Raw genomic sequence first — 1153433 nt, 5'->3', positions numbered from 1 at the left:
TGAGGCATCTCTCAAAGGACTGGTTTCCACAAGGCTACTATCAACTGTAACCAGCTGACAGAGCTGCTGCCTGCCAGCTCCAGCCACCCAGATTCTATCCTGAAGGACTTAGTTTGATGTTTTACAATTGAGAACATTGAGCATTCGAGCACAGGGCAGTACAGGCCCTTCTGTCCCAACCTATATAAACCCACTTAACAATCTAAACCCCCACCTCACACCCATAACCCTCTGTCCACGTGCCAGTCCAAGAGTCTATTAAATGTCCCTACTATACCAGCCTCCACCACCACCCCCTGGCAATGCATTGCAGACACCCACATGACTGCTGACATCTCCCCTAAAATTTTCTCCCCTTACCTTGTGCCAATGTCCTCTGGTGTTTGCTTCTCTCAGCTGAGAAAAAGGAGCTGTCTTTCCACTCTATCCATGCCTCTCATAACCTTGTAGACCTATTAAGTATTGTTCACTCCAGAGAGAAAACCCCCCTAGCTCTGTTAAGGTTGGCTTAGAAGACAAGTTCTCTAATCCAGGCATCATCCTGGCAAATATCCTCTGAACCCTCTCCAAAGCTTCCAAATCCTCCCTGCAAAAAAAAAACTTGCCTCTCATGTATCCCCTCAACTTTCCACCACTCCTCTTAAAACAGATTTCCCCTGGTATTTACTATTGTCACCCCGGGGAAAAGGTAAAGGCTGTCCGCACACAAGCCCCTCACAACCTTGTGTATCTCCAATAAGTCACTTATCATCCTTCGTCACTCCAAGGAGAAAAGCCTTAGCTCAGCAAACCTTGATTCCTATACGTTGAGGGGAATATGGAGTAAATAAAAATGGGCTTTATGTAGATTGGTGCTCATTGGACAGCACGCACATGGTGGGCCCCACCACAGCCCTGGCAAAGCATTCAAGGCACCCACTACTCTCTGTGCAAAATCCAGTGATTATTGGAGGATCAGAGGGTGAGCAAGCTTAAATTCCTGGTCCCAACATACTAACATCATCGTGAAGAAAGCACGTCAGCGCCTCTACTTCCTCAGGTATTGGAGGAGGTTAAGTATGACATCAGAAACCGTGGAAAACTTCTACAGAGCTGTGCTGATCGACTGCATCAAAGCCTGATAATTGTGGGGTGGTGGGGGTGGGGGGGGGAGAAACCAATACCTCTGCCGAAGGTAGTGGACGCAGCCCAGGACATCACAGCAAAACTCTCCCCACCGAGAAAATCTACATGGGATGTTGCTGTCAAAGAGCAGATGCAATCATCGAGGATCCACACTATCCAGCACACACTCTGTTCTCACTGCTGCCATCAGGAAAGAGGTCTAGGTGCCACAAAGACTTGCCCCACCAGGTTCAGGAACAGCTGCTACCCCTCCACCCTCAGATTGAGAGACTCATCTGAGGACTTTTTGTTGCTCATTATTTATTACTCAATATTTATTTTTCTGTATCTGCCCAGTTTATTCACATTTCTTCCTTTGTTTACATCTCTCTCTTTTGTGTACATCTCTTCTTCTCAAGTGCAGTTTATACTACCAACAAGTGGAAATTATACCTGAGCCACAGGAAGAAAGAATCTCAGGGCTGTATGCAATGTCTTGTACGTACTCTGACAATAAATGTGAATTTTGAACTTGAAAAACCTTGCTGCTGACACCTCCCCTCACCTTGTGCCAATGTTTGCTGCTCTCAGAGTGAGATAAAGGAGCTGGCTTTCCACTCTATCCATGCCTCTCATAATCTTGTAGACTTCTATTAAGTATTGTTCGCTCCAGAGAGAAAACCCCCTAGCTCTGTTAAGGTTGGCTTAGAAGACAAGTTCTCTAATCCAGGCCACATTCTGGCAAATGTCCTCTGAACCCTCTCCAAAGCTTCCACATCCTTCCTGTAATGAGGCACCCAGAACTAAATGCAATATGCCAAGTGTGGTCTAAGCGGAGTTTTATAGAGCTGCAACATTACTTCATGACTATTTGGGTGTGAATTGTGGAGGGTCACGTGACCTCTCTGGCAAGCCTAAGATCAGAAGTGTCCTCACCTGACAATCAAGGGTTAGTTCTGCCCACAGGTGAGGCCGGTGGGCGATTTGGACAGAGCAGGTCAGGTGAGCAGGCCCTGCATTGAAAAGCCATATGTGGAGCCTGCTCATCCTCTTTTGCTGCTGCCTTGATACATTTGCTGAAGTCCAGGCTGTTGGACATGGGCATGCACCAGAGGGCCAACTGCAATGGGCCCATCCCAGATCCCAAGTTGTAGCCATTTCTGGAAACCAGGTTATACTTGTTAGATGTAATTGATTTATTGTTTATTAGTGTGCTGTGCCTTTGGGTGGATGGGCATGGTGTGTATAACCCTTTCATTCCCAATGGGAGTTGAGAATGCTTAGCAACAATTTATTTGTACCTGATGTGTAGTTATTTGTGTATTATCCTGGGTTAGTCTGTGAGTGTGTGCCCTTTTGAGAGTTCCCTGTGTGTAAATAAAAATCACTGTTTGTGGATAACACATGTCCAGCCTTGATTCTCTTTGAACCCGTCGAGCATATTCTTGAACATAAGACTCTAAATCAGTGGTTCTCAAACTTTTTCTTTCCACTCACATCCCACTTTAAGTAATCCCAATGCCATCAGTGCTCTGTGATTAGTAAGGGATTGCTTAAGGTGGGATGTGGGTGGAAAGAAAGAGTTTGAAAACCACTGTTTTCATCGTCCCTCATTGACTTGTTATGTGCACGGTTTCATAACTCCAAAAGGAAATGGGCCAATCACAATTTTTCTCAAGTAAAATATTTCAGTAACAATTGGGTCTAGAGCAGTGATTCTCAACCTTCCCTTCCACTGACATCTCATCTTAAGCAATCCCTTACCAATCAGAGCACCGATGGCCTAGGGATTACTTAAAGTGAAATGTGAGTGGAAAGAAAAAGGTTGAGAACCACTGGTCTAAAACTCAGTCCCCTGACTAATGAAGGCCAGCTGACCATAAGCCTTCTTAGCTACCCCATCAACCTGCACATTAACCCTGTAAGATCTATGGATTTGTACCCCAAGGTCCCACTGTTCTTCCACACGGTTAAGAACTGTTCTTCCACACGGTTAAGAATCTTGCCATTAATAATTTACTCTGCCTTCAAGTTCAACCTTCCAAAGCTTTCAACTTATCCGGATTGAATGACATCAGCCACTTTCCTCCAAAATCTGCATCCTGTCTATATCCTGCTGTAACTTACGACAACATTCTACTCTATCCACAGCACCTCCAACCTTCACATCATCCAGAAACCTACTGACTATCCCTCTACTTCTTCGTCCAGGTTATTTAAAAATCACAAAGAGCAGTGGTCCCAGAACAGATCCCTGCAGAATTCCACTAGTCGCTGACCTCCAGGCAGGATACATTCCATCTACTACTAACCTCTGCCTTCTGCGGGCAAGCCAATGCTGAATGAATACACTCAGTGTTCCATGGATCACAGTCCTCATGACTTTCTGACCGAGTCTACCAAGGGGAACTTGTCAAATGCTTTACCTATGCGCCATATCCACGTCCTATCTTCATCAGTTTCTTTTGTCACTTCCTTAAAAAAACCTCAATTAGCCTCATGAGGCACAACCTACCCATTATAAAGCCACGCTGGCTATCCCTGAGTAGACTATACTTCTCTATATGCTCGTAAATCATGTCCCCTCCAATACGTTGCCCACCTTTGATGCTAGGCTCACAAGTCTGTAGAGGCCGAGAATCGATGAAGGGCTTCAAGGCAAAAGGCCAATAATTCCTCCCCCCCCCACCCCCCCCAATGAGCCGATTGTTTTTTTTTGCTGCAGATTCCACCATCTGCTGTCTCCTGAGTCTTCAGGAAATGAGGAAACTGCCTCCCGCTGAGTCCAGCTGATGGATTCTTGTTGATCTCTTCTGTTACCTGCCCTGCATCTACTACAATAAAGGCAATCAGCCTGCTTTCATCAGCCCCCACCTTCCTGAACTGATTCCCCCCCCCCCCCCCCACCACCTTCTCATTTTTCACGCGCCACAGGAGACACAGCTGGTGGAGATGAGAAGCGTGCCAGGAAGCAGATAATGCACCAAGGGGATCACTTCTGAACCAATGTCACAACCAGCATCTGTTCTACAACTTCAGTGAGGAAATGGGGGATATGCAAGGCCCTGCAGGGGGTTCATTCCCAAACTAAAAAAGGATGTTCAACTTACATTAGTGATCACTACAGATGACCAAACAGCAATGGAAGCTTCAGAAGGATTGAACTCATTTATTGGGCAAGGAGCCAATTAAAAAGTTGCAACAACATCTTGCATATCAGAAGTTTGAAAACCACTGTTTTAATCGTCCCTGATTGACTCGTTATGTGCGCGGTTTCAGAACTCCAAAGGAAATGGGTCAATGACAATTTTTCTCAAGCAAAATATTTCAGTAACAATTGGGTCTAGAACAGTGATTTTCAACCTTCCCTTCCCACCCACATTCCACCTTAAGCAATCCTTTACTGATCACAGAGCACCGACGGCATAGGGATTGCTTAAAGTGGGACGTGAGTGAAAAGAAAAAGGTTGAGAACCACTGGGTTAGGATGTCATGTTTCATTTGTACTGGATTTGGTAAGGCCACATTTGAAATAATGGAACATAGAACAGTACAGCCCCTTCAGTACTGACCTATGTCAACCACAATATTTTAATCCTTCCTAATCTCACATCCATGACCCTCTTACTTTTCTAACCTCTATGTCTATCTAAGAGTCTTTTGCTGCTATTATACCAGTCTCCACCACCAAGACCATCAATGCCTTCCAGACATCTACTACTTTATGTGTCTCTGACAACACACACAAAACTTTCCTTCACTCACCTTAAACAGATATCATCTAGTATTTGGGATTGTTGCCTTAGTAGAAAGGTGTTAGTTGTCCACCCTATCTATTCCTCTGACATTCTTATATGCAGTAAAACCTCTGGTATCCAGCACCTATGGGGATTGGCAGATGCTGGATAAGTGTATTTTCCAGTTGCTTGAGACCTTACTCTTGTAATGCCTAATACACCTGCATCACAAGAATAAACTGTTTAAAGGACAAAATACTCTATTGTACTCACACTGAACAAACGTCACTTGCATGAATATATAAACCTTAAAGCATTTCACTTTATTTTCAGTCACATTAGTTGAAAACATTTAACTGTTGCTGCATCTGCAGGTTCCTCCCCCTCCACAGAACCGCCCAAAAAACAAACAATATTGTAAATAATTAAACCCACCAGCTCCCCAAAGTTTACAAATAAAGCCTATGACCAGAGGGAGTCTTGCTAAGCAGGGATAAGGATACACTTTAAGAGAGTCACCCCAACAGCGAGCAGCATCCACCCGGGCAGCGCCATTGCTGTTTCACGCAACTTTTTTCAAACAGCTGATACGAGCAAAGCCCAAGACCCTCCATTGGCTGAATATTCACTCCCATCAACACCAAAGGTTTATGTGCTACTTCAAAAAACATTTACTTTGACAATTTTAAATTTATGTATTTTCCCTGTTATTTTATTCTTAATTATTTTAATTTTTAAAAATGTATTTTCATTCAATTTTTTTGTGCCAGTTCCTTGAGGCTGTTTGAATTCCAGATATTAAATCACCTTTCATCCAAAGAGAAAAGCCCACTGATCTATAAATCTTGCTTCATGACACATGTTCACTAATCCAGGCAACATCCTGGTAAATCCCCTCTGCACCCAATCCAAAGCCTCTACCTTCTTCCTGTAATGAGGAAGCCAGAGCCGAACACAATGTGCCAAGTGTGGTCTAACCAGAGTTTTATCGAGCTGCAATGTTACCTCATGGTTCTTGAGCTCAATTCCCGACTAATGAAGGGCAGCAAACTGTATGCCCTCTTAACCATTCTTTCAACTTGTCTGGCAACCTTGAGGTATCCATGGATTTGGACCCCAAGGTCCCTCTGTTCCTCCACACGATTAAGGATCCTGCCCATTGACCACATACTCCACCTTCGAGTTCAACCTTCCAAACTGCATCACTTCTCACATCCAAATTGAACGATATCGGCCACTTCTCCACCCAACTCTGCATCCTGTTATATCCTTTTGTAACCTGCACAACTATCCACAGCTCCTCCAACCTTGGTATTATCCACAAACTTATTGACCCAACCTTTTGCTTCTTCCTCTAGATCAGGGGTGTCAAACTCAAATTCACAGAGGGCCAAAATTAAAAACTTGGACTAAGTCGTGGGCCAAACTAAATATTTATTGAAAATTTTCAACAACATCTGCATGTTTTCTCTTCTTTCAACATATGTAATGTTAAACTTTTTATTAAAATAAATGTTTAATAATAATTTTGGTTAAACTCTCCAGAAGAAGCATTAACAAATGAGAAATAAAATATTCAATAAATAATATTTCTCTATTGCTTTTGAGCTCCTTTTAAATGTATTTTTTTTACCAAGCCAACAAGTCAAAAAAATAACAACTTGCTTCAATGACAAACAGGTTTGTCTTTTAAAATGATGAACATATAGTCTGCCTCCCACCTGTCTTGAAAGGTCCTGTTTTCTGTCTTTCATTTGGCCATTTCTCGTAAGGGGTTTATTACATGTGAGTTGGGCGAAAGGTCGCAGATGCCAATGAAAGTAAACAGAGGAGGTGAGGGCGATTAGTGGGCTGACGGGCCGGCGCCAACGCATTTGCAAAGCATTCTGGGATTTGTAGTATTATCTGTGCATGCGCTATACTGGCATGGCGGCCAGCTCTAATACGTATTTGATATGATCTTGCGGGCCAAATATAATTATATCACAGGCCAAATTTGGCCCGCGGGCCTGAGTTTGACATGTGTGATCTAGACCATTTATAAAAATCACAAAGAGCAGGGGACCCAGAACTTATCCCTGTGGAACTCCACTACTCACCAACCTCTAGGCAGAATACATTCCATCTACATCCACCCTCCACCTTTTACAATCAAGTCAATTCAATAATGATGCAGCCAAGGTTCCATGGATCCCATGCCTGATGACTTTCAGCACAGAAGTGGTTTAATCAAGGATGTAGATTTCAAGGGGGAGGGAAAGGTGGCAGGTTCAGAGGGGGAGAGGCTGAGCAAATTTAAGTTCTTGGGGGTCACTATCTCAGAGGATCTTCCCTGGACCCAACACACTAATAATATAGTGAAGAAAGCACGCCAGCGCCTCTATTTCCTCAGGAGTTTGTGGAGGTTTGGCATGACACCAGAAACCCTGGCAAATTTCTAGAGGTGTGCTGGAAAGAGTGCTGAACGGCTACATAACAGTCTGGTATGGGGACACCAATACCCCTGAGCATAAAGCCTTCAAAAAGGTAGTGGAGACATCACAGGCAAAACCCTCCCCACTGTTGAGAACATCTGCTGAGAACACAACCGTCGGAGGGCAGCAGCAATCATCAAAGACCCACACTACCCAGCACATGCTCTGTTCTTGCTGCTGCCATCAGGAAAGAGGTCTAGGTGCCACAAGACACGCACCCCCAGGTTCAGGAACAGCTGCTGTCCCTCCACCATCAGACTCCTCAATGACAATCTCAAGCAGGGGCTCATTTAAGGACTCTTGTGCATTTTATTGATTTTCTTTTTTCTGTATTACACAGTTTGTTGACATTATTTGTTTACAGTTCTTTATTTGTTTATCTGTATAAGTGGTGTACAGTTTTTTTTGCACTATAAATTAGTGGTAATGCAAAACAGGAATCTCAGGGTTGCGTGTGATGTCATGTATCTACTCTGACAATAAATCTGGAAGCTGAAGGCTTGGCCACCAGCATTAATAGGAGAGCAGAGGTACTGTGCTGCTGGAGCACACCAGAGCACCGCTCTGGCACCTCACGGGGCCACTCCGGAGGCAGCGCCCTCCTATGCACCCCCCCCGCCACTAAGCGCTATTTTGGACATACAATCAACGTGTTTCTTCCACGACCGGATGTCCTCCTTCTTCATCCTACCATTCGCTCTCAATTATACAACCCAAAATACAACATGGCGGCCACCAAGGCCAGGGCCCCTCAAGACCTCCTTGTCACTGTTTTTGATGAGCTCCGGCGCATGAAAAATTAGCGCTGCACCCCAGGGAGGAGGGTGAAAATTTTAAAAGGTTCTAGAAAAGTTCAAGGAGAGAACCAATGGTCTCCTGCAGGAGACAATAACTCTCTCTACCTCCAACTCCTATTAGCTTTGCCCCTGCGCATCCTTTCAGTTCGGTCACATGCCATCTCGAGTTCTCATCAACAGCTCATGAACAATAACATGCAGGTATGAAGGTAACCTGGACAGAAACAATACACTGCAGATGCTGGAAGTGCTCAATGTAAATGGGATGCTGTTAAATGTGCGTGGCAGATGACGGAAACATGTAACATTAAACAGAGGGAGAGAATGAAGACATTTTCCCATGGGGACGGCACAGTCAGCACACCGCTATTGCAGTCCGAGTGACCCAGGCATTTGTACGCTCTACCCGTGTATTCATGGGTTTCCTCCGGGTGCTCCGGTTTCCACCCGCCCTTCAAAGCATACAGGAGTTGTAGGTTAATTTGAGCAGCACAGGAAGGGCCGTGCTGTATCTCTAAATTTACAGGGCCGTGAAATGTTGATTTAATTTTCCCTTCCCACTCATCTGTTAGGCACCCACGAAGCAGAATTAATTGAGGTGATTTCATCACCCCCTCACCCCCGCACTCTGCCCAGTGAGAGAAAAATAAGCACCTTCGAAAATTTCAAGAATTCCTCCCCGATGCAGGTCTCCGTTCAGAGCTACCCCCAAGCGGTACAGATCTACACTTGGAGATACAGAACTGCACTAGCACTTCCTTAGAATATGGCTTTATTTTGTGTGTTCTCATGTTTCTTCCTTTCATTGAACAATTCAGAGTAGAGAGATTTCTAGATTACTTCCGTTACCCTGTGCACTTCCTGAATCTAATTAGTGTGGAAAAGCCTCGATTATACAACCCAAAATACAACATGGCGGCCACCAAGGCCAGGGCCCCTCAGCAGAATATTGTCATTTCTTTCGGAGATCAGCTGAAACACCAGCCTCTTTTAAACTGCAGCCCTGGGTGTTGTCCCTCCAGGGACCCGGGTGCAATTACTGGGGCAAAGGTGCTGGAAGCACCTTTTAAATTGCAGGGGGATTTAAGGGGGATGCCGCACCCCCCCCCCCCACAATGATGTGGCACGTACTCACCGGAAGTACCGCCAGATGGTGGCTTCCCGGTGACGCACGCACGCAAGTGCCGACGTCACCGGAATAAGCGGGTCGGCCACTTTCGTTTTCAAATCGGCCGTGGATGTGACCTAGGTAAGTTTAACCGGTTTCCCTGACTACCTCGGAGGTCGGTCAGGCAACGGGGCTGACCGGGTCAGAGCCTTTCTAACAGTGGCGCGAACTGGATAAATTGCCCCGTTCACCCCATTTTACACAGCAGTTTGAAAGGGCCCATTGTTACTCTCTCCTGATCCAGGAGTACCACGAGCACTCTCTGCTTTCACTTTGCAGTGGAGGTAATCCTGGTAGATTTCCAAATTTCTTCCCAATTTACAATGAGACGTTAGGTAATGAATTTACAGCAAATGCTCATGATCCCAGGAACTTGAGAAATCTAGATAAGATTAGAACACAAGAATACAAGGAGAATGCCTGCTCTGCATTCAATGTGATCATGGCTGATCTGATGATCGGCTCATTTCCACCTACCTGGCTTTTCCCCACATCCCTCAATTCCCCAACTATGCAAATTCTATCCAACCTTGACTGAAATATATTTACTGAGGTCGCATCCACTGCTTCAATGGGCATCAAATTCCACGCATTGACCACCCTCTGGGAAAAGCAGTTCCTCCTCATCTCCATCCTAAATCTACTACCCTGTATCTTGTGGCTACGTCCCCTAGTTCGTGTCTTCCCCACCAGTGGAAACAATATCTTATTTCCACCTTTCATAATTTTATCCGCATCTATAAAATCCCCTCTCATTCTTCTAGTGAGTACAGTCCCGCATTAAGGCAACATGGCTCTTTAAAACTGGCTGTTAAGAATGTTAACCGCAACTTTCCTGTTCCAACCAATCCTTATAACCCTCAGTCCTCTACAATCTAAAGAATGCTTCTATTGTCCAAATCATATAATACATGTTTCTGGCAAGATAAAGCTCCTTCATCAGACTGTGGTTGGATTCACTCCTGTTCAGTTCAATTTTAGTGAGGCCTTACTGATGCTATGCCTGTTAATGCAGGTTCTGAACCTTTAAGTGTATAAAGGCATAAATCCAGGGCCTGGACAAGAGGTTAAAACAGTAGAAAATATCACTGGGGACTCCCTTTCCTCTATTGAGAATGTTCACTGGAACCATTGCTTAAATAGGGCTAAAAGAATCATTGAGGACCTTTTCCAACCAGCCCCCAGGAAGAAGCATCAAAATGAGCACTGCCAGGCTGGGGAATGTTTCTACCTGCATCCGTCAGGTATCCTGCAACCAAGTAAATCATCCCAAAAAATTTAGATACATTTATTTTCTTCTTTCTTTGGCTTGGCTTCGCGGACGAAGATTTATGGAGGGGGTAAAAGTCCACATCAGCTGCAGGCTCGTTTGTGGCTGACCAGTCCGATGCGGGACAGGCAGACACGGTTGCAGCGGAAAATTGGTTGGTTGGGGTTGGGTGTTGGGTTTTTCCTCCTTTGCCTTTTGTCAGTGAGGTGGGCTCTGCGGTCTTCTTCAAAGGAGGTTGCTGCCTGCCGAACTGAGAGGTGCCAAGATGCACGGTTTGAGGCGATATCAGCCCACTGGCGGTGGTCAATGCGGCAGGCACCAAGAGATTTCTTTAGGCAGTCCTTGTACCTTTTCTTTGGTGCACCTCTGTCACGGTGGCCAGTGGAGAGCTCGCCATATAACACGATCTTGGGAAGGCGATGGTCCTCCATTCTGGAGACGTGACCCATCCAGCGCAGCTGGATCTTCAGCAGCGTGGACTCGATGCTGTCGACCTCTGCCATCTCGAGTACTTCGACATTAGGGGTGTAAGCGCTCCAATGGATGTTGAGGATGGAGCGGAGACAACGCTGGTGGAAGCGTTCTAGGGGCCGTAGGTGATGCTGGTAGAGGACCCATGATTCAGAGCCGAACAGGAGTGTGGGTATGACAACGGCTCTGTATATGCTTATCTTTGTGAGGTTTTTCAGTTGGTTGTTTTTCCAGACTCTTTTGTGTAGTCTTCCAAAGGCGCTATTTGCCTTGGCGAGTCTGTTGTCTATCTCATTGTCGATCTTTGCATCTGATGAAATGGTGCAGACGAGATAGGTAAACTGGTTGACCGTTTTGAGTTTTGTGTGCCCGATGGAGATGTGGGGGGACTGGTAGTCATGGTGGGGAGCTGGCTGATGGAGGACCTCAGTTTTCTTCAGGCTGACTTCCAGGCCAAACATTTTGGCAGTTTCCGCAAAGCAGGATGTCAAACGCTGAAGAGCTGGCTCTGAATGGGCAACTAAAGCGGCATCGTCTGCAAAGAGTAGTTCACGGACAAGTTTCTCTTGTGTCTTGGTGTGAGCTTGCAGGCGCCTCAGATTGAAGATACTGCCATCCGTGCGGTACCGGATGTAAACAGCGTCTTTATATCTTTAGGTAAATACGTAATTATTTTGTGCTGTGATTTTGTGCGCACTTTAAATCTGTTTTGTCTGGTTATGCATGTATATCAGAGGATAATAAACCTGAACTTGAAAATCAAAAATGTTCGCCATTGCACAGGGAGAGATGAGGCCTTTCAAGCCTCAAATCCAGTGATAAAGAAGGGCATTCAGCCCATTTGCATCTGTTCTAGCTCAGTGGAAGAGGTTATTGTGGTCTCCTCCCCTTTCCCCAGTGCCCTACCATTTTTCCCTTCATTTGTATACAGCTCCTTGGTGCACAATGCCTCTGACAATCATAATGCCTAACCTAAACTAAATCTCTCCTGCTTGCACATGATCCCTGCACATACATCCATCTATCTAGAAGTCTGTTAAACGGTATTATCATATCCACTGCTACATCTGGTAGCCCATTCCAGACACCCACCACTGTCTCTGAAAACTTGCCTCGTCCATCTCCTTTGAAACCTCCTCCCGCACCCCCCCCCCCCACCAACACCCCAGGACCGGATTAAGCTAGTGTGGGGCCTGTGGCTAAATTTTAAAAATACACCTAAATATTAAAACACATAAACCCAGGAGGGCCTTAGTTTTTTGTTTAATTTGCTTTTGTGCAAATATAGACTCCACCTGTTGTAATAATTTTATAACAACAGATTGTCTATACTTGCGCAAAGCAATTTTTAAACATGTATTTTATCATGGTTAAGTATCACACTTACAGGCCTGGGTCATCTTGTGAGTGAACAGGTTGTTAAAATGAATTCCTAATTAAAGTGTAAAAGAGAAAAATTTGCTGTATTTTAGAATTTAAAGAATTCTGTTTGCAATTCTTAATTTTTGAATGGAAATATTCCCATTCCCTGGGCATGGGTAAACTGAGCGGAGAGATTCACTGCTTAACATTTACAGGATCCCGTTGCGATTTCCGTCACAATCCCCAAATAAAACAGGTTCTGTAGCAAATTCGATGAAGGGCTCTAAAGATGAAGTCACTGATGCGGGGTGGGGGGGGGTGGGGGGTGGGGGGTGGGGGGGAGGGCAGTGCTTCCTTGACTCACAGGTGGAATTTTCTTTGGGAATTCCATCCTATGACTTTAGTGGATTTATGAAAGGCACCTCAACTAATTAAGACAGGACCCACTTTTAACGCTCATTCCAATCTTCTCTACCTTTATCATACAACAGATCCCAAGCTGTACCTTGGCAGTGCTAATGTTCACCTCCATACAGCTGCCAGGGGTTTATTCTTGTCCTCGCTTCATTTCCACTACAACGTTGGTGTAGCGACGGAATTCATTGATTTGCAGTTTGACAAGATCCCTCATCTAATTTATCCAGACTCACGGATTGACCACCCCCTCTCTACATCTCACCAGGTACAGCCTCCAGGAAAGAAAGGCTTCATTAAGAATTGCCCAAAAATCTCTGTAATCTTAAGCAGGGAGAGAGGTGCAAAGAGAGACTCAGTGGGGCAGACATTTACTCTGGGAGCATGGTGCTACTTGCTCTTGTCGTGGTAAATAAATAAATTGCAAACGACGCGTGCAGTCTATGCACACAATAAGCGTACAGTCGTACTCAATTTAAACCGTGCCGACAAAGTGCGGAATTACATCAAAATAATAGTAAAACACCTTCAGTTTCAAATACCTTTGTATTGATGCATTGTATACGTGTCACCTAGATACACACTCCTATTAATTAGTGTTAATAACCCCAAATAAATTGGCTAAATTCGCAAACCTTAAACACCTTAAAGTTGAAGGCAGTACAGTGCTTCAGTAATGGAGCAAGCATTTACCGCGGGTGCCCTTGAAAAAGCAGGGCCCGTATCATCTGCTACTTTTGCTACTACGTTAATCCGGTACTGCAACACCCCCACCTTAAATGTCCTTCAGTTTTTGACTTGGGGGAAAAAAATTCAAACTCTCTACATAATCTTTGCCTCTTGTAAGCTTCATAAACTTCCCTCAGCCTCTGAAGCTCCAGAGAACACAAACCAATTTCCTCTCTTCACTTCGCTGCTTGGATTAGATCAGCGGTTTTCAAACATTTTCTTCCCACTCACATCCCACTTTAAGTATTCCCTATGCCATCGGTGCTCTGTGATTAGTAAGGGATTGCTTAAGGTGGGATGTGGGTGGAAAGAAAATGTTTGAAAACCACTGTTTTAATCATCCCTAATTGACTCATTATGTGCACTATTTCATATCTCCAAAGGAAATGGGCCAATGACAATTTTTCTCAAGCAAAATATTTCAGGAACAATTGGGTATAGAGCAGTGATTCTCAACCTTCCCTTCCCACTCACATCCCACCTTAAGCAATCCCTTACTAATCACAGAGCACTGATGGCATAGGGAATACTTAAGTGGGATGTGAGTGGAAAGACAAAGATTGAGAACCACTGGATTAGAGGGTCTGAGCTATAAACAGAGGTAGAACAAATCTCTTTCAAATGAACTGCTGTCGCTGCTTCAGTCTGCCACACCGACTGCCCCTATCTCTTGTCCCAGTGATCTGATTACCAACCCTGGAGGTTCATTTGCAATTCTCGTTTAACCCAACCATCGTTTCACATACCACTCCTGACATGCATTCCCTGCTCATGCAGGGTTTCAGAGTTAGCTTGCTTGTTGAGACTCCTTGCAACTGGGCCACATTGTTCAATTCCACCCTCCCCCTCCCCAACTCCCGCCTGAACAGAATCTAAAAGGCGGGTAGAAAACTGGAGCAGAGACTCACTCCATATCAAGGCAATACTTGCTAAGGAATTAAAAATCTACTGGCACATAACCATGCAATAGGAATGTGACAGCTGCTGCCAACAACTGACTTCTGCTCCCCTCATCAATCATCTCTGTCCGCTCTACATCAGGCTGCATCATTGCTGAATTTTGGGCAGTGCGGAAGGACCTCGTGGCCTTTTCTGTGGAGCCTAGGCAACCAAGAGGCGGTGGAGACCTCTGCAGCATTGCCAGTTCCTGCCTTGGCTCTCTAGGTGGCACACTAGTCTGCCAGTATGAAGGTCATCGGTTCAATCCTACCCTTCCCCTCACCACCTCTCCCCCAGGTACTTGTTCACCGAAACCTAGATTGGCACCGATGTTCAGCATTCAGGTTCACCGTCAAAAGTACTGCTTTATCGTCGCTGGAGACTGGCTCATGGGAACCACGATTTGAAAGGGATTCTGAGGGCTGCCAAAGGAGCCTCAGGCACTGAAGGCTTCCTAAGCGTGTTTGGATCTGGAGCTCGAGTTTCCAATGGTTCGAAGTGGAGAGGCAGCGGGAGCACTGGAGGTGAATCCTCGGATATTCAGAGGACCTGAAGGAATTCTCTTTCTCTGATCGTTAGGAGTGCTGGTCAATGCTCATGGCAACTCCTGGTTTGCCTTACAGCAGACAAAACTTGAGATACATCATGTACATTATATTTTTAATGCATCATCATGAGACAATAAAAGGAACCGTTGAACCTTTTTTTGGGGGGTGGGCAAGGACAATCTCCTTTGATGGCTTGAACAATCCTCCGCCAAAATAAAGGTTCAGGTTACAAGTTCTGGAGGAACTCAGCAGAAGGACGAGAGGTGACTTTATCGAGGTCTACAAGATTAGAAGAGGCATCTACAGGGTAGACAGCCAGACCTTTATCCTGGGACGACTGTAGCAAATACCAGGGGATATCTGTGTCAGGTGAGGGGGGAGGAAAGTTCAGGAGAAACATCAGGGCTAAGTGTTTTTTTGCGGAGTGTCTGAAATGGGTGTTGGTGAAGGGTGGTACTAGAGGGGCATTTAAAAGACTTTTAGACAGCTACATAAATGCAAGAAAAGCAAAGGGTTATGGATGTAAGGTAGGGAAGGATTAGACTGTTGAGTAGGTTTCAAAATATAGATCAACATAGGCTGTTGCTGTGCTGTTCAGCATTCAATGGGCAGACAGCATCCATGAGAAGAAATGGGCAGTCAACATTTTGAGTCAGAACCTTTTATTGAAAGTGGAGGAGGGGGGTGAAATTTCGTACATAAAGGAGGTAAGAGTATGTGGTACTGGCCTCAATTTGGCAGTGCACGAGGCCTTGGACAGGCATGGGAGTGTGGTAATGGTGTGTGGAATTAACATGGTTGGTCACTGGGAGATGCACACTTCTGCAGCAGACAGAGTGAAGGTGCTCAATGAAACGAGTCCCAGTCTGCATCCAGTGTCCCCGATGTAGAGGAGGCTGCATCGGCAACACCGGATGCTGTAAATGACCCCTGCAAATTCACAAGTGTTGTCCTTGGCCTGTTCCTATGCAACACATCAGTCCTACACTGGTTTCTCTGGTGGTCCAATTGAACCCTGTGGTGTGGGAAGGGAAAGATTCAGTGAATTCAAAGAAGAGGGTCAGGACACAGGGTGAATGAAGAAATAATCTTTATTAAAATAAAAGGAATACATGGAATACATGGAAGTATTCTCAACCATACAACACAGTGCAACTTGACTTAACACTACAGATACCAGTAACTGCTTACACTCTCGCACATACAGTGCAACCCAGTTACAATGGATTTAACGCTACAGATATTAGCAACTGCTTATACACACTTATCACAACCAAGGACTACAATACATTACCTGCCGTTTCTTTCTGAACATGGGCTCAGCTCAGATGTTATCTACAACAGTAGACAACAGCCCCAATCCCTATGTACTGTATTATTCACCTTGCACACCTCAGGGTCAAAGAGCAAAAGAGAAAGAGCTTCTGCACCTGGTGGACTTTATAGTGCAGTGAGCTGGTGGGTCCAGCCCAAGTAATCACCAGGCGATTAAAGGTCAGGTGTGAAGCAATGGGTGGGCAGAGTCCAAACTTGATCGGCAGGTGATGCGAATTCCAACTAGGTTCTGGGCAAAGACGTCACGTGACCCTCCACAATCCACACCCCCATCGGGTTCCAGATGGAGAGGTCATGTGACCCTCCACAATCCCACCAGGTTCCAGGCAGAGAAGTCATGTGACCCTTCATAATCCACACAACAGACCCACAACTTTCTATATCAGGGATGAAGGCAGAAGCCCCTGAAAGGCAAACCCTTCTATCTGCCTTCTGAATCACTGTCAATTCACTTCCTCAAGGTTTCCACTTCAGCTGGGGTCCAGCTCCTCTCTATTTGTGTCTTCAGCAATAGTTCTCTTTAAATGTTAACCACTGAAATGACACTAGAAAAAATGAACACGTTTCTCAAAACACATGATATCAATCCAAATTAGCAGAACCTTATTACACGTTAGGAACTAAATGGATTCAGATAACACACTGCAATTCAATTTGGTGAAACCCACAATTTATGGTGCAGACACACGGGAGAATTTCTGACTGGGAGATGTCCAAATAGAAGAAAGTAGTATTGCCTGTAATTTTAAAAGACTTATTTTGCAGAGTTACCACTGAATATATTGAGGCTTTAGTTACCATTTCTCCCCATTGATTTTACCCAGCAAGGGATCGAAATATCTCTGCATTTGGCCACTGGTCTAGTTTCAGTGCTACTCAGCGGATGTTAATATTTTGCTCTGGGACAGAGGATCATTTCAAAGCCCTTCTCATAATTGATCAAGCTATTTCATTGTTGGAAAGGTGAGTCACTGTTAACCAGATCTGCACCAATGTCAGTATCAAGCAAACCAGTTCCTTTGAGCGAGAGCCATGGATGGTTTCCAAATGGGGCAAAAATCAACTGATATCAAGGAATTCCAGCCAGGTTGAGGGAGAGTTCCTCATTGTCCTTTGATTGCTCATGTAAAAATAAAACATTATTGATTCTGAAAATCAGAACTTGAAGCAGGAGATCCTGGAAGCGCTCGACAGAATCAGTGGGGATAGAGCATTGCTAACTTCACAGGGCAAAGACTTTAGCAGGCCCTTTGATTATGAATTGTTTACACTAGGCCCTTTTAAGCTGCCATGTAAAATGGGGTTAACTGGGCAATTTGCCTGGTTAGTGCCCCCATTCACTTGGCAGCTTGAAAAGGTCCGACCCGGTCAGCGTGGTCAAAATCCAGCCAGGTCCCTGACCTACCAGTCACATCCACTGGTGGCTTGGAAATGAAAACGGCCGACACAAGCGCTGATGTCGCCGGGCTTCACCTACTGAAATGCGCAGTGCTTACATCCCGCTGCTCCTCCAATGACTGCGGCATTCGCCTGACAGCGATGGTCACAACAGTTGCCTGCTGTACTGCAGCACAGCAGAGTAGCTTAGCCGACATCTGAAGATCGTTCCCGTTCGCCATTTGGACTTCGATTCGTCACTTTCGGTAGTACCTCTGGTAAATCTGTTGTGTGTGATTCAACGTGTCATCACGGGGGTGGGATACCCCTTAAATTGCCAGGTTGGCGATTTAATGAATCGATCCCCCTGCAGCTTAAAAGGTGCTGGAAGCACCTTTGCCCCCAGTAATCGTACTTGGGACCCAGGAGGGTGATCCAGGTGCTGGAGCTTACAAGTGCCTATTGTTTCTCTTTGCATGGAAACTCAGGTGTATCTTACAAAATAACTGAGTATTTAGCTTCCTTCCCACAACTCAGAAATAAATATCAGCTACCTTTTCATTCAACAATCTTTTTTTTCCCGCAGCAACGATTAGCACTAATCTACTACAGTGCTCGCTACCCAGGTTCAATTCTGGCACTGTTGTAAGTTCTCCTCGTGTCTGCATGGATTTTCCTCCGGGGGCTCTGGTTTCCTCCCACCCTTCAAAATGTACGGGGCTTGTAGTTTAATTGGCATATTTTGGCAGCACGGGCTCATGGGCCGAAATGGCCTGTTACCCTTCTGCGCTGTTCTATGTCTGATGACAATCTCTTCTAGTTTACTTCAAAACCAATTCAATAACAGAATTATTTTGGGAGGTCTTGACACAAATTATTGTTTCTTTTATCGCTGGATGCGATTTTAATTGTGTTAAAGTCAAAATAAATGCCTTTTGTTCATGTACAAAATGGGGGTGCCATTGGGAAGATCAGCCCTTAAGCCTCATCACCGTTAAGAAAATGGTGAGTGGTGAAAATTCTTGCTGCTGGTGTTCAGTGTAATGCACTATGTAATCCAATTATGAATGAGACTTAATTGGGACGTTCAAGTTGTTCCAACCGCATTGCACGGTGTAACACTGCCAATTCAACAAGCCAACCCCTGTGGTCTCTCTTTGGCATGCAACTGAGTATAATTGAATGTGATGAGCTAAATTTCTCACAGGAGGTAGAATTCAAGTGAACCAACCCTGAAATCATTTAAACTGTTGAGTATGATCATCCCAAAGATTGAATCACAATATGATATTCGAGCACAGGACAGAGGGAGTCTCGGACCAGAGCCCATAAACGTGGGGGGAGAAATCAATTTCAGGAGGCTCTTCAGAAGAGGACCGGTCTCCTGCTGCAAGTGGAGATAAAACATCTCACAATAACACCCTGTATTCCTACGTCTGCTATCGTCCCTGATAAACTCCAATTATCTCACGTTTGGTTATTATCACATCACTTCTGTAAATAAATTGGCTGCGACATTTCGACAGCGAGTGCACTTAAAAAAATTATTGGCTGTGCTGTTATAGCTACTCGGTAATTTTTATCGCAATAAGCAACAAATATCATTTATAAAAATAGCACTGACGGTAGCAAGAAAATGTATCGCAATCATTTGGAAGTGATCTACTTATAGCATGATGGACTGTGGAAATGAACAGCTGTTCATTTGACAATTTTGTAAGGGATTGGCAGACATACCTGGGCAACTTAGGGGCAGATACAGTAATAAAAAGGAACAAAAAAAAGGGTATAAAGGTAACTATTATACATACAAAAACGTAGTTTCCCCAATTGTACACTCTATACTAAAAATATATGTAAGCTCTGACATTGAATGGATCTGTATTACGGAAGTTTGGGGGGAGGGGGGGAACTGTTTTGTTTGTTGAGATTGTGAGAAAAAGTTTAATATATATTGTATATTTCAAATGTTACTATGTATATTTTTGAAATAAAAATCAAAAATAAAATATTTTTTAAAATGTATTTGGCTGTGGAACTATTTCAGGATCAACCAAAAATATTGATTGGTGCTATAAGTCCTTTCTCCTTTCTTAATTTTAATTCTGGCCCAAGTGCACCAATAAATACTTAAAAAAAAGATAAATATTGACAGGTGCCATAAGGCAAGAGCAATAAGTGGCAATACTAAAGTGTAGTCAGGCCTTTTGTGGTGTCAGAGTAGTTTGGCGTTTCGATCATAAAGGGAGGTGCAAGATCCTAATCGAAACACGCAAGTCTGAGGATTGTACTAAAAACACCCCGAAAGGCTGGAGGAGCTCAGCCGTTCTTTTTAGTGTCCATAAGAGACAAATAGATATATTGCCGACATTTTGAGCCTGAGCCCTTCTTCAAGGCATCAGCAGAATGAGCCAGAAGCAGGAAAAAGTCTCAAAATTCAAACAGTCCCGGCTGGGGGGGGAGGAATCCAGACCAACTAACGGTGTTAATTGGATTATGATAAAGATATCATGATGGTGCCAAAGAAAACAGGGAAGGGAGATGGGGAAGAAGTGAGGGGGGGGGGGTTTAATGAAGAGAAGTCAATATTAATGCCATCTGTTATGACTCTGTATTACTTAGGAGGCTTCTTAAATAACTTAGAGATGCAAGATTCAAATAACAAAAGAGACTTTACTTACTGATGTCTTCCACTATCACAGGACACTATTCACATACACTCATTTACATATACATACACCCCACAGTGGTGCACTACAGTTATTACAGTGAGAAGGTTACAAAATAGTTCACGTTATCCTGACTATACAATACGCCTCTTCAAGATGAAGAAAAATATACTGTTCTTTATCACCTTCTTTCCCTTTGTATTTCAGTGACTTACAATCAATTGTATGGCTTTATTCTTGTTCTCTTGTACCGCTGCCACCATGTAATGTCTTTGGGTTCCATGGGAGGCTTCTTTTAAGTAACTTTGAGATGCAAATAACAGAAGTCTTTACTTTACTGATGCCTTCCACCATCTCAAGAAACTGTTAACACGCACTTATTTACATATATATGCACCCCACAGTGGTGCACTACAATTACTACAATGAGAAAGGTGTATTCTTACATGGTTACAAAATAGTTCACATTACCCTGACTATATAACACCATCCAGTTGGAGGGTGCCCAATCAGCAGATGAGGTGTTGTTCCTCCAATTTGTGGGTGGTTTCAGTCTGGTTCTTACCTCGTCCTCTATCATATCCTACAAACCCCATATGTTTTTGGAAGGTGGGAGCAATGAATAGCAAATAGGGACAGAATTCCAGAGGTCAAGAAGAAAGTTTAATCAGTCAACTACTCTCAGCTTCACAAAGCTAAACCTTCACTTTCCACCCATCTGGCAGTAATGCCTCTGTGGTTTTGTGACCCATTCCCTCTCTGCCACAGCTCCCTCATAGAGGCAACGGCTAAGAAAGCTCACCAGCATCTCTGCTTCCTCAGAATCCCAAGGAAATCTGGCACGTCACCTGCATCCCTTAACAACTTCTACAGGTGCACCAATGTAAATATCCTGTCAGGACGCGTCACCATGTGGTCCGGGTACTGTTCCACCATAGACTGCAATAAACTGCAGAGGGTTGTGCAAGATACCAACGTGCTGGAGAAACTCGGCATGTTATGCCACATCCATCGAAAATAAAAAGGTAGTTGACAGGGGTGGGGGGGATGTGAGTGGTGCTCAGGTCATCACCCACGTCCCTCTCCCCTCCATCCACCACATCTATAACTCAGAAAGAAAGTCAATATATTGAAAGTATCATAGTCTTCTCAGCGCCAGCAATTGGGACTAGGGTTCGAATCCTGCGCTGTATGGGAGGAGTTTGTACGTTCTCCCCATGTCTGCATAGGTTTTGCCAAGGGCTCCGGTTTCCTCCCACCTTTCAAAATATACCAGGGGTGTAGGTTAATGGGGTGTAAATTGGGTGGCACAGACTCATGGGCTGCAATGGCTTGTTACTGCACTGTATGTCTAAATTTAATAATAATTTAATCCATCCTCTGCACCTCCTCTTCACACCCCACGTGCTCAGGGAGAAGATTCACGTGTATGGGATCATGCAGCATTAGACTGATGGAGAGTTTCTTTCCTGCAGTAATCAGGCTCTTGAAGGAACTTCAAAATAGCAAAGTTATGTTGTACCACCTGATCTCCCCCGTAACTCTTCACTTTTGTTCTGTCTTACTCGTTATGCTCTGTACAAATTTTCTAACTGGTCAGCCTCTCCCACTGCACCTGGGTACATGTGACAATAAACTTGAACTTGCTCCCCATGCATCTTGGCACGCACTCCCAGGAGTCAACCAACTACTGACTGCCTTGAAGGGATTGCCCTTTCTAGGACTCGTTCTAAACTTCCAGTGAACGTCTAGACCGTTACTCAAATGGCCATTCTAAATTAATCTCACACACATGAACTAGGGATGGTGGCCTTAAAATGAAGGTTAGACAAAATGGGGAGAAATTTCTTTACTGAGAAGAGTCACTAGCATTCTCCTTTCCAGAGGATTGTAGGAGCTCAGTCCTTGGTAGCCTTCAATAGGCTGAGAGCCACAGAGAGAGATAGCCAGAGGTAGGTAGGAAAATATTATTGAGATAGATGATCACCAGATCTTAATCTTCTCAGATTAAGATTTATTGTTAGAGTACATACATGACATCACATACAACCCGGAGATTCCTTTTCCCTGCGGGCACGGTAGAATTACCACTAATTGGTAGTGCAAGAAGTAAACTGTACTGGGGGGAACCACTGAATTACTGTTTGTACATATATGGCTGGCCCACCCATTGCTGATTGTACTCCTGGCTCCTCCGGCTTGATTCCCCTAATAAAGGCGGAAACCCCATAACCCCTTCCCCAGAAATTGAACCATTTAAAAAAAACAAATTTGGGTTGTTCCTGGGAGCCCAAAAAAATGGGGGTCTACTTATACGCAGATAAACAATGAAACCATTAAAATGAGGCTAAAAGAAAAGGGAGTCAACCTATCTGCCAGTCTACTTATATGCCGAAATATATGGTAAAATTTAAAAAAAATTAAACTGAGCTGCCTATCCCAAGGATCTGTCGAATAGTTTACAATGTAGCTGCAGTCCACTCCTACAGAGAACAAAAACGGCAGGAACTGTATTACATCCGGAAAGGAAGAGTTAATTCATAGAATAACACCAGTTATATCCCATCAAAGTCATCAATAAATGGTTTCCATATTTCTTCAAATTTAGTAGCTGCATCTAAAATACAACTTGCAATTTTATTTGATGGAACTGCCAATAACCAAGGTAGACACCAGTCGGGACTCTACAATTGAGCAATCCAGAGTTCAAAAGTGGGGCACAAACTTGGAGGTCAACATGTGATGCAAAGAGGTTCACCAGGTTGAAGCAATAGTCCTGGGAGATATTAATAGCCTCAGTCATTGATTGCCTTCAATATGGAGGCGTAAAATTATGAAAGGAAAGGATTGGAGCGAAGATGCTTTGACTGACAGGTGAGACTAGAATTAGGAGACATGGCCTCAAGATTCAGGAAGGTAGATTTAAGACAGAAATGAGGAGAAAATACTTCTCCCAGAGGCTTGTGAACCTGTGGAATTCTCTGTCCAAGAAAAGCCATTAAGTATATTTAAGAGTTGGTTAGATTTTGGGGAATTTTTGGGATATTAAGAGTGATCAGGGAAAGGCAGGCATGTGGATCTGAGTCCAGGGCCAGATTAGCCATGATTTAATTGAACAGTGGAGCAGACTCGACGGGTTAGATGTCTGGTTCATGTTCTGACACCAAATTGGGCAATTCAGTTAAATTAAATAAACCTGGAATAAAGCCAGCTCTGATAGTCATGGGAAATGGCAAATTTACTGTGGGCTGCCCACCACATAGGCTAAATCAGTGGTTGTCAACCTTTTGCCTTCCCACTCATGTCCCATCTTAAGTAATCCCTATGCCATTGGTGCTGTGATCAGTAAGGGATTGCTTAAGGTGGGATGTGAGTGGGAAAGCAAAAGGTTGAGAACCACTGCTCTAGACCCAATTGTGACTGAAATATTTTGCTTGAGAAAAATTGTCATTGGCCCATTTCCTTTGGAGTTATGAAACCGTGCACATAACGAATCGATGAGGGACGATTAAAACAGTGGTTTTCAAACTTTTTCTTTCCACCCACATCCCACCTTAAGCAATCCCTTACTAATCATAGAACACCTAAGCCATAGGGTTTACTTAAAGTGGGATGTAGGTGGAAAGAAAAAGGTTGAGAACCACTGATTTAGCCTATGTGGTGGGCAGCCCACAGTAAAGTCTCCCACTTAATGACCTGAGGGAGTGCTTGATATCCAGCTCAGCTGTGGATGGACCAAAGCCAAATTTTCAATAGAAGCTTCACCATTTAATTTGTTCTGCTGTCTCTGAAACCACTTTCCGATTATCAGATATCCGAAAACATCTTAACTCATCCATGGGAATCGTATCCACAGCCAAGGTCTTAAACTCGCAAATTGACTTTGTGGCCCTGCTCCGTTACCAGCCAAACGCTGTGGTAAATTATGTCAATGCAGACTTGACATTCCCAATAAAGATCTCCTCCCAGTTTATCAGCTTTAACCTCCAACTGAGACAGAGGTCACCAGATCATCAAAATAGCCACCCATCTCCCATCAAGAGAAAACTTTGCCATTCTATATACCTCAGTGGAAGATTTATATTATGGCAATAGCCACACTTAATTTCCCACAAGGTCATTGGCTTGCCCATTCCCACATCTATAAGAAACTTCGCACTGTGCTTACCATTGCTGCACATCTCTGATTTTAGACAATCCTTCAATGGCAACCAGGACCCCAATCCCTCGAAATCCTTGCTAATGGTCAGTGCATTGTACACATCCACTGAAAATTCTTGCTGGCTGCAGCCGAACACGCACTTGTAAAGAAACACTCTAACAGCAAGCTAATTGAATCACCAGTGCTTCCTCCCTACGTTGGTCCAAATTTCTGATGGTTCAAATCCATACTTTCAATTTCTAATTCCAATCTGTTTTCTCGCTTGTGATATGAGGATATGAGAGTAAAATTGGTAACCCTGTGGCTTTCGTGTCCCCACCTTCCAGCAATTAATCTTACTTCAATGCTTCAAACATGCTTCATGCCCAGTGCGGCTACTTTCAACTGTGCATGTTAATGGTTTTATTCAGTGTGAAATAAAGTCATTCAGAATTTAATTTTTTTTTTAAATGGTGAGTACGGTATTCTTCTTTGAGTTACGATGGGTTGGACGGAACGCAACCTCCATCACAAGCTGAGGAGCACTTGTAAATTAAATGAGGCAATATACACAAGACAGAGCATAAATAATCACAGAAACCACAGAGCAGAAAAGAAATGACAGGCAATAGTATAGACAGTCCTTTGGTGGTGTCAGAACTGTCCATTATTAATGTAACAAGAGGTAGTTCAAGAGTCTGATAACTGTTGAAGAGGAATTGTTCTCGAACAGAGAGGTGCTGGTTTTCAGGTGCCCGGAGGTAGCAGTGAGAAGAGGTTGTGACCAGGGTGATGGGGGTCCTTTAAGAACTTGGCAGTGGTGCCATTAGGGTTGGTGACGGTCACTCATTGTGCCACCACACCCCACCCCCAGGTGGCGGCATGACCTTGTAGCGCATGCAGATGAAACCACGTGATTCTTTTTGGTGTCACCACACCACCCCCCGCCCCCCCGCCCCGGAGGTGTCACCTAGTGCAAGCCGCAACACCCCCTTTAGCGATGCCAGTGGATGTTTCTCAAGGCAGTGCCGGGGGTAAAAATGCCTGTGATGGATGGAAGGTCCATAGCGGTGGTGGATCTGAGCTCCTCTAAACCTTTCTGCCCCTCAACCTTTCATTCTCCCTTGAAGATGTTCCATTAAAACCTGATTCAATGACCAAACTTCCTGTCATCTGGAGGCACATGGGAGAACTGCAGACGCTGGAATCTGGAGCATGGAACAATCTGCTGGAAGAACTTAGCAAGTCAAGCAGCATTAGTGGAGAAAGAGAATGATCGACACTCCAAGTCAGAATCATGCACTTGATGGGTTCCAACACGAAACGTAGACCATTCTTTATCTCTCTCTGATCCTGAGACCTGCTGAATTCCTCCCACAGATTGCTTTCTCCTGTTCGTCATCTCTTTGAACCCTCAGTTGCTCTGCAGGGAATATATTTGTTACACCTACAGTGTCCTTCAGTATTTTATTTTTTCTTTTAAACGGTGACAGGCCATTTTGGCCCACGAGTCCATGCCGTCCAATTTACACCCCATCAACCTACAACCCATGATATGTTTTTGAACGGAGGGGAGGAAACCAGAACCCCCAGGGAAACCAACAGGGAGAACGTGCAAGCTTCTTACAGAAAGTGCGAGATTGGAACGCCAGTCCCGGTTGCTGGAGCTGCAAAGGGTTTATGCTAACTGCTACGCTGCAAAATAATGTTTGGGACAAAGACACTTTCCTTTATTTGCCCCTGTGCTCCACGGTTTTAAATTTGTAATCAAACACATCACATGAGATTAAAGTGCACATTCCAGATTTATTCAAGGGTATTTTGGTTTAACCATGTAGAAATTACAGCACTTTTTACACATAGTCCCCTCATTTCAGGGCCCCATAATAACCTTTTAGAAAATCTGTCCCTAACCCAGTGGTTCTCAACCTTTTTCCTTCCACTTTAATCGGTGCTCTGTGATTAGTAAGGGATTGCTTAAGGTGGGATGTGGGTGGAAAGTAAAAGTTTGAAAACCACTTTTAATCATACCTAATTAACTTGTTATGTGCAGGGTTTCATAACTCCAAAGGAAATGGGCCAATGACAATTTTTCTCAAGCAAAATATTTCAGTAACAATTGGGTCTAGAGCGGTGGTTCTCAACCTTCCCTTCCCACCCACATCCCACCTTAAGCAATCCCTTACTAATCACAGACCACGGATGGCATGGGGATTACTTAAAATGGTATGTGAATGGGAAAAAAAACCTTGAGACCCGCCCCATCAACACCTACTCACACTAATCCCATTCTTTTCCCTCACCACATTCTCATCAACTCCCCAAGATTCTCTCACTCACCAACAAACTAGGAGTAATCTGTAGCAGTCCATTAACATGCATCACCTGGGGAAGCTCTCGCGTGAAGGAGTGTTGTCCCCTAATGTCACTAATGACCCTCCCCACTCAACTTCCACTTAAGTGGATTATAAAAGGAACTAGGTAAAGAGAGGCTTTTCATTGCTCAGAACCCATTGCTTTTTAATCACAAAAGGAAATTATTACAAGAGAGAGTTATACAGGAAAGTCTGCAGACTTTCTTACAAATAGCTTGCAACCCAGCAAGGGTGCAGTGTTGCCAGAGCTCACCTTGGGAGGGGGGGGGGGGGGGGGGGGGTGGGAAACACCGCTCTGATCGTGCTTCGGGGGGAACCGCTCTGATCGTGCTTCGGGGGGAACCGCTCTGATCGTGCTTCGGGGGGAACCGCTCTGATCGTGCTTCGGGGGGAACCGCTCTGATCGTGCTTCGGGGGGAACCGCTCTGATCGTGCTTCGGGGGGAACCGCTCTGATCGTGCTTCGGGGGAGGGACCGCTCTGATCGTGCTTCGGGGGAGGGACCGCTCTGATCGTGCTTCGGGGGAGGGACCGCTCTGATCGTGCTTCGGGGGTGGGACCGCTCTGATCGTGCTTCGGGGGAGGGACCGCTCTGATCGTGCTTCGGGGGAGGGACCGCTCTGATCGTGCTTCGGGGGAGGGACCGCTCTGATCGTGCTTCGGGGGAGGGACCGCTCTGATCGTGTTTCGGGGGAGGGACCGCTCTGATCGTGCTTCGGGGGAGGGACCGCTCTGATCGTGCTTCGGGGGAGGGACCGCTCTGATCGTGCTTCGGGGGAGGGACCGCTCTGATCGTGCTTCAGGGGAGGGACCGCTCTGATCGTGCTTCGGGGGAGGGACCGCTCTGATCGTGCTTCGGGGGAGGGACCGCTCTGATCGTGCTTCGGGGGAGGGACCGCTCTGATCGTGCTTCGGGGGAGGGACCGCTCTGATCGTGCTTCGGGGGAGGGACCGCTCTGATCGTGCTTCGGGGGAGGGACCGCTCTGATCGTGCTTCGGGGGAGGGACCGCTCTGATCGTGCTTCGGGGGAGGGACCGCTCTGATCGTGCTTCGGGGGGGACAGCTCTGATCGTGCTTCGGGGGGGAGGAGGACCGCTGAGGGTGCCTGCTTGTCGCCATATTTGGTGAGCTCTGGCACCTTAAAAATTAGCCCTGCACTTCTGCAAGCCAGATATTCCTTTTGACACAATCAACATCCACTCACACAATGGAAGGACAAAAAAAAAGCTCCTACTTAACTACAGCTATCCTAGAATATCATAAATACAATACAGCAAATAAATAAAGTTTTGCCACTTTGGCTCCTGAGGAACATCAAAACCCCTTTAAGTGGTGCAAGAGTTTAGGATTCAAATAGCATGTATAGAGCCACACACCTCCTGCTTTGTTGCTTTAGTTTATGACAACACCTGTCTGTAACTGGAGACAAAATATCGCTTACAAATTTCCCAGGACATCAAATTTGCTCAAACGCCAACTGCAAGTTTGGGTGAGGAAGTGGGATTTTCGGAAATGCAAGCTTCTAATGGAGCCACCATTTGGGAGGGACTTCCAGGTTTACCACTGTTGACCTTCTCCTGCCAGTTCTGGAATCTGCCCCTGCCCGCAGCAGAAACAAGTGGTTATCAGGATAACTCATCACGTTCCTCAGATGCCTGGCTTACCCGAGGGGGTCAGAGGTGATTAGGGAGGGGTAAAAGGGACCAAGAGCCCCCGACTTCACTTCATCGAGGACATTTACAAGGGTGTCTTTAGAAAGCAGCCTCTGTCCTCAAAGACCCCCACCACCCAGGCCATGCCCTCTTCACTCTGCCACCATCGGGGAAAATGTACAGGAGCCTAAAAATGAGCACTCAGTGGCACAAGGACAGCTTCTTCCCCGCTGCCATCAGATTCCTGAATGATCAATGAACCAGACACTACCTTACTTTTCATGCACGATTATTTTAACTTTTATAGTAATGGCATAAGATGGTTATAATATGAACGTTTGAACTGTGAAGCTGCCGCAAAACATTGAATTTTATGATATGTTCTGTGATTAGTAAGGGATTGCTTAAGGTGGTATGTGAGTAGAAAGGAACAGTTTGAAAACCACTGTTTTAATTGTACACAGGTTGTTCTGTGTGAAGGCCAATGCGGAGGGGAAGTATGAAAACTGACAACAGAAAAATAATATTATTCATATGTAAAAAATAAAAGAATAGTTACAGTTCAGGAGGCTATTCAGCCCATTGAGTATGCACTGGCTCTCTCACAGAGCAACTCCCTGGCCCTTTCTCTGATGTCCGGCCTTTTATTTATCCAATTCTCAACCATGGAACCTGCCTTTCCCACATTCCACAGTTTACATACTCCAGGCTCAAAACAAGTGCTAAGTGAGAAAGTAAAAGATTAGAAGCGGTCTCTTCCAATCATGGCAAGTCCTCTGAAGCAGGGTTGGTGGGGGGGGGAGGGCATTGAGAGGGCTGCTGGATAGCTTATGGTTTTGCTACATCCTGCGCACAAACCTTTTCCTCTTGGTGCCAGAGCAAAGCGGTTGAAACCCAGCAACCAGGTGAGAGGACGGGCAGTTCAAGAGAGCGATTTGGAGCTCCTATTGAGGGAGCAAGGGGAACAACCTCACTGGAACAGCAGTAGTGCTTTGAAAAATTGCATGTCAAGAGCCAATAACTCTCAGAAGTCACTCCCTGCATACTTTAACACCACACCCACTGCAGCCAGATCGTGGAATCACCTCCAGGAAATTCTAACTTGCTGAATTCCAAAGGAATTTGTTCCGACTCCCTCCCATTTTCTCCTGGTGCAAAAGGCACTCGGAGGAAATAGACCATATAATCCCTCTGATGTCTCACTGTACCCACTCTTTTCTTACACTGAGGTACTGACCTCTGCAGACTACCTTTGGACCTTCCACCTATTCCAGGAGCTAAATTTCGGAGATTCCTTTGATGGAAAGAAATGATGATAGGCTTGATTGACAGTCAGGCTAGAATTTAATTTCAACTTTTGGCAGTGCTAAGTCCCTCCCCTAATCTAATTTAAATCCTTGTCAAACTGCCATAAGAAGCAAACACTCAGAACTTTTCAAACACTCTTCAGCTTCTGCTCAAGACAAATCAATATGGTTGGATTTTTTAAAAATTTAACAGAGAGTTGCTGGAGGGATTCAGCAGGTCAGGCAATATCCAAGTGCACAGAAATGGTCAGTTAACGTTGTGATGTACTGCTGTAGCAGTAAGCAGACACAAAACTTGAGAAAGACCGTACAACAGGCTTTATTCAGTTAAAAGTCTCTGCTACAGTGGTAGCTGCACTGGTGGCTCCCGAGTGACCAGCTCGGGAGGGGCCGGCTCAGGATTATATCCCAGGCGGCTGATTGACAGTCGGCCTGGTGAAGTTAGGTCTATTCAGGTCAGCTGATTGACAGCCAGCCAAGTGTTGTCTGCCCTCTGGTGATCCTGCAGGTACAGAGATCGCCCCCTGCAGTAGGCTAGTGGTGTATCACCACAAACGTTTCAGGTCCACACCTTTTAGCAAGGCAAGGGGTCTGAATAACTAGTCTAAAGGGTCTCTACCTGAAACGTAGACAGATCATTTCTAACCCCGGATGTTGCGAAACATGAAAGCCTGCAGACAGCGATTGCAGTAAAACACACAGAAATGCTGGAGGAACTCAGCAGGTCTCGCAGCATCTATAGGAGGTAAAGATATATTGCCAACATTTTGGGCCTGAACCTTTCTTCAAGGTGTGGTAAAAGCAGGTAGTGTCTGAATGAAAGACCAATAGGCAGAAGGTGATAATTGGATATTGAGAAGAGGGCAGGACGAAGGGAAGGCAGAGCTGAGGTAAAGGAGACCCTAGAAAAGGGAAGAGTGGGGGACAGAGCTGCAGGAAAGGAGACATGGGGAAGGGTGGCCTAATGGAAACCGGAGGACTACATTAATGCCATTCGGTTGGAGGGTGCCTAGGCAGAAATGAGGTGTTGTTCCCCCAATGTGCAGGTGGTCTCAGTCTGGCGGTGGAAGTGGCCATAGACAGACACGTTAGCAAGGGGATTGAGAACTGAAATGGGTGGCCACTGGGAGACACCCGCTACAGCCGTGGACAGAACCAAGGTGCTCAAGGAAGTGACTCCCAGTCTGTGTTCCAGTCTCTCCAATGGAGAGGAGACCACAACGAGAGCACCAGATGATCCCCCGCAGATTCACGTGAAGTGTTGCTTCACTTGGAAGGACTGTTGGGGGGGGGGGGGGGGGTGGGGAAGGAGGAGGTGCGGACACAAGTAGAGCATCTCCTGCAGTCACTGGGGGAGGTGCCGAGGAGGCAGTTGGTGGAGAGGGAGGAATGGATGAGGGATCAGTCCCTGCGGAAAGAGGGGAGGGGAGGAGTGGGGAAGGTGTGTCTAGTGGTGGGATCAATGGTAGAGAAGAATGCACTGGATGTGGACACTGGTGGAGTGGGAGGAGAGGATAAAGGGAATCCTGTCCTGGTTGCGTGTGGGGGCCAGGGCAGACATGTGGGCAATGAAAGACATGCAGGTAAGGGTTGAGTCAATGTTGGTGGAGAGGAAGCCATGTTATTTGAAGGACATCTTTGATGATCTGGCCTTGAAGACCTTGTCCTGGGATCAGATATGATGGAGACAGAGGAATTGAAAGAAAGGAATGGAATCCTTTCAGGGGATACGGTGTGACCAGGTGGAGACAGACGGGTCAAGATGGACCAAGTGAATTTGAGGTCAGGATGGAAGTTGACAGCAAAGTAGATGAAGCCAACAAGCTCATCGTGGGTACATGAGGCAGCTCCACGTAGCGGAGGAAGAATTGAGGGGCCTTGCCTGTGTCAGCTTGTAGCATTGATTGCACCATGTAACCATCAAAATGGCGGGCATAGCTGGGGCCCATGCGGGTACCCGTAGCTGCTCCTTTAATCTGGAGAAAGTGGAATGAGTCAACGGAGAAGTTATTGAGGGCGAGAACAAGTTCTGCCAGACAGATCCACTGAGTCCCTCCAACAGTCTCTCCAAGATAGTGCCATTTCCCTCCAAACCTTCCCTAACCAAGAGTCTTTCTAAGTGTTTTTTAAATATTTCCATCATACTTGTGCCATTGGCAGCTCATTCCTCATAACCCACCATTCTCTGGGCTAAAAAGTTATCCCTCAGGACACTTTTCAATTGTTCTCCTTTCACCTTAAATCTATGCCCTTAGACTCTCCCCATCTGGCAAAAGGACCATTATTTCCTTATCAATGCCTCTCAAGATGTTACACACTTCCATAGGGAACCCTGAAGCCTTCTACCATCCAGGGGGGAAAGCCCTTCCATCCATCCAGGGAAATTTTTTTTTTAATAAGTAATTTAGACATTCAAGCCGGTTACAGGCCATTTCGTCCTACGAGTCTGTGCTGCAAAATTAACCTATACCCCAGATAGGTTTGAAATGGTGGGAGGAAACCGGAGCCCCCCCCCAGGGGAAAACTCACGTAGACACTGGGAGAACATACGAACTCCTTACAGACAACGCAGGAATCAAACCCCGGTCCCGATCTCTGGCAATGTAGTGGCATTGCGCTGACCGCTACACCAACCTCTCCGTATAATTCAAGCTGACCACTAGCTGATTGGGGAGGAGCATATGCACCCTGGGAAGATCTTCCCCAGCCATCCTAACCAACACTCACCACTCAAACAGTGACACAAAATAAATATAAATAGGCTCAGCAGGTCCGCCAGCATCCAAGGAGAGGGGAGCAATTTCAGATTTATGGCCTTTCATCAGAACTGGGAAGACAAAAACTGAAGAGTGTTTTGAGAAGGAGCAGAGGGAAAAGAAGTAATACTGTATCTGCAATTGTGGGGTACAGGCGCTGTTCCCTTTAAGCTGTGCGCACACTCCCATATTTTATAACTGAAAATTCATGAGCCCACAAAAGGATAGTGACCTTAATTAAGGTAGTAATTAATCTCAACTTCGTAGAATGCAATCCTACTTGTATTATATTAAAATACGCCAGTACAGTTTTATTCACCATCAGAGATAGGTGATCTTGAAACATTTTCAAGTTGACATTTGCACAAGCATTCAGTGCCCATATACCTTTGTCAACCTAAGATTTTTTTGCACATACTGACGACTAAATATTATGAACCATGCGTAACAAGCAGCGATAGGCAATGAACCAGTGTTTAACTTTAAAACACTAATTTTATTTCTAACTCTTGAACTATAATCCTAACTGTTAAACTATCCTAAACACTAAATCTATCCCCAGCTATGCGCAGGTGTTGTGTGCGATATACCCAAACTATTACAGTCCAGGCCAAAACTCTAGAAAGTTACTTCAAAGTTCAGTCTTTTAAATTCAGTGTGGAATCGTAGGCCTTTGAAATTTGATCCCCAGAATTAATGTTGAACTGATGGGAAGACTGGGGTTGTGGCTGGTACAGACTCACAAATTCTCCTTGCATTGCCTTTGAAGAAATATCCATCTACACGAACTGTGGTCATAACACTCCTGGTCCTTTTGTAGGCAAGACTCAAACTGGGCGGCCTCCACAAAGCTTCCAAGACCCTGGCACTGGTCTCTCCAAGTAACTTCACTGCTAGTCACATTTAAAATGAAGCCGTCTCTCCAAGTGACCTCCACTGTTAGCCACAATCAAAATGAAGCACTCTGCTTCCCAAAAAGTTCCTCCTGGTAATCCACAGAAAACGCCCAGTCATTCACAGAGTACGCTCTGCATTCCACAGAAATGGCTGCTTTCTCTCCAGCAGTCAGAATGGTTCTCCCTTTGCAAAATCACAATGTCTTTGTAAAGTATCGAATTCTGGAATAGACGGAGACAAACCTTCCCTCAGTTCTTCCAATGTATCGAACTATCGCTGGGCTGTGCATTGTGCTTGTGTGAAATGTTAACTGTGACCTTTCAGTCCCTCGTCTATACTATCCCTTGCAGTAATAATCTCATTTTACTAAAATGGGAGCTCGTAAATTAAAGGGGGAACATTGGTGACAGGTTCCCACTGACTGAAACCACATCAAAAACTGCAAAAAAACACTCAGCAAGCCAGGCAACATCCATGGAGAGAGAAAAAAAAAGAATGTTGTTTTTAAAAACCTTCATTTCCATAAATGGACTGAAACAGATAATCAAGGTGTCACTGTGGTATTGCTGTAGAAGCAGTAGAAGAGGAAGCACACTAAACCTGGTTCCGCACTGGACCTGGTCCCATACACATGCAACACACCAACATCCTGTTGAAAGTCAGCAGGTCACGTAGCATCCTGGCAAAGTAACAGGTCACCAATGTTACAGGCTTGTGTCAGACCTGACCAAGGGCCCTGAGGCCCAAAATGCTGGGTTCTGCGTGACCGGCTGAGTTTCTCCAGCACGCTTGTGTGTTGCCCTCCACCCCGGCATCTGCAGTCTTCCTCAGTTAACTCAGTAGAAATGCATGTTTTCGTTTGTCACCTGTCGAGGAGAGACTAATCCTGATCTCAATATTGAATAAACTCGCTGACGAATTCCTTTAATGCTGAGCAGCTCCCCTCTCAGAATGGATGGGGACCAGCGAGTCAATGAGTTTTGGATTGAAGCGCGCTCGCCCACAATAAATAACCCAGGTTTCCAGCTTAATAGACTCGCCGCGTGCTGCAAATGAATTTGCCAGACCCACCGTTGTAAGATATCTTCAGCCTTGGGTTGCCGCTGACTGTCCTGGCCCGGATTCCAAACGCTTGCACTGTGAGCAGCTGGAGCAAGATGTGGTTCCACAGGAGTTTCATGGTTCGCTTCACCGTGGTGACTCACTGCGGCCCGGCTCAGATCTGGAGAGGGAAAGTGAGGCAAGAATTACAGACAGCAGACCCCAGAGATCAAGTGGGCTACAGGGACACCTCGCTGCAGAGCCGCCTGCAGCGTCCATTGGAAGGGGTTTGGGGGGGCAATAAATATGTCCTCTTGTGAAATAAAATGCAATCTGTTCTTTTTCCACATATAGAGGCACTCTAAACAAACAAATGCACACACACACCACACATTCCACAGAGATTCATAAGCATAAGCCCCTATGCACAGATACTATACATAGGCAGAGAGACACACACCCACAAACATCACACAGGGCAGACACACAAACACCTACAAACACACATTGACCCATACTCCACCCACCCCATGTATAAATACACAAACACCCCCCATACACCCACCCAATCCATGCATAAATACACAGCCCATACTCCACCCACTCCATGTATAAATATGCACCCCCAAACACCTATCCAGTCCATGCATAAATAAACACACCCATATTCCACCCACCCCATGTATAAATACACACATGCCCATACATCCACTAAGTCCATACATAAATACACATACCCCCACACTCCACCCACCCCATGTATAAATACACACCCCCATACACCCACCCACCCCATGCATAAATACACACACCCCCCATACACCACCCACCACATGGATAAATACACACACCCATACACCACCCACCACATGGATAAATACACACACCCATACACCACCCAGTCCATGCAAATACACACACCCATAGTCCACCCACCCCATGTATAAATACACACAACCCATACACCATCCATACATAAATACACATAACACCACACACCCACCCACCCCATTATAAATACACACACCCCCATACACCACCCAGTCCATGCATAAATACACACACCCCCATACACCAACCATTCCATCCATACACACATTAGCATGTTTACTAGTAAACATAACTACCCCAAGCAAAAGCACACACAAGTTAACACATACACTACTGACCCCCTGCATAAACAAAGTTTAACACCTATACTGCCGACCCCCTGCATAAACACACATTAACACACACTACCGACCCCTGCATAAACACACACATTAACACATACACTGTCGACCCCCTGCATAAACACACACACATTAACACCTACACTGCCGACCCCCCCTGCATAAACACACACACATTAACACCTACACTGCCGACCCCCCTGCATAAACACACACACATTAACACATACACTGCCGACCCCCTGCATAAACACACACATTAACACATACACTGTCGACCCCCTGCATAAACACACACACATTAACACCTACACTGCCGACCCCCCTGCATAAACACACACACATTAACACATACACTGCCGACCCCCTGCATCAACACACACATTAACACATACACTATCGACCCCCTGCATAAACACACACACATTAACACCTACACTACCGACTCCCCTACATAAAAAGACACACATTAACACATACACTACCGACCCCCTGCATAAACACACACACATTAACACATACTGTCGACCCCCTACATAAACACACACACATTAACACATACTGTCGACCCCCTGCATAAACACACACATTAACACATACACTACCGACCCCCTGCATAAACACACACATTAACACATACACTACCGACCCCCTGCATAAACACACACATTAACACATACACTACCGACCCCCTGCATAAACACACACATGAACACATACACTGTCGACCCCCTACATAAACACACACACATTAACACCTACACTGCCGACCCCCCTGCATAAACACACACACATTAACACTTACACTGCCGACCCCCTGCATCAACACAGACATTAACACATACACTACCGACCCCCTGCATAAACACACACACATTAACACATACTGTCGACCCCCTGCATAAACACACACATTAACACATACACTACCGACCCCCTGCATAAACACACACATTAACACATACACTACCGACCCCCTGCATAAACACACACATTAACACATACACTACCGACCCCCTGCATAAACACACACATGAACACATACACTGTCGACCCCCTACATAAACACACACACATTAACACCTACACTGCCGACCCCCCTGCATAAACACACACACATTAACACTTACACTGCCGACCCCCTGCATCAACACAGACATTAACACATACACTACCGACCCCCTGCATAAACACACACACATTAACACATACTGTCGACCCCCTACATAAACACACACACATTAACACATACTGTCGACCCCCTGCATAAACACACACATTAACACATACACTACCGACCCCCTGCATAAACACACACATTAACACATACACTACCGACCCCCTGCATAAACACACACATTAACACATACACTACCGACCCCCTGCATAAACACACACATGAACACATACACTGTCGACCCCCTGCATAAACACACACACATTAACACATACACTGTCGACCCCCTGCATAAACACACACATTAACACATACACTGTCGACCCCCTGCATAAACACACACATTAACACATACACTACCGACCCCCTGCATCAACACACACATTAACACATACACTGTGGACCCCCTGCATAAACACACACATTAACACATACAATGTCGACCCCCTGCATAAACACACACATTAACACATACACTACCGACCCCCTACATCAACACACACATTAACACATACACTGTCGACCCCCTGCATAAACACACACATTAACACATACACTACCGACCCCCTGCATCAACACACACATTAACACATACACCGTCGACCCCCTGCATAAACACACACACATTAACACATACTGTCGACCACCTGCATAAACACACACATTAACACATACTGTCGACCCCCTGCATAAACACACACATTAACACATACACTGTCGACCCCCTGCATAAACACACACATTAACACATACACTACCGACCCCCTGCATCAACACACACATTAACACATACACTGTCGACCCCCTGCATAAACACACACATTAACACATACACTGTCGACCCCCTGCACAAACACACACATTAACACATACACTACCGACCCCCTGCATCAACACACACATTAACACATACACTGTCGATCCCCTGCATAAACACACACATTAACACATACACTACCGACCCCCTGCATAAACACACACATTAACACATACACTACCGACCCCCTGCATCAACACACACATTAGCACATACTGTCGACCCCCCTGCATAAACACACACACATTAACACCTACACTGCGGACCCCCCTGCAAAAACACACACACATGAACACCTACACTGCCGACCCCCCTGCATAAACACACACACATTAACACATACTGTCGACCCCCTGCATAAACACACACATTAACACATACACTACTGACCACCTGCATAAACACACACATTAACACATACACTGTCGACCCCCTGCATAAACACATACACATTAACACCTACACTGCCGACCCCCCTGCATAAACACACACACATTAACACCTACACTGCCGACCCCCCTGCATAAACACACACATTAACACATACACTGTCGACCCCCTGCATAAACACACACACATTAACACCTACACTGCCGACCCCCCTGCATAAACACACACATTAACACATACACTGTCGACCCCCTGCATCAACACACACATTAACACATACACTGTCGACCCCCTGCATAAACACACACACATTAACACCTACACTGCCGACCCCCCTGCATAAACACACACATTAACACATACACTGTCGACCACCTGCATCAACACACACATTAACACATACACTGTCGACCCCCTGCATCAACACACACACATTAACACCTACACTACCGACCCCCTGCATAAACACACACATTAACACCTACACTGCCGACCCCCCTGCATAAACACACACATTAACACATACTGTCGACCCCCTGCATAAACACACACATTAACACATACTGTCGACCCGCTGCATAAACACACACATTAACACATACACTACCGACCCCCTGCATAAACACACACATTAACACCTACACTGCCGACCCCCCCTGCATAAACACACACATTAACAAATACACTGTCGACCCCCTGCATAAACACACACATTAACACATACACTGTCGACCCCCTGCATAAACACACACGTTAACACATACACTACCGACACCCTGCATAAACACACACATTAACACATACACTGTCGACCCCCTGCATAAACACACACACATTAACACCTACACTGTCGACCCCCAGCATAAACACACACATTAACACATACACTGTCGACCCCCTGCATAAACACACACATTAACACATACACTGTCGACCCCCTACATAAACACACACATTAACACATACACTGTCGACCCCCTGCATAAACACACACACCTTAACACATACACTGTCAACCCCCTGCATAAACACAAACATTAACACATACACTGTCGACCCCCTGCATAAACGCACACATTAACACATACACTGTCGACCCCCTGCATAAACACACACATTAACACATACACTGTCGACCCACTGCATCAACACACACATTAACACATACACTGTCGACGCCCTGCATAAACACACACATTAACACAAACACTACCGACCCCCTGCATCAACACAAACATTAACACATACACTGTCGACCCCCTGCATAAACTCACACATTAACACATACACTACCGACCCCCTGCATAAACACACACATTAACACATACACTACCGACCCCCTGCATCAACACACACATTAACACATACTGTCGACCCCCCTGCATAAACACACACACATTAACACCTACACTGCCGACCCCCCTGCATAAACACACACACATTAACACCTACACTGCCGACCCCCCTGCATAAACACACACACATTAACACATACTGTCGACCCCCTGCATAAACACACACATTAACACATACACTACTGACCACCTGCATAAACACACACATTAACACATACACTGTCGACCCCCTGCATAAACACACACACATTAACACCTACACTGCCGACCCCCCTGCATAAACACACACACATTAACACCTACACTGCCGACCCCCCTGCATAAACACACACATTAACACATACACTGTCGACCCCCTGCATAAACACACACACATTAACACCTACACTGCCGACCCCCCTGCATAAACACACACATTAACACATACACTGTCGACCCCCTGCATCAACATACACATTAACACATACACTGTCGACCCCCTGTATAAACACACACACATTAACACCTACACTGCCGACCCCCCGGAATAAACACACACATTAACACATACACTGTCGACCCCCTGCATCAACACACACATTAACACATACACTGTCGACCGCCTGCATCAACACACACACATTAACACCTACACTACCGACCCCCTGCATAAACACACACATTAACACCTACACTGCCGACCCCCCTGCATAAACACACACATTAACACACACTGTCGACCCCCTGCATAAACACACACATTAACACATACTGTCGACCCCCTGCATAAACACACACATTAACACATACACTACCGACCCCCTGCATAAACACACACATTAACACCTACACTGCCGACACCCCTGCATAAACACACACATTAACACATACACTGTCGACCCCCTGCATAAACACACACATTAACACATACACTGTCGACCCCCTGCATAAACACACACATTAACACATACACTACCGACCCCCTGCATAAACACACACATTAACACATACACTGTCGACCCCCTGCATAAACACACACACATTAACACCTACACTGTCGACCCCCTGCATAAACACACACACATTAACACATACACTGTCGACCCCCTGCATAAACACACACATTAACACATACACTGTCGACCCCCTGCATAAACACACACACATTAACACCTACACTACCGACTCCCCTACATAAAAAGACACACATTAACACATACACTACCGACCCCCTGCATAAACACAAACACATTAACACATACTGTCGACCCCCTGCATAAACACACACACATTAACACATACTGTCGACCCCCTGCATAAACACACACATTAACACATACACTACCGACCCCCTGCATAAACACACACATTAACACATACACTACCGACCCCCTGCATAAACACACACATTAACACATACACTACTGACCACCTGCATAAACACACACATTAACACATACACTGTCGACCCCCTGCATAAACACACACACATTAACACCTACACTGCCGACCCCCCTGCATAAACACACACACATTAACACCTACACTGCCGACCCCCCTGCATAAACACACACATTAACACATACACTGTCGACCCCCTGCATAAACACACACACATTAACACCTACACTGCCGACCCCCCTGCATAAACACACACATTAACACATACACTGTCGACCCCCTGCATCAACATACACATTAACACATACACTGTCGACCCCCTGCATAAACACACACACATTAACACCTACACTGCCGACCCCCCTGCATAAACACACACATTAACACATACACTGTCGACCCCCTGCATCAACACACACATTAACACATACACTGTCGACCGCCTGCATCAACACACACACATTAACACCTACACTACCGACCCGCTGCATAAACACACACATTAACACCTACACTGCCGACCCCCCTGAATAAACACACACATTAACACACACTGTCGACCCCCTGCATAAACACACACATTAACACATACTGTCGACCCCCTGCATAAACACACACATTAACACATACACTACCGACCCCCTGCATAAACACACACATTAACACCTACAATGCCGACCCCCCTGCATAAACACACACATTAACACATACACTGTCGACCCCCTGCATAAACACACACATTAACACATACACTGTCGACCCCCTGCATAAACACACACATTAACACATACACTACCGACCCCCTGCATAAACACACACATTAACACATACACTGTCGACCCCCTGCATAAACACACACACATTAACACCTACACTGTCGACCCCCTGCATAAACACACACACATTAACACATACACTGTCGACCCCCTGCATAAACACACACATTAACACATACACTGTCGACCCCCTGCATAAACACACACACATTAACACATACACTGTCGACCCCCTGCATAAACACACACATTAACACATACACTGTCGACCCCCTGCATAAACACACACACATTAACACATACACTGTCGACCCCCTGCATAAACACACACACATTAACACATACACTGTCGACCCCCTGCATAAACACACACATTAACACCTACACTGTCGTCCCCTGCATAAACACACACACATTAACACATACACTGTCGACCCCCTGCATAAACACACACATTGACACATACACTGTCGACCGCCTGCATCAACACACACACATTAACACCTACACTACCGACCCCCTGCATAAACACACACATTAACACCTACACTGCCGACCCCCCTGCATAAACACACACATTAACACACACTGTCGACCCCCTGCATAAACACACACATTAACACATACTGTCGACCCCCTGCATAAACACACACATTAACACATACACTACCGACCCCCTGCATAAACACACACATTAACACCTACAATGCCGACCCCCCTGCATAAACACACACATTAACACATACACTGTCGACCCCCTGCATAAACACACACATTAACACATACACTGTCGACCCCCTGCATAAACACACACATTAACACATACACTACCGACCCCCTGCATAAACACACACATTAACACATACACTGTCGACCCCCTGCATAAACACACACACATTAACACCTACACTGTCGACCCCCTGCATAAACACACACACATTAACACATACACTGTCGACCCCCTGCATAAACACACACATTAACACATACACTGTCGACCCCCTGCATAAACACACACACATTAACACATACACTGTCGACCCCCTGCATAAACACACACATTAACACATACACTGTCGACCCCCTGCATAAACACACACACATTAACACATACACTGTCGACCCCCTGCATAAACACACACACATTAACACATACACTGTCGACCCCCTGCATAAACACACACATTAACACCTACACTGTCGTCCCCTGCATAAACACACACACATTAACACATACACTGTCGACCCCCTGCATAAACACACACATTGACACATACACTGTCGACCCCCTGCATAAACACACACACATTAACACATACACTGTCGACCCCCTGCATAAACACACACATTAACACCTACACTGTCGACCCCCTGCATAAACACACACACATTAACACATACACTGTCGACCCCCTGCATAAACACACACATTAACACATACACTGTCGACCCCCTGCATAAACACACACACATTAACACCTACACTGTCGACCCCCTGCATAAACACACACATTAACACATACACTGTCGACCCCCTGCATAAACACACACACATTAACACATACACTGTCGACCCCCTGCATAAACACACACATTAACACATACACTGTCGAACCCCTGCATAAACACACACACATTAACACATACACTGTCGACCCCCTGCATAAACACACACATTAACACCTACACTGTCGACCCCCCGCATAAACACACACATTAACACATACACTGTCGACCCCCTGCATAAACACACACATTAACACATACACTGTCGACCCCCTGCATAAACACACACACATTAACACATACACTGTCGACCCCCTGCATAAACACACACATTAACACATACACTGTCGACCCCCTGCATAAACACACACACATTAACACATACACTGTCGACCCCCTGCATAAACACACACATTAACACATACACTGTCGACCCCCTGCATAAACACACACACATTAACTCATACACTGTCGACCCCCTGCATAAACACACACATTAACACATACACTGTCGACCCCCTGCATAAACACACACATTAACACATACAATGTCGACCCCCTGCATAAACACACACATTAACACATACACTGCCGACCCCCCTGCATAAACACACACATTAACACATACACTGTCGACCACCTGCAGCAACACACACATTAACACATACACTGTCGAACCCCTGCATCAACACACACACATTAACACCTACACTACCGACCCCCTGCATAAACACACACATTAACACCTACACTGCCGACCCCCCTGCATAAACACACACATTAACACATACTGTCGACCCCCTGCATAAACACACACATTAACACATACTGTCGACCCGCTGCATAAACACACACATTAACACATACACTACCGACCCCCTGCATAAACACACACATTAACACCTACAATGCCGACCCCCCTGCATAAACACACACATTAACACATACACTGTCGACCCCCTGCATAAACACACACATTAACACATACACTGTCGACCCCCTGCATAAACACACACATTAACACATACACTACCGACACCCTGCATAAACACACACATTAACACATACACTGTCGACCCCCTGCATAAACACACACACATTAACACCTACACTGTCGACCCCCAGCATAAACACACACATTAACACATACACTGTCGACCCCCTGCATAAACACACACATTAACACATACACTGTCGACCCCCTACATAAACACACACATTAACACATACACTGTCGACCCCCTGCATAAACACACACACATTAACACATACACTGTCAACCCCCTGCATAAACACACACATTAACACATACACTGTCGACCCCCTGCATAAACACACACATTAACACATACACTGACGACCCCCTGCATAAACACACACATTAACACATACACTGTCGACCCACTGCATCAACACACACATTAACACATACACTGTCGACCCCCTGCATCAACACACACATTAACACATACACTGTCGACCCCCTGCATAAACACACACATTAACACATACACTGTCGACCCCCTGCATAAACACACACACATTAACACCTACACTGTCGACCCCCTGCATAAACACACACATTAACACATACACTGTCGACCCCCTGCATAAACACACACACATCAACACCTACACTGTCGACCCCCTGCATAAACACACACATTAACACATACACTGTCGACCCCCTGCATAAACACACACATTAACACATACACTGTCGACCCCCTGCATAATCACACACATTAACACAAACACTACCGACCCCCTGCATCAACACACACATTAACACATACACTGTCGATCCCCTGCATAAACACACACATTAACACATACACTACCGACCCCCTGCATAAACACACACATTAACACATACACTACCGACCCCCTGCATCAAAACACACATTAACACATACTGTCGACCCCCCTGCATAAACACACACACATTAACACCTACACTGCCGACCCCCCTGCATAAACACACACACATTAACACCTACACTGCCGACCCCCCTGCATAAACACACACACATTAACACATACTGTCGACCCCCTGCATAAACACACACATTAACACATACACTAATGACCACCTGCATAAACACACACATTAACACATACACTGTCGACCCCCTGCATAAACACATACACATTAACACCTACACTGCCGACCCCCCTGCATAAACACACACACATTAACACCTACACTGCCGACCCCCCTGCATAAACACACACATTAACACATACACTGTCGACCCCCTGCATAAACACACACACATTAACACCTACACTGCCGACCCCCCTGCATAAACACACACATTAACACATACACTGTCGACCCCCTGCATCAACACACACATTAACACTTACACTGTCGACCCCCTGCATAAACACACACACATTAACACCTACACTGCCGACTCCCCTGCATAAACACACACATTAACACATACACTGTCGACCACCTGCATCAACACACACATTAACACATACACTGTCGACCCCCTGCATCAACACACACACATTAACACCTACACTACCGACCCCCTGCATAAACACACACATTAACACCTACACTGCCGACCCCCCTGCATAAACACACACATTAACACATACTGTCGACCCCCTGCATAAACACACACATTAACACATACTGTTGACCCGCTGCATAAACACACACATTAACACATACACTACCGACCCACTGCATAAACACACACATTAACACCTACACTGCCGACCCCCCTGCATAAACACACACATTAACACATACACTGTCGACCCCCTGCATAAACACACACATTGACACATACACTGTCGACCCCCTGCATAAACACACACACATTAACACATACACTGTCGACCCCCTGCATAAACACACACATTAACACCTACACTGTCGACCCGCTGCATAAACACACACACATTAACACATACACTGTCGACCCCCTGCATAAACACACACATTAACACATACACTGTCGACCCCCTGCATAAACACACACACATTAACACCTACACTGTCGACCCCCTGCATAAACACACACATTAACACATACTGTCGACCCCCTGCATAAACACACACATTAACACATACACTACCGACCCCCTGCATAAACACACACATTAACACCTACAATGCCGACCCCCCTGCATAAACACACACATTAACACATACACTGTCGACCCCCTGCATAAACACACACATTAACACATACACTGTCGACCCCCTGCATAAACACACACATTAACACATACACTACCGACCCCCTGCATAAACACACACATTAACACATACACTGTCGACCCCCTGCATAAACACACACACATTAACACCTACACTGTCGACCCCCTGCATAAACACACACACATTAACACATACACTGTCGACCCCCTGCATAAACACACACATTAACACATACACTGTCGACCCCCTGCATAAACACACACACATTAACACATACACTGTCGACCCCCTGCATAAACACACACATTAACACATACACTGTCGACCCCCTGCATAAACACACACACATTAACACATACACTGTCGACCCCCTGCATAAACACACACACATTAACACATACACTGTCGACCCCCTGCATAAACACACACATTAACACCTACACTGTCGTCCCCTGCATAAACACACACACATTAACACATACACTGTCGACCCCCTGCATAAACACACACATTGACACATACACTGTCGACCGCCTGCATCAACACACACACATTAACACCTACACTACCGACCCCCTGCATAAACACACACATTAACACCTACACTGCCGACCCCCCTGCATAAACACACACATTAACACACACTGTCGACCCCCTGCATAAACACACACATTAACACATACTGTCGACCCCCTGCATAAACACACACATTAACACATACACTACCGACCCCCTGCATAAACACACACATTAACACCTACAATGCCGACCCCCCTGCATAAACACACACATTAACACATACACTGTCGACCCCCTGCATAAACACACACATTAACACATACACTGTCGACCCCCTGCATAAACACACACATTAACACATACACTACCGACCCCCTGCATAAACACACACATTAACACATACACTGTCGACCCCCTGCATAAACACACACACATTAACACCTACACTGTCGACCCCCTGCATAAACACACACACATTAACACATACACTGTCGACCCCCTGCATAAACACACACATTAACACATACACTGTCGACCCCCTGCATAAACACACACACATTAACACATACACTGTCGACCCCCTGCATAAACACACACATTAACACATACACTGTCGACCCCCTGCATAAACACACACACATTAACACATACACTGTCGACCCCCTGCATAAACACACACACATTAACACATACACTGTCGACCCCCTGCATAAACACACACATTAACACCTACACTGTCGTCCCCTGCATAAACACACACACATTAACACATACACTGTCGACCCCCTGCATAAACACACACATTGACACATACACTGTCGACCCCCTGCATAAACACACACACATTAACACATACACTGTCGACCCCCTGCATAAACACACACATTAACACCTACACTGTCGACCCCCTGCATAAACACACACACATTAACACATACACTGTCGACCCCCTGCATAAACACACACATTAACACATACACTGTCGACCCCCTGCATAAACACACACACATTAACACCTACACTGTCGACCCCCTGCATAAACACACACATTAACACATACACTGTCGACCCCCTGCATAAACACACACACATTAACACATACACTGTCGACCCCCTGCATAAACACACACATTAACACATACACTGTCGAACCCCTGCATAAACACACACACATTAACACATACACTGTCGACCCCCTGCATAAACACACACATTAACACCTACACTGTCGACCCCCCGCATAAACACACACATTAACACATACACTGTCGACCCCCTGCATAAACACACACATTAACACATACACTGTCGACCCCCTGCATAAACACACACACATTAACACATACACTGTCGACCCCCTGCATAAACACACACATTAACACATACACTGTCGACCCCCTGCATAAACACACACACATTAACACATACACTGTCGACCCCCTGCATAAACACACACATTAACACATACACTGTCGACCCCCTGCATAAACACACACACATTAACTCATACACTGTCGACCCCCTGCATAAACACACACATTAACACATACACTGTCGACCCCCTGCATAAACACACACATTAACACATACAATGTCGACCCCCTGCATAAACACACACATTAACACATACACTGCCGACCCCCCTGCATAAACACACACATTAACACATACACTGTCGACCACCTGCAGCAACACACACATTAACACATACACTGTCGAACCCCTGCATCAACACACACACATTAACACCTACACTACCGACCCCCTGCATAAACACACACATTAACACCTACACTGCCGACCCCCCTGCATAAACACACACATTAACACATACTGTCGACCCCCTGCATAAACACACACATTAACACATACTGTCGACCCGCTGCATAAACACACACATTAACACATACACTACCGACCCCCTGCATAAACACACACATTAACACCTACAATGCCGACCCCCCTGCATAAACACACACATTAACACATACACTGTCGACCCCCTGCATAAACACACACATTAACACATACACTGTCGACCCCCTGCATAAACACACACATTAACACATACACTACCGACACCCTGCATAAACACACACATTAACACATACACTGTCGACCCCCTGCATAAACACACACACATTAACACCTACACTGTCGACCCCCAGCATAAACACACACATTAACACATACACTGTCGACCCCCTGCATAAACACACACATTAACACATACACTGTCGACCCCCTACATAAACACACACATTAACACATACACTGTCGACCCCCTGCATAAACACACACACATTAACACATACACTGTCAACCCCCTGCATAAACACACACATTAACACATACACTGTCGACCCCCTGCATAAACACACACATTAACACATACACTGACGACCCCCTGCATAAACACACACATTAACACATACACTGTCGACCCACTGCATCAACACACACATTAACACATACACTGTCGACCCCCTGCATCAACACACACATTAACACATACACTGTCGACCCCCTGCATAAACACACACATTAACACATACACTGTCGACCCCCTGCATAAACACACACACATTAACACCTACACTGTCGACCCCCTGCATAAACACACACATTAACACATACACTGTCGACCCCCTGCATAAACACACACACATTAACACCTACACTGTCGACCCCCTGCATAAACACACACATTAACACATACACTACCGACCCCCTGCATAAACACACACATTAACACATACACTACCGACCCCCTGCATCAAAACACACATTAACACATACTGTCGACCCCCCTGCATAAACACACACACATTAACACCTACACTGCCGACCCCCCTGCATAAACACACACACATTAACACCTACACTGCCGACCCCCCTGCATAAACACACACACATTAACACATACTGTCGACCCCCTGCATAAACACACACATTAACACATACACTAATGACCACCTGCATAAACACACACATTAACACATACACTGTCGACCCCCTGCATAAACACATACACATTAACACCTACACTGCCGACCCCCCTGCATAAACACACACACATTAACACCTACACTGCCGACCCCCCTGCATAAACACACACATTAACACATACACTGTCGACCCCCTGCATAAACACACACACATTAACACCTACACTGCCGACCCCCCTGCATAAACACACACATTAACACATACACTGTCGACCCCCTGCATCAACACACACATTAACACTTACACTGTCGACCCCCTGCATAAACACACACACATTAACACCTACACTGCCGACTCCCCTGCATAAACACACACATTAACACATACACTGTCGACCACCTGCATCAACACACACATTAACACATACACTGTCGACCCCCTGCATCAACACACACACATTAACACCTACACTACCGACCCCCTGCATAAACAAACACATTAACACCTACACTGCCGACCCCCCTGCATAAACACACACATTAACACATACTGTCGACCCCCTGCATAAACACACACATTAACACATACTGTTGACCCGCTGCATAAACACACACATTAACACATACACTACCGACCCACTGCATAAACACACACATTAACACCTACACTGCCGACCCCCCTGCATAAACACACACATTAACACATACACTGTCGACCCCCTGCATAAACACACACATTGACACATACACTGTCGACCCCCTGCATAAACACACACACATTAACACATACACTGTCGACCCCCTGCATAAACACACACATTAACACCTACACTGTCGACCCGCTGCATAAACACACACACATTAACACATACACTGTCGACCCCCTGCATAAACACACACATTAACACATACACTGTCGACCCCCTGCATAAACACACACACATTAACACCTACACTGTCGACCCCCTGCATAAACACACACATTAACACATACACTGTCGAACCCCTGCATAAACACACACACATTAACACATACACTGTCGACCCCCTGCATAAACACACACATTAACACATACACTGTCGAACCCCTGCATAAACACACACACATTAACACATACACTGTCGACCCCCTGCATAAACACACACATTAACACATACACTGTCGACCCCCTGCATAAACACACACATTAACACATACACTGTCGACCCCCTGCATAAACACACACACATTAACACATACACTGTCGACCCCCTGCATAAACACACACATTAACACATACACTGTCGACCCCCTGCATAAACACACACACATTAACACATACACTGTCGACCCCCTGCATAAACACACACATTAACACATACACTGTCGACCCCCTGCATAAACACACACATTAACACATACACTGTCGACCCCCTGCATAAACACACACACATTAACTCATACACTGTCGACCCCCTGCATAAACACACACATTAACACATACACTGTCGACCCCCTGCATAAACACACACATTAACACATACAATGTCGACCCCCTGCATAAACACACACATTAACACATACACTACCGACCCCCTGCATCAACACACACATTAACACATACACTGTGGACCCCCTGCATAAACACACACATTAACACATACAATGTCGACCCCCTGCATAAACACACACATTAACACATACACTACCGACCCCCTGCATCAACACACACATTAACACATACACTGTCGACCCCCTGCATAAACACACACATTAACACATACACTACCGACCCCCTGCATCAACACACACATTAACACATACACCGTCGACCCCCTGCATAAACACACACACATTAACACATACTGTCGACCCCCTGCATAAACACACACATTAACACATACTGTCGACCCCCTGCATAAACACACACATTAACACATACACTGTCGACCCCCTGCATAAACACACACATTAACACATACACTACCGACCCCCTGCATCAATACACACATTAACACATACACTGTCGAACCCCTGCATAAACACACACATTAACACCTACACTGTCGACCCCCTGCATAAACACACACATTAACACATACACTACCGACCACCTGCATCAACACACACATTAAAACATACACTGTCGATCCCCTGCATAAACACACACATTAACACCTACACTACCGTCCCCCTGCATAAACACACACATTAACACATACACTACCGACCCCCTGCATCAACACACACATTAACACATACTGTCGACCCCCCTGCATAAACACACACACATTAACACCTACACTGCCGACCCCCCTGCATAAACACACACACATTAACACCTACACTGCCGACCCCCCTGCATAAACACACACACATTAACACATACTGTCGACCCCCTGCATAAACACACACATTAACACATACAGTACTGAGCACCTGCATAAACACACACATTAACACATACACTGTCGACCCCCTGCATAAACACATACACATTAACACCTACACTGCCAACCCCCCTGCATAAACACACACACATTAACACCTACACTGCCGACCCCCCTGCATAAACACACACATTAACACATACACTGTCGACCCCCTGCATAAACACACACACATTAACACCTACACTGCCGACCCCCCTGCATAAACACACACATTAACACATACACTGTCGACCCCCTGCATCAACACACACATTAACACATACACTGTCGACCCCCTGCATAAACACACACACATTAACACCTACACTGCCGACCCCCCTGCATAAACACACACATTAACACATACACTGTCGACCACCTGCATCAACACACACATTAACACATACACTGTCGACCCCCTGCATCAACACACACACATTAACACCTACACTACCGACCCCCTGCATAAACACACACATTAACACCTACACTGTCGACCACCTGCATCAACACACACATTAACACATACACTGTCGACCCCCGGCATCAACACACACACATTAACACCTACACTACCGACCCCCTGCATAAACACACACATTAACACCTACACTGCCGACCCGCTGCATAAACACACACATTAACACATAAACTACCGACCCCCTGCATAAACACAAACATTAACACCTACAATGCCGACCCCCCTGCATAAACACACACATTAACACATACACTGTCGACCCCCTGCATAAACACACACATTAACACATACACTGTCGACCCCCTGCATAAACACACACATTAACACATACACTACCGACACCCTGCATAAACACACACATTAACACATACACTGTCGACCCCCTGCATAAACACACACACATTAACACCTACACTGTCGACCCCCAGCATAAACACACACATTAACACATACACTGTCAACCCCCTGCATAAACACACACATTAACACATACACTGTCGACCCCCTACATAAACACACACATTAACACATACACTGTCGACCCCCTGCATAAACACACACACATTAACACATACACTGTCAACCCCCTGCATAAACACACACATTAACACATACACTGTCGACCCCCTGCATAAACACACACATTAACACATACACTGTCGACCCACTGCATCAACACACACATTAACACATACACTGTCGACCCCCTGCATCAACACACACATTAACACATACACTGTCGACCCCCTGCATAAACACACACATTAACACATACACTGTCGATCCCCTGCATAAACACACACACATTAACACCTACACTGTCGACCCCCTGCATAAACACACACATTAACACATACACTGTCGACCCCCTGCATAAACACACACACATTAACACCTACACTGTCGACCCCCTGCATAAACACACACATTAACACATACACTGTCGACCCCCTGCATAAACACACACATTAACACATACACTGTCGACCCCCTGCATAAACACACACATTAACACAAACACTACCGACCCCCTGCATCAACACACACATTAACACATACACTGTCGATCCCCTGCATAAACACACACATTAACACATACACTACCGACCCCCTGCATAAACACACACATTAACACATACACTACCGACCCCCTGCATCAAAACACACATTAACACATACTGTCGACCCCCCTGCATAAACACATACACATTAACACCTACACTGCCGACCCCCCTGAATAAACACACACACATGAACACCTACACTGCCGACCCCCCTGCATAAACACACACACATTAACACCTACACTGTCGACCCCCTGCATAAACACACACACATTAACACCTACACTGCCGACCCCCCTGCATAAACACACACATTAACACATACACTGTCGACCCCCTGCATCAACATACACATTAACACATACACTGTCGACCCCCTGCATAAACACACACACATTAACACCTACACTGCCGACCCCCCTGCATAAACACACACATTAACACATACACTGTCGACCCCCTGCATCAACACACACATTAACACATACACTGTCGACCGCCTGCATCAACACACACACATTAACACCTACACTACCGACCCCCTGCATAAACAAACACATTAACACCTACACTGCCGACCCCCCTGCATAAACACACACATTAACACACACTGTCAACCCCCTGCATAAACACACACATTAACACATACTGTCGACCCCCTGCATAAACACACACATTAACACATACACTACCGACCCCCTGCATAAACACACACATTAACACCTACACTGCCGACCCCCCTGCATAAACACACACATTAACACATACACTGTCGACCCCCTGCATAAACACACACATTAACACATACACTGTCGACCCCCTGCATAAACACACACATTAACACATACACTACCGACCCCCTGCATAAACACACACATTAACACATACACTGTCGACCCCCTGCATAAACACACACACATTAACACCTACACTGTCGACCCCCTGCATAAACACACACACATTAACACATACACTGTCGACCCCCTGCATAAACACACACATTAACACATACACTGTCGACCCCCTGCATTAACACACACACATTAACACATACACTGTCGACCCCCTGCATAAACACACACATTAACACATACACTGTCGACCCCCTGCATAAACACACACACATTAACACATACACTGTCGACCCCCTGCATAAACACACACACATTAGCACATACACTGTCGACCCCCTGCATAAACACACACATTAACACCTACACTGTCGACCCCCTGCATAAACACACACACATTAACACATACACTGTCGACCCCCTGCATAAACACACACATTAACACATACACTGTCGACCCCCTGCATAAACACACACACATTAACACATACACTGTCGACCCCCTGCATAAACACACACATTAACACCTACACTGTCGACCCCCTGCATAAACACACACACATTAACACATACACTGTCGACCCCCTGCATAAACACACACATTAACACATACACTGTCGACCCCCTGCATAAACACACACACATTAAGACCTACACTGTCGACCCCCTGCATAAACACACACATTAACACATACACTGTCGACCCCCTGCATAAACACACACACATTAACACATACACTGTCGACCCCCTGCATAAACACACACATTAACACATACACTGTCGACCCCCTGCATAAACACACACACATTAACACATACACTGTCGACCCCCTGCATAAACACACACATTAACACCTACACTGTCGACCCCCTGCATAAACACACACATTAACACATACACTGTCGACCCCCTGCATAAACACACACATTAACACATACACTGTCGACCCCCTGCATAAACACACACACATTAACACATACACTGTGGACCCCCTGCATAAACACACACATTAACACATACACTGTCGACCCCCTGCATAAACACACACACATTAACACATACACTGTCGACCCCCTGCATAAACACACACATTAACACATACACTGTCGACCCCCTGCATAAACACACACACATTAACTCATACACTGTCGACCCCCTGCATAAACACACACACATTAACTCATACACTGTCGACCCCCTGCATAGACACACACATTAACACATATACTGTCGACCCCCTGCATAAACACACACATTAACACATACAATGTCGACCCCCTGCATAAACACACACATTAACACATACACTACCGACCCCCTGCATCAACACACACATTAACACATACACTGTGGACCCCCTGCATAAACACACACATTAACACATACAATGTCGACCCCCTGCATAAACACACACATTAACACATACACTACCGACCCCCTGCATCAACACACACATTAACACATACACTGTCGACCCCCTGCATAAACACACACATTAACACATACACTACCGACCCCCTGCATCAACACACACATTAACACATACACCGTCGACCCCCTGCATAAACACACACACATTAACACATACTGTCGACCCCCTGCATAAACACACACATTAACACATACTGTCGACCCCCTGCATAAACACACACATTAACACATACACTGTCGACCCCCTGCATAAACACACACATTAACACATACACTACCGACCCCCTGCATCAATACACACATTAACACATACACTGTCGAACCCCTGCATAAACACACACATTAACACATACACTGTCGACCCCCTGCATAAACACACACATTAACACATACACTACCGACCCCCTGCATCAACACACACATTAACACATACACTGTCGATCCCCTGCATAAACACACACATTAACACCTACACTACCGTCCCCCTGCATAAACACACACATTAACACATACACTACCGACCCCCTGCATCAACACACACATTAACACATACTGTCGACCCCCCTGCATAAACACACACACATTAACACCTACACTGCCGACCCCCCTGCATAAACACACACACATTAACACCTACACTGCCGACCCCCCTGCATAAACACACACACATTAACACATACTGTCGACCCCCTGCATAAACACACACATTAACACATACACTACTGACCACCTGCATAAACACACACATTAACACATACACTGTCGACCCCCAGCATAAACACACACATTAACACATACACTGTCGACCCCCTGCATAAACACACACATTAACACATACACTGTCGACCCCCTGCATAAACACACACACATTTACACATACACTGTCGACCCCCTGCATAAACACACACATTAACACATACACTGTCGACCCCCTGCATAAACACACACACATTAACACATACACTGTCGACCCCCTGCATAAACACACACATTAACACATACACTGTCGACCCCCTGCATAAACACACACACATTAACACATACACTGTCGACCCCCTGCATAAACACACACATTAACACATACACTGTCGACCCCCTGCATAAACACACACACATTAACACATACACTGTCGACCCCCTGCATAAACACACACACATTAACACCTACACTGTCGACCCCCTGCATAAACACACACATTAACACATACACTGTCGACCCCCTGCATAAACACACACATTAACACATACACTGTCGACCCCCTGCATAAACACAGACACATTAACACCTACACTGTCGACCCCCCTGCATAAACACACACACATTAACACCTACACTGTCGACCCCCTGCATAAACACACACACATTAACACCTACACTGTCGACCCCCTGCATAAACACACACATTAACACCTACACTGTCGACCCCCTGCATAAACACACACATTAACACATACACTGTCGACCCCCTGCATAAACACACACACATTAACACCTACACTGTCGACCCCCTGCATAAACACACACACATTAACACCTACACTGTCAACCCCCTGCATAAACACACACACATTAACACCTACACTGTCGACCCCCTGCATAAACACACACACATTAACACCTACACTGTCGACCCCCTGCATAAACACACACATTAACACCTACACTGTCGACCCCCTGCATAAACACACACATTAACACATACACTGTCGACCCCCTGCATAAACACACACATTAACACATACACTGTCGACCCCCTGCATAAACACACACACATTAACACATACACTGTCGACCCCCTGCATAAACACACACATTAACACATACACTGTCGACCCCCTGCATAAACACACACACATTAACACCTACACTGTCGACCCCCTGCATAAACACACACATTAACACATACACTGTCGACCCCCTGCATAAACACACACACATTAACACCTACACTGTCGACCCCCTGCATAAACACACACATTAACACATACACTGTCGACCCCCTGCATAAACACACACATTAACACATACATTGTCGACCCCCTGCATAAACACAGACACATTAACACCTACACTGTCGACCCCCCTGCATAAACACACACACATTAACACCTACACTGTCGACCCCCTGCATAAACACACACACATTAACACCTACACTGTCGACCCCCTGCATAAAAACACACACATTAACACCTACACTGTCGACCCCCTGCATAAACACACACATTAACACATACACTGTCGACCCCCTGCATAAACACACACATTAACACATACACTGTCGACCCCCTGCATAAACACACACATTAACACATACACTGTCGACCCCCTGCATAAACAAACACATTAACACATACACTGTCGACCCCCTGCATAAACACACACATTAACACATACACTGTCGACCCCCTGCATAAACACACACATTAACACATACACTGTCGACCCCCTGCATAAACACAGACACATTAACACCTACACTGTCGACCCCCCTGCATAAACACACACACATTAACACCTACACTGTCGACCCCCTGCATAAACACACACACATTAACACCTACACTGTCGTCCCCCTGCATAAACACACACATTAACACCTACACTGTCGACCCCCTGCATAAACACACACATTAACACATACACTGTCGACCCCCTGCATAAACACACACATATTAACACCTACACTGTCGACCCCCTGCATAAACACACACATTAACACATACACTGTCGACCCCCTGCATAAACACACACACATTAACACCTACACTGTCGACCCCCTGCATAAACACACACATTAACACATACACTGTCGACCCCCTGCATAAACACACACATTAACACATACATTGTCGACCCCCTGCATAAACACCGACACATTAACACATACATTGTCGACCCCCTGCATAAACACCGACACATTAACACCTACACTGTCGACCCCCCTGCATAAACACACACACATTAACACCTACACTGTCGACCCCCTGCATAAACACACACACATTAACACCTACACTGTCGACCCCCTGCATAAACACACACACATTAACACCTACACTGTCGACCCCCTGCATAAACACACACATTAACACATACACTGTCGACCCCCTGCATAAACACACACATTAACACATACACTGTCGACCCCCTGCATAAACACACCCATTAACACATACACTGTCGACCCCCTGCATAAACACACACATTAACACATACACTGTCGACCCCCTGCATAAACACACACATTAACACATACACTGTCGACCCCCTGCATAAACACAGACACATTAACACCTACACTGTCGACCCCCTGCATAAACACACACATTAACACATACACTGTCGACCCCCTGCATAAACACACACATTAACACATACACTGTCGACCCCCTGCATAAACACACCCATTAACACATACACTGTCGACCCCCTGCATAAACACACCCATTAACACATACACTGTCGACCCCCTGCATAAACACACACATTAACACATACACTGTCGACCCCCTGCATAAACACACACACATTAACACATACACTGTCGACCCCCTGCATAAACACAGACACATTAACACCTACACTGTCGACCCCCTGCATAAACACACACATTAACACATACACTGTCGACCCCCTGCATAAACACACACACATTAACACCTACACTGTCGACCCCCTGCATAAACACACACATTAACACCTACACTGTCGACCCCCTGCATAAACACACACACATTAACACCTACACTGTCGACCCCCTGCATAAACACAGACACATTAACACCTACACTGTCGACCCCCTGCATAAACACAGACACATTAACACCTACACTGTCGACCCCCTGCATAAACACACACACATTAACACCTACACTGTCGACCCCCTGCATAAACACACACACATTAACACATACACTGTCGACCCCCTGCATAAACACACACACATTAACACATACACTACCGACCCCCTGCATAAACACACACATTAACACCTACACTGTCGACCCCCTGCATAAACACACACACATTAACACCTACACTGTCGACCCCCCTGCATAAACACACACACATTAACACCTACACTGTCGACCCCCTGCATAAACACACACACATTAACACCTACACTGTCGACCCCCTGCATAAACACACACATTAACACATACACTGTCGACCCCCTGCATAAACACACACACATTAACACCTACACTGTCGACCCCCTGCATAAACACACACATTAACACCTACACTGTCGACCCCCTGCATAAACACACACACATTAACACCTACACTGTCGACCCCCTGCATCAACACACACATTAACACATACACTGTCGACCCCCTGCATCAACACACACATTAACACATACACTGTCGACCCCCTGCATAAACATACACATTAACACATACACTGTCGACCCCCTGCATAAACACACACATTAACACATACACTGTCGAACCCCTGCATAAACATACACATTAACACATACACTGTCGACCCCCTGCATAAACACACACATTAACACCTACACTGTCGACCCCCTGCATAAACACACACATTAACACATACACTGTCGACCCCCTGCATAAACACACACATTAACACCTACACTGTCGAACCCCTGCATAAACGCACACATTAACACCTACACTGTCGACCCCCTGCATAAACACACACATTAACACATACACTGTCGACCCCCTGCATAAACACACACATTAACACATACACTGTCGACCCCCTGCATAAACACACACACATTAACACCTACACTGTCGACCCCCTGCATAAACACACACATTAACACCTACACTGTCGACCCCCTGCATAAACACACACATTAACACATACACTGTCGACCCCCTGCATAAACACACACATTAACACATACACTGTCGACCCCCTGCATAAACACACACACATTAACACATACACTGTCGACCCCCTGCATAAACACACACATTAACACATACACTACCGACCTCCTGCATCAACACACACATTAACACATACACTGTCGATCCCCTGCATAAACACACACATTAACACCTACACTACCGTCCCCCTGCATAAACACACACATTAACACATACACTACCGACCCCCTGCATCAACACACACATTAACACATACTGTCGACCCCCCTGCATAAACACACACACATTAACACCTACACTGCCGACCCCCCTGCATAAACACACACACATTAACACCTACACTGCCGACCCCCCTGCATAAACACACACACATTAACACATACTGTCGACCCCCTGCATAAACACACACATTAACACATACACTACTGACCACCTGCATAAACACACACATTAACACATACACTGTCGACCCCCAGCATAAACACACACATTAACACATACACTGTCGACCCCCTGCATAAACACACACATTAACACATACACTGTCGACCCCCTGCATAAACACACACACATTTACACATACACTGTCGACCCCCTGCATAAACACACACATTAACACATACACTGTCGACCCCCTGCATAAACACACACACATTAACACATACACTGTCGACCCCCTGCATAAACACACACATTAACACATACACTGTCGACCCCCTGCATAAACACACACACATTAACACATACACTGTCGACCCCCTGCATAAACACACACATTAACACATACACTGTCGACCCCCTGCATAAACACACACACATTAACACATACACTGTCGACCCCCTGCATAAACACACCCATTAACACATACACTGTCGACCCCCTGCATAAACACACACATTAACACATACACTGTCGACCCCCTGCATAAACACACACATTAACACATACACTGTCGACCCCCTGCATAAACACAGACACATTAACACCTACACTGTCGACCCCCTGCATAAACACACACATTAACACATACACTGTCGAACCCCTGCATAAACACACACATTAACACATACACTTTCGACCCCCTGCATAAACACACCCATTAACACATACACTGTCGACCCCCTGCATAAACACACCCATTAACACATACACTGTCGACCCCCTGCATAAACACACACATTAACACATACACTGTCGACCCCCTGCATAAACACACACACATTAACACATACACTGTCGACCCCCTGCATAAACACAGACACATTAACACCTACACTGTCGACCCCCTGCATAAACACACACATTAACACATACACTGTCGACCCCCTGCATAAACACACACACATTAACACCTACACTGTCGACCCCCTGCATAAACACACACATTAACACCTACACTGTCGACCCCCTGCATAAACACACACACATTAACACCTACACTGTCGACCCCCTGCATAAACACAGACACATTAACACCTACACTGTCGACCCCCTGCATAAACACAGACACATTAACACCTACACTGTCGACCCCCTGCATAAACACACACACATTAACACCTACACTGTCGACCCCCTGCATAAACACACACACATTAACACATACACTGTCGACCCCCTGCATAAACACACACACATTAACACATACACTACCGACCCCCTGCATAAACACACACATTAACACCTACACTGTCGACCCCCTGCATAAACACACACACATTAACACCTACACTGTCGACCCCCCTGCATAAACACACACACATTAACACCTACACTGTCGACCCCCTGCATAAACACACACACATTAACACCTACACTGTCGACCCCCTGCATAAACACACACATTAACACATACACTGTCGACCCCCTGCATAAACACACACACATTAACACCTACACTGTCGACCCCCTGCATAAACACACACATTAACACCTACACTGTCGACCCCCTGCATAAACACACACACATTAACACCTACACTGTCGACCCCCTGCATCAACACACACATTAACACATACACTGTCGACCCCCTGCATCAACACACACATTAACACATACACTGTCGACCCCCTGCATAAACATACACATTAACACATACACTGTCGACCCCCTGCATAAACACACACATTAACACATACACTGTCGAACCCCTGCATAAACATACACATTAACACATACACTGTCGACCCCCTGCATAAACACACACATTAACACCTACACTGTCGACCCCCTGCATAAACACACACATTAACACATACACTGTCGACCCCCTGCATAAACACACACATTAACACCTACACTGTCGAACCCCTGCATAAACGCACACATTAACACCTACACTGTCGACCCCCTGCATAAACACACACATTAACACATACACTGTCGACCCCCTGCATAAACACACACACATTAACACCTACACTGTCGACCCCCTGCATAAACACACACATTAACACATACACTGTCGACCCCCTGCATAAACACACACATTAACACCTACACTGTCGAACCCCTGCATAAACGCACACATTAACACCTACACTGTCGACCCCCTGCATAAACACACACATTAACACATACACTGTCGACCCCCTGCATAAACACACACATTAACACATACACTGTCGACCCCCTGCATAAACACACACACATTAACACCTACACTGTCGACCCCCTGCATAAACACACACATTAACACCTACACTGTCGACCCCCTGCATAAACACACACATTAACACATACACTGTCGACCCCCTGCATAAACACACACATTAACACATACACTGTCGACCCCCTGCATAAACACACACACATTAACACATACACTGTCGACCCCCTGCATAAACACACACATTAACACATACACTACCGACCTCCTGCATCAACACACACATTAACACATACACTGTCGATCCCCTGCATAAACACACACATTAACACCTACACTACCGTCCCCCTGCATAAACACACACATTAACACATACACTACCGACCCCCTGCATCAACACACACATTAACACATACTGTCGACCCCCCTGCATAAACACACACACATTAACACCTACACTGCCGACCCCCCTGCATAAACACACACACATTAACACCTACACTGCCGACCCCCCTGCATAAACACACACACATTAACACATACTGTCGACCCCCTGCATAAACACACACATTAACACATACACTACTGACCACCTGCATAAACACACACATTAACACATACACTGTCGACCCCCAGCATAAACACACACATTAACACATACACTGTCGACCCCCTGCATAAACACACACATTAACACATACACTGTCGACCCCCTGCATAAACACACACACATTTACACATACACTGTCGACCCCCTGCATAAACACACACATTAACACATACACTGTCGACCCCCTGCATAAACACACACACATTAACACATACACTGTCGACCCCCTGCATAAACACACACATTAACACATACACTGTCGACCCCCTGCATAAACACACACACATTAACACATACACTGTCGACCCCCTGCATAAACACACACATTAACACATACACTGTCGACCCCCTGCATAAACACACACACATTAACACATACACTGTCGACCCCCTGCATAAACACACCCATTAACACATACACTGTCGACCCCCTGCATAAACACACACATTAACACATACACTGTCGACCCCCTGCATAAACACACACATTAACACATACACTGTCGACCCCCTGCATAAACACAGACACATTAACACCTACACTGTCGACCCCCTGCATAAACACACACATTAACACATACACTGTCGACCCCCTGCATAAACACACACATTAACACATACACTTTCGACCCCCTGCATAAACACACCCATTAACACATACACTGTCGACCCCCTGCATAAACACACCCATTAACACATACACTGTCGACCCCCTGCATAAACACACACATTAACACATACACTGTCGACCCCCTGCATAAACACACACACATTAACACATACACTGTCGACCCCCTGCATAAACACAGACACATTAACACCTACACTGTCGACCCCCTGCATAAACACACACATTAACACATACACTGTCGACCCCCTGCATAAACACACACACATTAACACCTACACTGTCGACCCCCTGCATAAACACACACATTAACACCTACACTGTCGACCCCCTGCATAAACACACACACATTAACACCTACACTGTCGACCCCCTGCATAAACACAGACACATTAACACCTACACTGTCGACCCCCTGCATAAACACAGACACATTAACACCTACACTGTCGACCCCCTGCATAAACACACACACATTAACACCTACACTGTCGACCCCCTGCATAAACACACACACATTAACACATACACTGTCGACCCCCTGCATAAACACACACACATTAACACATACACTACCGACCCCCTGCATAAACACACACATTAACACCTACACTGTCGACCCCCTGCATAAACACACACACATTAACACCTACACTGTCGACCCCCCTGCATAAACACACACACATTAACACCTACACTGTCGACCCCCTGCATAAACACACACACATTAACACCTACACTGTCGACCCCCTGCATAAACACACACATTAACACATACACTGTCGACCCCCTGCATAAACACACACACATTAACACCTACACTGTCGACCCCCTGCATAAACACACACATTAACACCTACACTGTCGACCCCCTGCATAAACACACACACATTAACACCTACACTGTCGACCCCCTGCATCAACACACACATTAACACATACACTGTCGACCCCCTGCATCAACACACACATTAACACATACACTGTCGACCCCCTGCATAAACATACACATTAACACATACACTGTCGACCCCCTGCATAAACACACACATTAACACATACACTGTCGAACCCCTGCATAAACATACACATTAACACATACACTGTCGACCCCCTGCATAAACACACACATTAACACCTACACTGTCGACCCCCTGCATAAACACACACATTAACACATACACTGTCGACCCCCTGCATAAACACACACATTAACACCTACACTGTCGAACCCCTGCATAAACGCACACATTAACACCTACACTGTCGACCCCCTGCATAAACACACACATTAACACATACACTGTCGACCCCCTGCATAAACACACACATTAACACCTACACTGTCGACCCCCTGCATAAACACACACATTAACACATACACTGTCGACCCCCTGCATAAACACACACATTAACACATACACTGTCGACCCCCTGCATAAACACACACACATTAACACATACACTGTCGACCCCCTGCATAAACACACACATTAACACATACACTGTCGACCCCCTGCATAAACACACACACATTAACACATACACTGTCGACCCCCTGCATAAACACACACATTAACACATACACTGTCGACCCCCTGCATAAACACACACACATTAACTCATACACTGTCGACCCCCTGCATAAACACACACACATTAACTCATACACTGTCGACCCCCTGCATAGACACACACATTAACACATATACTGTCGACCCCCTGCATAAACACACACATTAACACATACAATGTCGACCCCCTGCATAAACACACACATTAACACATACACTACCGACCCCCTGCATCAACACACACATTAACACATACACTGTGGACCCCCTGCATAAACACACACATTAACACATACAATGTCGACCCCCTGCATAAACACACACATTAACACATACACTACCGACCCCCTGCATCAACACACACATTAACACATACACTGTCGACCCCCTGCATAAACACACACATTAACACATACACTACCGACCCCCTGCATCAACACACACATTAACACATACACCGTCGACCCCCTGCATAAACACACACACATTAACACATACTGTCGACCCCCTGCATAAACACACACATTAACACATACTGTCGACCCCCTGCATAAACACACACATTAACACATACACTGTCGACCCCCTGCATAAACACACACATTAACACATACACTACCGACCCCCTGCATCAATACACACATTAACACATACACTGTCGAACCCCTGCATAAACACACACATTAACACATACACTGTCGACCCCCTGCATAAACACACACATTAACACATACACTACCGACCCCCTGCATCAACACACACATTAACACATACACTGTCGATCCCCTGCATAAACACACACATTAACACCTACACTACCGTCCCCCTGCATAAACACACACATTAACACATACACTACCGACCCCCTGCATCAACACACACATTAACACATACTGTCGACCCCCCTGCATAAACACACACACATTAACACCTACACTGCCGACCCCCCTGCATAAACACACACACATTAACACCTACACTGCCGACCCCCCTGCATAAACACACACACATTAACACATACTGTCGACCCCCTGCATAAACACACACATTAACACATACACTACTGACCACCTGCATAAACACACACATTAACACATACACTGTCGACCCCCAGCATAAACACACACATTAACACATACACTGTCGACCCCCTGCATAAACACACACATTAACACATACACTGTCGACCCCCTGCATAAACACACACACATTTACACATACACTGTCGACCCCCTGCATAAACACACACATTAACACATACACTGTCGACCCCCTGCATAAACACACACACATTAACACATACACTGTCGACCCCCTGCATAAACACACACATTAACACATACACTGTCGACCCCCTGCATAAACACACACACATTAACACATACACTGTCGACCCCCTGCATAAACACACACATTAACACATACACTGTCGACCCCCTGCATAAACACACACACATTAACACATACACTGTCGACCCCCTGCATAAACACACACACATTAACACCTACACTGTCGACCCCCTGCATAAACACACACATTAACACATACACTGTCGACCCCCTGCATAAACACACACATTAACACATACACTGTCGACCCCCTGCATAAACACAGACACATTAACACCTACACTGTCGACCCCCCTGCATAAACACACACACATTAACACCTACACTGTCGACCCCCTGCATAAACACACACACATTAACACCTACACTGTCGACCCCCTGCATAAACACACACATTAACACCTACACTGTCGACCCCCTGCATAAACACACACATTAACACATACACTGTCGACCCCCTGCATAAACACACACACATTAACACCTACACTGTCGACCCCCTGCATAAACACACACACATTAACACCTACACTGTCAACCCCCTGCATAAACACACACACATTAACACCTACACTGTCGACCCCCTGCATAAACACACACACATTAACACCTACACTGTCGACCCCCTGCATAAACACACACATTAACACCTACACTGTCGACCCCCTGCATAAACACACACATTAACACATACACTGTCGACCCCCTGCATAAACACACACATTAACACATACACTGTCGACCCCCTGCATAAACACACACACATTAACACATACACTGTCGACCCCCTGCATAAACACACACATTAACACATACACTGTCGACCCCCTGCATAAACACACACACATTAACACCTACACTGTCGACCCCCTGCATAAACACACACATTAACACATACACTGTCGACCCCCTGCATAAACACACACACATTAACACCTACACTGTCGACCCCCTGCATAAACACACACATTAACACATACACTGTCGACCCCCTGCATAAACACACACATTAACACATACATTGTCGACCCCCTGCATAAACACAGACACATTAACACCTACACTGTCGACCCCCCTGCATAAACACACACACATTAACACCTACACTGTCGACCCCCTGCATAAACACACACACATTAACACCTACACTGTCGACCCCCTGCATAAACACACACACATTAACACCTACACTGTCGACCCCCTGCATAAACACACACATTAACACATACACTGTCGACCCCCTGCATAAACACACACATTAACACATACACTGTCGACCCCCTGCATAAACACACACATTAACACATACACTGTCGACCCCCTGCATAAACACACACATTAACACATACACTGTCGACCCCCTGCATAAACACACACATTAACACATACACTGTCGACCCCCTGCATAAACACAGACACATTAACACCTACACTGTCGACCCCCCTGCATAAACACACACACATTAACACCTACACTGTCGACCCCCTGCATAAACACACACACATTAACACCTACACTGTCGTCCCCCTGCATAAACACACACATTAACACCTACACTGTCGACCCCCTGCATAAACACACACATTAACACATACACTGTCGACCCCCTGCATAAACACACACACATTAACACCTACACTGTCGACCCCCTGCATAAACACACACATTAACACATACACTGTCGACCCCCTGCATAAACACACACACATTAACACCTACACTGTCGACCCCCTGCATAAACACACACATTAACACATACACTGTCGACCCCCTGCATAAACACACACATTAACACATACATTGTCGACCCCCTGCATAAACACCGACACATTAACACATACATTGTCGACCCCCTGCATAAACACCGACACATTAACACCTACACTGTCGACCCCCCTGCATAAACACACACACATTAACACCTACACTGTCGACCCCCTGCATAAACACACACACATTTACACCTACACTGTCGACCCCCTGCATAAACACACACACATTAACACCTACACTGTCGACCCCCTGCATAAACACACACATTAACACATACACTGTCGACCCCCTGCATAAACACACACATTAACACATACACTGTCGACCCCCTGCATAAACACACCCATTAACACATACACTGTCGACCCCCTGCATAAACACACACATTAACACATACACTGTCGACCCCCTGCATAAACACACACATTAACACATACACTGTCGACCCCCTGCATAAACACAGACACATTAACACCTACACTGTCGACCCCCTGCATAAACACACACATTAACACATACACTGTCGACCCCCTGCATAAACACACACATTAACACATACACTGTCGACCCCCTGCATAAACACACCCATTAACACATACACTGTCGACCCCCTGCATAAACACACCCATTAACACATACACTGTCGACCCCCTGCATAAACACACACATTAACACATACACTGTCGACCCCCTGCATAAACACACACACATTAACACATACACTGTCGACCCCCTGCATAAACACAGACACATTAACACCTACACTGTCGACCCCCTGCATAAACACACACATTAACACATACACTGTCGACCCCCTGCATAAACACACACACATTAACACCTACACTGTCGACCCCCTGCATAAACACACACATTAACACCTACACTGTCGACCCCCTGCATAAACACACACACATTAACACCTACACTGTCGACCCCCTGCATAAACACAGACACATTAACACCTACACTGTCGACCCCCTGCATAAACACAGACACATTAACACCTACACTGTCGACCCCCTGCATAAACACACACACATTAACACCTACACTGTCGACCCCCTGCATAAACACACACACATTAACACATACACTGTCGACCCCCTGCATAAACACACACACATTAACACATACACTACCGACCCCCTGCATAAACACACACATTAACACCTACACTGTCGACCCCCTGCATAAACACACACACATTAACACCTACACTGTCGACCCCCCTGCATAAACACACACACATTAACACCTACACTGTCGACCCCCTGCATAAACACACACACATTAACACCTACACTGTCGACCCCCTGCATAAACACACACATTAACACATACACTGTCGACCCCCTGCATAAACACACACACATTAACACCTACACTGTCGACCCCCTGCATAAACACACACATTAACACCTACACTGTCGACCCCCTGCATAAACACACACACATTAACACCTACACTGTCGACCCCCTGCATCAACACACACATTAACACATACACTGTCGACCCCCTGCATCAACACACACATTAACACATACACTGTCGACCCCCTGCATAAACATACACATTAACACATACACTGTCGACCCCCTGCATAAACACACACATTAACACATACACTGTCGAACCCCTGCATAAACATACACATTAACACATACACTGTCGACCCCCTGCATAAACACACACATTAACACCTACACTGTCGACCCCCTGCATAAACACACACATTAACACATACACTGTCGACCCCCTGCATAAACACACACATTAACACCTACACTGTCGAACCCCTGCATAAACGCACACATTAACACCTACACTGTCGACCCCCTGCATAAACACACACATTAACACATACACTGTCGACCCCCTGCATAAACACACACATTAACACATACACTGTCGACCCCCTGCATAAACACACACACATTAACACCTACACTGTCGACCCCCTGCATAAACACACACATTAACACCTACACTGTCGACCCCCTGCATAAACACACACATTAACACATACACTGTCGACCCCCTGCATAAACACACACATTAACACATACACTGTCGACCCCCTGCATAAACACACACACATTAACACATACACTGTCGACCCCCTGCATAAACACACACATTAACACATACACTACCGACCCCCTGCATCAACACACACATTAACACATACACTGTCGATCCCCTGCATAAACACACACATTAACACCTACACTACCGTCCCCCTGCATAAACACACACATTAACACATACACTACCGACCCCCTGCATCAACACACACATTAACACATACTGTCGACCCCCCTGCATAAACACACACACATTAACACCTACACTGCCGACCCCCCTGCATAAACACACACACATTAACACCTACACTGCCGACCCCCCTGCATAAACACACACACATTAACACATACTGTCGACCCCCTGCATAAACACACACATTAACACATACACTACTGACCACCTGCATAAACACACACATTAACACATACACTGTCGACCCCCAGCATAAACACACACATTAACACATACACTGTCGACCCCCTGCATAAACACACACATTAACACATACACTGTCGACCCCCTGCATAAACACACACACATTTACACATACACTGTCGACCCCCTGCATAAACACACACATTAACACATACACTGTCGACCCCCTGCATAAACACACACACATTAACACATACACTGTCGACCCCCTGCATAAACACACACATTAACACATACACTGTCGACCCCCTGCATAAACACACACACATTAACACATACACTGTCGACCCCCTGCATAAACACACACATTAACACATACACTGTCGACCCCCTGCATAAACACACACACATTAACACATACACTGTCGACCCCCTGCATAAACACACCCATTAACACATACACTGTCGACCCCCTGCATAAACACACACATTAACACATACACTGTCGACCCCCTGCATAAACACACACATTAACACATACACTGTCGACCCCCTGCATAAACACAGACACATTAACACCTACACTGTCGACCCCCTGCATAAACACACACATTAACACATACACTGTCGACCCCCTGCATAAACACACACATTAACACATACACTTTCGACCCCCTGCATAAACACACCCATTAACACATACACTGTCGACCCCCTGCATAAACACACCCATTAACACATACACTGTCGACCCCCTGCATAAACACACACATTAACACATACACTGTCGACCCCCTGCATAAACACACACACATTAACACATACACTGTCGACCCCCTGCATAAACACAGACACATTAACACCTACACTGTCGACCCCCTGCATAAACACACACATTAACACATACACTGTCGACCCCCTGCATAAACACACACACATTAACACCTACACTGTCGACCCCCTGCATAAACACACACATTAACACCTACACTGTCGACCCCCTGCATAAAAACACACACATTAACACCTACACTGTCGACCCCCTGCATAAACACAGACACATTAACACCTACACTGTCGACCCCCTGCATAAACACAGACACATTAACACCTACACTGTCGACCCCCTGCATAAACACACACACATTAACACCTACACTGTCGACCCCCTGCATAAACACACACACATTAACACATACACTGTCGACCCCCTGCATAAACACACACACATTAACACATACACTACCGACCCCCTGCATAAACACACACATTAACACCTACACTGTCGACCCCCTGCATAAACACACACACATTAACACCTACACTGTCGACCCCCCTGCATAAACACACACACATTAACACCTACACTGTCGACCCCCTGCATAAACACACACACATTAACACCTACACTGTCGACCCCCTGCATAAACACACACATTAACACATACACTGTCGACCCCCTGCATAAACACACACACATTAACACCTACACTGTCGACCCCCTGCATAAACACACACATTAACACCTACACTGTCGACCCCCTGCATAAACACACACACATTAACACCTACACTGTCGACCCCCTGCATCAACACACACATTAACACATACACTGTCGACCCCCTGCATCAACACACACATTAACACATACACTGTCGACCCCCTGCATAAACATACACATTAACACATACACTGTCGACCCCCTGCATAAACACACACATTAACACATACACTGTCGAACCCCTGCATAAACATACACATTAACACATACACTGTCGACCCCCTGCATAAACACACACATTAACACCTACACTGTCGACCCCCTGCATAAACACACACATTAACACATACACTGTCGACCCCCTGCATAAACACACACATTAACACCTACACTGTCGAACCCCTGCATAAACGCACACATTAACACCTACACTGTCGACCCCCTGCATAAACACACACATTAACACATACACTGTCGACCCCCTGCATAAACACACACATTAACACATACACTGTCGACCCCCTGCATAAACACACACACATTAACACCTACACTGTCGACCCCCTGCATAAACACACACATTAACACCTACACTGTCGACCCCCTGCATAAACACACACATTAACACATACACTGTCGACCCCCTGCATAAACACACACATTAACACATACACTGTCGACCCCCTGCATAAACACACACACATTAACACATACACTGTCGACCCCCTGCATAAACACACACATTAACACATACACTACCGACCCCCTGCATCAACACACACATTAACACATACACTGTCGATCCCCTGCATAAACACACACATTAACACCTACACTACCGTCCCCCTGCATAAACACACACATTAACACATACACTACCGACCCCCTGCATCAACACACACATTAACACATACTGTCGACCCCCCTGCATAAACACACACACATTAACACCTACACTGCCGACCCCCCTGCATAAACACACACACATTAACACCTACACTGCCGACCCCCCTGCATAAACACACACACATTAACACATACTGTCGACCCCCTGCATAAACACACACATTAACACATACACTACTGACCACCTGCATAAACACACACATTAACACATACACTGTCGACCCCCAGCATAAACACACACATTAACACATACACTGTCGACCCCCTGCATAAACACACACATTAACACATACACTGTCGACCCCCTGCATAAACACACACACATTTACACATACACTGTCGACCCCCTGTATAAACACACACATTAACACATACACTGTCGACCCCCTGCATAAACACACACACATTAACACATACACTGTCGACCCCCTGCATAAACACACACATTAACACATACACTGTCGACCCCCTGCATAAACACACACACATTAACACATACACTGTCGACCCCCTGCATAAACACACACATTAACACATACACTGTCGACCCCCTGCATAAACACACACACATTAACACATACACTGTCGACCCCCTGCATAAACACACACACATTAACACCTACACTGTCGACCCCCTGCATAAACACACACATTAACACATACACTGTCGACCCCCTGCATAAACACACACATTAACACATACACTGTCGACCCCCTGCATAAACACAGACACATTAACACCTACACTGTCGACCCCCCTGCATAAACACACACACATTAACACCTACACTGTCGACCCCCTGCATAAACACACACACATTAACACCTACACTGTCGACCCCCTGCATAAACACACACATTAACACCTACACTGTCGACCCCCTGCATAAACACACACATTAACACATACACTGTCGACCCCCTGCATAAACACACACACATTAACACCTACACTGTCGACCCCCTGCATAAACACACACACATTAACACCTACACTGTCGACCCCCTGCATAAACACACACACATTAACACCTACACTGTCGACCCCCTGCATAAACACACACACATTAACACCTACACTGTCGACCCCCTGCATAAACACACACATTAACACCTACACTGTCGACCCCCTGCATAAACACACACATTAACACATACACTGTCGACCCCCTGCATAAACACACACATTAACACATACATTGTCGACCCCCTGCATAAACACAGACACATTAACACCTACACTGTCGACCCCCCTGCATAAACACACACACATTAACACCTACACTGTCGACCCCCTGCATAAACACACACACATTAACACCTACACTGTCGACCCCCTGCATAAACACACACACATTAACACCTACACTGTCGACCCCCTGCATAAACACACACATTAACACATACACTGTCGACCCCCTGCATAAACACACACATTAACACATACACTGTCGACCCCCTGCATAAACACACCCATTAACACATACACTGTCGACCCCCTGCATAAACACACACATTAACACATACACTGTCGACCCCCTGCATAAACACACACATTAACACATACACTGTCGACCCCCTGCATAAACACAGACACATTAACACCTACACTGTCGACCCCCTGCATAAACACACACATTAACACATACACTGTCGACCCCCTGCATAAACACACACATTAACACATACACTGTCGACCCCCTGCATAAACACACCCATTAACACATACACTGTCGACCCCCTGCATAAACACACCCATTAACACATACACTGTCGACCCCCTGCATAAACACACACATTAACACCTACACTGTCGACCCCCTGCATAAACACACCCATTAACACCTACACTGTCGACCCCCTGCATAAACACACCCATTAACACCTACACTGTCGACCCCCCTGCATAAACACACACATTAACACATACACTGTCGACCCCCTGCATAAACACAGACACATTAACACCTAGACTGTCGACCCCCTGCATAAACACACACATTAACACATACACTGTCGACCCCCTGCATAAACACACACATTAACACATACACTGTCGACCCCCTGCATAAACACACACACATTAACACCTACACTGTCGACCCCCTGCATAAACACACACATTAACACCTACACTGTCGACCCCCTGCATAAACACACACATTAACACATACACTGTCGACCCCCTGCATAAACACACACACATTAACACATACACTACCGACCCCCTGCATAAACACACACATTAACACATACACTACCGACCCCCTGCATAAACACACACACATTAACACATACACTACCGACCCCCTGCATAAACACACACATTAACACATACACTACCGACCCCCTGCATAAACACACACACATTAACACATACACTACCGACCCCCTGCATAAACACACACATTAACACCTACACTGTCGACCCCCTGCATAAACACACACATTAACACATACACTACCGACCCCCTGCATAAACACACACATTAACACATACTGTCGACCCCCTGCATAAACACACACATTAACACATACTGTCGACCCCCTGCATAAACACACACACAGACACGAACCGAATTCACTCTCTGCAGAGAACCAAATTCTGGACAACATTCCTCCCAAGAAGCGCCTAATCCCCTTCCATTAACATCGCACTTGGGTGGCCTCTGACCATCCCTCTCTCACCCCCAGCTCCCCTCCCACTCCCTATTACCTGGTGCGGCGCAACCTACTGACAGCGGTTGGGTCACGGCTGCGCCTTCACCCGCTCCCTCTCAGAGCAGCGCCTGCTGGCATTCCCTCTGCTTCATGGCTGGGCTTCAACCGCCACGGGGACGGAGCTCAAGCAAGAACCTGGCTGCGCTCGGGACCTGCCAGCGGCAGAGGGAGGCGTGGAGCGTGCGAGAGGCAGCCAGAACTTGCGCCAAACTCTAGAGAGAGAGCGAGAACTCATGCACAGCGTGGCGAGCAAGATATTGAATGCAGCGAGTCCCTCACTCACTCACCCCGTCCGCCCCTCTCGCTTCTGCGCAGGAATTAGGGAGATGTCAACTCTGTGTGGCCATGAAGGGCGAGCCACTCCTTTCTAACGCAGCCCAGTGCAATTTGGGGAGCAGGTGGGACATGGTGCCCCCACCCACCCCAGGACAGACCCTTCCAGAGTTGAGATCCTACTCCCTCTCCCCGGGGATCAGCTCTGTCCAACCCCACAGTCGAGACAGTGAGTCAGGGGCTCCCGCTTGGCAGCAGGTTACAAGCGACGCCAGCGAACCGAGCTGCTCTTGTACCTTTCCCCCCCCGATGGTAGCAGAGTGAAGAGGGAGTGGCCTGGGTGGTGGGGGTCTTTGAGGATAGAGGCTGCGTTTCTTTAAAGACATCGCCTGGAGTGAAGCCTGGTGCCTGCGTTGTCTCAGCCCGAGTTAACCACCCTCTGGAGTTTATTCTTGTCCTGAGAGTTGGTGCCTCCCTACCAGAGAGTCTTCGGTGACCGGTCTTCGACTTTGTGGACTTTGTGGACGCCTTCCATTCCAGGAAACATCTTCTGCAAGCTTTTGAATCCCGCGCTGTCTGTAAGGAGTTTGCATGTTCTCCCTGTGTCTGCGTGGGCTTCCTCGGGGTGCTCCAGTTTCCGCCCACCCTCCAAAGATTGTGTGGGGTTTGTGGATTTATTGGTGTATTTGGGGCGGCAGGGGCTCATGGCCAGAAGGACTTGCTTCCATTCCTGTAACTGATATTTTAAAATCCTTCCTGTCGTGTGGTGACCAGACTTCAAAAATGTATCAGGGTGTAGGTTAACGGGGGTGTACATGGGCAGCACGAGCTCGTAAGGGTTAAAAAGCAAGTTGCAAGCCCTACAAGTGCTGTGCATCTCATTTTAAAAACTGTACACAACACTCCCAGTCCAGCCTGCTTGGCACAGCTGCAACGGGACCTCCCCCACTCTTGTACTCAACATCTCAAATCATGAAGGCAAATATACCTAATGGCTCCATCATTAACCTTTCCCTCTGCTTCACTTCTGGGAGCTGCCATCTCTGGAATATATGGACATGCCAAAATGCACCACCTCACACCTTTCACCATTCTGCCACACTTATCAGCTGATCTTGATCCCTCTGTATCAAACCTTCACTATCTACTGGTCCACCTCTTACCAATCAGTCCACTTCCATTCTCATACAAGTCCTATATATGACAAACAATGGTCCCAGCATTACCTCTACAAAGGGCCCAAGCCCGAAACGTCGGTCCTGTATTTTTACCTTGGCGAGATAAAGGACCTGCTGAGTTTCTCCAGCTTTGTATTTTTACATGGTCCCAGCCCGGATCCCTGGTACAGACTTCCAGTCAGAAAAATACCTCCTATCAACAGCTAGTTGCTGGTGTTAACCCTGCTGGAGTGGTTCTGCACTTGCTGGTGTTAACCCTGCTGGAGTGGTTCTGCACTTGCTGGTGTTAACCCTGCTGGAGTGGTTCTGCACTTGCTGGTGTTAACCCTGCTGGAGTGGTTCTGCACTTGCTGGTGTTAACCCTGCTGGAGTGGTTCTGCACTTGCTGGTGTTAACCCTGCTGGAGTGGTTCTGCACTTGCTGGTGTTAACCCTGCTGGAGTGGTTCTGCACTTGCTGGTGTTAACCCTGCTGGAGTGGTTCTGCACTTGCTGGTGTTAACCCTGCTGGAGTGGTTCTGCACTTGCTGGTGTTAACCCTGCTGGGGTGGTTCTGCACTTGCTGGTGTTAACCCTGCTGGAGTGGTTCTGCACTTGCTGGTGTTAACTCTGCTGGGGTGGTTCTACACTTGCTGGTGTTAACTCTGCTGGGGTGGTTCTACACTTGCTGGTGTTAACACTGCTGGAGTGGTTCTACACTTGCTGGTGTTAACTCTGCTGGGGTGGTTCTACACTTGCTTGTGTTAACTCTGCTGGGGTGGTTCTACACTTGCTGGTGTTAACTCTGCTGGAATGGTTCTACACTTGCTGGTGTTAACTCTGCTGGGGTGGTTCTACACTTGCTTGTGTTAACTCTGCTGGGGTGGTTCTACACTTGCTGGTGTTAACTCTGCTGGGGTGGTTCTACACTTGCTGGTGTTAACTCTGCTGGGGTGGTTCTACACTTGCTGGTGTTAACTCTGCTGGGGTGGTTCTACACTTGCTGGTGTTAACTCTGCTGGAGTGGTTCTACACTTGCTGGTGTTAACCCTGCTGGGGTGGTTCTACACTTGCTGGTGTTAACTCTGCTGGGGTGGTTCTACACTTGCTGGTGTTAACTCTGCTGGGGTGGTTCTACACTTGCTGGTGTTAACTCTGCTGGAGTGGTTCTACACTTGCTGGTGTTAACTCTGCTGGAGTGGTTCTGCACTTGCTGGTGTTAACTCTGCTGGAGTGGTTCTACACTTGCTTGTGTTAACTCTGCTGGAGTGGTTCTACACTTGCTGGTGTTAACTCTGCTGGGGTGGTTCTACACTTGCTGGTGTTAACTCTGCTGGGGTGGTTCTACACTTGCTGGTGTTAACTCTGCTGGGGTGGTTCTACACTTGCTGGTGTTAACTCTGCTGGGGTGGTTCTACACTTGCTGGTGTTAACTCTGCTGGGGTGGTTCTACACTTGCTGGTGTTAACTCTGCTGGAGTGGTTCTACACTTGCTGGTGTTAACCCTGCTGGGGTGGTTCTACACTTGCTTGTGTTAACTCTGCTGGGGTGGTTCTACACTTGCTGGTGTTAACTCTGCTGGGGTGGTTCTACACTTGCTGGTGTTAACTCTGCTGGGGTGGTTCTACACTTGCTGGTGTTAACTCTGCTGGGGTGGTTCTACACTTGCTGGTGTTAACTCTGCTGGGGTGGTTCTACACTTGCTGGTGTTAACTCTGCTGGAGTGGTTCTGCACTTGCTGGTGTTAACCCTGCTGGAGTGGTTCTGCACTTGCTGGTGTTAACTCTGCTGGGGTGGTTCTACACTTGCTGGTGTTAACTCTGCTGGGGTGGTTCTACACTTGCTGGTGTTAACTCTGCTGGAGTGGTTCTGCACTTGCTGGTGTTAACCCTGCTGGAGTGGTTCTGCACTTGCTGGTGTTAACTCTGCTGGGGTGGTTCTACACTTGCTGGTGTTAACTCTGCTGGGGTGGTTCTACACTTGCTGGTGTTAACTCTGCTGGGGTGGTTCTACACTTGCTGGTGTTAACTCTGCTGGGGTGGTTCTACACTTGCTGGTGTTAACTCTGCTGGGGTGGTTCTACACTTGCTGGTGTTAACTCTGCTGGAGTGGTTCTGCACTTGCTGGTGTTAACTCTGCTGGGGTGGTTCTACACTTGCTGGTGTTAACTCTGCTGGAGTGGTTCTGCACTTGCTGGTGTTAACTCTGCTGGAGTGGTTCTACACTTGCTGGTGTTAACCCTGCTGGGGTGGTTCTACACTTGCTGGTGTTAACTCTGCTGGGGTGGTTCTACACTTGCTGGTGTTAACTCTGCTGGGGTGGTTCTACACTTGCTGGTGTTAACTCTGCTGGAGTGGTTCTGCACTTGCTGGTGTTAACTCTGCTGGAGTGGTTCTACACTTGCTTGTGTTAACTCTGCTGGAGTGGTTCTACACTTGCTGGTGTTAACTCTGCTGGAGTGGTTCTACACTTGCTGGTGTTAACTCTGCTGGGGTGGTTCTACACTTGCTGGTGTTAACTCTGCTGGGGTGGTTCTACACTTGCTGGTGTTAACTCTGCTGGAGTGGTTCTACACTTGCTGGTGTTAACCCTGCTGGGGTGGTTCTACACTTGCTGGTGTTAACTCTGCTGGGGTGGTTCTACACTTGCTGGTGTTAACTCTGCTGGGGTGGTTCTACACTTGCTGGTGTTAACTCTGCTGGGGTGGTTCTACACTTGCTGGTGTTAACTCTGCTGGGGTGGTTCTACACTTGCTGGTGTTAACTCTGCTGGGGTGGTTCTACACTTGCTGGTGTTAACTCTGCTGGGGTGGTTCTACACTTGCTGGTGTTAACTCTGCTGGGGTGGTTCTACACTTGCTGGTGTTAACTCTGCTGGAGTGGTTCTACACTTGCTGGTGTTAACCCTGCTGGGGTGGTTCTACACTTGCTTGTGTTAACTCTGCTGGGGTGGTTCTACACTTGCTGGTGTTAACTCTGCTGGGGTGGTTCTACACTTGCTGGTGTTAACTCTGCTGGGGTGGTTCTACACTTGCTTGTGTTAACTCTGCTGGGGTGGTTCTACACTTGCTGGTGTTAACCCTGCTGGGGTGGTTCTACACTTGCTTGTGTTAACTCTGCTGGGGTGGTTCTACACTTGCTGGTGTTAACTCTGCTGGGGTGGTTCTACACTTGCTGGTGTTAACTCTGCTGGGGTGGTTCTACACTTGCTGGTGTTAACTCTGCTGGGGTGGTTCTACACTTGCTGGTGTTAACCCTGCTGGGGTGGTTCTACACTTGCTTGTGTTAACTCTGCTGGGGTGGTTCTACACTTGCTGGTGTTAACTCTGCTGGGGTGGTTCTACACTTGCTGGTGTTAACTCTGCTGGGGTGGTTCTACACTTGCTGGTGTTAACTCTGCTGGAGTGGTTCTACACTTGCTGGTGTTAACTCTGCTGGAGTGGGTCTGCACTTGCTGGTGTTAACTCTGCTGGGGTGGTTCTACACTTGCTGGTGTTAACTCTGCTGGGGTGGTTCTACACTTGCTGGTGTTAACTCTGCTGGAGTGGTTCTACACTTGCTGGTGTTAACCCTGCTGGAGTGGTTCTGCACTTGCTGGTGTTAACCCTGCTGGAGTGGTTCTGCACTTGCTGGTGTTAACTCTGCTGGGGTGGTTCTACACTTGCTGGTGTTAACTCTGCTGGGGTGGTTCTACACTTGCTGGTGTTAACTCTGCTGGAGTGGTTCTACACTTGCTGGTGTTAACTCTGCTGGGGTGGTTCTACACTTGCTGGTGTTAACTCTGCTGGGGTGGTTCTACACTTGCTTGTGTTAACTCTGCTGGAGTGGTTCTACACTTGCTGGTGTTAACTCTGCTGGGGTGGTTCTACACTTGCTTGTGTTAACTCTGCTGGGGTGGTTCTACACTTGCTGGTGTTAACTCTGCTGGGGTGGTTCTACACTTGCTGGTGTTAACTCTGCTGGGGTGGTTCTACACTTGCTGGTGTTAACTCTGCTGGAGTGGTTCTACACTTGCTGGTGTTAACCCTGCTAGAGTGGTTCTGCACTTGCTGGTGTTAACCCTGCTGGAGTGGTTCTGCACTTGCTGGTGTTAACCCTGCTGGGGTGGTTCTACAGTTGCTTGTGTTAACTCTGCTGGGGTGGTTCTACACTTGCTGGTGTTAACTCTGCTGGGGTGGTTCTACACTTGCTGGTGTTAACTCTGCTGGGGTGGTTCTACACTTGCTGGTGTTAACTCTGCTGGAGTGGTTCTACACTTGCTGGTGTTAACTCTGCTGGAGTGGTTCTGCACTTGCTGGTGTTAACTCTGCTGGGGTGGTTCTACACTTGCTGGTGTTAACTCTGCTGGAGTGGTTCTACACTTGCTGGTGTTAACTCTGCTGGAGTGGTTCTACACTTGCTGGTGTTAACTCTGCTGGGGTGGTTCTACACTTGCTGGTGTTAACTCTGCTGGGGTGGTTCTACACTTGCTTGTGTTAACTCTGCTGGAGTGGTTCTACACTTGCTGGTGTTAACTCTGCTGGAGTGGTTCTACACTTGCTGGTGTTAACCCTGCTGGAGTGGTTCTGCACTTGCTGGTGTTAACCCTGCTGGGGTGGTTCTACACTTGCTTGTGTTAACTCTGCTGGGGTGGTTCTACACTTGCTGGTGTTAACTCTGCTGGGGTGGTTCTACACTTGCTGGTGTTAACTCTGCTGGGGTGGTTCTACACTTGCTGGTGTTAACTCTGCTGGAGTGGTTCTACACTTGCTGGTGTTAACTCTGCTGGGGTGGTTCTACACTTGCTGGTGTTAACTCTGCTGGAGTGGTTCTACACTTGCTGGTGTTAACTCTGCTGGGGTGGTTCTACACTTGCTGGTGTTAACTCTGCTGGGGTGGTTCTACACTTGCTGGTGTTAACTCTGCTGGGGTGGTTCTACACTTGCTGGTGTTAACTCTGCTGGGGTGGTTCTACACTTGCTGGTGTTAACTCTGCTGGGGTGGTTCTACACTTGCTGGTGTTAACTCTGCTGGGGTGGTTCTACACTTGCTGGTGTTAACTCTGCTGGAGTGGTTCTACACTTGCTGGTGTTAACTCTGCTGGGGTGGTTCTACACTTGCTGGTGTTAACTCTGCTGGGGTGGTTCTACACTTGCTGGTGTTAACTCTGCTGGAGTGGTTCTACACTTGCTGGTGTTAACTCTGCTGGTATTGTTCCAGTGCCTGCTGCCATTGCCTCTACAAATTAACTGGTCCTGTTGAAAGCACAATGCTGGAGAAACTCACGCAGGCTGTTGTGCTTTACTCCTGTTATTTCTCATCATGGATTTGCTCGTGCAGCTTCTGCTGTGTTAGAACAAGTCAAATCATTCACAACTTGACGGTTTTGAAATAAAGCAACACCATGGTAATCCTCAAACTTGCAGATAAGACAGCTCCCTCAGATTGTCTGAGTGGCATTTTTGCATAAAACCTTTCACAAATACCGACGAGAAAATCCATCGCCTCGGTGGCGGAAAGAAGGCAGCTGGATAGAGGGCTCAAGCTCGAGCTCCAGGTCCCCGGCTATGGATACGGGGACAGGTTGGGGACACAGTTACATCGCAGGTGGGATGACTCTAAGCCATTCACTGACTTTAAAAATATTTTTATTGATATTTATTCAGTTAGAAAAAAAAACTCAATTATGATCTGTGCTACAGGACTCGTTAAAAAAGTTACATTAATGATCATATGTAGAAATTCAGAAGCGCAATAAAACCTAACAAAAAAAAATGTAAACCCTGTCCCCTAAACAAGGGTGAAGGTTGACATTTAAAAAATTCAAGTGGCATAATCTTGGAGAGAGAGAGAGCACCATGCCAAAATTCCAAATTAACACCAACACATGGTTCTGATAGTATAGGGGCCTAACCTTTTATCCGGGATTCCAAATACCAGCAACTTCACTTTTTTGGGTAATGAAAATGCCCAACTGCCTCAGTCCTATCCCCAGCCCTCTGTCCATCACCCCCCCCCCTCCCAACCGTCCGTCAGTTGCCTCAACCGCCCCCCCCCCCCAATCTGATTCCCGACGTGATACCAAGCCTGGAGTTCACTCACTGTGGCAGTGATGGCTCATGGTGGATTATGGGTAAGGAAGTCAGCCATTGCTCCCGCATTGACCAGCTGCCACCTGCTTCTCTCCCACCAGGTACTTGGAGCTGAGAGTCACCTTTCCACCGAAGGTAAGAGACACTTGCGGGGGGGTGGGGGGCGGAGGGGTCTGAGCCAGTTTTATTTTGAAGTTTTACTTTAAAATTAAAAAAAACATACAAGTGATATGTCCTTTATCTAAATTCAGTTAACACCCTGCGGCCCCTGATCTGTGCAATCTTGAAACATCACATTTGCTTAAAGGGAACTGCCATTTTAAAATAATTCCGAAATCTGGAAGATTCCGAACAACGGCAGGTGTCCAGTCCCGACAATCCCAGATAAAAGTTTAGGCACCTGTAGTCTGTAGATGACCCACATAACTTTTCGAATTTAGTATTTGAATCACATCTAATTTTTTCCAAGTTTAAACAGTATCCCGAGCCACTGTGCATGTGGAGGTGAATCATCGTCTTTCCATTTAATCAAAATAGCACGTCTGGCCATTAATGAAGAAAAGGATAAAACATGACCTTTATCTCATCATCACAAAGTATTCCAAAAGGAGTTATTAAAGAGTAAGGTTCCCTTTTTAATTTAAAAAATAACCGATAAGAGGTTGAAAAACTTCCTTCCAAATTTTTCTTCTAGGGCAGATCCAGAACATGATTTTCTTTTCTGCCTCTATTTTAAGAAGTTGCCAGAGCATGATAACTACTTGTTAGCTCTGGAATATCTTTGTAATTCAGTACATGCAATAAGTACATTTAAATCTGGTTGCCTCTCTGATCTCACCTCTCAGTCACTGGCCAGTGTCAGGAAACCTGCAAACTCCGCAGACCAACGGCGAAACTGCAAGGCACCAAGTTACCATCACTGTAACTAGAAGACAGAAATGAATGCCCACCTCGCCTCAATGAGAAAGATGGGTTGGGGCCGATCATTCTGCATCCTTTGAGACATCCCACTCTGAGACATGCGCATAAATCTCAACTAACACAGCAGTATCAGGGAGGTGGTGATTCACTGTCATCTCTCAGATGGAACATTGACCCCATCTGTTCCCTTCCATGGCACTACCTTAAAAGAGTTATTCCAAACGTTATGATTAATGGTTATGTCTCAATGAATTCCATTAAAGTAGATTAGCCAGTCATTATTTGATTGCTCTTTGTGGCAGCTTGATTTTTTTCTCTACACGGCAGTTGTAATACACATCAGGGCATTCTGAAAGGGACACTACAGGCCATATTTAAATGCAACTTTTTATATTTAACAGTAAACCTTTCACTTTTTTTCCCTCCCTTTTCCACCTGTTGTATTAAAATTCCGTTCAACATTAAACTCAATTGAGATTTTTTTTGGTGAAGTCTGGCTTGAGAGAAAATAATATTTAATTCATTACATATTCACACCCTGCAAATTTGCAGCTGGACCTCAAAACCATCCAAGTCACAATCAAACAGCTGGACTGTGGTTCTACTGGGAGTCCCAGATGTTTCCAATAATTTCTACAGATGTGGATAAGAGATCAAAAGATGAACTGAGGCGGCGTGCCTGGAGGCTGGTGACAGGGTTATATGTTGCACGACGAATCGGTGAGAGATTCGCAATTCAGCCAGCCCTGTGAGTAAATGATTGTCCAGTCACACTGTTAAACCAATGCTCTAGTGGTGACATCTGGGATGAGAGATGGGTAGATGCAGAGGACTAATGAAGCGTACACTTTATGCAATTGGATTGCTGGCCCTCACTGTTCTTCTTGCTTGTTTGGCTACAAGATCACCAGAGCCACAGGGGAACAAAGAGCTGAGGTCAGAGATCTGACAGGACAAATTACTCGGCAGATTGGCGACCACTTTATCCTTGTTGCAGGTGGCTCTTTGCTTTGTTCTCACTTTGTTTATGGGGTAATGGCACTTAGCTCTGCAGCCCAAACAGAACAAAATATTTAATCATTCTTCAATGCTTTTGTGCTGGATCTGGGGGGTGGGGCGAGTGGGGGGAGATATCCAGAATTTAGAGTGAACTTTTTTTTTTGCAGATGATGTCAAGAAGCAGTTGTAAACAAGTGGAGCACATCTGGAAATTCTATCCCACAGAAGAAGCAGAAACTGGAGTTACTTAAATACTCCAGCCACTGGCTGGAGTATCTGGAACTGGGCGGAGGGTGGGGGTGGGGGGGAGGGAGGGTCAGTGTCTCAAAATAAGGATTTATAGCAGGGTCACTGCTGCGAAAGCCAGGTTATGGTTCACGGTTGTAGCTTGAAAGTTGCAGAGGAAAGAAAACACACACATATACTCGTAGAGTGTATTCAACACAGAGTTTGTTCAGGGGCGGCTCTGCCTTTTATAGTGAGCTCGGCCACGTCACCAACAGGGCAGGGCTTGAGCGAGCTGGCCACAGATTGGTCAGTTCCAGCATCTTGGCCCTGATTGGGCCCCATGGGATCCGCCAGCGGTGGTTGGCCTGTTTCACTATTCTACTGGTGGCCTATGGAAATGGGCATCTCAGCCCGTGAGAGGTCTTTCCAGTCGCTGCGTTCGAAGACCATTTCCAGTGTTGGCCCGAGGCGCGGGTTGCTACAGACTTCTGCCATTCAGTACAGAGGTGAAGCGAAATAGGGAACACACAAAAGTGCTGGGGAATCTCAGCAGGCCATACAGTATCTGTAGGAAGTGAAGGGTATCCAATGATTCAGGCCCAAGCCTTTTGACTATGTAGTCTAGAATTATCTACCCAAAATGTCTGGATGGTCAGGCACCGAGTACATTCAAAATACTTACTGTGGGGATCAAGGGATGTAGTCTTAGTGCAGGAAAGGAGCACCAACGTAAAAGATCAACCACAGTTGTGGGCCAAATAATCTACTTCTACTTCTATTTAGGTCACAATGTTCTTTCTTTTCTTAAATATTTTTATTGCTTAAAATAGAATTCCTATATACAAAGTATTTAATAAAATGAATAACAGGTCACATCATATACATGTGGATAGACAATATATAAAACTACATTAGACTCTCCATTGATCTCAATCAGGAGTTTTCAAACTGCCCCTTAAACTCACCACTTTAAGTAATCCCTATGCCATCGGTGCTCTGTGTTCAGTAAGGGATTGCTTAAGGTGAGTTGTGAGTGGGAAGGGAAGGTTGAGAACCACTGCTCGAGACTCAATTGTTACTGAAATATTTTACTTGAGAAAAATTGTCATTGGCCCATTTCCTTTGGAGTTATGAAACCGTGCACATAACGAGTCAATGAGGTACGATTAAAACAGTGGGTCTCAAACTTTTTCTTTCCACCCACATCCCACCTTAAACAATCCTTTACTAATCACAGAGCATCGATGGCATAGGGGAATACTTAAGGTAGAATGTGAGTTTGGGGGGGGCAGTTTGAAAACACTGATCTGAACAAAGGGTAAATTCTGTCTAATTTATTGAAATGATCTATGACAACCATATTTAAACCCTTATTTATCGTTAATAATAAAATAATAAAAAGAAAACAAAAAAAACTAAAACTTATTTAATGAAGAAAAGGATGTAAAGATATGGATCAAATAGCAACCTCCAGACAATAGACGGAGAATCTCCAGAGCATCCAAACTTCTTAAATCTTCCAATCATGAGAGTATTCGATGAATAGGCCCCACATCTTTTCAAATTGAAACTTTCTATCTATAATGTATCTAATTTTCTCCAAGCTTAAATAGGATATCATGTAACCAATGGGTATGAGTAGGTGAAGAGTCATCTTTACATTTCTTTAAAATTTCTTGTCTGGCTATCAATGTGACACTTTCTCCATCCTCTAAATGAGAGTCTTAAGAATTATGGAAACAATGCAGGAAAGTGCACAATTAGTAATGAATGTTGGAAAAGCCAGAAGGGGCTTCAGCTTTTCCTGCATCCATGTTTTGTAGAAACTAAATTCCAGGCAGCAAAAACCTGACAAGGATTATAGGCCTTAAATCCTCACAAGCTCTCTCATCTACACAAAATCAATCAGGCCACACTTGAAAGAAGAAAATTCAGAAGCTACAAATCATTGGACCACTTCAGATTTTCTGCACTGATACAGTTCTGAATGTCTTTAGAGTCACATCGACCAAAATATAGCAAGAAGCTCAATTTTGCATGTTATCCAGGAATGCACCAAGTTGGGCAGTCTGGAGCAGAGTGGCTGTTCACTCACATTCGGCAAGGCACACAAGCAGAACGAAACGCAAGCAACATTAGAAAATGGTAACATGGACAAGAGTATAGACTTGGAGTGTTCAAACCCCCACCTTTTCTCCGGTCAAGTTCTCAAGTTCCAAAAAGATTTAGGAACGAGGTACAGGAGCATCAAATTCAGGACTGCTGGGGCTGAGAAATAGCTTCTTGACACAGATCATGAGATTGATTAACAATATCCAGTAACCTTGGGTTTATTATAAATGAAAAGGAGCATATTATTCGAGAATATTTATACACCTCTATTTTTATGTGCTGTGTGAGAAATGTATTGTTTTTATCCTTAACCTGTTGCATTTCTCTCATCCCTTCCCAGCCCCCCCCACCCCCACCGAACCCCAGTGACATCCACTACCTGTATCTCCAATCTTCATTTTAATTTTAGACATACAGCGCAGTGACAGGCCATTTTGGCCCACGAGTCCATGCCGTCCAATTTACACCCCATTGACACCGACAACCCCCATTACATTTTGAAGGGTGGCAGCAAACTGGAGCCCCCCTCTGGGAAAACCCACAGACAATGGAGAGAACATGCAAACTCCTTACAGACAGCATGGGATTTGAATCCTGGCCCAATCACTGGGGCTATAAAGGCATTGCACTAACCTCTACACCAACTGTAATGCCCAGTTTTTGTCCATCACTTCTAGGTTCATCCACAAACACCTCCCCATTTCACACTTACTATCTCCCCTTACTATAGCCTTGACAAAGGCCCCCATCCTGAAATGCTATCCATGATAAGGAAGGCAAATCAATTGTGTTCAACACCGCAGTGTTACCTTGGTGCTAAGAAGCTCACAGACATGCATCAAATCCCCTCACTGTTTAGGAACATGCATTAAGAATAAAAACACAAAGCTGGAGAAACACTGTCCTTTACATTGCAAAGGTAAAAATAAATAACTGGTGTTTCAGGCTTGAGTCCTTCATCAAGGTATGTAAAAATGTCGGCAGGTGTCTGAATAAAAGAATGGGGGGAGGCGTGGTTGCAAAGGCAGGAAGTGATAGGTGGAGAAGGAAGGGAGGGAGGGGACAGTAGCAAGCAAAGAGAGGAGGGATGGTTGGGTGGGTGAATGGAGAGGGAAGGGGGTGGAGAGATGACAGGGGGAAGGGAAGGGAGGAGAGCAGGTTAGCAGAAACTGGAGAAGTCAATGTTAATGCTGTCTGGCTGGAGAGTGCCCAGATGGAAAATCAGATGTTGTTCCTCCAATTTACGGGTGGTCTTAGTGAGACAGTACATGAGACCATGGACAGATACGTGAGCATGGGAGTGGGGCACAGAACTGAAATGGTTGGCCACTGGCAGGACTTTGTCACTGGTGCGGACAGAGGGAAGGTGGTCAGTGGCTTGTACTGGTGCAGGCAGAGGGAAGGTGGTCAGCGACTTATACTGGTACGGACAGAGCAAAGGTGGTCAGCGACTTGTACTGGTGCGGACAGAGCAAAGGTGGTCAGCGACTTGTACTGGTGCGGACAGAGCAAAGGTGGTCAGCGACTTGTACTGGTGCGGACAGAGCAAAGGTGGTCAGCGACTTGTACTGGTGCGGACAGAGCAAAGGTGGTCAGCGACTTGTACTGGTGCGGACAGAGCGAAGGTGGTCAGCGACTTGTACTGGTGCGGACAGAGCGAAGGTGGTCAGCGACTTGTACTGGTGCGGACAGAGCAAAAGTGGTCAGCGATACTGAAGCGGGCAGAGGGAAGGTGGTCAGTGTCTTGTACTGGTGCAGGCAGAGGGAAGGTGGTCAGCGACCTGTACTGGTGCATTAAGAGGGACCCCTGGAGGATGGAACTGGAAAGCAGTGAATGCCTTGTGCAAGTGAATGCCTTGTGCAAGTGAATGCCTTGTGCAAGTGAATGCCTTGTGCAAGTGAATGCCTTGTGCAAGTGAATGCCTTGTGCAAGTGAATGCCTTGTGCAAGTGAATGCCTTGTGCAAGTGAATGCCTTGTGCAAGTGAATGCCTTGTGCAAGTGAATGCCTTGTGCAAGTGAATGCCTTGTGCAAGTGAATGCCTTGTGCAAGTGAATGCCTTGTGCAAGTGAATGCCTTGTGCAAGTGAATGCCTTGTGCAAGTGAATGCCTTGTGCAAGTGAATGCCTTGTGCAAGTGAATGCCTTGTGCAAGTGAATGCCTTGTGCAAGTGAATGCCTTGTGCAAGTGAATGCCTTGTGCAAGTGAAGCCCAGGCTGCAAACCAGTCCAGAGGTGGAGAGCAGACAATAGGAAAAATAACAACAAATATTTGCGGCGTTAGGAAATGGGGATGATTGCCTAAAATACTTTCACCTTTTATATCTTATGGATTCTGCGCGACCCTTTGAATTTCTCCAGCACATCAGTATGTTGTGCCTGACCCTAACATCTACAGATTTTCTGGTTGAACTCCACATTGACTAACTAATTCCACTCTCAATGAAATCTTCAAATGATTGAAACAGTGCTGAAGCACACATTGCTCCGCTGCATATTGTTTTATTTTGGCAAAATCGCCTTGACATTTTTGTTTCCTGTGCTTTTCACTTCAGTCTTTTCCAAAGTCAACTTTGGTTTTCATACGATCTTGTAATGAGCTCAGACAGCCCCGAGTCATCTCCAAATTTGCAGATGACACTAAGCTAGGAGGGGTAGTGTGCACGGAAGAGGGGGTCAGGAAGCTCCAGTGTGATTTGGATAAATTGAGGGACTGGGCAGATCCATGACAAATGCACTACAATATGGATAAATGTGAGGTTATCCACTTTGGTAATACAAACCGGAGGGCAGATTACTATTTGAATGGCAATAGATTAAGAGATGGGGAAGTGCAGAGAGACCCAGGGATACTTGTACACCAGTCTCTGAAGGCGAGCATGCAGGTACATCAGGCAGTTAAAAAGGCAAATGGTATGTTGGCCTTCATATCAAGAGGGTTTGAGTATAGGAACAAGGATACCTTACTGCAGCTGTACAGGGCCTTGGTGAGACCCCACCTGGAGTATTGTGTGCAGTTTTAGTCACCTTATCTAAGGAAGGATGTTCTTGCAATGGAGGGAGTGCAGAGATGATTCACCAGGCTGATACCTGGAATGGCAAGAATGACTTATGAGGAAAGATTGCGCAAATTGGGATTGTACTCGCTGGAGTTTAGAAGATTGAGAGGGGATCTCATAGAGACATATAAAATTCTGGCAGGACTGGACAGAGTGGATGCAGATGGGATATTTCCAATGATGGGAAAATCCAGAACCCGGGGCCATGGTTTGAGGATAATAGGCAAACCATTTAGGACCGAGAGGAGGAGGAATTTCTTTACCCAGAGGGTGGTGAATCTGTGGAATTCATTACCACAGAGGGCAGTAGAGGCAGGTTCATTAAATCTATTTAAGAGGGAATTAGATCTATTTCTTCAGTATAAGGGTATTAAAGGTTACGGAGAGAAGGCGGGGACAGGGTACTGAACTTTAAGATCAGCCATGATCTCGTTGAATGGCGGAGCAGGCTCGGAGGGTCGAATGACCTACTCCTGCTCCTATCTTCTATGTTTCTATGTCATAGAGTCACAGGGTTCTACAGCACAGAAACAGGCCCTTTAGCCCCATTTATCCACGCTAGCCCTATTTGCCCGCATTCAGCCCATATCCTATGCATGCAGCCCATCTAGATGAGTTATCTGATCTGCCTAATGTCACAATTCCTTGGCTGCAATAGTGTTGCCACGATACCCACTGTAAAAGGATTTTTTCTACCCCTTGAAGTCAGCATGTAGGGTGTATTAAACAAACTCACACAACCAGTCCCATGTACGCTTCCCAGTTCTTTCTGACGCATTGTTCAGCGGGACCTGAAGCTAAACAGCAGTCCGAAGTATACCCATTGATCCCACTAATTGCCTAAATTGCAGGAACAAACAAGTGCTTTCGGGGAGCCGGAGAGATCAAGTGTTGTCTCTGCAGTTCGGCTTTTCAGCTGCATCTGATGAATACTGCCAACACTAGAGCAACTCAACCGAACATTCCTCTATTTTCCACACCATCAAGCCAAGCTACACACTCACAATATCCAGCGAACATTTCAACACTCACTGCGGTTTCATTGCACAGTTCTGCTAAATTTGTGGGAGAAATGTGAATCTGTGCATTTTTTCCCCTCCCCAAAATAAACTTTTTCCACAGTAAAACAATGAGCAAAGACTGTTTATACATTTTTAAACTAAAAATAGACTTTATTCACAATAAATTAATTACCAAGAAAATGTTCAAAGTCTCTTTGCATACCTCATGTTTTATCCATGCTTTTCCATCACTGTACACTGTTACATTGGCTCTTTTAAACTGCAACATCTGGGTCACCCTTCTGGGACCCGGGAGTGATTGCTGGGGCGAAGGTGCTTCCAGCACCTTGTAAACTGCAGGGGGATCGCGCCCCCGCGATGACGCAGTAAAGTGATGCGTCAACTACTCAGGGGAACTATCAGTAAGTCCCCCCCACCCCCCCACTCCCCACGATCAGGGCGCAGGCATTTCACCCAGGGGTTTCCCTGTGACACCAACACACAAGTGCTGACATCACAGGAGTAACCAGGTCGGCCACTTTCCTGTTCAAATCACCGGTTTAACTGGGTTCCCTGACCACCTCTGAGGTAAGTCAAGGACCCGGTTTGGATTTGGACCATGCTGACCGGGTCAGACCCTTTCAAGCTGCTGCATGAGTGGGGCGCTAACTAGACAAATTTGCCCAGTTAACCCCATTTTACACAGTAGCTTGAAAGGGCCTATTCATTCGCCATTTAGCAGCATTGCCTTCACTGTTGGACCTTGTCATAAGCGTCATTCACTCAACATTCAGAGTCTGTACGTCATCAGGTTAGCCTTTCTCTTTCGTACATGTTGACCCCTAGGGCAACAAGTCCTTCAGATGTTTCAGGGGCTCCCCACACCAGACTCAGCCCCTCAATGTCCAGAAGGACCTCGGCACGTGGTCTTTCCCAAGATGCTTTTGCATTGGCCGCACCACACCTCAACATGTATGCCTGCCAACAGGAATGTGCCAATCTGTCCTCTCCAACATCTCGCTGGGAATTCTGCATGGACTTTAGGATGTGGAGTGAGCAATGGAACCAGTCAAAGATCTTCAGAATTTACGCTCTAAACATCTCTACCTACCCCTTGAAGATGCCCCTTAAAGTTTACTACCTCTGTTGCCAAGCTTTCAATCTTTGCTCAACATATCTCTTGTGGCCAAGGCCTGACAATTTGTTTATTAATAGGGTATTTTATGACATTTAAAGACTAGAACTTGTCTGTGTTGTGTTACACTCCCCAGAGCAACTGAGAGACACAAAAACAAATGGGTTAAGTTTAACACAAAATTTATTAACAAACTAATAATAGAATTAACCCGATAAACTTAACACCCGAACACCAGCCTTAATGGCAACTCTCTACAAACACATTATTATATGGTGTACGTGGGGAAAAAACCCAGACCATTGCAGGTCAAGATCAATTGCACCCCCCAAAAAAAAAAAAAAATTCCCTAAACAAAACACCAATACCAGACACGTCAAGTCTGTCAGTCAAAGAAGAGCTCATGGATCTGGTCTCCAGGCTTGGGATTATTTGTTTCCTTGCCTACTGGTCTTTTAGTTTGCGGCTGTATCCAGATGACTGTGATCACTATAGACTTTCAACCCTGTCAGGGAAACACGAGACTGGCTTGAGTTTTGAATGTGGCAACAACTACCTTTACTTTCTTCACCTGGGAATTTTCACAATGACCTCCAAGTCACCATGAGGTTCACTGCTCTGAAGCCCTCTTTAAGGTTACCAAGTGACCTTCTGTCACACAAGTCCTCTCCTTTGAACACCCTGGCTTGACTGGTCCCGTGACTCCTGTCACATGAAGTCCTCCTCTTGAAAAGGGACGGGAGAGGCACCTGTCAGTTCCACACACACTCTGGGTATCCGAGTTCCCCAAACTGCTGTTAGGACAACAGTGCTGACACCCGTGGACAAAGTAGCTCAGTCTTCCTTTTCCCACTGAAACTACTGGGCAATCACACGGACTTACAGCTCCAGACGGCAGTGCTAGCACCTGTGATCAAAGCAACTCAGTGTGCGACTTGCTGAAGCAGCCGGGTGAGCACGTACAGTCAGACCGACTGTCTGGCTGCCTGCAGTCCAATCCACCGACTAACCTCTTCAAAGCCAGAGCACTTTTTAAACTGCTAAGTGCATGCGTACAACTCTCCCCATTAGCAGAGAGGTTAACAGCCGCAGGCTCGCTCTCCTGTGAGCCCACGACTTCCAGTGCATGGTTCCCGTACTTTGACAGCTGTCAAAGTCCCCTAGCGGTAGCTCAGCCCAGCCACAGCACCAAGCAGCTGTCAAATCCCCTGGAGTAGGTTCAGTCCTGTCCTCAGTCAAAAATAAAATTGTCCAAGGTCCATAACAGTTGTAATTACATAATTTGTATCAATTCATTCAGAAATTATTTGTAACTGATTGGCCTCTGTAATCACCAGCAAACCATGAGAATGATTTGGTTTGACACAATATCATTCATGCCCTTTCCAGAATATTCCAACATATTTTAGAGCATTTTTAATCAAGTGAAAGAGATTGGGAAAGGAGAGAATTGGCTGAGAAATTTATGGGAAGTTGAAGGTTGATGGACAGATGACATGGTGGGGTAACAGCATTACAGGTAAGTCAGAACAGGTACATCACCTGCACTTGCATCGGATTTACGCTTTGGAGGCAAGGGTAAATAAGAGAAAAATTTAATCCAAATACACTCAACAACCATGTCAACAACAATGTGATTCAACTTAAAGCAGCAGACAGCGTTCTCCTTCCTCAAGCCGATGAACCACTGAAGCCTTGCTTAGTCCATTCGTAAATAAGTACGAGTAGTCCGTTAAGTTGGACGTTCGTAACCCGGGGGCTTACTGTAATGGAACAGGTGAAAATTCACCCCAAAATACTGGGTGAAGGTGAGAAATACACGAGTGAGGTCTCTTATCAATGGGGTGTAAATTGGGCTGCACGGACTCGTGGGCCAAAATGGCCTTGTTACCATGCTGGATGTCTACATTAAAATTTAAACTAGAATGTAACATGGGCTGGATGGCAAGGCTAGTCTGAGAAGTGGACATGAACACAAGGATCAACTGTGTGTCTGGGAATGATCAGCATTAACTGACAGGTTTACAGATTTGAAGTTTGACTGCAATACAAGCGCAATGAGGTTTTTTTTTCCAAAGCGGTTGCAAATAGAAAACTCGCTTTCAGGAATGATGGAAGTGGGATCATTCCATGCTTTCAGGATAGAGTTTGGGTGGGGGGGGGGGGGGGAGAAGAGTGAGAGAGAGAATGTGAAAGAGGAAGCAGAAGAGAAAGAAAGAGAGAAAAAGAGAGAGAAAGAGAGAAGAGAGAGAGAAAAGGAGAAAGCGAGAGAGAGACTGAGAAAGCGAGAGCAAAAAGCGAGAGCGAAAAAGCGAGCAATTTGCAGGACTAGGGTGGTGGGGGATTCTCTGTTCAGTCACAGACACTCAGCTGAATGGGTTCTCTGTGCTGGAACACTTCAAAGATGCTAAGAAACTGATTTGAAGGGATGAATCGACTGTTAAGATGACTCAATCCATTTGAAAACATTTACCTTAATTTATATACAGGTGAGGCTGCTGCTCATGTAATGTGATATCGTTTCTTGCCACATAATTCACACCGTGTCTCACTTGCTTTATCCATTTTAGATGCAATGATTTATTTGCACCCATCTCAGTTTTCAAACATAAGAGGAGCACAGCCTCAAGGATAATCAGATGAATTCCAGTTCCAACAGCAAGTCTGACAAGGATGATTCATATTTCCAAAATTAACCTCATCATATTTAACTGAAACCATATTTGCCTGCACTACCACCTAATCATTAGGCATTATGAATTCTTTCTTGACAAATGTGCCAGTTTGATGCTTAGAAATTGATGGAATGCATGTGAAAAAAATTCCACACAATGCCATCATAAAGATACCGGTCCATAAATTCTAATGGATAGGGTGTGCCTGTTCCCTCCAAATTCCTGTCTAATATTATCAGTAGGCAACGGCATTGCACAGTCATACGAACTCAATGCACAAATTCTGTTAATATGCATCATCAATATTGAATCAAACACAATGGAAAAATGGCCAAATAGATCTCCCTTTCTTAAAAAGAGTCTGTGATCTGGCCCCTATTTAAACTTCAGTACAAGAGTTTAATTAATGCACCTGCCATGCTCAATCCAGTCACAGTGGGCTCTGCAGTGCAATTTATTCATTCCTTTGTGCTAACTGTGGTCTGATGCCACAATACACAGTCTGTGAGAGGGGGGCCTGCATTCCTGGAGGTCAGTGAAGTTGAACAGCTACTAGGGGAAAGGGAGTGTCCTGGGGAAATGGATCACATCAGTGTATTGGTCGCAGTGATCAGAGACCCAGGATTAAGGGGCTACACAAATCAAGAGTGAAACATTAAAAAGGCGGCATTAAATTGCAGGCAAGGCAGGGAAAAGTAATACTGACAGTAAATGGCAACATGATCAGGGACCAGGGCTCAAGTCCCGCTTTGCCTCTAAGGAATTTGTACTAACAGAGGCAGATTCAAAACTTGCCAGACTATGGGAATTGCTGGACCACAGAGTGCCAGAGAAGGGAGGTACAAGGATCTCTCTTGAATCTCTGACAAGGTCCATAATATTAATTCTTAATATTAATTTGACTTCCAGTCCCTTCATTGCTATTTTTGGAGTGAGTGGGCCAATGGATTTAATACCGACTTCCTCATAATCCCTTGCAGTGGCTGTGGCTTCCCTCATCACTAGAAGGGCCATCTTGCTGAGATGGAAAGATGTTGGTCCCTCCCACTCATACTCGATGGGTGTCGGATGTGATAGCACGTCGGTCGCCAGAGAAAAAAAAAATCAGGTTGTTCTACTGCAATGGATCTTAACTTTCGTTCTCTTTGGGGTCCTTTTCTCAACTACTTTCAAAATTTGTAGATTAATGATGTTATTTTTTTTAAATGACCCCCTAGTTATTATTATTAGTTGTGGACTCCTCAACTTGGCCAGAAACCCTCATAGGGCGAGGTTAGATTCTTAGTTAAGGGATATATCGGTTTGTTTTCTCTTTCCCTTTTTTTCCATGTAATAACACAGATTCATATGTTCCTTGTTCATTGTTATTTGATACTTGTAACTCGATATTAATTTGCTTTATTATTAATAGCATATGTACCTATGTATTTTGCATACATTAAAACTAATAAAAAGATCGAAAAAGAAGAGGTAAAGCCTGTAATTTGCACAAGCCAACGGCATATTCATTCATGGAGAGAGAAAAACATTGCCAATACAGAGAACAAAATTCCCTTTCAATGATCTGACAACACTCCTCCCAGGCCCAACACAGAAAATGACAATGAGTCATCTCAAAGAAAGGCATAAAATTAAACTCCAATAAAGACACCTCATATCACAATTTAATTCAATGACCCAACCTGCAATTACTGCGCCTTACAGACTGCGCCGATTTGAACCCAGGTCACTGGTGTTGTAATATCGTTGTACTAACTGTGCCACTCTGATTGATGGAAACATTTGGCAGGTCAGGCAGCATCTAAAACAGTGGTTCTCAACCTTTTTCTTTCCACTCACATCCACTTTAAGTAATCCCGATGCCATTGGTGCTCTGTGATTAGTTAAGGATTGCTTAAGGTGGGATGTGAATGGGAAGGGAAGGTTGAGAATCACTGCTCTAGACCCAATTATTACTGAAATATTTTGCTTGAGAAAAATGGTCTTTGGCCCATTTCCTTTGGAGTTATGAAACCGTGCACATAACGAGTCAATGAGGTATGATTAAAATAGTGGTTTTCAAACTTTTTTCTTTCCACCCACATTCCACCTTAATCAATCCTTTACTAATCACAGAACCCCGATGGCAAAGGGATTACTTAAAGTGGGATGTAAGTGGAAAGAAAAAGGTTGAGAACCACTGGTCTAAAAGAAACAGAGTTAACGTTTCAGATCCAAGATCTTCGGCAGAGACGAGATGAGCACCATGCTGAGACCCTAGTCCTGACACTGATTGATACAAGCACAATAGGTCCCAAGATCGTGTTATATGGTGAGCTCTCCACTGGCCACCGTGACAGAGGTGCACCAAAGAAAAGGTACAAGGACTGCCTAAAGAAATCTCTTGGTGCCTGCCACATTGACCACCGCCAGTGGGCTGATATCGCCTCAAACCGTGCATCTTGGCGCCTCACAGTTTGGCGGGCAGCAACCTCCTTTGAAGAAGACCGCAGAGCCCACCTCACTGACAAAAGGCAAAGGAGAAAAAACCCAACACCCAACCCCAACCAACCAATTTTCACCTGCAACCGCTGCAACCGTGTCTGCCTGTCCCGCATCGGACTTGTCAGCCACAAACGAGCCTGCAGCTGACGTGGACATTTACCCCCTCCATAAATCTTCGTCCGCGAAGCCAAGCCAAAGAATATGACTCCTATTCGGCTTCTTGCATGACAATTTCTTGACTTCCCCCATGCTTTTTGGCCATGCCACATTCCTGCCGATTACGACCACACCTCCAACCACAGATGAGCGAAATTACTTAATTTTGAGTCAAGCCGCCATGATCTCCACATCTCAAGACCGGCGTGGTTTCTAGAGAAGCTGATTAGGGAGAGTCTGATATCTCCACAAATACTGAGGAGGAATTATTGGTGGTCGACCAATCGGGGGTCCAATAAATAGGAGCAGGAGAATCCACAGATTGACTCTTCTCTGGGAAAAACAGTTCCTCATCCTTTTTATCTTTGGGGGAAAAAGAAGCTGCTGATTGGCCAACTGTGCACCTTAAAAGGAGAGTGATTACAAAAGTAAAAGTGGTGATGCTGGATTTCTCCCTAATCCTCACCATTTTGGCAATATGGAGCCATTGGAAATTGAACTCTTCTGTGCAATGGTCTGTGCATCTCAGGACTTGTTTGGGTGAGCATACTCCCAACAGCCCAGTTGCAATCCTTCCTCCTGAATACCAAGCCCCACACCAAGACCCATGCACTTTGTGAAAGAGCCCAGATCCTGGTTTTAACCATCCTTCCCCAAAATTCTCTCCAGGTGTCCAGTGTCTTCAGTGCCAAAGACTGCTGCACTGAGCTACAAAAGCAAAAAAAAACTTCAGCTGTGGAAAGTTTGAAACGGAAAGAAAGCACGGTAGAAAAACTCAGCGGGTCAGGCAGCGTACGTGGAGAGAGAAGCAATGCTCAAGGTTTTCTGGTGAGCGGACTCCGAAACTGATAAGGGAGCAGGCTCTTGCATTTGATGGTCACACACCTTCTGTAGCCTAAACAATGCAAGGTTGAGTATGCACAGGGAAACCGGATGCCCAGTGCCTACACAAGCCAAGAGTTGAATGTGTGCACACGCAGGCCTGAGCTTAGAGGCATATGCACAGGCTCAAGGCTGAGCGATCTGGAATTTCCCACGTACATGGTGACTTTCACAAGCTATCGCAGGCTTTTGGTGAGCCCAGCAATTTCTCCAGGCTTTCATCAAAACTGGAAACATGTTTGGAAGGCAGAGAAAGTTGGGTGGGGGGGTGGGGCTGAGAGAATAAAAAGGGAGGTTGGGTGAGAAGGAGAGGAAAGAGAGATTAAAAGGGAAATGGGTGATGGTGTGGTTGGGTTGAGCTTCACTGAGTGCAAGGGACATGGGCAGCCAGATCACAAAGGGATGAAGACAGACAATCAAAGTGACAGGCATGCATATTAAATTATATCCAGAGAAGGTGCGCCATGAAACCAAGCCTTTCAGCCTTCCATAAAAAGAAAAACCTCAAGTGTTGGAGAAACTCAGCAGGTCAAACAATATAGAGCAAAGGTAAAAATACAGAACCAACGTTTCAGATATGGAAAAATGTCAGCAGGTCTCTGAGAAAAAAGAGGCGGGGGGGTGGGGGGGGGGGGGAGAGAGGCACGGTCGCAAAGGCAGGAGGTAATAGGCGGAGAAGGGAGGGAGGGCACAGCAGAGATCAAGGGGAGGAGTGAGGGCTGGGTGAATAAAGAGGGAAGGGAGTGGAGAGTTGACAGGGGGAAGGGAAGGGAGTGGGAGAGGAGAGCAAGTTAGCAGAGACTGGAAAAGTCGATGTTAATGTCATCCTGGCTGGAGAATGCCCAGATAGAAAATCAGGTGTCGTTCCTCCAATTTTTGGGTGATCTTGGTGGGATGGTACATGAGGCCATGTACAGACACGTGAGTGTGGGAGTGTGACACAGAACTGTAATGGTTGGCAACTGGGAGGTCTCTGTCACTAGTGTGGATGGAGTGAAGGTGCTCAGCGAAGCGACCTCTCAAGTTTGCGCCCAGTCTCTCCGATGTAGAGAAGGCCCCAGAGGGAGCACTGGATGCAGTAAATCAGACCTGCGGATACACAAGTGTTGCTTCACTTGAAAGCTCTGTTTGGGACCCTGGACTGTGGTGAGGGAGGAGGTGTGGGTGCACGTGTAGCACCTCCTGCGGCTACAGGGGAAGGTGACTGGGTGGGGGGGGAGCGGCGTTTGGTGGGGAGGGATGAGCGCATGAGGGAGTCACAGAGGGAGCAGTCACTACAGACAGCAGAGACAGGAAGGTGTGTCTGGTAGTGGGATCCTGTCGTAAGTGCCGGAGATTCAGAGGATAATGTGTTGGATGCAGAGGCTGGTGGGGTGGTAGATAAGACAAGGGGAACACAATGCTGGAGAAACTCAGCAGGTCAAACAGTATCCTTTATACAGCAAAGGTACAAAAACCTTCAGCCCTCTGAGTCCACAATGACCAACCACAAATAGTCAAATCCTACAGTGACCCCTCTTTCTTCCCATCTCACCATCTCATTCTCTGATCCATCTCCCCAGAGGCCACAGGCTGAGCAGGGAAAACAGAGGGAGGTAGGGGTAAAGCTTTGCTTTTCTTGTATGCAGCACTGGGCTTCAAACAGATATGTTAACTCCGTTCCCCTCTCCAAGGACGCTGAATGCCCTGCTGTGTGTGTTTCCAGCATTCTCATTAGGCCCTTTTAAACTGCTGTGTAAAATGGGGTTAACTGGGCAATTTGCCCCGTTAGCATCCTAGTTAGAAAGGGTCTGACCCAGTCAACCCCATCGGAATCAAACCAGGTCCCTCACCTACCTCAGAGGTAGTCAGGGAACCCGGTTAACCTTGCCCAGGTCACGTCCACAGACAATTGGAACAGGAAAATGGGCGATCCGCTTATTCCGGTGTCGTCAGCGCTTGCGAGCGAGCGTCACTTTGGCAGCCAGCATCCGAACATTCGGCAGTACTTCCTGTGAGTACCTGACACGTCATTGCGACGGTGGGCTCCCCCTTAAATCACTGGGTTGGCGATTGAATGAGTCGATCCCCCTGCAATTCGAAAGGTGCTTCCAGCACCTTTTTCCCAGTAATGGCAACCAGGTCCCAGGCGGGCCACCCAGGGGCTGCAAGTTAAAAGGGGCTATTTTCAAAGATCAGGAAATCATTGGATCAACTGAAGTGAATAACACCGACCGGGTAAAAGTAAATGGAAGGCAAAGTAGATAGGATGAAGTGAGACATGCTTTTGTAGATCATAAACATTCACCTGGAATTGTGAGGTAGAACAGACGTTTTCCAAAGCTGCACTTTCTAAGCCACCTTACCAAAAAAAATACTGTTGCTCATACATTTACTGAAATTTTGATTTTGATTTGAGAATGCACACAGGTGTGCTGTCTAACGGGTAATCAAGTGACTCCATGAGGCAGTAGATCGGAGTCAAAAGGCTTTTATCTGTCAAGACATTAGCTGGGGCTCAGAGAGTCTGGATCCGAGCAGGAAGTGATCTGGGGTCAAGGACTTGGGTTGGGACCTTTATAAGGGAATCTCCTGGGAAGGGTCAGAGGGAAGAAAGGGGAAATCCAGGCCAATACCTACGGTTATTACAGTGGTGGTAATGCCTCATACCACCATGCTGTATTACAAGAGTCACGCCAGAAGAAATAGGAGCAGAAGTAGGCCCACCATCTCTGCTCTGTCATTCTAATAACGAGCCGATCCATCCTCCCACTCAGCTCCGCTCCCCATCACCCTGGATGCCCTGACTAATCAAATATCTGTCACCCTCTGACTTTTTTTTTCCGTTAGGTCATTGGGTGCATTTAAAGGCAGAGGGGAAGGGAAAGAATAAAAGGGAGGTTGTGTAGGAAGGTGAAGCAGGAAAGAATAAAAGGGAAAGGGGGATGATGTGGTTGGGTTGTTACCCACCATCTTGCGTAACTTTCTTGTCAAACCAACATCATGAAGAGAAACCAAAGTGTCCGGTCACTTATCTCAGAACTGGATGGGCAAAAGACTTTGCCCACAAAGGGGAAAAAAAAAAATCACATCATAAACTCATATGAATCTCTTCAGGATTCACTATTTGCAAAGTGTCAAAGGAAATAACAAAAAAAATGAAAGGAAGAATTACTCAATGTGATTATTAATCTGCCAATAAAGAGTTAGCAATTACTAAGGCCAACAAGGTTGGTGTAGCAGTTAGCGCAACACCTTAACAGCGCTAGCAATTGGGACTGGTCCTGGGTTCGAATCCCGTGCTGCCTGTACAATCTCCCCATGTCTGCGATGGGCTTTCCCCCGGGGGCTCCAGTTTCCTCCCACTGTTTGAAACGTACCTGGGGAGTGTAGGTTAACTGGGTTTAATTTAACGGCACGGGCTCGTGGGCCAAAATGGCCTGTTAGTGTGTTGCTTGTCTAAAATATTTTTTTTAATGTCCTCTCTCCAGAGAAAATGAGGGAGCCTAATCCTCTTGTAAAGCTCTCCCTTATTAATAAATGATGGGATGCTCTTACTTCAAATGAATCAAAGCTATTCTACAATAAAGTATCCCCTGTACCCTTCCAGCCCTACAAGCCTTACTAACAAACTTGCTCTCTGCCTTCACTGTGTATTAACAATCAGCTGCTATGCAATGTTCACAATTTGATTCACTACAGTCTAATGGTGGGGCTTCTTTTTCCATTCTCCTCTGAAAAAAACTTCAAGGATAGAACCTGTTCCCATCCCTTTATGCAGTGAAGTAAAATAAACAAACCCAGTGATCCCACAGAAGCCTAATAGCCTGAATACGCCTGGGATTGTCTGATCTCGGAAACTAAGCAGGCTCAGGCCTAGTCAGTACTTGGAGGGGAGACCGCCTAGGAACACCAGGTGCTGCTGGTTTCTGTGAGAGGGCGCTGGACAAAGTGGCGACTCTCTTTCTGCCTTATGGTGGACAAAAGTTATATTCCAAATGTCGTATTACGTGACAATAATGGAACTTTAACCATTATTTTACTTTTACACACATCTCCTGCTGACCAAGTGAAAGTTAATCAGCACCAAGGGAGATTTTCTTCAGAAGTACAGTGGGAGTCAGAAACACGATGCCTCAAAGGGAACAGGCAGGAACCCACCCCTCATTTAATGGTGCTGAATGCCTTGCGGAAAACTCAAGTGCCCAGGAATACAGAAGGCAGCAGAAAGTGGCAAACCATGATGGGCACCCACCTCTCGTCCATTGAAGACATCTTTGTGAGGGGTTGCTCAAGAAACCTCTAATAAAGGATCCCCATCATCCTGGCCACAATCTCTTCTTCCTGCTACCTTCAGGCAGAAGGCACAGTAGCCTTTTGGTTCAAGAGCATTTCCCCCCCGCCCCCCTGCCCCCCGTCAACAGAACCTCCCTGTACTATCCATACTATAAACTTCTCCGGGACCATCAAATGATGAATCCTGTCATTGAATCCCAGCGCACAATCATTCCACATCTGTCATTCAAAAATAGAGTATAAACAGCCCTATATAGAGGTGACAGGTTCGACACCCATGCAAGAGATTTCTATCCTCTATGCACGCACAGATCCTGCTTCAACTCCAGGGCATTTGTAGGCAGGATTTCAATGCAAGCAAATCCTGTGAAATGCAGAAAGTATTAATTTTTTTACAAGTATTTTCCAAGAAGGAGTCAGGCATCTTGAACGCTTGACAACCTCTGAATTCTCACCTCCGCCCAAACAGTGTCGTGCCTGGTTCTGAGTCAAATTGGAATCCTGTCCTTTGCAATTAAACTGCTCTTCAGATTTACGAGTATATACATCACAGAACAAACTGAGACCCTGCTAAGACCTGCTGGCGCTCAGGAATATGCCAAGAATTCAGGCATGCTTTAAAGTCGCTGAGAATTTTTTTTAATATACATATTGAATATTTCTGAAGCAAAACATTTCAATTGTTGTGTTCACCAATTGCAAACACAACTTTTAAGACACACGGTAGATGCCACTACTGACATCCTTGCCCTTGCAAGTGCAGTGGAGCTGAGGAATGGTCCAAGCCCGAATCATCGTTAATATACATCCTTACCTCCTACGGACATTTAGATGCTTTAACCTGCAAGTGCATCCACCAGAGCATCAATAAGGCAAGTCACCTTGCAGGAAGGAGGAGTGTGTAGTAGAGTGGCATGTAAACATCATTTAATACATCTGGTCCATCCCATGGGTTTATGGCCCATGGAAACATGCTCCCTATCTGCTTCATCCAAGCTTCTATTGCTCACCCCATCAAGAGCAGCTCTGTAAAAGTATAGGGGAATTAGGAGAGGAGTGGGGAAAGGAGAACTGCCATCTTTTAATTTAATTTGGACATACTGCACGATGACAGGCCCTTCCAGCCTTACGAGCCCATGCTGCCAAAACACCCCAATTAACCTATGACCCCAGTGCGTTTTTTTTAATGGTGGGAGGAAACCCACGCAGAGATGAGGTGAACTTACAAACTCCTCACAAACAGCGCTGGATTCGAACCCAAGTCGCTGGCGCTGTAATAGCATTGCGCTAACCACGAGCCAGCATAGAGCCATACCAATGCATCCATGCTTCCTCCCCCAGTTATTCCCAGTGGTAAAGCTCCATATTCTAGCTTGTCATTGAATAAAAGTTCTCCCAAATTCTACACTGGATGAATGAGATTCTGATACACCAGGATGGCACCTCGGTTATCCAGAGTCACAGAGTTGTACAGCACTGAAGCAGGCCCTTTGGCCCAACTTGTCCATGCTGGTCATGTTTCCCATTCAAGGTTGACCCACTTGCCTGTGCCTGGCCCACATCCCTCTCGTCCTTCTCTATCCATGTTGCTTCAATGTCATAACTGTACCTGCTTCCAACACTTCTATGTCATCAGTGTCTATACATCATCTTTGCTCCATCTTCCACAAATAGAAGAATGTTCACCATCTTTGCCCTATCGAGAATAACCAATTGGATAGGGGAAAAAATAGCCCATGAATTATCGCATATACTTGCGTAATCGTCAAATGTTTGGACCACATTTTGGGGCTAAAAGGGAAGGGGTCGACTTTTACATGGCTCAAACTTTTGACCTCATGAGTCTAAGGCATTGGGAGCTCGGATGGCCGGGACCGGGTGGGAGGTTCACAGTCGGGGGATCGGTAGCTCAGACAGGTGAGCGCCAGGTCAAGGATCCGTGGTCGGAAGTTCGGATGGGTGCGCAGCAGGGTCGAGGATCTGTGGACGGAGCATCGGAAGTATATATGGTAATCCCCAAAGTCAGGAAAGCAATTGTAAGATTGTCTTACTTACTGGCAACCAAATAGTTAAACTCCTGTTACTGAAGAGCCAATATCAGGATTTTCTACCTGAACCCAGAATTCTGGGCATAAAATTTTTTTTCCTTAACTACATTGATGCTGGAAATAAGCTGCAGAATGCAGAGAATGTTCAGATTCTGGTTTCCAGAAAGGTTCATGTTTGCAATAACTATTGGCCAGAATTTAAACTTAATTTTAATTTAGACAGCACGGTAACAGGCCCTTCCGGCCCACAAGTCCATGCTGCCCAGTTACACCTGATTGACCTACAACCCCTGAACATTTTGAAGGGTGGAAGTAAACCAGAGCTCCTCCTCCAGGGGTAAACCCACAGAGACACGGGAGAACGTACAAACTCCTTACAGACAGCGCCAGATTTAAACCCGGGTTGCTGGGACTGTAATAATATTGCGCTAACTGCTACCCTAACTGTGCTGCCCCGCAGGTTTACTGCAATCTGTCAAATGTTTCCAGACGCTGTCTCAACAGTTGGAAGGCAATACTCTAATTTTTCACACACACTCTCAATTGTTGAAGAAGAAAGAAACATCACATGGACTTTTGCCACCTCCAGGTATGCACATTGGGAATGTAACACTCTGACAGCAGACCACAATGCAATGTCAAAGGAAACAGGTCCTCAAAAAGCCTGCTCGAAGCCTACTTTACTGCCGAGTTGAGGCCAGACCCATATTAGAAGAATGGCACCTCATGTTATGTGTCCAACAAGGACACATCAACATAGACCCCTAATTCCCGGTAACCTATCCCTTTGCTTTCCACCACCCCGATCCCTCTGGCCTCATTCATCTCTTCACTTCTTCTCACCCACCCTTCCTCTAGCTCCCAACCCCCTTCACGTCAATGCCTTACCTGCCCTCTCCTATCGGCATGCATCTTCCATAACCCTCTCCGTCTCTTCCTCCTCTATTACCTAATAGTTCCTTCCCCCCTCCCCTAACTCCACCCACCCACCCACATTCTTCTCCTTCCCATCTGTATTTTCTTTTAAAGTATTTTTATTAATTGGATTGCTTTTTTTAAATTTAGCTATACAGCATGGTAACAGGTCAGAGTCAGGATATATTGTCGTGAACAAGTCACAAAATTTGGTGTTTTGCAGTAGAATCATTCATATTATAACCATCTTACAACATTACTATAAAAATGAAATAAAATAATAATATTAATAATACATCATGAAAAGTCAGGCAGTGTCTTTGGTTCATTGATCATTCAGGAACCTGATGACAGTGGGGAAGAAGCTGTCCTTGCGCTGCTGAATGGTTGTCTTCAGGCTCCTGTACCTTTTCCCCGATGGTAGCAGAGTGAAGAGGGCGTGGCCTGGGTGCTGGGGGTCTTTGAGGATAGAGGCTTTTTTAAGACATCACCTCGTGTCGATGTCCTTGATGGAGTGAAGTCTGGTATCTGTGATGTCACAAGCCAAGTTAACACACCACTAAAGTTTAATCTTGTCCTGAGAGTTGGAGCCTCCGTACCAAACAGTGATGCAACCAGGCAGAATGCTCTCCACAGTACACCTGTCGATGTTTCGGTGACGTACTGAATCTCCTCAGATGCTTTACAAAGTACAGCCGCTGGCAAGCCTTCTTTGTGATTGCATCAACATGGAGGCTCCAGGACAGATCCTCGGAGATGTTGACATCCATGAATTTGAAGTTCTTGACCCTCTTCACTACTGAGCCCTCATGGGCCAAAGAGCCTGTACTGTGCTGTAATGTACTATGCTCTATACTATGCTCTATGCTCAATGAGGACTGGGTCATGTTCCCCAGACTCCCTGCTGAAGCCCACAGTCATCTCCTTGGTTTTGCTGATGTTGAGCGCAAGGTTGTTGTCAACGAGCTGATCTATCTCCTTCCTGTACACTTCCTCATTGCTGTTTGTGATTCTGGTGACAACTGTGGCATCGTCGGCAAACTTGTACATGGCATGGGAATTGTGCCTGGCCACACAGACACGGGTGTAAAGTGAGTAGAGCAGTGGGCTAAGCACGTATCCTTGAGGGGAGCGTTCAGCCCATGAGTCCGTGCCACACAATTTATACCCAATTAACCTACACCCCCTGTATGTTTTGAATGGTGGGAGGAAACTGGAGCCCCCAGGGAAAACCCACGGAGACACGGGGAGAATGCACAAAATCCTTAAAGACAGCGCGGGATTTGAACCCCGGTCCCCTTCACTTGGGCCGTAAAGGTAGTGTGCTAACCACTTCGGTCACCTATCACCTGCCAGCTTGCACTCTTTCTCCCACCCTTTTGTTCCAGCTTCTGCCCCCTGGCCAGTCCTGAAGGATTTTTTTCAGCCTGAAACGTCGGCTCTCCATTATCCCCCATGGATGCTGCCAATTGTTCCAACGTTTCGCGAGTGGCTCGTTCTCCAGCACCTCCAGGCTTTACCCGTGTCTGCGGGGACTCTGGTTCCCTCCCACCATTAAAAAGTAGCAGGGGTGGGGAGGGGGGGGGGCATAGTTTAATGAGGTGTAAATTTGGCAGCAAATACTCATAGGCCAAAATGGCCTGTTACTGTGCTATATTTCTAAATTTTTAAAATTTATATTTGTTTGTCACTGATGGGATGTTGATGATTTGTAAATCCAGTTATAGCTATCCTTTCACGAACAAAGGTGACCAGCTAACGGGTCAGGCAGGTTTCATAATCAAGAGTTGTTCTGTCATGTTAACTTCTGATCAACAACTTGGATGAACATCCAGCTCCAGGGAGGATTCTTCTTCCATTTATCTCTCCCTGTATCATATTCCTAAATAGTCATATTTACCCATCATTGAGCACATGTGATGTTGAAGCTCTCAAAATGTCTTCATTTAATAGAGATCACTGTCCATTTCCCTTCTGAAACTTTCAAATTTCTGAAACTCTCCAGTGGATATTCAACAACCCAGAAACTCTCAGCCAGTCCAGGCCTGCTCACTGCATTGTGTCGTCACACACAAATTTGTAGCCATCCTCTGAAATTCATTGGATCGGAGAAGCAGAGTACCACAGCGAGTAAGGCTCCAGCAACCCCTTCTGGCCTTGTCGGTACAGAGTTTGCACATTCTCCCCGCACCCCCACACGTTTCCTCCTGCATCCCACACTCGTGCCGGCAGGTCAGTTAACTTCCCACTGTCAATCCCTCTGAGGGAAGCAGATGGCAAAGTGGGGAGTGTAGAATTAATGGAGGTGAGTATTAACGGTCAGAACCGACTTCACGGGCCAAAGGGTCTGTTTTAATTCTGCAGACAATGTCGCAATAACTTTAAGTGCTTGAGTTGAGTTTCCAGATGATTAACAGTCCAATGGTTGGCTGTTACTAAACATCCATCAAGTCTCAACGAGGGGAAGCACAGATAGCATTGGTGGTAGTGATGTCATTCAGCCACTAGCAGAGGAACACCATTAACCATTGTGCACACAAGTGTTCCCCTTCCTGATCCTTGCTAGAGCATCGTGCACCATTGCTGGTTGTCCCAAACACTTTGCCACTCTTGTCTTAAAGGCAACACGGCAGCTAATTTGCACACAAGTTCTCCTAAAGAGGAATGTTCATATGACCAGATGCATTTTCACTGAGTGATAACAAATGGGCACAATCCAATTCTTCCAAGTAATGCTGAGAAGGTTTTGTTTTTGCAGCAAAGACCGCCAGGTCAGTGAAATCGACTGATTTGGGTGGGCACGGTTAGTGCAATGCCCGGGACCGGGGTTCGAATGTGGCACTGTCTGTAAGGGGATTGCACATTCTCCCTGTGTCTGTGTGGGTTTCCTCCCGCTGTTCAAAACGAACCCCGGTTGTAGGTCAATTGGGCGGCAAAGGCCTGTTACCATGCTTTATGTCTAAATGTAAATACTGTAGCAAGGATGTGCAATGAAGTTCAGTACCCCACAAGCACACGACCAAGCTCACTCAGTCAAACCACCAAAGTGAATGTGGGCCTGCATTCTAATGGTTGAAATAGTTATGCATTGCCAACATAAACTCTGAAAGCTGAATGACTGCATGAAGATACATATTTATTGACACATGATTCCTATAGCATCCAGTAAACCACCACCCCAAAATCAAACTGCGCAGCTATGCTTTCCTACACTCTGGAAGGCACATAAACGCTTGTAGTTCAATAATAAAGTTAAGCAAGGGTCTTTCAGCGATGATTGCTTTTTCACAAACATTTCCTGAGGGCTGCAAGATCTTTTACCAATAACACTATCCTGTAGCGGCCCACACCTCGGGCCAACACCGGAAATGGCCATCGAGCGCGGCGATCAGCAAGACCTCACCCGGGCTGACACGCCCATTTCCATAGGCCATCGGTGGAATGGTGAAACTGGCCAACTACCGCCAGCAGATCGCAGGGGGCCCCAATCAGAGCCCGGATGCTGGAACTGACCAATTGGTGCCCGGCCCGCTCAAGCCACGCCCCAGTGGCAATGCAGTCGAGCTCACTATAAAAAGGCAGAGCTGCCCCTGAACAAACTTGGTGTCGAATACACTCTACCGGCGTGCGTGTCTTCTTTCCTCTGCAAGTTTCGAGCTACAGCCCAGGAGCTACAACCATAAACTATAACCTGGCTGTAGCAGTAGTGACCCCGCCAAAATCCTTTCAAAGCATTGCTGGTCATTCACAAGGGCATCAGCTGCTCAAGAATTCTGAAGCAGTGTAAAATGGGAGCAAGCCAACCCAATCAAAATTTTTCCATTTGTTCTAATGGGGGTATCAAGCCCCGTGAAATACATCCAAAGTTGTGCAAAGCTGGTTACGACCCTTTGCAAATGGGTTGCAAGAGACAGTTTCCCCTGAAACTACATGCCGGTTTGTGCATGTTGTTATTTTATTTGCTATTTTCCCCCCAGATGGAAAGTTTCTAAAAAAAATTAAATTGTGGAACAAGTGGTGAACATTTCATCCAGCACATGGTAGACCCACCCTTCCAGTCCCAATCTATGCCCACAGCCTTGCAGCTGATTTTCTCCATGTCAATATAATCCCCTTTTAAAGGGGTGGGTGGTGGGGCCTTAGTCACAATTTCCAGGTTCGCTCTGCAGCAGTTTTGTCTTCAGTAAAACCTTTGAACAAAGGCCCCTCTGCCAAAACCAAGATTCAAGGCCCCAGTGATTGATATGTGCACAAAATACAAAGATATATTTGCTTTCCATGTTAAACATTGGTTCTCAACCTTTTTCTTTCCACTCACATACCACTAAGTAATCCCTTTGCCATTGATGCTCTGTGATTAGTAAGAGATTGATTAAGGTGGGATGTGGGTGGAAAGAAAAAGTTTGAAAGCCACTGTTTTAATCGACCCTCATTGACTCGTTATGTGCACGGTTTCATAACTCCAAAGGAAATGGGCCAATGACAATTTTTCCAAACAAAATATTTCAGTCACATTTGGGTCAGGAGCAGTGATTCTTAATCTTCCCTTCCCACTCACATCCCACCTTACACAATTCCTTACTAATCACACCGCACCAATGGCATAGGGATTACTTAAAGTGGGATGTGAGTGGAAAGAAAAAGGTTGAGAACCACTGCAAGATGATTTAATACAATGTCGTGTTTAGGACAAGGAGAAGCAAGAGTCCTTTCAGATACATAAATTATCTGCAGATCCCACCACCCCCTACAACTGCGTAGAGACACCGATCCCTGTCCATTCCAGAGGTGAACTCGATCTCAAGATGCAACTGGTATTGGAGGGTCTAATGCATTATTAAAGAAGAAACAATTCAAAAGTCCTGGCCAACATTTTCCCAGCATGAAAAACAAACTAAATTTTTTAAAATTTAGAGACAAGGCACAGTCACAGGTGCATGCGGCCCATATACACCAGTTAGCTTGCAAACCCTGTACATTTTAGAGGGTGGGAAAAAACCCACGCCAACACGGGGAGAACATACAAATTCTTGACAGACAGCAGCGAATTGGAACCCGGGTCACTGGCGCTGTAATAGCATGCCGCTAACCGTGGGATCCTACTGAGCTCAGAATGGCAACCGTGTGCAATACATGGCAACAATCACTCCACCGTCTGTAGAAGCTCTCTGATCATGATAAACTGGTACTATTTAATTTTGGATGGGACAAATCTTCGAAAAGATAATCTCCAGATCTCCACAACGAAAAGCAGACATCAGTACAATGGCGCTTAACAAACAGAAGTAGATTCTAAACATTTAATTGGATACCTTGGGGCTGGGAGACATCACTGGGCATTAACAATCTCAAGACCCATCGTCAAGTAAATAAACACAGCAAAATTTATCAAAATTCTCTCCCACCCAGGCCAATTCAATCCCTCTCCTGTTAAGACCATGATCTTCCAATGCAAGACACTTTATTGTCAACTGATTGCACAAGAACAACCCAACAAACAGCGTCCTCCGGTCCTCGGAGCAAAACACATGCAGACACACCAGCAGACACAACACACATACAGACAAACAATACAGGGCAAATATTCAAATGCACAAATAAGTAAATAAAAATTTGTTTCGTGAATACGTGATTCTTGGATGGTTTGTGTGAGCAGTTCCTTTGGTCGTCCAGCATTCTCACTGCCCATGGGAAGAAGCCTTTCCTCAGGCTGATGCTGCTGGCTCTTTCCCCAATGGGAGCAGCTGAAAGTAATTTATAACAGTTTAACATGAGCAGTGCATACAAGGTAAAACACCTGATGTTGCACGAACATTCAAATAGTTTTGCTCACTCTTTCAGACAGATTCAATGAAAGGACCCATGTTAAACGATTAAAAGATTTAGCTTAATGTGTGTAATAATCAGAGGGCTTTTATCCAGAGTGTGTGTCATTTTCAGTCTGGAACAACTTTAATTTGCGAGCATTAATCTTTTTAATCCCCACCTCTCCGTCACCTCTCATGACCTCGTCACTGCCTCTGTGCTGTCAATTTTTTTTCCTCTCAACGTCTCTTCTGGATGAAGTGAAAGCAAGGGTGCATGTTGGTCTCACCTGTAACAGTCAACAACTTCACAGAACTGGGGGTGGGCAACAAGGCAAAGGTTTAATCACAACTTTCTGAACCTTCCACACCATCAGAGTCAGTTGTATCAGGAGACCATCTACACAGAACATTACAGTTCAAGACCTTCAGCCCATATGTAAACCTATTTCACTACAATCTAATCCTTAACTATTTCACATCCATAACCCTCTTATTTTCTTACATCCATGTGCCTTTCTAAAGACCCTTTTTACACTTGCATCCCAGTAAATCAGCCGTTCGGTGTCCCGGTTAGGAATGGTGTTTTTCCTGTTCGCGCTTGAACCAGGACACTGCACGCTTTCATAGTCTCCACTAGCCATCCCCGGGGTTAGGACTGTTCTACCTTCTACTCATGACGTCATGACCCATTGAGTGATGGTGGACCTGATCAATATATTATAATCTTATATTTGAACAAAATTAATCATGCTTAATTATAACATAATTAAGCTTTATGTACAGAACAGTATGAGCCATTCAGCCCCAGTTGTTGTTGTGCCGATCTATATAAACCTTTATGAGGGATCGTAGCAAAGTGCTAATAAGAGCAGACAATTTTTTAAACAGTGTGGAAAAGTTGGTAGCGTTATCACACACAACTTAGAAAGAGTGTGAGAAAAAGCGACGGTGGACCTGCCCTCCCAGAATTCCATGCAGCAGAGAAAGGGATGTATGCATGGAGCACTCATGTAGGAGTTTCTCTGCCGCACCCCGGCATGGAAACAGGGACCCCTCCCCCACCCCAGCACAGAAATGGAGCTCTCCCAAGATTTCAGCTTTTTTTGTCAGTGTACGTACATGTCATCACATACAATCCTGAGATTCCTTTTTCTTGCTGGTGCAGAAGAATTTCCTTTAAGTTGATAGTGCAAAAATAAACTGTTCACAGCATAAACATCTAAACACATAACAAAGGTAAACAAATTGACTGTGCAATAGAGAGAGAACAAAAAAAAAATAAAGTGTGCAAGTAAACATCCTTAAATGAGTCTCTAATTGAGTTTGTTGTTGAGGAGTCTGATGGTGGAGGGGTAGCAGCTGTTCCTGAACCTGGTGGTGTGAGTCTTGTGGCACCTACACCTCTTTCCTGATGGCAGCAGCGAGAACAGAGCATGAGCTGGATGGTGAGGATCTTTGATGACAGCTGCTGCTCTCTGAAGGCAGTGTTCCCTGTAGATGTTCTCAAACTTGAAGGAATATGCAACAGGTGTCACCGACTTCATCAAAACCTGCATGGATGAGTGTGTGCCCATGCGTATATACCGGGTGTTCCCCTACCAAAAGCTCTGGATGAATCAGACAATTCACAACCTGCTGAGGGTGAGAACAAAGGTGTTTATGGGTGGGGATCAAGATCTCTCCAAAACAACCAAGTACAACACGACCTATGGAAAGCCATCCCTGAGGCAAAGTGGCAATTCCGTAGGAAGCTAGTGACAGAGACAGATACGTTAGTGCCAGCTATGGCAGGAGTGTGGGACATTACAGCCTACAAAGTGAAGGCAAACACCATAGGTGGCTGTGATACTTCATTACCCAATGAGCTGAACACCTTCTACACCTGCTTTGAGAAGAAGATCCAAACAGTGCTACTGGAATCCCTGAAAAGGGTGAGGACCCTGTGATATCTGTCTCTGAGGGTGACATCAGAACTTAATTCAAGAGGGTGAACCCTCGCAAGGCATCAGGCCCTGACTGCATACCTGGCAGGGTACTAAAAATCTGTGCCAACTAACTAGTTGGACCATTCATGGACATTTTCAACCTCCCATTGCTGCAGTCAGAGGTTCCATTCTGTTTTAACAATGACTATCACTAAGTAGGACTAACTTCTACTGTGATGAAATGTTTTGAGAGGCTGGTCATGGCCAGAATTAACATGTACCTAAGCAAAAATCTGGACCCACAGCAATTTGCCTATCGTCACAATCGCTCCACAGCAGATGTAATATTACTGGCTCTCCACTCAACTGGGGATCACCTCGAAAACAGCATACAGCTGCTCTTCATCGACAACAGCTTGGACTTCAATACCATTATTCCCTCAGTACTGGTCAAGAAGCTACAAACTCTGGGTCTCTGTACCCCACTCTGCGACTGAATCCTTGACTTTCTCATTGGAAGATCACAGTCAGTACGAATTGGAAATAACGTCTCTTCAATTATCCTCAACACAGGGGCACCTCAAGGATGCTTAATCCACTGCTCTACTCATTATACACCGAATGACTGTGCAGCCGGGCACAATTCCAATGCTATCAATAAATTGGCTGATGACACCACAGTTGTCGGCAGAATAACAAATTGCAATGAGTAAGCGTGCAGGAAGGAGACAGATCAGCTTGTTGAGTCGTGTCAAACAAACCACCTTGCACTCAATGTTAACAAAACAAACCAGATGATTATGGACTTCAGGGGGACATGATCCAGTCTTCATCAAGGGCTCAGTAGTAGGAGGGTCAAGAACTTCAAATTCCTGCATGTCAGTGTCATGTCTCTGAGGATCTGTCCTGGAGTCTCCATGTTGATGCAATCAAGAAGGCGGCTCGCCAGCAGCTATACTTTGTGAGGTGTCTGAGGAGATTTGATATGCCACTGAAAACTCTCATATACTTCTGCAGGTGGACCGTGGAGAGCATTCTGGCTGGTGGCATCACTGCCCGGTATGGAGTTGCCAACTTTCAGGACAAGAATAAACTCCAGAGGGTTGTTAACTTGGCCTGCAACATCACAGGCACCAAACTTCACTCCATCAAGGACGACTACGAGGCAGTGTCTTACAAAAGCAGCCTCTATCCTCAAAGACCACCCACCCACCCAGGCCACGCCCCCTTCACTCTGGGCTGCTGCAAAACACCAAATTTCGTGACTTGTTCGTGGCAATAAATTCTGATTAATGAGGAAGGTTTTGCCCGTGATGTCCTGGGCTATGTCCACTACCTTTTGGAGGGGTTTATGCTCAAGGTTATTGGTGTCCCCATTCCACAATGTGATGCAGTCGGTCAACACACTTTCCACCACACATCTATAGAAATTTCCCAGGGTTTCTGTTGTCAAACCAAACTTCCGCAAATTCCTGAGGAAGTAGAGGCGCTTTCTTCATGATGCCATTGGTGCATTTGGTCCAGGAAAGATCCTTCAAGATACTGACTCCCAAGAACCTAAATGTCCTCACCCTCTCCACCTCTGATCCCTGAATGATCACTGGGTTGCAAACCTCTGGCTTTCCTTTCCTGAAATCAACAATCAGCTCCTTAGTTTTGTTGACATTGTGTGCAAGGTTGTTGTTGGTGCATCATTCAGCCAAGCTTTCAAACTCTTTCCTGTATGCTAACTCATCCCCTTCCTTTATACAACCCACTACCATGATATCGTCGGCAAATTTGTAGATGTGTTATTGTCGTACCAAGCCACACAGTCGTAGTAAAGTGAGTACAGCAGGGGGCCAGCACCTGAATAAAGAGGTGCAGGGGTGGGTGGAGGTGGGGAGAGGGGAGGAGGAAGGGAGAACAGCACAGGCTAACAGGTCATTGGTAACCACGTGAGATAACAGCATTGCCTGATCTGCTGAGCTTCTCTCCTACGTTGGTGTATTTTCACATGACCTCTTGCCTGTTAGCCTCCAACCCCCCTCCCCCCCTCCTCTACCTTTATTCAGCCACCTGCCTGTATTTGCTTATTCCTGGCAAAGTGTCCAGGCCCAAAACATTGGCCACCCCTTGCTTCCTACAGATGCTGCGTAACGTGCTGAGTTTATCCAACACATTTGTGCATTGCACTCGACCCCAGCTTCAGCAAACAGTCTTGTTTAACTCCATGCTCTGTAAACTGTGGTCTTCCCCTCCCTTGGGCCCTTCCACCCCATCCCCCTCGCCACCTCCCCATTGAACCTCCCCCCCAACCTCTGCCTGGTCTTCATCATTCCCTTTGACCTTCCCCTCTCAGAGACTGAATGCTCTGTCCTCAGTAGAGGCCTCCCCTTCGCCCCCTACAGATCGCTTCTCTTGCTTTATCTTCTTCCTCCTGGACACCCTGTTCTGGTCTTCTGCCTGCTCTGGACCTTTATATTTCCAACTGCGATCTTGACATCAACCATATCGACTGACATCACTACTCCCCTCACTCATTCCAATCTCACCCCCTTGGAACACCTCCCGCCCGCCCCACCCCCCCACCCCACTCTATCCACACCAATTCAAACTTCAACTTCAAACCCGGAGACATGGGTGGAGCTGTCGTGGTCTGGCTCACTGACCTCTATCTGGCCAAAACCAAGCAACAACTCTCAGGAACTTCCTCTTACTTACCCCTCCAACAGGACCCCACCAAAACTCATCAAACCACTGCATCTTGCACCATCCATGAACTTATCATTTCCAGTCACCTCCCTGGCACGGCCTCTAACATTGATTCCCAACCCCGCACTGCTCATTTCTACCTCCTATCCAAGATCCACAAACGCAATTGTCCCTGCACATGCTCCTGCCCCACCGAACTGGTCCCCGCTCACCTTGACTCTGTTTCCTCCCCATCTGCATCTGGGCTACTTCACACGACCTCCATCACTTCATCAACTTCCCTGAACTCGATCAGCTCATGTTTTCCATGAGCATCCAATCCCCATGCACCTCCATCCCCCATACTGAAGTCCTCAAAGCCCTTTGTTACTTCCTGGTCAATAGAGCCAACCAGTCCCCTTCCACCCCCACCCTTTTCCAGCTGACCACTTGATAGTCATGGGTACCTGCTTTGGGCCCAACTATGCCTGCCTTTTTATTGGCTACATGGAGCAATCCATGCTACAAGCCTACACAGGCAAGGTCCCTCGATTCTTCCTCTGCAACAGACTCGCCAAGGCAAATAGTGCCTTTGGAAGACTACACAAAAGAGTCTGGAAAAACAACCACCTGAAGAAACACAAAGATCATCATGTACAGAGCCGTTGTCATACCCACACTCCTGTTCGGCTCCGAATCATGGGTCCTCTACCGGCATCAACTACGGCTCCTAGAATGCTTCCATCAGCACTGTCTCCGCTCCATCCTCAACATTCATTGGAGTGACTTCATCACCAACATCGAAGTACTCGAGCTGGCAGAGTCCGCAAGCATAGAATCCACGCTGCTGAAGACCCAACTGTGCTGGGTGGGTCATGTCTCCAGAATGAAGGACCATCGCCTTCCCAAGATCATGTTATATGGCGAGCTCTCCACTGGCCACCGAGTCAGAAGTGCAGCAAAGAAGAGGTACAAGGACTGCTTAAAGAAATCTCTTGGTGCCTGCCACATTGACCACCGCCAGTGGGCTGATATCGCCTCCAACCGTGCATCTTGGCGCCTCACAGTTCGGCGGGCAGCAACCTCCTTTGAAGAAGACCGCAGAGCCCACCTCACTGACAAAAGACAAAGGAGGAAAAACCCAACACCCAACCCCAACCAACCAATTTTCCCTTGCAACCGTGCCTGCCTGTCCCACATCGGACTTGTCAGTCACCAACGAGCCTGCAGCAGACGTGGACATACCCCTCCATAAATCTTTGTCCGTGAAGCCAAGCCAAAGAAAGAAATGTACCCATGATGAGCTTGTTGACTTCATCCACTTTGCTGCCAACTTCCACCCCGACCGCAAATTCACTTGGTCCATCTCTAGCAACACTCTCCCTTTCTTTGATCTCTCTGTCTCCATCTTGGGAGACAAACTTATGGCAGACATCTTCTACAAACCCACCAACTCCCACAACTACCTCGACTACACCTTTTCCACCCTGTACCCTGTAAGGATTCCATTCCCTTCTTTCAATTCCTCCGCCTGCATAGCATCTGCACCCAGGACAAGGACTTCCATGCCAAATCATCAGAGTTGTCCTCCTCCTTCAAACAACATGGCTTTCCCTCTAACACCATCAACTCAGCGCTCACCCGCATATCCTCCATTTCCCGCATATCTGCCCTGGTGAATCTGCAAGGGGTCATCTATTGCATCCAGTGCTCCTGTTGTGGTCTCCTCTACATCGGAGAGACTGGGCATAGACTGGGAGATCGCTTTGTTGAGCACCTTAGCTCTGTCCGCCACAGTAGCGTAGATCTCCCAGTGGCCACCCATTCCAATTCCCCATCCCAGTCCCTTGTGGACATATCTGTCTATGGTCTCGTGGCAGATGCAAATTGGAGGAACAGCACCTCATCTTCTAACTGGGCACCTTCCAACTGAATTGTATTAATATCAACATCTCTGGCTTTTGTTAAACCACCCCTCTCACTTCTTCCCCTGTTGCCACCCCCAGTTCTGCCTCTCCCTTCCTGATCTCATGATAAATTCTCACCTTGTCCCTTATCATATCCAAAGAACACCTTTTGTTGGTCTGGATTCCTCCCCAGCCAGCACTGTCTGAATTCTGAGATTGCCTGTACTTGGCTTATTCCTTGAAAAAGGGCTCAGACCTGAAATGTCAGCAATATATCTTTGCTTTTTATGGACATTGTAAAGACCATCTGAGTTCCTCCAGCATTTTGGTGTGTTCTTCCTACAATCAGAGCATGGGCAGGCTTTCGTGTTTCAAGAACAATGGTTGGGAGATGAATTGAAAGCTACTGAAGGGACTCTCAGCCTTGACCACATTATTCATACAGCTTGGGGGAACCTCAAACAATAGTGAAACAACTGGGGGAGGATTTTTTTTACCTGATTCACCACAAGCACAAAAGTCCAAGGCACTGGTTCCACATTTTAACCAACGTTGGACTTTAAGGACATCACTGCAGAGCAGTAAAACCAGCACTGCATCAAATCCTGTCTGTTTCCCCATTGTTAATAATGCCCCCATAGTTAAGTGAGCAGGCATTCAATTTGCAGAACAGACTCCCTAGGGTGATGGTGGAAGTAGTTTGGAATCATTCAAATGCAAATTAGATGGAGGCCTTTCAGAAAATAAATCATTCAAATCCGGTGTGGTAAATAAAAGGAAGAGGTGACTTGGGCCATATGGTTCCTGAAGCTCTCCACCGTTAAGTGTTTGCATGCCTCGTCTGGGTCTGTTCTAAACTAACTTGGAGGTCGATTGCATGTGAACTGGAGTGATCGGAGGCTAATAGTCAAGTTTATTGTCATCTGATGCACAAGTAGAACCTGACAAAACAGTGTTCTCTGATCCTCGGTGCCACCAGACAACACAGATGCAGACAAACAACACATATGAAGGACAAGTTTTTCATCTATAGAAAATAAATAAATGTTGCTTTGTGCAGATGAGAGTCTCTGATGGTTTGTGTGAGCAGTTCCTTTGGTCATTCAGCATCTCACTGCCTGTGGGAAGAAGCTGTTCCTCATCCTGGTGGTACTAGCTCTGACACTCCTGTATCTCTTCCCCGACAGGAGCAGCTGAAAGATGCTGGGTGCAGGGTGGAAGGGGTCCTCAATGATTTTGCACACCCTCTTCAGACAACGATCTCAGTAGAACAAGTCAATTGGGGGGGGGGGGTGGAGAGAGGGCAACTCCAGGGATCTTTTCTGCCACTCTTATGGTCCTGTGGATTGACCTCCAATCTAGTTCTTTACAGCAACAGTGCACACTGATGCAGCCAGCCAGGATGCTCTTGATAGAGCTCCTATAGAAGGTTGACATAATGGTGGCCGGTAGCCTTGACTGCTTCAGTCTTCTCAGGAAGTGCAGTAACTGTTGCACTTTCCTGACAAATGAGGAGATGTCAAGTGCCCACAATAGCTCTACTATAGAGTTGTTGATGTATAGTGGAGGGTGGTCATTTCCAGTCCTCCTGAAATCCACGATCATCTCCTTAGTCTTCTTCATGATGAGACTCAGGTTGTTCCTCTCGCACCATTTCACGAGTTTTTCCACCTCTTCTCTGTAGTGTGACTCATTGTTGTTGCTGTCGTGTCGTCTGCAAACTGGATGATGCTGTTGGAGTTGGATCTGGTGATGCAGTCGTGGGTCAGTAGCATGAACAGGAGCGGCTCGAGCACCTGAACAGACAGACTGGTCTTTCCGTTAGGAAGTCCAAGATCCAGTTATAAAGAAGGGTGTTGAGTCCCAATGAGGACAGCTTCTCCACCAAGCCGAGCTGAATTCTATGAAAAGCAGCTGGGAGTATGAAGCGTCGTTCTCCAGGTGGGTCAGGACGGAATGGAAGGACAAAGCTATAGCATCATGTGTGAAACGGTAAACTGGTAAATTGAAATGGGTCCAGTGTCTCAGTGATGTGCTTTGATGCTTTCCATCCACATACACTCAAAGGATTTCATAATGGTGGAGGTCAGGACCACATGGTGGTAGTCTTTGAGGCCTCTCAAGTACCGAGATGATGGTGGCTGTCTTGAACCCTGTGAGAATGAAGGACTGCTGCAGTGATGTCCATGAAAACCTCCGACAATTGGTCGACGCCGTCCTTCATTACCTGACCAGATGTGTTGTCTGGTCTGGCTGCCTTGTTTGGCCTCACCCTGGATAGGGTTCTCCTCATCTCGGCTATGTGAGGGGCCCATTCATTAGGGAAATACTGAGCTTTCTTTGGCATCATCCTGATCTTCTTATCAAACTGTGCATAGAAGACATGTTCCTATAACAAAGGGACCTTTAGAGGAGGTAAACCTGCCATTGCTAACAACGGCCTTGATGACAGGTGGCTCCCTATTTACTTTGTCAAGCCAAATTTTATGTCAAAAGGTCTGGATGAAGTGCATTTCTGGATACAAGTGGAGAAACAAGTGGGGAACAGGGTGGCTGCAGCAAAATAAGTAGATTTGCAAGTCTAGGACACAGTCCCTAAAGAATCAGTTAAAATCATTAATGGAGCATTTGGCAGTCAAGGACTACCTTTATGCTCCCACAATCTGATCTTTTCCACTGTCCCAACTTGCAACACATCCAATTTGCCCGTCCTCACTCTTTTGACACCTTCGTGATCATCAACATCCTCTTTGGTTCCACCCCCTCCCCCACTACCAAGACTCTCCCCAATGGAATCTTCAACTCTCTCCTCTTTACTCATCCCGCCCCCTCCCCATCACCCTGCCTCCATCTGGTCTCAAACCTGATCAGACTCCATCATTAACTGCCTCTGTGCCCTGAAGGACTCATCTTCCTCCACCTGACCCCTTCTTTCTATTCCTGCCTCTGACTGCCATCTGTCAGCATTCTGCCTTTGTCCATCATATTTCACCTCTGCCTCACCACCATCCCACCCCATCCTCTTTACACTGCTTCTGTACTAATGTTCCTCTGTCCTCTTCGCAAAGCTTCACACAATTTAATTTCATTTTATTTTAAATTTAGATAGACAGCATGGTAACAGGCCATTTCAGCCCACAAGTCCATGCCGCCCAATTTACACCCCATTAACCTACAACCCATTCTGGTATGTTTCAAACAACCTTCATGATTCTAACCTTTGTCATCTTGTCTCAGGGTGCCATAAGTGCAGGATGAGCATGCCCAAGTCAAGAACGTGCATGTCCACCCACACCTTAAATGCAGTAGCAAGCCAATATTAACAGTGCCTTGTCCCAGGGCAAGATAAAATGTCACCTCCCATTCCCCTGGCACCTGCCAACTACACCTGCCTCCCCATTTGTTCATAACACTGGCTCACCAATCTCCCGCTGGCCCCTCTTTACCTCCTATGGACGCTGCGAGACCAGCATTCCTGTGTTTTGCCCTCTTCATCTTCTCCTGCCCTATCCTCATTGTACTGGCAAGCTTCCCTCTGCACTCAAGTTCTGACTCGATGCACCAGCTATTCTCCTTTTCCCATTGTTGCAGCACGACTCACTGAGTGCTCCTTTGCTCCAGATTCCAGCTCCTGCAATCTCCTGTGCTTCACCCTTGAATGTCGTCGGTGCAAGCTTCGTGCATCTAGGTATGGGATAAACAAAACGTTGGCTCCAACTGCCGTGCCCTTGCAGTGCAAGAGCCAGCAAATTCACCGCTGCGGGTAATGAGTTAACAATCGCCACGCAAACAATGCGTTCACAGTAGCAGTCAGGGCTAGAGGGAAAAGTGAGTTTAAAACTGATAGCTGGAAACCCATCACACAAATAATCAACACATGACGAACACATGAACAGCTTTTCAAGGTTCAAAGAGAAACTGCTTCTCACAGAATGGTCAATAACCAGGAGGCAGAGATTTCACAAGATCAGCAGAAGGAGGGATGTGTCAGCACAGTGGGCAGCTGGAATCCGGAGTGCTCTGCCTGAAAAGCTACGCAGTGGTTCTCAACCTTTTTCTTTCCACTCACAGACCACTTTAAGTAATCCTTATGCCATCGGTGCTCTGTGATTAGTAAGGTGGTGTGTGTATGGGAAGGGAAGGTCTAGACCCAAATGTTACTGAAATATTTTGCTTGAGAAAAATTGGCATTGACCCTTTTCCTTTGGAGTTCTGAAACCATGCACATAACGAGTCCATGAGGGACGATTAAAACAGTGGTTTTCAACCTTTTTCTTTCCACCCACATCCCACCTTCAGCAATCCCTTACTAATCACAGAGCACCTATGGCATAGGGAATACTTAAAGTGGGATGTGAGTGGAAAGAAAAAGGTGGAGAACCACTGAGCTAGTGGAAGCAGATTCAGTAACAATTCTCAAAAGGGAATTGGGATCAACACATTGAGCAGGAGGAAGGCAACAATTACAGCAAGCTGTCAAAGAGCCAGCACAAGCTACATGGGCTGAAAGGCCTCCTTTTATACAAGGCATGTATCAATATAGCACTTTCAGCATCCCTTTCAGAGGTGTGCAGAACACCTTATGGTCAAAGTATTTTTTGAAATGAAGTTACTATTGCAATATAATAAAGGCAGTTTTTGAGGACACAGAAAACTCACACAATGATCAGAAACTCTGTTTCAGATCTGGACACCATAGAGAACTCCCCTCCACTTCTTCAAATGCACCAATTGTATTTGACACAAGAGCGGACGATACTTGGATTTAACAACTCAGCCATAAACTCCCACCTCAACGGTTCATCATTACTACACCAGAGGGCTGACCTACAGTTAACCACAGAGTCCTCCCCGGTAGAGCTGGGAAGTTTCTAAATACTGATGGAAGAAATAACAACAAAGGCCATCACAAAACAGGACACCCATTTTCTCTTGTGACCTCTCGCAGACTGGACAGTGATGGGAATGCAGGGAAAGGCTACAAGAGAAAAAACAAATGCAGTAGGGGAACAGGATTGCTCAGCAAACCAGCATTGGCAAGACAGAGCCAACTCCTCCTCCTCTTCTTTCTTTCTTCTTCTTCTTCTTTGGCTTGGCTTCGCGGACGAAGATTTATGGAGGGGGTAAAAAGTCCACGTCAGCTGCAGGCTCGTTTGTGGCTGACCAGTCCGATGCGGGACAGGCAGACACGATTGCAGCGGTTGCAAGGGAAAATTGGTTGGTTGGGGTTGGGTGTTGGGTTTTTCCTCCTTTGCCTTTTGTCAGTGAGGTGGGCTCTGCGGTCTTCTTCAAAGGAGGCTGCTGCCCGCCAAACTGTGAGGCACCAAGATGCACGGTTTGAGGCGTTATCAGCCCACTGGCGGTGGTCAATGTGGCAGGCACCAAGAGATTTCTTTAGGCAGTCCTTGTACCTTTTCTTTGGTGCACCTCTGTCACGGTGGCCAGTGGAGAGCTCGCCATATAATACGATCTTGGGAAGGCGATGGTCCTCCATTCTGGAGACGTGACCCATCCAGCGCAGCTGGATCTTCAGCAGCGTGGACTCGATGCTGTCGACCTCTGCCATCTCGAGTACCTCGACGTTAGGGGTGTGAGCGCTCCAATGGATGTTCTCCTCCTCCTACATCACAAGTAAGTGGGGTGGGGGGGGGGGGGGGGGTGAGTTATGGCTTTGATTGCCTTCTTGAACACAACTAATGCAACCAGTTTAAGACATTAAACCAGTGGTTCTCAACCTTTTTCTTTCCACTCATGCACCACTTTAAGTAGTAAGGAATCGTTTAAGGTGATATGTGGGTGGGAAGGGAAGGTTGAGAATCACTGCTCTAGACCCAATTGTTACTGAAATATTTTGCTTGAGGAAAATTGTCATTGGCCCATTTCCTTTGGAGTTCTGAAACTGTGCACATATTGAGTCAATGAGGGATGATTAAAACAATGGTTTTCAAACTTTCCACTCACATCCCACCTTAAGCAATCCCTTACTAATCACAGAGCACCAATGGCAGAGGGACAGATGGCATAGGGTTTACTTAAGGTAGAATGCGAGTGGAAAGAAAGATTGAAAACCACTGCACTAGATCCAACTGGAAAGTGGGAAGCAGGAAGAATTGGGATCAATTCCTCTGGAGTCAAGTTATGTCTTCCCCAGCCTCCACCAACTCCCATTGCCCCACCATCTTCCACTATTCCAACAAAGAATCCATTTCCCTTCAGAGGGAGGAAGGTGTCTGAATAAAGATTGAAGAATTGCGGGGGAGGAGTCCAGGCGAACAAGGAAAGCCATTCTTCAGTCTTTATTCAGATGCCTTCCTGCTTTATGCTTATACCTTGAAGAAGGACTTTGGCCCGTATTGTCAGTAATACACTTCTTCATATCCTATGGGCGTGGCTCAGTTCTGCCAGCATTTCTGTGCTTTTTTTAAAAAAAACCCACAACTCCAGCATTTGCAGATTTTCGAGTTCCACTCCAAATAGGTAAAACACTATTTCCATTCACTGGCATAGCCAGCATTAGTTTCCTCAATGGCTTTGATCTGAAGAGCTTGCTCAATCATTTCAGAGAATGCATATCAAGAGGTACACTCAGAAAATAGGACCATTGAAAATTTAGGGACCTGAAATCACAGAGACCAGAGAATGGAAGGTTCCCTTGAGAAGGCGGCAGCAGTGAATTCGCTTAATTTTTTTTTAAAACAGCCCCAGCACTGAGCCCCAAAGCACACCATTCATTATGTTTTTCCTAACAGTGAAAGATTTACATATGCCATTTTCCTGTTTGCCAATCTCCATTATGGAAACTGCCAAAATGTTTGGCCTGGAAGTCAGCCTGAAGAAAACTGAGGTCCTCCATCAGCCAGCTCCCCACCATGATTACCAGCCCCCCCACATCTCCATCGGGCACACAAAACTCAAAACGGTCAACCAGTTTACCTATCTCGGCTGCACCATTTCATCAGATGCAAGGATCGACAATGAGATAGACAACAGACTCGCCAAGGCAAATAGCGCCTTTGGAAGTACACAAAAGAGTCTGGAAAAACAACCAACTGAAAAACCTCACAAAGATAAGCGTATACAGAGCCGTTGTCATACCCACACTCCTGTTCGGCTCCGAATCATGGGTCCTCTACCGGCACCACCTACGGCTCCTAGAACGCTTCCACCAGCGTTGTCTCCGCTCCATCCTCAACATCCATTGGAGCGCTTACATCCCTAACGTCGAAGTACTCGAGATGGCAGAGGTCGACAGCATCGAGTCCACGCTGCTGAAGATCCAGCTGCGCTGGATGGGTCACGTCTCCAGAATGGAGGACCATCGCCTTCCCAAGATCGTGTTATATGGCGAGCTCTCCACTGGCCACCGTGACAGAGGTGCACCAAAGAAAAGGTACAAGGACTGCCTAAAGAAATCTCTTGGTGCCTGCCACATTGACCACCGCCAGTGGGCTGATAACGCCTCAAACCGTGCATCTTGGCGCCTCACAGTTTGGCGGGCAGCAACCTCCTTTGAAGAAGACCGCAGAGCCCACCTCACTGACAAAAGGCAAAGGAGGAAAAACCCAACACCCAACCCCAACCAACCAATTTTCCCCTGCAACCGCTGCAATCGTGTCTGCCTGTCCCGCATCGGACTTGTCAGCCACAAACGAGCCTGCAGCTGACGTGGACTTTTTACCCCCTCCATAAATCTTCGTCCGCGAAGCCAAGCCAAAGAAGAATCTCCATTACTACCAAATCCCACTTTATTTTCTGAAAGAACCTTTGATACACCATCGGGACCGAATACCTTAATCTGGCTAACTTCAATTTACCTTCTATGCTTCTTGGGCGAGAGGACCAATAGATAGAGCATCTAATGGGCTTGAAGATGAGGCAACTAGAGGACCAGGAGCAATGGTATCATTTGGCACCCAGCACAATACCCTTCCCCAGCAGCATCCACTGATGCCCTTGCCTCTCATTCACAAGTTATGGCTCGAACTGTCTTCACATTCCTTTACCCACATTCCAGGAACTTGAACATGAGATCCCAGTGGAACTGATGGCATCCCGAGCAGTTGGAGGAGCTGCCTTTTGCATGAGAAGTTAAACCCACAAACCACACACCAGACAGACAGAAAGTGGGTGGCGGTGAAGACAATGGTTACCCCGCCACCCCTCTCCCCCCCCCCCCCCCACTACATCCTGGCCAACCAGCATCACCAGAGCACAAGACTACAGGAATAGCCCACTCACCCATTCAAGCACATGCCATCATGTCTGATCTGCCCCAGGCACCAGCTCCCTGAATTTTCACATATTAATCTTCTTTAAATACTCATCATTATCTGGATTCCATAACCCTCTGGAATAAGAATTCCAGAGATTCCCCACCCCATGCAAGAAGAAATTCCACCACACCTCAGTTTTTAATGACCATTCCTGATCTTGCAACTTTGTACATGACTTTCCCTACCAGTAGACACATCTCTACATCTTCCCTGACATGTTCTCCTCAGGTTATGCATGTTCCTACAAGATTACTGTGTATAATCCTGGTCACATGGTTTCAGGACGGGTGAGAGGTTTTTGGCAAGGGTACAGTGAGATTTACTCGGATTGTGCCTGGATTAGAGGATAGGAGCTGTGGGAAGAGTTTGGAGAAATTTGAGGCATTTTTTTTTTAATGCATATCCTCCAAGATGTGGCATTTCTATCCTGAGGACTAGATCCTGATTGACTGCCTCAGTGGTTTTCAACCATTTTCTTTCCACTCACGTACCACTTTAAGTAATTCTTATGCCATCAGTGTTCTGTGATTAGTAAGGGATTGCTTAAGGTGGGATGTAGGTGGAAAGAAAAAAGTTTGAAAACCACTGTTTTAATCGTCCCTCAATGACTCGTCATGTGCACGGTTTCAGAACTCCAAAGGAAATGGGCCAATGACAATTTTTCTCAAGCAAAATATTTCAATAACAATTGGGTCTAGAGCAGTGGTTCACAACCATTCCACCCCCCCCCCCCCCACCTCACACACACAGACCACCTTAAAGCAATCCCTTACTAATCACAGAGCACCAATGGCATAGGGATTACTTAAAGTGGGATGTGAGTGGAAGGAAAAAGGTTCCGAACCTCTGAGGTAGACAGTCAGGATCTATTCCGCCGGATAGAAATGTCACATCCTGGAGGATATGCATTTTTTTTAAATTTAAATTTAGACATACAGCTCTATAACAGGCATTTTGCCTCACGAAATGCCCAATTTTCTCCCCATTAACCTACACCCCCGATACGTTTTGAACAGTGGGAGGATACCAGAGCCCCCAGGGAAAACCCATATAGGGAGGACATACAAACTCCTTATAGACAGTGCAGGATTCCAAACCCAGTCCCAATCGCTGGAACTGTAAAGGGGAGGGGGTGGGGGAGGTTGAAAGGTGATGTGCAGGATGTTTGTTTTGACATCAGAAAGTCTGGTGGCTACTTGGAATATACTGCTGGAGTTATGGTGTAAGCAGATGCAATAGTGTTCAAGAGGCTTCAAGAGAGAATGCAAGGAATAGAGGGATAGTTTCAGTGCAGGGAGCAGAATTTTCATTTAATTTGGCATTATGTTTGGCACAGACAAGTGGGCCAAAAGCCCTGTTTCTGTGCTATACTGTCCTGTGTCCTACGCACTTCAAGTTCTTCTAAACACTATCAGAAAATAAAAAGGGAAGCTCAAGCAGAGCAGCCCAGCGTGGGAGCGGCCCAACGTGGAAAGCAGAGGCTGAGGACATGCTACAGATACAGGCAAGATCTTTTCACAGTAACCCAGAGAAGGTGTGGAGATGGCAGCTGGGGCAGTGGTATGCTCCAACTGCAGGATGTGGGAAATCGGGTACAGCAGAAATCTGGGTTAAGCGGCCCTGATGACTTCATGTGCAATACATGCTTGCATGTCCTTACAGATGGTGTTAGAGATATGGAGCTAGGGCTGGATGAACACCGGATCATTTGGGAGGGTGATAGAAGCTACAAGGAGACAGTCACACCTAAGAGGCAAGTAGCTGGGTGGCTGTTAGGAGAGGGAAGGGGAATAGGCAGTCAGAGCAGAACAGTTAGGAGGCTCTGTGAACGAGATAAAGACTCCTGGGTGGTATGTTGTCTCCCAGATACCAGAGGTTGATGAAATTATGTAGTGAGTTTGTGAGGAAGGACAGACAGTGGAGGGAGCTTAAATGCAGTCAGTTGGAGGGTTTGAAATGTGTTTATTTCAATACAAAACATAAGGAATAAAGGAGATGAATTTAGAACATGGATCAAAACGTGGAACTGCAATGTTGTGGGCATTACAGAGACTTGGCTGATGCAAGGGCAGGTTTGGCTGATGCAGATTCTAGGGTTTAGATGTTTTAAAAGGGAAAGGTTGGGAGATAAGAGTGAGGGGGAGCAGCATTACTGGTCGTGGCTGCAGAAAAGGGGGATATTGTGGAGGGATTTTCTACTGAGTCAGGAAGTCAGAAATAGGGAGGGAGCTTTCACTGTATTGGGAGTGGTCTATAATCCCCCAAAATAGTCCTCAGGAGTCTGAGGAGCAGATAAGGTGGTACAGGAAATTATGGGATATTGACTGTCACCTCCTGACTGCAAGAGGGATAGATGGGGCAGAATTTTGTCAGTTGTGTCCTAGAATGATTCCCGACACAGTGCATGGACCAGCTGACGAGAGGAGAGGCCACACTGGTTCTTCTTCTTCTTTGGCTTGGCTTCGCGGACGAAGATTTATGGAGGGGGTAAAAGTCCACGTCAGCTGCAGGCTCGATTGTGGCTGACAAGTCCGATGCGGGACAGGCAGACACGGTTGCAGCGGTTGCAGGGGAAAATTGGTTGGTTGGGGTTGGGTGTTGGGTTTTTCCTCCTTTGCCTTTTGTCAGTGAGGTGGGCTCTGCGGTCTTCTTCAAAGGAGGTTGCTGCCCGCCAAACTGTGAGGTGCCAAGATGCACGGTTTGAGGCGATATCAGCCCACTGGCAGTGGTCAATGTGGCAGGCACCAAGAGATTTCTTTAGGCAGTCCTTGTACCTCTTCTTTGGTGCACCTCTGTCACGGTGGGCAGTGGAGAGCTCGCCATATAACACGATCTTGGAAAGGCGATGGTCCTCCATTCTGGAGACGTGACCCACCCAGCGCAGCTGGATCTTCAGCAGCGTGGACTCGATGCTGTCGGCCTCTGCCATCTCGAGTACTTCGATGTTAGGGATGAAGTCGCTCCAATGAATTTTGAGGATGGAGCGGAGACAACGCTGGTGGAAGCGTTCTAGGAGCCGTAGGTGATGCCGGTAGAGGACCCATGATTCGGAGCCGAACACACTGGTTCTAGTACCAGGTAATCAGCCTAGTCAGGGGCGCAGACCTCTTGGAAGGGGGGGGGGAGCATTTCAGGGAAAATGGCCACAACTCCAAGCTATGGACAAGAGCAGACAAAATGGTACAGTGTTTAATTGGGGAAGGCCTAATAACGATGGGATGAGACAGGAACTAGGGAGAGTAAACTGGGAACAGACGTTCTCAGGGAAAAGCACAGGAGAAATGCAAAGGATGTTTAGGGATGACTTGGGCAGAGTTCGGGACAGGTTTGTCCCACTGAGACAGGGTAAAGATGGTAGGAAAAGGGAACAGGGTTGACAAAACAAGTGAGGTAGCTGGTTAAGAGGAAAAAGGAAGACTTAGGAAGCAAAAGACAAGAAGGTCTCATGAGAATAATACGGTCACCAGAAATGAATTTAAGGACTTAAAAGAGCTACAAGGGTACATAAGAAGTCTTTGGCAAGTAGGATTAAGTAAACTATAAGATGAGAGTGATGGTAAGGAAGGCAACATGTTCCTGGAGGCAGAGGAGGTAGGGAAGATACAAAATGAAAACTTTGTTTCAGTGTTCACCAGAGAGGGACATTGGTCAATAGTCAGTATAGAACAAGTTTATGTGTGGAGCGTGTTGAGGTTAAGAAAAAGGAAGTATTGATTCTTCTTAAAAACATTAGGATTAATAAATCACTGGGACTGGACAAGATGTACCCCAGGTTGCCATGGGAAAGGAGGGAAGAGATTACCAGGGCATTGGAAATAGTTAATGCATCCGCCCTGGCCACAGGGGAGGTGCCAGATGATTGGAGAATGGCAAATATGATCCCCTTGTTTATAAAAAGAAATAGGGAGAATGTTGGGAAATATAGACTAGAAAGTCTTACATCAATGGTGGGCAAACTATTGGAGAGGATTCTTAAGGACATGTTTAGAGCTGTACACTCGAATAATGGGATTAAAATTATAAATAGTTTCTTTGAATCCTCCAAACCGGTGAAGTTTTCCTGAAAATGAGTAAGGGCTTTATTACAAAAATGTTTTCTTCGAGATCCTTCGAAGCAACCGAATCAATATATCGCTATGTTATCATGTATTTTAGATTTAGGTTTTAGTTTAGCAGGGGTCTGGGCATGGGGGAGGGATTATTTGGGGATTTTGTAAACTCTAATATTGTGGTTTATGATTTGTTATAAATGTCATATGTGTTGATTTTAAATAAAATATTCAAAAATAAAAAGGACAGGGTTTATGAGGAGTTTGAGAAGCACAGTCTTCTCAGGGATGGATTTGCGAGGGGTATGTGTTGTGCCTCACAATTGAGCTTTTTCAGGAGGTAACAAAACTAAATGCTGAAGACAGGGCAGTGGATGTGGTGGAAATAGATTTTAGTTAGGCATTTGACAAGGGCCCGCATGGAAGACTCATTTATAAAGTGATGAAGCATCGTCCATTGGCTGTGCAGACTCGGCATTGGCTTGCCTGTAGAATGCAGAAGGTAGCAGTGGATGGAACACATTCTGCCTGGAGGTCAGTGATGAGTAGAGGCGATGGATCGGTAAGTTTGTGGATGATATGAAGTTTGGAGGTGCTGTGGATAATGTCGAAGGTTGTCGCAGATTACGGCATGGACTAGTAGGGCCGAACTGGCCTGTTCTCTGTTGTAAGTGGTTATATGGTTATATAACAGGATATAGACAGGATGCAGTGTCGGCAGAAAAGTGGCAGATGGAGTTCAATCCAAATAAGGGAAGCATTTTGTGAAGGGATGCATTTTGGAAGGTCAAATGTGAAGGCAGCATGCAGGGTCGCAACAGGATTCTTAACAGTGTGGAAGAAGAGGGATCTTGAGATCAAATTCCATAGCTCTCTCAAGGATATGGCACAGGTTGATAGGGTAATTAATAAAGCTTATAGTATGCTGGCATTCATTTGTCAAGAGAGGATACAAATAACCTCCCAAGGATGTTGGGAAACATAGAGACTAATGCAAGGGAGGAACTGAAAGAAATCAGTATTTCTAAGGACATGGTCTTGGGGAAATTGATGGGATTGAAGGCCGATAAATCCCAAGGGCATGATAATCTACATCCTAGGGTACTTAAGGAAGTGGCCATTCAGATAGCAAATGCTTTAAGAATTATTTTCCAGAACTCGATAGACTCAGGATCAGTACCCATGGATTGGAGGGTAGCTAATGTTACCCCACTATTTAAAAAGGGGGGTAGAGAAAAAGCGGGGAATTATAGGCCGGTGAGCCTTACATCAGTAGTGGGCAAAATGATGGAATCCATTATTAAGGATGTAATAGCAGAGCATATGACTAGCAGAGAAGGGATCGGACAGAGTCAACGTGGATTTATAAAAGGTAAATCATGCTTGACAAATCTATTGGAATTCTTTGAGATGGTGACAGGTAAAATAGATGGGGGAGAGCCACTGGATGTGGTGTACCTGGACTTCCAAAAGGCCTTCGATAAGGTCCCGCATAAACGACTGGCTTACAAAATCAAGGCTCATGGGATTGGGGGCAAAGTATTGATGTGGATTGAGAACTGCCTGGCAGGTAGAAGACAGAGAGTTGGGATAAATGGCTCGTTTTCTGAGTGGCAGGCGGTGACCAGTGGGGTGCCACAGGGATCTGTACTGGGACCCCAGCTGTTCACAATTTACATTAATGATCTGGATGAGGGGATTGGATGTAATATCTCCAAATTTGCAGATGACACTAAGCTAGGAGGGGTAGTGTGCACGGAAGAGGGGGTCAGGAAGCTCCAGTGTGATTTGGATAAATTGAGGGACTGGGCAGATACATGGCAAATGCACTACAATGTGGATAAATGTGAGGTTATCCACTTTGGTAATACAAACCGGAGGGCAGATTACTATTTGAATGGCAATAGATTGGGAGATGGGGAAGTGCAGAGAGACCTAGGGGTACTTGTACACCAGTCTCTGAAGGCGAGCATGCAGGTACAGCAGCTGGTTAAAAAGGCAAATGGTATGTTGGCCTTCATATCAAGAGGGTTTGAGTATAGGAACAAGGATACCTTACTGCAGCTGTACAGGGCCTTGGTGAGACCCCACCTGGAGTATTGTGTGCAGTTTTGGTCACCTTATCTAAGAAAGGATGTTCTTGCAATGGAGGGATGCAGAGGCGATTCACCAGGCTGATACCTGGAGTGGCAGGAATGACTTATGAGGAAAGATTGCGCAAATTGGGATTGTACTCGCTGGAGTTTAGAAGATTGAGAGGGGATCTCATAGAGACCTATAAAATTCTGGCAGGACTGGACAGAATGGATGCAGATGGGATATTTCCAATGATGGAAAAATCCAGAACCCGGGGCCATGGTTTGAGGATAATAGGCAAACCATTTAGGACCGAGATGAGGAGGAATTTCTTAACCCAGAGGGTGGTGAATCTGTGGAATTCATTGCCACAGAGGGCAGTAGAGGCAGGTTCATTAAATATATTTAAGAGGGAATTCGATATTATTCTTCAGTATAAGGGTATTAAAGGTTACGGAGAGAAGGCGGGGACAGGGTACTGAACTTTAAGATCAGCCATGATCTCGTTGAATGGCGGAGCAGGCTCGAAGGGTCGAATGACCTACTCCTGCTCCTATCTTCTATGTTTCTATGATTGAGTTCATGAGTCAAGAGGTGTTGCCGTTACAAAAAACTCTGGTTAGACCACACTTGGAATATTGTGTTCTGGTTGCCACATGGTTGCCATATTACAGGAAGGATGTGTAAGCTATGGAGATTTACCAGGATGTTGCCTGGATTAGAAAACATATCTTACAAAACAAGATTAGCTAAAGTAGGGCAGAGTTGGAGTGGACAGCCAGCAACATTTTCCCACAGTGAGAGTAGCAAACACCAGAAAGTACAAAGGTACAAAGTAAAGGGAGGAAAGTATGGAGTAAAAAAAAATTTCTTTATACACAAACCAATAATGGGTGCCTAAAATGCATTACCAGGGGTGGTGGTGGAGGCTGGTAAAATAGGGACTTTTTAAAAAAACTCAGACAGACACAAGAACAATAAAGGATTACAAGGTAGGGAAGGTTTCGGTTTTTTTTACAATGGAGATTTATAGAGGTCAGCACAACATTGTGGGCTGAAGGGCCTATGCTCTGCTGTAAAGTTCTTTGTTCTAACCAATACAGGAGCAACACCTTTTGCAACCCCCTGCTCATGATTGTGTAACAACAATGTGCGAGTCAACGATAACAACGCCTCCCCTTCTGGGCAGACTGAACATCTTCCATGCACAACTCGACAAGAAGAATAGGCTGATGCTGTCGAAAGCTCCGTCGCCTCCTGAAGAAAAGACCCCCTTGCAGAGCTGTGACTGAGGTAAGAAGAACCCTATCGAAGGTGAACCCCGACAAGGCAGTGGGACCAGACAACATAGCTGGTCGGGTATTAGAGGACTATGCAGACCAACTGATGGAGGTCCTTACAGATTTCTTCAACGCCTGACTTCAGCAGTCCAATATTTCCCATAGTGTTCAAGAAAGTAGAGTATCCAAGAGGGCAACTATCAAAATGACTACTGCCTGTGACGCTGGCCTCCACTCTTATGAAATGTTTTAAGCGTCTGGTGATGGAACACATCAAAGCACATCTCCCAGAGACACTGGACCCATTTCAATTTGCCTACAGCTGGAACCATTCCTCTGATGCTGTAGCCTTCACCCTCCACTCCATTCTGACCCACCTGGAGAACAATCCCTCATATGCCAGAATGCTCCATAGAATTCAGCTCAGCATTTGATATGATCATTTCCCAGGTGCTGGTGGAGAAGTTGTCCTCGCTGGGACTCAAAACCTGCTCTGTAACTGGATCCTGGACTTCTTCACTGAAAGACCAGAGTCCATCCAGGGCAGCAGCATAACATTAAGCATTGTTATGCTGAGTACTGGCTCACCTCCGGGCTGTGTGTTCAGCCCATTCCTATTCACACTACTGACCCATGACTACATCGCCAGATCCAGCATAAACAGTGTCATCCAGATGACACAACAGTCGCCGGCCTCATCAGCAAGAACGATGAGTCGGACTGCAGAGAAGAGGTGGAAAATCTCCCGATATGGTGGGAGAGGAACAACCTGAGACTCAACGTGGACAAGACTTAAGGAGATGATTGTGGACTTCAGAAGGACCAGAAATGGCCACCCTCCACTACACATTAATAGCTCAGTAGTGGAGAGAGCGGAGAGCATCAAGTTCCTCAAAGTCCACTTAAAAAGTGACATATCCTGGACACATAACATTTCTTCACTTGAAGGCGAAACAGTAACTGATCTTCTTGAAAATTCTAAAGCGGGGAAGGTGAGCAGCCACCAGTAACTTTCTACAGGTGCTCTATCGAGAGCATCCTGGCCGGCTGCATCAGTGTGGTACGGTTGCTGTGGAGCAGTAGTTTTCAAACTGCTCCCTCCTACCCCCCACTTACATCCCACTTTAAGTATTCCCTGTGCCATCAGTGCTCTGTGATTAGTCAGGGATTGCTTAAGGTGGGATGTGGGTAGAAAGAAAAAGTTTGAAAAAAACCACTGTTTTAATCATCCTTCATTGACTCGTTATGTGCACGGCCTCAGAACTCCAAAGGAAGTGGCCCAATGACAATTTTTCTCAAGCAAAATATTTCAGTCACAATTGGGTCTAGAGGTTCTCAACCTTCCCTTCCCACTCACATCCCACCTTAAGCAATCCCTCACTAATCACAGAGCACCGATGGCCTAGGGATCACTTAAGATGGGAAGGGAGTTTGGGAGCAGTTTATAAACCACTGGAGTAGAGCATCTGATCGGTGGTTAATCCACTGGACCATAAAAGCAGCAGAGAGGATCACTGGGGTCTTGCTTAAAAACGGCTCGCAAACTTACACACAGCAACTTCCAGCTATTCCAGTTGAGAAAGAGAATTTCAGAATTTATTGTCATGAACAAGAAATGATATTCGATGTTTTGCGGCAACATCACAGGGCAAACATTCATATTATAACCATCTTACGACATTTCTATATAAAAAATATCACAATAATAGGGCACAAAAAGTAAGGCAGGGTCTGCGGTTCATAGATCATTCAGGAATCTGATGGCAGTAGGGAAAAAGCGATCATTGAGCTTAGGCTCCTGTACCTCCTTCCCGATGAAAGCAGAGGGCATGGACTGGGTGATGGGGGTCTTTGAGGATAGACACCGCTTCATGTAGATGTCCTTGATGGAGTGAATTCTGATGCCTGTGATGTCGCAGGCCGAGTTCACAACCCTCTGGAGTTTATTCTTGTCCTGAGAGTTGGCGCCTCCATACCAGAGATACGGAAGTACTCGCGCCAGATCCACCAGGTTTTTCTAACTGGCAATAAGACTACTGAATGCTAAAAATAGCTCTCCCAGACTCCATTATTTATTAACAATATTAAATATTTTTATACGTTTATTGCATATCTGTCTGCCAGTTTGTACTGTGGAGCTAAGAATGCTGTTTGTTCGGGCTCTATACTGGCACAAACGGATGATAAAACACCCTTCCATACACCCACCCACCTCCTCCCCAGGTAGGAGCGGACATCATTTTCCTCCCATTGTGGGATCTTGTCGTGTATAAATTATTATATCCGTGACAATGCCTGGGGGGTGTGGGGTGGGGTGGGGGTGCGACAGGCGTCATGCAAACGTAACTTCTTTGTATTAAAAAAAGTCTTGGTCCATCAACCACACTGTGTACACGGAGGGAGGGAGGGAACCAGTTTACTTATATATATCCAGCTGAGATACAAAGATAGGCAATTCCAGATTGAAAAATAAAATGTACAGGCATGCGTTTAGAAGGACCATGTACACGATGCTTTTATTTACTTCACTCTGCAGGACACAAAAGTATTGGATAAATTCAGCAGTTGGCCTGCAGAGTTTCTCCAGCACTTTGGCGGGGGAACTGCCCTCCACCCCAGTGGCTGCAGTCCCTCTAGTTTAATTTTTTTTTGTGGGGGGTACTGCCCTCCAGCCCAGTGGCTGCAGTCCCTCTAGTTTAACTTTTTTTGGGGAAGATACTCCCCTCCACCCCAGTGACTGTACTCTCTAGTTTAACTGTTTTGGGGGGTGGGGGTACTCCCCTCCACCACAGTGTCTGCAGTCTCTCTAGATTAACTGTTTTGGGGGTGGGGGTACTCTCCACCACAGTGTCTGCAGATTCTCTAGTTTAACTGTTTTGGGGGTGGGGTACTCCCCTCCACTGCAGTGTCTGCAGACTCTGTAGTTTAACTGTTTTGGGGGGTGGGGGTACTCCCCTCCACCGCAGTGTCTGCGGACTCTCTAGTTCAACTGTTTTGGGGGGTGGGGGTACTCCCCTCCACTGCAGTGTCTGCGGACTCTCTAGTTCAACTGTTTTGGGGGGTGGGGGTACTCCCCTCCACCCCAGTGTCTGCGGACTCTCTAGTTCAACTGTTTTGGGGGGTGGGGGTACTCCCCTCCACCCCAGTGTCTGCGGACTCTCTAGTTTAACTGTTTTGGGGGGTGGGGGTACTCCCCTCCACCGCAGTGTCTGCGGACTCTCTAGTTTAACTGTTTTGGGAGGTGGGGGTACTCCCCTCCACCGCAGTGTCTGCGGACTCTCTAGTTTAACTGTTTTGAGGGGTGGGGGTACTCCCCTCCACTGCAGTGTCTGCAGACTCTCTAGTTCAACTGTTTTGGGGGGTGGGGGTACTCCCCTCCACCCCAGTGTCTGCAGACTCTTTAGTTTAACTGTTTTGGGGGGTGGGGTACTCCCCTCCACTGCAGTGTCTGCAGACTCTCTAGTTCAACTGTTTTGGGGGGTGGGGGTACTCCCCTCCACCCCAGTGTCTGCAGACTCTCTTGTTTAACTGTTTTGGGGGGTCGGGTACTCCCCTCCACCCCAGTGTCTGCAGACTCTCTTGTTTAACTGTTTTGGGGGGTGGGGGTACTCCTCTCCACCCCAGTGTCTGCAGTCTCTCTAGTTTAACTGTTTTGGGGGGTGGGGGTACTCCCCTCCACCCCAGTGTCTGCAGACTCTCTAGTTTAACTGTTTTGGGGGGTGGGGGTACTCCCCTCCACTGCAGTGTCTGCAGACTCTCTAGTTCAACTGTTTTGGGGGGTGGGGGTACTCCCCTCCACCCCAGTGTCTGCAGACTCTCTTGTTTAACTGTTTTGGGGGGTGGGGTACTCCCCTCCACCCCAGTGTCTGCAGACTCTCTAGTTTAACTGTTTTGGGGGGTGGGGGTACTCCCCTCCACCCCAGTGTCTGCAGACTCTGTAGTTTAACTGTTTTGGGGGGTGGGGGTACTCCCCTCCACCCCAGTGTCTGCAGTCTCTCTAGTTTAACTGTTTTGGGGGGTGGGGGTACTCCCCTCCACCCCAGTGTCTGCAGACTCTTTAGTTTAACTGTTTTGGGGGGTGGGGGTACTCCCCTCCACCGCAGTGTCTGCAGACTCTCTTGTTTAACTGTTTTGGGGGGTGGGGGTACTCCCCTCCACCCCAGTGTCTGCAGACTCTCTTGTTTAACTGTTTTGGGGGGTGGGGGTACTCCCCTCCACCCCAGTGTCTGCAGACTCTCTAGTTCAACTGTTTTGGGGGGTGGGGGTACTCCCCTCCACCCCAGTGTCTGCAGACTCTCTAGTTCAACTGTTTTGGGGGGTGGGGGTACTCCCCTCCACCCCAGTGTCTGCAGACTCTCTTGTTTAACTGTTTTGGGGGGTGGGGGTACTCCCCTCCACCCCAGTGTTAGCAGACTCTGTAGTTTAACTGTTTTGGGGGGTGGGGGTACTCCCCTCCACCCCAGTGTCTGCAGACTCTCTTGTTTAACTGTTTTGGGGGGTGGTGGTACTCCCCTCCACCCCAGTGTCTGCAGACTCTGTAGTTTAACTGTTTTGGGGGGTGGGGGTACTCCCCTCCACCCCAGTGTCTGCAGACTCTCTAGTTTAACTGTTTTGGGGGGTGGGGGTACTCCCCTCCACCCCAGTGTCTGCAGACTCTGTAGTTTAACTGTTTTGGGGGGTGGTGGTACTCCCCTCCACCCCAGTGTCTGCAGACTCTCTAGTTTAACTGTTTTGGGGGGTGGGGGTACTCCCCTCCACTGCAGTGTCTGCAGACTCTCTTGTTTAACTGTTTTGGGGGGTGGGGTACTCCCCTCCACCCCAGTGTCTGCAGACTCTCTAGTTTAACTGTTTTGGGGGGTGGGGGTACTCCCCTCCACCCCAGTGTCTGCAGACTCTGTAGTTTAACTGTTTTGGGGGGTGGGGGTACTCCCCTCCACCCCAGTGTCTGCAGTCTCTCTAGTTTAACTGTTTTGGGGGGTGGGGGTACTCCCCTCCACCCCAGTGTCTGCAGACTCTCTAGTTTAACTGTTTTGGGGGGTGGGGGTACTCCCCTCCACCGCAGTGTCTGCAGACTCTCTTGTTTAACTGTTTTGGGGGGTGGGGGTACTCCCCTCCACCCCAGTGTCTGCAGACTCTCTTGTTTAACTGTTTTGGGGGGTGGGGGTACTCCCCTCCACCCCAGTGTCTGCAGACTCTCTAGTTCAACTGTTTTGGGGGGTGGGGGTACTCCCCTCCACCCCAGTGTCTGCAGACTCTCTAGTTCAACTGTTTTGGGGGGTGGGGGTACTCCCCTCCACCCCAGTGTCTGCAGACTCTCTAGTTTAACTGTTTTGGGGGGTGGGGGTACTCCCCTCCACCCCAGTGTCTGCGGACTCACGAGTTTAACTGTTTTTTGTTGCATTCAGCAATTGATTCTTCGACTCCCAACTTTAATCCCGGCCGCTGTCTCACAAGGACGGGCAGCAAAGCCCGAGATTCACTTGCGCACCCCTCGGGAATTTTCCCATTTCTGCCCCCCACCCTCCCATTTCGTCAAACCATGCATGGCAAAACCCGCAGGCGAGGTCCAGCCCCAGCACAAGCAACCCCTTCATCCCTGATCGAGTGCCCCCCGACCAGTTTCGGGGGAGTTGGACCTTTCCCCCGCGAAAGCGGCTCTCCACAACCCCGTAGAGAAGCAGTCTGCCTCGGACCCGCCGAGTGGGGTCTTCCTCGGACCACCTCACCTGCCGAGTGGAACCTTCCACGGCAAAATCATGTTCATTTTGTGTGTGTCTGTTTCCCACTCAATTCCTCAACGAGCGGCAGCCTAATTAGAGCAGTGAACAACAGATACGAAAGGACCCCCCCTCCTCCCCTCTCTCCCCCCCGCCCCCCCACCTTAGCGCACTCCAAAGGAGCCCGAACAGCCCCTTTCGCCCGCACCTTCTGTCTGCAAGGCTCGCTGGCTTCCCACCTTCATCGGAAGGTCAATCTGCGCTCAAACCGCCCCCAGCAAGATCACCAAGTCAAAACCAAGCGCTAAGGTTCACTTAACTGTAAAGAGAGACCCATCAATGCCTCCGAACACGGTCGTTCATGCAGGAAGGGAATGAATGTGTCGGTCGGGAGCAAAGGGATTCAACCTGTCTTTAATTCGAGAGCCTCGCCTGGCGAGCGTCAAACCCCCCCTCCCTCGTCTGGTGGTTGGACACGGTTCAAAGCGACGAATCCTGAGACTTTGGTCAAAGGCAGAGCATTTAAGAGATTAGAACACACACAAGGAGAGAGGAGGGTGTGCCTCAGGGAGGGGATGGCCCACAATCTCTGCCCCATGACTGGCGAACTTTGAAATCACCTGCCCTCGCTGGATATTAGCGAGTGGGTAAGTGTGTGACACTGGGGAGAGAAACGGCTGCGTTCATTAAAACCCATGGAGGAGCCGCCGCGACTGGAGGGCTGCGGATTCTGCACCCGACCGATCACCGGCTTTTCATTCTGGGTCAGTTCTGGCTCCGATGAAGTGACGCGAGAAACATCAACAGTAGCAGCCCGGGACCCCACACCGACCCTTCCTCTGGTCACTCTGGCCATCTCCTCACACTGACCCTTCTTCTGGTCACTCCAGCCACCTCCCCACACTGTCCCTTCCTCTGGTCTGGCCATCTCCTCACACTGACCCTTCCTCTGGTCACTCTGGCCATCTCCCCACACTGATCCTTCTTCTGGTCACTCCAGCCACCTCCCCACACTGTCCCTTCCTCTGGTCTGGCCATCTCCTCACACTGACCCTTCCTCTGGTCACTCTGGCCATCTCCCCACACTGACCCTTCTTCTGGTCACTCCAGCCACCTCCCCACACTGTCCCTTCCTCTGGTCTGGCCATCTCCTCACACTGACCCCCTGGTCACTCCAGCCACCTCCCCACACTGACCCCCTGGTCACTCCAGCCACCTCCCCACACTGTCCCTTCCTCTGGTCTGGCCATCTCCTCACACTGACCCTTCCTCTGGTCACTCTGGCCATCTCCCCACACTGACCCTTCTTCTGGTCACTCCAGCCACCTCCCCACACTGTCCCTTCCTCTGGTCTGGCCATCTCCTCACACTGACCCCCTGGTCACTCCAGCCACCTCCCCACACTGACCCCCTGGTCACTCCAGCCACCTCCCCACACTGTCCCTTCCTCTGGTCTGGCCATCTCCTCACACTGACCCTTCCTCTGGTCACTCTGGCCATCTCCTCACACTGACCCTTCCTCTGATCACTCCAGCCACCTCCCCACACTGACCCCCTGGTCACTCCAGCCACCTCCCCACACTGACCCTTCCTCTGGTCACCCCGGGCACCTCCCCACCTTGACCCTTCCTCTGGTCACTCTGGCCACCTCCCCACACTGACCCTTCCTCTGGTCACCCAGGCACATCCCCACACTGACCCTTCCTGTGGTCACTCCAGCCACCTCCCCATACTGACCCTTCCTCTGGTTATTCCAGCCACCTCCTAACACTGACCCTTTTTCTGGTCATTCCAACCACCTCCCTACACTGACCCTTCCCCTGGTCACTCCAGCGCCCTCCTCACACTAACCCTTCATTTTGTGATTCCTTTATTGTCCTGTACTAATATACAAAATGTAATGATACACAGAATTCATCAATATTTGCCTGCCATAAAGGTAGACAAAGAGGCAACATTTGCCCAGTGCTCCCCATCAACAAAAGAAGTTCAATGTGCTGGCTCCAGGAAGTTCTGGCCAGAAGCATGACCATTCATTTTCTCCCAGTGATTCTGCTCAATCCATTGAGTTCGTCCATTGTGGTTTAATCCTGCTGCACCTGTTTATAAGTTAGAAAGATGCAAAAGAGATTCCCTTCAGAGACACCTAATATCTGTGGTTTCACCTCCAGCACTCCCACAATCTCTGCAGCTTCAAGGCTTCCTGGCCGATCCAGTGGTGAACCTGAACTGGATTCTTATCAATTTATGCCATAGTTCAGTGTTGGAGGGTCTTCAGATCAAGGCATCTCTCAAATGGTCCAGAATTCCCTCAAGTGCATAAAGCTGAGACCTAACCTTACAAAGGTTTATAAAATCAGTGATCCACAGATTGACAGTGTTTCCAGCATTTTCTGATTTTCCATCAGGCTTTCAGCATCTGCAACCTTTTAACTTTCTCTTATATTAACAAATGACTATTTTCTAAGAGAAAAACTGTAGGTAAGTGAGATGACTATACACACAGGAGGAACTCAATAGGTCTCGCAGCATCCATAGGAGGGAAGGATATACTGTGTTACTGACATTTCAGGATTGAGCCCTTCTTCGGTGAAAGCAACCTTGGTCTCAGAATCCCTGCCCACCATAGCTTGCAGGAAGTCAACCAATAAATTAATTCAGATGACTAGGAATGTACCCTGCTTTGACAGTGCATGAAGCAAGCTGCTTCTGGACGTTCCAAACAATCCCCTCACAATGCAAGCAGTAGCAGCTAAATGCTTCGCCCACGAATTTCAGGAAAAAAATAGGTTGTAATACTGTGAATTAGTGCTGCCTTTGTCCTGAGATTCAGGGGAAGAGGGGGTGGGGGAATTCTATCAATGCTCCATGGATATTCGTCAACCAGGCAACCACTGAGCAAAAATTAGGGAGGGATTTCAAACAGAATCAGCAAGGGTCTCAATGAATTCTTGTATATTGCAAATGGATTACAATTACTAAAGAGGTCTGATTGCTCCTGCTTGCAGTTGCTTTCTGAATGTTATCAAACCAAGTGTTTGGTGACTACAATCATCGCTCAGCTCTCCTCTATTCCCTCTATTCCAGTGGTTCTCAACCTTTTTCTTTCCACTCACATACCACCGTAAATAATCCCGATGCCATCGGTGCTCTGTGATTAATAAGGGATTGCTTAAGGTGGGATGTGGGTGGGAAGGGAAGGTTGAGAATCATTGCTCTAGACCCAATTGTTACTGAAATGCTTTGCTTGAGAAAAATTGTCAATGGCCCATTTCCTTTGGAGTTATAAAAACCATGCACATAACGAGTCAATGAGGTACGATTAAAACAAACTTTTTCTTTTCACCCACATCCCACCTTAAGCAATCCCTTACTAATCACAGTGCACCTATGGCATCAGGATTGCTTAAAGTGGTATGTTCATGCTTGAATAGATTTAAGAACCTAAGCAATAAGAATTATTCCCCGAGTTTGTCTTTCTATGCAATACAACCAGGCCTTATTCTCAACGGTGTTAACTTTCCTGCTCGACCTCTACACGTGTGGGCAAAAGTAAACTGCTGCAGATGTCAAAAATCTGTAATCGAAGAAGAGAAGGCTGGAAGTACCCAGCAAGTCATTCAGCATGTGTGGAAAGAGAAACAGTTTCAGATGGATAACCTTTGAGCAGAAACTTGAACAAACAATATCAACCTAAAACTTGAACTCTCCGTAGATTCTCCATAGCTACTTCTATCACTTTCTGTTTCAACAATAAATATTTTAATCTCCTGAGAGTCCAAATTCTGTGTGACCTCAGCCTATGACTGCAATTCCTGATTCCTTCATTATCTCCTAGGAAGAATTCCTTGAGTTTTTATGGAGGTGTTATGAACGAGATCTTGCATTACCCTAGCATGAGTTTCAACATAGTAAACATGCAAAATGTTTCTGTTCATCACTGATTTATTCTGGGCTAATGACGTTAATAGTGGACACATTCCATGATAGGATCCACCCTGTGAATATTTTCCAAGCGCATGCATCATAAAAACAGGCTCAAAAGCCCACTGAGACCATGCTAAGCATGACACACCCATTTACATTAACCCAACACAAATTCCATTTTGAGTGAGCACAGAGAAGCTGTGGGGACTCAGCATGTCAGGTAGCATCCATGGGGAGAAATGACCAGTCAACGTTTCAGATGGGACACTTTACCAAGACTAAAGTGAGAAGAGATATTGGATGGAGGGAATGGAAGGCGAGGTTGGGAAGAGCCAAGAGGTGATAGGGTATTGAACAGAAGAAGGTGGGAGAGTTGGTGGGACAGGTAGAGGTAGCAGCCACTATGGGTCGGGGAGGCGATGACAGGGACAAGAAAAGGAATGCTGGAAACCATGGAACAAGCAAGAGGCAGGGTTTGCCCAAAAATGGAAAATCCCATCTTAATGGCATTATGTTTAAGACTGTCCAGGAAGAACAATGATGTGTTGCTTTAATTCCTAATGAAGGGAAGCTGGAAGGACTCAGCAGATCTGGCAGCAACCGTGGAGAGAAATTGTGAGTCAATGTTTCAGATTTTACCCAGCTATAAAACAGTGGTTCACTGTAGAGAGGGTGTTAATGAATTTGGGATGCAGCATTCAGCCCACTATGATGCCATCCTATATTTCTGTGCCTGTCGAAGAGTCTTTTGAATGTCCCTCTTGTACCAGCCTCCACTAGCACCCCTGGCAATGCATTCCAGGCACCCACCCTACTTCTGACACCCTCCCGAAATTTCCAACCTTGAACAGAAGTAAATCACAAAATTCTGTCGTCACCATGGTTGAAGTAAAATCACAAAATGCTGGAGAAACTCAGCAGTGTTATAAAGGACACTTTGATCACCTTAAACAGATGTCCCCTGGGGAAAAAAGACGCTGGCCATCCACCCTATCAGTGCCGCTCATAACCTTATGCACCTCCATTAATTCACCTATCATACTTCGTCAATCTAAAGAGAAAAATCCTAGCTCAGCCAACTTTTCTTCATAAGACACCTTTTCCAATCCAGGCAACATCCTGGTTAAAAAAAAATTATTTAAATTTTAAATGTAGACTTCTGTGCTGTCCAATTTACACCCCATTAACCTACACCCCCGATACGTTTTGAAAAGAAGGAGGAAACCGGAGCCCCGAGGGAAAATCCACCCAGACACGGGGAGAATGTATAAACTCCTTACAGACAGTGCGGGATTGGAACCCTGGTCCGGTCCCGGTCACTGGCGCTCTAAAGGCATTGCGCTAACCGCTGCGCCATCCTTGGCGCCCTCTACACCTTCTCTAAAGCATCCATGTGCTTCCTATAATGAGGCGACCAGAACAGAACACAATACTGTAAGTGTGGTCTTACCAGAGTCTTACAGAACTGCCACATGGCTCATAGCTTTTGAACTCGATCTCCTGACTAAATGAAGGCCAACACACCACATGATGTAATAGGGAATCCAAAGCAGGGAAATATTCTGCTTCCTTATGTTATCGAAAGGGGTCCATATAACCATATAACCATATAACCACTTACAGCACAGAACAGGCTAGTTCGGCCCTACTAGTCCATGCCGTAGCAAATCCCCACCGTCCTAGTCCCACTGACCAGCACCCGGTCCATACCCCTCTAGTCCCCTCCTATCCATGTAACGATCCAGTCTTTCCTTAAATGTAACCAATGATCCCGCCTCGACCACGTCTGCCGGAAGCTCATTCCACATCCCCACCACCCTCTGCGTAAAGAAATTTCCTCTCATGTTCCCCTGATAATTCCCCCCATCAATCTTAAACCATGTCCTCTAGTTTGAATCTCCCCCTTTCTTAATTGAAAAAGCCTATCCACATTTACTCTGTCTGTCCCTTTTAAAATCTTAAACACCTCTATCAAGTCCCCTCTCAATCTTCTACACTCCAGAGAAAAAAGCCCCAGTCTGCACAACCTTTCTCTGTAACTCAGACCCTGAAATCCTGTCAACATTCTCGTGAACCTTCTCTGCACTCTCTCTATTTTGTTTATATCTTTCCTATAATTTGGTGACCAAAACTGTACACAGTACTCCAAATTTGGCCTCACCAATGCCTTGTGCAATTTCATCATAACCTCCCTACTCTTGAATTCAATACTCCGATTTATGAAGGCCAACATTCCAAATGCCTTCTTCACCACACCATCTACCTGAGTATCAGCCTTGAGGGTACTATTTACCACAACTCCTAAATCCCTTTGTTGCTCTGCACTCCTCAATTGTCTACCATTCAATGTATATGACCTATTTAAATTTGCCTTTCCAAAATGTAGCACCTCACATTTATCTGTAATAAATTCCATCAGACATTTCTCAGCCCACACCTCCAGCCTTCCTAAATCACCTTTTAATCTACGGTAATCTACCTCACTGTCCACAACACCACCAATCTTTGTGTCATCCGCAAACTTGCTTATCTAATTCTGCACCCCTATATCCAGATCGTTAATATATATAACAAATAATAGTGGACCCAGGACCGAACCCTCAGGAACTCCATTTAGAAATGTAGACTCCATTTAGTTTATTAAGCCAACACTGGCTCTGTGGCCAATCCCATCAATGCCATTTCCCAGTAACCTATTATCTCTAATATGCCATTATTATTCAACCGGCTACCCACACCAGGGGAAATTTACAAAGGCAATTAAACTATAGGAGGAAACCTGTGTGATTAGGGAGAGAACGTGTAAACTCCACACCGACAACACTTGAGGTCAGATTCGACCCTGGTTCGCTGGAGCTGTGGAACACCCAAACGAACTGCCGTGCCCATTGTTATGGCCAGGTGATGCTTTATAAAGGAAGGAGAGGGAAATGCGCTGTGAAATTATACAGAGCTTAGTCCGTCTCATGCAGCACTCAATGCCTCATCAAGGCAAATCTGTTAGATCCATTAAAGTAAGATGTCAGAAAGCACCTGCTGTGGCTTTGGTCTGCACGGTATGTTTACTGTGGTGTCAGAACACGGTGTTTTCATGGGACATGTGCAAAAGAAGAAAGTACCAAGAGCATTAAAACCACTTTCAATGTGTGTGAAGCCTCCCTTCAGAAGGGAGGGAGCCACTAGTATTTTATGGAACTGTTGCAAAGATTGACATGAAGTGTGTAGCATTCTCTTTATTGAGGAAGTCATAAAGAGTGGGTGACAAATCAAGATTACAGTAGACTGAAGGTTACTTGGCATCAGCACAGCTTTCTCAATGTTAGACAGCTTTAATAGAAGCTCCAACAAAGCAGAAACAAATATTTTGCATCTAGAGGATCAAACTGCTTCTCTAACCTGTGGTATTTCATGGCAATTATATACAGCAAAATCCCTGGATGGGATTGAGGATGCCAGATATGTGAATTTTCCGGTTGCCTGAGACACACTCTTACAATGCCTAACTAAGACACCTACATTAGGAATAAACAGTTTAAAAGACAAAAGACAGTGCAGAACATAAAAAGTAATTTGGAAAAAAAATCAGGATTAATTATGTAAAGTTCACTTTCATCAGGTAATTCCCGAAACATAAAATTTAAATTTGTACCCCGTCACTGGTGTTGTAACTGTGCCACTAACATAATTAACCCCATCCTCCCCCACATTACAGCTAAAGCCTTACTAATATACTTAATACTAATAAAGTTAAAGATTCTTACTAGGCAGGGATAGGGAGACACTTTGGGAGTGTCGCCCCCCCCCCCCACCCCTCAGTGGGCAGAGGCATGACCGGGGGTAGGGGGGCATGTTCCACTGAAGGAATGTTTGCTCCCACCTTCACCAAGGGTTTGCGTGTTGCTTCAGAGAACACTTACTTTTACAACTTTAAACTCTTATTTACATCTTTATTTATTCTTATTTATTTTAATTTTTAAAATTTATTTATTTCCTTGACCTTTTTTTTTCTGGTTGCTTGAATTCCAGACACCATGGATTTTACTATATATATAAGAGAAGAGTTGTTTAGATCTCATTGCTTTAGAAGATCGCTTGGCAACTGATAGCAAATATTTTCCAAATGTCGATATGCTTTAATATGGGAAACAAAGCAATCAATCCTGCAATCAATCCCACGAACAGCAAAGTGATAAATGGGCAGGTGGAAATCAAGAAAAGTGTCAAGGGATCAATTTTCTTCACACTCAAGAACAAATGGGCCTTAATTCAAGGTTTCATCCTGCATTATAAAAGCGCCTTCTAAAGAGTTGAGTTCTAGAGTTTCAGCGTGAAAGAAACGCTTTGGGCCAGTGATCTGGGACTGTTGCTTAAGTAGGGCCCAACAAATGACTGGGGACCCTTTCCATCCAGCACACAGTATCTTTGACCCACAACATCAAAATCAGGATTGCCAGGCTGGGAAATACTTTAGTTTATGTGAGATTGGTGAAGTATCCTGTAACCTTGGGTCTCTTATAAATGAAAGGAGTAAATTACTCCTATACATATATATAAATCTATATATATAGATATATATATATATATCTATATATATAATAGATATATATATGTACACACACACACACACACACACACACACACACACACACACACACACACACACACACACACACACACACATATATATATCTATATAAAATGTGTTGATGTATACATGTGATTATTATGTGTTGAATATTGTGTGTGTATGTGTGCTCCATGGTCTGGAGGAACACTCTTTTGTCAGGTTGTATGCCTATAGTCAGATGAAATAAACTTGAACATGAACCAGAGTCTCTTCTTTGGCTTGGCTTCGCGGACGAAGATTTATGGAGGGGGTAAAAAGTCCACGTCAGCTGCAGGCTCGTTTGTGGCTGACAAGTCCGATGCGGGACAGGCAGACACGGTTGCAGCGGTTGCAGGGGAAAATTGGTTGGTTGGGGTTGGGTGTTGGGTTTTTCCTCCTTTGCTTTTTGTCAGTGAGGTGGGCTCTGCGGTCTTCTTCAAAGGAGGTTGCTGCCCGCCAAACTGTGAGGCGCCAAGATGCACGGTTTGAGGCGTTATCAGCCCACTGGCGGTGGTCAATGTGGCAGGCACCAAGAGATTTCTTTAGGCAGTCCTTGTACCTTTTCTTTGGTGCACCTCTGTCACGGTGGCCAGTGGAGAGCTCGCCATATAACACGATCTTGGGAAGGCGATGGTCCTCCATACTGGAGATGTGACCCATCCAGCGCAGCTGGATCTTCAGCAGCGTGGACTCCTGTTTATTTATTCTATCCACATTCCCATCAGCTCCCCCATCCAGATTCTAACACTCACCGACATGCTAGGGGTAATTTTGCAGTGGTCACTTAAACTACCAACCCATATGCTTTTGGGATGTAGAAAATTACTGGACAACCCAGGGGATTCTCTCATCTTTTCAGGGAGAACATGCAAACTCAACACAGAGAGTACTGGGGGGGTTAGGTCTGAACCTGGATCTCTGGCGCTGTGAGCCCTCTTGCAGCAGCCTTGTCGAAATCACAAAATGGAAGTGACAGGTGCTACTTAAATGAAGTTCTCTGTTTCATTACATTGAAAGAGAGAAGGACAAGGGACTTAACCCCCTTGGGTCTCAGTAGAAGTGGATCTGACAGAAAGCTGGTCAATGATGGAAGGGAAAGCCTGTTGAACCCTTGGTCATTAAGGGCAGTGCCTGCCTGACTGATATGGATGAAGAGTTCCTGCCAGCCATATGTGTGACCCCCCTGGCATCAGGTCGCGGTACTTTGTCATCATTCACATGGACATATGGACATATCAGTGGTTCTCAACCTTTCTCTTTCCACTCACAACACTTTAAGTAATCTCTAGGCCACAGGTGCTCGGTGATTAGTAAGGGATTGTTTAAGGTGGGATGGGAGTGGGAAGGGAAGGTTGATAATCACTGCTCTAGACCCAATTATGACTGAAATATTTTGCTTGAGAAAAATTGTCATTGGCCCATTTCCTTTGGAGATATGAAACCGTGCACATAACGAGTCAATGAGGGATGATTAAAACAGAGGTTTTCAAACTCTTTCTTCCCACCCACATCCCACCTTAAGCAATCCCTTACTAATCACAGAACACCGATGGCCTAGGGATTATTAAAATGGGATGTGAGTGGAAAGACAAAGGTTGAGAACCACTGCTCTACATTTACAGACCAAGGTATTGTAGATGATCATGAATACAAATAGCTCTGATGTTGCAGAGGATTCAGAAAAATCTTATGAACTTCTCCCTTGTTGGAAAACCCAGTCGTGAAAAGCTGCTGAGTACACATTTCATTGGTTAACCACAAATCATGAAACCTTTTCTTTGCCATCATATACTGCCAATAACGCAGAAGAATGAAAAAAAATTTTTTATGACCTGCCTAGACTCAAAAGGACACACGATCCCATCAATGTTATTGTTACTGAGCAAACAATACTGGAATAGGATTGCCTCCATCAATGTTCCCTGCTCCAGATTCAAATACATTTTCTTTCAGCTCCAATCAAACTCTTGAATAGACCATTCGTTGATAAGAAACTGATGCCCCTGCTCTGATTATGGGTCTTTTTCTACGTTCCTTGCACTTTCTAACACTGTCCCCAGCCCTTCTTAATTTTCTGCAACTCTGCCTTCTGCGCCCCTGTTTCATTCTTTCCTACTGAACTTAAGTAGGAATTGACTTGCCTGGATAGCGTGCAAAACTAGCCTTTTCACTGTATCTTGGGGCATGTGACAATAAACAATTCAATTCAGTATATTTAGCTAATTTTCCAAGTCAATCTCAAGGTGCAACAAGAAGAAAGGAATAGCAGGAAAGCCACAAAGAAAAAAATGGTCTTGTCATGGACAAGTGTCTGGTCACTTCGGATTCACGTTCTACAGTAATGAACCTTGCTTCATCCTTATTACAGACCATCATTCCAATGCAATGCTTAGTAATATTGTTCAATACAGAGTGACCACACCTGTTGTCACTCCCCAACCTGATGCCTTTGGCCAGATATAAGACAATTCACCAATTTTCTGATTCCTTAATAGCTGAAAAAGGACAGATCTTATAACTGAAGAGGTTTGAATACAAAAGTAGGAAGGTTATGATTTCATGAAATAGACCACATTTGGAGTGTTAGTACAGAAGTATTTTCCTTATTTCAGCAAGGGTACCAATGAGTTTTCAGGACTCCAGAGTAGTATTCTAGACCAAGGTTACCCAAATTGTTTCTTTCCACTCACATGCCACCTTAAGTAATCCCTATACCATAGATGCTCTGTGATTACTTAAGGTGGTACATGAGTGGGAATAAAAGGTTGTGAACTGCTGCTCTAAACCCAGTTGTTACTGAATTATTTTGCTTGAGAAAAATTGTCAATGGCCCATTTCCTTTGGAGTTATGAAACTGTGCACATAACAAGTCAATGAGGTATGGTTAAAACAGTGGTTTTCAAACTTTTTCTTTCTACCCACATCACACCTTAAGCAAATCCCTTACTAATCACAGAGCACCGATGGAAAAGGGAATACTTAAAGTGGAACTTGAGTTGAAAGAAAAAGTTTGGGAAACGCTGTTCTCGATCTTTGTTTTATGAGGAATGTTTAGGAAGGTTAGGAGTGTAATGTTAGAGGTAGGGACTTTTACAGAAAAGAAATAAGCTCTTCAATCCATCTCATCCCTGCTAAGTAAGTTGTCTATCTGAGCTGGTCCCATGTGCTTTTGTACAGTCCATATCCTTCTAAACAAGTGGTTCTCAACCTTTTTCCTTCCTCTCACATACCACTTTACGTAATCTCTATGCCATCGGTGCTCTGTGATTAGTACGGGATTGCTTAAGTGGGATGTGGATGGGAAGAAAAAGTTTGAAAACCACTGTTTTAATAATCCCTCATTGACTCGTTATGTGCAGGGTTTCATATCTCCAAAGGAAATGGGCCAATGACAATTGTTCTCAAGCAAAATATTTCAGTCACAATTGGGTCTAGAGCAGTGATTCTCAATCTTCCCTTCCCATCCACATTCCACCTTAAGCAATCTCTTACTAATCACAGAACACTGATGGCAATAGGGATTACTTAAAGTAGGATGTGAGTGGGAAGAAAAATGTAGAGAACCACTGCTCTAAACCTTTCCTATCCATGTACCTGACCAAATGACATTCCAACCTTTATCACTTCCAGTGGCAGCTTCTTCCACAAACCTACCATGCTTTATGTGAAAAACATTGCCCCTCAGATCTCTTTAAAATCTTTTATTTTCTCTCACCTTAAATCAAAGCCCTCTCATTTTAGATTCCTCTGCCCTCAGAAAAGGGCTGTGACAATTTACCTGATCTAAGTCCCTCAAAATTTTGCGTAAGTCTTCAAATAATAAAGGAGATTTTTGACAGTGTCACAAACAATGTGATAATGACCAGAACATTTATTGCAGTAATATAGAGTGGAGTTTGGGATTAACTGAGAAAGTCTTTCCTCTCCTTGAATCGCATCAAAAGATCTGTCTGCAGTATTGAAAAATCATATTTTTTTCTGCAACTGTCTATTTTGGGTCCAGTGATCATAATGCCATTAGTTTCAAGTTAATTCTGGGCCTTGGGTTGAGATTTTAAATTGGAGAAAGATCAATTTTGAGGAAATAAGAAAGGATCTAGAATGTGAGGATGGGGATAAGTTGTTTTCGGGCAAGGACGTGCGAGGAAAGTGGAGGTGCTTCAAAGGTGAAATTTTGAGAGTACAGAGTCTGTATGTTCTTGTCAGGGTCAAAGGCAAGGTTTTCAAGGGATATTGGGGATCTGGTTCGGAAGAAAAGAGAGGTGTACAACAGGTATTGGCAACATGAAGCAAATGAGGTACTTGAGGAGTATAAAAAATGCAAGAAAAGCCTCAAGAAAGAAATCAGGAGGCTAAAAGAAGACATGAGGTTTCTTTGGCCGACAATGTGAAGGAAAATCCTAAGGATTTCGACAGGTATATTAAAAGCAAAAGGATAGTAAGGACAAAATTGGTCGCCTTGGAAATCAGATTGGTCGGCTTTTTCTGGAGCCAAAAGAGATGGGGGAGAGCTTAAATGTTTTTTTTTCATCAGTATTCACTCAAAAAACGTGCACAGAGTCGAGAGAAGTAAGGAAAACAAACCGTGAGGTCATGGAACCTACGTGGATTAAAGAGGAGGAAGTGCTTGCTGTCTTAAAGCAAATAAGGGTGGATAAATCCTTAGGCCCTGACAAGATATTCCCTTTGACCTTGAAGGAGCCTAGTAGAGTCTGGCAGAAATATTTCATATGTGGTACTGGAGGATTGGAAGGTAGTTTACGTTTTTCCATTGTTTAAAAAAGACTTCAAAAGTAACCCCGGAAATTATAGATGTGTGAGCCTATTGTCATTCTTGAAAGGTTTTCTAAGAGAATGGATATTCAATTATTTGGATAGCCATCAACTGATTAGGGATAAACAACATGGCTTTGTGCATGGTAGGTCATGTTTAACCACTCTTATAGAGTTTTTCAAGTAGGTTACCAGGAATGTTGATGAAGGAAAGGCTGTGGGTGTTGTCTACATGGACTTCACTAAGGCCTTTGACAAGGTCCCCCATGGTAGGTTAATCAGGAAGATTCAGACGCTAGGTATTCATGGTGAAGTAATGAACTGAATTCGACAATGGCTGGATGGGAGAAGCCACAGAGTAGTGGTGGATGATAGCTTCTCAACCTGGAGTCCAGTGACTGGTGGTGTGCTTCAGGGATCGGTGCTGGGACCATTGTTGTTTGTCATCTATATCAATGATCTGGATGATAATGTGGTAAATTGGATCAGCAAGTTTGCAGATGGCATTAAGATTGGAGGCATTGTGGAAAAGCTTGCAGAGGGAACTGGAGCAGATGGAAAAATGGGTTGAAAAATAGCAAATGGAGTTTAATGCAGACAAGTATGAGGTGTGGCATTTTGGAAGGGCAAAACAAGAAAGGACATACACAGTGAATGGTAGGGCACTGAGGAGTGCGGTAGAACAGAAGGATCTTGGAATACACACACACACACACACATACACACACACACACACACACACACACACACCCACCCACCCACCCACCCACCCACACACACACACACACACACACACACACACACACACACACACACACACACACACACACACACACACACACACACACACACACACACACACACACACAGGTAATTCCGTAAAAGTGGAGTGATAGATGGATAGAGTTGTAAAGAGAGCTTTTGGCATATTGGCCATCATAAATCAAAGTATTGAGTATAGGAGTTGGGATATTATGTTAAATATGTGTGAGTCATTGGTGAGGCCAAATCTGGAGTACTGTGTGCAGTTTTGGTCATCTAACTACAGGAAAGATATTAATAAGATAGAAAGAGTGCAGAAATTTACTGGGATGTTGCCCAGACTTCAGGAACTGAGTAGCAGGGAAAGTTTAAACAGGTTAGGACTTTCAGGGGAGATTTGATGGAAGTATTTAAAATTATGAAGGGTATACACAGAGTAAATGTAGATAGGCTTTTCCCACTGAGGGTAGGTGAGATACAAACCAGAGGACATGGGTTAAGAGTGAAAGGGGAAAGGTTTAGGGGGAACTTCATCGCACAGAGTGTGTGGAACAAGCTGCCAGCTGAAGTGCTGAATGTGGGCTCAATTTTAACATTTAAGAAGAATTTGGACAGGTACATGGATGGGAGAGGTATGGAGGGCTATGGACTGGGTGCAGGTCAGTGGGACTCAGCAGAAAAATGGCTTGGCACAGACCAATGGGCAAGGTGGCCTGTTTCTGTGTTGTGATGTTCTATTCTTTTTATATTTATTTTCTCTTTTACTATCTCAGCATATTGAGTTAACCTAATGTATGTGCATATAGTTGGTGTACCCTGCATACCTGTGTGAATGCAGCATGTGAAAATGTTGGCTCGTCTGTATGTTGTACTTGGGTATATTACAATGAACTCTCATCTCATCGTTTACATCCAGAAGAGAGAGCCTGGGTGAAACAGTTCCATCATAGAGCTGCATCTTTCAGGGGCAATGAAGGTCCACATTAAGGGCCAAACAATAATATTGATTACTGTGTAGTGCTTGTTCAGTAATGCTGTCACATGTTTCTCCTTGGGTCTCAATGAGTTGAAGGTGAAGGGCAAAAGGTTTAGAGGGGATCTGAGGAAGAATATTTTTCACCTAGAGGATGAGTACAATCATGGACACTCTAGCTCAGTGGTTCTCAACCTTTTTTCTTTCCACTCATACCACTCATAGTAATCCCTATGTCAAAGCTGCTCTGTAATTAGTTCGAGATTACTTAAGGTGGGACGTGAGTGGGAAGGGAAGGTTGAGAACCACTGCTCTAGACCCAATTGTGACTGAAATATTTCGCTTGAGAAAAATGGTCATTGGCCCATTTCCTGTGGAGTTCTGAAACCGTGCACATAACGAGTCAATGAGGGATGATTAAAACAGTGGTTTTCAAACTTTTTCTTTCCACCCACATCCCACCTTAAGCAATCCCTAACTAATCACAGAGCACCGACGGCATAGGGATTACTTAAAGCGAGATGTGAGTGGAAAGAAAAAGGTTGAAAACCACTGCTCTACCCCCTTTCACACTTCCAAGTGACCCCAGGAATTAGCAGCCAATTGGCCTTTAAAGTGTCTAGTGTGAAAGGAAAATCTTCTCAGTGCCGGCATCAGATGATGTCATCTCACGCTGGGGATTGACGGCCTTGACCCCCTAGTATGATCCCTGGTGTCTGCAGGCGCTGGCATTGCAATCAGGCAAGAATAGAATGGGCAATTGCATTGTGGGATTGAAAAAACCCAGATTTTTGCATGAGTGCAGGAACGAGAAGAAAGAAAAGATTAAAATGAAGATACAGAAAAACCTCGTTAGAATGCAGTAGTTGAGGTCCAAGATTTCATACCGTATTATAGCCGAGTCGCGGAACGGATGGATGTATGTCATGATTCAGGAAGCAGGAAAACACAATTCTGTGACTCAAACCCTATAATAAGACCTTTAAGACCTTTAAACTGCACAGATTAACATACATATCTTGTAAATGAGTCATGAGTCCATTTTTGAGTTTGTGCTGTTAACCTGGCATCCTAAAATTAATGTTTGGGGTCCACAGACACTCGCACCATAAGCGATTCCACAGATTAACGCATCGTGTTCTAACAAGGTTTCACTTTATAAACTTTGCCGTGGGAAAGTCGCAGTGGGAGAAAGAGAGAGAAAGGAAATAAATAGTGGATAATTTTGCGCACAATTTATAAAGGAAAAAGCGATAGTTACTAACTTGCCCACACTGTTTAAAAATTGTCCGCTATTGCTATTTATTGCTAGCACCCTCCCACAGTTCCTTATATAGGTTTATATCCAAAGCAGGGGCTGAAGGGTTCAAACTGTGCTGTACATAAAGCTTAATTATTTTATAATTAGACATGATTAATTTTGTTCAAATACATTGTTCAGGATTTAGGGTAGGTCCACTATTACTCGATGCATTATGATGTTACCGGTAGAAGGTAGAACAGTCCTAACTCCAGGGATGGCTCCTTGCAAGTGTGAAAGCGCTCAGTGTCCCAGTTAGGAGTGGTCAAGAGTGAAAAGCCAAACCCCCATTCCTATCCGGGACACTGAACAGCCAATTTAGTGAGACACATTACTAAGAATGTGGTGGATCCAGTGACTCACACAACTTCTATGAATCATCTGAAAGGGCACTTGAATCACCAAGGCTATGTCAGAAAATGGGATTACTACAAACCAGTGGTTTTCAACCTTTTTCTTTCCACTCATGTATCACCTTAAGTCGTCCCTATGCCATAGGTGCTCTGTGATTAAGCAGATACATGGGGGAAAGTACACACATAGTGAGCTGAAGGGCCTGTATCTGAGCTCCATGACTCATCGGGAACTGATTTGAGCACTGTGCACCTTGGCTCAGACCTGAGGGTGTTTTACACTGAGCCACTCCTGACACAGGTCCTAAGTTGCCAATGGAAGATGATTAACATTAATTGCAGATAAAAGAATGATAGACAGAAAGAACAAACAAGAGCTCTGTGCAGTTGTGCAAGGTCGAGAAAACAATCTGGCCCTGGGGCCTTTGTTGTGGGTGTGTGATACTTTGGAAACATCTTGAAAGGTCAGGCCTTTTAACGAGATAATTCCCTAGCATACCTTAGAGACAGGTACCTGGAAGTGAGGGGGGAGGTAAACGAACCAGCCTACCTCTGGCATGGAGCCAGTAAACCAGATCCAGCTGTGATGTGATGGCTGGTGATCGATGGTGTCTAAATGGTATTTTATTGTCAAACACTCAACGCACCTCAAACTGGAACGGTGAGCTGTGTGGCAGATCAAAGGTGGGAACGGGCAGATAGTGGAATGTCTTAAGTCAACAGTTTACACACAAGTCTAAAATGTACAATAATCACAATTCCTTTTACATATATTATATCCAAAAACACATAGAGAGTATATAGAATCTGTGCATAAATGTTAAAAAAAACTTTAAAATTTGTCCTTTTAAACATTTATAGCTACTTTTGTTAAAAGAAGATTTGCATTTCTGTAATTACTTTTTCCAATTGACCAAGGAAAACTTTTGGGAAATTCAAAAATAAAATACAGATGTCGGTTATCTAAAACATAAACAGAACAAAGGGACTCTGATCTGAAATGTTAACTCAGGTTACTATTGGAGTGTGGTCACTGTTGTATCAAAGAGCTTATGACAGCCGAGCAGAGCAGAGGAGGCTCCCACAGGCTGCAGGTCATTTTTAGATTAAGTGTTGGTTGAGGAATGGCTTTTGACCAGGATTCCAGAAAGAGTTTTCCTTCTCTCCTTCAAAGCATTGGTACACCACTACCGGAAGGATTCGCCCATGAGGAGAGTGTAGCGGTTACCGCAGCGGTTAGCGCAATGCTATTACAGCACCAGGAGAATCCTAGCGAAGATTTTGCCTGCAATGGAGAGCAGCGCGATTCCCCTGTAGTTTGAGCAGTCTGATTTCTCACCTTTGTTTTTGTACAGGGTGATGATGATGTCATCACGAAGGTCCTGAGGCAGCTTTCCTTGGTCCCAGCAGAGCTTGAAAAACTCATGCAGTTTGGCATGCAGAGTTTTGCCGCTAGCCTTCCAGACCTCTGGGGGGATTCCATCCGTACCTGCTGCTTTGCCACTTTTCAGTTGTTCAATTGCCTTATATGTCTCTTCCTGGGTGAGGACCTCATCCAGCTCTAGCCTTAGGGGCTGTTGAGAGAGATGGAGCAGGGCGGATTCTTGGACTGAGCGGTTGGAACTGAAAAGAGATTGGAAGTGTTCAGACCATCGGTTGAGGATGGAGATCTTGTCGCTGAGGACGACTTTGCCGTCTGAGCTGTGCAGCGGGCTTTGGACCTGGGGTGAGGGGCCGTACACAGCCTTTAGAGCCTCATAGAAACCCCTGAAGTCGCCAATGTCCGCGCTGAGCTGGGTTCGTTTGGCGAGGCTAATCCACCATTCATTTTGGATCTCCCGGAGTTTGCGCTGAAGATGGCTGCATGCACGATGGAAGGCTTGTTTCTTCTCTGGCCAGGATGGCTTTGCAAGGTGAGCCTGGTATTCTATTCTCCTAAATAGAATAATACCTAGTGTCACCGAGATTGTTCTCCCAGAATCACAGTGCGACTTTCGCGCAAACAGAGGAACTGCTGACATGGTCTTTGCCCTCAGACAGCTCCAAGAAAAGTGCAGAGAACAAAACAAAGGACTCTACATCACCTTTGTTGACCTCACCAAAGCCTTCGACACCGTGAGCAGGAAAGGGCTTTGGCAAATACTAGAGTGCATCGGATGCCCCCCAAAGTTCCTCAGCATGATTATCCAACTGCACGAAAACCAACAAGGTCGGGTCAGATACAGCAATGAGCTCTCTGAACCCTTCTCCATTAACAATGGCGTGAAGCAAGGCTGCGTTCTCGCATCAACCCTCTCTTCAATCTTCTTCAGCATGATGCTGAAACAAGTCATGAAAGACCTCAACAATGAAGACGCTGTTTACATCCAGTACCGCACGGATGGCATTCTCTTCAATCTGAGGTGCCTGAAAGCTCATACCAAGACACAAGAGCAACTTGTCCGTGAACTACTCTTTGCAGACGATGCCACTTTAGTTGCCCATTCAGAGCCAGCTCTTCAGCGCTTGACGTACTGTTTTGCGGAAACTGCCAAAATGTTTGGCCTGGAAGTCAGCCTGAAGAAAACTGAGGTCTTCCATCAGCCAGCTCCCCACCATGACTACCAGCTCCCCCACATCTCCATCGGGTACACAAAACTCAAAACGGTCGACCAGTTTACCTATCTCGGCTGCACCATTTCATCGGAAGCAACCAACTGAAAAACCTCACAAAGATTAGCGTATACAGAGCCGTTGTCATACCCACACTCCTGTTCAGCTCCGAATCATGGGTCCTCTACCGGCATCACCTACGGCTCCTAGAACGCTTCCACCAGCGTTTTCTCCGCTCCATCCTCAACAGTCATTGGAGCGACTTCATCCCTAACATCGAAGTACTCGAGATGGCAGAGACCGACAGCATCGAATCCACGCTGCTGAAGATCCAACTGTGCTGGGTGGGTCACGTCTCCAGAATAGAGGACCATCGCCTTCCCAAGATCGTGTTATATGACGAGCTCTCCACTAGCCTCCGAGACAGATGTACACCAAAGAAGAGGTACAAGGACTGCCTAAAGAAGTTTTTTGGTGCCTGCCACATTGACCACCACCAGTGGGCTGATATCGCCTCAAACCATGCATCTTGGCACCTCACAGTTCGGCGGGCAGCAATCTCCTTTGAAGAAGACCGCAGAGCCCACGTCACTGACAAAAGACAAAGGAGGAAAAACCCAACACCCAACCCCAACCAACCAATTTTCCCTTGCAACCGCTGCAACCGTGTCTGCCTGTCCCGCATCGGACTTGTCAGCCACAAACGAGCCTGCAGCTGACGTGGACATTACCCCTCCATAAATCTTCGTCCGCGAAGCCAAGCCAAAGAAGAAATGACAGCAACAGCAATGTGAATCACCAAGCCTATGTCAGAAAATGGGATTACCACAGATCAGTGGATTACAAACTTTTTCTTTCCACTCACATCCCACTTTAAGTATTCCCTATGCCATAGGTGCTCCGTGATTAGTAAGGGATTGCTTAAGGTTGTCTGTGAGTGGGAACAAATGATTGTGAACCACTGCTCTAGATCCATTTGTTATTGAAATATTTTGCTTGAGAAAAATTGTCATTGGCTCATTTCCTTTAGAGATATGAAACCGTGCACATAACAAGTCAATTAAGGACGATCAAAACAGCTGTTTCAAACTATTTCCTTCCCACCCACATCCCACCTTAAGCAATCCCTTACTAATTACAGAGCACCTATGGCATAGGAAACACTTAAGGCAGTAGGTGAGTGGAAAGAAAAAGTTTGAAAACCACTGCTCCAGACAGATATTTGGGGTAAAGCACAGACATAGTGAGCTGAAGTTCCTCTTTCTGAGCTCCATGACTCATCGGGAACTGAGTTTTGAGCACTGTGCACCTTCTGGGTTCGAATCCGACGCTGCCTTTAAGGTATTTGTATCTTCTCCAATGTCTGCGTGGGTTTTTCCCCAAGGGGATCTGGTTTCCTCCCACCCTTCAAAATGTACAGGGGTTGTTGGACAGCACAGGCCCGTGGGCCAGAAGGGCCAGTTACCACACTGTATGGATAAATCACAGCCTCTTTTCCCCACTTCCACTATGTAGATGGTGCATGTACTTGTAAACACAGACCTCTATGTCAGAGGGTTTCTTTCCTGCTGGTATCAGACTGAAATGCATCTCCTACAGGCAAAAAAAAATGATACCCTAGTGATGCTTTTAACTGGATTTCTTCAATACATCATGTGGCTTGACAACTCGATAGTGTTGGTTATTTATGTTTATTTGTTACTATTCCACTATCTGCTACACGAATCCACTGCATGTAACAATAAGCAGCTTCATTCAATTCAATCTATTCAATATTGCCATCCCTTTATTGTGGCTGGGTCTAAATCCTTGAACTATCTCCCCAAAAGTCCTGTGGGACCATCTTCAACAGAAGGACTTCAGTGGTTCAGAAGAGTGACTTGCCAATACCAAGTATAATCAGAAATAGGCAAAATATTGCAAGAGACTCCTAAGTCCTGCACCTGACTTTTAACAGTTGATTGGAATGTGGCGGCCCACCGCAGCGATCCAGCCAGTGTTCCGGACAGTGACCGCAACCAAAGGCCAGCAGCCCACACAGCAGCATCAGACCTGACAGGCAAACCAGCGGGTGAACGACAAACCCAAAATGGCGCTGGCCTTGATGCACAGCCAACAGAAAGGGACAGGGCGCAGGGAAGAAGGGCACTGTTATGCAGGAAAGAACCCAAGCGCAGGAAACCCGCTTTTGTTACGCATGTCGTGACGTCAGCCAAGGGGGGCCACGGCAAGAACAGTGCAAGTATGGCCTGAGCCCTAATACAACTCAGAGCTTAACCTGACTAAACTACTATGAGTGTGTGTCTTCTTTCCAGTAGCGCGCGCGGCTAGAGAAATATTAATTTGCCTGGGGAAAGAAAGGATTTCAGATTTATTGCCAAAGAACATACATGATATTACATACAACCCTGAGATTTCTTTTTCCTGCAGGCATGGCAGAATCACCACAAATTGGTAGTGCAAAAATAAACTGTACACAGCACAAAATATGTACACAAATAAAGAACTGTAAACAGATAATGAATGTAAACAAACTGACCGTGCAATACAGAGAGAATAAAAAAATCAATAAAGTGCACAAGTAAGAGTCCTTAAATGAGTCCCTGATTGAGTTTGTCATTGAGGAGTTTGATGGTGGAGGGATAGCAGCTGTTCCTGAACCTGGTGGTGCGAGCCTTGTGACACCGATACCTCTTTCCTGATGGCAGCAGCGAGAACAGAGTGTGTGCTGGTTGGTGTGGATCCTTGATAATTGCTGCTGCTCTCCGACAGCAGCATTCCCTGTAGACATTCTCAATAATATTGAGGGTTTTATGTGTAATGTCCTGGGCTGTGTCCACTACCTTTTGGAGGACTTTATGTTCAGGGGTGTCCCCATACCATAACAGATGTAGCTGATCAGCACACTTTCCAGAAATTTGTCAGGGCTTCTGGTGTCACACCAAACCTCCAGAAACTCCTGAGGAAGTAGAGGCATTGACATGATTTCTTCACGGGGCCATTAGTGTGTTGGGTCCAGGAAAGATCCTCCGAGATAGTGTCTCCCAAGAACTTAAATATGCTCACCCTCTCCACCTCTGATCCCCCTCTGATCACTGGATTGTACACCTCTGGTTTACCCTTCCTGAAGTCAAGAATCAGCTCCCAATGATATTAGGATTAAGTTCTGGTTCCTCTACTATAGAAAAGATGTCATTAAGGTGGAAAGTGCGCCAAAGAGAGTCACAAGAATGTTGGCAGGACAGGAGGGCTTGGTTTTGAGTTAGAAGTAGAAACTGGGTGCACTGGGAATTTTTTCCCATGGAGCATTCAGGTTTTTTTTAGCTGCTCCACCATACTGTCTGCAGAATCCTGCATAAAGCATATTATTAAAATAGTAAAAACACTATCTCAGCGAGTCAAGCAGCGTACTTTATACAGCGAAGATAAAGATACATTACCGACATTTCGGGCTTGAGCCCTTCATCAAGATATGAGCAAAATGTCTGCAAGTGCCTGAATAAATGGTGGGGAGAAGAGGCAGGGGGAGGAGCACAGGCCCAGAGGCAGGAGGTAATAGGTGGATAAGGGAGGGAGGGCACAAGAGAAAACAGGAGGAGGGGGCGATAGCTCTGTGAATGGAGAGGGAAGGGGGTGGAGAGCGGAAGGAAAGCAGGCAGAGGGATGGGAAAGACAGGGAGAATGGGGAGCAGGCTAGCAGAAACCAGAGATATAGATGTTGATGTCATCCATTTGAGAATGCCCAGACGGAATATTAGGTGTTGCTCCTCCAATTTACAGGTGGGCCTGGTTTGGCGGTGCATGAGGTCACGGACAAACATGTTGGCGTGGGTTCAGGGCACAGAATTGCAATAGATGGCCACTGGGAGATCCCCGTCATTGATGCAGACAGAGCGAAGGTGCTCAGCAAAGTGATCTCCCTGTCTGCACCCAGTCTCTCTGATGTAGCGAAGGCCATAATGGGTGTACGGGATGCAGTAGATGACTCCCATGGATACACAAATGAAATGTTGTTTCACTTGGAAGGAAAAACCTATCAACTAACATTAGGGGTGGCATGGGTGGTGTAGTGGTTAGCGCAAGGCCAGCGATCGGGACTGGGGTTCAAATCCCGCACTGCCTGTAAGGAGGTTGTATGTATCTGCATGTCTGCGAGGGATTTTCCTGGGGGCTCCAGTTTCCTCCCCCCATTCAAAACATATTTGGGGTCGTAGGTTAATTGGGTGTAAATTGGGTGGCATTGGCTCATGGGCCAAAATGACCTGTTACTGTGTTGCAAGACTAAATTTAAAATCTAAAAGAAAATCTCCCACAATTGCCTCAATTACACTTCTTCACACCCAGTGCCTTTCTCTCAATTCCTCCATCCCTGTTGCACCTGCTCCCAAGATGAGGTCTTCCATTCCATATCATCCAAATGTCCTCCTTCTTCAAATCACGGGGCTTCCCCTATACCACCATCAATGCAGCCCTTTCCCACATCTCCTCCATTTCCCACCCATCTGCGTGGCTCCCTGAGATACAACAGGAACAAGATTCCCCTTGTTTTCACCTACCTCCCACCAGCCTCCACATCCAAACATATCATCCTCCGCAATTTCCACTACCTACGACATGATCCCACGACCAGGCACATGTTCCCCTCTCCTCCCGTGTCTATCTTACATAGGGATCGTTCTTTTCGTGACTCCCACCTCCACTCATCCCTTCCCACTAATCGCCACCTTGACACCTACCCCTGCGGCTGCAGCAAGTGCCACACTTGCACACACACCTCCTCCCTCACCATTTGGTGCCTTAAACAGTTCTTCCAAGTGAAGCAAGATTTCACTTGTAAATCTGCAGGAGTCATCTGCTGCATCCAGAGCTCCGATTATGGCCTTCTCTACTTCAGAGAGACTGGACCCAGACAGGGAGATCGCTTTACTGAGCACCTTTGCATCTCCCAGTGACTGGCCATTTTAAATTCTGCGCCCCACTCCCTCACTGACATGTCTGTCCATGGCCAAGCCATGGACCCACCCGTAAATCAGAGGACCAACACCTAATATTCTGTCTGGGCACTCTGTAACATTGACTTCTCCAGTTTCTGCTAGACCAATTCCCATTCTCCCTCTTTTCTCTATCTCTTGTCTCCTTTTCTTCAGCTCCCAATTCCCTTCCCTTTCCATTCGCAGAGCTATTCCCCCCTCCCCCGACCATTTTCTCTTGTGCCCTCCCTCCCTTTTCCACCTATTGCCTCATGTCTAAGGGGTTGTGCTCCTCCCATTGCCTCTGCCCCACACCATTTTATTTGGGCACCTGCCTACATTTTACTCATACATTTTTGAAGGGCTCAAGTCCAAAACGTTGGTTATGTATCTTTATTGTTGTTCAGCCTGCTGAGTTTCTCCAGTTTTGTGTTTTTACTACAATCACTGTGTCTGCAGACTTTGGTATCTCACTCCACTCTTTTGTAGTTTGTTGCAGTGGATCTCAACCTTTTTCTTTCCACTCACATCCCACTTTAAGTAATCCCTATGCCATTGGTGCTCTGTGATTAGTAAGGGATTGCTTAAGGTGGGAAGGGATGGTTGAGAATCACTGCTCTAGACCCAATTGTTACTGAAATATTTTGCTTGAGAAAAATTGTCATGGGCCCATTTCCTTTGAGTTATGAAACCGTGCACATAACAAGTCAATGAGGGACGATTAAAACAGTGGTTTTCAAACTTTACACCCACATCCCACTTTAATCAATTCCTTACTAATCACAGAGCACCGATGACATAGGGATTATTTAAAGTGGTCTGTGAGTGGAAAGAAAAAGGTTGAGAACCATTGTTACAGCAGGTACGAATTCTGGAGCATGTGTACATTGCACAATGCAAATGACAAGAAACTCATAAGCATTTCAATATTTAACTCCCAGCCAACACTGTTATGCACTATTCGATTGCTTTGATTAGAATTTGGGTTGCCATCTATCTCATCTTACAACAGTATTTCATTGGCTGTAATGCATTGGGGGCACCCTGAGGTCACAAACACTCCCATTGAAATGCAAATGTTGCTTTCTAGTCTTGTCTTGTTCAGGCAGTCCAGGGAGCACTGATGTAGAAAGAGAAATCTCGTGAAACAATTTCCTCATGAATTCAACATCCTCTCCTTTTTGCTCTACTTATCCATCCTCTTCCCACACTGGGGGACAAGTAACCCTTTGACCTTCAGATCAGGGTAGCTGCAACAACAACAGCAATAATGATGGTTTATATTTATATACCACCTTCAACACACAAATGCAAGGTGGAGGCAGAGTGGTGTCATGAGGGAATTCAAGGCCTTGACGGCAGAATGATGGACAGATTGAATTCAGGAATGAACAAGGCAGATTGGGAAATATCTCAGAGGTGTCAGATAGAGGAGATGCAGCAAAGGGTTTCCAATGCACCAGTCTCAATACTTTGAAGCAGATGCAAATCCTCAAGTAGAATTAGCTAATCAGTGGTTCTCAACCTTTTTATTTTGACTCACTTACCACTTTAAGTATTCCCTGTGCTACCGGTGCTCTGTGATTAGTAAGGGATTGCTTAAGGTGGGATGTGAGTGGAAAGAAAAAATTTGAAAACCACTGTTTTAATCGTACCTCATGGACTCGTTATGTGAACAAGGCAGATTGGGAAATATCTCAGAGGTGTCAGATAGAGGAGATGCAGCAAAGGGTTTCCAATGCACCAGTCTCAATACTTTGAAGCAGATGCAAATCCTCAAGTAGAATTAGCTAATCAGTGGTTCTCAACCTTTTTATTTTGACTCACTTACCACTTTAAGTATTCCCTGTGCCACCGGTGCTCTGTGATTAGTAAGGGATTGCTTAAGGTGGGATGTGAGTGGAAAGAAAAAATTTGAAAACCACTGTTTTAATCGTCCCTCATGGACTCGTTATGTGCACGGTTTCAGAACTCCAAAGGAAATGGGCCAATGTCAATTTTTCTCAAGCAAAATATTTCAGTAACAATTGGGTCTAGAAAAGTGGTTCTCAACCTTCCCTTCCCACTCAACTACCACCTTAAGTAATCCCAAATTACAGAGCACCTATGGCATAGGAATTACTTAACGTGGTAGGTGAGTGGAAATAAAAAAAAATGAAAACTATTGGGCTAGTTGGGCATTTAAAAGTCCCAATGCTGTCAACAACAAGGGCAACTATTAGAGGCTCAATCCAACACCTTGTCTCACTTTCCCTTCATTGCTTTCCCATCTCGGGCATGGCAAGATTTTTAATATTCTCTCATCAAGATGGTTTCAATTGGGAACCAGTGCAGGTTGGAATTAGTGCAGGTTGGTATCTGTGACATCCTAAGGCAAAGCCTATCAGCAGTCCTGTGGCTCAAATCTAGGAACATTGTATGGCAGAATGTCCCTCTCCACATGAGTTGCCTACAACCTTGCTTCGTGTCACCCTGTACCTTCATCTTTTCTTTTCTTCTCCTTAAAAACAGGAGCTCAGCCATTCCCTGTGGTATGGTTTGCGTAGCGGTTAGCGCAACGCCCTTACAGCGTCAGCGATTGGGACCGGGGTTTGAATCCCGTGCTGTCTGTAAGGAGTTTGTACGTTCTCCCTGTGTCTGCATGGGTTTTCCTCGGGGGCTCCAGTTTCCTCCCACCGTTCAAAACGTACCCTGTGCGTAGGTTAATTGAGTGTAAATTGGATGGCATGGACTCGTGGGCTGAAATGGCTTGGTATCGTGCTGTATGTCTAAATTAAAAAACAACGTTCTGCACTCTAATCACTCTCTGAGGTAAGGTTGTCCTCCTGGATTTCATTCAGATTTATAGGAAGCCAGCTGATAGCTTGTGGAAGCATCAACCTTGTGCTTACCCAACCAAAGCACCTTTCTTAATCACAACCATCCACAGAGGAGCAGGTCAGAGAGAATACAGGACTGCTCTCAAACTTCAGCACGCTGTTAAACCAAACAACCAGGAATTTACTCCCTGGTGCTTGTCAGCACTTGTTATCAATAAACCTTCAGGGAGGGTGAGGGGGAGCGGGGGATGAGGACAGTGAGGAGAAAGATGAAACTACAGCAGTACTTGCTCTGATCTATGCTGAGGTGAAAAGTGCAAGAGGATGGTTTGGACTCTCAAGAAATCCTCCAAGCCCTTGAACTGGTGGAGGATCTCAGCCAGTCTTTCAGCGTCCATAGGTGACAAAGATCTATTGCCAACATTTTGGGCCTGTGCCCTTCTTCAAGGAATAAGCAGCAATGCGAAACATTAGCAATAGAGCTTTTGTCTCCTATGGACGTTGAAAGATTGGCTGAGTTTCTACGCCTTTCGGTGTGTTTTTATTACAATCACAGTGTCTGCAGGCTTTCCTGTTTCATGCACTTGAAATGGGCCCAGCAAGTCAAGAGCCGAGCTTCACCATTATTACTCGTGTGCACTGAAGCCCAAAGGTATAGGGTAGCTCATGCCATTCACTCTGCTGTCTTCTCTCCTGTATGACTGCGCCTGGCTCCTTTGCTTCTTTGGCCTCACTCCCTTGGTCTGGGGTCTGCCGTTCCTCCGCCTCTCTCCATTGGCCTGGTGGGCCAATCCCGCCTCACTCTTCCCACCCTGGCCTCCTTGCACTGCTTCTGCATCCTGATGACGAACTTTAGCCTGAAAGGTCAACCATTATTTTTCTTCCGCTGATGCTGCTCACCTCAATGAGATCCTTCAGCCATTCACTTTGCATACCATGCTGGGTGCATGCACAGGGCACTGGTATCATGGAGACAACCCAGACAGTCCTCTCAGAAAACTACCCAATAAAAGGAGGACACACTAATCCTTATTAAATCATCAATTCCAGTGATATCTTCCTGCAAAAACTGGGATTACAAAAGGCACTGGCTGCCTGGCTAGGATAGCTTCTGGATGTTCCTTGCAAATACTGACTGATATATCCCAGTTCCCTCGGCTTTCCTGAAGATAGTGACCAAACATTACAGTGGTTGGTCAGTGACTGTCTACCATTCACATGATAGGAGAAGTCGTCAGAGCCATGGCAAGAGTCAGCAGTAGTCATAGATCTTCTGGCTCCTGAGCAGAAGGCTTTGGCTTGGGCACCCCCACCACCCCCCCCCCCCCCCACCAGCAACTCCAGCCCAAAATAACTGAGCACAAACAAACTGCTGGAGGAACTCATCAACTCCTGCAGAGGGGTGGGTGGTGGGGGGGGGGGGGGGGGGTGGGGGTGTTGAAGGAATCATCAATATTTCAAATAGAACCCCTCAGTCAAAAAATGGTTATTATGGCCATATGGTGGGACCACGCACCAGGAGTAAATATCATGTTGAAAATGCGTATAGGTAGACCTCGACTTATGATAGGGTTCCATTCCAGGATGTGAATCGTAAGTTGAGCATATTGTAAGTTGAAACAATACCGCACTTTACTGTTTTTTAATTTAAATTTTATGTAGACGCTGAAAATCGTATTGTAATACAATTTGACGCAACACAAATTTGACATGGTGCAAATTTAATGAGACGTGGATACACGACAAAACTCTGACTTGATGCAACGTGTATTTTATGCGACTTGAATTTTGCGTAACGCAAAGCGAATTTAACACAACGCAATGCAAATTTTTACGAGATGCGACTCTGCACTCGTGACTGCTAGCGTATGCTGAACGCTACTCTCACACAATGCTGGCCAGAATCGCGAGAGAGTGGTGACATTGCGTCACTACGCCAAGTATTACAAGTGCAGTGAAACTTCGCAACTTGAAACCAAAGGTACTGGATTGTGACAATTGTAACTTCAAAATATTGAAAGTCAGGACGTCGTAAGCCGGGGTCTATGTGTATTTCTCTCATGCAGCTGTCAGTAAATGAAAGCCACTCCAACTTTTTAAAGACTGCTAATCCTATCAAAGTTTTCCTTCCCAAACTGGATGATTCAAGTCTCCATCCTGATTACACTCTGAACATTATATAACCCCACAAATAGAGAAATCATGTTTGGAGTTGGATAAGAAAGTCTACAGATGCTGGGGTCAATTGCAACACACAAATATGGTGGAGAAACTCAGCAGGTCACACAACATCCGTAGGAAGTAATGGGTAACCAACATTTCAGGCCTGGTCCCTTTGTCAGGTGTCCATTGAAGAATGATGTTCATTTCCAACACTAAAAGGAGAAGTTACTGCAGCGGCCCCATTTTGCATTTGAACAATTAGAACATTTGGGTTCACCAGGTCTCAAATATAAAATCCACCAGCTCCACTCCAGGCCCTTCTCACCAATACCAACAGCTGGAGAGGGAAGGGGAATTGACAGGGCTTCCCTCTGGAGGTTTCCCTCAACTACAAGTATACAATTCAAGATAATGTTGGAGGGGAAAATGACCTACCAGGCACAAGCCATGGCAATCAGGTCTTTGGGATGGTGTCTGTCCCTGTGGCTAAGCAGGGAAGGGAGGAGAAAAGGTGAAAGGAGATTCCAAAGATAAGAGGTTCTGTGGAAAAGATCGAGAATCCCGGATGATATGTTGCCTCCCTGGTGCCAGGGTCAGAGATGTCTCAGATCGAGTTCACGGCATTCTCAGGAGGAAGGGTGAGCAGCCAAATGTCGTGGTCCATGTTAGGGCTAATGATGTGGTTTGGAAGGGTAAGGGAGTCCTGCAAGGAGTGTTCAGGGAGTTAGGTTCTAAGTTGAAGGACGGGACCTCCAGGGCATAATCTCCGGATTGCTACCTGTGCCCTGTGCTATGAAGTTAGAAATAGGAGGATAATGTAGCTTAACATGTGGCTAAAGAAGATGGTGCAGGGGTAAGGGCTTCAGGTTTCTGGATCATTGGGCTCCCTTCCAGGGAAGGTGGGATTTGTTCCAAGGAATAGTTTGTACCTGAACTGGAGGGGGACTAACATTCTTGCAGGAAGATTTTCTAGTGCTGCTCCAGTGGGTTTAAACTAGGGGGATAGGACCCACAGCATCAGAGTAGATAGAGGAGTAGAGGAGGGAAAAGATTATGTGAAAAATGCATGCACCATTAGAATAGGTGCATCTATTTCAATGCAAGGACTATTGTAGGGAAGGCAGATAAGCTTAGAGTGTGGATTGGCATGTGCAATAATGGCCATCCATGAAATTTAGTTGCAGGAGGGGCAGGACAGGCAGCTCAATGATCCGGGCTTCCGTTGCTTTTGATGGGATAGAAAAAGGGAGTGAACGGGAGAGGAGTGTCATTGCTCGTCAGGAAAAATATCAGAGCTGTGCTCAGGCAGGACAGACCAGAGGGCTCGTCTACTGAGGCTGTATGGACGAAGCTGAGCAACGGGGAAGGTATGACCACACTCATGGGGTTGTATTATAGACCACCCAGTAGTCAACAAGAATTGGAGGAACAAATCTGTAGGGAGATAGCAGACAGCTGCAGGATACATAAGGTTGTGATAGTAGATTTTAATTCTCCACATATTGAGAGGGACTCCCAAAGAGTAAATGAGCCGGATGGTTTGGAGTTTGTCAAATATTTTTAGGAAAGTTTTCTAAGTTAATATATAGAGGTACCAACTGGAGAAAGTGCAATACTGGATTTCCTATTAGGGAACGAGACAGGACAGGTGACAGAAGTATCTGTAGGGGAACATTTAGAGTCCAGTGATCATAATGCCATTAGTTTCATTTCAAGTTAATTATGGAGAAGGATCAGTCTTGGCCTCAGGTTGAGATTCTAAATTGGAGAAAGGCCAATTCTGAGAAAATGAAAAAGGATCTAGAATGTGTGGATTGGGATGTTGTTTTCAGGCAAGGATGTGCGACGAAAGTGGAAGACTTTCAAAGGTGAAATTTCGAGAATGCATGCAGAGTTGTATGTTTCTGTTTGGATTAAAGGCTAAGAGGCAAAGGGACCCTTGGTTTTCAAGGGATATTGAGAATCTAGTTCAGAAGAAGAGAGGTGTACAGCAGGTATTGGGAACGAGGAAAAAATTAGGTACTTGAGGAGTATAAAAAATGCAAGAAAAACCTCAAGAAATCAGGAAGGCTAAAAGAAGACATGAGGGTGCTTTGGCAGACAAATGTGAAGGAACATCATAAGGGTATCTAAGAGCAAAAGGATAATAAGGGACAAAATGGTCCCCTTGAAGATCAAAGTGGTTGGCTTTGTATGGAGCCAAAAGAGATGGGGGAGATATCAAAAGTTTTTTTTTCCTTCAGTATTCAGTCAGGAAATGGGCATAGAGTTGTGGGAAATAAGGAAAACAAGCAATGAGGTTATGGAACCAATACAGATTAAAGAGGAGGAAGGGCTTGCTGTCTTAAAGCAAATAAGGGTGGATAAATCCCCAGGACCTGACAAAATATTCCCTTGGACCTTGAAGGAGGCTTGTGCAGAAATTGCACAGAGTGTGGTAGAGATATTTAAAATGACCTTATCCACGGATGTGGTGCTGGATGATTGGAGGGTAGCTCACGTTGTTCTGTTGTATAAAAAGGCTCTAAAAGTAACCCTGGAAGTTATAGGCCAGTGTAGCATTTAGTGCAATGTCTTTACAGCACCTGCGATCAGACCGGACCTGGGTCCAGATCCCTTTGCAAGCCTTGAAAGTCTTCCTCACTGTACACAGTACATCCTATCTCTGTAAGGAGCTTGTACGTTCTCTCCCTGTCTGCAGGGGTTTTCTCCACGGCTCAAATTTCCTCCCATTCTTGAAAAAAAAGTACTGGGGTGTAGGTTAATGAGGTGTCTGGGTGGTACAGACACATAGGGCCGAATTGACCTTTCTCAGTGCTGTATATCTAAATTTTTTAAATATATATATTTTTAAGAAAAATTTGGTCAGGTACGTGAATTGGAAGGGTATGGTGGGCTCTGGTTGGGGCACAGGTCAGTGGAATAGGGAGACTAATAGTTTGACAGCAAATAGAAGGGCCTAAGGGCCTGTTTCTCTGCTGTTTGGTTCTATGTAACACTGGGCCTGAATGGACATAGCCCTTGAAGTCACAGCCAAGCCAGCTGCATTAATCCACCTTTGCGACTACATTGGAGAGAGGAATTTGAGACGAATGTGTTGTGTGTTAACACACAAGAATCCCACAACATAATTTCAAGGCCTTAAAAAGTGTGGAATGTAGAAAATAACACTCTTGGCTCGTGAATTCTTTACAGCCATCCATCCATGTATGGACTCTTGCCCATATAAAAGGTAAAAGTTACAGGGAACTAAAACACTATCAAGTTTCTCGCTCTGGTTCTTGAGGTTATCAAAGAAAATCGACTGAACACTTATTTAGCTATCCATCTTCGAAAATGCAGCCATTCCCCATCTGATGGTCCCGGGAACTCACAGGCTATTGCATCCATTTCTGCCTATTGAAAAAAGTACATTTTGCACTAATGAAGTGACCTAACCTGACATAACCCTATCTCACCCACAAAGTTAATCAAGTAATGGGAACCATCATTATCATAATAGCACAGCACTTACTGTTAGAGAGAGTCATTGATAGTCAGGAAGTATCTTGTGAACATTTAGTAAATCACACAGTAGCCTCTTTTAAACTGCAGCACCTGGGTGGCCCTCCTGGTACCCAGGTACAATTATTGGGGCAAAGGTGCTGGAAGCACCTTTTAAATTGCAGGGGGATCGACCCATTGAATCGCCAACCCGGCAATTTAAGGTGGAACCCACCTCCGCAATGACACGTCACAAACTCACTGGAAGTATGCCAGACGTTCGGATGCTGGCTGCCCGGTGACGCATGCATGCAAGCGCTGACGTCACTGGAATAAGCGAGTCGGCCATTTTCCTGTTCAAATTGCCCATGGACGTGACCTAGTTAAGTTTAACTGGGTTCCCCAACTACCTCTGAGGTAGGTCAGGGACCCGGATGGATTCCGACGGGGTTGAGCAGGTCAGACCCTTTCTAATTGCTGTGTAACTGGTGCACTAACTGGGCAAATTCACCCCATTTTACACAGCAGTTTGAAAGGGCTTTGTGTCTGGCAATTTCAATGCTGAAAACATGGTGGCAAAGTCCTATTCTTTCACACTGTGGACCTGAGATGGAGAGTGTTGCTCAGTCCAGTTCTCTGCAACAGAGTTTTAACAAACTTGAGAAGATCAGACTGCCTGCAGTTTCTGTGCACTGGAACAGTCTGGGTCGCAAGTCTTCATGACTTGCAAGAGACTGACAGTACCCCCCTCTCCCTGACTGCGTTGTCAATAGGCCCTATCAAACTGCTGTGTTAAATGGAGTTAACCAGAAAATTTGCACGCTTAGTGCCCCAGTTACATGGCAGTTTGAAAGGGTCCAACCAGGTCAACCCCGTCGGAGTCCAACCGGGTCGCTGACCTACCTCAGAGGTAGTCTGGGAACCCAGTTAAGCTTACCCAGGTCGCTCCCACAGCCGATTTGAACAGGAAAATGGCCGACCCGCTTATTCTAGTGACGTCAGCACTTGTGTGTGTGCGTCACAGGGCAGTCAGCATCTGAACTTCTGCCAGTACTTGCTGTGTGTGCGTGATGCATCATTGTGGGTTCGGGATCTCCCTTTAATTGCTGGGTTGGCAATTTAATGGGTCGATCCCCCTGCGATTTGAAAGGTGCTTCCAGCATCTTTGCCCCAGTAATCACACCGGGTTCCAGGTGCTGCAGTTTAAAAGGGGCTAATGAAATAACTCCTCAGATGCTACACTCAGTCCCACTCTCCTTTGGGCACTGCAGGTTCCACCTGTCCAGGTGGAACCTAGTCGGAAGTCACCTCACCCCCCAATTAAGCATTAGATCTGCCCACCTGTGAGGCTGATGCATGATTGGCCCTGGAAGCTGATGTGTGATTGGTCCTCCAAGTGCCAATTAATGATCAGATCCACCCACAGGTGAGGTTGACACACGATTGATCCTCGCAGGTCACACGGACGGGTCCTGTATTGAAAAAGCCGAACATGTGCAGTCTCTGCCCTCTCTCTCTCGTTGTTTGCTGCTGCCTTTTGACTGCTGCTGGCAGGCAGGCAGCTCTGGAGGGCCAACTGCAACAGGCCTTCACCGGATCCAGTTCCATGTGTACAGTATGTATTCATTTACTTACGCGATATACCATGCCTGTGCGAGAGAAGGTACAAGGACTGCCTAAAGAAATCTCTTGGTGCCTGCCACATTGACCACCGCCAGTGGGCTGATAACGCCTCAAACCGTGCATCTTGGCGCCTCACAGTTTGGCGGGCAGCAGCCTCCTTTGAAGAAGACCGCAGAGCCCACCTCACTGACAAAAGGCAAAGGAGGAAAAACCCAACACCCAACCCCAACCAACCAATTTTCCCTTGCAACCGCTGCAATCGTGTCTGCCTGTCCCGCATCGGACTGGTCAGCCACAAACGAGCCTGCAGCTGACGTGGACTTTTTTACCCCCTCCATAAATCTTCGTCCGCGAAGCCAAGCCAAAGATACCATGCCTGTGGGTGGTTGGTGCTGAAGAATTTAAACCCTCATTTCTTGATATATTGTGCCTGTGGGTGGTGGGTGCTGGACAAGTTAAACCCTCGTTTTTCAGTATACCGTGCCTATGTGCTGTGTATGCTAGTCTGTGTGTGCCCTTTTCGTGAATTACGCTGTATGTAAATTAAGACTGCTATTTGCTCAAAACCCGTGCCCAGCTTTGATTCTATTTGAACCAGTCGAACCTATTCCGTACACAACAGGCACCCAGTGCAGTTGAAGGTCATTTGAGGGACATCTTCATCAACTATTCTTCTCATTTAGCTTGGTCAAGATGGCTGATCATAGGTCAGTGGGTTAGTGGGAGGTTGGTGTGGATATCCAGAGGAATCTGTCCATCCTGATTGCTCCAATTATGCTTGCCCCAGGTATCGCCAGAGCAAGCGGAAGCAGAATCTCCTAATCTCTTGAGATCCATTCATGATCAGAGGTGGAAAGAGCAACATTTTAATTTGTCCAAAAAAATATTATTTTAGGAAAAAGAAACTTCAAAATGTAAAAGAAATCATGAGATCTGCTTATGGCAGAGATGAGGCTTACATTCCGTGAATGGAATAGATCAGTGGTTTTCAACCTTTTTCTTTTCACTCACATCCCACCTTAAGTAATCCCTAGGCCATCGGTGCTCTGTGATTAGTAAGAGATTGCTTAAGGTGGGATGTGAATGGGAAGTTTGAAAACCACTGTTTTAATTGTCCCTCATTGACTCATTATGTGCATGGTTTCAGAACTCCAAAGGAAATGGGCCAATGACAATTTTTCCCAAGCAAAATATTTCAATAATAATTGGGTTGAGAGCAGTGATTCTCAACCTTCCCTTCCCACCCACATCCCACCTTAAGCAATCCTTTATTAATCACAGAGCACCGATGGCATAGGGATTACTTAAGGTGAGATGTGAGTGGAAAGAAAAGGGTTGAGAACCACTAGAATGGAAGGAAGCAATGAAATAAAGAAGGTGAAAACAAAAGAAAAGACTTGCATTTGTATAACGCCTTTCACAACATAAGGTTTGGAGCCAATAAAATGTGGTCACATATGCACTGTGGGGGCCACCTTGCCCGGACCAATCACCCTCAATTGGCAACAAGAGAACTGAGCAGATAATGTGGGGGGGGGGGGGAAGGGGGGGAGTTCCCTGTACAGCGCAGAAAACTAGTCCCTTAGCCCACTGTTTGTGCTCCGCATTGTACTGTACCTATCTACATGAATCCTATTTACCAACGTTAGGTCTCTATCCCTTTGCCTTTCAAGACAGGAATACTCTTCACACCAATCGAAGTGCTCTTCCAAACGGCACCATCCAGCATTTTAATGCCTCAGCCAACTCAGTGCCAAACAGAGCACCCAGCTTGGATCATGTGTGTCAACCATCCTGGAAGGAGAAGTGAACACATTCAGGTGCTACCCGACTTACGATAGTCAGACTTACAATTTTTCGAAATTACGTTGGTTCAAATCCATACTTTCAATTTTGAATTCCAATCAGTTTCCGTGCTTGCGATTATGTGGTCATGATGCTGGACAAATGTCGATGATGCAGTGCGTTCTCCGAGCTGTTCTCGAACATCACCAGAAGAGAGGGAAATTGATGACCCTGTCGCTTTAGCATTCCTACCATCCAGCAATTAATTTTACTTCAGTGCTTCAAACATTCTTCATGCCCAGTGTGGCTGCTTTCAGCTGTGTATGTTTTGAATGTGGAATAAATGTTTTCAAAATTTAATTATGAAAAAATGGTAGGTGGGTATTCTTTATTGACTTACGATGGGTTTTCTGGATCGTAACTCTCATCGTAAGTTGAGGAACACCTGTACTTTTCCGAATCAGAGGTAAACTTGGAGGTGACTTTGAATGCAAATCGCCAGTGCACTTCGATATTTACAAGGCAGTAAGAACGAGGTGAATGTACCTAACAGCTTCCATGGAAATGAAACTGGGGCAGTGTGAAGGTCACTAGATCTGCTAGTCAAAACATGCGATCAGTCAGCCACCAAAGTCCGCTGCAGAATTATACAGAGTTAATATCCTTCCCACTGCACAAGAACCATTTCATATCATTACAGAAAGCACATTTAGAATGACCGAATGCAATAATTCAAACAAAAAAAGATTTACGAGAGGCAAGTCCGACCTGATGGATTTCTTTGAACTCCTTGTGTATTTAACTTAACCTGCAAATAATGATGGATAAAGTGGAGTGAAACACAAATGGCTGCAGATGCTGTGATTGTAGTAAAAACACAAAAATGTTGGAGAAACTCACCTTTCCTCTCCTCTCCTTCTATGTCCAATTCTGGCCGGTTATCTGTCAGCCTGTGCCCCTCTCCCTTTCCTCCCTTCTCAATTTAAAAAAATTTAAAAAATTAGACATACAGCACAGTAACCAGCCATTTCGGCCCACGAGCCTGTTTAACCGACACCCCTCACCCCTGGTATGTTTTTGAATGGTGGGAGGAAACCGGAGCCCCCAGAGAAAGCCCATGCAGGCAAGGGGAGGACATAAAACCTTCTTACGGATTCAAACCCTGGTCCTGATCGCTGGCACTGGAAAGGTGTTGCACAAACTGCCAAGCCAACCGGGCCGCCCATACCTTTTTATGCCTGCTTTTCGCTCATACCTTGAAGAAGGGCTCAGGCCTGAAATGCTGGTTATATATTTTTACCCCCTTCCCCCCCACCCATGGACGCCGTGGGACCTGCTGAGTTCCTCCAGGATTCACTGAGTTTTGGCGATAATTATGAACAGCTGGTTAAGTGCAAATTGTTTGCTTTAATTTTTGATGCTTGACAAGGATTGTATGGTGCAATCTAGAAGTCATAAATCTTGCTAATAAATCGCCCAAATCATAACACAAGCTGAGAGGATCTTGTTCGCTCATATCAGTACAGCTTGTACCTCTCTAATTCAGCCTCCGTGGTCTGGCAACTCCCATGGCCCAGCACATTTTGAATCTGCCGCCATGAGTTTGTGGATCTGCCACCAGGGTGGCCCTCGCTAATGTGCCAAAATCCATTTACACTGCAGCTGGTGAATCAGCCCTGTTAATTTCATATATTCAGCCGTGTTTTATCCCTTCAGGAGGTCATCATGATACATAGTTTGGGGGGGTGGGGTGGGGTCCCTTAGGGGTCAATTTCTGTTTTCCGGCATTTTCTTTGGTCCGGCAATGGCTGGGACATGATGTTGCTGGATTAACGAATTACAACCTGTATCAGTTTGACATTTGAACAATATGAAGATACCCACCAGTGTTTCTTTGAATGAGAACTTAGTTTGAACTTTTTAATTCTAACTGCCATTACAATATGACTATCGTATTATAATGAAAAAGGTTTATGTGATAGGACTAAAGTCTAGAAAACTGGACTTTGAGCCAAGGACAGGAGTTCAAATCTCACGCTCGCAGATGAGGGATTTGTATTTACAACATGATAAATATTGAATTTAAAAAATGCAAGTTCCTCTCAACAGCAGTGACCACGAAACTACAAAATTCTTGCTGTAATCAATGCAGCTAATGACTATCCTCTAGGAAGGTCCTTATCTGCTCGAATGCATGCTCTCTATGTGGCTACAGGTCCACAAGAACATGGGTCATTTTTAATTACCTTCTGCAACATTATTCGTAGCTTAGAAAGCAGGTATTCTGGACAGAAAGACCATAGTCTGGCTGGGTCGGGAGGAAAACCTCAAGCCCCATCACACTGAGCACTGGCGCACCTCAGGGCTGTGTGCTCAGCCCGCTAATGTTCAGGCAGTTGACCCATAACTGCTCTGCTGGATTCATTTCTGACAGAATCATCAAATTTGTGGATGCTGCGACAGTTGTTGGCCTCATCAGCAACAAAGATGAGTCTCATTGCAGAGAGGAGGTTGAAAGGTTCATTAACAACAACGTGAGATCTCAGTGTGGACAAGGCAAAGGAGATGATTGAGGTCTTCAGGAGGATGAAAGTCGACCACTCTCCATTGCATATCAACAGTGCTGTCATAGAGAGCACCAAGTTCCTTGGTGTGCATTCGAAGGACGACCTATAATGGAGTCATGTGACCTCCTCATTAGTCAAGAAGATGCAGCAGTGCCTACGCTTCCTAAGGAGACTGAGGAGGGCAAAGCTACCGGCCCCCATCTTGATAACCTTTTACAGGAGCATCATTGAAAGGGTCCTGGCCAGCTGCTTCATTGTGTGGTTCGGTGGCTGTACAGCACCAGACAGGAAGGCAATACAGAGGATTATGAAGATAGCTGAGAGGATTACTGGTGTCTCCCTTTCTTCTATTGATGGCATTTACTGGGAGTGTTTCCCAAAGAGAGTTCAAGGAATTATAGCAGACCCTTTCCATCCAGTGCACAGTATCTTTAAACCACTACCATTAAGAAGGTACAGGAGTATCAAAATCAGGAAATAGCTTCTTCCCACAGGCTGGGAGATTGATTAACTGTGTAAATGATCTCAAATATTCATAATCACTTATTTTGATTATTTATGGGGTTGTGTTTGTGTGTTTCTGGGTGTACACCATAGTCTGGTGAGACAATGTCTCGTTGGGCTGTATAGTCAGATGATAATAAACTTTGTTTTTGAATATTTTATTTAATTTTCCATTCATGTAGTCTACAATGAATTAATAAAACTGTAATAAATTTCAAAAAATACACATGCTATATATAAACCCTCCTCTACCCTAACCCTCCTCCCCCACTACCCCCTGCTCCCCCCAAAAAAATTTTAAAATTCAGTAATATAGTAATGTAAAATTTTTAAAAAAAAGAAAAGAAAATCTTTAAGGATTGCTCTGAGATTCTCTCAAACACACAGGACATTAACCAAACTTCTATATCATCAATTTGGGGAGGATCACTACAGGGCTCATGGGGAAGGAAGAAGACTAGTCTATATTTATACATAAAGTTTGCATATACAGGTGCCAAATTTGCATAAATATACCTTATTTGTTTCTCAAATTGTACATAATTTTCTCTACAAGAATACAACTCTGAATTCCATCTTTCCATACACAAATGTGAATCTGATTTCCAAGTCATTGCAATGTAATTTCTTGCCACCGCTAGTGCAATTTTAACAAATTCCATTTGATATATTGATCATTTTAATTTAGATCTCATCCCTTGTGTATTCCCCAATAGGAATATATCTAGATTTTGTGGAAGTACAATATTTGCTCTAAAAAAAAGTTCCCTAAATCCACCCAGAACTGCCTTACTTTGGGACATGACCATGTTGTGTACAAGAAAGTTTCCATCTCTACACCATATCAAAAACATTGTGCCAATAAGTATGATTTCATTCTATTCAATTTTTGTGGTGTAAGGTATAATTGATGTAGAGAAATATATTGAACTCGTCTATACCTTATGTTAATAGTATTAATTATACAGTCTTGGCATATCTGACCATCTTTGTTCATTAATCATAATATTCAAATCTGTCTCCAATCTTTGTATAGATTTTTAAACTCCATGTTTAGGGATTCCTGTTTGTATTAAAAGATATATTGTAGAAATATATTTTTCTAATATTACTCCTTCTAATGAGATTTTCCACTTCACTACAAATAGATAATGACATAGCTGAACCTAATGCTTCTCTTCAATATTCTCTCAATTGGAAATAACAGGAAAGAGTGTTACCAGTTATCCCATAATTAATCCTTAATTGTTGAAATGGCATCAATTGACCATGTTCATAACAATCTTCAATATTCTTGATCCTTTTACGGGACCAAAAACTTTAAAACTGGTTATCCTTTCAAAAGGGTATAAGATAATTTTGAAATAAAGGTGTCTTCAGCGACACCCCTACCTTAATTCCAATTTCATCATTTATCTTATTCCAAGCATTAATTAAATGTTTCAACAATGGTGTTTCTTATACACCAACCATTAATTTTGAATGCTATTTATATATGAACTCTTCTGCTACTCTCTCTTCTATTTTTTTTTTAACCATTTCTATTTTAGCCCACACTGGTTTTCTCTCTCTCTACTTCAAAAAAAGAAGTAAGAAATCTCATTTGAGCTGCCTGATAATAATTCTTAAAATTAGGAAGATGTAATCCTCCCAATTCATACTTCCATGTCAATTTTTCTATAGAGACTCTTGACATCTTACCTTTCTAGAGGAATTTACTTACATACTTACTTAAACCCTTTAAAAAAATATTGGAAAAGTTTGAAAAATATATTTTATTCCTGGAAATATATTCATCTTAACACAATTAACCCTACCTACTAACATTATAGGTAAATTCATCCATTTATTTAAGTCCTCTTCAACCTTTTTAAGTAATGTTCAATAATTTAATTTGTATAAATTTTAAAAATAATTGTCTATATAAATTCCTAAATATTTAATTCAATTTTTTGGGCATTTTTATTGAGTATCTTTTTGACATTGACCTTAGTTTCCTTCTGTAAGGGGCATAATTTCCCTTTTATCTCAATTTAATTTATACCCTAAAATCTTTCCATATTTTTCCAATTTAATATATAATTTTCACAAAGAATTCTCAGGTTCTGTCAAGTAAATCTGCAAGTAAACTGATTTTATGCTCTTCTTGACCAACCCAAAATCCTTTTATTTCTGAATCATTTCTAATGGCTTCTGCCAGTGGTTCTATAGCTAATACAAATAAAGCTGGGGATAAAGGACATGCTTGTTTACTAGAAGATGATAATAAACTTGAACTTGAATCTGAGTCCATACCGACCATTAACCACCCACTTACACCATTTCTTACAATTACAAGATATTAATTGCATTTATTTATTCTATCCACATTCCCATCAACTCCCTGCAGATTCTACCACTCACCTACATGCTAGGGGTTGTTTTGCAGTTGTCACTTAAACTACCAATCTGCATGCTTTTAGGATGTAGAAATGAAAATGGAGAACTCAGAGGAATCTCCCATCTTAACAGGGAGAATAATTGCCTTCATAGCCAGTTGCGGTCATGATGAACAAGCAATAAAACTTTAATTATATTTTCCAGAGGTTACTCCTGTAACCTTTGTTAATGTTCATACAGAGGTATTGAAATTAAAGGAAATGAATTATGTGGTAGCCCCAAGAACACAAGAAAAAAGGAGCAAGGATATGCCCATTGGGCACTGAAGCCTGCTCTGCCATCAATGGGATCATGACTGATCTGTACTGGCTTCAGATCATCCTTTGTGGCTATTCGCATAGCCTTCAATTCCATGATCTTTTCACAGGCTGCGAAACAGCTTCTTCTTGCATGCAGTGAGATTGCTGAATGGAATCCTGTAAGTTTGGGTCTCTTATAAATGAAATGGAGCAAATTATCCCAAAATATTGATATCTTTATGTAAAAATGTGATTAGTATGTGGAAAGTATTAATGTGTGTGTGTGTGTGTGTGTGTGTGTGTGTGTGTGTGTGTGTGTGTGTGTGTATACGCGTGTGTATTTGTGTGTGTGTGTGTGTGTGTGTGTGTGTGTGTGTGTGTGTGTGTGTGTGTGTGTGTGCACATCCATATGCACTGTGGTTCAGAGAAATGCCATTTCGTCTGGTTGTATATGTACAGACAGGTGATGGTAATCAATTTGAACTTGAACTAAAGGTTTTGGGGACCTGCTGATGATTGGCTGGACTGGGCACAGGACCACAGGCCCAGGCTGCAGAATCAACAGGGATGAGATGTAACCCACCTGCCTCCCCTTCCACTTCCCTCGCCCACTGGGGTGCCCTGTAGTCTTCTCACAGAGGCTGGCGAACTTCAAGAATTCTCCACCTGGGAGGATTGCGGAGATCTCCTCAATTGGAGTTTTTTAAAGACAAGGTAGATTAATTTTTGAAAGATTTGGTGAATAATTGCTTGAACATTAACAAAAGTTACAGCACCAATCCACGATAATATATAATGAATGCTTTATTGCTTGAGAAATAACAGGACAGCTGGCAAAGAGGGCCATGGCGCACGACGCTGCTGACTCCAATCCAACTGAAATGTAAGCCTCATTTCCAGGCAACAACTGCAGTGCCTGCATGGCTCTCGGCGAGTCAGATCAAGTAACTGACTAAAACAATTTTGACACATGCATAAAGGACACAGATTGTTGGTTTCCTTCCTTTCTGGTTCCATTTAGTTCCCAGCTACATTTCCCACAGCTTAGCTCAATGATGCAAATATCCTAACCTTGCTCTTGACCTAGTAGGAAGTCACTTGAGTATTAACCATAAGTTGTTCCATATATTCACTTGACTGCAAGAAGACGAAGGTGTCTTTCTTTAGTTTCATCCAATTCTCTTCTGAGAGCTCCTTGCAAGATACATCATTCAAGATTCCAAAGGCTCATGAGGTTGTTAGGCTAATTGGTGTATTTGGCAGCATGCACTCGAAGGTTGGAAGGACCTGTTACTGTGTTGTATCTTTAAATTAAATTCAAAATTAAATTTAAAATTTCTCAAGGGCCTACCATCATACTGGACCCTGTGAGTAGTCGTAAAAATAATCTCAATCCACAATTCGAAGTGTGTACACAGTGAATGGTTCTTTAGGGCACCAGAGTGTTTATTCAAACACACAAGTCTTTAAAGGAAATTTGATATGCCAGAGCCCCCAGAGAAAATCTACACTGACTCAGGGAGAACATACAAACTCCTTAGAGACAGCGTGGGTTTCGAACCCCAGTCCTGATAGCTGATGCTGTAAAGGAGTTGTGCTAACCAACACGCTAATCGTGGTGCCAAATGAATTTATGGAAATTCACTGCATGCATACTGATACAAATTCAGACACACATGCACACTCTATTGTGCATGCACACACATTCGCACCCACATTCGCACATGCACACACACACGTGTACTCATACACACAAGGATACACACGCGCGCACATCCATATGCACACAAAATTTTACATAAATGAACATAGTACACTTGTGCACATGCATGCATTCACACAAGAACATACAAAGATACTGACACATATGTATACACAAACTAGTAATGTTATTCATTTAGGGAACACACATTTATATGATTGCTTCAACATTTTTAATAATTCCAGTATCACTTCAGAGAATTGATTTACTTTTAAAGTGCAGTGATTGTTTATGAACTGGGTAAATTATGCACACAGTAAGATCTCAAAAATAGCAGCAAAAATTACCAAGAATTCATCCATGTTTGGTCAACCAAGCGAGAGTTCCCTGACCTGCTCCCAATGCCGTGGAATCTTTAGATGAACCTGCAGAGGTTGCTACAGGACTTGATGTAATCAGAACATGTCACCTCTAGCAGTGAAGCATCAGTGTGGACTTTATGCTGAAGTTGCAAAGAGTTATACTGATAAGGGACCTACTGAGCAAATAGAGGGTGGAACCATTTACAGCATTATCTGGAGACCCACTTCAACAGTATCAGTACCAACTACCTTGACAATTCAAGTCAGGTCACCTTTATTTATCGTTCATACCATGCTCGCACAGTAAAGACGAGATAGCATTTCTCCACAACCAATATTAATACAAGTTAGAAGTTAAACACGTTGAAATATTAAAATATTAAGACGTATGCAGTAAAAATTCACGGTTCACTATCCATATATGTTCTGGGAATTCAGGAGCCTGATGGCTTGGTGGAACAAAACTGTTGCCCAATTGACAACACAAGTGACATTCCTAAACATCATGGTGGTAGAGTTGACCTTTCACAGTTCCATCAATTCTGACATCTTGAGCTATCAGTGTGGAGATTGCATGTTCTCCCTGTGACCAAGTGGGTTTCCTCCAAGCACCCTAATGGCCGGTGGATTTGTCACTGTGAATTTGCCCCCAGTGTGCAATTGAGTAGCAGAATGTATGGGAAATGAATGAGAATATGGGGAGAGTAGCTGACATGGAAAAATAGTGGGGAAGCGCATTGTTTTGATCTGAAGGATTAAATGACCTCCTTCTACATCATAAGGAAACGCAGAAAATATATTTTGCCCTTGACTTATAAGGCAGCATCAGAACATACAACTTTACAGACCCTTTGGTCCAAAATGTTGTACCTAAACCATGATCAACCCTTCCCTCCTTCATAGTTCATACCGCACTCCCCCCCCCCCCCCACATACATGTATTTGTCTGTGTCTTTTGAATGTCCTTATTGTACCAGCCTCTGCCACCACCCCCAACAATGCATTCCAGGCACCCACCACTTTCTGTGTTTAAAAAAAACTACCTCAGAGGTCTTCCTTAAACTTACCTTTGCTCACGTTGGCCATTTTCATCCTGAGAGAAAAAGTGCTGGCTGTCCATGTCTCTCATAATCTTGTATACCATTAATATGTCACCTCTCATGCCCCTGTCACTTCAGAGAGAGAAAAGGCCTAGGTAGCTCAACCTTTCCTCTCCATTCCAAGCAGCATTCTGATATATCTCCTCTACACCCTCTCTAAAGACCATAGAACTATAAGACAAAAGAGCAGAAATAGGCTATTCAGCCCATCAAGTCTTCTCTGCCATTCAATCAAGTCAAGTTTATTGTCATCTGATTGTACAAGTACAACCCAACGAAAGAGCGTTCTCTAGTCCTTGAAGCAAAACACGCAGGCACTCAACCAGACATAATACACATACAGACAAACAATACATATGCAGGACAAGTATTCATATATACAAATAAATAAATATTGTTTCATGAACATGAGAATCTCAAATGGTTAGTGTGAGCAGTTCCTTTGGTCGTTCAGCATTCCCATTGCCCATGGGAAGAAGTTTCTCCTCAGCCTGGTGGTGCTGGTTCTGATACTCCTGTATCTCTTCCCTGATGGGAGCAGCTGAAAGATGCTGTGTGCAGGGTGGAAGGGGTCCTCACTGATTTTGCGCACCCTCTTCAGACAATGATCCCAGTAGATCACGTAAATGAGGTGGTGAGTGATCCTCTCTGCCACTGTTATGGTCCTGTGGATTGACCTCTGAACTATTTCACTGCAGCAACCATACTACACTGTGTTACAGCCAGCCAGGACGCTCTTGATAGCACTCCTATAGAAGGTTGACAATAATGGTGGCCGGTAGCCTTGCCCGCTTTAGTCTTCTCAGCAAGTGCAATCGCTGTTGCGTGTTCCTGACAAGTGAGGAGATATTGAGTGTCCACAATAGGTCACTAGCTAAGTGAACTCCAGAGAACTTGGTGCTCTCCACTCTCTCCACTACAGAGTTGTTGATGTGTAGTGGAGGGTGGTCGTTCCTGGTCCTCCTGAAGTCCACGATCATCTCCTTCGTTTTATCCATGATGAGACTCAGGTTGTTCCTCTCCCACCATTTCAGATATTTCATCATGAGCTGATCCATATTTCCACACAGTCCCACTGCCTGGACTTCTCCCCATAACCTTTGCTGGCCTGGCTAATTATGAACTTATCAACCTCTGCCTTAAAATGGTCTTCACAACCTCCTGTAATAACAAATTCCAAAGAATTACCACCCTCTGGCTCAAGAAATTCCTATGCATCTCTGTTCAAAATTGACAACCTTCAATCCTGAAGATGTACCTTCTTAGACTCTCCCACCATGGGAACCAACCTTTCTACATCTACCTTATCCATGCCTTTCAACATTCAAAATGTTTCGATAAGATCCCCCCTCATTAGTACCATAGAACACTACTGAACAGAAGCCCTTCTAGTCTGTGCCGAAACATCATTCCGCTAGTCCCACTGACCTGCACCAATTCCATAACCATCCAGACCCCTCCCATCCATGTTTCTATCCAGTTTATTCTTAAAACTTAAGAGTGAGCCTGCACTTAACTAGAGCTTGTTCCACACTCCCACCACTCTCTGAGTGAAGAAGTTACCCCAATGTTCCCCCTAAATTTTCCCCTTCTACCCTAAAGCCATGTCTTCTCATATTTATCTCTCCTAATCTAAGTGGAAAGAGGCTACTCACATTTACTCTGTCTATACCCCTCATAATTTTGTAAACCTCTTTCAAATCTCTCCTCATTCTTCTGTGCTCCAAGGAATAGTCCTAACCTTTTTAATCTTTCCCTGTAACTCGACTCCTGAAGACCTAGCAACATCCTAGTAAATCTACTCTGCACTTTTTCAATCTTACTGTAGTTTTGCGACCAAAACTGCACACAATACTCCAAATTTGACCTTACCAATGTTTTGTACAACGTCATCACAACATCCCAACTCCTATACTCAGTACTTTAATTTATGAAGGCCAATATGCAAAAAGCTTTCTTCACAATCCTGTCTGCCTGTGATGCCACTTTCAGGGAATTATGTATCTGTATTCCCAGATCCCTTTGTTCCTCTGCACTCCTCAGTTCCCTACCATTTACTGTGTATGCCCACCTTGGTTCATTCTTCTCAAATGCAATGCCCCACATGTCTATTTAAATTCCATCTGTCATTTTCCGGCCCATTTTTCCAGCTGGTCCAGATTGCTCTAAAAGCTTTGAAAGCCTTCCTTGATGTCTGCAACGCCTCCAATCTTAGTGCCATCAGCAAATTTGCAGATCCAATTTACCACATTAGTTTCCTTGTATACCTGATCTCTCAGAATACCCTCCAAAAATTTACCTACTACTGATGTCTGGCTCACCGGCCTGTAATTTCCTGGTTTACTTTTGGAGCCTTCTCCTAAATTCCAATAAGTACAGGTGAAGAGCTGTCAAGCGCTCCACATATAACCCTTTCATTCCTGGAATCATCCTCGTCAACCTACTTTGAACCCTCTCCAATGACAATGCATTTGTTCATCAACAAGGAGCACAAAACTGCTGTCAATACTCCAAATGAGGTCTCACCAGAGCCTTATAAAGTTTCCACATCTTTCTTGACAAATGTTACCTTTGACAATTGTAGAATCATTTTATCCATAAAATAAATTCAGCTTGACAGGGAAGTTTTTTAGAAGTGGTAAAAGTGAATGATGTTGGAGCTTATCACTTGAGATCAACAGGTCAAGTACTCTGCCTCCTATTGTACATTTTCCTGAGTTCCAGTTCTATTGTGTTTGACTGAAGTGAAAGGTGGGATGGGAATGTAGCCGGAGATGTGGTAATTTACAAAAATCCTCCGGACTCTGATTGGAAAACACCAAATGTTGCGCTACATGATGTAGGCAGAAGGCAGATATCTGTACATCAGTGAGCTTAATGTCTGCCGTGCAGAGAATGCTGGGAGTTATCACTAAGGAAGAAGTAGTGAAACTTCTGGATTGAAATTGTTCCATTAGTCAGATGCAGCATGGATTCAGGAAGGGCAGGTCCTGTTTGACAAATTTACTGGAGTTGTTTGAGGATATAATGAGCGTACAGGGGGAACAGGTGGATGCAGTATACACATTAATTAAGGTGTCGCACAAAAGACTTATCCAAAGAAAAAGACACATGGAGTTTGAGTAATGTATTTCTATGGATGGAGTTTTGGTTTACCAATAGAAGACAGAGAATAGAGAGAAATGTGTGTTTCTCTGGTTGGCATCAGTGGAGAATGGAGTGCCGGAGGGGTCGGAGCTGAGCCCATAACTGTTCACTACCGACATTAATGAGATGGAAGAGGGGGACAGAGTGTAGAATATATTTGCTGATCCCACTAATTTAATTAAAAGGCAAATTATGCCGAGGATAGGCGGAGAGTCTATCGAAAGAAATAGGCAAGTTAAGTGAGCGGGCAAGGGTCTGGCAGATGGAGTACAATGCTGGTAAATGCAAGGTCAACCACTTTGGAAGGAAAAAATAGATCAGATTATTATTTTAATGGTGAAAGATTGGAGCATGTTGCTGTGCAGAGGGGCTTAGGAGTGCTTGTGCATGAATCGCAAAAGATTGGTTTATAGATGCAGGCAAATTGGATGTTGGCCTTTATGGCTAGAGTGTCTACATTTAAGATGAGAGAGGTTCTGTTGCAAATACACAATACAAGTCAGGCCACACCTGGAGTATTGCGTGCAGTTCTGGTCTCCTCACTTCAGAAAAAATATACCGGCTTTGGAATATACTCCTGTAGAGCACGTCGAAAGAACCAAAGACTTGTTGATCCAAACCAAGGCTTTTATTAACTAAAAGACTGGAACATATCACAAGTAGGGTCGACCAGTCCAGAATGACCTGGTCTGGCTAGGAGCAATCCTTTAAGACCTGCCAGTAGGTGTGGCTACACTCTCAGCCAATCACAGTCATCCTACACTACAATCTGTACATATACACATTGGTGATAGTATCTGTACTATCACAACTTCATACAAACTAATTCACACCCAAGTACTCTTAACAAATGGTACACAAATCCTGGGAGTCCTGAAAACAATGATACCCTCCAAGATACCATCTATAACCAATAATACACACTTGGAAATCTCTGGTGAAAATAATATGCTCCCAACAAATACTGACATCATATTTGATCCCCTGTAAACAATGATACCCTTCCAGATAACCCCAATAAACAAGGACTGCTTACTAAGCTCTCTAGAATTACTGCCACATATTGAGAGACTTCCCAACAACTTCAAGTACACTCTCAAGGTCCTGTTTAATAAATAGGAATATACAGGCAGTCCCCGGGTTATGAGCGAGATCCATTCCTATGTCTGTCTTTAAGTCGAATTTGTAGGTAAGTCAGAACAGGTACACATTTAGCATTAGTTAGTCAAATGTTTGTCTTAGTACTGTAAAAAAAATTAAAGGAACAGTTCTTAAAACAGTTTAGATAGAAAAAAGAGAAAAAAGATCATGATTAAAAGTTAACACTTACTCTCATTTCATCGATGTCCTGCATGCTGGAAGGGGTATTTGTGAGGTAACATTATGCTTATGCACAAACAAGTTGTCTGTAAGTCGGGCATTCATAACCGGGGGACTCCCTATGTAGGAAATCTCTCGCAAAGCATGACAAGCAAGAAGGGTGAGACCAAGGGTAATGATTATGCACAGTTTTATCTGACAGAAAAATTATGCCACTCCAGAATCATATTTAGACTGCTCTCATAAAACCTCAATACCTATTTATAGTTCCTCATCTGATTGACACCCAAAATGGTTAATGCAAGGCAAGAGTTGAGAATTAAGTCACTGTCAGCTGTTTTTTTTCGGTGTAAACAATGTAAACAGTTTGGGCCAGATTTTAATATCTTTCTACAGTCCAGGAAGCGATGGAAATGATCCTTAGTGACAATCAAGTGTATAAAAAATAGTTATGGTAAATTGAACTTGAAGGCACATTCGACAGCAGAGTGCACAGTTAATGGTAGGATATTTAACAGTGTGAAAGAATGGAAGGACCTTGGAGTCCAAATCCATACATCTCTCAGGTCGCCGCACAAGTTGACAGGATAATTAAGAAGGCCTGTGGGATTCTGGGCTTCATTAATTGGGGGATTGAGTTCAGGAGTCGTGAGGTGATTCTGCAGCTCTGTAAATCTCTGGTGAGATCACACTTGGAATATTGTGTTTCTTTCTGGTCACCTCATTACAGGAAAGATGTGGAAGCTATGGAGAGGGGGCAGAGGAGATTCACCAGATGTTACATGGATTGGAAAATAGGTCTTATGAGGCAAGGTTAGCGGAGCTGGGACTTTTCGCTTTGGAGCGTAGAAGGATGAGAGGTGACTTAATAAAGGGTTATAAGAGGCATAAAGAAGGTAAACAGCCAGCAGCTTTAACCCAGGACAGGAATGGCAAACACCAGAGGACATCTGTACAAAGTGAAGGGAAGGAAGTTGAGGGAGACATCAGGGTTTTAACACAGAGAGTTGTGGGTGCCTAGAATGCACTATTGGGCGTGGAGGTGTAGAGGCTGAAGCCATAGAGACATTTAAGAGACTCCTACACAGGCACATGGATGAAAGAACAATAGTGGTTTCTGAGGTAGAAAGCCAGGTCTGTACTGTGCTGTAATGTTCTATGTTCATGTTGTACATAGTATCAGCATATACAGGCTGGTCAGTTGAATCATAGGAAACATCTCCCATCATTTCCCTTCATAGCTCCAATAGCGATACAATTACTAATGAGTCACTTTGTTCCTGTTTGATTCAACAGAATTTTCACTCAGCAGAGAATATGACTCACTAGTGCACATGTTTGCTCTGTTCGAGGGCAAGTAGGGACGGGTATTAAATGCCAGCATTCCAGTGGGATGCAATTGAGTTACCTTATTGATTTCAAGACCTGTGGTTTAAACCTCTGCTGCATGAGGGTCTGGGCAATAAGAAGAAAATGCCAGTGTGTCAGAATGAGGAGAAGTAAGTTAGGGCAAATCAAACAGTTGTAAGGAATAGAAGGAAATGATAGAAACCAGAGAAACACAACTGCTGATGCTGGAATCTTGAGGTGCAAGTGGAACTCAGTGGGTCAAACAATGTCCATGGGTAGAAATGGTCAAACAACCTTTTGGATCAGGACCTACTTTGAAGACTGATAAAGGGTCCAAAACCAATACCATTGGCTGATGCTCTCCTGATCTGTGGTCCTCCTCCTGCATCTAATTGTTTGCTTGCAGAAGATTATTAATATTGCTTATGAATTGTCTCCTAATTTCCTCCTGAAATGAACAGCTTGCCAACCATCTCAGTGGATGTTTAAGATGGGCAGATCAGGAATCTCATTTAGGCTGACCCAGGTGCAGAAGGTGGTACAGCTGGCGTAGCAGTTAGCTCAATGCCTTTACAGCGCCACCGATCGGGACTGGGGTTCATATCCCGTGATGTCAATAAGGAATTTGTACGTCTCCCTGTGTTCGTGTGGGTTTTCCCCAGGAGCTCTGGTTTCCTCCCACCATTCACTGGGTTAATTGGGTGTAAATTGGCAGCACAGACTGGTGGGCTGAAATGGCCTGTTACTGTGCTATATGTCTAAATTTAACTTCTTTCCTTGAAGAAAACTGATAAACCAGATGTATTTTGACAACAACTTGGTAAAGTCCTGCTCACTAATATTTTTATTCAGTATTTAAATTAATTTAATTTGTCATTTTTCTCTGGAATAAATAGGGCCAACCTCTGGATAAAAGACCCATACACTGCTCGTTGTATGATTGAATGCCATGCATGAACCTGAGGCAGCATAAGTCGGTCAGGCTGGGAGAAGACACGTAAAGTTTGGCTTCACAAAAGAACAAGGTCAAAACCTTAGAAGTCGATCAGGTCATGGCACCTGGAATGAGGGACTTCTGTGATGTAAACAGGTTGGGGAAGTTGATGGAAAGGTTGGGAGAAAAGATCCCAGGGAACATTCACAGGGTAGCAGGATTGCTCTGTGTGCTGGCATCGATTTGATAGGCCAAATGTCCTCTTTCCATGTTGTAAGGAAACACAGCTTCTTTTCAGGGTGGGCGATGTCATTATTCTCTAGCTGCAATGTCTGGCAGGCTGGAACTCTCAAAAAGCTGCCAGGATTGCATCAATAAAGTTTTAATTTTTTAAAATTTAGATATTCGGCATGGTGACAGGCCATTTCAGCCCATGAATCTGTGTCATCCAATTAACCCCTGGTATGTTTCGAATGGTTGAAGGAAACTGGAGCCCTCAGGGAAAGCCATGCAAAATATACAAACTCTTTACAGACAGCACAGGATGCGAACCCTGGTCCCAATCACTGGCACTGTAAAGGCATTGCGTGAACCGTTACACCAACCATGCCACCCTACAAACTCCTGACGGACAGCACGGGATTTGAACCCTGGTCCGGTGCCAGTTGCTGGTGCTGTAAAGGGGTTGCGCCAACCGCGTCTCCCAAAGTTCCAAAGTAAGGCTGAAAGACTTCACTGACCTGAGGGTGCTTAGGGCATTGAAGTGAGCCACACATTTGAAGGTGAGGTACAGATCAGTCCACCAGTTGAAAGTTGAGCTAGTTCCAGCTGCTGTTCCATTGACAGCATCTCCGTCTCTACGTCAGAAGGTTGTCACTTCAATATGCTAGGATAAGCAATGCAACAAAAAGGTGTAGCCTATGGAGCAGCTTCCCCACTACTCCAGCAACTAGGGTTTAATCTTGACCGTGCACACTATCTCTGCAGAGTTTGCACCTTCTCCCTGTGAGTGTCTACAAATCTTCTGACAATGCCACGGTAGCGGGCTGTATAAAAAAGGGCGATGAGTCAGCGTACAGGAGGGAGATTGAAAACTTGGCTGAATGGTGCACCAACAACAACCTCCCACTCAGACACCAAGACCAAGGAGCTGATTATAAACGTTAGGAAGGGTAAACCAGAGGTGATTCAGTGATCATTGAGGGATCACAGATGGAGATGGTGATCAAATTTAAATTCCTGGGAGTCATGATCTGGTAGGTCTTTCCTGGATTCATAGCATTAATTTCATGGCAGAAGGAAGCATGTCAGGAGATTGCGGAGGTAGGGTATAACACTGGAAGCCTTGGCAAACTTCTATACATCTTGTAGTGAAAAGAGTGCTGACCAGCTGCACTACGGCCTGACATGGGAACACCAATACCTCTGAGCGGAAAACCCTGCTAAAGGGAGTGGGCACAGCCCAGTACATCACAGGCAAAAATTTCCCCACCATTGAGAACATCCACATTGAATGCTGGCATCAGAGAGCAGAAGCAATCATCACACCACCCAGGACATGCTCTGTTCTCGTGACTGCCATCAGGAATAACTTGCACCACCAGGTTCAGGAACAGCTGCTCCCCCTCCACCATCGGACTCCTCAACAACAAACTGAATTACAGTCTCATTAACTTTGCACATCATTTATTATTGAGTATTTATATTTTTCTGTATTACACAGTCAGTTTGCTTACATCTCTTTCCTCGTTTATGTTTCTCTCTTTTGTATACATATCTTTTTCTTGAATACAGGGTACAGTTACTAATAAGTAGAAATTCTGCCTGACCCACAGGAATAAAGAATCTTGGGGTTGTATGTGATGACCTGATTGTACTCTAATAATGAACTTTGAACATGTGGGTTTCCACCGAAATGCCCCATTCTCCACCCCACCCCTATGTCCCATTTGTGGGTTAAAGGATCACTGTAAATGCCCCTAGTGTGGCAATAGGTGAGTAGTGGTGTCGTGATGGGGAAGAAAGGGAGTTGAAAGGAATATGGAGAGAATGTTATGGAGAAAACTAATGGGGAATTGAAGTGTTCTGTGAACCAGCGTAGACTAGTTGGACTGAAAGGACTCCTGATGTGTCAACAGGAAATAGGGGAAACAATGCAGTGTTAACATAGAGGTGGACTGGGGTTCGAATCTCACACAGTCTGTAAGGAGTTTATACGTTCTCCCTGTGTCTTTGTGGGTTTTCCCCGGGGGCTCCGGTTTCCTCCCACCATTCAAAACGTACTGATGGTTGTAGGTTCATGGGCAGCACAGGCTCGTGGGCTGAAAGGGCCTGTTACCATGCTGTATGTCTAAATTTGGGCAGTACAGTTGGTGTAGTGGTTAGTGCATTGTCTTTACAACCTACCCTTGGAGAAATTGATCATATCTCCACCTGGCAGCAGCGTCCACAGGAGGGGATGTGGTGTCATTCTCAACCCCTCGCTGCTTCCAGAGGTACTTTCTTTCTTTCTTTTCTTTCTTTATCTCAAAGAAATGCAGAAAAATGGATTGGAGATAAATTCATAGGAGCATAAAAGTGGCTGAGTGAATCATTGGGATCACCCCCCTCCCCCATCGATGTGATCTACTGGGATCATTGTATGAAGGGGACGTGAAAAATCATTGAGGACCCCTTCCACCCTGCACACAGCATCTTTCAGCTGCTCCCATTGGGGAAGAAATACAGAAGTATCAGAGCCAGCACCACCAGGCTGAGGAACAGCTTCTTCCCACGGGCAGTGAGAATGCTGAATGACCAAAGGAACTGCTCCCACTAACCATCCGAGACTCTCATATTTACAAAAACAATATTTATCTTTTTAATAGCTATAAATCTTGTCCTGCATATGTATTAGTTGTCTGTATGCATGTTATATGTGGTTGTGTGTCTGCGTGTTTTTGCACCGAGGACTAGAGTTGTACTTACACAATCAGATAACAATAAACTTGACTTGGCGATCCCTTTTCTTTATTTTGCAAAATGGTGTCGGAAGTGTGGCATGCGGAAGAAAGCTTTTTACCATGTCCCAGTACATCAAACACCTAAATCTAACAAGGGTAGAAGGGTCGACTTCAATGTAAACAATAAGAACTCTGGATCCAATATGTTTCCGTAGACAAATCAGGTCAGCAATTGAAAAGATGGTAAGCTCATAATTCATTCCAAGTTTTTGTGCTTTAAAGATTTATTTGCCGAGCAGAGTCTCACTTCATTTGAACAACTTTCAGTTAGATATGGTCTACTTCATTTTTCCATTGTCTACAGATTAAAGATTTTTTTATGATCTCAATTACATGTATTTCCTAAGAGAACTGATAAGAATTTAATTGATGTAATTTTTAATCTACAACCTTTCCGTAATGGTTCAATATCTAACATTTATGATATGTTGTTGGGAACAAAAGAGGCTCTCTCAGATAAAATCTGGAAAGCCTGGGAACAGGACCTACAGCTTTTAATTCCTGAAGAAACTTGGAATGTAATTTTCAAATTGGTTAATATCTTGTCTTTATGTGCCCTCCTACAGTTTAACATAGTCCATAGGGCTCACATGTCCAAAGTCAAACTATCTCATTTTTATGCAGATGTATCTCCTAATTGTGATAAATGTAACAATAGAGATACTTCATTAATTCATATGTTCTGGACATGCCAGAGTCTTGAGAAATATTGGAACAAAGTATTTCAAACATTCTCTGCCATTTTTAAAGTTAATTTAAAACATAATCCCCTAACTGCTTTATTTGGTGTTGTTGGAGAGTATCTGAGCTACATGTATTAGCTTTTATTTCCCTTTTGGCTAGGCGGGCGGTGTTGCCCACACGGAGGAACGTTACCACACCTAACCATGCTCACTGGCTACGTGACGTCATGTAAACTTAGAAAAGATTAGATGCTCAATTTCTGATTTGAATGTAAATGTTCAAATACTGTAGGGTCCCTTTTTGAATGACTTTTATAATCTCTGATTTGCTATTAAGGTAGAAGTGTTGATTAATGAGGTAATTTATCACTGTTAAGAATTCTGTCTTCCTTTTTTTTTGGCCAAACAGCTCCTTTCTTGGTCATGGGTTTAGACTTTCCTTTTTTATAATAAAATATCAGTGCAATATAATCTGTTTGATTAAAATGCGATGAACTTTGGATGGAATGATTTAAGTATAATGTACCTTTTTGACTTTTAACATGTACTCTATATTTTTTGATGTGAAATTTCAATGTTAATAAAAATATTGAAAAAGAAATGCATCAACCTTTTGAGTTTCTCGGGAAAATAATGCTTTCTCAAACCCTGTAAATAGCAATGCAATCGTCGTATTTTGCAAAAAAAAGGTCAGATACACAGGCTTGAATCACCTCCCTCTGCATTTATTCCTGTCACTGGCAGTTAGGGACCTGAGGACCATTATCTCAAAAAATCCTAAAGTTTCATCCCCAACATTCTTGTAGAACTAAATCTTGAAGGGTTATCACCTTGAACATTTATCACTTTAAGAATGTGGCTCGTCTTCCCCTAGTACATGCAAGCAAATGTGCCTGCACAAGAATGTCCATGTCAAACAAATGGCCAATAAATCAATACATTGATAAGACAGCACCGTACAAGATTAAAGTCAGTGTTACCAGGAGATGATGGATCAGTCAAGTTCATTAAGTTGAGTGCACCTGAATTCTTTTTTGTCATTTAACTCCTTTCTGCAGCCTTCTTGCTAATGGAATTGTGCTCAGGTACAGCTCTTTGAGACTAGGTTTGCATTGTTGACTTCAGAACAAGTTTTTATAGATCTGCAAACTAATAACCTCATTGCAGCCAGCAGAAGACAAGGAGGAGTTCAGATTTATTGTCAGATAGATCCCATACAACCCTGAGATTCCTTTCTTCTGCAGGCAAGGCAGAATTATCACTCATTGGTCATGCAAAAATAAACTGTACACAGTGTAAACATGTAAACAAATAAAGAACTGTAAACAGATAATGAATGTAAACAAACCGACTGTGCAATACAGAGAGAATGTTTAATAAATCAATAAAGTGCACAAGAGTCCTTAAATGAGTCCTTGATTGAGTTTGTTGTTGAAGAGTCTGATAACAGTTTATTTACATACTGATTAGCAAAGTTGCTGATTTTGTCTGAACATTAAACACTGGTAATAATGGCTTTGTGGGTTAGTTCAAAGGCCCGACCTTAGAATGGATCAGTAATTTTTCTGGGCATCTTTCACCTCTTTTATTTGCTTCTTCAATGATCAAAGAAGCACTTCTTTGACTCTTGGGCTTCGAGTCAATCAACTCATTGCTATTATTTTTTTCTGTGGCAGTTCTCATGTGGAACAGGTGAATCCTGAGCCCCAGTTTCCACTCTGCCCAGAATAACAATGAGATACATTGCACTGAAATTCTGACTTGCTGCAACCAAACAGGTACTTTGTCCAAAAAAAAATAATTTTAATAAAAAGGAAACATTTCATACAAAAGATGGAGAAGATATTAAACGTTCACAGTTACCATAGTGCAAGAAAACACTGACTTAGCAATAGTGCAGACCTGAGCACTCCCTGATAAGTGTAATGAGAGGTTCAATAGCCTGATAGCTTTTGGAAATAAACTAATCTTGAACCAAGAGTTGCTGGTCTTCAGGCTTTTGTACCTTCTTCCTGAAGGTAGCGATGATAAGTAATTGTGACCAGGGTGTTGGAGGTCCGTTATGATGTTGGCTTCCATCTTGAGGCAGTACCTAACATGGATGACCCACCAAGACAATGATGCTTCATTGGCCAGGCTGTTGTTCATTGGCGTTCAACATAATTATATCTCAGTGTCTGGTGGATAAATTGTCCTCGCTTGAACTCACAAACCCTCTCTGCAATTGGATTTTGGACTTCCTGAGTGAAAGACTATACAGTCAGTCCGGGTTGGCAGCAAAACCCCTTATCCCATTACACTGAGGTCTGGCGTACCTCAGGGCTGTGTGCTCAGCCCACTACTGTTCATGCTGCTGAATCATGACTGCACTGCCAGATTCAGATCTAACAAAGTTACTAAGGCCTTTCAAACTGCCATGTAAAGTGGGCAATTTGCCCGGTTAGCACCCCAGTTTTGCAGCAGTTAGAAAGGGTTTGATCCAATCAACTCCATCGGAACCCAGTTAAACTTACCCAAGTCATGTCCACAGGCGATTTGAACAGGAAAATGGCCGACCCGCTTATTCTGGTGATGTCAGCACTTGCCTGCATGCTTCACCAGGCAGCCAGCATCCGAACATCCGGCGGTACTTTCAGTGAGTGTGTGACATGTCATTGCGGGGGTTGGATCCCCCTTAAATTGCCGGGTTGGCTATTCAATGGGTCAATCGCCCTGCGATTTGAAAGGTGCTTCCAGCACCTTTGCCCCAGTAATCGCACCGGGGTCCCAGGAGGGCTACCCAGGGGCTGTAGTTTGAAAGGGGCTAATGTTTGCAGATGATACAACAGTAGTTGGCCTTATTGGAGGAGGCTGGAAAACTCGTAAAATGGTGTGAGGAAAACAACTCGAGTCTCAACGTGTACAAGAAAAAGGAGACGGTTGTGGAATTTAGAAGGATGAATTGACCTCTCTACATTGCACATCAATGGTTCCATTGTGGAGAGAGTGGACAGCACAAAGTTCCTTCATGGTACATTATGTGATCCTCGAGGAGGGGGGGTGGTATTTGTGTGTGTGTGACTAGACCAATCATGTGTGTGAGAGATGCTCTGATTGTGGTCACAAGATGCCAGGCTCCCTTGCTCCCCGAGAGAGGTTGTTGAACTAAGCCAGAACCACTGTGACACAGTGCAAACCACAAGTACAGCCACAAGGCTCGTTTTCCAAACGGTCTGACCACAGTTTAATTTCTAGCTTGTATACATTCACTTTACAAGGTGTTTTCTCCAGCGTTCAACATTTGTATTCTAGGACTCAGCATCACAGAATAGCCTCAAAAGGCAAGCTCTTCAGCCAGCAATCCAGCTCGTTCTTCTCCATCACCATCTCTATGCTGCCCAACAAATTCTTTTGTTCCCTATTTATCCTGATCAACTCTCTAATCCTGTCACAACCCCCATGCCACTAACAGTCTAACAGCAGACAGATATTCTCCACCCCTTCCTTCAGAAGGGTCATTGCCTTCACAAGTCACTGTCCCGCCTTTCCATGGAACCATAGATGCCATTCCAGTCCACCGCTCCCCGACTCATGGCGCATTCCCATGCAAGCAGCCATCCTCTCCCCTCTCCCAATCTTACCAACTGGGGGCCCAAGCAGTCTTTCCAGGTGAAGCAATAATTCACTTACACTTCTTCCAATCAGGTGTTCACAGTATGGAGCCCAAACACTGATTAGGTGATGATTTTGTGAGCTTCTTAATTTCACATTTTTAAAAAGCCAAGCTTATGCTTACTGCATATACATGTAAAAGTTGACCCTCTAATTTTGGCCCCAGCCTCCAGCCCACCGGTGCTCCCGACATCACAATCGCAGACTCTCGCCTTGGCCCCACCTGACCATTCGAACTCCCAACTCCCCGGCTGTGGACTCTAACCTAGGCCCTGGCCACCCACCCATCCAAGCTTCTGACTCCTGGACCGCCATCTCTTGCCTAGGCACCAGCCACCCACCAACCGGACCTCCTGAAACCCCGACTGCAGACTCTCACCTAGGCCTCACCCTCCCACTGGAGCTCCCAATGCCTCAATCATGGACTTTCCTGTAGGCCCCAGCTGCCCGCCCATCTGATCTCCCATCTCCAAAGCCACAGAATCTTGCCTAGGCCCTGCCCACCCATTGTGACGCCCTGGCTGCTGATTCTTGCCTAGGCCTCGGCCGCCCGCCCAACTGAGCTCATGACTCCTTGACCACAGACACTTGACTACGCCCCGGCCTCCCGCCATCTGAGTTCCCGATGCCTCGATCGATGCAGGTAGTTACCACGGTCAAAAGTAGTAGTCAAACCCCCCCGCCCCCCTAAATTTTACCTTAAAAATTGGTCAACAAAAATGTGACCATTACACACTTATGTGACTCTTTGCTTTCTGACCTTAAACCGAGGCAAGGGACCTCATCAACTGCCTTGTGGTTACAATTTTGTTAACAGGTGCCAATATGAACAAGATCATTATGTTATGAAGATTTCAATGAGGAATTCCCAGATTGAGGAGATATTGAAAATCCCATCACATTCCCAGACACACACACTCGTCTCCCTCATTGGGGAAGAGGATTAAGAGTATGAAAATGCCCACCAACAGGCTCCGAGATGGTTAATTTCTCGCAGTCATCAGGCTCCTGAATGAACTCTACAACAGTGCGCTATCGCACTGCCCTTGATTGGTGGTAATTGATAGTTTGTTTCATTGAGATCCTATACTCTATTGCAAGGGTGGACAATCTGTGGCCCGCTGGCCGGATCCGGGCCGTGATTCAAATTTATCTGACCCGGTACATGGCTGCCCTTCTCGGTGTGAGGCTCCACCGCACCCCACCCCCCAACCACTATGCGCTGTTCCCAACTTCGGTGCATGGCTCTCTCCCCCCCGTGCGAAGTCCACCTTAGTGTACGGATTCCCCCACTCTCTGCTTTGGAGGCTCCCACTCTCTGTCCACTCTGTGCATCGGTGACCCTCCCGACATCCTCTGTTGTGGATACGCACTCCCCCCCCACCCTCAGCACTGGAGACCTCCCAGCTCTCTGTGCGAGACTCCCCACATGATGTTCTAACCTCCCCCCTTCACGGTATCATTCACCCCCCCTTCACGGTGACATTATTCCGCTGTCTGTGAGAGCCTTCTCTACGTGAGAGCCTTCTCTGCATGAGAGCCTTCTCTGTGTGAGACCCATCTCTTCTGTGAGACCCATCTCTTCTGTGAGAGACCCGTGTCTGTGAGAATCCACCTCTCTCTCTCTTTTTCGGAAATGCTCTTTCAACTTATGTGTGGGGTACACCTCTCTCTCTTACACACACACTTCCTGTTTCTGTGTGTGAGACTTTTCATGTGTGTGTATATGACACCATCTCTCTGATTGACTCCTCGTCTCTTTGCAATCATCTGCCTCTCTGTGTTGGACTCCCTCTCTCTGTGTGTGAATCCCTCTCTTTGTGTGACGTTCCCGCTCTCCACTGTGACATTCTTCCCCTCTCACTGCTGTCTGTTTTGGGAGTTAGTTATTTTGTTTTCATTATGACTAATTTTTCTCCTTTTTGACTTTAATGGGTTTTTTTTATTGTGTCAGTTTAATGAGTGACTCATGCTTTTTGATGCATTTCCAGATTTGAAGATGACTCCCCTGACCTGAAATGCATCATTGTATTCATTCCATCTATCTGGCTATTTATTTATCTATCTATTTACATTTATGGTAGCATCAGTGCAGTCTGCCATTCAACCAATGACACACCATCCGGCCCACGCATGGCAAAAGGTTGCTCGCCCCTGCCCTATTGTTTATACAGCTGTATGAATGTTCGAGAACTACATCTTACACATTGCGTGCTGTGCCGGCTGTTTGACAGCAGCGACCACATCACCCAGCACCACTCTGATGGGCGCACTTTTATCTCCATCAATGAGGCAAATATCTCGCACCAGAAACCAGATCAAAATAAATCCTGGGCTTTCAGCTAAGCCAGAATAGCTGGGCTGGTCTTTGCCTGGGAACTTAGGTCTTTGCAAGGTTCATGATTGAATTCCCCCCTCTCGTAACTTGCCTTCGGCCACAGTGAGCTGAAGCTCTTTATCAGGCAAGGACCCGGAATGGAAAATTCTTGCCTTCAGCAAATATTCATCAATAATGGGAAATTCAACCAAGGGCCATCTGTGTGGACATTTTCACCTGTCAGTACTCAGCTTGAGTAGCTTCACCACAAATGCTTTGAATTTTCAGCCACATCAAAAGCCCAGATGTAGTCTTCTTAAATGTATCAGCGATTGCTCTTCTGTCTCTGTACTCATGAGGTGTTTCAGAAACCCTTTCTCTACCTCCTCGACCCCACATTAAGCCTTCGGACTTCTTGCCAATTTTGGCGCATCTGTACCTTGGCAGGCACCCTCGGAGATTGAGGAGGTGTGATCAGGGCGCAGAACCTCAGGTTCCCTACAGAACAACAGTCAGTGTGGCAACTGAGGTCACAGAGGCACCAGAGGTGATGAGGTCCATGGCAATGATGTCCTTGAAGGGACTCTCTTTTGCTTCTCTTCCCAGCTTAAGGTGCTGGATTACTTGGTGACCCTTTGTTTGCCTTCGCAGGGCAAACCAAGGAAAGACCCATTGAACAGTAGGAGGATGCTGCAGCGTGAAATTATTCAGTCCTCGAGCCTCCACCATCATTCAATACAATCCCGGCTGATCATGTGTTCTCGGTACCCTATTCTCACTTTCTCTCCATACCCTTTGATCCCATTCACCATGATAGCCACATCTCACTCCTTTTTAAATATATTTAAGGAACTGGATTCAACAACATTCTGTGGCAGAGTGTTCCACAAGTCCACAACCCTGAGTGAAGAAGTTTCTCCTCATCTCAGTCCAAATTAACTTGCACCCTGTCCTTAGACACTGACCCCTTGTTCTGGACTTCCCCAGCATCAGGAATTTTCTTCCTGCATCTAACCTGTCTAACCCTGTCAGGATATTATGTTTCAATGAGATCCCCCTCTCATTCCTCTAAATCCTAATGAGAATAACCCTCGTCTATCTCAGCTTTCTTTACATGTCAGTCCTGCCATTGCAGGAATCAGTATGGAAAACCTTTGCAGCTCTTCTTCAATTGTAAGAGTGTCTTCCCTCAGACCAAACTGTTATGTCTCTTGAGTTACTTGGGAGTCTTCTTAAATAACTTAGAGTTGTAAGATTCAAATAACAGAAGAGATTTTACTTACTGATGCCTTCCGCCATCTCAAACTCACATATACATACACCCCACAGTGGTGCATTACAGTTACTGCAGTGAGAAGGGTATATTCTTACGCAGTTACAAAATAGTTTGCAATATCCTGACTATATAACACAAACTATACACAGTACTCGAGCTGTGGCCTGTACAACCGCAAAAAGATCTCTCTGCTTCTATATTCAAAATGTCTTCCAATGAAAACTAAAAATGCTGTTTGCTTTCTTCACCACTTGCTGTATCTGAATTCCAAATGACTGGTACCTTGGTCTTGTACCACCTCCCCTTTTCATAATTTGTCACAATTCAGACAAAAATATGCCTTTTTATTATTGTCTCCAAGGTGGATAAAACATGAAAGTCTGCAGACAACTGCTAACCCTTCTACACAGAGATCCCACTTAATTGGCATCCGAACGACCTGTGTTTAAAGCTAGGCCGGACCAAGAAAAGGATTGGCTCTGATACTACCTACCTTGGCGGGTAATTACTGAGATGAAAATGACCCCTCATTCCATGTTTGTTGCATTCACACAGGTAAGGGAAGTGGACAAAAGGCGGTTAATTCCTGTCTTTCAATGGCAGTGTAAGTGGGGTATGTGATTGTAGTGAAAACACAGAAATGCTGGAGGAACTCAGCAGGTCTCACAGAATCCATAGGAGATAAAGATATAAAGCCAACCTTCCTTCTTCAAGGTGTATGGGCTCAGGCCTGAAACATCAGTTATATACTTTACCGACTATGAGGTCTCTGAGTTCCTCCATCATTTCCAATGTGCATAACCTCACATTATACTGCATCTACCGCGCATCTGCCCACTCTCCTAATCTGTCCAAGGCACCCTGCAGCCTCTTGGAATCTTCCCCACAACTTACACTGCACCTCATCATCCCAGCTTAGTGTCATCTGCAAACTTAAAGGTATTACATATTTATCTAGATTATCAATATATATTGTAAATGAAACCTTGTGGCACCCGACCAGTAACTGTCACCTTCGAGGGATGTCTACCCTGAAGGGGTTTGTCTAGTTTCTCCAAAGGGAGTTTTCCCTCACTCTCCCCATCTGTAATCTCTGCTGCTCTCATACTCTATAGCCATGCACTCACCCAGACTCATTTCCACAGCCACGTTTACCTTCCTTGCCATTTGCCTCCGCCTCCATCTTGTACTGCCCATCCCGCCACCATCAACTCAGCCCTCACCCATATCTCCTCCACTTCCCACTCATTTGCCCAGGCCCCCTCTACCCCCAGATGCAACAAACACAGGATTCCCCTTGTCCTCAGCTACCATCCATTAGCCTCCACATTTAATTTATTCTCTGCAATTTCTGGCACTTACAACACGATCCCACTACAATGCACATATTTTCCTCTCCTCCCCTCTCTGCCTTCCCTAGGGACTGCTCCCTCTGCAGTCCCCTCATACACTCATCCCTCAACCAATTACTACCCACCTCCCCACCCCCGGCACCATCCCCTGTCGCCACAGGGTGTGCAATACTTGCGCCCATGCCTCCTCCCTCACCTCAGCCCAGGACTCCAAACAGGTCTTTCAAGTGAAGCAACACTTCACTTGTGCACCCACAGGACTGATTTACTGCATCAGACACTCACTTTGTGCCCTTCTCTACATCGGAGAGACTGGGAACAGACTGGGAGATCGCTTCGCTGAAAAACATTCACTCTGTCCGCACCAATGACAGAGACCTCCCAGTAGCCAAGCATTTCATTTCTGTGTCAGACTCCCACACTCACGTGTCTGTCCATGGCCCCATGTACTATCCCACCAAGACTACTCATAAATTGGAGGAACAACACTTGATTTTCCATCTGGACACTCTCCAACCGGACGGCACCGACATCAACTTTTTATGCTAACCTCCTCTCCTTTCCCCCTCCCTTCTCTTCCCCCTATCAGCTCCCCACCTCCTTCCCTCTCTATTCACTCACCCATCCCTCCTCCCTTTGCTCGCTGCTGTGCCCTCCTTCCATTCTCCACTTATCACCTCCTGCCTTTGCGACCACCCCTCCCCCTTACCCTTTTATTCAGACACCTGCCGACATTCTCTCAGAACTTTAATGAAAGGCTCAAGCTAGAAACGTCGGTTCTATATTCTTACCTTTGCTACATAAAGGACATTGTTTGACCTGCTGAGTTTCTCCAGCACTGTCTGTTCTCACTTACTACCACTCTCTGCCTGCCAACCAGTTTTCTACCTAGTACCTTTGGCCATTTTCCACAAGGGTCTGCCACATTCTCTCAACTTGCTCACTAATCTCTTGTGTGGAACCTATCAAATCCTTTTAGAAGTCCAAACTAGTTCAACATGATCCAGTCCACTGGCTACATCCTTGAAAAACTCTAAAAGATTTGTCAAGCATGATTGACCTCCCATATGTTTGTGTATCCTATTATCACCCCTTGCTAAGACATGTCATCTTTAACAATTAATTCCAGCATTTCCCCCCAAACTCAGGCCAACTGGTCTAAAATTCCCTTAAAAAGCGGGTCTCACATTAACAACCTTCCAACGTAAAGGAACTGATGCAGAGTGTAAAGAATGTTGGAATACTAACACTAATGCATCCATTATCTCTAGGGCCACCCTTTTAAGAACTCTGGGATGGAGACTTATCTGGCTTTGGGGATTTATTAACTTTCAAAGCCATCATACAATTTCACGACTGAGAACAATTCCTCTAGGCAAGTTCGCCGGAACCCTAGCATTCCCAAAATGTAATGTGAGAGAGAAAGATTTTTGTGTGCATGACAATAAATTGAATCTTGAACTTTCCAACCCTTTTATGAGAGAAAACATGCACAAACACCTTGACATAATATCATTTACTCTGCTTTTTCCACGTATTTGAAAAGGCTGTGACTTTTCAGGGAAAATTCAAAAGTCCTTTTTTTTCCAGATGTTCAGAAGGTTTCCTTTGCTGTATCTTAAAGGAATCTGTTCTCGAACAATAGAACAGCTGTCTACATCGGTTTCCCTTCCTGGACAAGTCTCAGATTTGCTCTCTGTAACATCAGATACCTTTCTATCCTCTATTCATTCCGCCCAGCAATTGGTTACATAGGATGACAAAGGCATTCAATAATGCTTATATCCCAGTCTTTCACACAAGTTTACACCTATAAGATGCCACGAATTTCATCAGCAAATGAACCAAATCTGTTCACCCTGTTGTTGCCAAGATTCTACCCGCCAGGAAAATTAATTCCAACACCAGTTTTTTATCCACAACCTTCTGACTCATCATTAAATCTCTGTCAAACTTCGGCCATTTTCCACTTGGTGGTGTGACCCTAACCCTCAAAAGAATAGAAGGCCCCATATGTGTTATTGTCAAACGCAGAACCTGTATATATTAATGAATTTCAGACCCAACTCCTATTATACAAAAAGTGCATACTGTGTATACCACAGTGCATACCAGACCACATTTATATCATAGCAAATGCTGTATGTTAATGAAGAGCTGACACTAGAGATATACTAATCTGTCCTTATGTTTAATACTGTGAACAGAACATAATATATACATCTTTAATATATTTTTATAAATAATGTTATCATAGATACCAGAAATTGTATGTCATTAGTAAAGATAAAATATACAAGAGTCCATAGCTGTACTTCTTTAGGTTACTCTAATAGCAACAGAGTGTGTGTGTATGTCATTGGGAATAGCAGGACTCTTCTTCTTCTTCTTTGGCTTGGCTTCGTGGACGAAGATTTATGGAGGGGTAAATGTCCACGTCAGCTGCAGGCTCGTTTGTGGCTGACAAGTCCGATGCGGGACAGGCAGACACGGTTGCAGCGGTTGCAAGGGAAAATAGGTTGGTTGGGGTTGGGGGTTGGGTTTTCCCTCCTTTGTCTTTTGTCAGTGAGGTGGGCTCTGCGGTCTTCTTCAAAGGAGGTTGCTGCCCGCCGAACTGTGAGGCGCCAAGATGCACGGTTTGAGGCGAGATCAGCCCACTGGCGGTGGTCAATGTGGCAGGCACCAAGAGATTTCTTTAGGCAGTCCTTGTACCTCTTCTGTGGTGCACCTCTGACACGATGGCCAGTGGAGAGCTCGCCATATAACACGATCTTGGGGAGGCGATGGTCCTCCATTCTGGAGACGTGACCTACCCAGCGCAGTTGGATCTTCAACAGCGTGGATTCGATGCTGTCGGCCTCAGCCATCTCGAGTACTTCGATGTTAGGGATGAAGTCGCTCCACTGAATGTTGAGGATGGAGCAGAGACAACGCTGGTGGAAGCGTTCTAGGAGCCGTAGGTGATGCCGGTAGAGGACCCATGATTCGGAGCCGAACAGGAGTGTGGGTATGACAATGGCTCTGTATACGCTTATCTTTGTGAGGTTTTTCAGTTGGTTGTTTTTCCAGACTCTTTTGTGTAGTCTTCCAAAGGCGCTATTTGCCTTGGCGAGTCTGTTGTCTATCTCGTTGTCGATCCTTGCATCCGATGAAATGGTGCAGCCGAGATAGGTAAACTGGTTGACCGTTTTGAGTTTTGTGTGCCCGATGGAGATGTGGGGGGGCTGGTAGTCATGGTGGGGAGCTGGCTGATGGTGGATCTCAGTTTCCTTCAGGCTGACTTCCAGGCCAAACATTTTGGCAGTTTCCGCAAAACAGGACATCAAGCGCTGAAGAGCTGGCTCTGAATGGGCAACTAAAGCGGTATCGTCTGCAAAGAGTAGTTCATGGACAAGTTGCTCTTGTGTCTTAGTGTGAGCTTTCAGGCGCCTCAGATTGAAGAGACTGCCATCCGTGCGGTACCGGATGTAAACAGCGTCTTCATTGTTGAGGTCTTTCATGGCTTGGTTCAGCATCATGCTGAAGAAAATTGAAAAGAGGGTTGGTGCGAGAACGCAGCCTTGCTTCACGCCATTGTTTATGGAGAAGGGTTCAGAGAGCTCATTGCTGTATCTGACCCGACCTTGTTGGTTTTCGTGCAGTTGGATAACCATGTTGAGGAACTTTGGGGGGCATCCGATGCGCTCTAGTATTTGCCAAAGCCCTTTCCTGCTCACGGTGTCGAAGGCTTTGGTGAGGTCAACAAAGGTGATGTAGAGTCCTTTGTTTTGTTCTCTGCACTTTTCTTGGAGCTGTCTGAGGGCAAAGACCATGTCAGTAGTTCCTCTGTTTGCGCAAAAGCCGCACTGTGATTCTGGGAGAATATTCTCGGCGACACTAGGTATTATTCTATTTAGGAGAATCCTAGCGAAGATTTTGCCTGCAATGGAATAGCAGGACTACATCTCAGCAAAAAGCAAACCTTCTATCTTATTATTATACCAACACAGTCAGGCCATTCTGTCCATTAGATCTAAGATGGTTCCCATGGCAGCAATCCCCTCAATCCTATTCCGCTTGTCCTTGCACCTTCCACAACTTATTCTCTCTGATACACATTCATCAACACGCCCCTTTGAATCTTAGTGACATGAAGAGGTAGCATATTAACCCACCATTTATCACAAACAGAAGAGATGGTTGTCAACTTAAGGCGGGCCCATCGGGGCGGTGGGGGTGGTAATCATGCTCCGTTGATCATTGACGACTCCACCGCTGGTCCCTTAACACCAGCTCCAGAGCCAAGGAAGCCCAGCAGCACCTCTACTATCTGCGAAGGCTGAGGAAAGTCCATCTCCCATCTTCCATCCTCACTACATTCTACAGAGGATGTATCGAGATTATCCTGTACAACTGCTTCACCGCCTGGTTTGGAGGCTGTACCTCCTTGGGTCGCAAGACCCCGCGGAGGATAGTGAAGTCAGTGGAAAAGATAATTGGGAGCTCTCTTCCTACCACGAAGGACAACACTCAATGAGGACGAAAGGCAATAAACATTGTAAAGGACTTCACACACTCCTCACGTAAACTGTTCTCCCTTCTGCCATCAGGTAGGAGGTACCATAGCACTCGGGCCCTTACGTCCAGATTAGGCAACAGTTTTTTCCCTCAGGCCATCAGACTCCTGAATTCCCAGAGCATTTGTGGATAGTGAACCATGGACTTTTACTGTATACATCTTAATATTTTAATGTGTTTAACTTCTATTCTAACCAATATTTATATAAATATGTTTTGTGACCTGGCAAAACGTTATCTCATCTTTACCTGGTGATTGATAAATAAAGATGAGTTGACTTGAAATATTAAACAGTGTCTCTATCATGAAAGAACAGTATGAAAACGGACATTGTACATTTTATTAAGTAGATAATAATGATGAATAATTGCCCCTGTATCTGGCCTCATAAATGTTATTTTTATTTTTTAAAGATATACAGCACGGTAACAGGTCATTTCAGCCTATGAGCCTGTGTCGTTCAATTTACACCCCATTAACCAGAGCCCACCCCCACCCACCCCACCCCTTCCCGGGAACCTCACACAGACATGGAGAGAACATACAAACTCCTTTCAGACAGCATGGGATTCGAACCCCAATCCTGATCGCTGGCACTGCAAAGGCATTACACAAACCGCTACGCCAACCGTACTGTCCCATAGCTGACGGTGTACATTGGTAAATATCAGACTGTGTGCACCCTGTGCCAAGTAGTAGATCCTGCTTATACCAATTTAAAAGCAGATTCCACTTATATTACTTCGTTAATTGGACTTGGAGAGATGGGAAGGAATTAAGATGGAAATTCATTGGATTGAGCACAAGCTTATTCCATTGAAGCAAAAAGAGTAGGACAGTGGCGTCACTAGGCTTGGTGTCACCCAGTGCGGTAACTCGTGGTGTCACCACCCACCCACCACCCATGGAACTTTTCCTGTACCAGTAACTGAACAGAAACCTTTTTGATTTTTCTCCTTCTTTTCCTTTAATTACTACTTCATTCTCAAAATGTTATTGATTCAGGTTCACAAATACTAATTCCCACAATATTGTAGTCAAAACACCAAAAAATCTGACAAAAGCAGTGACTATTAAAATACTGGCAGCAACGAAAACAACAGCGCATTGCTTGTGGTGCATGCAGATGAAACCTCGTGATTACAACAGCGCATTGCTTGTGGCGCATGCGGACGAAACCTCGTGATTCAAAGCAAACCTTGTTGTCATAATTGGGGAATAACAACAGCTCTGACTGGAGCAGCATTAGAAGGTTCAAAAAGTAAATAAACATCGAGTTTTAGCCTTGTAGGTGTATTGATACATGTAAGCTGGTCTTAAAATGTTTTTTGTTGTTATAAAAAAAATACATTCTGCTGAAACACTGCACAAAAATTTTATAGATGGTCATTTTGGTGTCACCCCCTCTGATGGTGTCACCCGGTGTGGTCCGCACCCCCCTAGTGATGCCAGTGAGTTGGGTAGAAGATAGTCGGGCATTTCACCCTGGCATTAATGCACCTGGACAAGTGTGGAAAGTCGGTGCAAAATTAAAAGGGAGATTGGGAAAGCAAAGAGAGAGGACACAAAGATGTTAAGAAGCAAAAAAGCTGAGGGTGCTGGAATACTGAAACAAAATCAGAAACTGCTGGAAATACCCAGAAGCACAGGCAGCATCTGTGAGAGAGAAACAGTTCATTCTCCAGGTTAATGACCCTCTATCAGAACTGGAAAAGGGAGGAAAAAAGTGTGTATTATATTGCAAAGATGGTTGGAGAAGAGAGAATAGAATTGGTGAAAGGCCAGAGACCAAGCTTGACTCAGTGACATAATTGCTTTCATGTGTCGGCTTTATTAGTCAAAGCCAATCGCTGAAGGAGGGCGGTTTGATAAGGAAACAGCATACTGGTACAGATGAGATGTGGAGCATAGCAATTCTCCAAAACTGGAAATAAAAGAGGATATTTGGAATTTGAGTTTTAGAATAACAAGAGAGAATCTCACCGAAACATATGAAATTCTGACAGGGCCAGAGGTATGAAGCAGGAAGAATGATCTCGATGATGGGGTAGTCTAGGACAGGGGGGGGTCACAGTCTAAGGATAAGCGGGAAGCCATTTTGGACTGAGTGGAGGAGAAACGTCTTCCATCTCAGAGTTATGCACAGGTGAAACTCCTCTACATTGATAGAGACCAAGAGACCGGTTCGTTGAGCACCTTCTACAATAGCAAGGATCTCCCAGTGGTCAACCATTTTGATTCCACACAACAATTCCACAACGACATGTCTATCCATGGCCTCATGCCTGCCAAAACAAGGCGACCCAGAAACTGGAGGAACAACACCTAATATTCTGACTGGGCACCCTCCAACTAGACAGTATTTATATCGACCTGAAATCTCCACTAAAACCCCCACCCCTCCAGTCTCTCTCTTTCCCAGTTCCTCAGGCTCCTTTCCCTCAGCTCCCCCACCATCTTCCCTTCTATCTCCATTCAGAGAGCTACCCACTCTCTTATCACTTTCAGCCTTTTTCTCTTCTCACTTCCCACTTCGCCTGTGCTCCTCCCCCTGCCCCTTCCGCTCTCCTCTCTTCTTCCTCCCTCACCCAACTTTTCTATTCAGGAGTCTTTTCTTCATATCCTGATGAAGGGCTCAGGCTCAATCATTGGTTACCTTTTACTTCCTATAGATGTGGCATGATCTGCTGAGTTTCTCCCACACTTTTGCGTATTGCATTTGACCCAACATCAGTAGACTTTCTTGTTTAACTTGTCGAACTTCCTGCCACAGAACGTTGTTGAGGCCAGTTCAGCAGTGAGATTCAAAAAGGAGTTCGAAGTGGTTCTTATGGCTAAAGGGATTGAGGGATATGAAGAGGAAGCAGGAATTGGGAACAGAGGATACATGATCAGCCATGATTTTATTGTAGGCCTCAACTGCCACAGAGATGAGTCGCACCACAGAGAAGAGGTGGAAAATCTTGTGATACCGTGCGAGAGGAACAACCTGAGTCTCAACAAGGACGAGCCAAAGGAGATGATCGTGGACTTCATGAGGACCAGGAATGACAACCTTCTACTACTCATCATCAACCTTGTATTAGACAGAGATGAGAGCACCAAGTTCCTTGGAGTCCACTTAATTAGTGACCTATCATGGACACTCAACATCTCCTCACTTGTCAGGAAGGCACCACAATGACTGAACTTCCCGAGAAAACTGAAGCGGGCATCATCTTGTCAACCTTCTACAGCAGCTCTATCAAGAGTGTCCTGGCCAGTTGCATCACAGTGCGTTATGGTTGCTGCAGATAAATCAATTCAAGGTCAATCCACAGGACCATTAGAGAGGCAGAGAGGATACTGGAGTTTCCCTCCGCCCGTCGTCCCCCCACCCGCCCCCCAGCCCTTGACACGATCTACCAGGATCGTTGTCAGAAGAGGGCGTGCAAAATCATTAAGGATCCCTTTTACTCCGCACACAGCATCTTTCAGCTGTTCCTGTCAGGGAAGAGATCCAGGAGAATCAGAACCAACACCACCAGGCTGAGGAACAGCTTCTTCAATATACGTATGCTTGTCCTGCATATGTATTTTTTGTCTGTATGTGTGTTATGTCTGGTTGTGTGTCTGCATGTTTTGCACCGAGGACCAGAGAATGCTGTTTCCTTGGGTTGTATTGAGGCAATCAGATGATAATTATCTTAACTTTAAAAAAAAAATCATATAATTTAAGCATACAGCACAAGCCCAAGCCTGAGACACTCCATTAGCCTACAACCCCCGGTATGTTTTGAAAGGTGGGAGGCAACTGGAGTCTCTGGGGAAAACCCACACAGACATGGGGAGAACGTACAAATTCCTTACAGACAGCATGGGATTCGAACCCTGGTCCCGATCGCTGGAGCTGTAAAGGTATGTGCCCACCACCTTGACTTGAATGGTAATGCAGGTTCAAAGAACTGAATGGTCTTCCCTTGCACCTAGTTTCTATGGTTCATGGTGGTCACGCCTCTAGCACAGACCCTGGCCCTTCGGCTCAGAAGGGAAGGGGAGAAGAGGAAAGTGATAGTGATTGGGGATTTGATAGTTGGGTGAACAGATAGGAGGTTCTGTGAATGAGATCAAAGCTCCCAGATGATGTGTTGCCTCCCAGGTGCCAGGCTCAAGGATGTCACTGACTGAGTCCACAGCATTCTCAGTCAGGAGCCTGGGCAGCCAGATGTCGTGGTCCACGTGGGGACCAATGGCATAGATAGGAGTAGGGATGATGTCTTGAGGAGGGAATACAGGGAGTTAGGAAAGAAGTTCAAAAGCAGAAACTCAAGGGTGATAATGTCAACTTCTACCATTGACCCCTGTCATCAGCTGCCAGGATCATGTGACCTCTTTTCAAGCTGCTGTCCAGTCAGACTAAAGAACTCAGCTGTGATGCGGAGTCTACAGCTGGTATCGACCAGGCCAAAGTCACTCTGGCCAACGCCACCCTTCTAGTGTATCCACGCGTTGATGTGGCCCTTCCCCCACACTCACTGACAGCACATCCAACACGGCTGTTGGCGGCATCCTGGAGCAGCTGATTGATGGACATTGGAGACCCCTTGTTTTCTTCAGTGGACACCTGGGGCCCCTGGAGCAGAAGTATAGTGTGTTTGTCAGGGAGTTGCTAGCCCTCTACCTGGATGGGATTTCTTGGTCTTCACTTATCACAAGCCCCTCACTTTTGCTTTTGCCAAGGAGTTAGACCCATGGTCGGCAAGGCAGCAGCATCATCTCTCTTATCTCAGAGTACACGATGGCTATGAAGCACATTTCCAGCAAGAACAACCTCGTGGCTGACAGTCTATCCCATACGTTTGTCCTGTCTGTGCACTCCCTATCCCCGAGAATTGACTATATAGCTCTTGCAGCCCAGCAGCAGGATGACGAGATGCCAGTCTACCACACTGCAGTCTAGGCTGCAGCTGGAAGACATGTGTTTCAGGCCATCCTAATCCACACTTCTCTGTGAAATGTCCATCGGCCAATCTTGGTCCATTGTTCCTGCTGCGAGGAGACGTCACGTCTTCAACGCGCTACATGGGTTGGCCCACCCATCCATCCAGGCTAAAACTCAACTGGTTGCAGACAGATTCATGTGGCATGGCCTATGTAAACAGGTTGGCCACTGGGCCAAAACCTACCTGCACTGTCAGATATCCAAGGTGCAGAGGCAAGTGAAAGCCTCTCTACAGTTTTTCCCACTAATACACAGATGATTTGACCATGTCCACGTGGACATTGTCAGGCCACTGCCGGTTTACAGAGGTGCCATGTACCTGTTCACGATGGTGGACAGATTCATTAGATGGCTAGAAGCTGTCCCATTCTCAGATACTTCCACAATATCCTGCACCAGAGCCCTCATCGCCAACTGGATAGCCCGCATATACCTTCCTTTCAATATCACATCACATAGGGGGGCACAGTTCACGTTTGGCTCTTAGGGACTCAGTTACATCATACTACGGCCTACCATCCACAGTCTAACGGCCTAGTGGAAAGGTTCCATCGGCATTTGAAGACGGCCCTCATGGTGCAGCTCTGAGGTCTGGATTAGGTGGACAAGCTGCCTTGGCTGCTCCTTGACATCTGCACAGCGCCAAAGGAGGGTTTGGCCACGTCTCTGCTGAGCTCATCTATGGGGTTCCGCTGACAATCTCAGGAGAGTTTGTGCCAGCGGCTCGCGGTCAGAAGGAACACCTACGGCACTGCTAACGTGACTTTGCAAGTAGGTGGGCACCCTGGCCTCTGTCCCAACCTCACACCATGGTCCAGCTCCATCCTACATCCCGGAGGATCTCGACGACTGCGTATACATCTTCACAAGGAGAGGCATGTACTGGACACTCCTTCAGCGCCCATAAGAGGATCCGTACAAGATGTTATGACACAATGAGTCTACGTGCCTTTTGGAAATTGAGGATGGGCAGGAAAAGTTCACAGTCGACTGCCTCAAACTGGCACGCCTTGACCTTGACCAACTGGTAACCGTTCCAACCCCCTGGCGGAGAGGTCGGCCTCCCAAACTGTAGACTCGGCACCTCCGAACACTGGTTCTGGGGGGGGGGGTTTGGGTCCATGTAGTGGGCTGCACTGATCCACAAGCGAACTGGGTCACAGAGCTGCAGGCTCGCACTGGGCTGACATCACAATGATGTCAATGGTGGGTGGAGGTGGATGGCCACAAATGATCATGGGGGTGGTGCTGATAATCTCCCGGAGACGTCCAGTAAAGTCGGTTGGTTAGTTCAACTCACTCACAGCTTCTGTGTGATTTTTTTTCTTTCGTTCGCTGCACAGCGCGCCGACCACACACTATTATTTTTATTTATTGTTGTAAGGTGGTTTTATATGAATGTTTGCTGCTACTGCAAAACAACGAATTTTGTGACTTGTTCCTGACAATAAGTCCTGATTCTTCTGCCTGAAGGGAGCAGCGAAAAGAAGTTGTGACCAGGGTTGGTGGTAGGGGAGGTTGCAGGTGCAACACAGCTGTCTTAATCTGAGATACTCTGCAGCCTGCAGCAGAGCTGCCAGCACCCGGCAGGTTTTGGGCAAATGGCCGAGGACAAACCTGCGACCTGGCGGTGGGGGTGGTGGTGTAAACAGCAGGGCCGTCTTTGTACTGTTGGGTCATGATGTGGCAGTCTCGTAGCTCCAGTGGGGGACTGCTTGGATGACTGGGGAAGAAAAAACAGTTGCAATCTGTGGCCTCTGGCCTGCCTGAAACAAAAACAGCCAAATGGAAGAGCAACTCTGAGCCATTGGGGAATAATCCTGCTGATGTACTGAGTGAACTTGACCATCTTTCAGTACATTGGAGTGCAATGGCACACTCTCCTGTTTTCTTTGGCTTGAACCATTGAGCACATGATGCCTGAAGAACTTTAATGATTAACAGTCACAGGGCGATGTTGTTTTCTGAGCTCTGGAGCCATGTGCATGCTGCCACATGCTCCTCCTCTCAAATTTGCAAAGAAAAAGCCATCATTTAAATAAATATCATATGCACTTCTTCGTTTCCTTTTGGAGTGAATCCAGTGTGACGGCTCTCAAAAAAGAAAGCGCAGTATGGGAAACCTGATGCCAACTATTGCCTTGACTTCCTGTGCACAATCCTCCAACTGAGGGATAAACACTGGGCAGAACCCCTGGGAGAACTCCCCTGCCCTTTGTCGGAGTTATGGGATCATTTACCCAAGCCTCGACTCACCTAAAAGGCAGCGCTTCCAACCACACACCATTTCACATTGTGCTGCGGCAGTGCGCCAGCTGTCTGTCGAATGCGACAGAGCAGGAACAGGCCCTTCTGCCCATCTAGTCCGTCTATTAGGCGGCTGAGTCCCATTGACCTGGACCGCAGCCCACCATGCCCCTCCCATCCAAATTTATGTAAAATGTCAAAATTGAGCCTGCACACACTCTCTGCGTCAAGTCCCCTCGAACTTTCCCCTTAAAAATTGCACCTCTAACCCTTAACCCATGTCCTCTAGTTCTTGTTTCACCTAGCCTCAGTGGAAAAGCATTTCGTTTATCCATTCCCCTCATAATTTTGTATACCTCTATACAATCTCCCCTCACTCTCTCTGAAGTCACTGTCTTCTCGCCCTGAGGCACGAGTGCTAGTCACCAACTTGCCACCTTACAAGGTGTACGCTCATGAAACTAATAAAGAAGAAAAGAAAAAAACGACAGCGAACAAGTCTTTTCTCGCTGAAAGGATTGGAGTACCCGACCAATGATCAGGCAACTGGTCCCAGTCTATCACTTTAAATTCTAACAGGCCGGCTGGAAGGTTTAAATTGCCGATAATCAAATGTGGGATAAAGAGCTGGTAAACATGGAAACAACCAGAACGTCATGACTGGTTTGGTCGGGGGTAAAGAACCTGCAGACACATCAACGTGGTTGACTTTTAAATGCCTCCTCAGTTTAGGAGCATTTCGGAACAGGCCGCACATTGCTGAGGTAGGTAGTGTGACCGTCCAGCTTGGCGCAGCAAGATCACCACAGGAGCCCGTGCAGCTGAAGTCAGGTTCATCATTGAGGCGCAACGAAAGCAGCCCAAGCATCATCCACTGCCACAACAGCACCCACCCACTTGTGTCCCAAATGTGGGCGAGCCTTCAGGGCCTAGATTGGCCTCACTAGTCACCTCCGGACCCACAGCCACCCATCTCCAATTGGACTTTGAAGCTATGGTCATCTTCGACTACGAAAGATGAACAACAAGTGCTGCTGTCAAGCAGTGTGGGTGCAGTGAACTGAGATTTACGGGTGCTGTGTAATACTGACAGATGACTCCGCCCCTATCTACTCATCTATAACCCTGGTTTCCCGCCAAAACCCTGAGCCCTTCTGAAGACCACTGTAAGCCCCTACCCTCAGTTATAAGCTAATAAAAGCGTATGTTTTCCCTCCAGTTGTGAGAACTTTTATTCACGCTACAGTGGGTGACTTGGACCTGGGTTTAGTGGTGTCTGTGTGGAGCTATTATCAAGGTGAGGAATTTTATCCTTTATTTACATGTGACAGATTTTGAGAGCATCTGTGTTAAAGTCACCTTCCTCAAAAAATTCCATCAATCTAGTCAGAATCTAATCTTCAGTAACTCATGTTGACTGATGCAAGTTTGTCTTTGTGAATTAACTGCTTTAGAGCAGACTTCACAGAAACAACAGCCTACAGCCAGCTCCCCACCATGACTACCAGCACCCCACATCTCCATCGGCCACACAAAACTCAAAACGGTCAACCAGTTTACCTATCTCGGCTGCACCATTTCATCGGATGCAAGGATCGACAACGAGATAAACAGACTCGCCAAGGCAAATAGCGCCTTTGGAAGACTACACAAAAGAGTCTGGAAAAACAACCAACTGAAAAACCTCACAAAGATTAGCGTATACAGAGCCGTTGTCATACCCACACTCCTGTTTGGCTCCGAATCATGGGTCCTCTACCAGCATCACCTATGGCTCCTAGAACGCTTCCACCAGCTTTGTCTCCGCTCCATCCTAAACATTCATTGGAGCGACTTCATCCCTTACATCGAAGTACTCGAGATGGAAGAGGCCGACAGCATCGAATCCACGCTGCTGAAGATCCAACTGCGCTGGGTAGGTCACGTCTCCAGAATGGAGGACCATCGCCTTCCCAAGATCGTGTTATATGACGAGCTCTCCACTGGCCACCGTGACAGAGGTGCACCAAAGAAGAGATACGAGGACTGCCTAAAGAAATCTCTTGGTGCCTGCCACATTGACCACCGCCAGTGGGCTGATCTCGCCTCAAACCGTGTATCTTGGCGCCTCACAGTTCGGCGGGCAGCAACCTCCTTTGAAGAAGACCGCAGAGCCCACCTCACTGACAAAAGGCAAAGGAGGAAAAACCCAACACCCAACCCCAACCCACCTTGCAACTGCTGCAACCGTGTCTGCCTGTCCCGCATCGGACTTGTCAGCCACAAACGAGCCTGCAGCTAACGTGGACATTACCCCTCCATAAATCTTCGTCTCCAAAGCCAAGCCAAAGAAGAAAGAAGAAGATCTGGAGTACATAGATGGTGATTGTAAAATATATTTATTTGCTTCAGGAAAATAAAACTTACCCGAAATAAACTCTGATATTGCAGGAAACATTCAGCAAGCCAGACAGCAGAAAAGGACCCTTCATTCTGATGAACAGTCTTTGCCCTGAAACATCATCTCTGTCCCTCCTTCTACACATGCTCCTTGACCTGCTGTTTCCAGCATTTTCTGTTTTTAAGGAGATAATTCGTGACTTCGTATCTACAGCCAAGGAAATTATGATGTAACATTTCAAGATGTGGGTCACCTTGAGTGAAAGTCCAGAAAGTTCAACCTACCCGGACCATACCAATGACTACACTTCAATTTCAAGTTTATTAAGATCTGCAGCCCGACAAAACAGCTCCTCTCCAGACCATGGTGGTCACACAGTACATACAGATCGCATAAATAATCAAAATAAATAATTTGGGATGGTTTACATGCTTACAGGACACTGTTCATCAGGCTCACAGCCTGCCGGAAGAAAGTATTCCCCAGCCTGGTAGTTCTGTTTTTAATGCCCCCACCCCGATCTGATCAGGAAGCTGCTAACACCTGAGGTCCTTCAGAAGCCAGACTCACGAATCCTAGGCTTTTGTTCCCTTTAACGTCAATAAGTTCAGATGACCTGGCTTGTCCAGTGGACTGCTAAGCTCACTACTTATCCTGCCAAGTCAGGATATTCAGCGAGTTTTATACCTCAGCGGATAAGCCAGATCATCTGAACCTACTGACCCTAAGCTGAGCGAAGATCAGGATGAAGGCACTGCCAGCAGACAACATCAATGGGCCTCTGAGAGCCGCTGAGAGAGGAGGTGAGAGCAACCAATGTTGGAGTGATTGAATGTGGATTGTCTGCAAGTTGGAGAAAACAGAACAGATCCTGGTAAAGCTATTTTCTTGTGCAACTGTCGAGAAATCCCTTCAGTCTCGAGGGGACAAGGATTTACAAACGTGGCAGGCAGCCAGAAAGGTTTTTACCTCACATTGCACGTTCCAGCTCTCCAAGCTCCCAGCCGTGCCTGGGAATACATGACCCCATTAATGTCGGGGCAGTGGGCAGCAAGGGAAATGGTGCTGGTATCTTGATGACTTCATGGAAACTTTCTTTTCTGCTCCTAACAAATCGCTTCTCTCGCTCTCTCTCTCTCTCTCTCTCTCTCTCTCTCTCGTGGTTGTAATAACCAAAGGCAGGTCTTTGATATGAAATCTGTTTATAATCTGCACCAGGTTTGGTGCTGGTTTAAATTTCCCCGATAGAATAAAATGCAGCAAAAGCCTGCTCCTTCTCCAGGGTGTTAGAGCGGTAATCAAGGGAGAGCTGAAGATTAAACGGAGTGATTTCATTGGAAATTTCGCCATCATGGGTGTTACTACACATTCCTTTCAAATCCTTCTGTCGGGTAAGTATCCCCAGTTTCCCCTGCCAATCCTTTGATGGATGGTATGGGCCACGAAATAATACTGTTGTATTACTTTTCATCCTGATATTGGTGAAGGGACATCCCTTTCTCAGTTTCTCCTGCAAACCTTTTATTTTCTTGCCCCATCATCCCATTTGTCACTTGAGGCTGCACTTCATTCATCCTTTGTCGACCCCAAAGCTCATGAACCGAGCCAGGTAAAACTGGGCTCTTTCTTTTATTTATTTCCCCTGCTCCTCATATCCTTCCTTCCCCCTTCTCCATCTGCACCTATCTCTGTCTTCATATATGGTTCAAGCTATTATAGCTGCAATGATTTCCAGTTCCAACAATAGGTCACAGACTAAAATATTATCTCTCCCTGGTTCCTGCCGGATCTGCTGAGTATTTCTGCTACCATTTTTGGTGTTATATTTTGGATGAGGCGTTGCATTTTGGAAGGGCAAAGCAAGGTAGGACATACACAATAAACGGTGGGGCCCTGAGGAGTGCAGAGGAGCAGAGAGATCTGGGAATACAGATACATTGTTCCCCGAAGGTGGTGTCACAGGTGGACTGGGTTGTAAAGAAAGTTTTTGGCATCTTAGCCTTTATAAATCTAATTATTGAATATAGGGAGTTGGGACATTATGTGAAGTTATATAAGACATTGGTGAGGCCAAATTTGGAATATTGTGTGCAGTTCTGGCCGCCAAACTACAGGAAGAATATTAGTAAGATTGAGTGAGTGCAGAGAAGATTTACTACGATGTTGCTGGGTCTTCAGGAACTGAGTTACAGGGAAAGATTAAACAGGTTGGGACTTTATTCCTTGGAGCGAAGAAGAATGAGAGGAGATTTGATAGAGGTGTACAAGATTATGAGAGGTGTAGACAGAGTTCAAATAGGCTTTCTCCACTTAAATTGGGTGGGGTGGGGGGGAGATAAATATGAGAGGACATAGTTTTAAGTTGAAAGGAGAAAGGTTTAGGGAGAAGATTAGGGGAATGTTCTTCATTCAGAGAGTGGTGGGCATGTGGAACGAACTGCTATCTGATGTGATGAATGCGGGCTCGATCTTGAGTTTTAAGAATAAATTGGATAGATACATGGATGGGAGAGGTCTCAAGGGTTATGAAGTGGGAGCAAGTCAGTGGGACTAGTAAGCAGGGTAAGAATTAAAAAGATTCTGAGAGGCACCATTATCACACAGAGGGGGTGAAACGAGCTGCCAGAGGATGTAGTAGACAGAGGTCAAATTACAGTAAAAAACCCCTGGTATCTGGCACTGAATGGGATTGGTAGATGCCGGGTAAGAGGAATTTCCCGTTGCTTGATATTGCGTGTTGTGTGATTGGTGAACTAATGGTGTGGCATGCCAATTTTAAACTTCCATATTTTTTTATCCATTAATTTTCCACAATTATTTTGCTGGTTGCTTGAATTCTGGATATTAGGGGTTTTACTGTCTAATGTTGGACAGGTACATGGATAGGAAAGGCTATAGGGGTGGCCAACCTTTTAATGTTTAATTTAGACATACAGCACAGCAACAGGCCATTTTGCCCCACGAGTACAAACCGGGGGGTGTAGGTTAATTGGGCGGCATGGTCTCGTGGGCCGAAATGGCCTGTTACCATGCTGTATGTCTAAATTAAAAATTAAAAGCTTGGTCACTACTGGCTTAGAGGGACATAGGCTGATTGCAAGCCAATTTGGCCAGCATGGACAAGTTGGGCCAAAGGAACCGTTTCTGTGCTATAAAACTCATATGACTCTATGGCTCACACAAGCAAATGAAATTTAGAGCCATTGACCCTCCAGGGCTGTATCTGGGGAGCTTTGCGTCATGTTCCCACTCAGTCCACAGATTTTAATTCACTATCCCATTCTGACCTCTCTCTTCAACCTCCCTGGATTGTTATAATGGAATTGATTGTAAATTCAATGAAGAGCACCTTAACTTCTCTCTGGAGACACTACAGCCTCTGCATTCAACAATGAACTGAATTTCAGACAATGACGGTGTCACGGTGACACTGTTTCTATCTCACAGCTCCAGTGATTGAAGTTCATTCATTACCTCTGCATGGTTTTCTGTGATAAGATATACAGTATGATATGATATGATATGATATAATTCAAGATTCTTTTATTGTCATGTAATAAAACAGAAAAGATCGTATTACACAAAATTTCCTTTAGTCTACCAAAAGGCAGACAGAGATTTGCCATCATCAGATATTGCCCAGAGCCCCTTACAGCCAGAGAAAGAGAAGCAAAAGAGAATCCCCTCCAGAGTCACTGATTGTCCATGGTTTCCCCTCCAGTTCTCTTGTATCCTCCACAGCCGCACAGACTCCAGTCCAAACCATCAGGAAAGCTCCGGATGTACGCCTCTGACATGAACAGGGATCCTCCAGCACCCTCGGCACCTTCTCGCAACTCAGTTCCAATTCCTGGTTCCCCTTCAGCCCTGCTCGAGCCAGTCTCCAGCAGTCCACAGCCTGGTGTGAGTCCCTTGACCACAATCGCTAGCAGCCTGCATCCTATGTGGGAATCTCACCTTGAATCATCAACAATTCAAATTGAATGTGTGTTATTCAGCCCCTCAGAGCCCCTCACTGCTCTGCCATCAAGGTCACCATCCTGCTGGTTGCCTCCTCTGCCTCTCCTTCTCGAACAGTGGGTGGTCTCTCCATTTTCTGGTCTCCTCAACATTGGAAAGGCTGGACATAGACTAGGAGATCATTTCGTTGAGCACCTCGGCTCTGTCTGCCTGAATCTCCCAGTGGCCACCCTTTTCAATTCCCCATCTCATTCCCTTGCTGACATGTCTATCCATGGTCTCGTGCACTGTCAGACTAAGATCACATTTTTCTCTATGGAAGAGGCTATGCAAATGCAGCTCCTGATTTCTGACTCGTGTCCAAATGGTGCCTAAAGACCATTTCAAAGGATTGTCATAAAGGAGGGAGAGATTTAGGGAGGGATGGTGATTGAAATATGGTAATTGGCAGGAAAGCTCTGACAAAAAAAGATCATAGTTGGTTTTATGTGGGCCAATGAATGGACAAAGTTTGAGAAATTCTCAATGATAGGATATTTCAGGCCGAGAGATGACCTTAGAGAGGTTTCTAAAAATCATGAGGGGCTGGATAAAATGGATCACAGTCTTTTTCCCAAGGTAGATGATTCTACTACTAGAGGGCATAGGTTTAAAGTGAGCGGGGAGAGATTTAAAAAGGACCTGAGGGGTGAATGCTTTTACCCAGAAGGTGGATCAGATCTTGAAGGAGCTGCCAGAGGAAAATACAGAAGTGGGTGCAATTTTGACATTCAAAGTGGAGACTCTCTGTCTGCCTTACGGTGGACAAGGTTAAAGAATTTCATGTATGGTACATTCTAAATGAAGTATTACATGACAATAATGGAACCTTTACCTTTAAAGGGCACTGTTTTACCAGCTGAGCTTCTCCAGCATTGTCTTTTTATTTCAACCAGGGTGTCTACAGATCTTTGCATTTTACTGCAGGTAAATGGGACTAGTCTGGAATGCCAACTTGGTCGGCATTGACAGGTTGTGCTGAATGGCCTGTTCCATGCTGTATAATTTTCAAGAGGCTTCTGGATGGATGTACAGGATTTGGGATGGATATTTACCATGTGCAAGCAGGAAAGATTTGTTTAATGTGGGACAGATATCTAGCAATACTAATTCCATTTCCAGCACTTGGTCCATAACCTTCTGTGCCTTGGTGATTTTATGCCTATCTAGATTGTTTCATTGTGAAACAGAAGGCTATGGACCTTAGTGTTTCAACACACTCTCGGTTAATGCATTGGAGAATCCCTGGAGAATCCAACCACTGTCTGGATGAAAAGGTTCTTAAACTTCTTATGACTTACCTTAAACTTGTATCCCCTAATTTTAGGTATCTCTGCTGACATTTTCTATCCTCTCTTCCCCTCTCCTTACCCTTCTACCCTCTCAGAGTCCCTCCATATCCCTCTGCCCTTTTCTACTCTTCATTCCTGCCCTCCAACCCCTTCTTGCTCTTCTCTACCCCTCCCCACTCCTCTCTGCTCCTACACCTCTACCCTCTTCCTGCCCCTCTACCTACCCTATCTGTGCCCCACATAATTACATATACCTAGTTTAGTTTAGTCTCCTTCTCAGCATCACTTGCTCCAAAGAAAACAGACCTGCCACTGAAACCAGGAGGGCAACAGCCAAGAGCAGAGGCCATCTGTTTAAGGAGAAAGGAGGGAGGTTTAAGGGTAAGTTTTTATTTTACAGAGTTCGGAGGGGTGCCTGGAATGTATTGCTGGTAGCGGTGGTGAAGGCTAGTACAATAGGGACTTTTAATAAATAGGAACATGAATGAAATAAAAAATGGAGGGTTATGGACTATGAGGTTGAGAAGGATTCGAATGATGGTGAATGATAGGTCAGCACTACATCGTGGGCCGAAGAGCCCATACTGTACTGTGACGTTCTATGTTCTTATGAGGCATTCCAACTCAGAAATGCACGAATCTCCCCACCCCCTCCAGTGTAATCTCTTCTTTTCTAATGCAGAGCTGGGGTCTAATCAATGCTTTATATGAACAACAGGTGAAGAGACTTTCCCCGATTCCCACTGAGTTTAGTTTTACCAGGGCTCCCAGTGTCAAGAGCTGCCTTGATGTTAGGAGCAGGTTGTTCTTACATCTGGATGTCAGCTGTTGTGTGCACATTGGGACCAAAGCTGTGATGAGGTCTGGAACCTATTAGTGCTGGCAGAACCCAACGTGATCACGTGGTGAGTGGATTAGTGCAATGCCGTGCTTCCATCATGATTGAGAGTTGACTTCTGGGCTAATAATTTATCTGGTTACAATGCAAACAGCATTCACAAAGACAAAACAAAAGACACTCTTTATTCCGTCAATAGAGACAGGAGTCAAGATTCAAGACACAGCCAGAAAGAAGATGGCTTAGTTCTTCTACCTCTTCGTTTCCTCCCATTCCTGATGACTGACACCTGCCACTTTCAAGTAAGGCATTCAAAGCTCAATGGAATATTTAAGATCCTCTAAGTGTTCACATGATGTAAGCACAGCCAGTGCATCTCCCTCACTCAGCCCCACCCCTCCCCCAACACAATGAACAAGAAAGCTTATAGACGTTGCGGTCAAGGGCAATACGCAAACGTGCTGGGGAAACTCAGCCGTGATCACAAGTATCTGAGGGAGCCACACGACCAGCATCTTGGAGGCAATGGCATGAAGAAGAAGAGGTGGGAAATCTCGTGAATGGTGCGAGAGTAACAACCTGGGTCTCAACGTGGGCAAGACAAAGGAGATGATCGTGGACTTCAGGTGGACCAGGGATGACCACCCTCCGCTACAAATCAACAACTCTGTTGGAGAGAGAGAGGAGGGCACCAAGTTCCTTGAAGTTCACTTAACTAGTGACCTATTGTGGACACTCAACATCGCCTCACTAGTCAGGAAGGCGCAGCAGCGACTGCACTTCCTGAGAAGACTGAAGCAGCAAAGGCCACCGGCCATCATTATGTCAACCTTCTATAGGAGTGCTATCAAAAGTGTCCTGGCCGGCTGTAACACAGTGTAGTATGGTTGCTGCAGAGAAATGGATCAGAGGTCAATCCACAGGAACACAAGAGTGGCAGAGAGGATCACTGGACCTCCTACCCTCCCCCATCGACATGATCTACTGCGATCGTTGTCGGAAGAGGGCACGCAAAATCATTGAGGACCCCTTCCATCCTGCACACATCTTTCAACTGATCCTGTTGGGGAAGAGATACAGGAGTATCAGAGCCAGCACCACCAGACTGAGGAACAGCTTCTTCCCACGGGCAGTGAGATGCTGAGCGACAAAAGGAACAGTTCACACTCTCCATCCGAGACTTTCATTTGTACAAAATAATATTCATTTATTTATTTTTATAGATAAAATACTTGTCCTGCACATGTATTATTTACCTGTAAGTGTGGTATGTCAAATCACTCGCCTGAGTGCTAAGGGCATCCCTTGCATTGAAGCTTGGTCTGGCCATTTCACTACACCTTGCCGCTGGATCCGGGAGGGGATGTCAAGAGGGTGAGACTGGACCTGCACAACCCCAGTTCACCTAAATCCATTCACGCACATGCTGTTCCTTTTTGAGGAGTAGGATATCCTCACATCAACCCCACAAACTGACTGAAAGGAACCATTGCCACCCAATGGGATGTCTGGTTGTGCATGTTTATGCACTAAGGACTGGAGAACTCAGTTTCATCAGGTTGTACTTGTACAATCAGATGACAATAAACTTGACATAATTTGAAGGACTTGCCACCTTCAAATCTGTTTATCCATTACAGCCTTGGGTGATTATAATCTGGTTGAACTCCCCACCATGGCAGTGAAAGTAAATTCAATGGTAACTTTCAAAAGTGAGTTGGAATTGTACTTGTCAAGGAAAAGGAAAATACCAGGATTGTGCAGCATTAATCTTAAGCTTTTTGAAACACTCTTTCAAAGTGGCGTGAAAGTTGGAGGTGACGTGGACAGTCTGGAGGGTTCCCAAAGGTTACAGAGGGATGCAGAGCTGGGTTGAGTAGTGGCAGATGGAGTTTATCCAGAAAAGTGAGAAGTGGTTAATTTTGGTAGGTCAAATTTGAAGGCAGAATACAATGTTAATGGGGAGACTCTGAACGGTGTAGATGAACTGAGAGATCTTGGGGTCTGTATCAACAGGACAGTCAAAAGCTGGTGCACAGGTCGATGGAGCTGGTAAAAAGGTGAATGGTGTATTGGCCTTCATTAACCATGGGATCGAGTTCAAACGTCATGAGGAGATGTTGCATGGAAACAAGACCCTAATTAGACCCAACTTGTGTTCAGTTCTGGTCACCTCACTACAGGCAGATGTGCTACAGAGAGGGAGCAGAGGAGATTGCCTGGATTAGAGAGGTTGTCTTATAAGGATAGGTTGAGTGAACTTGTTCTTTTCTCCTTGGAGTGATGGAGGAAAAGGGGGTATCCTGATAGAGGTGTATAGGATGATGAGAGGCATTGATCATGTGGATGGTCAGAGGCTTTTACCCAGGGGCTGAAATGGCTAACATGAGGTGCATAGTTTTAAGGTTCAGGGGACATGTAAAAGCTAAGTATTTCACAGAGAATGGTGCGTGCCTGAAACATGGTGCCGGCGAAGGTGACGGAGGCAGGTACAACATGACCTTTTAAGAGACTTGGTACATAGAGCTGAGAAAAATGCAGTAGGGAGATTTGAGGGAGTTGGACGAGTAGGTTAGGAGGTCAGCACAACACTGTGGGCTGAAAGGCCTGAACTGTGCTGTGATTTCTATGTTCTACCCGCAATGTTATAAAGAAGCCAGTTCAAGCAAAATTTGGTCGAAACACCTTTGGTTTCTTCATCAGAAAATTTAAACATTACTAATCCTCACCACGGAACTGAACAGATGCAAAACCTGACGTCAATTCAAAATCATCCCCTATATAAATCCTTCATTGCTCTCCTTTAAGAAGTGCCCATTCTTCTACTGACGGGACAAACCTCTAGCACTGACACCTGCCGGTGAAAGCGATTTGGAATCCATCCTTGAGCTCATGTGCTTCAAGGCAGATGTGACATTCTACTGAACTCGACAGTGTTTACACTGACCGTCAAATAACTTCATCCTTCATTAAGAAGAAATTGGAGTAAATTGGATGGAAATAGCCTGTGGGAGTCTAGATAGACCGACATTCAATTAAGAACAGGAGCATGGCCCAAAGTGAAACAGAAGGAAGACAAAATCATTTATACTGGTAAATTGTCTTCATGATGGATCAGCTACACTTTGACCCAGAAATATGAGTACACTTAAATAGATTGCTAATGTGTCATGTCTTTAACAACAAGTATAAAGTCTTTGAAGCTCTTCAAAATGTTTGAATGTAAAGGCACCACCTAGCACTATATTTAACTTCTCAAACAAGATTGTTTTCCCCCATCTGTGCCAAGGTAGCTGATCTGAGACGGAGCAGCACATGGGACGCTTGGAAGTGAGTCTGCTTTGATTCCCATTTCTGACTTCTTCCCAGCGACACCCACTTGTGAAATAAGTATGGAGTGGGCAAAACATCAAGCGGGAGGGAACATGCATGGCTCCAAAGTGGAGTGGTTGAACAAAATACAAAGGCTTACATTTCCACAGTGCTTGGATGACCCATTTGGAGGTCATATAAGACACTTTACTGTTTTGCCAGGTTTATTTTAATGTGCTATTACTGTGGTGATGTGGAAAGTAAAGAGCGCAGATTTCAACAACGCAATCTTACAGAGAATCTGTCGGTTGAGGGATATGTATTGGTTTGGACACCAAGGCAAACTCCTTAGATTTAGACGTACAGTACAGTAACAGGCCCTTCTGGCCCGCAAGCCCGCAAACACACAATTAACCTACAACCCCCATACGTTCTGAAGGGTGGGAGGAAACCTTCGCAGGCATTGGGAGAAGGTACAAATTTCTGACGGACAGCTCCGGATTCTCACCCGGGTCGCTGGCGTTGTAATAGTGTGGCGTTACTTGGCATACAGGTTGAGCCCCCCTCATCCGAAATGCACGGGACCAGAAGTGTTGCGAATTTTGGATTTTTTTCATATTTTGGAACATTGTTTTAAAAATGCACTCATTCACTCAGATTTAAACATACATGCATTCACATTACAATACAAATATTTACAATGTGCACAAACTAACTGAAGTAGACATATATTAAAAAATCTACACTCTTTAATGCACTACTTACTTCTACTAAGTCCTGTTCTCTGATAGGGATTTCTGAACTCCAGTATGTATTACCTTTTGGGGCCACGGATGAAAAAAGTTTTGGAATTTGGACTATTTCAGATTTTGGGTATTCGGATAAGGGGTACTCAACTTGCACTAACTGTGCCTCCTCTTCATGGGTCTCTATAACAACCAGGGTAGGTGGGATCCTGGTCTAATGTCCCATCCAAAAGGCACTACCTTGAACTGTGCTACTCTTCCTGCATACTTGCATTGGCATTTGGCCTAATTTATGTGCACTCGTCTCCAATTCAGCTGCTCAATTATTCAACCTGCTCTCAATTTGCAACAGCTGCCCACCAATAATTCCACCTTCCATGATATATTCTTGTGCGGTGTCCTCATCCTCCTGAAAATGCAGGTAGACAAGGCTAATAACCCAACGACATCCTTCATCAAAGGGATGGTTAGCATGGTGGTTAGTGCAACGCTGTCACAGCACCAGCATCCTGGGTTCAAATCCGGCACTCTCTGTAAGGAGTTTGTATGTTCTCCCTGTGTCTGGGCTTTTCCCGGGAGCTCCGGATTCCTCCCACCATTTAAAACGTACTGGGGGTTGTAGGTAAACTGTGCTGCCTGTCTAAATTAAAATAAAATTAGTAGGACAGGGATTGCCTGGTGTGTGTCCCTGATGTCTCTCCTCAGTAAATGAAGTACAGGCCCTTCGACCCTCAATGTGGTGCTGACCCATATATTCCTTCCTAAATAAAAGTACTAAACCCTCCCTACTCCGTAACCCTATATTCTTTTCTATCCATGTGCCTGTCTAAGAGTCTCTTCAATGCCCCCAATGTTTCAGCTTCTACCACCATCCCTGGCAAGTCATTCCAGGCACCCACAACTCTCTGTGTAAAAGAACCTACCCATGATATCTCCCCTCCCTTCACTTTGACCACATGTCCTCTGGTGTTTGCTGATTCTGCCCTGAGAAACAGGGGCTGGATGTCCACCTGTGCCCTCTCATAATCTTGTACACTTCTGGTCAAATAACCCATCTCTAACGTGTCCACTTGAGGATCTTTGCATTGCTGCTGGCCATCTAATGGGCTTTGATTATCAGTCCCACTTTATCCTCCTGTTATGCACTGGCATAACATTGGCCTTCATCCTAAAAGAACAAGTAAAGGAGCCATTGAAAATATAGGTCCTTCAAGACCTGGGAAGATATGAGAAACAGGAGAATCACCAAGCCATTCATGCCCAAGCCCACCCCCAAAACTGCTCTCCAATGTTTGATCCTCTGCTTCAAGCCCAATGTCCCTTTTGATGCCGACATCCCATTCGAATAATGTTGATCAATTTCAGCCTTGATCACGCTCAGGTAATGAGCATCCACGCCTCTTGAACCAGTATGTAGACTGCTCACCAAAGCCCCTTATGTAGCACTCATGCCAATCTTATGGATCTTTGGCAATCATTTCATTATTCTGGCAACATCCTTCACTAGGGGACACAGCCTCAAGATTCAGGGGAAGAATTAAGACGGAGATGAGGAAAAACTGTTTTTCCCAGAGGGTGGTAAATCTGTGGAATTCTCCGCCCAGGGAAATGGTTGAGGTGACTTCATTAAACATATTTAAGGTTAGATTTTTACATTAAAAAAAGGAATTAATGGCTATGGGGAAAAGGCAGGTCAATGGAGTTGAACCAATGATCTTATTGAATGGCGGCGCAGGCTCGACGGGCCGGATGGCTGACTCCTGCTCCTATTTCTTATATTCACTCTGAGAGTGATGGGAGTGTGGAAGTGGTGAGTGCAGGCTCCATTTTAACATTGAAGGAAAACTTGGATAGCTAGAAGGATGGGAGAGGTGTGAAGGGCTATGGTCTGGATGCATCTCATTGGGACTAGGCAGAATAGTGTTTGGGCAGAAACTAGATGGGCCAAAGAGCCTGTTGCAGTGTCACACGTTTTAATGTCGCTCTCCTGACCTCCAAGCCTGAGCCTGCTAACAGCAGGTGCTTTAGTGCATGCCTAGTTTGCCCACCACAATGCACATAATAACGCCGATTCCCTAATCGTCCTTGATGCACCCGACTTTTTCTTCAATTGTTACAGCCACACACATTCTCCTCAACCTTAGTCGCTCTGTCTCCATTCATAAACATATAATTAAAGTTATTTGCTTTTACATTTGCAACCCCCTGCCAATCAGTGGCTCTGGGGCAGTGACCATGACTGTACCTCAAATGCTTTCAGACCAATTCAATAGCAGCTGCACCTGAGATTCAGTATTTTAATATTGCTGAGTCATTAATACAAACAAGATTACTAGAGGAAAAGCACGTCAAGTCTGGCAGTAATAGCATAAGGCTGAGGGATTTATGCTCCAAATGACTGCACATCTGGGCATTTCTAACTTAATTACAGACCGCTGTGATTCAGCAAGCCATTCTGTCTGTTTCACTAAGGCGGCGAGCCTCTGAACACAATTTCACTTCAATGGTCCCATTCCTGAAATAAAGTGCATCGATTAAGGTGTTAGAATCCTAACACTGGTGTTACAGCAAATGAGTAGCCCTACCTTCTTGTTTTCCAGTTCGATCTAAGCCTAACTGTTATATTTAATTGATGGGGAGTGTGCTTTCATCAGTTAGAACAGAGAACATTGCAGCACAGTACAAGCCCTTCAGCCCATGATGCTGTGCTGAACTATGTAAAACTACTCAACAAATTTTCCCCTGCAACCACTGCAACCGTGTCTGCCTGTCCCGCATCGGACTTGTCAGCCACAAACGAGCCTGCAGCTGACGTGGACATTTACCCCCTCCATAAATCTTCGTCCGCGAAGCCAAGCCAAAGAATCCTTCACTACCTCACAGCCCTCTATTTTCCCGTGTGCCTATTTTTTTGAATGTGCCTATTGTACCAGTCTCCACCACCAACCCCAGCAACGTGTTCCAGATGCCCACCACTCTCTTTGCAAAAAAAAGCTTAACTCTGACGTCACCTCTCCTTCACTCACCTTAACCAGGTGTCCTCTGGTATTTGCTATTGGATGCTGGCTGTCCACCCTATCTCAGCCCCTCATGATCTCACAGACCTCTATTCAGTCACCTCTCACCCTTTGTTGCTCCAAAGGGAAAAAAAGACAAAAGATGACTGGACAATTGCACGAGCAGAGATTGTGCTGGCCAGGCCTTTGATTCACTAGAGTTTAAAAGAATGAGTGGGGATGTAAATGAAAGGCACAAAATGAAAGGCACGGTCAGAATGGCGGTTGGAGCAACACCGTTACAGCGCCAGCAGCCCGGGGTCAAATCCACTGCTCTCTGTAAGGAGTTTGTACATTCTCCCCGTGCCTGGGTGGGTTTCCTCTGGGTGCTCCCGTTTCCTCCCATGTGCCAAAGGCATCAGATAATAAGATGGAAAGAGAGTGCAGAGAAAATTTACTAGGGTGTTGCCCGGACTTCAGGTACTGAGTTGCAGGGAAAGGTTAGAGAAAGACAATAGGCTGCAGACATTGTGTTTGTTGTAAAAACACCAAAATACTGGAGAAATTTCAGCTGGTCTATTCCACATCTACAGGAGACAAAGATATATGGCTGATGTTTTGGGCCTGAGCCCCTCTTCAAGGAGAAATCAGAGAAGGCAGAAGCAGGAAGTCTCAGAAAGTCTTTGAATATAAACAATGGGGGAGGAATCCAGACCAACAAAAGGTGTTAATTGGATGTGTTAAGGGGCTAGGTAAAATTTACCATGTCTGTGCAAAAGGAGGTAGGGAAAGGGGAGGCGACAGGGTGGGGGGGATGGGGGGGGATAAAGAGGGGTTTAATAAAAGCCAGAGAAGTCAATATTAACGGTTGGAGGGGGCCCAGTTGGAAGATGAAGTGTTATTCCTCCATTTTGCAGGTAGTCTCAGTCTGGCAGTGCATGAGACCATGGGCATACATGTCAGCAAGGGAATGGGATGGGGGAATTGAAATGGGTGGCCACTGTTCACACTATTGTGTTGGACAGAGCCAAGGTGGTCAACAAAGCGATCTCCCAGCCAGCATCCAGGAGACCACAGCGGGAGCACCGGATGTAGTAGATGACCCCTATATATTCACAAGTTGGTTCACTTGGAAAGACTGTTTGGGGCCCAGAATGGTGCTGAGGGAGGAGGTGTGGGCGCAAGTGGAGCATCTCCTGCAGAAAGAGGGGCAGGTCTCAAGGGGAGGGAGGAGTGGACAGAGGTGTGATGGAAGGAGCGGTCTCTGTGGAAGGCAGAGAGGGGAATATGTGCCTAGTGGTGGGATCATGTAGTAGGTGGCAGAAATGGCAGAGGAGGGTGTGTTGGATGCGGAGGCTGGTGGGGTGGTAGGTGAGGACAAGAAGAATCCTGTCTTTGTTGCACATGGAGGTGGAGGGGGCCAGGGCAGACGTGTGGGTAATGGAGGATATGTGGCTGAGTTGATGGTGGTAGAGGGAAAGCCACGTTGTTTGGAGAAGGAGGACTTCTCTGATGATCTGGTATGGAAGTTACCATCTGCGTGCAGATGCGACGGAGTTGAAGAAGTTGAGAGAATGGAATGGAATCCTTACATGGGGACAGGGTGGGAAGAGGTGTAGTCAAGGTAGCTGTAGGAGTTGGAGGGTTTATAGAAGATGTCTATCAAGAGTTTTTTCCCCAAAATGGAGACAGAGAGATCGAGGAAAGGGAGAGTGTTGTTAGAGATGGACCAAGTGAATCTGAGGTCAGGGTGGAAGTTGTCAGAAAAATAGATGGTCAACGAACTCATCCTTGGTACATGAGGCAGCACCAAAGTAGTGATCGATGTAGTGGAGGAAGAGTTAAGGGGCCTTGCCTTGTAGACTTGCAGCATGGATTGCACTATGTAGCCAACAAAAAGGCAGGCATAGGTGGGTTCCATTCATGTATGTATGGCTACCCCTTTGACCTGGAGAAAGTGGGATGAGTCAAATGAGAAATTATTGGTGATGAGGACAAATTCTGCCAGCTGGAAGAGGGTGGGGTGGAGGGGGACTGGTTGATTCTATTGTCCAGGAAGAAACAAAGGGCTTTGAGGCCTTCAGTATGGGGGATGGAGGTGCATGGGGACTGGATGTCTATGGAAAACATGAGGAGATCAAGTTCAGGGAACTGGAGGTTGTTGAAGTGATGGAGGATGTGTGAAGTGGCCCAGATGCAATGGATATGTACTGCACCGGGAGGACAAAATCGAGTCAAGGTAAGCAGAGACCAATTCAGTGGAGCAGGAACACACAGACACGATGGGTCTGCCGGGGCAATTGGGAAGGAGGTAGAAACGGGTGGTGTGGAGTTGGGAAACAATAAGGTTGGAGGCCGTGCCAGGGAGGTGACTGGAAATTATGAGTTCAGGAATGGTGCATGAGACAGTGGTTTGATGAGTTTTGATGGGGTCCTGTTGGAGGGGTAAGTAAGAGGAGGTGTCTGAAGTTGTCGTCTGGCTTTGGCAAGTTAGAGGTCAGTGCGCCAGACCACGACAGTGCCACCCGTGTCTGTGGGTTTGATGGTGAGATTTGAATTGGTGTGGATAGAGTGGGGGGGGCAGGTTTTCCAAGGGGTTGAGATTGGAATGAGTGAGGGGAGTAGTGAAGTCAATACGGTTGATGTCAAGGCCACAGTTGGAAATATAAGTGTCCAGAGCAGGCAGAACACCAGAACGGGATGTCCAGGAGGAGGAAGAAGGATTAAAGCAGGAGAAGCGATCTGTAGTGGGGGGTGGAGAATTGTAGTTGTGGAAGTAAGCATGGAGACAGAGCCAATGGAAGAAGAGTTCAGTTTCATGGCATGTGTGGAATTCATTGAGGTGTGGGTGAAGGGGACAAAGGTGAGGCCTCTAGTGAGGACATATGGTTCATTCTCCGAGGGGAAGGTCGGAGAGGATGGTGAAGACCAGACAGGGGTTAGGGGTGGAGGATGGTTGGGAAAAGGGGGAGAATGGGGTGGATCAGGTGGAGGAAGGTAGGAAAAGTCCAAGGGAGGATGGTGAGGAAATCAGAGGGTGGAGAAAGAGAGGCCCATGTGCTCTTGGAGCCAAAGTGGGAGTTCGCGACGGAGGTTTGGTCCTGTAGGTCGCAGGGGTGAGGGTGGAAACCTGCGCCTGAAGCTCAGTTCTGTCGATCGCGGAGTTCAGGGTGAAAATTCATGTTGGAGGCTTGATCCTATAGGTCGTCAGGACCAAAACAGAGACCCACGTTTCAAACAGGTTAGGACTTTATTTCCTGGAGCGTAGAAGAATGAAGGGAGATTTTATAAAGGTATGTAAAATTATGAGGGGTATAGACAGAGCAAATGTAGATCAAGCTTTTTCCACTGAGGGTAGGTGAGATACAAACAAGAGGACATGGGTTAAGTGTGAAAGGGGGAAAAGTTTAGGGGGAACATGAGGGGAAATGTCTTCACACAGAGAGCATAGAACAAGCTGCCAGCAGAAGTGGTGAATGAGACTCAATTTTAACATTTAAGAAGAATTTGGACAGATACCTGGATGGGAGGAGTATGGAGGGCTATGGACTGGGTGCAGGATGGTGGGACTGGGCAAAAAAAAATGGTTCGGCACAGATTAGAAGGGCTGAAGAGGCCTTGTTTCTATGCTGTACTGTTCTATGGTCACAGGGATGGATTTGGGTGGTACAGGATTGTCGGTCAGAAGGGCTTTGTTACAGTGCTGTATCTCTAAATTAAGTTAAAACTTCTGACTTGACTACATATACATTTTTCTGCTTGGGTGAGGGTTTAGGACAAAGGATTACAGAGCTAAGATTTTTTCAGAGTGAATATGAAGAGAAGTTTCTTCATTGTGGACAGAGCACTTGAGGAATCTGCTTGCAAGGAAGAATTTGATTGTGAAATTGCTGAATTTATTTTAAAAGGAAGTGGATGGATTTCTAGACCCCCATGACGAAAGAGGAGAAATACAGCATTGAAATAAAGGGTATGACCATTTTGAATGGTGGATCAGGTTAGAAGGGCTTTATTGCCTTTCCTGCTCATATTTCAGTCCATTCCCAAGTATTGATGCCCTGCCTGTCTCCCCTAAACAGAGAAAGGAACAGGAGGATGAGCAGAAAGAAAGCACTATTGAAAGAGACAACCATTACCAACGGATATTGCAGAATGAGTTCATATAGAGTGTTAAGACAGGTCCAAACTCAAGATACATACATTTTCCCTCTTGAACATATACAGTGTCGTTTTCTCCCCCCCCCTCCCTCCCTCCCTACCTCCCCTCCCATTCATTTAAAGTTCAGAAAATAAGATACATTAAACCCATCAAACAATGTTGTCACTCAATAAAAACAAACAAGAAATTCCACTGAGTCAGTTCTTTTCATTCTCTTCTCCTTCTGTCATTTTAGGTGATAGATGTCCCCGGTAGGTTTTCTCTATTATGTTTCATGTATGGTTCCCATATTTGTTCAAATATTGTAATATTATTTCTTAAATTATATGTTATTTTTTCTAATGGAATATATTTATTCATTTCTATATACCATTGTTGTATTCTCAAATTATCTTCTAATTTCCAGGCTGACATAATACATTTTTTTGCTACAGCTAGGGCTATCATAACAAATCTTTTTTGTGCACCATCCAAATCAAGTCCAAATTCTTTGTTTTTTATGTTACTTAGGAGGAAGATCTCTGGGTTTTTTGGTATATTGCTTTTTGTGATTTTATTTAATATCTGATTTAGATCTTCCCAAAATTTTTTCACTTTCTCACATGTCCATATTGCATGAATTGTTGTTCCCATTTCCTTTTTACAGCGAAAACATCTGTCAGATACTGTTGGGTCCCATTTATTTAACTTTTGAGGTGTAATATATAGCTTGTGTATCCAGTTATATTGTATCATACGTAACCTCGTATTTATTGTGGTTTATAGTGTGAAAAATAAAATTTTTTTAAAAAAGACAGGTCCAAACTGAGTCAGCAATTGTAAGGACTTGCATTTTCATGAGTGGTATTCCCTGCTTTGTGTGGTGGTACACGGTAGTGCAGGTGTGACCTCACTCGACTGAACAGGCTGGCCCACCTCCAACTCTGTAACTCCTCCCCATAGATTCCCAATAAAGGCTGATAGCCCTAGTCTCCTCCCTCCATCCCAGCCTTGGATCTAGGCCAGCAGCATATAGGGACGTGTCTGATGTTTCTAGATATTAAAACCTTTAATCACTCGCTTTGTGTCTGCTTGTGGTTACTAATCGCGCCACACTTTACAAAAATATGAAACCATTTGTCAATTTTCATAAAGCAAATATTTGTAAAATGGGGTTTCCCTGTATACCGTACTTTATAACGGCCTTCAGAAACTTTTGAAAAGAGTAATTTCTGATCCAGGAATGAGCACCTCATTGATTTTATACATAAGATTACCCCATTCCCACCCACTTAAACCCTTCCTCTCCCCACCCCCCCACCAAAAATAAAAAAATAATCAGTCATTTCTGCAGTGTTTGGGGAGCGAGGCTGTCAGCCAGAACCATGGGAGAGATTGCTGCCCTTTTACAAATAGGTGAGAGGGATTGTAAATGTCTTCCTGAACAAAACCTCGTTTTAGTGCAGCAAGGAGTGGTTCTCTTAATGTTGTAACTGCTGCCTCAGTAATATAGTGGGGTAATGCTCAGAGATTGAAAGATTGAGTCAGGGTCATTGAGTTCTATTGCATGTAAACATGGTCGTGGCCTAACCTATACTCATTGACCAAGCTAGCACATTTTCTTGTGTTTCCTCTAAACTGTGCTCTTCTCGACCTCAGTTGTACCACTGCTGGATTCTGATCATGTCCTGGATGAATTCCAGAGTAATACAGCACAGGAACAGGCCTGTCATCCACCATATCCATGCTGCTCATCAACCACCTATTTACAGTAATCCTATATGTTTGGCCTGGAAGTCAGCCTGAAGAAAACTGAGGTCCTCCATCAGCCAGCTCCCCACCATGACTAACAGCCCCCCCACATCTCCATCAGGCACACAAAACTCGAAACGGTCAACCAGTTTACCTATCTCGGTTGCACCATTTCATCGGATGCAAGGATCGACAACGAGATAGACAACAGACTCACCAAGGCAAATAGCGCCTTTGGAAGACTACACAAAAGAGTCTGGAAAAACAACCAACTGAAAAACCTCACAAAGATTAGCGTATACAGAGCCGTTGTCATACCCACACTCCTGTTTGGCTCCGAATCATGGGTCCTCTACCGGCATCACCTACGGCTCCTAGAACGCTTCCACCAGCGTTGTCTCCACTCCATCCTCAACATTCATTGGAGCGACTTCATCCCTAACATCGAAGTACTCGAGATGGCAGAGGCCGACAGCATCGAATTCACGCTGCTGAAGATCCAACTGCGCTGGTAGGTCACGTCTCCAGAATGGAGGACCATCGCCTTCACAAGATCGTGTTATATGGCGAGCTCTCCACTGGCCACCGTGACAGAGGTGCACCAAAGAAGAGGTACAAGGACTGCCTAAAGAAATCTCTTGGTGCCTGCCACATTGACCACCGCCAGTGGGCTGATATCGCCTCAAACCGTGCATCTTGGCGCCTCACAGTTCGGCAGGCAGCAACCTCCTCTGAAGAAGACTGCAGAGCCCACCTCACTGACAAAAGACAAAGGAGGAAAAACCCAACAGCCAACCCCAACCAACCAATTTTCTCCTGCAACCACTGCAACCGTGCCTGCCTGTCCCGCATCGGACTTGTCAGCCACAAACGAGCCTGCAGCTGACGTGGACATTTACCCCTCCATAAATCTTTGTCTGCGAAGCCAAGCCAAAGAGAGAAAAGAGAAGAGATATTCATCCCAGACTTTTTCTCTCCAGATTCTCATTTAGCTTCCTCCAGATTCTCATCTACACATTAGATTTCAGATTTATTGTCAGAGTACATACATGACATCACATACAACCCTGAGATTCCTTTTCCCTGCGGGAGTGGCAGAATTTCCTTTAATTTAGTAGTGCAAAAAATAAACTGTACACAGAGCATATACATGTAAACAAATAAAGAACTGTAAACAGATAACAGATGTAAACAAATTGACTGCGCTATGCAGAGAGAACAAGAAAATCTATAAAGTGGACAAGTAAGAGTCTTTAAATGAGTTTCTGATTCATTGAGGAATCTGATGGTGGAGGGGTAGCAGCATTTCCTGAACCAGGTGGTGTGAACCTTGTGGCACCGACACCTCTTTCCTCGTGGCAGCAGCGAGAACAGAAAGTGTGCTGGGTGGTGTGGATCTTTGATGACAGCTGCTTTTGAATTTTGAATTGACAATTGAATTGGACAATATTCAAATATTGTGCACATCTTTGGGAAATGGGAGGAAACCAGAGACCCTGGAGGGAATGCCCAAGGTGAAAGAAAGAATGTGCAGACTCCACACAGACAGCACCAGAGATCAGGATTGAACCCAGGTCTCTGGTGTCATGACATAACAGCTGTGCAAGCTGCAGCTCTGTTGCTCTCTAAATGCTTACATCTCCCAATTGTTAAGATGAATAACAATTTATCCAATAAACACGCAATTGAAAATTATTCCAAATTAGAAAATGTTGGAAATCCTCATGGGGAGAGAATGAAAGCTTTTCAGCCCTGAAATGACCATATATAGAATCCATTCTCCGGATACTGAGCTCCTGCCGAATATTTCAAGAACATTCTGAACATTTGCACTAAATCACCAACAGGAAAGCCCTTTCTGTACCTAAAGTTATTCAACAGATCCAGCATGAGGATACACGAGCTGAGAGGAAATGACACCAAGAATGAGTTAATGGGAGTATTATTCGAATGGAAAAATGCAAGACTGTAAACAGCATTTAACATGTTGATAAGAGAGCAGCAGCCGCAGAACCGAATTTGATTTGGTTTTGTGACTGCATGTGCACGCCGCAGTCTTGCCAAACTGCCCCTGACTGGGAGAAGCAAGCACCAGCTCCACTGGTGAGTCTGGAATCCTATACAGGCCTGACAAGGTATTCTTCCTCCAGTACATTAAAAGCTAGCTGGATCTTTACAACACTCCAGTCATTTAATTATTGCTGCTCCTGGTTTGTCTAATTACTTAAATTTAAATTCCTCAACTCCCGTAGTGGCATTTGAACCCACATTAAGTTCACATTCACGTCTGACTACATATATACAACCAGGCGAAACTCTGAGGACAGACCCACACACATCATACAACACATAATAATCATATATATATGCAAAGAGATATAAATTTTTTTTTAATGTAAAATTTTTGGCATGATTTACTTGGTTACAGGATACTATGCATCAATCTCACAGCCTGGTGGCCCTGATTCTGATGCTCAAGTTCTTCTATCTCTTTTTTTCAGAAAATTTTATATATAATCTTACAGACTCGTATTAACCAAATGGTAAAGGGGGACAATTCTTCCCTTTTATAGATCATTATTTACCGAGTCCTTACTTTTTCCATCCCCCCCCCCTCATCAATGCCTACACTCTCTCCCCCCCATCTAACTCTACTCCCTCCTTCCACCCCGCCACTCACCCTCCCTCCCATTCAACCCAGGCAAAAACATAAATATCTCTTATTATAAATAATAATGCAAGTATATAAGGGAAGAGGAGGGGGGGGGGGGGAAAGGAGGGGGTGCCGGCAGAATTTCCAAGTTGTCTCCTCATTCTCAGTGTTTCCGGGCTTGTGAAGTCCAGTTATCCCTGTTGATAAAGGCTCTGGGGAGGCCAATCACCCCTGCGTTTTGACGTGCCGCAAGTATGGCTGCCATACCTCAATGAACGTGTCATTTCTCCCCCTTAAGCAGAGCTGTGTTCCCCTGTTCCTATTTCTTGATGGTCATGGGCCAAAAAATTGTACAGCACACAAAAGTTGAAGAATATCATTTTTAATGTATTATTATGTGGCAATAAAAGGAATCTTTGAACCTTTGAAAATCTGGTACAGACAGAAAATGCTAGAAACACTCAGCAGGTCGGGCAGCATCTGCGGAAAGCAAAACAATGTTTCAGGCCAAACACCTGCTTTGATGAAGGGTCTCAGACATTAACTCATTCCCTGGTCGGTTCCCACTTCCCAACCCCATTCAGTACCCCCCCCCCCACCACACCCAACCCACTGTTGAAACCTTCATCCAGGTCTGTCATTATTCCACCACTATCCTGGTTGGCTTTACTCCATCCATCCTGTAGTTATCTCCGATGCCGAGATCCCAGCACACACCCAATCACCAAAGACCCTGACCTTGGTGACCCATGTAGGCCCTTGGCTGACAAAATACTCTTGCTTGTTTTCAAGTCACTCCATTGGCTTGACCACTCCTCAAGTTAAGTCAAGTTTATTGTCATCTGATTGTACAAGTACAACCCGACGAAAGAGCGTTCTCCGGTCCTCGGTGCAAAACACACAGACACACAACCAGACATAACACACATAAAGACCAATAATACTTTCGAAGGACATAATAAATAAATAATTTTTTTTTAACAAATGGGAGTCTTGAGTGGTTAATGTGAGGGGTTCCTTTGGTCATTCAGTGTTCTCACTGCCCATGGAAAGAAGGTGTTCCTCAGCCTGGTGGTGCCGTCTCTGATACTCCTGGATCTCTTTCCCAATGGGAGCAGCTGAAAGATACTGTGTGCAGGGTGGAAGGAGTCCTCAATGATTTTGTGTGCCCTCTTCAGACAACAACCCCAGTAGATCACGTCAATGGGGGTAGGGGGGGGGGGTGGGGGGAGTACAGAGAGACTCCAGTAATTCTCTCTGCCACTCATAGTGGTGGGCCTTATTAGTAAGAATGAGGAGTCAGTTTACAGAGATGAGGTGCAGCTGCTAATGGACTGGTTCAGAGCCAACAACCTGTATCTAAACGTTAAAAAAACAAATGAGACTTCAGGAGGGCCCAGGGAGACCACACACCACTGATCATTGACGTCTCAACCATTGAGGTCATTCAGAATATCAAGTTCCTTGGTGTGCAATGGCGGAGAATCTCACCCAGTACCTTAACACCAGCTCCATAGCCAAGAAAGCCCAGCAGCTTGGAAGGCTGAGGGAAGTCCATCTCCCACTCTGCATCCTCACTACATTCTTCAGTGGATGTATTGAGATCATCCTGTGAAAATGCATCACTGCCTGGTTTGGAAGCTGTGCCACCTCGGACTGCAAGACCCTACAGAGGAGAGTGAAGTCAGCAGAAAGGATCATTGGGAGCTCTCTTCCTACCATGAGGACATCTACAACACTCGATGCAGGCAAAAGATAATAAACATTGTGAAGGACTCCACACACCCCTCACATAAACTGTTCTCCCTCCTGCCACCTGGAAGGAGTTATCATAGCACTCAGGCCCTGATGTCCAGAGTGGGCAACAGCTTTCTCCCCAAAGCCATCAGACTCTTGAATTCCCAGAACATATGTGGATAGCATACTGTGGACATTTACTATAAATGTCTTAATATTTTAATATTTCAAGTTGTTTAACTTCTATTCTAACCTATATTTATGCAAATATGTTCCCTGGTCCTGGAGGAACGCTATCTCATCTTTACCAATTCAGGTGAGTTGACGGTCCTGTGGTTTGTCTTCTGATCTATTTCTCTGCAGCAACCATACCACACTGTGATGCAGCCAGCCAGGACGCTCTCAATAGAGCTTGTTGACTTAACAGTGGCCGATAGCCTTGCCTACTTCAGTCTTCTCAGGAAGTCACCAGCAATATCCTCCAATAATTCAGAACCTTTTTCATTCTGCCCTCTTTTCTTCTCTAGAATGACTTATTCCTTCATTGGAGCTGTGCCTTTCCCATTAATATCCCCTCCCTGCCGCTCTACGTCCTTTCTGAAGGAAATCTTGGACCAAACATAGGCTCCTGCCATAAAATCTTCTTCTTTCAAAGTTCAAGATTCCTTTTACTGTCACATAACAAGTGAAAATAAAATCTAATTATACATGATAGTCTTCAACTTTTGTCTGCTGCAAAGGCAAGCAAAGAGTCGCCACTAGCATTGCCCAGTGCCCCCAATAATAAGAGAAAGAGAAGCAAATGAGAGTCCCTTTAGAGGCATTGAGTGTCCATGGATTCACCTCCAGCGTTCCTGTAGCCTCTGCATCTGCAGACACTCCTGTAAGATCTATCTTACAGTTCCAGATCCAAACCTCCGATACCATCACAAGAAGACAAGATAAAGAAACGTAAGTAGGCTATTCGGCCCATTGCGTCTGTTCCACAAATCCACCCTGAGCTAAACTATTCACACATCTAGTTCCAAATTCTGGCCTTTTCCCCCTATTCCTTGATACCCTGACTAATTATATCCACCCTTAAACTTCCCCAATGACCCGGCCTCAACAGCAATGAATTTTACAAATTCTACAAATCCATGATCCTCTGGCTAAAGAAATATCTGTTTTCAATGGGTACCTTCTAATTCTAGGACTGTGCCCTCTTGTCCTGGATTCACCCACCAAAGGAAACATCTAATTCGCATCTACTCTCTTCAATCCTTTCAGCATTCAAAATGTTTCTATGAGACTCTCTCTCATTCTTCTATACTCCAATGAATAGAGTCCAAGAGCCGCCAAACGTTCCTCATATGCACCCATCAATGCCCTTTGATGCACCATCAATGACTCCAAAATACTGAAGTTGAGCAAACTGATAGGCTTTTATTTGCTATAGAACAAAGGCATGTCCATGCTGATCGACTGGAACAGTCATTTACCACATCCTTACATTCCTAGAATCATCTTGGGAAATCTTCACAGTGCTCTCTTCAACATCTAAAATAAGGGGCCTAAAACCGCACACAGTTCTCCAAATGAGTTCTCACCAGTGCCCCCTAGAGCCTCATCAACGCCTATTTACTCTTATACACTATTCCCCTTGAAATGGATGCCAACATAGTATTCACTTTCTTTACTGCCCATCCAACCTGGTGATTAACCTTTAGGTTATCCTGCACGAGGACCCTCAAGTCCCTTTGCATTTCCGAATTTTGCATTGGCTCCCCATGCAAATAATAATCTGCCTGTTTATTCCCTCTTCAAAATGTACAACCATACATTTCTCAACATTGTATCTCATTTGCCATTTCTCTGCCCTCTCTCCTCAACTGTCCAAGTCTCTCTGCAACCTTTTAATTTCTTCAACACTTCCTTCTCCACCACCTATCTTGGTGTCTGTGGGGAAACTACGATTGTGTATGCAAACAATATGACCTTTTATGTTTGACCCTGCTCTCACTGTCCAGCTCGTGACTCCTCCTCTTTATCCCCGATAAAGGCTGTCATGTCACAACCCTGCCCCCAGTTCGAGTCCGGGTCAGTGTGAGCCAGCAACATAAGGGATGCCGTCCACGTCTAGCGAATAAAAGTCTTCAGTTCCAGTAACTTCAGTCTTTGCGTAATTGATTGTGCATCAGTCCCATCTGCAAACTTCGCCACAAAATCATTCATTCCATAATCTAAATCATCAATATACATTGTAAAAAGAAGCGGCCCCAACACTGACCCCATGCAGAACACCACTAGTAACCGGCAAACAACCAGAACAGGATCCCTTTATTCCACCCTTTGCTTTCTGCCAGTCAGAGCCAATGGTCCACCCAATCTAATATCTTTCCGGTAATTCCATGGGCTCTCATCTTCTTAAGCAGCCTCTTATGCGGCACCTTGTCGAAGGCCTTTTGAAAATCCAAATACACAACATCCACAGCCTCTCCCTTGTCCATCCTACTTGAGATTTCCTCAAAACATCCCATTAGGTTGGTCAGGCAGGATCTTCCCTTCATGAAACCATTCTGGCTTGGGCCTAAGGGAGCCCCTTCTTGCTTTCAGCACTCTCTCAAATCCCAGTTCTGACCATGAACCGGGGTCCAGCAGCCAGCACCCTGTGCAGGACCTTCAACATCACAAGTCGGCAACAGCCCGCAGCCTGTGTGGGTTCTTCAGCCACTGAGTCCCTTGCTGGTCCGCGTCATGGTCATCTTCCCTGTCGGGTCATCTTCCAGGCTTCTCCGCCTCAGTGGGGGGGGGGGGTTGGTGTTGGAGGTGTTCTCCCAGTTTCTGGTCCATTGCTCCCATGGCATCTGCAACCCCTTATGGCGTACTGCCTCAATATCCATTTGTATTTGACAATGCCTTTTGCTGTCAGACTCATCTAACAGTGCTGCTTAAATGGAAGTCATTGTTGTTTAAATGTAAAGTTGCTACAATTAGTGGAGAGGGGGAAGAGGGTGGAGGAGGGGAGAGAAGGGGAGAGGAGGAGAGAGAGGTGGAGAAAAAAGGGGAAGGGGTGAGAGAAGGGGAGAAGGGGAGAGAGAGGTGGAGAGAAAAGGGGAAGGGGTGAGAGAAGGGGGGAGAAGGGGAGAGGAGGAGAGAGAGGTGGAGAGAAAAGGGGAAGGGGTGAGAGAAGGGGGGAGAAGGGGAGAGGAGGAGAGAGAGGTGGAGAGAAAAGGGGAAGGGGTGAGAGAAGGGGGGGTCAGAGAGAGATCCTAAAATCAGGAAGAATATAGATAAGGTCAGATTTCAGATTTAGATTTATTGTCAGAGTACATGCATGACATCACATACAACCCTTTTTTTTAAACTTTATTTAAAGATTTTATCACAAGAATAAAGAGAAAAATTACATTTAAAGAAAATATAAAAAATAAAATAATAAAATTACAATACAACATTAGTAACCTAACTTAAATCCAACTAACTCCCCCCCCCACCAATACGGCCACTAAGAAAAAATAAAATCTATATTAAAAAAACCCACCCTTCCCCCCCAAAATAAAGAGTGAAGAGTTAGTAAAATTAATAAAATTATATATATATATAAAAAAAACACTCACCTACAAGAAAAATAATAATGAAAAAAATCATCAAATCTAAAATATCACACTTAAAAACATATTTAAGTCAAACTTAATTGCATGTACTTAACAAATGGAGTCCACTTCAGCTTATAAAAAGACATCTTATCTTGAATTGAGAAAGATATCTTTTCCATAATTAAACAGGATTTCATCTCTAAGCACCACCTATCCAAAGTTAATATATTTCTATCTTTCCAAGTAAGCGTTATACATTTCTTGGCCACCGCTAAGGCTAAATAGATAAAAGAAATCTGATAATCATTTAATCCTAAGTCAATTAATGATTGCATATTCCCTAATAAAAATATATCAGGATCTAATACAACATAGATATTATATAAACTATTAAATATAGATTGAATACCTTTCCAAAACTATTGCAATCGATCACAAAACCAAACAGTATGTAAAAAAGTATTAGCCGCCTGATCACAGCGAAAACAACAATCTAACTTACTAAGGCCAAATTTTTTTAATTTCTCTGGTGTTAAATATAATTGATGTATAAAATTATAATTAATCATCGCTAATCTAGCATTGATCATCACATACAACCCTGAGATCCTTTTCCCTGCAGGAGTGGCAGAATTACCACTAATTGGTAGTGCAAAAAAAAACTGTACACACCATAAACATGTAAAAAAAGAACTGTAAACAAACTGACTGCGCAATGCAGAGAGAATAAAATAAATCAATAAAGTGCACCAGTAAGAGTCCTGAAATGAATCCCTGATTAAGTTTGTTGTTGAGGAGTCTGATGGTGGAGGGGTAGCAACTGTTCCTGAACCTGGTGGGGCGAGTCCTGCTGAGTTTCTCTAGCATTTTTATTGTGCATCGCATGAGACCCAAGCATCTGCAAATTTTCTTGTTTGCCTTCAGTCTAAAACTAGAGAGCACATATATAAGATAAGAGATTTAAAAAGGACCTGCCCGAGGAAGTGATAGAGACAGGCAGGTTTAGATAGATATAGTAAATGGTCTTGGTTGGCACGGGCAAATTGGGCAGAAGGGCCTGTTTCCGTGCTGTACGGCTTTAATTGACAAACACCCCTCCCCAACCTGCATTACACTACATTTCAAAGGACTGAAAACTTTCACATCATGCTGTTGTCAGTTATCAACATCAATATTTTTTTAAAAATATGTTCAAGACTAACACAACTCACACCTTACAATTCAGTGGTTCTCAATTTTTCTCTTTCCATTCACATACCATTTTAAGTATTCCCTGTACCATTGGTGCTCTGTGATTAGTAAGGGATTGCTTAAGGTGGGATGAGAGTGGAAAGAAACAGTTTGAAAACCACTGTTTTAATCGTCCCTCATTGACTCATTATGTGCACAGTTTCAGAACTCCAAAGGAAATGGGCCAATGACCATTTTTCTCAAGCAAAATATTTCAGTCACAATTGAATCTAGAGCAGTGGTTCTCAACCTTCCCTTCCCATTCACGTCCCACCTCAAAAATCCCTTACTAATCACAGAGCACCGATGGCATAGGGAATATTTAAAGTGGGATGTGAGTGGAAAGAAACAGGTTGAGAGCCACTGCCTTGCGTTTTCCACCTCACTTTCATGGTGGATACCCTTAACACAGGAACATGGTAGGCGCACCTCTCCCAAGGCATTGACAGCCAATGCATTTAATGGCATCTCAACTATTAATAGCTTGACATTAATATGAACAGAATGAACAAATTGAAGGTCATGGCACAGTTTGCAGGCATGAGCAGTACTTCTACATTTTGCTCATTCAGATAAATTTAGAACTTCTGCAATATTGTTTAAGTAATTCATGTGCAGAGTTACATTAGTCCCCCACCACCCCACGGCGCGCCCCCCCCATCTCTCCCTTTCCCTCTGCTTCCTTTCTGCCAGCTCTGCATTAACAGATGGCATTTTTGCACAGAAATATCAGAATTATTCCAAAAAAAATGAGCATACTTACCTCCAGTATGTCCCGATCGTGGTGGAACACGGTAGTGCAGGTATGACCTCACTCAACTGCTCAGGCTGGCCCGCCTCCAACCCTGTAACTCCTCCCCGTAAGATTCCCAATAAGGGCTGATAGTCCTAGTCTCCTCCCTCCATCCTAGCCTTGGATCCAGGACAGCAGCTTATAGAGACGTGCCTGATGTTTCAGGATATTAAATTGTCGCGCGATCAATAACCACAAGCAGACTTGAAGCAAGTGATTAAAGGCTTTAATATCCTGAAACATCAGGCACGTCTCTACAGGCTGTTGGCCCAGATCCAAAGCTGGGATGGAGGGAGGAGACTATGCACGCCATTCAAGGCTAATGACCACTTCTACCATTTACTGCGGGTCCCATTCTGCCTTACAAACAGAGTGTCCATGTTCCAAAGGGAGATGGTCTGTATGGTGGATGACAATAAATTAAAAACCACATTTCCATATTTGGATAATGTCACCATCTGTGGCTGTAACCAGGAGGAACACGATGTTAACCTGCAGAAGATACTCGCCACCGCTAAAATCCTGAACTTAGCATTCATCCAGAAAAGTGTGTGTTCCACGCCTCACGTCTGGCAATACTGGTTGTACGTGTTGGAACTTGATGTCATTGTCCCCCACTCTGAGCACATCTGCCCTCTTCTGGAACTCAAGCTGCCACAAGACCTCAGGGCCTTAAATAGCCTGGGGTTCTTCTCATACTATGCCCAATGGGTCCCCAATTATGTGGACAAGGCTCAAACCCTGGTGAAAACCACCATGCTTCCCCCGCCAACGGAGGCCCGTAAGGCCTACAAGGGTCTTATGGATGAGATTGCCAAGGCAGCATTGCACACTATTGATGAACCCATCCCTTTCCAAGTAGAGAGTGATGCCTCCAATGTCGATCTGGCTGCCACGCTGAACCAAGCAGGCAAGCCTGTGGCATTCTTTTCCTGGACCCTCTGAGCTCAGGCACTCAGCCATCGAGAAGGAGGCATAAGGCTATAGTGGAGGCTGTGCACCACTGGAGTCACTATTTGGTTGGAAGACCATTAACACTGCTGATGGACCTGAGAGCCATCAGATTTATGTTTAACAATAAACAGCAGGGGAAGATTAAAAATGACAAGATCAGGAGGTGGAGAATTGAACTGTCCACCTACAATTATGAGATCTTGTATCTGCCTGGGAAGCTCAATGAGCCACCTGATGCCCTGTCCAGTGGAACCTGCACAGGTAGATCACCTCTAAGCCTTCCACAATAGCCTCTGCCACCGTGGGGTCACTAGGCTTTGCCACTTTGTGAGGGGGCCTGCAACCTTCCCTTATTCAATAGAGGAGATCTGAGAGTGACCTGTAACTGCTCATTCTGCACGGAATGCAAGCTGCACTTCTATCTACCGGAGAAGTCCTAACTGATCAAGGCCACTCACCCCTTTGAATGTCTCAGTATTGGACTTCAAGGGCTCCCTCCCATCCACGAATTGGAACGTGTACTTCCTCAACATTACAGACGAGTACTCACACTTCCCGTTCGCCATTCCCTATCTGGAAATGACCATGCCTATGGTCATTAAAGCCCGCCACAACCTGTTCACCTTGTTCAGATACCCCATTCATAATGATCGGGGGTCCTCACTCATGAGTGAGGAGTTGCACCAATATTTCCTGACCAAGGGTATAACCACAAGCAGGACCACGAGCTAAAACCCTCGTGGGAACAGGCAGGTGGAGAGGGAGAATGGCATGGTTTGGAGGGCAATCCTTGGCCCCCAAGTCAACAGAGATGTCTTTCTCCCAGTGGCAAGAGATCCTTGCGGAGGTGCTACACACCACCAGATCCCTACTCGGTCACGAACACCACCCACATGAGAAACTGTTCTTCCCTAGGAGATTGGTGTCAGGAGCCACACTGCCAATCTGGCTGATGACCCCAGGACCAGACACATAAAGACCCTCAAGGCAAACCCACTGGTCAAGGAAGTTCACCTCCTGCATGTGAACTCCAATACACCCAGGTACAGTACCAGGACGGTTAGGAAGACACGGTTTCCGTCCAGGACCTGGCTCAAGTAGGGGTTCTGGCAGAGAAGGTGCACCCAGAATCCCTCATCAGCAACCAACCGGTCCCATGTATCATCCAGAAAAATTACCACTTGAACCCACCGCCACTACCCCTCAGGCCTTCACCCACACCACCCCTACAACCACGAACTAAACCACCAACACCTTCACACTCCCCTGGAACCTATTCAGACCAACACAGTTCACCCCCCGGACATTCAGTCCTCTAAGCAGGTCAATCTCCTCCAGGAGCCGCCACTGATGCAACTGGTACAGTGGCGATTGCAGCAGCGGATAAAGCCACTGGACCGGCTAAGTCTATGAACTATTAAAGACTGCATGATCGATAATGATAGATGCTGCTTCACCCTGCCGGACTCTGTCTAAAAAGAAGGGATGAATGAATGTGGTGGAACATGGTGGTGCAGTTGTGACCTCACTTGACTGTAAAGGGTGGTCCGCCTCCGACCCTGTAACTCCTCCCTGTAAGATTCCCAAAAAGGCTGATATTCCTAGTCTCCTCCCTCCATCTCAGCCTTGGATCCAAGCCAACAGCATGTAGAGATGTGCCTGATGTTTCTGAATATTAAAGCCTTTAATCACTCACTTTGAGTCTGCTTGTGGTTAGTGATTGTGCCACACCAATGTGGTTGTTTACACAGAGGAACTTTTAAGCAGCCTCCCTGGGTGGCGGAGTTTGTCGGAGGGTGAACGTCGTATTCATTAGGCCTATTTCTTACGGAGTGGCTGTGATCAATTTACACTGCAGTCGCTCTGTAAAAATGCCTAGGGATATGAACGGAAAAATTATAGGTTGGAATTTGCAAAAAGAATTCCATCCCGACCTTCTTCCCCTGCCACCGGAGCAGAAATTTTCCTGAAATTTTCTGCTGTTCTGTGGCAGTGCAAAAGTGCTTAGAGCTCTCCCCTTTCCCAATTAATTCTCAGCTTTTCTCTGCTGCACTTCCACCCATGTCCACCTAAGGCCTCTTGGCTATTGGCCTGTGCTCCCCCCCTGCCCCTTCTTCCCTCCTCCCCCTACCTTTTTATCCAGGTGCCTGCCTGCTTTTTGCTCATTCCTAGCCACAGGTTACATATCTTTGCCGCCTATGGACGCTGCGTGACCTGCTGAGTTTCTCCAGCACTTTTGTGGATTAACTCCAATTGCAGGCATCTGCAGACTTTCTTGTTTCACTCCTCACTGGGCTCAGAGTCTTGGACTGCAGTCAGATGCTGGATAACAGATCAGCATCGGTCGCCCCAGACTTGGAAACGGGTCCCAGGCAGAATGTTTTGCCAGTTTTGTATCATAAACATCTTCAGGCTGAAAAATACAACTGCCTGAATATTTATTTTAAACAGCATATGATTCGGTGTCAGCGTTTCAATGAGCTTTTTATTATACAAATTGTACAGTGTACATATTCAGCCAAGCACGTTCAGCAAGAGACTTTGTTCAAAATGTTCACATTTACTGTTATAAGTTATTTTTTTCATTCCATTTGTATGAAAATACAAAAAGAAAGTAGCTTGACTATTTATGGTTCATTCGGGCAGGCTTAAGAGATCCCATGACTCTGAAGGGGATGAGACAGGAGCTATACAAACTTGCATAAGTTCTTGCTAGTTTGAAGCTGAGGGCTTCCAGTGTCATGGGTCAATATTTCTACCGCAACCCACAAGCTATCTAGTTGTTGTTTGTGGGACTGATGAAGGGTTCTTCGACAATTCCTCCACAAGTCGTACCTTTCCTACTGTTGATACTCCACCCTTGAGTTCTTCCAGCAGATTGTTTTTTTATTTTGTTGTTTGTGGCGATGAAAGTAAGTGGGTGGTTCAGAAAATCCTTCAATCTAGTCAAGTTACTGACCCCCAATGTGATTCCAGACCTCTGAAGTGACCCAGTGATCTGTTAAGTTTGAGTTAGGTCAGAATATTTACTGCCAACAAGGTAATTTCCCGGGAACAAACAAACACAAAGAATTGAAGCTGTTCTTTCTCCAAATCCAATGTCCTGGATTCAAATTCTCCTTCCATCAAGCAGGACGTATCAGATCAAAACAATGGTACAACACATCAGCAGGTTGAAAGTGTTGCTTTGCTAGGAGCCGACATCAATTCGATGGGCTAGATGGCCTCCTTTTGAACCGCAACAATTCGACAGTTGCTTTGGCCAAGAATTATGTTTTGAGAACAATCGTGATTTCTATTCCCCAAAGAGGTCTTCAGAGGGGTGTGCATTTCAGAAGCAAGGTCAATAGTCCATGGACATGTATCCTTCATGGCCTCACACTCTTCCTGGAGCTGCTGCACGGCAGCCTTGGTAATGTTGTCAACACTTCTCACGCACAGTGGAAATGGCTTGAAGGGAACATGTCCCCAAAGATAGAGAATCTATTAAAATCAGATTCCTCCAGTAACAAAGGGCGAATGTGTACAAAATGCACTTCAGGGTTTCACTTTTGACTGAGCAGCACAACTCAAACTATTACCTAATGTCTCATTAGATAGAGACACATTATTAACGTGGGAAAAAATTTTGACTTTATCCCATCAATGAAATCCTGGAGACATTAACTGGGCAGACAGTCAGAATCTTAACGCCAGGGTAAAATTTGCATTCAGGAAGACGTGTTGAAGGTGAGGAGGGAAATGTGCAGTGCAGATATTTTACTGAGAGTAGTGGGTGCCTGAAATGGGCTGCCAGGTGTAGTAGTGGAAGCAGATACAATAAGAACATTTAAGAGGCTTTAAGATGGACACATGAATATGAAGAGAATGGAGGGATGTCTAACAGGTGCAAGCAGCAGAGTTTCTGATTGGTATGTTCAGCACAGACATGTGGGCTGAAGGGCCTGCCCTGTACTGTACTGATCCATGTTCAATCAGCCACATGTTTATGAAAGCAAGAGCCAGCATATGCTCATTGAGTTAAATGGCCTCCTCCGATGTCATATGAGGAGGGTCTGAGAAGATTAATGGCTTCCTCCTGTTCCTATGGCTTGACACACTTTGAATGGAGTAGCTCATCTGGAGGCTCCGCCCCCTCACTGTCATTGGGTGCAAATGGAGTCTCATCTGGAGGCTCCGCCCCCTCACTGTCATTGGGTGCAAATGGAGTCTCATCTGGAGGCTCCGCCCCCTCACAGTCATTGGCTAGAAATGCAACAATAGCCTGCTTCTGTTATTTTAAGCACACTTTCTATATTTTTGTTGAATGTTGCTTCCCAAGCAGTGGTTAGCCCCATGCCTTTACACTGCAGCGACCAGGACTTGGGTTCGAAACCTACGCTGTCTGTAAGGAGTTTGTACATTATCTGTGTTTGCATGGGTTTTCCCCGTGGCTCTGATTTCCTCCCACCATTCAAGATATACGGGGGGGGGTGTAGGTTAATGGGTGTAAATTGGGTGGCACGGAATGGCCTGTTACCATGCTATATGTCTGAATCTAAATTTGAAAGTACCAAACCAAGGAAACCACGCCTCTATCTTGCTCCCAGCATCCTTCTGGATTCCTGCTGACCTCATCAACACTTTATGTTACATGAATATGTATTTGTCATTGAGCCCCTTAATCCTCTTCTATGATATTTTAATTCCATCTCCTAGTCTTGTTTCTGAAAGATATTTATTGTTGTGAGAGACACAGGAGACTGTGAATAATCACAGAAGCTGCAGGTGCTGGAGGAACACAGCAGGTAGAAATGTTCAGTTAACATTTCAGGTCAGGGCTCTTCATCAAGCCTAAGGTGAAATTGCATTAAAGGGGCTCAGAAGGGATAGGGTAAAAGACAGAAGGTGCAAGAGGTGGAGAAACAGGTAGAGGGAGAGATCTGTAGTCAATGCTGCGTGTTGAGACAAGAAACTGCAGATGCTGAAATCTGGACCAAGGAAAGAGTTGTTGGTGGAGCTGAAGAGGTTGAGCAGCATCCGTGAAGGCAAAAGGATTCTTGATCTGAAATGTCAACCATCCCTTTTACCTGCACAGGTGGTGCATGACCCACTGAGTTCCCCCAACAGTTCGCATTTTGCACGAATTAACATCACTCCCACTTTGAAACCTTCAATTAACTTCACACTTGGAAGTTTCTTCGCAACAGAGTTCCAGGTGCCTTCGATTTTGGCTGCAAACTGGAGGATGTGTGTTTAAAGTGAAGGTGAGAAAGTTTAAAGGAGATGTGGTGGGCAATTTATTTTTGTTCACAGAGAGTAGTAGGTGCCTGGAACAGGCTGCCAGGGGCAGTGCTGGAAGTAGATGCAATAGTAGGTTGTAAGAGGCTTGTATGTGACTGTGCAGAGAATGTATCATGCACAAGCAGAGGACTCTTGATTTAATTTCGGCATCATGTTCAGCGCAAATATTATGGGCCAAGGGCCTGTTCTTGTGCTCTGCTGTTCCACATTCCAGTGTCTACCCTTTCTGTGATTGGGGTCTTGTAGTGATCACCCACCATTGACTTTAAGGTTTTGACCCCTGATGTACCATCAATAATTCACAAACGGCCGAGCAAAAGGAAAGGGTAGTCTGCAAGAGGCTGTAGATAGAAATGGTCTCAGGAGGCATGTCCAGTCACTAGCAGCCAATCGTGGTGAAACAGTGGTTTACCACAACCCCTTGATCTGCAGTCACCCACAGGAGGAATGGTTTCTACCTGCCAAACCTTAAATGTTGACATTAAAGCTTAATCAGTCTCTCTCATGACAGGGAATTAGCTTTGTTTCTAACTTGCAGTTAAAAAATGTCCTCTGAAACACCAACGAATAAAGTGCAGTGGGATCAGTCACTTTCAACAGCATAGATGTTTAGTTCCCAAAGCATGGTTAAAAGAAAGTGTTGCTCCCAAGCCAAGGCAGACTAACAGGACTATCACACTAAGCTTGTGCACACAGTTCAATCGGTCTCATTACCTCATCCCTCAGTTATGATCCGCATTGGCTTTCAGTCAAGCTTGGCACTTTCCTTCTCAGAGTTTAACTGGATCTGATTCCCCAGCAAAAGTAGGGAAATTTCAAAGCCAACAGGCAGCTTGATTTTCTGGGGTTGCAGATGTTCCAGGTGCTATAGAAGTGGAGGTGAGAGAGGAGGGGGGGAGGTGCATTTTTGATTAATGGGCAGCGAGATCCAGACAATAGAACAAGCAGCTCATGCATGCAGCTCATTACTTCATGACTCAGTTATGATCTGCGTTGGCTTTCAGTCAAGTTTGGTAGAATTGCTCCAAGAGTTTAACCAGATCAGATTAATTAATAATGAGCAGGTGGGAGTTTATTGTCATACCCACAAGTACAACCTACACATGCTTACTGCCATCAAACAGATACGCAAGATACTCCTACTGCAATTGCATATCTTAAATTACCACAATGTGCCAAGACAGAAAAAGAGAGAATAAATGTAAAACGATGAATCAATAAATATTCACGGTTGAAGTTGGTGCAAGAAAATAAAAGTGATGTTTCAGAAGTACAGACAGATCTTTTGGTGTTCCCAGAATAATTTAAAATTAAGGTTAGGGTAATATAGGGAGGTTCAAGATCTACCGGGATCATTGTGGGAAGTAGGCGTGTGTGTAATATCATTGAGGACCCCTTCCACCCTGAACACAGCATCTTTCAGCTGCTCTCGTCGGGGAAGCGATACAGGAGTATCAGAGCCAGCACCACCAGACTGAGGAGTAGCTTCTTCCCACAGGCAGTGAGAATACTGAATGACCATCCGAGACTCTCATATTCATGAAGCAATACTTATTTTATATATAATCTTATATATATATATATATATATATCTTTCTTTGGCTTGGCTTCGCGGACGAAGATTTATGGAGGGGGTAAAAAGTCCACGTCAGCTGCAGGCTCGTTTGTGGCTGACCAGTCCGATGCGGGACAGGCAGACACGATTGCAGCGGTTGCAAGGGAAAATTGGTTGGTTGGGGTTGGGTGTTGGGTTTTTCCTCCTTTGCCTTTTGTCAGTGAGGTGGGCTAATATGTTAAAGGTAAAGGTTCCGTTATTGCCACATAATACTACATTTAAAATGTAACATACATGAAATCCTTTAACTTTGTCCACCGGAAGGAAGACAGAGTGTCACCACTTTGTCCAGCGTCCCTCACAGAAATGAGGCCCCAGCGAGGAACAAACTCCTGACTCCTAGTTTACTAGACCAGTGCTCTAACCACTGAGCTATGTAGCTCATGTGTGAATGCCGCATATGTATTGTTTGTCTGTACGTGTGTTTTGCCCCGAGTTCTGGAGAACGCTGTTTCGTCAGGTCGTATTGGTGCAATCGTACGATAAACTTGACTTGACAATTTTTGGATAAGTTCTTCAACCTTCTGTTCTTTCTACCTGAAGGCAGCAACAAGAAGAGATTGTGACGAAGGTGATCAGGATCTTTTATCATGTTGACCTACTCAGAAATTGACCCTTTGGCCAACCATCAAGCCTCTAGACTACTCATCCCACTGGCCTGCATTAATTCCACGTCTCTCTATAACCTGCTCATTCAAGTACCTGTGCAGACGTCTCCTAAATATTGTTAATGTTCCTGCCTCCACCACTTCCTCTGGCAGCTTGTTCCAGGCTCTATGGCCTCCACAATCCAGGTCAAAGGACTACAATCCAAAACCACATGGGTTGGCCTGGAGTCATGTACACTCCATCAAGTTAAGGACAGCAGATTCTCCTGAAACACCCTCGTAGGTCTGCAGAATTCTTAATTGAATTATCTTGGTTTTATTCAGACAATATTCTGTATGTGGAAATAATGGCATTGATGTTTAGGCTCTTTTCCCCAAGTTGGAATGTCCCTTCTCTCCATTACCTGAAGCCCATTTCTTTGACCAGTCTTCTGATAACTTATTTTAATTCTGATGCGATTGTGATGACCATATTTTTTAAAAATTGAGGATAGTTTCATACTGCATAAGATATGTTTTGGTCATGCAGCAACCATGTGTCACAGCCTTACTCAATTTACTCTCATCGACTATGAAGCACAAAGTGCTGCAGGACACATATCTTTTCCAACTCAGGGTTCCTTTTATTGTCATGTAATAATACATTAAAAATGTAATATGCATAATTTACTTAAACTTTTGGCTGCCGTAGGGAAAACAACGAGTTGCCATGAGCATTCACCGGTGCCCCTAGCATTAGGAGAAAGAGAAGCAAAAGGGACCTTCATCACAGTCCCAGAGTGTCTTTGAATTCACCTTCAGCACTCCTGGAGTCTCTGCAGCTGCATAGATTCCAGTTCAGACCAACGGCAACCCAAACTCCAGATCCAAACCTCCGATATGATCATGGAGCCTTCAGCACCCGAGGTTCTTTGGGAGCTCTTCTTCCCCTCAGCACCCTGTCGAATGCTTGGTTCTCCTGAGCATATTTCCAGTTGCGTGGGTTCTTCAACACCAAATCGCCAACAGCCCACAACTTGCGTGGGTCCTTCAGCCGCTGAGCCCCTCACTGGTCAGCTGCCAAGGATGCCATCATGCAGGGCCATCTCCTCTGCCTCACTTTCTCAACGAGGGGTGTCCTCCTGTCTGTTTCTGGTGCCCTGTGCCAGTCCGCTGCTCACCCCGGAGTCTGCAACGGCTCACGGTATGCTGCCCAGGAGAGGTGCTGCCATCTTGGGCACAGGCCCTGTGATTGTACAAAGTTAATATTGGCACCTTTAACAAGCTGTTTATAGCCTGTACAGAGCCGTCATCATCAAGACCAGGCAGTAGGACCCTTCGGAGCAGTCCTATGTCTCTGCTCCCCACTCTCCCAGGACCACACCAGTGGCAGCATTGCTCTTACAACAGCTCAGAGAGCACCGCAATTTTTTTCTACAGACGAGGGCTATGACTTTGGATTTATTGTTGCATCGACTACTGCAGCTAGTTAAGGTGTTGTTCTCCATAATAAGCGATGTCTGGTTAGAAACTCTGACCTAGTTACTTATCTTACTAAACAACACTATGGACACGGACCTTCCACATATTAAATTGGTGTTGCATTGGTTTGGATGCAGAGGAATTAACAGGCAGTGGCAGGGCAAGGGGGAAGTGAATAGCCTTTTTGAGATAGCCTTTTTGAGTGGTGATGAGAGCAAATGGTGAGTGTCAGGTATGTGAGAACTTAATTGGCATGGAAGGGAGAGCATTTAATTCCTGCCTTCTTGGCAATATCTTTAAATTTTTCTTCTTGTTTTTGTGATTACCATTTTCTTGACATGGGAGACCCAGATAAGGGAGTAAACAGTGGCAAATCATAGTATTAGAGAACTTACTCCATGGAAACAGACCTTCAGCGAAGGCATCAGTAAAATTATGAAGGGTTTAGATAGTGTGGGCAGCCAGCTCCTTTTACCTGGGGCGATGATTGCAAATGCCAGAGGAAATCGGTTTAAGGTAGGGGTCTCCAAAGTGGTTGATATGGATCCCCTAGGGGTTGATGGGATGATCCAAGTGGTTGAAAAATGCCGGGGGGGGGGGTTTAAAAGGGGGTCAATTGAACTTTTGGGGTCAAAAGTATTGTAGAGCCCAAGTTCCCTGCTCCAGCTGTCAGCTTGACACTGCCGGGAGCCCGTGACGTCCCTGCTCTTGCCAGCAGCCTAACATCCCCACTCCAGCAGCCTGGAGCCCGAGGTGACTTCTACGATGCAGAGGCGCCTCAGGCTCCTGGTTGAGAATGGAGTCGCCGGTGCTGAAGATTGAACCCAGCTCCATTTGGCATCTTACCGGCCAGAAGTAAAGGGTTTTTTTAAAACAATTATTGTAATCACTGGCTTGCTTAATTTACAGATATTTTACTTGGAGATTGGGGTGTTGTAAAAAAGTTTGGGTTGTTGCTGGGAGACCCGATGCCATGCATTTGGTGTGCAGCTTCCCTTACTAATGCACATGAAAACTGCTCGTCTACGTAACTATTTATTTATTTATTTATGTGCATGCCTGGGGATCTATGAGGGATTAAGGATTCCATGAAAGCATCGATGGTCTAAAAGGTTTGGGAACCCCTGGTTTAAGGCGAGTGGAGGAAAGATTCAGGGAAGTTACCAGAGGCAACTATTTTACTCAGAGAGTGATGTGTGCCGGGAATGCCTTGCCAGGGGTGGTGGTGGAGGCTGGTACAATTGGAACATTCAACAGACTCTTAGATAGGCTGGTGGATGTACGGAAATGGGGGGGCGGGGGGTTATTATGGGTGTGAGTTAGGGAAGAATTAGATCTCAGGCTGGCACAACATCGTGGGCTGAAGGGCCTGTGCTCAGCTATAATGTTCTATGCTCTACAAAAGCTTCCATCCTGACATCGTTAAGTGCAGGTCTCACACACAAGGAGTCAGATCCAGCCTGATTTTGCAAGATTTATAATTTTTCCTGGAGATTATCAAAAACATAATCTCCTCCGGGCAAAATAAATTCTTATGCACTTGATGCCAAAAAAGTCTCGATCAATTCAATGTCTCTGCATTAGTGACTGAACTTTCCTCAGATGTACTGTACAATTGAAAGTCTAATTGTACTTGGTAAGACTAGCTATCCATGTCAAATTAAAGCCTGTGTGATAATTTGCTGTTTTGCTGGTTAATGATATACAAACTCTCAGTATGGGCCCTTTGATCTTCATACAGAGCTTGGTAAAATATATGCACTTTTATATCATTAGTGTTAAACCTGGAACAGTTGTTACTTTTAATGACCAGGTTGCTGTAATTCCTTTCCACACAACATAAAACACTTTGTTACACAGCTGACACCAGGGGTCCAGATGCTTCCAGGAATTCCAACAAATTCATCAGGGGATTTAGGAGTTATCTACTTATCCAGAGTGTTACGGGCCCAGAGGACCCCAAAACCCAGCAGCAGTAGAAATTCACCAAGACAAATAGTTACTTAAATAAAAGTCATTTTAAATTTTCTTTAAACATAAAAACAGGATCAAACTTTAACTTGTTACTATCAACCAAACAACCCCCTTTTAATTCTAAGCGCATGTGAATGTAATGTGTATTTACATTCAGAAAAGTTATTTGATTCACAGTCCAATCTCACTTCTCACTCCTCCAAGTTCACCAGTATCAGGCAAGTCTTATACTGTGCACAGAAGTTAAGGTTTATGAATCTTCATTAAGCTCAGGTGCTTAAATGGTGTCCACTCAGGAAGGTTCTTGTTGGATTCAGAGAGAGATTTGTTGCTCGTTGGATACACACAAACTGATTCCCTCCAATCAGCCGCTTCAATGCCTTGCCGAAGAAACTTGCCTCATCGTGGGTTTTCCAAATGATAACCTCTTCTTCTGCAGGTCACCACAGAGTTCCTTTTGTTTCCCTTATTTCAGGTGAAACACTCTATCCAGCCATTCCTTCTTATATGGGCTACAAGGGTTTTCAACAGGCTGAACTCAGAACTCACAACCCATCTTCAAAACAGGGTTTCAACAAGCTGCCAGCTTGCCATGACTGCAGACACCAATTCTCTCTCTGTCTCTCTTAGAAAAACCACATGACCTTCTTAGAATAGCAACCAGACAGATTGTGGCAGCAGATCCAAACTTCTGAGTCCGTTCATCTGTTGCTTTCAAAGCAATAATCCATTACTCCACAGCATGTCCAATTAACACCTTCTTGTGAAGTCTCTATAGGCATTCTTCAAAGGTTTTGCAAAAGCACTCGAAGCCTGGACGGTCTGGTTGAACAAAGCTCTGGCATTTTAAATGAGATCTGTTTTGTGAAGTGTTTGTGTGTGAATTGATCTACACTACCTCCACAATCTATCCCCTTCAAATACACATCCATATACAATATAAAATATGATATAATCTGTCACAAGATCAATTCACGTCCGGTGAAGATAAGATTCCTTTCTTTCTGAGAAATGAGGGAGAAGAGCATGCTTTGGTGGGGGGAACGAGACGAGGCAGCTTGTATGGAGCGTGCATGTCCTCTTTGGTCCTTCTTTGGTCTCTGTGCTGCACCCTCTCTGTATACTTTATTGACTTTGGAATATATAGAGCCTGTACAGTTAGGGACAGTTGTAACTTTAATGTGAAGATGGGCAGTGACAAGAATCAGAGAGTGAGAGTTTTATATGGAAGAAGACCCTTCAGCCCCAAGTTGCAGCAGAAATAAAACACCGTCAATTGATTACATTATTTACTTGCAGGGTCAGAATAAATTTCAAATTCAAGTGTATTCCCACCTGTACCAAGGTGCAGTTTCAAACACTCCAGTTAGGAATCCCGTCGCAGTATCACCAGTAAAATATTGTACCGAAGCGCAGAATTACAGAGGGAGATTAATTGGTTAAGAGCAAAAGGCAACATAATTTTAATAGTGTGAGGGTCATTCAGGAGTCTGATAACAGCTGGAAAGAACCTGTCTTGAACATGGTGGAGCATGTGTGGTGTACACATGTGATCCTCTCAGTGGGAGGAGGGAGAAGAGAGCTTGTCTTTTCATACGTGGTCTGCTTTTCCAAGGCAGCGGAAGGTATTGATGGAGTTGATGGAGGGGAGGGAGGATTGTATGATGGTCTGAGATATGTTCACAACTCTGTCACTTTTTTTGTGGTTTAAACTGTAAACCCAAAGAGATAAATGTACCAATTTTAAAGCAATTTGCCTACGACGTATATTTCAATTTATCCAGTCGTATGCATGGCTTTGAACATCTGACCACTCAACCCATCCAAACCCTTTGATCAATCCTCCATGCCCCACAGAACCATACCCCTGTTTCCCCACCCCCATCTTCACCCACCCTTCAATTTAGCCAAATAATTCACTGTGACTAAGTTACGAGGGCAAAAATAATCATTCTGGGAATCAAATGGGTCAAGCCTTTGCCCCACTTGCCACCTGCTAGAAAGTTCAGTCAAATGCTGGTGATGGATACTTCACTCAAGTCGGTAGATGATACCCAACTGCCATTGAAAAATAGAGAGACACAGCGCCCAAAATCATTCAATTCTCAGTTAATTTAATTTTTAAAAAATGTAGACATACAGCATGGTAACAGGCCCACGAGCCCACACCACCTAATTTGCACCCCATTAACCTACACCCCTGGTATATTTTGAATGGTGGGAGGAAACCAGAGCCCCTCTGGAGAAAACCCACAGGGAGAATGTACAAACTCCTTACAGACAGCGTGGGATTTGAACCCTGACTCTGTGCTAACTTCCACGCCAATGGTGCCACCGGAATTTAGTTCCTAAATTGTTTTCAAGTACAAAGCCCATTTTGCTGCTGAATCCCTATTTGAAGGTAAATTATCAACCAGAAAGCAAAAGCAAAAGAAGAATTGGATCTCCGCAGGTCGAGCCACATCAGTGGAAAGGATAGGAATTATCAACATTTTTCTTGGCCAGAAACATCTTTTTTTCTCTGTAGATGCTGCTCGACCCATTGTGATCCCCCAACAGATAGTTTTTTTTTAATGTTCCAGATTCTAGCATTTGCAGCTTCTACTGTCTCCAGATGGAAGATATGGTGAGGTCAATGTTTCTCCGTACAAGCTGTTGAGTGTGGGGGAGGCTCCCTGCCTATTGCTGGTGGTCACGTGGCCTGCTTGCCTGAAACCCATTCAGAAGTCACACCACCTGCCAGTATGTGGTGTGCTTTTTGTTCCATATGTTCCCACGCTCCCTTATAAATTGTGCACGTATGTTCCCATGCTCCCTTATAAATTGGGCACATGTGTTCCCACACTCCCTTATAAATTGTGCACATAAGTTCCCACATTCCCTTATGAATTGTATATGTTCTCACGCTCTCTTATAAATTGTGCATGTATGTTCCCATGCTCCCTTATAAATTGGGCACGTATGTTCCCACGCACCCATAAATTGTACAGATGTTCCCATGCACCCTTATAAATTGGGCACGTATGTGCCCACACTCCCTTATAAATTGTGCGCGTATGTTTCCACGCTCCCTTATAAATTGGGCGCGTATGTTCCCATGCACCATTATAAATTGGGCACAGATGTTCCCACGCACCCTTATAAATTGTGCATGTTCCCACACTCCTTTATAAATTGTGCGTATATGTTCCCACGCACCCTTATAAATTGGACGTGTATGTTCCCACGCTCCCTTATAAATTGGGTGGGTATGTGCCCACGCTCCCTTATAAATTGGCTGCAGATGTGCCTACGCTCCCTTATAAATTGTGCGTGTATGTGCCCATGCTCCCTTATAAATTGTGCATGTATGTGCCCACTCTCCCTTATAAATTGTGCACATAAGTTTCCATGCTCCCTTATAAATTGGGCGCGCCTGTTCCCACGCACCCTTAAAAATTGGGTGTGGATGGGGCCATGCTCCCTTATAAATTGTGCGCTGATGTGCCCACGCTCTCTTATAGATTGTGCACGTATGTGCCCACGCTCCCTTGTAAATTGTGTATGTTCCCACACTCCCTTATAAATTGTGTATGTTCCCATGCTCCCTTATAAATTGTACGCGTATGTTCCCACATTCCCTTATAAATTGTTTCTCTTATTAATTGTTGTGCAAATAAAGTTATGTTTGATTGCAAACTCTTGTCTCCAGGCTCATCTCTCTCTTCGAACCCACTGAACCTGACACTTTCTCAACAAAACACCCGTTGACCAAATATTGATCATTGTGAACATTTTCCCCACAGGAGGATTGGAGAAACTGCTCAGAATGAGGCAAGACCCTAACCCTAACCTAACCCTAACCCTAGCATAAAATTGCACCACAGTAAAATCCCCAGAATCCAGGTAACCGGGGAAAAAATTGAGGAAATAAACAAATAAAAATTATATAAATAAATTTTAGGAGGTTGGCTGCAAGGAGAAAAAGAGTATGCAAATAAGATGAGGTGAAATGGGGAGGAGACTGTGAGGTAAAAACGTACAGGCCAGTGGAACCAACTATTCTATTCCTGTCTCACAGAGTGATTGACAGATTTTTAAAAAAACCTTTCAACAAATGAGGTTCCTTGAAGAAAAATGTTAAAGCCATAGCCCCATCCTACCCTGTGCCCAGGTATCGGGTGAGGCTTGCAGGCAGATGACTGTAGCTGATGAAGTGCTGAGGTAGTAAGATGGAGGACTGAGCATAGTCTATGACTGTTCCCATCTTACCAAAGCTGGAGTGGCTGGAGATGGTTTATTTTCCTCCTTTCCATCTTAAGAATATGGCACATAGAGCAATACAGTGCAGGAACAGATTGTGTATCTGTGCTGTACATGATGACCAAGACAAACTAAAAGTCTGTTGTTTGCACTTAATAGATGCCCATCCACCCCTTTCACATTCATGGGTCTATAATCGGCGATGACCAACCTTTTAATTTTTAATTTAGACATATATGAGTATGTACCAGGGGTGTAGGTTAATTGGGTGGAATGGACTCGTGGGCTGAAATGGCCTGTTACTGTGCTGAATGTCTAAATTAAAAAGTTGGCCACTCCTGACAGAAACCTCCACTACTACTCCCAGCAGCCTGTACCAGGCACCCACCATTCACTCTGCAAAATATTTACTCCATACATCACCTTTAAACATCTGTCCCTCCCCCCTCCCACCCCCCATCCCCCCAACCTTCACCTCAAAAGCATGCCCTCTAGTTTAGGTTGCTTTTGCCCGAGGGTAAAGGTTCTGTGTCTCCACCCAATTAACTGCCTTTTGTGATTTTATAAACCTTTTTCCATCTGGGATTTCATTATTTTCATCTTTCCCTCTCATCCTTCAATATTCCCCATGGATATCCCCCAAACCAACTACCCCTGTCTATTCCGACGGGCCACACATGTTACAGGCATTTAAATTGTTGCTGAGTGTTTAGTGGAGAGTCTAAATCCTCACGAGGTGCATCAATCATTCTGAAAGATAATTACTTGTTTCTTTAAACTCTGGTGGGGGGTGGGGGGGAAATGAGCCGCAACAAGTTGAAATTCAGCAATCAGAAGGGGACAGGTTTACCAATGTACAACATAAAGGTCAAGGAAACCCTTTCCCCAGACCAGCGCGCGTGCACACACACACATGCACACAAACACAAAACAACAAAGTTAAATAAATAGAAATTTCCATCTCACTAGATCTGCATCTTATCCTTCTTACAGCTGTCTCTATGAATGCCATTGTTTGGCCTCTGTTGTTACCAGGCTCTTTCAAACTGCCATGTAAAATGGGGTTAGCGCCCCAGTTAATCTGCAGTTAGAAAGGGTCTGGCCCCGGTCAACCCTTTCAGAATTCAACTGGGTCCCTGAACTATCTCAGAGGTAGTCAGAGAACCCAGTTAACATTACCTAGGTAATGGCCAACCCACTTATTCCGGTGATATCACATTTACGTGCATGATTAACCGGGCAGCCAGTATCCAAACATCGGGTGGTACTTCCGTGAGTACGTGATGCATCATTCCGGGGGCAGGATCCCCCTTAAATCATTGGGTTGGCAATTTAATGGGTTGTCCTCCTGCCTTTGCCCCAGTAATTGTACCCAGGACCAAGGAGGGCTGCATAGGTGCTGCAGTTTAAAAGAAGCTACTAATTGCCAATGCACTCCTCTCGATCCCATCACTCTGGACAAAGCTCCTTCTCCTCATTCACTAGAATTTTCCATTTGGCTGCTTGTTACTTAACAAGCCTCACCCGATCATTACGCTCATTGCCAATAATTCAGCGGGTTGTTTTAGAGCATATTTATTCAGAGTTTAGGATGTGTGGTACCAGTGTCCTCCCACCCAGATGCTCTCAAGGCATTAGGAAGTAATAAAGCACAGTCTAGGTATTTCACAGACACACAGAGCAGGATATGGTATTCATTAAGCTGCTTATTTGTAAGTCAGGCCTGCAAGGTGCTGCATCTCCAAATACAGTAAAATCCCTGTTATCTCAAATTCAAGCAACCAGCAACCGGCAACAAAAAGAAATTGCAGAAAATAAATGGGTAAAAAACACAAAAGTTTAAAATTGGCGCACCTCGCCGTTAGTTCTCCATTCACGCAGCACACAGTCTCATGCAACCGGAAAATCACTTATCCAGCATATACCAGTCACCAAAGGAACCAGATACCAAGGGTTCTTACTGTATGTCCATAATTTCCTGATGAAAGAAGTAAGTTCTTGCAAAGGAGTAGGGATGGAGATATAGGAAGGGTGGGATTAGAATCAAATCTGATGCAACAATAGACATTTTACACAACTCAGGAACAAAGAGAAACAAACTGAGCAACTGATTATGTCCTGAAGTCCAGCTGATTTCTGTGCTGTAGTGTTCTATGGTTCTATCCTGGTATGTACTGCCTGATGCTGACAGACACTCCCACAGCATTTAAGAAGCATCTCCTGGAGCATGTGAATCTCAGAGGAGTTTGCAGACTCAGTGTCAGTAAACAGGAAATTGATGGTCAGCATTGGCATTGAAGGGCTTTGTGTCTGCTGTCTTCTTCTTTCTTTGGCTTGGCTTCGCGGACGAAGATTTATGGAGGGGGTAAAAAGTCCACGTCAGCTGCAGGCTCGTTTGTGGCTGACCAGTCCGATGCGGGACAGGCAGACACGATTGCAGCGGTTGCAAGGGAAAATTGGTTGGTTGGGGTTGGGTGTTGGGTTTTTCCTCCTTTGCCTTTTGTCAGTGAGGTGGGCTCTGCGGTCTTCTTCAAAGGAGGCTGCTGCCCGCCAAACTGTGAGGCGCCAAGATGCACGGTTTGAGGCGTTATCAGCCCACTGGCGGTGGTCAATGTGGCAGGCACCAAGAGATTTCTTTAGGCAGTCCTTGTACCTTTTCTTTGGTGCACCTCTGTCACGGTGGCCAGTGGAGAGCTCGCCATATAATACGATCTTGGGAAGGCGATGGTCCTCCATTCTGGAGACGTGACCCATCCAGCGCAGCTGGATCTTCAGCAGCGTGGACTCGATGCTGTCGACCTCTGCCATCTCGAGTACCTCGACGTTAGGGGTGTGAGCGCTCCAATGGATGTTGAGGATGGAGCGGAGACAACGCTGGTGGAAGCGTTCTAGGAGCCGTAGGTGGTGCCGGTAGAGGACCCATGATTCGGAGCCGAACAGGAGTGTGGGTATGACAACGGCTCTGTATACGCTTATCTTTGTGAGGTTTTTCAGTTGGTTGTTTTTCCAGACTCTTTTGTGTAGTCTTCCAAAGGCGCTATTTGCCTTGGCGAGTCTGTTGTCTATCTCATTGTCGATCCTTGCATCTGATGAAATGGTGCAGCCGAGATAGGTAAACTGGTTGACCGTTTTGAGTTTTGTGTGCCCGATGGAGATGTGGGGGGGCTGGTAGTCATGGTGGGGAGCTGGCTGATGGAGGACCTCAGTTTTCTTCAGGCTGACTTCCAGGCCAAACATTTTGGCAGTTCTGCTGTAGTGCTCAGTGAAATAGCTAGATGAACACACTGGTGCCCTCTAGGTACACTGTCAGGAAGGTCCCCCTCTCTCAGATGATGCAAGACTGGTGCACTCCAGGTACACTGTCAGGAAGGTCCCCCTCTCTCAGGTGATGCAAGACTGGTGCATTCCAGGTACACTGTCAGGAAGGTCCCCCTCTCTCAGGTGATGCAAGACTGGTGCACTCCAGGTACACTGTCAGGAAGGTTCCCCTCTTTCAGGTGATGCAGGATTAGTGCACTCCAGGCACACTGTCAGGAAGGTCCCTCTCTCTCAGGTGATACAGGACTGGTGCACTCCAGGCACACTGTCAGGAAGGTCCCCCTCTCTCAGGCGATGCAAGACTGGTGCACTGCAGGCACACTGTCAGGAAGGTCCCCCTCTCTCAGGTGATGCAGGACTGGTGCACTCCAGGCACACTGTCAGGAAGGTCCCCCTCTCTCAGGTGATGCAAGACTGGTGCACTCCAGGTACACTGTCAGGAAGGTTCCCCTCTTTCAGGTGATGCAGGATTAGTGCACTCCAGGCACACTTTCAGGAAGGTGCCCCTCTCTCAAGTGATGCAGGACTGTTGCACTCCAGGTACACTGTCAGGAAGGTCCCCCTCTCTCAGGTGATGCAGGACCGGTGCACTCCAGATACACTGTCAGGAAGGTCCCCCTTTCTCAGGTGATGCAAGTCTGGTGCACTCCAGGCACACTGTCAGGAAGGTCCCCTTTCTCAGGTGATGCAGGACTGGTGCACTCCAGGTACACTGTCAAGAAGGTCCCCCTCTCTCAGGCGATGCAAGACTGGTGCACTGCAGGCACACTGTCAGGAAGGTCCCCCTCTCTCAGGTGATGCAGGACTGGTGCACTCCAGGCACACTGTCAGGAAGGTCCCCCTCTCTCAGGTGATGCAAGACTGGTGCACTCCAGGTACACTGTCAGGAAGGTTCCCCTCTTTCAGGTGATGCAGGATTAGTGCACTCCAGGCACACTTTCAGGAAGGTGCCCCTCTCTCAAGTGATGCAGGACTGTTGCACTCCAGGTACACTGTCAGGAAGGTCCCCCTCTCTCAGGTGATGCAGGACCGGTGCACTCCAGATACACTGTCAGGAAGGTCCCCCTTTCTCAGGTGATGCAAGTCTGGTGCACTCCAGGCACACTGTCAGGAAGGTCCCCTTTCTCAGGTGATGCAGGACTGGTGCACTCCAGGTACACTGTCAAGAAGGTCCCCCTCTCTCAGGTGATGCAAGACTGGTGCACTCCAGGCACACTGTCAGAAGGTCCCCCTCTCTCAGGTGATGCAAGTCTGGTGCAGGAAGGTCCCCCTCTCTCAGGTGATGTAGGACTGGTACACTGCAGGTACACTGTCAGGAAGGTCCCCTTCTCTCTGGTGATGCAGGACTGGTGCACTCCAGGCACACAGTCAGGAAGGTCCCCTTCTCTCTGGTGATGCAGGACTGGTGCACTCCAGGTACACTGTCAGGAAGGTCCCCCTCTCTCAGGTGATGCAAGTCTGGTGCTGGAAGTTCCCCCTCTCTCAGGTGTTGCAGGACTGATGCACTCCAGGTACACTTTCACGAAGGTCCCCCTCTCTCAGGTGATGCAAGACTGGTGCACTCCAGGTACACTGTCAGGAAGGTCCCCCTCTCTCAGGTGATGCAGGACTGGTTCACTCCAGGCACACTGTCAGGAATGTCCCCCTCTCTCAGGTGATGCAAGACTGGTGCACTCCAGGTGCATTGTCAGGAAGGTCCCCCTCTCTCAGGTGATACAAGTCTGGTGCTGGAAGGTCCCCCTCTCTCAGGTGTTGCAGGACTGATGCACTCCAGGTACACTTTCACGAAGGTCCCCCTCTCTCAGGTGATGCAAGACTGGTGCACTCCAGGTACACTTTCACGAAGGATACCTTTCTTAGGTCATGCAAGTCTGTTCCACTCCAGGTACACTGACAGGAAGGTCCTCCTCTCTCAGGAGATGCAGGACTGGTGCACTTCAGGTACGCTGTCACAAAGGTCACGCTGTCTCAGGTGAACCAGGAGATCCCAAGGCTCTTTATGGTCGAACCTCTCTAATGTCAAGGTTCAGCTGTCAATCAACATCACTGAAAATTGTTTTCCAATCACCATCTCATTGTTGTTTATGGGATCTTGTGATGTTCAGACTGCTGCCACACTTCCTGCATTGCAGCTGTGACATCTCTCTCCCCATATCTCTCTTTATCTCTCTCTCTCCATATCTCTGCGCATTTTGCTCCCTCCCCACCCCTCATCTTTCTCCATGTCTCTCCCTCTTTCTTTTCACACATGCTCGCATGTCTTTGACTATCTCTCTCTCTCTCTCTCTCTCTCTCTGTCCACAACCCTCCCCCATAGGCCCTTTCATGCAAGGAAAATGTCCGACTGTAAAGGCAGAGGTTCTCCACCCTTACACCTGGAGACTTACCTTGCTGAATGTGCCGTGGCCAGCTCCAAGGCACCGACTGCAGTCGCTCTCGGGGGAGGATCATCGGCGGAGCTCTACACTCCATCACCCCACATGAATGTACAGCTGCTGCAAGCGGCTGATTAATCTCAGGCTGATGACACCGTCAGGCCACGACACATCTCCCCACTCACCCCTCTCCCTCCATGACTCCCATCAGGCAGCATGGGCTGGCAGGAGCCGTCAGGGCAGGGGCGGCCAGCTGGGACCATCAGGGAGTGGCCAATGCGGGCTGTGACAGCCTCACCAGGCCATTTCAGCCTTCAGGACCGCTCTCTACAGCTCAAAATGTGGAAGAGCAATGGCCGTCTTCCCTACCCATAATCCCCCATGCAGCTGGAACTGTCCTGGGAAACAGAGCAATTCCAGCTGCATGAGGGATTATGGGTAGGGAAGAAAGCCATTGCTGTGCTATGCATTTATGACAGATGGTGCTAAGGCATCATTCGCCCTATCTCCATCGGCTCCGGAGGGCGTTATGAGGGGCCGCTCAACATGAATGTGATGCAGGAACAGCCTTTTAAGTCTTCTCCATGAAAGGCAAGCTTTACGTTTTTCCCTCCGCGCTTGTAGTCACCCTCCAGGCAGAGGACTGGCATGAAACGGCCTTACGCCCTCACTATCCCTCTCTCTCTCAGCAATCCAAGTTCCATCATTTCTACATTTTCCTGTGACTGTGCAGCTTTCCCTCGGGTGCTTCAGCTTTCCCAGTGTATTGGAGCGTCGGTAGACTTTGGGGAGATTTGTTGGGAATGAGTGAATGAAATGTGCATTTTGAAAATGTGACAACAAAAAAATTTTGAATCTTGAAAATGAGCTGAGTTAACTTAATGCTTTAAGGTCAGCTCAACCTTTCTGAACAGAAAAGTTGTTTCCATGCGGTTTCAATGAACGAGATGAGGTGTGAGTTGGAATTTTTTAAAATCATGCAGTAAGCTTAGTTGCATGCAAGATGAAGTGATGGTGGAGGCAGATTTAATGGCAATTCTCAAAAATAAATGAGTTGAAAAGGAAATGCTTGCAGGACTAGGGGAAAATGGCAAGGAGTTAAATGGAATGATGTCTCAAAGAGACATCACTGATTCAATTGCCAAAATCGCCAGAATACTAGTAATCTTATAAGACCAGCTGTTGGAAATTTGTGGCCTCTGAACTAAGTGATGGCACATTTATAGTACTGGGTAGAGAAAACTTCACACTGCCTCCAATTTGTACTGCACTCAGGGGCTCCAGGCGATTCCCAAATCCCATGGATAAGCAGATGTTTCCTGAGTCCGCAGTGCCTTTAAGTAGGGAGCAACTAGATGTGGACTGTAAATCCTTGGAATCCCGTACCTCAGGGAGCTGCAGATTGAGACTGGGATCAATTGATTCTTGGGAATTAGAGGATGTGGCCTAACTGAGTCATGGAGCAGATTCAAAGAAGCATCTGCCTTTGTTGCATCGACTGATCTCCTGATATCGCATGGAGGGGATCAAGTTGATGGCAAACTGATTTCCGGGCTGGTGGGAACTACAAGGGGTGTCAAGCTGGGACTACTGGCAGAAGATTCCTCAGCCTTGCCTGTGGCACTCCCACGCTAGGCTCTGACATCACTGAAATGGGAACACCCTTGAGATACCTCCCTCCCATTAACTATAAAAATGTCCACCCCCCCCCCACCCCCCCATTCCCAAGTGAATCTGACAGAGGAGCAGATTTTCTCTCTGCAACATGGCTTTCAGCAGCTTTTAGCCTGCTTTTGCTCTTTAATTTGGAGATCCAGCATATAAACAGGTCCTTCTGGCCCGGTATATCTTTGGTATGTGGGAGGACACCAGTGCAGGGAGAGCATGCCAACTCCTTACAGACAGCGCCAGATTCGAACCCTGGTCGCTAGTGCTATGCTAACTATGCCGCCCCCCACCCCCACCCATCTGTGTATGGGGTTGAGTTGGAGAAATCCTCAGAGTGTTGGCTACTGACGGGATGCTCTTTCATGGGCTCAGGATTCTGGCCTCAGACCTGCACTGATGAAAGGTCATCTTTGTTACAACAAACAGATTCTCAGAGTGAACACTTACAATGAGGAATACTGACCAATCAACTAGTTCGGGTACTACAGCAGGGAAAGGTACAATATAAAGGAGGTGACATGGGTCAGGCTGGAATTGCTGGATGGCAGAAACTAAGGAGTAACCCTTATTCACATACTCCAAGCTGGTGGGAACCAGGCAGAGAAAATGATTGACCCATATAAAGAGACCATTTTATCACATGCACGCCAAGTTGCTGTGATTCCTGTCACCAGTGGAAAGTAACCCTGAGCACGCCCAGTGTTTGTGCACTTAAAATGTCTAACAGCGTTCAACTTTAGAGCTACGCTTTACCTTGCATTGCATTAATCACGGACCAAATCCATGTTATAACGAAGCACTATACACTCAAATCAAGAAGTGCAAAGGCACGGTTGACGTAGTGATTGGCGCAACTTGGCGTGCATGTGATAAAATGGTCTCTTTATATGGGTCAATCATTTTCTCTGCCTGGTTCCCACCAGCTTGGAGTATGTGAATAAGGGTTACTCCTTTGGCAGCGCCAGCAGTCGGGACTGGGGTTCGAATCCTGCGCTGTCGGTAAAGAGTTTGTATGTTCTCCCCAAATCTCCATGGATTTCCCCCGGGGGGCTCCAGTTTCCTCCCACCCTTCAAAAACATACCAGGGGTTGTAGGTTAACAGGGTGAAAATTGGGCGGCACGGACTCGATGGCCAAGTATGCCTGTTATCATGCTGTATGTCTAAATTTAAAATGTAAATTTAAAGGTCACACTGCATATCCAATAACTGCTTGTGTTGGAACAATAAGGCTTCTTCATCAATTGATGCACACCAGTTTTTATATAAATGCTGACTGAGTTCATGCAACGCAAACCAGATGGAGATTTAACTCCAGATAAATGTTACGGAGTTTATGGGGCAGAGGAGGTGCAAACAGTTAATCCCGTGGTAGTTGATCCCGACACTGTCATCAGCATCTCAATGGATGTCACTGAAGGAGGAGATTGAGTTTTCAATTCTATTCACAGAGATATGAGTGAAACCCTTAAAGAGACTTCAGCGCGGTGCTGACCGTAATGCACTGGCAGATACAGATCATTTATTGGCTGAGGTGTTAATCACCAGGACCTATCTACTCCCCCAGTAATTGAAAAGCAAGCAAGCTATCTCCATTGTCCGAGCCAATATTTATCCCTCAATAACAATTACTGATTGTGAGAGCTTGATGTGTCCAAATTCTATTACAATTTTATCCCACCTGAAAACTCACCTGAGGTTACAAAATCGAAATATTTTTCTCCTTGCTCTGCTATATTACAAACTGTTTAAAAATATAGAATACATACAGGTTGCCCCCAACTTACGACCGAGTTCCATTCTGACTGACTGGTCATATCTCAAAATGGACACAAGTCGGATCAGTTTTATTGTTCGTCAAATACAACATGGCGGCCGCCAAGACCAGCTCTCGTGAGAGGTTGGCCATCCCTGCCATAGGCGCTATTTTCCATAGATAGGCCCTTACTTTCACCTCAAAAGTGTAATTTTTATATTTACATATTCTTTCTTCGGTCGTATGTACGGATGGTCGTAAGTCACATAGGTCGTAAATCGGGGCTACTTGTTTCATTGGTTTCATTGTGAGTTTGGTTCCTGAACCTTTACAGTGAACAGGTAACAGAAGCCCCTTTCACACTTACATCCCAGTAAATCGGCCGTTCAGTGTCCTGGGATAGGAATGGGGGTTTGGCCTTTCACACTAGACCATTCCTAACCGGGACACTGAACGCTTTCATACTTGCAAGAGTCTATCCCCGGTATTTGGTCTATTCTACCTTTAATAGGAAGTGCCTGCAATGCAATTGCTCATTTCACACTTGCCTGATCTCAACACCAGCATCTGGATTGTACTAGGGGTTGAGGCCGTCAATCCCCAGCGTGAGATAACGTCATTTGATGCCAGCGTTGAGCAGATTTTTCTTTCACAATTGACACTTTAAAGGCTGATTGGCGCTCAATTCCTGGGATCACTGGCAAGTGTGAAAGGGGGTGGGGGGTAGAGATTTCTTATAAAGTGCTTAAGATTTATAGTCTCCATCAGTAACAGGGATCTCCCAGTAGCCAACCATTTCAGTTCTGTGATCCACTCCCATATTGACATGTCTGTCCATGGCCTCATGTACGGTCAAACCAAGGCCATGTGTAAATTGGAGGAGCAAATCTTGGCACTCTCCAACTGGATGGCATTAACATTAACTTCTCCAGTTTCTGATAACCCACTAACCATTCTCCCTCTCATCGGCATCACAAAGTCTTTCCTCCAGCTCTCCACCCCCTTCCCTTTCCATTCTCAGAGCTATTTCCCCACCCCCCCCCCACTTCCTCTGTGGCTGGTGTGCCCTCCCTCCCTTATCCACCTATTACCTATGGCCTAAGCTCCTCCCCATGCCCTTTCCCTCCCCACCATTTTGTTTGGGTGGCTGCCTACATTTTGCTCATACCTCAATGAAGGGCTCAAGCCTGAAACGTTGGTTACCTTTGCTATATAAAGGACATTACTTGACCTGCTGAGTCTCTCCAGCATTGTGTTTTTACTTCAGTCACAGGTGTCTGTAAATTTAGTGTTTCACTCATAATTCCACGATCAGTGACTGCTCTTTTCGTGACCACACGTCAGAAGGAAGTGTCTGAGTTTTCAGCCAAAAGCCCTTTTATCATAGGGTCAGACCAATCCACTGATAATACCTACTGACTATCAGATAGCAGAAGCCGAATGCCTGCCAAACAGATTTATCTTCTTCCTGCAGATCGCGTATTGAATCGAGCAAGTACAGTGAGCATTAATGGCAACATTCCGTCTGCCAGACAACAGAGCAAGGCAGTGGAACTGAGAAAGATAAAGCATGGAAGGGTATAAACACATCAATGTACAGGGGAATCTGGGATCCAAGTCCACAGCTCCCTGAAAGTGGTATAGAATAACACTGGCAGCACAAAGATGCAACTAGTTGACCTACAGCCTCACAATGCTGGTATTCCAGATTCAATCCTGTACATGATTGTTGTCTGTGTGGAGTCAGCATGCACTTCTCGTGACTCTGAGGGGCCTGGTTTCCTCCTACCTCTCATAGACGTGTAGGTTAGTAGGTTAAGTAGCCAGAGGTATATGATCCAGTGATCACTGGGGGACCAGAGGTGGAGAGGGTGAGCAATTTAAGTCCTTTGGAGTCACTATCTCAGAGGATCTTTCCTAGACCCAACACACCAATGGTGTCATGAAGAAAGCACACCAGCAACTCTACTTCCTCAGGAGTTTGTGAAGGTTTGGTTTGACACCAGAAACCATGGCAAATTTCTACAGAGATGTGATGGAAAGAGCCCTGATCCGCTGCATCACGGTCTGGTATGGGGACACCAATACCTCTGAGCGTAAAGCCCTGCAAAAAGATAGTGGACACAGCCGAGGACATCACAGGCAAAACTCTCCCCACTATTTTTTTTAATTCTTTATTCTAATTTTGTGGTCAAACATGCATCAAGAATTAATCATTACCTAAATACATACAATGAAATGGAAAAAAAAGATACAGGTTGTCCATATGTGCACACAGCCCCTTCCCCCTCCCCCAAACAAAACCCCATGATAGAAAACAAGAAAGAAACAGAAAAGCAGGAAAAAGGAAGAAAGAAAGAGGAACTGTTGGGATCTGGCATCCAGTTCAGAAGATCGAATCCCTTTTCTTGCCTAGATCTCAATTAGGGGAAAAAACCAGGATGTAGAACTCAGGAACAGAATAAATATCCCTAAATATTCAAGCCTGAGCTCTGCAAGTATGGCTGCCATACCTGCAAAAACATACTTCTTCCTTAGATAATAAGCAATTTTCTCTAGGGGAATACAACTATGCATTTCTGCATTCCCTCGGGGTGTATCCAGAGGGGAATCAGACTTCCAAGTCACCGCAGTACATTTCCTGGCCACCTCCAATGCAATTTTCAGAAATTCTAATTGGTACTTGGACAGCCTCATTTTAGGTCTTATGTCCACAATATTTCCGAGGAGAAACAATTGTGGCAATTGTAAACCCTCCCCACTATTGAGAGCATCTAGAGGCAACACTGCCATCGGAGAGCAGCAGCAATCATCAAAGATCCACACCACCCAGCACACGCTCTGTTCTCGCAACCCCTCCACCATCAGACTCCTCAACAACAAACTCAATCAGGGACTCATTTAAGGACTCTTACTTGTGCACTTTATTGATTTTCTTTTTATTCTCTCTTTATTGCGCAATTTGTTTACTGTTTACAGTTCTTTATTTGTTTGCAATGTTTACGCTGTGTAGTTTTTTTGCACTACCAATTAGTGGTGATTCTGCCTCGCCCACAGGTAATAGAATCTCAGGGTTGTATGTGATGCTGTGTATGTACACTGACAAATCTGAATTGCCATAAGTGTGGAGTGTTGGAATATGGAAGGAAATTAATAGGAATGTGGGGAGAATAAAACTGGAGAGGGGTAAATTGGTGTTAGATGGTCATCACAACTCTGTTTCTGGACAGTGTGGTCTATGGTTAGCCACCTCCTCATAAAAAATATGTAGCGGGCAAACTATATGCCACCTACATTTTACAAGCTGAAGGAGATCTACAGGACCGCAGACGTGCTCATTTGAACCCATGGTCCTTGGTTGGATGGGGCTTCCGACCTCAGACCCTGAAACTCGGCAGGAACAGCAGATGAATGGTTACATTAAATTAAAGTCTGTGTGGAGTTGGATGGGTTGTGCGGAGGGAGAGGGGAAGCTGAACCACTTATTTCTACCATGTGCACGTGGACTTCAACTTCACCTGATTTCCAACATCAACAGTATCTTGAATGGCTACCAACTGAATGTAACTCTGCTGTGCCAGAACCTTTCTGGCAATTGTCCCGGGGTTTCAGCTTGAAAGGTTTTTGCTGTACACACTTGCAGAGGTTGCATCATGGTTCCCTAATGTTTACCGAGCTTCTGGCACCGGCCCTTCAGATCCTTCTCCTCCATCTTCTCAATTGCCCAATGACCCACCACTCCCACCCCACAATATCCTTACAAGCCTCGAATATGTGAGGGGGGTGGGGAAGGCAGTTCGCAATGAAAACATTGTTGGAAAAGAAAGACAACTTCAGGATGATGCCAGGTGTCTGAGCTGGGATAAAGCCAGCTCCACACCTCCAAGTCTACTGGTCCAAGGGATTTGCATCCAATTGCATTAACTCTTCGAGAAAGTGACAAGAATGTACTTTCATCCCTAATGTTTAATCTTTAAGTGGGTTTAATTACAAGTTTGCGATCAGCCTTTGAAATCTAAGCTACTGTTTAAATCATAACTTAATAGCATCTCAAGATTCAAGACTCAATTTATTGTCATGTAGTAAAAAAAGTGTCATATTACACAAAATTGCCTTTTGTCTCCTGCAAGGCAGACAGATTCTCCATTGGCAGAAATTGCCCAAAGCACCCCTTGCAGTCAGAGAGAGGGAAGCAAAAGAGAGATTCCCCTTTCCCCCACCCCCAGAGTCACCGAGTGTCCGTGGATTCGCCTCCAGCGCTCCTGCAGCTTCCACAGCCACACCATCGGTAACCCAAGCTCCAGATCCCCACCTCCAATACAATTATGAACCCTTCAGTGCCTTCACCACCCTCTCGCATCCCATTTCCAATAGTTGGTATACCGTCAGCTTATTCTGACAGTCCTCTGCCCAGTGTGAATCACTTGAGAGGAGTCACCAGCCTGCATGGGTTCTCACTGGAGACTGTACAGACTATTCTCCATTACACATTTAATTTTAATTACTAAATAGTTATCCAGTTCTCTACTCCCATTCTCCAAATTTCTTATTTCTTCTTCCCAGTTCAATCTGAAACATTAACTCTGTTTCTCTTTCCACAGATATGCCCTGACCTGAAACCTTTTTCACTCAGAAGGTAGTTCCAATCTGGAACGAGCTGCCTGAGAAAGCTATAGAAGACGACACAATTATTATGTTCAGAGGGCACTGAAGAGATAATAAAGCTTGAGGATATGGACCCTTTATAGCAGTGGTTCTCAACCTTTATCTTTCCACTCACATCCCACTTTAAGTATTCCCTATACCATCGGTGCTCTGTGATTAGTAAGGGATTGCTTAAAGTGGGATGTGAATGGGAAGGGAAGGATGAGAATCGCTGCTCTAGACCCAATTGTTACTGAAATATTTGGCTTGAGAAAAATTGTCATTGGCCCATTTTCTTTGGAGTCCTGAAACCATGCACATAACGAGTCAATAAGGCACGATTAAAACAGTGGGTCTCCAACTTTTTCTTTCCACTCACATCCCACCTTAAGCAATCCCTTACTAATCACAGAGCACCAGTGGCATAGGGATTACTTAGAGTGGGATGCGAGTGGAAAGAAAAAGGTTGAGAACCACTGCTATGCAGGAAGGTGGGTCTAGCCTAGAATGGCGTGAACAAGTTGGGCTGTGTTGTGTAACATCATCAGATGTCAATGCTTGTTTTCCACTCCTCTCCTCATTGTCCTCACAGATTCTATTTCACAGAGTTTTGGTCTCTGAAAACACTCCAAGATGTTACACCTGCTCCGTTTCTTGAAACTGTTATCCACTAACTCTTGCTGTGCTGCTTGTACAGCAGTGTACTGTGGTTAAAATAGATACAATTGGCCACTCTTTCTACAGCACAGCCAAAATATACCTTGGGCAATGACACACCCATTTTCCAAACTTCAGATCCATTGTAGTCTGGCGGCATGATTAGCGTAGTGGTCAGCATCATGCTATTACAGCGCCAGTACCCGGGTTTGAATCCGACACTGCCTGTTAGGAGTTTATAAATTCTCCTTGTAACCTGCGTGTCCTCCCTCCGGGTGCTCTGGTTTCCTCCCACCCTCCAAAACCTATGAGGATGCAGGTGAATTGGGTGCAAATTGGGAGGCACTGGCCTCAAGGGCTTCTGCTGTGTTGTAAATAACATTTTTTTAATTACAATCCAGACTCTATTTACAATTCAGCAAGTTGCGATCTAAAGCATGCTTGTGTCCAAAACAGCTGCAGGAGCTGATTGAAGAGTAACCTCCAAAGGAAATTGAATAAATTCTTGAAACCTTTTCGGAGAAAGCATTGAGATGAGCTAGGGTTGGAGAGTGGGGTGTAGTGTGATGCTGGCATTTGGATTCATGTTGTAATTGTTCCACAGAGCCAGCATATGTCAGATGGGCCTCAAGGTGTTACTTTATGTAGTTTTAATTCATTGATAAAAAAGGATAAACATTTTCCATAGCTTCACGTTAAGATTTTCATAACGACAAATAAAAATATTTACTGTATAATTGAGATATAAAAAGTATATTAAAAACTTTTAAAGAGATACACAAACTTTAAAGAGGTACACAATGGTATTTAAAGAGATGCAAAATCCTTAAAGAGATACACAAGTTCAAAAAAAAATTCTCGTGCTCACGCTTCCTTCATATCTTGTAGAACAAAAGAGTAAGCTGTTAGCCTGGGTGGCTATTACAACATATTACATCATAGTCACTATGGTTACACTACAAACAATAGTCCTCTTAAAGAGACAGGCACAAAATTAACTAGAAATCAAAAACAAATGCAAGGTTTTAACCTTTACACAAGCTCTCCATCAACACTGAAAGATTCTATAAATCAGGCTGCAAGTAACAGTTAGTCTCGAACAACATGAACACTCGCAAATATCCTTGAAGAACATAGAAATAGTTTCCACTTTAATTTACATATACCTCTGATACAGGCTTTTCATCCACTTTTCCCTCAGCTTAAAAGCCATGCGAAGCCCCAGACCCAATTGGGGGGGGTGGCGGCTAAAACTCATTATTTTGTTTGTTTTCACTTTGTTCCAGCTTTGTGGACAAGCCCTATGAATTTCCACAAACATTTTGTGCCTGAATATGGCAGTTCTCCAAACACTCCTGCATTTTCATTTTTGGATCAGTGATCCAATACCCTTGCCAGTAACTTAATCGCAACAATACAACATCCCTCTGGTCTCAGGATTTGGGTGGGTGAGTGTTTTTTTCCCTCTGAAACATTGGAGGCTGAGAGGTGACTTTGTAAAGGTTTGCAAATTCATGAGAGGTGAAGGGTCGTGGTCTTTTTATATCCCCAATGTAGGGTAGTCCAAAATTAGAAGGGATAGGCTTAAGGTGAGAGGGGAAAGATTTAAAAGTGACCTGAGGGGCAACTTTTTCTCACATTGAGTGCTGGGTGTATGCAAAAAGAAGTGATGGAGGTTGATACAGTTATGACAATTATTGGATACATGGATGAGATGATTTAGAGCAGTGATTTTCAAACTTTCTTTCCCACTCACGTACTACCTTAAATAATCCCTGTGACATAGGTGCTCTGTGATTAGTAAGGGATTACTTAATGTGGTATGTGGTATGTGAGTGGGAAGAAAAAAGTTGAAAAACATTGGTTTAGAGGGGCAAGTGCAGGCAAATAGTGGATCTGGACAAGTTGAGCTGAAGGGAATGTTTCCATGCTATAAAATTCTATGGCTTTCTCAGCATCTCTGCTCAATAGCACCAGAGAATCAACGAACACTACATGACAGAAACAGGCCGATATAGTCTTTAGGCTTCTATCTAGTCTTCCGGACTTCAGGAAGGGAAAGAGGTGTACAATCCAGTGATTATTGGGTGAATCAGAGGGGGAAGAGGGTGAGCAATTCTAAGCGCTTGGGAGTCACTATATCGGAGCACTTTTCCTGGACCCAACACACCAATAGCATTGTGAAGAAAGTACATTGGCACCTCCTCTTCCTCAGGAGTTTACGAAGGTTTGGTATGACATCAGAAACCCTGGCATATTTCTACAGAGGTGTGGTGGAAAGTGTGCTGGCCGGCTGCATCGTGGTCTGGTAATGGGGTCACCAATCCCCTGAGCATAAAGCCCTGCAAAAAGGTCGTGGACACACCCATCGAGAACATCTACAGGGAACACCAGCAATTATCAAAGACCCACACCACCCAGCACACGCTCTGTTCTCGCTGCTGCCATCGGGAAAGAGGAAAAGGTGCCACAAGACTCGTACCACCAGGTCCAGGAACAGTTCCACCATCAGACTCCTCAACAACAAATTCAATCAGTGCCTCATTTAAGGACTCTTACTTGTGCCCTATATTGATTTTTTTTTTTAATTCTCCCTGTATTGCACAGGTTGTTTACATTTGTTATCTGTTTACAGTTCTTTGTTTACCTGTATATGTTGTGTACAGTTTATTTTGCAATGCCAATTAGTAGTAATTCTGCCTTGCCGACAGGAAAAGAATCTCAAGGTTGTATATGATGTCATGTATGTACCCTGACAATAAATCTGAAATCTAGTCCATGCCAAAAAAAATTCCCCAATGTTCTCCTTAGCCCATGTCCTCTCATTCTTGTCTCACCCAACCTCAGTGGGAAAATGTCTGCTTGCATTTACTCTTTCTAGATCCCTCATAATTTTGTATATCTCTTTCAAATCTCCCCTCATTCACTGATGCTCGAGGGAATAAAGTCCTAACTTGTTCAACCTTTCCCTGAACCTTAGCTCCTCACGTCCCAGCAACATCCTTGTAAAGTTTCTCTGCACTTTTTCATTTTTGTTGAAATCTTTCCTGTAAGTAGATGACCAAAACTGCATACAATACTCCAAATTTGGCTTCACCAATACAACGTAACATCCCAACTCTGATTCATAAATGGCAATGTGGCAAAATCAGTTGTAAAGGAACGACAGTGGAGAATGGTCAAGGGGAAAAAAAAGACGGAGATACTGAAGAGACAAAAGAGGGCTACTCTGCACAGGGAAGCAAAGGAAAGGCTCCTGCTCTGTTGGTACTGTCTAACTTAAATTTAAAATTAGACTTACTGCATCATAACAGGCCAATTCGGCACTACGAGTCCATGCCGCCCAAATTACACCCCATTAACCTACACCCCAGTCTGTTTTTGAACAGTGGGAGGAAACTGGAACCCCCGGAGAAAACCAACGCAGACACAGGGAGAACGTACAAACTCCTTACGGACAGCAAGGGATTCAAACCCCCCGTCTAGTCCCTATCACTGGCGCCATAAGGGCACAGCACTAACTGCTATTCCAACCTTATGCCAAGCGTGCTGCCCTTCTGTCCACAGGAACCAGCACGGCACTTTGCACCAGGGAAAGAAGATTTTCCTTTCCACAGAGACCTCTTCAAGAAGTTCCAAAGCACATAATAGCCAGCAAGGTACTTTCTGAAGAGCAATCACTGCTAAAATAGAGGAACTCAGCATGCATGCAACGTGATCCCACACACAGCAATGTGACGGCGAGGTTTATTATCAAAAACTTGAGTACAATGTACAGATACACTGCAGCTGCACAGTTAGATAAAGCACTCTTTTTTCCATTCACATTCCACTTTAAGTAAACCCTATGCCATAGGTGCTCTGTGATCAGTAAGGGATTGCTTAAGGTGGTATGTGGGTGGAAAGAAAAAGTTTGAAAACCACTGTTTTAATTGTCCCTCATTGACTCGTTATGTGCACGGTTTTATAACTCCAAAGGAAATGGGCCAATGACCATTTTTCTCAAGTAAAATATTTCAGTAACAATTGGGTCTAGAGCAGTGATTCTCAACTTTCCCTTCCCACTTGCTTTCCAAAAGTTATCCTCGGGATTCCCATTTAACAAATGATTAAAAACAACAAACATGAAAAAAGATTTCCAGCTCATTTTAACTGTACAATGTTACCCAATGCTCCATTTTTCAGCCACTGCAGCAGAGAAGGCCACACACTGACCACCTGAATCAGCGTCATCTCATCAGTCAGGACAGTCTATTCAAGAGCAACCATTCCCTCAGTGCTGGACAAGAAGCTACAAACTCTAGGCCTCTGGATCCTTGACTTTCTCATCGAGAGACCACAAATGGTATGAATTAGAATCAACATCTCCTCCTCAGTGATCTTCAACACAGGTGCACCCCAAGAATGTGTGCTTAGCCCAGGGCTCTACGAATTATGCACCCATGGCTGTATAGCCAGGCACAATACCAATGCCATCTACAAGTTTGCCGATGCCACCACAGTTGTCGGCAGAATCACAAATAGCAATGAGGAAGCGTACAGGTGAACCGGCCCTGCTTGGAAGCCACGCGGCGGGGCAGCCGGCCAAAATGGCGCCGTCGGGGGTTTTCCCTTCCTCCCAGCACGGGGCTCAGAAGCCTGCGCTGGGGCACCACATGACGCCCGGGTGATGTCAGCGCCCTCCAGTGCAGTTCTCAGACAGGTCTGGGCTGGGAGTATAAGTGCAGCCCAGCAGCCTGCAATAAACTAGTCTGCTCACTGAGCTCAACCCGTCTGGTTGTGTGTGTTCTTACAGGAGCAGTGGAGCTGCCGCTACAATTGGTGACCCCGACTGGTTCAAACGTTTTTGAACCCATCATGACCAAGCCTGGGATCAGTGCTATAGCCGTGAAACAGCCTGATTTCTGGGTTCAGGAGCCAGAGACCTGGTTTGGCCACGTGGAGGCTTAGTTTCACCTCCACCAGATTTTGTTCAACATTAAGGAAGGGTGAAATAATGGGGCAGCTCAGATTAAATGAAAACTTGCATCACATTGGCTATGTCACGTGATGTTGTCTGTCAGAACAATAGGGGGATAGCAGGCAAAGTTAGCCAGTTGTCAGGTTCTTGGGAGTCACTATCTCAGAAGATCTTTCCTGGAACCAACACACCAATGGCATCATGAAGAAAGCCTCTACTTCCTCAGGAGTTTGCGGAGGAGCTAATGGAGTTGTTCAAGTGAATCGGTATGGACTTGAAGGGCCGACATGGCCTGTTTCCGTGCTGTAAACGGTTATATGACCAAATTCTACCATGTGGTCGCTGCCCGGGACCAGGGCACCTCGTTCAGCACTCACCCGCCGAAGACAAATACAAGACCATCAAGCGAGTGCTTACTGGATCCCTCGGACTATCCAGGCACCAACGTGCCGCTCGGATGCTGCACTTTGACGCCCTGGGGGGACAGGCCCCTGATGGAGCTGATAGATAAGATGCTCGCGCTCATGGGTGAGCACACCAACTGCCCACTCTTTGAGTGCATTTTCCTCAACCATATGCCCGGGGACATCCGGCCGCTGCAGGTCCAGGAGAGTTTCACCGACCCGAGGAAGGTCGTCCAGAAGGCCCAAGAGCTATGGCTTGCATGATTCCCGGAGAGCTCAGCGATCCAGCAGGTCATGAGGCACGGGCACGACCATGCCAAGCCCGCCCCTAACACTGCGGTAGAGCATCTGGCTCCTGCAGTGGCCACCAAAGCTTAACCAAGGCCACAGCATCAGCTCCAGGCCTCTGCTTCTATCACCAAGGCTCTGGAGTGTTGTCAGCCCTTCTCGTTCCAGGGAAACGACCAGGCCGGACGCTGTTAATGGTTGCGGCGGCTGGCCAAGGACACAGTCCCCTCTACCTGTGGGATTGAGTCAGCGGCCGGCGGTTCCTCAATGACACTGGAGCCCAGATCAGCGTCATCACAGCCACAGCCGTCAAGTCCAGGAACCGACATCGTGGACCTCTCCTCCGTGCAACAGAAATCTGGAAATATGGAGACAAGATCAGCCAACGAAATTCCGCGTGGAGGTTCACTGTCTCGTCCCACACGACCGCCATCCTGGGTGCAGACTTCCTCCTCACACATGGGCTTCTGGTGGACATTCAAGATCGGCTGCTCGCCTCGACGCCTCCCGGTTGGAGCAACCGCAGATGGCCATGATCAGCACACCCAGAGACGAGTTCCAGTGAATCCTGGATGAGTTCCTGACACTCATCAAGCCACAGTTCTCCGCTGCCTCTCCGCCCCACGGAGTGTTCCACCACATCCCCACCCAAGGCCTACCAGTTCACGCCAAGGCATGCCAGCTCCCGCCTGACAACCTCCGGGTGGCGAAGGAGGAGTTTTCGCACCTGGTAAACAGGGGATCATTCGGCGGTCTGACAGCCCATGGGCCTCACCACTCCACCTGGTCCCGAAAGCCTCTGGCGGCTGGCGTCCCTGTGGAGACTATTGACGGTTCAACGAGACAACAGTTCCTGACTGTTACCCCATCCCTTACATCCAAGACTTTACGGCCAACCTGCATAGTGCAAGGGTTTTCTCTAAGGTTGATCTGGTGCGTGGATATCACCAGATATCACCGGTGTATCCTGAGGACATTCCCAAGATGGCCATCATCACCCCCTTTGACTTGTTCGAATTCCTGCACATGCCATTCAAGCTCAAGAACACCGCTCAGACCTTCCAGCGCCTCATGGACTCTGTGGGCAGGAACTTGGATTTTGTCTTTATTTATTTGGATGACATCCTCATCGCCAGCAAGGACAAGGTGCAACACAAGGCCCAGCTACGCACCCTTTTCTCCCGGCTGGCCAATTTCGGCCTTACCATCAACCCAGCCAAGTGCCAGTTCAGGAAAGAGTCCATGCAGTTCCTGGGCTATATCATCACGGCCGAAGGAGCCACGCCCACTGCTGCAAAGGTCACCACTATCAGAGTGTTCCCACGCCCGGACAGCCTCAAGTGGAAGCAGGAGTTCGGGGGTATGGTCAACTTCTACAACTGCTTCATCCTGGGAGCTGCGCACATCATACAGCCGCTATTCGCCCTCTTTGCAGCCAAGCACAAAACGCTCGCTTGGAACCCAGAAGCCTGCATCGCATTCGAGGCCACCAAGCATTCCCTCTCGAAGGCCTCCATGCTTGCCCACCCGCACACTGACCTGCATATGGCACTCTCTGTAGATGCTTCTGCCACAGCTGTCAGTGCCGTCCTGGAGCAGCAGGTGAATGGACATTGGAAGCCGCTGGCATTCTTCATCTGCCTGCTCTGCCCGCCAGAACACAAATATAGTGCCTTCGACCGCGAATTACTGTGTATGTACCTGGCGGTGCGGCATTTCCACTATTTTTTGGAGGGAAGGATCTTTACCATCTTCACTAACCACAAACCCTCACCCAGGTGCTCGCGATGGCAAAAGATCCCTGCCCGCCAGCAGCGTCATCTCTCCTTTATATCAGAGTTTACCACCAACATTCTGCACAAGACAGGGAAGGACAATGTGGTTGACGATGCACTCTTGCAACCGGCCATCTGCGCTCTGATGCCCAGCCTCAACTTCAACCAGCTTGTCCGGGACCAGAAGTCTGATGAGGAGACAAGAGCCTTCAAGACCGCCATCACGGGCCTGCGGTTCCGAGACCTCCTGACTCCGAGCAGCAAAGGCACCATCCTGTGCGATATCTCCATGGGCACCCCGTGACCAGTGGTTCCCCAGCAGTGGCGCAGGCAGGTCTTCCGTCACATCCATGACCTTTCACATCAGTCCATCAGGTCCACAGTCCGGATGGTGGCAGAATGGTTCATATGGAATGGGCTATGGAAACAGATCGTGGGCTTGGCCAGAACATGTACCCATTGTCAGACGTCCAAGGTGCACAAGCACACCAGGGCGGCCGTACATGAGTTCGAGCATGTCCGGGAATGGTTCAGCCACATTCACGTGGAGATTGTTGGGCCCTTACCCATTTCCCGGGCAACCATTACCTGTTTACGATGGTGGACTGCACCACTTGCTGGCCTGAGGCGATCCCGATGCCAGACGCCTCCACCGACTCCTGCTCCCGAGCATTGTTGCATGGTTGGGTCGCCCGGTTTGGCGTCCCGGGTCACTTCACCAGCAATTGGGTCACCCAGTTCACATCTGTGCTCTGGGCACAGCTCGCCAACAGTTTGGGGATCCAGCTACACCACACCACAGCCTACCACCCGCAGGCCAATGGACTGGTCGAACGTCTGCACCGCCACCTTAAGTCAGCATTCATGGCCTGCCTCACTGGTCCCGACAGGGTGGACAAACTGCCTTGGGTGCTCCTGGGCATCCACTCCACTCCCAAGGAAGATCTGCAGGCGTCATCTCCTGAGCTGGTCTACGGTGAGCCACTGGCACTACCTGGTGAGTTCGTCAACGCATCTCACAATCCCCAGCGGTCACTGCATGAACTACTTCCTCACCTCAGGGCACACTTAGACTCGATCGAACCCCCACCGCCACCCAGGCATGGCACCCGCCCACCTCACGTTCCCAATGAAGTGCTTTCGGCAAAGTACGTTTTTGTTCAGCGGGGCCTGACCGTGGCACCTCTGCAGTGACCATACGAGGGGCCGTACAGGGTTGTACTGCGTTCCGGCTCTGTGTTTATGCTGGACATTGGCGACAGGCGGGAGCTGTTTATCGTGGACAGGCTGAAGCCAGCGCACCTCGATCCTACCAAGCCTGTGGTCGTAGCCCAGCCCAAGAAGCGAGGCCGCCCGGCGAAAAAGACATTGGCGTTGGTTCTGGGGGGGGCTGTGTGGCAGCTCACCACTAGGCATGCGAACCGGCCCTGCTTGGAAGCCACGCGGCGGGGCAGCCGGCCAAAATGGCGCCGTCGGGGTTTTCCCTTCCTTCCAGCACAGAGCTCAGAAGCCCGCGCTGGGGTACCACGTGACGCCCGGGTGACGTCAGCGCCCTCCAGCGCAGTTCTCATCCAGGTCCAGGCTGGGAGTATAAGTGCAGCCCTGCAGCCTGCAATAAACTAGTCTGCTCTCTGAGTTCAACCGGTCCGGTTGCGTGTGTTCTTTCAGGAGCAGGTGTAGCCACCGCCTCATTACCAATTTCATTTTAAAATTACTTCCTTATCAGAAAGTAGCTGAATTATTCATGCTACTGATAATTAACCAGCTATCATAAAATTCTGAGTTTTTAAGCTGAAATTGTTGATCATAATGCTTTATAAAATGTGAATTAGCATATCAGTTTGCGCAACGCTATTACAGCGCCAGCGATCCGGGTTCAAATTTGCCACTGTCTGTGAGGAGTTTGTACGTTCTCCTCATGTCTGTGTGGGTTCCCACCCCCGAGTGCTCCAGTTTCTTCACACCCTCCAAAAATGTACAGGGATTGTAGGTTAATTGGGGCATTTGGGTTTGTAGGCCGGACGGGCCTGTTACGCTGCTGCATCTTCAAATCTTCATCACGTCAAAAAACACAGGAAAACAAAGGATTCTCTCAAATCAGTTGCTTTCGACTCCGGGTAAGAAATTCACAGTTTGAGAACGACCGACTTACAAATTACTAACTTCGCTAGTATACTGATAGTAGTGAAACCCCAAGCCGTATCGCAGTCGCTCACCTGACCTTACGGAAGCAAAGCCCTTGACATGGTAACCAGCACCTTGTGCGTTACATAAGGTGACACTGCCAGCATTATCAGTGAGAACACCGTCTCACTCACTCTGAATGATGCCTCAAGATTTGGATTTATAAAAGAGATCACAAATGGTAAATCTACACGAAGACTTTCTACGCAACAGTGAGTCCTTGAAGGTGGTGAAAGAGACAGAAAGGCCCTATTCTATTTGCTCTTACGGTATGTGATTCTGCGTAGTGATGGAGTTATATTTCAAAAACCAAAAGAATTTTTGGCTCTGTGTCAATGTTATTTCAAGTTTGGAATTATAACCAAGCTTATGCCCCAATGTATTCTTTTTCTTTTGGAGACAGTTGGGAAATGTGGGCTATTGAACTAAGGAATGTCAGTAGGAGAGAGTAATAAATGTTTCCACATATTTCATTTAATGGTAGAATCAAGCATTCTTTCAGCAAGTTCAACATGTGTGAATTCAAGTAAGTCCCTCCTGACGTACATAGAGCAGAACGCAAAAGGGCTGTAGAAATTCAGCAGGTCACACAGCGTCCATAGGAAATAAAAAGCATCCGATGTTTCGGGCCTGAGCCCTTCTTCAGGAAAATTTGATTGATTGTGCAGGTGGACAGGGGAGTACAGATAACAGGTAGGAGGTGGGTACAGTGGGAGGGTAGAATAGAAAGAAACAGAGAAGTGAACATTTTAAACTGTAATCTCAAAGTAATTTTAATTCAATTCAAGGTAAAAATAAATCAGAAATAATCCATCAGACATGATTGTCCCTTTTTGCTACCATGGGGTCTGTGCCCGAGATGGCGGTGTCTGTGCTGGGCAGCATACCACGAGGGGCTTCAGACCCTGGGGGAGCAACGGACCGGTGCAGGGCACCAGAAATCAGGAAGGAAAAGCATAGGAGACAACCCTGCAAGACCGTGACCAGGGCGGCAGACCAGCAAGGGGCTCAGCAGTCAAAGGACCGATGCAAGCTGCTGGAGACTGGCTCATGCGAACCAGGTTTCGAGAGGTTGCTGAGGGCAAGAATGGGCTCCCGAAGGGACTCAGTGGCTGAAGGCTTCCTGATCGTGTCAGCAGTTCAGATCTGGAGCTCGGGTTGCCGATGATTTGAACTGGAGCCTGTGCAGCTGCAGAGGTTGTGGGAGCGAATCCATGGACACTCAGCGACCCTGAAAGTTCTCTCTTTTGCTTCTCTTTCTCTGACTGTTTGGGGCACCGGGCAATGTTCTTGGCAACTCTTTGCCTTAATGTATTATTTTGTGACAATAAAAGGAACCTTTTGAATAGAGGAGTGAAAATACCAGGTTTATGAAAACAATATACTGGCTGAGCTAAGAACTCGGATTCAGCCCTGATCTCCAATGCTGCCTTTGTTGAGTTTGCAAGTTTTCTTTCTGATTGTGTGGGTCTTTACTCCAGTTACTCTATTTCAGTCCCAATCCCAAAGATGTACAAGTGGCTTAACTGGACCTGTAATTGTTGTGCCACAGGAGCTGCTGGAACAGCATACTCCCCCCATGGGGTCCGACTGCCCGTTCCAACTGCCATTTAAACAGCCTGTTAAAGGAGCTGACGGTTGTTAATTTTAGAATCCAGCGACCACAGGGCTGGGCTCAAGATGGCAGCGCCTATGATCAGCAGTAGCCCCAAGGGTTGCAGACTCCGGGGAAGCAGAGGACACCAGAAAAAGGGGAGACTACAACCCCCACCCCCCACCCCCGTTTGAAAGGAGGTGGAGAAGATGACCCACAGGATGGACCATGGTGGCAGCCAGTGAGGAACTCTGAGGCTGAAGAACATACAAGCTGTGAGTGATCGGGGATAGGGATCCATGCAGGCTGTGGGCTAATGGGGATAGGAACCCATGCAGGCTGTGGGAGATCAGGGATAGGGACCCATGCAGGCTGTGGGCGATCGGGGATAGGAACCTATGCAGGCTGTGGGCTGCTGACGACTGCAGTCAAGGGGGCCAGGGCCTCTGAGAGGAATTTCATCACGGGGTACAAAGTTTCTTTCGGGGCCCCCTTCCCTTGTCCATTAGTCATCCTGTTTTTATCCAGTAAGGTTTAATGCCATGAGCGGTAGCCTGTAAAGCCAAAAATGGTATGGAAGATCTGGGAGTCATGCTGGTTGGGGCATGGGAGGCGCACCTGCGACTGGCCCATTAGACAGCGTCCACTGCCACTTGCCCCCCACCCCACCCCAACAGCGTTCACCACGTGGCACCTTCTGCATGAAATCTCACTCCCCCTGCCCCTGATCTCAGAACCTGGCTACAGTACACTACTGATTTTCCCCCACCACCTTCCCCCTTCCCCCTGTTCAGGCCTACCGTCAAAGTCTGCTCTGCTGCCACACAGTCACAGCACTACTCCAATCGACAATGAGTCGATGACTGAAATGCTGCGGCCGCTGTCGATTGCGCCAGAAGTAGGCCCACTGTGCATTAGCTGCGCTAACATTCCGGGCCCACCGCACACGTGCCAGGATCCAGGAACCCAGCTGCCTCTGTGAGAGAAAGAGGGAAGATGAGATCGGAGAGTCGGAGACTTGAATCATTCTGGTTTCCATCTCCCCAGGTTGCCCTAATTTTCCCCACTGATTTGCCTGGAAGACCCGGGCCCAGGTACAATGTACCCCCTGCACCCCCCTCCCTCCCCCATAGCCTTGCATCAGGCTGCGGACTGCTGGAGACTGGCTCGAGACTGGTTGAAAGGGTTACCATGGTGATGGAGGCTTCCTGATCGTATCAAAGGCGTGAATCTGGAGCTCGGGTTGCTGATGGTTAGGGTGGGACTCTGTGCAGGTGTGGAGGCTGCAGGATCATGGGACGCGAATCCACAGACACTTGGTGACCCTGGGGGGGGCCTCTCTTTTGCTTCTCAGTCTGACTGTAAGAGGCCCCTGGAAATTTTTGCAAATGGGGAATTTTTGTCTGCCTTACGGTAGAATAAAGGACATTTTGTGTAATGTTATATTTTCTGTTTTATTACATGACCATCTTGAAAAATAATTGCTCTCCGTCTAGGTTAATGGGCAAAAAGGATCAAATGGACTGTAAGGGAGATGGTCACAAGGACAGAGTGAAACGAGGAGTGGAGTAGAGAAGGGGGCAGATAAGTTTGCTCTGCTGGGAACCGGCAGCCGAATGGCTCTATGTTGTTATTAAATATAATGCATTCTTAATAACTTTGAGAAACTATTCAGTTCCAGGCCAGTTTGAGATGGGTATTAAAAGCTAAACCTTGCCAAGTGACGTCCACATTCTACAAATAAGAACATGGAGTCATTGATGATAGATGTGGGCAAGAAAGGGTTAAGGCAACTCATTGATAATAAAATTGAATTTACAGCCTATAATTGCTGCACACAAATGTTTTGTCTGGCTTAGTGCTTCTAAATAAATCTCCAATGACATGCCAAAAACCCCAATTTCAAAATGCCCCCAAATCTCTGATCATTATCAATATGCCCTTTGAAGTATTCTGCACTCGAATGAGCGAGGTCATGAAGTGAGATCTCAAAACCTCACAAAATAAGTTTTTTTTTGTCATTCTTGCTTTTGCTTTTTCAGCCGACACAGGACTGAAAAAAAAATCACATTTCTCATTCAAGTTTGCAGCAGGATCAAAGTCCAGAGAACATCTGTAGGATTTATTCGTGGAGAGCGGCTTTACCACGCACCAAGCGCAAACTCCCATAGCACTTTAAGAAGGTCTATTGTCATGCAGGTCACAAGCTTTGTCACATGGCAGTGCCACTCGTTAATCATGGAGAGTCTATTTTTGCTGGGATTGATTCAAAGACTTGCAGCGAATTTTCTTCAACAAAGAATCAACTGTAAGGGGCGTCCAGAGTCATGGCATTTTACAGCGTGGAAACAGGCCCTTCAGATTAACTCGTCCATGCCAACCAAGCTATCGACCGAAGCTTGCCCCATTTGCTTGCATTCCGCCCATATCCTCCTCTCCTATCCACGTACCTGCCTAAAGGTCTTAAATAAGTGCCCACATTGATCATATTGACCACATCCTCTGGCAGTTCCATATATCAACTTGTGTGGAAAAGATGTACATCAAGTTTCTTTTAAAAAATCTTTCCCCTCACTCAATTAATCAAAGCTCTCTAGTTTTAGATTCCCCCACTGGCGTCACTAGGGGGGGTGCGGACTGCACCATCATAGGGGATGTCACCAAACTGACCGTCAATAAAATTGTTGTGCGGTGTTTCAGCAGAAATATGTTTTTTAAATATATATAAAAATATCCCTGTAGTTAGTTATAACAACGAACATTTTCCGTAAGCCCAGCTCATTTACTGTCTGAACCTTCTAATGGGCTCTGGTCAGAGCTGTGATTATCATCCAAAGACAAAAGAAGCTTCGAATCACATGGTTTCTTCTGCACGCGCCACAAGCCAACGCGCTGCGGTTTTCATTGCTGTTGGTGTTATAGTCGCTGCTTTTGTCAAATGTTCTGGTGTTTTAGTTACAATATTGTGGTCATTAGTATTTGTGAACCTTTATAGTAATTAAAAAGGAGAATAACGAAAAGAGGCTTCCCCTCCGTTACGAATAATGTTGGAACTAATTTTGCAGCACTTAGTGGTATGTGAGTGGAAAGAATAAGGTTAACCACTGCTCTATAATTCCAATAGACAATAGGAGGTGGAGTAGGCCCTTTGGCCCGTCGAGCCAGCACCGCCATTTTACAGATCATGGCTGATCACTACTATCAGTACCCCTTTCCAGCCTTATCCACATAACCCTTAACTCCTTTGCCCACTAGAGTCTTATCTAACTCTCTTTTGAACATAATCAGCGAATCTGCCTCTACCACCCTCTGTGGCAGAGCATTCCACAGATTCACACTTCTCTGGGTAAAAAAATGTTTTCTCATCTCTGTCCTAAAGGGCCTACCCTATATTCTTAAACTATGCCCTCTAGTCCTCATCTCCCCCATCATTGAGAACAAGTAATCCGACTTCACCCTGTCTATCCCCCTGATGATTTTGTATACCTCAATCATGTCCCCCCTCATCCTTCTAAACTCCATCGGATACAAGTCCAGTTTTTCTAGCCTTTCAGCATATGTCAACCCCTGGAACTAACCTTGTAAATCTGCGCTGCACACCCTCTATAGCTAGTATGTCCTTCCTCAAAATTGGAGACCAGAATTGGACGCAATACTCCAAGTGGGGTCTCACCAGGGCCCTGTACAACTGCAGAAGGGCGTCTCTGTTCCTATACTCCAATCCCCTCTTTATGAAAGCCAACATGACATTTGCCTTTTTCACAGCTTTCTGAACCTGCATGTTAGCCTTCAGTGACCGATGAACAAGTACACCCAGATCCATTTGCACCTCCCCACTCCCTAGCTTGTCTCCATTTAAATAATACTCAGCTTTCGTATTATTGCCCCCAAAATGGATAATCTCACATTTGCTCACATTGAACGTCATCTTCCATTCAGCAGCCCACTCCCCCAACCTGTCCAAGTCCCTCTGCATTTTCCTGACATCCTCCTCACACCCCACACCACCACCCAGTTTAGTGTCATCTGCAAATTTGCTCAAGTTATTAATAAACCCCTCATCCAAATCATTTACATAAATTACAAACAACTGAGGACCCAATACCGATCCCTGCGGCACTCCACTCGTCACATCCTGCCATCCCGAAAAAGACCCGCTTACTCCAACCCTTTGTTTCCTATTTCTTAACCAATTTCCTATCCATGTCAGCACCTTACCTCCAATACCATGCTCCCTGATCTTGCCCACTAGTCTCCCGTGTGGTACCTTATCAAAGGCCTTCTGGAAGTCCAAATACACCACATCCACTGGCTCTCCCAAGACCACCCTCTTTGTCACATCCATCTTGAGATCTCGCAGTCTCCTACATTCCAAAGAGAAAAGTCCCTGTCTAATAATTCAAGCCCAGCACCAGTCACTTAATGTGAATCTTTTCTGCACCTCTTCCAAGTTAATGGTATCTTTGCTATTGGTGGGTGAACAGAACTGCACCATGTACTCCTTGTGGTCTCCAAGTTAGGGATGTGGCCCAGTCCTTGGCCAGAGCAGCCAGGATTGTATTCAATGGAGGGACAGGTTCAATGGGCCAAATGTCCTATTCCTGCTCCATTCGCTTCTGTTTTTATGTTGCTAAATGGCAGAAGTTTGTAAAATCTAAAATAATTGGTCTTTCAAGATCTCAGCAGGTTTCCTAACAGTTAACATGCTGTCAATAAAGGCTGTTTGTCCAGGTTGTTACAACATCAGTTCTAAGGGTTCTGACCTAAAATGTTGACGATACATAACCAATGTTTCGGGCTTGAGCTCATACAGTACCTTGATGAAGTCATTGGAGTATAGAAGAATGAGAGGGGATCTCATTGAAACATTTCGAATGCTGAAAGGATTGGACAGAGTAGATGTGAATAGGATGTTTCTCTTGGTGGGTGAGTCCAGGACTTGAGGGCACAGTCTTAGAATTAGAGGGTACCCATTTAAAATTGAGATGAGGAGAAATATCTTTAGTCAGAGGGTCATGCATTTGTGGAATTAGTTCCCACGTATAGCTGTGGAGGCCGGATCATTGGGGGGAGTTTAAGGGGGAGTGTTACGAGGAATATTATATTTTATATTTTATATAAATGTCTTTAAAAGAGATAGATTGTGGGTGTTTAGAGAGTAGGTTACTTCACAAACAGACAAACACTTCACAAAAGAGATCTCAAGGTGGACATTCAGGAACCAGTACCTTTGGAAAGACAATGAGACTGCTTTGCGAAAGAATTTCAAAAACAGGGACAAATGGAGGAGTCGGGCTCAAGAGGGTGATAAGATCTTTCAAAGATTGGGTCTGGAGCCTTGGGGGGGGGGGGATCATGTGGCTTTGCAAGGAGCGAAAGAAGAAAACGTGATTCTTTGGAGAGAGAGAATTCAGTTCTGCAGTAGCTTTTGGAAGCTGGCAGCTTGTCAAAGACCCTATTTTGGAGGACGGATTGTGAGTTCAGCCTGATGAAAACCCTTGTGGTCCTTACAAGAGGAAATGGATGGCTAGAATGTTTCTCCTGAAATGAGGGAAACAAGGGGAATTCTGTGATGACCTAGAAGAAGGTTATCATTTAGAAAACCCTGACAGGGCAAGTTTCTTTGGCAGGACACTGAAGTGGCTGATGGAAGTAAATCAGTTTGTGTGTCCAATGAGCAACAAATCTCTCCCTGAAACCAACAAGAACCTTCCTGAGTGGTAACCATTTACCTTTAAGCACCGGAGTCTGGTGGAAATTCATAAAGGCTGAATTCTGTGCACAGTATAAGAATTGCCTGATATCGGTGAACTTGGAGGAGTGAGAAGTGAGATTGGACTGTGAATCAAAGAACTGTTCTGTACTTATATACACATTAAATACACATGCACTTAGAATTGGAAGGGGGAAGAGTTTATTTATTTTTAAAGAAAATTAAAAACAACTTTTATTTAAGTAACCATTTGTCTTGGTGAATTTCTATTGCTGCTGGGTTTTGGGGTCCTCTGGACTCATAACAGGGAGATTGATAGGTATCTAATTAGTCAGGGTATCAAAGGATATTGGGAAAAGATGGGAAATTGGAACTAGATGTGAGAATAGTTTTAGCTCAGGGTGGAGTTGCAGAGCAGACTCGATGGGCCAAATAGCCTACTTCTGCTGCTTTACCTTGTGCTGAGGGGCTCCAGCCTGAAACATTGGTTATGTATCTTTTTCTTTGCTACACAAGGTACACGGTTTGACCGTGGAGTTTCTCCAACTTTACAATTTTACTTTAGACACAGTGTCTGAAGACTTTTGTGTTTCACTCCAAAACATTGACTGATCATTCTTCTCTATGGATACTACCTGACCCGCTGGGGCCTTCCCATTGTTCACACAAGAATGTATACAGCACCGTTCATGAGCTCCAAACATCCGAGAGCAGTTTACAAGCAATAATCTAGTTTTGGAGCTGTGGGGAACATGGCCACAATTTGCACACAGCAAAACACCATAAACTGCGAGGCGATAATGACTTGATATGATCCAAAACAAAGCTGAAAATGCTCAAAAGTTAAAATGTATAAAAACAGGATACCCTGGAACTACTCAGTCGGTCAGGCAGCATCGGTGGAAAGAGAAACTCTTAGCCCAGTGGTTCTCAACCTTCCCTTCCCACTCACATCCCGCCTTAAGCAATCCCTTACTAATCACAGAGCACCGATAGTATAGGGATTACTTAGAATGGTGTGTCAATGGAAATAAAAAGGTTGAGAACCATTGAGTTAAACATTTCATGTCAGAGACCTTCATTTGATAACCTTTATTCACATTGGTTGAGGGTGAAGCAACGACTGGGAGAGTCTATGATTAGACCCTCTCTCATGAAGGGCTCTGACCTGAAACTCTGACTGCCTATTAGTATCCATGGATACTCCAAATCCACCAACATTTTAGTGTTTTATTCCCATTTTCCAACATCTCCAGGCTTCTTGTTTAACGACTGGAAGAACCTCTCTACCTATTCTCGAGCCATACAGTGTGGAAACAGGCCTCTTGGCCTAACTCTTCTTTGAAATAGTGTCACGCCCACTTGAGAGGTCAGGCACAATTTTAGTTAATAGAAGAGGATACAGCCGGCCAGCACACTTTCCACCTCACCACTGCAGAAATTTGCCAAGGTTTCCGATGCCATACCAAACCTCTGCAAACTCCTGAGGAAGCAGCTGTTCCGAGAATGTGTTGCCCTGATACAATTGTTACATTTCAGTTCAGAAGGCGGTAAAGATGGTTTTCCTCAGGAGGTGCGCACACTTGTTTCCTGCATTTGGTCCGACATGTGGAGACAGCAGGGGAACGGTTCACTCTCCACTCGCTCTGCGGCTCAAATACAGACAGGCCGCTGTGTGTGCACAGTCAGCTTCACATTTCTGGCACAAGCCGAAAGGATTAGCCGACATTCCAGACAGGTTTTTACAACTGTTAATCCATTAGGAAGGGAACACTCTGATGTGGTCCAAAGAAATGAGGCTAGATGCTTGACAAGTTGAGTGTATGCATGAACCTAGTGCCCACAAAGATCTCTGGATTATAGAGACGAATGCAGGTGTCCAGCTATTCTTGAAAGAAAGGGCAATTTAAAAATCTCATCTTCAAGAGGGATAAACCAAAACCTGCTGTCAGGGGTGGCCAACCTTTTAATTTTTCATTTTTAACTTAGACATACCACACGGTAACAGGTCATTTTGGCCCATGAGTACGTACCTGGGGTGTAGGTTAATTGGGTGGCCTGTTGCCATGCTGTATGTCTAAATTAAAAATTAAAAGCTTGGCCACCCCTGGGGTAGTCTGTAAGAGAGATGCTTTCAGCAACTCATGAGGTAGCACCCAGCAGATCAATGGAATGGCTGAAAGGTTCTAGCCCTGTTAAGTATCAAAACAATCTACGGGAGGAGTTCAGCAGTTTAAGCAATGCCAGTGGGAGAAAATGAATGGTGGACACTTTGAGTCAAAGCCCTTTATCGAGGCTGGTTAAATTTCGAAGACAAGCTAGTATAAAGAGTGTAAACATTCTACCTTTAACCTGATTCATCGAAGGTATTTGGATCGAACTATCAGTCTTTCTCCCACTGACACTGCAGAGATCCCCCAGCAGATTGTGTTTAGCTTTAGATTCCAGTGTCTCCTGTGTGTCTGACAAGTAGCACAGTTCCCAGCTGACTCCAGATTACTCGGTTTGTGCCACTGGGGGAGGATTTGGATTTTGAAAAATGCACAATCAAGTTCAAGTTTATTGTCCCATGTATCAAGATGCAGCGAGAAAGTTTGTTTTGTGAGCAATCCAGTGAGACATCCCATGTACAATACAGCAAATAAACACAAGAGCAGAGTCACAGAGAGAGATCAGTTAGCATAGAGCAAAATCGAGCTTCAGATGGATCTCTGAAGATTTGGGGTCAAGCTGCCACTTTGCAATGTCTACTCTCCTCAAATGAACCTTTTATGAATGGAGGCACAACCTGCCTGTTGTCACTTCATTCACCATAACAGTAGATGAGTGGCCTTTGCATTCTTAACAAGAGAAATATGTTGGTTTAAGCATGTTAACCTTAAGTTAAAACAAGAAATGCTTGATCTCAGTCACACCTAGGGTGGCCATTTCCAAAAGGGTGCACATGGTCATAGGTTATCATACACACACACACACACACACACACACACACAGTGTGTTTCAAACTAAATAATTTTTAAATTAAATTTAAACTGTACTGCAAAATCAACAAATACAAACTCATGGTCCTCCTTTTGGAATGGCCTCCCTAGTCACACCACGAGGTGTAGGGGAAACTGTGATGCGTTAAATAAAATATTTCTAACCCAGTTTTATACTTGATTCTAATGATCTAATTTTTTGGGAAGAATATTTGGCACATTTTATACTGAATTAATGTCCTGTATCTGTGATCACTGTTATAAATATCTCTCTGACTCATTTCTCTATGCATTGATGAAACTTGAAGCAGGTGACTGGATTTTTAATTTTAATTTCAGAGACCAGTACGGTAACAGGCCTTTCCCACTCATGAGCCCGTGACATCCAAACACACCCATGTGCTGACCCTTTAACGTCTTTGGAACATGAGTGGAAAGTGGACTCTCCTGCCACCCACCTACGTAGGCAGAAGTAATCTCCCAACAGGAACATTTCTGGCGTGAGGAAGGAAAGTAGTGGACCTTGGTGCAATCTGCAGTATCGCAAGGGGAACAAGCGAACTCGGCACAGTCAGCCCCGGAGGTTAGGATCAAACCTGGCTCCCGAAATGTGCAACTGTGCTGTATCTACTGAACTTGCAAAAACTCCTGCATTTTTCACTCCACGATCCTGTCATTGGAATTTATTGTTTTACTATGTGAATTGAAATTGCTTCCTGATAATTGTTTGCTTCTGGTTTGGCTTGGAGCAATATTCAAGCTTGTCCTTAGCCACACCATTAACATTCTAATTACCTTACTGGATTGCCAGCCTGATCTATGAGGGAACATCAATCTCTGTAGCAACACCTTGCCCCCACCTTCCCCTGTCCCTCCTGCTTTCCCCACACCTGGCAGTCAAATTAATAAAACATTCTTGGCGAGAATGGGAAACTTTTAATTTTTTTTAAAATTGCACATATAGCACAGTAACAGGCCATTTCAGCCCATGGGTCCATGCCACCCAATTTACACCCACCAGAGACCTGGGAAAAATCCATGCAGACAGGGGGAGAACATACAAACTTCTAACAGTCAGCGCGGGATTCGAACCCTGGTCCCAATCGCTGATGCTGTAAAGGGTTCGTGTTAGCCACTATGCCAACCATGCTGCCCCAGGCCAACCATGAATTGCATGGCACACTTGATGAAATTAACTTCAGACAGACAAAAACCAACCAAACATAAGGAGAAGATATCACATTGAAATAGCAGGCAACTTCCTCAGGAGTTTGCGGAGATAACCAGAAACCCTGGCAAATTTCTAGAGAGGTGTGGTAGAAAGTGTGCTGACCGGCTGCATCATGGTCTGGTATGGACACTACCAAATGGTAGTGGACACAGCCCGGGTCATCACAGGCAAAACCCTCACCACTATTGAGAACATCTACAGGGAACGCCGCCGTCGGAGGGCAGCAGCAATCGTCAAAGACTCACACAACCCAGCACACGCTCTGTTCTCACTACTGCCATCAGGAAAGAGGTGTAGGTGCCACAAGACTCACACCACCAGGTTCAGGAACAGCTGCTACCCCTCCACCATCAGACTCCTCAACAGCAAACTCAATTGGGGACTTATTTAAGGACTCTTACCTGTGCACTTTATTTTCTATTTGTTCTATCTGTATTGCAGTTTGTTTACATTCATTGTCTATTTACTGTGCTTTGTTTACATGTTTTACCCTGCTTCCACCTCTCTATTTCAACCCCTCTCTTATTCCACCCTTCTGTTTCCAGATTTTTTTTTGCACTACCAATTAGTGGTAATTCTGCCACGCCCGCAGGAAAATGAATCACAAGGTTGTATGTGATGTCATGCAAATACTCTGACAATAAATCTGAAATCCAAACTTCAGCCTAGGTTGCTACAGGTCAGGTGAAAGGTGATAGAAAGCTGTTAACCAGTTAATGATCTTCTGGCAGGAGGAGAGTAGGTATCCATCATGATGGAACAAAGAGGGATCAAGAGCGATAGGGAACGAGATTTGAATTTAACATTCTCTAATGAAGATTGGTCTTGACTCTCAGCTTGATTAATGGCTCCTCATTCTGTGCAAGACCCTCCTTATTACAATTTAAGGTGGTGCACAGAACTCATATGTCGAAACTTAAATTGCCTTGTTTTTATGCAGCTATCGATCCATTATTGAGAAGTGTAAAAATTTTGAAGCTTCCCTGATCCTTATGTATTGGGAGTCCCCAAATTCTGGGAAGACATTTTCAAAACTTTATCAAGTTAATTGCTCTGTTTGTTTTTTTCTCGTGATCCAAATAAACTTTTATCAGCGTCTCAGGAAAAAAGTTTGAGCTTTTACCATGTTGATAGCCAGACGAGCAATCTTATTGAAATGGAAAGATGATTTATCCCCTACTCATACACAGTGGTTATATGATGTAATGTCCTATTTAAGTCTAGAGATAGAATATTAAGGTTTCAATTTATGAAATTGTGGGGCTTATTCTTAGAATTTATTTATAATTGTAAGAATTATTGTATTTTTCAGTCGTTCATTGTCTCTTCTCCGGGGGTCACCAGTGGTTCCACATTATTTAATTTTTCTTTTATTAATTTATAAGGTAACCTTAGATTAGAGTTACTTCTAGCTTTTAGGGTTTTTTCCCCCCTTTATTTTATACATTATTTCAATAAAAGGGTTTAACATGGTTGCTTGGATCAATTCAATTAAATGTTTTTGAGGTATTGCAAGCAATTACTGATGTAGTTTTATCTACTTTTCACTTTCATTTTTTTTTTCTCGTGCATGCTTACTTGTACACTAATGAAGTACTATGTAATTGTCAATTCTGTATTTATGCTTATATGTTAAAATTAATTAAAATATTTTAAAAGGAAAAACTCTCACGGAATGCTGAATTGAGTGAAGCAATAAGCATGCAAGACCCAATCTCCCGTTTGGGGTGGTGTCCGTGTCACAGGATACACAGAGGTAGCTCTGATGATCATCCATTGCAATCCAGCTCAGAAGCAGGCCCTTCAGCTCAGCTCACCCAGTTCAACTGAGATGCCTATATAAACTAATCGCACTCCCTGCATTTGGCCACCCTCGGTGTGGGAGGGATTTTTTTCTCGGGTGTCTTTTAAATCCTTTCCCGTTCACCTTAAACCTTTGTCCTCTCGTTTCGGACTCTTGAAGGAAGAAGACTGTGTCTATTTATAAAAACAAAACCAAGTCGAGTGGAGGGATTTGAGGGTTGTAATTGAGAACGAATGGCCAAAAGCAAATTAGCCTCAACTCCAGAAACTGAATGAGGCAATTCAAACTGAACAGTTCAAGCTCCTGAAAATTAGAGCTCCGTGCGCCTGCACTACATACTCTAGTGACTTAAACACGGTATCGGATGTCTGGTAACTCAGTCCCAGCAAATTCAGTTCCAAGTAACGCACGCTGAATGAAACCTCTGGGAGGTGCAGATTCTCCATTTGGTAACATGCCCAATCCAGAAGGCTTCAACAATCCACAGGAAATATGAACGATTTCAGTCAACATCAATGAAAGACACAATTGCCTGGGGTTCATCCAAAGATGAACATAACGTCAGATCCTGGAAAGTCCTTGGGTTTTACTGGAAGAATCAGGATGAGACTGAGAGAAAGAATATGCATCTGGGCTCACTAAACGGGCAGCTGTTGCTAGCAAAGATAATGAAGCCCATTGATATGAAGGGTACAGAGGATGAACCCTTCACAAAGTCAGGGTGCAAGAATGCATCTGAGAGACTCTTCAGTGTAATGATTGCAATGGGTTTTGAATACAAGAACCTGGAAAAAAAAATTTCTTAAAACTCATTTAGAAAAAAAAACACTGTGGAAAAAATAATAGAAAAATTTAATTGTGGGATGATAGCTCTGAACGAAGACATTCAGCCCATATAGTTCATAACAGCCCAAAATGAGCACAGATTAGCTGCTCATCCTTGCTCAGGGTCCAAGCCTGGTCAGTTTATCCAGAATCTCCAAGGTTTCTGACTTCATTGTTCTCTCTGTCAGAGGGATCCAAATCTACACTGCCCTTTTCAGTGAGATTATGTTTTTCTCACCTGCTCTCTGATCCTTCAACCAATCAACTTGGGTGGCACGGTTGGCGTTGCAGTTAGCGCAACACCTTTATAGCGCCAGCATTCGGGACCAGGGTTCAAATCCCGTGCTTACTGTGAGGAGCTTGTATGTTCTCCCCATGTCTGCATGGGTTTTCCTCGGGGGCTCCAGATTCCTTCCAACCTTCAAAATGCATTGGGGGTGTAGGTTAATAGGGTGTAAATTGGGCAGCACGGACTCGTGGGCTGAAATGGCCCGTTACTGCGCTGTATGTCTAAATTTAAGAAAAAAAATTTTAATTAAAAATTAACTTTATTCCTCTTAGATATTATCCTTGCTCCAAGGCAACTAGGTCATTACTGTTTAATGAGTCAGGGCCTCTCTTAATTTTGTACACCTTGCCTAAATCTCCATTCTAAAGAAACCCAGACGAAACAATCTCTTATTGAAACTATGGTTCTCAAACCATCTTGCAACGTAATTCTCCTCTACATCCTTTCCAGGGTGCCATCTCGTCCATCTGGGCAGATGGCATTGACATCGACTTCCAGAATCCATTAAACCCCTCTTCTAAGTCCTTTCTTTTCCTCTCATTTTCCCTTTCCCTCTCCTCCAGCAGCTCCCCACCCCTTCCCTCTTATCAGAGACCTATCTCCCTCCCCTATCACTTCTCAGCACCGAACCACCCATATCCACCTCTTACCATTAGCCTGCACTTCTTCCCCTGCCCCTTCCATCTTCCTTGCCCCTTCTCTCCCCACCCCCCCCCCCCCCCCCACCATTTTAAGCAGACCCGCCTGATTTTTGCTCATACTTTGACGAAAGGCTCAGGCTTGAAATGTTGCTTCCAATAGACACTGCATAACCTGCAGAGTTTCGCCAGCACTTTTGTTTATTGTACTACAATTACAGCATCTGCAGACTTGCCTGTTTAACTCGACCCACAACAATACGATGTTACCAACAATTTTAAAACAATAGTGAAGGATTATGTGACCCTCAATGCATTTTGCTGGTCTAGGCCTCACCTGCTCCATCAGGTTAAAACGTGGGGGTGTTGTCCATGGTGAACTGGTCAATGTTTATCCTTTTCTCAATAGGATTAACAAAGATTACATCGGACATCAAAGATTTTGCTTCCTGAGCACTTGTGGATGTATTTTATGGATTTTTGAGCTGCCGATCATGAAAATCACAATAAAAATTTTCCTATCACGTACCATTTTTTCAAAATAAACTATTAATTTTAAGTCAACAAGCATTTTGCCCACAAAGGAAGCTGTTTTGGACAGTCCAAACATGTCTGAGTAAGCACCCAGTGCAGATGCTATGCAAATGTTGTCTTAGACCTGGGCACGCTTGGAAAGCATTGAAAGATGTTGTTGAGAATTTTTTGGCAATTACAAAGCACCAAACTACATCCAGCTGAACAACAACACATTTCAGGAATACAAAACCATGAAGTGCAAAATGTCATTGAAAATTCATTTTCTGCCTTCAAACACTTAGACGTCTTCCCTGCTGATCTTGATGCAGTCAGTGATGAACATGGTGAAAGGTTTCATCAGGACATTGCAACCATGGAAAAGCGATATCAGGGCAATTGTAATCCATCAGTGCTGGCCGACTATTGTTAGACACTGACGTGAGGGGCATCAGATGCTGAGGACAATTGAATGTAATGTGTCAGCGTCATTATGCAACTGAATGCGCTAAATTCAATAAAAGTTCATTTAATGTTCCTCCAACTCCCTACACGATACAGCTAATCTGACATTATCTTTGAAGTTGTCTATCATTATCCTCCATTTATAATCAGGATGCAAACCTTTTGAAAATAAATGTTGTCCAGTGTTATCTGGCCATAATTCCATTGCTTTTTGGGATCTTTCTATGAACAAATTTCCTGCATTGTTTCCTCCATTAAAATACGGACTATTCCACAAAAGTAACTCTTTGATTCTAAAGCACTTAGGAATATCCTGAGAATGATTGTAACCACCGTCTGGAAACCCTTGGCTTTCTGTCACATCAGATTAGTGGATCCAAATAATGAACTGAACAAATGAAACTGTTTGCTCTGAATAAAAAAGAGCTCACTCTGTAACAATTATAAACCAGAGTTCTGCAATGGTATCAATAGTTATACCTTACATTCATCAATAACCCACTAGTTATTCCTGTCTCTTTCTTTGGCTTGGCTTCGCGGACGAAGATTTATGGAGAGGTAAATGTCCATGTCAGCTGCAGGCTCATTTGTGGCTGACAAGTCCGATGCGGGACAGGCAGACACGGTTGCAGCGGAAAATTGGTGGGTTGGGGTTGGGTGTTGGGTTTTTCCTCTTTTGTCAGTGAGGTGGGCTCTGCGGTCTTCTTCAAAGGAGGTTGCTGCCCGCCGAACTGTGAGGCGCCAAGATGCACGGTTTGAGGCGAGATCAGCCCACTGGCAGGGGTCAATGTGGCAGGCACCAAGAGATTTCTTTAGGCAGTTCTGGTACAAGTTATTCCTGTAAACCACACATGTCAAACTCTGGCCCGCGGGCCAAATTTGGCCTACGATATAATTATATTTGGCCCGCAAGATCATTTCAAAAATGTATGAGGTGGCCCGCCCTGCAGCGAGAGCCGATGCTGTTTTTTGATAATGTCACCCCCACCATCCTCCCCCTTCATTGCACATCCTTCCCTATTGTAACACGAGAAATTGTAACACGAAAAGTCTGTCGATGTCATCAGCCAGCAAGCCAGTTGGAAGGCTCCCCGCACAACCAGTCACTTCTCCCACCTGTCGAGCGGTGCGGCGGATGGGCGAGCGCCTGTGATTTCCTGTCGGCGCGACGGGCATGGCAGGCTGCGCACGGCCCCCGGGCAGCGCAAGCCCCGCGCGACTGGCACCAGACGGCCCTTCCACAGCGCGAGCGCACTTCTCCCGGTCGCCACGGCCTTCAGCGCTTGCACCCGCGCGGACCCCAGGGACGGCTTGTTCGGCCCTGCACGTGAAGAGAGAGATGGTGGCTGTCCGCAAAGGCTGATCGGCAGCGCGCTGGGCCTGAGTGGGTGGGTAAGCAGGGGTGGGCAGAGGGTGTAGGTGAGGAGTAATGGGCAGGGGAAGTTATGGTGGTGCGAGGGGCAGTTAGAGGGAGGGATGAGTAGAAGGAGGGGTGGATAGGGAAGAGGTAAAAGGGGAGGGGCAGGGCGAGTAGGGGAGGGGTGATTAGAGGGTGAGAGACGGGTAGAGGGAGGAACAGGTTGAGGGAAGAGGCAGTAGAGGGGCGTGTATAGGATGGGGTGGGTAGAGGCAGAGCGAGTGGAGTGAGGGGTGAGTAGAGGTTGGGTAAAGGACTGGTCAGGTAGAGGGATGGTGGGTCGAGGGTGAATAGAGGCCTAGAGCCTGAGGAGTGAGCAGGAAATGCTGAGTCCTGATGCAGGCCAAAATGGACACAGCCTGTGAATGCTGACTACATCTCCACAGGGACCAAATATGTTTCCCTCAGGTCAAGCAAAGGGTGAACTTGAGCTACCTACTCCTGACCTGTAACATTATCCTCCTAAAGTTATATCCTAAAGTTTAACATTACATATGTTGAAAGAAGAGAAAACATGCAGATGTTGTTGAAAATTTTCAATAAATATTTAGTTCAGCCCTCGACTTAGTCCAAGTTTTTAATTTTGGCCCTCCGTGAATTTGAGTTTGACACCCCTGCTGTAAACCTTTAATAATCTACTCTCTGACCATTCAGAAGTCCTATTGGTTCAGCATTCAGCCAATCAGGTGATGCTTTCCACCCTCCCATCTTAAAAAAAACCGGGGGTGTAAATTGGGTGTCATGGACTCGAGGACTGAAATGGCCTGTTACAGGGCTGTATGTCTGATTATTAATTAAAGGCTCCTGATCCAAGACATTGCTGGACCAATTCTCAGCCTAAGTGCTGCCTAATTCATCGAGACCCTTCAGCTACTTTCTGTTCCATCATAAAACATTACTTCTGTTTCTCTCCACAGACACCGCCTGGCCTGCTGAATATTCCCAAGATCTTCTGCTTTAGTTTTAGATTTCCAGATTCTGCAGGGTTTTCTTTTGCTTTTATTTTAAAAAAAAAATCTACCAACTGCTTTGTGGCTGATTATATATCAAGTTGTAGCAGCAGCTACACGGCTACTGAAAGAACATCCAACCAGACAGGTTGAGCTCAGTGAGCAGAACTGATTTTTTGCAGGGTGCTGGGCTGGACTGATCTGGCAGCCCAGATCTGGCTGAGAACTGCACTGGGGGGGGGCGCTGACATCACCGGACATCACGTGGTACCCCAGTGCGGGCTTCTGAGCCCTGTGCTGAGAAGGGGGAACCCCCGATGACGCCATTTTTGCGTGGATTACAAGTGGGGCCGGTTTGCCTGCCTAGTGGTGTGCCACCACACAGCCCCACCCCCCCCCCCCCGGAATTGGCGCCAATATCCTTTTTAGCGGGGCAGCCTCGCTTCCTGGGCTGGGCCACAATCACTGGTTCGGTGGGGTCGAGGTGCACAGGCTTCAGCCTGTCCACAGTAAACCACCGATGTCCAGCGTGAACGTAGACCCTGAACATTGGACAACCTTGTACAGCCCCTCGTAAGGTCTCTGCAGAGGAGCCGCGGGCATGCCCCACCGAATAAAAATGTACTCTGTGGAAAGCAGCTCACTGGGGACTTGAGATGGCCTTGTGCTGTGTCTGGGCGGCGGTGGGGGTGCAAAGGAATCCAAGCGGGCCCAGAGGTGGGGAAGCAGCTCGTGCAGCAACCACTGGGGGTTGTGAGGCGCATTGATGAACTCACCAATAAGTGACAGCGGTGCACCGTAGACCAGCTCAGCTGATGACGCCTGCAGATCCTCCTTGGGCATGGAGCGGATGCCCAGGAGCACCCAAGGCAGTTCGTCCACCCAGTTGGGACCTGTGAGGCTGTCCATAAGTGCTGACTTAAGGTGGCAATGCAGACACTCGACCAGCCCATAGGCCATGGTGTGATGTAGCTGGATTCCCAAACTGTTGGCGAATTGTGCCCAGTGCGCAGAGGTGAACTTGGCACCCCGATCGCTGGTGAGATGATTCGGAACACCAAACCGGGCGACCCAACTGTGCAACAACGCTTGGGAGCTGGAGTCCGTAGAGGCGTCTGGCATCGGGATCGCCTCGGGCCAATGAGTGGTGCGGTCCACCACCGTGAAGAGGTAATGGTTGCCCTAGGAAACGGGTAAGGGGCCGACTATGTCCACGTGAATGTACCTGGACCATTCCCGGACGTGCTCAAACTCTTGCACGGGCGTCCTGGTGTGCCTGTGTACCTTGGACATTTGGCAACAGGTGCATGTTCTGGCCCAGCCCGCGATCTGCTTCCACAGCCCGTGCCAGTCGAACTGTTCTGCCATCCGGACCGTGGACCTGATGGACGGGCGCGAAAGGTCGTGGATGTGATGGAAGATTTGCCTGCGCCACTGCTGGAGAACCACTGGCCGCGTGGTGCCCATAGAAAAATCACACTGGACGGTGCTTCCGCCGCTCGGAGTCGGGTGGTCTCGGAACCGCAGGCCCGTGATGGCAGTCCAGAAGGATTGCGTCCCTTTTTCAGACTTCTGGTTCCGGGCGAGCTGGTCGAAGTCGCAGATGGCCGGTCATGAGAGTGCATCGGCGACCACATTGTCCTTCCCTGCCTTGTGCCAAATGTCGGTGGTAAACTCCAACACGAAGGAGAGGTGACGTTGCTGGCGGGCCGACCAGGGGTCCTTCGCCATTGCGAGTGCCTGGGTGGGGGGTTTGTGGTCAGTGAAAATGGTAAAAGTCCTCCCCTCCAAGAAATAGCAGAAATGCTGCACTGCCAGGTACATGCCCAGTAACTCACGGTCAAAAGCGCTATACTTGTGCTCTGGTGGGAGGAGAAGCCGACTGAAGAATACCAGCAGCTTCCATTCTCCATTCATTTGCTGCTCCAGGATGCCGCCGACGGCTGTGGCAGAGGCATCAATGGAGAACGCCATATGCAGGTCGGTATGCAGGTGGGCAAGCATGGTAACCTTTGCGAGAGCGTCCTTGGTGGCCTGGAATGCACTGCAAGCCTCTGGGGTCCAGGTGAGCGATTTGTGCTTGGCTACGATGAGGGCGAATAGCGGCTGCATAATGCATGCAGCTCCCGGGATGAATCGGTTGTAGAAGTTGACCATATCCGCGAACTCCTGCAGCCCCTTGAAATTATCCAGATGCGGGAACTCCTTGATAGCAGCGACCTTCATAGCGGCAGGCGTGGCTCCCTCGGTCGTGATGATATGGCCCAGGAACTGCATGGACTCTTTCCCAAACTGGCATTTGGCTGGGTTGATGGTGAGGCCGAAGTCGGCCAGCCGGGAGAAGAAGGTGTGCAGGTGGGCCTTGTCTTGTGCCCGATTCTTGCTGCCAACGAGGATATCATCTAAGTAAATGAAGACGAAATCCAGGTCCCTGCCCACTGAGTCCATGAGGCGCTGGAATGTCTGAGTGGCGTTCTTGAGCCTGAACGGCATGCAAAGGAATTAGAACAAGCCGAAAGGGGTGATGATGGCCAACTTGGGTATGTCCTCAGGGTGCACCGGGATTTGGTGATACCCGCGCACCAAGTCAACCTTGGAGAAAACCCTCGTACCATGCAGGTTGGCCGTAAAGTCCTGGATGTGAGGGATGGGGTAATGGTCAGAAACTGTCACCTCATTGAGCCATTGATAGTCTCCACAGGGGTGCCAGCCGCAGGAGGATTTCAGGACAAGGTGGAGTGGTGAGGCCCACGGGCTGTCAGACCATCGAATGATTCCCAGCTCAAACAGATGCGAAAACTCCTCCTTCGCCACCTGGAACTTGTCAGACAGGAGCTGGCGTGCCTTAGCATGAACCGGTGGGCCCTGGGTGGGAATGTGGTGGAACACCCCGTGGCACAGCAAGGCAGCGGAGAACTGTGGCTTGAGGAGGGTTGGTAACTTGTCCAGGATTCGCTGGAACTTGTCTCTGGGCATGCTGATCATGGCCATCTGCGGCTGCTCTGTGCAGGAGGCGTCAAGGTGAATGGCCTGGAAAGTACGGGCATCCACCAGGCGCCTACCCCGAATGTCCACTAGAAGCCCGTGGATGAGGAGGAAGTCGGCACCCAGGATGGCGGTCGGAAGGGACAAGACGGTGAACCTCCACAAGAACTTTCGTTGGCCGATCTGGAAGTGGACTGTCTTATCTCCATATGTCCGGATCTCTGTTGCATTGGCCACATGGAGGGGAGGTCCTCGAGGTCGGTTCCTGGACTCTATTACCGTGGCCGAGATGATGCTGATCTGGGCCCCAGTGTCGACGAGGAACCGCCAGCCGCTGACTGAGTCCCGCAGGTAGAAGAGGCTGTGTCCTTGGCCAGCCACCGCAGCCATTTACAGCAGCCAGCCTGCTAGCTTCCCTGGAACGAGCAGGGCTGACGACATTTCCGAGCCTTGATTCCCCAGCGCTGGTAATAGAAGCAGAGGCCTGGAGCTGATCCCGTGCCCCTGGTTATGCTCTTGGTGGCCCCTGCAGGGGCCGGATGCTCTACTGCAATGCTAGGGGCGGGCTTGGCGTGGTCATGCCCATGCCTCGTGATCTGCTGGACCACCGAGCCCTCCGGGAATCGCTCAAGCCATAGCTCTTGGGCCTTCTGAGCGACCTTCCTTGTGTCGGTAAAGCTCTCTTGGGCCAGTAACGGCCGGATGTCCTCAGGCAGATGGTCGAGGAAAGTGTGCTCGAAGAGTGGGCAGTTGTGTGATCATCCATGAGCGCGAGCATCTCGTCCATCAGCTCCATTGGGGACCTGTCCCCCAGGGCATCGAGGTGCAGCATCCGAACGGCATGCTGCCATCTGGATGGTCCGAGGAATCCGGTGAGCACTTGCTTGATGGTCTTGTATTTGTCTTCGGTGGGTGGGTGCTGAACGAGGTGCAGAACGTGTTTGGCAGTGGCCTGGTCCAGGGCGGTGACCACAGGTTAGAATTTGGTCGTGTCGGATGAAATCTGGTGGAGGTGAAACTGAGCCTCCATGTGGCCGAACCAAGTCTCCGGCTCCTGAACCCAGAATTCAGGCGGCTTGACAGCTATAGCGCTGATCCCAGGTTCACTCATGATGGGTTAGAAGACGTTTGAACCAGTTGGGATCACCAATTGTAGCGGCAGCTACACTGCTACTGAAAGAAGACATAACCAGACGGGTTGAGCTCAGTGAGCAGAACTGATTTATTACAGGCTAATGGGCTGGACTTATACTCCCAGCCTGGACCTGGCTGAGAACCGTGCTGGGGGGGTGCTGACATCACCCGGGTGTCACTTGGTCCCCCAGCACGGGGCTTTTGAGCCCCGTGCTGGGAGGAAGGGGAAACCCCCCAACGGCGCCATTTTGGCCGCTGCCCCGCCGCGTGGATTACAAGCGGGGTCGGTTCGCCTGCCTAGTGGTGTGTCACCACAAAGTTGAAATTAGAGCAGGAAGATTGGTAAATGTCAAGGACTCCAAGACAAATCAAGAGCAATGAAACACTCCGATTTATCCACCAGGATTTTGACATGTACACACACTCCCATAGGCAGACTCAGGGGACAGATGTTTGATACAAGCAAATGATCATTAATAAGGCCGCTTTCTTGTGCCTGTAAATAACTTGCTCAATATAGAGTGCCGTGGGAGCCAGCACAGTCGATGGAAAGGGAGAAAGGGAGGAATGCCACAAGCTTTAGGGTGCCAAGATGAAAGAGGACGGGCTGTTTGTAAAGGGCAGGCAGGAAACTGTGAATTAACACAGGCAGCTGACACAGCCACTGGCATTCAACAAGTCAATGCAAAGAGCAGCTACATTTAAACAAATGTCACTGTTCTGTCAGAAGAACCTGGGAGCTCTAATCAAAATTGAAAATCTGCTGCACGGTATGAGTGTCAATCTGGAACCAGCACTCGTGGAACATATTTCAGAATACTGTTCTACGCGAGAATCTCCTGCCAACGTGGAGCATGAGCTGCCAGTCCTCAGCACTTTAAATCCCAGCCCCAGCAATGGGCCACGGAAGGAAAATCTCTAGTGTAGATGTTCTGTTGTAATTAACAAGCCTTGTATAAATTTAAAAGGCACAGGTTGGATAGGTTTGTGGACATCAAAGAAACAAACCAACTTGTCTGTTGGCTATGGGATCTCACTGTGCTCAATTTGGTTCACTTTTTTCTCCCTCTTAACAACAGTCAAGGCAATTCAGGATCTCCAACCTTTTGGGGTAGCCACTATGGAAATTCAAGATCTTTCCAGGGAGGAATGTTTTTGAAGTGATGCAGGCCGAATGAGGGCAAGTGGGATTAACTTCAAGGAGCATCCTGGCTGGAATAAAGATAAAATGAAATGGGAAAAAGATTTAAGTTTAACAATAACTGAAGAAGATTGGTCTGAAATCTGCCGTAATAGTGTTCGAAAATTGATTAATGCTAGATTGGCGATGATTAATTATAGTTTTATACATCAATTATACTTAACACCCGAAAAATTAAAAAAATTTGGTTTTAGTAAGTCAGATCTTTGTTTTCGTTGTGATCAGGTTTCTGGTACTTTTTTACATGCTGTTTGGTTGTGTGATCGGTTACAACAATTTTGGAAAAGGTATTCAATCTGTATTTAATAATCTATATAATCTTCATATTGTATTAGACCCTGATATATTTTTATTAGGGAATATACAACCGTTGATTGATTTAGAATTAGATAATTACCAGATCTCTTTTATTTCTTTCTTTGGCTTGGCTTCGCGGACGAAGATTTATGGAGGGGGTAAAAAGTCCACGTCAGCTGCAGGCTCGTTTGTGGCTGACAAGTCCGATGCGGGACAGGCAAACACGATTGCAGCGGTTGCAGGGGAAAATTGGTTGGTTGGGGTTGGGTGTTGGGTTTTTCCTCCTTTGCCTTTTGTCAGTGAGGTGGGCTCTGCAGTCTTCTTCAAAGGAGGTTGCTGCCCGCCAAACTGTGAGGCGCCAAGATGCACGGTTTGAGGCGTTATCAGCCCACTGGCGGTGGTCAATGTGGCAGGCACCAAGAGATTTCTTTAGGCAGTCCTTGTACCTTTTCTTTGGTGCACCTCTGTCACGGTGGCCAGTGGCCAAGAAATGTATAGCGATCACTTGTATAGAAAAAGATATTCTTTCCATAACCAAACAAAACTTCATCTCTGAATACCACCTATCTAAAGACAATACATTTCTATTCTTCCAAGATAAGATGTCTTTTTATGAGTTAAAAGTGGACCCCATTTATTGATTATATACAATTTAAATAAGTTTGAATTAATCATTTTTTTTCTTTAAAAAAATTTTTTTTAATTATATATTTTTTCTATATATATGTTTTCTTTTTTTTCTTTTTTTTAGTTTTTTTTATTAGTTGGGTTCTTTTTTCATTTATGTTTTTTTTGTTTTTGTTTTTTCATATATATTCTTATATAATAAAAAAAATTTGGATGAATAATTAATACTTAATTTTTTTTGTTTTTTTAATATATATCGATCTTTTTTTTTAAAGATATATATTTTTAATTTTTTTTATTATACTAATAGTATTAATTCTTCACTCTTTATCGTGGGGGTGGGGAGGGGGGTTTAGGGGTTAAAAATAGTTTTATTTTTAGTCTTAGTTTTTAGTTGTTAAGGGGAGATGCCAAGATTGGTATTGTATTAACTATGTTACTTTGTACTTGTATTACTTTATTTTGTATTTTTTCTGTACGTGAATTACTTATTTTCTTCATATGTTAAAATTAATAAATAAAGTTTCAAAGGAGCATCCTGGGTGGCCTGGATGATTTGTGCTGAAGGGGTCTCTTCTGTGCTGTACAACAGTACAACTCCCGAGGACAGTGTATCAACCACAAAGAATACAGTGCACTCGGGCAGGTCCGAGATTTTGCAAGGGGAGCAGACAAAACTTGAATAAGCTGGTTTCTTTTGCAAGAACTTAGAATGTCACAGCACAATACAGGCCCTTTGGCCGACCTACGTATACCCACTCTTCAACTATCTAACTCCCTACCTCACACAAATAACCCTCAATTTTTCTCACATTCATGGGCCTATCTCAGAGTATTTTAAATGTCCCCATTATACCAGCCTCCACAAACACCCTTGGCAATGTAATCCAGGCACCTATCACTCTTTCTGTAAAGAAAACTCCCCTCTGACCTCTCTGCTGAACTTTCCTCTGCTCACCTTAAACAGATGTCCTCCTGGAAAAAAAATTGCTGGCTGTTCGCCTTTCTTAATTTTATACACCTCTATTTAGTCACCTCTCACCCTTCATTGCACCAAAGAGAAAAGTTCCAGCTTGGTCAACCTTGCTTCATAAGACATGTTCTCCAATCCAGGCAACATCCTGATAAACCTCGTCTACACCCTCTCTAAAACTTCCACCTCCTTCCTGTACTGAGGCAACCAGAACTGAGCGCAATACTCCAGGTGTGGTCTAACCAGAGTTTCCTAGAGCTACAACATTACCACGTGACCCTTGTACTCAGTCCCCAGTCTAATGAAGGCCACACACCATATGACCCACATAAACATACTGCACAACAATCTAATCCTTCCCTTCTCCCAGTACTCTATTTTTCTTACATCCATGAGCCTACCTTTTAAAATGTCCCAATTGAACCAGCTTCCACCACCAAAGATTAGATACGGAATGGATTATTCCCAGCAGAAGGTTCCATCATTTCGATGAGATACCACTGTGATGTGCCCTGCTTCTCTTTCTTCAGAAGATGTGACCAAGCCAGTCAAAGCTTGCTGATGGTGAAAATGCAGAGGAACCCTGATGCCCTAGCAGTAAATCTCCCAGGGCTTTTGGTGCACTTCATTGGGGTTTGGAACATTGTGCACAACCTGGCTCAGCCTCGACTCTCCATTGGCTCTCTGTGGGGGATGCATTCCCAAGCAAACTCTGCTCATCGAAGAAACACACCAACATACTGGCTGTGGGATCTCACTGTGCACAGCCTGGCTCAGCTGTCAAAGCAACTCAAGAATAATGCATTGGATACCCTGGCCGTTGTGATATCCTCAATGGAAATTCAAAATCTTTTTAATGAGGAATCTTTTTTTAAAATAAGTGCATGATCCCACCACCACTGGGTTTAAACATCGCAGAGGACAAGCATCTGTGAAATTAACTCACTGTCACACAGCCTCGTTTACTAAAGCACTGTCATAATGCAACATAGTCAACAGTACCCCATTTACACTGGCACTTTAACCCTTTAACCAATCTGCCAGTGTGAACGCTCATGAACTGGCACGCAGGGGTCAAATCACCCTGGGAATGAACCGCCGAGGGAGGGTGTATCATCGCCGAATCTTTTTGAATCGGCATACCGGTTAGCCCAGTGTGAAAGGGACAGGGGGTATGCAGGACATGATAGGTGCCCCTTTGCTCTGGGATGCCAGGTGGTGAGCGTGAAAAGGTGCAGATCAACATTGGTCCCATGTAAATGACAAAAGTGCTATTTTGAACAGGTTCATAGAACTGCCAATTTCCTGTTAGCCAGTGTGAAAAGGGCTAGCGTTTCGTGGCTGAAGAGATTTATTAAGTCTGCAGCACCAACTACAGCTCTTAGTGGGTAAGACAGTCACAGTTTCTCTCTTTCTCTCTCCCGACGAAATGCTTTCATCTTGGATATAAACAAACTATTACTCCCCCAGCAAGGCTCCATAAATTAGCCACATCTCAAGGTACCCTAAGCCAAGCTGTTGGGAGTCCTCAAAATTACTTGGGTCTGTGCCCAGCTTGATGTGAAACAGCAGAGGTAGGCTGTGGCCACTGAGAAACCTTTGCTTTGGAAACAGGCTTCCGCGGAACAACACGCCCCGTCAAATGGGGAAACCTCCAGCATTTTTCTTTGCAGCCTAGGGACAAGCAGCAAACGAAGGGAACAAGAGTCTGTTAACCCTTTCAGCCCACAATGTGCATCCCTGGATGTAAACTAGGCTCAGTGCTTGTTGTTATTTGTGGTCATCATTGCTCATCCAAGTTGTTAACCAACAGACATTTGAAAATGGCAGCACCACTGGGAACTAGCACCAGACACAAAAATTATTGCAAGGCCATTAAGCAGTGGGGGGAAACAAGAGCAAATATTCAAATGTTTATCCTGTGTTGCCTTTGAGACTGCTTACATTTACATGAGAAATAGGAGTCAGCTTTACCTTCCTCTCTCATTTAATGTTAATGGCTTTTTTTTAAACCTCAGTGCCACTTTTCTGAACCAACCCACTTAATCATTGAAGCTGAATCAGAATTGTTTTGTCACTAACAAGTCACGTAATTCAGAGTTTTGCAGCTTAGTGCAAACATTCGTATAAACCACTTTTACAACAGTAAATGAAAAAAACAAGACAGAGCACAAAAAGTGAGGCAGTGTCTCTGGTTCATCGATCATTCGGGAATCTGACGGCAGCGGGAAAGAGGCTGTCCTGTGTCGCTGAGTGCTCATCTACAGGCTCCTGATTTCCCAATGGTAGCAGAGTGAAGAGGGCAGGGCCTGGGTGGTGGGGGTCTTTGAGCATAGAGGCTGCTTTTTTAAGACACCGCCTCATGTAGATGTCCTCAATGGAGTGGAGTCTAGTGCCTGTGATGTCACAGGCCAAGCTCACAACCCTCTGGAGTTTATTCTTGTTCTGAGAGTTGGCACCTCCATACCAGGCAGTGATGCAACCAGACAGAATGCTCTCCACAGTACACCTGGAGAAGTTTTCGATGACATACAGAATCTCCTCAGACACCCCACAAAGTTTAGCCTCTGGCAACGTGGAGGATCCAGGACAGATCCTCGGAGATGTTGACACCCAGGAATATGAAGTTCTTGACCCTCTCCACTACTGAGCCCTCGATGAGGACCGGGTCTCTCGACATCGAAGTATTTATCATTTTCCATTTTGATGAACATCTCCTTGAGGCATAAGAATTACTGCCCTTCTTATGAGCTGGATGTTTTATGTAACCAGAAAACTCCAGAAAGTGAGACATTAATTGCACCTGTACATTGCAATTTGATCATTCATCTTTTGGCTGAAGAAATTTTTTCTCATCTAAGTGTTCAATGGGTGACACTTTTATCTGCAACTGTGAACCGTTCGTTCTCGACACTGCAACCATGGAAACAACACTACCAAGTATCGTAATAAGCTCGAGGACTTCAATGAGATTATCTCTCATCGTTTCACGCTGCAGTACAGAAGCCCAGTGAGTGTAATCTTTCCTCTTTTAACAAACCCACCACCCCAAGAATTGATTTGGTGGACCTTTGTTGCTTTATTGCAAGTACGGCCTTTCATCACTTGAGAAATGAGACTCAATACTCCAGATTCAGTCGCACCAGAGTCTGAAAATAATTTGCCTGCAATTAAGTCAACACATACCCGAGTGTTCATCTTTGGGGCTTTGTGCACACTCAGTTTCCTCTGATCACAATCACTTTTTCACCTGTCAACATTTTAAAAATACCCTGCTTTTCTAATTTCACTACTGACATATTCTTCCATGTATTTACATGCTGCTCCATCCTCACCCATTCACTTTGCCTGTCCATATCCTCCTGAAACATCTCTGCATCTCCCTCGTAACCTACAGTGTCACCAGCGACACTTGGCTGCATTACACTTTGTCCCCTCACACAAATCGCACGGTGGGAATAACGTCTTTACAGCGCCAGCGATCAGGACCAGGGTTCAAATCCCACGCTGTCTGTAAAGGAGTTTGCACATTCTCCCCGGGTCTGTGTGGGTTTTCTCTGGGGGCTCCGGTTTCCTCCCACAGTTCAAAATGTACTGGGGGTGTAGGTTAACAGGGTGTAAATTAGGCGGCACGGACATATGGGCCAAAATGGCTTGTTACCATGCTGTATGTCTAAATTTAAACATTTATGAACAGCTGGTGTTCCAGCTCCAATCCCTGCCACACCCACAAGTCACAACCCACACCCAAAAAAAATGACCCAATTATTCCTACACTCTGATTTCTGTCCTTAACCAATCCTCAATGTACTGCCCAAATCAACCCCAAACCCAATGAGCATTAATATTGTTTAAAGAAGATTGTTGTGTCACCACATCAAAGATCTTTGAAAAGCTCAAAAGCATCACATTGTCTGGTTCCACTTATCGGTCTGCTAGTTAAAGCTTTAAAAAAAAACAGACCTGTCAAACATGATTTCCCTTTCATAACTCAATGTAGAATCAGCCTGATCCTATTATTACTTTCTCAGTGCCCGGTTACTACTTCCTTAACAATAGCTTACCACTAACATCCCTCCAATCTGTGGAAACCATTCTATAATCTACAGAATATGCATCCACAACCTCCATAGTCACCTCTTCCAAAATCTTGGGTGGCAAGTCAAGATCTTATGCTTCCAATCCCATTAATATCACTCATACTCTGGTACATTTTTTCTAAAGGTATTTTCTTTAACATTCTCATTCACCCTGGACTGATAGCTCTTCACTATTTCTGGGAGGATTTGAATGCCTTCTTCCTCATTGACAAGCACAAAGAAGTTGTCTAACCTTTTTCTTTCTACTCACTTGCCACTTTAAATAATCCCTATGCCATCGGTGTTTTGTGATTAGTAAGGGATTGCTTAAGGTGGGATGTGAGTAGAAGGGAAGGGTGAGAATCACTGCTGTAGACCCAATTGTTACTGAAATACTTTGCTTTAGAAAAATTGTCATTGGCCTATTTCCTTTGGAGTTATGAAACCGTGCACAAAACGAGTCAGTTAGGTACGATTAAAACAGTGGTTCTCAACCTTTTTCTTTCCACCCACATACCACCTTAAGCAATCCCTTACTAATCACAGCATCGATGGCATAGGGAATACTTAAAGTTGGATGGGAGTGGAAAGATAAAGGTTGAGAACCACTGGTCTAATGTATCTGCATTTCCTTATTCCCCATAATAATTGCCTCTCTTGTTTCTGTAAGTGGTTGAACTTGGCTGGATTTGAAAAAACTGTGGGAAGAATAAAAAGGAACAGAGTTAATGTTTGATCAGTGAAGGTGGATGGTTGTGAGCAGACAGGGATTCATCGAGAGCCAAATGGCCTGCTTCAGTGCTATGACTCTTCAAGATTGGCGATGATGAACTGACCACGGCTTTTGCTCCAAAGCAGTTTAATCTTCCTTTCACAGTTGGGTTTCATGGCGGCCTGGATTAGATCTGGTGGAATGTTTAGGTAAGAGGCATGCAGCCTCTTATGTGTTTGTTGGCATATTCATTGCATGATGTACATGGGCACCAACATTCTTTCTTGCTGCAGTCAAACAGGTACTTCATAAAAAAAGACTACAATAGTATACAGTTGACTCTCCCCCACCTTATCCACAGAGGATATGTTCCAAGACCCCCAGTGGATGCGTGAAACTGAGGGTAGTACCAAACGTTATACAGGGTATGGCACCGCTTAACTTCCACGATTGGTTCTGTGAAATTGGGCATTATGCGATGTGGACATTGTGTGAAGCAATGTAGGATACTGTAGTGTACCTGTAAACATTTTATTTGTAAGTAGGGATCAGTGTGGGGACCGACTTGTGGCTGTGGGGAGAGAGTGGGGCAGTGGGATCAGTGTGGGACCGGCGTGGGGTGGTAGGGAGAGTGTAGGGCAGATTTCAGATTCATTGTCAGAAAACACACATACCCGAGGAGAATAGTGTGAGCCACTTCAACGACTACTGCCCAGAAGCACCAATTTCGACTGTGATGAAATGCTTTGATAGGCTGGCCATGGCCAGAATTAACACGTACCTAAACAAATATCTGGACCCACTGCAATTCACCCATCATCATAATTGCTCCACTTTAAATCCATTATCGCTGGCTCTCCACTCAGCTCTGGATCACCTCGAAAATAGCAATTCATATATACAGCTGCTCTTCTTCAACTACAGCTCAGCCTTCAACACCATTATTCCTTCAGTGATGGTGAAAAAGCTACAAACTCTAGGCCTCTGTACCCCACTCTATAACTGGGTCCTTGACTTTCTCACCAGAAGATCACTGATTGTCAACACACTGCTCTACTCATTATACACCCATGATTGGGTGGCCAGGCACAACTCGGCAGAATCACAAACTGCATTGAGGAAGCATACAGAAGGGTGATAGATCAGCTCGTTGATTGGTGCAATGACAACAAATTTGCACTCAACATCAACAAAACCAAGGCGATGAATATGGACTTCAGGAGGAAGTTAGGGGAACATGACCCAGTCCTCATCGGGGGCTCAGTAGGGGAGAGGGTCAAGATCTTCAAATTCCTTGGGTCCAAGGATCTGTCCTGGAACCTCCATGTTGATACAATCACAAAGAACTTTGAGGTGTCTGAGGAGATTCTGCATGTCACCAAAGACTCGTAAACTTCTACATGTGTACCCTGGAGAGCATTCTGGCTGGTTGCATCACTGCCTGGTATGGAAGTGCCAAATCTAAGGACAAGAATAAACTCCAGAGGGTTGTTAACTTGGCCTGCAGCATCACAGGCACCAGACTTCACTGCATCGAGGACATCGACACGAAGCAGTGTCTTAAAAAAGCAGCCTCTATCCTCAAAGACTCCCCCCACCACTGGGCCATGCCCTCTTCACTCTGCTATCATCTGGAAAAAGGAACAGGAGCCTAAAGACAAGCACTCAGTGGCACAAGGACAGCTTATTCCTCACTGCCATAAGATTCCTGAATAATCAAAAAGTCAAGCTAAAAAGGTAAAGGTTCCATTATTGTCACATAATACTCCATTAAGAATGTAGCATACATGAAATTCTTTAATGTGGTCTCCTGTAAGGGAGACAGAGAGTCATCACTTTGTGATGAGACCCCAGCGAGAAACAAACTCCCGACCCCTGGTTTACAAGGCCAGTGCTCTAACCACTGAGCTCTGAACCAAAGGCACCATCTTACTTTTCATGCACTATTATCTTTATTTACAGTAGTGCTGTAAGATGGTTATTCACCGCAAAACATCGAATTTCAGGACTTGTTCATGTCAATAAATCCTGATTCTGATGACATCACATATAACCCTGAGATTCCTTTTTCCTGCAGACATGGCAAAATTACCACTTATTTGGTAGTGTAAAAAATAAACTGTACACAGCGTATACATACAAACATATAAAGAATTGTAAACAGATAACAAATGTAAACAATCTGACTGTGCAATACAAAGAGAATAAAAAGAAAATCAATAAATTGCACAAGTAGGAGTTCTTAAATGAGTCCCTGGTTGAGTTTGTTGTTGAGGAGTCTGATGGTGGAGGGGTAGCAGCTGTTCCTGAACCTGGTGGTGCGAGTCTTGTGGCACCTAGACCTTTTTCCTGATAGCAGAAGCGAGAACAGAGGGTGTGCTGGGTGGTGTGGATCCTTGATGATTGCTGCTGCCCTCCAACGGTAGTGTTCCCTGCAGATATCCTCGATGGTGGAAAGAGCTTTACCTGTGATGTCCTGGACTCTGCCCACTAACTTTTGGAAGGCTTTACCCTCAGGGTTATTGGAGTCCCCATTCCAGACCATGATGCAGCCCATCAGTACACTTGCTACCACACATCTGTAGAAATTTGCCAAGGCTTCTGGTGTCATACCAAACCTCTGCAAACTCCTGAGGAAGTAGAGGCACTGACGTGCTTTCTTCACAGTGCAATTGGTGTGTTGGGTCCAAGAAAGATCCTCCGAGATAGTGACTCCCTAGGACCTAAATGTACTCACCCTCTTCACCTCTGATCCCCCATTGATCACTGGATTGTAAACCTCTGGCTTTCCCTTCCTGAATTCAACATTCATCTCTTTGGTTTTGGTGACAATGAGTACAAGGTTGTTGTTGGTGCACCATTCAGCCAAGTTTTCAGTCTCCATCCTGTATACTGACTCATCCCCTTCCTTTATACAACCCACTACTGTGGTATCGTCGGCAAATTTGTAGATGGTGTTATTGTTGTACCAAACCACAGAAGCACAGATGTGAAGTGAGTGGAGCAGGGAGCATAGTTTGGACTGATACAGGATTGTGAGGAGAGAGCGGGGCAGTTGGATCAGTTTTGGACTGTGGGTAACTGAAACCACATAAATCAAAACCGTGGATAGAGGGGCCACTGTATATTAAATTAAATGCAAAAATAGATAGATTAGTGTAGAACGGGAGTTTAAGAGTCTGATAGCTATTGGAAAAATGTTTTTGATCCTTGAGGTGCTGGACTTTAGGCCTGAAGGCAGCAGCAAGGAGACTGTGACCAGGATGAGGGAGGTCCTTGTGAACAGGCACGCCACCTCCTGTCCACAGCTTGTTTGCTCATCCCTCACATTGTTCCTTCACTGAAAGCAGAGGTAGGCTCGAGATCTTTAAATTTTCATCATCTCAGCCATTCACAACATACTGGCATCTCGGGGTTAACATTGCTCCCCAAAAGTGTCTGCTTCTCAATTGGTGGGAAATGATGGTCCTGTGGGGGGGGGGGGGGGGGGCAGCTAATGATGGCACAGTGGGGCAGGCCGAGTGGATGTCAGATCCAGGAATATTTTCAACATGCATTGGGAACAGAGTCAGTGTTAGAACAAGTCTAATCGGGGGCATTAGGGTAACCGCCTGGGGGGGGGGGGGGCGGGGCACAAACTTGCGTTGGAAAACTTGCTTAGCTTGGTTGGGGGAGAGGCTATGAACCTCCTCCTTGCGCCGCCATCACACTTCCTCCTCCATCCGACGTAACAGACAAATGCGTATGCTTATACCATGTGGAGACGTAACCACGTGACGCTATTGGGTGGGAGGCACAATGACTCATTTTCGGGGACATGGGCTGCATATGCCCCCGCCCCCCCCCCCCACCCATGACGCCGAGCCTAATTGGCCACCATGCAACAGCCTTTTCAGGAGCTGAATATCAACTCCACTGTGTCTCAGAAGCAGCTTGGTTCAATGTTAGATAGTCAGAGATTGGAATGGATAGCAAAGTCACTTCAATTGTCTTACCTCAAATTAAATGCAGCAAATAAAGAGGCCCTGTCTACTCCCACGGCACAAGAATGTAATCTCACTGATCACCGTGATTTATTCACACTAATGAAACCAATGTCAGTGTACTGGATCTGGGCAGAATGGATGGCATGCAGTGATAGCTGATTAACTGCCAGGGGTAATGACTTCATGTTTTAAATCATGTGGTTGTTGAGAAAAGTCAAACCAGAGCTTTCAAATAGTAATTAATGTAAAAGTCAACACATCCAGTCAGAACCAGAGATGCAAAAGATGCCAATGTGTCTAAATCTTCAGTCTGAATTGGAATCCAAGTACATTCAAGATGCCAGATCCAGAACTGTGAGGATAAACACGAAACCACCCAGACGCACACAGATATACACACCCACACATACAGATACCCACATACACACACATGGAAACATGTACACATATTAACATACACCCACAAACATGCATACAGAGAAACATGTGTGTGCACATACAGACATGTACACACAGATAACAGACATACAGATGCATACAGATATTAACACCTACAGATGCTTACAAACACATACATTAGATACATATACATGCATGCACGCGCACGCACACACACACACACACACACATGCCTGCATTTTTTAATTGCTCGCAGAGAAGAGTTGGGAAGCAGTGTACTGGGAGTGGGAAAACAGTTGTGCAGCTCTCTGTAACACTTGGTTCAACTCGTGCCCATCAGGCTGGTCTTGACTGACTAGGTGTTTGACACCAGGAAATTGATGGCTGCCAAATCTGAGCTGTAGAAGAGACAATTAACGTCAATGATCCTGTTGAAGGTGCACAAATGATCCATTCGTCTGCTAAATATATTATGAATATTTGGTTAATTATACAGAAATTAATTTGTCTCTGAACATGATTCCCATTCTCTTCCCTCTGTCCCAACAACTCACAATCCTAATTGATGACCACAGCACACCATCTCTCTCACTCCCACCTATCCTCGAGAAATAAATTATATTTTAGTTATTGAACCGTACAGAATGAAAACAGGCACTTCAGCCAAACTCGTCCATGCCAACCTAGTTGAGCTAGTCCCATTTAGCTGCACTTGGCCCAAGTCCCATTAACCCCCTTCTACCCATGTACCTGTCCATATGTCTTTGCACTCAACGTTAACAAGGAGTTGATTGTGGATTTCAGGAAGGGAGAAAAAAAAAAATCAGGAGAACACAAACCAGTTTTCATCAAGGGGTCAGCAGTGGAAAGGGTTAAGAAATTCAGATTCCTGGGTATCAACATCTCTGAAGATCTGTCCTGGGACCTCCATGTCAATGCAATCATGAAGAAGGCTCGCCAGCGGCTATACTTTGTTAGGAGTTTGAGGAGATTTCATATGTCACCAAAGACTCTTGCTAATTTCTACAGGTGTACAATGGAAAGCATTCAGACTGGTTGCATCACTGTCTGGTATGGAGGTGCCAATGTACAGTACAGGAAAAGATTAGAGGTGGCCGGCACCACCATGGGCATTAGCCTTCCCTCCATTAAGGATGCCTATAAGAGGTGGTATCCTCAAGGACCGCAACCACCTAGATCATGCCCTCTTCACACTGGAAGGAGGTACAGGAGCCTGAAGTCAAACGCACAATGGGTAATAAAAAAAGGAACTATAGACACTACTTCACTTTCTCTTCTTTTGCACTAATTGACTTACTTTTAAAATGTAACTTATCGCAATATTTGCCCCTGTAAATCTGTCTCAGAGCAACGAATTTCATGACATATCTATGACAATAAATTCTGATTCTAAAAACTTAGAGCAAATATTTAAACTGTAGCAGGTCAGGCTTTTACTGAACATTATTTCAAATATACCACAGTCCAGCATAGTGTTGAATGATCCATAATTCAATTATTTTTAATGACCTTTTATTAGGTCAGGAATAACAAACTTTCCCATTGCAAAACATTATTGGGGTCGGCATGGTTGGTGCCACACCTTTACAGCGCCAGCAATCGGGACTGGGGTTTGAATCCCACGTTGTCTGTAAGGAGGTTGTACGTTCTCCCCTTGTCTGCATGGGTTTTCCCCAGGGGCTCCAGTTTCCTCCCATCCTACAAAAATGTACCAGGGTATAAGTTAATGGGGTGTAAGTGACTTATAGGGCCAAAATGGCCTGTTACGATATCTAAAAATAAATGATGTGGCATACAGATATTGTGCAAAGTTCCCAATATCCAGGACAATACTTGCCCCTGAGCCCACATCACTCAAATGGATTTCCCTGGTGACTGTGAGGATGCAGTTTGTGGGATCCTGCACACTGCTATGTATTCTAACACAAACAAGCACTTTGCTGACTGCAAAGCCCTTTAGCTCCTCCTGGGGTGGAGAGAGGCACCAAATAAACACTTCTCCGAGGGCGCCACAGAATGAATCCTCCCATTTCCTCTACAAGCTGCAGAAAAGATATCACTAAGATGGAAAGGATCCAGAAAAGAGTCACAGATGTTGCTGGGGACAGAGGGCTTGGGTTACAAGGAGAAGGTTGGGACTTTTCTCCCTGGACAACCAGATGCTGTGGAGGGAGCTAACTGAGGTTTATAAAATCATGAGAGGGCAGAGGTAAGGGGAGTCATGGGCTTCTTGTAGAAGCAGAGGATATAGATTTAAGACGAGAGAGAAGTCAATTCTTTACACCAAGGCTGGAGGGAAAATGGAGCTCATAGAAACAGTAGAGGCAAGGTCAATTACAAAAGCCATTTGAAGATGGACATGGAGAGGAAAGGTTTAGAGTGCCAAGCGCTGGAAGATGGAACTAGCTTGGCTGGCACGGATGAGTTGGGTTGAGGAGCCTCTTTTCATGCAGTAAAGTTCTCGGACTCTATAGGTCTGTATTGGAGGATTTAAACCATGTTTTTTGCTCCTGCAAGGCTGAGAATCAGTAACCTGTTTGAGACTCAGCAGACACAAACTAAATTCCACCATGGGGCCCAGAGATGCAGTTATCTGACAAAAAGACATCTGTGTACCAAGAACATTTAATCTTCCTACTTGTTTTGGTCACAGTCTTTCAGGCAGAGATCTAACCTTGACACAAAATAAGCCATTGCATTCAAAGTGATAAGTTGAAAGTTGTGTGATTCAATAGAAGCCTAGGTATGCTAGCTTGCTCGCTTATCTTTCTTACTGTGCTGGGAATAGGTGCTTGGGTAAGCAGTTTTTGGGTAATATAAGCCATGGTCCCACTGCTGAAGTTTGAGACTCTCCGAGAGGTGGCAACATCTCTCAGCAAGAAGAAGAACTCGAGTCCAGCCAACGTCCCGGTCGGGGGAGGTGGAGAAGCTGCTACCGGCGCCCCTACGCCTACTACAAGTGTGCGGTCGTTGCCCCGCTTCGGCAGTTGGGACCAGTCCAGGCATTGATAAGTATAATTGGGAAGGGCTTGCATATTGTAGTTTGATATCAGCTTTAGAATTTGTAATAAAGATTTGTATAAACTGAAGTGCTCTCGACATGTGTGCCTATTTTCTTTCGGTAGCTCAAACACTGTGACCAATCTAAAACGAACAAAGTGAGAGGTACAAGTTTACCCAGAAAAAGGTCCTCCTTGGGCAAAGGAACCATTAGTTTGTGCGGTGATGATTAGTCCAGGTCCTACTGGAACCTCCGTACCAGCTGTAAACCAGACTGTCATGAGTCTCCAACCAAATTGACAGCAGCTCCATTCCTTTGCAGTCTATCACAGTCCTCCCCCAAGCCGTGTGCCATCCTTGGCCGAGCGTACTCAAAATGAAACTAGTGTCACTCACACTGGCAACACTACATTCTCCCTGTCTCCTTTATAACTAGATCCCACTTAGCAGCCTTCATTAACATCTGTTTATGGAGAGATTCCAGAGCCAATCAAGGACCTCAGTGGCTGGATGACCCACACAGGCTCTAGACTGCTGGAGACTGGCTCAAGTAACCAGGTAGCGGAACTGAGATCCAAGACGGTGCTAAGGCCAGGAAGGGTCTCAGGTACTGAAAGCATCCTGATCTGGTTTGGATCTGAAACATGGGTGGCTGATGGTTTGAACTGGAGTCTGTGTGGCTACGGAAGCGCTGGAGGCAAATCCAGGGACTCTCCGTGACTCAGAGTGGACTCTCTTTGCTTCTCTCTCTTACTGTTAGGGGTGCGGGCAATACTCACGGCAACTCTTTGTTTGCCTTGCAGCAGACAAAAGTTGAAATATATCATGTATATTGCATGTTTAATTATTTGTTACATGACAATAAAATAAATGATCCTTGAACCTTAAGTGATGAGAGTCCTGGTCCAATCACACCCACCAGGGACACAGTTAACACACCAGGAACTACACCCAACTCCAGGGGCATCGTGCTCCCACCAGTGTCCCCATTCCTTATATGGAGTCATATTCCTGGGGTTGGGGGTTGTGGGGTAGGCGGGGGGGGGAACATTCTTTGTACATTTATTCCCATCAAGGCCATAACACAGTCACCAGGAACCTTAGTCCTGGAACAGTCTCTGTTGTGGGGCAAATTCCTGCCACTTCTACACCCAGCCTTGGTGAAGTTGTGTCCAGGGACTGAGCAGTCAACCTGAGCTCTTCAGAACCAATAACTTGGGCAGTCATTCCTGACTAAGTGGACCATCCTGTGCTCTATCCAAGGCAGCAGAGTGGTGCGGCAGTTGGGGCTACCATGACTTCCAGTGCTATCCATGTGGAGTCCTCTCTCATCCTAGACGTGCAGCTGGGTAGGCAGGGGTAAATTGTCCCTAATGTAGGCAGGGGGCTGGGGAGAGAATTGATGGGCACTTGAGAAAAAAATTATTTATTTGGGAGTTTAGGAATACAGCACGGTAACAGGCCCTTTCAGCCCACGAGTCCAGGCTGCCCATTTATACCCAATTAGCCTACACCCCCCAGTACGTTTCGAACTGTGGGAGGAAACCAGAGTGTACAGGGAAAACCCATACAGACACAGGGAGAATGTACAAACTCCTTACAGATTCGAACCCCGGTCCCGATCACTGGTGCTGTAAAGGCGTGGCGCAAACCATGCTGAAAAAAAATTAAGATGGGGTATAGGACTTTGGGATTTCTCTGTGAGTGGATATTGAATTGCTAGGGCCAAATGACCTCCTTCTGTAATAAATATGGGGAAAGTATGAGCAGAGAGTTAATATGGGCAACACAGTATAGCAACTGATAGACATGTCCCCAGGTCCATAGGCTACGTCTGCGTCAATATCCATCATCCATTCTAACAGTCACTGGTGAACTGATGTCAACACCACCCCTTTGGCAAGGAAATATCAAACACAGACAGAATTGCATCAAAGCAACAAAAAAAACAGCTAATTGAAAATCCATCCAAAAAGTTCAAATAAAACATTATTATACCACTGTGCAACTATTGCCTAACAACTCCTCTGGCCCCAGTTCAATCCTGAACTCCACTGCACAGTGACACGAGTGAGCATTCTCTGCCTAATTTTACCCTTAGTGGATTCTTTCAGTCTGGTTCTGGGAGAGGTGGGATGGAGTTGAGAGGAGGGATGGAGGTGGGAGGGATGGAGGTGGGAGGGATGGAGGTGGGAGGGATGGAGGTGGGAGGGATGGAGGTGGGAGGGATGGAGGAGGGAGGGATGGAGGTGGGAGGGATGGAGGAGGGAGGGATGGAGGAGGGAGGGATGGAGGTGGGAGGGATGGAGGAGGGAGGGATGGAGGTGGGAGGGATGGAGGAGGGAGGGATGGAGGAGGGAGGGATGGAGGTGGGAGGGATGGAGGTGGGAGGGATGGAGGTGGGAGGGATGGAGGTGGGAGGGATGGAGGTGGGAGGGATGGAGGTGGGAGGGATGGAGGTGGGAGGGATGGAGGTGGGAGGGGAGGAGGTGGGAGGGGAGGAGGTGGGATGGAATTGGGAGGAGCCAAGCTGACAGGAATATGGGAAAACTAAAATATGTAATAGCAGGATTGGTGTGTAAAAATCACACTGCTGGAGAAACTCACCAGGTCAAACAGCAAAGATAAAAATTCATAACTAACATCTCAGACTTGAGTCCTTCATCAAGGTATGAGCAAAATACAGGCAGACGCCTCAATAAAATGGTGTAAAATGGTTGGCCTGGTGACATTGGGTTGAAGTTGGTTTGCACACTGGTTTTTTTTTAAGACATACAGCACGGTAGTAGTCCATTATGGCTCACAAGTCTGTGCCGCCCAATTTACAACCAATTAACACACCCCTGGTATGTTTTGAAAGGTGGAAGGAAACTGGAGCAGGGAAACCCCACGCAGACCCGGGGAAAACGTACAAACTCCTTACAGAGCAGCAGGGGATTCGAACCCTGGATCTAATCACTAGCATTGCACTAACCACTATGTGCGTTGAGCCCACTATGGATAAAATTGAACACTCAGACCGTTACTGTTTGGAATGATCTACAACAGAAACCATTCTTAAGCATTCAAGAGTGAGGCACATGATGTTCTGTTGTTGAGAAATGTGGAGATCAAGTGGAAAGGGAGGTTTAAGACAGCAGAACTGCCATTATTTTGTTTAATGCAGACCGAGTTGCAGTACCCACTGAGCACGACTTCAGAGCACAAGAGAATGGATGACTCCATGTGACCTCTCCAGCCTGCTCTGCTGTTTAATGTTTGCAGTTGGTCTGATCTTGGCCATTTTTCACTTTCTTGCCTGTTCCCCACATGGTTTACTTCCCAGACGCTCCACAAACCTGTCCAACACAGTCTTGAGCAAAACGCAAATATGCTGGAGGAATTGGCTACATTTCGCACGATCCATAGGAAGTAAATGTTTCACTGTGCCTCTCCTCACTGTTTGCTTGCACAGCCTGTCTTCATTTATACCTGACAGAGGACCCAGGCCAAAAATGTTGGTTACCCTTTACTCCTAAGCATGCCGTGTGACCTGCTGAGTTTCTCCAGCATGTTTGTGTGCTGCATCCGACCCCGGCATCTGCAGATGTTCTGGTTGAGCTCCATTGCAGTCTTGAGTTATGTTGTCTGGCAAGCCACTGTGCAAACCATCTCAGCTCATATGATAGATTCATAACAGTGGCCCAGTGTAATTCACAGCACTCACAGCTCCTGGTCAGCTGGAACCCAATACAAAAGCTTCTTTAAAGCACTTGCATTTAGCAAAACTCAAGGTAGAGGAGCAGAGAACAGGAAGGAACTGAAATCCTTTCAGACAAATTGCAATGAATGATTTTCAATTGGTGTCAGAAATAGTGAGCAAAATGTACCCCTCATCAAAATTAACTCCTACCCATGTCATGCATGTATGATTTTAATAACTAAGCATTTCATTCATATTTTATGGTGAATTCTAGAACAGTGGCTCTCAACCTTTTTTTTCCACTTGCATACCACTTTAAGTAATCCCTATGCCATAGGTGCTATGTGATAAGTAAGGGATTGCTTAAGGTGGTATGAGAGTGAGGTCAGAGCCTAACGTCCCGCTCACTTAGCAAAAGTGCAAGGTAATACATCGCCTCTCCTTTATCAAGGTAGTGATTGCCGCGTGGTCGCTGTCTGGCTCACCAGGCAGGAGGTCACTGCAAATGGTCTCTCCTACATTACTGCATCCGTCGCAACACCTTCTCATCGGTATCCCCCGTTTTCACTGAGTTTGCTATGCCACGGCACGGCTGAGTGTCCGGCGGTATAACTGGATGGGTAGGCTGGGCTCGTTAGCCTTGGTTGGTTTGTTCATGAAGATATGAGGAGGGAGAATGTGAGGGGAAAGAAGTTTAAAAATCACTGTGTTATGTGCACGGTTTCATAACTCCAAAGGAAATGGGCCAATGACAATTTTTCTCAAGCAAAATATTTCAGTAACAATTGGGTCTAGAGCAGTGATTCTCAACCTTCCCTTCCCACTCATATCCCACCTTAAGCAATTCCTTACTAATCGCAGAGCACTGATGGCACAGGGATTACTTAAAGTGGGATGTGAGTGGAAAGTAAAAAGGTTGAAAAACACTGATTTTAAATGTTACCTTTGTTCTGACTCCATGGAAGAAATAAAGTTAACATTTCTCAACTTTGCCTGACCTGCTGAAATTTCTGATCTCACTTCAGATTTCTGCCATCTGCAGGTTTCTTTTTAAATTTTCATGTTATTTGGCCCATCTGCTCTGCCAATCCTGCTGTACCTCTGAGCTTCTTCCTGTAGCTGACCCAATCAGCAAACCCATTCTGCCTCGTCCTCACCTGTCTTCCCATTAGCTTCCCCAGTGAAAAGCAAAACAAATTAGATGATATTTTACAATCTGGTTGACACAAGTAGACTCTTGCCCCTGAGAGCAGGGGAGGTTGAAACAAGAGGACACAAGTTGAGGGAAAGGGGGCAAAATTTTAGGAGAAACATTAGAGGGTGCTTCTTCACTCAGAGTGGTGGCTGAATGGAATAATCTTCCGGAGGAAATAGTTGAGGCAGAGTCAATTCTTTCATTTAAGAGGAGGCTGGATATATACATGGATAGGAGGGTGTTGGAGGGTTATGGGCAGAGAATAGGCAGGAAGATCTAGAGGAATTGTTTGAGTGAACTGGCGTGGACTTGAAGGGCCAAGATGGCCTGTTTCCATGCCATAAACTGTTAAATAGTTATATGTTATATGGTTAAAATAATTCAATAGAAACTGGTGTTTGTTTCTGTCTCTCTTCCCTTAGGTTAACAGAGCGGAGACTTTTCTCCTTGGAGCATAGAAGGATGAGGGGAGACTTGATAGAGGTCCACAAGATTATGAGAGGCATAGATAGGGTGGACACTCAGCACCTGTTTCCCAGGCCAGAATCCAGAGGACATGTACAAAGTGAAGGGAGGGAAGTTTAGGGGAGACATGAGGGGTAAGTTTTTTTTTAATTTAAAAACAGAGTTGTGGGTGCCTGGAATGCCTTGCTAGGGATGGTGGAGGAGGTTGAAACACTAGGCCCATTTAAGAGACACTTAGGCACACAGATGGAAGAAAAGTAGAGGGTTACGGTGTAGGGAGGGATTAGTACTTCTTTGTTAGGGAACAAATATATGGGTCGGCACAACACCGAGGGCCGAAGGACCTGCACTGTGCTGTAGTTCTATGTACTATATTCTATGTCCTTGCCCACCTGCAAATGTTAACCTCTTGTAGAAGTCCACCCCAGGGGAAATGTGGGCTGGATGATGAAGATGAAGGCACTTGCCAATTGGGGCATTTGACACCCAACATCCAGCATGCATGATACAGTACAACATGGGATGGGCCCTCAGCTCAGGGGGCCTGTGATGAGCACAGACCAAAACCAAACTACATCTTGACGAAAAGCAACACAAAATCTGCAGATCTTGACCACCCAAAAACCCTTGATCAAGACTCGATAAAAGGACCCGACCTGAATTAGTAACGGATCATTTCTCCGCACGGACGCTGCCTGGCCTGCTGAGTCCCACCAGCAGCTCATTGTTTGCAGATCTCTTCTGCTGCAAACGATTCATTATCCCTCCATTTTCTGCATGTTCATGGTGTCAGTAAAACCCTCCAAAACACTACGAAAATACCATCTGCACTCCAGAGCCTGGGAAACCCTGGCTGATTCATTTCTACTCAAATTTCTGGGAACTTAGACGAATCCAGGAGCAAGATCAAACACCACCAATAACTGGATCTATTCTGGTCTGTGGACAAAGCTGCTCATTCAATTAGAACAAGGACTTACCAGAGGACATTACTTATCAGTAAGTCAAAACGACAAAAGTGCTGGTAACAGGATGATTTTGTTTTCACTTATTGATTTCTGACCCATTTAGTGCTTATTGTTGATTTTTGAAAGTGGTGTAAGTAACCATTTTGATTTTAAACATTTATTATTTGTAATTATTATTTGTCATCAAACAGATGGTTCATAAAAGTCACTGTAAATGTGTGGAAAAGAAAAAGTGTATATCATGGCTATTGTGATTTATGGTGTGAAAAATAAAAAATTAAAAAAAAAAAAAAACGGATGGTTCATTACAATTTCAATCACCCCCGTGAAGATATACAGGATACAAACACAAATTTAGAGGAAGAGAAAAGCAAAAAGAGGTAAAGGCAAAAAGACTACTACACAAAGGGAGAGAGTGAGGGAGCATGAGGGCGGGGGCAAGGGAATGGGGCAAGAGAGCAAAACAGGAAGACAGTTAAAAGTAAAAGAGCAGAGAGAAATAGTTACTCAGGAAAGTTGAAGCAGACACAGTGGGATTGATACCGAGAGAGGGATACACAGAGAGAGAGAGATAGTCACATGGGTCTCAGATGATGGGTGAGAAAGATAGAGTGAAAGAGAACAAGAGTCAAAACGCACACAAATACTAAAGCAAGAGAGAATGATTGAAATGCCGATGGGCATGGAAAGGAAGAAGCAAAGAGAGAGGAGAGAAGGAGACAGAAAAGGGACAGGCAGAGCAAGGGTCAGATGCAACCAAGAAAACCAGGTGAAGGTAGGATCACCAGAGTAAAATGGCTGCTTCCACTTTTATTCACATCCAGCATGCAAAAGTCTATTTAAAGTCTATTTGCCCTTCTCCCCATTTACTTTAGGCACCACTAACTCAATCTCACTACGGCTCAACAACCCATGTTCTCCTCTTCTGCCAAAACTTTGTGTTGGCCTCAAGTAAAGAGTACTGGCCCCCCAAATAACATTCCGTCGCAAGGAAGTGGAGACCTGATGGCAGCTCATGACCAACGCTAACATTTAGACTTCAGTCTGTGCCTCTCTGGCCTTTAGCTGAATGCATCTGCGCTTGAACGGAGCTGTGCACTTGTCCCAAATCCCTTCTGTGATGCTCTTCCCCTTCCATGGGTTCCCATTTTCAACTGTACAGCAAATAGTAGGGGATGCAGGTTCAATAACTATTCTGCTCAGAGCTGAGGAAGAAAAACATCCTTAAAAGCCTCACAGTTAAAGTAACTTCCACACAACAGGTGCAGCCAATGGCGGAAATTTCACAAAAGACAAACTTACTGAGTGCAAACAGCAGCCTCCGTGCTCCCAGAGTGTTTAGACTCGAATGCCTTTGAGATTCATTCCAAGCTGCGAGAGACCGTGCTGGACTTTCAGTAAATCTCAGGGGTGAACAAATTCCTCGCATCCCACCATTGGTGGAGCACAATGTGAGCCATTGTGTCTGCCGTGGCACTTTTTTTTTTAAAAACTCCGTCTGGCTTTCGGGATAGAGAGTTATGCCTGAAGTAGAGGGTGAAGATTGGCCACAGAAGTAAAATATTGCATTAAATAAAATAACTGATCCAAGGTGGAAGGAAGAAGGGTCAGGGGAAGCAACATCAAACCGTGGCTTCATTCATATCTGTTCCCTTGCACAAGTTAACTGTGATACATGACCCTTAATTCAACTGGCATTTTGGGATCAGCTAAAGTAACCTGGAAACAATCTTGCTGGCCTCAGAGGCTCACTTTTCAGGTGAGATGTACTTTGCTGTCATTTACTGCCTATTCTCAATTGCACCTGAATTAAGAGGCAACCATGCCACAGGTTTGCAATGACCCACGAGCTGGACCAGATGAAGGCAGCAAATTTCCTTTGCTTTTTTTTTTTAAAAACAAAAATCCGGCAGCTTCCTGGCCACTATTCCTAAGATTCCCTTTTTAAAATTTCAGCTTTGCTCAATTTAAAATCCTCAGCCACATTCCTGGGATTTGAGCTCACGTCTCGAGATACGTCTGGTCATTTAACCATTCAAGCCCTACTCCAGCCCTTGACCCCATGCACCAGCTGAAAACCACAGCACAAAGTCAAGGGATGCCATCATTCTGATCAGGCAGCAAGTCAATGCTCCTTGTGGAAAGGGCTTTAAGAAGAACTATGACCCAAGGTTCAAACAGTAAAACCACGATGCATCTTTTGCTTGTGTTATCTTGCTGGGGTCAATATAGCTGAATCATTTGGTTATGTTCGCTTACAAAAGATCTCTATAAGATTGGAAGATTGCCGAGAAGATTTACAGGGATGTCAGCGGGACTTGAGGTGCTGAGCAAAAAAAGGGAAAGGTAGAATAGGTTAGGATTTCACTCCCTGGAACGTCAGAGAATGAGGGCAGATTTGGTAGAGGTTATGTGGGATGTAGAGAAAGTAAATGCAAACAGGCATTTTCCACTGAGCTTGGGAGAGACAAGAACTAAATGACAGGGGTAAAGCTTAACGTGAAATGTTTAAAGGGAACTTTAGGAGGAACATCTTCACACAGAGAGCAGTGGAGGTGTGGAACGAGCTGTCAGCTGAAGTGGTGAACATTTAAGGAAAATGTGGATAGGAACATGGATGGGAAAGGTGTGGAGAGCTATGGTCTGTGTGTAAGTCATTGGGACTATGCAGAACAATGGTTTGGCACAGAAGAGATGGGCCAAATGGCCTGTTCCTGTGCTGTTGCATTCTATAGCTCGATGGTAATCTAATTGTTTGCTGCCACTTCTAATGGGAGCAAATGAAAGTGTTAGCTTATCGCATCAGTAAACTCGAACCAACTGCATGAAAACCAACAAGGTCGGGTCAGATACAGCAATGAGCTCTCTGAACCCTTCTCCATTAACAATGGCGTGAAGCAAGGCTGCATCCTCGCACCAACCCTCTTTTCAATCTTCTTCAGCATGATGCCGAACCAAGCCATGAAAGACCTCAACAATGAAGACGCTGTTTATATCCGGTATCGCACGGATGGCAGTCTCTTCAATCTGAGGCGCCTGCAAGCTCACACCAAGACACAAGAGCAACTTGTCCGTCAACTACTCTTTGCAGACGATGCCGCTTTAGTTGCCCATTCAGAGCCAGCTCTTCAGCGCTTGACGTCCTGTTTTGCGGAAACTGCCAAAATGTTTGGCCTGGAAGTCAGCCTAAAGAAAATGGAGGTCCTCCATCAGCCAGCTCCCCACCATGACTACCAGACCCCCCACATCTCCATCAGGCACACAAAACTCAAAACGGTCAACAGGTTTACCTATCACGGCTGCACCATTTCATCGGATGCAAGGATCGACAACGAGATAGACAACAGACTCGCCAAGGCAAATAGCACCTTTGGAAGACTACACAAAAGAGTCTGGTAAAACAACCAACTGAAAAACCTCACAAATATTAGCATATACAGAGCCGTTGTCATACCCACACTCCTGTTCGGCTCCGACTCGTGGGTCCTCTACCGGCATCACCTACGGCTCCTAGAAAGCTTCCACCAGCGTTGTCTCCGCTCCATCCTCAACATTCATTGGAGCAACATCATCCCTAACATCGAAGTACTCGAGATATCAGAGGCCGACAGCATCGAATCCACGCTGCTGAAGATCCAACTGCGCTGGTAGGTCACGTCTCCAGAATGGAGGACCATCGCCTTCCCAAGATCGTGTTATATGGCGAGCTCTCCACTGGCCACCGTGACAGAGGTGCACCAAAGAAGAGGTACAAGGACTGCCTAAATAAATCTCTTGGTGCCTGCCACATTAACCACCGCCAGTGGGCTGATATCGCCTCAAACCGTGCATCTTGGCGCCTGACAGTTCGGCTGGCAGCAACCTCCTTTGAAGAAGACCGCAGAGCCCACCTCACTGACAAAAGACAAAGGAGGAAAAACCCAACACCTAACGCCAACCAACCAATTTTCCCTTGCAACCGCTGCAACCGTATCTGCCTGTCCCGCATCGGACTTGTCAGCCACAAACGAGCCTGCAGCTGACGTGGACATTTACACCTCCATAAATCTTCGTCCGTGAAGCCAAGCCAAAGAAAAGAAAGAAAGAAACTCGAAGTGGGAATTGAAAACCAATTGAGCTGGGTGCTGTCCATGAAAATGCTGGCTTCCCAATAACACAACACAAGCATCTAATTTCTCTCTCTGCCTCTCACCTTACAGGAAGCAGTGCTGATTTCTCCAATGGTCAAAATCACATCACATCTCCCTTGTATTTCTGGGCTTTATATTATGTGCCCCACAGGCAACCAAATTAAGGGGAGTGGGATTAAAGAGGGGGGAGGTAACTGGCCCACTTCCTATGTTGCCTTTCACGCAGTCACGTAACATGCCACGATCTTCACAAGTGTGAGGGAGAGTCACGTGATGGAGTAGTGGCCGGTAGGAGAATACCAGCCCTCTCCATCCAAAAAAGAAGAAAAAAAGTGAAGGAAAAGCAAAGCCCCAGATACACAAAATGCAACAAAGATAAAGGTGTGGAGAAAAGAAAGAAAATGGCACCTAAGAAAGAAAAACCAAAACAACAGGGAAAAAAAGGAAAGACACCCGGAAGAGAAAGGCTTACCTGCACGAAGAAGCAGGGACCCGCTGTGGACAGAGGAGCCCACTCCCCGAGGTTAGTGGAGACCCTGCAGGGTTGCGACCTCCCGACCGCGGGACTGCAAAAATGGCTCACTGAGCCAAACAGAGGTGTGCAATGAGCACAACAAGGAAAGGAGAACACCGGCGGGAGGGGGGACCAACTGTGGAGTGAATCTACACAGCACGAATAGCTGAGAGATGACCGACAGAAGGGCTCCCAGCTGGAAGAAAAGGAAAGCAATGGGAAAGGGAGGGATGAGAAAGAAAAACAGCAGCAGGAGGCCCAACAGATAACCAGCCCAGAAGAAAAGGACCAACATCAAGAAGCCATGAAAAAAAAAACCCAACAAACTGAGGCAAGCAGCTCAACAAGAAAGTCAGAAGAGACACAGATACAATGAAGAGAAGTAGAAGACACAAACCCAAGAGCAGACACAGAAGAAAAAGAAGAACACCAAGCTCTGCACAGAGGAATAGAAGGTAAAATGAATGGACAGAGATTTTAAAAAATTTCAAGAACAAATGAGAGCATTAAAAGAATGGTTGACATTAGAATTTAGTGAAATGAAAAGTACAGAAGAAAAAGTGAGTAGAATAGAGCTGGTCATGACAGATGTAGGGAAAGGATTAGAAAATGTGGAAGAACGTGTAATGGCGGTAGAAATGGAAGTAAACAATTTAAAAAGAAAATTGGAGGAAAGTGACAAAAAGTTAAAGAAACACAAGAGTTGTTTGCTCAGAAGATGGATATAATGGAAAACTATAGTAGGCTAAACAATATAAAGATAGTGGACCTTAAGGAAGATGAAGAAGGCAAAGATTTGAAAAAATTTATAAAAGAATGGATCCCAAAGGTCCTGGGAATGCCAGAAATGCAGGAAGGAATAGAAATAGAATGGGCACACAGAACATTAGCCCCGAAACCATAGTCAAAACAAAAACCAAGATCCATTTAATAAAATTTCTGAGAAACACAACGAAAGAAAATATATTGGAAAAGGCAATGAATAAAATTAGAGAAGAAAAAGACCACTGGAGTACAAAGGTCCAAAAAAAATTTCTACCCAGACATAAGTTTTGAGTTCCTAAAGAAGAGGAAGGAGTTTAACACAGCAAAATCGATCCTATGGAAAAAAGGCTATAAATTTATGTTAAGATATCCAGCGGTGTTTAAAATAGTTATCCCGGGGCAGCAAAATAGACTGTTCTCGGATCCGAAGAAAGCACGAGAATTTGCAGAACGCCTGCAGGACAGAAAGAGAGATGAAGAGATGTAACAAGAACGAAGAACGACGACAAACTACATATAAAGATGTAAAAATAATGCATCAACAAGTGTGAGAGGACTTGGCTGCCAATTTGCACTCGCTCAGCTGCCAGAAAACAAAACATTGTGATGAGGATCAGCTAACCTGTATTACTGATGGTGATCATGCATACTTGTTGGTTTGAACATTGGGAGGGCTCCTCTGTCCTTTTTATGGAGCTTCCAAAAGTTATTTTTACCTCAAAAAGCAGAGACATCCTAAGTTTCACATCTCATCCAAAAATAGCATTCCTACTGCTACCCTGAGGTGTATCTGCAGAAAATAGCACCGATGTCAGGATAATGTGAACTATTTTGTAACTGTGTAAGAATACACCCTTCTCATTGTAGTGCACCACTGTGGGCATATGTACGAGTGTGTGAACAGTTTCCTGTGATGATGGAAGACATCGGTAAGTATAGTCTCTTCTGTTGTTTTAATCTTGCATCTCTAAGTTATTTTAGAAGTTCCAAAGTAACTCTAGAGACATAACAGCAAGTACTGAGGTTGCTCCCTTGTCCACACATCTGACACCCATCTTTTAGATTGCTTTATCATAACATCAGCTCAAACATACGTCAAGCTTGTTAATCTTTTAATGTACAAATTATGGCATTAAATTAAAATTATAACTGTGTGGCAGCCCAACAAACAAGATGGCATCCAAACATGACGATCCTGCAAGGGCCATGCTGGCTAAATCAGCTTTCTCAATGGGCTGCCGGCTGCAAACACAGAGCACCGGCAGGAATGGCGGCCTTTCCGTGGCTGGCAAAAGAGTGGCGTCATTTCCGTCGGAAGCGGTGTGACAACCAGGCCCAGCGGGCCTATGTCTCTCTCTCTCTCTATCTATGCACACACACACACACACACACACACACACACACACACACACAGAGGCAGAGTGAACCGTCAATAAAGCAATATCGAATGTACTCACCTCATGTCAGTGCCTTGCTTTCATGCCCTGCCGTAACACTAATGTGTGTCTTCCTTGCTTTAACTGAGTTTACATGATCCACTCAGCTAGCCCGAGCTGGCTTCGCTATCTGTTACACTTTTCGCTTCAGTCTGCTCCCTCTCGCTATCTATGCAGCTTTGGGCAATCATGACTATTAAGCTTTTGTTTTTCTTTTAATCTTGAGGTAGGGAGAGGGTTATTGCCCTTCCCCATGTTAGCACCCACAGTGGCAGTGTTTCCCTGACAAAATCTCCCATTGGTGCCTACTTCATGCAGTATGATACGAGTTATTGGCTGCGCAGAATTTGGTTTTGCAAAGAAAGGGAAAGATTAATCATGGTTGAGGGTCTTTGCAAACAAAAAACAGCGTTCGGCATAATACCGCAATTGGATCCTACTTGAGTTATTATTCATCACAGGGTCCTCTATCAATCCAGGCACGAACACTGGGATTGACGAGGGAGTCCCAAGGGGGTGGCCGGTGGGGGGTGGAATTGAAACTACTTGACTAATTGAGACTCCCCGTTATACAAAAAATGTTATTCGTATCTTCAGCTGTAATAACCCAAGAGAGGTTGGTTCATTTGGAACAAACTCCTTTACACACTGCCGGTTTGTTCACATCTGGCCAGCGCTGCAGCAAATTGGGAAGGAGTTACTCAGGAAAGTATGTAGGTGCTGGGATTGCCGTGCCACGTGCAAAGTCAGGCAGTCACATAGCTTTGTGTGGAGGAAATAAAGGGTGACCAATGCTCCAGGCCGGAGCCCTTAGTCAAGACAGTTGCACACTTTCGTGGGTGGGTGCCGGTCATGTGACACGCCCCTTGGCACAGAGCTGGAATGGTTGTTAAGGTGATGTGTCTTGGACTCACATCCCTATTGTTAACTCTGAGGGATCGAGCAGCACTCACCGCATCCAGGGACTCTGTTGCGGTGTTTCATCAATTGGCCGCTCATCTCAATTACAGCACGGAAAAGGCCATCACAGCCCTTCTAGTCCATGCCAAAACACTTATACTCTCCTAGTCCTACTGACCTGCATTCTGCCCAAAACCCTCCATACCCTTTCCATCCATATTCCTATCCAAATTTTTCTTTAAAGATATTATTCCTGCCTCCTCCGGAAGCTCATTCCACACAGACATCACTCTCTGAGTAAAGAAACTTCCCCTTGTGTTGCACCTAAACTTGTGCCCCATAACTCTCAGCTCATGTCTTATAGTTTGAATCTCCCCTATCCTCAACGGAAAAAGTCTATCCCCATCTACTCTATCTTTTTCCCCCAAAATTTTAAAGATCTCTATCAAATTCCCCCCACCCCCTTAGCCCTCTACACTCAAGGAATAAAGACCTAACTGTTTAAACTTTCTCTATAACTTAGGTGCTGAAACCCAGGTGTCATTCTGGTGAATCTTCTCTCTCTATTTTGTTCACATCCTTCCTATAATGTGGTGATCAGAACTGAACACAATATTCCAAATTTGGCCTCACCAATGCCTTGTACAATTTTAATACAGCCTCCCAACTCTTCTACTCTATGCTCTGATTTATAAAGGCCAGCATTCCAAAGGCCTTCTTCACTACCCTATCCACCTGAGGTTCCACTTTTACCAAACTGTGTACCTAGATCTCTCTGTTCAATTGCATTCTTTAATCCCCTACCATTCACTATGTATATCCTATTTTGATTAGTCCTACCAAAATGTAGCACCTCACACTTAAACTCCATTTGCCAACTTCCAGCCCACTCTTCTAACTTGCCCAAATCTCTCTGCAAGATTTGAAAACCTTCCTTACTATCCACAATGCCACCTGTCTTAGTATCATCTTCATACTTGCTAATCCAATTTAACACCCCATCATCTAGGATCATTAATGTATATTACAAACAACAATGGACCCAGTACAGATCCTTGAGGCACACCACTAGCCACCAACCTGACAAAGAGTTATCCATAACCACTCTCTGGCATCTCCCATCCAACCACTGTTGAATCTATTTTACTACTTCCATATTCACACCTAACAATTGAACCATCCTAACTAACCTTGCATGTGGGACCTTGTCAAAGGTCTTACTGAAGTCCATATAGACAACATCCACTGCCTTACCTTCCTCAATTTTCCTGGTATCCCCCTCAAAAAATTAAATAAGATTTGTCAAACATGACCTCCTTTGCACAAATCCATGTTGTCTGTTCCTAATCATACCATGTCTATCCAGATAATTATATGCATCATCTCTAAGAACATTTTACTTTCGTTTGCCCACCAATCATGTCAAACTTACAGGCTCAATTTACTGCTTGAACCCTTTTTATACAATGGAACAACGTGCACAATCCGCCAAACCACCAGCACCATCCCCGTCGCTAATGACATTTTAAATATTTCTACACCGACTTCCCTCAAAATCCTCGGAAAATCCTGTCAGGACCCAAAGACTTGTCCACCTTAATATTTCTTAAAAGCTCTAGAACTTCCTCCTCTTCAATCATCAGTTTCCATAACTTCCCTACTTGTTTCCCTTGCCTTACACAATTCAATATCTTTCTTCTTAGTAAATACTGAAGAAAAGAAATAATTCAAAATCTCCCCCCATGACTTTTGGGTCCACACATAGCTGACCACCCTGATTCTTTAAGGAACCAATTTTATCCCTCACCATCCTCCTGCTGTTAATATAACTGTAGAAACTCTTTGGATTTACTTTCACCTGATTTGCCAAAGCAACCTTGTATTTCTTTTTAGCTTTTCTAATTTCAGATCTTTTTCACATTCTTTATATTCCTTAAGACCTCATTTTCTCCATTCTGCCTATACTTACTGTAGGCATTTCTCTTTTTCCTAATCAAGTTTCCAATTTCCCTTGAAAAACATGGCTCCCTCAATCTTTTAACCTTCCCTTTCAACCTAACAGGAACATAAAGATTTGTATAAATAAGGTTCCACCATATGCTATTAATAAAAAAAGAATGTGCCACAAGACTCGCACCCCCAGGTTCAGGAACAGCTGCTACCCCTCCACCATCAGACTCCTCAACAACAAACTCAATCAGGGACTCATTTAAGGACTCTTACTTGTGCACTTTATTGATTTTTTTATTCTCTCTGTATTGCACAGTTGTTTACATTTGTTTATATGCACTACCAATTAATCATAATTCTGCTGCGCCTGCAGGAGAAAGAATCTCATGGTTGTATGTGATATCAAGTATGTACTCTGACAATAAATATGAAATCTCAAAATATAAAAGGAAAGATAGGAAAAGATACATAGTTATTGTCAGTGCAAGAAGATAATCTTTTGATAATGCAGACAAACCATGTGTTGGCCCCATAGTGGCTTACAGTTAGGGTAGTATGGGGGTGTTCAAGAACCTGATAACTGTTGGGAAAAAAATGTTCTTGGACCTAGAGATGCCAGACTTCAGGCTTCTGTTCCTTCTGCCTTAAGGTAGCAGTGATTAAAGATTGTGACCAGGGTGATGGGGATCCTTTATGGTGTTGGCTGCCTTCTTGACGCAGTGTCTCACATAGGTGTTCTCAATGCACGGGAGGGTGGTGCCTGTGGTGGATTGACCAGGTTTTCCTGCCACGTTCCCAGGCACTCAGATCTCCAAACCAGGCCATGATGGAACTAGTCAGTATACTTCCCACAGTACACCTGCAGAACTTTGATGGAACATTCAACAATGGGCCAAATTTCCTCATACTTTTTTGAGATATAGTTGCCTGACTGTGCTGGCTCCAGGAAAAGTCCTCCAACATGTGAACTTCCAGGAATTTGAAGATACTAAACCTCTTTCAACAATGAAAACAGGTGTGTAACCTCCTTGGTCTTTCTGACAGCAAGAGCAAGATTGTTGTTCTGGAACCTCCCAGCCAGATTCTCGATCTCCCTCCAATATTCCAACTTCTCAATTCCCGTTACTCAGCCAACAACGGTAGTGTCGTCAGCCCATTGACAGACTGAACTCCAGTCTTTCAGGTTTAGCAGACAGTATGTGACCCATAAATCCAAGGCTCAGGGGTAATGAGATGAATCAAATCCTCAGATCATGAGGAAACTGGTTATGAGCTGTCAACTCCAACTTGACCACCATGGGAATGTGAAAGAAGAAATGCCATGGTTGTCAACCAGGAAAAGAACAATCCCACCCAGCCATCATTGGAATCAGAGAACCAAAAACAGACACCACAAGAACCTCTGTGTGAGCAAACCTAATAATCTCCAAACACTGGGCCCAAGCAAACAGAGCAACAAGCAACTTTTAAAAGTTTTTTTTTTCAAAATATGTAGACATGTAGCAGAGTAACAGGCCCTTTCAGCCCACATCCATGCCATCCAATTAACCTACACTCCCGCGACATTTTGAACAGTGGAAGGTGTGACAGTACAGATTCTATCACCAATGTGTATATGTACAGATGGTAGTGTAGGATGACTGTGATTGGCTGAGAATGTAGCCACACCTACTGGCAGGTCTTAAAGGATCGCTCCTAGCCAGACCAGGTCATTCTGGACTGGTCGACCTACTTGTGATATGCTCCAGTCTTTTAGTTAATAAAAGCCTTGGTTTGGATCAACAAGTCTTTGGTTCTTTTGACGCGCACTACAGAAGGAAACCAGAGCCCCAGACACAGGGCGAGCGTACAATCTTCTTACAGACAGCACAGGATTTGAACCCTGGTCAGAATTGCTGGCACTGTAAATGCATTGCCCTAACCACTATACCAACCGTGCCGCCCTGTCTTTGTCTTAAATCTGTCTTTGTGCCATATTGTTCCCAATGCCCTATCCACATGATGAATGTGGCATCAGTTTATATCTACAGTGGTCCCAATTCTTTCAAAGAATGTCAGGCAGAAAGAAAAGCTAATGTTACAGCTGTTTGATGATAGGCAAACTTCTACTACATTCCAGAAAGTGCACATTCTTGGAATGTATCCTTCTCTGCAGAAGTACTTGAACCATTCCATCTAGGTCAGAGTTTATGAGGCAATACTCATCCCTGATGTACTAAATAAACAACAGTTATTCTTCGAAGGATGGCTCACTGCTGGTTTATATGCAACAGATAAGGTGATGCAATCATATAGAAGGCTCGCCAGTGGCTATACTTTGTGAGGTGTTTCAAGAGACTCAGTAGGTCACCGAAGACCCTCATAAACATCTACAGGTGTACCGTGGAGAGCATTCTGGCTGGCTGCATCACTGCCTAGTGTGGAGGCCCCAACTCTCAGGACAAGAATAAACTCAAAAGGGTCGTTAACTTGGCCTGTGACATCACAGGCAACAGACTTCACTCCATCGAGGACATCGACATGAAGCAGAGTCTTAAAAAAAGCAGCCTCTATCCTCAAGGACCCCCACCACCCAGGCCACACCCTCTTCACTCTGCTAAAGGTACTGAAATCTAAAGACAAGCACTCGGCAGCACAAGGACAGCTTCTTCTCCGTGGCCAACAGATTCCTGAATAATCAATGAACCAAAGACACGGCCTTACTTTTTGTGCCCTGTTATTGATAGTATTATTTTTTATACTAATGTCAAAATATGGTTATAATATTAATGTTTGCACTATGACTGCCACAAAACACCGAATTTCATGACCATTAAATCCTGATTCTGGAAGAAAACAAGCAGAGACAGAAGTTCTAAAAGGAAGGCATTAATTCTAGACATCATGCCAATTCCTTAAAACTACACACAAAACCTTCCTTTTGTTCAAATGGTCAACAGTGCAAGGAAAAGCATTTTTGTGCAAATATCTCTGAGGATCTGGGATTTACTGTTTCTAGGTGGCAGTGGAACCAGAATCATTGTTGTGAGAGTGAAACTGGAGTTCTACCAGAGGGAAAATAACTACAGGGGAAAAAAAGCAGGGAGAGCTTTGCTCTCAACATCAGCAAGACCCCCATAGCTTATGGATGGGGAAGACAAGGGACTACACACTTGCCAACATGTCTTCCTTGTTCAAATTCCTGGGAGTCCACATCTTGGAGGACCTCTCCTGGATCCAAAAGAGTGAGACAACTGTGGACAAGACAAACCTGTACCTCCATAATCTCAGTAGTCGGAGGAGACCTGGCAGATATTCTATCAAAGCTCCAATGGTGGAAAGTAAATTGACTGGTTACATCACAAAAACTGGCCTGGAGCTGATGGGCAGAAGAGTTTCCGTCTGTGCAACAGAAGATCCTTGAACTAACTGTGGCACGATGATATTAGTGAATTAAAGTCAGCCAGATTTGAATAGCTAATAATTGTACCATGTGGGATAAAGAGGTCATTTCTGCTTTCAGGCACATTTTACAAGAAATAATAAAAACATTTTGAAGCTACTTCCTGCTGAGGTACAATCACTCTATTGGTTTTGCAAAAGAGTGACACATCAGGATAACATCATTGGAAGGGAATTACATGAAGGGACAATTAAACGATTACATTACTTCATACTAATAAAAGAGATTTCAGTAACTTATTTATAAATGCTTCAAATTTTGTGTGTCCAACACAAAGCACAACTGATCTATGGAAGCACTGTTGCTGGGCTTAAGTGGATTGTGAAAGAACTTTTTCGCCTTTGTCCAACTTGATGTTTGAACTAGTGCCATGTTGGCAAAATAAAGAACTGGTGAATCAGACGGGTTGAGGAATTATTCTATCGCGTGATCCCTCAGGTTAATAATTCACTGAAATCTATTATGGAGAACTGTAGCAGTCAGAACCATGGTGTCAAGGAGCTTGTACCCTTGGAGTTTAGAGGAGAGCTATTCAATCACCCCGACAGTGGCAACAGTCCTGAGCCACTACCTTGCACGACTTCTGTCTGCAAAACGTGACTGGATGTTGGTGAAGAAAGGAGAAATTAGAAGGGAGGGGGGAAAGAGGAAGGGCTTGAGTTTCCACAGATGGCAACTTTCTTTTCCCCCTCTGGAGTGCAGGAGGCTGACCTTGTAGAGGTATATTAAATAATAAGGGATGTATTTGGGTGGCCTGTTACTTTGCTGTATCTGAGGGAACAAAAAGAATAAGGTAAATGTTCATAGTCTTGTCCTCAGGGGAGTCCAAAACTGGATTATATAAAGTAGGTTTAAGGAGAGAAGGGAAAGGTTTCAAAGGGACCTGAATGGTAACTTGTTCCACACAGAGGATGATGGGTATATGGAATGAGCTGCCAGACTAAGAGACAGAGGTGGGTACAAATATAACGTTTAAAAGGTATTTACACAGGTAGATAGATAGGAGAGGTTAATAGGGCAATGGGCCAAAGGCCTGGCAAATGGGAATAGCTCAGATGGAAAACTTTTGTCAGTATGGACAAGTTGAGCCAATACAGCGGGGTAACAGGCCCAATTTACCTACACCCCCTGGTACATTTCGAATAGTGGGAGGAAACCGGAGCCCCCAGGGAAAACCCACGCAGACATGGAGAGGACGGACAAACTCCTTACAGCAGGGGCGTAGCCAGGTAGCAGAATGATGTTTCAGCACAGACTAGAAGGCCTAAATGGTCTTTTTTCTGTGCTGTAGTGTTCTATAGTTCAGATTTATTGTCAGAGGACATACATGTCATCACATACAACCTTAAGATTCCTTTATCCTGCGGGCCAGGCAGAATGACCACTAATTGGTAGTTCAAAAGAGTGTAAACAAAAGAGAGAAATATAAACAAAGAAAGAATTTCAAACAAACTGACTGCAATACAAACAATAATAAATAAAGTGCACAAGTAAGAGTCCTTAAATGAGTCCCTGATTGAGTTTGTGGCTGAAGAGTCTGATGATGGAGGGATAGCAGCTGTTCCTGAACCTGGTGGTATGAGTCTTGTGGCACCTACACCTCTTTCTTGATGGCAGCAGCGAGAACAGAGCGTGTGCTGGGTGGTGAGGGTCTTTGAAGATTGCTGCTGCTCTCTGCCGACAGTGTTTCGTCAAAGTACTCAGTAGTGGGGAGGTCTTTGCCTGTGATGTCCTGGGCTGTGTCCACTGTCTTTTGGACGGCTTTACGCTCAGCAGTATTGGTGTCCCCATCCCAGACCATGATGCAGCTGGTCAGCGCACTTTCCACCCCACCTCTGTAGAAATTTGCCAGGGTTTCTGGTGTCGTACCCAACCTCCTCAAACTCCTGAGGAAGTAGAGGCGCTGACGTGCTTTCTTCACAGATGCTATTTGTGCGTTGGGTCCAGGCAAGGTCCTTCCACGATAGTGATTCCCAGGAATTTAAATCCCCCTCTGATCCCCCATTGATCAACTCCGTCTTTCCTTTCCTGAAATCAACAATCAGCTCCTTGGTTTTGGTGACATTGAGTGGTTTTGGTGACATTGAGTGCAAGGTTGCTGCTGGTGTACCATTCAGCCAAGTTTTCAGTCTCCCTCCTGTCTGCTGGCTTATTGCTCCCTTCTATCTATACACTACAGTGGTATCGTCAGCAAATTTATGTGGTACTATTGTTGTACCAAGCCAGACAATCGTGAGTGGAGCAGGGGACTAAGCATGCAGTCCTGTGGTGCTCTGGAATTGATGGAAATTGTGGAGGAGATGTTCTTACCAATCCTCACTGATTATGGTCTGGAGGTGAGGAAATCCAGAATCCAATTACACGGGGCAGTGTGGAGACCCAGGCCTTGGAGTTTGCTGATCAGTTTTGAGTTACTACAAAAGACGGTGTTGAAACTGACAGGCTTTTATCGACTATAGATGGGAGCAGCAGCCCGTCTGATCGACTGATCCTGGCAGAATGAATGGGGAGCTTGCAAGGGGTTGTGGGTAGGCTCACTCTCGGAACGCAAGTGTAGCCGGCAGAAGCCAATCACAGCATGACTATGGTTGACCACAGGGGATGATGGTGTTATCTGCTGAACTGTAGTCCTGATGTATGTGTCTTTACTATCCAGTGTTTTGTGTAGAGCCAGTGGGATGGTTCTACATGCAAGTGCTGATGGTTTGGTCAAATGAGCAGAGAAGTGGCAAATGGAATTTAATCCAGAGAGTCTATTTGGGGAGGTGTAACAAGGCAAGGAAGTGTAAATAGGAAAGTAATGAAGAGTCTGGAGGAATAGAAGGACATTGGAGTCTATGTTCACAGATCTTTATTTGCTGAGGGATCGAATACAGTAGAGGGACGCCATCAGAAAAGGTGCTCACTGCTGAGAACAAGCGCAAAGAGGCAACAGAGGAAAGACACAAGAACCACAACAGAGCTTCTGCCCCTGGTCCCCCTGCAGGCCTCACTTTAAATTGTCCTTAGTGTATCAGTGAATGATATAATTGATGGGAATTTGTATAGAGTTAGTATACTTTACTTTGGCTTGGCTGACGAAGTTTTATGGAGGGGTATGTCCAAGTCTGCTGCAGGCTCGTTGGTGACTGACAAGTCAGATGCGGGACAGGCAGGTGTGGTTGCAGCGGTTGCAAGGGAAAATTGGTTGGTTGGGGTTGGGTGTTGGGTTTTTCCTCCTTTGTCTTTTGTCAGTGAGGTGGGCTCTGCGGTCTTCTTCAAAGGAGGTTGCTGCCCGCCGAACTGTGAGGCGCCAAGATGCACGGTTGGAGGTGATATCAGCCCATTGGCGACGGTCAATGTGGCAGGCACCAAGAGATTTCTTTAGGCAGTCTTTGTACCTCTTCTTTGGTGCACCTCTGTCTCGGTGGCCAGTGGAGAGCTCGCCATAGAACACGATCTTGGGAAGGCAATGGTCCTCCATTCTGGAGACGTGACCCACTCAGCGTAGTTGGGTCTTCAGCAGCGTGGATTAGATGCTTGTGGACTCAGCCAGCTCGAGTACTTCGATGTTGGTGATGAAGTCACTCCAATGAATGTTGAGGATGGAGCGGAGACAGCGCTGATGGAAGCGTTCTAGGAGCCGTAGGTGATGCCGGTGGAGGACCCATGATTCGGAGCCGAACAGAAGCATGGGTATGTCAACGGCTGTGTACACGCTGATCTTTGTGTGTTTCTTCAGGTGGTTGTTTTTCCAGACTCTTTTGTGTAGTCTTCCAAAGGCGCTATTTGCCTTGGCGAGTCTGTTGTCTATCTCTTTGTCTATCCTTGCATCCGATGAAATGGTGCAGCTGAGCTAGGTAAACTGGTTGACCATTTTGAGTTTTGTGTGCCCGATGGAGATGTGGGGGGGCTGGTAGTCATGGTGGGGAGCTGGCTGATGGAGGACCTCCGTTTTCTTCAGGCTGACTTCTAGGCCAAACATTTTGGCAGTTTCCACAAAACAGGACGTCATGCGCTGGAGAGCTGGCTCTGAATGGGCAAATAAAGCGGCATCATCTTCAAAGAGTAGTTCACGGACAAGTTGCTCTTGTGTCTTGGTGTGAGCTTGCAGGTGCCTCAGATTGAAGAGACTGCCATCTGTGCGGTACCGGATGTAAACAGCGTCTTCATTAGTATAAGTGGGGTTTGATAGACAGCACGGGCTCAATAGGCTAAAGGCCCTGCTTCTATGCTTGTGATTTCATGACCCAATCACTGCAGGACAAGTGCAGAGAGACCGTATTGGGATTGTACACAACATTTATGTACCACAGCTTGAGGACAGTAGATAGTTCTGGTCATCACGTTCCAGGAAGGATGTTGAACTGGAGAGAGATTTATCAGAATGTTGCTAGGACTGGCAATTTGTAATTAAAAGGAATGAATGGGTAAACCAGGGTTGTTTTCTTTGGAGCCGAAGAGGCTGAGGGGACTAATGAACAGTGAGAGTTTATTGTCATATACATATATTTCTTTTAATTAAATTTAGACATACAGCACGATAACAGGCCATTTCAGCCCACGAGACCGTGCCACCCAATTTTCACCCTATTAACCCACACCTCCAGTTCATTCCGAATGGTGGGAAGAAACTGGAGGCCCTGGGGAAATCCACGCAGACACAGGGACATACAAACTCCTTATAGGCAGCGCAGGATTCAAACCCTGGTCCTGATTGCTGGCGCTGTAAGTGTTGTGCTAACCGCTACGCCAATTGTATCGCCCCATAAGGTGCAGAGGTTCCAAGATTCTTACTTGCTGCAGTCAAGCAGATGCTTAAGAAACAGCCACGAAAAGAGTATACATTACCACAAAATGCCACAAACTAAAACAAAGCAATAAGTATATAAAAGGATGCGAAGATAAATATTCAAGACAAAAAATGTAATCGAACCAGCTAAAATTATAAGGGACTGTTAGAGTAAATAGGAAGAATTATTTCCTTTAGTATGAAGGTCAAAACCCAGTGGACATGCATTTAAAGTAATTAGCATGATGAATGGTGGAAATGTTTGCCCTCCATCAAAACTGCTGAAGGGGTCAGTCAAAACAAAAAGTACCATAACATTTAAACAGTGCATGGACATTACTTGAAGTGTCATGACCTGCAGGGCTATAAACTCCTTGCAGGACGGTGTGATTAGCCTGGCAGGCTCTTTCTCAAAGAGCACCGACAAGATGGTCTTCTTGAATAACCCAACCCTTCTGAAATTCTGGCAAACAAGTAGAGAAAGAGTGAAGGAGGGAGAAATAAAGACAGCGGGATTAATAAGTGGAAGGAAAAAGCCAAAGAGAAAAAGATAAAAATGAAAGACTGGAAGGAAGAGGGAGAAGCGGAAAGAGGCAGTTTGAAAGCAAGGGAGAGGTAGGAAGCTGGAAAATAAGCACAAAGAAAATGAATGAACTTGAATTTCCATGGCACCTCAGGGCATTCCAAAATGACTTATAGCAATGAAGTACAGGAGTGTAATCACGGACACCCACACAAACAGCAATGGCACAATGAACAAGAAATTTGGTTCAGTTGTGTGGCTCCAAAGTTGCTTCTCCCTCTAGGTTTATTACCTTGCAGTGGGTCATACTCCATTGTTCATTGACCCTTAGGTCAATCCCTTACACATCACAGTAATCCAAATTAGGCATTCAGTCCTGTGGTGGAACATGTTTTGCAGTCATTGGCCCGCCCACTATATTGTAACTCTTCCCCCTCCAGGATCCCTGATGAAGGCAGTATCGCCCCATTCCCCCTCCCTCAGTACTGCCTTGGAATCAGGCCAACAGCATGTAAAATATGACTGTTTACAGTGATTAAAGCCTATTAATCTCAACTTCTCGCCTGTTGGGTCAAATTGATAGCACTACAAATCCATTGCCCCAGGCGGTTGAAAGCGGGAGAGAATGGTTTGAGTTCCAGAGCACTGCATTCTTTTTTGTTATTTTGCCTCCCATTCTCAGCAGTCTCCAACTTCATCCCTTTCCTCTATCTTGATCTATCTTTCATCATGGTCCTCTCATTAGCCCATCAGCTGGCCCACCTTCCCCCACCCTCTCTCTTTATTCTTGCACTCTTACCTCTCCACGTGCAATCTCGACCCAAAATGGTGACTCCCCATTTCCCTCCACAAATGCTGCCTGACCTGTTGTGTATCCCCAACACTTGCGTTTGGCTCCCGATCCCAGCATCTGCAATCGCTTGCCCATACTGATTTTTATAAATTTAACCACCGAGATATAAAGTATATAATGCTCCTGTTTATTTCTAAAATACTCTCTGAATGTGCCACCATCAAACAAATGTACACCTTCACATAAACTGTTCTCCCTCCGCCATCGGGTAGGAGGTACTGTAGCACTCGGGCCTCGACGTCCAGTTTGGGCAACAGTTTCCTCCCCTCCTCCCCAAGCCATCAGGTTCCTGAATTCCTAGAACAGATAGTGGAGATTGTAGTTGTACTTCCAATCAACCACAATTAGACAGAGAATCTTGATTAATAGACTTTAATCACCTTAAAGTGTCAGCTCAGCTTGAACACGGTTCCAAGGCAAGTACTAAAGGAAGGGTTTGGGTGTGACAGCCTTTATGGGGACATCGGGAAGGAAGGAGTCACAGGTCAAGGGGCAGGCCAGCCCATACAAACATCTATATTCATCGTGGTAGTGCCAAAGTACTTTTACTATATACGTCTTAAATATTTTAAGGTGTTTAACTTATAACTTACATTTATGTAAATATGCTCCATTCTCATGGAGAAACATTAGCTCGTCTTTACCGTGCGAGCATGGTATGAACGATAAATAAAGGTGACTTGACTAATGCTTTGTTTTCTCCTTTAAATGTGACTATTGGGAACAATTAACTCAGTTATTTTTGCAGTGTGATATCTGATCTCTTAAGAGTGCTTCATTGGCCTATAAATAATTATCACAAAGACATCAGGGTAATTATCCAAACATAACTGACGCTGAGATATCAACAAGCAAAGCTGGTGACGGGTGAAGCATTGCAGCCCAACTTCACAAAAATGCTGCTTGGCGATTTGCCGAAGTTACTTAGAAGTTAGCTGTAGAAAATTAAATGTTATAATTCTGTACTTTTCAAGCAAACTCGATGTTCTTGTGAAATCTGGGTCCTGTGCTGGCTCAACCAAAATCCAACCGATGGGTCCAACAAGATTTTCTTGCTTGTTGCAAGATTTGATTAGTTTCCCTGTGTAGCACTCGCTGGCAGACTGGCCCCTTTTCCCCTGGCCTTGATGATAACTTGCTTCCACCGCACCTCTGCCCATTCAGGGGCAGCACATTTGGTGCAGCAGTTAGCGCAATGCTTTTACAGCATCAATCTAAGTAAACTAACATGACTAAAAGCTGAAATGTTATCGGGTCAAGCAGCATTGAGCAGATCCTTCAGGCCAGCGAAGTTGGCATTTTGGTTGCCTCCCTTTGACCCTTCTGCCCCATGGATCAAGTCCAAATTACTTGCCCGTGGCTGCAGTTGTTTGGGTCTAAAGAGGAAAGGATGCAGGAATAATGAATACATGGGCTATGATCTTCCAAAATTCCCTAGTTTTGGAAAGGTCTGAACAGAAACCCCACCAAAGGTACAGGGGTGACTGGGGTTCAGATCCCGCACTGTAAGGAGTTGGCACGTTCTCCCCGTGTCTGTGTGGGTTTTCCCCTGGACCTCCAGTTTCCTCCCACCATTCAAAACATACAGAGGGTTGTAGGTTCATTGGATGGCACGGATTTGTAGGCCGGAATGGCCTGTTACCATGCTGTATGTTTAAATTTAAATTCTGAGTTGGCTGAAAAATTTGAGGTGAAAAGAAATATCACAGCAAGAATGGACAAGATTAAGTTTATCCGCACTTTGAGAATGGTTGTGCCTCAAGTTCAAGCCTATTGTCATATGTTCCAAGATGCAGTAATTGCATCCGGGCCCCAGGAGGGCCATCCAGGTGCTATAGTTTAAAAGGGGCCATTGGCTTGATGCTTTAGGACAAAGACCCTTCATCAACCTGCTGCTCACATCCTCTTAAGAATTTAAATAAATGTGTTCAACAAGTTTCCATCTCTTTAAACTGTGATGGCTCTTCTTCCTGCAAATCCTGCTATCAACCCCTCAATTACAGATTTCAGCAATTTGCCAAAATCAGATGTCAGTCTAACTTGCTTTCTTTCTTCCATCTTCTTTTGAAAAGGGGCATTAATTTGGTGGGGTTTCTGTTCGGACCTTTCCAAAACAAAGGAATTTTGGAAGATCATAGCCCATGTATTCATTATTCCTGCGTCCTTTCCTCTTTAGACCAAAACAACTGTAGCCATGGGCAAGTAATTTGGACTTGATCCATGGGGCAGAAGGGTCAAAGGGAGGCAAATGGGATGAGCCCAAAATGCCAACTTCGCCAGCCTGAATGAGCTGGACTGAAACAGCTCAATGCTGCTTGACCCTATCTTCTTTTTCTTCTTTGGCTTGGCTTCGCGGACGAAGATTTATGGAGGGGGTAAAAACCCTATAACATCTCAGCTTTTAGCCACATTAGTTTACTTAGATTGCATTCTTTAGTTGAGGGATAAAGCCCCTCGCTCTTTTCCAGTTTAGAATCATAGAGTTGTGAAGTGGAAATAGGCCATTCGGTGGTGGATTAACCATGAAGATGTGTTTGCTTAAGCCTAAGGGCCTGAAAGGGGGGTTTCTGGCAGGAACAGGCACCTTGGGCTCTACAATTCTTTCGATGCCAAAAGTTCAATCGAACCCCCATGTTTATCAACCCCCCCCCTCCCCTCCCCCATTATTTCTAGACTCCTTGGATAGTCCCATCAACCCTCATGGATCAATATCAACCATAAAGGAGCCCCCTAATATATTATTTAATGCAACTTAATGTTACTTTATTCCATTCAATGAAGGGTAGGCAGGGGGTAAAGGTCAGGGGGAGCCTTAATAAAGTTCAGCCTAGGGGCCCGGGTGGTAGTTAATCTGCCACCAAGGTCATTTGGCCCAACTTGTCCATACTGATTAAGTTGTTCATATGAGCTGGTCCCATTTGCCTGCGCTTGGTCCATATCCCTCTGACACTTTCCAACCCCTGTACCTTTCCAGAAATCTTTTAAATATTATAATTGCACTTGCCCCTGCCACTTTCTCTGGCAATTTGTTCTATATACAGGAGCTGGTGTCAAAATATTGCCACTCAGGTCCCTTTTAAATTCCCATTGACACCCCACCCCCCTCCCCATCAAATCTATGCCCTGTAGTTTTCGAATGTCCTACACTGGGGAAAAGACTGACTATTCACCTCATCTATGCCCCTCCGACGCTCCAGCAAAAAGCCTATCCAGCTTTCTCGTAACTCAAGCCCTCTGATCCCGGTAAGATACTCATGAGATCTCTCTGATCTACAAAGCTCCCACTTACTATGTTGCCAGCCCTGGTCGACTTCCCAAAAGGTTACACCCTGTATACTTCAATGCTACGTCCACCCAAGAGGGAAAACTCTCTGATCGATTCAAACGAAGATGTGATGCTTCCTACAATCCATCAGCCTCGACTTTCTTCTCGTGTCTCTGAAATGAGGCTTGAAACTATGACCTAACTTCAGAAGGGAAGGTGCTGCAGCTGAGGGACAGTTGTCTTTGCAAAGTAAATATTTAAAGGGGTATGCATTTATCTCCAATTAAAGTGAGATCAGTGGCAGTGAGCTTTCTCGAGGTTACTCAAAGGTGCCTTCAAAGCTTCCACTGAATGCTTGCTGAGGGTTAATGAATTGTTTTCTGCATTATGTGGTGGATTGTATGTTATTGTCTCAAACCAAACAGAATTCCTTCTTCAGAAGCTGCTGCCAAGAGCTATCTGTTAATCTGAGTAATCTCTCCTTGGCATTTATAAAAAGCCACAAGTACTATAAAGTGCCAGAATGAATTTTGGCAAGACTTGACAACACTAAGATGATATCCTTATATTCACTTTCTCTTTCAGACATTGTGTCACACATTCATTCCCTTTCATTCTCCTTCCTCTGCTTGGGGTGGGCTACACATTCCTGGATTCTGGCGTGGCTGCAGGTGACATCCTGATACTTAATGTTGCAAAACACGGATTGCATGTTCTTCCAGTAAGGAACTGTTTCCTTTCCCTGCTGAATTTCAGCTTAAAATCAAATAAAGTAACTTGTAAGGGTTGATAGGTTGTTGAGTAATAGAGATAACATTCCTTGCACTGAGGAATGCTGGTCTTGACACAGAAGCTACATACTCAGATCTCTGTGGGTCATGGACAACCCCCAGCAATTCACATTGAGGAAGCAACCAACTGTTAAACATAGAACAGTGCGGCCCAGTAACAGGATGTTTGGCCCACAATGGCTGCACTGTCTGTCCACAATGGAACACTGAAGACCAGGCAAGAATCCATGCGAGAGACCCACTGAATCCCAATGTGGGAAAGGACCTGCCTATTGTCACTGAGCATTGAGGGGCTGGGGTCCTGTCTAATAACTTGCAAAATTTACTACTTATAGAATGCTTGGGAATGGGAAATTAACAACTTGTGGATATTGCAAGTGAATGTAATGTCAAATATCTTGAGTTGTACAATTCCAAATTTTAGGAAGAACGTATACTTTTGGAAAGCAAGTTCTTCTTTGCCAATAACAGCCAACTCAATAGAATGAATATGATTGAAAAGTATCCCAAGCCACATTATTAATTGGAAAAACGTGAATTGGCATTTGGATTTGAGATGGACAGCCAGCCAGCATTATATAACCCAGGCAGATCCCAAGTAAATCCAGTTACCCTATTAATCAAAGCTTCTCAGAAGTTTTATGAACATCTATTTGAAGTTTTCATACAAACAGGATATCATTACTTCATAATGCAAAACACATGGAATCCAAGGCAAGTTGGCTAATTCAATCTAAAATTGGCTAGATGACAGGTGATGCAGGGTGGCTTTTCAGACTGGAAGTCTGTGTGTGGCCAGTGCATACAACAAGGATTGTGATATACACATGATTAACTTAGAATGTAGGAGGCACAATTATTAAATTTGCAGTTTACCCAAAATTTGGCATCATTGTTGACAGTGAGAAAGATTGTCTAAGGCTGCAGCATAGATACAGATCAGACAGAAAAGTAGGCTGTGTTGGCTGATGGACTTTAAGACCAACAATTTCAAGGTGATGCATTTGTGGTGATAACCACTGCAGCGCTTGACGTCCTGTTTTGCGGAAACTGCCAAAATGTTTGGCCTGGAAGTCAGCCTGAAGAAAACTGAGGTCCTCCATCAGCCAGCTCCCCACCATGACTAGCAGCCCCGCCCCCCACATCTCCATCAGGCACTCAAAACGGTCAACCAGTTTACCTATCTCGGCTGCACCATTTCATCGGATGCAAGGATCGACAACGAGATAGACAACAGACTCGCCAAGGCAAATAGCGCCTTTGGAAGACTACACAAAAGAGTCTGGTAAAACAACCAACTGAAAAACCTCAAAGATTAGCACATACAGAGCCGTTGTCATACCCACACTCCTGTTTGGCTCCGAATCATGGTTCCTCTATTGGCATCACCTACGGCTCCTAGAACGCTTCCACCAGCGTTGTCTCCGCTCCATCCTCAACATTCATTGGAGCAACTTCATTCCTAACATTGAAGTACTCGAGATGGCAGAGGCCGACAGCATCGAATCCACACTGCTGAAGATCCAACTGCGCTGGGTAGGTCACGACTCCAGAATGGAGGACCATCACCTTCACAAGATCGTGTTATATGGCGAGCTCTCCACTGGCCACCGTGACAGAGGTGCACCAAAGAAGAGGTACAAGGACTGCCTAAAGAAATCTCTTGGTGCCTGCCACATTGACCACCGCCAGTGGGCTGATATCGCCTCAAACTGTGCATCTTGGCGCCTCACAGTTCGGCGGGCAGCAACCTCCTTTGAAGAAGACCGCAGAGCCCACCTCACTGACAAAAGACAAAGGAGGAAAAACCCAACACCTAACCCCAACCAACCAATTTTCCCTTGCAACCGCTGCAACCGTGTCTGCCTGTCCTGCATCAGACTTGTCAGCCACAAACGAGCCTGCAGCTGACGTGGACATTTACCCCTCCATAAATCTTCGTCTGCGAAGCCAAGCCAAAGAGAGAAGACTGTTACTTGGTTACTGGCACTATGTACATGTTTGGTTCTCATGTATGGCTGGCCTGCCTTCCCTCGGTGACTCCACCCCCCCCCCACCCCCCCCGAATCCCCTAATAAAGGCGGTTACGCCAAGTCCCTCCCTCAGTATGAGTCCTGGGATCGGGCCAGAACAGGAGCATGGTCCAAGTCTTATGGCATTAAAAGCCTGTCGTCCTGCAACTCCAGTCTTTTGGTATTATTGATAGTGTATCAGCCTTTAAAGTCTGACATATACAGTGAATGGTAGGACCCTAGGGAATATTCATAAACAAGGGGATCTCAGGGCTCAAATACATGAGTGTCTGAACGTAATTACACTTAGATAAGGTGATGAAGACGGCATGTTTCATACCTGCCTTCATAGATTGGGGTATAGATTGTAGCAGTTGGGATGTTATGTTACAAAATATATGGATTATAGTATACAGTTTTGGTTGTCACACTATAGGAAGAACATGGTTGCACTGGAGAGAATGCAGAGGAGATTCAGAAGGATGTTGACTGGATTGGAGAGCTTTACCTGTGGGGAGAGATTGAATATGCTGAACTTTTTTCTCTGGAGTAAAGGAGACTGAGGACTGATCTGATAGAGACACATCAAATTATAAACAGCCAAGATAGATAGAATTTCTCTTTTCCCCCAAGCATTTCCCATTTCCCAACCCCCAACCCCCCACCCCCCACCCCCCACCCCCCACAGTGGTAGGTGAATTAAAAATAAGGCATTGGCAAAAAGAGAGTAGGGAGTTTCAAAAGGGATCTAAGGAGAACCTTGCAGACAAAGGAGGGGGTGGAATCAGAGACAATCGCTGTTTAGGACTTCTCCATGGATTGTCACCTTGTCGTGGTGGAGAAGTTTGTGTGACCCTGAGATCCTGAGAGTGGTGCCATCTGGAGCTGTGCTCCTGGTAGGGTCACCCATGGCGGTAAGGTCCCTGACAAAGAACAATCCAACCAAGTCCTCTACGGCGTAACAGGCGGACGAAATGACTCTGAACTCAACAGCTGCAACAAATCCATCAGCTGCAATTGTCGTGGTTTCCATGCCATTGGAACTAGTTGGGTGACTCGTGAAGTATCGTGTGCTTCTTGGAGTGCAACATCAAGGAGACGTTAAACAAATGCAGGGACAGGCAACTTCACTCTGTGGATCAACGGAATGAAGGCCATCATCCTCTACTACAAAGGATAGCCAAGACAACTGTTTAGGAGACTTTGAGCCAGTCATTTGAATAGGCAAACCATAGAAAGATAGGAAAAGCGGTCAGCAGGGATGTAGTGGGCAAAATGCCCTGTGGCTATACTATATTTGCTGAAAGTACACAAAGTTGTATCATTGGAAGAAGAGAAAAAAATAGAGAGATGTGTTAATGGCATTGTTTTGAAGAAGAATCCCAAACAGACTTGTCAATCCTCCAGAGTTTCCCCAGGACTCCAGGATTAATCTCACTGATATTACTGCAAAATAACCCCAGGATATAAAATCACAGACTGTCAAAATTTGTTTCATTTCCCCTCACTTCCTGGAGGGAATTTCCCTCCATACTTCAAAGATTTTGGAAAGGGGAGGAAAGTCAGAGTGGACCAGTTAGAGGCATGTGAGGAGGCTTTTTTAGCCAAACAGAAACGGCAACAATTCCTTTTGAAATCATTAATGCACAAGTCTTTCAACTGCTCAAATGAGCCACCTTTTCAAGCTTTCAATTTCTTTTCATCTCAAGTCAAATGCATTCTTTGATCTCTTGAAATAATTTATATATATAAATGATACCATGTAATTTCAGAAAGACCCCGTCTTTTTTGAAAGGCACGATTCCTATAATGAACAGCAGGTCGAGGATTGTTGGAAACTCAATCTGGCAGCAAAAGAAAGAAGTGGATGCGCTGGGGAGGCTGGAGGTTTAAGAGGAGTCAGGCGCCTACAGGCTGCCCTTAACTTTTCTTCCCCGCCACCCCCCCACTCCCACTGACCACTCCCCTCTCCCTCTCACATATATCATAACATTTATGTGGTGTATCCACAATAAGTCTGACTGGGGAAAAAAAAGGCAAGGCTCCCAGCCAATGACATTTTTTGACCGTGGGTTTCTTTTAAAGTATTAGATAAATTGCTTCTGACATTTTATGACCTGGTTACTCAGTTCCAGAACAAGTACTCACCTTTCAGTCTTAGATCTTTCCTTCAAGTCAATGAATGCTGCCAAAAGGCACATTCATGCTCTCCCCAGTGCAAAACCAATAGGGAGGTCTTAGGCCTGGACTTTGCCTTTAGTTCATTTAACACCCCTTATTGCCTCTGAGCTAGAAGGTTAAGCAAAAATTGAATTCAGTTGGGTGTTGAAGGAGTGAGGAGGAGTTGGTGCAGGGAGTGGGCTCAGATCTCTGTTCTGGAGCAGTGACTTCTTTGAGTTGACACAAGGGTCTGCCAGGATCCGGAGCAGAAACAAAACGAGCTGCTGCTGGAAATAGATGGGACAGGCAGCATCTGCGGAGGCAGAGGGACGGCTGACATTTCGAGACAAGTTCTTGCATCAGGACTGAGTGTAGTGGGTTGGTGAGTAGGGGTGGGTTAAGGCTGGAGCTGGCAAGTGGATTCCGTAAAGGTGGGGGGTGGGGTGGGCTGATTGGCAGATGGAAGCAGGCAGGGGAGAGATAGGAATGCAGTCTGATCCATTGAGTTTTTCTGGCAGATTGTTTTTTTTTTTTTTTTTTTTTTTTTTTTTTTACACCCTTTGTTTGTGCTTGGGGACGTTGGATCAGGGCAAGATCTAGCCCAAACCAACAGAACTTCCTTCACCCAAACATTGAGGAAGATCAACACTGTGATTTTCATTCATCCCATCCAAAATCCTCATTAAATCCATTTCCACCAAATTGTAGAACAGAAACAGGCTCTTCGGCCCATCCAGTCCATGCTGACCTACTTATTCCACCCAGTCCCATTGACCTGCAGCTGGATGATAGCCCTCCATACCCCTCCTATCCTTGTGTGCCTATCCAAATGTTTCTAAAATGTCAGAATTGAACCAAAATCCACCATTCCAGTTGACAGCTCATTCTACATTCCCTCCCTTCTCTGTACCAAGAGGTTCCCTCTCATGTTCCCCTTAAACATTTCATCTTTCAAATTTAACCCATGTCCTCTCATTGTAGTCTCACCTAATCTCAGTGGAAAAATGCTTGCTTTTATCTATTGCCTTCATATTTTTGTACACAGGTATTCCTCAATGTGCATCCATGTTCCATTCTGACCGACCCTATCTTGAAATCAAAGCAGAATTTCACTGTGTCCTTGTTATCATTCATCAAATACAACATGGTTGCCACCAAGGCCAGCTCTCGAGAGGTTGGCCACCCTTACCATAGGTATTATTTTCCATAAATAGGCACCTACTTTCATTGTAAAGGTGCAATATTTTTATATATATATTTTAATTTGCTCATATCTGTGGAAGGCAGTAAGTCACATTGTGGTAAGTCGGAGAATACCCGCATTCACTACTTCAGCTGACAGCTCATTCCACACCCCCACCATTCTCTGTGTGAAGAAGTTCCCACTTACATTCCCTCTAAATTTTTCCCCTTTCACCCTTAACCCATGTCCTCTGGTTTGTATTTCATCACCCTCAGTGGGAAAAAGCCAATCTACATTTATTTTGTCTACACCCCTTATAATTTTAAATATCTCCATCAAACCTCCCCTCATGCTCCAGTACTCCAGGGAATAAAGTCCTAACCTGTTTAACCTTCCCCGTACCTCATCTTCCACACTCCCAGCCATATCTGTGTAAATTTTCTTTGTATTGTTTCAATCTTATTGATATCTTTCCTGGTGTAGGTGACCAAAACCATTCAGAACCCTCCAAATTTGGCTTCATCAATACCTGGCTCCTCATTGCTTTCTGAAGTTGCATCAGGACTGTGCATTATCTCAGGTTTCCTGAGATGAAGCTTTTATATCCAATCCAAACCATCATCAACCTCTGCAACATCTACCTCATCTTCATATGTCTCATCACTTCTGAAAGCTTTAGTATACTTACCCAAGTTTCTTAACAGCACTCTTCAGAAACATTTAAACTGTCACCAACATTGCATCACACCTGTCCATGCTCATCTTCCAACTCGCAAATTGCCACCAGATCTTACGATTATTTTTTTTTTTAAAAAGAAAAATCCATTCTTTTCTCATCCTACTCAACTTTTAGAAAGGGAACCCATTCTTCGAAAGTACCTTTTGTATCTCTTTCAGGATTTCCCAAATTCTTTGCAACCAATGAAATGCAGGAGACATTCAGGCACTGCAACATAGTCATTATATAATAATCAGTCTTTAATCATGATAGAACAGTACTGTACAGGAACAGGCCATTCACCCCAGGCATTCGTGTCGAACAGGATTTCCAAATCAAACTAAAAATCTGTTGCTTGCCTCACAGAGGTTGCGGCCAGGAATCCTCCTCTTAGTGGATGGAGCCTTGATATGTAGAGACAAACATACTTAGAGCATGGATCGGGCCCTTAGGCTCAACTCATCCATCCACCAGTCACTTATTCCATGGCATCCCTTACTGCAGTGCAGGTTTATATGCTCAAGTAAAAGCAATAAAATGCTGCAGGTCTTGGAGCGTCCACATAACCAATGTTTTGGGGCTGAGCCCTTTTTCCGTGGTACCTTATTCATGTCTGGTACTTTGAAGAAGGGCTCAGCATGAAACACCCATTATATATCATTGCTTCTGTGTGACCTGCTGAGTTCCTCCAGGATTTTTGTGATTTTCCTACAATCACTGCTTCTGCAGACTTTCGTGTCTCATTAGCACGTTCAGCTTTCTGGAGTGAGACTTGATCCCACAAATTTCTGACTTGGGGAGGGGCATGCTGCCCATTGAGACCCTGCTGACCTCCAAACGAACCCACTTCAGTTATGATTGTTTAGCTCTCAAACATCACTGCTTGCAGGGCGAATGAGTGAATATATTCAAAGGAGAGCGACAAATCTGGTTATAGAAACATAGAAGATAGGAGCAGGAGTAGGTCATTCGACCCTTCGAGCCTGCTCCGCCATTCAACGAGATCATGGCTGATCTTAAAGTTCAGTACCCCGTCCCCGCCTTCTCTCCGTATGTGGTGCCAGAACGACAATCTTTGTCGATGAGCTTATTGTGCACTTTCGCAAGGGGGCTCTGAGGGACCGTTCAGCTGTATTCATTGATGAGACTGTGTTGGAGATGGTTACCACCCTCAAGTTCTTGGGAGTCCACATATCAGAGGAACTCTCCTGAAGCCAGCACATTGAGGCAATCTGTAAAGGAGGTGCAACAACACCTCCACTTCCCAGGAAAGTCTGAGGAGATTTGGCACAAGGTTGAATACTCTATCCAACTTTGATAGTGCACTGTGGAAAGTTGCATTCCAGCCAGGTTTGGAAACTCAAGTGCTAAAGAACACAGAAAGTGGCCTACCTAGTCAAGTCCACCATGGGCAACCACCTCCCATCTATTGAAGAAATCCATGTGAGGTGCTACTTCAAGAGGGTATCCAACATCATAAAGAACCTGGTTATATTGATGTTTTTTAGACTGCAAGTCCCTGGGTTGGACGTGCAGTAGAGTGGATGACTGTCAAAGAATTTTCCCGGGACAATTTACACTGCAGGCTTCCTCTAAGAAGTTGTAGGGGTTCTGTAGGATAAAATCGCAGGGCAGAAATTGACTCCAAATTCCTGCACGTCCCTTTTTAAACCACCCGTGTAGCAGCAAAATTCCTCGATTGTGCTGTTACATGCCTGGCATCTAAAAACCATAAATGTCTCCTCTGCTTCATTCAGGGAGAAGGTACAAAAGCCTCAGGACCAGCACCTTCAGGTTCAAGACGAATTTTTATCCAACAAATGTCGGGCTCTTAAATCTCCTTGCTTAGACCAACTTACCCCGGGACCTCCAAAAGATTGGTTTGCACGAATGAAATGTCACTTTCTTTTTTTGTTCTTGCATTAACTACAACTCTGATCGATCTGCCCCTTGATATTTTTTGACTCTTATTCGGCCTTGCATTTGTAGTCATTTAAATTTGTATTTTTGTAGTTGGTGCATATAACTTTTTGGCTACAACAGGCAAGAATTTTGGTCCACATGAACATCATATTTAGCACAACCCTGTTAAAGCACCAGCGACCCGGCTTGGAACCCAGCGCTGTCTGCAACAATTTGATACGTCTCCCCACAAATGTGTGGGTGTCCTCCAGGTGCTCTGGTTTCCTCCCACCCTTCAGAGCATACGGGCAATTGGGCTGCTCGGACTCGTAGGTTGGAAGGGCCTATTACCGAGTTGTGTGTATAAATTTAAAGTATACATGTGACTATAGACTCAAACTTTGAACACGTTCTCTTTCCACAGAGGGATAATCTTTGATGTATTTCTCGACTAATTTTTTCTTAATTTTAAAATAAAACAGAAAGTGCTGCTCAGCCACGACCAAGAGAAACAGAATTAATGTTTCAGGTCAATTAATTATATTTAGTATTTAATTTAGGAATACACCACAGGTGCTGGCTCTTCCAGCCCATCATCGTCTGAATACAACCATGTCTATAAATTAACCCTCTAAGCCTGCACATCTTTGGAGTGTGGGAGGAAACCAGAACACCTGGAGGTAAGCCCACGCAGACATGGAGAGAACATACAACTTCTTACAGACAGCGGTGGGGGTTGAACCCGGGTCGCTGACACCTTCACCATTATGCTAACCGTGCCGCCCCACTAACATCATCAGAAGTGGAATCTGATGATAAAGCATTTTGCTTTATATTTTTTTTTAAATCTGCTATTTTCCAAGTCCAAATGAAAATTGCAGGACTGTGACTCAAACGTGAGTGAATAAACCTGGAATTTAATTCAATTTCCCTTCCATATAATTTGACGGGACTGTGCCAAGAAATGCAAAGCCTTGTGCTTATTGTGACATGGGGTGTGCAAAGTTAAACAAATGTTCAAGAGCATTATCCTCAGCACGATAAACTCCACATGTATCTCTGCCTGGAATGCAAGAGAACAAAAGAGTGGTGCCTAAGGCATCATGCAGCAGTACATCTATTCAGATTAGTGGAGTAGAACAAGCAACAAGGTCTGGCTTTGCCTGATTAGCAACAGGCTTGTCAGACCCAATTAAGTAAATAGCTTTTGCAAGTACATGATTACCAAGCTGGTCTGTTACACAAAGAACAACACAGGCCTTGTCAATTACAGGCACTCTTGTAAAACAAGACAAGTTATGTTCAATTGACTTAAATTGAACATTTAAGGCATAAAAATAACGTGTGAATTATTGAAGTCAGGTAATTGACATTGTGGGGTTTTTTTTTTGCATTATTAGTCATGAATGATCTGCCAAGGTTGTACCTACATGTACGGGGAGGGGAAGATATGATCGATGTGCCTAAAGAAATCTCTTGGTGCCTGCCACATTGACCACCGCCAGTGAGCTGATATCGCCTCAAACCGTGCATCTTGGCACCTCACAGTTCGGCGGGCAGCAACCTCCTTTGAAGAAGACCGCAGAGCCCACCTCACTGACAAAAGACAAAGGAGGAAAAACCCAACACCCAACCCCAACCAACCAATTTTCCCTTGCAACTGCTGCAACCATGTCTGCCTGTCCCACATCGGACTTGTCAGCCACAAACGAGCCTGCAGCTGACGTGGACATTACCCCTCCATAAATCTTCGTCCGCGACGCCAAGCCAAAGAAAGAAGAAAGAAAAAATATGAATCACTGAAGGTACAGCACAGGAGAGGCCCTGGTCAGATCGTCAGAGATACTGACAGCCTGGAATTCTTAACCCTTTCCACTGATGATCCCTCAAATGAGGACTGATTCATGTTCTCCTGATTGCCCCCTCCTGAAGTCCACTATCAGTTCTTTAGTTTTGGTGGCTCTTTCAGGTGGCCAGAACACCCCGATGTAAAGCCGCATATTCTACACCTATGGGGTTCTCAGGGTACCCACCTGAAAGTGCAGGAGGCGCACTTTCAAACCCTCCTCTGGGAGGGATAATCGCCGGAGCACTGAAGTCCCCTTAGGCACCTGAATGCATCTGCCTGAAAGCTACAGTGGACGGGAGCTGGAGTGCGCTCCAAGGCACCTCCCGTGCAGCTGTCCCTTTCAGGTGGACAGTGCAGCGCTTTCAGGGCTGCCACCTGAGCGACGATTCCAAAGCTCTGCATCCACTTCTGCAGGCGCTTTCTTGGCAGAGAATGCACCTGAAAGCGGCTAATGAGTGCAAAGCTATTGTTGTGACACTAATCAACGAGCTGATCCATCTCCCTCCTGGACGCTTCCTTATTGCCATCAGTGATTCTGCCGACGACTGTGGTGTCGTCAACAAATTTGTAGATGGTATTTGAATTGTGCCTGGCCACACAGTTATGGGTGTAGAGTGAGGAGAGCAGTGGACTAAGCACTGTGTTGGTCATTAGTGAGGAGGCAATATTGTTTCCAATTCATACTAACCTTCGTCTTCCAATGAAGAAGTCAAGGACCCAGAGCAGGGTGCAGAGGCCCGGGCTTTGGAGCTTGTCGGCCAACAATAAGGGAATTATGGTATTGAAGGTTGAGCTGTAGTCAATTATGTTAGTGTTGCTGTTGTCTAGGTGATCCAGAGGTGAGTGGAGAGTCAGCAAGATTGCATCCGCTGTGGAGCGAATGTCGTGGTAGGCAAATTACAGTGGGTCCAGATCTTTACTTAGGTACGAGTTCATTTTGGCCATGACCAACCTCTCAAAGTGTTTCATCGCAGAGTGCTACTGGGTGATTGTCATTGAGGCAGCTCACACTGCTCTTTGAAACAGATACATACAGTACGGTAACAGGCCCTTCCGGCCCACAAGCCCCTGCTGCCCAAATATCCCAATTAACAGACAACCCTGTATGTTTTGAAGGATGGGAGGAAACCGGAGTGCCCAGGGAAAACCCAGACCGACACAAGGAGAATGCACAAACTCCTTACCGACAGCGCTGGATTCAAACCTGGGTCGTTGGTGCTGGAAGAGTGTTGCGCTAACCTCCACACTAACCATGCAGCCCTTTGGCACCAGGATTGTTGATGTCCTTTTGAAGAGGTGAGAACTTCCAACTGCCACAGTGACAGATTGAAAAGTCTATGAACACTCCAGCGAGTTGGTTGGCACAGATTTTCAATACCTTGCCAGGTACGCCATCAGAGCCTGACAACATGAGGGTTAACTCTCTTGCAGGATGCTCTGAAGTCGGCCTCAGAATCAGCTATCACAGGATCGTCAGCTTGTGCAAGGATTCTCATTAGTGCCATTGAGTTCTACTTTTCAAAGTGAGCATAAAAGGTGTTACCGTAACAAGGGCCCTTGCATCCTCTCCACACACGTTTAATGAATCGGCATTCTGCAAAGAGATGGGCGACTGTCTCCTCTCCACTGTAGTCATCTTAGGGACAATGCATATTGTGGGTGATATACCAGTTGTTCAGGAAGGATCTGTCTGGGAGGGTTCCTCTCATTTCTAGCCAGGCCAATTCCTAGCGCTTATTCGTGAGCATTCGCGATGAGGTATTCCACCAGATAACCTGGACGGTCTCCTCGGGGAACCACCCCAGAGTGCCCATCGAGTCCTCACTTTTCCAGGTCTTCAGGACATTCCATGCTGAGCACTGCCCGATTGCCTTTTGGTCAAAGGTGTTGGTTTGGAAAAACTTTTCTACAAAGGGCAGGTGGTGTGGCATAACCTGCTACAAAACCAAATCCAGTGCAGTAGCAGACGGCAAAGCTTCATGCCCAGAGGAACTCGATGTCTTCTATGCCCGATTTGACCACAGTAGCAGTGAAGAACCACCCCTCGGCACCCCCACATCCCCCGATGATCCCATCCTGTCAGTATCCGAGGATGACGTACATGCTGCCTTCAGGAAAGTGAATCTGAGGAAAGCATCCAGCCCAGATGGAGAACCTTGTCGAGTATTAAAAATCTGCGCTGACCATCTTACCAATGTATTCATGAATATCTTCAACATCTTCCTCTAGCAGGCCATGGTACCCACCTGTTTCAAATAGGCATCAATCAAAGAAGAGTGCGGTAACCTGCTTTAATGACTATCGACCAATGGCACTCACATCAACAGTGAAGTGTTCTGAAAGGCTGGTGTTGAAGCAGATCAGTTCCTGTCTGAGCAGCAACATGGATCCACTCCAATTCATCAATCATAGTAACATGTCTACGATGGATGCATCTCAATGGCTCTACACAAAGCCCTGGAACACCTGGACAGCAAAGATGCATTCATCAGGATGCTCTTTATTGACTACAGTTCGGAATTTAACACCATTATCCCCTCAAAATTCCAAGACCTGGGACTTAGCATCCCACTTTGTAACTGAATCCTGGATTTCCACATCTCCAGACCTCAGTGAGGATTGGTAAGAATTTCTCCTCCACAATCTCTATCAGTACTGAAGAACCACATGGCTGAATTATTTGTCCCCTGCTCGACTCACGTTACACCTACGACTGTGTGGCTCTGAACGACAATAACACCGTCTATAAATTTGCTGACGATACCACAGATGTGGGTTGTACAAAAAAGGCAACGAGTCAGCATACAGTGATGGAGATTGTAAAAGGCTGAATGGTGCACCAACAACAACCTTGCACTCAATGCCGCCAAATCTGATTGTTGACTTCAGGATCCAGTGATCATTGCGGGAATCAGAGGTGGAGAGGGTGAGCAAATTTAAGTACTTGTGAGTCACCATCTTGGATGATCTTTCCTGGACCCAACACACCAATGGCATCAAGAAAGACATCAGACCTTTTCTTCCTCAGGAGTTTGCGGAGGTTTGGTATGACATCAGAAACCCTGGAAAATTTCTACAGAGGTGTGGTGGAAAGTGTGCTGACTGTCTGGTTTAGGGAGACTAATATCCCTGAGCATAAAGCCCTCCAAAAGAACTGGACACAGTCCAGGACATCACAGTCAAAACCCTCCCCACTATCAAGAATGTCTGCAGGGAACACTGCCGTCGGAGAGCAACAGCAATCATCGAGGATCCACACCACCCAGCACTCGCTCGGTTCTTGCTGCTGCCATTGGGAAAGAGGTATAGGTGCCACAAGATTCACACCACCAGGTTCAGGAACAGCTGCTACCCCTCCACCATCAGACTCCTCAATGACAAACTCAATCGGGGACTCATTTAAGGACTCTTACTTGTGCACTTTATTTTTAAAATCTCTGTATTGCACAGTTTACAAAGAACATTACAGCACTGAAACAGGCCCCTTTGACCCATCTAGCCTGTGGAGAACCATTTTCCTGCCTAGTTCCACTGACCTGCACCCAGTCCATAACCCCCTCCCCCCCCCCCCATACCATTCCCATCCATGTACCTATCCAAATTCTTCTTAAATGTTAAGAATTACCCCTCATTCACCACTTCAGCTGGCAGCTCATCCCACACCCCCCACCACTCTCTCTGTGAAGAAGATCTCCCTCATGTTCCCCCTAAACTTTTTCCCTTTCACCCTTATCCCATGTCCTCTGGTTTGTATCTCACCTACCCTCAGTGGAAAAAGCCTGTCTACATTTACTCTAGCTATTCCCTCATAATTTTAAATACCTCTTACCAAATCTCCCCTCATTCTTCTACGCTCCAGGGAATAAAGTCCTAACCCGCTTAATCTTTTCCTGTAACTCATTTCCTAAAGTCCAAGCAACATCCTAGTGAATCTTCTTTGCAATCTTTCTCATTAATATCTTTCCTGTAGTTAGGAACTGCACACAATACTCCAAATTTGGCCTCACCAATGTCTTATACAACTTTACCATAACATCCCAACTCCTGTATTCAGTGCTTTGATTTATGAAGGGCAATATGCTAAAACTCTCTTTACAACCCTATACACCTGTGACACCACTTTCAGGGAATATTTCTTTATCTGTTTACCATGTGTATGTTGTGTAACTGAGTTCCTTCACAAGATTGTTTCTTTTTGCTTGAAGTGTTGTGCACAGTTCAGGCCACACAGCTATAGGAAGGATATCATTAAACTGTTACAGAGACCAGCAGGCTGGCGTTATAAGGAGATGCTGGATAGCCTGTGCCCTGGAGTGTGCCTATCGGCAGCATTGGCTGCAACATCTTCTTACACTGGCAGACCAACAAGTTTTGAGCAGATCCTTGTTCATCTTTCACCAAATTGATCTCCCAGCAATGAAGCATGAAAATCAGACCAACTTTGCAAGCCAATATTGAAGGAAATAAGAGGTAGCCTCAATCAGACAGAACATCGATCATACAGGCCCTTGATATTGTGGACTCAGCATATTCCTGCATCAATTTGACCCTTTCCAAACTCAAACCCTTAACCCTCTTAATCCATGTCCCTGCCTGTGAGTCTTTAAAAGGTCCCTATTGTACCAGTCTCCATAACCATCCTTGGCAATGCATTCTAGGCACCCAGGTAAAAAACTTAAATCTGACGTCTCACCTAAACGTTCTACCGCTCACCTTAAATAGATGCTATCTGGTATTGGACAGTATTGCCCTGGGAAAAATGAGTCGACAAGACTCTCAATTACCCTTTCATTGAAGTAAAACCCTCTCCAAAATACATTCTGTTGAAGATCAGAGAGAGTGCAAATATTTCCCTGTCAATTGTGTCAGAAGTAGATTGTCTGGTATTTATCACACTCCTGCTTTTGTAGGATCTTGCAGTGTACTAATTCACTGCTGCATTTCAGGCAGTGTAACAACGACACAACTCCCAAGGTGCATTGTTAACTGCAAAAATTGTCTGGAATACCTTCAAAGAGTGTCAAAGGAATGCAAATGTTTCTTTACTAAAATGGCATGAACCATTTATCTGCTGGGGCTGAATAACAATGAGAATCGAAGGCTGATTGCGCCTGTGGCACTGAGGTCCAACAGATAATAGTGAACGTGAGCTGCTCACACACATTCCACCAACCTGTTTTGGCTCCTGGATGTACCAAAAACACACTCACTGCCAGCAGTTGGTGATAGAAATATCTCCTATATTCACCACCCCCTTTCTCAAGTAAAACACGAAAGTCTGCAGACATTATGAGTGATTGAAAAAAAACGATGCTGGAGAAACTCAGCAGGTCAAAGTTAGATACATAACCAATGTTTTCAGCTTGAGTCCTTCATCAAGGTATGAAAAAAATGTAGACAAGCGCCTCAACAAAATGGTGGGGGGGGTAGGGGCACAATCCCACAGGCAGGAGGTGATAGGTGAATAAGGGAGGGAGGGCACACCAGCAGACAGTGGGAGGAGGACCAGCTCTGTAAATGGAGAGGGAAGAGGTTGGAGAGCTGGAGGAAAGACTGAGGGATGGAAGAGCAGAAACCGAAGAAATAGACATTAATGCCATCTGGTTGGAACGGGCCCAGACAGAATATTAGATGTTGCTCCGAAATATGGACAGTCCTGGTTTGACAGTACATTAGGCCATGGAGAGACAGGTCAGCACAGAATTTACAGTACATGAGGTCCCATCTATACCGACCTGTTTGTAGGCTTTGTGGAGCAATCCAAGCTGCAGGCCTACCTACACAGGAAAGGTTCCTCAACTCTTCCTCCACTACATTGGTGCTCCCTCCTGCAGCCGTAATGAGCTCATCAACCTTATTCTTTTTTCTTCTTTCTTTGGCTTGGCTTCGCGGACGAAGATTTATGGAGGGGGTAAATGTCCACGTCAGCTGCAGGCTCGTTTGTGGCTGACAAGTCCGATGCGAGACAGGCAGACACGGTTGCAGCAGTTGCAGGGGAAAATTGGTGGGTTGGGGTTGGGTGTTGGGTTTTTCCTCCTTTGCCTTTTGTCAGTGAGGTGGGCTCTGCGGTCTCCTTCAAAGGAGGTTGCTGCCCGCCGAACTGTGAGGCGCAAAGATGCACGGTTGGAGGTGCTATCAGCCCACTGGCGGTGGTCAATGTGGCAGGCACCAAGAGATTTCTTTAGGCAGTCCTTGTACCTTTTCTTTGGTGCACCTCTGTCACGGTGGCCAGTGGAGAGCTCGCCATATAACACGATCTTGGGAAGGCGATGGACCTCCATTCTGGAGACGTGACCCACCCAGCGCAGTTGGATCTTCAGCAGCGTGGACTCGATGCTGTCGGCCTCTGCCATCTCGAGTACTTCGATGTTAGGGATGAAGGCGCTCCAATGAATGTTGAGGATGGAGCGGAGACAACGCTGGTGGAAGCGTTCTAGGAGCCGTAGGTGATGCCGGTAGAGGACCCACGATTCGGAGCCGACCAGGACCTTATTCACTTTGCTACTAACTGACACCCCAGCCTCAAATTCAATAGCTCCATCACTAGCAACACCCTTCCCTTTCTTGATCTCGCTGTTTCCATCTCGATAGACAAGCTTTCTTCAGACATTTTTGTTTACAAACCCACCAACTGCCACAACTACCTCCACTATACTTTTTCACACCCAGTCCCCTGCAAGGATTTTATTCTTTTCTTTTAATTCCTCCATCTCCATCATATCTGCCCCCAAGATGAGGTCTTCCAGTCCAGATCATCAGAGATGTCCTCCATAAACGTGGCTTCCCCTCCAACACCATCAACTCGGACCTCACCCACATCTCCTCCATTTCCCACTCATCTGCCCTGTCCCCCACTGCCCCCAGACACAATAAACACAGGATTCCCCTTGTCCTTTCCTACCATGCCACCAGCCTCCACGTCCAACACATTATCCTCCCCAATTTCCACCACCTACAACACGATCCCACCATCAGATACATTTTACCCTCTCCACCTTCCACGGGGACCACTCCGTCCACGACTCTCTTTTTCACCAATCACCCCCTTGGTACCTTGCCCTGTGGCTGCTGGAAGTACCACACTTGCACCCACACCTCCTCCCTCACCATCATTCGGGGCCCCATACCGTCCTTCCAAGTGATACAACGCCACTTGTGAACCTGCGGGGATCATTTACTGCATCTGGCACTCCCATTGTGTCCTCCTCTACATCTGAGAGGCTGGACGCAGTCTGGGAGATTGGTTCACTGAGCACCTTCGCTCTGTCTGCATCAGTGATGGGGATCTTCCAGTGGCCCACTATTGCAATTATGCACCGACCTCCTGCACAGACATGACTGCCCATGGCTTCATGTACTGTCAAACTAAGGACACCCGTAAATTGGAGGAGCAACACCTAATCTTCCGACTGGATACTTTCCAACCAGATGGCATTAACATCGACTTCTCCAATTTCTGATAGCCCACTCACCATTCTCCCTCCCTTCCCCATCCCTCTGTCTCCTTTTCTCCAACTCCCCTCCCCCCCTTGCTTGTTGGTGTGTCTTCCCTCTCTTATCCAGTGATTACCTCTTACCTGTGGGACTGTGTTCCTCCCCTACCCTCACACCATTTTGTTCAGACACCTGTCTACATTTTCCTCATACCTTGATGAAGGCCTCAAGCCTGAAACATTGGTTATGTATTTTTATCTTTGCTACATGAAGTACACTGTTCGAGTTTCTCCAGTGTTGTGTCACCATCTTTCTCACAGATTTTCTTTTAACCAAATATAGGCATTATTCACAATAAATTATGTCCAAAAGGAAGAATGCTCATATTCTCTTCCCACCCTTATTTTGTATCATACATTTCCATCACTGTACATTGTTACATTAATTTCTACTTACACCATTACCACTACTGTGGCCCCTTATAGTTACTGCCCTCTCTGTTTGAAGACCTTCCCCTTGGTCTCAGCCCCTCATTGCCAGGTAACAGGAGGACTCTAGACTGTGGTCCTTCCCCACAGCACCCTCATGTTGGCTGCGCCCAGCCTCAGTGCATTCCTCAGCATGTTCTCCTGGAACCTGGATTGTGCCAGTTGGCAGCACTACCACACTGTCATCTCCATGTGCTGAAAGACCAACAGGGTTCAGTCAGACCAAAGGGCATTTTTCACTGAGTGTAGCGTGAATAAAAGCTCTCACGACTAGAGAGAGAACATGCGCTTTTATTAACTTATAACTGAGGGTAGGGTCTTACAGTGGTCTTCAGAAAGGCTTGGGGTTTAGACAGGAAACCAGGGTCATATATGGGTAGAGGGTGGCGGAGCCAGCCATCAGTATAACATGCCACCAGTGAATCTCAGTTCACTGCACTGAGCTGATGATCTTCCAGCAGTTCTGGAGGTCCGAGTCTGTGCGCATCCCCAGGAACAGCAAGTAAATCAGAGAGAGTCGTTGTCATGGTGCTGCTGGGGATGAACCATGATATCCCTATCCACACACTCTCTACGAATCTGCATTCTGCAAAGAAGTGAATGACTGTCTCCATTCCACTCCACTCATCCCAGTGTGTTGTGGGTGATGTTCCAGTTGTACAGGAAGAAGCTGATTGGGAGGGTCAAGACCTGATGCTTATTTGTGAGCACGGGCGATGAAGCATTCCACCAAATCACTTGGCCAATCTTCTTAGGGAACCATCCCATGGTGTCCATTGAGTCCTTGTGTCTCTCAGTCTCTGCAGGATATTCCATACTGACCACTGCCTGGTGGCCTTGTGGTCAAAGGTGTTACTTTTCCATGAAGGATAGGTGGGGTGGCAAAGTCCAGCTGACTGGGCCAGGCCCATCCTTCGCCACACCTGGGACAGGCAGAACCTCAGCACATAGTGGCACTTGGTGCCCTCGTACTTTGGTTCCATGTACAGCCTGATGCAGCCACACATGAAGGTGGTCATCAGGATGATGGCGGCATTGGGTACGCCCTTGCCCCCATTGTCTGGAGACATGTGTCGTAACGCTTCGGACCCATTCCATTTTGGATCCCCATGTGAACCGGAAAACTGCTGTGCTGTCTGTTAGGGCGGAGGTGTGGGGTATGGGCCACACCAGCGCCACATGCAGCAGTACAGAGAGCTGTGAAATACGTGCATAGGAACAGTGAGGGACAACGCAGGAACTGAGCCAGACCCAAATCTCCTCTGGAAGTGATAAATCCACTCTAATCATAGGGGAAGATAAGTAGCAATTCTGAGGTAGTGGGAATGTCAAGATAACAGCAGATACGTGTTCCTGGTTGTTCAGCTCTGCTAGGCAAACATGATTGATAGCTTGAATAGCCTTATCTCATTCCATTGATCTTGCTAATGTTATCTCTGTCCAGTTTAAAGAGGGCTTCATGCTGAGACTTGGATCATTTAAACTTCTCAGGCCACTTTGCCTTTGAGCTATTAGGATGGATGGAATTAAAATGCCATGTTTATTGCCTGATGTGGATGAGGAAGTGATTTCAATCTCACCATGAACCCAGTCCTGGTCTTGGGGATGGTAGTGAGGGTACGACATGCACCACTGGGCTCCCTTCTTCCAAATGGGTTGACATTGAATCTTTGCCTTTGAGGAAGAGGTGGTGGGTTCAAGTCGCGCTCTAGCAACTATTTTTCTTCCAAAAATGCACTTCATTCATTAAAAATATACACAGGAAATGCAATGGATACTTGTCTTTCTTTACATTCAGTGTGTCGTTCAATCAATGCACTCTCCTCCTAATATTCCTCAGGTTTCTGGTTTAAGCAATGAATCCCGTGGAGTGTTTGAGAGCGTGGGTCCAGACCTTCAGTGAGCAACCCCCTAGCCTACGGTCTTTCCCCCACAGGGCTTTTATACTGGCTTTATGTTCTCCTGCACATTAGACTGTGGCAGTTCACAGCAATCAATTACAGACACCACCTTGCTCATATACGTTTCATCTTATATTCGTATGTGCGAGTTCTTAGACAACACATGGATGAAGGAAAAGGTTCTTTACTTTAAAGTTGATGTAAACAGCAGCATGAGGCTGCAAGTCTCCATTACAGATCTGGATACTGCGTGTCAGCCCCCTGCTGGCAGCCAAGTCTAATCAAACTGTAAGGTATTGCTAGTTGCATTGCAAACATGATCACTATCATTACAAGGTAGTCGAACAGGTTTCAGGCAGTTTGATGATCTTCCAGCAGCTGTTCTTAATTTACTTAGATTAATTAATAAACTATACTATTAGATTTTTAAAAAAAACACAAATCACCTGTTTGGCTGCAGCAATTAATCGTTTTGGGCAATATATACATTGTACTCATGTATATGACAATTAACCCAATTATCGTTAAATAACAATGATGTGATATTTCCTTCTATTTAACCACCAAATGCCAAAGCTGACAAAACCTAACCTTCCCACTGTCAATTATGGCCTCCAAATAACGAGATTACAACTCCTTGTTTAACATTGTCAGCCTTCAATATTTACCCAGACCGAAATTAACACAAGCGGATGTGAAATTCCAGGAAAAGCTTTGAACAATTATCTTCCATCATTACATCCCCTCATGCAAATAATTCTTGTATTGTTTACCAAGTCGAAGAAGTCCCACGCTTCACTTATTCTGTGATAACATCATGCATCACATTAATAGCATACAAGTTATGTCTGATATATGATTGCCAATAGGGAATGTTGCATTGCTTCAACTCCCTGTGGCCACGTTAGCTCCCCATTACAGCTGTCCAGCTAATTCAATTCCTGATCTTTCTCCGCATCACTGCAAACCCTTCCTCAGCAAGTACATTTTTAAATCCTTTTTGGAAGTTTCCATTGAATCTTGCTTCATCCTGTCCAACCACACAATCCAGTTCATAATAATTTGCAAATAAAATCCAGCACGGTCTGTTAGTGCAACACAATTAGAGCGCCAGCAACCAGAGTTCAAATCTGCCACTGTCCATAAGGAGTTTGTACATTCTCCCTATGGGTGTCCTCTGGGTGCTCCGGCTTCCGCCCACCCTCCAAACAAACGCACAGGATTTGGAGGTTAATTGGCGCATTTGGGTGGCATGGGCTCGTAAGCTAGAAGGGCCTGTTACTGTGCTGTATCTCAAACAAAGTTTTCAACTCTCTTCAGGTTAAATTTCTTTTTAAAAATAATTTAGACATACAGCAGGGTTACAGGCCATTTCAGCGCATGCTGCCCAATTTACACCCAATTGACCTACAACCCCCGGTATGTTTCGAATGGTGGGAGGAAACTCGAGTTCCTAGAGAAAACCCACGGAGTCACAGGGAGAACGTACCAACTCCTTACAGACAGTGCGGGATTCAAACCCGTCCCAATCATTGGTGCTGAAAAGACGTTGGACAAACGCCACGCCAACCATGCTGACCCTTTTCTTTGACCAATTACCTTCATTAAAGGCAACACTATTACAGCACTAATGACCCAGGTTCAAATCCATCGTTGACTCCAAAGAGTTTTTACATTCTCCCTGTGACACCATGGGTTTTCCTATGGGTGTTCCGGCTTCCTCCCAAAGATATACAAGACAAGTCAGTTTATTGGTCATAGGGAATGTTATATGTGGAGAAACACGTGGCCTCCCTGCCTATCTGGATCATTGTGGATTGCAGGTGGTCACGAGTCCTCCCGATCTGAAACTTATTTGGAAGTCACATCACCTGTCAATCAAGGTTGGACTCTGGCTACTCATTTGTGCACACCTTGCATTTGGCTCACTTAAATTACCTAGCATCATTATTGGATAGGCACCCAGATCAGAACTGTATAAAACATTGATGGACAGCACATTCTTTCTCTGCCCCGTGGACCAAGCCTCTGACATTGCTCCACTCCAGGTTACTACTGTGGACATGGCTGAAAGTAAGGGGTGCTCTACACTTAAAGCTGAGCCATAATACTGCAATAGATCAGTGTAGTACATGCAGAGAACCGCATCTTTGTTGGTGCAGAGAACCGGGAGTGTGTGTGAATGTCCCGGTCTGTAGAGTGTGTGAGCATGTAGAGTATAGGTGGCCACTGGTCAAACCTGTCCAACGTGAATGAGTCCAACCTGGGTCCGATGTGAATGTCTATAGCGTTGTTTAGTAGTAGAGTAATTGAGTACCTGTTTAATATTCTCCCGTTTGTCTCTCATGTGTTAATAAAAGTTACATATGATTGTAACACTTGAGTCCAGACTCTTCTCTTTGTGAAACCACTGAACCTGATAATCGTCCAAAATGACCACAGCTCCCTGAGCAATAGCATGGCTATGGACAAGGATAGGAATAGACAAAATGGTAATGTCTAATTGGGGAAGGTGGGATTAGTCAGGAACTCGGGAGAGTAAATTGGGAACAGATGTTCTCAGAGAAAAGCACAGAAGTAATGTAGAGGATATTTAGTGACCACTTGTGCTGGGTTCAGGATAGGCCTTGTCCTGCTGAGACAGAAAAAAGATGGTAGGACAAGGGAACCATGGTTGACAGAACAGGTGAGGCAGCTAGACAAGGGAAAAAAAGGAAGAATACATTAAAGTCAGAAAGCAAAAGATAATTTGGGCTCATGAGAATAATATGGTTGCCAGAAAGGAACTGAAGGACTTAGGAACGTGAGAAGGGGGCACGAGAAGGTCTTGGCATGTAGGATTAAGGAAAACCCAAAGACCTTCTAATGTTACGGGCCCAAAGGACCCCAAAACTCAGCAGCAATAGAAATTCATGAAGAAAAAGGGTTACTTAAATAAAAGTAGTTTCTGGCCTTTTCCCATATCCCTTGATATCTTGACTAATTAGATACCTATCAATCTCCCTCTTAGAGAGGCCTTGGTCAATGTGAGGGCAGTATAGAACATGTTTATGTGCTGGAATAAATTGAGTTTAAGAAAGAGGGCGTGCAGGATCTTCTTAAAAACATTAGGATTCATAAGTCCCTGGGACCAGATGAGATATACCCCAGGTTACTATAGAAAGCAGGGGAGGAGATTGCTGGGTTGTAGGCTATGATCTTTGCCTCCTCCCTGGCCATAGGGGAGGTACAGTAGGATTGGAGAATGGCAAATAGAGTCCCCTTGTTTAAAAAAGGTAATAGGAAGAATCCCTGAAAATTATAGACCAATGAGTCTTACATCAGTGGTGTGCAAATTTCTGGAGAAGATTCTTAGGGACAGGTTTTATGAGCTTTTAGAGAATCATAATCTGCTCAAGCATGGCTTTGTGAAGGGCAGGCCAAGCCTCATGAGCCTAATTGAGTTTTTTGAGGAAGTAACAAAATAAATGGATGCGGGAATGGTGTAGATGTGGTGTATATGGATTTTAGTATGGTATTTGACTAGGTCCCCCATGGTAGACTCATTCAGAAAGTTATGGGCAAGGGATTCATACGACCTTGGCTTTGTGGATTCAGAATTGGCTTGCCTGCAGAAAGCTGAGGGTGGGATGGATGGAAACTATTCTGCCTGGAGGTCAATGACAATTGGAATTCCATAGGAATTTGTTCAGAGACCTCTGCTCCTTGTGACCTGGACAAAGTAGAGGGATGGGTTAGTAAGTTTGTGGACATTACGAAGGTAGGAGGTCTGGTTATATAAGTGTCAGATGGAGTTCAATCCAGATATGTGTGATGTGATGCATTTTGGAAGGTTGAATTTGAAGGCAGAGTATATGGCTAAGGGAGGGATTCTTAACCGTGTGGAAGAACAGAGAGAGCTTGGGGTCCAAATCCATACATCTCTCAAGGTGGCCATGCAGGTTGATAGGGTAGTTATGAAGGCTTGTGGTATGTTGGCCTTCATTAGTTGGCAGATTGAGTTCAAAAGTTGAGAGGTAATGTTGCAGCTCTATCAAACTCTGGTTAGACCACACTTGGAATATTGCATTTAATTCTGGTCACCTCATTACAGAAAGAATATGGAAGGTTTAGAGAGGGTGCAGAGGCGATTTATCAGAATATTGCCTGGATTGGATAATGTCTTATGAGGCAACATTAATTAAAGCTACGATTTTTTTCTTTGGAGTAAAGAGGGACGAGAGGTGATGATAAAGGTCTATAAGATTATGAGAGGCATAGATGGGATGGACAGCCAGCATCTTTTTCCCAGGGTAATAGCAGCAAACATCAGAGGGCACTTGAAGAAGGTTAGGAGAGGAAAGATTAAGGGAGTCATCAGGGATAATTTCTTTGGTGACCTGGAATGCTTTGGTAGTGAATTCTTGAACGAAAGGAACTTTCAAAAGACTCTTGGGCAAAAACATGGATGCAAGAAAAATAAAAGGTTAAGATTGCTAAATAGGTCAGCCCAACATTGTGGGCCAAAGGGTCTGTATTGTGCTGTAATGTTCTCTGCTCTAAATCGTAAAGCACCAAAACAAGTCCTTTGACCCATCAACACCCATTTGCACAACTCCTGCATTAAACCAATTTTAAGCTCCCCACACCCCTCCTTAACTTTTTCCCCCACCCATTGATACATGATGGGCAAGTTACAGTGGCTACTTAACCTACCAACCTGCCCAGCTCTGGGAATATGGATGAAAAATGGAGTAATAGAGGGATAATGCAAACTCCAAACTGAGAGCACCAGAGAATAGACTGTCCTTTACTTCCTGGGTTGCATTTCTCCAGAGTTTCTTGTTTACCTCCAGAGATTAGTGAGTGAAGTTGGATGGTTGGAGATGTGAAACATACCGGGGAGAGGGTGTAGGTAATGGGGTGTAAATTGGGCGGCGTGAACTAATGGCCTATTACCATGCTGTATGTCTAAATTTAAAAACGTTTCTATGGATGTTACCCAGTGCCCCAGATTTACAAGGACACAATCTAGAGTTACATTGCATGCAGAGCAGAGCACAAAATAAGGAATGATCGATTAACCCTGAACATCCTGTGGACAATGCAGAGTTAGGTTTGCTGTGAACTCTTCCTCCATTTATTTAATCTCCTGAAGGAGGTCAACAACTGTAGGTGAAAGCTTGCATCTCTATAACCACCAGAGGCAAACATACAGTTGACACAGAGCCCTCCCAGGCTAGCAACCTTACTTTACAACTTGTGCATTCACCCCCTCCCCACCTCCCCTTCCCACAACAATACACAACTAGTAAGTAGCCTACATTCCAGTGAGACCAGAGCACTGTTCATTTGTCAGTGTCCACAGTTACATGGCAACCACAGGGGAGAGTCAGGCAATGAAAACATTCAATATTGAGATTTTTTTGTCCTTTCCACCATCTCTCCCTTCGTCTCTTCAGCATTATCCTTGAAATGCACAGTGAGAAGCAGCACTGAGGGTGGCACGGTTTGGCGTAGCAGTTACTGCAATACCTTTACAGTGCCTGCGATCGAGACTTCAAATCCTGTAAGGAGTTTGTACCTTCTCCCCGTGTCTGCATGGGGTTTCCCCTGGGGGCTCCGGTTTCCTCCCACTGTTCAAGATGTACTGGGGGTATAGATCAATTAAGTGTAAATTGGGCAGCACGGACTTGTGGGCCAAAATGTCCTGTTACCATGCTGTATGTCTACACTTAAAGAATTAAAGGCACAAGAGAATGAAGACATTCCAATCAGGAACCACAACCGATAACGAAGCACAGACATAAAAATCATTGGCGAAGCAATAAGGAGATCTGAGGAATTTTAAAAATAGATTTGAACAAGTGACCCGGTTGGCGTAGCGGTTAGCGCAACACCTTTACAGCGCCAGCTATCTGGTCCAGACTGGGATTTGAATCCTGTGCTGTGTCCGTGTGAGCTTTCCCCCCGGGGGCTCTGTTCGAAACGTACTGAGGGTTGAGGATTAATGTGGTGTCAATTGGGCGGCACGGACTAATGGCTTGTTACCGTGCTGTATGTCTAAAAAAAAGTAATGGAATCTGCAACAGGCACAGCAGAAAGACAAGGCAGATAGTATTCTTCATCGCAAAAACGCACCAAAATGCTGGAGAAACTCAGCCGGTCTTTTCAGCGTCTCTCGGAGACAAAGATTTATAGCTGACATTTCGGGCCTGAGCCCTTCTTCAAGGAATCAGCTTATTGCTTGAAGAAGGGCTCTGCCCCGAAATGTCAGCAATTTATAGACGCGGAAAGACCAGCTGTGTTCCTCCAGCATTTCCATGTATTTTTACTACAATCACAGCATCTGCAGACTTTTGTGTTTCACTCAGTAATCTTCATTGTATCTAGAAAATACCCCGCCCGAGCATTTAATATAGAACAACAATGGGCAAGTAGACCTCTTTTCATCTGAACTCAATGGGTGCCTCATTAGTGTTTATCTAATTTAAGATCTTAGGAACGGACAGTCAAGGGAATAACTGGACCTTTGAAATGGTCAGAACCCAGTGCTGATTAAAAAGACAATGATCAAGGTTGAATTATCGATAACTAGAAACAAGTTGATGGCTGGAATCCACTTGAAGGGTTCAGATGTATTCACCAAGAGCAGCAGAAGCCTAGCAGATTGAAATCTAAATTAAGTACAAGATGATGCCATAAAAATAAAGAATGAAGGTGGAACCGTTTATAGCCTCCCATATACCTGTCTTTCAAAAAATATATGGTGTGCATCAACAACATCATTTATGAAGGAGATGAGGTTCCATTAATAACACAAATTCGGGTTATCAGCAATGGTGACCAAGGTGCTCAGGCAACGGCAGGCAACGGCAGGCAACATGTGTGTAAGCTGCACAAGAACAATCCTGTCATCCAGTGAGAATCTGCTATTGGCTTCAAAACCTGCTTATTTACAGAGATATACACCAGCAGCAATATTCAGCTGGTTGCAGATAGTCCGACTAGAAGGCTTCCCGAACCAACTTCTCAAAAATGGAGTAACTCTGCGTGGAGTTAAACGTGAAAGCTTGCAGATGCTGGGGTTGAGGGCAATAGACAAATGTGCTGGAGAAGCTCAGCAGGTAGGAAGCAAAGGGTAACCAAATTGTCACGTGACAAAGGGCCCAGGCCGCAGCATCCATGGAAGCAAAGGGTAACAAACGCTTCAGGCCTGGGCCCTTTGTCACGTGACAATTTGGTTACCCTTTGCTTCCATGGATGCTGCGTGACCAGCTGGTTCCTCCAACACATTTGTGCATTTAACTCTGCATAGAATTCCCATTTTACAAAAGGCCATTTCATGCAGGCCTCCACCTGGAGGCTGGCTACAAGCATGGAGGGAAAACATTAAACTTACTGTTCACTTTCATGTCGAGTAGTGGTTCATGATGCTCTCCAGATCCGATGGAGGCGGGGGCGACTGGTGCCGTAGTACCGCCCACCTACGTAACATCATTCATGCGTGCCGACGCAGAAAGAGCCCTATACTGGATCATGACAGCCCCGGAGCAGGCAAGACAGATGCTTGTGATGTTTTCAGCCAGTCTCAGTATCTAGACAGAGCTCCAGCGCACCCTCAGTGCACACTGTCGGTGTTTAAAAAAATCTCGCTCCTGCGCCTCAGGCTGATGACATCACTAACCAGCTGCAACAACTGCTGTACATTCAAATCAGGCGGCAGAGTGATGCGTTCTGCCGATCATCCTTCCCCGAGAAGGGTTGCATTCAGCACCTCAGAGCCAGCCACAGTGCATTCAGAAAGGTAAGTCTCTAGACGCAAGGGCGGAGAACCTTCGTCTTTACAATCGGCCATTTTTCTTGCTTGAAAGTGCCTAAAGCAGAAAACATACAATCTTGAAAACCAGTCGATTTTCTCCCACTGTTATCAGATGACTTTTTTTTTAAAAAGATCCATTTCCTTACGAGAGTTTAGACAGCGTACCGGAAGTGCGGAGATTAAAGAGGCTGTACTTGCAACACGCATCACCAATATGTGCTGTTCATTAGACCATTGTTCACGGAATGCCTGCAGTTCACTTTAGACTGCAGGCATTCTGGGAAATTTACTAGGGGTCTAGGAGGTAAAATATCGGAACGGGATTGGCACCCTCATTACCATTCTGACCTTTATACATAGCAATAATTTTCTGGAACGCAGCGGCTGTGTAAAAAAACACTTAAACTGACCTCTCATTAGTAAAAAAGGATGCCCCTGCACTGTTTAACACTGTATTTATATGACACCACGCCCTACAGCTTGGTCTTGTACTGCACCATATGGGTATGATCTATGAAACAAATTTATTCACTGTATATCAGTACATATGACAGTGAACAATTCAGTTCATTAAATAAACAGTTTATAAAGTTTGAGTAGCTTTTGCAGATTACGTCAATGCTTTCCAAACAGAATTAATATGTAAACCAATTTTGCATTCAATGTACTTAACTACCAAAAAGTGGCTCTAAACACGAAAATATTCATTCCAGTCACTGATTTATTTCCACTTGAATCAGATCGATTTTCATGTGTTAATGTATGAGTAATTAGCCTGTCCCGCATCGGACTTGTCAGCCACAAACGAGCCTGCAGCTGACGTGGACTTTTACCCCCTCCATAAATCTTCGTCCGCGAAGCCAAGCCAAAGAAAGAAGAATTAGCAAATGTTGGTGCTCAAAGAGATTTGCATGTCCTTGCAGACAAATGCACCCCCACCCCACCCCAGAGGAGTTAATGGTTTTATTGTGTTTGCAGAGACCATTATTGGTATTGCTCCAGGATGGTGGATAGTTAACCACAGCAAAGGCTCTCAGCAGGTGGGGATTAAACACAGGGGGGGGAACAACATTCCAATCCCTTTGCAACACTGACAACTTCATTTAGAAGCATTTTGGATAAGAAACACACTGAAAAACCAACTGCTTTAAAAATGTTGACACAACTGATTGCATAAGAAATAGGGAGGGAAAGAGGACTAAGAAATTCCAAGCCTTTCCCACCATGGCTGAGCTTTGAATGCAATTTGTTAAATTCCTGCCTGATTCACATGATTTGTCAATTCTCCATTTGCCTGCAAACCCATCAATCCCATTCTTGAATAATCCTTGTAATTGACCATCCCCAATCCTGAGGGGGTGGGGAAAAGATATATTTGCAATGAATGGCAAATTTCTCATCTCATCATTATCCCATTATGCCAACTGTCATATAAACAAACAAACTACCAGCATCAAACCACATAAAGAATGTTATATGTTTCTTGTAAACAACTGGAAATAGAAGCCCACTTTTCTCCATCTCTCAATGTAGAGTGCCATGCATTCCCAACAAATCAGGTCGGGAGATTGTTTTATAAAAAAGTGACACTGTAGAAAGGGGCAGCAGGTTAGTGCAACACCATATCAGCGCCGGCGATCAGGACCGGGGTTCGAATCCCACGCTGTCTGTAAGGAGTTTGTACGTTCTCCTCAGGGGGGGGGGGGGGCTTGGGTTTCCTCCCACTGTTCAAACACAGGTCAATGTGGTGTAAATTGGGCAGCACGAACTTGTGGGCTGAAAGGGCCAGAGACTGTACTGTGTGTCTAAATTATTTTTAAAATAAAAATTTTTAAATCTGCTGGAGGGACTCAGTGGGTCCAAGCAGCATTAGTTGACGAGGACGAATGGATGACATTTAAAGTCAAAAGCCTTGATCATTACCACGCTTAATATTGTTTCCTTACAATATTTAAATGCCTGCTCTGCCCATTGGTCTTGCACCACTATTCTTCTAATATTTGACAGCACCATACCCCAGCTGCGCCCCATTCCTCTGCCAAATTATCACCTGCATGAGTAAATCTCCCCGTAAGGATGCTGAACCTGCTTTGGTTCAACTGCAACGTGCCCGGCTTGTCAGGCGGCACTGCCGGAGCCACTGTAACAGCAGCGCTGCCGCTGGTGCAGACCCGTTAAAGGAGCCGACGGCGGTTTTACTTAAATTCCTGTGACAGAGGGGTCTGTGCCCAAGATGGCGGCGCCTCTAATCTGCAGCAGCCACAAGGGGTTGCAGACTCCAGGGAGCAGAGGACTGGTACAGGGAGGGCACCAGAAAACATGGAGACCATCTGTCTCACCATTGGAAACTCCATGGAACTCTCCGCCTCTGAGTATGTATCATAACGCAAGTGCACGTGGTCCTGATGTCTGTGGAAAACACTTCCATCAGTCACCTTATCAACTTAGGAGACAGGCCCACTCTGCTTAGGAATAACCCCGGGTAGCCATTGTTGATTGTTTCTCACACATAGACATTGTCGTCTGCTTTTAACTGTCTCTCTCGTGCACGTTGATCATGTCCCTCCTTCTGCTTTTCCTCCTTTCTCACCACTTTTGCCTTCACGTCCAGGCGCAGCAGGTCTCATCTTGTCTTGGCCCTATGGCCCATCAGCATCTCAGCTGGTGTGCATGCAGTTGTAGTCTGCGGTGCAAGACAGTATTTAAACAAGAAACGTGAAAATCTGATGCTTCATTCTCTTCAGGCCTTCCTTCACTGTCTGAACAGCCCACTCAGCCAAAACATTTGAGGCTGGGTGGAAAGGGAATATTTTTAACCTGCTGCATGAACTCACTGGTAAACATCAGGCCATTATCTAGACCAGAGGATCAGGCAACCCCTGGACTGCAAACACTTGCCTAAGTCTGTCTACGGTTGAGTTTGCTGTAATGTTGCCTATGATGTGAGCTTCTATCTGTTTGGAATACACATCCACCATTACTAGAAACATCTGCCCCATAAAAGGGCCTGCAAAGTTCAAATGTAGCCTAGACCAGGGGTGGCCTAGCCACTCCCAAGGAGCTGCTGGTAGCATTTTTTGATTGGCAAAGAGACAAGGTTTGGATCTGGAGCTCAGGCTGCCGATGAATCGTTCAGGTGCCTGCGGGAGTGCTGGAGGTGAATCCACAGGCAATCGGTCGGTGTCTCTGAAGGGAGTCTCTTCTGCCTCGCTTTCTATCGAACTGTAAGGGGCACCAAATGACACTAATGACGATTCTTCATCTGTCTTACAACAGGCAGAAGACAATTTTGTGTAATATTACATTTTCTGTACTATTACATGGCAATAAAAGAATCTAGATCATGAAAATGAGATGAATGTATGGTCATTTACACTCTTTTGATAAATCAAATGATAACTAAAGAATTTCCTGCCTCTCTTCAAATTGTGCCATGAGATTTGTTTTTATATTTATCAGAGAAAAGAAAGCAACTTTGTGACAATGTAGCACCGTCTCAGTATTGCACAGGAGTAGCAGCCTGGATTAAAACACGATGGAACACTTGAGGTATTTAATTTGATCTTGTCAGCAAATTAATATTATTTTTCTAGCATTTATAATCAAATCATTAAAAGAACTGAAAACTACACTAACATCAGATGCACTCAATCTACACCAGTGTTTTTCAAACATTTTCTTTCCACTCACCGACCTCCTTCAGCAATCCCTCACTAATCGCAGAGCATTTATGGCATAGGGCCTACTTAAGGTGGGATGGGAGTGGAAAGGGAAGGTTGAGAACCACTGCTCTAGACCCAATTGTTACTGAAATATTTTGCTTGAGAAAAATTGTCATTGCCCATTTCTTTTGGAGTTATGAAACCGTGCACATAACAAGTCAATTAAATAGAATTAAAACAATGCAGAGAAAAAAAATTAGATTGTTGTGAATTTCTTACTCACTGCTGCATGTACAGTGTAGAACTCCAGCCAACAGCACCAACTCCTGAGTTGAAGTGAATTAAAACCACCCTGTGTTACAAGTTCATAAAAAATTGTGTTTACATTTGATCTCTATTGGCCAATCAGCTACCTGCTAATCTGAGTTTTTCAAATCCAACAGCCTGAGTCACCTGACTCCAATTGCCAGGTACAGCCTTCAGATTAAATCCCTGTTGAAGTCTGCTACAAGGTGGTATGTGAGCAGAAAGAAAAAAAAGTATGAAAACCACTGATCATTTCCCACCTGCCCCCACTCCCCCAATTTTTCAGTACTTAAAGTTTCCTGATGCAAGATACTTCATACAAGGTACTCCCACCCATTAAATTGGTTGATTATTACTGTCTCTTTATAAATTGATGCAAACTGCCTCCATTTGAGACATTCTACTTTTAGTTCAGCCCACTTTTAGGTGGATCATTTTGCCTGCTTGTGCAACCAAATAATTCCCCAATTAAATTTTAGCTGCACATAGAAGATGATTTGTTTTACTCCCCATTGTAGCTTTCCATTATGTTGTCAGTGCGATGGGTGAAGTTCTCTATTAGCAGGGAGCTCTCTCGCTGACTCCACCTCCCCCCCGCCCCCACACTTCCCAGTGGTCTTTCCCTCTCCTTGTCTCCTTTTGGGCGACCCCAGCTTCTTTCCCCCTTCATATCCACAATGTCACCCCTTTTTCGCTTTAATCTCGATGAAGGGTTCCTACCCGAAACATTGACTGACCAATTCTACTCACGGATGCTGCCTGACCCATTGAGTTCCTCCAGCAGCTCACTGTTTGCTCAAGATCTCAGCTTCTGCAGGTTTTGTGTTTCCCGAGGGATCCCTAAATTATCTGTCCCCATACCCAGATGGAGACTAATAAAATTAAACAAGAAAGTCTGGAACCCAGCTACCCACCTCTCTCTTCCTTCTCCTATCAGAGAGCTACACACTCCCCCTGTCACTTCTCAACTATTTTCTCTTCTACCCTCCCACCTGTTGATGTGCCAGATTATGAAGAGATCAAAGGCAGTGTAGTTAAACACATATCATTGTCTTTTATTAGTAGAAACTCAGTAGTACAATAATGAATGATAATGGGTGCATACACAGTTATAGTCAAGGGGAGTGCCCTTGGTGGTAGAGATAAACCACGTCCAATGACAGTAGCGCAGACTAAGCATCGTGAGGGATTGACAGCATGACCGAGATTTACCATACCTGTATCTACCTGTTAGCGGGTGGCACTTCCTCTCCTCCACCAAATGCCCCACCTTTTTACTCGGATGCCTGTTTTTGCTTATACCAAGCAAAGGCCCCAGGCCCACTGGTGTCACTGAGGGGGTGCAGGCCTCACCGGGTAACATCATCAGAGGGGGTGACACCAAAATGACCGTCTATAAAATGTTTTGTGCAGTGTTTCAGCAAAAAATGTATTAATTTTATAAAAATATCCCTGTAGTTATAACAACAACATTTTCCGTAAGCCCATCTTATATGTATCAATATACCTACAAGGCTAAAACTAGATGCTCATTTACTTTTTTTGAACCTTCTAATGGGCTCCGGACAGAGCTGTTGTTATTACCCAATGACAACGACGTTTCGAATCACGTGGTTTCGTCTGCACGCGCCACAACCACGTGCAGTTCTTTTCGTTGTTGCTGGTGTTTTTATAGTCGCTGCTTTTGTCAGATTTTCTGGTGTTTTAGCTACAATATTGTGGTCATTAGTATTTGTGAACCTGTATCAATAACTTTTTTGAGAATGAAGTCGAATGGTGTTGTAATTTAAAGGGGTAATTTTAATGTTGCTGGTTGTTTATCTCACTACTGTTGCCATTACATTGAGTGATATACGGGACTTCCGAGTAACATTAGAACAAACAACATTGCTAAGGATTCAGTATGGTCTGGTATGGGAGGAGGTCCATGGTGGGGGAGGGGGGGGGTGACATCACAAGTTGCTGTATTGGGTGACTCCAACCCTAATGACGCCCAGGCCTAAAACACCGGTTACCCTTTACTTCCTGCATGACCGGCTGAGTTTCTCCAGCACGTTTGTGTGTTGCACTAAAACCATTAGATCCCTTACCCCAAAATCTATGGTGACCAGGACAACAGCCTGATTTGACAATGTTCAAAAAGCCTTAAAGCCTTCATGTGTAGACACGGTTTCAATAGCCACAAAGAGGCTCGAACTCCTATTGTCACAAGGTTTTAAGTTGTTTATTTTATATGTTTAAAAGAGTGAACAAATGCCAGCCCTTAAGTGTCTGGTCACAAAGATTCTCCAAACACTTCATCTCTATGTAATCACTCTCTTAAACAAACACATTGACACATTCAAAGATTTCAATATCCCATGTGTACTCTTACCCCAATAACTTGGATTGAATTCTCTGCAATTTATAATGTCAAGAAGCAAACTTCTTGATAAGGGTATTACAGAATTTAAAAGGAGTAAACATCCTCGACCTGAAAAGTTAACTACAGATGCCACTGACCTGATGTTTGTGCTGCTTTGGTGTTTTGTTTCAGATTTCAAGCTGTTTTCTTTTCAGCCAGAGCTTCTCCTGCCCTGAAATCTGCGACTTCCCAAGGTTTCTGCACCAATGTTTTGGAAGGTGGGTGCAGAATGTCTATCACGGAATCCACAGTCAAATAATCCATCAGCTCATCGCTTTCTCAGTTAATAAAATGGTCTAGGCAGAACAGTGCCAAGGGTGTGGCTTGCCGCCAGAAATGTCACACTTTGCACAAGAAAGGGTCCTGGTCAATATTTATCATTCAAACATTGCCATCAAAATAACATTATCAAGTCATTGACCCGTTTCTCTTTTGGGGGAGATTTTCTGCTTTTTTGGGGGAGATTTTCTGCTGCATTTACAATTCTTCAAAATTATTGACCGTAAAACTTCATGAATCCAGAATGCTAATAGTCCAGACTGCTAGATGTTTCAGACCATAGAATTAAGTTTCAGATTTATTGTCAGTGTACATATAACCCTGAGATCCCTTTTTCCTGCAGGCATGGCAGGATTACCACTAATTGGTGATGCAAAACATAAACTGTACACAGCACAAAACATGTAAACAAACAACTGTAAACAGAAATGTAAACAAACTGACTGTGCAATACAGAGAGAACAAAAAGAAAATCAATGAAGTACACAAGTAAGAGTCCTTGACTGAGTTTGTTGTTGAGGAGTCTGATGGTGGAGGGGTAGCAGCTGTTCCTGAACCTGGTGGTGTGAGTCTTGTGGCACCTACACCTCTTTCCTGATGGCAGCAGCGAGAACAGAGCGTGTGCTGGGCGGTGTGGAGCCTTGATGATTGCTGCTGCTCTCCGATGGCAGCGTTCCCTGTAGATGTTCTTAATGGTGAGGAGATTTGTCTGTGATGTCCTGGGCTGTATCCACTACCTTTATAGAAAACTACAGCACAGAAACAGGCCCTTTGGCCATTATTGTGGTAGTATGTCATGCATGATGTCATTACACCACTAGGTCACCAGGTGGTTTGGTGACCTTGTATATAAGCCCAGAGTGGGGGAGGTGGGGGGAGGGGGGGATCCCTTCCCCCTCATTTACTAGTGTTTTACCTGCACTCTGCCTCATGCACTTTGATGCTAATAGCCTACAATTATATTATGTGCTGATGTATTATTTTGCAAGTCCCACTGACCTGCACCCAGACCATATCCTTCCTGTCCAAGTACCAGTCCAAATTTTTCTTAACTGTCAAAATTGAGCCTGCATTCACCAATTCTGCTGACACCATACTCTCTGCAGGAAGTTCACCCAGTGTTCCCTTTAAATTTTTCCCCTTAAACCCTTAACCCATGTTCACTGTTTTTTAAATCTCACCTACCCTCAGAGGAAAAAAGCCTGCTTGGAATGGCAGTTAGAAAGGGTCTGACCCGGTCAACCCAGAGGTCGTCAGGGAACCCAGTTAAACTTAACTAGGTTGTGTCCACAGGCAATTTGAACAGGAAAATGACCAACCCGCTTATTCCGGTAACATCAGTGCTTGCGTACCTGACCGGACAGCCAACATCCAAACATCCAGCAGTACTTCCGGTGAGTACTTGACGCATCATTGAGGGGGTGATTTAATGGGTCGATCCCCCTGCAATTTAAAAGGTGCTTTCAGCATCTTTGCCCCAGTAATTGCACCCGGGTCCCAGGAGGGCCATCCAGGGGCTGCAAGTTAAAAGGGGCTAATGATTTATGCAGGACACCCAGGTTCCTCCCATTCTGACCTCATTATCCTTGCTATATCTCTCAGTGTTGATGATGGGTTCTGGCCCAAAATGGACAATTCTTTTTCTCCCACTGATACTACTCAGCCTACTGATTGAGTTTTACTCCAGATTTCAGCATCTATGGTTTTTTGGGTGTTCCTGGGGCACCCAGATCTAACTTAACATCAACATATTTTAATCTCTCACCATTCAAAATGATTCTGTTTTTCCATTAATAAAGACACAAGGAAGTCTTGGATTTCACTGGTCATTTGCATATTCTCAATCCTGTAGGCTGTGCCTTGCGCATCAGACAAATGCCACAGGAGGGAAGAAAATGGTGGATTTAAGTGAGTACAAATGTACATCAGACTCACAACCAACAACCAAAGGGCTTGTGAGTGGAACCGAGAAAAGGTGTTCTTCATGAGGGGGGGGGGCGTGCGCACTTGTCCATGTGTGTATCTTTGTGTATATGGACGTGCATTTGCATACACACTTCTCTGTATGTGTGCGCATGTATGTGTGAATGTGTGTTATACACGTGCATGTGTTATATGTGTGCATGTGCGTGTGCATTATACATGTGTATGTGAGTGTACATGAGCAAGTGTGTGCATGTGTGTATTTGTGTACATGGATGTGCATACATGCTTCGGGGTGTGTGCACATATGTATGAATTATACACATGCATGTGTGTAATATGCATGCATGTGTGTGTGTGTGTGTGTGTGTGTGTGTGTGTGTGTGTGTGTGTGTGTGTGTGAGTGAGTGAGAGAGAGAGAGAGAGATCTAATGAACCATTATTCAAAGAGGGAATTTATCATTAAGTCTTTCTCCATAAGTGGTTCATCTCTCTCAATGTGGACATTCTTGCATCTTTACTCAAAGGATTGCAAAATTGAGTGTAAAAAAAAGCCCAATGGAATGTGCAGATGCTTCTTCAAAATAAAAGGGCCCATACATTTGCAATCGTGGGTTAAGCTTTCAATCCACTTGTTCTTTTCATCCACTTTTCTTTTAATTCAATGCCTTTGGTCAATGGTTCTTCCCACGAAAGCTTTTCCAGGCTAAGGTAACAAAGGGCAATGTTTGCTCCAAATTGTGCAATCACATTTTGCCTTCTCCTTGGGCTCTTTAGAGTTGACAATTAAGCTGTCACTCACGACCTTCCTGGACTGCTCAAGTGCAAAGCCTTGTAGGGAACAGCTGCCATCACAAGCTGATTTACTTTCTTTCACACTTGAAAATTCACAGCATGCAGCCAGCTAACCCTTTGCTCCACACCAAATCCCCTTCCACCCTCCTGTTCCCTTTCTCTTCATTTCCTCTCTCTTGTCCCTCATCTTTGGTACAGAATGACATGTTTCTCCTCCAGGTCCGGGTTTTCTGAGGTGGATGTTAATACAAGGAGTCGGCCATCAAGCCTACTCCACCATTCTATGAGATCATGGCTGATCTGGTCATGGACTCAGCTCAATGTAACCATAACCCTTATTCTTCACAAATACACCTGGCCATGTCCAAAAAACAGTTAATTAGGCAGCCTCTAATGGATTAATAGAGCAGAGAATTCACTATCCTTCTCCTCCTTACTGTGAGAGATGAGTACAACTGATATAAAAATATGAAGATGAGGAAACTAAAATAGATATATGGGTAAATGAATGAAGCCAGTATGAACAGGATAAGACATGGATATTAGAATGTAGGAAGCAGAATCAGTCTGAGTAAGATAAGAATCTCCTAGCCTTTATTAGACAGAATCAGCAAGTTCACCATATGAATGAGATAAGGATAGACAATAGATAATAGAATGTAGGAAGTAGAGTTAGTCTGAATAAGATAAGGGTCTTCTAGCCCTAGATAGAATTAGCAGGTTTGCACATGTAATTAGTAAGCCTCAGACAGTATTAGCCAGTTCTACATATGAAGAGGCGAGTGTTGAAGTCGCCAAGGATGACAACCTTGTCGGCTGTAGGGGTGCGTTGAATGAGGTTGCGCAGGTCAGTGTAGAACTTGTCCTTTTCTGCTGGTTCCGCCTGGAGAGTTGGAGCATAGACACTGATGAGGGTGATGCGACGCTTGTTTTGAAGGGGGAAGTCACATGGACATGATCCGGTCCGAGTGGCCTGTCGGGAGGTTTTCGAGTTTGGAGGCAATGGAGTTCTTGACCATGAAGCCTACACTAGATAGGCGTCGTTCATCCATAGGCTTGCCAGACCAGTAGAGTGTGTAGCCCGCGCCGCGTTCTTGGAGGATGCCTACATCTCCAAGGCAGACATCACTGAGAGCGGCTATGTCGATGTCAAGTCTGAGGAGTTCATGTGCAATGAGGGCAGACCGACGTTCAGGTCTGTCGGCCTTGTCTAGCATGGTTCTGATGTTCCAGCATACTAGCTTGAATTTGTGTCCATTCAGAGCCAGCTCTTCAGCGCTTGACGTCCTGTTTTGCGGAAACTGCCAAAATGTTTGGCCTGGAAGTCAGCCTAAAGAAAACTGAGGTCCTCCATCAGCCAGCTCCCCACCATGACTACCAGCAACCCCACATCTCCAACGGGCACACAAAATTCAAAACGGTCAACCAGTTTACCTATCTCGGCTGCACCATTTCATCAGATGCAAATATCGACAACAAGATAGACAATAGACTCGCCAAGGCAAATAGCGCCTTTGGAAGACAAAAGAGTCTGGAAAAACAACCAACTGAAAAACCTCACAAAGATAAGCGTATACAGAGCCGTTGTCATACCCACACTGCTGTTCGGCTCCGAATCATGGGTCCTCTATTGGCATCACCTACGGCTCCTAGAACGCTTCCACCAGCGTTGTCTCCACTCCATCCTCAACATTCATTGGAGCGACTTCATCCCTAACATCGAAGTACTCGAGATGGCAGAGGCCGACAGCATCGAATCCATGCAGTTGAAGATCCAACTGCGCTGGGTAGGTCACGTCTCCAGAATGGATGACCATCGCCGTCCCAAGATCGTGTTATATGGCGAGCTCTCTCCACTGGCCATCGTGTCAGAGGTGCACCAAAGAAGAGGTACAAGGACTGCCTAAAGAAATCTCTTGGTGCCTGCCACATTGACCACCGCCAGTGGGCTGATATTGCCTCAAACCGTGCATCTTGGCGCCTCACAGTTCGGCGGGCAGCAACCTCCTTTGAAGAAGACCGCAGAGCCCACCTCACTGACAAAAGACAAAGGAGAAAAAACCCAACACCCAACCCCAACCAATAAATTTTCCCCTGCAACCACTGCAACCGTGTCTGCCTGTCCCGCATCGGACTTGTCAGCCACAAACGAGCCTGCAGCTGACGTGGACATTTACCCCTCCATAAATCTTCGTCCGCGAAGCCAAGCCAAAGAAGAATGTTAGAAACAGAAGTACCTTCACAGAAATTGCTCGAGACAAAAATTGAGAACAAAGAACATTTATTATACAACAATGCAAAGTTGGGTGCTTCCCCTTACCCTGGGAATACACACATACACTGGGGCTCACCCAACTTTTATACAGTTCATTTCAGTATAGGAATACCCTCCCCCTTACATTCTTCTGCCTCCTGGATAGGTTTGGCATTAGGCAATCCTGCCTGCCTATGTGCTGATTCAGAGCCGAACAGGAGTGTGGGTATGACAACGGCTCTGTATACGCTTATCTTTGTGAGGTTTATCAGTTGGTTGTTTTTCCAGACTCTTTTGTGTAGTCTTCCAAAGGCGCTATTTGCCTTGGTGAGTCTGTTGTCTATCTCGTTGTCGATCCTTGCATCTGATGAAATGGTGCAGCCGAGATAGGTAAACTGGTTGACCGTTTTGAGTTTTGTGTGCCCGATGGAGATGTGGGGGGGCTGGTAGTCATGGTGGGGAGCTGGCTGATGGAGGACCTCAGTTTTCTTCAGGCTGACTTCCAGGCCAAACATTTTGGCAGTTTCCGCAAAACAGGACGTCAAGCGCTGAAGAGCTGGCTCTGAATGGGCAACTAAAGCACCAACCCTCTTTTCAATCTTCTTCAGCATGATGCTGAACCAAGCCATGAAAGACCTCAACAATGAAGACGCTGTTTACATCCGGTACCGCACGGATGGCAGTTTCTTCAATCTGAGGCGCCTTCAAGTTTCTAACATTATCTTGGTCTTAAATCTACACCCCTGAATCTTGACATTGCCTCATCTGGTTCCAGACTCAACTGCCAGTGGAAACAACTTTCCTGCTTCCACATTATCTGTTCCTTTCATAATTTTATGTGTCCATACAATCCCTAATGTCCATAATCCCAATTCCTCTACTCCTGATGGGAGGTCCTGTGGCCCTTTGGATATTCTTCCCTGGCCTCCACCAAGGTTCTCAGTGCTTTTTTGGATGTCCTTCACTCTCAGAATCAGAAATTTGTCAACTTATGAAATTCGGTGTTTTGTAGCAGTGTCAGAGAGCAAACATTCATATTATAACCATCTTACACATTACTACAAAAAAAATTAATAATAGTGCACGAAAAGTGAGGCAGTGTCTTTGGTTCACTGATTATTCAGGAATCTGGTGGCAGCGGGAAAGAAGCTGTCCTTGTGCCGCTGAGTGCTCATCTTTAGGTTCCTGTACCTTTTCCCCGATGGTAGCAGAGTGAAGAGGGAATGGCCTGGGTGGTGGGGGTCCTCGAGGATAGAGGCTACTTTTTTAAGACACCGCCCCATGTAAATGTCCTCGATGGAGTGACGTCTGGTGCTTGTGATGTTGCAGGCAACAACCCTCTGGAATTTCTTTTTCTTGTCCAAAGATTTGATGCCTCCATACCAGGCAGGGATGCAACCAGCCAGAATGCTCTCCACGGCACACCTGTAGTTTTCAGTGACATACCGAATCTCCTCAAGCACTTCACAAAGTATAGCCGCTGGTGAGCCTTCTTCCTGATGGCATCAATGTGGAGGCTCCAGGATAGATCGTCAGAGATGTTGACACCCAGGAATTTGAAGTTCTCGACCCTTTCCACTACTGAGCCCTTATGGGCAGTCATGGGCACCCAAATCATTCTCCCACAAAGCATAACAGATTATAGAGTGACACTGAACGAGAGAGAGATACGAGTTTGCATGCCGCAAACAACTCCCTTGCTTGCCTTCCAAAATAATCTTTCATTATGACAAGTGGAGATAACCCTTTTGAAGCTTATATCCTGCAATGTCTCCTGGAGAGCTCCTGTTCAGGGAAAGCAGCCTGTTTCCATCGACATTTCCTAGTAAAATATCAACAGACGTAAACCAGAGCCACAGAACTGAGTCATCATTGGAAAAGCAGCTGAATATTGCTGGAAATCCTTTTAATCACTGGATGCCAGTCAAAAGACACAGGGGACTAATATGTGTGAGATTGGGTTGTCAACATTATTCGTTCAGAAATAAGAAAATGTACCAATGCAGCCTGACAACAGGCAAGCTGTCTCTGCTATTTCTGGAGCAAGGAGCAGCTTTCTTTTAGAACATAAAACACTTCAGCACAGTTCAGGCCCTTCAGCCCTCAATGTTCTGCTGACCCATATATTCATTAAATATACTAAACCCTTCCCACCCCATAATCCTCCACTTTTCCTCCATCCAATTGCCTGTCAAAGAGTCTCTTAAATGTCCCTAATATTTCATTCTCCACCACCATCCCCAGCAGGGCATTCCAGACACCCACAACTCTGTGTAAAAAAAAAACTTATCCCTGATGTCTCCCCTAAACTTCCCTCCCTTCATTTTGTACATATGTCCTCTGGTGTTTGCTGATCCTCCCCTGGGAAACAGGTGCTGCCTGTCCACCCTATCTATGCCTCTCTCAATCTTGAGACCTCTATCAAATCTCCTCTCATCCTTCTACGCTCCAAACAGAAAAATCCCAGCTCTGCTAACCTTGCCTCATAAGACTTATTTTCCAATCTAGACAGCATCCTGGTAAATGCACCCTCTCCATAGCTTCCACATCTTTCCTATAATGAGGTGACCAGAATTGAACTCACCAGAGATTTGTAGTTGCCACATGATCCCTCAACTCTTGAACTCAATCCCTCAGCTTCCCATAGGCTTTATTAACTATCCACTCAACCTGTGCAGTGACCTTGAGGAATATAGGGATTTGAAACCCAAGGTCCCTCGATTCATCCACACTCTTAAGCAAATGACCTTTAACCCTGTACTCAGCCTTCTGGTTTGTCCTCCCAAATTACATCATTTCACATTTATCCTGCACCCATCTCTGCATCCTGTTTATATTCTCTTGTAACCTTCGACAACTTTCACCTCTTCCAACTTTTGTGTCTTCCACAAACTTACTGACCCATCCTTCTGCCTCTTTATCCAGGTCATTTCTAAAAATCACAAAGAGCAGGGGTCCCAGAACAGACCTTTGCGGCACTCCACTTGTCACTGACTTCCAGGCAGAATACTGTCCTTCCACTACTACTCTCTGCTTTCTTCCTGCAAGCCATTTTTTTACCCACATATCCAAGGTTCCATTGATCCCATGACTCATGATTTTCTGGATGAGTCTCTCATGGGGGATCTTGTCAAATCCTTGATTAAAATCCATGTAGACCACATCTACTGCCCTACCCTCAATAATTTCTTTTGTTTTCTCCTCAAGAAACTCAATTAGACTCATGAGGCATGACCTTCCCTTTACAAAGCCATGCTGACTATCCTTGAGTAGACTGGACTTCTTCAAATGCTCATAGATCCTATCCTTAAGAATCCTCTCCAATAGTTTGCACACCACTGACGTAAGACTTGCCAATCTATAATTCCCAGGATCCTCCCTGTTACTATTTTTAAACAAGGGGACTATATTTGCCATTTTCTAAACCTCCAGCACCTCCCCTGTGGTCAAAGACGATTCAATGATCATAGTTACTGCCCGAGCTATCTCTTCTCTCACTTCCCACAGCAACTTGGCTTCCGGCCCCAGAGACTTATCAATCTTGATGTTTTGAAGAAGATCCAACACTTCCTGTTCCTTAATCTCCACATTGTGCAGAATAGAAGCCAGTTCTATTTCGATCTCACCCTGATCCACATCATTTTCTCTGGTGAATACTGAAGCAAAGTGTTAATTTAAGACCTCCCCAACTTGGTCCACCTCCAGGCACATGTTGCCTCCTTTATCCTTTAGCATCCCCATCTTCATTCTCGTCATCCTTCTGTTTTTCACATACACAGAATGCCTTGGAGTCCTCCTTAATCCTACATGCCAAGGCCTTCTCATGCCCCCTTCAAGCTTTCCCAAGTCCTTTCTTAAGTTCCTTCCTGCCTACCATATACTTCTCATGAGCCCTTCCTGTTTCCTATATCTAATATATGCTTCCTTCTTCCTCTTGATAGTTGCCTCACCTGTTTCGTCAGCCACAGTTCCCTTTTCCAACCAAGTTTTCCTTGTCCCCATGGGACAAGCCTATCCTGAACAGAAATGGTCCCTCAGCTTCCTCCACATTACTTCTGTGTTTTCACCCTTGAACATCTGTTTCCAATTTACTTTTGCTAACTCCTGCCTCATTTCTTCGTAATTATCCCTTCCCCAATTAAGCACTTTCCCAGTTTGTCTGTTTTTATCCCTTTCCACAGCTATGCTGAAACTAAGTAAGGGAGTTGTGATCACTCTTACCAAAATGCTCACCCTCCGAGAGGTCTGCCACCTGACCAAGTTCATTACCCAGTACTAGATCCAGTATGGTCTCTCCTCTCGTCAGTTAGTCCACATACTGTGTCAGGAATCCTTCTTGAACACACCTGACAAATTCAACCCCATCTATCCCTCTTGCAGTCAGGAAGAACCAGTCAATATTAGGGAAGATGAAATCCCCATAATTACAACTGTGTATTTCCTGCACCATTCCAAAATCTGCCTGCTCATCTCCTCCTCAGTGTCCTGAGGGCTATTTGGGGGTCTATAGACTACTCCCAGCACAGTAATAGCTCCCTTCCTATTTCTGACGTTCACCTACACCAACTCAGTGGACATGCCCTCTGCAGCTTTTTACCTTTCTATAGCCGTGATATTATCCTTGACCAGAAATGCTACTCCACCCCCTCTCTTTTCTATCTTTCATCTTATTCCTTTTAAAACATCTAAACCCAGGTACCTGCATCTGCCAATCCTCCCCTTCCTCCAGCCAAATCTCTGTAATGGTCACAACATCGTAGTTCCACATGTTGATCCATGCTCTAAATTAATTCACTTTATTCCTAATACTCCTAGCATTGAAATAGACACATTTCAACCCCTCTAACTGGCTGCATTCATGTTTTGTCCCCTTCCTGTCCTTCCTCACCAACTCAGAATACATTGCATCATGCATTTAACCTTCTGCCCTACTCTCTGCCCTCACATTCTGATTCCCACCACCCCCCCACCCCCCCTCTCCCCGCAAACTAGTTTAAATCCTCCCCAACAGCTCCAGGATATTGGTCTCCCTCCAGTTCAGGTGCAGTCTGTCCTTTTTGTACAGGTCAGACCTTCCCCAGAAGAGATCCCAATGATGCACAAATCTGAACCCCTGCCTCTGCACCAACTCTTCAGCCAAGCATTCATCAGCCACAACTTCCTGCTCTGTCCTTCTCTGGTGCGTGGCACAGGCAGCAATTCCAAGATGACCACCCTTGAAGTCCTGCTTTTTATCTTCGTTCCTAACTCCCTTTACTCCCTCTTCAGGACTCATCCCTACTCCTAACTATGTCATTGGTCCCCACATGGACCACAGCACCCAGATGCTCGCCCTCCCCTTCCAGAATCCTATGAACTCAATCAGAGACATCCCTGTCCCTGGCTCCTGGGAGACAACATACCATCCGGGAGCCTCAATGTCATTCACTAAACCTTCTATCTGCTCTTGTAACCAATGAGCCCCAAATTCCAATACTATCTACAAATTTGCTGATGACACAACAGTTGTCACAGAATCACAAACATCAATGAAGAAGTGTACAGGAGGAAGATAGATCAGCTCGTTGAATGGTGCAATGACAACAACCTTGTGGTCAATGTCAGCAAAACCAATGAGATGATTGTGGACTTCAGGAGAAAGTCAGGGGAACACGACCCAGTCCTCATCAAGGGCTCTGTAATGGAGATGGTCAAGAACTTCAAATTCATGGGTGTCAACATCTCCAGGGATCTGTCCTGGAGTCTCCACATTGACACAATCACAAAGAAGACTCGCCAGCAATTATACTTTGTGAGGTGCCCGAAGAGATTTGATACATCACCAAAGATTCTCTTAAACTTCTATAGGTGGACCGTGGAGAGCATTCTGGCTGGTTGCTTCTCTGTCTGATATGGAGGTGCCAACTCTCAGAGCAAGAATAAACTCCAGAGAGTTGTTAACTCAGCCTGAGACACCGCAGGCACCAGACTTCACTCCATTGAGGACATGAACATGAGGCAGTGTCTTAAGAAAGCAGCCTCTATCCTCAAAGACCCCCACCACCCAGGCCATGCCCTCTTCACTCTGCTACCATCAGGGAAAAGGTACAGGAGCCTAAAGATGAGCACTCAGTGGCACAAGGACCTGCTTCTTCACTGCTGCCATCAGATTCCTGAATCATCAATTAACCAAAGACACGGCCTGACTTTATATGCATGATTATTTTTATTGTTATGTCATAAGATGGTTATAATATGAAAGTTTGCTCTATGACGCTGCCACAAAACATCAAATTTCATGATGTGTTCATGACAATAAATTCTGATTCTGATTACCATAGCTCTCCCCTTCTCCTCCTTTGCCTTTTGAGCCAAGGGGCCAGCCTCTGCGCCTGAGATGTGACCACCACAATTTGTCTCTGGTAGATCGTTTCCCCCCCCCCCAACAATATCCAAAACAGTATACTTGTTGTTGAGGGGATTGGCCACAGGGGTACTCTGCATTATCTGCCTCTTCCCCTGCCCTCTCCTAACAGTCACCCAGATACCTGTTCTCCTGACAGTCTCCTTGTAGCTCAACTCTATCCCTGCCTCCAGAACCAGCTCCCTAACTCAGTCTCCCAGGAGCTGGATGCACCTCTTACAGGTGTAGTCATCTGAGACAATTGTGCTGTCCCAGATTTCCCACATCCTGCAATCAGAGCATTCCACTGCCCTCGCTGATGAATCCATTAACCCTTCCTAATTTAAATTCAAAGCTCTTACCTTATTGGAATCAAGCTTGTCTTCAGCCTCTACTCACAGAAGCCTTGTGGGCCAAAGCTTCAAAGTCCCACTCCTACCCTTAGCCACTCACACACTGGCTGTTCTCCACTGGCTGTCTTTGAGGATTTGCTTGCAGGTTTTACACAGAGGACAGAATTTAGGATCTGACTAGTAACAACACACCTATTTTCTTCATCTGTGACCCTTTCTTGTTTCCATCATTCATTCATACCCAGAAAAGGAACCACCAGATTCACTGCAAGGGTGCTGATATGACTTGGCACTTCTCACTTTGCCCAGAGTCACTTCATCAGGTCATTTTTCTGTATAGTGACTATAAAATTCCTGACGGATATCGTCATATGAATGGATATGGGTCACACATATTCAAGCTGGTCAATGACATGCAAGTTCCATTTGAAGACTAACCAAGGGATTAGAAATATTTCTGTTGAAACAGCTGCTTGTCTGGGTTCTGACAATTTGGATTATACTCTTCGGGACCATAGCTTCTGAAAATCACCCATCCTGGATATTGAATATTCAAGTAATGAGCTTTAAAGAAGCGGTGGAATCTCTGTTGTGACAAACGTTTGGCCTCTCAAGGAGTTCCCACCAATTCTGTGGTGAAACTTATTCTCAATAAGAATCTTGTCAACTATTTGGCTGATGTGGAACAAATAGTCTTTAATCCCAGTAACATGCCACCAGGCATTGAACCAAATCCTGACAAGAACACAAAGAAATGTATGCAAACTGACTGTGCAAAATAGAGAGAAAAAAAAATCTATCAAGTGAAAAATTAGAGTCCTTAAATGTCCTTGATTGAGTTTGTCATTGAGGGGTTTAATAGTGGAGGGGTAGCAGCTGTTCCTGAACCTGGTGGGGCGAGTCTTGTGGCACCGACACCTCTTTCCTGATGGCAGCAGCAAGAGCAGAGCATGTGCTAGGTGACGCAGATCATTGATGATTGATGCTATTCTCCGACAGCAGAGTTCTCTGCAGATCAGTGGTTCTCAACCTTTTTCTTTCCACTCACATACCACTTTAAGGAATAGGTGGGATGTGGGTGGGGAGGGAAGGTTGATAACCACCACTCTAGACCCAATTGATACTGAAATATTTTGCTTTGAGGAAAAATTGTCATTGGCCTATTTCCTTTGGAGTTATGAAACCGTGCACATAACGAGTCAATGAGGGACGATTAAAACAATAGTTTTCAAACATTTTCTTCCCACTCACATCCCACCTTAAGCAATCCCTTACTAATCACAGAGCACCGGTGGCATAGGGAATACTTAAAGTGGGATGTGAGTGGAAAGACAAAGATTGAGAACCACTGCTGTAGATGTACTCAATAGTGGGGAGGGTTTTGCCTGTGATGTCCTGGGCTGTGTCCACTACCTTTTTCAGGGCTTTACACTCAGGGATATTAGTGTCCCCATACCAGACGGTGATACAGTCGGTCAGTACACTCTCCACCACACTTCTGTAGAAACTCGCTGGGGTTCCTCTGGTCATATGGAAACCTCCGCAAACTCCTGAGGAAGTAGAGGTGCTAACATGCCTTCTTCATGATACCATTAATGTGTTTGGTCCAGGGAAGATCCTCCACAATGATGATTCCCAAGAACTTACATTTGCTCACCTTCTCCACCTCTGATCCCCCAGTGATCACTGGATTGTGCACCTCTTGTTTCCCCTTCCTGAAGTCAACAATCAGCTCCTTGGTTTTGGTGACATTGAGTGTGAGGTTGTTGTTGGTGCACCATTCAGCCAAGGTTTTAATCTCCCTCCTATCATTGCCCTTTCTTATACAGCCCCCTTCCATCTTATTGTCTGCAGATTTGTAGTTAGTGCCTACAGAGCCTCAGTTTAATATTTCACCTGTAAAATGGTGGCTCTGTCAGTGGAGTGCTCCCTCCATAATGCACCAGCTGATGTTTTTATTTTCAAGTCTCTATAGGGCATCTACAAAAGGTTTGCCAGGCATCTTCAACAAGAACGGAGCACTTACGACAGAGACGCGCCCCTTCTCCCTGCCATGGGAAAAGTCATTCCAAGAATCTTTCTCCTCTCATCATCGCAATATGGACTCCATCCATCTAGTATCAGAGACGACAATGATGGTTTACTGTCATGCTCAAAAGGACAATGTACAGACGCAGCCACACAGGTTCGCAAGCAACACCAACCACGGTAGAATAAATTAAATTACCACAAGATGCCAAGACGGTAAAAGGGCTGATAAATATAGGATAGATGCACTATTGCAGTTAGTGCAAGGAAACAATAATTTCAATAGTGCTGCCGGATATTTTGGAGGTCCCAGAGAAGTTTATGAATAAGGCCAAGTTAGTTTGGGGAGGTTCAAGAGCCTGATAGCTGTCAGTAAAATAATCATGCTTGAACCTAGGGGTGAGAAGGGAGCAGCGAGATGAGATTGTGACCAGGGTTTTTTTTTTAAATCATGTTGTACAACACAGAAACTGACCCTTTGGCCAAACTTCATGCCTATTGACTACATTCCACTGTCCTGCATCAATTCCATATCCCTCTATGAACTGTTCATTCAAGTACAGGTTGTACTTATTTTATCCGGATACGTCCAGACCATAGAAAGGGCCAGAATTCAGAAAGTGACCCCCTAAGGTAGAACAAAGCTTAAAGCAGGAAATAATACTGTGGTGTGGCATGGTTGGTGTAAACATGTACACAAATAACTGTGCAATACAGGGAGAGCAAAAAGAAAATCAATAAAGTGCACAAGTTAAGTGTCCTGAAATGAGTCTGTGATTGAGTTTGTCGTTGAGGAGTCTGATGGTGGAGGGGTAGCAGCTGTTCCCAAACCTGGTGGTGTGAATCTTGTGGCACCTATATCTCTTTCCTGAAGGCAGCAGTGAGCACAGAGCACGCACTGGGTGATGTGGGTCTTTGATGATTGCTGTTGCTTTCTGAAGGCAGCGATCCCTGTAGATGTTCTCAATAGTAGGGAGGATTTTGCTTCTGATGTCCTGTGCTATGTCCAGTTCTTTTGGAGGGCTTTACACTCAGGGGTATTGGTGTACCCTGCTGGTTCAGCACACTTTTCACCACATCTCTTTAGAAAATTGCCAGAATTCCATTCCAAACCTCCTCAAACTCCTACGGAAGTGGAGGCGCTTTCGTGCTTTTTTCACGATGTCATTGGTGTATTGGGTCCAGGAATGATCCTCCAAAATAGTGACTCCTGTGGTGATACAACCTCTACACTGGCCCCGCCTGCCTGCTGTCAATCACCGGCCCTTATAAAGGCTCAAGTTGTCCCCTTTGGGGACAGTTAGACATGTGGAGCCAGGAGTATATTGAGACCTGGTGTGTACAAGTTTAAGCTAATTAAAGCCTGTTGTACAGCCTGTGGACTTTGCATCAGAATAATTTGCATAGCAACACTCACAACGCCAAAGAACAAATTTGCTCACCCTCTCCACCTCTGATCCCCAATGATCACTGGATTGTAAACCTCTGGCTTTCCTTTCCTGAAGTCAACAACCAGCTCCTTAGTTTTGGTGACATCAAGTGCAATGTTGTTGTTGCATCATTCAGCCAAGTTTTCAATCTCCAACCTGTTTGCTGATTCCTCTCCTTCATTTATAAACCCTCTACCATGGTATTGTCGGCAAATTTGTAGATGGTGTTATTGTCGTACTGAGCCACACAGTAGTAGGTGTAAAATGTGAGGAGCAGGGGGGTTAAGAACACAGCCCTGTGGTGCTCCAGTACTGATGGAGATTGTGAAGGAAATGTTGTCTGGAAGTGAGGAAATCCAGGATCCAATTACACAGTGGGGTGTTGAGTCCCAGGTCTTGGAGTCTGTTCATCAGTTTTGAGGGGATGATGGTGTGAAATGCCAAACTGTAGTCAATAAAGAGCATCTGCTGCCCAGGTGTTCCAGGGCGTTGTGTAGAGCCAGTGAATTGTCGATCCATTACTACAATAGGTGAACTGGAATGGATCCATGTCACCACTCAGACAGGAGCTGATATGCTTCTATGAACTTTACCTCCCATAGACGCTGTGAGACCAGCCGAGTTCCTCCAGCATTTCTGTGTGTTTTTACTACAATCTCAGCATCTGCAGACCCTCATGTGTCACATCCTAAATCTCTGCCCTCTTGTTTTAGATTCCTCTAATATGGGAAAAAGCCTGTGACCACCTTATCTATGCCCCTCAGGATTTTATGTACCACTCTAAGTTCACTCCTCAACCTCTATACTCCAGGGAGAAAAGTGACAATATCCAGCCTTTGCTTTTGATTCAAGCCTACAAAGTATGAATCTTTTCTGCACCCTTTAAATCAGTGGTTTTCAACCTTTTTCTTTCCACTCACATCCCACTTTAAGTCATTCCTATGCCATCAGTGCTTATGATGAGTAAGGGATTGTTCAAGGTGGAATGTGGGTGGGAAGAGAAGGTTGAGAACCACTGCTCTAGACCCAATTGGTACTGGAATATTTTGCTTGAGAAAAATTGCCCATTTCCTTTGGAGTTCTGAAACCGTGCACATAACGAGTCCATGAGGGATGATTAAAACAGTGGTTTTCAACCTTTTTCTTTCCACCCACATTCCACCTTAAGCAATCCTGACTCATCACAGAGCACCGATGGCATAGGGCATACTCAGAGTGGGATGTGAGCGGAAAGAAAAAGGTTGAGAACCACTGCTCTAAATCAAAGAATTTGCCGCACACTGAAAGGACACCATTGCACCTTAAGGAATTGGAATATGATTTAACATTATTGTTGCATGCAAATATTTGGATTTGATTATACCTCGACACTCTCATAACCTCTGGATTTGTACAATTGTTCACACAGTCACTTCTGTGCTGGCTGTCAAATGAAATGTTAAGCTGAGGCCCACAGAAGCTGGACATAAAATGTCCCAAGGCACTAGTTGCAAAAAGACAGAGTTTTCCATAATGTCTTGGGCCAGTATTTAATCACTCGGCCAACTGCACAAAAACAGCTTGTCTGGTCAAAAGTCAGTCATTCAATGGCATCAGCTCCGAAAACCACTCCACCTCTTGCTCCCTAAGATCCCAAAGTACTTTCAGGCCAGGGGAACATTCTGGAAGCAGGCCTTCCTCATCTTCGGTTGGATTCTGACAGCCTATTTCATAAATAGACAGGCTCTCATGAAGAGTTGTGCGATAACAACTTGAATTTATAAAGTGCTGCTAAAATAATGAAATGACTCAAGGTATTTAACATGAATGTAACAAACATACGGATAAGCTCTATCAATGACTCCAAAGCCATAGAGTGAGGAATGATAGGCTTTATTACACTTGTAGCTGGCCCGATTCCAAGTGCCCGAATGAGGACAGGGAGAGGGAGCTTGACCTTTACACCTGGGTCACAAGGGGAGGAGTAACCAGGGAGCGAGTCACCAGTGGGGGGAACAGGCCAGCCACCCATTGATAGACACATATTTGTATCACCACACATACTATACCATCAAAGCTTATAAAATAGGATGAGAAATCGAAATCCTAGTCTGGTTAACATTAAACTGCCTTACAGTTGCTGAATACAGATAAACCAAAAAGTTAGATGCTGGAGTCTAAGTGCAATACATTATCAGGAGACCATAAGACATACGATCAGAAATAGGCCATGCCGCCCATCAAGTCTGCCCTGCCATTTAATCAGGAGCTGATCCATTCCCCCACTAACCCCTGATTAGCTCTGGCTAATCAGAAACCTATCAGTCTCAGCCTTAATGACTTGGCCTCCACAACCCCCTGTGGCAACTAATTCCACAGATTCACAACCCTCCGGCTAAAGAAATTTCTCCACATCTCTGTTCTTGGTGGACACCCTTCAATGTTCAAGTTATGCCCTCCTATCCTAGACTCTTCCACCATGGAAAACAACCTTTCTACTCTGTCCATGCTTTTCAGCATTCGAAATGTTTCAATGAGACTGTCCCTCATTCCCCTAAATTCCAACGAATATAGGCCAAGAGCTGTCAAACATTCCTCATATGATAACTCTGTCATTCCTGCCATCTTCATTGTGAGCCTCCTCTGAACCCTCTCTATTGTTGTCAAATCCTTTCTTAAATGAGGAGCTCAAACTGCATACAATACACCAAGCGAGGTCTCACCAATGCCTTATGAAGCCTCAACATTACATCCGTCCTCTTATATTCTATTCCTCTTGGAGTCAATGCCAGCATTGCATGTGCCTTCTTTACCATAGACTCAACTTCCAAGTTTAACTCCAGGTAATCCTGCTCAAGGACACATGTCTGGGAATTTTCAATGTTCACCCCATTTAGAAAATAGCCTCCCCGTTTGTTCCTTCTTTGAAAGTGCACGACCATACGCTATATTTCATTTGCCACTTCTCTGTCCATTCTCCTGATCTGTTTTATCCCTCCTGCAGACTCCCTGTTTCCTCCACCTAGCTTCATATCATCTGAAATCTTGGCCACAAAGCCAGTCATTCCATAATTTAAATCATCAATATAAATCCTAGCAAAGGCCCCAGGCCCTTTACTTCCTATGGATGCTGTGTAATCTGCTGGGTTTCTCCAGCATGGTTGTGTATTGTTTCTAAATAACACTGTCCTCAATATCTTGGGACCCAACATTGGCCAGAAAATTCTCAGAAAGTGGCCATTTAGCAGCAAATAGCTCTCCTCCTGACATCCCAATGGTTTTTCGTTATCTACAAAGTCAGGAAAGTGTGATGTTTTTCAGTTGGATGGTAACAATCAAAAGGTCAACATCATTCAATGATTCTTAACTGTAATGATCCTTCACCCCAAGCACATCATGACTAAATGGGCACTGCCTACAAAATCAACTGTAGATACTCATCAAGGATACTTCAAAAGCACATTGTAACTCATGACCTCCAAATATGCAAGGACCACAGCCAAGTGGCCCGTGAAGTCTTCAGTCCCAGGTTCGAAATTTTGCACTGCCCTACCCAAATTGTGCAGCACCCTCCATAATGTTTGGAACAGACACTTCTTTTTCCTTTATTGGCCCCTGTGCTCCAGTTTTAAATTTGTAATTAAACAATTCATGTGTGATTAAAATGCACATTCCAGGGGGGAATGTGATGGTGTGGGGTTTGTAACGGAATCCCTCCTCTCCCCAATAAAGTTTAAAAAAAGTTAAAGAGAAAAGTTCAAAAGGACAGTGAAAGAAGCCGTCAGAAGAGTTGAAGAAAAGAACAGAATGCCACCAAAGAAAGAAAAGTTTGTCACCACAGTATCGAAAATGGAAAAAGAAAAGGACGAGGAGAAAGGAATAAGGTCTACCTTGAAGAAGGAGCCCGGACCTGTCTGGAAGCTGGTTTTCCGCAGTGAACTCCAGGGATCTGGGGAGACCTTGAGCACCTTTACCCGAGGACCCCCTGACAATGGCCGCTGCTAACTGAAGAAGAACATCTAGTGCACAGGTGTGAGGAGTCACGCATGCGCAGAGAAGGAAAAAAAAGGAGGCACTTTTAAAAAAATATCCAGAAGCTGACAGCTCAGGGGGTGAAGAATTAATAGAGGTAGAGGCTGAATCTGACTCAGAACAAGGATTCAGAGAAGTTGGTAAGGAAACTTTACTACTGGCTTCAGAGGTTAAAATGTACATGGGTAATTTGCAACAGACCTTGGAAAAATCACTGCAACAGACCCTTATAGTTATATCTGATAAAATGACAGAAACTATGGGTGTGACTGGCCAGATGCAGAGTACCTTAAAGCAAGTGGATAAGAAATTAGAAGTTATGGAAGACGGATAGTTTGGAAAACTACAGTAGAAGAAATAATATTAAAATTGTGGGGCTGAGAGAAGGTGATGAATGTCCGGATATGAAGAAATTCTTACAAGCTGGATACCACAAGTATTGGGAATGGAAGAATTTAAAGGAGACATTGAAATCGAGAGAGCACACAGAGCTTTAAGACCAAAACTGCAAGAAGGTCAAAACCCTCGTCCAATATTGGTCAATTTCCTTCGCTATGAGGTGAGAGAGAAAGTCCTGGAACTAGCAGCAAAACAGACAAAGACAAGACCAACCCCAATGATCTACAATGTAAGGGAGAGATTTTTTTTCTACCTGGATATAAGTTTTGAACTGTTGAAAAAGAGAAAAGAATTTAATGTAGTTAAAGATATGTTGTGGAAGAAGGGTTATGCATTTGTTTTGATATCCTGCTGCATTAAAAATTTTCCTTGATAAGCATACATTTTTTAAAAGATCCCAATGAAGCCAAAGTTTTTGCTGAATCTTTGTCTGATAAGGTGGGAAGTAAGGGGTAAGGAGGTTTATTGATTGGTCTGACGGTAAAGCTGGAAGATTAATATGTTTATTTGACTTTTCTTAAAATTATATGGGTAGGGAGTTAAGACAAGATCAAATGGTAGTGAAGTAAATGACAAGACATATGTAGAGGCTAGTTAGCACAAGATTCGAGGGAGCAAAGGGAATGTTTGCTGGCTGCCACCGAATTGTGTGTGTGGTTGTAGGTTTGGCTACAAGGGAGATAAAAAAGGTACTTTGATAATGTGTGCCTTTTTGGGTTTTTTAAAATCTTTTCTTGTTTCTTAGCTTTTCTATTTTCTACACATTTATTTGTATAAGAGACCCAATAGATTATAATGCCTTTTTTAGAGGGGGATTTGGAAGATGAAGGCTGGATTAAGGGGATTAATTTGATTAAAAATGATTAATTTTATGATTTTAATGTCAATGGGAAACAAAATCAAATAAAACGTTTAAAAAATGGTATTTATGAGAAAGTATATATATATATATATACATATAGCTTTTTTTAGTAAAAAAGGAATTGGATAAATTACAAAGAAATTGGGTAGGTAAAATATTAGCATCTTCATTCAATTCAAGGCCCGGAGAGTTGCAATACTGATCAATAAAAATCTATCAATAAAAAAGTTAAATGCAGAAAAAGATCCAGCAGGAAGGTAGGTTTTGGTAGAAGGACAAATATACTCAGAAAAATGGACCTTGTTGAATTTATATGCTCCAAATGTAGAAGATAATAAATTTATGCAAGATGTTTTTATGAAACTGTCAAATGCCAATGGTTAAATTTTGATGGGAGGACATTTTAATTTGATTTTAAATTTGAAAATGGACAATTCGGGAAAATATACAAGAGATAATAAAATGTCTAACAAAGTAAAAGAATTAATGGTAGATATGGGATTGATAGATATTTGGAAAAAAAATACATATGAATGATAGAGATTATTCATTTTATTCCTTTCGCCATAAGACATACTCAGGAATTGACATATTTTTACTGACAGCTCAAGTTCAATCCAGAGTTCAAATTAATGGCATGTACTATCTCAGAGCATTCTTCTTTATTACTGTCAATAATATATGAAGAAGAAAATGTTAGTGGATACAGGTGGAGATTGAATAGGTAGTGTTGAAAAGGAAAGATTTTTGTGATTTTGTAAGAAAACACTAAAGACTGGGTAAAGAATAAATTTGTTATATGGGATACTTTAAAGGCATATTTAAGAGGACAAATAATTAGTTATATGGTTAAATTAAAAAAAGGATTATTTAAAAGTAGACCAATTAGAAAAATAAATAACTGATTTAGAGAAAACAATACAACTTAGTCCAAATGAGGAAAAGAGGAAATCAATGGAAACAAAAAAGGTCATGTTGAATATGATACAAACATACAGAGTTGAAAGAGATAATATGCAAACTAAACAAAGGTGTTATGAACTAGGAGAAAGAGCTCATAAGGTGTTGGCATGGCAGTTAAAGAAAGAACAGGTATCCGTAAAACTGCAGAAGTTAATTCCTTCTCTCTCTCTCTCTGTGAGAGAAAACCTGTTTTACTCTCTCTGCTCGCAAAACCACATGAACTTCTCCAGACAGTCTGCAGCTCTGACAAGTTCTTTCATCTGTTGCCTTTTTGAATGCAACAGTCCATTAGTGAAGTCTCTTGGGCATTCTCCAAAGCTTTTGCAAAGGCTGTAGCACCCCGACATGTCTAGCATTAGCAGAGCTCCAGTATTTTAAATAAGATCTGTTTAAAAGTGTTTGTATGTGACCTACACTAAAAAGCCTGCCCCAATTTATCTCCCAAAAACACAACATAATCTGTCACAATATAAATTCAAGAAGAAATATGGTCAAAATTAATATTAAATATCAGATGGTTCAAGATATTTCTTTTTACATCAAATGTATTATACACCATATAAGTTGAACAAATTTAACCCAAATTTTTCTATTAAATGTTTTACATGTTAAAAAATAGGTTGGTAATTTTTTGCAATCAATGTGGTTGTCTGAAAAGGTAAAATAATTTTGAAAAGAATTGTGTGTGGTGCAAGAGAAGATATTAAAAGTAAAGATTAAATTAGATCCAAGAATTTTTTTCTTGAGTAATATATAAAGATATTAAGTTAGCGCTAGACAAATATAAAGGGAGTTTTTTGACTTTAGCCACAACAGTAGCGAGAAAGTGTGTAGCTAGAACGTGGAAAATGGAAAGTAATGTAAAAATAGAAGAATAGTTTTTAATGAAATAAAACATTGTCTCCCATTAGAAAAAAAAATTACTTACAATATGAGATGATAATTACTTATTTTGTCAAATTTGGGAGCCTTATGAGATTTATGGATATCAATTAATCCAGATTTTCTAATCCAACTCCCTCCTCAAAAATATGGTATTTACATCAAGAAACACATTGTGGTATAAATGTAATTATAGACATTACTATGAATGTGTTCTTTCTTTCTTCCTTTTTCTATCTGTAGGGGTTAGGGAGGCTGTATCTCTTTCTTTTTATTTGGCTTGGCTTCACGGACGAAGATTTATGGAGGGGGTAAATGTCCACGTCAGCTCCAGACTCGTTTGTGGCTGACAAGTCCGATGCGGGACAGGCAGACACGGTTGCAGCGGAAAATTGGTTGGTTGGGGTTGGGTGTTGGGTTTTTCCTCCTTTGTCTTTTGTCAGTGAGGTGGGCTCTGCGGTCTTTTTCAAAGGAGGTTGCTGCCCGCCGAACTGTGAGGCGCCAAGATGTATGGTTTGAGGCAATATCAGCCCACTGGCGGTGGTCAATGTGGCAGGCACCAAGACATTCCTTTAGGCACTCCTTGTACCTCTTCTTTGGTGCACCTCTGTCACGGTGGCCAGTGGAGAGCTCGCCATATAACACGATTTTGGGAAAGTGATGGTCCTCCATTCTGGAGACGTGACCCACCCAGCGCAGCTGGATCTTCAGCAGCGTGGACTCAATGCTGTCGGCCTCTGCCATCTCGAGTACTTCGATGTTAGGGATGAAGGCGCTCCAATGAATGTTGAGGATGGAGCGGAGACAACGCTGGTGGAAGCGTTCTAGGAGCCGTAGGTGATGCCGGTAGAGGACCCATGATTTGGAGCCGAACAGGAGTGTGGGTATGACAACGGCTCTGTATACGCTTATCTTTGTGAGGTTTATCAGTTGGTTGTTTTTCCAGACTCTTTTGTGTAGTCTTCCAAAGGCGCTATTTGCCTTGGCGAGTCTGTTGTCTATCTCGTTGTCGATCCTTGCATCCGATGAAATGGTGCAGCCGAGATAGGTAAACTGGTTGACCGTTTTGAGTTTTGTGTGCCCGATGGAGATGTGGGGGGGCTGGTAGTCAAGGTGGGGAGCTGCCTGATGGAGGACCTCTGTTTTCTCCAGGCTGACTACCAGGCCAAACATTTTGGCAGTTTCTGCAAAACAGGACGTCAAGCGCTGAAGAGCTGGCTCTGAATGGGCAACTAAAGCGGCATCGTCTGCAAAGAGTAGTTCACGGACAAGTTTCTCTTGTATCTTGGTGTGAGCTTGCAGGCGCCTCAGATTGAAGAGACTGCCATCCGTGCGGTACCGGATGTAAACAGCATCTTCATTGTTGAGGTCTTTCATGGCTTGGTATATGATATTGCAAGCTATTTTGAAATGTATGTATGATACTAACAAATAAAATTTTCTGGAAAAAAGTGCACATTCCAGATGTTATTCAAGGTATTTTGTGTACATTTTGGCTTGACCATGTAGAAATAACAGCACTTTTTATACAGAGTCCCCTCATTTTAGGGCACCATAATGTTTGGGACATTTGGCTTCACGGGTGTTTGTGAGTACTCAGGTATGTTTAATTGCTTCATTGGTCCAGGTATAAGAGAGCTAGGCTTGCTTTGAAGCTTTTGATCGCCTTTGGAGCCTGTGATTGCCATTTTTCAATGACGACTAGAGTTGTGCCAATGAGAGTCAAATAAAGGCTGTAAAACAAGGATAAAACAGTAAGAGACATCGCCCAAACCTTAGCATGACCAAAATCAACAGTTTGGAATATCATTAAGAAGAAAGAATGTACTGGTGAGCTCTGTCATCGCGAAGGGACTGGGAGGCCAAGGAAGACTCCACTGCTGATGGCAGAAGAATCTCACCATAATGAAGAAAAATCCCCAAACACCTGTCCGACAGATCAGAAACATTCTTCAGGGGGAAGGTGTGGATGTGTCAATGACTTCATGAACAGAAATACAGAGGCAGTACCTATAGATGCAAACTATGCCAGAGATGGTCTGCCCTGGTTCTTGGGCAGTTCCTTTACGCCTCCACACATTGCTTTTTCTGTCACTCTGATACAAGTTAATCTTGGTCTCATCTGTCCTCAAGGCCCCTTTCCAGAATTCTGCAGACTCTTTTAAATACATTGGCAAACTGTAATCTGGTTATCCTTTCTGTGGCAAGGGTGTTTGTCCTGGGGCACAAGATATCCCTTTTCTGGGGTTTCTATTTATTTATTTATTTTAAACAGCCTCAGTCCCCTCTCACATCCTGCTTCCGAGACCCAGTACCAGTCTTGTGCCAGTCTCTTGTCGTCTGCAACCTGGTGTGAGTCCTTTGACTGCCTGTGTGGGCTCCTTGCCTCAAGTCACCAACAGCCTGCCGTCTAAGTGTTCTCAGCTGCAGAGCCCCCCATTGGTCTGCCACCATGATCATCATCCCATGGGTCATCTCCTCTGTTTCTCCTTTTCAAATGGGGGTGGGGGGGGAGGGGGGAGGCTGTTCTCCCTGTTTTCTGGAGCCCTGCACCAGTTCTCTGTTTCTCTGGAGTCTGCAACCCATCAAGGCTGCTGCCAAACAAAGGCACCTCCATCTTGGGCTCAGACCCCATTTTAAATTAAATCACCGCCTGCTCCTTTAACTGGCCACTTAAAGTCTGTAGAGCTGTCAGTAGTTGGACTGGGTGGTAGAATCCTGCATAGAAGCAGTGTGTTTCCTCTCCTCCCTCTCTGTGGGTCCACACCAGCGACAGATGACCAGACTTTCAGAGGAATGTAATCAATAATAAACCCAAAGCCTTCTTTGACAACCCCACCAACTCCTGGGATCCAGGTTCATGACCTTCAAAGAGGAAAATGAGCATTCAGGAAGGTACTGAGACTCTCAACTCCATACTCTGCTTTAACCACTTCTGCTGAGCTTCTTTACGCTCCCAAGCTACCCCTCTTCCCCACCTCATCACGGATCTCCTAAACTGTGAAGTGTCATAGACACATGTGTCACAAGTGTCACATTGGCTTCATCTGTCATGTTAAGACTGACAAAATTGGACAAAAGTCAAGTTTTATGCCAGAGACTGCCCAAGAAGTAGAAGGAAAATGGAGAAGATGAACCTCCAGGACATCATTACCAGCAGTGCATCTGGTGCATGAAAAGAAAGTGTATTTTCATACCATCTTGTGAACATTTCTGCAGGGAGAAAAGACAATCTTGGGATTCAACGCCTTATTAAATTGATTTAATCTTCAGGACATTTGATCTTCAATCAACTTAAACTACAGTAATCTTTAAACTATTCCATCTGATGCTTTGCCAGGCTTGGATCAAACAAAAGTGGATTTTAAATCATAAAATGATTTTAGCGCATTCTCTTTTGTTTTTCATTGCCAAAAAAAAATCCAATTCTCATAGATTCCAGCAACAAAGCAGAAATCTTGCATGTAGCACGAAAATGTCCATTCCAAAGGTGAAGACTTGTGACATTCAGAGCTTCACCGATGTGAAGGGAAGGAAGAGTTGGCGTAGCGGTTAACGCCGCGCCTTTACAGTGCCATCAATTGGAACCGGACAGGGGCTCAAATCCCACACTGTCTGCAAGGAGTTAGTACGTTCTCCCCATGTCTGCGTAGGTTTTCCACGGTGGCCCTGGTTTCCTCCCATTGATCAAAACGTAGAGGAGGTGTAGGTTAATTGGGTGCAAATTGGGCAGCACTGACTTGTGGGCCAAAATGGCCTGTTACTGTGTTGTATATCTAAAAAATTTAAAAAAAAATGTTAATAGCATTTGCACCCAATGAGAACCAGGGGTTCACAGGGACTCTGATTTTTCTTTTCCTGGCCATCCCAAATAAATCCCTTTGTGTCATCCAAGATGTGCCTTACAGTGGCGACTTTTTTCATGCAACTCTGATGGGAATTGTCATATATTCCCATTCAGAACACTTAAAAGTCAAACCCATAAACATAAAAAAAGAATTTATCTGTGAATAATGATCACTAGCAGACTTTACAATTGACAGAACTGGAAGACTCTGTCAGACTGCAGCCAATGCACAGATAAGTTAAATACCACGGGAGTTTCAAACAGCCAACGACTGAGCCATTTTAATTTCTCAGGAGTCACGAGCAGCTGACGCACAAGCTACTTAAACACGATAGAAGATTTAAAGAGCCAGCAGACAGGCTATTTAAACCCTGCAAGAGTTATGAACAGCCAACCTTCAACCATTTAAAGAAGACCTGACCACATGGATGCAGTGGCAGGGGTGGGGGGGGTGGGGGGGGGGAGGGGGTGGCTACAAGCTAAGCTAAAACTCTGGGCCCTGAGGATTCCACTCCCAACCATCCTCCTGGCTGACTTGAGGAAGTCCTGTAATGGTTCTTCAGCCTCCTGTGACCATTTTCTAGCTGTCCTGACTTCTGGAGCCTCTCACTTTAAGCTCTGTCTGTTTCAAGGCAAAAGGAGCACAGCCAGGTGATCCGATTTGTCACAGTGCAGTCTCGGGAAGGAACGGTAGGCCTTCCCTATCTTGATGTAGCAGTGTTCAAATGTGCAGGTTACATGTTAGAGGCAGTTAGGCAGGGTTTTCTTGACACAGGCTGACTAAGATTTGTAGTGCGTCAGGCTGGGTTGTCTCTTGCTTACTGACCACATTGTGCAGCTCCGCAATGTAACGAACACTAAAATGTGTGTGTGCGCGAGTGTGTGCACACACACACACAGAGCCATCCAAGCCTTTATCCATCCGCTGTCAAGACTCAGGGCCCTAAAATTTCTCCTTTTGAATGAGATTTCAAACCTGTCAGGAGAAGTTGAAAGAGATTCCAATTCTATTTTGGAGAAAGCAGATGGCCAATGAATAACACTGAGATTTGGAGAGAGAATGCATCATCTGGAAAGTAAACACAATTTAAGAGCAAGAGTAGGCCACTTGGCTTCTTAAATGTGCTCTGACATTTAACTGATCTGACTGTAGCCTAAACTCCACATTCTTAAATGTCCGGAGCAATCCAAATGTTTCTCAATAACCTATCTACTTCTTCAGTAACTCTGCTTCTTTTGAGAAAGAATTGAGGAAGGACATTTCATAACTCTTGATTGTTCGAAAGAAAAATAAATCTTCTCATCTCTCTCTCACTAACTTGTTTTTAAAACAGAGATCTCAAATCTAGATTTTCCCACAAGAAGCTCTCCATGTTAACACCAATCAAGACTCTTCAAAACCTTGAATAGAGACACAAGATATTGCAGTTTGAGTGTCCCTGATGCAAAGTCCCGACAAGTCCTCCATCTCCTGCCAGCCCAGACAGATGCTGCTCAACCCCTGCTCAGTCTTAAATGTTGCAATCAAGTTATTTCAACTGGCTCTGAAGGCAATGGCAGTTGGCAGAAGAATAGCTTGCCAAGGGTCTGGGTCATGTTAACTGCTGTATTCAACGCTCCACCCCTTCCTGGAAGCATTTTTGGGAAAAATTAACGTTTGCTCATCTAGTTAACTGAATCTAACTTTGTATGTGCAAATAGGGTTGACATTTCCATTGCCTTTATATTCTCTTGCCCACAACCACCTTCCCACCTCCATCCTTCTAAGTCTGAAGCTTGACCCTATGGGGCCGGAGTAATTAACCCCTCCACCCCCTCACCACTTCTGATGATAAATAGACTTCACCCACCAAGGTCAACCAGAGGAGATGACTTCACTCTCTGGCCAGCACTGAATAACTTTCAGAACACAATGCCATGCATTTATTACTTGAGTTAATTTGCTAAAAGGGCATGCTTGTGTCCTGTTAAATTCAGTCTGGAACTCATATCCCTGTACCAGTTGGTAGAGTTGATCTCATTACTGCCTTTCCAGTTTGTTCATGAACTTGGAGGTAACAGATGCTCACTTAGAGATCACACCTCCAAGTGAGAAAGTTATGGATTCACAAACCCACCGTGGACATCGGACAACATAATTCAGGCCAGTAGCAAGAGTTCAGCACTGCCGGTGGTGCCAATATTTTGATGAGACTTTAAATGCAGGAACCAAGAGAAAGATCCAAAAGGTTCCTGAGAAAGTTTTCTCCAATGCACTGATCAATATTCATCCCTCATTTGATCTCCCATCAACATAGCGTTAGTGTGGAAGCATGCTTTACACGAATTACTGTAAAACAGGAACAATGGCAGTGTGCAACAGCCTCAAAATTTAATTTAGAGATACAGCACAGTAACGGGCCCTTCTTGCTCATGATCCCACACTCCCAATGACACCTACAGGATTGATTAACCTACTAATCCTATACGGCTTTGGAACGCGAAATTTCAGATTTATTGTCAGAGTACATATACGACATCACATAAAATCGTGAGATTCTTTTTTCTTGTGGGCACAGCAGAATTCCCACATTGATAGTGCAAAAAATAAACTGTGCACAGCATAAACAAGTAAACAAAGATCTATAAACAGATAACAAATGTAAACAAACTGACTGTGCAATACAGAGAGAACAAAAAGAAAATCAATAAAATGCACACAAGTCCTTAAATGAGTCCCTGATTGAGTTTGTTGTTGAGGAGTCTGATGGTGGAGGGGTAGCAGCTGTCCCTGAACCTGGTGATGCAAGTCTTGAGGCAACTAGACCTCTTTCCTGATGGCAGCAGCAGCGAGAACAGAGCGTGAGCTGGATGGTGTGGGTCCTTGATAATTGCTGCTGCTCTCCCACAGCAGCATTCCCTCAATAGTTGAGAGGGTTTTGCCTGTGATGTCCTGGGCTGTCTCCTCTACCTTTTCGAGGGCTTTACGTTCAGGGATATTGGTGTCCCCCTACCAGATCGTGATTCAGCCACTCAGCACACTTTTCACCACACTTCTGCAGAATTTTGCCAGAGTTTCTGGAGTCATATCAGACCTCCACAAACTCCTGAGGAAGTAGATGCACTGACGTGCTTTCTTCACGATGACATTGGTTTAATATTGAGTTCAGGAACAGTCCTCCAAGATAGTGACTCCCAAGAATTTAAATTCGCTCACTCTCTCCACCTCTGGTCCCCCAATGATCACTGAATTGTAAATCTCTGGCTTTCCTGAAGTCAACAATCAGCTTCTTAGTTTTGGAGACATTGAGTGCAAGGAAACCTGAGCACCTCCTGCCAACCTAAACCTCCACACTTTCCCTCATCGCACTCCATCTACCACCATTACCCTATTCTTGTCTCTTTGTTAAACGCCCCATGCCTCCTTGCAGTTTCCTTACTCCCACACACAGGTTGCTTGGTAGCATACTGACATCATGTCCTGGATGGAGAGGTCTGCACCATAAACCTGGAGGCTGTCCAAATCGTACCGCTGAATAATTTAAATGCAAGTTACTAACTAAATGTGGAATGATGTATCTAGTCTCAGTAATGGCAGTCATGATAATCAAACTGTTCAACAATGTTCTTTTGAGGAAGGAAATCTGCTGTCACCCAGTCTGGCCTGTGTTTTGACTCCGGGGTCCAAATAACTCTTAGTAAGAGTTATTCAAACAGCTACTATGAACAAAGTTCCTCCAAACCACTCCGCTGGCTAAATATTTGCTCCCATCTTCAACAAAGATTTGTGTGTTACTTGAGAGAACATTTACTTTTACAATTTTAAATTTGTATTTACATTTTTATTTTATTTATTCAAATGACTTACTGAATGGTCCTGGAAGCTAATCATTTGAGGGGTCATGATGATGATGAGAATTTATTGTAATAGACATAATTCCCAGAAAGTGGTGTCACAGGTGGATAAGGTTGTAAAGAGAGCTTTTGGCTTTCATAAATCAAAGTACAGGCATGCAACGCTTACTTTCTGTGAAATTGGGTGTTATGTGATGTGGACGTTGTGTGAGGACCATATTGTAGACTTAGCAAAGTGATATGGGATACTATAGGGTACCTGTAAACATTTTATTTGTAAATAGGGACATGGGGCTGTTGGGAGAGAGCGGGGCAGAGGGATCAGTATGGGGACCAATACAGGGCTATGGGCAGAGAGCAGGGCAGTGTGATCAATGTGGGGACGGACTCGGAGCTGTGGGCAGAGAGCGGGGCAATGTGATCAGTGTGGGGACCGATACAGGGCTGCGGGGAGAGAATGTGCCAGTGGGATTAGTGTGGGGACCGACACAGGGCTGTAGGGAGAGAGTGGGTCAGAGGGATCAGTATGAGGACCAATACAGGGCCGTGGGCAGAGAATGGGGCAGTGGGATCAGTGTGGGAACTGACTTGGGGCTGTGGGGAGAGTGGGGCAATGGAATCAGTTTGGGTATAAAGTATACAATTTCCTATAGCTAGCGATCACTTTTGCTAAATTTTTCTAAGGGGATGCTCCCTCCGTGACTCCCTTGTCCACTCCTCCTTCCCCACCAACATTCCCATTCTACTGCATCTGGTGTTCCTGTTGTAGTCTCCTCCACATCGGTGAGACTGCACACAGAATGGGAGATCGCTTTGTTGAGCACCTCAGCTGTGTCCACCACAATAGCATGGATCTCCAAGTGTCCACCCATTTCAATTCCCCATCTCATTCCCTTGCCGACATGTCTGTCCATGGTCTCATGCACTGCCAGACTGAGACCACCTATAAATTGGAGGAACAACACCTCATCTTCCGACTGGGCACCCTCCAACCAGATGGCATTAATATCGATTTCTCTGGCTTTTGTTAAATTTCCCCCCTCCCCCACCACCATCTCTCCATTCCTTGTCTCCTTTTGCACAGACATGATAAATTCTACCTAGTCCCTTATCACATCCAATTAACACCTTTTGTTGGACTGGATCCTTACCCCATCATTTGAATTCGGAGACTTTGAGATTTCCTGCTTGTGCCTTTTCTGATTTTTCCTTGAGGAGGGGATTAAGCCCAAAACATCTCCAATATATCTTTGTCTCCTATAGACTTAGTAAAACGGTTCAACACAACCTAGAAAGGCCAAAGGGCCTGTTGCTCTGCCGTAATGTTCTATGGTTCGAACAACAATGTACAGATGAACCAAAATTCTTACTTGCTGCATCCACCTGTAATAACATAAATGTAATTGCATAACATACCGAGCCAGTAAAAGAGACAGCAAGTTTGAAAGGTTAGATAAATAAGTACATATAGTTGCAGTGAAGAATAAAAAGTGACATTTCAATGTAGCGCAGACAGATCTTTCGAACATTATGGAACACTTTATGGATAGGGTGAGGGTTGTTCAGGGAGGTTAAATTGGGTTGTACAGGGTGAGGGTTGTTCAGGGAGGATAAAGTGGGTTGTACAGGGTGAGGGTTGTTCAGGGAGGTTAAATTGGGTTGTACAGGCTGAGGGTTGTTCAGGGAGGATAAATTGGGTTGTACAGGGTAAGGGTTGTTCAGGGAGGATAAAGTGGGTTGTACAGGGTGAGGGTTGTACAGGAAGGTTAAATTGGGGATGGGCAATAAATGTTGTCTCTGACAATCATTTTCAGGTCCTGTAAATAAATTAGAAAAAGGTGTCCCAAAAGGCGTTCAACTGTCAGAATATTTGGATCTGTTTTACACATATATATATATATATATAAAAATAGATAGATGAATGAATAATTAAATAAAAACTTAAAATAAGAATAAATAAAAATGTAAATACAAGTTTAAAATTGTAAAAGTAAATTTTCTCTTAAGTAACACACAAATCTTTGTTGAAGATGGGAGCAAATATTCAGCCAGCAGAGTGGTTTGGAGGAACTTTGTTCATAGCAGCTGTTTGAATAAAGTTGTGCTTGAATAAAATGGCGTCATCCAGGATGAAGAACTGATTGATACCACTCACTGTGGGGGTGACTCTCTTCAAGGGTTTCCTTATCTCTGCTTAGTAAGAATCTTTCTTTATGAGTATATTATTAAGTATATTCGTAAGACTTTATCTATAAATTTGGGGGAAGGGATTAATTATAATGTTATTGTTCAACTTTTGGTCGGGACCTTGGAGGGGGAGGAACCTGCAGATGCAGCTAACGGTTAAATGTTTTCAAAGAATGTGAGTGAAAATAAAGTAAAATGCTTTAAGGTTTATATATTCATGCAAGTGAAGTTTGTTCAGTGTAAGAACAAAGTAGTTATTTTGTATTTTAAACAGTTTATTCTTGATGCAGGTGTATTAGTTATGCATTATAAGAGTAAGTCTCAAGCAACTGGAAAATTCACTTATCTGGCATCTACCAATCCCTCGGGTGCCAGATACCAGGAGTTTTAATGCATCTAATATCGTATTAAATGAAAAAAATTGTGAATAATGAAAACCCAGAACCAAATGCTGTAGTCTCATTAACTGCAGGTGGCCAGCTATGTTATTCTGCTCTGTAAACCTTCAGTTCACCCACACCTGAGAACTGACACTAAAGGTGATTTTGCCTTTGCTTTAAGGCTGACTAATTTTGTGGATAAAAAAAAACCAAAGTTACCTTTTTATGGAGCAGCTGCTCTTGCACCCCATTAATTAAGCGCAGCACCTCATCATGTCCTCTGGAGCTCATGGAGGCGGTGCAACTGGTGCCGTGGAGACAATGTCATTCCCACGCACCCAGCATGGAAAGAACCATATAGTGGAGAATGGCGAACAGGTAGGAAAGTTGATTGCAATGTTTTCAGCCAGTCTTAGTGCCCATGCAGAAATCCTGCACGCTGTCGGCATTTTAAAATTCCCACTCCTGTGTCTCAGGCTGGCGATGTCATCAGCCCACCCCCTCCCCCCCACCCCCAGCCAGCCGTTTCCAGTGGCAGTACATTCATGATGCATGGCAGAGTGCTGCGCTCTGCCGCTGACACTAGGTTGAAGGGGGATTGGAGTTGGCGCCATGGAGCATTTGAGGGTAAGTTCTGCAACCTAAGAGCAGAGAATTTCCACCTTTGCATTCGCATTTTTTTTTACTCTGTGAAAGGGCCTTCGGATATTTGTTTATCCTGATCAGATGAAGCATGCAGTCATCATAACTTGAGAACCATGAGTATTGTGGTGGAGAGTTGTGGAACACAGCCAACAAGGTATCCAACACACACAGGAGTGAGGTAAGACAGTGACATTCCTGCTATTGGCACTGTCAAAACCTTTCAGAAATCTTCCACTACAGCGATAATGTTAATGATAATTTTAATACAGAAATTCTTACTTGCTGCAGCCACACTGGTACTTTTGTTTTTAAAAAAACAAAATCACTCCAATATGGAAAGAAGATAATAAATATAAAAGATAGCTGAAAATAAATATTCAGTCAGAGCTCATGCAAGAAAAAATAAATAGCTATTCAACAGCACAGATCAGTTCTTTTATGATGCTGGAAGTACTTCATGGTTGGGGAGTTTGCGGAGGTTTGGTATGATACTAGAAACTCTGGCAAATTTCCACAGAGGTGTGGTGGAAAGTGTGCTGACCGGCTGTGTTACAGTCTGGTTTGGGGGCACCAAAACTCCTGAGCATAAAGCCCTCCAAAAGGTAGTGGTCACAGCCCAGGACATCACAGGCAAAACCCTCCCCACCATCAAGAACATCTACAAGGAACGCTGCCGTCGGAGAGCAGCAGCAATCATCAAAGACCCACACCATGCAGCATGCGCTCTGTTCTTGAGTTCTTTTTAAAACAATTAGATTTATTAATTAAGCAAACAGCATGTAGGACAGAACATGCATGCACCAGACCTCTGTGGAAGCATCCATCTTGAATCTACCCAAGATGCCACATTCTCTGACTCCTCCTGGTGGTAGCACCCTATCACTACAAAAGGGTCTTCAGTTTTTCCAGAGGGGTAAACCAATAACTGTGGTGGTACACCACCGGCCTTCTGCAGGGGGCCACATCTGTACCTGCAGGACTTTACCGCCAGTCTACTGCAGGGGGAAACCTCTGTACCTGCAGGACTGTAAGGGGACAGGACAACACCTGGCCAGCTGTCAATCAGTTGGCCTGAATGGATCAAGCCCCACCCGGTCGGGTGTCAATCACCCTCCGGGATATAAGCCTGCGCCAGCCTCCCGAGGCCTCACTCAGAGTTGCTGCAGCCACAGCCAGCCTAGCTCTGTGGAAGTCTTTGTGGATTAAAGCTTTAAGTCTTTACCTTGTGTGTGTCTGATTCTGTCTAACAGCGCACCACAATAACACAAGCCAGCCCGACATCCAAGATGATCATGACTGATCAGCCCTCATTTCCCCTTTTATGCCAGTTCCCCAAAGCCCTCAATTCTCCTCACTCTTCAAGTACATCCAGTGATCTAACTTCCACATCCTCCTGAGTAATGGGAATTCCAGAAAGCTGCAGCCATAAATAAAAACTGTGCTGAGTGTTAAACTATCCATGTCATTACTTCATACATAGGTTTTTAAAAAAGCAAGGAATTAATGTATTGGTTCTGAAATCCTGTAATTAAACACCATTTGGAGAATTACTGAACACAATTATATCAATTACCCGACTGAAGGATCTTTACTTAAAACCATTAAATTAATCCTCAGTTCATTTAAGCACGGCAGCAGTCAACTGGAGCAAATTAATTTCTTCTTAATCATACGGACCATTGATTCTCTCTTGAGCTGCTGACAATTGCCAAGAGTTCCTGTTTCTATCGCCTCGGGAAGAGTTTCACTCAAGTTGCAAAACTTGGCATGGGCTTGATGTCACGTGACCACGCCAGAGCAGAACAACTCACAGACTGGAATGAGAAGGTAGCAGCATTGTATATTACAGAGAGGACAAGGGAGTAATGGTGCAGGTCAAACCTAGTGTCACCCCATCAGAGATATTTCCCTTGCTCTTTCCATCCTTCCCCACTCTCTCTCTCTCTCTGCAGACTTTGTTTCCTTCTCTTACCCCGTTCTGATGGAGGGTCTTCAAGTGGAAACTGACTCTGTTTTTCACTCTCCATTGATGCTGCCTGGCCTGTTGCTTCCAGGATTTTCTGTTTTTCTTTATGACTTCCTCCATCTGCAGTTTTTAGCTTTGCCAGAAATTTACCTTGGCCCTTGGGCTCTTTGGCACATTAATTGAAATTTTTGCCTTTCATTACTGACTCCCTCAGCAATCAGGAACAGTTTCCTGTCATGTATTCCTTATTCAGGGATACCTGGTATAAAACGGTTAATGCGTTCCAAACAAGTTCAGTGTTATGGAAATCCTCACTGTTCTAAGCATTATTACAATATATTTTAATGTAATACGTTCCAATCCTATAATTATTTATTCTTCACCTGGAACTCTATGCAAACATGTGCATAAAATATTTAAAAGGGATATAGAAAACTGAAAAAATGACAAAGATCTTCATTGCCAGTAAATGAATATCGTTTATTTAAGAAAATATTTGTCTAATATAGTTTTCCCTTTAGTCTTCCCCCCCCCCCCCCCCCCAATTAGCATTCACAGATTCGCCAGTAATTCAAACATTATGGAGCACCGTGCAGTTTTTTTAAAAAGTTGTAAAACCAACCACGACTTGCTAAAAAAGCTTTTTCAGCACCTAATAGCTTGAATATGCCTGGGATTGTCTGATCTTGTAAGCTAAGCAGGCACAGGCCTGGTCAGTACTTGGAGGGGAGACCACCTTGGAACACCAGGTGCTGCAGCGGCGACTCTCTGTCTGCCTTCCGGTGGACAAAAGTTAAAGAATTTCACACATGTTACATTCTAAATGTACTATAATGTGACAATAATGGAACCTTTATCACTGTTCTCTTCATTTTCTTTTAATGTTGCTTCAACTTCGATTGTCAGGTGTTTCAATGGAACTCTCTTCTGGTTGCAATCTTCAATCCAGACCATTAAAAAGTGTTCCACATTTTCCTTTGCAGAATCAAACAGATGATTCACTCTTGCCTTTGTCTCATGCTAATTTAGCAAATGATGCGCCATCTTCATGTTGCTTAAAAATTCCATTTTCTTTTCCAATGTTAGCCATTTACGTTTATCACCATCACCACATTTCCTTTTTATGACCATGTAACAATTACAGCAGGGAAGCAGGCCATCACGGCCCTTCTAACCCATGTCAAAGCAGTTATACTCTCCTAGTCCCACTGACCTGCATTCTGCCCAGAACCCTCCATACCCTTTTCATCCATATACCTATCCAAATTTTTCTTAAAAAATAATATTGTACCTGCCTCCATCACCTCCACCAGAAGCTCATTCCACACAGACACCACTCTCTTGAGTAAAGAAACTTCCTCTTGTGTTGCACCTAAACTTGTGCCCCCTAACTCTAAGCTCATGTCCTCTTGTTTGAATCTCCCCTCTCCTCAATGGAAAAAGTCTATCCAAATCTACTCTATTATCCCCCCTCAACATTTTAAAGGCCTCTATCAAACACCCCTTCAGCCTTCTATGCTCCAAGGAATAAAGACCTAACTTGTTTATCCTTTCTCTATAACTTAGGTGTTGAAAACCAGGTATCATTCTGGTGAATCTCCTTTCTCTATTTTGTTCACATCCTTCCTGTAATTTGGTGACCAGAACTGAACACAATATTCCATATTTGGCCTCACCAATGCCTTATACAATTTTAACACTCCCTCCCAACTCTATGCTCTGATTTATAAAGGCCACAATTCCAAAGGCCTTCTTCACTACCCTATCCACCTGAGATTCCATTTTTAAGGAGCTGTGTACCATTATTCCTTCTGCTCATATTGTTTGTAAGGGTGCACTTCTATACAATTAGAATATTACAGAGCAACCGTGGCCTTCCTGCTAAGTCTAGAGCGATACTAAAACAGGTTAAGCAATAATGAAGTTGAACGAATGCCGCCAAGGAGCGAGCATTGTGGCTGACATGTTGGAAATACAATATTAATAAAATTTAACAATTTTTGGTTATTATTATATTAAAATAATCAACCGTATTATTGCAAAACCCACACTGTTCAAAACCATGTTATACAAGGTATCCCTGTATTTATCTCTTAAAAAAGGGAATATAGGAGACTTCTTTCCCAGGACAGATGCCTCTAGAACTTGAGGACATAATTCAAGGTGAGAGGGGAAAGCTTTAATTGCATTTTCTTTCCACTAATTTGGAACAAGCTGCCAGGGGAAGCTGTAGAAGAGGATACAATGTTCAAAAGACATTTGGCCAGATATATGGATAGGAAGAGTTGCAAAATATATCGGCTAAATATAGGCAAATAGGATGAGTCAACTGGGACAGCATGGAAGCAAAGGACCTGTTCTATTCTGTCTATGTCCCTATGTCTCAACATAAAACATATCCAACCATCCAGGAAAGAATTAAAAAACCTTGGGCAAAATATAAATTTAAAATTAATGTATGAATTATGATCAGTTGGGTGGGAAACAATAAAGATACAATGAGAGCAAAGGAGAGATAACAATAGACCTTGCTCACCTAGAATAGCCCTGCGCTGGTTACTTGTTCACTGACCAATACACCAAAGTACAGGAGAAACTCAGCAGGACGTGCAGCATTAACAAGAAGTAAACGGCAGTTGGAGAGGGTCATAGGAGGTTCATAAGGATGATTCCAGGAAGGAAAGAGCTACCATATGAGGAGAATTTGATGACTCTGGGCCTGTACTCATTTGAATTTAGGAGAATTGGGGGGGGGGGGGGGAAGAGAAATCCTGTTGACAGAGGACAGAGTAAATGTAGACAGATTGTTTCCCATGGTGGGAGAGTCTAGGACAAGAGGGCACAACTTCAGAATTGAAGGGCATCAACTTAGGACAGAGATGTTGTGGAATTTCTGTTGCCAGAGGCTTGTGAATCTGTGGAGTTTGTTGCCACAGGCAGAGGTGGAGGCCAGGTCATTGGGTGTATTTAAGGCAGAGATTGATAGGTTCTTGGTTAGCCTGGGCATCAAAGGTTATGGGGAGAAGGCCAGGCAGAGGAGCTCAGTGGGGTAATGGAGCAGCTTGTAGGGCAGATCCAATGGGCTGAATAGCCTCTTTCTGCTCTTATGTCTTATGGTCTTTTGTTTCAGGCCTGAGCCCTTGATCAGGAATCTGGAAAGACAGGAAGACACGAGAATAAAACAAAGGTGAGGATGGAGAAAGGGGAAGGGGGTGAACACAGGCTAGCAGGTAGGAGGTAATAGATGGTTGTGGGGGGAGGGTAGAAGGGAAAGAAGCCGAGGTGACGGGGGTGTGACAGCAGAGGCCCAAGAAGAGTTGCTCTCCGATAGGATGGGGGTGGGGAGCTCGAGGAAAGGAGTTGGAGAGGTAGGTAAAGAGAAAGACTCAGGGATTGTGTCAACAGAAAATAGAGAAGTCAATAATGATGCCATCTGGTTGGAGACCGCCACGACAGAATACAAGGTATTATTCCTCCAATTTGCGGGTGGCCTCGGTTTGACAGTACATGGCCGTGGACAATTAAACCCATTCGCTGAGGTCTTCTATTGTTACAACTCTGAGCCAAAGCCACCAGCGAATCAAATGTTAAAGTTTTTCTGCAGATCTTTGCATTGTGTCAGGAATGAAACTGACTTGGTTTGAAATCACCAGGCTCCCATGCATGAGATATTCCTTTCTCACTCGAACCCTGACCCTCTGAAAGCTGATCAAGCATTTCTCACCATGAACAAGCCCAATACGTTCCCTGCAGGTATGCAATGATATCACCCAGGCAGTGAGAATGCATAGCATTCCGGGCCCTGCACAGAGGTGCCCATTGTCACAGAAGCCAGCAACATGCTGTCTGCTTTGCCAAGAAGAAATTGTTCTGTCATTACAAATTAAAAACAGGCAGAAATCTGCAACCAAACACTTTCCCAATAAGGAGAGAATTGTTTTTGCCTTTGGCAGGCAGGCCTCTGCGTTCCAAGGAAATGTAAGAAATACATTTTCCTCAAGTAAACTTCCCACCTTCTATCTCAGCAAGAATGCAGCAGTTACTGTCAGATCCTTTTTCAGTCCTGCTCAATATTGCCCAAAAGGGACATTCTCAGTATTCTCATTCCAGTCTGGTCCATTATGAAGACAGTAATAGGGAGTGAGTTTCTTCACCCTCCCCACAGGTGAATGAATCACCTTCCCACACAGGTGAAAAAAATACAAATGCTGGAGAAACTCAGCAGGTCAAACAGTGCCTTTATGTGGCAAAGGTGAAGACACATCACCAACGTTTCAGGCTTGAGCCCTTCCTCAAGGTGTGGGGGAACATGAGAGATGTCTGAACAAAAGGGGAAAGGGGGGGTGTGGTGAGGGTGGGAGATGATAGGTGGAGTGGGGGGGAAGGACTCGAGGCTAGGTGGAGAGAGAAGAGAAGAGAGGGAACTACAAAAACTGGTTAAGGGGAGGGGAGGGAGGAAGAGCAAGCTGATTAGTGGAAATACAGTGAACTCATGTTCATGCCCTGGGGTTGGAGGGGTACCTAGACAAAAAATTAGGTGTTGTTCCTCCAATCTGTGGGTGGTCAGGGTGGGGTAGTATGAAAGGCCATGGACAGACGTGTGAGCTTGAGAGTCTGATCAGAATTGAAACGGTTGGCTACGGGGAGGGAGCTTTTGTTGTGGACAGAGAGGAGGTGCTGGGTGAAGCGATCTCCAAATCTGCGACTGGTCTCTCCGATGTAGAGAAAGCCATAGAGGGGTGCACCGGATGCAGTATATGAGTTCTTTGGAGGTACAGGTGAACAGTTTGCTTCACCTGAAAGGACTGTTTGGGACCTTGGACTGTGGTGAGGGAGGAGGTATAGGTGCCTCTCAGTCTTCCATAGGGACCTCTCCCTGTGTCTCCCTTGTGCATGCTTCCTCTCTCAGCCTTCCCTAGGGACTGGTCCCTCCGTGACTCCCTTGTGCAATGTTCCCTCCCCACCCATTGCCTCCACCGCCAGCGCCTTTCACTGTAATCGTAGGAGGTGTAACTCCTTGCACCCACACCAAAGACCAAAACAATTCTCCTCCTTATTAGGAAAGTGTCTGGTTGCAGATTTCTGCCCTGTTTTTAATTTGTAAAAACAGAACAATTTCTTCTTGGCAAAGCAGACAGCATGTTGCTGGCTCCTGTGACAATGGGCACCCTCTGTGCGGGGCCCAGAATGCTATGCATTCTCACTGCCTGGGTGATATAATTGCATACCTGCAGGGCACACATTGGGCTTGAATTAAATGCTTGATCAGCTGGACAGGGAGAGTTTTCAGAGGGTCAGGGGTTCAAGTGAGAAAGGAATATCTCATGCATGGGAGCCTGGTGAATTCAAACCAAGACAGTTTCATTCCTGACACAATGCAAAGATCTGCAGAAAAATTAACATTTGATTCGCTGGTGGCTTTGGCTCAGAGTTATGACAATAGAAGACCTCAGCGAATGGGTTTAATTGTCCACGGCCATGTATTGTCAAACCGAGGCCACCCACAAGTTGGAGGATCAACACCTTGTATTCTGTCATGGAGGTCTCCAACCAGATGGCATCATTATTGACTTCTCTACTTTCTGTTGACACAATCCCTGAGCCTTTCTCTTTCCCTACTTCTCCGCCTCCTTTCCTCGAGCTCCCCACCCCATCCTAATCGGAGAGCAACTCTTCTTAGGCCTCTGCTGTCGCCCCCACCCCCCCCCCCCCACACCATCACCTCGGCTTCTTTCTCTCCTACCCCCCCCCCCACAACCATCTATTACCTCTTACCTGTTAGACTGTGTTCCTCCCCCTCCCCTTTCTCCCTCCTCCTCACCTTGGTTTTATTCTAGTGTCTCCCTGTCTTTCCAGATTCCTGATCAAGGGCTCAGGCCTGAAACAAAAGACCATAAGACATAAGAGCAGAAAGAGCTATTCAGCCCATCGGATCTGCCCTACGAGCTGCTCCATTTCCACACTGAGCTCCTCTGCCTGGCCTTCTTCCCATAACCTTTGATGCCAAGGCTAACCAAGAACCTATCAATCTCTGCCTTAAATACACCCAAACACCTGGCCTCCACCTCTGCCTGTGGCAACAAACTCCACAGATTCACAAGCCTCTGGCAACAGAAATTCCACAACATCTCTGTCCTAAGTTGATGCCCTTCAATCCTGAAGTTGTGCCCTCTTGTCTTAGACTCTCCCTCCGTGGGAAACAACCTGTCTACATCTACTCTGTCCTCTGTCAACAGGATTTCTCTCCCCCCCCCCCACAATCTCCTAAACTCAAACGAGTACAGACCAAGAGCCATCAAATTCTCCTCATATGGTAGCCCTTTCCTTCCTGGAATTATCCTTATGAACCTCCCATGATCCTCTCCAACTGCCGTTTACTTCCTGTTAATGCTGCACGTCCTGCTGAGTTTCTCCTGTACTTTGGTGTATTGGCCAGTGAACAAGTAAACAGCGCAGGGCTATTCTAGGTGGACAAGGTCTATTGTAGTCTCGCCACAGTATCTTTAGGGGAGATTCAACTAGAGGATATGAGTTGAGAGTTAGGGGGCAAAAGTTTAAGTGCAACACAAGGGTAGGTTTCTTTACTCAGAGAGTGGTGTCTGTGTGGAATGAGCTTCAGGTGGAGGAGGCAGGTACAATATTATCTTTTTTTAAATTTTTGTATTTTTCACACTGTGAACCATATCAATCAAAATACATACAAACATTTCCCTCTTAAATATACACAGTGGCATTTTCTCTCCTTTTTTCCCCCCTCCCCTCCCTCCTTCCCACCCCCCTCTAATCCCATTAAACATTCAACATATACAATACAATAAAACCATTAAACAATGTCATCACACAATGAAAATAAACAAGAAAATTGTGTCATCTACTTTTACACACTGGATCAGGTCATTTTGTCTTCTTATCATTTTATCATTTTAGGGGGGTGTTCCATGTTCAAATAATGTGACTTTATTTTTTAAATTTTATGTATTTTTTCCAATGGAATACATTTATTCATTTCTATGTACCATTGCTGTATTCTCAGGCTCTCTTCTGATCTCCATGTTGACATTATATATTTTTTTGCTACAGCTCAGGCTATCGTAATAAATCTTCTTTGCGCTACATCCAATTTAAGGCTTAATTCTTTACTTCTTATATTACTTAGAAGAAAGATCTCTGGATTTTTTGGTATGTTGCTTTTTGTGATTTTATTTAATACCTGATTTAGATCTTCCCAAAACTTTTTCACTTTCTCACATGCCCAAATTGCATGTACTGTTGTTCCCGTTTCCTTCTTACAGCGAAAACATCTATCTGATAATGTTGGATCCCATTTATTTAACTTTTGGGGCATGATATATAGCCTGTGTAACCAATTATATTGTATCATGCGTAACCTTGTATTTATTATATTCTTCATAGTTCCAGAGCATAACTTTTCCCATATTTCATTTTTTATATTTATGTTTAAATCTTTTTCCCACTTTTGTTTAGGTTTATAGCATATTTCATCATTTTCCTTCTCTTGCAGCTTGATGTACATGTTCATTATAAATCTTTTTATTATCATTGTGTCTGTAATCACATACTCAAAGCTGCTTCCTTCTGATAACCTCAGTCTGCTTTCCAATTTATCCTTTAAGTAGGTTTTCAGTTGGTGGTATGCAAACATTGTACCGTGAGTTATTCCATATTTGTACTTCATTTGTTCAAATGTTAATAAATTATTTCCCAAAAAACAATTTTCTATTCTTTTAATTCCTTTTCACTCCCATCCTCTAAAGGAAAGGTTATCTATTGTGAAAGGGATTAGCTGATATTGCGTCAATAATAATTTTCGTAGTTGGTCATTTGTTTTTTTTCCTTTCTAAGTGAATCTTCTTCCATATATTGAGTAAATGATGCAGTACTAGTGAGCTTTTATATTGCACCGGCTTTTCATCCCATTTATAAAGTATATGTTCCGGTACCTTCTCCTCTATTTTATCCAGCTCTATCTTAGTCCAATCTGGTTTTTCCCTTGTCTGATAAAAATCTGATAAATACTTAATTGTGCTGCTCTATAATAATTTTTAAAGTTTGGTAACTGCAAACCACCTTGTTTGTACCACTCTGTTAATTTATCTAATGCTCAGTTTCCCCCCTTTCCATAAGAATTTCCTTATTCTCTTTAGTTCATTTAAGAATTTCTCTGTTAAGGGAACTAGTAACAATTGAAATAAGTATTGTATCCTTGGGAAGACATTCATTTTAATGCAATTTACCCTCCCTATCAATGTTAGTGGCAATTCTTTCCAATGTTCTAAGTCTTCCTGTAATTTCTTCATTAATGGCTGATAATTTAATTTGTATAGGTGGCTTAAATTATTATCTAATCTAATACCTAGGTATTGGATTGCTTGTGTTTGCCATTTAAATGGTAATTCTTTTTAAAATTCTGTATAATCCGCATTATTCATTGGTATCACTTCACTTTTATTTGCGTTAATCGTGTACCCCGATATTTCTCCATATTCCTTCAATTTCTTATGTAGTTCTTTTATTGATATTTCTGGTTCTATTAAGTATACTACGATGTCATCTGCAAATAAACTGATTTTATACTCCTCCTTTATTTTTATCCCTTTTAGTTTATTTTCTGTTCTTATCAGTTCTGCCAATGGTTCTATTGCTAAAGCGAACAGTGAGGGAGATAGTGGGCATCCCTGCCTAGTTGACCTACTTAATTTAAATTGGTTCGATACATATCCATTTACTGTCACCTTCACCAATGGTCCATTATATAATGCTTTAATCCAGTTAATATATTTTTATGGTAGGTTGAACTTCTGTAATACTTTGAATAAATAATTCCATTCTACCCTATCAAAGGCTTTTTTCTGTGTCTAAAGCAACAGCCACTGTTGGTATCTTATTTCCTTGAACTGCATGAATTAAATTAATAAATTTACAGACATTATACACTGTTCATCTTTTCTTAATAAATCCAATTTGACCTTTTTACTATTTTTGGTACACAGACGGCCAATCTGTTTGCTAATAATTTTGCTATTATCTTATAATCTGAATTAAGTAGAGATATTGGTCTATATGATGCTGGTGTTAGTGGATCCTTCCCCATCTTTGGTATTACTGTAATTATTGCTGTCTTACATGAGTTTGACAAGTTTTGTGTTTCTTCTATCTGGTTCATTACTTCCAGGAGAGGAGGAATTAATAACTCTTTAAATGTTTTATAGAATTCTATTGGGAATCCATCCTCTCCAGGCATTTTATTGTTTGGCAGCTTTTTTAATATATCCTGCATTTCCTCTATTTCAAATGGTTTTATCAGCTTGTTTTGCTTCTCTTCTTGCAATTTCAGCAGTTCAATTTTAGCTAAAAAACTCTTCTATTTTGTCTTCTTTCCCCTCATTCTCAGTTTGGTATATTTGTTCATAAAATTCCTTAAAGTTTTCATTAATCTTCATTGGATTATATGTAATTTGTTTGTCCTTTTTCCTTGATGCCAATACAGTTCTTTTAGCTTGTTCTGATTTAAGTTGCCAGGCTAATATTTTGTGTGTTTTTTCTCCCAGTTCATAATACTTTTGCTTTATTTTAATTATGTTCTTCTCCACCTTATACGTTTGTAATGTTTTGTAATTTTTTTTGTCCGCAATTCTCTTCTTTTTGTTATATCTTTCTTTATTGCTAGTTCTTTTTCTGTACTTACTATCTCTCTTTCCAACTGTTCTATTTCCCGATTGTAATCCTTTTTCATCTTTGTTACATAACTTATTATCTGCCCTCTAATGAAGGCTTTCATTGCGTCCCATAATATAAATTTGTCTTTCACTGATTTCGTATTTATTTCAAAGTACATTTTAATTTGGCATTCAATAAATTCTCTAAATTCCTGTCTTTTAAGTAGCATGGGGTTTAATCTCCATCTATATGTTCTTGGTGGGATGACCTCCAGTTCTATTGCTAATAACAGGGGTGAATGATCAGATAGCAATATAGCTTTATAATTCAGTTTTGCTAACTCTCCCTTGAATATGGGCTGACAACAAAAACATATCAATCCTTGAGTATGTTTTATGCCTACTCGAATAATATTCCTTCTCCCTTGGGTGCTGCCTCCTCCATATATCCATAAGCTTCATATCCTGCATTGATTTAACCATAAATTTGGCCACTTTATTCTTTTTGCAAGTCTTTTGTCTAGTTTTATCCAACTTTGGGTCCAAATTAAGGTTAAAATCCCCCCCCCCCCCTATCAATATATTCCCCTGCGTATCTACAATCTTCAAAAAAATATCTTGCATAAACTTTTGATCCTCTTCATTAGGTGCATATATATTGATCAAATTCCAGAATTCTGAATATATCTGACACTTTATCATTACATACTTACCTGCTGGATCTATTATTTCCTCCTCTATTTTGATTGGTACATTTTTATTTATTAATATAGCTACACCTCTGGCTTTTGAATTATATGATGCTGCCACTACATGTCCTACCCAGTCTCTCCTTAATTTATTATGTTTCCTGCACAAATGCTATGTCTATTTTTTCTTTTTTTCAGGAAATTTAATAGCCTTTTTTGTTTGATTTGGTTATATATTCCATTAATATTTATAGTCATATAGTTCAACATGGCCATCTCATATTCTGTTTACACCTCATTTCCGCTTCCTCACCATCACCTTCCCCCTTTTCCCCATTTTCATCTCTGTTTTCCCTCTTTGAACTCAATGTATGACAACACTTTTAAAACATAAAATACTTCAACAACTCCCACATCTAAAATTCCCTTAACCCCAAATGTCCCCCCACTCTCTAAGTTTCCCCTTGTCCCTTGCCGGGCAACCACAACTTCCCTCTCCATTTGGATTGCGAACCCGCTCGCAAGCGTCAACTGATTTCGCAGTGACTGTTATTCTCTCCCACCCAACCCCCTCTAGAAAAGACTTTTATCTTCACATTTAACAAAGCTCACCCTCTTTCCCCCCCTTTACTTCCTTTCCTCCCTTTTCTTTCCCTTCTTTATTTCTTACTTATACATTATTTTTACATCTTTATATGTAGTTTGTCATCGTTCTTCGTTCTTGTTACATCTCTTCATCTCTCCTTCTGTCCGGCAGGCATTCTCCAAATTATCGTGCTTTCTCCAGATCCGAGAACAGTCTGTTTTGCTCCCTCGGGATAAATATTTTAAGCACAGCTGGATATCTTAACATAAATTTATAGCCTTTTTTCCATAGGATCAATTTTGCTGTGTGTACAATATTATCTTAAGAAAAATTTGGATAGGTATATGGATGAAAAAGGTATGGAGGGTTCTGGGCAGAATGCAGGTCAGTGAGACCAGGAGAGTATAACCGTTTTGGCATGGATTAGAAGGGCTGTGATGGTCTGCTTCCCTGCTGTAATTGTTACATGATTATAAAAAGGAAATGCGGTGAAGGTGATAAACGTAAATGGCTAACATTGGAAAAGAATCTGGAAATTTTTAGCAACATGAAGATGGCACATCATTTGCTAAATTAACACAAGACAAAGGCATGATTGAATCATCTGTTCAAACTCTAATCAAGAATAAAGATAAAATTAAAGACATCGTAGTTCTGCAATGGAAAATGTGGAACAATTTTTAATGGTCTGGATTGAAGATTGCAACCAGATTGCAGCCTTCCGGAGCTGCCTGCAGCTAAACAATGGTCACAACAAACAAGTAAAAACGTATAACCTGGACCATAGCCTGGAATGGCCCATTACAGTCAGCCCTCTGGAGCTGACTGCCCCTTGGGCTTCAGGGATTGTTTGAAGGCAGCAGGAGAAGAAGGGGGAGGGGAGAGAGAGAGAGAGAGAGAGAGAGAGAGAGAGAGAGAGAGAGAGAGAGAGAGAGAGAGAGAGAGAGAGAGAGAGAGAGAGGGGCAAGGCTCCAGCCAGAGAGGTGATGTCCCTCTCCAATCCACACTCCCACCTGATTCCAGACAGCCAGACAGAGAGGTCACATGACCCTCCACAATCCATTCTACAGGCGCCTGCCTACATTTTGATGATACTTTGACTAGGGGCTCAAGCCCGAAACATTGGTTATTTATCTTTGCTACATAAAGTATTCCATTTGACTTGCTGCCTCCAGCATTGTGCTTTTACATCAATCACGGTGTCTGCAAATGTTTGTGTTTTACTTCAGGTCTACCCCAGAAGCTGCCTAACCTGCTGAGTTTTTCAAACATTTTCTGTTATTGTTAAAAGAACTGATGTGCCGACTAAAAGCCGTACGGTTTATTTGATCGTGATAAGAGATTAGCTCATTTAAAGAGAAACAGTTTTAATTAGCTGTGGCGAAAGCTGATTCAGTATAGATGGTGACAAGTGTGAACTACACAATGTTGCTACGGGATATGTTAGAATAGTTATGGATAAAATATGTCTTTAAAAGAGATAGATTGTGGGGGTTTAGTATAGGTTATACTTTGCAAGCAAAGTAACACTTCACAAAAGACATCTCATTTAAAATGCAAGAGCTTTGCTGCAGCTAGATATTGAGGCTCCAGTTGGCTTTGCAAAAGCAATGAAGAATGCTGGTCTATTATGTATGGGCAATGAAGTCCAGACTCAGGGATACTGATAAGATCTTTCAAAGATTGGGTTTGGAGCCCAGTAAGAAGTTGTATGGTTTTTACAAGCAGAGAGAGGTAAATCAAACAGATGATTTCCCTTTTGGAGAGTGGGAGAGAAGTCAGTTTTACAGTAGCAGTTGAGGCTGCAACATGGCCAGCTGGCAGGCTTGCTGAAATCCCCATTTTGAAGGCAGGTTGTGATTTCTGAGTTCAGCTTGTTCAAAACCCTTGTCACCCTTACAAGAAGAAATGGTTGGCTCGAGTGTTTCTTCTGAAATAAAGGAAACTAGAGGAACTCTGTGGTGACAGAAGAGGTGATCATTTAGGAAACCCATGGTGGGGCAAGTTTCTTCAGCAAGACACTGAAGTGACTGGAAAAAATCAGTTTGTGTGTGTCCAACGAGCAACAAATTTCTCCCTCTGAAACCGACAAGACCATTACTGAGGGGTAATCAATTACCTTTAAACACCAGAGCCTGGTGAAAATTCTTATATGTTGAATTCTGTGCACAGTATAAGAATTGCCTGATACCGGTGAACTTGGAGGAGTGAGAAGAGAATGACTAGACAGTGAAACAGAGAACTTTGCTGAACATACACACATTACATACACTTGCGCTTAGAACTAGAAGGGGGTTAAGTTAATAGTAATAAGTTAAAGTTTGATCCTGTTATTATGTTTAAAGAAAATTAAAAGCAACTTTTGTTTAAGTAGCCATTGACTTGGTGAATTTATACTACTGTTCGGTTTTGAAGTCCTCTAGGCTCGTAACGACGTCAAGAGGGAGTGAGTGGATGTTCAGGTGCTGCTGTTGCAGGTCTCATAGCCCACCAGCAGAGTACAGTGTTGTGCAAAGAAACAATATTCTTTCACAACACTTTGGATTGGCCACATCTGGAGTGTCTTAAAGATTAAAATTTTTTTAAAAATTATAGTTTATCTAGAGAACAGTATCAAACAAAAACAGAAAAGGCTCTAAGATAACCATCATCACCCTTTGGTAACTTCAGGGGTTTAATTTCTTGCAGATAGATATACAGTGAAAACTGTTGAGAGTGATTTATTTTTTAAAATCAATATTATTTATGAACTTATCACAAAACTGTTTCCAACCGTGGTAAGGCTTTGATGTAAAACTGAAGAGTTCATTTTCTGCAATGTACTTCATATATCTACTGGGCCCATCTGTCCCATGTCAGTCTTTGATAGGGACCAACCCTGGGCCAGATGTTTTGTGTCAATTAAAACATGTAAAAAGTCTACAAATGTCAACTGTAATGTCACATTACTATTCACTGATATATAGTATTTCAATTATATGTTTGAAATGAAAACCTTGGATTTACATGACATCTTTCTAGAAATTAGAACATTGGCGAGGACCTTTAGAAGTGTGATTTAGAGTCATGAGTTTCTTCTACAGGCCCTTCGACCCAACTCAATCGTGCTAACCAAGGTGCCTTCCTGAGCTGGTCCCATAGGCCTGAATTATCTCTGTAAACCTTTCCTTTATCTTTTTAAAATATTTTTATTAGTTTGATTCTTTTCTTTCTTTGGCTTGGCTTCGCGGACGAAGATTTATGGAGGGGGTAAAAAGTCCACGTCAGCTGCAGGCTCGTTTGTGGCTGACCAGTCCGATGCGGGACAGGCAGACACGATTGCAGCGGTTGCAAGGGAAAATTGGTTGGTTGGGGTTGGGTGTTGGGTTTTTCCTCCTTTGCCTTTTGTCAGTGAGGTGGGCAGGAAAAAAAACCCCATGAAAGTACAAAAATAAATTGTGGAGCATTAAGTGTAAATAACAGATTTAATCATTAAAAAAAAGATACAGAAATCATAAGGACATATCCATAATTTATAAACATATCAATAGTTTTATCCTGATTAGAGACAAACCCAAAGCCCATCCCTTCCTTATCCATGTTGTATGATAATAAGCATAGTTAATACTAAAATGAAAACAGGAAAAAACAAATAAGGTCAAGTATTATATTATATGAAAAGATTCAGAAAATGGCCCCAACAGCCCATTTGAAATCTTATACCCAAATTATCAATTGAATAACAAATCTTTTCTAAGTTCAAACATGACATTTTATCTCTCAGCCAATGAGCATGAATGGGCAGGGCAGCATCCTTCCATGTAAGTAATATCACTCACCAAGCCAAAGACAATCAAAGGGTAGAGTTTGACATTTAATTGAAGTCAAAAGAACATCATCCTTTCCCGTTGTTCTGAAAAGAGCAACCAAAGGATTTGGCTCTAAATTTATGTCAAGAATTAAAGGTAAGGGATGGAAGACATCCCTCCAGTATTTTTCCAGATTAGGGCAAGTCTAGAACATGTAAATTAAAGAAGCCTCTCCTCTCTTACATCTATAAGAGCAAGAATTTATATCTGAATAAAAATGAGATAATTTGCTTTGGACATGTGCACCCTATGTATAAATTTAAATAGTAGTAAACAACGATGAGCACATAACAATAAGTTATTGACCATCTTAAAGTTTAAATCCTAAAATTCATCTGATATTCAGAGGTTTAAATCCAATTCCCAGGCATTTTTAATTTGAAATATCTAAACCTTTCCTATCCTGGTACCTGTCCAAATGCTTTTAAATTTTAAAATTCTTCCCACCTCCGTATTATGTTCTTGCAATTTGTTCCAATCCTCACCATCCCTCTTTGTTAAAAACCTGCCTTTCAAGTGCACTTTAAATCACTCTCCTTTTATCTTAACACGTCTCCAGAATGGAGGACCATCGCCTTCCCAAGATCGTGTTATATGGCAAGCTCTCCACTGGCCACCGTGACAGAGGTGCACCAAAGAAAAGGTACAAGGACTGCCTAAAGAAATCTCTTGGTGCCTGCCACATTGACCACCGCCAGTGGGCTGATATCGCCTCAAACCGTGCATCTTGGCGCCTCACAGTTCGGCGGGCAGCAACCTCCTTTGAGGAAGACCGCAGAGCCCACCTCACTTACAAAAGTCAAAGGAGGAAAAACCCAACACCCAACCCCAACCAACCAATTTTCCCCTGCAGCCGCTGCAACCGTGTCTGCCTGTCCATCATCGGACTTGTCAGCCACAAACGAGCCTGCAGCTGACGTGGACTTTTACCCCCTCCATAAATCTTCGTCCGCGAAGCCAAGCCAAAGAAATCCCTTTCCTCAACATGGTTATCCAACTGCACGAAAACCAACAAGGTCGGGTCAGATACAGCAATGAGCTCTCTGAACCCTTCTCCATTAACAATGGCGAGAAGCAAGGCTGCGTTCTCGCACGAAAGCTCTTTTCAATCTTCTTCAGCATAATGCTGAAATAAGCCATGAAGGACCCCAACAATGAAGACGCTGTTTACATCCGGTACTGCACGGTTGGCAGTCTCTTCAATCTGAGGCGCCTGCAAGCTCACACCAAGACACAAGAGCAACTTGTCCGTGAACTACTCTTTGCAAACGATGCCGCTTTAGTTGCCCATTCAGAGCCAGCTCTTCAGCGCTTGACGTCCTGTTTTGCGGAAACTGCCAAAATGTTTGGCCTGGAAGTCAGCCTGAAGAAAACTGAGGTCCTCCATCAGCCAGCTCCCCACCATGACTAGCAGCCCCCCCCACATCTCCATCGGGCACACAAAACTCAAAACGGTCAACCAGTTTACCTATCTCGGCTGCACCATTTCATCGGATGCAAGGATCGACAACGAGATAGACAACAGACTTGCCAAGGCAAATAACGCCTTTGGAAGACTACACAAAAGAGTCTGGAAAAACAACCAACTGAAAAACCTCACAAAGATAAGCGTATACAGAGCCGTTGTCATACCCACACTCCTGTTCGGCTCTGAATCATGGGTCCTCTACCGGCATCACCTACGGCTCCTAGAAAGCTTCCACCAGCGTTGTCTCCGCTCCATCCTCAACATTCATTGGAGCGACTTCATCCCTAATATCGAAGTACTCGAGATGGCAGAGGCCGACAGCATCGAATCCACGCTGCTGAAGATCCAACTGCACTGGGTAGGTCACGTCTCCAGAATGGAGGACCATCGCCTTCCCAAGATCGTGTTATATGGCGAGCTCTCCACTGGCCACCGTGACAGAGGTGCACCAAAGAAGAGGTACAAGGACTGCCTAAAGAAATATCTTGGTGCCTGCCACATTGACCACTGCCAGTGGGCTGATATCGCCTCAAACCATGCATCTTGGCGCTTCACAGTTCGGCGGGCAGCAACCTCCTTTGAAGAAGACCGCAGAGCCCACCTCACTGACAAAAGTCAAAGGAGGAAAAACCCAACACCCAACCCCAACCAACCAATTCTCCCTTGCAACCGCTGCAACCGTGTCTGCCTGTCCCTCATCGGACTTGCCAGCCACAAACGAGCCTGCAGCTGATGTGGACATTACCCCTCCATAAATCTTCATCCACGAAGCCAAGCCAAAGAAGATCCCTTTTAGAATCCCCTCACCTCGGACAAAGACTGTGACCTTCCACCTTCTCTATACCTCTCACCTTATCTATGCCTCTACAACAGTGGTTCTCAACCTTTTCCTTTCCACTCACATCCCACTTTAAGTAATCTCTATGCCATCAGTACTCTGTGCTTAGTAAGGGATTGCTTAAGGTGGGATGCGGGTGGAAAGAAAAAGTTTGAAAACCACTGTTTTAATCGTCCCTCATTGACTCATTATGTGCAGGGTTTCATAACTCCAAAGGAAATGGGCCAATGACAATTTTTTTCAAGCAAAATATTTCAGTAACAACTGGATCAAGAGCAGTGATTCTCAACCTTCCCTCCCACTCACATCCCACCTTAAGCAATCCCTTACTGATCACAGAGCACCGATGACATAGGGATTACTTAAAGTGGAATGTGAGTGGAAAGAAAAAGGTTGAGAACCACTGGTCTAATTGTTCATTTGTAAATAACAGTCCTTACTAGCCTCGCCACTATTTTAATAGCTAATGAAGAACCATGACTTTATTATACTAATTTAAAAATACTTTGTAGTGGCAGCTACACTCTTCCTGCAATAACACACACAACCAGATGGGTTGACGTCAGCGAGCAGACTCGTTTATTGCAGGCTGCTGGGCTGTACTTATACTCCCAGTCCGGACCTGGCTGAGAACTGCGCTGGAGGGCGCTGATGTCACCCGGGCATCACTTGGTCCCCCAGCGCAGGTTTCTGAGCCCAGTGCTGGGAGGAAGGGAACACCCCCGACGGCGCCATTTTGGCCGGCTGTCCCAGCGCATGGCTTACAAGCAGGGCCGGTTCGCCTGCCTAGTGGTGAGCTGCCACACAGCTCCCCCACCCCCAGAACCAGTGCCAATGTCCTGCCTCGCTTCCTAGGCTGCGGTACGACCATGGGCTCAGTGGGATCGAGGTGCGGTGGCTTCAGCCTGTCCACGGTAAACAGCTCCCGCCTGCCACCAATGTCCTGCGTGAATGTGGAACTGGAACGCTGTACAACCCTGTACAGCCCCTCATACGGTCGCTGCAGAGGTGTTGCGGTTGGGCAACGCCGAACAAAAACTTATGCTGTGGAAAGCAGTTCGCCGGGAACGTGAGACGGGCGGGTGCCATGCCTGTGCGGCGGTGGGGTTTCGAATGAGTCCAAATGTGCCCTGAGGTGAGGAAATAGTTCGTGCAGCGACCGCTGGGGATTGTGAGGTGCGTTGACGAACTCACCAGTTAGTGCCAGCGGCACACCGTAGACCAGCTCAGCAGATGACGCCTGCAGATATTCCTTGGGAGCGGATGCCCAGGAGCACCCAAGGCAGTTTGTCTGCCCAGTCGGAACCGGTGAGGTGGGCCATGAGTGCCGACTTAAGGTGGCGATGCAGATGTTGGACCAGTCCATTGGCCTGCGGGTGGTAGGCCGTGGTGCGGTGTAGCTGGATTCCCAACCTGTTGGCGAGCTATGCCCAGAGCGCAGATGTGAACTAGTGAGGTGACCCGGGACGCTGAACTGGGCAACCCAACCATGCAACCGTGCTCGGGAGCAGGAGTCGGTGGAGGCGTCTGGCATCGGGATCGCCTCAGGCCAACGAGTGGTCCAGTCCACCATCATAAACAGGTAACGGTTGCCCCGGGAAACAGGTAAGAGCCCGACAATGTTCACGTGAATGTGGCTGAACCATTCCCAGACGTGCTCGAACTCCTGTACGGGCGCCCTGGTGTGCCTGTGCACCTTGGATGTCTGGCAATGGGTACATGTTCTGGCCCAGCCCATGATCTGCTTCTGCAGCCCATGCCATACGAACCGTTCTGCCACCATCTGGACCATGGAACTGATGGACGGATGTGAAAGGTCGAAGATGTGACGGAAGACCTGCCTGCGCCACTGATGGGGAACCACTGGTCGTGGGGTGCCCATGGATATATCGCACAAGATGGTGCCTTCACTGCTCGGAGTCGGGAGGTCTCGGAACCGCAGACCAGTGATGGCGGTCTTGAAGGCTCTTGTCTCCTCATCAGACTTCTGGTCCCGGGCAAACTGGTCGAAGTCGAGGCCGGGCGTCAGCGTGCAGATGGTCAGTCACGAGAGTGCATCGGCAACCACATTGTCCTTCCCCCCCCTTGTGCCGAATGTCGGTGGTAAACTCCGACATGAAGGAGAGGAGACGCTGCTGGCAGGCCAACCAAGGATCCTTTGCCATCGCGAGCATCTGGGTTAGGTGTTTGTGGTCAGTGAAGATAGTAAAAGTCCTCCCTGTCATGACAATGAATATGTATGAGATATACCGGAAGTCACGTGGTATGAGAGAGAGATAAGAACACAGGCAGGAGAACAAAGGAAACGGGAGAATAAAGACACTCAGAAGTTTACCTGATAAAATTTGTGTTTAATGTTTTATTAACTTCACATTTCGGGCCACAAATGTGACATTGGCGACGAGGATGAAAGAAGCTTGAAGAAAATTAAAGACTAAACAAGATTACAGAGGTTTACAGACAACTTCAAGGTGATAAGAATTTTCTCTGTGACTCAGTACTTTTGGGGCTGGAATATTTCCTCAAGGCTGGTGCAGACGGTGACTTTCTAACACATAGTGGAATTGCTCATTTTGACCCAACGGGTGATGCAAGTACTGTAAGTGTGAAGTGGAAGGCATGGCTAGAAGAATTTGAATCCTACGCCGACAGTCGTGGCCTATTTCTAGATACCGGTACAGTTGAACAAAAAGCGCAGAGGAGGGCGCTACTTCTTTTCACTGCAGGACCCTTAGTTCGGGCAACATTTAAGACACTTTTGAATACTGGAAGAAAGGATGAGTACCGGAAAGCGGTAGATGCATTAAATGCACATTATGTAGTGACACCGAATGCTACATTTCAACGCCATTTGTTTTGGAGAACGAGACAAGAAGATGGCCAGACAATTGCTCAGTACGTGACGAGACTACGCCAGCTAGCTGTTGGATGCAATTACATGCCAGCTGATTTGGACAACCAATTACTGGATCAAGTCGTACAGCACTGCAGATCAGATAAACTCAGAAGACGTCTACTGGAAAGAGGGAGTGAGTTGGAACTCACCGATGCTTTAACCATTGCTGCTGCATTAGAGGCTGTTGAAGGGCAATTTCATACCATGACCCTGAAAGACAACTCAAGCCAGCAAATTAAGAGGCTCTCACATCGCCATAACCAGCCAAGATATACGCCGACACAGGACGTGGAGTGTTATCGATGTGGAAACCGAGGTCACTTTGGAAAAGACCCATATTGCCCGGCCAAAGGCAAAGTTTGCAGAAAGTGTGGAGGTAAGGACCACTTTGCAAAGAAGTGCAAAAGCAAGTCCAATGCAGACCAGAAGAGGAAGAGTACAACTTCCAAAGGCAAAGCCTGGGGGAAAGGAAAGTATCCTGGAAAGAAAGATACCATTCGCCAGATAGACGGTGACGATGATGATACCCAGGAGGAACAGAGTTGTTACCAATTTACGTTGAATGAAGTACATCATGAGAAGGTCCCAGTCAGTGATCATTGGTGGAGTGACAGTTCAGGTCATTGTAGACTCAGGCAGTGACAGTAATGTGATTGATTGACATTTATGGGAGAAGTTGAAAAGGAAAAAGATCATCTGTACCTCAAAGAAGTGTTCCAAGAAACTGTATCCATACACAGCAACCAAGCCATTGCAGACCATTGGATGTTTTACTGCAACTGTTGAAGCTGGAGATAAGTACACCGAAGCAGAGTTTATGGTCATAGAAGAGAGGGGAGAACCATTGTTAAGTAGAAGCACAGCGCAAGACCTGGCAATACTTCATATTGGAGCTTGTGTCAATTCAATTCAGTCATACGAGGATATGAAGCAGGAACTCCCCGCAGTCTTCCAAGGAGTAGGAAAGCTGAAAGGTCGACAATTGAAGCTAGCGGTAGATGAAACGGTCAAACCCAAGGCACAACCAATGCGCCGAACTCCGTTTGGACTTCGTGGGAAAGTCGAAGCCAAAATTAAAGAATTGATCGAACAAGACATTATTGAACCGGTGGAACATTCGACACAATGGGTCAGTCCCGTAGTGATTGTGCCCAAACCAAAGGGTGACATAAGACTATGTGTTGACATGAGAATGGCCAATGAAGCTATAATTAGAGAACAACACCCTATACCAACAGTGGAGGAAATACTTCAAGAACTAACTACCAGCAAGGTATTCTCAAAAATTGTTCTGAAATGGGGCTATTATCAATTAGAGCTGGATCCAGGTTCCCGAGATGTAACTACATTTGTGACTCACTGTGGATTGTATCGTTACAAGAGACTATCATTTGGAATTAATGCAGCTTCGGAGATCTACCAGTATGAAATCCATCGAGTGATTCAAGGCATTCCTGGAGTTGCCAACATTTCTGACGACATCATAGTCCATGCACCAACGAAGGAAGAGCATGACAAACGGTTGAGGCGTGTACTATCTAGACTACAGGAGGCAGGCCTTACCGTGAATGGAAACAAGTGCCAGTTCGGTGTGTCAGAAATGGACTTCATGGGACACAGACTTACACGGAAAGGACTAAACCCTGCAGAGGCCAAGGTGAAAGCTATTGCAGAGGCACGTGCACCTCAGAACGCAACAGAGGTGAGAAGTTTCCTGGGATTGGTCAATTTTTGTGCAAAGTTCATTCCTAATTTCGCTACAGTGGCAGAACCACTAAGGAAACTAACCAGGAAAGGAGTACCATTTCATTTTGGATCTGAGCAGAAGAAAGCGTTCACAGAGCTGAAGCAAAGCCTGACAGATGCAAAAACTCTTGGATATTACGATCCGGCGGCATCAACCAAAGTCATAGCGGATGCCAGCCCGGTTGGTTTAGGAGCCGTGTTGGTCCAGATGCATGATGGAGGACCAAGAATCATTGCCTATGCCAGCAGATCGTTATCAGATGTGGAGAGAAGATACTGTCAGACAGAGAAAGAAGCACTCGGACTTGTATGGGCCTGTGAGAGGTTCCATGCACATTTATACGGCATTGAATTTGAACTCATCACAGATCATAAGCCATTAGAGGTGATCTATGCACCTAGATCCAAACCATGTGCCAGAATAGAAAGATGGGTTCTCAGACTACAACCCTACAAATATAAAGTAATCCACATTGCAGGGAAAACAAACATTGCTGATCCGCTGTCCAGATTGGTGAAGGATGGATGTCCACAATCCAAGTCAGAATTGGGAACAGAAACAGAGAGCTTTGTACGCTTCGTAGCTATTCAGTCGACACCGAAAGCTGTGACTACGAAGGAGGTCGAGAGAGAATCTGAACGTGATCCAGAACTCAAGGAAGTAAGAGAATGCATACAAAGTGGACAATGGGACAAGTGTACTCACAAGGCTTACATTCCCATTAGAGACGAACTTTGTTGCATCGGACAGTGTGTATTAAGAGGTTGCAGATTGGTGATTCCGCAAAGATTGAGACCGAAGATCGTATCCTTAGCGCATGAAGGACACCTAGGTATTGTTGGTACCAAGCAAAACCTCAGAACCAAAGTATGGTGGCCATGTTGTGATAAGGACGCAGAGAAATTTGTTAAAACTTGTCACGGATGTCAAATCACAAGTAGGAGTAATCCGCCAGAACCGATCCAGAGTACGCAACTTCCGACAGGACCATGGATCGACGTAGCTGTTGATTTTCTTGGACCTTTACCGACGGGTGAATCAATTATGGTAGTGATAGATTACTACAGCAGATACTATGAGTACGTGGTGTTGAAGTCCACAACCACTGAAAAAACAATACAAGCGTTAGCAGAGATATTTGCAAGATATGGATTACCTGTTACATTATACTCTGACAATGGTCCACAATTCATTTCAGAGACATTTACGGATTACATGAGGACCACAGGTATCCACCATCATAAAGTAACTCCGAAATGGCCGCAAGCCAACGGAGAAGTAGAGAGACAAAATCAGTCCATTGAAAAACGATTGAGAATTGCACACGCAGAAGGACAAAATTGGCGAGCAGCATTGCTATCTTATGTGGCTGTCTATCAAGCAACGCCTCATGCAACCACTGGAAAAAGTCCTGCAGAAGCATTTTTTGGGAGAAAAATCCGCACAAAAATGTCAGAAATAAAGGAAATCCGAGACGACCAGCAGATGAGGGACCACGATGCTGAAAAGAAAGGTGCAGCAAAGCTGTACACAGATTCGAAACGTGGAGCCAAGTACTCAGACATCATGCCAGGAGATAATGTTCTAGTGAGGCATGAAACTGGTGGTAAGCTAGACACACCTTATTACCATCAACCCTATACTGTTATATCCAGAAGTGGCAGTATGGTGACAGTCAAGTCTCCGACTGGAGTCCTGTATAAGAGAAATGTCTCAGGTGTAAAAAGGTACCAGTCCAGAGATACATCAAGCGAAGAGGTTGAAAGGCCAATACGAGATGCTGAAACTGAGAGACCTGATGATGTTCCAGAGGCAGTTACCAGCACTCCTGATGAAGTGACTAGAGCGCCAGAAACACCCGAAGCCGTGGCGAGCAGTATTTCCAACGCTGAGAGTGAACAACCGAGAAGCGATGTCAATATTGCAGGCAGGCCGAAACGAAACCGGAAAGCGCCCAAACGATACGAAGACTTTGTGCCATAGTTTTAATAAGAACTTTGGGACAGTATTTTAATCTTATATCATAAAGTGCATGTATGAGTGCTGTAGGAAGTAAATTTTATATAGTTGAGTTATAGTATTACCATTAGTTACGATGTTTGTATGTTTCCGAGGGATATTGGTAAGTGAAGGTAAAGTTTATTTCTGATTAAAGGAGGGATATCATGATAATGAATATGTATGAGATATACCGGAAGTCACGTGGTATGAGAGAGAGATAAGAACACAGGCAGGAGAACAAAGGAAACGGGAGAATAAAGACACTCAGAAGTTTACCTGATAAAATTTGTGTTTAATGTTTTATTAACTTCACATTTCGGGCCACAAATGTGACACTCCCCTACAAAAAATAGCAGAAATGCCACACCGCCAGGTACATGCCCATTAACTTGCGGTTGAAGGCACTATATTTGCGTTCCAGTGGGCAGAGCAGGCGGCTGAAGAATGCAGGCGGCTTCCAATGCCCATTCACCTGGTGCTCCAGGATGGCACTGATGGCTGTGGCAGAGACATCGACAGAGAATGCCATATACAGGTCGGTGTGCAGGTGGGCGAGCATGGTGGCCTTCGCAAGGACGTCCTTGGTGGCTTTGAATGCTGTGCAGGCTTCTGGGTTCCAAGTGAGTTTTTTGTGCTTGGCTGCAATGAGGGCGAATAGCGGCTGCATGATGCATGCAGCTCCTGGGAAAAAGCAGCTGTAAAAGTTGACCATAGCTGCGAACTCCTGCAGCCCCTTGAGGCTGTCCGGGAGTGGGAACTCCCTGATAGCGGTGACCTTTGGCCGTGATGGTATGGCCCAGGAACTGCATGGATTCTTTCCCGAACTGGCACTTGGCCGGGTTGATGGTAAGGCCGAAATCGGCCAGCTGGGTGAAACGGGCGCATAGGTGGGCCTTGTGTTGCGTCTGGTCCTTGTTGGTGACAAGGATGTCGTCCAAATAAATAAAGATGAAATCGAAGTCCCTTACCACAGAATCCATGAGGCACTAGAAGGTCTGAGCAGTGTTCTTACGCCCGAACGGCATGTGCACGAATTCGAACAAGCCAAAGGGGGTGAATATGGCCATCTTGGGTATGCCTTCAGGGTGCACCAGGATCTGGTGATATCCATGCACCAGGTCAATCTCGGAGAAAACCCTCGCACCATGCAGGTTGGCATGCAGGTGGATGTGAAGGATTGGGTAACGGTCAGGAACTGTTGCCTTGTTGAGCCGTCGCAGGGACACCACCCGCCAGAGGCTTTCGGGACCAGGTGGAGTGGCGAGGCCCATGGACTGTCAGACCGCCGAATGATGCCCAATTCCAACAGGTGCTAAACCTCCTCTGCCACCTGGTGCTTGTCAAGCAGGAGCCGGTGTGACTTGGCGTGAACCGGTGGGCCCTGGGTGGGGATGTAGTGGAACACTCCATGGCGAGGTGAGGCAGAGGAGAATTGTGGCTTGAGGAGTGTCGGGAACTCATCCAGGATTTTCTGCAACTCATCTCTGGGCATGCTGATCGTGGCCATCTGCGGTTGCTCCAAGCAGGAGGCGTCGAGGTGAATGGCCTGGAAGGTATAGGTGTCCACCAGGTGCCTACCTTGAATGTCCAGCAGATGCCAATGTGTAAGGAGGAAGTCTGCACCCAGGATGGCAGTCAGGTGAACCTCCATGCAAAATTTCATTGGCTGTCCTGTAAGTGGACTGTCTTGTCTCCATACGTCCGGATTTCTGTTGCGTTGGCTGCACAGAGGGGAGGTACATGAGGTCGGTTCCTGGACTTGACGGTCATGGCTGGGATGACGCTGATCTGGGCTCCAGTGTCAATGAGGAACCGTCGGCCGCTGACTGAGTCCCACAAGTAGAGGAGGCTGTGTCCTTGGCCAGCCGCCACAGCTATTAACAGTGGCCGGCATGGTCGTTCCCTGGAATGAGCAGGGCTGATGATACTTCCGAGCCTTGGCTCCCCAGCACTGGTGGTAGAAGTGAGGCCTGGAGCGGTTATGCTCTTGGAGGCCCCTGCAGGGGCCGGATGCTCTACCGCAGTGCTAGGGGCGGGCTTGGCGTGGTCGTGCCAGTGCCTCGTGACCTGCTGGACCGCTGAGCCCTCCGGGAATCATGCGAGCCATAGCTCTTGGGCCTTCTGGGTGACCTTCCTCAGGTTGGCGAAGCTCTCCTGGACCAGCAGCAGCTGGATGTCCCCAGGAATAGGGTCGAGGAAAATGCGCTCGAAGGGTGGGCAGTTGGTGTGCTCACCCATGAGCGCGAGCATCTCGTCCATCAGCTCCATCGGCGACTTGTCCCCCAGGGCATCGAGGTGCAGCATCTGAGCAGCATGCTAGTGTCTGGATAGTCCGAGGGATTCAGTAAGCATTCGCTTGATGGTCTCGTATTTGTGGTGAACGAGGTGCAGAACGTGTCTGGCAGTGGCCTGGTCCAAGGCAGTGACAACGTGGTAGAATTTGGTCGTGTCGGACGAAATCTGGCAGAGGTGAAACTGAGCCTCCGCGTGGCCGAACCAGGTCTCCGGCTCCTGAACCCAGAATTCAGGCAGTTTCACGGCTATAGCACTGATCCCAGGCTCGCTCATGATGGGTTCAAACACGTTTAAACCAGTTGGGGTCACTAATTGTAGCGGCAGCTACACTGCTACTGAAAGAACACACACAACCAGACGGGTTGAGCTCAGTGAGCAGACTACTTTATTGCAGGCTGCTGGGCTGTACTTATATTCCTAGCCTGGACCTGGCTGAGAACTGCACTTGAGGGTGCTGATGTCACCCAGGCATCACATGGTCCCCCAACGCAGGCTTCTGAGCCCCGTGCCGGGAGGAAGGGAACATCCCCGATGGTGCCATTTTGGCCGGCTGCCCCGCCGTATGGTTTATAAGCGGGGCCGGTTCGCCTGCCTAGTGGTGAGCCGCCACAACTTATCTATTTTAGCACAAAGCAATTTTTGAGTATCCAAGATGAAGATTCAACATTCTTTCATTGTCATGTACTAGCACAGAACATGCAATATTACACAAAATTTCCTTCTGCCTGCTGAAAAGCAGACAAAGAGCTGCCATTAGCGTTGCTTGGTGCCCCTTACAGTAAGAGAGAGAGAGAAGTGAAATAGAGTCCATGGACGGTGTAACAAAACACTGGAGAAAATGGTGGAGTTTGTAAAACTCTAGGCCACTACAAAGCTGAGTCATTTAATACTCAAGTTGCAATACAGAGGAAGAGTGAGAGCGTAACGCATCCAATCCGGGATAATTAGGCGAGTTACTCACAGAATGTAAATTCATAGGACCAAGGTGTACATAGGAATAAAGTATCAGACCTTTCACCCAATTCAATACATTGATTAAGTACAACTTAAATTTGCACAGTTTGGGATTCAAGTGGTGTTAGCTATTCGATGCAGTGAAAAACGAAAGACAGCAGACTCTGTGATTGTCTTGAAAACACAAAGAAATTCTGCAGGACCGGCTGAGTTCCTCCAGCATCTCTGTGTGTGTTTTAGATCTCCTTTTACAATTTCAGCCCTAAGCAGCTACCTACCACCAGGATGCACTTCACCAGGCTGTAATCTTCCAGGTCCACCCAATTCACTGCCCTTCAGTCCACACCATCCAGCTCCATTCCTGCTTTTGGACTTCTCTCCTTTTGAGCTCTTTGTTTCCAGCTCCTGTCATGTCCATTGACTCCATTTGCATCATGGATAGTTACCTCCTCCCATATCCCAATTGTATGTCTGGTGACATCATTGTTCAGTATGGTAGCTGTACAGTATCAGACTGGAAATCAATGCAGTGGATCATTATATTTAAATTTTGCATTTTTAATTTTTTTCATGGTAGAAGCAAATTCCAGCCATGGAAACCCATGCCATTGAATTACACACAATTACCCTACATTTTGGAGGGTGGGATAAAACAAGAGCACAGGGAGGAGAACCCAACACAGACATTGGGAGAATGTACAAATTCATTACAGGCAGCGGTGGATTTGAACCCGGGTCACTGGCGCTGTAATAGTGTCATGCTAACCTCAACACTAACCGTGACAAGATTGCCAGGAAGATTTCCCTTTCCTCTGTTGACGACATTCACCGGGAACGTTGATTAAAACGGCCTCAAAGAATTATTGAGGATCCTTGCCCCCGCCCCCCCACCTTCGCACAGGATCTTTGACCCATTACCATCAAGAAGGAGGTACAGGAACATCAGAATCAGTACTGCCAGGCTGGGAAATGGCTTCTTCCTGCAGTGTGTAAGTCACTTCAAAATGAAACGGAGTAAATTTTTCCAGAGTTCTTACCCATACAGTACAACTCCAATTATCCAAAATGGCCGGGACCGAGCCCATGTCGCATAAATGGTTTTTCCAGTTAACTGATCACTTTTTAAAAAAACAGCCCAGTAGCAACAGCAAATCGCTCACCACAGTGTTTGTACAACAACAAACAAGAAGGGGAGGCTTTTTAAGCATTAAAATGAAGTTTAATTCTCACCCTAAACAAATGCTGGCCACCGCCGAATCACCGACACCTCCCCACCAAGGTCCAGCTTGTGCTGGGACCCCAAGGGTCCCACACCTGCCTGGGAGCTTGAGATCCCCGCTGCTGCCGGAGGCCCGAGGAGCCCGAAGTCCGCTGCTGCCTGCACCGGCACGACATCCCCGGTCAGTTCGGCTCTGAAAAAAAATTTGGATTAATGAGGAATTCAGGGAATCTGATTTTGGATTGATCAGAGTTGTACTGTTCTTATTTAATATTACATTTTTAGGTGAGTATGTGCTTATCATGTTGTGATCGTACAGATTCTAACACCAATGTCTATATGGACAGATGGTAGTGTAGGATGACTGTGATTGGCTGAGAGTGTCGCCACACCTACTGGCAGGTCTTAAAGGATTGCTCCTCGCCAGACCAGGTCATTCTGGACTGGTCGACCTACTTGTGATACGCTCCAGTCTTTTAGTTGATAAAAGCCTTGGTTTGGATCCACACGTCTTTGGTTCTTTCAACGCGCTCTACACATGTGCTGTGTGAAATGTGTGTCCGTGTACACCATGGACTGGAGAAATGTATTTTGTTTGGTGGCATATCTACAGTCAGATGAAGGTGAACTTAATGCCCCTTTGCACTAATCTTGAAGAGTTGCAATAACGTCAAGAGTTTTTACAAGTTGCAACACACAGATGCCTTGTGATTGGTGAGAGCAGTTAATGACCGCGACTCAGCTGCTTGAAAGCACTTCTAATGATCTTGCAGATTAATTCAGCAAAGTTTAGCTTGGATCTCATCACTAAGGGAAAGAGGGAACTTTTACTGCAGAAACCAACAACATTCAGCAAATTATAAGGTCACCAGGAACAGAACCAGTTTTCTTTCACTTCAGTGGTTTTTGCATTTCAACCTAGTCCCACCCAGCACTGACCTACAGTGAAGTTGGTTTCTTGCTCGTACATTATGATGTCGACTAATTAAATCGATGAAGATTCAAATCATTTAGTTGTGTGATCCAGTCACATGAATCCAGAGGATCAGCAATATATTTTGCAAAAATAAATTGAGAACAGAATGAAAATTATGATGTTGCTGGTTGTGTCATGATAAATTTCCATGATGTGTACATGGAGGTGAGGGGGTTGGAGGGATATTGGCGGAGAGCGGGAGGATTGAGCTAGTGGAGTTGTTCGAGTGAACCGGTGCGGACTCGAAAGGCCAACATGGCCCGTTTCCGCTCTGTAAATGGTTATATGGTTATCACACAGTCACAGCACGTATTTTTATTTTCCTTTATAAGTAGAAGAGATTGGTCGAATTAGATAACCGAGAATGAATATGTTGTAATATTAGAATATGAGGTGAAGTTTTTATGAGTTTTCCATTTTATTCAAGCTTTATGTACAAGACAATGCATAAATCACATGATTCATATTCTGTATTGAATTATATAAAAGTTATGTAACTAATATGTAGACAATTTTTAAAATGTAATATTTCTCTCTACCAAATTAGTAAAAATATTTGAAAAAGAAAATAACAGCACGGAGAAAGGCCCTTCGGTGCACCTTGTCCATGCCGACCGAGTTGTTTACCCAAGCTGGTTCCCATTGCCTACATTTGGCCCCTATTTCTCTAAATCTTTCCTATGCATGTCCCTGCTTAAATGTCTTTTAAATGTTGTAACTGTATCCACCTCTAGCTCTTCCTCTGGCAGCTCCTTCCACCCCTATGCAGAAAAAAGTTGCTCATCAGTTCCTTCTTAAAATCTTACCCCTCTCACCTTAAATCTAGGCCCTCTATTTTTAGACACCTCTACCCTGGGAACAAAAACTATAACTATTTATCTATTCCCCTCATGATTTTTTAAAGCTCGGCCTCCTATGTTCCTTTTCAATCCTTTTAAATTTTTTATAATAAATACAGTACAATGAAGAAAAGGGAACAAAACTGAAAATACAGTATCACATAAACTTCAAACTGTACATAAGCTTGGCCCCCATCCACTGAACTGGTTGAAGAGAGAAACAACATCAAAAATATTATATGTATAAAAATACCCCACCTAATCTACTCTATTGAAAAAAAGAAAACTAACCATTAAAAAAATCTGAGCAGCTTACCCTGAGGGTTACATATATTTTGTAGCTTTTGATTCATACCCTGAGTCAAAACACAAATGAAAATAAAGGATAAAAGGTCACCACATATCTTCTGTTGTCTCCATGCCTACTTCTTCCACCAGAATTCTCCACCCACACCCTCCCCCCACTACAGACCCCTTCTCCCACTTTAAACTTTCTTCCACCTCTTGAACAACTCGTTCCAGCCTTCACCTTGGAGAAGGGCTCAGGCCCGAAAGGTTGGGTGTATATCTTTACCTCCCATGCACGCCGCAAGACCTGTTGAGTTTCCGCAGCCCTTTTGCGTATTTACCTCAATCACAGCATCAGCAGACTTTAATGTTTCACTTTCTTATTCGTGTTAATTCTTATTGTTATCTCTAAGAGCTTTCTGCACATAAATTACTGCTCCTTTTCCTAGATTTCAAGTGACTCAAATTAAAAAGTAACTAATTTTCTGCAAAATGTTGATGATAATTAATATTTAAAAATAATTTTAAAAGCATATTAAAAATGTATTTTGTTTCAATGCACCAAACAATTTTAATTCAATTAGAAACATAAATAAACCATGAAAGCAAAAACAAAACAAGAATAATCTTTTTAAAAAAAAAAGAATTACTAGTCAAAATAAATCATACAATCAAAGTGAAAATACAAGTAGATACATAATGTTTATCCCCTATAATCCCCCACCCCCAACACTACCCCTCCCCCCTCCAATCTACCACAAAAGAAAAGAATAGAAGATAGAAGAAGAGATCAACTCACATAACAACCATCAACTATCGCAATGGTTTGGTACAAACCCAACACCCGTGGGAAAAAAAATCACAATTCAAACCCCGTATATCTCATATACGGGCTCCGAATTTTAACAAAAAATGAATAATTATTACGTAGATTATATCTTATTTTTTCTAATGAAATTCAAGACCTCATTTCCAAATCCCACCATTGAATACTTAAATCAGTCTTATTTTCCCAAGTAATTGCCAAACATTTTCTTGCCACTGCTAACAGAATCTCAAAAAAGCAATTTGACATTTATCTAATTTTAATTCCAAACTCTATTTTTTAATATAACCCAATAAAAATACCATAGGATCAAGCGAAATTTTAAATTTAAATAAAACTTCTAAAAGTTCTTTAATTCTATTCCAAAAAGGTCTCACTGTTTCACATAACCACGTAGAATTAAAAAAGAACCAACTTGTTTATGACACCTAAAACATAAATCAGAAGAAATAAACATATTTCCTTAACTTCTCCAGAGTTAAATATAACTGATGTATAAAATTATAATGGACCAATCTATATCTTACATTCAATATTTTAGTCATACTATCCTCACATATAGTTATCCAATCATCCTGAGAAATAGATATAGACAAATCTTTTTCCCATCTGAACCTAGATTATAAATATCCGGCTTAAGCATTTTAGGCTGTAATAAGGCATACATTTCAGATATAAATCCCTTCTTACCCTCTTCAGTAAGTAAACTTTCAAATTTAGACCGCCAAGGCAACCGTAATGTACGTATGTAATTATCCAAGAATAAGGCTTTAACCTGATAATAAGTAAACAGGGTATTTGAAGAAATTCCATATTTCTCCTTCATTCTTTGAAATGAAATAATACCCAGCTTCATAACAATCCTCTACCTACTTAATACCTTTCTGTTCCCACATTTTCAAAGCTGATTATTTAATAAAAAAGAAAAAAGCTTATTTTGAAACAAAGGTGTTTTTGCCATAATTTTACCTTCTGTACCTAGAATTTCATTCTTCTTACTCCATAATTCTATTAAATGTTTCAACACTGGCAAATTGTAACTGTAAAAATTGAGAATTCCACTTATAAACTGATCCATCCTCTTCTCATTAATCTGAGACAATTCAATCTTAGCCCAAACCGAGGGTTTATCCACTTCAAACATCCTATTAATAAATTTCAATTGCGCTGATTCATAATAATTCTGAAAATGAGGAAGTTTCAGCCCTCCTAAAGCATATTTCCAAGTCAATTTCTGCAACGGCACCTTTGTCATTTTACCTTTGCATAAAAATGTCCTCACCAAAACAATCAAATCGTTGAAGAATTTTTGGGCAATTCTGCATGGAATAGACTGAAAAAGGTATTGTATGCGGGAAAAGACATTCATTTTCACACAAATTACTTGTCCTATCAACGTTATTGGTAAATCTTTCCACCAATTTAAATCATATTTAATCTTAGACAATAAAGGTAAATAATTAAATTCATATAAATGATGATAATTATCATCTATTATAATTCCTAAATACTTAATTCGATCAGACCACTTAAATTTTGCAATGTGTTTACACGATAAATAGTCCACATCCTTCAAAGACATTATTTCAGCCCAATTAATTTTATAACCTGATAATTCATCATATTCTTCCAGTCTCACATGTAGATTCCCCAATGACTGCATAGGCTGCATTAAATATATCAAAACATAATCTGCAATAAATGTATTTTATACTCACCTTAATACCCTTAATATTACTGTCTTTCTAATCTAATGAGCTAAAGGTTCAATAACCAATGCAAATAGGGCTGGTGACAAAGTACCTAGATAATACAATCGAAGAAGATACCTGTCCATTTGTCACAACTCTAGCTGATGGATTTTTATATAGATCCTTAACCCAGCCAATAAAAAGAGGCCCAAATTTAAACTTCTCCAATACCGATTTTTAATGAAGCAGGCTTGATCTGCATGAATCAAGTCTAGTAAATATTTAGCGAGTCATTCAATAATGAAATAGGTCTATAAGATCCCACTTTTAATGAATCCTTATTCTTCTTAGGAATAACCATAATAAGCGCTCTAGAAAAAGAATCCAGAAAGGAACCAGTCTCTGTCGCCTGCTTCAAAACATCCATCAATATAAAAATTATTAAATCCTGAAATTCTTTATATAATTCAGAAATAAAACCATCCTCTCCTGGAGATTTCTCACCAGGCATTGACTGTAACGTGTCCAAAACAGTAAAAAAAAGCATCTAAATCTTTAATCTCTGCATCCCTTGAAGATGGTGTCAATTCTATCATTATCTTCCAATGCTTCAGAAGTATTCAATTTCTCATAAAATAAACAAAATTCATCATTAATTTCCTGAGCTTTATAAGTAATCAACGAGCCATGTCTAATAGCTTTAATTGTCTTAGAAGCCTGTTCAGTCTTTAATTGTCATGCTTACATTTTACTGGGTCTTTCACCCAACTCATAGTAACACTGTTTGTAATCATTTCTCAAATTTATGTTTGTAATGAATTATACCGCAATTTCAAATTAGTTAAACAAACTATTTTTAGCTTCCGTAGCATCCCACTATAATTCTTTTTCCAAAATCTATCTCTTTCTTTTCCAATCTTTTTATTATTATTATAATTTATAAACACATACAGTTCAAAGAGATATGAAAAATACATAGTAAATAACGAATTAATACAGAGATATTAAACAATAATATTGCAGAATAAAAATATATCATAAAAATTTTTTAGATCAGTTTAGAGTATGAACTATCTCTAAAAAAAAAGATATAATTAATAAAAATATATATAAAAAAAGAGAGAAAAAAAAACCCCAAAAAGGAAGAAAAAACAAATCTGAAATAAAAACAAAAAAAACCTACCGATATAGCTAAATCACACCGATCACTCCGATCTCATCTAACAGCCCAATTATCATACATAATCATAAAAAGAAAACAGAGCCAGATCAACTCACCACAAATGAAAATATTGAATAAATGGTCACCAGGTTAACTCAAACTTAGAAGGGGATTCATAGACAGAGTTTCTAATTTTCTCTAAATTTAAACATAGTATAGTTTGGGTAAACCATTGGAAAACAGTGGGAGGATTAACCTCTTTCCAATTCAATAGTATAGATCTTCTAGCCATTAGTGTAAGAAAAGCAATCATACGATCCGCAGGAAGAGATAAATAAGTCAAATCTATCATAGGTAATCCAAAAATTGCAGTAATGGGATGTGGTTGTAAATCAATATTCAAAACGGTAGTATATCCTCTAAAACAGTCGTAGTCTCCCGATTGGGAAAAGAGGGTAAAGTCAAAACTAAGAAACTCCTAATCTGCAAATATCGAAAGAAATGAGATCTAGGTAAATCATATTTCATGGATAATTGTTCAAATGGCATGAAAGACAAAATCTATCTCCTTCTCTAGTTTATTAGTCTCAGCTAAATGTTGTTTTTAAATTTTAGCTGTATAATTAATAATCTGTCCCGCTCAAATAGGCTTTAAAACCATCCCACAAAACAAATTTACTGTCAACCAAATCTAAATTTATTTTCAAAAATAACTGTATATGATCCCTCATAAACTTAATAAAGTCAGAATTTTTCAACAACATCAAATTAAATCTCCATCTATACACATTCTCCACTATCTCAGAACCAGTACAAGTGATTAACAACAAAGAATAATTAGAGGTAGGGGGTAGTTTTATACTATTTTGTATTTTTTGGTTTTGTAAAATTCTTAAATAAAATTTTCAAAAAACAAAAGAATGATCGGACAAAATCCTACTTTTTAAAAACTCTTCCTTGTAATTGCTCTGATACTAAAAATAAATCTATTCTAGAATAAATCGTGCCGAGATGAATAAAAAGAAAAATCATTCTCAGTAGGGTTTAACTTCCTCCAAATCACCACCAAATCCATATCCTTCATCACCGTCATTAACTGTTTGGCCATCTTTGTTCTAACTACCGTTTTTGGGGATTTATCTAACAACAGATCCAAACAACAATTAAAGTCACCTCCAACCAATATTTTATCATATGCCTGATTTAAATTTAAAAAGGAATCCACCATGAATTGTTCATTATCTATATTGGAACCATAAACATTCATTAAAGTCCAGATTCTGGGGGGTGTGGCAAGATGGTGTAAGGATCAGATGTGCCTTCCAGTCCTCTCCTGACTCTATCTTATTGTTTTGTCTAGAAATGCCCGTTAAAATTCTTTAAAAGTTTAGATAATTTCAGTGCTGTTAATTTAATTTATGATGGTACAAATTGGTGGAAAAGAGCAAAAAAAACCGACAACAGATCATCAAAAAACTACATTTTCCAAAAGTTCAAGTTTTGGAGCCTACCTACAGGAAAGACACTGGGACTCAGCGTGAAATAGATCCCAGGAGAGAGGTACAGTGTTCGGATGCAGAGCTCTATGTTACATCGGTAGAGCCCCCTAAAGAGGGCGCCAAACAGCCTTTAGAACAAAGAGTTACTCAGGTTCGCACATGCGCAGTAGCATCTGACTGCAATGTTATGAATAAACCGCTTGTAGTATCATCAGCTGAAGTATTACCAGCTGAAACACCGGCTGGGGAAAGGCATTTGTCAACTGTAGTGGTGGCGCTGCAAACTGCACCTCTTGAGATGGAAGAACCTATACAACTTGATGTACTGGGAGAACTTAATATATTATGGACTGGGGAAAACCCCGGCCAGCGTCCTCCAGTTATTGCTGGAGAGGCTGTGGCTGGGGTTTCCACATGCAGTCATACCACAAGGAAGGCAACCAGAATGAAGGAAGGAACAGAAGATCCTTTGGTTATGCAGAAGAAGCAGGAATCTGTTGAGCCAGAATCTCTTCCAATTGAAAAGATTCTTGTGAATCTTGAATCTAAATTATCTTATACAATGCAGGGATTATCCAAGATCATGACTGAACTTGGTACTAGGTTTAATACCCTGGTGAAAATACATTCTCAACAGATGGCTGAGTTTGGAGCTTTTAAGCTTGAAGTGAGAGATAAATTTAATTCGTATGAAGAAGATATAGACGAAATACGGGATCAAGTTCTTGATGTGACCAAAATGGTTGAAGACTTACAAACTCAAAATAAAAATTTGGTGAAAAAGATTGATTATTTGGAAAACCAATCCAGACAGAACAATATAAAGATTATTGGTTTGCCGGAAGGTATGGAGGGCCCAGACCCAAGAAAATTTTTTACTGAATGGATTCCGCAGGTGCTGGGTCAAGAACATTTCCCGGAAGGTATAATACTGGAACGTGCTCACAGAGCCTTGCGTAGAAGACCTATTTCAGGTCAAAGTCCAAGACCTGTTTTGGTTTGTTGCTTGAATTATTACGACAGAGAAATAATTTTACGAATGGCTATTAGAAATGCACAACAGAGAAAATCACCCTTGATGGTTCAAAATAATCGAGTTTTCTTCTATGCGGATTTGAGTCAAGAAGTTATGTTCCAACGACGGGAATTCAATCTTGCTAAAGAGTTGTTGTGGAAGAAAGATTACAAGGCAACCTTTAGATATCCAGCTGTTTTGAAGGTTTTTCAAGATGGTTGACAACCAAAGTTCTTTGATTCTCCAAAGGAAGCTATAGCATTTGCTCAAGAGCTGCCAATTACTCAGTTTCAACAGAGACATAGTCTGCCACGATCTAAGGAGACAAGAGATGGAAGAAAAGAGCCGTGCTCCAAGAAAGAATGGTTGTATGGTGACTCGGCAGTTGGAGCTGATTAAAAGAAGAGTTGTCCTTTTTTTTCTAATATTTTTTTTAAAAAAGGGATATTAAATAATAATGATGTTAGTTTAAGATGAAGTGAGAGTTGGGGGAGAGAACTGGATAGGCACTATTTCCTGAAAGTCATCTGCTACGTGTGAGTTATCTCACACCCATTTTTTTTGGGAGTTACCGCATTGCACGGTTTAGACGGGAGGGGGTATTTTTAACCTCCTACCCATTTTTTTTCCTTTTTTTTTGTATTATTAGATTAAAGAGTGAAGGGTTTTTTTTTGTGTTTATAAAAAAAGCATAAGAAAGTATTTGATTGTTTAAAACACTAAAAATTGATGTGGTTTTTTTTGTAAAGTTTATTCAGTAAATAAGGAATATTTGAAATTTAAATGTGAATGGGATGGATAAGTTTTTTTTAATATTTTTTCTTTAATTTTAAGGTGAAAGGAGTGGTAATTCTGGTGTATATTATTTTGCTATTTTAGTTATAGAACGAGGGGAATAATGGTGAAAGTTATAAATTGAATTGTACAATTCTTAATGAGGCTTGAATTTTGTTTGTGGTTTATGCTCCATTTGTTGAAGATATAGATTTCGTTGTAGATGTGTTTTTATTATTTGGATATCTGAATTTTAACGTAATGATTGGGGATATTTAAATGTGGTATTGGAGCTTTTATTGGATAATTATTCAAGAGTAAAAGGGAAAAATGGTGGAAGAGTACTAAAATTGAATTGTACAATGCTTAATGAGGTTTGAATTTTGTTTTAAGATGGTGGTTTATGTGACTAATATGATGATAGATGTGAAGTTAGTTGATATTTGGTGAAGGTTTATCTCTATAGAGAAAGTTTTTTTTTCATCTTTTTTTTCTCATGCTGCAATTTTTTTTAAGAATTGATTATTGTTTAAGAATTTTTGATAGACAATGTTACTAACTTTACTAATTTTTTATATTAAGTTTGAGTTAAATATATGTTTCATCTTAACTCCGTTTGTTAAATATATGCATTTAAGTTTGATTTGAATATGTTTTTTAAGTCTGATATCTTAGTATTAATTACTTTTCTTTTTGTTAGTATTTTAATCAGTTATGTTTTTGGTTTTTTTTTGTAAGTGGGTTTTTTTCTCACATATATTATTAACTTTATTAATTCTTCACTCTATTTTGGGGGGGAAAGGGGGGTTGGACTAATTTGAGTTGGGTTATTAATGTGTAATAATTATTGGGTAGGGTATAGTTTATTTAGATTACTGATACTGTATTGTAATTTTATTATTTTATTCTTAATTTTTTAAAATGTAATCCTATATGTTATTCATGTTATAAAATCTTAAATAAAGTTTAAAAAAAAAGTCCAGATTCTGAAAATATTTTGGAATTAAAAGCCTGCCAACGGCTTCAAAAACAGAATCCAATGTAAAAAAATAACTTCTTATGAATTAAAATAGCAACACCCCTTGCTTTGGAATTAAGAAGCTATAACTTTCCCCACCCCATCTCTTTTTAACTTTTGAAGTTCCTTTTAAGTCAAATGAGTCTCTTGCAAAAATGCAATATCAACTTTCAACTTTTTAATATAAGCTAATACCCTCTTTCTCTTAATCGGATAATTAAGCCCATTAACATTAAAAGTAGCAAAATTTAAGTTAGCCATAATAAGCTATATTTACCTCCCACAGTTTCATTATAAACAATGATCTCCTCAAAGAGAAAAAAAGAGAGAAACCCCCATAACCCCCCTGACAAAAAAGAACAATATAAGTGTCGTACACCCCTCAATTATGCGGGAGTGACAAATGCCACAAAGTGGCCGAAGATTTCTGAAGAATTGACACTTGAACCACCCTCCCGAACAGAACAAGCAAAGAGAAAAAAAAACTTAAGCAATTCAGGTATAATCAGCTGCTTCCAAATCACGATTGACTTGGTCATCGTCAATACCAATGTCACTTAACTGTTGAGTCTCCATCTCTCACTTCCCATTCTTCCCTTTCGGAACCAGAACAAGCTGTTGAGAAAACAGACCTTGCACCTGCTTATTAACAGGCAAAGAATTAGCAAAGATAAGAGCCTCAGCATCATTATCAAAAGACTCAGCTTGATAATCCCCATAATTTTTTTTTAAACACAGCAGGGTAATGAAAAGAAAATTATAACCTTTCTTCCACAGAACAGCTTTAGCCGAATTAAATTCTTTATGGCATTTAATTGCAGCCTGGCTCAAATCAGCATTAAAAAAAGACTATTATTCTTAACAAGCAAAGAACCATGATTACGTCTAGCATTCTGTACTGCAAATCTTAAAATCAATTCTCGATCCTGATAACGCAAACTTCGAATCAGAACGGATCGGGGTGCTTGACCCGGAAGTGGTTTCCTTCTTATTGCTCAATGAACTCTGCCCAGTTCCAAGCCATTCAGAAAATAAACTGTTCCCAAAACCTCAGGAATCTGAACTGGATCCGAGCCTTCAAAATCTTCCAGAAGACCAACAATTTTAACATTATTTCCCTGACTCTGATTTTCCAAAACATCAATCTTCTTCAACAAATCACTCTTCTGAATCTCCCAACCAGTAAACAAATCCTCCATCTAGCCCATCTTTTCTTTACACTGCTCCACATCATCTTTACAGTCAACTTCAATCTTATTAAATTTATCTTGAACCTTATCCACAGCTCTCAGGCACTTAGTAACATTCATTTTAAAAAAAGACATTTCACCTTTCATCTTAGTCAATTGCTCCTTAACTACTGAAAACCCTTGGATTACCTGTATAACCAAATTCTCCATTTGCTTGGATAAATTAGACAAGGTAATATTAAAGTGTGAAGGGTCAGACTTAAGCTTAAAGCTTAAAGCTCTGCCTTGACACAGGCCTACCCCCAAACATGCCTCCTTCCTCCTCCACAAGCTGCTCCTCTTCCTCTTCTGTTCCAGCAACGTCCTCCTCTTCCTACATTGAAATGGGAGTTGGCATGGCCCGACTACAGGTGCAGATCCACCCCCCCCCACCAGTCCAGAGTCGCTGGACTGCGGCCCCGCAACCTGGGCTGTTTCAAACGTAGCACACGTGGTCAAAGTTTCATTCATGTGCGATTGATCTTCCTGATCTGGAGGAGATCGATGCCGACCGCCGGCGTCATCTTGCGCAGCAGTATGCGAGGTTGGGCTGGGATGGTGTGGACCCTACCTGGTCAGGACTGTGTCGAAATCAACGCCGGAGGCTCCTTATGCCTGGTAGGCTAAGTTTCTTCAACAATTCCTAGCTGTTTAGTAGCTGGTTTTTTAAAACTATTTGAGCTTTAGCCTTCCTCATAACTACAGGTACCCAATCCTTTATCCGGAACCTTTGGGGGACAGTGTGTTCCGAATTTCAGATTTTTCGGAAAGCCAGATTTAAGCCCACCCAAATTGTGCTACCGTATCCACCCCCACCCCCTTCCCAGTCGCGCTGCTGTCTCCCCCCACCCCCTTGCCTGCCCGACTCGTGCTGCCGATCTCCCCCCCTCGCCCACCTGACTTGCACTGCCGTTTTCCCCCCACCTCACCCGCCCAACTCAAGCTGCCGGTCCTCCCCCCCCACCCGCCCAACTTGTGCTGCCATTCTCCCCTCTTCACCCGCCCAACTCATGCTGCCGGTCTCCCCTCCCTTGCCTGCCCGACTTGCGCTGCCAGTCTTTCTCCCTTGTCCCCCCCACCCCAACTCGTGCTGCCGGTCCTCCCCCTCTCGTCCACCCGATTCGCGCTGCCATTCTCCCCTCCTCGCCCGCCCAACTCGCGCTACCAGTCTCCCCTCCCTCGCCTGCCCAACTTGCGCTGCCGGTCTCTCCCCCCTCGCCCGCCTGACTCACGCTGCTGGACTCTCTCCCACCCGAGTCCTGATGCCGGTCTCTTGCCCGCCTGACTCGCACTGCCGGTCCCTCCCCTCGTCGCCCCCCCCCCCCACCCCAACTTGCATGGCCGTCTCTCTCCCCACTTCCTGGATTTTGGAGCTTTCCAGATTTTAGATGTCCAAATAAAGGATTTATTTGTAAAGTACTTGTAAAGTACTTCGTCAATATAAGCAACAGTTGTAAAACATTTTTAAAAAACGTTTAAATGGGTTTTGAGTAGTTCTGCCAGGGGGAGGTGTCTTCTCCCTACGCCAGCACACCACGCCCCCCCCCCAAAAAAAACAATCTTCACGACTATTCTGCAACTCTGTTCATGCAAATGGAACTACAACTAAATGGATGACTGTGGCTCATGTTAAAGCAGTGGGGCCATATACAGAGTGCAGAGGCTGAGGGGTGCAGACACAAAGTGCAAATGGCCTTTCAGGGTGATTAGGACCAGCCACTAGACCAGTGATTCTCAACCTTTTTTTGCCCGAGGCCTCACTTTAATTTTTCAAAGAACCATATGCCCCACCATTCGCGGAAAAAAGTTATATATTCAAAAGAAGTTTTAATTGAATCATTTACTGCAAAGGTATTTCAATGCAATTAAGGTCAGGAATACACTGGAACACATACCTCATATTCAGCAGCTACTTCAATATGCCGACCATCTCAAACACACATTCAACAATTGTTGTCACTTCAGTGGGAACCTTGCCCCTAATGCTGGCAACAGAATTTTTGGATTCGAGGGACTAATTTTGTTAGTTTCAACCTTAAATCTCCACGTTTTGTCATTTACAGTTGGTTTCTCTTAGCTTGTAGCAAATCACTAACAGCTCTGAAGCCACATTCTACTAAATAAGACAATGGAAAATGTATCAACAGTTCCCTGGCTCAAGTAGGCGAGTTTGGGTATTTCTTTTTGATCTCATTAGGCAGCCATATCATGGTTCCTTTCACTTTGAATAGAGTTTTCACGGATTCATCATGTTGCAACTCAGATAACTCCTCTCAGAATTGCACTGGAACTTCTGATAAGTTCACCAGCAATGGCTGAGTTAACCAAAAGGGAAAATCCATTGACTTTAAATCACAAAATCTATTATTTAAGTCAGTAATCAACATTTTCAAATGGTCAACAATGATGCTTGTAGCAGCATTAGTTAACTCACACTTATTCAACCAATAGAATTGACTGAAATTTCTTGCAGAAATATTCCTTTGGCATAATTCTAGAATTGTCATGAATCCAAATATCTTTGTTTTTGCATCAACAAGCATCATATTTGTTACCTGGAGTTGCTTGTTCAATGTACTTAGTTTCTCAAAAATGTCCATCAAGTAACTCACATAAGCTTTGCCATCTGTTGTTAGCAAGAGCTTCATTTCAGGTTTGTCCTTCAAAAACTCGCTGAGGAGATCCAACAGTTCCAGAAACCTTTTGAAGTAGTTTCCCTTTGACAACCACCTTACTTCAGTGTGAACCAATAATCTCACATGTTCTGCATTCTTGACACAAAACTGCTTAAGCAGATGTTCAAATTTGGCATTAGCTTTGATGGCATTGAGACAGTTGATCACAGAATGCTGTATCTCGTGTAGTACAGGGGAAACTTTCTTGATAACTAAGTTTTCTCGGTGGATAACCCAATGTACAACTAACATGTTTGGATTTTCATCCTTCATTAATTTTAAACATCCTGTTTTTTTACCCATCAGAGCAGGTGTACCATCTGCAGCACAAGATACAATGTTTCCTTCTAGTATTTCATTTTCATCCAAATAAATTTTGAGCTTGCTGTAGATTTCAACTACACTAGGTGTTATTTCTGATGATTCACAAAACAGAATCTCTTCTTGAAACCCTTCCTGATCAATATATCTCACGTATGCCAATAAAAGAGCCTCACTGTCCCGTACGGTAGATTCATCCAGTTGTATTGAGAACTTTTGTGATTTCAACTTCTCAATAACCTGTTTTTCAACATCTTGACCCATCTCTTCTGTTGCACACAGTACTATTACTCAATGGCATTGCTCGGACATCTTTGCCATCCTTTTGCAGAACTGTTTTGAGAAACAATAATATTGCGGGCTTAATCAGTTCCTCCCCAATTGTATGATTCTTCCCATGTTTTGCTATCAACAGAGAAATTTCATAGGTAGCTTCAAGGGTACAATTCAGGGCTATAGTTTGTGCAGTGAATAATGAAGTGATTTTTGATCTATTTGCAAACTTCTTTTTCAGTGATGTAAAATATTCCAATTTTGAATGGTTAGGATGTTTTACCCTCAAACTTCAAGAACTCTATGAATATTTATGAGCCTTTTGCTTGCTTGGTCTGCTCATTTTGAATATACAACTTTGCGAGCTCCCTGAAACAGATTAATACAACAGCGCGAGCTCCCTGAAACAGATTAATACAACAGCGCAAGCTCCCTGAAGCAGATTAATACAACAGCGCGAGCTCCCTGAAACACATTAATACAACAGCGCAAGCTCCCTGAAGCAGATTAATACAACAGCGTGAGCTCCCTGAAACAGATTAATACAACAGCGCAAGCTCCCTGAAACAGATTAAGACAACAGCGCGAGCTCCCTGAAGCAGATTAAGACAACAGCGCAAGCTCCCTGAAGCAGATTAAGACAACAGCGCAAGCTCCCTGAAGCAGATTAATCAATATTTAATTATGTCTTAGAATTGAAAAATGTAATAAAAGTAATGATCGAATCAAAGGAAGAAATACTGACCCTAAAAAAATGAAAAAAAAAACACTAGCGCTATTTCTGACATTGTTTTTCTTGCAGAGAAAACTGCGCTAGCCTCGTGCTTTACTTTCTGGGGTCCCTATTTTTTTTTCCAATTTTGGCTTCTCCCTCAGGCCAGCTTCTGGGGCAGACCTTCCCCTCCCACCCCCATGCTAGTGCACAAAGATACAGGTCTCACTCACGACTGAACTGAAAAAGTAAAGGGGAATGGACGGAGACATGATTGTTGAGATAATTTGGAATCCTCATCGCCCATGGGATAATTTGGAATGGATGATAATAAGACTGATCAGAAAAATATAATTATAAGGTTAATCAAAGATAAGAACATTTAAACAATGGAGAAAAATTGGAAGAGCAAAATCACGTTACGAAAATAAAAAGAACAAAGTGATTTTACTTGGAAGTTACCACAATTGCGTTGTACTGACGGTGTTGCCAAGTCACATCTTTCACACCAACATAATGAGTTTATTTTTTCAGACCAACTTTTTAATTATTTCCCAAGATATTTCTATGCCCCACCAAGACATTCTCACACCCCATTGACTTTGAGGTGAGTCTTCCTGCTTGTTGACCAAGAACATGGAGACTGGAATCTCCAGTCACTGACCTTGAGCCTAGTGAACAAAACAAAATGTCTTTTATTCTTCCAAAAATTATTTTCTTTTCAAGTTGCTTTCATCACAGATATATCCCACCGAAAAAAAATCGGGTTAAATTAGTGGCATAAAATCCTCCTTTCAACAATTTTCCAGCCAAGCTGTGAACAGATTTGTTTTCTTAATGTATACATTACTTGCCTCCATCCCAATTTTCCACTTTATTGGAACATCATCTGACGATGACATTGGAAGTCTGCCCTGTGAATGGCTTTTGAAATATCCCCAGGCCACGTTCTCTGTGGTAGGCGGCTCTGTGCATTCAGTTCTGATAGTCGACCCACATGGTCAGCTCAGGATGCTCAGCAGCTGATTCTGATGGAGTGGATGATCATATGCTCTGACCTTGAACTCAATTACAGAATGCAATTTTTCTTGTGGGTTATACAGATCTAAAACAGGTATTTCAACCCACCTAGTTCTATTTTCCAAGGTTTGCCCCACATCCTTCTAAAGCAGGGGTGGCCAACATTTTAATTTTACATTTTTAATTTAGACATACAGCACAGTAACAGGCCATTTCGGCCGATGTGTCTGTGGAACCCAATTAACCTACACTCCTGGTACATACACATGGCCTGAAATGGCCTGTTACTGTACTGTATGTCTAAATTAAAGATTAAAAATTAAAAGGTTGGCTACCCCTGCTCTAAACATTTCCTTTCCACACACATTTCTAATTATTTTTTTAGTAGTATAGTTGTACCTACCTCTACTGTTTCTTCTGGCAGCTCAATCCATATACAGTAAAGCCCCTGGTATCCCACACCTATGGGGATTAGTAGATGCTTGAGATTACTTGTTGCATTCTTTGGCTTGGCTTCGCGGACGAAGATTTATGGAGGGGGTAAAAAGTCCACGTCAGCTGCATGCTCGTTTGTGGCTGACAAGTCCGATGCGGGACAGGCAGACACGATTGCAGCGGTTGCAGGGGAAAATTGGTTGGTTGGGGTTGGGTGTTGGGTTTTTCCTCCTTTGCCTTTTGTCAGTGAGGTGGGCTCTGCGGTCTTCTTCAAAGGAGGTTGCTGCCCGCCAAACTGTGAGGCGCCAAGATGCACGGTTTGAGGCGTTATCAGCCCACTACCGGTGGTCAATGTGGCAGGCACCAAGAGATTTCTTTAGGCAGTCCTTGTACCTCTTCTTTGGTGCACCTCTGTCACGGTGGCCAGTGGAGAGCTCGCCATATAACACGATCTTGGGAAGGCGATGGTCCTCCATTCTGGAGACGTGACCCATCCAGCGCAGCTGGATCTTCAGCAGCGTGGACTCGATGCTGTCGACCTCTGCCATCTCGAGTACTTCGACGTTAGGGATGTAAGCGCTCCAATGGATGTTGAGGATGGAGCGGAGACAACGCTGGTGGAAGCGTTCTAGGAGCCGTAGGTGGTGCCGGTAGAGGACCCATGATTCGGAGCCGAACAGGAGTGTGGGTATGACAACGGCTCTGTATACGCTTATCTTTGTGAGGTTTTTCAGTTGGTTGTTTTTCCAGACTCTTTTGTGTAGTCTTCCAAAGGCGCTATTTGCCTTGGCGAGTCTGTTGTCTATCTCATTGTCGATCCTTGCATCTGATGAAATGGTGCAGCCGAGATAGGTAAACTGGTTGACCGTTTTGAGTTTTGTGTGCCCGATGGAGATGTGGGGGGGCTGGTAGTCATGGTGGGGAGCTGGCTGATGGAGGACCTCAGTTTTCTTCAGGCTGACTTCCAGGCCAGCATTATTGTTGCATTATTGGTGAACTAATGGCGAGGCGTGCCATTTTTAAACTTAAGTGCTTTTATAACCTATTTATTTTCGTCGATTTTCTGCCGGTTGTTTGAGGATGCAGGTTGGCTTGAATTCCGGTAACAGGGATTTTACTGTGTGGTGATATGTAATTACTCCACTCAGTCACCAGGGGTCATCCCAGTGACCTTTTATATAAAGCAGTCCAGAGCTAGAATCTAGCCTTCCAGGTTCATCTTGCAGAGAGACAAGACCTCTTAGTGTACATATTAGTTTATTAAAGCTGTCTTATACTCGCACTGCTGGTGTGGTTATTGTCAGTACACCCATACCCTCTGCTTGAAAAGTTTTGTGTCAAGTCTCTTTCAAATCTTTCCTTTCTCACTGTAAACCTAGGCCTCCTTGTTTAATATTCCCTTCTCCTGGAAAAAGGCAGCAAGCATTCACCTTATCTCTGCCCGTCATGATTTTATATACCTCTATAAGGTCACACCTCAGCCTCCTAAATGTCAGGAAAGATGTCCCAGTCTTTATAACTGTTCAACTCAAGACCCCCCCCCCACCCCTCCCCACCAAGCCCAGCAGCATCCTCATGCAGTTCAATGAGTCTTTCCAAAATCTAGGTGGTCTCACCCACAGTTATAAGATGAACATAGAACATAGAATGTTTTAGCACAGTACAGGCTCTTCAGCCCAAGATGTTGTGTCGACCTATATATACCCAAAAATCTAAACCCTCCCCACCTCATAACCCTTTATTTTTCTTTCATCCATGTGCCTGCCTAAGAGTGACTTCAATGCCCTTGTTGTTCCAGCCTTCACCACCAGCCCAAGTAATTCATTTCAGACACCCTACAACTCTCTATGTAAAGCACTTGCCCTTGATGTCTCCCTTAAACCTTCTCCCTTCATTTTGTACAAATGATCTCTGGCACTTGTTACTCCTGCCCCGGGAAAAAGGTGCTGGCTCTCCATCTCATCTATGCCTCTCATAACCTCTATTAAGTCACTTCTCATCCTTCCTTACTCCTAAGAGAAAAGTCTTAGCTCTGCCATCATAATCTTGCCTCATAAGTCATTTTCCATTCCAGGCAACATCCTGGTAAATCTCTGCTCCTTCTGCAGGACTTCCACACCTTCCAATAATGAGATAACCTGAACTGGACACAATATTCTAAATGTGGTCTCACCAGAGCGGCAATATCACCTCACGATTTGGATGACATGGATGGCGTAGGAGTTAGTGCAACGCTGTTACAGTGCCAGTGATTGGGACTTGGGTTCAAATCCCACGCTGTCCGTAAGGAGTTTGTACATTCTCCCCATGTCTGCATGGGTTTTCTCCAGGGGCTCCAGTTTCCTCCCACTGTTCAAAATTTACTGGGTGTAATGGGGCAGCACAGAGTCGTGGGCCAAAAGGGCCTGTTACTGTGCTGTATGTCTAAATTTTTTTTACAAGTTAAAATTTAAAAATTTAAATTTGAACACCTAAACTCAATCCCGTGACTAGTAAAGTCCAGCATACCATAGGTCTAATTATTATATAAAGCTGCGCAGTAACATTGAGAGATCTATAGATCTGGACCCCAAGGTCCCTCTGTTCTTCCATACTGTTAAATATTCTACAATTAACCATGTACTCTGCCTTCAAGTTTGATCTTCCAAAATGCATCACCTCACACTTAACTGGAGTGAACTCCATCTGTCCAACTCTGCATCTTGTCTATTTCCTATTGTAATATTCCAAATTTTCTATTCAATGGCCTGACTGACACCAAACATCTTCATCACCACCCTACTTCATTACTTTAAGGGAACTTTGTACCTGTATCTGTTCTACAACACTCTTCAGAACCTTACCATTCACTGTGCAAGCACTACCCTGATATAATTGTCCTAAAACATAACACCTCACACTTGCCCAAGTTAAATTTCATCTGCCATTTCTTGATCCATTTTCACAGTTCATCCAGATCTCAATGCAATCTTTTATAACCTTTGTCACTCTCCATGGCGCCAACAATTTTGGTGTCATCTCCAAAATTAGTATCCAAGCCAATTTGTTAAAATCGAATGGCAGTGGACCTGGCACCGATCCCACTGGTCACAGGCCTCCAGTCTGAGAAATAACCCTCCACTACCACCCTGTGACACCTGCCACCAATCCAATTTTGTATCCAATTGGCCACCAACACTGGATCCCAAGTGACCTAACCATTTGAACCAGCCCATTAAGTTCAGTATGTGAGTGTTAGCTGTAGCTTGCCAGTACCCTATGAAGCCATAGTCACAGAGTGACCGATGTCATGAACTACTTGCTCTGTCCATTAGCCACAACTTAAGGGGGAGTACAGAGCACCTGGCTCTTCACTTCATGGTATTTGTGATTGCAGGAACATAATTGTGTACTGCAGGAAGGGGAGTCCAGGAGAACACAAACCAGTCCACATCAAAGGTTCAGCAGGGGAAAAGGTAAGGAACTTTGAATTCTCTGAAGAACTCTCCTGAGGGCATCATATTGATGCAATCACAAAAAAGGCTCACCACCTATAATACTTCATGAGGAATTTGAGGAGATTTGGTATCTCACCAAATATTCTTCAAAATTTCTACAGATGTACCATGGAGAACATTCTGACTGGTTGCACCACTGCCTGGTAGGGAGATACCAATGTGCAGGACAGGAAAAGGCAACAGAAGGTTGTGAATTTGACCAGTGCCATCATGGGCATTTGTCTTCAATTCATTAAGAGGCAATGTCTCAAGAAAATAGCATCTATTGTCAATTACCCTCATCACCCAGGCTATGCCCTTTTCTCACTGCTACCATCACACTCAATGTTACAAAAACAGCTTCTTTCCCTCTGTCATCAAATTTCTGAATGGACAATGAACCTATGGACATGATTTTTTGCACTAGTTATTTTTAAAAAAAATCTTGTATATATAGAAATGCAATTTTTCACATGTAATGCGCAATACATCTGCTGCAAAACAACAAATTTTGTGTACTCATGTTCATGACAATAAACTTGATTCTGATTCTGAGCATCTGGCACAACCTTGATCATCTAAATGGATTCACATGAGACTTTAGATGCTGTAGACTGGAGCAAGATACAAATTACTGGAGGCAGAGGGATGTTCCAGACTTGTTGCAGGGCCACCATCAAATACATCGACTGTCCCTCTGCCTCCAATAGGTGCTACCCAACCCATTGAGTGCATCCATGACTTGATCTGAATGGAGGTCACTAACCTTCACTGATAAGGTGTGTGAATGTTACACTCTTTTTAAATTTTGTTTATTGCCACATGAACAAAGTAGCCATGATGAAGGTTGTTTTGCAATTAGACGTCTCACACAAAATTTGGTGAGTAAAAACAGAGATCATCAGGTGCCAACATTGAGGTTCATTCAGGAGTCTGATAACAGCATTCCTTGAATCTGGTGGTGCACGATCTAGTACCTGTGAATCTTCTTCATGCGGAGGGGGGAGGGGTGGTTTGAAGAGTGCGTGGCTGGGGTGTGATGTGTCTTTTAACATGTTGGTTGCTTTTTCTTGAATATTTTATTTTTGTTGTTTTTTTTTCCAAAAATATACATTCTTTTCTTTGGCTTGGCTTCGCGGACGAAGATTTATGGAGGGGGTAAAAAGTCCACGTCAGCTGCAGGCTCGTTTGTGGCTGACCAGTCCGATGCGGGACAGGCAGACACGATTGCAGCGGTTGCAAGGGAAAATTGGTTGGTTGGGGTTGGGTGTTGGGTTTTTCCTCCTTTGCCTTTTGTCAGTGAGGTGGGCTCTGCGGTCTTCTTCAAAGGAGGCTGCTGCCCGCCAAACTGTGAGGCGCCAAGATGCACGGTTTGAGGCGTTATCAGCCCACTGGCGGTGGTCCAAAAATATACATAGTAACATTTTAAATATACAATATTCTAGACTTTTTCTCACAAACACAACAAACAAAAACAAAACAGTCCCTCCCTCCCCCCTTCCCCCCCCCCCACCTTCCATACATACAGATCTGTTCACTGTCAGAGCTTACAAAAATTTTAAATATAGACAGTACAGTTGGTAAATTACATTTTTGTATGTATAATAGTTTAGTTAGTTAGTTTTATACCTTTTTTTGTTCCTTTTTATTATTGTATCTGGGACCCTATTTTTCAAGATAGCAGAAGTTATGGATGGATGGAGTTGATGGAAGGGAGGGACGTATGAGTGATGGCCTGAGGCACGTTCACACTCTCTGCACTTTCTTATGATCTTGGGAGGAACAGTTCCTGTACTATGCAGTGATGTAGCCTGACAGGTGAATTTCAATTCTGCACCTGTAGAAGTTCTTCTGGAAAGCAGATGAGGTGGCAAAGTTGCACAGGCTTTACCTTATAATTATATTCTTTAATTAATTTACCATGATTTTATGCATTTTATGATTTTATAAAATCTTTGCAATAATTAATATTTTCTATTTAAGTAGAATGATATGTTCTGGTAGGAATGAATCATAATTTCTGGAAGTAGAGTGGGTTAATCTATTGGGATTTAACAAGCTTGAGTGAAAATTGCCAAATTCTGGTTAAGGTCAGAAATAGCATTCAAATCATGTTGCATCTGGTTAAGGGGAAAAAAAAGGGAAAGTTCAAGAAGGCCTGCCCTGGACTGAGTTTGCTCAATTGTAGAATGAAGGAAGCAGTTGGGATGGTGGAAACACAGATCACGGATCACTGTGGTCTGCTTTCATTTACAGTCCAAAGATTTAACCACTTGCTGCGCGGTAAAAATCAGCAATATCAATGCACGCTGGAATTTGCAGTATATACGCATCGAAAAGTCATGCAAATTAGGGAAATGATACAAAACTTGGAGGTATGGGGCACTGCGAGGAAATTTGTACCCAATTATAAGACAAGGTGTGGAGAGGGGAGATAGGCGTAAATCAGTACTTCTCAAACTTTTTCTTTCCACTCACATGCCACTTTAAGTAATCCCTGTGCCATAGGCCCTCTGTGATTAGTAAAGGATTGCTTAAGGTGGGATGTGGGTGAAAAGAAAAAGTTTGAAAACCACTGTTTTAATTGTGCCTAATTGACTCGTTATGTGCACGGAAATGGGCTAATTTCAATTTTTCTCAAGCAAAATATTTCAGTAACAATTGGGTCTAGAACAGTGGCCCTCAACCTTTTTTTTCCATTCACATCCCACCTTAAGTTATCCCGTACTAATCACACTGATCAGACTGATGGCCTAGGGATTACTTAAAGTGGGATGTGAGTGGAAAGAAAAAGGTTGAGAACCATCGGTGCTGATGAAATGTGAGGTGTTATGTTCTAGTAAGAAGTATGAGACAAAGTAAAATAAACTAGAGGGCACAATTCTAAAAGCCGATAGGATCAGGAAGATCTAGGAGTATATGATTGAGGGTCAACATCCGTGCAAAGAGAAATAAATTCTAGCGAACTATCGAGGTGGTCAGCTCAGGATGTTCCCGATGGAGTAGATGATCTCTATTGACCTACACCATGTTCAGTTCATGAGCTGCTGAGCTTTACACAAACAGGCCCTTTGGACCAACATCCGTACCTAGCTGAGTCACTCCTAATTGTCTGCATTTGGCCAATGTCCCCCTTAAACATTTCCTTCTCTAACATCAGGGGTAAGATGAGAAAGTAGCTCAGAATATCTAGCTTTAATAAAGGGAGATAGAGTTCAAGAGTAAAGAGATCATCAACAGTATTTATACAGCAAAAAGTTTGCCAAGTTTGACAAGTTATTGAGTCTCGAAACGTTTACTGTCCATTCTTCTCCACAGAGGCTGCCTGACCGTCGCGTCCATTCAGCTTCTCTCTGTCGGCTCAAGATTCTAGATTCTTGTGTCTCCAGGTTAGGCAGTGCTAGAGATTGTTGGCCAAGAAATAAATAATGCAGGTAGTGCAGAATGAGATGCTGAAATGATAGCAGCACAAACATCGCTTGGTGCCTTGCAATGTGTCAAGAGGATGCCTCTTCATCAAGCAACATAATTACGGCACTTATCTTAACTCTAAGCCATAGAATTTTAGTTCTTCAGCGCAGAAGCAGACCCTTCAGCCCACAACATACATGCTGACCATTGAACTCATTTACACTGACCCCTTATACCCACATTAAGTCCATCATATTCCATGCCTTGGCGATCCAAGTGCTTGCCTAGACACATCTTAAATGTGGTAGGAGCATCTGCCTCCTTTGAGAGAGCATTCCATCTATACCCTGCATGAAAAAGAAAGAATTCCTCCTCAGATCCCCTTTCAAATTCCTGTCTCTCACCTTGAACCTACATTTTGTTGTCATAAGCAGGCTAGCCATGGAAAATAGATCAGTTAATGATATGGGCAGAGACATAGTGGACACAGTTTCCTGGGTGTTCTCTGGACTAGAGGGCATGAGCTACTAGGAGCATTTACACTTTTAAAGTTATTTTCTCTGGAGGGTCAGAAGCTGAGGGGAGACCTGAAATAAGTATGTAAAATCTGATGAGGCCTTGCTTGAGTAGGCAGTCAGAATCTTTTTCCCCTAAGGTAAAAACACCAAGCGCTCGAAGGCATGGATTTAAAGCGAGAGGATGAGAAATGATTGTGGACTTTAGGAAGAGGAAATCAGGAGAACATAAACCAATTGGTAGTGGAAAGGGTAAAGAACTTCAAATTTCTCAGTGTCAACACCTCTGAAGATTTTTCCTGGGGGCTTCATGTCGATCCAATTATAGGCTCTCCAGCAGCTACTGTATACTCTGTGAGGAGTTGGAGGAGTTTCGCTATGTCACCAAAGACTCTTGCAAATCTCTACAGGTGTAGCGCGGAGAGCATTCTGACAGGTCGTATCACTGTCTGGCATGGGGATGCCAATGCACAGGACGGAAAAAGGTTACAGACAGTTGTGAACTCGGCCACTGCCATCATGGTCATCAGTCTTCACTCCATTAAGGACATCTACAAGAGGCGGTGTGGCAAAAAATCAGCTTCTATCACCAGCCAGGGCCATGCCCTTTTCTCATTCCTAACACCAGAAAGGAGGTGCAGGCGCCTGAAGACGATCAGCCAATGGTACAAAAACAGCTTCTTCCCCTCTGCCATCAGATTTCTGAATGGACAATGCCCCACAGATCTCACTTGTTCTCTTATTAAGCACTAATTTTAAAAAAATTTATAGCAATTTTTGCATTTGTGATGCTGCCGGAAAATAACAAATTTTGTGACTCGTGTTCATGACAATAAATCCTGATTCTGAGGGTGGAATTTCAAAGGCAGGTGTTTTTTTTACGCCAAGATTGTGAGATGCCTTGGACAAGAATGGTGGTGGAAGGCTCACATGACGGTGAGAGTCTAGGAGGCTGCAGATCCTAGGAGCTCCCAGACCTAGACCAGAAAACAGCATTAAAAATTGAAATCCAGGACAAGAAAAAAGTAAAAACCCTGCCTGAACGCAAGAATAGGATGACGAAGCTTCAATCCACAAAACAAATTACAACGAGGATGTGAGTGAGCCGATGGGGATCCGAACGTCGTGTCTGGATTAATGGCGATGCCGACCCAAGGGCTGTCGAAGGCAATGCAACCCGCCATACCTCAACAACGATGGGGGCTCCGCAGGCAGGCAGTACCTGGAACGGAGGAACGGCCCCGAGCAGCAGTAAGGCCAGTCAAAGCCTTGGAGCAAGTGAGTGGGAGTGAGGAAGGGCAGCTACCCCTCCCTCTCAGCTCGTGGGTGCGCGCGCAAAGCAGCGGTCTCCCTGATGGTTGGGGTCCACTGGGGGTGCGTAGAGTTGGGGAGTGGCGGGCTTGAGTGGAGCCAGCGTGAGCTCGGGAATTGTGAGCTCTGACAAAGATGCAGAGGAGGTCGGCTGGGACAGCGATCGCGAGGGCTGTCGATTAGGAGAAGAGGGTCGGCAGGGCGAATGTAATGGCTGCAATGGTGGCAGACGGGTGTACAAGGGATCCAGCCATGAGGTCAGGTGAAGCTGGAAGGCCGGGCTGCTACAGAAAAGGGGGGTGGCCCGGAGCCCTCCTTAAGAGACATTGTACAGACTCTGACCCAAATTGAAAATAGGCTGGAGAAGGTTGTGGACCGAAGGGCCAGAGACATGCCAGAAAAAAATTAGACAGGATGGAGGGGGCCTTGTGAATATAACAGGCAGGGTGACAGAGGTAATGGGGAGATTGGAGGCAGGGGAGGATAGAACTGCCACAATAGAGCAAGAAATTAAAGGTCTCCTTAAAGAAAAAGATGAGGTATGGGGGAAGCTGGACTTCCTGGAGAACGTCACAAAACATTGCAACATTAAAATAGTGGGATTGAAAGAAGACTCCGAGATGTGGGGGGGGGGTGGGGGGGTATCTTACAGAGTCCCTAACTAAATGGATCCCCAAAGTACCAGGAAAGGAGGTGCTGGGAACCGCCATTAAAATAAAAAATAGGCTTTAGAGCCCCAATCCCTAAGCCAGGACTGGGACAAAGATCCCGGACAATCCTTATAAAGCTAAAATATTAGGGGCGGCGGCAAAAGGGGCAATTCAAAGGGGAGCTCCCTTGGAGAACAGGGGGTCAAAAGTGTTCTTTTATCCAGATATTAGTGCAGCTCAGCTCAAGAGGCAGAAAGACTTTGAATCGGTCAAGCGATTGGCAAAGCTAAATGGGTATGATGGTGTTCTACGTCATCCCGTTACCCTGAACATCATGTTGCCCGGAGGTGAGGGGAAGGAATTTTTTTACAGGAAAGGAAAAAGCGCGTCAGTTTATAAATACTCTGGCAGCAGTAAATGGAGGACCAAGTGGAAAAGAATAAAAGGGGCAATAAGACTTTTTAAAAATTGTTAAAACTGGTAGACTGGGAAGACTTGGATTTCTGAGTGATATAAAGAATGGGCTTTTGGCTGTTTTCTGGTTTTTTTAAAAAAAAAGGATAAAAGATGTTATATGCAAGGGTCTGGGGGAGTTCTGGGACTGGATGGATGGAGGGTGTTGAGGGTGAGAATGGAGAGTCATGTTGACCGCATGGTAAGAGGTAATGGCGGCGAGATGAGGAGAATGAGCAAGCATTCGAGGTTTAATTTGGACATCATGCTTGCAACAGGTAAGTGGGCTGAAGGGCCTGTTCCTGAATGTTACTGTTCTATGCTTTTGATTCTGACTTTCAACCGTAATAATTTTGTCAACCTCTATTCCAAAGCAAACAGATCCAGCTTAACCTTATCACTCAGAGCTGAAATAACTCAGAGCAATCCAAATTCCAGCAGGACACTGTGCAATGTCATGTCAACACGCTGGAAGGTTTGATATCAGGAAGATAAAAATCAGAGAAAAATGCAGTGGTGGAAAGTTGAAAAGAAACAGAAAAAGCTGGAAGCACTCAGCAGAACAGATAGCATCTGTGAAAAGGTCAACTTTTCAAGCCAGGGATACTTGTTCCATTTCCATCGATGCTGTTGGACTTCGTATTTCCAACACTTGCTGATTTTGATGCGAGAAACCTATGGTATTTGGAGCTTTAAAGGAAAAGGAGAGAAAGACTTGGTGGAATCATGAACATAATGAAGGCGGCACCGTCAGCGCCACGCCGTCAACCCAGGTACGAATTCAGCGCTGTCTGCGAGAAGTTCGTACGTTCTCCCCGTGTCTGCATCAGTTTATTCCAGTTTCTTCCCACCCTTCAAAGTTTACTGGGAGGTTGTAGGTCATTTGGGTGTAAATTGGGTGACATGGACTCGTGGGCCGGAAGAATCTGTTGTACCTAAATTTAAATGTAAAAAGCTAGGTACAAGGACAGAGTAGGAGACCATTCAATCCCTCATGCCTATTTCATTATTCCCTCATCTTGTTAGAATTGTCAAATTGTTACAACACAGAAGGCCACTCGGCCTATCAAATCAATGGCAGCTCCAACTGGAGCAATTCCACTCACTCTCCTACCCTTTCTCCATTGCCTTATAAAGGCAATGTTCCTTCAAATGAGAACTGGAGATGCGCATGGGAGAGATTAATTTTTGTGAGCTGGGCAAAAAATAGAATGGCAATGGGACTGTAGATGGCAAAGTTTCGATGGATAGAATGGCTTCTTCTTGTGCATTAACATTTCTATGATTCTATAATTTCCACTCATCTAATTACTGGACAGTTGGCTCACTAGACCAGTTGGCCTGCATTTAAATTCCATCAACAAACCTTGGTTCTGTTGCCCTTTCGGATTATCCAATAATAGTAAGGGAAAGGTGAGTTAGCAGATGCCAAACATTACTCTGCATTTTCACATTCAAGCTTATTATCATCTGACTGTACACAGACAACCAGTCGATTTGGTGCTTCTCCAGACCATGGGGTGTGCCCATGCACTCGCGCACACACTACATGCACACACTCACACTCATGCATGCACACACACACTTGCACGCATATGCACACACTCACATGTGCATACTCATGCACACACACACACACTCACACATGCACATGCCCACACGCACAAAATGCATGCCACATAATAATTACATTATGTATGTACTGTAAACATTTGGAATAATTTAGTCAGTTACAGGATACTGTTTACCAGTATCACATCCTGTGGAAAGAAGTTATTTCCTAGTCTGGTTATCTAATTTTAATGTTCCTGCACCACTTCCCTAACAGTAATAGGTCAAAAATATTGTGTGCTGGATGGAAAGGGTCCCCAACAATTTTTTGAGCTCTTTTGAAGCAATGCTCCCAGTGAAAGATTTATTCAGGAGTTTAATAAAGCTGGTGAAATTTAGGAAGTGCTAAACCAATGGTCGTGCAACACATTGCAGACATTTAGCAAAAGAACAAAACGTTCTTTCTGCTGTGTTTCATTAGCCAAAGCCATTTATCTGCTTCTTGGGAGCATGTTCAAGAGACAACTCAAGTTGAATAGCAATACCCTGATCTTTCAGTAGGATTTAGTAATGGAGGTGGTCTAACTGAAAGCATCGAATGTAGAAAGATGATTCCAGTCTCTTTAAACTTGGAATTTCTTTAATTTCAGTCCATTCTTGAATATAATGTGGCAGACTTCATGAAATCCAGAGCATGTTGCCAAAAAAGGCCAACACTCGAGTGCTGCACTGAGGGAGTTTGTCACTGATTGGGGTCCAGTCTGATGATAAATGTCAGGTGGTGCTTCTTGGAAGAGGAACAGTGGAGCAAGAGCTGTTGGCCAGATCACGCGTGCACACACGCACGTGCAAAAGCCCAATAAATTTTAAATATATTTGAGAGTCTGGATTCCTAGGTGGTCCAGATTTCTGGCACCCTGATTTTTGGCCTTTTAATGTACACTGAAACCTTGTTAGAAGGCAATTCGTTAATCCGTGGAATCGTTTATAGTGCGGATGTCTGTGGACCCCAAAAGCCTCTTTCAGGTGGAATCAGCTGGAGAATGCTGCTCTGGAGCCGGCTGCGGGTGTCTACTAAGGGACATTCAGGTGGCAGCGCTGGAGGCAGTGTTCTGCCACCTGAAAGGTCCGCATTGAAGAGAGGTGCCGCGGAGCAAACACCGGCTCCTGAGTTGGGGCAGGGGCAGCCGCCTGACAGCCACTCTCCCTGCTGCCGACAGCTGTCCTGCCCGCAGCCAACAGCCACCCTCCCTGCTGCCTGACGGACCCTGGTGTGGACGTCAGGGCCGGGGCGGCTGGCGTGGGACTTTGGGCCCCTGCCTGCTGCTCCAGCCCCGTAGTCTGCGACTCGGCTGTAATGCGGTGTGAAATCTTGGACCCCAATTACTGCGTTCTAACGAGGTTTTACTGTACTTCAATCATGGTGTCTGCAGACTTCCTAGTTTTACTGCTATACAAATGGAAGTTCATTTCTGGAGTGAGCATCTACCTTCCCAAACAAATCAAGTTTAGGAGCTTTAATTAATCTAAATTACTCTCTCTTTCTCTCTCTGCAAATCTACTCCTGGCAACTTTCTGCTTCAGTATGAAATCTCCACCTGTGCTCTTTTAGTTTTGAATCCCTTGTGCCCTGGATTTTGCTCCAAGGCTCACACACATGCAAAACAAAATTCATGTTTGCTCTTGTGTGACTGAGAAAATCTAATGAAATTGGTAGTGCAAAAATGAAATTGTATTCCTCACAGCATTCCAGTCAGATTTACCATTGTATGTTTAACATGACCCTTGACGCACTTCCTTTGCAGATCGTTTCTGCTAAACTAACATTAGCTTCTGAGAACATTACCAGCAGCAAAGGAAGTGAGAAATTTCACAACATGCTGTGCTGTGGAAGAAAGTTCTTGCCAATGGCCCCTTCTGATATTATCCAAGAGCCGTTTCATGTGCCAATCTCCTGTGAAAGATGATCTCCAACTTTGGAAGTCCTTGTCCAGAGTGCTGTGGAAATCTTCATGCAATCCTCAATCTTGAATCATTTCCCTGAATGCTTTATCTTTTGGAATCGCCATTGGTTTTAACAATTTCAGCTCATCCATATTTTGATCTTTATTTCAGATTTTCAACATGCATAATATTTTCTTCCAACAAATTGAGATAATGATTCTGCGTCCCCTTTTAGACATTTGCCAAATTGATCTTAAGATTCAATTTATTGTCATAGTAATAAAACAGCTTAATGTTACATGAAATTTCTTTTTTGCCTGCTGCAAGGCAGACAGATTCATCACCAGCAGGAATTGCCTCAGTGCCTCTTACAGTCAGACTTACTGTCAGATAGAGATCCCCCCCCCCCCACCCAGAGTCCGTGGATTCGCCCTCCAGCGTTCCCGCAGCCACGCAGAGTCCAGTCCAAACCATTGGTAACGCGAGCTCCAGATCCAAACCTCCGACATGGTTAGGAACTCTTCAGCACCCTCAGCACCTCCTCACATCCTAGTTGCGAAACCTGGTACCCCCTCCAGCCAATTCGAGCCAGTCTCCAGCAGTCCGCCGACAATCCCCCGACAGCAGTCTCCAGCAGCTCACAGCTTCCACGGTTCCTCGCCTTGAGTCACCAGCAGCCCACCACATGAACTGGTCCCTCAGCCGCAGAGCCCCCTCACTGGTCCACTGTCGTGGTTACTGTCCCTGTGGGTCGACTTCTCCACTCCCATCTCCCATCAATCCCTTTGCTGATATTCACCATTAGGAAGAAAGACTGCACTCAGTCCTGATGCATGGTCTCATCTTAAGACATCAGTATCTCTTGCACCCCCCCCCCCCCCACCACGCCAAGGCTGACTGACTCAGTGAGTTTTCCAGCAATTCGCTTATTGCTCCAATTCCAACACCTGCAATCTTGTGATCATATTCACCATTATCCCTTTTCTTATCAACACTCCTCACCATTCCACACAATCACAGACCATCTTGTCTGACCCTTCCTCTCTCCACCCTTCGTGACTCCCTTGTCCACTCATCCTTTCTCACTAATCGCCCCCTTGTCACTTTCGCCTGTGGCCGCAGGAGGTGTCACACTTGTGCCCACACCTCCTCCCTCACCACCATCCGGGGCCCCGAACAGTCCTTCCAGGTGAAGCAACACTTCACTTGTGCATCTGCCGGAGTCATCTACTGCATATGGTGCTCCAGTTGTGGCCTTCCATACATCGGAGAGACTGGGTGCAGTCTGGGAGATCATTTTGTCGAGCACCTTCACTCTGTCTGCATCAATGACAAGGATCTCCCAACCATTTAGATTCTCCACCCCGTCCTGTGCTGGATGTCTGTCCATGTCCTCAAGCACTGCCAAACCAAGGACAAGCGTAAATTGGAGGAGCAAATTTAATATTACCTCTGGGCACTCTGCAAACGAGTGGCATTAACGTCAGTTTCTGCTCACCAACTCCCCATTCTCCCTCTCTTCCCCAACCCTCCGTCCTCTTTCCTCCAGCTCTCCACCCCCTTCCCTCTCCAGTCACAGAGCCATTTCCCCCCTCCCACCCATTTGCTGGTGTGCCCTCCCTCCTTTTCCACCTCCCCCTGCCCTTTCCCCTCCACAAGAATGAAACGTTGGTTATTTATCAATCTTTGCTAGCTAAAGTATACTGTCTGGCCTGCTGAGTTTCTCCAGCATTGTTTTAATTTTCCTCTCTCTCCTTTCTCTTCAAACCAATATATTTCTAAATTTTCCCGATTTTGCTGAAATGCCATGTAATTGAAATATTAACGAGATTTTCCTTTCTCTCACACGTGCTGCTCAACATACTGGTCATTTTTCCAGCATCTCCTGCTTTCATTTCAGAATTGCTGCTGTTACGAGCCCAGAGGACCTCAAAACCCAGCAGCAATAGATATTCACCAAGATAAGTTGCTTTTAATTATCTTTAAACATGAAAATAGAATCAAACATTAACTTATCACTATTGACTTACTTAACCTAACCTCTTCTGATTCTAAGTGCACGTGTGCACTTATGTGTGTGTAAGTTCAGAAAAATTCTTTGATTCACAGTCCAATCTCACTTCTCATTCTTTCAAGTTCACTGGTTGCAGGCAATTCTTATACTGTGCACAGAATTTAATATTTATAAAGTTCACCAGGCTTTGGTGCTTGAAAGGTAAATGGTTACCACTCAGGAAGGTTCATGTCGGTTTAGAGAGAGATTTGTTGTTCCAGGACATCCACAACTGATGTACTTCCATCAGCCACTCCAGTGTCTTGCTGGCAAAACTTGCCCCCTCAGGATTCTCCAGATGATAACCTCTTTCTTTCTGGTCATCGGAGAGTTCCTTTTTGTTTCACTTATTCCAAATGAAACATTAGACAGACAGTCCTCTCCTCTTGCATGAACCACAAGGGCTGTGACTAGGCTATCTTCCAAATAGGGCTTTCCACAAGTTTGCCAGCTTGTCCTGTTCCAGTCCCAGTTGCTGTTGCTGGCTGTGACAGTGTAGAAGTGATCTCTGCATGTGTGTGTGTGTGTGTGTGTGACTGACTGACTCTCTCTGCTTGCAAAACCACATGACCCTCTTAGATCATCTCCAGACAATCTGCGGCTCTAACAAGATCTTTCATGTGTTGCCTTTTGTAAACAACAATCCATTAGTGAAGTCTCTTGGGCACTTTCCAAAGCTCTTGCAAAGACTGTCGGCGCCGACATGTCTACCATGGGGCAGAGCTCCAGTATTTAAAATAAGATCTGTTTTAAAGTGTTTGTATGTAACCTACTCTAAAAAACCTTTCCCAATTTATCTACCAAAAACATATCTATCTACTCTGTCACACAGCAAGTTGAGTCTATTTAAATTTACCCCAAATGTTTAGCAGCTGAACATTGCTAGTTAAACGGTTTGCATGGCATCATATTGAATTGTTGTTACATCATTTCCAAGGACCCTGGAGAGGGTTTGGAGGAAATTTACAAGGATGATCCCCGGAGTGAAAGGATGTTCACAATGAGGAGCATTTGAAAGCTCTGGGGCTGCATTCACTGGAGAATAGAATAATGAAAGGTGGGGGGGGGGGGCTCATTGAAGCCTATTAAATACTGAAAGGCATGGAAACAAAGGATGTGGAGAGGATATTTCCTATGGTGGGGAAGTCTGGGACCAGAGGACACAACCTCGGAACACAAAAACGTCCCTTTAGAATTATAGAATCATAAAACCATGGAATATCACAACACAGAAACAGGCCATTCAGCCCTTCTAGTCTGTACCAATCTATTTTTCTGCCTAGTCCCACTGACCTGCACCCAGTCCACATCCCTCCATACCCCTCCCATTCATGTACCTGTCCAAATTCTTCTTAAATGTTAAAACTGAGCCCGCATTCCCCACTTCAGCACACTCTATGCGAAGAAGATTCCCCCTCAGCTTTTCCCCTTTCACCCTTAGCCCAGGTCCTCTAGTTTGTATCTCACCTGCCTTCAATGGAAAAAGCCAATCTACATTTACTCTGCCTATACCCTTCATAATTTTAAATACCTCTATCAAATCTCCCCATTCTTCTTCACTCCAAGGAATAAAGTCTTAACTTGTTTAAACTTACCCTGTAACTCAGTTCCTGAAGTCTGGGCAACATCCAATAAATCTTCTCTGCACTCTGTCTATCTTATTGATATCATATGCAACTTAACAATTTCTGTATATTTCAGTGTATAAGTCGAGTTGTGAAACCCTAAAAAAATTCTCAAAGGTAGGGGGGATCGACTTATAAGTCAGATATACTTTTGAGACCTTAAATTCACCAAAAGAAAAACAGATTGACATCAATTCAGTGTATAAGTTGATGCTGGAAGCACCTCCCCACCGCTGGCACCACCATTCCCCAACACCTCCCCACCACTGAGCACCACCATAACTGCTGTTTCCTTGGACCGTCGCCGGTCCTGCCTGGTAGGCCAAGGATCCTGATCCTGCCGGGAGCACGATGTTGTCGATCATCTCTGGTAGGCCAATGTTTTGTTTCACTTACTTAATTTACAGGTTTGTTACTTGCAGTTGGGGAGCTTAAAAAACTTTTGGATTATTCCTGGATGGCCGAGACAGCCTGAAAATTGGGGGTCAACTTGTACACTGGATATACCATAAAACCATTAAAATTAGGCTAAAAAAAAAAGGGGGTTAACCTATATGGCAAAATATATGGTACTGCACATCCCAAATCCATTACTCAATATTTTGATTTATGAAGGCCAATATGCCAAAGACTCTCTTTGCAACCCATCAACCCGTGAAGCCACTTTCAGGGAATTATTTATCTGTATTCCCAGATCCCTCTGTTCTACTGCACTCCTCAGTCCCCTATCATTTTCTGTGTATGTCTTTTCTTGGTTTGTCCTTCCAAAATGCAACACCTTACACTTGTCTGCATTGAATTCCATCTGCCATTTTTCAGCTCATTTTTCCAGCTGGTCCAGATCCCTCTGCAAGCTTTGAAAACCTTCTTCGTTGTCCACAACACCTCCAATCTTAGTGTCATCTGCAAACTTGCTGATCCAATTTACCACATTATCATCCAGATCATTGATGTAGATGACAAACAACAGTGGTCCCAGCACCAATCCTTGAGGCCCACCACTAGTCGCAGACCTCCAGTCTATGAAGCAATCACCTCCCGTTCCTACCTCCACAACTGATATTCCATGATATTCCATGGTTTTATGATCCACAAACCCAATTCTCCCGGCAGACCCACTGTGTCTGCCTGCTCCTGCCCCACCAAATCGGTCTCTGCTTACCTCAAATCCGTTTTGTGCCCCCGGTCCAGTCCCTCCCGACCACACGCCCTCCATCACTTCAACAACTTCCAGTTCCCTGAACTCGATCGCCTCATATTAACCATGGATATCCAATCCCCATACACCTCCATCCCCCATACTGAAGGCCTAAAAGCCCTTTGTTTCTTTCTGGACAATAGACCCAATCAGCCCACTTCCACCACCACCCTACTCCGGCTGGTAGAAATTGTTCTCACCCTCCTTTGACTCAAAACACTTTCTCCAGCATATCCTCCATTACCCGCACAACTGCCCTAGCCCCCTCTGCCTCCATGCGCAACAAGGACAGGATTCCTTTTGTCCTCACCTTCCACCCCACTAGCCTCCGCCTCCAACACATCCTCCTTCGCCATTTCCGCCACCTGCCACGTGATCCCATCATCAAACACGTATTCCCCTTTCCTCCCCATCTTCCATGGGGAATCTGTGATTAGTCATGTATTGCTTAAGGTGGGAAGGGAAGGTTGAGAACCACTGCTCTAGCCCAAATGATACTGAAATATTTTGCTTGAGAAAAATTGTCATTGGCCTATTTCCTTTGGGGTTATGAAACCATGCACATAACGAGTCAATAAGTTAAAATTAAAACAGTGGTTTTGTAGATCGCTGCAAGAAGCTATGGCTCTGGAGAGCCTATAGTGCAGGAGAGGTTATAGCTGCCTGTAGGTTAGCTCAGAAAAAGTGACACAAACCCTAGTTGAGTGTAGTTAACACTGACCTTTATTGGGCTCACAGCCCTGCTTTTATTCTCAAGCTGAGGGGCATGGTCAAAGCCCCCCTCAGTGCTGATTGGTGCTTTCCTTGGTGGTCCAGTTAGGCTCCTTTAGTTGTGGCCAATTGGAGGGCAGCGCTGAGGGCCTCGTGCAGCCTGCTCTATTGTCGCATTCGTCCTTCATTTTGTGAGGAACCCCAAGGGGGCTGCAAAGGGCTGCCACAGATTTCAACATCTTTCCACCCACATCCCACCTTAAGCAATCCCTTACTAATCACAGAGCACCGATGGCATAGAGATTACTTAAAGTGGGATGTGAGTGGAAAGAAAAAGGTCACAAACCACTGCTTTAACTGATTGTGGGTCCATGTTTAATCATCAGGTCCTCGCTGCCAGCCTGACACATTCAGACGAGACTCAAGCCAAAGCAGCAATCTAATCTGACACAAGTAATGTGGTGAAACCACTATTGAGTATGTAAACGATATAACCTTTTATATTTGACCCTGCTCTCACTGGCCAGCTCATGACTCCTCCCCTTTATCCCCTATAAAGGTTGTCATGCCACAAACCTGCCCCCAGTTTGAGTCCAGGTCAGTGTGAGCCAACAACACAGGGATGCTGTCCATCTCTTGCTAATAAAAGCTTTCAGTTCCAGTAACTTCAGGTTTTGCTTAATTGATCATGCAGCAATTTTATTAGCAAGACTTGGTTTCTTTGGAACATGGACAAATACTTGTAGCTGGACCAGCTGGAGATCGACCAGAGAGAATATGAAGCAACCGACAAATTCACTCTCTGGCACTACTGCTGTGAAAAATTCCTCCCATCCTCTGCAGCTGTGATCCAGGACAGCAAAGACAAGCTCCATCTGCTATTTTCGTACATTGGGTCCCGAGTCTACCAGATGGACCGGGACTGCCTGACATGTGGTGACGCCATGGACACCCTGAAAGGCCAGTTAAAGGTTCAAGTGAATGAAGTCTATGCGCGGCACGTACACCACTCACGCAGGCAGCGACCCAGGGAAACATTTGTCAGGACCCTGCAGGAGCTTGTAAGGGACTACAATTGCCAGGCAGTGAGTGCAGAACAGCCCACACAGCTGCTGATCAGAGACACCTGTGTAGCAGGTGTCCACTCTGATTACGTGAGGCAGAGGCTACTCAAGCAGAAAAGACTGAGTCTACCTCAAACAATCGAGCGGGCAAACACTCTGGAAGTAGCCATCCACAACGCAGATTTGTTCTCCAGCAAACACGCGGCCGCCTCATGAGGGACACAGGCACTGCCATCTTGGGAGAAAGGATTGCAAATCCCCCCGCCCTGAACTTACCTCCGCAGTAGTCAGCGACCACCCTTCTAGTCTGAGTTGAACCATTTTTCTGCTTAGTCCCACTGACCTGCACCCAGTCCATAGCCCTCCATACTTCTCCCATCCATGTACCTGTCCAAATCCTTCTTCAATGTTAAAATTGAGCCTGCATTCATCACTTCAGCTGGCAGTTCATTCACCACTCCCTGTGTGAAAAAGTTCCCCCTCATGTTCCCCTAAACTTTTCCCCTTTCACCCTTAACCCATGTCCTCTGGTTTGTATCTCACCTACCCTCAGTGGAAAAAGCCGATTTAATTTACTCTGTCCATCCCCCCTCATAATTTTAAATACCTCTATCAAATCTCCCGTCATTTTTCTACACTCCAGGGAATAAAGTCTGAACCTGATTGACCTTTCCCTGTAACTCAGTTCCTGAAGTCTGAGCAACAGTTTAGTAAATCTTCTCTGCACACTTTCTTTCTTATTGATATTTTTCCTTTAGTTTGGTGTCCAAAACTTCACATAAAAATCCAAATTTGGCCTCACCAATGCCATATACAACTTTTTATCATAACATCCAAAATCCTGTACTCAATACTTTGATTTATGAAGGGGAATATGCCTAAAGCTCTCTTTACAACCCTGTCCATCTGTGACGCTACTTTCAGGGAATTGTGTATCTGTATTCCCATATCCTTCTGTTCTACCACAGTCCTCAGTGTCCTACCATTTACTGCGTACATCCTTTCTTGGTTTGTCCTTCCAAAATGCAACTTGTCTGCATTAAATTCCATCTGTCATTCTTCAGCCCATTTTTCCAGCTGGTCCAGATCCCTCTACAAACTTTGAAAACCTTCTTCGCTGTATCTGTATTCCCATATCCTTCTGTTCTACCACAGTCCTCAGTGTCCTACCATTTACTGCGTACATCCTTTCTTGGTTTGTCCTTCCAAAATGCAACTTGTCTGCATTAAATTCCATCTGTCATTCTTCAGCCCATTTTTCCAGCTGGTCCAGATCCCTCTGCAAACTTTGAAAACCTTCTTCGCTGTCCACAGTGCCTCCAATCTTAGTGTCACCTGCAAACTCGCTGATCCAGTTTACCACATTATCATCCAGATCATTGATATAGATGACGAACAACAATGGTCCCAGCACCGATCCCAGAGACACACCACTAGTCACATGTCCCTAACCTGAGAAGCAATCATCCACCACTACTCTCTGGTTTCTCACGTATAGCCCATGTCGAATCCAGTTCACTATCTTGCCAAAAATCCCAAATCTCTGAACCTTCCTGACTAACCTCCAATGTGGGACCTTGTCAAAGGCCTAACTAAAGTTCATGTGGCAACATCTATAGCCTTTCCCTCATCAACTTTCCTGGTAACCTCTCAAAAAACGATCAGATTGGTTAAACATGACCTACCCCACACAAAACCATGTTGTCTATCGCTAACCAGTTCCTGGCTATCCAAATACTTGTATATCTGATCTTTTAGAACAGCTTCTAATAATTTACCTACTACTGACATCAGGCTCACTGGCCAAAATTTCCTGGGTTACTTTAGGAGTCTTTTTTAAACAACAGAACAATGTGAGCTACCGTCCAATCCTCCGGCACCACACCCATGGCTAAGGACATTTTAAATATTTAGCCAGAGCCCCTGCAATTTCTACACAAGCCTCTCTCAAGGGAATATCTTGTCAGTCCCTGGGGATTTATCTACCCTTAATACTTTAAGACAGCAAGCACTTTCTCCTCTTCAATCTGTATGGGTTCCATGACCTCACTGCTTGTTTTCCTTTCTTCCCATGACTGTGAGCCAATTTTCTGAGTAAATATTGATGCAAAAAATATATTTAATATTTCCCACATCTTTTTTGGCTCCATGCAAAGCCAACCACTCTGATCTTCAAGTGGACCTATTTTCTCCATTACTATCCTTTTACTCTTAATATGCCTGTAGAAACCCTTCGGATTTTCCTTCACATTGTCAGTTAAAGCAACATCACATCTTCTTTCAACTTTCTTGATTCTTTCTTGAGGTTTTTCTTTTTTTTTAAATTTTTTTTATTTTTCACACTATAAACCACATTGATCAAGATACATACATTTTTCTTTTCAAATATATACAGTGTCGTTTTCTCCCCCCCCCCTCCACTTCCCATCCCACCCTCCCTACCTCCCCTCCCATTCATTTAAAGTTCAGAATCTAAGATACATTAAATCCGTCAAACAATGTTGTCACTCAATAAAAATAAACAAGAAGTTCCACTGAGTCAATTCTTTTCATTTCTTTCTCCTTCTGTCATTTTAGGTGGTAGATGTCCCCGGTAGGTTTTCTCTATTGTATTTCATGTATGGCTCCCATATTTGTTCAAATATTGTAATATTATTTCTTAAATTATATGTTATTTTTTCAAGTGGAATACATTTATTCATTTCTATATACCATTGTTATATTCTCAAGTTATCTTCTAATTTCCAGGCTGACATAATACATTTTTTTGCTACAGCTAGGGCTATCCTAACAAATCTTTTTTGTGCACCATCCAAATCAAGTTCTAATTCTTTGTTTTTTATGTTACTTAGGAGGAAGATCTCTGGGTTTTTTGGTATATTGCTTTTTGTGATTTTATTTAATATCTGGTTTAGATCTTCCCAAAATTTTTTCACTTTCTCACATGTCCAGATTGGATAAATTGTTGTTCCCATTTCCTTTTTACAGCGAAACCATCTGTCAGATACTGTTGGGTCCCATTTATTTAACTTTTGAGGTGTAATGTATAGCCTGTGTATCCAGTTATATTGTATCATACGTAACCTCATGTTTATTGTATTTCTCATAGTTCCAGAGCATAACTTCTCTCATGCTTCCTTCTTTATCTTTATGTTTAAATCTTGTTCCCATTTTTGTTTAGTTTTACCATTTGTTTCCTCATTCTCCTTTTCTTGCAGTTTAATATACATATTTGTTATAAATTTTTTGATTATCATTGTGTCTGTAACCACATATTCAAAATTACTTCCCTCTGGTAACCTCAGACTGCTTCCCAATTTGTCCTTCAAGTAGGATTTCAGTTGGTAGTATGCCAACACTGTATCTTGAGTTATATTATATTTATCCTTCATTTGTTCAAAGGATAGTAATTTATTTCCTGAAAAGCAATTTTCTATTCTTTTGATCCCTTTTTTCTCCCATTCTCTAAAGGAAAGGTTATCTATTGTAAAAGGGATTAGCTGATTTTGCGTCAGTATTAGTTTTGGTAATTGGTAATTTGTTTTATTCCTTTCTACATGAATCTTCTTCCAAAAAGAAATGCAACTTTTGGATATATGGAGGAAACAACACCCAAAGGAAAAGGAATACTCATATTACTCGGCTAGACATAAAACATACTCAAGAATAGACCTATTTTTGTTATCAGCTCGTATGCAAGATAGAGTAAAAAAAACAGAATATAAAGCTAGAATACTATCAGACCATTCATCCTTAATATTGACAGTAAAGTTAGAGGACATCCCTCCAAGAATGTATAGATGGAGATTAAACCCCATGTTACTTAAAAGGCAGGATTTTAGAGAATTTATTGAAAAACAAATTAAAATGTATTTTGAAATAAATACGAAATCAGTGAAAGTTAAGTTTATACTATGGGATGCAATGAAAGCATTCATTAGAGGGCAAATAATAAGTTATGTAACCAAGATGAAGAAGGACTATAATCAGGAAACAGAGCAGTTGGAAAGGGAAATAGTAAATATAGAAAAAGAATTAGCAATGAAGGAAGATACAATTAAAAGAAGAGAATTGGCGGATAAAAAAATAAAATATGAAACACTACAAACATATAAGGTGGAGAAGAATATAATGAAGACAAAACAGAAATATTATGAACTAGGTGAAAAAACACACAAAATCTTAGCATGGCAGCTTAAGACAGAACAAGCTAAGAAAATGGTATTGGCATCAAGGAAAAAAGACAAACAAATTACATATAATCCAAAAGAAATTAAGGAAAACTTTAGAGAATTCTATGAACAATTATACCGAACTGAAAACGAAAGGAAAGAAGGGAAAATAGATGAATTTCTAACTAAAATTGAACTACCAAAACTACAAATAGAGGAACAAAATAAATTAACAGAGCCATTTGGAATAGTAGAAATACAAGAGATAATAAAAAAACTACCAAATAATAAGACACCAGGAGAGGATGGATTCCCAATAGAATTCTATAAAACATTTAAAGACTTATTAATTCCGCCCCTATTGGAAGTAATCAACCAGATTGATAAAACAAAAAGCTTATCAGATTCATGTAAAACAGCAATAATTACAGTAATACTAAAGCAAGGGAAAGATCCACTCACACCAGCGTCATATAGACCAATATCTTTACTTAACACAGATTATAAGATAATAGCTAAACTATTAGCAAACAGATTAGCAGAGTATGTACCGAAAATGGTAAATCTAGACCAAACTGGATTTATCAAAAAAAGACGCACAACAGACAATATTTGTAAATTTATTAACTTAATTCATGCAGTAGAAGGGAATAAAGCTCCAACAGTAGCAGTTGCTTTAGACGTAGAGAAGGCCTTTGACAGAGTAGAATGGAATTATTTGTTCAAAGTATTGCAAAAATTCAGTTTACCGGAGAAGTATATTAATTGGATTAAAGCATTATATAAGGGACCATTAGCGAAAGTGACAGTAAATGGACATGTATCAAAGCAATTTAACTTAAGCAGGTCAACACGGCAGGGATGCCCACTATCACCTTTATTGTTTGCATTAGCTATAGAACCACTAGCAGAATTGATAAGAACAGAAAATAATATAAAAGGGATAAAAATAAAAGACAAAGAATATAAAATCAGTTTATTTGCGGATGATGTTATAGTATACTTAACAGAACCAGAACTATCAATAAAAGAATTATATAAGAAATTGAAGGAATATGGAGAAGTGTCGGGTTACAAGATCAACGTAAATAAAAGTGAAGCAATGCCTATGAATAATGCGGATTTCTCAAAATTTAAGAAGGAATCACCATTTAGATGGCAAATGCAAGCAATAAGATACCTAGGTGTACAAATAAACAAAAATCTCGGCCAACTATATAAACTCAATTATTATCCACTAATGAAAAAATTACAGGACGATTTAGAGCATTGGAAAGATTTACCACTAACACTAATAGGAAGGATAAACTGTATTAAAATGAACATTTTTCCAAGGATATTATACCTATTTCAGGCATTGCCAATACAACTGACAGAGAAATTCTTCAAGGAGTTAAAGAAAATAATAAGGAAATTTTTATGGAAAGGGGGGAAACCGAGGATAGCACTAGATAAATTAACAGAATGGTATAAACAAGGAGGCTTACAACTGCCAAACTTTAAAAATTATTATAGAGCTGCACAATTAAGATATCTATCAGATTTTTATCAAACAAGGGAAAAGCCAGATTGGACTAGATTAGAATTAGATAAAATAGGGGAAAAGATACCTGAACACATATTATATAAATGGGATGAAAAATTGGTACAACATAGAAGTTCCCCAGTATTACATCATCTACTCAATATTTGGAAGAAGATTCATGTAGAAAGAAATAAAACAAATTATCAATTACCAAAACTAATATTGACGCAAAACAATAAAACTCCCTTTTACAATAGATAACCTTTCCTTTAGAGAATGGGAGAAAAAAGGGATTAAAAGAATAGAAAATTGTTTTTCAGGAAATAGATTCTTATCCTTTGAACAAATGAAAGATAAATACAATATAACTCAAGATACAGCACTGGCATATTACCAATTGAGATCCTACTTGAAGGATAAATTAGGAAACAGTTTGAGTTTGCCAGAGGGAAGTAACTTTGAATATGTGATTACAGATACAATGATAATCAAAAGATTTATAACAAATATGTATATTAAACTGCAAGAAAAGGAGAATGAGGTAACAAATGGTAAAACTAAACAAAAATGGGAACAAGATTTAAATATAAAGATAAAAAAGGAAACATGGGAGAAGTTATGCTCTGGAACGATGAGAAATACAATAAATACGAGGTTACGTATGATACAATATAACTGGATACACAGGCTATACATTACACCTCAAAAGTTAAATAAATGAGACCCAACACTATCTGATAGATGTTTTCGATGTAAAAAAGAAATGGGAACAACAATTCATGCAATCTGGACATGTGAGAAAGTAGAAAAATTTTGGGAAGATCTAAATCAGATATTAAATAAAATAACAGAAAACAATATACCAAAGAATCCAGAGATCTTCCTCCTAAGTAACATAAAAAACAAAGAATTTGGAATTGATTTGGAGGATGCACAAAAAAGATTTGTTAAGATAGCTCTAGCCGTAGCAAAAAAATGTATTATGTCAACCTGGAAATTGGAAGATAATTTGAAAATACAACAATGGTATATAGAAATGAATAAATGTATTCCATTAGAAAAAATAACATATAGTTTAAGAAATAATATTGAAATGTTCGAACAAATATGGGAGCCTTACATTAAACACAATAGCGAAAACCTACCGGGGACAATCACTACCTAAGTTAACGGAAGGAAAATGAAATGAAAAGAATGGACTCAGTGGAATTTCTGGTGTATTTTTATTGAATGACAACATTGTCTGACTGGTTTAATGTATCCTAGATTTTATACCTTAAATGGATGGGAGGGGGGAGGTAGGGAGGGTGGGATGGGAGGAGGGAGGGGGGGGGGAGAAAATGGCACTGTATATGTGTGAAAAGGAAAAAGTGTGTATCATGGTTAATGCGATTTATGGTGTGAAAAATAAAAAAAATTTAAAAAAAAAAATAAAAAAATCTTCTTCCAAATATTGAGCAGATGATGTAATACTGGAGAATTCCTACGTTGTACCAATTTTTCATCTCATTTATATAATATGTGTTCAGGTATCTTCTCCCCTATTTTATCTAATTCTAATCTAGTCCAATCTGGCTTTTCCCTTGTTTGATAAAAATCTGATAGGTATCTATAATAATTTTTAAAGTTTGGCAGTTGTAAGCCTCCTTGTTTATATCATTCTGTTAATTTATCTAGTGCTATCCTCGGTTTCCCCCCTTTCCATAAAAATTTCCTTATTATTTTCTTTAACTCCTTGAAGAATTCTCCGTCAAGTGTATTGGCAATGCCTGAAATAGGTATTATATCCTTGGGAAAATGTTCATTTTAATACAGTTTATCCTTCCTATTAGTGTTAGTGGTAAGTCTTTCCAATGCTCTAAGTCGTCCTGTAATTTTTTTCATTGAGTTTATATAGATGGCCGAGGTTTTTATTTATTTGTATACCTAGGTATTGTATTGCTTGCATTTGCCATCTGAATGGTGATTCTTTCTTACATTTTGAGAAATCTGCATTATTCATTGGCATTGCTTCACTTTTATTTGCGTTAATCTTGTAACCCGATACTTCTCCATATTCCTTCAATTTATTATGTAATTCTTTTATTATTTCTGGTTCTGTTAAATATACTATAATGTCATCTGCAAATAAACTGATTTTATATTCCTTGTCTTTTATTTTTATCCCTTTTATTTTATTTTCTGTTCTTATCAATTCTGCTAATGGTTCTATAGCTAACGCGAACAATAAGGGTGATAGTGGGCATCACTGCCTTGTTGATCTGCTTAAGTTGAAGTGCTTTGATATATATCCATTTACTGTCACTTTCGCCAATGGTCCCTTATATAATGCTTTAATCCAATTAATATTCTTATCTGGTAAACTGAATTATTGTAATACTTTGAATAAATAATTCCATTCTACTCTGTCAAAGGCCTTCTCTACGTCTAAAGCAACTGCTACTGTTGGAGCTTTATTCCCTTCTACTGCATGAATTAAGTTAATAAATTTACAAATATTGTCTGTTGTTCGTCTTTTTTTAATAAATCCAGTTTGGTCTAGATTTACTATTTTTGGTACATAGTCGGCTAATCTGTTTACTAATAGTTTAGCTATTATCTTATAATCTGTGTTAAGTAAAGATATTGGTCTATATGATGCTGGTGCGAGTGGATCTTTCCCTGTCTTTGGTATTAATGTAATTATTGCTGTTTTGCATGGATCTGGTAAGCTTTGTGTTTTATCAATCTGGTTGATTACTTCCAGGAGGGGAGGAATTAATAAATCTTTAAATGTTTTATAGAATTCTATTGGGAATCCATCCTCTCCTGGTGTTTTATTATTTGGTAGTTTTTTTATTATCTCTTGTATTTCTACTATTGCAAATGGTTCTGTTAATTTATTTTGTTCCTCTATTTGTAATTTTGGTAGTTCAATTTTAGTTAAAAATTCATCTATTTTATCTTCTTTCCCTTCCTTTTCAGTTTGGTATAATTGTTCGTAGAATTCTCTGAAGTTTACATTAATCTCCGTTGGATTATATGTGATTTGTTTGTCTTTTTTCCTTGATGCCAATACCATTCTCTTAGTTTGTTCTGTCTTAAGCTGCCATGCTAGAATTTTGTGCGTTTTTTCTCCTAGTTCATAATATTTCTGTTTTGTCTTGATTATGTTCTTCTCCACCTTATATGTTTGTAGTGTTTCATATTTTATTTTTTTATCTGCCAATTCTCTTCTTTTAGTTGTGTCTTCCTTCATTGCTAATTCTTTTTCTATATTTACTATTTCCCTTTCCAACTGCTCTGTTTCCTGATTGTAGTCCTTCTTCATCTTGATTACATAACTTATTATTTGCCCTCTGATGAACGCTTTCATTGCGGCCCATAGTATAAACTTATCTTTCACTGATTCCGTATTTATTTCAAAGTACATTTTAATTTGTCTTTCAATGAATTCTCTAAAATCTTGCCTTTTAAGTAGCATGGAGTTTAATCTCCATCTATACATTCTTGGAGGGATGTCCTCTAACTCTATTGTCAATATCAGGGGTGAGTGGTCCGATAATATTCTAGCTTTATATTCTCTTTTTCTTACTCTGTCTTGCATACGAGCTGATAACAAAAATAGGTCTATTCTTGAGTATGTTTTATGTCTACCTGAATAATATGAATATTCCTTTTCCTTTGGGTGTTGTTTCCTCCATATATCCAAAAGTTGCATTTCTTGCATCGATTTAATTATAAATTTGGTTACTTTGTTCTTTCTGTTAATATTTTTCCCAGTTTTATCCATGTTTGAATCCAAATTAATGTTGAAATCCCCTCCTATTAGTATGTTCCCTTGCGTGTCTGCTATCTTCAAAAAAATATCTTGCATAAATTTTTGATCTTGTTCGTTAGGTGAATATACATTGAGTAAATTCCAAAACTCCGAATATATCTGACATTTTATCATTACATATCTCTCTGCTGGATCTATTATTTCCTCTTCTATTTTAATTGGTTCATTTTTACTGATTAATATAGCTACTCCTCTAGCTTTTGAATTATATGACGCTGCTGTTACATGTCCTACCCAATCTCTCTTTAACTTCTTGTGCTCCATTTCAGTTAAATGTGTTTCTTGTACGAATGCTATATCAATTTTTTTCTTTTTTCAGTAAATTTAGCAGTTTCTTCCTTTTGATTTGGTTATGTATTCCGTTAATATTTAAAGTCATATAGTTCAACGTAGCCATTTCATACTTTGTTTATCTTTCCTTTCCGTTTCCTCATCATCACCTTTCCTTCTTATGCATTTCTGCTTTCTTGTTTTGAACTCTTTATAAGACAACATTTCTAAAACATCAAACATTTCCCTTATTCTCCTATCTAAAATTTTTTTAACCCCACTATCCCCTCCCCTTCCTGAGTTGCCCTTTATCCCTTGTCGGGCAACCACATCTCCCCTCTCCATTTGGATTTGCGAATTCACTCACAAGCGTCAACTGATTTCGCAGTGACCGTAACTCCTCCCCACCCAACCCCCCCCTAGGAAAGATTTCAATTTTCATATATAACAAAGGTCACTCTCTTAATTCCCTCCTTACTTCCTCTCTTCCCTTTCTTTCCCTTATTAATTCTTATCTATACTCTATATATTTTCCTTTAAATATGGATACATTCATGTACACACACACACACATATATATATATATATATATATATATAGAGTTTGTGGTCATTTTTAACTCTCGTTACATGTCTTCATCTCTCTGCCTGTTTTGTAGTTGTTCTGCAAATTTTCGTGCTTCCTCCGGATCCGAGAATAGTCTGTTTTGCTGCCCTGGAATAACTATTTTAAGTACCGCTGGATACTTTAGCATAAATTTATATCCTTTTTTCCATAGGATCGCTTTTGCTGTATTAAACTCCTTTCTCTTCTTCAGGAGTTCAAAACTTATGTCTGGATAGAAAAAAAATTTTTGACATTAGTATTCCAGTGGCTTTTTGTCTTCTCTTATTTTCTTCATTGCTTTCTCCAATATATTTTCTCTTGTTGTATATCTTAAGAATTTTACTAAAATGGATCTTGGTTTTTGTTGTGGCTGTGGTTTCGGGGCTAATGTTCTATGTGCCCTTTCTATTTCCATTTCCTCCTGTAATTTTGGTCTTCCTTGGACCCTGGGGATCCAATCTTTTATAAATTCTCTCATATTCTTGCCTTCTTCATCTTCCTTAAGGCCCACTATCTTTATATTATTTCTTCTATTATAATTTTCCATTATATCTATCTTCCATTATATCTGTTTTTATATGAATACCACAAAGCCAGGGCTAGTCCAAAGATTGGAGCAGAAATATACTTCGGCAGGGGATTCACCGTTCCCAAATCCCACACTCTCAATGCCCCAGGGATCACTACTTACTACCAAGTCAACTAAATCAGCTAAATGCCATCGCTCGAACAGAAGATCAAAGGCTGATTATCCCACAGTAAGCGATTCACTTCCTCACACCCCTAAACCTCGGCACCAAATCCAAGATACAATCAGGAGTGCAATATATTCTCTACACTGGCACCCTTTTCACTAACCTGAACAGTCATTCCCTCCATCACCAAAACACGCTGACCTGTGCCTACAAAGTAATACTGTAATTGTTAATGCAACTACTCTGAGGGCTCTGATAAAGCCTGAGACCTTCCGTCTCAAAGGGACTGGAACACCTCCTTGCGATCCCCTTCAAGATTCAATTTATTGTCATAGTAATAAAACAGTGTTGTTTTACATGAAATTCTTTTTTTCCCTGCTCCAAGGCAGACAGATTCACCACTGGCAGGAATTGCTTCAGTGCCTCTTAGTCAGACTTACAGACAGAGAGAGAGTAGCAAAGGAGAGCCCCGCCCCCATAGTCACCGAGTGTCCGTAGTTTCGTCTCTGCTTCCGCAGCCCCCACAACCACAGAGTCCAGACCAAACTATTGGCGACCTGAGCTCCAATTCCCAATCTCCGACATGGTCAGGAAACCTTCAGCACCCTCAGCGCCTCCTAGCATCCCCATCCTGATACCTGGTATTCCTCCAGCCAGTTTGAGCCAGTCTCCAGCAATCCGCAGCCTGGCGTAAGTCTCCCAACAGGAGCCCACAGCTTCCGCGGATTTCTCACCTCGAGTCGCCAGTAGCCTGCCGCGTGAACTGGTCCTTCAGCCGCAGAGCCCCCTCACTGGTCCACCGCCATGGTCACCATCCCTGCGGGTCATTTCCTCTGCTTCTCCTTCTCAGACGGGGAGGTGGGGTGATCTTCCCATCCTCTGGTGCCCTGATCCAGTCCTCCGCTTCCCGATTACTAGGCGCCGCCATTTTGGGCGCAGGCCCGCGGTCACAGGTTTTCAACCAAAACCACAGCTGGCTCCCTCAACAGGCCGTTCAAAGTCTGTGAAGAGCAGACGGCAATCGATTGGGTGGCTGGACCCTGCAGGAGCACTGTATCTCCAATCCCTCATTCCCCGCAGGTCTGCACCAACGGCAGTGCTGCTGCTACAGCGGCTCTGGCTCTAGCAGTGCTGCCATCTAGGTTCCTAGCTTAGGCCTCCTATATATTGGAGAAACTGGACACAGACTGTGAGATCGCTTCGCTGAACACTTTCGCACTGTCCACATCAATGACAGGGATCTCCCAGTGGCCATCCATTTCAATTCTGCACCCCACTTCCATGCCGACATGTCTGTCCATGGCCTCATGTACTGTCAAACCAAGACCAACTATAAAATGGAGGAGCAGCACCTAATATTCCGTCTGGGCTCTCTCCAAGCTGATGACATTAACATCGACTTCTCTGGTTTATGCTAGTCTACTCCCCGTTCTCCCCCTCCCCCCATCCCTCTGTCTTCTTTCCTCCAGCTCTCCACCCCCTTCCCTCTCCTTCACAGACCCTTCTTCCCTCCCCTTTTTTGCTGGTGTGCCTTCCCTCCCTTATCCACCTACCTGTGGGACGGTGCTCCTCTTCCTGCTCCTCCCTCCCACCATTTTGTTCGGGCGCTTGCCGACATTTTGCTCATACCTTGAAGTGCTCAAACCTGAAACATTAGTTATCTTTGCTATATAAAGGACACTGTTTGACCTGCTGAGTTTCTCCAGCTTTGTGGTTTTATTTTAACCCTAACTTAAAAAACACATGTTAGAAACAGAAGTACCTTTAAAGAAATTGCTCGAGACAAATATTGAGAACAAAGAACATTTATTACAACAACAATGCAAAGTTGGGTGTTTCCCCTTACCCTGGGAATACACACATACACTGGGGCTCACCCAACTTTTATACAGTAAATTTCAGTATCAGAATACCCTCCCGCTTACATTCTTCTGCCCCCTGGATGGGTTTGGCAGAGGCAATCCTTCCTGCCTACGTGCAGTTTCAGTATACTTGGAGGACCAGGGGGTATCCTGTCGGTGTCTTCTCATGCCATTATTCCCATTGTCCTTATTCACAACCAGCCCTTGTCCCCATTCACACCTTCCCGACTCTCAGGGCTACAGTCCCTTCATATGCAAGGTTCGTTAATCTTGTCTAGGGTTTACTAGTTAAATATGCATACTTGAAAAATCTGTGTATGGCTTACTAATTATATATGTATAACTTGCTAATACTGTCTAAGGTTTTCTAATTATTTATGCAAGCCTTGCTAATTCTATCTGGGGCTTGGCGACCCTTATCTCGTTCAGACTAACTCTACTTCTATTCTCAATTGTCTGTCCTTATCTCCTTCATTCAGTGAACTTGCTGCTTCTTTCTGAAGGGCTAGGAGATTCTTATCTTACTCAGACAGTGTCAGCTTCCTGCCTTCTAATATCCTTGTCTCATGTTGGTTGTATTGGCTTCATTTATTTACTTATGTATCTATTTTATTTTCTTCATGTTCATATTGCAATATCAGTTTTTCTCATCTCTCATACACACTTTTTATCATCGATAGGTACAAGCCCTAACACAGATCTTTCCACCGCAGCACCGAGTTTCTTGGAACATGCCTATCAAGTGACCTTTCATTCAAAACAGAGATGTGCAGAAAATTGTTTTCTTTCCCTGAATGGTCTGCCTGAGGGCAGAGGAAGCCAGATCAGCAGATGTTTTTGAGGTGATGACAAATAAATTCCATGAAAGATTGAGGAACTGAGAGTGATAGAGAAATGGCTCAGAGGAAGGGTTGGGCTCACCCTGATCAACCATGGTCAAATTAAAAAGGGCAGGTTCAAGGGGCCCAAGAACCTCCTTGTGCTCTTTTGTATTTTGGTTTCTTGCATTCTTATGTATCACCAGAAATGTTGGATGGATTCCCTCATATCACCCTCTCTAGGAAAATTAGGAACAGGCCACAAATGTTGACCACCCTGACATGTCCATATCCCATATGTATATAGAACATAGCACAGGATCAGGCTCTTCGGTTCATGTCTGCAGTGAAAATGGCGCCCAAGTTCAACCAAAAGCTATTAATCACATCTGCTACCCTTTCCCCTGGCAATGCATTCAAGGCACCTGCCACTCTCTTGTGTACAAATACTCTTGCTCTGGACATCTCTTTTAAACCCTGTTCCCCTCACCCTAAACATTTGTCCTCCAGAATGTGACAGTTTTAGCCCAGGAGAAAGATTCTGACCATTTACCCTTTCAATGCCATCATTTTAATAACTCTGCCCTCAGCCTAGGTTTAGCCACCATTCCCTCCCCATAGCTCATACCCTCTAATCCAGCAAAATGCTTTTCTGGCAATGCCTGGTTCTTTCGATGTCACAAATGCATGCCTGGCAGTGAATGCCGTGTAGGTTTTGAGATACTGGCATGCATTTTAATGGCTCAATCCAACTTCAGAAAAATCTCTCTACTGCCGTGATTTCTGCTTAACAAAGTAGTGTCTGGGGTGCTGGTGCTGGGGGGAGAGGAAGGGGTGTACTCAGTGCATGACTTATTTAATTTCATTTAGATATACATCAGGTCTCGCTTACAAGCCCTCACTGCTCAAATACACACTTGTGACTAATCAACCTACAAAGCCTGATGGCCCTTTGGAATGAGGGAGCATCCAGAGGAAACCTGCAGAGACACGAGGAGATGTTACAAACACCTTACAGGCAGCACCGGATTCGAACCCAGGTCTCCAGTGTTACATTCACGTTATGCAAGCCACTGCACAAACCATGGTTGATGGGATTAAGTCCCTCCAAATGTGCAATGGAAATGATTTTGTCTTCAGCTTCCGACATCAAAACACAAGACTTCATGGGGAAAGTCGCTTAGCAAAAATTCCAAAGTGCCTGATAAACATCTGGGAAGTCTCTGCTTTTCATGATTCACTGCTATTTCTCACAAGGCTCGAGACATTTTCTCTCTCTCTCTCTCTCTCTCTCTCTCTTTCACTGTGAGGGAGGGAGGAGAGGGGAAAGAGAGAAGTTCAACCACTGCCAGCATATTTTGCAGTGATATCAGTACTGAGTCATTCTCAACAAGTTCCCAACGACCAGAAGTAAATGTCTCCCTATAAAGACAGAGCAGACTAATGCCAGCGCTCAGTGAGAAAGTTGCCCAGCCTGTTATTGTTTTTAAAATGAGGATTTCCTGGATTAAGTACTTTAAGCAAGAGTTCACAACAGAAAAATGTTATCTGAAGCCCAGGGAGCCACAATTCATTCTCCAGTCGCAGGTAGGACAGAAGTTAGATTTCTTTAGTTTTAACAGTGAATGAATGACTCAAGTTGTGATTTATCTGGAGCTCAAGTGTTTGCAAATGTTTTCATCTGAATAAAGACCATGGGAGCAGAGCTTTGTAGTTTTGAACCAATTGGCCAGGTCAGGAGCAGGGCGGGGAAGCAATACAATTTTCATGAATGCTGCCGGCATTTAATATTGTCCAGGCTTGTAAGGGAAGCTCAGCTAACTTCCACCCTCCCTCCACTATGATCGCCTGAAAATGAGAGTTGAGGTTCCTGCTTCCAAGTCCCTATCCCATCTCAATCCAATGCCAAAGCTATAGGAGCTTGCAATGTGCTCCCTCCAATTTTCTCCAATGCTCGATGTCAAATATCTTGGGTTTTAATTCGAACCTTCCTCCAGCAATGATTCAAAATTTAACTGCAAAGTCACCAATAATGGGGCAGGGGAGGGGTGGAAATCATAGTCTTCATCCAATATCTTGCAGGCATTGCCACTGTTTTGGGCAATCGTGCCACTCTCCATCTTGTGAATACTCTTAAAGGCAAGCTTTGACTCTTCAAAGGGAAAATTTATTGCAGCTGTGAAAGATTGAACTGGGGGTTGGGGGGGGGGGGGGGGGAGACACTAAGACACTGAACTGGTGCCTGGTAATTTGAATGGTGATTGAGAGGAAGGGTGAATCAAGGCTATTGAACATTGCTCCAGGTGCAGTGAAGGAGTTACTTCCCATTCTTGCAGTGTAGGCTGGAAGGTCTCCCGACGCTCGGTCACTAGACAGTGACTTGAAGTGGACACCGAAACTGATGCATGATTAATTGCACAAAGACTTATTGGAACTGAAGGCTTCTATTAGCAAGAGATGGGCAGCATCCCTTGTGTGGGTCGCTCGCACTGGCATGGACTCGAACTGGGGGAAGGCTTGTGGTGTGACAGCCTTTATGGGGGAGAAAGGGGAGGAGTCACGAGCTGGCCGGTGAGAGCAGGGTCAACCAGGAAAGGTCATGTCATTTGCATACAATAGTGGTTTCACCACAGAAATAATGCAGGAGCCAATGCTCAAAGTGAATGGATATCTTGTGGGAAGGTTAACAACGAGGTGTCAAGCTGACCAAGTTCAGTATCACGAGCGTAATCAATGTCCCCTCGACTTCCATCAGTAGAACACAGCCCAGCTGTTCTGTTTCATTATGTTATCACATGTATCAGACCGACATTAAGCCACATCACCCAAGTATATTTCAGGACACTCGTAACATGTTTCCCTCTCACTATCAGAAGAATACAGTGGACTTTGGGAAGAGTGTTATGTCACTGGCTAGCTGGCTATCGCTAAGAGAGGCATCACAAAGGTGGTGATCGTTGAACTGCATTGAGAGATTGATGTAATCCTTCTCCTCCTCTCCCTCAACTTCCTCATCCCAAGACCCTTCTGAATCACAAGCTCTTCTTACTTCTTCCCACTCCTGTCCCCTCACCATAACACAACCCTTGTCCCTTCTTCATTTTAGCTCTCAAAGAATCGGAGCCCTGACTATCTAAGGAAAAGAAAAAGAGGAAGCCCGCAAGAGTAACCCAGCCAGTCATCAGTTCCAAGATCAACACTGTCAGTGTTTTGGAGGCTGGGATAGGTGGTAGATCTGTATGTGGATGAACACCAGGCACAAGTACACAAGGGTCAGGGGCCAGGCACAGGGAAAGGATGGCACTGGTGCCAATCTGCCAGTGGACAAACCCACACACTAGATCTGCTGATGAGGATTCACATGAGGACTTTGACAGAGACACACAAGGAACTGTTTAGGCCCAAATTTCCAGCATCTGGAATCATCTGACAGAACTCAGCAGGTCGACCAACATCAATGAAAGAGAAAGAAATGTCAATGTTTCAAGTCGGAATCCTTCATCAAGGCTTTAATGAACTGGACCACAAGAGAGTAGGGTTCCTGTCCAAAATGTTGGCCATCCTTTTTCTCCCACTGATGCTTGCTTGATCTGCTGAGCTCCTCCAACAGACTGTTTTCAATTCCAGTCTCTTGTATGTCTACAAAAGAATACTGACAGGTTTACACAACAAATGCTCATTGAGCTGAGAGGCCTGCCAGTAAACCTGCGCATAATGTCAAAACGTATGGCATTGTGCAGCTCTAACCTCTCATACAGCTATGGCCCATGTCTCCAACCTGTGAAACACAACTGGCATCTGACAAGCCATATCCCAACATCAGTGGTGGTGAAGAAGGCTCCAATTAAAGGCCTCAGGACAACCATGCACTCTCTGACATTCTACTGTGGAAGTTCAAATTGCTGCCATCAGTTCACACCAACATTCCAATATGACTCACATGACGCCAACAGTTTGTTCTCCAACAGGTAACTAGGCCAGAGTGGTAAAAAACACAATGCTGGAGAAACTCAGCAGGTCAAAGAGTGTCTTTTAAAAATACAGAACTGATGTTTCGGGCTTTATCCATTCATCAAGGAAAATATTGGCAGGCATCCGAATAAAAGAATAAGGGGGGAAGGTGTGGTGCAAAGGCAGGTGATAGGTGGAGAAGGGAGGGAGGGGACAGCAGTGATCAGGGGGAGGAGGGATGCCTGGGTGAAGAGAGGGAAGGGAGTGGAGAGCTGACAGGAGGAAGGGAAGGGAGGGGAAGAGGAGAGCAGGTTAGGAGAAACTGGAAAGGTCAATGTTAATACTATCTGACTGGAGAGTGCCCAGATGGAAATCAGGTGTTCCTCCAATTTACGGGTGATCTTGGTGTTTGCTCCAATTTTCGGTGTTTTTGCTGATTCCTCCAATTTAAGGTGTTTATGATGAATCCTCCAATTTAAGGTGTTTTTGTTGATTCCTCCAATTTACAGGTGTTTTTTGTTGATTCCTCCAATTTACAGGTGGTTTTTGTTGATTCCTCCAATTTACAGGTGGTTTTTGTGATTCCTCCAATTTACAGGTGTTTTTGGTGGTTTCTCTAATTTACGGTGTCTTTGGGGTTCCTCCAATTTACAAGAGTTTTTAGTGATTCCTCTAATTTATGGTGTTTGTGGTGATTTCTCCAATTTACAGCTGCTTTTGGTGATTTCTCCAATTTACAGGTGGTTTTTGGTGTTTCCTCCAATTTACAGGTGGTTTTGGTGTTTCCTCCAATTTACAGATGTTTTTGATGTTTCCTCCAATTTTTTGGTGATTCCTTCAATTTACAGGTGTTTTTGGTGAAACCAATTTATGTTGTTTTTGGTGGTCCTCCAATTTATGGGTGTTTTTTGTGGTTCCTCCAATTTGTGGTGTTTTTGGTGGTTCCTCCAATTTACAGATGTATTTGGTGGTCCTCCCATTTACCAGTGTTTTTTGGTGATTCCTCCGATTTACAGTGGTTTTGGTGTTTCCTCCAATTTACGGTAGTTTTTGGTGATTCTTCCGATTATGATGTTTTTGGTGGGTCCTCCAGTTTGCTGTGTTTTTGGTGGATTGTCCAATTTACAGGTGGTTTTTGTTAGCTTCTCCAGTATGATATTGTTTCTGAAGAGTGGCACCAGTAATGTGGAGGCTTTCCTCTCTCAGGTTAGATACATTTCTTCTGTTCAGCATTTGCCCTTGGTTTTGTGTTAGTTCAGGCCAAGGGAAGCAGTCTGAATGCAAACCCTCAAGTCTCACTGCTATTCAAGATTACCCTCCAAGAGCAACTCTGGTCCCTGAATTGAAATGGCCTGGCTAGAGTGGATATGGAGAGGCCATTTCCAGTCATGGGAGAAGTTAGAATCGACGGGGAAAACATCATTAGAATAAAAGGACGTCACTTTAAAACACAGACGAGGAGGAATTTCCTTATCCAGAGAGTAATGAATCTGTGGTATTAGCTGCTACAGACAACTATGGTGACCACACCATTGGATATATTTAAAGTGGAGGTTGATGGGTTCTTGATTAGTAAGGGTCAAGGGTTACAGAGGAGAGGTTTTGTAAAGGAGAAGGAATAGGCTTGAGGGAAAAATAAATCACCTATGATCAAATGATCAAATGGCCTAATTCTGCTCCTACAACCTATGGTCTGATAGGCACAACTGTCTGCTGACCATGTCTCTCCCATTGGATAGGCATGTCTCTAATTGCAAAGGTGGACATGCAAGGAAAACAAGCACTAGATACGATCAACACTGCAGATGCTGGAATCGAGCACAAAAATATTGAGCTGCTGGAGGAAGTCAACAGGTCAAGTAGCACCCATGGGATAGTCAACATTTTGGACGAGACCTTGCATCAGAACCAGCACTTAAGTGGATGCACAGAGTGATTAATTTGAATAAACCAATAGCATAAAATTATATTTTAATTTATGTGCACAGAAGGTTTCACTTGGGTCTTAGAATGAAAATAGTGAAGGATCCAATTTTGCTAAATCGTGAACAATACACAGACTATAATAAATACACATTTATCACCTTCAGCACAAATGGTTACTTTTTATCAAGATTCACACAGGATATCTAATTTGTAAAAGATACTCAGTGAGTGCAGGAAGTGAGAACAGTGCCCACAATATCTTTAGAGGAAAGAAAGAAGGGTTAATTTTACTCTCAAGGAAGACACCAGTAGCAGCCAGTGTCAAGCCGAACTAAACTGCTTTCTATTATCAGTACAATTTAGCAGGGGCCTTCCAATAATAATGCCTCATCCTACTGAGGGCACAAGTTCACTCCTGCCTCTTACTGAATGAACATTTTCCTTTCCTATTTTCAGTGGAAGCTGCATCCAATCACCTGGCTGTTCTATCGAATGTTTATGGCCACATACAGCCTGATCTGGTGCATCTGCTGTGTTGTCCAAACCAACAATCTCAAATGGTTCATCTTCCTCACCCACCTCACCTACACCATTCTTACCATTTATTTCAACTTGGCGTTGGTCAATTTCATCTGCTACCAAATGGTGAGAAGAAAGAAGGGGACTCCGAACATCAAGGATGCCTCTTTGGCAGAGATATCAGTCTCCAACCCAAGTAAGGCAATTTTCTTTTTTTTTAGTAAATTCGAACAATTATTATGTTATGTTTTTATTACTTCTTGATTGCCCGCTGTCTCTAGCATAGCTCCTTCAATGAGCATTCCTCACGAAACCCCACGTTACATCCGTAACATTTGGCAGCCCGATTAGTGGAAGGTTAGTACAGCTCCTGTGACCCAGGTTCAAATCTGGTGGTGTCTGTAAGGAGTTTGTATCTTCTCCCCATGTCTAAGTGGGTCTACTCCGGTTGCTCCAGTTCCCTTCCCCTTTCCAAACAAATGCGAGGTTAGTACACGAGTGTATATGGATGTGAAAAGCATGAAAGGTCATTTGTCTATTGATATTAACATTGTAAATCAACCCCTCTGTAATTCATGGGATGCTACAGCACAGAAAACAGGCCATTTGGCCTTTCTAGTCCCATTGACCTGCTCCCATTCCTTATCACTCCAGACCGCTCCCTTCCATGTATCTATCCAATTTGTTCTTAAAACTTAAGAACTGAGCCCACATTTACCATGTCGGATGGCAGCTCGTTCCACACCCCACCACACTCTGAGTGAAGATCATTCCCTTAATGTTCCCCCTATGGTAGACAAAAGTTAAAGAATTTAATGTATTCTAAATGTAGTATAATGTGATAATAATGGAATCTTTAACCTTTTTTTTACCTTTGGCACTTTACACTTTCAGCTTAAAACTTTGACCTCTCGTATTTATCTCCCCCAATCTAAGTGGAAAAATCCTCCTCACATCCACTCTGTCTATTGCAGTGGTTTTCAAACTGCCCCCTAAATTCACATTCCATCTTAAGTATCCCTATGCCATAGGTATTCTATGATTAGTAATTGCTTAAGGAGGGATGTGGGTAGAAAGAAAAAGTTTGAAAACCACTGTTTTAATTGTCCCTAATTGACTTGTTATGTACACGGTTTCATAACTCCAAAGGAAATGGGCCAATGACAATTTTTCTCAAGCAAAATATTTCAGTAACAATTGGGTCTAGAACAGCGATTCTCAACCTTCCCTTCCCACCCACATCCCACCTTAAGCAATCCCTTACTAATCACAGAGCACCGATGGCATAGGGAATACTGAAAGTGGGATGCGAGTTTAGTGGTGGGATTTTGAGACTACTGGTCTATAGCAAAGAAATGTTGATACCAAGCCACATATGAAAAGAAATGAACACAAGTATGATCAAAGAGGTATATTTAAGAAGCATCTTAAAGCAAGCCAGATATTAGGAGTATTCTGGAAGAGATTCCAAAGCCTTCAGCATTATTAGCTGAAGCAATGGCCACTTCAGCTGGGAGCTCGTTTCACACTCCCACTACCCTGTGTGTGAAGAAGTTCCCCCTAAATTTTTCGCCTTTCCCCCTTAACCCACCTCCTCTGGTTTGTATCTCATCTACCCTCAGTGGAAAAAGCCTAACTACATTCACTCCGTCAGTCCCCCTCATAATTCTAGATACCTCTGCCAAATCTCCTCAGAAAGTAGAGGCATTGCTGCGCCTTCATTACAGTTGCCTCGATGTGCTGGCTCCAGGATAGGGCTTCTGAAATATGGTCTCTGTCAGAGCAGCAGTTTGATTCACTGCGGAGAATACCAAAGGAATAGAGGGATTACATCCAAACAGGGGAGATTCAGTTTAATTTGGGCATCAAGTTTGATACCAGCATCTTGGATCCAAGGACCTTTTCACGTGATGCTTTGTTGAGTCTCGATAAAGGGTTCAGATCTAAAATATTGACTGACCATTCTGCCCATGGATGCTGCCTGACATCTTCAACATCTAAGTGCTTGCTATGGAATAAGATACAAATTATGGCAATTCCTTTATTGCAGATCATCCTCAAGACCTAAAGACATTCCCCAACCTATTCATCCAGAAACAAACTTAATTGGCTCTTTTAATTACATCCTAAATGCCCTCTTTCTTTAATAAATTGGTCTTCCCCTTTTCTATCATTGATAAAGCTCGTACCCGCATCTCCTCTATTTCTCATCCATAGACTCTTGCTCATCTCTCCCCCAAACAGAACAAGGACAAAGTCATTCTGGTCTCCCTTTCCACCCCACCAGCCTCCACATCCAGCACATCTGACAATTCCGCCAACTTCAGCGCAATCCCACCGGCAGCCCTTTTCCCGGATTCTTTCCCCCGTATTTCACATTGTTATGCTTGTCTTGATAAGGGTCCTGACCAGAAATGTTGACAGTAATCTCCAGGGTTCTCGACAAAGAATTTTAGGCCCAAAATATCGACTGTCTATTAATGTTCATGAATGCTGCCGGGCCTAGTTTGCACAGATCTGTTGCAGTGAACTCTCGATTGAGGCTGCCCAGCCTTTTATTTTGTTTATTTGGGTAGGTTAGATGGGGTTTTAACAATTCTGGGAGCAGTATATGAATACTCTAAGCAAAATAATGGTCCGCCTGAGATAGACCATGAAAAAGTGCTATTTTTCTAAAATTTTACTGCTGCTCTGATAAAGCAAAGGAAGGAATTTAATGATGTAAAAAGATAACTGCTTTCCAAAAGAACTTGAAATATTTGATGATATGCCCTGCGGTGTAAAGATGGAGGTGCTGCTGGAGCCACTGTAGCGGCAGTACTGCTTCTGGGGTTGTGGACCCATGTGGAGCGGATGGTGCTGAGATGCAGCGCTCCCGTGGGGTCCAGCCATCCAGTCGACTGTCGTTGGCTCTGCACAGGTTTGGGACGGTCCGTTGAGGGAGGTGATGGTGGTTTTATTTGAGATCCCACACACGCGGGGTCTGTGCCCAAGATGGCAGCGCCTATTAATCGGCAGCAGCCACGAGGGGCTGCAGATTCCGAGGAAGCAACGGATTGGAGCAGGGGACCACAGGTCGGGAATATCACGCCCCCCCACCCCCATCTGAGAAGGAGAAGCGGAAAAGACGACCCATGGGGTGAACTAGTGAGGAGGTTCTGTGGCTGAGGGACCAGTGTAAGCTGCGGGCTGCTGGCAACTCAAGGGGAGGAACCCAACAAACCTGTGGGCTGCTGGAGAATGCTGTCAGGAGACTCACGCCGGGCTGCAGACTGTTGGAGACTGGTTCAAACCAGCCAAAGAAGTACCAGGTATCAGAACCGGGATGCGAGGAGTGCAAAGGGTGCCGAAGGGTCCCTGACCATGTCAGAGGTTCAGATCTGGAGCTTGGATCACCAATGGTTTGGATTGGACAGCAGAGGCTGCAGTGTGTGGAAATTAAGTTGTTGACCACTGGGTGGGGTTTGCTGTTGTAGTGGACAGAGCCATGGTGCTCAATGAAATTATCCCCCAGTCTGCGACCAGCCTCCCCAATGTAGAGCAGGCCGCATTGGGAGCACCAGTGGAGAGAGTTTCTGTTGCTTATGGTAATATGTGGAGAAGGTTAAAATTCAATAGATCTCAATGATTCCCATTCAAGCAGCTGGTGAGTTTGGATATTCAATCCTACTATTTTCTTTCATTTTTTTTCTATTTCTTTTTAAAATATTTTTATTGATTTTAATAAAGAACATTTAAAAAATGGCACAATTCAATAAGACAATCTGGATAATGATACAAACTTAATAAGGCATTCAGTATGTCAAAAACATACATGAATTGTAAATCATATTCATAATTCATATTCTAAATGATATGTTTTTTTGTGGAGAAAAGCTAATAACGCAAGGAAAAAGAGAAGAAAATAGTAAAGAGAAGAACTCAACATCCTTCTCTTTGCACCCCCACAGCAAGCAAACTGGACCCAGCAGTCGCGGACAGGGAAGCAACCGACGGCATCTGGCGGTGTTTTAGATGTGGGGCCAGCCTCGCACAGGAAGCCCACGTCACTTCCGCCTCACCGGATGCAGGGACTAAAGGGAAAGGCATTTGAATCACAGGCTTTTGGGTTTTGAGTAAAGGTGTTCACACTGAAACATCGCTGGACTCGATTTGTTTCTTTCACACTTCTCACTCAATACAGCCTCCCTCCATTGCTTGTTGTGGCACATCACCATGGATGGGGTGGGGGGGGGAACTCTAATAACACAAACAAAAGAGAGAGAAGAAAACAGTAAAGAGAAAAATTCAAACCCCTTACCTATCCGCGTTGCCAGACGATTAGTATTAAAAGGAAAACGAAGGTAGAAACAAAAGTAAATAGAAAGAATGAGGAAAAGATGCAAGTTGGACAATTTAATTACATTTGAGTGAAATTATAAAGTAAGATAGTGAGTCATAAATGACCCCCATATCATCATATCTGAATTATTAATTGAATAACCAATCTTTTCCACGTTCGAACAGGACATGATATCCCGTGACCACTGATTGTGAGTAGGTGGGGCAGCATCCTTCCATTTAAGTAAAATTGCTCGCCTCACCAAAAGAGAACTAGTGCGATTCTGAACCAGAGATAAAGAAGAATCATTCCCTCCCATTGTACTGAAGAGGGTCACCAAAGGATTCAGTGTTAAAATTATATTAAAATGTTTGACAAAGTGTGGGAAAACCTCTCTCCACTATTTTTCTAGACTAGGACAAGTCCAGAACATATGAATTAATGATGCTTCTCCACTCCTACACCTGTCACACCATGGGCTCATATCGGAATAAATGCTATTTTTTCAGAGATGGTATAGGGAGGCTATTCAAAGATTTTAGGATCTGTTCATTGATGGACATTTTGCATCATTTAAGCAGCTTTCTGCTAAATTTAACCTGCCCAAATCTCAATTCTTTAGATATTCGCAAGTCCGGCTATTTCTTGAATAACACATTTTTAATTTCCCAAGAGAGTCTGAATCAAATTTTGCAGATGAATGTTTTTAGTTCAATGCCTTCTCATAAAGGTTTAATGTCTATTATTTATGAGAAATTGTTGTTTAAATCAGACTTCATTAGTTAAAATCAAAAATACTTGGGAACAGGATTTAAATTTGATTATATCTGATGTGGGGACACAATTCTTAAATTGGTTAATCGCTCTTTGTTATGTGCTTGTCATTGTCTATTACAATTTAAAGTGGTACATGGAGCACATATGTCTAAAACTAAATTGCTTCACTTTTATTTCTTTTTTTTAAAAGCAGCAACAGAGATCAACGTTGAGACCCCCTCTGCGACAGGGGAAGAAATCCTCAAGCCACCTTCGTTTCTCCAACTCTCCCTCAGCATCCAGTGGCATCTGCACAACCTGACCTGTGTGATCAGCCTCTATGTCACCATCGCCTTCTGGTGCATTGACTACGTCCCAGGGGGACCAGCACCCGACTCCATCAACATCAACATGCATGCCGTGAACTCGCTGCTTGTGTTGCTCGAGTTGGGAATGACTGCCGCTCCCATTCACCTTGTCCATTTCGTGCATGTCCTGATCTACTGCCTGACTTACATTTTCTTCACCATCATCTACTGGGCGGCTGGCGGCACCAACATCAAGGGGAAGAGGTTTATCTACAGCAGCCTGGACTATGGCAGGAATCCAATTGTTGCCATTGGCTGCATCATTGGGAGCATCTGCATCATCATGCCTCTCCTCCAATTCCTGGTATGGAACCTCTACCTGTTCAAACGCCACATATTCTCCAGGTTTGTAGGCAAGAACAGTGATGTACTGCACTGTTGACACTGCTGTAGGTTGTACTCCTCTCCAATCTGGATTGCAAAGCTGCGACCAAGCCCAAAATTGGAAGAGGTGTAAACCGTGTGCAGAATAGAGCTTCAATATTATTATTTTTGGAACCACCCACGTTGTGTATCGTTTCCTTCCACATCATGAGGTCCAGCACCATCCTCTAAATGAAGGGACAAAGACTGTTCTAAGTAAAGCACAAAGGTCCGCAGACACTATGATTGTAGTAAAAACACCCCAAAATACTAAAGGAACCCAGCTGGTTTTTCAGCATCCATAAAAAGTAAACATATTTTGTTGACATTTCGGGCCTGAGCCCCTTCTTCAAGAAATAAGCAGAAGGAGCCAGAAGTAAGAAATCTCCGAATTCAGACAGTGCTGGCTGGGGGAAGAATCCAGACCAACAGAAGGTGGTAATTGGATATGATAAGGGGAGAGGTGAGAAAGGAGTTGGTGAAGGGAGAGACAGAACTGGGGGAAGGCGATGGTGAAGAAGGTGGGGGGGGTGGTTAACAAAAGCCGGAGAAGTCGATACGATGCCATCCAGCTCAGTTGGAAGATGAGGCGTTGTTCCTCCAATTTGTGGGTGGTCTCAGTCTAGCCGTGCATGAGAACCATGGACAGACATGTCAGCAAGGGAATGAAGACAGAGCCGCACTAAACTTTGATCTCCCATTTCAATTCCCCATCCCATTTCCTTGCTTTGCCTTTCCTCAAGACCCGGGATAATCACTTGTCTTCATCCTTTTTCCTCACCCCATCCCGAAACCCGTACTGATGTCATGAATAAAATGGGTCACCCAACGTCAACCAGGTGGTGGGATATCTGAGCTGGGAGCTTTCCCCAATAAATGGAGTACTGATTCTTTGGCAAGCTCTCTGGTGGGTGAACCAGCCACCCCTGAAACACTTGGGAACCTGAAATAGCAGGGAGGGAATTGAAAATCCCCGCCTTGACAGATGAGGAGGGTCTACTTTTCCCAGAGAGTGGTGAATCTGTGGAATTGCTTGCGCAATGATACAGTGGAGGCTGCCTCATTAACACACAGATAGATAGATTTTTTTGAATAGTAGGGGACTTAGGGACTATGGGAAACAGATGGGTAAGTGGAACTGATCCACAGCCAGATCAGCTATGATCTAATTGAATGGTGGAACAGGCTCGATGAGCCAGATGGCCGGATCCTGCTCTGACTTCTTAGGTTCACTTTTTGAGAGGGTGAGACCACTGTGGAGAATTAGGGGAGGAAAACACACAGAGTGGAAATGAGCGGTTGGTGCAACGCATTTACAGCGCCAGCGATCGGGACTGGACTGGGATTCAAATCCTGCACTGTCCGTAAGGAGTTTGTATGTTCTCCCCATAACTGTGTGGGTTTTCCGCGAGGGATCCGGTTTCCTCCCAGCGTTTGAAATGTACGTTATGTATGTTAATTGGGTATAAATTGGTCCCACTCATGGACCGAAATGGCCTGTTACCGAGCTATATGTCTAAATTTAAATTTCTGGCAGATGCTCAGTCCAACATCCTTGCGTGCCATTGGCGAGCCACCTTCTTGGACCACAATGGTCCTTGTTGTGATGGTACTTCCCCAGTACAGTCATAGAGATTTAGAGCACGGAGCAGACCTTTCAGCCCATTGTGGCCATGCCAACTATGCAAATCCAATTGATCTGCATTCAGCCCAAATCCCCCTGAATCTTTCCTATCCACATACCTTCTAAACACCCTTGATCTCTGGCAGATCATTCCATAAACTGTGTGGAAAAAGGTACTTATCAGGGCCCTTTTAAATCTCCCCCTCTCACCTTAATACTATACCCTTTCGTTTTAGACTCCACTACCACCCTGAGAAAAAAGTCTGGCTATTTAGCTTAGCTATTCCCCTCATGATTTTCTAAACCTCTATCAAGACTCCCCTCAGCCTAATAAGCTCCAGAGAGAAAAGACCCATCCTATCCTTGTAACATTCCCATGAACTTTTTGTGCATCTTATCTAGCTTAATGACATCTTTCCCAGCGTGTTGTGAATTCCAAAATAATAAAGAAACATGAATATATTTCCAAGACTTGTGTGTGTGATGTAACCAGCAAGTGAGAGTGTCCCCATGTACCAATTGCATTTATCTTTCCAGGTGGTTTGATACAGAGTGTTGGGAAATTGGATTAAATAGTTAATAAATGTTTCGCCTCACAAGCAGCAAATTGAGAGATGCATAAAGAAGGGTTAAATTTAGCACAAAATTTATTAACAAATTAAACAATAAATAGAATTACCTCAAGGAACATAAGCCTTTATGGTAACTCTACATTAACAATAGGGTGTATGTGGAATAAGTTTCAGTCCAAGCCCAAAATGCCCCTCCATGCTGTAAATCTCCCAAAGAAAACCTCTAGTCAGTCAAGTCCATCAGTCAAAAAGGAACAGCTCACAGAGTCTGGACTCCAGATGTGGGATTCTTAGTTTGGGTTGCACGCCGGTTTTCCAGTTGGATGTGGAGACAGATTGCCATGATCACCGTAGACTTACGATCACTGTCGATTTACAACTTTCCTGAGCTTCAAATGTGGCAACAACCGGCTTTTAATTTCAAAAATGTGGCAACAACCGGCTTTTAATTTCAAAAATGTAGACATTCCGAATGTGGGTGGGATACGCCTCCGAATCCCACCTTCTGTCACACATGTCTTCCCCTCTAAACACCCCGTCTTGGGACATCAAATGACTCCTGTCACACAAAAACCTTCTTTTGGAAGGGGACTAGGGAAGCCCAGGTTGGACACACACACACACTCTGGGTATCAGAGTGGTACAAACTGCTGTCAGGACAACAATGCTTGCACCCGTAGACAAAGTAGCTCAGTCTTCTTTCTCCCACTGAAACTACAGGGTGAGCACATTGACAGGCTGACTGACTGCCCTCCAACCAACCAAGTGACAATCCTGTTCAAAACACTCAGCGCACTGGGCTCTTCAACTGCCCCAGTGTGTGCCTTCAGCCCCCTCTATTGGTGGAAAGGGGGTTGACAGCAGCGGATGTGCTCTGACAGCTGTCAGCTTCCCAGCACAGCTGTCTGCTTTTCCCAGGGCAACTTTAGAGCTTCACAGCAGCGCCCAATCCTTTCTTTCCCATGTAGGTTCATTCCTGTCCCTGGTCCTAAAATAAAATTGTCCAGGGTCCATGACAATAAGAACAGATTTCAGATTCAGATTTTAGATTTATTGTCAGAGCACATACAAACCCGAGATTCTTTTTCCTGCTGGCGAGGCAAAATGATCACTTATTGGTAATGCAAAAAATAAATTGTTCATAGTGTATACATGTAAACAAATAAAGATCTGTAAACAGATAGCGAATGTAAACAAATTGTCTATGCAAATATATAAAAATAAATAATAAATAATTTGCAAAGAGTCCTTAAATGAGTCCCGGATTGAGTTTGTTGTTGAGGATTCTGATGGTGGAGGGGTAGCAGCTGTTCCTGAACTTGGTGGTGTGAGTCATGTGGGACCTACACCTCTTTCCTGATGGCAGAAGCGAGAACATAGCATATGCTGGGTGGTGTGGATCCTTGATAATTGCTGCTGCTCTCTGACGCAGTGTCCCCTGTAGACGTTCTCGATGGATGGAAAGGTTTTGCCTGTGATGTCCTGGGCTGTGTCTGCTACCTTTTGGGGAGCTTTGCACTCAGGGGCATTAGTGTCCCCATAACCAATCATGATGCAGATGGTCAGCACACTTTCCACCACACCTCTGCAGAAATATCCCAGGGTTTCTGGTGTCATACCAAACCTCCAGAAACTGGAGCAGGGAAAGCAAATCACCTCCAAAATAATACTTTGCCATAGTATTCTGTCAAGGGCTTCCACAATTCCAAGGCAATATTCATACCCTCATCTGGTTTAACTACCCTTTTGCAAGCACAGTATCAAGTTCAATCAAATACTTGATTATTCTTACTCTCAAATACATCAAATGTCCGAATAGAATCCATAAAACATGAAAAGAGTGTTTTATTATCTTACCACCATCCAAGTTATGTTCTTTAATAAATATCATATGCTCCAAGTCATGTGTTTTGTGGTAACAGAGGGTTATTCATGAGCTCCTGGTGGATGGCCAGTTCCAACATTATTCTCTCCTGTCTTCCAGCATGAAAAATAAATGGGAGAAGAAAGCCCAAAGATCAAAATTCTATGACAGAAGGGAAAGGGGAGGGAAGTAAAAGAAAAGAAGAACATTAAATGTTATACACTGGTTTATCAAGACTGTTACTACACGGTTGGCATAGCAGTTAGTGCAATGCCATTACAGCGCTAACGATTGGAACTGGACAGGGGTTCAAATCCCGCGCTGTCTATAAGGAGTTTGTATGTTCTCTAGGGGCTCCGGTTTCCTCCCATCGTTCAAAATGAACCAAAATAGCCCGTCACTGTGCTGTATGTCTACATTTAAAATTTTTAAAATTTAAATTTAAACCCCAGTTATCCAGATTGAAAGAGGCAGGATAAGTGAATGTTTTGGTTGTTTAAGATTTCATGTTGCATAGATTGGCCACTGGATGCATCAATTTTAAACATTCGTATTTTTTACCCAGTTATTTTCCGTGATTGTCTGCCGGTTGCTTGAATTACCAATAACGGGGATTTTACCATCTAACTGTTATAGCACTGCATTTATTAAATACACTCTTCAAAGAGCCAACATCTATATTACACCTCAGGATGTCCTAGAGCACACATGGCCCGCAAGATCATTTCAAAAATGTATTAGAGGTGGCCCGCCCTGCAGTGAGAGCCGATGCTGTTTTTTGGTAATGTCACTCCCACCATCCTCCCCCTTCATTGCACATCCTTCCCCATTGTAACACGAGAAATTGTAACACGAAAAGTCTGTCGATGTCATCAGCCAGCAAGCCAGTTGGAAGGTTCCCCGCACAACCAGTCACTTCTTCCACCTGTCGAGCGGTGCGGAAGATTGGCGAGCGCCTGTGATTTCCTGTCAGTGCGACGGGCATGGCAGGCTGCGCACGGCCCCCGGGCAGCGCGAGCCCCGAGCGACTGGCACCGGACGGCCCTTCCACAACGCGAGCGCACTTCTCCCGGTCGCCACGGCCTTCAGCGCTTGCACCCGCGCGGACCCCAGGGACGGCTGGTTCGGCCCTGCACGTGAAGAGAGAGATGGTGGCTGTCCGCAAAGGCTGATCGGCAGCGCGCTGGGCCTGAGTGGGTGGGTAAGCAGAGGTGGGCAGAGGGTGTAGGTGAGGAGTAATGGGCAGGGGAAGTTATGGTGGTACGAGGGGCAGTTAGAGGGAGGGATGAGTAGAAGGAGGGGTGGATAGGGAAGAGGTAAAAGGGGAGGGGCAGGGCGAGTAGGGGAGGGGTGATTAGAGGGTGAGAGACGGGTAGAGGGAGGAACAGGTTGAGGGGAGAGGCAGTAGAGGGGCGTGTATAGGATGGGGTGGGTAGAGGCAGAGCAAGTGGAGTGAGGGGTGAGTAGAGGTTGGGTAAAGGACTGGTCAGGTAGAGGGATGGTGGGTCGAGGGTGAATAGAGGCCTAGAGCCTGAGGAGTGAGCAGGAAATGCTGAGTCCTGATGCAGGCCAAAATGGACACAGCCTGTGAATGCTGACTACATCTCCACAGCGACCAAATAGGTTTCCCTCAGGTCAAGCAAAGGGTGAACTTGAGCTCCCTACTCCTGACCTGTAACATTATCCTCCTAAAGTTAAATCCTAAAGTTTAACATTACATATGTTGAAAGAAGAGAAAACATGCAGATGTTGTTGAAAATTTTCAATAAATATTTAGTTCGGCCCTCGACTTAGTCCAAGTTTTTAATTTTGGCCCTCCGTGAATTTGAGTTTGACATCCCTGCTCTAGAGCATTTACATTTGACATTGGCAATGATGAAATTTTGAAGAGTTGCCAAGGCAGAACTGCAGAAGTTTTACAGGGCAATTGTGGTGAAATCACTATTTTACTTACTTCTTTGGCTTGATTTCGTAATGACGTGACCTTTTCTGGTTGACCCTGCTCTCACTGGCCTGCTCACAACTCCACCCCTTTCCCCCCATAAAGGCTGACATGCCATAACCCTGCCCCCAGTTCAAGTCCGGGTCAGTGTGAGCCAGGAACACAAGGGATGCCGTCCACCTCTCATAACTAAAAGCCATCAGTTCCATTACTTCAGTCTTTGCCCAATTGATCGTGCATCACTCCCACAAAGAGCAATCAAGAAAATGTAATCAGTGATATGGGTTAAAACAGCAATAACTCCCATAGACAAGTTTCTCTGAAATAGTCACACTTTTATTTAAGAGCTCCTTATGGAGAAGAAAGGAGCTTCATCTCAAAACTATATCTAAAACACAGCACCTTGGGCAGCCCAGCATTCTCCCTGCAAAATACAAAATGCAAGAGGAGCTCAGCTGGCCCATTCACGGCAGATGCAGTATTTTAACTTCCCCCCCCCCCCCCCCCCACCCCCCTCACCACCACCAGCACGTGACCATCTGAGTTCCTCCAGCTCTTTGTTTTCTGCTCCAGGTTCCAGCGCCTGTAGTGTCTTGTGCCATCGCAGTCTCTGTACTTATCTGGATTCATAGCATGAATTAAATGCTCAACTTCCAGGACTTGGGCTTTGTAATAGTACAGATTCTATCACCAATGTGTATATGTACAGATGGTAGTGAAGGATGACTGTGATTGGCTGAGAGTGTAGCAGGTCTTAAAGGATTGCTTCTAGCCAGACCAGGTCATCCTGGACTGGTCGACCTACTTGTGATATGCTCCAGTCTTTTAGTTAATAAAAGCCTTGGTTTGGATCAACAAGTCTTTGGTTCTTTCGACGTGCACTACAGGCTTGAACCCATAAACCTCCAGTTGAGAGAAGAAATAATTCCGCCCCGACATGCAATTGGGGCTGGAGGGCTGGCGTAGCGGTTAGTCCAGTGGTTCTCAATCTTTTTCTTTCCACTCACATCCCACATTAAGTAATCCCTTTATCATCAGTGCTCTGTGATCAGTAAGGGTTTGCTTAAAGTGAATGTGAGTGGGAAGGGAAGGTGAGAACCATTGCTCTCGACCCAATTGTTACTGAAATATTTTTCTTGAGAAAAATTGTCATTGGCCCATTTCCTTTGGAGTTATGAAACTGTGCACATAACGAGTCAACGAGGTATGGTTAAAACAGTGGTTTTCAAACTTTTTCTTTCTACCCACATCACATCTTAAGCAATCTTTTACTAATCACAGAGCACTGATGGCATAGGGAATACTTATCTTCCTGCATTGAACTGCAGAGGGCTGTGGAACAATGTACGGAGAAACACATATTGAATCACTCCAGTCAGCTAAACAATTAATGATAATAATGGAAGATAAGAATTTGGTGGAGATTTGGAGGAAATTAAATCCTAATGAGAAGGATTTTTCTTTTTATTCATCTTGACACGATTCTTATTCTAGAATAGATTTATTTTTAGTATCTGCACATTTACAAGAAATAATTTTTAAAGCTGAATATAAGAGTAGGATTTTGTCTGATTATTCTTTGTTGTTAATCATTTGTACTGGTTTTGAAAGAGTGGAAAATGTGTATAGATGGAGATATAACTATGAAGTTTTAAAAAATTCTGATTTTATTAAGTTCATGAGGGATCATATACAGCTGTCTGTGGGGATGGGTCATATACAGGAGTATATGTCTGTGGGGAGGGGTCATATACAGGAGTCTGTGGGGAGGGGTCACAGGTACAACCAGCCAATTGGTGTGCCTGAGCAGACAATTATACACAACAGTGGTTTACCACATTCACCCCTTGTTTTTAAAAAGAGTCCCATGGAGTGAAGTGGAACCTACAAAGTTAGAATTCAAAGTCACAAGTTCAGTCTTTCAGGTGGTCTGGTCATTTTCTGGGTCCGCCGTAGCACTGGTTGTGGCTGTGGTGCTGCAGCAGGGTCCTGAACGGTCTTGGATGCCTATACATACTCATCAGTATTCTGCTGATGTGTAGGTGCCAATGAATCTGGTGTATCCTCCCTCAGGTCAGAGGCAGGGTACCGGGGGTCAGGAGCATCATGTGTGTTTCAGTGAGGGGGGTGTGGGGGAACAGCTATGGCCTCCAGGGCCCCTGAGGGAGCCAAGTCTCTGACAGAGACGGTGTCATCATGCCCATCCAGGTATGCCATGTAGGCATATTGGGGGTTGGCATGGAGGAAGTGGACCCTTTTGACCGGGAGTCAGATTTAAGGCTCCTCCCATGCTTCCAGAGTAGGGTGGGCCCAGGGGATTCACCACGCCGGTAGTGAGGTCCCAGTTGCAGATTTCTTGGGAAAGGAAAACATTTGTTCATGCGGTGTGGCATTTGTGGCCATAAATAGCAGGAAGCTGATGGAGTGGAGGGCCTCCAGTAGGACCTCCTGTGAGCAGGAGACTGAGAGGCCATTAGATCATAATGCTAGAAGGATTGTAACTCGTGGTCCTGCTCATGGCAATGCTCCTGGCCAACAGGTAATGGCACTGCTTATCACTCTTAAAGGAAAGTCCCCAGTCACTGTGGATATAAATGGGGAAGCCTTGATGACTGAGGCAGCAGTCATGTCCGAGCAGGGGATGGCAGGTGGAAAACGGGAGTATTCATCGATGATGTTCAGAAAATACACATTGCAGGCAGTGGAGGGCAGGGGTCCTTTAAAATCGACCTGGGTCGCTCAAAGGGGCAGGTGACTTTAATTAATTGTGCCTGTCTGGCCAGTAGAAATGCAGCTTACACTCATTGCAGACCTGGCAGTTCTTTGTCATGGGTCTAATCTCGTCAATGGAGTACGGCAGGTTGCGTGCTTTAACAAAGTGGAAAAACCTGATAACTCCAGGGTGGCAGAGATGATTGTGGAGGTTTTGCAGTCGGTCAATCTGTGCACTGGCATGGTTCCTGTGGGACAGGGCATCTGGCGGCTCATTAAGTTTCCCCAGCCTGTACAGGATATCGTATTTGTAGGTGGACAATCAATCCTCCACCTGAGTATTTTGTCATTTTTCATTTTACCCCACTGCTGATTGTTAAACATGAATGCAGCCTTATGTGGATCAGTCAGCAGGGTGAATCTCTTACTGGCCAGGTAATGACACCAGTGTCGCACTGTCCCAACAATGGCCTGGACATCTTCCTCGACCAAGGAATGCTGAATCTCGAGGCGCTGTAAGGTACATGAAAAGAAGGCTACTGGCCTGCCTGCCTGGTTAAGGGTTGCTGTTAAGGAAAAGTCTGATGGATCACTTTCCATCTGAAATGGGGTGGATTCATCCACAACATGCATTGCAGCCTTGGAAATATCTGCCTTCATGTGATTGAAGACAGTACAGGCCTCCACCGCCAGGGGAAAGGATGTGGATTTGATGAGGGGGCGAGCCTTGTCTGCATAATTGGGGACCCATTAGGTATAATAAGAAAAGAATCCAAGGCACCTCTTCAGGGCCTCGAGGCAATGTGGAAGGGGAAGCTCCAGGAGCAGTCGCATGTGGTCAGGGTCCGGGCCTATGACTCCATTCTTCACCACACAGCCAAGGATGGCCAGACGGGTTGTGTGAAACACGCACTTGGCCTTGTTATATGAAGGGTAAGAAGCACGGCTGTTTCAAGAAATTTCTGAAGATTGGTGTCATGGACCTGCAGGTTGTTGCCGCAGACAGTGACATTAGCGAGGTACAAGAAGGTAGCCTGCAACTCTTACTGATCCTTCATATGGTCCATCTCCCACTGGAAGATTGATACGCTGTTTGTAATGCCAAAGGGGACCCGCAGGAACTGGTAGAGGCGGCCATCCACCTCGAACGACATATACTGGCGGTCCTCTGGGCGGATGGGGATTTAATAACATCCTGATTTCAGGTCAATGGTTGAAAAGACCCAATATTGGGCAATTTGGTTGACCATGTCAGGATGCGTGGTGGGAGGGGGGGTATGCGTGCATCTGATGATGGTCTGACTATAGTTGATAACCATCCTATTCTTTTCCCCGTTCCGTACTACCGCTACCTGCACTCTCCAGGGCTGCCTCTGGCTTCAATGACCCCCTCCTTGAGTAAGCACTGTACCTCTGCCCAGATGAAGGCCCTGACCCCGGGACTGTACCACCTACTTTTGGTGGTGATGGGCTTTCAGTTGGGAGTGAGGTTGGTGAATAGCAACGGGGGTGGGGGAAATTTTGAGTGTGGAGACTCTGCAGGTTGTGAGTGGTGGGGTTTCCAGTTCAAAAACCTTTGGTTACATACAGTGTTGGAACCCATTGAACTCCATTGTCACACTTTTAAGGTGACACTAAAAATCCAGTCCCAACAGTACAGCAGTGCAGAAATGCAACATGACCATGAATCTAAAGTCTTTATATTCAGTACCTCGCACCATTAGACTCCCTACGAGAAGCCCCGGATGTCTGCTGTGTGCTACCTGGATGCCAAAGAGAACTTCTGGTTCACCTGCAGTACTGTGAGAGAAAAATGCCATGCTGTGTCTGGGTGGATGAGCTCTCCATTTTTCCACTATCAAATAAGTAACTCATCACGTGGCTGTTTACTTAACTATCCATCATCGACCTGGCAAAGTGATGTGAGCTGGCCAGGTCAAGTGGGATGGAGGCCAGTGTCGGGTCACTGCACATCGCTGTCATGGGTGACGATGGTGTCCAAAATGGTGCCCCCCAGGGTAAGCACATAGCGCTGCTGGGTCCTCAAGATGGCACCCAAGATGACGGCCTCCATGGCCTGCACACAGCACTTCTGGGTCTTGAAGGTGGTGCCCCAAATGGCAGCCCCCAATGATTGCACATGCCACTGCTGGCTCTGGGTGATGATGATGGTGTCCAGGATGGCAACCCACACAATCCACACGTGGCACTGCTAGAAAGGGGTTTGAACTTGCACATTTTGGCATAATGGCTCTTCTTCCCACAGCTGGAGCAAGTTGAATCCTTCACTGCAAAGCATTTCCTTTGATCCTTTCCCAGACAGCAGAAGTATCATTTTGATGCTCCCTTAGTACTGATTCTGTGGTCGAGTCATTAGCGGAGCAAGGAGGTGGTGGTGCATCACAAGATTGTGGTGCCTGGGGTAACCACGAGGTGGCCACATTGTCGGTCGTGTAGACCTCCATGATTTGGAGAACCACTTCCAGCGTACCTGCAAGCTCATCTGCTCTCCGCAGATTGAGCTCCCCTTGCTCCAGGAGTTTCAGTTGGACATAGATCGATGAGATCCCCAAGACATAGGTGAACACAATCTTGCATTCACAGGCCCTACCGAGTGCTCATAGGGGCTGAAGATATTTGGCACTGGACTCACCAGGTCATTGTTTTTGAGTCACTAGGAGGTGACTTGCATAGATAACATTGATCTTACTGTCCTTTGAGAATGTCCATGGCTTCCTGGTACAACGTAGCATCCCTGATCATGGAGTACACCAGGGTACCGACTCTGGAGTACAGCACTTGCAGTTTGTAGGTTTCCGATCACACAATGGTAGAGGAGGCCTGCAGGAAAGCTTCAAAATAGTGCAGCCAGAGCTCAAAGTTGGTGGATGCCTCAGGTGATCAAGGGTTGATCTCCAGCTTTTCTGGCTTCAGGATCTTCTCCATGGTTAGAAAAACAATTTAAGTGAATAAAATTGATGCATCATCAATTTCTCAAAAGACTATTGTAGAGAAACCAATAGACTTTTGTTCACTTAAGAATACAAGCACATCCATACTGTCCAGTTGTCCTGCACCGAGCTGCAGGGGGCTGCAGAACAGTCATCTTTATACAGGAGCCTGTGGGGAGGGGCCACAGATACAACCGGCCAATAGGTGTGCCCGACCAGACAATTATACATTACAATGGTTTACTACAGAGCTGTTAAGAGATAGGCATAAACATTGGCCTGCCCAACAACTGTCATAGCTCACAAACATACTGACTGGGAGGACTGGACCCAATCATGTAACTGAATGATAAAAAGGAATTCTCCTCCCTGTCCCAATTCTCCCTCTTGCCAATTTTGTAGTTCACAATAAAGGATTCTCTATTGAGCAAATGGAACTGAGTTATTCCTTGTGGGGAATACTGAAAGCTTTAGCAAAGCTCTCTGGTGCCAAGATTTCAGACAACTGAGATTGAAAACATCTGCGCTGGCTCAGATCAGGAAAGACCATGGAGGCAGAATCTGCTAAGATCATCCCGGAGAATAGTGAATGATAACAATTGACAAAGGTGTAATTGATATTAAAAAAAAAACCAAACTGTTCAGGTATCCTTTGTGGCCTTCTCTACATCAGAAATACTGGGAGGTCGCTTTGCTGAGCATCTTCGCTCTCCCCGCACCAGTCACAGAGACCACCCAGTAGCCAACCATTTCTGTTCTGTGTCGCACTCCCAGACTTGCGTCTGTCCATGGACCCATGTACTATCCCACCCGTAAATTGGAGGAGCAAAATCTGATTTTCCATCTGGGCACTCTCCAGCCAGACAGCATTATCATTCTCTGGTTTCTGCTAACCTGCTCCCCTCTTCCCCTTTCCAGTTCTCCTCCCTCTTTTCAACAAGCCATCCCTCCTCCCCTTGATTGCTGCTGTCCATTCCCTTCCTTCTCCACTGATCACCTTTGTGACTGCCCCTCCCCCATCCTTTTGTTTGGATGCCTGCCAACATTTTCCCATACCTTGATGAAGGACTCAAGCCCACACGTCGGTTCTGTATTTTTACCTTTACTACACAAAGGACACTGCTTGACTTGTTAAGTTTCTCCAGCACGGTGTGTTTTTCCACCAGAACGCGAGCTGGCCACTGTGAATTGACCCTTCTGTGTTGGCAAGTGGGAGAAGGGGAAAAATAGGGAACCGAGAAAATTGATTTTTCATTTAGTAATCTATCTACCTTTGCTTTAAAATATTCAATGATTCTGCTTCCAATGCCCTTGGACGAAGAGACTTCTGAAGATACAGGACTCAATAAAAACAAATTCTGGGATGTCAGGACTGGCATGACTGACAAGCACAAGGAAAGACCAAGTACTTTCAGCTACACACCTGGGATTTTAGAAGAATGAGAGGGGATTTCATCATGACACAACGTTCTGACTGGACTCAAGGGTCGAGATGTAAGAAGAGTGCTCCCAATGTTGGGGAAGTCCAGAACAAGGCATTACATTTCGAAGATAAGGAGGAAGCCATTTAGGAGTGAGAGGAAGCTATACACTGCACTAAGAGAGTGTGTACTTGTGGAACTCCCTGCTACCGAGAGTCATTGAGGCCAGTTCATTAGATATGCTCCATTGGGAGTTGGATTGGGTTAGGGCAAACTTCAGATTTCAGACTTACTGTCAGATTACATACATGACATTACATACAACCCTGAGATTCCTTTCTCCTGTGAGAATTACCATTAATTGATTGTACAAAAAGTAAACCGTACACAGCGTATACATGTAAACAATTAAAGAAATGTAAACAGTTAAAGAATGTAAACTCTTAATCCTTTACCTGCTGGGATGGATCATTTCTTTTCCCTTATTCGGGGAGGGAGGAGGGTGTGAATTATATCTGTGGACTGATGTGTCTCAGATACGGTTGCCATACTTCAACGAATCTGTCCTATCTCTTCCATAATTGCAGGGGATTTTCTCCAGGGAAATGCAACCCTGTATTTCCCTATTCCATCGTGCGATATTTAGCTGGGAGTCAGACTTGCATGTCACCGCTATGCACTTCCTGACTACTGGCAAGGCAACCTTCACAAACTGAGTTCGGAGTTTGGACAGTGTAAATGGTATTTCTCCAATGTCCCCTAGAAGGTACAACTCCGGATCCTTTGCAAATTTTTTCAGAGTGTCGGCATGCTATTGCTTGTTTTTTTCCGTCTTGGCATATTTTGGTCATTTGATTTCTATAATTGTAGATGGCTTATCTTTTGTATCTGTGTGGCTGCTGCAATGTCTATCCATTGCACTCGTGTGTATGGCAATAAATTCCCATCACTATCGTCCCAATAGAACTTTAATCAACAGCTCATTCAGCCATTCATTGGCCATTCATTCATTCGGCCGTTCACTGCCCATTTCCCATCACCATCGTCCAAATAGAACTTTAATCAACAGCTCATTCAACCATTCGTTGCCACACTGTGTAGCTAGGCAAAGCCTTTAGGTAAAGCATTTTGAAGAGAAGCATTTTTGGCCGCGGAGATGCCCCAGCCTCCAAGAACTTTAGCTGAATTTCTGCAGCAACTGGTTCACTGGGGACTGAAACAATGTGGCCTTTGTTCCCTTGGATTTTTTTTAGCCACAAGAATGATCAGAGATAGAAGGGGAAGGTCGTCCATCAACCAAGAAACACCCAGGCAGGTGTTCAAGAACCTGTCAACTCTCCAATTTACTATGAATGGGCAGGGCCAAGAGGATAGTGGTGGTGGGTTTGCAGGCAATATGACATGTGATGAACATTCAAGGAATACTTTCAAGCAAAGTTACCAATCCATATTTACTTCAGAAAACTTTATCCCCTGCGGGATATACAAAAGGCCATTTGATGAAAACTCCCAGAATATTTTCAAGCGGAGTTGGCACTCCATGTTTACCACAGAGAACTCCATCCCCTGTGGAAGATATATCAAATATTATATTCCTGCATTTATCTCAATTCCTAATTTATGTTCTGTTAGTTAACACAGGCTTCATTGTGCATGAAAGGAACACTGGCCTGAGACTCTGGATTAGGCAGATCTTTGGGAATTGATGGATTTAATAATGTGGGCCTGTTTAAGGGAATGCACATTGTAAACACACAAGGAGAGGTGAATACAAGGAAGTGTTGATAGTTTCAATGAAGAAGGCCAGTAGGAGGCTATTGTAGATTTGCGACAGAGAGTTGCTGGGCAAACTTCAGATTTCAGACTTATTGTCAGACTACATACATGACATTACATACAACCCTCAGATTCCTTTCTCCTACAGGAATTACCATTAATTGAGTGTGCAAAAAATAAACCATACACAGCGTATACATGGAAACAAATAAAGAACTGAAAACTGTTAAAGAATGTAAACAAACTGACTGTGCAAAACAGAGAATAAAGAAGAAAATCAGTAAAGGAGACAGATAAGAGTCCATAAATGAGTCCCTGATTGAGTTTGCCGTTGAGGAGTCTGATGGTGGAGGGGTAGCAGCTGTTCCTGAACTTGGTGGTGCGAGTCTTGTGGCACCTCTAACCTTTCCTGACGGCAGAGAACAGAGCGTGTGCTGGGTGGTGTTCCCTATAGATGTTCTCGATAATGGGGATGGCTTAGCTTGTGATGTCCTGGGCTGTGTCCACTACCTTTTGGAAGGCTTTATGCTCAGGAGTACCCATACCAAACCATAATGCAGCTGACCCCCATACCAAACTGTGATGCAGCCAACCATCACAATTTCCACTGCACCTCTGTAGAAATTTGCCAGGGTTTTTGGTGTCACAACAAACCTCTACAAACTCCTGAGGAAGTAGAGGTGTCTTCTTCACGATGCCATTGGTACGTTGGGTCCAGGAAAGATCCTCCAAGATAGAGTCCGAAATTAAATTAAGTGTTTACAAAAATTAAATGCTGATATGCTATATGATTAATATATTCCCTTCACTTTCCATGACTTCTCCTGTTCAAATTTTGCTAGTGATGACCCAATTAATTGTATTGCATGTGATTTTATGCAAGTTTTCAAATGACATATCGCACCTTGTTCCATTGTTCTGTTCAAACTCCAAACCAAGTGTCTCAACTGCAGTCTGAAACAAGAAGCTTTCCCTGGAGTGTTATAGAGGAGAGTAATATGTTTTTTTTAATAAATGATCTAATTAAAGAAAAATATACAATTGGAATGTACTCAGGCAGGGAGTAAAGCTAGAACAATTGAAGGAACAATGGGAAGTAGCCAGGCGAAAAGGAGCTGTGGACCTTTTCATCCTTGATGTATTAACAAGTTTGATTTGAAAAGTTTTCCTCATCCCTTTCCCATTCACTGATCTAACAAATTCATGCTTTCTTCTACAAGTGTATATACTCACAATTCCATTCAGCAGTTGTAAGCTCCAGGAAGAAAATGGCGTTCCAATTTCAAAGAGGCAGTTCGTCTTGCGCCCGCTCAACGCGATCTACCACTTATGTACCCCCATGAGGGCCACCGTCCTGGTACTCAGCATCGGGGGTTACCAACCCAACCGTGACTGCAGTGATGTCGGCGTCGTCGAGATGCAACTTCTGCGGGCAGGCTAAGCACTCGAGACGCCTCTGCCCCGCGAAAGGAGCCACATGCTCGGGCTCCGGGAAGGAGGGCCATTATCAGAAGGTCTGTAGGTCCAGAACCCTGTCCAGGAGGAGCGCGGCATGTGTGCCTGAGGAACTTCCAGTACCGACCGCGTGTGCAGTAAGAGGGGGCACCATCTTACCCACTACCGTTCCCATCCTCTACGCCGTGGCCTACCATTTTGATGATGTCACTTCCGCCCGCCACAACACCACTTCCGCCTTCTTCCCCGATGAAGGCAGCGTGGTCAATGTGGAGGTCGCCATCTTGGACATTGGGCCTCCCCACCGACGACAATGAAGAGATACCTCTCCTGGCGTCTCTAATCCTGAACCAAGCCAGCCCTCACCCGATCACGAACTCCATGATGCAGATTGACGTGAGCAGGCGCAAGACGAACTGCCTCTTTGATAGCGGCAGTACTGAAAGCTTTATCCACCCCGACATGGTCCATAGACTCTCCCTTCCCGTCAGGCCGATAACTGGATCGGTATCAATGAAGGCGAAGGACCAACAAACTTGTATCTGGGGGTACTGTGTAGTATCTCTAATGGTGAGGAAATGTTACAATGATTTTGTGTTGTTGATCATGCCCCAGCTCTGTGCGCCGATCCTCCTGGGCCACGACTTCCAGAGTCAGTTCAGGAGTGTGACGATGGCTTTCGGGGGCCCCAAACCACTGCTTACCATTCACAACTGGGCAACTGGTACCGCCCAACAGTAGGTAAGCCTTAGAACCTGGAGCTAGAAGTATAAATCATTTTACTGATAATTAAGAACATGGGAGAAATAGGTGACTATGTGGAACTTGCAACTTCATTGTAAAATTGAGGCAAAAAAATTCATTGGAAACCCTGGCAAACTTCTACAGAGGTGTCGAGGAAAGTGTGCTGACCAGCTGCATCTCCGTCTGGTACGGGGGCACCAATACCCCTGAATGAAAAATGCTGAAAGCATAGTGGACAGGCAAAACTTCCCCACCATCAAGAACATCTGCGTGGAAAGTTGCTGTCAGACAGCAGCAGAAATTATTATAGAACAACGATGTTTTGTCAATCTATATATTCCAAAAAACGTACTAAACCCTCCCTACCCTGTAACCCTCTATTTTACTTCCATCAATGTGTCTGTCTAAGAGTCTCTTAAATGCCCCCAATGTTTCAGCTTCCACCACCACCCCTGGCAAGGCATTCCAGGCACCTACAACTCTGTGTAAAAAAAACACCCCGATGTCTCCCCTAAACTTTCCTCCCTTCACTTTGTATAGATGTCCTCTGGTGTTTGTTGACCCTGTCCTGGGAAACAGATACTGGAATTCACTCCAGCTATTCCTCTCATTAACTTGTAGACCTCAAAGTCTCCTCTCATCCTTCTATGCTCCAAAGAGAAATGTCTCAATTCTGCTAACCTTGCCTCATAAGACTTGTCTCCCAATCCAGGCAACTTCCTGGTAAATCTCCTTTGCACCCTCTCCATAGCTTCCACATCCTTCCTATAATGAGGTGACCAGAACTGAACACAAAATTCTAAGTGTGGTCTTACCAAAGATTTGTCGAGTTATAACATGGCCTCGCTACTCCTAAACTCAATCCCCCTATTAATGAATCCCAGCATCCCATAGGCCTTCTTAACTATCTTATCAACCTGTGCGATGACCTTGAGGGATGTCATGTATGTAGTCTGTTCATCAAGTCTCTTAATCCTGGTCGGTGGCACTTTAACAACATTGTGATAACCACTACACAAAACATCCTGCCCCAAAGGATGAATGCGGGATCTCTGGAAGAGGAAATTAGCTCCCACCTTTTCCTCATAGGCTTCAAAGAAAATAAATTGCGATATTATCCTGAGCAGTTCTACTTGCATCCTTCCAATGAGTGCATGTGTGTTCAACCGGCTCCTGTTCATGCTACTGTTCCTGCTACTAACCCTCGAATGCCTTGCCAGATCCAATTCCAACAGTTTGTCATTGGCCTCATCAGCCACAACGACGAGTTGCACTACAGAAAAGAGGTGGAAAATCTCGTGAAATTGTGTGAGAGGAACTACCTGAGTCTCAACGTGCACAAGATGAAGGAGATGATCGTGGACTTCAAGGGGGACTAGGAATAATCACCCTCCACCTCACATCAACAACTCTGTAGTGGAGAGAGTGGAGAGCACCAAGTTCCTTGGAGTTCACTTAACTAGTGGCTTATCATGGAAACTCAACATCTCCTCACTTGTCAGGAAGGCACCGCAATGACTGCACTTCCTGAGAAAATTGAATCAGCCAAGGCTGCCGGACACCATTATGTCAACCTTCTATAAGACCTCTATCAAGAGCGTCCTGACCGGCTGCATCAGAATGTACTGTGTTTGCTGCAGAGAAATGGATCAGAGGTCAATCCACAGGACCATAAGAGAGGCAGAGGGGATCACTGGAGTCTCCCCCCGAACTCCATCGACATGATCTACTGGGATTGTTGTCTGAAGAAGGCACGCAAAATCGCATAAGTCCCCTTCCACCCTGTGCACAGCATCTATCAGGGTCAGTGCCAAGGGGGAGCATCTACAGGCATTGCCACCACCCCCCTCAAATGAGGTTCTGTGCCCTCCTAAATGAAGAGCTGTGACCCCCCCCCCCCCCAATACAGTCACGGCCAACCCAAGCTGAGGAACGGGCAGTGAGAAAGCTGAACGACTAAAGAAACTGCTCACACTTAACCGAATGAGAGTCTCGTAGTCGTGAAACAATATTTATTTATTTATTTGTCTGAAATACTGGTCCTACGTATGTGTTGTTTGTCTGTGTGTGTGTTAAATCTGGTTGTGTGTCCGCGGGCTTTCCGCTGAGGACCGGAGAACACTGCTTCGTTAGGTTGTACTTGCACAATAAGATGGCAATAAATTTGACTTGAAAAGATTCTTGAGATTTGCCAAATCAAAGCCAAAGCTTTTGTAAGCTTTGTGATTTTTTTTTAGTCTCCACAACTACTAGCTTTACCTGCGACCTGATCCACTTTTATACAAGTATGAAATTTCATTTCATTCCAAATCCATACTCCTATTGGATATATTCCCTGCAGTTCTAAGTTTAAAATGTTGAAGTAATCAGTGCCATGCGCTCCGGCAAGAACAATGGCAGATGAGAATGTGGTTGGCTGGCCCTCATATCGGGTTAGGACCAATTAATTCTGTGCTGTTATACTCTCCAACAGCCAGCCAAGTAACACAGCAACCTGTTCAATGCAAGATGCTTTTTCAAATAAATTGCTCCAGAAACTTGCTGCATTCCTAATGCTCTCAACTACAAATTATTCAATGGAATGAGAAAAGCTGAACTCTGGTGCTGTTTGTGTGGAGTCTGCATGTTTTCTCTATGACAATATGGGCTCAAATAGCAGCTAGAACATACAGCACAGTACAGGCCCTTCGGCCCTTGATGTTGTGCTGACCCAAATATTGCTTCCTTAAAAAAAGTACTAAACCTTCCCAACACCATAACCCTCAATTTTTCTTTCATCCATGTCTGAGTCTCATAAATACCCCTAATGTTTCAGCCTACTTCCCTACCCTCCTCAAAAAACTCAATTTGACTCATGAGGCACGACCTTCCCCTCATAAAGCCATGCTGACTATCCTTGAGTAGACTGTACTTCTCCAAATCTTCATAGATCCTATTCTTAAGATTCCTTTCCATTAGTTTACACACCACTGACTTAAGACTTGCCAGTCTATAATTCCCAAGATTCTCCCTATAACCTTTTGTAAACAAGGGGACTACATTTGTCATTCTCCAATCCTCCGGCACCTCTCCTGTAGCCAAGGAAGATTCAAAGATCAGAGCTACTGCCCCAGCTATCTCTTCTCTCACTTCCCATAGCACCCTGAGGTATATCGTGTCTGGCCCCAGAGACTTATCAATCTTGATGTTTTTAAGAAAATACAACACTTCTACTTCCTTAATCTCCACATCGTCCAGCACACAGGTCTGTCCTATTTCGACCTCACTGTGATGTTTCTCTTGTGAATACTGAAGCAAAGTATTCATTTAGGACCTTCCCAACTTCCTTTGCCGCCAGGCACATGTTGCCTCCCTTATCCTTTAAAGGCCCCACATTCATTCTCATCATCCTTTTGTTCTTCATATATGCATAGAATGCCTTGGGGTTCTCCTTAATTCTACATCCCCCTTCGAGTCCTTTCTTATGCTCCTTTCTGGCTAACTTATATTTCTCATGAGCCCTTCCTGTTTCCTGCTTCCTCTTGACGTGTGGCCTGACCTGTTTCATCAGCCAAGGTTCCCTTTTCCTACCATCTTTTCCCTGTCCTAATGGGACAAGCCTATCTTGAACCCTGCACAAGTGGTCCCAAAACTTCCTCCACATTACTTATATGCTTTCACCCTTAAACATACGTTTCCTATTTATTCTCACCAGTTCCTTCCTCATCCCTTCTTAATTAGCCCTTCCCCAGTTATACATTTTCCCAGTTTGACTATTTATATCCTTTTCCATAGCTATGTTGAAGCTAAGGGAGTTGTGGTCTCTCTCACCAAAATGTTCCCCCACTGAAAGGTCCACCACCTGGCCAGGTTCATTCCCCAGCACCAGATCCAGTGTGGCCTCTCCTCTCGTCAGTCGGTCCACATACTGTGTCAGGAATCCTTCTTGTACACACCTGACAAATTCAGCCCCATCTATCCCTCTTCCAGTCAGTAGATCCCAGTCAATATTAGGGAAGTTGAAATTTATAACAGCTCACTTTCCTTTTTCCGACCTAGTTCCAGTATTTCTAATGATAACTCCTGTGCCTACTTCCTAAAAACATAACCCAAATTCTGCAATGCTTATTCTTAATTGAATAAAATGAAGCCCAATGACTTCAAAAGACTTCCTCATCTCTGAAAAAAAATGTGAATTGCTAAACTAACAACCCTCTAAATTGTCAGCAAGTCTTCAAAAGATGTTAATGCTCTATAGAGAAAGTCAATTCATGATCTAACGAGCTCGTCATAAGAGAAGAAGACTTCATATTCATTGTATCACGCGCTTCCTGTTCTCTGATCTTTGTTCACCAAGCACTCTGGTCATCCAGCAATACAAAGGATGTTACTAAACTGGAAAGGGTATAGAAAAGATTCACAAGTGTGTTTCCAGGAGGGAGGGGGGCAGTGGGAGAAGTGGGTACAATGGCAAGGTTCAAAGGTCATCTAGACAGGTAATGAATCAGAAAGAGACATCGGTCAAACACAGTCGAATGGGACTATCTTGGGTAGTCAACAATCTTTGTTGTAAATCTCTGAAAATGACACTCTACACCTAAATCCACGAGGGAGGTGCTCACTCTCAAGGAGGCATCAAAATAAGGACTGGGAAATAGCTTCTTCCTGTGAGATTGATGAAGAGTATCAAGTAACCAAGTAAATCCCCAAAATATCTATAAATACTGCGTATTGATTTAAAATTGTACCTTCATGCATATACCGTATGTGATTATTATGTACTGTGTATGTGTGTGTGTGCACTGTGGACTGGAGAAATGCTGTTTCATTAGGTTGTAAATGGAGGACCATCGCCTTCCCAAGATCGTATTATATGGCGAGCTCTCCACTGGCCACCGTGACAGAGGTGCACCAAAGAAAAGGTACAAGGACTGCCTAAAGAAATCTCTTGGTGCCTGCCACATTGACCACCGCCAGTGGGCTGATAACGCCTCAAACCGTGCATCTTGGCGCCTCACAGTTTGGCGGGCAGCAGCCTCCTTTGAAGAAGACCGCAGAGCCCACCTCACTGACAAAAGGCAAAGGAGGAAACACCCAACCCCAACCAACCAATTTTCCCCTGCAACCGCTGCAATCGTGTCTGCCTGTCCCGCATCGGACTGGTCAGCCACAAACGAGCCTGCAGCTGACGTGGACTTTTTACCCCCTCCATAAATCTTCGTCCGCAAAGCCAAGCCAAAGAACATGTACAGTCAGATGATAAGAAACTTGAACTTATAAATCTACTATTAAAGACTGGAATGTGGGCATCACCCAAGGTCAGAATTTGTTGTCCATCTATAATCCTGATTACCAGAGGCTGCATCTGAACCAGAGAGAACTGCGGGGCTGCTGTGCTCTGGTCATTACAGAAACGTAATGGCTCCAGGACACCATTCCAGACTCAGCGATCCAGCTGGATGGCCTTATTTCCCTCAGGGCAGACAGAGATGCTGCTTCTGGCAAGACTCAAGGAAGAAGTTGATCCATTTACAGCAGTGGGAACTGGTGCACCAATATCTTTGTTGTGAAACCTTCTACTCAGCAGAGATAGAGTACCTCTTGGTGAAATGCAGACCCTTCTATCTGCCCAGGGAATTTTCGGCCACGCTGATTGTCGTTGCCTATGTCCCACCTTCAGCAAATGAGAGTGAAGCCATGAAGGAGCTTTTTGGTGCCATCTGTGAAGCCCAGGCAGTGCCATGATTGTTGCTGGTGATCTCAATCACACCAACCTGAAAACAAAATCTTACCACGGTTCCAACAGCATATGAACTTCACTACCAGAGGAGAGAACACCCTGGATTGGGTGAACACTAACATAACTAGTGCATACAAGGCTGCACCTCACCTCCACCTTGGTTAGTCAGATTACACACCTGTCCTGCTAACACCAGCATACAGACCACTGGCAAAGCAAACTAGATCAGATCGCAGGGAGATCAGGACATGTCTGGGGGGCTTGGGGGTGCACAGCAGCGCTGAAAGACTGCTTTGAGTCCACGGACTGGAGCTGTTTCAGGGAGGCGGCCACTTACAGTAGACATGTAAACAAAAGGCCATTTCCGATAGCCCAAAAGTTGAGATGTAAAGGTGGAGAAACTCCACCAAAACGCATAATCACCTACCTTTCTGAATGTGCGGAGGCGGTGTCTGAGCCGTATATTCCAACCCCTCTCTGAGAGGGATCATCTCCACAGCGCAGCCCTCTGTCGATCAACCTGGGTTGATGATGCCGTCACCCCACGACCTGTCTCCCCACTCACCCATCTCCCTCAAGTCAGGGGCGGCAGGAAGCCCTCGGGGCAGTGGGAGCTGTCAGTGCAGGTAGTGGGGACCACTGGGGCAGTGGGAACTATCAGCGAGGACTGTCGGGGCAGTGGGGACCATCGGGGCAGTCAGGACAGGGGGGACTGGTGGGGCAACGGGTCCGGGGTTGTGTGTTTCATGTTTTGCACTGAGGACCAGAGAACTCTGTTTCGTCAGGTTCTACTTGTCCAATCAGATGTCAACAAACTTGACTTGCCTTGATTAAATATTCTTGAATAACAGTTACTTTGGATCTGGAGTCACGTACAGTCCAAACTGAATGAAATGGCAGGTACCCTCCCTAAATTACCATTGGCAAACCTGGACTGCTAATCCAGTAGTCACTTCATCATTAATATGGGTATTTTTCATTCCATTAATTACTACATTTCATGGCTGCTGTAGAAGCTATGAACTCATATTGCTAATCTAGACCTCTGGATTGGCTGGCCCAAACACACAATCACATGCTACATTCAATCTGCTGAGAGAACAGAGTAGGTTGAACTGCATCAGTGACAGATAAAGAATGGTCAAAGTTTCAAGCCAAAATCCATGATCAAATCTCGATAAAGGGTTTCAGCTGGAAGTATTGACCATGATCCACCATCTGCCATCGCCTGTGTGCCTTCATGTGGATTCAGCTGCAACAATGTGAATACACTGTTCCTCACTGTAACACACCAAGGTGTCTTTGACAATATTTGCTAGACCCAAGGCCTCCATCTGCACCTTCCCCTGAGTTCATTCTGTTTCTTGTCCTGGAAGTTGTATTGTGGATTGTGGAGCATCATATGACCTCTCCAGCTGGAACCCAGTCGGAAGCCACCACATCTGTTAATGAAGATCAATGCCACCTGTGCTGAGCACTCAATTTGAAATTGGCCTTTTGGAAAGATCACACAGGTCACCATAGGCACAGTTAATCACCTGGCCTGGCTCTTGGAGCTACCAGGTCTCTTTTCCATAGAACCATACAGAACAAAAACAGGCCCCCCAGCCCTTCTAGTCTGTGAAAACCCATTATTCTGCCTAGTCCCACTGACCTGCAGCCTGTCTATAGCCCTCCATACTCCACGCATCCATGTACCTGTCCAAATTCTTCTTAAATGTTAAGCCTGCATTTACTACTTCAGCTGGCAGCTCGATCCACACTCCTACCACTCTCCATGCAAAGAAGAATGCAAACCCTAAACTTTTCCCTTTTCTCCCTTAACCCATATCATCAGCTTTGTATCTCATCTCCCCTCAGTGGAAAAAGTCTTCCTGCATTTACTCTGTCTTTACCCCTCATAATATTAAATATCTCTATTAAATCTTCCTTCATTCTTCTACGCTGCAGGGAATAAAGTCCTAACCTTTCCCTATGATACACTTCCTGAATTCTCAGCAACATCCTAGTAAACTTCTCTGCACTCTTTCTATCTTATTGATAGCTTTCCTGTAGTTAGGTGACCAAAACTGCACATAAAACTCCAAATTTGGCCTCACCAATGTCTTATACAACTTTACCACAGCATCCAAATTCTAATATACAATATTTTGATTTATGAAGGCCAATACGCCAAAAGCTCTCTTTACAACCCTATCTAACTGTGATGCTACTTTCAGGGAATTATATATTTGTATTCCCAATCCCCTCTGTTCTTCCACACTCCTCAGTGCCCTACCATTTACTACGTATGTCATTTCTTTGTTTGTCCTTCCAAAATGCAACACCTCACACTTGTCTGCATTAAATTCCATCTTCTATTTTTCATCCCATTTTCCCAGTTGATCCCGATCTCTCTGCAAACTTTGAAAACCTTCTTTGCTTTCAACAATGCCTTCAGTTTTAGTGTCATCTGCAAACTTTCTGATCCAACTTGCCACATTATCATCCAGATCATTGATATAGATGACAAACAACAATGGTCCCACCTCTAATCCCTGAGGCCCACCACAGGCCTCCAGTCTGAGAACCAATCATCCACCACTACTCTCTGGCTTCTTCCGTACAACTAATGTCGATTTCAGTTTACTATCTCACCATGAATACTGAGCGTCTGAACCTTCCTGACGAAGCTCCCACATGGGACCTTGTCAAAGGCCTTACTAAAGTCCATGTAGACAACACCCACAGCCTTTCCTTTGTCAACAGTTTGGTAGATTAAATACAACATACTATGCACAAAGCCATGTTGACTATCCTTAATCAGTCCCTGGCTATCCAAATAATTGTATACCCGATCTCTTAGGATACCTTCAAGAATTTACCGACTACTGATGTCAAGCTCACCAACCAATAATTTCTTGGGTTATTTTTGGAGCAGTTTTTAAATGATGGAATAAAGTGAGCTATCCTCCAATCCTTCAGCACCTCACATGTGGCAAAAGGCATTTTAAATATTGCTCTCAGAACCCCTGCACTTTCTACACTTTCTTCCCCAAGGTCTGAGGCCCTGTACCCACCCTTACCTGCTTTAAGACAGCAAGCACTTCCTCCTCTTTAATCTGTATAGGTTTACTGCTTGTTTTCCTTACTTCCCACAACTCTGTTCCAGTATCCTGAATAAATTCTGATGCAACAAATCCATTTAAAATCTCCCATTTCTTCTGGCTCCATACATAGCCAGCCACTCTGATTTTCAAGGGGTCTGATCACCAAACTCCAAGACTTGGGAGTTAACACCCCGCTGTGTAATTGGATCCTGGATTCCCTCACCTCTAGGCCACAATCAGTGAGGATTAGTAAGAACTTCTCCTTCACAATCTCCATCAGTACCAGAGCACCACAGGACTCTGGTACCCTGTTTGACTCCTGTTCGACTCACTTTACCCCTATGATGATGTAGCTCGGTACGCCAATGATACCATCTACAAATTCACTGATGATCCCATGTTAGTGGGTTATATAAAGGATGGGGATGTCAGCAAACAGGATGGAGATTGAAAACTTAGCTGAATGCATTATATAATAATCAACTTGTTCCTTTTACGGTCTTCAATATCACTTTGAAACAATGGAAAAGGAAAGGAATAAAAAACTTATCTGATTGTTTTTTTGAAGGACATTTTTGTTCTTTTGAGGCATTACAAAGGAAATTTGGTATTAGTGGAAATTCTGTATTTGTGTACTATCAGTTAAGATCATTTGTAAAACAAATATGTGGTCGGCAAATCACTTTATTGCCCAAAACTAGCTTTGAGAAATATGTACTTTCAATACCAGAAAAGGGGTATATATCTGATTTGTATTGTATTTTACAAGAAAATGAAAGTAAGAAAGATTGGGATAAAGATAAGTTGAAATGGGAAAAAGATTTAGGTTCTACAATAGCTGAAGAAGCTTGGATGGAATTTTGTCCAAACAGTATTCGGAAATTGATTAATGCTAGATTAGCGATGATTAATTATAATTTTATACATCAATTATATTTAACACCAGAAAAATTAAAAAAAATTGGTTTTAGTAAGTCAGACTGTTGTTTTCGTTGTGACCAGACAGCTAGTACTTTTTTTACATACTGTCTGGTCCTGTGACTGATTGCAACAGTTTTGGAAAGGTATTCAATCTATATTTAATAGATTATATAATATTTGTGTTGTATTAGATCCGATATATTTTTATTAGGGAATATGCAATCATTAATTGATTCAGGATTAAATGATTATCAGATTTATTTTATTTATTTAGCTTCAGCAGTGGCCAAGAAATGTATAGTGTCTACTTGGAAAGATAGAAATATACTAACTTTGGATAGGTGGTATTTAGAGATGAAGTCCTGTTTAATTATGGAAAGGATATCTTTTTCAATTCAAGATAAGATGTCTTTTTATAAGTTGAAGTGGACTCCATTTGTTAAGTATATGCAATTAAGTTTGATTTAAGTATGTTCCTAGATGTGATATTTTAGATCTGATAAATTCTTTTTTTTATTATTTTTATTTGTCATGTTTTTATTTTTCTTTGTGTGTGCCTTTTTTAATACATAATAGTATTAATTTTACTAATTCTTCACTCTTTATTTTGGGGGAGGGGAAGGGTGGTTTTTTTCATATATAGATTTTTTAGTTCTTGTATATGTAGGGGGGGGTTAGGTTGAATTAAGTTAGGATATTAATGTTGTATTGTAATTATATTATTTTATTTTATATCTTTTCTTTAAATGTAATTTTTCTTTTTATTCCTGTGATAAAATCTTTAAATAAAGTTTTTTTAAAAAAACTTAGCTGAATGGTGCACCAAAAACAACCTTGCACTCAATGTCACCAAAACTAAGGAGCTTATTGTTGACTTCAGGAAAGCCAGAGATATACAATCCAGTGATCATTGGGGGACCAGAGGTGGAGAGGGGCGGACATTTGTTCTTGGGAGTCATTATCTAGGAGGATCTTTGCTGGACCTAACCCACAAATGGCATCGTGAAGAAAGCACGTCAGCGCCTCTACTTCCTCAGGAGTTTGCGGAGGTTTGTTAAGACGTCAGAAACTCTGGCAAATTTCTACAGAAGTGTGGTGGAAAGTGTGCTAACCGGCTGCATCACAGTTGGGTATGGGAACATCAACACCACTGAGCATAAAGCCCTCCAAAAGGTAGTGGACATGGCCCAGGACAATACATGCAAAACCCTCCCCAATATTGAGAACATCTACAGGGAGTGCTGCTGTCGCAGAACAGCAGCAATCATCAAGGATCCACACCACCCAGGACACGTTCTGTTCTCGCTGCTGCCATCAGTTAAGAGGTGTAGGTGGCACAAGACTCACACCATCAGGTTCAGGAACAGCTGCTACCCCCTCCACCGTCAGATTACTCAACAACAAACTCAGTCAAGGACTCATTTAAGGACTCTCACTTCTGCACTTTATTGATTTTCTTTGCTCTCCCTGTATTGCACAATCAGTTTGTTTGCATTTGTTATCTGTCTACATTTCTTTTGATTGTTTACATGTTCTCACTGTGTGCAATTAAATTTTGCACTACCAATTACAGGTACTTCTGCTGCACCCACAGGAAAAAAGAAATCTCAGGGTTGTATGAGATGTCATGTATGTACTCTGACAATAAATCTAAAATCTGAATTCTGACTGATTTTGTCCTTTAATATACCTGTAGAAACCCTTAGGAGTTTCTTTCAAATTGTCGGCCAAAGCAACCTCATGTTTTCTTTTAGCCTTGCTGATTCTTTTTGTTTTTCTTTAAATACTCAAGTACCTCATTTGCTCCATGTTGCCTATGCCTGCTATACACCTCTCTCCTCTTCCAAACCAGATGCCCTATATCCCTCAAAAACCAAGGTTTCCTATGCCTGCTAGCCTTGCCTTTAATCCTGACAGGAACATACAAACTCTGTGCTCTCAAAATTTCACCTTTGAAGGTCCTCCACTTACCTCACACATTCTTTCTGGAAAATAACAACCCAATCCACACATTCTAGATCCTTTCTCATTTCGATAGAGTTGTTGGATAGATTCTACTGTTATGGACCATGGTCAATTTTATTTTAGGACCAAGGACAGGAATGAACCTACAGGGAAAAGAAAGAATTGTACGCTGCTGTAAAGCTCTGAAGTTGCTCTGGGAAAAGCAGACAGCTGTGTGGGAAGCACTGAGTCTGTACTGGGATGCTGATGGCTGTCAGAAGCATAAGAGCCATGCACTGGAGCACGCCCGCTGCTGTCAACCCCTTTCCACCAATGGTGGGGGGGGGGGGGGGGGCGGGGAGCTGAAGGCACACACTAGGGCAGTTGAAGAGCCCAGTGTGCTGAGTGTTTTGAACAGGATTGTCAGTTGGTTGGTTGGAGAGCAGTCAGTCAGACTGTCAGTGTGCTCACCCTGTAGTTTCAGTGGGAGAAAGAAGACTGAGCTACTTTGTCTACGGGTGCAAGCACTGTTGTCCTGACAGCAGTTTGTACCACTCTGATTCCCAGAGTGTGTGTGTGTGTCCAACCTGGGCTTCCCCAGTCCCCTTCCAAAAAAAAACTTTGTGTGACAGGAGTCATTTGACAACCCAAGACAGGGTGTTTAGAGGGGAAGACATATGTGACAGAAGGTGGGATTCGGAAGCGTGAACCTTGTGTAGTGACTAGAAGGTCACTGGGTGACAACTCCTCTGGGAAGAAATGAAAGCTGGTTGTTGCCACATTTGAAGCTCAGGAAAGTTGTAAATCTACGGTGATCGTAAGTCTACGGTGATCGTAAGTCTACGGTGATCACGGCCATCTGTCTTCACATCGAACGAGAAGACCAGCGTGCAACCCAAACTAAGAATCCCAAGTCTGGAGACCAGACTCTGTGAGGTGTTCTTTTTTGACTGATGGAGTTGACATGACTGACTTGATGTTTTGTTTTTGGAGTTTTCTTTTGGGGCATTTTGGGTTTTTATCCACATGCACCTTTGTGGTGACACAACCACTGCACTAGCCACACTCCCTCCAGCCTACTGCAGGGAGCAACCACTGTACCTGCAGGTAGGCAACCTGGGAGGCTGGCCCCACCCCCGCTATCAATCACCGGCCCATATAAAGATACGAGCCAACCCCTTCGGAGGCAGTCAGACACGTGGAGCCAGCAAGATAATGAAATTGGTTTGTACATGTTTAAGCTAATTAAAGGCTGTTGTACAGCCTGTGGAATTTGTATCAGAATCATTCATGCAGCAGAGCTTATAAATATCTGTTGTTAATGTGGTGTTGCCATAAAGGCTTGATTTCAACTGTTAAATTTATTTTGTTATTGTTAATTTGTTAATAAATTTTGTGTTAAATTTAACCCATCTGTTTATGCGTCTCTCATTTGCTCCTGGTGAGGTGTAGCACTACACAGCGAGGGAATTAAGGGATATGGGGAAAAGGCAGGTCAGTGGAGATGAGCCTATCATCAGATCAGCCATGATCTCACTGAATGGCAGAGCAGGCTTGACGGGCCGGATGGCCAACTCCTGCTCCTATTTCTTATGTTCTTTTGCTCGTTTCCTCAAAATTGGCCTTTTTCCAATTGAGAACCTCATCCCGAGGCCCAGACCATCCCTCTTCATAATTCACTTGAAACTAATGGCATTATGATCACTGGACCCAAAATGTTCCACAACATATACTTCTGACACCTGTCCTGTCTCATTCCCTAATAGGAAATCTAGAATTTCACTCTCTCTAGTTGGTATCTCTATACATTGATTTAGAAAACTTTCCTGAACAAATTTGACAAAGCCATCCAGCCATATGGGAGTCCCGGTCAATATGTGGAAAGTTAAAATCCCCTACTATCACAACCTTATGTTTTCTACCAAGTCTGGAGACCAGACTCTGTGAGGTGTTCTTTTTTGACTGATGGGCTTGACATGACTGAATTGATGTTTTCTTTTGGGAGTTTTCTTTTGGGGCATTTTCTTGTCTGTTATCTTTCTACAGATTTGCTCCTCCAATTCACGTTGACTATAATACAACCCCATAAGTGTGGTCATATCTTTCCCGTTCCTCAGCTCCACCCATATAGCCTTAGTAGACGAGCCTTTTAGATCTGTCCTGCCTGAGCGCAGCTGTGATATTTTCCCTGATGAGCAAAGTCACTCCTCCCCTTTTCAACTCTCCCCATCTATCGTATCTGAAACAATGGAACCCCGGAACATTGAGCTTCCCCAAGGAATGAACACGAGCTCTACTTCACAAGCCAGTGCCGATGCTGGAGAATCAAGACCAAGGTGTATGCCATTAACAGGTGCGAGGCTTTGTGGTGCACACTAATTAATCATCATCGTACCTTCCTTATTTAATGTTGGCGCCGTGCCTGCATTAGGCCAAAGAGTGCTGGGTACTGTTGTTGCATTTTCCTCTACTGCAGTGGTCCTCAAACTTTTTCTTTCCTCTCACATCCCACCTTAAGCAATCCCTTATGAATCACAGAGTGCCAATGGCATAGGAATTACTTAAAGTGGGATGTGAGTGGAAAGAAAAGGTTGAGAACCACTGCTCTACTGTATATCTCCATCTAGTTATAACTTGTATAGTTGTGACTGGTGTGATTTCTTTCTAGACCAGAGAGAGTACAAACATGATCTTTGGACTGAACTGGGGTTTTGGCGAGGATCCAGGGTTTATATAGGGATATGTGGGGATGGAGTCAGGGGAGGAGCCAGACCTTAGAACATCACACCAGTAGTGAATTCCAAGTTCACTACACACAGACAGTACAAATTTGAAACAATGTTGTCTCCTCACTGATTATCAACACAGGTGCACCTCAAGGATGCGTGCTTAGCCTACTGCTCTACTAATTATGCACCCATGACTGTGTGGCCAGGCACAATTCCAATGCCTATCTACAAGTTTGTCGATGATACTACAGTTGTCGGCAGAATCACAAACAGCCATGAGGAGTGTACAGGAGGGAGATCGATCAGCTCGTTGAATGGTGTCAAGACAACAACCTTGCAGTAAATGACAGCAAAACCAAGGAGATGATTGTGGACTTTAGGAGGAAGTCAGGGTGAACACAACCCAGTCCTCATCAAGGGCTCAGTAATGGAGAGGGTCAAGAACTTCAAATTCCTGGGTGTCAACATCTCCAAGGATCTGTCCTGGAGCCTCCATGTTGATGCAATCACAAAGAAGGCTCGCCAGTGACTATGTGAGGTATCTGAGGAGACTTGATACATCAACAAAAACTCTCGAAAATCTCTGCAGGTGGCCGTGGAGAGCATTCTGGCTGGTTGCATCACTGCCTGGTACGGAGGTGTCAACTCTCAGGTCAAGAATAAACTCCAGAGGGGTGTTAACTCAGCCTGCAACATCACAGACACCAGACTTCACTCCATCGAGGATATCTACATGAGGCGGTGTCTTAAAAAAGCAGCCTCTATCCTCAAAGACCCCCACCACCCAGGCCATGCCCTCTTCATTCTGCTACCATCGGGGGGAAGGTACAGGAGCCTAAAGATGAGCACTCAGCGGCACAAGGACAGCTTCTTCCCCGCTGCCATCAGATTCCTGAATGATCAATGAACCAAAGACACTGCTTTACTTTTCATGCACTGTTATATTTATTTTTTATAGTAATGTTGTAAGATGGTTATAATATGAATGTTTGCCCTGTGATGCTGCCATAAAACATAGAATTTCGTGACTTGTTCGAAAATAAATTTTGATTCTGAACCCCATATGGTGAGGCCCATTGGTCGCCATTGAGGGATTGGTGGGGGAAACCGTCCCAGCCAGGGGAGTCACCAACCTGGTGGCCATTAGGAATCAACAGCCCCAAGCTCTGTCAGTCCTGGTGGCCATGTTCCCAGAATGCATCCTGGGGGATGGACATGATCCCTGTGCACCAACAAGGGGAGGGCAGCCAAGTGGAAACCCATCACAGTCCTACTCCCATCAAAAGTTGTCAATTCTTACCAATATTGGATGCCCAATATTGGGGCAACAAGGAGGTCCGGAAGGTCACTGAGACTTTGCTGCGAGAGTGGGTCATAGGACCCATCATGTCTCCACATAATAGCATGGTGTGGCCAGCAAAAAACAGAATGGCACGTGGGGCATGAAGGTAGATTACTGGCAGCTCAACAAGTATGTACCCTCCCCCGTTGCAGTGGCTGTCCCCAACATAGTCACTCTAGTCGAAGGCATAGCGGGGCAGGAGGGGAAGTACTGGCATGCTTTTATTGATCTGGCGAACACCTTTTTCTTCATCCCCTCAGCCCCAAGTCACAGGACCAGTTCAAGTTCACCTAGGAAGGGTGCTGGTATACCTTTTGCCTTCTCCAGTGAGGCTATGTTCATAGTCCCATGCTCATCGCTAGGGACCTCAAGGGCATTAAGCTCAACCCCAACGTGTCCCTAGCACACTATATTGGCAAGTGCTCTTCTAGGGGCCATCCAAGGAGGCAGTTGCACCAGCCTTACACATCCTAACCACTTTCTTGTGGGCACGAGCTGGGCTATCAATCCCAACAAGGTGCACTGTCCCTGCCGGAGAGTGTAGTTTCCGGGGGATTCAGCAACCAAAAACAAAATTCTAGGCACAGCAGTCTCCACCACTGAGAGGGAGACACAGCAGGTTGCTAGGCTACTGATGCCAGCATATACCCCATCTGATGATGCTGCTGCATCTCCTTTACCACATTTCCCGGAAGAAGGTGGGGACCTGAACAGCAGGCCGTGTTCCAGACAATCAAGCAAACAGTAGACCAAGCCTTTCTGCTGGTCCCCCCAACAAAGCAGCGTCCTGTTCGAGCTACAGGCACCACAACAGTGGCCAAGTGGCACCTCTGGCAAGTGGCACGAGGCCACTGGTCCCTCTTGGCTTTCAGACCTGCACCCTACCCAAGGCGGCCCCTTTGAGTGGCAGCCACTGGTGTGCTATTGCCTGCTCCTCACCACAGAGCAACAGTCCACCACCAAGTCTGTCATTCTCCGGCCGTCCGCAGATGCCACCCACAAGGAGGGCCATGCTCAGCAGTCCTCCATCATTAAATGAAAATGGTATATCGCGGACCAGGCCAAAAGAGGACCGGAGGGGATGGGTCATGCCCTGACCAAAGGTGCGGCCCCGAACCCGAAGTCCCCACCAACTGACCAACTGAAATGTCACATTTCCTCTCAACTATTCCTGACATACATTCATGTCACACACAAAAATAAGTAAATGAAGATTAGAGAGGCCACAGAAATGCTTGCAGTGATCAGGAGGGGCTAAACAGGAGGATGCAGTCTTCTGATTTGGGCTGTTGAGGATCCCTGGCCAATCAGCAGTAAGTTCCCAGGTTAAGAATGTCGGACTTACAAACGGAGTAAGCTTGGCTTCAGTGGTTTGTTGGCTCAAGGAAGGAGAACTCTATTCGCCATTGTAAGTTGGATCACGTCGCCATTAACGAGGTGTTGAGGGTATAACCTTATATTTGGCTTAAATTTTTCTCTTATTTATCCTTGCCTCCAAAGTGTAAACCCGATGCAAATGCTGGTGATGCACCTGTTCTGACTTACCTACAAATCGACTTAAAGACAGACTTGGGCACGGAGCTCGTTCATAACCCGGGGACTGCCTGTAATGTAAGATTGTGTTAGTAGAGTAAGAAAGCAACTGCAGACATTTCTCTAACTAAAAGCAAGGTAACTTCTCCAGAAAAATCCAGCAAATGGAGGAAAGCTTTGGATTGAAGAGAGTTAAGATCCCATTATTGTCATGTTCACACAACAGTTGTTTTCCTTTGTTTGTCCTGCAAAGGTATCATTAGTCCAGATACACAAGGGAGACTGCAGATGCAAGAAAACAGAAGCAACTTGCAAAATGCCGGAGTCGACAGCATCACTGAAGGCAATCAACAGTCAATTGACTATTTATTGCTTTCGAGAATGCTGCTTGACCAGCTGAGTTCCTCTGGCATTTTGCATTATTAGTCCCACATGCCTGCCAAGATGAGAAAGAGGAGCAAAAGAGGGAAGATATCCGGTGTCCATGGACCCCACCATGACCTCCAATGTCACTGCCTCCTGTACTCCCAGAATTAATTGCATAAAATCAAATTCAGTTACTCGCAATAATGTGATCACCAACCTTGAATGGCAGGGAAATTACCGAATTAGCCGACTTTCACTGGTCGGAGAACCTTACTATTCTCCACCCTCAAAAGCATCACAGGACTAGTTCGGATAATGCTCACAAATCTTGTGCATTGCTGTATCAGAGCTGAATCCATCAAAATCTTCATAGTGGCAATGCAGTTATTCCCTTCAAGGGATATCTGAGGGGCTGCTTCCATATCGGTAATAGTTTTAGTCAGAGAATATGAGATGGGCTGCGTTCTTTAGATTATCATCACCTTTATTGTTTCTGGCCCTCCTGATAGCCCCTGCTGGTAAACATTGGTATAGCAAACCGAAGACAAACATACCTGGCAGAATACATCACCTGCCGCCTGCCTACCATTTCAAGAGCACGTCCCTGCAACGTATTACTGCTGCAGCACTGTAACATATGGGTTACACAACAGTAGATGTCTACGCTGTTGGTCCGAGGTCCTACATGTGTAGGCTTAAAACATGCTTTAAGCATGAAATGTGCTCTGATACAGTGGAGCAGGTGCATCTCATCTGCTAGAAACCTGGGTTCAGTCTTGATCTGGGACATTGCATCTGTATGTGGAGTTTGTGTGTTCTCCCCATGACCATGTGGATTTTCCAGTTATCTTCCTTGTCCAAAGGATGTGTGAGGTTGTAAGTTCATTGGGCATTGTGTGGAGATGAGTGCTAGGATTGGAGAGTAAGAGAGTTGGGTAGAATGCAGGGGGAAATAGAAAGGTGGGATTAATGTCAGATGAGTACACATTTGGTTGTCACTTTGCATGCAATGCAATGAGAAAGGTTCTTCTGTGAGCAGCCTATTAGATTAACTTTAACATAAATACAGCTGAATAAAGTTGAACAATAGGAACACAATTACAGAGCATAGAGTTACAAGCAAGAGCAGTGTAATCGCACTGTTGAGGGGTTCATTCAGGAGCCTGATGGCTGCAGGGAAGAAACTATCCTTAAATCTGTTTGTGCACAAATTCCCACTCTTGATCCTTCTCCCCGATGGGAGGAAGAGTTTGTGTCCAGGGTGCAATGGGTCCTTCAGTGTGTGGACTTCCTTTTCGAGGCACCAGGAGATTTGGATGGAGTCCATGCAGGGAGGGAAGTCTGAATAAACTACTACATTCACTCATTTCTGCAACTTCTTCCAATCTTGAACGGAGCAGATCCTGTCCCATGAGGTGATGCGTCCAGCAAGACTGTTTTAGAGCAATGGTTCTCAACCTTTTTCTTTCCACTCATATCCCACTTTAAGTAATCCCTATGCCGTAGGTGGACTGTGATTAGTAAGGGATTGCTTAAGGTGGGATGTGGGTGGAAAGAAAATGTTGGAAAACCGCTGTTTTAATCGTACCTCATTGACTCGTTATGTGCATGGTTTCATAACTCCAAAGCAAATGGGCCAATGACAATTTTTCTCAAGCAAAACATTTCAGTAACAATTGGGTCTAGAGCAGTAGTTCTCAACCTTCTCTTCCCACTCACATCCCACCTTAAGCAATCCCTTGCTAATCACAGAGCACCGATGGCATAGGGATTACTATGAGTGGAAAGAAAAAGGTTGAGAATCACTGTTTTAGATGGTACCCATGTAAAGATCATTGAGGGAAATGGATGGTTGATGCTTGGCATGTATTCAGAGTACCCAAGGGATGGTTTCCAAGCAATACCTTGTCCACATCACTCTTCAACAAATGACTGGTTACCTCTGCCCCATTGTATGTTGAACAAAATTCAGAAGCTATTGAACCATTGGACTGGCAGCTCAATGTTCCAAGCTTCCATTGCTTCAGGTGCGATAGAATGGGGAGAGGGGGTTAGGATGGGAGATGAAAGGGGGAGGAGGGCATTGCTCACCAGGGAAAATATCACAGCTGTGCTCAGGCAGGACAGAGCAGAGGGCTCATCTACTGAGGTGATGTGGGTGGAGTTGAGGAACAGGAAAGTTATAACCACACTCATGGGGTTGTATTATAGACCACCCAATAGTCAACGAGAACTGGAGGAGCAAATCTGTAGAGAGATAGCAGACGGCTGCAGAAAATATAAGTTTGTGACAGTAGAAGATTTTAACTTTCCACATATGGACTGGGACTCCCATAGTGTAAAAGGGTCGGATGGCTTAACAATTGTCAAACGTGTTCAAGAAAGTTTTCTAAATCAATATATCAAGGTACCAACTAGAGAATGTGCAATACTGGATCTCCTATTAGGGAATGAGGCAGGTGATAGAAGTAACTATAGGGGAAAATTTGGGTCCAATGATTATAATGCCATTAGTTTCAAATTAATTATGGAGAAGGATCGGTCTGGGCCTCGGGTGGAGATTTTTAAAATAATAATATTTGTGTATTAACATTAAAATTTCACATTCAAAATTATAGAGTACAGACTGATACATGTTAAAAGTCAAAAAGTTACATTACACTTAAATCATATCATTTCATCCAAAGTTCCCCACATTTTAATCAAGCAGATGATATTGTATTGATATTTTATTATTTTATGATATAAAAAAGGAAAATCTAAACCCACTACCAAGAAAGAAGCTGTCTGGCCAAAACATGAGGAAGACAGAATTCTCATCAGAGAGATAAATTACCTCATTAGTCAACACTTCTACCTTCATAACATATCAAAGATTAGAAAAGTAATTCATAAAGGGGCCCTACAGTGTTTGAAAATTTATATTTAAATCAGAAATTGAGCATCTAATCTTCTCTAAATTTAAACATGACATGATGTCACTTACCCACTGAGCATGGTTAGGCAGGATAACGTCCCTCCGTCTGAGCAACACCGCCCACCTAGCCATAAGAGAAATAAAAGCTAATACGTGTAGCTCAGATACCATTAACTTTATGTCATTCTCTCCAACAACACCAAATAAAGCAGTTAAGGAATTAGATTTAAAATTAACTTTAAAAAGTACAGAGAAAGTTTGAAACACTTTGTTCCAATATTTCTCAAGACTCTAACATGTCCAGAACATATGAATTAATGAAACCTTGCCATTGTTGCATTTATCACAAGGAGGAGATACATCTGCATAAAAATGAGATAGTTCATCTTTGCACATGTGAGCCCTACAGACTACTCAAAATGTAGGAGGGATCGGTGGGCACATAAAGAAGAGGTATGAACCAATTTGAAAATTACTTTCCAAGTTTCTTCTAAAATGAAAGCTTGTAGGTCCTGTTACCAGGCTTTTTCAAATTGGAGAAAAGCCAATTTTGAGGAAATGAGAAAGGATCCAAACTATACTATGTTTAAATTTAGAGAAAATTAGAAACTCTATCTATGAATCCCCTTCTAAGTTTGAGTTAACCTGGCGACCATTTATTCAATATTTTCATTTGTGGTGAGTTGATCTGGCTCTGTTTTCTTTTTATGATTACGTATGATAATTGGGCTGCTAGATGAGATCGGAGTGATCGGCGTGGTTTAGCTATATCGGTAGGTTTTTTTTTATTTTTTAAGTTTTTAATTCAGATTTGTTTTTTCTTCCTTTTTGGAGTTTTTTTTTCTCTCTTTTTTTTTATATATTTTTATTAATTATATCTTTTTTTAGAGATAGTTCATACTCTAAACTGATCTAATTTTTTTTATGATATATTTTTATTCTGCAATATTATTGTTTAATATCTCTGTATTAATTCGTTATTTACTATGTATTTTTCATATCTCTTTGAACTGTATGTGTTTATAATTTATAATAATAATAAAAAGATTGGAAAAGAGAAGGATCTAGAATGTGTGGATTGGGATACGTTGTATGAACAAGGAGGACCTTCAAAGGTGAAATTTTGAGAGTGAAGAGTTTATATATTCTGTCAGGATTAAAAGCAAAGTTAATAGGAACAGGGTTCCTTGGTTTTCAATGGGATCATGTCCAGAAGAAGAGGTGAATAGCAGGTATAGGTAACTTGGAGAAAATAAGGTACTTAAGGTGTGTAAAAATTGCAAGTAAAACCTCAAGAAATAAATTAGGAAGGTACGTTTGGCATAGAGATTAGTTCAATGCCATTACAGCACCAGCGATCAGGACCTGTGTTCAAATCCTGCACTGTCTGTAAGGACTTTGTACTTTCTGCTTGTGTCTGCATGGGTTTTCTCTGGGGACTCTGTTTTCCTCACACTTTTTGAAATGTATCTGAGGTGTAGGTAAATTGGGTGGAATTAGTTAGCATGGACCTGTGGGCTGAAATGTCCTGTTACTGTGCTGTATGTCTAAATTAAAAAATTTTAAAGAAGACATGAGGTTGCTTCGGCAGACAACGTGAAGGAAAATCCTACGGGTTTCTACAGATATATTAAGAGAAAAAAGATAGTAAGGGACAAAATTGGTCCCCTTGAAGATTATAATGGTTGGTTATGCATGGAGCCAAAAGAGATGGGGGAGATCTTAAATGTTTTTTTTTAAATCAGTATTTGCTCAAGAAACTGGCAGAGCTGAGGGAAGTTAGGAAAACAAGCAGTGGGGTCATGGAACCTCCAGAGTTTGAAGAGGAGGAAGTGCTTGCTCTCTTAAGGAAAATATGGGTGGATAAATCCCAAGGGCCTGACAAGATATTCCCTAGGACCTTGAAATTGCAAAGGCTTTGGCAGAAATATTTAAAATGTCCTTAGCCATGGATGTGGTGCCAGAGAATTGGAGGGTAGCTCATGTTGTTCTGTTGTTTAAAAAAGGCTCCTAAAGAAACCCAGGAAATTATTGGAGATTAGCTCATGTTGTTCAAAAGAGGCTCGAAAAGTAACCCTGGAAATTATAGGCTGGTCAGCCTGACATCAGTAATAGGTAAATTATTGGAAGGTGTTCTGAGATTGGATATACAAGTATTTGGATAACCAGAAATTGATTAGGGATAATCAGCATGGCTTTGTGTATGTTAGGTTGTGTTTAACCAATCTTACAGAGTTTTCCAAGAAGGTTATCAGGAAAGTTGATGAAGGAAAGGCTAAGAACATTGACTACATGGAATTTAGTAAGGCTTTTGACAAGGTCCGCTATGGGAGGTTAGTCAGGAAGGTTCAGATGCTCAGTATTCATGGTGAAGTAGTGAACTGGATTCGCATTAGGATAAGGGAGGCTGGACGGAAGATGCTAGAGAGTAGTGGTGGATGATAGCTTCTCAGACTGGAGGCTTGTGACTAGTGTGGGCCTCAGGGATCAGTGCTGGGACCATTGTTGTTTGTCATCTATATCAATGTTCTGGATGATAATGTGGTATATTGGGCCAGCAACTTTGCAGATGACACTAAGACTGGAGGTGTTGTGAAGAGCAAGGAATGTATTCAAAGTTTGCAGAGGGATCTGGACCAGCTGGAAAAATGGGCTGAAAAATGCAGATGGAAGTTAATGCAGACAAGTGTGAGGTGTTGCATTTTGGAAGGACAAACCAAGAAAGGACATATACAGTAAATGGTAGGATACTGAAGAGTGTGGTAGAACAAAGGGATCTGGGAATACAGATATATAACTCCTTGAAAGTTGTGTCACAGGTGGGTAGGGTTGTGAAGAGAGCTTTTGGCATATTGGCCACAAATCAAAGTATTGAGTATAGGAGTTGGGATGTTATGGAAAAGTTGTATAAGATATCGATGAAGCCAAATTTGGAGCATTGTGTGCAGTTTTGGTCACCTAACTACAGGAAAGACATCAATAAGATTGAGAGAGTGCAGAGAAGATTTACTAGGATGTTGCCAGGACCAGGAACTGAAGGGAAAGGTTAAACTGGTTAGGACTTTATTCCATGGAATGTAAAAGAATGAAGATTTGATAGAGGTATTTAAAATTGTGAGGAGGATAGACAGTAAATATTTCCACTGAGGATAGGTGAGAGACAAACCAGAGGACGTGGGTTAAGGGTGAAAGAGGAAACACTAAGGGGGAACATAAGGGGGAACTTCTTCACACAGAGAGTGGCTGTAGTGTGGAACGAGCTGCCAGCTGAAGTGGTGAAAGCAGGCTCAATTTCAACATTTAAGAAGAATTTGGATAGGTACATGGATGGGAGCAGTATGGAGGGCTATGGACTGGATGCAGGTCAGTGGGACTCAGCAGAAAAATGGTTTGGCAGAGACAAGAAAGGCCAAAGGGGCCTGTTTCTGTGCCGTATCGTTCCAAAGTTCAAGGCTGGCTTTTAATGTGAAGGAGATGGGGAGGATTCAGAAATGAGTCAATGCACACTGGCAACATTCCCAGGCATAGGGTGAGATCCAAACTCAGCTAATAGTCATGTTCATTGCATGCTAATAAATCCCGGAGCTTTGAGCTGTTTGTTGTTTCGATTAAAAAATGCACAAATGAACCCAAAACTCAAAGCACAGTGGATTATAAAGCTGGTTTTAATTAACGAGCACCATTTGCAACTGGAACATAACAAGAAACAAATTTTAAAAGTTAAAGCATTGGATGAGATAGAGACATTCTTTCCATTGACAAAGTGCTACTTACCTCAAGGATGGGTCCACATTTTCCTTCATATTCTTCAATATTTCAATTGTCTCTTTACCACAGTAAGCTTTGGAGGTACTTCAAGATAATCCACATGCCACTAATAGATGTGGATTCCAAAGCTGCTTCATTCCCTACTGCTTCTGATCTAGTGTTGTAAGGAGGGAGTGCTGTTCAGTCCACTCTCTTCAGTGGGTGCCATATCCTGGACAACTTCATCCCTCCACCAATATCTAAAACCGGTTCCTTAGGACATGCAAGTCTTCTAGGAACGTGCTGCGCACAGCATGCTTGCCGTTTTTTCTGCATTATGGTGGAAAGTCATCCATGTAGACCAAAATCCACTTGGTAGCAATATCTCATGAGCTGACTAATTGCAGAAGGAGGTGGACAGAGTCAGAACCTCCAAGTACCTGGGAGCCCATTACTCCAGAAGACCTTCCCTGGTGCCAGCAGACTGAGACAACTGGGAAGAAGGCACACCAATGCCTCTGCTTCCTAAGGAGACAGGAAATTCGGCCTGTCATGGATGCTCTATTGGACGTCCGCAGGTGCATTGTGGAAAATGTGGCTGACGGGTTGGATCACTGCCTGGTTTGCCAGTTCAAGTGCCCAGGAAAGAAGGAGACTGTAGAATGCAGTAAATTTAACCAGACTCTGACCTGATCCAAGTTTTACTCAAAACTTTCCTGACTCTGCCTTCTTCCTGCTCCCACAGCTGCCCTGACCTCTCCCCAGCTTTCACCCATCAACCCCTGTCTCACCTCTTCGTATGGATACTTTCCTTCTACACTCAGTCCTGAGACAAGGTGCAACCCCAAAGCGCTGATCATTTGTTCTCCAACATGGGCTTCATTACCACCCTAGTTCCTCCTGCAGTTCAGGTTATTTTTTTGATATAGATTCCACCATGAGCAGTCTTTTGAGTCCTAGTACTGAGTAATCTGTTCCTTACAACTGAAAGCACCAAGCCATTCTGCCAAATCCACAGTACACTCATCCAAGGCCAATGCATTTTTCATGTGGTGCTCTGTTCACACTACACCATGGAATAATGCCATCCTCTGACATAGAGAACAATTTTCCATAACTTATGTAAATATTTATTTCACCAGACTGTTGTGATCCAGATGATTTTGGTCTCTTTAATCTCTTCTATTCATATCAGGCTTCCATTTGGAAAGCAATTTACTCTAACCTTTCTGACAAATGAGCTGCTTTACACTTTCCTTCAATTAAGTACACTTGACCGAGTTTTCAATACTTGTAGATTAAGTGAAGAGGCGTAATAAGTCACGTTTGCACACACGCGAAACAAGCACCAAGGTCTTGCTCATGCAAAATCTGGCCCACGTTTCACTTGCTTCTAATAAAACCCTATTTCGGAACTGCCCGTTGTGTGGCAGAGAAAGAATTTAACATCAGATCCAATTCCAAGTGATTTAAAAAAAATTCCACATTGAAAAAGCTTTCCAGATGCCAGTGCATCCTCTACATTCAACAATGGAAATGTTTCAGCTTTTATACAGCAATTTATCACAAATATAGTCACCATATATCCTCATGGTATTGTCTTATTTTGGTCCATCTACAATAGGGTATGATCTCTGTGGTGGTACACAGTACTGCAGGCATGACTGACTGGGCAGGTGGGCTCGCCTTCTCTACCTGTAGCTCCTCCCCGTAAGATCCCTAATAAAGGCCGAGAGCCCTAGTTTCCTCCCTCATACCTGTCTTGGATGTGAGTATGTAGTGGTATGCCAAGATTTTCTGTTTAATAAAGACTTTGACCGCTTGTTTCGTGTCTGCGCGTGGTCATTCATCGTGCCACACTCTCACCGCTGGACTTGATGCTGCATCTCTCTTCATGACTGAGTGAACTCTCAACCAATTACTTCAAAGTATAGTTTAAAAAAACTGTAGATTTTGATATTGAAGAAGAGATGAAGGGAGCAAGCAAGCTAATCTCAGAAAATGGTCCCTACACAAAACATTTACATTTCAATCCATGGGGAACCAGAACTGGAGAGGGTATGTTCTTGGGAGTCACTATCGCGAGGCATCTTTCCTGGTCCCATCACTCTAATGGCACCATGAAGAAAGCACGTCAGCGCCTCTACTTCCTCAAGAATATGTGGAGGTTTGGTACAACACGAGAAACCCTGGCAAATTTCTACAGATGTGTGGTGGAAAGTGTCCTGACTGGCTGCATCATGGTCTGGTATGGGGACATCAATACCCATGAGTGTAAAGCCCTCCAAAAATTAATTGGCACAGCCCAAAACATCACAGGCAAAACTCTCCTCACTATCGAGAACATCTACAGGGAATGCTGCCATCAGAGAGCAGCAGCAATCATCAAAGATCCACTCCACCCAGCACACGCTCTGTTCTCGCTGCTGCCATCAGAAAAGAGGTCTAGTTGCCACAAGGCTCACACCCGCAGGCTCAGAAACAGCTGCTACCATCAGACTCCTGAACAACAAACTCAATCAGGAACTTAATTTAAGAACTTACTTGTGCACTTTTTTGATTTTTTATTCTCTCTGCATTCAACAGTCAGTTTGTTTACATTCATTATTTGTTTACAGTTCTTTATTTGTTTATGTGTATACACTATGTACAGTATTTTTTTCACTACCAATTAGTGATAATTCTACCGTGCCCACAGGAAAAAGGAACCTCAGGGTTGGTATATGATGTCATGTATGTACTCTTAAATCTGAAATTTAAATCTCCAATCCACTTTTTTCTGTTCATGGAAGATGTGAGTTGCTTCTACACCAACATGGATCATTTTGAAGCTCAGAATTTTCCTGTTACCGCCCACCACCCTGCAACACTTAAAACATCGAAGGGTCTGTTGTGGAAGACTTCTTTTGCTTTAAGAGTGAAATCTTACCTCATTCCACTTTATCTTTTCCAAGCAGTTTCAGTCGAACAAAGTAATATTCTCTCTCCCCACAATGAACTCTGTATTTAACTGGCTAAGCTCGTTGAATGGTGAAACGACAACAACCTTGCTCTCAACATCAGCAAAACCAAGGAGATGATTGTGGACTTCACAAGGAAGTCAAGGGAACACAACCTAGTCCTCATTGAGGGCTCAGTCATTGAGAGGGTCAAGATCTTCAAATTCCTGGTGTCAACTTCTCCAAAGATCTGTCCTGGAGCCTTCATCTTGAAGGTTTGCCAGTGACCATACTTTGTGAGGTGTCTGAGGAGATTCGGTATGTCACTGAAGACTCTCGTAAATTTCTACAGATGCACCGTGGAGAGCATTCTGGCTGGTTGCATCACTGTCTGCCCCCACATATCCCTATACAAACCCTGAATCCCCACCAAAACCCCAGTTCAGTCTAAAGACCATTGTGTAGTATTCTTACTGAATAAAAGCGTGTTGTGCTCTCTCTGGTCTTGAGTGCTCTCAGTCGCGCTACAATTTTATTCGGTCAAGAAAAGGATGGAAGCTCTGTTGCAACCCGTGATGTTCCTAATTGGCCCTCTGTCTCCAGAGGCCCCAGAAGAGTTTGCATACTGGCTGGAGTGCTTCCAAATGTATTTGACAGCCACACAAATGGTCTACTCAATGGATGAGCTCAAGAGGTCGGTGCTCCTCTCCAGCATTGGACCTAAAAAATTCCTTTTTTTTTTAAACAAAAATTTGTTTTCTTTAAGGCCTTTTCTGCATCAAGAGCAATTACTATTGGTTGGTCGGATTGCTCCCGAGAAAAATTAAAGAAATCAACTTCACAATATTATCTGCTGAATATCAATTTTTAATAAAACCCATCTAATCCACATAAATCAAATCTGGTAAGTATTTAGCAAATCTATTAGCCAGAACCTTGGCAACAATTTTATATCTGCATTTAATAAGGAAATAGGTCTGTAAGATCTTAGTTTTAATGGATCTCTATTCTTCTTAAGAATAATTGTAATAATTGCTCTAGAAAAAGAATCAGGGGAAAGAACCATTTCCGTTGCCTGTTTCAATATAACCATCAATAAAGGAATTAATAAATCGTGAAATTCTTTATAAAATTCAGAAGTAAAACCGTCCTCTCCTGGAGACTTCCCACTAGACGTAGATTGAAGTGCTTCCCTCACCATAAAAAAAGCCATGTAAATCCTTAATATCTGTATTCTTCAAAAAAGGTAAAGCTAAATCAGACAAAAAATTATCAATTTTAGCTTTATCCTCCAATACTTGAGAAGTATACAATTTCTCGTAAAATGTACAATATTCATCATTAATTTCTTGAGGTTTATATGTAATCATTGAATCGTGTCTAATAGCATTTATTGTTCTAGAAGCTTGCTCTGTTTTTAACTATCATGCTAACATTTTATGGGCTCTCTCGCCCAACTCATAATAGAGCTGTTTAGTTCTCTGCAATAATATCTCAAATTTATGTATGTAATGAATTATACAATTATTTCAATTTAATTAAACGAGCCTTCTTAACTTCCAAAGAATCTTGCTGCAAATCTTTTTCCAAAATCTCTATCTCTTTCTCCAATTTATTAGTCTCAACCATATGCTGTTAGTTAATCTTTGCTGTGTAACTAATAATCTGTCCCCTCAAATAAACTTTCAAACTTATCTGATTGTTTTTTTGAAGGACATTTTTGTTCTTTTGAGGAATTACAAAAGAAATTTGGTATTAGTGGAAATTCTGTATTTGTGTACTATCAGTTAAGATCATTTGTAAAACAAATATGTGGTCGCCAAATGACTTTATTGCCCGAAACTAGTTTTGAGAAATATGTACTTTCAATACCAGAAAAGGGGTATATATCTGATTTGTATTGTATTTTACAAGAAAATGAAAGTAAGAAAGATTGGGATAAAGATAAGCTGAAATGGGAAAAATATTTAGGTTTTATAGTAGTTGAAGAAGATTGGATGGAAATTTGTCAAAACAGTATTCAGAAATTGATTAATGCTAGATTAGCGATGATTAATTATAATTTTATACATCAACTATATCTAACACCAGAAAAATTAGTAAGTCAGACTGTTGTTTTCGTTGTGACCAGACAGCTAATACTTTTTTACATATTGTCTGGTCCTGTGACCGATTGCAACAGTTTTGGAAAGGTATTCAATCTATATTTAATAGATTATATAATATTTGTGTTGTATTAGATCCTGATATATTTTTATTAGGGAATATGCAATCATTAATTGATTTAGGATTAAATGATTATCAGATTTCTTTTATCTATTTAGCTTTAGCAGTGGCCAAGAAATGTATAGCGTCTACTTGGAAAGATAGAAATATACTAACTTTGGATAGGTGGTATTTAGAGATGAAGTCTTGTTTAATTATGGAAAGGATATCTTTTTCAATTCAAGATAAGATGTCTTTTTATAAGTTGAAGTGGACTCCATTTGTTAAGTATATGCAATTAAGTTTGATTTAAGTATGTTCCTAGATGTGATATTTTAGATCTGATAAATTCTTTTTTTTATTATTTTTATTTGTCATGTTTTTATTTTTCTTTGTGTGTGCCTTTTTTAATACATAATATTATTAATTTTACTAATTCTTCACTCTTTATTTTGGGGGAGGGGAAGGGTGGGTGTTTTTTATATATAGATTTTTTTTAGTTCTTGTATATGTAGGGGGTTAGGTCGAATTAAGTTAGGTTATTAATGTTGTATTGTAATTATATTATTTTATTTTACATCTTTTCTTTAAATGTAATTTTTCTTTTTATTCCTGTGATAAAATCTTTAAATAAAGTTTAAAAAAAACCATCACATAAAACAAATTTACTATCAACTGAATCTACATTTATTTTCAAAAACAATTGTATCTGATCCCTCATAAACTTAATAAGTTCAGTATTTCTCAACAACATAGAATTAAATCTCCAACGATAAACATTCTCCACTCTCTCTGAACCAATACAGGTAATTAACAACAAAGAATAATCAGACAAAATCCTACTCTTACATTCAGCTTTAAAAACTTGCTCTTGTAAATTGTGCTGATACTAAAAATAAATATTTTCTTGAATAAGAATTATATTGAGATAAATAAAATGAAAACTCTTTCTCCTTAGGATTTAATTTCCTCCAAATCTCTACTAAATTCATATCTTTCATTAATATCATTAATTGTTTAACCATCTTGGTTCTAACTATCGATTTTGGAGATTTATCGAACAATGGATCTAAGCAACAATTAAAATCGTAGCCTACCAAAATGTTGTCATATGTTTGACTTAAATTCAGAAAAGAATCTACCATAAATTGTTCATCATCTGTGTTAGCATAAACATTCATTAAAGTCCAAGATTCAGAAAAAAAATTACAGTCAACAATCAAAAGCCTGCCAGCTGCTCCAAAAACTGAATCCAATTTATAAGATAACTACTTATGAATTAGAATAGCAGCACTTCTTGCTTTAGAATTAAAAGAAGATGCCATAACTTCTCCAACCCAATCTCTTTTTAATTTCTTGTATTACTTTTCAGTCAAATGTGTCTCTTGTAAAAAAGCAATTTTGACTTCAACTTTTTAATATATGCTAATATACTCTCTTAATTGGGTTATTACATCCGTTAACATTAAAAGTAGCAAAATTTAAATTAGCCATAAAGCATCACATATATATCCCACATAAGTGGCGAAGCACCTACCCATGGTTCTATTGCAAACAAATTTAAGGATCTCAAAAAAAAGAAACAAAAAAAAACCCATAAAGAAAAAAAAACCCTAAAAGAATACTACAATAGTATTACCCCCCTCAATTGTACAGGAGTGACAAGTGCCACAAAGTGGCCGATGACTATTCAAAGTACTACAGAGGTTCAACCTACCAGAGAAATAAATTAACTGGATCAAAGCATTATATAAGGTGAAGGTGATAGTAAATGGATATATATCAAACCAATTTAAAATTAAGCAGGATGTCCACTATCTCCCTCACTGTTCGCGTTAGCTATAGAACCACTGGCAGAACTGATAAGAACAGAAAATAAAATAAGAGGGATAAAATTAAAGGAGAAAGAGAATAAAATCAGTTATTTGCAGATGACGTCATAGTATACTTAACTGAACCAGAAATATCAATAAAAGAATTACATAAGAAATTGAAGGAATATGGAGAAATATCGGGGTACAATATCAATGCAAATAAAAGTGAAATGATGCCAATGAATAATGCGGATTTCACAAAGTTTAAGAAAGAATCACCATTTAGATGGCAAACACAAGCAATCCGATACCTAGGTATTCAACTAGATAATAATCTAGGCCATCTATACAAACTAAATTATCAGCCATTAATGAAGAAATTACAGGACGACTTAGAACATTGGAAAGATTTACCACTAACACTGATAGGAAGGGTAAATTGCATTAAAATGAATATCTTCCCAAGGATACAATACCTACTCCAATCGTTACCAATTCACCTAACAGAGAAATTATTCAAGGAGCTAAAGAAAATAATAAGGAAATTCTTACGGAAAGGGGGGAAACCGAGGATCTTTTTTTTCTTTGGCTTGGTGTCGCGGACGAAGATTTATGGAGGGGTAAACGTCCACGTCAGCTGCAGGCTCGTTGGTGGCTGACAAGTCCGATGTGGGACAGGCAGACATGGTTGCAGGGGAAAGTTTGTTGGTTGGGATTGGGTGTTGGGTTTTTCCTCCTTTGTCTTTTGGCAGTGAGGTGTGCTCTGTGGTCTTCTTCAAAGGAGGTTGCTGCCCGCCGATCTGTGAGGCGCCAAGATGCACGGTTTGAGGCGATATCAGCCCACTGGCGGTGGTCAATGTGGCAGGCACCAAGAGATTTCTTTAGGGAGTCCTTGTACCTCTTCTTTGGTGCACCTCTGACACGATGGCCAGTGGACAGCTTGCCATATAACAGGATCTTGGGAAGGCGATGGTCCTCCATTCTGGAGACGTGACCTACCCAGCGCAGTTGGATCTTCAACAGCGTGGATTCGATGCTTTCGGCCTCTGCCATCTCGAGTACTTCGATGTTAGGGATGAAGTCGCTCCAATGAATGTTGAGGATGGAGCGGAGACAACGCTGGTGGAAGCGTTCTAGGAGCCGTAGGTGATGCCGGTAGAGGACCCATGATTCGGAGCCGAACAGGAGTGTGGGTATGACAACGGCTCTGTATACGCTTATCTTTGTGAGGTTTTTCAGTTGGTTGTTTTTCCAGACTCTTTTGTGTGGTCTTCCAAAGGCGCTATTTGCCTTGGCGATTCTGTTGTCTATCTCGTTATCGATCCTTGCATCTGATGAAATGGTGCAGCCGAGATAGGTAAACTGGTTGACCGTTTTGAGTTTTGTGTGTCCGATGGAGATGTGGGGAGCTGGCTCATGGAGGACCTCAGTTTTCTTCAGGCTGACTTCCAGGCCAAACATTTAGGCAGTTTCCGCAAAACAGGACGTCATGCACTGGAGGGCTGGCTCTGAATGGGCAACTAACGCGGCATCGTCTGCAAAGAGTAGTTCATAGACAAGTTGCTCTTGTGTCTTGGTGTGAGCTTGCAGGCACCTCAGATTGAAGAGACTGCCATACATGCGGTACCGGATGTAAACAGCGTCTTCATTGTTGAGGTCTTTCATGCTGAAGAAGATTGAAAAGAGGGTTGGTGCGAGAACGTAGCCTTGCTTCACGCCATTGTTAATGGAGAAGGGTTCAGAGAGCTCATTGCTGTATCTGACCCGACCTTGTTGGTTTTCGTGCAGTTGGATAACCACGTTGAGGAACTTTGGGGGGCATCTAAGGCGCTCTAGTATTTGCCAAAGCCTTTTCCTGCTCACGGTGTCGAAGGCTTTGGTGAGGTCAACAAAGGTGATGTAGAGTCCTTTGTTTTGTTCTCTGCACTTTTCTAGGAGCTGTCTGAGGGCAAAGACCATGTCAGTAGTTCCTCTGTTTGCGCGAAAGCCGCACTGTGATTCTGGGAGAATATTCTCGTCGACACTAGGTATTATTCTATTTAGGAGAATCCTAGCGAAGATTTTGCCTGCAATGGAGAGCAGCGTTATTCCCCTGTAGTTTGAGCAGTCTGATTTCTCGCCTTTGTTTTTGTACAGGGTGATGATGATGGCATTACGAAGGTCCTGAGGCAGTTTTCCTTGGTCCCAGCAAAGCTTGAAAAACTCATGCAGTTTGGCATGCAGAGTTTTGCCGCCAGCCTTCCAGACCTCTGGGGTGGGGGGGGGGGGGTGGGGGGGATTCCATCCATACCTGCTGCTTTGCCACTTTTCAGTTGTTCAATTGCCTTATATGTCTCTTCCTGGGTGAGGACCTCATCCAGCTCTAGCCTTAGGGGATATGAGGATAGCGCTATATAAATTAACAGAATGGTACAAACATGGGGGTTTACAGCTACCAAACTTTAAGAATTATTATAGAGCAGCACAGTTAAGATACCTATCAGATTTTTATCAAACAAGGGAAAAACCTGATTGGACCAGATTAGAGCTAGATAAAATAGGAGAGAAAGTACCTGAACATATACTATCTAAGTGGGATGAAAAGCTGGTGCAACGTGGGAATTCACCAGTACTGCATCATCTGCTCAACATTTGGAAGAAGATTCATGCAGAAAGGAAAAAAACAAATTATCAACTACCAAAATTAATAGTGACGCAAAATCAACTAATCCCCTTCACAATAGATAACCTCTCCTTTATAGAATGGGAGAGAAAAGGGATCAAAAGAATAGAATATCATTTTTCAGAAAATAAATGATCTTTTGAACAAATGAAGTGCAAATATGATATAACTCACAGTACAATGTTTGCATACCACCAACTGAAAACCTACTTGAGGGACAAATTGGGAAGCAGGCTGAGGTTACCAGAAGGAAGCAATTTTGAATATGTAATTACAGACACAATGATAATTAAAAGATTTATAACAAACATGTACATCAAACTGCAAGAGAAAGAGAATGAGGAAACAAGCTGTAAACCCAACAAAAATGGGAACAAGATCTAAACATAAAGAATGAAACATGGGAAAAGCTATGCTCTGGAACTATGAGAAATACAATAAACATGAGGTTATGCATGATACAATATAATTGGTTACACAAGCTATACACCACGCCCCAAAAGTTAAATAATTGGGACCCAACAGTATCAGACAGATGTTTTCGCTGTAAGAAGGAAATGGGAACAATAGTACATGCAATTTGGGCATGTAAGAAAGTGGAAAAGTTTTGGGAAGATCTAAATCAGGTATTAAATAAAATAACAAAAAACAACATACCAAAAAATCCAGAGATCTTTCTTCTAAGTAATACAAGAAGTAAAGAACTTGGACTCGATTTGGATGGAGCACAAAAAAGGTTTATTATGATAGCCTTAGCTGTCACAAAAAAATTTATTATGTCAACCTGGAAATTAGAAGATAACCTGAAAATACAGCAATGGTACATAGAAATGAATAAATGTATTCCATTGGAAGAAATAACATATAATTTAAGAAATAACATCACAGTATTCGAACAAATTTGGGAACCGTACATGGAACACAAGTCCTACTGCGAACCTCCACCACCTAAAATGACAGAAGAATATGATGAAATGAACTGACCCAGTGTGTAAAAGTAGATGACACGAATTTCTTGTTTATTTTCATTGTGTGATGACATTGTTTAATGGGTTTAACGTATTGTATATGTTGAATGTTTAATGGGTTTGGAGGGGGGTGAAGGAGGGAGGGAAGGGAGGGGGAAAAAGGGGAGTAAATGACACTGTGTATATTCAAGAGGGAAATGTTTGTGTGTATTTTGGTTAATATGGTTCATAGTTTTTTAAGTGGCCGATAACGTCGGAAGGATTTGTAGTCAAACCACCCATAATCAATTCAAGTACGGTATACTACTTCCAAATCTTGATTAATCTGATCATCATCAATTCCCATATCAATCAACTGTTGAGTTTCCATCTCTCGCATCCCAGTCTTCTCTTTCAAAACCAAACAAGCTGTTGAGGGAACATTTCTTGACCTCACCCCTGCTTGTTATCAGGTAAAGAATTAGCAAATGTAAGGGCTTCAGCCTCATCGTTAAAGAACTGAGTTTGACAATCTCCATATAAAACTTTAAGCACAGCAGGATAACGAAAAGCAAATATATCCCTTCTTCCACAAAACAGCTTTAGCTGAATTAAATTCTTCATGACATTTAATTACAACTTGACTTAAATCAGGATAGAAAATTACTCTATTATTATTAACAAGTAAAGGGCCCTGATTACTTCTTGCATTCTGTACAGCATGTCTGAGAATCCTGATAATGCATACATCGAATAAAACAGAACGTGGAGCTTGACTAGGGAGTGGCTTCCTTTTTATTGCTCAATGACCTCTATCCAATTCCAGACCATTCAGGAAATATGCTGTTTCCAAAACCTCAGGAATCTACTTCTGAAAAAACTGAACCGGGTCCAGGCCTTCAAAATCTCCCGGAAGACCAACAATTTTAACATTATTCCTCCAACTCTGATTTTCCAAAACATCAATCTTCTTTAACAAATCACTGTTCTGAATCTCTCAACCAGTAAACAGATCCTCCATCCGTTATAACCTTTCTTTACATAAATCTACATCATCTTTACAATCAATAAATGCTTCTTTAATCTTCTTAAATTTATCTTGAACCTTATCCACTGCTTTCAGGCACTTTGCCACATCCATTTTAATAGAAGACATTTCCCCTTTCATTTCAGCCAATTGTTCCTTCACAACTGAAAACCTTGGCTCACTTACATAGCCAAATTTTCCATTTGTTTAGATAAATCAGATAAGGTTGAATCTGAATGATGACTTAAGTTTGAAAAGCTGCCTCATCACAGGCCTACCCTTAAATATAATTGTCTCTTCTTCCATAAGTTAATCCAGTGATGTCCTCATCCTCCTCCATCAATACGGAGGTTGCCTCAACCCGACTATGGGTGTGGGGACCCCCCCCCCCCACAACATCAGTCCAGGATCTCTGGACTGAGGGATGCTGGGTCCTCCTGCAGCTTGGGCCATTTTGGATGTAGCACACATGCGCAGTGATCTTTTTCATCTGAAGGAGATCGAAGTCAGGCACCGGCGCCATCTTGCATAGCGGTATTCAAAGTCGGCACCGATGTAGTATAAACTTTACCTTGCTGCTGTCAGGGCTGCGTTGAAATCAACTCTGGAGGCTCCTGTTTGTGAGGTAGGCCGAGTTTCTTCAGTAATTGTTAGTTGTTTAGTAGCTGTTTTCTTTCCTGTTTGAGCTTTAGTTTTCCTCATGGTTATTTGTAGAGTAGTTCAACAATATAATCAACAGTTTCAAAAAAAATTTTTTTTTAACTTTTAAATGGGTTTTCAATAGTACTGCCAGGGGGAAGTTTCTTCCCAAGTCTTCCCCGTATGCCATCACGCCACTCCCCCCAGACCTAAAGAATTCCTAGTCATCAGGGACTGCACAACTTATGTGTCGGTAGTCGAAAGGCTAAAGGCTTGCTACATGGGGCCCCAGAATGTGGTCATAGCAAGGCATCAGTTCTTGCAACAGAAGCAGCGGCCTGGTGAGTCCATTGAAGATTTTGTCCTAATCCTCAAGCACTGGCGAGGAACTGTGTGTATGAAGAGAGCACGGCCCAAGAACAGGGAGATGAGTAGATCCGGGATGTTCTTGTCGCTGGCATGAGGTGCAAGTACATCAGGCAACAGTTGCTGGAGCAAAGCAGTGCAGCACTGTCTGACAACATAATGCTGGTCAAGTCACTGGAGATGGCCCAATTGGGAGCCGATAACTTGGAAGGCGGTAGCAACCTCCAGGAGGATCTGGTCCCTGGAGCAGCTCCACACGCTGCATCAGCCCTGAATGGCGGTGGCCTCCGGCACTAAGGGATGCTTCTTCTGCAGTTGGGAACAGCACCCAAGAACTCAGTGTCCTGCTAAAGATGCCATCTGGTCCAATTGTGGTAAGAAGGTGCACTGGGTGCAGGTCTGTAGGACGAGGGGGAGTGCTGAGAGGTTCAACGTGTGCAATAATCCCCGATGTGCCACCTGAAGTGGGCCCGAACCCAAACCCATGGCCTCCCAGTGCCAGTGTAGCATGCCATGGCCTTCCTGTGGAGCTGCACAGTGAGAGCAGTGATGCAGGAAACCTCAGCAGCCAACCTGCCATGTTTTGAAACTGGTGTCATCTTCATGAGATGAGGAGGGAGGGTGGCCATCTTGGTCTACCATGTGGTCTCCATCATCTTGCTGGTTTTCAAAATCAGCACCATCTGCAACCGCAGAAGATGAGGAGGAGGGCAGCCATCTTGCCACGCCTCATGGTCCCCGCCATATTGCCTGCACAAGGATCTGAAAGGGGGAGCAACTCCAGCGAGGGGAACAACAGCTTCTCCAGAGTCCTGAGAGCGATGGTGTTGGACCAGGAGATACCACACCAACTGAAGAATTCCATTACAAAGGTGTGGATTAACGGTATAAACTGAAATGTTTAGTTGACTCTGGCTTGACTGAGAGCTTCATAGACACAGAGAGAGTCCAAAATCTCAATCTTAAAGTGTTTCCTGCTAATTATTGTATTTATTTAGTGTCCACACACAGACTGTAAATATTTAAAAACATTATATGGTTCATTTCTCTTGGCAGGAGGGGGAAATTCTTTAAGTTCAGGATGTAGGTACTTGAAAATTTGTAAGCACCGGTTCTGTTGGGCCTTGACTTTTTGTACTACTATAAAAACATGTCCCAAGAGTATTCTGGTCCTCTCCCTTCCATTACGTTTTGGAACAGAAGTCCCCAAAACTCTGATGCCATTTGTTATCTCCCCACACTGAATATTGATCCACCCCCTCTGTTTCCCAATCTGAGCGCCGATTGCAGACCAATTACTACAAAAAGCAGGCGCTACAGTGCAGAGAACTCGGCACTCATCAAGGCTGAGACACAGTGACTGCTTGATGAGAACATTATCGAGCACAGTACCAGCCCATGGAGAACACAGGTGGTTGTGGTAAAGGGGGAAGAAAAGTCCAGGCTAGTAATTGACAATAGCCAAACCATTAATCATTTTACACTCCTGGACACATACCCCCTCCCTCGTATTTCGAACATGGTGAACAAAATTGTGCAGTATAAGGGTTATTCGACCATTGACCTTAAAGCTGCTTACCACCAGTTGCTAATTCGTTCAGAAGACCATCCCTACACTGCTTTTAAGGCTAACGGGAGACTCTATCAGTTTCAGAGGATTCCCTTCAGTATCATGAATGGGGTCTCAATCTTCCAGAGACAGATGGACTAAATGGTAGATGAATTTGAATTGGAGGCCACCTTCCCCAACCTCGACAATGTTACCATTTGTGGCCACTCTCTGGAGGTCCATGATGCTAACCTCCAGAATTTCCTCCACACAGCTGAGGCCTGGAATCTCACAACACCAGTAAGCGTGTGTTCAGGGCTAGACGCTTAGCCATCTTGGGCTACATGATGGAGGATGACATAATTGGCCCCGACCCTGACAAGATGCGCCCCCTGTAGGAACTCCCAATCCCGAGGACCACGAAAGCTTTGAGGAGGTGCCTGGGCTTCTTCTCGTATTACGCCCAGTGGGTCCCTCAATATGCAGACAAGGTTTGTCCCCTCTTAAAAATCACCTCCTTCCTGTTGACAGCTGAAGGTCAAATTGATTTCAACTATGTCAAAAGCCCCATTGTGAAGGCCACCATACATGCGGTGGATGAGAATGTACTTTTCCAGGTGGAAAATGACGCCTCAGACATACAACTCTTAATCAGGAGTGCAGGCTGGTTGCATTTTTTTTCCAGGACCCTAAAAGGTCACAAGCTTTAGAATCCATCAGTGGAGAAAGAGGTACAAGCCACTGTGGAGGCCATCAGGTACTGGAGGCACTACCTGGTGGGCAGGAAATTCACCCTCCTCACAGACTAGCAATCAATGGAATTTATGTTCAATAATAAATAATGGGGAAAAATTTAAAATGATAAAATCGCTCGGTGGAGAATGGAACTCTCCACCTACAACTATGACATAGTCTACCGACCTGGTTCCCTCAATGAGCCTCCAGATGCCCTGTCCAGGGGAAGCTGTGCCTTTGCACATACCGGCCAGTTGTGGTCACTACACAATGAACTCTGTCACCCAGGGATCTCTCGAATGGCTAGTTGTGTCAAGGCACGCAATTTACCCTACTCGATTGAGGATGTCAGGGAAATGACCAGGACCTGCCAGGTCTGCGCTGAGTGCAATCAGCACTTCTACCACCCCAGCAAAGCACACCTGATAAAGGCATCATGGCCCTTCGAACGGTTCAGTGTCAATTTCAAGGGACCCCTCTCCTCCTCAAATGGGAATATGTACTTTCTCACAGGTTTTGACGAGTACTCCTGTTTCCTGTTCGTCATTCCCTGCCTAGTGACATCTACGCTGTCCGTCATTAGGATCCAAAATCCATTTTCACCCTATTCAGGCATCCCAGCTATATCCATAGTGATCGGTGTTCGTCATGAGTGAGGAGTTATGTCAGTTCCTGTTGGTAAGGGGCATCGCATCCAGCAGGATGACGAGCTACAACCCCCAAGGGAATGGACAGGTTGAGAAAGAGAATGCTACAGTTTGGAAGGCCATAAAATTGGCTCTCCAGTCCAAAGGACTTCCAGACTCATGCTAGCAGGATGTCCTACCCATGGCGCTCCAATCCATTAGATCACTACTCCGCACTGCGACCAATGCTACTCCTCACGAGCTGATTTTTTTTCATTTGAGTGAAAGTCAACATCAGGGACCATCCTCACATCTTGGCTTACAGCACCAGGGCCAGTGCTGCTCTGAAAGCATGTGAATAGAAGTAAATCTGACTCCCTGGTCGAGAAGGTGCACCTACTCCACTTACGCCTACATGGCATACCTGGATGGCAGGGAGGACACTCTCTCAATCAGGGACCTGGCACTTGCCAGAACTGAAGGTCCACCACCCCAAGGGAGCCACCACCTTCTCAGAGCTCCCTGGGGAACACCTAGGGGCTTAGGTGAAATGTCTCAGGAAGTGGCTTGTAATGGATAAATATTGGGAGAATTTGGTAAGATTAGAGTAGGTTACATACATACACACATTTTAAAACAGATCTAATTTGAAAGACTGAAGAATTCATATTCAGGAACTTTACAGAAACTATGGAGAATGCTATGCACATTTCACAAGTCGGGGCTAATTGAAATTACATCATGAAATGAATAGATATTGTTTGAATTGGAGACAGACTGACTGGTTGAATAACTACAAGGCTTCTGACCTTTTTACAAAGTGCTCACAGAAAGGTCACGCCTGGGTTTTGTTTACCTAAGATAACAGCTTGACCAAGAAGGAGAACTCCTGTGGTTTGCTGAAGGTGGGGTTTTTTTCAAGGGAGAGAGTCACATGTTGGCAGTTGGAGAGAGAGAGAGAGAGAGGAGAGACAAGCTCTCTCAGCCAGTGTGTGTGTGACAATGAAACAGACTGAACAGTCATACTGAAACAAACCAGGAAAAGCTGGTGGGAAACAGAAAGCTCCAGAGTGGCAGATGGTTGAAAGTGCTACCTGTCTGATGTTTCTCTTGGAATAAGTGGAACAGAAAGGAACTCTGTGGTAGCATGAAAGAAAGAGGTTATCATCTGGAGAACCCTGATGGAGCAAGTTTCATCAGCAAGACACTGAGGTGACTAATGGTGGTACCTCAGCTGTGGAAATCCTGGAACAACAAATCTCCTCTCTGCAAACCCTTCGAGAACCTTCCTGAGCAGTAAACATTTACCTTTTGAGCACCAAAACCTGGTGAACTTTATACATGTTAAATTCTGTGCACAGTATAAGAATTGCCTGCAACCAGAGAACTTGGAAGAAGGAGAAGTGAGATTGAACTGTGAATCAAAGAATTTTTCTTAGATTTACACATACATTACATACATGTGCGCTTAGAATTAGAAGGGGGTGAATTTGGGTTAGTTAAGAATAGAGTTAAGTTAAAGTTTGATTCTATTTTCATGTTTAAAGTTAATTAAAAATAACTTTTGTTTAAATAACCATTTGTCATGGTGAATATCTTTTGCTGCTGGGTTTTGGGGTCCTTTGGGCTCATAACAGGCTCCAGTCACCCCTCAATCAGAGCCGGATCACCCACACCCCGAGGTGCCAGAACCACAGGAGGGTCAGGAAGTACAGTGCCCGCCTACTCTGCGGTGCTCTGCCCACATCTCCAGACCTCCTGACAGGTTGAACTTGTAAATATGGTTTTTGACTATTCTCTGTTCTCTGTTTCACCTGCAGGCTTCATTCTAAAGGACAGGATGAATGTAGTGAACTGGGTTTTCACTGTGGTGATGTGTAATTACACCACTAGGTCACCAGGGGTTATCCCGGTGACCTTGCATATAAAGCATTCCAGAGCTACAGTCTAGCCTTCCAGGTTCATCTTGCAGAGAGAGAGTGTACATATTAGTTTATTAAAGCTGTCTTGTCGCACTGCTGGTGTGGTTATTGTCAATACAATTCCATAAACTAATATCATAGCACTATGATGGAAGCTGCTTCTGCTCTGACGCGCTTCCCGACCACGTGGAGACTCTTCCTGAGGAATAGAATCTGGAGACAACCAGCACACACGCGCATCCGAGGACACAGATGGCGAGGGACCACTGTACTGGAATCGTGGTAGAATGTGGGGAAGACTGCAGAAGTACAATAGGGCAGGTAAGAAACAGCCAAGAGCTATGCCTGCCCATGGATTCACTGGTACAGGCACTGCCGACCCTAGGCCCTGGTCCGATCAGAAAGTGGCCACTACAAGCGCAGGTGGAAGGATCTCCACAAGTCATGCTCCCAATTGCCACGTATGTGCAGAATTCCTGACCACTCCAGAGCCAGGGAAAGCAGACAATGCTACCGTCACTCCCCCAGCAGCAGTTTCTCCAGTACCATGGAGACCTGACGCTATCGCTGGGATCCCCCCTAAGCCCGCTACAAATGTCCCAAAGCCAGAAACTCAGCCAACAGCCCCAAGCACCCAGGTTACTCCTCCAGCAGACACAAGCCCCACAGAGGCTCTACCAGCAGCACCCAGTACCCCAGGGTCTGCCCTTGCTACACATAGACCCAGAGACCACATGGAGACCAGGAACCACCCCTGGGTTCCCCCACATTACCTAAGGGACCAGAGACTGTGGCTTAGCCATGACTGTGACCAGACAGGCTGGAGCTCGACCCCAGAAATCTCAGAGCCGGCACACACTTTGGCCACTGGTAGAGATGCTTTCTGAATTATGTGGAGGGTGCTGAGGCATCAGATAAAGAGCTATTAATGCTGTTGTTAGCACAGCTGGGAGACCACCCTTACTTCCTTATACAGGATGCCAGTCCTCCCAAGAGGCAATGAGCACATTACAGAGGCATTACAGTAAGGGGCGTAGCGAACTCCACTCCCGGTACAGGCTCATGAGCAGGTCACAACAAGTAGGGGAGTCTGCCAGAGATTTTATACTCTCTCTGAAAGACCTGGCGAGAGGCTGCAACTTTAAAGCAGTATCAGCCCAGGAGAATGCGGAGGACCTTATTAGGGACAGAATTGTTGCGGGCATATGATCCACTGAGACAAGACATCGATTGTGGGAGAAAGGAATGGTGGGGCTAGATGAGGCAGAGACTATTGCAGAAGCTTTAGAAAGCATCAGGAAAGAATTAGATGAGTATTCACATGACCCTGGCTGGGGCTGGGACAAACGTCACACTGCTGGACTATCTAGCCCCACAAAAAGAAAAATATGTTGCCTCACAGGAATCCACAGCAGCAACACACCTTGAGGGTCCCAAGTGCTTTTTCTGTGGACAAAGAAAGCACCCCAGAGCCCTCTGCCCTGCCAGAGAAAATGCATGTTCCAACTGTGGAAAACGTAGGCATAATGCAAAAGTCTGCAGAAGCTCCAAGGCCACAGCCAAGGTCCATTCTCATACTAATGAGAGGCAGGAAAGCTCTTCTTTCTCCACAAATAGAAGAATGCTATGTGCAGCCAGCCATCTTGGATAAATGCTACCGGAGCAGAGGACACAGTCTTCAGGAGACGAATATGACGCCGAGTACAATCAGATAGAAGGACACGAAGGACACACCTAAGCAAGTCCACACAATTTATCTGATGCCACTGTGTGCATCAAAATTAATTTCTTCTTTTTTCTTTGGCTTGGCTTCGCGGACGAAGATTTATGGAGGGGTATGTCCACGTCTGCTGCAGGCTCTTTGGTGACTGACAAGTCCGATGCGGGACAGGCAGGCACAGTTGCAAGGGAAAATTGGTTGGTTGGGGTTGGGTGTTGGGTTTTTCCTCCTTTGTCTTTTGTCAGTGAGGTGGGATCTGCAGTCTTCTTCAATGGAGGTTGCTGCCCGCCGAACTGTCAGGCGCCAAGATGCATGGTTGGAGGTGATATCAGCCCACTGGTGGTGGTCAATGTGGCAGGCACCAAGAGATTTCTTTAAACAGTCCTTGTACCTCTTCTTTGATGCACCTCTGTCTCGATGGCCAGTGGACAGCTCACCATACAACACGATCTTGGGAAGGCGATGGTCCTCCATTCTGGAGACGTGACCCACCCAGCGCAGTTGGGTCTTCAGCAGCGTGGATTCGACACTTGTGGACTCTGCCAGCTTGAGTACTTCGATGTTAGTGATGAAGTCACTCCAATGAATGTTGAGGATGGAGCGGAGACAGCGCTGATGGAAGCTTTCTACGAGCCGTAGGTGATGCCGGTAGAGGACCCATGATTCAGAGCCGAACAGGAGCATGGGTATGACAACGGCTCTGTACATGCTGATCTTTGTATGTTTCTTCAGGTGGATGTTTTTCCAGACTCTTTTGTGTAGTCTTCCAAAGGCGCTATTTGCCTTGGCAAGTCTGTTGTCTATTTTGTTGTCGATCTCATCATCTCATCATCACCCTGTACAAAAACAAAGGCGAGAAATCAGACTGCTCAAACTACAGGGGAATCACGCTGCTCTCCATTGCAGGCAAAATCTTCGCTAGGATTCTCCTTAATAGACTAATACCTAGTGTCGCCGAAAATGTCCTCCCAGAATCACAGTGTGGCTTTCGCGCAAACAGAGGAACTGCTGACATGGTTTTTGCCCTCAGACAGCTCCAAGAAAAGTGCAGAGAACAAAACAAAGGACTCTACATCACCTTTGTTGACCTCACCAAAGCCTTCGACACTGTGAGCAGGAAAGGGCTTTGGCAAATACTAGAGCGCCTTGGGTGCCCCCCCAAGTTCCTCAACATGGTTATCCAACTGCACGAAAACCAACAAAGTCGGGTCAGATACAGCAATGAGCTCTCCGAACCCTTCTCCATTGACAACGGCATGAAGCAAGGCTGCGTCCTCGCACCAAATCTCTTTACTATCTTCTTCAGCATGATGCTGAAACAAGCGATGAAAGACCTCAACAATGAAGACGCTGTTTACATCCAGTACCGCACGGATGGCAGTCTCTTTAATCTGAGGTGCCTGCAAGCTCGCACCAAGACACAAGAGCAACTTGTCCATGAACTACTCTTTGCAGACGATGCCACTTTAGTTGCCCATTCAGAGCCAGCTCTTCAGCGCATGACGTCCTGTTTTGTGGAAACTGCCAAAATGTTTGGCCTGGAAGTCAGCCTGAAGAAAACTGAGGTCCTCCATCAGCCAGCTCCCCACCATGACTACCAGCCCCCCTCCCACATCTCCATCAGGCACACAGAACTCAAAACGGTCAACCAGTTTATCAAAATTAATGATGTGAGGGTAAATTGCTTATAGATACTGGAAGCACTGAAAGTTTTATTGACCAGGGATTAGTCAATCGCCTTGCCCTCCCCACATGCCCGAATGAGCACCGGATCCTGTTAGCAGCCAGCAGCCTTACGGCTGAGGTAAAAGTTTTGCAGATTACTCTAGAAATCCAGGGCACAAAATACGAAGGGTTCAAATTACTAGTACTCCCTCACCTCTGTGCCCCAGTACTATTGGGGTTAGATTTTCAGTGCCAGTTAGAAAGCATTACAATAGTGCACAACGGCCCTCACCCCCCCCCCCACTACGCCTTACGAAGAAACAACACTGCAGCCTGTCTGTCCTGAACATAGAACCCCCTCCGCTGTTCACACACCTGACACCCAGAGAGCACACCAATAGTAACAAAGAGTAGGAGGTGCAGCCCGAGGGAAAGAGCCTTCATTAGGACAGAGTTCCGCAGGTTACTACAGGAGGGCATCATAGAACAGAGCACCAGCCCCTGGAGAGCTCAGGTGGTTGTAGTCAAGTCAGGAGAAAAACTGCACATGGTAGTGGATTACAGCCAGACAATCAACAAATTTACACAACTAGATGCCTACCTCCTGCCACGCATAGCAGACATGGTCAGCAACATTGCACAGTATGAGGTGTTCTCCACCATTAGAAACAGCAATCACATTTACACGGCATTTGTGGCAGACAGCAGGCTGTATCAATTTCTGCTACTCCACCTTCTGAGTCACCAATGGAGTGTCCCTGTTCCAGAGAGAAATGGACCGAATAGTAGATGAGTTCCAACTGAAAGCGGTGTTCCCCTACATAGACAACGTGACAATCTGTGGCCACACTCAGGAGGATCATGACACAAATTTAAAAAGCTTCTTCCAGGCAGCTGAGGAAAGGAACCTAACATACAATGGGGATAAATGTGTCTTTAGTGCCAGGAAGTTGCCAATCCTGGGCTACGTAGTGCAGAACGGGGAAATCAGCCCAGACCCTGCCCACATGTGCCCTCCCCTAGATCTCTTAGTGCCACACACGCTGAAAGCACTAAAAAGGTGTTTGGGACTGTTCGCTTACCACGCCCAATGGGTCCCCAACAACACTGACCGGACCCACCCACTGTGCTCAGCAGCCACCAGAGCATTCAGGGACATTAGGGACCATATCGCTCAAGCTACCATGCGGTCCATAGATGAGTCGATCCCATTTCAAGTAGAAACAGATGCATCCGATGTGGCTCTGGTGATGATGACCGGTGGCCTTTTTCCTTGCAAACCCTACAGGGGTCAGAGGTAAGACACTCAGCAATAGAGAAGGAGGCCCTAGCCATTGTGGAAGGAGTAAGGTACTGGCGACATTATCTGGCGTGCAAACACTTCACCCTTGTCACAGACCAACAGTCTGTGGCTTTTATGTTTGATAACCAGAACAGGGGGAGAATTAAGAATGACAAAATCCTGTGCTGGCAGATAGAATTGTCTACATTGAACTACGACATTCTATACCGCCCTGGGAAACTCAACGAGCCCCCAGATGCACTATCCAGAGGCACTTGTCCCATCCTTAACCACACATCCCAGTTGCAATGCTTACACAATGAGCTAGGCCACCTGGGGCTCGCTGGACTGTTTCACTTCATTAAAACTCAAAACCTCCCATTTTCGGTAAAGCTGTCTTATACTCGCACTGCTGGTGTGGTTATTGTCAGTACATTCACTACTGGTGTGATGGTCTAAGGACTGCTCCTCCCCCACACATCCCAATATAAACCCTGGATCCCCGTCAAAACCCCAGTTCAGTCCAAAGATCATTGTGTGCTCTTCTTATTGAATGAAAGTTTGTTGTACTCTCTCTGGTCTTGAGTGCTCTCAGTCGTGCTACATGCCTAAAAAAAGCAAGCGTTTTTCACTAAAATTTGCAATTTTCAAGCACTCAGCAGGCCTCTGGGCATTCCTAGCATGGTATCACAATATAAATCTCACCCCTACTGAGCAGAGGCAGATAAATACATTTCCAGCAGATGGGTGGTGGCAGGTGGTTGATGCAGACGTTGATGCACAGCAGGATTTCCTTCATTCTACTCATGGACTCTGTCATCCAAATCACATGGTATGTGACTGTGAAATGAAAGTAGATTTAGAGGAAGCAGCGAAATTGTCCCCTTCATTCTTACAACTTGATGTGGAACAGAAAACAACGTCTTAGTGGCGAAAGGAGGGAGAGAAAAAATTCAACAGGGATGGCCAAGAGAAAACAGAAAACTACTTTGAGTAAACTGTTGGAATCAGCCACTGCATAAATTTGCAAAAAAAAACTGCGTAGTGCACCCAGGGAGAGAAGTAGCTTCAAACAGGTTGACTGGAATGATGCCCAAAACCAATGATTATGCTGGGCAACTAATACTTTCAAAAGGTTTGCTTTCTCAAAAGAAAATTGGGGATTATGATGGACAACTGCAAGATGAACACAAAGAACATAAGAAATAGGAGCAGGAGTCCACCATCCAGCCTGCTCCACCATTCAATGAGATCATGGCTGATCTGATCATTGACTCAACTCCACCGACCTGCCTTTTCCCGAGATCCCTTCATTCCTTTTTGATGTAAAAATCTATCTAACTGAACCTTAAATAATGAAGTCACCTCAACTGCTTCCCTGGGCAGAGAATTCCCAAGATTCACTACTCTCTGGGAAAAAACAGTTTTTCCTCACCTCTGTCTTAAATCTACTCCCCTGAATCTTGAGACTGTGTCCCCTAGTTCTGGTCTCACCTTCCAGTGGAAAAAAAATTTCCTGCCTCTATCTTATCAATCACTCATAAATTGTATAAGATCTCCTCTCATTCTTCTGAATTCAAGTGTGTATAATCCCAGGCGATTTAGTCTCCTCTCATCTCCGGGATCAACTTGGTGAACCTCCTCTGGACTGCCTCCAAGGCCAGAATATCCTTCCTCAAGTCTCTTCTTCTCTTTGGCTTGGCTTCACGGACGAAGATTTATGGAGGGGGTAAAAAGTCCACGTCAGCTGCAGGCTCGTTTGTGGCTGACAAGTCCGATGCGGGACAGGCAGACACGATTGCAGCGGTTGCAAGGGAAAATTGGTTGGTTGGGGTTGGGTGTTGGGTTTTTCCTCCTTTGCCTTTTGTCAGTGAGGTGGGCTCTGCGGTCTTCTTCAAAGGAGGTTGCTGCCCGCCAAACTGTGAGGCGCCAAGATGCACGGTTTGAGGCGTTATCAGCCCACTGGCGGTGGTCAATGTGGCAGGCACCAAGAGATTTCTTTAGGCAGTCCTTGTACCTTTTCTTTGGTGCACCTCTGTCACGGTGACCAGTGGAGAGCTCGCCATATAACACGATCTTGGGAAGGCGATGGTCCTCCATTCTGGAGACGTGACCCATCCAGCGCAGCTGGATCTTCAGCAGCGTGGACTCGATGCTGTCAACCTCTGCCATCTCGAGTACTTCAACGTTAGGGGTGTAAGCGCTCCAATGGATGTTGAGGATGGAGCGGAGACAACGCTGGTGGAAGCGTTCTAGGAGCCGTAGGTGGTGCCGGTAGATGACCCATGATTCGGAGCCGAACAGGAGTGTGGGTATGACAACGGCTCTGTATACGCTTATCTTTGTGAGGTTTTTCAGTTGGTTGTTTTTCCAGACTCTTTTGTGTAGTCTTCCAAAGGCGCTATTTGCCTTGGCGAGTCTGTTGTCTATCTCATTGTCGATCCTTGCATCTAATGAAATGGTGCAGCCGAGATAGGTAAACTGGTTGACCGTTTTGAGTTTTGTGTGCCCGATGGAGATGTGGGGGGGCTGGTAGTCATGGTGGGGAGCTGGCTGATGGAGGACCTCACTTTTCTTCAGGCTGACTTCCAGGCCAAACATTTTGGCAGTTTCCGCAAAGCAGGACGTCAAGCGCTGAAGAGCTGGCTCTGAATGGGCAACTAAAGCAGCATCATCTGCAAAGAGTAGTTCACGGACAAGTTTCTCTTGTGTCTTGGTGTGAGCTTGCAGGCGCCTCAGATTGAAGAGACTGCCATCCGTGCGGTACCGGATGTAAACAGCGTCTTCATTGTTGGGGTCTTTCATGGCTTGGTTCAGCATCATGCTGAAGAAGATTGAAAAGAGGGTTGGTGCGAGAACACAGCCTTGCTTCACGCCATTGTTAATGGAGAAGGGTTCAGAGAGCTCATTGCTGTATCTGACCCGACCTTGTTGGTTTTCGTGCAGTTGGATAATCATGTTGAGGAACTTTGGGGGACATCCGATGCGCTCTAGTATTTGCCAAAGCCCTTTCCTGCTCACGGTGTCGAAGGCTTTGGTGAGGTCAACAAAGGTGATGTAGAGTCCTTTGTTTTGTTCTCTGCACTTTTCTTGGAGCTGTCTGAGGGCAAAGACCATGTCAGTAGTTCCTCTGTTTGCGCGAAAGCCGCACTGTGATTCTGGGAGAATATTCTCGGCGACACTAGGTATTATTCTATTTAGTAGAATCCTAGCGAAGATTTTGCCTGCAATGGAGAGCAACGTGATTCCCCTGTAGTTTGAGCAGTCTGATTTCTCGCCTTTGTTTTTGTACAGGGTGATGATGGTGGCATCACGAAGATCCTGAGGCAGTTTACCTTGGTCCCAACAAAGCTTGAAAAACTCATGCAGTTTGGCATGCAGAGTTTTGCCGCCAGCCTTCCAGACTTCTGGGGGGATTCCATTCATACCTGCTGCTTTGCCACTTTTCAGTTGTTCGATTGCCTTATATGTCTCATCCAGGGTGGGAACCTCATCCAGCTCTAGCCTTAGGGGCTGTTGAGGGAGCTGGAGCAGGGCGGAATCTTGGACTGAGCGGTTGGCACTGAAAAGAGATTGGAAGTGTTCTGACCATCGGTTGAGGATGGAGATCTTGTCGCTGAGGAGGACTTTGCCGTCTGAGCTGCGCAGCGGGCTTTGGACTTGGGGTGAGGGGCCGTACACAGCCTTTAGAGCCTCGTAGAAACTTCCTCAAGTATGGTGACCAGAACTCACCTAGTTCTCCAGGTGTGGCCTCACCAGTACCTTGCCCATTTGCAGCATGACCTCCCTGCTCTTGAACTCAATTCCTCTAGTGATGAAGGCCAACCTTCCTTTTGCTTTCTTAATAACCGGTTGTACCTGTAACTTTTTGTGATTCATGCACAAGCACTTACAAGTCCTTCTGCACTACAGCATGCTGCAGTTTTTCACCATTTAAATAATAATCTGCACTTCTATTTTTCCTACCAAAGTGGATGACCTCGCATTTACTAACATTGTTTGCCTACTCACCTAACTTAACTATATCCTTCTGCAGCCTCTTCACATCCTCTGTACAATTTGCTTTTCCACTCAATTTAGTATCATCCATAAACTTGGCTACACTACACTCTGTCCCTTCTTCCAAATCATCAATATAAATGGTGAACAGTTGTGGGCCACCCCACTTACCACTGTCTGCCAATCAGAAAAACACCTATTTATCCTGACAATCTGCCTTCTGTCAGTTAACCAATCCTCAATCTATACCAACATACTTTCCCTGACTCCTTTCATCAGTATCTTATTGATAATTCTCTTGTGCAGCACCTTATCAAACACCTGGAAATCCAAAAATACAACATCAACCTTTTCCCCTCTCTCTACTGCACCCATATATCCTCAAAGAACTCCAGCAAGTTTCTTTGTAACCTCCTCAAAAACTCTAAGATTTTTTAAACATGATCTACCGCATACAAAACTATGTTGACTACTCCTAACCATTCCCTGTCTATCCATGTAATTGCATATATCATCTCGAAGAACATTCTCCATTAATTTACCCACCACTGATGTCAGACTCACAGGCCTATAATAACCCAGTTTACTCTTAGAGCCTTTTTAAACAGTGGATCAGCATGAGTTACCCTCCAATCCTCCGGCACCTCCCAGGTGGTCAGTGACATTTTAAATATTTCTGTCAGACCCCCCCCCCCATTATTTGAACACTAATCCCTCAAGGACCGAGGGAATATCTTGTCAGGACCTGGAGATTTCTCCACCTTTATTCTCCTTAAAATAGCCAGTACTACCTCCTCATTAATCGGTACATTATTCATGACCTCACTACCAGTTTTCCTTACTTCACCTGGCTCAATATTCCTTTCCTCGTGAATCCTGAAGAAAAAAAAAACACTTAAAATTTCCCCATCTCTTCACATAGCTTCCCTCTCTGATCTTCAAGCGGCTCAATTTTATCCCTCACTATTCTTTTAATGTACCTGTAGAAACCCTTTGGATTTATTTTTACCTTGCCTGCCAAAGCATCCTCATATCTCCTTTTAGCCTTTTAATTTCTTTCTTAAGATATTGTTTTACACTCCTTGCATTCCTCAAACACCTCCTCTAGTCCCTGCCGTCTACACCTGCTGTCCATGTCCCTCTTCCTCCAAACCAACTTCCCAATATCCCTGGAAAACCAAGGCTCCCTATATTTTCTAACCTTTCCTTTAATCCTCACAGGGACAGATCGATTCTGTACTCTCAGAATTTCCCCTTTGAATATCCTCTATTTATCGGTTCCATCCTTCACAGAAAATAAATTATCCCAATCCATACCTTCTAAATTCTTTCACATCTCCTCAACATTTGCTTTATTCCAATCAAGAATCTTGGAAGTATTGACTACCTCTTGCCTTCCATGGAAACTGCCTGACACACCCCCTCACCCAAGTCCCCCCAGTATTTTGAGGGTTGTTCCAATGGTTATACTTTCTATAGGCATGAGGTGGCAGGATCTTTCCTCATTACAAACCTCCGCACGGAAGTCCTCGTAATTCCCTGTTGGATTCCTCAAAAAATTTTTTTAAAGGATTTACATTCGAATATTAGCAAGTTTTTATGGAAATCAAAGATGCTAGAGTGTCTTTGGAAAAATTGATCTGGAAATTTGAATTGGGAGGTTTGCAACTTCCCCATTTTAGAAACTATTATAAGGCAGCTCAATTGAAATTTATTAATGGAATGCTTGACGTAGATCAAGGGTCCCCAAACTTATTAGACTGTTGACCCCTTCAGGGACTACAGGGTCCCTCATCGACCCAAGGAATGGAATCCTGGTGCTGGACAGTAGGGGGGTGGTGGAGTGCAGATGTTCAGTTTGAGGCCATGCAGTCCAGCTTTTGAGCCCTCAATCGTCCGTCCAGCACTACCTCAAACCGGATGTTAAATTAAGGGGCACTTACCTGTTAAATTTGGTGTTCTGGGGTCCAGAGGCCGTGCACAGCTGGCTGGTGCAGGAGCGATGAGGGGGAAGCATGATGGCGGTCCCCAAAGGTTCATGGCAGGTAAGCCTTCCCCACCCCCCCTGTTCCCTCCACCTCCCTGGGTGGCAGTTGGTGAGGGTGGTGTGGAGGCAATATTTTAAATTGACCCCCCCCCAACCCAGCCCATGATATCAACCTCTTAGATGGTTCCATCGACTCCTAGGGGTCGATGTTGACCACTTTGGAGACCCCTAATGTAGATAAATCTCCAGCCTGGGTTAAAATAAAATTGAGTAAAATAGGAAAAAACAGTATGTGGGACTTTATTTACAAATGGAATTGAAAATTGTTAACAGGAAGCAGAGAAGCTTGTTTTCAAATATTTGACTGAATTATGATATAAAATAGATTGTGAAATAAGTGGAAAACATTTGATTTCTTGAAAAATGCCTTTATATCAAAATACACCTTCCTTTTTCCATGGATAATCACTTTTTGTGGATTTGGAGCAGAATGGGGATAAGAAAATAGAAGATTGCTTTGAAGCTGGTAAATTTATTACTTTTCTTTTTTTTTCACCCCTGCCATAATTTTATCACACACTTGACTTAAATTAAGAAAATAATGCATCATAAATTAGCTCATCATCTATATTAGGAGCATAAACACTAATTAAAGTCCAGGATTCAGACAAAATTTTACAATTAACAATCAAACTCCTACCAGCTGCTTCAAAAATTGAATCTAACTTAAAAGATAACTTCTTATTAATAAAAATAGTGACAACTCTTGCTTTAGAATTAAAAGAAGATGCTATAACTTGCCAAACCCAATCTCTTTTTAATTTCTGATGTTCCTTTTCAGTCAGATTTCTCTTGTAAAAAAAAAGTAGCATCAACCTTCAACATTTTAATCTATGCCAATACCCTCTTTCTCTTAATTGGGTTATTAAGCCTATTAACATTAAAAGAAGCAAAATTTAAATTAGCCATAAAGTATCACTATAAACTTCTCACCATAAATGGTGGAGCATCTCCCCATAACTCTAATACAGACAAATTTAAAGATCTCCTCAAAGAAATGAAAAAAAAACTCCACAAAGAAAAAAAGTACTATAATTGTATTACCCCCCCCCCACCCCCTCTCAATTAAATGGGAGTGAGAAATTCCACAAAGTGTCCGATGACTTCAGAAGGATTGGTAGTCGAACCACCCTCCCCCTGAACAGAACAATCAAAAATAAAACATAAAAATCAATTCAAGTACGATATACTTCTTCCAAATCTCGATTAACCTGATCATCATCAATTCCAATATCAATCAACTGTTGAGTTTCCATCTCTCGCTTGCCAGTCTTCTCTTTCAAAACCAAACAAGCTGTTGAGGGAACATTTCTTGACCTCACCCCTGCTTGTTATCAGGTAAAAAAAGAGCAGAAGTGAGGGCTTCAGCCTCATCGTTAAAGAACTGAGTTTGACAATCTCCATATAAAACTTTAAGCACAGCAGGTTAACGAAAAGCAAATATATCCCTTCTTCCACAAAACAGCTTTAGCTGAATTAAATTCTTCATGACATTTAATTACAACTTGACTTAAATCAGGATAGAAAATTACTCTATTATTATTAACAAGTAAAGGGCCCTGATTACTTCTTGCATTCTGTACAGCATGTCTGAGAATCCTGATAATGCATACATCGAATAAAACAGAACGTGGAGCTTGACTAGGGAGTGGCTTCCTTTTAATTGATCAATGAGCTCTATCCAATTCCAGACCATTCATGAAATATGCTGTTCCCAAAACCTCAAATCTACTTCTGAAAAAACTGAACCGGGTCAAGACCTTCAAAATCTCCCGGAAGACCAACAATTTTAACATTATTCCTCCAACTCTGATTTTCCAAAGCATCATTCTTCTTTAACAAATCACTTTTCTGAATCTCCCAACCAGTGAATGAATCCTCCATCTATCCCAGCCTTTCTTTACATAAATCCACATCATCTTTACAATCAATAAATGCTTCTTCAATCTTCTTAAATTTATCTTGAACCTTTACCACATCCATTTTAATAGAAGGTATTTCTCCCTTCATTTCAGCAAATTGTTCCTTCACAACTGAAAACCCTTGGCTCACTTGTACAGCCAAATTCTCCATTTATTTAAACAAATCAATATGTGAGTGTAATGCGCAGTTGATCTTCCTGGTCAGAAGGAGATCGACATTGAGCACCAGTGCCATCTTGCAGAGCAATACATGAAGTCGGCGCCAGGTTAGTGTAAACCTTACCAGTGGACTGGCGCTGCAGTCAGGGCTGAGTAGAAATTGACTCCAGAAGCTCTGTTTTTGAGGTAGGCGAAGATTCTTCAGTAATTGTTAACTGTTTAGTAACTGTTTGAGCATTAGTTTTCCTCATTGCTGTTTGTAGAGTAGTTCAACAATATAGTCAACAGTTTAAAAAAAATTAAAATTTTTAAACAGGTTTTGAATAGTTCTGCCTGAGGGAGGAGCCTTCCCACGTCTACTCCCTATGTCATCACGCCACACCCAACAAATTTATTAAATTTTTCCTTCATTTGTTGAAAAGTAATGTCCAAATTAATTCCTTTTTCTGTTATTATCAGGTTAAGGCATTCTTAGTTGGTAAGTTAGGTCCTAATTTGATATTACGTAGGAAGAATTAATTTGAATTATTGATATGTAAGGGTGATATAAATAAGTTTATCTCAATGATGTATAAATTACTTCAAAAAGCAGCTCCTAAATTAGGAATTCATAAATCAAGATTAAGATAAGAAGTTGATTTAAATAGATGAAAATGACTGGATGTAATTATGTAAGGAAAATATAACAAGAATTATTAATATGAGTATAGACTGGTTCAATATAATTTTTTGCATCAATTATATTTAACTCCTCAAAAATTAAAAAGAAACTGAATCCAACATTATCGGATTTATGTTTTAGATGTGATCAGGATTTGGTTCCTTTTTACATTCTACTTGGGAGGGTCCTAGAGTAGAACCTTTTTGGTTAGAGGTAGGAAATATTTGGAGAAAATATTAGGGGTTAAACTCCCACAGGACCTGATGTCATTTTTGTTGGGTAATGTTAAAGTGTTTAGACCAAAATTAAGAAGTAGCTATGTATCAAACAGAGATTTTACAATTGGCTTTAGCTGTTTCTAGGAAGTGCATGGTCTTTACTTGGAAATCGGGTAAGGATTTAGAGATGGAGAGATGGCATGCAGAATAACTTATAATTTGCATAATAAGTATCAATTTTTTTTAAAAATATGGAGCCCATACTTATAACACATTGGTCTGAAAATCTGAAGGACACTCTGAAACCCTATCCTGTTGGTAACTCCCAGCTCCATTATTATTAGTATTCAGATTTTACATTTTTTTTGACATTCTCCCAAATCTTTTTTTGTTCCATTCTTTGATATATTTTGTGGGGGAGGGGAGGTGGGAAGAAAGGGAAGGATTCGGGGGTGTTATTCCACATGTGTAATTTTGTTTCTCTTGTAGCTTGATTGAATATGAATACATGGATGTGGTTTTTAAATCCTTAAATATTTTTAAAAATAGGTTTAATAAGCTAGGAGTAGAAGAGGTGTTTCTATTTGCAGCCAAGCAGAAGTAATGGCTTCCAGGATGTGGCCTGAATTGGAGAAGATGTCTTATGAAGCACAGTTGATCGAGTGACGAATCTTTGGAGTGACGAAGGATGAGAGGTGACTTAATAGGGGTACTTCAGATACGGTGGGCAGTCAGCTCTTTTTCCCTGGGGCAAATATCAGAGGACATCAGTTTAAAGTTGAGGTGAGGAAAGTCAGAGGTAAAGTTGTTCCAAAAACATGGAGAGTTGTGGGTAGTGGGGAGACTGATACAATACACCCCCAGTACATTTCAAATGGTGGGTGGAAACCAGAGACCCCAGGGAAAACCCATGCAGACACGGGGAGAACATGCGAACTCCTTACAGACAACACGAGATTCGAACCAATAGTTGGCGCTGTAAAGGTGTTGCACTGACCACTACGCCAAAGATGCCACCCTCATTTGAATGAAATCAGTAAAGCCCCCCCCCCCCCACCGTGTAGAAAAGACTAAAGATTTACCATCCTCCGTGTGGACAATTTTCTTCTCAACTCACACCTATATTGCCTACCCCTTATTGTGGTAGCCAGGAGCTGGGAGATTATACATCTATCTGATATCATCTACTGTTTATCGAATTACTGCTGGAGACGATGCAGCTAGAATAGATCCATCCTCACAACCCCAAAGACCCAGGTTCAATCAAGTCCTGTCTGTTTGAAGTTTGCATGTTCTCCAGCTGACTGCCTGGGCTTCCTCCCACATCCCAAAGCTGTTGTTTTAATTGGCCACTGTAAATTATCCAAAGTACATAGGTGAGCAGTAGAATTAAGATTGGGGAGACGGGGAGCTGATGGGCACGTGGGGAGAGTCCATTACAAGAGAATTTAATGGGGGAAAAGGGTGGTTCTATGAGCTGGCACAGATGGCCTGATTCTTTATCATGCTGAAATATGGTACCAGTTCCCAAACATTTATATCTTTTAAATATCCAAAAGGGTTCAACTCTTACGAGAGTCCAAGAGACGTGACTTTTGCCCACCCTAAGGGGATTATGAGCACAGAATCTTGGTTTATAGTGAAGTGCAGAATGGCGATCAAAATGGGTCCAACTGCACAATCAGAGATACAACCTTTTGGACAAGACCTAGAATGCCCATATCCTACAAAAGGAATTAAGGTTTTAGGTCAATATCACTCATAGTCATTAATATGTTACTCACTGAACAAATTGTTTATTCTGCTGTCCTCAAATTGGACCTACGAATCCTGAATTATCCGGTAATTATGGGGATTGGTTAAGTGTATTTTCCAGTTGCTTGAGACTTGCTCTTACAATGCCTAACTAATACACCTGCATTAAAATTAAACAGTTTAAAAGACAAAAATACTACACTGTACTAACACTGAACAAACTTCACTTGCATGAATATATAAACCTTAAAGCATTTTACTTTATTTTCAGTCACATTCTTTGAAAACGTTTAACCATCACTGCATCTGCAGGTTCCTCCCCCTCCACGGAGCCGCCTGAAAGACGAATAACATTATAGAGAATTAACCCCTCCCCCAAGTTTATAGATAAATGAACATACTGTCTTTTTATTTCCTGAACAATAGTTTAAGTTTCACACTCTCTATACATTTCACATTTTTTCTACCAGCTTTTCACATTAAAACTTTCTCTTCACCTGACCTTTGATCTTCTGTCCTCAGTCCCAAGTTGTAGGATTCCATACCACACACCCAACTAGTCATCTCTCCATCCTTCTTCAAGACTAGTTTCCCCTTTATTTTCTATTCTTGTTAACATCATGCCCAACATCATTTACTGAAACCTTAAAAAAACAATCTAGCCACAATATTGCTCAAGATTTTGCTTCCAAAATTTACCAAGCCCACAAATCTTTCTCTTCCCCCATCCACTTCATTGCTCTCCCACATTTTCTCATCTTTGCAAAACAGAAAATATTTCCTACCAACTAGTTGCCCCACCTCCCATTAAAAATCCATCCATTTCACTCATTGACTATAATTGACAGATCACTGTCCACCACTCATTTTGGATCTCCCGGAGTTTGCGCTGAAGGTGGCTGCATGCGCGACGGAAGGCTTGTTTCTTCTCTGGCCAGGACGGCTTTGCAAGGTGAGCCTGGTGGGCAGCTCGCTTCTTTGCCAGCAGCTCCTGGATTTCCTGGTTGTTTTCGTCGAACCAGTCCTTGTTTTTCCTTGGTCAACCAGTTTACCTATCTCAGCTGCACCATTTCATCGGATGCAAGGATCGACAACGAGATAGACAACAGACTCGCCAAGGCAAATAGCGCCTTTGGAAGACTACACAAAAGAGTCTGGAAAAACAACCAACTGAAAAACCTCACAAAGATTAGCGTATACAGAGCCTTTGTCTTACCCACACTCCTGTTCGGCTCCGAATCATGAGTACTCTACCGGCATCACCTACGGTTCCTAGAACGCTTCCACCAGCGTTGTCTCCGCTACATCCTCAACATTCATTGGAGCGACTTCATCTCTAACATCGAAGTACTCAAGATGGCAGAGGCCGACAGCATTGAATCCACGCTGCTGAAGATCCAACTGCGCTGGGTAGGTCACGTCTCCAGAATGGAGGACCATCGCCTTCCCAAGATCGTGTTCTATGCCAAGCTCTCCACTGGCCACCATGACAGAGGTTCACCAAAGAAGAGGTACAAGGACTGCCTAAAGAAATCTCTTGGTGCCTGCCACATTGACCACCGCCAGTGGGCTGATATCGCCTCAAACCATGCATCTTGGCGCCTCACAGTTCGGCGGGCAGCAACCTCCTTTGAAGAAGACCGCAGAGCCCACCTCACTAACAAAAGGCAAAGGAGGAAAAACCTAACACCCAACCCCAACCAACCAATTTTCCCCTGCAACCGCTGCAACCGTGTCTGCCTGTCCCGCATCGGACTTGTCAGCCACCAACGAGCCTGCAGCTGACATGGACATCACCCCTCCATAAATCTTCGTCCGCGAAGCCAAGCCAAAGAATACACAGATCACTGTATTCAGAGAAAGTAATTTTCTCATGCTGATAATCCACCAAATAACCCCCCACTTCCCGCAGGCGAGGAATAGCAAACTCCAGAGGATATCTGTACAAGGTGAAGGGAGGGAAGTTTAGAGGAGACATCAGGAGTAAGTTTTTTTTTAAACAAAGAGAGTTGTGGGTGCTTACAATGCCTTGCCAGGGGTGGTGGTGGAGGCTAAAACTTTAGGGGCATTTAAGATCTTCTTAGACAGGCACATGGATGAAAGAAAAATTGAGGGTGGCAAGATAAGGAGGGGTTTTTTTTTGATAGGAATATATAGGCCGACACAACATTGAGGGCCTCTACTATACTGTAATGTTCTATGTTTTATTCTGTCTCAGGGTTTAACCATAACGTTCTCGCTGTTGTAACAGAATGTGCTTTTGATAAACCAGTAAGTCATTCCATCCGACATTATTGAAATATTCACAATATTTTTTTAAACTACATATACACTAAAACCCCTGGTATCCAGCTCCTATGGGGATTGGTAGATGATGGATAAGTGGATTTTCCGGTGGTTTGAGATTGCGCTTGCATGATTGGTGACTAACGGCGAGGCGCACCAATTTTAAACTTCCAAATTTTTTTTAACCTGTTTATTTTCCACGATCTTTTTCTGCCGGTTGCTTGAATTCCGTAAAGTGGGGGTTTTATTGTACTTTGAAAGTTTACACTGGACACAGCAACTTGTTAAAGGTTGACTAATAGGCTGAAGTGTGTCCAATCTCAGCTTTGTCTCCCGATTAAAGCAGAGGTCACTTCGTTCTGAACAATGATACTTTGGACTGGCTTTTAAAAAGAAAATAACTGCTCAATACACTGGATTGGTTGCAACGATGATGTGTCTAGATCTAAAGCAGAAGGGAAATTAAACTGGAGAGATCTTCATTTTCACTTCTGCAAAAGTTTACCAGCCGACCTCAGTCAAACTAGTTCAATGAAGCAGACAATTTGCCCTCCTCAGTGTCTGTGGATTAATCCTGGAGAGCCTTTACGGATGACAATTCTCTATTTGGGTAATCACTAATATTATGGTAAGTACACTTAAGATTTTTACTGTGACAATAGTTCTCTTTCAACTGGCATCATGGACTCTACAGTCCCAAAAATGGAGAAATTTTTTAACCAATTTTAGCACAAGGTCTCTCACTGCTGGCTCCCAATAGGTTTTTAGATATTGCCCATTTTCCAGCTCCCTGGAGCCACTGCAGGTCTGAACCCTCTCCATGATTCCATGCAATCCTTTAGCTTTCGGTCATCCCTTGTGTTTTTTGCTTCGTTGGAAACCCTCTGCCATACTTCAACAAGGATGCAAATCCCTCCTCTTGCAAGGAGGTTTTAATCAGGTTAAATGAATGAGGTTAAAAGAGAACGCAAAGTGAAGGAAAGAAGTGGAATTGTTCAGTTTGGAAAGGAGGAAATAACATAATATTCTTCAAATGGCAGGAGTCTAGTGGATGGATTTGGATGTTGCAATGAATGAAATCGAGAGGTGTGGGAGGACGAGGAGAGACTTTCCCTGGAGTTTTGTGTTAATTTTCACTTCTGTAGCTGAGGAAGGACTTAATGATGCAACTGGGCGTAACAAAGATTCACAAGATTGATTCCTGGATGAGCATTCTGTCCCACAAAATGAAACTAAGGATTAGCATGTATTTGTAGAGAGTAAAAATAATGACTGATGAAACAATTTTGAGATTTATTGACAAGATAAATGCTGAGAGGTTACTTCCTCAAGCAGGGGAAATGGAAAATCAATGTCAGGATGTGAGGTGCATTTACAATTGAGATTTTGCTTCATTTGGATGCTGTGAATTTCTGTATTTGTTTAAACCAGACTTTTTCCTTGAGGAGGTTCAGGGCCAATACATTTTTCAGAAGTAGGGAATCACAGATGTGGATGGAATCGAAAGGGAAGTGGACTAGAGATCAGGAACATCCATGAAATTTGAATGGTAGAGTAGGCATGAGAGAGTGTGTCTGCTTTTACTGAGCAAGTTCTGCACTGCTTATGGTGCATCAGTTTAGCTGAGGTAATAAATCAACATCTTGTCTACATTACTTTCAAAATTTTTGCTCTGTGAAAGGAGGCAGAGGGAAAAGGGGGGGGGGAGAGAGAGAGAGAGAGAGGAGAGAGAGAGAGAGAGAAAGAAACAGGTAGAGGGAAGGAGACATAGGGAAAGATAGTGGGGAGTGTCTCACGAAAACCGATAAGGTCCATGTTAATGCCATCCAGTTGGAGGGTGCTGTCTTGGGTAAACTTGTACCTCTCACTTCGTTCGTTTTAGATTGGTCACAATGTTCGAGCTACCAAAAGAAAATAGACACACACCGAGAGCAGTTCAGTTTATACAAGTCTTTATTACTAAATCTAAAGCTGAATTCACACTACAACATGCAAGCCCTTCCCAATTATACTTATCAATGCCTGGACTGGTCCCAACTGCCAAAGCGAGGCGACGACTGCACACTTGTAGTAGGTTGTCTGGGCGCCGGTAGCAGCTTCTCCACCTCCCCGGACTGGGACGTCGGTTTGGAATCTTGAAGTTCTTCTTCTTGCTGATAGATGTTGCCACCTCTTGGAGAGTCTCAAACTTCAGCAGTGGGACCATGGCTTATATTACCCAAAAGTTGTTTACTTCAGATCTTATCTCTGAATAAATGATTTAATTATCTTCAAGGTCTCCTGACAGTCTGCGACTAACAAAAGACAACTGCATCCCTGGGCCCCATAGTGTAAATTTAGATAATGTCTACTAATTCATATGCAACAAGCAGGTTCTCAGCCTTGCAGAAGCAAAGGCTTCAAAAGTAAGAAACACAGTTTAAATCTTCCATTACAGGTACCCAGATAGAAGATGAGGTGTTGTTCCTCCAATTTGTGGGAGGTCTCAGTTTGGCAGCTCAAGTCCATCATCAGACACATCGCAAGGAGATGGGGAATTGAAATGCGTGGCCACTGGGAGATCCACGCTATGGCGGCGGACAGAGCCGAGAAGCTCAATGAAGTGATCTCCCAGTCTACGTCCAGTTTCTCCGATGTAGAGGACACAACGGGAGCACCGGATGCAGTAGACAATCCCTACAGATTCACAAGTGAAATTTTGCTTCACTGGAAGGGTTGTTTGGGGCCCAAAATGGTGGTGAGGGAGGAGGCATGGGGACAAGTGAAGCACCTTCTACAGTTGAAGGTGTAGGTCCCAAGGTGATTGGAGGGAAAGGAGGAGTGAATGAGCGAGTCACAGAGGGAGCAGTCCCTGCAGAAGGCAGAGAGGGGAGGCAAAGGGAAGGTGTGTCTGGTAGTAGGTGGCAGAAATAGTTGAGAATTATATTTTGTATGTGGAGGTTGGTAGGCAAGGACTGATAGGTAAATAATCCCATTGTGCTTTACATTGGAGAGACTGGACGCAGATTGGGAAATCACTTCATTGAGCATCTTGGCTCTGTTTGCAATAATAGCATGGATTTCCCATTGGCCATCTATTTCAATTCCCTGCCCCATCCCCTTGCTGGCATGTCTATCCATGCACTGACAGACTGAGACCACCTGTAAATTGGAGGAACAGCACCTCATCTTCCGACTGGACACCCTCCAACTGGATGGCATTAACACCGACTTCTCCAGTTCCCATTACCACCCCATCTCCCCCATCTTTCCCCATCTCCTTTCTTCTCTCTCTCTCCTTCTCACTCCCCTTTTTCCTCAGTTACCTTTCAGAGCCAAAAACAACTCACCCTCCCCCAATCAATTCTCACCTCTCCTCTCTCCCGTCCTCTTATCATATCCTTTTGTCTGTTGGTCTGTAATCCTCCCCCTTCCCATTCTCCTCTTTTCCCCAGCCTTTTAATATAGGCCCCTGCCTGCTTTTTACTCATATCTTAGACAGGCCCAGGCCCGAAACGTCAGTGATATATCTTTACATCTTATGGACGCTGTGAGACCTGCCAAATTCCTCCAGTGTGTCTATGGTTTTACTACAATCACTGCATCTGTGGGCTTTCGTGTTTCAATTACACCCATGCCAGCAATTAACCTATTAGCCACGTACGTCTTTGGAACAAGGGAGAAAACCGGAGCACCGGAGGAAACCTATGCAGATATGAGGAGAATGTACATGGTTACTGGTACTGTAAAGGTCCTCCAGCTCCCTCCCATGACCACCAGCCCCCCCACATCACCATCGGGCACACTGAACTCAAAACGGTCAACCAGTTTACCTACCTCGGCTGCACCATTTCATCTGATGCAAGAATCGACAAAGAGATAGACCACAGACTCGCCAAGGCAAATAGCGCCTTTGGAAGACTACACAAAAGAGTCTGGAAGAAACACACAAAGATCAGCGTGTACAGAGCCATTGTCATACCCACGCTCCTGTTCGGCTCTGAATCATGGGTCCTCTACCGGCATCACCTACGGCTCCTAGAACGCTTCCATCAGCGCTGTCTCCGCTCCATCCTCAACATTCATTCGAATGACTTCATCACCAACATCGAAGTACTCGAGCTGGCAGAGTCCGCAAGCATTGAATCCACGCTGCTGAAGACCCAACTGCGCTGGGTGGGTCATGTCTCCAGAATGGAGGACCATCGCCTTCCCAAGATCGTGTTCTATGGCGAGCTCTCCACTGGCCACCGAGACAGAGGTGCACCAAAGAAGAGGTACAAGGACCGCTTAACGAAATCTCTTGGTGCCTGTCACATTGACCACCGCCAGTGGGCTGGTATCGCCTCCAACCATGTATCTTGGCACCTCACAGTTCAGCGGGCAGCAACCTCCTTTGAAGAAGACTGCAGAGCCCACCTCACTGACAAAAGACAAAGGAGGAAAAACCCAACACCCAACCCCAACCAACCAATTTTCCCTTGCAACCGTGCCTGCCTGTCCCGCATCGGACTTGTCAGTGTCCAACGAGCCTGCAGCAGACATGGACATACCCCTCCATAAATCTTCATCTGTGAAGCCAAGCCAAAGGATAACGTCAGGCTTACCGCTACTGCAGCCGTGACTCACTTCACAGTGTTGGAGCGGAGGCCAGGATTTAGACACAGTAATGATGGAAAACTGGTGACATCTTTTCAAATCAACAACGAGTGTGACTTGGGAAGGGATCTTGCAGCTGGTGATGTACACACCTGACTATTGTCCTAGTCCTCAATGCTAAAAATTGCAAATTTGTGAATGTGTCTACACTGGACCACAAAGATTTTTCTTATTGAACCCTTGGGTGTATTTTCTGCAACCAGAAGCCCTGGAAGAACAATAAAACCTGCTGCGAGCCAGATCACGGGCATTTAACTCTGGAGATCCAAATCATTACAGCTGATGTGACCTTGTGGAAAGCCATCTCTTGGGTGAAATGGAGTTTTCTGACGAAAATGGAAACCACGAGGGATACCTGACACCTGTGGCAGGGCCTAAATTACATAACTTGTGACAAAACAAAATCTGGTGCAGTAGGAGACAGCCTTCTACACCCAATTGAACCACCAGAGGAAGATAGAACCACCACTGCACACATTATGTCCCCTGACGATCCTCTCCTATCCGTACGCGAGGATGACGTGCAGGCTGCCTTCAGGAGAGTGTGACGGGCCCAGAGGACTCCAAAACCCAGCAGCAATAGAAATTCACCAAGACAAAGGGTTACTGAAACAAAAATGTTTTAAAAATTTTCTTTAAACATAAAAACAGGATCAAACTTTAATTTATTACTTTTAACTTAACCCCCTTCGAATTCTAAGCTCATGTGTATGTAATGTGTGTATAAGTTCAAAAAAGTTCTTTGATTCACAGTCCAATCTCACTTCTCACTCCTCCAAGTTCACTGGTATCAGGCAATTCTTATACTGTGCACAGAATTTAACATTTATGAATCTTCATCAGCTTGAAAGGTAAATGGTTACTGCTCAGGAAGGTTCTTTTCAGTTTTCAGAGAGAGATTTGTTGTTTGCTGGTCACCCACAACTGATTCCTTATAACCAGCCACTTCAACATCTTGCTGAAGAAACTTGCCCCATCAGGGTTTTCCTGATGATAACCTCTTTCTTCCAGGTCACCAGAGTTCCTTTTAGTTTCCCTTATTTCAAGGAAACATTATACAGCCAGCCATTTCCTCTTGTATAGACCACAAGGGCTTTGAACAGGCTGAACTTAGAACTCACAACCCGTCTTCAAAATAGAGTTTTCAAACAAGCTTTCAAAAGCCACTGCAGAAAACCAGCAGTCTCTCTCTCTCTCTCTCTCTCTCTGAGAAAAAAAACCTGCTTGATTCTGCTTGCAAAACCCCATGATCTTCTTAAGAACAGCAAACTGCATTCAGAGACTGTGGCACCTGACTCAAACTTCTGAGTCTGTTCATCTGTTACTTTCCAAAACAATAATCCATTATTCCACAGCATGTTCAATTAACACCTACTTGTGAAATCTCTATAGGCATTCTTCAAAAGTTTTGCAAAGGCGCTCGGAGCCTGGACTGTCTGGCTTGAGCCAAGCTCTTGCATTTTAAATGAGATCTGTTTTGAAGTGCTTGTATCTGTGTGTGACCTAACTAAAAATCCCACAATCTATCTCCTCCAAAAATACATCTGCACGCAATATAAAATATAACATAATCTGTCACAAGAGTGAATCCAAGGAAAATATCCGGTCTGGTTGGGGTACCGAACGGTCGAGTACTGCAAATCTGTGCTGACCCAACTTACCAAATTATTCCTGGATACCTTCAACATTTCACTCAAACAGGGCATGATGCCCACTGTTTCAAACAGGCATCAAGAAGAGTGTAGTAACCTGCCTTAATGACTATTGACCAGTGACACTCACATCAACAGCGATGAATTGTTTTGAAAGTCTGGTGTTGAAGCAGACTTGAACGCACTGCAGACAGTTCTTTGCATGGATTGAATGCAAAATCGATGATAGCTATAATAATAATCAATTGATGCAATTATCCTTGCCTTGTATACCAGCGCACGAAAATCCACAAGGGAACCCATATCAGAATTCAAAGCACCTGGTCAAACAGGAATCCTTTGCATGGAATGTCAGACTGCAGCTATAATCCTAAGAAAGCAGGGGTAAGATTAGGCTACTTGGTCCTTCAACCAGATTCTGCAAGTCAATATAATCCTGATTAAAAACACAATGCTGGGCAAATTCAGCAGGTCAGACCTTGAACTTTATGCAACAAGGTAAAGATACATAACAACGTTTTGGATCTTGAGCTCTTCATCAAGGTATGAGCAAAATTGGAGACATTATCTGCAGTCATTGTCACTAGTGACCACATTCAAGGGTTCAAGCTCAAAATGTTGGTAGTGCACACATTTTGCTCAAAGCCTGATGAAGGGCTCAAGCCCGAAACGTTGGTTGTGTATCTTTGTCATATAAAGGACACTGTTTGACCTGCTGAGTTTCTCCAGCTTTGCATTTTTACTTCAATCAGGGTGTCTACAGACTTTTGTGTTTTATTACAATCCTGATCAATCTGCCCCTGTTCTCGTCTCCCCTTCTCTTGTGTGCTAGACGCCCAAAGCCCTCAATTCCCTGATTTTTCAAACACTTGGCTCCTTCTTCTTCAAATATTCCCAGTGATCCAGCCTTCACAATCCTCTGCGGCATAAAATTCCAGTGATTCATCCCTCTCTGCAAGAAGCAGTATCACCCTTCCATCTTGTAACTATAGCCCTTTGTTCCAGATTGTCCCATTCATGGAAACAAATCAGGATCTACCCTTGTTCTTCTAAATTCCTGAGAGTACACATCTTTTTAGCAACTATGATTCAGAACTTCCTCCCACAAGTTGAAAACAGTAGGAAACTCCATTAATTCCCTGCTGCCCCTGCATGTCAGATGCACTTCCCAGTGCTGCAGCATGGAGTTCGTCAGGATCACTGAGCCTTCCTAAATTCTTTACAATTCAGTCACTCCCATTCTCCAGCTCTTTCTCCATGGCTTTAACACTTCTTCCTGAAATATCGATCATCAAGAGGGCATCTGCACCAACCGTCCACCGAAAGTGAATTTCAGATCAAGTCTATTCACTTGGGGATAGTTACTTTGCTTGACCTGAAATTGTGCGCAGTGATTACCACCGCTACTCTCTTTGTCTTGATATGTGATGATTCTGATGAAATATAATGATATTTTCATTTTTCCCCCCTTGTAATAGGCTGCTTGGAATATGTGCATGGGAGCAACCATTCTTTTGCTGGTCCTGGTCAATCACCATTTTGCCTGGTGTCATTTTCCAGCCTTCCTGCCTTGTGATGGAAACAGGACATCCAAACTCATTGACTGCAGCAACAGGGAATTAACCTCACTGCCAATAATCAGGTCAAAAAATGCAACTACCCTACTACTAAATAACAATCTGCTACAAGAAATCAAAAACCAAGCTTTCTCTGGTGTGCCAAACATTCAAGTGATTGACTTGAGTATGAACTGCTGCCCAGGGAAGCTCCGTTTACCTGGTCAGGACTGTAAATTTTCCATTGAGCCCAGAGCCTTCCTACACCTTCACAAATTAAAAGTGCTTCTCCTAAGTGGAAACAGTTTAACTAGTATCCCACCACTGCCGGCAGGCCTTACCAATTTGAATCTAGCACTCAACAACATCATAAATTTGCAATTTCTAAATGTCTCCACTCTGGCTAATCTGAAGTTGCTCAATTTTAGTAAGAACTGCTTTTATCAAAATCCATGCAATGAGTCGTTTACCTTTGATAAGAAGACTTTTATGAACATGTCACATCTGCAGTCACTGGATCTGAGCTTTAACAGCATAAAAGTTGTCCCTAGGGAACTCCCAATATCCTTGCAAAAGCTAATTCTGGCTGAGAATAAAATTCCACAGATTTCTTCGGAGGATTTTAAAAACCTTGTTAATTTGGAATATCTTTCCCTGGCATGGAACTGCCAACGGTGTGACCATGCTGCCCAGCCTTGTTTCCCTTGTAAAGCCAATAAATCCATTGACTTGTCTCCTGATGCCTTCCTCCAACTGAGGAAATTGAAGCACCTGGTTCTCAGAGGCAACTCTCTAAGGCATTTGAGTGATATAATATTCCAGTCACTAGGAGGCTTGACTTCTTTGGATCTCTCTGACAACTATCTCGCCTACACAATTCGAAATGCCACGTTTTTTGAAAATCTGACCAAGCTGCAAGAGCTCAACCTAATGTACAACTATGAACCTTTCAAAACCTTCCAACGTCTTGTCCTGCCGACTTCACTGGAGAACCTGACGTCTCTGAGAAAATTTCAGATTGATGGATACTTTTTTCACACTTTGGATAAAAATGACATTGGCCCATTACTCAGAATTCCCAACATTAGGTCTCTAAATTTCCGGATGAATTTCATAAAGAACATTGACCTAAAGCTTTTTCAAAATACAACATCATTAGAATATATTGGGCTCTCAGAAAATAAGGTGTCGTTTTCACTGCAGAACTCTTGCCCGCATCAGAGTGAAAATGACAGGGTCCATAAAGACCCGGTTGCCACCAGCCATCAAGAGTACTGGATCCCTGAAAGAAGGGTTGACTACGAGAACAATGGAGGAATCAAGACAAAAGGCGGGTCTTCCTTCTTTTCTTTCGAGAGATGCTCATCTTTTGGGAAGGTCTTTGACTTGTCACTTAATAATATTGCAGATATCAAATCAGAAAATTTTGAAGGATTGGAAGACATCCAATGCCTTTTATTGTCTTACAATTACATGACCCAAGCACTGAATGGCAAACAATTTAAAGAATTGAAAAGCCTGAAATATTTGGACCTTGCTCACAATAGAATAGATTTCTACTTTAAGGAGGCATTTACAGAGATCACAACACTCGAAGTTTTAGACCTCAGTTACAACAGTTATACCTTTGAAATGAAAGGCATGGGTCATCGATTCGAGTTCATCAAAGATCTGCGCTCTCTTAAGGCCTTAAGCCTAGCGAATAACCAAATAGCCAAGCGGGTGTCAAGTCAACTTCAGAGCAACTCTTTGAATGTGTTGAATTTTAGTGGAAACTTGTTGAACGTAATGTGGGAGAGTGGGACCAATACGTATTGGAATTTTTTCTTCAACCTTCACAACCTGACAGTCCTGGATATTTCGAAGAATATGCTAAAGATGGTACCCCCAGAAGCAATGGTCCGATTTCCACCTAGTCTGAAAGAACTTTACATCAACAACAATCATATTAGCTTTTTCAATTGGGACAATCTAACAGAACTGATAAACCTTCAAATTCTGGACTTGAGTCAAAACTTTCTCCGTGGTTTGCCCTCAAAACCATGTCACTTTCCCAAGACGTTCTCCAAACTTATCTTGCAGAACAATAAAATATCCCAGCTTCCCAATGAGTTTTTCTCCAATGCCAAAGCAATGCGTTATCTTGACTTAAGTCGGAATAACATCAAAACATTGTACACAGACAGTTTGCCCTCTGAGTTTCTCCAAAGTTTGGATGTGCTGGATCTTGGCAACAACCCTTTCAGCTGCACCTGTGATAACGACTGGTTTATTTATTTCATCAAAGACACGAGAATTTCGCTGCCGGAACTCACCACCAGCTGGAAGTGTGAGTTTCCAGAATCACAAGACAGCAAGAGCATTCTTTTGACAGATCCCCTGTCATGCCAAAAAATCCATGGAACTGTAGGCTTTGTTGTGTCTTCTCTGCTAACTGTAATCTTCACAATCCTCCCAATATTGAACAAGTTATTCGGTTGGGATCTTTGGTACACATTTTACATATGTGCCGCCAAGCTAAATGCGGGCATGACAATTCCCTCTGAAAATCTGTACTATGACGCGTTTATAGTCTTCGACATTAATCATAAAGCTGTTGCCGACTGGGTCTATCATGAGCTTGTAGTGAATCTCGAGAAGAAAGGACAGTGGAGGTTCAACCTTTGCCTTGAGGAGAGAGACTGGATTCCTGGCAAGTCATCAATAGAGAACTTGTACGATGCTATCCACCAAAGCAGGAAAACAATCTTTGTACTGACAAACACTTGCTTTGCAAGTGGAAAGATGAGGCAGGCATTCTTCATCGCACATCAGCGGCTACTGGATGACAAGGAGGATGTCATAGTCTTGGTCCTTTTGGATAGGTCTTTGCAAAAGTCAAAGTATCTTCAGCTGCGCAAGAGACTTTGCAAAGCCTCTGTCTTAAGATGGCCCCACAATCTTCATGCAGAACGTTACTTCTGGCTGAAATTTCAGAAAGCATTGACCAGAGACAATAGGTTACAATATGATCCAAACTTCAGTGAGAGTTTCCTACCCATCGAATACAATATACAGAGCATCTTGTGGAGAAAACATTAGCCAAGAGAATCAATTCACAGCCAGTTCCATAAATGCGCAGAAAGAATTGACAAGTCAATATCACCCTTTGTGCATTCTGCATAGCAGCATCTAATTTCCCTCTCCAGACATCTTGCCAACACACTTCATATTGCTCAGTCATGTGATGACACCATTGCTAGAGCCCTCAGTGCACCCAAAGTTAGGAGACTGCTTGTCAAACCACACTTCTGGGTCTGCAGACGAACAGGGAACTAGAGCAGATCAGGCAAGGACGTCGCTTTCCCTTTAGCAGAGCCCATTAGTGATATAAAACGTATTTTGAAACAATGAACCAACAGCAGGTGTGACCAACTTTTAAAAATGATTTTAATTTGATTTTATCAGATGCCATTATGGCTCAGGATCGCAGATGAGAAGCCCAGTAACTCAACCACAATGCTCTTTTTTTTTCCCTTATTTTAATATATAGTCCATTTCACATGGGTCAATGCTTCAACAATTCACTTTCAACAAAACCCCAGCAGTGACACAGATCGTGCTATGAAAATGAGGAAATAAATTTTATTTGATTACAGGAACAAGAGAGAATGCATTGATGAAAAGGAAGTGAGAGTCCAAGTGACGTTGTGTTCAGATGTAACCTGTTCAAAATACATTGAATTTTAAAAAGGTTTTCATGTTAATCTTGAATTGAAAAGGATATATTGCATTTCTCAAGTTACCAATTGTGAATCAGTTCACACTATTTCACTGGACAGAGATTTTGGCAATAAAATCTTCTGGGCTTCCATTGAATTGTTCTGTCAGTCACCTTAATTATAAAGCAAAATTAATATTAATTGCAATATTGCTTATAATTATCAATGAGTGGAATATCACCCACACACTCACCACCCCAACTCTGGCAGCTAATAATCCAGAGGAGATTTGGCTTAGTGGCATAGCAAGCAGAGTTGTTGCCCCACACCACCAAGTATCCAGGTTCAATCCTGACTTCTGGAAGCAATCAGTCTGACGTTTATACTGTGATGGCCTAGGTTTTCCAAAGACGTCTCAAAGAGGACCTTCATCTCACTCTGATATTCTACAAAATGCCAGATTATGAATCAGAGATCTTAATAGACAAAAATCCAAACATTGCAGTTAAGGTCAAAGCATGACTGGAAATATATATTCACTGTTGTGTATATAATATACACACACATACTGTATATGTCAGCATACAAGGAGACTGTGTGTATAAGATGACCCCCTGAATTTCTACTTTAAAATTATGAGGTGAAGATGGAAATACAGTGCCCTCCACAATGTTTGAGACAGGCAATATTTTCCTTCAGTTGTCCAAAGTTTAAAAATTGTAATCCTACAATTCACATGATTAAAGTGCACATTCCAGATTTTATTCAAGGTTATTTGTATACATTTTGGTTTGACCAAAATGTATACAAATTATAGAAATTGCAGCACATTTTATACAGTTCCCTCATTTCAGGGCATCTTAATATTTGGGGCAGCAATATTAATTAGTATATTAATGTACAGTAGACATGTTTAGTACATGGTTGCATATCTACATTGACTGCTCCATCGACATCACCAGGTGCTGAGTATCTTCTCTGGTGATGCTCTGCCAGGCCTCTACTGCAGCCATCTTCAGCTCCTGCTCGTTTCAGGGGCTCGTCCCCTTACGTTTTCTCTTCAGCATATGGAAGGGATGCTCAGTTGGATTTAGATCAGGCGAATGACGTGGCCATTCAAGAATTTTCCAGTTTTTAGCTTTGAAAAACTCATTTTTTGCTTTAGTATGTTTGGGTTCATTGTCTTGCTGTAGAATGAAGCACCGTCCAATGAGTTTGGAGGCATTTGCTTGAACTTGAGCAGGTATTTCAGAATTCATTTTGCTACTGCCATCAGCTGTTATGACATCAAAAAAGATAAATTCGCCAGTTTGACACATTCCCACCTGCCTCCCGAAGAGTGTTTCTGATCTGTCGGACAGGTGTTTGGGGATTTTTCTTCATTATGTTGAGGATTCTTCTGTCATCAACAGTGGGAGTCTTCCTTGGCCTCCCAGTCCCTTCGCGATGACTGAGTTCACCAATGTGCTGTTTCTCCTTAATGATGTTCTAAACAGTTGACTTTGTCATCCTATGGTTTGGGCGATATCTCTCACTGTTTTATTTTTTGTTTTTCAGCCTCATTATTGGCTTATTGGTCTTTCTTTGGCACAAATCTGGTCCTCACGTTGAAAAATGGCAACTACAGACTCCAAAGGTGATCAAAAGCTTAGAAGCAAGCCTAGCTCTCTTATACCTGGACCAATGAAGCAATTAAACATACCCGAGTCCTCACAAACACCTATGAAGCCAAATGTCCCAAGCGTTATGGTGCCCTGAAATGAGGGGACTATGTATAAAAAGTGCTGTAATTTCTACACAGTCAAACTTAAATGTACACAAATAACCTTGAATAACATCTGGAATGTGCACTTTTATTACATGCGAAATATTTGTTTTTTTTTTCAATATTATTTATTAATCAAAGTAAGGCATACAGTCAAAATACAAATAGATACATAATACATATATTTATCCCATATAATCTCCCACCCCCTAACCCTTACCCACCCAACCTGCCCCCCTCTAATCTACCCCAAAAGAAAGAAGAAAAAGAGTAGAAGAGGAGATCAACTTACAAAACAATTCTTGCTATGGTTTGGTGCAAACCCAACAATTGTGGGGAAAAAGACTATCACAAATTCAAACCCATATATCTCGTATACAGGCTCAGATTTTAACAAAAAAATAATTATTATGTAAATTATACATGATCTTTTCCAATGGAATACAAGACCCTATTTCCATATGCCACCAATGAACACTCAAATCAGTCTCATTTTTCCAAGTAATTGCCAAACATTTTCTAGCCACGGCTAAAGCCAATCTCATAAAAGTAATTTGAGGCTTATCTAATTTTAATTCGAAACTCAATTTCTTCATAAAAATACCATAGAATCAAGCAAAATTTAAAAACCTCTAAAAGTTCTTTAATTCTATTTCAGAAAGGTTTCACTGTGTTACATAACCAAGTAGAATGCAAGAAAGAGCCAACTTGCTTTATGACACTTAAAACATAAATCAGAAGAAATAAACTTAACTTATCAGGAGTTAAATATACCTGATGTATAAAGTTTTAATGAACCATCCTATACCTTACATTCACAATTTTAGTCATACTATCTCACATATGGCCATCCAATCATCCTGAGAAATAGATATAGATAAATCTTTTTCCCATTTTAACTTAGATTTATGAATTGCCGGCTTCGGCATTACATTCTGTAATAAAACAATTCTTGCTATGTTTTGGTGCAAACCCAACAATTGTGGGGAAAAAGACTATCACAAATTCAAACCCATATATCTCAACACTGGTAAATTATAACTCTGTAAAGCTGAGAATTCCATTTATAAATAAAATGATCCATCCTTTTCTCATAACCATATAACCATATATTCTCAGCGACACTAGGTATTATTCTATTTAGTAGAATCCTAGCGAAGATTTTGCCTGCAATGGAGAGCAACGTGATTCCCCTGTAGTTTGAGCAGTCTGATTTCTCGCCTTTGTTTTTGTACAGGGTGATGATGGTGGCATCACGAAGATCCTGAGGCAGTTTACCTTGGTCCCAACAAAGCTTGAAAAACTCATGCAGTTTGGCATGCAGAGTTTTGCCGCCAGCCTTCCAGACTTCTGGGGGGATTCCATCCATACCTGCTGCTTTGCCACTTTTCAGTTGTTCGATTGCCTTATATGTCTCATCCAGGGTGGGAACCTCATCCAGCTCTAGCCTTAGGGGCTGTTGAGGGAGCTGGAGCATCGAGTCCACGCTGCTGAAGATCCAGCTGCGCTGGATGGGTCACGTCTCCAGAATGGAGGACCATCGCCTTCCCAAGATCGTATTATATGGCGAGCTCTCCACTGGCCACCGTGACAGAGGTGCACCAAAGAAAAGGTACAAGGACTGCCTAAAGAAATCTCTTGGTGCCTGCCACATTGACCACCGCCAGTGGGCTGATAACGCCTCAAACCGTGCATCTTGGCGCCTCACAGTTTGGCGGGCAGCAGCCTCCTTTGAAGAAGACCGCAGAGCCCACCTCACTGACAAAAGGCAAAGGAGGAAAAACCCAACACCCAACCCCAACCAACCAATTTTCCCTTGCAACCGCTGCAATCGTGTCTGCCTGTCCCGCATCGGACTGGTCAGCCACAAACGAGCCTGCAGCTGACGTGGACTTTTTACCCCCTCCATAAATCTTCGTCCGCGAAGCCAAGCCAAAGAAAAATAACCATATAACCGTTTACAGCACGGAAACAGGCCATGTCGGCATGAATCTGAGTTAATTCAATCTTAGCTCAAACCAAAGTTTTATCCACTTCAAACATCTTATTAACAAATTTCAACTGCACCGATTCATAGTCATTCTGAAAATGAGGAATTTGCAGCCCTACTAAAGCATTTTTCCAAGTCAGTTACTGCAACATTTTGTCATTTTATGTTTCCATAAAAACATTTGCACCAAAACATTCAAATCTTTTTTAAAATTTTGGAGAATTCTGCAAGGAAAAGACTGAAACTAGTATTGAATATGAGGTATTAACTCATCCTATTAATGTTATTGGTAAATCTTTCCACCAATTTAAATCATACTTAATTTTAGACAGTAAAGGTAAATAATTAAATTCATATAAATGATTATAATTATCATCTATTATAATCCCTAAATATTTAATTCGATCAGACCACTTAAATTTTGTAATGTGTTTACAAGACGAATAATCCACATCAGCTGAAGGCATAATTTCACCCTTATCCAAATTATCCTGATATCCCGATTGTGCACCATATTGTTCCAGTCTTGCATGCAAACTCCCCAAAGATTGCATAGGTGCCTTAAATATATCAAAGCATCATCTGCAAATAAATTTATTTTATGTTCGTCCGTTTTCACCCTAATACTCTTAATATTACTATCTTGTCTAATCAACTGAGCCAAAGGTTCAATAACTAATGCAAATAGAGTTGGTGACAAAGGACAGCCCTATCTAGTCGATCTTGAAAGTACAAACGAAGGAGATACCTATTGTCACAACTCTGGCCATAGGATTTTTATATAAAGCCTTAACCCAGCCAATAAAAAAGGGCTCAAATTTCAACTTTTCCAACACTTTGAACAAAAAACTCCATTCTACTCTATCTAAGGCCTTTTCGGCATCAAGAGCAATTACCGTGGGTTAGCCGCATTGCTCCCAAGAAATGTTAACTAAAGAAATCAACTATTAAAATTGTGGAGAACAGAGCAAATAAAGGGGAAAAAAGTGTTGTTTTCCCAAACATTATGGAGACACTGTCGATGGTCACAATAATTTTTCCCTATGTAGGGGTATCAAAATCAAGAGGGCATCGGTTTAAGGTAAGAGGAAGGAGTTTTAAAAGGGATTTGAAAGTTTACACAAACACATGCACACACCTAGAGTAGTTGATGTCTGGGCCTTGCTGCCAGAGGAATTAATGAAATCAGTTACAATATTTAAGATGGTCACTTAAATAGGCAAGGTGTAGTGTATGGTGATGGAGGTGCACAATTGCTCAGCAAAAGGAGGTGGAAGGCACTCCTTCCATCCGATAGTCTACGGGTCACCCTTGGACAAGGTGTAGGACCTGTTTAGCCTCCTAATCAGGGCCATGTGAAGCCATGGGTTGCAGATGGTGGGTGGTTTTTTACAAGCAGATGCTACAAATTGGAATTTCTGGTTGTAAAACTAAAAATGCTGGGCAGATCAACCTGCTGATCAATGGCTAGGGTGACCTGTCTAATACAGGCACTGCAAATGAAGATGGCAATGGGAAACCACTTCAGTATTTTTCCCTTGTATAGGCATGGGCTCGACATCAGCTACGGTCTCAGCTCAAAGATGGAGCCATCACTGAAGGAGAACAGTGGAGACAACAACTACAATTTGGGGGGTCAGAGATCGTGATAGATGGAGAGACATGATCGCCCACACCGAACAGCAAGGCACCTGAATTAATAAGTAGATGGTCCTAATGTAGGCACATGGGATTAGTGTAGATGGGGTTGGAATGTGATGTGTCAGGGGCACATTTCCACATTGTACAGATCTATGACAAAGGGAAGGAACAAAGCCTTCAGCCTTGGAAGTCTGTGCCGAACACCATGTCAGATGAAACTAAATCTCTCCTGTCTGCACATATCCTTATTTCCACCGCACCCCCCAACACCCCCACCAAGAACATGTAGAACGTGTAGCACAGATAAAAGTTCACACTCAACTGGAGAGAGAACTAACACTTTTATTAGCTTACAAACAAGGATGGTGGTGTTACTCAAACCCAGCATGCTGTTAATAGACCCCCAGTCACCCGACATGGCTGAGGAGTTTGCATATTGGCTAGACTGCTTCCAGGCCTACCTGAACAAGATCAGGGATGTCTTCCATACAGACAAGCTCCAGAGGTTGATGCTCATCTCAAGGATATGGATGAAGAGGTATGCGGTTGTCCAAGACTGCCCAACGTACAAGGCCGCCGTCGAGGTGCTGAAGGACCACTACATGAAGGCCCCGAATGAGGTCCTAGCGAGGCACCGGTTCACCCTATGCCACCAACAGCCCAGATAGTTGATTGATGACTACCTGCTGGATCTGCAGACCCTGGCTAAGAAATGCAGATATGAGGCCTCTTCGGCTGCATCCGGGAAGATGAACAGATCCGGGACACCCTGGTCGCAGGGATCCACTCGAGTTATGTGAGGCAATGACTGCTCGAGTTGGAAAGGACCTCACTAGCCATGTCAAGCTGGCCAAATCACTGGAGCAGGCCAGTCTTGAGAATGACGACCATGACGCCAGCGAACTCGTGCTCTCCAAGGTCTGGTGGCCCCTGCTCTAATGGCTGCTGCTTTCCAATCCCGGGAGTGCTTTTTCTGTAGCAAGGGACAGCACCCCTGTTCCTGCTGCCCGGCCAAAGACTCTGCGTGCTCCAGCTGTAGGAAGAAGGAACATTGGGAGAGTGTCTGCTGCACGAAGGGTGGTCGGGGAAGTCCATGGCCTGTACCGCTCCTGGATCCAATTTCAGCCCCAAATCATCTGCGCCGGACTCACCTAAGATCGCCTGTTGCGTAACCTGCCGCCTACAGAAACAGGACGAAAAGGATCAACGGCCATCTTGCAGCAGCTTGATTTTGAATTCAGCGTCTTCATCATTGTGAGAGGAGGAAGGAAGGCGGCCATCTTGCCGCGCCACGAGGTCAGCGCCATCTTACCTGCACAGGTCGACTCAAGACAGAGGGGGCCACTCGAGGGAAGAACACGACGTCTCTGGCAACCTGGCATCGTTGGCCCTCGACCAGAATAGACCTCCCAGCTCAGCAACTCGACGGTGACGGTGAAAGTTAACAGACATTTGACCAAGTGCCTGATTGACAGAAAGTTTCATAGATTCACAGACTGTGCAAAAATATAACTTAAAATGCACCCATCTAATTACCGAATCTTCCTAAAGTCCCAGTCGGCACAATGTACAAAAACATTGTATAGTTCATCTGTCATTTGGAGGGGGACATTTTGTAAATATTTCTCTTCTGTGTCTATTACCTGCTTCGGATCCTTGTTCTCTTCATCCACAGACCCTTAATTCTGAAGGAAGGGGTGAATGTAGTGAACTGAGATTCATCAGAAGTGTACTATACTGACAACTGGGGGAGGAGCCAGGAGGCGGGACCAATCATTAGTTCAGCACAGTTCTAGTGAATCCCAGTTCACTAAAGAATGTAAACACAAATCTGCAACAGAAGCAAAAAAATTCTGCACTCAACAAATGTGAAATGTGAGCTAATCTTGCAGGCAGAAGACCCTTTATCTCTGATGGAAGTGGCCAAAGAGGAGGCTGTAGCAATACTTCCTTGTCTGGGCAGCACCATTAGTGCAACTTTGTTACAGCGCCAGCGATTGGGACCGGGGTTCAAATCCCACGTTGTCTCTAAGGGGTTTGTACATTTTCCCAGTGTCTGTGTGAGCTTTTCCCAGGGGCTCCAGTTTCCTCCCACCATTTGAAATGTACTGGGGGTTGTAGGTTGTAGGTTAATTGGGCAGCATGGACTCATGGGCCGAAATTATAAATTATAAATTTAAATATAAATTCTTCATCTCTGATGAAAGAACTTCAACCTGAACTGTTCATCCGGTTTCTCTTTCCTTACATGATGGCTGACCTGCTGCGAGAGTTTCCCAATACTTCCTATACTTACTACAGAAATCTTAGCACAGGCGACCAAAAGACTGGCACAAATTGCAAATTACTGAGGAACAATTTAAGGATGAAAAGAGAAGTGGAATTTTATAGAGAGTTTAAAAAATGCAAAGCTTAAAGCCTGGGGCAGCATGGTTGGAGTAGCGGTTAGTGCCACGCTTTACAGTGCCAGCAATCGGGACCGGGGTTCAAATCCCATGCTGTCTGCAATGACTTGCCCGTGTCTGTGTGGGTTTTCCTCAGGGGCCCCCAGTTTCCTCCTACCTTTCAAAATGTACCAAGGGTGTAGGTTAATTGGGTCGTGGGCCGAAATGGTCTGTTATCATGCTGTATATCTAAATTTTCCAATTTTCCCCTGCAACCGCTGCAACCGTGTCTGCCTGTCCCGCATCGGACTTGTCAGCCACAAACGAGCCTGCAGCTGACGTGGACTTTTTACCCCCTCCATAAATCTTCGTCCGCGAAGCCAAGCCAAAGAAAAAAAAATACAAAACAAATAGCAATGTCAAACTAATCGGATGCAGTTACTAATGTGCAGCAGAACTCTTGTAAAAATTCAGCCACATGGTTTTGTTGTTATTATTCTTTTAAATGGCATCTGTAGCAGATTGGTAAGCCCTCCAACATGTCAATACCCAGCTTGAGCTACAGCAACAAGGATCATCATTTTCAAAAGAACCATGAACAAAATGAGTTAGCAAAAAATACACTTTATTTCAGTTGTAAATAAAGAGGAAAAAACAAAAACAAAAACAAAAACACTTTCAAAATAGACCACTAATTCAAAGGATTTTTTCCTCCAAGAATATTCATATTAAACAGGTATAAGACATAAACAATTTCTTTTTTTTAAAAAAATACACATTACACAAATCAGTACCTGATTTATCTCTTGTAGCAAGTGAATGGGTTCCAGAAGAGCTATGTACAAGTCTTGCAGCCAGGGCCGAATTAAGACCAACTGAGGCAACAGTTCCCCTCTCAACCCTTCCATGGTCTAACTGACAAAATATTAAGACTCAAAAAGTACTGAATGGGAAATAATAGATTAAAAATTCAGTTTCCTTCCAGGCCAGACCCCACAACGATATTAAATATAATCTGCATATGTATGGTTTTTTTTTCATTTATTGTGGGGCCTGAGTTCAGCTGGCATCATAATAAATCCAGCACTAGGTAAAAGGAAAAACTCTGTGCTGCCCCGGTGCCCTAGGCACGCACTTATTTTGCTTAATGGTTAATCTAGGTCTGCTTGCAGCAATTCTATGTCCTATCAATCAGGTCAAATAAGATGCTTTAGAACTGACAGACCCCAAACCATTCCAGGAACAGAATCTTGTCTCCTTTAACTTCCTCTTTGGAACATTCTAAACACTTAACAGCCAATATAGCACTTATGAAATGATTTCACTGAGGGAGATGTAGTGGTAAATTTGCTTAGATCAGAAATCCAACCAAACAGCAGATTCAATTTTGGTCTTTAATGAGTCAAGTCATACTAACAGTGACCTGGGAGATCTTTGGACAAGATCTCTGGAGTACACATGTCAGTATCTGTGCACTGTAGTTGGGAGGTGCGAAATGTCCTGGAGGCTAAATAGTGACAAATCTGGTCTCCTGGAACCATACAGCTGGATTGTTCAGGAATATATTGAAGTATTTCTTTGGCTTGGCTTCGTGGACGAATATTTATGGAGGGGTAATGTCCATGTCAGCTGCAGGCTCGTTTGTGGCTGACAAGTCCGATGCGGGACAGGCAGACACGATTGCAAGGGAAAATTGGTGGGTTGGGGTTGGGTGTTGGGTTTTTCCTCCTTTGTCTTTTGACAGTGAGGTGGGCTCTGCGGACTTCTTCAAAGGAGGTTGCTGCCCGCCGAACTGTGAGATGCCAAGATGCACGGTTTGAGGTGATATCAGCCCACTGGCGATGGTCAATGTGACAGGCTCCAAGAGCTTTCTTTAGGCAGTCCTAATTGATGCATCTAGCTGATCTTTTTTCATCTGAGAAGGGGATTATTTTCTTTCACATTATTTTCAATGATTATAGATTTTAAGTTGACTTACATAAGTCACGCATACAAGCTTTAAAATTTTTAAATCTTTACTTGCATAAATGTTCCCCAACTCTATTTAAAACACAAAGATGCTGGAGGAGCTCAACAGGTCTCGCAGCTTCCATAGGAGTTAAAGATGTACAACATCATTTTGGGCCTTAGCTCTTCATACTTTGAAGAAGGACTCCAGCCCAAAATGTTGATTAGACATCTTTGCCTCTTATGGACACTGCGAGATCTCCAGCGTTTTTGGGTTTTTACTACAATCACCATGTCTGCAGATTTTTGTGTTTCCTCAACTCTAGATGTATCCAATCATTAGGAGACAATGGAAATAGTAATAAAGGACATAGGTCATCGGAAGTCCAACAGCAGTCCTGAGGCAGTGCTCTGTTAACATTATCAAAGATCCAATCACAATCTGCAGCCACCTCAGCCTTGAGAACTGCAGGAGGAGTGAGGCTATCAGGGCTTTTGGAGGGGGGTGGGGAGGGTGACGTGGCCAAAGTGGGAATCGCAATGATATGTGGAGAGGCAAACACACAACAGTCCAGCCTGGTGCAACCCGGCCCAGTGTCATTCAGACACATTGACTGAGAATTTTTTCTTTTAAAAAACACCAGAATGCTGATGGAAATGTTCCACTATCCTGTTAGTGAGGTGCCATGGGATAATGTAGATAACAGTGAATAGACAGGACTTTCATTAAACATCTCATCCCTTGCTCAGCCATGTGCTTGGAACATGTTCAATTTTTGGATTTGATTTTCTGGAATGGGACTGGAACTTAGATCCTTCTCATCCACTGATCCAAGTCAGATGTTTACTCCAAAGGTGGCCTGAACACCTTGAAAGAACTCGGGTCCATAATTCATGCTTTATGTGGGTTTGCACAATGCTGTTACATCGAATGGGGTTTGAATTCCGCGCTGACTGTAAGGAGTTTGTAAGTTCTCCCCACATCTTCATGGGTTTCCTCCGGGTGCTCCAGTTTCTTCCCTTCAAAATGCACTGAGGGTATAGGTCAATTGGGTGTAATTGGACAGCACGAGCTCATGGGCCAAAAGGGCCTGTTATAGTGCTGTATGTCTAAATTTAAACATAGAATTAACCACTTTTGGTGCCAACATCTTCCTGTGTTGAAGTAGAATGGATGGGGATGAGCAAGTGGGTAGTGCAATGATTCTCAACCTTTCTCTTCCCACTCACATCCCACTTTAAGTAATCCCTATGCCATCAGTGCTCTATGATTAGTAAGGGATTGCTTAAGGTAGGATATGAGTGGAAAGAAAGTTTGAAAATCACTATTTTAATTGTCCCTCATTGACTCGTTATGTGCAGGGTTTCATAACTCCAAAGGAAATGGGCCAATGACAATTTTTCTCAAGCAAAATATTTCAGTAACAATTGGGTCTAGAGCAGTGGTTCTCAACCTTCCCTTCCCACTCACATCCCACCTTAAGCAATATCTTACTAATCACAGAGCACCAATGGCACAGGGATTACTTAAAGTGGGATGTGAGTGGGAAGAAAAAGGTTGAGAATCACTGGGGTACTGTGTTAGTGTTGTGCTACACACTTGAATCACTGAATTCCAGGGTTAATCTAGTTCAGCTTCTACAGTCTATAGGATAGTGTGGCCTCTAAAAAGGAAACAATTCTTTCAATTAATCTACAACAAAGCTTGGCATAATATGAAAGAGACTCCCAGTGGGAACCACATGCTTAAGGTCATCTGTTCCTTCTACAATTCATGTTTCAGATGTACTAAACCCACGGAACATCTGGGTGCGTCCACAGGCATAACTCCACTCAGAGGAATCCCTTGATCTGAAATGCTCTGAGTGGACATGGCGATGTTTGGGGAGAAAATGGATTGGATCTGACTTCCAGTTCAGGGCAGTTGTGTGGATAGAAGCACAGGGATCAGGAAGTGATGCATTAAGGGAGCAGGGAAAACAGAAGCTACACCAAAAAAAAATAACTGTTCCAGATTCTCCTTCATTTCAAGGCACTGCAATGCAAGGCTGAAGAGTTGACCATCTCACAGGAATGATCAGGAGTCCAACATTGGCATTAGAATAGAGGACCAGCAGGAGGCTATACATACCCTTGACTCCATTCCTCCATCCTATTATGTGACGACTAACCTACTTTTTAATGCACATTGTTAACTGGATACATCATTGCAAAGTACATCTCATTGCCATTTTAAAGCAGGAACCATGTAATGTGTCATTATGTATTGGAATAAACCAGCTGAACACAAATAATCAATTAACATAGGTGGCAGCTTGTATCCTATTAGAATCTATTCACTCTTACTGATTAAAGGAACATACACAACATTGTAAAAAATAAATTTATAAAGGCTATTTTTTTTGTTAACAATATACTGGCTACAAAAATATATATTGGCAAAACATATAATCATAACTTTAATCATCATTTACAATACACATGATTTTGCAAATATGTGAATTATTAAAGGACATGGGAACAGGGAAAGGCCATTCAGCCTTCAGTTAGTTCTAGCATTCCGTTAATCATCTAAAAGATGGCGCCATCAGCGTCTCAGAATGGAATGCCGTCCATTTCAGTGGTTAGTTTCAATGATTCCCACGTCAGCCCGACACGTTGAGGAAAGTTGCTTCAACTTTGTTTGAGCAACGCATTTCAGTGCCATCCGCAGCACTGCACATGCCAGTGCCCATTTTTGACTATCCTGAGGGAGAGTCCATTGTAGTGAAAGGTTCCAGAATGGGATGAGCTACTCTCAGTTAGCTGCGCTCTGCAGCTCCACAACTAGAGATCAGCTCTCGAGCTTCAAGAGGAGGTGCTGGTCACGGAGAGAATGCTTCACGCTCAGAGGTGCTCACTGAACCTCTGGGAACTTCCTCAAAATCTGGTCAACAACTCAACTTCCTTGTGTATTTTTTTGGATGAGGTTTGAGATAGGGGGGCGATAATGAGTTACACTCCAGGGTGTTCATCTAACAAAAATAGATGTGGCTAGATTTCAGTCAAAACAGTACACTTTACTGTTTCCTCATATTTTACTAAACTTTGCTCAAATCAATGAGATCATGTCATAATTATGAATGTAATCACTTGAATTGGTTTTCCTTTTACCATAATTGACTAAAAGATTGGAGCAGAAATACTCAATGCATTTCAAACCCAAGGATGGCATGTTCTGGAAATGAGTGATTTGTACTGAATGTTACCACCCACCCCCCACCCCCCCCATCCCCTCCAGCTTATTTAGTGAGTATTAAAGACATTCACTGTCTGATATGAAGAGCAAGGAGCCCTCCACCTATGTCCGAGCCCTCTACCTATGTCCCCACCCCAACATCAGCTTCGTCAATTTTCCATTCCTTTAACACATAAGCCAAGAAAAAAGGTTATTTTATCATTCAACTATTTATGGGATCTGAGAACAGCACTTTGGGGTAATTAATCCTGATGAACTTGGCCAGACCAAGACTCGCTATTAGCATTTTCCACTGCAGATTTCTTTATCTGCAAGGGATCTCTCAGATGGGTGTGGTAAAAGTGTTTTTTGCCAAGCCAATGGAGTCCACGCTGTTCATGAGAACTTAGAACAGAGAACTTCAACTGTGCCAATTTCAGTTCTGTCCTTGATGGTACCACATCAAGAAAACCCCTTAGGAAAAGCAATGAAAGAATAATGATGTCTGTTAAGAGTCAAGGTAAGAACCAACTCCTACAAACAATGTCAACACCCACAATCCCAAGTGCAGCACCCTGAGATTTGTAGTGTCTGGAGACAGCCCTCTAATCTTTCTTTTTGGACATAGAGCAAGGGCCCACGAACCCGTGCCACCCAATTACACCTCATTGACCTGCATCCCCTGGTACATTTTGAATGGTGGGAGGAAACCAGAGCACCAGGCAGACACGCAGGGAGAACGTACAAACTCCTTACAGCCAGTACTGGATTTGAATCCCAGACCCAGTCGCTGGCACTGTAACAGCATTGCACTAACTGCTACACTAACCACCCAAGGTATTGACTGTCTACCTTATTTTTGCCTCTCATAATCTTGTAGACCTTAATTAAGAATCCTCTCATCCTTATTGGCGCCAAAGAGAAAAGCCTTCATTCCGCTAACTTTGCCTCATAAGACATTTTCCAATCCAGGCAACATCCTAATAAATCTCCTCTGCACCCTCTCCAGGTTGCATCTTGGCATCTCCCAGGTTTTATTTTCAAAAACTCTATTGCCTCTTCACTCCTTCCATCAGTAGGGAATATAGACCTTTTCACCAGAAGTGACACCATCTCTCACTGCCCAAGGAACCTTCCTGGTAACCAAGCTAAAGTGGCATGCATAGAACATAGAATATTACAGCACTGAACAGGCCCTTCAGCCCTTAATGTTATACAGGCCTATATATTTCTAAAAAAAAAATCAAAACACTTCCTAGTTTGTAACCCTCTATTTTTCTTCCATCCGTGTGCCCAAGAGTCTCTTAAATACCCCTAATGTTCCAGCCTCCACCACCATCCCTGGCAAGGCATTCCAGGCACCCACAACTCTCTGTGTAAAAAAACTTACCCCTGATGTCTCCCCTAAACCTTCACTTTGTACAGATTTCTCTGGTTTGCTACTCCCCCCCCGGGAAAAAAGGTGCTGACTGTCTAACTTAGTTATGCCTCTCATAAGCTTGATCCCTCTATTAAGATACCTCTCATCCTTCTTCGTTCCAGAGAGAGAGGTCCCAGCTCTGCTAACCTTGCCTCATGAGACTGGTTTCCAAATCCAGGCAACGTCCTGATAAATCTCCTCTGCACCCTCTCCATAGCTTCCACATCCTTCCTACAATGAGGGCCCAGAAATGAACACAATACTTCAAGTGTGGTCTCACCAAACATTTGTGGAGTTGCAACATGACCTCTCGACTCCTGAGCTCTGAAGCTCAGCACCCAATAGGCCTTACCTATCCTATCAACCTGCGCAGAAAACACTGAGGGATGTATGGTCCCTCTGTTCCTCCACACTGTTAAGAATCTGACTATTAACCCTGTACTCGGTCTTCAGGTTTGACCTTCCAGAATACATCACCTCACACTTATCCGGACTGAACTCCATCTGCCATTTTCCCACTCAACTCTGCATCCTGTCTATATCTTTTTGTAACCTATGACAACCTTCAGCTCCATCCACAACTCCTCCAACCTTAATTTCATCCACAAACTTACTGACCCATCATTCTGCTTCTTCATCTAGGAGATTTATAACAATCCATAGCAAACTTTTTTGAACTATACTTTTCACAGTAGGCAAGGAGGGTCAGGAATTTACAGAAGCAACAGAAAGCCACTCAGCCCCTCAAACCTATTCTCATCATCTCATGAGATCATAGCCTATAGAGTGCTTAGGTTTTAAATTATTTAGCCCAATTTCTAGAACAACCCGATATCCCCCCAAAAATATTTCCAAGCATTTACTTATCTGTTGGCCTACCAAAACCTAAGCATTTTGAACATCTGGCTTATTCCTTGAAGAAGGGCTCAGGCCTGAAATATCGGCAATGTATCGATGTCTCCGAAAGACACTGAAAATTCTGGCTGAGTTCCTTCAGCATTTTGGTGTGTTTGTTAACCTTTCCCTTTTTACTCAGCTCCTCAAGTCCCGATAACATCCTTGTCAATCTTCTTATACATGCTGAGGGGAATTGAAATGATTGGCTACTGGCAGTTCGCACGTCAACCCATAGGTGTCAGCAGAGTGGGGTCAAAAACAGCAAGGGCTGCTGAATACCAGGCCAGATCATTTAGTTCGATAATAGAAGAGGCTCTAATGGGCTGAAAATAAATTTTCCATCCTTGGCTTCCGTTCGTGTTGTCACAGAGCCAACTGTTGGTACAAAACCACAGATACCCTTGTGGTAAGTGACATTTATCTGCTGCTATTATATAAATAGGCACATGTTGCCTGACATACATTATTCATGCTTGCTAACAAAATCACTATGAATTAGCATAGCAAACTTTTTTGAACTATACTTTTCACAGTAGGCAAGGAGGGTCAGGAATTTACAGAAGCCACAGAAAGCCACTCAGCCCCTCAAACCTATTCTCATCATCTCATGAGATCATAGCCTATAGAGTGCTTAGGTTTTAAATTATTTAGCCCAATTTCTAGAACAACCCGATATCCCCCCCAAAACTTTGAATGGTACAGTGGTTAGAACCACAGGAAGAGAATGTTGGACCTGCACCATCTCAAAGTATCTTGCTCAATGAATCATGCTTTAAATAGTTCTCTTTCTCAATCATTTTCATGTCTGACCAAATTCCTGGTCAGCATTTATTACCCATCCCGAACTATGAAGAGCCACCTATTTGAATCGAGGTATGGGCCAAAATGTGAACCCAAATGCTCCAAAAAAAAAAACAATTCCAAATGATCCTGCATTGACCAGAATCAGACTGAGCAGGTTGGCTGGGGAAACACAAATTTAAGGTGATAATTCAAATTGAACAATGTGGCTTACAGCATTCCACACTTTACATCTTGGCCACGGCTAACATATTTCTAACACTTTGGAATCAGTAATTCCAAGAAGTATTCCAATAGTGGGTCGAAAAGCTTCTTTGTGTGTTCCACACATCCAATCATTCTGGTTTACCTCAAGTACCAACTCTAGTGCACTGGTAGATCACAATTAGCACTTCCCAGCACAATCTGGTACCAAGGAAGATTTCCATTTCTTTAGCACCTCGCCTATCCCTTCCATAACATCCAAAGAAGCATTTTTCAAAACTCCCATCACTTATGTAGTTATGAAATGTAAAGGATACAGTGTGCACATCAAGCCCCCATGAACAGCAACATTATGATCTCAGGAAATGCTAATAAATACTAGCCCAGGACCCCAGGAAGATTTCGCCCGTTCTTCTTCCACCATAGTGGATAAGTGGTGCCCCAGGTCAATACCTAACCCAAAGGACAGGACTTCCAACATGCAGACTTCCTTCACTACTGCCCTGCAGTGACAGGTGGTCCTTTTATCCCTCTGGTCACTGGAGCAGGACTTGAACCCACAACCTTCTACCTCATAGCTGAGCCTCAGCTGTCAGTGAAATATCACAATTACACTGTGTCCACTCCAAAAGTGTCTATGGGCAGTGCCCAGACTAAGTGGCTTTGTAAGTAGGTTAGAACCATAGAACCAGCAACAGAAGGGTTCAGGCACACTGTGCAATCACTTCTGCTCAGAGCTTAAATGGATTGGTAACTATCCACCATGTCACTCCAGCCTGAAGCACTCTGTACAAAGGATCTGATTCCGGCTCATTCATCCATTCTGACCACACAGCGACCTCAAGACCAGTTTTTTTGATGAGAATAACAAATCAGTCCAAAGCATCATCAAACTTCGAATTAAGCCAAGCTCACTCAAGGTTTCTGGAGCGCCGGTGATGAGAGGACTGGAGTTGATAGGCCATCCACACTGGCAATGGGGATGTGGATCTGGGTATTCCCAGATGAAGGAAACTGAAAGAGAGAAAACCAAACATGATGATCACCCAGGAAAAGGAGCAAGTCATTCAACCCCTCCAGCCTATCCCACCTTCAGTGCAATTAACGAGCTGAAAACTGCAGGTCGTCCACAACTTACGATGGGGTTGCATTCCAGCACTTTAATCGTAAGTCGAAACAAAATCTTAAGTGAAAACAGGAAGTGGGATCAGTGTGGGGACCAACACAGTGCTGTTAGGAGAGAGCAAGGCAGTTGGATCAGGGTGGGGACTGACAGTAGGCTGTTGAAAGAGAGTGGGGGAGAGCAGTGGGATCAGTGTGGGAACCAACACAGGGCTGTTAATTTTCTTTAACAAGTCAACGTTTTTATCTTAACTCCCAGGTGGTGAACAGTTGGGGTGAAACAAGGAATTAGCTTGACCTTTGACCCCTGCCAATGTCATTTTCGAACTGGAAAATCTAAAATTTAGATCCTAGTTTGGAGAGACGCACCTATCAACATCCCACTGATTAATAAGATTACTCAAATTGCACTGTTCTCACTCTTCTTGTTATGTTGGATTATTCAGTGTGGCTAGGCTTGTTGGATAACACACAAAAATAAACCATTTCACTGCATTTCAGTACACATGACAAGAAATGTAAACTTGAAACTTGCCAATTGGCCAACCAATTATCTTGGGAACGTTTACCTTGAATCCCCAGCACAAGAATGCATCTGATTTCTTGGTATCTCAGCATCTCACTCTTCCTGGTGGTATCTTAACCTATCCACATTTACAACATCCACATCCATATCCACATCTACATCTACCATATCCACATCTGCCACATCCATATCCACATCTACTGCCACATCCACATCTACCACCACATCCACATCTACCACCACATCCACATCTACCATCACATCCACATTGTGACGGATTTGTGTTAACCTTTAATTTAATGTAAAACTATATTTCTTTTATAAAAATGCCTTAGTAAAATAAATTATAGAGTTAAAATATTGTATCTGTATTCTTAGTAAGTTAGCTTTGGGTTGGTACAGTATCATACACAGGTCATAGCAGCACATTTCTAGAGAACCATTGTTTTCTCAGAAGTGTGTTCGTTCTCGGAGTCAATGTGTCTTGAACAGGATTTTGGTAGAAATAAAACTGATGGTCATGTGGTTTCCAAGAATTGGGATTCACTTCGGTGATGATATAATGGTCTCATGATTTGGAGAATTATATACTACCGAATTCAGACATTTTGTTTACAGTTTTGGAATAGTTCAGCTTGGACATCACAGAAGTCAAGCCCCTGTGACGAACAGGGGTTGAAAGCTTGTGAACACAGTTACTTTTGCTGTCTCTTTGAAAAAGGTCAGAATTCTACTGGGTCTATCTTTGCATTTGGCCACTTCATTTAATCCTTGTCTGGTTTGTGACTTCACCGTGGAAGAAGATAACCACAGTCATTTAACCTTTTTCTGGGTTTATGAATTCATTGTGAAAGAAAACAGCCACATTCGCTGTCTTTGAGAAGAGGGTAGATTCTTCATGTGGAAAACATTTGTGAGTAAAGAGGCCTGAAGATAAAATGTTTAAAAGTGCTTTATAATTATTTGTGAACTGAGAATTTAAGACATTCAAGCAAGACTAAAATGATGCTGAACTTTTAAAGAATGACTTTTCAGAATGGGACTTTAGTATATATATATCTATATATATATATATAGATATATATATACACACACACATACATATATATACACACACATATACATACATACATACATATACATATATACACACACATACATATATACATACATATATATATACACACACACACATATACATACATACATATACATATATACATATATATATACACACACACACATATACATACATACATATACATATATATATACACACATACATACATACACACACATATCATATATATATATATATATATATATATATAAATATATATATTTATAAATATATATATGAACACACACACTTACATTTGCGCATAGTGGGTGTTAAGTTTAGAAATACCCAAGAAATGTTATGTTATTAATAGTTTAATAAAACATTATTATTTTGAATTTACCATTGTGGTGAATTTTCCATTGGTGTTCCTCTGTTAGTGCCAACAAAAACCCTTTAGTCCCAAAAATAATTGAAAGGGTTGTTAGTGCATAACAACATCCATATACACATTCACATCTACCACATCTACCTCCATATCCATCTACCCTATCCATATCTTCCCTGTGCACGTCAACCCTGCCCACATCTAAATCCACATGTATTCTATCTATATCTGTCCTACCCATATCTCCCAGGGTCTCAGCCTCTCAGTATCTGCCCATCAACCAAGGGGAAGCAACATGAATGGGACTGGGCAACAATTCCTTCCCAAAATTCTGAGCAAATTCTATCTTGTTCAGTGCCAGGAGGCTCTTACCTGAAATGAGAGTTTTGCAGGGCTCATTGGAGCAATGGGACTGAGTGTGCTCCAGAAGTGGATGGCCGATGGCAAGGTGTTCGGTGTCAGAATTATCGGAGTCTGCAGTAAAAAGAAAAGGAGAAATGATGAGTTTGGGCCAAAAACCTTTTTTGGAATCTGTGCATTCATCAGATTCTCCTGGCTCAGATATGAGGTAAACTATTGAGTTTTTTTTTAAAAACTGTCCTTCCCAAGCTTGAGGGAAGTTCTTTTTTGCCACATTTAACTGTGCTTGATATTCCATAAAAAAAGCAAATATATCATGTTAATTAGTAAAACTCCAGTTCCCCAGATCGCTCTGGGGTAAGGTTTCTCCTCTGCCTGAACTGAGTGCACTCAATCCACTCTTATTGATTCACCCACCCAGAGTGTAAAGTCTTTTAAAAGGTAGTGGATACAGCCCAGGACATCACAGGCAAAACCCTCCCTACGATTGAGTACATCTACAGGGAACACTGCCATTGGAGAGCAGCAGCAATCATCAAAGACCCTCACCACCCAGTACATGCTCTGTTCTTGCTGCTGCCATCAGGAAAGAGATATCGGTGGCACAAGATTAGCACCACCAGGTCAGGAACAGCTGCTACCCCTCCACCATCAGACTCCTCAACAACAAACTCAATCAGGGGCTCATTTAAGGACTTAGTTTTTTTGATTTTCTTTTTTTATTCTCTCTGTATTAAACAGTCCGTTTATTTACATTCGTTATCAGTTTACAGTTTTTTGTTTACATAAATATTGGGTACAGTTTATTTTTGCACTACTAATTAGTGGTAATTCTGCCACGCCTGCAGGGAAAAGAATCTTAGGGTTATAGGTGATGTCATGTATGTACTCTGACAATAAATTTGAATGAACAAATTAATGTTTACTCTCCTACACACAAATACAATGTACAGCTGCAGTGAAAATATTTACCTGCTGCAGCTACCCAGGTACATCTGGGTGGCACAGTTGGTGCAACTCTGTTACAGTGCCAGCAATCAGGATTGGGGTTTGAATCCTGCGTTGGCTGTAAGGAATTTGTGCGTTCTCCCCATGTCTGTGTGGGTTTTCCCGGAGGCTCCGGTTTCCTCCCCACCCTTCAAAACGTACCAGGGGTGTAATTAATGGGGTGTAAATTGGTCGGCATGAATTTGTGGGCCAAAATAGCCTGTTACCTATGTCTAAGTTTAATATTTACATCAGGCACATTAATAACAATTTAAGTACAATTAACATACAAAATGCCATGAAGAAAAAGATTAATAGACTTAAAATGAAGTTAAAAAAAATTCACAATTTGCCGAGAGATCTAAACCGGGCTGTGTCAGTAGTTAAATCTTTGAAGGTCTTGGAGTAGTTTATGGTTATGGTTGGTCAAGAAGGTTCAAGAATAGCTGAAGTGGGGTGGGGGGGGGAAGAACTGTTCTTGAACCTAGAGGCATTGGACCAGGCTTCTGCCCCTTCTACCTGAGGGTAGCAGTGAGAAGAGGTTGGGACCAGGGTAAGAGGAGTCTCTTACGATGTTAGCTGCCCTTCAACGGCAGTGTCTCACAGACGTAACCTTGCGGCTTCAAGATACACATTATGACGAGGCAGAGAAGAGAGATAAAGTAGCTTTACCTCCACCTCGTGGTGAAATTAATAACTGCAGTGAATTGCTCACTAAAGGGCATTATGGTCATTACTGGACACTTACTTTGCTACACTGAACCTTTCAATGAGTCTTCCCCCCCCCTCCCAACCAGTGTGTTTTCCAAGGCCTTGTAATATTTCCCTTTGAACTATATGTTCTATGCACTTCCACTGCTTTCTCAGTGAGAATCAGAATTTATTGTCATAAGTTTTGCACCAGCATTGTAGGGCAAACATTCATATTGTCATAGTGGTTCACCCCTTCACCTTTTGCCCTGGTCTTTTCGATATCTTATTCCACCTCACCAGCTCCATGCCACAGACATTTGGCACAATAGATCAAAATTTCTCCTGGTTTCCCATTGTAACATTGACGGGAAGTTTCTGGAATAGCAATAGGACCAACCATTCAGCTCCAGAGTCTGCTCAGAAAGATACCCTGACATCCGGAGAAAGTCTCCACCACTTCCTAACTCAGATCTCATCTTCAGCAATAACATAAACATTTGCATCCTCTGGCTGATCAGCCTCTGGTTACCAACTCCTCTCTGAATGCAAGCAGTTTCTCCACTCAAAGTGGAGAAGATTTCTTGGGAAAGACAGTTGTTTATTATCCATCACCTGGATTTAGGAAGCAGTTAACGAAAAATTATAATAAGTGGACATTGAATTTCATCTCAATAAGATCAGCTAAGAACAGATGTCCTTCTCTGAAGGAAATTAGTGAACTAGTTGCATTTCACAGCAATACAGTAGACTTATGGTGATAACCTGGATCTATTTCATTCTGAATTGAAATTCCTCAGTTGCTTTGATGTGATTCAAACTCATGTATCAATGGTCTAAGAATTTGACAACTAAACTATAAAATGTTGATTATGTATCTTTATCTTTGCTAAGTACACTGACCTGCTGAGTTTCACCAGCATTGTGTTTTTACCTCAACCACGACGTCTGTAACCTGTCCTGATTTACTTCTACCACTTCCTCATCATAACCAGTCAGCATTTTCAAAATCTCCATTCATCCATTTCTGCCTCAAGAAAAACTACATCAGCTTCTTATGTCATTCCAAATGACTGAAGTCCCACAGTCCTTTCAAGTGCAGCAACATTTCACTTGTGAGTCTGCAGGGATCATCTACTGCATCTGGTGCTCCTGCTGTGGTCTCCTCTACATTGGAGAGACTGGACACAGGCTGGGAGATCGCTTCGTTGAGCAGCTCGGCTCTGAACGCCGCATTAGCATGGGTCTCCCAGTGGCCACCCATTTCAATGTTCCATCCGATTCCCTTGCTGATTCCCTTCCCTCCCTGGTCTCGTGCACTGCTAGATTGAGACCACCCACAAATTGGAGGTTCAACAGCTCATCTCCAACTGGATAGCATTAATAATGACTTCCCTGGCTTTCCTTAACCACCACCCCCCTCCACTTCTCTTGTCATCTTTCCCCTATTCCCTGTCTCTCCATTCAGTCTCCTTTCACACAAATATGATAAATTGTTACCTCATCCCTTATTATATCCAATGAACACCTTCTGTTGGTCTGGATTCCTCTCCTAGCCGACACTGTCTGAATTCAGAAATTTCCTGCTTCTGGATCATTCTGATTATTCCTTGAAGAAGGGCTCAGGCCCAAAATGTCAGCAAAATATATCTTTGTCTCCTATGGATGCTGAAAAGACTGGCTGAGTTCCTCCAGCATTGCAGATAAGCAGTGCCTGCAGACTTTTACGTTTCACTGACTGAAATCCCTCACACCTTTCTGCATCTCGCAAATGCCTTGAACTCTTTGCAAATCAGCCTCCTTCCATTGACTCCATTTATACCTCCCGCTTTCACAAGAAAGGACTCACTCTCTTGTTTTCCCTTGAGCTTGAAAGCACAAACTTCCAGAGTCAAGGTTCGTTTCTTTCCCATTGATATCAAACTCTTGAATGAACCTCACATTGGCTAAAGATGAAGCCCTTGCACGGTTTATTTTTTAAACTCCACTTTTCTCCAATATCAAGGTTTCACTTGGAGCACAGGGTACAGTTTTGGGCTCCTTATTTAAGAAAGGATGTCCTGGGATTGGAGAGGGTTCAGAGATTTACAAGAATGATTCCTGAAATTAAGTGATTAACATATAAGGAACATTTGATGCCTCTTGGACTGTAGTCCTTGGAGTTCAGAAGAATGAGGGGGGACCTCATAGAAGCATTTCAAATGTTGAAAGGCCTGAACAGAGTAGTTGTAGCAAAGTTGTTTCCCATTAGTAGGTAAGTCTGGGACAAGAGGGTACAGCTTCAGGATTAAAACAGAGATGCAGAGGAATGTCTTAAGCCAGAGTGGTGATCCTCTGGAATTTGCTACCACGGCCAGCTGTAGAGGCCTAGTTGCTGGGCCTGCCTCAGATTGATAGGTATCAAGGATATCTATCAGGGGTCATGGAGAGAAGGTGGGGCTGAGTGGGAGAACGATCAGCTCATGGACTTGATGGGCCAAATGGCCACTTCTGCTCCTTTACCTTATTTGATTACTGTTAAATAACTCCCTGCACTGTTGTTTTATTGGTTGTTTTCTGCTGCATGAGTTGACTTGCCTGGAGAGCACACTAAAAAAACAAAGCTTTTTACTATATTTCATTACACATGATGAAACAAACAATGCAATTCAAAACTAGGCTGTTTTCTTGCTGAGGGAACTTGGTGACTTATAAAGGCTCAGCACAAATTCCTGACTAGTTCTCTGTGTACCAAGCCCCACATCCTGTGAGGGTCCTATCATCTTTTGTAACAGCTAAATATTTAATTGTGTGAAGTCTAGGTCTTTAATTTCCTGTACCCCCCTTTCGAGATTATTATGAATAAAATGGGTTATTTTTAGCACACATTTTGGGAAAGTCTAAGCCAGTATGATTTGGGGCACATTCTGGGATATGGATATTGATGCAAATACTGGAGACAAACCAGTGAAGTTCTCACAAAAAGCAACACGAAAATCACCTGATTGTTTTAGCAGTGTTAAACTGCAGGACTAAAATGGTTGGCGACTGGGAGGTTCTTGTCACTGGTGTGGACAAAGTGAAGGTGCTCAGCAAAGCAGTCCCCCAGTCTGCGCCCTGTCTCTCTGATGTCTGAAAGACACTGTTTGGCTTGCTGAGTTTCTCCAGCATTGTGTTTTTACTTCAATCACGGTGTCTGCAGATTTTCGTGTTTTACTTATTAAAGAAACACTCGGTGTGTAGAATGGGAAAATGTTCAGAATAACAAACCCACAGATAAAGAAATTTTGACCATCAAGGAAACAATTAACTGAAGAAATGATACGCTGAAATGTATTGAGGCTCACAAGGGTAATTCGGCCAAACTGCTTTTTAAAAAAAAAGCATAATTCATCCTCTCGCGTCCTTTGTGTAATTATTTCTTGTCGACAACTATGAGCTACCTCTTCCTCCTCTGAGTTCAGAGAATCGGAGATTGTTTGGACATGTGAAGGTTTTGATTTGGTTCATACCAGGTCTTAAAATTTCACTGCTATTGTTGGAAATTCATTCTATGCAGCAATGACTTTGTAGTTCTGATATTTATTTAAAAAATCATTCCCTACATCAAGACAGTGACTCTATTTCAATGTTATAAAGTGCTTTGGACATCATACACTGTGAACTTCCCCAACCGTGATCCTTTACAAATGTGATGGTCAATAATTTACTGGCTCTCACCTATTTATGGTTGCAGAGCAGTGTTTCTCAACCTTTTACTTTCCACTCACGTACCACTTTAAATAATCCCTATGCCATCGTGGCTCTGTGATTAGTAAGGGATTGCTTAAGGGGGATGTGGGTGGGAAGGAAATGTTGAGAATCACTGCTCCAGACCCAATTGTTACTGAAATATTTTGCATGAGAAAAATTGTCATTGGCCCATTTCCTTTGGAGTTATGAAACCATGCACATAACGAGTCAATGAGGGACAATTAAAATGGTGGTTTTCAATCTTTTTCTTTCCACTCACATCCCACCTTAAGCACAGAGCCCCGATGGCACAGGGATTACTTAAAATGGTATGTAAGTGGGAAGAAAAAGGTTGAGAACCACTGTTGTAGTGCAAAAGCATTTTAAGGATCTATATAACTTTTGTGTGTTTGAATCTTAGTTTCCAAATAATTTTTTTTTACCCAAAAGATGTTCAGCATAGAACATGTGCTGAAGTACTGAATAAAAATGCTAGCAGTGGTGGCAGAGACGGGCACAATACAGTCTTTTTAAGACTATTAGATGGGTACGTGAAACTAAGACAAATCTAGACTTATGCAATTGGGAAATTCTCGGCAGTTAGTGGGTGATTAGGTTAGCACAACACTGTGGGCCGAAGGGCCTGGACTGTGCTGCAGACTTCTACATTCTAAGCTTTTAAATTTACATTTTGAGATGCAGCACGATTACAGGCCCTTCCAGCCCATAAGGCTGTGCTGCCCAAATACGCCAATTAATCTACCAATCTCGTATGTTTTTTTTAAAAAAGAGGGTGGAAGGAAACTGGAGCAACCGGAGGAAACCCATGCAGATACAGGGAGAACGTAAAAACTCCTTACAGGCAGCGCCGGACTTGAACCTCGGTCACTGGTGCTGTAACGGCGTTGTGCAATCAGCCACGCTATCCATTGAAGAAAAACTCACTTCCTCCACTTGAACAGCACCCTGTTGCATGCATCAGAAAGAACATTCGACAGCTCCCCTCAGTAACTACATAATAGCATCATAAAGCAAATGAGAAGACTTCTTTCTATGGGCATCCAGGTTTTCGTCAAAGACTTCAGTGAACGTGCAACAGGTCAGTGTAGTGGTTGGCCCTTTTCCCTGCAAGGGAGTTGTTGCCCAATGAAGCCCACATCCATTATGCCTCGATGGACCCAATTCACACTGCAATCAGTAGAGCGGCACTTTGCACAGTGTTCCAGCTGTGGCTTCACAGCTCCAGTGAGCCAGCTTCAATCTTGACCTTGGATGCTGTTGAAGAGGAGTTTGCACGTTCCCCCTGTGACTGTAGGGATTTCCTTTGGTGCCCTAGTTTCTTCCCACACACAGGCGTGCAGGTAGATTAGTCGGGTACAATGGATTATTCCTCATGCGTAGGGCAGGGTAGAATCTGGGAGAGTGAGGGGAGTATAACATCAGCTGAGCGCAGGCTTTAAGCATCTTGTTAAAGGTGGTTTATTTTAAAATCCTGTAACTTTGAGGTCTGGGCCTAAGATGGTGATGTCTGTGTTCGGCAAGTGGTTCCAGACCCTGGGGAAGAAGAAGATTGGGGCAGGGCACCTGAAAAAAGTGGAGACCACCCCCCCCCCTCGTTTGGGAAGGAGAAGCAGAGGAGTTGACCTAAGGGACGGTGAGCACAGCAATCAACCGGTGAGGGGCTCTGTGGCTGAAGAACACACAGGTAGTGAGCAGGCTGTTGGTAACTCAAGGTGAGGAAACCACACAGGCTGTGGGTGACTGCGGTCAAGGGACTTTCACCAGGATGCAGACTGCTGGTGGTGGACTCAAAACTGACTGGAAGGGTATTAAGTGTCAGAACCAAGAATCAAGAGGGAGCCTCAGGCTCTGAGGGCTTCCTGATCGTGTCGGAGGTTCAGATCTGGAGCCTGGGTGGCTGATGGCTTAGACTGAAGTCTGTGCAGCTGCATGGACACTCAGGGTCTCTGAGGGGGACTCTCTTACTTCTCTTTCTCTGACTGTAAGGTACACAGGGCAATTGCAGCTGATAGCAAATCTTCAGTGGCTTTAAAGACTAAAAGAAATTCTGTGTAATATTACATTTTCTGTTTTATTACATGACAATAAAAGAGTCTTGATTAGTGTAAATGGGTGCCTAACAATCAATGTGGTCTAATCCTACATTCATTTCACATTCCCATCAAACCTTTCCCCCACACCCACCCCAGTTCCACCTCACACCTACACACATAGTTGGCGTAGCAGCGCCTTCACAGCGCCAGAAATCGGGACTGGACCAGGGTTCGAATCCCACACCTTCTATAAGGAGTTTGTACGTTGTCTGCATGGGTTTTCCACCGGGGGCTCAGGTTTCCTCCCACTGTTCAAAATGTACTGAGGGTGTAGGTTAATTGGGTGGCATGGATTCATGGGCAAAAATGGCCTGTTATGGTACTGTATGTCTAAATGTAAAGTTTAAAATGGGCAACGAGTGCAGTAATTAACCAACTCGCCTTCAGGTCTTTCGAAAATGGGAGGAAACTAGAGCTCGAGGGGGAAACCACTTAGTTCTAGAAAGAACATGCAACTCCAAGGTTTACAGAACTAGGGCTTTTCTCTTTGGATCCAAGAAGGCTGAGAGGTGACTTAATAAAGGTTAACAGTGGTTCTCAACCTTTTTCTTTCCACTCACTCACCACTTTAAGTACTTCCTATGCCATTGGTGCTCAATGATTAGTAAAGGATTGTTTAAGGTGGGATGTGGGTGGAAAGAAAAAATCTGGAAAACACTGTTTTAATCATACCTCATTGACTTGTTCTGTGCACATTTTCATAACTCCAAAGGAAATGGACCAATGACAATTGTTCTCAGGGAAAATATTTCAGTAACAATTAGGTCTGGAGCAGTGATTCTCAACCTTCCCTTCCCACTCACATCTTTGGCTTGGCTTCGCGGACGAAGATTTATGGAGGGGGTAAAAAGTCCACGTCAGCTGCAGGCTCGTTTGTGGCTGACCAGTCCGATGCGGGACAGGCAGACACGATTGCAGCGGTTGCAAGGGAAAATTGGTTGGTTGGGGTTGGGTGTTGGGTTTTTCCTCCTTTGCCTTTTGTCAGTGAGGTGGGCTCTGCGGTCTTCTTCAAAGGAGGCTGCTGCCCGCCAAACTGTGAGGCGCCAAGATGCACGGTTTGAGGCGTTATCAGCCCACTGGCGGTGGTCAATGTGGCAGGCACCAAGAGATTTCTTTAGGCAGTCCTTGTACCTTTTCTTTGGTGCACCTCTGTCACGGTGGCCAGTGGAGAGCTCGCCATATAATACGATCTTGGGAAGGCGATGGTCCTCCATTCTGGAGACGTGACCCATCCAGCGCAGCTGGATCTTCAGCAGCGTGGACTCGATGCTGTCGACCTCTGCCATCTCGAGTACCTCGACGTTAGGGGTGTGAGCGCTCCAATGGATGTTGAGGATGGAGCGGAGACAACGCTGGTGGAAGCGTTCTAGGAGCCGTAGGTGGTGCCGGTAGAGGACCCATGATTCGGAGCCGAACAGGAGTGTGGGTATGACAACGGCTCTGTATACGCTTATCTTTGTGAGGTTTTTCAGTTGGTTGTTTTTCCAGACTCTTTTGTGTAGTCTTCCAAAGGCGCTATTTGCCTTGGCGAGTCTGTTGTCTATCTCATTGTCGATCCTTGCATCTGATGAAATGGTGCAGCCGAGATAGGTAAACTGGTTGACCGTTTTGAGTTTTGTGTGCCCGATGGAGATGTGGGGGGGCTGGTAGTCATGGTGGGGAGCTGGCTGATGGAGGACCTCAGTTTTCTTCAGGCTGACTTCCAGGCCAAACATTTTGGCAGTTTCCGCAAAGCAGGACGTCAAGCGCTGAAGAGCTGGCTCTGAATGGGCAACTAAAGCGGCATCATCTGCAAAGAGTAGTTCACGGACTGTGTGGTGTACCGTGGTACTTCAGTAGCCTGTTTTACCAAGCCATACGGCCCCGATACGGGCAGGAGCAAGGAGGAGACGGCGGCCCCAGTCCGGGCACAGGGAGAGCAGCAGCGGCCCCGGCCCCGGTCCGGGCGAAGGGTAGACGGCGGCGGCCCCGATCCGGGCAGGAGCAAGGGGGAGACGGCGGCCCCAGTCCGGGCACAGGGAGAGCAGCAGCGGCCCCGGCCCCGGTCCGGGCGAAGGGTAGACGGCGGTGGCCACGATACGGGCAGGATCAAGGGGGAGACGGCGGCCCCGGCCTCGGTCGAGTGAGGCAGGCGGAGGCCCCGGTCCCACTCACATACCATCTTAAGAAATCCCTTACTAATCACAGAGATGGCATAGGGATTACTTAAAGTTGGATGTGAGTGGAAAGAAAAAGGTTAAGAACCTTGGATTAGTAAATATGGATTAGTAAATATGCAGACGATATTAAGATAGGTGGAATAGTGGATAATGAAGAAGGTTTTCAAGGATTGCAGAGGGATTTTGGCTGCTTAGAAAAGTGGGCTGAAAAATGGTAGATGGAATTTAATGCTGATAAGTGTGAGGTGCTTCATTTTGGTAAGAAGAATCAGAATAGGACATACGTGGTAAATGGGAGAGCATTGATGAATACAGAAGAGCAGAAAGATTTAGGAGTAACGGTACATCGTTCCCTGAAGGTAGAAACTCACGTGAATAGGGTGGTGAAGAAGGCTTTTAGTATGCTGGCCTTTATCAATCATTACATGGAATATAGGAGTTGGGAGGTGATGTTGAGATTGTATAAGACGTTGGTGCGGCCTAATTTGGAGTTCTGTGTGCAGTTCTGGTCGCCTAATTATAGGAAGGATATAAACAGAGTGGAGAGAGTGCAGAGAAGGTTTACCAGAATGTTACCTGGGTTTAAGCATCTAGAGTATAGGGAGAGATTGGACAGATTAGGTCTTTATTCTTTGGAGCGTAGAAGGTTGAGAGGGGATTTGATAGAAGTATTTAAGATTATGAAAGGGATAGACAGAGTGCATGTGGATAGACTATTTCCGTTAAGAGGAGGAAAGATTAAAACAAGAGGACATGAGTTAAGAATTAAGGGGCAGAGGTTTAGAGGTAACATGAGGGGGAAGTTCTTTACTCAGAGAGTGGTAGCCATGTGGAATGAGCTTCTGGGAGAAATAGTGGCGGCGGAGTCAATTGTATTATTTAAGAAAAGGTTGGACAGGTATATGGATGAGAAGAAGATGGAGGGTTATGGGCATTGTGCAGGGAGGTGGGACTAGAAAGGGGTGTTTGGTTCGGTGCAGACTAGAAGGGCCTAATGGCCTGTTTCCGTGCTGTAATTGTTATGTTATGTTATGTTATGTTAACCAATGGTCTACAAGATTGTGAGGTGCAAAAATAAGCTGGACAGCCAGCAACTATTTCACGAGGTGACAGTAGCAAATATCAGAGGACATTCATAAATAGTGAGAGGAGGTAAGTTTAGGGGAGACATCAGGAGCAATTAAAATTTTTTTTTTTTTTTTTTTAAAGTGCTGTGTACCAGGAATGCATTACTAGGACTGGTCGTGGATGCTTACATTAGGAACATTTAAAAGACTCTGACAGGCATACGGATACAAGAAAAAATTAGGGTTATGGGTGTGAGATAGGAGACACAACGACATGAGCCAAAGGGTTTATACTATGCAATAATGTACTATATTCCACACAGAGAGGTACCGAGGTCAGGATTGAACCTGGGTACCTGGTGCTGTGAGCTCCACCAGCTGTACCATTGTGTCACGCTAGACATTGGTGACAATGTAATAGACATTGTTGTTTGCAGGAGATCACACCTTATAATATGGCTACCATGCTCCCTACATGACATGTGTGTGTCATTGGCTATAAAGCATTGCATTGCAGTGCATCCTGAGGCTAGGATCTATGCTAAATATCTGCATCTTTCTTCCTAGGATGTGGCAGCTGCTGGTTTACAGCTCCAGGGACCCACTGCTGACCTTGGGCGCTGTCTATGTGAAGTTTGCATGCTTTCCCTGTGGCCGCCTGGGTTCCCCTCTAGTGCTCTAATTTCCCAATACATTCCATGGGTTAATTGGCCATGGTAAATACTCCCAGGTTACATCTGGGTGGAGTTGATGGGGGAAAAAAGGGAACATCAAATGGGATCATAAGTGCAGTCTCAATGGCCTGTTTCATTGCTGTATGAATCTATGAAGTTATAACAATGCAATTAATTGTACAATACTGCAGATGCTATTAAGAAGTGAAAATGCAGGAAATACTCAGCAAGTCAGGTAGCATCTGTGGGGAAGGTGAAACAGGATTTGAAGATGATGACGTTTTGTCTTTTAAGAAGCAGAGAAAAAAAGGAAAGGTATGGAGTTCCATCTGTGATTGGGTAGAAGGCAGGGCAGATTAAAGGGTGATAATGTAAGGGGGAGAAAGAGAATGAGGCAAGAGAGGGTTCAGTCTGGAGAAGGTGCGAGTGCAGAATAATCAAATGACATCACCAAAAGGTGGAAGAGATGTTAACGATGAGGTAAATGTACTGGAAATGCTGGTTATCTGAATTTGAGCAAGTTCTCAGTCAGAAAAATAAAGGGTGATGGGTGTGAGGTAGGGAAAAATGAGACTGTTGTGGAGTACATTTATACAAATCAGTACAACATAGTAAGGCTGAAGTGTCCTATAATCTTCTACATTCTGTGAGGTAAGCGGTGTCATCACTCGGGTCGGTGTCACCCAGTGCGGTAATTCACGATATCACCACCTCCACCCCTACCAGACCATACAGAATACTTAGTAATGCTTTTTGTACTAATGTTACACGCAAATCCCATATATCACTGAATGTAATGGCACAGCAGCAACAAAAACAACAGCGTGTGCTTGTAGCGCATGCAGACGAAACCACTTGATTCAAAGTGTCGCTGTCATTGGGTGATAATGGTAAATGAGCATCGAGTTTTAGCCTTGTAGGTATATCGATACATGTAAGCTGGGCTTAACGAAAAATGTTTTTGTTGTTATAACTATCTACAGGGATATTTTTATTTAAAAAATTATACATTTCTCCTGAAACACTGCACGAACATTTTATACAGTCAACCCCCACTGATGGGGTTGCCTGATGTGGTCCACCCCTCCGCACCCCTCTACTGACGCCAGTGGGTGTATCATGCAGTATTACGGTGTACCTGAACGTGTTGGGTGATCAGAGTAGGCGTGACTGCACTAGAGGCAGGGAAGACTAACGTGTTGAGAAGACCAGGGTTACTCTTATCTGGAGGAGGACTATTCTGGGCCGTGAGCAGCGTGGCGGGCAGTTCCAGGTCCTTGGGTTTCTTGGGTTTTGGTGGTTGAAGGTGACTGCTGTTTTCCAGCTCTTCCTCTTTGGGGCTCAGTGCTTGAGGCAAGTCCTCATCAGCTGGTATGGTCTCCAGAATTATGCAATCCAACCCTTCCATTGTCTCCATCTTCACTTTGGGTTCTCCCTGCTGGGGAGAATCCATTGGTTGGTCACTGTCAGCTTGATGCTGTGGCTCCTCCTCTTCCCGCTGCCTTAGTTCAGGCCCCTCAGGAGGACTCTCGAGGAGCTCCACCTGCTCTGCGCTGCTGCGAGGGTGAGCGGCCTCACTAGGCTGGTGGCTGCTGCCTTGCAGTGACTGAATGGTAAAGGTGGAGTATAGCCCCGAACGCATGTACTCATTCCTCGACGAGATCCTTGTCGTGGCCTTCAGCTGCCGTTGCAAGGAAAGTCCTTTGTCTCTCGGCCTGCCGAGGCCCCACTCACTCTCGCAGCCATCATACTTGTCCGACTCCATCGCCAGACTTTCCGGTAATGACACAAACTTATAAACAAATTTCTGCCCGTTAACTTTCTTGATGATGTTCTGAAAGACAAAAAAAATTTTTTTGTCACACAATAGAAGTGGCATGGGCCATCTTTAAGAAGAGGCAATTAGATCTCACATTTTACTTCTCTTCTAAAATTGAACTTTGAAGTAAGATGTAAACACAAGAACAGCACAGTTAGTACCATGCAATTACAGCGCTGGTGACCCAGGTAGGAATTCAGCGCTGTCCTTTTAAGGAGTTTGAACATTCTCCCTGTGACTACATGGATTTCCTCTGGTATTCTCCCATGTTCCAAAGATTAATTGGTCACATGGGTCCATTTAAGCAGCATGGGCTCATGGGACAGAAGGACCTGTGTTACCACTCTAAACCCTCCAGATTCTGGTCCGCCATTCAACAACATCTCTGCGACAGGGAAAGTAGCCATTGAGCCCATGCCAGTTCTCAATGCCACCCTATCCATCCCATTTTCCCCTCACATTTCCTTGTAACCCATTCTCTCTTACATACCTCTCAAAAACTTGACAACCTATTAAAAGACCCATCCAACCCCAGTCACACTCGTGTGGGCTTGAAAATTCTATCAACTTTCTGCGGGCGCTCTCTCGAGAGCGTCCTGGCCGGCTGAGTCGGTGTGTGCGGCTGAGTCAGTGTGTGGTACGGTTGCTGAAGGGCATCGGATTGGAGGTGTAAGGTAAAACATCATGAGATGGGAATGTGTAGGGAGTTACCCTGTACAGGGCAGTAACAAGAAGGGGAGGTGTCCTTGTACTCCTGTTAGGTAAAACATCATGAGATGGGACCGGAGAAGGAGTCACCCAGTACTAAGGAGTAACAGAATGCATCCTTGTACTTACAAGATAAGAGAGACATTGATGGATTGAGAGGCAGGAAGCTAGCAGGGAAAGGATAGCAACAGTTTTAGTCATTGGACAAGTAATGATATGATGATGTTCTAAGCATGTATCCAAGGGTATAAAAAATCACCATTTTGCTGATAACGGCAGAATGCATTCTCCGGCTAACTTTGTTAGTCGCAAGTGTTACAATCCGGTAATAAAGAACAAAGAACCCTGATTTCGACTCAGCCTGGTGTTTGTCTCACTCATTCATGAACAAAGCAGACCTAACAATTTGGTGACCCCGACGTGATGGGTGAGTGAACACTGGACGACGGTTTCTGTTTTTTCTGACAATCATCTCAGCCGGCTGATAAAAAGGTCCAGAGAAGCCTGTTTTAACAAAATTCTCTTTTTTTTTTAAAATCTTTATGATTGTCAGTAAGAACTGGAGATCGGACAAATTAGACGACCACAATTGAAGGTCGCATGCCAGGATTGTAACACGTAAGTGATTACAGACAAGATAAAAGTCCTTAAGGTGTTTGAATGACATTTATTAAGTGCTTCGCAAGAAACTACTAGAGTTTAAAAGTCTTTATTGTGTCGTTGCAAAGTCCAATAGAGTGAGAAGGTGGTCTATAAACAATTGAGGACCTGAGTTTTCTGCCCTAAACTGGTTATTAAGAGGAGAAATCTCCCACGTGAAGGTTGGGCTTTGAAAGAAAACAAAGGTTCAGGCTTATTGGCCTCAATTGTATCTGAGAGACTGACTTATAAATGTCCGGTAGGTATGATAATGTCTGTACACTTGAGAAGTTAAGAATTTATTTCCCCAATTCGCCGTGGTGGAATACCACAGCAGACACTAGAGACCTTGAACAACAAAAAAAGTACTCAGGGACGCCTGCCTGGTGAACAAGAACGACGACAGAAGGCTGCGACAGCTGTGTCCGGATCAGGTAGGAGATATTAATGAAAAAGTTGACAAACTCCTAAGAGACACCCAGTTTATTCGAAATACTTTTGATAAGTTAAATGAGGGTATTCCCAACATCACCAAGGAGATAAAGTTACGTAAATTCATAGATTGGTACAGGGAAACAGGACAAAAGTATAGCCCAAATATTTGGTTTTCTAGTTGTAATTTAACTTTCAGACCCCTTTGGGAAAACAGAGAGTGGAAAACGAGCAATCAGAGTATACAGGACAGTCTGAAGTCAATTGGAGGACAAGACTTAGAGACTGTTCTTTTAAAAGATATTAGTCATCCAGCTTGCAAGGAGACATTTTTAAAAGCAATTTTCGTTGACATAGATCCCCTAAACGGACAAGAACCTAAATTAAAACAGGCATTAGAAAGCGGTCCCGCAGCTATGGCTGTACAGTTGCCTGCTAAGACTTTTGACCAAGTTATTAAGGAAATTAATCAGGAATTAGAGGAGCGAAATACCAGTAATGCGGCATTGGAAAAACAAAAAATGCTCCGAAAATGTGTAGACCGCTGGAGGAAGAGGGGTTGGTTACCCGGGGGCACTGAGATGTTCCTGACAGGTGAGGGAAACAAAAATTTTAAAACGTAGAGGCTTAGATAAGCTGGAAGAAACAAAACACAGAAGGGAAAGGAAAAGTGCCTGTTTCCAGTTTCCAGCCATGAAGTGTCCGGGTTTGCTCTCTCCCTCCCTCCTTTCACCCTCCCCCCTCTCTCTTCTCTCCCCCCCTCTCTCTTCTCTCCCCCTCTCTCTCTTCTCCCCCCCCTCCTCTCTCACCCACTCCCCCTCCCAATCCCAATCTGTGGTGGTGCTGCCCTGAAATCCCCAGGTTGGGCAGGGCAGAGAAATACAATTTGGTTTTAATTTTGTGCCCACAATTCCAGCTCCGCATCAAATGGGATCCTGTTTTATCCTCTCTCCCTCCCTTTTTCCCGCACCCCCACCATTGCGGGATCAGGGCAGACATTGTGGGCTGACGTGTAGCTCACTCGAGGTGGGAGGGAAGGAAGGAGTGATAGTTCCCAGTGGTGGGAGACCCAATCTGATCCAGACCAGTGATCACAGGATGAGAACCTTTTAAAACCTTTGAAACGAAAGTGTTAATCTGAAGACTTTTCTCCCAGTGGGGCCAGTGCAAGGCATTTTCTCTCTCTATCTCTTGTGCTCTGTGTATCTGCCTCTCTATCTCTTTCTCTCGCTATGCTCTCTCTCTCTCTCTCTCTCTCTCTCTCTCTCTCTCTCTCTCTCTCTCTGACACCCCAGATGGGATACTGGAGTCACGTCCCTTATATCCAGATATTGAGACACTGGGGTGTGACAAGAACCACGGGAATAGGGACACATCAGACGAGGTACAGGCCCCTTTAATAAAAATAGAAGGGGGAGTAATAGATGTAGAGACCCCTCTGGAGTCCAAGACAATAGAAAAGGAGTTAGAGATACAGAAATGGAACATGAAAAAGGTTCAGGATAACATTAAAAACTTAAACAGAGATATTAATGTGCTGGGGCAGATCAGTGAGGATCAAAAAGATTTAATGGTAGGTGTATTGAAGGAAGTGGAAAAGATAACTACAACACTGTCAGGAGAAATTAAAGCTGAAGGAATGGTAATAGGAGTAAAGGACGAAAAGTGTAGTACAGAAGAGGAAACGAGATACGATCCACCATGGGAGGAAAGTAGAAGGAAAAGACTCGGGAGGGAGAAAAATAGACATGCCTACCTGGACATAGTTAGGACAAAAGAGAAAGATGTGAAACAACTAAACTATGGCCGAAAAGATTATCTTAGAGATGAACGTGACCAATATACCTTTGACCCTGAGACATTGGAAGCTGATAGGGACAGTGACAGTGACGAAGAAGAGTCAGAACAAGGTGGGATAAATAAATGCATTACAAGAGTAAAGAAGGAGCAGAAATCCCCAAAATTGAGATATCAATGCCCATTACTGATCACGGGACGGGGAACTCAAAAATATGTACCCTGGTCACGAATGGACTTAGAGAGTTTAATGAAAAAACTACCTCCGTTGAGTAATGGGGCTAGTCCATGGATTTCTTGTTTTGAGCGAGAAACCTGCCAAGAACAATTAGCACTCACAGATGTCAGAACTATCATGATAAAATTAAAGACAGAAGGGGCCCTGAAGCAAATAGAGAAAATTGTAAGAAGCAGTAAATTGGGGGATGAAATAGAATTTAACCCACTTCGGAATAAATTTTGGGAAGCACTTAGAGAAACATTTCCTACACCCTATAGTTTGGATGCCTTGGTAACCCTTCAACTAAAGGAAGGAGAGACTGCACACGAGTATTTCACTCGAGCATGGGACTTATGGGAAACAGGGACTGGAGAAAGACCCGACCACAGCCCCTTAGGAAGGGCTCACTTTCGTAATGGGATAATAAACGGACTACCTGCTACGGTTCAAGCAAAATTAAGGGACATTGTGGGATTAGAGACAATGTCAGAGGATTTGTGGAAAAGACACCTGACACATGCAATCAAACGACATCGTCAATCAGAGCATGCTAAGTCAGAAAGTGCGTCCCAGAAGGAGGTGGACAAGACAACCGATAAATTGGTGAGAGCCATAGAACATATAGGGGTTAAATTAGCGGCCCAACAGATAGTCCCACAGGTCATGGGGCCAGTGATAAATCCGGGACCCCAAGTAAGAAATGGTTGGGAAAGACAGCTAGGTACAATGTATAGAGGGGAACATGCAGTATGCTGGTACTGCCAAAATCCTGGACACTACCAGCGGAACTGTCCGGAGGCTGGGAGAGCAAGGGGAAAAAGATTACCCTCTATTAGAGGCTATCGGGGAAGAGGAGGAAACTTAAGAGGACAAGCAAGGGGTAGGGGTGGACACATTGATGGGCCCCAGAGAATCGGGGGGTGGCAGAGTGATCAACAAGTCCAGGCACCTCAGTGTAATGACTATATTGAGGAAGGTGCTGATTTTGATTATTGAAGGTGCCCAGGAGAATCAAAAATCACGCCTCCCTGGGAGCCACCAAAAATTTGGGGGACGGTAAATGGAGAAAAAATTGAATTTATGGTTGACACAGGGGCAGCAGTTACGACAGTGATTAAAAAACCCCCAGGGAGCACATTTTCGGGCAAAACATTATCTACAATAGGATTCTCCGGGATAAGGGGAACACAGCCCTATACAGATAACATCGACATGACATTTGGACGACAAAGGGTTAAAACGCCTGTCCTGGTTGTGCCAAGTTGCCCCATTAATTTATTAGCAAGGGACATTCTTACCAAACTAGGAATAACCATACAATGTTCTGAGAAGGGCCTTCGGTTAACATACCCAGGGGATACAATAAGAAGGGGAGGACAGTTTATAGTAATGACCCCATCTAACGCTTCAGAAGACTCTGTGGAGGTTAGTATTTTCTGGAGTCGGCTACTGTATGATGAACCAGGCCCAGGGCTGATTAAACAGTTTTTTGAGTGGAGGGCCAGTATTCCTCGGTATGGGGATTACCATTATCCACTAGATCCTATGCATGTTACATTAAACTACACCATCCACCCGGACCAGGAATATGAGGAGAGGTGGGACTCTCTAAAAGAAGGGAAGACAGAAACGATACATTGTCCATTTATCTTTGTAGGTAAGGAGGGAATAGCTGCTATGGTTGTCATGACAGAAGAACAAATGGAGTGGTTCTGCTTAGGAGTAGAAAGTGTGCCTCATGTGACCTTGGGTATTGCCAAAGATCATCACGCTCGACAGCTGGGTCCGATGGTAAAGGAAGCGATAGGGTGTGAATACAGGCAGACAGAAATCCCGGGATATTCCACCTCGGAGGGAGGAAAATTTGTCAGACTGAATATTGAAGCATGGGACCAGGTTGTGAATGAGAAAGTAGAAAGAGACCGAGCCATAGAAGGAGAAAATATTGATCACAGAGACTCAGACAAATATCTTTCTAATCTGAGTCCACATATATGGACAACGGGGCCCTATGATGTGGGAGTAATAAAAGGAGAGGTATTTCTAGAATTGGCCAACCCCGGGCAGAAACCAATATGGAGAAAACAATACCGCTTGTCGCCCAGTCAGGAGGAGGGTATTAAAGGAACGATAGAAGGGTTAATGGAGTCAGGGGTTTTAAGGGCGGCACCTGACAGTATGTGGAACACGCCCATCATGCCTGTTCCCAAACCGGGTAGAAAAGACTGGAGGATGGTACACGACCTCCGGGAGATTAACTTGGCTACCAAGACCATCGGGAGACCAGTCCCAGACCCATATGTAGCACTTAGGGCTCTGAGTCCGGAGCACGAATACTATACTGTCATTGATCTGGCAAACGCATTCTTCTGCTTGAAATTAGCTGAGGAATGCCAAGACTGGTTCACTTTCACTTACCAAGCACATCGGTACACATACACTAGATTACCTCAGGGTTACAAGGACAGTCCAGGACTGTTCAATCAGGCCCTTAGCGAAATCCTAATGAAATTAAAGCTCCCGGAAGATGTTACACTGATTCAGTATGTAGACGACCTACTATTAGCAGGGAAAACGCCACATGGGTGCCTGACAGGGCAGCCAAACAGGTTACTGGTTATCATGAACATATACAGGGGATGATTTTGAGGTCCCATAACAAAAAAAATGAATCTGAAACTAAGGAGACTTGTAGCAGATTGAATGACTACACAGATGAGTTTTGTGGAGGAAGAGTGCTGTACAACTGGCTCCCCGCTAACTGGGATGGTCGGTGTGCTCTAGTAACCCTTAATGCGCCAGTGCTGATTGTCAAAAGGCAGGAGGGAGACGAGGATTCCCTAGAATTGCGCCACACAGAGAGTTGGCTGTGGAGAAAAAGGAGGAGTGTTGGACTCTTGGGGCCGGGAGGAAGGAACCCTGATGGGGTATGGATTGATGCCATTGGCCAAGCCCGGAATATTCCGGACGAATTTAAATTAGCCGATGAGATTGCAGCTGGGTTTGAAAGCTTTCCTGTTTTTAGTGCAATTTTTCCCATCACTGTAAATAAAAATGTTAATAGGATCAACCTTATTCACTATAATGTCCAGCGCCTTGCAAATTTGACCAGGGACGTTGTTGAGGCAATACATCAACAACTGTCAGAAACTTCCCTTATGACACTTCAGAATAGGATAGCGATTGATATGGTCCTGGCAGAGAAAGGTGGAGTGTGTGCTATGTTTGGAGATCTATGCTGCACTTCTATCTCTAATAACACAGGGCCAGATGGATCACTCACTAAGGGGTTAACGAAACTTAGGGCATTGGCGAAAGAATTAAAAGCCCAGTCTGGAGTCTCCAATCCTGTTTTATTCTGGTTACAGGGAGTGTTTGGGAGATGGAGCACATTGTTAGGACAACTTTTGCTGGGTTTGTTCATTTCTGTATCAATTTTTATCACTTGTGGCTGTTGTTGTATTCCATGCATTCGAACGCTGGTCACGAGGACCATAGAGAAAGCCTTTGCTGACCGTGATGAACTGCCTCCGAAATATCAAGCTGTGCAGGCTGTGGAGCAAGACTATCTCACATTACAGGAGACGGAGAAAGTTGCTGAGATCGATCTGGAGTCTGAAGGGGAATATGATGGGAAGGAGGGATTGTGAATTAGATTGTTACACATATAATTTTAACCTTGCTTGTAACCCAAATATTATAACATTGATTGTAACACAAACATTATTAATCAGATTGTAGACCATATGTTAACTTGGGTATTTACTAATGTACGGGGGGTTAGCTAGTTTTTTGCTTGGGGGCAAATGGGATGAAACTTGTAAACGGGCAATGGGATCGGGGTGACGGATGGGGGGTGTACGCAAAGGAGGGTTGGGGGAGCCCTCGCCCACCAGCCGAACTACCCTGTGAACAGAACCCGTATAGAGCTTGGCAATAATAGGCGAACTAATGTAACGCGGTGGTAGCATAGTCAGGGCGAGATTGTCCTCTAAAGAGGACAAAGGAGGGATTGTAAGGTAAAACATCATGAGATGGGAATGTGTAGGGAGTTACCCTGTACAGGGCAGTAACAAGAAGGGGAGGTGTCCTTGTACTCCTGTTAGGTAAAACATCATGAGATGGGACCGGAGAAGGAGTCACCCAGTACTAAGGAGTAACAGAATGCATCCTTGTACTTACAAGATAAGAGAGACATTGATGGATTGAGAGGCAGGAAGCTAGCAGGGAAAGGATAGCAACAGTTTTAGTCATTGGACAAGTAATGATATGATGATGTTCTAAGCATGTATCCAAGGGTATAAAAAATCACCATTTTGCTGATAACGGCAGAATGCATTCTCCGGCTAACTTTGTTAGTCGCAAGTGTTACAATCCGGTAATAAAGAACAAAGAACCCTGATTTCGACTCAGCCTGGTGTTTGTCTCACTCATTCATGAACAAAGCAGACCTAACAGAGGTCAATCCACAGGACCATAAGAGCAGCAGAGGGGCCCCTCCCCCCCATTAATATCACTTAGGGGATCATTGTTTAAAGAGGATTCCGAAAAATAATTGAGGACCCCTATCACCACGCATGCAGCATCTTCGAGCTACTCCTGTCAGGGAAGAGAGATAGACTTATTACAGCGGGAACCACCAGGCTAAGAAGCAGCTTATTGTCACAGGCAGTGAGAACTGTTGAACCGCTGAAACAACTCTCCAAGACTACTATCTAATATTAATATTTGTTTTAATACATGTACGTGTACATGTATTTGTCGGGATGTGTTATGTCTGTATGTGAGCTTGCACTATTTTACACCGTGGACTGTTTCTTCAGATTGAACTGGTACAATTGGATTTTAAGTTTTCAAAAATGTAGACATTCAGCATGGTAACAGGCCCCTTCGGCCCACAAGCCCGTGCCGCCCAATTACACCCAATTAACCTACAACCCCGGTACATTTTTTTGAAGAGTGTGAGAAATCCAGAGCCCACGGGGTAAACCCACGCAGACATGGAGAGAAGGTACAAACTCCTTACAGATAGCGCGGATTTGAACCCCAGTCCCGATCGCTGGCGCTGTAACAGCGTTACGCTAACCACTACAGTAACAGTGGTGCCAACAAATTTTAAATAGACTTGAACTTGAAGATACAAACCTTCAGGTTCAAGGGCAGTTTCTTTACTGCTGTTATCAGGTTGAAAATTGGCCTCTCACTGGTATAATATGATGGCCTTGCATGGTTTTAACTGAGCTTTTCTCGACATACTTTCATTCAGCTGCACACCAGCAGAGGTCACTGTTTAGTGTCTGGGATCATAACAACTCTGTATCTCCAATATTCTCCTGCGAATTAACTTGACAGATATCACATCCTTAAATTTGAAACGAGAGTTTATTGTCATACATACAAAAACAATGTACAGGGGCACCGAAATTCGTACTTACTGCAGCCACACTGGTATGCAAGATACACCAACTACAGGCAGTCCCCAGGTTACAAACATCCTACTTACAGACAACTTGGACTTACGAATGGGTTGTACACGGTTTCAGTATTTCATCGGCTCAAGGAACGAGAATGCTGACTGCCATTTTGAGTTGGATCATGGTTATTTACCCTCAGGGGTGCGGTGCTAATTTTTTTTTACGTGCCAGAGCTCACCAAAAACAGTGCCAAGGAGGATCCTGGAGCCGCCCCCTGAGTACCATAGCAGCACTCCAGGGACTGCACCGTTTGCCTTCCAAGCATGAATCCGAAGCAAGAAAACCTCCCTTGATGACTATTTCAAGAAATCTGACTTTTTAAAAAATGTTTTATTTCTCATACTGTAAGCCATATCAACCAAAATATGTACAAATGTTTCTCATTAAATATACACAGTGTCATTTTCACCCCCTTTTTCCCCCCCTCCCTCCCTCACCCCTTCCCACCCCCTCCAAAACCTATAAATATTCAACATATACAAAACAATAAAACCATAAAACAATGTCTTCCCACAAGGGAAAAACAAACAAGAAATATGTGTCATCTACTTTTACACACTAAATCAAATTGTTTTATCTTCTTATCATTTTAGGGGCTGGAGTTCCAATGCAAGCTCTCTCTGTTATCTTCCATGTATAGTTCCCAAATTTGTTCAAACAATGTAACTTTATTTTTTAAATTATATGTTATTTTTTCTAGTGGAATACATTTATTCATTTCCATGTACCATTGCTGTATTCTCAGAATCTCTTCCATTTTCCAAGTTGACATTATTCATTTTTTTGCTACTGCTTAGGTAATCATAATGAATCTTTTTTGCACTTTATCCAATTTGAGGCCTAATTCTTTACTTCTTATGTTACTTAAAATAAAGATCTCTGGGTTTTTTGGTATTTTATTATTTGTGATTTTATTTAGTATCTGATTTAGTTCTTGCCAAAACATATTCCCTTTTGTACATGCCCAAATTGCATGTATTGTTGTTCCCATTTCAATTTTACAGCAGAATCATCTGTCTGATATTGTTGGATCCCATTCTTTTAATTTTTGGGGTGTGATATATAACCTGTGTAACCAATTATACTGTATCATGCGTAACCTTGTGTTTATTGTATTCTTCATAGTAACAGAACATAACTTTTCCCATGTTTCATTCTCTATTTTTATATTTAAGTCCTTTTCCCACTTTTGTTTGGGTTTATAGCTTGTTTCATCATTTTCCTTACCTTGCAGCTTAATGTACATATTTGTTATAAATCTTTTAATTATCATGGTATCTGTAATCACATATTCAAAGCTGTTTCCTTCTAGTAATCTCAATCTGTTTCCCAATTTTTTCTTTAAATAAGCTTTCAGTTGATGATATGCAAACATTATTATTCCATATTTGTCCTTCAATTGTTCAAATGTTAATAAATTATTTCCCAAAAAACACTTCTCTATTCTCTTGATTCCTTTTCTCTCCCATTCTCTAAAGGAAAGATTATCTATTGTAAAAGGGATTAGTGGATTTTGCGTCAATAACAATTTTGGTGGAGGAGTCACGTGATGGAGTAGTGGCCGGTAGGAGAATACCAGCCCTCTCCAGAAAAGAAGAAAAAAAGTAAAGCGAAGCCACAGACACACAAACCACAACAAATAAAAAATAAACATGTGGAGGAAATGGCACCAAAGAAAGAAAAGCCAAAAACAATGGGAAGAAAAGAAGAAGGAAAGATGCCGGAAGAGAAAGGTAAAGGCCTTACCCGTACGAAGAAGCAGGGACTCGCCATGGAAAGAGGAGCCCATTCCCTGAGGTCAGTGGAAACCCCAAAGGGTCACGACCCACCAAACGCAGGACTACAAGGATGGCTCACGGAGCCAAACAGAGGTGCGCAATCACGCACGACAAAAACAACACCGACGGGAGGGGGGACCAGCTGTGGAGTGGAACTCCACAGCTTGAACAGCTGAGAAAGACCCAACAGCAGGACTCCCAGTGGGAAGATACAGAAAATAATGGGAACAGGAGGGAGGGAAATGAAAAAAGGAAATCAGAGACACAGCAGATGACCAGCCCAGAGGAAGAGGACCAACATCAAGACACCATTAAAAAAAATACCCAGCAAACTGAGATAAACAGCCCAACAAGAAAGTCAGAAGAGACACAGATACAAGGAAGAGAGGTAGAGGATACAGGTCCTGGAGTGGACACAGGGGAAGAGGAGGGAGAACATCAAGCTCTGCACAGAGAAATAGAAGGGAATGGACTGTACATAGAGAGAAAATTTTTTGAAGAATATATGGAAGCAGTAAAAGAATGGCTGACATGAGAATTTAATGAAATAAAAAGAAGAATAAAAGGTACAGAAGAAAAAGTGAGTAGATTAAAAGATGGCATGAAAGGAATACGGAAAAGAGTAGACAAGGTGAAAGAACGAGAAACAGCCGTAGAAATGGAAGTGGACGACTTAAAAAGGAAATTGGAAGAATCTGATAAAAAAGTTAAAGAAACACAGGAGTTGTTAGCTCAGAAGATGGATAAATATAATAGGAGAAACAATATAAAGATAGTGGGCCTTAAAGAAGATGAAGAAGGCAAAGATATGAAAGAATTTATAAAAGAATGGATCCCCAGGGTCCTAGGAATGCCAGAAATACAGGAAGGAATGGAAATAGAAAGTGCACACAGAACATTAGCCCCAAAACCACAGCCACAACAAAAACCAAGATCCATTCTAGTAAAATTCCTGAGATATACGACAAGAGAAAGTATATTGGAGAAGGCAATGAAAAAAATGAGAGAAGAAAAAAGCCACTGGAATACAAAGGTCAAAAAAATTTTTCTACCCAGACATAAGTTTTGAGCTCCTGAAGAAGAGGAAGGAGTTTAATGGAACAAAATCGATCCTATGGAAGAAAGGCTATAAATTTATGTTAAGATATCCAGCGGTGCTTAAAGTAGTTATCCCGGGGCAGCAAAGCAGACTGTTCTCGGATCTGGAGAAAGCACGAGAATTTGCAGAATGCCTGCAAAACAGACGAGAGATGAAGAGATGTAACAAGAACAAGAATGACTATAAACTTCATATAAAGAAGGAAAATAATGTTTAAGTAAGAACTAAGAAGGGGAAGAAAGGGAAGGACAGAAGGAAGGAAGTAAGGGGGGAATTAAGAGGGTGAGCTTTGTTATATGTGAAGATAAAAGTCTTTTCTGGAGGGGGCTGGGTGGGGGAGAATAACAGTCACTGCAAAATCAGTTGACGCTTGCGAGCAGGTTCGCAATCCAAGTGGAGAGGGGAGTTGTGGTTGCCCAGCAAGGGACAAGGAGCAACTCAGAGAGGGGGGGGACAGTTGGGGTTAAGGGAATTTTAGATGTGGGAATAGTGGAAATATTTTATGTTTTAGAAGTGTTGTCTTACAGTGCATTCAAAAAAAGAAAACAGAAATGAATAAGGAGGAAAGGTGGTGATGAGGAAGCTGAAATGAGAGGTAAATAAAGTATGAAATGGCCATGTTGAACTATATGACTTTAAATATTAACGGAATACATAGCCAAATCAAAAGGAAGAGGCTGTTAAATTTACTGAAGAAAGAAAAAATTGATATAGCGTTCGTGCAGGAAACACATCTAACGGAAGTGGAACACAAGAAATTAAGGAGAGACTGGGTAGGGCACGTAACGGCAGTATCATATAACTCAAAAGCCAGAGGAGTAGCTATATTAATCAATAAAAATGTATCAATCAAAATAGAGGAGGAAATAATAGATCCAGCAGGGAGGTATGTAATGATAAAGTGTCAGATATAGTCAGAATTTTGGAATTTGCTCAATGTATATGCACCTAATGAAGAGGATCAAAAATTTATGCAAGATATCTTTTTGAAGATTGGAGATATGCAGGGGAATATACTGATAGGAGGGGACTTTAATCTTAATTTGGACTCAAAAATGGATAAAATTGGAAAAAAGACTAGCAGAAAGAACAAAGTAACCAAATTTATGGTTAAATCGATGCAGGAAATGCAACTTTCGGATATATGGAGGAGACAACACCCAAAGGAGAAGGAATACCCATATTACTCGGCTAGACATAAAACATTCTCAAGGATAGACCTGTTCCTGTTGTCAGCCCACATCCAAGGGAGAGTTAGGAAAACGGAATATAAAGCTAGATTGTTATTGGATCACTCACCCCTGTTATTAGCAATAGAGCTGGAGGACATCCCACCGAGAACGTATAGATGGAGATTAAACCCCATGCTACTTAAAAGACATGATTTTAGAGAATTAATTGAGCAACAAATTAAAATGTACTTTGTAATAAATACGGAATCAGTGAAAGATAAATTTATACTATGGGATGCAATGAAAGCGTTCATCAGAGGGCAGATAATGTAACTAAGATGAAGAAGGACTACAATCGGGAAATAGAACAGCTGGAAAGGGAAATAGCAAGTACAGAAAAAGAATTAGCAATAAAGGAAGATACAACTAAAAGAAGAGAATTGGCGGACAAAAAAATAAAATATGAAACACTACAAACATACAAGGTGGAGAAGAACATAATGAAGACAAAACAGAAGTATTATGAGCTAGGAGAAAAAAGGCACAAAATACTAGCTTGGCAGCTTAAGACAGAACAAATTAAAAGAACAGCACTGGCATCAAGGAAAAAGGACAAACAAATTACAATGGAGATCAATGAAAACTTCAAGGAATTCTACGAGCAACTATGTCGAACTGAGAACGAAGGGAAAGAAGACAAAATAGATGAGTTTCTAGCTAAAATTGAACTACCAAAATTGCAAGAAGAGGAACAAAATAAATTAATAAAATCATTTGAAATAGAGGAAATACAGGATATATTAAAAAAACTACTGAACAATAAAACGCCGGGAGAGGATGGACTCCCAATAGAATTCTATAAAACATTTAAAGACTTATTAATTCCTCCTCTCCTGGAGGTAATGAACCAGATTGAAGAAACAGAAAACATGCCACATTCATGCAAAACAGCAATAATTTCAGTAATACCAAAGATGGGGAAAGATCCACTAACACCAGCATCATATAGACCAATATCTCTACTTAACTCAGATTATAAGATAATAGCTAAACTATTAGCAAACAGATTGGCCGACTGTGTACCAAAAATAGTAAAACTAATCAAAACTGGATTTATTAAAAAAAGATGAACAACGGACAATATCTGTAAGTTCATTAATTAATCCATGCAGTACAAGGAAACAAGATGCCATCAGTGCCAGTTGCCTTAGATGCAGAGAAAGCCTTTGACAGAGTAGAATGGAATTATTTATTCAAAGTAATTCAACTTGGATTAAAGCATTATATAAGGGACCATTGATGAAGGTGATAGTAAATGGATATATACCAAGCCAATTTAAATTAAGCAGATCAACTAGGCAGGGATGTCCACTATCTCCCTCATTGTTCGCGTTAGCTATAGAACCATCTGGCCGAACTGATAAGAACAGAAAATAAAATTAGAGGGATAAAAATAAAAGAGAAGGAATATAACATCAGTCTATTTGCAGATGACATCATAGTATACTTAACAGAACCAGAAATATCAATAAAAGAATTACATAAGAAATTGAAGGAATATGGAGAAGTATCGGGGTACAAGATCAACGCAAATGCAAATAAAAGTGAAGTAATGCCAATGAATATTGCGGATTTCACAAAGTTTAAGAAAGAATCACCATTTAGATGGCCAACACAAGCAATTCGATACCTAGGTATACAACTAGATAATAATCTAGGCCATCTATACAAACTAAATTATCAGCCATTAATGAAGAAATTACAAGATGACTTAGAACATTGGAAAGATTTACCACCAACACTGATAGGAGGGGTTAATTGCATTAAAATGAATATCTTCCCAAGCATACAATACCTATTTCAATCTTTACCAATTCACCTAACAGAGAAATTATTCAAGGAGCTAAAGAAAATAATAAGGAAATTCTTATGGAAAGGGGGGAAAACCGAGGATAGTGCTAGATATATTAACAGAATGGTACAAACAAGGGGGCTTACAGCTACCAAACTTTAAGAATTATTATAGAGCAGCACAATTAAGATACCTATCAGATTTTTATCAAACAAGGGAAAAAACCAGATGGGACCAGATTAGAGCTAGATAAAATAGGGGAGAAGGTACCTGAACATATACTATATAAGTGGGATGAAAAACTGGTGCAACATAGGAATTCACCAGTACTGCACCATCTGGAAGAAGATTCACGTAGAAAGGAATAAAACAAATTATCAACTACCAAAATTAATAGTGACAAAAAAATCAACTAATCCCTTTCACAATAGATAACCTTTCCTTTAGAGAATGGGAGAGAAAAGGGATCAAAAGAATAGAAAATTGTTTTTCGGGAAATAAATTATTATCTTTTGAACAAATGAAGGACAAATATGGTATACCTCAAGGTACAATGTCTGCATACCACCAACTGAAAACCTACTTGAAGGACAAATTGGGAAGCAGACTGAGGTTACCAGAAGGAAGCAATTTTGAATATGTGATTACAGACACAATGATAATTAAAAGATTTATAACAAACATGTACATCAAACTGCAAGAGAATGAGGAAACAAGCTGTAAACCCAAACAAAAATGGGAACAAGATCTAAACATAAAGATAAAGAATGAAACATGGGAAATGTATGCTCCGGAACTATGAGAAATACAATAAACACGAGGTTACGCATGATACAATATAATTGGTTACACAGGCTAAACACCACGCCCCAAAAGTTAAATAAATGGGACCCAACAGTATCAGATTTGTCAAGAAAAGACAAACATCAGACAATGTCTGTAAACTTATTAATTTAATTCATGTAGCTCAAGGAAGTAAAAAACCAACGGTGGCTGTTGCCTTGGACACAGAAAAAGTCTTTGACAGGGTAGAGAAAGAAACGGGAACAACAGTACATGCAATTTGGGCATGTGAGAAAGTGAAAAAGTTTTGGGAAGATCTAAACCAGGTATTAAATAAAATCACAAAAAGCAACATACCAAAAAATCCAGAGATCTTTCTTCTAAGTAACATAAGCAGTAAAGAACTTGGACTCGATTTGGATGGAGCACAAAAAAGATTTATTATGATAGCCTTCGCTGTAGCAAAAAAATATATTATGTCAACCTGGAAATTAGAAGATAGCCTGAGAATACAGCAATGGTACATAGAAATGAATAAATGTATTCCATTGGAAGAAATAACATAATTTAAGAAATAACATCACAGTATTCGAACAAATTTGGGAACCGTACATGGAACACAACAGAGAAGTCCTACTGCGGACCTCCACCGCCTAAAATGACAGAAGGATAAGATGACGAAATGAATTGACCCAGTATGTAAAAGTAGATGACACAAATTTCTTGTTTATTTTAATTGTGTGATGACATCGTTTAATGGGTTTAATGTATCATACAGGTTGAACGTTGAGTGGGTGGGGAGGGGGGTGAAGGAGGGAGGGAAGGGAGGGGGGGGAGAATGGGAGAAAATGACACTGTATATATTCAAGAGGGAAATGTTTGTGTGTATTTTGGTTAGCATGGTTCATAGTGTGAAAAATAAAAAATTTTAATAACAATTTTGGTATTTGGTAATTCATTTTTTTCCTTTCTACGTGAATCTTCTACCATATATTAAGTAAATGATGCAATACTGGTGAGCTATTATATTTCACCAGCTTTTCATCCCACTTATACAGTATATGTTCCGGTAACTTCTCTCCTATTTTATCTAGTTCTATCTTAGTCCAGTCTGGTTTTTCTTTCGTCTGGTAAAAATCTGATAAATACCTTAATTGTGCAGCTCTATAATAGTTTCTGAAGTTTGGTAACTGCAAACCACCTTGGTTATACCTCTCTGTTAATTTATTTAGCGCTACCCTTGGTTTTCCCCCTTTCCACAAGAATTTCCTTATTATTCTCTTTAGTTCAACAAAGAATTTCACTGACAAGGGAATTGATAACGTTTGAAATAAGTATTATATCCTTGGGAACTCATTTTAATGCAGTCCACCCTCCCTAACAACGTTAGTGGTAATTCTTTCCAATGTTTTAAGTCTTCCTGTAATTTCTTTATTAATGGCTAATTATTTAATTTGTACAAGTGGCTTAAGTTATTGTCTAACCTGATATCTAGGTATCAGATTGCTTGTGTTTGCCATTTAAATGGTGATTCTTTTTTAAATTCTGTATAATCCGCATTACTCATTGGCATCACTTCACTTTTATTTACTTTGACCTTATACCCCGAAATTTCTCCATATTCCTTCAATTTCTTATGTAGTTCTTTTGTTGATATCTCTGGTTCTGTTAGGTATACTATGATGTCATCTGCAAATAAACTGATTTTATACTCCTCCTTTATTCTTATCCCTTTTATTTTATTTTCTATTCTTATCAGCTCTGCCAATGGTTCTATTGCTAAGGCGAACAGTGATGGGGATAATGGACATCCCTGCCTTGTTGATCTTCTTAATTTGAATTGGTTCGATTCATATCCATTTACTGTTACCTTTGCCAATGGTCCATTATATAATGCTTTAATCCAATTAATACATTTTTATGGTAGGTTGAACTTCCGTAATACTTTAAATAAGTAGTTCCACTCTACCCTGTCAAAGACTTTTTCTGCGTCCAAGGCAACAGCCACTGTTGGTTTTTTACTTCTTTGAGCTACATGAATTAAATTAATAAGTTTACATACATTGTCTGCTGTTCGTCTTTTCTTGACAAATCCAGTTTGATCTTGTTTTACTATTTTTGGTACATAGTCGGCCAATCTGTTTGGAAATAATTTTTCTATTATCTTATAATCTGAGTTAAGTAGGAATATTGGTCTATATGATGCTGATGTTAATGGATCCTTCCCCATCTTTGGTATTACTGTAATTATTGCCGTCTTACATGAATCTGGCAAGTTTTGTGTTTCTTCTACCTGATTCATTACTCCAGGAGAGGAGGAATTAATAACTCTTTAAATGTTTTATAAAATTCTATTGGAAATCCATCCTCTCCTGGTGTTTTATTGTTCGGTAGCTTTTTCAATATATCCTGCACTTCCTCTATTTCAAATGGTTTTATGAGTTTATTTTGCTCCTCTTCTTGCAATTTCAGCAGTTCAATTTTAGCTAAAAACTCTTCTATTTTATCATCTTTCCCATCATTCTTAGTTTGGTATAATTGTTCATAAAATTCCTTAAAGTTTTCATTAATCTCTGTTGGGATTTGTGATAATGTGATTTGTTTGTCCTTTCTCCTTGATGCCAATACATTTTTTTTAAGCTTGTTCTGTTTTATGTTGCCAGGCCAATATTTTGTGCATTTTTTCTCCCAATTTGTAATACTTTTGCTTTGTTTTCATTATGTTCTTCTCCACCTTGTACGTTTGTAATGTTTCGTATTTAATTTTTTTGTCCGCCAATTCTCTCTTTTTCTTTATATCATCCCTTTTCACTAGTTCCTCTTCTGTACTTACTATCTCTCTTTCCAGCTGCTCTATTTCCCGATTGTAGTCCTTTTTCATCTTAGTTACATAACTTATTATCTGCCCTCTAATGAAGGCTTTCATTGCATCCCATAATATAAATTTGTCTTTAACCGATACTGTTTATTTCAAAATAGGTTTTAATTTGACGTTCAATAAACTCTCTCAATTCCTGTCTTTTAAGTCGCATGGGATTTAACCTTCATCTATATGTTCTTGGTGGGATGTCTTCTAGTTCTATTGCCAATAGTAGGGGTGAATGATCTGAAAGTAGTCTAGCTTTATACTCAGTTTTTATGACTCTCCCTTGAATATGTGCTGACACAAAAACATATCTATCCTTGAGTATGTTCTATGCCTACTCAACTAGTATGAATATTCCTCTTCTTTTGGGTGTTGTCTCCTCCATTTATCCATAAGTTTCATTTCCTGCATTGTTTTAACCATAAATTTGGCTATCTTATTCTTTTTGTTTGTCTTTTGACCAGTTTTATCTAACATTGGATCCAAATTAATGTTAAAATCCCCTGCTATCAATATATTTCCTTGCGTGTTTCCAATTTTCAAAAAAAATCTTACATAAACTTTTGATCCTCTTCATTAGGTGCATATATATTGAGCAAATTCCAGAATTCTGAATATATCTGACACTTTATCATTACATACCTCCCTGCTGGATCTATTATTTCCTCCTCTATCTTAACTGGTATATTTTTGTTAACTAATATAGCTACACCACAAGCTTTTGAATTATATGATGCTGCCGCTACGTGTCCTACCCAGTTTCTCTTCAATTTATTATGTTCCTCTTCTGTTAGATGTGTTTCCTGCACAAATGTTATATTTATTTATTTTCTTTTTTCAGTTATTTTCCAGTAAATTTAGTAGCCTCTTCCTTTTAATTTGGTTATGTATTCCATTAATGTTTACAATCATATAGTTCAATGTGGCCATCTTATATATTGTTTAAACCTATTTTCTGCCTCCTCGCTACCTCCATCCACCTTTATCCCATTTTCATCTTTTACATTTCCCTTTTTAACCTCAATGTATGACAACACATTTAAAACACGAAATACTCTGACAATCTTCACACCCAATAACATTTTAACTCAAAATGAACTCCCCCTCTCTGAGTTGCCCCTTTTCCATTGCCAGGAAACCACAACTCCCCTTTCCATTTAGTTTGCAATCTTGCTCACAAGCGTCAACTGATTTTGCAGTGAAGGTTATTCTCTCCAACCCCCAGCCCCCTTCAGAAAACACTTTTTTTAATATAAAAATATAATACAATATAATACAAATTTTTTTAATATAATACAAAACAAATCTCTTTTCTTCTTTTCCTCCCCTTCTTCCTTCCTTCCCTTCTCTTTACCATCTTTAGTTCTTTACATATACATTATTTTTACCATATAATATTACATCTTTATATATACTTTATCGCTGGTCTTCTTTCTTGTTACATCTCTTCATCTGTCCTGCAAACGTTCTGCAAATTCTTATGCTTTCTCCGGATCCAAGAATAGCCTGTTTTGTTCCCCAGGTATAAATACTTTAAGTACAGCTGAATATCTTAATATGAATTTGTAATCTTTTTTCCATAAAATCATTTTTGCTGTAATAAAATCCTTCCTCTTCTTTAAGAGTTCAAAGCTTATGTCTGGGTAGAAAAATATTTTTTGTCCTTTATATTCCAACGGCTTATTATCCTCTCTAACTTTATTTCTTGCCCACTCCAGTATATTTTCTCTTGTCGTATATCTTAAAAATTTTACTAAGATGGATCTTGGTCATTGATGTGTCTGCGGCTTCGATACTAATGCTCTGTGTGCCCTTTCTATTTCCAGTTCTTCATGCAATTCTGTCATTCTCAACACCTTTGGGATCCACTCTTTTATAAATTCCTTCATTCTGGGCCTTCTTCACTCTCCTTCAGGCCCACTATTTTTATGTTGTTTCGCCTACTATAGTTTTCCAACATATCAATTTTCTGAGATAACAACTCTTGTGTCTCTTTAATTTTTTTTGTCACTTTCTTCCAATTTTTCTCTTAAATCATTTACTTCCAATTCTACAGCCGTTTCCCATTCCTCCACATTGTCTTCTCTTTTCCCTATTTCTGTCATGGCCCGTTCTAGACTTTGCATTTTGTCTTCTGCTCTTTTTAATTTTCTTTTAATTGCACTAAATTCTAATGACAACCATTCTTTTAATGCTCTCATTTGTTCTTCAAAAAAAGCTTTATCTATATTTTGTCCATCTGTTTTACCTTCTATTTCTTTGTGAAGGTCTTGATCTTCTTCTTCCTCTCCTTCTGTATCTGTGTCTGTGTTTTTGTCTTCTTCTCTTCTTTGTATGTGACCCTTCTGCTTTTCCTGATGAATTACTTCCATGACTTTGTTTGTCCTCTTGCTGTTGGGCTTCCAGTTGTGTGTCATCTCTCTGATGGGCCTCCTTCTGTGGCTCGTCCTGTTGCCGTTCACCCTCGATCCTCTCCTCGCTGCTGTTATGACCTTCCAGCTGAGTGCCCTGATGTTGGGCGTCCCTCAGCTGGTCGCGTTGCAGCTGCCCGCTCCTCAGCTGAGCCTCCCTCCCATTGGTGTTCACTTTAATTTTTCATTCTGCACTTTTGTTTGGCTCCAAGAGCCATTTTTGCAGTCCACCGGTCGGGGGGTCATGACTTCGCAGGGCACTCACCAGCCTCAGATATCGGCTGCTCTTCATCACCTTAGTTCCCTGCTCCTGTGTGCAGGTAAGGCCGTCTTCTTTCTTCTCCAGTGTTTTTTCTTCATCTTTTTTTCCCTTTGTTTTTACTGTCTCTTTCTTGGGTGCCATCTTCTTATTCTTCTCTGTAACTTTATCTTCTGTTTCCTTAGTTTTATCTTTGTTGAGCTCTGTCTTTTCTAAACTTTTTTTCTTTTTTTCTGGAGAAGGCTGGTTCAACCCGACCAGCCACTACTCCATCATATGACTTAGTCCAAGAAATCTGACTAACTAAGGTTAAACAAGAACCGTATGTACCTGTTCCGACTTGCATATAAATTCGACTTAAAGAGAGACATAGGATTGGATCTCGCTCATAAGCTGGGGACAATATTACAAATTAAATAGCCATAACATAGCAAGGCAGAAAAAGAGATCATAAATATCAAAGGACAGATCCATTTATATTCACCATTACAATTAATGCAAGATGTTTCACTAGTGCAGAAAGCTCTTTTTGTGGTCCTGGAGTAGTTGACACTGAGAATCGTGTGGGATTATTCAAGAGCCTGATAGGTGTTGGAAAAATGTGAGGTGCCGGTTCAGGCTTCTGTAGCTTCTGTGTGAAGAGGCTGTGACTGAGGGTCCTTTCTTTTTTTTTAATTTTTATTTTTCACACTATGAACCATATTAACCAAAATACACACAAACATTTCCCTCTTGAATATACACAGTGTCATTTTCTCCCCTTTATCCCCCTTCCCTTCCCTCCCTCCTTCCCAACCCATTAAACATTCAACATATACAAGAATCCCATTAAACGATGTCATCACACAATGAAAATAAACAAGAAAATTGTGTCATCTACTTTTACACACTGGCTCAGTTCATTTCGTCTTCTTCTCATTCTATCATTTTAGGGGGTGGAGGTCCGAAGCAAGCCCTCTCCGTTGTGTTCCATGTACGGTTCCCAAATTTGTTCGAATAATGTGACTTTATTTTTTAAATTATATGTTATTTTTCCAATGGAATACATTTATTCATTTCCATGTACCATTGCTGTACTCTCAGGCTCTCTTCTGATTTCCAGGTTGACATTATACATTTTTTGCTACAGCTAAGGCTATCATAATAAATCTTTTTTGTGCTTCATCCAGTTTGATGCCTAATTCTTTACTTCTTATATTACTTAGAAAAAAGATCTCTGGATTTTTTGGTATGTTGCTTTTTGTGATTTTATTTAATACCTGATTTAGATCTTACCAAAACTTTTCCACTTTTTCACATGTACCGAGGGTCCTTTCTGATGTTAAACAAGACAGTTTGCAGATGCTGGAGTGGGATATAATACACAAACGTGCTGGGAAAACTCAGCAGGTCACACAGCATCCATCAGAAGTGGTGGGTGATCAACCTTCCAGCCCTTGATCCTACGTCAGGTATGGGCCCAGGCCTGAAATGCTGGCTGCCTTTTACCTTCTATGGATGCTGCGTGACCTGCTGAGTTTTTCCAGCGCACGTTTGGGTCTTTTTTGAGGTTGGCTGCCTTCAAGAGGCAGCACTTCACATGCACCATTCAGCTAGCAGCACCTGCAGCTGAAACACATACTGCCCTGCCTCCTCCTAGCCTTTCATTGCATGCTCTCTGCATAATGGAGCAGTTCCTCCAATTCAAACCCATCTTTCCATCATCGCCCAGATCTCCTACAGTATTATTATTTCCGAGATCTATTTAGTCGTTCTTAGGCTCTTCCATTTCAGAAGGAGGTACCTGTTTCACTTGTTTTATTTTCTGCCCGACCTTGCAGCAGAGTTAACGATGTAACACATTATCCCAGTGTCCCTTCATTACTCCCACTTCCCAAGATGCATTTCTTTCAATGGTTTACATGTAGCCAGTCAGCTGCAGTACAGAAATATTCCTAGTATCCGGCACCTTCGGGGATCGCGGATGCCAGATATGCAAATTTTCCGGTTGTCTAGACACATTCTAACAATGCCTAACTAATACACCTGCATTAAGAATACACTGTTCCAGTAATATAAGAAGAACTTGGACTCGATTTGGATGGAGCACAAAAAAGATTTATTATGATAGCCTTAGCTGTAGCAAAAAAATGTATAATGTCAACCTGGAAATCAGAAGATAGCCTGAGAATATAGCAATGGTACATAGAAATGAATAAATGTATTCCATTGGAAGAAATAACATATAATTTAAGAAATAACATCACAGTATCGAACAAATTTGGGAACCGTACATGGAACACAACAGAGAAGTCCTACCGCGGACCTCCACCCCCGAAAATGACAGAATGAGAAGAAGACGAAATGAACTGACCCAGTATGTAAAAGTAGATGACACAAATTTCTTGTTTATTTTTATTGTGTGATGACATTGTTTAATGGGTTTAATGTATCATATAGGTTGAACGTTGAGTGGGTGGGGAGGGGGGTGAAGGGGGGGGGGTGAGGGAGGGGGGAAAAGGGGAGAAAATGACACTGTGCATATTCAAGAGGGAAATGTTTGTGTGTATTGGTTCATAGTGTGAAAAATTAAAAAAATGTTTAAAAAGAATACACTGTTCCTTAAACTAAAGACAGTGCAAAATGTAATTATATTTTAAAAAATCAGTATTGTGGCCCTCAATTATATAAAGTTCACTTTAATCAAGTAACTCCCATAAATTACAAAACTTAAATTCGAACCCTGGTCGCTGGCGCTCTAACAGAGTTGCACTAATATGCTGCAGTCATAATTAACCACCCCCCCTCCCTCAAGTTTACAGATAAAGCCTTACTAATACTAATAAAGATAAAAATTCTTACCAGGCAGGGATAAGGAGACACTTTGGGAGAGTCGCCCTAGCAGCGAGCGGCATCAGCCGGCCAGCCCTTCATCCTGGGGACCACCATTTTATTCAAACACAACTTTATTGAAACTTTATTCAAACATCTGCTGTTGGGCGGACACGGCCGGTGGATGGGAGAGGGGGTGGCATTCCGCTGGCTGAATGTTTGCTTCCACCTTCACCAAGGTTGCTTTGGGGAACACTTACTTATACAATTTTAAACTCTTATTTAAATTTTTATTTATTCTTTTTGTTTTTAATTTATTTTCTCAACTTTTTTTTTGCCAGTGATGCACCATCAATTACCACAAAAGACTGAGGTTGTGAAACAGGCTTTTATTGACTATAGGCTGGAGCAGCAGCCAGCCTCATCGACTGATCGTGGCAGGATGAATGGGGAGCATGCAAGGGGTTATGGGTAGGATTGGTCTCGGGAGGTGTGTCCAGTCAGCAGTAGCCAATCACAGTTTTAACAGTGGTCTACCACAGCCGGTTGCTTGAATTTTGGATACCAGGGATTTTACTGCACTAGAATTTGGCCTCCCTCTAAGTACTGATTCACCATCAAGGTTGAAAGAGGGTGCAGTCACACAGCAACATCCAGCAGTTCAAACAGTTGATCCGGAGTTGAAGCAGCTGGTTCAAAAGGACTCTTAATGCCTGGGGTTAGGGAGCAGAGGAGTGAGAGGAAGGGGAGGTGAATTTGATTAAAAATGTGAATTCATAATGAAATTCTAACCACACAGCCAACTTCTGCATCATCTGCCAATTCATGGACTTACACATAGGTAATGAATCCTTTGGAGCTACACCCTTGCTAATAGTGAGAAAACTCTTACAAAACAAATACAAGCAACAATCATCTCTGACCCCTTCAGCTCTGCTGTAAATGCTTGCATCTGGATTAAGCAGTGAATGCTCTCACCTTGTCGTAGTAATAGCGAAGGGCGCGGCTCAACTTGTCATAGTTCATGTTGGTTTTATTCTTGCGCATCCCCCAAAGCCGAGCCACCTCTTCTGCATTCCGAAGCTTGAACTCCCCATCCTTGGATGTCCAGCAGATGAGATCATTCTTGTTCTCATCCAAGAGCTGCCGCAGGAATTGCCAGAGAGTTATGGAGTTGTCCATTGCTGAGCTGCATCGAGACAAAAATGATATCAATTTCCACATGATATGGCTGGAGCACACAAATTAATCACAAGGGGCTGGGACTTTTCAAAATCAAAGTTCAAATTTATGATCAGAGTACACATATGACATCACATACAACCCCGAGATTCTTTTTCTGGAGGCCAGGGAGAATTTCTAATTATTGTTGACTGTAAACTGTAAGGAAACAACTGTAAACAAACTGACTGCAAATAGGAAAAGGAATCTGTGGTTGACCAAGCAGCTAGTTCAGGGGAAGAAGATAGCTTATATTAGATTTACGAAGCAAAAAAACGGGAAAGGCTTGTGGTGCTATACCAGCAGCCTACTGCAGGGGGCAACATCTATACCTGCAGGAGTGTACCGCCGGCCTACTGCAGGGGGCAACCGCTGTACCTGCAGGAGTGTAAGGGGGACAGGACTACACCTGGCCGGCTGTCAATCAGTCGGCCTGAAGGGATCAAGCACCCTCCGAGATACAAGCCTGCACCGGCCTCCCGAAGCCTCACTCAGAGTTACTGCAGCTACAGCTAGCCTGTTGTACAGTCTTTACCTTGTGTGTGTCTCATTCTGGCTAACAGCGCACCACAAGGCTCATGAGAATTGTATGGCACCCAGGAAGGCACAGTTGGTGTAGCAGTTAGGGCAATGCCATTACAGCACCAGCGACTTGGGTTCGAATCCCATTCTGTCTGTAAGGAGTTGGTATATTCTTCCTGTATCTGTGTGGGTTTCCTCTGGACGCTCCGACCAGGAGCTGTAGATTAATTGGGATATTTGGGCGGCACGGGCTCATGAGCCAGAAAGGCCTGTTACTATGCTGCATGTTTAAAGTTTAAAAGAATATTCAGCCATAAATAATGAGCAAAATAAGAGTTTGCATACGAGTCTCTGAATGAGTCAGATCAGGATTCTGATAGTCGAGTGGTAGCAACTCTTCCTGAACCTGGTGGTGCAAGTCCTGTGGCACCTGTACCTTCTTCCTCATGGCAGCAGCGAGAACAGAGCCTGTCATGGATGGTGTGAATCCTTGATGATTGCTGCTCCTGCTCTCTGATGGTAGCATTCCCTGTAATGTTCTCAATGGTGAGTAAAGTTTTGCCTGTGATGCCCTGCACTGAGTCCACTACCCTTTACATGACTTTCTGGTCAGACGTATTGGTGTCCCCACACCACGCTGTGATGCAGCCAGTCAGCACACTTTCCACTACACATTTTTTTCCTTTGGTGTAGCAGGCTGACCTTTAGGGGTATAAAAAATCATATGGGGGGGCATAGATAAGGCAAATAGTCACAGTCTTTCCCCTCTGGGTTAGAGAGTCTAAAATTGAAGACGCATGTTAAGGTGGGGGGGGGGGTAATATTTAACTTGAGGGCACACCTTTTTCATACAAAGGGTGGAGGATACATGGAACAAATCACGAGAGGAAGCAGCAGATACAATGTCAACTTTCAAAACACATTTGGGCAGGTTCAGGATAAGAAATTTTTTTCCCCACAACCAATTAGTAGTAATTCTGCCACACCCGCAGGAGAAAAAGGAATCTCAGGGTTGTATGTGATGTCATGTATGTACTCTGACAACAAATCTGAATCTGAGGTATCTGGCCAAACTCAGGCAAATGGGAGCTGCTTGGATAAGCAACTTGGCTGACATGGACGAATTGGACTAAAGGGTATTTGTATTCAAATCCAAGTAAAAATTCTATTTGCAAATAACAAAACCCAGTTTCCTCCACAACCGCCTGTGGCAACAAATTCCACAGATTCACTACCCTCTGGTTGAAAAAAATTCCTGTGTATCTCTGTTCTAGGAGAATGCCCTTTAATCCTGAAGTTGTGCCATCTTGTCCCCCTAAACTCACATCCCACTTTAAGTAATCCCCATGCCATCGGTGGTCTGTGATTAGTCAGGGATTGCTTAAGGTGGGATGTGGGTGGGAAGGGAAAGTTGAGAACCATTGCTCAACACCCAATTGTGACTGAAATATTTTGCTTGAGAAAAATTGTTATTGGCCCATTTCCTTTAGAGTTAGGAAACCATGCACATAACGAGTCAATGAGGTACAATTAAAACAGTGGTCTTCAACCTTTTTCTTTCCACTCTCGTCACACCTTAAGCAATCCCTTACTGCTCACAGAGCACCAAGGGCATAGGGAATACTTAAAAGTGGGGTGTGAGTGGAAAGAAAGAGGTTGAGAACCACTGGTTCAAGGCATGATGAAATAAGTAATAATTAATGATATGCTCATAATTCATGAGACCATTTAATCCATATGCTGAAGATACGAAGGTTGAAGGAGTTGTGGATAGCGTTGATGCTTGTCATAGGTTCCAACGAGATATAGACAGGATGCAGAGTTGGGGAGAAAAGTGGCAGATGGAATTTGATCTGGATAAGTGTGAGGTGATTCATTTTGAAAGGGCAAGCCTGCAGGCTGAGTACAGGTTAATGGGATGATATTTCATAATGTGAAAGAACAGATGGACCTTGGGGTCCAAATCCTTGCATTTCTCAAAGTTGCTGCGCTGGTTGATGGGATCATTAAGAAGGCCTGTGGTATGCTGAGCTTCATCAGTCGGGGAACCAAGTTCAGGAGTTGTGAGGCAATGTTGCAGCTCCTTAAATCACTGGTGAGACCACACTTAGAATATTGTGTTCAGTTCTGGCCATCTCATTACAGGAAGGATGTGGAAGCTGTGGAGAGGATGTAGAGGAGATTTACCAGGATGATGGCTGGATTGGAAAATATGTCTTATGAGGCAAGGTTAGCAGAGCTGGGACTTTTCTCTTTGAAGCGAAGAAGTATGAGAGGTAACTTAATAGAGTTTGACAGGATTCTGAAAGGCAGAGATAAGATAGACAGTCAGCACCTTTTCCTAGGGCAGGAGTAGCAAACCCCAGAATATACAAGACCAATAGGCTATTCAATCCAGATCAGATTCATTTTCCCATTCAGCCCCACTGTCCGGCCTTCTCCCCATAGCCTTTGATGCCCTGGCTAATCAAAAACTTATAACCTCTCCCTTCAATACACCCAATGACTTGGCCTCCACAACTGCCTGTGGCAACACATTTCACTGAAGGAGTTCCTACGCATCTCTGTTCTAAGTGAATGCTCTTTAATCCTGAAGTTGTTCCCCACCATGGGGAAAATAACCTTTCTAGATCTACTCTGTCCACACCTTTCAACGTTTGAAATGTTTCAATGAGATCCTCCCTCATTCTCCTAAATTCCAACGAGTACAGGCCAAAAGCTGTCAAATGCTCCTTGTTTGATAATCCTTTAATTCTTGGTATTGTCCTTGTGAACCTCCTCTGAACCCTCTCTAATGTCAGCACATCCTTTCTCATAGGATTAACCTGAAACTGCTCACAATACTCCAAGTGAGGTCTCACCAGTGCCTTATAAAGTCTCAGCATCACATCCCTGCTCTTATATTCAATTCCTCCAGTGAAGGAGGACACAGGCAGCATTGTACCGGTGAGGGAGGACACAGGCAGCGTTGTACTGGTGAAGAAGGATACAGGCAGCGTTGTACTGGTGGGGAAGGATTCAGGCAGCGTTGTACTGGTGAAGAAGGATACAAGCAGCATTGTACTGGTGGGGAAGGATACAGGTTGTGTTGTACTGGTGGGAAAGGATTCAGGCAGAGTTAGGGTTAGGGTTAGGGTTAAATCAGAGGAGGAGGAGCTTGCTGAAAGTGAGGTGAAGTAAGCTATTAAAGTCGGGGGCTTACCGGGGCTTGGGCCTACTTGGTTCGGCTGGGAGTCGGAGGAGGAGGAGCTTGGAGAGAGTCGGGCTGTGAATCAGAGGAGGAGGAGCTTGCTGAAAGTGACAGGGTTAATTGGTCAAGGGGCCAATAAAAGGAGTGAAAGGGGAGGGAGCGGCCAGCGAGGAGTGGCTCAGTGAGTGAGTGGAGCAGTGAAGGAGTGAGACTTCCTGGTTTTGGCTTATCAGGCTTCGGCAAAAGCAGGCAAGGAGAAAAGGTAAGCTGAGTTATTTGCCTTCGTATTCAGAGTCATGCTAATAGGGTTAGTGCTCTGTACTGGGTGTCAGATGTGGGAACAATGGGTGACACCACCCTCCCAAATGGCCACATCTGCACCAGCTGTGCCGAGATGCAGTTACTAAGGGAGCGAATTAGGGATATGGAGTTGCAGATTGATGACCTGCGGCTTGTAAGGGAGAGTGAGGAGTTAATCGACTCAACTTTCAGGGCGATAAATACTCCAGAACTCGTGTCAGGTAAGTGGGAAACCGTCGGGGGGGGAAAGAAAAAAAGCAAAAAAAACGTAGAGCACTCCAGTGACTATCCCACTCAGCAACAGTTATGTTGTGTTGGATTCTGTTGAGGGACATGACCAGACAGAAGCTGGCCACGGGCACCAGGTCAATGGCAATGAGCCTGGCAGAGTGGTGCAAAAGAAAAGGAAAAGGAGAAATGCAGTAGTTATTGGGGACTCCATTGTCAGGGGTACAGACAGGAGGTTCTGTGAGCCAGATAAGTATACCCGCATGGTGTGCTGCCTCCCTGGTGCAATGGTATGAGATATCACAAATCGGGTCCAAAATATTCTGAGAGAAGAGGAAAAGCAGCCTGATGTCTTGGTACATGTGGGTACAAACGACATTGACAAGAAAAGGGAGGAGGTAATGAAAAGGGATTACAGTGAGCTGGGACGAAAGCTGAAAGACAGGAACGCTAGGGTGGTGATCTTGGGATTACTACCTGTTCCAATTGCAAGTGATGAAAAGAATGTACGGATAAGGAAAATGAACGTGTGGCGTAGGTGCTGGTGTACAAGGCAAGGATTTGGCTTCTTGGATCATTGGGATCTCTTTTGGGGAAGGCATGATCGTTACAAGAGGGACGGGTTGCACCTAAATCCAAAAGGTGTCAAAATTTTGGCAAGTATGTTTGGTACAGCAGTGGGGCAAGGTTTAAACTAATTTGGCAGGAGTATGGGAACCAGAGTGATAGGGAAAAGGGTAGCGAAGATAAAGTAATGGCCAGGAAAAGTAAAATAGGAAAAGTAATGTTGGGAGGAGAAAGTAAAAAATCAGATGGTGCAGTGAGTTTTCGGGTCAATGATAGTGTTAAGAAATTTACAAAGAAAAATAGTGGGCAGAAAAATCAAAAGAAAAGGTTACAGAAGTCACTAGATATTAAAAGGACAAAGAGCATAAGGGCACTTTATCTGAATGCCCGCAGTATTAGAAATAAGGTTAGTGAACTTGAGGCGCAAATCGGTACCCAGGCCTATGATTGGGTAGCCATCATGGAAACATGGCTACAAGGTGACCCAAAATGGGAATTAAACTTTCAAGGGTATCAGGTGGTGCAAAGAGATAGACAGGATGGTAAGGGAGGTGGAGTTGCACTCTTAATCAAAGATGAGCTCCAGGCAGTAGTGAGGAATGATATAAGATCTAAACAGCATAATGTTGAGTCCATTTGGGTAGAGATAAAAAATAACAAAGGGAAAAAATTATTGGTGAGTATTATCTATCGCCCACCAAATAACAATAGTTTAGTGGCACAGGAAATAAATAGAGAGATAAGTGAGGCATGTAATAATGATACGGCAGTAGTCATGGGGGACTTTAACTTCTACATAGATTGGGAAAATCAAGTTGGTCGTGGGAGTCTAGAAGAGGACTTCATAGAATGCATCCGCGATAGCTTTCTTGAGCAGCATGTTAAGGAACCCACAAGAGAAAATGCTCTCCTGGATCTAGTGTTGTGCAATGAGATAGGTAGAGTAAATGATGTAATAGTCAGAGACCATCTGGGAAATAGCGATCATAGTATGATTGAATTTCTCATTGAGATGGAAGGGGAAATAGTTAGATCTAAAAATAATATATTATGCTTAAACAGGGGTGACTACCATAGGATGAGGGAGGAATTGGGCAGACTGGACTGGGAGCACAGGCTAATTGATGAAACAGTTGAGGAACAGTGGAAGATTTTCAAAGAAATATTTTGTAATGCTCAACAAAAATATATTCCGGTCAGGAAAAAGGGAAGCAAAAGAGGGAAAAATCAACCGTGGTTAACAAAGGAAATAAAGGAGAGTATAAAATTGAAGGCGCAGGTGTACAAAGCTGCAAAGAGCAGTGGGAAACTGGAAGATTGGGAAAACTTTAAGGGACAACAAGGGGTTACAAAGCGGGTAATAAGAAATGGGAAAAAGGATTATGAAAGTAAACTAGCACAAAATATAAAAAGAGAAAGCCAAAAATTTTATAAATATATAAAACGGAAGAGGGTGGCCAGAGTTAACATAGGACCCTTGGAGGATGAGAAAGGAAAACTGGTAGCAAAAAATGAGGAAATGGCCGAGGCATTAAACAAATATTTTGTGTCCGTCTTCAATGGAAGACACGTCCAGCATGCCCAAGTGCGGAGTTAAGGATGCGAATGTTGGGGAGGGCCTTGATAAAATAGTTGTTACAAAGGAAGTAGTGATGGAGAAACTAATGGGACTAAAGCCAGACAAATCACCTGGTCCTGATGATATGCATCCAAGGGTTCTGAAGGAAATGGCAGAAGTTATAGTTGATGCATTGGTGGTCATATACCAAAATTCCTTGGATTCTGGGCAGGTCCCGGCAGACTGAAAGACAGCAAATGTCACGCCACTTTTTAAGAAGGGATGTAGGCAGAAGACTGGAAATTATCGGCCAATCAGCTTGACGTCTGTAGTTGGAAAAATGCTTGAAGCCGTCATTAAAGATGAAATAGTGAAATTTTTGGAACGTACGGGTTCAATTAGCAACATGGTTTTAGAAAGGGAAGATCTTGTTTGACAAACTTGTTAGGATTCTTTGAGGATATAATGAGTGCGGTGGATAAAGGGGAACAGGTTGATGTTGTATATTTGGATTTCCAGAAAGCGTTTGATAAGGTGCCGCACAAGAGACTTATCAGTAAGTTACAGGAAAGTGGAGTCCAGGGAAGTATATTGGCCTGGATTGAAAATTGGTTGTCTGACAGGAGGCAGAGAGTCGGGATAAGTGGGAGTTTTTCAGGTTAGCAGAGAGTGATAAGTGGGGTGCCGCAGGGGTCAGTGTTAGGCCCACAACTGTTCATCATTTACATTGATGACTTGGAGGAGGGGACAAAATGTGTTGTAGTCAAATTTGCGGATGACACCAAATTGAGTGGAAGAGCAAATTGTAATGAGAATGTGGAGAGTCTGCAGAAGGATATAGTTAAGCTGGATGAGTGGGCAAAGGTCTGGCAGATGGAGTACAATGTTAGTAAGTGTGAGGTTATCCACTTTGGCAAGAAAAATAAAAGAGCTGAATATTATTTAAAGGGTGAAAACTACAGCATGCTGTTGTGCAGAGGGACTTGGAAGTGCTTGTGCATGAATCGCAAAAAGTTAGGTTGCAGGTGCAGCCAGTTATTAAGAAGGCAAATGGATTGTTGGCTTTCATCGCTAGAGGAATTGAATTCAGGAGTAGGGAGGTAATGTTGCAACTGTATAAGGTACTGGTGAGACCGCACCTGGAGTACTGTGTCCAGTTCTGGTCTCCATATTTGAGGAAGGATATACTGGCTTTGGAGACGGTCCAGAGGTTTACTAGGTTGATCCCTGGGATGAAGGGGTTGACTTATAATGAAAGATTAAATCGTCTAGGATTGTATTCACTCAAGTTCAGAAGAATGAGAGATCTTATAGAAACATACAGGATTATGAAGGGTATGGATAGGATAGATGTAGGAAGGTTTTTTGAGCTGCCCGGGGAAACCAAAACGAGAGGACACAGTCTCAAGATACTGGGGAGTAGATTTAGGACAGAGATGAGGAAAAATAGTTTTTCCCCAGAGAGTAGTGAATGTTTGGAATTCTCTAACCAGGGAAGTGGTTGAGGCTGCCTCATTAAACATATTTAAAATTCGGTTAGATAAATTTTTACATGATAGAGGAATTAGGAGATATGGGGAGAAGGCAGGTAGGTAGAGTTAGGTCATAAATTAGATCAGCCATGATCGTATTGAATGGCGGAGCAGGCTCGATGGGCCATTTTTGGCCTACTCCTGTTCCTACTTCCTATGTTCCTATGTACTGGTGGGGAAGGATTCAGGCAGCGTTGTACTGGTGGGGAAGGATTAAGGCAGCGTTGTACTGGTGGGGAAGGATACAAGCAGCGTTGTACTGGTGAAGGAGGATACAGGCAGCGTTGTACTGGTGGGGAAGGATTCAGCCAGCGTTGTACTGGTGAAGAAGGATACAGGCAGCATTGTACTGGTGAAGAAGGTTACAAGCAGCATTGTACTGGTGAAGAAGGATACAAGCACCGTTGTACTGGTGAAGAAGGATACAAGCAGCGTTGTACTGGTGGGGAAGGATTCAGGCAGCGTTGTACTGGTGAAGAAGGATACAGGCAGCATTGTACTGGTGAAGAAGGTTACAGGCAGCATTGTACTGGTGAAGAAGGTTACAGGCAGCGTTGTACTGGTGAAGAAAGATTCAGGCAGCGTTGTACTGGTGAAGAAAGATTCAGGCAGCGTTGTACTGGTGAAGAAGGATACAAGCAGCGTTGTACTGGTGGGGAAGAATTCAGGCAGTGTTGTACTGGTGGGGAAGGATACAAGCAGCGTTGTACTGGTGAAGAAGGATACAAGCAGCGTTGTACTGGTGAAGGAGGATACAGGCAGCGTTGTACTGGTGAAGAAGGATACAAGCAGCGTTGTACTGGTGGGGAAGGATTCAGGCAGCGTTGTACTGGTGAAGAAGGATACAGGCAGCATTGTACTGGTGAAGAAGGATACAGGCAGCGTTGTACTGGTGAGGAAGGATACAGGCAGCGTTGCAGTGCAAGGTGAGTTTGCACTATTCAAGTAGCAGGACCAAGGAAACCGTCGGAAACTTTGGGGATTAATCATGATAATAGATCGATGTCTTTTGATCAATTAATGATTAAATATGGTATTCCTTACAATACATTACTTTGTTATTTTCAATCGAGGGCTTATTTGAGAGAGAAACTAGGACCAGAAATTATTTTAAAAGATCTTTCAAATTTGGAACAAAATTATGGTTGATGGAATGATTAAATAATTTATTTCAATTGCATATATTATCACAAGAACAGACACCTAAAACGGGCTTGTTTAATTCAAAAGATGGGAACGGGATTTGGACACGACAACAGATCAACAAGTCTGGCAAAATTTGTGCAAAGAAGTTATGACAAATACTATTAATGTAAGATATAGATTTCTTCATTCTAATTTTCTTTACATCAATTGTTTATTACACTCCTCAGAAATTGAATAGATGGAGATCAGATTTATCGGACCATTGTTTTAGATATTGAATAGAAATTGGAACTTTTCTTCATTCTACGTTGTCTTGTTCAAAGGTCAACCCTTTTTGTGGTTCTATTAGTAAAATTCTACAATGGATAATGGGAGTGAATTTTCCTTTAAATCCTGAATGACTTAAGAAATTTTGAAAATGTTACTCCTAAATTATTGTTGTCAGATTCCCAATTAAAGTTTAAGTTGGTTTTAGTAATAGCAAGGAAATGTGTCACTGTAATGTGGAAATCTGATGTTTCATTAACATTAGAGAGATGGCATGCTGAGATTCAAAGCTGTATTCCATTAGAAAATATTACATATAATTTATGGGATAAAATAGTCATTATTTTTGCAAATTTAGGTTAAAATAATGAAATTAAAATTATGATTTATTTTTTGATCAGTGAAATTTTCCCTAAAAGTATAACAACTTCATGATGTTTTTGAGGTCTTTGAGTGCCAACTGATGCAATCTGAATTAATTAGTTAAATGAAATATCTTATATTTTAGTTTTGGGATTAGACTAGTTTGGGGGGTGGGGGGAAGGTGAGCTAATAGGGGATTCTTTTTTTTAAAGTTTTTAGATTTTAGTATTTTAATTTTTAGAAACAGAGTTTCAGCATATTTGTTGATATTTTATTCTGTACTTCCGGAATAATATTCTTAATTTTTGACATTATATATGTTGAATAAATAAAATATTTTTAATAAGGAAAAAAGTGATGCATCAATAGTGCAGACAGATCTTTTGGCAGACCCGCAGTCGTTTACAGTTAGAGTCATTCAGGGAAGTTCACAAGCATTTAGGCAACAAACTCAATGCAGTGCTTTGGGAGGACGCAAAGGATCTACATAAACAGTGGAAAGAGTGGATCACCTCACAAACTACCCACATTAACCACAAAACCAAAGTGCAAGCAAGATATCTGCAACCCTAAGGAATTGCCTTGGAAGAAAAAGACAATTTCCCAGGAATTTCAGTACAGTGGTTCCCCCCTTTTCTGTGGAGGATATGTTGCAAGAACCCCCAGCAGATACCTGAAACTGCAGATAGCACTAAACCCTATATATACTATGTTGATCTGATAACCGAGATAGCTACTAATGGGTGGGTAGCATACACAGCGTGGATACGCTGGACAAAGGGATGATTCACATCCCAGACAGGTCGGCACAAGATTTCATCACTCTACTCAGAACAGCATGCAATTTAAAACTTATGATTTTTGATTTCTGGAATTTTCCATCTAATATATTTGGACTCCGACTCTACCACAGATAAGTAAAACCACAGAAAGCGAAACAGTGGATTGGGGGGAAACCACTGTATTTTCTTTACTCACTGCCTGCAGAGAGCCAGTCACAGGAATTTGAACCTCTGCTTCAGTGAATCAACCTGGAGATGGGAGTCTTGTTTTCTCTTTTCCTTATTAGTGACATTCAGATTAGTATCCCATATCAGTCATTACTTGTTACCAGGGCACTGGAATTTGACGGACAAGTGTGAAGTCATCCATTTTGGCAAGTTGCAATAGTGCAGGATATGCATTGTAAATGACAGGGCCCTGGGGAGTGTTAGAGGACAGAAGGGCCGAAGGGTACAACTACATCAGTGAGTTTCAATCTTTTTCTTTCCACTCACATCCCACTTTAAGCAATCCCTAAGCCATTGGTGCTCTGTGATTAATAAGGGATTGCTTAAGGTGGGATATGAGTGGGAAGGGACGGTTGGGAACCATTGCTCTAGATCCAATTGTTACTGAAATATTTTGCTTGAGAAAATTGTCATTAACCCATTTCCTTTAGAGTTATGAAACCGTGCACATAATGAGTCAATGAGGTATGATTAAAATAGTTGTTTTCAAACTTTTTCTTTCCACCCACATCCCACCTTAAGCAATCCCTTACTAATCACAGAGCACCGAAGGCATTGGGAATACTTAAATGTGAATCTTCTGGTTGCTCGAGATTACATGTTGTGTGGGTTGGCAAACTAACAGCTAGGGGGCGCCAACTTTAAAGTTTTTTTCCCCCAACAATGTTTATCCCATTTGCTTGATGACCTTTCCTCATCTTAAGCACATCAAATATATCATCCTTTTATCTTCTATATTCTAGTTCATGCAAATCTTCATAATTTATCTATATTAGCCTGTATGATTCTGCCTGGACGATGCAACCTCTTCAAATAAATCTGCTTTTATTGTGCGATGATTAATTTCTAAATTTCTTCTAAAAATAAAATATCATCATTTTCATATCACTGGTGTGGGAAGTAAATTGGCTACTACACTTGCAACACGGCAACAAAGATTAGGCCTCAAGTGTTCATTGGCCGCAGGGCATGTTTACAAGGTTTCAAAAGAGACATGAAAATTCTATACAAATTCAACTCATTCTTTACTTTTCTCCCTCTTACCTTCTTACTAAGGATGACCACTTCGCCAGCCTTCCCAGAAGAGTCGACAAGCTGCAATTCAGCGGGCAAACCGATCTTGCCTCCTGTGCCAGGGCCCAGTGGGAAGTTCTGCGCACAGTTGGCAGCTCACAAGAATTGCCCTTGTTTTACAATCCACCAGCTAGGTCCTCTAGTTATTTCTACCAGATGTGGCCACGACAGACAGGGGGATGGAAATAAAAAGGCAAAGGTCTCTGTCAAGTGGGCGCCCGCTCGGAGGCCCCTTTGCAAATCCTGCGGCAGCAAATGTGGCCTGCTAATCTCTGAAGGCCTTGAAAAAGGAGCAGTTTGGCTTTGCCCAGCTCTGCATCACAAATCATCAGCTTGTGAATGACGTGTATAACTGCACAATAGCAGTACAAATAAAGCTTTATTAACCGCCTCTACAGCAGGATGTCCTTGAAGTGAAGTGGCTTTTTACACCTTTATACTGGCAACGTTCAAAACACCGTGCCTTTAATAGCAATGGTTCCTGTAAATGAAATGTTGCCAGTTGCATTTACGTTAAAAAGGACCTCAGTTTTGTGGGTCCCTCTGTATTTATTTATGTGCCTTTTCCCGAGGAAACGAGCAACCACACTCAGTGTCCAAGAGATGGTTGCTGTGAAACAAATGGTATACTTAATGCAACTTAAACTTTTTTTTAGTCTTTCTCAATTTGTCTTTCTCAATGGAGTCCTCCCATTACAGGTCTCTTCTTTTTAGGACAGTAATGATTATAGAAGTAGAGAAGGCTGCTCCCCATTTTGGAGTCCACTTAACTAGCGATCTATCGTGAACACTCGACATCTCCTCACTTGTCAGGAAGGTGCAACGGTGATTGCACTTCCTGAGAAGACTGAAGTGGCAAAGGCCACCAGCCACCATCACGTCAACCTTCTACAGGAGTTCTATCGAGAGCATCCTGGCCAGCTGCATCACAGTGTGATACGGTTGCTGAAGAGAAATGGATCAGAGGTCAAACCACAGGACTATAAGAGTGGCAAAGAGGATCACTGGCGTCCCCCTCTTCCCCATCGATATGATCTACCAGGATCGTTGTCTGAAGAGGGCGCGCAAAATCTCTTCCACCCCGCACCCAGCATTTTTCAGCTGCTCCCGTCAGGGAAGAGATCCAGGAGGATCAGAGCCAGCACCACCAGGCTGAGGAACACCTTCTTCCCACAGGCAGTGAGCATGCTGAATGACCAAAGGAACTGCTCACACTAAGCTTCATATTCATGAAACAATACTTATTTATTTGCATATATGAATACTTGTCCTGCGTAAGTATTGTTTGTCTGTATGTGTGTTACATCTGGTTGTGTGTCTGCATATTTTGCACCAAGGACCAGAGAAAGCTGTTTCATTGGGTTGTGCAATCAGATGACAATAAACTTGCAGCTTGATAAAGGATTCAAGCCCAAAACGTTGACTGACCATTTCTATTCACGGAAGGTGTCTGACCCGTTGAGTTCCTCCAGCAATTTCTTGTCTGCTCAACATTCCAGCACGTGCAGCTTTGGTGTTTTTCCACAATGCAGATGCTGTCTGTCTCGTGGACATGGTCTCCAACACGAGACAACTTCGTGAAATTCGGGGAGCTGCAACAGCCATGACACCTTGACTTTTCATTCTTTCAAGGGATAGAGGCTTTACAAGCTGAGCCAGCATTAAATTGCCTGTGAGAAGGTAGTGGTGAGCTGCCTTCTTAAACCACTGCAGTCCTTGCTGTGTGGGTCTACCCACAATGCAGTTAACAGGATTTTGATCGATGACGGTGAAGGAACAAGTGCATCACTTGGAGGGTAACTTCGCGGCAGTAGTTCTCTCATCTTTTTGCTGCCTTTCTCCTTCATGGTACAATTTCCATGCTCACTAAAGACGGGCTTGATCAGTGAGAGGAACTGTAGAGCACCTCAGATACAACGAACTGCAGAAACTCATCTCCATCGTATGGTTGCTTAATGGCAGCATGCTAGATACAATCCTAGCTCACCATTACACAAATTCCATTGAGGGCTCTCTCAATCTTTCATGTCAAAATTCTGCACCTCATCTCCAACAACCTTCCCACCAAGTTGACATTCATCTATGGATCTACTAGAAGCACAAGTCATACAGCACAGAATCACATACAATTTAAAGAATAAATTCAACATTTTTGTAAAGGACTGGTAGCCATAGCTGGACCACAAAGGGGGTCAGTAATAAAAAGGAACAAAATCAGTATAAAAGTAACTATTATATAAATAAAAACATAGTTTCCCCAACTGTACTCTATATACTTAAAATATATGTAAGCTCTGACGGTGAACAGATCTGTATGTTATGGAAGGGGAGGAGGGAGGGACTGTTTTGCATTTGATTTTGTTGTGTTTGGGAGAAAGTTTTATATATTGTACATTTAAAATGTCACTATGTATAATTTTTGAAAACACCAAAAATAAAATATTCAAAAAAATGCATACAGCACAGAACCTGGCCTACCTTATGCCATCAGGGCTCTCTGATAAATAAGGAATTGCTTAAAGTGGTAAATGGGTGGAAAGAAAAAGTTTGAAAACCATTATTTTAATCCTACCTAATTGACCCGTTATGTGCATGGTTTCATAACTCCAAAGGAAATGGACCAATGACAATTTTTCTCAAGCAAAATATTTCAATAACAATTGGGTCTCAAGCAGTGGTTCTCAATCTTCCCTTCCCACTCACATCCCACCTTAAGCAATCCCTTATTAATCACAGAGCACCGACAGCATAGGGATTACTTATACCTGTACGTGAGTAGAAAGAAAAAGGTCGAGAACCACTGCATTAAAGGACCACAGAGTGACTGAAAAATGTGTGCCACCTTCCAAATCACAGACATCTCATTAGCTTGGGGAAGTATAGACAATGCAATTCATAGTTGTCTTCAGTGTACCAGTAAAATCTTTGGCAAATGAGGAAAGGGATGCTTGAAGATCAAGTCCTCAAATTCCAGAGACAACACATGGTACATGGGAAAGGTTTGGGGGAACTTCTTCACTTAAAGAGTGGTGGGATTGTGGAAAGAACTACCATCTGAGATGGTAAATGCAGGCTCACTCTCAAGTTTTAAGAATAAATTGGATAGATACATGGATGGGAGTGGTCTGGAGGGTTATAGAATGGGCGCAGGTCAGTGGGACTACCAGAATGATGTTTTGACACAGATTAGAAGGGCCAAATGGCTGCAGGGTTCTAGGGTACACCATGCAGCTGTGATCCATGCTCTCCCATAAGCTTCTGATGCCAGGATGACCAATTCAAGGATCTTCGCAGCACAGAGAAGATACCAATGTTGTCCCTACGAGGTTCACAGAGCTAGGGTTTCTATTTGGAGCATCGAAGGATGAGCTAGAGGGATATAAAATTAAGAGGGGCATAGATAGGGTGGACAGCCATCACTTTTTTCCTGGGGCAATGATACCAAATAACATAGGACATCTGTTTAAGGTGAGTGTATGAAGATTTTGGGGAGATGTCAGAGGCCATAGAGTGTGGCAGGTGCCTGGAATGCAGGGCCAGGAGAGGTGGTGGAGGCTGGTACAATGGGGACATTTAAAAGATTCAGCACAAGGATGTGAGACAAGTAGTGGTGTGAGGGAGGGAAGGGTTAGATTGTTGTGGAGTAGGTTTACATAGATCAGCACAATATTGTGGGCTGAAGGGCCTGTACTGTGCTGTAATGTTCTCTTTTCTACAAAATCCTTCAGACTCCCTGGATGGATAAGCAAAGTCAGTGTCCTTCTCCAGGCCAACTTTCCCAGCACTGAAGCCCTAATTGCTCTTAGCTAACATTGAGCAGCCCTCTTCACTTCTAACAGACGTCCACAACAGATCCTCTATCTATTCCAAGCTCTGTCACAGGAAGAAATTACAAGATGAACACTTGTCCTAACCTTCCCTCTGACATCCTCTCTGCACCTTAGCACAAACTTATTTTCTCTTCTCTCCTCTCCCCACCCCCCCCCCACACATGTCTGATAAAACACCGACTTGTTGCCCTGGAAATAAGTGCCTCACTCAATCATTTCACAGTCAACCACGTTGCTGTGGGCAGCTAATTGCCCCTTGTGATAGGAAGCCTGACTTATTCTGGCAGAGACAGATAGGCTCCTAACCACTACTCTATTGTACCCCTGCCTTGACACCAGAGTCCAGCTCAAGAACATTCTCTACTTTTCAGCTAGCCCCAACCCATTATATTTAACATAGTACAATTAGCTCACACAAGGGAGTATAATGAACATAACAACCCAGGAGGCCTTCAGCCCCTCAAGCCCATGCTGGCACCCACTTGTGCAACTTTCTTCCACCTTAATTTCCCTGTATCCCCGTGAAATTCTCTCTCCTACAAGCCCATCAACTTAGTCTTTTCATCCTTTTTGCCAATATCACATGCAAAGGAGTCATTCACAACCTCCTAATCTACTCCCGTTTTTGGGATATAGGAGGAATCTGAACCATCTAGTCACGGAGATGTTCTGCCAAATCGAGAGAGAGAGAGAGCGCACGCAAGAGGGAGTGCAAGGGAGAGAGCGCGCAGAGAGAGAGAGCGCAAGAGAGCGCGCAAGAGATGGAGCACGAGAGAAAGTGAGAGAGAGTGAATCTAAATTCAGGTTGAACCCACTCCCTGTGATTCACTAAGCATCCTTATAGGGCAATAATTATTCACTGGACAATGTTTGGACACCTGGCTTGGACCATCACAGGTACATGCCCCCGAGATATGTCCTTGCACCTTAGTGTGGATCTCCCTTGGGCCACTCATCAATAAATGCAGGTACAATTATAACATCACCTCATGCAGCCACCCCCCCCCCCACAATTATTAGTGTCTCAATACTCCTCCACAGTAGATGCTTGCAATCCCCACCTCATCCTGACCTAATCCCTAAGATCTTTATTTCCCCATCCCTGCCCCAATCATAGACAGACATCATGATCTTTCTCCCCCACCCCCCCACACCAGGGGCCCTCTGCATGTAATTCCACCTCCCACCATAATCTGTGGCCCACAACTCCCGCCACTCTTCCACTGCTGACATCCAATGACCAAGGACCACGGTCTGGTATGGGGACCAATACCCCTGAGTGGTAGTGGATACAGTTCAGGACATCACAGGCAAAATCCTCCCCACTATGGAGTACATCTGCCATCGGAGGGCAGCAGCGATCATCAAGGATCCACACCACCCAGCACATGCTCTGTTCTCACTGCTGCCATCAGAAAAGAGGTACAGGTACCACCACACTCGCACCACCAGGTTCAGGAACAGCTGCTACCCCTCCACCATCAGACTCCTCAACCACAAGCTAATTAAGGACTCTAACTTGTGCACTTTATTGATTTTCTTTCTGTTCTCCCTGTATTGCACAGTCAGTTTTTCACATTCACCATTCATTTACAGTTTTATTTGTTTACATGTTTAAACTGTGTACAGTTTACTTCTACACCATCAATTAGAGGTAATGCTGCCGTGCCCTCATGAAAAGGAATTTCAAGGATGTATGTGATGTCGTGTATGTTCTCTGACAATAAATCTGAAATCAATGGTTGTACTGCTTTCAAGTGCCTTTCCTACCCCAGAAAATTTGTGTCCCTGTGGGTCTTATTCAGTTCCCTGTTAAAAAATAAACCCATAATTGATTCAAACACATGTACAGAACTGCTCCCAACACTACAGCACAGAAATAGGCCCTTCTAGTCCGCGCCAAACTATTTTTCTGCTTAGTCCACACTGACCTGCCCCCAATTCATAGCCCTTCCATCCATACCTGACCAAATTTTTCTCAGGTGTTAAAATTGAGCAGCATTCACAACTTCAGCTCGTTCCACACAACCACTACTCTCTATTTGAAGATGTTCCCCCTAAACTTTTCTCTTTTCACCCTTAACCCATATTGTCCGATTTGTGTCTCACCTAACCTTTGTAGGGAGGGAAAGATAAAGGCCAGCTATTCTCCCTCATTCCAAAATTTGGGTCAGATCAGGGCTCCCTTTTGCTAAAGCATTCATTTTAGAGTCACGTCACATCCAGATGATTCACCACTCTATCCAGCTGAGCGTTGCCACACACATCCTCAGTTCTTGACTGGGGCCTGCAAAGCACATCTGTTTTCCTGCTATTTTGTATTGGTGCAATCGGGAATGGAAATTATTACGAGTTTTTAGGCTCGGATCAGATTCAAATTGGCTAAGGTTGGGAAAAGATCGAGTCTGGTTTTAATTCTACACCCAATCCAATGCCTCTTGTGAGGTGCCTTGTGATGCTTTACTAGGCAAGAGAACATACAACAGTATAGGAATAGGCTCTTCCACCTTACATGAGCTGTGCCAGCCACACAGCCAATCTAAACTAATCCCATCTCCCTGTCCACAGCTGCACCTAGGAATTGAGAGAAAGGAATGGCATCCTTACGGGAGAAAAGGTGTGAAGAGGTCGAGGAAGATGTCCCGAGATGGAATCAGAGATTTCAAGAAAGGGGAGAGTATAGTGAGAAGTGGGCCAAGTACATTCAAGGTCGGGGTGGAAGTTGGCAGCAAAATTGACGAACACATCGAGGGTGCCGGAGGCAGCACCAAAGTAGTTGTCAATGTAACGGAGGAAGGGTCAAGGAGCCTCGCATGTGTATAATTGAGAGAAGGGATGGAATCCGACATGTGAAGCATGGTCCACATCACCCCGTTCACTGCTTGTTCACATGCCCGTCCAAAGGTCTCTTAAACATCACTATCACATCTGCTTCCACACTAACCATGGCAACTCGTTCCAGGCACTGTGTAAAAAGACTTGCCCGGCACATCTCCTTTAAACTTTCTCCATCTCATCTTAAACTGTGTCTTCTAGTAGAGTATAAAACGCCAAAAGCTCGGAGTTCAAGAACAATTTCTTTCCAATGGCAGTCAGATTCTCAAACCTCCCCTTGTTACACTATCAGTGACCCCCATAACAAAAGCCCTGTCTGCACTCGTGACACCAGGTTTGTCTTGCACTATGGTAACTGTTAATAGTTGTTAACAAACTTTGTTATTTTTCATCTATGTTCATCTGGGCGGCACAGTTGGCGTAGCGGTTAGCGCAACTTCGTGACAGCACCAGCGATCGGGACCGCGCTGTCCACGAGGAATTTGTTCTCACCATGTTTACATGGGTTTCCTCTGGACCTCTGGTTTCCTCCCACCCTTTAAAATATATCGGGGGTTGTAGGTCAATGGGTGTAAATTGAGCAGCACGGGCTTATGGGCAAAAATGGCCTGTTACCATGCTGTATTTTTTTTAATAAAAATAAAAATCTCTTTTTTAATTTAATTTGATGCATACAGGTACTATTGTAGTGGTTCTTTTTCAACTTTATCTTAATACAGCAAATAAGAATGTCAGTGTTCATGCAATTGTACAATGTGTATGACAATAAACTCCTGATTAATTATCTTTGGATATTTCCATCCAAGGGAAAAACAACTAATTATCTGCCCTTTCTAAACTTCTATCACGTCTCCCCCCAACCTCCATCTCTGAAGGTGCACAGCGGATTTTCAGATGTGAGGCAGAGGGGTTAATGCTGATTCTCAATATACATTAACGGCTTGGCTATGGATATCCAGGTTTAAGTTTCAAAATTTCTGGACAACACTAAAGTCAGTAAAGCACAGAGAAGGGTGACAACAAACTGTAAGAGCATGACGATAAGATTCAAAGTGAGCAGAGTTGGCAGATGAAATTTAATTCGGAGAAGAATGAGGTGATGCACCCCAACAGCTGTGTTGCAAGAAGACAGTGGGTAAGAGCAGACCTCACAACCTCAGCTAAGAAACATCAGAGGACAAGAAGGGCTCCCGAAGGGGCACCGGACATTGAAACCTTCCTGATTACATCGGAGGTTCTGATCTGGGACCTCGGGATCACCACTGGAACGGACAGGAGGTCAGTGCAGCTGCAGAATCAATGGGTGCACAGGAGGCGAATGCAGACACTCAACATCTCTAAAGAGACTCTCTTTCTTGGCGGGGGGGGGGGCACTGAGCAATCCTTTTTGCGTGTGCTTAAGACTCAGATCTCCATCCTCAACCGATGGTCAGAACACTTCCAATCTCTTTTCAGTGCCAACCGCTCAGTCCAAGATTCCGCCCTGCTCCAGCTCCCTCAACAGCCCCTAAGGCTAGAGCTGGATGAGGTCCTCACCCAGGATGAGACATATAAGGCAATTGAACAACTGAAAAGTGGCAAAGCAGCAGGTATGGATGGAATCCCCCCAGAGGTCTGGAAGGCTAGCGGCAAAACTCTGCATGCCAAACTGCATGAGTTTTTCAAGCTCTGCTGGGACCAAGGAAAGCTGCCTCAGGACCTTCGTGATGACATCATCATCACCCTGTACAAAAACAAAGGCGAGAAATCAGACTGCTCAAACTACAGGGGAATAACGCTGCTCTCCATTGCAGGCAAAATCTTCGCTAGGATTCTCCTAAATAGAATAATACCTAGTGTCGCCGAGAATATTCTCCCAGAATCACAGTGCGGCTTTCACGCAAACAGAGGAACTACTGACATGGTCTTTGCCCTCAGACAGCTCCAAGAAAAGTGCAGAGAACAAAACAAAGGACTCTACATCACCTTTGTTGACCTCACCAAAGCCTTCGACACCGTGAGCAGGAAAGGGCTTTGGCAAATACTAGAGCGCATCGGATGCCCCCCAAAGTTCCTCAACATGGTTATCCAACTGCACGAAAACCAACAAGGTCGGGTCAGATACAGCAATGAGCTCTCTGAACCCTTCTCCATTAACAATGGCATGAAGCAAGGCTGTGTTCTCGCACCAACCCTCTTTTCAATCTTCTTCAGCATGATGCTGAACCAAGCCATGAAAGACCTCAACAACGAAGACGCTGTTTACATCCGGTACCGCACGAATGGCAGTCTCTTCAATCTGAGGCGCCTGCAAGCTCACACCAAGACACAAGAGAAACTTGTCCGTGAACTACTCTTTGCAGATGATGCTGCTTTAGTTGCCCATTCAGAGCCAGCTCTTCAGCGCTTGACGTCCTGTTTTGCGGAAACTGCCAAAATGTTTGGCCTGGAAGTCAGCCTGAAGAAAACGGAGGTCCTCCATCAGCCACCTCCGCACCATGACTACCAGCCCCCCCACATCTCCCTCGGGCACACAAAACTCAAAACGGTCAACCAGTTTACCTATCTCGGCTGCACCATTTCATCGGATGCAAGGATCGACAACGAGATAGACAACAGACTCGCCAAGACAAATAGCGCCTTTGGAAGACTACACAAAAGAGTCTGGAAAAACAACCAACCGAAAAACCTCACAAAGATAAGCGTATACAGAGTCGTTGTCATACCCACACTCCTGTTTGGCTCCGAATCATGGGTCCTCTACCAGCATCTCTTACGGCTCCTAGAACGCTTCCACCAGCGTTGTCTCCGCTCCATCCTCAACATTCATTGGAGCGCCTTCATCCCTAACATCGAAGTACTCGAGATGGCAGAGGCCGACAGCATCGAGTCCACGCTGCTGAAGATCCAGCTGCGTTGGGTGGGTCACGTCTCCAGAATGGAGGTCCATCGCCTTCCCAAGATCGTGTTATATGGTGAGCTCTCCACTGGCCACCGTGACAGAGGTGCACCAAAGAAGAGGTACAAGGACTGCCTAAAGAAATCTCTTGGTGCTTGCCACATTGACCACCGCCAATGGGCTGATATCGCCTCAAACCGTCCATCTTGGCGCCTCACAGTTTGGCGGGCAGCAACCTCCTTTGAAGAAGACTGCAGAGCCCACCTCACTGACAAAAGACAAAGGAGGAAAAACCTAACACCCAACCCCAACCAACCAATTTTCCCCTGCAACCATGTCTGCCTGTCCTGCATCGTACTTGTCAGCCACAAACGAGCCTGCAGCTGACGTGGACATTTACCCCCTCTATAAATCTTCGTCCACGAAGCCAAGCCAAAGAAAGAATACAGGTAAAAGTTGACAAATTTTGTATATGTCATTAGAGGAATCTTAATGCTGAATCTTAATCCTGTTAATGTTGAACCTACAAGCATGACTGGAGGTTTCTGGCTTACAACTTCCACTGTAGATGTGGATGACTTCAATGTGTTCTTCTATCAGTAGTTTGTGAGCAAAACAGCATGCCATTGTGTTTTTTTTTTCAAAATTACATGCTTGGGTCTAAGGTATGCATCAGACAAAGTCCTGGAAATCCCCAGTGAAAGTCCCCACCTACTTGCACTCTACTCAACTTCTCACTTTTGTGCGTGGCCAAGTCAAATTTGTAAATTGTGATTCACATGCATACTGTAACATCTACAGCAGAAGTTTTAAGCCAGAGAGTTGACCTGCATTAGAACCCTCCAGCCACACTTGTGGACTCAACGTTAACTCAAGATTTGTCAAGGACCCACACCACCCAGCACATGCTCTGTTCTCACTGCTGCCATCAGAAAAGAGGCATAGCTGCCACAAGACTTGCACCGCCAGGTTCAGGAACAGCTGCTACCCCTCCACCCTCGGACTCTTCAACGACAAACTCAATCAGGGACTCATTTAAGGACTCTTCCTTGTGCACTTTATGATGTTTTTTCTTTCTGAATTGCACGGTATGTTTACATTTATTTATTTGTTTAGATGTGAACATTGACTATTTTTTTTGCACTACCAATAAGTGGTAATTCTGCCTCGCCCGCAGGAAAAAGAATCTCAGGGTTGTATGCACTCTGAACTGGAGACTACAGGTCGCTTCTAATTCTTCTGATCTGACCACGACCAACCACGCTTAATCAATGGTCAGAAAGCACACCAATATCACTACTTTTATAAACAGCTGTGGAAGTTCAGCATTTCCCCCACCCCCCCAATACCTCAACTACTTTTGCAGCTGCGCCATCAAAAGTATTCTCGCTGGATGCATCACAGCGTGGTGCGGGAGCTGTTCTGTTCAAGCTGTAGAAGGTGGAGAACACAGCTCAGAGCATCACACAAACCTCCCTCCCTTCCGTTAATTCCACCTACATCCAACTGCCTATGTGCCATCCCACCCCGACACATCCTCTTCTCCCTCCTCCTGTCAAAGATGTTCAAGGGCATGAAATCATGGCCTAAAGACAGTTTCTTCCTGGCAGCCATCAGGCCCCTGATTGAACCCCACAACACTGCTCGCTAGCATGCTGCCCCTGCGTAACGTGTGGTCAAATCAGTTCACAAAGAAACAAGACCAGACACAGGCTAAACAAACAAATGATGATCTTTATTGAACCCTCAGGGAAATAGTAATGGGGAAGGTACAAAACAACACTTGGCACTCCAATAGCTAGAAAAATGTATTGCTATAACTTGGAAGTCAGATATTCAGATAGTGTAGAAATTTGGAGTTGTATTCCACTTGAGAAAAATTACTTATAATTAGAGATAAATATCATACTTATTGTGAAATATGGAGCCCACATTTACAAACTGTTTGTATTAAAATTTACATGAATCTCTAAGATTCCTTTTCTGCTTTCGGTCATAATAAATAAAAGTTTAAACGTATTGGAAAGTGAAATGCTCCTGTTGTGGTTTTCTTGTCCCTTTTCCTTTTTTCTCTTTTTTAAATTTGTAGAGGGTTGGGGTGATTTTTTTTAAAATACAAAATGTGTATTTGGATTAAGTTTGAAATATATTCATATGTTTAAGTGGTTTTATATTAAATAATATTAAAAAACACTCAGTACTTAAACAAGTAAGCAATCACATTGGACACAGCAGTCTCTGATACCAGTGACTGCTTACACTCTCTCTTACAAACACACACGTATAGTAATGTTCAGTAATTTGCACATGCTTACTGTACAGGGACATCAACATGCACTGCCAGTTCCCTGATCGACTGGAGTATGGCTCAATGCTAAGCATTACCACAGAATACTACAGTCCCTCTCTAAGGGTAGTGCACACCTTACCACCGACTCCTCCAACCATGTCCACAGTCGGCGACTAGGCATACAGCAGCATTCGTAGTCAGGGCCAAGGAGCAGAGAGAATGAACTGCTGCATATGGTAGGCTTTTAAAGTGCAGTAAGCTGAGGAGTCCAGCCCAGGTAATTAAAGGAGCCAATAGTCAGGTGTGCACTAGAGTCCAACCTTGATTAGCAGGTGATGCAACTTCCGACAGAGGTTCCACATGACCCTCCACCATCCACATTCCCACCCCACGACCCTCCACCATCCACCATCCACACTACACAATGTTATGCACTAACAGATGTTCTAACTGCAGTACCGCTCTCTGTAATTGTACTCTTGCACCTACATTTTGTAAGGTGATGTGTGTGATGGAGTTGACTTGCTGGACTGCTCGTGGAAGACTCCTTCTCACTGTACCAGGTCAAATAAGCTAAAACTAAGCTGAATATGCATTTATGTAGTGTAGAATGGTATCTAATGCACAGGGAGATGGGTGTGTGCAGGCACTATTGTAATCCAGGTACTCCATGCCAAAGACTGGTCTTCTTGCCAGTTTTGTGCAGATGTAACTGGCATTGTACACTGGCACGAAGTCACCCTTACATTGCCAGAAGTGAAATCTGTCACTTTTGGGCAGCCCTTCTAAAAAGCTGCCTGAGACACAGTACAAAGACTTTGCAACATGCTGGTTGATACAGCCCTCAGTGCAGAGCACATTAATGATAATGTTCAAGTTCAAGCTCCATCCAAGACCACAAGACACTGCAGAGAGTTGTGAATGCAGCTTGGTTCTTCACACCCGCCCTACCTCCCTCAGCTCCATCTGTTAAGCAGCCAACATATTACAAGGGGAAGTCAGCCAGTCAGTCAGTATTTTGCTTAAGGAATCTTTATCACCTTAACCCAACGTAATATTGACATAGAAAGGGTTTTTTTTTAATGGGGGAGGGGCCCAGGAGACAGGGTAAGGCACTGAAGGTTTCAGAGGTGGATGGACAGGTGGAGGGAGAAACTGAGGTGGGGAGGAAGAGGGGGAGAGAGAAGATAAAGGAAAACTCTCTCCCTTCCCAGGCTTATTTTCACTTTTATTTGACATAAAATCTCCTTTCTTTTTTACCATTCTCAATAAAGGATTCTGACCCAGTGTTCACTGATCATTTCTAACCATTAGCTGCTGTCTGATCCACTGAGTTCCTCCAGCAGGGTCTTACCTGTTCAAGGTTCCTGCATCTATCTGTCGTTTATATGTCTTTCTATTCCCAGTCATCCCACCCCGATACATTCTCTTTATCCACTTCCTGTTGGGAAGAAGATTCACGAGCATGAGACCACAGGTTGCCAAGTTCAAGGACAGCATCGCCCCTACAGCGCCAGGGATCAGGACCGGGGTTCGTATCCTGCACTAACTGCAAGGAGTTTATACGTTCTCTCCGTGTCTGCATGGGTTTTCCCTGGGGCTCCGGTTTCCTCCCACCGTAAGAAACATACCTGGGTGTAGGTTATTAATTTGGTGTAAAGTGGGCAGCACAGACTCGTGGGCCAGTATGCCTTGTTACCATGTTGTATATCTAAATTTAAGAAAAAAAATAAATCAGGCAACACAGAAACTGGTGGGAAAAACATAAAGAAGAATTTTTCCTGTGGCATGAAGGTGGAACCAGTTAATCAGGACTCTCGAAAGGGAATCATCAAGCATTTGAAGAAAACTAATTGAAGGATTGCAGAAACAGTGCCATCAAACAGAACTAGATTTCTCTATGAAGAGCTCGAATGCACTCAGTGGACTGAATGGCCTTACCAGTGCAGTAGGAATTCTTTAATTCAATGATTTCAAGAACAAATAGAATAGACTTCATGGATCAACTTGCCTTTTATGGTTTTTCTCTCTCTCCCTCTCACTTTAATTCAGATTGGGAAAGGGAGCCTCATCAGAATTTAAAAGTAGAAAGAGAAAATAGGAAAGAGCAAGGTGCTAGGCCAACTCAATCTATTGCTGACACCAAGGATTAATGTGCAGTGCATTTGGAAAAATTACTGCTTGCCAAGTGCATGTGAGAAGACAGCAAATTAAAGAAGCCTTTGTTTCCGAATCCCTCTGAGGAAAGTAAAAGATTTTAAAAGTTTGTTTTTGAAAAATGTTTTGGTATGCTTGGCCCTGCTTTCTTCATAGGTTGATCCACATAATTTTTAACGTGCTTTGGTTCCCATCTGTGCCTCCAGTATCCAATCGCTGTCCCACAGACCTCCATCCCCACGCATGCAGACAAATTGGCGACAATCCAGGGGGAGGAATTTGGCTCCAGCACAAAGTGCGTTTATCAGCCAGCAATCCTGTGACCACATTAACTGTAGTTCTGGGCACCATGATCGGACATCCTTGCAGCCTGCACACAGCAGAGGTGCACAGTCACAGAACATTGCAGCACAGAAACAGGTCCTTCTGCTCTGTGCCAAACGATTTTTCTGCCTAGCTCCACTGACCTGCACCCAGTCCATAGCCCTCCCATCCATGTACCCATCCAAATTCTTCTTCAATGTTAAAATTAAGCCTGCATACTCAATGCTTTCAAAGCTTGCAGAGGGATCTGGACCAGCTAAAATAAATTGGTTGGAAAATGGCAGACGGAATTTAATACAGACAAGTGTAAAGTGTTGCATTTTGGATGGACAAACACAAACGTTTGTCGAATGTTGCAGAGAATTGAGAATGCAACTCTGACCACCAAACAAACCCACCCCACCCCCACTCTTCTCTGTTCACCCCACTCCCTCGGGAAAAGCAGCGAACACATTAAAGGCACCATCTCACCCTGGCCACACTTTTCTTTCTCCTTCCATTGGGAAGAAGATCCCGCACTGTCTGTAAGGAGTTTGTACATTCTCCCCGTGTCTGCGTGAGTTTCTCCCACCCTCCAAAACACATGGGGCTGAAAGTAAATTGGGTGTAACTGGCCACCACAGGTCTCAATGGCAGGAATTAGCTTCAGACAGTGTTGTAAATACAATATGAATTTTTTTTTAATACAAGCATTACCCAGTTCTAGGAGCGAGTCAGTCCTGCCATTATCAGACCTCTAAACAAACTTCACACAAATAAAATAATTTTGTCTTTCCTCTGCTCTAATTGATTTCCCTCTATAAATTTCTAACTCTGCATTTCTACTGCTGTTCCACAGTATCTCAGTGCACGTGACAGTGAACTTGAAATAGAGGGGTGCAATGGTCAGTGCAGCAATAAAGAGACCAAGGGCCTGTTTCTACACCATACTTCAGGCAGTCCCTGGGTTATAAACAAGATCCATTCCTATATCTGTCTTTAAGTCAAATTTGTACATGCTGTTCTTATTTAGCTTCAGTTAGTCAAATTGAAGTAGGCATCAAGGGAGGTCTGTACAGAGCTTTTCTTGCATCGGATTTATGCTTTGGAGGCATGGTTACAAGGGTAAATAACCATGAATCGACTTAAAATGATGGATGGTGTTCTCCTTCCACAAGCCAGTGAACCGCTGAAGCTGCACCTAGTCCGTTCGTATGTAAGAGTTGTCTGAATTTGGATATTCATAACCCAGGGGCTGTCTGCATTCTCAGACTCTATGGCCCCGGAGTCACGATACTTCTCACTTTGGCCCAGCAAGATTCAGTGCCTAGAGAGTGTGAGGAGCGTAGAGTTTGGGCAGCCCACTTGATTTCCAATCAGAGCTCTTTTCATGGAGAAAGAAGTGGCATTCATGCTCTCTGTGCCCTTGTAGTGGAGAAATACAAATAAATCAGTAATCTATGATGAAGCCAAATGCCTCCCCCACCCACCCCTCCCCCCTCTCTAATGCAACAAGCAAATGGAGGCAAAACTTCCCTGAGAAATATCTCAACAAACCATCCCTCGTGCTCGTTCTTTGAGAAAGTTACCTATTTTGCCCAAAGCAATTTTCTTCCTGCTCAACTCCACGTACAACTCCCTCTACTCCATTTTCTGTCCTCCATGGACTAATCACAAACACTCATCCAGTTATAATGTCTGCAATATCGCTTCTCCTGGTTAATGGAAATCTATGTTAATTGATCCCTGAGTTAGTTCAGACCTTTACTTCTTAGTTCTGTGAAAAGCCATCAAGGTAATGCTTTTATTACATTCAAAATTAAGGTACCAATTCAATAACGCCACGCCAAGAATCTACGAAGCAGAGGCAGGCCATGATCCAGAAGGACTGTGTCACTCTATGGTGCCCAAATAATATAGTGTTAAAGACTCTGCATTACTCTTCATTCCATTAACCTCACCATAACCTAGTCCTTTCTACCTCCTAAATTTGTCTTGTTTCCTCACAAATTGTTGGTTTTCTCCACTCCCCAGTGTACAACTAGAGAATGGCACATTCTGAGTTGTGAACGCAGCTTCGACCGTCACTCGAGGCCGCCTCCCCCTTCAATTCATTCCATCCATGCTCCCTTCTGCCTTGGAAAAGCAGATGGCATATTAACACACCCACCACACTCTCTTCATCCTCCTCCTATTGGGAAAAAAATTCACGAGTATGGGCTCATACACCACCAGATTCAAGGATAGTTTCCTTATCAGACTCCTGATGAACTACACGCCAGTACAATAATGTTGCCTTTGAGCTATTCTAACTAATCTCTCTCTGTAACACAGTTCTAGATTTTTACTGCCGTATTATGAATGGGACGATGAGCTGGAATACATGCAAAATTAACTTTCTCATCGTACCTCTAGATACATGACAATTAGCTTGAGTGTAAAGCCCTCCAAAAGGTAGTGGACATAGTCCAGGACATCACAGGAAAAAACTCTCCCACCATCGAGGACATCTACAGGGAACGATGCTGTCGGAGAGCACCAGCAATCAAGGATCTACACCGCCCAGCACACGTTCTGTTTTCGCTGCTGCCATCAGGAAAGAGGTGTAGGTGCCACAAAAGACTTGGACCACCAGGTTCAGGAACAGCTGCTACCCCTCCACCATCAGACTCCTCAACAACAAACTCAATCAGGGACTCAATTAATTGACTTTCTTCTTGTTCTCTCTGTACTGCACAGTTTACATTCGTTATCTGTTTACAGGCTTTTTTTTTTACACGTTTACTGTGTACAGTTAACTTTTTGCACTACTAATTAGTGGTAATTCTGCCTGGCCTGCAGGAAAAAGGAATCTCAGGGTTGTATGTGATGTCATGTATGTACTCTAAAATCTGAACTTGATTCTAACTACTCTCAGCATTCCCTGAAATTCCTGGAGGAATTAATTGGATATCCCAGAAAAGTTTTTTAATTTGTGCTATGGGCCAGAGGTTCCTGTTTTGCAGACACACAGGATAAAGCAGATATTAGAACCTGAAGACAAACACAATCTGCTGAAGGAACCAAGCAAGGGAAATCTCACACCTTTTGCCCTTGTAAGTGCAGAAATCCTCATCAATGCTCTCTCTGTTCGACAGCAAACTCCCTAGTCACATTCAAAACAAACTCCATGGGGGTGGGGGAGGGAAGAAATTAAGGAAGAGTGGCTCTTAACAGGGAAAAAATTGTTGGGAATTTCCCCTGAATTTTGGGAGTCAAGCTAAGTCAGAGCAGAAAGACATTACAGGCAGCACAGAACAAGTCAGACCAAGGATGAATACAAGTCCAAAATAGCACAGAGTAAAGTGATTTCATCACCACACAAAAAGGTTTGACATCGTCTCGAGACAACAACAAAAAAAAACCATTATTGCATTCAGAAGTTCAAACAATAACACCAACCTGCGTATGGGTGTTTAAAGTCAGAGGGAATTGGCAGAGTTACCAGGGGCAAAGGCAGGGAGTGTGGGGTATTTCAGAGTGGAAAAGCCCAGCGATAGAAAGGGAGCTTCGGATAGGAGTCAAGTGGCAGTGCACACAGCAGTCGGGTTGTGGGGGTTGACAGAAAGCTGAGGGAAGGGTGCAGAAGGAATGAGAATTACAAATTGTAACAGTGGTGTTTGGAGACTCTGCAGATCAGAAACTCAGCAGGTCACGCAGCATCTACAGGAAGTAAAAGGTAACCTGATGAAGAGCCCAAGGCCCAAAATGTTGCTTACCCTTTACTTCCTATGAATGCTGCGTGACCTGTTGAATTTCTCCAACATGCTTGTGTACTGCGTTTATTGGTTCTTTGTTAGCAAGGATGCCATTCAATAACCATCCCCAATCACTCCTTGTCTTTATTACATAGTTGGTTATTTCTGGCAAACAAATTGGACATCTGGATAACAGATCATTCAAAACATGCCAGGGGTTGTAGTTCAAAAGTTTGAAGACTGCTCTAATCGCTCCTGTGCCAAAGCACTCATGACTACTAACCCGTTACACTCACACCTATCCATCACAACATGTTTTGAGAGGTTGGTTTTTTCTCATTGGAAATCTTGCTTGCCTGCCTTTATGGATCAACATCAATTTGCTTACCATGCAAATAGGTCGACAGAGGATGGCATTTCAACTGTGCTACACTCTGAATCACCCAGACAGACCAAACTCTTATGTAAGATTACTATTTATTGATTATAGTTCGGTTTTCAACATTTGTATCACCAAAGCTGATAACCAAACTTTGTTCGTATGGTAATTGGATTCAGATTTCCTTACTAACAGGCCCCAGTCTGTTAGGTTGGGCAATATTTTCTCCTCCAGTATCACCTTGAACACCGGAATGCCCCAGGGTTGCATGCTGAGCCCCCTTTTGTATTCCATCTTTACCCACTGCGTTCCAACTCAAACTTAATTATAAAGTTCACACATGACACCACGGTGGTAGACCTGATCACAGGGGACGATGAAATGGCCTATAGGGGTGAGGTTCAGCACCTAGCCTTGGGGTGTGCTGAGAACAACTTGTTACTCAATACCCAGAAGACAAAAGAGATCACTGTGGATTTAGATGGCCAGTAAGCCACATGTACATCTTGACTTGCATCAATGGAGTGGTTACAGAGTTTCAAATTCCTGTGGCTCCACATCTCTGATGATCTCACATGGTCTTTGAATTCAATAATGTTGATCAAAAAGGCACAGCAAGGTTTTTATTTTTTTTTAAGATGTCTTAGGAAGTTACACCTCCACCCTAGAGTGCTGTTGGATTTATAGAGATGTACTATTGAGAGCGTGCTGGCATACAGTATTTTGGCGTGGTACGGGAATTGTTCTGCACAAGACAGGAAGGCACTCCAGCAGGTAGTGAAACTGCCCAATGGAATGTCAGAATGCAATTACCCACGTTGGAATCTATCCTATAGGGGACGATGTTTGGGCAGAGCGAGGAATATCATTAAAGATTCAACACACCCTAACCATGCACTATTTACTCTCCTATCAACAGGCCGATGTCATAGGAGCCTTCACTCGAAAACTACCAAACTTAAAAAAAGCATTTTTCATGGAGCCTTGATAATGTTAAATATCAATTCACAGTGTTGAGTGGTGTTGCACTTATATTTCAGAATCAGTAATCTTTTTTATTTTAGAACATTGCAGTCTTATTGTTCATGATTTATTGTATTTTTTTAATGCATGTGTTTATTGTATTCAATTCTATTTTATATTTTGGTTGATGTTAATTATGTTTCATCGGCTGGTATACAAGCATAATGACAATAAAGGTATCATCATTAATTGGGTTGCAAGGGAACAGGACAAAAGGCCCTGTTATCATGTTGTATGTTGAAATTTAAAATTAAACAAAAGATTTAACAGAACAGGTAATCTGCTGTACATGGCATTAGGACAATGTGCTTGTTTACATCGTTACTGATATTAGATTTCATTCATTACATGAAATCAAATCCCCCATCTACCATGATAGGACATTCATGGATATCCAGACAAGGAGTCCAATAATTTTCTGGATGTGCACTTAGCCAGAGCATATGTAACAGGCACCAAAATGGAGCAATAGAGTCTTGAAGGAATGGGAATATCAGTTGGGGTTTCATTGGAAAATATTTTTTTTTTTAAAAGACAAAAGTCGGGCTTTCTTTGTGTTGAACCTCGAAGAAGTTCAGGTGTTTTGGAAAGGCCCAGTGTTGAGTGCAATCAGACAGGCCCAGAAGCAGATATTGTCACAGGAATAAAGTATTAGAGTTTCCGTGGGATTTGAAGCACTGTCTTGCTGATGTTATGTGGCCCAGATGGTAAAATACATGCCTCATAGCTGCAGGATCCCCCCCCACCTCCAAGTCAATCCTGACCTCAGGTGCTGTCTATATTCTACCCATAACCACACAATATAAATTGACCCTGTGTCTCGGTGAGTGGCACAATCAAGGGGAATCTGGGTAGAATAAAATGGATGAAGTAGGGCCAATGTGGGGGCATGACGTGATGGCATAAGCGAGAGATGTGGGTGGACATATCTCCCGACAGATTAAAGAAAAGCCCATTTTGAAATATCTTCTAACAGTATAGAAGTCTTGAGAAAGCATTAAAAGAAGCAAAAATAATTAAGAAGAAAACTAGAGCTCAAACAATGAAGAAACCGATTTTAAAACAGCAAGTTTGGAAGAAGTTTTTGGCCTACCTCAGAGCTGAATCCAGGGGATTCGAGTAATGCTCCTCCTCATCCCCAGCGACAACAACCAGCAACTCTGAGAGTGACGCCAGCGCCGCGGAGATCCGGGCAAGATGGCACCGACGTCAAGCAGCGCTCTTCCACTGAAGCTGAAGTAGAGCACGCGTGCACTCACCAAGCATTTTTCTTCCCGCGGGGAGGGAGGGGGTGGGCCTTGTGCTCGGCATCCCAGTGAGACTGGGTCGGTGGAGGATGGGAAGGGGAGAAAGCAAAAGAGTAACTGTGGTGGAGGCTGAAGAACTGGGGGCAGGAGCTGCAGAAGTGGTTGGAGCTGAAAGCTCAGAGGAAGAACTGGAATTTAGTGAGGAAGAAGTGTTGGCAGCTCATGGTAGGCCTACAGCTAAACGTAAAGACTATTTTCAACAACAATTTCAAGCAAAGTCTCAGCAGATTTCTTTGGGTTTTAAGCTCATTAGAAGATATAGCAACTATTAAAGCTGATGTAGAAAAATATGCTAAAGTAGTTGATAAAGTACAAGGTTAAGAAGATGGAAGAATAGCTGGAGGATTGTGTTTGTGATTTTGGTCAATGTCAACAGAAGTTGAATACTTTTGATGATTCTTTCACTGGATGGAGAATAGAGAAAAATGATTTATTGAAGAAAATCGATTCTTTGGAGAATCAGAGCCAGAGGAATAATGTGAAGATAGTGGGACTTCAGGAAGATTTTGAAAGCTCTGAACCAGTAATTTTTTTTTCAAAAATGGATTCCAGCGATTTTAGGATCAGATTGGTTTCCAGATGGGTTGGAATTGGATAGGGCCCACAGAGTGATTAGAAGGAAACCGCTGCCCAGTCAACCACCTCGGCCTGTTTTGGTGAGGTGTTTACACTATCAAGACAGAGAACTGATATTAAGATTGGCAGTTCAAAATGCCCAACAGGGAGGCCCGTTGATGGTTCAGAATAGAAGAGTGCTCTTTTGTGCGGATGTTAGTCAAAATATTTTTAAAAGATGTAAAGAATTTAATTCAGCAAAAGTAGGCCTCTGGGAGAGAGGCTATAAATTTTCTTTTAGATTCCTGCAGTTTTAAAGGTTTTCTACGGGGAATATGAATCTCAATTTTTTGATGGCAATGGAGATGCATCAATTTTTGCCAATTCTTTATCTGATCTTAAAAAGGGTCAGTCTTAATCTTCTTGGATGCAAAAAGTAGGGCCAATGTAAAACAGTGTTTGATGGTCGGTGTGGATGCTTGTGGTTTTTCTTTTTCCTCAGTGCTGCACAGTTGGTTTACACATTGTGTACGGTTTTTTTTGTACGACCAACAAGTGGGAATTCTACCTCACCCACAGGAAAAAGAATCCTAGGGCTGTATGAGATGTCATGCATGTACTCTGGTAATAAATCTGAATCAGGAAGGCTCATCTCCCTGCTGAATCTCTCTATGACTCTATCAACTATTTCAACACTGAAACATTTAAAGACAGGGAAAGGTCCACAATCATTGAAATCATTTGAAACCTTGCAGAGCAAAATTTGCGACTGGTCCCACTCCACACTAGTTCCATTTTACCAGTAAAGTCAGTGGAAAGGTCAATCAGGCAGAGTGTATGACAAGTTGTCCAAAGCCAATGAGGCATGCAGAAGATTCCAGTTGATTCACAAGCCCACATCTGATCATCAAAATGGAAGCTCACAGAATCATAACCTAGGCTAATTTTTCAGGTGCGGGGGCTGACAAGATGCCTGCCATTTCCTGTCTTCTTTCTTTGGCTTGGCTTCGTGGACAAAGATTTATGGAGGGGGTAAAATGTCCACGTCAGCTGCAGGCTCGTTTGTGGCTGACAAGTCCGATGCGGGACAGGCAGACACGGTTGCAGCGGTTGCAGGGGAAAATTGGTGGCTAGGGGTTGGGGGTTGGGTTTTTTCCTCCTTTGCCTTTTGTCAGTGAGGTGGGCTCTGCGGTCTTCTTCAAAGGAGGTTGCTGCCCGCCGAACTGTGAGGCGCCAAGATGCACGGTTTGAGGCGAGATCAGCCCACTGGCGGTGGTCAATGGGGCAGGCACCAAGAGATTTCTTTAGGCAGTCCTTGTACCTCTTCTTTGGTGCACCTCTGTCACGGTGGCCAGTGGAGAGCTCGCCATATAACACGATCTTGGGAAGGCGATGGTCCTCCAGTCTGGAGACGTGACCCACCCAACGCAGCTGGATCTTCAGCAGCGTGGACTCGATGCTGTCGGCCTCTGCCATCTCAAGTACTTCGATGTTAGGCGCTCCAATGAATGTTGAGGATGGAGCAGAGACAACGCTGGTGGAAGCGTTCTAGGAGCCGTAGGTGATGCCGGTAGAGGACCCATGATTCAGAGCCGAACAGGAGTGTGGGTATGACAACGGCTCTGTATACGCTTATCTTTGTGAGGTTTTTCAGTTGGTTGTTTTTCCAGACTCTTTTGTGTAGTCTTCCAAAGGCTCTATTTGCCTTGGCGAGTCTGTTGTCTATCTCGTTGTCGATCCTTGCATCCGATGAAATGGTGCAGCCGAGATAGGTAAACTGGTTGACCGTTTTGAGTTTTGTGTGCCCGATGGAGATGTGGGGGGGCTGGTAGTCATTGTGCGGAGGTGGCTGATGGAGGACCTCCGTTTTCTTCAGGCTGACTTCCAGGCCAAACATTTTGGCAGTTTCCGCAAAACAGGACGTCAAGTGCTGAAGAGCTGGCTCAGAATGGGCAACTAAAGTGGCATCGTCTGCAAAGAGTAGTTCACAGACAAGTTTCTCTTGTGTCTTGGTGTGAGCTTGCAGGCGCCTCAGATTGAAGAGACTGCCATCCGTGCGGTACCGGATGTAAACAGCGTCTTCATTGTTGAGGTGTTTCAAGGCTTGGTTCAGCATCATGCTGAAGAAGATTGAAAAGAGGGTTGGTGCGAGAACACAGCCTTGCTTCACGCCATTGTTAATGGAGAAGGGTTCAGAGAGCTCATTGCTGTATCTGACCCGACCTTGTTGGTTTTCGTGCAGTTGGATAACCATGTTGAGGAACTTTGGGGGGCATCCGATGCGCTCTAGTATTTGCCAAAGCCCTTTCCTGCTCACGGTGTCGAAGGCTTTGGTGAGGTCAACAAAGGTGATGTAGAGTCCTTTGTTTTGTTCTCTGCACTTTTCTTGGAGCTGTCTGAGGGCAAAGACCATGTCAGTAGTTCCTCTGTTCGCGCGAAAGCCGCACTGTGATTCTGGGAGAATATTCTCGGCGACACTAGGTATTATTCTATTTAGGAGAATCCTAGCGAAGATTTTGCCTGCAATGGAGAGCAGCGTGATTCCCCTGTAGTTTGAGCAGTCTGATTTCTCGCCTTTGTTTCATGGTGTCGGCAAGTGCAACGACAATGGGCGCCATTTCCTATATTCTCTCTCTATATATATGTCACACCCAATTTGCGTACCTGCTCATTACATAATAGGGCAAGGAAGTTGCCCAGTACATGAAATGAACAGGTTCACAGATTGGGTGTAACACATGAATAGGGCTTGTTATAATGTCAAGCATTAAACCAAGATGAAAGAAATATACAAATTCCAGAGCTCCATACAAATATAGTGACATTCATAAGATTATAGCCTATCACTACATTTTAGTGTAAAACTGTTACAATAAAATGTATAATACCTAATTCAATAATGTCAAAGTATTACACAGTTGCACTCACTAATTATCATAAAATATAATCATTAACAGGTAAAGAAAAAGATTGCAATCATGTATTTCACAAATTTTAAACTAATTACTGATTCACGATCAACAATACCAAAAGACTAGAGTTGCAGGATGGCAGCCTTTTAATGCCATAAGACTTGGACCATGCTCCTGTTCTGGCCCGATTCCAGGACCTACACTGAGGGAGGGACTTGGCGTAACCGCCTTTATTAGGGGATTTCAGGGGGCAGAGTCACTGAGGAAAGGTGAACCAGTCATACCTATGGACCATACATATACACAGTGCCTGTCACCAAGTAACAGTATACACCGGTGTATCACCACAATTACCTACTTACCAAATGCCACCAATGAGAAGCTTCACAATAATTTCCACTAAGGGTCAGGTGTCAAATGTTTTTGAGGGTCTGAAGCAACTCTTGTCCTAGTGTCATCTGCTGATCTGTGGTACATGTAGTTTAGCCAACATAAGTACTGATTCATGATTTATGAGAATTCTTGAGAAGGTTGTCGTTATCAAGTTCATGTGACTGAATCCCCTCTCACACTCAGTGGTACTAATAGGAATAACTTGTGAGCAGCTCAGTAACGGGCGTAAATCTTGGGGGATGCAGCATCCACGATCCTCCACATAATCGCTGTAGGTGTTTATTACGGAGGAAGAAGAAATATTATCTTACAGAGAGATGACATTGCAGCTTCTCCAATAACTGGGGCAGTATTTCAGCAAGCCAGGAGCCTTTATCAAGGACACACATTTCATTTAGCAGGGATTTATATATACTTTGAGGTTCAGAAGTCTGAGAACATTTCAAGGATGTTGTCGTGAACATACGGTGCTGAAAACTGTTTATAAGACTAGGAAGAAACTACAGATAATTAAAGGTGACAATTTTGTTGTTGCTTGTTAAGGTCATTTCTCCAAATTTCCCCTTTTCGACTGCTTCGAGCTTTTGTACAAGATTGCTCTTGTAACCAGCGCTGCCTTGTTGAAGGCCTCAAGCCTGAAAGGTTGGCTATGCATGTTCACTTTTGCCATGTAAAGTACATTGCTTCACCTCCTGAGTTTTCCCGTCAGCCCTCAACTCGAGTTACTGTGCTTCAGTAGAAACGTGAACTATGCAGGAAACACTCAGCAAGCTTCAACACACCCTCTCTCAAGCTTCATATTAACCACGCCTTTCACTTTCTCTGCCCCATCACAGGTGTCCCCTTTGTTCTTCCCACTCTTACACTGCAACTCTAGCAGCGCAGTGGCGCAGGTCATTGAACTACCACCTCAACTCCGGTGACTCAGGTCCCATGCTGACACCCGGAGCTGAATGTTTGGAGTTTACATGTTCTCCCTGTGACCACTTGGGCTTCCTCCAGACGCTCCAGTGTCCTCCCACATTCCAAAAAAAAGCCCCTCTGGTACGTTCATTGACAGCTATAAAATGCTTGGAACGTGGAGACGAGTGATGGGCAAGGGGAAGTTGACGTGTTGGTGAGGTGCATAAAAATGTGCTGGTTATTGCAAAAACTAATGAGCTGAAGGACCCCTTGCTGTGCCGTTTTCCTCTATGACTCTCTGATTAACTTTCATATTTGTTATATCATGAGTTTTCATGAGAAGGTTTATCATTCCATAACATTAACTCTCCATGGGTCCCATTTTAGATTCCTGATCACTTCTAAATGAAATCTGGACTTGTGCAAAATTAGACAAGGATTACACCTGACCAAATCCATGCTGGCACCAAACACCATCAGCTGGAAGTCAGCTGGCCAAGCAGCATCAATGGGAGATAAAAGAATGGCCAACATTTTGAGCCCAAACTCTCAAAACGTCAGATTGCCTTGTCCACTCAGTTTGATGGACCAAACACAGACATGACTCACTGGAAAGAGGTGCATGTCACATCCAATCCTCTGCTTTACATCAGGGTGATGGTGGACAGACCTTAAACTCATTCATTTGAATGGGGCCATTGATCATTCTGGGAAATGTTAATGCAGGCAATGGTTTTCCAATGTGGTGTCATTTCACTTTAATTTTTAATATTTTAAGATGCTTTTCAATAAATGCATTTCTTTAATGTTTTTAAATCTATTTGAATAGTCAGATAATTTTTAAAATGTTAAAAAAGGACTTTAACAAATAAAAAGCCCTTCTGGAGGGGGAGCCAAGCAACCAACTGCTATAGGAGGGTTTACGAAAGGAAAATCCTCTGGCCTGACACAACAATAGAAAGAAAGTGGTGGAAGGAGGCAACAGACAGAGAAGAACTTGGTCTAAACATCCAGCACGACTCTATCTCGATGCTCTTTCATCCCATGGTCTTCTGTTAAAACCCATTATTTGATTTTACACTCCCTATGATAAGGAAGAGCTGATAAATCTCACATAGTTCAGGATATGACGTCAATCTCGATAAGGAATTCAAATCAAGTTTGAAACCACGCAATGTTATCTTAACCCTGATGCATGTTTATATCCTTATAACAAAGACAGAACTTCCCGTACCATAAGCAGACAGAAATTTGCCAGTCAATGGGGTGGCAATATTTTTCTCCCCCAGAAGCCTGACTCCCTCAACAAAAAGCAGGAGAATCCTCACAAATGATAATGGGCAATGGATAATTGATTCCCTGATCAAATAATTCAACTTGTAGGATGGCCAAATCAGCTGTAGTGAGGTTTATATTTTAAATATAAATTTAAATTTGAAATTTAAACTTTTAAATTTAGACATACAGCCCACAAGCCCGTGCCGCCTAATTATACCCAATTGACCTTCAACACCCAGTTCGTTTCTCGAACGGTGGGCGGAAACTGAAGCACCCGTGGAAAACCCACAGCGACTCAGGTAGAACACACAAACTCAGGATTGGCACCCGTCCCAATCGTCAGTGCTGTAACAGCATTGCGCTAACCATTTTGCCAGCCATGCTTGTTCCATTTAGTTTGAATCAGCATTGAGTGCTGCAACAGCGCAACTCGCTCTGTGTCAGAATTTAAACGCATAGTAACTGATGGCATCTTCAACAAATGCTGTGGCCAGACTGCCTCATGCAATTTCCCATTAAACCAGTGGTCCTCAACCTTTTTCTTTCCACTAAGATTACCACTTTAAGTCTTCCCTACGCCATCAGTGCTCTGTAATTAGTAAGGGGTTAATTAAAGTGGGATGTGAGTGGAAAGAAAAAAGGTTGAGAGCCACTGCATTAAACAATGACCATGCCCTTGGCTTTGGTTGAGAATTGGCCATTCACCAGGACATCCAAGACTCCTCCACGGAGTCATCAGCCTGGGTCCTAAAAATGGCTTCCATTCCAGCTTCCACAATTGGGCGAGATGTGGATTGGGTTCAGTTGCAGCAAATTTCTATTCTTCTTCTCAAGAGTTGGAGGCATACAGCACAGATATCACCATCTATATGTATCCCATTAAGTGGCGTGGTCAGCACAGCATTTAGCTGTTATAGTGACAGTCCCCTGGGTTCAAATCTTATGCTGTCTGTAAGGAGTTTGGACATTCTCCCTAGGTCTGCGTGGATATCCTCTGGGTGCTCCACTTTCCTCCCACCCTTCAAAACTCAAAATTCCCAAGGCAAATATTCTTGATTTGCATTTTAATTTGCAACTTTCTCACCTCTGCTTGATTTAAAAATAGCCTCATTCGTGAAGATCAAGAGAGACTGGGAACAGGATTTGAATCTTTCATTCTCTGATAAGGGTGGGGACTCTACTGGCCATCTGATTAATACAACCTCCCTTTTTGTGCATGGCATTGCTTATTGCAATTTAAGGCAGTCCATCGAGTACACACGTCTAAAGTTAAATTATTGCGTTTTAACTGATATAAATCCTCCATGTGACAAATGTAAAATTGCTGAGACTTCTTTGGTTCACATGTTTTAGACTTGCCCCAGTTTAGACAAATTTGGAAAGATATTTTGTAAACGTTACCAGTGATTCTCAAGGTTAAATTGGAACCTTGCCCTGTAATTGCTCTGGTTGGATCATTTCAAGATGATGATGTTTTATTAACTTCAACTCAATGCCACATTATATCTTTTGCATCATTGATAGCCAGACGTGCAACTTGGATTAAATGGAAAGATAATACTCCACCCACACCAGTTAAATGATATTATATCTTGTTTAACTCTAAAAAAGACTAGATATGCTGTCAAGGATTCAAATGTTAAGTTCCAAAAGACATGGGGTCCTTTTATGGCCCATTACCACAATCTAAAGTTTTAGGATTGTTATACCCTTCGGTGCAGTGTTGTCTATTTCCAGGATGTCACCACTTGAGACCGAAGTTAGTTATTTTTCCCACCCAACCTTGTATAGTGGTCGGGGTTTTGAATTAATGGGGTGAGGGGGGGGTCTTTTTTTGTCATTTGGATTTCAATATGCAGTTGCATTGTTTAATTATTGTATTGTTGCTAACTTCAATTTTTTTTTAAATGTACTGGGATTGTAGATCAATTGAATGTAATTGAGTAGCATTGAAGTATGGGCCAGAAAGGCCTGTTTCCATGCTGTTTGGTCTAACTTCTTAAAAAATAAAATTTAAATTCATCAACAATTGGTCCATCCCATTTTATGCCCTTGCTAATTCAGTCTTTGTCCAGATGCATCTTAATTGTTGAGTTTCTCTGCCACCATCACCCAGTCAGGGAGTTTGTAAGAAAGAAGAAAAAAGATAATCACCCACTAGGACAAAATCATCTTCCTCCTATTCTCTCTCAAACATTTTATCTCTTATCCCTAGGTTTAAAACACTTCTACTATGGGGCGTCTGAAGCTCTTCTCACATCCCTCCAACTGGAACAGATGTTTCCATTGACCAGTCAGCTAAGAGTTTGTGAACTGGACTTGGCAAGATTCCAAACCATGTGCAGCTGATCCTCGTGCAGAGACCAGACCAAGAGGTTCTCCCTCTAACCTCTACCACAACCCTCGCGTGTGGTAGCACAGGGTTATCTCACCAACGTTGGCTTTTGGCTGGTGGACTTGAATGCCCAGTTTCAGCCCTTCCTTCTGGAACCTTCCCCCCCCCCCCCACCCCACAAGAAGCTGCTTTGGTGTCATTCATGAGCCTTAAAAAGCCCACGAGTTGTACCTTTAGCAACTCCTCACAAGTGGCCGCCACAGCAGAGTCTGTGTCATCCCAAGGTAGTTCCTACAGTCTTCAAACTCAGCATCCATGGGAAGTAAAAGAGTAACTAATGTTTCTGGCCCAAGCCCTTCGACAGATTTATACCTCATTATGCCTGACGAAGGGCAAAGGCCTGAAATGTTGGCTGCCCCTTCTTCTGATGGATGCTGTGTGACCTGCCGAGTTTCTCCAGCATATTTGGGTACTGCACTCAACCCCAGCATCTGCAGACTTTCTTGTTTAACCTCTGTAGCACTGTGACCACATGGGGCACATCTTACTTCATCTGTTAGTGAAGGAATGGTCAAAGTTGAACCCAGAACAATTTACAAATGGGAAAGTTCACCTGCCTTTGTGGGAAAATCGGGGTAGACAGAGGGATGTGCACAGGAACCTAAACTTGCCTTGGCAGCAGATGCCCTCATCTTTCAGGTTATGTGGCACCTGTTCAGGTGCACCTACAACAATCCATCCTTTCTAAATCATTACTGGGGAGAGGGCATGACGCTGTCCCCCTGCAATCTCCAGGCATACCTGCCCCTGTACGAGGAAGGGTTGAGGGGAGACTCTCGGCTGCCTCTATACCGTTAATCCTACATGCTTCACATATAATGCAGGTTTGGAATTACTCCCAGAAGGTATCAACATGGCATAGCTGGTAGAGTTCCTGTTTATCAGCAGCGAAAATGTAGGTCCAACCCTGACTCCTGGTGCTGGTCTGTATGGAGTTTGCACATTCTCCCCTCTGACCATCATGATTTGCTCCGGGTGCTCCTGTTTCCTCCCAAATCCCAAGACATACAGTCCAGTAGGTTAATTGACTGGGGTAAATTTCCCCAATGTCCAGGTGAGGGTTGGAATGGGAGGGGGGTGGGGGGGTGGTTGTTTATGGAAATGGAGAGATTAACAAATGGGATTTATGTTGGATTGACTGGTATGATGGGCCAAAGGGCCGATTTCACACTGCATCTTTCCTTTTCCCTGAGTGGGTGAGTTTACAGGCAGTAGATAGATAGAATGACATGCCAGAGGAAGTTGGAAAGGTGGGTACATCTGGACAGATACATGGTTTAGTGGCATAGGGGAGCTTTCAAGGGATAGGGAAGCTTTCGAGGGATAGGAACCAAATACCAGCGAATGGGACCAGCTCGTGGAGTCAACTTGGTCAGTATGGACAAGTTGGGCTGAAGGGCCTGTTTCAGTGCTGAATAGCACTGATTCTGATTGGCACCAAGAGCAGAAAGCAGAGGGTTAAAGATTGACCTTGAGTGAACTGCGAGTCTTCCTCTGAGCTCAAGAACACTTGACATTGCTCCACAAGCATTCAAAAGACAGGCGCATCAACATCGCCACTGCAAACCACTAATGGGGTAAATATAGGATGTGGTGACAGGTAATGGAAAATGATGGCAACATTGCACTCTAACCACATATTCCATTCAAAATAGGGTGGGGGTGGTGACTGCGTGTTGGAAACAACTTCTGAACCTCCACTTTAAAAAAACGTGTCGTCACAAAAAGCTGCACGTTTCAATGTTACAACACAGACAGAACGTTGCGAGGAAATTATTATTTGCAAACAGAAACCGCTGGAAAAATCTCAGCAGGTCAAGGGGGATCTGTGGTGAGTGAAAGAGTTAATGTTCCAAGTCAAAAGTCTATCCAGCATAGAGTATCTTTGACCCATTACCTTCAAGGAGGTACAGGAAGATCAAAACCAGCACTCCCAGGCTGGGAAACAGCTTTTTTCCCCCGACAGGCTGTGAGATTGATGAACAGTATCCTATAACCGACCAGTTTTCTTTCCTACAAAGAGGTTTCTTTTCCTACAAACTAATTATACAATCCTTGTACTACATCACCCAATTACCATACCACCTTATTGCCACAGAAGCAGATTTTTGTCCCAAATGATGAGACACCCTCGCTTGCCACACACAGCACTGGACCTTTTCCATTTAAAGATTCAGCCCCTCATCCTGGAACAATAAGCATGGGATGCACTCAATTTTCTTCCACAGTGAAATTCCCAGTAATATGCATCGGCATTCCTGTGTAACACATCTTCTCGTCTGAAACGTCGGTGGTTGGAGTGGGAATGGATTCTGAGACACGGAGGCAGTATTCGAGGTCGTGGCACATAACTAATTCAGCTCTTTTAAATCTTCCTTGCCTTGTTCTCATATAAAGGCTGCGCTGTGTGCAGGGAGGAAAGGAATTGGCTTTGAAACACAATTGGATTTTCGTTCATTCTGTGAGCTACATAGAAAGTTTTGTCAGTCTGCCTTATTGTATTAATCCTTGCTCTTGTCCAGTTAATCAGAACAGGGCTTAATTGACCCAATTTGTTTGAATGATTCGCAGGAACTGAACATCAACCAAACCTGATGACACTTACACAAACCCGACCTTCAATTTGATGTACAATTCCAGAGACACTGACAACCCAAGACTCATTTATTTTCATTTCCCAACAGCATGCTTGGATTTGTACAAAACAAGTAGGCTAAAGGTTAGAGGTGGGATTGGGTGTTGAAGGATAGGCGGTGGCCTATAAGAGAGCTGTATTCCAGACATCTTTTGTATCTGTTTAGTGTTGCTGAATGGGTCGGCTGCATTACAACAGCTGCAGCCAAATATTACAAACTAGTTACTGAAAAGAAACATTCCACAATGGAACCTTAGTCTTCACTGGAAACGGGGAAGGGCGGATCCATAGCTCGGGGGTAAAGACTCGAGATGTTTAACAGAGGAAGAACAGGGGAAATCTAACTTCTAAACATAGCGTCATCCTGGATAACAGACATTCACAGGAAGTTCCATCTGATGTTCAGAAGATTACAGTTAGTCCAGCAAAGGGAAAAATACATTTGTGCAATTTTCTATTAAATTATTAGAAATCTAGGAGGATTGCTAAGTTAGGGTCGCAAATCACCCAATAATACAATGAAGAGATTCTTTGCTTTCATTTTCTTGTTTCAGGTAAACACAAAAGTGGAGCTGAACCTCCAGTCAGTTCACCAGAGTCCTTATTAATGGTGAACCTGGCTTGAATTCCTGCTTCTAATCCACGTGTTGGTACATCTAATTTGCTTTACTTCAACGGTAATTGGAGTGTCAAGGTAGTTTTTGATTTATTTTGTGTTTGAGCCAAAATAAATTGAAATCCAAAAGAATTATGGGATTCTGGGGAAAGAGCAGGAGCTGTGCTGACTATGTGGTAACACTTGGAGACCACTAGATGCTGAATGATCTGAATGTTTAACTTTTGGTTGCATGAAACTTTGTGTGCGTGGCACTCCCATCCACTGTGTAATTTTATCTCTAAAGAATCATAGAAATATAGCCAGAAGGAGGCCCTGAGACCATCATGTCTTTTCAAAACTTGGACTAAAAGTAAATCCCACCCCACCCCCACCCCCCCCCCCCCCCCCCCACTCGGTCCCAGATTCTGCAGATTGTTGGGCACTCATTCAAGTGCTCATGCTCATGAACAACAAGTAGTCTGCTGGAGAAACTCAAATCTCAATCGAAGGATCCAGCCCAAAATATTGGCCATTCTCTTTCTCCCACCGATACTGCTCGACCTGCATAGCTCCTCCAGCAGATTGGGGGTCAGTACAGATTCCAGCTTCTCCAGTCTCCCGTGTGTTTCCACTTCCTACATCAGTGACCCATTCAGGCTGAGTGGGAAACAGTGTCTGTCATTCAAATCCAGTTAAAGGGCGACTTTCCCCCTCCCCTCGCTAACTGTATTCTGCACGTGAAGGCTTTGCCAATATGCCTCCTCAACAACTTCGATAGGTGCACCTTCGAGAGCACATTTGCTAGTGGGATCACCGCGTGGGATGGGAGCTGCTCTGTTTGATATCAGAAACAGCCAGAAGGTGGGAAATGTAGCACAGAACATCACACAATTTCTCTTCCATCCATCTACATCTCTTGCTGCCCAGGAAATCAAGGCATCATTACTGAAGGACCCATCATCCACCCAGATCTCCACCCTCCCTTCAGGGAGAAGGCTCAAGTGTGTGAAGTTGCAGGAGAAAAAAGAAACAAGCTTTACACCACCCACAGCCACCAACCAGGCTCCTGAACGAGTGCCCTCACGCTGCTCTTGCTTTGTATTAATTGATCTCTCTTTCATTGCAACTCTATACTCATGCCCTTCTACTTAATACGGCTGTATAAATGTTAGATTTGGACTGCTTGCTGAAGAACAATTCTCACTTTACCAGATACCCCACTTTACGAATACTCGAATTACAAAAATTCTCTTTTCCCAAGAAAGCCATGTCCGTTTTTACCAAAGGATTCGAATGGGTTTTCACTCTTACGAAAGTAGCTTCCAACAGTAACCATATAACAATTTACAGTGCGGAAAAAGGCCATATCGGCCCTTCGAGTCCGTGCCAGTTCACTTACATAGGAACATAGGAAGTAGGGACAGGAGTAGGCCAAAAATGGCCCATCAAGCCATTTCCACTAGTTCCCCCCTCCCACTCTCCACTCTCACTCTCCACTCATAACCCTCCAACCCCCTCATATCCAAGTACACATCCAACCTTCTCTTAAATGGCAGAAAGGACCCTGCCACAACCATCTCCTCTGGAAGGTCATTCCATTCTGCCACCACTCTCTGAGTGAAGAAGCATCCTCTAATATTTCTCCTAAAGTTTTGTCCCCTTACCCTCAACTTTTGCCCTCTTGTTCCAACCTCCCCTGCCCTCAGGGGAAAGAGTCTACTCACGGCTAGTCTATCTACTCCCTTCATAATTTTAAATACCTCTATCAAATCCCCTCTCAACTGTCTACGTTCTAATGAATAAAGTCCCAGTCTCCTTAATCTTTCTCTGTGCTCAGATGTTGTAAGCCAGGTAACATCCTTGTAAATCTTCTCTGCACCCTCTCCACCTTATCTATATCCTTTCTATAATTTGGAGACCAGAACTGAACACAGTACTCCAAACCTGGCCTCACCAATGCCTTAAGCAGTTGCAGAATCACTTCCCAGCTCCTATATTCTACATTATGATTTATGAAGGCCTGCATACCATATGCCTTCTTAACCACCCTGTCTACATGGGAATCCACCTTCAAGGAACTCTGTACCATAACCAAGATCCCTATGTTCCTCTGCATAACGCAATGCCCTCGCCTTAACTGCATATGTCCCATTTTGGTTATTTTTTTCAGAAATGCAGCACCTCGCACTTGTCTACATTAAATTCCATCTGCAATCTTTCAGACCACTTTTCCAAACAAACCAAATCCTTCTGTAGAAAACCTTCCTCACTATCCACCACTCCCTCCATTTTCATATAGTCTGCATATTTGCTTACCCAGTTAACTAACCCCTCATCCAAATCATTAATATAAATGATAAACTACAGGGGACCCAGCACCGATCCCTGAGGCATACCGCTTGTCACAGGCTTCCATCCTGACAGACAGTTGTCCACCATGACTCTCTGCTATCCATCTTCCAGCCACCTCTGAACCCATCTCACTATCTCTCTATTAATCCCTAGTGACTGAACCTTCCTTACTAACCTTACATGTGGATCCTTATCAAAAGCCTTTCTAAAATCCAAATAGATCACGTCAACTGCCCTACCTTCATCCACTTTTCTTGTCACCTCTTCAAAAAACTCAACAAGATTCGTCAAACATGACTTTCCCTTCACAAACCCATGCTGGGTGCCCCTGATCAATCCCTGCCTATCCAGATATTTGTACATACTATCTCTAAGAACACCCTCCATAATTTTCCCCACCACCGAAGTCAAACTTACTGGCCGATAATTACTTGGCCTGCACCTTGTGCTTTTTTTAAAAAACAGAACTACATTTGCAACCCTCCAATCCCGCGGCACCACACCCTCCTCATTGAAAAATCACTAAGAGCCCCCTGACCTCCCTTTACATCCTGGGAAAAATTCCATCAAGACCAGAAGACTTATCCACCTTTAATGACCTAGAAGCTCCAAAACCCTCTCTTTTCTAATCGCAATGCTTTCCATAACTAAGCCATTTGCCTCACCTATCTCATATAGTCCAATGTCGCTTTCCCTTGTGAATACAGATGAGAAAAAATTTGTTCAATATCTCCCCCATCTCAGACAATTCCTCACATAGTCCACCGTTCCCATTTTCCAGTGGTCCTACCCTATCCTTAACCCTCCTTTTACTATTTATGTATTTGTAAAAACCCTGAGGTTTCACTTTCTACTTATTAGCTATAGACACCTCATACCTTATTTTTGCCTTTCTAATTTCCCTCAAGGTTCTTTCTGCAATCTAAGTAATGATCATACATCTCATCAACCTTTTGTTTCTTATATTTATCATAGGCCTCCCTCTTATCCCGAACCAACTTCCTAATTTTTCTAGAAAACCACAGCCCTCTTGAACTTTTGGTCTTACCTTTCGGCCGGACTGGAACTTAAAGATCCTGTACTCTCAAAATCTCACCTTTAAACACCCTCCAATTTTCGTCTACATCCTTTCCGGCAAAAAGATAAGCCCACACAACTCTCTGCAAATCCCTTCTAATTTCTTCAAATCTGGCCTTCCCCCACTCGAAGACCTTCGACCTCGGACCCGACCTATCCCTTTCCATAATTAAGCTAAAGGTAATGGACCCATGATCACTGGATCTGAAGTTCTACCCAACGCTCAGCTCTGTCACCTGCCCTATTTCATTCCCTAACAACAGATTCATTTCGGCTTACAAAAGGTTTCAATAGGAACACTCTAGTTTTGCAAAGCAGTGGCATTGACAGAGCTGCTTTAACAACCGCGCTGCCACTGGTGCAGACCCAGGAGACCATAGATCCAGGGCTCCTCCAAGCCCCAAGACCCTCACCACTTAGGCTACTTCCAGCCTTTTCAGTATTGAGCTTGCAATATTTAGTACTGATAGTAAAAGCCTGAAATGCTTCAATAAAAAAAATTAATGTTCACCACTTTTGTATTAAAACAACACCACATAAAATCAGATGAACCATCGTAAAAATAATCTTTCCCCTGCCCCCTCCCCCACCAGCAGGTAATTTGTGTAACAGATGGGTGGAGATTTGACCAGTGAGCAAAAACAAGAATATGGATGGAAGTCAATTAATAAAAAAGGTTTCTGAACTAACAGCACCAGACTTGCTGGATAATGAACCAACAGCTCTCTCTGTTTGAGAGAGGAGTCACACATGTAATGGGCTGCTTAACACACTCTACCACAGGGGTGAAGTGCCCATTTTTTTTTTAGATGCTGGAGCTCAACAAAAAACAGCAATACAGGAGATGCCAGAGCTGCGCCCTGAGGTGCCGGAGCAGTGCTCCGGTGAACTTCGGCTGTACTGCACCCCTGCTCCACCATACCCTCAGATAGTCTTCAGAGGCAGGCGCACTTTCGCCTGCTGCTGTAGTGATTAACTCATCAGGGCATATCTGGGTTTCTGTGACATGAAGTTATCCAAAGCCCACAGATCGGGTCCAGGTGTGATTCCTAACCTTGGCGACTGGGGCTATCGGGCTTCGCCAGGGTCCCGCTTATGGCAATATTTCTTACCCGCTCTATTTGGATTATGTGGGTCGGGAATGATTTGGGTGTGGATGGTCTCATCCCATATTGGTAGGCTGCAATACATAGGCATACTGGAGTAACTTGGCAGGCTGTGCTACATCCTGGGCCCTTCCTCAGGAATGGCAGGTAGATTCATGAGCCATGATAAATTGTCCCTGGTGTGTTTTGAGTAGAGAGGAGTGGTTGAACCTGGGGCAGGGGTTGGTTGAGTTGATGACAATGTTGGGACAGGATAAGTGTAAAAACGCAACACAGAAGCACGCTGGAGAAACTCAGCAGGTCACACAGCATCCTCAGGGCATCAAGAGCAACCAAAGTTTTAGCCTTGGTTACCCTTTACCTCTCATAGATGCTGTGTGACCTGCTGTTTTTCTTCAGCACATTTGTGTACTGAACTCGGCCCAAGCATCTGCAGACTTTGTTTATAACGCAAGTGTAAAGATGCAAGCTTGAATGATCAGCACAGACTCGATGGGCCTGCTTCCTTGCTGTATCTCTCTGTCTCCGAGTCCAGTATCTTCCCCCAACACTACCTAAGCTTTCTAGTTTAGATACCTCTGCTATGGGGATAAGTTTCCTACTATCTATTCTAGGTATGGCCCTCATAATTTTGTATCATTACAAAATCCCTCTCAGCCTCCTCTCCACTAAGGTAAATGAACCCAGCCAATCCTTATTAATGAAACATACCATACCAGGCAATATCACGTGAATCTACTCTGCACCCACTCCAGTGTAATCACATCCTTCCTGGAGTAGTGACTTAACTGTACAATAGATTTATATAAAGTTGTACTATAGCCTCCCTGCTTAAAGATTTTGGACCTTGAAAATGAAGGCTAGTATTGATCTGCATTTCTCACCCCCTTTTCCATCTGTGCTGTCTCTTTCAGGAATCATTAGACTTGTACTCAAAGGTCCCTCTGTTCCTCAGTGCTCCCCAAGACTCAAGAGATACATTTCAAAAGCCCTACCCTTGCTGGTCTTCCAAAGTGCATGACCTGACAACTATCAGGATTAAATTCCATCTACCACACCCCTGCCCATCCTACTAACCGACAGATATTAAGCTGCAGTGCACAACGCTTCTCAATATCAACATCACTCTCAATTTGCCTGTCATTTCAAGTCAAGCTTATTGTCATCTGATTGCACAAGTACAACCCAACAAAACAACTGTTCTCCGGTCCTTGATGTAAAACACGCAGACATACAACCAGACATAACACATGGACAAACAATACACATGCATGAGAATTATTCATATATACAAATAAATAAATATTGTTTCATGAATATGAGAGTCTCGGATGGTTAGTGGGAGCAGTTTCTTCGGTCACTGTGTGGGGGAAAAAAGGTCTTCCATGGCCAGTGGTGCTGGCTCTAATAATCCTGTATCTCTTCCCTGACAGGAGCAGCTGAAAGATGCTGTGTACAGGGTGGAAGGGGTCCTCAATGATTTTGTATTTTGTGCACCCACTTCAGACAATAATCCCGCTAGATCAAGTAGATGGGGGTTAGGTGGAGGAGACTCTACCAATCATCTCTGTCACTCTTATGGTCCTCTGGATTGACCTCTGATCCAATGTTCTACAGCAACCATACCACACTCTGATGCAGCCGGCCAGGATGCTCCAATAGAGTTCCTGTAGAAGGTTAACATAATGGAGGCCAGTAGCCTTGTCTGCTTCAGTCTTCTCAGGAAGTGCAGTCGCTGATGGGCCTTCCTGACAAGTGAGGAAATGTTGAGTGTCCACGATAGGTCACTAGTTAAGTGGACTTTGGTGCTCTCAGGAGCGGAGATTGATGTGTAGCGGAGGGTGGTCATTCCTGGTCCTCATGAAGTCCATGATCATCTCCTTTGTCTTGTCCATGTTGAAACTCAGGTTGTTACTCTCGAACCATAATCACAAGATTTTTCACTTCTTCTCTGTTTGCAAACATACAAATCATACTTCCTACATTTGGCTCTGAATTATTAATTTATCTAACAAGCAGTGAGATTTCTGTTGGTCACAGGCTTCCAATACAGTATAAAACAGCACTCCACCAGCCACTGCCTCCACCAGCCACTGCCTCCACCAGCCACTGCCTCCACCAGCCACTGCCTCCACCAGCCACTGCCTCCACCAGCCACTGCCTCCACCAGCCACTGCCTCCACCAGCCACTGCCTCCACCAGCCACTGCCTCCACCAGCCACTGCCTCCACATTACCAAGCAGAGCTTGGATTCAATTCGCCAACATTCCCTGGATCCAATAGGCTCCAATATTTTCTGCCAATCTCCCACGTGGGACTTTTTGAAGTAAGTGTCACTAAGCACCTAACAGAGTGGTTGTACAGTACTAAGGAAAGGGTAGGGATCTTCTCTCAACACTTAGGCCTGAACCAACAGCTTCCAGAAAACAGACTAGGTGATCATACACTGCCCGCATGATTTTGCTTGTGTTACTTGCTCTGTTCACCTCTGCTTGCGACAAAGAATCAGAGCAAGATTCCATAGCGCTACCATACCTGGAGAAAGGAGCCCACTTTGATATTCTAAATCGGGGTTCAATTCAGTGCTAGCACTTAATCTGCTCCCCACCCCCCCCACTGCCCCAAAAGCATCATGAAAATATGGCTTTACAAAAAAGAAAAATCACGATGGGTTTCACTCTGATTAATGTGTCGGATGCGATCTATCTAGTTCTCAATGGCAGCTGACTTCAGAAACTGCCGCTACCTTACAGCTAGAAATCATGGGATGTTCATCTCCACATTAAAGAACCCTCTCCATGACAACCATAACATAGAAGCCAAGAAGGTTAACTCAGGATGAGGGAAAACACAAGTGAGGGGCGGGGAGGGTTTACGTGTCAATCTTGGCACAGATCGGAGCCACGAGTGACCCTTCCCCACAAGAAGACTGGGATCAAACAATACTGAAACCTCGGCTACCTTTAGTTGGCAGCTGCACTCCCAGAGTCCATTGGAGGGGTGGGCCTTTAATTCTCCTTGAATTACTGCAGGGATAGCTCATGGCTTTACTGAGGAGGGTTGTAGTAGACAAGATTATTACTGGATTATGCTATCGAGAAGACAGATGCAAGAGGGTGCTGAGGGTAAGAAGGGCTCCCGGAGGGCCTGATCGTACCAGAGGTCTGGAGCTTGGGTTTCCGATGAATTGAACAAGAGTCAGTGCGGCTGCAGAAATGCTAGTGGTGAATCCGCAGGAATTCAATGTCTACAAAGGACTCTCTTTTGCTTCTCTTTCTTTTATCATTGGGGGAGCCGGGCATCGGCAAAGGCAACTCTTTACTTGCCTTTACAGCAGGCAAAAGTTGAAGTATATCATGTATGCTACATTTTAAGATCATAAGACACAGGTGCAGAAATAGGCTATTCAGCCATCAAATCTGCCCCGCCATTTAATCACGAGCTGATCCATTTCCTCACTCAGCTCCAGTGCCCAGCCTTCTCCCCACAACCTTTAATGCCCTGGCTAATCAAGAACCTATCAATCTCTATCTTAAATACACCCAATGACTCCGGCCTCCACAACCAATCTGTGGCAATAAATTCCACAGATTTACTACCCTCTGGCTAAAGAAATTCCTTCCTCATCTCTATTCTAAGAAGATCCCTTCGATCCTGGAGTTGCGTCCTCTTGTCCTTCTTTCTCCCACCATGGGAAACAATCTTTCCTTTTTTAAAATATCTTTGTTTAATTTAAAAAAAACACTTGCTAATCCAGTACATGGGCTGAAATAGAAGACATAATTTGTACTTCTCAAATAATACCTTAAACATACATAGCATAAATTGGGTGCACCTTCTCAATCAATCCCACTTTGTCAAAGTATCTCAAAAGGAAAAAAAAAACAAAGGGAAAAAAAGAAAACCCCGCTATTAATCAAACCCCTCCCTCTAAACAAGGCAAACCTGCATATCTAATGTACAAAGGAAACAGTCAACATTTAGAGACCAATCAGCGCTGTCCAGGAGCATCCAAACAAACTAATTCTTTATGGCTGCACTCCATGAACGGGTCCCATATCTTGTTAAAAACTCAGCTTTACATCTTTAACATCATATTTGATTTTTTTTCTAAACTTAAGAAGGACATGACCTTCTGTAACCATTGAGTATGACTAGGTGGGGTACTGTCCATTTCGTCAGAATTGCCCGTCTAGCTGTCAACGAGGTAAATGCTAAAATTCACTTCTGAGACGGAGTCAAGTAATATTTCCTCTTCATGAGAGCAACCAAATAAAGCAATTGGGGGAGGTGGTTCTCATCTGACCTTAAAAATTACTGATAAAGTTTGAAGATAACTTTCCCAAAATGGGAAACAACCTGTCTACGTCTACCCTGTCCGCGCCTTTCAACATTCAAAATGTTTCAATGAGGTGCCCCTCATTCACCTAAATTCCATCAAATACAGGCCAAGAGCTGTCAAATGCTCTTCATAGAATAAACTTTCATTCCCAGAATCATCTTAGTGAACCACCTCTGAACCCTATTACATGACAATAACAGGAACGTTTGAGCCTTCGATGCTGCCATTGTGCACCCACATGATGCAAAGCTGATGTGAGGGAGCCCAGAAATGTCCAGCCCAATTTCCTTCAGGGCAAGACTTCCTTCCCAGCTGCCTTGATCCTGCACCAGCCACCTCCCCAATTTCTTGGCTTCTATCTGCCTTGCTACAAAACAAATTAAAGAAGTCGTGGGTGACACCTAAAGTACTAAAGTGGATTCCCCTTTGGCAGCAGGAAAAAGTGAAGCCATCATTCAGATTAATAAGTAGTGACTTTAGCCATCAACACATTGGCCAACATTAAAACACACCAGTGAGCTGTATATATCCATTCCTTTTTGACCCATATGTAAACAGTGGGGACATTAACAGCTTGTGAACAAGTAACAGAGAAACTGCTGGGACTTTAATTTCAAAATTGGAAACTTCAAAATATCAAGTACAAATATTTCAGGAATATCATGCCTGCACCACCCCCCCCCCCCCAAAAAAAAAGAGAAAATATGGTGCATTTTCCCCCTTGTCTGCCTATTACTGCTGAGGGGTGTTTCACAGTGAAGGCTTGGTTTCACAGAAGGTAGCAAACACCCAGGTTCATCACAGGCTTTGTCTGCCCATCCACTGCAGATATCTGCATGAGACTCTGTTTCAAGAAAGTTGCCAACTTCGTAAAGGATCCTGGTCACAGCCTCTTCGGGCAGAAGGTACAGAAGTCCGAAAACCAGCACCTCTCAGTTCCAGGGCAGTTTATTTCCAAAACCTATTGGCCTCTTGAACCTCCCTTGGTACACTATCCATGAACTATCTGTACTCCTGCAAGTCACCTTTTTTTTTTGCACAGGAATATTCGTTATCTATCTCATGTATTTATTGTTACTTTTGATTTCATTCATTTAGTTTATAATTGTAGTTTTTCTATAAAATGTAGCAAGTAAGAATTTTGACATATTTGTACTTTGTACAATGTGCAGGACAAAAAGCTCATTATGAACAGATTTCCCAGAATAAGTTAAGGTTAGTCAATATCATGCATCTTTCAATATCATGAGTGGTTTTAAACAGGGAGCCCTTCACACAGCAAGCTCAGAGAAATGGAAAAAATATTCTTTTCCCCCACACTAAAATCTCGTATTTAAAATTCACCAGAAAATATACATCAATAGTCAAAGGTTCCTTTCATAAAATTGCATGGGGGTTGTGAATGGATCAGAATTCAGAATTCATGCAGTCGCAGTTGATATACAATTAATATTAATGTGATCTATCTGTGGAGAAGGAAACAGAGTTAACCCTTAATATATCGACCCTTCATCAGCTCTGAAACATTAACTTGGCCTCTCTCTTCGCAGAAGCTGTCTGACCTGCTAAGCATTTCCACCACTTTCTGCTTTTATTTCAGATTTTGTGCATCTGCAGTCTTCCCTATTCAATGTGGAAGAATTTTAGAAAGTGGGTAGGTTTAGGAAATGAAAGGTTAGAGTGGAATTCAGTGAGAAGAGTAGTTATGTCCAATAGTCAACACAAGGAACACTTTGTCATCTACAATTCATCTTGTTGTATACTGCAGACCATTGAACCATTAGAGTTGACATTAAAGGGATCTAGAATTATTTCACCCTTGGAATAGACCAAAAAAGGTGTAAATCAATTATTTAATCCGAATCCATCCCTCTTTATCCCATTCCTAGTTTTCTCTCTAACCTCCCCTCCTCCTAGTGGACTCTCCCTCGACCTGTCTCTCAGCATCCCCCATGTTCTATGCAATACCCCATCACCTCTTAGCCCCCTCCCCAGTTTCTTTCCCGGTGTTCTGTTTTATTTCTGTTCCCCCGATATTCTTGATATCACCCCTTGTCCATTCCTACTTTATAAATTTATTCTTTTATTTTTAAACTTACATACAGCACAGTAACAGGCCATTTCAGACAACGAGCCCATACCGCCCAATTAACCTACACCCCCTGTACGTTTCAAATGGTGGGAGGAAACCGGAGCGCCCAGGGAAAACCCACACAGACACAGGGAGAATGTACAAACTCCTTACAGACTGCGCAGGGTTCGAACTCCGGTCCTGACACTGTAAAGGCATGGCGCTAACCGCTCCACTCCATCCACAGATGTTGTCTGACCTACTGAGTCTCTCCAATTTCTCTTCATCTGCTCAAAATTCCAGCATCTGTAGTTATTGGGTTTCCCTGTTTCTAAAGTGCCCACACTTTAAATTAGAACCACAACTACAAATTTACACACACCAAGCTCCCACAATTTTTATGACTACATAATAATAGCCAGACAATTAATTTTGTTGGTGTTGATTGAACAAGAAATTCTGACCAGGGCACCAGAGATAATTCAGCTACTCTTCACTACATTCATGTTATGGATAGCTTACGCATAAATTACAACCCATCCACACCTTCTGAAAACAATTCATTGGTAGTAACTTGGAACCTTCCAGGAGGTCAATCCACAGGGCAGAGAGAATCACTGGAGTTTCCCTTACACCCCCCCGCCATCGACACAATCTACCAGGATCGTTGTCAGAAGAGGGCACGCAAAATCCCCAAGGACCCCTTTCACCCCACACCCAGTGTCTTTCAGCTGCACCCAACGGGGAAGAGATCCAGGAGGATCAGAGCCAGCACCACCAGGCTGAGGAACAGCTTCTTCTCATGGGCAGCACGAATGCTGAACAACCAAAGGAACTGCTCCCACTAACCATCTGAGACTCTTATATTCATGAAACAATACTTATTTATTTGTATCTATGAATACTTGTCCTGTATATGTATGCGAGTTATGCCTGGTTGTGTATTTTGAACTGAAGACTGGAGATCACTGTCTCATCGGGTTGTACTTGTGCGATTGGATGTTTATGAACTTGACTTGACCTTCTGAGAACTGCAGAATAAACACAAGTTCTTCCTTCTTTGTAGCCTTTTAAGTACATTTCAGGGGAGTGGCTAAGATACAAAACTCTGCTGGTCCAACTTATTGAGAAATCGGTCTCTGATGGTTATCCCCAAAGATTCTGCTTCCTCTGACTGGTAAAGAACGAAGTCAGGACTTGTCATAAAATCAGAGGCATCGTTTATTCAATGTTAATTTACTTGACCGGGTTAAGCAGATCAATCCAAGGCGAGTCATATCCAACACGTGGATGGAGCAGGAAGGACAAAACAGAGCAGATAATCCATGAGTGACACACCAGAACCTGAGTTTAGCGAAAGGAGTGGTTCTAATAAAAATCTTAGCTTGCAATTTTACCTAAATAGCCACGTTTGTGCTTTTTAACCTCAGAGATCATCTCAGCCAGACATCTAGCTGACACAAAGACCTCAACAAAGCAGAGAAGGTGATCAATTGGCCACAGACAAGATATCCTGAGGTCTGGCTTCCAGTGCTGGCAAGAGAGAAGCCTTGTTGTGTGCCTTCTCCAAGTCCACGGACGTTGACTCATGGAGAGAGTTAGGAGAAGGTCACGGATATGAGCTAAAATTGCCCACAGATAGTGACACATTTGAATAACTACAATACACATACTCAGGTTATGCAGGGTGACTTCAAGCATCGTAACCAACAAGAGCTCAAACTCTAAACACCGAAACAGAGGACTTGCCTCTGTCAGAATCATTTCTTCTGGTCAGTAATGAACATTGCCACGAGTTATCCAAGGCTTCACTTCCAGGGTGTTAATGAATGCAAGTCTGCAGACTGAGTTACGCAGTCTGTGGCAGTACGGTGGGCGCAGCGGTTAATGCAACACTGTTACAGCACCAGCGATCAGGACCAGGGTTTGAATCTTATGATGCCTGTAAGAAATTGGTACGTACTCCCCACGTCTGCGTGGGTTTTCCCCGGGGGCTCCAGTTTCCTCCCACCGTTCAAAACATACTGGGGGTGTAGGTTAATTGGGTGGAAATTGGGCAGCTGAGCCTTATGGGCCGTATATCTGAAAAATAAATCCAATTGGATTAGTCTGAGAAGGATATAGCATGGAAAGTCAAAACAGGTCAATGCAAGTGGCCCATGCGTTAAAGTTCACACCCCAAATGCACCTTTCAATAAATATCCAATGAAGGAAAAGGTATGCTTCCTAATTTAAAAAAAAAATCACAAATAGATAGCCTCACTGTCTTCTAAAAGAGAAAAACAACTCCTTCTGATCAAACTTAAGTTGGGAAAATAAACCCCAACTAGATTCTCCCCAGATGAAATATTCTCCTTGTCTACCCTGTCAATAACTCTTATTCGTTCAATGAGATTTAAATAATGTTTTGAAATATTTTTTAAAATCTTAAAATCTTAAAAAAATAAATCTATTTAAAATCTTCACTTGCTTGAAGTTCATTGAAGCCATCTCGATTTCGTACATTAGTGAAAAAGTAAATACCAAGTTAATCTTTTGCCTTTACATCCTAGTTTGGTAATGTCATACAAATGGCGCTGAAGAGTCAGGGAATTATAACAGACATTTCAAAAGGCAAGGATACAGTCCCAATGCAGGCATGGAGATGATGGGCTGAACAAAACCATTATGTCACAGACCCTAGTCACGGCCAGCAAAAATTAATCGAACCAGATATAGACCCAACATCTCAGGAAGTCGGTGTTCCAGCCCTGGAACCAGGAGATTAGATGAACCTAGCACCTGGACTACCGGTCCCTGCATTACAGTGTGCTTTACTGTTAGCTACTATTTCTCCATGGAACAAGCAAGTAAAAAAAAAAATCAATGCATTTCTTGTCCCATATGTAGACACTCGAGGGTAGGAAGTTTAAGCATCCAAAGCACTATCTCCACCCACTTGTACATTTTTTGCCACGCATTGAGTTATCAGTGATGGTTGTCATGCAGGCAATACTAGCAGACACCAGCAGGCTCAACAAGATCCCACAACCACATATCTATTTTGGGTTCTGTCTTGGGAGGTACAAATTTTGCTCCCTCCCTGATATGTAGGCCACTGATTAAGTGATGGTAAATGGGATTAGTAGATCGGCAATGCATGGTCAGCAGAGTTACAGTCCCTGTTTCTGTGCTGCATGACCACCACCCTACCAACTGAGTGAAGTTGCCCCTCAATTCCATGCAATGATTAAATGAGCATTTCATTTTCGTGTGAAGCAGGTTTACAATTATTTTTACTTGCAGCTGTCCTGTAACAGCACCATGAGGCAAGAGTTCTCACTGTCTGGCTACCCAAAAGGTACAAGCATATGCAAGATCAAAATCTTGCCATGTGTTCATTGTCTTACCATGTGCCAATCATTGGTATGCTTTGGTTCAAGCTTTTTGCCAATGCTTCAGAATCCTGAATCATTATGATACATCCTTGATACACATCTGTGCAATGCGTGGCTAGCAACGACAAGCTACTACTGTCTACAAAATCCATGCTTTCTTTTACAGAGAGGATACATAGATTCAGAGGGGGACCACTTCGGATTCTCGCCACCAGGTTCAAGAACAGCTGCTTCCCCTCCACCATTAGAGTCCAACAACAATCATGGACTCTTACTTGTGCACTTTATTGATTTTTTTATTCTCTCCATCTTGCACAGTTTGTTTACATTTGTTATCTGTTTACAGTTCTTTATTTGTTTACATGTGTACAGCTCTTTTTGCACTACCCATAAGTAGTAATTCTGCCTCGCCCGCAGGAAAAAAGAATCTCAGGTTTGTTTGCGATGTCTTGTATGTACTCTGACAAGAAATCTGAATCTCACCAATATACTGGCAGATAGGTTTGCTGGAGCTGTTGGAAGGGTTTAAACTTGTTTGGCAGGGGGATGGGAACTAGAATGTGAGGAAAGAGAATAGAGCAGATTGTGGAACGGTTGAGGCAAAGTGTTGAGGGTTTTGAGGAAGAACAGGCAGGGGGTGAAGCATAAATGTAGTCAGTTGGAGGGTATGAAATGTGTCTATTTCAATGCAAGGTGTATTAGGAATAAAGGAGATGAACTTAGAGCATGGATCTTAGAGTATGTGGAATTATGATGCTGTGGCATCCTGACACAAGGACAGGATTGCCTGATGCAGGTACCGGGGTTTAGATGTTTCAAAAGGAATAGGATGGGAGGTAAAACTGAGGTGGGAGAGGGAAGGAATAGCATTACTGATCAGGGATAGTATCACAACTGCAGAAAAGGAGGATAATCTGGTGGGATTAACTATTGAGTTGAAGGGTGGGAGTTATGCAATAGTTAGGAAGTAACAAGAAAAGATTTAGGAGAGCTAGAAGGGGGCATGAGAAGGCTTTGGCAAGTAGAATTAAGGAAAACACCAAGCTGTTTCATGCACATTGGAAGAACAGAAGGATAATGAGAGTGAGGGTAGAACTGCTTAAGGTTAAAGGAGGCCATGTGTGCCTGGAGGTGGAGGAAGTTAGGAGGTCCTAAATGAATACTTTACTTCAATGTTCACCAGAGAAGGAGGGACCTCGGTCAAGGTGCTGTCAGAATGGAACAAGTGCATGTCCTGGAGCACGTTGAAGTCAAGAAAGGATCTTTTTAAAAAATGAGGATGATAAGCACCCAGGACCAGACAAGATATGACCTTCAGGATGCAAGGCCATTGGCAATTATCTTTGAGTCCTTCCTGGCCACAGGGGAGGTACCAGAGAATTAGAGAATGGTAAATGTGTTGGCCTTGTTTAGAAAAGGTTAATAAGGGAGAATCCTCAGAATTATAAATGAGTGAGTCTTGCGTCAGTGGTGAGCAAACAATTGGAGAGGACCTTTTGGGACAGGATTTATAAGCATTTAGAGAAGTATAGTCGAATCAGGGATAGTCAGGCTGACTTTATGGCTGTGTAGATTCAGAATTGGCTTTCCTGTTTAAATGAAACATATTCTCCCAGGAGGTCAGTGACTACTGGAGTTTCACAGGGATTTGTTCTGGGACTCTTTGTTTTATAAATGAATTGGATGAAGAAGTAGAGGGTGGGCGGGGGGGGTGGTGGTGGTCTGTAAGTTTGCAGATGACGCTATGATTGGCGATGTTGTGGATACTGTAGAAAGTTGCTATAGGTTACAACAGGATACAGTATACTGTAGGTAGAGTTGTGCATAAAGTTGGCAGATGGAGTTCAATCTGGATAAGAGTGGTGTTGCAATTTGTAAGGCAAAACTTGAAGGCAGAGTATATGGTTAATGGCACAATCCTCAACAGTATAAAAGAACAGAGTGACCTTGATGTCCAAATCCATAGATCTCTCAAGGTTGCCATATAGGTTGATAGGGTAGTTAAGAAAACTTGTTGTATGCTGGCCTTCATTAGTTAAGGGTTTGAGTTAAAGAGATGAGAGGTAATGTTGCAGTAGGTCTATAAAACTCTGGTTAGACTATACTTGGAATATTGTGTTCAGTTCTTGTCATTTTATTACAGGAAGGATGTGAAAGTTATGGAGGGTGTGTAGAGGAAATTCACCAGGATGTTGCCTCAATTGGAGAATGCGTTTTAAGAAGCAAGGTTAGCAGAGCCAAGGATTTTTCTCTTTGAAGCGAAGAAGGAAGAGAGATTACTTAATTGAGGTCTATAAGATTATGAGAGGCATAGATTGGGTGGGTAGCCAAATTGGAGGATCAACACCTATTTCCCAGGATGAGAGCAGAGATGCTAAAGGACATCTGTACAAAGCGAGGGGAAGCAGGTTTAGGGGCGACATCGGGGGGAGTTTTTTTTAAAAACACATCAGAGTCAAGGGTGTCTGGAATGAATTGTCAGGCAAATGGTTAAGGTTAGTACAATAGTCATTATAAAAAGATTCTTGGACAAGTAGGCAAATGCAAGTAAAATAGAAGGTTATGAGGTAAGGAAGGTTTTGTTTTTGAGTAGATTTACACAGGTTGGCACATTGTGGGCAGAAGGGCCTGCCTGTGCTGTAATGTTGCATGTTATATAACCATAGAACAATGCAGCACAGAAGCAGGGCCTTAGGCCCTTCTCATCTGTGCCAAATTATTTTTCTGCCTAGTCCCACTAACCTGCATCCAGTCCATATCTCTCACATCTACATACATGGAAACCAGTACCCAGAGGCACAGAAAATGGCAAACACAGCTAAGTCCATTATGGCCACTGACCTCCTGTCCATCGTAAACATCCACATGAGCCACTGTTTCAACAAAGCAGAGTCAGCATCATAAATGATCCTGATTATGGAGATGATGGCAAAGATGGACATGGAGACAATTGAAAGGATGGAGATTGAAATTGTTGGCCACTGGGAGAACGCTGCCACCTACGTTGACTGTGTGAAGGTGTTCAGCAAAGCAGCAAAGTGATCTACATTCAGTCTCTCTGATGCACTGCTTCATCAGGAAGGACATTCAATTCTGCGCCCCACTCCCGTGCTGACATGTCTGTCCATGGCCCCATGCACGATCGTGCCAAGACCACTCATAAACTGGAGGATCAACACTTAATTTTCCATCTGGGCACTCTCCGACACAATGACATTAACATCAACTTCTCCGATTTCTGCTAGACCACTCGCCATTCTCCCTCTCTTCCCATTCGTCGTCTTCTCTCCTCTAGCTCTCCATTCACAGTCATCCCCCCTTCCCCTGTTTGCTGGTGTGCCCTCCCTCCCTTATCCACCTATTACCCTCCTGCCTTGTAGCCCTGTGCTCCTCCCCCTTCCTCCACCCTTATCCACCTATTACCTCCTGCCTTGTAGGCCTGTGCTCCTCCCCCTCCCCTTGCCCCCACCATTTTGTTCAAACACTTGCCTACATTTTGTCTAGATGAAGGGCTCAAGCCTGAAATGTTGTTTATGCATGTTTATGTTTGCTCTGCAAAGTAGGCTGTTGGGCCTGCTGAGTTTTTCCAGCATTGTGTATTTACCCAAGTGGATGCAAATGATCCCATGTCTATATTCTGATTAAGAAATGGAGAGATTCTCCTGGCATCCTGCTCTATATCTCTCCCCTGACCAATTCCCCTAAAAAAAATAAGCTGGTCATCATCACCCTGCTGGTTTTGGGAGCTTGCTGCTACACCACATTGCAACACTGACCGCACTTTGAAATATACTTGTTTGGCTGCAAAGTGGTTTAAGTTGCCCTGGGCTACAGCATCAAAAGATAGTGCAGATGTTGAAAATCTGAAATAAAAGCAGAAAATGGGTGGAACATTGCGGTTAGCACGAAGCTTTTACAGTGCCCATTGGGCACAGCGTTCAAATCCTGTGCTGTCTTTAAGGAGGTTTTACGTTCTTCCCGTGTCTGTGTGGGTTTTCCCCAGGGGCTTTGGTTTCCTCCCACCATTCAAAAACGTACCAGGGGTGTAGGTTAATTGGCTGTGATTGACTGGCACAGACTCGTGGGCTGAAAGGGCCTGTTGCCATGCTGTTTGTCTAGATTTAAATTTAATTTTAAAAATGCTGGAAAAGCTCAGCAGATCAGGCATGTTTTACCTCCCACATTGCCTAATTTGCACTATTTCTTTTGAGTACTTTCTGGTTTTATTACATAATATAGCTCAAACAGCTTCTTATTGGCACCGAATCCCTTGTTGGCCTTCCACTGCAGTCAGTGTTGGGATGGGGCTGGTGGTTGGGTCTAGTGGCAGCCAGTGGTAATGATGAAGGATGATGCCCCAAATGCGGAGGTTGGTGGTGGGGTGAAAGTAAAGGACGAGGGGAAACCATATCAGCTAAGGAGGAGAGTGGGGGCTGAACTCTGAGAAGTGGAGGACATATGGGAGTGGATCAAATTGACCACAGTGGAAGGGAAGCCATGTTCCCTGAAAGAGGAGGCAAACTAAATCCCTGCAGCTTCCACATGATCATAGCCCTTTCCCCCCATTCATGGGTCTTGCTGGAAGCCTATTAAACAGCACTGCTTCCACCACCACTCCGTGTAAAAAAAACTCACCCCATGCACCTCCTTTTAGCTTTCTCCCCTCACCTTAAAGACACTATCCAAAATGTCGACTGCCCATTTTTCTCCACGGATGACCCACTGAGTTCCTCCAGCTTCTATTTGCTCATTCAAGGTTCCAGCATTTGGAGGGTTTGTTTATTTCTGTCCACATCTTTTCAAAATTGGTATTATACCCTTTTTCTATAGCTCTTTGGCAGCTTGTTCCACTCACTGACTATCCTCTGGATGAAAACATTGCCCCTCGGATCACATCCAATGGGTACTTAAAAGTAACACACAAAAATCTGCAGACGCCATGGTTTTTTTTTTTTTTTTTGCAGACGCCATGGTTGAAGTGAGAAAAAAAAAGTGCTGGCGGAACTCAGCAGGTCAGTGTCCTGTATGTAGCAAAGATAAAAAATACAGAACTGATGTTTCGGGCTTGAGGTATGGAAAAATGTTGGTAGGCGTCTGAACAAAAGAGTGGGGGGGGAAGGGGTGGTCACCAAGGTGGAGAAGGGAGGGAGGGGAACAGCAGCAATCAGGGGGAGGAGGGATGGCTGGGTGAAAAGAGAGCAACCTCTGGTTGCTGCATTTCAGCTGACGGGGGTAAGAGGAGAGCAGGTTAGCAGAAACTGGATGCCATCCTAGGTGGAGAGTGCCCAGATAGAAAATCAGATGTTGTTCCTCCAATTTGCGGGTGGATTAGTGCACGAGGCCAGGGACAGACCTCCAAGCGTGGGAGTGCAACACAGAACTGCAATGGTTGGCCAATGGAAGGTCTGGCACTGGTGCCGACAGAGGGAAGGTGCTCAGCGAAGTCAGCACCCAGCCTCTCTTTTTTTTTTTTTTAATTTTTTTATTTTTCACACCATAAATCACATTAGCCATGATATACACTATTTCTTTTCACACATAGACAGTGACTTTTTCTCCCCCCCCCCTTTCCTCCCAAACCACCCCCCCACCCCCCCCCCCTCATCCATTTTAGGTATACAATCAAGGTTGCATTAAGCCAGTCAGACAATGTTGTCCTTCAACAAAATTACACCAGAAATTCTACTGAGTCCATTCTTTTCTTTCCTTCTCCTTCCATCAACTTAGGTAATGTTTGTCCCCGGTAGGTTTTCGCTATTGTATTTAATGTAAGGCTCCTATACTTGTTCGAATATTTCAATATTATTTCTTAACCAATATGTTATTTTTTCTAATGGAATACATTTATTCATTTAAATTTGGTAGTTTCTTCCTTTTAATTTGGTTATGTATTCCATTAATATTTAAAGACATATAGTTCAGCGTAGCCCTTTTATATTTTGTTTATCTTCTCTTTCTGTTTTTCCATCATTACCTTTCCTCCTTTTCCATTTCTGTTTTCTTATTTTTAACTCTTTATAAGACAACATTCCTACAACATCTAACATTTTCCTTATTCTCCTATTTCTATGCACCCAGCCTCTCTTGATGTCGAGAAGGGCCCAAAGGATGCACCTCCCTTGAAGCCCTGCACTTCTCCAACTTTCACCCATGCCTGCACTTTCTTGGGTTCCTCCCCAGCCACCTTCAAAGCTCCAACCTCTGGTTGCTGCATTTCAGTCTTCCGCCCAGTAGAGACCAGAAAAGAGTTACGATGGCTGGGGTGGATACATCTCTGGCCTTCAGCGAGAGACTAGCAGGCGGAGTGGCTCTTGTTTCGACCCATTCCGCACTCTGGAGGACTCGAGACCCAGCCAGACTGCGAGATGAAAATCGACTCAAACCCCCTTCGGAAGGAACGGCTTTTGGGGAGACAACTCTGAACGACATCCTTCGCTTAAAGCCATGACTTGCGTTTTGAGGGAGGGCACAGGTTGGTTACGAGCTCGACAGTATTTCGTTCGCTGACGTGCAGAGAGAGACGTGAACTCTCTCAATTTTAGCTGAGTGATCCCCCCCCCAACGGGGCACCGTGGGGCGATCCCCCCCCAAACTGCGGGGGGACGGGGACACGTGGACCGAGCTCGCCTTGGTGGCAGCCAAATGTCAGTGCCCCTGTCACGTCCAACGCACACACTCCGCTCACCCTTCCAAGGTCTACAAGGGCAGAAGCTGGCAGCCAAAGTTCTTCATTTCCCCCGCAACTTTCCTTCTGTTTTACTCCCTGCAGTCGGGATGGAGCTTCCAAAGGCACCGTCTTCACCGAAATGAGACGTGCGGCTCTGAAGTTGGAATCAAATCCTGAGCTCGACTCCATCACCCTCCTTCAGCAAATCAATCGTCTGGAAGGAAACACGGTGGGTGCCCATCGCATGACCAGTGCAAGTGTTACCTCGCCTCCCCCTCGCTCCTAGGGGGACATGGGCAGCTTCGCTCTCCCTCGGCGGCAAAAGTTGAGCCCAGCGGAGACTTCACCTCGCCCCGACTGCAAGCGGCCGCTCCGCCCCCTTCCTAACGTGTGTAGCATTGGGGGGGGGGGGGGAGCGTGCGTCAGTCAATCGTTTTGGAGCGGGGCAAATATTGAAAGACGCCCACAAACTGCGCCACGACACTGTTGACAATCAGGGACCATCGCTTCCAGTCCAACGCAAACCTGATTGCGCTCCATGGCTCTGAAACTTGCGTGTAAAAATCATGTTACAAAATGCACACGTGATGGGGGCTGAGTCGGGTCCGGGCATTGCCCTGTCCAAGACATGATGGCTTCTCCCCTCTCTTTTGGGCCAGGAGGCGCCTGGAGTGTATTCTGCCAAAGTTCGCAGTGATCAGAATTTGGGGGGGGCAGGAGGGAGAATCCTTTATTTCACGTCCAAATCTTTGGCTTGGCTTCGCGGACGAAGATTTATGGAGGGGGTAAAAAGTCCACGTCAGCTGCAGGCTCGTTGGTGGCTGACCAGTCCGATGCGGGACAGGCAGACACGGTTGCAGGGGAAAATTGGTGGGTTGGGGTTGGGGGTTGGGTTTTTCCTCCTTTGCCTTTTGTCAGTGAGGTGGGCTCTGCGGTCTTCTTCAAAGGAGGCTGCTGCCCGCCAAACTGTGAGGCGCCAAGATGCACGGTTTGAGGCGAGATCAGCCCACTGGCGGTGCTCAATGGGGCAGGCACCAAGAGATTTCTTTAGGCAGTCCTTGTACCTTTTCTTTGGTGCACCTCTGTCACGGTGGCCAGTGGAGAGCTCGCCATAGAACACGATCTTGGGAAGGCGATGGTCCTCCATTCTGGAGACGTGACCCATCCAGCGCAGCTGGATCTTCAGCAGCGTGGACTCGATGCTGTCAACCTCTGCCATCTCGAGTACCTCGACGTTATGTCCAAATACAAGCTTTGAAAAATTGGGATCAGACGGGGTTGGGGGGGGGGGGGGTACAGGTCGGAATGTCTTCTGAGATTTCACGCCTTCTCTTTCCCGCGGGGTGCACTGATTTGCAGATCGGTGCGGAGTTAGTGATGAAGGGCCCCTTCTACCGCTTTGATTTCTCCGCGACGTACCAGAATTCAAGTTTGTCGTTTCAAGATTTTCAAGTTCAAAACGGTGCAGGAAATGTGCTATTCAGGCGGGTCTCTGTGTTACTTGGGAGGCTTCTGAAATAACTTAGAGATGCAAGATTCAAATAACAGAAGAGACTTTACTTACTGATGCCTTCCATCTCAGGAAACTGCTCACACGCGCTCATATACATGCGCCCCACGGTGGTGCACTACAGTTACTACAGTGAGAAGGGTGTATTCGTACATGGTTACAAAATAGTTCACAGGCCATAGCACAGCAAGTCAAGCAATACCCAGTATGAAGTTCCATGGAGAGATCAGTTAGAACAGAGCAAGGGCAACACTGTTTACTAACCGGAAGTTTGTTCAGGAATCTGATAAAAGTGAGAAACTGTCCTGGAATCGAATGGTGCATGACTTTGCACTTGTGAGGAGAGAGGAGAGAGTGTGGCCGGGGTGAAATGAGTCCTTTACTACGTTGGCAGCTCTTCCCAGCATTGGTGGCCCATAGCCATGAACCATCTGCAGATTTTGGATGGGAGGCCTCCGGACTGCTATCTAATCCCTGCCTCATTTGCTCATGTAAGTACTCATAGAACGAGACAGCATGCAGCTAGGCCCTTTGGCCCAACACATGGAATGCCTTGCCGGGGTGGTGGTGGAGGTTGGAACATTAGGGCCATTTAAGAAACATTTAGATGGCACGTGGATGAAAGAAATATCTAGTGTTATGAGGTAGGGAGGGTTTAGACATAATATAGTAGCCGAAGAGCCTGTATTCTTCTATGTTCATCCATGCCTAGCTGAGTTAGTCCCTACATTTGGAAAATATTCCTCTAAAACTTTCCATGTACCTATCCAAATGTCTTCTAACAATGTAACAATTGGAAGCTTGGACCATATACCCACTGCCCTCTGGGTAAAACGTTGTACCTTAGTTCCCTCCTCTGGGCTTTCGAGTTTTGAACTCCTTGATCCAGTGATAGAGACAGTGACCATCCACCTTGTCTATGCTTCTCATGATTTCATCAGCTTTTTATTCTCCCAGTAGAACAGTCCCAACCTATCCAGTCTCCCCTTATAACTCATGGCGTCCAATCCCGGCAAGATTCTCTTGGACGGGTAGGGAGGTAAGTGGGTGGGTGGGTGGATGGGTAGGTAGGTGGGTGGATGGGTAGATAGGTGGGTGGGTGGGTAGGAAGGTAAGTAGGGAGGGACGGAGGTAGGTGGATAATAGGGAGGTAAGTAGGGAGGGACGGAGGTAGGTGGATAATAGGGAGGTAAGTGGATGGGTGGGTGGATGGGTAGGTAAGTGGGTGGGTGGGTAGGGAGGTAAGTTGGGAGGGATGGAGGTAGGTGGATGGGTAGGGAGGTAAGTAGGGAGGGACGGAGGTAGGTGGATGGGTAGGGAGGTAAGTGGGTGGGTGGGTGGGTGGATGGGTAGGTGGGTGGGTGGGTAGGGAGGTGTGTAGGGAGGTAAGTAGGGAGGGACAGACGTAGGTGGATGGGTAGGGAGGTAAGTGGGTGGGTGGGTGGATGGGTAGGTAGGTGGGTGGGTGGGTAGGGAAGTAAATAGGGAGGGACAGAGGTGGGTGGATGGTAGGGAGGTAAGTGGGTGGGTGGGTGGATGGGTAGGTGGTGGGTGGGTGGGTAGGGAGGTAAGTAGGGAGGGATGGAGGTAGGTGGATGGGTAGGGAGGTAAGTGGGTGGGTGGGTGGATGGGTAGGTGGGTGGGTGGGTAGGGAGGTATGTAGGGAGGGATGGAGGAGGTGGATGGGTAGGGAGGGACAGAGATAGGTGGATGGGTAGGGAGGTAAGTGGGTGGGTGGATGGGTGGGTAGGGAGGTAGGTGGATGGTAGGGAGGTAGTTACGGTGGGTGGGTATGTAGGGAGGTGGGCAGAAAGATAGATAGGTAGGAAAGTAAGTAGGTTTCCTCCCACCTTTCAAAATGTAGTAGGGATGTAAGTTAATTGGGTGTAAATTGAATGGCACAGATTTGTGGACTGAAATGGCTTGTTACTGTGCTATATTTCCAAATTTAAAATTTAAAATATCAATTTCAGTCAGAGTTCAGGCAGTTCCTGCCGGTCTTGGTGAACATGTGTCAGGCAGAGATGAAGGAGAGGCACTGGTCGTCCTTCTTCACAGGTGAGGGGCCGGATGACTGGAAAATGATGAATGTGATGGTCTCTTCAAGAAGAAGATGGAGGATGAGGCAAAAAAAGTGGTTTGGCACAGACTAGAAGGGTTGAAGGGGCCTGTTTCTGTGCTGCAATGTTCTATGGCTCTAAGATTGAGAGAGGAAGGAATGAGGCGAAAAATACAAATGAGTGTACACTCAGGCAATGAGAGTGTGAGACCTTGGTGTGATCAAACAGAGAGTCAGAGTAATATGGAGACAAGCAGGCAAAAGGCAGTGAATATCAACCGCTGCTGGTTTTTCCTGACCGTAAAGTTAACCACACAATATACAGTAATAACATTACAACTCCCTTCAATAACATCTGTAGATTATTAACTGGTTTCCATGATTAGGTTCATCTTGAATTTGCTTTTCCACTGACATCAGTATTTGCTATTTCTATTAATTTTACGAATTTCCTGTGTTGTCATTCTCCACAGACTCTGTTTATTTGTATATTATTAACACTGCCCTATAAATTAGTGCCTATTTTAAAGCACAGCAGCACATAGACTTGGTTTTAGATGATTTTCAGATAACACTGAGTCTTTCAGGAAATTGGGCACACAAGGAACTCTGAAAAGAGAAGCTGCAGAACTCTAATACACCTTCTGAGATACAAGGCATAGCACCTTTCAGCTGATATTACTGCTCCTAGAACGCTTCCACCAGCGTTGTCTCCGCTCCATCCTCAACATCCATTGGAGCGCTCACACCCCTAACGTCGAGGTACTCGAGATGGCAGAGGTCGACAGCATCGAGTCCACGCTGCTGAAGATCCAGCTGCGCTGGATGGGTCACGTCTCCAGAATGGAGGACCATCGCCTTCCCAAGATCGTATTATATGGCGAGCTCTCCACTGGCCACCGTGACAGAGGTGCACCAAAGAAAAGGTACAAGGACTGCCTAAAGAAATCTCTTGGTGCCTGCCCCATTGACCACCGCCAGTGGGCTGATAACGCCTCAAACCGTGCATCTTGGCGCCTCACAGTTTGGCGGGCAGCAGCCTCCTTTGAAGAAGACCGCAGAGCCCATCTCACTGACAAAAGGCAAAGGAGGAAAAACCCAACACCCAACCCCAACCAACCAATTTTCCCTTGCAACCGCTGCAATCGTGTCTGCCTGTCCCGCATCGGACTGGTCAGCCACAAACGAGCCTGCAGCTGACGTGGACTTTTTTACCCCCTCCATAAATCTTCGTCCGCGAAGCCAAGCCAAAGAAAGAAGACTGCTGACTGCATTCCATTATCAGAGTCAGTGCAGTAGCCATTCAAGGTGGTGTGGTGAACGTAGCAAGAGGCAAAAGCAGGCTTCTCCCACAGTGTTCAGGGACTCCTTGTCCAATGCAGGTATCTCTAATCAACAATGTCTTCACAGGTTCATATTTTCTGAGGCCAACATTGCAGAGATATGAGAAATGCTGTGACAAGACATTTGGCCACAATCTGGAGTCTAGCCTGCTCCTATGGTTGCAGTTAAGGTGACCTTGACTTTGAGTTCAGCAAGTGGAGTTGCATTTCTGGAAAGAAAGCATCAAGGGTCAAGGCCCCTCCTTCAAAACTAGTTTCCTTTTCCACAGATACTGTTTGACTGGATGTTTTTCTTTCCCCCCTGCAATTCTGTTTTTGCTTCAGATACCAGCACTGCAGTCTTATTTCCTTAGCCTTTTAATTTCCTGACCAAAGGATCTCTCCAAGTAGCTGAAGCAGATCTGGTTCAATTTTATTGTGAGGTGGTTTGTTTTGGGAGTAGTTCAGCTGTGCAGCCCTCCCCTAGAATGGCAAAGCCCCGGTTGACCTGGACATGGACTCAGCTCCACAGCTAGCGTAGCGGTTAGCGCAATGCCAATACAGTGCCAGCGATCAGGACTGGGGTTTGAATCCCACGCTGTTTGTAAGGAATCTGTTCGTTCTCCGTGTCTGCGTGGGTTTTCCCCGGTGGTTCCGGTTATCTCCCACTGTTCAAAACGTACCGGGGCTTGTAGATCAATGGGGTGTAATTGAGAGACAGGGACTTGTCAGCCATAAGGGCCTGTTACCATGCTGAATGTCTAAATTTAAACATTTAAATTTAAATTTACCTGCCTTTTCCCCATAATTCCCCTTATATTAAAAGAAATCACTCCATCTGTGATTAAAATAATTTAATGAGGCTGCCTCTACTGCCTCCTCAAGCAGAGAATTCCACAGAGTCACCACTCTTTGGGAAAAGCAGTTCTTTCTCATCTCTGTCTTAGATTTATTCTCTCAAATCCTGAAGCTCTGTCTCCAGGCTGACATTGATTGCTCTCCTGTGCCCATAAGGGCCTCAGTAAGTTAACTAAACCTCTCTGTCTCAGCAATATTTTCCCCTCTTCCTCAAGGATCAGCTCTCTGATGGTCAGACCATGCTTCTGGGAAGTGCATGCCATACCCTCATCCTCAGGGTCACTGAAGGCACATCCTGGTGGCGTGGATCCTGGGCCACAAGGAGTACGCCTCACGGCTGATGAGGGCCATCGCAAGAGATGGGCAAGTGGTCTTCCAAAACTGAGGTCCTGAGATCTTGACCAATCTGGGGGAGCATCCTATTGCAAACACCCAACAGGTCTAGATACTACAACTTTGTGTGCTGCACACTGGACTGGTGCCAGGGGAATAACATCCATCAGATCCAAAGCCTGAGGAACAGGAGATATTGGCAGAAAAAAAAAACTTCAGGAGTAAGGGGAGCAGGAGGATGAAGAAAGCCACCAGGAGAGCTAGCAAGACACCAGGAGCATCAGCTTCCAACAGTGGAAGTTGTGGGGAGGCTTATCTCGATGACCCTTCTTCACAGAGTTACGCTGCACATATTCTGGACGCTTTAACCTGAAACATTAACTCTACCTCTCTTTCCATAAATGCCGCCTGATCTGCTAAGCTTCCAGAATTTTCTGTTTTATTTGGGAACAGTCCAGATCATGTTTAAGCAAATGAGTGCATACAATCATACCAATACTTATGATCAATTTCATGTATTAATTTGCAGGCAATTTATTGGGGTGTTTTTGACAACACGTCGTCAGCTCACCTGCAAATGGTGAAATCCAATTTCTAGGCAACTGTGATTTATTTTCCCCCATTGAATCTATTTGTAAAAAAAAACCTAAAAGAGTTTATGACTTTTGTTCAACTGAATTCCCGTGTTTACATTAACTGGGAGCCTAGAGGCTGTTTATTTACTGAGCAGTTAAAGGAACTTATTAACAGAAAAATTAGATTTTAAATTTTTTCACTAGTCTGGATATATTTGAGGTTACGTAGCATCTCTAAACTAGTTAATGATCAGCAGATATTATTTAAGGGAGAAGTAATGTTGTTATATTGCATGGTTTATTGTGAGGGAACGACAGTGCTAATTGATATTCATTGTTAGTTTGACACTTGGCTCTGCTTTACTGTTTGACCACTTGGCACTTCCTCACTTTCGCTTTCTGTGCAGCGTTCACTTGTGATTTTTCTCATTCTGTGTTGCCTTCTCATGGTTCAAATACTCAGGATTTCCGAGCAGCCTCTTCAAATTGCCCAGCAGTGTATGCTGTTTCCGAGAGTTGAAACCCTAAGGAAACACCATCATTTGCTCCTCCAACACCCACTGCTCCTCTTGTCACCCATCCCTGATGTAACAGTAGGATGAAACATCATTTAGTTTCTGAAAGGTAGAAAATAGAGGAAACTCTTTGATAAGTGAACTCCTTCATATTTTCCCCATATCTACTGTACCATTGGGCGGTTGGAATTGTGGTAAAAACGCCAGGAATCCAGCCGGTCTTGCAGCATCCATTGACAGTAAAGACATACTCCCGGCATTTTCCCCCTTACTCAAGGTATAAGCAAAAAACAGAAATGCGTCTAAATTAAAGACTGGGAGGGTGAGGAGTCCAGACCAACAGACAGAAGGTGTTAATTGGATATGATAAGAGGAAAAGTGAGAATTGATTTTGGCTCTGTGAAAGGAGACAGAGGAAAAAGGGAAGAGAGAGAGAGAGAGAGGAGAAAAAAGAAAAAGAGACAGAGAGAGAGAGATAAATGGAGGAAAGGAGACAGGGGAAAAAGATGGGGGTTTTCAAGAGAAACCAGTTGATGTTAATGCCATCCTGCTGGAGGGTGCCCAGGTGGAAGATGAGGTGTTGTTACTCCAATTTGAGGGAGGTCTCAGTCTGGCAGTGCATGGGACCATGGACAGACATGTCAGCAAGGGAATGGGATGGGGAATTAAAATGGGTGGCCACTGGGAGATCCACACTATTGCAGTGGCATGAGATGAGATGCTCAGCAAAGCAAACTCCCAATCTATGTCCAGTCTCTTCAATGTAGAGGAGACCACAACGGGAGGACCGGATGTAGTAGTTGACCCCTACGATTCACAAGTGAAAGGTTGCTTCACTTGGAAGGGCTGTTTGGAGCCCTGAATGGTGGTGAGGGAGGAGGTGTGAGTACGTGGAGGATCTCCTGTGGTCACAGAGGACGGGGGGGGGGGGGGGGTGGTGGAGGGGGGTGGATGAAGGAGTTGTTGGAAAGATCAGTCCCTGTGGAAGGCAGCATGGGGAGAAGAGAGAAATAGGTGACTGGTGGTGGGATCATGTAATATATGGTGAGAAAGATATGTTGGTGGAGTGATAGGTGAGGATATGGGGAATCCTGTCCTTGTTGCACGAGGGGGCAGAGGGGTCCAGGGCAGATGTGTGGGTAATGGAGGATATGCAGGTGAGGGTCGAGTTGATGGTGGTAGAGGGAAAGTCACATTGTTTGAAGAAGGAGGACATCGCTAATAATCTGGTATTGCAGACCTTGTCCTGGGAGAAGATGAAACAAAGATGGAGGAATTGAGAGATAGGAATGAAATCCTTAGAATTATGTGAATGTTATCTCATCTCAGGATAATTTTCACAGTTTCCTGCCAAGGGGAGAAAATTTACCTCAGTCCCAATAACTCTCCCATGATGAAGCTGGAGCAGAAGCATTTGTGTTGGGAACCTTCAATCAATTGTGCTGGGCTGGAGAGGGAGAGGACCATTCTCGGTTACTGATGCTCAGTGATCTTTCTGTAGAATCTGGTGTTAGCTTTGATTGTGTGTTGGCTTGGATGCCTCCTTTGTTTAAGTCGCCAAAAGGAACTCAATGCCATGGGAGCAGCTTCAGAAATTATCACTTTGGTGAAGCACCATAATATGCTGAGGCCATTGTCTGGATTTGATTGACCTGTGATATAGGGTGGTAGAACTCTACAGCACAAAAACAAGTCCTTTGGTCCAACTTGCCCAAACTGACCATGAACTTGTCCCGTTTGCTTGGGTTTGGCCCTTATTCCACTAAAGCTTTCCTATCCAAATAGACCCATCTGAATATATTTTACACTTTTGTACTAATACCTGCCTCTTCCTCTGGCCGCTCATTCTGTGTACCCACCACTCCTCTGGGTGAAAAAATCTTGCCTCTTCAGGTCCTCTTTAAAACTTTTGCCTCTCCCCCTTAAATCTATGCCTCCCCTGTCCTGGTGAAACTATGCTCCTTATCTAAGGATTCCATTCCTATCTCTCATGATTTCATAAGCCTCTATTAGTTTGCAGGGAAAATAGTCCTAGCCTATTCAACCTCTCCTTCGAACTTGAGTCCCTCCAGTCCCGGGAATATCCTCATGAATCTTTTTTTTGCACCCTGTCCGGTTTAATCACACGCTTCCTTTAGCAAGAAACTGCGTACTCTACTCCAAATGTGGCCTGACATGCATGGAAGGAGATTACTGGGCCCATTGAGTCTATGCCAGCTCTCAGAATGGTTGCATTCCATCACTTACTCCCTCGATTCTCTCATCCATTAACAACCGCACCCTCCGCACCCCCACTTGATGTTCCCTAAACTAGAAGTAGTTAACAGGAGCCAATAAGCCTCTTCATTGTGTTGTTGAGTGCTTGACCATTGTCCTATCGTCCAAAACAGTTGGAGTCCTGCGGACCAGAATGGAAATAAGAACTTGTTTTTGTAAAGCGACTCGAAAGGCCAACATGGCCTGTTACCGCTCTGTAAATGGTTATATGGTTATATGGTTATATCTGTTTTGAACAGTAATGGCCTGTTTCCTAGGGTGGGAGAATCGAAGACCAGAGGACATAACGATAAGATGGGAGGGTGGGATTCTGAAGGGGCGTGGGGGGACCGATTGTCACCCAGAGGGTGGTGGGCATGTGGACTGAGCTGCTACACAAAGTGGTGGAGGTAGGTATATTAGCTTCCTTTAAAAAACACTTGGATAACTGTAGGGATGGGAGGGGATTGGCAGGGTTTGGGCTTCATGTGGGCAAGAAGGCATGTCATTCAGCTTGGACAAGCTGAGCCTGTGGGCCGGTTTCTGTGTTGCACAACTCCATGAATTCTGATAAATGTAATAATTCCAAGGCACCTCACTACAGCATCAGACCCCGTCGAGGCAGGTGAGAGAGGCAGAGAGGGAGAAGGAAGGAATTCTAGAGCTCAGGGCTTTAGCAGTTGAATGAAGAACGAGATTAAAAATTACAGTCAGCAACAGAAGTTATTGAAGTAGGATACCTCTGTGACTCAGTTAAGGATTATTCTGGTGAACCCATTTTGGCCAAAATCCAAAATGGAAGGATTCCTGGAGTTCTGGGAAAGATGGGAATGTATTCCAGGGCAAAAAGCCTGGAAGAGAAGGGAAAAGAGGATCCTAGGGGCCAGTGGGCAAGGATGGGAAGGTGAAAGGTTTGTTTTGAGTTGAGAATCAGAATTTATGATCGTGAATGAATCATGAAATTCGGCAGCGTCATCGTGTCAACATTCATATGACAACCATCTTACAATATTCCGACAGATAAAAATAATAGTGGACAAAAAGTCAGGCAGTCTCTTTGGATCATTGATTATTCAGGAATCTGATGGCAGCGGGAAAGAAGCTGTCCTTGTGCTGCTGAGTGCTCGTCTTTAGGCCCCTGACGGTAGCAGAGTGAAGAGGGCGTGGCCTGGACGGTGGGGGTCTGAGGATAGAGGCTGCTTTTTTAAGGCACCACCTCATGTAGATGTCCTCGATGGAGTGATGTCACAGGCCGAGTTAACAAACCCTCTGGAGTTTATTCTTGACCTGAAAGGTGGCGCCTCCATACCAGGCAGTGATGCAACTGGCCAGAATGCTCTCCACGGTACACCTATAGAAGTTTTTGAGAGAGATTTGGTGACATACCGAATCTCCTCAGACACCTCACGAAGTATCGCCGCTAGCGAACCTTCTTTGTGATTACATCAACGTGGAGGCTCCAGGACAGATCCTCGGAGATGTTGACGCTCAGGAATTTGAAGTTCTTGACCCTCACTACTACTGAGCCCTCAATGTGGGCCGGGTCGTGTCCTCCTGACTTCCTTCTGAAGTCCACAATCATCTCCTTGGTTTTGCTGACATTGAGCACAAGGTTGTCATTACACCATTAAACGAGTTGATCTATCTCCCTCCTGTATGCTTCCTCATTGCCATTTGTGATTCTACCATCAACTGTGATATCATCGGCAAACTTGAAGATAGCATTAGAATTGTGCTTGGCCACACAGTCATGGATGTATAATGAGTAGAGCAGTGGGATAAGCAAGCATCCTTGGGTGCGGGGTGGAGGGTGGGGTGGGGGGAGGGGGAGGGTACCTGTGTTGATGATCAGTGAGGAGGAGACAGTGAGGAGTATAGGGCTGTAGGCAGCGCATGTGAAAGGAGCAGGAGTGGGGTGGAGCTACAAGGCAGAGAGAACCAGTACAACATCAGCTCAAAGCAGCTGAGGAAGAGGTACAATATAATGGGAAAAGGGTCGAGGGAGCGAGGTGCATGACGACACAAGGCACTCTCTGTGTACTCTCTGTGTGAAGCTTGTGACAGTGTGGGCTTCCTCCAGGAGCTCTGGTTTCCTCCCACTAAAGATGTGCTGTGTGGTTGTTTAAGAGACCGCTGTAAATTGCCCCCAGGTTGATGGAAGGACAATTGAGGGGGAGGGGGGATTTAATTGGCAAAATGAGAGAGATCATCAGGAAATAGTTCAAGATTAACTAGCAGAGAGTTGATAGGCTGCAAAGCCTCCAATGTCAAGAGAGATATGAAATATGAGAATATAAAGTGAACAATGAGAGAACATGAGCATAATTAGCAGAAAAACTAGGAGTTGCATGTTTTCAACTGACAATGATGCTTGAGGGGTCTCAAGAAGAAGAATATCTTTCAAGGTTGGCACAGAGCAGAAACCTATGAAAGTATCTGAAACCTATGAAAGTCCAGACAGTATCTGGTTGTGGCTTCAAAACACGTGTGGACTGACTGACCGGATTTATTGCAGAATTTGCACAATATTTTGTGAGGTGTCTGAGGAGATTCGTATGTCACCCAAATCTCTCAACAGGTGTACTGTTGAGGGCATTCTGGCTGGTTGTATCACTGCCTGGTATGGAGGAGCCAACTCTCAGGACAAGAGTAAACTCCATAAGGTTGTTAACTCAGCCTGTGATATCACAGGCACCAGACTTCACTCCATTGAGGACATCGACATGAGGCGGTGTCTTAAAAAAGCAGCCTCTATCCTCAAAGACCCCCCACCAGCCAGCTCGTGCCCTCTTCACTCTGCTACCATCAGGGAAAAGATCCAGGAGCCTGAGATGACAAGGTCAGCTTCTTCCCCACTGCCATCAGGTTCCTGAATAATCAATGAACCAAGAGACAGTGCCTTTTTCATGCATTATTATTGTTATTTTTATTTTTTATATAGCAATGTCATAAGATGGTTATAATATGTACATTTGCACTGTGACACTGCCACTAAACATTGAATTTCATGACTTGTTCATGTCAATAAATCCTGATTCTGATTTTGAATTTTCAACATCTCACTGCTATGATCTGAGTTCCCCATCGCTTCAAGAGGACATCCATTATACTGGTGCCCAAGAAAACCAAGGTAACCGGCCTCAACGACAGCCAGCTGGTGGCACTTGCATCTATAATGACGTGCTTAGAGAGGTTGGCTAGGGAGCAATAAAAAAACTCCCACATATCATCTCCAACCTGGACTGATTACAATTCACCAATCACCATAACAGGTCAACATTGGATGACATCTTGTTTGTCCTTCTCTCTTGTGTTAGATCACTTAGACCACAAGAACACCTCCAATCAGGCTGATGTTTGTTAAGTACAGCTCAGCATTTAACACCATTGCACATGAAAACCAAATAATTAAACTTGGTGTCCTGGGTAAACTTGTACCTCTCACTTTGTTCGTTTTAGATTGGTCACAGTGTTTGAGCTACCGAAAGAAAATAGACACACACATCGAGAGCAGTTCAGTTTTTACAAATGTTTATTACAAATTCAAAAGCTGATTTCAAACTACAATATGCTAGCCCTTCCCAACTATACTTATCAACACCTGGACTGGTCCCAACTGCTGAAGCGAGACAACGACCGCACACTTGTAGTAGGTTGTCGGGGCGCCGGTAGCAACTTCTCCACCTCCCTTGACCGGGACGTTGGCTGGGCTCTAGAAGTTCTTCTTGCTGAGAGTTGTAGCCACCTCTCGGAGAGTCGCTCTCTTCAGCAGTGGGACCATGGCTTATATTACCCAAAAACTGTTTACCCAAGCACCTATTCCCAGCACAGCAAGAAAGATAAGCGAGCAAGCTAGCATGCCAGGCTTCTATCGAATAATGTAATTTTCAGCTTATCACTTTGAATACAATGGTTTATTTTGCATCTGACAGTCTGTGATCAAAACAAGCAGGAAGATTAAATGTTCTTGGTACACAGATGTCCTTTCGTCAGATAACTGCATCTCTGGCCCCTTGGTGGAATTTAGCTTATGTCTGCTGATTCTAAAAAACAAGCAGATTTTCAGCCTTGCAGAAGCAAAGGCTGCAAAAGTAAAAAACACGGTTTAAATCTTCCATTACACTTGGTGGTCTGGGACTTTTCTTCCTTTTGCATCTGGATCCTCATTTTCTTCATCAGCAGACTCCAAATCAGTGTAGATTGGTAACCCCGCTCTTGCTAACCATCAACACGTGGAAGCTCCAAGGCTGTGTGCTTAGCTCCCTGCCCTACTCCTTCCACACCCATGATTGGACCCAAGTCCAGGTCCAAAACAAGGTATAAATTTTGCTGATCAAAGCCACCAGTCTTGGCCAAATAACATGCAATGATGAGTCAGAATATAGGACAAAGATCATGTGGTATCAAAACAACAATCTTGCTCTGCTCCTCAGTAAGACCAAGGAGGTGAATGTGGACTTTGAGAAGAAGAGCCCAAGGGACCTGTCTTCATTAATGGGATGGAGGTGGAGATGGTTAGTAGCTTCAGGTCCCTGGGCCATTCACGTATTGGAGGATCTCTCCTGAGGCAACTAAGAAGAAGGCTTGGAGAATTTCTCCTGGAGTCAGCACTTCAAGGCAATCATGAAGAAGGCAAATCAACATCTCTACTTCCTAAGGAAACTGGGGAGATTTGGCATGTCATCACATACTCTATCAAACTTCCTTCTTTCTTTTTTTCAATCTTTTTAATTGTTTTTTTTAAATAATAATAATAAATACAATACTATGAATAAAAAGAACAAAACTGAAAATACAATATCACATAAGATACAATTTCAAACAGTATAAACTTGATCCCCACTCCACTGTACTGGGTGAAGACAGAAAAGACATCTAAAAAAAAATATATATATAGAGAGAGAGAGAGAGATACACCCCACCTAACCTACTCTATTAAAAAAAGGAAACTAACAACTTCTGAGCAGCTTATCCTGAGGGTTACATATATTTTGTAGTTTTTGATTCCTACTGTGAATCAAAAAACAAAGGTAAAATTCTCTCAAGGTTCCACAGGTGTACTGTGGAAAGTATGCTGACTGATTGTACCACAATCTGGTTTGGAAACACGAGCAGTGGGGCACGCAAATGGCTGCAGGAAGTGGCAGACCTGGTCAAGTTCATCATGGGCACCGACCTCCCATCTATTGTATGCGAGGTGTGTCTCAAAGAAGCAGCCAGCCTCATAACAGACCCCCATCACCCTGGCCATGCTCTCTTCTCACTGCTATCTTCAGGCAGAAGGTACAGAAGCCTGAAGTCCAGAGGCACCCCTAGATTCAACATCAGCTTTTGTTCCAACATCCATTAAGCTCTTGAGCCTTCCCATTCTACCCTAACCAGAACACTACACTAGAACCAAAGATCCATATGCTCTGCACTATTGCTAATGCATTTTTTTGCACTAACTGCAACTGCAAATATTTATCTATCCTTTTATATTTATTACCTTTTATTTCATTGTTGTGATCATTTAATTTATGAATCATTTATTGGTGTATTTTATATACCTGATTAGCTGAAGCAAGCAAAAATTACTGTGCACATACTAATGTCTGCAATAATAAACTCTCTCTCATCGTTCATGGTAGCAACTTGTTAACTAAACTGTGCAATCAATTGCTTCTTGCCACTGCTAATGCTCGACGCTCTCGCTCATTCTGGAATGGAAGCACAATGTAGTGCTACTTTAATAACTATATTTTACTGGTAATTGAGGAAAATTAAGTGGCTGTCTGCATTGCTGTGTGAGAATGATGGCTCCACTGAGAGGCTCTTTTTTAACCACTGACATCTTGATCCATGAGAATTGTGGCCCCCCCTACCCCCACCCCACTGCCACTCTGCTTCAAGTGTAGCATTTGTTGCTATAGTAAATAAAATATTCTTTGACTTGGGTCAGCCATTACCAGCAGGAAGCAGAGCTAAGTGAGACAGAGTGTGCATTAAAAGGTAGGATTTATCCTAACCCGAAATTGCAGAACCCACACCTCATTTTGACTTTGCATATCACTCTCATTTCATATTCCAGATAATGTTTCTGCCTTTTTGACAGCCAAGGGCAAGTCAAATCAAAGTTCTGTGGGTCCAAGCCCCACTGAGGAATTTTTAAGTAGTTGATCCATTTGCAATGATTATTGTGCTAAGGGTTCTGGAAAAGAGCGGGGCATTTCTCCCTGGCATCCTGCCAATTCTTCAGCCAACATAATGTAAACTAATTAATCTGGCTGTAATGCTATTTCTGTCTGTGGAAGCTTCCTGTGCACCCATTTAGCTGCTGCATCTCCTCCTTTCCAACAGTGACCATACATTATAAATCTGTTTGAGTGAAGAGCATTTTCTTCATAGAAAGACTCCTACAATTTCTAATCTGACCTTGGCTTCATTCATTACCAGGGTGAGACCAAATGTAAACTTATGGAACAATACATCATATTCTTCGTAGACAGCATTAAATCCACACATAAACATCTGCATGAGCATGAGCATTGGGAGGTGGAGACATAGGCAAGTGTAGCCACAGGTAAGGAAGAAATGTAACCAGATACAGGTAGGGGGTGACCTAAAGTTAGGCAAGCTTACTTTTCTCTCCAACTCTTCCCTCTCCCAAAGGTCTTCCCCCTCCCAAAGGTCTCCCCACAAATGGTCTCCCCCTCCCAAAGGTCTCCCCTCCCAATGATCTCCTCTTTCCAATGGTCTTCCCTCCCAATGGTCTCCTCTTCCCAATGGTCTTCCCTCCCAATGGTCTCCTCCTCCCAATGGTCTCCCAATGGTCTCCCCTCTTAATGGTCTCTTCCTCCCAATGGACTCCCTTCTACTTGTCTTGCTACGTTTTCCACCATCAGTTCAATACCCTATCCCCTCACTGCTCTTCCCCAGGCTCCTCCTCCCTCATATCTCCTTTGATATGGTTGATATCGCTCCTTCCTACTCAATAAAGAGCCCTGTCTTGAAACTTTGACTGACTATTTCTACCTATGGATTCTGCCTGACCTGCTAATTCCCTCCAGATTCTCAACTTGCTGAAGACTCCAGCATCTGCATTTTCTGTGTTTCTCCAGCATTACCTTCCTTGCCCGCTTTTCAGAGCAGGGTGTTTTATTAAAAGCACCCTGTGATTTCTTTCCCTGGCTTTCACACCTTTACCTGATCAACTTTAACCTCCATGTTTGGAGTCACAGCTACACTGGTCAGACCAGGAAAGCATGGCCAGATTCCTTTCCCTGAAGTCAGGTGGAGTTTGCAACAAGCCAGTAGACCCACGTTCACCATCATTGGTGGACTTAGCAAATTCCAGATATATTTGACGCTTTGAATTTCCCCATCTGACACAGTGCTCCATGTCTCCAGAGCAATAACCCAACTCTCTGGTCATTTGTCCAGTCACTTAACTACTAAGCTTCTCCTTCTGTCAGTTCACTTTGATCAGCTCTAATACTCAGGTGTCACACTGACTTCGATTCATTCATTGAGATGACTGACTGGGCAATTAATCTTGTGGCAGTGATTTTCTTCTATATCGACACTTCATTGTGATGGCTGATTTAGTTTTCTCATGGGCATACATCTTAGATGGAATATCTTATTGTGAATCAGACTTGAGGTCAGTTTTTAACAATAGAACAAGGTAAATTACCCTCCTCCCTCTGCTTTTTCTGATGTACATTGCTTGACATGAGTCATTGCAAGCTAAAATAAAACAGGCTCACTTTGAATGCAGGCAGCCTCGTGAGTGCCAGTCAAGGAAAAGTGAGAGGGAAAGAAATATCGAAACCAATTGTAAAAATGCAGGAAAAACACAACCCTCTCAGGTTTTGAGAAGAACAAAGATAGGTTGCAATTCAGCGCCAAGCAAATCCTTTATTGCATCATAAAACTGATATAAAAACATAAGAACAAGAGCAGGCCATGTGGCTCATCAAGCCTGTTCTGCCACTTGATAAGATCACGGCTGTTCTGGCTGTGGACTCAGCTCCACTGACCTGCCTGCCTTTCCCCATCACCCTTAATTCTCCTATTTTGCAAAAATCTAACTGCATTTTAAAATATTCAATGATGCATTTTCTACTGCTTCCCTGGGCAGAGAATTCCAGATTCACTTTTCTCTTGGAACAGCACTTCCTCCTCATCTTTCTCCTAAATCTATTCCCTCTAATCTGGAGACTATGTCTCTGAATTCCAGTCTCAATGGAAGCAACTTTCCCGCCACTCTATCCCTTTCATAATCTTGTATGTTTCTATAGGACCCTCTCTCATTCTTCTGAACTCCAGTGAGTACAGTCCCAGGTGACTATGAAACTGACGGAGTCCATTTAGCCTATTAAATCTGTGCTAGATCCAAGTATAGCAATATTGTGGGTCCTATTGCCCCAACCTTTCCCCACATTCAACCACACTTGCAATTATCTTTCAAAGGATGGGAACTCAAACTCTCCATCTCTGTGCACCTTTTGATCTGTGCAAATTCATCTTTTTTGACTCATTCTTGCTATCAAAATGAGCTACCACACTTCTTATAAAAATCCATCTGCTCTTTATCTGCCCATTTTCCCAGCCTATCTAAGTTCAACCTAGAACTCACAGTTGCTGGACAGTTTAATTTCCCTCAATGTTGCCACGTTGGTCTTTCTTGACCTCGTCTTTGCCAGTGTAAGGCCAAAGGTAAGCTTGAAAATCAACATATCGTAATTCAAAAGTAGATGGGTTTTAAATGTAGATGGGTCCATATATTTGGTACAGGTATCGATGGGTTTGAGACGTGAAAGGAGTTGGGATGCGAATGTGGTTGGGTTGAAATATGGGTGAGTTTGGATGTAAATGGGGTTGAGATGTAAATGGGTTTAGATGTAGATGGGTTGACTTGTAGATGAGTTCAGATGTAGATTAGGTTGTGATATGGATGGGATTGAAATTTAGATGGGGTTCAGGTGTGGATGGATAAGATGTGGATGATTTTGAGATGCAGATTTGATTGTGGTGTGGAAGGAGTTGAGAAGTTGTTGGGGTTGGGATGTGGATGGGGTTGAGATGTGAATGAGGTTGATATACAGATGGGTTTGAGTTATGAATGGGGTTGAGATGTGAATGGGATTGAGACATGGGTATGGTTAATATGTTGATGGGCTTGCGATGTAGAGGGTTTGAGATATGGATGTGCTTATATGAAGATGGAGTTTGGATGTGGATGAAGTTGAGACGTGTAAATGTTTGAGTTGTCCATGGGGTTGAAATGTGGATGGGGTTGAGATTTGGATGAGGTTGAAATGTGGATGTTTTTGAGATATTAATGGGTTTGAGGTATAGATGGGGCTGAGATCTAGATAGGTTAAGATACAGTTGGGATTGAGATGTGGTAGGAAGACCTGGAAGAACCACCCAACACTACACATTAATAAATCTGCAGTGGAGAGAGTAATAAGGACCAAGTTCCTCGGAGTCGACTTGACAAGCGATCTACCCTGGACACACAACATCTCCTCACTTGTCAGAAAGGTGCAACAGTAACTGCATTTCCTTGAAAGACTGAGGTGGGCAAGGCTACTGGCCAGCAATCCATCAACTTTCAAGAAGACCTCTTGGAGCACCCTGGCTGGCTGCATTACACTGTGGTAAGGTTATTTTAGAGTATGGGATTGGAGGTCAAGCCACAGGACCGTAAGAGCAGCAGAGAGGATCACTGGGGTCTCCAACTCTCCCACTGGTATGATCTACCAGGATATTAAAGATACAGGAGTATCAGAGCCAGAACCACCAGGCTGCTGAACGACTGAATAAAATGTTCATACTAACCCGATGAGATTCCACTATTTATTAAATAATATGGATTTATTTTTATTTATTGTATGTATTTTTGTATTGCACGAGTATAGTTTGTCTGTATACATGTTACGTCTGGTCCTCAGAGGACCAGAGAATGCTATTTCAACTGGTTATAATTGTACAATTGGATGGTAATAAACTTGAAATTGAGATGTAGTTGGGGTTGAGATTTGGATGGATTGAAATATCGATGAGGTTGAGATATGGATGGGGTGGAGATGTGGATGGGGTTGAGATGTAGATGGGGTTGAGATGTAGATAGGTTTGAGATCTAGATGAGGTTGAGATGTGGATGGGGTTGACAGGCAAATGGAGTTGAGATATAGATAGGGTTGACATGAGGATGGGGTCGAGATGCGGATGGATTGAAATATCGATGGGGTTGAGTAGTGATTAGAGTTGAGATGGAGATGGGTTGGAGATATTGGCGCATTGAGTCGTGCATGTGGTTGACAGGCAAATGGAGTTAAATTGTGGATGGGTTGAGATTTGGTGGGGTTCAGATGTAGATGGGTTTGAGATGTGGATGGGGTTGACAAGTGGATAGTGTTGAGATGCATATGGTGGTGAGCTGTAGAGTGGTTTTGGATGTGGATGTGGTTGAGATGTTGATTGGGTTGAGGTAGATTTCTTTGAGATATGGATGGATTGCGATTTAAATTAGGTTGAAATGTAGATGAGTTTGAGATGTAGATAGGGTTGAGATGTGTATGGGGTTGATTGGTGGATAGGGCTGTGATGTAGAAGAAGGTTGCATGGTGGATGGGGTTGAGATGTAGATGGGTTCATATGTGGATGGGGTCAAGATGTGGATGGGTTCAGATGTAGATGGGGTTGAGATATAGATGGGGTTGAGATGTGGATGGGGTTGAGATGTGGATGAGATTGAGATGTAGATAAGGTTGAGATGTGGATGGGTTTAGATGTAGATGGGGCTGAGGTGAGGATGGGGTTGAGGTGTGGATGGGTGCAGATGTGGATGAGGTGGAGATGTGGATGGGTTTGAGATGAGGATGAGGTTGAGATGTAGATGGGGTTGAGGTGTGAATTGGTTGAGATGTGGATAGGGTTGAGTCATAAATAGTCTGGTTAAGTAACTGAAAAGTACAAGGAACTAGATCACTGTTTGCCCTGATGATCCTGGAAAGTAGTTTTCCTTTTCAGAGATTTTAAGAAATTTCTGGTAATATTATTTTGGAGAACAAATTCAATTTTTTTCTTGATAACAGGTTCCAGCACAAAAAGGGTTACTGTCCATTTCTACCCCAGGATGCTGCATGACCAGCTGGGTCACATCAGCTCACCCAAGATTCCAGCACCTGCATTTTTTTTTACATTTAAACATACACCACAATAACAGGCCCTTTCGCCGCACCAGCCCATGCCATCGATTTACACCCAAATTACCTCCAAATCCCCCGTACATTTTGAATGGTGGGAGGTAACGGAGCCCCTGGGGGAAACCCACACAGATATGGGGAAAACAAACAAACCCCTTACAGTCAGCGCGGGATTCGAACCCCGGTCCCGATCGCTGGTGCTGTAAAGGTGTTGCGCTAACCACTACACCAACCGTGCCACCCATTGCATTTCTTATTAATGGTTTGAAGCCTGGTTGACATCCCAATGCAGATTTCTTTCCTGACCAGTTTAATTTCTCTGTGGAAAATGTCTGTTCATTTTTGTCAAGGTTGGGGAAATTAAATTTATTTTTGACAGCAACATAAAACAGGTAGTCTGGCTATTCTTGTCCATTTGTTTCTTCCTATCATTTTAATTTGCTTTCATTTCCATTGATATTCATTATTCCAAGCTAATATTGGAATGCATTTATGAATGCCATTATTCCATTAGGGGATGTCCTGTGATGCTTTGCAGCCATTGCAGAATGATTAGTGTGCTTTTGTTTTTTCAGTGTAGGAGCTATGTCAGCCAAAGCGGGTACAAGATATGCAATAAAGAGTTGATGTCCACATTGACGATGTTCAATGAAGGATAAACAGTGGCCCAAACATTTCCAAATAATGCCATGCAGGCCCCCTGCAGTGATTATGCAGTATTATGCTGAGTGCTTCCTATTGGTTATGACTGTAGATTGGCTCCACCCTGCTTGTACAATAGATGGTGCAACTTATCCCACTTATCAGTAGAGGTGGCTTCTTCTGTTAATAAAAGCCTATAGTATGATACAAGACTGGTCTTTGCTTATGGCATATCAATTTTATTAACAGAAGAAAATCATGGATACTTCCCTGAAACCTGGAAGACTTGAGATAGATCAGGATACCACCCGAGCCAGAGAAAAGTTCCACCACTGGCTCCAGTGTTTTGAAGCATACATGCGAAAGAACAAAGTCATGCAATACACTGAGAAAATGGACCATTTTGTGGCTCTCCTTGGAAACGTCCCCTACTCCGTGGTCAGAGAGGTAGCTGGCTATCAGAACACAGTGAACCACTCAATAGGCTAAAGAGAGCCTACGTTTGTTTAAATGTAACTTTATTTCTCACATTATACCTAGTACATGAGATGGGGTCTTCTATAAGCAGTCCAGTAACGGAGAAAGTTAATCCTACGAGAAAGATTTTTCTTTTTATTCTTCAAGGCATGACTCATTTTCCAGAATCGATTTATTTTTGGTATGAGCATATCTTCAGGGTAGGGTACTGAAAACTGAATATAAAAGTAGAGTTATATCAGATCATTCATTTTTAATTTTCTCTTGTGAAAGTTCGGAGATAGTACGTTCGACGTATAGATGGAGGTTTAATGCAATGTTATTGAAAAAAACAGAGTTTGTTACCTTTGTAAAAGAGCATATTTCTTTATTTTTGACCGAAAATGTTAATTCTGTAAAGAGTCATTTTGTAGTATGGGATGTTTAAAAGCTTATTTGAGGGGACAGATCATTAGCTATTCTACAAAAGTTAAGAAACAATATATGGCAGAAAGTTTACAGTTGGAAAATCAGATTGCTGAACGAGAGAAGGACTTTCAGAAAGATATAACAGAAGATATAAAAAAGCCCTATTAACAAAGTTAAAGTAACACTATAATACTTTACAAACTTACCAGTTTGAGCGCTTAATTAATAGATCTAAACAACTTTACTATGAGTTGGGGGAAAGGGCTCACAAGATACTTGCCTGGCAATTGAAAGCTGAACAGGCATCTCAGACTATTAATGCTGTTAAGAAGAATTCAATAATTACCTATAAGCCTCAGGAAAGTAATGACCAGTTTTATTCATTTTATCAAAAATTATATACTTCTGAGGGGAAACAGGATAATGGTTCTATTGATTCTTACTTATCTAAATTAATGTTACCGGTACTAGATGAGAAAGATATTCAAGAGTTGGAATCTCTATTTACGGATTTTGAAATTAAGGAAGCTATTCAGGAAATGCCTAATGGTAAGTCCCCAGGAGATGATGGATTTCCTGTGGAATTCTATAAACTTTTTTTATGATGAATTTTCTAATATATTTGGGGAAGTGTTAAATCAAGTTACTGAAGATCAGAAATTACCGGAAACATGTTTGAGTGCTTTAATAACTGTTATCCCAAAGAAAGGCAGAGATCCTTTACAGGTATCATCATATAGACCTATTTCTTTATTGAATATAGACTATAAAATTATGGCAAAAGTATTAGCTAACAGACTTGCTAAATTAGTACATATTGATCAAACAGGTTTTATTAAGAATAGAAATGCCTCAGATAATATACTTCAATTGCTTACTTTGATCAATGCTTATCAGCGGCAACCTAATCATCCTATGGTAGTTGCATTAGATGCCGAAAAAGCTTTTGATAGGATTGAATGGAACATTTTATTTAAGGTACTAGAGAAATTTAAATTTGGCCCTTTCTTTATTGGTTGGGTTAAGGCCTTGTATATGAATCCGATTGCTAGGGTGGTGACAAATGAACAGACATCTTTACCTTTTAAATTGACCCGATCAACTTGTCAGGGCTACCTATTGTCGCCAACCCTATTTGCATTGGCTATAGAACTGTTAGCACAGGTTATTAGACAAAATGAGGATATTAGAGGGATGAGGATTAAGGATGAAGAATATAAAATTCATCTATTTGCAGACGATACATTGATATATTTGACAGAGCCTGAGAGATCGTTGAAACAATTACAGGAGTGTTTATCGAAATTTGGAGAATTGTCAGGATATAAAGTTAACTGGGATAAAAGTGAAATTTTGCCAATTGGAGTAGAAGATTATTCTGAATTTTAAAATATTACAAAATTAAGATGGACAAATAAAATCAAATACTTAGGTGTGTTTGTGGATAATGACTATCAATTGTTATATCAATTAAATTATGTACCTATATTGAGGCGGATTAAAGCAGACTTAATTAAATGAAAAGATCTCCCATTAACTCTAATTGGACGTGTTAATTGTATTAAGATGAATATCTTTCCTCGAATTCAATATTTATTTCAATCAATACCTTGTTTGCTTTCAAAGAGTTTTTTTCAAGATTTGAATAAAGCAGTACGAGAGTTTTTGTGGAAAGGTAAATTAGCTCGAGTAGCATTGCACAAACTTACTTGGAAATATGCATTGGGTGGCTTACAACTGCCACATTTTCAAAATTATTATGAGGCAGCTCAGTTGAAGTTTATTAGTAGACTGATGGATTTGGATCAACCTCCTAGTTGGGCTAAGGTGGAGATATCATGTCTACCTAGAATGGAGATAAATGAATTTATATTCTGTTGGAATTTGATTTTATTACAGGAATATGATATGCCAATACTGAAACATTTATTAAAGATTTGGATTAAAAAAATAAAATTTTAGGGTCGAAAGATAAATTACCAATTTTAACTCCATTATACAATAATCGGCTTATTCTTTTTTCAATGTTTAATAGTTATTTAAAGATTTGGAATTCTAAAGGTATAAAGACAATGCAGGACTGTTTTGTAGATGGACAATTTCTTTCTTTTATCCATTTGAGAGAACGATTTGAAATACCTTTAAATTATTTATTTGTGTACTATCAGCTTAGGGCTTTGGTAAAAGATAATTATGATAGAGAGATATATTTAGCTACTTTGTCAAAATTTGAATCTTTGACTTCTACTATACCAAAGAAGGGTTATGTTTCAGTTATGTCTAATTTATTACAGGCCAATATGGATAAATCAGATTGGGAAAAATCTAAACTTAAATGGTAGACTGATTTGGTGTTTACTTTTCCTGAAGATGATTGGGCGAATATGTATCAGGACAATGTAATTAAATTGACTAATGTAAGATATGGTATGGTCAATTATAATTTTTTACATCAGTTGTATTTGACCCCAGGAAAGTTAAAATAATATGGGTTTAATAATTCAGATTCTTGCTTTAGATGTGGTTTATGTATTGGTACTTTTTTACATGCTGTTTGGACGTGTGAAAGTCCAACCATTTTGGCAAGAAATTAAAATAGTTTTGGAAAAATTGTATAATTTTAAACTACCTTTGGATTCAATTATTTTTTTGTTGGGAGATTTGTATTCATTAAGGGGAATGGGTTTGGATAAAGTTCAAGTTGCTTTTCTACGTTTGGTGTTGTTGGTAGCACGTAAATGTGTTGCTAGTACTTGGAAAGATGATGTAGAAATTAATATAATATGCTGGCATAATGAATTGAAAGCTTGTATCATTATGGAAAAAATTACTTATAATTTACATGACAATTATTCATTTTTTGTTGATAAGTAATCTCCGTATTTGAAATATATGCAATTAGATGTATTTTGAACTGTTATTAACATTTATATATATTTTATATATATATAATTTATATTTTTGGCTCCCCTTAAGGGAGCTAGCTGAAAAGGTGGGTGGGGGGGGGTGGTGGAAGGGTTTTTTTCTTTTTCTTTTTATTTATTTGTTTTTTATGCTTGTTGTGTTTTGTTTTTCTTTTATATATAAATTTTTGTAAAATTACTTTGTTTAAATATTTAGATTGTATGTTATACTTTTTACTTATCTTTTAAATAGTTTTTTTTTAAAGCAGTCCAGTAACATTCACACAGAAATATCATATATAAGAGAACAATTTACAGAACGTAGAGTAACAATGAAAATTAATTGATTATTTAATCTATTAGCACCAATCAACAACACCTTTGATCGTGCTGTTATGAGTTTCTTTCAGGAGCCTGATGGCTGTGGGGAAAGAACTGTCTTTAAGCCTGTTGGTGAGCACTTACACGCTCTTGAACCTTCTCCCTGATTGGAGGGGGGGGGGGGAATAAGAGTGTGTCCAGGATGTGCTGGGTCCTTTAGGATGTTAACTGCCTTTCCTTGGCAGTGGAAGATATAGATGGGGTGCACGGAGGGGAAGGAAGTTTCCGTGATGTCCTGAGCTGCATCCATTACTTTCTGCAGCTTCTTCCCTGGCCTAATATCCCAAGTATAAGCCAGCACCCACAACTGTGAACCATTCCCTCTGTACTGCATTGGAATGCTAGCCTAAATGTTTGTGCTTAAGGCACCAATGGGCACCAGAGTCAACAGTCAAAATATTTTTCCCATCTATATCTCATCTGCACATCACAACCCCATCCAAATCGCAACACTATCCACGTCATTTCCATCCACACCTCAACCCCATCCACAAATCAACCCCATCCTCATCTCAAACCCAAACACGTATAATCCTATCCATATCTCAACCCCATCGACATCTCAACCTCATCCATGACTCAACAATCCACATCTTTTCCCCAGACTTAAAATGCCATGTACTAGAGAACTTACGGTGAGGGTTTCATTTTAAAGGAGCAAGTTTTTTTATATATTTAAAGGTGCCTTCAACAAGAGGCAGTGATAGAAGTAGATACAAGAGTAGTGTAGAAGAAGCCATTTAGAGGAAGTGGGCAGGAGATTTAATTTAATTTGGCATCATGTTCAGCACGGACTTTAGTGGTTAAAGGGCCTGTCCCTGTACTATATTGTTTCTGTGCTCTATTTTCTGAGGCACTGCATGGGAATAAGTCCCACAACTATCTAACAGGAATTGTGGGGGGTGGGGGGGGAGGGGGGGGATATGTACGCAAAACAAAATAAACATTGCAACTGGAACCAGAATGTAAAAAGGGTTTGCATTGATGTAGATAAGATGTTCTCTGAAGTATTTTGTATTTTGAAATGGTTCTTTGAAGTTCTTTGAGTTTTCCAGCCTGCTTGGGGCAAGGCACATGGAGCTTTATTTTACATGCAACTCATGTGACAACTAATCTGAGAAAATTAGACGTGAAGATAGCTCTAAGATTAATAAGTAGAACATCTAGGCTAAAAATGAGTAAACTTCAGCATAATGTATTCTGTACTCATTGATATAGTTTCTGTATGAGATAGGCAAACAAAATAAGACTGAGTTTATTTCAAACCCTCCTGTGTACTGCAGTACATAATGAGACATACTGTATTTGACAGTAGATAAGACCCATGGACATGACACCACCACCCTCCCCCACCCCCCCCCCCCCTCCCCAATTTCAGCTGGGAATATTGTGAATTTTTTTTGGTGTATTTACAGCTAGGAAGAATGCTGTACAGCTTCTCCTCGGTAAGCCGCCCAGCCCCGGGGTCCCCACCAGCAATGTTGGCGAATGGGCCTTGCGCTGCTGGCCTAGTTGGCCTTCTCCACAGGGGGAAAGTGAATGGCAGCGTCTCCAGAAAGCACTAGCCACTCGCAGGAAGGTGACCCACGAAGCTGAGGGTCTGACCCCTGGACAGCCGCAGCATCTCCGCAGCCTTCTTGAAGCTGGGCGAGTAGCCGGCGACCTTCTCAGCAGGCATCGCGGCAATGCCGAGTGGATAGTGGGGGATTCCTCCCTCCCTGATACTGGGGTCAGGCAGCAATACCGGGCGGACAGCGGGGAGCCACACTAATTTCAACTTCGCATATAAGACATGGGATATTTTTTGAGGCAGTTTTTGGGAAAAAAGTGGGTCTTATATGCTATCAAATATGGTAGTTGGCCATACTGTAACATTATGTCTATTTTTTTGCTGTGAGGTTTCTCGGGGCTACTCCCAATCAGGTCATCTTGGGATATTATTTACAAATTAGTCCAATAACTCAGTACAGCATATTAACTTTTTTTTAACTGTAGTCAAACATCAAACACATTTTGACTTCAGAGTAGTACTACTGAAGGCAGTCATCTCGATGTCTAATGCTCCAGATTTGTGCTATGACTTCTATCAGTCAGTGAAACGAGCCCTCTCGAGCAAACACAGACACGGATGCTGCAGATTGCAATTCTACCTGAGCTGTAAGTTCAACTTTCACTGTGGAAAAACACCTGCATTTAAATTGGAGAAGGAATTGCTTCAGAAATTTGTAGATTACCATTAGTGTTCAAAATGTCCACAATGGCTACCTGATTTGGGGTGGCGCGGTTAGCGTACATGTGGCACGGTTGGTGTACTGGTTAGCGCAATGCTGTGACAGCGCCTGCAATCGGGACCGGGGTTCCAATCCTCTGCTGTCTATAAGGAGTTTGCACATTCTCCCTGTGTCTGCGTGCATTTTCCTTGGGGGCTCTGGTTTCCTCCCACCATTCAATATCTACTGGGGGTTGTAGGTCAGTTGGGTGTAAATTAAGTGACACGGGCTCTTAGGCCAAATGGGCCCTCTTATTGTGCTGTATGTCTAAATTTAAAATTTAAAATACTGTAACGTCCAATTGCTTGGTGTTTGGTGGCCTTGCCCTCCTCTGCCCCCTTAGGAAGTGCAGTCTCTGCTGCGCCTTCCTGATTAATTAGGAGCTGTGGGTCCAGGATCGTTCATCCTTTAAATGGACACCAAGGAACTTTGTGCTTCCCGTTCTCTCTGCGATGGAGTTATTTATATGAGGTGGGGAGTGGACCTTCGTCCTCCTGAAATCCACAATCATCCCCTTTGTCTTGTCCACGTTGCGACTCTGGTCGTTGTTCTCGCACCTCTGTGCAAGACTTTCAACCTCCTCTCTGTAAGCCGACTCATCATTGAGGCTGATGAGGCCAATGACCACTGTGCCGTCCGCAAGCCTGATGATTCGCTCAGAGCTGAACTGGCTCAGATAGCAGCATGAACAGAAGGGGGCTGAGCACACAGCCCTGAGGTGTGCCAGTACTCAGTGCGATGGGGTTTGAGGTTTTGCTGCCAACCCAAATAGATTGTGCCTTTCAATCAAGAACTTCAGGATCTAGTTGCAGAGAAGTGTACTGAGTCCCAACGAGGACAATTTGTGGTGATACACCACTAGTCTACTCCAATGGGTGACCTCTGTACCTGCAGAAGAGCAAGGGACGACAAGGCAACACCTGACCAGCTGACAATTTGCCGACCTGAATGGACCAAGCCCCACCCGGTCGACTGTCAATCACCCTCCAGGATATAAGCTGGATCTGGCCTTTTGAACCCAGTCTCAGAGCTTGCAACAGCTACCCTCACAGCCAGCTCTGTGGAAGTTTATGTTGAATAAAGCCTGTTTAAAATACTTTATGTTTTGTGTGTTTGCTTCTGTTCGATAGCACACCACACAGTTTATCCTCCAGCCTCAGAGGTATGATTGTGTGAAGTAAATGAACAGCAGCCTGGCATAAGAGGCATCGCTCTCTTGGTGGGTCAGGAGAGAGTGGATATCAAATCCACGCTCAACCACTTTCTCCCATCCCTACTTTCTGAAAGATCTTCACAGTGCTTCTTCACTCTTCTTCTTTAACCTAACATCTTATTTTGAGTTACTGCAGGTATCAGGGTACCCAGAGAACCAGATTACTTTAGGGTAATCCCAATAGTGTGTTGTCTTTTAAAGAATGTTGCCTTCAAACATAACAAACAAAAGGATTGGCAACCAGAGGACAGGGACATCAGAAAAGCACAAAAGAGTACATGAGTTAGGTTTGGCATATAAGGCAAAGGAGAATCTGTATGAGTATGTTAAGAGTTACCAGGGAGAAAATATTTATATTTAAATTTAGACATACAGCCATTTCAACCCACGAGTCCATGCCGTCCAATTTATACCCAATAAATCTGCACCCCCAGTACGTTTTGAATGAAGGGAGGAAACCCACGCAGACACAGGGAGGATGTTCAAACTTCTTACAGTCAGTGCAGGATTCGAACCCCAGTCCCAATCGCTGGCGCTTTAAACTGCTACGCCAACCATGCTGCCCTGAATCTTAATGTGGTTTCTAATGTAGAGCTACAGGAGATGGGTGAATATTTCTCATCTGTATTTACCGTGGAGAAGGTCGTGGAAGCTAAAGAATTCAGGGACAAGAATAGAGATGTCATCTCATGCTGACTATCTCAAACCATACAAAGGTGGATAAATCCCTATTGCCAAACCAATTCTATTCTAGGAGATTGTGGGAAGCTAGGGAAGAATTTTTTTTTAAATTTAGACATTTTTTTAAATTTAGACTTATAGCAGGGTAACAGGCCATTTCAGCCCACGAGCCCGTGCCGCCCAATTACATCCAATTGACCTACAACCCTGGTACATTTCGAACAGTGAGAGGAAACCGGAGCTCTCGGCGAAAACCCACACAGGCATGGGGAGAATGTACCAACTCCTTACAGACAGCACAGGATTCGAACCCAAGTCCCAATCGCTAGCGTTGTAACAGCATTGTGATAAACACTACGCAAACCATGCTGCTTGCAAGGACAAGGCAGGCAACTACATGCTGGTGTTCCTAACATCAGTGATGGGGGAGATGCCACAGGGGATTCTGAGAGACAGAATCTACCTCCATTTGGAAAGGTAATAGAAATTATGTCTTATGAATCTGACTGCATTTTTGAAGAGGAGGCCAAGAGAGTTGATGACGGCATGGCGTTGATGTTGTCTACCCTAATGTTAACAAGGCTGTTGACATGGCAGGCTATCCAGAAGGTTACATCACATGAAATGCACAACAAGCTAGCCAATTGGATATAAAATTAGCTTGGTGGTGAGATTCAGAGGCTGGTAGAGATGAATTGTTTTTCAGATTGGAGGGCTGTGACCAATGATGTGTTGCAGGGGCCAGTCACAGATCCAATGGCTTATAACCTAATTAAAGATTTCAATAAGAATATAGAGTAGTCGGTATGGCTAGTCAATTTCCAGATTGCACCAGAATTAATGGTTTTGTGGACAGGGAAGGTTATCTAGATAAACTCGGAAAGTTCGACAAGGAGTGACAAATGACATTTATCTTGGACTAGTGTAGAATGCTGCATTTTGGGAAGATAATCCAGGGCAGAACAGACAGTAAATAGTAGGGGCCTGGACAGTGTTGCGGAACAGAGAGAGAGAGAGAGATTGGGATCTAAGGGCATAGCTCCCTGGAAATGGTGACAGACGTAGACAGAACAGTGAAGAAGTTTTGCCTTCATGGCACTGAGCTCAAGGTTTGGGGCATCATGTTATGGGTATCGGCTGCACCACATTTGAGGTTCTGTGCCAAGTTCTGTGCACCCAACTACAGGAAAAATGTCATTAAAAGAGAAAAAGTGAAGAAAAGATTCACAAGCATGTTACAAGGCTTGAGTAATAAAGATAGACTGAATAGGGTGGGGACTTTTTTGCCTGGAGCATTTGAGACTTCTATTTTAAATTTAAATTTTGACGTACAGCACGGTAACATACAAGCCCATTTGGCCTAATTACACCCAATTGACCTAGAACCCCTGTACATTTTGAAAGGTGGGAGGGCAACTGTGCCCCCAGGGAAAACCCATGCAGACACAGAGAGAATGTACAAACTCCTTGCAGACAGCCCAGGATTTGAGCCCGGGTTTCAGTCTTCACTAACCATGCAGCCTAATCAAGGTGTATAAAATTATGAGGGGCATAGATAAAATGAGGGGTCACAGCCTCTCTCCCAGGGGAGGAGTACTAAAACTAGAGGGCAAAGGTTTAAGGTGAGAGGGGAATGATTGAGAGGAGGCCTGAGAAGCAACTTTTCACATGGTAGATGAGTGGAACAAGCTGCCAGACAAAGTGGTAGAGGTAGCTACAATTACACCATTTAAAAGACATTTAGACATAGATGTAAAAGGTTCAGATGCATATGGGACAAACATAGGCAAATGGGTAGGCAACTTGGTCAGTATGGAGGTTGGACTTCTGAGCAATATTAGTAAATGATTCTAATAGGCAAAATAACAAAATGTGATATGAAGATTTTTTTTAATTCATACTGTCAATGTGACAGTGGCTGCAGATTCAACAGGAATGTTCAAATCAGAATTGGATGAATAATTGAGGGAGAAAGCTTACAGAACTTCAGAGAAAGTACATAGGATTGATTGTTCACACAAAGAGGTAGCCCAGTATTATTTTGTAGTGACCACGTACTGACATAGGACAGGGTTGCAGGCTTAATCCGAGCAAATAGACGTCACAGATGTGACTGGATGAATTGGGACAAGGAGCCATCTCTGCGATGTTCAAATTTAACAAGGGTCACAATTTCAGAGACAATTTTAAATTGGTGATCTTTTGTCATTGACCCCATTGAGGGAGGAGTTTCCCTGAACAAAATCCAGCAGCATTTTCAAGATTGCTGTCCAAGCTTCAGTTAACATTCTCCACTCAAGCAGAAATAGCTCCTGTGTATAAATTCAGCCCTCACAGTTATAATTTCATGTCATGTTAACTTAGTGAGCATAAAATTCATTCTCTAACAGTACTGTGTTCAGTGCTCATCCACAAACTTTTTTTTAAACCAAAGAGGTGTTGATGTAATTCAAATATCTGGATCTCAATGCCACCCAGTGAATTGAAGGCAGAACAGGATGGTGCTTTAATACAGATCTTTGTGGTATAAATTATACCATATGTTATCACCTGAGTATTTCTCCAACAATTCTGCAAATGCAGGGCACTTATATAATACAAATCATGAGAATCCTATGTGATTATTTCTATCAATGCAGTCTTGAGAGTTGATTGAAGGGGGAATTTCCCAATTTTTTACAAGCTATCAAGGCTTGTAAGAAGACTATAGATTGATCTGAGGGAGTGTTGCCTTGTCCAAGATCCTGCCTTGTGCATCATGGAGTTTTGGATTCATCTGCCAGTTCTGATCAATGATAATACTCCAGTAGTATTATTCCAAGAAGCAAAAATGTTCTTAAGTATCCTGGTTAATATCCTTCCCAAACCCTTAATTTAAAAAAATTTCCAATCATTTAATATTGTTTCTAGTACAGAGTGATTGATCCAAGTGCCTGTCCTACAGTCACAACATAAATCACAAATCAGCGACGCTGTTAATGCTCTACAGTTAATTATTCCAAAGCTAAGGAAGTTTTTTTTAAGTGGCAGGGTACTGTACTTAAACATTCTCTCGGACCATATTGCATACTCATCTTTGTTTTAAACAATTAAGTAATCATACTGTCAATCAAATCACTGGCTAAAATTAGACGGGACTCTACAGTGCTGAGACACAAGTCAAAAATGTCTCACAGAATGAAAACCTTAGCTGAGAAAAGATGTTACGCAATCGAGATCACAGAGTAACAACCCTGCAAGGACTAACTGCAGAACTAGACCAGGATTTTCTTGGTATTTTGCAATGAAGAATAACTAATTTGCCAGAGTCCAAGAGTGGCAATGAATAAATACACCACAAGTCAAGACAATTGGGGCAGTGTTCAACAGGGAAGATAATCTCCTCAATCTCCAGGAAATGGATCATTTACAGCCACAGCTGCTGTGTGCACTGATCTTCGCACGCGCGCTCTCTCTCTCGCTCTCTCTCTTCCCCCCTCTCTCTCTCTCTCCCTCTCTCTCCCCCTCCTCCCCCCCCCCCCTTTGTACTGCTCTGAAGTCCCCACTAACATGATTTCACAATCAGAATTGATTCTGACATAGAGTGGCTACAAGAAGGGAGCGGCTGTTTGAGAAATGCATTCCAGAATAAAGGCCTAAAAGTTGCATCCTTCCCCACAATCCCACAATCTATCCTGACATTTGGCTCAATAAATTGTACAAGAGCAAATATTTTCACATTATGTTCCGGGTCCTGATTAAATATCACTGAAAACTGAGCAACAGTGTCAAACAATTGGCCAGGACGAGTGTTTTTTTAACACTCTGTTCTCCTCCCAAAATCATAAATCAAGAAATTTGGTTAGGAAATTATGCACAATGTAAAGTAAACCATTCAGCTCATCGAGAGCACACCTGCTGGATGTATCACATTGTGCTATGGGAGCTGTTCTGCTCAAGACTGGAAAAATTACAGAAGGTAGTGAGTTCAAGTTCCTTTATTGTCATGTAATAGAACAGATGATGTAATACGACACGAAAGTGCCTGCTGTAAGGCAGAAAAAGAGTCGCCATTAGTGTCGCCCACCACTCCTTATGGTGTGAAAGAAAGTGAAGCAAAAAAACGTCCTTTCAGTGTCACTGAGTGTCCGTGGATTCACCACCAGCGCTCCTGCAGTCTCTGCAGCTGCATAGACCCCTGTTAGTTTTATCGACAACCCGAGCTCCAGATCTAAACCTCTGACACAATCAGAAGCCTTCAGCACCAGAGTCCCTTTGGTAGCCCTTCTTGTTCGCAGCATCATCTCCAGTCTCAGCTCCTGGCTCCCGTGAGCCAGTTGCCAGCAGCCTACAGCCCATGCAGGTCCCTGAACTGCAGGTCGTCCCCACCATGTGAACCCCTCGCTGGTTCACTGCCACGGTCGCTGTCCTAGAGGATCATCTCCTCTGCAATGGGGGTCAGGGGAGAGGGGGGGGGGGGTTTGGAGTTCTCTCTGTTTCTGGTGCCCTGCGCCAGTCCGCTGCTCTCCAGAGTCTGCAACCCCTCGTGACTGCTGCCGAGTTCAGGTGCTGCCATGTTGGGCACAGGCCTGTGGCTACAGGATTTTAGATTAAAAATACCATCAGCTCCTCTAACAGGGCAGTTTAATGCCTGTACAGAACAGGGAAGGGTGTTGAACCCTTTGGAGCAGTGCTATGTCTCCACTCTCTGATGTCCCGAGTACACAACAGCGGCGGCGCTGTGGTTACAGCAGGCTCCAGCAGCCCCGCTAATATTTTAAATGCAGTTCAGAATATAACAACTCCCCCCCACCCCTACTCCCCTTCATTGAATTCACCTATATCTCCCACTGCCCGGGAAAGGCAGCCAATATACCTGTCACACCCCAGATGCACCCTTCTCCCTCCTTCCATTGGGTAGGGTCAAGCACATGAAAACACGCACCAAAAGGCTTAAAGTCAGTTTCTTCCCTGCAGCCATCAGGCTCTTGAAAGAAACCCATAAGATTCAGATTTATTGTCAGAATACATCACAGATTCTTGTTTTCAATGCAGAACTGTCCCTTACCGTAGTGCAAAAAAAACTGCGTAAAGATGTAAACAAATAAAGAACTAAACAGATAACGAATGTAAACAAACTGACTGCAATACAAGGAGAACAAGAAGAAAATCTATAAAGTGCACAAGTAAGAGTCCTTACATGAGTCTCTGATTGAGTTTGTGGTTGAGGAGTCTGATGGTGGAGGGGTAGCAGCTGTTCCTGAACCTGGTGGGTGTAAGTCTTGTGGCACCTACACCTCTTTCCTGATGGCAGCAGTGAGAGCAGAACGTGTGCTGGGTGGTGTGTGGATCCTTGATGATTGCTGTTCCTTGTAGATGTTCTCAAGAGTGGAGAGAGTTTTGCCTGTGATGCCCTGGGCTGTGTCCACTATTTTTTGGAGGCTTTACACTCGGGATTATTGGTGACCCCATACCAGGCTGTGATGCAGGCGGTCAGCATACTTTCCACCACACAGATGTAGAAATTTGACAGATTTTCCAATGTCATTCCAAACCTACGCAAACTTCTGAGGAAGTAGAGGCATTGATGTCCTTTCTTCACGATGTGTTGGGTCGAGGAAAGATCCTCCTAGATAGTGACTCTCAAGATCTTAAATTTGCTCACCCTCTCCACCTCCAGTGAAGTCTGCTAACAGGGCTTTCATGCTGCCCTAGCTGGGTGCTAATTGATCTTCCTTTTCATTGCAATCCTACACTCTGCAAATTGTGCTCTTTACACAGCTGAATGAATGTATGAGATAACCTGTTAGTCTGCTCACAGAAGAATTCTTCTTACTGTACCAGGTATATAGTGACAAATAAACTTAATGCAATTAACAAAAGATAAAACTTGGGGCAATTTAAGATTAAAGGCAATACAATTGGCCACAGATGCTGGAATCTGGGGAACAAAATAAACTGCTGCAGGAAATCATTGGTTCAATCAGCATCCGTGGAGGGAAAGGTTTCAGGTTGAGTCCCTACAGCAGAACCGAGGGCGAAAAGGTGAGATAGTCTGATAAAGAGGTCAAGGGTGGGGTGTGACAGATGGACCGAAGTGAGGAGGGATTGATGGTGTTCAGTTTGGGGAGGGAAGGGTGGAGATGGGGGCAGAGACCCAAGGGTAAAAGGTGGGGTCAACAAATGGCTGCAGATTTTGGAATCTGAATAAAACCAGATGAAGGAGAGATGATGGGCAGGTGGAAACAATAGTGGGGGGGGGGGGGGGCGATGGGAAGAGGCCCATTTGGAGGCATGCGTGGGTGATAGGCAGGGAGCCAAAGTGGGGAAGGGGAAAGAAAGTGAGCAACAAGTACTGGGGCTAAGGAGGGTTGTTGGAAAGAAGGGGATGCATGAGCAGAACTGGGTTGACCAGAAAGGGAAAGAAAGAAAGCAAGGGAATGGGGGGGTTGGTCAGAATTGGAGAATTCAATGTTCGTCTATTTGGTTGTAATTCCCCAGGCAGATTGTGAGGCGCTGTTGCCCGAAGTTTCATTTGGCCTCCTCCCTTCCTGTTGGGTGACCAGTGACGGTCTTCACCCTCACCCCTTTCGAGACATGGAGCATTGCAGCCCAGAACAGGCACCTTGACCCACAATGTGCTAACCTCTAGAAACCTGCTCCACAACAAAGTTAACCCATCCCAACCTCACACCCCATGAACTCTCTTCATTGTTCCATCCTTGACAGCTTTTTATAAATGTTTCTTGCCATCAAGATTTTTTTTTCTAATCAGGTTTGTCCCCTTATTTTGAACTTTCAGATGAAATATAATGTAAAATCAGTTGTGGGACAACTTTGTTTCTTTCAATGACATGCGTCACAGCGGCTGCAGTCTTTCAGGTTTCACCACACAACTTCTACTCCCTTTTGTTCAGGATTAAGTGATCAGCAGGATGGAATCAAGTCTGGAAGTCCGTCTGGTGGTAGTATAATAAACCAACTGATTTTGATGATAAGCTGGAAGCTTCTATCCGCATTTATAGAATTTAATTATCTTTTTTTTTAGACACACTGCACGGTAACAGGCCATTCAGCCTACGAGTCCATGCCTCCCAATTACACCCAATTGACCTACACCCCCGCTATATTGAGAACGGTAGGAGGAAACCAGAGCCCCCAGGGAAAACCCACACAGATTCAGGGAGAACGTACAAACTCCTTACAGACAGCGTAGGATTCGAACCCCGTCCCGATCGCTAGAGCTGTAAAGGCATTGCACTAACCGCTATGCCAAACATGGTATGACAATGGTATTTCTGAGTTGCTAGGTTATACTGTCTGTCCACTCTCAGTTCTGTTGCAGAACCTCAATCAGAAATATCGACTATTTCTCCCCCTCCCCAGATGCTGCCTGACCTGTTGAGATCCTCCACCAGTTTGGTTTCACCTCCAAATGAATTGTGACATCTACCCTTGCTAGCTCATCCACTTTATAGCCAGTGCCTCAGAGCACTGGAAGACCCAAGGAACCTGGAAGTCTTAAAGATAGTCTCTTGCTGTCCTTCACATCTGGATAACTTGAACAAAAGGGAGTAGAAGTTATGAGGTGAAACATGAAAGTCTGCAGACACCATAATTGTAGTACAGAGATTCTGGTGGAACTCCGTCAGTCTCACAGTGTTCATAGGAGGTAAAGATGTACTACTGACATTTCGGCCCTGACCCCTTCCCCAAGATCTTTTCTTTAAGTTATAATTCCGACATGCATAGACTTTAATAAAACAATTAACAGGTCATATCATATACATATGGATAGACAATACGCAAAACTACATTAGGCTCTCCCTTGAACTAAACAGAGGGTAAGTTCTGTCTAATTTATTGAAATGATCTATGACAAACATATTTAACAAGTTAAACAAAAAAAAAACCTAAAACTAAATCTAATCAACCCCCTCCCTTGAATCAAGGTTACCTTGTAGAAAAGGATGTAACTATATGGATCAAATACTAACCTCCAGACACCTTCAGAATCATCGGAGCATCCAAATTTCTTAAATCTTCCAATCGATGAATGGGCCCCACATCTTTTCAAATTGAAACTTTCTACCTGTAATGTTGACCTTCCTCAAGGTCTTAGTGACAAGACAGGCTGGGGAAAAGGGAAGAATGGGAGCAGGAGGAGTACAGACCAACAGACCAAAGGTCTGTTAAGAGGAAAGGTGAGAATTGATTTTGGCTCTGTGAGAGGAGACAGAGGGAAAAGGGAGAAAGAGAGAGAGCTGGGGGAAAGGAGACGGGGGAAGAAGCTGGGGGGAGGGGGCGGTTTGGTTTAATGGAAACCGGAGAAGTCAGTGTTAATGCCATCCAGTTGGAAGGAGCCCAGATGGAAGATGAGCTGTTGTTGCTCCGATTTATGAGTGGTTTCAGTCTGGCAGAGCACGAGACAATGGACGGACATGTCATCAAGGGATGGGATGGAGAATTGAAATGGGTGGCCACTGGGAGATCCACACTATTGCGGCGGACAAGCCGAGGTGTTCAATGAAGCGATCTCCCAGTTTGTGCCCAGTCTCTCTGATGTAGATAAAGCCACAACGGAAGGACCGGATGCAGTAGATGACCGCTTCAGATTCAGAAGAGCAATGTTGCTTCACTTGGAAAGACTGTTTGGGGCCCCAAATAGTGGTGAGGGAGGAAGTGTGGGCTCAAGTGGAGTTAAGTCAGGGTTGTGGAAATGTCTGGTTGGACCATGCCCGGAGCACTACCACGATTTCTGAGGGCTACATTAAACGGAAGATATGTTGGCCTTGCAGGGATTTACCGGAATTAGACCCACAGTTACAAAAGTGAGATCTAATAAACTAGGATTGCTTTGGAATTTAAAAATGTCTATAACATGTGGTTTGTCATCCATTTGCAGGAAGGTGATATAATGTAACAATGTTATTCCAAATAGAGTGGAGCAGATTGGAACAATTCTCTTTTCAATCAATCCTAATGACCATATTCCTGCCAGTAAATATTTTTCTTCCTGCAAGGACTCAATCCCATCCTTCTACTTTCTCTATCCCCTATCCTGATTACTTAATTTTCCATAACAGTTCTGATGTGTCGTTTTTCCTTAAGCTTGGACTTCAGATAACTGGCCCTTCAACTGCATCTATTCCTTCTGCTCTCACCTCCCTCTTCTCCCACATAGAGGCCTACCTTATGCTCATTCTCCCACCCGCCCCACTCCTTCCCCACCAGTCTCCATATTAGAACTTGGGTGATTTGAGCCCATGATCACTCGGGGTTCCTCTGGGTGCATCAGTTTCCGCCCACATCCCATAAAACACATGCAGGCTGGTGGTCACTCATGGTGAGTGGTTGATCCTGGAGGCTGATGAATTTGGGGAGAAGGCAGGGGATATAACTAAAACTAGGGGAATAGGATTTCTCTGAGCTAGTATATATAGGATGGCCAAATAACCTACAGTATGTTGTAAAGAAATATGAAATGATGTAGATATATCCATTCATTAATTTTTATTTTTAAGGTAGACATACAGCATGGTAACAGGCCATTTCAGCCCACAAGCCCGTGCCGCCCAATTACATCCAATTAACCTACATACCTGGTACACTTTCAACTGTGGGAGGAAACAGGAGTCGCCAGAGAAAACCCACGCAGACGTGGGGAGAACATACAAACTCCTTGCAGACAGTGTGGGATTCGAATCCCAGTCCCGACCACTGGTGCTGTAAAGGCGCTGCGCTAACCACTATGTTTGACAAATATATTCATGTTAGTAGAATCTTAGTCTAGTCATTGCAGTGGTTCTCAACATTTTTCTTTCCACTCACATTCCACTTTAGGTATTCCCTATTCCATCAGTGCTCTGTGATTAGTAAGGGATTGCTTAAGGTGGGATGTGGATGGAAAGAAAAAGTTTGAAAACCACTGTTTTAATCATTCCTCATTGACTCGTTATGTGCATGGTTTCATAACTCCAAAGGAAATGGGCCAATGACAATTTTTCTCAAGCAAAATATTTCAGTAACAATTGGGTCTAGATTCTTAACCTTCCCTTCCCACTCACATCCCACCTTAAGCAATTCCTTACTCATCACAGAGCACCTATAGCATAGGGATTACTTAAGATGGTGCGTGAGTGGAAAGAAAAAGTTTGAGAACTACTGAGTTAACTGAATTGTATTTCTCAGCCACTTCACTACAAATTCATTAATCTGTGCCTTTGCATGGCCAGCTCATAATTTTACCAGTCCCCTTTCATATTTCAGAGTTTCCTTTCAAATGTCATTAATTTTTCACACTGAATTAAAAAGGAATTAACTTGCAATCCAGTCAATTTAACACTTGGCAATTCCTCCATAATTGAACTAAATCATGTGGGGGAAACCGAGGACAACTCAAACCAGCGACAAGGTCAAAATAAAGGGCCCTTAAACAATTATTAAACTCTGAGAGATGTCCTTTTGAACTTTTTCCCCGTTTAAATTTGGCATCACAGATCAAGGCACTTTTAGTTAATAATCACCTCACAAGTGAATCGATGAGCTAAGTTGGGTGGGAATTTTTAGATAAAGCGAACATGGTTTATTCTGTGAAGCTTTCTCACACATCTTTTGGGTTTGGAGAATTATTGAATCTTTATGATGGTTGTGTCTGAGAGGATTGCATTGCTGGTTGTCCAGTGAAATTTGTTACTGATTGATGTGGGTCAGAGGGGACATATAGATTTGAAATATGCAATAGGTCAGAATAGTGCTGTATGCTAAATTGGAGGGTAAGAAAGTGTCCCAGAAAGATTATCAACTAAAGAAGGCAAGAGAGTTAAAGAGTACAGAACTAGTCCCTTCAGCCCATTGAGTGTGCTGACTATCAAGCATCCACACACACTAATTCATCACCACTTTCTAAAGGCCATTTAGGAATGGGCAATAAATGCTGGCTTTTCCAGATCTCAAAAATAAATATAAAACAAAAGATCAGGTGATGAGTTTATTTTTCTTTAATTTAATTTTAAAACACAGGGCAGCATGGTGGTGCAGCCTTGTAGCACTGAGACCTGGGTTCAGTCCTGCTGTCTGTGTGGAGTTTGCATGTTTATAAACTTGCCCGTGGGCAGGTTTGTGATTTGCAATAATTGACCCAGCCATTAATTCAGCCATACAATCCCCCTGGAGAAGACAACCTTATAACAAGTATTGGCTGTGCCTGATGCAGTGAATGTGAAAGAACCCATTTTATAATTAAAGGGCACAATACTGCAACTTAAGGAAATCTTAAATAAGAATGGAAAATGCAGGAGTTAGCAGGCCAAGTGCCATCTGTGGAAAGGATAACAGTTAATGTTTCAGCCTTTCCTTGGCTGTAGGAAGATCAGTAATGTGAAGCATCAAGATGCTGTCTGACCTAACGAATGCCAGTTCACACCAAGACACAAGAGAAACTTGTCCGTGAACTACTCTTTGCAGACGATGCCGCTTTAGTTGCCCATTCAGAGCCAGCTCTTCAGCGCTTGACGTCCTGCTTTGCGGAAACTGCCAAAATGTTTGGCCTGGAAGTCAGCCTGAAGAAAACTGATGTCCTCCATCAGCCAGCTCCCCACCATGACTACCAGCCCCCCCACATCTCCATCGGGCACACAAAACTCAAAACGGTCAACCAGTTTACCTATCTCGGCTGCACCATTTCATCGGATGCAAGGATCGACAACGAGATAGACAACAGACTCGCCAAGGCAAATAGCGCCTTTGGAAGACTACACAAAAGAGTCTGGAAAAACAACCAACTGAAAAACCTCACAAAGATTAGCGTATACAGAGCCGTTTCATACCCACACTCCTGTTCGACTCCAAATCATGGGTCCTCTACCGGCATCACCTACGGCTCCTAGAACGCTTCCACCAGCGTTGTCTCCGCTCCATCCTCAACATTCATTGGAGCGACTTCATCACCAACATCGAAGTACTCGAGATGGCAGAGGCCGACAACATCGAATCCACGCTGCTGAAGATCAAACTGTGCTGGGTAGGTCACGTCTCCAGAATGGAGGACCATCGCCTTCCCAAGATCGTGTTATATGGCGAGCTCTCCACTCCAACCGAGACAGAGGTGCACCAAAGAAGAGGTACAAGGACTGCCTAAAGAAATCTCTTGGTGACTGCCACATTGACCACCACCAGTGGGCTGATCTCGCCTCAAACCGTGCATCTTGGCGCCTCACAGTTCGGCGGGCAGCAACCTCCTTTGAAGAAGACCGCAGAGCCCACCTCACTGACAAAGGACAAAGGAGGAAAAACCCAACACCCAACCAACCAATTTTCCCTTGCAACCGCTGCAACCATGTCTGCCTGTCCCGCATCGGACTTGTCAGCCACAAACGAGCCTGCAGCTGATGTGGACATTACCCCCTCCATTAATCTTCGTCTGCGAAGCCAAGCCAAAGAAGAAGTATATTTGCATGCTATGGATGAACTATATTTGTACAATGTACAAGCTGTCTACATACTCTTTATAACATGGTTTTATTTGCATCAGTATGAATTTTCATTAATAATATTTTTAGCTTGATTTGCCGTGAACATATTTGTTGATAGGTTTTATATTCTTGACGTAGTTTAGTTAAAATCTCTCTATCCTCTTTAATTCTTAAAAATATATAAAATATTGATGATGCCATTTTGCAATTTCAGCTACTTGCTGACGATCTAATTTTTGAGTATTGCTACAAAGCACTTACTGATCCATCACATTTCCATTTAACAATCGGCCTTCACTTGGTATATACCCTGTTTAGATGCATCTCATGTTTGTTATCTGGTTATTCACTTTGAAAATGTTATACACTATAAATGTCACAGACCACGATAATACTGCAACACCTCCAGGTGATAAGAACTATTCACTCCTTCAATCTCACCCTTCTATCGAAGCCTCCCACTACTACATCAAGTGGGCACCTAATTTCTGCAGCTCACTCCCACTCTGCAATTCACCCCCTGCATTTTTTTCTTTCATTTTCCTTTGAACTGCTTCGAAGCTTCACCCATGTGCTCCAATTCCTTGAATACTATTAATTTCTTCTACCGTTTTTAAATTTATTTATTCAAATCCCCATGCCTCATCTCCTCAAGATTCTCCTACTCTCAAAATTGCATTGTGTGTGGATTTACTTCTGAACTCCCACAGTTTTTGGCCCCTATGTGATTTACTGTATTGTGCCATTTAACTTCATCTGTCTGCTCCTCTCAATCCCCATTTCATATAATTCAGCAGTAGGCCAAGTTGCAACGGCTCGGACATCCAAAAGTGAGCATCTGCAATCTCTTATTTTCAATATAAATTGTTTAGGCTAGTGTTACAAGCCCAGAGGACCCCAAAATCCAACAGCAATAGAAATTCAACAAGGCAAATGGTTAAACAAAGTTGTGTTTAATTTTCTTTAAACATAAAACAGGATCAAACTTTAACATATTACTATTAACTTAACCTAATTTAACCCCCTTTTAATTCTAAGCACACGTGTATGTAATGTGTATATGTTCAGGAAGTTTCTTTGTTCACAGTCCAGTGATTCACTTTTAACTCCTCCAAGGTATCAGGCAATTCTTATACTGTGCACAGAATTTAACATATATGTTTCTTCACCATGTTCTGGTGATTAAAGTTAAATGGTTACTGCTTAGGAAGGCTCTTGTTGGTTTCAGAGAGATATTTGTTGCTCATTGGACACACACAAACTGATTCCCTCCAATCAGTCAAAGAAACTTGCCCCATCGTGGGTCTTCCAAAATTACATCCTCTTCTTCCAAATCCCCACAGAGTTCCTTTTGTTTCCCTTGTTTCAAGAGAAACACTCTAGCCAGCCATTTCCTCTTTTAAGCACTACAAGGGTTTTGAACAGGCTAAACTCAGAACTCACAATGCGTCTTCAAAATGGGGTTTTTCAACAAGCTGCCAGCTTGCCATTTTGCAGCCTCAACTGCTACGGTAGAACTGATTTCTCTCTCTCTCTAAGAGAAGAATCTTGTTTGTCTTTCTTCTCTCTGCTTATAAAAACCAAAACTTCTTGCAAGGCTCCAAACCCAATCTTTGAAAGATCTTTATCAGCACTTGTGTCCAGACTTTTCATTTGCACCTTCTTTTGAAGTTCTTTCCCAAAGCAGTCCATTGTCTTTTCCAAAGCCACTGGTGCCTGCATGCCTGGCTTCAGCAAAGCTCTTGCATTTTAAATGAAATGTGTTTTGTTACTCAGCTTGTGAAGTGACCTACACTAAACCCCCCCCCCAATCTATCTCTTTTAAAGAAATTTTTATATATAAAATATATAATATAACCTGTAACACCAGAGATAGAGTCATACAGCATGATGTCCCAACTTGCCGAGCCAACCAAAAATCTCCCTCCCACACCAGTCCCACCTGCCTGCCTTTGGCCGATATCCCTCTAAACCAGTGGTTTTCAAAATGCCCCCCAAAACTCACACTCACATCCCACCTTAAGCAATCCCTTACTAATCACAGAGCACCTATGGCATTGGGATTACTTAAGGTGGGATGTGAGTGGGAAGGGAAGGTTGAGAATCATTGCTCTAGACCCAATTGTTACTGAAATATTTTGCTTGAGAAAAATTGTCAATGGCCCAACTGCACACATAATGTCAATTAGGGACGATTAAAACAGTGGTTTTCAAACCATTTTCTTTCCACCTTAAGCAATCCCTTACTAACCACAAAGCACTTAAGGTAAAGGAATTACAAGCTGAGTTTTTTTTTGGGGGGGGGGGAATTTGAAAACCACTGCTCTAAATCCATCTTTTCCTCGTATCCAATTCTTTTCTTACATGTTGCAATAGTACCTGCCTCAACTACCTCCTCCAGTAGCCTGTTCCATACACCCACTGTCCTCTATGCAAAACAAAGTTACCCTACATGCTCCTGTTAAATCTCTCCCCCACCTCACAAGCCTGTGTCCTCTGGTTACCGATTCCCCTACTCTGGGCAAAAGACCCTCTGTGTTCACCTTATTTATTCCTCTCATGATCACCCCTCATTCTCCCGTGCTCCAAGGAATAAAGCCCCAGGCTGCTCAACATCTCCCTGTAGCTCACCACAATTATTCAAACAGGGATTACTTAGGTCAAAACTTTCAATGTGAAAGCCATGTTAACTACTGAATTTAAAACACAATGCTGGGGAAACTCAGCTGGTCAGTGGACTATGTAGCAAAGAAATACATGTCTAACATTTAGGGCTTGAGCCAATCAAGGTATGAGCAATATATCTTGCTCTGAGTATGAGTAGGTGCCTAAACAAAATGGTGAGGGAGAAGAGCACAGTCCCACAGTAATAGGTGGAAAAAGGAAGGAAGGCCACACCACAAACAGGGGGAGAGGGAGGAGAGCTGGAGGAAAGAAGGCAGAGGTATGGGGGAGAGAGGGAGAACAGGGAGTAGGCTAGCAGAAGTCAGTGTTAACATCATCCAGTTGAAGAGTGCCCAGACAGAATATTAGGTGCTGCTCCTCCAGTTTACGGGTGGTCTTGGTTTGACAGTACATGAGGCCATAAACAGACATGTCAGCGCAGGAGTGGGGTGCAGAATTAAAATGGTTGGCCACTAGGAGATCCTTGTCACTGATGCGGATGGAGCAAAGGTGCTCAACGAAGAGATCTCCAAGTCTGCGGCCACTCTCTCCGAAATAGAGAAGGCCACAATGGGAGCACTGGATGCATCAGATGACACCCACAGATATACACTTGGAAGAACTGTTTGGGGCCCCAAATGGTGGTGAAGGAGGAGGTGTGGGTGCAAGTGTGGCCCTTTCTATGGCAACAGGGAAAGATGCCCAGGGGGGTGATTGGTGGGAAGGAATGAGTGGACAAGGGAGTCCCAGAGGGACTCCTGTGCTCCAAGGAATAAAGAGAGGGAAAGATCTGTGTGGTTCATGTCATTGATAGAAATTGGATGAGGATAATGTGTTGGATGCAGTGGCCGGTGGGGTGGTAGGTGAGGACAAGGTTTTTGTTGCATCTCTGAGCAAAGGTGCCAAGGGCAGATGAGTGGGAAATGGAGGAGATGCAGGTTAGGACTAAGTTGATGGTGAAAGAGGGGATGTTGCCAGAATTCAGGAACTGAGTTACAGGGAAAGCTTAAAACAGGTTAGGACTTTTATTCCCTGGAGCATAGAATTGATAGAAGTTTAAATATTTAAAATCTTGATGGGGACAGACAGAGAAAATGTAGACAGGCTTTTTCCATTGAAGGAAGGTGAGATTTAAACCAGAGGACATGGGTTAAGAGTGAAAGGGGAAAATGTTTAGGGGGAACTTCTTCACACAGAGAGTGAAGGGAGTATGGAATGAGCTTCCAGGTGAGGTGGTGAATGCATGCTTAATTTTAACATTTAAGAAGAATTCAAACAGGTACAGGGATGGGAGAGTATGGAGGGCTATGGACTGGGTGGAGGTCAATGGGACAAGGCAGAAAAAAAATGGTTTGGCACAGACTAGAAGAAGCCTGTTTCTGTGCCGTAATACTCTATGGATCTTTCTCAGATAATCTGGACTGGATAACCTCATCTAGTAAGAAGATATGATGTCACGGTATGTGCAGACTTTCATATTTTACTCTTAACTACTGAATTAACTTGATGAGTTTCCTACTTTCACTTTTAATTTGTCCTTATTCTGTGGTTGCCTCTCAATACACAAGTCTTACCCTCCACTTCACCACTTTATTCTCTTCCTTTCTTGCTCCCTTATTTCTCTTCTGTCCTCTGCTCCTGTATCTTTCCCAGTCACCATGGGTTTATCTTATCTCAATTATTCTTTGTCTCTATTTTTGCATCCTCTCACTGCACCTCTGTACCTATCATTTTTTTCGCCACCTCCAAATATTCGCACCTTTCTTATATAAATTTTACCCCAAATCTTCCACTTTTCACATTCTCCCAGCTCAGCATTATCCAACTTCCCCATTTGATTTGCTTCTCTCATAGTTTCCTCTCTCTATCCTTTCCTCATTTTCACTTTCTATCTTTCTCTCTGTAGTGACATCTCTATCTTGAACCTGGTGGGACCGTGAAGGGTCACGTGGCCTCTCCGCTTGGGAACCTGGTGGAAGTGTGGATTGTGGAGAATCACATGGCCTCTCTGCCTGAGAACCTGGTGGGACCATGGAGGGTCATGTGGCCTCTGCTGGGAACCTGGTGGGAGTGTGGATTGTGGAGGGTCATGTGGCCTCTCTGCCTGGGAACCTGGTGCAAGTGTGGAGGATCACGAGACCTCTCCGCCTGGGAACGTGGTGGGACCGTGGAGAGTCACGTGGCCTCTCCACCTTGGAACGTGGTGGGACCATGGAGGGTCACGTGACTGTTCCATCTGGAACCTGGTGGGAGTGTGGATTGTGGAGGGTCATGTGGCCTCTCTGCCTGGGAACCTGGTGCAAGTGTGGAGGATCACGAGACCTCTCCGCCTGGGAACGTGGTGGGACCGTGGAGAGTCACGTGGCCTCTCCACCTTGGAACGTGGTGGGACCATGGAGGGTCACGTGACTGTTCCATCTGGAACCTGGTGGGAGTGTGGATTGTGGAGGGTCATGTGGCCTCTCTGCCTGGGAACCTGGTGCAAGTGTGGAGGATCACGAGACCTCTCCGCCTGGGAACGTGGTGGGACCGTGGAGAGTCACGTGGCCTCTCCACCTTGGAACGTGGTGGGACCATGGAGGGTCACGTGACTGTTCCATCTGGAACCTGGTGGGAGTGTGGATTGTGGAGGGTCATGTGGCCTCTCTGCCTGGGAACCTGGTGCAAGTGTGGAGGATCACGAGACCTCTCCGCCTGGGAACGTGGTGGGACCGTGGAGAGTCACGTGGCCTCTCCACCTTGGAACGTGGTGGGACCATGGAGGGTCACGTGACTGTTCCATCTGGAACCTGGTGGGAGTGGGAGGGTCACATGACCGCTCCACATGGAACCTATGTTACGACATAGACAGCAGCAACAGAAATTCACCAAGACAATGGTATCTTCAAAACAATCATTTTTATGAATAACTTAATAATATAAAATCTTACTTAACTCCTGTGTGTGTGTGTGGCACAATTCTTAAGTGATGATTTTAAAGTTCAGTCTTACAAATCTTTTGTTTTGAAACTCAGATTCTTTAAACTGCTGTTCAAAAGTTCTTAACTCATAAATTCTTGTAGATTTGCTTTCGGAGAAATATTTCTTTATATCCATGACTTTTTCACAAATTCCCCTCTCTTGAGTGGAGGTTTCGAAACTTGTGTTTCACATGATTTCACAAACTCAGGCACGGGTCAGGCAAAATAACCATCAAAATGGTTATGATCCAGAAACAAGAATGATCTTGCTTTCTTTTACCCAGCATTGGGTCAGACGCAAGCGGCTATTCCAATAACTACACCATCATTGCTCTTCCTGGACAAGAAGAAGCAACAACCTTGCCCATCTTACAGAATGTTACTGCATTTCTGACACTAAATGAATCTGGTTGAATACTTAAAATGCAGCTTTCAAATGTATTTAATCATATGACTTGCTTTGATCGCTACTGGTTTTGTTTGAAGTTCACCTCTTCCAAAAGTTAATGAGAAAATGCTTCCGGCTGTCTGCTCGGACCAACAAGCAGAATGATTGTGTGTGTACACACAGGTGCTTCTGAGTAAATATCCATTGTCTCTAAACTTTCAAAAGCACAATCCAAAATCCTTACTGCTTTGAATTAAGAGACACTTTGTCTTCAGAAGACCTCCCTTATCTGATAACACAAATGTGTGATGTTTTTCCTGTTTCCAACCACAAAGTTCCTTTACTAAAATTATCATATAACTTAAAGATCACTAATAACGTAATTCTGTAACACACGTGACCTCTCCATCTGGAACCTGGAGGGAGTGTGAATTGTGGAGGGTCATGTGACTTCTTCGCCTGGAACCTGTCGGAAGTCATATCACCTGTCAATCAAGGTTGGACTCTCCCCACCCATTAGTGCACACCCGACCACTGGGCCTTTTAAAATCACCTAGTGATTACCTGGGTTGGACTCCCCAGCTTATTGCACTTTAATTGGCCCTGACTATGAACACTGCTCAACACCAGGTGGGAAACTTTGTACATTGCTGGAGGAGTCATTGGTAAGGTGTGCACTACACTGAGAGAGGGACCTTAGTACAGTATTGTGTGGGAATACCTAGCATCGAACCACACCCCAAGGTACAGGGATCAGGAGTGTCTGTTGAAGTCCCTGTCTCGTAAGAGTGTATTAGTAAATAATGTTGTTTTGTATCTTCCCTGTTACAATTTTCCTGTGTGTACAATAAAGATGACTCTTTGTCAGCTTGTGCCTGGACTTGCTTCTCTGTGAACCCACCAAACCTGACTTAAATCTCATAAAACCCTCTCGAGGTCATTCAGTTTTTCTTTGTATTCACCCTTCTACCACAGGTACAATTTTTCAACATGGATTTCCACCACATCCACTTTCTACCTCTCCCCCACTTTCCCTTTGCACACATGTGAAATTTTTAAAAAGTCCATGCAGCATCCAGCAGTCACTGACACCCACCATTTTAGTAAAGTGGTAGTGGAGTCTCAATGAGAGGGGCATTTAAAGACATGGATGCAAGACCAATGTGAGGGAGCAAAGAGTTAGATCAGTGGTTCTCAAACTTTTTCTTTCCACTCACATCCACGTTAAGCAATCCTTTACTAATCACAGAGCACCAATGGAATAGGGATTACTTAACGTGGGATGTGAGTGGAAAGAAAAAGGTTGAGAACCCGAGTTATATAGTTGAACACAGTGCAGGCTTATGTTCTAAAATGGTTAAACCTCCACCTGCTACAGCTACAGTCTGCTTCTCTCAAGTATCAAGTAATAATTTTGGGGGTGGGGGAGGAAAAGAAGGCTGAAAATAAAAGTTACATTGAACGGACGAGATATTATTTGTCTCACCTTATACAGTGCAGCACTGAGCAAAAATGAAGGTGCTATCTTTTGGCAGTATTAAACCGGGATCCATTTGCCCTCTCGGGGTGGTGGAAAAATATCCTGCAGGACTATTTCAAACCACAGCCCGGTTATCTCCAAGATTCATCTACGATCCAAAAATAAAATCCAGCCATCATCATGGTGCTGTTTGTGGGAGTTTGGTGTGAACCGATTAGCTGCCATAATTCCTATATTACAACAGGGAAAACACCAAATATAAGAGTGCTTAGATCATTGATATTTGTGGAGTCAGTAAAAAAAAACAAGTAAAAATGGGAGTGGCTACTTACAAAGGCAAATGGGAACCACATTACTGGGAGGAAACCGTCGAGGAATATTACAATGCAATGTTATTCCATTCCATCTAAACATGCAATATAAAACTCCACTTAAACAAGTTTTTTTAAACCACATTTTATTATGTTCAATATATAGTATGGTGAAAACACACTGGAGCAATGAAAATAAACAATAAAATGATCATTTGTTTGTTTTATTAACCCTCCCGCTCCAAAAACATGTAACATATGCAACTGTTGTTACTCCCTCATCCAAGAGCCAGCTGGTCAGCTGGCAAGCTGTTGGACATTATTTTATCATCAAGAATAAAACGGAAGGATGAAATGCCACTTATAGAGTTGGAACACAATTCTTGAAATCAAGATAAAGCTCCATTCCATCACAAACATGGCACAAATTCTCCAGCCACTCCACACCCTACCCCCAACCCATTTACTGTTTTACTCGGTGCACCCTCTTTACAAGCACAGGAATCTCCGCAGGGTAGAACTCAGCATCCAATTTATTTTGAGCTCTTGTTAAAAAAAGCCTTTTAATGATCAAAGAGTTACGATAGAAAAAGAACAAAAAGTTTGATGGCCAGGCAAGTCACGGTCTCTGTTCTTCCCCGACATGCTTCCATTGAGTTCATGGTTACTCCAAGCGCCTGTTGAATTGCCAGGGTTTTAAGTCAGAGTTTCACCTTTCGTCACCTGCAGATCAAGTCGGGCAAACGTGCATTGTTAGTGCCGAATAATTAACTCCAAGCGTTACCATCAACCCCACTCAACCGGCTTCTCATTCCCTTGCATCTAAATAATGAGTATGGCGGTGCACAGCACATGGATCCAAGAAAAGCAGAGAAGTTGCCAGTTTTAAATCAGGCAATTTGCAGGCAGAGGCGGCTGGAAGGTGACTGTTCTGCCCATTCCAAAAAAAGTCTTCCCTCCTGTCATTCTCTCCCCCACCTCCCCCCCCCCCCCCCCCACAAAGAGCAGTCATCACGCCAAGCTGTTCAACTTGATCATCGCCCCTACACTCCCCACCACAGTGTTGGTTGAAATTGTCCTCCTGGAGTCAAAAAGTCTGCTGTGCTAGGTGGAAGCCACAGTGAGAGTGAATAAAAGTTGCCTCACAGGCTGAAGTGGGAAAAGTCTTATTATCAGAGTGGGTACAGAGATGTGGAAGCAGGAACCAGGTTAGCTTTCCGATCATGGCTGGAATGGGAGAGGAGGGGCTCGATGCTGACTCAGAGGACCACAATACTCCATCATGTTCAAGCACTTAAATTCCACACCCTGACATGCAAGAGACTAGATTCTTCCATATGCCTGTCTAGTAAAGTGGAGGGTGATGTGGGAGGGAGGGTCTAAAGGTCAGCACAACATTGTGGGCAGAAGGGCCTGTTCTGTTCTAGGTCTGACCATGGCTTTGTATACTGCCAGGTTAAGGCTACTCACAAATTAGAGGAACACCACCTTGTATTCTGTACCAGCAGTCTCCGACAAGAGGGCATCAATACTGACTTCTCCAATATCTCTTCACTCCCTCCATCAATCTCTCTCCTCTCTTCCCTCGCTTCCTAGTACCTTCCCTTCCTTCTCCTATCAAAGCCCTCTGCTCTCTCCCCGGACCACTCCTCAGCTTCTTTCTTCCTTCGAGCATCTGTCTGATTTTCGACCCTCCTGAAGAAGGGTTGAGGCCCGAAATGTCAACGGCCTTTCTTCTTCTGTGGATGCTGCATGACCTGCTGGGTTTATCCAGCACATCTTTATAATGCAAGACTCAACGTTCTCTTGCATTTATCCACTAAAGTCCGATTTAGTTTTGACGGATTTCAGAAATAAATACCAGCTTTCCAAGCCACATCAAGGCGCTGAATCATTCAGAGAAGCAGTTGTGGGCAATGTGCATTGCAACAAGTCAATGCCCGTAGTAGCACATTGTTCCCCAACTGTGACCAGAACTACCTGAATTTTAACACCAGGGTGGATGAAGGATGGCTGGGGTCAATGAATGAGAACTGATGAAGCTCAGTGGATGAAGTTACCTAGACGTCCCACAAGGAACATTAAAATATGCACACCTGCACAGACAAAATTAAAGTCTGCACAATTCCAAGATTAGAATATGTCAGGTCACATCGTATCTCGCCTTCTCTCAATACAAATATTCATGATACTTCTAAAATTAATTAACATTTTCACTGCAACATTCAACTAGCAGGGCTAGTAGATAGAATATTAGTTAACAGAAGACCAAAGGCTATCAATTGGTTCAAGCTGGGAGTGTTTCCCTCCAATTCTATACAATCAAGTGCCAACCTGTTAAGGAAGTTGCTGCAAAGTATTTTACTGACTGCGATCTCCAGAATTGACTGAATGCTTTCATTTCCAGGATTTTATGTTGAGCAGAAATAATCTCTGGTGGTTGGAGTCAGTTTTGCAACAAGTCTGCCATTTGCTAGAGGGCAAGGACTTGTAGCACAAAACCAGCCTGGAGGGCATTGCGATGACCAATTTTACAAGGTGCAAGGAGCAGTGCTGTTGTGAGGCCACCTGATCCTCAGTGATACTGGGAGAGGGGGATGTGTTCCAAGTAAATGGCTATTTTTCATCATTCAAAGCTACGTCATCTGCGCATGCACCAGAAACGAGAGCAGGAAAAAAAATTGTATTTACAAACATTTTTACTAGCACAATCTTTTAATTCCATAGGTTTTTTTTGAAGGGATGCAAAATCTGAAATGGCGAATTTCCATTCGCCAAATTACCACGTAGGGGCTGTCTTTATCGAGGGCTTCTCATCACTCTTCAAAGAGTCGAATTTTTATTTTTAAGTGAAGCATTGCAGGAGGCAAAAACAAAAAGGTTACATGGAAAATAATACCCCAGCCCAAATGCATTCCTTAACATGCACCAAAAATTATTCATCAACATATCAGCTCAAATCATTCAGTGATCCCACCAATTCATTTAACTGGATCTTATGTATTTTATATCAGATTGCTTTGTACAGATAACAGGAACATCAATAATCCTGTAGTATTAAGAAACAAAGAATTAAATGTTTCCTTTCAAATAAATTCAGCAAGGCAGCTGAATTCAAATAGAGTTAAATGAGAAAGTCTGCAGATGCTGGGGTCGAGTGCAAAGCACAAACGTGTTGGAGAAACTCGGGTCATGGACGGCATAAACACCGGCTTCTCCAATTTCCGTTAACCCCAACCTCCCGAGTCTCTATCTTTCCCTACCCCTCTGACCACTTTTCTCCAGCTTCCCATCAGAGCTAACTTCTGCCTCTATTCTCAGCTTCTTTCTCCTGCCCGTATCCACCCATGACCTATTAGCCTGTGCTCCTCCCCCTGCCCCTTCTTCCATCCCACCTTTTTATTCAAGCACTTGCCTGTTTTTTTTTGCTGAAACATTGGTCACCCTTTACTTCCTACAAATGCTGGGTGACCTTTTCTCCGGTACGTTTGTGTATTGAATTCAACAAGACTGCTCTTACCCTGGCTTCAATATATTCAATCCTTCGTTCTAGTGCCGTCAGCTTTTCATTCAGTGTGGCTAACCGTGAACGACAGGACATGTCTGCAAAAATATAAACAACCACTTCATCATTCTGGATACATGTGATAACACACAGGACTTCTTTTATAGATTCAAGGCTGCAAATTAATATCAATCGTAAACCCACAGCCTTTTATCTTTGCAGAGATAGCAAGGATGTTAACCATTTTAGACCCAGGAAAACTTAGTGAAAATTGTATTCATACATGTTCTATAATCTCAAGTGCTCTGCAGTCAATTAAACACTTGGGAGTGTGACCATCATAGTAATGTTGGAAGGGCAGTAATCTATTTGGTTGCATCAAGCTCCCAGGAAGTAACATGATCACATTTTGATCTATTGCCCAGGGTAACAGAGGAGATTAATTAGGGTCTGGGTGAGGCTGGGTATACTTAAGGTTGTTTTCCTTCCAGTATAGAAGGCCAAGGGAAATAATAGAAGTGTACAAAATAGGGTGCTCTACAAGACAGGGTGGATTGTTGTCTAAAATTAAAGGGCATAGGTTTAGGGGACAGGGTAAGAGGTTTAAAATGGATCTGAGATATTATTTTTCCTGGATATTGATTGAATCTGTAACTCCATTGCCTTAGAGGGTCCTGGAGTGCTCTCACGACATTAGCAAGGACGTGAATCACAAAGGCATACAAGGCTTCAGAGAAAGTGCTGGTACATGGGATTAGTATAGTTGAGTATCTCCTGGTCAGCTAGGAGGTGTGGAAGGGCATGTTTCTGAAGTGTGTAACTACAATACAGAGAATGCTTCCAACTTTTCTTTATAGCTTTTACCCACAGCAAATGGGATCCAAGTGAAACCAACTTTTAGAAAGGCAGCACCAGCTTCTATGGCAGAAGAATGGAATCCACCAGGCTTTTGTGCTAGGGCAATTGCAAAATCCACTTCAGGAACCGTAGCAGTGGCATTGACTGCATTGCAAAAATAAAAACAGGAGCTCCAAGCCAATGAATTTGGAACGCCACTTGATTAAACACAAAAGCAATCAGAGGCTTGCCAGCATGTTCTAATTCCCTGCAATTTCTGCTCGCAGGATAATATACTGTAGATCAACCATCAGCGTCATTATGTCCGAGAGGTTTCTCGACGTGTTGCATTTCACTTGCACCATGGAAGAACTGGGGTTGGTGACCAGGATAACTTGAGGTGATGAATTAGTAAAATTTACAAAGCAGAGGAGTTAGAACACAAGCTGGCATTCACTGGAGGCATGATCCTTATTCAGCAGGGGTGCAAAGGAGGCAAGTGGCATGGGTAGCTGCAATGGCAAAGAAAAAGACAGAAAACAGTGGAAACTTTCTTTCGAAGCAGAATGGGAAATCCCAGGATCCATCAGGTACATGCCTGTAAGCTCATAGTTAGTCGTGCAGCATCACATCCCTATTGGAAAAGACCATCCCTTTTTAGGGGGCCAGGCAAAATAAAAATCAAGTAAAATGTTGCTGTTGGATTTAGACAACACACTGGCTGACAGAGTGTGTGGCTTCCTTGGAGGCTTGGGTACAGAGGTAGCTACAGACAATTGTAACCAATTGTACAGACTTTGTAACCACCTGTTAAAAAGGCCAAGATGAGAGGCTTGCCCAAGGTCTGGAATAAAATGAAGTTGGGGGTTCCTCATCACGCTCCCTCCTGTAGCAACTCCAAAAACTAATGCTAAGCAAGTGTTTTATTTCCAAGAAATGCCCCTCCCTCTCCAAACTTTCTTTGCTCAGCATTCATCCACCTGGATCCTCTCATTTCACAATGTCGCAGGAATCTATTATCCCACACACACAGCACACCTCAAGGCACTCAAGTTTCAAACAAAAGAACAGGTTTATATTTCTGATGGCGTTTCTTCAAACTAGGAATAACCCAAATAAATTCAAATTTCTTTTTACTTTTTGTTCCAAACAAATGTTTGTCTCCAGCCACATTTTATACTTGGGTCAGATTTTCATCTGCGCACAAAGACACATGAACTTGTGCATCACCCTGATTTTGCTTGCAATCTGAGCGAAACATGTTGTTCACAGTAAAAACACAAAGATGGAGAAAAGAAAAAAGCAAAAGTACAGAACCAACATTTCAAGCTAGAGCCCTTCATCCAGGTATGGAACAATGTTGGCAGGTATCTGAACAAAAGAGTAGGGGGGTACAGTCGCAAAGGCTGGAGGTGATAGATGGAGAAGGGAGGGAGGGGACAGCAGTGATCCAAGGTGGCTTGGTGAAGGGAGGGGGAAGGGGGGAGAGGAGAGCAGGTTGGCAGAAACCAGAAAAGTCGATGTTAATGCCATCTGGCTGGAGAGTGCCCAGGTTCACAGTTTTTTCTAAAGAAACCTGCGTGTATTCAAATCTTATCCATCTGCCTGTGGCCTTGAACCTATGGGGCATCACGGTTAGTGGCTGGTGCAACGCTATGACAACTTCAGTGACCCAGGTTCGAATCCTGCATGGTAAGGAGTTTGTACGTTCTCCCCCATGACTGTGTGGGCTTTGCCTGGGTGCTCCGGTTTCCTCCCACCTTGAAACCAACAGGGTTGTAGGTTAAATTTGGCACCATTGGGCGGCACAGATTTCGATGGCTGGAATTGGCTTCTATTGTGTTGCAAATAAAATTTTAAATTTAGTCTCCCTAATCAACACAACCTTTTTCTGGACTTCAAGACATTTGCATAGGGGTTATTTTTAAAAAGTCACCACTAACTTGAGCCACACAATTCAACCCTCCACCACCACCACCACCCTCCCAAGCCCAGGACTTTCCTTTCTAACCATCAAGAAGGTACAGAAGTGTTAAAATTAGAACTGCCAAGCTGGGAAATAGCTTCTTCTCACAGCCTGTGAAATTGATGAACAGTATCCTGTAACCAAGTAAATAATTCCAAAATTCTTATATACATTTTAATAGAAAAAAAAACACTACAGCATAGTAAAGGCCCTTTGGCCCATGATGTTGTGTCGGCCCCCACAAACCGACTCAACCAACCAAACCTTCCCTACCTTGCACCCTATTTTTCTTCCATCATTTGCCCAAGAGCACCACCACCCGTAGCTATGCATTCCAGGCACCCAATATTCTGTGTAAAAAGACTTGTCCCTAACATCTCCTCTAAAATTTCCTCCCCTCACCATCACAGATGTCTTCTGATGTTTTCTAGTCTCGCCCCAAGACAAAAGTAATGGCTCTCTACCCTTTCTTTGCGTCTCATAGACTTCTATTAACTCTTGAACTCAATCCCTCGAATAATGACAACCTATATACCAAAGCATTCTTAACTACCCTATCCACCTGCACGGTAACCCTGAGAGATCTATGGATTTGGACCTCAAGATGCTTTGGTAACCCTGTACTCTGTCTTCAAGTTTGACCTGCCAAAATCCATCATTTCACACTTATCCGATTGAACTCCGTCAGCCACTTTGCTCACGCAACTCTAGAGCTTAATGTGCAAGATTTTGACAAACACGATAACAAGGCTTTTCTGCTCACGAGTCCATGCCACTCAATTTACACCCGATTAACCTACACCCCAGTGGGAGGAAACCAAAGCCCCCTCCAGGGGAAAACTCATGCAGACATGGGGAGAACATACAAACTCCTTACAGAAAACGCAGGATTCAAAGCCCGGTCCCGATCTCTGGCACTATAAAAGCGTTGTGCTAACGACTGAACCAACCGTGCCCGCCCCCACCCCCCCCCCAATAAATGTGATTATGTGTGCATCATGGTCTGGAGAAACAATGTTTCATCTGGTTGCATAATCTCCCCCGCCTCTTTCTATATCCATCTCTTCGTCTACACGCATGCATGATGTCAGATGATAATAAACGAACTAAACCTCTCATACCTTCCTCCTTTAAGGTACTGATTAAAAGCCACATCTTTGCTTTTGGTCACCTGAACAAAGATCTCAAACTTTGACTGTAGTTCAGTGCAGGAACAGACCTTCTGGCCCACAACTGTGCCAAACTTGATGCCCAAATTAAACTAAAATCCTGCAGCTTGCACACGATACATAATTGTTCCATTTCCTGCCTATTCATGTCTATCTAGAAATCTCAATCACTATGAACTTACCTGCTTCCAGCACTACTCCTGGCAGCCTGTTCCAGGCACCTACCACTCTGTGTGTGTAAAAAAAAACCACATGAACCTAGGTATCACCTTCAAACTTTACTCCTCATCTTAAATATCCTATCAATGTCTCCCAATATTATGACAAATATCTGCAAAGTGCTTTGAGACACTTTACCAAATTAAAATTAGTCACTATACAAGGAAATTATACAAGTTATACACAATGAAACCTCGATTTAATGCAATTCCGAAGTAACCCGATGCACTCTGGCGTTGGGCTGCCGCCAGGAGTGGGTACAAGTGTTTGGGGCTGCCGCGGGGAGTGTGGATGGTCAGTTTACTAAAAATTCATTTGTGTTTTAATTTCAATTTTAACTACAACAATTTATTGGAACCCCGATTTAGCGCGACCCTGCTTTTTTCGCAATGCAATTTTTTTTTGGATCGAAACTATTTAGTTATAATTGGGTTCCACTGTATAAAATATATAAATTCTATAAAATACAAGTTACTATTCTTTTTTTTTAAAATTTTTTATTTTTCACACCATAAACCACATTGACCATGATACATACATTTTCCTTTTCAAATATATACAGTGTCATTTTCTCCCCCCCCTCCCTCCTCCCATCCCACCCTCCCTCCCATCCATTTAAAGTACAAAATCTAAGATACATTAAACCAGTCAAACAATGTTGTCATTCAATAAAAATAAACAAGAAATTCCACTGAGTCAATTCTTTTCATTTCCTTCTCCTTTCATTAATTTAGGTAGTGAATGTCCCCGGTAGGTTTTCTCTATTGTGTTTCATGTAAGGCTCCCATATTTGTTCGAATATTTCAATATTATTTCTTAAACTATATGTTATTTTTTCTAATGGAATACATTTATTCATTTCTATATACCATTGTTGTATTTTCAAATTATCTTCCAATTTCCAGGTTGACATAATACATTTTTTTGCTACGGCTAGAGCTATCTTTACAAATCTTTTTTGTGCACCATCCAAATCAAGTCCAAATTCTTTGTCTTTTATGTTACTTAGGAGGAAGATCTCTGGATTTTTTGGTATATTGTTTTCTGTAATTTTATTTAATATTTGGTTTAGATCTTCCCTAAATTTTTCTACTTTCTCACATGTCCAGATTGCATGAATTGTTGTTCCCATTTCTTTTTTACATCGAAAACATCTGTCAGATATTGTTGGGTCCCATTTATTTAACTTTTGAGGTGTAATGTATAGTCTGTGTAACCAATTATATTGTATCATACGCATCCTCGTATTTATTGTATTTCTCATCGTTCCAGAACATAATTTCTCCCATGTTTCCTTTTTTATCTTTATATTTAAATCTTGTTCCCATTTTTGTTTAGTTTTACCATTTGTTTCCTCATTCTCCTTTTCTTGCAGTTTAATATACATATTTGTAATAAATCTTTTGATTATCATTGTATCTGTAATCACATATTGTTAGGTAAAAACATCATGAGCTGGGAATGTAGAAGGAGTCACCCAGTGCTGGGCCGTAACAAGATGCAGTTGTGACCTTGTACTCTCAAGATAAGAGTGGGGATGACAAATTGATGTGCAGGAAACTAGCAGAGAAGGATAGCAACAGTTTATTCATTGGACAATGTCATGGTATGATAATTTACTAAGTACGTATCCTAAGGTATATAAAAAACACCACTTGCTGATAACAGCAGAATGCGCCTTCTCCAACTAACACTGTTAGTTGCAAGTGTTACAATCCGGCAATAAAGAACAAAGAACCTTGATTTCGACTCAGTCTGGTGTTTGACTCACTCATTCATGAACAAAGCAGACCTAACAATATTCAAAGTTACTTCCCTCTGGAAACCTCAGACTGCTTCCTAATTTGTCCTTCAAGTAGGATCTCAATTGGTAATATGCCAGCACTGTATTTTGAGTTATATTATATTTAACTTTCATTTGTTCAAAGGATAATAATCTATTTCCTGAAAAACAATTTTCTATTCTTTTGATCCCTTTTCTCTCCCATTCTCTAAAGGAAAGGTTATCTATTGTAAAAGGGAGTAACTTATTTTGCGTCAATATTAGTTTTGGTAATTGGTAATTTGTTTTATTCCTTTCTACATGAATCTTCTTCCAAATATTGAGCAGATGATGTAATACTGGAGAATTCCTATGTTGTACCAATTTTTCATCCCATTTATATAATATATGTTCAGATATCTTCTCCCCTATTTTATCTAGTTCTAATCTAGTCCAATCTGGCTTTACAATAATTTTTAAAGTTTGGCAGTTTTAAGCCTCCTTGTTTATACCATTCTGTTAATTTATCTAGCGCTATCCTCGGTTTCCCCCCTTTCCATAAAAATTTCCTTATTATTTTCTTTAACTCCTTGAAGAATTTCTCTGTCAAGTGTATTGGCAATGCCTGAAATAGGTATAATATCCTTGGGAAAATGTTCATTTTAATACAGTTTATCCTTCCTATTAGTGTTAATGGTAAATCTTTCCAATGCTCTAAATCGTCTTGTAATTTTTTCATTAGTGGATAATAATTGAGTTTATATAGATGGCCGAGATTTTTATTTATTTGTATACCTAGGTATCTTATTGCTTGCATTTGCCATCTGAATGGTGATTCCTTCTTAAATTTTGAAAAATCCGCATTATTCATTGGCATTGCTTCACTTTTATTTACGTTAATCTTGTAACCCGACACTTCTCCATATTCCTTCAATTTCTTATATAATTCTTTTATTGATAGTTCTGGTCCTGTTAAGTATACTATAACATCATCCGCAAATAAACTGATTTTATATTCCTTGTCTTTTATTTTTATCCCTTTTATATTATTTTCTGTTCTTATCAATTCTGCTAGTGGTTCTATAGCTAACGCGAACAATAAGGGTGATAGTGGGCATCCCTGCCGTGTTGACCTGCTTAAGTTAAATTGCTTTGATATATATCTATTTACTGTCCCTTTCGCCAATGGCCCCTTATATAATGCTTTAATCCAATTAATATACTTCTCTGGTAAACTGAATTTTTGCAATACTTTGAATAAGTAATTCCATTCTACTCTGTCAAAGGCCTTCTTTGCGTCTAAAGCAACTGCTACTGTTGGCACTTTACTCCCTTCAACTGCATGAATTAAGTTAATAAATTTACAAATATTGTCTGTTGTGCGTCTTTTTTTAATAAATCCAGTTTAGTCTAGATTTACCATTTTAGGTACATACTCTGCTAATCTGTTTGCTAATAGTTTAGCTATTATCTTATAATCTGTGTTAAATATTGATATTGGTCTATATGTCGCTGGTGCGAGTGGATCTTTCCCTTGCTTTAGTATTACTGTAATTATTGCTGTTTTACATGAATCTGGTAAGCTTTGTGTTTTATCAATCTGGTTGATTACTTCCAGGAGGGGAGGAATTAATAAATCTTTAAATGTTTTATAGAATTCTATTGGGAATCCATTCTCTCCTGGTGTTTTATTATTTGGTAATTTTTTTTATTATCTCTTGTATTTCTACTATTTCAAATGGTTCTATTAATTTATTTTGTTCCACTATTTGTAATTTTGGTAGTTCAATTTTAGTTAAAAATTCATCTATTTTGCCATCTTTCCCTTCGTTTTCAGTTTGGTATAATTATTCACAGAATTCTCTAAAGTTTTCCTTGATCTCTGTTGCATTATATGTGATTTGTTTGTCTTTTTTCCTTGATGCCAATACCATTTTCTTAGCTTGTTCTGTCATAAGCTGCCATGCTAGAATTTTGTGTGTTTTTTCCCCTAGTTCATAATATTTCTGTTTTGTCTTCATTATGTTCTTCTCCACCTTATATGTTTGTAGTGTTTCATATTTTATTTTTTTATCTGCCAATTCTCTTCTTTTAGTTGTATCTTCCTTCATTGCTAATTCTTTTTCTATATTTACTATTTCCCTTTCTAACTGCTCTGTTTCCTGATTATAGTCCTTCTTCATCTTGGTTACATAACTTATTATTTGCCCTCTAATGAACGCTTTCATTGCATCCCATAGTATAAACTTATCTTCCACTGACTCTGTATTTATTTCAAAATACATTTTAATTTGTTTTTCAATGAATTCTCTAAAATCCTGCCTTTTAAGTAGCATGGAGTTTAATCTCCATCTATACATTCTTGGAGGGATGTCCTTTAACTCTATTGTCAATATCAAGGGTGAATGGTCCGATAATATTCTAGCTTTATATTCTGTTTTTCTTACTCTATCTTGCATAGGAGCTGATAACAAAAATAGGTCTATTCTTGAGTATGTTTTATGACTACCCGAGTAATATGAATATTCCTTTTCATTTGGGTGTTGTTTCCTCCATATATCCAAAAGTTGCATTTCTTCCATCGATTTAATTATAAATTTGGTTACTTTGTTCTTTCTGTTAATTTTTTCCCCAGTTTTGTCCATACTTGAATCCAAATTCAGGTTGAAATCCCCTCCTATTAATATGTTCCCTTGCGTATCTGCTATCTTCAAAAAAATATCTTGCATAAACTTTTGATCTTCTTCGTTAGGTGAATATACATTGAGTAGATTCCAAAACTCTGAATATATCTGACATTTTATCATTACATATCTCCCTGCTGGATCTATTATTTCCTCTTCTATTTTAATTGGCACATTTTTACTAATTAATATAGCTACTCCTCTTGCTTTTGAATTATACGACGCTGCTGTTCCATGTCCTACCCAATCTCTCTTTAATTTCTTGTGCTCCAATTCAGTTAAGTGTGTTTCTTGCACAATTGCTATATCAATTTTTTCTTTTTTCAGTAAATTTAGCAGTTTCTTCCTTTTAATTTGGTTATGTATTCCATTAATATTTAAAGTCATATAGTTCAGCGTAGCCATTTCATATTTTGTTTATCTTCCCTTTCCGTTTCTCCATCATCACCTTTCCTTCTTATCCATTTCTGCTTTCTTGTTTTGAACACTTTATAAGACAACATTTCTAAAACATCAAACATTTTCCTTATTCTCCTATTTAAAACTTCTTTAACCCCATTCTCCCCTCCCCCTCCTGAGTTGCCCTTTATCCCTTGTTGGGCAACCACATCTCCCCTCTCCATTTGGATTTGCGAATTCACTCGCAAACGTCAACTGATTTTGCGTAACTCCTCCCCATCCAGCCCCCCCCGGAAAAGATTTCAATTTTCATATGTAACAAAGGTCACTCTTTTAATTCCCTCCTTATTCCCTTTCCCTCCCTTATTAATTCTTGTCTATACTCTATATATTTTCCTCTAAATACGGATACATTCATGTATACACACACTATATATATATATATATATACATACACACACATATACCCCTTTACACACATACATATAGTTCGTGGTCATTTTTACTCTCATTACATATCTTCATCTCTCTGCTTGTTTTGCAGTTGTTCTGCAAATTTTCTTGCTTCCTCTGGATCCGAGAATAGTCTGTTTTGTTGCCCTGGAATAACTATTTTCAGTACCGCTGGGTACTTTAACATATATTTATATCCTTTTTTCCATAAGATCGTTTTTGCTGTATTGAACTCCTTCCTCTTCTTCAGGAGTTCAAAACTTATGTCTGGGTAGAAAAAAATTTTTTGACCTTTATATTCCAGTGGCTTTTTGTCCTCTCTTACTTTCTTCATTGCTTTCTCCAATATATTTTCTCATGTTGTATATCTTAAGAATTTTACTAAAATGGATCTTGGTTTTTGCTGCGGTTGTGGTTTAGGGGCTAATGTTCTATGTGCCCTCTCTATTTCCATTTCTTCCTGTAATTCTGGTCTTCCTAGGACCCTGGGGATCCAATCTTTTATAAATTCTCTCATATTCTTGCCTTCTTCATCTTCCTTAAGGCCCACTATCTTTATATTATTTCTTCTATTATAATTTTCCATTATATCTATCTTCTGAGCTAACAGCTCATGTGCCTCTTTAACTTTTTTATTAGATTCTTCTGATTGCTCTTTTAAGTCCTCTACTTCCATATCTACAAATGTTTCTCGTTTTTCCATATTTTCCACTCTTTTTGCCAATTCTGATATGGCCACTTCCATTTTATTCATTCTTTCTTCTGCATTCTTAATTCTTCTTTTTATCTCATTAAATTCTTGTAATTGCCATTCTTTCACTGATTCCATATATTCTTTAAAAAAAGATACATCTATTGTCTTGCCTTTCTCTTCTTCTTCCATTTCTTTCTGTTCTTCTTCTTCTTCTTCCTCTGGGTTGACCATCTGTTGTTTCCTTGTTTTCTTTTTACCCTCTTCTTTCTTGTTGTCCTTATTGTCTGTGTTCTGCACCTGCTGCTGTGCTGCAGGTGTCTCTCTCAGGTGTGGAGATCGACTCCGCAGCTGTTCCCCCCTCCCGTCAGTGTTTTTTTTTCATGCGCGGTTGCACACTTTTACTCGGCTCTGCGAGCCATTTTTGTAGTCCCGAGCCCGGGACTTCCACTGACCTGAGGGAGCGGGCCTCTCTCTCCGTGGCGGGCCTCTTCGGACAGGTAAGGCCTTCACCTTCTTCTTCCGACATTCTTTCTTCCTTTTTTCTTCCCGTTGTTTTCGACTTTTCTCTCTTCGCTGCCATTTTCTTCTCACCTTTACTTTTACTTTATTATAAATTTTAATCTTGTACCTTTGTGCTTTGTGTGTTTTTTTTAACTTTTCGGGAGAGGGCTGGAATTCCCTGACCGGCCACTACTCCATCACGTGACTCCTTACAAGTTACTATTCAAGGAAACTTGTTGCTATGTATTTACTTGTACAACAGCAGTTACCTCAATCCTTGCACTTATCAGACTTCAAGATTACCAGCAACTCAGAGGTGCATTTTCTATTAACCCCACATACAGAAACACAAATCTCTCATTAAATAAGAACTTTGAAAACAGATGTTCTGGACTGCAAATTAAAAGCTCACTCAGCTTAGACCAAGTTCATGCGAGAAGCTTCCACTTCCTTTGCAGCTGCCAATGTTTAGGGCTGTCTTTGTGCCAAAAATATTTTCCACAAAAGGAAGTATTTATTTTCGAGCATAAAGTGGAGTAGAAATCTTGAATATTTCTCTCTCGAAAAAAAAAAGAGCTGTGGACCGGTGATGCTTTAAAGACAAAAAGAGGAGATATTTTTGAAGATATATGAACAGGAGGCAAAATCATCCAGGATTGAAGTGGGAAAAGTAGTGGTGGTGGTTCAGGAGAGAAGAAGGTTGTCGCCATGTGGATTAATAGCCAGATGCTGAGCTGTTGACTCAGAGATGCAGGCACAACCAGCAAATTTAAATTCAAGGGATTAAATTACGCTACAATTTTCCAAGAGTTAGTAGAAGTAATTTGAAGTGTAGTAGCAAGCAGTTAAAATACCCGAACAATTGCCTTGAGGCCAAGACAATCTACCCTTAGACCAGTTTCAAAATGCACAGGGATGTTAGGTTAATAGCGATATTTGGGAGTCATAAGGCTCATGGGCCAGAAGGGTCTGTTATCATGCTGTATGTCTAAATTTAAACATTTAAATTTCTGTGACCAGATGTTTTTCAGTGTTTGTCTTTTTTTTGGATTTTGAAACAATGGAACTAAGCAGTACAGTGGCATCAGTAGAATACCTGTATCCCCACTGCTGCTGCCAGTCCCCAACCACTTCCCCACTGCTGCCGCTGATCCCGGACTACCTCCCCACTGGTGGCCCCGACTACTTCCCCACTGCCAGTCCCCCACCACCTCCCCAATGCCTCCCCACTGCTACCGCCGATCCCTAACTACCTCCCCACTGGTGGCCCCTGACTACTTCCCCACCGCCACCGCCAGTCCCCAACTACCTCCCCATCGCCAACCCCGATCCCCGAATACCTGCCCACCGCCACCCGCTCCTGCCTGGAAACCCGAGGCAACTTCTTCAATGTGGACGGCTGCAGCTGATGCTGAAGACTTGGACCCTGCTCCGTTTGCCATCTCCCCAACCAAAACTAAAGATTTTGTATTTTTTTTAAAAACTTTTTGTAACCAAACTGGCACCAAGTCACGTGTTGAGCTCCTCCCCACCCCCCAACTTGTGATGTCATGTCGGCGCTAAAAAAAAAATTGGGTTTCTGGATCTTCGGATCAGTATTCTAAAACCGGGGAAAGCCAAGAGAAGAGTACCTCTCAGATTGCTGGTTCACCTTTCAGAAACTCCCTCTGTCTTATTTCAAATGAATGGCTTCAAATTGGATCTCAACCATCTCACAGTAGTGAGATTTTTTTATATTCAAAAATATTGATAATCACATAAAACATTCAAGAGTAACAGTGGCGAAAAACTAAGGGGTTTAACTTTGAGAATGTCCAAAAATGATTTAAAAGTTGCCTTAATAATTTGGAATGCTTTATTTTAATGGTGCCTGAATTGACTTTGTTAACTGGGATACAAGTGCAGGAAAGAGACCCAGACATTTACATTTCAAAGAAAAATTATTCCCTGTTTAACAAGGAGAGAAAAAAACAGCAGTTACATTCTAGCTGCTCCAAACACAGGATTGATTAGGAGTTTGGAAAGCAGATGGAGATGCATTTTAATCCAATTATGAATAATTTTCCCACATTATAACCATATAATAATTAAAGCACGGAAACAGGCCATTTTGGCCCTTCTAATCTGCACCGAACTAAGTACTCTCCTCTAGTCCCACCTACCTGCACCCTGCCCATAACCCTCCATTCCCCTCCCATCCATATACCTATCCAATTTTTCCTTAAATGACAAAATGGTCCCTGCCACCTCTACTTCTTCCAGAAGCTCATTCCACACAGCCACCACTGAGTGAATAAATTCCCCTGCATGTTACTTCTAAACTTTTTCCCCTTAACTCATGATCTCTTGTTTCAATCTCTCTTTCTCTCAATGGAAAAAGCCTATCTACATCAACTCTATCTATCCCTCTCATAATCTTAAATACCTCTAACACATCCCCTCTCAACTTTCTATGCTCCAAAGAATAAGTAGTTATTCTTCACGTCTGTTGGTAGTCAGTGCCTGTAGTGTCGTACACAAATTTCCAAACAGCTACTTTCTTTGTAATCTAGATTCTGAAACCCAGGTAGCATTTTCATAAATCTTCTCTGCACTCTCTCTCTACTTTGTTGACATCCTTCCTATAATTTGGTGACCAGAACTGTACACAGTATTCTAAATTTGGCCTCACCAATGCCTTGAACAGTCTCAACATCACTTCCTAAGCTCCTGTATTCTTTGATTTGATTTGATAAAGGCCAGCATACTAAAAGCCTTCTTCACTACCTTTCGGGAACTATGCACCATTATTCCTATATCTTTCTGCTCCACTGCATTCCTCAATGCCCTCCCATTTACTACATATGTCCTGTTTTGATTAATCCTACTAAAGTGGAGCACTTTGCACTTCTCAGCATTAAACTCCATCTGCCATCTTTCAGCCCACTCTTCTAAGCCATCCAAATCCCTCTGCAATCTTTCAAAACCTTCTTCATGATCCACAATTCCACCTATTTTAGTATCATCTTCATATTTACTAATCCAATTTACCACCCCATCATCCAGATCATTAATGTATATGACAAACAGCAATGGACCCGATACAGATCCCTGAGGCACACCACTTGTCACCGGCCTCCAGCCCGACAAACAGTTATCCACTCCGGCTCTCTGGCATCTCCCTTCCAGCCACTGTTGAACCTATTGGACTATCTCAAATGACTGAACCTTCTATGTGGAACCTTATCGAAGCACTTACTGAAGTCCATATAGACAACATTCAACATCATCAACATTCCTAGTCACCTCTTCAAAATATTCAACATGACCTTCCACGCATAAACCCCCGTTGAGTGTTCCTGATCAGACCCCTGTCTCTCCAGATACTTCATTTTAGGGGCAAAAATTAAATGTTTGACACTCATGATCCTCACTAGATTCAAGTCAGAGTTCAGAGTAGCATGCCTTTTATGGTTCACCTCTCATCAATTATCACAGATAGATGTGGGCTGGAAAATCTGAAGTCTCAACTGATTCTCAGAAATAATTTTAAAAGCATAATGCTACAAAGACAGGCATTTCTCACTATAACTTCAAAACAGGCTTCTCAACGAACTGTTTCCAAATACAACGATCATAATTCCTTTTAAATATAAGATGCATGATTACAGTCAACTGCTCACCGAACTTCTTTGGCTTGGCTTCGCGGACGAAGATTTATGGAGGGGTAATGTCCACGTCTGCTGCAGGCTCGTTGGTGACTGACAAGTCCGATGCGGGACAGGCAGGCACGGTTGCAAGGGAAAATTGGTGGTTGGGGTTGGGTGTTGGGTTACAAATGCAGTTAATCACACTTTCACTCCAGGAGACTGTAGTTCCCACACACACACATCATCTCCAATAAGATTGACGAAGATGGTTTTAAAACAAAAGGTTTAAGAAACGCCACTGAACACAGACCATTCTATCTGTTTCGTGGAGTTCTACGCATTGCTGTTAAGAGCCTGTTGAATTTAAAGCCACGGGCAACTTGAGAAGCAATGGTGTGATCAGGCAACAGCGAAGATTCAGTGAATCATATCTGATCGAGCAACACCATACATACAACAGACCGTTGTCGTGCAAGGACCTGTTTGGAAATAGACACTGACTACTGTGAGAGATGGGAAAATTGATCTAAAATTATGAACATGGAAGAAACTAAAGTTCATCAGTAAAATGGCTGTAACCAGTTCAAACAGGATAAGCTTGGGGCTTAGGATGCAGGAAAGCAGAGTCAGCACGATTAACATAAGAATCTTCTAGTCTTTGTGACAAGACCATAAGACTAAGATAAGGACAGAAGTACCAAGTCATACATTTCTAATTAGCTAACCATACACAGATTTATACATATGAAATTAGCCAACCCTAGATAGAATGAGTCAACTCTGCATATCAAGAGACTGTAGCCCAGAGAATCAGGAAGGTGTGAATAAGGACAATGACATGATGGGGCACCCACAGGATACCCCCTGGTCCTCCAAGTGTACTGAAACTGCACGTAGGCAGGAAGGATTGCCTATGCCAAACCCATCCAGGGGGCAGAAGAATGTAAGGGGGAGGGCATTCTGATACTGAAATTGACTGTATAAAAGTTGGGTGAGCCCCAGTATGTGTGTGTATTCCCAGGGTAAGGGGAAGCACCCAACTTTGCATTGTTGTAGTAATAAATGTTCTTTGTTCTCAATTTTTGTCTCGAGCAATTTCTTTAAAGGTACTTTAATTTCTAACACTACCAACAGACGTGAAGAATAACTACTTAGGCAAGTGGGATCCGAGCAGTTCACGAAATCAACAGCTGACCAGAGGAATAACATGCTGAAGCACTCCTTCCTCTTTATTCGTACATCACTGCACCTATCGGTAATAGAAACTGGGTGCTGTCGGACTCTGGCTTTAACTTACTCTTAATTTAGTCTATGTGTAGTCTGAGTCCAGCGCGTTCTTTGAATGAAGTGATAGGAGAAGGTATTCGGTTCAACAGTCAATTTATTACACAGCACAAGAATAAAACTTAACAGAGCTCTGGGTCACTCATTAGTTCATAGGTCACCTGCACAGTGAGCTACTCCCCAAGACTGACCCCTATTGTCCAGTTGGTTCAGTTTATATAGGTCAACCTTATCATACAGAACAAAAGTTGGCTTCCTTTGCTAGATCTTTTTGCATAAGGGTTATCACAAGTCATCTCCTGTTTTGCAGATATCTGGGGTGTAGCACTCCCATCTTAATCCTCCAGGCCAGACTATCCCGTTGTGTTGATCAGAAATTACTTCATCCCCAGATCTCTCTAATCACCATTCTGTTCTTGTCCTGCCAATTTCTGCTGTTCTCTTTAACACCTCCTCCTGCCTTAATCTTCCTCCTAGACTGGTTTTCCATTCCCTTTGTTTCTTACAGGCCATTCTTTGTTCTGATCTGGCCTGTGTCTCCTGTGCTACTCACCACCTCATTTAGTTTGAGCATTGCTCCTAAATTGTTTTATGCATTTCCTCTCCCTGTATTTTGGAGAGACAATTTTGCTCAGCCAACTTTGCTCCCTGCTAATCACATTCCTTTTTCCCTGAACCATGCAGTAAATATACACTTATTAATTAATCATTTATTTCATACTGTTTTAACCCCTAGATTCCAACAGTGCAACATTATTTTCGTTAATCTGCTTATTGATGCAGTGTGTACACCGGATATTATCAGAAACAGGCCACAAGCCCCGACCTGGCAGGCTCTCCCTGGAGTGAGTGGACGAGCAAAGGGAGCGCTCCTCTTATTGCCCCGGCTGCTTCGTTGCCGCATCTTACCGAATGAATTGAGGAAATCCGCTATCTTTTTGATGCTGCTGGTGATCACCTCAATGTACTCCCTGTTCGCCCAGTCCTGATGAATCTCCCTCTGCACCGGATCACCCTGCCCCGCCATGTCTCAAGCGCGACCGAAACGAACCGAGCCCACTCGTATTCGTGGCGCTGATTGGCTCGTGGCTCCGAGTCCAAGAGTGTTCACGCTCTGATTGGCCAAGTCTCACCCGGAAGCAGGAATTCGGCAAGCATTATTGGTTAGGAGGGCGGTCGATGAGCCGAGCGCTCCCATTGATTGAAATCTGGTGGAAGGCTTGGACTTTGGCGACAGAAATATTTAGATACGTGATTCATAAATAGTTTCAATAAATGAGAAAACTCATTAAATTAGACAGAATTTACCCTTGGTTTAGATCTAATGTAGTTTTACTTATTTTCTATTCAGAATTATTTTTAATATTGTTAAATAAACAAATATGGACAGGGCTTCGATTTGCATTTATATTAATTTCTGATATGTATATATGACCTGTTATTTGTTTAATTAGAAGACTTTGTATGTAGGATTTATGTGAAACAATACAAATATTTTAAAAAGAATAAATGAGAACGTAATAAGGTTAGAGAAATTTAACTATTGGTCATGATTAAGGAACAAAACATATGATGTTTATTGCCCGCTCTAGTCACTCCTATAAAGAACGTGAGCTCCATTCTTGAATGACTGCAATTCCATCGTATAGAGACTCTCCCGGTGCGATGCCATTCATCATTGAATTTATTAGGTGAGGTGGCAGTTCATTCATAAAACGGGATTGAGCCTCATCCTGATTGGTTAAACACTCCGGTTACCGTTTGAGGGTGCATTCGGAACTCTGAAGTGTTCACGTCTCTGCAACGATGTAACAGTCCCTTATTGTGACGTCATCGTCAAGTGTCAAATTGTTGACATACTGACAGGTCGCTCAACAGAGCGCAATTGTGCTGTGACTCGCCTCACCAGAGAAATCTTTCATCCTGATTATGTGATCAGCGGGAGGCAAGTATCAATGAAAGTAGGTCATTTGAAAAAGTCACAAAAATCATCGTGTCAAACACTAAAGTATGCAGACACCGTCATTGAAGTAAAAACACAGTGTCCTACATATAGAGAGAGAGAGAGAGAAAGAGCAGTGTCCTTTATATAGCATCAAGTGCTCAAGCCCGAAACTTTGTTTTTTGCTATTTCCAGGACACTGACCTGCTGAGGTGATGCAGCACAGTTTTTTTTTTCACAAATATTTTCACTCCAAACATGGTTTCTGATTTGTTTGGGTATTCTAGTATTGTTTTTATTTCAGATTATCACTATTGAGAAAAACCCTTTGTAAAATTCACCAAGTATGTTAATCATAAATGAAGATAACAATTATAAACACAACTAATCTAACAAGGAATTATGTCTAGGAAAACCTAACATTTAATATACACCAAGGAAAATTAATTAGTTACAAAGTTGTCATTGATCAGGCAGCATGTGTGGTGAGTGAAATAGATCAAACCGCCGATTCCATGTAGGTCAACCATCTAATTTAGCAGGTCTGTTCCCAGTAATCGGGCCGTGTGAAACGTCCCAATCTGGCAGGGTGAGTTAAATTCAACCAGGCTCTGACACTTGGCCGGGGCAAATGCCAGAGTCCGGCCGAGTTAACTCACTAATCGCCTTCTGGCGGTGTGCAAGCACAACCTGCTCCCGCATTGTCACTGCTGGAGGCTGGGACCCCCCCCCCCCCCCCTTAAAATGCCGGGCTGCTGATTAACCAGGTAAATCATGGTGCAGTGGGAAAAGGTCACAAGTGCAGCAGGCCCGGCAACTTTACCCACTTCCTAGTGTGAAAGGGGTTATTGTGAACATTTCAGGTCAAATGATTTCAATGGATGCTGCTTGAACTGCTCACTATTACAGCATCTTCCATTTTTCAAATTTCCTTTGTCAACAACATTTAGCTTTTGGCATAGTCTAATCAATTATTTTTAGACCCCAAACCTAGAACAATCCTTTCTCAATTTCCCAAAACCAGTAGCAGAAATGGTTACTTAAACACGTTACTTTTAATTATCTTTAAACATGAAAACAGGATCAAGCTCTAACTTATTACCATTAACCTAACTTAACCCCTTTCTTCCTAAGCGCACATGTATGTAATGTGTATAACAGATCCAAAAAAATTATTTGATTTGCAGTCCAATCTCACTCCTCCATCTTCACTGGTATCAGGCAATTCTTAAACTGTGCACAGAATTTAACATTGATGAATTTCACCAGACTTTGGTACTTGAAAGGTAAATGGTTACCGCTCAGGAAGGTTTTTGTCAGTATTCAGAGAGAGATTTGTTGCTTGTTGGACACCCACAACTGATCCCTTTCGATCAGCCACTTCAGTGTCTTGCTGAAGAAACTTGCCCCATCAGGGTTTTCCAGGTCACCACAGAGTTCCTTTTTGTTTCCCTCATTTCAAGTGAAACATTATGCAGCCAATCCTCTCCTCCTGGATGGACCACAAGGGGTTTGACCAGAATGCATTAAGAACTCACAACCCATCTTCAAGATGGTTTTTTTCCCCACAAGTCTGCCAGCTTGTCCTGTTCCAGTTCCAGCTGCTGCAGCTGAACTGTAGAACTGAATTCTCTTTCTCTCAGAGAAAAGCCTGTTTGACTCTGCTTGCAAAACTACATGACCCTCTTAGAACAGCCAACTGCAATCAGACAGACTGAGGGTCCAAAACAATAGTCCATCACTCCACAGCCTGCCCAATTAACACCTACTTGTGAAGTCCTTGGAGGCATCCCTCAAAGTTTGTGCGAAGGCATTCGGAGCCTGAACTGTTTGGCTTGAGCAGAGCTCTGGCATTTTAAATGAGATCTGTTTTGAAGTGTTTTTATGTGACCTACACTAAAAAAAAACTTGCCACAATTTATCTCCTATAAAACATATATACATTTTATACAATATAAAATATAAAAATCTGTCACAGTTTCCACTCCAACATCACTGACAATTAATTCAAGTTATCAAATGATAGCCTGTAAACCTTGCAAACCAGTGTAACAAATATGAGAATCTGCAAAAAGGCAAACAAATTCAGGCAAAGCTTTAAAGACTTGATTTTGTTTCCTGGGAAATTAAACCTGTGGGTTCAAAGCACAGAATGACATATCAGGTATACCTAACCCTCTTGTAACTAAAACATGAAATTGTTACTTAGCTTGCCATTGTATTACCAGCATTCCTTGTTTTCTCTATCTGCAGAAGAATGGTTGGTGAATGATTTTCTTTCCCCCGAATACCATATTGTTCTTTCAATGTCAAGAATTAACACACGCAAAATTTAAGCTTTTACTAATCAACTGATGAAAATGGACAGCATCCAGCCACTCAATCTCACTTTATAATTTCAAGAATTTCTATTAGGACATTCTTTGGCAAGAAACCTCGTAACTACTTCAAGTTCGTTACCTCCATCTTGTTCTGATGATTTTCATCCAGGGGTTTTAGACTAAAAATGGGGAGTTTAACATGACATCATATTTTCATCTGTCTCATGAAATCGATGTATATTTTTAAATGCAAAGTTCATGTTAAATATGATTGCAGGAAAAGCTGCTCCCCCTCCACCATCAGACTCCTCAACAACAAACTCAATCAGGGACTCTTACTTTTACACTTTATTGATCTTTTCTCTCGCTCTCTCTATCTTTTGCACAGCTGTTTACATTTCTGTGTTTACATATCTACATCGAGTATTTTTTGCACGACCAACAATTCGTAATTCTGCCTTGCCTACAGGAAAAACAATCTCAGGTTGTATGTGATGTCATGTATGTACTGAGAATAAATCTGAAATTTAAAAGAAAATCCAATGAGAAACTAGTGCAACTTTAAAAATTAATGCATTAAAGTTAATGACTAACCACTGCCTCCCTCTTTCAGACCCAGTTCTCGAGCAATTTACATTGGAAGATGACCGCATATTAGCTGTGGGATCCAGAGTCTCCTTTCGATGAAAGTTTCCACATGGCTGGATACAGTTCATGTGCTTCCGGGAAATTAGATGGAGCAAAACCCAGAGATCAAGTGCCCTCACCATCAGATCAGGAGGTAGCACTCTACCTGAAAGAGAACATTATAACCAATAACTGCCACCTCTTCAATCTTCTTGAGGAAACAGGAGATTTCACTCCCCAAATAGGTTACCCTTCTGAAAGTGAGCAAAATGCCACAACAGTTGTGTATAAACCTCAACCTATCAAACTCAGTTCAATTGATTCTGTGTTCGGGTCGGCCATCACCATAGAAGCACCAAAGCTGGCAGGGGAGTTCCAAGCTTCTGAAGGATCTGCGTTTACTGAGATCAGTGTTGATTCCTCAACGCCTTCTTTAACTGCACAATATAAAATTAACTTGATTGTAATGATTTACAGACAATTATCAAGGATTCTCACCTTGATTTATACAGCCTATCAGAAATGCTTTTATGCCTTACAGCATCCAATTTGATGATGGCTTAAGAATATTTTAATTTTAAAAATTAGAAAATGTCTCATCTTCAACATTCCTCTCTACTAATGCTTTCAGTTAGAAAAGAATATACAGATCCCTTAACACTGCTTCATTTTTTCCTTAAAGGTAAGAGTTCATAGTCTGCCGATGTATTGTAATTTTTATTATCTTATGTTTAATCTTTTTACTGTAACTTTCTATTTCATTCATGTTATAAAAATCTTAAATAAAGTTTTTAAAAAAAGGTAAGAGTTCGTGTGGCATGACAATGTTTCTGAAATTCAACTTAGGACTGGGCAAGTGTAGTTTAATTTTAATTTACTATTGTTGCCGCTTCTATTCAGGAAACTTGCTTCAGGAATTGGTTGAGGTGATTCATTTATTCTCGAGATCCAGCCAGACCATCAAGTCCCATATTTACCCAAAAGATAGCCAACTGGCATAAAATTAATTATTAGATGAAAATAAAAATAGTCTAAGATGTAAAATTTTGATATCTAAAATTAAACTCTTTTTAAAACTTATTTTTCAGATCATTTCTTTTTAAAGATTACTTAATGACACTGCCAATTATGCACAATTGAAAAGAAAACATTATTTACTTTTCATTTAGGTCACATTAAGCCTCTCCACTCTGCAGTTATCATTTTGAGGGTGTGGGTGATGGTCTGATCAACGCCAAGCATATGCTCTTCAGTGATTCAAAGTCTGCCTTCTTCAGAGGGAACCCCATTCTGATGAAAAATCCAGCAAGAGATTGGAATGTTCTTCCCACTTCACAATAAAACAAAGCCCAAAGATATTGTGGCAGTGCAGTGCAAAGTTGCTGAATTTTAGGGAAATAGAATATGTATCCACAGACTTGCCCTTATGGTGATATAACACTACTGTTGTATTGCTGGAGAAAAATAAAACACAGGTCCACAAGCAATGTCATCTGTTGTGGAAGTTCTGCAATGAAGCTGCCTCCAGTTTTGTCTTCCCGTGAAAATGGAAAACCTAGTTCTTTTGGATCAGTTTCAGTGCATCATTTTATATGAGCAATTCTACCACAAGCTGATGGACAGTCAATCCCAAATATCTCTCATATTTTATTGCTTTCGGGTTGTAACTTCTAGTCAATAACCAGATTTAGAAACTATCTTCGTGCAGCTAAAACATCCAAAAACCAGGCATCCCAATTTTATGAAGAAAATATAAAACAAATAGGGGTCTCACAAAAAGTCAATAGTTTGAATTTTAATTTTTGTACAGTAGGACAAATTGTTAACAAAACAGTTTACAATTATGAAGTTCAAATAAACAAACCTTGTTGAGCAGCACAGAATGGATTCTGGAGTAATTTTTAATTTTCATTTGGATAATTTGATGAAAGAGGTCATTACGGTAGAACTTGACAGCTATTTCCCATCTATGCACAGTCAAAAACAATCCCAAGATCGTTGATGTGCAACATAGCTCCAATGTATTTCAACAGAATCCATCACTTTAAAAAAAAAAAAATATTTCAACTCCCCTTTTCATCATCACCCCTGTAATATGTCTGCCTGATATATCTGATCACCAAATTCAAATACATGCTGTAAAGTTAACCTTAAACACCAAAATTAGTCACAGTGCCTGAAGGAAATATAGCACAACCAGGCATCCCATTAAAACTTGCTTGGGTCAGCCAAGTCATTTTCAAATTTCAAATTTTGAAGGCAAAGCAAAAACCCCCAAATTGTTCTAGATTCCCAGAAATAACATTAAATTGTCTGATTGATCAATTTAATGCCAGATTCCTATAATGGTAATTTTACATTCTAAACTGCAATTAGTAAACATCTTCAAGGTGACTTGTGTGTGACATGTATTTAATCAATAAAGACCTAATCACTGTCAGAGTCTTCGTCATCCCTTGTAGCTTTCCTTGTATCAGATTCACATCCATCGACCTCTTCCTCTTCCATCTTCTGTAAAAACAAATTGTACAACTTTCTGATTCCTCTAAAGGTACTCGAATAAATCATAATTCCCACTTGCAGATTTTTTTTCTTCAATTGTCATCTTCCTTGAGCTTGCTCTTTTCTTTCCACTTTGTGATTGAAATCTGAAGCTTCAGATTTGAATGTTACTTTCTAACCTAGGCCCAAGAATTACAAAACAATCCTAAAGATTTAAGGTATCATCTGTATCTTAGAACCTTACTTGTTTGTTCTCAGTCTGAAATGTCAATCATTCTTTTTCTCCCACTAATATTGCTTGACCCACTGAGTGCTTTGCTCCAGATTCCAGCCAGTCTCCAACATGTGCAAATTTCAGAATTGACAGGTAAGTGTTAAATGATCATCCCAGCAGCTGGTCCAATATTATTCCTTCATAAACACAATTCTGGAAACTGACTTTATCATGATCAACCAACAATGCAAACACCCTCCAAGAGGTTACCTCTTCCTCATCATCCTCAGATAACTGTGATTCTTCATCACCTCCACTTTCTTCCTCGGATTTCTGGGTTAAGATCTCTTCTCCCTGTTCAAAGACACAGTCAGTTTGATGAGCTACGCTAATTTCATTGAAGACTTCATTCTGAGACAGTTTACAAGGGACATATGCCCAAATCCCAAGGGAAAAGGAAGGTAGATAACTGGGTCTGATATATGACCTAAGGACGTGCATGGAATGGTTTACTTTGTATGCCACCAGGCTTTCCACCTTAGCACCTCTTTCAAGGGAACTTACTATATTGATCAAACCCTAGCTGTAAATCAGATTTACCCAGGCATGTCCTCTTGTATGAAAACAAGAACTTAATACCATTGATTGGTAATAAAAGAGCAATGATAACAGGAGTAATGTAGAACTCTATTTGATGGACCATCAAGAACACAGGATTTTTTCAGATTAAGGTACTGTAACTTCAGAACCAGGATATCGTTGGCACTGAAGTACGGCAATTCTTTGTCAGCTACTCCCAGTAGATCTTCTTTCATGTTCTACCAACACTCTACTTTTATGTGTTTTTTTTAGACATACAGCACAGTAACAGGCCCTTTCGGGCCATGAGCCTATTACACCCAATTACACCTACAACTCCCCTCGCCAGTACATTTCAAACAGTGGGATAAAACCAGAGCCCTTAAGGAAAACCCACACAGACAAGGGGAGAATGTACAAACTCCTTACGGACAGCAAATGATTCGAACCCCAGTCCCGATTGCTGGTGCTATTATGTCATTGTGCTTGCTGCCATGCGACCGTGTTGTAAAATGTATGAGACGTCTATTGGTTTGCTTGCAAAACAAACTTCTATTACAGAATCTTAATACATGTGACAATAAACAAACTAATACATGAGCACTTGAAGTGTCCTAAAATTCAGAAACACATGATGGGGAATATAAATGTGAGATATACACATTACTAGCTAAATTCTATAAAAGGAAACACTAGATGAAAAATTAAAAGAAAGCATGAAAGATCTAAAGGATATAGAACCAATGAAAAAAATGACTTTGAAGGGGTTTAATTCACTAATTTAGGAGCAAAATAGGACAAATTGAAGGAATTATCTGAAATGTTGGATAGATAGCCATGCACATATGACAATTTAGTCAAATATAATTTTATTTTTAACAAACCTACAGATGAACTTTACTTTCTATATATCATCACCTGCAGGTCTCTGTTTTTGAGATTTCCTAGCCAGAATGCTTCTTGGCACTTGTTGATGGTCAACATTGCTTTCACTCGATATACAAATAACTCCAACAGTTTCTTCAACCATGGGACATGATTGGTCAGATTAGTATCCTGGTTGATCTACAAATTAACCATAGAGGAAAGAAAGGTAAAGTTTTAAATTAAAATAAATACTGAAAATAATAAGACACAAACATGCTGAAGAAACTCACCAAGTCGCGCAACATAGATGGGAAGTAAAGGGTAACTAACATTTCAGGTCTGAGCCCTTCGTCAAGTTTGAGCAAAAGATAGGCACCCCCCCCTCCCCCACTGAACAAAAAGGTGGGGAGGAAGGGCAGGGGGGCAAGGAGAGGAGGAAAGGGGCAGAGGGAGGACCACATGCTGACAGGTAGGAGATCATATTGTTGGGAGGGTAGAAGAGAAAAATACCAAGAAATGATAGGGTGAGAGGGTAGCTCTCTGATAGGGTAAGAGGGAATGGGGTGATATGCTGGAGGAAAGGAGACCGAGGGATAGGGAACGAGAGACTTGGGGGAGGGGTTTAATGGAAATGGAAGTCATTGTGAATGCCATTTGATTGGAGAATCCCCAGACAGATTACAAGGTGCTGTTCCTCCGATTTGCAGGTAGCCTCGGTTTGGCAATGCATGAGGCCATGGATAGGCAAGGCAGTGTGGGAATGGTGTATGGAATTAAAATGGTTGGCCACTGGGAGGTCCCTGCTGTTGCAGGGGACAGAGCGAAGGTATACAAAGAAACAATTTCCCAGCTGAATCCAGTATCACTGACGTAGAGGAGGCCAAATGCAGTAAATGATGCCTGCAGATTTACTTTTAAATATTTTTAAAGCCTGAAAGTGTAAGCTTTGCTGATAACGCCAGTATTAACGTACACATGCATCAACAGGGTGTCCTTATCTATATTAATCTTATTAATACTAATATTAGTAAGCAAAATATTAAACCCAATCCACAGCACACTCCCATCTCTTGAATGAAATTGCAAAATGTTTTTCTGTTCTTGGAAACTTTCTTGAACAAGGAATCTCTTGTAAACATCAAAATATTCTCCTCAATTTCTCAGAATAGACTCTCCCAGCCAGATGCTCTGCAAATACCCAACCATATTAAATAATCTAAGCAAAAGAGTGAACGTTTTAGATTCCACAGTACTTTAGTTCTGATGACAATTAATTTAATAATGACCATTATGGTAAAGTAGAAGTGAATTAACAATAAATCATTCAGATTTTTGATAAATGCATTCTTTCAAAATGGTGATCTTGCCTAATATTTAGTCTGCTGACACAAAACAACTGTTTACCTCCCAAAGCATTTTATTTATATTGAAAATATGAACATAATGGTAAAATTTTAATTTATTTTGTCAATTTTTTAAAAATAACAATTTAAACAATTTTTCATTCAATACACTGCTTCAGGTCATCTTTCTACAATAATTCCATGAGGGTTGCTAGACAGGTAAGGGCTTCAAGGTTGGCACAAAGACGATGGGCTGAAGAACCTGTTTCAATGCTATGCAATTCTCTGACTCTAGAACCCAAATTTCAGGATAAATTAATAATTTTGTGTTCATTGACTTAGACATGCAGAATTCTACTGCACAGAAACAGGCCCTTCAGTCCATCTAGTCTGTGCTGAACTGTTAAAGGAGAGTTTATCTTTCTCATCCACATTAGTTAAATGGCATGCAATGATCCTTGTCTCAGTTACTTGGATGAAACCAGTCCAAAGCAAAATTGACTGAGATAAATGAGCAGTAGAGTTTTCAACTTAATCTATAGATACTTATACAATAAATTCAAACTTAGACCAGGAAAGTTAACTGGTATTAATTACAGTAAAACCCTGGTATCCGGCACCTCTGGGGATTGGTAGATGCCGATAAGTTTTTTTTATATATGGTTCCTTAAGATTGCATGCTGTGTGATTGATGAAATAATGGAGAGGAGTGCCAATTTCAAACTTCAGTATTTTTTACCAATTTATTTTCTGTGATTTTTTTTTTTGCCTGTTGCTTGAGGCTGCCAGTTGCTTGAATTCTGGGTAACAGGAGTTTTACTGTACTTGCAACTCAACAACCTTAAATACGACAGTGATACCTTGCTGTGTCCACACATATGGTGCAGCTGACGAGTGCTCAACTGTAGGGTTTTCAGCAAACTCTGAACATCATCCTTAAAGGTAAAAAAAATCTTCAGTGTTCAAATAACTTCTGAAGAAGATGATTTAATTTACAAATAACAACATTGTAAAAGTGAATTTAGAACATTGTTTCTGCTCCCTTCCCCTTTAACTTGGAATAAACCAAATTTAAACAAAGTTTTGTTTTGGTAAAAACACAAGAACTAATTTGGTGAAATCTTGAGACCAAATAAAGAGAAGCTGGGGAGGCTCAGCAGGTCATGGAGAGATCGACAGTCAACGTTGTGGGTTGGAACGCTTTCTTGATATGATGACTGTCCATTTCTCCATGGAACAAATTCAAGTTCAAATGTATTGTCAAATAATAACATCACATTCAACCCCGAGATCCTTTTTTTTCCTTGCATGACCTGACCTGTTAAGTCTTACCAGTTTTCCTTTGTTTGATGTAGTTTTTTAATTAAATTTTCTAGAATAGCACTATGAGAAAAGATATAACAATTTTGGTGGTGTTGGCACCTGTGCTTTCTTAACTTCAATGAGCCTCAACAGAAGAAGCACTTCTGATTTGGACAGAAGGAAATCTGAGCAATGATCCAGTACAGATGTGATCCTAAGCTTATTATTCTTGTCTTAGGAACCAATTTTTTACCTGCCTCCTATCTGAAAAAAAAAAATCGTAAAAGGGAAATGAAAATTGCCACTCCTGAAGTCAGGCCCAGAATGACAAATGTCTTTTACTTTTTAATCGAAGCACCATGATCTGTTTCTCTAGCTTTTTTGTGTAGTGTACTTGATCCCAGCGCCTGCAGCTGTTCTTGCTTACCTCAATGAAAACTGTTAAATGGAATTCAGAGAATCTACAATGTCCTGAATTTTTTTCAGTCCATTTTCATTAAGAGCTACTTATTATCAAAATAAACACACAAAACTCTCTCTGGAATGATTTTCAGTATTTAAACAAATCTTGAATCAGATTCTATTCCAAAGCGTACGAGGGCTCAAGCCCGAAACATTGGTTATGTATCTTTATCTTCGCTATATCAAGTTTGCTGTTTGAGGTGCTGAGTTTCTCCAGAATTGTGTTTTTACTTCGATGTGTCTGCAAGCTTTTGTGTTTTACTCTAATCAAGGTTGGAAGTGTGTGTAGTTGAGGGACTGCACACGCTGAACATACTAATTTCTGAAGGAGATACTAAATTGAGGTTGATGTTAATGATCCTTAGGGACCATTTTGAATAGAAACAGGAAGATTTCCCCATAGTAGCCTGGACAATATTGATCCCTCAATCATGGTGCCCATTGTGAGTCCTTGCCTTGGGCAACTGCTTACACAGTACGTTTTCCCATATCCAAAGTTCAGAATTCAAAACTGAACTTTTTTTTTAAGAAACTGTCACAAGTTGATTTTTTTAAAAAATCTCCTGACTTGCCCATGTGGGGCTCTCTTGGTGCCAGTTTCATAACAACAGATCTCAGAACCACCCGGGGAAGGCAGACAGAGAAGCAGGCTGGAATCTCGAGCCATCGGTGAGCGACTGGAGGAAGTCGGCAGGCCAGGCAGAACATGGGGAGAAATTAGGTGCAAGGGTCAGCCCTTAAAGCAAAGGGCTTGAACGCTGGTTGTCATTGTTTCAAGTAACTCCCCTCTCTTTCCATTTCTTCTTTACCCTCCGCTGTACTTTGCTTACAAACTGCGTGCCTCTGTCTCCCAGCCATAAGCAGTTGGAAGAATCCTTTGCTCCGATGTCATCAAGAAGAGTGGCCTCTCGGGCAGGAGCAGGGACCTTGGGCTCTCAAGCACTACTGTGCTGCTTTGGGGGTTTTTTTGGTTTTGTTCCAATAACAAAAGAAAACCCCAAAAACCAAACAATGTCTGGCCTCCAAGTGTATTGGATGTGAGGAAATGTACTGTAGTAAAATGACCACACTTCAAAAGTACTTAAATGGCTGTAAAGCACTTTGGGACTCCTAAGCCATGAAAGACTTTTTACAAACTTAGGTCTTCCCTTCAATTCCTTCACCTATTGCAGATTTTCATTTATATTCACATGCTTTTCAGAATCCTTTCAATCTCATATATTAGATTTAATATAAGCCACCTGAAGCCCATGATAAATTATCTTTGTTTGGAATTATTACAAATATGAAATCCTTTGCTGGAAATTCATACCTGGTGCTTCTTGAAGCTGAAATCAAGGAGTGGCATGCCTTGTTTCAGAAAAGATTCAACGAAAAGTCGTCCATGCTGCATCATAAGACATAACCATTAATAACACTAAAAAAAGTTTAACAATTCCATCAAAGAAATTAATTCCTCCAAAACTATACAGTTTATTCTCATCTTGTCTGGGCATCCAGATAGAAATGCCTTTCAATTTGAAAAGTTACAAGTGAGGGTTTTAAATTTGTATTCCTCTATTCTTCTTGGCTTGGCTTTGCGGACGAAGATTTATGGAGGGGTAAATGTCCACGTCTGCTGCAGGCTCGTTGGTGGCTGACAAGTCCGATGCGGGACAGGCAGACACGGTTGCAGCGGTTGCAGGGGAAAATTGGTTGGTTGGGGTTGGGTGTTGGGTTCCTCTGGGAGAGGTAATGGGAAGGAATGGCAGAGTCAGTGCACCGTGTTCCTTTCTTGCCTTTTAAAAAATGGAGTTCACCAATAATGAGAAGTCACAAAATACATTCCTTGACCATCTTTTATTTGATAAAACACTCAAATTGCCACATAAACATTCAGAGTTGTATAGCAGAGAAATGGGCTCTTTTTCCCATTTCATTCTCACTGAACCTTTCCCCCTCTACACCAATCCTATTTGCCTCTATTAGGGCCACATCCTCCAATGTCTTGACCATTCAACTGTTGGTCTAAATGTCTCGTAACAGTAGTAATTGTATCCATTTCCACCTCCAATGGTATTGGATCCCAGATATCAATCATTTCCTGAGTACAAAAAACATTCTCCTCTGATCCCTATTAAAATTCCTTTCCCTCACCAGAAACCCAATCCCTCGTTTTTGAAACTGTAATCATGAGCAAAAGATTCTGACTGACTCCTCAATCAGTCCCTCTCATAATTTTTATATACCTCTATAAGGCCACCTCTCAGTCTCCCTTGCTCCAAAGAAAACCAAGTTCACCCTATCCAATTTCTCCCCACAACTAAAGTCTTCCAATCTTGGCCATACTCTGGTTAATCGCCACTGCATTCTCTCAGTCCAATCCTTTTCTTCCCACAGTACAAATGACTAGAACTACAAACAAATGTAGTTGAACCAGCGCTTTGTAAGGTTGCAATATTATGTCCCAATTTGTCTACATACAAAGGCAGGTATAACATACACCTTTTTTACCATACTATCAACCTGTGTTGCCAATTTCAGGGAACCACAAATAGTTCAGCATGGACTAGATGGGCCATAGGGCCTGCTTCTGTGCTGTGGTGTTCTATGGTTCCCGATGACTTCCCAATAAAGTATCATCTCATACTTGTCAGAGTACATTCAATTTGACAATATTCCTCTCACTTTCTATCTGATCTAAATCTTGCCTTAGACAAGCCTTCTCACAATCCACAATACCTCCAAGTCTCGTGTTATTCCCAAACTTACTCATCATGTCTCGTGTTCACGTTTAAGTCATTAATGTACTATATTTGATGACATACAAGACCTATTTTATTTCCAAAAAAATGGCTCAAATATCCAGGGTCTTATATGTGAAGTTGAAATTAGGGCAATAATGGTGAGCAATGCTGACAGAGATCATTGTCACTGTGTGTCTCACCAGCATCACTGCTATCTATCACTGGAGACCGGTGGCGAGCTGTTGGGGGGGGGCGGGGAAGCAGGGCAGTGGGATCAGTGGCTATCAGTCCCCACTATGATCCCATCGCCCCACTTCCCCCTGACAGCCCGCCGCCAGTCCCCACACTGTTCCACCTCCCCGCTCTCCCCCAGGAGAGAGCAGGGCAGTGGCACCAGTGCAGGGACTGAAAGTGGGCTGTCGGGAGTGTCTCCCAACAGCCCGCCATCAGCCTCCACATTGATCCCACCGTTCCGCTCCTCCTAACAGCCCGCCACCAGTCCCCAATGATAGATGGCAGGGATGCGAGTGAGCCAAGCAGTGATGACTATCACTGTTGGAGTTACTCAACATTAAATACTTACCTGTAAATACACCAAAAATATTCTTAACATTCCCTGCTGAAATGGGGGGGGGCCGGGGGGAAGGAGAATCTTATATGCCCATGTTATGCCATCAAATACAGTACATCACCAAAAGATTGATGCACGGTCAACTACACAAAGGCTGAGATTTGCAAAGCTGAAGGCTTTTAGACAAGAGGTGGACAACATCCCTGTGTTGGTCACTCACACTGACCCGGACTCGAACTGGGGGCAGGCTTGTGGCATAACAGCCTTTATGGGGAAGAAAGGGGAGGAGTCACAAGCCAGCCAGTGAAGGCAGGGTCAACCAGGAAAGGTCATTTTATTTACATATGACAAATATGTACAATAGTGGTTTCACTACAAACACTTCCACAGAATTACTTCCACCACTACCCCATCTCCTGTTACCAAGCCAATATTTAATTAGCCAGCTCACCTTGCGGCTCCTGCTCTTTAATCTTCTGGAACAGCATACCACATGAGACATCTACTCAAGGTCATGTAGATAATGTCTATCCCCCTCTTTGGGAGATTCTTTTCAATAACTGGGAATCTACTGATAACATTCTTTCACCCAAAAAGATGACAGTGGCTGTTAAACATATTATCAGAGTGGAACTCCACTATGAACTGTGACAAAATTTAAAAAATTTGTGTCCTGTTTCATAACTTAATTTCAGGCTTTGAAGAGTTATCAGCTGACCAATTGTGGGCAGAATTTCAGAAGAGTAGGACGACTAGAATAGATAATGAGACATCCAAAACATAATCTAGACCGAGACTCCTGAACACCTCCAAGAGCTGGAACTTAATTGGGACCTTCTTCAGCTTGAGATTGACGGGTAAATTGAAAACTTTAGAATTATTTTGGAAAGATGAGATCAAGTGAAACAACAGAGCTTTACCATTTAAACCTAGCACGTGATGCATCTTGCAAAGTAACTTTTGGCTGAAAATGGAAGAACCATGGATCATGAAAGAGAGGGAATGGATTAAAAAAAAAGTCAGGCATCACTGGGTAAATCCTATTAAATCTTGAATTAAGATAAGAATCCAATTTCTTATACTATCATCAAAAGCTTCATTACTGTAACATTTAGAAGGAAATTGCCTCAAAAGGAGAATTGATGTAAATGTGTGGAGAATAAAATGGGACTGATGTATGATCAGTATGAATGAGTGCATTATAATTGGAGTGAATTGTTTCTATCTGCAACACAATATGACTTTAGATAGCTGGTGAAAACTGGCTTTTTTATTGTCTACTGAACAGATACTGCATGAAACAATATAAGTCGATAGATAAACCATCTTGAGAGGTTTTAACGTTGCAATAAGGCACAAAATAAATGCATGGTCTCCCCTTCCTCTCACCGTGTATAAAGGAACAAATTTTACCACGGCCAAACCAAAATAGAATAAGTTGGTTACCTTAAGGCAAACACCCAGTACTGGCCTGCTGTCGAACACCTGTGACATTGGTGAGAATATAAAAAAGATAAAAGTTCATAATAAACAGCAAACATTCACAGTACTAAGGACTTCAAATGTGCACTCCCTCAGGGTCTTCACTGTGATGATAACAAGAGAAAATTAAAATTCCAAGGCTGTCCTGACCCTGCAGCCACATCGTAGTGACACTTGCAAAGATTTGGGAGGAGCATAACCAGCTGCTCTCCTAGTCAGTTCCTTGGTGAAGTTAACACCACTCCCAAATGCACAGTGGAAATCCTTTCTGTATATTGGAACTGTCAATGGATTATTTTAAACTATTGTTTTTGTTAACCATGGGAATGATCAAAATACGGAGCCAGAAATGGGATGGACCTCAGTGAAACAAATTCAATGTCACCATCAGATGGAAAAAAAACATCAAATTAGTTCAGTAAATTCTGGGATAAAAATTACCAGTAAATAGTAGCATTGAGCTTCAGAACATGTTTGTTTACAATTCTCCATGAGGGAAATGCAGCCTTGTCCACCTTACATGTGATTCCTGATCACTAACCGCCTTCTGAAATAGCAAGCTACTCAGTTCTAAAGGGAATCAGGGGAGCATGTCCTTCTCATATTCCATAAATGAATGTAAATTAAGGGAAACAGGAATTGTCCTCATATTAAATGGTAAGATAAACTTGAGGAACTTCCCTTCTTGATGTTGGAAAGGAGACAAAATTTACGTACTCTGATGAGAAATCTATTTACCTTTACAAGATTTACCAGGATGTGAAAATCCCTCACAGCTAGATTCCAACGCAACAGCTTCTCCACTTGCACCTGAAACCAAGTCAGAGTCAGTTTAAGTAGAAAGGGTTTAAAAGGCATACATTAAAACTATCACGTTGTTAGGTACAGCAACGACAGCGTTTATCTCCTTCACAAGCCAAGTGGTTGCATAATGGTTTAATTGTCATTCTATATGGCACACTGGGATAAAAACAGACAAACTGATGCCAGCACTTCTCAAAGTACCAATCAAAAGAGTGATGGAAAACATTTCTTTTCCTCTTCATGGACTCAATCATATACCCCATTTGTCACTGTTTGCAAATGCTGTCAACCTTAAATGTATCATTGTTTTTTTTTTTTTGTTTTTTTTTTTAATTTTTTTATTTTTCACACCATAAATCACAATAGCCATGATATACACTTTTTCTTTTCCACACATTTACAGTGACTTTTTCTCCCTCCCCCCTCCCTCCTCCCAAGCCACCCCCCCATCCCCCCCCCCTCTCATCCATTTTAGTTATACAATCTAGGTTGCATTAATTCAGTTAGACAATGTTGTCATTTAACAAAAATACACCAGAAATTCTACTGAGTCCATTCTTTTCTTCTCTTCTCCTTCCATCAACTTAGGTAATGTTTGTTCCCGGTAGGTTTTCGCTATTGTATTTAATGTAAGGCTCCCATACTTGTTCGAATATTTCAATATTATTTCTTAAACTATATGTTATTTTTTCTAATGGAATACATTTATTCATTTCTATATACCATTGTTGTATTTTCAAATTATCTTCCAATTTCCAGGTTGACATAATACATTTTTTTGCTACAGCTAGGGCTATCTTAACAAATCTTTTTTGTGCATCCTCCAAGTCAATTCCAAATTCTTTATTTTTTATGTTACTTAGGAGAAAGATCTCTGGATTCTTTGGTATATTGTTTTCTGTTATTTTATTTAATATCTGATTGAGATCATCCCAAAATTTTTCTACTCTCTCACATGTCCAGAAAATGTATCATTGTTTTGATGCTCATTCAAGGGAGGTGGGACTTCAAAGCCGGAGCCAGAGAAGGTGGTGGTGAACTGCCTTCTTGAACTGCTGTAGTCCTTGAGGTGTGGATATACCCACAATGCTGTTGGGAATGAAGTTCCAGGATTTTGATCCAGTGAAGGAATGGCGATATCCTTCCAAGTCAGAATGGCCTGTGCCTTGAAGGCAACTTCCAGTTGGTAGTACTGTTCTTCCTCATTTTGTTTGCCCTTGTCTTTCCAGCTGGGAGAGCTCAGGGGTTTGGAAGTTGCTATGATAAAGTCTTGGCGAGTTGTTGCAGTGCATCCTGTAGATTGTATAAATTGATGCTATTATGCTTCGGTGACAAAATGAATGAATGGTTCGCAATAGGGTGACTATTAAGCAGGCTGCATTGTCCACTTTCAGTGTTGAAGCTTCGTATCCAGCCAAGTGGAGAATATTCCGACACACTCCTGACTTGAACCTTATAGAAAATGGACAGACTTCAGGAAATTAGGCCACGGATTACCCACCGTAGCATTCTTAACCTCTGACCTACTCTTGAAACACACTGTGGCTACTCCAATTGTTTCCTAAGCAGACTCCAATTGGATGCCATTTCATTTGATCTTTGACATTTTGCTCCCAGTGATAGTTTCACAAAATGCCACAATGGCTAAATTTAAAGAAAATTGCAACAATGAAAGACCTACATTACCTCTGGTGAATCTGACTGTGTACCAGCTGGAATTTCCTTCACTGACGCATCCAATTCCCTCATCATCACCCGGTAGAAGACTAGAAAAGTTTGCCTGTGCAGAAAATAAGCACATTTTCTTGCTATTTTCACTATCTAATCCAGATTCATTTCTTTCACACCAATGAATAAAAAGGGTGGAAACTGAATTCACTGTCAATGTACCTTCCTAATGATGTGCAATAACATTCAAAAATACTACAATAGGTATCACAAGACCAGTGCCTGGTTTCATAACTTCAAATGAAATGGGCCAATGACAATTTTTCTCAAGCAAAACATTTCAGTAACAATTGGGTCTAGAGCAGTGATTCTTAACCTTCCCTTTCCACCCATATCCCACCTTAAGCAATCCCTTACTAATGACAGAGCACCAATGGCATAGGGATTGCTTAAAGTGGTATGTGAGTGGAAAAAAGTTGAGAACCACTGCAATGACTAGACCAAGAATGGAAGCAAAAATACTTTCAACTATTCATGCATTTAAGAGCATGGAAAGGAAGAAAGAAAATATTCACATTTGGCCAGTGATGCAAAAAAATGTGTTGTCAGTGGTACAGGCAGATCTTTAGTGTTCAAGTGAGACAGGGAGGTCCAAGAGTCTGAAAACTTTAGCCCATAGGTGCCGAATTTCATATTTCTACACCTTTAACCAGTTCAAGCTGTGAACTGGGGTGCATTTAGTTATAATAATATCTATGAGCTGAATTCTAATTTTACACTGAAGAATGTTTTTGGTACCTGAAGCATCATTCTATACAAACCTGGTCAGCGTTGGAAATGTCAATGAGTTGCCATCCTTGGTTGAGTTCAATAGTTCAGGAACACCCACACCAGCAATTTCCTCCACAGATTTAAACACATCATCTGTATGTTTCAAATAAATACTGGCAAAGCAGAAAAAAAAGTTACTCATCTTCATTCAGCTTCACTGGTTTACAAAGAACTGCAATACATAATTGGCAATATTTATTTCCTTTATTCTAGTAGCCTTCCTCATAATTGGCAAATGTGGGAAAACAAAGTACTCTATGCTGAATTAATGCAGTGATTCAAGAATAAATTAACAATGAGCTCGTCAGTATCCAACATTTTCTAAATGGATTACATAGAGTTAAGACATAACAAAAAGCAAGTTGAATATTATAAAACTAAGTTTCAATAAATCATCTTACTTCAAAATATATTCTATTTGGTTGAAAAGGTATCACGGATTCAAAGTCCTAATTCTTACCACAGCTGCTATGGAAATTAAATTCAGTTAATTAAATAATCTAGAGTAACCAGAGTTTCACAAAGAATCTGATTCACAAATGTCCTTTATATGAGAAGCAAGTCTGTTGACCTTACTCTTGTCACATTTCAATGTGGTGGATTTTTTAAGTGCTCTCTGAAATGGTCCAGCAAGCTATTTAGTTGAAGGGCGAATTCAGAATGGCAAAAAAATATTGTCCTTACCTCCAATCCAATCTACGACACTACAGTGCCCTCCATAATTTTGGGACAAAGACACTTTTATTCTTTATTTGTCCCTGTGTTTTAGAATCAGAATTTATTGTCATGAACAAGTTATACAATTCTGCGTTTTGTGGCAGCATCACAGTGTAAACATTCATATTATAGCCATCTTACAACATTTAATTATGTAATCAAACCATTCACATATGATCGGGACAGCACGGTTAGTGTAGTGGTTAGCGCAATGATATTACAACGTCAGTGATCGGGACCGGGGTTCAAATCCAGCGCTGTCTGTAAGGAGTTTGTATGTTCTCCCCATGTCCGCATGGGTTCTCCTTGGGTCGCAGATTTGCTCCCACAGTTTGATGTGTACCGACCAGGGGATGTAGGTTAATTGGGTGTAATTGGGCAGCACGGACTCGGGCAAAAATGGTCTGTTACTGTGCTGTATGTCTAATAATTAAAGTGCATGTTCCAGATTTTATTCAAGGTTATTTGTATACATTTTGGGTTGACCAAGAAGAAATTACACCACTTTTTATACATGGTTCCCCCAATTCTGCACATCATAATGTTTGGGACATTTGGCTTCACAGGTGTTTGTGAGGACTCAGGTATATTTAGTTGCTTAATTGGTGAAGGTATAAAGAGAAGCTAGACTTGCTTCTAAGCTTTTGATCACTTTGGAGTCTGTAGTTGCCATTTTTCAACATGAGGTCCAGAGTTGTACCAATGAAAGTCCAAGAAGCCATAATGAGGCTGAAAACCAAGAATAAAACAGAAAGAGACATCTAACCCAAACCAAATCAACAGTTTGGAACACCATAAAAAAGCATACTGGTGAGCTCAGTAATTACAAATGGACCGCTACTGCTGATTACAGAAGAATTCTGAAAATCATGAAGAAAAATCTCCAAACGCCTGTCCGACAGTTCAGAAACATTCTTCAGGAGGCAGGTGTGGATGTGACTACAGCAGTGACTACAGTCCGCAGAAGATTTTATGAACAGAAATATGGAGGCCACTCTGCAAGATGCAAACCACTAGTTCGCCACAGAAACAGGAGGGCCAGATTAAAGTTTGCCAAGAAGTATTTAAAAGAGCTTGCAGAATTCTGGAAAAGATTTGTGGACAGATGAGACCAAGATGAACCTGTTTCAGAGTGATGGCAAAAATAAAATGTGGAGGTGTAAACAAACTGCCCAAGATCCAAAGCATACCACCTTGTCTGTGAAACATGGTAGTGGGGGTGTTGTGACCTGGGCCTCTATGGCTGCCACAGGTACTGGCATACTTACCTTCATTGATGATGTAACTGATGATGGCAGTAGTAAAATGAAGCCTGAGGTGTATAGGAATATCTTATCTGCTCGAGTTCAAGCAAATGCCTCCAAATCCATTGGCTAGTACTTCATTCTACAGCAAGACAATGATCCCAAACATACTATTGAAGCAACAAAGGAGTTTTTCAAAGCTAAAAGCTGTAAAATTCTTGAATGGCCAAGTCAGTCACCCAATCGAAATCCAGTTGATCATGCCTTCCATATGCTGAAGAGAAAACTTGAGGGGACAAGCCCTTGAAACAAGCAGGATCTGAAGATAGCTTCAATAGAGGCCTGGCAAAGCATCACCAGAGAAGGTACTCAGCACCTGGTGATATCTATGAATTACAGACTTCAAGCAGTCATTGAATACACAATAAAGTACTAAACTTGACTACTTTAATATACATACTATTGCTAATGTCCCAAAAATAATGGTGCGCTGAAATGAGGAGACTATGCATAAAAAGTGCTGTAATTTCTACATGGTCAAACCAAAATACCCTTGAATAAATCTGGAATGTGCACTTTAATCACATATAAATTGTTTGATTACAAATTTAAAACGGTGGAACACAGGGGCAAAAAAATGTCTTTGGTCCAAACATTATGGAAGGCACTGATGTTCCAGGAGGCTCTAGATTGTTTGGACTTTGGTGTGCACCAGAGCTTAATTTTTTGATTTAAATTAACATTTTTATTCTACATCCAATCAGATTTTGATTAAGCTTGGAATAGGTTGAACCCATACAGCATTACAAGCTCTAGAAACTGGATACACACTTCATCACAATTAAGCTGCATCAATACAGATAGCATTCAGAGGTTGAAGCCCATCTTTATACTGACCAGTTAATCTGATTATTAGGTTCACTTACCATAAGAGGATTTCCAGAGCTTCGTTGTACTTGTTCCCTTTCTCTTTTTCTCCAGTAGGTAATACCCAGGATTGGCACAAGAATCCTCGTGCAATTGATGCTGAACACAACGTGGAAATTAATCGCATGCTATTTAAACACGCACATCTTGTAGTGTAAACTATCTTATGATCTTTCCCAACAGATTTAATAAAGATGATTATATCAGTCACAAAAGGGGGAAATGGAAGTTCAAGTAAACAGAAGAGATCACAAGAACAGGATGCATTGCTAGGGAGAAGATACTACACAAGTATCATAGTGTCATAATAAATGTGACACTTTCAGCCAATGCAATGAAGGATAGACGTGATCTAATAGAAAAAGCACCTTAATTAAAAGAGCAATGTTGCACATTACTACTCCAAAAATTCTACCCTGATGCTCCAAGATCTCTGCACGCCTCCAATTTTAATAACCTCTCCATTGGTGTCCTGCCTTAAATTGCCGGTTTTCGAAGCTTTGGAATTTACTCTTTGAGCTTTCCTCTTTTACTTTATGATATCAATCTCTAATCCTTTGAGCAAGTTTCTGATGAAAGATCATTGATCTGGGGCATTAATTCTGTTTTGTTCTCCACAGAGAACAAAACAAAATACTTCCAGCATTTCTGTATTTACTTTTGATATTCTGTCCTTTTGTGACATGGTGCCAAATAAAGATGGCCATGAACAGAATTTTGCTACCAAACAAAAGACACTCTGTAAACACAGAACACTTTATTCCAACATAGCATCATACAGACTTCGGCTCATGGTTAATGAAGGAGTAAAGGTAATCAGCTGACAGGAAACCATTCCCTTACCAAAATAAAAATAAACAATTTCCTTGTCTGATTGGACCACAAATTCAAGGCAACACTGGCATCAGGATCAAAGACTGTTGGAGGAGGGCAGTAAAAAAGTTCCAGATGTTGACTTCCTTTATTAGCTTTCAACAGTTTCGCAATTCCCATTCCCCAATCCAAATTGTAAACATGATAGCAAAGATAGAAAAGTCAAGACAAACCTATTTTCTCCTTGCATTGGCTGACTGAAGATCTGGATGATATGACGATGAGCAGCTGGGTCAGGGTCACTGCAGAAGCACAGGTGGGAACAGTGCTTTGAAAATTCTGCAGATAGCGGAAAGTCTGCCTGCAGGGATGAAGATAATTATTCATAAATTACACAAGATTGGATTTCTTCAGCATAACAATAAATGTGTATTTCATTAGCTTTATCTACTTTCAGAATATTAAATATTGATTTTTTTTCTGATAAATTAGAAAAATGCTCTATGACGTGAGTGGAGAGAAATAAAAATTTGATCATCTCTAACACGTATCCTAAGCAAAGCCAAAGTCATTTTGATGCTAATTCAAACATAAGCAAAAGTTACTATTCTGATCCAATGGTTAGAAAAAAATTGAATGCATAGACAGAAAAGGTGATTCACCAAAACAAAAGCATCACCACATAATGCGGCAATATAATCAGAGAACAGTCTTCAAGGGTTGTGCATTTCCAGAAATTAACTGATCTTGGCTGTATACCCAGTTTCTTAGATGCACTTCCTCTGAATGCTGTATATCTTCATAGAATGGTTATTATAAACATCTAAAACTACTGCTGCCTTTACCCTGACCTCAAGTGAGTCTTGCTCCCTAATCTTCTTCACACATTGACAAGTCCCTAATGCCTTGAAAATTGATCTTATCTTCAAGTCTCCATTCCCACATGCCAGCTTTGAAAATAAGAAATTCTTCATCATACCTGAAAAGCTCTTCCATTCCCAATTCACCATCTCCTGCTTTGAGTCTGTTTGCCAGAACACCAATGGCTGACTTTAGTAGTTTACGGTTTTCATTCTGGGCAAATCCACTCCTGTTTATTTTAAACAAAACACCTACTCCGTTAATATGCCACTGAATGTTACTGCTCCAAGTATCACTCCAGTGAGAAATAAATTATTATATCATTACCTAATTGTGGAACCCCCCATGTTCTCGCTAACTCTACTAATTAAGAGATAAATTTTCTCTCTAACTGAGCAATGTGTACATGTAGGACATCAATTCTCATTAGATTACAAGTCATCCTCAACTTACAATTGTGTTCCGTCCTGACACAAGTCAGAAATACATCCTGGCAGCCACCAAGGCTAGGTTTACCCTGGCCGCCTGTCCATCCGAGCTCCCGATCGTGGATCCTTACACTGGGTTCCTGTGCCTGCTAACTCCTGACACCCCAGCCACCCACACATCTGAACTCCCAATGACCCAGCCACCCACGTATCTGAACTCCCAATGCCCCAGCCACCCATGCATATGAACCCCCAATGCCCCAGCCGCCCGTGAATACGAACCCCCGATGCCCCAGCTTCCCGTGCTTATGAACTCCCCGACACCCTGGCCACTCGTGCATACTAACCCTGACGCTCCAAAGACAGACTTACCACCTGGTCCCAACCATCCCAGCTCCCAAAGCCTTGAAAGAAGCATGTACTGTACCTGTACTTACAAGGTCAAAAGTTTGACCCGTGTAAAAGTCGATCCCACCCCCCTCCCCTTTTCTCAGCCTGAAAAAGTGGTCCAAAAGTTTGACTATTACAGGAATACATATGGTATATATTTTTTCGGTCATGTGTACATAGGGACCAAAGTAATATGAAGAGCATATCCATCAGCACAGTCGTGTGGCTAGTAGAGCCACTGCCTCAAAGTGCCAGAATACTTCTGAAAAAGCCATTTGTTTCATTGACACAGCGCAACCCATCAATTCCTTTCAATTCGCTTCCAGAAATCCAGAAGACTTTGTACCTACCAAGCAAAGAAAGTGTTCAAGATCTGAAGTAGTAGCTGATAGCATGCAGCCAACCGCTGCTGCTCTTTTACATCTCTCAGAACATCCACTACACCATTGTTCTCAGCCATCAGTACCTGCAGATTAAAACGGTAGCTAATTATAATGGAATAAGATCGACCTTTACTTCAGTCACCTCAAAGCTAAATCAAAACTGACTTATTATTAGTTTACATATTCACTGAAGCTTTATTAAGATTAATTTAATTTCTGACAATATTTACAAGTTCTTATGCAGGAGGACTTGACTTTGTGATCTATAACCAAGCAAGTAAGTTTCTAACATTAGTTCATTAAGACAATGCTTTACCACTAACTTTACATTTTTCTCTTTAACATTATACCCTGCACTTTTATTTTATTGTAATACTTGGTTTTTATTCTTGTGCTACCTGTTGCACAATAGATGTTGACTTGTCTGGATAGCACGCAAAACAGTATTTAAGTACAAGTGATAAAAGCATTGTCACAAAAAATCTTTTAATATGGTGCACATAAATTCTTCCTGCAGCAGTGCTTGTATATACTTTCTCAATTACAAGATGGCAAGGAGAGGCCAAAAATACTATTGAGCTCAGAGACATTTTTCAAAAGTACTTCCTGTATTCATCATTCAGTTCTTGCTGACAATACCATAATTCATGCTGGGATTCAGATAGTATTTGTCAGATGTTTAACCACAGGGACCTATACAAAGCCCAAACTTGTCCCAACCCAAAATCCATCCATGTTTTCCCAAATGGAACTCTTGGACCACAATCAAGATGACAAGCTGTCTAATTCTGCCCAGTTCACAGGCTTAGAACATAATTAAAATGGTGCTGTCATTAAGCTAAGACCAACTAACTCAACATGGAGTAAGAAATTAATCTGGGTATGCAGATTTGAAATACTACACCTTGAGGCATAATTAAATACCCAGCATTACACTTTGAGGTTTGTTATTTTTTCCTTGAAATCTTACACCATTCCCAGCACAAGAGCATGCTGGCCAGAGATTTCTTTAAATAGCTGCTTTAATCTACACAAAAACAATTTACGTCCACCAAAATTGTGCCTTCATCTGCTCACTCCTTTACCACAATAAAACGTTTAGTTTAGGACTGAAGAGAAATCTTTTACTGATGAGGAATAAACAGCTGAGAAAGTACTGTAACCCTTTTGGTTTCAGTTAACATGTTGAAATGTTACCTCATTGCACCACCTCTGACCTATTTGGTCTCCACAAATAGCAGGCTTTACCTGAAAGAAATTGTGTGCATTTTCCAAATGATGACACAGAGGATTGAGCAATTTTGCAGTGAATTGTGCAAGTTGTTGTTGAGTCATTTGGCGCAAATGCGAAAATCCAATATCTCGATCTCCTTTAACCTGTATAAACAGCAGAAAACATTGCACTTCTGACATGATAGAATCACAAGGTTATTGCAAAGCACAGAAGGCCATTCATCCCATTTTGTCTGTACCAGATATCCACCAAACCAACTCCCTAGTTCTCTCTTTCTCTGTTGCCTTGCAAAAATCTCTCCACCATATACAGTATTTATCCTCATGAAGGCAAACTGTCTCCAACCACATTTGCAGCCTGTAGATACCAGATTCCAATTTCATGGTCTGTAAAAAAAAATCTCTTTACAACTGTAATCTCTAGTCCTCAACCAATTTACCAAAGAGAATAACCTGCCACTGTCCACACCCCCTCATCATTTGAACCTCTTCACATAACACTAATCATGATGGCTCCAACAACATGAAAAATCTGATTGTACCATGGCAAAGTCACTTTTTTTTGCACCATGGTAACTGAATATTTATCATCTACTGCATCTATCTTCTTGCATTTATGATCTTTTTTTAATTCAATAACATGCACACTTATTGTGGTTCTTTTGCGAAGTACCTGTTTGGCTGCAGTAAGAATCTTGGTGCAGATATACTTATATTTGTAATAAACTCATCACTATCAAGATATTTAAGCAGGTCAGTGACATCCTCTTTAATCTCGAGCTGAAGTTGATAACCAAGCACCATCACTTTCTCATTCACATTTTCTCTCATCTCAGGAAAAACCTCGGGAATCATGAAGGTAGTGGAGAGCTTCTTCCATGTACAATTCATATTTGTTTGCTTTACCACAGCCCAAGCAATTCCAAGATTCTTCACTGAATTAATGCTGTTATATCACTTCCTGATTTCCCCCTAGTGTCTTCCTTTCTGCTGTTTGATTACTTTAATAGCCTGAGAAAATGTCTTGTGTAGATTGTTGGCCTTAAAAGATGTGATTACATCTTAATCTATTGGCTGGAGAAAAATGGTTGTATTCGATGACAAGTACACAACTTGGATGAAAACCATCCAAAAATGTCAAATTCCCAGGAGCATTATTGAAAACCAATAAAATCTTTTGGATGCACAGCATCTTTCCTCCTCAGGAACAGAATGGTTTTCTTTTAAAAAGGGCCAAAAGAGGGGTGTGGCCATGCTGAGGATCTGAGCAGACATATTTTGAAAGAGTTCTCCTTAAAAAGCATTAAAAAGATGGTATTAAAGCTCAAAAACCAGAATTTTATCTTTAAAAATGGATAAAACTAGTGTTAAATGACCAAGGCAACCAAAAGCAAAATCTGAAGAAGCAACAGCTCAGCCAGGAACATCGCATGAAAGCCTGATGAGGAGTGGCTCAGGAGGGGCCTTAATAGCCAACATTCTGAATAAGATGGAAACTTGGTGCACTTGTTTCACAAGTGTTGAATCAGCGATAAGAGACATATCGGAAAAGCTATTGGAAATTAAAGAAATCGTGAAAGTACTTCCTGCATTCATCATTCAGTTCTTTCCGACAATACCATAATTCATGCTGGGATTCAGACAGTATTTGTCAGATGTTTAATCACAGGGACCTACACAAAGCCCAAACTTGTCCCAACCCAAACCAGAAGAGAGGAGACAAAATATATTGGTTGGAGGATATTTTAATTTTTGCTTGGACCCAATACTTGATAAATCTGCAAGTACAGTAATGAGGACGAAAGCAGCAAAACCCACAATTTCACAATAGAATTGAATGACTCAAGTGGAGGCTGAGCTGGACAAAACAAAAGACAGGCTAAAAGCTCTAGAAGAAAAAGCAAAAACATGGGACACAGACAGAAAAGAATTAATGGACAAGATCAATCATATGGAAAATTTCAACAGATGTAACAATGTAAGAATCATTGCACTGAGAGAAGGAATCAAGGGGAAAGACCTGGTGAGCTTCTTTGAAACATAGATCCCACAACATACTGGAACAAGTTAAATGCAAAGTTGCAAATTGAAAGGGCTTACTGGACCCTCAGACCCAGAAGAACCAGAGAGCAGCAACCATGACTAGTCCTGGTAAGACTTTTGAGTTACCAGGAGAGGGATGTGATCTTGGGAGCAGCATATGAATATTCAAAAAATAAGATTAGTGGAGAACAATGCAAAATTAATGTTTTTTCATGACTTTAGCCCTGCCTTGGTCAAAGAAAGGAATTTGATGAAGTAAAGAGACAACTGTGATCTAAAGACTTTAAATATTTAATGATTTACCCAGTGACATTGAGGGTGGACATCTCAGAAGGTAATCAATGAATTTTCAAGAACAAAGAAAAAATGGAAGAATTTTTAAGAAAGTTATGATGAGAAGACTGAAAATACCACTTTAAAATGGGACTAACTGAAATACTTTTTTAAAATTTATATTTAGTAGTACCGAACCATTTTATTTTTACTGCTAAAAGAAAAATCATTGTAATTTACATGGAGAGTTCTGGAAAGAAAGGAAAGTGGTGGAGAAAGCAGCAGGATGGGAACTCTGATTTAAGGTGGAGAATGGCACCAGGAGAGAAACGGTTTTAAATGATGGTGTTAAAGGGAGGGGTTCTTCTTCTACGTCAAATTCCGAGGGCTGTTTTTAACTGTTAATGTCACTGTCAGAGCTAGGAATGTATGTGTGTTTCTTAAAAGGGGAATGCCTCTTAAAAGGGAAATGTTACAGTATTTATTAAAATTTGGAAAGATTTTATTGTTATACAATATTTGTTTGAAAAATGGTATGGATAAAACACCAAAGTTTATTAATCTTAATATTAACAGGATAAATGGGTCAGTGAAGAGGAAAAGGGTCTTGGCATACCTAAATAAAGTAAAAAACAGATATAATCTTTTTTTGCAGGAAACACATCTTACCAAATTGGAACATAATAAATTAAAGAGAATGAGTAGGACAAATAATAGTCTTCCTTTGGTTCAAAGGCAAGAGGGGTAGTGATTCTAATTAATAAAAATACACCAGTGTTAATAGAAGACACTTTGATTGATCAAGCCAGAAGATAATGTAATGGCACACTGTACAATTTATGGAGAAGCATGGACATTTATGAATATTTATGCTCCAAATTATGACAATGAAACCTTTATGAAGGATATCTTCTTAAAAACAGCAGAGAGGAGACAAAATATATTGGTTGGAGGATATTTTAATTTTTGCTTGGACCCAATACTTGATAAATCTGCAAGTACAGTAATGAGGACGAAAGCAGCAAAAACCACAATTTCATATATGAAGGATCCAAACCTTATTGATATATCTTTGGCTTGGCTTCGCGGACGAAGATTTATGGAGGGGGTAAAAAGTCCACGTCAGCTGCAGGCTCGTTTGTGGCTGACAAGTCCAATGCGGGACAGGCAGACACGGTTGCAGCGGTTGCAGGGGAAAATTGGTTGGTTGGGGTTGGGTATTGGGTTTTTCCTCCTTTGCCTTTTGTCAGTGAGGTGGGGTGGTATATATAGAGGCAATTAAATCCCACAGAAAGAGACTACTCCTTTTACTCAAGGATGCATGATTTACATACAAGGATTAACTTATTTTTAATATCTGTCCAGCTAAAAAGTAGAGTGATAACACAGACAGAGAACATAAAAAGCTATATTAAAAACTAAACAACAATACTATGAGTTAGGTGAATGGGCACACAAAGTTTTTATCTTGGCAGATTAAAGCAGAAGTCATCAAGAACGACACATGCTATAAAAACAGAGACAAACACTCCAGCATATAAACAAAAGGAAATCAATGACATTTTTAGACAACATTACACAAAATTATACAAATCAGAGTTACTAGAATACAAGAATGAAATGGAAGAATTTTTGTCCAATGTTGAACTTCCATATCTACAAGAGAGAGAAAAAATGGAACTAGACACATCATTTACAAGGCTAAAAATTGAAAAGGCCCTGAGTACCTTACAGGCTAATAAATCACCAGTGGAGGATGGATTCCCACCTGAGTTTTACAGACAATTTAAAGAACTATTAATGCCCCTGTTAATGGAGGTTCTGGACCAAGCAGTAGAAACACAGACCCTCCCGGAATAATTCTCAACTGCGATTATTACATATTGAAGACTGCTACACAGAAGGAACTCTTATGTCCTTTGAACAATTAAAACACAAATACAGAGTGGTCAACAGGTAATTCTTCTGTTTTCTCCATCTTAGATTATTCTTAAGGGAAAGATGGAGATCAATGTTGACCCTATCTGAAACTAGTGAAATGGAATGAATAGTATGAATAGGGAATACACCCAAATTTATAACAAAAATGTACTATGCTCTCCAGATCGAAAGTGCAAAACCAAGATTACAGAGGTCAAAGGAAAGATGGGAGTTGGACTTGGTTGTGGTGATTTCAGAAAGATGCTGGTCAGATTGGTGTAAGGACAGCATGACATCAATTATAAATGCAAGATATGAATTGGTTCAGTATAATTTTTTTACACTAATTATATCTTACCCCACAGAAATTACAAAGATCAACAGCAGAAATATCAGAGATGTGTTTCAGATGTGGAACTGAGACAGGAACTTTTTTACATGCTATGTGGTCATGCGTGAAGGTGAGGCCATTTTGGCAGGACATCACAGAAAAATTAACTAGGATCACAGGTGTGGCCTTCACAGGTGACCTAGAGCAATATCTACTAGGTAATTTAATGGAAATAAGCCACAAATTGAATAAATATCAAATCTTATTTATAAAAATAGTACTGGCAGTAGCAAAAAAAAAGTTTTGTGATCACTTAGAATTCTGACTCCCCTCTGCTTATAGCACAATGGACTGTGAAACAGCTGTATACCTATGTGAAAAAAAAAATCACATATAATTTAAAGAATAAATATGACCCTGTTGTAAATATTGGGTGGCCATACCTGGACCACATAGAGGCCCAAAATACAGCAATAAAAAAGGAAAAAGGACTATAAATGCAACTAATGTATATATTTAAATGTCGTTTCCCCAATTACATTCTATATATTTAAAAGATATATAAACTCTGATTGTGTGCGGATTTGTATGCTTGGAAGGGGGGGGGGGGGAGGGAGGGAGGGAGGGACTGTTTTGTTTTTGTTTGTTGTTGTTTGTGTGATATTGAAAATTTTATTATGTATTTTTTTAAATAAAATAATTTTTAAAAAAGAGCCAAAGGTTTTGTTGCACTTCCAGATGACCAGGTGAGACGTCTTCCGAATTCATCTAAGAGCCTGAATGTTCTCAAATGGATAAATAAGAAAACACTTAAGTTTGCAATCTCCTGTCACATTTCCAGCGAGCAATAGTTTATGAACTATGACACTTATGGAGTTTACAAAATTATGAGGAGTATAGACAGAGTAAATGCGAGTAGGCTTTTTCCACTGAGATTAGGAGAGATAAATAAGAGAGGATAGGGTGAAAGGGGAAAGGTTTAGGAGGAACATTAGGGAGAACTTCTTCACTACTCAGAGAGTGGTGGGAGTGTGGATTGTGCTGCCATCTGACGTGGTGGGTGCGGACTTGATCTTGAGTTTTAAGAATAAATTGGAGAAATACACGGATGGGAGAGGTCTGGAGGATTATGGAATGGGAGCAGGTTATTGGGACTAGCTGAACAATGGTTGAATGGCTAGAAGGGCCAAATGGCCTGTTTTCTGCACTGAAGCAGTCTATGGTTCTAACTAGGGCAGTCTTTTCCTCTCTTGCAATACAAGTACGTTTAAGTATGTTTCCAACATAATTCCAGTCTCATCCACATTGAACACTTGTCCTGCACAATAATCCTCGTCCCTTATTATTTGAGCAAAAGCATCAGGAAAAGCACTTACTGCATTTGCTGCTTCATTTTCACTTTAATGTGTTGCAAATTCTGCTTCAAATCACCCTCTACATACAACAAACCCTTCACTTCAAATCTTTGAACAGACTGCTTTTTCTTAAATAATCATCAGGCCAGCAGTTATTCAGCATTGATTTTGATCTTCAGGTAAAATTACCAATATTTTCAACTTAATTATCATTGCAGTTCATTGCAATGATGGTAGTCTCCATCGGTGCCAATCCTTTAACATGCTCAAGAGTGCACACTTTGTCCTTTATGATGGTTCCAATTATTGAAAGCCACTGAAATTAAATGCTTTGCTCATTTTCAATTGCATTTCTCCCTTTTCAGATTCCTTCATTTTGTCCATTTTAACTTACATTGTGAAAGTTTACCTTTTCATAGATACACTACCGTCACATGCATCTTTTTTTGCTTTTCGGAGGCATGGTAATGGCAAAATATTAAGAATTATACGTTTTGTCAAGATTACAAACCCTATTTTCCAATGTACAGTTTTGAAGTTGACTGGCATTCATGAAAGGTTGGTGAGTGAGTGAATGACGGAAATCACTTCTATTCGTGAGACGAGCATATGCACACACGTCGTACTACTGAATTTATCAGAGCTAGTTCGTGTGTACACGTGTCCATAAGCCAACTGTTTGCAACTTGAGGATAGGCTGTTTAAGATCCACCTTAACCAATCTGTTGACACCAAGGTTACTGAAAAAAAACAACTTGATAATAAGCAGTTGATTTTGGTTGAGGGAGAAATATTGGCAAGAGCACAAAGACAACCCCACACTCTTCTTTAAAATAGTATTCAATTTCTCTTGGTTTTAACATGCAGAAAGAAGGCACCTCAAAAGTGCAGAAATCCCTCATAAGGGCATTGAAGTGTGAGGTGAGATTTTGTGCTTAGATCTCTAAATTATTGCAATGAAACATACAATAATGCAGTTTTCACTTAAGGAAAAAGTGTTTGTGGTTCAAAAAAAATAGTCTTCTTAAAAATTGAAATAAGCGTAAAAGCACAAATAAAAATAATTCAGGTGCCCATTTTCAAGGAATACATGAACATGTTCAGAATATTCAAAGAATATGTGAACAGGTTCAGAATACTATCGGTGAATTCAATTTTGCTTGCCTCATTAGAGGAAGGATATAGATTCTGTGAAGAGGGTGCAGATTAAATTTACCATGATGCTGCCTGGATTAAAGAACATGTAATATGAAGCAAGGTTGACAGAGGGATTTTCTCTTTGGCGCGACAAAGGATGAGGAGTGATGAGGGATGTACAGTAAAACCCCTGGTATCTGGCAGCTATGGGGATTGGTAGATGCCGGATAAGTGTATTTTCCAATTGCTTGAGTCTTACTCTTACAATTCCTAACTAAAACACCTGCATTAAGAACGAACAGTTTAAAAGACAAAAATACTGTACTTTACTTACACTGAAAAACTTCACTTTCATGAATATATAAACATTAAAGCATGTTACTTTATCTCCAGTCACATTTTAAAAAAAACATTTATCAATTGCTCCATCTGCAGGTTCCTCCCCCTCCACGGAGCCACCTGAAAGATGAACAATAAAATTATAGATAATTAAAATCCCCCCCCCCCCCCAAATTTACAGATAAACCCTCTGACTGGAGCGACTCTTATGAATCAGGGATAAGGAGACACTTCAAGAGAGTCACCCCAATGTCGAACAGCATCATCCTGTTTCACACAACTTTATTTGAACAGCTGCTACGAGCAAAGCATGTCCAATGGCTGAATATTTGCTTCCATCTTCACCAAAGGTTTATGTGTTATTTCAGAGAACATTTACTTTTACAATTTTAAACTTGTATTTTTTCACCTATTGTTTCATTCTTATTCATTTTAATTTTAAAAATTTATTTTCCTCAAATTTTTTTGCCAGTTGCTTGAATTCCAGATACGAGGGGTTTTACTGTGTATGAAATTATGAGAGGCCTAGATAGGGTGGACAGGCAACATCTTTCTCCTGGGGTGGTAATAGCAAATTCCATAGTGTACCATAATGGAGGTAAATGATGTCAGAGGAATGTGTTTTTTACTCAGTGTGGAATAAATGGCCGGTGGAGGCTCGTACAAAGGGGACATTCAATAGACTCATAGATAGCACATGAATGCAAGAAAAATAGATGGTTATGGATGGGAGGTCAGGAAAAATCAAGATTGTTGTGGAGTAGATTTCCATTGGTCGGCACAACATTGTGGGCTGAGGGGCCTGCACTGTGCTGCAACCCTCTGTTCCAAAACACAACTTTGTTCTTTTGTGTTTGTTCCGATTCCTGTACCTGCTGCTGATTGTATCTGGTTTCTTCCTTGCTATATTAAGAAAATAAACAACTGAGAATTACAGACAACTCATGACCAGACTGCTGCGTCATTTTAATTGGCTACCATGCACTTTTGGTCTGGCTGGAATAAACGTTTTTCGTTCCTCTTCTCCCTCAGTAGCAGCCTATGTAAGATGAGGAACATGTCTCTTGGGAAATATTGAACTAGAAATCCATGTTATCTCGCAGTCATAATGACTTGAAACTCAGTTAAGAGCCTTGGCACTGTGCCATCTTTGATTTTAAGCTGCAACACAGATTAAGTTCAGCGTTCACTAGTCCAGATGAAACAACAAATGAGCCACAAGAGCATTTCAGCCTCTCCCATGTACAAATTAAAATAAAACAAGATACATTTGGAAAAGATTCAATAGGTTATAACCAATGGTAATGACCATGTTCACAATTAATGGTCTGCTTTTAACCACTGTACACTCAAAGACAACACATGAAATCTTCATTTTTGTGTCTCCATATCCACATTGCAGAATATATCCTATTAAACCATTATCTCAAATTCTTTCTTCAGTTTCAATATTAATAACACATTTAAATAATTTGTTTAGAGTATCAAAGCAATTATCAGAAAGGAAAATATAATCAAGCCCAAGGAATGTGTGCAAATCTGGTTGCCCCATTACAGGAAGGGTGTGGAGGTTTTCGAAAGCATACAGAAGAGATTTACCAAGATGCTGCTTGAATTGGAGAGTATACACAGGATAGAGGGATAAGATTTATGTGCAAGCAGTGGAGTTTTTAGTTAATTTAGGCATCATGTTCAGCACAGACAAGTGAGAAGAAGGGCCTGTTTCTGCTATAAGCTTAAATTTAAATTTAGTCATATTGCATGGTAACAGGCCCTTCCAGCCCACGAGTCTGTGACGCCCAAATACTCCAATATCCTAAACACCCATATATTTTGAAAAGTGGGAGGAAACCCACACAGACACTGGGAGAAGGTACAAACTCCTTGCAGACAGCGCCAGTGTAGCGTGAATAAAAGCTCTCATGACTGGAGGGAGAACATACGCTTTTATTAGCTTATAACTGAGGGTAGGGTCTTACAGCAGTCTTCAGAAGGGTTTTGGGTTTAGGTGGGAAACTAAGGTTATATATGGGCAGATGGGGGCAGAGCTAACCATCAGCATAACAAACTACCAGTGAATCCCAGTTCATTGCAGCCGGATTCTAACCTGGACAACTGGCGCTGTAATAGCATTGCATGAACCGCTAGGCTAAAATGTGCAGAAAATATTGAAGCAGGTATCCAAAAGTTTGAAGGAAGCAAGATAGAGAAGGAAAATTTTTTAGAGAGGGAATTCCAGATATGTTTAGAGACACAATTCTAGAGTTGAGGGCATAATTAGTAAAAGGAATGGTTATCCATTTTGATAAGATTCAAGGAGTGTATGAATCTCAAAGGCTAGAAGGAGATTACAGACACAATTTGTAAACAAGAGTGAGAATTTTATAACAAGATGTTTCCTAATTGAAGGCCAACACAAGGACAGGATGACATGAAAGATACAATAAAAGTTAGGTCAGGCAGCATAACTTTGGTTGGTTTTAAGTTTTCAGAGAGTAGAATGAGCAAGTGCAGCTAAGAGTAAGTTAGAATAGACAAATCCAAATATTAAATGGAAGAAGGTTTCAACATCGCAACAAATGTACCTTCAGGAACAGAACTTTCTTGGTAGCATTTGCTAGCAACATGTAATCCAGTTTACGAGATAGGTCCTCCAGAAGAAACACTAGTTCTGCCGACCCCAGTTGTACAACCTTTGTAACCAACAAGAGAATTCTCAGTATAGGAAGTCGCTACAAGTTAGAAACAGCTAGTAAAATCTCTACAAGTTAGGTAGCATGTGCAAAGAGAAACAGGTAACAACTCAGATCCAAGACCAGTAAACAGACCTGAATCATTTTCTCAGATCCTACCTGACCTGCTGAGCTAGTTTCTAGTATTTTCTGTTTTTATTTCAGATTTCCAGTACCAGTAGTTTGCTTTGATTTTCACAAGTCAGGTTAGGATCTGCAACCATTTTGGATCAACTTTGTTATTACTTTGCAACAACACTTATTCATTCTCCTGGTTAAATTGTCTGTTACATTGCAAAAGGTAATTAAAAGTTAATTCTATTAATGGAAGAATTTTTGCTCAGAATAAGTATATTTACTATTATATTTCAAAATGGAATATAGGGAAACATTTTTTTCAAACTGTCTGATAAATGTCAAGGCAGCTTTTTGATGTGGGCTATCCATACACTGACCTCGGTATCCAGCTCAGTATCCAGCTGGGACTTGGTTACCAGACCCGAATGAAGGACAAAAAATACATCTACATCCAGTTCCCTAAAGTAAGCTCTGTAGTTTGCCAAGTTAACAAAGACCTTTCCTTCTTCATTAGTCTCCTGCAAAACACATAATAGAATGTCACTTGGGTATTTACAGGTATATTTATTTCTTTTTATTGTTCATACAGTGATCACTGAGCATCAATAGTTTATGAAGTACGGACCATTAATGTACATCACGCTATTCTGACCAAGAAAACTATTCTTTCACAAGTATCCAAAAAAAAGTACAAAATCACTCCATGTGATCTACAATAACAACATTTTTAAAAAAATACATGTGGGATTAATTCAAGATCTTAGTTACATGTGTTCTGAAGCAGCCACATCAGGGAATATTGAAACAATGCCATGGATTTTTCGATAACATTTTGAGTACACCCAAAAACAATGTCTGATCTCATCCTTTAACCAGTTAAAGCAAGAATAAATTATGTGGCAGTGACTCATTATTGCAAAATCTGGGTAAGGAATTACAAAATCTGGGTGAGGAATTACATTTTAAAGCTTTACCTGAAAAGTCACTGAAAGAAAACAGAGATAAAGAGATACACAAGCACACTAACATGGTACCAGCAGAGTCAGGGATGCCTTCATGCCTAAGACAGTCTATTTTAACTGTACCTTCCCTTGAGTATTCTCGGTTTGCATCTGACTTCCTTCTGCATGATCCTCTGTTTGAGAGCTGTCAACGGAGGAGTTCTTGCTGCCTTCTGACTTCTGCTTTTTCTTGTTCTTCAGATCTTGAATGAAAACCCCATGTTAAAAAACAAAAACATTAACATCTTTTAGGATCTGAAATTTGATGGATTATTCTGTTTGATAGCATAAAATGCCCTAATTTCCTTGCTTTACTCTGATGGAAAAAGTGATCCAGCCTGATAGGTTAATCAGAGCAGAGTCCAGATTTCTTCCTCACTAAAGTTACTGAGCAGTTGTAAGCATCAAGAATTCTGACTGATATTCATTTTCCTATCATCTCTTTTACAGAGATCACCTCAACCATTGAATTACAGTATTTGGATCCTCTTGAATCCCCAGGCTAATTTAGGAACATCACATTTTATTTGTATTATGAGGCATTTCATTTTAGTGTGACTGTCACTTTACGGGTTAACAAATTGAGGGCTAGTATAAGCTGTGACCATTCACAACTATGGAGAGAACTGAGTTGGCAACAATCAGATACAGACTGTGCCTCAGGTTTATCCTCTTGAAGTGAAGGAATATTTGTTGTTTTTATCCAGGCACGGGTGTGAAGAGTCATTTGAGAGACACACAAAGGAACAGGCACTTTGTGATCAGCAGCCATTTTTAAGGAACAGCACTTCGAGCTATCTGAAGGAACAGTGTGCTGGAGTGGCTCTGTGTGGTATGGTCAATTTATTTGTTTCTCCTTGTCAGAAATTTTGATCCCAACATGACCAAAGGAAGGGTAATTTTGAAGGGGAATTATTAAATCCCACTGTGAGCAAAGGAAAGGTCACTTTGACTGACCCGTATTTGGGTATTGGAAGCAGGAGAATTACTGCATTTGGATCGTGACCATTGTGAAGGTCGTTTTGGACTGACGGCGCCTGAGTTCTGGAAGTATTGTGAAAGTCACTTGTTCTGTTTCCTCTGCACCAAGAAAAGTGAAGTAGTGACCACCATCCATGTGAAACCACACACACACCCATTTGTGCATGTCAATCTAAAGCCAAATTACTTTCACTCCCCAACATCTCACCAGAAAGAGAGGAGACAGTTGTAATTAAATTCACCCTGATACAGACTGATACAGAATCCCTAGGAAATAGTCATCAATCCTATCTTTAGTCACTGAGAGTATATGATCTGAAGGAAAATAAGGTCCTAGTATTTAACTCATAACAATACGCCGACTTTAGACACTTTTCTGGCCAATTCAAAATTAGCATCTGTAGAAAGAGAAGCAGTTAACAACTCAGCTCTACTCGTTATGGAGCATTGATCACCTTTATTTCCTTTCTTAGCTGCTGCTACAGGAGCTACAGTTGGAGGCATCTCTGTGATCTCCGAATCAAAGTTTGCTAGCGGAGGGACATATCCAGGAGTTGCTGAAACACAAGAGAGATAATGCAAGTTAGAAGGTTAGAAGTGAACTCCAAGAAGAGCAGTGGCACTTTAAGTGTGAAAATAAATATTAAACACAAAAATATTTTTTTCCTTGACATAACTATTATCTAATATTTTCAGATGACCTTTGGAGGATCATGAGTTCCAAAATACAAGTGTTTTTAATTCTGAGATATAAACTAATGTCTTGCACGAAGGAAGAGAACAAGGAAAAAAAAAGAGAATTTAATTTCGTTTTGAACCAGGAATTGAATGGCAAACTTCCAAATTCATATCCCATTTTTGCCTTCATTTAATTGTTCTATTTGGACCAGCAGCTAATGGCTTGACAGGAAGTAGGCAGAGTATTTATTACATAATAGAAACACAAGCCAAAGCAAACCTGCTAGACACTTCTCAAGTAGTCCCTGTAGCTGAGTAATGTTCTGCAAACGAAGGAGTACCTTTCCTTTCATCTCAGTGTCCTGCTGTTTACAAAATCCATTCACGATCTTGAAAATAGATAAAAATTCATCACAAATGGCACGTCCATAGACATGAAAGTTATCAAATGAGTCATAATTTGAATACCCTATTTTGAATTTGTAATTCAACGTGAGGTTAACAATCAAATCCATGGAAACTATCACAAAGTGAACTTTTAAAACTCAAAAAGCTCCATTCTGTTGACTTTACAAGTAATGTTACCTCTCTGAACCAATTGAGAGCATGAAACAGCAATGAACAAAGCAGCTCCCGTTCTTGTTTAGACAATGACTCCACCTTCTCCACAAGCTCCAAGTTGGTCAGGTAGAGGGGACAACCTGCAATTAGACAAATTAGCTGAGTAAAGCCAAATGATCCAAAAATCGTGAATTTTATGCTGAAATGTTCTTTTGCCTTGTATGCACCAAGGTTTTTAAACACACAAGGCCATAAAGCAAGATTCACTTTGTATTACACTACATTTATTACACAGGTATTGCAACTGTGTGTAATGATAGAGATCATGGTTGCAATGCAACTAGCAATGCCTTACTGTTTGATTATACTTGGGTGCCAGCAGGGGGCTGACACACAATATGCAGATCTGTAATGGAACTTGCAGCCTCATGGCTCTGTTTACATCAACTTTAAAGTAAAGAAACTTTTCCTTCATCCATGTGTTGTCTAAGAACTCAAACATACGAATACAAGATGAAACATGGTGTCAGAAGTGAGATGGAGGAAATTAGAAGGAAATACTTTAAAAAGTAAAATCTAAAGTCAGCAACTGATCAGTGAAGAAAAGCTAACACAGTGAAAAATGGAAGGATTATATCCACCAGCGAAACTTCAGCTGACAGGTAATGTGGCTGAAAATTGGAACAGATTTAAATAGCATTTTTGATTGTATTTAGTGGCAGTCAAAGCTGACAAAAGTAATAAAGTGAAAGTGTCAGTTTTCTTACATGTCATGGGTGATGAAGCCCTGGAGGTGTATAATAACTTCACATTTGCTACAGAAGGAGACAAAATGAAATTAGAAAAAAAATAATGGAACAGTTTGAGCCATTCTGCATACCTAAATGTAACATAATGTTTGAGAGGCAGAGATTTTTCACATGTACAGAAAACAAAATAAAGTATTGATCAGTGTGTGACTGAATTGAGAAACAGAAGCAAAACGTGTGAATTTGGTAGACTTACTGACTCGCTGATAAAAGACAGTCTTGTGTGTGGTATTCCAGATAATAGTCTAAGGGAAAGACTGCTAAGAAAGCAAAATCTAGACCTGGAAAAAGCCATAGCACGCTGTAGAGCTACAGAAACTGTAAAATTCCAGGCAAAAGAGCTGTTCAGTGAAACTAGCTGCAACGTGGATGCAGTGAGTAGGGACAGACACAAACTGTTTAACAAAAATCATGCCAAAGTGGAAAAAGAGGCTTGGCCAGCAAACAAAAATGAAAGGGACAATTGAAAGCCATGTCATCAATGTGGTACACAACATCTACCAAAAAAATGTCCAGCATATGGTAAAACATGCTATATGTGCAACAAAAGCAAACATTATGCCCGTGCTGTAGGAACCAAGTGCAACAAAGCAAAGTTCATGCAGTAGGTGAAAGGGAGATAGAGGAATTCTATGTAGTTGTAGTGACTGAAAACAAGAAAGAAAACAGAAACTGGATGTTGAGATTAAAAGTGAATGATATATACATTTCAGTTAAATTGGATACTGGAGCACAAATTATTGTAATATCAGAGACTGATTTTAAGAAGATTAAACCCAGACCAAAGACGTATTGGAACAAAAGTGAAGGTGACAGGATATTCAGGTACCAATATACCAGTGCAAGGAGAATGCATGGTTAAAGTGAAACACAAGGACAAAGAGCACAGGCTTTCCTTGTCCTGCATGGATCCTTTTTTAGCATATCTTTTCTCAGACTCTTTGGGACAAGGATTTTATTTCCTTTGTAGATGATTTCTTCAACCACTGACAGTTCCGCCCTGCAGTTCCAGTACTCTGAAATGTCAGGTAAGCAGTCCTGCTTAATGTTAGGCCATCCATCCAAGATGTTTTTTCTCAGTTGTCTCAGTGTTTCATCTTTGTTTGTGTACCAAAGGATGATGAAGCAAGTTCAAGACTGTACACATTCAACAGTCCATTTACAGATACAGATTCCTAAGGTTACCATTCGGAATTGCCTCAGCTCCTAAAGTGTAGCACAAAACTATCCATATGGTCTATGAGCACCTGGATGGAGTTGATTACATCATAGTCTGGGGAACCACGAGAAGGGAGCTTGACGAGAGACCAAGGAAAGTCCTGGAAGCAACAAGGAAAGCAAACCTGAAGCTGAATAGAGAGAAATGCCAAATCGAGGTGACAGAACTAACATTTGTAGGAGATATTATTGGCAGTGAGGGCATCAGATCAGATCTCAGAAAGGTGTCCGCCAGTGGGAACATGCCAAGGCCACAATACTAAAAGGACATAGAGGTTTAATGGAATGGTCAACTATATGGGTAAATTCATATCCAACCTCTCAGAAAAGATGGCTCCATTGAGAAGACTAACAGAAAAGAACATTGAACGGGAGTGGGATCATGACCATGAAAAGTCATGGAGGGAACTAAAGAAAGTGCTCACAAAGGAACCAGTTCTGAAGTTTTATGACCCAGCGAGACCCATAAAGATATCGCCAGTTGCATCACATAGTAGGCTCGGTGCAGTTCTTCTGCAAAAATATGATGACTGGCAACCGATTGTGTATGCTTCACGCTCAATGACAGAAGCGGAGATGCGATACGCTCAAATTGAAAAGGAGCTGCTCAGCATCACATACACCTGTGAAAGATTTCATAAGTTTGTCAGGACAAGCAATCAGTGTAGAGATTGACCATAAACCCTTGATTGCATTGTTCCAAAAGCCATTAAATGAATGCCCACTTAGAACACAAAGAATGATGATTAGGCTGCAACTCTATACACGGAATATGGCGTACATTCCAGGTAAGCTAATGTACACAGCAGACATGTTGTCAAGAGCTGTTGACACAAGAAAGCCCGCAAACACCAAAATGAATGAAGACATGAATGCCTTCATGGACATGATTGCAAGTGCACTGCCCATATCAGATGCAAAAATGGAGCTCAAAGTCAGACACAAACAAGGATGAAACACTGAGACAACTGAGAAAAAACATCTTGGATGGATGGCCTAACATTAAGCAGGACTGCTCACCTGACGTTTCCGAGTACTGGAACTGCAGGGCGGAACTATCAGTGGTTGAAGAAATCATCTACAAAGGAAATAAAATCCTTGTCCCAAAGTGTCTGAGAAAAGATATGCTAAAAAAGGATCCATGGAGGACATATCAGATCGAAAAATGTAAGAAAAGAGCACGAGAGGCCAAGAATCAACAATGATACAACAAATGAAGTGTCAAACTGTACAATATGCCAGAAGTATCAAGCAAGCAATCCTGCAGAATCACTAAAGCCACACCCAGCAACATACAGACCTTACCAGAAGGTAGGCGCTGACCTAATCGAATGTCAAGGGTTGGACAACCTGGTAGTCACAGACTGTATCCAGAGGTGTGTAAATTGAACACCACCACTGCAGATGCTGTAATAACAGGTTTGAAAGCCATATTCTCCAGACATGGTGTGCAAGCGAGGTCTTCAGACAATGGACCCAGTTTTGCAATTTAAAGTTCTAACAGTTTGCCAAAGAGTGGGACTTTGTACATACCATGTCAAGTCCTCATTTTCCACAGTCCAATGGTCTAGTGGAAAAATCAGTATAGACAGTGAAAAAACTAATGAACAAGGCAAAAGACCGTGGAACAGACTTCTATCAGAGCATTCTAGTGTACCACACAACACCTCTTGAGTGTAGTATGTCATGAGCACAACTCCTTATGGGACGTAGGCTAAGGTCAAACCTACCCATTCAGGAGAACCTCCTAAAAACAGAAGAGGGGAGAAAGTGAAGAAATTCAAGGAACAAGAGAAAGAAAAGCAAAAGTATTACTTTGACAAAGGAACAAAAAACCTACCGGAACTCAACAATGTGACCAAGTAAGGCTAAAAGACAAAACAAAGTTATGGACTCAGAAGGGAACTGTCCTTAATGAAGTCCAACTAAGATTATACACTATTCAGACAGACAAAGGTGCTGTTCTGCAAATAAATCATCGAGACCTTCAAATGGAACCGGCCATAGTAGATGGAAGACGGATACTGTTGAACAACCTGAATGCATATCTGAGAAGACATCATCTGAGACAACAACTCATATTCAAGGACAATCAATCAGGAGATCGTCAAGACATGTGAATCCACCTAAGAGGCTCATTGAGCATATTTAAAGATTCCTGTTACAGAATGAAGTAGTGTTATCTTATTCGCTCTTCAAGTTTTAGTGTATGTAAATGTGAACACACAAAACAAGTTTAAAAAATGTTAACAATGTTGATAATAATAAAAATGTAAGTTCTTGGTGTTAAAGTTAAAATGGCAGAGTTATACAAAGAAAACATGTTAGTTAAAAGTAAGCTACTTTTGTTTTAAGAAAGGGAGATGTAATGATAAAGATCATGGTTGCAAGGCAACTAGCAATACCTTACTGTTTGATTAAACTTGGATGCCAGCAGGGGACTGACACACAGTATGCAGGTCTGTAATGGAGACTTGCAGCCTCATGGCATGCCTCATGGTGCTGTTTACAACAACTTTAAAGTAAAGAACCTTCATCCATGTGTTGTCTTAAGAACTCACACATACAAATACAAGATGAAACACTTGTGTAGCAATCTGCTGTAAAGTACATTGCTATCACGATAGAGAACAGTGAAAGACTAATTTCTCAACTCATAATCCAGAGCCTGTTCCCAGGCAACACTGGAAAGTCCCCTCACTTGGGACTCACTTTGGAGACTTGGACCTAAATTGTCTCTTAGCCAGTCAAACAACAGCCCTACAAAGGATTTTCTCACTATCCCATTAACCAAACTTAATGATACAAAGTCAGGGAGTGGCCCTGCAGTATTCGGTTTTGACTCTGAACTCCATAAAATCACATGGCATCACCTCAGAAATACAATAGGTGAGGGAATCTTTGGCTCCTTATCACCTACTGTCTTCCCTCAGCTAATTAATCAGTATTCATTCATGTTAAGTACAGATGAAGAAACACCTGTTACGAGCCCAAAGGACCTCAAAACCCAACAGCAATAGACATTCACCAAGACAAGTAGTTACTTAAACAAAAGTTGTTTTTAATTATCGTTAAACATGAAAACAGAATCAAACTTTAACTTATCTCTATACTTAACTAACCCACATTAACCCCTTTCTAATTCTAAGCGCATGTGTATGATGTCTGTGTAAATTTAAGAAAAGTTCTTTGGTTCACAGCTCAATCTCACTTCTCCTTCTTTCAAGTTCTCTGGTTGCAGGCAATTCTTATACTGTGCACAGAATTTAACATGTATAAAGTTCACCAGGTTTTGGTTCTTGAAAGGTAAATGTTTACCGCTCAGGAAGGTTTTTGTAGGGATGGCACAGAGATATTTGTTGTTCCAGGATTTCCACAACTGAGGTACCACCATTAGTCACCTCAATGTCTTGCTGATGAAACTTGCCCCATCAGGGTTCTCCAGATGATAACCTCTTTCTTTCAGACTATCACAGAGTTCCTTTCTTTTCCACTTATTCCAAGAGAACCATCAGACAGGTAGCACTTCCAGCCATCCGCCACTCTGGAGCTTTCTGTTTCCCACCAGCTTTTCCTGGCTTGTTTCAGCATGACTGTTCAGTCTCTTTCAGTGTCACACACACACTGGCTGAGAGAGCTTGTTAAGCTGGTCTTTTCTCTCTCACTTCAAGTGAGACTGCTAGAAACCCATGTGACTGTCTCACTTGCAAAAACCCCCACCTTCTTCAGCAAACCACAGGAGTTCTTCTTAGTCAAGCTGATGTCAGTAAACAAAACCCAGGATTGACCTTTCTGTGAGCACTTTGCAAAAAGGTCAGAAGCATTGAAGTTATTCAACCAATCAATCTCCAATATAATATCTATTAATTTCATGACATCATTTCAATTAGTTTTCCTTTGGCTTGGCTTCGTGGACAAAGATTTATGGAGGGATAATGTCCACGTCAGCTGCACGCTCATTTGTGGCTGACAAGTCCGATGCGGGACAGGCAGACACGGTTGCAGCGGTTGCAAGGGAAAATTGGTGGGTTGGGGTTGGGTGTTGGGTTTTTCCTCCTTTGTCTTTTGTCAATGAAGTGGGCTCTGCAGTCTTCTTCAAAAGAGGTTGCTGCCTGCCGAACTGTGAGGTGCCAAGATGCACGGTTTGAGGCGATATCAGCCCACTGGGGATGGTCAATGTGGCAGGCACCAAGAGATTTCTTTAGGCAGTCCTTGTACCTCTTCTTTGGTGCACCTCTGTCTCAGTGGCCAGTGGAGAGCTCGCCATAGAACACGATCTTGGGAAGGCGATGGTCCTCCATTCTGGAGACGTGACCTACCCAGCGCAGTTGGATCTTCAGCAGTGTGGATTTGATGCTGTCGGCCTCTGCCATCTCAAGTACTTCGATGTTGGTGATGAAGTCGCTCCAATGAATGTTGAGGAGACAACGCTGGTGGAAGCATTCTAGGAGCCGTAGGTGATGCCGGTAGAGGACCCATGATTCGGAGCCGAACAGGAGTGTGGGTATGACAACAGCTCTGTATACGCTAATCTATGTGAGGTTTTTCAGTTGGTTGTTTTTCCAGACTCTTTTGTGTAGTCTTCCAAAGGCGCTATTTGCCTTGACGAGTTTGTTGTCTATCTCGTTGTCGATCCTTGCATCCGATGAAATGGTGCAGCCGAGATAGGTAAACTGGTTGACCGTTTTGAGTTTTGTGTGCCCAATGGAGATGTGGAGGAGCTGGTAGTCATGGTGGGGAGCTGGCTGATGGAGGACCTCCGTTTTCTTCAGGCTGACTTCCAGGCCAAACATTTTGGCAGTTTCCACAAAACAGGACGTCAAGCGCTGAAGAGCTGGCTCAGAAAGGGCAACTAAAGCGGCATCGTCTGCAAAGAGTAGTTCACGGACAAGTTGCTCTTGTGTCTTGGTGTGAGCTTGCAGGCGCTTCAGATTGAAGAGACTGCCATCCGTGCGGTACCAGATATAAACAGCGTCTTCATTGTTGAGGTCTTTCATGGCTTGTTTCAGCATCATGCCGAAGAAGATAGTAAAGAGGGTTGGTGCGAGGACGCAGCCTTGCTTCACGCCATTGTCAATGGAGAAGGGTTCAGATAGCTCATTGCTGTATCTGACCCGACGTTGTTGGTTTTCGTGCAGTTGGATAACCATGTTGAGGAACTTTGGGGGGCATCCGAGGCGCTCTAGTATTTGCCAAAGCCCTTTCATACTCACGGTGTCGAAGGCTTTGGTGAGGTCAACAAAGGTGATGTAGAGTCCTTTGTTTTGTTTTCTGCACTTTTCTTGGAGCTGTCTGAGGGCAAAGACCATGACAGTAGTTCCTCTGTTTGCGCGAAAGCCGCACTGTGATTCTGGGAGAACATTCTCGGCGACACTAGGTATTATTCTATTTAGGAGAATCCTAGCGAAGATTTTGCCTGCAATGGAGAGCAGCATGATTCCCCTGTAGTTTGAGCAGTCTGATTTCTCGCCTTTGTTTTTGTACAGGGTGGTGATGATGGCATCACAAATTCCATCCATACCTGTTGCTTTGCCACTTTTCAGTTGTTCAATTGCCTTATATGTCTCTTCCCGGGTGAGGACCTCATCCAGCTCTAGCCTTAAGGGCTGTTGAGGGAGCTGGAGCAGGGCGGATTCTTGGACTGTGCGGTTGGCACTGAAAAGAGCTTGGAAGTGTTCTGACCATCAGTTGAGGATGGAGATCTTGTCGCTGAGGAGGACTTTGCCGTCTGAGCTGCGCAGCGGGCTTTGGACTTGGGGTGAGGGGCCGTACGCAGCCTTTAGAGCCTCGTAAAAACCCCTGAAGTCGCCAATGTCCGCGCTGAGCTGGGTTCGTTTGGCGAGGCTAGTCCACCACTCATTTTGGATCTCCCGGAGTTTGCGCTGAAGATGGCTGCATGCACGACGGAAGGCTCGTTTCTTCTCTGGCCAGGATGGCTTTGCAAGGTGAGCCTGGTTGGCAGCTCACTTCTTTGCCAGCAGCTCCTGGATTTCCTGGTTGTTTTCGTCAAACCAGTCCTTGTTTTTCCTGGAGGAGAAGCCCAGTATCTCTTCAGTGTATTGCAGTATGGCAGTCTTCAGCTGATCCCAGAGGGTTTCAGGGGACGGGTCCGTGAGGCAGATTGCATCCTCAAGCTTTGCTTTGAGGTTTGCCTGTAAGTTTCCTCTCACTTCGTCTGACTGCAAGTTTCCAACATTGAACCTCTTTCTGCGGGTTTACTGTTCCTGGACTTTGGCTTGAAGTGAAGGTTGAGCTTGCAGTGAACAAGCCAGTGGTCAGTGTGGCATTCTGCGCTGGGCATGACCCTGGTGTGGAGCACATCTCGTTTGTCTCTTTCTCGCACCAGGACGTAGTCCAGGAGGTTTCAATTAGTACATAATTACTAATTACTAAATTACTAAATTTCAATTAGTACATACTTGTGAAATGTGCTTAGTATTCTCCATTGTTTCTGTAAAGTTAATTGAATATGAATTCTTCAGTCTTTCAAATAAGATCCGTTTCAACCTACAGAATGTATGTAACCTACTCTAATCTTACCAAATTCTCCCAAATATATATTCCAATACAAAGTCTTGAATATCTGTCATCAACAATAAATTTAATGAACTCTAGAAACATAGACTGTGTTTAAAACAAAATTATATATTTTTTATATAAGAGGATCAAAACTTAGCCCAGTTACTGGACTTTTAATATTAGGAAAGCTTCACATTCATTGGGTGTGATTTTTAAAAAATCAGTAACAGTGGAGTGGATCCACAACTGTTAGAATTGTAAGCTCCCTGATGAGTTAATAGGTGGTACATATTGAGGATAACTCTAATCACTCAAGTTGATCTTATTCTTGGTAACATTTAAGACCCCCATTCACTTTTGGACATGTCCTGAAGATATAAACTACAGCCGGGGTATTTGGTGGCGAATAGCCTACATCTTGAGACAAACTGTTCCAGAACACCAACATAATAGAATCTAACCAAGAATGATAGAACCTATCTGTAACAGTGGCTGAAGCATATCGCTACACTTATGTAAACAAGTAAATACATGGCACAGTTAGCATAGCAATTAGTGCGATGCTATTCCAGCACCAGTGACACTGGTTCGAATCTGGCACTGTCTGTAAGGTTTTACCTGGATGCTCTGGTTCCCTCTCATCCTCCACTCATTTGGGATTGTAGGTTGATTGAATGTAATTGGGCAGCATGGGTTTAAGTGGCTGGAATCAACTTCTACCATATTGTAAATAATTTTTTTTAAATTAAAGTATGAGAGTTTCAAGATTCCTTTTATTGTCATGTAATAATAGAGAACACGCAATATTACAGGAAACTGCCTTCTGCCTATCGTTAGGAAGACAAAGCGTCGCCATTAGTTTCGCCCAGAGCCCCTAACAGTATGAGAGAAAGAGATGCAAAAGAGAGTCCCTTCAGAGTCACTGAGTGTCCATGGTTTTGCCTCCAGCTCTCCAGCAGCCTCTGCAGCTGGACAGACTCCTGTTTGATCCATTGAACCTAGTTTATTTTTATATACATAAAATGCACCAAAATGCAGGTGCACCAAAATTCTGAGTTACTGAATCCAGGTTAAAAAAGATACAGCAACGGCAATAGCACAAATTAAATGACCACAATATACAAGACAGAAAAAGATAATAAATATAAAAAGATAGATACATACATGTTCATAGATATAGTTACTATAAAACAAAAGTGATGTTTCAATAGTGTAGGTAGACCATTTAGTGCTGTGGGAGTAGTTTATGGTTAGGTTAGTACAGGGTTCCAGCTTCAAATAAAAACACTATTATTGATTGTGTTGTGTGATATTGCTCGTGCAAAATGGAGTAAATTCAAGGCCAGTCAGAATGGTAAAATCGATTTGTAAAGCAACAGCATAATAATTTTTTCCACTAAATTTACAGAGACAAAGCTCAACATATCCTTATTCAGGGAAAGTTCTGGGACACTGATCCAGACATGTGAACTGTAGTATTTAAATAAATCTAAAATTAGAAAAGACAGCATTATTTAAAACAATCATAAATCTTAGTCTTCATAAAAACCTATCTGCTTCATAATTATCCTTTGAGAAGGAAATCCATTGTAGTCTCCATGCAACTCCAGGACCATCGGTGTGATTGATTCTTGCAATGCCAACAAATTCCACATCTTTCAAATGAATAACTTGTATAAAAAATATAATCAACATAAATCAAACACAAAGGTCTGCAGATATCGTGGTTGAAGTAAAAACACAAAGCTGGAGAAAGTCAGCAGGTTAAACAGTGTACTTTATATAGCAAAGATAAGCATACATAACCAATGTTTTAGGCTTGAGCCCTTCATCAAGGTAATCAATATAAATGATTATCTCATGTGAATGATTGTCCTTTTTGGTAGGTAAGCCATAATAGGATTTCAGCTAAATGGTGAGAGATTGCAAAGCTCTGAAATGCAAAAATATCCAAGTATATCCAAGTATATAATTTGCAAAAACTAGCATGCAGATGTAGCAAATAAATAAGAAAGCTAACTGAGTATTCTCATTTATTTCTCAGTCATAATGCTGGCAGCTCCATTCAGGCTTTAAAAGGCCTGTTAAAGGAGTCAACAGTGTTTGTAATTAAAATTCTGAGACTGAGGGTTCTGTCCCCAAGATGGCAGCACCAATGCTCATCAGCAGCCAGGAGGGGTTGCAGACTCCAGGTGAGCTGTGGACTGGCGCAGGGCACCATAAGTGGGGAGAACACCTCATGTTGAGGAGAAGCATAGGAGACAATCCTGCAGGGGAGTGTTCATGGCAGTGGGCCTGCGAGGGGCTCAGTGGCTGAAGGACCCACCCAGGCTGCAGGAAGTCAGCAATGTGGTCAAAGGACCCACACAGATTGCAGGCTGATGTAGACTGGCTCATGGGAGCCAAGTATCGATATAGGAATCAGGATTCATGAGGGTGTTGATGGCAAGAAGGGCTCCTCATCATGTCAGAAGTTTGGATCTGGAGCTCTGGTTCCTGATGAATCGAACAGGAATCTGTGCAGTTGCAGAGGCTGTGGGAGGCTGGAGGCGAATTCATGGACACTCTGAAGGGACTCTTCTGCTACTCTTTCTCTCTTACTGTCAAGGATGCAGGAAATATTAATCGCAACTCTTTTCCTCACAACAGGTAAAAGGAAATTTCCTGTAATATTACATTTTCTGTATTATGACATGTCAATACAGATAGCCCCCAACTTACGACATCCCGACTTTCAATATTTCAAAGTTAGAATAGTCACAATCTGGTACTTTCGGTTTCAAGTTACGATGTTTCCCCGCCCTTGCGATACGCGGCTCAGAGACGCAACTCTCTCACGATGTTGGGCAACTGCAGCATGGCACGAGAATAGCGTTCAACATTCACTAGCAGTCATGAGTACACTGTAGACATGTACAGCCAATCCAGCCATCATGTAAAATTGCGTCAGAGCCCTGTAAAATTCATGTTGTGTCAAGTTGCGTTGTGTCGACAGTTGCATCGCTTCAAATTTGTGTCACGTCAAATTGTTATAATAAAGGTTTTCAACATCTAAACAAAATTTAAATAAAAAAACAGTAGTGTGCATTGCAGTAATGTTTTTTTTCAGTTTTAATTATGTTGTAATAAAGGTTTTCAGCATTTAAATTAAATTTACATTTTAAAAAAGTAGAGTGCGGTACTGTTTCCACTTACGATAATTTCAATCTAGATACGAGTCCCAAAACGGAACCCTATCATAAGTCGGAGTCTACCTGTAAAGGAATTCTGAATCCTATGCTTCATTTATAAAGCATCTGGAGCATCATGTGGAGCAGTGGTTCTCAACCATTTTTCACCCAAAGACCATCTTTAAGCATTTCTTTTCTGGCCGTACAAACCCACAGACCCTCTGGGGTTGGCTGGTGAGTTCAAACACTTCCTCACACCTCTGAAGGAATTCTTGTTTTGATGGGAGATTTTTTGTGACTTTTCAATTTTTCATGTCTAATTTTCAACCTTGTTTTACACATTACTTGTCCATACATCAGACCAACGTATAACAGACCCTTAGACTACCAGTGGTCCATGGATCACAGGTTGAGATATCATGGTGCAGAATATGGACATCTTATTTAACAAAGAATATTTAAATATTTTTGTTTGGAAGTAGTTCGGAGAAGGTTCACTAGACTAATACAGGACATGAGTAATGGTAGAATTGTCCAGGCCAGAGAGAGAGGCACAGAAGATCCTGGGAGGTCTTGACAGGGTAAATGCGGAGAGAATACTTCCTCTTGTATGAGAATCTACAACCAAGGATCTACATCTTGGTACAAGTGACAATAAATTTGTATTTGCTTTGAAATACATCTACACTATTTCCCAGGAGCGGTTCCGCAGTTTCACCACTCTTTGGGTAAAATAAGCTTTTTCTGAATTTATTTTTAAATTTCTCGGGGATGATTTTATAACAAGAGCCTTGAATTATTCTCTTGCTCGCAAATGTAAATGTTCTCCCTATTTATTCTATCAAAACCTTTTGCTATTTTAAATACAGTAAAACCTCGTTAGAACGCGGTAGTTGGGGTCCAAGATTTCATACCGCGTTACAACCGAGTCGCGGAACAGATGCACATATATCAGAGTGCCCACGGATAATCAAACCCACATATTACCAGTTTTCCAAAGATCCGCTACTGATAACTTAACAATTTCAATGAAAGAAAGCAAACGCATTCTTTTAATATTAGTATCCTGAATTTTAATGAACTTATTTTACAGAAAAATTGAGTTTCTCCCAATATTTTCCATCTATCTTTCAAAATTTGCAAAGTTTGGGTTCCACAGACACCCGCGCTATAAGCGATTCCGTGGATTAACGAATCACATTCTAACGAGGTTTCCGTGTATCTGTATTATGTTACTATCCTTAACCAAAAAGAAAAGAAATTCAGTCCATTTATCCCTCCACTACACATCAACAACTGAGTAGTGAAAAGAGTGGAGAGCTCCGTTCCTTGGAGATCACTTAACTAGTGACCTACCATGGATACACATCTCCTCACTTGTGAGGAAGGCACAGCAGCAACTGCACTTCCTGAGAAGACAGAAGTGGGCAAGGGGGCCATCATCAAGACACCTTCTATTGGAGCTCTATCGAGAGCTGCATCACAATGTGGTATGGTTGCTGCAGAGAAACCACAGGACAATAAGAGTGGCAGAGAAGATCACTGGAAACTTCTTGATCAAAGTGATCCACTGGAATCATTTTTGAAGAGGGTATGCAAAATCACTGAGGACCCCTTCCACCCTGCACACAGTATCTGTCAGCTACTCCCGCTGGGAAAGAGATACAAGAGTATCAGAGCCAGCACCACCAGGTTGAGAAACAGTTTCTTCCCACGGGCAGTAAGAATGCTGAACGACTAAAGGAGCTGCTCACACTAACCATCTGAGACTCTCATAGTCACAAAACAATATTTATTTATCTGTTTGTGTGTTTTGTCTGGTGTGTGTTTGCATGTTTTGCATCGAGAACCGGAGAAGACTGTTTCATTGGGTTGCACTGATGCAATCAGATGACAATAAACTTAACTAGATATTTCTTGTATCATCCACGCAAATTTTCTGTCATCCTTCCATTCGCCCCTTTATCATAATGGTTTGCATCACTGCATGAGGTCTAACTAAACTTTGAAATGGATTGAGTAAGGTGCAATGCAACAAAACAAATGCATAATTAGTAAAGCAAAAATTAGGTCTGAAATAGAAACTGATACTCAGTATTTCATCACTAACAATGGAAATTAACACCACAGGAGGCATCCATTTAGCCCCTCAAATCTACCACGGAAGTTCCCATGCCAGAAAAGTTGAAGGCATTTGAGATGCAAAGCAGGTCACCAATCTGCTTTGTTTGATTACTTCTATTTACAACAGCTGTTCCATGCCTATTTTAAGAATGGAAACTGCTTGAAAAACCACAACACCCGACATCAGTGCACAAATGCGCATATTACGGTGAACCCAAAACCACAGGTCTGCTCTTGCCTTTTTTGGGTAATAGATTTCTTTCAAAATGATGCAGGTGGTGAAGAAGGAGTAAAGCTAAAGAGTGCAAAGACACAATACTCCCCCACACAAGATGAGCTGATCTACGAGATCTGAGAGGACGGAAAGGAAAGAAATAAAATTAGCAACAAGAACTATGCAGAGCAGATGGTGAAAATCCGAGACAAAAGAGGAAGTCGTTCAAATGCTCAGAAAATAAGGGAGTATTGGTGGACAGAGAAAGAGAATGAATATAAACCTTTTCATCAAAACAATCATCAACTCAACATATTAAATTGGTTTCATTCTCCATTGGAAAGAAACCATTCGTTGAGCCAATATAATTCCAGAATATCATTGTGGTTGACTGTTAATTGTTCTCTGAAATGACTCAGTTAACCTATCAATTCAGAAGGCAATACAGGTTGAGTAATGCATGGGACCAAAAGTTTTTTGGATTATTTTAGATTTTGGAACACCATTTAAAAAATGCACTCATTCACTCAGACTTAAAGAAACATGCATTCATATTCTTTCTTTGGCTTGGCTTCGCGGACGAAGATTTATGGAGGGGTATGTCCACGTCTCCTGCAGGCTCGTTGGTGACTGACAAGTCCGATGCGGAACAGGCAGGCACGGTTGCAGCGGTTGCAAGGGAAAATTTGGTTGGTTGGGGTTGGGTGTTGGGTTTTTCCCCCTTTGTCTTTTGTCAGTGAGGTGGGCTCTGCGGTCTTCTTCAAAGGAGGTTGCTGCCCGCCGAACTGTGAGGCGCCAAGATGCACGGTTGGAGGTGATATCAGCCCACTGGCGGTGGTCAATGGGACAGGCACCAAGAGATTTCTTTAGGCAGTCCTTGTACCTCTTCTTTGGTGCACCTCTGTCTCAGTGGCCAGTGGCGAGCTCGCCATAGAACACGATCTTGGGAAGGCGATGGTCCTCCATTCTGGAGACGTGACCCACCCAGCGCAGTTGGGTCTTCAGGAGCATGGATTCGATGCTTGCGGACTCTGCCAGCTCGAGTACTTCGATGTTGGTGATGAAGTCATTCCAATGAATGTTGAGGATGGAGCGGAGACAGCGCTGATGGAAGTGTTCTAGGAGCCGTAGGTGATGCCGGCAGAGGACCCATGATTCGGAGCCGAACAGGAGTGTGGGTATGACAACGGCTCTGTACACGCTGATCTTTGTGTGTTTCTTCAGGTGGTTGTTTTTCCAGACTCTTTTGTGTAGTCTTCCAAAGGCGCTATTTGCCTTGGCGAGTCTGTTGTCTATCTCTTTGTCGATCCTTGCATCAGATGAAATGGTGCAGCCGAGGTAGGTAAACTGGTTGACCGTTTTGAGTTCTGTGTGCCCGATGGAGATGTGGGGGGGCTGGTAGTCATGGTGGGGAGCTGGCTGATGGAGGACCTCAGTTTTCTTCAGGCTGACTTCCAGGCCAAACATTTTGGCAGTTTCCGCAAAACAGGACGTCATGCACTGAAGAGCTGGTTCTGAATGAGCAACTAAAACGGCATCATCTGCAAAGAGTAGTTCACGGACAAGTTGCTCTTGTGTCTTGGTGTGAGCTTGCAGGCGCTTCAGATTGAAGAGACTGCCATCCGTGCAGTACCGGATGTAAACAGCGTCTTCATTGTTGAGGTCTTTCATGGCTTGTTTCAGCATCATGCTGAAGAAGATAGTAAAGAGGGTTGGTGCGAGGACGCAGCCTTGCTTCACGCCATTGTCAATGGAGAAGGGTTCGGAGAGCTCATTGCTGTATCTGATCCGACCTTGTTGGTTTTCGTGCAGTTGGATAACCATGTTGAGGAACTTGGGGGGGGGGGGGGCATCCGAGGCGCTCTAGTATTTGCCAAAGCCCTTTCCTGCTCACGGTGTCAAAGGCTTTGGTGAGGTCAACAAAGGTGATGTAAGTCCTTTGTTTTGATCTCTGCACTTTTCTTGGAGCCATCTGAGGGCAAAGACCATGTCAGTTCCTCTGTTTGCGCGAAAGCCACACTGTGATTCTGGGACGCCATTCATATTACAATACAAATATTTACAAGTTCTTATCCCTTTATCCATGATTCCGAAAACCAAACTTTTTTATTGCATGTACAGTATATTTTCAGGTGTTCTCGAGAGAGCGAGGAGAGAACACGGCTTGAGCAGCAAATGGGGAGAGAGCAAGAATGTGGCTTGGGTGGTGAGCTGAGAGAGCGAGGAGAGAACGCAGCTCAGCTGGGCGAGCAGGGAGAAAGAAGCAGCACAACCCGGGAGAGTGGGGAAAGATTGAGGAGTGAACACGGTCCAAAGAGTATGGAGGCCCAGTAGGGGCAAGGAGGGTTGGACCCTGCCGAGCCGCCAGAGCAAGAGGGTGAAGGAACCGGGTCTTGAGCTCCACAACCCAGAAGAAAGAAGAGAAGTGAGCCCACATCAAGAACATGGTGCCAAAGGGAGAGAAGCCGAGGGGACACTGGAGAGGAGCCGAGCCCGAGCAGCAGCAAGAGCCAAGCCTGAGGGAGGAGCAGGTGATGGGAAGCCCGATGGCAGCCAAGCCAGTGCAGAAGGACCAGATGATGGGAAGCAGCCCAACCGTAGCTGAACCAAGCTGGAAGGAGGCAGACAAGGGCACAGCAGAGCCTGGTGGGGTGAGCCTCATTTTGTTTTAATGAGGGATTAATGGCTGCCCAGAGTTGTTCCAGCTGCATGGGGGATTATGGATAACAAAGACTGCCATTGTTTGTTGAGCTGGTTCAATGCTCCATAAAAAGGGCTTATGTTTTGCATGAATCAATACAGATGCCATTTTCATTCCATAATTCGGAACAATCCAAATCCAGATCCAAGGATTGCAGATAAAAGTAATAAGAACCTGAACATATGTATCCACACTTTATAATGCACTACTTACTTCCACTACGTTTGGTTTTCCGATGGGGATTTCTGAACTCTATTACTTATTACCTTACGGGACCAAGGACGGATAAGGTTTCAGATTTTGGATTATTTCGGATTTTAGGTATTTGGATAAAGGGTACTCAACCTGTACACAAGTGTCCCAGAAAAACTCAGCGGTCACGCAGCATCCATAGGAATTGAAGTGTAACCAACATTTCTGGCCTGAGCCCTTCGACAAGGTAAGAGCAAAAAAACAGGCAGATGCCTTAAATAAAAAGGTGGGGGGAGGGAGGGGGAAGAAGAGGAATGAAGAGAGAATGGGTCAGGAGTGCAGGCATTTAACAGGCAAGACGTCATCGGTGCGTGCAGTTGAGAGGGTAGAAAAGAAATTATTCAAGATTCAATTTATTGTCATGTAATAAAACAGTGTCACATTACACGAAATGGGTTTTATCTCCTGTAAGTCAGACAGATTTGCCTTTGGCAAAAATTGCCTGAAGCACCTCTTAGAGTCAGAGAAAGAGAAGCAAAAGAGAGTTTCCCTCAGAATCATCGAGCGTCTGTGGATTTGGCTCCAGCAGCCACAGGGTCCAGTTCAAATCATTGCCAACCCGAGCTCCAGATCTGAACTTTCAATACGATTAGGAACCCTTCAGTCCCCTCAGCACTCTCTCGCAACCTATTTCCAATACCTAGTACCCCTTCAGCCAGTTTCGAGCCAGCCTCTAGCAGTCTGCAGCTTGGAGCGAGTCCCTTGACTGCAGTTTCCAGCAGCCCACAGCAAGCATGGGTTCCTTGCCTCGAGTCCCCAACAGCCCACCACCTGTGCTTTCCTCAGCCACAGAGCCTCTCATTGGCCTGCCGCCATGGTCACCATCCTGTGGGTCTTCTCCTCTGCTTCTTCTCAAATGGTGGTAGGAGGGAGGGTGGTTTCCCTGTTTTCTAGTGCCCTCCACTTCCCCAGAGTCTGCAATCCCTTGTAGCCACTGCCAATCATAGTCTCCGTCATCTTGGGTGCATTGTCGCAGGATTTTAAACAAAACTACTGTCAGTTTAAAACCTGTACAGAGCAGACGGTAGTCAGACTGACCCCGCAGGAGCTTTGGGCATCTGCTCCCCACGGGTTCACACAAGCAGCAGCGTTGCCATGTAAGAGGATAGTTCTCTGATGGGGAGGGAAGGGAAAGGGGTGGGAAGCTGGAAGAAAGGAGACAGAGGGAGAGGGAAAGAGAGAGACTATTTAACAATTCATAGGAAATTAGTGATATCCCTATTCAGACCATGAATACATAGATTTAAGAAAATGCTGCTGTCCAATTTGAATATTATTAGCAATTTTGCTTCAAGATTATCTGCCACGTTGGGTTTGGATGGAGAACGCATCCAAACTTGTAACAAAAATATACTATGCTCTCCAAAGCTAAAATGAAAAACCAGGGTTGCAGAGGTCCAGAGAAAGTTGGGAGTCGGGCTTGGAAAAAGCTGTTCAGATTGCTGTTAAGGTCAGCATGACATCAATTATAAATGCAAGAGGAGTCACGTGATGGAGTAGTGGCCGGTCAGGGAACTCCAGCCCTCTCCAGAAAAGTTAAAAAAAGATAGAGAAAAAACAAAGGCACAAACATAAAAACCAAAACAAAGTGAAAGTAAAAGTATGGAGAAAATGGCAGCGAAGAAAGAAAAACCAAAAACAACAGGAAGAAAAGAAGAAGGAAGGACGTCAGAGGAGGAAGGTGAAGGAAGGACGTCAGAGGAGGCCCATCGTGGAGAGAGAAGCCCGCTCCCTGAGGTCAGTCGAAGCCCCGAACTCGGGAGTACAAAAATGGCTCACAGAGCCAAACAAAAGTGCGCGATGCGCAAGACAAAAATAACACTGACGGGAGGGGGACCAGCTGAGGAGTCGATCTCCACAGCTGAAACAGACAACTACAACACAACAGCAAGAGGAAAAGAGAAAATAATGAGAGCAAGAAAGAAGAGAGTAAAAATAAGAAATCAAAGAAACAACAGATGACCAACCCAGAGAAAGAAAACCAACATCAAAACACTTCTAATAAAAATAAGAAGACCAAAAATTACAAGACGACTTAGAGCACTGGAAAGACTTACCACTAACACTGATAGGAAGGATAAGCTGTATTAAAATGAACATCTTCCCAAGGATACAATACCTATTTCAGTCATTACCAATACGCCTAACAGAGAAATTCTTCAAGGAGTTAAAGAAAATAATAAGGAATTTTTTTATGGAAAGGGGGGGAAACCGAGGATAGCACTAGATAAATTAACAGAATGGTACAAACGAGGAGGCTTACAACTACCAAACTTTAAAAATTATTATAGAGCCGCACAATTAAGATACCTATCAGATTTTTATCAAACAAGGGAAAAACCAGATTGGACCAGATTAGAACTAGATAAAATAGGGGAGAAGATACCTGAACATGTACTATATAAATGGGATGAAAAATTGGTGCAATGCATGGAATTCACCGGTATTGCATCATCTGCTCAACATTTGGAAGAAGATTCATGAAGAAAGGAATAGAACAAATTACCAACTACCAAAACTAATATTGATGCAAAATCAGCTAATCCCTTTTACAATAGATAACCTTTCCTTTAGAGAATGGGAGAGAAAAGGGATCAAAAGAATAGAAAATTGTTTTTCGGGAAATAAATTATTATCCTTTGAACAAATGAAGGATAAATTGGGAAACAGTCTGAGGTTACCAGAAGGAAGCAATTTTGAATATGTGATTACAGACACAATGATAATTAAAAAATTTGTAACAAACATGTACATCAAACTGCAAGAAAAGGAGAACGAGGAAACAAATGGTAAACCTAAACAAAAATGGGAACAAGATTTAAACATAAAGATAAAGAATGAAACATGGGAGAAGCTATGCTCCGGAACTATTGGAACAATAAACACAAGGTTACGCATGATACAATATAATTGGATACACAGGCTATACATCACACCTCAAAAGTTAAATAAATGGGACCCAACAGTATCAGACAGATGTTTTCGCTGTAAAAAGGAAACGGGAACAACAATTCATGCAATTTGGACATGTGAGAAAGTGGAAAAATTTTGGGAAGATCTAAACCAGATATTAAATAAAATCACAAAAAGAAATATACCAAAAAACCCAGAGATCTTCCTCCTAAGTAATATAAGAAACAAAGAATTTGGACTCGATTTGGATGGAGCACAAAAAAGATTTGTTATGATAGCCCTAGCTGTAGCAAAAAAATGTATTATGTCAACCTGGAAATTAGAAGACAACTTGAGAATACAACAATGGTATATAGAAATGAATAAATGTATTCCATTAGAAAAAATAACATATAATTTAAGAAATAACATTACAATATTCGAACAAATATGGGAGCCATTCATGAAACACAATAGAGAAATCCTACTGTGGACTTCCACCACCTAAAATGACAGAAGGAGAAGATAACGAAAAGAACTGACTCAGTAAAATTTCTTGTTTATTTTTATTAAGTGACAACATTGTTTAACGGGTTTAATGTATCTTATAGATTGAACTTTAAATAAATGGGAAAGAGAGTGAGGGAGGGAGGGAAGGGAGGGGGGAAAAAGGGGGAGAAAATGACACTATATATTTAAGAAGAAAAATGTCTGTATGTATCTTGGTCAATATGGATTATAGTGTGAAAGATAAAAAAGTTAAAAAATAAAAAAAAAAGCAAGGTAGCACCATCAAAAAAAAATTATAAATGCAAGATATGGACTTGTTCAGTATAATTTTTTTACACCAATTATATCTTACCCCACGAAACTTACACAGATCAAAAGCCTAAATTTCAGATGTTTTAGATGTGGGACTGAGACAGCAACTTTTTTTTACATGCCACATGCTTGTGTGTGAAAGTGAGACAATTTTGAAAAAGAAATCGCAGAAAAATTAACCAGGATAAGAGGAGTGGCCTTCACGGGGGACCTGGAGCTATATCTATTAGATAATTTAATGGAAATAAATGACAAATGGTCCAAATATCAAATCTCATTTATCAAAATAGCACTGGTGGTAGCAAAAAAAATCATGATCATTTGCGCCAGAAAACCTTTTGCAAACGAGACTCTTGGAGTTTGCCAAGGTGGAATAATGGAAAAATTCAGCCACTGAAGTTGAAATTTGAGGGCCAAACCCATCGGAACCATTGCCTGAAGAGGGCGCACAAAATCAGTGTCCCAGTGCGGACTTGAAAGGCCAACATGGCCTGTTTCCGCTCTGTAAATGGTTATATGGTTATAGATGTTAACAGTCACCCAAAACATTGGGTGGACCAAATGGATTCATTTAAATACAATTCTATTGAAAAGCACCGAATAAAAATAGACTTCTAATCTATTGCCTACACTCACATCAGAAGGCTGATCGCATAGGAAGGACCAAATTAAGAGTGAAGTTAACCATAGATATTTTGCTGAAGTTTTGATTAATCCATTCAAAGGGATATAGGCACGATCAGTGTTTTAAATGCTACACACAAGAGAGCAGCAGGATTTTAACCCAACAGCAATAAAGTATCAGGACTACATGCCTAAATCGGGATTGGATGCAACTTGAAAATGAACACAGTAAACTGCACCCAACTTCTTTCAAGACAACACTAATCCCCAAAAGTTCTTGAAGCGGACAGTGGATGGCTCTCTTTATGTTCCAACTAAGTCTGGTAACTAGGCTGGTACAGGCTGCCCAACCAGTTTATTTTTCTTACCATGTTTTAACCATTCAGTTACTGAGTATTACAGAATAAACGGACATATTTCCTTCCCTGAATGGTATTTTGCAATAATGATGTATCAGCTCATTTATATTCACTACTCCTTGTGATGATGTGTTTTATGCTCTAACTACTTTCGATTCCTTTCTGGTTTTATTCCTCACAATATATTTATGATCCCTAATACAGATGCAACTCTGCAGTCCCATCCCTCTGCAACTGGATCCTTGATTTCCTCATCGTCACCTCCTTCTTGGTGACTAAAGGGACACCTCACGACTGCATGCTTATTCCCCTGCTCTATTCCCTCCACACTCACAACTGCAGCCAGTTTGTCTCCAATGCAATCTATAAATTTGCTGACGGCACCACTGTTGTTGGCCAAATAATGCAAAATGATAGAATAGAGAATGGAAGTGCAGAATCAGGTTGTGCAGGGATAAAACAACAATCTTGTGTTCCAGATTAGCAACGCAATGAAGCTTATTGTGGTCTTTAGGAAATGGAGGCCAAAGAACCATGCACCTGTTTTAATTGACAGAAATGGCAGTGGAGAGGGTTAGAACCTTCAAATTCTTAGGAGTCCACATATCAGAGATCTCTCCTGAAGCCAACACATTGAGGCAACAATGAAGAAGGCACATCAACACCTTTATTTTCAAAAAAAGTCTAAGGACATTTAGCATGTTGAATACTCTATTGAACTTCAATATGTGTACCATGAAATGCATGCTGACTGGTTGCATTGTAGTTTGGTTTGAAAATTCAAGGGCCCATGAATGCAGAAGGCTGCAGAAATGGCAAACTTAGTTAAATTCATCACGGGCACTGACCTCCGGTCCACTGAAAACGTCTATGCATGACACTGCCTCAAGAGGGCACCCAACATCTTTCAGAACCCCTATCACCTTGCTCACAATCTCTACCCATTGCTCCCTTCAGACAGAAAGTATAGAAGTGTGAAGTCAAGCACCTCTAGGTTCTCGAACTGTTTTTAATCCAAAAGGTTTTAGACTTTTGAACTTCTCCATACTACCCTAACCATAAACTATCCAAGGACAACCAAAAGATCTATCCACACTTTTTGTTTCTTACACTAACCATAACTGCAAATATTTATTTATCTGTGCTTTGATATTTATTATTTCTTTTTTATTTTATTTAATTTCTACAATTGTCAGTAGATTGACAATCCTTTAACAAATAAGAATTCTGGTGCAACTATATATATTGCACCCACATTGATACCCAAACTGACACTATCAAAGAATTAAACTGTAAACCTTTAGAAGAGTAAATCAGTAAAATTAAGGTTTTTACGTACAATTTTGTTATTTGTATTGATAATAGATTTCTGCTTGTGTCATGCAGAACAAATTGAATTAGTGCTATTACTTTGCAGTATTAAAATTTCCCAGCAGAGAGCATCAAGATACTGCTCCTCCTGCATATATTTTGAACTGGTGAGAATATAAAAATTGTTGAAGAGGTACTTCTCAGGCTGGAAGTGCATGAGACCATGGACAGAATAGGGCAGGGAATTGAAATGGGTGGTCACTGGGAAATCCCCGTATTGTAGCGGACAGAGCCAAGTTCCACAACAAAGTGATTTCTCAGTCTGCGTCCAATCTCTACGATCTAGAGGAGACCACCACAGGAGCACAAGATGCAGTAGATGACTCCTGGAGATTCACAAATTAAGTGTTGCTTCACTTGGAAGGATCGTTTGGGGCATAGAATGTTTATGAGGGAGGTATGGGTGCAAGTATAGCACTTCCCAATCTCACAGGGGTATGTGCCAAGGGCATGATAGGTGGGGATGATAGACAAGCGTCACAGAGATGTGTCCGGTGGTGGGAACATGTAGTAGGAGGCAGAAATAGCGGAGGATGATATGTTGGGTGCTAGAGGGGTGGTAGGAGAGAACAAGGGGAATCTTGTGTGTGGGATTGAAGGGGGCCAGGGCAGTTGTGCAGGTAGAGACCCACACACCTGCCCCGGCATGCATCAAGGGCAGGATTCCTCTTTTCCTCACCAGCCAACCCCAATAGCTTTTGCATCAAACATTTCTGCCACCTACTGGACACATCTAGGCACCCTCCAACTGGATGGCAATATCAACTTCTCTGGTTTCCATTCAGCCCCACACTCATCCCTATTTCTCCTTTTCTCCAGTTCGGCCTCTCTTCTCCGTTTCTGCATTCACATAGCCAGCCCCTCCTTCCATCAATTCTCACCTTTTCTCTCTCGTCCTCTTATCCATGTCCAATTATCACCTTTGGTCTGTGCTCTTCCCCTTGCTCTTTCTTTCATTCTCCCCAGCCTTTTAATTCATACCTTGAAGGGTTGAGGTTCGAAACATCCGTTATATATCTTTACCTCCTTATGGATGCTGCGAGACCTGCTGAGTTCTTCTAGCATGTGTTTTTTTTTCAACAACAATCACAGCATCTGCAGACTTTCGTGTTTCATTTCACATGCAACTTCCACTGGACTTCTCTACAGTGCACAACCATTAAAAATCAGTTCAACTTCCAGTTCCCTCTTCCTGGCTGGTTTCCTCTTTTATGCTCAACAATCATGCAAAACCAATCATTTTAACAGAAGTAGATTAACAATGGTGCTAGACATTTTTGAACCTTTCTGTGATGAGGATAATGATTGGTCTGTATCCTCAATGTCATCAAAGTCAGGGATGGAAACAAGTTATGGATCACTTCTGCAAAACTTCTAACACCCAGTTTTATACTTGTATTATCAGATAACTAATTCCAGTAAAGCTCCAATAATCTAGTACACACAAGATTTTGTGGTGGATGTTATTGCAATGTTTCCCCCAACACATTTTCAATTCATATTTTTTAAGATGCAAAACAAATAAATTTCCCAGTTACCCATGCAAGGGGAAAGGAAGTATAGGAGCCTGGCCCTGGCAAGAGGAAAGGGAATGCAGGAAATTCAAATGCCAAGCCATTGCGATTTCTAAATAGTTGGAGGATGAATTTTTAGAGTTTTATTGTTCTATTGCTGAGTGACAATTACTGATTTTTTTTTAAGAAAGTACCTGAAGCAGAAAAAAATCATTGAAAAATTAACAGAAATACCACTTTACAAGAAATTACCAGATTCCAGAGAAACAAACTTCAGCTAAAGTCAGGTTAATTATCTTTTCAAACATTACCTTTTTCCTAATCAAACTCAGTGTTAAGTACTTCAGAACCTACCTAACAAAGCATCAATCTCCTCCAAGTTTCCATTATGTTGCACCTCTTCACAGAGTCTCAGCAAACGGAAAAAGGAAGCAAGACTCACAGGGGAAACACATCTGAAAAATGACAAATAAACATCATTTAGCATCTTGCTTTCTTTAAAACATAAGGTAGGTCACATCGATGCGTTTTACACAAAAATGCTGGAGAAACAGCAAATCATGCAGGGTTCTTTATGAAGCAAGGATAAAGATACATAACCAATGTTTTGGGCCTGAGTCCTTCATCAAGGTATAAGCAAAAAGCAGGTAGGCACCTGAATGAAGAGGGAGAGGAGTACAGACCCACTGGCAAGAGGGAGGGCACAAGAGAAAAAAGCTGAGGCATTAGGGGGAGGGGATGACTCTGTGAATGGGGAGGGAAAGGGGTGAAGAGCTGTAGGAAAGTAGATAGAGGGATGGGTAAGAGAGGGAAGCAGGGGTGTGGCCAAATGGAAATTGGAGGTCGATGTTAATGCTTTGAAGAGAGCCCAGACTAAATATTAGGTGTTGTTCCTCCAATTTACGGGTGGCTTCGGTTTGGCAGTGCAGGAGTGGAGCACAGAATTGAAATGGTTGGCCACTGGGAGATCCCTACCTTTGCAGTGGACACGGAGAAGGTGCTCAACAAAATTATCTCCTAATCTCTGTCCAGTCTCTCCGTGTAGAGAAGGCCATAACGGGAGCACCGCATAGAGTAATGACCCCAAAGATTCACAAGTGAACTGTTGCTTCAGTTGGAAGGACTGGACCCTTGAATGGTGGTGAGGGAGGAAGTGTTGACGCAAGTATAGAATTTACCACATAGTCACATCTATGTGGGTTTTCTCTGGGAGCTCCCTCACTCCCACCGTTCAAAAATGTACCGGGGGGTGTAGGTTAAGTGTAAGCTAATTGGATTCGTGGACTGAAATTTATGTCCAATATAACAGTTATAACTAACTGCTAAAGCTTACTTCTTAGTCCCCTGTTTAGCACATTTTCCATCGAAACCAGTGATACTCAAGCTATTGGACAGCAATGGCAGGAGGTTGATAACAATTCCACCTTCGCTCTCTTCTTCATCCAGGTTATACATGCACTTCAGTGGCAGCAAGTATTTACTGAAACAATCAAAAGATATGATAATTGCTATTATGTAGTTCACCAAACTGCACAATGGGACTCTGAGTATTATAATTACGTTCACATACTCAAATTATGCTTTGCTAAAATGGTAGATCAAAACTAATTTGGGCAATTTGAATCTATTTTCTGATGGAAAGGCCCACAATCCAAAGATGACCCTTATTCAGCATCAATTGTTCAGAAAACCCACTTAGGATCCAGGATTATTTTATGAAAATGTTCATCCCCACATATCACAATCTAATGACCACAAATGTATAAACTTATTTTGTAGGTCAAAGAGAAACAGAATTGAGTGAAATACTAAAGTCTGCAGAAGCTGGTGATTATGGTAAAAACAAGAAAATGCCTGAGGAACTCAGTGAGACCTGCTTAGTTCCTCCAGCATTTTTAGTAGAAACAGAATGGAACATTGTTTAGATTATCCACAAAAAGCCTTTTTGTTTAAAATATAAATCAAATACATATTTTCTTACTCAATCACAGTTTTTGTGATAATAGAGGGTGACACAATATTGTGAAAGTCTTTATTTGACTAAACCAGACCAGAATTCCAACCATCCATAACTTGTGCATTCTTAATAAACGGTGCTCACAGTTTTGGCATTTAACAGCAAAGGTTTAAGTTGTGGATTAACAGTTTGATTGCTTGAGAGGTGCTTTTGAATAGGTTTCCATATAAAGCTTATTTTTTACCTTTGTAAAATCTATACAAATATACATGATATAGGATAAAAGCCAAATCAGTTTCGCAGTTTTGCTATCCAGTTTGGGCAGCTAAGCTTGTTTTGGAGATGAATGACTGAATATATATTTCATTTGCCATAGATCTAAATCTAGTATGGACGCAATGGGTAGAAGGTACCATGATTTTTAATATTTTATAATTTGATTCTTATTCTTAAATTTACCTGACTGATGTCTGCGTGTTGGGGGAAACACCACCATGTTCCAAGTTTACTCTATTCCTAAGTTCATCAGAACTCTGATGTCAAGCGCATCTGCATGACCCGATGATTCTCTACTGTCAGTAACCGAAGATGTCAGGCTCCCTTCAGGAGAGTGAATCCAAGGAAAGCACCCAGTCAGGACGGGGTACCCAGCCAAGTACTGAAAACCTGTGCTGACCAACTTGCCGATATATTCAAGGATATTTTCAATATCTCACTCCGACAGGGAGTGGTCAAACAGGTTTCAGACACTACCAGTGCCCAAGAAGAGTGTGGTAACCTGCCTGAATTTAAAATTTTTTTTTAAATTTTTCACACTATGAACCATACTGACCAAAATACACACAAACATTTCTCTCTTGAATATACACAGTGTCATTTTCTCCCCTTCCCCCCCCCCCCACCCACTCAACGTTCAACATATACGATACAATAAACCCATTAAACAATGTCATCACACAATAAAAATAAACATGAAAATTGTGTCATCTACTTTTACACACTGGGTCAGTTAATTTCGTCTTCTTCTCCTTCTGTCATTTTAGGGGGTGGAGGTCCGCGGTAGGACTTCTCTGTTGTGTTCCATGTACGGTTCCCAAATTTGTTCGATACTGTGATGTTATTTCTTAAATTATATGTTATTTTTTCCAATGGAATACATTTATTCATTTCTATGTACCATTGCTGTATTCTCAGGCTCTCTTCTGATTTCCAGGTTGACATAATACATTTTTTTGCCACAGCGAAGGCTATCATAATATATCTTTTTTGTGCTCCATCCAAATCGAGTCCAAGTTCTTTACTTCTTGTATTACTTAGAAGGAAGATCTCTGGATTTTTTGGTATGTGGCTTTTTGTGATTTTATTTAATACCTGATTGACTACAAACCAGTGGCACTCACAACCACTGTGATCAATTGTGCGAAGAAGGCTGCTGTTGAAGCATACAAGCTCCTGTCAGAAAGGCAACATGGATCTATACCAATTTGCCTACCATAGTAAAAGCTCCACAGCAGATGCCATCCTACTACCATTTTGGATACTGTTGGGGGAAGGGGCGGCAGAACCTACCAGGAACAAGCCACGGTGATCAGGTCTCTGGCCCAGAGTTTGGTCCTGTGGCTAAGAAGTGAAGGGAGGAGAAGAGGCAAGCTGTAGTGGTAGGGGATTCCATAGTTAGGGGAACTGATAATAGGCTCTGTGGAAGAGATCGAGTATCCCGAATGGTATGTTGCCCTCTTGGTGCCAGTCTGAGATACCTCAGGGCATTCTAAAGAGGGAGGGTGAGCAGCCAGATGTCATGGTCAATGTAGGGACCAAAGACATGGGTAGGAAGGGTGAGGAGGTTCTGCAAGAAGAGTACAGGGTGTTAGGCACTATGTTGAAGATTAGGACTTCCAGGGTTGTGAATTCAGGATTGCTACCTGTGCCATGTGCTAGTGAGGGTAGAAATAGGAGGATAATTCAGCTTAACCCATGGCTAAAGACATGGTGCAGGAGGGAGGGCTTCCGGTTTCTAATTATTGGACTCTCTCCCAGGGAAGGTGGGACCTGTTCCAATGGGATGGTTCACATCTGAACTGGAAGACGACTAATATCCTTGTGGGAAGGTTTGCTAGTGTGCTCTGGTGAATTTAAACCAGATTTGCAGGGGGATGGGAACCAAAGTACTGGAGCAGATAGAGGAGTGGAGGAGGCAAAAGATGATGTGAAAATTGCATGCACTGCTAAAAGTCAATGGGTTGCACGTGGTGGAAATTTTCTCAGCTGCATCTATTTCAACACAAGGACTATTGTAGGAAAGGAAGACAAGCTAAGAGCATGGATTGATACATGGAATTATGACATTGTGGCCATTAGTGAAACTTGGTTGCAGGAGAAGTAGGACTGGCAGCTCAATATTCAGGGCTTCTGTTGCTTCAGTCATGATAGAACGGTGGGGGGGGGGGGGGGGGGGGTGAAAGGGGGAGGAGTGGCATTGCTCATCAGGGAAAATATCACAACTGTGGTCAGGCAGGACAGACAAGAGAGCTCGTCTACTGAGGCTATATGGGTGGAGCTATGGAACTGGAAAGGTACGACTACACTCATGGGGTTGTATTCGAGACCACCCAATAGTCAACGAGAATTGGAGGAGCAAATCTGTAGAGAGATAGTAGACCGCTGCAGGATACATAAGGTTATTATAGGAGGACTTTTTAATTTTATATTTATTGACTGGGATTCCCAAACTGTACAAGGGCTAGATGGCTTGGAGTTTATCAAATATGTTCAGGAAAGTTTTCTAAATCAATATATATACTGGATCTCCTATTAGGGAATGAGACAGGGCAGGTGACAGAGTAAGTGTAGAAGAACATTGTGTGTTCAGCAATCATGATGGCATTAGTTTCAAGTTAATTAGGGAGAAGGATAGGTCTGTACCTCGAATTGAGATTCTAAATTGGAGAAAGAACAATTCTGAGGAAATGAAAAAGGATCTAGAATGTGTGGATTGGGATATGTTGTTTCTGGGCAAAGATGTGCGAGATAAGTGGAAGACTTTAAAAAGTGAAATGTTGAGAGTACAGAGTTTGTATGTTCCTGTCAGGATTAAAAGCAAGGTTTTCAAGGGATACTGGGGATCTGGTTCAGAAGAGGAGAAAGGTCTACAGCAGGTATAGGTAACGGGAAGCAAATGAGGTACTTGAGGAGTATAAAAAATGCAAGAAAAACCTCAAGAGAGAAATCAGGAAGATGTGAGGTTGCTTTGGCAGGCAATGTGAAGGAAAATCCTAAGTGCTTCTAGATACATTAAGAGCAAAAGGATAGTAAGAGATCAGAGTGATCAACTACGTATGGAGCCAAAAGAGATGGGGGACGATCTTAATTATTTTTTTTAAAATCAGTATTCACTCAGGAAACTGGCAGTCATGGGAAGTAAGGAAAACAAGCAGTGAGGTCATGGAACCTACACAGATTAAAAGAGGAGAAAGTGCTGCTGTCTTAAAGCAAATAAGGGTGGATACGTCCCCAGGGCCTGACAAGATGATCCTTTGGACCTTTAAGGGAGGCTAGTGAAGAAAATGCAGGGTCTCCGACAGAAATATTTAAAAAGTCTTTATCCACAGATGTGGTGCTAGAGGATTGGAAGGTAGCTCACATTGTCCCGTTGTTTCAAAAAGGCTCCACAAGAAACCCAGGAAATTATAGGCTGGTAGCCTGATGCCAGTCACTAGGTAAATTAATGGAAGGTGTTCAGAGATTGGATATATAATTATATGAATAGCCAGAAACTAATTAGAGATAGTCAACATGGCTTTTGTGTGGTAGGTCATGTTTAACCAAACTTATGGAGGTTTTTGTGGAGGATGGCAGGAAAATTGACAAAGGAAAGGCTGTGGATGTTATTTTCATGGATCTTAGTAAGGCTTTTGACAAGGTCCCAAGTGGGAGGTTAGTCAGGAAGGTTCAGATGCTAGGTATTCATGGGGAGATAGTCAACTGGATTCGACAATGGATGGATGAGAGAAGCCAGAGAGTAGTGGTGGATGATTGCTTCTCAGACTGGAGGCCTGTGACTGATGCCATGCCTCAGTGATCAGTGCTGGGATCATTGTTGTTTGTCATCTATATTAATGATTTGGATGATAATGTGATGAATTGGATCAGCAAATTTGTAGATGACTCTAAAATTGGAGATGTTGTGGTGAACAGCAATGAAGGTTTTCAAAGCTTGCAGAGGGATCTGGACCAGCTGGAAAAATGGGCTGAATAATGGCAGATGGAATTTAATGCAGACAAGTGTGAGGTGTTGCATTTTGGAAGGATAAACCAGGAAAGGACATACACAGTATATAGTAGGGCACTGAGGAATGTGGTAGAACAAGAGGGATCTGGAAATACAGATGCATAATTCCCTGAATGTGGCATCATAGGTGGATAGAGTTTTAAAGAGAGGTTTTGGTATATTGGCCTTCATAAATCAAAGTATTGAGTATAGGAGTTGGGATGTGATGGTGAAGTTGTTTAAGACATTGGTGAGGCCAAATTTGGAGTATTATGTCCAGTTTTGGTCACCTAACTACAGGAAAGATATCAATAAGATGGAAAGAGTGCAGAAAAGATTTACTAGCATGTTGCCCGGATTTCAGGAACTGAGTTACAGGGAAAGGTTAAACAGGTTATTTCCTGGAGTGAAGAAGGAGGGGAGATTTGATAGAGGAGTTTAAAATTATGTGAGGGATGGACAGAGTAAGTGTCGATTGGCTTTTTCCACTGAAGGTAGGTTAGACACAAACCAGTGGACATGGGTCAAGAGTGAAAGGGGAAAGGTTTAGGGGCAACATGATAGAGAACTTCTTCACACAGACAGTGGTGGGAGCGTGGAATAGGTTGCCAGCTGAAGTGGTGAATGCGGGGTTATTTTAACATTTAAGAAGAATTTGGAGAGGTACATGGATGCGAGAGGTATGGAGGGCTTTGAGCTGGGTGCATGTCAGTTGAAAGAGGGACCAAAAATAAAAAATGACTTGGCACAGACTACAAAGGCCGAAGGAGCCTGTTTCTGTGCTGTAATGTTCTATGGTTCTCTACACAAAGTCTTAGAACATCTGCACAGCAAAAATGCATACATCAGGATGCTCTTTATTAACTTCTGTTCAGTATTCAACACCATCATCCCGTGAAAACTCGAGGACCAGGGCCTCAAAATCCAACTGTGTAATTGGATCTTGGATTTCTTCACCTCCAGACCACAATCAGTGAGGATTGGTAAAAACATTTCCTCCACAATCTCCATTAGTATCAGAGCACCTCAGGGCTGCATTCTTTGACCCTCCTCTACTCCATTTACACCAATGACTGTGTGGCTCGGTACAACACCAACACATCTACAAATTTGCTGACAATACCACAGTGCTGGGTTTTATAAAAAGGCATGATGAATCAGAATACACGAGGGAGATTGAAAACTTGGTTGAATAGTGTACTAACAACAACCTTGCATTCAATTTCACCAAAACCAAGGAGCTGATGTCGACTTTAGGAAAAGAAAACCAGAGGTATATGATTCAGTGATCATTGGGGGCTCATAAGTGGAGAGGATGAAGAAATTTAAATTCCTGGAAGTCACCATCTCAGAGCACCTTTCCTGAACCCAACACACCAATGTCATCAAGAAGAAAACACGTCAGCACCTCTACCGCCTCAGGAGTTTGTGGTCGTTTGGTATGACTTTGAAACCCTTGGCCAACTTGTATATGTACATAGTAGAAAGTGTGCTGACTGGCTCCATCACACCCTGGTATGGAGGTACCAATACCTCTGAGTGGAAACCATTGCTAAAGGTAGTGGACAGAGCCCAGTATATCACAGGTAAAACATCCCCCCCCCCCCATAGAAAAAAATCTACTTGGAACCTTGTTGAAGAGCAGTAGCAATCAACAACTACAGTCCAGTAGCTCTAGATTCTACTGTGATGAAATGCTTTGAGAGGCTGGTCATGGCCAGAATTAACACGTACCTAAGTAAATGCAACATCGCTGGTTCAGCTCTGGAACACCATAAAAACAACATATAGCTGCTCTTTATTGACTACAGCTTGGCCTTCAATACCATTATCTCCTCAGCTACAAACTCTTAGGCATCTCTACCCCACCTTTCCCCCCACCCCCCCCCCCCCCCACTCTGTAACTGGATCCTTGACTTTCTCATTGGAAGACCATAGTCAGTATGAATTGGAAGCAACATCTCCTCCTCAATAATCATCAACACAGGAGCACCCCAAGGATGCATGCTTAGCCCACTGCTCTACTCATTATACACCATGACTGTGTGGCCAGGCACAATTCCAATGCTATCTACACGTTTGCCGATGACACCACAGTTGTCAGTAGAATCACAAACGATAATCAGGAAGCGTACAGGAGGGAGAGAGAATGGTGTAATGACAACAACCTTGCACTCAACGTCAGCAAAACCAAGGAGATGATTGTGGACTTCAGGAGGAAGTCAGGGGAACACGACCTAGTTCTCATCGAGGGCTCAGTAGTGGAGAGGGTCAAGAACTTCAAATTCCTGGGTGTCAACATCTCCACAGATCTATCCTAGAGCCTCCATGTTGATGCAATCACAAAGAAGGCGCGCCAGCAGCTATACTTTGTGAGGTGTCTGAGGAGATTCGGTATGTGACTGAAAACACTCAAACTTCTACAAGTGTACTGTGGAGAACATTTTGGCTGGTTGCATCACTACCTGGTATGGAGGCGCTAATTCTTAGGACAAGAAAAAAACTCCAGAGGAACTGCCAGAAAAGGAGTAAAATCTGCAAGTATGCAGACTTGAACTGAACCCCTGAAAAGAATTATGAATGAAATACTTGAGGAGTTACCGAGCAGAAAGGGGGGGGGGGGATATTTTGGATTTTATGCTACCGATCTATAGAAGCAAATAAGATTATTGATGTTGTTGTTGCTGCCATCAGATTCCTGAATAATCAATGAACCAAAGACACTGCCTTACTTTTTGTGCACTATTATTTAAATTTTTTTATCATAATGTCATAAGATGGTTATAATATGAATGTTTGCCCTGTGATGCTGACACAAAACACCGAATTTCATGACTTGTTCATGACAATAAATTCTGATTCAGGATCCACACCACCCAGGACCTGCTCTATTCTCACTGTTGCCATTAGGAAAGAAGTACAGGTGCCACAAGACTTGCACGACCAGGTTGAGGAACACTTGTTACCATTCTCCATTAGACTCCTAAACAACAAACTCAATCAGAAATTCATTTAAAGGTTTCTTACTTTTCAAATCATTTATTACTTTTTCTGCATTGCACAATTTGTTTACATTTCTTAATTTGATTTCATTTCTCTCTTTTGCATAGATATCTTTCCTGGTCCATCTTTTTTTGCACCATCAATAAGTAGAAATCCTGTCTGGCCAGCAGGAAATAAGAATCTCAGTGATGCATGTGATACCATATCTGTACTCTGATAATCAATCTGAACTTTGAAAGTGAATCTTGAAAATGAGCAGGCCAAGGAAAATTGGGATGAAAGAATGGCTGACAGAAGCATAATAGAGCAAGCAAAGTTTAAAGTGGTGGACAGTCTATAAAAGCAACAGCTTCCAATGTTTAAGAGTTAATAATGAGAGGGAGCATATTGACTTGGCTAAAGAAAAGAGAAGTGATGGAAGGGTATTATTATGCCTTAATGACTGTGACAGAATCAGAATTATTTGGATGAAATGCAGGTGAGCTGTCCAGAAGTTTGCAGATGATGCAAAAGTTGACAGACAGGTGTGAAGTGTTACACTTTGGGAGGTCAAATGTAAGAGTAAACTTACAAAAAATAGAAGGACTACAATGAGCCATGATCTGAAAGTGGGAATGCAAGTAGATAGGGTGGTAAAGAAGGCATATGCATGATGCCTTCATCAGTCAGTATGTAAAGAAAAGAAGTCAGGAAGTCTACAGCTGTATAAAACTTTACTTCAGCCACATTTGGAGTATTGTGTGGATATTGCTGAATTATGCCAAGGAAACTTTATTTTATTGGAAAAATCAAAAAAGCCCCCAATTTAATGTTAAATCGGAATCAGAATTTATTGTCACAAACAAGTCATGAAATTCGGTGTTTTGTGGCAACATCACAATGCAAACATACATATTATAACCATCTTACAACATTACTATAAAAAATAAACAATAACAGGGCACGAAAAGTAAGGCAGTGTCTGTAGTTCATTGATCATTCAGGAATCTGATGGCAATGGGGAAGAAGCTGACCTTGTGCCACTGAGTGATTGTCTTTAAGCTCCTGTACTGTTTTTCCCAATGGTAGCAGAGTGAAGAGGGCACGGCCTGGGTGGTGGGGGTCTTTGAGGATAGAGGTTGCTTTTTTTAAAAGACCGCCTATGTAGAAGTCCTCGATGGAGTGAAGTCTGGTGTCTGTGATGTCACAGGCCGAGTTAACAACCTCTGGAGTTTATTTTTGTCCTGAGAGTTGGTGCCTTCATACCAGGCAGTGATGCAACCAGCCAGAATGCTCTCCACGGTACATCTGTAGTCTTCAGTGACATACTGAATCTCCTCAGACACCTCACAAAGTATAGCCACTGGAGAGCCTTCTTTGTGATTGCATCAACGTGGAGGCTCCAGGACAGATCCTGAGAGATGTTAACACCAGGAATTTGAAGTTCTTGCCCTTCTCCACTACCTGGCCCTCGAATGAGGACTGGGTCGTGTGCCCCTGACTTCCTCCTGAAGTCCACAATCATCTTCTTGGTTTTGGTGACATTGAGTGCAAGGTTGTTGTCGGTACACTATTCAATGAGCTGATCCATCTCACTCCTGCATGCTTCCTTATTGCCATTTGTGATTCAGCCAACAACTGTGGTGTAATCGGCAAACTTGGAGATAGCATTGGAATTGTGCCTGGCCAACCACGCATCCTTGTCATGTACCTGTGTTGATGATCATTGAGGAGGAGATGTTATTTCCAATTCATACTGACTGTGGTCTTCTAATAAGAAAGCCAAGGATCCAGTTGCAGAGCGGAGTACAGAGGCCACAAATTTATAGTTTCTTAACCATCACTGAGGGAATAATGGCATTAAAAGCTGACCTGTAGCTGATGAAGAGCACTGTATGTATGAATTGCTGTTTTCGAGGTGATCCAGAGCTTAGTGGAGAGCCAGCGATATTGCATCTGACGATAGGCAAATTGCAGTGGGTCCAGATCTTTACTTAGGTATGTGTTAATACTGGCTGAGACCAGCTTCTCAATGCATTTCATCACAACAGAAGTTAGTGCAACTGGGCAGTGGTCATTGAGGCAGCCCATGCTACTCTTCTTGGGTACTGGGATGATTAATTCTCTTTTGGAGCTGGTGGGAACCTCTGACTGACACAAGGAGAGGATTAAAATGTCTGTGAAGAGTCCGGCTCGTTGGTTGGCACAGATTTTTAGTATTTTGCCAGTTATGCTGTCAATGCCTGACGCCTTGCGAGAGTGCACCCTCTTGCATGATATTCTGACGTCGCCTTCGCAGAGACAGATATCACAGGGTCTTCAGCCTTTTCAGGGATTCTGGTAGGCATTGTTTGGTCCTTCTCACAGCAGGCATAGAAAGTGTTCAGCTCATCGGGTAGTGAAGCATCACAGCCATCTATAGTGTCCACCCTCGATTTGTAGGCTGTAATGGGCTGAACTACCTGCCATAGCTGGCGTGTATCTGTCTCTGTCTCTAGCTTCCTCCAGAATTCCCACTTTGCTTCAGAAATGGCCTTCCACAGGTCGTACCAGGACTTCTTGTAAAGATCTTGATCCCAGGCCTTAAACAGCCTTGTTCTTGCCCTCGGCAGGTGGTGGATTCTCTGATTCATCCAGGGCTTCCAATTGGGGAACACCCGGTAATTGCGCATGGGCACACACTCATCCACACAGTCCCAATCTGCAATGACGTATCAACTAAGAGTGTTCTATTTTAGCAATTTTTTGTCCCATGACTGCTATACTGACCTATTACTACAATTAATCAATGGTCAGATATGCTAATCATTCACTCATCCTCACGATGGTCTTTCTCCAGCGTGGATAAATGGTGCTCCAAATAACAGAATTTGGAGGAGTCACGTGATGGAGTAGTGGCCGGTAGGGTAAAACCAGTCCTCTCCAGAAAAGAAGAAAAAAAAGTCAAGAAAAGACAAAGTTCAACAAATATAAAATATAAGAAATAAAAGATAAAGTTACAGAGAAGAGAAAGAAGATGGTACCCAAGAAGGAAAAAGTAAAAACAATGGGAAAAAAAGAAGAAAAGACACCGGAAAAGAAAGGAGGAGGCCTTACCTGCACGAAGGGACAGGGAGCCGAGGTGGCGAAGAGTGCCTGATCTCCGAGGTTGGTGTCGGCCCTGCAGAGTCACGACCTCCCGACAGGTGGACTGCAAAAATGGCTCTCAGAGCCAAACAAAAGTGCGCAACTGCGCATGAGTGAGGAGTCACGCATGAGCAGTGCACATTCTAAGGTAAAGGAGAACACCGACGGGAGGGGGGCTCAGCCGAGGAGTGGGCAATCACAGCGCGACCAGCTGAGGGATGCCCGACACCAGGGCTCTCAGCTGGAAGATGAGTAAAGCGGCATGAGAGGGAGTGAAGTACCAGGTGAGAAAGAAAGTCGACGGGGTGAACGACAAGAGGAGCAGCAGCAGGAGGCTCGACAGATGACCAGCTCAGAAGGAGGACCAACAGCAAGAGGCCAAGCAAGAAGAGGCCCGACAAAGTGAGACAAGCAACTCATCAGAGAAATCAGAAGAGACACAGATACAAAGAAGAAAAGAAGACACAAACACAGGTACAGACACAGAAGAAGAGGAAGAAGACCAAGATCTTCACAGAGAGATAGAAGGTAAAACAGATGGACAGAATATAGATAAAGCTTTTTTTGAAGAATAAATGAGAGCATTAAAAGAATGGTTTTCATTAGAATTTAGTGCAATTAAAAGAAAAATGAAAAGAACAGAAGATAAAATCCAAAGATTAGAACTAGTCATGACAGAAATAGGGAAGAGAGTAGAAAATGTGGAAGAATGAGAAACGGCTGTAGAATGAAAGTAAATGACTTAAGAGGAAAATTGGAAGAAAGTGATAAAAAAATTAAAGAGACGCAAGAGTTGTTAGCTCAGAAAATTAATAATTTGGAAAATTATAGTAGGCGAAACAACATAAAAATAGTGGGCCTGAAGGAAGATGAAGAAGGCACAGATATGAAGGAATTTATAAAAGAATGGATCCCGAAGATCCTGGGAACGACAGAAATGCAGGAAGAAATGGAAATAGAAAGGGCACACAGAACACTAGCTCCAAAACCACAGATAAATCAAAAACCAAGATCCATTTTAGTAAAATTTTTGAGATATATGACAAGAGAAAATATACTGGAGCGTGCAAGGAATAAAATTAGAGAAGATAATAAACCATTGAATACAAGGGTCAAAATTATTTTTTTTTTTACCCAGACATAAGTTTTGAACTCTGAAAGAAGAGGAAGGAGTTTAATACAGCAAAATTGATCCTATGGAAAAAAAATTATAAATTCACTTTAAGACATCCAGCTGTGCTTAAAATATTTATACCTGGGGAGCAAAACAGACTGTTCTTGGATCCGGAATAAGCACAAGAATTTGCAGAAAGCCTGGAGGACAGAAGGGGAGATGAAGAGATGTAATAAGAATGAAGAGTGGCGATAATGTATATATAAAGATGTAAAAACAATGTACATGTAAAGAACTAAAGAAGGGAAAGAGAAGGGAAGGAAGGAAAGGGAAAAAAAAGGAAAACTTTGTTATATGTGTAAAAAAAAAAGTGTTTTCTGGGGTGGGGGGGTGGTGAAAATAACCGTCACTGCAAAATCAGTTGATGCTTGCGAACAGGATCGCAATCCAAATGGAAAGGGGACTTGTGGTTACCTGGCAAGGGATAAGGGGCAACTCAGAGAGGGGGCGGGGGGTATTTTGGGTTAAGGTAATATTGGGTGTGGGAGTCGTTAGAGTATATTATCTTTTAAATGTGTTGTCATACATTGAGTTTAAAAAGGGAAAACAGAGATGAAAATGGGGAAAATGGTGGTGGTGAGGAAGTGGAAATGAGGTGTAAACAGTATGAGATGGCCACATTGAACTATATGACTACAAACATTAATGGAATACATAACCAAATTAAAAGGAAGAGGCTATTAAATGTAAAAAGAAAAAATAGATATAGCATTTGTGCAGGATACGCGTTTAACTGAAGTGAAACATTACAAATTAAAGAGAGACTGGGTAGGACACATAATGGCAGCATCGTATAATTCAAAAGCTAGAGGTGTAGTTATATTAATTAATAAAAATGTACCAATCAAAATAGAGGAGGAAATAATAGGTCCAGCAGGGAGATATGTAATGATAAGTGTCAGATATATTCAGAAGTTTGGAATTTGCTCAATGTATATCCTCCTAATGAGGAGGATCAAAATTTTTTGCAGGATATTTTTTCGAAGATTGTAGATACACAAGGAAATATATTGATAGGAGGGGATTTTAACCTTAATTTGGATCCAAGGTTGGATAAAATTGGACAAAAGACAAGCAAAAAGAATAAAGTGGCCAAATTTATGGTTAAATCAATGCAGGAAATGAAATTTATGGATATGTGAAGGAGACAGCACCCAAGAGAGAAGGAATACTAATATTATTCAAGTAGGCATAAAACATACTCAAGGATTGATATGTTTTTGTGGTCAGCCCATATTCAAGGGAGAGTTAGGAAAACTGAATATAAAGCTATATTGCTATCTGATCATTCACCCCTGTTATTAGAAATAGAACTGGAGGACATCCCACCAAGAACATATAGATGGAGATTAAACTCCATGCTATTAAAAGGCAGGAATTTAGAGAGTTTATTGAACACCAAATTAAAACATATTTTGAAATAAAAACAGAATCAGTGAAAGACAAATTCATATTATGGGACGCAATGAAAGCCTTCATTGGAGGGCAGATAATAAGTTATGTAACTAAGATGAAAAAGGACTACAATTGGGAAATAGAGCAGTTGGAAAGAGAGATAGTAAGTACAGAAAAGGAATTAGTAAAAAGGGATGATATAACAAAAAGAGAATTGGCGGACAAAAAAAATACAAAACATTACAAACATATAAGGTGGAGAAGAACATAATGAAAATAAAGCAAAAGTATTATGAACTAGGAGAAAAAACACACAAAATATTAGCCTGGCAACTTAAAACAGAACAAGCTAAAAGAACTGTATTGGCATCAAGGAAAAAGGACAAACAAATTACATATAACCCAATAGAGATTAATGAGAACTTTAAGGAATTTTATGAAAAATTATACCAAACTAAGAATGAGGGGAAAGATAATAAAATAGAAGAGTTTTTAGCTAAAATTGAACTGCCGAAATTGTAAAAAGAGGAACAAAACAAACTGATAAAACCATTTAAAATAGAAGAAGTACAGGATATATTAAAAAAGCTGTCAAACAATAAAACGCCTGGAAAGGATGGATTCCCAATAGAATTTTATAAAACATTTAAAGAGTTATAAATTCCTCCTCTCCTGGAAGTAATGAACCAGATAGAAGAAACACAAAACTTGCCAGATTCATGTAAGACAGCAATAATTACAGTAACACCAAAGACGGGGAAGGATCCATTAACACCGGCATCATATAGACCAATATCTCTACTTAATTCAGATTATAAGATCATAGCGAAATTATTAGCATACAGATTGGCCGACTGAGTACCAAAAATAGTAAAACAAGATCAAACTGGATTTATTAAGAAAAGACAAACAGTGGATAATGTCTCTAAACTTATTTCCTTGAACTGCATGAATTAGATTAATAAGAAACCAACAGTGGCTGTTCCTTTAGATGCAGAAAAAGCCTTTGACAGAGTAGAATGGAGGTTCAATCTACCAGAAAAATATATTAATTGGATTATAGCATTATGGACCATTGGAGATGGTAAATGGAAATGTATCGAACCAATTTAAATTAAGTAGGTCAACTAGACAGGGATGTCCATTGTTCGCTTTAGCAACAGAACCATTGGCAGAACTGATAAGAACAGAAAATAAAACAAAAGGGATAAAAATAAAGGAGAAGGAGTATAAAATCAGCTTATTTGCAGATGACATCATAGTATACTTAACAGAACCAGAAACATCAATAAAAGAAATACATAAGAAATTGAAGGAGTATGGAGAAATATCGGGGTACAAGATCAATGCAAATAAAAGTGAAGTGATGCCAATGAGTAACCCGGATTATACAGAATTTAAAAACAAATCTCCATTTAAATGGCAAGTACAAGCAGGTTAGATAATAACTTAAGCCTCTTGTACAAACTAAATTATCAGCCACTAATAAAGAAATTGCAGGAAGATTTAGAACATTGGAAAGAATTACCGCTAACGTTGATAGGGAGGGTAAATTGCATTAAAATGAATGTGTTCCCAAGGATACAATACTTATTTCAATCGTTACCAATTCCCTTAACAGATAAATTCTTTTATGAACTAAAGAGAATAACGAAATTCTTGTGGAAAGTGGGGAAACTGAGGGTAGCGTTAGATAAATTAACAGAGAGGTATAACCAAGGTGGTTATTATAGAGCAGCACAATTAAGGTATTGATCAGATTTTTACCAGACAAGGGAAAACCCAGACTGGACTAAGATAGAACTAGATAAAATAGGGGGGAAGGTACCGGAACGTATACGTTATAAGTGGGATGAAAAGCTGGTGCAATATAAAAGCTCACCAGTATTGCATCATTTACTTAATATATGGAAAAAGATCCACTTAGAAAAGAAAAAAAACTAAGGACCAAATACCAAAATTGTTATTGACACAAAACCCACTAATCCCTTTTACAATAGATAACCTTTCCTTTAGAGAATGGGAGAGAAAAGGAATGAAAAGAATAGAATATTGTTTTTTGGGAAATAATTTATGAACATTTGAACGGTTGAAGTACAAATATGGAATAACTCATGGTACAATGTTTGCATATCATCAACTGAAAGCTTATTTAAAGGATAAATTGGGAGGCAGACTGAGATTACCAGAAGGAATCAGCTTTGAATATGTGATTACAGACACAATGATAATTAAAAGATTTATAACGAACATGTACATTAAGCTGCAAGATAAGGAAAATGATGAAATAAGCTATAAACCTAAACAAAAGTGGGAAAAGGATTTAAACATAAAGATAAAAAATGAAACATGGGAAAAGTTATGTTCTGGAACTATGAAGAATATAATAAACACAAGGTTACACATGATACAGTATAATTGGTTACACAGGTTATATATCACGTTTCAAAAGTTAAAAGAATGGGATCCAACATTATCAGATAGATGTTTTTACTGTAAGAAGGAAATGGGAACAACAGTACATGCAATTTGGGCATGTAAGAAAGTGAAAATGTTTTGGGAAGATGAAATCAGATATTAAATAAAATCACAAAAAATAACATACCAAAAAATCCAGAGATCTTTCTTCTAAGTAATATAAGAAGTAAGGAATTAGGCCTCAAAATGGATAAAGTGCAAAACAGATTTATTATGATAGCCTTAGCTGTGGCAAAAAAAATGTATAATACCAACTTGGAAAATGGAAAAGAGCCTGAGAATACAGCAATGGTACATGGAAATGAATAAATGTATTCCATCCGAAAAAATAACACATAATTTAAAAAATAAAGTCACATTATTTGAACAAATTTGGGAACCGTAACATGGAACATAACTGAGAGGGCTTGCCTTGGACCTCCACCCCCTAAAATGATAAGAAGACAAAACAACTTGATCCAGTGTGTAAAAGCAGATGACACATTTTTCTTGTTTATTTTTCATTGTGTGATGACATTGTTTAATGGCTTTATTGTACTGTATATCTTGAAAATTTATTGGTTTTGGAGGGGGGTGGGAAGGGGGGGGAGGGTGGGTGGGGGGGAAAAAAGGGAGAAAATGCCACTGGGTATATTTAATGAGAAACGTTTGTATATATTTTGGTTGATATGGTTCACAGTGTGAAAAATTAAAAATTATAAAAGAAAATAACAGAATTTAACTTTAACAAAGTGTGAACAAGAATTTAACTTTGATCAAATCAAAACAAGCAATTATTCACAACTTACTTATCAATTTCTGGTATTAGATCTATAACAAAGTCCTCTTGAAAATTATCAAGTACACTTCTTCCAATCAATTCCTAGAGCACAGGAGAAAGAAAGAAGATGTTTACTATAGGCTTCAACAAATTTTCCTGCAGTTCCAAGCCATTCTTTTAAGGATTATTCTGCTGGGATGCACAATTCAAATGCCAAATCTCAAAGTAAGAGGACAGGGTATCACACCTACATTTTCTTCCACTTCATATATAAAAAGATTACATTCTGAGAAAAGTGCCCATATTGTCATTTAGTGTTGTGCAAGCTCCCTTTTCCCAATTGAATCTCATGTTATATGTTTCTTTCATGTATTAAGTCATTTTATCAGTAACGACAAAGTGATCCATTGTTACTTAACAGCCGAGGCCACCATTAGACTCATACATGGGGCAGGATATGGCCCCTATGAGAGAAACAAAAATGTTGCCGATTTTTAATTTTATTGACTCAATACAGTAGGCAACAGATCCAAATTGTCCCTGCATTAATTGTTTTGGCAGTCATAGTTGAGTCTCCCCTTTTCCACGTCCTCACCAGTCGCAATGCATTTTCTCTGATGTGCAAGTCTCATGGATTATAAAAGGAGTAGGAAGCAGGGATCTCAGGGAAAGGGATGGGAATTGAGGATCAGGGTTCACAGGAGAAAGGAGGTGTGGAAGGAGTTCGGGGGTAATAGGTTAAAGCAAACTAACTTAATGAAAGTGGAGTAAAAGGTATAAAAGAGATCATTTTAAGGAGCTTCTGCAGCTTCCCCTCATGCAGTCTATCAGAGAAAACTCCCTGCAGATGAAGAGAACTGGAGAGGGTACGGCAAAGAAGGGACTCCGCTGTGACTCCCAACCAAATTGATGCTGTGACATTGTTTACAAACATTGCCCCAGAGTATTGAGTAACTAAAAATAAAAATTGACCTAATCTGCATTTTTCTTTTATTTTATTCCCCATATAAATTCCACGTGAATAAATTTAATTCCACATGTCAAATTTTTTCGGTAGCGATTTGTGAATTCCATTAGGAAAATGGCCACAACCCTGAGAGTGTTCAATTCCCAACAACTTAGCCAAATTTCTGCGATTATATCTCACGCTGATTCCAAGTTGATTTTTGTTGAAGATAAATCACTCAATTGAGTCTCCCATAAACATTTATCGTGATCTTACAATTTCCTTCTCTACCCCCAAAACTACCTTGAAAAGTTGTATTTGAAGGTCCTGATTAACCTTCTCAACCTCTTAGTGAATGAACTCTCTGCTTAACTCCCTGTTAATATCAACTTAAATATGTGAGACACGGTAAAGGCCATGTACGTGATTATTATGTGTAGCATGCGACATGTATTGTGTGTGCATATGTGTGCACCGTGCTCCAGAGAAACATTGCTTTGTCTGGTTGTCTATGTACAGTCATATGATACTTGGTAGGAAATCAAACATATGCATGCAATAGTAATTAAACCAGTCCGTTTTGTTAAATATTAAAAATAATTACAAACATAAAGGAAGATAGATCTTTTGATGGTCAAGTATCAAAAAATTATACTTGAGGACCAACAGAAGTGTTTAGTTATTAACCAGTGAACGAATAAAGCCTATTAGATAAACAGAAATGAAATTTTAGTATACTTGCACTTGGGGATCCAGATCTCCTTTCTGAACCAAATTAGCCATCTCATCACAGTAGAGAGAAGCAGCTTCCGGAGAGTGTTCAATGCAGGTACGCACCAGTTCAATCAGAGCTGTCGCCTAACATCAAGAGTATTTGAGAAATGAAAATGGTTTCAAAAAAATACTACAATGACACACAGGACAAACGAGAAGGTAAACAAAACGTGAATGCATCAGCTGATCAATTACAATGCCTACAAACTTTAGTCCATCAAAGACTAAACACCTTTGCAATGATTTACTTTAAGTACAAAATAGATTTTGATGACTTATAACAGAGAATTTAAAAAACGATCAACCTTCTGCCCTTGTGTTGAAGTTGGAAAAGAGTCATTATCTAGCATTGGTTTCAGGTCATGCTTTTTCTATAGTTGCCAACTGACACCCACACTACAAGCCAACTCACTCTTCACCATCCTCAGGTGACAAAGAAGAAAAGCTTAAGGATGGGATGCTGGACGTTTTCAGCCAAAAAAAATACTCTGTACTTCAAAGCAGAGATAGGAAGTAAATGCATACCTGTCTGAACGATTCCTTGCTCATGGCTGATAAATCTGATGAACATGGATCAATTTTAATTCTGGAAAAGATGCAGGAATTTAGATGTTGTTTGGTTTGAAACTGGACTTAAATGTTACCATTACTCTGACCAAATGTGTCCTGGTCCATCATGTGAAAGGTGATGAAATTAGTGCATTAAGGCATGGTGAGCACCAAAGCCATAGATAGCTGCTCAAAGTATTGTCTGCAAGATTAATGTGCCTCACTGACATCATTCATGGCAAAGTGTTCGCACAGTGCTTTCTCGTCACTGTGTCAAAAACATTCAAAAATTGAATTGAATTATTGGTGGGGGGGGCGAGGGAACAATATGGAGCAGCTGATGGAGTAAGTCACAACTTACAGAGCTCCTGCAAATTGTATTAATAAAGTATAATTTAACAGCAATCCTGGCACTGTCCTACCATTCAATTATAGTTGGCAATGTTTTGAAGTAGCCGGGTCAGATATTGAAGTGTTGAAATGCCTAACAGGAAGGGTAAAAGTAGAGACAACACACAGCAGCCCCAGAAACCTACCCCGCAGACTTAACCCTGGGCCTCGTCTGATCATGTCTCCCCGGGCAGCACTCTGTCAGTCCAGGAAGAATAGGTAACCGACTTCGAGCAGCTAAAGCTAGCAGTGCTGACTGAACTTCGTAAGGAAGTCGTAGAGACCATGAAAATGGAAATAAGAATATGTATTGGAGAAGAACTGACTGTCCTTAAAGTATCCACAGACACCAAACTGAGGGAAGAAATTGAATCTTCCTCGCAGAATTTCTCAACATGGATATAGAAGAATGTTAATTTGTAGATTGCTATTTGGAACATCAAGGTATTCCAAAAGTCTTCACAACTCTGAAGCATATTGCACAAAATTAAGCATATCAGAAATTTATGAGAAAATAACTAGTTGACATAATTAAATAATAACGGTTGAGAAATAAATGTTGTAGGCACTCTTCTCCCTGTACCAAAATATAAAATAGTATTTGTTAAGTGCAGCACTCCCTCAGTCTTCATTTGATTGTGTTCAAGTTCCCTACAACGAAGGAGACTGAGGTTTATAAACTAATGAGGGACATGGATAAAGTGAGTGCTCAGAGCTTTTATTCCAGCATACAAGATTCCAGAATTAGAGGGCATAGGTCTAGGGTGAGAGGGGAAAGATTTAGGAGGAAATTTTTTTCACTCAGAGGGTGAATGTCACCTCACTGGCTCCACAAAAACCCTGGAACACCTGCACAGTAAAGATGCATTCATCAGGATGCTCTTTATTGACAGCAGTTCAACATTTAACACCATCACCCCCTCAAATCTGATCAGCAAACTCCAAGACCTGGAACTCAACATCCCATTGAGTAATTGGATAATGGATTTCCTCACCTCCAGACCATTGGCAAGAACATCTCCTTCACAATCTCCATCAGTACCGGAGCACCACAGGATTGCTTTTTGCCCCTGCTCTACTCACTTTACACCTAGGACTGTGTGGCTCGGTATGACAATAACACCATCTATAAATTTGATGATACCACAATAGTGGGTTGTATAAAGGAAGGGGATGAGTTAGCATACAGGATGGAGATTTAAAAACCTGGCTGAATGGTGCATCAACAACAATATTGCATTCAGTCTCACCAAAGCTAAAGAGCTGATTGTTCACTTCAGGAAAAGAAAGCCAGATGTACACATTCAGAATCAGAATTTATTGTCATGAACAAGTCACGAAATTTGGTGTTTTGCAACAGTATCGTCATTATAACCATCTTCCGACAATAATATATAAAAATAAAAATAATGCACAAAGACCCACATCACCCAACACACGCTCTGTTCTGACTGATGCCATCAGGAAAAAGGTCTAGGTGCCACAAGACTCGCACCATCAGGTTCAGGAACAGCTGCTACCCCTCCACCATCCGACTCCTCAACGACAAACTCAATCAGGTTCTCATTTAAGGACTCTTATTTGTGCACTTCATTGACTCTTTTATTCTCTCTGTTGCAGTCAGTTTGTTTATATTCATTGTCTGTTTGCAGTTCTTTATTTGTTTACATTTATACACTGTGTACATTTTTTTTGCACTACCGATAAGTGGTAATTCGCTGAAAAAAAAATCTCAGGGTTGCACGTTCTCTTTACAATCAATCTCAAATCTGGTTCATACTCAGAATGATCTGCCAGAGGAAACTCTGGAGGCAGGCCTAATATAAACATTTAAAATACATTTGGACAGATTTCCGGAAAGGAAGGACTTACAGAGATCTGAACCAAATGAAGGCAGATAGGATTAGTCCAGAATGAAAGTTGGGCCAAAGCACCAGCTGTTCGATTCTTTGACTCTGAGTTTGTACTTAAATCTAAAATCTAACCTTGACAGAAGAATATTATCACTGATGCACAGCTAACAAGAATAGAGAAAATCTGAATCGCTCTGTTCCCACTGTCTTTCTCAGGGAAGTAAATCACACAGGGAAACCTCTGATTCCCCATTCAACACCCACTCTGACCTAGTTGTCTGTGGCCTCCTATACTGATATAGTAATGCCAAACATGTTTGAGGAACTTCACCTCATCTTCCTTCTGGGCAGACTGCAGCCTCCTGGGCCCAACCTTGAATTTTAAAAAATAGCACAAGAAAAAGAAGAACAATCTCTGAAGGAAATTGGCATATGGAAGTGCTCAACCAGCAGATTTCCTTCAGCAGATTCCTTGTTACTCTAATGTCTTGAATTTGACAACTTCAGCTGATGACTTCTCAATCTGCAGATATTCACTCAGCTGGTTTGTCTTTCCATTTTTCCTCCCTCCTTGGAAGTCGAGGACACGCCCAGCCTGACTTGCTGGGCAAATTCACTGGCTTAGCAATTCACAACTTCCACATTCATTTGTCCATGTGCTCCCTCTCTATCTGCTCCCATTCATTCTTTGACCTGATAAGCTTGTATACAACTTAGCCTCATGTTCACCTCAGTTTCATCCTATTAGGGAAATCACCCTTCTCCATCCTCCCTGCAGCTTTACAGCTTTTATCTACTTTTCAGTCCTGAAAAAGGGTCTCTAACCCAAATCATTAATTTAATTTCTCTTCCCACAGATGCTGCCGAAACTGCTGAGTATTTCTGTTTCAGATGACCAGCATTTGATGTCTATTTTCCCCTCCAATCAAATTTGACTTTAATTACAAAAAAAATCTATCTATTTATTTCCAGGATTGAAAGTTCCTATCTATGCTCTTATTGAAAAAAGAATCTGCTATCTATTCTTGACTTCTTTGCTTGAGAAGTTTAACATTAGATAATATGAAAATTATGATACCTGTTGCAAGCCATGGATCCCACTATCATGACTGCCCCGATGATCCCAATCCGTTTATATTTGGAAACGGTACTGGATAGTTGTTTCCTGATAACAATGTGCAGGTCGTCCTATAAAATAAGTCAGGAATAAGTAAGCAAATCCCTCAAGTTTACAGATGTCTTTACAGCAGTGTTTGCCCTTAAATCAGTGATTCTCAACCTTTTCTTTTGTTACGAGCCCAGAGGACCCCAAAACCTAGCAGCAATAGATATTCATCATGATAAATGGCCACTTAAACAAAAGTTGTTTTTAATTATCTTTAAACATGAAAACAGATTCACACTAACTTATCACTATTAACTTAACTAACCTAACCCCCTTCTAATTCTAAGTGCACATGTATGTAATCTGTATGCAAGTTCAGAAAAGTTCTTTGATTCACAGTCCAATCTCACTTCTCATTCCTCCAAGTTCACTGTTTGCAGGCAATTCTTGAACTGTGCACAGAATTTAACATTTATAAGTTCACCAGGCTTTGGTGCTTGAAAAGGTAAATGGTTACCACTCAGGAAGGTTCTTGTCGGTTTTCAGAGAGAGATTTGTTGTTCGCTGGACACCCACAACTGATTCCATTTAATCAGCCACTTCAGTGTCTTGCCGAAGAAACTTGCCCCATCAGAGTTTTCCAGATGATAACCACTTTCTTTCAGGTCACCACAGAGTTTCTTTTTGTTTCCCTTATTCCAGTGAAACATTAGGCAGCCAGTCCTCTCCTCTTGCATGAACCATAAGGGCTTTGACCAGGCTGAACTAAGCACTCACAACCTGTCTTCCAAATGGGGTTTTTCCACAAGCTTTCCAGCTTGTCCTGTTCCAGTCCCTGCTGCTGCTGCTGACTGTAAAACTGCAAAACTGATCTCTCTCTCTCTCTCTCTCTGAGAAAAAGCTGTTCAACTCTCTCTACTTGCAAAAACCACCTGACTCTCTTTGAGCAACAAGCTGCACTCCCAGACAGCCTGCGGCTCCAAACTACTCCTCTGATCTCCTTCATCTGTTACTTTTCAAAACAACAATCCATTAGTGAAGTCTCTTGGGCACTCCCCAAAGTTTTTGCAAAGGCCCCCAGGAGCCACCCTGTCTGGCTTGAGGAGTGTTCCAGTATTTTAAATGAGATCTATTTTGAAGTGTTTGTATGCAACCTACGCGAAAAAACCTGCCCCAATTTATCTGCCAAAAACATATCTATATAAAATACAAACACAACATAATTTGTCACACTTTCCACTCACATACAAGATAAAGAAATAGAAGCAGACCACTAGGCCCATCGAGTCTGTTCTGTGTCTCTACAATAAGCTAATCTATGCTCACACCTAGTTGCAATTTCCAGCCTTTTCCCCATATCTCTTGATACCTTTACTAATGAAATACTCATCCATTTCCTGTTTAAATACACCCATTGATCTGGCCTCCACTGCTTTGTGCGGCAGTGAGTTCCACAAATCCACGACCCTCTGACTAAAAAAGTTCTTCCTCCTCTCTGTTTTAATCGAATAACTTCTAATTTTAAGACTATGAACCCTTATCCTCGATTCACCCATCAAGGGAAGCATCTTATCCGCATTCACTTTCTCAAAGCCTTTCAATATTCGAATGTCTCGATGAGATCCCCCCCTCATTCTTCTATACTCCAATGAATACAACCCAAGACCTGCCAAACACTCCTTATACACTAGGCCTTGCATTCCAGGAATAATCCTAGTAAATCTCCTTGGCACCCTCTCTAACAACATCACATCCTTTCTAAGAGAGGGACCCCAAAACTGTACACGACACTAAATGGAGTCTTACCAGTGCCCCATTAACACCTCTCTACTCTTATACACTATTCATCTTGAAATCAATGCTGGCATAGCATTCTCCTTCTTCACTACCAATCCCAATCCCACCTGGGCATTAACTTTTAGATTTCTCTGCACAAGGACACCCAGGTCTCTTTGCACCTCTGAGGATTTGAATTTCCTCCCCATCCAGATAGTTCTCTGCCTGTTTATTTCCAATGCAAAAATGTAGAACTAAACACTTCTCAATATTGTATCTCATTTGCCATATTTTTGCATGGTTTCCAAAACTGTTTATATCCCTCAACAATTTTACAGTTTCTTCAACACTTCCTGCTCCATCACCTAACTTAGTGTCATCCGCAAATTTGGCCACAAAACCATTCATTCCACAATCCAAATCGTTAATATAAATTGTAAACAGCAGCAGTCCCAAGACCGACCCCTGCGGACCACCACTTGTTACAGGCAGCCATCCTCAACAGGATCTCTTAATTTCAACCATTTGCTTTCTGCCTATCAGCCAATTTTCTATCCAGTCTAATAGCATCCCTCTAATTCCATGGGCCCTCATCTTATTGAGCAGCCCAACATGTGGCACTTGATCGAAAGCCTTTTTAAAATCCAAATACATTGCATCCACAGCTTCCCCTTTCTCTATCTTACCTGAGATTTCTTCAAAAAACTCTAATAGGTTGGTCACTTTAAAACAAAACACCATGCTGACTAAGACGTATCCTGTCATGCATTTCCAGGTATTTCATAACCTTATCCTTGAGGATCGACTCTAATAGCTTCCCAACCACTGACGTCAGACTAATAGGTCTATAGTTTCATTTTTTCTGTTTCTCACCTTTCTTGTATAGCAGAATCACATTTGCAACCTTCCAATACCCTGGAACCACACCCGAGACTATTGATTTCTGGAAGATTGTCACCAATAGATCCACAATCTCCAAAGCCACTCACTTGTTGGGCTGTTCCTCGCTGGACCACTCCTTTACCTTACCCTTTTTTTATTGGCCCTTGACCAATGAACCTGTCACTCATTCCTCACCCCTCCTCCTCTGAATGCCATTGAACTCCAACTCCTCGCTCGAACCAACTAGGCCCGAGCCCTGGTAAATTCCTGTATTTAAGTCCTTACCTTGCTCCTCACCCCTCCCCCTTTAAACGCCACCAAACTCCCGACTCCTCACTCAACCAACTAGGCCCGAGCCCTGGTAATGCCATAAGTGCTCTGTGATCAGTAAGGGAATGCTTAAGGTGGTACGTGGCCACTGTTTTAATTGTCCCTAATTGACTCATAATGTACACGGTTTCATAACTCCGAAGGAAATGGGCCAATGACAATTTTTCTCAAGCAAAATATTTCAGTCACAATTGGGTCTAGAGCAGTGATTCTCAACCTTCCCTTCCCACTCACATCCCACCTTAAGCAATCTCTTACTAATCACAGAGCACCGATGGCACAGGGATTACTTAAAGTGGGATGTGAGTAGAAAGAAAAAGGTTGAGAACCACTGCCTTGAAAGCAAAGAGAATATTAGTAATGAATGAATACATCAATGCCGGTTTTAATGAGACAAAATTCCAGAAGGAGGGAGGCACATACACAACAACCCAAGAGTGATTGAAATTTTTAATGGTCCCCCCTCACCTGAATGTGGCTGCTCTCCTGTCCTCTATTAAAAGCCAATGTGCTGAGAATGAAAAAAAGCTTCCTTATATGTTGGGGAGACAAATTTTCCATGTAATCCAATATACCCTGTGAAGTAAAACAAATCTTTGTACGTTAAAAACTTCACCATCATAGCCATTTAAAAGTTCAGCAGAATTAATAATCAGTGAAATGCAGGTCTTTCAGCCCACTGAATCATTTCCTCTAATCCTACACTCTTCTCACATTCCCCTCTACTCCCCCCAGATTCTATCACTTACTGCCATTTAATTGACCAACCCTTACACCATTGAGATGTGGGAAGAAACTGGAGCGTCCAAAGAAAATCGGTCAGCAGTGCCACCAATCGGGACCGGGGTACAAATCTCGTGTGATTTGTAAGGAGTTTGCATGTTCTTCTTGTGTCTGCGTGGGTTTTCCCCAAGGGCTCTGGTTTCCTCCCACCATTCAAAATGTACTGGGGGTTGTAGGCTTCAACAATGCCATCAACTTTGCAGATGATACAATAGTTGGCTTCATCAGCAACAATGATGAGTCGCACTACAGAGAAGAGGAAGAAAATCTCATGAAATGATGTGAGAGAACAACCCGAGTCTCATCGTGGAAAGATGAAGGAAATGATCATGGAGTTCAGGAGGACCAGGAATGATACCTGTAGTGGAGAGAGCACCAAGTTCCTTGGAGTTCACTTAACTAGTAACCTATCATATACACACATCTCCTAACTTGTCAGGAAGGCACAACAACAGCTGCACTTCCTGAGAAGTCTGAAGTGGACAAGGCTACTGACCAACATTATGTCAAAAGGAGCTCTATTGAGAGCGCCCTGGCTGGCCACATCAATGTGATATGGTTGCTGCAGAGAAATAGATCAGAGATCAATCCACAGAACCATTAAAGTGGCAGAAATGATGACTGGAGTCTTGTCCTGCACATGTATTTTTGGTCTGTCGGTGCATTTTCCAATGAGGACCAGAGGACCTTGTTTCGTTGGGTTGTCACGTGCAATCAGATGGCAATAAATGTGACTTGACTTGAAACCATTATCATGATAATGGAATTCTCTACTCTTCTGGGAGAATCATTCAATAGATCACAGAGGAGAATGACAGATATATGAATTACTGGGAGTCAGAGGGAATAGGTGATGGTAGAAAACTGGTTTGAAGACTAAGATTGGATTAGATGTGATCTGATCAAATTGTGGAGCAGGCTCAAGGAAAATTAGACATGGTCAAAAAAAGATTAGCCTTACCAAAGATCCATGGATTCTGATAAAAAGTAGCCAAGGATAAAGCAATGAGGCAAGTTGAAAGAAAATATTGAAATCTACTGTACATCTCTTGAGCAGTCATTCCAAATAAATGTTTTGTCACATTTTCCATCTATGCCAAATTCTTAGATATTTTAAATGTTTTCCTTGAAAGGAAAATGCAATAATAAATCTCTGTTCAGAGTTCCTTCAACCTACCTTCACAAATACAGCATAGGCAGCCATAGATGAGCTCTGGGAGACCAAGTCTGTAAGCACATCAAGTGAGATATCCACCTCGGCAGTGAAACCACTACAAACATGTGTCACCAGCGCACCAACAACTTCCTGCACAGAAAGACAAATAATCACACCGTTTCCACTTTCAAAAATGATTTAAGGGAAAATGTATTTGTGTAATTTTTTTTCAATTCAAAAGATTGCAAGCTGAGACAGCATTTAATTGTCCTCAAGAAGGTGGCAGTGAGCTGCTCTTCTTAATCCGCTGCAGTCAAGTACCGTATCACAAGGCTTTCCAATTATGGTGCTAGAGAATGGAAAACAAACAGATCGGATCCCACAAAACATAACCTACAGTTTAATTGCCTTCTCATGAAGGATGGCAGGAGATGTGATGGACACTATCGAAGGGTTTCGGATTCAAAGCAATAACTGGTTCTCTTTCCACAAATGGGGCCCAATGCTGAAAATTTCTCGCATTTTCTGTTTTTATTTCAGATTTCTGACATTTGCAGTTTTTTGATTTTCATTTCTTGTTGGAAGGTTGGTACTGCCAGAGTTGATTTCCCAGGACATCAGGGATGTCACTGCAGCATTGACCACCCACTGATTAGTGTCTCCAGCTCACAATTAATTTTTCTTAAAAATTCCATTTTTGATCTGATTGAATATTTATACAATAGAAATCCTCATTGGAAAGGAAACTGCTCCTGGTAGAGGCTACAGTTCCACACTGATTCGGTTAAAGTGCATCCTAGGAAGACAGTTTGTCATGCTAATGTTATGCAATTAATCATACCATTTTGGTGATACGTTGGCACAAACAGAAAATTCAACCAGTGCTGATTCTGAAGTCACTAACAACCTGCTGGAAGAACTCAATGGGTTGAGCAGCATCAGTGGGAGAACAAAAAACTGTCAACGTTTCAGGCGAGAACCCTTCATGAAGGTTGACAGTGCAGAGGAGAATGAGCTGGTATAATGTGACATGGTAGGAGAGGTTAGACAGGGGAATGGTGAACCTGTGAGGGATGATGGATAGAGGCAGTTAAATGGGCCAGACAAAGGGGGAGGGAGAGGCAAGAGGGAAAAAAAAAATGAATCAGGTCGAAGATGAGTTATACATCCTCCTTGGTTGAAATTACTTTCTCTATCCAGTTCCTCTCCAATGAATTGTAAGATTCATCAAATTCCTGTGACTTCACTGCTTTGCAAGTCACTGTTTAGAAGATTCACCCATCTCTGTTCACACAGAGCCAATTGAGACAGTGGATGGACTTAAAAGTTGTACATATTGAATAGCACTTAACAGGCTATGGACAAAAAGAGATCTGGGAGTACTGACAGACTTCACTGATCACATTCATGTTCAGTGCAACTAATCTTTCCAATTCGATGATGCTGAAATGCTTTCCTTGGAGTGCATGAGAAATGTTGGGAAGATGTAGGATTTCAAGTAACATGAGGACTAGAGGGCAAAACAAATGCAAGGGAAACCTCATAAAAGGCAAACAGAAGAGGTCAAAGAGGAAAGAGAGAGTAATATTTAAAATCACTGTTCAGCATTTATTGACCATCCCTAATTATACTTGAATCAAATGCTTTGCTGGGATCAGAGTTTAGCAAAGATAACCTCATGATAGCCTGCAGCCAAATGTAGTCCAGATCATGCAATGATTATACATTTTCTTCAAGAAAGATGTTGGTTAAGCTAATGAGGTTTTATTGCAATATAGTGGTATATATCGGCATCACCTACGGCTCCTAGAACGCTTCCATCAGCGCTGTCTCCGCTCCATCCTCAACATTCATTGAAATGACTTCATCACCAACATCGAAGTACTCGAGATGGCAGAGTCCGCAAGCATTGAATCCATGCTCCTGAAGACCCAACTGTGCTGGGTGGGTCTCGTCTCCAGAATGGAGGACCATCGCCTTCCCAAGATCATGTTCTATGGCAAGCTCTCCACTGGCCACCGAGACAGAGGTGCACCAAAGAAGATGTACAAGGACTGCTTAAAGAAATCTCTTGGTGCCTGCCACATCGACCACCGCGAGTGGGCTGATCTCGCCTCCAACCGTGCATCTTGGCGCCTCAGTTCGGCAGGCAGCAACCTCCTTTGAAGAAGACCGCAGAGCCCACCTCATTGACAAAAGTCAAAGGAGGAAAAACCCAACACCCAACCCCAACCCACCAATTTTCCCTTGCAACCGTGCCTGCCTGTCCCGCATCAGACTTGTCAGTCACCAAAGAGCATGCAGCAGATGTGGACATACCCCTCCATAAATCTTCGTCCGCGAAGCCAACCCAAAGAAAAAAAAGTGGTTTAAAATTCCTGGATGCTAACTTTTTTAAAAAATTTCAGTTCACTTGGAGGATGGAATTTAAACTGTCCAGGTACCATGATAGGATTTAATGTAAAATCAGTGGATTAATAGTCCAAGCCTTGGATTACTAGTTCAGTAATTTACCACCATGATACTGCAACAAGGCACAAAATATGACCACTTATGTGATGTCAGAAAATTATCACAAAGTGATACCTTACAAAAAGCCAGCTCTCAATAAAATAAAAATACGACACCAACAAAAACTTTTCTCTTACCTGCTGACAGTAGGAGTCAAACATCATAAAGGCATGTTTATACATCTGACTTCCAAAAAACACCACACTCATATCTGGGGACCTCAGTAGAGTCTGAGCCAAGGACAGTACAGAAGAAAAGTATTCACGGATAACCTGGAATAAAATAATCAAATTTTTATGAAGGCTGGAGCTATTTCTTCTGCAACAATAAAATGTCTCACAATGCTAAACGCAAATCATTTAGTAAACCTACTGCATTGAAGATTTGACTTTCAAGAAATGGCTAGCCTACCATCATAGAATAATTTCTCATTTATATTTTATCTAATAACATATGAGGAAAACATTTTTTGAATTAACAAATACAGATAATCAACAGACAAAATGCTGTGGAAAATAAATAAAACTGCAGATGATGGGATCTGACAATAAAATGTGCTGGAAGAACTCAGCATCTGTGGAAAGAAAAGCCAGTCAACATTTTGGATCAATGACTCTTCATGAGATCTGGGAGGAGGGGTGGAGAGGGTAAGGTTTATAGTTTTCAAAGCAGAGGGGTGAAGAGGAGTGAAGTGTGAGAAGACTAAATGGAGCAGCAAGAAATAGGCATGCTAAATGTTAGTGAAGCATTTGAAAAAAAAATGGTGAGGAAGTATGATAATGGGAAACCAAGAGTGAGCAGTTTACTCAAAACAAATTGCTGCTAGAATTACCCAGAGTAGTCATGATCCAATATTGAAGCAGAATGTTAAAATATAATAGTTATCCAGTAATATCCTCCAATTCTTGTGAATTAAGACAAGTGGAATTCACAAACATTGTGGGAGGGGGGGGGTGGTATATGTGATTGAAAGGCATAAGTAATGATGACGTTTATTGGAATACACCAAATGGGGAATTGTTCCAAATGAAGGGAGAGTGAGGAATGTGATGCAGAGAAGGCCGATTTTCTCCAACATATGCTGTTCGACTCACTGAGTTCCTCCAGCAGATTGTTTCTAGAAGTGAAAGGTCAATACATTTCCAGAGGTAGGTGTATTTAATTGTACTTATGAAGGAATGGTCTTGGATTGTGAGCAGCAAGTGGGCCCAAGATTTTATTATAATAGAGGAACCTTTAGATTTATTAAACAAAAGTACAGCAAAAAGATTTTTTTTTAAAAAATGCCATTTGCAAACACATTAAGAGAAAAGTTGAAAACTGGACCTGGCATAAATAAAAAGGCACACATCAAGAATTTCAAACGGAAATTTAAGACTTTTGACATCAGAGGAATAAAGCTCATTAAGATGACAGACATCACTAACCAGAGCATGGCTCCTAAATACAGCTTGCAATAGTTGATCCCTGATATGGCCAAAACGAATCTTGCTGCGCAGCAATTTCTCTACTTGCTTCTTGCTGTTACTTGTTCCAGCTGTATGGAGGATCAGGAGAACTAGCAAATCTATTACCTTCAGATGGAAATAAAATTCCAGTGAGTCTTTCCATTAATAACAAGTGTGATTGTTTTACATGATCTTCACTAAACACAGCAACAAATATTCCACAATATCAGGATACATTTGGGATGATCTCAATCAGATATTAAATAAAATAACAGAAAACAATATACCAAAGAATCCAGAGATCTTTCTCCTAAGTAACATAAAAAACAAAGAATTTGGAATTGATTTGGAGGATGCACAAAAAAGATTTGTTAAGATAGCCCTAGCCGTAGCAAAAAAATGTATTATGTCAACCTGGAAATTGGAAGATAATTTGAAAATACAACAATGGTATATAGAAATGAATAAATGTATTCCATTAGAAAAAATAACATATAGTTTAAGAAATAATATTGAAATATTCGAACAAGTATGGGAGCCTTACATTAAATACAATAGCGAAAACCTACCGGGAACAAACATTACCTAAGTTGATGGAAGGAGAAGGAAAGAAAAGAATGGACTCAGTAGAATTTCTGGTGTATTTTTGTTGAATGACAACATTGTCTGACTGGCTTAATGCAACCTAGATTGTATACCTAAAATGGATGAGGGGGGGGGGGTGGGGGGGTGGCTTGGGAGGAAGGAGGGGGGGGGGAAAAAGTCACTGTATATGTGTGAAAAAGTGTATATCATGGCTAATGTGATTTATGGTGTGAAAAATAAAAAAATTAAAAATAAAAAAATAAAAATATCAGGATACACAAGTCACTGCATCTCTCAATTTTGTCAAGAGAAGAAAAAATATTTATGGTTTTCTCCAAAAGAACTGGAGGCATGTTAAATTGATATGATCTCCAATGTACTATCTGATTCAATAATAATTTTCCAGTACCAAAATTGTCAAAATTTTGCATTGCAATGGCAAAAGAGTAGACAATCTTTCAATTCTACTATCATTGATGTGTCATCTGCTCAACACTCCACTGCAGCAACCCCTTTTTAAATGGCATCTCACAAGCCCAATGCCTCGACATGTGATGTACATGTGCTGCACTGCAGCAAGAATGTCAGTACATCTACACATTGTACTTAAGTATGTGACAACAAACTCTTAACATCAGCAGCACTTAAGGCAGCAGATACAAATAAACACACATCAACTCATGGTTCCAACCAATTCACACTTCACTCTAACTTGGACATAGCCCGACCACCAGTGCGGAGGCAAAATCCTGCAACGCCCTACCAAACTATAAGGTAACACCTGCACTAAAGACTGCAGAGATTAAAAGTGACTGATGATCAATAACCACTGGTTTAGTCAGAAATGTACATTTTCAATGAATAGATTGAACAAAAGCTGTAATTATATTATATAATTTAGATATCACACCTTTTGGAGGGAATTTTGAATATAGTATATCCTCTAAAACAGTCGTAGTCTCCCGATTGGGAAAAGAGGGTAAAGTCGAAACTAAGAAACTCCTAATCTGCAAATATCGAAAGAAATGAGATCGAGGTAAATCATATTTCATGGATAATTGTTCAAATGACATGAAAGAGTTATCCAAGAATAAATCCGAAAAGCATGTTATACCTTTAACTTTCCAGAGTAAATAAGCTTGATCAATTAGAGAGGGATGAAAAAGGAAATTTAGTACAATAGGAGTTTCCAAGATAAAATGACTTAGGCCAAAAAAATCTCCGGAATTGAAACCATATACGTAGTGTATGTTTAGCCATTGGATTATCAATTTGTTTATATAATTTAGTAAGAGTAAAAGGGAGAGCAGCTCCCAAAATAGAGCTAATTGAAAAATTTTGTATCGGTTTAATTTCTAAATTTACCCAATGGGGATTTAGAGATAATTCTGAATAATTCAACCAATACCTTAAGTAACTAATATTAATTGCCCGGTAATAAATTCTAAAGTTGGGTAATGCCAACCCTCCCTCTAGTTTAGATTTCTGTAAATATTTTTTCCCCAATCTAGGATTCTTATTTTGCCAGATATACGAGGACAATTTAGAATCGACCTTATCAAAAAAAGATTTAGGAACAAAAATAGGTATAGCTTGGAATATATATAAAAATTTAGGTAAGATCATCATCTTAATAGCATTAATTCGGCCTATCATGGATAGGGATAATGGTGACCAATTGGTAAGTAAACTGCCGATCAGGTCCAATAGAGGGAAAAAATTAGTCCTAAACAAATCTTTGTTTTTTAGTAATCTTAATCCCTAAATATATAAAATGGTCTCTAGCTATTTTAAAAGGTAAACTATCATAAATAGGAACCCATCCATTAAAAGGGAATAATTCACTTTTATTTAAGTTCAGTTTATATCCCGAAAAATTACTAAATTGGGCTAATAAAGATAAAACTGCAGGAATAGAATTTTCAGGATTGGAAATATATAACAATAAATCATCTGCATATAGTGATACTTTATGAATATCCCTGCAACGAATAATACCAGTAATATTGGGTGCTTCTCTGATAGCAAATGCCAAAGGTTCTAAAGCTAAGTTAAATAATAAAGGGCTAAGGGGGCACCCTTGCCTGGTGCCCCGAAATAATCGAAAATATGGCGATCTTTGGATATTAGTAAAAACCGAGGCAACTGGGGAATTATAAAGAAGTTTAATCCAAGATATAAATATCGGACTAAAATTAAATTTTTCAAGAACTGTAAATAAATAAGGCCATTCTACTCTATCGAAGGCCTTCTCAGCATCTAGTGAAATAACTTTTCTTACACTAATGGCTAGAAGATCTATACTATTGAATTGGAAAGAGGTTAATCCTCCCACTGTTTTCCAATGGTTTACCCAAACTATACTATGTTTAAATTTAGAGAAAATTAGAAACTCTGTCTATGAATCCCCTTCTAAGTTTGAGTTAACCTGGCGACCATTTATTCAATATTTTCATTTGTGATGAGTTGATCTGGCTCTGTTTTCTTTTTATGATTATGTATGATAATTGGGCTGTAAGATGAGATCGGAGTGATAGGCGTGGTTTAGCTATATCTGTAGGTTTTTTTTAAAGTTTTTTTTAATTCAGATTTGTTTTTTCTTCTTTTTTGGGTTTTTTTTTCTCTTTTTTCATATTTTGTTATTAATTATCTTTTTTTAGAGATAGTTCACACCCTAAACTGATCAAAAAAATTTTTTTTATGATATATTTTTATTCTGTAATATTATTGTTTAATATCTCTGTATTAATTCATTACTCACTATGTATTTTTTATATCTCTTTGAACTGTATGTGTTTATAAATTATAATAATAATAAAAAGATTGAAAAAGAAAGAAAGATTGAACAAAAGCTGGAAAGACAAACTAAAGTAAAAACACAATGCTGGAGAAACTCAGCAGGTCAAACAGCATACTTGTATAGCAAAGGTAAAGAAACATAACCAACGTTTTGGGCCTGAGACCTTCATCAAGGCTCATGCTTTGATATACTCTTGACATGGGATTTTGAAAAGCAGAGACTAACATTTTAAGACAAGAGACTGCAGATGGTGGAAACAGGAGCTAAAAACAATCTGCTGGAGGAACTCAACAAATCAAGCTGCATAGTATTGAAGATGGGCTCTGATCCAAAACATTGCCAATTATTTTTCTCCCACTGATGCTGCTTGACCCATTGAATTCCTCCAGTAAATTGTTATTTGACAAACATTTTGATCTCTACAAGTTCCACTGTGACCACACCTGTCACTTGATTAAGACGTGAAATGCATGTGGTTTCTGGGAAATATTGACAGCCTGGTGGTTGACCATTAGACCTGGATTCTGTATAGAAGCCATCATCTTTTCCTGTATGGGAAATGGATTTATGTTCTTCTCATTCACCAAATAAATCATGCCCTATCACAAAGTTGTTTCAAGTGTTATGGGCCCAGAGGTCCCAAAAACCCAGCAGTAATAGAAATTCATCAAGACAAATGGTTACTTAAACAAAAGTTGTTTTTAATTATCTTTAAACATGAAAGCAAGCTCAAATGTTAACTTATTACTATTAACTTAACCCCCTTCTAATTCTAAGCACACATGTATGTATTGTGTGTCTAAGTTCAGAAAAGTTCTTTGATTCACAGTCCAATCTCACTTCTTGCTCCTCCAAGTTCACTGTTTGCAGGCAATTCTTATACTGTGCACAGAATTTAACATTTATGAATTTCACCAGGCTTTGGTGTTTGAAAGGTAAATGGTTACTGCTCAGGAAGGTTCTTGTCAGTTTTCAGAGGGAGATTTGTTGCTCGTTGGACACAAACTGATTCCTTCCGATCAGCTACTTCAATGTCTTGCCAAAGAAACTTGCCCCATCAGGGTTTTCCAGATGATAACCTCTTTCTTTCAGGTCACCACAGAGTTCCTTTTCTGTTTCCCTTATTTCAAGTGAAACATTATGCAGCCAGCCATCTCCTCTTGTATGAATGAAGAACTCACAAAACCCATCTTCAAAATGGGGTTTTTCCACAAGCTTGCCAGCTTGTCCTGTTCCAGTCACAGATGCTGCTGATGAACCGTAGAACTGAATTCTCTCTCTCTTTCTCACACACACACACACACACACACACACACACACACACACACACACACACACACACACACACACACACACACACACACACACACACGAAAGAAAACCGCATGCCCCTCTGAGAACAACCAACTGCACTCAGACTGCGGCTCTGGACCTAATCTTCCGAGTTCATTCATCTGTTACTTTCAAAACATTAATCCATTACTTCACAGCATGTCCAATCAACACCTACTTGTGAAGTCCTTATAGGCATTCTTCAAAGTTTCTCCAAAGGCACTCAGAGCCTGAACTGTCTGGCTTGAGCAGAGCTCTGGCATTTTAAATGAGACCAGTTTTGAAGTGTTAGTATGTGACCTGCACTAAACAAAAAACCTGCCACATATCTATATACGATATAAAATATAACAATCTTTCACACAAGTAACTTTCTATTATTTTCATAAATATATGGAAATTGTCCATCCTTAACAGGCTAAATGCTAAATTTAAGTTAACACATTCTGCCTCTTCCTCTTTTACTTCATTGGCACAACATACATTCAAACACAATTATAAAGATTTTTTTTTTTAAATATTTTTTAAAACAGGAAATTAGTTACCTTGTGCTCAGCAGCAGAATCTACACTTTCAATTGCCTAAAATAAGACAGTAACATAAATCAGTCTCGGCCTTCAAACTTTTTGGTAATAATTGTCACAAGCATATAGGCTGACACCAACATCAACAAAATAAATAATCTGGATGAAATATTGCTGTGTCAGATATTCCTTTGCTGACATCAATTAGATCGCTTCCCATGTTACTATTGTTTTTTCAGATGTCCTAAATTGGATATAGATTGCATTCATTCATCTTCATTTCAAAGCCACCATAAATACGAAAGTCTTTATCTTTGATCAGGCTTTCAGCCACTTGACAGATTATAATTAAATTTCTTTATTAAAAAATTCATCAGTGGAATGTTCTCAATTTACTTTTATAGTACTGGGCAAAATTATTTGATCCCAGCGGAGCAAGAGGTGGAGAACACAAATAAGCTTCAACAGAGACAAGAATTAGCAAGACCTAAACATTCTTTAATTAATTAGATTCATAAAATATTTGCATGGGTGCCCATTGAGAAGATTAGGCCTTGCTATTACTTCCCTCCATTTCTTTCAATATCCCGTCATTATAATGATTTGGTGTGAAGTGCAAGAAATTTGGTCAAAGAACTGAAGGGAAGTTGACACCCTTACAATTAGACACCATGAAGAGTTAGTATACAATCCAATGATCAATGGGGGAAAATCAGAGATGGAGAGGGTGAGCAAATTTACGTTTTTGGGAGTCACTATCTCAGAGGATCTTTCCTCGACCCAACACCATATAATCATATAACCACTTACAGCACAGAACAGGCCAGTTCGGCCCTACTAGTCCATGCCGTAGCAAATCCCCACCCTCCTAGACCCACTGACCAGCACCCAGTCCATACCCCTCTAGTCCCCTCCTATCCATGTAACGATCCAGTCTTTCCTTAAATGTAACCAATGATCCCGCCTCGACCACGTCTGCCGGAAGCTCATTCCACATCCCCACCACCCTCTGCGTAAAGAAATTTCCCCTCATGTTCCCCTTATAATTTTCCCCCTTCAATCTTAAACCATGTCCTCTAGTTTGAATCTCCCCCTTTCTTAATTGAAAAAGCCTATCCACATTTACTCTGTCTGTCCCTTTTAAAATCTTAAACACCTCTATCAAGTCCCCTCTCAATCTTCTACGCTCCAGAGAAAAAAGCCCCAGTCTGCACAACCTTTCCCTGTAACTCAGACCCTGAAATCCTGTCAACATTCTCGTGAACCTTCTCTGCACTCTCTCTATTTTGTTTATATCTTTCCTATAATTTGGTGACCAAAACTGTACACAGTACTCCAAATTTGGCCTCACCAATGTCTTGTACAATTTCATCATAACCTCCCTACTCTTGAATTCAATACTCCGATTTATGAAGGCCAACATTCCAAATGCCTTCTTCACCACACCATCTACCCGAGTAGATCAGCCTTGAGGGTACTATTTACCATAACTCCTAAATCCCTTTGTTGCTCTGCACTCCTCAATTGTCTACCATTCAATGTAAATGACCTATTTAAATTTGCCTTTCCAAAATGCAGCACCTCACATTTATCTGTATTAAATTCCATCAGCCATTTCTCAGCCCACACCTCCAGCCTTCCTAAATCACCTTTTAATCTACGGTAATCTACCTCACTGTCCACAACACCACCAATCTTTGTGTCATCCGCAAACTTGCTTATCCAATTCTCTACCCCTACATCCAGATCGTTAATATATATATAACAAATAATAGTGGACCCAGGACCGAACCCTGAGGAACTCCACTTGATGGATCTGAACTTTTTGATCGAGCAAGTTCTTTGCTTGTCGTTGAACTCTTCAGTTTCTCTCGTTCTTTTAATTTTGAGAGGTCAATGCCAGAACGATGCCTCTGCCTTTCCTTTTCTTTCATCTTAATCTTCTCTTTATGCTTCTTGTGCCATTGCTCTATTTCCAGATCCTATAGACTCAGCATTCTTTCAAAACTGGTTTGCATCAAGTCATCATTTACTAGCCTCTTCTCCTTTGGGCTCACATCCTTTGTGGCACCAGAATCTTTGGGCTTCAGTTTGTCCACTTCTGGTTCTTTAAGCTTTGCTTTAACAGAAGCATTTACTGGTATTTTGTCTTTTTGCCTATCCTTTTCTTTCTTTTCTCTCTCTTTTGTTTCAAGAGTCTTCGGAAAATCCTCTTTAATTTTATCCTTTGAGGGAAATAATTTATCGTGAGACCCTTTGCTACTCTCAACTGCACTGCGTTTCTTCTCATCATGCAAGTGCTTGGAGTTTGTCACAGGGTCACCCTCTCTTTCCCTCGATTTCTCTTTTTTCTTCTTTTTTTCTATTTCTTTATCTCTTACTTTAACTTTGTCCGCTTTATTCACAATGTTTTCCTGTGAATCTTTTTCTGAATACTTAGCCTTCTTTTCATTCATATGCTTTTCTTTCTCCATTTTGTCCTTTACACCACTGGAATGACGCTCCCTTTCAATTTTATCTTTCTCATGCTTCTTGTCCAATTTTTCTTTGCTCTTTTCTTTCTCCTCAGGTTTTTTGACAGAGAATATATTCTTCAATTTATCATTTTCTCGGTGGTTTTTTTCTGAAGTGGAATATAAGCTACCAGATCGGTCTTTTTCTTTTGACCTCTCTCCACTCTCTTGTATTTTACCAAATGATTTTTCATGAGTCTCTAATTTCTCTTTCTCAAACCTATTCTCGTGTTTTATTTTCTTTTCCCTGTCAGAATATTTTCTCTCTAACTTTTCCAAGTCCCTCTCTTTAGTTGGGGATTTCTTTTTACTTTTTTCCTTGTTTTCCTTCTTTTCTTTATCTGGAGCTTCAGATTTGTCTTTATCTGTGACTTTTTCTTTCTCAAATAATTCTGTATGCTCTTTCTTCAAAAAAACACTGGAGTAAAGTGAATCATCTTTGTCTGCAAGAACAATTTCAATCCTTTCGTCCAGATTTGCAAGTTTAATTTCTTTTTCTTCTTTACAGTGCTTTTCCTTTTTATTCTTTTTAGACTTTTCCTTTTCTCTGTCTTCTTTGAAAGACTTCTCTTCCTTAAAATACTTCTCCTTAGATACTTTTTCTTTTTTAATGGGAGTTTTATCTTTTAATGGTTTTTCTGCAAGAGACAAGTTTGAATTTTCTTCCTTGAATGTTTCATTAGTATCATCATTTTTGAAGAAGTTCTCTTTCCAATATTCTCTATCAAACTCAGGATACATCTTTTCACTTTCTTTTTGCCTGTGTTTTCCCTTTTCATTTTCATGTTCTTTCTTAATTTTATTTTTCTCTTTATCTTTATGCTTTAATTTATGCTTTTTTATAACTTTGCCATCTTTGTCGGTCTTTTTAAAAACTTCTTCCATATTATCAAATATGCCCATCTCTTCCTCTTTGCTTCTCTGTCCAGACTTTTCTCCGAATTCTACACTCGATCCTTTTTACGATGCTTTGTTTTTGTATTGTATTTAAAAGACTTATTGCTGGAACTCTCCGAGGTGTAGTCAGAGTCTGTAAGGTGATCAAATCGAACAACCTCGGATTGAAAAGTTATTTCTGATGCTCCTGAAGATAGGCCAGTTTTAGCATTTTCCTGTTTAAGTGGCTTTGATCGTTTTTCATTTAAACTGCATGCATGCTTTGGAGACTTAATAGTTGTAAGGTGAAACTGATGACCCGAAGAATCATCATGAAGAATGTCACACGAATGACATTGTGAAAAAAAGCATGCCAGTGCCGCTACTTCCTCAGGAGTTTGCGGAGGTTTAGTATGACATCAGAATCCCTGGAAAATTTCTAGAGGTGTGGTAGAAAATGTGCTGACCAGCTACATCACGGCCTGGTACAAAAGCACCAATATCCCTGAGGGTAAAGCTCCCCAAAAGGTAGAGGACACAGTCCATGACATCACAGGCAAAACCCTCCCCATTATAGAGAACATCTACAGGGAATGCTGCCTCCAGAAAGCAGCAGCAATCATCAAAGTCCCGCGCCATCTAGCACACGCTGTTCTCGCTGCTGCCATCAGGAAAGAAGTCTAGGTGCCACAAGACTTGCAGCTCCAGGTTCAGGAACAGCTGCTACCCCTCCACCCTCAGACTCCTCAACGACAAACTCAATCAGGGACTCAATTAAGGACTCTTACTTGTGATTTTATTGATTTTGTTTTAGTTCTCTCTATATTGCACAGTTTGCTTCCAGTTCTTTGATTGTTTACGTTTTACGCTGCACAGTTTATTTTTTGCACAACCAATTAGTGGTAATTCTGCCGCGCCTGCAAGAAAAAACGAATCTGAGGGTTGTATGTGATGTCATGGATGTACTCTGACAATAAATCCGAATCTAGAAATCAAGTATCTTGTTAGGAGAATTAAATCTGATTAGAAACAGTTGTATTTTTTAAAAATCTGGTCTCTAATTATATACTATTTGACCAAGTTCCTTTTATTATTATTATTATTATTAAGTAACATATTAATGTTAATTCTCCCATCAAATAGAGGCTGATGCTAAATGTAGATCAGAAATAAATACACAGTATTTACATATATCAAAAGAATGTTGTTTTATCTTGGCTTTTTAAGAATCAAATCTCGTTGTTACCTCTATTAAAATGCTGCAAAAGAACTTGACCAATACTCACTCCCTTATTTAAAAAAGTTGACTTTCCAGTTTCTCACTCAATATGCTATTTCAAAGGTAGGTGTATATAATTGTACTTATGAAGGAATGGTCTTGGATTGTGAGCAGCAAGTGGGCCAAGATTTTATTATAATAGAGGAACCTTTAGATTTATTAAAGAAAAGTACAACAAAAAGATTTTTTTTTTTAAAAATGCCATTTGCAAACACATTAAGAGAAAAGTTGAAAACTGGACCTGGCATAAATAAAAAGGCACACATCAAGAATTTCAAACGGAAATTTAAGACTTTTGACATCAGAGGAATAAAGCTCAAAGGGTCAAGTGAACATTATTACATCGGGTTGCGTATGTTTAAATGGTAGGGATTCTTTGGTATTCTCTGCCCTGGAGGATTGTGAAGGCTTGTCGTTGGATGCATTTGAAGTGGAGGTAGATAAATATGATCAGGAAATTAACAATAATGAGGAACTGATACCAGGAATTGAGGCCTGGGGCAATGCAGCAATAAATAAACTGAATGGCATTGGCAGGACATACTTGAGGGATCAGGTAGCCTTTTCCTGCTCTTATTTTCTAGCTCAGGTGGCAGAGAGTAATATTTTGGACATTTGGAAAGCTAGGGGTTAACTGTTGACTTTGAACTGTCTTTTTCAAAAATACACCAAATGTGAAGTTTACCCAAGCTTCTGTATTTAGTTAATCAATTAATAAGGGACAATAATGACATGAATTACAAGTCATTATATTTAATGTAGTGGCTGGAATAATAAATGGAAGGATTCATTTAGTGTAGTAGTGAGATCCATTTATTATAGTATGTGGGCAAGATAAGGAATCATAATAAAGTCCATTCTGAAAGAAGATGAGTTGTTACATCACTAAGTCTTATTTGAGAGAAACACCTTTGAAGCAAATGATTTTCAATGAATAAAATAAGTTGAGAATGGCTATATCACAAGGTCTCCATGACAATGTACCTTCATGGAAGGTAAAATAGGCTAAAAATCCTCCAAGACGCAAAATCTGAAATCAGTCTAGTGCCACAATGAAGTTTGCTCATTACACTTCACCCACAAATATCTTGTGCTCTTTGAAGCACGTTGCTGTGAACCACAGAAGGACTGTTAACAATAGTCACAGCCCTCAGTATCGGCCTTGATCTACCACGGTTAGCCTGTGCAAAACAAGTTGAAGCCATCTGGTTCAAAGATGCCTACAATGCATAAAAGGATACAAGACAACAAATCACTGCATTTCACTGCACCAAATTTAACTTTAAAATTGTTTTCAGTGTCATAGATGACAGGATCACCTTAATCCAAGCTTCAGCTGTAACTTTCTGAAACCGTACAGCACCTTTGATAACATCAAACATAATTGCAACACAGTCATGACTGCTGTTCTCCCGATTCACTGAAGTCCTAAACACAGAAAAATCAGAACATTGATCAGCATGTGTCATCATCCACTAAAACTTTAAGTGAGCAAAAGTAACTCAATGCACAGAAACAAGCCATCGTTTCTAAAAGTGTCCCCACAACAGATTGGTTTGGAGTTGATGAGCGTGTCATCATAGGGGCAACACATTTGTCATTTTTCAGCTCCCTGGATCCTTCCACATATCTAAAAGGGATTGGAAGATTGCAGTCACTCTTTCTAGAACTCTGTACAACTCAGCGATAAGGTCGCTGAAGGGACTCTCTTTTGCTTCTCTTTCTGTAAGGCAGAGGAAAATTTCATGCAATCTTATTTTCTTTTTTATTACATGATAATAAAGGAATTTTGAACTTCCACCATCTACCAGCTCTGATGTTGGGATTTGTGACTTTAAGCATAGCCAGTCTTTCTAATTCAGTAAACCCCTTGGTATCCAGCACCTAGGGAATTAGTAGATGCTGGACAAGTGAATTTTCCAGTTTCTTGAGACTGAGTGCCAATTTTAAACTTCTGTATTTTTTTCCTATTTATTTTCTGCGATTTTACTTTGCTGGTTACTTGTAGCCGCCAGTTGCTTGAATTCCAGATAACAGGAGTTTTACTGGACATCAATTTTCATCCTATCCTTTAATGTCGACTGCTTTCTTCTGAGGTTTTCGCAGCATTATTTTCCTTGGTCAGGACCGATACAAAGCTCTCATTTAATACCCAGCTAGTACTTCTTCCTCTGTTTGTTGATCATTTCATTCATCTCTAATCAGCTCCAACCCTCCTCTTAGTACACACTTATTGTTCACTGATCTTCAGAAGGTTTTGAATTTTCTTGCATGTTAATATTATTTTCTTCTCATACTTTCTCCTTACTCATGTTATTTTCCCTTTCACTCCACCTCTGAGATGACTACATATTTAGGCCTGTTTCTGAGTGGACATACACCATTCAACAAGAGCATATGTAGATGCTGGGGTCTAATGTAATCTACAAAAGTGCTGGAGAACTCAGCAAGTCACACAGCATCCATAGAGTAAAAGTCACTTCACATTGTTAACGTTTCAACCTGAGCCCTTCCTTGGCAAGCATCAGGTTTCCCTCTCATCAGTTTTATCTTTGTCATCCATGAGCTCTGACTTTGGTTCTCTCATAATAATCAACCCAACCAGTGTTTAGAACAAAAGCTCTGTAAAATTCAACCATCGCTCTGTGACAGATTCAACTACCATTAATATTTAACATACCCCATAACACTCTTATTTTGTTTGTCTTGATTAGGCTGGAGTTGACAAGGAAGCACACATGACTCCAATTCCAGATTTTTGCGCAGTTCCTTAATCACCTACAATAAAAATAGTGCAAGTGTCAGTAAACCGGGTTCAAAATGAAGGTTCTTTCAAAGGGTCTCTGCATTAACAAAAAAAAACTGTTAAAGTTTCACAGAAGTCAAACGACAACATAATTCTCCATCCAACTCTGCAATCAAATTATGCACAGACTCATAACCATGCAATTTAAATAAAAAGTACCAGCATAGATCATTTTACATTACAAGAAAGTACCTACCAATAAATGTGATATTGGCGGAATTAACACAATTAAACACTGGCTCTGCTTTTTGCAAGCTGTTATTTGATTTGAACGTCTGCTTCTGGCCCACAAAGTATGTAGAATGGGGTTTAAGCAGCTAATTGTACGTCATCGGCAGTAATAAAATTGCTGCTAAAAACATTCAATTGCAAGTTATAGAAATAGGAGCAGGCACAAGCCTACTCTGCAATTGAAAATGCTCATGGGTGATCATGTGCCTCAACCTTGCTATCAAAATATCCATCCATTTCTTTACTGTGACCTCAAGTTAGAATTTCCAAAGATTTTCAGTCCTTAAGTATTAAACTTTATGCCCCATAGTTTTACACTCTCCAAACTGAAGCTGCAGCCTCTCAACATCCACACTCTATCAATCCCCATCAGAATTGAGTATGGGAAACACACAGGAGGCTGCAGATGCTGGATTCTGAACCTAAACACCGGCTGGGGGAACTCAGCCAAAATCCTTGAAGCCCCATTCATACTGTAATTAACCGGTTATCTACCAGTTAACGTGCCAATGTAAATGCTCACAAACCAACACACAGGTGTCAGATCACTCCAGGAATGAATTGTCTAGGTAGGGTGTATCATCAGCGATTCGTTTTGAATCAGCGTACCTGTTCGCCCAGTGTGAAAGGGACAAAGGTATGCAGGAAATCACCACTGGAAGATTGGTGCAGCTTTGCTCTGGGATGCCGGGTGATGAGTGTGAAAGGGCGCAGAGATCCGGTTAACATTGGTCCAGTGTGAATGGCAAAAAACGCTATTTTGAACCGGTTCAACTTACCAGTTAGCTGAGACAGGTTAAATGTAGTAAAGAAGTCAGTGTCAAAAAGACTGGGTTGGAGGGGAAATATGCATCTTAAAGAGATTACGCCTCTATTTTTTTTGAGCTTCTGTGATCACAAAGCATTATTATTCAAACACTTCTTTTGGCAGAAGAATCAATCTCAATGCTGCACTGACCCAAAGGCATAAACAGTAAAATTTTGAATTCAGCATCCAATTGTTTGGAAATCTTGATTGTCTGGCATCTGGCTCTCTCATTTGTCCTAAAAATGAGCTGCGGGTCCAGAGTGCAAGTAAGGTAAATAGTCAGAGCCAAGAGTCCAGAATGCAGCCATGACCAGAAAATGAGGCAGGTGCACTGACAGAGCAAAGGTATGGTGGTGACTAAAACTGCTCAGATTGGAACAGAGATAAACATATCTCGGTCCCTCAAATAGAAACCTGCAATCTTATACCAACTAGTCCCTATTAGACAAAATATATGCAAGTTGCAAGGACCAGCAACATAATATCTGAGCTTTCAAATCCAGTAACCATTAAGTACTTGACTGGAGTGGGGCTTTAAGAAGAGGCAGGTGAAATATTTAAAAAATTTTGGAATTCGAGTGACCAAAAAGGGAACATGGTGTTTATATCCTCACTACAGGCAACTTTCATTGTTGGCGACAGATTTCCAAAGCAAGAGAAAATTACACATTTTACCTCTGTAGCGTCTACTGCTGTGACAGCATGTAGAATGAACTTGACAACCACAGGAAGATCATCAATTTTTACTGCAGATAGGGTTGACATGACAGAATGACGGACCTGCAAATTAATTTAAAAAAAAACAAATGAGGCACTCAGGGTAGTGTTTTCCCCACATCATTAAAGTTCCCCAACTTCACTATACAAGGATATATCATAACAACCTTCCTTCAATCTTCAAGTCATTCTCAAAGTAGCAGCACAATAATGTCATGGAATAAGATTTGACAGTGAACTGTCCGACTAGAATGTTCACCTATGGTAATAATAAGATATCAGTTGATTTAACACAAACCAGTCCTAATCAAGGGGTCAGCAATGGAAAGGGTTAAGAACTTCAAATTCCTGGGTGTCATCATCTCTGAGGATGCGTCCTGGGACCCACGTGTTGATGCAATCACAAAGTGGCTATACTTCGTGAGGAGTTTGAGGTGATTTGCTACGTCACCAAACACTCTCGAAAATTTTTACAGGTGTACCACGGAAAGCATTCTGACTGGTTGCATCACGGAGGTGCCAATGCACAAAACAGGAAAACTCCAAAGTTGTTAACTCTGTCTGCGACATCACGGACACCAGACTTGACTCCATCGAGGACATCTACATGACCAGAGTCTTAAGAAAGCAACCTCTGTCCTGAAAGACCCCCACAACCCTGGCCATGTCCTCTTCGTTCTGCTACCATCAGGAAAAAGTTAAGAGGAGCCTGAAGACAAGCACCCAGTGGCACAAGGACTGCTTCTTCCTCTCTGCCATCAGATTTCTGAGTGTGGAATGTACCACAACAGCTGGAAAAACCTGCTAGAAGAGATAGATACAATTACAAAGTTTAAAAGGCCTTTAGACAGGCACTTGGATAGGAAAGGCACAGAGGAATAAGGGCTTAAAGTGGGCAGATGGATTGGATTGGCATCCTGGTCAGCATGGATCAGTGAGTCAAAAGAACCTATTTCTGAGCTATATGATTCCATGAAAGCTGCAAATACATTAAATTCTTGTTCTGGAAGAGCTCAGGGTTATTGTTTAAAATTTTCATCCAGCAATCCATGCTAGAAGCATGTACAAAAACCAGACAAAGACAAGATGCAATGCAGGTGAATAGCCAGCTTCCAATGCCTTGACTGGGTGTGGATGCAGATTGTGCAACTACACTCTCCCATCTTCAAAGCAGTTTGAGTTTGCATTGAAAATAAACTTTCCACTCCCTTCCAACATCAAACCGTCTGCCATCACAGCAGTTTGTCATTGCCCCAAGTCTAAAACAGTAAAAAGCGATACATCCCAATGTGAAAGTCCTCTTTGAAAGCGGGAACAAATAGATCAAATTTCCTAAAAGCCTTTAAAAATTTATTTTGAAATACATCTTTTCTTCATCTTTTCAGAATTGAGAATGTCTTTATTTTATGCTTCCTATTCTGTGGGTTCAAAGATGGCTGATAAGAACAAAATATGGAACCTGCAGACTCTATAGAGAGCTTTTCTTCTTGTTATTCATCCCGTAGGATGATGTTGGTTCCTTTCAGGCCAATTTGTGGGGCTTGATATGTGTGTCCTGGAGTGGCTGTACAGGCCAATCCTTGATAGGCCCTGTTTGCCACCTACTTGGCAGGTGAGGCCTGGCGGGGGAGCAGGGGCAGAAGCTCTGTTGTGGTCCTTCCTATGTCTTTCCTCTATTGCCTCTTTGCGCTTGTTCTCAGCAGTGACCGCAACTTTTCTGATGGCGTCTCTCCACCATGAGCGATCTTGAGCCAAATCCTCCCATGTTGATGGGGCAATGGCAGCTTTCTCGAGGCTCCTGTGTAGAACATCCTTGTACCATAGTGAGTGGCCTCTTCATTTTCAGGTACCACTGGATAGTTGGCCGTATAAGATGTCTGTGGGCAGTTTTCCATCAGGCATTCTGGCAACGTCCTGCCCAGCGCAGTTGGGCTGACATCACCAATGTTGAAACTGCTTGCATTCCAACTTGAGAAAGAACCTCGATAATGGAGACCTTGTCTCGCGAGGTGATCTTCATCAGAGAATGTAGGTGGTGCTGTAGCAGTTGGTCAAGCTGACTGATATGGGCACCATGTCTCACATCCATATAGCAAGGCTGATATTACAATGGCAAGATGGAGCAAGGGCTCCTTGACAGGACAATAAATGGGTAGGGTACTCCATGAATCATTTACACCAGGCTTATCTATTCTCCAAACACATAGTTGCCATGCCAATTGAATGTTTCTTCCTCTCCTTGGCCAATCATGACCATATAATCGTGGAGTCAGTAAGATGTTCTCAAACATTTTACAATAGATATAACATCTTTTGCCCCTCCTGCAACAAGTGTCACTAATGGCCACAAAGTCATAATTCCATCTGCCAATCCACACTCAACTGCCTTTCCCACAATACTCCTTGCATTGGAATAGATGCACCTAAGAACATTTCTAGCATGTACAACCCGTTGACTTCCACGGTTACATGCAAAGTTCACACAATCTTTTCCCTCCTCCACCCCTCTATCTGCTCTGGCACTCTGGTTCCTATCTCCCTGCAAATCTAGTTTTAACCCCAAGAGCAGCATTAGCAAACCTTCCCACATGGATGTTAGTCCCCCTCCGGTTCAAATGAAACTTTCCCTTTGAAACAGGTTCTACCTTCCCTGGAAGGGAGCCCAATGATCTAGAATCCAGAAACCCCTCCCTTCTGCATCATGTCTTTAGCCACGTAATAAGCTGCAATATCCTATTTCTCACCTCAATGGCACGTGGCACAGATAGCAATTTGTGATCCCAGCGCCAGAGGTCCTGTCCTTCAATCTAGCGTCGAACTCCCTGAACTCTCCTTGCATGACCTCCTCACCCTTCCAATCCATGTCATTGGTTCCTATGTGGACCACGACATCTGGCTGCTCACCCTCCCTCCTGAGATCCTGAAAATGCTGTGAACTCAATGGGAGATATCTCAGACCCTAGCACCAGGGAGGCAATATACCATCCCGGATACTCAATCTCTTCCACAGAACCTCTTAACTGTCACCCTAAATATGGAATCCCCTATTACTGCAGCTTGCTTTTTCTCCTTCCTTCCCTTCTTCACCACAGTACCAGACTCCATGACAGAGACCTGATCTCTGTGGCTTGTCCCTGGTAGGCCGTTTTGGGCTCCCCCCCAAACAGTATCAAAAACAATATACTTGAGGTGAACAGCCACATGGATCTTACACTGCCTGTCTGCTCCCTTTCCCTCTTCTGACTGTCACCCATCTACCCTTCTCCTGCCTCCTAGGTGTAATATAATCCCTGTAATTCCTGTCTATCACCTCCTCTGCCTCACGAATGATCCGGAGTTCATCCAACTCCAGCTCCAATTCCTTAACTTGGTTTGTCAGGAGCTGCACCTGGATGCACCTCGCAGATGAAATCATCAGGGATACACTGGCTTCCCCGACAACCCACATATTGCAAGAGGAGCATTCTCCTGCCTTGGCTGCGATTCCCACTGCCTATGACTGGAGAAAAAAATAACTATATAACCATATCAAACAACTCCACTAGATCCCCCCGCCTATTCTCCGCCCATAACCCTCCAACCCCCTCCTATCCATGTATATATCCAGCCTCCTCTTAAATGAAAGAATTGACTCTGCCTCAACTATTTCCTCTGGAAGATTATTCCATTCAGCCATCACTCTCTGAGTGAAGTATCCTCTAATATTTCTCCTAAAATGTTTCCCCCTTACCCTCAACTTGTGTCCTCTTGTTTCAATCTCCCCTGCTCTCAGAGGCAAGAGTCTTCTTGCATCTAGTCTATCTATTCCCTTCATAATTTTAAACACCTGTACCAAATCCCCTCTCAACTGTCTATGTTCCAATGAATAAAGTCCTAACCTCTTCAATCTTTCTCTGTACTCTAGGTATTTTAAGCCAGGCAACATCCTTGTAAATCTTCTCTGCACCCTCTCCACCTTATCTATATCCTTCCTATAATTTGGAAGGATATAGATAAGGTGGAGAGGGTGCAAAGAAGATTTAAAAGGATGTTATATGATACATAAAACCTGCCCTTACCAATGCCTAGCCGCTGAATCCTTTTTGTTCCCTGATTAAAGTGGCCTTTTCTTTCTTCAACTCTTGCATCACCACCTCAGTCTCTTCTCGATGAAGCCTTTCCACTCTGACTCAGTCCATTCCGACAATGAAAGCTCCGCTACACAGTCCCTCATTTTTATAATGATGTTTGGGTAACATGACCTCAATTGCCTAATCCACTGCTCCTCTGTCTTCAAGCATTGAACGCCGTTGCCCAATCAGCTGCTCCTGTCTTCAAGTGTTGAACATCATTGCATCTATCATCAAGCATTGATATTTCATTTAGCTCAATATTTAATTTTTTTTGAAAACTTTCTTGTGAAGCACTTCATGACATATAAAAGTCTATATCAATGCATTCATCTTGATCTGAAAGTTCTTGAATCTTTATCCACTCACATTTTCAGGCAACACATTGCAGCATGAAAGCTTTCAGCACAGGAAAACAAGGTCTACTTTATCTCCACTCTCCTTCCCATTATCTGATCACATATCCCAATTTTACAATTCCATCTTGTCTTCTATGCAGAGCATAGAATCAATTTGGAAGGAAGCAGAACAACAAGTTATTCCTTCATTTTATTGCATTACTATTTTCAGTCCTCATATTCTATAACTGAGCAGAGGGGAAATACTTCAAATCTAGGCAGGAAAACCTCACCTCTACCAATAACTCAGTACATAGGTTAAGACTAGACAGAGCATCCAAAATAGGCACAGTCAAATACGTCTTCTGCTGCAGCAAGGAACTGAAAGAGAAAATGAAAACATATTAAATTTACTGGAATTGTGAGCTAATTTTATAATTTAAACAAATATCAAGAACAACATTGTTGCACAATAAGTGGAGAGACATATATATATATCTATATAAAAATTGCATATTCAGTTTTAATGCTGAGACAAGGTGGCACAGAATTAAAACAAGTACATGAGAACAAACTGGCACAATAGTATAACACTCATATTAACTGTTTTTAATGTATTGATCAACAATTGCTCAGGCACTTCTAGAACCCTGTATAATGTTAGTTACATTGAATTTGGTCTATTTCTTGTGTTTTATCAAACATGTGGGTTTGTGTTATATGGATCTCTCTGGTGGGAACCAAGTCAGAAGTCACATCATCTGCCAATCAAGGTTAGATCCATCCAAACGTGAGGCTGCATCGAAGTGTTTCTCCTCGACACCTTAGGTCACATGGCCACACCTGAGCCAGCCCCCTCAGCCCGTTTGCAGTATAAAGCCCACCACGTGGAGAAACTCTTTTTCTTTTCCCCTTAGGACGAACTATGGCTCCATTCCAGGCTACAAGCTGTGGGCAATGCTGGAGAACCAATTACAAAGGGTGGGAGGATATTGTAGAGCATGCCTGAGAGAGACTGTCACGCCTTACGTTAATCGTGTGCCATGCCTGCAAGTGAGATAGCGTCTATTTAACCTACACTTTACACTTGAAAGTTGTGGTTATCCGTGATTTGTTGGATGTTGTGATCATTAGTGATTGATCTGTGTCCGATGCACATGCTTTGTGTGTGTGAATGTATTCCCTGTTGCAAATTCTTCTGCATGCAAGTAAAGACTATTGTTTGTTAATATACCATGTCCAGGACTTGTTACTTCTTGGACCCTCTGTACTTGTTACCATCACCACAATTTGTCCAGACCATGCAGACTGCAATTGTGAAACATGTTCTTTGTATTTTAGTTTGGACCATTGCCTTAGGTATCAAGTTTCTACAGTTACACAACCCTTGAAAGGGGCAACTTATAATCAGGCTCATAGATACAATAGCAAGTTCTAAAATAAAGAAATGGTCACAATCACTGATTCAAGTTCCAGTGTGTGTAATAGATTTCTCAGTATTTCAGAAAAAAAATTCTCAACTCTCTTCTGGCACTAAACTGAAATAAACAATAATTCCATAGATCCTGAATGCTTTCCAGAACTACAGCAAATCCATAAATAAGGAACACAGAACATTATAGCACAGTACAGGCCCTTCGGCCCATGATGTTGTACCAACCCAAGAGTCGGCGTGATGTTGAGCCAACCCACAGAAACTGTAGATGCTAATAACAAAACCAAGTCTTTCCTTTCAGGTGCAAATGACAAGAAGCTGGAGAAACTGAGTGGATTAGGGCAACATCTGGAAGTCTCAATAAAGGAGCCTTATCCTGAAATGAGGACTGACCATTTCTACCCATGGATACCTGCCTGATCCACTGGGTCCCTCCAACTTCTCAGGTTTGTCAAGATTTGAGCAAATGCAGTTCTTGTGTTCTTCCTTCCCTTCATGTACTTTTCAACCACATGGTTGAGCACTGGGTTGAGTTTCCCATAGTTTAACTCAAAGCTCTAAACCATTTGAAAACATAGAAACAGGCTTTTAGGTCGATTGAGTACCTACCGACCATCAAGCAAACACTTTACACTAATGCTAAATTAATCTGTTTTATTCTCCCTCACATTCTCTTCAGCTCCTCCCAAATTCTACCAATCACCTGCAGAGTAGAGGCAATTCACAATGGAAAATTAACCTACCAATCAATACATGAATACCAGAGCAGGCACAAAAAAAATCCAGAAAAAAAACTCATCACAGACAGCATTCAAAATCAGGTTTGAATCTGGGTCTCGAGTGCCGAGAGGCAGTGGTTCTATTAGCTGAACCGCTCCGTTGCCCAGCACGAAACTTTACTCTGACATATTGTGACCAGTTTGATTAACGAGAGTGACAATAGTGTGTGGTTTAGATGCAACAATATAATAGATACAAATTAGTCTCTGAGTTACATTTTAAAAGAACATGCATCAAATCTAGCCTACTTCAGCTCCTTGGCAATTTCATTGTGTTGAGGATCTTCAAGGATTTCTGGCAAGCTGGTGATGATGTCACGTTGGATTTCAAGGGGTGCAACACTTATCAGCTGCATGACTTTACTGGTCAAATCCTGCATTAAAAACATGCAAGTCAAGAAAGTTAGAGCATAGTTTTACATCTTTGAAATACAATGTAACCAAGTGTGATTAAACATTCAAATACAAATATCCAGATAATGCAGCAGGACAAATTTGCAACATATTCTTGAAATATACAGCAACCTTTTGCACTCAGATAGTTTTATGTGGAAATATCACAATTATTGCTTCCTCACAGACTTTGATAATTGTTACCTTCTCCATCTTCTTTCCAGGATGCAAATGTCACATTCTAGAGAATGTGTTTAAAGTGAAGGGAGGGAAGAGTTTGAAGGAGACGTGCAGGGCATGTTTTCTTTTTAAAAAAAAACTCGATGTGTGAGGTACCTGGAACAAGTTGCCAGGGGGAGTGGTGGAAGCAGATATGATAGTTACATTTTAGAGACTTCAAGACAGGTGAATAGAGGATATGTATCATGCGCAAGCAGCAGAATTTTAGTTTAATTTGCCAAAGTTCAGTGCAGTCATTGGGGGCTGAAGGGCTGTTGCTGTACTTTTCTATGGGGCCTGAGGTGCAACATTTTCACACATAATATAACCGTAGAAGGCTACAGCACAGACAACAGGCCATTTAACCCCTCTAGTCTGTGCCGACCATCAACTCCCTAGTTCCATTGACCTGTTCCCATTTCTTAACCCTCCCATCCATGTACATATCCAATTTATTCTTAAAAAACACGATCGACCCTGCATTTACTACATCAGATGGCAGCTCACTCCATACTCCCACTACTCTGAGTGAAGAACTTCCCCCAACATTTCCCCTCTCAGCTTAAAACTATGACCTCTCGTACTTATCACCCCACCCCCCCAACCGAAGTGGAAAAAGTTTATTCACATCCATTTTGTCTGCACCTCTGATAATCTTGTAAACCTCTATTAAATCTTCCTCTATTCTTCTTCGCTCCGAGGAATAAAGTCCTAACTTGCTTAATCTTTCCCTGTAACTGAACTCCTGAAGACCTGACAACATTCTGGTAAATCTGCTCTGCACACTTTCAATCTTATTGAAAGCCTTCCCATAGTTAGGTACCCAGAACTGCACACAATATTCCAAATTTGGCCTCACCAATGTCTTAACTTCACATAACATCCCCTTTTAATGTTTAACAAGACTTGCTCTTTTTTGCTTCTTGGTAAATTTTGGGTACTTGGAACAAGTTTACAGAGAAAGTTGTAGAGGAGGTACAATTACAACTGCTGGATCCACAAATCCCTTTGAACCAGCACCAATGGATGTAAATTCTTAGCTATTAATAGTCTACTCCTGTTTATATTTCTTTATGTTTGCATGGATCTAAATTTATTGTAACCTCACTCATATAATGTTCATATTTACATTGATTTATAACCCCAATAAATCAGAAGAATTACTAATTCCCTATTCAACTATCAATACCTTCATTACTCCTTTTACTACCCTAATGGGTAGGACCCATTACTTCAACAAAGCACTCTGAATAGAAAATTTGTAATCAAACAATTTACAAGCTATTAAAATGCACATTCCAGATTTTATCCAAGGTTATTTTGGTTTGATTACAACTTAAAACTGTAAAGCACAGGGGCAAAAGTATTTTTGTCTGAAACATTATGGAGGGCACTGTAGATAGGACAGGAGAGGAGATAAGAAGTGAGAATTGATCGGGGGAGCCTATGTGAATGCAGAGCTGGAGGAAAGGAGACAGAGGTAAAAGGAAAGAGAGAGTGAAACAGACAGAGGAGAGGAGAAATAGGGATAGCAGGGTGGGGGCGGGTGGGTGGTTTAATGCCATCCAGTTGGAGGGTGCCTAGATTGTTCCACCAACTTGCCAGTGGACCCAGTCTGGCAGTACATGAGACATGCCAGCAAGGGAATGAGGTGGGGAATTGAAATGGGCTGTCACTGAGAAATCTCGTTAATGCAGTGGACAAAGCAGAGGTGTTCAATGAAGCTCTCTCTCAGTCTGCGTCTAGGCTCTCCAATGTAGAGGAGACCACAACGGGAACACTGGATGCAGCAGATGACCCCTGCAGATTCACAAGTGTTGCTTCACTTGAAATGGCTGTTTGGGGCCCCAAATGGTGGTGAGGGAGGGAGGAGGGTGGGTGCAGATGCAGCATTTCCTGAGATAACAATGGTAAGTGCCAAGGAAGTGATTAGTGGGAAGGGAAGAGTGGACGAGGAAGTTAGGGAGGAAGCAGAACCTGCAGATGGTGGGGAGGGAAGGAAAGGGGAAGATGTGTCTGGTGGTGGGATCAAGTAGAAGGTAACAGTACGGGAAAGGAGGGTGTCACGGAGTCCAGAAGACCCCAAAAACGAGCCGCAATGGATATGCACCACAACAAAGGGGTACTTCAACAAAAGTAGTTTTTAATTAATATTTGAACAAGAAAACAGAATTAAATTTTAACTTATTACTTAACCTACCTAACCTACTTAATCCCCCTCTAATACTAAGCGCAGGTGTGTGTAATGTATATTTAAGATTAGAAAACTTCTTTGGATCACAGTCCAATCTCACTGGTTGCAGGCAATTCTTGTACTGTGCACAGAATTTAGCATTAACAAAGTTCACCAGTCTTTGGTGCTTAACAGGCAAATGGTTACCACTCAGGAGGGTTCTTGTTGGTCTTCAGAGAGAGATTCCTTTTGTTCCAGGACATCCGTACCTGATTCCTGTTTAATCAGTCTTGCTGACGAAACTTGTCCCCTTCAGGGTTCTCCAGATGATCCTCCTTCTTTCAGGTCACCTTTCAGAATTGTCTTCTCCTTTGACCAGGCTGCCTTCCAAAGGTTTGCCACCTTTATCCTTCTGGAACTGATTTTTGTCTTCTTTCTCTCTGTTTCACTCCCTTCCTCTCTGAGAGAAAAAACTGTTCACTCTGCCTGGAAAAATCTCCCGAGCAAGCTGTATGCTGCAATTTTGTTGCTCTTTTTGCAAAAAGCACTCTGCAAAAAGTCCTGCAGATATTCTGTGTTTTAAAATGTCTGTGTGCAACCTACTCTAATAATCCTTCCCAAACCACCTCTAAATATTCTGTCACAGGGCATGTTGGATGCAGAGACTACTGGGGTGGTTGGTGAAGACAAAGGGAATCCGGTCTTTATTGCACATGGGGATGGAGAGGGCCAGGGCAGACGTACAAGTAATGGAGGATATTGCATCTCCCAACCCTACTGCATCACTTCATGGTTATGTGAATAAATAAGAGGCTTCCATTCCAAAAATATTTACATTCAACCAAAAGGGAAAACTTTGAAAAGTAACATTGTCCATTCATACCTTACTATCTACAATCCTGTCTAACCATTTAAATTGATTGATGATGAGCCTTGGTATGTTAATCCCATCTTCTGGTACACTAGAATTGAAGAAAAATGCATAAAGGGATTGTGTAATGTAAGATGACACACAGCAAAATCTACTAGTGAATCAATGATTTAACCACAGTTGTTACTATTCAGTAATCTAAAACAATATGAAATTACAAGAAAATGTCAAGTGGCTAATTGCCTCATTGAGTAAACTTGAAGCTGCAAGTGGAAATCTATCTCTATGAAAGATTTATTCAATTTTGGCTGTTTTCTACTTAATTTTAAATAATTACAGCTTTATTATAAAATAATAATTGTATAGATTCATGGATGGTAGGGGTATGGAAGCTTTAGTCTGGGACTGGGTGAATACATAGTTCAGTATGGACGGGATAGACTAAAGTGCTTGTTTCCTTGCAGCAGGATCTGATAACTTATAGATAGCACATTGCTGTTTCACTTCAAGTTAGTGCACATAATTTCATCCCCAATTTACTTTACTGAATTTAAATTTAACATTTATGTTTACACATACAGCATGGTAACAGGCCCTTCTGGCCCACGAGTCCAATTAACCTACTACCCCGTATGCTTTGAAAGATGGGAGAAAACCCACGCAGACACAGGGAGAACATACAAACTCCTTACAGACAGCGCGGAATTCGAACCCTGGTCAATGGTGCTGTAACAGCAGTGTGCTAACCATGCTTTAGAACAGGGGTGGCCAATCAGTAACAGGCCATTTCAGCCCACAAGTCTGTGCTGCCCAATTAACCTATACCCCCGGTATATGCTCATAGGCCAAATGATCTGTTACAGTGCTATATGTCTAAATTAAAAGGTTGGTCACCCCTGCTTTAGAACTACTGCCAGTACCATTATGCGGGCAAAAGTGTAGCAATGTCTCATAACCAGCATCTACTTTCTAGGTTGATTAAAAGAACAATTAGTAGATACTAGAAACATATGCACCAAATCTTTCACTAAATTCTGTGCAGATACAAATTTAATGGTAATTTATTATTGCTGTATTAAAATAATTTCTATCTCATTAAACTGGCTTATATATCCCCTAAACCAGTGGTTTCCAAACTGCCCCCTTGGCCTCCAGGCCGCATCCTGAGTGTCCCCTCCACAACGGCGCGGGGGGGGGGGGGGGTTGTGGCGGTACTGTACAGGGTTGGGGGGGTTAGTGGCAGTGCTGAGTGGGGTGGGGAGGGGGGCGGCACTGAGACAGGGGTTGGTGGTGGCGCTGAGAAGGCAGTAGCGACACCAATACAACATGGCAGCCACTGAGACCAGCCCTTGCAAGAACGCCTTGTCACCATTTATTTTGCTCACTACTGCCACCCCAGGTCTGGCCAGATAATTATTGCACTGGCTTCTTCATTAAACTTGACAGCAGACAGAACAATAATAAGACCGAACGTTCAGAATGCCCCCTTTTTCCTCACCGCCCCCTTGGGAATTGCTACTCTAAAATCAATCAATGTCAATGCTTCACTATAATTCGGGTGTGGCCGTTCAACTGAAATGACTAATAAAACAAGTCTTACCCCTCATACATAAATTCAGGAATTTTTTCAAATAACATATTCATTACAGGAGGCTATGAAGAAAAAGAAAAACAACAGTTTATTGAGTAAATTATTGAGTAGAAACATGTAGTTCAGTGTGCTGACGAAAACTACTAGTTGCTTTACCTGCAGAATCTCAATCCCAAGAAGCAGCTTAATGAGACTTTCCTGGTAGTTTATGGTATTACTGAAATCAATCAAAAGAATGCACTCAAAGATCATGGATAAAATTATTGTTAACATCACATTGTTATGCAAGAATGGACTGGCTTTTGTTAGGATCTCTCTCAAACACGATAACCTTCTGAAACTTCAATTGTCGATTCTTCATTGTCAAGCCCATGCAGGTTGTCTCAACATTACAACAAGATCCTGAAAGGGATCTGCTCTCATTAAACACATGCACCATCTCCAGTGGCAATAAACTGATTTCTTTGACTGTAGTCCTTACTGATTGATTTTTCTTTCCTTGTCCTGAAACATTGGAAACAAGATATTTGGCCTTTCAAACCTTCCAACATTAAGATTATGACTGAACACCTACAGCAACTTTATTTTTGCATTCCCATCAATTTTCATTTGACATGTATGGAGGAAATGCTTATCTGCAGCCAAGAAGGTCTGTTCTCAATCAGTTGTTATAGTTGAGCTGTGGAATTTTACAACTGCATTCACATTTAGAGACAGGGAAAACCAGGTCAGAGTCCACTGCCAATCATCATCCAGTAACTCGAAGAATCAGCCTTTGGACACATGGGAGACCACAGATGTTGGAATCTGGAACTAAAGTCAGTCAGTGGGAGCAAAAGAAGAGTTAATATTTCAGGTTGAAATCCTTCATCAAGAAAATTCATTTTATCCCATTGTTGCTGTTCAACCTCCAGCAGACTGTGTTTTGCTACAAAAACAGCTTTGGCAAATTGCAGTTGACTGGCCTGTGGGTACTCACTACCTAGATCAGTATAAACCCAATAAAAATCTGGACGAGGTGTCAATAAACAAAGGAAATAGTGGCAAGAAAAGGATCCTGCACAAATAGCTTTATAAAGTATCTTTTAACAGCCTCCACAATAATGCAGTTTATTTCATTTATACAATTGCAGCTTACCTCAATTCTCCCTCTTGAGATTGCCCACAAGGAAACAGGCAGCTTCTGAACTTATCCCTGTCCTCGACATACAATTCCATGCCACTTATAAACTCTTGCACGACCTACAAATAACACAGTTCATGTTAATTTATTTTTTAAAATTATTATTTCTGTAGCCAAAGAGGTTGGCAGAGTTACTAGCCACTCAAATACACATTCCCTTTGAAGTAACTGGGAGACAATGCACAAGAGCAGCTGACAATTTTCGCACAATTTAATATTCATCTTTCTTCCTAATTTCCTTGATTACTTACTGGAGTATAGTTCAAATGCCCTTCTTGTGCGAGCCTTGAGAGTAAACCCACCGCTTACTACTGCTTCAGCACATTTTCTCCAATTATGATTTATTTCCAGCTGTGAACATTTATTATTATTATTTATTTCCTCTTCCTTATATGTTGTCTTTTTTCCCCCTTGTTATGTATTGTGTGCTTTATGTACTTAGGAAACTGCAGCAAGTAAGATTTCCATCGCATCTGTACATAGTACTTGGATTAATGATCATAAATAGCATACATCTATTCAAATCAGAATTTATTGTCATGAACAAGTCACAAAATAGAAAAGAGTTCAATACAGCAAAGGCGATTTTATGGAAGAAGGATATAAATTTATACTAAAGCATCCAGCGGTATTGAAAATATTTATTCCAGGACAACAAAACAGACTATTCTCGGATCCAGAAGAAGCACGAAAATTTGCAGAACAATTACAAAAATAGACTGAGGGATGAAGACGGGTAATGAGAGTAAAAATGATCACGATTGATATGTATGTGGGTAAAGACAAAAATAGACTGAGGGATGAAGACGGGTAATGAGAGTAAAAATGATCACGATTGATATGTATGCGGGTAAAGAGGTATAAGAGTGAATAGAGACAATGTGCATACGTGAATGCATCTGTACTTAGAGGAAAATATAGATAGTATAGACAAGAATTAATAAGGGAAGGTAATGGAACAGAGAGAATAAGGAGGGAATTAAAAGAGTGACCTTTGTTACATATGAAAAATGAAATCTTTTCTGGGGGGGGCTGGGTGGGGGGAAATAGCGGTCACTGCAAAATCAGTTGATGCTTGCGAGTGGATTCGCAAAACCAAATGGAGAGGGGAGATGTGGTTGTCCGACAAGGGATAAAGGGCAACTCAGGAGGGGAAGGGGAGATTGGGGATAAAGATATAAATAGGAGAATAAGGAAAATGTTGGATGTTGTAGGAATGTTGTCTTATAAAGAGTTGAAAATAAGAAAACAGAAATGGAAAAGGAGGAAAGGTAATGATGGAAAAACGGAAAGAGAAGATAAACAAAATATAAAATGGCGACGCTGAACTATATGACTTAAAATATTAATGGAATACATAACCAAATTAAAAGGAAGAAACTACTAAATTTACTGAAAAAGGAAAAAATTGATATAGCATTCGTCCAAGAAACACACTTAACTGAATTGGAGCACAAGAAATTAAAGAGAGATTGGGTAGGACATGTAACAGCAGCATCGTATAATTCAAAAGCAAGAGGAGTGGCTATATTAATTAGTAAAAATGTGCCATTTAAAATAGAAGAGGAAATAATAGATCCAGCAGGGAGATATGTTATGATAAAATGTCAGATATATTCGGAGTTTTGGAATCTACTTAATGTATATTCACCTAACGAAGAAGATCAAAAGTTTATGCAAGATATCTTTTTGAAGGTAGCTAATACGCAAGGGAACATACTAATAGGAGGGGATTTCAACCTGAATTTGGATCCAAATATGGATAAAACGGGGAAAAAAATTAACAGGAAGAACAAAGTAACCAAATTTATCATTAAATCAATGCAAGAAATGAAACTTTTGGATATATGGAGGAAACAAAACCCAAAAGAAAAGGAATACTCATACTACTCGGCTAGACATAAAACATACTCAAGAATAGACCTATTTTTGTTATCAGCTAGTATGCAGGATAGAGTAAGAAAAACAGAATATAAAGCGAGAATGCTATCGGACCATTCACCCTTAATATTGACAGTAAAGCTAGAGGACATCCCTCCAAGAATGTATAGATGGAGATTAAACCCCATGCTAATTAAAAGACAGGATTTTAGAGAATTTATTGAAAAACAATTAAAAATGTATTTTGAAGTAAATACGGAATCAGTGGAAGATAAGTTTATACTATGGGACGCAATGAAAGCATTCATTAGAGGGCAAATAATAAGTTATGTAACCAAGATGAAGAAGGACTATAATCAGGAAACAGAGCAGTTGGAAAGGGAAATAGTAAACATAGAAAAAAAATTAGCAATGAAGGAAGATACAACTAAAAGAAGAGAATTGGCGGATAAAAAAATAAAATATGAAACATTACAAACATATAAGGTAGAGAAGAATATAATGAAGACAAAACAGAAATATTATGAACTAGGTGAAAAAATGCACAAAATCCTAGCATGGCAGCTTAAGACAGAACAAGCTAAGAAAATGGTATTGGCATCAAGGAAAAAAGACAAACAAATTACATATAATCCAAAAGAAATTAAGGAAAACTTTAGAGAATTCTATGAACAATTATACCGAACTGAAAACGAAGGGAAAGAAGGGAAAATAGATGAATTTTTGACTAAAATTGAACTACCAAAACTACAAATAGAGGAACAAAATAAATTAACAGAACCATTTGGAACAGTAGAAATACAAGAGATAATAAAAAAATTACCAAATAATAAGACACCAGGAGAGGATGGATTTACAAAACATTTAAAGACTTATTAATACCGCCCCTCCTGGATGTAATCAACCAGATTGATGAAACACAAAGCTTACCAGATTCATGTAAAACAGCAATAATTACAGTAATACTAAAACAAGGGAAAGATCCACTCTCACCAGCGTCATATAGACCAATATCTTTGCTTAACACAGATTATAAGATAATAACTAAACTATTAGCAAACAGATTAGCAGAACAGGTACCGAAAATGGTAAATTTAGACCAAACTGGATTTATCAAAAAAAGACGCACAACAGACAATATTTGTAAATTTATTAACTTAATTCATGCAGTAGAAGGAAATAAAGCACCTACAGTAGCAGTTGCTTTAGACGCAGAGAAGGCCTTCGACAGAGTAGAATGGAATTATTTGTTCAAAGTATTGCAAAAATTCAGTTTACCGGAGAAGTATATTAATTGGATTAAAGCATTATATAAGGGACCGTTAGCAAAAGTGACAGTAAATGGACATGTATCAAAGCAATTTAACTTAAGCAGGTCAACACGGCAGGGATGCCCACTATCACCTTTATTGTTTGCGCTAGCTATAGAACCACTAGCAGAATTGATAAGAATAGATAATAATATAAAAGGAATAAAAATAAAAGACAGGGAATATAAAATCAGTCTATTTGCGGATGATGTTATAGTGTACTTAACAGAACCAGAACTATCAATAAAAGGACTATATAAGAAATTGAAGGAATATGGAGAAGTGTCGGGTTACAAGATAAACGTAAATAAAAGTGAAGCAATGCCTATGAATAATGCGGATTTCTCAAAATTTAAGAAGGAATCCCCATTCAGATGGCAAATGCAGGCAATAAGATACCTAGGTGTACAAATAAACAAAAATCTAGGCCAATTATATAAACTCAATTACAATCCACTAATGAAAAAATTACAGGACGATTTAGAGCATTGGAAAGATCTACCACTAACACTGATAGGAAGGATAAACTGTATTAAAATGAACATTTTTCCAAGGATATTATACTTATTTCAGGCATTGCCAATACAACTGACAGAAAAATTCTTCAAGGAGTTAAAGAAAATAATAAGGAAATTTTTATGGAGAGGGGGGAAACCGAGGATAGCACTAGATAAATTAACAGAATGGTATAAACAAGGAGGCTTACAATTGCCAAACTTCAAAAATTATTATAGAGCCGCACAATTAAGATACCTATCAGATTTTTATTAAACAAGGGAAAAACCAGACTGGACGAGATTAGAATTAGATAAAATAGGGGAAAAGATACCTGAACACATATTATATAAATGGGACGAAAAATTGGTACAACATAGAACTTCTCCAGTACTACATCATCTCCTCAATATTTGGAAGAAGATTCATGTGGAAAGAAATAAAACAAATTATCAATTACCAAAACTAATATTGACGCAAAATAAGCTACTCCCTTTAGAGAATGGGAAAAAAAAGGATTAAAAGAATAGAAAATTGTTTTTCAGGAAGTAGATTCTTATCCTTTGAACAAATGAGAGATAAGTACAATATAACTGGAGATACAGCGCTGGCATATTACCAACTGAGATCCTACTTGAAGGATAAATTAGGAAGCAATTTGAGTTTACCAGAGGGAAGTAACCTTGAATATGTGATTACAGATACAATGTTAATCAAAAGATTTATAACAAATATGTATATTAAACTGCAAGAAAAGGAGAATGAGGAAACATATGGTAAAACTAAACAAAAATGGGAACAAGATTTAAATATAAAGATAAAAAAGGAAACATGGGAGAAATTATGTTCTGGAACGATGAGAAATACAATAAATACGAGGCTGCGTATGATACAATATAATTGGTTACACAGACTATACATTACACCGCAAAAGTTAAATAAATGGGACCCAACAGTATCTGATAGATGTTTTCGATGTAAAAAAGAAATGGGAACAACAATTCATGCAATCTGGACATGTGAGAGAGTAGAAAAATTTTGGGATGATCTCAATCAGATATTAAATAAAATAACAGAAAACAATATACCAAAGAATCCAGAGATCTTTCTCCTAAGTAACATAAAAAACAAAGAATTTGGAATTGATTTGGAGGATGCACAAAAAAGATTTGTTAAGATAGCCCTAGCCGTAGCAAAAAAATGTATTATGTCAACCTGGAAATTGGAAGATAATTTGAAAATACAACAATGGTATATAGAAATGAATAAATGTATTCCATTAGAAAAAATAACATATATTTCAATATTATTTCTTAAACTATTCGAACAAATATGGGAGCCTTACATTAAATACAATAGCGAAAACCTACCGGGAACAAACATTATCTAAGTGGATGGAAGGAGAAGGAAAGAAAAGAATGGACTCAGTAGAATTTCTGGTGTATTTTTGTTGAATGACAACATTGTCTGTCTGACTGGTTTAATGCAACCTAGATTGTATACCTAAAATGGATGAGAGGGGGGGGGGGTGGGGGGGTGGCCTGGGAGGAGGGAGGTGGGGGGAGAAAAAGTCACTGTATATGTGTGAAAAAGAAAAAGTGTATATCATGGCTAATGTAATTTATGGTGTGAAAAATAAAAAATTTAAAAAAAAACAAGTCACAAAATGTGTTGTTTTGCAGCACCATCTCAGTGCAAACATTTTATATAAACCACCTAACAACAATAAATAAAAATACGATTTCATGCCACTTATAAACTCCTGCACGTAAAATCAAAGTAAGGCAGAGCCTTTGGTTCATTGATCATTCAGGATTCTGATGGCAGTGGGAAAGAAGCTGTCCCTGTGCCACTGAGTGCTTATCTTTTAGCTCCTGTACCTTTTTCCTGATGGCAGAAGAAGAAAGAGCGCATGGCCTGGGTAGTAGGGATTCTTGAGGATTGATTTCCTTTCTTAAGACGCCGCCTCTCGTCAATGTCCTCGACGGAGTGAAGTCTGGTGACGTGATGTCACAGGCCGAGTTAACAACCTTCTGGAATTTTTTCTCATTCCTGAGTGTTGGCACCTCCGTACCAGACAATGATGCAACCAGCCAGAATGCTCTCCATGGTACACCTGAAGAAGTTTTCATGAGTCTTCAGTGATATACCAAATCTCAAACAACTCACAAAGTATAGCCGCTGACGAGTCTTCTTCATGATTGCATCAACATGAAAGCTCCAGGATAGATCCTCGGAGATGTTGACACCCAGGAATTTGAAGTCCTTGACCATCTCTACTACTGACCCCTCAATGAGTACTGGTTCATGTTCTCCTGATTTCCTCCTTAAGTTCACAATCATATCCTTGGTTTTACTAGCAGTGAGCGCAAGGTTGTTGGTGTGACACCACTCATTATGCTGATATATCTCCCTCCTGAACACTTCCTCAATGTCATTTGTGATTCTGCCAACAACCATGATGCCATCAGCAAATTTGTAGATAATATTGGAACTGTGCCTGGTTACATAGTAATGGATGTATTGTGACAGAGTATATAGAGATGTTTTTGGGAGATAAATTTAAATACTGGAGCTATGCTGGACATAGTGGATTCTCACAGCTTTTTGCAAGAGCTAAGCATGCATCCTTTTTGCTCAAGAGACGTCACTAATGGATTATTGTTTACCAAGGCAACAGATAAAAGAGGAGGCTAGAACTGCTGTTGACTGAAAGGAGAATTTGCTATAAGAGGGTCATGTGGTTTATAAACAGAGAGAGTCAAACAGGCTTTCTCTCAGTCAGAGAGAGAGAGAGAGAGAGAGAGAGACACAGAGAGAGAGAGACAGAGAGACAGAGAGACAGAGAGAGAGAGAGATCACTTGACAGTGTCAGCCAGCAGAAGTTGCTGGGACTGAAACAGGACAAGCTGGCAAGCTTTTGGAAGACAGTCTGGTCAAAGCCCTTGTGGTTCATGCGAGAGGGCTGGCTGTCTAATGTTTCACTTGGAATAAGTGAAACAAAAAGGAACTCTGTGGTGACCAGAAAGAAAATGGTTATCATCTGGAAAACCCTGATGGGGCAAATTTCATAAGCAGGACACTGAGGTGACTGATGGAAGTACATCAGTTGTGGATGTCCTGGAACAACACACCTCTCTGAAAACCAATAAAAATGTTCCTGAGTGGTAACCATTTACCTTTCGAGTACCAAAGCCTGGTGAACTTTATACATGTTAAAATCTGTGCACAGTATAAGAATTGCCTGCAACCAGTGAAGTTGGAGGATTGAAAAGTGAGATTGGACTATGAACCAAAGAACTTTTCTGAGCTTACACATACATTACATAAACGCATGCTTAGAATTAGAAGGGGGTTAAGTTTGGTTAAGTAAGTCAATAGTGATAAGTTAAAGTTTGATTCTAAGATAATTAAAAGCAACTTTTGTTTAAGTAATAATTTGTCTTGGTGAATATCTATTGCTGCTGGGTTTATGGGCCCTCTGGGCTCATAACATTTTATTGAGCAGAGCAGTGGGCTAAGCATGCATCCTTGAGGTGCATCTGTGTTGATTGTCAGTGAGGAGATGTACTGACTGTGTTCTTCCAATGAGAAAGTCAAGGATCCCTGAAGGCTCAATGATAACAACTTATTTTCACACTTTCAGCTGATATCATTGGATATTATTTTGCAGCATTCAGCATAGATGATATTTCTCTTCAGTGCTAGGATGCTCAAGTGCAACAGAAATGACTCCCCTGCTGAGATCAAATAAGACCAAGAACTCACCTGGGACCTGGTCTGTGTGCCCTTGTGTATCTTCAAATAAAGTGTTCATCCAGACATTTCAACACCCACTAAGAGACTGAAGTTGCCATTTTTAATTATAAATTGCTGTGAAAAAGTCTATTTCAAAAAAATATCACTTGCCAACTGCTATTACTGGCAGGTCTCAAAACATACCAGCCAAGATACAAAATAATATACTTACACCAGGATAGCGTGAGTGCTTCCTCAAAGCTTGATAAAGCTTCTTTTGGAAAAGTGCTTGGTCTATAGCTACAACAAATATAAATAAAAACAAGTTGAACTTAAGGATAATTTAAGCACAGACTCTGACAGATTTCCAAACATTCTGAACTTTCATATAACTTGTATTCAGTTGCTATTCCTAGGTTTTTGCATTCTAACCACTACTCCATTCTCTATGCCAAAGCTGTAAAACTAGCTTTCAAAATAAACTGTTGGTAAAATGAAAATACCATTCTGGTAATGTGAAATGAAAACAAGAAGCACAAGATATTCCAGTGGTTAGACAACATCTGTAGAGAGAGAAAAATAATATTTTTAAAAGGCAAATGTTAGCAACGCAACATCTTGAATGGAAATTCAGGGGAACAGGGGATAAGAGAAACAAATGAAGGGCTGTAATAAATGATGAGGAAGTAATGGTGAAAGACAAAAGTGATGTTGCATTAACAGGATGAGTGAAGAAATAAATGGACATAACAATGGGGCTATTTCAGACAAGAATCACTTCAGCAATAGAAACAGAGCACATTTTGTCTGACTTTGAAAATGCAACTTTGCTGTATCCCTACAATTTCATTTTCATCAAGAAAGACACTAATGGAATTAGCTTCCCCCATGGCATCAGGGGGAATGCTTAATGCTGAAATATCAGTGTAAAGAAAAACTTACTTTCACATCTTTAGCCAGAGATTCTGACCTCTAGACATAGATCCATGTCAAGGAGAGAATTCCCCATTTTAGAAATCAAAAACTCTAACTGCCTCAAAATATTAGATCAGACCATAACCTCTGTTCGAATAAGGACAGTATTAAGTAAACATTTGTTACAAAATGTTTACAAATATCAACCAATTCATTTGCAAAGTGGACATCAATCTATCCTTCAGGATGATAATCAAAGGAAATGCACTAGCTGCCAAATAATTTTCAAAATACAAATTTTATTATTCAAATATTAGTTATAAAAACTGCTGAAACTTTACAGTTTGAAACATCATTTCATTATACATCATGCAACAAATAACACCTATAAATTCACCAATTTATATTCACTTGTTGAAATGAAAATAGTAATGGAAATTTAACAAAGACTAATGGAAGATGGAAACAAAAACATACTGAGTTTATTTGGTTGATTTCCATATTTCAGAATCACTCCTGCTATTTTCAGCAGTTGTACAAATACTGTATCATCATCCACCTCTCCCTCCTCGACAGATGTTCGTTTTCCACCACCAATTTTGCTCTTCTTTGCCCCTAAGAAAAATCATCCCATCACTCTTCGTGAAGCAAAGATTGGTAAAATAAACAGTTAACTGAAGACATTTTTTTTCTGATTGACACATGATTGGAAGTCTACTTATGCTTAATTTTTGAAGGCAGCTACATTATCTCAGAGAATGCTATCTCTCCTGTGTCCTGTTAACACCATATTAAAATTATTCAAACATGAGCATTTTATACCATGTATTCCTTCACTATTTCATAATCATTGTTGACAGTCTTAAAACATAACTTTAAGAAAATCACCCACTAAATTATCATTCGGATATTTTCAATTTTTAAACAAAAGTGTCGCATTTACATAATGACACAACTGTGAAATGTCTAAAGAAATATTGCTCAGAAAGCTTTCATTAATAACACTGTGATGATCTGCTTTTGATCTGATTTTATTCAGTGATAAATCTTGCCGTGGCATTTGGAATGAATATTCACACACCTACTTCTTTGCAATGTAGTGATGAAATGTTTTGAGATTTCAGATGAAAGACAACTTGCAAAAGGGCAGCAAAGCCTTCCTTGTGCAAAATTCAATCAATAAATATAAAATTAGAAAATATTTTCAGGTCATTAGGATCTGAAAACACATAATATATATGATGCTTCATTCAAACTATCATAGTTAGACTGTAAGACTATTTCCTAGTTAGGATTTTTAATAGCTACAACATTCACAGAGGTTCACATTGAGATTTATTGTCACATGTACCAAGATGCAGTGATAAAGATTGTTTTGTAAGCAGTCCAGATAGACATCTCATGCACAGTATGACAAGAAAGAAAGACACAGCATAGAAACCCAGTTACAGAGAGAGGTCAGTTAGAACAGAGCAAAGGCAACACAATTTCACTAATATGAGGTTCATTCAGAATACTGAAAACAGCAGGAAAGAAACTGTCATGGAATCTGGTTGTGCATCATCTCACGCTCGTGAATCTCCTCCTGCCAGGTAGGGCGGGGGGGCTGAAGAGAGGGTGGCCAGGGTGGAATGAGTCACTTAATATGCTGTCTGCTTTTCCAAGGTAGCAAGAAGCATGTTGGCCATATGAAGGACAGGATGAAAGAACAGATGACCACTGGGAGAGGAGCCAGAGAACTTACACCATCCATCAATCTAAATCATTGACTTAAGGAGAGACAGAATAAAAGGAATAATGAAAACAAAAAAAAAATCAGAAAGCAAAAATACAAGAACTCATTCAGTGCTAAATTTACAGAACATAATAACTACAACACTAATGTTGCTCCATCATACAAAAACATGAATACCATTCATGGAGAAGCAAAGAATTCAAAAGATATTAAGCATTAACTGTTTTATCCAGTTAGTTGCATGTTAATTATTCAGTGATGGGAATTCAAATTGTCTACTCAGTGGTCTCAAAAGCTGAAATTAACCTGCAACTACACCTGCAATTAATCTGCAAATAAATGCTGCTTTGGGTTATTCAGAATTAGAATCAATTCTAGAGTAGATGAGAAGCAGACCTCAGATGGTGGAGATGGCAACTGTGACATAGTCTCTACGACAGATAAGGACGCAAAATTAATAAACGTTTATAAAGAGTAAATCTAGTTACTTGATTGGTCTTTAGCATTTACCACGTCATCGTCCATTGACTTAGACAACCTTCTCTTGGCCAACATGATGCAGTCCCGGGCCTGCACCTAACTCTCCCAGCAAAACTTGACAAAAACCCAACTTGTCCAGCCCGCCACGACAGGCACCTCCCCGCGCATGCGTTCCCCACCCGCCACGACAGGCACCTCCCCGCGCATGCGTTCCCCACCCGCCACGACAGGCACCTCCCCGCGCATGCGTTCCCCACCCGCCACGACAGGCACCTCCCCGCGCATGCGTTCCCCACCCGCCACGACAGGCACCTCCCCGCGCATGCGTTCCCCACCCGCCACGACAGGCACCTCCCCGCGCATGCGTTCCCCACCCGCCACGACAGGCACCTCCCCGCGCATGCATTCCCCACCCGCCACGACAGGCACCTCCCCGCGCATGCGTTCCCCACCCGCCACGACAGGCACCTCCCCGCGCATGCGTTCCCCACCCGCCACGACAGGCACCTCCCCGCGCATGCGTTCCCCACCCGCCACGACAGGCACCTCCCCGCGCATGCGTTCCCCACCCGCCACGACAGGCACCTCCCCGCGCATGCGTTCCCCACCTGCCACGACAGGCATCTCCCTGCGCATGCGTTCTCCACCCGCCAGCTCCCTGCGCATGCACGGTACCGCGCTACTTAGCTCCTCGCGCTCTGAATCTGTTCTTCCCTGGAAAACGAGACCAAGGAAGAAAATCTAAAATACACACACACACAAAAAAAAACTGCTGATGCCACTAATCTAAAGTAGAAATACAAAGTGCTTGAAACACTCTCTAGATCGAATTTAAGACAGGAGAAAAACATATAAGCTGCAGATGCTGGGATCTTGAGCAAGCAATGCTGCAGAGCTCAAACAGCATCCATGCGGAGACGTGGTTGTCGGAAACCAGTAGGCAGTCATTGGGAAAAATCTGAAAACAATGAATAAGATAAAGGCATTTATTTAAAATATCATGAAACAAACCAACCGGAGATAGAATGGCTTTATTGAAAGTGAAATCATGTTGCGAGGATCCACATCACCCAGCACACGTTCTGTTTTTGCTGCTGCCCCTCCACCATCAGACTCAATCAGGGGCTCATTTAAGGACTATTTCACTTTAATGTTTGTTTTTTTCTCCTCTCTGAATTGCACAGTTTGTTTACATTTCTTTGCTTGTTTACATGTGTACATCGTGTACAGTTTTCTTTTGCACTACCAATAAGTGGTAATTCTCCTTGGTCCACAAGAAAAAGAATCTCAAAGTTTTATGTGATATGTTTGTACTCTGACAATAAATCTGAAATCTTATTCGAGAATGTGTACTTGAATTGTCAAATTGATATTGTTATGAGCCCAGAGGACCCCAAAATCAACAGCAATAAAAATTCACCAAGACAAATAGTTACTTAAACAAAAGTTGCTTTTAATTATCTTAAAACATGATTACAAGATCAAACTTTAACTTATTACTATTAACTTAATTAACCCCCTTCTAATTCTAAATGTACGTGTATGTAATGTGTATATATGTTCAAAAAAGTTCTTTGATTCACAATCCAATCTCACTTTTCACTCCTCCAAGTTCACTGGTTACAGGCAATTCTTGTACTGTGCACAGAATTTAACATTTATGAATTTCTCCAGGCTTTGGTGCTTGAAAAGTAAATGGTTACAACTCAGGAAGGTTCTTGTCAGTTTTCAGAGAGAGATTTGTTGCAAGTTGGGCACCCACAGCTGATTCCTTTATATCAGCCATTTCAGTGTCTTGCCAAAGAAACTTGCCCCATGTGATAACCTCTTTCTTTCAGGTCCCCACAGGGTTCCTTTTTATTTCTCTTATTTCAAGTGAAACATTAGGCAGCTAGTCCTCTCCTCTTGTATGGACCACAAGGGCTTTGACCAGGCTGAACTAAGAACTCACAACCCATCTTCAAAATGGGATTTTTCCACAAGCTTGCCAGCTTGTCATGTTCCAGTCCCAACTGCTGCTGAACTGTAGAACTGAACTCTCTCCCTCAGAGAAAACCACATGACCCTCTTAGAACACCCAACCCCACTCAGACAGACTGCAACTCTGGACCTAATCTTCTGAGTTCATTCATCTGTGGCTTTCCATAACAATAATCCATTACTCCACAGCACGTCCAGTTAACACCTACTTGTGGAGTCCTTATAGGCATTCTTCAAAGTTTATACAAAGGCACTCAGAGTCTGAACTGTCTGGCTTGAGCAGAGCTCTGGCATTTTAAATGAGACCGTTTCAAGTATTTGTATGTGATTTACACTCAAACAACATGCCACAATTTATCTCCTTTAAAACATATCTATATACATTATAAAATATAACACTATCTGTCACAATATGAAGATGATGTTTCCCTAATGGTGGTTTATATAATTTAGGCCTATTGTTTTATAATAAAGATCACCTATATAATGCAAACATGAGGAGGAATTTCTTCTCTCAGAAGTCATGATTCTTCAGAATTTTCTATCGCAGACAGCCCTGGAGGCATTTATTGAATCAATATAAGGGAGGCATTGACAGAAATTTAAACTATATGGAGCCATGGGAGAAATGGTGTGATGTGACTAAATTTGCATCAGTGATTAATGTAGGGGCTGATTGGACTACTGCTTTTGCTTTCCTATGTTAGGAAGCAACTGGAGAGAGAGAGAAACAGCTACTGCCCCGAATTCATGGAAGTTAAATGATCTTTTTGTATTCACAAATTTTGCTTATATTTCAAGTGTATTCTCCTTGTATCGCCCATTCGCAGGGATACCTCACTGGGATTTAATTTTGATTTTGACATAAAATATTGGAAATAAAATGCACACAATGTCAGCGGATTGAAGCTAGATTAACAGTTCATCCTGTAGGCTGCATTAAGACAAAGTGAAACACAAAAGTCGGCAGATGCTGTGACTTGGAACCGTACAGCACAGGAGCATGACCTTAAGCCTTCATTGTCTGCACCCAACCTGATCCCAAATAAACTCTGCCTGCACAAGATCCAAATCCATCCATTCTCCACTTTAATATGTGTCCTTGGTGTTTGACATTTTTACCCTGAAGAAAGATTCTGATTGTGTACCCTATCCACCCCTCTCATAATTTTATAAACCGTTTCAGGTTCCTGAACTGCTCCGACGCCACAAAAAGTGGCACTATTGTCAGGCCACTTTTTTTTTCTTGTACTAGACTAACTGAATATTTATCATCCATATATCGTTTACATTTGTTATCTCATATTTAATGTATACGATTCTGGATTTTTAAAATGAAGCAACTGTTCGGTTGCAGCAAGTACATATTACAGAGTATATGAATATAATAACAAACTCATGATCGCATCTCCCCTCAGCTTCTGATGCTTCAGAAAAAAACAACCCAAGTTTGTCCAACTTTTCCTTATCAACATCCTAGTAAATCTCTTGTAACCTTTCTAAAGACTCCATGACCTTCCTGTTTTGGAACGAACAGAATTGCACAGCATTCTCCAAGTCTTTTCTTTGGCTTGGCTTCGCGGACGAAGATTTATGGAGGGGGTAAAAAGTCCACGTCAGCTGCAGGCTCGTTTGTGGCTGACCATTCCGATGCGGGACAGGCAGACACGATTGCAGCGGTTGCAAGGGAAAATTGGTTGGTTGGGATTGGGTGTTGGGTTTTTCCTCCTTTGCCTTTTGTCAGTGAGGTGGGCTCTGCGGTCTTCTTCAAAGGAGGCTGCTGCCCGCCAAACTGTGAGGCGCCAAGATGCACGGTTTGAGGCGTTATCAGCCCACTGGCGGTGGTCAATGTGGCAGGCACCAAGAGATTTCTTTAGGCAGTCCTTGTACCTTTTCTTTGGTGCACCTCTGTCACGGTGGCCAGTGGAGAGCTCGCCATATAATACGATCTTGGGAAGGCGATGGTCCTCCATTCTGGAGACGTGACCCATCCAGCGCAGCTGGATCTTCAGCAGCGTGGACTCGATGCTGTCGACCTCTGCCATCTCGAGTACCTCGACGTTAGGGGTGTGAGCGCTCCAATGGATGTTGAGGATGGAGCGGAGACAACGCTGGTGGAAGCGTTCTAGGAGCCGTAGGTGGTGCCGGTAGAGGACCCATGATTCGGAGCCGAACAGGAGTGTGGGTATGACAACGGCTCTGTATACGCTTATCTTTGTGAGGTTTTTCAGTTGGTTGTTTTTCCAGACTCTTTTGTGTAGTCTTCCAAAGGCGCTATTTGCCTTGGCGAGTCTGTTGTCTATCTCATTGTCGATCCTTGCATCTGATGAAATGGTGCAGCCGAGATAGGTAAACTGGTTGACCGTTTTGAGTTTTGTGTGCCCGATGGAGATGTGGGGGGGCTGGTAGTCATGGTGGGGAGCTGGCTGATGGAGGACCTCAGTTTTCTTCAGGCTGACTTCCAGGCCAAACATTTTGGCAGTTTCCGCAAAGCAGGACGTCAAGCGCTGAAGAGCTGGCTCTGAATGGGCAACTAAAGCGGCATCGTCTGCAAAGAGTAGTTCACGGACAAGTTTCTCTTGTGTCTTGGTGTGAGCTCACACCATTCTCCAAGTGCAGCCTAATCAAAGCTTTAAGTCTCAACCAATGAAGGCAAGCATGTCATATGCGTTGCTTAGTATCTTCGCGCTGAGGTATGGACATGGACACCCAGATCCCTCTGTACATCTGGAAAAGAAAAAGTGTATATCATGGCTATTGTGATTTATGGTGTGAAAAATAAAAAATGTAAAAAAAAAACTTCTTCAATAATTCCAACTTCTCAGTTTTAGTTGACATATAGTTTTGTAACCGTTAATTTTGGATTGGCGGATATCTTCGATCCATTGTTATACTTTAAATACTTGCTGTTAGACAAAAATCGTCATTCTGATATTTGCTTTGCCGTCTTGCCCCCGAGATGGCTCAACCCTGCATCTCCCACTGCGCAGGCGCAGCCGGCTGACTGAACGTGATGGCGTCACAGACGAGACGAATCGAGAACAGATACGAGTGAGCGAGTCGGTGACATCATTTCCTGTATAAGATGGCGGAGCCTGAGTTGTTGCTTGATTCTAATATCAGGCTCTGGGTGGTTCTGCCCATTGTCTTCATCACCTTTTTTGTGGGTCTAATCAGGCATTATGTCTCCATCCTCTTACAGAGCGAAAAGAAATTGACAGAGGAGCAAGTTTCGGACAGGTACATTCAGTATTAACCTCCATCTCCATGGAGACCATCTTATCCAAAGACTTGGGGGCGGGAAAGGAAACTCCACATTTGTCCTGTTGTTGATAGAGCTGTTTTTTTTTAAACTTCAAATCAGTTCCGGTATTTGCTTTTTTTGATTAATGATTTAACTGTGTGGTTTTTCATTTCTGGCCTGTAGTTAGTACAGCCATGACACACTTGTGATGGCTTGAAGTGAAGGAAAATCTGCTTCGTGGCCTCTCATGGAGGTTACTCGCCGTCTGCTGTTATTTCACGTTGGTTTGGCTTCTGGTATGATGGGGATATTTGATAGGAACGACACCGGAAAGAATATACACGCAGTACTCAACAGAAGGTGGAGATCAATCCCGCAGCGTATGGGTTGAGTTTTTTTAATTTAGAGAGACATACAGCACGGTAACCAGGCCCTTCCGCCCCACCAATGCGTGCCGCCCAATTTGCACCCACTTGGTTCCCAACGGTGGCAGGAAAGCGGGGAAACCCCACGCAGACACGGGCGGACGTACAAACTCGTTAGAGACAGCGCGGGATTGTAACCCGGTTAACAATATGCCCACCGCTACGTTAGCCGGCACGCCCGTAGTGAAATTGCTGGAGAAACTCCAAGCAGGTCAGACAGCATCCATGCCCCAAAATTGTCTGTCAGTGTTTTAGGTCTGGACCCTTTATTTTGCTGAATCTCACCCGGTGAGTTCGTCCAGCAATTCTTTCTCTGCTCAAGAGCTGTTCTGCAGCTTTTTCGTCTCTCTGAGGTCTTCTTTGGATGTCTGTTCACCTTTTGGTTATAGCAGCATCGATGTTTTATTGTCATGGTATTATCAAATGGTTTTGTATAATTTGTTGTTCAGTGATAAAATGTGGGATGCTTCTAAAATTATAAGCTAATGGGAGGAACTGCCTCTGCTAAAAATCAGCCATAAATTTAATACTTTTCACTTTTTTTGTCAGCATACTTTCAATTATGGAAACATTGAAGTTTTGCTGTATGTTGGGATTTTACTTTATGGTCAGAGGTTTTGTTGGAGAAACTCTGCAAGTCACACAGCATTTTTTTTATGAACCAAGAACAAAGATGCATTTTGGACTTGAGCCGCTCAAGCTATGAGCAAAAAGCAGACAGGCTCCTGAATAAAATGGTGGTGGGGGGGGGGGGGTGGGTGGAGAGGAAGAGTACAGGCCCACAGGCAAGTGCTCATGGGTGGGAGGGCACAAGAGAAGAAAGCTGCAAAGTGATTGGGAGAGGAGAGGGGAAAAGGGTGGCGTGCTGGTGGAAAGGAGACAGAGATGGGAGTGGCCTAATGGAAACTGGAGACGTCAATGTTAATGCTTGCTGGTTCAAAAGACCCCGAAAAGAAATTGCTCCTCCAATTTATGGGTGACCTCAGTTTTGAAGTCCCATGTCAGTATTGGACTGGGGCACAGAATTGAAATGGCTGGCCACTGGGAGATCCTGTCATTGATGCGGCCAAAGCGAAGATGCTCAGCAGAATGATCTTCCAGTCTCCATCCAGTCTCTTTGGCCACAGCAGGAGCACTCGATGCAGTAGATGAATGACCCTGCAGATATACAAGTGAAGTGTTGCTTCACTTGGAAGGACTTTTTGGGGCCACGAATGCTGATGAGGGAGGACATGTGGATTCAAGTGGAGCATCTGCAGTTATAGGGGTGGGTACAAGGGGGAAATTAGTGGGAAGGGATGAGGGAGTAGTCCATGCGGAATGGAGCAGGGAAGATGTGTATGGTTCATGTTTTAGGTTACAGAAATTGCAGAGGATAATATGGTGGATGTGGAGATGGTGGAATGGTAGGTGAGGATGAGGGGAATCCTGTCCTTGTTGCATTTAGGGGAGCAGGGCCAGATGTGTGGGAAATATAGAAGTGGGTACGGGATGAGTTTATGATGGTAGAGGGGAAGCCACTTTTTTTTTGAAGGAGGAGGGTGTCTCAGAGGATTTGGCATAGACCTTTAGAGCAGATAGTTTTCAAAGCCTACAATGGTGATGAATAGTGATTTGAGTCATCAACAAATTCTTGGACATACAGCATGGTAACAGGCCATTCCGGCCCACAAGTCTGTGCTGCCCAATTTACACCCAATTGGTCTACAACCCCCAAGTACATTTTGAACGGTGGCATGAAACTGGAGTCCCTGGAGGAAATCCACAGAGAACATATAAACTTTTTCCAGACAGCGTACGATTCAAACCCCTGCCACGACTGCTAACTGTACAGCCCAAAATATTAATTTGGGGTGTTTAAAACCTGGTTGAACAAATTTAATAAGGCTATCTAGGATAAAGAAGCAAATTAACTTGGGTTATTAAAAACCTTGCAAATGTGAGAAAGTTAGAAAAAAGATGGACTGGCTGAAATGGTGAACAAAGTACATATGCTGAAGTGATGCACTTTGACATAAAGAAACAATGCAGACTAGAATGGCAGAGTTCCATAAAGTATGCAAGAATACAGAGCCAAGGATGTATATTTGCATAAAGCTTTGAAACTGGCCAGCCATGTTAAAAGGGGAGTTATTAATAAGACATGGGATTCAAAAAGGTGACAGTGTAAAACATGTTGTTTTTTTGCAAATTATAAAATTAAATATTTTTTAAAAACTATTTAAATTAAAACAACTTAGTAAACATATTGCAATATTTCAAACTTAATCCAAATACATGTGGTATTTTATAAAAAAGACTAAATAAATTATAAAAGAAAAACCTATTAATCCCCCTCCCCAACCCCCGTACAAACTGGGGGGAAAAAAAGGGGAATGTTCAAGATTCATTTAAATTTTAATACCAACATTTTATAAATATATAAAATATTGTGCTTACTTCAAATTAGTACAGGTCAAGAAAGATATGAAGGTCCTTGTAAACGATGGAGAAATAATTGGTTCTGAGGGTGAAGAATTTCAGTTTTTTGGTGATTCAGGATAATCTAGAACACGCATATCAAAATCAGGCCCGCGGGCCAAATTTGGCCCGTGATATAAATATCAAATATGTATTAGAGCTGGCCCGCTGGCCGCCACGCCAATATAGCGCATGCACAGCTAATACTACAAATCCCAGCATGCTTTGCAAATGCATTGGCGCCGGCCCGTCAGCCCGCTAATCGCCCCCACCTCCTCTCTTTACTTTCATTGGCATCTGCGACATGTCGCCCAACTCATGTAATAAACCCCTTACGAAAAATGGCCAAACGAAAGACAGAAAACAGGACCTTTCAAGACAGGTGGGAGGCAAACTCTGACCCCAGAGTTTGATGAACTTGCATCTAAGAGATGCCAAGTATCTGGTTTAGACCCAGGTACATCAGAGTAAATCACAGTGTAGCAAGCTAAACTTGGATTAGTTGAAAGATTGGATTTTCATTGAAGCAAGTTGTTATTTTTTTGACTTGTTGGCTTGTGAAAAAAAAATACATTTAAACGGAGCTTAAAGGCTATAGAGAAATATTATTTATTGAATATTTTATTTCTCATTTGTTAATGCTTCTTCTGGAAAGAGTTTAACCAAAACTATTATTAAACATTTATTTCAATAAGAAAAAGTTTAACATTACATATGTTGAAAGAAAAGAAAACATGCAGATGTTGTTGAAAATTTTCAATAAATATTTAGTTTGGCCCATGACTTAGTCCAAGTTTTTAATTTTGGCCCTCTGTGAATTTGAGTTTGACACCCCTAATCTAGAATTATACTCCTTGGATAGGGGGATGGTTGGAGATGAGATTTAGTATTAGTGTACAAGATAACAGATTTGCGTAGGAGAGTGAAAAGCTACTTTGATTCTTGGACAATTTTCATTTTTTTTACAGTAAAATCCCTGTTATTCTGAATTCAAGTAATGGGCAAAAAAATTGTGGAGAATAAATTTGTTAAAAAAAAATTAACAACTCCTAGTGGTCAGTTCGCCAACCTGCGCAGCACACAATTGCAAGTCACCAGTAAATTTGACTTCTCTGGCATCTACCAATTCCCATAGATGCCAGATGCCTGGAATTTTTACTGTACTTCTATGAGGAGCCGATGTGTATGATAGGAATTACATCTGACCATGGTTTAAGAGATCCATAATATCCACAAGTTTAGGTTGTGAATGAGGTTGTCTACTCTCTTTCTTCACCCTTCATTCCCTCGATCCCATTAAAATACTGATCATCTAACTTCACAGCTAGCATGGTGATCAGGAAACTTCCATATATACTCATGTAAAAGTCAAATTTTGTAGACCACTTTTTATTGTTAAATTTATGAGTCAACTATTACATCCAAAATACCCTATCAATAGCAGACGTCCAAATGATCTATGAATGGGAAAAAAAAACACAATTAATTAAAGTAATAATAGTCTGCGCATCAAAACATGTCTAACAAAGTAACAAAAATCATAACACTAAAATGCGAAAGTCTGCAGACACCATGATTGAAGTAAAATTGGAAGAGAGGGGGAGCTTCGAAGAGATGGGGGTTGAGTAGGGAGAGGTGTGAGGGGATGGGGAATGAACCTGTGGGATCCAGCAAAGGAGGTATTCATTTACAGCCTTGTGGAGGCTGAGGGTGGTATGGGAACTGGCGAGGGAGTCGATGTGGATGCTGGGATGAGGATGGTTGGGACCAAGGTAGGTATCTGTTGTCAAAGGCATCTGCGGCTCTAGTCTCTGGATGGCTGGCATTGGGTAGGAAATCTGCATCAAGGGCATCGGGAGCTCCAGCCTGTGGGTGGCTGGGGCCAAGACGCGAGTTCACGACTGGGATGTTGAGAGCTCTTGCCTGTGGGTAACCAGAGCCAGGGTGAGGGACTAGGGTTGTCTTTTCGATGAGATGAATGGAAAATTCTAGATTTTTGGTCAACTTTTACATGAGTGATTTTTATACAAGTATATACAAGTCCAGTACCTCATATCTTAAGTTCCGAAGAGATCCAAAAACTGGATTTTTTTTTAGTGCTGACGTGATACAAGTTGAAAAAGAAAATCACCTCACTTGTGCATGTAGGACTCTGTTGGTGCCACTTTGGTCACAACAGAGATCTGTGGTACAAAACAAAATCTTTTCTTTTGGCCAGGAAGTTACCAAATGGAGCTGGGTCCAAGTTTCCAGCATCGGCTGCAGCCGGAGTTAGCAGCTCCATCCTCAACATCTGGTGTGGGGGCTCCTGGGTAGGGGCAGGGGCAGGAGCATTGGTGATGGCAGAAGACCAAAACCATTTTAATGAGGCAGGTAACACTGGAGGAAACATTAGAAAAAGCCATCAAGGAAAATTTCTAGTGTTTTGTGCTGCATTTATCTTGTAAGCAGCAATTTTTAAAAATAAATAAATAGAAAATTTTGGTAAGTACTGAAAATTATTTCACATGAATTTTCACTTGTGGCATCATGTTGGCGCTCAAAAAGCCTGTTGTTGGTTGTTGTTGTTTAACCGTTGATACAGGCTTTCTGCTCATGCTACTGTGCTGCTTAGTTCCTTTGTTCTGAAAAAGGTCTGGTCCCAAGCATTTCCGATACTGGGTACTGTACTGTAAATTATTGGTTTCCACTCCTCAAATGTTGTTTGCCCCTCCTTTAACTCTACATTTTTTGCCTCTCTTCCCTGAAATTACATTTCTATCCCTTGCCATAAGGTAAATATCTATAGAAGTCACTTTGGCATCCTATATGACTAACAAGATTTATCTTTTTGCATCCTAAATTATCATAACCTTCCATATTTTATTCTCCAGTGCTTGTGCACTGACGCTCACCTGGATGGCTCCCTTTCTGTTTCTATGGTTATCTGTTGAATCCTAGCCAGAGGGAGCAGAGAAATCCACTCGGACGTTGTCTGGAATGGAGTGTTTCAGTGATGGGAAATGTTCAGATACCCTGGGTTTACTTTGTACTGCACTGACGTCTTGAAGATGTCCATAAGGACCTCCATCAGTTGGTTGTCACAGCCCTTAAGTACCTGACTGGGTATGTTGTCTTGTCCCGCTGCCTTGAGTAGCCTTGGAGTTCTCACCTCGGCTGCAGCTACGTAGGCAGCCAGTTCATCAGGGGGAGATGGGGTTATCTTTGGCGTCAACTTTGCTTTCTACTTTGAAACTGTGCTTTTAACCCTTTTGTTTCTATCATCCAAGAACCCAAACTGTATGCCTGGGTGAAGCAGAAATTTGTTTGCTACTTTCTTTTAAGTGCACTGTTTGCAGTGTGGGTTTTTTTAAATTAACTCATTGGTCAACCTCTGATAAGCAGTGAATCATGAGAGACTATAGATAATGAAATGAAGAGTTCTGGCCTGAAACGTAATTCTTTCTTCTCCATTACTGCTCAACCCATTGAGTTCTTTCAGCAGATTGTGGTTTTGCTTCTGATGAGTAAAGTCCTGTTGTGTTCCATTCAAATAAAAGATCCCAGTAATTAAGTGATGGACAGCTATTGTTCTGGGGGTTTTTTTTAGCACATTGCTGAAATCTTGGAAGATGAAAATACTTGCATTTAGAGTAAAATAATGTATCTTAAGAAATTTAAAAGAAAATAAAATATTTGGAGGAAGACTATTTTCTAAATGTGTGGTTTTTAATATAGGCTCCAGAAGTAACCCTGGAAATTATAGGCCGGTGAGTCTGATGTCAGTAGTATGTAAATTATTGAAAGGTGTTCTTAGAGATCAGATATACAAGTATTTGGATAGCCAGGAACTGATTCGGGGTAGTCAACATGTCTTTATGCATGGTTGGTCATGTTTAACAAACGTTACAGAATTTTTCAAGGTGGTTACCAGGAAAGTTGACGAAGACTGGATGTTGTCTGGAGGGACTTTAGTAAGGCCTTTGACAAGGTCCCACATGGGAGATCAGTTAGGAAGGTTCAGATGCAAGGTATTCATGATGAAATAGTGAACTGAATTCGACAATGGTTGGATGGGAGAAGCCAGAATAGTGGTGGATGATTGCTTCAGTGGTGTGCCTCAGGGATCAGTGATCTGGATAATAATGTGATAAATTGGATTAGCAAGTTTGCTGATGACACTAAGATTGGAGGCATTTTGGACAACAAAAAAGATTTTCAAAGCTTTCAGAGGGTTCTGGATCAGCTATATATAAAAAAAAAAATAGGCTGAAAAGTGGCAGATGGAATTTAATGCAGACAAGTGGGGGGTGTTGCATTTTGGAAGGACAAACCAAGAAAGGACATACTGTTACAAGCCCAGAGGACCCCAAAACCCAGCAACAATAGATATTCACCAAGACAAATGGTTACTTAAACAAAAGTTGCTTTTAATTACCTTTAAATATGAAAATAGAATCAAACTTTAACTTGTCTCTATTGACTTAATTAACCTAACTTAACCCCCTTCTAATTCTTAGCGCACATGTATGTAATGTGTGTGTAAGTTCAGAAAAGTTATTTGGTTCACAGTCCAATCTCACTTCTCATTCCTCCAAGTTCATTGATTGCAGGCAATCCTTGTGCTGTGCACAGAATTTAACATTTATAAAGTTCACCAGGCTTTGGTGCTTGAAAGGTGAATGGTAACAGCTCAGTAAGGTTCTTATCAGTTTTGAGAGAGATTTGTTGACATTTCAGTGTCTTGCTGAAGAAACTTGCCCCATCAGGGTTTTCCAGATGATAACCTCTTTCTTTCAGGTCATCACAGAGTTCCTTTTTGTTTCACTTATTCCAAGTGAAACATTAGACAGCCAGCCCTCTCCTCTTGCATGAACTACAAGGGCTTGACCAGGCTGTCTTCCAAAATGTGGCATTCTACAAGCTTGCGATCTTCTCCTGTTCTAGTCCCAGCTGCTGTCTGCTGGCTGTAACACTGCAGAACTGATCTGTGTGTCTCTCTCTGAGAGAAAGCCTGTTGGACTCCCTCTGCAAAACCACATGACCCTCTCAGAACAGCAAGCTTTCTTCCAGACAGAAAGTGGCTCCAACAAGATCTTTCATCTGTTGCCTTTTGTAAACAACAATGCATTAGTGAGGACTCTTGAGCACTCTTCAAAGTTCTTGCAAAAGCTGAGGCCCATATATGTCTAGAATTGGGCAGAGCTCCAGTATTTCAAATAAGATCTGTTTTAAAGTGTTTGTCTGTAACCTACTCTAACAAACCTTTCCCAATTTATCTCCCAAAAGCATACTTTGTCGCAGTAGGGCACTGAGAAGTGTAGTACCACAGAGAATAGAAATACATAATTCCCTGAATGTGGCATCACAGGTAGATAGGGTCGTAAAGAGACCTTTTGGCATATCGTCCTTCATAAATCAAGTATTGAATATAGGAGTTGGGATGTTATGGTTAAGTTGTTAAAGACAATGGTAAGGCCAAATTTGGAGTATTGTGTGCAGTTTTGGTCACCTAACTACAGGAAAGAGATCAATAAGATTGAAAGAGTGCAGAGAAGATTCACTAGGATGTTGCCTGGACTTCAGGAACTGAATTACAGAGAAAGGTTAAACAGGTTAGGACTTTATTTCCTGGAGCATAGAAGAATGAGGGGAGATTTAATAGAGGATTTTAAAATTGAGGGGTGCAGACTGAATAAATGGGCTTTTTCCACTGAGGGTAGATGAGATCCAAACCAGAGGCATGGATTAAGAGTGAAATGGGAACATGATGGAGAACTTCACGCAGAGTGGTGGGAATGTGAAGAACAGTGTGAAGACCTGCCAGCTGAAGTGGTGAGGGCTCAATTTTAACATTTAAGAAGAATTTAGGCAAGTACATGGATGGAATAGGTATGGAAGGCTATGGACTATGTGCAGGTCAGTGGGACTAGGCAAAAAAAAATTGGCACGGGTTAGAAGGGCTAAAGGGGCCTGATTCTGTACTGCAATGTTCTATGGTTCTAATTGTACTGTTTGGATTGCAAAATAATTGAAGAAAATAACAGCTAAATAGAACAAATACAACTCGCCAGAATCACAATTTAATAAAATGTGATGGGCTTTATAGCTGATGTTGCCACATGCCTATGCCTGTTTCTCACTGGGCCTTTAGTCTGTCTCTCGCAAAAGAGCTAAAAAAAAAAAATTTCAAACCATTGGATTCACCAGCATATGAGAAAACAACAATTTTGTTGTGATGTTTTTGGTAATTAACCAAAATATTCCAATAGTGTGAAAAACATACAGCAATTGAGACTGCTTTGATAGAGGATATCAAACTACTCAAACTTTACCCTATTCTTTATAATTTGCATTGCATTTATTCAACAAGGTTAAAGGTATAATTTATGTATTTGTCTTGCAGTCAAATTCTGATCAGAAGTAGAATTCTGAGAGAAAATGGCAGATATATTCCAAAGCAGGTAATTATTTCCTTTTTTCTAGATGTGATTTTTTTTTTGGCATTGAAAAGAAAGTTGAAGGTCAGTGAAGTTCAGCTCACCTTTTTCTTTTTTAAAATTTCTTTAAATTTTAACATACAGCACATTTTGGCAGAGTCGCTACTGCCCAATTTATACCTAATAAAGCCTCAACCCTGGTACATTTCGAACGGTGGGAGGAAACCGGAGCCCCCAGGGAAAACCCATGCAGGCAAGGGAAGAACATACAAACTCCTTACAGACAGCTCAGGATTTGAACCCCAGACTGGTCCCGATCACTGGTGCTGTGAAGGTGTTGTGCTAACTGCTACACCAACTGAGCCACCCTAATTTCATTTCTTTTGCTTTGGCTAATGAATATACTGATCATTCTGAGTTCCAGTTAATCTCTTAGTTATTCAAAAATTGTATGGATAGCATGTGCAATAGAGTTCAATCTACCATTTCCCTACTCCCATAACATACCAATAATTTGAAAGAAATTGTACCCTTTGCCACTGGGAACTTTGCATTCTGAATGTAATCATTTGTAGTGCTAGATCCAGTTGTAAAACCACCATTCTAATAGTGTGCCACAGATTTACATTTAGATGATGCTTCATTTTGTTTCTAAAAAAAAAAAAAATGTTTTCCCCTCGGTGGGTTTTGGAACATTTTAAATTCTGTTTATTTTGATAATTTTCATATGTTTAACCTTCTAGTCTTTCCTAACACGGAAGTATTATTTTAACAACCCCGATGATGGATTTTTCAAGAAGACAAAAAGGAAAGTTGTTCCGCCCTCTCCCGTGACAGGTAATTGGTTCTTCTCCTCTTTGTAAGATATGCAGTAGATATGTAAATTAAAACAATAACATTTTTCCCTTTCATTCTGTGGATTCTTGTATTTACACTGGTTTCAAAAATGGCTGCGCAAACTATATTTCCATTATAATCAAAGGCCATTAAATGTTTTGGAATATTCTAAATGAAGGATCTTTCCTTGTGATGATGCATTAGTTGGTTGAAGAAGCAGCAGATTTTTAATTTAGGCATTGCATTCAACACAAACGTGGGATGAAGACCCTGTTCCTGTGCTATTTTCTATATTGTTACTTGTCAACCAATAATATTTTTGGCAAATATTTCCACTTCAGGAAGGTATATATTGGAGAGAAATCACCTATGAGAGGATAGGGAATGGATGCTTTACTCTGAATGATGTTGAGCTTGACAATTGTTGTCAAAAGATGTCCTTGTCCATGTAGATGTACCATATTCCATTATGTTCTTGAATTTTATCTTGACCTTGATGGAAAGACTTTAATGGTCAGGAGATGAGTCACTCATTTAAGATGCTCCCTTCTAGCTTGCTCATATTTATGTAGCTACTCTAGGTGTTTAATGGAGACAAACGTGTAAACTTGGATTTATTGATGTTGAAGTTTCATGTCCAATGCTTGCCACATTTATTTGTCAATTTTTTGGCAGATCATTGAGGAAAATTAAGAGTGGATAAGTAAAAACCACCACTAAATGTGGCCATGATTTGTATGTCCAGATTATGAAATTACTGTCTATTCTTCCTCAATCAAGGAATTTCACAGCTCGCTTCCACTTTTTCCCCCACTTTATCTTGTCTCAATTGACTAGCAGCAAACTCGATGTGATTTCTAAAGCGCACAAAAGCTAAGATTAAGCCAAATAATTTTCACTACTTTGTTTTCAGACCCTTCTATGGTGATGGACATGATGAAAGGCAATGTTACCAATGTACTTCCCATGATTCTTATTGGTGGCTGGATCAATTGGACCTTCTCTGGTTTTGTCACAAGTAGGTAATGTGCTGTAAAAGAACAGCAGCTAAATAATTGATGTTCTGATCCTGTGTATCAAATATAGTCACAAACTAGTTATAAAATCATTTTCCTTCCATTGAACAATGAGAAAATTTCATTCTCCTGTCACAATTGTTAATTGATTCAAAAATTACAAGCTTGGTATCCCTTTCAGTGCAGATTTGAATATCAAACTTGTTTTAATAATGACCTTATTCAGCCTGTCTTTACTTTGATCAACAATTACATGCGACCTCTCTGAATTTCATTCCTTTGACATCTTTGTTTGTACATCATCACTATTTTAAAAACCTAACTGCCTGTATTGTGGACCAATCTTTTTTTCCCATCCCATCTCTCCAAATTTGCCTCCATTTTCATCTGATGTATTAAATTTCATTCTTCATCTACTTTGGTCTTTGAACTCTCACAGGAGATTAGCAGCAGCTGCCAGGTCCGTGGCTCTACAACTGGCTGTGATGCGCAACAGGGATTGAGGGGAGGCTAGGAGAACTGTGGTGATGGGAGATTGGATACTTGGGGGATGATCATGAGATTCTGTTGCTTCAAATGAGACTCCAGGATTCTCCTCTCCCGCCCTGTCCTTATTGTGCTGGCTACCTCCCCTCTCTCCTCTGCATTCTGTGTTGATGACCCACTCTGACTCGAAACATTGACCATTCTTATTCTCACACTAATGCTTCTCTGTCCCCTAAGTTCCTCCGCAGATTTTTTTTTGCCCCTCCAAGATGGTGCATTGTCTCCTGGTTGCCAAATATTTGCAGAATATTTTCAAGGGGAGGAGCAGAAGTCAGAGGTCAATAACATGGATAGAAATGGAGATAAGGTCTTGTAGAGTAAATGTAGGGAGTTGAGTTGATGGTTAAAAAGGATCTCGTGGATTGTCATCTCTGGATTGCTCCTGGTGCCAAGTGTGAGTGAGGATGGTAATAGTGGCAGATGAATGTGTGGCTGAGGAGCTGGTGCAGGAGGAAGGGATTCGGATTCTTGAACAATTGGGCAGGAAGGTTGGATTGCACTTGAACTGGAGAGGGATCAGTATTCGAGCAGGGAGATTTGCTGGAGAAGAGCGTGGATGAGTTTGGCCAAAGGGTCTCTGTACGTGCTGTGTAACCTTGACTCCATGTCTCGTGCTAAGCTCCACTAACATGATTACTCTTTCATTTAGCATTATATAAATGCAAATTTTGTGATTTGAAATCATGCAACACGGTTTCTTACTTTCTGCTTTACTGCTTGACCAGATTGATAAGTTGTTCCATTATTTTGATTTGCTTCAAGTCGCTGGAATTCCTAAATGTATTGCTTTAGTTCTATAAGAGTCTCCTGGTATAAAAGAGGCACTGATTCAAGGATCAAATGGATTTCCTCTGATTTTCATGACTTCAATCTGCATTTTCCCTCTAATACTCTTGTTGGGTTTAAAAGCTAAGCAACTTTTCTAGCATTAAATTAGTTCCACTTTTCTTGGGTGTTTTTGAATTGTTTTTTTCTGATTTGATGAAACAGCATTGCAACTTGCATTGGCAGTACCAGCTAGTCCAAATATTAAATGTATGTTTAATGATTTGAAGTTGGAATGCTTTTACAAAACTAATCCATTTTTTTTTTTCTCTTCAGCAAAGGTTCCTTTTCCTCTGACATTACGTTTTAAGCCCATGTTACAACAGGGAATTGAGCTGCTCTCTCTTGATGCTTCCTGGTATGTTGAAAAGTGAAGCAGAACATGCAACTCCTCCATAAGCATCTTGTGCACTCTACAGGCGTTTTTAAAAAAAATTAGCAAGCAGAATATTTTCACTAAACCTACATATTTGCGCTAATTAAGTCTATTTCTTGTCTTAATATGAGCTGCAGGTGCTAAATGACATATTCTCACATAAAATGCTTCCTTTTTCTCCATATTGCCGATATAATTTAAAAATAGATCTAAAACTTTAACACTGGGTTAACATATCCAATTATCACATCTAATCATTTTAAAATAACCCATGGACTTTGATCCTCTGGCCCATTTTCAAATTTATTATTCCTCTAAAAATCACAAAATATTGGAGCAGAAGTAGGAGTCTGGAGGAGTCTGCTCCTCCATTCTAATCATCCATCCCCCGAACTCAGCACTACTACTCTGCTTTCTCCCTGTAGCCCTTGACGTCCTGACTAATCAAATACTTGTCAATCTCTGCCTTAAATACACCCAACAACCTGTTCCACTGCCGCCTGTTGCAACAGGTTCCACAGACTCTCGATCCTCTTACTAAAGAAATGTTTCTGGATTTCTGTTTTAAATTGACACCCTTTTATTTTGGTGTACTCTCTTGTCCTTCCCTACATGGGAAACATCCTCACCACATATATTCTGTCCAGGCCTTTCAGCATCAAAATGCCTCTAGGAGGTCCCCATTAATACTTCTGTACTCCCAACAAGTACAGTCCAAGAATCGACAATTGTTCTTCATATGCTAACCCTTTTGCTCTTGGTATCATTCTAGTAAATTTTCTCTGAACCCTATTCAACACGTCTTTTCTCAAATATGGTGCCCAAAACTGTGCACAGTACTTTGTGAAGTTTCACCAGTCCTTTATCGAGTCTCAACATTACACCCCTGCTCTTGTATGCCATTCCTCAAGAAATTAAAACCAACATTGCATTCACCTTCTTCACCACTGACTCAACCTTGAATCAAAGATTTTTACAGACCTATGCTTAAGGCAGGGAAAAAGGTGAAACAAACCCAGGTGACCCAAGTAGTAATGTTGAGTGGCTTCTAAAATTTGAGGGAGCTGCAAAAGTTGAAGCAAACTGCCTGGAGATCATTGTGTTGAAATTGAGAATAAAAATGTGCATTGAGTCTTTTTTCAATCGATGGAATCTATCTATAGCAAACAGGATTCTTACAGCAATTCAACCTGTTCAATGCTACATTTATCATCCATTAACGTAAGACAGGGATAAACAAAGGCTGTGTCAGGGTCAGATAACTCGAGTCTCCACTGAAAATTCAATAGGACTATTGATTTTTTAAATGGAAGCTAGATCAATTTGGCTCATTTAAAACTCCATTAAAATTCTCATGAGTTTTTATAAAGATTCCTCAATCTCTATTCCTACATTTTTATTTTTATTTTTAGCTGGTTTTCCTTTTGGCTAAGAATTTGTGTGCAAAGTGTTTGAGGCACATTTTATATTTTTTTAAAAAAATGCATGATACTAATTTGAAAAGTTTGGGTGTAACAATATTTGTTCCTCACTGAACATTGCAAAAAAATTACCAATTCAACCATTATATTGCAATTGCACAAGTTTGCTGTGTACAAATTAGCAGTCTCCTGCATGAGTAATCCCACTTGTAAAGTACCCCTTTAGCTAAGTGTAAAGCACAATAGGATGACCTGACTTGTGAAAGACATCATGTAAAGGTTATGAGATTTGTAGTTCTTAAAGAGCATTGTTGATTTTATCCTGTTTTTATTTAATAATTGAAATGCCAGCAATTTGCTACTATTCTTTTGACACAGTCCTCTCTATAAACTACACTGGCTCCAAATTCATCTCTGTAAAGAAATTGAAAATAAGGAAATGAGAAGGAGCATAGAAATGGGAAAACGGGAATCAAATGTCATTTTATTTTTAAAATTTTGGATCATTTGATCAGTTTTTTCCCCCTTGAAGTATTGCTAAGATAGCATCTAATGGCATTGTGAAGAAAGCACATCAGTGCTGCTAGTTCCTCAGCAGTTTGCAGAGGTTTGGAAAACCTTGGCAAACTTCTACATTGATGTGGTGGAAAGTGTGCTGAACAACTGCATCATAGTCTGGTATGGGGGCACCAATACCCCTGCAAAAGCTGAGGACACAATCCAGGACAGCACAGGAAAAACTCCTCCCACTATCATGAACATCTACAGGGAACGCTGCCGTCGGAGAGCAGTAGCAATCATCAGGGATCCACACCACCCAGCACACACTCTGTTCTCGCTGCTGCCGTCAGGAAAGAGGTGTCGGTGCCACAAGACTCGCACTCCTAGGTTCAGGAACAGCTGCTACCCCTTCACCATCAGACTCCTCAATGACAAACTCAATCAGAGACTCATTTCAGGACTCTTACTTTTGCACTTTAAATTTAAATTTGTTTTTTATCTCTATTGCACAGTCTGTTTGCATTTCTTTATTTGTTTGCGTGTACATCGTGTAGTTTTTTGCACAGCAGGAAAAAGAATCTCAGGGTTGTATGTGATGTCACATATGGACTCTGACAATAAATTTGAAATCTGAGTTGTGTGGGGAAAAATGCACGAGGGATATGCTTTAATACTGGAACATGCCACACCTTGACTGGAGAGTATTTATTTTATAGTTTTTGCTACAAATTTGATCATGGAGAAATATTATTGCATTACTTTAACTTTTTCCATTTGTTTGAAGTTAATTTACCTTTTTTTTTAAACTCAGGGTGAGCTCGGCATCTTGGTATTTTCTCAATGTGTTTGGACTCAGAAGTATGTATTCTCTACTCCTTGGACAAGATAATGGTAATTAATGACTTAAGCACTTCCGATGTCATGTGCATTGGGATTGGTTTGGAAGGAAAAGGGATGAAAATTAGTTAAATTTCCTCAGCAAAAGAACAAAAGCTGTACACTTTAAAAGGTGTAGTTGTACTCAGATGGTGTGAATAATTTTTATTATTCTGTCATAAGAAAATATGCAAATTAAAATACTGACCTTGTGCCCCTATGGAGTAACCAGAAAGACAAGATTATGCATGGTGAATTTCTTGACTTTTGATTCTTTTTTTCATGCCCTTGCATGAAAACCACTGGTCATGGACCTACAATAAGGATAACACCCTGTTTGGAAATATTGAATGTCATTAATATCCTCTGAGTTGGACTATATTCATAACTAGCTGGCATTAGCTTTTTTGAGAATGAAGGGAGACTATAAATCTAATGTAGGAGTCAGACTGAAAATGTATTGCCACATGGTACATCAATATAACATGTAAAATCTACATTTGTATTCAGTCAAGGCTCTCTTGTAATCTAATGTGGTTCAGAGGAAAGGCAAGGGCTTAGCTTTAATACTAAAAACACAAGCCTCTGTACAATATTGTAAATTGGGTGATTTATCACTTTGAATATATGGGAAGACCGATTTCCTATCTGAAATAGGAGATTTCAGTTTGAATCTTTGTGGCATTTGTTGGTTCAACCAGAGACTGAGTTTCTCAACTCTCTGAAATCGGGGAAGCCTCTTTCTAAAAAAGCATAACAAATAAGAGCAAATAATGGTCTGTAATTGAATTGGGTGTTTCAGATCACCGCAGCAGTAAAGGCCATTCAACCTATTTGACCTTCTTCCATTAGCAACATCTTGTTTATTTTACATTTTGAGAAAATTAGATTCAGTAATTACCCAAGAATCTAAAGATGAAATGTACCATCTCAACAACATACAAACCTTTTTAAACTTCATTAAACATGAATGACTAAAACAATACCAGACATTCTGGCCTGTGTTGTTAATTAACACAATCAAGCCAAAATAAAATAGAATGTGCTTCCCTTAAGTTGCATACAGTTCTCCAAGTATGGCCTAAGTTTTAAGTAGCAGCAATATGACTCCCTTCCTCTTGTACTCCATGTCCTGCCCAGTGGCAAGCATCCTTTGACATTTGATCTCCCAAAGTGCAGCATCTCACATTTGCTCAGATTAAACTCTATCTGCCATTCCTCCATCCATATCTGTAACTGTTCCTATTTCCTACTGTATCCTTTGATATCCCTCTGTACTGTCACAACTCCACCAATCTTATTGTCATTTGCAAACTTGTTGATGCGTCTACCTTCTTTTTCTACAAGTTATTTGCCTTTATCTCAAACAACAGAGGTCTCAGCACAAAGCCCTGCAGAACACCACTGGTCATGGACCTACAATAAGGATAACACCCTGTTTGGAAATATTGAATGTCATTAATATCCTCTGAGTTGGACTATATTCATAACTAGCTGGTATTAGCTTTTTTTGAGGATGAAGGGAGAATATAATGAAGGAGTCAGACTGAAAATGTATTGCCACATGGTACATCAATATTAACATGTAAAATCTACATTTATATTCAGTCAAGGCTGTCTTGTAATCTATTGTGGTTCAGAGGAAAGACAAGGGTTTAGCTTTAATACTAAAAGCACATGCTGAAGGAACTCAGCAGGTCTTGAAGCATCCATAGGAGGAAAAGATAGATAACCAATGTTTTGGGCCTGATAATAGACTGGTGGAAGTTAATTCAAACTTTCCTCTTTCAATGATCCACCATATCTAATTAACACCCTTCGTTTGTTACCCTGTACTTTCCCTGCCAATTCTTCCCTTCTCACCTGTCTTTTAATTCAGGTGCCTGTCTGCTTTTTACTCGAACCTTGAAGGGCTCAGGCCCAAAACATTGGTTATACTGTATATCTTTACCTCCTTTGGACGCTGTTTGGCTGGCTGAGTTCCTTCTGCATTTCTGTGTTTTTACTACAATCACAATGTCTGCAAACTTTTGTTTCTCTCTCTTGAGCTCTAATACAGTGAGTTGTGATGTCTATTCAAAGTGAAGCCTGAAGAAGAGATGAGTATTATGCTTTCCCTTCAACTGTCACAACTATAACATTCCCCTTATTGCTGACCTGATTTATTTTAACTGTTTTTGGGGATGGATGACGACAGGTAATTGCCACAGCATTTTATCCCTCGACTATTGCTTACCCCTCCTGCTGCATATCACAAAAAAGCTGGAACCTTGGTTGTAAGAATAGAACCAGAATTTGCTGTCCCCCTGCCCCCCCCCCCCCATAAAATTTGAGGCTGGAAGAAAAACGTTTGCTTTTATAATCCGATACCAGTCAGGATAACCTGAAGTGGCAAATAAAACCTATTGTGCTACAAACTCATTTTAACAATGTGTTGACTAAAACCATTTCTCATCCTGAACCAGAACATTGATAATTGGTTGTGAAAAGTTAGATGGAAACTTTTTGCTAAATCAACCTCCCATCAGAAGTTATACTCCTATCCATCAGATAGGAAATGGGTTGATGCCTACAATTTGATTGCATTGAAATAAAAATAATAATAACCAGTAAAATGATCATCGATTATCAATTTTGTGCTTTTTTTTCCAACAACCAAATAATTTTGGAAAACTTGGGAGATCTTTAACTCTTGAGCATCATAAAAGCTAGACAACAAAAAGATGGGTATAATTTGAGGATATAATTGGATATTTTTAATGAGGCTTTGCTACTTTTTACTGTTGGCTATTTTTTTTAACATTAATTCTGATTTGCTGCATAACGTTTGTTTGGAGCTGTTTGCTCTATTCAGGAATGTGTACTTAGAATGAAGATGCTTATCAGTGTATAAAATGTTATCTTTCAGATATTTTAAATAATTTGATCTTTTCCTTGGACCTCTAATCCATGGTACTTGATGTATTCTTTGCCTCTCATTGTAGCTGCAGATCAGTCACGAATTATGCAAGAACAGATGACAGGTGCTGCAATGGCAATGCCTCCAGATACAAATAAAGCTTTTAAGGTTTGTTTAATTTTCAATTTAATGACATCTTAGCACAATAAATATTTGTTCTAGCCCCCCAGTATATCCGAGTTATTTGGATTCTTCAAATTCTTTCTCTTTCACAGTATTGCATTCAGCTATAAGATGGAGATAATTAACTGATCCTGACCCCGCGTAGCTGCAGATTTGGATAATGTTAGTGGAGACATTAGTAGCAATATTGGAGAAGATTTTTTTTAAAATGTACATTATTTTTTTTATTTATGAAACTCAAATCTGTACACTTTGTAACTGTTCAGATTCATTTCCATCCTTCTCCAATGGTAATTGGAGTATTTGTTGCCAGATGTGCACCAATGGTTGGTTTCAACCATACAACTTTGTGAGAGTGAACTGAAGTGGTTGCCAAGAAAACTATCAGAACTTATTTTGCATTGTCCAAAAGTGTTGCAGTGCAGTGATACTAATTTGCCATGACCTGAGAAAGGATGGCACAAAAATGGAAACTTCTCCAGAAGTGATCAATTGTACTGGCATTCACAGGAGGGAATACTTTAGTGGGAATTTGTAAAGCAATGATTAATGGGGAAAAACTTCAAGAAAATAACTGGTAATTCTCAATGTTGCAGCAGCTGATCATGAGAAACAAAATTAATAACTTTCTGTTTAAATCTACAACCTCATTCAGACCAGTTCAGAAAGTGTCAGAAATTTGCAGCAGACAAGGAGGATCTTCTGTCTATTTTGTCATTCAGACTGAGGCAAAACTATCCAGCACTTCATCTGCAGCCTTGTAGCTTCTGAAGTATCTGGTGATGAATTCAAATACTTTTTCATCTGTAGGTAAAAAGAATTTTTCCCTCTTCTATTCTTCTTATTGCTGACCTCTTCGCAAAAAGAGATGGCCCTTTCTAACTCCTTGATATTTGTGCCTCCAATTCAAAACATTGCAATTATATGTGGCCTGTTTCCTGAAAATGCCCCAGTCCAGCTTCCTCTTGGCTAAATTTCTCCAGTCATTGTCTTTTTGATTTTCACTGCAGAGCTTTTGAGGAATTTTGTTGAGCCTCAAAAGTCCTGAAACTGAGGTTCCTTTACTGATTACAATACAATAAACTCTGATGAAAATTTGCTTAAGAATAGGTGAGAACAGTTGTCCTCCATTATATCCTCAAATTAAAGCAACATGCTGGCACCAATTTGTGTGAATTTGTATGAAAAACTGTCTTTGTATGAATAAGAGAAATGAAAGAACAAATTGATATAATAAAATCTATACACCAGTGCAAATCTAAATGACAGAAATAATCTGAATTTATTTTGGTATTTGTATTTCATTCAAAAGGCTGAATGGGAAGCATTGGAAATCATGGATCACCAGTGGGCCTTGGAGGAAGTGGAAGAAGAACTCATGGCCAAGGATCTTAATTTTGAAGGAATGTTCAGCAAGGAAGTGGAGACGTCAATGTTTTGAAGCACCTAAATCAGGGGATCCCAAATTAAACTATAACTTGGGTCTGTAGTAAGACTAATTTTTCTTTGTCTTAAAAATTCACTTGAAAGCACTAGAAATGTCTGTTAAAGTTTCAAGTTACACAAGCCACTAACTTCATATTTTACAGTGAATTTGAAAGCTGTTAGTGTAAAGGTGCAAGACAAGAACAGTTTGTATTGTTTCTTAGAACATCCCAGGAATTTTCCCCAACTTTTCATTCGTAACATTACAAGTTACTTGCCAATCCAAGATGTCTTCGACCAAATGTACTGGATCCCTCCCTTTGTATAAAAAAAATGCTCTTCTCATGTGGGTAAGGGTAAATTTTTTTCTGTGAATAGTACTTGCATTGGCAGTATATTTGGAATTTTAACAAAAGGCCAGGATTCAACACTGGGCTACATTTATTGTTCATTTTGCAACTAAATGTTAGCATTGATCATTTTTTTCAGAATGACTGCTTAAGGGATTTGGGGTCAATAGCCTGTAATGTAATTTCCTTTCAACAGCATTGAAATTGTGATTAACAAAATTACAAGTTATGTGTTATGCATATTTAGTGATTTTTTTTGTCTTGAAAAATGACCAAAATTAATATGCCATAACATTTAAATATTTAAAATTAAACTGTCTTCAAAACAGTTATTTCTCTTTAAAAACTGCAGAAACTGAAGTACCACAAGAAATGCAACTGTCAAATCGAAGTCACATCTGTCACTTATATTTGCACTGTCTTCACTGTAATGCATCACACTTTGGTTTTTATATTCCTGTAATTTTGTACTTGCAGATTCTTTGGTAGTGTAAAAGAGGAATGTTGAGCTGTTTTGATGGTACTGTATTTCCATTTTTGTTTCAGAATATAACTGAGAACTCTGCTGTGATGTTTTGAAAAATGCTGTTTTATAACAGTATTTTAAATTAACTGATTCAGTGTGTACATTTCTTATGGCACATGAAATTGCCTATTTGTTCAAGGACAAGTAAAAACAACACTGATCACCCCTATCCTTTGAACTCTGAAATTTTCCTTGACTTTTTAGCTATTTATTCTCAAACTGTGGTTTAGTTGATCCTAGTTTATGCATAAACAGCTGAGTCCTCATGAAGCAAGAGATGCTCTTTTCTTTTTAACCCACTGCAAGACAATCTAAATCTGTTGTCAAAACCATGCTGAAGAAACTTAGTAGGTCAAACAGTGTACTTTATGTAGCAAAGATAAAAATACATAACCAACATTTCGGGCTTTGCCCCTTCCAAGTTATGACAAAATGTAGACAGGCACCTGAACAAAATGGTGTGGGGAAAGGGTAGGGGAGGAGCACAGTGGTAATAGGTGGATAAGGGAGGGTACTCCAGGAAGTAGGAGGAGGAGGAGGAATGGCTGTGAGGGTGGAGAGCTGGAGGAAAGAAGACAGTTGGGAAGGGGAGAGAGAATGGGGAGTAGACGAGCAGAAACCAGAGAAGTCCGTAAAGTCTCCCAATTGGAGCTGGATGGCATTAACTTAGACTTTGGTTTCTGCTAGCCTACTGGTTCTCCCTCCCTTCGTATTTCCTCTAGCTCTTCCCCCATCCTTCATTCACAGAGACCCCCTCCCCCACCACGCACATCCTCTCATATCCTCTTTGCCTGTGGGACTGTACCTCCCTCCCCAAATCATTTTGTTCAGACATATGCAGAGATTTTGTCATACCTTGAAGGTATGACAAAAACATTGGTTTTGTATCACTGCTCGCTTGACCTGCTGATTTTCTCTAGCATTTGTGTTTTTATTTCAATCACAGTGCAGACTTTTGTGATTTACTTCTGGATCTCTTGTCACTGACTGATTTGGACAAATTGGATATATATTTGGTATGCACAGTAGCTGAGTAACTCAAGACAATGCACCCTCAAAGTTTACAAGTGAAATTTTGAAAATGGCCAAGGGTCTGTATGACAGAAATTTGCAATACATAGAAACAAAAAAAGACAAATTAACTATTTGATTTATCATGTTTATTCAGCCACTCATTTTGAGGTAACATTAAAGTTTTTCAAATGCATTGGCATTAAGCCTTTGAGGCCCACTGATTTCCCATCCCATATATTTGAATATATTCAGATCTTCAGATTTTTTTCTAGACCAAATTGTAGGAAAATAGTGTTCCACATGTTTCTGAGACTAATTTTTCCCCATTAAAAATAATATTTTTGTAATGTTTAACAATGTTAATTTGTAAACAAATGATTCCCTGACAATTTCTGGCATGCTTCTCTGGTAAAACCATCCAATAAATTGATGTTTGTGTGTAAACATGCTGGTATGATTAGTAACTAACATTATCCTTTCTTTATTTAATGTCCTTGGTTCCTTTCCTGTTGAAGCCAGCTTGCAATTTGATGTGATATTTCAGAAGCAATTAGCCTTTTTTAAAAGCTCAAATGGGTAATGACAAGCTATTTGATAACTGCTTAGCAATATTTGAGTTGGTACCTTGTGCATTGCTCATCCCTATCTTCTTCCAGGAGATGGGAATGATGTTGCAAATCATGCTTTGATAAATATTAACTAAACCTGACACATCAAGCTTTGGCATTGTACGAAACCTGACCATGCATTTGTAGTCTGACTGCACTGCAGAAAGCTGTACAGCCTGATGATAGACTGAATGTCCTCTGTAATATTATGAAATGTGAATGTCAGTTAGCGGGTAGTTTGAGTATAGAAGTATCGTTCACCTGCATCACCTTGGAATGGGTTTGGTCTTAATTTCCATGCCTTGTTTGTTGAAATGCAGTACCTTAACATTCTCACAACCTTCATTCTGATTGAAGGTCATCAACATGAACTATTAACTACCTTTCCTGCACATGTTGCTTGCTCCTCTGAACATTTCCAAAATGTTTGTTTTTATTAACATTCCAGAAGTAGTTTACTGTCTTGTGTACACAGCTTAGAACAGCTTTTTTTTGAACAATTCTCACCATTGTACAAAGTTAATAGTATATTTGCTTTGCAGCTGTTGTAAAAACTACTTTGTCTCTTTTTTTACATCAAAAAAACCTAATAATAGCAAGTTCATGAACTGTAGAAGAGATAATGAAGACCATGCAAAAAGTGCCATATGCCCCAGGAAGATTTCTGGGCTTGTAACAATATTTCATCTTAATATCCAAAATTGGTCTTTATTGTTGATTGTTAGATTTTAAAAAAGCACTTAAAGCTGTTGCCTGAACTGGCATAATAATAATTTGTATGCTTTGTTAATAACAGAAAAGGAATTTCTGACAATTGTCTTAACTATTGTAACACTTTCTACAAGTTAAGAATTTCCAACTTACAAAACTACAGCAAAAATGTTGGGTGGTTTGCAACTTTTGTACTAAAAGCATTCCATGAATTCTGATTTTTATTAGAAGGGTAGGAAAAATGGTGTAGAGATGGTTAAGTGCATCTCTTGTCCAAAGATAATTAATAGAGATTGTTAAAAGATTGCCTAAACCCAGTACAGAAATTTCTGTTTCTTTTATTATTTTGAATTTGAGGTTCCACAAAATTATATAAATATATATACATATATAAATATATATACATAAATAAATAAATATACACACATATATATATTTCAACTATTATAAAAATGAGCAATCATGGATTGGTTTTTCCATACCAACAATCCCTAATACAGCCAATTCAGGAGTTCACTGAGGCACGCTAATGTTTCGTGAAGGACTAAGAATTGTCCATCTTCCTTGCATTAATTTTCAAGCTAATTTTGTGTGCCACCTTTTGATGATCTTCAGATTTTGATCATAATCCTGAGAAATCTTTGGCCTTTGGTGGTGACATTGCTTATGCAATGATTTACAACTTGGAGCTATAGTTTAAGTTGCACTCCTTATTTAATGTACATTCATAAAATATCCATCATAACATTAAATACAGAAGTATAGTTCACCTGCATCACCTTGGAATGGGTGTCGTCTTCATTTCCACACCTTGTTTGTTGTAATTAAATAGTAGAAATGAACACAAAGATCAATAAAATTGTCATCCATACACCTCTGACACATCAATTTTTGATTCATGCCCAATGGTACAGCAAGCCTTGGTGAAATCTGCAAAAATGAAGGAGCGTCTTGTAATTCTTTTTGGATCCCTGCAATAAATTGTATTGATTACAGCCCAGGGTAACTGCTAAAATATCCTTTTGATTATGTTAAAATTAATACTTTTCAGAAGTATTTTGTGAAAATCCCAAGTAAAATGGAGCTGATCAAAAATGGCTTCCAATTAGTGACCTTTTGCAGTTTGACCAGATTTCCAAAATTTGGTATAAGGACTGTCTTTAATATTGTTCAGGACTCTTCTGCATCCTATAAAAATAAACTACAGTAAAAACCTTTACAGTATTTTAATTTGGTTAGGTTTAAATCCATCAGGAACAGCAGCTGGAACATTAGTCCATCCAATACGTACCTCCATGTCCATGATCTCAGCAGCACCATTTGATTCAACAGACTCTGATTGTTCTCCCAAATTAAGGAAGGGCTAAACGTGGCAATTTCTATATGGTATTACAAACCACAAAACTTTTTCTTTTAAATTGTTGCATCCAACTTGAGAAACTCCTTATTCTTGGATCTGCATATTCATTGTATACAGGTACTATTGCTGTTCTTTAATGCCTTGGTGGACTGGCAGTTTTAGCTGTATTGCTAATGTTCAATGTTGATGTGGCTGCGCATCGGTTTGAACTGGAAAATACATTTTCAGCTCAAAGTAACAATGAAATCTCATCTTTTTTTAATTACTTGATTTAGGCCATTTTGGTTTGATGTGTCCCATTATGTACTGATGACATTTCTCGAATTAGGTGGATCTCATTTTCTTTCCTATCCTCAATGTGCTCTTCACTTAGAGGGTCTATAGATTTTTTTAAAAATTAATCTGTCATGTGGTTTATTAATCTATCTTAACCACAAAGCCTTGAAATTTCAGTTAGTGAACAAATTTGGATAGCTAAAACCAAGCTTTTACAGGGAGAATTTAGCAATGGTTAAATGCACTCCAGCGTTATTTCAGCAAATTAAGATGAAAATTATTATTTCTGAAATTTTTTTTCATAGCAACTAGAATTAAAAATAACGGCTATCCAGGTTTCATGGCGAATGGCCTGCTGGGCATTGTATCAGAGAACATTTATTATACCTGTAAAAGTCAGCATTTTGAGAGAGCGAAGCCTTTTTCTGATAAATATGCAACTAAAGCATGCTCCCATTGCTCTGTGCTATTGTTAGGAATTGCATGTGGTGCAATACCATTTTGTTGTTACATAGTAAACAGTTACATGAGCACACTATTTTACGAATGTTTTTTTTAAAAATTGAGTGCTCATCAATAACAGCCTCCAAAATATAAAATCTAAGAAAGCTCTGGACACCAAAATGGTTGAGTATGTATTATGACTGATCTCAAGGAAGTTGAACTTCTTCAGCAACTAGTTTACAGCTTTTTATATTCTATTTAAAAAGAGAAATCCCATATTTAATAACCCTGTTCTCAGATACTATCTGCATATTATTTTGCAGATAAAGTTGCTCAGTTTTGTATGAGATGTTATTTTCATTGTGTTTAATAAAGTTTTTGAATAAGAATACTTGTTAAAAGATGACTTGATTATTTCCAAAGGCCTTAAGGTAAGATGGTTATAGATTTTACATAGGACTTGTGTATATAGTACTTGTTTTTGCAGTTACACTTTCAGCTTTCCACCCCTTTCCCTCTCCATTCACAGAAATTTCCCCTTTCCTATCCCTGTCTTGTCCTCCAGCTCTCCACCCCTTCCTGCTCCTTTCACAAAGCTATCCCTTCATTTTCTGTTGTGCCTTTCCATGCATTACCTTATGCCTGTGGGTCTATGCTCCTCCCCTGCACCACCCCCACCCCCCCCCCCCCCGCCAACACCATATTATTCAGGCACCTGCCTCTTGAAGGTCTCAAGCTCAAAAGCATTGGCCATATATCTTTGCCATATAAAGTATGCTATTTGACCTCTTGAGTTTCTCCAGCATTATGTTTTTACTGCATTTGCAAGAGAATTTGAAAGCCAAACTAAAGCTAGCAATATTTCTTAAAACTTAAAAAGCATTGTGGTCTCATTCTCCAGGACATTTTTATTGAGGAAAAACAATATCAAAATTGTGGAGGTTTCTCTTTGGGGTATACAAAGGCAAATAGCGCCTTTGGAAGACTACACAAAAGAGTCTGGAAAAACAACCAACTGAAAAACTTCACAAAGATAAGCGTATACAGAGCCGTTGTCATACCCACACTCCTGTTCGGCTCCGAATCATGGGTCCTCTACCGGCACCACCTACGGCTCCTAGAACGCTTCCACCAGCGTTGTCTCCGCTCCATCCTCAACATCCATTGGAGCGCTTACATCCCTAACGTCGAAGTACTGGAGATGGCAGAGGTCGACAGCATCGAGTCCACGCTGCTGAAGATCCAGCTGCACTGGATGGGTCACGTCTCCAGAATGGAGGACCATCGCCTTCCCAAGATCATGTTATATGGCGAGCTCTCCACTGGCCACCGTGACAGAGGTGCACCAAAGAAAAGGTACAAGGATTGCCTAAAGAAATCTCTTGGTGCCTGCCACATTGACCACCGCCAGTGGGCTGATAACGCCTCAAACCGTGCATCTTGGCGCCTCACAGTTTGGCGGGCAGCAACCTCCTTTGAAGAAGACCGCAGAGCCCACCTCACTGACCAAAGGCAAAGGAGGAAACACCCAACCCCAACCAACCAATTTTCCCCTGCAACCGCTGCAATCGTGTCTGCCTGTCCCGCATCGGACTTGTCAGCCACAAACGAGCCTGCAGCTGACGTGGACTTTTTACCCCCTCCATAAATCTTCGTCCGCGAAGCCAAGCCAAAGAAGAAAGATACAAATGAGAGAATTAAATTGTTTATTATCATCTGTACAAAGATTGTGAAAAGCTATGCTTTGCGTACCATACAGGTAACTCATTTTAGATGCGCAAAAAAAAAATTAATAATAATGCTGGTAGCACATAACTTTTGACTTTAGTATTAACATATAGTATTTGCATAATCTCCCTTCCTGTGACTGCTTGAGTTTCCTTTTGCAGCTTGGTAGGTTAAGTGACCATTCTGTATTGCCTCTAGTGTATAGGTGAGTTGACAATATGGTGTGTGAGGAGAACTGATGGGAATATAGGAAGAATGAAATTAGGTTTCACAAAATACTGAGTACAGTAAGAAGGAATCTTCTGCAAATAGGTTAACAGGTTATCTCTGACATTCATGCTGCTGTGTAGCATTACATGGTATAGGATTACATTTGAAAAGAAAGATCAATTCACATCAAACAAGGGTAGTATAATAGCATTGAGGGCTGCAGAGAACAAACAGTCTTTCACATTCTTTGGCCTTTTTCCTCCCGTGGGAGAAGAGAGTGCATGCAGGATGAAATGAGTCTTTCAGAATGTTGGCTGCCCTTCCTAGGCAGTGGGAGATGGAGTCTTGGAGGGGAGGGAGGTTTATGTTATGAGCACATTCACTACCTGCAGTAGCTCTCACTGGTCTTCAGCAGAGCAGCCGTTCACAATTTACATTAATGATCTGGATGAGGGGATTGGATGTAATATCTCCAAATTTGCAGATGACACTAAGCTAGGAGGGGTTGTGTGCACGGAAGAGGGGGTCAGGAAGCTCCAGTGTGATTTGGATAAATTGAGGGACTGGGCAGATACATGACAAGTGCACTACAATGTGGATAAATGTGAGGTTATCCACTTAGGTAATACAAACCGGAGGGCAGATTACTATTTGAATGGCAATAGATTAAGAGATGGGGAAGTGCAGAGAGACCTAGGGGTACTTGTACATCAGTCTCTGAAGGCAAGCATGCAGGTACAGCAGGCGGTTAAAAAGGCAAATGGTATGTTGGCCTTCATATCAAGAGGGTTTGAGTATAGGAACAAGGATACCTTACTGCAGCTGTACAGGGCCTTGTTGAGACCCCACCTGGAGTATTGTGTGCAGTTTTGGTCACTTTATCTAAGGAAGGATGTTCTTGCAATGGAGGGAGTGCAGAGGCGATTCACCAGGCTGATACCTGGAGTGGCAGGAATGACTTATGAGGAAAGATTGCGCAAATTGGGATTGTACTCGCTGGAGTTTAGAAGATTGAGAGGGGATCTCATAGAGACATATAAAATTCTGGCAGGACTGGACAGAATGGATGCAGATGGGATGTTTCAATGGTGGGGGAGTCCAGAACCCGGGGCCATGGTTTGAGGATAATAGGCAAACCATTTAGGACCGAGATGAGGAGAAATTTCTTAACCCAGAGGGTGGTGAATCTGTGGAATTCATTGCCACAGAGGGCAGTAGAGGCAGGTTCATTAAATATATTTAAGAGGGAATTAGATCTATTTCTTCAGTATAAGGGTATTAAAGGTTACGGAGAGAAGGCGGGGACGGGGTACTGAACTTTAAGATCAGTCATTATCTCATTGAATGGTGGAGCAGGCTCGAAGGGTCGAATGACCTACTCCTGTTCCTATCTTCTATGTTTCTATGATCCAGCTAGGAAGTATGCTTTTGATGGTGTGTACCTGTAGATGTTGAGGGATAACATCTGAACTTTTAGTCTTCTGAGATAGTAGAGGCATTAGTGATCTTGATCACTGATTTGGGTAGGAATATTATACAATTGGATTCAGTAGGCTGAAGAGATATTTCTGTACTGTTTTTGACTCTTAAATGGTTCATACCTGAACTATCTAAAGTAGATCAGACATCCAAGCTTTGAGCTTGTTTCATGAATGCAGTATTAATCCAAAGGCTACCATTAAACAAAATGCCTTGGATTAAATTATTTGTATGGAAAGCAGAAACTGACAGAAACACTCAGCAGATATGGCAACATCTGCAGAAGGAATGAAATAAAATGTTTCAAGCACAACATTTGTTCTGTTTATCTCCATTGATTTTGTCTGTTAATAAATCTCGATTGATCTGGACCTTGATTTCTTCCATTGACAGACTAGGTAAGGTTATCAATCTCAGTTTTGAAAGTTGACATTTCTTACTCTTAATAATTGGTGGCTATTTTCTCCACCTCTGAATTTCCTCACTTCATTTTTAAAATGCAGTAATCTAGTTTCCTTTATAGATATTGGTTCATCTGCTACATGTCAGATTTTTCTGATTTATTTTTGTTTGTTTAAGATTTCTAGCAATTTTATTTTACATATACTGCTGGTAAAGTCTAGACACCATAGAATATATTGTAAAGTCGCTTGCTAATCAGAAGAAATGGAAATATTCTGTTGCCCTCATAAATGATGTAAAAGTGACTTGCCAATTGATTTGGGGAAATTGCCTGCAGTCCATGATGTCTGCATTGAACATGATGCCTAAAACACTGCTGCTTGCACATGATATACAACCCTCTGTTTCTTGTATATTCTCATGCTATCTAGCAACATCTTAAAACACTACCAACATACCTGCTTCCATCACCATCTTTTTCAGCCTGTTTGAGGCACCTACACTCGGTTTTTTTTAAATGGTACAAGTATGTTTGCAGGCACGCAGACACAGCTAGACATTTGTGCGCATGGGAACATGTATATAAATGTTAAATGGAACTGTAGTTTTCAACCTTTTTCTTTCCACTTACCATTTTTAAGTATTCCTTTATGCCAAAAGTGCTCTGTGATTAGAAAGGGATTGCTTAAAGTGGTATATGGGTGAAAAGAAAGTTTGAAAACCACTGTTTCAATTGTACCTAATTGAGTCATTATGTGCACGGTGTCACAACTCCAAAGGAAATGGGCCAATGACAATTTTTCCCAAACAAAATATTTCAGTAACAAATGGTTCTAGAGGAGTGATTCTCAACTTTCCCTTCCTACTCACAGAGCACTGATGGCATACGGATGTGTCAAAAGAAAAAGGTTGAGAACCACTACTCTAGAATGTGACATTGTTATCCTAGGAAACGTTCTGACTGTCTAGTGTTATGTACATGACAGGAACAATAAACTTAGCCCAGATGGTGTATTTAAAATAATATTTTTAATTATTAATCAACAATCATACACCTACTCTAATTTAACTAACTTATCTGAACTTAATTAAAGTTATATACAATTATCTAAATTACACCAATATATTTGTGTATAGTTTGTGGAAAATACCCCAAGCCACTACAGCTGAAGGCTCAATTCTGGGAAGGCACCTCAAAGTTCAGTTTCAGAAATTCAATGATGATATGTAGGTTTGAAACTGATGTGACATGTAGGCTTTAAGATGGTTGAGACACACAGACCTTGTAGATGTGACATTGCAGGCTTTAAGATGAAGTTAGCAGTTCCTGAAGTAGGTGAAAGAGACCAGGGTTGATAGAATGTGATTCAGAGAAATATCCTTTTTAGACATATGCTTTCTTCTGCAATTAGAACCCTTTTCATGGGTCAGTCATGGTACAGTGCAATATTTCTTCTGCAACTTTAAAACCCTTTTTGTGGGTCAGTCGAAGTGGCCTCTCATCCTTCTGTAAACAAAAGGAAGAAATCTGACATTGTCTCTATCAGGGGTTTCCAACCTTTTTGTTCTGTACCCCTTAGCAGCTGGTGTAGCTCCTTCGGCTGTGATGGTATGGCCCAGGAACTGCATGGGCTCTTTCCCAAACTGGGATTTGGCCGGGTTGATCGTTAGGCCGAAGTCGGCCAGTCGGGAGAAGAGGGTGTGAAGGTGAGACTTATGTTGTGCCTGGTCTCTGCTGGCGGCAAGAATATTGTCCAGATAAATGAACACAATGTTCAAATCCCTCCCCACCATATCCATGAGGCACTGGAAGGTCTGGGCTGCCTTTTTGAGCCTGAAAGGCATTCGTAGAAATTTGAACCAGTCGAAGGGGGCGATGATGGCCATTTTGGGATTTCCTCGAGGTGCACCGGGATTTGATGATACTCGTGCACCAGGTCAACCTTGAAGAACACCCTCGCGCCATGCAGGTTAGCCATAAAGTCATGAATGTGAGGGATTGGGTAACGGTTAAGCAGTCGATAATCTCCGCAAGGGCACCAGCCACCGGAAGCTTTTGGGACCAGGTGGAGTGGCGAGGCCCAAGGACTGTCAGAGCATCGAATGATCCCCAGCTTCTGCAGATGCGAGAACTCCTCTTTCGCTATCTGGAGCTTATCCGGTGGGAGCCAGCTTGCCTTGGCATGGACAGGCAGCCTTGGGTGGGGGTATAATGAAACACCCATGGCGTGGTGAGGCAGCAGAGAACTGCAGCTTGAGGAGGGACGGGAACTCATCCAGGATGTGCTGGAACTCATCCTTGGGTGCGCTGACCGTGGCCATCTGTGGCTGCTCTGTGCGGGAGGCATTGAGGCAAACAGATTGGAAGGTATGGGCATTGACAAGGAGCCCATGGGCGAGGAGGAAGTCGACACCCAGAATGGAGGTTCAGAGGGATGAAACGGTGAACCGCCATGAGAACTTCCGCTGGCCGAGCTGGAAGTGAACGATCTTGTTACCATACGTTCGGATCTTTGTTGAATTGGTTGCATGGAGTGGCGATCAAGGTTGGATCCAGGACTAGATGGCCGTGGCCGGGATGACGCTAATCTGGGCCCCAGTGTCGATGAGGAAGCAACAGCCGCTGATTGCATCTCACAGGTAGAGAAGGCTGTGTTCTTGGCCAGCCGCCACAGCCATCAACAGCGGTCGGCCTCGTTTCCCTGGAACGTGCAGGGTTGATGGCACTTCCGAGCCTTGGCTCCCCAGAAGAGGCCTGAATTGGATGGCTTGCTTCTGGCTATGCTCTTTGAGGCCCCTGCAGGAGCTGAGTGTTCCTCCGCAGCGCTAGAGCAAGGCTTGGCGTGGTCGTGCCCTGGACTCGTAACCAGTTGGACTGCTGAGCCCTCCAGGAATCATTCAAGCCATAGCTCCTGAGCTTTTTGAGTGACCTTCCTGGGGTCGTCAAAGCTCCAGGGACAGTAACGGCCGGATGTCTTCGGGGAAAATGGTCGAGTAAGATGTGCTCAAAGAATGGGCAGTCGGTGTGGTCGCCCATGAGCGTGAGGATCTCATCCATCAACGCGATTGGAGTTTTGTCTCGAAAAGCATTGAGGTTAAGCATCCGAGCAGCATGCTGGTGCCTGTAGAGGCCGAGGGAGTCGGTGACCACCCGCTTGATGGTCCTGTACTTATCTTACGCGGGAGGTGCAGCACTTGTTTGGCGGCGGCCTGGTCCAGGGCGGTGACCACATGATAAAACTTGGTCATATCTGATGAAATCTGGCAGAGGTGAAACTGAGCCTCTGCATGGCTGAATCAGGTCTCAGGCTCCTGAACCCAGAAGTCAGGAAGCTTGATGGCTATAGCGTTGATCAAAGAGTCGTTCATATCGGGTTCAAAGGCGCTTGAACCTGTCGGGGTCACCAATTTAGTGATGGCTACTCTGCTTACTGAATAACTCCACAATCAAACAGGTTGAGTTCAGTGAGCAAAACTGACTTATTGAGGTCTGTCTGGCCACTCTTATGCTCCCAGCCCAGACCTGGCTGAGAACCACGCCGTGGGCCCTGATGCCGCCAGGGCGTCACATGGGGGAAGAGCACAGGCGTCTAAGCCTGGTGCTGAGGTCGGGAAGAAACCCCCCAATGGCGCCATTTTGGCCGGCTGTACTGCCACGTGCGTGACATGCGGGACCAGTTCGCCTGCCTAATGGTGTGCTGCCACACCCCAATATATTCTTCCGCTCATATTAATGGAAAACATGGGGAAGGTTAGCATCCACACTTATGCTTATTCGTCAAGATCTATGTTGAAGTGATGAATCACAGCTGGCACTCTGGACAAGCTTAAAGAAGATGTGTGACAAATGATCATACAACTTTTGAGTCATGTGTTCTGAACGGCAGAGACACACTTCCAAACCATGTAAGAGCTGAAGATGCAAGAATAATGGGCCCACTTCAAATACATGGTTGACCTGTCATGTTTGAGGTAAAACACTGAAATACTGAATGAATGCAGCTGGTCATTTCAGTGTCTATAGCAGACAAAGATATATTACTGATGTTTTGGGCCTGAGCCCTTCTTAAAGGAATTATTAGAGCGAGAAGCAGAAAATCTCAGAATCCAGACTAACAAAAAGGATATGATAAGGGATGAGATAAGAATTTATCATGTTTGTGCAAAAGGAGACAGAAGGGAGAGACAGCTAGGAGAAGGTGATAGTTGGGGAAGAAGTGAGGTGGGGCAGAGAGATCGATATTAATGCCATCTGGTTGAAGATGTGTTGTTCCTCCAATTAACAGGTGGTCTCAGTCTGGCAGTGCATGAGATCATGGACGAGACATGCCAGGAAGGGAATGGTATGGGGAATTGAAATGGGTGGCCACTGGGAGATCCAAGTTATTGGACCAAGCCACTGGCTTATTGACAAAGGCCATTCCAAGGATTTTTCCTCTTGCCATCCCAGCAAAGGGCACCACACAGCTGGAACAGCCCAGACCCAGGCACTGGGTCAAGCAATCGGGCAGGATTCTGCGTCACCTGCCCCAATATTTCCTTCCACATCCAGATACATCTTCCCCTGGTTTCTGTAAGGACAGCTCCCTCCATGGCTCTCTCGTGCAGTCATCCCTCCACATCAATCCTTCCCTGGCACTTTCCCCTGTGGCTGCAGGAAATGCCACACATGCCCACACCTACTCCCTTACCACAGACAGGCTTTTTCAAGTGAAGTAGGACTGATTTACTGCATCCTGTGCTCCCTTCGTGGCCTTCTCAACAATGGAGAGACTGGGAGATTGCTGGGTACTCCCCTCTGTCCACCCGTCTATTTCTGGGTCACAGCCCCACTCACATGTCTGTCCTTGTGTACAAGACTACTCAGAAACTGGAGGAGCACCTGATTTTCCATCTGGGCACTCTCCAGCCGGATGGCATTAATATGGACTTCTCTGGTTTCTGCTAACCTACTCTCCTTTCCCCTTCACCCAGCCATCCCTCCTCCCCTTGATCACTGCTATCCCCTCCACCACCGCTCACCTCCTGCTTTGTGACCACACCTTCTTCCCCTACCTCTTCCACTCTGTTGTTCGGACACCTGCCGACATTTTAGGGCTCAAGCCCAAAACGCTGGTTCTGTATTTTTTTTAAACCTTTGCTACATAAAGAACAGTGTTTGACCTGCTGAGTTTCTCCGGCATTTTGTTTTTTACTGGAACCACGGTGTTTTACTTCCAGTCAGAAAGGCCGGGCATCCTGAAGAACCTTCCTCCCCCTAAACCAGGCTCCTTCCGCCTGTTTTAGTCCAGCCAGGTCAACGTTAACTACAAGCTCCGCGTCACAAGGAGGCCTGAATGACTGGGCAGCCGTCACGTGTCCAACCGCTCCTTTGGGCGATTGGATGATGCCATGACGTGACGCATTTTCGGGGTGGTGGGGGCGTGTCGGAGTCGCGAGGCGGACGTTCTCGAAGCTGCTCCCCTCGGGCGAGCGTTGAACGATCCGGGAAGTGCCTGACCGCGCGCGCGCGCGCGCACGCCCTGACGCGCGCACGCCCTGACGCACGCACGCCCTGACGCACGCACGCCCTGACGCACGCACGCACGCAGGGGTCGGCGGGCTCGCGCTTTTCCACCCTTTTTCGAGGTGAGAGTAATGGCGGAAGGCGGCGTCCCGGATCTGGAGAGCCAGAAGAATGAGATCGGCAACTCGCTGAAGACGCCGCTGGTGAAGGGGGCCTCGTGGTAAGCTAGTTGGGGTTGGAGCGGCGGTCGAGAGGGCGGGAGGGAGGTGTGGGGGGTGGGATGAAGGCGGCCGATGAGGTCCCCTCGGGATTGCGGATGGATGAAGGAAGAGGTGTAAGTGTACCGACTGGGCCGAGGAAGCGAGCCGCTGAGTCACGGCAGGGGCCGGAGTAGCACTTAGCCTTAGGCGGCAGAAAGTTGCGCATTCGGCCCATTTCGCACATTCTAGGCCAAAATATTAACTTGGTGTGCCCAGTTTTCGGTTCAGAACTCAGTAGGGTACAGCTCTAAATTGACATCTTGAGTGAGGATGTCCGTGTCGCCTCCACCCCAGGCGGCGAGTTGTCATTTGCTCAAGAACTTTTGCTGATGAATAGAATCTTCTGTTCAAGGAAATGGGGTCTTGTTCACCCTTTTGTTTTCTGCGCAGGAGAGCTGATTTCTTAAAAGCACCATCGTTTTATAAACATTGGAAAAATAAGCACATTTCCCATAAAAGGCTCACTGTTTATAATGAGACCATTTACAGGGGGTTAAGATGAAGTAGGGACCTTAAAACTTCCAATGGTCAAACAAAACTTTGGGGGGGGGGGGATAAAAGCACATTTCCCATTAAAAAAAAAGACAAAGTTTTGTTTGACCATTGGAAGTTTTAAGGTCCCTACTTCATCTTAACCACCTGTAATGGTCTCATTTTGAATCTTCTTTGGCTTGGCTTCGCGGACGAAGATTTATGGAGGGGGTAAAAAGTCCACGTCAGCTGCAGGCTCGTTTGTGGCTGACAAGTCCGATGCGGGACAGGCAGACACGATTGCAGCGGTTGCAGGGGAAAATTGGTTAGTTGGGGTTGGGTGTTGGGTTTTTCCTCCTTTGCCTTTTGTCAGTGAGGTGGGCTCTGCGGTCTTCTTCAAAGGAGGCTGCTGCCCGCCAAACTGTGAGGCGCCAAGATGCACGGTGAATAAGGTGATGTGAATAACAATTTGGTGCAAATAACATTCAGGAAATTTGGTTTCCATTCACAATGCCCAGATGCCCATGTGGCTTTCAAATTAAACATTGGTTCAAAGTTTGTTCTTTTTTTAAGCAATTTACATTTTAAGGTTAGGTGGGAAAGTCATTCTGTGCATTTTTTAAGTTCATGATTTTAGTCGTTAATTTAAATATTTAATTTTACACCGTGGAGTGTCGATTCTGGTGAATTATTTATTCACTTTTGGTTAGAATTTGTTCAAGTGCATTCAAGGATTGATTTTAAAACCAGATAGCTGATCCAGCTGTTCTGTTGTCAGGATTAAATCCATTCAATCCACCAAAGTGTTTGCTGTTGCAGTATTTTTGTTTTCATGCATTATCAAGGCTGACAGATTTTAAAGATATACATGGTTTTTTTAATGGATTGCCGAAGTAGCATCTTGTCTTTAAATCCTTAATTGCAAACTCTTGTTATTGTTACAAAACAGGCAATATGTATTTTCCTGTGAAGTGCTGTGCTCTTGATAACTGCCCCTTTCTTCATTAAGATGAAGACATCCACCTGGGAATAGAAATTTTTTTCCAGTTTTATCACCGATTATTGATAAACAACTCTCCAACGCTGTTAGAATCAGATCAAATGACTACACCAAAATATGCACATGACCTCAGAAAAGCACTTGCCAAGTTAATAATTCATTAACAGCTGATTTGCCTCAAATGTAAGCAATGTCCAGTCTCAGGAAAAAAGATGAAACTAAAGATGGGCAAACAATTAGCTGGAGTCATTAAAATCATCTGTCTCAACATGTCCAAATCCTACGATTTAAGGATAATTGTGCGTATGTTGCAGCACAACCAATATATTTGACGGCACTAAAGTACTGAGCTACTTGCTGGTAGGTGTCATCCTTAGCAATTTTGATCCTCAGTGAAAGGAAGATGGAAGTGAACATGAATTCTAGGTTTGGGTGTAATGTACTCATTATCAGATGTATATTAAAGATTTTTTAAAAACTTGTTTAAATACTTTGGAGCAGTGTTAAACTGCTTGAAAATCTCCAGGAAATGATGCGCATAGCCTTCACAAGCATGTGCTGTCCATCTGAGCTTCTGTTTTCTGGTAATCTGCTGTTCTTGTTTATTCCACGCAATCTTCAGTACAAACACAATGCTGGAGAAACTTAGCAAGTGAAGCAATGTTCTTTATATTAGCAACGGTAAAGCAACGTTTCGGGCTAGAGCTCTTTATCAAGGTATAGAAAAATATCAGCAGGCCAACATTTTTATGTTTTACTTTTTATTTTGACAATTTTTAAGACTTCTGACTTGCCCTAAATTTGTGCTATCTTGCCATTTCATGGGGAAACCCCATGTTTGACTACGTTGGAGAAATTTGCGGTGCATTAATGCAGAATTTCTTAACAAAGTGAACTTTTTAAAGAACACTACAGGACAATACAGGCCCTTCATCCCTCGATGTTATGCTGACCCAAATATTCCTAAAGTACTAAACCCTCCACTTTTCCCCTATCTATGTGCCTGTCTTAGTCTCTTAAATATCCCTAATGTTTCATTCTCCACCACCATTCCAGGCACCCACAACTCTCTGCATTCATATATATATGTGTGTGTGTGTGTGTGTGTGTGTGTGTGTGTGTGTGTGTCTGTGTGTATAAAAAGTATCCCTGATGCTCCCCAAACTTCCTTCCCTTCACTTTGCACAAATGTCCTCTGATGTTTGCTATTCCTGTCCTGGGAAACAGGTGCTGGCTGTCCACCCTATCTATTGCCTCTAATAATCTTGTAGACCTGTATTAAGTCACCTCTCATCCTTGTACACTCCGAAGAGAAAAGTCCCATCTCTGCTAACCTTGCCTCATAAGACTTGTGTTCCAATCCAGGCAACATTCTGGTAAATCTATTTGAATAAATAATTGCAATAACAAACGTGGATTATTTTTCCATGAGTATTTAGCTTTTTTTTTCATTCTTTTGCCTACTGCTCTGGCCTCTAAAGCCATTATTAATATCTATCATAACTGAGTGAAGGAAAGTAGTTCAGGGGTAAAATCCTTGAGATATTCAGTCAAGAAGGGAGCATATTTGAAGAGAAAAACAGCATTAACAACATAGATGTTCATCAGATAATAAGCTGGAGCCTGATCACAACATCTTTACTAATAGTTTTAACTACCATATTTGGGAATGACAATAGTCACTTTCTATCCTTGTGCTGTTGCTAGCAAGAAACAGAAATGGAAAGCAAGAAACTGGGCTGTTAGTTTAATGTCTGTCTTGGGGAAAATTTTAAATGTAATATCAAGGAATTTATAGCAAGATACAAAAAAATTCAAGATAATTGGGCAAAATTAACAGTTTTGTGAAAGAGAAATCTTATTTGATCACTTTATTGGAGTTATTTGGTTAAGTAACATTATCCTCTGTGTTCAGGAGAATCTGGATGTACTGGTTCCAGAAAGTAATTGATAAAAGTACTGCAGCAAAGGTCTCTGGAAATAAAAAGCATATGGTGTTGGAGTAACATTGGCACAGAAGCTTGGCAGGCTATCAGGAAATAGTGCATGTGGATCTTTTTTCTTATTGGCAAGATATAACATTCTGTGTGTCACATGGATTGGTGTGTGGGCTATATTTCTTTTTTACTATTTATATTGTGACTTGGATGAATATACTGAAAGGATGATTTTTTAGAACTGTTGGTGACAAAGCCAGGTGGGAAAGTTAGTTGTGAAGGGATACCAGTAGGTTAAGCAAAGTTAAATATCTGGCAAATGGGTTTTAATGTGGGGAATTGTATGAATTGTCCATTTTGGCAGGAAAAAAAGTGAAAACATTTCCTAAAATTAAAATTATGAGACACTGGCTGCGTACTCTCTCATGGCGAACCAGCCCTGCTTGTAACACCACATGGCGGGGCAGCCATGAGAAGATGGCGCCGTCGGGGGTTTCTCCCTCCATCGCGTTTCCAGCCCAGCGCTTGTCTAAGGCAGCAGTTATGATGTCTTCGCGCACGCTGCCCTTAAAGGGGCGCGCACTAGATTTGAATTAAACAGTCGTTAATGACAGCCAATGTGGTGGCAGTGTGTTTCCTAGCGGTAACCTACGCTACATTGGTGACCCCGACAAGCCCAGACGTCTTTCTGAGCTTTGAACATGGATCCCGCCGAGGTCAACGTCGTGGCCATCAAACTGTCCCCCTTCTGGACCCATCACCCGTGTACATGGTTCGGGCAGGTGGACGTGCAGTTCCGCCTCAGGAACATCTCCGTAGATGCCACGATGTTTTACCGCATCGTGAGCATTCTGGACGAGGAAACAGCAGCCAGGGTCGATGATCTCATCCACCACCCACCAGCCGAGGGTAAATATCCTGCCCTCAAGAACCTTCTGGACACCTTCGGTCTCTCCCCTCAACAGCGTGCCTCCAGACTCCTACACCTGGATGGGCTGGGAGACCACACACCATCGGCCCTCATGGATGAGATGCTGGCACTGGCAGAGGATCACAAGCCCTGCTTCTTGTTCTGCCAGATCTTCCTGGAGCAAATGCCCGAGGACATTCAGCTCCTTCTGGCGGACGAGGACTTCACGGACACTCGCTGAGTCGCAGCCCAAGCAGACCCCTCTGGTGCACCAAGAGGGAGAATGTAGCCGACCTCTGTCAGGTCACTCGTCCAGGAACCAGCCGGCCTCAGCTGCCCCCCCCCCCCCCCCCCCCCGCACAAGCTCGTAAGTCCAGGCAACCTTGTACCTACCAGGGAAATGATCCAGCCAGCCACCGTTGATGGCTGCGACGGCTGGCCACGTGAACAACCTCCTTCACGTAACCGATAGATCCACTGGCCGGCATTTCCTGTTGGACACCAGAGCGGAGCTGAGCGTCTTGCCACCCCCCCCCCCCCCCCGCACCACCCTTGAGACACACACTCGATCTCGTGGTCCCACCCTGCGGGCAGCCAAAGGTTTCGCCATTAAAACCTTTGGCACCTACAGGGCACAGATCCATATCGGAAAAGAAAAATTCTGCTGGAAGTTCGTGCTAGCCTCTGGGTACAGTGTTGTTGGGAGTTGACTTCCTGAGGGCACATGACCTGCTAGTCGACATGAAAGGCAAGAGGCTGGTCAACGCTCGCATATTCCACTCGGTTCGCCTAGATGCCACGGACGCCTGCAAGGCCGAAATTGCCACTCCCAGGAACGAATATTCGAGCATATTGGATGAGTTCCCCGCCATCCTTCAGCCCTGGTTCAGTGGCATCTTGCTCCAGCACGGGGTATACCACCACATCTCCATCCAAGGCCCCCCGCTTCACGCCAAGGCCCGACAACGTCCGCCTGAGAAGCTGCAGCTGGCCAAATAGGAGTTCTTTCACCTGCAGGAGTTGGGTATCGTCTGCCGCTTGGACAGTGCCTGGGCATCCCCCCTCTACATGGTCCCCAAATCCTCTGGGGGCTGGAGACCATGCGGGGACTATCGCCGCCTGAACGACACAACCACACCAGACAGGTACCCGATTCCCCACATCCAAGACTTTACAGCTAATCTTCATGGCGCCCAAATCTTCTCAATCTGGTGAGGGGCTATCATCAGATTCCAGTCCACCCCGAGGACATTGGTAAGACGGCGATCATCACCCCCTTCGGCCTTTTTGAATTCCTGCGAATGCCCTTCGGGCTCAAGAACACGGCCCAGACTTTTCAGCACCTTATAGACATAGTGGGTTGGGAATTGGACTTTGTGTTTATTTACCTTAATGATATCCTTATCGCCAGCCGCGACCATGAGGAACACAAGGCCCACCTCCGCACCCTGTTTACCTGCCTGGCAGAATTCAGCCTCACAGTCAACGTGACCAAGTGCCAGTTTGGCAAGCAGACACTGTAGTTCCTAGGGTACACCATCTTGGCAGCAGGGGCTGCCCCAGCACCAGATAAGTTCCTCAAACCCACCACCCTCAAGGGCCTGCAGGAATTTGTAGGGATGGTAAACTTTTATTGTCGGTTCATCCCAGGTGCCGCCCGCATCATGTAGCCGCTGTTCACTTTGATTGCTGCTAAGGACAAGGTCCTGGCCTGGTCGGAGGAGGCAGAGAGCGCTTTTACAGCAATGAAAGTAGCCCTAGCCAACGCCACCCTATTGGTTCACCCATGCCCAGATGCACACACTGCACTCTCGGTGGACGCCTCAGTCACAACCATAGGGGACATACTCGAACAATGGTTTAATGGACAGTGATGCCCACTGGCTTTTTTTAGCAAATGGCTTCGTCTGCTGGTGCTCAAGTACTGCGCTTTTGACCAGGAGCCTCTGGCGCTGAACCTGGCCATCCAGCACTTCCGATATTTCCTGGAGGGCAGGCCATTCACGGTGTTCATGGACCACAAACCCCTCACACAGACGCTCGTTTGACCCATCTTCCCAAGGAGCTGGACTGTGGCAGCGCCCATATGAGGTCCTCCAGCAGTCTGGCAAGACTTTTACTTTGGACATGGGGGGGGGGGGGGGTGGGGAAGCAAACTTTTCCCTGTAGACTTTTCACTTGGACCTCTCACGTTGTGAAGACTTGGCACAGTGCACCCTGAAGCTGTAGGCGCCCTTGCATTAAAGCTGCCCACATTCTGGACAAATAGGCGCCCCGCCTTGCACTTGATTCGGCCAAGCAGAGGCCCAGTTTCAAATCAAGCAGATTACCTTGGATTCAACAAAATACTTCCATTAGTCAACTCGCTGGACCAGGAGGCAGCCTCATGAGTCAATCACCTCATCCAGGCACCGCTAGAGGAAGGTAAATGCATGGCTGTAAAGAACCTCCTTTTTAACACTTGCGGGTTTTCAAGACATGAAAGGGCCACCAGGCTTCTTCACCTGGATGGCCATGGGGACATGCTCACCCTGGCAGAGGGACACAGGCCCTACCTTGTGTTCAAGCAAGCATTCCTTAAGGATGCCTGAAGGCATTAAGGGGCTGCTGGCCACGTGGACTTTGACTCACGTAAAGTCGCGGCATGGGCAGATGTCCTTTATCGCTCCAAATGCGAGCCCACAGAGACAGTCAACTGCATTACAAGGCCAATGCCCAAGACTAGCCCAACACGCAAGCCAGAACCGCCCTGCCCTCAAACAGAGAAGCCTGACCTGAAATGGTGCTTCTACTATCAATGGTGGGGGCAGGAGGATACAGGTGCCACCAACCATGCTCATTTCAGGGAAATGACAGGGCCAGCTGCTATTACTGGCCACAGCAGCTAGCCAGCCAAACAGCCTACTCCACGTCTGGGACAGGATCTCGGGCCACAGATTCCTCGTGAACACGGGTGCAGAGATAAGCGTCATTCCCCCATGTCGCTCGAGACATGCACAAGACCTCACGGCCCCACGCTGCGCGCAGCAGCAACACCACCATTAAAACTTTAGGCAAGAGGTGCATCCCTCTACGTTTCAACAAGACCACTTTCAATTGGTCATTCACATTGGACTGCCAAATTGCAGGCCATATTCCAGAAAACCAAAGAGGCCTTGGCTGCCACAACGATGCTTGTTCACCCATGCATGGATGTGCCCACGGGCCTCACTGTTGATGCATCTACCACAGCAGTGGGCGGTGTCCTGGAACAGTTCATGGACAATGCTTGGAGGCCCCTCACCTTTTTCAGCCGTCATCTATGAACACCTCAACTGAAGTACAGTACGTTCAACAGACAGCTGCTAGCCCTCTACCTCACCATCCGCCATTTCAGCTACTTCTTGGAGGGGCGGCTTTTCATGGTCTACACAGGCCACAAGCTGCTGACGTTTGCATTCTCCATTCTCCGATCCATGGTCTACCCACCAGCAGCGGCACTTATTTTGTGTTTCAGGCAAAGAGAACGTGGCCGACGCACTTTCCAGGCTGGCTGTTCATGCCCTGTCACACGGCATCAACTACTACAACCTGGCTTGAGCCCAGCAGAACAATCCCAAGACTCAGTTTCAGGACAATGATCACAAGCTTGTAGCTCCATGATGTCCCACTGGACACCAGTGGCATGACCTTGCTTTGTGATGTTGCTTCATAATGGTGGCGAGTGGCTTTCGTGGGCTTTCCCATCTCTCCATCCGAACGATGATACGGATGATATCCTGCTTCATCTGGCACTGGCTGTGCAAGCAGGTTAGTGAATGAGCGAAAACCTCCATGCACTGCCAAACTGCGAAGAACCAGCAGCACACCAAGCTCCACCTCCAACAGCTTGACACACTGAGCCACAGGTTCCAGCATGTCCACCTCGCCAAGGTAGACCCCCTTGCCAGTCTCTTAAAGGGTCGTGCTACCTGCTCACAATAGTGGACAAATTTACCCAGTAGTTGGAGATTGTCCCCATCCTGTATGCCACCACTGACACTTGCTTTCCTCTCCGCTTGGGTCTCCCACTTTGGAGTCTCAGCACACATTGTAACATTATTAATTGGGGAGAATTTATAAGATTTAGAGTAGGTCACATACATACACACTTTAAAACACATTCTTATTTGAAAGTCTGAAAAATTCACATTGCAGGATCTCTTGGAGAATGTAAGCACCTTTCACAAGTAGGTGTTAATTGAACTGACATCATAAAATGCTTGACCATTGTCTTGCTGGAGTGATGCTGTCTATCAGTAGCCTTTCTGCAAAGTGCTCACAGAAAGGTCAATTCTGGATTGTTTACCCAAGATAACAACTTGAAAGCAAGAAAGAACTGTTGTTTTGCTGAAGAAGGTGGAGGGTTTTGCAAGTCATGAGTCACATGCTCTCTTTGGAGTTTAAGTTGGAGAGAGAGGGAGAGCTGTCTCAGTCAGTCAGTGTATGGGACACTGACAAGTAACTGAAAAGTGCAATCCAGGAGAAACTGTTTGAAACTGATTGAAAGCAAGTTCCAGAGCAGTAGATGGCTGGAAGTGCTATCTGTCTGATGCTTCTCTTGAAATAGAGGAAGGAATGGAACTCTGTGGTAGCTTGAAGAAAGAGGTTACCATATGAAAAACCCTGATGGGGCAAGTTTCATCAGCGAGACACTGAGGTGACTAATGGTGGTATCTCAGTTGTGGAAGTCTTGGAACAACAAATCTCTCTCTGCAAACCTTACAAGAACCTTCCTGAGCTGTAAACATTTATCTTTCAGCACCAAAGCCTGGTGAACTTTATACATGTTAAATTCTGTGCACAGTATGGTGATTCCCTGCAACCAGAGAACTCAGAAGAAATGAGATTGAACTGCGAAGCAAATAACTTTTCTTAAATTTATACACACATTACATACATGTGCGCTTAGAATTAGAAGGGGGTTATTTGGGTTAGTTAAGTTAAAGTTTGATTCTATTTTCATGTTTGAAGTTGATGGGTTTTGGGGTCCTTTGGGCTCGTAACAACATAAATATCGACTGAGGGGCCCAATTCACTTCTGTCCTTTGGAAAGAACTCTTCAAACTCCTGGGCACCCAGCTACACCACACCACTGCTTACCGTTCCCAGTCCAATGGCATTTTCACTGCCTCCTTAAGTCAGCACTCAGCACTGATGGCAAGGCTGGAAAGATCAAACTGGGAAGATGAACTGCCATGGGTCCTCCTCGATATCCGCACAGTGCCAAAGACAACCTGAAAACCTCAGCAGAGTTGGTCAATGGTGAACCCCTAGCAGTCCTGGGCCATTTCCTCCTTTCACTGCCAGGGCAGAACCCTGGCACCGCTGTCGTACTGGAAAGACTGAGAGACAAATTGGGATCACTCACACCACTACTGACATTGCAACACTGCCACCCCACCCCTCCAACATCTGAACAAGTGACCCTACAAAGCAATAACTACTTTCACTCTTGACATCAGGGGTAGAGAGGAACTTTTCACCCTGGACCTCCTCAAACCAGCACACTTAGATTTGTCACAGCTGGTAAGAGTGCCACTGCCAACACATAGGGATTGGCCACCGAAGCTGAAGACTTCACTAATGACGTGCAGTGAGACCACTGGCAGTTCTTGGGGGGGGGGGTGGTGGTTGTGTGGCAGCGCACCTATTTGCAGCACCAAACCAGTCCTGCTTGTCATGTGCAGTCAGTGGAGCAGCGGCGGCAAAGATGGCGTCGTGGGTCCTTCTCTCCCAGTACAGACCAGAAGTACACCTATGTGCTTACGTGAGTTCTGCCACATGAAGGGTGGGCTCCGGATCACCTTAAAGGCTACGGCACAGAATTCAAAGTAAATCAGTTATATTTAACGAGCTCACAACTTGCTGTCTCAGTTCTTCTCGCTGCGCTCACGCACAACACACTACAATATTATTTATATAGGACTGCCGAGAAGGAAATTGAGAAAATGATGCAGTGAAGAATTAGAAAAACAATTAATGTCATATTCTAGAATAAAATTATCTAGGATTTCAATCTTGAAAATTTTATTTTCCATTTGCGTCAAAACATAGACAGTATTTATCCATAAAATGAAAAAGATAAAATTATGACACAAAAATAATAATTTTTATATATTTTCTTTCCCCCCCCCACCCACCTCCCTCCCCAAAAAAATAGGAAAAAAAAGAAAGAAAAAAAGCCTGTCAAATAAACCTATATCTTATAATCAATTCATTACAATTTACATAACAGTCTTAAATCATAACTAATTAGGGCGGGTCGGATGAGGGTCGTGGTGGACGCTGCAGGTAAAGTCGTAGCAATAAAATCCATGTCGGGTTTCCAAATCTTATCAAATTTTTCTGGTTGATTTCGTAAATTATACTTTATTCTCTCTAATGATACACAATTTAATAATTCTATTTGGCATCTATTCAATCCCACAATATCACCGGATTTCCATGTAACAACTATAGATTTCTTTGCTATTGCTACACTTAAAAACTTCTTTTGATAAATATCTAACTTCAATTGGGAAACATCTCCCAATAAAAATACTCTGGGATCCTTCAAAATTTGCATCTTCAAAACTCGACCCAATAAAATACTTACATCCTTCCAAAACTTATCTACTTTTTCACATTGCCAGACTGCATGCAAAAAAGATCCTACTACTTTATCACATCTAAAACATTGATCAGAACAATTTGAATGAAGTGCATGCAATTTATATGGAGTATAATATAATTGATGTAAAAAATTTAATTGTTCCATTTGATATCTAACATTAATTGTATTAATTACACTTTCATAATATAATTTTGACCATACCTCATCTTGAATGTGTATATTTAAATCTTTCTCTCATCTAGATTTAGATTTAAATAAATCCTTTTTCCAAGTCGTCTCTTGAAATTTAATATACTTATTAGTAATAAATATTTCAATAAACGCATACATTATTAGATATTCAAATGGACTTTGTTCTGGCAATTTAAAATTCCTCCCTAATTTTTTTTAAAATATGATTTCAGCTTGATTTATCATCATTTTACCCATCTGTTAATTCTTCGTTTCTCTTTCTACATGTTCTCCTTTCCATACTTTAAGTATATGCTTCAAAATTGGTGTATCAGATTTTCCTTTTAATAACCTCTCATGCCATTTATATAAAATATGTTCAGAATTACTTTCTCCTATTTTATTCATTTTAATTTGCACCAAATCAATCTTTTCATCGGTCTGATAACAAGAGGACAAAAATCTAAGTTGAGCTGCTTTATAATAATTTTTTAAATTTGGCACAAATACTGTGATCATATTTCCATATTAATTTTTCCAATGCCACCTGAGGCATTTTATCCCTCCAAATAAATCTTCTTACACTTGAAAAAAATATTATTGATACAAAAATTGGTAAAGATTGAAAAAGATACTCATCTTCACATAATTAGCTCTTCCTATTAAAGAAATTGGCAAATCTTTCCATCTTAAATCTTTAATTTTCCTCAATAAAGGTATGTAATTCAATTTAAATAAATTATTTAAATTCTTATCAACATTAATACCCAAATATTTAATTGCACCAGTCTGCCATTTAAATTTTATCCTGTTCTTCACTTGAACATAATCTGTCTCGATCATTGGCTTTTATCAATCTTTACTTTGTAACCTGATACTAACCCATTTTCCACCAATTGATCATTTACATTTTTTTTGATGAGCTTTCAGGGTTTGTAAGATATAGTATTACATCTGCAAAAAGACTAATTTTGTGTTCTTTATCATGTATCTTAAAGCCCTCAATCTCATTATCACTTCTAATCACCTCAGCTAAAGGTTCTATCACTAATGCAAAAAAATGATAATCCTTTTTGTTGGAAAGATCGTTTTGATATTTGTAATCACTTTAACCTTTGGAGAACTATATAATACTTTTATCCAATTTATAAAACTTGTCGGAATTCCAAAAACTTTCAAAGCAAAGGCCACTGATGGTATTTTTCTTTTCTGAGCCATATCTATTAAACTTAAAAATCTAACAATATTAACAGCTGATCTATTTTTAATAAAACCTGTTTGGTCCATATTAATCAATTTAGGCAAACATTTAGCTAATATATTAGCTATTAATTTGGACAAAATTTTATAATCAGTATTCTAATGAAATTGGTCTATAAGAAGATGGAAGCAAAGGGTCCTTCCTTTTGCTTTGAAAAATGTTATTGACACAGTTTTAAATGACTCAGGTAAGTCCCCAAAGACCTTCCATTTTATCTAAGAATCCCATAAAAATCAGAATTAATAACTCTTTAAATTCTTTGTAAAACTGGAGAGAAACCATCCTCTCCTGGAGCTTTATTATTTGGTAAGGACATCAATATATTATAATTCTGTAACTGTAAATGGATTTGTTAATTCTGTCTTCTATGCTTAACTGTGGTAAAGTAATTTTGGACAGATATTCATCTATTTCATCCCCATCTTTCAAAGATTCCGATTTTATATAATTTCTTATAAAATTTCATAAACATATCGTTAATACCTTGTTTTATAAGTAAAATGACCCCAATCTTCTTTTACAGTTACTATTGTTTTTTATATTTGTTCAGTTTTAAATTGCCATGATAAAACTTTGTGCTCTGTCTCCCAATTCATAATTTTTTGTCGGGTCCATCTTGTATCCCTCTCTTGATGTTTGTATTGTTTAAAGCTTCAATTTCTTTAAATCCAACATTTTCCTTTGTTAATCATTTCCTTGATTTTGTAATTCATTTTCCATCTTTATTATTTCCTTTTCCAAAGAATTAACTTCAAACATCCTGATACTAGGGATTATTTATTTTATTCTTATAGGCACAAGACATATTCCCGTATTGATATGTTTTTAATTGCCTCTCAACTTCAATCAAGAGTCCATAGTATTGAATATCAGGCGAGGATATTGTCTGACCATTCACCTTTGGTTATGCCAGTTTTATTGGAGAAGGAACAAAATACAGGTTATAGATGGAGGTTTAATGCAGCATTGTTGAAAAGGAAAGATTTTTGTTATTCTTATAAGGCAACAGATAAAAAAATTTATGGACTTGAATAAACATTCTGTAACTAATAAGTTTGTGGTATGCGATTCTTTGAAGGCTTATTTAAGGGGACAAGTAATAAGTTATACGGCTACAGTTAAAAAGAATATCTTTGCTTCATTAGGCTCAGTAAAAAAATCTATTCCTTCCTCCCAGGACAAATACTTTTAGAATAGCTGGATATCTCAAAACAAGGGGATAGCCTTTTTTCCACAATTACACCTTTAACCAGATTAAACTCCTTTCTCTTTTTCAACAAATCAAAATTTATATTTGGATTTTAAAAAAATCTTATTTCCATTAAGCAAAGGTGATTGTCCCTCTTTAGCTTGTTTCACAGCCAGCTCCAATATTTTCTCTCTTCATATTGAAGGAATCTGACAAGTATTTGACAGGACCTTTGGTCAGGCTGAGGTTTAGGTCTCAGTCTCAGTGACCTATGGGGTTGTTCTATCTCCAAATTCCCTTGAAATGCAGCCTGACCCACCATTTCAGAAATTTTTTAAAAGTTTTGACCCTCATCCCCTTCTTTAACATTCTTTATATTTTTCCGTCAACTGAAACTTTCCCAAACGTCCATCTTTTGCATTAACTGGTCATGCTTTACAGTTGCTTCTGCTTGTACTTTCTTCATTTGATCTTTCACATTTTGAATCTCAAATTCATTCCCTTTAACTTTTCCATCCACTATTTCAAATCTAGTGTCCACTGTTGCATTGATCTTTCCATCTTATCATCATTTTTCTTTACTTCATCAGTTAACATTTCCATGGATTGTCGAAAAAAAAGTCTAACATTTGCTTTAATTCACCAGAAGATAAAGAAGCTTCTGCATCTTTTTCAGCTTTTTTCTTGATTGTAGGTCGCTTTTGTTCTTTCCTTTGCCTTTCCAGGTCTTCTTGATCACTGGAGCTGTGGGTGTCTGGAATCTTTGTTAAAATTTCCTCAGTTTTTCTTTGTGCTCTGCGCATGCGCAACTCCTCGCGCATGCAGAGAGTCATTTCTTCACCCGATGTCAGCGGCCATTGTCGAGGGAGACCTCGTGCAGCAGTTTCCAAGGTCTCCCCGGCTTCTGGCCTCTCTCCTTTGGATATTGCCTTGTGGACAGCTCCAGGATCCTTTCTTAAGGTAGGCCTCTCTTCCTTTCCTTGCTCAGTTTCTTGTAGTAAGTCCTTTGACCTTCTTTGGTGGCATTGTTAATGTATTCTATATGTCTTCAGACAACTCTTTCATATATTTTCTGTAACTTTTATAACTTTTTTTGTCACTTTTTCTCAACTTTTTTTTAAGGAGAGCAGGGATTATCAGTCTAACCCCACGTCATCACATAGAAAGCCCCCTTAGGTTTTTAATCTTATTGCAAAAGATTGTATTTGCAAAATATAAAGTACAGCATAAAATTAAGTACTCCAAGCAAATCATTTGCAATTTTACTGTCTTCTAACTTCTTGGATGCTCCAAAGTGCTCCATGGCCAATATTCCAAAGATAATACAGCCACCAAATTTACAGAAATCAAGGTTCAACAATGCAATTCTATAACAAATTGGAATTGCAATAACTGCCATTGACAGTATTTCATTTGGACTTCCATCCACATTACTCAGCTATACCTATCAGCATGGAGTGAAACACAAAAGTCTAGGCACTGTGGCTGTAGTTGAAACTCCGATTGTTGTAAAAACTCAGAAATGCTGAAGGAACTCAGCAGGTCTTGCAACATCCATAGAAGTTAAAGATATAAACCATATAACCACATAACAATTACAATACAGAAACAGGCCATCACAGTCCTTCTTGTCTGTGCCGAAACACTTATACTCTCCTAGTCCCACTGACCTGCATTCTGCCCATAATCCTCCATACCTTTTATATCCATATACCTATCCAAATTTTTCTTAAAAAATAATATTGTACCTGCCTCCATCACCTCCACCGGAAGCTCATTCCACACAGACACCACTCTCTTGAGTAAAGAAACCTCCCCTTTTGTTGCACCTAAACTTTTGCCTCCTAACGCTCAGCTCATGTCCTCTTATTTGAATCTCCCCTATCCTCAATGGAAAAAGTCTATCCACATCTACTCTATCCCCCTCAAAATGTTAAAGAACTCTATCAAATTCCCCCCACCCCCTTAGCCCTCTACACTCAAGGAATAAAGACCTAACTGTTTAAACTTTCTCTATAACTTAGGTGCTGAAACCCAGGTGTCATTCTGGTGAATCTTCTCTCTCTATTTTGTTCACATCCTTCCTATAATGTGGTGATCAGAACTGAACACAATATTCCAAATTTGGCCTCACCAATGCCTTGTACAATTTTAATACAGCCTCCCAACTCTTCTACTCTATGCTCTGATTTATAAAGGCCAGCATTCCAAAGGCCTTCTTCACTACCCTATCCACCTGAGGTTCCACTTTTACCAAACTGTGTACCTAGATCTCTCTGTTCATTTGCATTCTTTAATCCCCTACCATTCACCATGTATGTCCTATTTTGATTAGTCCTACCAAAATGTAGCACCTCACACTTGTCAGCATTAAACTCCATTTGCCACTCTTCAAACTTGCCCAAATCTCTCTGCAAGATTTGAAAACCTTCCTTACTATCCACAACGCCACCTGTCTTAGTATCATCTTCATACTTACTAATCCAATTTAACACCCCATCTTCTAGGATCATTAATGTATATTACAAACAACAATGGACCCAGTACAGATCCTTGAGACACACCACTAGCCACCAACCTGACAAAGAGTTATCCATCACCACTCTCTGGCATCTCCCATCCAACCACTGTTGAATCCATTTTACTACTTCCATATTCACACCTAACAATTGAACCATCCTAACTAACCTTGCATGTGGGACCTTGTCAAAAGGTCTTATTGAAGTCCATATAGACAACATCCACTGCCTTACCCTCCTCAATTTTCCTGGTAACCTCTTCAAAAAAATTCAATAAGACTTGTCAAACATGACCTTCCTTGCACAGATCCATGTTGACCGTTCCTAATCATACCATGTCTATTCAGATAATTATATGTACCATCTCTAAGAACATTTTCCATTCGTTTGCCCACCAATCATGTCAAACTTACAGGCTGATAATTGTTCGATTTACTCCTTGATCCCTTTTCATACAATGGAACAATGTGCACAATCCGCCAAACCTCCGGCACCATCCCCATCGCTAATGACATGTTAAATATTTCTACACCGACTTCCCTCAAAGTCCTCGGAAATATCCTGTAAGGACCCAGAGACTTGCCCACCTTAATATTTCTTAAAAGCTCTGGAACTTCCTCCTCTTCAATCATCGGTTTCCATAACTTCTCTACTTGTTTCCCTTACATAATTCAAAATCTTTCTCCTTAATAAATACTGAAGAAATAGTTGAAAACCTCACCCATGTCTTTTGGGTCCACACATTGCTGACCACTTTGATTCTCTAAGGGACGAATTTTATCCTTCACTTTCCTCTTGCTGTTAATATAACTAGAAACTCTTTGGATTTACTTTCACCTTATTTGACAAACCAACCTTGTATTTCTTATTAGCTTTTCTAATTTTTCTTTCTTCAGATCTTTTTTACATCTTTTATATTCCTCAAGACCTCATTTTCTCCATGCTACCTATATTTACTGTAGGCATCTCTTGCCAAATCAAGTTTCCAATTTCCCTTGAAAACGATGGCTCCCTCAATCTTTTAACCTTTCCTTTCATCCTAACAGATTTTGTATCCTCAAAATTTCACCTTTAAATGACCTCAATTTCTCCATTACATCCTTCCCATGAAGCAAATCACCCCAATCCACTCCTTTTTCATCCTCTCTCTCCCTCAGTTAGCCTTTCTCCAAACAAAATTCTCAACCCTGGGTCCAGACCTATCCTTCTCCATAACTATTTTGAAACTTATGGAATTATGACCACTACTCCCGAAGTTCTCCTGAACACATACTTCTGTCATCTGACCTACCTCATTCCCAAACAGGAGATCCAACATGCCTCTTGTCTAGTTGGTACTTCCATGTATTGCTGCACACATTTTATAAGCTCCAAACCATCCAGCCTGGTTACCATATGGGTTTCCCGATCTATATTCGGAAAATTAAAATCTTCCACAATCACATCTCTGCAATATCCTTACAAATTTACTCCTCCAATTCTCACTCCTCATGAGGTGTTCATTTCTATAAGCATTACTTTGCCTTTCCTATTCCTCAATTCCATCCAGATAGCCTGCTTGGGTAAGCCCTCTAATCTATCCTGCCAAAGCATTGCAATAATATTTTCTCTGACAGGCAATGCAACACCTCTACATCTTGTCCCTCCCATTCTATCACACCTGAAGCAACGAAATCCAGGAATATTTAATTGCCAAATGCAAAGTCAAAGTGGAGGGTAGAAAAAGGAATTTGTTGAGTGACCAACTGATATGCCTGGTTTCTCTGGCTGAGCTTGCAAATGCGAGGACCCTTACCACCAATGTCTGCAAGCAGGTAGTGCAAGGGCATCCATTGAGTGCCAGATCCTTCTCTTGGCTTGTGTATCCCATGCCTTGGCCTCATGCTTGGACGCTCCTACATACACAGCCTAGATGCCTGTCAATGTGCTATCCCATGGCGAGACAGGGGGCAGGCTGGCAGATATACATCCAGGGTGCACCTGGGGCCCCTTTTTTTCTGGGCTTGCGTTTGACACCAGGATGCTGTTCCTGCTCACATTCTCTTTCAACAGGTGCCCCAAGTGCCTGTGTTGGATCCCCGTAATGATAGCCAGGAGGAGTCAGGATGGAAAGTTAGGAAATTTAGTGTTTTTAAATAAAAGCTCCCTTGGCCCACCCCATGGGGTGTTTTTTTCTCTGTCAATGGGAGTTCTGGGGTGATGCTGTCAATGTGAAACAAAAGAAATACAATGTTTCCTACCATGGACTGATCAATGCCATTCAAGTAATTTTGTATCCACAGACTGCGATTATGTATCGATAAATTGTATGTTCAGTTTCTCTGAGTGTGTTTAGAGACATTATGCATAATAAATACCACAGCAAAGGGTGCCATTTAAAAAAAAATCCATACAAAGACTTGTTAAGCTAGAATGTCCAGTGATAAAGATGTTCCCTTGCTGAGACTTTTTTTTGTATAATACATGAGAAACTCTTGTTGGTCAGTAATCAATTCAGTGTCACTATACAGGTGGTAGCAAAATAATAAGTGAACTTGAGGAAAGTATTGGCAGATGTCCCGGTATCGAATGGGTTGTAATGAGTGGTGGTACCAGGTGGAGATTTTGTCTAGAAGTCTAGCAGGACTCTGCACCTTGGATCTTCTGCCAGAGGTTCCATTCAGTGACTGCCTTACTGGCCAAGATCTGTAATTTAAAAGGAACACCTGCCTGGAGGGGTCAAGTGGCAGTGCTTTTTGAACAGCCTGCTTTGCTGTGTCAAAAGCAGCCTGTTCTGGACCCCATAGGAATGTGGCATCTGTTTTATTTGAGGGGATAGCAAAATTCCAAATTTCTTTATTGACAGTCTCAAGCCGCTTTCAGGTGGAATCGCCTGGAGATTCTGAGCAGGCTGCGGGTGTCTGCGAAAGGACGTTCACGTGGCAGCGCTGAAGGAGGTGTTCTGCCACCTGAAAGGTCTGAAGCAGGGAGAGGGGCTGCAGAGCAAAAGCTGGTTCCTGAGTCCGGGCAGGGGCAACCGTCTGACAGTTTTAAGCGTCTGGAATATTGCATTAATTTTTATTTGATGTTGTGGTTTGAAAGAAAGCTTTTACTCTCCTATTTTTAAATTTATTGTTAATGGTGAAAATTTGCTGGCATTTAAACTTGTAGAGATTCCCTCCTATCCATGATCACTTCTTGTAAGTCTGAAATGCATTAGTAGAGTTTTCTTTCTTCTTTCTTTGGCTTGGCTTCGCGGACGAAGATTTATGGAGGGGGTAAAAAGTCCACGTCAGCTGCAGGCTCGTTTGTGGCTGACAAGTCCGATGCGGGACAGGCAGACACGGTTGCAGCGGTTGCAGGGGAAAATTGGTTGGTTGGGGTTGGGTGTTGGGTTTTTCCTCCTTTGCCTTTTGTCAGTGAGGTGGGCTCTGCGGTCTTCTTCAAAGGAGGTTGCTGCCCGCCAAACTGTGAGGCGCCAAGATGCACGGTTTGAGGCGTTATCAGCCCACTGGCGGTGGTCAATGTGGCAGGCACCAAGAGATTTCTTTAGGCAGTCCTTGTACCTTTTCTTTGGTGCACCTCTGTCACGGTGGCCAGTGGAGAGCTCGCCATATAACACGATCTTGGGAAGGCGATGGTCCTCCATTCTGGAGACGTGACCCATCCAGCGCAGCTGGATCTTCAGCAGCGTGGACTCGATGCTGTCGACCTCTGCCATTTCGAGTACTTCGACGTTAGGGATGAAAGCGCGCCAATGGATGTTGAGGATGGAGCGGAGACAACGCTGGTGGAAGCGTTCTAGGAGCCGTAGGTGGTGCCGGTAGTGGACCCATGATTCGGAGCCGAACAGGAGTGTGGGTATGACAACGGCTCTGTATACTTGTCCGTGAACTACTCCTTGCAGACGATGCCGCTTTAGTTGCCCATTCAGAGCCAGCTCTTCAGTGCTTGACGTCCTGCTTTGCGGAAACTGCCAAAATGTTTGGCCTGGAAGTCAGCCTGAAGAAAACTGAGGTCCTCCATCAGCCAGCTCCCCACCATGACTACCAGCCCCCCCACATCTCCATCGGGCACACAAAACTCAAAACGGTCAACCAGTTTACCTATCTTGGCTGCACCATTTCATCAGATGCAAGGATCGACAATGAGATAGACAACAGACTCGCCAAGGCAAATAGCGCCTTTCGAAGACTACACAAAAGAGTCTGGAAAAACAACCATTAGTAGAGTAACCTTATACGATATAACATTTCTGCAATCCACACTCCCATTTCAAGTATGCTCCTTCACAGCAACTAACGCCAGTGTGTGCAACGATATTAGTCCTGAGAGTTACAGCCACGGACTGCTCCGTTTGGTTCACCACTGCTTTCACGCCTCCCCGCTGCCGGTAAGCCCGCCTCCCCGCTGCCGGTCAGCCCGCCTCCCCGCTGCCGGTCAGCCCGCCTCCCCTCTGCCGGTCAGCCCGCCTCCCCGCTGCCGGTCAGCCCGCCTCCCCGCTGCCCGTCAGCCCGCCACCCCGCTGCCCGTCAGCCCGCCTCCCCGCTGCCCGTCAGCCCGCCTCCCCGCTGCCCGTCAGCCCGCCTCCCCGCTGCCCGTCAGCCCGCCTCCCCGCTGCCCGTCAGCCCGCCACCCCGCTGCCCGTCAGCCCGCCTCCCCGCTGCCCGTCAGCCCGCCTCCCCGTTGCCCGTCAGCCCGCCTCCCCGCTGCCCGTCAGCCCGCCTCCCCGCTGCCCGCCTCCCCGCTGCCCGTCAGCCCGCCTCCCCGCTGCCCGTCAGCCCGCCTCCCCGCTGCCCGCCTCCCCGCTGCCCGTCAGCCCGCCTCCCCGCTGCCCGTCAGCCCGCCTCCCCGCTGCCCGTCAGCCCGCCTCCCCGCTGCCCGTCAGCCCGCCTCCCCGCTGCCCGTCAGCCCGCCTCCCCGCTGCCCGTCAGCCCGCCTCCCCGCTGCCCGTCAGCCCGCCTCCCCGCTGCCCGTCAGCCCGTCAGCCCGCCTCCCCGCTGCCCGTCAGCCCGCCTCCCCGCTGCCCGTCAGCCCGCCTCCCGCCTGCCCGTCAGCCCGCCTCCCGCCTGCCCGTCAGCCCGCCTCCCGCCTGCCCGTCAGCCCGCCTCCCGCCTGCCCGTCAGCCCGCCTGCCCGTCAGCCCGCCTGCCCGTCAGCCCGCCTGCCCGTCAGCCCGCCGCCCGTCAGCCCGCCTCCCCGCCGCCCGTCAGCCCGCCTCCCCGCCGCCCGCCTCCCCGCCGCCCGTCAGCCCGCCTCCCCGCCGCCCGTCAGCCCGCCTCCCCGCCGCCCGTCAGCCCGCCTCCCCGCCGCCCGTCAGCCCGCCTCCCCGCCGCCCGTCAGCCCGCCTCCCCGCCGCCCGTCAGCCCGCCTCCCCGCCGCCCGTCAGCCCGCCTCCCCGCCGCCCGTCAGCCCGCCTCCCCGCCGCCCGTCAGCCCGCCTCCCCGCCGCCCGTCAGCCCGTCAGCCCGCCTCCCCGCCGCCCGTCAGCCCGCCTCCCCGTCAGCCCGCCTCCCCGCCTCCCCGCCGCCCGCCTCCCCGCCGCCCGCCTCCCCGCCGCCCGTCAGCCCGCCTCCCCGCCGCCCGTCAGCCCGCCTCCCCGCCGCCCGTCAGCCCGCCTCCCCGCCGCCCGTCAGCCCGCCTCCCCGCCGCCCGTCAGCCCGCCGCCCGCCTCCCCGCCACCCGTCAGCCCGTCTGCCCGCCAGCCCGCCTCTCCGCCACTGGCCGACTGTCAGACAGCAGGGAGGGTGGCTGTCAGCGGGTCGCCAGCTGACTGTCAATAGCCTGCCCGCTGCTAGGCACCTGAAAGCTGCTAGCAGCTTTGCCAGAGCTGCTTTCAGGTGCAACGGGGGTTTCTTGGAGCAGGATTTACCTAACCCTTCTCCTTTAGGTATAAAATCCTGCTTTCAGGTGGCCAAAATCCCCACTTGTAAAGCCACATATTATGTGGCTGTTGGGAGGCCACTTGAATATGCAGGAGGGGCCTGCGAGGCGAAATTTGTAACTCTTCTCCAAGAGGGATAATCGCCGCAGCACAGTGGCCTCCCCAGCTATTCGAATGAGCTACCTGACAGCTCCTCTCCCAGCTGCCTCTTCCCCACCCCCCCCACTCCCGGGGCAGCTGGCGTGGGCTGTCAGCGTGGGGACTGCAGGGCTGGAGCGGCTGGCGGGGCAGTACAGGACTAGGGTGGTGGGCAGAGGAGTACGGGGCAGAGGAGTATGGGGCTGGGGTGGCGGCAGGGGTGTATGTGGCTGGGGCAGCCGACGGGACGTACGTCCGCACACAAAATCCGACTAAATTTAAAAGGTGAGAGGTTTCAATAAGTCATGATTCTCGCTCCAGCCCCGTACTCCCCTGCTGGCTGTTCCAGCCCTATACTTCCCCGCCGGGGCAGAGCGATCAGCGAGTGGTCATCCCATGTGAGATGTCCCTGCGCTGATAGCCCACGCTGGCTGTTCCAGCTCTGACAATCAGCCATCCCAAATCTGACAGCCCAAGGGACAGGAGCCAGAGTGCACTCAGATGTGCATCCCCGGTGCAGCTGTCCCTTCAGGTGGCCAGTGCTGCGCTTTTAGCGCTGCCACCTGAATGACAATTCAACGGGCTGCTTTCTCTGCAGGCACATTCTTAGCGGAAAATGCACCTGAAGAAGTCTGTAGGTAAACCTCCTGGTTGGGTTCTCCACTTTCCAGTCGGTGGCCATCCAACAGCCGCATAGGAGTACAATAGGCTGCTTTACAGTTGGGTATTGTGGCCACCGACCCCGAAAGTGGCTTCAGAAATATCTCTTTGGCCTCAGCACTATTGTATCCCCAGAAACAGGACATTCTGGCTGGGGCTTTGTGCATTTTCAATAATAATGAGCCAGCTCTGATTTCTGAGGGGAAATTAGCATGTGAAGGGTCTCTGAAATAATGGTATAATGGACAATTGACACCTCTGGGAGAGGTTGAATAGGTTGGTGGGTGCAGTAGATTAAACTGTGGAATGTGTCTGTCTCTTGTCCCAAGTAACTGCAAATTGCTCTTGTGAGTTGAAATGGAAAATAAAGCATTCTTGTTGCAGGGTCTATACTGTGGGCACCATACAATCTTGGAGTGGGGGGGGGGGGGGTGGTGGGGGACAAAACTGGTTCCCCTTTGACTGTCCTATCTATATTTGTAGCCTATGCAACCGCAAATGTAAACTTGCCCCGTTAGTAATAAAGGGACTATTTCTTTAAAACATTGATCACTAGAATGCATTCAGGGAAAGGCACTAGGCACTTTCAAGCAGGGAAAAGCAACTGTCTGTTCTTTGCCCTTCTGCCTAAAGATTTATCTCTGAATGAGACGTGGCTGGCTCCGAGGCGCTGATTCCAACCCTTCTCGGAGAAGGATCATCGGCAGAGCGCTGTGCTCCACTGCCTGACCTGAATGTACAGCCGCTGCAAGTGCTGGTTAGGGGCGGGCTGATGATGCTGTCGGCCTGTGACCCATCTCCCCACTCACCCCTCTCCCTCCATGACCCCCTCAAGGCTGGAGCCGGCGGAGGCAGCAGGGACCAGCAGGGGGTGGTCGGTGCAGGCTGTGACAGCCTCCTCACCAGGCTTCTTGGGCCTTTGGTGCTACTTTCTGCAGCTCAAAACGTGGCAGAGCAATGGCCATCTTCCCCTAATTCCCCACGCAGCTGGAACTGTTCTGGGAAACAGAACATAGGGGATTATGGGTAGGGAAGGCAGCCATTGCTCTGCCGCGTATTTATGATGGGTAGTGCTAAGGCACTAGTTTCCCCGCCGCCATTGGATCTGGAGGGCACTACAAGGCACCTCTCCATATGAATGCGATACTGGAACAGCCTTTTAGGGCTGCTGTCTGAAAGGTAAGTTTTAAGTTTTTGATCCGTTCTTGTACCTGCCTCCCGGCGGAGGCCTGACATGAAATGGCCTAGTATTAAGACTGTAACACGTGTATGTGGCCTCAGATCCCCCAGGTAGGAGTGGGCAATGGAACAAATGTGCCAAGAACCTGGCCTTCATCTGCCTCCTACCAATACAATGGTCTAACACCTTACAACCGGATCACTCATCAGAATTGAGAGAAAAGGGCTCATTCTGTACTTGGGTACTTGAGATTTTAGCTGAAGTAGCATCATTTCAAATCTTTTTGCACCAATCTATGAAAATAAGAATTGTGGGCAAATGAGCTGAGCAACTTGATTTCTTTAAATATAGGAATTGACTAAGGGAGGAATTTTGGAAACAATGCCACAGAACTTTCTGTTCATCAAGTGGGCAAATTGGACCTTGGTTAAAATTTCTTTTGAAATGTTCCATTTGTTGAAAATGTGTTAGCACAAGTTACATGCGAAACTGGAATGGGGCTAGAACCTTTAGCAATATGACAAATTGCCTTCCAAAGCAAACAATCATGAAATCTTGAAAATCCATTATTTATGGCATTCCACTGTGCATTTCTATTCTATCTTACCTCTCCAGTTAAATTAAATAATCTTTGAAAAATAGATTTATTAATAAACATTTGGCGCAAGTAATCTTGGGACACAAGTGTTGAGGAGGTTCGTACTTGACTTGCTGTGTTTTGTTCATCAGCTTCAGTGGCAGTATTGATCATTGATTACAACCACCAGAGTAGGTAAGGGAACTGCACTCTATCTAGTACAAAGGCTGCTACTTCTGATTTAACTTTTGGGCAACTGGTATTTGTGGTAAAATGTATAAATAGAGGCAATAAGGGTATGTGTATCAACCTACCAAGTCTGGAAACTGCTTTAAAGGGAATAAAAGCCAATTGTTAAGTGTATTTCAAAGCTGTGGTTGGGGAGACGGAACTCCACGAAAACCAACAAGGTCGGGTCAGATACAGCAATGAGCTCTCCGAACCCTTCTCCATTGACAATGGCGTGAAGCAAGGCTGCGTCCTCGCACCAACCCTCTTCACTATCTTCTTCAGCATGATGCTGAAACAAGCCATGAAAGACCTCAACAATGAAGACGCTGTTTACATCCGGTACCGCACGGATGGCAGTCTCTTCAATCTGAGGCGCCTGCAAGCTCACACCAAGACACAAGAGTAACTTGTCCGTGAACTACTCTTTGCAGACGATGCCGCTTTAGTTGCCCATTCAGAGCCAGCTCTCCAGCGCATGACGTCCTGTTTTGTGGAAACTGCCAAAATGTTTGGCCTGGAAGTCAGCCTGAAGAAAACTGAGGTCCTCCATCAGCCAGCACCCCACCATGACCACCAGCCCCCCCACATCTGCATCGGGCACACTGAACTCAAAACGGTCAACCAGTTTACCTACCTCGGCTGCACCATTTCATCGGATGCAAGGATCGACAAAGAGATAGACAACAGACTCGCTAAGGCAAATAGCGCCTTTGGAAGACTACACAAAAGAGTCTGGAAAAACAACCAACTGAAGAAACACACAAAGATCAGCGTGTACAGAGCCGTTGTCATACCCACACTCCTGTTCGGCTCCGAATCATGGGTCCTCTACCGGCATCACCTACGGCTCCTAGAAAGCTCCCATCAGTGCTGTCTCCGCTCCATCCTCAACATTCATTGGAATGACTTCATCACCAACATCGAAGTACTCGAGCTGGCAGAGTCCGCAAGCATTGAATCTATGCTGCTGAAGACCCAACTGCGCTGGGTGGGTCACGTCTCCGGAATGGAGGACCGTCACCTTCCCAAGATTGTGTTCTATGGCGAGCTCTCCACTGCCACCGAGACAGAGGTGCACCAAAGAAGTGGTACAAGGACTGCTTAAAGAAATCTCTTGGTGCCTGCCACATTGACCACCGCCAGTGGGCTGATATCGCCTCCAACCATGCATCTTGGTGCCTCACAGTTCGGCGGGCAGCAACCTCCTTTGAAGAAGACCACAGAGCCCACCTCACTGACAAAAGACAAAGGTGGAAAAACCCAAAACCCAACCCCAACCAACCAATTTTCCCTTGCAACCGTGCCTGCCTGTCCCAATGAGCCTGCAGCAGACGTGGACATACCCCTCTATAAATCTTCAGCCGTGAAGCCAAGCCAAAGAGAAAAGAAAGAAAGAAGAATGGGGGAGAGGAATGTGGCTCTTCTCTTCACCTCCCACTTTCATTACACCCCAAACTTAGAGATATTGCCCTGTGAAGGGAATAATGCAGTTAATTTTTTTAAATTGTGTTATATTTGGATGGGGAAATACTTGCAGAATACAATGGCAAACGCAACAAAACACAAAACTCTGCAAAGTAATATATGTTATTGAGGCATATCCTGTTCCTGATGCCAACCCATGGACAGGAATTGTATCACAGTTCACAATTTGGTCACCTTTGGAGGCTCATTTACAGTTCCAGGAAACAGAAATCATATTACTCTAACAATGTAGGAAATTAAAACAATTCCTAACTAATTTCTTGGATTTTTTTTTCAGGTACCTAATAGACAGCAGATGGTTCAAGCAATGGAAGAAATATGTGGGCTTCGACAACTGGGATGTATATAATGTAGGAGAACGTGGAATCTTTCCAGGGCCAATTGATAATTCTGGACTTTTTGCAGGTATTAAAGCGCTGTGTTGCAAGCTTTGATTTATTAGAAAATTGTGGGATTTTGGTTTTGTTTTAGTCATAATTTTATTGATTCAAGCTTTAATCATCTGCATTAAGCACTGCAGAATAATACATTGAATTCAAGAAATCTTGTATATTTCAATTCACATACATCATTGGCCATCCTTGTCCTCTTCACAATTATTCCAAAATCTAAATTGGAATTGAAAAGGAGTAGTTTCTACAGAGAGGAAACTTTGCAGATCTAGGTTCTTTTTTGACTTGATTCCAACATTTAAAAGGTGAGATTAAAGAAGTTGCAAAGTTAAACATCCATATTTGCATGTGATGCTACATTATGAGGCACTGTACATTTTGAGGACAGTGGTAGGGAATTGCAAAGGAAGGCAAATTATGTGTGACAGATAAGAGTTAAAGGTACGTACTTGCGAGAACATTCCCTTTGGATCAAAAAAATACATCCGAGATTTTATTTAAAATACTTGACCTCTATTCATGCTAGTCTGGCCAGCACCAAGAGCTTTGCAAAAGCTTTGGATAATCCACTAATGGATTGTTATTTACAAAAAAGGTAACAGATGAAAGAACTCATCGGAACCACAGGCTGTCTGGAGTGGAACTTGCTGTTCTAAGAGGGTCTTGGGGTTTGGCAAGCAGAGAGAGAAAAATGGGCTTTTCTCAGAGAGAGGGAGAGAGAGGGGGAATTCAGTTCTGCAGTTTCCCAGTTAGCAGTAGCAGCTGGGGCTGAATTAGGACAAGCTGGTAAGCTTGTGGAAAACCCCATTTGGAAGATGGGTTGTGACTGCTTAGTTCAGCCTGGTCAAAGCCCTTGTGGTTCATACAAGAGGAGAGGGACTGCCTATGTAATGTTTTCACTTGAAATAAGAGAAACAAAATGGAACTCTGGGGTGACCTGAAAGAAGAGATTATCATCTGGTAAACCCTGATGGGGCAAGTTTCTTCGGGAAGACAATGAAGTGGCTGTTACAGCGAACAACACATCTCTCTCTGAAAACCCGACAAGAACTTTCCTGAGTGGTAACCATTTACCTTTCAAGCACCAAAGCCTGTTGAACTTCATAAATGGTACATTCTGTGCACAGTATAAGAATTGCCTGCAACCAGTAAACTTGGAGGAATGAGAAGTGAGGTTGGACTGTGAATCAAATAACTTTTCTGAACTTATATACCCATGCACTTAGAATTAGAATGGGGGGGGGGGGGGTTAAGTTAATAGTAATAAGTTAAAGTTTGAAAAAGCAACTTTTGTTTAACCATTTGTCTTGGTGAATATCTATTGCTGCTGGGTTTTGGGGTCCTCTGTGCTCGTTAGGAGGATCAAGGGATATCTATTTACTACATGGAAATGTAGCATACCTCAGGGGATAAATTAACTATTCTTATTTCTTGCATTCTTATAAATGGAATTTGACAAAATGTACATTGTAATTGTGTAATTAATCAGCCAACTGATGTGGTAAAAATGTCAAGAATTTCACTGAACTTGACCTAGGGAGAATCTGTTTGCATGTAAAAACATAATGTTGGAGAAATTCAGCAGGTCAAACAGTGTCTTTTATATAGCAAAGATAAAAAACTACATAACTGACGTTTTGGGCTCAAGGTATGGGAAAATATCGGCAGGCATCCAAGCTAAAAAGAACAGTAAGGGGAGAGGTGAGGGGGAGGGAGCATAGTTGCAAAGGCAGGAGGTAATAGGTAGAGAAGGGAGGGAGGGCACAGCAATAAGCAAGGGGAGGATGGATAACTTGTTTGCATGTATTGAGTCCATATTCTTAATTGCAAAGCTTGCACAAACTCTAACTTCATATTTTTCAGCCCTCTAAAATTTGTCTCAAAAGACCTAGCCAAGAATCAGTATACATGGTCAAAACACAATCTCACTGATTAAACTTTTGAATTTAATACGTAACCCCATTTAATTAACTATTAAGTGTCATGGGTGACACAGTTAGCGTGGCAGTTAGTGCAATACTGTTACAGCACCAGTGACCCGGTTTCAAATCTCAAGCTGTCTGTAAGGAGTTTATGTTCTTCCCATGGGTTTCCTCCAGGTGCTCTGGTTTCCTCCCACCCTCCATATACATACAAAGTTTGTAGGTCAATTAGGAGTAATTGGGTGGCATGGACTCGTGGGGAAAAAGAGCCTGTTACTGTGCTGTTTTTCTAAAAAAAAACAACTGCCATCTATCAATTTTTTTTAACTATCTTTGTCCTTTCATTGTTAAGGATCTTCCTCCTGGGAATTTGATCTGATCTCATGCACTAAGATTCTTATTTGCCCTGGGAGCGATCATTACATCATTCCCATTCTCCACAAATTATGACAATAAATTTTCTTTTTTTTAATCAATTGACTGCTCCATGGGAATAAATTATTGTTATGTTGGAAGAGTATCAGGTTTGGTGGATTCACAGAGAGATGAGTCTGGACACAAGTGTTACAATCACATGTAACGTTAATTAACACACGGGAGAATGTTAAATGATGCTCGGTTACTATTTCACTTAAGCAATAATATAGACGTTCACCTCTGACCTAGGTTGGACTCTTGACAATCATGAACCTATACAGACCAGTGTTGCTTAACGTCCACAATACATTCTGTAAAATAGGAAGATATGCAGTGTGGACATTGTGTGAACACTATATACTTAGCAAAGTAATATGGGATACTGTAGTGTACAGGTCTTGACTAAATAGCCAAGATACTGTATACATACAGTACCGTCAGCTAATGTATCTGGCAAGGTAATATATGGGTTAAAATAAGTAGGTTAATACTGTAAAATACTGTAATATACACTACAGGTTGTACCTCTTTAATCTGGCAACCTTGGGACTTGGCCATTGCTGGACCACAGAAAATGCCAGAAAACGGAAATTGATCCCTAAGGGGACATTCTGAAAGGCTAAAATACAGCTGATTATAAGGAATTTACAGGATGGTATCACCAAAACTCTCAAATGCCGTGTGAACAGATTTTGACGCATTAGTGCTGCTAAAAGTGCAGGCCTGGTGGAAGATCCCCAAACTAATGGCAGCCCTGGTGTCAGACCACAGAGGGCCGGATTAGAGAGGTACAACCTGTTCTGTATACATCAGCTAATATGTAAGCTGAACTTACCACAGTTGGAGCTTGTAGGACTAACGTAGTGTACAGTACATACATAAGCCAGTACCATAAGCATTTATTATGATTATCAACACATATGTTTTCTAGGTTATATATGTACTTTACCATTCTATCTGGCAGCACAATCACTTTGGATAAAAGAGACGTGAGGTATACTTGTTGCGTTCAGAAAGCTGTTGCATCTGCTACATCCCATTTTCCGATCGGGAACTCTATGATAACCTTATGGGACCATGGTCGTATATCCAGTTGGATGTTGCCCAAATGGACGTCATGTGGAGCATGACTGTACTATTCATGCTCACACATTTGAGTACACACACTACAAGCAAGGCTCTTACACACCATCGGTTCACTTACCAACGGAGGTGCGGCTCTTATGGCTCAGCTTCAGTGTAGTGCACACCTTACTTGCGACACTTCCAGTGATGTCCACAGTAGTGACCTGGCATGGAACAATGTCCGGGGCTTGGACCACGAGGCAGGGAGAAATAATGTGCTGTACGATGGTGTAATATACAGTGTTTATCTGTCCTTCCAGCCAAAAATGACCTTGGGTGACTTAAATTAGTAAGTGGCAAGGTGTGGACTAATGGGTGTCCGGAGTCCATCCTTGATTGACAGGTGATGTGACTTCTAAATAAGTTTCAGACAGGGAGGACACTTGACCATCTGCAAAACAAACATTCCATATAGGAAATCTCCATTTCCTCCACACACACTTGTATACTGACCCTTTAATTTGTAAAGATCAGTTCTGGTCAGCTACGTGAATATGTAATATCCAAGGACAAAGATAAAAGAAACAAAGCAGAAAATACAATTTATCATTCCATTATTCTGAAGTACCTTCAGCCCCTTTCACATTGGCCAACCACTAAATTGGCAGTTCAACAAACAGTTTTAAAATACCGGTAGAGCTGTTCACACTGGACCAATGTTAACTAGTTTTCTGTGCCCTTTCACATTCACCACATGGCATCACAGAGCAAAGGGGCACCTATCCTTCAAAGGTGACATATCCTGCATACCCCTGTCCCATTCACACTGGGTGAACTGATAATGCTGATTCAAAACGAATCGGCGATGATACTACCTCCTTAGGCAGTTCATCACCTGGGCGATTTGACTCCTGCATGCCAACTCTTGAGCATTCACACTGGCATGTTAACCGATAGATTGGCAGTTAATTACTGGGTTAAAGGACCAGTGTGAAAAAGCTCATTCTTCTCTCTGTGAACAATTGGGGCTCTTTTTAATTATGATTTTTATCTTTGAGAAAAGTCATTCATGTTTTGTGCAAAAAGTACATTTCTTTCTCACTTACCTGTTAAAGATGTGTGTTTATACTTACTTTATCTGAACTCTATTCTTCAGAGGGAACTTGCAATCTCTTAACTTATCTGCTACTATTCTTTTATGCAGAATTAGAAACTCAGGTCCTGAAGGAACATTTGATTGATGAGCTGGATTATGTCTTAGTTCCTACTGAAGCTTGGAACAAGTTAGTCGATTGGTATGCTTGCATTGAGGGTCAGGAACCTATTGTACGAAAGGTAAGGCTGTATGTTAATTGCAAGAATTAATAAGGATGTTATTAGCACTTGATTTAAGATTACTTGGATATTTGTACTTCAGCACAGTAAAATTTTGCCATGATAATGATACTCATTTCATATTGAAGAGTATCTTGAAGTAAAGTGATTTAAGAAGTGTGGTAAACTTGGTTTATAGAATATTTCATGACCAGTGCAGGCAAGGTTGCTCTTTATTTCATTGGTTATTCTGAGGACATTTTGTACATGAAATTTAGACTCACATTTAAGGTCAGTAGACCCATTTGGTTTAATAACAGTTGCAAATTAGCTTGGCATCAACTCCTAAATGGCAGGATTAAATTTGTTAATCTGAGTTTTGTCCTCTACTGTAATCAATATACTTCTCTTTATATAGAAAACGTAGCGAATGAAAGAGAATTTTTTTTCTCAACATCGTTTTCAATGCCTAAGATCTCCACATATTACATTCTCTGCCCAGGATGTTTTTAAATAAAAGCTGAACAAAGATGAAAATACAGGAAGACAGGTCATGCATCTTGGAAAGGGAAACAGACTTAATGTTTCAGACTGTAATTTAAAATTAACTTCTCATTTTCCCTGGTTTTACCTGAAACATTAACTTTGTTTCTCTCTCCAGGGATGCTGCTTGACCAAAAGTAATACCAGTATTTTTGTCTTTTTTTTCAGATCTCCAACATCTGCACTTTTTAAAATTGTCAAAATAGAATTTTTGTTTGAACTGAATTGCATAGCAACCCTTTATGCAAAATCTAAATCTTTAAAACAAAAACTTTCAGCTGGTGCTCTGATTCTCAGAACATTGAGTTCACAAAAAATAGTTTGGGGCTATTCTCCACAATGGTTTCTTTGGCTATGGAAAGTTTTGTAAAATTATATAGTTGATGGCTATACACATTTTCTATTAATTCTTGTCTCTGTTGAAAGGACAATTATTTAAGTTTAGGAATCCTCAATTAGGAAAATTGGCTCCAGCGGTTTTATAGAGTCATTAGAGTGAAACACGAAAGTCTGCAGACGCTGTGATTGTAGTAGAAACACAGAAATACTGGAGGAACTCAGCGGGTCTCGCAGCATCCACAGGAGGTAAAGGCCTGAGCCCTTCTTCAAGGTATGAGTCAAAAGCAGGCAGGTTTTTGTCTATGCTCTCACTGTGTAATTGCACAGATTTGTTCATTGACTATATAATCTTGTTAATCCCTTTTTTAACATTAACATCCACGCTCTGCAGGGCATTCCAGGCACCCACACTTTTTTTTTAAAAAAACATCCTGATGTCTCTCCTCAGCCTTCCTCCCTTCACTTTGCACAGGTGTCCTCTGGGGTTGCTTCTGCCCTGAGTAAAAGATGCTGGCTGTCTACCTGATCAATGCGTTTCATAATCTTGTCGACCTCTAATAAGTCATCTCTCATCCTTCTTTGCTCCAGAGAGAAAACCCCTCCCTAGCTCTGCTAATCTTGCCTCCAAAGACATTTTCCAATTAAGGCAACATTCTGGTAAATCGCCTCTGCACCTCTCCATAGCTTCTACATCCTTCCTATAATGAGGTGACCATAACAGAACACAATATTCTAAGTGTGGTCTCACCAAAAATTTATACCGCTGCAATATCACTTCATGACTCCTGAATTCAATCCCCCAACTAATGAAGTATAGCGTAGCATAGGCTTTCTTAACTATTCTATCAACCTGTACAGCAACCTTGAGAAATCTATGGATTTGGACCCCAAAGTTTATCTTTTTTTCCACACTAGGCATTTTCACACCACAGTATAAAATGAAGAATCTCAGGAAATTTTCCTGGGAACCTTCCTGTAAATCTGCGGTGTGAAAAGGTTAGCCTGGGAATTTTAAATGGGAATTTTAAATGGTTCCTGGACCACCCTCTCCCTGTGATGTGTAAAGGCAAATGGCCAAGCAGGGGAAGCCTCATGCTCGATTAAAATTAAAAGATTCATACCTCCTGATAACAGCAGGCCACAACGGCAGCACAATGCGGGATGAATCGCCATCCTCATTAACCATAATCCCTCACGCAGCTGGAATCACTCTATTTCCCAGAGTGGTTACAGTTACGTGAGGGATTATGGGGAATGAAAACAGCCATTCGTCTTGCATTGTGCCGCTGTTGCAACTGCCGAAGTGGTCCTGAAGCACGGGGGCAGGTGATAAATCGATGAATGGCCGGGTGGGTGGGTGGGAGGGAGGGAGCAAGCAGGTGAGTGACCGACGGACGGGAGGTTAACTTACTCTTACTCCTATGAGTGCATAACGCATCATCGGTTGGGGGCAGGGATCCCCCCCCCCCCTCCCCAAAATTGCTGGGAAGGGCAAATTCCCATTTGGATGTGAAAGACCCGGGAGGTCCAACATAAACAGGAATTTCACGAAGTCCTAGTAGGGCGGTGTGTGAAGGCCTACAGTTTAAGTATTCTACAATTAACCATCCAAAATGCAACACCTCACATTTATCCGGATCGAACTCCATCTACCACTTTTTTGCCCAACTCTACATCCTGTCTTTATCCTGTTGTCATCTGACAACCTTGAACACTATCCACAATTCCACCAACCTTAAACTCTATGATCCATCCCTCCATTTCTTTGTCTGGGTCATTTATAAATATCACAAAGAGCAGGATTCCCAGAACTTCACTAGTCACCAACCTCCAGGCAGGATACTTTCCTTCCACTGCTACTTTCTACAGGCAAGACAATTCTGAATCCACACAGCCAAGGTACCATGGATCTCGTGACTTTCTAAATGAATCTCTCATGTGGGGGACCTTGACAAATGCCCTATTTAAATCTAGGTACACCACATCTATTACCCTACCTTCATCTCTTTTGTTACCTCCTCAAAAAATTGAATTAGGCTCGTGAGGCACATCTTTCCCCTCACAAAGCCATGCTGACTATCCTGTGAAGACTACTCCTCCAAATACTCATAAATCTTGTCCTTAAGAATCCTCTCCAATAGTTTACCTGATGTAAGGCTCATTGGTCTATAATTTCCAGGAATCTTCGTATTTCCTTTTTTTAAAGGAGAGGACCAGATTTACTATGCTCCCCTGTGGCTAAGGAGGATGAAGGATCGTAGTCAGAGTCCCAGCAATCTTTTCTCTCCCTTCTCATTAGCAATCTGGCATGTATCTCATCCGGACTCGGGGACTTATCTTAAAGTCTTTAAGAAGATCCAGTACTTTTTTCTTAATCTCAACATGGTTAACACATAAGCTTGTTCTATTCTAACCTCACCTTGACCAAGGCTCTTTTCTCTGGTGAATACTGAAGCAAAGTATTAGGACCTATCCTACCTCCTCCTCTTCCAGACCCATGTTGCCTCCTTTACCTTTAAAGGGCCCTACCTCCACTCTTGTTATCCCTCTGTTCTTCACATGTGCATAGAACACTTTCGGGTTTTTCTTAATACTGCTTGCCAAGGCCTTCTCATGAACCCTTCTAGCTCTCCTAAGTTCCTTGACTAATATATAATTTTTATGAGTCCTTCCTGTTTTTTTTTGCTTCCTAAATCTTATGTATGCTTCTATCTTCCTATTAAGTTGCCTCACCTGTCAACAACTGTTCCTTTTTTCTACCATCTTTTCCTTATCTCAGTGGGTCAAACGTATCCAGAACCCAGCGCAAGTGGTCGTTAACAACTTTCACATTACTTCTGTAGTTTCTCCCAAGAACATTTGTTCTCAATTTACTCTCCATAGTTCCTGCCTCATTCCTTCATAAATAGACCACCCCCAAACACTTTACCATTTTATCTTCTTTTATCCTTGTCCGTAGCTAAGCTAAAGCTCAGGAAGTTGTGATCACTCTCACCACAATCTTACCCCACCAAGAGATCTGTTGCCTGACCAAGTTAATTATCCAGTACAGCCTCTCCGTTAGTTGGCTGGTCCACATACTGTATCAAAAATCCTTCTTGGACACAACTCACAAATTCTGCCCCATCTATCCCTCTGGCAGTCAAGAGGTACCAGTCAATATTTTGAAGTCTCCCACAGCAACAACCTGTAATTTCTGCACCATTTTCAAAATCTGCCTGCTTATCTTTTCTTTAGTGTCTCAAGGCCTTTTAGGGGCTTATAGACTACTCCCAATATAGTGAATGCTCCCATTCTATTTCTTACTTACACCCACACTTACTCAGTAGATTCTCCCCCCCCCCCAACAGTGACCTCCCTTTCTGCAGCAGTGAAAGTCCCTGACCAATATTTTCTATGCACCCTTCCCCCTTTAAAACATCTAAACCCTGGTACTTGCATCAGCCAAGTCTCTGTCATGACCACAACGTCATAATTCCACATACTCATCCATGCTCTAAGTTCATCTCCTTTATTCCTAATACATCTTGCATTGAAATAGACACATTTCAAACCCTCCAACTGACTACACTTATTCTTCCTTCCCTGCCTGTTCTTCCTGAGAAACCCACAACACATTGCATCATCCTCTCCACCTTTTGCCCTACTCTCTTCCCTCATGTTCTGGTTCCTTTCCCCCCCCCTGCCAAATGAGTTTAAACTCTCCCCAACGGCTCTAGCAAACCTGTCCACCAAGATATTAGTCAGGTGCAGTCTGTCCTTTTTTTTGTAAAAGTTAAACATTCCCCAGAAGAAATCCCATTAATCTACAAATCTGAACCCCTGCCCCCTGCACCAACTCTTCAGCCATGCATTCATCTGCCACAACTTCCTGTCCCTACCCTAACTGGCGTGTGGCACAGGCAACAATCCCGAGATTACCACCCTTGAGGTCCTGCTTTTCAGCTTCCCTAACTCCTTATATTCCCTCTTCAGGACCTCATCCCTATGTCATTGGTACCATCGTGGACCACAAGATCAGGTTGCTCACTTTGCCATTAGAGGATACTGTGGACTTTATCTGAGAAGTCCCTGACACTGGCACCTGTGTTGCAACATACCATCTGGGAGTCTCAGTCGAATTCATAGAAACTCGTATCGATTTGCCTAACTAGGGAACCTCCAATCACTATAGCTCTCCTCTTCTCCACACCCCCTCCCCTTCCTTTCTTAGCCAATGGGCCACTCTGTGCCAGAGACCTGACCACTTTTACACCTCCCTGGAGGATCATTTATCTTCCCCCACCCACCCTAGTCTGTCTGTCCAAACAGTATTCAAAATGGTATTCTTATTGTTGAGGGGAACATCCACAGCATTGCTCTTTACTGACTGCCTATTCTCCTTCCCTCTCCTAACAGTCACCCAGTTATGTTCTCTTGTATTTTGGGTGTGACTGTCTCGCTATAGCTTCTGTCTATCACCTTCTCAGTGTTCTGGATGATCCAGAGTTCATCCAGTTTCAGCCCCAGTCCCTAACTTGGTCTGCAAGAAACTGCAACTGGATGAAGATGTCATTTTCAGGGACGCTTGTTCTCTCCCAGATTTCCTACATTCTGCAATAGGAGTATTCCACTGTCATTCCACTAGCTACTCTTTGATACAATGCAATATCTTACCTGTCCTTGCCTCTTGTCCTCAGGCTCTGTTCACTTAAGCTTCTCGAGCCAAAGCCCACTCCTACACTTGGCCACCCTCAAGCTGGTCACTCCCTTTTTATTTGCTACAGCTAATTGGCCAATGGAGAGATTTAAATGAGCACCTATCCCACTGCTTTTAAACAGCTTTAAATGCTCTTCTTGTTCACAGTCCCTGCCAAGATTTGATAAATTGTCTGATAATATTCAACTCACCATAAGCAAATGATTGTTTTCAGATTATTTCCAAAAGGCAGTAGGTGGATAAAATGTACAGAATGGGGTCTTGTGGGATTATCAAAGATTAACTGCAGGAGGGGAGAAGAGAAGCTATTGCAAGTGGTTGCCTAGCTATCTTAAGAACTGGACTAGTTTCGTCAAACCATTTGGAGAGTGTCAGAGGTATAAAAGACCGCGTGCATTCATAAATGTTTACAGATTTCGGTGTAATTATAATCTCTAGATGGGTCAAGTAATGATGTCACAGACACATAGAATGATAAACCATTTGACTTTGATAAAACTATGTAATATGGAAGAAACAAAGTTGTTGCGATGAGATTTGAGCATATTTCCAAAAAAATGTCTTGGGTGGAAACAAGATGTCTCTTTGAAGAGGAAAGGGAAATTGAAATTGCAAAATACATATTTAAGAATTCAGGAGTCATTTTTATTCATTTCATAGCAAGAGCATGGAATTCAGAGCACTGGTTGTTTGAAGGATAGAAGTCAGTTTTGACTGGCAAGGCTAATCAATTTGACCAAATATTTTATTATTTACTTAATTGGGTTTATTTCAATGCTGTGTATCCCTGCCCACTGGCAGCCATGTTGATTTTTTTTTAAACTTTATTTAAAATTTTATGACATGAATAAAATAAAAATTACATTTAAAGAAATAATAAAAAATAAGATAATAAAAATTAGAATACTACATCATTAAACTACACAAATTAACCCCCCCCCAATAATTATAACACAACATTAATCATCTAATTTAAAATTAGTCCAACCCTCCCCAAAATAAAGAGTGAAGAATTAATTAACAATGTTGTAAATAAAATAGAAAAAACCCCACTTACAAAAAAAGATAAAACTTAACAACAAAAAAATTACTAACAACAAAAAAATCAATACTAAAATAATACCCTTAAACATATATTTAAATCAAACATAATACATGTATTTAACAAATGAAATCCACTTTAAAACTAAGTTCAAATATTAAAATCATATATCAACCACATATCTGTTATACAAAAAATCATAATTAATAATACATAAATACAGAATTTCCATTAATACCAAGTCAGCCATGTTGATATTTAATGGACTTTTCACATACAATCAGCCTAAAGTTCACTGCATCCATGGTGTAATAATCTGCAGCTGATGTTTTTAAATTAGTGCATATTTGCCAGCTCTAAATCCTTATTGTCTAATATGGTAAACACTGAAATCTGTGAACATTTTGTTTTTGAATGCATTAATTGCATTTAATTCTGCGAATATTTCAAAAATTTCAAAATTGATTGGGTAAAGGATCTGAACTGTACCTCTGGTTTTAGGAAGAAAAATGAGAAATAATGTCTTTTGTATTTTTATTATTAGTTTGATGTTTGCTTCAACCATCATCTTAAAAGTATGAACTACATCAGTGTTTCAAAGTGGTTTTATTTATGCCTCAATAATTTATTTATTTTATAAGATTACTGATCCCAGTTGGAGAAATTGTTAATTACTGAATGTGAAACTTGGCTTAATTACAGAATATTTGAGACACATTGGCACAGTTCTCTTTTTATAAAGAACACATGTAATTAGTATTAGAACTTGGCTGTTATACATGTCAGCTGGGAAAAAAATTAAATTCATTCAGCCTTCTCATTAGAATGAATCAATTCAAATGTTGGCATGAAAATGCTTCGATTTTTTTGGGGCTATAATATTTTCATTATATAATCCATTAATGTAAATTGTAAGATTAAAAATCTGGGAGCATTTTTTTTAAAAAAAGAATCTACTCTTTGTGTCTTTCATGCAAAAAAAAGTAATCTTTGTTTTTGTTTTCTTGATTTGTTGGCCTGGCTGTCTCATGCTGTGATGTATTCTATTCTCAGGTGGTTGAACATGGAATGTTTGTGAAGCATTGTAAAGTTGAGGTTTACCTCCTGGAATTAAAATTGTGTGAGAATAACAACATGAACAACGTGGTGACACGTCACTTCAGCAAGGCCGATACCATAGGTAAAAAATCATTTTTGTATGACATTATTTCTTAGGGAATTGTCCTGGTGTAAAAGAAGATAGTCTTCTAATCAATTTCAAACCATTATGCATTGTCCTTGCCATTGAAACTATTTAAAATAAATAGTTTAAATTTAGCATAGTTCTCAAAGGACATATCTTCATGTATTTTAAATAGACTTAATATTCTAGAGGTTTTAGATAGGTGGACAGTCAACTGGAAATTATCAAAGTGGAATAAATTTGAAATAATTTCTAATGGTCCTTTGGAAGCTATTAACCAAAATCAGTAAACAATTAGGAACTGAAAATGGTGGAACTACTGAATAGGGCAGGTAACATTTGTTTTATGTGTGTGAAACTGGTTTGATAGGTTCCAAGGGCAACGGGTCTGAAAACAGCTAGCTTTTATTTCAATAGTTAGGGGAGTCGCATCAGGGTAAATGCAAATACTCGCCAGATAAAATTAGGCACTTGCAACCATGTATAGAAAGCTATACAATCAAGTTACAACATGCGATATCTGCCATCCCTTGATATCTCTGGCAGGCATGGCTCTTACCTAAACTAAACTAGGGACGATACTTTCTAGGCATACAATACTACAGATCGTGCACACACCTTACCAACAACTCCAGCATTGTCCACGATTCCCAACCTGGAGTGGAGCTAGGGTTGGTCCCAGAAGAAAAGAGGCAGGTGGCTCACATGTGCTGGGCTTTATAGTGCTACCACCTGGAGAGTCCGGCCCATCTACTGATGAGGCAATAGAAGGGGCCAATGACCAAGTGTGCATTGACCCATGAGCAAGGCTTGGCCGGTGAGGTGACTTCTGACTAGGTTCTAGATAGAGGGGTCACATGTCCCTCTGCCATCCACATTCCCACCAGGTTCCAGATGGATAGGCGACATGACCCTCCACAATCCACACTACATTTCACCCTTCAGAAGTCACAACACTTGCCAGTCATTACATACATCATTACAAACTTTCTGGATAAATTTACAAAGACAATAGAAAATACAAAACCCCAACACCACAAGAGTGATGATCCAGTTAAAGGCAATGGCCCACCAATTTCCCAGAGCCCCAAAGGGCAACCAGCTTCCCCAGGAGGAGTCATGGTCCCTTGATCTTTCAGCTTTACCCACCAATTCTCAGATATGCTCAGCCAAATGAGTGTTTTTTCCCCAATTCATTGGGAGTGCAAGTGCAGCACTCCTTATCAACTAGTGCTCAGGTACCACCTTTGGTGAGTAGGTAATCCAGAGCCATTCAGTTCTGCAAGGTAACCATGCGGACAGCCGTCAGCTCTGCTGTCACTTGAGTTAGAGCATCCTCTGTATGCCCCAATGACACAGCCACCTATTTGACCAGTGTCTCCAGCACACTGGACATGCAGTACTTTGGCCACCCATTCCTGTACTTTGGCTCTCGTGAAGTATGACCCCAGGTCAGTCTGTATCCTCCACGATACTCCATAAATGGAGGAGAGATGTTGTAGACCTTTAATGGTTCTGTATTAGTCAGCCTGCTGCCAAGATACCACCACCAGGACACCCGAGTATGCATCGACCATTGTGAGGGCATATTGCTTTTTGTTTTGGCATGTGAGAGGCCCAATATAGTCAACTTGCCTTATCTTGCCCGCTCCCTTGCCCTGGTGCATGTGGCGCAGAGGGCCCGTTGGCCAACCACTTGGTTTTACTCATTAACAAAGGGGCAATTAGCAACCATGGTCTGGCTTCATCATGTTATAGTGAGACCACCCATCATCGTGTCCCCTCGGCCCCCAGATGCCCACAATGCCAAGGGGCTAGGGTCTCTCTGCTTGGGTTAAATGGTGGCAGAGCAGGTTTGAGTGGCTCAGTCCACGGTGGAATTGTGTGCAACTTCAGCAGTATCCCTGGAGGTTTGTGTGACCATGCTTGGATTGAAGGGGATGATAGTGAGCTCGGCCCTAGTGTTGACTAGGTGCATCCTGATGGGTGTCCCCTCATCCCAGGCCCTGAGCAGCCACCCGGCTAGGTGTTCACCTGGGTGCTGGCGATACCTTTCTCCCAGAGCAGTCAGCTTTTTTGCTGAATATTTCCATGTCACTGTGGTTTCTCAGTGGCCTCAGGAATCCCAAATTATTTTTTTAATATAATTTTTTTATTTTTTACATTGTGAACCATATCAACCAAAATATGTACAAACATATCTCATTAAATTTACACAGTGGTCTTTTCTCCCCTTTTTCCCTCCCCTCCAAAACCCATAAATATTCAACATATAGAATACAATAAAACCATAAAACAATATTTTTACACAAAGAAAATAAACAAGAAAAATGTGTCATCTATTTATTACACACTGAATCTAGTCGTTTTGTTTTATCATTTTCATTCTCATTTTAGGGGATGGAAGTTGTAGGCAAGCTCTCTCTGATATGTTCCATGTATGGTTCCCAAATTTGTTCAAACATTGTGACTTTATTTTTTAAATTATATGTTATTTTTTCCAGTGGAATACATTTATTCATTTCCATGTACCATTGCTGTATACTCATGCTCTCTTCCATTTTCCAAGTTGACATTGTACATTTTTTTGCTATCGCTAAAGCTACCATAATGAATTTTTCTTTGCACTTGATCCCATTTGAGGCCTAATTCTCTACTTCTTATATTACTTAAAAGAAATATCTCTGGTTTTTTTGGTATGTTATTTTTTGTAATTTTATTTAGGATCTGATTTAATTCTTCCCAAAACATATTTACTTTCGTACATGCCCAAGTTGCATGTAATGTTGTTTCTATTTCCTTCCCATAGCGAAAACATCTATCCGATAATGTTGAATCCCATTTTTTTTAAATTTTAGATAAGTAATATATTCCCTGTGTAACCAATTATACTGTATCATACACAACCTTGTGTTTATTGTATTCTTCATAGTTCCAGAACATAACTTTTCCCATACTTCATTTTTTATCTTTATGTTTAGATCCTTTTCCCATTTCTGCTTAGGCTTATAGTTTATTTCATTTTCCTTATCTTGCAGCTTAATGTACATTAATGTACAAAAAATAAAATCTTTTGATTATCATTGTGTCTGTAATCACATATTCAAAGGTGCTTCCTTCAGGTAGTCTCAAGCTATTTCCCAATTTATCCTTTAAATAAGCTTTCAATTGATGATAAGCAAACATTGTACCATGAGTTATTCTATATTTATACTTCAGCTGTTCAAATGTTAATAAATTATTTCCCAAAAAACAATTTTTTATTCTTTTCATTCCTTTTCTCTCCCATTCTCTAAAGGAAAGGTTGTCTATTGTAAAAGGGATAAGCGGATTTTGCATTAATAGTAATTTTAGTATTTGATCATTCGTTTTTTTCCTTTCTAAGTGGATCTTCTTCCATGTATTAAGTAAATGATGCAGTACTGGTGAGTTTCTATATTGCACCAGCTTTTCATCCCACTTATAAAGTATATGTTCTGGTACCTTTTCCCCTATTTTATGTAGTTCTATCTTAGTCCAGTCTGGTTTTTCCCTTGTCTGGTAAAAATCTGATAAATACCTTAATTGTGCGGCTCTATAATAATTTCTAAAATTTGGTAACTGTAAACCACCTTGATTATACCTCTCTGCTAATTTTTCTAATGCTACCCTTGGATTCCTCCCTTTCCACAAGAATTTCCTTATAATTCTCTTTAGTACCTAAAATAATTTTTCTGTTAAGGGAATTGGTAATGTTTGAAAAAAGTATTGTATCCTTGGGAACACATTCATTTTAATGCAGTTTACCCTCCCTATCAATGTTAGCGGTAATTCTTTCCAATATTCTAAGTCTTCCTGCAATTTCTTTATTAGTGGCTGATAATTTAGTTTGTACAAGTGGCTTAAATTATTATCTAACCTGATCCCTAGGTATCAGATTGCTTGTGTTTGCCATTTAAATAGTGATTCTTTTTTAAATTCTGTATAGTCTGCATTACTCATTGGCATCACTTTACTTTTATTTGCGTTGATCTTGTACCCTGATATTTCTCCATATTCCTTCAATTTCTTTTTTTTTTTAAATTTTTTATTTTTCACACTATAAACCATACTGACCAAAATACATACAAACATTTTTCTCTTGAATATATAGTGTTATTTTCTCCCCTCCCCTCCCTCCCTCACCCCCCCTTCCCATTTATTCAAAGTTCAATCTATAAGAATCATTAAACCCGTTAAACAATGTAATCACTTAATAAAAATAAACAATATTGCTTTTTGTGATTTTATTTAACATCTGGTTTAGATCTTCCCAAATTTTTTTCACTTTCTCATGTCCAAATTGCATGTATTGTTGTTCCCGTTTCCTTTTTACAGCGAAAACATCTGTCTGATACTGTTGGGTCCCATTTATTTAACTTTTGGGGTGTGATGTATAGCCTGTGTAACCAATTATATTGTATCATGCGTAACCTCGTGTTTATTGTATTTTTCATAGTTCCGGAGCATAGCTTTTCCCATGTTTCATTCTTTATCTTTATGTTTAGATCTTGTTCCCATTTTTGTTTAGGTTTACAATTTGTTTCCTCGTTCTCCTTTTCTTGCAGTTTGATGTACATGTTTGTTTTAATTATTTTATAAATCTTTTTGTTATCATTGTGTCTGTAATCACATATTCAAAATTGCTTCCTTCTGGTAACCTCAGACTGTTTTCCAATTTGTCCTTCAAGTAGGTTTTCAGTTGGTGGTATGCAAACATTGTATCGTGAGTTATATTATATTTGTCCTTCATTTGTTCAAAAGATAATAATTTATTTCCCGAAAAACAATTTTCTATTCTTTTGATCTCTTTTCTCTCCCATTCTCTGAAGGAAAGGTTATTTATTGTGAAAGGGATTAGTTGATTTTGTGTCAATATTAATTTTGGTAGTTGATAATTTATTTTTTTCCTTTCTACATGAATCTTCTTCCAAATGTTGAGCAGATGGTGCAATACTGGTGAATTCCTATGTTGTACCAATTTTTCATCCCACTTATATAGTATATGTTCAGGTATCTTCTCCCCTATTTTATCTAGTTCTAATCTGGTCCAATCTGTTTTTTCCCTTGTTTGATAAAAATCTGATAGGTATCTTAATTGTGCTGCTCTATAATAATTCTTAAAGTTTGGTAGTTGTAAGCCCCCTTGTTTGTACCATTCTGTTAATTTGTCTAGTGCTATCCTCGGTTTCTCCCCTTTCCATAAGAATTTCCTTATTATTTTCTTTAGCTCCTTGAAGAATTTCTCTGTTAGGTGAATTGGTAATGATTGAAATAGGTATTGTATCCTTGGGAAGATGTTCATTTTAATACAGTTTATCCTTCCAATCAGTGTTAGTGGTAAGTCTTTCCAGTGCTCTAAGTCGTCTTGTAATTTTTTCATTCATGGCTGATAATTTAGTTTATATAGATGGCCGAGATTATTATTTAGTTGTATACCTAGGTATCGAATTGCTTGTGTTTGCCATCTATATTCCTTCAATTTCTTATGTAATTCTTTTACTGCTACCTCTGGTTCTGTTAGGTAAACTATGATGTCATCTGCAAGTAAGCTGATTTTATACTCCTTCTCCTTTATTTTTATCCCTCTTATTTTGTTTTCTATTCTTATCAGTTCTGCCAATGGTTCTATTGCTAAGGCGAACAATGAGGAGATAATGGGCATCCCTGTCTAGTTGACCCACTTAATTTAAATTGGCTCGATACATATCCATTTGCTGTTACCTTCGCCAATGCTTTAATCCAATTTATATATTTTTCTGGTAGATTGAACTTCTGTAATACTTTAAATAAGTAATTCCACTTTTACCTTTTATTTCTCTGTGAAGATCTTGGTCTTCTTCCTCTTCTTTTGTGTCTGTATCTGTGTTTGTGTCTTCTTCTCTTCTTTGTGTCTGTGTCTCTTCTGTTTTTCCTGATGAGCTGCTTGTATCTCTTTGTCGGGCCTCTTGTTGCTGTTCCTACCCTCCTGGGCTGCTCATCTGTTGTGCTTCCTGACGTTGGTCTTCTTGTCGATCTTCCCTCCGTCTGTCTTCCACGTCTGTTTTGCCGCTCCCTCTTCTGCTGTCTTCCTTATCCTCCAACTAAGAGCCCTGGTGTTGGGTGTCCCTCAGCTGCTCGCTCTGTGACACCCCGCTCCTCTGCTGAGCCCCCCTCCCACCGGTGCCCTCTTTCTCCTTTGATTGCGCACTTTTGTTTGGCTCCGAGGGCCATTTTTGTAGTGCACCGGCTGATGGGTTGCGACTCTAGGGCAGGCACGGACCTCGAGGGTCGGGCGCTCCTTGTCACCGCAGCGTCCTGTTCCTTCCTGCAGGTAAGGCCTTCTTCTCTCTTCTCCGGTGACTTTTTTCCGAGTTCTTACTTTCTCCTTCTTGAAAGCCCTCGTCTTTCTCTTCTCTGCATCTTTATCTTCTATTTCTTGTACTCTATTTTTGTTATGCTTTCCTTTTTCCTAACTTTTTTCCTATTTTCCTGGAGAGAGCTGGTTTTGCTGACCGGCCACTACTCCATCACGTGACTCCTCGGAATCCTGAATTCTTGACCCATTTTCCACCCTATGGTTCCAGATATTTGGACCAGTCTACTGGTTTGCTGTTGTCTGCCAGCATGCTCGCCAAGCTCCCAAACCCTGCACGATCAATGGTCTACCCAGGGATCCCATCTTCGCTGACTGCACTAGCTCTCCTGCCCTGATTCCAAAACATCTCCCCTGCAGCTGTGTTTAGTCAAAACTCTAAAGACCATTCCAGCACCATTTGTTGTATAAGTGAAACTGGTTCAATGGGTCCCAAAGGCAACAAATCTGAACATGAGCTTGTTTAAATTTTTAAAATTTATACATACAACGTGGTATCAAGCCCTTCGGTCCACAAGCCTGTGCTGCCCAATTACACTCAATTGACCTACAACCCCTGCTACATTTTGAAGAGTGGAAGGAAACTGGAGCCCGGGGGAAAATCCACGCAGACACCGGGAGAATGTACAAACTTGCTTCAGACAGCATGGGATCCGAACAACGATTCCAATCGCTGGCATTGTAACAGTGATGCACTAACCGCTATGCTAACCATGCCACCTATTTTTTTATTTACATGTGTAGTGAAGACACAGGGGTAAGAGACAAGCATATGCACACTCACCAGATTAAATTATACACTTGCACCCAAGTTATCACCTACAACACCCACCAACCCTTGATATTTCTAGCAGGCACGGCTCTTTGCTAAACTAAACTAGTAATAGTAATCTTTCGACACATAATACTATGGTTCCCAGCCCCTTGTCTGCGCACACTTTACCAATGACTCTCCAGCTCTGCCCATGAATCCTTTCCTGGAATGGAGCTAGGGTCCATCCCAGAAGAAAAGAGCAGATGGCTCACATTGTTGTGGGTTTTCTAGTACCATCAGCTTGAGAGTCCGACCCAGGTAAAGGGGTCAATGACCAGGTGTACTCTGATATGTGGATGAGGCTTGACCTTATTGGCAGTTGAGGTGACTTCCAATGAGATTCCAGACAGCAAAGCCATATGACCCTCCACTATCCACCTTCCCACCAGATTCCAGATGGAGAGGTAACATGGCTCTCCACAATCCACATTACAACACCTTTTACAAATGGGAAACAATGTTAACATTTCAGGTTAATGATTTGTAATTAGAGCTGATGAAAGGTTATTGATCTGTAACATAAACAGTTTGTCGTGCTGTAGATGCTTCTTTTGGTGCAGACTATTTCCAACATTTTCTATTGTTTGTGATATGTAGCATCTCCTGAATTTTATCTTTGTCAATGAAATCATAACCTTTTTAAACTTCTCGTTCAGAAAGTTAAGAGGCATGGAATCCATGGAACATTGGCTGTGTGGATTAAAAATTGGCAAAGTGTGGAGGAGTTGTGGATAGTGCTAAGTGTTGTCATAGATTACAAAAGGATATAGTCAGGATACAGAGTTGGGCTGAACAGTGGTAGATGGAGTTCAATCCAGATAAATGTGAGGCAGTGCATTTTGGAAGGTCAAACCAAAAAGCTGAGTACAGGGTTAATGGAAGGATACTTCACAGTGAAGATGAACATGGATCTTGGGATCCAAATCTATATATCTCTCAAGGTTGCCATGAAAGTTGATAGGATAGTTAAGAAGGCCTATAGGATGTTGGGCTTCATTTATAGGGGGATTGAGTTCAAGAGTTAAGAGGTCAGGGATGTCACATGATGTAGTGGAGGAAGGAGACGGCCTCCCAAACCTCCTGCGTAATTATAAAACAAAAGGAAAATAAAATAACTTACAGTAATTAAACAGGAAGAAAAGGAAGATTATATCTTTATTGTGAAGATGCCGAAAAAGTATCAACATTTGTCAGCGACTTTTGAGCTTCCAACGAGAAGCACTGTTTTTCAATGAAAAAGGGCTTATTTATAAGAAGAAAGTGGGGGTTGTGGTTTGTTCTGCCTTTTGTGCAGACAACCCAGTGCCTGGGAGGAATGATGGATTGGGGTCAGGAGATGTTGGAGAAGAAAAAAAGAGACTGGGCATGCACACTGTGAAGGAGAACTGGAAGAAGCAAGAAGAAGGAGCTCTCTCTCAAAATACAATTCGGAGACTGATCAAAGTACAGAAGAAGAAACCAGTGAGTCAAGTTAAAAAAGTTAAATACAAACTAAAGGGAAATATACTAATGAAGGTATAATGAAAGTACTTTTATCAAAAGAACTACTAAGAAACTGGATCATATTTTAAAAGTAGGGACCTAACTAGAAAACAGAAATTATTTTAAATGAAAGAGTAACAGAAGTTGAAGAAAAATTGGATGAAACTATGGAAAGAGTGGTTGAAGTAGAAAAAGAATTAAACAAATTGGCTACAGAAAAAGCAAAAATATGGGAAAAGATCGGTGCGGACTAGAAGGGCCAAGATGGCCTGTTTCCGTGCTTTAAATGTTATATGATTATGTTATATGAAGATGGATTTTTAAAGAAAATTTTACTAGACATAATAATGTTAAAATAGTGGGACTCAAAGAGGGAGTGGAGGAGGTAAATCCTATCTGCTTCTTTCAAGAATGGTTACTAAATCTCCTGGGAGTACAAAATGCTGGAGTAAAGATAGAAATATCGATTTCCTTATTCATACTCAGGAATGAATTCAAAACCACGCTCTATATTAATTAATTGTATGCCGTTTAATGATTGTGGAAAAATATCAAGAGCTGCAGCAAAAAAGGTTAAGGAGAGAGAAGGAAAACCACTGGAAGTTGAAGGTGAAAAATATTTTTTTATTCTGATATAAGTGCTGCGCTAATATTGCACAGAAGGAATTTAATCCACTGAAGAATATCCTTTGGAAAAAAGGATACAAATTTGTGCTGCATCAACCAGCTAATTTGAAAATTATGATGCCAGATGGACAAAAACAAGTTTTTTGCTGATATTGAAACAGTAAAGAATTTTGTGAACAAATTACCAACTTTGAAGTAAATTGAAAGAAAATCAGAGAACTTCTTTAAAGCTGATTCTTTAAATCTGAATTATAATATGTGTATTTGTTTAATATTAATCCTTTTGAAAAAAGTGTTTTAATTTTTTTATTGTTTTTGGGAGTTTGGGAGGCTAGCCTCCAGAATCCATGCACCTGTGTTTGTTAATGGATTTTTCCCACTACCCGTAAAATAGAGGGGGGGGGGTGGTGTAATCTTTGTATGTGCACTAAAGGGAGGGTTTCTCAATTTTTTCCTTATTTTATAATTTTTTTTTCTTTCATATAATTTTTTTTGGGAAGTGTTGTTGATATTGGGCCCCCATGTTTGAAAGAAGTGAAAATGACTTTTGAAAGGAATGTGTCAGTGATAGAAGGAAAGGGGTAAAATAAATATAATAATAATAATTTTTTTTTGTGTGGTATATATAACTAAAGATTTTAAGTAATGTCACAATTTTGTGTTTTTTTAAAAATGTTTGAAATTCACACAGATTTTTAGATCTGTTAAAGGAAACAAGATCTCTTTTGTTTTGATACTAGTCCTAAGATTTTTTTCTAAATTTTTTTTGCCAAGTGTTAGTAGTTGGCCCTATTTTTTGAGGCGGAGAATGATTTTTGAAAGGAGTGGAGAATTGTGGGTTGGGTGGCATGGGAATGGGGGAGGTGGGGGGGGGGGTAGAATAGATTTGGGTTTTAAAGTCAACCTGTAAGAAGGTGACTTTATAAGATGGTATTGTGCAATGAATTTTGAATATAGATGTGTATGATTTGAAATTAATGATTATATTACTTTTTTGTACAATTAAGTTTTGAATATGGATGAATGTATGACTTAAAAACTTCAAAAATAATATATATTTTTTTAAAAAGTCAATCATGTTGCAACTCCACAAATCTCTGGTGAGACCACACTTGAAATATTATGATCAGTTCTAGTCACCTCATTATAGGAAGGATGTGGAAGCTGTGGAGAGGTGCAGAGGAAATTTACCAGGATATTACCTTGATTGGAAATGCCTTTTTCCCTCATCAGGAATAAAACACCAGGGAATGTCATTAGAAAGTGAAGGGAGGAAAGTTTAGGGGAGACATAAGGGGCAAGTTTTTTTTTTACACAAGAGTTGTGGGTGCCTGGAATGCCTTGCCAGGGGTGGTGGTGAAGGCTGAGACATTAGGAGCATTTAAGAGACTCTTAGACAAGCACATGGACAAAAGGAAAAATTAGAGGCTTACAGGGTAGGAAAGGTTTAGTAATTTTGATCAGGGTATATAGGTCGGCACAACATCAAGGGCCGAAGGAACTGCACGGTGCTCTAATGTTCTATGTAACCCTGGATGAATCATCAACTTAAATTCAAGAATCGTGATTCCAACCATCTTGTTCCCATGCTGAAATGAAAATATGCACTTAGGAAAAATAATTTATAATGTGATTGGTGTGGTTGGGTGTGGGTACCAAGAGAGCAGGGGATTAGCACTGACAGCATTACTCTACATAACTTCAGGAATCAATGGAGTCACAAGAATATATACTGTAAGTAAGAGAAGGAAATAGGCCATCTGGCTTGTAGAGCCTACTCTGCCATTCAACAAGATCATGACTGAACTAATCATGGACTCAGCTCCACTTATCTGCCTTTAATAAACACTTAATTCCCCTACTATGCAAAATCTATCTCTTTAATATATTTAATGAGGTAGCCTTTGGTGCTTCCTTTAGCAGAAATGCACTGCTCTCATAAGTAAGTTCTTCATTTATCTTAAAAAAAAGTTCTCCCATAAATCTTGAGCCAATATCCTCTATAGTCTCCTATCAGGCTTTCCCTTTCATAATTTGCTTCTTTAAGATCCCCTTGTATTCTTCTAAATTTGAGTGAGTTTAGTTCCAGCTGACTTAATCTGTCCTCAGAAGCTAACACTCTCATCCCCAGAATCAACCTGGTGAACCTCCTCTGCCTCCAAGCCCAAAATATAATTTCTAAAATAAGGAGACCGCTGCAAGCAGTACTCCAGGTACAACCTCACTGGTACCCTGTACAGTTGCAGTAGAACCTGTTTTTGCTACATCCCCAAGAAATTGAACTGTCTGCTAATGTTTAAGGATCCTCCCTGTTTGAGGTCAAGGCCCCTCATAATTTTGTCTCCCCATCAAATTCTATTTTTCCAGAAGTTAACAGGCTGAGTCAGCTTCTCTTTGCAACTATAATTCTCCACTATTGTGACATCCTTGTTAAACCTCCCTTTAGTGCTGTCATATCCTTTCTGTTGCATGGTAACAGGAAGATTTTTCAGTATTTCATGCAGTTCTAGGATGTGGTCCTTTTGCTCTTTCAAGGTGTACCTTGGCTGATAAAAGCAGGTATTCATTTTACCACCTTATCCACATTGTCTTGCATATTAGTCCAGGAGACAGGACAAATTCAATCCAGCCAATTGTCATGTTATTAGTTCAATCACAATGATGGAGCATTTATTTGAATAAGGGAAGTTCCAACAACACACAGGAAGCTTGACACCATCCAGGGCTAACAGCTTAATTGATGGATATCCCATCTACTGCATGAATATTCGTTTCTTCCACACTGATGTATGTCATGTTCAATGCTTTGCAATTTTTGCTAAGGCAACTTCAGAAATGCTTCCTAACCTACACCACCAAGAAGAACAAGGGAGGGAATCTCAGTCTGCTTCCCAATTTGTCCTTTAAGTAGGTTTTCAGTTGCTGGTATGCAAACATTGTACCATGAGTTATTCCATATTTGTACTTCATTTGTTCAAATGATAATAAATTATTTCCCAAAAAACAATTTTCTATTCTTTTAATTTCTTTTCTCTCCCATTCTCTAAAGGAAAGGTAATCTATTGAGAAAGGGATTAGTTGATTTTGCATCAATAATAATTTTGGTAGTTGGTAATTTGTTTTTTTTCCTTTCTACATGAATCTTCCATATGTTGAGTAAATGGTGCAGTACTGGTCAACTTCTATATTGCACAAGTTTTTCATCCCACTTATAAAGTATATGTTCTGGTACCTTCTCCCCTATTTTATCTAGCTCTATCTTGGTACCCAGAAGGAAGCAACTTTGAATATGTGATTACAGAAACAACGATAATAAAAAAATTTATAACGAACATGTACATCAAGCTGCAAGAGAAAGAAAATGATGAAATAAGCTATAAACCCAAACAAAAGTGGGAAAAAGATAAAAAATGAAATCTGGGAAAAGTTATCCTCTGGAACTATGAGAAATATAATAAATATGAGGTTACGCATGATACAATATAATTGGTTACATAGGCTAAATATCACACCTCAAAAGTTAAATAAATGGGATCCAACATTATCAGATAGATGTTTTCGCTGTAAGAAGGAAATGGGAACAACAGTACATGCAATTTGGGCATGTGAGAAAGTGAAATGTTTTGGGAAGATCTAAATCAGATATTAAATAAAATCACAAAAAGCAACATACCAAAAAATCCAGAGATCTTTCTTCTAAGTAATATAAGAAGTAAAGAATTAGGCCTTAAACTGGATGAAACGCAAAAAAGATTGATTATGATAGCCTTAGCTGTAGCAAAAAAATGTATAATGTCAACTTGGAAATCAGAAGAGAGCCTGAGAGTACAGCAATAGTATATGGAAATGAATAAATGTATTCCATTCGAAAAAATACATATAATTAAAAAAATAAAGTCACATTATTTGAACAAATTTGGGAACCGTACATGGAACACAACAGAGAGGGCCTACCGCAGACCTCCACCCCCTAAAATGATAGAATGAGAAGAAGACTTAATGAACTGACCCAGTGTGTAAAAGTAGATGACACAATTTTCTTGTTTATTTTCATTGTGTGATGACATTGTTTAATGGTTTTATTGTATTGTATATGTTGAACGTTTAATGGGTTTGGAGGGGGGTGGGAAGGAGGGAGGGAAGGGAGGGGGGGAAAAAGTGGGGAAAATGCCACTGTATATTCAAGAGGGAAATGTTTGTGTGTATTTTGATTAATATGGTTCATAGTGTGAAAAATAAAAATTTAAAAAAAGAACAAGGGAGGGAGGCACATGAGGGCAGTACCACCAATAAATTCCACCACAACTCATTTCACATGATTTGGAAATGTATTGCTGTAATTCTTCACTATATCCATATCCTTGGATTCCCTACTCAACAGAATTTTGATGAGGCCAATTGCTCACTGCCACTTTCTCAAAGACAGTAATGTCCACAATCCAAAGAATGATTAGTGCACTTTCCGCATCTTATTTAGCGATCTTAGAACCAGGAATATTGAACTCTCAATCTGTCCCATATTTTATCTGCTGTTGCAGACCCCTATCTACGTTTATGTTACAACTTTTTCATCTCTATTTTTTTGATCCATTTGAATTAGTATCAGTTTTTTAAAAAAACGTATTGCCAAAGTTCTATTTTCTTTTTCCAGCATTTGTTTCCTTTGATTGATTGAGATTTGGTCATTTAGACTCTTGCAGTCTGCATTCAATTTTATTCCTCGACCAAAAAATATTATTGGGTACCTTCTGCCACATGAATATAAACATTTATCAATAGTACTTGCAAGCTAAGTACTTCTGGCAAATGAAATGTGTTTCTGTGGGAGCTTAGGTGTAGATCCTGTTTGAACAGCTCATTCAAGAAGCCAGCAGTGAAAGAAATTGTGGTTTCCAAAAGTAGATGTTTGCTTTTAATGGTTGAAGTATTTCTTAACATTGTAACATCAGCACATTGTCAGTGTGACAACTTAAATTAAAACAAGCTTGGATTTTGATACAAGGGCAACATATTCTTAACAATTCTTAATAATCTGGGCATTTCATAAATCTCTACTTCATTTACTTTAAATATTCTTCAAATTGGTTTCTCTAAGCATACATAGCTTTGTTCGTTTTTGAGCCTATTTGGTTGAGAATTAAGAATGTGTTTTTCTTACAATAAGCTAAGTTCAATATTTTCCCCTCACACTTTTATTCCACTGCCCAAGCTAGGCATTTTTTCCAAACAGGTAACCACATTTCAAATTGGGTTAAGGGTTGGATTTTTAACTGATTTTCACTTAATTCTTTGTGTCTGAATGGTGTTTGTGTTTGAAAAGATCTCCATTCAATTTTGCTACGGGCCGAAATCTGAATTTGCAGTTTTATAAAATCTTCCAAGTTCTTGCATACCTTTAGTGATACTGCTACAAATACATTGGATGTTTATCATGCGATCAGTTTTCATTTAATCTTTAAGGGAATTCACATGACACACCTTTGCACTTGGGTTGTTATTGTCATTGGTATTATTTCTCCTTGCTGTGAACCATTGTCTTTGATGCAGTCACTTGTTATTTGCTATAACTTGTACTTTATTTTTCAAAAAAATAGATACAATAGAAAAGGAGATGCGAAAATTATTCAATATCTCAGCTGAGAAGGAAGCAAGGTTGTGGAATAGATACATGACAAATGCGTATGAGCCACTTAACAAGCTAGATAACACTGTGCAAGATGCTGGTCTGTATCAGGGGCAGGTGAGTGTTGCATTTTGCTGGTTTGTGTGAAGATAATTGGGGATGTAAATGAGTACAGCAGGGATTTTGGAAGAAAAATTCAAAAGGGTGGCATGGTTAAATTTTAAATTTGTAACATTTTTTACAGGATAGTAACAGGCCATTTTGGCCCATGAGCCCTTGCGGCCCAATTACACCTAATTAACCTACAATGCAGCGCAACGCTGTTAAAGCACCAGCGTTCGGGACCAGGGTTTGAATCCCGTGCTGTCTGTGAGGACTTTGTAGGTCATCATGTGTTTGTGTGGCTTTTCCCTGGAGCTCTGGTTTCCTCGCCCCATTCAAAACATACCAGGGGCTGCTGGTCAATTGGGTGTAATGGGCTTGTGGGCCGAAAGGGCAGTATGTCTAAATTTAAAAAAAATAAAAATACATAGTTTTGAATGGAAAAAGGTAAACACCAAATGCTTAATAAAAATATCAGTTAAATAATTTCCCTCTTCTGTTGTCAGATTCATAGCTACAACCTCATAATAATAAAGCACTGTGTGCCTTGAAATTTATTTTAAATCTTTCTTTGGAGGTAGTCGTAGATGGGAATTGCCAAACAGACAGCTAATTTCCACCTTTCATTATATTTTATTTCACTTCTAAATGTGGTACACAGAATAATTATGATAATTAAAATATTCAATTTTTTTGGTTTTTTTTAAATGGGAGCAGGTTCATTGAAATTGTGGTCTTTTCAGAAAATGAGGTAAAGATTTTATTATGTCAACCATTGATTTGTGTATATTAATCCAGTCAAATGTTTTGGTTTTGGAGAGATTTGTAAAGCTTTAAAATGAAAATGTCAATTATAAAATTGAAATAAAACACGAAAATGTGCAGACACCGTGACTGAAGTAAAAACAATTAATTTCTCCAGCATTGTATTTTTAATTATAAAATTGAGGTTGCTTGTCAACTAAATGAAAGGAATAGATGTACTTATTGTGTACATTGATTATAGGTAGGACACTACATATAAAATGGCATTGCTATATAAAATTATCTCCTGTTGCATAGCGTTGCAAGTTGTTATGCAGCTATAATTTTCAATTAATGTGTCTTGATGAATTATAAACTGTAATCCAGTTGTCTTGTAGTGCATTGAAGGAGGGGGAAGAGGATGATGTCATTTCCGTTTAAATCCATTTTGAGCAAAAACAGCCTCAGCAGTTATCTAATGAGCCCTCTGACCTCCCAAAACTCTCCTCCATAACCCTCTGACTTCCCAACCATCCACCACCCCCATCTGACCTCCCCTACCTGTAGTGTGGCCATTTTCTAATGTCCAAAATGGAGGACATCCCTCTAAGCTGTATGCACGTGCACACACAAATGGAAGGGCTGTGCGCACATTCGTGTGCGTGTCCCCGCACACCCCGTTCATTCGTGCGAGTGTGCACATACACACGGCTTGGAAGGAATACAGCGTCAGAAAACTCAGAAGAACAAAAAAGTCAACCACCGTCTCCAACTGTCCATACCTCCACTTTCCACTGCATTAATGTAATGTAGGTACTTACATTAAGTACTTGAAGTTTAAACACAAATTTCCATAAGATGTATCTCAGATATACATATGTCATAAATCCATATTTGCCACAATTTTCCACCTAATATTTACCTGAGGTGCAAACTTATAGAGAAGAAAGACAGAATAAGAAAACTGTATACAAGTGGGAAATTACTTTTTTAAACCACATAATCATTGATTTGTAAGAATGTCAGCCCTATGAAGTATTATGTAGTTAAACCATTTTTGCCAGTATGAATCAAATTGTTCTAATTTATAATTAACAGATGCTGTAATCTTCTCCATATTACAAATATCCATTATAATTTCCTTCCATGTGTTTAAAGTTGGACTCTCCTGTAGGGTGTAATAAAATTTATCAGGTTTTTCCACCCAAACTCCCTCCATTTCTGTGAACTGGTATACTTTGAAACCTCCATTGCTCCATATTATTTTCCATTCTTCCTCAGGAGTTATTCCTCCTTCCTTTTCTCATTTTGTTTTAATGTATAAAGTCAAGTATGTTTTAAGATTTGACAGACCTTTATATACACAACACATACACTTGAAATGATTTTACTACCATTATCTGAATTATATGCTTCTAAAAAACAGTAGTATCAAACATGTACTTGGTTACATTTTTAATTCTATTAACATAATTCACATGATCTGCAAATACTGATAAAAGTCTGTTTTTCTAAAACAAAGACTTAACAGAAAATTAAAAAAATTTAAAAAAATAATTGAATCAAAACTGAGTTTTGATTCAAAGATCATAGTCCACGCTCTCCACTTAATATCGTCATCGAAGATCATTCGCACCTTAAGTATATGCCTGCGCCCTGTGCTAAATAATCCAAACCCAAATCTCCCACATCCCCCCCTCCCCCCACCATATGCGTGTGGGCCCATCACACATGTGCCAGCCGGCCCCACTGTTCGTATCCATCATGTATGCACGATTGACGGCTGGTGCATGCGCACAAGAAGAAACATTGCCATGCATGTCCTTCAGACCCCAGGTCACTGCAAATTGACAGGTAAGTACTGTGTCCTTTCCCCTTTTGCAGATTCTGCCTACACCCCAAAATGGAGGACGAATTAATGCCCGACTTGAAATGGTGCTGGATGGAGGACAGTGTCCTCAAAGGTCGGCCTGTTCAGCCGACATCTGGCCACCCTGCCTACCTTCCTTTTCTACCCTCTGATCTTCCTAACCTTCCACCTCTTCCCAACACCTTCCACCACACCAATTCCCATCTGACCTCTGCTTGGTCTCCTTGAGATGGAGTGCTTGGTCTTTAGTAGAGAGGCCTTGCCTTCATCCCTCTCCACCCACACATTAATGAGTTCTGCATATGCTGCGATGCTGAACTCTTCTTCTGTCACATCTGTCTCCGGGCCTACTTCCACCATCGAGGTTCTCCAGCCCCTACCAAAGTCCCCTTCTCCCATTTTAAGCCTTCTTTCTTCTTTTGGACATCATCCTAGCCACCTGCCCACTCTGGATCTTTTTATTTCTAATTGCCACTGAGACATCAACTGTCTTAACCACTCCCCTCTCTTATTCTAATATTTTCTCCGAATGCTCTGCCTTTCACTCTCTTCCCAACATCCCAACCTCACCATCAAACCCACAGACAAGGCAATGCTGTTGTGCTGAGGCCAGACGACAGCTCTCAGACCTCCTCCTTCTTACCCCTTCCACAGGACCATCACCCCCCCCACCCCCACAACAGCTCATCAAACCACTATCCAACCTCATAACCTCTGGTCACTTCCTTCCCTCAGCCTCCAACTTCATGGTCTCCCATCCCTGCACTGGCCGTTTCTACCTTTCATCCAAGCTACATAAACCCAACCATCTGAGTGGACCCATTGTTTCCTCTTGCTCTTGCCCAACTGAACTAGTTTTATCTTACCTTGAATCTATCTTTTCTCTCCTGGTCCAATCCCTCCTCACAAGCCCTCCATTTCTTTTAGATTAGTCGAACTGGACCACCTCATCTTCACAATGGATGTTGATTCCCTTCATCCCCTATTCAGAAGATTTTAAAGCACTTAGCTTCTTTCTCGACCAGAGACCCGACCAGTCACCCTCCACCACCACCCTCCTCTGCCTGGTAGAATTTGTCCTTATTCTAAACAACTTCTTTAACTGATTTCACTTCCTTCAAATCAAAGGAGTAAGTACCCACATGGGTCCCAGCTACACCTGCTTGTTTGTGGGTTTTTTGGAGCCATCCATGCTGCAAGCCTAAATGGGCAAGGCCAATCAACTCTTCCTCCATTATAATGAACACCTGGACAGTAAAGATGCATTCATCACGATGCTCTTTATCGACTACAGTTCAGCGTTTAGCACCATCATTCCCTCAAAACCGATGCAGAAACTCCAAGACCTGGGACTCAACGCCCCACTGTGTAATTCATCATGGATTTCCTTACCTCTAGACCACAATCAGTGAGAATTGGCAAGAACATCTCCTCCACCATCTCCATCAGTACCGGAGCGCCATAGGGCAGCATTCTTAGCCCCCCCTGCTCTACTCACTTTGTCGGTACTACAATAACACCATCTGCAAATTTGTCGATGTTACCATTGTAGAGGGTTGTATAAAGAAAGGAGATGAGTCAGCAAATAGGAGGGAGATTGAAAACTTGGCTGAATGGTGCACCAACAACAACCCTGTATTTGATGTCACCAAAACTAAGCTGATTGTTGATTTCAGGAAGAAAAAGCCAAAGGTATACAATCCAATGATCATGGGGGGAAATCAGAGGTGGAAAGGTTGAGCAAATTAAGTTCTTGGGAGTCACTATCTCAGAGGATATTTCTTGGCCTGAGCACACTAAAGGCTTCGTGAAGAAAGCACACCAGTGCCTCTACTTTGCGGAGATTTGGTATGACACCATATACCCTGGCAAATTTCTACAGAAATGCTGGAGGAAAGTATGCTGATGGGCTGCATCACAGTCTGGTATGGGGACATAAATACCCTTGAGCTTAAAGCCCTGAAAAAGGTAGTGGACACTAGGACATCACAGATAAACCCTTCCCCACTATTAAGAACATCTACAGGGGACCCTGCCATCGGCGAGAAGCAGCAATCATCAAGGATCCACAGCACTCAACACATTGTTCTTGCTACTGCCATCAGGAAAGAGGTCTAGGTGCCGTAAGAACCACACCACCAGGTTCAGGAACAGCTGCTACCCCTCCACCATCAGAGTCCAACAACAAACTCAATCAGGGACTCATTTAAGGACTTACCTGTGCACTTATTCTCTCTGTATTGCACGGTCAATTTGTTTACATTAGTTATCTGTTAACAGTTCTTTTTTTGTTATGTATACAATTTTTGCACTACCAATAAGTGGTAATTCTGCCTCGCTGAAAAAGAATCTCAGGGTTGTATGTGATGTCATGTATGTACTCTTGACAATAAATCTCAAATCTGATGACTACATTGGGGCTGCCTCATACACTCATGATTGTCAATTTAATTCGCTTTGCTGCCACCCCGACCTTAAATTCACTTGGTCCATCTCCGGTGGCACTCTCCCCTTTCTTGATCTCTTTGTCTCAATCTCAGGACACAAGCTTTCTACAGGCATATACTTCACTTATGTATCTGTTGGGTTGATTTACTGCATATGGTGCTCCCTTTGTGGCCTTCTTTACATTGGTGCAGACTGAGAGATTGCTTTGCTGAGCTCCTTGGCTCTGTGTTCCACTCCCCTACTCATATGTCTGTCCATGGTCTCATGTACTATCCCACTAGGACCACCTGTAAATTGAAGGAACAACACCTGATTTTCTATCCGGGCACTCTCCAGCCAGATAGCACTAACATTGATTTTTCTGGTTCCTTCTAACCTGCTCTTCTCTTCCCCTCCCTTCCCTTCTCCCTGTCTTCTTAACCTCAGCTCTCCATCACCTTGCCTCTCTGTTCACCTAGCCATCCCTCTTCCCTTGCTTGCTGCTGTGCCCTCCCGCCCTTCTCCACCTACTACCTCCTGCTTTTGCGACCACCCCTCCTCCCTACCTTTTAATTTCAGACACCTGGTGACATTATTCCATACCTTGATGAAGGGCTCAAGTCTAAAACATTGGTTATGTAGTTTTATATTAGCTATTTAAAGGATGCCGTTTGATCTGCTGAGTTTCTCCGGCATTGTGTTTTTATTTCAAACAAGGTGTCTGCAGACTTTTGTATTTTACTTCATCATCGAATGTTAACTGAGTGCATATCTGTTTTCCCCTTAGCTTCTGGTAATAGAACTGAGGAATGAAGATGGAACGTGGCCGAGACAAACTGCTCAAGCAAAGTAAGTGGCTATTAAATGCTCTCTAAGATAATTTCTTGAAGCAACGAAGATGCCGTTTTAACCTCAGAAGTTAACCAGAGGTTCCTACTGCATATGATCAATTATTTTATCTTCAATGTTTTTGTGGATGGATTTCAGCCTCTGGGAGCCAAGCAAAGTTAGTTTTGAAGACTATTTAGGTGTAATTGCAGTTTGTGATCATCAGGGCTGTTTAGAGTTGATGCCTCCAGTGGCAGAAGGAGAAAATGCAGGTGAAGAGACGATGTCACTGAATTGATAACCAGTTTCAAAATACTTTAATGCCAGATGTGCAGAAATCATTTCAACCTGCTAATTTATGGAAAAGAATATTAAACATGAATTTGGCTTTTTTTTTTGTTGCTCCACAACTTTTAGTGATCATAGATTATCCTTTTATTTTCCTCAATATAAAAAATAAAATGAGAACATTTGAAAGCATTTTATGTGCATTATTTTAACTGTGCTGATCACTGTTTTATGGGGTGATGCAGCTAATAGAACTACTTCGTCTCAGTTTTAGTGATCTTGGTTCATTCAGACCTCAGATGCTGTTGATGTTCAGCTTGTGTGTTTTCGACAGTAGATAATGTGATAGGAAGGCATATGGGATACTGGCCTTCATTATTTGGGGGAATAATGTTCCAGCTTTATAAAGCCTTAGTCAGAGTCCAAGTGGAATATTGCAAGCTGTTGTGGCCACTAAGGTGCAGAAAGGATGTGATGGTGCAGAGGAGATTTGCCAGGGCATAGCCTGGGATGAAACAATTTCAAGGAGAGACTGAAGAAGTAAGGCGTGTTCTCCTTGGAGCGGGGAAGTTAAGATTGATCAATATAAAATTGAGGGGAATGGACAGGATAGATTGCAGTAAATCTTCATATCACGGGTGCATAAAACTAGAGAACATAGGTTTGGAATAAGGGGAAGAAATTCAAAGAAGATATAAAGGGTACTTCAAGTAGAGTGGCAAGTACCTGAAAAACAATGGCACAGAAAGTGGTGGAAGCTGAGTCACTGACAGCATTTAGTGTCTTAATGAGCATTTCAATCCCTTAAAGGGCTTTGACTAAGTGCTGGGTGATGAAATTAATACAAAATGGTGCCATTGGTCAGTGTAGACTAATTGAGCTGAGTATCCGGTTTCCATCAAATATGCTTATTTTCGGAGGAGTCACGTGATGGAGTAGTGGCCGGTAGGGGAACTCCAGCCCTCTCCAGAAAAGTAAAAAAAAGGTAGGGGAAAAACAAAGGCACTAACACAGAAACCATAACAAACTGAAAGTGAAAGTGTGGGAAAAATTGCAGCAAAGAAAGAAAAACCAAAAACAACGGGAAGAAAAGAAGAAGGAAGAACGTCGGAGGAGGAAGGGGAAGGCCTTACCGGTACGAGGAGGCCCGCCATGGAGAGAGAAGCCCGCTCCCTGAGATCAGTGGAAACCCCGAACTCAGGACTACAAAGATGGCTCACGGAGCCAAACAAAAGTGCGCAACCGCGCATGCACAAGACAAAAACAACACCGATGGGAGGGGGGGACCGGCTGAGGAGTAAATCTCCACAGCTGAAACAGACAAGTACAACACAACAGCAAGACTCTCAACAGGAAAACATAGAAAATAACGGGAACAAGAAGGAAGAGAATAAAAAAAGGAAATTAGAGAAACAACAGATGACCAACCCAGAGGAAGAAGACCAACACCAAGACACCTTTAATAAAATTAATAAAAACAAAAATACCCAACAAAATAAAATAAAAAACCCAACAAGAAAACCAGAAGAGACAGAGGTAAAGGACACAGGTCCTGGAGTGGACCCAGAAGAAGAGGAGGGAGAACACAGAGAAATGGAAGATGAAGGGAAGGGCAAGTTCATGGATATATTTTTTTAAAGAATATATGGAAACAGTAAAAGAATGGCAGACACAAGAATTCAGTGAAATAAAAAGAAGAATAAAAAGTACAGAAGAAAAAGTGAATAGATTAGAGATGATCATGTCAGATATAGGAAAAAGAGTGGACAAGGTGGAAGAACGAGAAACAGCCGTAGAAATGGAAGTGGATGACTGAAAAAAGAAATTAGAAGAATCTGATAAAAAAGTTAAAGAAACACAAGAGCTGTTGGCTCAGAAGCTGGATATAATGGAAATTATAATAGAAGAAACAATATAAAGATAGTGGGCCTTAAGGAAGATGAAGAAGGCAAAAATATGAAAGAATTTATAAAAGAATGGATCCCCAGGTTCCTAGGAAGACCAGAATTACAGGAAGAAATGGAAATAGAAAGGGCACACAGAACATTAGCCCCTAAACCGCAGCCACAACAAAAACCAAGATCCATTCTAGTAAAATTCCTAAGATATACAACAAGAGAAAATATATTGGAGAAAGCAATGAAAAAAATAAAAGAAGACAAAAAACCACTGGAATACAAGGGTCAAAAAAAAATTTTCTATCCAGATATAAGTTTTGAACTTCTGAAGAAGAAGAAGAAGAAGGAGTTTAATGCAGCAAAAACGACCCTATGGAAAAAAGGTTATAAATTTATGTTAAAATACCCAGCGGTACTTAAAATAGTTATCCCGGGGCAGCAAAGCAAGCTATTCTCGGATCTGGAAAAAGTACGAAAATTTGCAGAACAACTACAAAACAGACAGAGAGATGAAGAGATGTCTTCTTCTTTGGCTTGGCTTCGCGGACGAAGATTTATGGAGGGGGTAAAAAGTCCACGTCAGCTGCAGGCTCGTTTGTGGCTGACAAGTCCGATGCGGGACAGGCAGACATGGTTGCAGCGGCTGCAGGGGAAAATTGGTTGGTTGGGGTTGGGTTTTTCCTCCTTTGCCTTTTATCAGTGAGGTGGGCTCTGCGGTCTTCTTCAAAGGAGGTTGCTGCCCGCCAAACTGTGAGGCGCCAAGATGCACGGTTTGAGGCGATATCAGCCCACTGGGCTGATATCTCATCGACAATGAGATAGACAACAGACTCGCCAAGGCAAATAGCGCCTTTGGAAGACTACACAAAAGAGTCTGGAAAAACAACCAACTGAAAAACCTCACAAAGATAAGCGTATACAGAGCCGTTGTCATACCCACACTCCTGTTCGGCTCCGAATCATGGGTCCTCTACCGGCACCACCTACGGCTCCTAGAACGCTTCCACCAGCGTTGTCTCCGCTCCATCCTCAACATCCATTGGAGCGCTCACACCCCTAACGTCGAGGTACTCGAGATGGCAGAGGCCGACAGCATCGAGTCCACGCTGCTGAAGATCCAGCTGCGCTGGATGGGTCACGTCTCCAGAATGGAGGACCATCGCCTTCCCAAGATCGTATTATATGGCGAGCTCTCCACTGGCCACCGTGACAGAGGTGCACCAAAGAAAAGGTACAAGGACTGCCTAAAGAAATCTCTTGGTGCCTGCCACATTGACCACCGCCAGTGGGCTGATAACGCCTCAAACCGTGCATCTTGGCGCCTCACAGTTTGGCGGGCAGCAGCCTCCTTTGAAGAAGACTGCAGAGCCCACCTCACTGACAAAAGGCAAAGGAGGAAAAACCCAACACCCAACCCCAACCAACCAATTTTCCCTTGCAACCGCTGCAATCGTGTCTGCCTGTCCCGCATCGGACTGGTCAGCCACAAACGAGCCTGCAGCTGACGTGGACTTTTTACCCCCTCCACAAATCTTCGTCCGCGAAGCCAAGCCAAAGAAGAGAGATATATATATAAAAATAGAGTATAAGTAAGAACTAAGAAGGGAAAGAAAGGGAAGAAAGGAAGTAAGGAGGGAATTAAGAGAGTGGCCTTTGTTATATATGAAGATTAAAATCTTTTCTGGGGGGGGGCTGGGTGGGGAAGAATAACAGTCACTGCGAAATCAGTTGACGCTTGCGAGCGGATTCCCAAATCCAAATGGAGAGGGGAGATGTGGTTGCCCGACAAGGGACAAAGGGCAACTCAGAAAGGGGAGGGGCTATTGGGGTTAAAGGAATTTTAGATATGAGAATAGTGGAAATATTTTATGTTTTAGAAATGTCTTATAATGTGTTCAAAAAAAGAAAGCATAAATGGATAAGAAGGGAAGGTGGTGATGAGGAAACGGAAAGGAAAGATAAACAAAGTATGAAATGGCTACGTTGAACTATATGACTTTAAATATTAATGGAATTACATAACCAAATCAAAAGGAAGAAACTGTTAAATTTATTGAAAAAAGAAAAAATTGATATAGCATTTGTACAAGCAACACATCTAACTGAAGTGGAACACAAGAAATTAAAGAGAGATTGGGTAGGACATGTAACAGCAGCGTCATATAATTCAAAAGCTAGAGGAGTAGCTATATTAATCAGTAAAAATGAACCAATCAAAATAGAAGAGGAAATAATAGATCCAGCAGGGAGATATGTAATGATAAAATGTCAGATATATTCAGAATTTTGGAATTTACTCAATGTATACTCACCTAATGAAGAAGATCAAAAATTTATGCAAGATATCTTTTTGAAGATAGCAGATACGCAAGGGAACATACTAATAGGAGGGGATTTTAACCTTAATTTGGATTCAAACATGGATAAAACTGGGAAAAAAAACTAACAGAAAGAACAAAGTAAACAAATTTATAATTAAATCGATGCAATAAATGCAACTTTTGGATATATGGAGGAAACAACACCCAAAGGAAAAGGAATATTCATATTATTCGGGTAGACACAAAACATACTCAAGGATAGACCTATTCCTGTTATCAGCCCACATTCAAGGGAGAGTTAGGAAAACAGAATATAAAGCTAGACTATTATCGGATTACTCACCCCTGTTATTGGCAATAGAGCTAGAGGACATTCCACCAAGAATGTATAGATGGAGATTAAACTCCATGCTACTTAAAAGACAGGATTTTAGAGAATTCAGTGAAAGACAAATTAAAATGTACTTTGAAATAAATACGGAATCAGTGAAAGATAAGTTTATACTATGGGATGCAATGAAAGCGTTCACCAGAGGGCAAATAATAAGTTATATAACTAAGATGAAGAAGGACTACAATCGGGAAACAGAACAGTTGGAAAGGGAAATAACAAATACAGAAAAAGAATTAGCAATAAAGGAAGATACAACTAAAAGAAGAGAATTGGCAGACAAAAAAATAAAATATGAAACACTACAAACATACAAGGTGGAGAAGAACATAATGAAGACAAAACAGAAATATTATGAGCTAGGATAAAAAACGCACAAAATTCTAGCGTGGCAGCTTAAGACAGAACAAACTAAAAGAATGGTATTGGCATTAAGGAAAAAGGACAAACAAATTACATATAATCCAACGGAGATCAAGGAAAACTTCAGGGAATTCTACGAACAACTATATCAAACTGAAAACGAAGGGAAAGATGAATTTCTAACTAAAATTGAACTACCGAAATTACAAACAGAGGAGCAAAATAAATTAATAAAACCATTTGAAATAGAAGAATTCCAGGAGATATTAAAAAAACTACTGAACAATAAAACACCAGAAGAGGATGGATTTCCAATAGAATTCTATAAAACATTTAAAGACTTATTAATTCCTCCCCTCCTGGAAGTAATCAACCAGATTGATAAAACACAAAACATACCAGATTCATGCAAAACAGCAATAATTACAGTAATACCAAAGACAGGGGAAGATCCACTGGCACCAGCATCATATAGACCAATATCTCTACTTAACACAGATTATAAGATAATAGCTAAACTATTAGCAAACAGATTGGCCGACTATGTACCAAAAATAGTAAATCTAGACCAAACTGGATTTATTAAAAAAAGACGAACAATGGACAATATCTGTAAATTTATTAACTTAATTCATGCAGTAGAAGGAAATAAAACTCCAACAGTAGCGGTTGCTTTAGACGCAGAGAAGGCCTTTGACAGGGTAGAATGGAATTATTTATTCAAAGTACTACAAAAATTCAGCCTACCAGAGCAATATATTAATTGGATTAAAGCATTATATAAGGGACCATTGGCGAAAGTGACAGTAAATGGATATATATCAAAACAATTTAACTTAAGCAGATCAATAAGGCAGGGATGTCCACTATCTCCCTCACTGTTCGCGTTAGCTATAGAACCACTAGCAGAACTGATAAGAACAGAAAATAAAAGGGATAAAAATAAAAGAGAAGGAATATAAAATCAGTCCATTGCAGATGACGTTACAATATACTTAACAGAACCAGAAATATCAATAAAAAAATTACATAGGAAATTGAAGGAATATGGAGAAGTATCGGGGTACAAGATCAACGTAAATAAAAGTGAAGCAATGCCAATCAATAATGCGGATTTCACAAAGTTTAAGAAAGAATCACCATTTAGATGGCAAACACAAGCAATGCGATACCTAGGTATACAACTAAATAAAAATCTTGGCCATCTATATAAACTAAATTATCATCCATTAATGAAAAAAATTACAAGACGACTTAGAGCATTGGAAAGACTTACCACTAACATTGATAGGAAGGATAAACTGTATTAAAATGAATATTTTCCCAAGGATACAATACCTATTTCAGTCATTACCAATTCACCTAACTGAGAAATTCTTCAAGGAGCTAAAGAAAATAATAAGGAAATTCTTATGGAAAGGGGGAAACCAAGGATAGCACTAGATAAATTAACAGAATGGTACAAACAAGGGGGCTTACAACTACCAAACTTTAAAAATTATTATAGAGCCGCACAATTAAGATACCTATCAGATTTTGATCAAACAAGGGAAAAACCAGATTGGACCAGATTAGAACTAGATAAAATAGGGGAGAAGATACCTGAACATATACTATATAAATGGGATGAAAAATTGGTGCAACGTAGGAATTCACCAGTATTGCATCATCTGCTCAACATTTGGAAGAAGATTCACGTAGAAAGGAATAAAACAAATTACCAACTACCAAAACTAATATTGACGCAAAATCAACTAATCCCTTTCACTATAGATAACCTTTCCTTCAGTGAATGGGAGAGAAAAGGGATCAAAAGAATAGAAAATTGTTTTTCGGGAAATAAATTATTATCCTTTGAACAAATGAAGGATAAATATAATATAACTCGTGATACAATGTTTGCATACCACCAACTGAAAACCTACTTGAAGGACAAATTGGGAAACAGTTTGAGGTTACCAGAAGGAAGCAATTTTGAATATGTGATTACAGACACAATGATAATTTAAAAATTTATAACAAACATGTACATCAAACTGCAAGAAAAGGAGAACGAGGAAACAAACGGTAAACCTAAATAAAAATGGGAACAAGATCTAAACATAAAGATAAAGAATGAAACATGGGAAAAGCTATGCTCCGGAACTATGAGAAATACAATAAACACGAGGTTACGCATGATACAACATAACTGGATACACAGGCTATACATCACACCTCAAAAGGTAAATAAATGGGACCCAACAGTATCAGACAGATGTTTTCGCTGTAAAAAGGAAACAGGAACAACAATTCATGCAATTTTGACATGTGAGAAAGTGAAAAAATTTTGGGAAGATCTAAACCAGATATTAAATAAAATCACAAAAAGCAACATACCAAAAAACCCAGAGATCTTCCTCCTAAGTAATATAAGAAATAAAGAATTTGGACTCGATTTGGATGGAGCACAAAAAAGATTTGTTATGATAGCCCTAGCTGTAGCAAATAAATGTATTATGTCAACCTGGAAATTAGAAGACAACTTGAGAATACAACAATGGTACATAGAAATGAATAAATGTATTCCATTAGAAAAAATAACATATAATTTAAGAAATAACATCACAATATTCGAACAAATATGGGAGCCATACATGAAACACAATAGAGAAATCCTAACGTGGACTTCCACGACCTAAAATGACAGAAGGAGAAGACAACGAAAAGAACTGACTCAGTAAAATTTCTTGTTTATTTTTATTAAGTGACAACATTGTTTAACGGGTTTAATGTATCTTATAGATTGAACTTCAAATAAATGGGTAAGGGGGTGGGGGAGGGAGGGAAGGGAGGGGGAAAAGGGGAGAAAATGACACTATATATTCAAGAGAAAAAATGTCTGTATGTATCTTGGTCAATATGGTTTATAGTGTGAAAAATTTTAAAATATATATATATGCTTATTTTCTTTCTCTCAAATTGAATCCAGAGGGTAAGTGCATTGAATATCTGTTTTACAATTTGATCTCTGAAATGGAATAAATTTGAAATACAGTAACTTGGTTTGCTTGTTTAAAATTTTTACCTAAAATTTTAATTCCAAACAAACATGTAATCTCAATTATTGGTGTTTTGAACTTTAAATGATGTGATCCCAATATGCCTGCAACAGTGAAGCAAGGTGCCAGCTTTTCAATGAAATGCTGTTCAAGATTTTGTGTGGTTGTGTTTTTTTTTTTAAAGTTCCCATATCTTAAATTCCATGACACAAAACAGTGATGCTCATAAGATTCATACAAAGATGCATTTAGGCTGTGAACAGGAATTTTTGATCATTTATATCGTTAGCTACAGCTGAAGGGCATTAAAGTTGTTCATGTGTTATCAGTTTGTCTTTAAATAGGAAGAACATGCATGTGTACCCTCAGTGGTTCTAAATTTTGATTTAGACGTACAGCACAGTAACAGGCCCATCTGGCATACAAGCCCATGCCATCCAAATCCTTCAATCAGCCTACAGCCCCCTTATGTTTTGAAGGGTGGGAGGAAACTGGAGCTTCTGGAGAAAAGCCATGCAGTCAGTCACAGGGAGTATGTATGCTAACCATGCCGCCCTTTAGAGTTCTGGGTTTTTTGGGGAGTAAATTTGCTTCCATACCTACTTACTGTTTTCATCAGACCGAAGCTAATGACACTGGGGAAAACTGTCTGAAATTTTTAAGCCCCAGTTAAAGTATTAAAATCTCTTAAAATAAAATGCTAAAATTGGAGTATTTCTATGGTAGTACAGGGGGTCTCCAGGCATTTCTGCAATTTCTTTATCAGACTATTTGTAACTACAACCCTGTGTCTTTTTGAAGGTGAAACCAGTGAAATGGATGGTTAGTTGATCTGAAATCAGTATTATTGTTATGATGTAGTTAAATTAGAGGTTAGTAACATTTAATACTTGTACATTGTCCTTTTTTTTAAGATTTGGTTTTGTGGTATTCTCTCCTAGTATCCTAAAACATAAGTGAACATGCACACATTTTTTTCTTTTCTCCTCTTCCATTATTGAACATTTCTGCTATTTTATCCTTTAATAAAATCAATGGAACAGGGAGCATTCCTTGTGATACATCGGGTCTCTGTTCCATTTGACATTATAAAACAAGTTCCAAGTCATCTATCCTCCATTTGCTTAACTACTGAGTAATTGTATTGTTTGGCATACAAGACTATACTCTAAAGCTTGGACTTGACAATGTTCCTTTGTATGTGGCAATAAGATCTATAAATCCATGTTCATGCCTTTGTTTTATGACAGATCCAGCACTGCCACCAGCAGAAATTTATCTACTTCTCCAAAATCCTCAACTCGCAACAATTCCTTCTCAATGTCCTCCCCTTCTACAGTCTCTAATGGTGACAGCAACAACTCCAGCTACATATTAAACAGCTCCACCAGGGGGTGAGTGTGCCTGCAGGGTGGATAAACATGATTATTGCCAGTAGTTTTTACTTCAGACTGAAATGTGATCCAATGACTTGCAGCTTCTCAATTCTTCATTCACCTCGTATTATTTTTCCTATTTCTGTCCATTTATTCTATTCATTTGTCACACATTTGTTCACCCAAGGGAACTGAAAACAAATCTAGGACCAAACTTGGAGCAGACTGAATTTACTGATATCTGTTCATGCACAATGAACTAAAACTCTGCATAGTACCATTTTGGTAAAAAAACATTTTCCACCTAAAATAATTGCAGAAAAACCCTGAATTCTTTTTTTTTCATGTATGTTGAAGTAAAATATCCTTGATTTTATAATTCTAACATGTACATCAATGAAGATTTTGTTCAAAATTATTTGATAATTTTGTTTGATCTCTTGAAACTTTATCCATTTCATGATTTTTATAAGCCATAAGCCTGACTGTCTTGAATAAAATTGTTTCTTACACATTTATCAATAAAAAATTGCATGCAAATAAATGTACATGTATAATGTACAGGTAATAAATAACAGACCTCCAAATCATGTCAACTCTTGACAAACCTTTGAGAATATTTTTACATTAATTTCAAAAGTACATTTGTTAATTTGCCCTTAAGTGCATTCATTTGGCTCAATGGCCGTCATTGCTTTATAGATAGGTGCCCCTTGTGCTGTGAATATATTCAAATAATCTTCACCCTGATTTGAATTTTATAGGGAATATTTCTATGAACTAATTTCATCAAATCTCAGGGATGATTACTTGTTGATTTTCAGTGTTAAACATGTTAAATGACTTGAGCTCTCTTGCATTGCTATCCAAGTTCACGGATAATTTTACTGGTGTCTTTATTCAAATTTTTATTTGTTTACCATATTCAGATCAAATGCTATTTATTGTCATGTAATAAAACAGAAATGTAATGTTAAGTGAAATTGCTTTTAGTCAGCCATAAGCCAGACAAAGACTTGCCATTAGTATTGTCTGGCCGCAGCACGCTTACAGTCCGAGAAAGCGAAACAAAAGAGAGTCCCCTCCAAGTCACTGAGTGTGAATTCACTGCTAACGCTCTCGTAGTCTCTGCAGCCACACAAGACTCTAGTTCATTTCAAACCATTAGTACCATGAACCCAGATTCAAACTTCCATGATAAGGAAGGCCCAGCACACTCTTGAATACCGGCTCTGATACCTAGTTCTCAAGACCAGTTGCACTTACGACAGTGTGAGTGTTTTTAAAGGCTGGTGTTGAAGCCTATCAGCTCCTGTCTAAGCGGCGACATGGATACATTCCAGTTATTCTGTTGTAGCAACAGGTCTACAGTGGATGCCATCTCATTTGCTCTACACAAAGCTCTGGAATACCAGAACAATAAAGATGCTTTCATTAGGATGCTCTTTATCAACTGCAGTTCAGCATTTAACACCATCATCCACTCGAAACTAATCAGTAAACTCCAAAACCTGGGATTCAACGCCCCACTGTGTAATTGGATCCTTGATTTCCTCATCTACAGACCTCACTTAGTGAGGATTGGTAAGAACATCTCCACAATCTCCATCAGCACCGGAGCACCACAGGGCTGTGTTCTTAGTCCCCTGCTCTTCTCATTTTACACCCATGACTGTGGCTCGGTACGACAACACCATCTACAAATTCGCCAATGATCCCACAGTAGTGGGTTGTATAAAGGAAGGGGATGAGTCAGCACACAGGAGGGAGATCGAAAACATGGCTGAATGATGCACCAACCACAAACTTGCACTCAATGTCACCAAAACTAAGGAGCTGCTTGTTGACTTCAGGAGAGGAAAACCAGAGGTTTACAATCCAGTGATCATTGGGCGATCAGAGGTGGAGAGGGGGAGCAAATTTAAGTTATTGGGAGTCACTATCTTGGAGGATCTTTCCTGGACCCAACACACTAATGGCATGGTGAAGAAAGCATCTCAGCGCCTCAACTTACTCAGGAGTTTGCAGAGGTTTGGTATAACCAGAAATTCTCTAGGCACCCATGTCTAGTGGAAAGTGTGCTGACTGATTATATCACGGTCTGGTATAGGGACACAATTATCTCTGAGCGTAAAGCCCTCCAAAAGGTAGTGGACACAGCCTAGGACATTATAGGAAAACCCCTCCCCACTCTCAAGAACATCTACAGGGAACGCCACCAGTGGAGATCAGCAACAATCATCAAGCACACACACTGTTCTCGCTGCTGCCATCAGGGAAGAGGTGTAGGTGTTGCAAGACTCGCACCCGCAGGTTCAGGAACAGCTGCTACCCCCTCCACCATCAAACGCCTCAACGACCAACTCAATCAGCGACTCATTTAAGAACTCTTACTTGTGCACTTTATTGTCTTTTTTTCGCTCTGCAATGCAGTTTATTTTTTTTTGCACTAGCAATAAGTTGTAATTCTGCCTTGCCACAGAGAAAAGAATTTCAGGGTTGCATGTGATGCCATGTATGTAATCTCATGCAGTCTCCAGCGGCCCACGGCCTGGTGTGTGTCTTTTGACCTCATTGCCAGCAGCCCGCAACTTGTATGGGTTCTTTGCCTGCAAGTCACCAGAAGTTTGCCATCTGTGTGTGTCATTAGATGCAGAGCCCCGCACTAATCACCACTGTGGTAACCATCCTTGGGGTTATCTCCTCTGTTTCTCCTGATTTTAAGGAGAACACAATAAATTGTTTTCCACAACCAAGAACTCAGATGGTGTTATATTTTGTTTCAGATCAAGCAGATAAGTTCATTCAGTTGTTCATATTAGTTCTTATAATTATAGGGGATCTTATTCACCGAGTCAAGCAGGCCTTTGTGGCCTTAGCAACCTTGGTAATACATGCTTCATGAACTCAGCTTTACAGGTAAGATACCACATATTTTTAATGCTGGTGAACATTTTTTTAAATGTAAATTGTGAACTTGCTCCTAGCCATCCAAAAATGGCAACAAGGACAGGTGTAAAGACATTAAAAATTTTTCCTTTCTGATCTATCTTCTAGTGTTTGAGTAATACTGGCCCATTGACGGATTACTTTCTACAAGGCAAGTATGAAGAAGAGCTGAATCGGGAGAATCCTTTGGGGATGAGGGGAGAAATTGCTAAAGCATATGCTGAGCTCATCAAACAGATGTGGTCAGGAAGAAATGTCTATGTAGCACCACGAATGTTCAAAGTAAGTCTTTATTTTATTACTTTTCCAGAGTGATCATTACTCTTTAGGTTGCAAAGCAAATGTAAGAGCAACATAGTACCTTAAAATTGAGTTTTAAATTTAGAATTTCCAAAATTAGATCTAATGTTAAAGAGATCAGGGTTGAATTTGACAAGATATGGGACCCATTCATGGACTATTTTCATAATTTGATTACTTAGAAAACCCCTGCCTATCTGATGTCAGAGACCCCATACTCGATTCTTTACAATTTAATGGGAGGGGTTCATTTTGTTCTTATTTTTTTTTTTCTACAACTGGAAGAGATTGGTCTATTTAGATAATCACAATGTATAACAATATTAGAAGGCAAAATTCTCAAGGATTTTCACTTTTTTCGAGAATTATATGACAATGTATAATTTACATTTGATTTGTATTCTGTATTGCATTACGTAAGAGCTATATAATTAATAATATCTAAATTATATACATGTAATATTTCTATCAAAATAATAAAAATATTTTGAAAAGAAATAAATTTAGAATTTCCAAGAATATATTTTCTTTCAGTAGTATTTTGCACAACGAGAGTTTTGCTGGGCATTTTATACCTTTCTGCAGTTTGAAACTGACTGCGTATCTTAATATCTCCTGAAAAGAATCATATTTAACAGGTTTTAAATGGCCTGTTAAATGAGCCGATGCTATTTATAAGTAAAATCCTGAAACCGTGAGGACTCTGCCCAAGATGGTGGCACCAGTGCTCAGCAGCACCCATGAGAGGTTGCAGATCCAGGAGAGCAGCGGACCGCCACAGGGCACCAGAAAGGAAAAGAAAACCACCTGTTGATAAAGAGAAGCATGGGAGACGACCCTACAAGATGGTGATCATGGCAGTGAACCAGCGAAGGGCTCAGTGCCTGAAGGATCTACACATGCTATGAATGATTTGTGGTGGGGGACCCGCACAAGCTGCTGGACACTGGCTCATGGAAACGAGGTAATGGAGCTGGTATTTGAGAGGGTGCTGAGCAGAAGTTAGGATCTCGAAGTGCCTCGGACACTGAAGACTTCCTGATCATATCGGAGGTTTGGATCTGGACCTCCGGTTATTGATGAATCGAACAGGAGTCTTATGAATCCATGGACACTCAGTGAGTCTAAAGGGACTCTCATACTGAAAGGGGTGCCAGGCAATACTAATGGCGATTCTTTGCCTTACGGCAGGCAGAAGTTGAAGTACATCGTGTATGTTACATTTCTAATGTCTTTTTACGTGACAATAAAAGAACCTTTAACCTTAATAAATATATTTGTCTGGATTCCAAACGTTACCACTTCGCTCAACTTTCCAGATGATCTGTATTCTGAAACAGAAACTTTGATATCCGATTCCACCAATTTTCACAATTGTCTTCAAACTTGCTAACCAAACCACAAATGTTCTCATCCAAGGCATTGTACATGTTACAAACCTAAAAGGTCCCAGTTCTAATCACTGTTGTACACCACTTTTAACAGACAACAGATGTGTAAAACACCTATCTACTGCTATCCTCTGATCATAAAGTAATTATGTGTGACTTATTTCAAATATATCCACATTTTAATCAATATTTTGCTGCAAGAAGCATCTATATAAGGAAAATAGTTTTCAAAAGACAAGAAATGATTAGGGTCATAATGTGAAATTATGATGCTACTTGAATTGAAGATGTGGAATTGAGAATAATTTCCATTTTGTGTCCTTTCAAAGTCTGCTTTCTCAACTTTAGCTGACTTGAATTTTGCATTCACTCCCATCGGAAATGTAAGCTTTTGGGTCCATGGCCTCTTGAACATCAACAGGTTTCTATGAAAATGTTTGAAATAATTTTGGTATGAGTTCATGGGAATTTCAATATTTTTTAACTGAAATTTCAGTCATTAAAATTCTTTCAATATTTAAGAATATAATCATTTCTATTTCAACTTTAATCAACAACTGTGTAAAACTTTTTATTTCATCCTCAGACACAGGTTGGATGTTTTGCACCCCAGTTTTCAGGATACCAGCAACAGGATTCTCAAGAGTTGCTTGCATTTCTTTTAGATGGTTTACATGAAGATTTAAATCGTGTGAAGAAAAAACCATATTTAGAACTTAAAGATGCGAATGGTAGGGAAGATGAGGTAAGTTTACTTCTGAATAATGTATTTTAAGGGATGTGTCTGTAAGTATATTTTGCATGCTAGATATATTTTGAAGTTTAATTCACTCAATTGTTCGTTTTTCTCATACTTTGGGGATTTTGTATTATAAATCAATGAATTCATTAATCAGTCATGCTATAGCAGCTTACAGGATAAAACAACTATTCTTCGGCACTTCCCACCTAATTCAAAAGTTGCTGGAAGCAGATATTTTTTTCAGTCCTGGTGGTTGAAATACACATGAAAAACTACATTCATTATAATTTCTGCTTGGTTCCATCAGAGCTATGCTGACCACTAGTTCAAAGTGCCATGGGTTCAAAACTCTAGTACATTGTCTTGGCCAAAAGATTCATGCAATACCCTGAAAGTACAGAGTAATCTGAGTTATAATTTTACAATTTGAATGTTAAAACCAGCTTTTGTCTTGTTCAGTTGGATGTAAGAAAAATCATAGTACAATACAGTTCAAAGAATTGCAAGTAATTCTGCTGCAGAAGATCATTTGTGTCCGACAGCAACCAATGGAGGTAGATTTTAAAGACCTGAAGACATCTGTGGTTTGTTGTGTACAAATTAGATTCATAATATGCTTGGGTAGCCATAAATGTTTGCAGTGAAAATGTAAAAGATCAGATTGAGCTCAATCCCCATTATTCAAAATACCTTTTGCCACTCATGGGTTCAATTAGGCCTTGGAGCAACAAACATTCTGCAGGAATCACTCATTGGGTCGTGACGGATTATGGTATATTTTATTATGTATATAGATATGTTTTAAAAGAGATAGATTGTGGGGTTTTTAGTTAAGTCACAAACACTCCAAAACAGATCTCATTTAAAATGCCAGAGCTCTGCTCAAGCCAGACAGTCCAGACTCCTAGTGCCTTTGCAAAAACTTGGAAGGATGCCTATAAGGACTTCACAAGTAGGTGTTAATTGAACATGCTGTGGAGACATGGATTATTGTTTTGGAAAGCAACAGATGAACAGACTTGAAGATTAGGTCCAGTGCTCCAGTCTGTCTGAATGCAGTTTGCTGTTTTAGGAAGGTTATGTGGGTTTGCAAGCAGAGAGAGAGAATTTGGTTCTACAACTCAGCAGCAGCAGCTGGGACTGGAACAGGACAAGCTGGGAAGCTTGTGGGAAAAACCCCATTTTGAAGACGGGTTGTGAGTTCTTAGTTCAGCCTGTTCAAAGCCCTTCTTGTCCATACAAGAGAAGATGGCTTGTTGCAAAATGTTTCACTTGAAATATGGGAAACAAAAAGGAACTCTGGTGACCTGAAAGAAAGAGGTTATCATCTGGAAAACTCTGATGGGGCAGGTTTCTTCAGCAAGACATTATAGTGGCTGATCGAAAGGAATCAGTTTATGTCCAACGAGCAACAAATCTCTCTCTGAAAACCGACAGAACCTTCCTGAGCAGTAACCATTTATCTTTCAGCACCAAAGCCTGGTGAACTTCATAAATGTTAAATTCTGTGCCTAGTATAAAAATTGCTGATACGAGTGAGAAGTGAGATTGGACTGTGAATCAAAGAACTTTTCTGAATATATATACACATTACATACAAGTGCGCTTAAAATAAGAAGGGGGTTAAGTTAATAGTAATAAGTTAAAGTTTAATCCTGTTTTCATGTTTAGAGATAATTAAAAGTAACTTTTGTTTAAGTAACTATTTGTCTTGGTGAATTTCTATTGCTGCTGGGTTTTGGGGCCCTCTGGGCCCATAACAGGGTCAAGTTGCATCAGTGGGGAAGTGAAAGACTCTATTGATCCTTTGAACCCGAATCCTTCACTGGGACTGAAGAAAGTAGATTGAAGGTTCCTTTATTGTCATGTACATGAATTTGACTACCTTTATGCTTTGTTGAGGCGCACAGAGCTGCCGCTAACCCTGCACACCGACCAAGAAGAGAGAGAAGCAAAAGAGGGTCCCTTCAATGTAGAGGTATCATGTGGAGCGAGTGGGAAGAGTTGGGCATAGGACAGTGCAGATTGGTGAAATGGAGGGTTGAAGGGTGATGAACACGTGCAGTTGATTGGCAGGTGCTAGATAAAGGGATAAAGAGCCAAGAGGAAACTTATGAATTAGTAATTTGACCACTGTTGAAAGCAGAACAGTCCACAAGTAGAACAACCTTCTGTCTACTCTGTTTACTTGTGTGGTCAATTGGCTTTATCCCCAATTGTCTTTGATAATACATTTTAAAACTTTTTAAAGTTTGAAAAATTATTTAACGAAAACTAAATAAAATATAAATGATAATAAACACCTCTTTTTCCACCCAATTTGGTGACTCCCCCTCCCCCCTTTTCAAGTGATGAACTACAGTTGATGTAATGCTGAGGGCTTAGATACTTGAGAAAAGGTATACTGGTTTAGCAGAGGAGGTTCACCAGGTTGATTCCAGAATTGAATGGGTTATCTTGAGGGGAGATTGAGTAGCTTGCAACTACACTCATTTGGGTTTAGAAGGATAAGGGGATCTTGTATAAACATAGAAAATTATGAAATGAATAGATAAGATAGAACCAGAGAGGTTGTCTCCACTGGCAGGTGAGACTAGAACTAGGGGACATAACCTCCAGGTTCATGGGAATAAATTTAAGAGAGATGTATCTAGCCTCTGTATTTGGTAAGACTGAACCCCACCCCTGGGCATGATTGATCAGGACGTCAGATGTGCTGGTATCTCACCACCAGCACAATTCTGCCTTCCATCCTTCAATATCTAAGCATGAAAATTGGGAAGAGAACCTATCGAGTTGATCTCTTCCTATGACTGGCAAAACACAAGTATGTCGCTAGGTGCATCCTGAGAATGCAGTGAAGTGCATAATAATGTAAACCATACATTACAATGTTTTTGTCCCCTTTTCCGTTGCAGGTAGTCGCCAGAGAAGCATGGGAAAATCACAGGTTAAGGAACAACTCCATCATTGTGGATATCTTTCATGGACTTTTTAAATCAACGCTCGTTTGTCCACAATGTTTCAAAGTTTCTGTGACCTTCGATCCATTCTGCTACTTAACACTGCCATTACCTATGAAGAAAGATCGTACCATGGAAATTTTTCTTGTGCGGGCGGACCCAATGTCAAAGCCAACCCAGGTTAGCTCCCATTCTCTGCATAAATAAGACATCATCTGCTTCTTAGATGGATTGTCTTGTGTAAAATGCCCCAAGTGTGGATGGATGGCAAAGGTTTGGGGAAGATGCAATTAATATCTATTTGTTAGAGTAAGATATCCTTATATGAGTTGTAGAGATGTGAACATTTTGAGAGAAAGTTAGTTAACTATTTGAAGTGAAAGATATAAACCTGTGAAAATTGTTGAAGTTAGTTGAATTAATTTTGGATTGCTGAACATAAGGAAAAGATTATGAAACATGAAAGTTTGCAGATACTGTGATTGTAGTAAAAACGCACCAAAATGCTAGAGGAACTCAGCTACTCTTTCAGTGTCCATACGAGACAAAGATATATCGCTGACATTTCAGGCCTGAGCCCTTCTTCAAGGAATAAGCAAAATGAGCCAGAAGCAAGAAATCTCAGAATTCAGACATTGCTGGCTCGAGGTGTTATAAGAGGGAAGGTAAGAATTGATTAAGTCTGTGTAAAAGGAGACCGGGAAAAGGGAGAGAGACAGAGCTGGGGGTAGGCAATGAGGGAAGAAGTGAGGGGTGGGGGGGAGGTTTAAATGAAAGTCAGAGAGGTCAATATTAATGACATCCGGTTAAAGAGTGCCCAGTTGGAAGAAGAGGTGTTGTCTCAGTCTGGCCAAGCATGAGACAATGGTTAGACATGTCAACAAGGGAATAGAATGGGGCATTGAAATGGGTGGCCACAAGCTATTGCAGCAGACAGATCCAAGGTGCTCAACAAAGCGATCTCCCAGTCTGTGCCCAGTCTCTCTGATGTGGAGGAAACCACAACTGGTAAATGACCCCTGTAAATTTGCAAGTGAAATTTTACTTTACTTGGATTGTTTGGGGCTTCGACTGGTAGTGAGGAAGGAGGTGTGGGCACAAGTGAAGCATCTCCTGTAGTCACAGGGTTAGGTACCAAGGAAACGATTGGTGGGAGGGTAGAGTGGACAAGAGAGTAATGGAAGGAGAATTCCCTGCAGAAGGCAGAGGGGAGGAGAGGGAATATGTATTTTGTGGAGGGATCTCGTAGAAGGTGGCAGAAATGACAGAGGAGGATTTGTTGGATGCAGAGGCTGGTGGTATGGTATCCGACGACGAGGTTGCACGTGGGGACAGAGGGGGCCTGGGAGAATATGTGGGTAATGTAGGATATGCAGGTGAGGGCCAAGTTGATGATGGTAGAGGGAAAGCCACGTTTAAAAACGGAGGACATCTCTAATGATCTGGCATGGAAAACTTTAAAGGGAGACAAATGTCTCTCTGGAGGTCACTTCTAATTCTCAGCATGCATTTCAAGGCAAAAGTGCATAGTACAATAATTGTGTAATATTAATTCATACATTTTAAAAGTTGATAATTATTCATCAAGGAACTTGGTGGATTAGAATATTTGTTTAAGAAATCTATGGTCAGTTTTCTTTGAAGTCCATGATTAGATATTAAAATAAAATCACATTTTTTGCTTTGCTTGCATTTCCTCAGTGAATTATCTTGTGCTCTTAATTGGAATTCTTATTTTGCAGTATAGGGTAATCGTTCCAAAGCTGGGTTCAATTTCTGATTTATGTACAGCCCTTTCTCAAATCTCAGGAGTTGCTGCAGAAAAGGTAAATTGTTAAATTTTTGACTGAAATATTGTATTTAACTTCGACAATAAATCTGAACTTAGAACTTAAAGTATTTGACCAATTTCAGAGAACATACTTGATTTCGCATAAAACCCTGAGATTCTTTTTCCTGTGGGCCGTGCAGAATTTCTACTTGTTAGCAGTGCATAAAAGACTATACTCAAGAATAAGTTAAGTATGCAAAAGAGAAAAATGTAAACAAACTGTACATTTCAGAAAATATTCAATAATAAATAGTGTGCAAAGTAAGAGTCCTTAAATAAGTCTATGATTGAGCTTGTTGTTGAAGAGTATGATGGTGGAGGGGTAGCAACTCTTCCTGGTGGTACGGGTCTTGTGGCACCATACCTCTTTCCTGAAATTGGTTTTGTGCCTATAAAGACTTAAGAATAGGAGCTCAATTGGTTGCATTCCCACTTACGAGGCATTATCTGATCCAGGGACCCAAGTACAAAAAACAAGTTGGACCAGGTGAACACTGGAGTCCAGCACTGTCAGATGTTCATGTTTTCTGTCAATGGATTCTCTTTGTACATAATTAATCAAAAAGTGGGAAATGCTCAGCAAATTACATAGAGCCTTTGGTGAAAGAAAGCATTTTTTCAGGCCAATAATATTTTATTAGGAAGAGGTACCAGTTGTTGTAGAAAGTTACTATAAAAGTTCAGCTTTTGAGTATATCTGAGACATTTTCTGGTGTGGATTCAGTCTACGCTATCTGGCATTTCTAAAGCCAGCAGTTTTCATGTAAGGGCTTCATTATTTTGTGAAGACCAAATTCCTTTGGGCTGTCAAAGATGCTCATTTAATGAACTGGAATCTGTAGATAGATACCTGGATGTCCTTTGTTTATAAACAAAAGTTATTATTCTATCTAGAAATTAAATTGGCAATTTTTCTACTTATTTTGAGCCAATTTTATACAAAAGACTCAAATTGTGCTTTTGTTTCATGAACCAAGTTGAATAAATATTGCAGGACTACATTTATTAATAATTTTCTTAATTAAAAAGTTTGTATAGCTAACATTTAAGATAGTATTTGATACATTCACTCCTTTTGTTTTAAAATTTACATAAGGCCCTTGGAAACTTCTTTTGCCATGCAGTTCTGAAATAATTCAAATATTAAATTCCAAACAGCAGTATTTGTACTGTAACAGATTCAGAGGGAGTTGACATAAAGGTCACCAATATCATGAATGTTCCCAGTTGTGTGACAGAAAGGGAATGCAAATTTCTAAAAGAAAGGTTTTTAAAGTAAAAAAAATTTTAAATCTGATTTTTTTTAGAATTGGATTCAAATTCTCAGTGGGTCCAGTAAAATTGTTTCAGTGTTGACATTTCAACAACTGTTACTTTCCTTAAATCCAAGATGGACTCTCGTTTACCGTTAAGGTTGTTGTGGTGTCTGTATTCCTTGTTTTTTCCTCCAAAACTATTCCTATTCAGATATTAAATTTGTTTGAGTTCTGTAATCTTTTAGAACTATAAGTGGATTTATTTTTACTCTTAATGAATCTATTTCTTGTACCCTTGAAATAAATGTTAAAATATTTCAATTTATCTCATTCTATGCTTGTAAAATGTTAAATTTTTAAATTGAGCTTGGAGCCGAAGAGAATTCAGTGAAATTTAAATTGTACAATTCACACCACATTTTCTTTGTCCTGAAAGCAAACTGCAGATGTTAGCAATCTGAAACTCAGAGAATGCTGGAAATATTCCAGTCAAGTAGCGCCTGTGGAAAGGGAAAGTTTCAGTTTGAAGACCATTCCTTAGAACTGGGAAAGAAAAATGTTTCTGTTGCGGAGCAGGATAGATAGAACAAAGGATTATCGGTGAAACAAGAAAGACTGCAGTTGGTGGAAAACTGGAGCCACCTGCAAAATGCTGGAGGAACTCAGTAGGTCAGACAGCATCCATGGAAGGCAATTGGACAGTTAATGTTTCCAGCCAAAAAGCTTCATGATTGGGAAGAAAAAGCATACGAATCCAAGTACAAAGCAGGGAACATGAGTCGGCAGATGATAAGTGAATACAAATGGGAGGGGGAAGAAGGTGACAAGGGGGAAAGAAATAAGGCCTGGGTTGCTGAGGGGATAAGTTGTTAGGGTAGTTGGAGCCTGGGGGAAAAATAAAACTCAGCTAATATTATAACGTAGCAAAAAATGGCCATTGGTAATATAGAAAGTAAGTTGTTGGAAATTGAAGAATTGGATACAGAGTTCAGAAGGCTGCAATGTGCCCAGGTAGAAGATGAGTGATGCTCCTCAAGGTTGCATTAGACATCATTCTCAACAACACTGACACATACAGTCTGAAAATGATGAAGAATTAAAGTGCAAGGCAACAAGAAATTCAGTCGCGTGTATGGATTGAACAAGCTGCTCTGCCAAATATTCATAGTTTATGGTTTCTCCAATGCAGAGAAGACCACATTGTGAATACCGAAGCTGAAGTGCAAGTGAATCACTGCTTTGCCTGGAAAGCCTTTTTAAGTTCCTGAGTGGTTGCTGCCTTCTGGAGAACTGAGAAGTTGAACGCAGCAGAAGAATGTTTTAGAAAGGTGTTTCATAAGTAGCGCAAAAAGGGAACAATTGTAGTTAAAACTTACCCATATTAATTTATTTTCTGTGTATTTACACATTAAGAACTACCAGTATATCTTCCAAGAATTAAATAGCTTTTCACTTTAGTCCTACAAACAGTATCAATGCCAAACTTTTATGATTTAAAACTTTGCTTTCAGATGGTAGTCACTGATGTTTACAATCATCGGTTCTACAAAACATACCGACAAGATGAAGCCTTGAAAAATATTATGGACAGGGATGATATTTTTGTGTAAGTTTCAAATTCATATTGCTTCCATTCCCCTTTTAAGCGCGGCAGAAGTCATTTGTAGCTTAATTTAGTACAGATACTTGCAGTATGATGTTTGATGCAAAAATATCATGAGCAAAAAAATTCATAGAAAACCTTTGCTATAATTCAATCTTTTTAAATTGCCTAGTATCTAACTTTTAACATTTTATTGCTGAATTAAGAGGATCAAATGTAAACCATTTATTTGCACCACATAATGTATTATAATTCCCAGCTTTTTTGATATCTGTTCTCCATGTTTTTTATAGTTATGAAGTTTCTGGTGTTGGAGAAGATGACACTGAAAGTTCAAAGTGCATCAATCTTCCAATTTATTTCCGTGAGAAAAGATTGCGATCTTCAAATACCTCTGCAGGCACTATTCTGTTTGGCCAGCCATTGTTGATCTCAGTTCCCAAAGATAATATTACACTGGATAATTTGTATTACCTGATCCTGGCACGAATTTCGTAAGTTTGTTAAAGGGAAAATAATTGTTCAAGTATTTTACTTTTGCTTTTTGTTTTATTTTGTACTAAATTATTGGTTTGATTGTTGTGGTTGAAATTAAAATAACTTTTTTTGGTACCACAGTTGCAACCATCCTACATAACTAATTGTACTTGATTACAAAACAGGAAAAAGTTAGCCAACAAGCTCATTTTAAGTTACAGAGTGGGGAGGGGTAGAGTGAATAAAAGATGCATCTATGATAGGGTAGTGACCCAAGAGGAACTCAGTGGGTCAGACAGCATCTAAAGGAGAGGGTTGTGAAGACTTGATTGCAACTGAATTGCCTGGAGGAGGTACAAAAAGGGAATGAGAGCAGAGGAGAGAATTTTTTTAAGGGGGTAAAAAAGGGGGAGCTTGCTAAGGAGGACATTACTGCCGTGAGGTGGCAAGATGGTCTGGAGGGATCGTCCAGTGAGGCTGTTTGGGTAGAATTGAGGGGTGAAGGAGACATGAGGGTGCTAATAGGGGTGTATTACAGACCACCAAATGGGTCAAGAAAACTAGAGGAACAAATGTGTAGAGAGATAACGTATATGTGTGAAAATCATAAGGTAGTGATCATGGGAGATTTTAACTTCCCTCACATTGATTGATGGATACCCATACAGTTAGAGGGCTGGATGGGCTAGAGTTCGTTAAATGTGTTCAAGATTGTTTTCTGAATCAATTAATAGAAGAACCAACTCGGGACAGTGTAATACTGGATCTCCTGTTAGGGAACGAGCTAGGTCAGGTATCAGGCATTAATGTTGGAGATCCAGTTGGGTCTAGTGATCATAATTCTGTTAGTTTTAAGGTAGTTTTAGGGAGGAGCAAGGAGGGGCCTAAAGTTGAGATTCTGGATTGGAGAAGAGCAAATTTCGAAGGAATAAGAAGGGATTTGGGGAGTATTGAGTGGGACAGGATATTTTCAGGTGAGGGTGTAAATGAGAAATGGAGGATATTCAAAAAATAAATTTTGAGGGTACAGAGTAGTTATGTCCCAGTGAGGATCAAAGGAAAGGCTGGAAGTCATAGGGAGGCTTGGTTTTCGAGGAATATTGGAAATTTGGTTAGGAGAAAAAGGGAAGTGTACAAGAGGTATAAAGAACAGAGAGCTGACAATTTGAAGGAGGACTACAAGGAGTGTAGAGGAATCTTAAGAAAGAAATTAGAAAGGCCAAAAAAAGGCACGAAGAGGCTTTGGCAGACAGAGTAAAAATAAATCCAAAGGGTTTCTATAAGTACATTAAAAGTAAAAGATTAGTGAGGGATAAAATTGGACCCCTTGTAGATAGCGAGGGTAGGCTGAGTGAGAAGTCAGAGGAAATGGGGGAAATTTTGAATGATTTCTTTGCCTCGGTATTCACTAGGGAAAAAAATATTGAACCAGTTGAGGTAAAGAAAAATAGTGGGGAGGTCATGAAGCATATAAGGATAACCGAGGAGGTAGTGATGGCTGTGTTGAAAAAGATAAAGGTGGATAAATCTCCGGGACCAGACAAAATATTCCCATGGACACTCAGGGAGGCTAGTGGACAGATAGTGGGGCCATTAACAGAGATATTTAGGATGTCACTGGCCACGGGGGTAGTGCCAAAGGATTGGAGGCTGGCACATGTGGTTCCGCTGTTTATGAAAGGGTCTAAATGTAACCCTGGGAATTATAGGCCCGTGAGTCTGACGTCTGTGGTGGGCAAGTTGATGGAAAGTGTTCTGAGGGATGGTATTTACAAATATTTGGAGGTACAGGGATTGCTAGGGAGTAATCAGCATGGTTTTGTCAGGGGTAGATCATGCTTGACAAACCTGATTGAGTTTTTCGAGGGGGTTACAAAAAAGATTGATGAAGGGAAAGCTGTGGATGTTGTCTATTTAGACTTTAGTCAAGCTTTTGACAAAGTTCCCCACAGGAGGTTAGGAAAAAAGGTGGAAGCATTAGGTATAAATGAGGAGGTAGTGAAATGGATTCAGCAATGGTTGGATGGGAGGTGTCAGAGAGTAGTGGTAGAAAATTATTTGTCCAATTGGAGACCAGTGACTAGTGGAGTTCCTCAGGGATCGGTCCTCAGTCCACTATTGTTTGTCATAGATATTAACGATCTGGAAGTAGGAGTGGAGAATTGGATAAGCAAGTTTGCGGATGATACAAAGATTGGTGGTGTTGTGGACAGTGAGGAAGATTACCGTAGATTAAAAGGTGATTTAGGAAGGCTGGAGGTGTGGGCTGAGAAATGGCTGATGGAATTTAATACAGATAAGTGTGAGGTGTTACATTTTGGAAAGGCAAATCTAAATAGGTCATATGCATTAAATGGTAGGCTATTGAGGTGTGCAGAGCAACAAAGGGATTTAGGAGTTGTGGTAAATAGTACCCTCAAGGCTGATACTCAGGTAGATGGTGTGGTGAAGAAGGCATTTGGAATGTTGGCCTTCATAAATCGGAGTATTGAATTCAAGCGTAGGGAGGTTATGATGAAATTGTACAAGGCATTGGTGAGGCCAAATTTGGAGTACTGTGTACAGTTTTGGTCACCAAATTATAGGAAAGATATAAACAAAATAGAGAGAGTGCAGAGGTTCACGAGAATGTTGACAGGATTTCAAGGTTTGAGTTACAGGGAAAGGTTATGCAGACTGGGGCTTTTTTCTCTGGAGCGTAGAAGATTGAGAGGGAACTTGATAGAGGTGTTTAAGATTTTAAAAGGGACAGACAGAGTAAACGTGGATAGGCTTTTTCAATTAAGAGTGGGGGAGATTCAAACTAGAGAGCATGGTTTAAGATTGAAGGGGGAAAATTATAAGGGGAACATGAGGGGAAATTTCTTTACACAAAAGGTGGTGGGGATGTGGAATGAGCTTCCGGCAGACGTGGTTGAGGCAGGATCATTGGTTACATTTAAGGATAGACTGGATAGTTACATGGAAAGGAGAGGACTGGAGGGGTATGGACCGGGTGCTGGTCAGTGGGACTAGGAGGTTGGGGATTTACTACGGCATGGACTAGTAGGGCCGAACTGGCCTGTTCTGTGCTGTAAGTGGTTATATGGTAAAGTAAAATAAAACCAGTGCTGGAACAGTTGCTGAAAATCTGAAATGAAAGAATGCTGCAAGATGTAATTAATGGAGAAATCCGAATTATTTACTAATTATGTTAATGACCTGGAGAAGTAAGCTTGCTGGTGACGTGAAAACCTCCAGGTGACCAAGTTGTGATAATGACAGTTTGACTCCGCTACATGATATAGCTGAGTGACAAATGGAGTTTAGTGTAAGCACCTGCACTTTGGTAAGATGTATCTAAAGTTAATTTGTGTAAATAATGGTTGCAGAAGAGTGAAGCACAAAATGATCTTGGTGTTCATGAGCATGAATTCAAGAGGTTGTTAGATACAACATTAGTTAAGAAGACAAATGAATTATTGCAAGAGGGTTGAAGTATAGAAATAGAGAATTATTGTTGCCAGATACTTAAGGCCACATCTGAATATCATGCACAATTTTGGACCTCTTATTGAGGAAAATGTGTTATGTCTTTTAAGGTGGTCCAAAAGAGATTCACTGGGCTAATTCCTGGGATTATCTCAAGTGGTCTAAGAAAATTTGTCTATATTCTTTGGAGTTTTGAAGATTGAGGGATGATCCTATTGAAGTAGACAAGTTCCTAAGGGAGCATGATGGATTAAGATATCAAGATATTTTCACTAATGGGAGAATGTCAACCAAGGGGTTATAAGGTTAAAGAGCAGTTACTTAAAATTTATGCTTTGTATCCTCTTAGTGGTGAATCTGGGAATTCTCCACCCTGGAAATTTGCGTGTTGAATCGTGATTTTTAATAAGTGGAAGATTAAGGAATTGAGAGGTGTGGGGAAATGACGCAGAAAAGATGAGGCCTGGGCCTGAACAGCCATGAGCACTTTGAATGGTGGGATAGGTCTCAGGAATTGAGGGGCCTCATCTTATTTTGTGTTCTAATGTAATGCCCAGCTGGTCAGTCAGCATTTGTAGACAATTAGACTCTGGGGAAAGAAAAACAGATGCCAAGGACTTGCGACACATGAAAATCAGGATTGCTGTTATGAAACTTGCAACGTGGGGTGAATAAATGGGAATAAAGTGAAATGTCACTTGAGAAACACAGAAGTTGCAAATGCTGGAATCTTGAATGAACAAAAGAATTGCTGGAGGAACTCAGCAGGTCAACAACATCTGTGGGTAGAAATGGTCAGACTCTGATGGAACAGGTGAAATTACACTTTGAAAGGTGGGAAAGATGCTGAGGGTGAGGTTCAATGGTGATAGAGCATGGTGCAGAATGCGTGGGGGTGGAGGGATACAGTAGGTGGACAGAGAAGCCATTAGGAAGGGGGTGAGAAAAGTGCAAATGGAATGGTTGCAATAGAACCAAGGAGGTAGTATCCACTAGCAGATGAGACCAGAACAAGGCACATACCTAATGATTTGGGGAGTAGTTTTAAGACTGAGGAAGTACTTCTGCCAGAGAGTGGTAAATGTGTGGAATTCTCTGCCTAATGAAGTAGGTGAGAAAGCTTCACCAGAGACACAATGGCAAAGGAATTGCAAGTTTTGGGGAACAGAAGGCTAACTGGAGCTGAATCCACAGACAGATTGGCCATGATCTTATTGAATGACAGACCAAGCTCAAAGGCCCAGATGGCCTCTTTCTCCTTTTTTTTTTTATGTACATATGTTAGGTTAAAATGAGGTCCATTAAGTTTTGTACTTGAATACTTAATAGCTACAGGAAAAAATATTATGCATATAATTGCATTCAACATCTTGGATACTGGGGTGGCGGGGTGGGGGGGGAATGACCTACCAGGGAAAAGCCACAGCGATCAGGTCTCTGGCCTCAGAGTCTGGTCCTGTAGCTAAGAGGGGAAGGAAGGAGAAGAGGCAAGCTGTAGTGATAAGGCATTCCATAGTTAGGGGGACAGATAAGACGTTCTGTGAAGGAGATCGAGTATCCCGGATGGTATTGTTCCTTGCTGGTGCCAGGATCCAAGATATCTCAGATCAAGTTCACAGCATTCTCAGGAGGGAGAATGAGCAGCCAGATGTTGTGGTCCATATAGGTAGGAAGGGTGAAGAGGATCTGCAAAGAGAGTTCAGGGAGTTAGGCACTAGGTTGAAGGGCAGGACCTGCAGGGTAGTGATCTCAGAATTCCTACCCATGCCATGTGTAGTGAGGTTAGAAATAGGAGGATCATGCAGCTTAACACATGGCTAAAGACATGGTGCAGGGGGGAGGGCTTCAGGTTTCTGCATCATTGGGCTCCCTTCCAGGGAAGGTGGGACCTGTTCCAAAGGGTCGGTTCGCATCGGATCTGGAAGGGAACTAATATCCTTGCGGGAAGGTTTGCTAGTGCTGCTCCGGGGGTTTAAAAGGTTTGCAGTGGGGATGGGAACCAGAGTACCAGAGCAGATAGTGGAGTGGAGGAGGGAAAATTGATGTGAAAATTGCATATAATGTGAGAAGTCAAAGAGTTGTACGTGGTGGAAATATTCTCAGGTGCATCCATTTCAATGTAAGGAATAGTGTAAGAAAGGCAGACGAGCTTAGGGCATGGATTGGCATGTGGAATTATGACTGTGGCCATTAATGAAACTTGGTTGCAGGAGGGGCAGGACTGGCAGCTCAATGTTCTGGACTTCTGTTGCTTTAGATGTGATAGAACAGGGTGGGGAGGGGGATGAAAGGGGGAGGAGTGCCATTGCTCATCAGGGAAAATATGAGCTGTACTCAGGCAGGACACACCAGAGGGCTCGTCTACTGAGGTTATATGGGCGGAGCTGAGGAGCAGAAAAGGTATGACCACACTCAAGGGGTTGTATTATAGACCACCCAATAGTCAACGAGAATTGGAGGAGCAAATCTGTAGAGAGAGCAGACCGCTGCAGGAAACATAAGGTTGTGATAGTAGATTTTAATTTTCCACATATTGACTGAAACTTCCATACTATAAAAGTGCTCTATGGCTTGGAGTTTGTCAAATGCATTCAGGAAAGTTTTCTAAAACAATAAATAGATATACCAACTTCTTTTCTTTGGCTTGGCTTCGCGGACGAAGATTTAAGGAGGGGGTAAAAAGTCCACATCAGCTGCAGGCTCGTTTGTGGTAGTTCGTTTATACCAACTAGAGAAAGTTTAATACTAGATCTATTACAGAATGAGACAGGAAAAATATGTGTAGGGGAACATTTTGGGTCCAATGATCCTAATTCCATTAGTTTCAAGTTAATTATGGAAGAGGATAGGTCTGGGTTTCTGGTTGAGATTCTAAATTTGAGAAAGTGTAGCAGCAGCTACTGAAAGAACACACAACCAGACGGGTTGAGTTCAGTGAGCAGAACTGATTTATTGCAGGCTGCTGGGCTGGACTTATACTCCCAGCCCGGACCTGGCTGAGAACCGCGCTGGGGCGGTGACATCACTCGGGCGTCACGTAGTCCCCCAGCGCAGGCTTCTGAGCCCTGTGCTGAGAAGAAGGAAACCCCCCCCACAAACGGCACCATTTTGGCCGGCTGCCCCACCGCGTGGATTACAAGCGGGGCCGGTTCGCCTGCCTAGTGGTGTGCCGCTACAAAAGGTCAATTTTGAGGAAATGATAAAAGGACCTAGAATGCGTGGATTGGGATAAGTTGCTTTCAGGCAAGGATGTGAGAGGTAAGTGGAGGACCTTCAAAGGTAAAATTTTGAGAGTACAGCATTTTGTGTGTTCCTGTCAAGATTAAAGACAAGGTTAGCAGGCATAGGGAACCCTGGTTTTCAAGGGATACTGGGGATCTAGTTCAGAAGAGAGAAGTGAATAGCAGGTATATGCAACATGGAGCAAATGAGGTACTTGAGGAGTACAAAAAAAATGCAAGAAAGTACTCAAAAGAAATCAGGCAGGCTAAAAGAAAACATGAGGTTGATTTGGCAGACAATGTGAAGGAATATCCTAAGGGTTTTTATTGATTATTAAGAGCGAAAGGATAGTAAGGGACAAAATTAGTCCCCTTGAAGATCAGAGTGGTCAGCTTTGTATGGATGTATTTTTTTTCATCACTATTCACTCAGGAAACAGGAACAGGGTTGTGGGAAGTAATAAAAACAAGCATTGTGGCCATGGAACCGTTTCAGGTTAAAGAGGAGGAAATGCTTTATGTCGTAAACCAAATAAGGGTGGATAAATCCCCCAGTGCCTGACGAGATATTTCCTCAGACCTTGAGGGAGCCATGTAAAACTAGCAGGGGCTTTGGCAGAAATATTTAAAATGTCCTTAGCCACGGGTGTGGTGCCAGTAGATTGGAGGGTAGCTCACCTTGTTCCGTCGTTTAAAAAAGGTTCCAAAGGGAACCTTGGAAATTATAGGCTGGTGAATCTGACGTCAGTCGTAAGTAAATGATTGGAAGGTGTTCTGAGAGATTAGATATACAATTATTTGGATAGTCAGAAACTATTGGGTATAATCAACACGGCGTTTTGCGTGGTAAGCTCAGATATCGGTAGTAGTATAAATCAGGAATTAAGAGTGGCATGTCAAAGTGGTAGCAATACGGTAGTTATGGGGGACTTCAACATGAAGGTGGACTGGGATAATCAGACGGGGGCAGGAACACAAGAGAGCGAGTTTATAGAATGTCTACGAGATACTTTCTTGGAACAGCTAGTGGAGGAACCTACCAGGGGAAAGTCGATTCTGGACTGGGTGCTGTGCAGCGACGCAGACTTAATAAGTGACCTTGATGTAGGGGAGCTATTAGGGAATAGTGACCATGGTATGGTTACTTTTAAGCTGCAATTAGAAAGGGAAATGGAAAGGAAGTCGGAAGCATCTGTACTTCAGTTAAATAAAGGGAATTTTGCAGCTATGAGGGAGGAGCTATCCAAAATAAAATGGGAAGATACACTAGCTGGGAGGACAACTGGGGAAAAATGGCAAGTTTTTATGGACATTTTTCACAGGATTCAGGACAAATTTATTCCAAAGTGGAGGAAAGGCTCTAGGAGATGCAAATGGCAGCCCTGGCTAACTAAGGAAATCAAGTGCATTATCAAGTCCAAAGGGAGTAATTATAAGATAGCGAAGCGGTGTGGGAAATTAGAGGATTGGGAAACCTTCAAAGAACATCAGAGGGTAACTAAGAAAGCCATAAGAGACGGGAAAATGAAGTACGAGAGGAAATTAGCAGATAATATTGCGGAGGATAGCAAAAGCTTTTTTAAGTATGTGAAGAGGAAGAAATTGGTTCGGTCTAAAATTGGCCCTTTGAAAATGGGCAAGGGTGAAATTATTACCGGAAACAAGGAGATGGCAGAGGAATTTAACAAATACTTTGCAACTGTCTTCACCAAGGAGGATATAGGTTATAGTCAGTTAGGGGGTAGTGGTCATGCGGTACCAAGAGACTTGGGGAACTTTACTGGGGAGGTAGGGGATCTAATGGATATCCGGATCCAGAAGCAGGAGGTTATGAGTAAATTGTTGGGACTGAGGGCTGATAAATCCCCAGGGCCTGATGGGCTGCATCCTAGGGTGCTTAAAGAGGTGGCTATGGAAATTGTGGAGGCACTGGTCGACATTTTCCAAAGTTCCATAGATTCCGGGGAGGTCCCTGAGGATTGGAGAGTGGCTGATGTGGTGCCGCTTTTTAAGAAAGGAGGGAGGGAGAAAACGGGAAATTATAGACCGGTTAGCCTGACATCAGTGGTGGGGAAGATATTGGAGTCCATCATAAAAGGAGAAATAGCAGAACACTTAGTCAGTAATAATAGTATAAGGGCTAGTCAGCATGGATTCCTTAAGGGTAAGTCATGCTTGACTAACCTTCTGGAATTTTTTGAGGATGTGACAAAGAGGCTGGACTCGGGAGAGCCAGTGGATGTGGTGTATTTGGACTTCCAGAAGGCCTTTGATAAGGTACCGCACGGGAGTCTAGTGGGCAAGATCAGGGAGCATGGTATTGGAGGTAAGGTGCTGACATGGATAGGAAATTGGTTAAGAGATAGGAAACAAAGGGTTGGAGTAACTGGGTCTTTTTCAGAATGGCAGGATGTGACGAGTGGAGTGCCTCAGGGATCGGTGTTGGGTCCTCAGTTGTTTGTAATTTATGTTAATGATTTGGATGAGGGGATTACAAATAACATGAGCTAATTTGCAGATGACACTAAACTGGGTGGCGGTGTGGGGTGTGAGGAGGATGTAAGGAAAATGCAGAGGGACTTGGACAGGCTGGAGGAGAGGGCGGCTAAATGGAAGATGAATTTCAATGTGAACAAATGTGAGGTTATTCATTTTGGGGGAAGTAATACGAAAGCTGAGTATTATTTAAATGGAGACAAGCTAGGGAGTGGGGAAGTGCAAATGGATCTGGGTGTACTTGTTCACCGGTCACTGAAGGCTAGCATGCAGGTTCAGAAAGCTGTGAAGAAGGCAAATGGAATGTTGGCTTTCATAAAGAGGGGATTGGAGTATAGGAACAGAGACGCCCTTCTGCAGTTATACAGGGCCCTGGTGAGACCCCACCTGGAATATTGCGTCCAGTTCTGGTCTCCAAACTTGAGGAAGGACATACTAGCTATAGAGGGTGTGCAGCGCAGATTTACAAGGTTAGTTCCAGGGATGGCAGGGTTGTCATATGCAGCAAGGCTAGAAAAACTGGACTTGTATCCATTGGAGTTTAGAAAGATGAGGGGGGACATGATTGAGGTATACAAAATCATCAGGGGGATAGACAAGGTGAAGTCTGATTACTTGTTCCCAATGATGGGGAGACGAGGACTAGAGGGCATAGTTTAAGAATACAGGGTAGGCCCTTTAGGACGGAGATGAGAAAGCATTTTTTTACCCAGAGAAGTGTGAATCTGTGGAATGCTCTGCCACAGAGGCTGGTAGAGGCGGATTCGCTGACTATGTTCAAAAGAGAGTTAGATAAGACTCTTGTGGGTAACGGAGTTAAGGGTTATGGGGATAAGGCTGGAAAGGGGTACTGATGGTAATGATCAGCCATGATCTAAAATGGCGGTGCTGGCCCGACGGGCCAAATGGCCTACTCCAGCTCCTATTGTCTATTGTCTATTAACCAATAATTGCCTGTGTAAAAATGCATTAATCTTTTAATTTCAGTCGTTATGTGAAACAAGCACACAAGGAAATAAATGAAAGCAATATCGGTGGAAGCCAGAGCACAGACAATGGCTTGTCCAGTGAGCCAAATAGTACTGGTGATGAAGGTACTATTACATCATTCTGCACTCTCTCTTTTATTATATAATACAATGGATTCCTTTAGTAGGCTAACTGTCCTGTAGCTCTTTCATGTCCCTTTTTTAAATTGTGGCTGAACTCATTCCATAATGTATAAATTCTGGACAGTAAATGAAAAACTATATCAATTGTTTCCTTTAGTATTCTGCAATGTATGGTGTATTATTGAGCTGGGAAGATTTATCAGCTTTTGTCTTTCAATCCCATTAATTTCATCAGCACTTTATTTTTCACTAATTCTAATTTTCTATTCCTCCTTTACATTAAAACTCTTGACCTTGATTAATCAATGTTTCCTAAAAGGTTTAGACTGACTCTAAGAATGAATTTAATAAGTTTAGTACTACCAAAATTAAATTAACTTGCCTGCAAATTCTTTGTTTTTTGCTTCCATTTGAAACATTGATACAGTGTTGGCAGTCTTCCCATCTGCAAGCACCACCCCAATAGCCAGAGAACCTCTGCAATCTTCTCCCTTGAAACTTTAAACAGTCTCTAGGATATTTCAACCAGGCCTAGCACTTGCCAAACCTTCCAAAATGATAAATTCTTAAATGCTTTGTAACCTTATTTATCCCATTGCCTGAACTATAAGGCCATGTGCAAAATAGTCACAATTCTTCTCCCTCATTCACAGTTTAACATTTTAGTTCAATGTGGAAACAGCTGAATTATACTGATTGAATTAAGATTCTTCAAAATTGTTCATGACTGGTAACATTTAGAAAAGTTAACTTCATCTACATTGCCAACTTCCACCCTACCCTCAAATCATATTGACACCACTCTCTATTTTCTGGACCACTCTGTCTCCATCTCAGGAAATAAATTATGGACAGGCATTTATAACAAACCCACTGACTGCCACAGTTACCTGGATTATATCTTTCCCTACCCCGTCTATTGTCAGGGTGCCTTTCCTTTCTCCCAGTTCCTCTGCCGCACCTATTTCCTTCCGATCGAGAACATCTGAAATGTCCTCTTCAAGAAACTTGGTTTTCCCCTTTCTGTAATTGATAAAGCTGTTAGCTGCATATCCTGCATTTCATGCACATGAGCTCCCATCCCACCTCCCACCAAACAGAGCGAGGTCGGATTCCCCATGGTCCACACTTTCCATTCCGCCAGCCTTGGATCCAGCACATTATTCTTAAGTACTTCTGGCAACTTAAACTTGATCCCACCACCAGCTACATCTTTCCCACCCTACCCCTTTCTGCTTTTCACAGATCACTTTCACAGAGACTTCCCACCCCTCATAGTGGTCTTCCTTTACTTATCTCTCAACTCTCCCACCTACATTTGTCCAATATCCTATCACCTCTTGCACTTGAGTGACGATAGTCCTGTCCCAAAACATTGACTGTTACTCTCTGTAGATGCTGCCTGGCCCATGAGTCCCTCCAGCCTCACTTCCTTTACTCAACATTTTTAATATTTGGAGGGTGATTTATGGAGAATGATCTTTATTATGATTTCAGGGACATTGCACATTTTAAGGAAAACTTGATGATGTGTTTTAAGCAGAAGATGTACAAGATTAAGAGTATGAACTGTGGGATTAATTTTTCATTGGTGGTGCAAAATTTCCATGCCATGACTAAAGCAATTTGGGATGCCCTGGTCAAAATAGTACTTCCCCTGCTGTAAATAGGTCCTTCCTGTGGTGTAAATTTTCATGTTTCACAAGAGCTTTGTGTATCTTTTAAATGCTGATAGCAGCCATTCTGACTTTTGAACAATAATTAAATTAATCTTGCCCTTCTAAAACTGTCACAAAGACCATTTTGATGCAGTTCCTTGCTGGTTAACTGAGCATTTGCTCTTCCTACACCAGTTCATATTAAAGAATTCACCAAATTAAAAAAAAAAGGCTTTGTTATTCTCTTATTTCCATTGGATTAAATATGTGATTGGTACACACTTTAAAAGAAAGAATGTGGAAAAAATGTTTGAGTAAGACTGTGTATTTCTGACCATGAACAACTAGATCTTTTCATCCTTTTTTTAGTAATAAGTATTTAAATCAACCAATTTGTTTTGCTTGCATTAGGTGAAGAGATGGATCTTCAAAATGTAATGGAAGATAATGAGGAACCTGGCTCTGAACCAGACAACAGCCAGAATGATGACTCTGCAGCTAATAAGGATAAGATGGAAAATGGACCCACCAAGCACACCACCAAAGAAAATGCACAGACTTATAAAAATAAACTATTCACTTTCAATTTGGTGAATGCTTACGGAACCTCAGACTTCAGCTCTATTGCAGAAGATGGAACAATTCTGAAGCTAAGCTGTAAGTGCCACAGTTATACCACAAAATAGAAACCCATAGAATAGGGAACTTGGTTCAAACCTCTTTCTAAGCCTCTTGGACAAATTTTCCAATTCATCAATTTCCTAAGGAAAATACTGAAGCTTAAACAATGCAGTGACGTCTTTCGAGCCTCATGCTCAAAACAGAGAAAAAAGTCTTTGAATATTTTTAAGCCTGAGGCAGATACTATAGATACTTGATAAGCAAGAGGTTACCACAGGTGGAAGGAAATGCAATGTTAAGATTATAATCATATTGGTGATAAGTCAAGTAGTTGAGCATGCTATGCATCAAATGGTAGACCAATTGCCTTTCTCCTACTATTTCATCAGCATTGGAAAGTAATATTTGAGGGCTTGATCTTGAGTTTTAAGAATAGATTGAATCAATACATGGATGGGAGAAGTCTGGAGGGTTACGGAGTGGGAGCAGGTCCATGGGACTATTGGAATAGTGATCAGCACAGACTAGAAGGTGCCAAATGGCCTGTTTTCTGTGCTGTAGTGTTCTGTGGTTTGTACTCTTTTATGAACTTGTTGAAAATCCAAATGCATCATAGACAATGGATGAATCATGTTCAATAATCTAATTTATAGAAGATATCTTGTAACCTGTGGCATTAAATTTATGCCATCATATTACCACAATAATGTATATTTTTACATCATACTGTGAGATTTATGACCTGTCCTTAAGAGAGTGTGCTATATTTTACAGTTTAGAACTTTTAATTCTTTCCTTCCATCACCTCCAATTTAATTGTGTGGAGTCACAGAGATAGACTCCTTTGCGCGTTGATTTGGCGCCAACCTTCAACTACCCACATTCACTAATCCCACAGTAATTTTATTTGTTGTTCTCCCAAATATGAACTCTCCACCTCAGATTCTACCACTCACCTGCACACCAGGGGTCGTTTACAATGTTCAATTAACCTACCAGGTCTTTGGCGTGTGGGAGGAAACCAGAACTCCCAGTGCAAATCCCAATGTACTCCCAAGAAGAATATGCAAACTCTGCACAGACAGCACCCAAGGTCAGGATTGAACTGAATCTCTGGCACTGTGAACCAGCAGTTTCACTAGCTGCACCACAAAATCTACAGTATACGTGGCAGTGAAATTAGAATTACAAAAGTTTAATAACTCAGGTAAAATACAATTTAAAATAACTCATTGTGCAAAATATTCTCATTTTGTAAATCAGTGACACTTGTAGCTATAGTTTGTACATTTCAATATGTCGTAATGCAAAGTCATTGCAGTCTGCTGGACATATAATAATAATGCCTATATTCTAATTCACATAAACAAAATCAATTTAAAATTCTCTTGGTGTAACTCGTAACTACATTTATTTGTGATTTCTTTTTTAGCACATTCCACAATTGCTGTGGACTGGGATCCTGAAATCAAAAAGATGTACTATGATGATCAAGAAGCTGAGGTAGGAAAATTTTATCTGATAGGTTTAGACCACCATTACAAAAGAAATCATGAAATGTAATGTTCTTTGAGAGATTAGGTAAATTAGCAGGAAAAGGTGGTTGGTTGGGAGAGGCCAGAGGCATGGTTTATGGTGCAATGAGCCAGCCAAGCAGTACTTTTGAAGATTTGGAGGTGTAACCGAAGTAATATCACCCACATTAGTTATCATAACATGATAAAATATTCTCTACCCCTGTCTTGTTTGTATGTTCAACGTGAAAGTACAGGTATACCCCATTTTATGAATACTTGCTTTACAAAATTTTGCTTTTACAAAGAAACCTGTGTTCGTTATCCGAAAGAAATTTGAATGGGTTTTCACTTTTATGAAAATAGACTTCAATAGTAGTGAATGGGTCTTCACTTTACGCCATTTCGGCTTACGAAAGGTTTCGTAGGAATGCTCTAGTAAAGCAGAGTATACCTGTAATACATGATTAAGATTAGTTTTAAATACTTGGCAAGGTCTTCTAGCTCTCCTAAGTCCTTAGTTAAGTTCCTTCCTGGCTACTGAATAATTCTCACGAGCCCTTCCTGGCTTTTGCTTCCTTCTGCTGTGACTCCTTTACCCTACCACCTTACCCCTGTCTCAGTGGGACAAGCCTACACAGAATTCTGCATAAGTGGTCCCTGAACATCCTTCACATTTCTCCTGTGCTTATCATTTGAGGTAAACTGGATCAAAAATATTTATCACACTTGGGGAAAGGTGTTGGTAAAGCTGAATATTTTGTATTTTTTCCCCCCAGGCATACGACAAGCATGAAAGTATGTCACAGCCTCAGAAGAAGAGAAGCTCAGTTGCATTGAGAGATTGCATAGACTTGTTTACGACAATGGAAGTATTGGGAGAACATGATCTTTGGTTTGTATTGCTGTTTTTTTTAAATTTAATCCTACCTATATCCCCTTTTTTTTTCCTCTTTCAATTTGTCTTTGTGCTCTGACCTATCAGCCACTGGGGAGCTCTGATTCAAATCTGATTTTATAGATTGCAACTACAGTAAAATCCCCATTATCCAGCATTCAGTCACCTGGAAACTCAAACCAGCAAAAAAAATCAAGAAAATAAATAAATAGGTTTTTAGATAAAAGTGAAGTAAAATTTTAAATTCTTAAAGTAAATGTCCTCTGTAACAATGCACAATCCCTTGTGAGCAAATATTCAGCGAGCGGAGCGCCCCGATTGTGCCCCAGCCCGCAGCAGCTATTTGAATAAAGTTACAATGAAATTGTGCTTGAATAAAATGGTGGCACCCAGGATGAAGAGCCGGTCAATGCAGTTGGGGCAACTCCCCATCCTTGTCTAGTAAGAATCTTTGTTAGTATATTATAAAGTATATTATCTGTAAACTTGGGGGAGGGGGGTTAATTATGACTGTGGCATGGTTAGCGTAGCAATAGCACACACTGTTAAAGCACTAGTAACTGGGGTTCATATTTAAAGAAAGATGTGCCGAGGGCCTGGCCGAGACACTTACGTAGAAGTGAGTCAGGTTGTCAGCCTGGGGAAGGTGCACTGAGGGCCTGACTTGGGCACTTACATGGAGGTGAGTCAGGTTGTCACTGCGGGGAAGATCTGCTGAGGGTCTGATTGGGGCACATACGTCGAGGTGGAGGGTTGTTAGCGTGGGGAAGGTGTGCTGAGGGCCTGAATGGGACACTTACATGGAGGTGAGTCAGGTTGTCACTGCGGGGAAGGTATGCTGGAGGGCCTGACCCAGGCACTTGTGTGGAGGTGAGTCAGGCTGTCAACACAGAAAAGATGTGTTGAAGGCATGGAGGTGAATCATGTTGCTCCGAGAACCTGATCAGGATACTTGCGTGGAGATGAGTCGTGTTGTGATGAGGCCCTGACTAGGACACTGGCGTAGAGGTGAGTCGGGTAGCATGAAGGGTTTGACAGGATATCCAGAAGAAAAGCCAATTGATGCCACTCGCCGCTGGGACAATTCTCCCAAACTGTCTTCTTATCCCTGCCTTGTAAGAATATATCTTTATTCTTCTGCCTATCCATCCCATAGGATGATGATTGTTCCTTTCAGTCAGTTTGTGGGGATTGATGCAAGGATACTTCACTTGTCAGAAAGGAACAGCGTGTACGTGAATGGATTTGAGTGAGTAGGGGTTGCTCAGGTCCAGACCCACCCTCTCGACATCACCTCCTGGATCCAGCAGCATGGTGAGGTCCAAGACGGTTGGGGAAGTTCTGTCGCAGTGAATGGCCAGATCAAGCTTCGATGTGAGGGATGCCCTTTCCACGCTTCACGGCACGTGTTTGCTAGACGGCCATTGACCCTACAAGAGGGTTCATCCACCCTTTGACAGGTCTCGTTTTTCATCCTGTAGAGTGTCTCGCCACCCTCTGCATCAGGCAAGCCTGGTGGGGGCAGCTGGTTTTGTAACCAACCGCTTGACCATGTGACAGGTAGTACTGGGTTACGTGGTACCAGTAGCACTCAGACAAATATTAGGTGTGTAATTATGGTTTTATCTGTCAACTTGGGTGGAGGGTTAATTATGATGGCAGCATGGTTAGCGTAGTGGCTAGTGCAACCCTGTTGCAGTGCTGTAACCAGGGTTTGAATTTAAATTTAAATTTTGTAAGTTACATGAATTACTTGATTAAAGTGATCTTTACATAATTAAAGGCTACAGTACGGATTTATTTTTCATATTATTTTACACTGTCTTTTGTCTTTTAAACGGGTGTATTCTTAATGCAGGTGTATAAGTTAGGCATTGTAAGAGTGAGTCTCAGCCATCCAGAAAATTTGCATTTCCAGCATCTGCAATCCAAGTAGGTACTGCATAATGGGGATTTTACTGTATATTGAAGTTCGACAAAATGCAAATAATTGTCATGAAAGAGTTTGCCCAATCATCTAGTTGATTATGCCATCGATGTAACCTGTGTGGAATAAAGTTTAAAGAATTACAGCTTTCTGCATGCGGTAGTATGATTTTAGATTTTCCTGTTTTGCATCTTTCTATCATTGCATCTTTTATCTTTATGATTGGTTGGCGAAGTGACATTAGCTTTTTGCCATCTTCATTTTTTTTCTCCAACTAGGTGAAGGAATACTGATGCTAGTTTACTTTCATCTAGCAGTGTTCCATATTGGCTTATTAAAAAGAGGAAGAAAATTTATTCTGTTCAGTTCAATTAAGCCTCAGCCATAAATTCAGATATATTGTCAGAGTACATACATGACATCACATACAACCCTGACAAATCAGAACGGCATCCTAGAGTTTATATCTGCCTGTCGTCTGATGGCCTCAGAGTGAATGGCAAGTTAAGAATTATAATACTTAATGTTTAATGCTTAATGTTCAGGACTGCTAATGTTTTCATGCAAGTGTACAAATTAGGACTGAGAGTAGGCTAGGCCATTTGACCCCTTGGGCATGCCTCATCGTTGAGTCACATCCCTTCCCAACTCCAAGTGTTTCACATTTTAATTTTAAGTCTTTAAATGCATCTTTGTCAGGTTTTGAGTAAATATTCATTCTAAAGAGCACCAAAAACAAAAGAGGCTCTCAAATATAATGCTTATGGCATTATTGTAAGAACAGAAAACATTATAAATTCAGGCATTGTGCGGAGTTCTTATAGAAAAATTACAATTTTAAGGTGAAAGTAGAGAATTTATGTTTAGAAATTAAGGGAAGAAAATCAGTATTGAAAGTGCAAGACCTATTTTAATTGGCATTTTAACTCGTGTTAATGGGATAGTTGAGTTTGAATAAATTAGAAAGTCATGTCAATATATTTCCAATATTTATTGTAAACAGATTTCAGCTGTTTACAGCTTGCTGTGAAGTCTTGATTAGAATTGATTCTGATGCTAATTTGCATTTCAGTTGGCAAATGTTTGATTGCAGCTAAAGATTTTAAAACTTTACAGAAATGTTGAAGATATAAATTATTTTACCACCTTCTCAACTAAGATTGCAAACAATATAAGATTGCAAATTATAGGCTGACTTGCTTTTTTGGTGTATTAGAACAAACATTTTGAATTGCTCTTTTTCCCCCTCCAACACCCCTCCTCATGAAATCAACTGAATATAAAATTGTATTGGAAGTAGGGCAAAAAGAGGAGACTCTATTTTTGAGATAATTGTGCTGACTTGGCTTGGATGCAAGTATCCACATATGCTGGTCATTGCCACATTGATTTATTGGAGTCAGTAACTATGAGAGAGCAACAGATGTCAGTAACCTCAGTATACTGGGGGAAAAATAGTTTAGATCAATATTTTTTTATCTGTGGTCTGCAAACATTGCCAGTGTGTGGCTTTGTCATAGATGGTCTTTGGTGATGGAGAAAAGACAAATATTACTGATATAAACAATATGTAAAACAAATAAAATGCTCAAATAATTTTCATACCAAAACAACATAGACTTCCCAAAGTTGGTCTGGGAAGGGGTTCAAACTCATCTGTACCCCTACCTGTGGTCAATGGGTTTGTTATAGTTAGTAGACAGTAAGTAAAGGATTATTTAAGGTGGTCTGTGGTTGAAAGATGAAACTGCTTCAGATTATATTCAAGATCACCATCAGTAATTCCTAGTGGAAGTGTGTTTGGATTTAAAAACTAGTTGAAAACTGAAATGAGTGTGTATCTAATACTTTCTCTGTTCACATAATTGAGTGATCCATCAGTACTGGAACACCACAGGCTGCATTCTTTGCCCCCTGCTCAACTCACTTTACATTGGGTGGTTCAGTACGGCAATAACATAGTCCACAAATTTGCCGACAATACCATGATAGTGGGTTGTATAAAAAGAGCTGATGAATCAGGAAGGAGTTATACAATCCAATGATCATTAGGAGATCAGAGGTGGAGAGGGTGAGCAAATTTAAGTTCCTGGGAGTCACCATCTCGGAAGGTCTTTCCTGGACCCAACACACCAATGGCATCATGAAGAAAGCACGTCAGCACCTCTACTTCCTCAGGAGTTTAGTCTGACACGAGAAACCCTGGCAAATTCTACATATGTGTGGTGGAAAGTGTGCTGTCTGGCTGCATCACAGTTTGATAGGAGGACACCCAATACCCCAAAGCATAAAGCCCTTCAAAGGATAGTGGACGCAGCCCAGGACATTACAGGCACACCCTCCCCACTATCTAGGACATCTACAGGGAATGCTGCTGCTATCAAAAAAGAGGTTTAGGTGCCACAAGACTCACACCACTAGGTTCAGGAACAGCTGCTACCCTTCCAACAACAAATTCAATCAGGGACTCTTAAGGACTCCTGTGCACTTTATTGATTTTATTCTCTCTGTATTGCAGTCAGTTTGTTTACATTCATTATTTAATTCATTTGTCTATATGTGTATGCTATGTACATTTTCTTTGCACTTCCAACAAGTGGTAATTCTGCCTCACCCACAGGTAAAAGGAATCTCAAGGTTGTGTATGTACCGTCTGAAATCTGAGTGATGGTCTCTTTTTGTGCTATGCACCAAGAGTCTCCACTTTATAAATACAACTACAACCATCCCAGCAAAGGGTTGACATCCAGCAGGAAATACTGAAGTACAATCAGGAGGCAAAAACCATGAATGTTGTTTAACTTCCTGAGTATTGATCAGTTTCTATTTTGAATTAAATGTTTTCTTCAGAAAATAAGAATCTTGTTGTCTTAACAGGTACTGTCCGATCTGTAAAAAGCACCAGCAGGCCACGAAGAAGTTTGACCTGTGGTCACTACCAAAGATCCTCGTGGTACATCTGAAACGTTTCTCTTATAACAGATATTGGAGGGATAAACTTGACACTTTAGTAGAATTTCCCATAAGGTAACAGTATATCAGTTTAAAAAAAATGAATTAATTATAGGCTGACTTTCTATATGGTGTATTAGAATAAACATTTTAAATTGCTCTTTTTTTCCTCTCCAACACCTCTCATGAAATTGGCTGAATATAAAATTTTATTAAAATGGAAGTAGGGCAAAAAGAAGAAACTTGTTTTTGAGATAATTCTATCATTTTAAAGTCACATCTTCCACTAGGTAGCACATTAGCAGTGTTTCTCAGTAAGGGTGCTATACTGTTCTAATTCATCTGCCTCCACCTGTTAGCTTGAGGCCGTCTGATCTAGGACATCCAAAACCTCCTCTTTAAGAAATGAAGCTACCCAACCCTCTCTTCATTACCATTGGCTGCATCTCCTTCATCTGTTGCACATGCTTTCACTCAACCACCCCTTAGGCAGAACCAGCCACATCTTCTCCTCTCCACCCCTTCCACTTTTCTCTCCATGACTCCTTGATCTGCTCTTTTTTTCCCATCAATCTTTCTATTAGGTACTTCCTACTATAATTGCCCACCTCTCACCTTCTGGCTCCTCCCCAGTCCTTCGAAAAAACTAAAGAGGGAAGGGGAGATATAAAGTGTACAAAGAAGGGAGCAGGAAAAGTTTTGATAAAGGATCCCAACCCATCAACTAACCATTTCTCTTCTTGAATGCTTTCTGACCATCTTGAGACCCTCCTGCTTTCTTTGTTCAATGAAAATTGCCTCATCTGACTAAACAGCAAATGTTTTTACTCAACATTTTGCCCTGCTCCTTATTTTCATATGCTGGTTTGTACAAATGGTTCATGAAGATTTAGCAACCAAAATTTGTTCCACTCAATTGTGGCTTGTAATGTATTTCAAAGATGTCTGTCTTTCAGTTTTCTAATGCCAATTGCTGGTAATCTGAAGAGAATGCAAAAACACACTTTCTTTCCACAGAAACCTGACCTGCTAAATGATTACAGTATTATCTGTTTTCATCCATTTTCTATCTTTCTGCTGCATTCTTTATTGCTGGGTACCTGTCATAAAATTGGCGTCAAGACTTCTTAAAAGTAATACCAGTTAGTTGCGACAAGTAACATTATTGTTGTGATAAAATGTATTGGTATATATTAATAAGTTTTCTGAAGCATTCTATTAAAAATGTTATTAATGATTTTGCAGGGATTTGAACATGTCGGAATTTGTCTACAACCCCAAAGCAGGTCTTTGCGTCTATGATCTTGTTGCAGTATCAAACCACTACGGTGGAATGGGAGGAGGCCACTGTAAGTAACTTTTTTTTAACTGAAAATGGGAAGATATTAACAAATATATGCAGCCCAAGTACAACTTCTCTTGTTTCTGTCAACAGACACTGCATATGCTAAAAATGAAATTGATGGGCAGTGGTATTACTTTGATGACAGCAATGTGTCAGGAGCATCAGAAGATCAGATTGTAGTAAGTTGCTGAATTTACAACACAATTTTATGGTTTTATTTGGGAGCTTCTTATAAACAAATAATATTTTGTGAATAACAATCTGCCAAACAAAATTCCGAACCCATCAAGATTGCTAAAATGTGTAAGCAATGCACTTGCCTCCTTCACTCCTGGGGGGGAAAACATCTGCATATTCTCAAGTAACTTGACTTGCATCAAGAAATGGTTGAGAGACCTATTTGGGTGGATTTAAGGAACTTTTTAGAACAAGTTACAGGCATTGTATTTCCACTAAACCCAGATTTATTCCTGTTGGGGAATATTGAAGGGACGTGACCCAAGTTGAAATTATCAATATATCAAACAAAATTTGTTAAAATAACTATCAATAGCAAGGAAATATAGTGCAGTGTCTTGGAAATAGGATTCACATTTAGGTATGGGAAGATGGAATGCAGAAATTCAAAGCTATATCACTTGATTGAGCATATAATTTGAGAAATAAATTGCTATATTTTTGCGAATTTGGAGCCCATATATGCAAATTTTATGTATAAATACGTAGAAATGTTCTTCCAACCTCTAAGGCCTGTGTCAACCTTCTTACTTTAATTGATCATATAAACTTTATTGGAGTCCAGTGTGTTGGGAAGCGATACTCCAAGCAATCCATGATGCTATCTTTCATTTTCTTTCTTTTTTAATATATATATATGTGTGTGTGTGTGTTTTAAAAAAAATAATATTTTGGGGGTGAGGGGTTATAACCATCATGAAGTGAATGAAATTTAAACATTTATTGATTTGTATAATGGGCATTTTTAAAATAAAATATTCCTCAAAAAGAAATGGTTGAAAGAGGAAGATATTGCTCTTGATATTGCCTAATGATATTGCAATGTAGTGCACCATGCCTCCTCAGCACCAAGAACCAGATGCAAACTGATATGTATTTTTTTCTAGACAAAAGCAGCGTATGTTCTTTTCTACCAACGTAGAGATTCTTACAACTATTACGACAACCCATCTGCTTCCCTGAGTACCCCAACTGAAGAGAATGGTGAGAATAGAAAAAATGATGAGGACAAAATGGACACCAACTGAGCAAGAAGTAAATATAAACTATTTCTGCAGTGCTGCCCTGTATCAGCAGTACCAGTTGCTTTCGAAGGAGTGGGAAAGGAAAGAGAACCCACTTGATAGCATCAACTTTTTAGAATCAAATTCTGGATGACTAGATTGAAGAGAAATGTCAGTAGGTTAACCTTTGTTCAGTCATGCGCTGGCTCAGAAACTACAGTTGATTTCTGATGAATAAGAAGTGAATGTCATTGTACTGTAAAAATAAACAGCTTCTGAAATCTTTTAGGTGAACTTCTTCATCTGCTATTGACATCCTGGATTTTGGTTTGATTTATTTTTGGAAAGGTTTGCAGTTTTCTCCCAGTTCATTCTCAAATTAATTTTGAATTTTTTTAAATTACGTGACGTTTTGTTTCCTTATGGTATTTCTTTGCATGAATGACACCTTATCCATGAAATTTTGCATTATAAATTTGTAGCAAAGCACTGGTTTATTTGTGGTTTGACTATTGTGACTGGGATACTAAAATTTGTAATATTATATTGTAATATAGGTGGCAGAGGAATAAAAGTTTCCAGCCCCAGGTAAGAGACTGATCCAAACCAGCACAAGTTTGCTGTGTATGTATTGTAATGTAAATTTTACATCTAGTCTTTTTGCCCAAACTGGCACTTTGTAAGTGGCTGGTTTTAATACATATGTCTACTTAAATAAAGATGATGATTAGAGTTGCGACTCATTTATGATTTGGGTTCATTTGCAACTTAAATGGAAACAGGTTTGTGCAAATTCTTTGAAATGCAATTTTTTAAACTAATGTTATAAAAATTTATTATGACCTCTTTGTGGCAAAACTTTGTAACATAATATATAATAAGCTACCGTAAGATAATTTATAGATGACACTTTTTCCCTGTCTGAATAATTTTCTCAAAATTTTCCTGAGAATTCATCTACATTTCTTTCCTATCCTTTAGTAGTAAAATTGCAACTTAGGTTTGTGTATCCTAATTAATCTGAATCTTACAGTGCCTTCCAAATTGTTTGGGACAAAGATGAGTCCCCTTCATTTACCCCTATGCTCCAGAGTTTTAAATTTGTAATCAAACAATTCACATATGTTTAAAGTGCAAATTCCAGATTTTATTAAAGGGTTATTTGTATACATTTTGGTTTGACCATGTAGAAGTTACAGCAAGTTTTATACATAGTTCCCTCATTTCATGGCACCATAATATTTGGGACACAGCAATGGTATGTATATTAAAGTAGACATCTTTAGTACTTTATTGCATATCCCTTGCACGTAATGACTGTTTCAATTCTGTGATTCATAGGCATCATCAGGTGCTGAGTATCTTATCTGGTAATGCTTTACCAGGCCTCTACTGCAGTCATCTTCAGCTCCTGCTTGTTTTGGGGGCTTGTCCCCTTGAGTTTTCTTTTCAGCATATGGAAGGCATGCTCATTTGGATTTAGATCAAGTGACTGATGTGGCCATTCAAGTATTTAGCTTTGAAAAATTCCTTTGTTGCTTTCTCAGTATGTTTGGGATCATTGTCTTGCTGTAGGATGAAGCACCATTCACTGAGTTTGGAGGCATTTACTTGAACTTGAGCAGATGTTTCCATAAGTCTCAGAATTAATTTTTCTACTGCCATCGACAGGTATATCATCAATGAAGATAATTGCGCCAGTACCTGTGCAGCTGTACATGCCCAGACCATAACAACCCCACCATCAGGTTTCGCCCATGAGGTGGTATGATTTAGTATTTGGTCAGTATTTTATGCCTCTGCACTTTGCTCTTGCCATCACTCTGATACAGGTTCATCTTGTTCTTCTTCGTCCCAAAACCCTTTTCCAAAATTCTGCAAGATCTTTAAAGTAATTCATGGCAAACTATAATCTGGCTAACTATAATCTGGATGAATCTTGCTGTGTAGCCTTGATATTTCTGTTCATGAAGTCTTCTACAAATAGTAGTCATTGACATATCCACACCTGCCTCCTGAAGAGTATTTCTGATCTGTCAGGCAGGCATTTGGGGATTTTTTTCATTATTGTGATGAGAATTCTCCTGTCATCAGCAATGGAGGTCTTCCTTGACCTACCAGTCCCTTTGCAAATACTTCTTAAAACTCAGGAGCACAGGGGCATATAAAGGAAAAAAAGGTGTCTTTGTCCCAAACATTATGGAGGGCACTGTATATTCTGCTTTCACTGTACTCTGGGGTGAGGATTCTAAATTTGCCCTTATGGAGAAATTTTATCTTCAATCTTAAATAAATGGCTACTTTTTCTCAAATTATATCGAGTTAAGAAAATCCTCACCATCTTCCATCAAGACCCCTCAAATTCTCATACATTTCATTAAAATTGCCTCATATTCTTCATAACTCCAGGTCCAGCCTGTTTAATCATTCCACATTCCCTTCTTTCCAGAATTCATTTTGGTAAGCTGCCTGAACTGCTTCCAAAGCAAGTGCATCTTTCCTTGAGAAAGACACCCAAAATTGCACTCCAGGTGTGATCTCACCAATGGCCCTTAAATGTAAAATGAGTTTTCCTACTTTTCGGCACCAGTCCTCTTGCAATGAAGGCCAAAATTCTGTTTGCTTTTCTAATTTGTGAGATAATTTCCCTAATCAGCCTTTCCAAATGCTGGTATATCCTGTCCCACAGAATTCCTTCTAGTAACTTCCCATGAATTATATCAGGCTCACTGACCTGTAGATCCTTGGCTTGTCCTTGCACCCCCTTCATTAAAAGCACAATATTTGATATCCTCTAATCTTCCACTACCTCAACTGTGGCTAAAGATTATGGAAATCAATCTGCCTGAACCCCCTTAAATTTCTTCTCCAGCTTCTCACAATGTCCTTGGGTACAATTGGTCAGGCCTTTGGGATTTGTATACATTAATTTAAAAAATGGCAGCCCTGCTGGAGCTGGTGCAGACCTGGAAAGAGCAGGGAGCAGAGACACTGCTCCTCCACAGGGTTCTCCCGTCCAGTCCCAATACCAATGGTTCTGTAAAGGCTTTAAACTGCCCATTAAGCAGTCAACACTAATTTCATTTAAAATCTTGCAACCGTGAGGTCTGTGCCCAAGATGGCAACACCTGTGCTGGCTTCAGTCTTGAAGGGTTACGGACTTGGGGCGCAGCATCAAACAGGGGAAACATTCACTGTTGAGAAAGAGAAGCACAGGAGACAACCCTGCAGTTTGGTGACAATGGCAATGGATTACTGAGAGCTCAGTGACTGATGGACCTAGCCAAGCTGCGGGCTGCTGGAGACTGGCTCATGGAAAACAGGTATCGAATCAAGAGAGTGCTGAGGGCCTTGGGTGCTGAAGGCTTTCCGATCACATCGGAAATTTGGACCAGGAGCTCAGGTTGCTAAAGGATCAAATGGATTTGAGTGGCTGCAGAGGCTATGGGAACACTGGAGGCAAAACCTTAGACACTCAGTGACTCAGAAGGGACTCTCGATTGCTTCTTTTTCCTCTTGCTGTAAGTGGTGACAGCGATACTAATGGTAACTCTTTGCCTTATGGCAGACTGAACGAAATGTGTAACATTACATTTTCTGTTTTATTGCATGTCAATAAAAGAATCTTGACAATGTGTTAAGATACCTCTTGTATTGTGAGCGTGTTTCAAGATGTCAGATTTCATGTCCCTTATTTATCTTCCATGACTTTCTTTAAGGTAAATACAAATGAGAAATATTAATTTAATACCTCGTCCATCTCTTGTGGCTCCACACAAGGAAGACAACATTGATCCTTAAGAGGGCCTATTCTCCACTGAGTTTTAATCTTTGCACTGAGGTTAACGTTATTTCCCTTTCATAAAACCATTTAAATTTTGCTTACTTGTGATTTGCTAGATATCCTACTGCAGTTACATAATACCTGTTTGCATTTTCCCTAAGGAAGTTTTTAAGCTTTCCAGCAAAATGTTCCTCTTTTCTGTCTCCTCCTTTCTGGACTTTTCAGTTTCTGTCATACTCAGACCCTTTCAGAGCCTGGGGAATTTTTGAGGATCACGTTAATATTATAGTCAATTATGTTGAGAGCCTAAAATAAAGGACATTGGGTCCAGGCATTTGTTAGCCTTGTAATTTTTCTCTGGTGACAATCAGTTTAATTCATCCCTCCCTTGTTTTCCCTTGATATTGAAATACTTTTGCATTCACTCTAATTGAGACATGAACAATTATCAAAATTCCTACTGTGTAGCTAGCTGCTACAAGCTATGACTGTGGAGCTTATTAGTGTAGGAGAGGTTATAGCTGTGCGGGTTAGCTCGGAAAAATGACATGAACCCCAGTGTAGTGAGCTTTATACTTTATTTGGCTCACGGCCGTTTTTATTCTCAAGCTAAGGGGCGTAGACAAAGCACCCTCAGTGCTGATTGGTGCATTTGTGATCCACTTTCCTTGATAGGCCAATTAGGTTTCTTTAATTCTGGCCAACTGGAGGGTAGCGCTGCGGGCCTCATGCAGCCTGCTGGATCGTCGCGTTCGTCCTTCATTTTGTGAGGCACCCCAAGGGGGCTGTGAAGTGCCGCCGCAGAACCCCCCTTCCCCACCAAGATCCAGTGATCGGAATGCTGTTATTCTTGGGAGACTGGCCTCTTTTGCGAGAGGGTGGTCAATCAGCTGTGTAATGTCCAAATGGGCTGATTTCAACCTGTCAATGGTAAAAGTCTCCTCTTGGCCTCCAAAGTCAATTATACAAGTTGAACCATTGTGCTGGATGACGCGGTATAGCCCCTCATAGAGTCTCTGCAACGGGGGTCTATGTGCTCCGTGTTTTACGAAAATATGTGTGAAGTTCTGAAAATCCTTGGGGACAAATGTGTGCTGCTGGCCATGGGCTTTGGGTGGTAAAGGGGTCAGGGTTACTAACTGCTCACAGAGGTGCGCTAGGGCTTCCACGGGGGGTGGGGGGGGGGGGTTCTTCGGTTTCCCTGTTAGTGACCAGGAATTCGCCCAGGATGACTAACAGTGCCCCATACATCATTTCGATGGATGAGACTTCCAAATCCTCTTTTGGCACGGTTTGGATGCCTAAGAGGACCCAGGGCAACTCTTCATCCAGTTGGGCCCATTGAGTCGGGACATCAGGTGCTTTAGGTGCCTGTGGAACCTTTCTAGTAGCCCGTTCACCTGGGGATGGTAGGCTGTAGTGTGGTGTAGCTATGTCCCGAGTGCTGTTGCTAGAGTTGCCCAAAGACTGGAGGTGAACTTGGCTCCCTGGTCTGAGGTAAGGTGCTCAGGAACCTCGAAACGTTCCACCCAAGTGTTGAGTGCCCTGGCATGTTTCAGTAGATATTTCGGATAGGGGAACGACTTCCAGCCACCTGGTAGACCTGTCTACAATAGTGAGTAAGTAATGATTGCCTCGGGAGACAGGTAAGGGGCCCACTATATCAACGTGAACATTGCTGAACTTGTGCCATGGAGGTTTAAATGTTTGAAGTGGGGGTTTAATGTGTCTCTGGACTTTTGAAGTTTGGCTCCGTGTGCATGTTCTGGCCCAATTGGTGACCTGTTTATGAAGGCCATACCAGACGTAATGGTTGGCCACCATCTTTACTGTGGTCTTGATGGCAGGATGGGCTAAATTGTGCACGGATTCAAATATCTGCTTCCTCCTTGTGGTGGGGATATGGGACAGGGCTTACTGGTCGAGGTGTCACAGAGTAACGTTGATTTCCCTCTACTGAAGGGAATGTTCTGAAGGCTGCAATGTTGGGATCAGAGTATTGTGCCTCAGCCAGGGCTTTGTAATCAATGCCTGGAGAGGTGGTGTGGACAGCCGATATGTTTTGGCATGACAGCGCATCTGCCACGACATTCGCCTTTCCAGCAATATGTTCAATGTCCACAGTAAATTCTGAGGCATAAGAAAGGTGGCATCGTTGTCTGGCTGACCAAGGTTCCGAGACCTTCCTGTAAGCATAAGTTAGTGGTCTGTGGTCAGTAAACACTTTGAATTTCCTTCCTTCCAGGAAGTAACGAAAATGTCTTATGGCCAGGTACAGCACCATCAATTCTCTGTTGAACATGCTGTGTTTTGGTTCAGGTGTTCACTGAAGGTGTCCATCAATTAATTGTTCTAATACTCCTGCAACTGCTATATTGGAGGCATCAACCTGTGGATGCCTCTGATTGTGGGTGTGCCAGGAGAGCGGCATTTGCTAAAGCATTTTTAGCCTTTTAGCAAGCCTCTGAGGCTTCTGAATTTCATTTTAGATCTTTTTGGGTGCCTGACATTAGAGAGAAAGAAAATGAGCCATATTATGTGGGCTGCTGCCGGTATGAATCTGTGGTAGAAATTAATCATCTCGCTGAATTCCTGAAGGCCCTCGATGTTTGTAGGCTGTGGGAAAGATTTAATGGCCTCTACCTTCTTAGGGAGTGGCCTAGTACTGTGCCTGACAATGTGGTGGCCCAGAAAGTTGATTACCTCTTTTCCAAACTCGCACTTAGCTAGATTAATAGTTAGCTCATACTCACTTAGTCTATTGCACAGTAGGTCTATGTGAGTGGCATGTTCAGCCCGGTTGTGGCTGGCAATTAGGATGTCGTTTAAGTAGACAAAAATAAAGTTGGTCCTGGACCACAGATTTTTCAGTCCAAAAGGCATCCTTAGAAATTCAAATAAGCCGAATGGGTTGATAAGGGCTGTTTTCACGATATCCTCTGGGTGGCCCGGGATTTGGTGGTAACCTTGAATTAGATCTATCTTTGAGAAGATCTGTCCCCCTTGTAGATGTGCAGTGACGTCCTGAATGTGGGGCACAGGGTAGCAGTCAGGCATTGAGGCGACTATAGTCCCTGCATAGCCAACACCCTCCTGTCACTTTAGGGACCATGTGGAGTGGGGAGGCCCAGAGGCTGTTAGAGTGGCGTTCAATGCCCAGCTCCTCCATTTTATGGAACTCTCATGAGACTGAGTTTTTCTGGGGGGAGGCAGTGCGCTCTAGAAGGAAGGGGTGGATCAGTAGTAAAAATGAGGTGTCTTACCCGATGCTTGACCTTGGATGACTTAAATAATTGCGTCGTAATGGTAGGAAATTCGGATATGATTTGCACAAACTCGTCAGCCAGCATCACTGATTGCAGGTGGGAGGTGGCGAGTTCCTTCCCCTTTAGTTTGAGGATCTGGAATGTTGTGGCATGCACCAATCTGCGGCCTTTAACATTCACGAGCAGTGAGTTGGCTCGTAGGAAATCCGCGCCAAGGAGCAGCTGTCAAACTGCTGCTGGGGTGAAGGTCCATTTTAAATGGCTGTTCCCAAAGCAGAGGGGGATAGTGCATATCTCCGAATTGTTGGCGGCCTTAAGTTGCTCTGCTGTTGTGGACATCAGTTACGGTTGGGGGGAGCACACTGATTTCTGCCCGTGTCCACTAAGAAACAGCGGCTGGATAGGGAGTCTTGGACATGGCAGCCGTTAAGGTGGCCAGCTGATGCAGCCATTAACAACAGCCGGCTTTTTGTGTTTCCCAGGAATATGCAAGGGGAGACACATCGACAGACCTCTGCACTCCACCGCTGATATCACTCACCAGGGGTGTTGGCTGCTTGTTTGGTTGGTCAGTGGTTGGGTCTTTGCTGCTGTTGCCTGCTCATGTGCTGCAGTGCTGGGGCAGTGTCATGTGTGATGGACGGGGATGTCTCGTGGAGTGCGAAGGCTGTTTCCCTCTCAGCTAAAAGAGCTCGCTTTCTCCGGTATCTTTCATGGGTCGCTGAAGTCGTCTCCCTGGATCATCATCCGGATGTTTTGTGGCAGCCTTTCCAAGAACAGTTCCCTGCAAAACGAGCAGGGGCGTGGCCATTATGTAGGGCAAGCATGATATCCATTAGGTCAGATGGGGTCCTGTCCCCAAACCATCCATATGCAGCAGATGGGCTATGGACTTGTGCTCAGACAGCTCGAAGGTGCGGGTTAAAAGCTCTCAGATGGTGGTGTACTTGCTCTGCTGGAACGGCTTTTTCAAGAAATCTGTGATCTTGGTGGGTGTGGTTTGGTCGAGGGCCCCCAGCACTTGGTAGTAACGGGTGTCGTCGGAGGTGAATTGTCCCTCAAATTTGCTGGAACTGTGGCAGCGCACATCCTCATGGCGAACCGGCCCCGCTTGTATCGCTATGTGGCAGGGCAGCCATGGGGAAATGGCATCGTCAGAGGTTTCTCTCTGACTCCAGCATCCCTTCCAGCGCGTACCCTGGGCAGCGATTATGATGTCACAACGCACCAGGTGACTGAGCTCATGCTGCCTTTAAAATGTGAATAAAAACCATCGTTAACGACCTTCGGTGTAGCAGCAGTGATTTCCTTCAGCTCCTGCAAGCACCACAGCACCATACTTTGGGCTGTGCAGGCTGCACTGCCCAGAAGCTCAGCAGCTTCAATGACCACATGTTGAGTCTGCCTCCATCTCGGGGTCCAGAGTGCCGTCTGGACTGTTGGGATTACTACCGTAGCTTCAAGCTATGGCTCTGCGGAGCCTACAGTGCAGGAGAGATTATAACTGTATGCAGGTTAGCTCAGAAAGAACACGCTATTCCCAGAAAGAACAACACAAACCCCAGTTGGGTGTAGTTAACACTGACCTTTATTGGGCTCACAGCCCTGCTTTTATTCTCAAGCTGAGGGGCATGGTCAAAGCCCCCTTAGTGCTGATTGGTGCATTTGCGATCCGCTTTCCTTATTGTAGCCAACTGGAGGGCAGCACTACAGGCCTCATGCAGCCTGCTGGATTGTCATGTTCATTCTTCATTTTGTGAGACACCCCAAGCAAGGTGGCTGCGAGGGGCCGCCACATCTGTTTATTTTGTTATTAATTTGTGGTCTCATCTCTGACACTTTATTTTGTCTGCTTCTATTCTCTATGTAGTAGCTGTTGTTAGTTATTCTTTTCTCCTTTTTACTTGTTTCTAAGGTTTTTCTTCATCTTCATTACTGCTAAACATCACATTGTGTTTATTTTTATTTTATATTCTCCATGATTTTGTTCTATATCCTGCGATGTAGTTTGGGTAAGAGGGCCTAGACTCATTCCACAGTGACATTTTGTCATCCACTGTTTCTTTATCCAGTCTAATGTTACATCCTGATCTTCTTAACTGAGACTTCCTTGACATGTGTATATTTAAACAGCACCATTAGGGGGGAATTCTTACTTATTACCAATTATGTATTAATTAATGGTATGGATAGAACACGATCTTGGGAAGGCGATGGTCCTCCATTCTGGAGACGTGACCTACCCAGTGCAGTTGGATCTTCAGCAGCGTGGATTCGATGCTGTCGGCCTCTGCCATCTCGAGTACTTCGATGTTAGGGATGAAGTCGCTCCAATGAATGTTGAGGATGGAGCGGAGACAACACTGGTGGAAGCGTTCTAGGAGCCGTAGGTGATGCCGGTGGAGGACCCATGATTCGGAGCCGATGGTGCCTGCCACATTGACCACCGCCAGTGGGCTGATATCGCCTCAAACCGTGCATCTTGGCGCCTCACAGTTCAGCGGGCAACAACCTCCTTTGAAGAAGACCACAGAGCCCACCTCACTGACAAAAGACAAAGGAGGAAAAACCCAACACCCAACCCCAACCCACCAATTTTCCCCTGCAACCGTGTCTGCCTGTCCCGCATCGGACTTGTCTGTCACCAACGAGCCTGCAGCTGACGTGGACATTACCCCTCCATAAATCTTCGTCCGTGAAGCCAAGCCAAAGAAGAAGAATGGTATGGATAAATTTGTTATTATTTTTTCCATTTATATTTCGATTTCAAGAGAAGTTGTGGCAACTCGGAAGTAAAGATTTTAATTATTGGGGGAAATTTGTAGTTTGGGCAGATACAAAGGAATAGTTTATTGATACACATTAATAAATGGAAGAGGTAGTTTATACTAAATTGATAAGGAATACGAGATGAAAAGAGATGAATATGTGACTACTTTGTAAAATGGATGTCTGTATTCATTAAGTTCAATGTTAGAGACCTTAAAAAAAATTTATAATGATTCTCTTTAAGAAATAGATACCTGTATACATGTATGATATATCCTCACTTGCCTTTTTATTTCTCACTTTCTTTTTTGGGACTTTTGGAGGGAGGTGGTGGTGGATCAAATACAGGTAATATATATATGATTAATGTTTGATGTATGTATTTACAACTTTGTAATTGACTGCATTGTGGATGAAAATTTAAAATAAAATATACAAAAACAAGTTCATCTTGACATTTGATGGCAGCATGAATGTTGATTATCAATAACCTGGGGATTTACCATTGACCAAAAAGCTCAAATGGACCAGCCAAATGTCAGAGGCTGCAACAAGACTTTTACTCTTGACCCCCCAAAATACTCCTGCCAGTCTAATGTAGTCTAAATAATTATGGAGATTATATTATAAATTATTGTATTATAAATCAAGTAGGATTCAGTTTTTCAATAAAACTTATTTAATAGATTTTTCTTTACAAGTTGTTTTAATGTATGTGTAACAAGTTTTCTTCTCTGTTCAGTTAGACTTTTACACGTGACCTTAAGTACTTTTCAGTATACCTTTGAGAAAGCACCATCATATAGTAAAATGTCTCACACCTGAAACTAATTTGGCTCATACAGCAGAGAAATTTACATCTCACTAATTGAGTAAACTACTTTTGTGCATTTAACATTAACAAAGAGAAAATTCTAAACAGAATAAACATGTTAGATTATTACGTACTTTTGGCTAATATTTATATGCCAACAACTACAAACTTACTCAGTTTCAACTTCTGCATCTGTAGTTTTATCATCATGTGGTCTTTTATTATTTTGTAAGAGAGTTCTAATATCTTCTTCAATGTCAATAGTGAGAAAATTCTTGCTGTAACGTCTATAAGGCTCACCATCTGGCCCAATAAGGAATTTTTCAAAATTCCAGCCAATATCATTTCGACAGACTGGCTTCCAGATTATGAATTTGGGATCAACCATTAAGGTTTCAGGATTATCATGGGCTTTGGGCAACTTCTGTTTCAGAAAAGTGAAGACTGGATTCTCATCTTCTCCATTCACATCCATCTTTTTAGATAAAGAAAAATTTGGCTCAAAACCATTGCCTGGACGGACATATTTCAAGGAATTAAGAATCTCTTCATTGTAGATGTTTTCCTATAAAATCAATATAAAGCAAATTCAGGTCCAAGGAAATTTAATTTTCTGCTTTTTTGCAAGCCATTGGTGCATTTTATGGAAACTGTCACAAAATAGGACAAACCTAGAACCTCACTGCTAAAATTTCCCAAAAATACTGATTGACCTGGAGTACAAATTGGTTCTGGATTCAGATAACGTTTAAAATCACAAAGGAACCCCAATAACAACTAATTTTCCAAATAATCTGTACATATAAAACTGGAATTGCAGTTGTGGATAAAGAAATACATTTAAATGTTTCAGATTAATAATCTCTCATCAGAAACATGCTTTGAAGTGTTAAACATGAGTATTCAAATTATTGTCTGAATTCATTGCATCATAACTCACTTATGCAAGCTTAACTAGTTAATAAGTGCCTGTGTTCAAGAAGTAATGCCTTGTGTTTAAGAAATTATACTGCTTTTTATAAATGTAAACATATTTACCGGTGTTACTGAAACAAACTTGTTTATTTTAAACAGTGAGATTTCTAAAAGGGAACAAGTCAACTGAAGTAAGTTAAATAAGATCAGTGTTTTTATCTTAGCCTGAAAAATGAAAACTTTACCTGGTAACCAAACTGATTGCAGGGAAAACCCAGAACCACAAACCCTTGGTTGCCGTAGCGACTCTGGAGTTCATTCATTTGTTGGTAATCCCTGGTAGTTGTGCCTCATAGGGATGCAACATTTTCAATTAACACAACCTTGCCTTTGAGTTTAGAGAAATGAAAGGTTTCACCACTTAAGAGTTCTGTCGTCAAGTTATAAAATGTCAGTCCAGCTTCTGCCATCTTCTTTGCAATCTGTTCCCTGTGAATCAATTCTAAAACACAGATATGTGATATGGAGAAAATGGTACAAGTCCAGAACTTCAAACCGTTAATAATCATTCCACTAAAATTTCAAGGCTTCTCCAAAACATCATGGCATAAAACAACAAAAGGCATAAAGCCCATACATGTATTCAAAAGTCTGTATATTTTAAATATTTTGTATCCATGAGCACCATTTACAAAACCTTACACTGTGTTTTCTGTCAATGTGTACAAATGACATTACACTGAAGGTGAAAACACTGATCCACATTTAACATGGAATAATCATTTTACTAATAGTATCTATTTAACAATTCCTGAGAAAATTACATAGATAATTCTTATCTCCAGAAAATTCTATTTTACCTTTGTCAACAGGAAGTAAGGTTTTGACATTCAAGGATATTTGTGTACATTTTGGTTTGACTGTAGAAATTAGAGCACATTTTATACATACTTTCCCCATTGCAAGACAATAATGTTTGGGGAAAAAGTAATGGTATGTATTTTAGTCATGTTTAATACTTTGTTACACATCCCTTGCATCCAATGACTGCTTGAAATCTGTGATCCAGAGACATCACCAGGTGCTGAGTATCTTTTCTGGTGATGCTTTGCCAGGCCTCTACTGCAGCCATCTTCAGCTCCTGTTTGTTTCTGGGGCTTGTCCCCTTGAGTTTTCTCATCAGCATATGGAAGGGATGCTCAATTTGATTTAGATCAGGTGACTGACATGGCCATTCAAGAATTTTCCAGTTTTTAACTCCTTTGTTGCTTTAGCAGTCTGTTTGGGATCATTGTCTTGCTGTCGGATGAAGTGCCTTCCAATAAGTTTGGAGGCATTTGCTTGAACTTGAGCAGATGTTTCTATATACCTCTGAATTTATTTTGCTACTGCCATCAGCTGTTACATCATCAATAACGATGAGTGCTCCAGTACGTGTGGCAGTCCTATGTGCCCAGGCCATAACACCCCCACCACGTTTCACATGAGGTGGTATATTTTGGATCTTGGTCAGTATTTCTATGCGTCTACACTTTGCTTTTGTCATCACTCTGATACAGGTTCATCTTGGTCTCACCTTTTTCCAGAACTCTGCACTCTTTAAAATGCTTCTTGGCAAATGTTAATCTGACCATCCTTTTTCTGTAGCAACACCAGTGGTTTGCACCATGCAGTGTCACCTCTGTATTTCTGTTCGTGAAGTCTTCTGTGGACACATCAAGCACCTGCCGCCAGAAGAGCATTTCTGTTCTGTTGAACGTGTTTGGGGATTTTCTTCATTATGATGATCACTTTTCTGTCGTCAGCAGTGGATGTCTTCTTTGGCCTACCAGTCCCTTTGTAATTACTGAGCTCACCAGAATATTCTTCCTAATGAAGATCCAAACAGTTGATTTTGGGAATCTTAAGGTTCGGCCGATATATCTTACTGTTTTGCAGAATCATAATAGCTTCTTTGACATTCATTGGCGCAACTGTGTTGAAAAATGGCAACTACGGACTCCACAAGTGATCAAAAGCTTAGAAGCAAGCCTAGCTCTCTTGTTCCTGAACCAATTAAGCAATTAAACACCTGAGAAGCCAAAGTCAAGTCAACTTTATTTATTGTTCATACGATGCTTGCACAGTAGGATGAGATAGCATTTCTCCAGGACCACCAAGCATATTTACATAGATATGTTAGGAAAGCAGTTAACATATTAAAATATTACGGTGTTAAGACTGAAAGTCCATGGCACACTATGCACATGGGAGTTCAGGAGCCTGAAGCCTTGGGTGGGGGGAATGCTGTTTTCCACTCTGGACATAAGAGCCTGAGTGCTTCTGTACCTCCTACCAGATGGCAGAAGGGAGAACAGTTTATGTGTGGAGTCTTTCACATTGTTTATTGCTTTCCACCTGCATCGAGTGTAGTGGATGTCCTCCATGCTAGGAAGAGGTTTCCCAATGGTCTTTTCCACTGACTTCACTATCCTCTGCAGGATCTTGCGGTCCGATGTGGTACAGTTTCCAAAACGGGCAGTGATACAGTTGCATAGGATGCTTTCAATACATCCTCTGTAGAAGTCCCAAACATTATGGTGCTCTGAAATGGGGGAATTATGGATAAAAGTTTCTGCAATTGCTATATAGTTAAACCAAATTGTATACATATAAATTTGATAAAAATCTGGAATGTGCACTTTGATCACGTTAATCATTTGATTACAAATGTAAAACTGTGGAGCACATGGGCAAACAAAGGATAAAAGTGCCTTTGTCCCAAACATCATGGAGGCCACTGTATTTCTAGCATGCTGAGATAAGAGTGTTTGAACATCTATTTAGCAGCTTCCACGAAAGTAGATACAAACAATAAAATGTATGAATAAATTCTGCATTAGAGAATGATGAGCAAATGGAACAAGCTGCCAGACCAGGGGAAATGGCATTAAAGAAGAAAGTTTGCAGATGCCAGGGTTGAGTGCAATACACAAATAGACTGGGGAAACTCAGCAGGACATGCAGCATCCATGGGAAGTAAAAGGTAACCAGGCCTGAAGTGTTGATTAGCCTTTACTTCTTATGGATGCTCAGTTTCTCCAGCAATTTTATGCATTGCAGAAGAAATGGTTGTAGCTGGCACAATGTTGTTATTTAAATGGCATTTGCAGAGGTACAAGGATTGGTTGGGATTGGAGTGTTATGTACCAAATGTAGGGTAGTGGGACCAGTTCAGATTGAAATTTTGGTCAGCCTAGACTTGCTGGGGTGATAGGATTGTTTCCTTTCTACCTTGGACAGGAGTTCTTCTGATCTTCATGCTCTTACTCCACACTATATCCTGGTAATATGACATTGCATGTGCCAGATCAGAATCAGAATTTATTGTCATGAACAAGTCATGAAATTCAGTGTTTTGTGGCAGTGTCATGGTGCAAACATTAATATAAGCATCTTGCAACATTACTATAAATAAAAAAACAATAAATAGTAGTGCAAGAAAAGTAAGGCTGTATCTTTGGTTATTGAGGAATCGGATAGCAGCAGGGAAGAAATTGTCCTTGTGCCGCTGAGCACTCGTCTTTAGGCTCCTGAACCTTTTCCCGATGGTAGCAGAGTGAAGAGGGCGTGGCCTGGGTGATCTTTGAGCATAGAGGCAGCTTTTTTAAGACACTGCCTCGTGTCGATATCCTTGATGGAGTGAAGTCTGGTGCCTGTGATGCTGCAGGCCGAGTTAACAACCCTCTGGAGTTTATTCTTGTCCTAAAAGTTGGTGCCTCCAGCCAGAATGCTCTCCACGGTACACCTGTAAAAGTTTTCGAGAGTTCATGGAGAGCAGCAAAACATCCCTGCCTGCGGAGAGGGTGCAGAGGGCAAGAAGGTCTCCTGAAGAGCGGTTGACAATGAATCGAACAAGAGTCTGTGTAGCTGCAGAGGCTACGGAAGCGCTGGAGGCAAATCTTGGGATACTTAATTTCTTTGAAGGGACTCTTGCTTCTCTTTCTCGTACTGTCAGGGCCACTGGGCAATGCTAGCGGAGACTCCTTGCTTGCCATTATGGCGGGCAAAAGTTGGACAAATCCCTTTCCAGCATGGAGAACATCTACAGGGAACGCTGCCGTCGGAGAGCAGCAGCAATCGTCGAGGCTCCACGCCGCCCAGCACACGCTGTGTTCTCGCTGCTGCCATCAGGAAAGAGGTGTAGGTGCCACAAGACTCGCACCCCCAGGTTCAGGAACAGCTGCTCCCCCTCCACCATCAGACTCCTCAATGACAAACTCAATCAGGGGCTCATTTAAAGACTCTTTATGCACTATTGATTTTCTTTGTGTTGCAGTCGGATGTTTGCATTTAATATCTGTTGACATGTGTAGATTGAGTAAGGCTTTTTTGTGGCTCTACCAATAAATGACAATTCTGCCTCTCCTGCAGGAAAAGAACTGTATGTGATGGACTCGAGAGAGAGAATCTTTGTCAGTTAAACCCCACCCCGGATGCTCGTTACCGGCCACATCTGGTAATCGCTCCCGCCGGCATCCGCTCGCTCTCTGCCGGACTTTTGAAATCGCCGGCGACCGTTAGCGGAAGGGCACGCCCGGCGGGAACAGCCAGCGGCGGTTGGGGGGAGGGGCGTGCGCGCGCGCGCGGCGCTGCCGGTGACGCGAGGGTCCAGGCTGCGGAGGGAGGTACGCTGGGTGTAGGTGGGGATCAGAGCAGTGTGAGGGACGTGCTCATCTGCAGTCGTAGGTTTAATACCACAAGGGAAGAGGTCATTGCTCGTTATCATTGGTTGAAAGATTTTTTTAAATGGAAGGATATCTTTCTCGTGGTCAATGATACACTTCTGTTTTGAGAGCCTCTGCTCGCAAGATGCCGAGGAATTCCATGCACAGACGAATTGAGAGCAGCTGGTCCAGTCTGTCCTGTTATCCAATGAGAAGATAACTGCACTGATGGAACTTGATCATTGCATTCCCAGTAATCCCTCACTCCCTTGTGTTCAAGAATCTCAAGCCCCTTTCACTCTTGCCAGTGGTCCCAGGAATCGAACGCCAATCCGCCTTTAAAGTGGCAAGTGAGAAAGCAAAATCTGCTTCACGCCGGCGCCAGATGACGTCATCTCACGCTGGGGATTGCCGCCCTCGGCCCTCGTACAATCCCCGGCGTCTGCACACGCCGGCGTTGAGTTCGGGCAAGTGTGCAACGGGCAAGTGCATTCCGGTACTTCCTATTGAAGGTAGAACAGACCAAACGCCGGGGATAAACCCTTGCAAGTGCAAGTGTCCTAGTTAGGAGTGGTCTAGTGTGAAAGGCCAAACCTCATTCCTATCCTGGGACACTGAACGGCCAATTTACTGGGATGCAAGTGTGAAAGGGGCTTAATTCTGCCCGAAAGGGTTATTGTCTCTCTTTGCACCAGCTCTTGAGGGAAACTATGCCACAGAGGAAATTATTCCTTTCATTTCTGTTATAAATAGTTGACCCCTCATTTTTAAACAGTGACTTAGTTCTAGATTTTTGCTTTAGAGGAAATAGTCTCCCTACCCTGTCAACCAACTCAAGATATTTCAGTTAATTCGTCTCTCTCCTCATGAAAGCCTATTCACATAATCCATGCAGTCCAGTGAACTGAATTATTTCCAACACATTTAAAGTAGTCAGTGCTGTCCGTATACTGTAGATGCAGTCTCATTAATGGTCAGAGTATATACGTGACATCACATACGACCCTGAGATTCTTTTTCATGTGAGCCAGACAAAAAGTCTACTTATTGATAGTGTAAACTGTACTCAAGAAAAAGATAGGTATATAACAGCACAATGTAAACAAACAAATGCAAACAAGCAGTGCAAATACAGAAAAAAAATAAAATTCAAGTGCAAGGTAAGTACTTAAATGAGTCTCTGAGTATGTTGTTAGGGAATCTGGTGGTGGGTGCAAAAATGTTAGCTTTTTCTGGCAGTTTGCAAATTATGCATGAGGACATGTGGATCTCTCCACATATCAGAGCTTAGCAAATTTTATTTTTTCTTTAATTTTAAACCCTTTATCTCATTGGCCTAATCCATCACAGGTAGAAAATGAAACCCTTACAAAGCTTTGAGTTTGGTATCATCAGTAAACTTGGATATATTACATGATTTCCTCATCAGGAACATTGATAGAGATTGTTTGCCTAGAGTCCTTGGTATAAATCTGCCTGACAAACCATTCGTTCCAGCTTCCCAACCTGAAAGTGACATTAATTTCTACTTTTTAAAAAATCTATTAAACTGCAAGCAGGTTGCATTTATTATCCCTAATATCAAACACTGTGATTTTGTTTACTATCAACAGCCTGTAGCATGCCATTTGGCCCTCCATCCCAAAGGATGATGATAGTTCTTTTCAGTCAGTTTGTGGGGTTTGAAATGAGGATACTCCACTCCTCAGAAAGGAACAGCGTGTGCATAAATGGATTTAGGTGAGTAGGGGTTGCTCAGGTCCAGACCCACCCTCTCAACATCCCCTCCCAGTTCCAGCGGCATGGAGAGGTCCAAGATGCCTCGGGGAAGTTCTGTTGCAGTGAATGGCCAGACCAAGCTTCGATGCAAGGGATGCCCTTTCCACACTTCACAGCACCTGTTTAGTAAATGGCCATTGACTCTACGAGATAGTTCGTCTGCCCTTTGACAAGTCTTGTTTTTCATCCTGCAGAGTGTCCAGCCACCCTCCGCAACAGGCAAGACTAGTGGGGGAGCCAGTTTAGTCGCCAACGACTCGACCATATGGCAGGTAATACTGGGTTATGTGGTACCAGTAGCACTCAGCAAGTGACCTGACAACATTGACAAGAAGCTCATTAACAAGGACAGGTCAGAAGCTGAATATCCTGCAATGAATAATTTGCCTTCTGCTTCAAAGTCTTTTCTATATTGGCAACCCATAAGTCAGAAAGGTGATTCAAGCCATACTTTGCCTCACTTAATTCATCTTGGCACATCATGATTTATAGTTGGAGAGAATAAAGAATCAAATGCCTGAAGGGAAGTGACTAGATAGAAAAGAATTCAGTTGATATGCAGGTAACTTGCCTTCTTTGACAAAATGGATAGAAATAGGAGTGAGAGATTTGGTAGAAATGTACATATAATTAACTGGGGTACATCTAGACTATTGCACACTATTCTGTTCAACAGGGAGAATATGATGGCACAAAAGACGGAGTGATACAGGTTTACAAAGAGATCGCTAAGGTTTGTCAATTCAGTTTTAAGGAAAGATTGTCTAAACAGTTGTTTGCTTGAGAAAAGTGGAGATCAATAAAATAATTCTAAGTAGCCTAGAAGCCAATCAGCATATAGGAAGGGATTAATATACAAGTTGCACTCGTAATATAAAAATTACCAGAGTTGATCTCTGAAGCGGTGATGCCCAGGTACCAGCCAATTCCCAGTTTCTGGAGCCTGGAGTACTCCACTTTTGCCTGCTGGAGCTTCTCAGACGGCAGCCGTCTGGGTCTTGCGTGCAGCGGGGGGCCCTGTATGATGGAAGACCCCATGCTAGGGCAGGACGGCGTTGAACCGTGGCTCTAAGATGGTGGGGAATTCGTGGAGGATCTCATCGAACTCGTCCCTAGCAACAGCTATGGTGGTGATTTTGGGCCTGCGGGCTTCTGCTGTGTCCAGTCGGATGCAATGGAACATTCGGGCGTCGACCAGCCTTTTGCCCTTCATGTCAACCAGTAGACCATGAGCTCTGAGGAAGTCAGCCCCTACAAAGTGGCGCCCATGGAGGCTAGGATGAACCTTCAGTGGAACTCCTTCCCAATTTGGATCTGTGCCTTGCGGGGGCCGTAGGTCCTGAGGGTGGAGTCGTTGGCTACCCGGAGGGTTTGACATCGCGATCGGGTGCGAGTCTCTAATGCTGTGGGGGGAAGGACGCTGAGCTCAGCCCCTATGTCCACCAGGAATCGGCAGCTGGTGGATCTGTCCGTCACATGAAGGAGGCTGTTTATGTGACCAGCCATTGCAGCCATCAACAGTGGCTGGCCTGTCGTTTCCCTGAAACCCGCAGGGCTGGCGGCACTTAAGGGCTTGCGCTCCCCAGCGCTGGTGGTAGAAACATAAGGTCGACTGGCCCTCCTCTGTCTTGGTCTTGGTAGCAGCTTGCGGTCGTCTGGCTCCTGATCATGCCACCTGGTAGAGGGCTGTCTTGTTCTCCCTCTTCGTGCGCCAGAGGGCACCTACACGGGCTTCTGCTCTCCTCGGGTTCGAGAAAGTCTTCATCTGTGAGGAGCAGCTGGATGTCCTTTGGCATCTGTTCCAGGAATATCTGGTGGAAGAGAAAACAAGGCTTGTGGTCTTCTGCCAGGGCCAGCATTTCGTCCATCAGCGCCAATGGACTACGGTCCCCAAGCCCATCTAGGTGAAGGAGCCTGGAAGCCCGTTGCAGGGGAGTTAGCCCGAAAGTTCCAAGCAGCAGGTCTTTGAGGGCGATGTATTTGCCCGTAGCAGGGGGGGTGGTGGATGATGTCGTCCACCCTCACTGCCGTCTCTTGGTCCAGAGTGCTCACGACATGATAGAATATCGTGGCATCTGAGGAGATGTTGCAGAGTTGAAATTGTGCTTCTGCCTGCCTGAACCGCGTTCTCGGTCGGTGGGTCCAAAAGGGGGGAAATTTGATGGAGCCATCGTTAACCTCTGCTGAATCCATGGTGTTTTGAGTCCAGAGAAATATCTGGGCTTGTCGGGGTCACCACTGTGGCGGTGTGAGCAGTGGAAGAAACACAGCCACCATGTTGAGTGTCGTTAATGACTGTGTTTATTCAAATTCAGTGCAGCCCTATAAGGGTAGCATGAGTTCAGTCATTTGGTGCATCGTGACATCATAATCGCTGCCCAGGGTGCCCACTGGAAGGGATGCTGGAGTCAGAGAGAAACTTCTGATGACGCCATTTCCCCATGGCTGCCCCTGCCCCGCCACGTGACAATACAAGCGGGGCCAGTTCGCCATGAGGATGTGCGCCGCCACAAACCCTCATTTATCAGTACACCGTGTCTGTGGGTGGTGGGAGCTTAGCAAGTTAAGTCCTCATGTCTCAGTATACTGTGCCTATGTGCTATATATGCTAGTCCGTGTGAGTGGGTGCCCTTTTGTGAATTCCACTGTGCATAAATAAATACACTGTTTGTTGATAAGACGTGTCCAGCCTTGATTTTCTTTGAGCCCATTGAACCTATTCTGAACACAACATTTGGTGTTGCGAGTTGGGTTGTAGTGCGAATAAAAGCTCTCATGACTGGAGGGAGAACAAACGCTTTTATTAGCTTACAACTATGGGTAGGGTTTTGCAGAAGTCTTCTGAAGGGTTCTGGGTTTAGGCGGGAAACCAGGGTTATATGAGAGCAGAGGGGGGGTGGAGCCGGGAGGTGGAGCCAGTCATCAGCATAACACACTACCAGTGAGACCCAGTTCACTGCATTCACTCCTTCCTGTAGAATTTAGGGTCTGTGAATGAAGACAAAGAGCATGGGTTTAGAAAAAAAGGTTGAAAAATATACAGTTATTTACAGATTTAAGTGGTCTGGGGGTCTGGAGATCCTGGTGGAGTGCCTTAGCACTGGGGGCCTTGGAGTTCTTGGGTCTCCTGGTATCCTTGTAAGGGAGGAGAGGCAGTCTGGGTCTCTGGCTCAACAGTGGAAGGGGGATGCACTTTCCTCCTGAACCAGATTCCCCGAGACCCTGACTGGGTGGCGAGAATGAGCTCCATGGCTCATGGGCCACTTGAGGCAACAGACCCTCTGTTCCATCAGGTGCCAGGTCCCTGATGGAGATGGTGTCCTCCCTGCCATCTGGGTACTCCACATAGGCGAACGTGGGATTGGCGTGGAGCAGTTTCACCCTTTCCACCAGGGGGTCGGTCTTGCTTATCCTCACTTGCTTCCTGAGAAGGACTGGACCAGGATTGTTAAGCCAGGTTGGGAGTGTAGTTCTCGATGCCGACTTTCTTTTGAAATTGAATAGGAGCTTGTGAGGAGCAGTGTTGCTCGCAGTACATAGTAGCGACCAGATGGAATGGAGCGCCATAGGGAGGACTCCCTGCCAGCGTGAGTCTGGAAGGCCTTTTGACTTCAGGGCCAGTTTGACAGCCTTCCACACCATGGCGTTCTTCTTTTGAACCTGCCCGTTCCCTCAGGGGTTTTAGCTCGTAGTCCTGCTGGATGCCCCTCGCCAGCAGGTATTGACATAGCCCATCATTCATAAAGGATGAGCCCCGATCACTATGAATATAGCTGGGATACCCAAACAGGGGAAAAATGGAATATAGGGCCTTTATGACTGACAAAGTGTCTGGACATGGAATGGCGAACGGGAACTGGTACTCATCAATAATAGAGAGGAAGAAAGTTTTCCAGTTTGTGGAGGGGAGAGGTCCCTTTAAATTGAAACTGAGCCATTAGAAGGGCTGGGATGACTTGATTGGCTGCACCTTTGAAGGGCAGTAGAAGTGCGGCTTGCACTCCGCGCAAACCTGGCAAGACCTGGTCATTTCCCTTACATCTTCCATGGAGTAGGGCAGATTGCGGGCATTGACAAATAAGCCATGCGTGTGACCCCTGGATGGCAGAGTTCATTATGCAGAGACCTCAGTTAGCTGGTGTGTGCAGAGGCACAGCTTCCTCTGGATAAGGCATCTGGAGGGTCATTAAGGGCTCCTGGCTGATAGGCAATGTCATAATTGTAGGTGGAGAGCTTGATCCTCCACCTAGCAATCTTGTCATTTTTGATTTTTCCCCTCTTGATATTATTAAACATGAATGTGACCGAGCGCTGGTCAGTGAGGAGCGTAAATCTCCTACTACCAGCCAGGTAGTGCCTCCAGTGCCTCACAGCTTCTTCAATGGCTTGAGCTTCCTTTTCCACAGAAGGGTTTCGGAGCTTGTGGGCTTGCAATGTCCGAGAAAAAACTGCAACCAGTCTGCCTGCCTGGTTGATGGTAGCATCCAGGGCTATGTCCTAAGCGTTGCTTTCCACTTGGAAAGGATCATTCTCGATCACTGTGTACATGGTAGCTTTAGCAATGTGGTTCCGGAGGTAGTTGAAAGCTGTTTGGGCATCAGCAGAGAGGGGGAATTTAGTGGCTTTTAAGAGAGGGCAAACCTTATCAGTGTATTGAGGGATCCACAGGGTGCAATATGAGAAAAACCCCAGGTATCTCCTCAAAGCCTTTGTTCTCCTGGGGACGGGGAGCTCTAACAGGAGGTGCATCCTATCAGGATTGGGTCCAATGATACCATTCTCCACCACGTAGCCAAGGATGGCCAGATGTTTAGTTCTGAACACACACTTGTCAGAGTTATAAGTGAGATTCAGGGCTATCACTGCATGGAGAAAACTCTTGAGGTTGGCGTTATGGTTTTCTAAGGCCACAAATGGTGACATTATCTAGGTAGGGGAAGGTAGCCTTCAACCCATACTCATCCACCATTCTGTCCATCTACCTTTGGAAGATATAAACCCCATTAGTGATACTGAAAGGGACCCTCCGGAATTGATAGAGATGACCGTAGGCCTCAAATGCCATAATGGACCATCCTCAGAATGGATTGGCAACTGGAACTTGCCTCCGGCACATTGCTTGTGCTATTCCTCCATTGTAACTGCTCTGTTTTCACAAGCTAGCCTTTCTGGTGAACTCTTTTTGCCGATACTGCTGTAGACCTGTCTCTTGCTGCTACTTTCACTTTAATTGGAGAGTTAAGGGTGTCGGAGAGACATTTGTCATTTAGGTCTAAAATAAATGAATTTCTTTGCTCAAAAAAAAAGAATGGATTGGCAACTGGTGATAAGCAGCGTTCAAGTCGATGGTCGAATAGACCCAAAACTGCGCAATATCATTCACCATGTCTAAAATTCGAGGGAAGGCATATGTGTCCAGGAGAGTGTACTGATTAATAGTTTGGCTATAGTCAATTAATAGCCTGGATATGTTTTCCCCTTTTAGCACTACCACTTGCGCTCTCCACAGGCTGGTGCTAGGTTCGATGATACCTTCGTCAAGCAGATGTTGAGTCTCAGACTTTATGAACTCTCGATCTGCTGTGCTGTACCTCCTGCTCTTGGTAGCCATATATTTATTTACAGTCCGAGGACAGATTCAGGAAGAGAGGTGGAGGATCGATATTCAGTATGGAGAGGCTGCTTGTGGTGTCTGATTTTAGGGGCCCTCTTTTCTGAGCCATTACGGGGGAAGGGGACCAGAATACTCCAAGGTCACGCTTTTGAGGTGAAATAGGAAGTCCAAACCCAACAACACCAGACCACACAATTCAACAAGTACATACAGGCGAATCTTACAGAATTCCCCCCCCCCCCTTCAAACAATAGATGTACTATACAATATTATGGAACACACGTAGAATGCAAATGAGACCAAGGAATATGCGGTAATTGGAAGGATACATCTTTAGGTTGTATTCTTCCACAGTCCATGAGTCTATGAAGCTCTCAGTAGAGTCTGTGTCGATCAGGCATTTAGTGGAATGTCTGTTTACCTTCACAGTCACTATGGAGTTGCTGAACTGGTGAGGTCTGTCCTGATCTAGGACCATCCAAGGCGAGGTCCCCAGAAACTTCATACTCCTCACGCAAGTGGTCCCCACCGTCCTGTGTTACCCCGTATGGGTAAGATGGCGTCAACCTTGTGGCGTGGAGGAGTCACGTGATGGAGTAGTGGCCGGTAGGGGAACTCCAGCCCTCTCCAGAAAAGTTTTAAAAAGATAGAGAAAAAACAAAGGCACAAACATAAAAACTATAACAAAGTGAAAGTAAAAGTGTGCAGAAAATGGCAGCGATGAAAGAAAAACCAAAAACAACGGGAAGAAAAGAAGAAGGAAAGACGTTGGAAGAAGAAGGTGAAGGCCTTACTTGTACGAGGAGGCCCGCCGTGGAGAGAGAAGCCCGCTCCCTGAGGTCAGTCGAAGCCCCGAACTCGGGACTATAAAAATGGCTCACGGAGCCAAACAAAAGTGAGCAACCGCGCATGCGCAAGACAAAAATAACACTGACGGGAGGGGGGACCAGCTGAGGAGTAGATCTCCACAGCTGAAACAGGCAACTACAACACAACAGCAAGAGGAAAACATAGAAAATAACAGGAACAAGAAGGAATAGAATAAAAATAAGAAATGAAAGAAACAACAGATGACCAACCCAGAGGAAGAAGACCAACACCAAGACACTTCTAATAAAAATAAGAAGACCAAAAATACCCAACAAAATAAAACAAACAACCCAACAAGAAAACCAGAAGAGACAGAGGTAAAGGACACAGGTCCTGGAGTGGACTCAGAAGAAGAGGAGGAAGAATACAGAGAAATGGAAGATGAAGGGAAGGGCAAGTACATGGATATATTTTTTTTTAAAGAATATATGGAAACAGTAAAAGAATGGCAGTCACAAGAATTCAGTGAAATAAAAAGAAGAATAAAAAGTACAGAAGAAAAAGTGAATAGATTAGAGATGATCATGACAGATATAGGAAAAAGAGTAGACAAGGTGGAAGAACGAGAAACAGTCACAGAAATGGAAGTAGATTACTTAAAAAAGAAATTAGAAGAATCTGATAAAAAAGTTAAAGAGACACAAGAGCTGTTAGCTCAGAAGATAGATATAATGGAAAATTATAATAGAAGAAACAATATAAAGATAGTGGGCCTTAAGGAAGATGAAGAAGGCAAAAATATGAAAGAATTTATAAAAGAATGGATCCCCAGGGTCCTAGGAAGACCAGAATTACAGGAAGAAATGGAAATAGAAAGGGCACACTGAACATTAGCCCCTAAAACACAACCACAACAAAAACCAAGATCCATTCTAGTAAAATTCCTAAGATATACAACAAGAGAAAATATATTGGAGAAGGCAATGAATAAAATAAGAAAAGACAAAAAACCACTGGAATACAAGGGTCAAAAATTTTTTTCTATCCAGATATAAGTTTTGAACTCCTGAAGAAGAGGAAAGAATTCAATGCAGCAAAAACAACCCTATGGAAAAAAGGTTATAAATTTATGTTAAAATACCCAGCGGTACTTAAAATAGTTATCCTGGGGCAGCAAAACAAACTATTTTCGGATCCGGAAGAAGCACGAAAATTTGCAGAACAACTACAAAACAGACAGAGAGATGAAGAGCTGTAACAAGAACAAAAATGACAACAATATGTATGTGTGTATGTAGGTATATATATATATATATATATATGCAAAGAGTAGTTCACGGACAAGTTTCTCTTGTGTCTTGGTGTGAGCTTGCAGGCGCCTCAGATTGAAGAGACTGCCACCCGTGCGGTACCGGATGTAAACAGCGTCTTCATTGTTGGGGTCTTTCATGGCTTGGTTCAGCATCATGCTGAAGAAGATTGAAAAGAGGGTTGGTGCGAGAACACAGCCTTGCTTCACGCCATTGTTAATGGAGAAGGGTTCAGAGAGCTCATTGCTGTATCTGACCCGACCTTGTTGGTTTTCGTACAGTTGGATAATCATGTTGAGGAACTTTGGGGGACATCCGATGCGCTCTAGTATTTGCCAAAGCCCTTTCCTGCTCACGGTGTCGAAGGCTTTGGTGAGGTCAACAAAGGTGATGTAGAGTCCTTTGTTTTGTTCTCTGCACTTTTCTTGGAGCTATCTGAGGGCAAAGACCATGTCAGTAGTTCCTCTGTTTGCGCGAAAGCCGCACTGTGATTCTGGGAGAATATTCTCGGCGACACTAGGTATTATTCTATTTAGTAGAATCCTAGCGAAGATTTTGCCTGCAATGGAGAGCAACGTGATTCCCCTGTAGTTTGAGCAGTCTGATTTCTCGCCTTTGTTTTTGTACAGGGTGATGATGGTGGCATCACGAAGATCCTGAGGCAGTTTTCCTTGGTCCCAACAAAGCTTGAAAAACTCATGCAGTTTGGCATGACGTGAACTACTCTTTGCAGACGATGCCACTTTAGTTGCCCATTCAGAGCCAGCTCTTCAGCGCTTGACGTCCTGCTTTGCGGAAACTGCCAAAATGTTTGGCCTGGAAGTCAGCCTGAAGAAAACTGAGGTCTTCCATCAGCCAGCTCCCCAACATGACTACCAGCCCCCCCACATCTCCATTGGGCACACAAAACTCAAAACGGTCAACCAGTTTACCTATCTCGGCTGCACCATTTCATCAGATGCAAGGATCGACAATGAGATAGACAACAGACTCACCAAGGCAAATAGCGCCTTTGGAAGACTACACAAAAGAGTCTGGAAAAACAACCAACTGAAAAACCTCACAAAGATAAGCGTATACAGAGCCGTTGTCATACCCACACTCCTGTTCGGCTCCGAATCATGGGTCCTCTACCGGCACCACCTACGGCTCCTAGAACGCTTCCACCAGCGTTGTCTCCGCTCCATCCTCAACATCCATTGGAGCGCTTTCATCCCTAACGTCGAAGTACTCGAGATGGCAGAGGTCGACAGCATCGAGTCCACGCTGCTGAAGATCCAGCTGCGCTGGATGGGTCACGTCTCCAGAATGGAGGACCATCGCCTTCCCAAGATCGTGTTATATGGCGAGCTCTCCACTGGCCACCGTGACAGAGGTGCACCAAAGAAAAGGTACAAGGACTGCCTAAAGAAATCTCTTGGTGCCTGCCACATTGACCACCGCCAGTGGGATGATAACGCCTCAAACCGTGCATCTTGGCGCCTCACAGTTTGGCGGGCAGCAACCTCCTTTGAAGAAGACTGCAGAGCCCACCTCACTGACAAAAGGCAAAGGAGGAAAAACCCAACACCCAACCCCAACCAACCAATTTTCCCCTGCAACCGCTGCAACCGTGTCTGCCTGTCCCGCATCGGACTTGTCAGCCACAAACGAGCCTGCAGCTGACGTGGACTTTTTACCCCCTCCATAAATCTTCGTCCGCGAAGCCAAGCCAAAGATATATATATATGTGTGTGTGTGTGTGTGTGTGTGTGTGTGTGTGTGTGTGTGTGTGTGTGTGTGTGTGTATGTATATATATGTGTATATATAAAAAATAGAGTATAGGTAAGAACTAAGAAGGGAAAGAAAGGAAGTAAGAAGGGAATTAAGAGAGTGACCTTTGTTATTTATGAGGATTAAAATCTTTTCTGGGGGGTGCTGGGTGGGGAAGAATTACAGTCACTGCGAAATCAATTGACACTAGTGAGCGGATTCGCAAATCCAAATGGAGAGGGGAGATGTAGTTGCCCGACAAGGGACAAAGGGCAACTCAGAAAGGGGAGGGACTATTGGGGTTAAAGGTATTTTAGATTTGAGAATAGTGGAAATATTTTATGTTTTAGAAATGTTGTCTTATAATGTGTTCAAAAAAAGAAAGCAGAAATGGATAAGAAGGGAAGGTGGTGATGAGGAAATGGAAAGGAAAGATAAACACACTCCCACCACTCTCTGTGTGAAGAAATTCCTGCTAATGTTCCCCTTAAACGTCTCCAGTTTCACCCTTAACCCATGTCCTCACCTCCCCTCAATGGAAAAGCTCACTTGCATTTACTCTATCTATACCACTTATAATTATGTATACCTTTATCAAATCTCCCCTCATTCTTCTACGCTCCAGGGAATAAAGTCCAAATCTGTTGAACCTGCCCCTGTAACTGTAAGTTCTTCATGTCCCAGCAACATCCTTACTTCATTTTACAGTATCTGGGCACTTTCTGCAGTAAACATGTGATTTTCCTCTGCTAAGAGCTATGCCTTTGGCTGTTGAAGTCCTGAGTTCTAGAATTCCTTCAATAAATCCCTCCACATTTACTCAATGTATATTCATCTAATGAAGAAGATCAAAAATTTATGCAAGATATCTTTTTGAACATAGCAGATACGCAAGGGAACATACTAATAGGAGGGTATTTTAACCTTAATTTGGACTCAAACATGGATAAAACTGGAAAAAAAACTAACAGAAAGAACAAAGTAACCAAATTTATAATTAAATTGATGCAAGAAATGCAACTTTTGGATATATGGAGGAAACAACACCCAAACGAAAAGGAATATTCATACTATTCGGGTAGACATAAAACATACTCAAGGATAGACCTATTCCTGTTATCAGCCCACATTCAAGGGAGAGTTAGGAAAACGGAATATAAAGCTAGACTATTATCGGACTACTCATCCCTGTTATTGGCAATAGAGCTAGAGGACATCCCACCAAGAATGTATAGATGGAGATTAAACTCCATGCTACTTAAAAGACAGGATTTTAGAGAATTCATTGAACGACAAAATGTACTTTGAAATAAATACAGAATCAGTGAAAGATAAGTTTATCCTATGGGACGCAATGAAAGCGTTCATCAGAGGGCAAATAATAAGTTATGTAACTAAGATGAAGAAGGACTACAATCGGGAAACAGAACAGTTGGAAAGGGAAATAACAAATATAGAAAAAGAATTAGCAATAAAGGAAGATCCAACTAAAAGAAGAAAATTGGCAGTTAAAAAAATAAAATATGAAACACTACAAACATATAAGATGGAGAAGAACATAATGAAGACAAAACAGAAATATTATGAGCTAGGAGAAAAAACACACAAAATTCTAGCATGGCAGCTTAAGACAGAACAAACTAAAAGAATGGTATTGGCATTAAGGAAAAAGGACAGACAAATTACATATAATCCAACGGAGATCAAGGAAAACTTCAGGGAATTCTACGTGCAATTATATCAAACTGAAAACGAAGGGAAAGAAGACAAAATAGATGAATTTCTAACTAAAATTGAACTACCAAAATTACAAACAGAGGAGCAAAATAAATTAATAAAACCATTTGAAATAGAAGAATTACAGGAGATATTAAAAAAAACTACCGAACATCCACTTGCACCAGCGTCAAATAGACCAATATCTTTACTTAACACAGATTATAAGATAATAGCTAAACTATTAGCAAACAGATTGGCCGACTATGTACCAAAAATAGTAAATCTAGACCAAACTAGATTTATTAAAAAAAGACGAACAACAGACAATATCTGTAAATTTATTAACTTAATTCATGCAGTAGAAGGAAATAAAACTCCAACAGTAGCGGTTGCTTTAGACGCAGAGAAGGCCTTTGACAGAGTAGAATGGAATTATTTATTCAAAATACTACAAAAATTCAGCCTAGCAGAGAAATATATTAATTGGATTAAAGCATTATAAAAGGGGCCATTGGCGAAAGTGACAGTAAATGGATATGTATCAAAACAATTTAACTTACAGTAAAAAAATGTATTATGTCAACCTGGAAATTAGAAGACAACTTGAGAATACAACAATGGTACATAGAAATGATTAAATGTATTCCATTAGAAAAAATAACATATAATTTAAGAAATAACATTACAATATTCGAACAAATATGGGAGCCATACATGAAACACAATAGAGAAATCCTACCGTGGACTTCCACCACCTAAAATGACAGAAGAAGAAGATAACAAAAAGAACTGACTCAGTAAAATTTCTTATTTATTTTTATTAAGTGACAACATTGTTTAACGGGTTTAATGTATCTTATAGATTGAACTTTAAATAAATGGGGAAGGGAGTGAGGGAGGGAGGGAAGTGAAGGGGGGAAAAGGGGGAGAAAACGACACTGTATATATTTAAGAAGAAAAATGTATGTATCTTGGTCAATGTGGTTTATAGTGTGAAAAATAAAAAAAATTAAATAAAACCTTGTGGCGTGCCAAGATGGCCACCCTCCTTCCTCCTCTGACGATGATGGCGCCGTTTGAATTTGAGTTTGAGCCTCTTCACATCGTTGCCTCACTGCCACCCTCTGTCGGAATGTAGCGCTGCAAGTGGGCTTGAGTGAATTCAGGGCAGATAGCTTGGGTCTAGAATCAGATCCAGGAGTGGTACAGGCAGTGGACTTCCCCGGACTTCCCCTCACGCAGAAAACCCTCACCCATTGCCTTTTCTTGCCATAGCGGGAACACACTGAGTCTTTAGCCGGGCAACGAGATCAGGGATTCTGGCTTTTACCACAGAAATAGAACTCTCTAGCATGGGAAGCGGCAGCTGTTAGGGCTGGGGTAGCAGGAGCAGCCGGTCCTTGGAAGGAGTCACTTGGGTGAGTGAGCTTGCTGGCTTTGAGGTCATCGTTCTCGAGCTTGGACTATTCCAACAATTTGGCCAGTTCAACGTAGTTCACCAGGTCCTTCTTTCCCAACTCAAGCAGTCACTGCCTCATGAACCTTGAGCGGACCTCCACGACTAGAGTGTCTCGGATCTGTTCTTCTTGGCAAGCGTCCACAGATCCAACAGGTATCATCGATTGTCTCTCCTGGCCATTGGTGATGTAGAGTGAGTCAGTGCCTCGCTAGAACCTCGTTTTGTGACTTCAGGTACCCAGCCTTCAATGCCTCGATGGCAGCGTCATATGTAGTGCAGTCCCTGATGACTGCACACCCTTTCATTCTTACCCTCGAAACGAGTGCAGACCTCCTGAGTTCATCAGTGTGGAAGACATCTCTGGTCGCATTCAGGTAGGCCTGGAAGCAGTCTAGCTAGCATGTGAACTCCTCAGCCGCGTCGGGGGACAGAGGGTCTATCAGCAGCATATCAGGCTGAGTAGCACTTCCATCATTTAGGGAATAAGCTAATAATATTGTAGCACAAATAAAAGCTCTCATGACTGGAGGGAGAACAAATGCTTTTATTAGCTTATAACTATAAGTAGGGTTTCACAGTATTCTTCGGAAGGGTTCTGGGTTTAGGCGGGAAACCAGGGTTATATGTGAGCAGATGGGGGTTGTCACATTTGTGGCCCGAAATGTGAAACTAATAACACCATCACCACATGCTTTACCAGTTGAACATCTCAGTGTCTTTATTTTCCTGCTTCCCTTATTTCATCATCCTGCACCTTCCACCTCCAGTGCATACCATCTGACTTCCAATCAGGTTAATACATATCATGCATATTCATTATCATGACATCCCTCCTTTCACCAGAAATAAACTTTATATCTTTATGTTTAAATGTTAACACTATCAATAAAATTTTTCTGCCTTCTGAACCAACAAAACAACTTCAAATTCAAAACAAAAACAACTTCAAATTCCCTCTTCACAAAATGTAACATAAACATATTATAACCAAATGTAATATAATAGCTCAACTGTTCTTCTGTAATTATACTAATACAATGCTCACCTCATATGCAAAATGTAAACTTTTAAATTTATACACCTCCCATGTTTAAATTCCAATATTTTTTTTTTCATTTAATACCAAATACTTGACTAAACAAAAATGCAATTCATACAGCACTCATACATGTACTTTATGATGTATTGATCAAATCACTGTCAAAATGTTCCCATTATCATTTAATATTTGTTCTAAGATCTGGCCGAATAAATTTGGTGATTCTGTAAAGCCCTGGGGAAGGACCGTCCACCGGTATTGATTCTTGCGTCCAGTAAAAGGATTTTCCCATTCAAAGGCAAACATGTCTCTGCTCTCTGTTGCTAACGGACAGGCCCAGAAAGCATCTTTGAGGTCAATCACACTAAACCATTTACTATGGGGATCGATTTTACCTATTATTGTATAGGGATTAGGTACAACCGGGTGACGGGTGAGAATAATTTTGTTCAGCTCCCTCAAGTCCTCCACTAATCAATAGGTACCGTCTGGTTTTTGGACAGGTAAAATTGGGGTATTAAAAGGTGACATACAAGGTTCGAGTATACCATCTTTCACCAACTGGTCAATTACTGGCTGCAGCCCCTTTCGGCCAGCCAGCGGAATTGGATACTGCTTTTGTCTAATTACTTGCTCAGGATCTTTTAGAGTAACTTGTAGGGGAGGAATATCTAACACTCCTCTATTGCCTCTTTCTGCCCATACTCCAGGATTTATTAGTTCTCGATCTTCCTCACTTAATACATACAATTGAACCCCGATACCCGATTCCTGTGGTCTGGTGCCAATAGCCAATTGGTCCTGTAAATCTCGTCCTAACAAACAAACTCCAGCTTGAGGAATTAGTAAAATATCCTCTGTAATTATCTTTTCTTCCATTTGTATTCTTACATCCCTTAATACAGGGACCGTAAAATCTCTTCCTCCTACTCCTGAAATTATCACGGTCCCCTCTATCTTAACACCCTCGGGTGGTTGTAAAGTACTAGACCGGGCTGCCCCAGAATCTACTAAAAATACCATCTTGTCACTGTGGGGTCCTATGCTTAAATTTACCAATGATTCTCCGTGCAGCCCCACGGTGTGTATTGACTGAGAACCGTGACCCCCCCCCTATTCATAATCTGCTTCCTTCTGTCGGATTCTGGCTTTACCCTACCCTTAATTTAGTCTATGTGTTGTCTGAGTCCAGCGTGTTCATTAAATGAAGTGATAGGAGAATCAGTTTATTGCACAGCATAAGAATAAAGCTTAACAGAGCTCTGGTTCAGTCTTTAGTTCATAGGTCACCTGCACAGTGAGCTATTCCCCAAGACTGACCTCTACTGTCCAGTCTCTACAGTTTATATAGCTCAACCTTATACAGAACAAAAGTTGGCTTTCTTTGCTAGATTTCTTGCATAAGATTTATCACGTAATTTCCTGCTCTGCAGTTATCTGGGGTGTAGAGCTCCCATCTTAATCCTCAAGGTCAGAATATCCTGTTGTTTTGATCAGAAATCAATTCATACCCCAGATATTTCTAATTATTTCTTTGTTCTCATCTGGCCATATTCTTCTGAAAGACCTCAACAATGAAGACGCTGTTTACATCCGGTACCGCACAGATGGCAGTCTCTTCAATCTGAGGCGCCTGCAAGCTCACACCAAGACACAAGAGAAACTTGTCCGTGAACTACTCTTTGCAGACGATGCCGCTTTAGTTGCCCATTCAGAGCCAGCTCTTCAGCGCTTGACGTCCTGTTTTGCGGAAACTGCCAAAATGTTTGGCCTGGAAGTCAGCCTGAAGAAAACGGAGGTCCTCCTACAGCCAGCTCCCCACCATGACTACCAGCCCCCCCACATCTCCATCAGGCACACAAAACTCAAAACGGTCAACCAATTTACCTATCTCGGCTGCACCATTTCATCAGATGCAAGGATCGACAACGAGATAGACAACAGACTCTCCAAGGCAAATAGCGCCTTTGGAAGACTACACAAAAGAGTCTGGAAAAACAACCAACTGAAAAACCTCACAAAGATTAGCGTATACAGAGCCGTTGTCATACCCACACTCCTGTTCGGCTCCGAATCATGGGTCCTCTACCGGCATCACCTACGGCTCCTAGAATGCTTCCACCAGCGTTGTCTCCGCTCCATCCTCAACATTCATTGGAGCAACTTCATCCCTAACATCGAAGTACTCGAGATGGCAGAGGCCGACAGCATCGAGTCCACGCTGCTGAAGATCCAGCTGCGCTGGGTGGGTCACGTCTCCAGAATGGAGGACCATCGCCTTCCCAAGATCGTGTTATATGGTGAGCTCTCCACTGGCCACCGTGACAGAGGTGCACCAAAGAGGTACAAGGACTGCCTAAAGAAATCTCTTGGTGCCTGCCACATTGACCATCGCCAGTGGGCTGATATCGCCTCAAACCGTGCATCTTGGCGCCTCACAGTTCGGCGGGCAGCAACCTCCTTTGAAGAAGACCGCAGAGCCCACCTCACTGACAAAAGACAAAGGAGGAAAAACCCAACCCCAACCAACCAATTTTCCGCTGCAACCGTGTCTGCCTGTCCCGCATCGGACTTGTCAGCCACAATCGAGCCTGCAGCTGACATGGACTTTTACCCCCTCCATAAATCTTCGTCCGCGAAGCCAAGCCAAAGAAGAAGACTCAACACCTCCTTCTGTCTTAGCTTCTTACTGATTCCATTCTCTTTGTTTCTGGACAGTCTCTGTCAGATTCTTTTTGTTTGTGCTAATCAACACCTCCTTTTGCCTTAACATTCCTACTAAATTGTTTCATACATATCCTCTCTTTTGTATTTTGGGAGCAGGCAATTCTAAACCTACTGTAATCAGTCAACTTTGCTACATACTGTGGCTGCCCCTTACTTACATTACTCTTTCCCTTCACCATGAGGTAAATATTAAATTGTTACATAGTACTGGATTCATGTATACAAACTGAATAGTACATAAGCATATATTCTACATATTTTCTATGATTAATGAACCCCTATATTCCAACACATCAGTGCGTAAGGTCGCGTCTCCCTGGCTTGCATTGGGCATTCTCTCTTAAAATGTCCCTCCTTTTACAATGGAAGCAAACTAATGCTCCTGTTTCCCAATTCCTACCGGGATTACCACGAGGTCCCGGGAACAGTTGTCGTCCCCGGAATTCCCCTCTACCCTTGCCCCTGCTCTGGTCTCTACTCTCCTACTCCCGGAGCTCCTCCCAATGTCCAGGAGCTGGCACACAGCCCCTACCCTTTCCTTGCTGTCCCTCCACGACTTCCTTGACTGCCTGCATCAAAATCTTAGCCTTTCCTTTCTGTTTATTGGGCATTCTCTCTTAAAATTACGCACCTCCGTACTAGTCAGGGGCACATTTACAAAACCAAGACCCCCTCCCATGGGAACTTCCCGTAAAGGTCTCATCCAGTTAATTTCTGTCTTATCCTCTCCTTTATAATGTCTAGATTCCTGCTCTCCGGGAAATGAATCAAAGGGTTCTGCCCTTCCCTCCCGGAGGGTCTCACACTGTTTTGAATCAAAGTCTCCTCCCTCTCTTGTCAATTGAGGTGGTAATCTAGTACTTTGTGAACAGGTCATCATACCACCCCTACTTTCTTCTCTTTTCTTTAGCTGTGGGGGAGGAGGGGGAGGTGCAGAAGGGTAGAGCATAGGAGAGAGGGAAAAGATAGGAGCCGGCATAGGAGGAGCATAAGGTGGAGGAAGGGAATGTAGCACATCCCATCCTTGTGTTTCAGGGACAAAAGGTTCCTCATCCTTCTTGTCCTTACATTCTTTTTCATTCAAAACCAGTTGATCAACCGATCCACTGAGCCAGCAGGCTGCATATTCCCTGCTCTCAATATTATCTCTTTGGTTTTGATAGAGCCAGATGTTCAATGCCTGATACATGCAGTCATCCTCGGATCCGAGCTTTGGCCAATATACCGAACTCCCTTTTATCGGACTTTTAACCCATTCCAGACAGCAATACCTGACCATGGTCAGTTTGTCTTTCCCACGGGTTCTCCCCACACCCCAATCAGATAGCATTAATCCTAACGGACTTTGCTTGGTTATCTGATCTTCCCATCCTTCCTTAGGACTCTCTTCCTTACTACTCACACCTCCCATACTAACAGGTAAGTAAAATTTCTCTTACCAGGATCCAGTAGCTATTTCTAGCGCGGTTCCTTAACGTCCTCTCGTTGTTTGTTCTCAATGCCTCTTCTCGGATATCACTCGCTTCATCCATTGACCAGTCACCCTTTGTCCGTGAGTCCAGCTGAATCAGCTGGGGTGCACCTACCCCCGTCGTCGGGTACTCTGTCAGTGGAGGGAGTGGGATCCCGGACGAGCCCCCATTTGTTAGAAACAGAAGTACCTTCACAGAAATTGCTCGAGACAAAATTTGAGAACAAAGAACATTTATTTTACAACAATGCAAAGTTGGGTGCTTCCCCTTACCCTGGTAATACACACACACACACTGGGGCTCACCCAACTTTTATACAGTTGATTTCAGTATAGGAATATCCTCCCCCTTACATTCTTCTGCCTCCTGGATGAGTTTGGCATTAGGCAATCCTGTCTGCCTACGTGCTGTTTCTGTGAACTTGGAGGACCAGTTCAATGCCTGACACATGCAGTCATCCTCGGATCCTGTCGGTGTCCCATCATGTCATTGTCCTTATTCACACCTTCCTGACTCTCAGGGCTAACAAACTTCTTACATGCAGAACTTGCTAATTCTGTCCAAGGCTAGAAGACATTTATCTTATTCAGACTAACTTTACTTCCTACATTTTATTATCTATTATCTATCCTTATCTTATTCATACTGGTGAACTTGCTGATTCTGTCTAAAAGGCTAGAAGACCCTTATCTTATTCAGACTTAACTTTACTTCCTACATTCTAATATCTATTCTTATCCTATTCATACTGGCTTTATTCATTACACCTATATCTATACTAGTTTCCTCATCTTCATATTTTTATATCAGTTTTACTCATCTCTCACAATGTTAATACCATCTGGCTGGAGAGTGTGCAGACAGCAAATAAAATGTTGTTCCTCCAATCTGCAGGTGGCCATGAGTGTGGAAGCGTGACTCAGAATTTAAATGGTTGGTTACTGGGAGGTCTCTTGTAGCGGAGGGTGCGGAGGTGGTCAGCAAAGCAAACTCCCAATTTAACTAATGTTAAAATTTAAACAAATCACTAAAAAGAAACTAACTGCATTAAATTTAGCATTAGTTGAATTAATTTAAATTTAGTACACTTTTACAAAGTACATACAAACTCCTTACAGATAGTGCGGATTCAAATCCCGGTCCTGATCATTGGTGGTTAAACAGTGTTGCGCTAGCCCCTACATGCACTGTTTTTGGAACGTGGGAGGAAACAAGAACACCCAGTGAATCCCATGCGGTCACAGGGAACAAATTTATTAAATGGAGGAAGATCAATTTCAATAAAATGAGTGACAATCTGACCAGATATAGGTTGTGACAAGGGAAAGACTAATCCAATTGTATTTTCAATGAGGTAACTGAAAATATTTCAAGAGAGTGTGCTGGATATCAGCTTTTTTTTTCACAAGGCATCATCTAAAGTCCAATGCAAAAGACTGATACAACAAAATTGTGGCCCATGGAATCAGAAGTACTACAGAGTACAAATTGGCTTCAAGACAAAGGATTAGTTGATGGTTTATCAATGATGATGATAATCTACAAGATGATGTCTTAAGAAAGCTGCCTCTATCTTCAAGAACCCTCACCACACGCCCTTTTCATTCTGCTGCGATCAGGAAAAAGGTACAGGAGCCTGAAGAACACTCGACGGCACCGGGACATCTTCTTCCCTGCTGCCATCAGATTCCTCAATGAAGCACAGACACTGCCTTTCTTTGTCTTTTTCTTTCACTATTTTTATTTATTTGTAAGGTGCTTTAAACAAATGTTTGTACTATGATGCAGCTTCAAGACATGTTCAGGAGGGAGCCCTCCTGCAGTTGTACAGGGCCCTGGTGAGACCTCACCTGGAGAATTGCCTCCAGTTCTGGTCTCCATATACTTGGTATAGAGGGAGTGCAGCGCAGGTTAACAAGGTTAGTTCCCGGGATGTCATATGTGGATAGGTTAGAAAGACTTGGACTGTATGCGATGGAGTTTAGAAGGATGAGGGGAGACATGATTGAGGTATTTAGGATTATCAAAGGGCTTGACAGGGTGAAATCAGAGCCCATGGTCCCCAATGATGGGAGAGATGAGGACAAGAGGGCACAGGTTGCACGAAAACAACAGGAGGTTCTGGCCTGGGAGATGAAGAGTCGGACAGTACTCAGTCAGGATCCCTGAAGTCCCGGTGCGAACAAGTGGTGTAAGGCTGGGCATCAGCTCCGAGTCTCACACGGAATCTGTACAAAGGCCTGTTTTGTTTATCCATCATTTCCACCCAAGAGCCGCTCAAGTTTGGGGAAATTCCCGGTAGGAGCAGTTTTATACAGCCTTGCTCATTCAGATCATCACCTGCACGTTTTGCACTGTTTAGGGGACAGATTCCGACTTGATGGCCTTGCTCATTTGAGATAAGACGGCCTTCCCGGTTTGCGGCCGGGAAGAGTGACAAAGCCAGCAGCCACCAGCGAGGGACGAGGCCCGTCTGCGCCAATACCTCCTCCCAACGGCCGTTCCCTTCGCGTGCAGTCAACGTCGCACGCACGCGCTCCTCCCCCCGCCCCCCCCCGCCTTCACTGGGAGTTGGAGGGCTCCCGCCGTGCGCGCTCCCTTTCCTCCCGCGCGGGGCGTCGTGCGACGGAGGGGGAAACGGGCGGGAGTCCCTAACGGTCGGTGGACGCCCGCCCGCGAGCTTTCCCGCCGCTCCAGCCGGTTAGCCTAGCGGAAAAGGCGGTCGGGTGAGTAAGTCGCCATCGCGGCACGGGAGGGTAAGTGAAGTGAAGGAAGGGAAGGAGGGAGGGGGGGGAGGGAGGGGGAGGGAGGGAGGAGGGGGGGGGAGGAGGGGGGGAGGGGGGGGGAAGGAGGGGGAGGGGGGGGGAAGGAGGGGGAGGGGGAGGGGGGGGGAAGGAGGGGGAGGGGGGAGGGAGGGAGGGGGGAGGGGGGAGGGGGGGAGGGGGGGAGGGAGGGGGAGGGGGGGAGGGAGGGGGAGGGGGGGTGAAACACCTCGACATTGGGTCTGCGCTGAGAGCGCGAAGTCCATCATCCATTGAGAAGCGCGATGGCGTGCAGTGTCGGCGCGGTGAGGCAGCACACATCACCACAGGTTCACGAGGTCAGACAAGGTGCGGCCGTTGATAACAGTCCCTAAGAAATCAACTACATTTATTTAGACATGCAGCCCGAGCCACCCAATTTACACCCCATTAACCCACCTACCAACCCTGTCCGCATTCGAAGGGTGGGAGGAAACTGGAGAAACCCCACGCAGACGCGGGGTGAACGTGCAAACACCTTACAGACAGTCCTGGATTTGAACCTGGGTCCCTGGTGCTGTCAGGCGTTGCGCTCACCGCTGATGAGGCAACTAGGCCATTCGGCCCATCAAAGCTGCCCTGCCATTTAATCATTTCCCCACAGCCTCACTGCCTGGCCTTCTCCCCATAACCTTTCATGCCTTGACTAATCAAGAACTTAACAAATCCCTGCCTTAAATATACCCAATGACCCTGCTCTCCATAACCACCTGGAACAACATATTCCACAGAATTACTACCTTTGTGGATGCTCTTCAATCCTGAAATTGAGTTCTCCTTTCCTAGACTCTCCCAACCTTTCAACATCTACACTGTCCAAGCCTTTCAACAGTCAAAATGTTCAAATGAGATTCACTCTCAATCTCCTAAATTCCAATGAATGCAGGCCAAGAGCTGTCAAACATTCCTCACGCGATAACCCTTTCATTCCCGGAATCATCCTCGTGAACCTCCTCTGAACCCTCTCCCACAACAGTGCATCCTTTCTTAAATGAGGAGCTCATATTCTATTTCCCTTGAAATGAATGCCAGCATTGCATTGGCCTTCTTCACGACCGAGTCAACATGCAAGTTTACCTTAAGGCGATCCTGCACGAGGGCTCCCAGGTCCCTTTGCATCTAGGCATTTTCAATTTTCTCCCCATTTAGAATTTAGTCTGTCTATTTATTGTTTCTACCAAAGTTCATGACCATACACTTTCCAACATTGTATTCCATTAGCCAAATCATTAATAAACAACATAAAAAGAAGCAGCCCCAACACTGACCCTGTGAAACACCATTAGCAACTAACAACCAACCAGAATATGATCCCCATATTTCCGACTCTGCTTCCTGCCAATCAGCCAATGCTCTACCCACACAAGTATGTTCCTGTTATACCCTAGGGTCTTATCTTGTTAAGTAGATTCATGTGCGGCACCTTGTCAAAGGTCTTCTGAAAATCCAAATACACAACATCCACTGCATCTCCTTTATCGAGCCTGCTTGTCACTTCTTCAAAGAACTCCAATAGATTTTTCAACTAAGATTTTCCCTTAAGGAAACCATGCTGGTTTTGGTCTGTCTGTCATGTGCCTCCAAGTACTCTGTAACCTCATCCTTTACAATCCAACATCTTCCCAACCACTCGCATCAGGCTTTCCTTTCTCCTCTCCCTCCCTTCTTGAATAGTGGAGTGACATTTGCAATTTTCCTGTCCTCTGGAACCATGCCAGAATCTATTGATTCTGAAAGATCATTACCAATGCTTCCACAATCTCTATCGCTACCTCTTTCAGGATATGGGGTGAAATCCATCAGGTCCCGGAGTCTTATCCGTAGATCATTCAACTTTCTGAGCACCTTCACCCTTGAAATAGTAACTGCACTCACTTCCCTTCTCTGATACCCTTTGACATGTAGGAAAGAAGAAAACATGAACATACATATTACAATGGTCCTGTTTAACAAATCTTAAAGAGTTTTTTGCAGAGGTTACCAAGAAAGTAGATGAAGGAAAGGTTGTGGACGTTGTCTTCATGAACTTTAGTAAGGCTTTTGACAAGGTCCCACACGGGAGGCTAGTTCAGAAGGTTCCGACCCTAGGTACTCATGGAGAGATTGTAAACTGGATCCAAAATTGGTTGAATGGGAGAAGATAGAGAGTAGTAGTGAAAAATTGCTTCTCAGACTGGAGGCCTGTGATTAGTGGTGTGCTTCAGGGATTGGTGCTGGGACCACTGTGGTTTGTTGTCTATGTTAATGATTTGGATGATAATGTCGAAAATTGGATCAGCAAGTTCAGTGATGACACTAAGATTGGAGGTGTTGTGGACAGTGAGGAAGGTTTTCAAAGCTTACGGAGGGATCTGGACCACCTGGAAAAATGGGCCAGAGGGTGGCAGATGGAATTTAATACAGAAAAGTGTGAGGTGTTGCCTTTTGGGAGGACAAACCAAGGTAGGATGTACACAGTAAATGGTAGGGCACTCATGAGTGCAGAGGAACAAAGGGATCTGGGAATTCAGATACATCATTTCCTGAAAGTGACATCACAGGTAGACAGGGTTCTGAAGAAAGCTTTTGGCATCTTGGCCTTCATAAATCAAAGTATTGAGTACAGGAGTTTGGATGTTGTGTGAGGTTGGTCAAATTTGGAATATTGAGTGCAGTTCTGGACCACAAACTACAGGAAGGGTATCAGTAAGATTAAAAGAGTGAAGAGAAGATTTACTGGGCTGTTGCTAGGTTTTCAGGAATTGAGTTACAGGGAAAGATTAAACAGGTTAGGACTCTATTCCTGGAGTGTGGAAGAATGAAGGGAGATTTAATAGAGGTTTACACAAAAGAGTCTGGAAAAACAACCAACTGAAAAACCTCACAAAGATAAGCGTATACAGAGCCGTTGTCATACCCACACTCCTGTTCGGCTCCGAATCATGGGTCCTCTACCGGCACCACCTACGGCTCCTAGAACGCTTCCACCAGCGTTGTCTCCGCTCCATCCTCAACATCCATTGGAGCGCTCACACCCCTAACGTCGAGGTACTCGAGATGGCAGAGGTCGACAGCATCGAGTCCACGCTGCTGAAGATCCAGCTGCGCTGGATGGGTCACGTCTCCAGAATGGAGGACCATCGCCTTCCCAAGATCGTATTATATGGCGAGCTCTCCACTGGCCACCGTGACAGAGGTGCACCAAAGAAAAGGTACAAGGACTGCCTAAAGAAATCTCTTGGTGCCTGCCACATTGACCACCGCCAGTGGGCTGATAACGCCTCAAACCGTGCATCTTGGCGCCTCACAGTTTGGCGGGCAGCAGCCTCCTTTGAAGAAGACCGCAGAGCCCACCTCACTGACAAAAGGCAAAGGAGGAAAAACCCAACACCCAACCCCAACCAACCAATTTTCCCTTGCAACCGCTGCAATCGTGTCTGCCTGTCCCGCATCGGACTGGTCAGCCACAAACGAGCCTGCAGCTGACGTGGACTTTTTTACCCCCTCCATAAATCTTCGTCCGCGAAGCCAAGCCAAAGAAAGAAAGAAGACAAATTATGAGGGTATAAACAGAATAAATGCAAGTAGGCTCTTTCTACAGATTAGGAGAGATAAATACAAGAGAACATGCACTTAGGGTGAAAGGGGAAAGGTTTAGGGTGAACATTAGGGGGAACTTATTCACTTAGTGGTGGGAGTGTGGAACAAGTTGCCATCTGACTTGGTAAATGTGGGCTCACTCACAAGTTTAAAAAAATAAACTGGATAGATACATGGATAGGAGAGGTCTGGAGGGTTATGGAATGGTTACAAGTCAGTGGGACTAGCAGTATGATGTTTTATGGCAAAGACTAGAAGGGCCAAATGGCCTGCTTTCTATGATGTGTTCTATGGTTTTATTCTTCAAGCTCAATGGTTTATATGCAATGTCATTAAATGAGTCACACCCTTGAGAATGTGAAAATTTAATAATTAGAAATAATCATTCATAAAATGAAAATGTTAGTGAGATCCTTGAGCTTGATGTACAGGTTTTTTGATGTTAGGTTCCAAATTGGATAATGATGAAGATCGCCTTTTGTTGTGATTTTAAGCCTGTTCCTGGATTTTGCCAAGGAAACTACCTTGCTGAATTCAAGTATGTTGAGGGAAAGGCAAATGAAAAATATTTTGGCCTTTTTCCCATAATTCTGGAAATCTATTTGGCAGATCACTGTTAACCAAAACCTTTTTTAAGTTGATCTTATGGCATGCAAAACCATCACTCTGAAGATAAATCAACCTCTCTTGAATTTCTGTATCAACATCGGTGGGTTGTTCCTCAAATGGATCTAATATCCAATATTGGATATTGAGATTTAACAGGTAATTAAATCTTTCCTGCAGATCTGTATGTATTTTCATTAGGTGTTTCACGTAAACAGTCACTGTCCTTCAGTGTCTCTGTGTTCGTGTTTAGATTTGGAAATTGTAAACATTCCCGACATCTGATATTGCTCCAATGGATTTCCAGTTTTTTATAACTATCAATGAGGTTATTGTGTTCACCCTGTGAGATCTTATTCAATAAAATGAGTTTGTCAAAGATATCTGCAAGATAAAACCTTTACATCCATGCTTGTTATGAAAAAGAAAGGAAACAATCAAGTCCCAGAGCACAATAAATGACAAAGGCAATTTCATTTGGACAGCCATCTCACCTCGATGTGCAGTAGCAGCGTCTGGAAATGTTCATCATTTTCTTCACACAGCTACCAGAATGGACAGGCAGATTTTATAGTTTACAGTTTTCATGACAATTGAAAGCAAAGCATTTAAACATCCTCCTCTAAGTTTTTAACCACGACTAAGTACTCCCTATGAATGATGCAATGAATAGTAAAGACTGAAGGTATAGAATTTTTCAGGTGAGCAATGAACCCTCCGCATTATCAAACTATTGAGGCGACACGATCAGTTGCACAGGCAAATATGTCTTCGAATGGAATACTGTTTTTGTTTATGTAGTTCTTCCTCAAAAATAGTCCCTTTGCATCTGTTTTAATCCTTCTGCCAAATATTCTTCCGTCAAGTCGTTTCCAATCTAGAATCTGGTGTAAGCCTGAAGAAGAGCATTGTTCTTTTGCAGAGTGGATTCATCATAATTTTTAAGAAATTTTCTTGGATTATAATGAAATGATTAATTGTTTTTAAAAGTCCATTGCCATGTAATAATTTCCTCTAGAAACAAGGTAGTTACTCAAAGGAGTTGCCAGAATAGATTCTTTGGCATTTACATTCATGATGCCAGATAAAATTATGGACACTGAAGGCAAAATAAGTGTCTCAACAACTTTGAGCATCTCCGTTTTTGGCAATAAATTCATTAACTGTTTATGATGTGAGAAGACACTTTCCTCATTTCTGTGATGGTTCAGTAATCATCTGTGAGTTTCTCTCATTTCTCTCAAAATTATCTCAAAGGGATTTAAAGTAATCCAAGGGGTTATCTTCATTCTTTTATATATGGTCTCTAAATGTTATTTCAGTTTGCTTGAAAATGTATTGATAATGTATTGAAACAAATGAGCAGAGAAAGGTTTTGTGGAGATGTAATGAACCATGCAATAAGTATTCCACCAAATAAGTATTCCATTATGGATCCACAGAGAGCAAGAAGAGGAGACACAGTGCTCCTTTGCAGCGTTCTACTGCCCAGTCCAACTACCAACAGCTTCATACAGGCTTTAAACAGCCTGTGAGAAGAGCCAACAGTGGTTTATTTTAAAAACCTGCAACCGTGTGGTCTGGACCCAAGATTGAGGCATCTATGTTTGGCAGCAGCCTCGAAGGATTACAGACTCTGGGGAATCAGAGGACTGAATCTTACCCATATACTGCTTTTGTGGCAGCGCACATCACTCGTGGTGAACCGGCCCCGCTTGTATCACCGCACCAGCGGGGCAGCCGTGGGAAGATGGCGCCGTCGGGGGACCCAATGTCTCATGGCTTAGGCCAAAGCAATGCGCCTAGGGCAAACATGATGATGTCACCGCCAGTGACTGAAACCTCTACCGTGTCCTGTGGTGTGTTTCTCTGTGTGTAACAGCCACTACATTGGTGACACCAACAAGTCCAGACAGTTTTGTGGCCTCCTGATATGGTCGCAACAGCAGTCAATGCGGTCGCAGTGAAACTTACTCCCCCCTTCTGGATGCATCGCCCACATACTTGGTTTAGGCAGGTGGAGGTGCCGTTTCATCTCAGACGCCATGAGGTTCTACCATGTCGTGAGTGCGCTTGATGAAGAAACCGCGGCCAGAGTGGACGACCTGATCCACAACCCACTGGAGGAAGGTAAATACCTCGCGCACAGGCTCCTACACCTGGACGGTCTGGGCGACAGAACCCCACCTGCCCTCATGAACAAGATGCTCGTGTTGGCAGAGAGCCACAGACCCTACTTGATGTTTGAACTGGCTTTCTTTGAGCAGATGCCGGAGGACATCCAACTCCTGCTGGCAGATGAGGATTGCTCAGAGCCACGGAGAGTCGCAGCCCGCGCAGATGTGTTCTGGCGGACCAAGCAAGAAAAAGTTGCTGCCCTCAGCCAGGTCACCCGCCCAGGACCCAGCTGGCCGCAAGCACCCCCCAAGCACAAACCAGAAGAGCACTACCCCACCTGGTGTTTCTACCATCAATGCTGGGTGACCCAAGCCCGCAAGTGCAGGCAGCTCTGTTCATTTCAGGGAAACGACCCGGCCAGCCACCGTTAATGGCTGTGACGGCTGGCCGCACTAACAGCCTCTTAATGTGATCAATAAGTCCAGTGGCTGACATTTCCTGGTAGACACCGGAGCAGAGTTGAGTGTGCTTCCCCCGACCGCCCTAGAGGCCCACACCCGTGCACAAGGCCCAACCCTACGGGCAGCCAACGAATCCTCCATCAACACTTTTGGCACACGCAGCACCCAGATCCAGGTTGGCAAGGACAGGTTTCACTAGAAGTTCATACTGGCCATGGTGGGCACAGCGCTGCTGGAAGCCAATTTCACAGCCTATTAGTGGACATCAAAGGCAAATGGTTGGTACATGCCCGCACTTTCCAATCAATCTGCCTCGATTCCACAAACAGGTGCAACCTAGGAATAGCTTCCATCAGTGCCCCAACTATGAGTATTCTCGCATACTCAATGAATTCCCCACCATCCTGCAGACACAGTTCACTTCCACCACAACATTTCAACCCAGGGCCCTCCCCTCCATGCCAAAACCAGGCGTTTGCCCCCCAAGAAGCTACAACTGGCAAAGGAGTAGTTTTCCCGACTGCAGGAGCTGGGGATTGTCCTCAAGTCAGATAGCTCTTGGGCCTCCCCCCTCCACATGGTCCCGAAGGCTTCAGGGGGGTTGGTGCCCATGCGGGGACTACCATCGCCTCAACGATGCAACCACGCCGGACCAATACCCCATCCTGCATATACAAGACTTTACAGCCAACTTGCACAGCGCCTGAGTGTTCTCAAAGGTCGACCTGGTATGGGGGTACCATCAAATTCCCGTCCATCACGACGACAACACCAAGGCAGCCATCATCACCCCGTTCGGCCTATTCGAGTTTCTGCAGATGCCCTTCGGTCTTAAAAACACGGGACAAACATTTCAATGGCTGATGGACACAGTGGGCAGAGACCTGGATTTCGTGTTTATCTATCTCGATCACATTTTCATCACCAATCAAGGCTATGATGAGCACAAAGTCTATCTCCGTGCACTATTCACTCGCCTAGCAGAGTTCAGCCTTACCGTCAATGTGGCCAAGTGCCAGTTCGGCAAGGAGGCCCTGCAGTTCCTGGGCCATACCATCTCCATGGACAGGGCTGCCCCATCACCCGAGAAGGTCGCAGCCATACGCCAGTTCCCGAATCCTGAAAACCTCAAGGGGTCTACAAGAATTCATCGGGATGGTCAGTTTCTACCACCGTTTCATCCCGGGGTGGCTCGCATCATGCAGCCATTATTTGCACTGATTGCCGCCAAAAATAAGACCCTGGAGTGGATGGAAGAGGCCGAGAATGCTTTCACCACGACGAAGGATGCCCTGGCAAGCGCCAACCTACTGGCCCACCCGCAGTCTGACATCCACATCGCACTCTCAGTGACGCTTCAGCCATGACCGTCAGGGGAGTCCTGGAGCAATCAGTCAACACCCACTGGTGCCCTCTTGTGTTCTTCAGCAAGCACCTTCACCTTCCGGAACTAAAATACAGCGCCTTCAACGGGGAGCTTCTGGTCATCAGACACTTCCGGTACTTCCTGGAGGGCAAGCCATTCACTGTTTTCACTGACCACAAACCGCGCACTTAGGCCCTCGCCATGTTCAAGGATCCCTGGTCGGCACGCCAGCAGTGACATCTATCCTATGTATCGGAATTCACCACCAACATTCGGCACTGAGCAGGTAAGGACAATGTCGTTGCAGACATGCTCTCACGTTGGACATTGGAGGCATGGAGGAGATATTCACAATTGACAGACTCAAGGCGGCACATCTAGACCTTAGCCAGCCAGTAATGACAGCCTGACCAAAACGACAAGGTCAGGGGGGGGGTTGTGTGGCGGCGCACATCGTTCGCGGCGAACTGGCCCCGCTTCTATCGCCACACCGGCGGGACAGCCGCTGGAAGATGGTGCCGTCAGGGGACCTCAGTGTCTTGTGGCTTAGGCCAAAGCGCATGTCTCGGGTGAACCTAATGATGTCACTGCTAGTGCGGGGGTGGAGCTAACGCCACCCTTAAAGGCCGTGTACAAAGTTGGAATAAACAGTTCAACTGAAACCTCCATTGTGTTCTGTGGTTTGTTTCTGTGTGTAGCAGCTGCAACACTTTCTCTCTTTCTTGTGATTTTTAATTATTAATATATATTTTGCTCAAGTTGGTCAGTCAAAAATGCCAAATGCATTCAATTCAAGTATGTGGATATGATCAGCTGTGTATGTGGATCACTGATTTCAGTCTATTAAGTACACTGGATAGTTACAGATGTATTGCAACTGAAGATCTGGTATGATCAACAAAAGAAGTAATAAAAGAATGAGCACATATTTTAGTAACTGTATCCTCGTTCCTCTTCAAGGGATTCTTCAGGGAAAGATTTACCTCTCGTCAGGAAGAAAGTAAATGAAAAAAACATTCATGGACTGTTTCTATTGAAAATTATGTCATTTTTACTGGCAGCAAGTTTAGCAGCTAGAGAGAATTGTTACAGTACTATAATTTGGTTAAGAGCCAGTAAGTGAAAATAATTTTGTTTTGCATGTCCATTTATTTTGATTGTAATAGTTTACAGGAAAAGCTGATGGAATCCACTTAAATTAAAACCTTTTAAAAAAATTGCATTTTACATTTGAAAGGAAAAATCTGCAAAATGTTTGGCAAAGCAGAGAATTGTGGAACTATCCATAAATTCTTGTCTGAATGCGCAATAATCAATTCCAACTAACTACAGGAATACCCTCCTTTACGAATACTCACTTTACAAAATTTGCTTTTTACTGAAAGGATTTCTGAAAGAAATTTGAATGGGTTTTCACTTTTACAAAAATAGCCACTTCAGGTTACGAAAGGTTTCATAGAATGCTCTACTTTCATAAAGCGGGGTATACCTGTATTTGAAGGATTGAACTCATCATCTTCAGTTTCTACCAATACCACTAACTCCATTCCTCTTTATGGCAATTGTTTGAAACATGCTTTCGACAATTATATTTGACCTCAAGAATTTCTGACCACGGAACTCAGAGAAAACTTCCGAAAATGACAAAAATAATAAAAAGAAAACATAGGAGGAAATAAAGGATGACATAAGGAAAGGAAAATGACGAAGAGAAACAAGCAAGTATTAAAGGAGCAGCTGAGGAAAACAACAGCGCTAGTAACCGATCCAACCCACCTCATGGCAGTCAAAATGATGGAGTTGACCCGAGGCTAGTCCTGGAAAAGAAAGTTGGAGATCCCTTCCCTGCAACATGAAGAACAGAATAAAAAGGCAGGGGGAGGTGAGTTGAAGTTAAGGGGTGGGGACATTGGAGAGGAGGCCTTCAATGCAGGAGGAGTCGGAGAGGTCTGAATCTCCTCATGAGTAGCGGGATTGTGATGTGCTATCGAGCAGAAAAGCAGACACAAAACATAAAGTCTGTTCAACAGGCTTTATTTTACATTAAAATCCACAGAGCTGGCTGTGTGAGTGCTGTGCTGGCTCTGATACTGATCTAGCTGATATACCGGAAGGATATTGGCAGCCAACCAGGTGGGGCTTGGTCCATTCAGGTCGGCTGATTGACAGCTGATTGTCTTGTCCTCCAGTGCTCTTCTGCAGGTACACAGGTTGCCCCCTGCAGTAGGCTAGTGGTGTATCACCACATTCACACCCTTTCTTTAAATATTGTCCTGGGGGTTGTCACATTCCATGTTTTACCAAAGCCCCAAACATATATACATTATTTACAAGTTTAGACAGTCCAGTGGTCATCGGAGTCTCTACAACCGTCGCAGGGTTGGCTCCTTGTCAAGGGAAAGTGGGGGCTAGTCGGTGGGGAGGACGGCCGGAGTTGAAGTGTGTGTGAGGTGTTGGATGGGTGGGGGTCAGGTTCATCCCCCATGGTTGGAGTGAGTCCAGGGTGCTCGGGGCGGTCTTGGGTGTCGCACAGCTGTCCGGGGTCGGGGGAGTGCGTCAGGCCAGCATGGTCCTGGGATGAAAGATGCTTTTGTGCTGTGGTGGGTGCTCCTGCTGGTGCCAGGTCCGTGGTTGAGATGGTATCCTCCATGCCACTACTGAACCTAACATAGGTGTAGTTACGGTTTGCGTGTAGGAGGAACACCTGCTCGACCAGGGGTTCGGCCTTGTGGGCCTGCATATGTCTATGCAGGAGCACCGGTCCCGGGGATGTGAGCCATGCTGGGAATTATGTTACCGTCGCCGATTTCCTGGGGAACTAAAACAGGTGTTCGAGAGGGGTCTTGTTGCACAGGAGTGACCTGATGGCATGGAGCGCCTCAGGCAGGACGTCCTACCAGTACTCTATGGACTACCCTTTAGACTTAAGGGCCAGGAGGACTGCCTTCCAGATTACCCTGTTTTTGCGCTCCACCTTTCCCTTACCTCTCAGGTTGTAACTAGTCTTACGACTAGTTGCGATGCCCCTTGCTGTCAGGTATTGGTGCAGTTCCTCACTCGTGAAGCTAAACCCCCAGTCACTGTGGATGAACGTGGGGTAGCCAAACATGGTGAAGATCTGCGTCAGTGCCCAGATGACGGTGGCCATGGAGGTGTGGGGCATGGGATGGCAAAAGGGAAGCGGGAATACTCATCTATGACTGCGAGGAAATAGACATTCCAAATCGTGGAAGGCAGGGGGCCCTTGAAGTCTATGCTGAGGCACTCGAAGGGCCGAGTGGCCTTTACGGCCTGGGATGGGCAGAAGAAGCGGGGTTTGCATTCCGCGCAGACCCGGCACACCTCGGTCATGGTCCTGACATCCCTGATGGTGTCCAGAAGGCTTTGGGACTTGATGAAGTGGTGTAAGCGGTTGATGCTTGGGTGGCAGAGGGACTCGTGCAGTGCCTGCAGTTGGTCATCGTGGAGTGATGTGCAGGTCCGGGAGAGGGCGTCGGGAGAGTCGTTAAACCTCCCCAGATGGTACTGGATGTCGTAGCTGTACATTGCCAGCTCGACTCTCCAGCACAAGATCTTATCATTCTTGATCTTGCCTTTGTGGGTGGTGTTGAACATGAACGCCCCTGCATGCTGGTCAGTGAGGAGGGTGAACCTCCTTCCGGCCAGGCAGAGGCGCCAGTGGTGGACCGCTTCCACAATCACCTGGGCCTCCTTTTCAATGGCGGAGTGCCCTAGCTCAGAACCGTAGAGGGTTCTGGAGAAGAAGGCAATAGGGTCCCCCTCCTGGTTAAGGGTAATGGGGAGGGTCACATTGGAGGCATTACTCTCCACCTGGAAGGGGGAGTCCTCATCCACAACAAGCATCGTGGCGTCTGCGATATCCTGCCTGATGCGCATGAAGGCTGCCTGCATCTTGGGTGGGAGAGGAAAAGTTGTGGCCTGGGCCAGTGGGCAGACCTTGTCTGAGAAGCAAGGAACCCACTGTGAGTAATAGGAGTAAAACCCATGGCACCTGAGCATGGGCCTTGAGCGTGGAGGGAAGAGGCAGCTCCATTTATGGGCGCATCCGTTCTGGATCTGGGCCGATGACACCACGTGCCATGATATACTCCAGGATGGCGAGGCGGGTGGTACTGAACACGCACTTCTCTTTATTGTAAGTGTGGTTCTGCTCCTTGGCCGTCCAGATAAATTTCTCCAGGTTTGCATCATGGTCCTGCTGATCGTGGCCGCAGATGGTGACATTATCCAGGTACGAGAAGTTGCCTTTAGCTTGTGCCAATGTACCATGTAATCCATCTCCTGCTGGAAGACGGAGACCCCGTTCGTGACCCCAAATGAAACTCGGCGGAACTGGTAGAGGCGCCCATCTGCCTCTAAGGCAGTGTAAGGCTTGTCCTGCAGGTGGATGGGGAGTTGGTGATAGGCCAACTTCAGGTCAATTGTGGAGAAGACCCAATAGTGGACTATCTCGTTGACCATACTAGCAATCCTCGGTAAGGGGTAGGCATCCAGCTGGGTGTACTGATTGATGGTCTGGTCTTAATCTATGACCATCCTCATCTTGCTGCCCCCATTGATCACCAGGACTTGGGTTCTCCATGGGCTGTTGCTGGGCTCTATGACACCTTCTGCCAGAAGTCGCTACACCTCTGCCCTGATGAATTCTCTGTCCTCAGCGCGATAGCTACTTCTATTGGCTATTGCCTACAATCTGGCATGAGGTGTGATAAGAGGGCAGGAGGGGCGATGCGCAGCATGGAGAGGCTGCAGGTTGGCTGAGGCTGGTTGGATGGAGCATGAATGGGGGTAGGGGCCCCCGAAGGTGAGGGTGACGCTCTGCAGGTGACGTTAGAAGTCTAAGTCTAGGAGGACTGGGGCTCAGAGTTTGGGCATGACCAGGAGCCTGTCTCCACCACCCCCCCACCCCCCACAATCAGATCGGCAGAGCAGTGCCCAAGGGTATTAATAGTTAGGTCCTAGGCGGCGAAAGCGATAGAGAAGGTGGTCGGGTGGATTTTGAGTTTTCGGGAGTGGGCCACGCTCGGGTGAATTAAGCTCAGTGCTGCCACTGTCAATTAGGCACTTGGTTACCTGCCTGTTGATTTTAACGTCCATCATGGAGCGCTCGAGGCTGTGAGGGATGTCTCTGGTCAGTGTGGTGGCCGCTAGGACCATCTCGGGGTCCAAGTTGTCATTCCCCGATGGCGGAGGCAAGTTGCGGCCGGCAATGTCCTCTGCAGGTGTGAAGTGCGTCGCAAGAGGTGAGAGATACCCAGTGGTGTTCTCCGTAGGCATGATGGGTAGTGATCGGCGGCAACTGGAGGCGTGGCTTGATCAGTGCCCGTGTTGTCGATGCTGTGCTTGTAGGTCTGGGTTGCTGTGGCACCTGCGCCTGCCCGGCACAAGATAGCGGGGCCACGTGGTGGTGGCTTGGCTGGCCTTCCTCCCCAGCTGCACTGGTAGCGCCGGGGGAAGTGATGTCACGCCGTCGGTGTTGGTGACATCATTGTATTCTCCAGAGGTGGCGCCTTAGCGGGGCGACGCTGGCGTGGTCGAGGGCTGGTCCGGGTGCATGGCATGCACGCGGCGATTGTTGACGGCGAGGCCGGAAGTAGGGCCGCCGAGGTCAGGGAGGCTGGAAGTTGCTGCGGCGGCAATGGCGTCACCCAGCAATCGCTCGTGGCTGGGACTAGGTAGGAGGGGGGTTGGTCGTAGAGGGCCGCTGAGCTGCCGGCAAATTTTGAAAGGCATACTTTAGCGAAATGGCCTTTCTTGCCACATCTTGAGCAGTACTGATTTCTGGCTGGACAGTTTTGGCACGATCGTCGATCTGATGCTCACTGGGACCCACAGTACTTACAAGGGCAGCCCACAGCAGCGATGTTCTCGTTCACTGTCTGGCTTTGGGCCACAGTTGCGGACTGGGCTGACCACGTGGAGACCTGGGGAAGCCTGGAATCGAAGGCTTCAGTGTGCAGGACTGCTGCCCCCAGGGCTCGGACTTCCTCCACTGTTTTGGCCAGGGAGTATACATTGTCCTCCAGCAGTTTCTGCCTGACAGCTCTTGAGAGTACACCCCGGAAGCAGGCGTCTCTGATCAACCTATCGTCCTCCCTTTTGTTCACCCCGGGTTCTGCCAGGCACCATCCATGTGGTCTCACTCAGGCTCCCAATGTTTTGGGTGTTGCAGCAACACGTGTGGTTTTAGCAGGCCAAGGCTCAGTTCCAGCTTCGACACATCGCCGCCAACAACACCCGCTACTTCTCCATTGTGAGTGCACTCAATCAAGACACAATGGCAAGGGTTATAGACTTCCTATGGCAGCCTCCAGAGAAAAGCAAATACATGGCACTTAAAGAGCCGTTATCCTGCAATTTTGAGCTCCCCTGGTGTGAGCGCGCCACCCAATTGCTGCATATGAATGGATTGGAGGATAGGGCCCCATCCGACCTCCGGAGCAACACAGATATGTAGCCCTCAAAGAGCTGTTAACCCACACTTTTGGGCTCTCCCAGCATGAGTAGATGGTTGGATTGAGGAACAGGGCCTCATCTGACCTAATGAGAAGCCCTGTCTGCTCTTCAAGCTGATTTTTCAGGAGCAACTGCCCGAGGATATCTGACTCTTGCTCACGGATGAGGACTTCAGCAACCCCCAGTGAGTTGTGGCCCAGATGGACATGCTCTGGAGAGTGAAGAAGGAAAGCAGCACCATCATAGACCACATCAGCAAACCCCATGAACAACCGACTGTGAGGCCAAGTCCAGCAGAGAGGCAAGTTAATTCCCTGGGACAGTTCTGCTACTATCATCAGCATTGGGGCGTGGAGGCCCATCAATGGTGCCCACCCTCCAGGTTTCCAGGAAACACCCTGGCCAACCTTTGTTGATGGCTGCGACGGTTGACCCACATGATTGCCTCCTCTGCGTTTGGGACTCCTTATCGGGCAGGCATTTCCTGGTCGACACGGGCGCTGAGATAAGCATCCCCACAAGCCTCAACACCTGCAGCGGCAAGCAGGGCCTAGCACTGAGGGTAGCTAACAGCTCCTCCATCTGGACTTTTGGAACCCGCACTATTCCCTTTTGGTTTGGCAACAGTCGGTTTGAATGGACCTTTACCCTCATGGCAGTAGTGCAACCATTCCTGGAAGCTGACTTCCTTCTGACTGCCTGCTTGTAGATCTCAAGGGATGGCACTTGGTTCAGGCCAGAACATTTCAGACTCTACGTGTGGGGGAGCCGAACTATGCACCCTCCCCCCACCTTGAGTCTATAACACTTTCAGATAATGAATTCGCCTGCATCCTGGTGGAGTTCCCCTCAATAGTGGTGCCACAGTTCTCTGTGCTGAGCCAAAGCACAGGGTAAAACACCACATTCCGACCAAGAGTCCCCTGCTCCATGCCAGGGCATGCCGACTCCCTCCTGAAAAATTCAGCCTAGTGAAGGAGGAGTTCAAGGAAATGGAGAAGCTAGAGATTGTGAGGCGCTCTGACAGTCCCTGGGCCACCCCCCTCCTCAAGGTTTCAAAAACAGCAAGCATGTGGAGGTCATGTGGCGACTATGGCCACCTCAACGAGGCCACCATGCCCGACAGATACCGTGTGCCTCACATCCAAGACTTCGCCACCAACCTGCACAGGTGTTTTCCAAGGTGGACCTCATCTGGGATACCACCAAATCCCAGTTCATTCCCAGGACATCCCCAAGACCACAATTATAACCCCCTTTGGTTTGTTCAAATTCCTACTCATGCCCTTTGGTCTGAAAAACATGGCTCAAATTTTCCAGTGTGGCTGATGGACGCAGTGGGCCTGGACCTCCCATTTGCGTTCATCTGTTTGATGATATCCTCATTACTAACCACATCCTCAAAGACCACGCTGCCCACCTGAGACAACTGTGCACCTGGTTGAGTGAGTTTGGTCTGACAATTAACCCCTCAAAATGCCAATTCAACCTGAACATGATTGATTTCCTGGGACACAGAATAAACAAACATGGGAACACCGCTCCCTGAAAAAGTCAAGGCAGTCCGGCACCTCGCCAAGCCACATACAGTTAAAGGGCTACTGGAATTTATATGATAAACTTTTACCACAGATTCAAACTGGCAGCGGCCTACATCATGTGCCCCCTCTTCATGCTGATGGCGGGCAAGTCAAAGGACATTACTTGGGATGATGAGTCTTCGAGGGCATTCCAGATTGCCAAAGATGCGCTGGCCAATGCCACCATTCTGGTACACTCCAGACCAGAGTCACCTACTGCTAATAGTCGACACCTCCAGCATAGTGGTAGGAGGCATTCTGGATCAGCTCATTGAAGGCCAGTGGCAACCCCTGGCCTTTTTTCAGCAGGCACCCACCCCACCCCGAGGTCAAATACAGCTTTTGACCAAGAGCTTTTGGCGCTGTACCTGGTCAGCAATTCACCAATCACAAGCCGCTGACCTTTGCCTTCCATAAGGTATCAGACCTGTAGTCAGCCTGACAACAGAGACATTTGTCCTATGTTTCTGAATTTACCACAGGCATACAGCACATCACAGGGAAAAGCAATGTGGTAGCCGACACTCTGTCATGCTCTGTGATTGACCCGGGGGTTGACTACATGCCCCTCACCAAAGTGCAGCAGCAGCAGGACCCTGAGATCCCCAAGTATAGGATAGCCGTCTCCAGTCTCAGGATGGAAGATATCCATTGGCCCAGGTAACCTGAAACTACTGTGCAATGTCTCCACCAGGAGCTCTCGCCCCATCATCCCGACCGCATGGAGGCTCCAGATTTTTCAATGCCATTCAGCACCTGGCGCATCCTGCAGTCTGAGCCATGGTCAGATGGTGGCTGGAAGGTTTCTCTGGCACAGCCTCTGTAAGCAGGTCAGCCAGTGGACCAAGACCTGCACGAACTTCCAGTCCTCACAAGTGCAGACTCACACAAGGGTGCCCACACAGACTTTAGAACCAGCATGGCGCAGATTCATCCACACACATATTGATATAGTGGGGTCACTACCAGTTTCTCGTGGGGGTGAGATACCTGCTGACCATGGTTGACTGCTCCACGTGGTGGCCTGAGGCAGCCCCGCTGGCTGATACCACCACAGAAACCTATGCCAAGGCACTCATCAACACATAGATATCTAGTTCTGGGTCCCAGAGCACCTATCATCAGATAGGGGTGCACAAATTACCTCTGGGCTCTGGGCAGCGCTGGCTAACTTCCTGGGGACTTAGCTCCACCACTCCACAGCTTACCACCCTCAGGCCAATGGGTTGGTGGAGCGGTTTCACAGGCACCTCGTGGCAGCCTTGATGGCCCAACTCAAGAGTCCCAACAGGGTGGACGAACTGCCTTGGGTCCTGCTGGGGATTTGCCTCATGCCGAAGGAAGACTTCAATGCCTCAGCAGTGGAGATGGTCTGCAGCACATCCTTAATCATTCTGGGGGAGTTCCTGGCTTCCGATAAATGCCCAGAAGACCCCGCGGCCACCCTTGAGAAATTGCAGTGAAAACTGGGGTCCCTGATTTCACGACAACCCCCACCACATAGCCAGCTCAAACACAACATCCCCAGGGACTTAAAGACATCAGTATGTATTCGTGGGAAGGGGCACACACCCTACGAGGAGCCCTACAGGGTTATTAGGGACAACAGCTCCACATTCGTCCTCAACATCGGCAGTAAGGATGAGATCTTTACCATCAAAGTGGCATATCTGGACTGTGACCAGCCAGTTTTCACTCCTCCCCTTCAACTTAAGGGCAGACCGCCCAGGTCAACAGACAACAGCCCGATCACCGGTTCGGTGGGGGGGGGGGGGGGTCATGTGGTGGCCCACGCACGGAGACATGGACTGGCCCATAAAATGACCGACGCAAGCAGCAACTGTGTGGACCTGGTGGTGATACCGGCCATCGTCCCAGGTGACCTCCCACATGGTGGGAAGATGGATCTGTGGGGGGTAAAATGCCAGCCAATCCCAGGCCAGTGTTCCGATTATGCAGGGTCCTGACCTCAGTGCCTGGGGCCCATAAAAAAGTGATGGCTAGTGCAATAAACCATTCTCGAATTCAAGGCTTTGGTGTGCATGTCGTTCTTCTCCATGTCTGCATAACACAAATGCTGCATTGACATAATAATTGAGTTTCAAGAGAAGAGTACTTTGACCCAAGTCATTGGCTGACTATTTCTCTCCATGGATGCTGTAGATGCTCACTATTCCAGCATCTGTACCTCTTGTGTTTCTCTAATTACATAATCACTCTAAATGGTTAATATGTTGTCATTTAACTGTTAAAAGAGGAGGAAATAATTTTCAAAATATGTGTCTGTGTTAATGCCTTATAGAGCGATGGCAATGAATAATACCAAATACAGAGTGGGTGAAAGTCTCCATTGCTGCTGGGAAGACTTACTTGTGCATGTTTTAAGGTTGGAAAGTAATGGCAAAGATAACTGCATTCATGTTCTCGACCACGTTTAGAGCAAAATACAAAGTGCTGGGGGAACTCAGTGGTTCGAGCAGCATCTGATGAAGGACTGAGGCAGAATCTTTACCCAAAACAACAATTCCTTCCTCCTCCTCCCCCTCCCCCACCATACCACCACAGATAATGTTCAAACTGCTGAGTTCTCCAGCAGTTTGTTTTTTTGTTCCATTAGCAGATTCTTATGTCCCAATCACTCCTGTTTTGGTATATTTATGAAAGAGGCAGAGTGTATTTTGGAAAAGTGATGCAATGGGAAGTAAATATGATCATGCATGATAAAAATTTACTGCCACTTTTTAGAGATATTTCTTGGTTTTAATATTTCTGCATTTCCTTTATTCTTTAAAACTACAATTCTGATACAGAAACTGTATCAGTGATAATAACAGACACTTTATAATAGCTATAGTAAGATGATAGTTTTTGCTTTTGCAAATTAAAATATTATCATTTAATAGAATTTTTTATTACAAATTCCCTGTAGTTTTGTTGTACCCTGTGAATGTTTTAATGTTATGTAGCAATCCAGATTTTACATTCTTTTTCATGCAGGTAAATAAAATGTCTGAAAAACTGAGACAGTGCAGGGAAGACCTAGCAGCAGCTCTGGATCGAGCCATGGAGGACAATATTGTATCTCCTGTGTTCTCTTCAGACCCTGAGTGGCTTGAATCAGCAAAGTTACTGGAACCAGACACTAGTGCCTTCATTAACCATTCCTTTGCTAGAATGTATCCATCTTTCAGTTCTCCACATCTTACGCAGCCAGTTCTCCAAGAGTTACCAGAGAGAGGACCATATTACTTTGTGCCAGCAGAACTTGCGTTGATGGATTGCAATAATATTTCATTTAAAGTAAAGCGGCTTGTTTTTGGAAATGCGGAAAGCTTTGTTATGAATACCAATATTCCAGTGCCAGATGGTCCCTTTGAGAATTGCACAGACAATTTTACACAAGAATATAACAGGTACTTAATAACTGGCTTACAAATTGTGTAACTTTCTGACACCATGTACATGATTTCCCTTTAAATATTGCTCCTCACATACAGAAAGATGTCTCAAAGCAACCATGAAGGTAAATGAGCAACCAATAACAAAGTAGCTTTAAAAAATAAAGACCCTACTGAGGTCTGAGTTGAAAGGGAGGTGACAAATGTATAGAAAGAGTATAATATAAAGGTTTCCAGTGGGCATAATTATAGTAAATAATGGTTGTCAAGGTTAAGTGAGAATATTCTATATCGAGGGACAAACTATGAGACAAAAGGAAGAAATGCTGAATGCTTGATAGGTAAGGGCATGAAGAGAGTTGAAAATGGGCTAACAAAATCAGCATGTTGAGGTATAACAGGAGCTAAGACTTCAATCTATAAGTATGAAGTTATGCTGTTTTCTTTAGAGCTCTTCAAGTACTGGGGTTGAGGTAGGATAGGATTAGGAAAGTCAAACCTTGTAGTGATGAAAGCATGGAGTGAGATTTCAGCAGTAGGAAGGGACTATATGGATGATGTCACAGAGGCAAAATAACTCAACCTTGGTAAACATTAGAAGAGCTGAGTACAGAGTCAAATTCATTGCCATACTTTCTTTGGTGGTTCTAAAAGTCAAGATCAAGGGCAAAAACCGCAGAGAAAAGTCAAAAGTCTTAAGTTTTGAATTGGTCTCATGCAAGATCTGGTAATAGAGGAGCAGATTGAAATTGGATTGATTGATTGATTGATTGATTAGGCAGTCAAGTAGACCTGAAACTGGTCAGCCCACTGTTCTCCTGAAGTCTTTCTGGATTGCGAATGACTTACTTCCAGTGTGTGTTTGTGGGTTCTGAGGTAACAAATGAGACCAAAGTGGAGCACAGACTCTTCTACAGATAGGGCAGGAAGTGGCAGATTGGGCATGAGAGTATTGTGCTCCTTTATTGCTAACATAGGGCTTCCGTGTGATCCCAATGGATAGCTTCAGGTTCTCAATACAATCCCAATGATCCTTCTTCATTTTGAATGGTCATTAGCTAGATGTTTCCAATATTTGGTAGTGATGGTACACTTCTTCAAGAAAGTGTTGAATACATCCTTAAATCCTTTTACTGTTGAATAATAGAACAGAATGATAGAAATTTACAGCACTAAAATGAACCCTTTCAGTCCCTCATCCATTCTCAAAGTGAGACCAATCTGCACCAACCCCACTTGCTTGGATTGGGCCTGTAATCCTCTATTTATACCTTTCATACCGAAGAACCGATCCATGGTAAATTCCTCCCATGACGGAGCTCAGAATAGAGTATCTGTTTGGGAACTCTGGTGAAGAGCACACATATTAAAACTAAATCCACAATACTAATTAATATTCTAAAGGAAAGCATGTAGATATTGAAACAGAATTGGATAAAGAACACTAAAGATTCCTGTAACTAAATGGGGCTAAGTCATTTGACAACAAATATATCAGATCAAAGAAAAAATTTAAAAAGCAATATGATGAGAAATTGAGAGAGGATGATCTGGCCAACAATGTGAAAGGCAGCAGAGGTTTAATTGATAAAAAAAAGACCCAGGCCATGGCCAATATGAAATCACTTGGGATTTGAATTAATGCAAACTGTAGGCATAGTAAAAGCTGTATTTGAAAATGTCAAATAAGCAATGTTATTTTGACTAATGTATTTTCCATTTCTCATAAGTCCTTCACAAGAAAGCAATAATTATGCGTGTTCAGAAGCACAAGGAAATAATTCATCAAACAATTCATGTGAAGAACTGACGAATCTTCTGGAAGTAATAGGTAATATTGTTCATTTCCATAACTACTTAGATAGCATTGTTTGAAATTAGATTATTTGAATATTGACATAAACACTGTTAATTTAAAACTTGCATAACATTTTATTTGAGGTACAGTATTAACATTTGTGTTTGCAACTCAAATGCTGTGGGAGAGGTCTAAACTAATTTACCAAGGAGGGGGCACCTTGACACAGCAAAAAAAAGAAAAAGACAGCCAAAGCAATGTGATAGATAAAAGTAGAATGAATAGGAAGTTTTGTAGTTGGACCAGACTAAAAGAGAATATAAAAAGATCTAAGGTCAAATGTATACACAGGGAAAGAACAATAAATAATGCCACAAGCTCAGTTAAAATGGAATTATAGTGTCATGGTAATTAGAAACGTAGTTTTTAAAAAACCATAAGTGGATTCTAAATATTCCTGAATACAATAAAAACCCTGGTACCCAGCCCCTATGGGGATTGGATCGATGCCAGATGTGTAATTTCCGATTGCTTGAGACTTACTCTTACAACGCTTAACTAATACACCTGCATTATGAATAAACAGTTAAAAGGACAAAAGACAAAATTACTCTATTGTACTTACACTGCACAAACTTCACTTGCATGAATACATACATCTTTATTTTCAGTCACATTCTTTGAAAACATTTAACCGTCACTGCGTCTGCAGGTTCCTCGCCCTCCACAGAGCAGCCCAAAAGATGAACAATAATATTATAGATAATTAACACCCACTTCCCAAAATTTACAGATAAAGCCTCTGACCAGAGCGGCTCTCACTAAGCAGGGAGAGTCACCCCATCAGTGAGCAGCATCAACTGGCTCTTCATCCTGGGCGACACCATTGCTGTTTCACACAACTTTATTCAAATAACTGCCATGAGCAAAGTACAACCAAGTCACTCCACTGGCTGAATATTTGCTTCTCATCTTCACCAAAGATTTATGTGTTTTGTTATGAGCCCAGAGGACCCCAAAACCCAAGAGCAATAGAGATTCACCAAGACTAATGGTTACTTAAACAAAAGTTGCTTTTAATTATCTTTAAACATGAAAATAGAATCAAACTTTAACTTATAACTATTGACTTACTTAACCTAACAACCCCCTTCTAATTCTAAGTGCACGTGTATGTAATATGTGTGTAAGTTCAGAAAAGTTCTTTGGTTCACAGTCCAATCTCATTTCTCATTCCTCCAAGTTCACTAGTTACAAGCAACTCTTATATTGTTCACAGAATTTAACATTTATAAAGTTCACCAGGCTTTGCTGCTTGAAAGGTTCTTGTCGGTTTTCAGAGAGAGATTTGTCGTTCCAGGACATCCACAACTGATGTACTTCCATCAGACACCTTGCTGACTAAACTTGCCCCCTCAGGGTTCTCCAGATGATAACCTCTTTCTTTCAGGTCACCACAGAGTTCCTTTTTGTTTCACTTATTCCAAGTGAAACATTAAACAGCCAGTCCTCTCCTCTTGCATGAACCACAAGGGCTTTGACCGGGCTTACAAATGGGCTTTCCATAAGCTTGCCAGCTTGTTCTGTTCCAGACCCAGCTGATTCTGCTGGCTGTAACATTGTACAAGTGATCTGTGTGTATGTGTGTGTGTGTCTCTCTCTCTCTCTCTGAGAGAAAGCCTGTTTGACTCTCTCTGCTTGAAAAACCACATGATCTTCTTAGAACAACAAGTTCTCTTCCAGACAGTCTGCGGCTCCAGCAAGATCTTTCATCTGTTGCCTTTTGTAAACAACAATCCACTAGTGAAGTCTCTTGAACACTCTTCAAAACTCTTGCAAATGCTCTGAGGCCCCAATATGTCTAGCATTAGCAGAGCTTCAGTATTTCAAATAAGATCTGCTTTAAAGTCTTGTATGTGACCTACTCTAACAAACCTTTCCCAATTTATCTCCCAAAAACATATCTATATACTCTGCCACAGTTTCTTCAGAGAACATTTTTTACTTGTTCAATTTTAAACTTGTGATTTTTTAACCTATTATTTTATTATTTATGTTAATATTTTAAATTTATTTTCCTAGATGACAATGGAAAAATTTGTGAAAGTAAAAATGAAAATGGATAGGTGAATTTAAAAATATCAAAATTTGGGGGCAGCATGGTTAGCGTAGCGATTAATGCAATGCTGTTACAGCACCAGTGATCAGGATCGGGGTTAAAATCCCACGCTGTCTGTCAGGAGTTTGTACGATCTTTCTGTGTCTGCGTGGGTTTTCCCTGGGGGCTTTGGTTTCCTCCCACTGTTCAAAACATACTGGGGGTCGTAAGTCAATTGGATGTAATTGGACTTGTTACCTTGCTGTATGTCTAATTTAAAAAAAATCAGATATTCTGTGAAAAACGTAACCCTCTGGTCCTCTAAATATTTCACCTCTCACTTTAAGTATTTCACCTCTCACTTTAAGTCTTTGCCCTCTAGTTTTAGACTCCCTTACCCTTTGAAAAAGAATGTGGCTATTCACCCTATCGATTCCTCTCGTGATTATATAAGGTCACTTCACTACAGGAATTATGCAGAAGTTTTAGGGATGGTGTAGAGGAGATTTACCAGGATATTGCCTAGATTGAAGAACATGTTATATGAAGCAAGATTCCGTTTGTAGCAACGAAAGATAAGAGGTGACTTGATAGAGGCATGTGTTATGAGTGGCTTAGATAGGATGGAAAGCCAGCACCTTTATCCTGCAGTGACAATAGTAAATACCAAAGGACATCCATTTAAGGTGAGTGGAGGAAAATTTAGCAGAGATGTCAGAGGCAATTTTGTTTTTACCTAACGAGTGGAGGGTGCCTGGAATGCATTGGTGGGGTTGGTGGTGGAGGCTGGTATAATAGACATTGAAAAGACTCTGAGATAGGCACATGGATGTAAGAAAAATAGAAAATTATAGGTGTGAGGAAGGGAAGGATTAGAGTGTTATAGAGTAGGTTTCCATAGTTTGTGCTGTAATGCACGTAGCATTTGAAATAAGATGGATGAGTTGACAGCACAGATGTGAGTATGAGTATGATCTAGCTATTAGAGATATGGTTTCAGCTCAATATTCCAGGTTTCATGATGAAAAGGCGAAGAGGGAAAGGAGGCAAGGTAGTAATGTTAATCCAAGCAGCGTTGAATCGTGATATAGAGTCAGTGGGTAGTAATATAGAATTGGTTTGGATGTAACTCTTGAATAGCAGGAGAAAGAAGACATGAATGGGAGTAAATATCCACCCCCGAAATGTGATTTCTTAATACGGTGGAGCAAAAATATGTATTGTCAATGTATTACATGTTCCATTGTGAATACTGAATTGTTCGCCACTCCTTTTATTACCTTTGGCTTTGTTCTGAAATGTATGATGGGAAAGATTAAATGGTGGAAACATGGATTTACACTCTATTTGTACATAAAGAGGTAAAATATTATTTTCACTCATCTGGAAAGGCTGCAGAAAAGATTTAGGAAGTTGGTGCCAGGAGTAGAGGGCTTGAGTTATAAGGAACAGCTGATAGGGTGACACTTTTTACCCCTGGACTATTGGAAGCTTGGACTTTTTTCTTTGTATCATTGGAGGTTAAATGAGTGACCCTTATGGAGGATTATAAAATCATGAGGGCCATAGATAAGATGAATGGTGACAGTCTTTGTGCCAGAGAAGAATTTAAAACTAAAGGACATTGGTTTAAGGTGAGATGGGAAAGATTTAAAAAAGACTTGAGGGGCAAGGAACAAGGTGCTAGAGGAAGCTGTAGAGACAAATATGATGTTTAAAAGACATTTAAAATGTACATGGATAGAAAGATTTAAAAGGATATGGATCACATGGAGACAAATGGGACCAGCTGAGATGGATAACTTGGTCAGCATGGACAAGTTAATAAGAACATAGTAGAAGGAGTAGTCCATCTGGCCCATCGAGCCTGATCTGCCATTCAATAAGATCATAATTGATTTCACCATGGACTCAGGTCTACTTACCTCTTTTCCCCCAAACCCTTCATTCCTCCACTGTGCAAAAATCTGTTTATCAATTTATTAAATATATCGAATGAGGAAGCCTCTACTGATTCCTTTGACAGAGAATACACAGATTCACTATTCTTGGGAAAAGCAGTCCCACCTCATTTCTCTCCTCAAAATTTTGCCCCATATGTTGAGTCCATGACCCGAGTTCGAGTCTCAGATGAAACAAGTTTTCTGCTATCTTATCTATTCCTTTCATCATTTTATATGATTCTCCAAGATCCCCTCTCATTCTTCTATACTCGAACAAGTATAGTCCCAGACAGCTTATTATTGCCTCATAGGCTTACCCCCTCATCTGCTGAATTAACCTGATGAACTTCCTCTGCATCTCCTTCAAGGCCAGTATATCCTTTCTAAAATAGGAGCAGATATGTACAAAGTACTACAGGAGTGGTGTCACCAGTGCCCTGTCCAGTTGCAGCAGAACCTCCCTGCTTTTAAATTCAATTCCTTCAGAAATGAAGGCTACATCCCAATTGGGCTAAAGGTCCTGTTTCCATGCTCTATAACTCTACATCTATTTGAATAAAGGTGGAAGAACATGGTTGTGATGATGACATTATGATTCTTCAATAGCATATAGATAGACGAATAAGTGGATAAAACCTGGCAAATGGAATTTAATAGGGGGAAGTGTGAGGACATGTAATTCAAAGGAGATTCACCAGGCTAGTTCCTGGGATGAGAGGGTTATCCTGTCAAGTGAGGCGGGATTCCTCACATGATTGAGGACCTTATTCAAACATGCAAGATCTTGAGGGTAGGTGTTGAGATATTTTCACGAGTGGGAGAGTCACAAAACAAGGGACAGTGCTCCAAAATAGAGTCAATCATTTAAAATGAAGCTGCCTCAAAATTTCTTCCCTCAGATAGTAGTGCATCTTTAAATTCTCGGCTCCCAAGGATGTTGAGGGTCAGAACATTAGATACATTTAAGATGGAGATTTAAGGTGGATACATTTAATCTACATTCATGTCTGTGAAAGATCAAGGAATTGAAGACTATGGGGAACTGAAACATTGAGGCAAGTATAGGTCACCCATATTGAATGACAGGAAGGTCAGAAGAATTTGGTGTCCTACTTCTGCTTTTATTTTCTGTTTTGTGTTTCCTAATCAAGTCTAAGAGTTTCTACAGAATACCATTCACTAGTCAAGCCATCATCTATCCAACCTTCACCCACTGCTTCCTAAAATCCTCTAATCGCAGCATCCATATGATGTAGCTGGCTTTGTTGCTTCACCACATCCATCCTCTGGAGAATAGATAATAAAAGATGTAGGGTAAATGCAGGGGGATTTTCCATTACTTATTTATCTCCAAATAAAGCAAAACCCAACATAGTAATTCCTTCATTACTTCACTGATCGCACAGTAAAAAGCTTTATGATCATTGAGGAGCTCAAGCCTTGAAGTTGGCTTGATTTTTTAATATATTTGGGCCCAGAAGTTTGTTAGTTTTCTGATGGTAATATTGATTTATTTTGTGTAACCAATTTGACATGTCCATTTAATTCAATTAATAGCAGCCTTGTGATGCCAGTATTTCCTGGTTAAAGCTTCATTGGCAAGACTTGGAAACAGTATATTTGATCAAACTCCTGTTTTCATTAAACCACCTTGCAAATCTTCCCGAGGTCTCTAATAATTTCTGTAGTTTAATTGTATATCATAGAAACCTACCCTTTGGCCCTCCTTGTCCTCTTCAACCATCAAATGACCATTCATCCAATTTTATACTACCCCAAAATCAACTGCCCTCAAATTCTACCACTCACCCAAACACAAGTGGCCAATTAACCCACCAACAACATCTTTGGAATGTTGGAGGAGACCAGAGAATCTAGAGGAAACCCATGAAGTCACAGAAAAAATCCATTCCAACTCCACACAGGATTGAATTTTGGTCTTGGGAGCAATGAGGCAGCAGTTCTACAGCTGTGTCACCATGCTGCAATCCTAATTATTCTATCCAAATGAATGTACATTTAAAAAAAAATCAAACAATTAAAAATTACATGATCACTTTATACTTAATAAGTTACAATTAAAGTTGTGAAATTACTGCACAAATTTGGGAAAAAAAACTGCTCTATAGATATTTAAGGAGGCAGCCCAGATAATATTTTGCCATTGTGTTTTTATGAAGAGAGCACTAGTATTCGAACACTCGAGGCTTTGGCAGGAAAACTGGAACCGTTTAGCGAATCCTGTTCATCCCCTTCTCAATCTGCTGGATCCATTTCTGTAGAAGACAAGTTAGCCCTTTTCTTTACAGATCCACCCGGCAGCCCGATGAAGAAAGAACCACACATTGGGAAATATAGACTCTCAGATGATGACAACCTGATTAATATTGTCCTGGATATGGAGGAGGACTACAATGTACTGAAAAAATTGTAGATATAAATAAGTGGAGGAAAACATAATTCTGAGCATATTTTGGACTGTATTTTACTGATCCAGGTTATGCTGACACACAAAAAACGTCTTCCAACTGGATATCTTTACTTGTCTTTAAGCAAGAAAATACAATGATAGATCTACATAAATTCCTGAAGCAATTATCTCGATTTAAGTTTAGACAACTAGAGCTGCACCACACTTTAACAAAGATGTGTAAAATGTTTTCCATGCAATTCTAGCTGCAATACACTGTCAAACTCCTAACCAATAGAAAATTGAAAGTCAGCTAGTGTTCTGCTGTTGCAACAACTTAGATTTTTTAGCTGACTGATCTTCAGGACACATGTACATATGATTACAGTCCAATGCAAAATAAATGCCTTGCAGAAGGCTATGTCAATTTGACCCTCATTGACAATTTACAAAAATTCTTATCATACGTTATCTACACTACACAAAATAAGGAGGGTGCAATTTTTAAATGTCCAATATTACAAAGGATAGCTTCATATATTTAAAATAATGACAATGTATTAAATAGTCTATTATTAAATAGTTATTATAAATAATTATTATAGTTGTTCCAAAAAGAAAAACAAATATATTAAACTGTTCTATGTGCTGAATTAATTATTCTTGTTTAATAAAAAGTTGATTGATTATGTGAAAAATATGAAAGGTCACTTCCCATTTGCAGAATGAATATTCACATCTTAATAACACACGTTCATAGGAGAGCTGTACTAGGGATCTACAAAATCCAGTGCTAAGGTTTCTCCAATAGCACCTCCCAAATTATTATTGATCCTTCACTGGGATAGTTCCTTCATTGTGTATAAATCCTGGAAATAACTACCCTACAACATCACGGGAGTTTCTTCATCAGACCTACTGAGGAGGATCTAGAAGGTAACTCACCACCATTACTTCAGAGGCAATTAGGAAAGACAATGAAAGGTAGGTAGACCTCTTAGAGAAGCCCACATCCCATAATAAATGTATCTAATAAACACAGAAACACCTGAAGTTTTGGACCAATACAAGAAAAACTCTGTCCTCATTAGAAATGGTCCAATTTGAATTAAATTAACAAAGAGAATTTTTCATCAAAACACATTTATTCACAATACAATTTGCATTGTGTAATTGCAGATTAGACTTTTACAGACTGCATCAAGTGCTCTTTAGTTGAGCTTTCAAAAAGCACCATCATGTTATAAATGCCTAACAACAAAGTAAAAGGATGGTCCATTAACTTGAGTGATGAATCTTTTTAGGATATTTTGAATCTCTGGGTATTTTCCGTTTAGTAGATTTGGAGTTCTAAAGAGGAATCAGTCATTAGATTAGCAAAAAAAACAAACCACAGTTCTACTGTTTTCTAAGTATGATGGCTATATAATGTTACAATTTAACATCATAGAGGTATGCAATCTTAACTGTAAAGTTATGTTAGCCACAATAACCTCAAAGGTTACTGGGTTATTGTAGCAATTTGATTCATTTATGCCCTTCAGAGGAAGAAAACCACAATTTTTTTGCAATTCCAGTTTAAACCCATGTGGTTGATTCTGAAATGCAAATGTCTCTGATGCACCACTACATTCAACCAGAAAAAGAATAAAACTCTATGGAGGACATGGCATTGAATTCAACTGCCCTTTGGGAGGTGCTCACCTTTCAAAACCTTCCTCATCTAATACAGTAGCTAGTGTCAAATTAGGGAGAGCTGTCCCATAGACTAGTTAAACAATAGCTTGGCATAGTCATCAACATTGAATCATACCTTCCAAGCATTATGCCAGACTCCAGACAATCCATGAGTATATTTTGTCCCATTAGCAGATCATACCCACTGGGGATGGTAATCAACAGCAAGAAGAGAGTGAAACAACACAAGGAATAAACCTATTTGACACTTGACCTCATCCTGGCAAATGGATGTGCCTGTCCAAAACAGCATTTCAAGCATGGACTGTTAAGAGTAACAATAGCATCACAAATACATCATATTTTTTTTTCTCATTAAATAGCATCATCGCCAAGTCCCCCACCATCTTCATCTTGCAACACACACGGACCAACCATGTTGGTCTAGGTAAAGTCTAAGTATCCTGTGGCAAGCATCTCCTATCTGCTCTCTACAAAACACAGGTCAAAAGACTGATGGAATACTCTCCACTTAACCAGATGGCTGCAGCTTGTCAAGTGGCTGGACACAATTCAAGACAAAGCAGCCCACTTGACTAATACCCTCCAAATATTAATTCCTTCCAATGCTGACTTGTGTCCACCAAGTTTACTGTCCACATAGTGCATTTGGAAATATACTTCTCATCCTTTATCATATATGGATCTTAATCCTCCAACCAGCACTGTAGCAGCATTGTCACCAGAAGGACTGCTGCCAGACAATACCTTGTCAAGGGCAGTTAAGAATGGACTATAAACACTGCTTTTGCCACTGTTGTCCAAACCCAAAAGTGAATAAAAATAAACCAAACACTTAAGATACAAGTACTATATTTGCAAGGTTATAATTGACTACAAGACCTGTGATAGAAGAGATTTGATGTCTTTTTGAATATTAATGGCAGGGAAATCTTTACTGTAACGCTTGTATGGCACTCCATCTGCTCTGATGAGGAATTTCTCAAAGTTCCAAGAGATGTCATTGCGACAAACTGGGTTCCAGGAAATAAATTCCTTTTCATCTATTAAGGTCAATGGTTCATCACTAGGTGCAGGCAAGCTGTTCTTTAAAAAAGTGAAGATTGGATCTGCATCTGCACCATTCACCAATATCTTTTCCGACATGTAGAAATTTGGCTCAAAACCATTGCCTGGACGGACATATTTCAAGGAGATTAGAATCTCATTATTGGCATTATTTTCCTGTAATATCAATGAGAAAATAATGGTTAAGTTCAAGGTTTTATATCATCAAGACAACAACCATTGAATCTCAAACAGTCTTTCATGCGTTTTATTCGAGTCAATAAAACTTGCTTCCACCCCAGTTCTGTGTTATCTAAGGTGACTGATGAGACTGAAGGCAGACTATGCTGTGGATGTAGGTGATAAAGTTGGTGGAGTGCATAGGTGGGCAATTTCCATGGAGAGAAATGTCTTCTGCTTAAAGGTGGGGCACGGTAGAAGGTATGTGACCAGAGTGGGACCTTTCCTTTAATATGTTCATTGCCTTCCTGAAGCAGAAAAAAGTGAAAGTAGATAGTTTGTTTTTTTAAAAAAACATCCAATGGTTTCAGATGCATTCAAGACGCTGCAGTTTTGTGGTAGAAAGTGTGATGTGGACACAATGGTACTGTCAAGCCATTGAGTACAGGAGGTGACAGGTCATATTACAGCAGTACAAGATAAAACCATACTTGGAGTATTGTGCACAGTTATAGAAACTCAGTTGTTGGAAGGATGTCATTAACCTGGAAAAGGTTGGAAGCGATGTGGACAGAGTAGAAGGTTTTCAAAGTTTGCAGAGGGATCTGGAAAAATGGGACGCCAAATGGCAGATGGAATATAATACAGACAAGTGTGAGGTGTTGCATTTTGGAAGGATAAACCAGGAAAGGACATACACAGTAAATGGTAGGGCACTGAGGAGTGCAGTAGAACAGAGGGATCTGGGAATACATAGTTCGCTGAAAGTGGTGTCACAGGCATAGTTGGAAAAGGAGCTTTTGCCATATTGGCCTTCATAAATCAAAGTATTGAGTATAGGAGTGGCAATGTTTATGGTAAAGTTGTAACAGACATTGGTGAGGCTAGATTTGGAATATTGTGTGCAGTTTTGGTCAACAAACTACAGGAAAGTTATCAATGAGATAGAAAGAGTGCAGAGCAGATTTACTAGATGTTGCCCAGATTCCAGGAACTGAGATACAGGGAAAAACTACAGGTTAGAATATTTCTCCTTGGAGCATAGAAGAATGAGGGGAGATTTGATAGAGGTATTTAAAATTACAAGGGCGAGAGACAAAATAAATGTAGGTAGGCTTTTTCCACTGAAGGTGGGCAAGATACAAACCAGAGGACATGGATTAAGGGCGAAAGGGGAAAAGTTTAGGGGGAACTTCATGCAGAGTGGTGGGAGTGTGGAGTGAGCTTCTAGCTGAAGTGAATGAGAGCTCAATTTTAATAGTTAAGAATTTGGACAGATAAATGGATTGAAGTGTAACGGACTGGGTACAGGTCAATGGGACTAGGCAGAAATATAGTTTGGCACAGACTAGAAGGGCCTGTTTCTGTGCTATAATGTTCTGTGGTTCTGTGATTGCAGACAATATTCCCAAAGATGTTACCGGGACGGTGGGGGCGGGGGGGGGGGGCGGTTTTGAGTTGTAAAAGACAGGCTGGCTAGCCAGGAACATTTTTCTCTAGAGTACAGGAGGCTGAGGGGTGATTTTATAGAGGTGAATAAAACCATAAGAGGAAGAGAGAAGGAAATAGTTATATTTTTCTTGCCAGGTATGGAAGTTTAAAAATAGAAAGCATGGTTTTAAGATGAAAGCAGAAAGTGTAAGTGACCTGAAGGCAACTTTTTCCACACAGAACCAGTTGCCAGAATGTAGAGGGTACAATTACAGCGTTTAAAAGACTTCAGGAAAGCCTGGGGGGGGGGGGGGGGGAACTCTCTGCTGACCACCAATGGCTCCACCATCGAGTTAGTCAAGAGCCCCAAATTCCTTGGTGTGCACCTGGCAGAGGATTTCTCCTGCTCCCCCAACACCAGATCCATTGCCAAGAAAGCCCAACAATGCCTTTAATTCTTGCAGAGGTTGAAGAAAGTTAAGCTTTCACCCTCCACCCTCATTATATTCTATAGGGGATACATTGAGAATATCTGATGTAACTGGATCACTGCCTGATTCGAGAACTGTACCATCTCAGAGCACGTCCCTGCAGCAAATAGTAAAGACTGCTGAGGGGATTATTGGGGCCTCTCTCCCTGCCATGATGGCCATTGCAGAAAGCCTTAAAGATTGTGAAGGACTCCACACACCCCTCTCGCAATTCCTCATGCCATATGGGAAGAGGTACTGAAACATTCGGAGCCTCACGACCAGATTACAAGACAGCTTTTCCCCCCAAGCTGCGAAGCCTCTGAACTCTAGCCTTTGTAATATATTTACAAGTGATGTTATTTATGAAAAAAGGTTTCTGATGTAATTTAGCCACGTAGATAACCAGCTCCACGGTCTGGAGAAATGCTATCTTGTTTTCACTGTACGCTGCAAGGTTTATGGTACGAATGACAAATAATACGAATTGACTTGAGTTGAAGTTGCACTGGGGTTCATGGATAGGAAAGGTTTAGAGGGCCAAACACCGGCAAATGGGACTAACAGTGGCATCACTAGGTTTGTACTCATGGTGTCACCCACCCCCCAATTATATGGATAGTTTTGAAAATCTTTACATTGAATTACAACGTTATTAGTTACAACATTATTAGTAACGGAGCAGAATACCTTTTTGATTCTTTTCCTTTAATTACTACTTCATCCTCAAAAAGGTTATTGATATAGATTCACAAATACTAATTCCCACAATATTGTAGCTAAAGCAACAGAAAATTGGACAAAAGCAGCGACAATTAAAAAAACCCCAGCAACAATGGAAACAACAGCGCGTTCTTGCGGCTTGTAGCTGAAACCACATGATGCGAAGCGTCCTGGTCATTGGATAATAATGGCAGTTCTGGCCAGGGCGCATTCGAAGGTTCATGGAGTCTGAGCCTTGTAGATATCTTTGGCTTGGCTTCGCGGACGAAGATTTATGGAGGGGGTAAAAAGTCCACGTCAGCTGCAGGCTCGTTTGTGGCTGACCAGTCCGATGCGGGACAGGCAGACACGGTTGCAGCGGCTGCAGGGGAAAATTGGTGGGTTGGGGTTGGGTGTTGGGTTTTTCCTCCTTTGCCTTTTGTCAGTGAGGTGGGCTCTGCGGTCTTCTTCAAAGGAGGTTGCTGCCCGCCAAACTGTGAGGCGCCAAGATGCACGGTTTGAGGCGTTATCAGCCCACTGGCGGTGATCAATGTGGCAGGCACCAAGAGATTTCTTTAGGCAGTCCTTGTACCTTTTCTTTGGTGCACCTCTGTCACGGTGGCCAGTGGAGAGCTCGCCATATAACACGATCTTGGGAAGGCGATGGTCCTCCATTCTGGAGACGTGACCCATCCAGCGCAGCTGGATCTTCAGCAGCGTGGACTCGATATATTGATACATGTAAGACGAGCTTCCGGAAAATGTTTTTTTGTTGTAGGTCCAATGACCTACAGAGGAGGATGGGTCTAAATATCCACAGGGATATTTTTTATTTAAGAAATACATTTCTGCTGAAAGACTGCACAAAAACTTGATAGTCATTTTGGGGTCAACCCCCCCTTCTCCCCCCCCCCCTCTTCCCCCCCCCTTCCCCCCCCCTTCTTCCCCCCCCCCCTCTCCCCCCCCCTCTTCCCCCCCCCTCTTCCCCCCCCCCTCTTCCCCCCCCCCCCTCCTCTTCCCCCCCCCCCCCCCGATTGTGTCTCAGTGTCATTGAGCGTGCACAGTTGGTCCCTGCTGTAAAAGTGATCAATAATTGCCATGTTAAACGTTTTACAAGAACGTTGATTCACGCTCCCATTTCATTGTTCAGGTTGAAATGAAGAAATCCAGCCTTATTGAACCGCACCTTTGAAATAAGCGCCAGGATCGAGGTCAAACATTTTCCCCACGAATATGAATTTCTACCAAGTGCCAAAGAAAAAGGCAATTTTTTCTCCTAACAGAAAATACCAAAACAGGTCCTATTTTAAAACCACATCTTTTCCAGAACGAACGCATTCATAAAAGGAGTTAAAAGCATTGGCAGCTTTAGATTATGAATCTACTCTTGTCTTTAAGCTTCCAGACCTTATTTAACAAAGGTTACGACCACATTCTTATCATTTTAAAAATCAAGAGTTTGGATGACTGCCTCGATGGAAAACATCTCTACGAAACCCCTGCACACAGATCTTACTTGGTGTCCAAACTGATTGCAGGGGAACCCCAGAACCACAAATGTCTCCTTGCCGAATTTCTTCTGGAGCTCGTTAAGGTGGCGAAAATTCCTGTCGGTTTGGTCTCAGAGGGAGGCGAGGTTTACAATCAACACCACCTTCTCCTTCAGCGCGGAGAAATCTAATCTATTGCCGGACAGAAGCTTCGTGGAAAACTCGTAAAATTCCCTTTTATTGGAATGGTTCGTTTTTGGTGCCATTCTTTTCAAACTCTCCAACCTTGTTTTGATACGGGAGAAATGGAATCAAGATATGAAGTAGCCCAGACTCCTCGCAAGCCTCAGCCAAATTGAGTCTCTGGGGATGGTAAACAGTCATTTCTTTGTGACACCTTCAACATCAGAGACAACCTCCAGCGTTAAGTCACGTCAAAGCCACATCCAGGATCTGGTTTGCAGACTGGGTTTTTAAAATGTAAACCTGGAAACTGACTGAAAGGGAGGTACTACAAATCATTCCTCCTTAGAATTTCTTTCTCACTCAGAAAGATAATGTAGGTTTTCTCAAGCACCCAACACCCAACCCACCAATTTTCCCTTGCAACCGTGTCTGCCTGTCCCGCATCGGACTTGTCAGCCACGAACGAGCCTGGAGCTGACGTGGACATTTACCCTTCCATAAATCTTCGTCCGCGAAGCCAAGCCAAAGTATTATAGTTATTCTTAAGAAAGAAATTTGGAATCTATTTAATATCCATTCAAAGCTGGGTCTTCTCGACCAATTTTGTTACTGATGTTGATTATAAACTTGTAATGGTTCTAGCTAATTTACCAGAGTTACTTCATTTAGACCAGGCGGGTTTTATTAAAAATCGTTATTGGGCAGTTAATATTGTGAAGTTGATTTCTTTGATTAACACTTCTCAGGAGGGATCCAACCTACCAATGGTTATTTCGTTGGATG

The 1153433-nt window shown here is 43.1% G+C and overlaps 12 protein-coding genes, 2 long non-coding RNA genes and 2 pseudogenes across 45 annotated transcripts in view; 8 read left to right on the top strand and 8 right to left on the bottom strand.

Annotated features, from left to right (window-relative positions):
• Window positions 1-141568, bottom strand: part of sema3b (sema domain, immunoglobulin domain (Ig), short basic domain, secreted, (semaphorin) 3B) — a 297012-nt gene extending 155444 nt beyond the window's left edge. The window contains exons 1-2 of one of the 3 annotated variants that reach the window (XM_069936649.1): window positions 141463-141568; window positions 34594-34744 (exon numbers count right to left, since the gene is read on the bottom strand). In XM_069936649.1, the coding sequence (XP_069792750.1) occupies window positions 34594-34702 (109 nt within the window). In that variant the 5' untranslated portion in view covers window positions 34703-34744; window positions 141463-141568. Of the gene's footprint in view, window positions 1-34593; window positions 34745-77043; window positions 77132-93088; window positions 93292-141462 lie in introns of those variants that run through there. The other 2 variants (XM_069936646.1, XM_069936647.1) reach the window with 2 other exon arrangements.
• A 258903-nt stretch (window positions 141569-400471) lies between these two features.
• Window positions 400472-402682, top strand: LOC138765271 (catalase pseudogene; annotated as a pseudogene).
• A 102701-nt stretch (window positions 402683-505383) lies between these two features.
• On the top strand, window positions 505384-519689 carry LOC138763067 (protein rolling stone). 3 transcript variants are annotated; one of them, XM_069936644.1, is made up of 3 exons: window positions 505384-505622; window positions 510369-510627; window positions 515723-519689. In XM_069936644.1, exons 1-3 carry the CDS (start codon window positions 505479-505481, stop codon window positions 516256-516258), a joined length of 939 nt encoding a protein of 312 aa, XP_069792745.1. In that variant the 5' UTR covers window positions 505384-505478; the 3' UTR covers window positions 516259-519689. The 3 variants fall into 3 exon arrangements, with proteins under 3 accessions (XP_069792745.1, XP_069792744.1, XP_069792746.1); XM_069936643.1 differs by having other exon boundaries at window positions 505385-505622; window positions 515720-519689; XM_069936645.1 differs by lacking the exon at window positions 505384-505622 and adding an exon at window positions 507237-508003 and having other exon boundaries at window positions 515720-519689.
• A 73526-nt stretch (window positions 519690-593215) lies between these two features.
• Window positions 593216-606155, top strand: tlr9 (toll-like receptor 9). Of its 2 annotated transcripts, none has more exons than XR_011357304.1 (2): window positions 593216-593380; window positions 605857-606155. XR_011357304.1 is itself a non-coding variant. In XM_069936642.1 (2 exons), the coding sequence occupies exons 1-2, from the start codon at window positions 593378-593380 to the stop codon at window positions 603677-603679; spliced, it is 3162 nt and encodes a 1053-aa protein (XP_069792743.1). In that variant the 5' UTR covers window positions 593216-593377; the 3' UTR covers window positions 603680-606155. The 2 variants fall into 2 exon arrangements, 1 of the variants encoding a protein (XP_069792743.1); XM_069936642.1 differs by having other exon boundaries at window positions 600521-606155.
• Window positions 606156-617303: 11148 nt separating this feature from the next.
• Window positions 617304-728458, bottom strand: LOC138763061 (ETS domain-containing protein Elk-1-like). 4 transcript variants are annotated; one of them, XM_069936638.1, is made up of 6 exons: window positions 727940-728458; window positions 662522-662732; window positions 636562-637257; window positions 624034-624135; window positions 623677-623727; window positions 621498-621579 (listed from the first exon to the last, which is right to left on the bottom strand). In XM_069936638.1, the coding sequence occupies exons 2-5, from the start codon at window positions 662723-662725 to the stop codon at window positions 623710-623712; spliced, it is 1020 nt and encodes a 339-aa protein (XP_069792739.1). In that variant the 5' UTR covers window positions 662726-662732; window positions 727940-728458; the 3' UTR covers window positions 621498-621579; window positions 623677-623709. The 4 variants fall into 4 exon arrangements, with proteins under 4 accessions (XP_069792736.1, XP_069792737.1, XP_069792738.1 ...); XM_069936635.1 differs by lacking the exon at window positions 623677-623727 and having other exon boundaries at window positions 617304-621579; window positions 727940-728456; XM_069936636.1 differs by lacking the exon at window positions 623677-623727 and having other exon boundaries at window positions 617304-621579; window positions 728186-728456.
• Window positions 727460-776021, top strand: LOC138763065 (uncharacterized). Of its 2 annotated transcripts, XR_011357302.1 has the most exons (4): window positions 727460-727726; window positions 728024-728150; window positions 774050-774097; window positions 774545-776021. It is a non-coding gene; the product is annotated as an uncharacterized lncRNA (long non-coding RNA). The 2 variants fall into 2 exon arrangements; XR_011357303.1 differs by lacking the exons at window positions 774050-774097; window positions 774545-776021 and adding an exon at window positions 733886-734423 and having other exon boundaries at window positions 727468-727726.
• Window positions 776022-777987: 1966 nt separating this feature from the next.
• brk1 (BRICK1 subunit of SCAR/WAVE actin nucleating complex) lies at window positions 777988-797938 on the bottom strand. Its single transcript, XM_069936640.1, has 3 exons — window positions 797789-797938; window positions 781298-781380; window positions 777988-778500 (listed from the first exon to the last, which is right to left on the bottom strand). The coding sequence occupies exons 1-3, from the start codon at window positions 797904-797906 to the stop codon at window positions 778474-778476; spliced, it is 228 nt and encodes a 75-aa protein (XP_069792741.1). The 5' UTR covers window positions 797907-797938; the 3' UTR covers window positions 777988-778473.
• A 3847-nt stretch (window positions 797939-801785) lies between these two features.
• On the top strand, window positions 801786-803036 carry LOC138763063 (FANCD2 opposite strand protein-like). The gene is given in 2 exon segments (XM_069936639.1): window positions 801786-802451; window positions 802939-803036. A coding segment is annotated over 1 exon segment (537 nt). The 3' UTR covers window positions 802323-802451; window positions 802939-803036.
• A 508-nt stretch (window positions 803037-803544) lies between these two features.
• fancd2 (FA complementation group D2) lies at window positions 803545-933062 on the bottom strand. 3 transcript variants are annotated; one of them, XM_069936607.1, is made up of 43 exons: window positions 932901-933062; window positions 931155-931292; window positions 929995-930062; window positions 922294-922397; window positions 921312-921372; window positions 921165-921217; window positions 919577-919655; window positions 916158-916282; window positions 913988-914075; window positions 909206-909310; window positions 907366-907463; window positions 906005-906113; window positions 900039-900074; window positions 894756-894902; window positions 893466-893600; window positions 890839-890967; window positions 889347-889454; window positions 885864-885973; window positions 882519-882579; window positions 881958-882077; window positions 880302-880375; window positions 863468-863614; window positions 862489-862589; window positions 837570-837685; window positions 837265-837373; window positions 836762-836863; window positions 835410-835528; window positions 834702-834842; window positions 834100-834207; window positions 824132-824260; window positions 822851-822966; window positions 821801-821911; window positions 821055-821182; window positions 820008-820107; window positions 817111-817233; window positions 816308-816401; window positions 814556-814627; window positions 813782-813820; window positions 810351-810425; window positions 808135-808209; window positions 805983-806129; window positions 804756-804839; window positions 803545-804280 (listed from the first exon to the last, which is right to left on the bottom strand). In XM_069936607.1, the coding sequence occupies exons 1-43, from the start codon at window positions 932965-932967 to the stop codon at window positions 804197-804199; spliced, it is 4335 nt and encodes a 1444-aa protein (XP_069792708.1). In that variant the 5' UTR covers window positions 932968-933062; the 3' UTR covers window positions 803545-804196. The 3 variants fall into 3 exon arrangements, with proteins under 3 accessions (XP_069792708.1, XP_069792709.1, XP_069792711.1); XM_069936608.1 differs by lacking the exon at window positions 824132-824260; XM_069936610.1 differs by lacking the exons at window positions 916158-916282; window positions 919577-919655; window positions 921165-921217; ... (3 more) ...; window positions 931155-931292; window positions 932901-933062 and adding an exon at window positions 915873-916004.
• Window positions 902000-903433, bottom strand: LOC138762986 (ankyrin repeat domain-containing protein 12-like). The gene has a single exon (XM_069936472.1). The coding sequence runs from the start codon at window positions 903431-903433 to the stop codon at window positions 902000-902002; it is 1434 nt and encodes a 477-aa protein (XP_069792573.1).
• A 4867-nt stretch (window positions 933063-937929) lies between the features above and the next one.
• On the top strand, window positions 937930-960659 carry emc3 (ER membrane protein complex subunit 3). Of its 2 annotated transcripts, none has more exons than XM_069936633.1 (8): window positions 937930-938112; window positions 947387-947444; window positions 948164-948257; window positions 949171-949275; window positions 950921-951002; window positions 953754-953833; window positions 956803-956885; window positions 958213-960659. In XM_069936633.1, the coding sequence occupies exons 1-8, from the start codon at window positions 937958-937960 to the stop codon at window positions 958339-958341; spliced, it is 786 nt and encodes a 261-aa protein (XP_069792734.1). In that variant the 5' UTR covers window positions 937930-937957; the 3' UTR covers window positions 958342-960659. The 2 variants fall into 2 exon arrangements, with proteins under 2 accessions (XP_069792734.1, XP_069792735.1); XM_069936634.1 differs by lacking the exon at window positions 937930-938112 and adding an exon at window positions 938279-938476.
• LOC138763060 (uncharacterized) lies at window positions 944540-973026 on the bottom strand. Of its 2 annotated transcripts, XR_011357300.1 has the most exons (4): window positions 972597-973026; window positions 962314-962464; window positions 954027-954151; window positions 944544-944604 (listed from the first exon to the last, which is right to left on the bottom strand). It is a non-coding gene; the product is annotated as an uncharacterized lncRNA (long non-coding RNA). The 2 variants fall into 2 exon arrangements; XR_011357301.1 differs by lacking the exon at window positions 954027-954151 and having other exon boundaries at window positions 944540-944604; window positions 972597-973018.
• On the top strand, window positions 972794-1082535 carry usp4 (ubiquitin specific peptidase 4 (proto-oncogene)). Of its 6 annotated transcripts, XR_011357299.1 has the most exons (23): window positions 972797-973159; window positions 999701-999828; window positions 1004424-1004554; window positions 1012210-1012336; window positions 1027230-1027375; window positions 1033189-1033250; window positions 1042782-1042925; window positions 1045745-1045826; window positions 1045965-1046138; window positions 1048134-1048292; window positions 1051208-1051432; window positions 1052995-1053078; window positions 1055851-1055945; window positions 1056236-1056436; window positions 1066595-1066701; window positions 1068789-1069034; window positions 1070431-1070501; window positions 1071292-1071407; window positions 1076215-1076364; window positions 1077535-1077638; window positions 1077725-1077813; window positions 1078759-1079463; window positions 1080547-1082535. XR_011357299.1 is itself a non-coding variant. In XM_069936611.1 (22 exons), the coding sequence occupies exons 1-22, from the start codon at window positions 973071-973073 to the stop codon at window positions 1078897-1078899; spliced, it is 2871 nt and encodes a 956-aa protein (XP_069792712.1). In that variant the 5' UTR covers window positions 972797-973070; the 3' UTR covers window positions 1078900-1079607. The 6 variants fall into 6 exon arrangements, 5 of the variants coding, with proteins under 5 accessions (XP_069792715.1, XP_069792714.1, XP_069792716.1 ...); XM_069936611.1 differs by lacking the exon at window positions 1080547-1082535 and having other exon boundaries at window positions 1078759-1079607; XM_069936612.1 differs by lacking the exons at window positions 972797-973159; window positions 999701-999828; window positions 1004424-1004554; window positions 1080547-1082535 and adding an exon at window positions 1005570-1005686 and having other exon boundaries at window positions 1078759-1079607.
• Window positions 1082536-1089355: 6820 nt separating this feature from the next.
• Window positions 1089356-1117304, bottom strand: LOC138763055 (glutathione peroxidase 2-like). 5 transcript variants are annotated; one of them, XM_069936619.1, is made up of 3 exons: window positions 1117152-1117304; window positions 1090669-1090925; window positions 1089356-1090073 (listed from the first exon to the last, which is right to left on the bottom strand). In XM_069936619.1, the coding sequence occupies exons 2-3, from the start codon at window positions 1090891-1090893 to the stop codon at window positions 1089678-1089680; spliced, it is 621 nt and encodes a 206-aa protein (XP_069792720.1). In that variant the 5' UTR covers window positions 1090894-1090925; window positions 1117152-1117304; the 3' UTR covers window positions 1089356-1089677. The 5 variants fall into 5 exon arrangements, with proteins under 5 accessions (XP_069792720.1, XP_069792721.1, XP_069792718.1 ...); XM_069936620.1 differs by lacking the exon at window positions 1117152-1117304 and adding an exon at window positions 1114779-1115014; XM_069936617.1 differs by lacking the exon at window positions 1117152-1117304 and adding an exon at window positions 1094894-1095005.
• Window positions 1117305-1117355: 51 nt separating this feature from the next.
• Window positions 1117356-1145619, top strand: LOC138763056 (uncharacterized protein C3orf62-like). 10 transcript variants are annotated; one of them, XM_069936625.1, is made up of 5 exons: window positions 1117356-1117567; window positions 1121801-1121956; window positions 1136797-1137212; window positions 1138928-1139028; window positions 1145217-1145619. In XM_069936625.1, exons 3-5 carry the CDS (start codon window positions 1136806-1136808, stop codon window positions 1145468-1145470), a joined length of 762 nt encoding a protein of 253 aa, XP_069792726.1. In that variant the 5' UTR covers window positions 1117356-1117567; window positions 1121801-1121956; window positions 1136797-1136805; the 3' UTR covers window positions 1145471-1145619. The 10 variants fall into 10 exon arrangements, with proteins under 10 accessions (XP_069792726.1, XP_069792729.1, XP_069792724.1 ...); XM_069936624.1 differs by lacking the exon at window positions 1117356-1117567 and adding an exon at window positions 1117860-1117921 and having other exon boundaries at window positions 1121638-1121956; XM_069936626.1 differs by lacking the exon at window positions 1117356-1117567 and adding an exon at window positions 1117905-1117921.
• A 953-nt stretch (window positions 1145620-1146572) lies between these two features.
• On the bottom strand, window positions 1146573-1152842 carry LOC138763059 (glutathione peroxidase 1-like; annotated as a pseudogene).
• Window positions 1152843-1153433: the final 591 nt, after the last annotated feature.

This window comes from Narcine bancroftii, chromosome 5 (genome assembly GCF_036971445.1).
Source record: "Narcine bancroftii isolate sNarBan1 chromosome 5, sNarBan1.hap1, whole genome shotgun sequence".
Lineage (NCBI taxonomy): Eukaryota > Metazoa > Chordata > Chondrichthyes > Torpediniformes > Narcinidae > Narcine > Narcine bancroftii.
Note: the sequence above shows the minus strand (reverse complement) of the source record. Positions and strands in the feature narration are given on the sequence as shown.

Bases quoted from the DNA above. Each gene is read 5' to 3' on its own strand.
- LOC138762986 (XM_069936472.1), bottom strand. From the start codon at position 903,433: ATGGGCATATTTGATAATATGGAAGAAGTTTTTAAAAAGACCGACAAA.
- LOC138763061 (XM_069936635.1), bottom strand. From the start codon at position 662,725: ATGGACAACTCCATAACTCTCTGGCAATTCCTGCGGCAGCTCTTGGAT. The intron at 637,258-662,521 runs GTGAGAGCATTC...TTTGTCTTTCAG, and splicing joins TTCGCTATTACTACGACAAG to AACATCATCAAGAAAGTTAA. The intron at 621,580-624,033 runs GTAAGAGCCTCC...TCTCTCTTTCAG, and splicing joins CTGCAAAACTCTCATTTCAG to TTTCCTTCATCTGGGAATAC.
- usp4 (XM_069936611.1), top strand. From the start codon at position 973,071: ATGGCGGAAGGCGGCGTCCCGGATCTGGAGAGCCAGAAGAATGAGATC. The intron at 1,066,702-1,068,788 runs GTACTATTACAT...TGCTTGCATTAG, and splicing joins AAATAGTACTGGTGATGAAG to GTGAAGAGATGGATCTTCAA. The intron at 1,076,365-1,077,534 runs GTAACAGTATAT...ATGATTTTGCAG, and splicing joins TTAGTAGAATTTCCCATAAG to GGATTTGAACATGTCGGAAT.
- LOC138763055 (XM_069936617.1), bottom strand. From the start codon at position 1,090,746: ATGAATGAACTCCAGAGTCGCTACGGCAACCAAGGGTTTGTGGTTCTG. The intron at 1,090,074-1,090,668 runs GTAAAGTTTTCA...TTGATTTTATAG, and splicing joins GCAATCAGTTTGGTTACCAG to GAAAACATCTACAATGAAGA.
- LOC138763056 (XM_069936622.1), top strand. From the start codon at position 1,117,858: ATGGCGTGCAGTGTCGGCGCGGTGAGGCAGCACACATCACCACAGGTT. The intron at 1,117,912-1,136,796 runs GTCAGACAAGGT...TTTTTCATGCAG, and splicing joins CATCACCACAGGTTCACGAG to GTAAATAAAATGTCTGAAAA. The intron at 1,137,213-1,138,927 runs GTACTTAATAAC...ATTTCTCATAAG, and splicing joins TTTACACAAGAATATAACAG to TCCTTCACAAGAAAGCAATA.
- brk1 (XM_069936640.1), bottom strand. From the start codon at position 797,906: ATGGCGGGGCAGGGTGATCCGGTGCAGAGGGAGATTCATCAGGACTGG. The intron at 781,381-797,788 runs GTAAGATGCGGC...ATATTTTTGCAG, and splicing joins GGATTTCCTCAATTCATTCG to ACATGTCCTGTCGTTCACGG. The intron at 778,501-781,297 runs GTAAGAGCAGTC...CTTGATCTGCAG, and splicing joins TTGAATATATTGAAGCCAGG to GTGACGAAAGGTGAAACTCT.
- emc3 (XM_069936633.1), top strand. From the start codon at position 937,958: ATGGCGGAGCCTGAGTTGTTGCTTGATTCTAATATCAGGCTCTGGGTG. The intron at 948,258-949,170 runs GTAATTGGTTCT...CTTTGTTTTCAG, and splicing joins TCCGCCCTCTCCCGTGACAG to ACCCTTCTATGGTGATGGAC. The intron at 953,834-956,802 runs GTAATTAATGAC...CTCTCATTGTAG, and splicing joins ACTCCTTGGACAAGATAATG to CTGCAGATCAGTCACGAATT.
- fancd2 (XM_069936607.1), bottom strand. From the start codon at position 932,967: ATGTTGGCCAAGAGAAGGTTGTCTAAGTCAATGGACGATGACGTGGTA. The intron at 907,464-909,205 runs GTAAAATGTGTA...TTTTTATTGTAG, and splicing joins CAGCAGTAGACGCTACAGAG to GTGATTAAGGAACTGCGCAA. The intron at 863,615-880,301 runs GTAAGTTGTGAA...TGATTGTTTCAG, and splicing joins CTAATACCAGAAATTGATAA to TAAATACTTGCTGCCACTGA.
- LOC138763067 (XM_069936643.1), top strand. From the start codon at position 505,479: ATGCCAGCGCTCAGTGAGAAAGTTGCCCAGCCTGTTATTGTTTTTAAA. The intron at 505,623-510,368 runs GTAGGACAGAAG...TCCTATTTTCAG, and splicing joins AATTCATTCTCCAGTCGCAG to TGGAAGCTGCATCCAATCAC. The intron at 510,628-515,719 runs GTAAGGCAATTT...TTTTTTTAAAAG, and splicing joins GATATCAGTCTCCAACCCAA to CAGCAACAGAGATCAACGTT.